Genomic DNA, 949,658 nt, shown 5'->3' with positions numbered 1-949,658 from the left:
GAGAAGTGAAGTAGAAGTGTGAGAGGCTAACTTGGGTGAAATCTGGGTCGCAACAGAAAGTGGTCAACCCAAGGCCATAAATGGCGTCCAAAGTGACTCGCAAGAGGTTGAAAGAATGAGTCATTGTTCAGTGCTGCTGTGGAATAGCGGCAACCTGCTAAGTCGCCAAGGTCTTAAATGGTATTTCCCGACAAGTCATCCACTTATGTTTGCACAGTCACACACACTCGAAACGTTTCAAAAAATAAATGTTCACTTTAATCACTGTAAGAATGTTAACGCTAGCTATGATTGCAGTCAAGGAGAAGCTGTGAGTCGCTGTCAAGGAAATCAGCTGTTCCATTCAATCTGGTATGTTCTTTGTTTTTCTTCAAAATTCCCTGCCAAAGTGAAAAGGTTGAAAAGTGACTTTTTCTTTTCTTAGCCTCGAGGTTGCAAGGTGCCGCCTCAAAAGAGCTTTCTTAAATCATGAGAACCGCGTTACCTTTCCGTAGCGCTCCCGTCCGTAAGTCGCTAAAGTCGGAGGACTTATCCCAGATCCTCACGACGCTTCCGCCATGAATATCAAGCAAGTGCTACGAGGATCGCACTCAATGAGAGCAGGCCAGACAAAGGTCAGGTAGATAAAGGATTCTTGAATCCAAAATAGATCATTTGATTTATATTATAGTCATGATTTAGCTCTGTTTTACCCCGTATTTTATTTGACGCTAGCCACTATGCATTAGCGACCATTTTAGTCAACATTTTTGTCGTTTTACTTGATACTCGTCTCGCCTCCACTTATATCCAAGTGCTAATTTAGCTATTATTTTAACCGTTAGCTGAGTATTAGCATGAAGGAAATTTCCCGAGCGTGTCGGTGATTAATATCATTTCAAATGTGTTTTGGAAAGTTTCTTGATTTGCATTCAGATTCACTGCGCTAATGATAATTGGTCTGAACTGCAGCTGCACTGTCAGAGATGTGTTGAATGTAAATATGTGCCCACTCAAGTCAATGAGTCTATTAGTGGTGTGTATATATTAATACGAGTCTCAGAATGAATAGCAAATTTCTCCACACGACATTTAATTGACTCTTCTCATCCATAACGTGTCTGTGATTTTTATGAGCGCAAGGATATTGGAATAGATGTATTTGTGTTTCTTGATATTAACCACCATCCTTCAGCCAACTTTTGTTTTAATTCCCTTTGCAGACAATTATTTGATCGCGAGTGGATCCACAATTATTATATATTTTTTAAACGATTCCTCTGGACACACAACAAAGACCAGAGCGATGAATTATTCACAGCCTCCCTCGTCGCGCTTTTGCTAGTTAGTCCAAGCCGAAATCTACCGGATTAAGTTTTTTGTCCTGTACTACTGCTGTTTATTAATTATACAAATTGTCTTTTGACATTCTTAGGTGATAAACGCCCAAATGTCATTCGACGTGTTCCTTCAAAACAGCGTTCCCTCGTCTCACCCTGGCTGAGGTCTTGTCTTATCCCGGCTGATTTATGCGGGCTGTTTTTTGTCGGGGATCAAGCGGCTGTGATTAAGGGGATTTGGGAGGAGAGGAAGTTTGTGTGTGTGTGTACGTACGTGTGTGTATGCGTGTGTGTGTGTGCACGCAGGTTAGGGGGGGATTTGCTGGATTAGCAGTGCAAGGTTCGTGTGTGTGTGTGTGTGTGTGTGTGTGTGTGTGTGTGTGTGTGTAAACAGCTGTATGTCACAGGTTGTGTGTACTATCATTGACTTTAGACTGTGCACTGGATTAACGCAACATCAGATACGGCCACATTGTGAACAAATGTTTTATCATCAACATGCTCCACCAGGGGAGGAAAATTGATTTTTTTTAAAAAACACACTTAATAATAATGATTCAATTTGCACCTATTGTTCAAATATGGCCGACAACGTGAGTTGCCTTTCCAATTGAAAGTACGCATGAACCAAAAACGTCAACAGTCGTTGTGAAGACGCTGATTTGGAAGATGTCTCACGATACTCTGCGTGAAAGTCGTTCCCCTCGATTAAATGCCTTCCCTCTCCATAACTCGTCATCTTTTAAAGTTTAATCCCCCTTTCTGAGGTGAACCGCACTCTCCGTGTTCTTAGCAATAGCCTCTTCGGTGCTCGCCGTCCACGCGCGTTTTCCTTCCGCGCCTCTCGTCAATGATTCACGACGTACACGCGGGAAGTCGTTTTGCAGATGTTGTCTGCGGTTGGGCTTTTTACGCGGCACGCCGGTACTGGTACCACGCGCGCACATATGCACGCATATCCAGACGCCTGCGTGAGCTTAAATTGCGGGTTAGCCTCGGATTTACACCTCGGGATGTTGCACCTAGGGTGGCAAATGTGAGTGATACCCGCTTGCATTTGAAGAACCCATTAAGAACGTCAAGGACGATGGCGAGCCGGCACGGAAAGAAGCAAAGCGGTGGAAATGGTCACGTGCCGTAGCGTGTAGTTGTCAACTCTTTTATGCGGAAGCTTTTGACTTGACACGGGAGGACGACAACGCCAGAAATCCTCCGCCCTAGGAAGCAGGTGTATGCAAATGAGGTGACACGGACAGGAAGTACTAAAAAGGAAGTGCCTGGAAACAAGGATTGTTTCTCAATATGAAGAAATGCTGAATAGGCAAGCGTTTCCCGAATTATTTCGTAAAAGCGCAAGTGGGTGTCAATCAAATCCACCACAATCGTGCGTTATTTGATTTTGGCGACCTATGTATGATGAGTTTTCGGCCTCCCCCGGGCGGCCATCCCGAAGGAGATAAAGGATGACGAGTTGATGGATGAAAAGGATGATGAGCACATGGATAAATAGGATGACGGGGAGATGGCATTCAAGAGCTCTCGAGCCGCACGCACAGGCTTTTTATTTTTACCTCACCGCGTCTTGCCAGCCATCTGCGCTGACGTTTTAAAGGAAAAAAAAAAACCAACCCGAAGCTGCACCAGACAATGAAGATTATTGCTTTACATTACTTTGTTATAATTGCCTGGCTACTGTTACCTAGTTACAAACCTGTGACTGACTTGAAGGCAAGAAGCAACAGCGATTTTTACAAATGATCTGACTCGTAGGTTCATTGTCAAAGTCAAATGTCAATCGAAGCGCAGATATGAAGAGGAGGATCCAAGTTCCTGCACGTGCGCCGCCGATTGACTTGCTGTCTTTTACCGCTCGCTTCCTTTCATTCCCTTTAATCAGCCACTCGTCACAAAAGGTCATTGACGTGCGTTAAGTGGAGTGTCCTGTGCTTATCTGCCTCATTCACAAGGGTTCATTTAGCCAACAATGTTATCACGCCCTCGTCTGTCTGCTCATAATTGGCTTTTTTGACGCTTTTCATCATAAAAAAGACGAATAAAAGAATAATGACACTTCCCCGGAGACTTTTCCATTTTATCTTTTTTGTTGCACGGCACTCCAACCCTTACCCAAAGATGCCGACGCGCCGTTATTGTTCTGCTGTTTATTTCTATTTACGGCGCTTAATACAATGATTCCCAGGCGCGACCTATTTAAGTGCAGCCTTTGGCAATCAGCTACAAAGTTAGCGTGCACGCGCGCAAGTGTGTGCGTGAGCGTAGGTGGAGGTTCAGAGGCCGCTTGCTTTCATTTAAGCAATGTTCCGTTGCCATAGGAGCGATGCCTCCGTTCTTCTCCCCACCCTCAAAACCGCACAACTTGTCATTGATGAAAGGTGTCAAGAAGGTTGTCCAGGTTTTTACACAGCTCTGCTATCATGATTCTTGTTATCTGGTGTGTTACATTCTAGCATAAAAATTGGCAGAAGTTAAAACTCGCAGAAGTCTGTCTACATGTGTTGCTTCACCATTTTGTTTTTGTCCAAATATTAATTGCTAAATGGGTTGTTGTTCCGGCCTGTTAGCGCATCAATAGTATGTCAACATTAAACTGGCAGTTGTATTAATGCTAATAACCTCAATTTTGCATTAAGGGACCGACTAGAAATTATCCACAAGAGTAAAAAAAACAAAAATAACACAGCACTCCACTTGGTCACGCTCACAATGGAGATTCGTCGTATCGTTACGGTAATGTGAAGGTTCCTCGGCAGTTATTCATGATCTCCGCCACCTCGCACAACAAAAATAAACAGAAGGTCTAGAAATAATCCACAAAGTCGACTTGCACAGTCTGCTGTGATCTCTCTTTTTGCACAATAACACTCAGCCCAATTGAAAAAGTGGGTCAGCCAAGCTATTCTTAGTAGCCGCCGAACGTGCTTTTTCCCCCGCCGAACAAGCTACGCTAACGCTAGCAAGGCAAATAAAGGTGGAAATAAACTTTTTTTCCCATTTTAAAATCCGAATCCTCGCATCGGTTCGGGAAAGCGGGATTATTTTTTTACGTTTGGACATTTTCAAGGGAGCCTTAACTAATTTCCTTCCTTTTCAAATAGTTGTGTGTGCTGATTATTTTCAAAAAACATTTTTTAAATGTGTTTTTGTGTCGAGTTATAAAACACAATCTTCTGTGAGCCTTGAAGGATTTGTCAGAATGCTCTAAATTGGCGGGCACTCAAGAGGTTCTCTTTTTTTTGAAAATGGCCGGCATTGAAAGAAATGTTTTTGGTTTTTTTTAAGGTCTAAAAAGTTTTTCTTTTCAATACATCCATAATGGGTACCATATTTCTCATGGCCTTTGGTCATTCATGACGCACAGACACACACAGGTGGAAGGCCGGTTTTTTTTGCCTTGAAGGATTTGTCAGAATGCTCTAAATTGGCGGGCACTCAAGAGGTTCTCTTTTTTTTGAAAATGGCCGGCATTGAAAGAAATGTTTTTGGTTTTTTTTAAGGTCTAAAAAGTTTTTCTTTTCAATACATCCATAATGGGTACCATATTTCTCATGGCCTTTGGTCATTCATGACGCACAGACACACACAGGTGGAAGGCCGGTTTTTTTGGTCTTTTTATTTTTTTTTTCCCCCTAAATCACTGTTAATGATGACGGGGGAGCAATCAGGCTGGATACATCACACACGAGGCTGTGCGCTGGCTCGGCAGAGCAGAAAGTGATTTGGAGGCCGAGCAGAAAATGCACTGTCTCCCTGCAGGCATTGCATGACAAATCTTTGAACTGGCACATTCCTCCTCCACCCCGTCCGTCCACGTTGCTGTTTGTTTGTTAGTCTGTTTGCTTGTATGGATGACTACCTGAATGCTCGCTTCACCCCTGGCGCCGGCATCCTAAATTTACAGTTTTTTTTTGTTCTTTTTTTCAGTCGCCTCGGCTCAACCCCGACACTCTTTTGAAGGTAAATTGCAGCAGTGGCTCTTCTGGCAGGTGCCGAGGAGGATTTCCAGGAAAATTCTCTTAGTATTTATCATCTGCAGTTAGTGAATGGGCGAGCGAGGTCTAAAGAAATGACGATGATGATGATAAAAGGTAGAGAAAAAAAATGCAATCATACTAAGTCATATTGACAATGTCATAAGACAAATTTGGTTCATGGCCGTTTTTTAGAAACAAAATTTACGACACTGTTGAAAGTAATCGACTGATAACCGATTGGATATTCGATTCTCCAGCGATTCATTTGTGTCAGTCCTAGTTTATTGATTTTCTTATCATATGACAGCATATTGATAAATTATCTACAAAGACCTTAGGTAAGATGTTTAAGACTCCGCAATGAGTCAAATTCGATGAGTTTTTGTAATTATGTAAGCATTGTTACATCTTTGTGTGGAAATTGCTCATTACCTTGAATTTGAGGTTAGACTCTTAGCGCTTGGGTGTAAATGGATTTAGGATCCTTTTAGCAGGGAAATTATGCTTAGCATTTATGTGAGGGGATAATAATGTTCTTTGTGACTAGTTATTTGATTGTGCAATGCACTCAAGTGTGAATGGCGCAGCAGTGTCCCGCCTTCAATAGGTTTTGGAGAAACGTGGACGCACACCACGGCTTCTCTTATGTCAGCGATGTGACGTTTTTGCGTAATCTGTCTTTGTGACGTCTCTCGGTTGCTATATGGCTTCTCGTGTCGCTGTGGATACCCAGCAGGAAACACACACACACACACACAGTATTCACCATAAAGTGAAATGTTTTGCACTGCAGCCTTGAGTGCAGAGTGACTGGCAAGGAAAAGTGGGCTACAAATTGCTGCTTTTGATTTGTGAGTCCTAAAAGCCTGAGCAGAGACGATGAATTGAAGGTGCCAAGTGACGAAATTGTATTTATCAACCATCTTTTTCCCCCCCTCAAAGTTTTTGATGAGGACTTTTAAGATCTTTAACTCAGCCGTCCTATTACCATTTAGTAACCCTAACCCCCAAAAATGCACCTCTAGGGCTAACTTTAACAAGTCCTGGGAGTCATAAGTTAATTTAATAGGTACCACATGGAGTCACGCCTTAAATTAAAGATCTTTCCAGATATGTTATTAATACAAAAACATGGACTCATTTCTATGACAGATTTTTCAGATATGTTTTGTCAATAAGACTCGTGCCCCAGGTCAAATTAAAATGTTAAAAATCAAGGGTCATAAATCAGTTTGCAAGGCCTCACATGGAGTCAAATTATCCAGGTCAAATTTGAGTCATAGATTCATTTGCACAGAAGTAGTCACGTTTGAAACGGAAGGTCCTCGTGATGCTTTTCCAGATAGTATTTGGTCAATATGCCCTCATTTGACACTTCAGCCCACATAAGCATGTTGTAACGTTACACGTGAGGTGCAGCCTGCCTTCACCATGACTGGAATTACACTGCCACTTAGTGGTTGCATCACCGCCTCCATGTGGAAAACAGCAGGGAGGATCTTTTTTTTTCTTTTCTTTAACGCCACAGGGGGAACAAAGTTTGGGGCAAAGGCTGGTCTTGAACTGCACATCACATCCCCCTGCAACGCCATCTATTATTACGCAAGTGCTTACTTTTTAAAAAGCAGCCTTTTTCCGCCTGGGGGACGCCATCAACATTTAAAGAAAGACTTTAGCGGTCTGATTTTTTGTTCTTGTTGTTACTGTCTGTGATGCGACAAAGTTGGGATATGTACAAGGGCCTGGAAACCATGCAGTGAACTTGCTTTAATTACCAGGTCAGCCTCCACTTCAAAATGGACGCCGCAGATAGTCAAACCACGTGAGGCCTCCCAGCCAGCCAAGACTGGTAAATATTACAATCCTAAAATGAGCCCGTAACATAAGATCATCTTCTTGAATGCGTAGAGAATGTTGGACTGTTTACCTGCTTTGGTAGGTGCTGCTGTTTTGGTTAGCAACAGAATTCAAGTGGGCTCAGCCATGGGTAAAAGGTTAGTCCTTTCTACATAGCGTGAGTCATCTGCAGAGAAGCTTTTATGTTTTTTTTTTTTGTTGTTGTTGAATGTTTTGGGTTTTATTTCCAGTTCAACAAGCTTCTGCAAAGCTAATGAAGCCTCACCGCCGCCCCCACGCAACCGCCCCTCATGTCTCTGCATTATTTCCACAGCTAAAAAAACTACAGTGTATGCCTCCGCCCCAGCGAGCTGCAAACACACCCGCAGTCGATGGGAAGTTTGGAAGGGTCAAAGGGGTCTACGCAAAACATCTGCTAAACCGGCCCGCCCCCGCACCGTGTCACTAACTCGCCACCGAGCCTCCATGCGGGTAAACAAACATGGCGGGAACCTAATTGAATTACTTCCGTCCGTCAACAACCATGTGGCTCACGACTCGGACATGTTTGCTACCACAGAGGAGGCAAAAGTCGGCGTGCCGTGTGGAGATTTCAGTTCACAGAGCATCTTCATGGTGACATTTAGTTGAACGTAAACAGTGCATCACATACTTTTTTTACACTCGCTGCCTCATAACAATGTTGAGAAAGAATGAAGTTAACATTTATTTTCAGTTAAACATGAACGTTATTATGAGTGCTTAACTTATTTTTACGCTTGTGACCATTCAATATGTTATTGAAAGTGAATACCTTACTTTTTAGATTGCCCAATAAGTGTTACTAACGTTTTTACAAGAATGTTACAATTCATTTAAGCTTTCGTGATATTTTGTTGTTTAAACGTGACTGAAAAATCGATTCATTCTCGCAAAAACAAAAGTGATGCATGATAAGTTACACGCAAGCATTAAGCACACAGCAATGGCAAACGCGCTCGCAATCCCTTAAAAGGAAGCTTGTGTATTATTCACTTTGTTATTAATTCATGACAGAGCCCATCAGCGATAAACATGTATGTCGAAGGCGTAAAGGTGAGAAGATAGAGGAGCATCTCCGCATTTTACGCCGTCTTGATTGCATGGCCTAGATACTACGTTATGGATTATTCTTATCCTCGCTGCTTGGTCTGCAGCGATGCATCATGGGGGCAAAGGCTTTCTAAGTTCACTCGCTTACGTAAAGAAAATAAAGTCGTGTATTGTGTAGCAGCAGGAATCCACGAGTCACGCTGAGCTTTTTTTTTTTTTTTTACGCCGCTATAATCCCAATGCAGGAAGATTTTAGGGGAAAAACACAACACAAAATGATGGAAAGAAAAAAATATTGTACATTTTCTTCTGAAATTGTGGTTTAGGAGCACCTTCTAGTGGCATGCAGAAGAATCACCCCCTAAGTTCAGCTCAGTTGTATTTCATTTTAAAAGGTGGACTCAAAACTAAAACGTTCTTTGCAATAACAGATAAAACAGAAAAACACTTACACCGGCGAAAAAAAACCCCAAGTCAAATGTATACACGATTTAGAACCTATTTGCATATGTTTTATTTCTGTCTAGAAAGTGTTTACGCAGAGAAAGGAGTTCAATTTTAAGATATTTTCCTGCTAGATGTGCAAAAAGATTGTCTTCCAAACAACAGAGGACTTATCCAAAAGGCTTTTTCTTTTTTATATCACAACGGAATTATTTATGACAGCTTTATTGGAACACGGGGATGACTTGACATCTCTCAGATGTGTTCGGTAAACAACGCTGACAGTGTTGATGAAGGATTTTCACCGCGCGTCTTCCTAAAAATATCACTCAATGGCATTTCAAGATGCCGCTGGACAATGAAACCGACAGGCGATTTGTTGCACAATGAGATCTTTACACCCACAAAATCCTGGAAAAATAGCAGCGGCCATTGAGATGTCAATCAAAGCCCAAGCAAAGGTTTTGTGACGTGAGGCCACACTCTCACTCAATCTTGATTGTTCCGGATCTCAAAACGTCCTGTTGGACCTGGGAACTCCGTGGAGCTGTCTGAGAAATGTTTGTGACGGTTCACATTCCGCACGGAGGCTTAGCGGCTTTCTTCTCGGCCTTTTTAGCATCAATGTCGTCGTGGCATGAATGGCCTTCAAGGCATGAAAGCTGTCAAAGGAAAATGTATTTTTGCGACAAAGATCTGTTAAATCTCCATTAGACTTGGAAAGAGTAAGAAAACAAAGTGTCTTGGACTTCACTTTTAATGGGTCATTGTCAAATTGACTTTTTTTTTCTTACCCTCATCATGGAATTTCAAATAGTCTTTGCGAAAAATACAGAAAAATGCACTTGTTGTAAAAGTTTTAGTTGTGCCAAGACAAAGTATTGTAATAAATTTAGTGAAAATGATTTCGAAATATTATTCAGTGATATTTGGATGAGCTGGGAAATAGTTTGGGTCACGTGACACGCGCCACACCCGGAAGCAGGAAGTTCTCGCCGCACCTGTCGCGAAGATTCATTTCTCGAAAATTCCACTCAAGCTTCTCTTTCTTTTATTCAACCTGCGCTTCTTTCATGTCGTTACTTGAGGTGAGGAAATGCGCGTTTGTTGTTTTTAATTACTTTTGTGAACACTTTTCCTTCATCCAAAAAAGGTTTCCACGGAGGAGGCAGCGGCGTCGTTCGCGGCGGTGGCATTGGTGACCGAGGCGACGTCGCCGCCGCCGACTCCCCCAAAGAAGCCGCCCGCGACGTCGTCGCCGCCCGCGACGTCGTCGTCGCCGCCGACGCCCCCAAAGAAGCCGCCCGCGACGTCGCCGCCGCCGACCCCCCCAAAGAAGCCGCCCGGCGCCAAAACTGAGGAGCCGGCGACTACCCGCGCAGTGAGCCATTGCCAGTTCGGAGACCCATCCGGAGAGCCACCGCTGTCTCTGAATCAATTTAAATGCAAGAAGTTCTTCGTCCTCAGGGTAAATTGTGATTTAATTTCAATACGTCACATGTATTATTAAGGCGAGGCCTCGCGTTTTAACTAAGCAGAACGTGTGGAAAGAAAACCTTTTAAAAATGGAACACCCTAAAACTTGTGACCTTCCGCCGTATCTTCACACAAAGAATTGTAATCACATTTTGCTTGTTAGACCATGATTTATTTTTTAAATCTTGTCGTGAGGTGAATTAACATGATCACCCAAGTAATTTAGCATTTTTCAATTCTGAATTGGGTCAATTCTAGTGCCAAAATGAAAGCAACAACCATAAATCACTGTTGGCAGTCAAAGCTAGTCTTAATACAGCAAATTGTGCTTTAATCTAGTATTCTATGATCACCTCTTGTGGCATTGAACCTTCTTTTTAGTTTAGGTCTAGCCAAAGTGTCAAAAAAAAAAAAAAAAAAGAACACCAAGGTGTCAACAAAGCTAACCTGTCTCTTAGTGAAAGTCCAATTGATACTCATAATGTCAAGCATTTTGTTGTTATTCATGTCTTCCTCCACCACAGAAGTGACATATTTTGTTTTTTTCCCCCCTTGCAGCCTGGCACGCTGCACCAAGCCATCAAAGATGTTAAAGTTCTGGTGGATCCACAAGTCGACGGCAACATTCTCGGCGTCTGGCTTATGGCAGAGTGAGTTCGTTTCGCACGCACACTTCTTGTTGACGTTCAGGCTCACTCCTGCATCATATCAATTACATCGTTTAGTAAGTGGGAAAATAACACAACAGGACGCCGGAAAGAAAAGAGGCACACGGACTGATTCAAAATTTGTGTGACCGCTAATAGACGCCTCTCCTTTACTTCATATGCGGCCATACTATGAATAGTTTCAGGTAAGTGGGACGCCTGACAAAATGCAGAGATTCCAAACAGTCACTTTCAGATCCACCAAACCAGTTGGATGCTGGAATTCTCTTGCGTCATTCACCTATGAAATACGTAACACACAATTACTGCAGGCTGTCAACAAAAGGTGTACGTGTGTGTTTGTGTAGGTTTTAATCACACAGATCGCCATAACTTTGATAACCCTAAGCCCCATGACTCAAAAGTAGCATTTTCCTTTGTATTAAAATGTTCTCCGGCAAGGAAAGAGAACATGCTTGTTCATTTTGAATGGTCAGATACTTATTTTTTTTTTTTCCTTTTTTTGTGTTTTTTTTTTGCTTGGGTCAAAACAGAAAGGAATTTGATGAAATGGGCTTTTGTTGTACAAAATTGAATAGCCTCCTGATAGATGTTTTATTTTTAACCTGAAACTACTTAGACGTTTGCAGTAGAGTTTTCTTTCAGCCTTTCTCACAAAACAACAACAAAGTCTGAGAGTTTCAATGATCAATTATCCTGTTAGTGCTCTTTCGGACATTAATGGACTAGCCAGAATGAGGACAAAAAACATTTTCCCATTTACCGAATGATTGCTGCCGGTAATAGCTGCTTGTTTTCTCCAATTTTCAATTCATGTACTAAAAAAAAGTAAGTCGAAAATTTGAGTTCTCCTGTAAAACCAAACACGGTGTTTGACTTCAGGGTGGATCACTGGAACAACGAAAAGGAGCGCCTGACCGTCATCACCGACAACTTCCTGCTGATCTGCAAGTACGACTTTATCATGTTCCAGTGCGAGCAGATCCAGAAGATCCCGCTCAACATGATTGATCGCATCTGCTACGGGAACTTCACCTTCCCGCCCAATTCCGTACTTTAGTAAGTGCATCAAACCACACTTCAGGCTCATTGGCTTAGTTTAGTGCGCCAAAGCTCTTTGTTGGATTTAAAGAGCTAATTAAAAGCATTGCAAAAGAGACTCTGCCTCGAGAGTTTCCGAAATTCTTTATAATTAAGACGGCTCGTGCTCCGCTTTACATAAAGAAACAAAATTCCCTTTGCTTCTGCAGCTGAGGGTTTCTTCTTTCCCTCAAATGTTCCCCATCCGTTTGCGCTCAACTAAAGGTTTTGACTTTTCTATCGTCCTCCAACTCAGAAAGTACGTCAAGACGGTTGAGTGGCATCGACGTCTTAGTATCGAAGCACTTTCATGACAAAAACTTCATTCTGGTCTTCTTTTTCCCCCCCATTTCGGTGTGACCCTAATACTTCGTTGTCGATAGGTTAGCATCGCTCAAACAAGGCGTCGCAAGAGCATGCACATTTTTTTTGCCCCTTTTCTGCAATGTTAAGAAGTGCAGAGCTGTCATTCGGAGCTGTCACTCGGCTGATTAGCGGCTAAAACGAAGGCGGTCCTTTTGATGTGAACCTTTTTAAAGGCGGCTCAGGGGATAGCCCTGCGACGGCGGCTAATTTGATGAATAAAATGTAATGCGCTGTGAAGAGCTTAGAGAGCGTCGTCTTTATTCCGGGCTTTATCTCGCGCGCATTCTTTTAAATTATACATAAAAGAGTCGGCGGCGGAAGACGCGCGGGACAGTCGAGGGAGGAAGACGGATCCAAGCCAAGGCGACGTTCTTGCGTTTCTCTTCTCCGCCTCCCACAGGAAGTGTCTTCATTTTGCAACGAGGTCACTCTGTCACCTCCTGGCGGGAAAGTGATCCGTGAGAAAAATGCCAAGTTAAGCCAAAAAGTTTCAGCCGGTTTATTTTTTTTTATTTAATTAAATTCAACTGTTTTGTTAAGAAAACAATTTGAAGCCTGATGAAGGTTTCAAACCATGGTTAGGTTTTCATATTTGAGTTTTGACGAAGGGTTAGAATTTAGTGTTTCAAACTTGATTTATGATTTCATGGCAGTGTTTGGATTTCAAAGTAGGGCTTCAAACTGAGCTCATTGGGGTTTCAAGACAGCGTTAGGGTTTTAAAGTTCGGGCCAAGCCACGGTTAGGGTTTTCAGGTTCGGTAAGGTTGTCACTAACCTCTCCTGCCAGCAGAGACTGCTGCTGCGTTGCAAATTTTCACCACTGTTTGTCTTTGCAATAAGCGCACCACTCAAGAACACGATTGGTGCTGCACAGGAACAGGGACGCTCCCATCTTACCCATGAAATCCTTTTTAGGCCTTTCATGCTACAAGATGACAATCCTCGCATGATACCTGCTTTGACCTCATTTTGAGCAACGCAACATTGAATAAAATATGATGACATATTAAAACAACAATTCAACTCCAAAAGCAAGCAACATGAAATATTCAAATTCCTAAAAATACAAAGTGCACAGGGCTTTTCCTCTTGAACATTCCATCATGTATAAATTAATGAAGAGCCATAAATATGTGATGTTCCTGGCGTACCGATGATCTGAATGTATTCACCTCGAGAGCAATTGCGCATAACCTCCAAACCGAGCGGTGGACTTAATTCTAACACCTAGAGCCTCGACCTTCCCGAATCTTGGCACCTTGCTCCTTTGCCCGTGTTGTTTCTGGGCGGCCGCTCCGCACCCTCCGTTGGACGTACGCACCTATGGGCGGGCGAAGCTTCAGGCGCTGTTGAGCAATCAGTGCACATTTGTTTGTTCGCCCCCAGACAATGTGAGACACTTGCCATGACAGCTGGAGCTGCACTCTATTTATCTTGCGTGTTGACTTACGCGTCCCAAGCGCCCACAGGAGGATTTTTTTTTTCCCCCCCCCAATCACTCGCCCTCCAGCTCAGAATACAGTCGTTCCCTCGGTGTAGATGCACACCGTGCACGGATTAAGTGGAGCGCTCAAGGGGGAGGTCAGTCAAGGGTGGATTTCCTTACCTTCCTCACCTTCAGGTGCAGGATGAAGGATGACATCATGAGTTCATGGAAGTGGACGAAGGGAAGGAAAGTTCAGCCCCCAAAGCAAGTTGAACTTCGACACGTGATTTGATAGTCTTGTCTGAAAAGACAATGGAATTGTGGCCTTTTGGTTCGAGCAGACATTTGAGGTTCAATTTGGCAAATTTTTAACACGACCTTTCAACCCCAGCTTCTTAGTTGTATTTTTTTATTTTATTTTTTTATTAAACCAATCGTCCAAGAAATTTTTATTCGATTGACAATTTTAGGGGCATTAAAATGTTTTGATTGCACATGTAGGAAGACCACTTCTCCAGCATTTGATCAATTCCCATTTGCTATCCATCCTCACATGGTCACTAATTTGCGCAGCTCTCATAGTGCCAGAGGCCAAGGTTGTGTCAGTCGGAGTGAAAGTCCAAAACCCGCAAGATGTCCAAGGCCTCTGGCTAAAAAAAAGCCCCGCCCTACTCTCTACCTGTTTGGGCTGGTCTGCCTTGGCTCACCGGTGATGGCTTACCTGAGGAATTCACAAAGCTCTTTTTTTTAGTTTTTATAAATATATATATTCATATACGTCGACATTTACACGAAGGCCGTAGCTCAGTGCACTCACAAAGGCCAATGTGTACCCACCTAACCCGCCTCTGAGGAAACATAATCAGTCTTTAGAGTCTGGGCTTTGCTTTTGTGCCACCCTTTATACTTTCCTCCCACTTGCGCAAAATGTTCCTGTGCGGCATTGTCATTGCTCAAAGCTCTTCTGTAAACACATGTGGATGTTTGTAGCCGTGACATGGCTCCTCCTTCGCACGCCGTGGCTTACGCTCGCGAGTCTTTGTCGCTTTTGGGCTGTTTGAATTGAATCTTGGGCAAGGTGCCTAATAAAACGAACGCATAGCGCGATGACTGGTCGTTAAAGATATCTGGGCTCGTCCCGTTTTGTTCATCCCCATCTTCTGCAACTATTCAATAATTTGTAGTCCCACGTCGCTCCACCAGAAATGTTCTTAGGTGTTTGAGATGTCATTCCGAAACTGTTCCTTTAACTTGCAGGCTTGCGTAACTAACACAATGCCATATTCGCTAAAAATGCTTTTGTTACGACATTTTCTTCTCTTTTTGAGGGGTGCGCCAACGCTGATCTAACCGATTAATCAAACGATATTTATACGAGTGTTGCGTAATTTCCAGTGAACGACACTAGCTAGCTTCAGGCATTTAGTCATCTTTGAAGTTTTTTTTTTTTCTCTTTCTCCACACAATCATCAAGCCGTCGTAAATATTGTAGCATCACCCTTTATTTTTGAACTTCCTGTGAACCCCAAACAAAGGTGTCATCTTCCTCCGCTTTTAGAATCATTGGGCCTCGAATGCATTTGATGGACAAACATCACGCAGAGTTGTGAGGAAGGTTTTCAAAGACCTGCGACTCGGTTCACTCGTTGAAAGCCGCTTCATCTAGCCTAGAAAAGACGGAGCCCCGGGGCTTTTTCATTAAAACCTTTGGTATGTTCCCCTTAAAAACGAGCACGCAGGTAGAAGACAGAATATGACGAAGACGCTGTTGATTAGCCTTAAGTTGGAGATCACGCTCACATAATGAGCGAGCCCCCGCAGGGCGCTAATGTCATTGAGTACCCACAGATCTGCTTGTCCCCTGCAGGGAAGTCATGACTTAGGGGGTGGGGGGGAAGACATCAGAGGGCTGCTACTGTATATATTCCATGTATGATATATATTTTTGACTCAAAGACAAAGGAGCTGCTTTGCAAAGTCATCATGGAACTAAATATATAATGTAAAAATGGAAAAATATACAGATTAAAAAAAAGAGTACATAAATAGGCTACATTACACACTAAAACAAAACAATTAGATACACAAATATTGCATGAAACTGCTAAATATTTGGGGCAAAGATGCAATTAGAGTATAAGGAAAATGTCTCCATGTGATCAGCCGCGAAGGCGAAGGCTTGCGGGTCTTCTGGGACCGCTTAAGAGAGCCGACCCTCTTGTCCTGGTGGAACCCCTTCGCCACCGATCTGCCATACGTGACCTTCACGTCTCATCCCGTGAGAATGATCGACGATGCCTACGCCACCATTTGCCACGTAAGCTCCCATCACTTTATACTTTGTTCATTTTTGCCCTTCTCTGACTTTGGCCATGTTGTCCGCAGATGGAGAACTTCCGTGAGCAGCTCAAAGAAGCGGCACAGAAGGCCCACAAAGCCAAGCCGGTACCCGGGAAGGCCAATGGTGTCCTGCTGCTGAACCAGGACATCTCCATCAAGGCCTACTTTGGCTTCATGTCCTTCCTGGGCAACACCAACAAAATGGGCTACTGCGTAGCGCGGGGAAACCTCGGCTTTTAAAGCTAGCTTCCTTTGGTACTTTCATTCATTTCCTCCCTTATCTGCGGTTATTTTGCTCCTTTGCCGACTCGGGAGTTGAATTTTGAACAACCGGTCAATCCAAACCATCTGGCACGATTTAGTTTTAGAATTATTCAAGCAAAAAGCAGCTGGAGATGGCCAACTTTAACGCACCTTGTTTTGCCGTCTTCTGTTTACCTCGAACCGATATGCAAATTTGTCACTGTCACGCAATGGGACTCCTTTCTTCTTCTTGCTGTCTCTCCCATAAAAAGTCACTCAGCACGCCGTTCAGCCTCCTCCGAGAGAGCGCTGAGGGGAATACGGTTGTCATTTTATCTTTAGAAACACCCAATTGTCTATTTTTCAAAAGCTAGACTTGTGTGTTTTCAGCAGTTGACGCTGCTTTAATGTCCGCTGAGAATCACGGCAGCTGATGTCACAATTGCACCAAACGTTAACACTCGTCTTGTGATCACAAACGTGCGATTGTTTCTGTATTTTGACACACTACTTGTGTGTTTAGAACCCCGGAAGAGCTGGAAGAAATAGCGGCCGGGGAAAAGGAAGTTTGCCGAAGCTGACGCCTCCACGACCCAAGCCCGACTAAACGGTAGATAATGGATGGATGAATGTTTGGGGTCTTGTCGTTTGCATTCCAGTTAAAAAGGGGCCTCGTAGAAAATTATTGGGCAGATTATAACACAAACTTTATAGTCTTATTTATATTACGGTTACATTTGATTGTGTCGTGACGGTAAAGCGGGTATTTTGTTACAGCAAAGCAGGTATTGGTTTTTATTGACTATTTGTATTTATAGCATCAACAAATCACTTGTAGAAAAAATAAAAACCAATAAAGATTTCTTTTTTTATGCAATTTAATTGTGTCACTTGAATGGAATTGAACAGTATGAAATAAAAAAAAAAAAAAAGATTTACAAACACTTTTTTGTGTACATTTCACATGGAATTTTGTTTCTACTGCTTTGCTTTGGCTTCTAACACAATAACCGCTTTCCCTCTAATATTTATGGCTTGGTGATTACAAACAATTGTTTCTTGTGCTTTTTCGCCCTGCAAATTCTGTGATTTTTTTAGGCCATGCTCTGTTTGTGTCTTCTAACACAGTAGCCTCTGTTCTTCTGATACTTAACATTAAGCTGGCTTGAGTTCTGCACATGCAGTTCTTCTCTGACTAACAAATTCACTTGTATTTGGACAAAGTCAAGCCTTGGCGTTCTCGCTCTCTCTGGGCAGGGAGCGAGGTTAAGTATCTTAACGAGCATGTCGTCCAGATGTAGCTCCACCAGGTAAAGTGGCACATAGAGTTCTTCACCCGGGTATTGAGTATCAGCACCCGAGGGGGCCGCAAAGAGGGTTTAACCTGTTTCCTCCCAGAGTGAGGTCGTGTCTCTTGTGGGATCAAGCTCTTTGCTTCTTTGCTCTGGCCTCGAGCTTAACACCTTGTCCATACGTCTTGTTACGAGCCTCCTCTTCAGGTAGTAAAAGATGTTCACCACGCTGACCTTGACTGCACCCAAAAAAAGCCCTCCAGAGATGTGGTAATTCCTATGAAAGTAGAGTCCCTCATGCTCTGGTAGCAAGTCTTTGGCTTTTTGCAGTATTTCAGTAAATCTGCACGTGTGTGTGGGTGGGTGGGTGTGTTGTGTGTCCTCAGTTGCACCTTATGTAGGAATTACACATCATTATTTGCTTCTGCCCTCAGGCTATGTAAGCACAATTAAAGGAATCCACATTTCCTTCTGATAGGTGTTGGTGATACTTTAATGAAGTAGTGTGGACAGAGCTGATTATAACACAAATCAAAACGGAGCAAATATAATTTAATTTTTCATGTACAACTTAAAAGTGAATGTCATTATCCCCCCCCCCCCCCCCCAGTTGTCATTTTCTGTAAGCTAGGGATACGCCCTCTTAGTGTTTGCTACGCGCTGAAACCTGCCTGTCTTATCCTAATCACTTGGGACTTGAACTCAGAACTTGTTGCTAGCGGAGCTGGTAAGGCAAAGGAGTTGCTAGGAGATCGGACAACATGCAGACATAATAGTTGCTAGTGATGCGGAAAACACGGAGGCCGGACGACTTGATGGTGGGCTGGGAAACTTGCAGAGTGTAAAACATGGAACATGGATTGCAGGAAAGGAAAACCTAAAGGCAGAAGAGTAGAAAGCATGGAGGTGCATCACGAATAATATTGCAAAAAATAATTGGCTGCTGTCACTGTGGTGAACTTGATGTGTTCTTGTGCTTTGTCCAAGTGACTTTCCCAACCAATCATCGCATTCCAGGCTACCCAGGTAATCTGTTACCTGCGGCTACATACAATTAACTATTACAAGGAACACATTAATGTGTTCCTCACGCCTCCCTTCGATTATTTTCCATCAGTTGAGAATCCCAACAAATTAAACATTTTTAATCATCATCCCAAATTTAGCCAATTTCAAAGCAGAGTTACTCATTTTCCAAAGATTTTCGTGATGGGGGGGAAAAAAAGCTGCGAGCTTCTCTTCTTTAAAATTTCCTACCCTCTAGCAATTCTACCTCTGTTATCCTGCTAGGAAGTTTCCACCATGTAGTATTTTTTTATTGCTTCAACTAAAGTTTGGATTGAAAGGTTTAAGTTTGGCGTTGTGAAATAACTGCTGACTGAGCGCAGCGGCTAAGGTGGGGCCGCGGTGAAGCAAAACGCTACTCGGTGTTTATTGGACGGCTTTTGTGTCCGAGGCCAGCCACTGAGAATTCAGGGTGTGTAGCGGCCTACATAGTCGGGAGGCTCCGCGGATTTGACACTTCTCCAAGTGGCCGCGTTCACCTAAAACGACTCCAGACACAACACTGACAGCTGGCTGTTGTGTGTGTGTGTGTGTGTGTGTGTGTGTGTGTGTACCTGTGTGTGTTACCGATAAATAAAACCAGCATGTATCACATACTGCGTCCCCCGCACACGTCGCCTCGTTCACACTTAGTGCATCGACAACACATGCGACCACAATGGTGGCGCCGCTAGGCCGTTAGCAACCGGCGCTAACTCCCTCGACAGCTGGAAGATGTTTACCAAACAAGCAAGCAAAATGGCCTTCTCCCGCGAAAAAGGCTTTGCAGGTATTTGCGGCCGCTAGAATTCGTCTCATGCGACGCGCCTCCAGCATCCCGACGCGGACGTCTGAGCCAGGTCGTTCCAGGTCGCCTCTCGCTTTCCCCGTCGCATTCCCATGTCTGGCATTCCCGATAGATTCCGCTACCCGGCGAACCTTGGCCTCCCGTGGAACCCTAGCAACCGCATCCCAGATGAACGGACATTTCTTCAAGAAACAGAACAGGAAAACAAATCCCAAACTTGCTGGTAGTGAAGGAAAATAGATTAGCCTGAGTGGTATCATAGTATGATTATTTTAATTTCTTTTTTTAATATTGGCTTGAATTTGACAACAAAACGAAGCATCTGTCAACGGCTTATGGGGATGCAGTGGATGTACAGTCCAGCGCATGCGGGAGGACAGGGACATCTGGTGAAACCGGAGCGGCACAGCTGTCGCCTGTCTCGCTCTCAAATGTTCCCTCTGCCGGTGTACAACATGCCAACCGTATCCACGTTGCATATTTGGCAACTCGCGGGAGGGATGGGGTGCTGCTGCTGGGTAGGGAGAGGAGGAGAGAGCCAAAGGTCACAATACTTGATCGGGATGCAGTGGAAAAAGTCATCATTATGTTGAAACTATTTGATACTTAATCTTCTTCATTTAATGTGATTTTTAATAATTCTATAACATTTCTATTCATTTTTAATCCAGTAATGTTACTTCTATTTTTTATTTATTTAAATTTTATAGAAATCAGTCATATTCTTGTTGGTGTAATTGTTAGAAATGGTAGTTTTGAATTATTTAATGACTTCTATGATGACAATTTATTGAAATGAATTTGCAGTTATTGCATGGATTTAAAAAAATATATATATATAATTATTCAATTCGTTTTTTGTAAACAACCTCATTTTATTCTATCGCAACGTAACGCATTTATCGCATTTTATTTAATGGCAACAAAACTCCCGTTTTTACCCTGGACGTTGTCTATTGGTCAGGCGGCATGGACATTCCGGTGGCTCAAATGTTCCACTTGTTCATGTGCAACATGATTTAAAGCAGGCCGTTGGACTCATGTTACATTTTGGATGGCTGCAATCTATTCAGCAGCTTCTTCTCACGTTGTTTTGATAACTCTGGCGACGTGTTGTTTTGAAAAGGCCCCACTCGATGAGAGATTTCTTTCTTTTTTTTTTCTTTTACTGATGACTGTGTGATTGAGTGAGAGCGGGAGAGAGAGAAAGAAAGAGGCGTTCCTTACCTAAGGTGTCAAATATGGCATAGCGAGAACAAATGACAAGAAAAATCAATACAGCTCACGTGTCGGACGCAGCACGTTTATTTCTTTTCAAGCCGGCGTTTTAGGACGAAGCTGCATTTCAGTGGTGCGTTTATGATTGTGTTGGCACGTTGCCACCTCACATGCAAGCTTAAGCCGACTTTGAATGGTTGGCGTGGTCCTTAAAAAAAAAAAAGTGTGCAAATGCATTCCAGACCTGGCGATTAGCTGGAGGGGAGGTGTTTAGGGGTTAAGGCGAAAGGGTAGGGCTAAGGTTAAGGGGAAGAACGTTTAGGATTTCGGTTTAGGGGTAAGCTTAAAGGGGTGATTGGGAATTTATAGTTTGGATATAGAAGTATGTTTAAGGCCTTGGAGTGTGTTTTAGAGGTAAGGATCGGGAGTAAAAGAAAGGTTTGGCCATAGTCAACCCAGAACTTTTTTTACAATATGTGTCCAAACACTATATTCTGATTAATACTACGTTTGTACAATATGAGTTAAGTAGCCAAACAAACCCGTTTTTATCCAAATCAGGGGCGGCCATTTTGGAACTTCCTGTCGACTGAAAATGACATCACGGTTTCCTGATCCCAGGTCATAGCCAATCACGGCTCAGGTTCAGAAAGGTTATTTGTGATTGGTTGACACTGAGGCAACCGTGATGTCATTTTCAGTCAACAGAAGGTTCCAAAATGGCCGTCCCTGATTTGGATAAAAACGGGTGGGTTTTGCCTGTTTAATTCATATTCCACCAAGGGAACTTTAATCGGAAAACTCTTGGGCTGCACAGGATATATTATTACAAAGGAATTTTAAGGGTTATAAATTGGGTTTAGGGACAAAGAGATAGAGGAAGGGATGGAGATAGAAGAAAATTGGCATGGCTGCTTTTTCCTTTGGTCTGGCATGTGTTGCAACACTTTCAGGATGACTGGGAAGCGACTGCCTAGGGGCGGGGCCCAACTGGAGCAATTTCGCGTGTCTGCAAATTACACGGAAAAACTGACTGATGACACATTCATCACATTTTCCGCCCTTCACACACGCATACAAAACAAAAGATAGGCGGGAATAATGAACTACCCTAAGTGTTCATTATTTGCCATTGGATCTTTTTCGTTGGTGCCCCCCCCCCCCCCCCCCTCCCCGTCATGAGTGAAAGTTCAGGGCTTTTGTCATCGCGTCCCTCCCTCGATCATTTGGAATGACTTGATATATGTGAACGCCCGTCAGGAGGACGCATAGTTGACATGATTGGTGACTTTGTGCTATGGAGGGCAAGCTCCGCGGGGTGCCCCCGGGGGCACCACAAACCTGTCCTGCAAGGTTCTTAGTTCGTCTGCAGATTTGAAACACACACACACACCCTACTTGTTTAATAAGCATGTCTTGTGTTACAAAAACAACAACACAGCATTTGTACCCCAGGGCATTGTTTAACCTTAATTACACTTTAAAATGTGAATTGGTCGTGCTTATTAAGTTTGGGTACACAATACACGTGCGTCTCCTCCTCATTGGTTGGACGCAAGCTGTTTGCATCCTGAATACTTTGTGTTTTTCCACATACTGTACAGTATTGCGTTGTAGTTGAAGTGAATGTTTCTGTAATGAATCATTTTATTGAAGTGAATCTTATTTTACTCCAATTGAAGTGAATTGTATTTTATTTAGATCAAATCGTATTATAATTGGAGTGACTCACAATTTGAGGGAATCGTGTTTTAATTGGATTGAATCGTTTTAGAATTGGCATGAATTTGCAGAAGTGAATCGCTTATTGCTATTTTGTTTTATGCTGTTATGAAGCTTTTGACACAGCCATGAAATTAATGAGTAAATTTAAATAGTCTCAGCATGAAATGTATTAGTCCACTGAAAGAGTAGCAGACATTCCTCAGCATCCTTGCCCGGCGCTTCACCGCGACACTTTTGTGTGGCTTTAGTAAGACGAGATGAGCGGAAACGTCCCGGCAGAAACGAACAGTTGCGCCGGTGCCGTCCCTGAAGCTTGTCGCCGACGGATTGACATGTGACGTTACGCGGCTGGAAGCTGGCTCTCTACCTGACAGGGCTAACATTCCGCCGCGGGATCGGCTTTCGCATGCGCTCATAGCAATGTCGATTCTCTAAAGCCTTCCAATTAGCGGCCTGACGTCACTCAGCGGGCATGAATAGGCCTGGCCAAAGTGTAACGAAACGCCCGGCAAATAGAAACAAAAGTCAAGGTCGTTACAAAATGGTGATTGTGCGTGAACGCAGACCGGCCAATCACAGCACAATGCAGACAAACAGTCTGACATTTTACAATTCTTTCATTTTCCATATTCATTCGTCTCTTAAATGGTAAATGGCGTGTCATTTTGTTGTTGCGCATTTTGCCATCAAATCAAATTGCATTTTATCAAATCGTAAATCGGAAGTGTATCCCTGGAGTGATCGCTTTCTTAATTGGAGTGAATTGTGAACTATCGTAATTTGATCGAATTTTATCGGAATCTACGTGATTCTTGGTTTGGGATTATTATTTTTTTTCATCCTTGAGGTCACCATCCAATCCGTCTTTACTGATGTCTGTGTTTGTTGTATTTGCGTCTTTCCAGCGTGCCTTTTTTATACCCGCGCATCCATCTTCTCACCAGCGACCCTGCGGAATGTTTCTCTTTCGTCCCCAGTGTCCCGCAACGTGGACGGCATGTTTTATTTTTAAAACATGTATCCGGTGAAAAAAGACACTTGAACTTGACGCTTGGATTACCCAGTGTAAATTCATGCTAACGTGTCGGCATTGCGTCGTCGCACCCTCGGCGAGAAATGCTTTTTAATTGGTGCGGAGGCGCTCCAATGGCACCCCGTCACCCGTGGGGCTGTTGCCGGGATACTGCGGGCCGTGGTCGCGCCAAACACCGCTCCGCAACTTTTGCGTCATGCGCTATCTTTCGGACAGTTTCGAGCGCGGGACGATCGTGTTACCGCGCAGAAGTGCTGAAGCAGGTCGCGGCGGCCAGCTGCTCGCTCCGTGTAAAGTATCGTCACCCTTGTCCGAATTCTTCGGCGTTTCCCCCGCCAAGCGACGTCAGATTAGGGCTTAGCACCAGGGAAGGATTTGAAATGAGTTAGTGTCAGTTGCAAACTGACAAAAGAGAAACTGTTGACCGTGTTTGTGTCATTAACACCACGTAAAGTGACTGCAGTGGGAAAAAACCCACAAAAAAAAAAAGCGGGATAAAACTGGTTCAGTGGTGGATTTCAACCGTTTGACTTTTGTTCCGTCACAATTGGCAGCGGCTGGAGGAAAACGTGGATCGTGATCAGCCGGAAAAAAACATCAGTGTGTTTGAAAAGTGAAACGATAAAAAAAAAAAAAAATCACACACACAAATCCAGTTCAACTTGTTTGTCGAGGAGCAAGTTTTAAGTTTACAGTTTGATGTTTTGCACGACCTGGTGCCTTGCTACACGGTGGGTGGGCTAGTGGTTAGCAAATCCGCCTCACGCGGAAATAAAAATTGGAGATTGTAGTTTAGAAAAGAAGATTGATGGATGGCTCTTAGCAATGGTAGCATTTTCCATTAGCTGTAATTCAAACGTGCCAGTTCATAGTAGTAAACGTCTTACTTTTAATTCTATGTTCTTTCTTGATGCCGTGACAAATAGTTAGTCAGGAACATTCTGATACATAAAAAAAAAAAAAGTTCCCAATGAAGTAAACAACTCCTCCTCTGGATTATTGCACTCTGACTCATCATCTTTTCCCGCCTGCTACAGGCAACGTTCATTTTCTCAAACGCGAGGACAACATAAGATCACAATGACGAGTCGCAGTGACAAAATAAAAATCCATGACACCGTGGGAAGCTTGCATGTGGGTGGAAAAAAAAATAAAATAAACAATTGTCTAGCAGTTAGAAAACGTGTGTCATACATAACTTGAAATTCAAACAGGATTTGAAGTCCTGAAAAAAAAAAACTTTTGATTATTCTTATTGATATTTAAGACCCTTGGATTTCTTATTTCTTGCTTCTTATTTATCTACTCATTGTTTTCATTGTAACTGGCATAAATTGTTTGGTAATTGGAGTGAATCGTATAATCTCATGGAATCAGTTTTTTATTGAAATTGATCACATCTGTATTAGAGTGAAACAGCGTAATTATTCGAAAGAACAATTCAAAGAATTGACGTCATTGGAATGAATCGTATCTCTCCTTGTTTGAAGTGAATCATATCGCAATTTTCTCATATGAATAACAAGGCTGAGCTTTTAACAGAACTTCATTTTGAGTGCAGACCTCATTAGCGGGCCAAATAGTTGCCGTTGTTGCACTTAGCTTTGCTTTTAGCGTATTCCCAGTGAGAATATCGCGTGTGGTGCGGTTCGGCGGAACAATGCCCCGGTTGCCAGGCAGTTTTAGCGTATAGGCCATAAATTATCAGCGTTGCATCGGACACTGGTCCTTTTGACTCATGTGGATTTCCCCTGCATTAGTCACCCGGTAGAATATACACACGCTCGCGCACTCAAGTATGTCCATATACCCCCCCGACACACACGCACACACTTTCAAGAGTGATGTTCCGCAATGACTGACAGCCGTCTTCGCTTCCGTCAGCTGCCGGGCCAACTGTAATGTAAACACGCGAACGGGAGATATCGTAGCGTCGGCGGGACGACGAGCAGCACGGACGAAGACATTTTCGGCCCATTTAAAGTCTATTTTGTCATTTTTGTACGGGGTGGTTGATAGCCAGCCGCCATGCTTGATGACAGCATGACGTAGCCGCCAAGTCATAAACGCACGCGCATGCATGTCAAGTGAAGTAATCGAGGCTCAGTGACGCGCTCCCGCTGTCCAGGCCTTAGTGTAATTAATGATGTAAGGGTGTCGAGTGTCGGCCCTCGTAAAAATATCTCATTTAATGAGCCACCGCGGAGGTCGCTTTGTCCTCGTGCGGTTGAAAAGGTGCATTAAGGGGATTTGGTTGTGTAAATTTCCTAAGACTGAGATATTACCGGGATTTTAATAGGATTTTGTCATATCAACAATAACACTGACATTTTAGCAGCATTTTTTTGTTGCACACATAATGGCACCATTGTAACAACTATAAATTATTTTAATAGGATTTTATTGGATGTTTTTACAACACAATGCTGGAATTTTTAGCGAGATGTTATTTTTAACCCAATTGTAACATTTTATTCATCTCCATCTTGGGGATTTTAAGACATTTTTAATGGGATTTTGACAAAGCAGAGAACAAAGAAGCATCTTGTAGGCTGTGGTTCCCCAGATACACCGCATCTATTTATTTGCTTTTCCCCCCACCGTGACCCTGCTCGCCTTTTTATTTTAGCACACTGATTCACCTGCTGTCCATCTCGGCAGCACCTCTAGGTTTACACTCTCATGCCGAGACGTCGGGAGAGGCCTCTTGATAACGCCTCGGAAAAAAAGCCTGCGTAGCTTCAACTCGTACCTTTCCTTCTCGAGCCAGACACAACGGAGGCTCGTAACCAGGTGGAGGTGTCGTGATGTTGCAAACTAGCTCGACGCGTCCAGCTTGTGATAAAAGTTGATCATGAACTTATTTTTAAAGGCTTGTACTGGCGAAAGGGCTGGAAGACCATCGGTCTCGTATATCCGACGTAAACGCACGATAATGTTTGTTTTGTCTCAAACATTACGCCTTACAATATGACAAACATCGGCTGGCGGGGGGGGCATGTGGAGATGTGTGTTAGGGCAACAGGGTCAACTCGGCATGACATGTATATCCCAGCAACTGTGAATTTGCGAGTAATATGCGGCACTCACCAGCGTAGCCACCGATTGGTCGCGGCGTCCAATCAAGCCCCTCCTTCTTATGAAGCCAAAATATCTAAATTCAAAACATCTCACAGCACTCCCCACTCTGCACTGTACCCTCAGGCACTTTAACGTTGATGATTTCTATTTATAGGGAAATTTTTCTTGAGGTTGTTGACGCGTATTGGTCATTCTAGATGTGGTGCTAGTATCTTTTTGTACCTTTGTCCATCTGGCATGACAACATGAATTCACCCTATGCGGCTGTGCAGTACTACCCCGACTTTCCCTTTCACCGGTAAGTAGGGCTTGTGAGTGATGCTAACCCCGCTAACGTAGCATACGCGACATGAAAAGGGGTTTTGATTGTGAGTCAATAACAGAAGCGGGGAATCCCCCTTCAAAAGATGCCCGGCAACAGTTGCGTCCCGCCTGCTTCCTCAGCTGCCGCCACGGCGGCGTGTATTTTTAAGTGAGGAGCGCGACGGCTGGACAAACGGAAGCTCATGTGTTAAGTGCCATCAAGCGGCTGTCGTGGACAAATTTTTAATGTTATAGAAACTTACCTAGTACAAATTGAAAAAGTGAAAAAATAAAAACAGCGCTTTTAAGGAGTTTTACGAGAGTGTCGTGGCCAAATTTTGACAGTGTCTTAGCGGTAGCTAACTGGAATTAATTGTTAAAATTTTGTTAGGTTTGGGTGGAAAAATGAAGGGAAAAAAATTATAATCGCATTTTATAAACGGTCTTTATGTCAATGTGTAAATGAAAAGAAAAACGGAAGGAAAAAAAAAGGAATTTCGTACTTTTTGTGTTTCTGATCGGCCCACATGGCGCACTTTTAACCAGCGCTAGCTGTACAAATTGTACCACAAATTTAAAAAGATCAATTATGAATATAAAAATGTGTTGATTTTAGATATGGCCTAATATTATTTGTTGATCAAATGAATCGTTTATTTTCACCACAAGAGATAATTGATTTTATTGAATTGTTTTTCTTTTTGGGACAATTGGTGAAGTCGGTGACAGCTAGCTTATCTAATAGTTCATCAGCTGGCTTTTTTAGTTGGATGTGCTTTTGTAACACAATATTTGGTCCCATTCTTACTAAAAAAAAAATTGCTGCCTGTTGATTTGAGTCGGTTCAACCTCATCACGTATCAAAGTGTCTTATTGATTCTCAGAGTCTTTGCATTCTAAACCTAAAGAGAATTTGCCTTTTGACTGTTTCACTCGTGCTGCAGGAGTCCGAGGATAAGTGCAGGAGAAACTTGCGGCTTTCTTTTGTTTGGCAGTCATGTCGCCCTTTTTGAGAGTGGCTTGGGGGGGGGGGCTGACAGAGCATCTTTGAACAAGTGATTAATAAGGACACTGGAGAAGCCTGTTTGTTTTGATTGCATTTTCATCGGCAGACAATGGGCCGGCCCTGTTTTTAGAGTTGACCTCTGAACCGGCTCCCTGTCTGGAGGTCTTTAAGTGGAGGCCGGACAGCCTTCGCCTCGGGCCGACTGAGGAAATCGGACACCCGCATCCAGACAAACAAAAGACATCCGTCAATTGACTCTCTCTACCTGTTTCGAATCACGCCAATTGTCTTCATTAAGTTCAGTGTGATCGGCCAAAAATGCCTTTTGAATTTTTGAAATGTCAGCCCTCAGTCTCAAGAAGCCATACCCAAAAAGACCAAAAGTTTACCGTTTTGCTTTCAAGCCACCATTTTACCGTCCTGTTGGCAATCATATTTTTAACAGAGTCATTCAAAGCCAAAAGAGAGGCGCTAAGTGTTTTCTAGATGTCCTTGGGGCAAATTGGATTTGATGTACTTTGACCTGGCAAAGGTCAGCAGGTAGGACCCCACCTTAAACACCCCCCACCCATACCACCCTCCATCCTTCTTACATATATGTATACAGTATATTACTGTATAAAAATGTCTTTACATACACAGGATATAATATTGCGTGTAATATGTGTGTATTTGTTGACACCGTCGGGGGGAATTCCAGCGGCCCTTAAAATAGTTTGCGCTCCGCATTGCCCGTCCAGCTGCACTCATAGCACAAGTCGCGATGGTATTCGGTGTCTGGTGCTTGTCGGCGGCGGTGGGGGGGAAATTCCGAGCGTCTCCGGGGAGGGATGCGAGCGTGCGCCACTTGAGCTTCAACAATGGCGGCGTGAGTTGTGAAGCAGGTGTCACCTTTCAGCTCATTACGCACACAGCCAATATTCACAAAGGCCAAGCGGCCGGCTGGGTGGCATCCTGGAAGTGCGCTGGCTGACTTCTTGCTCTTTTATTTGAAAATCCCACGCGTCTGACCCAAGGTGATTGGTGTTCCCGCAGACTCCGGGAGAGGAGGGACAGCCCCTTCCTCGCCGCATCGTCCCACGGTCAGGTGGCGCCCAACGCTGAGATCTTCAACCAGGACGTCTTCAACCAACTCTTTGACATGCTGGACCAGTAAGTGCACCCAGAATCATGACAGTGAAATCTGTGAAGTGGAACACATTTACAGCCCAACGTATTTTCACTAATTCACATGTTTTAGTTGTCAGGTATGCTAGAAAACTTATAGGCACAAGATGGCACCAATGTCCTGTCTAAATAGGAAAGTAGTACAATATTTGGTGCTGAAGAAGTATTTTGAAGTCTGGACTGTGTTTAATTTTTTATTCTTTTTTTGGTTTCAGTTCATTCCATTGCTTTGTTTTTTTGTCATTCGAATTTCTTTTGTGCATTAGCTCCTCCATACATTCAGTGTTCGGTGAGAGTCCACCTCACGTTTCGGGGGGGAACACCATCCAGATCAGCATGGACTGCATCACCATGCACAAGCCTGACGACACGCTAACTGTGAGTAATATTGCTTTCTCTTCATATGTCTATTTTATTTTATTTTTGCATCTGATCATTTCTGGAATGGTTAGTTAGCATTTGGCATTCGGTCGACTTTTGATGATCGACGCCCACAAAATGACACAAGCTGCAGGTGACTTTCGCTTTAAGTGTTCGGGACTTCCAGGGGTTGCGGTCATCAAGTCGTACAACGTTCTCCTCGCAACAATGGAATTTCCCCGGGACGGGCTTTGATGCAGAGCGGCTTCACGAGTCGCGTTATCAACAGATGTTGTCTGCGAGGGTTGGCAGATATGATCTCCCAGTGCACTCTGACCCCTGTGAACCCCCTCGGGGTGGTGGTGGTGGGTTTGGAGCTTCATACATGGAGCTGACGATGTGCTTAGAAAAGTTTCTTTTCTCTTTTCAAACAGTCGAGATGGCCAAATTGACTCAAAAATGGCTCTTAGTGTCTTTACTGACGTGACTTATTGAAAATTTGATAGACACGCCTACCAAAATCATGTTGCTATGTTAAATTGACTCCAGGGGCTGAATTCTGTTATGGCGAGTCATCGAAATGTAAGTATACTTCATATTTGCTAATGTTCTGAGAAAAAGAAAAGTCTTCTGTGGAGTTGGTGTCATTTTGACCCGTGCAGCTTTTCATGACAGTCAGGAAATACAAAAAGGGAGCCTCCATTTTGGGAAGGCCGCAGGCTGGGAAATGTCGCAAATATAAATTTGCTTTGTGGAGCTGAGTGATGTTACCTCCCCCAAGGAGAGGCTGTGTGCTCCTGGTGAGTGATGGCCCTGACCTGTGAACCCCCCCGACCCCCCCACCAACACTTCCAAAAAGTACCGTATACTTACTGTCATTTGAAAGCAATGCATTATATTGCAGTTTTACAATCAAAATAAGTGGTGCCTCTGGATATAAGTTTAAATGCACTCCAAAAAAAATAGAAAAACATTTCATAAAAAGTAGCACTCTAATATTTTACTGTAATAAACAGTAGTGGAAAATAAATAGAATATATTTTTTCTTACAAATTATTTGCTTCATGTCAGTGGTGTGCTTTGGCCACCTGGGGGCAGTATAATACGGACATACAAATATACAGGGTGTTGGTTTCTTCTCTGTAAGCTGCGGTAATGTAGTCATTCTACACAGAGGATGAAGAATATATGAGTATTAATATATTATTTGTCTACGCGTGTTGCTCCTCTGCTTGTGTTCAATGTTGCACCCACCACCACTGACCGCCCCCCCTCCCCATCCAGCCTCCTTGAGGTGTGCCTCTGTTAAGTCATTAAATGTCAGCCTGGTGTTTAGTGCCCTGAAGGAGCTTATTTGTATGGTGGAGGGTTTTATGTTTAATCTTAAATTCCTCTTTTTTTTCCCCCCCACCTGTAGCTGCAGGGCGACAATTTAACACAACTCCCATCTCTCATCGATCAGAGTGGATGTCCCTTGACCCCCCCCCCTGCCCCCTCCCTCATCCTCCCATCCATGAGTGTAGTGGTGGAGGTTAGAGGGATGCAAACAGAGGGTCAAATGACACAGGAATGTAGCGGCAGAAGAAACGTTATATCCTGCCTCTCAAACAGCTGATTTTACACATTGATAACACGGGAGGGGGGGGGGGATCAGCTGTGTGTTGAGTCAGGGGGCTATCAGGGTGCGTGGAAAGGGGGGGGGGGGGGTTAGGTGGCGACGGCGCACCTTTTCAGAAGTGCGGAGTGGCTCGAGCGTCACTCGGGAGGGGGGATCACGTTACGTGTTTGCGCTTCCTGTCTCTGAGTGCTCGTTGGGTAAAGTCAGTCAATATGTTTGCCTTTGTTTCCTTGCTAGGGATGGCGGACATTTTTGTTCTTATGCGGCATTAATTGAATAGGATCCGTTGGTCTGTGTCTCCAATCAGCAGCCCCACCTTGTGTTACATGGCTTGGGGGAAGGGAACGCCTATGGGGGCGGGGGTCAACACATCAACACTTTAAAGTGTCCTGCAGCTTTGTGAGGGGCATCATTAGCCCACCTAAACAAACTTCTAATTATGTGGAGAGAGAGAGAAAATGCTCAGTGGCGACTAGTTAGTTTGGGTGATGCAAATTTTTTTTGGACTCTTGTATTTATTTATTTATTTATTTTTTGCATTTTTAGATGACGTATAAAGAAAAAAAAACATTTGCAGTTTGTATTACGAATGTATCGTTTGATCGTCTGCATTTGTAGTAAACAAAGTAAGCAACCCTCTTAAGTTGGGGCACTCTTAAGTCAAGGTTTCACTTTAATCCAATGCATTAGAATTTGCAATTTTGTGTTTCAAAACTACTTGAGTCAGTTCTTGAAGTAGCCGCTGCCTCTTCTTCCCAGGATGGGCGTGAACTCAGGTAGCTCACAGGTAGACCTTACACCCCCCACCTTCATGGTATAAAAGAGCCCTCCCATGGATTCTGTAAGAGCCGCTTATTCATCTTCTTCTCCTCGCCCGTCCACGTCGCTAACTAAGCATCTCGTCTAGTCCCCCCCCGCCCGCCCCCCAACGAACCACCACGCTATCGATTCAGCATCGTTTGCGCTCCGTGTCGGGTAAAGATTTTTCAGGGGGGAATCCTGGAGCCGGTGGAGCAAACAGCAGCCGCCCTGCTCAATCTCAGCGCCAACATGTTGTACCTGGAGACGGGCACCAGTACGCCCTACAGCGAGGTAAGCAAATTGGCAGGCTGCCCCTCCCCCCCCAAAAAATAGCCCAAATCTTGGATTCTTTGGATTTTTATTTGAAGTGAAAAATCTTGTCGTTGGATTTGCTAGACAAAACAAATCGGAATGTGTAGAATGTAAACAGTGGAATGTGCGGGTAAAACGCGCGCGTTTAAATTTTTAAGCGTCAAATGTTGTCACGAGAATGTTTTTTCGTTTTTATATTGCTGGATGAAGGATATTCTTTTCGAGAAAAATCAACAGAAAATTAATTTGCGGTAATTGCTAAGTGGCTGGCTTGAGAAAGAAAAATAAATAATGACAATATTTGGAGGGGGTTGTATAAAAAAATCCCCTTTTTTTATCCCCTCATTAGTAACTGTGTGACTGTCATTTTGATTTTTTTTTTTTTTTTTTTATGGTTGAAGTGGCAAAATCTTTTAAATTGATTGCTCTTATGTTCACTTTATTGCCTTGATAGCTGTTTTGAATTCTATGCACCTTAAGCTGTTGTGCATAAACTAGCCTGAAATGCCATTTCTATCTTTGATTACCTCATCTTGAAGAACAAACAAACAAAAACTTTTTTTGTTCTCCTAACATGAGCTGTTAGTTTCCGCTTCTGAATTCGTATTTGTCCTCTGCAAGTGTACGTCTTGCTGATTTCTTTGTGTAACCACACCTTGAAAAACACAGACTGTGTCAACATGTAATTGAGGCTTTTTTGATGTTCTTCGATGTTTCCCCGAGCATGTGAAAAGTGATGATTTATTTGGTGTGCTTAGGCGAAGCACACCTGGTTGCGCCCTTTCATTGCACAAAAGTGAAAATGCATTGAGAAAAAAAAAAAAAAGCAGTTGCTGACTGTGAAAACGCAATCAAGGTTGCTTTGCTCTGAATGTCAGTTGCCGTGATTGATGTCAACACGAGCCGCTGTTGTGATTTTGACAGTCACTTGAGTTGCTTTTGAAAACGTTTCCTGCTCTGGGGTTGTCTTGCTTGAGCCGCTCTTTTTTCTTTTTTTTTTTTTTGGGTCTCGGGTGCAAGCGTGAGGCCCGGGTCACAGGGGTTACGATGACAACACAGGCTTTTTTTTTTTTTTGCTGTGTGCTGAGTGACTTGCGTTCCATTGCACTTTTGCTGAAAGCGGAAGTGGGGAATGTCCACCGCCATAGTTTGCATCCGGCAGCGGGCTAATTGTGAATAGTACAATTCCATTTATTTCAATTTACTTTAAATTTGGATGGTGTTCATTTTTTTAATTTACTTATTTTTTTTAATTTTTAGTTTACTATCATGCTATTAGGCTAACAGGTGTACTGTATGTGCTGTGTTTTTTTTTTTTTTAAGATTTATTTTCGTCATGTGTGCAGGTAGCATTTAACAGGTGTGTGGGGTCACTGTCTTTCAACCTGTTAAGCAAAGCACAGGGCGGGGGTCTTTAAGTGGTGTCCGACTCAATCCCACCGCAGAGCCGAGGGGGATCGTGTTGCAAAGCCTCCTCACGCACACCCATGTACCCCCCCACGAACCCCCTTAGAAGCGGACAATGCGGCTGTCCGGGGCTGGTAATTGCTGTAATGGTGTGTTGATGTTGATACAATCACCTGCTGCCAAAGGTGCCGAGAGAGCGACTTTAGCCAACACCCGCCTCCACCCAGACGCAGCCAGCCCCCTTTAATGACCCCTCCAGCCACTGTGGTCACTCGGGCTAACCACTCCCTCGGTTCAGAAATTCCTGACGTATTTCAAAAATGTGATAAATCCGGCATTCGGTGGTAATTGGCAATGGCCAGCCTAAAATGTTGGCACTTTTATATTATCAATGGCGGCAAATCACTTTTTTTTCTATTAGACAAGGTAATGGCTTGTCTAAATGAAGCTCCTCCCTTCATTTCGTCTTAGCACCAAGATGTTACAAAATGGTACTAAATTAATATTTTCATATTAGACACGAGATTATTACGATAACAAAAGTGAGTGTTAGCAGTTGTATGCCTGTGGCCAAGTTCTGATTTATTTCTCCTGCCTCAAAAGCAGCTTTTGAGCGGACTTGGTAACCCTTCTTGGGGAGAAAAAAAAAGGGTGCTGAGCTTGTCAAGGATGTTGATTTACATTCCCAAAGTCCTCGGAATGTTCCGGAGGCGCTTATTAAATGGCCATTATGGTGGAGTCACTTCAAGGAGATTTTTTTTTTCTCTTTAATAAAAGGCGTTATCCTGACTTCCAGTCAATTAAACAGCAAATCCTTGGCGTTTATTCTGCTGCCTTTTCTTTCTTCCCGCTGTTATTTGATCATTATTGCCTGTCGCTTCCGCGTCACAGCATCACCCCCCCGCCACCCCCGCTACCCGACGAGGCAGTGATGTCACTCATTCCGGGAAAAGACACAATTGTGTAAGATTCATTCCTGGCTTTGGTGTGTTTGCTGATGATGATCCCAACGTCTCACTAGCCCCATTTTTTTCTCTCTCTCTTTTTCCGCAAATGGCGCACTAACATAAAATGGTGGTAGTATCAGAGGTTTATGCTACCTGTGCAAGTTTTGGGTCTCATTTCCCCAAGTCGCTGATCTGTACGAACGACACAAATTTGGTGGATAAAGTCAACACCTGCATGGTCTGCACTATTGTGTCCCCCAGACCCTTTTAAGCGCCACTCTTTCCGGAGCTTAGCGGGGCCTCGACGGGCTTTTGACCCGCATCCCGCCCGCACTCAGATGACCCGGCGGTGGCGGCGTTTCCTCATGTGTGTTTATGTGTCAAAGCGGAGTTTCATAAGGGTCCAGTAACACCTGGCCAGCCGGCCGAGGGGGGGTGCAAGAAGCAGCTGTGGTCATTCCGGGAGGGGATGGAAATATATCCGCGACAGATTGATGGCCGTTCCGGAATGCGGCGCTTATAAACGGAACGGAATGACTGTGTTTGAAGACGGATATGTTTTGGATCTTTTATGTCCTGGAAAGCGAGGACAGTTATTTAGTAGCATTAGCACCTAACTGTTTAGCTTTGATCTTTGACCATTTTTTTTTTCAAGCGTCAAGACCAAACTCGAGTTATTTTTACTGTCACATAATCCCTCATTGCTCTGTATTAAATAGAACCTACAGTATATAAAGATCAAGGTTGATCGAGTAGGTTCATCAGGCTGATTTGACTCGTCCGGAGCCCAGTTTAAATGGCCATCACTGCCTTTGTAGCTAATGGCTAGCTGCTAAGCGAGTGCCGATATAAGAAAGTTTTCATGATCGAGTGAAGTGTGTCATTTTCTCTTCTGTATTCCTAATTGTTCTTTAACCAAGCAAAAATATGTTTTCTCTTTTAGCGGAACAGCTCTACTTGATGAAATGAAAAATGAATTTCTGTACTATATCACGAAACGACGATTGTTTTGTTCCTCCCGCAGTCTCAGTACACCAACCTGGGCCTGTTGAACATGGAGCAGAACATCCAGAACGGAGGCTCCACGTCCACCAGCCCGTACAACACGGATCACGCCCAGAACGGCGTCGCGGCGCCGTCGCCTTACGCTCAGCCCAGCTCCACCTTTGACGCCCTGTCGCCCTCGCCCGCCATCCCATCCAACACCGACTACGCCGGCCCGCACACCTTTGACGTGTCTTTCCAGCAGTCCAGCACGGCCAAGTCGGCAACCTGGACGGTAAGGCGTCCGTCTTTCAAAGTCAAGTGCTATCTCACGGAATGACCACATCAGAACACTTTCACACGGCAACACTGCATTCCAAAATCTGATCACTTCATGACATCGGAACATCCCTGGTTGACTTTTTATGGGGAAAGAACCGGTGGTCATGTAGCAGATGTGGCTGGTAATGACAGAGCGAGCGGTTGCCTCTCAACCTCACCACTCTCATAGTTGTTCTCTAGTCCTGTTGTGTCGAAAGCAATTGTCAAGATCCTGCCATAGTTGTGTTTTGTGTAAAAAGGTTACGTTGGATGAATCTATGTTCTATTATGTCCTTGATCCTGCTGCATCTTTGTTACCATCGTCCATTTTGTCAAGCAAATGAGTTGGCAGGTAGTGACGTCAAACAGCGAGAAGTCACATTCTGACTCAAAACACACCAATGTCGAGACGGTCGAGTGTTGTGCAATGCGGGCCGAGGAGTGCTGGGAACGTTGAGGTGGTGACACCCTGCACCCTATTCCCGCACCAACGCCACGCCCTGCAAACTCAACTTCAACACAAACAGCAAAGCATTTGAACGACACGGCTAAGGTCAGCCTCTTCTGAACTTCATCTGCCGAACGCTCTGAGGGAGACGCCGCAGCTAATCCTCAGACCATCGCTGGCTTCACCTCTTCCTGTCTGGGAAGACCAGGGTGACACACAACACCTCCAGTCCACCTCTTCCCCGAAAGCCTTCCCCACCCTTCTTCCTTTTCCTCCATCACTGATCTGGCAGCTCGGAATGAATGGCGCTTATCCTCGGCTCCCATTGTGCCTTGGGAAGATTGGCGCTGTTTGCCCAGTGTCTTAGGGGGTCGCCGGGATTACAGTAATGGATGGAGGGAAGACTTGTGTCAATACTGCCTTTTCGAGTCAATTGCGCCGCAGGAGAGGAAGGAGGAGGAGGAGGTTAGGGTTTGTCTGAAAGAGAAGAGTGTTCAGCGAAAGGCGGCAAGACGCAGCTTGTCCCGGGAACATCTGCGGGCCCGTCCCACGCTTCACGAGATGGGGCCGGGACTTGTTTGTGTCAGGGAACGTGTTGACACTCGCCCCTGGAAGCTACTGAAGGTGCTGCAGGAGGAGGAGGTGACGAAGGAAGGGGAGGTTTTTTGGTTTTTTTCTGGTTTTATGATTTGGGCTTATGTTGTGGAAAAGTTTAAGAAGACTAGAATTGAGGGAGCAGTGATTGGCGTTGTTCTAATGTCACCTTTTTCTGCGAACTCCTAGTCAGATTAATTTCATTTTTAAAGAAAGTTATAGCTTTGACAACACCTTTTTTCGGGCTGAACAGAAATAGAATCTCTCAACCACTGCGTATGCCACCAAATCACAACCTTGAACCACATGCTGCTCCCTGACAAATTCCAATGATTCTCACTGGAGGTCAATGTCAGTGAAGAATGGTTGAAGAAAAAAAATGAGAGAACGAAAAAGCCCGAAATCCTTCACGTTATTGACGCTGCAGGCAAGACGCGACTTGTCAGGTATGAAGCAGACAAGACCAGAGGCGCCACGTCGTCCTTGTTTTGTCAGGACTTGACTGGGGTGCATGCGCCCGCAGCGCCTGTCAGCGCCACTGGAACACCGCAGCTGGCGGGCCTGCCGGGACCTGCAGCTGTACGGGAACGCACTCGCTCGCTCGCGTGGCCCGCCCTAGTGACGGAATAGACCCAACACATAGCTACAACATACGAGTTGTGATGTCATGTATGCAAAACGTTCCTTTTTCCTTCCAGCCTTTCTTCTCTCTTCCTTTTATGATTTAAAAATGAAATAATATTGAGCCGTTGAGTTGGAAAAAGTGTTAGCATAAGCAACAAAATGACATGCCTCACTGAATGCCATCATTCAACCCTTAGCGTTAGCTGTTAGCGCTGAGCAAACCAGCGCATATTTGGGCTGAAAAGTTTGTAGCTGGAGGGCAGGGATGGTTGGTGTGGTGTGTTGTGTTGTGTTGTGTTCTCCTCACGCTCCTCCCGGGTGGGTGCGAGCGAGCGAGCCTGGGATAGTTTGATATCATCTAAACAAACTTTTAGAAAGATTAGATCTTTTCTCCTCGGTGGGTTTTGCGGCTTTTGTTTTTAGCCTGCAGCTACACAAAGAGTTCAAGAGTTCAAGTTCAAGAGTTTTTTTATTCGCCATGTTTGAGCGTGCCAAACAAGGAATTTGACTTCGGTAGAAACACACCCTCTGTTCAACATTTAGGTGACTAACAACATTCAGGACATGTGAATAATGCAAAAACAGTGTAGACAAATTCAAGAAGGTGTGAGGAGCAGGATGTTATTGCACAGTAATGTCTCTGAGACTCTATGAGTGGTGTGAGTTCATCAGAGCAACAGCCTGGGGGAAGAAGCTGTCTCTGTGTCTGCTGGTTTTGGCGTACCGAGCTCTATAACGCCGTCCGGAGGGGAGTAGTTCAAACAGACTGCAACCCGGGTGAGAAGGGTCTGTAGAGATGTTCCTTGCCCGATTCCTGGTCCTGGACAGGTACAAGTCTTGGATAGATGGGAGGTTGATTCCAATGATCTTTTCTGCAGTTCTGATTGTCCGTTGTAGTCTGTGCTTGTCTTGTTTGGAGGCCGATCCAAACCAGACAGTGATGGAGGTGCAGAGGACAGACTGGATGATGGCAGTGTAGAAGGTCTTCAGAAGCTCTCGCGGCAGGTTGAACTTCTTGAGCTGTCTCAGGAAGTACAGCCTCTGCTGGGCCTTCTTCCGGACAGAGTCTATGTGGCCGGTCCATTTCAGGTCCCGAGAGATTGTGGTTCCCAGGAACTTGAAGGTGTCTGTGGAAAGAATAGTATTACTGCGGATAGTGAGGGGTAAAAGTGGTGAAGGGTCTCGCCTGAAATCCACTGTCATCTCCACGGTCTTGAGCGGGTTCAGCTCCAGATGGTTTTGACTGCACCAGTGGACCAGCCGCTCCACCTCCTGTCTGTACGCAGTCTCATCACCGTCCTGGATCAGTCCGATGAGAGTGGTGTCGTCTGCATACTTCAGGAGCTTCACACGAGAGTCACCTGAGGAGAAATCATTGGTGTAGAGGGAGAAGAGCAGTGGGGAGAGGACGCACCCCTGAGGGGCTCCAGTGTTGGTGGTCCGGGTGTCAGATGTGATGCCCCCCAGCCTCACACGCTGTCTCCTGTTGGTCAGGAAGCTGGTGATCCACTGACAGGTGGAGGCAGGCACCGCAAGCTGGATGAGCTTCTGTTGGAGGATGTCAGGGGCGATGGTGTTGAACGCCGAGCTGAAGTCCACGAACAGGATCCTGGCGTACGTTCCTGGGGTGTCCAGGTGGTGCAGGATGTAGTGCAGTCCCATGTTGACCGCATCATCCACTGACCTGTTTGCCCGGTAGGCAAACTGGAGGGGGTCAAGCAGGGGGCCCGTGACCTCCTTCAGGTGGTTCAGCACTAGCCTCTCGAACGATTTCATGACCACAGATGTCAGTGCGACGGGTCTATAGTCATTCAGACCTGTGATGGCGGGCTTCTTGGCTACTGGAACGATGGTGGAGCTCTTGAAGCACGAGGGCACCTCACACAGCTCCAGAGAACGGTTGAAGATCCGTGCAAAGGTGGGCGCCAGCTGCTCAGCGCAGACTTTCAAGCAGGAAGGTGACACGCCGTCTGGGCCCGGTGCCTTCCTGGTCTTTTGTCTCCGGAACATCTGGCGCACTTCCTCCTCGCGGACCTGGAGTGCGGGCGCGGCCTCTGCAAGAGAGTGAGTGGGTGACAACGATGATAGAGGTGTGGAGAGAGCAGTTGTGGGGAGAGGTGAGTATGTAGATTGTGTTGCCGGAGGTCCCGTTGTGTGGGAGGACCGATCAAACCTGCAGTAGAACTTGTTTAGCTGGTTAGCAAGTCTTGGGCTCTCTAAAGGACGGGTGGTTCGTTTCTTGTAGCCCGTGATGCTCTGCAGACCTTTCCACACCGTTGAGGGATCAGGATTGGCAGAGAGGTGTCTCTTCAGGTTCTCCCCGTAACACCTCCTGGCTTTCCTGACCTCTTGGTTCAGCGCGTTTCTGGTCTGCCTGAACAGCTCGCGGTCGCCACTCCTGTAGGCCTCCTCCTTGACTTTGCGCAGCCTCCTGAGGTTCGGTGTAAACCAAGGTTTGTCGTTGTTGTACGTGCAGAAGGTCTTAGTCTGCACACACAGATCCTCACAAAAACTGATGTATGATGTGACAGTGTCAGTGAGTTCATGCAAGTCTGAAGTTGCAGCTTCGAAAGCTCCCCAATCGGTGCAGTCAAAGCAGGCTTGGAGGTCCTGCCTTGACTCCACTGTCCACTTCCTCACAGTCCTCACCACAGGCTTAGAAGTTTTTAGTTTCTGCCTGTAGGCCGGGATCAGATGAATTAGACAGTGGTCCGATAGTCCTAAAGCTGCACGAGCCGCAGAGTGGTATGCATCCTTGATCACGGTGTAGCAGTGGTCCAGAGTCTGTGCCCCTCTGGTGGGACACGTTACGTGCTGTCTGTATCTGGGGAGTTCGTGTGCGAGGTTCGCCCTGTTGAGATCACCTAGAACAATGATTAGTGAATTTGGTAGAAGTTTCTCCATGTCTGTTACCTGGTCAGCCAGCATCTGCGTGGCTTCACTCGGACGTGCGTGTGGTGGAATGTAAACAGCCGCCATGACAATCGAGGAGAACTCCCGTGGTGAATAGAACGGCCGGCAGTTTATGAAAAGTGTTTCTAGGAGAGGGCTGCAAAACTCTTTCAACACCGTGACTTCAGTACACCAACGTTCATTAATGTAGAAACAGACACCACCTCCCTTTGATTTTCCGGAGAGCTCCGCGCTGCGATCTGCTCGCACTAGCTTGAACCCGGCTAGCTCCACGGCGTGGTGGGGGGTTCGTTCGCTAAGCCACGTTTCCACAAAGCACAGCGCGGCGGATCCGCTGAAGTCCGTGTTCCTTGAAGTGAGGAGCAGCAGTTCATCCATCTTGTTCGCCAGGGAGCGGACATTCGCCAGATGAATTGACGGTAGGGCAGAACGGAACCCTTTCTGCCTCAGCCTTACGAGTGCGCCGGCTCGCTTACCGCGCCGCCGTCGTCGCGCTAGCTTGTACGCTAGCTTGTACAGCACCGCCGCTCCGGCTAGAATCTCCGACAAACAGTCTGAATCGGAGAGAACAGGAGAGAAAGTACCAGAAGAAGTCTGTCCGATGTTTAACAGAGCTTCTCTGGTAAAAGTGATCCGGGATGGGCAGCAAAGGACACAGAAAACACACAAAATAAGACAAATAAACAGAGAGCGACTCACCGTGGCTGCCATCCGCGGCGCCATCATGATCGATAAAGGTCAAAAAGCCGCAGCTTGTAATTATTGTAAACAGCATAGAGAAAACCATCTCTGCCAAACATTTTTTCCAAAATGACATTTTTATTGTCTAAGTTAGGAGCTCTAGATGTGTAGTTTAGATGTTTTTTTAATCGTTCAAAATCAATCACCTAACAGAAGTAGGAGAACACATGCTAGGAAGGTGGAAAATTGCCCCCCAATTGGACACCCTTGTCCAGTCCCTCCCTCCCTTTGTCCCATCACATTCAGCTCCATTCCCTCCTCGAATCAGAAAAGCTTTTCCGCCTCATTTAGCAGAGCGACGGCGGCGTGCAGGGGAGTGTCGGGTTCGAGTGCAGCTATCCGTCTTTGCCACCGCCTCTTGTTTTTGTTACACTTTCAGCCGGATCGCTCGTTGGCCAATGTAAAGGAAGAAAGAGTGAAAGGAAGGAAGGATGAGGGAATGCATATATTTGGAGGTTTATGGTATTTTTTTAAATTTCATCAAGAAGGGAAATTTAGGAAGGAAGGTTAGAAGCCTTAACCCTAAGCCTCGTGTGCCCCCCCCCCCCCCCAAAAAAAAGATAAAAGCCAGGCCCGGTTTAATTGCGGCTGCAGGCTTGGTTTTTATGGAGCCGCTCGGAAGTAGCGCAGGCTTTCCATCAGACGTCTTCAAGGGTGCCCAAAATGTGTGCGTGCGTGCGTGCGTATTCAAGTGGGTGGTAATCACAGTCTTGACTCCAACCTCCTTTTTGCCCGAGGGCAAAACAAGGCAGGGTTGGGTTGGTTGGTCCAGCCAACAGGTGTTCCCTTCCAGCCTTGTTGTTTTTGTGCCCAAGATGCTAATGCTAAACCAACAGTTGTAAAATGCCGTGGCTGAGGTCATTTTCTTGCCGTCTTCTCTTTCAGTACTCCACAGAACTGAAGAAGCTGTATTGCCAGATCGCCAAGACATGTCCCATCCAGATCAAGGTTCTTACCACCCCACCGCAGGGCGCCGTCATCCGCGCCATGCCCGTCTACAAGAAGGCGGAACACGTCACCGAGGTGGTCAAGCGCTGCCCCAACCACGAACTCAGCCGCGAGTTCAACGACGGTCAGTTGATTGATAGACAAGTCGGTTTCTCATCGCGTGTGTTGACCGCCGGCGTGTTCCGCACCAGGTCAGATCGCACCTCCGAGTCACCTGATCCGCGTGGAGGGTAACAGCCACGCCCAGTACGTGGAGGATTCCATCACTGGGAGGCAGAGCGTGCTGGTTCCCTACGAGCCGCCTCAGGTGGGAAACTCTCCGGCCACCTCAGGGATTTTTTTTGAGAAAAAGAAATGAGCTCACTTCCCATCGGCCAACAGGTCGGCACGGAGTTCACCACCATCTTGTACAACTTCATGTGCAACTCCAGCTGCGTTGGCGGTATGAACCGGCGACCCATCCTCATCATCGTCACCCTGGAGACCAGAGAGTAAGTGGCACACTGCAAAGGAAACTGGCAGGGGGAAAAAAAAAATTCAAAGCCTTACTTTGTTTGTGCGTAGCGGTCAGGTTCTGGGCCGCCGCTGTTTCGAGGCCCGTATCTGCGCATGTCCGGGTCGCGACCGCAAGGCCGACGAGGACAGCATTCGTAAGCAGCACATCACGGACGGCACAAAGAGCAGTGACGGTACGAAGCGCCGTAAGTAGAGCTTGGGGGGGCTTGGTGACGGGTTCTGCGGCTTCTTTGTTTCTCTTCCTTAAAAAGTTAAGAATCCTCCTTGTGGTGACCATCTGTCCAACTTTCGGCTCCCTCGCTCGTCGCTCTGCCATAGTCGACCTGAAACGTCACCGCTTCTCACACTTACCTCTTCCCATCTTTCGACTCTTCCAGCCTTCCGACAGGTGTCCCACGGTATCCAAATGTCGGCCATCAAGAAGAGAAGATCCACGGACGAGGAGGTGTTTTGTTTGCCCGTGAGTATTTCCTCCTCTTCCTCGGTTCTGAGGTTTTTTTCCGCCCCGCCGCCTCTTGACGGCCTTGTCCTTTCAGATAAAAGGACGGGAAATCTACGAGATTCTGGTGAAGATCAAAGAGTCTCTGGAGCTGATGCAGTTTTTGCCGCAGCACACGATTGAGTCATACCGGCAGCAGCAGCAGAACCTTCTGCAGAAACAGTGAGTAGAACCGAGCAGCGCTCACTGGATTTTTTTTGTGTTGCAAGTCAAAGTTTGAGAAACAGGCAATTTCCATTTTCAATTCTTGCCTCTCCAGCTTTCCTTGTGACTCTTTTTTTGTGTTGGCGTTGTGCCCTCTAGTGGCCGATTTCAGTGGTGCGACTTTACTTCTTCAGGTCTTTGGGGTCAACTACTTGACGGGTTGCTTTTGTGTGTTTGGTCCCTTGTTGCAGTGTGATCAAAACGCGTCTCGGCAGTCAGTTACTGGATCCCGCCGGGGACGCCAGGTGGCGCTGCACCTCCTCCTGAGCCTTCCTCATTCCTCCTCCTCCTCCTCTTTTCACTCCTTTTTCTGGACTCTTTGGATGAGTTTGCATGTGTTTCGTGTGTATGTGTTGCTTTATCGCCAGAGCTGGACTCATTTGTGTTATGGTGTGGGTGGGTCATGGGTCTTAATATTATTATTTGTTATAACAAAATGCTGGTCATATTTTGTAAAGTCACTGCAGGACAGTTTGGGGAAACAAGAAAATGTTTTTTCTTCTGTTTGAAACAGATTCTCTTTTCTTGTGGCTAATGCTAATAAATTTGCTTTTTTTGTTTGGGTTATTATGTGGTTCTTTTTTGGTTGTTGGTTTTATTTCGATATTCACATTTCTGTTTCATGTCAAAAGACATGCTGTGTACCTTGAAAAACTTGAAATATTTTTAAATATATTTTTTAAAATCAGGAAAATGTCAAACTATTATTCTCAAATTTAATAGTTAATGTAAGGTTTTTTTGTTTTTTTTTACTGTATTGCAAAACAGAGCCACGATGTCTGTCTTTAGTGATTGTAAAGTTCTTATTGACGCATTAAAAAATATAATCTATAAATATATTTTTTAAAAGCTGTCTTGTGAAAAAAAAAAATTATCTATTAAATAGAAACTCAAATCTTTTTTCAAGTTCTACTTCTGCAAGTACGTTCTGCTCTAATGTCTCTTCTCCTTTGTCCCCAGAACGTCAATGGCGCCTCAGCCGGCTTACGGCTCCAACTCCCCACCTCACGGCAAAGTCAACAAGCTTCCTTCAGTCAGTCAGCTCATCAACCCGCAGCAGCGCAACACGCTCACCCCCTCCGGCATGTCCGCCGGCCTCACCGACAGTAAGTGCCGCTTGCTTGATCCACTTCCTGTCCCACCTCGCACCCGCATTCATTTTTAGGGCAGGGCGATGTGGCCATCTATCCATTTTCTATAGTGCTTTTTGGGGTGGAGCTTATCCCAGCAGCCAATCACGGGGCACACAGAGACAGACAAGCACTCAATGTAAAAAAGAAAAAGTTTCCTCTGGGACGAAATTCTGTGTAATTGTGAACATTTGAACCCATGGCAAAGCAGTTAGAGAATTCTTGTACAAGGAGAAAAAACATTTCTAAAAGCGAGCTCTGGTCGAACTTTTTCCGGCTGACCGACCGCCGCTGCTTTTGTCTCTGCAGTGACTCCTATGATGGGCTCTCACATCCCCATGAGCGCTGACATGAGTTCACTGAGCCCCACTCACGCCCTGCAGCCCCAGCTGCCCCTGGTGCCCTCCTCGCACTGTACCCCCCCTCCTCCGTACCCTATGGACAGCAGCATCTCCAGGTACCCCGCTAAAAAGAAAATAGTCGAAATTCATCCCGGAGGAAATAAACACAGCTCGAGTGGAAGCGCAAAGATTCAAACTTTTCTTCTACGAAAACCAAATGACTGTTAATAACTCATTGTTATATAATACCTAATATCATAGAAGTCTAAAAAAAACTGGCATTGATTTGAATATGGAAGAGTTCAGGGTAGGGTTAAAAGAAATATGAAGCTAACAAAAAAACTCCTTCCTTGTAGTATTTTGACATTTTCCCAACACTTGCTTAAAATTTGACTAATGAAGATTTGTTTTTTGTTCTTTTTTGGTCCCCTTCCCTTCCCCCTCACCTGGCAGCTTCCTCATTCGTCTGGGCTGCGCAGGCTGCTTGGATTACTTCACAGCACAGGGTTTAAGCAACATCTACCAGATTGAGAACTATAACATGGAGGTGAGCCCTCAACCGTCGTCAATCGCAAGCGAGTGGAGCCCCGCCACGCCTAATGCTGCTCCCCTGTGTCATGACCGCTAGGACCTGTTGCGGCTCAAGATCCCCCCCGAATACCAGCATGCCATCTGGAAGGGCATCTTGGAGCACCGGCAGGCCATGGACTTCTCCCCCCCGCCCCACATCGTGCGCACCACCAGCGGGGCCTCGGCCGTCAGCTCATCCGAGGCGCGCGGCGAGCGCGTTATCGACGCTGTACGCTTCACGCTGCGCCAGACCATCTCCTTCCCGCAACGCGACGACTGGTCCGACTTCTCCTTTGACCTGGATTCGCGCCGCAACAAGCAGCAGCGCATCAAGGAGGAGGGAGAGTAGTACTGGACCCAAACAAAAACGCCCAGAACATTCCCAATTTTTTATTTTTTTTTGTTAAATAGACGTGCACTTACTCTTCTTCTTCTGCACGGTTTTGATTTCTTGAGAGCACTTAAGAAATGTTAAAAGTGTTTTTAAAATGCATTTCCAAGTCCTGATTGTACATTTCAAGTACCTCTATCTCAATATTTAGCTGGTGTGTCGCCACCTATAGGCCAAAGTGTTGTTGTACAGGATTCAGGAGCATCATTTCAGTTTAAGTGTTAGCCACTCCTATGTTGTATTTGGTTGAGGATTCTTACATTGGATTAATGTGTGTACATGTTGTATAGTTTTTTTTTTGTCATCAGAGAATAAAACATTAAGTTAGAACTAGAGACAGATTTGTTAAATTTTCCTCTTTTTTTGTACAATTTTTACTGTAAATACATTGAGGCTATTTTGATAAAAATCCAAAATAAATATTTACCTTTCTCAGTGCTTCTCAATTATTTTCTGTTACGCCCCCCCCTAGCAAGAAGAAAACTATTCGCGCCCCCCCTCCCCACCGTGACTATCCTAACTTGTCTTGTAAGTCGTAAAATGTTGCACTGTCGCAAACGTGACAGAAGTAACAATGAGAGCGCCACTGCCCCCTGCTGTAGTAAACGCGCAATTACACTTTATTCTAGTACTGCCAAAAAAAAAGCCTGTTCCCCAGGGTCACACGCGCCCCCCCCAGGAATAGCACCGCGCCCCCCAAGGGGGGCGCACCCCACTATTTGAGAAGCACTGGCCTAGGTGACTGATTCACAATTTGGTTTTGTCTGATATCAGAGATTAAATAAAGAAAACCAACTGGCTGATTGATTTGTTTTAATTGAGAGGAAAAAAAAACAGCAAAAGCATTTCACTAGCTGACCAGGAGATGGCGACAGCGTGGCATCTGAAGACCATGGATTGTTTGTTCTGCTATAGCCTAGGTGACTGATTCACAATTTGGTTTTGTCTGATATCAGATATTAAATATAGAAAACCAACTGGCTGATTGATTTGTTTTAATTGAGAGGGAAAAAAAACAGCAAAAGCATTTCACTAGCTGACCAGGAGATGGCGACAGCGTGGCATCTGAAGACCATGGATTGTTTGTTCTGCTATAGCCTAGGTGACTGATTCACAATTTGGTTTTGTCTGATATCAGATATTAAATAAAGAAAGCCAACTGGCTGATTGATTTGTTTTAATTGAGAGGGAAAAAAAACAGCAAAAGCATTTCACTAGCTGACCAGGAGATGGCGACAGCGTGGCATCTGAAGACCATGGATTGTTTGTTCTGCTATAGCCTAGGTGACTGATTCACAATTTGGTTTTGTCTGATAATAGATATTAAATAAAGAAAACCAACTGGCTAATTGATTTGTTTTAATTGAGAGAAAAAAAAAATCAGCAAAAGCATTTCACTAACTGACCAGGAGATGGCGACAGCGCGGCATCTGAAGACCATGGATCGTTCTGCTATGCCGGTTTAAAAAAAAAAAAAAAAAACGTAATTAGCTAGGGGTCAAAGGTCAAAGTGTACGGTTCAAAGTTCACCCAGGGGTCAAAGGTCGGTTCAAAGTTCACGGGGTCATGTGCACATTTTCGATTTTTAACTAGAGTTGAAAGTTCGGGGTTCAAAGGTCACCCAGGGGTCACCACGGGGTCACCACGGGGTCACCGCGGGTTCAAAGGGGTCACCGCGGGTTCAAAGTTCAGGGTTCACTTTTTTTTTTTTTTTTTTTTTTTTTTTTTAGGTTAACCTTTATTTAACCCAGTGCTTCTCAATTATTTTCTGTTACGCCCCCCCCTAGCAAGAAGAAAACTATTCGCGCCCCCCCTCCCCACCGTGACTATCCTAACTTGTCTTGTAAGTCGTAAAATGTTGCACTGTCGCAAACGTGACAGAAGTAACAATGAGAGCGCCACTGCCCCCTGCTGTAGTAAACGCGCAATTACACTTTATTCTAGTACTGCCAAAAAAAAAGCCTGTTCCCCAGGGTCACACGCGCCCCCCCCCAGGAATAGCACCGCGCCCCCCACCACTATTTGAGAAGCACTGACTTAAGGGAATCTCGAGAAACAGGAAAGGCAATTCGCGACTCGTTGGTGAACAGGAAGTGACGTCATTGTCTTATTCGTTTTGTTTTATGGCGAGGTGGCACCAGCTTCAATGCGCATTACCGACACCTACCGGTTGAAGTCATGAACTGAAAAAAGAACCAATCACTTTCGGAAGTGATTCGTTCACTGAAAGAAATTCGTTCTTTTGAACGAATCGTTCACTCACGAGCCAACACTATTCGCCAGGCTCGTGATCCTCATGAAGCTGAGTACTTGACATGCAAGGCAGGCAGGTAAACGTGCCAAAACAGACCGCAAGAGGAGTCTTCTTCAGATGCTGCACCGATGGTCGTATTTCTTTGGTCCTTTTTTACTTAGTGTACCACTTTAAAACTAGTTAAATATGCTTTTGTTATTGTGTATATATATGTTATATATAAATCTGGTCACCCGACTTAATGAAGAGTCCATCAACACACACATAAGCAAACAAAATTGGCTTAAAAAAACAAGTGCAGTGGCATTTGTTTTTTATTATCTTATGATAGTAGGCTCAAAAGGCTTCGATTCCTCCAATTTGTCCCAAGCTATTTACACAGTTGAAAGGGCGGCGCCGGCTCAAGCTAAATAAAAACAAAGGTCCAAGATAACAAATATTTCTACTCTATCTCGGCCACCTCGACCTCCATGGTCTGAATGGCGTCGGGCGCCTCGTCCAGCTCGATGCCCGTCATGGCCTGCTGCGCCAGCACGTAGTTGACCACCTGCATGATGCCCCGGTCGGACAGCGTGGCCAGTGAGCCGTCGGCCGCCGCCTCCACCGCCTGCACCGCCTCTACCGCCTCCACCGTCTCTTCGGTAATCAGCACCGTCTCGATTTCCTCAGAGGAGGAGGCGCCGGCGGGCGGGGCGGGCGTCTGCGCCAGCCGCAGCTCGGGCGGCAGGTCGGCCGCCAGGATGCTGACGGCGTGCTCTACCTGCGTGCCCTGATTGTGAAACTGCAGCGTGTCCTTCTCCAGCATGATCTTGCAGGGTAGGCTGTCGGCGTGGTACTTGGACATGTGCTTGCGGAGGGTGCGGGCGTCGATGTGCGCCTCGTTGCAGTTGGGGCAGACGTAGGGACGCTCGCCCGTGTGCGTGCGTACGTGGCGCTTCAGGGAGCGGGCGTCGGCCCACGCCACGCCGCACGTCACGCACTCAAATGGCTTCACGCCTGGAGGAGAAGAAAGCAGAAACGACACAAACGTTGCGAGTCGTTCAGCTGTTGTGTTGTGACTTATTGTGCTTCTGTAAAAACCAGCCCGGGCGTCACCTTGGTGATTGTTGATGTGTCTTCTGTACTCTCTGAGCTGCGTGAATTTCCTGCCGCAGTGCTCGCATTCTCGCTCCAGGTTCTGCTTGACGCGACCCTTCTTGCCGTGCGTGGCTTTCTTCACGTGACGCCGGAACAGCGCCTTCTCGAAGAACTCCTTGCCGCACACCTGGCACCTGAACGGGAGTGAGCAAGGTTTTCAACATTTGGCTTCTATACAAGGCCGGAGGTCTTGGTCCGAGACTCACTTGAACGGCTCGGCCACGCTGTGCGACTTGACGTGCGAGTACCAGTCCTTCTTCCAGCTGTAGCACTTGCCGCATATCTGACACTGGAAGGGCTTGAGGCCCATGTGCTTGTTCATGTGCTGCTGCAGGTCTTTGGCCTCGTAGAAGCGCTTCTCGCAGCTGCCGAAAAGCGCACGAGCGGTCGTCAGTGCCCAAACAGCGTTTGCATGGAAAAGATGAGGGGGGGGGGGGGGGGGGGTTGCACTCACTGGGAACAGGCGAAGGCACGAACGTCCGGCTTGGGTCTGTGCTTCTTCAGGTGCTTGCTCAAGGCCGAGGCTCGGTGGAACGTGGCCCCACACGTGTTGCACAGGTACTTGGATTCGCCTGCCACGCCGAAGAACATCGAGCGCAATGCAAAGAAGAAAAGCTTTCAGGTTAAGGGTTTCAAATGAAAATTAAGTGTTCAAATGTACCTTTGGGCAAAGGTTGGGCTTAGGGTCAAATGACAGTAAAAGCCTCAGCCAGCGTTTTAAGTAAAGCTTAAAGTTCAAAATGATGGTTTGAAATAAAGGCGAGGGTTTCAAATCAGGGAATGTTGCCTTTTCAAATGAACGATTCTGAGAAAGATTTCCAGTGAAGTGGTGTTCTGACCGGTGTGTAGGCTGGTGTGCTCCTCCATGCTGCGCTTGCTGACAAAGGACTTGTGACAGTACTGACACTGGAACTGCTTGGTGACGTCGTGGAGGACACGGTGCATCTTGAGGCTGTGCTTGTGGGCAAAGCTCTTGCCGCACACCTTGCATGTGTGCGGCCGCACGCCCGTGTGGTGCAGCATGTGGATGCGCAACGAGTACAGCTTGGGCAGCGTCTTGCCGCAAATGTCGCACACAAACTCGCGCTTGGTGTGCGACCAGGTCGCCGCTTTGGAGTCCTGGCCGCCCTCGGCGACTTGCGAAGAGGACGCCGATTTGGAGGCGGGTGTCCTCTGGGCGCTCTGCTGCTTGTGGCGGGCCAGGTGGGCGCGCAAAGAGGCGGCGTACTGGAAGTCTTTGCTGCACAGCTGGAACACACAGCACGTTTACTTTTAACTTTGCGAATGGTCGGAATTAGCGTGTCGGGGCAATGTAGGGCAGAGTTCAAATTGAAGTCGGCCTCTGCTTACGCTGCACTTGTATCCGCGACTTTTGTCATGCTTCCTGGCGTGCATGATGAGGGCGTAGCGGCGTGGGAAAGATAAGCCACACTCTAAGCACGTATGCTCTCCCTCCACGGCGCCCTGGGCCAGGACCTCGCCATCCACACCCGGGTCAGATGCCGCCGGGGTGGGGACGTCGGCGGCCCCGGTCGAGCGAGCGTCTTCGGCCGCGACGGCTTCTGCGTCGTCTGGCTCCTTGTCCTCCGTAGACCCGGGTTCTTCTTTCACCGGGTTCTCTTCCAGCTGCTTGGGAGGCCGCCCCCTCTTTCCTGGCCTCGGACCCACCTACAACAATGTTTGTGGTGAGTGCAGTAAATAAGGGAACCTGTGGGGGTTCATGACAGCATGACTGCAATCAACTGGACTAACCTGCACTCTGTTGCTAACCAAAAGAGCAGTGCCTACCAAGACAACAACCGCGTCTCAGATGAAGTCAAGTGTGAACACATGAGTAATTGGGCGATAGAAGAGCATACCTTTGGGCTGAGGGTGGGGGTGGCACAAGGGGCCACGGTGGCGCTCTTCCCCTCCTCGTCGTCGTCATCCAGGCCCATATGGAGGCGAGCGTAGCCACCCTCGCCAATGGAGCGCTGCCGCAGTCGCCGTTGGTTGGAGTCGCTCGCCGTGTCTAGCTTGTCGTCCTCGGCAGACGGCTCCTCCTCTGGCGGCGTGGCAATCTCCTCCATCGCCACATCTTTCTTCACCTTGGGCGGGCGCCCTCGTTTCCGTTTCGGGGGCGCCGGAACGAGGGCTTCGGGGGCTGACTCTGGTGCTTCGGTGGCCAATTTGGGTGTGTCCTTGTCCACCTGGTTCTGAAGCTCTGTGTTCATTTCTGCAGACTTCTCCTCTGCCGCCTCCATGTTTAAAAGGAAGGTCTCCGCCCCGTTTGGCTGCTCGATAGCCAGGCAGGCGGACACCACTGCCAGGGACTCGGTGGCTCCCGCCTGACCGCTGTGGGTGACCACCGTCATGGTTTCCCCCTCGGCGCCCATAAGGGCGGCCTGGTGCGCGATCAGCGTCAGGGTCTCGCTGGTCTCCACCCCCTCTGCCGTGACCGCCACCGGCTGCTCCGTGCCCGCGGGCGCCACAATGGCAAACGACTCCCCCTCCACAGCAAGCCCGGCCTGGGTGACTACCGCGCTGCCGTCGCTCTGTATGGTGACCGTGTAAGAGCCCGCCTCGTCGGGGGTGGACTCCGCTGTCTGTTCTGGTAAAACGGCGCGGCTGTCCTCGCGCTGGTACAGGACCAGCCTCTGCTCCTCCACCTGCTTGTGCACCGACTCACAGATCTGCAGCACCTCAGGCATCAGCAGGTGGCGCGCCAGATTGGCAATCTCCGCCATAACATTGAAGTTGAACGTCAGCATGGACGTGTAGGAGAAATCCAGCAGGGGCAGGAAGCTGTCTTTGGTGAACCCTGGATAGAGAGAAGGGCAAGAGTTGAGGCGCTGGATTGAGGCCGAGACAGCAAAATCGTACGGACACACCAAATCAGCGGGTACTCGAAGCAGAAAGAAATCCCCAAGCATTTTTTTTCAAATCAAGGAACTCTATTCTGGTTTAACGCCTAACAAGCATGGATGCCAACTCACCGGCAAGGTCGACCACAGCCTCGTGCGTGGCCGCGGCGCCCTTTTCGAAGAAGAGCTCATTGAAGTACTCGCTGCACGCCGCCAACACGGCCTTGTGCGCCCGGTACTCCTCACCCTCAATCAGCAGCGTGATGTCGCAGAAGTGATTGTTGAGTCGCTGTTGGTTGAGTTTGTCCAGCACCGTCTGGCCATGATTGGACAAGAACTGGTTCACCTCGCCTTTGCTGTTCACCTGGGGGTTAAAAAAACACACGCAGCTCAGGATGAACTCCACCATCTATGTGCTAATATAGCAGGCTAACAATACTTACATAAACCAGCTCCTGCTTATCTGAAGTCTTTGCCACCTTGGATCTTGACTTTGTGTGGAAGAGATCATCAATTTCTTCTCCCACCTCCATCTCATCCTCTTCTTCATCATCGTCGTCATCTCTATCGGCTGTCTTGCGCTTCCTCGCCCGGCCGCCTCCCCCAAAACTGTCATCCGCCCCACGGCGAGCGGTGCAGGTTGTGCACTCGCGGATGTGATCCTTCACGTGCTTCAGGATACCTACGGTGGAGGACAAAACCAACCCTCAGTGATGGAAAGCTCCAAGTTAAACACTGCCGCTATGACCACAGGATGGTGCCAAAACTCATGTGTACGTCACAGTGACCACCGGGGATGTGTTTGATACGAAACGCTGACATTTTCTCGCTCATGTCACCGTTTTATCCCAAAAAGAAAATTCTTTTCTAGGGCTGCCGCACAACTCGTCTTCGGCTCTTACCTCTCCACCAGTACTTCCGCGAGATGCCCTCCCAAGTGAGCTGCTGGTTGAGGTGCTCTCCTCCTTCGAGGACGTGCGTTTGCTCGATCAGTTCCTTCCTCCGCTCATCCCGCAGCACGACCTCCAGCTCGGTGAACTCGTCTTGGCCCTTGAGTCGCCGCTGGTAGTACAGGGTGCCGTCGCGGACCACGTAGCAGGCTGCTGCTTTGCGGATCTTGCGCTTGGTGTTGCCCGGCGTGCCAGGCGCGTACGGCTCCCGCTCGTCCGTCAAATAGCGAAAGATAGCCAAGTAGCTTTCGCTGCACGACATAGTGCTCTCTCGGCCCTCTCGCCCGCTTCAACGCGGGGCGTTTATCACGAAAAGTCTGTCCTTGCCTTGGACGTGCGATTTTAGATGTTAATATATTTTTACATACAAGTTTAAAGTCGAAATAAAGCCATGGTGAGTATATTCGAGTGTTTTTGTTGAGGTGGAACGGCAGTTGTTCTAGCGTCAGAGTAGACGTGCCCGAACAGAGAAAATGGCTGCTGCACAACCGGATGTTACGTACGTTACGCCGGAAATGCACCCCAGAAAAAGAGAATAAAAACCACGACGCTCCACCAGAGAGCGCTGTCGACAAACTATTCACCAAATAGATACTTTCCATGTTTAGTAAATAGAAAGAATTAGGTGTTATGTATATTAAACGTACCATCAGAGCAAATGTATCATACCATGTTGATACACATGACAAGTTGTCTTGTGTGTCCAAAGTAAACAAGGGCTCATATTTGCAGAAACAAAGAAATAAAGACAAGGAAATTCTCTAAAAGGTGCAGATAAGTCACTTAACCTTGCACTTGACCCTTCAACAGACAACGAGGCCCTGTGTCAGAAGGTCTCGGCTATCCAAAACCACAAAAGTACAACGTGTAATTGCTTCCAAAGCTGGTTTATTCTAGGCATTTGTTTTGTTGTACTTTCCCCCATCCAGCCATCAACAGCATGTTTTTTATTATCTATTTTTCCCACCACGGTTTCACGTTGTCCTTGAAGTCATTTCCTCTTCATTGTTCAGTTCTCTCACTTGATTTTATTTTGATACAACTAAAAGATTTTCCTCTTTGAAAAGAGGAACCTCTTGTCTGACACTTTGAGTCAATCAGGACTATGTCACAATTGGAAACAGATTTTAGAATCAGCATTTTTCAAAGAATTTCTGAATATTGTAATTTAATTGATAGAAACTTTTCCTCTTAGCAACCCTGGGTAATATTATACAACCCGATGTCTCAGTGACAGGTGTCCTACAGTGATCCATTATAGGCCGGGTGCTATTTACTTGATTTAAGCAGCGAGGCTCAGTCAAGGTTGGAGCAAGGTCCTTGTGGCAAAGCAGCAGTAAGTCTGGAGGTGCACGCAAGGAACGGGGATCCGGGTTCGAAATGAACGAAAGCTTGATGGCCCACTAAACGTTTGCCTTGGGCCACAACCTATAAAAAAAAAAATTGTATTGCTTCAACGTGTGCAACTATCCATTTGCAATACGCATTGGCTATCCTTGAGCTGCCTCATCAATCTCTACCGGTAATGGGTTTCGCCTCCAGCTGGAGGGCACAAACAAATCAGTTCGACGACCCCGTCTCAGATAACGATGTCTGCCTTCGGAAAAGCAGAAGCTGGCGGGGTTATCTTTTTATTGTCTGGATGACTGTGCCTGCGTCCAAGGCCGTCTGATATGCGACTGACGACGGCCGTCCCTGGTGCTTCTTCTCCTGCTGCTGCTGCTGCTGCAGTACTTTTCCATGACACACTGCTGGTGGCACCATGAGAGAGAGACTGTGTGGACGTGAGAAAGAGCCTCTGTAGTGTTGTTCTTGTCTCATGTGCTGGGATTGCACGCAGCCAGGGTAGCGAGCGAGGAGGGAAACTGAGCAACACGACATTTTCGCCACTAGTGTTTTAATGACTGTGTACAGTACAAAGGCGGTAACGGGGGCAGCCATTATGCGTTGGGTGGCAGTACAAAGGCGGTAATGCTGTCGGAGGCGCCCATTTGGAGTTGAGTGGGTGGCCTAATTACACCGAGGGGGCGTTTGGCTAATTCCCATCAAATTTTGTGGTGCAGGCCCCAAAAGACATGAGGAAGTTCCGGAATGTTTGTCATTTTGGGGGGAGAAATTGCAGAGGCCTTTTTTTTTTTTTACCTGGCTGTCATTTTAGGAGGAAAAACACAAGCAAGATGGGAATATCCGCTCTTCTGGGAAATCTCAGGAGGGAGCTCGGTGCAGATGTTTACACACTGCCCTCGTGATGTACAGCTTGGGGTGTCGGGTAATATCACGGTGGAGATTAAGGGTTAAGGATAATAATAATAAAGCATCCTCAGGGCAGTGTGGGAACCAGGGCGGCGTAAGGTGAGCCGGGTTGCTCCTCTGGTTCCCAGCCTCCACGTTTGGGCCACAAAAGCCTCATTCTTGCATTGGCTGAGGCGGAGTTTGAAGTTCACTGCAGGCCGCAACATATGAGCCGTCCATGACAATCACAGAAATCTGATGGATCACCTCGCTACCACATAAACAGCTTTCCTTCGGACACTCGGGGGGGAAAAGCGGAATGAAGCGGTGATGAAGGGGTGAAAGGTGAAGGCAGCCAGCATGAAAGCGCTGCGTTGCCGTTAATCTGAGAGCTGAGCCGGGCTCTGACAGTATTGTGTGCATACAAAACAAAAGCTCTTCTCGCACCATCAAGCATGTGCTCCTATCTGGAGCCCAACCGCTGATGGGCTAAAATCGACACCGAACAGAGAGAGGCTCACTTTTAAGGGTTTGGACCAAGAGCGCAAAGCTCAAGCTAGATTGTAAGGAAATCGGAAAATGTGAGGCAATAAAAAACATTTTGAATATGAAATCAAGCCCGCCACATGCATAGACACGTCGCGCAGGATCACGTTGAGGATCATAATGGAGTGCGTGGGAAGCACGGGTGGGACGGAACACCAACGTGTGCCAGCCTGTGAGTGTTCCTTTTGCTTGCGTACCAGTGGGCGTCGAGAAGGTTCATAAAGGTGAAGTGTGTCTAACATCATTCGAGCGCTGATGTCGTTTGGAGGAATACAAGAGTCCTCTTGACTCCTCAAGAGTCACTTTGGGATTCCAGCTGTGGATACAGATGTTGCATTTAACCCCAAAATGTGTTTTGGCCGCTTATTCTCAGTCATGAATCCCACAACTAGCTAGCTTGGTGGTTAGTCCTAAAACGTCTTCTAGATTTCCTATAGCGACACGTTGTTTATTGTTATCGTGTTATTTTTATAAGTTAACTCAACCGGGCTACCCCGCTGCGGTTGTTGTCATACGTGGAGGAAAAAAAAAATCTGTTTTGGTTGTGGCTGGAGGAGAATTTAAATAAACAAGGCAGCCCTCAGGGGCAGGCGGCGGGGATGTCAAGCCGCATGGCGCTGACCCACTTGGGCTCGTCCAAACAACCCTCCCCTCCCCTCGCACCATGAGAATCGAATACTTGCTGTCTACAGAGTAGAAAGTCCAAAGATTGACAGCCCGAAAGAACAAGAAAAGTTCTCACTGGGCCAGGCCACTTTGGCTTTTTTAGGAGGTGTGAGGACAAGGGAGGGCCTCAACGGGCGTGTGGCTCGCCGTGAGTCTGCGGCTCAGTGGCACAAGCGCGGCCGTGCTTGGCCTTCAGCCCCGAGACGGCAGCTGCCGTAAACAAACAGTGCTGAAAAGCAGCTGGCTCGGGCCCCGGCGTGCTCCTCAAAGAGGGCCCACTCACTTCATTGTGTCCTCCGAATGACTTTGCTAACTGGACTTTGGAGCCGGACCAAGTTGAAGACAAGCGAGATAAACGATAAAGCCAACAAAGTGACTTCTTAACTTCTTCCACCCCTGATTGGCTTTTTATGAAATTCCTTCTTCCTCTTGAGGTTTACCTGCTCAGATTATTAGTACTATAGGGTGAAAGAATATAAATCCAAGGAAAGGAAATTACACTTTTAATTGTGTGGTTATAGAACAATAGTTTGTCCAGCTTCTTGAAACTGAGCACAAATTTTGTTGTTTAAATGTTTTGACGTGGATTTTCCATGCTAGTAAATTATACGAGGCCCGCGGAACGTAACCACATGGTTGTAATTACGACACCTTCCTTGGATGCGTCTATAAATTCTCAAATTCGCAGTCGAAGTCGGTCATCCTGCACAAGATGTACTTCCACTGGCGATCCCTGCGGGGAAACATCGCTGTGAGTCCGGCAGCACGAGGAGAAGTTGAGAGAAACAGACCTTAGCACTCCGCTGAAGGTGGTTTGAGCTCCTCGGATGAAGAAGCCGTAGCTAGGAATCACCAGCTCGCCCTCCTCATGGTGGTATTCGGGAATGTCATTGGTCATCCTGTCACATAAAAAGCCACACACAATTCAATCCTGGAGATGATTCAATATGCATTTTATCAACCAAATGAAAGGAAAACTCAAAACACTAACTTACTCAAACTTGAGAAATATTGAAGTAAATATACGGAAACATACATGCAGTCGTATGGACATCGGCGTTTGTAGTAGCAGCAGTAGAATTGCCATTCTCGGTCCAAGACGCTGGGAAAGTATTTACTCTGCACGCCTGCCACCAAGCCGTTACGGGTGCACTTTGAAGTCCTGAAAAGAGAAAAAAAAAAACATTATTATTATTATTCCACACACATAGAATGCATATGTATAAATCTATCGTGTTTGTCTACATGTGTTGCTGCACCATTTGTGTTCAAATCTCTTTTTTTACTAGTTCGGTGTTAGCAAGTCATGTAATTCTCCTATGATTCTTTTCATATGGGTGCAACCCGTTTAGGGAATGTTAAGGTCCAAGGGGAGTGGTGGTGTTGGGCATGTGTAGACAATTGTCATGGCAACATTAATCCCCCCCCCCCCCCTCCGGCGTTCATTCAAATAGACTTGAAGTATGTTAGCGTCGAGTAAACGTGGTACTTAATGGAGTGTTTGCCTTTGAATCAAGTCACCTGGGGGGCAGTAAATCTCAAGTTAAACTTTACGACGCTTCTTTGTGGCCCGTTGGAGCGGTTTGGCTGGATGCTCATTCACGGTTGTTGCGCAACCGCTGAAGTTTCACATGACAAGTCCGGAGATGATTTTTTTTTAACTTTTATTCTGACTTCCATCACTTTTTTTTTTTTGTCTCTGGGACATATTTAATTTTATATATATATGTATATTAAACAAAAAGACAAAAAGTCGTTTGAATTTTCCTAGGAAATAGTCGTAATATTAAAAACAGACGAAAATACTTTATCGGCCAATTTTTTTTAGCTGTCGTGGTCTACAATGAAGGTCACCTACCATTCCAGGCCGGCACGGTTGATGTCGTCCCACCAGCAGTCGGTGGGGTGTCCCAACCCCTCGGGCGTGGGCTGGCACTCAAAGGACCAGAGGCGGTCAGAACCGTCGGCGGCGCTGAAGTAACTTCTGATGGCCACCAGGGCTTCGCCGTGGGGACACTGGAAGTTGAAACCTTGACGGTAGCCGTTGATCCACCCCATGTCCTGGTGATCATGCAACTGAGACTCAGATTGAGCCCGGACCGAGACCACCAGGGACCAGGCCAGCACCACCAGAACCGGATTCATGTCGACGGGTGAAGAGTTGTGGCGCCCTCCCTCGCAAAGTCCCGCTTATAAAGGCTCCAGATGTTTGGCATCCTGCGTGGATACAAATGAGTCGCCGAGGGCCAGAAGTCGTTGGACCTCCACGGACATTTTAAGGTGGACCCTGAGAAATGAGAGAGCAGAATTTTCCATTCAGTTTCTAAGGGTGTGCCTTAAAAGGTGGGATTTGTCATTTAGTACATGCAATTCAAATACTGACGTCATTTTTTGTTAGCCTCGTTAACACGTGCAGTCGCGCACGTGTTAGCGATCGTAGCCATGTGTTCCACGTCAATATAAACACCAAGAAAGGATGTTTTGTGGAAAGAGCAGGACAACTGGACCACACAAGCATTTACAAAACAAATTGTTTTGAATAGGATATGATTTATCTTATTATCATACGATTCAAACCGATTACGATACGATGCAATTAGAACGTCATCGCATTCACTCTGAATATAATCTGATACGCTTCACTTCATTTACAATGTCATGATTTGCTTTCCATGCACCGTGATACGATTCCCAGTAATTACGATAAGACTCGATCCACTTACGATATGCGTCACTCCATCACCTGTTTGTAATTGTAGCCATGTGGACCTCTCCAAATAAACACCAAGAAAGCGTGTTTTTGAAAAGGACCACATGTGGAAATGAATGTTTAGCAACAGGAGCCAAAAACTGGATATTGTAACAAACAACTATCGGAAAAAAAAAAAAATGAAATACAGTCTGCCTGCTTCAAAAGCGGATGGAACAGGAAATTGGAAAATACCATACCAGACTCGGAAAGCCATTCGTGTATCAATACTGTGTCTCACGCTGCAAAAAGCTACTTACCTAAAATGAGAAAAAGGGGCATTTGCTGAAAACACACACACACACCACTAAGTGCTCTATCACTGAGCATTGGCTGTTCCCTTAAGGGGTGGGGGGTGACAAATTAGCAAAGGAGCTCTTTTTATGTACTTGGTGTCACATTTCCAATCATTCTCCTGCCACATGCTGCTTACATAATCTTCACATAAAAGATTTCACACATCGTATTAGACTCCATGTCTGTTCTTTGCAGGATTAAATTGCAGGATATTGAAAGCAATGTACCAGGCCTTAACAAAATAGACACAAAATATCACAAGTCTGTCTTCTGACCGTCTTTCCCTTTAGGACATGAGTGTCAACCAACGACGCATTGTTTCCAAGCGTCCCTCGGTCTCCGCGGCAACCTGTCGAGCATCTCTTGTCACCCTGATTAGCCGAGGGAAAGCATCCATTTGTTCTTCGAGGGCCTCGCGAATTCCGCACCACCCCCTTATGATTATCTTCAAAGCATCCCGAAATAAAACGCTGGCCCGTGTTCCAAAATAAGAGCCCTGAACGGGAGCACAACCGGCGAGTATTTTTAGAAGCTGTTGTCTATTTTTGTGGCGTCCATTGGGAGCGGGGCTTGTTGAATGTAGGGCTACAATCAATGGTGGCCTGACTTCTGCGTTACACCAACCTCACAACTGCAAATTTATCACATCCAATATTTTGTCTTTTTAAAAGCGCTATAAAATATGTATTCATATCGATTTTGGCTCGTACCTTTTTGTAAATACGATCGTCCAGACATCGTTAGGTGTTATGTTTACTTATTGTAATTCTTTATTGGCCCGTAAAACTGCGACGATTACTGTGATAAACGTGATAACAAAACGCAGCCATAAATGTAATCGTATTTTACAACCCGAGCAGCCCTGGTACATGTTGGCAATTGTTTTCTTTAACCTTTACATGGCGCTCAGTTTCATTGCACACAGTATGACCCGGGGTCAAGAAAATAAAAGCATAAATCAAATTACAAACTACATATCTTTTCGGAAATGTATAAAAAGCCCTTCGGACATGAATAAATAAATGATTGTTCCTTAATCAATGTTTCAGAGACACGGGTAAACTGCACGACTGGTTGGTAGCAGTATAATTCAATATGACAACTGTTTACGTGACAAAGATGAACGGCTTCCGTTGACAGATACAAACCGCTACGATTACGAACGGAGTCGAGGACAGAAAACGAAAACAATCTGTGGTATGTGGCGTTGTGCTAGCGTGTCAAAAGGTCTCCCAGTATGATTCTATTCCCCTTCTCATCAGACCTTTGCTGCTTAATTGAGTTTCACTAATGTAATTAAGAGCTCGACCAAAAGGCCAACATAATAACCTCGACAAATCACAGTGCTCCGGGCAAGCATTAGCGAAAAAAATAAAATAAACGCCGGTGTCTCAGATAAAATGAAAAGGCCTTGGAGGAAAAAGGAAAAAAAAGTGTCACTCTAATTGTTGTGGGCACGTTTATTAGCCCGTACTTGGCATGTTGATCGTTAGCTTGTTAGTATTGGGGTGAACTGGCGCGCTGACACGTTGGAATAGCTTCAAGCTAACCTAAAAGCTCAGGTTAATGCAAATTCAAATTTTGCAATTCAAATGAGTGCAGAGGTGTGCGGAGACAATTTGCAACCAGTTGGGCATATGCCGCCTGAAAAAAAAAACAGTGTAATGCGCTTGCTGAAATAATTTGGCCCATTGCCAAAGTTTGACTTTAATTTTGTTTATGTAAGGTTGTCTTCAAAGATATGAGTAGTTTTACTTAAATTTTATTTTTTTCTGTCTACCTACCTCAAAGACTGAGTCGTTTTACTTCACACACTGCCTGTCCATTGAGTAAAGCTTTTTATAATGGCAACTTGCCTGTGAGGAAAAAAATTGTTTTGCAATTACAACTTTGTGGAGGAGTCCATCTTTGACCCGCGCCCACTCCCGGGGGCCGCCCGCACAGGCACACGATTGTTGACAGGTTAGAGTCGGGCTGGCTCCTCACATACCAGATTTCTTCCACAGGCCATCTCAGAATGCCGCACCTCGTGGTAATCTTGGCGAAGCTTTCATCTGTGCAAACACGGCGGGCCTGCTGTGCTATGGCCGCGTAAAAAATACATAGTGTCGTTGGCGGACTGCGTTACACTGTTTTCTTTTTGGATGGAGTCAAAACAGACCCCAGGGATCGCCATTAACGCAGACGTTATGCCCCCCCATCTTAACTGTACTACAAATGTAACTACACATTTATGACCATGAACTACAGAGGTGGTGTCGTTCGGCCATTTTGTAAAATATATAAAAATACGGTGACAGTGAACTCGACTCACTTTACAAGAGAGAACAGTTCTTTAGAAAAATATAACTATATTGCAAAATATAACTATACCAATGCAGATACGTACAAAGCATGGCAGCTACATGTCAGAGCAGCTAAGGCTGTAAGCTAATCAGGTCATAAATCAGACCTCCCCCCTGTTGCTCCCGTCTCTGTGCTCATTATAAATCTGATTTGAAGAGATTGGAGCGTAATTTTCAATTGTTCGGTAGCCAAATCCCGGCTCAATATTACACACACGTATGCGCGCGCACACACATTGGAGGTGGAAACTTACTGCCTAGCGGGCACAAAGGCTGTGAATGGAATTTGTAGCAAGCCTGAGGTTTAACTGTTAAAATGAAAAAGACTACACTAATTCCATCATAAAGACTCACTAGAGAGGTCAAACAAAAGTGAGAATTCCGCAACACGCACTTTCATCCAGAGCTGCAACAACACTCCCAATTGGTTCGTTGTTTAGGGCCCATGCCACGTCCCACCATCAAGTTTTAGTTTTATCTGGCACACAAACAGATGAAAACATGTTACGAATAAAAATGGAGCAGAAAAACAAGAGTGTACAAGAAAATGACAATTACCTGTTGTTTGTTCTGACTAGAGGATAATGCTTTTCTTCTCCAAACCTGCAGTTGGTAGTAATGAGCATGACAAGGTGTAATGGAACCAAATAATAATCAATTATTAATCTCCACAAATGAGTACTACATTGCACGTTTTCAGCAACTATCTTCAAACACATATTTCTTTAGAGAACAAATCTTTACCAGATTTTTATGGTATAAGCTGGTAAGCAGGTAAGGATCTGGTAAGAAGGCAAGGTGATTTTATTTTTCAGTGTACCTATGGGAATAGCTGTTGACAATTTTCAAAATGACTGCTGGCTTTCGTCCGGGCAGCCTAATTGGAGTCATTCCTTTTGTTTGCAGAAATGCAATGTGGCAACAAAGGAACAACATAAACTGCATAGGACCGTACCGAGCATTAGCTGCACTATTCTTTTCCTGGTTTCCTGGTTTTTAGACAAAATCAAGGGTCAGTATTAGGCCCTAAATTGTTTATTTTGGATTAACAGGATATGTGCAAAGTATCTAAAGAACTAAAAGTCAATTTTGCAGATGACACTAATATCTATATTATAATATTAAATATGTTCGAAATAAAGATATCAATCAATCAATCAATCAATCAATCAATCAATCAATCAATCAATCAAAAGAGTTTCATCGTCTTAGAATTCACGTCAATCAAGGCGTCACCAACTACGTTTGACGGGGAAGGCGGGACGTGTGGTGGGGGGTACGGTTGCTATGGCACCTGGCCCATTTTGTCTTTTACAGCTCTTGGCAACTGAACGACATTTTTTTTTCCCCTTCTTTGAATCACCCCTCCTCTTCGACACTGCCTTTATCATGACGTCATAGAGCAGCACGCCACTCTGATTGGTTCGTTCGCTGCCCCTTTGCGACCCTCTCCTCCCTCTTGCTGTGTAACTTATTGCGGGAGTTTGCGGGCGGAGTCGCGCACCGTGAGAGAGAGAGAGTGAGAACGCAAAAGAGAGAGAGATAGAGAGAGGGAAAAGGGGGCAAAGGAAGAGGGAGAGAGAGCGGGGTGAGGGAGAGATTCAAGCGGCGCTGCGGGCTTAAAAAGTGTCCTTTTCTTGCTTCCGGTGAGGCGCAGCAGTCGTTTCCTCCGCAATACACTCTCGAGTGGTCGTGTGTTGCCTATCATAGAAGACCAAAAGTTGGAGCTACCCGGTGCGTGCGTGGGGGGACTTCTATAACATGTCGCGGAATAAGGACACCGACGGCGGCTGGAGGAGCTTTCTGTGGAATTCCGAGAAGAAGGAGTTTCTAGGAAGGACCGGGGGCAGTTGGTGTAAGTGATCTTTTTTTTTTCTTCAACTGTTGAATGTCACGATCGTTTTTTTTTCCCTTTGCCACCTTCCTCCATTTTCTGGCGACAGAAAGGTTGCTTGCTTGGTAAAGCAGCACCTGTTCGAGCTCTTCGAAGCTGACAAGGCAGCGTCGTGACTTGTCGGGAGTTGTTTTTTTTGTTGTTTTTTTTTCTTGCGCCGTCATTTTGATTTGGGGAAATCGACGGCGCCGCAAAAATTGACAGCTTGAATTCACGCGAAAAAAAGAGCAAAACAGGGGAGAGAACTTGAGGATAAAACGACTCAAATGTATTCAATCAAATGAGCAGAATCGATCAGTTAAGGGAATCGATCATTTGAGCTACGACAAACTAGTTTACTACAAAGGCCTGACGGAATGGAAATCTGACGCGTAATAAAGGCTTCGCCGGTCGTTCTTGTTGTGTGTGTGTGTGTGTGGGGGGGTTCGTTTAAAAAAAGGTCACCCCTGAAGGACAGCCTGTGCCGGGCAACGACTTTCTCTCGTAGGGAAAGTTGTGATCAGCCTGTAGCCTACAATCACACTTCTCCAGCATCCACACGACATCTTTCAATATCGAAAGATTATGAATATATATAAGGGGGATCTGATTGGATGGTTTACCCCCTCAAAAGAAGCTACAAATGAACACTTTTTCCATGGTGAATAGTTAGCATTCCGGTCAGTGTTTGCCTCATCAAGCTTGACGTGGTTAGTAATAAACACGTGATGTGGATCCACCCCCTCCCCGTTTACAAAAGCCCCCTGAATTGCATGTTAATCACATTTGAATGCGTCGATTCCGGTACTGTCGAACTGATCACGACTCACATGTCTCAAGCCCCCCCCGCCCCCCCCCCCCCCCCACACACACACACACAATTTTCCTCCTCCTCCTCCCCTGCCGTCGAACACATAATGTTATATTTTCCGAAAAGAGGAAATTGGACTTTTGTCGCGTATTCTTCCGAAAAAACGAGTTCACCCGACCAGCTAACGAATGAGGCAACCATTTCTGTCTGTCACCCAAATGTTCGAAAGCAACAAGTTAGACATTGAACGCACCGCGGAAAGAGCTCGACGAAACGAAAACGCCTCCGAATTTTAATTGGTTGTATTAATCATACTTTTCGATGGTGATTTTGACGATTGACGCGACTTCAAAGTGGTCAGAGTGTCCGTGAACGTACCACAGAGAGGGCAAGGCTATGAAAAAGGGGGGGGGGGCGCAGCGTGAATGTGGTGATGGTTTGTTCACCACAAGCTCTTGCTGCAGTGTGTTGGGGGATGGGACTCTTTCCATTGACTTGTTTCAGGTTCTTGTGCCTGTTCCCGAACTGCTAGATCAACACTGACTATCCCCAGCCACATGAGTGCGTGTGTGTGTGTGTGTTCATCTGCCTTGGGGCGACGCCCATGTCAAAATCGATTATGGCATTGAAGTTCTGCATCCAAATGCTAATTATTTTTCAAGCCTCCACTTCCTCAGGAAAAGTAAATCACTGTAGAGACCATTATTTGTATGCAAATTTATCAAAGGCATAATTTCATAATGTGGGAGTTGGGCAACTTTAGTTGTGGGAGTGTCTACACAAGTCAGACTCATTATCTTGAGCTGCACACATGCAACGGTGTGCCGTAGATAATTTTGTAGCGTGTACGTCCTGAGTTTGAGAAAAAGTGCGGGGTTTTGGCGTTTGGCCGCTGTGCGAGGCCCAGCGTTGAGTTTGTCCCATGAGACGGGCTACGACGCATCAAGACTACTCAAAATTGGCCACGACGTTTGTCTGCAACATGTCTATGCGGTAGTTATCGTAGTTATTACACGTTTATTGTAACAGTAGCTTAAAAGCGTAACGACGACAATTGCATGACAATAATAAACTTGACTGTCGCTGCTATTTCTGACACACCTCATTCTTACCGCTCATTTGCTTCACAAATGACTGGCACTCGCTCGTAAAAAAAAAAGTGAAACGTTGAGATTCCTGCTATTGCTTAAAAAAAGAAAAGTCAAAAAGTGAATCTGATAGAAAGTGTTGTGACAGAAAGAAAGTTAGCGACTAAGCTAGCTATGGTTTCCAGTGCCGCACGTGGGCGCAACTCAAAATGGATGCTGCTTTCGGAAGGCCGGTAACGCTACGATGAATTGAAACTTCCGTGGTTTAACAGTAGACCAGCCGAGGCAGCGTCTGACGTGGCCCCGGGGGGCTGTCGGCTGAAGCTACGCTCGACCCGTCAAGCGGGTTCCCAGGGGTCCCGCTTGTAACTGGCAACAGAGGGACGCCTTGGGAATGCCGCCGTGACTACGGGAAACCGACATGAGATAGATGGTGTTTTGAATGAATGAGGGCTAGCTAGCAATTAGCATCACTTGAACAGGATTGGTAGTAATTAAGCCAAACTTTATATTGTGTAATTCCACTTTTATGACAACATTTTCAATTGAATTCAACGTCTACTAATCGCAGAAGTAGTGTCATTTACGCACAAACTGATTCGAATTAGCGGATTCATTCATCATCCAAATGACCGCTAACACTTTACAGCCACATTACATTACACGGACGGACACTCATTTTACTTCACAGGGAGGCCACAACTGAGCCAGTTCCGGAGTCAAATTTCAAACTCGCTTAAAACAGCTGCTTCAATCCCAACCGGACCACTTTTCAATCTCAGGCACGAGGCCTTGGCGCTATTTTGCGAGTCCCGCTAAGATGCGCTCAATTTCTTGTCAATGTTCAAACTGCTGTTGTGGGCAGTTGTTTACTTGCCAAACCCGTTGTGGCGGCAGCAGGCTACACGACGGGGGAGGCGGGGGGGGGAAATGGCCGGTGACTTATCCTGTACTGTGCTTCCCTAAATGGCTCCCCTCTCTCGCAACCGGAGAGGAGTGGAAAATGAGGCGCTCTCACAATAGTTCTCTCACAAAAGCTTCCGCCACGAGACGAGAAAGGGATCCTTTGTGGTTGTAGTTCATCATAAAGCCGTCAATTACATGCCAACGACTAGTCGCGCCCTCCCGAGAACGCTCATTGCTCGACTTTTTTTTTTTTAAAGAGCGGGCAAATTGATAATGACCTCGGATTAGGAAAGTCACATCATCCAATGGGTACATGACTTTTGTTTTGACGAAGCGTAAAGACATAAGACCATTACTTTGTTTTCATGAACCAGACCCGGCCCCCGAACCTCGAGTTTGACACAAACGCTGTAAAGGTTTTACGTGTAACACGACGAAGAAATAATTGAAGCTGACTGTCCTACTCTTCTTTTTTGTCCACAGTCAAAATCCTTTTGTTCTACGTTATCTTCTACGGATGCTTGGCGGCCATCTTTGTGGGGACCATTCAGGTGATGTTGCTCACCTTGAGCAAGTACAAGCCCACCTACCAGGATCGGGTGGCCCCCCCAGGTACGTACGCTGTAGCGTCCTCCATTTTGTCTTACACTCACGCGGAAACCTGTCAATGGCGTCGCCCCCCTCAGGTGACAGCAAGTGTTGCAGCCTTGCACCACGGAGGGGCTCGTTGTTATGGTTGCCCAGTGCGGTGCGAGGCCTCTTTAAGCTCGTTGATTAGCGGGACAAAATGCTCTCTGTAATGCCTAAGCTTTCGGTTCGAAACGGCAGCAGCGGCAGCACATGTTTGGGCGTTATTTTTAGAGGCCATTGTGAAGCCCCTCGCGGTTTTAGTTTACCGCCCGGCGTGACTGGCGAGCTGCCGACTTTGGTTTACAGCGGTGCGACTGATAAAGGAAGCAGCAGGGAGAGGTGGTTTTTTTTTCTTTTCTACGCTGCCACTAAAAAAAAAAAAGTTTCCACTGTGAAGGAGTCATGGGTGAAGAAGGGCGGGAGACGCTCACAAGGCACACGTGTGTAAAATCTGCACAGCACTACGACTAACGTGTTTCCGCCTGATAACAAAGATGGCAGGAAGCGGAAGTGCTGTCAGAGAGCACTTCAAGGAGACTCATCCAGCTCCCCCATCCCCCCCTTCCAGTTTAAAACAGTGCCTGGATGTCTTCAAATGTTTAGGATATCCTTTAACAAAAAATGATGGCACACTTGGGTATTTTTTTTTGCAAGTTTGGTCTGAAGGCAGATGTATATTTACACAAGCTTTCCTCGCTTTCTTGCAGGTTTGTCACACACGCCACGCTCTGAAAAGTCAGAGATCGCATTCAGCATCAGGGAGCCAAAGTCCTACGAGAAGTACGTGGACAGCATTGACAAGTTCCTCGCGCTCTACAACGACGATCGCCAAACCGACTTGATGAAATACGAAGACTGCGGAGGCAGGTTTTCAGCATCGACCGGCACAAAATGAAAAGGAAGCATCGTTAACGTGTTAACCTTTTTCGCCGCGCAGACACTCCTCAGCCGTACCGCGATCGTGACAGCATTGACAAGGACAAAGGGGAGCGCAAAGCTTGCACCTACAAAAGGTCCTGGCTGCAAAGCTGCTCGGGCAAGTCGGACAACATGTACGGCTTCCAGCAGGGATCGCCGTGCATCATCGTCAAACTCAACAGGATTGTCAATTTCAGGCCCAAGGTGGGTGAGAGGGAAAGAAAAAAACAAAATGGCCAGCCATGAAAGGTAGACTCCATCAAAGGGTGGGCAACAATTGAGGACTTTATGACACCGCATAGGCCAGTGTCAAATTGTAACAAAGACATAGCAAGCGTTCTTCAGAACCGACCATTTTGGAGCAGCGTGCGGCGAGCACACCTCCTGACTGTCGGCCATTTTGTACGTGCAATTTCAGGTCCCCACCGATGATGATGTGCCTGTGCCTTTTCAAGCCCGAGTCAAGCCCAACTCCGTGCCTATTTTCTGCAAGAACAAGGTAAGCGGACTATTCTCCAAATGCATGTCCCTCTTAACACCGACTCATTAATAAACACAAGAGAACATTGTAAATGTCAACCGAGAGCATAGAACTGAATGTCAACTTAGTGCTAGCTAGCATACAGTATCACACGAGATGCTAACGAAATTTAGCTTAGCAACACGTACAAACAAACACTTGTACTACACAGCCAGCACTCCCAACGTAGGACGTGAGAATCATCCCGCTCTTTTGTGTTTTATCAGCGCGAAGAGGACGCAGACAAGATCGGCGAGATTAACTACTACGGCTTTGAAGGCAGCTTCCCGCTGCAGTACTATCCGTACTACGGCCGGCAGCTGCACCCCAACTACCTTCAGCCCCTGGTGGCCATCCAGTTCTCCAACATAACGCTGGACCAGGAGGTGCGCATCGAGTGCAAGGTGTACGGCGGCAACATCAAGTATAGCGAGAAGGACCGCTATCAGGGACGATTCGACGTCAAGTTCAACATCAAATCGTGACCTCTTCCGGCGGTCGGTCAGTCGGCGCGCACTCTTTACCACCCCCAGCCCTCCTCCTTTGTTTTGACAAGCAGGTCTCCCCCCCACCCCAAAAGAAAACACGTAGAGCCAACTGAGATGATAAAAGTCACATCCGCAAGAAAAAATAAACACCACTATAGTAGTCTTTAAATAATGACACAATACAGCAGTGGTTCTCAACTCTTGCTACCCTACTCCAGTTTCTGCCCGGGTTTTAAGCCAAGGAAAATATTGTTAGCCTAACAGGATGATTGCCAAAGTCATTTTTGTTGTGATAACAAATTAATGAAAAGTCCTGTTGCCTCCATTGAAATTTTGCAGATTTACTACGACGTGATGACTGAGAATCTACAGATTAAAAAAAAAAAAAAAATGCAACAAAGTTAAAAATGACTCAGGCAATGATGTAATTATTAAGCTCACAATATTTAAACATTTAAAAAAAAGAAAATGTCTTGCACACCGCCACCCAAAAATGTTTTGAAAAGTATGTTTCTTGTTCTGCCTGTCACTTTACATCACTAGCATAGATAGATGAACAAATTTTATTTGCCATTGATAAATCCTAACTTTTGGACCAATGTCACTTTCCCAGTGGATGGGAATCACTGCCTTCGGACACAGGTGCCAAACCTCAGGCCTACATCTGGCCTGTCACAGCATTTTATGCACGGTATCGTCATTTCTTGCCCAAATCCGTGCCAAAATTGTCCTCACGTTAAAAATGTTGAAATATTTTGTTTGTCAAACTCCTTTTTAAAAAAGAAATTGATACTATTTTATTGTTTTCCTATTTGTTGTTAATATGTTACACCATTACACCTTTAAATGGTTTCAGAGTTAGAGCCCTCTAAGGGTGACAAAATTCACTTTTTTTGCCAAATATATGACTATGACCATGAAGATTCAAATTTCTTTAACGCAAAAATCTGGACTTGTTTTTTGAAAATAAAAAAAAAACAAAAAATCAAGACCTTTTTCCTGAAAAGGTATTTGTACTTGATTTTTGTTTTGTTTTAAAATATATGTTTGAGGGTTTTTTTTTTTGCCAACAATTTTTATTTTTAACTCGTCCTTAAAAATTCTAATTCTATCCTACACTGCCATACGTCAGCACCGTAAACTGAGGGCGCCTCTGCCATTTTCTACTCCCCGCCCGCCACCTCAACCCACTTTTAGGTGCTGTACCACCAGTTGAGAATCACTGCTCTACAGGATTGTATTCCATTTGAAAAAAAAAAAGGTGCGCGCTTCATTCCCACATGGGCTTTTCGTGTCTGTCCACGGTTTTAGGATGTGGCGTAGCAATAGCAAATCAAATCATATTTATTCTGCTGTACATGATGAATTTCACTCCTTCAGAGCCGTATAGACGCATCCATACTGTCTGAGGTAATTAAAAAAAAAAAAAAAAGAAACTCCACTTCTACTACTACTACTACTACTACTACTACTTATTACTACTGACGTGTTTGTGTCGTAAAATCTCGTCTCGTCCGCTTCTGCGTGAGTGTGTCTGCGCGTGTGCAACTAACTGAAATACTAGCGCGGTACTGGATACCATCAAGGAAGGATCCATCATTTGTACGCTTTTCATTCCCCTCCATCTGTTGTTTGTAGTTTTTTTTGTAGTTCCTAGCAGTCCTGTTGAATGTTTTAGCCATGTTCATGGTGCAAGAATTTTATATTTATGCAGTTGTACATTTTATTTCACTTTCAGAAATGTCATGTTTTAAATCTGATACCAAAGTAGTCGCTGGTTGGAAAAAAGAATTTCAAAAGAGTATCAATGCAGTATCCCGTTATATGTTGAGAAAATTAAGAAAAAAAAAAGAAAATGAAGAAACTCTAAACACTGTCAGAAGTCTTCTGGTCACTTTATTTAATCTGGCTGAAACAATAAACAACAACAAATTCAAGTTTGTCCGTTTTTTTTTTTCCCACAACTGTCCAAGACCTTGTTAAAGTTCAATTTACGTTTAAGCGATTAGAATGAGTAAAATAATGAAGAGAACATCTTAAAATATTCTATGCAAACAAAGGTGCTAAGTATTGCCGCATTATTTGGTCAGGCCTCAAATGACGATAATAATCCACATACTAGTCAGGAGTCTTCTGGTCAGAAGTTCATCAAGGATAAAGTCTTGACGTGTCGTGATTGTGATCAGCTATCCAAGATCTTGAAGAAGTACTGCACCTGAGGAGCACAAAATGGCCACCCCTTCAGGTTCAAGTGGCAAATGGTTAACAAAGAGGCATTATGTCGCCCACCCCTCCGCTGCTAACAAAAGCTTTTGTTTCAAATTGCATCGTCATTCTTGTTCCCGTCGCACAGTAAGAGATCTGAGGCGGGCAGGATCGCGGTTCACGCTGTGGTCATGAGACCAAAGTTTTGGCGAGTATAACGGCCCCTTTCACACTGTAAAAGGCAGCATTTTTTCAGGTTGTCTTTACAGATGGCACCGACAGGAATGGGTTAGCAAACATCTTTTAAAATACTGTAGCATCATTTCTCTAGTGTATCACATCGGTAAAAATCGATGTTCAGAAACTGACTTTTCCAAGAACGTTTTACGGCTTTGGAAAAAACTGAAGTATCAACCGCATTGATAGCTTCCTCTCTGTTATCTATTTACGCTTTTTTATTTTTTAGTATAAAGAAAACTTGACTTACCTTGCTGGTTTTGGCTGTCACCGTTTCCAAGTGTGACGGAGGAAGTGATGTCACAAAAGCGAAGCGCGGCAAAATTTCCTGGATTTGCGCCGACGTAGCTCGAAAGTTTTTCGTTTTTCGAATGTAGCGCGAACTTTTAAGTCTCAGATCATTTGCTTTCAAAAATTGAAAATAACTCAATCCCGTTTCTTTTCCCCCCCCCCGTCCTTTTGCATTGGAAAATACACCGAGACCTTTTAGTCAAAAATATGAACTTCACATGGGCTCTGGCTTGCCCCTTGTGTTTCGGCCGAGATGCATCACACCTACCTCCAGGATGCCGTCTTCAGGAAGATCTGTGCAATGGACGGCGTTCTTCACTTTGTCGATGCCGTAAATGGCTCGCAGGGTGGACGGACGGAGGTGGCGAGCAATGGCCTGTGGAAGGACCAAAGGGAGTAATAAGATTCACATCAGGAAGTACTCTCCAGCCACATCCTGAAACAGCTGACTCTCACTGGACATTAGATTAGGGACCCCTGGACATAAATAAGTGAGGACTGCTGTCTTTGTGTTCGACCCAAAATGGCAGCGCAGGCAGCATCCCGCCCGCTCGTGTCCTTCCTTGAAGGTCACCGCGCCTTGCCGCCAGGAAATTAAACCCGCCCATTGGGTTCCGACACACACACACACACAAAGACGAGTGATAACTCTATGGAGTGAATGGCGGACAGAAAGCGGATCATAAGAAAAGTCGGTTCCTATTTGTAAATGGGAGGAAGTCGCCACATGAACACAATTCCCGACGACACTCATTCTGAAATTCACACTTTGGTTTATGATAAAACTCAAAACCTTTGTAGCACACCAAGTGCAAAAACATGTCCCAGCTTATGTTCCAGGATATTTCTTTCCTGAGGGGGACAAATGAAGACAAACCTTGAAACAGGTTGTTTGTTTTTACTATTAATCAAATTTACAAAGTATTACCGCGCGTAACGATGTGACAGAGCGTATGTGTGCGTTTGTGTAGTTAAGGAGCTGCTGGTGCGTGATATGAAAGCTAATGGTTAGAACGCTGAGCGCTGTTGCCATGGCGACGCGGGGCAATGAGCTTGTCAGTGGGAATGTGACTCAGCACTGTTTTTAATTTAAAAGAAAAAAAAAACAGTTCAGCAAATTAATTACACCTCTTCTTAACATGTTTTAAAACTTAAATAATTAGAAAAACCATTGGATATAATCGTAAAATATAATATATTTTTTTGTTCCTAATTACAATAACTAGATAATATTTTCATTGGAAATTAATTTCGAATGAAATTCGAATTAAAATGGAATGAGTATTTTTTTTTAAAACGTACTTTAAAAAATGAAAAAATAATTTCTTTCATTACAACAATTGAAATAGCGAATACTTAGAAAAAATAAAAGCCATTAAATAATTCAGACATATTGTACTTTTTTTTTTTCATGTTCACCTTGTCGTTACTATGCAGAGCAGTGTGCAGCAAAAAAAAAAAAAAAAAAGGTTAATTAATTGGCTAATGATTCCTAGACAGGTCACAGGAGCAAACATTCTGCTTGGCTCCGCTTGCCAAACGGACGAGGCTGGCTCGATACCGAGCTAGACGTAGGACGCGATGTTCGGGGTAGGGGGGGGACGAGACCCATCGTGCCAACCAATTGGAGCAAGGCCCCGACTGTGGTGCGAAGGTCACCGTGTGTGGCTGATGGCCAGAATGGACTATTGACAAACAGATCCACATCGCATGAGTGGACGCCTGTCAGTGCTAATAATAAAAGACGCCACTCCTCTTTATCAATCAGACGCTCTACTCATGGATGACGCATTTGGGATGTGCGTGTGCGAGTGTGTACGTGTTGTCAGATGCCTGGAAGTTACACAACAGCATGCAACGTTGGACTGCAATAGCGGTTCTATTTCAGAAAAAGGCAGAGAGCGACATCAGTTATGTTGCTGAAAGTTTACCCGTAAAGCAAAAACATGCGTTGCCGCTTCGGAAACCCGCTAAGCAGATGGGCTGACGCTATCGCTACGTGTCGTATTCAAATGATGATTCTGATTATAATCAATTAAAGAAACAATAGTTATCAAATAAATAATAAGAAAAAAGGAGTTGTTAATATCGAGTATATACATGTAAGATAAATAAAAATAGAGCTATTGAGGCAAAATAATAGACAATTAAATGCAATAAAAAATAAAACTATACATGAGCAGCATAATTTAAAATAGATAAATCACTAATATAAAATAGACAATAAATCTAACTTGAGAAAATAAAAGTAATCATTATAAAAAATAAAAAAATAGAAGAAGAATCAACAATCTAATCTACAAAAGCAAATCATCTTGTTGGGTGTGTCAGAAGTTCAAAAACGACTCGCACATGACCTCTGACAGCGTCAGTCATGTGATCGGACACTCACTTGGTCACATCATCATGGGAATGTGTCACTGATACGCATTAGGGAGGCAATGGCAACTTAGCCCTTTGTAATGTTGCAATTCACTCCCCCGCAAATTGTTCAAATAACGTACGAGACACCACTTTGTGGTAAAATGCAGGTGGGTGCTGCTGTTTTGGTTAGCAACTCACCGGATCGGCAGGACCGCAGAAGTCACGGAAGGCCTTGGCTACGTCGGCGCCGTGGAGCTCCAGCACCAAGCATGGTCCCAGAGACAGCTCAGTCACCATGTCCTGCGGGGAATACGAGAATGAACGACACATATATATCCAATGTGACTGATTACTTCGGAATGTTTTCCTTCCCGGTTGATGCCGCCGCCCGTGTCGTACTCACCATGTATTCCGCCACGACGCCTTTGTATACTTCGTAGAACTCCTCGGCGTTGGCTCGGTCCACTTTGAACTGTGTGAAGGGAGTGAACGTTAAAAGAACGGCGAGTAGTAGCTAAGGGAGTAGTTGCCGTCGAAGAAAGTGTGCGGTGGTCGTCGTGAAAAACGCAACGGAGCGGCCCAGCGTGTTTATTACCATTTGCAGAGCTGAGATGTGGAAGCCCGCCGCAGCGATGGCGTTGATGATCTTGCCGGCCAGCCCTGCCGACAAAATTCAAAATGGATTCATATCAGACGCATGAATGCAGCAGCGTGTTTCTTATGGGGCTGACTTTTAAGACGCTCTCATAAGAGTCAGGCAGAGGCAAAAACGTGACAGATTGTGAGAGAAAGACGACGAAGGTCACACAGGAGGACGGTGATAACACGTTTGCCAATCTGGCTCAGTCTGTTTGTTTGGCTCGTGCGCCCCCCCCCTCTTAAAAAAAAAAAAACAGCTGCTCCTGTTGCTAGGCAACCTGCTACTACTTGTGGGTGCCTGGCAACAGAAGCTTCTTCTATTCCAGTCATGTCTGCACGGCGCGTTTGCTAGCGCGTGACTGCCAACGGGGGCGGGGCGGGGACTCGGCCGCCATGACGCTGCGGACTCGTCTGGAATGAGATTGTGCGGCTGGAATAGTGATTCTGACAAGATGGATGCCAGTCAGAACTGATTCGAGCAAATCATCCGCAGTATCGCCCCCCCCCCCGCCGAGTCGACGAAATCAACTCAATAAACCATTTTGTCAATTCGGGAGATGAACTTTGAAAATATAACATGTGTAACATTGTGCTCAGCGTGACAGTTGAGCATTCACTGCCGGTTGCGTTGTCGTGGCCCGCATCAGAGATTCATTCTTATCTTACATAAACCGATCGTTGACATGTCTCGACGCGAGACGCAAACTGCCTCGACAACTTTCACGCCGGTGTGGCTCCAGGCTATTAAAAATCTTAAATCCAAAACATTTCATAAGCCACCGGTCCGCATCCAAGGATTTAGGTGTGCTGAGTGGGTCGCAAAAGTAAAACCCGACTATACACTGCAATCCCACGCAAATAATTTGAGTCTTCATTGGTTCCATAGTGCCGCTTACCTTGTGAGACGGCGTGTGGTTTGATTATGCAACACGTGCACTGGGAATATTCCGCTGTGTTGACGGGCCCGTGGCAGATGGTGGTCGGGAAGAAGAACTCCAGCTCCTGCGCCACGTGAACAGAACGCTACATTAGAACATGGCGCCTACTTGCCGGGCGCCAAGACTAATGAAGAGAGAATAGCGGGGCGACATAAAGACGAGTGAGAACATGAAGATTTATGAGGGATGACACTGACATGGGATAGAGGGCATAAAACCTGCTAGGACATTTGAATTGATCTTGCTGTTATACTAATGGGGACATGCATGGTACAAAGGCTGGAAAGGACATGGAAGCAGTTTACTCTGGCTGCAGCGGTGAGGGAGTCGGAGCTGTGGGCCATATCGGTTCCAAGGTGCCCCCGGGCGCTCTGTGGCGTCTCCTTGTGCGCCGCCGCCACATCCGAGGCTCCCAGGAGGTTCTTCCAGACAGACACGGCCTCATCTCCAACCAGCTCCATGGCTATCACGGGACCAGACGAAAGCTGCTGCACTAAGGAACTAGAGGAGCCAGACACGTTTACAAATATTTACTGTATATAAATACATCATCTCTTTCTAATGTGTATTTAATGCATAGCAATGACGTTAATTGCAATACAATGTTTGACACCTTGGAATAATTTTAGCATATCTGCACCCTTTCGTGTGCCTATTGGTCCGTTGGGAGTCTGCCTAGCAACAGCTGCATGATCTGTTTTGATTGGCCTATGGGGCAGTTGTGAATTAGCCCTATTTTCTTCTGCCTAGTAACAACTGTATAATCTCCTCTCATTTGGTGAGCTGTGAAACAGACTTATTCGAATTGCTTAGCAACAAATACATTGATTCATTTCGTTGGCAAATTATCGTTTTGTCGTCAGCAGGTACGTAATATCGCCAATTGCTTCACCCGCTCTGAACATTTACACTCACTTGAAGAAGGATTTTGTCTGATGCTCCACATAAAAGTCTGCAGCTTGGCTCCTGTAATGAAAATATACTGTGATTTGTGTGTGAAAAGCATAAAAGGCTATGGTGCAGCGATAGAACGCAAGTTTATTGTTTAAGGAAACGAATGAGGCCAGCTGAACAAGCGGAATAAATAAAACATAGTGGGCCTGTCGGGGAATGAGAACTCCATTGATATTTCCTACTATAAAAGTGTGTAAAGGGCTGATTAACTGGCAATTCAGTCAGTATGTTACTGTTAATGTATGCAACTAACATCTGGACCTTGGCCCGTTTTACAACTGGTTCTCCTCTCTCCTCCCCCCCCTCTGATGTCTATTGTTCTTTATGAAAAACATGCAATATAGTTGTTGTTTTTTTGCGGGGGCCAGCTGAAATAGATTCATGGTATTTAGACTATTCCAATGGGGAGATCTTGGACACGGATGAAACTCCAAGGTACTGTAGAAATGCTTCCTACATTAAATTACCATGTCAAGTGTGTCATCTTGGCGTTGGTGACCATCAGGTTGGTCTGGGCGACCATTTCCAGCACGTCTCCGATCTTGCTGACGCCGTCCGGCTTAAGCAACGCCAGGGTCCTGTATACGACATTGCGTCATTTTATTACAATTTTTATGAGCATAAAATGCTCTCATGTGATTTAAGATTAAGACATGGGCCGTAAATGTGAAAGAGGATTAGATTTGCTTCCAAAGTAGCACTTGAAAAATGACACAAGTCATCATTTGACCTAGTCAAGCACGATTATTCTGATCTGACGCCGCGCTCATATCTAAGGAGCTCCTAAAAATAAACCGGAGGCAGCTTTTGTTGACGAGGTGAGGTCGTTACCGTTCTTTTTTGCTTCCCAGCTTGCTGGCCGTGTATTGGTCGGCGTAGTCAATGATGTTGAGCTGCCGCGCAAAGACGTTGACCCGGTTGCCCACAAACAAATCCCTCTGGTGCAAGTCTTCATATTTGGTCCGCCTCAGAAAGATGCGCTGGTTCTTCACGTCAAACTGTCATGAAAACACAAGAAATCCATCATCGTGGATTAATGGAGATAACCAGCAACTTCATTTGTGTTGCTAATGAGGCACGGAAAGGCCTGTCTTAGCAGAGTATAATAAACATCAACTATGTCTTTGTCTGTTCAGTTCATGACCCCAGAATAAATTCATTATGTATATTTACATCCATCCTTCTCATTGAGGATTGTACAGTATTAAATAATGTATGTAAATGAATAAATAAATAAAACAACACTGTACCATCTCCACAGAGTGGTCATGGGGATAGTAAAAGAGCTGGTAGCGCCGTAGGAGTGATGCCGCCGGGTCGTACCAGTCGGTCAGGAAGGCAAAGCGCTCCTTCTCCTCCTAAACAAAAAAAAGAGACAATAACATGAAGTACACTAGCACTATTTAATTCAAATTAAAAAAAAAACTTTTGTCATCCCCATGACATCCAGGACCGTACTTAGCGTTTGAGAGCCCCCTGGGGAATTATGCCGAAATGGCACGCCATATGGGCGAGTAATTATTACCAAACCTTTGGGCGAATAATTATTACCAAACTTTTTTTTTTTTTTTAAGACAAAAAGTCTTGAATTTTGATAGCTTGTACACGTGTAGCTAACGGTGCAACAATCTCCATAGTAACAGAAAATGGACACAAACTGAAACAAACAAATGACTGACACAAATCTCAAAAGTACTTTTAACTCGCTAAACCGAAACTAAACAAACATTCATAATACATTTGTTCACCACAATTTGCTATATTATGAGGAAAAAAACACGGCAAACTGTCAATTCACGTTAACTGTAATGCTAGCGAGTAAGCGACCGTGGATACTATGAGGGGAACACAATTGACTGTTTTCGACTGTGTTTTTCACCTGGAGGTGACTCTAAAGCTAACAAATAGTGTGTTTAGGTTGTCTGTCATATACCAAAGATGAGTTTTACTCAACTTACCATTATTTAGGCTTGAACGACGTGCTCAAGTCCCAAACGTTACGCTCAGCAAGCGCGCTATCTAGCTAGCTAGTTGTTCGTGCTCGTGGTGCATTTCATGGCTAGTGTAAAGTTGGAGTAGAAATGAATCCCTTGATATTTAATGGTTGGTCAAAAAGTTTCCAAACACATTTGACCCCAGACGTCAGTTTCAACAATATTTAGCAATTTTAAATTACAATTATTTTTATAACGACTCAAGATGTTTTGTCCTAATACGTCCCCGTGGGTTGAAACTTGGAGATTAAAAAACTGATGTTACAATTTCCGAAGAAGTTTGAATGCGTCATTAGTTTCCATAGTAACTGTACAACAAGTTAAAAATGCATTCTGGCAACAAAGATGAGTGCGTTTATTTATATTAAAACAATTTATAGCTAGCCAATCTAAGATTTGGATCAAGTGGATCACCAAATACAATAGCTCACCATAACAACACCAGCTCAGTATAGTGTCCGCCCTTTAACTTGAAATATGTTATTGATCAGTCGAATAGGTGAGTGAATTACTTTTACCGGGGAGTTTGTAAGGTTGGTAAGACGTTGGTAAAACGGGAAATTGCAAGTGGGATTGAATAAAAATAAAACTGCTTTATGTACTTTCTATTTGGAAATGTTTTAAGACACAGAAAATCTTAAAGCGACATCTAGTGGGGATTCTGTGGTCCTGCAAAAGTCATCATGCTCCGGGTTGTTAAATGTTCAAGTGACTTTAAACGCAACACTTGAACCTATTGAACCCGGAAGCACAACATTGACAGAAAACAGAAACTACTTTATACATTTTTTGATTCACGTAAACGTTGTTTTTAATGAATTTACGTGCTCGACTGAGAGATGACCATGAGAGAGTTTTGCTCTTGGACGGCGGATTAGCAACAGAATTGGAGGCACAAGGTGCACATTTACAGGTACAATATACCAAAGTACTACTTGGATGGTCATTTACAAGTACTACAATAACTGGGAAAATAATTAAATAACTTAATTTCCTCTGTTTTAAATATTTGTTTTATCAAATTTGTGGAAAAGATTAAAAATGACCAATTTAAATTGTGTATTAATTAAGATTTTTCTTTGCCACTCATTGTGACAATGCAGATGTAAAGTAAATAACAAACATGACAGCTGGACTTTTGCCCCATTGTCTAGGGAGATCCATTATGGAGTGCCAGGCTATTGCACACCAACCCCCAAGCCATCAAAGCTGCTCATCACAGGTATGTCTAAGCGTGAATACATCTGCATTACTCTGCTACTGGTTGACATCTACGTGATGCGTCATCAGCTTCCTCCTGAACGGTGCAGATGTAATCACCACTGCTACTTACCAAGCTAGCATCCAAGGCTTCGTCCAACACTTGGGAGTCAGCTTAGATACCGCCAGGGAATTGATGGCGTCCGGGCTTCATCTTGCTGTAGACGCAGCGATGACTTTTGGTTCTGGAAAGCGGGCAAGGGCTGTGGCGGCATCCGTGGGACCCTACGGCGCCTTTCTTTGTGACGGCTCTGAGTACAGTGGAAAATACGCTGATAAAATGAGCGTAGAGGTGAGATGCATAGGAAAAAAAAAAGCTGTGGTGTCCCTCAAGGCTTCATTCTTGGCCCCATGTTATTCTCCTATTAAAGATTACTCACATCCTCATATCAAATGAAAATCATGACTTGTAAAAAGGTCATTTGATCAATTTTAGAACATTGTAGTCATGATTGTTCTATGGATATACAGACAGTATGAAAAACAAATTCAAATTAATTTGAATGGTTTCTAACAACCGATGTAAACTGCCTTAAAAAATGGCTTACCTTACTCGATGACGACAGGAAGATCTTTAAACTTGATCCCCCGCATTCCAAGGAGTTGAAAGCTTGGCATCGGCCTCAGCTGGAATGTTTAGCAGCAGCGGGAGCAGACGTCCTCGCTTTGGAGACCATCCCAAGCATCAAAGAGGCGGCGGCATTGGCCGAGCTGCTTCGGGAATTCCCAAACTGCAACGCCTGGATTTCTTTCTCTTGCAAGGTAATGAGACTAATCACCGCGATTGGGTCAACCAAATTAATCCACCTTCCTGTCAGGACGGGGCGCATCTGTCAGACGGCAGCCCGCTGCTAGACGGCATCCGTGTGGCGAGCAGGTCCACGCAGGTGCTTGCTGTCGGGGTCAACTGTTGCCCTCCGGAGTTGGTGGAACCTCTACTGGATTCCGTCGCGGCCTTGAGGGGCCCCGATCTGAAATGGGTGGTGTACCCCAACAGCGGCGAGGACTGGGATGCTCAGCGGGGGTGAGTTGACAACAGCCACTGGTTGACATTAAAAAGTAGACGCAGCCTTAATTTGTCAAGTCAATTTTGGATTTGTACGTTTTGTTTAAGATGGCACAGCTCAGGGAAAACGTCAGCTACTTTACCGGCTCTAAGTGACACTTGGATCAAGCAAGGGGCTGCTTTGATCGGTAAGGTTACAATTTTTACTTCGGAAATTACACATCTGAATAAAGCCATTTTACGTTGGAGGTCTTCATATGTTATTTTTGTCCTCAATGTGAAGATGTAATAAAAATATACAGCCTAACTGTAAAATTGTTATATAGAATGTTTATTTACACACTGACTTCACTATCAAATCACTACATAAGAAAAAACTTTTTCACCACAGAACTGGATGAAATTTGACATCTCACATCGTTAAAATGTTTCTGTCCGGTCAGGTGGTTGCTGCCGCATTCGTCCAGAAGAAATTGGCGAGCTGAGACGACACTTACACCCAATGGAGAAGGAAGCGGACTTGGAAATCTAACACTAAAAACATCATTTCAAATGTATCGTTTTTAATTAATCGGGAAACGCAAACTGTTTTGGGCGTGACATCTATCTGGTTTGTACAAAGAATAAATTAAGCTCTGCATGTAACTAGCATTTGTTATGTATGAATTCGATGTCATTCGTGTTCATGAACTTCCAAATGTGTATTTCTTTGCCAGAGGAAATCGTTTTAGCCATCAGTTCGTCAGCCCTCACGTTTGTTGTCCTCGTGTTCAGTCGCCATTGTCCCCGTCGCTGTCAGGCAAGCTCTTCTGTTTGTTATCTGCTGTGTTGGACACGCGCCACCAGGGGGCGTCCTTCTGGCTGCCCGTGCTTTGCGAGCGTCCCAGCTGAGCAAGGCGCTTAGTTTCCTCAGCCTCACTGCCCGCATTCCGCAGGTTTTCCAGGTTGAGGGCCCAGGGGCCCAGTTTCTGCCAGTTGACCCGCTGGAAGGCCATGATGCAGTGCAGGTTGCCACCCACCTGTGAACCCACCGTGTGGGGTCATCAATCTATTTGCAAAACGCTGCACTCACTGATGTCAGAAAGTCGTATACTTTTTTGGTGGCGCGCCTCTGGATGCCCTTCTCCATGTGGCGGATGTCCAAATATTCCGGATTCTGGGTGTTGAGGTCGGTGACTATATCCGCCCACCTGCGCGAGAAGCTGTCTCGGTGAAGAGCCAAATGGAAGTGGGAGGAGCACAGAGGCTTACTTTTTACAGTGGATGGCTGCGTGCTTCCTGCTGGGTTCTCCGATCAGGATCCAGTGTTCCGTCTCGTTGGTGGGCAGAGGACCCCTGGCAAGTGCAACACAACGACCATATTTTATTGGAATATTCAAAAAAAAAAAAAGTGACCGGAATGTAGCTTAATGTAATGGATGGTCATTTCCTTACCGATATGCCTTGGCTGCTTTGAGGGGCGTGGCCTCAAATCCGAGGGGGCAGCAGTAATGGTTCTGGCAGTGGTAGACGTAAGCCATGGTGTCGTCCCTCAGACCCAGCATCAGCTTGGCCAAGGCTCCCTCCGCCGTCTCTCCCGCAGTCTTGTGTTTCCCGTGCGGCTTGTACAGGATGTACGAGCAGCCTCGCACGTGGAAGTGGTCGTTGATTTGCCGGAACCACCTTGGGAGGGGGCGAAAGAGCCAAGTGTCGCCATCTTGTGGCACTTATTACAAGTCTGTTATGCCCGCTTACCGCATGAGGGTGGCGTTGCCCGTGAAGGGCCCGAACTTGATGTCATCGAAGGGCGGCTGGTAGCCCAAGATGTGGAGCGCCTCCTCCTGGGAGATGGGCGGCAGACTGGCAAGGAAAGGCAAAGTCACCAGGCGACATTTTGTGCGTGACGACGCCAAGAAGCGGACGGCAGTGGGCTTCACCTTCCTGCGCCTAATGTGCTATACAGGAAGTTCCAGCAGGACACCAGCGACGAGATCCCGCACGACGTCTTGTACTGAGGCCGGCTAATGCAATACCTGGCAACAAAACAAAACACTTATAAAAGACACCCTTGGCCTATTTTAATAGCATTTGTGCATTTAATAGCAAGGCGCCACTGTATATAAACCCCGGTATACAATATGGATGAAGTCACCATCTTCGGAGGTCGAGAACTTTCCTCTGCTTGACATCTTCCAGCGTGGGGTGAGGCAGCATGTCCTGAAGGTTCCGGCTAGCTCGGTCTGACTTCATTTTCTTGCTGCTGCACTTCATCACGCCTTGAGAGGAATACAAAAACCAAATTGATCAAATAAATCAAATGTGATGTAAAATAGTCAAATGTAGCAATAATGACTTTTTCTGTCATCTTACCCTTCCTGATTTTGCGCGTGAGAACCGCCTTGAAGTCAGTGGTGTCGATCTCCCACGCCAGCGTAGTCTTGGCATCCACGCCGCCCGTCAGATCTTCCATGTCGCAATCGCTGTCGGAAACCACGCAGGCCTCCGCTGACTGGAAGTCTCGGGCGCCATTGTCCCCGTCGTCTTGCTTTCTCACCGCCCGGTTGAGCAGTGCGTAGTCGGAACAAACAGTGTAGAACTTCTCCCGGGAGTGCGTGACCGGGAAGGCGCGGGGCAGCTGGAGCTCGCCACTGGACGCCCGCCGGCTTATGCCAGCAGAGGCGTCCCAGGCCAGGGAGCCAAGTAGGCGGCGGTCCTCTTCTTCCCTGGCCACAGTCTGTCTTTGCATACTTGCCGCTTCTGACACACCCACCGCAGCTTCTGACGTGTTTAACATGGATGACTCACTTCTCCTGAGAAGCAATTGAGTTATTTTTTCAGATTCCTTTTGGTAAAAATTTCCTAAACATTGTTTTGCCAAGAAAGAAAATCAACAATTATGGGCAATGCACTTCAACATCGTTTCCTTATATTCAACTGCAATGTTAGCATATATCGTACATTCCATTGAGCGAGACTTACGCTGTGCAATAAATACAAAAAAAAACAATATTCATAGGAACACAACTACAAAGGACCCCATTTTACCTGAGGATTCGATGAAGGCAGCAGGCTATACATCAGTTTGGAAAGCAGGTGCAGGAGCTTTGCTACGTTCGCTATAAATAGTACTCTCATAAGGTTACTTTTTAGCGTTTAATTTTTTTAAAAGAGCTGTGATAAGATTAGCATCTTAGCATTAGCTTGCTTAGACGTCAAGTCGTCAATTAACGCTCGATGCGGTTTACTTCCGGATTAGCCGAACCGGAAAGAACCATTATCGGAAATAGGGGTCTTCAAGATTTTAACCAAAGAAAGGACTGTATTACAAATACACCCACGCGGTGATTAAGGTTAACGGACTAAGTTATTAATAGCACGTTTGTTTTTGAAGTATTTAGTAACATTTTGAGGATTTAATAGCTCTGCCATATTCCACTCATTTGAATGATTCTGCCACTACGAGCCAATCAAACGCGACTGCGGTCTCGCCTCCTGTGGAAAGTTCAAACTCCACTCGGAAAAGTGGGACTTCTCCGCTTGGAAAGTGACACTTCATATTTAAGCAAAGATGTCCCAGAAACTTCTCGTCATCGACACGGACTGCGGAATCGACGACGCCCAGGCCATCCTAGTGGCATTGGCAGCAACGCACGTCCGCGTCCTGGCAGCCACCTGCGTATTTGGCAACGCATCCGTGGACGACGTGTGCCAGAATGTATTGAAGGTGTTTGAAGTGGCGCAGCGCGAGCAGGTAAAATCGGATTTATACTGGATTTATGGATGGCTGCAGAAAAAAACATTTTAAAGAAAGGTTGCAAAGTGCACAGTCATGCATGCATTTAACCATTCACAGTTTATAGTTTGGTTATTTGGGAGGTGGTTGTCAAGAATAGCTGGTTTGGGTGGTTGGCGGGGAAATGTCTTGGAACATCTCACAAGTTCTTGTCACCCTCATGCAGTTTTTCACCCAGGAGATCCCGGTGTTCCGAGGCTCCGCCGGGCCCTTGCTCGGAACCACCGCCTCCGCACATGACCACTTTGGCACAGATGGCCTCGGGGACGTTTTGGAGAATAGAGACCCACGATGGGAGGAGAAAATCCAGAAGGAACACGCGGTGAACGCCATGCTTCGCCTGGTGGCCGAGAATCCCAAACAGGTGAGTATGTGCAGCCCGTCTTTGACCTCAGTTATTGGCATCAAGTGTGGCTTGGCGGCCGCAGGTGACACTGGTGGCCCTGGGTCCCCTCACCAACCTGGCGCTGGCTGTTAAGATGGACCCAAGCTTCCCTGGAAAGCTGAAAGAACTTTATATCATGGGCGGCAACATGGAAGGTAATTCAATATTCAAGGGCCTTCTTCAACAGGACTCACCTAGTTGTCCCTACAGGTTGATCAACAATGGTGGTGAGGAAAAATAAAACCAGGCTGTCTCATCTACCTACCAAACAAACATGATAAAACATGTCCGATGTCCTGAAAGCACCCTAAAACGTCAATACTGGACTTGTGGACCAGGGAGCCATAAATTCATTTTTTTGTGTGTTTCTGTGTGAATGAATGCAGGCAAAGGAAACATGTCCCTGTGTGCAGAGTTCAACTTCGCCATGGACCCTGAAGCTGCTTACGTGGTTCTCGAGGAGTACTTATGCCCAACCTACTTGGCGACGTATGAATACGCCTGCAAGAACTTTTTGTCGTGGGTAAGACGTGCTAGTCTTAAAAAATCAATTTGTTGGCTCTTACAAAAATTAGTCCCGACGAAATAATTTGAGAAAAATACAAATATTGCCTCACCCATTAATGACTCGCCCGAGTTATTTTCTTTCATGAAGGAATTCTTTGAGGAGCTGACGAGCCAGGACACAGCAGCGTCCCGCTTTATGAAGACCATCACATCCCGCTGCTGGGCCTTCTCCCCGGAGATCCGAAGCAAGCAGCGTGGCGGTTACTTCGAGCCAGGCTTCGTCTCCTATGACTCGTACGCGGTGGCGGCCTGCGTGGACGCCGACGTGGTGGCTGAGTGTGTGCGCTGTCCGGTGCGTGTGGAGCTACAGGGCACCGTGTGTCGCGGCATGATGGTGCTGGACCGTGTGGGGAAGCTCAACAAGCAGCACAGCGTGACCGTATTCACTAAATGCCACAAGGACAAGTTGGCGCAGATGCTTCTCATGTCGGTCGGGCATCCCTCAGGGACGCTGGAAAATAAACACCCTGATTAATTCAACTAATAATCAATACATTAGAAGAAAATGTCAATACCGTACTGTATAAAAACAAGTCATTTTTGCTTTTTTGATATTGTGGTGGTACTTTTGTGTACCTTTGCCACCAAGGGGCAGAATAATACAGTTTAAAAAACAGTAAATGTACCTTCAACTTGGACATCTAAGTTCATTCAAGACATATGACAGCAAAAAAAATAATGCACAAAATTGTGCTGAAATCCTTTATTGGAATTTGGTGACAAATAGAGGCCTGGTATAATTCAAACTGAAGTACTTTTTGGACTTTTAAAACGGGGGAAAACATTTCTTGAAATGTCCATTCGTAGTCAAGGTTGCTGTCAAATTAGTGCGCTTGACTGAAAGTCCGTTTAAACCAATTGTAATAAAACTCTGAAAAATGTTCCTTTTTTTAATACTGAAATTCAGTACCAGCCCGTCACATCTCATTTTAGAGGGGCAGAGGAGCTGCGCCTCTGTTAAAAGAAATAAAAGTGTCAGCCCCCATGAATAAAAAGCAGTGGGAAATCCAACACAAAAAGGAAGGTGAATCATTTAAATCCTTCCCGTCACATTTGAGAAAAAATTCTGATCGGCTGGTCGCCTTTAAGTGCCGTTTTTAATTGTTGTCCTCCGAGGAACTGGGCCAGGGCTCGGAGCTGCGCCGGCTGAGCGTGGGCCGCCACATGCTCCATGGGTTGTACGTGCGGCTTATGTCGGCCGGGGGCGGCGGCGGCGGCTCCAGGGGGTCCGTCATGGTGGGCGGATTGGCGGCGGGGGAGTAGGGGTGCAGCGACGACTCGGTGCTCGCCGACCAAATGGAGTTGCCGAAGGCGGCGCTGGCGGACCACGGGTTGTGGCTGCTCCCCAGGAGTGACTGAGATGCAAACACCCCAAAAGAAAAACAAAAATGAACTTACTGCGTGACAGCAGCGGACAAGAAGCGTCTTACTGAGGTGGGCACGGTGGGCGAGCTGGAGCTGCTGGGCCAGGAGTGCAGGGGGTCCGGGCTAGGTATGTCCCAGATGGACGATGGCACCGTGGTGAAGTCGGGCCAACTCAGTTGAGGCTCCGATGGCTTCTGGAGGCCCATTCCGCTGAAAACTGAGAAACAAAGTTTTCTTTATAAAAAAATACTTTCCTGTAAACACTTAACTCTAAAAAAAAAATGATTCTTATTACTGATTAATTTTCTTAGCAATATATTTACCTCCTGTCAGGTTGAAGGAGTTGTTAGGCCCAAAAGCAGAGAAGGAGTTGGTGGAATTGAAGTTCGGACTGCTGGCTGTGTCGATGGCACTCCACAACCCTGAGCTGCAACACAAAAAAAAAAACATACATTTTGGGATTTTTTGCATATTTGTTATTACTGTCGTGAGTACCTGTCTGAACTGTCACTCTCTCCTGACATCGTGTGTGCCAGACTCCTTGAATGGCCTTCGAGCCTGCCCGGTCCAGAACCACCTGAAGCCACAGAAGAACTTTCAACTCCCTGTGGTGCACGCACAAAGCCATCCCATACTCTTACCTGGACTCTTGTCGTAACCACCGGCAACAGCGGCAAAGGTGGGGGTTCCGTTCTTGCCGGTGAGCGGCGTGGTGCAGGAAGCTTTGCTTCCTGGAGCTTTATTGTGGTTCACGTCGCTGTTGCTGTTGAGGACGCTGCTGTAACTGCCGCGCGTCAGCAGACTGGGGGAGATGGGCGGAGGTGAGCAAGGTCTCGCCGTGGACGATCGCTTGAGGAAGGGGTCCGCGTTTAACGTCTGCAGGGAGATCTGCTGCAGGCTGTCTGCTTCTACGCATTCAACGAGACGTAGAACACCGCTCGTTTAAACATCTCAATTACACAGAATCGCGAGCCCAAAAAAGTTGAGCGCTCCGAAGGGGTACTTACGGACGCTGTTTTTGCAGATGGGGATGTCCCACTCGGGGGCCGCAAACTCTTTCTCGCCCTCGGAGCCGCTGCTGTGTCCGGGCTCCTGAACCGAGTCGGACAGTAGCTTGAGCAGCTGAGATCGACCGTCCTCCTGCTTGGGTTCGACTGTGGAGGGGGGGGGGGGGGGGGGTGTCAAACGACTTGAAGATGATAACATCGTAAGACGAGATCACGCTCGGAGAGGACTCACGTTGAGGACTTTGTGGCGGTTTTGTCTTAGGGGGGCTGCTGACGGGTTGGGGCGGTTTGGACGTGGAGGACTTGCGCTGTTTGTTCTCCTGCGGCGGCAAGTACGGCAACTCCAGGGAACTGCCGATACAAGTCGTTGTCATGACCTTTGACTCCCTGAAATGTGTTTCTTGGTCTCTTCGGAGCAGTTAACAGTCTAGCAACTACATCCAGCGATACAACACTGACCTGGCTTTTTCAACTGGGACTTCCTTTTTCGAAGCTCCATGCTTCTTGGGTTTCTGTTTCACGAGGAAACTTGTACCTTCTTTTTCTTCTTTTGGCTGACTGCCTGTCCTTCCTTTCTTTTTCAGTGGTTCCTGGTGAGAAAGCCACTCGGGTTTCATTGATAACATTGTGCATGCTCAAAATGTGCCAAGGAGATTTTTTTTTTTTGTTACCTCTTTGACACTGCTCTCCATGTCTGGGTTTGATGTTTCCGTGGTGGTGGAGGAGCTGTCGTCGTTGTCGGCCAAGTTGTCCTTTAGCTCATCGCCCGGGGTTTTGACTGTTGATTTCTTGACTCTCTCTTCTTTCTTCCGCTGCACTTTTGTTTTGCCCCGGAGTTTCCCTTTGGATTCCAATGCTGGAGAAACCAAAGCGCCCGATTACTTTTTCCAAAATTGCAACCGGACTCTGATTTTAATGTCATAATATTCCGACTAAGCCTACGTTGGGGACAGTAAAAACAAAGCACCTTTGTTGAGAAGAGACTGAGAACTCTGGTCCTGTAGCGTTTCAACGAGAGAGTCTGGGCGCTGGCGATCTGTGTCCATGGTGTTGACCAGGTTGGTGTATTCCGTGTCAAAGGTGGCGGTGCTCCTTTGCGGCGGCGACGCGGACGCAGCTAAACTTGGCTCCGGTTTGGGGCTGCGAGCTTTGCGGTTGGCGAGCTGGCAGTCGGAAGATGGGGAGGCTCCTTCCTGGACCGAGGTGCCGCTCCCCCCTTTGGGCAGATGCGCGGAGGAAGAGGCTGGCGTCGACATAGACGGGCGGCCCAAGCTGATCCTGGAACGCTTGTCTTGGACGTCAGAATCGGACGACGTCCGGCTGTTGCTGTGTCGGCCTCCGCGCGTCGCTCCGTTGGTGGACGCGTATAACCCCCTGGAGTTCTGAGATGTGTGACTAAAACATGGACGTGGTCACACATTAAGAGTTCTTAATCCACATTTTTCCTTTGTCACTCACTTTGAATCACTGTGCAGCTGGACTATGTCTCTGAGATTAAAGGGCCTCCCCGTCTCCAAGGAACAGTTGGGCTCGACGGCTACGTGCCTCTTGAAGGGCTCCCAGATGCTCTGCGCCTCCAAGTAGGCCGTGCCGAGCACCAAGACAAACATTGAACTGCAGGACGATTATGAAGAATGAATGTCGCGAGGAGATTTTTTTCCACAGTGCGCGTGCCGACATCACCTCATGACGATGGACACGATGAGGCAGAGCTCCATCTCCCAGGAGGGCCTGGGTAGGGCCTCGGCGCACGTCGCCAAAATGTGGTATGGCAGCGAGGCGTTCATCACAAAGATGAACTCCGAGCCGCTGCACGTGACCAGCTTGAGCTCGCGGATGACTCGCGACGCGGTGAAGTCTGGTGTAAATCTAGCAGGAGGAGGATAACATCAGATGGGGATACATTTTGGATCTTTTGCAACTTGCGAGTGGTGCGCCACTCACAATATGATGAGGTCTTCCCACGCGTTGGGTTGAAGTATTAACTCTTGACAGTTGACGATTTTGAATCCGAATCCTTGGCAGGCTTCCCCGTTGATCTCCATCGAGCGGATGGTGATGGGGAGCAGACCCGTGTTCTCCACGCGGAATGTTTTCTTAAGCGTGAAGTTTGGATCCCTGGTTCTTTTTTCTGAAATCAAACAAGAGTCCAGTTAGCGGGGATTTCGATACGAGTGGTTTGGTACTTTTTGCACAACTTGCTAGTAACCCACTGTCTGTGCAATCTCTCAGTATCGCTTCCGTCATCTTGAACCTCAACGAGGCGCCGTTGCCCGGAGGCTTCCCTGCGACTTTGAGGCTTTCGGTGGCGCCGTGGCCGTGCAGGACGATGGTCTCTATCACAGTCAGATTATTCCTGAAAAACCAGACAGGAGAGATTAGAAACACAATCAGGTGGAGAGATTCGTGTTTGCAAGCTGAGACCTTTACCTGACTATGAGCAAGGAGGAGACGCTGTGGTTGCGGACTGGCGTGAATCTGATGTTCAACGACTTCTCCTCCCCGGGCATCAGGACCAGGTTGTACACGAAAGGTCGACTGGAACCCTCCGCAAAGCCGTTGACGCTCTTGACTGCAGTCGTCTGGCAAGCGGACAGAAATGCCAGTTGAGACAAAACGGGGTCACTGCGTGAGCTTATCTTCACAGGCGCTCACTTGGTTTCTTTGCACTTGGAACTCCATCGTGTTTGTGTCAATGTTGATGTTGGACAGGTTTTCTCGTTGCCATCTGAAAAACACGGACGAGGAGTGTGACACAAAGCAAGCCGCAGTGAACACGTCAACCAGAATGAAAACCTTCAATCAAAAAGATGGAAAATGTGGATGGAAAATCTCCTGGGTATCAGATGAGTGCCACCCAGAGGTAGCGGCGGGAAACCCTAAAAGGTTGCGAGTGACTTCCCACCTGTCTGCCAACTTTCCGGAAAAGATGGAGGGGTTGGGCAGCAGCGCCAGCGGGAGAATCTGAACGTAAACGGGAACGTCGGCTGGATTCTGCAGCTTTACCTCTCTTTCCTGAAGACGCGCGAGCAGCGGAAGAGACGTTTAAAACGACCTCAAGACATTTTCTGAAAGCGTTTGCAGGGCACGTACAGTTGAGTTGTTTGTGTTTGTCAGCGGAAAAGTTATGTGCCGCGACGAGTTGATCAGCGAGGGCCAGGTCAGCTGGGCTGTAATTTTAGCCTGGACATTTTTCTGGAGATCCGTGTTGACTTCAAACATGGCTTCAACTCTTCATTTGGTGAGAGAATGGAGGAAAAAAAAAAAGCATTCTGTAAGTTCTCTGTAAATAGTTCTGTCCACCCGCAGAGCCACTAATTTGCAAGACAAAAAGGTTAAATGGCTCACATGTGGCCCGAGCGCTCTTTCAACTCGTTCCATCGCCTGAGAAGTTTCTGGTGGAGATCCACATCGGCGTCCCAATTGTCCTCCTGCAGTGCCATCCCGTGAGGTTTTGACTCAGCTGTCAATCCAGAGGTTACGTCATTATTATTATTATTTTTTCAAGAGTCCCGCTGTGAGCGCTGCGATGACGTCACAACACTTACTTTTAAATACGAAAGGCAGCCCCACGTAGCAGTGATCGCCACACTCTAAACTGGCATCGAAATAAATATTTGCAACCTGCCAAGAGGCATGGGAGATCTGTTAGGTGCGACCATTTTTTTTTCCCCAGATGGAAGTAGCAATAAATGGGCAGAACAATAAAAACAAATACAGCGACTCAAAAAGCGATGACGCCTAACCTTGGATTTGCGCCTGGGCTCGAGCTCGTCCTTGTTGCTGCGCAGGCGCTTGTAATAAAAGCGAATGTCTTCGGTCAGCGAGCGAATCTGCTCTAGCTTCACTTTTTGTGAGAACGAGCTCCGGATACTGAAAATCTGGTGTACAATTTTGCCCTACAACAGAACAATAAAAACATTTGCGTGATCCCAGGAAATAGATGAAAGCATCATCAAATCCAAACGCCGTCTTACTTACTGGAAACGACTGAGGCAGGACAAGGTGACTGGGGAAGCTGGTTAATTCCCCCACGGCGATAAGAGCTTTCACGGGGATGGTTAATATCTGGGGGGACAAATGACGGGTTAAGTGTGAGCAGGTGAGTCGAGGTGGCGTGCTTTACCTCATAATCTGTGGTGATGTGGATGGCCCCGTCATACGCGCCTTCCAGTGACTTGGCCACCAGTGTCACGCGGAAGGCGGCGTAAAAGCCAGATGCTATTATGACCTAAAGAGCCAAAAACATGAGACATCAACAGGCAAATTCGTGTCCATGTATTTGAAATGAAATAAGTCTTTTACCGTTTTGTAATGCGACGCCGTCACGTTCTGCAAGTCCTTCAGGCGACTAGACGCCAACGTTGCGTTTCCCTTCTCGGCCTTGAGCAGCTCCACCGAGAGGCTGACGCCCGTCACCTGCCAGGACCGTATCTCCAACTGAGGGGGTTCAAAATCACTTTGTTTATACGCTTTGACGTGAATACATCCGGCACAAAAAGTAGATGTTGGAAAATATCCCATCAGTCGCACGGCGAATAAAATTGGTTGGAGCTTTCACCTCTATAGGGTTACTGTTGACCGCCACGAATATGATGCTGCTGGTGTCTGTGGCGCTGCGAACACCAAAGTCCAGTATGTTCTTCTTCAAGCTGGGCGGCAGCACATGAGGCTGGTGGGGGGCAGAAAACAAATATCACTTTTGATTAGCACTTTAATGGCCACACGAGGCTCCATTTTTTAATAATCCAGAAATAATACAGAGTATGTGAGACGTGTACCTCCAGAAAGCCCGTGTAGGCCCTGATAGGTAGGTGAAACTTTGATGCGTTGGTGATGAGCACCATGTTGCTGTCGATGTGAATGGACGGCCGGACCGGTTGGAACAGCAGCGAGAAGATGAAGCGCGACTCGTGTGAGGGGACCAGGGTGGGTGCGCTGAAGTTTTGTATCTAGAAGTGAAGGGGGGGGGGGTTGGGGTAATGTCAGTCAGATGTGGGTCAAGTGGACTCATTGATTAGTAAAAAAATCACCCTCAAAAAATAAATATTGAACTTGCTCTGTGTCAATCTGACCCAGACACATTATTGCTCTTCTTAAGGATCTTTTGTCGGGGACTCACGCTGAACATGGTTTTGGCCTCTTCGGGCAGCGTCACGGTATGTATCTGGATGGCAGCGTTGAAGGCGTTTGTGAGGAATATAGACCGGTCAACCGGGTCCACGGGGCTGTCGCCAATGTGGAACAACGTGGCCGTGTTGTCAAAGCCTAGATAGCTGAAGAGAGGACAGAAACTAAGTCGACGGCACACACGGCACACGGCAAAGTAAGACTTACCCTTCCAAAACGTCGGCCTGGTAGGGAATTTCTAGCTTGGCGTAGCTCTTCTCCTTGGCTTTCACGGTGATTTTCCCAACGAACTGATCCGATCGCCTGGCCCTGGAGGCTGCCGTGGGCAAGGAGAAAAAACAAGCGAGCGGAAACGTTCTTTGTTGACTGGTGAATCAATATTTTGCACAAAAGTATTTGTTCAGTAAGACAGATACTTTGCATACGCAGAGAGGACTTACCGTGAAAGCTAATAATTGCTACTTTGGTGTATCTGCTCTCTCCCGCTCTGAGAGTGATAGCTTTAAAGTCTATCGTGATGGCATCATTGGGCGGCGATGTGCGGATGCTCTGTGCGACAAGACACGTGTCAGTAAAGCATCTTTACGGACACGTGCGTTCCAAAGGCAAATAAAAATAAAAAAAAAGGCAACCCACTGTGATGGGCACGTCTTTTGATCCCGAATTTAAAAGGTACAAAGCCATCAGTTTTGGCCGATCTGGGTGGGGGGTGGAAAAAAAGGTGCCGTGAGTGTATGGGTGGGGTGGGGGAGGAACAAAAATATTCAGAACATGTACCTTGTGAGCGCAACGTGCCAAAGTGGAGCATCTCTGAGGAGGCGTAAATACCAGGCGCTGCACACAAACGTCAAACATGGAGGCTCTCGATGCGGTGCGTGTGCAAAAAAAAAATAAAAATAAACACAGCGCACCTGATGTGACCTCCACCTCTACAGGCAGGATGATATATTTTTCTTCATTGCCTTCATTGGGTGTGTTGGTTTTAATTCGAATGAAAGCCGTGTGGTTGTCCACGTCTCGGGACGAGAAGCTGGCTCTCATCACGGCCTTGGTCTCAAAGGGCGGGATCTCCTGAGGGGGGTAAGTAAGCACAGCGTAAAAAAAACAAAACACATTCTCACAAAAAGCTCCACAGGTTTTGTGACTTTCAATTGGACCGATTCCAAGCAAGCCTTTTTGAAGGTTAGTTGGCATCAAAGCAGTTTCGCTACCCAAACACGCTCTAAGGTGTCGCTACAACCACTTAAAAAATACCAACCACAAAACGTGCAAATGACGCACCCATAATTTCCCCGTGCCTCCCTGTTGGCCCGTAGGAAGTTCGAGATGTAGATCCCCTCCACTGGAATACATCTCAACCACCTCCAGGTGGCCGCGCACACAGCAAGCAAACCCATTTTAATAACCGTGGAATTGATATCTAAATTAAAATTTCTTTTTTAAAAAATCTCAGTTTGGTTACCTTGAGTGGTTCACTGTAGGGATTGTGGATGTTTATTAGCGGCGAGAAGCTGCTGTTTACTGGGACTCGAGCCCCAATGAAGGGGCGGAGCCTGTACGGGTTTGGAATGCCCACTCCAAAAACCTTCAGAGAAGAGTTGGGGGGGGAGGATCAGCAAAGTCAAATGAACGACTCGCAACTTTCCGTGCACTTTTTGGTTACCTGGTATGTAAACGTTCCGTGATGTGACGTATTAATAAATAAAGTGTTTTCTACATTCCCGACGACTCGCGGGAGGAACACGACGTCGAATGACGTGTTGCCTCCTGGCGGGACTTTCTGTGGATGAAACTACATTGATTGAAGCAACATAGTAATTAAAAAGAAAAAAAAAGTCAAAGATATACTTACCCCTTTCAGGAAAAAGGAGGCGTGAAAATGCGCCGTCGTCGCTGATATTGATATCAAACTAATTTCTTCTAGGCTAGGATTATGTAAATAAACTTTTTCCATTTTTGGCATCCCCACAGGCCTGCCAATGAGAGAAAAACAAAGATTAGACTGAGAGCAAATTAAACACGCATACAATATTGCCAGTCAGAGTGAAAACCAAAATGCCTAATTTGGTTTCCCATGAGATAGACATTGTTTTGCTCCAACATAATTTAGAGTTGAGAAACGGGTGTGGCACGTCATTGAAGTCATTTTAGGTCATCTTATTTACCGGCTGTCTGAACTTTATGTAAGCCGGAGTGACGATAGCTAGTGACAGGCTACTTTGGTGGAATAGGAACAACCGTCCAAATTGCGACATCATTTTTTTTTTTTTTTAAATTAGATAACCAAGATTTTTTTTCTAGGATGATGTGTTCATGGAATTTCAAATCTTTAACTCGCTCGTACTGCTGTTTATTAAAACAAAAAAGGGAGACGTCTGGCCAACTTGCCAACTGACCTTATTTGCATGTCTGTGACATGCTGTCAAAGAACGAAGGGCGTGCCAATGCCGAGCAAAGGTGAAACGAGGCTACGTTTTCTAGTGATTGTCCCCGAGCCGCCCGGCGATCGTGACTGAGTGCGTGAATGCGACGGGAGTCGAAAACTCACTGTTTGAGAAAGTCCGACATTGGAGGTTCAAAGCGTATGGGTCGGCAGCTGCCTCTGTGCGGGGCTGTGCTGTTTTGGGGAACAGAGAGATGTGACGGGAGCGGGGAAAGATTGGGGGAAAACAGCAGCCGTTCATATCAATGCAGTCTTGGAAAAAAAAAAAAAAAAAAACCCGCACGGGGCTTTCGTCGCACGGGAAATAAAGTCACGCGACTCTCCTAAACACCGCCCTATCAATGGATGCGGCTTACCTGTCGTCGAGGACGCGGGTACAATAACTCGCCTAGCCTGTTGGGCGACAGTTGGATCTTCAACAGACCGGTCGGTTCCTCTCGGATGGACAATGCCATCATAGGCAATATGGGATCAACGGAGGTGTGGCACATTTCATTGCCGCTTCATTTTATTTTTTTTTAAACAACAGGCTGCTAAAACAACAAGCTGTATGGCCATTTTGGCTAATCAAAGAAGGGGGATAGTTATGATAGACTCGTTAGACTTCATCCAAAAGGAGAAACTGATTTTAGACAAGTGTAGCAATTTCAAAGTCAACTTTCCAGTACACTGCGCCTCTCAACTTTTTTGCGCTAGATGTTCTGGAAGATGGCCATTTGGATTTTGGTAGACACCAACCTCTTTTTCGGTGGACAAGCCTGGCAGCCCCGCCTCCAAAGATTGGGAGTAGGTTTCGAACTTGGCTCCGGGGGTTTCCGGCAGGCGGCCCTAAAGTACCAGGACATTTGTTGTCGGTCTTTTGCCTAATCCTAGCTCGTGAAACCGTCAAAGCAAACATCACTCGCGCTTAAAGGCCGAGCAAGGAAAAAGGCGTCTCAGACATTTTGATTAGGTGGCCTGATTTAAAATATCAATCATTTTCTTCAATGGAAACCAGCAGCTTCACACTCTTGCCAGACAATCAAACTCGGATCAGTTTCATTTACTAGCAGCAGACAATGACTGGGGGCGGCGTTCTCCATTGACGGCGCTCCCGAGGGATGGGATGATGTTCCACCTCCGGAGGCGCACGCACACAAAAACACACGAGACAAGTGTGTGTGATCTCAATCGGGTTCTGAAGAATCACAAAGTGCCACCACGGCTGTGAATTGCGTTGAGCTTGGTGCCGCCGAGCTAACGTGTAGTAATCGGAGAAGCCGGTGCTCAAAGGAGGGGCGGTGGCGTTGTGGAGGGGGGGGGGGGGGGGGAGCATTTTAGGAGGACTATGATCTGCACGTTGCAGGTTAACTGGGTTACTCGAATGCATCTCAAGGGAGGAGCACAGGCCTCTGGCAAAGTCAATGAGTTTGGTGCGACTGAGCCTTGGAACATTTTTTTTTTTTTTGTGGTTGCTTTTGTGCCCTTTGAGCTTGCACCTTGCCTAGCTTCTGCTTTTGCATTCAAGCGGACAATCAAAAAAAAAAAAAAAGACCACAATCCTTTGCTTCCATCCACATCTGCTCATTCTCTCCATAGACTTTTTTTTGCAAAACGCTTCGACAGCCATGAAAACACTTGACGCGCGCCTTAGCAATGCTTTCAAAACCAAGAGTTCCGGATATGACTCAATGAATAAGCGAAAGAAAATTTAACTTGTCCTTCAACCCATATTCCGTCCAAATATGTGCCAAATTCTTAAGTTGGGCTGGCGACAAGACAAGCAGCCCACGCAGACAACAATCTCCCGAGTGGAGGGCACGCCCGCAACATAGCAGATAATGATTAACAAGCACCTCAGTGTGAGAGATATTTCCTTTCCCTTCAAGGAGAGACAGAGAAAAAGAAAAACCTTTTCCTCTCCCACAGTGAGGGGAAGATAACCCATAACGGATCAGAACACTGTGTAGTCAAGTCTCCTTGCTCGTGCCCACTAGACTAAACACAGTGTCGCGTCCAATCGCTACTTTACAAAGTCCTGAATTAATGTTCCAAATATGTTATGTGGTGGCGCACATTTTTACGTACCTTCGTTGATATAAATCATAATCGATGTTGGAGTCAGCCTGCAAAAAGACGGGTGCAGTCAGTAAAACGACATCAGCGGAAGACATTGCTATCGATCACGCGTGGACGAATCCCGCAAAGGGGATCTCAGCGTCAACTTTATGGACAGCACGGTGCACTAGTGGTGAGCACGTCTGCCTCGCAGTCTTCATGCAGCTTTTTATCCTTTCTCAACTTAATTAGCATTCAATTTATGGTGCGTTAGCTGACGGCTTACCGGTAAAGTTTCTCCATCACCGAAATTTAGAACTTCAAGTACTCTGTCACACTGAATGAACGCTGTGGGGAAGGAAAAAAAAATGCAGATGAACATGACAAAATATCTTCCAAGAATATTTTTGTTTCCTGTCTAATATCTGTGCGAGACATTTTTTGTAATACTTTCCAATACTTTGTATTCTTATTGTCCCCCTAATGCCTTTTCTTCCTCCCCTTTGCTGCAATATTTATTATTCTTTCTTTCCTGTTGTTATCATTGTGACTAAGGATAAAAAACGCTCACACGGCGAGGGGATTTTCATCCAGTCCTTAATTTGGGTTCGTTTTGCTCAACTCGACAGAGAACATCAGTTTGTTATTTGGCATAAATCCCAACAAGTGTTTGACTTTACAAATACTTTCGTCAAAAGTTGCAATTCAAAAACAACATTATGAACCATTTAGATAAGTGTTCCGCACAATTACCTTGACAGACATCGCCGACGTTTGATGCCGGCGTTATTTCTAAGTGAAGCGCGGATAAACGCGATGCCGCTCGGGATTTACGAGGCTTTTCGCCCGCATCACCCGACACCCGTCGACATGGGATCGCGCGTTGGCGTTTTCGTCCCGACAAAAGCAGATCGTGGTTATTATCGTCGGAGGCAAACGCTGACACACAACGGATATATTGAATCAACACGTGAAGGCGAGAGTGCGAACTGTCAATTAAAGCGGCTTAACGCGGCTGAAAATAATCCCCTCTGTGCAAACATGTCACAGCTCCATTAGCTTATGTGAAACAGATACCTCACGCTTATTTGGGGTTGCGCCACAGACAATGTGTTTCAGCACATTTTGACTTACGCAAGCCTTCTTTAAAAAAAAAATTTTTTGCTTATTGTCAGTGGCATTGCGCAAGACAAAAAAGGGTCAATACCTTGGAGTACAAGCCAAACGGGGCTCGATATAACAGCCACAAGTTACAAAATTGGAAATTAAGTTTGTCATTTTGCCCAAAAAAATTGAGTTCTAGTAGTGTCCCACCAATTTATTTAAGGACAATCCCGATTTCGATATTTGGCAGGATAAAATTACAATCACTGATTAATCGACCAATCAGTTTAAAATATATACACGATAAATTCAATAACTTATTTTTGGTACTAGAATTACAAGCAAAATATTTGACTGATTTACATTGTTCATCTTTACAACAAAATCAGTTTCACCTTTAATTACGTCGTAATCCAATTCTAAATTCAACAAAATCTCAGAAAGAATACAACTAAAGCCACACAAATCTTTAGTGTTTGATATCAAATAAAGGTAACTTTTGCGAACTTGAACCTAAGGCAAACATAGTTGAATGACTAAAGTTCTACAATTCAGAAGTGGACCAACATTTTGAGAAATGCCTTGTCTAAAATTGAGCAAGTTTGTGGCGTCAAACTTGTACAGAAATACAGTGGACCTTCTTCAATTTAATGTCCCTAAAATTGTACATTCCAAAATTGGGGGAAAATACATCTCCCAACTCCTGGTTACCAAAGTTACCTACAGAAAATTTGAATCTTGAATAATACTGTAATTTGTTTGCAATACAATCAAAACTTTGATTTCAAAGGAGGCGTCTGTGACACGTCACACGGCGTGTGTACTAAAGTCAGTCAAAACAAAACATTTGCTTTGCTTTGCTAAGACACGACGTTTTGTACACGCTCGTCTTTGTGGTTATGAAATGGAATTACAGTAAAGACAAAGCATCTTAGTGTACTTCAGCCTTTCACAAAGTGAAACTGAAGTTATTCTGTACTCTTTAAGTCACGTCACAACGTCAGTGTCCTTTAGTGAAGTTTTCTGGTAAACAAAAGTTGCAGCAAAGTGGCGGCGGGGGGCTCGCCCTGACAGGGGGCAGCTGTCCACTGGTTGTGGATCACCATGACCTGCCAAGAGTCCAGACACCCGATACGGGAGCAGATATGACGACACGGCTGTCATTTCTGCCTTCACTTCTCGAGCACAGTATCCAAGCCGGGCCACGTTTACAAACTTTAACCCGGGCCACCTGACTTACCCTGGAGGTAGCACGGCGATGCTAACCAGCTCAGCTATTAAATGCCACAACCGCGTCGTCGCGTCACGTCAACAAACATTGAAAACAGGTTGCTGACGTCATTGCGGTAAACTGAAAAGTCAGCATTGATTTAACTTCTTGGCTTCTTAATAGATTTAAAAGAAAATGTCCACGGAAGTTACGCTAGCTCACTTGAGCTTCGCGAACCCGCCCCCCCCCCCCTTCTTTTTGATACAAACCTTGTCTATTCGCCCGTGCCATGTGGATAAAAGCAATAAATAATATCCTCAAGAGTCCCAGATACGGCAGCGTTCTCCTGTACGAAAAATGGCGAGAAGTCCAGCGGGCTCGCTCGTTCTGGCCCACCGCCATGCCTTCCAGTAGTCGAGACAGCTCTACGTTCTTCTCTTCTTTCACTTCAGCTGGGACAACCGTGCGAGAGTGATGACCTGCCCGTGGAAAGTTCCTCGGACTCTGTCAATCATAGCCGTCGTCGCGGTGTGTGCTGCTAAGCGTACAGTTGTGGACGTACATTAGCCTCTCCTCTCTGGCTACAGGGCTTTCTTCTTCTATTGCAAGGGTGACGTTTCAAAGGTGCGAACGAAACGTTCCCTGTGACGTGGATTGGCGGGTGCTGCCCCCTGCAGATTTGGAGGGGCTCAAGGGCACGCGTGGGACAAATGTTTAGTCGAATTATGTAAAACGAATCATATAAATTTAATGAAAATATTCATTGTTTACACTATTTAAAAGAAATGAAAAAAAACTGTTATTTACTACAAGCAATAAAAGCGACTTGTTTTCTCTATTATCAGTACAACCAGGTAACAATTTCTTGTTTAAACAAAAATATTTAAACGTGAACGTAATTCCTAAGGATTCATACTTTTAACTCGAAAATTCCTCAAAGAAATCTGTAAAAAAAATACATACATTTGATGACTTATTTTATTCTAGCCTATATCAAAGCAAATTAATTACCATTATTATTGTATATCCAAATAAGACGAAAATATAATTAGGTAATTCAACTCATATAATAAGATGTTGATTTTCCTAAACATTATTGTTTTAGTAAAATCACATTCCTTGATGTCATTTGCCTGAGCAGGAATGTCAAATGAATTTGCCAAATTCTGGAAAAGTAGTCATCAAAACAAAATCTTTTTTTCTCACTTTTTTAGGGAAGGGGGGGGGGGCAAAAGTCAGACACCTTCTCATAAAGCAGCAATAACCTAAGTGGTGGTTTCATGTTGCACTGTTTTGCTATGCAATATCTATAGCAAAAAAAAAACCCCACTAAACTGACCTATAATGAGAACATGCTCTAAAATTGTCCAAAACAAGTCAGGAAAATATATATTTTCTCAACCCATTGCGGGAGAAGAGGATTTCATGCCTGCACAATATCTGACGTACATCTAAGACAACAGATTCGGAAGGGCAGTGAATCATTGTTGTAAATGATAAATAGAAAATGAAACTACAATCGTGGTTAAATATTTACACTCAATTGATAACACTTAGACAAATCTTGTTCAATGAATGTCATTGATGCACTCTCGTATTTGCCATCATACAATTTAAAAAAAAAAAACTCAATGGAGTCACCTGGTTATTGTCTATTTGGGAAGAAGGTTTATTTGCACTAAACCAACTTTATTGACCACCGTAATGACTAATAGTACATGCCAGTGAAATAAAAAAGCACACTAAAGATAACCACAAATTATCACCACTTTGATAAGCAGGTGCAAAGGTTAGTTTTCCACAACAAAAACAAAGACTTCATACATGGAAGCAATTTTAGAGCACGCTATTGTTTCCTTGATCATGATGCAAAGTGTTTGGTTTATATCATCACTGCCATTCTTGCCCACGCTTTAATTTCTATGTTGAAGTAGCCTGATTACACACCATTGACTGGCTGGATGAATCTTGACTTTTGTCAGCAGTGATTGGAATGACTCACAGTCATTATAAGGGCTGCTTTGGCGTCCATGTTGATGGCCCTTCTGCCAATCAGGAGCATCTGACATGATGATTGAAAATAAAATGTGTAACAACCTCCTCTTTATACATTTTTTATGGGTTGGTGTCTGTTTTGTGTCATCTCACTTGTAATAACCTCCATTTTAGACTAATTAAATGTCTATTTGCTGCCTATTGTCAAACAGTTGATGAATGAAACAAAAAGGAACCAAGGGGCTGTAATTGCACCGGGCACGGGGAGGATCTGGGGGAGGGGGGGTGCGCCGTTGCTGCCGCAACACATTGAGAAAGCAGTAATGAGCACGTGGTATGATGAGTAAAGAGGCTTTGAATGGATCTCCATGCACCTGGAGGCAGGCCTAAAACTAATGAGGTTTGGAGAGGGTGGTTGAGGGTAATGGGGAGAGGCCAATTGGTCGCCATAATAGTTAAAATGAGATTAACCACGCTGCTTCATCAATATAATGACTCCTCCATGTTTGTGGGGGTTATTTGTGATGTATTTTGAAGGTAAAGAAATTGAATTTTCCATAGTCGTGTTTGTTTCCCTAATAGAGTATGTTTTACACTCATGGAAAACAAAAGTGGATTGAACAATATGTACAAAAAGTTTAATTTCGTAGTTGGACAATATGTTGGCACAAAAGCTGAGAGTATTGAACGGAAAAGTTGACCAAGCGAGTATCAGGGGGTTTTAAATGGCTGAAATAGATTCTCCACACTAAAGCAGGATTAGAGGCAGGCCTGTTTATTGCCAAGGGATTCTTTTTTAACCTCACGGGGGTGATGAGTGAGCTGGGCGGGACACTGATATGCTAATGAGTTGCTCGTTATGATAGTAATTGTTCGACTGGGACAAATTGACCAGAGATGCTCAAAGTTGAATCAAAATATCAGACAAAATGGTTCTTGTCGCCATATTATGATAATATGTTGTCAACGTAAACAACTCCAAATCATTTTACGAGAAGGAAAATTGAGTCATAATGAGAGACTAAATTGACTGATTATATTGTGTTTTTCTGGGGGTTTTAATCATCTCATAGCCTGGACAGATGACTCCTCCCTCTTCCCTGATCTGATCTGCCGGCTGAACCTCTCCTCTTCATCCTCATCCTCACAGCCCGCTCGTCTGGCTGTCCAGGCGGCGTGCACGTCTTTAGATCTCGTAGACATAGGAACGAGCCATGGGGAATTATTTATTGGTCTAAAATTTGGCGTACACGTGAGGGGAAGACGGTGGTTTGAGGGAGGATGGATGCGGACGGTGGTGGTCTCATTGGGGTCTCTTCTGATGTAGCGGACTTACATGCATGACCAGGTAGGTGCCACATTCAACAAACAAACAAAAATGGATGGATTTTTTTATTATTCAATGAGTAACTAGAACTGGTCCTATTTATTTATTTATTTATTTATTTATTTATTTATTTATTTATTTATTTATTTATTTATTTATTTATTTATTTCGTTATTTGTTTATTTATTCATTTCTTTATTTGTTTATTTATTATTTTTATTTATTTATTCATTCATTTATTTATTTTTGTTTATTCGGTTTTCTGATTATTTATTTGTTCATTTATTTATCCAAATAAAAAATTCATACAAATAGCTTGATAATTTTATCTTTTTTTTTTTTAACATAACTAAAATGTAATTTGTTTACTGGAATAGAGCGTGTCTATTAGCAAAGCTACCCTCATTTTACAGTCTCAATTAAATTTAATCAGTACAATAGAATACAATAAAATAATCAATTAAACTGCCATTGTATAATACACTATACATCATTAAAATCAAAACAGAGCTAAATCTTCTCATATGCTTTCAGACGGGATATTGGGTTGTCCCTGCCTGGGGTGAGGTTGTCCCGATAAATAGAAAGCCTCAAGCCTCTTAGCGGGTCTTTACACTACAGTGCTGCTAATCTCCCACAAACCAAATAAGAGCATTATTATATTACCAGATCATTCTGTCAACACAATGCTAACAGTAACTATGAATTTGTAAGTTTCAGTGCTTAGTTACATTCAGTGGTGGGTCGTGTCATACTCAAATCATAACAAGTAGTCAACAAAGTAGAAATACAAACTACTAGTAATTGTTTTGTAAACACTTTTTCATTTTCCTCTACAATTGAACACAAATACCTTTACAGTTTACTTCCAGCCGATTTAATCCACCGATATTAGCTCATTTAAAACCGGCAGATTATTTTATTCATTTAATTATTTCCAATTTTGTGCCAGCAAAGCACTTTTACAATTGGGCAAAATGAAGTGACACCCTTCAGTTTAACATTGTCATTACATTTTTATATTAGACATAGCTTTGGCCTGATCTAAAAAAAAAAGAGCTGTACCTCCCTGGGTATCCTTGAATACCAAATATGTAGGGCTCACTGTACTGTATACAAAATACGACAATAGAAATACATTTTTAATTTTGATTTGTGTACCTTTCACAGTTTGTACTTATTTCTTCTTAGTACCAAAGTTGAATGAGTACCGTATTTTCCGGACTATAAGGCGCACCTAAAAAGCAAAAATCTTCTCAAAAGCCGACAGTGCGCCTTATAGTCCGGTGCGCCTTATATATGGACCAAATTCCTAAATTTAAACTGGCCCGAAGCATTGTGTCATGAAATCAATCATAAGTGGCCCGCTGAAGACTATGAATCATGAATCAAAAAGACTATGGATCATCATTTTGTTATTATAAAGTAATTTGTTGCGTCTGAAGTTGGAATAAAAAAGATAAAATGGAGAATGATTTGATTTGGATTCAAAATCTGACATGATGCATTAATGGTGCGCCTTATAGTCCAGTTTTAAAATGGGCCAGTCACTGAAGGTGTGCCTTATATTCCGGTGCACCTTATAGTCCGGAAAATACGGTACTATGAGTTCTATTTGAGTACAAAGTGTGAGTACTGTAAGCACCAAACGCATGTTCCAATGGCAAGTTTCTTTTGTATTTACAAAAATGAGATCAAGGTAAATAAATTGCAAAACATTGTCCATGATTATTATATAACATTATGTGCTAACTGCAGCCATGTCATCATTGCAAATGAAAAGCTTGTTCTCAATTTGCTTACCTGGATGAATAAGGGTTCAAATAAACAACATTGACTGCTATTTTCAACTGTTCATAATTCATTTAACACAGTGTTGATCTTCACTGTGCATAGTCAAATTTAATCTATTTACTGAAATTAAATTCACACAAAATAATCAATACATCTCCAGCACGTCTGTTGTTGATATGTCCGATGATGTAATGCTAGTCAAGTTTACCTTTAGCCGCGCTGGCTAAAGGTAAACTGTCAGTTTCGTTTAATGTAGTGAGGCCGGAGGGGGTGTACTGTGCTTTTTAACTCCCTGGCATTAGCGCTAAGCTACACGTGCCTACATGTGTTACAACCTCTGACATTAGCAAGCGAGTTTAAATCTTTGCTAAGATGACAGCGACAAAAACAAAGCAGATGTTCACTACTAGCAGCCAAATGGAAAACGCAATCAATGGAGTTATTTAACTAATGTTTAACCATGACTGACTATATCTTGCTATTTATCTGAGTGACTATGATATGACCTCAGGCTTTATCGTGCTAACTTTACTAGCGATTTCCCCAAAGATCACAACCGCTAGCTAGCAAAGCTCTTTTAAAAGAAATGGTCCAGACTGAGCCTTCTCAGAGGTGAAGAAAGAAGACCTGAACTATGTGTTTCCAAAGCACTCTGCCTAATGGACTTAGCCGGGCTATATATTCACACAGCCATGCTATCAGCAGGTCCAACACAGACCTGTAAGAGGCACTTATTTTCAAATCAGGGCTGTCCGTACACACATAGAGAGCACGCTCATCCTGTTTAGTGGTAAAGACATAAGGAGGGGGTATTTTTAGAGGCCGTATGTATATACACAGACGCAGTGGAAAAGTGTCTGTCGGGTCCGTATATGTTGGAAGCAAACACAATTGAAGCTGTGAGGAGAAAGGAACAGGCCCTGGAATGCAATTCTTTGAATGTCACAGGAATGTTTAGAAAAACAAAAACAATCTGCCCTGGTTTTCTATTGTAGCTCAATAGACTGAAACTAAATAACATTTCAGTGAGTTTTTTCCAAAACTTCTGTCCAAAAAGTTTTGTTTCTTCTCAGGCCAGTAAGGCCCGACACGTCACCATGGCAAAAGTCAACAGCGAAATCTCCTCCCTGACCAGACGTCCCTTGTCCAGTCACACATCTGATGAGGAGCTGGCCGTCATTGAAAATGGAGACAGCAGGTTTGTTTGAAGGTTTAAGAAGGTTTGAAGGCCCCTCTAAAGGTTTCAGTTGCACACTACGCAGACATTTATGATCTGTGAAAGTGAAAAACATTTGATGTTTGACTTTGTGGCTCAAGTTCTGTGGACGGTGTCTTCCAGTAACAATTCCGAGAGGGCACTATCTTCAAAATCCAACAGAACACCTTTTACTGGTACAGGCGCAATGGCCAGGTAAACTTAAATCTTATTTAATCTTACCACTCCTATTCTCAGTAGCCTAGATGGGTGTCACGTCGTCGTCGTCTCTGTTCTCTCTCTGACCATGTCTAGGCTCTCTTACTTCTTCTACATGCTGCGCAACTGGGCCTTCAACAGGATGAACCCTGAAGTCCCGCAAAGGCACGACTCCTTCCTGGAGCGCTTCCGAGGCCCTGAGCTCAAAGAAATGTCCGGCTGCAAAAGCGACGGCCAGTCCCTAGACCGCAACGGCACAATGCACCGGAAGAAGTGAGTAGAATTAATTTGAAGAACGACGACCATCAAATAAGGGGGCTTGACTACCCTACGTTGTTTGTTTCCAAAGTCTTGGCAATAAGTGGCCGCTAGCTACTTACAACATGAATAACTGCAACAACACAGATGAGTAAGTTTATAGACTTGGTAGAAAGCTAGCCTACCTTGGTAGCGATATCCTTTCCATTTCTTACACCCAACCAAAGGTACAGTTCTAAGAAGAATCTGTTTGGATTTGTGATGGATCTGCTTTAAGGCTAGGAGTCCTACCAAACCTAAACAAGATAGTTTCTGACCTGCACCAGACCTGCTCCTTTTGGTGTTGTCCGGAATTCTTCCAGTAGTCCTTCTAGACCTAGTCAACCCCTCAATCCCTGATTCACAGTCAGAGTTTGTGACCAATAGCATAAAGGAAGACAAGAATAAAAAAGAAACTGCCAGGATATTTCTAGACCTCCCTCCCTCACCTCCCGGTGTAGTCTGGTATCCCTTTGTTAGTCCCTTATAGACATTTGTGATGAAGAGAATTCAAAGCCCAAGATTGTACCCTTTAGCAAAAAGGAAGACAAGAAAGAGGAGATTAAAAAAGACCAGGATGACAAAAAGGATGAAAAGAAGGATGAGAAAAAGGATGAGAAGAAGGATGAGAAGAAGGATGAGAAAAAAGATGATAAGAAAGACGACAAGAAGAAAGAGGAGCCCCCGTAAGTATTGTCCAATACTTGTACTAGGTTCATCTTGTTTTTTCTTTTTCAATTACTTCTCTGGTTCTTCTATATCAAACAAATTTGTTTTAGGTTCATTTACCTGACATGTTTCGGCGGAATCTTCCGCCTTCATCAGAGTGTCACTGATGTGTTTGTGACGCGTCTTTATCAGCTGATGGATGAAGGCGTGGCTCACCTGTCAGATTTGACAGGTGAGTCACGCCCTCTGCTGTCAGTTCACCTCTCCAAAACACTGTTCCAGGTTGTAGAGAGCATGTATGCTCCCTCGTCCCTGTTGATGGTCCTCGGGCCCCGCTTGCGGATCTCAATGGCCTCCCTGATCCAACGCTGATGTTTGTTTTCTTCAGTGCGGATGACTCTGGCCTTCTCCCAGTCCATGATGTGGTTTTCCCTTTTACAGTGGTCGGTGATGGCTGACTTGTAGTGTTCCTGTTCTGCTTGTAGTTTTATTGCTCTTGTTTGTCTTGTTGCTGTCTCCTTCTCACATTCCTTCTTGTGTTCCATTTTTCTTGTGATGAAGTTCCTCCCTGTCTCCCCGATGTATGATTTATTACATGATTTGCATGGAATCTCGTATATGGAATTGCATTTATTTTCCGGATTTACTCTGTCCTTTGGGTGGACCAGTATCTGACGGAGTGTTATATGTGGTTTGATAGGTGTGCTTATGTTGTATTTTTTCATGGTTCTTTTGATGCGTTCCGTAATTCCTCTCACATACGGCAACGTCACCATTCCGCTGGGTTCCTGTTTCCTTGTTTGTTTCTTTCTTTGCTCCTGTGTTTTGTATTTTTTGTTTTTTACCTGTTCTGCACCTTTGGTTATTGCCCATTGTGGATACTGACATTTTTTGAGTGCGTGTTGTATGTTCCATATACGAGATTCCATGCAAATCATGTAATAAATCATACATCGGGGAGACAGGGAGGAACTTCATCACAAGAAAAATGGAACACAAGAAGGAATGTGAGAAGGAGACAGCAACAAGACAAACAAGAGCAATAAAACTACAAGCAGAACAGGAACACTACAAGTCAGCCATCACCGACCACTGTAAAAGGGAAAACCACATCATGGACTGGGAGAAGGCCAGAGTCATCCGCACTGAAGAAAACAAACATCAGCGTTGGATCAGGGAGGCCATTGAGATCCGCAAGCGGGGCCCGAGGACCATCAACAGGGACGAGGGAGCATACATGCTCTCTACAACCTGGAACAGTGTTTTGGAGAGGTGAACTGACAGCAGAGGGCGTGACTCACCTGTCAAATCTGACAGGTGAGCCACGCCTTCATCCATCAGCTGATAAAGACGCGTCACAAACACATCAGTGACACTCTGATGAAGGCGGAAGATTCCGCCGAAACATGTCAGGTAAATGAACCTAAAACAAATTTGTTTGATATAGAAGAACCAGAGAAGTATTGTCCAATACGTCGGGGTCACTGAATTGCGGAAACATTGGTCTAATTCCTGCATTCTTCGACAATGAAATATGTTTTTTTTTATTTCAGGAAGGAGATCTGGATTATGGACCCGGCTGCAGACATGTACTACAAGTGGTTGACAGTCATCGCTGGCCCAGTCTTCTACAACCTGATAATGATTGTCACCAGGTATTCTTCTTGGCTTAACATTTGACGTGAAACTGAAAAGTCTTCAAATGTTTTCATCTATTCCGCCAGGGCCTGTTTCAACGAACTCCAGGACCGGTTCACAAAACTTTGGATCTTCTTAGACTACACCGCAGACTTCATCTACTTCACGGACACATTTGTCCGGTCAAGAACAGGTCAGTTTCTTGGCCAGGTCTTCACCTGGTAGCCAATCGGAGCCATCGTTTATTTACTCATGCCATTCCTCAGGCTACCTGGAACAAGGTCTGCTGGTGAAGGACGCTGCGAAGCTGCGAGCCAAATACAGGACGACGTCGCAGTTCAAGTACGACATGATTTCCATGATCCCCACCGATCTGCTCTTCTTCAAATTCGGATTCAACAACCCAGAGTTCCGATTCAACCGCCTCTGCAAGATTTCCAGGCTTTTTGAGTTCTTTGAGAGGACTGAAACGAGAACCAGCTTCCCCAACATGTTTCGTATTAGCAATCTCGTGCTCTATATCCTGATCATCATCCATTGGAACGCCTGCATGTTCTTTGCCATCTCCAAGACAATTGGTTTCGGCACAGACACTTGGGTATACCCCAACATCAGTCACCCGGAACATGGCCGCCTGGCCAGGAAGTATATCTACTCCCTCTACTGGTCCACCCTGACCCTCACCACCATCGGCGAGACACCCGCGCCGGTGAGAGACGTGGAATACCTCTTTGTCATCGCTGATTTCCTCACCGGTGTGCTGATTTTCGCCAGTATCGTCGGAAACGTCGGAGCCATGATCTCCAACATGAACGCCTCCCGCGCTGAGTTCCAGGCCAAGATCGACTCCATCAAGCAGTACATGCAGTTCCGTAAGGTTACCAAAGACCTGGAGGCCCGGGTGATCAAGTGGTTCGATTACCTGTGGACGGAGAAAAAGACTTGCGATGAGAAGGAAGTTCTGAAGAACCTGCCGGACAAGCTCAAGGCTGAAATCGCTATCAACGTCCATCTTGACACACTGAAGAAGGTGCGCATCTTCCAGGACTGCGAGGCGGGACTCCTTATCGAGTTGGTGCTCAAGCTGGAGCCTCAAGTCTTCAGTCCGGGGGACTACATCTGCAAGAAAGGTGATATTGGCCGGGAGATGTACATCATCAAGGAGGGCAAGCTGGCAGTGGTGGCCGACGACGGCGTCACGCAGTTTGTGGTCCTCAGCGATGGTGCATACTTTGGGGAAATCAGTATCCTGGGCATCAAGGGCAGCAAGGCCGGGAACAGGAGAACGGCCAACATCCGAAGCGTGGGTTACTCTGACCTGTTTGCCCTCTCCAAGGACAACTTGATGGAGGCGCTTACCGAGTACCCAGATGCCAAGAAAGCCCTGGAAGAGAAGGGCAAGGCCATCTTGATGAAGGACAACCTGATTGACGAGGCTGTGGCTAATGCCGGGGCAGACCCCAAGGACCTGGAGGAGAAGCTGAGCAGGCTGCAGGAGAACCTGGAAGCCATGCAGACCAAGTTTGCTAAGCTCTTGGCTGAATTCACCTCCAGCCAGACACGCATGAAGCAACGGGTCACCCAAATGGAGGCCCAGGTGAAGGCGGTCAAACCTGAGGACCTCTCAGAAGTGGTGGCCGATAACGATAAGAAGGTTCAGTGAGAAAGAACTTTTATAAGGACTGAAAGTTGTACTTGGTTTGATCTATTTATACATTTTGATCGCACATACATCTTTTTGACAGCTATTTTCTCCACAGAGCAGGTCGAACAAAGTTTGATATTGTACATAATGTATCAAATATTTGTGCACATTACTTTAAGATGTCTCACTGTGTCATGGTCATTTTGTAGATAAAATAAAATATCACAACATATTTTTTGCACTTTTTTTTGGCTAGTTTTCCACACCAACATGAAATTTGAGTTTTCAGAAATTTGCTAGGCGGACCCACAAAAAAGTCTCAAAAAAACAAGTCAAGTCAGGTTTGTGATCAGCAGTTCTCAGAGAGGCTCCAGTCAATCCTGACTAAATCCAGGGTCAACTTTCCAATGGTCGGCAGCTCCTCCTCCGTTTTATAGAGTCCATCGTCCTCTTCCTCCGAAAACTGTTCCTCCTGTTCAGTCTCGGTATCGAGCGAGGTCTGAGTCTGCTCTGAGCCATCCGACTTGTGGGAGTAACTCTTGATGTATGTGGGGAAGGATTGCCCGGGTGTGGACGGGCTGGTCGGTAAGGAGTCCACCTCTTCTGTGTTATGATTGGGCACTTCTTCTGGATCTGTGATGATGACAACGATTGGCTCCTCCTCCTCCGTCAGAACGGTCTGACTTTGCTGAGCGTGCATTTTACTCTGAACCGTAACCAACAAAGGCGACTTTTTAATTAAATCAGGTTATTAAGGTATTCTTTAAAAGTCATCACCTTCCCCTGGTCGTATTCTTTTGCCCATTTGCTGTTTGCGGGATCTGGCACCACCTGAAGCATGAAGCACTGGAAAAGCAGCCACGCCCTACAAAGGGAACACTATCGGGTCAAGGAAGGCAAACAAACTTCTGCACTACTGTGGCATGTTTTGAACCTCTTCTTCACGGCTCCGATTTGACACAAGCATAGCAGCAGTGGCACCAGCACGGTCAACAGCAAGCACAGAACCAAGGGGAACACCGGGATCCCATCGACAGCTGTGAACCACATTTCCATTTAGTCTTTAGAGCTTTTTGAGAGCATCAAACTCGAGTAGACATGTGCTCACCTTGGATGTTGAATGGGATTTTTAGAGAAGCCGGACCTTCTCCCTGAGAAGTCCAAGCGGTCATCCACAGGTTGTGGGGACCCACGGGCAGGTCCACCAACACAAACGTCCGCTTGGTCGCTTGAACAGAGTCTTGCACATTAAAAAAAAACAGCAATTGCAGTTACAGTCGATGACATAAACTCCAAGGAGATATATTTGGTTGTTACATTGCTGCACAAGTCCATGGCTGTCTTCCAGGTAGATGGTGTACTGAGTGATGCACCCGCTACGTTGAGCCCTTGGAAGCTCCGCCCACGTCAAATTCACTCGAGTGGCATCTGCTTCCCATTTAACCGACGGGCCGACTTTAGGTACTACAAAAGAGGCGATTGAAATTCTCTGGAACGATTCCAACGGCTAAAGACTTTCTCTTCAATTTGGCACATGGCCTCAGAGGAGGATTCATCTCGAATGGTCACCTGATTGGCTGGTGTTGAAGAGTCTAAACGTTCTCCAGGCCATCGAGCCGTCAGTGTAGAGAACGTAAACGGCCCCTTCGTAACACTCAGATGCATTCAAACCTGTCCATGAAAAAAAACATGAGCAAAAACTATTCGCAAACACATTGGGAGAGTGAGCGAGAACATCAAGAAGAACGTCTGAAGCAGGACGTCATTTTAAGACCTGTGATGATCGCATGATGATCTTCTCCTGCCAGTCTGAGCCATTGCAGCTCGTGCAGCTTCAGCCCTTCTGGGTACCACTCCACCACGTAGGACGCCGCCATTTCTGGTTGTCTCCACCAGAGGGCGACACCGCGATCCTGTGCTTTCACTTCAACATCCAAATGAGCCGATGCTAAATGGAAAAACCAAAGTGTGTTTGGGGAAAATGCCAATAAATTACTGGTAAAAATATTGGTGTGATTTTCAAAAAAAAAATTTTGTAACACTGAATGGTTTAAATTGTGAACAATAATAATAATTAAAAAAAAAGTGAAATACCTTTGGCACGATAAGCAAGGATTTTGGCTGGCGGGGACATTCCTTTGGAGTTGAGGGCGCTCACCGTCACGTGACACTCGGCACAAAACGTGACAGAAGTGTCGGTGGCATTTGCACTGAGGTTGGATGTAAACACCAGTACAGACTGGGAGTTGTGTACGGACACCAAGTAGGCCACAATCTTCCCCCTGGCATGGCTTACGGTCATTGGCTAGAAAGTCAAAAAACATGACAGTGGAAAGAGCAACAACTAAAGATTTAGCTAACGCTAAACTCAAATGCTAAAAAAACATTGCGGCATTTCACGTCTTTCACTCCGTCATTTCTCTTAAACTTCTCATTTCCAGTCAAACGAAAGTATCAGCTCGCCTTTTTGTTTGAATATGACAATGCAAAGTGTGTGAGTGTGCGTGTGGTTACAAGTGTCTGTGTGACGTGCGAGTCGTGGTCAGAAATTGACCTTTAAATGTCAAAGTGGAACAGGAAGTGACGCTCAGGAGATGATACAACACACTCATACTTGAATGTTTACCTTCCAGAAGAGCCTGATGGACTCAAAGTCGAAGGGATGTCGAGTGTACCACACGTCCAGCTCCTTGGCAGGTGCTGCCAGACCACAAAGCACGTTTGCTTTGAGAGAAAGCCTTTATTTGATGATTGTAGATTGTAGATTATTTCAGACCTTCCTCCTGAGTCCAACTGGAGGTGACATTGCTCCAGCTACTCCACAGTCCTGTTCTGAATTTGGCCCTGGCTCTGAACTGGTACCACTGGTAGGGCTCCAGAGATGAGATGGAGAACAACTGATCCAAAGCCACAGTCATGTTCTGCTGTAGCAACGGTTAGCATGTTAGCATTTCTGATTGGAAATATTGTGAGGAACAAAGACTCTTACTGAATTTGGATCGGTAGTCCACAGTCCCGTTTCCGTAGCATACTGGACCTCCAGGTGTTGCGTCTTCACGGGTTGCTGAATCCTGATGGTGCAGCCCCTGGAGGTGCACCGGGGCACTCGGAGAACCGGAGCGGCAGGGGTCACTGTTCATATTAACACAACTTAAACATGCACCACAAGAGTCACACGAAGACAAGAACGCTAAAGGTACCGATGTTGCTGAGGGTGTAGTTGGCAGGCAGCGACATGGCCGACCCCAGTGCATTGTGGGTGGTGACTTGCGCTGAGATGAACCGGACTCCATTGGGCAGGGTAAATCTAGCCGAAGGGGGGGCAGATCCTTTGATTTTGATTGGACCCCAAGACTTCGAATCACTGCTCACCCTGCAACACACCCAATTTTGTATGGGGAAAATCTTTTTGAATTCTTAAAGGTCATGCACTCACTCGCTCTGCCCCTCCCTCTCTTACTAACCGCAGTTCTGAAGTGTCTTCCAGGTGTGTCTCACGGCCTTTTTCCCAGGAACAAAACATCTCACCCATCTGCTCGCTCAGCACTGTGTAGTTGCAGTAAATGTTCCGTGGTGTCTCCGGTGGGTCTGCAAAAAAATATATATATTTTTTTGTTTTGGAGAGGACAACCAGCTCCAGGTGGTCCTCACTCACAACCAGCCGAGATGTCAAGTCCGCAGGGGTCGAGGTCCAGGCACGTGCACAAGCAACTGAAGGTCTGGTCCTTGGTGATGTTCTCCACTTGGATGTAAGTGGTATTGTGGTTGACCACCGTGTGGCGCTGCAGGCTGGGCGGGTGCCCGCTGTACATGGAGCGGCCGCACCCGCAGCGAAAGGCGCAGTACACCTCCAGGCTGGAACCACGCCGGACCACCGGCCCTGGGCTGGACCAGATCACGCAAGAAGACAACTCACCTGAGAAAAATTAGACAATAACTGAAGGTTGCCTTCCACACCTTCTTTGGGACCATACTTGTTTCTTTCAATCACTTTGTGGCTCACCTGTGCCTAATCGCAGCGGCAGCACAAGCAACACGGCGAAGAGCCAGGACCATATCGTGGGAATTGCCGCCATGTGTCATCAGGAACTGACAATGTGAGTCACATGTTCACATCAAAGACCACCACCACCTTTCACGAAAAACACAAAAGGGTCGAAATATGAGTCAGAAAAAAGCAAATCAACATTCACACAAAATGTACATACCAAAAGTCTGAAGAAGAGATCCTCCATCTTTATCTTCGTGCTACTTTATCATCCTCCATGAGATCGGCGTGGTGATGTTTCATCTTTTCAGTTTTTCTTTGTTCTCATGCGAGTCATAGTCGCACTTGATGGGAGGAAGTTCAGTGCGGTGGCGAGCCGCACAATGGAACCACGACAATGCAAACAAACGCCGTCCGTCTGTCAGCCTTATCTGATTATATCCAGTTGTGTTTTAGAGTTTAGCTATGCTGATGTTGTCCTCAGCACGATTTCCGAGCATCTAGAAACTCCTTTCAGGCATCACGACCGATGACGAGATGCATTGTGGGACTTTCCCCCCAATTCCCACAAAGCATCTCCCTTGACTGGCACATTGGGTTTTTTTTACCAGTAATGTTTTACATTGGGGTAAGTGGGGATGTGTGTGTGTAGTCATGGTGGTGGTGGTGGCATTGAGGAAGTGAGACAGCCCTCAGGAAGTTGCAAAAAAAAAAGTGTTAAGTTGAACTACACATTACTACCAAGCTTGGACAAGATGAGCCAATTGTTATGCTAATTGTACAAAATATTAAAATATATCATTAAAAAAAGAACTCAATTTAGAAGGCCATATTATATCCTCTTGAGAAATAGAAAATTGTAAAAAAAAAAAATACTAAATGACAATTTTGGGGACTTTTTGCTGCAAAAGTCTAATTTATAGGATTTGGAAGAAAAATTGTATATTTTTTGTACATTCTATATATTTTTTGTTTGAAATCCTTTTATAGTTGGATACTGTAAAATAGTCTACTTGCTTGCTTACAATTATTAGGATATAGTACAAAACAGTACACTCAGTATATTCATAATAATTTTAGGCGAACAATCAGGTTTTTTTTTCAAGAAGATTTGACACTCCCAGATTTCAGATTTGAATTGGGGTACCATACTGATGCACAATATTGTCCAAAGCAATGCAGAATGAACAAACATGGTCATTCTACCTCCTGCCCGCTGCTGGGAATGCAAATTTGTGGGATGTACCCACCAGTCAGCGAGACCTCCACCGCAGTTGCACTTTGTAAATCCACCACTGGGGGGCGATCTTCGGGGTCACTCAAGTTACCTCTGGTGCACTCTAATCCCATCATGTTGGGCCAGCTGGAGGAGTCCAACTCCAAGCCGGAGAGTAAGTTCCCCAGGGTCGGTCCAAAGCCGCCAGAACCCGAGTCATCCCCCGTGGGGGCCGTCTGGTCCGACTGGTCTCCTTGTGTGTCCACGGTCAGCTGAGGTTTGTAACCGTTGTTCAGCGTTGCCAGGACAATCGTCTCCAGAAAACTGCTCTCGGATTTAGTGGGATGCCGGACGGAGGGGACGAGGGGGTACAAGTCTTTTCCGGAGACGAAACTGATCGGGGACAGCGGTGGGTCGCTGTCGGTGTATGAGAAGGATGGCTCGCTGCCGGCATCCAGCTAAAGATGGAGATGATTAATTTATCTGGATATCTTCATCATGCAGATACTTAATGAATTGTCCTACTACCAGTAATTTGATGGCTTGGCTATTTCCTGGCTTGGGAAGTCCCTCCACCAACCAGTCAGGACCAAACAATGCAACTCTTGCTTTGATCCTGATCATCACAAACACACATGAGTGCTGCTGTTTTGGTTAGCAACAGGTTACTTCTAGTCAAATGATTTCCCATACCTCTGCCTGAAACAGCTCCAGCACGCCAGTTGTACAGTGACAGCCACCACAGCCAACACGGGGACCACCACCATGGTAAGTCCAGCTAAACAAAAAAGAAATCATTCCAACATTACAAAAAAAGTAATTTCATTCACAACATCCAGGCATTCCACAAATTCTTCAGTAGTCAGCAACTTTCTACCCTAGTTATTATTTCTGAAGTAACATCATGGGGAGGAAACCTGCAGGTTCCGTGGGTCGAGAATAGATGAGGTTCCCGCGCCGGCCCTCTCCGGCGGCGGTGGAAGCAGACATCTGGACGGCCACCGCACCCTCGGGACACTTCAGCCATGTCTTCCTGTGATGTGTTGCAGCCACCGCCACTAACAACAACGACATCTTCAGCTCAGCAAACTTGTAGTAGTCACAACTCGCCACTAGAGGTCACTGTTATATTGAAGCAGTCTTACAATGCCTCAAAGTGCTGTTTTTTTTTCTCCACTATTTGTTCTGCTGTGATGCTTTGGTTCACCTGGAATTTCTTGGCTATGCATGCGTAGGGTCCGTAGATAGACGGTGTAGTTGTTGATGAAGCCCCTCTGCAGCTCCACCGGAGGGTTCTCCCACTGGACCAGGAGGTGTGTGGCGTTGTGTTCCAGCACCGACACACTGGGACCGGCATCTGGTTCTGAAACATTGTGTGACTTCACAACTTATATGCAGTCCGTTCCGAAAGTTGATCACTTTTAGTCTTCTTGGCTTTAAACGAAACACCCAAGAGGGAGATGATGCGATATTACTGAGCTGTCCTGAGTAGGCCAAGATGGATGACGGCGTGCTGACTCCTCCTCTGCTTACGACGTAGACTGAAATGTTGTACCTCACGCCCACAGACAGGCCTCAAAACAAACAAATTACAGATCGGGTGTAATACATTAGCAATCCACTAGATGTCAGTGTCGTGTTGAAAAAGTTGTTTTTCTACCTTGGATGCTTGCATTGTTTCGATCCAGGGACACTTGTATCCAGCCGAGCTCACTTTTCCCTCCAGGCACGCTTGTCCATTCCACAATGTAGTAAAGCTCGTCACTTCCTGGTGCTCTTGGTCTTACCCAGTCCCAGGAGACTAGGATAGCACTGCCGTTAGCCACTGGATCAGTGAGTCTCAAAGCAGGCTCAGGGTCACCTGAACAGCAACATGTAACGTTAGCCTAAAACCTGCATTACATCATCTGAAGTGTTTGTACCTGAGAATGTGAGGGGTACGCTGGCCGGCGGCGACGTCCCATAAGTAGCGACCACGCTAACGGCAAGCGCCTCAAGATCGGACGGGACTTGAAGGGAAAACCGGCACAGGGACGTGGCACAGACTACTTGCCGTGAACCCCGGCCCTCGTCCACCTTGTAGTACTCCACTTGTCCACTGAACGTCTTTGGAGGAGGAGCCTAGAGATTGTTATCGGAGATTAGCATTAAATAATATACAAGCGTTATTTACTGCATGACTCCTTTAAAAATCAGATTAAAATCAGGTCACCTTCCACAAAACGGTGACATTCTGCATCGAGCTGCTTTTGCGATTACTCAATATCCGCCACGCATGCAGAGGCTGAGAAGGACCTGAAGATAAATGTATAGGAAATGCATTAGTTATCACTGATAAGTTTTTTTTATAACCCCAAGAGTCCACTTTGACATCGGGGCCTGTTTGCTTCAAGCAGATAAAAAAATATATATACCGTAATTTTCGGACTATAAGTCGCGTTTTTTTTCATAGTTTGGGTGGGGGGGCGACTTATACTCAGGAGCGACTTATATACATATATATGTTTTTTTTCACTTTTTTGGGCATTTTATGGCTGGTGCGACTTATACTCCGGTGCGACTTATAGTCCGAAAATTACGGTGTATAAAATTAAAATAAATATAAAATAAAAATAATAAAATTAAAAATAAATGAATAAATACGTGTTGATACTTCAGAGGAAAATGGACCTGACCTTTTCCAGGACTTCTGCTCACCACCTCTTGACTCCATTTGCTGCATTTTCTGGTTGCCGTGCTACACGTCCTGATCTGGAAACGGTAGTCCGCCAGGGGCTGCAGATCATCCACTCGTACCTCATCCTGGCTGAGCCGGGTCACCTCTCTTGCCTCCTAAGGGACTCAAGGTGGGGGCCAGTCCTGCACTGAATAAGGAGGTAACCTAGCTTTTGTGTATTTTGTTTTTTTACCCAGGGAGAAGAGCTGGCGGGACGGAGCCTGACGGAAGCTGTGAGCTGTGACGAGTTTTCGGCTGTCTTCCAGTGCAACACGGCCTCCATTGCGGAGGAGTTCCCAAAGTGGATGTGTGTGATGCGAGGGCTTTGGGGTACCACTGCGAGACAGGGGAGACCCCTTGATTAATGATCACGCTGGTGATCATTTCGATTTTTTTGATGCAATTATAAAATAAAATGTTCTTGCTTGCTCACGTATGCGTGTGGGCTCCAGCGTGAACGGATCCGAGCGCGAGCGACCGAAGCGGTTGTCGGCGCTGACCACAAATCGGTACCGCTGGTTCACATTCATCTCGGTTTTCGGTAGCACCACCTTGTCCGCCTCCGAAGACCAATTCCAGGTGCTGTTTCCACTGAGGACATACACACAAATGTTAGCTTTGGCAAGTCGATCCGAGCCGTGGTTGAAGGACTGACAGCTGACCTGCTGAGTGACACCCTGTAGGAAGTGGGCACGTGAGTGTTCCGCCCCGCCCGCCACTGGCACTCCACCCATGGGGAGGTCGAGGTGGTCTCGCAGGTGATGTTCTCCGGCTTATCTGGGGGCCCTTCGGTGGTGGGAAACGCTTGTTAGCCATTAAGCTAATTATAGTGAAGCTATGCTACATACATCCTCCCTTCAAGGTCAACCCTCCGACAATGTTGACCGAGCCGTCTTTGTGCAGCCTGCAGTACAGGTGGAAGCGAGGCCGTCGGACGTCGGGCAGCTTGAACGTCACGACCCGACTGCAGTCGTGCCTCTCCCATGGAATCTCGGGCCACGGCTTCATCACCAAAGACACTTCGGACCTGCAAGGCGACTTGCAGTTCTTGTACTAGAGCGGGTCTGTGCCTAATATTTCGACTCCAGCTTCTTACCTCCATTCACACTTGTTGATGTGGCAGGACACCAGGAGATCCGAGCCTAGCAAAAAGGGCGAAGGCGGTTCTACGCTGAGGTAGCCCAGGCTGTCATCAAACTCCTGGCAACCGGCAAAAAGTGGCCCACTTGCTGCGGGGAAGAGCGAAAAAATAGATGTAGATGCTTTTTTGGGGCGCATGAGTGTGAGAAAAGCAAAAAAAAAGACTCACTGCTGAGGAGAAACGCGATGAAGCATCTCCAGAGGGTCATGGCCGCTCAGCACGAAAAGTGTCACAGCTTCCTGGCGTCAAGCGATTGGTTTTGACATTCTCCGAAGCGTCCATCTGATAAAACGCAAATGGCATGACGGCGACGTGTTAAGATGGCATTCGGTGAGTTTGCTTGCGTTGCACGTGGGGGGAGCGAGATAGAGGGAGAAAATGAGGCCAGTGACCCGGTTTAGTGACGTGGCGGGGTTAGTCATAGAACTCTTCCAGTCAACTGCTGCCCCAGTTCACTTACCGCAAGATGACGTTCACACGCAATGTTCCCATTTCAACATGTAGCTTAATATCGTAAAAAAAAATTTAAAAAAAAGAATTACCACGTTGCGGGAAACTTTCATTTAAAGCATATATTTTTGACCTGTTTTTGAACAAGTGGCAAATTCTTTCAAGTAAATTCTTACTTGCAATTCTTCTTTATTACATTTATGACTACTATTAATTGCACTGCTTTAATAGTTTTTAGCAGTGCCAAAGGTCACACACTAAGCCAATGTATTGAATGATATCTATTTAGTTATATAACTTTCCATTTTCTGCATGTGCAACCACTCCCTCTACTATGTGATTACTATCAGTAGCCAACAGCAACCTCTACTCTAATTCACATGGGGACGTGTTACATAACTTTCCCCACCTCCTTGTCCACCTCTCATTTCCCTCAAAAACAACTCCGATTGCCTGCAGACAGGTCAGAAAAATCTCCCCCGAATTATGATTTTTCAAGCTCTTTTCGAGTGTCTGGACCCGGGCGGCTGGCTGCTGTTGGGTTTGGTGGCGCTGATGTTGACGGACGTGCTGCGAAACTGGCGGCCGAGCACTTTCCCACCGGGACCTTTGGCCCTGCCTTTTCTCGGGAATGTTTTCACTGGAATGGACTACAAATCCGTGGAAAACGTAAGATTGAGAATCCAAAGTGACATAGGTGGAGGTGGACCCCAGTCTGCAGTTTTTAAGATTCGGCTAAAATTACATTTGATCAGTAGCACCATGTGAAATTGTAATATTTCTCACATGTCGTATTTTGTTTAGTTCACCAAGGAGTACGGCCCCGTGTGCAGCTTGAGGCAAGGCAGCGAGAGGATCGTGTTTATCTCCACCTACCGCATGGTCAAAGAGGCGCTTATCAACCAACTGGACAGCTTCGCCGACCGGCCCGTCGTCCCTCTCTTTGACGAAATGTTCAAGGGTCTCGGTGAGAGAGCTCCTTCTTAAATGTGATTTCAACAGCGCTGGGATAAGTGGCTGTTAAGTGTGCTGTAATAGGTTAGACTTTTTACGGGTGACATTGCTACAGGTATCGGGCTGAGCAATGGTTACTCGTGGAAGAAGCACAGGAGATTTGCTAACACCCACTTGCGCTACTTTGGAGAGGGCCAGCAAAGCCTGGAGAACTACATCAAAGTGGAATGTGGTTTTCTGTGCGAGGCCTTCAAAGAAGAGCAAGGCAAGTGCTTAAGATGAGGATTTGTCAGAACTTTCTGTCATCCCCCGATGCTTTGAATTCTCAGGGAAGCCGTTCAACCCTCAATACAGAATGACCAACGCGGTGGGGAACATCATCTCCTTGGTGGTGTTCGGACACCGCTTTGAGTATAGCGACGTGAACTTCCGCAGATTCATCGAGTTGGACAACGAGGCCATTCTGAAAGGCGGCTCTCCCTTCGCGCAGGTCCAAGTTCGGAAATCAGTCCTTGCCGCTTCGACCGACCTGACTTTTTGCTCCGTCCGCAGCTCTACAACACCTTCCCCTTTCTCTTCAAATACCTGCCGGGCCCGCACCAGAAAGTCCTCGGCAACTACAGGGAGATTGAGAGCTTCCTGCGGGGTGAAGTGCAGAAGCACCAGGAGCAGTGGAATCCGGATCTACCTCGGGACTTCATTGATGTGTACCTTGCGGAGATAGACAAGGTGGGCTCCTTTTTCAAGACTTTGAAAAAATGGGCTCAACATTTAAATGAGAACATTTTCTATAGTTGAAAGGAGACCCTGAAGCTGGATTCAACATTGAAAGCCTGGTGGTCACCACCTTGGACCTCTTGGAGGCGGGCACGGAGACCTCCAGCACCACCTTGCGCTGGGCTCTGGTTTACATGATGCACTATCCGGACATCCAAAGTGAGACAAACAAAACTCAACAGAGCGGAATCCAAATTCTGATTTGCGTTGCGCTCCCCAGAGAAAGTCCAGACGGAAATCGACAACGTGATCGGACAATCTCGCCAGCCGGCGTTATCCGATAGACCCGACATGCCCTACACCGAAGCAGTCATCTACGAGACCCAGAGGATGGGGAACATCGTTCCTTTGGGATTCCCCAAGATGGCCAGTAAGGAGGCCACACTGGAAGGATATATCATTCCAAAGGTAAGTTATCAGACGGAGGAAAATGTTATGGAAGTATAAAACGATGACATCATCACCACCGCTTTCCAGGGCACGGTGATAGTTACCAACATGACGTCGGTGCTTTTCGACGAGAATGAGTGGGAGACCCCAAACACGTTCAATCCTCAACACTTCCTGGATTCGGAGGGCCACTTTCGCAAAAGAGACGCCTTTTTGCCATTTTCTGCAGGTTTGGGTCTACGAGAAAAAACTTGGCGGTCCAAAGTGATCTCCAAGTGTTTTTTCCTTTCAGGTAAACGAGTATGTTTGGGCGAGCATCTGGCGCGAATGGAACTCTTCCTCTTCTTCACGGCCCTCCTGCAACGCTTCACCTTCGCCGCCGTCCCCGGAGAAATGCCCAGCTTGGAGGGCGTGCAGGGTTTCACCAATTCCCCCGAACAGTTCCGGACCATCGCCATAGCTCGTTGAGAATCAAGACCGCCATTTTGATTCCAACTTTAAACAAGTTGACCAAATAAAATTCTTGTAAGGTTTTTGTCTTTTGTTTACTGTACATTCTTTTAAAAATAATATTTCTCAACGAGTTACAGTGACTTAACTGGAGTTAACTTATTTACGTTTGGTTTCCACCTTTTCTCGCTTGGCCTGTTCCTAGTGTCAACAAATCAGTTGTGCCTCATTGCCGCAAAAAGTTTTTCCAAATGAAATTCAGCCCAAAAGACAAATTTCAAGCTTACTTTTAACAATATTATGAAACATCAGATACCTCAAGGGCAACTTTTGTTGCCCAATTTCCCCGTTTTGTTCAAATGTGTTTGTTTTGATGACTCTCCCGTAGCTTAAATTAAATTAAATTAGATTAGATTAGGCATCTGGGCGGTATTTAGAGGCGCCACCTCGGGAAAGCCACACTAGCGGAACAGTCCAACGGGACATCATGTCGATGTATAGCGTGTTCCTGGGTCTGAATACTTGGGGGGTGCTCCTTTTAGGTCTAGCCCTTTTCCTCCTATGGGCCACCTTTGGCAAAAAGGAGCCGGCAAATTTCCCACCCGGGCCGCTCGCCCTGCCTCTCGTCGGAAGCGTTTTCAATATTGCTGTCAAGCAGCCTCACGTGTATCTGACGCAGGTAGGAATTGACTCGTTATGATTTTTGGAGGCCTTGACTATGCATTAATTTTTTTTTTTTTAGTACATAGATCAGGAAAGTTAGGAATCATTAACCCCGGATTTTGATTATATGTGTCAAAGTATTATTTGAATAATCCAAGCTAAAACTAGCTGACTCATCACAATAAAACATGAACTCATATTTTGATGTACTTCATCTTAATCATTCTCCCATGGTGTTTTTTTTTTTTCCTCCGGGAGGGGAACGAGTAAATACTTCCATTAACAAATTGCTGACACGCGGGGAATATTGTCTTGGAACAACCATGCACCTCATCTGACCACAAGGCGCCATTGTCGTGTGCGTGCACAGTTGGCCGACACTTACGGGAACGTGTTCTGCATCAGTGTGGGAGAAGAGAAGACGCTGTTTGTGTGTGGATGGAAGATGGTGAAGGAAGTCCTCGTGACGCAGGCTGACAAATTTGTAGACCGACCCTACCAGGCCATGTTTGCCAGACTGTACAATCGACACACAGGTAGGACACACACACACATACTTACACAGTGACAGATGAGAGTCATTTCTCGCTTGTACCTTTAGGAGGGCTTTTGTGCAGCAACGGCAAGACGTGGAGGAGGCAGCGTCACTTCGCCATGGGCACCCTACGCACCTTCGGCCTGGCTAACGGCATCACGGAGAGGACCATCAACGAGGAGAGCCAACACCTATGCCAGGCCTTGGAAAAACACCAAGGTGACCCAACATCAAATAATACAGATAGTGGTCTTCAAGTTGGGGATTTGAAGTTGCTCATTTTTGTTGATAGTCAGATTTGAAGTCATCTTACCTTGTTGTATTGCCCGTCACCTTGCACCTCAGGTGAACTATTTGATCCCGCCTCCGAGTTGAACAGCGCAGTGGAAAACATCATTTCTCAGGTGGCTTTTGGGAAGAGGTTTGACTACAGTGACCCAAACCTAAAGCAGCTGCACGCCACCATGGCAGAGATGGTCTATCTGCAAGGTTCCGTGTGGGCCCAGGTGAGGGAACTCGGATGCTAACTCAAATGTTCATCGTTATAACGGCAAAGGAATTCTTGTATTCTGGATGCTAACGCAGATACGAACTCAGCTGCTAGCTTAGGTGCTAATCATGACAACACAAAAAAAGCACAGTTCTGATTCCTTAGTGTAGCTCTTCAAGGCCTCCTTGTGGACCTTGTTGAGTGAGAATTATCTGGCACTGAAACTTTGGATGCTAATTCAGATGCTAATCATAACTTGCCGCAGCTCTACAATGCCTTCCCGGCAGTGATGAAGCGATTGCCTGGGCCCCACAACAGAATCTTCAGCAACTTCCAAGCCGTAGGGAAGTTCATCAAAACCCAGATGCAAATCCACAAGTTGGAGTTTGACCCCAGCAACCCACGAGATTACATCGATGCCTTCCTGGTGGAAAGCAAAGTAAGACGATGACATCTAGGAGGTCCATAACGGACCCTGACTTTGTCTCTTCTGACAGGACAAAGCTAACAGTGAGCTGGGTTTCACAGAAGAAAATCTGGTTCTGTGCTGTCTGGATCTGTTCCTTGCCGGAACGGAAACTTCCTTCAGGACACTGCAATGGGGACTTCTCTTCCTCATCCAGAGCCCTGAAATCCAGGGTGGGTTTTCCTCAAAGCCATGAAAGAAACATGAAGTGGTGTTATTAGGCTCCGGATATTAAAGTGCAACAATTTTCCATCCTTTCTCCAAGACAAAGTCCAGGCGGAGATCGAGCGAGTGATTGGGCCGAGCCGCCTCCCCAAGATGGCCGACAGAGCCCACATGCCCTACACTAACGCGGTCATCCATGAGATCCAGAGAATGGCCAACATCATTCCTCTCAACGGAGGGAGAGTGGCCTCGACAAACCTGAAACTGGGGGACTATGTCATCCCCAAGGTGGGTTGTACAAAATAGTCTCAAGAACCTATACGTGTAACTGATCGGAAAGTCGGCCATCTTGGATTGAATCATGAAATTTGGTGAACATCTGTTTGTGGTTTGCAGGGCACCACCGTGTTGCCCATCTTGACATCGGTGCTGTTTGACAAGAACGAATGGGAAACTCCACATACATTCAACCCTGGACACTTCCTGGATTCTGATGGCAATTTTGCGAAGAGGAATGCATTCGTAGCTTTCTCCGGAGGTAAGAAAGACGGCGGGCTGGATTCTTGAGATGGTGGAGGATGGTTACGGTAATGACTGTCTTTTGTAAGGCAAACGTGCATGTCTAGGTGAAGGCCTAGCCAAAATGGAGCTGTTCTTGTTCCTCGTGGCTATGCTGCAGAAGTTCACGTTCTCCGTGCCTGAAGGAGTCGAGCTAAGCTCCGAGGGAATCGTTGGAGTGACGCGCTCGCCGCACCCCTTCAAAGTCTTCGCTACAGCCCGCTGAGGGTCGAACACACTCATTTTATTTCTTCTTAAATGGAACTTGATGCAGGCAAAGGTGCTTTTCATCCATTTAGCTATCCTAGACTTATTTAAACTGCTATATATAATTATTCAGGTTTATAACAGCTCGATGTTTGTGAAATTAGACATTTATTTTCATAAAAGACACTCGACATACACACAATAAATTACATTTGCGGACGCATCCCGTTTGCAATTGTTAAGCACATTCCGAGGGCTGCGTTCAGAAGAGGTTTCACATAGATTCAGCGACTTCAAGCGGGAAGGCTTCACAATACATTTTGAGGCAGCTTACATGAATAATATTTCACGCTTTGCAATGATCGTAACGTTTTCACAAGTGAAATGTGGTCAATCATTGCGTCATACATTTTTGCATGGCCCCACAATAAAACCTAAAATGGTCTCTGGTAGAAAAATGGCAGCTAAGCTCTAATCAGCCACTGCACTATTTAATCGGGTGATTGTCAAAGTGAGCTATCTAGTACCACCACCTTTTTAGTACAACACATTTGCAATTAATCTTTCACCAACTGGTTGTTTTTTATCCTTTCTAAAGCTCCTCAAATTTCTTCAACCTAATTTCTTGGCACCCTGAAGATGCCAAAGTAATACTTTTATATTAAAATACAATTGAATTAGACCAAGACATTATACGGGAAATTAAAGCAGTGCTTTGTCGCCGCCTTGTGGTCTCAATTGGAAAATACAAACTGTCACTCTACTGTTCAATTAATTTAGTGATTCTATGACGAGCCTCGCTTTGAGAATCGCCACACATGACACATGGCACTGACATGTGACACGCATGATTTGTGAAGTGGAAAAATGCAGAGCGAGGTGAAAAGCAGTCACTCGTATAGTAGTTCATAAAAAGCCTGGTGCTCACTGTCGATGAAGGAGTGCAGCGCCGACAGCATGGAACCTTCCGGACCCCCGAAGGTGGTGTACTGTAGCTCCTCGGGGGTGGGAGTGGGCGGGGCCAGGCGTGCGGGTTGCAGAGAGGTCACGGGGGCAGCGGACGTGTGGTTGGGGCTCACGTGCTTCTTGTGGCGTGCTCGGCAGTTCTGGAACCACACCTGCACAATCCAGTTTGTCTTTATATGCACAGTAATGATCCTATTTATATTCATAAACAGAAGTTTTATTATTATTATGCTTATTTTTGTTTGTGTTATGTTTGCTTGAACCTGTATGACTCTTCGACTGAGGCCCGTCTGCTCGGCCAGTTTCTGCAGCGTCTGAGCATCCGGGTTGTTGTCCTGGGCAAACTGCGCCTGCATCACCTGCATTTGTAAAAAATGGGGTTAAATAATAGAACAATACATCACAATCTGTAATAAACACATACAGAAAATAGGCCTTTAAATCGTATGTGAAAATAAACGATGTATTTTTCTAATTTTATATATAATAATATATAATATATATAATATTCTGTATTACACACGCACATGCAACTCTAAGCAGGAACATTTTTTTTTTTTTTTTTTACCTGCAGCTGGTCAGCAGTAAAGCTGGTCCTCGCTCTCTTGGATGGTTTGGGCTGGCTAATTTCTTGTTCGGTGGGCATGGCACCCTCCATATTGACACTGCTGCCTGCAGTAATCATAACAAGGTTATTCATATCAAAAATAGGCACCAAAATTGGTAAATAAATAAATAAATAAATAAATAAATAAATACATAAAATGCTGTATTTAAGAGCCGTGCATGTAAACTTGATATTTTATATGCTGAGTCTAAATCTGCTCTCTTGTTTTTTTTTAATATCAGGCATGTTACAATAATATGTTAGGGGTGTGGTGGCCATTTAGAATTTGGGGAAAATATTACTGGACTGACAATTATATTCATTTGCAAATGACCTTTATCGGCGGCCCTTTTGAGCTTGTCCAGCATGCAGTCGTAGTGGACCCTGCAGAGCACCTTGTCCTCCACCAGGGCAAACTCCTCTCCGGTGGACAGCTGCCGCTTGCACGAGAAGCAGGCGAAGCAAGCCAGGTGGTAAACGTTGCCCTTGGCGTGCCGCACCCAGTCGGTGGCGTGGATGCGGCGGCCGCAGCACGCGCACCACGTGCCGAACCTTCTGCGACACAGGCAACAAATGGACGTGGAGATTCACACGGTCACCGGGAAATAATACAAGAGGACATTTTTATTTAGGAGTATGTAAGATAATAATAATAATGATAACAGTAGCTTCATTACTGTTATTAAAAAAATACTAGAATCAATAATTTTAAAATATGTCAGACTATTAGTGTGACTTAGTGTCTTTCTTTTGAATCTTTTCGGTGGAAATAAAATTAATCAAGAGATAATGTGCACAAGTGTACACACCCTGTCATGCAAGTGTTTAATATGACCCAATCACTTTCAAACTTGTGTTAAACGGGAGGCGCACATGCACTATTAATATTAAAATGAAAAAAAATAAAAGAAATAAGCAGGACAAAGGTCTACCTGAAGTAATCCATCTTGCAGAAGACTTCCTTGTCTTTAATGTAGCAGCTGGTGTGGCCGCCCAGCGCGGCCTGGCACACGCTGCAGCAGAGGCAGCGCACATGCCAGGACAGGTCGCTCACCTGTGCGCACGCACACATACACACACGGAACACACTGTTTATTTCTTCTCCGGTCCTATGAGGCATGAAGGCGTGCAAACCACAATCACCCTAAAGCTGTAATGAAAATGCTCATAAAAAAACAACTTGGATGTATATCAAGGCGCACACACACACACATTCCGAAGCAACAACAAAAAAAGCAAAGCAACGCGAGAAAATACCTTCAATAAATATTTATCGACAATTTCTTCATTGCAACTGGCGCACACACACACGCTGGCGGTGAGAAGTGGCTCAGCGGACATGGCCCGCAGGCCGGAGCGCATGTCTTCAGCCACAACCTCCGCCTGCAAGTGCAACAAAAACACAAGGCAACATTTCAAAATAAATATTAAATGAATTTCATTTGATATTATTTAGTGATTAAAGATTAAAAAAATAAATAAACAGCAAATTTGATTATTGTTAGAGTTGTGCTCAACTCCAAAGAAATTGTAATTATTAGAGCAAAATGAAATAAGTGCCTTAAAACATTGACTATTATGTTATTGATTAGTAAGATTGACTTAATATTCCATAATTATAATTAATAGGAATACAATTAAATCCCACCTACTTTATATATTAAAGTCCCGAATCCTGAATTTTGAAGTCCTCGCTCGCACATCAACTCAACTCTCTCCCGCTTAAGCATTTTGTACATCAAGGTATGCATTATTATTAAAAATTGCAAACCTAATAACCCATATTAGGAGCAGAATTAGTTAGCTGAAAAAAATAAAATTGCTGCGAAGAAGATTTTGAGCAAATTACATCTTTACAGATTTGGGGAAAAACCATGTTATATAATATATATATAATAATATATATATTTAATTTTTAAGTGAATATTTCATTAAAAAATGACTCCCACTTTTATCTTTTTAAAATGATATAAATCAAAATATCTATGGATATAAGGAATGTCATTTTGATGTCGGGTTTAATTTTTTTTTCATGACTATACGCGGTTGTGAGTTGTTAAGAACATTCCACATCCAAAAATAGCATCCCTTAAATAAAACAATAGCAACAATAAAAAGTATATTTTTGCCCTATTTAAAAATAAAATAAAAAGAATCCCCATCCCTACCGTGTTGCCTTTGGAGTCCTCACATGCACACATACTTTCCTCTGCGCTCCGTCGCTGCGCGTGTCCTCGCTGCCCGCGTGGTGCGTTCAATGACCGGCGCTCTCGCCATAAATATCATCAGCTGGCCGCTCACTTGCTCACCATGACGACGCCAATTGCACATTTACAAAGAGTCATTACTTGGACTAACAGACGACACTTGAGCCGACACTTCAACCCCCCCACCCCGCCCTTTTACCGATATTACATCAAAAGGGCGTTGATTTATTTAATAGCAGCGATTAAAACAAGTCAAAGTTAAAAAAAAAAAAAACATGAAGTGGTCCTATTAACTGCTCGAGTTTTAACAACGAGGGAAGCTAGGTGGAGTGGGTGCCCGCAGATTGCAGGAGAGAGCAATTAAAGTCCCAATATTGAACCAGGCCGGATCCACGAGGCAGACCCCCGACCCCGCCCGCCAACGCTTGACCCCGGGCCGGCCGAGGACTTTCATCCCAACCGACTCACCTCCTCGCCGGAGCCTCCAGCCAGGATGCAGCATTGAACTTTGGTCTCACTTTTCCAGCGCATGTCTGTGGCTTCTTTTTCTTCTTCTTCTTGTCGTCCTCCCAGAGAGTGAGCCTTCCCTAGGGAGGATCAGAATTCATATTTCATATGTCACCTTTAGCCACGCCCGCCCACCCAGTTGCCTGCCTGCCTGCCTGTGTGGTTTCTTGCAAGCATGCAAAAAAAAAAAAGTTGAAGAAAAACACAGCTATGAGCGGCTGGAAAGGACAAAAAGAAAAAGTTGTTCTTTTGGAGAGTTTTTGTGGTGACGTTTGAGAGTGTGAATTACAGTTTAGGTTTTGGGAGGGGAAGTAGAGTGAACTGTTTTTGTCTACAGGTTTTTGGGGGGTGAGAGATTTTGTTGTTTGGAGTTTTTTGTTGTGTTTGATATTTTTAGAATGTTAGTGTGAGAGTTTTATGGTGGCAGTGAAATTTTTGTGAGATGTTTTAAAATTCTGAAACGCACTAAAAACTTTTGGCTAGTCAGCTTTTTTATTCGTTTGGGTGAATGTGACTTTTCTAATCAAAGAATTTTTTAAAACACAATTTAAATCAAAACTTTTATCCATGCCGATATTAACAGTTTCGAAATCATGACGATTTGGCTCCAAAGAATTTTTTTCAATTTCCAATATTCATTTTGAAGAATTTCTTCTGCTCTTTTGAAGACGACTGCAACAAAGATAACATACTGTGACTTTTTATTTTTCCTGTCTCTTTATCGCCTTGCAGGAGGTCTCGGTAGCTCGCAACCCGCATTGGCACGAGGCTCCCTATCACATCATCTCAGGAGGCCTTTAGCAGTCCTAGCGTGCCTCCTAGAAGATGTGTCGCGTTCCAGCTGGTGCCCATGAATGCTATTTATTTTTTTAAAATCAGATAACGCGTTCTCAACCGTGCAAAACCTTGCTCAGATAGAACAGAGGTCAAAAAGTGACAAAATCGAGTGTTTTATCATCAAAAGAGCAGACGTAGTTAGGTGCCCGCATGTTGCTCAGATCCCAATCGGCCGCGTGTAGCGTTTTGCGGGCTTCGGAGCAGACAAAAACAAGGCGGACAAAACTCCTCCGAGTGCCTTGTGACATCACGTCTGGATGATGCAGCGTGTTACGTTATGAACAGGGAGGAAGGAAGGTGTAAATAAGATGACATGTATGGATGAGGAGTTGTTGTTGTGGTGGTCACATGAGGGTCTGTGGGCGTCACGGTGGAATTTCCTGATCTAATTCCATAACATCTCCGACGTTTTTCACAATTTCTCCACTTGAATGTTTTGTTTGAACGAAAAAAAGAACATCATACCAGATGATGTTGGTCATGGGGCTGTTATGTATCACCAGGACCTGGACAACTTGCTGGGATGGATGGAAGCAGGGATTCTGCAGACAACCCTGAGGGAAAACATCAGTTTGTGACTTCAAGCCAAAAATGACTTCAAGAAATCGCCACAGCGCTGGCATGCAGCAAGCCTTTTTCCAAGTGAAGAGCATTTGACCTCTGAAGCTTTCCTTCCACTCCGACTTTGCTTCATCTCGTTTATTTTATTAAAATCAGGTCGACAGGTTGGATTACAATTGACACTCGCGGATGAGCGTGACCTTTTCTCCTTGCTGTAAATGGCTACTCGTTGAATCTGAAAGGGTGGAGGGGGGGGGGGGGGGGGGCTTTGGGCGAGGGGGGGGGTGAGGACCATGGGTGGAAATCACAGCGGTGAAAATGGCAGTGAAAGAGGGGCCTGATTGCGCCGGGACGGAGCGAGCGGGAAGCAGCATGCTCAGCACCAATCAGGGCCACATGCGGAGGGAAAAAAAGTGCTCTTATCAACAAGTAATGGCCCACTTGACAATCACACAGCCACAAAACGGCTCTATTTAACACTGATTGCAAAAACTCAGAACCCCCCCCCCCTCCTTCCATCAACAAAAGTGCAGGACCCCCAGGGACCTTCCCGTGTCGACAGCCAGAATCTTTTTTTTATCCTCCCTGAATGGAATTTATAATCATCACTCTTCTTTTTGGTGGCTAATTGTTATTTTAAGGCTCGCAGACTTGATTACGGTGTTTAGCGGGGCGGAAGCGCATCGGTCTCAATTTCCAACAGCCCCCGACTGCTTGTTGACGGAAGTTTAAACAGGCCTTGAGGATGGATGGATGGATGGATGGATGGATGGTGTTCAAAGACTCAATGCTATTCGTTAGCCCCTCTATGACGTTCTACATTGATTGTTAGCATTGAGCTAAGCAGACATTCCAATGGCAAAGCTTTTAATACACAAGCTGGATTTCTTTTACACTGAGAGCGGCAATAAACAGATGTCTTCCTTTTATGAGTTTGGTCTTGGAACCAATTAAACTAGTGAGTGAAGGTACGTACCACTGTATGGTCATTTTGGCACATCGGTCGTCCTAGTGGCATTGGCATCTCAAGAATGAAACATGGCCGCACTCGGCTCAAGTTTGATACCTAAAAAAGAAAAAATCTATTAGTCAAAGGTAGTAAATTAATGCCACAATTCCATATACTACAATATAATATCATAGTCCTAGATTAAAATTGTAAAGTTCACTTTTATTGAAACGGTTGGACTATTGTATTAATCTAAATATTAAGTTGTACTCATAATTCACTAACAAGATTGTAATCTTCCTTATGTCCTCTAGAGGGCAGTATAAGACCTGTGTACCACAAACTGGACTGCTGTGAGTTTTTTTATCTTAATCTTGGTCACGGATTATTTACTGTGTTTTGACTTCTCTAAGAGACGTAGATTTAGTAGTAGATGTGGCAATAAAAATAATGACATCAATGTCATTCTGATCATTTCCATTGAACATCATTATCAAGAGGTGTGATTGAACGTTAGTCAAATAATGCCATCTACACAATCTGTAGCAGTTTGCAAACAAAATTGAAGAAAAAAAAAATCACCAGGGATGCTGATGTGCAAATCGTGTTTTGCTAATCGATCACTTTCGCTCTTAAGTTAAAGGAACAGTTCCAAGGGCCAACACTTCTGATTCGGAAGGCCCTGGGCAGGTTACAGTGGCATAGCAAACACATCGAATAAATCGCTACAAGTCTCCAGAACAAATATTACAATTGAGGTTGTAAATGTAGGTCAGTGCTTCGGGTGTCTACTTTGATGCCAGTGGGACTGCGTCTGTTCGTGCGCGTACGTGCGTGTAAGTGGAAACCAGGCTGGTTGGCAGCATTGTCACGTGGTCTCCCATGGCAACCGCCCAGTGTCACCGCTTCGACACTAGCAAAAGTAAGGCGGCGACTCCGGTCGGGGATCAGATGAGAATTTGGTGCTCTGTCAGAACAACTCTGCCGTCCATCCAGCTGGAAAATTTGAAGGATTTGAAAGAGCACCATGAGTCACTTCAACCCGGGGTATGTGCTACTTGATTTGCTACTCTACGTTTTTTTTTTTTGCGTGCGGCCTTCTTTGCGGGGACAATTTGGAGAAAAGGGCCTTTCAAGCATGAGCTGCGCACACAGTCAGGTATCGGATACTACAGTACACTGTAAAATTGGATTTACTAGCCTTATTTCAAGGTATCGGGTACTCGTGAAGGATACCGATACCATGCCACAGATACCGAAATGAAATTTGAGTTCATAAGCGGTATTGGTGGGTATCCATCGAAAAGAATGGTGGACAAGAGAAATCAAAGAATTTAGGGATCGGGTGAATGATCGAGTCAAGCCAACAAAAGGATGTGACCTGTTGGACGGCCACGCTTCATTAAAGATGTTCTCAAAAGAGCATCCGGCCGTCAAGAGCTGCACGAAGCGACACAGTAGCACATCAGAGACAATCCAGGTGCATAATAGAGAGGCGAAGAGGGTCAAGTGTGCCATCTCTTCAAATGACTGCATGTAATCAGAAAAAGAACGGCAGCTAAAAGATCCCCATGGAAATAAATAAACATAAAAAAAGTGCTTTTATTTTAGAGTGACGCAAAAATACGCTTTCTTTTATTTCTCTCCGCCACAGGCTCATTTCAGCCTACAACAGCCTGACGGACAAGCACCTGAGTGGCTACTTCAGCAGTACTCGCATCAGGAGACATTTGCAGAGAGCCGGACTGGTATAGAAATAATCTGTTCGAAAATTTTGTTCGAACTCTATTTTGGGTGTAATTCCAATGCCAGCCACTAGATGGCAACACATTATTGTGTTTCTCTGTGTAAATATGAACGCAGAAAGTATTTTAAGATAATTGCGAAAGATTATTGAATGTCAAATCATCTTCATCAGATCACCAGGAGCGGACGCATCGTTCCCGACAAGGAGTACAAACACAAGACACTCCAGAAGGCGCACCAAAAACATGTCAGAGAGTGCCTGGCCCAGGCCATTTTCCTCAAGGTGCTAGAGATGGAGGTGGGTGGGGCGGGCGAGTGGACTCGGAACACGTTGTTCCAGACACAAAACCGATTCAGACAGCGAGGAGGGACGAGCCATGCTAATTGGCTCCTCTTCCCTCGCAGCGTCTCCATCAGATGGAGATTAAACGAAAACTGGAGGAGTTTGCCAGGAGGGAGCGAGTGCACAAGATGAAGGTGAGTCATTTGCATCTTAATGGTGTCTACGTCACGTACCGTGCGATACTTTTGAAGGTGGCGCGGACAAAGCGATTTGAAGAAGATGTCCAGATGATGTCGCCGCACCCACCTGTGGGCGCGAGGGCTGTCCGGAAGCAGCACTCGGGACCTGTGGGCGGTCATTACGCATCCTCAGAATCGGTGAGTCCAAAGAGAACTAATTGAGCAACAGTGTTCCGCTCCCACCTTTGATTTCGTGTGCGCAGCCATGCTCATCTCGACCCAACACGGCTCCGGGAACGATGCAGCGGCCCGCTCGCTTGAAGCCGATCCGCAGCGGCGCCAATAAACGCCGCTCCGCTCACAGAGTCAACCAGACGTTCAGCGACTGCACCGTGAGACCAAAACAAATCACGTGGAAAAAGTAAAACACCATTTCGGATGATATATGAAATACTTTTTTCAGAAGGACAGCGAGTCGGGAAAACACGAGCCCACCGCGTGGGATCCCCCGCCGGGCGTCTCACCTTACTGTCTGCCGGTCATCAACAACTTCGTCACGCCGCTGCCTCCTGCCACCAAGAAAAAAAACAGGGGACCCGGCTGCAATCCCAGCGGCACTCCAAGTCTCAGGGGCGGCCGCCGCCTGCGCCCTGCCACCACCTTCAGTGCGGTCGACGCCAACGAGGTCTAATCAACAAGTTGTCTGGTTCTGGAACATGAATCCAAACGAATGAGAAAAGTGCGAAAGAAACGTCAACCAAATGTGTCGTTTGACGACAGGAGCGGTCCCCGGTGAGGATTTCTGAGCCCCAGAGCAAAGTGCGTGTCACCATGGTGTATTTTGGCAAATCTGTGCATCTCTCTCATGACTCGGAAGACCCGAGGGACGAGGTCAGAGTGTTTCAGCAACACTGCGGAGGAGAAAACCTCTGCGTGTACAAGGGCAAGCTCCGTGAAGGAGGTCAGTGGTGAGATCTGTACCCATTAGCTTCATGGTAACATCACGCGAAATGCTATAAATGGAAATTAGCATTCATACAGAATGTCATGTGACCCACCTCAGAGACATTCCAGTTCGTGTCGAGGCGACATCGAGGTTTCCCCTTCAGCTTGACCTTCTTCTTGAACGGGCTACAAGTGGAGCGTATCAGCTCGTGCTGCGAGTTCAAGCACCGGCGAGGCGCCCGATTGGGCGGCAGGCACGGACACTTTGGCTTCAGCGTTGTGGAGCGGGCCTCGCCGTGCTACAAGTGAGGGACGTCGGTGAAACTACAAAATGGCCGACGATGAAAACCCTTGATTTAATGTGCTTTAGGTGCATAATAGCGATGGGGCTGGACAAGAAGCCTGCGCCCCCTCCCATGAAGGTCCAAGATGCCAGAGGAAGCTTCAAGGAGGCCAGGAGCACATCCCACTCAGGACGCGAGAGCACTCCATCACAACAAGAGGACAAACACAGAGATGGTCTGATTATGATGATGATGAAGACGTGTTATGTACCAGAAGGACTGACAGGCCATAATCTCATCGAGTAGATTACGACGAGGACTTTGAAGGTGACGACGACATTGCTGTGGAGGAATCCATTGAAAAGAAAGCTGCATCTCCAACCGGTGGAACTGACGCACAACCTAAAGATGAAACTTCATCAGACTCGGAAGATCACAACCAAGATGGTAGGCTGCCTCTTGAGTTTGTAAGAGAACGCCAGGAACCATATCTAGTATCTTCACAGAAGACGACGACACGAGACCTCGTTCAAGTTCCAGTTCCTGCCAGGAGAGCAACGTCGAGGTCGTCGCCAGAGAGGACGAGGGAGAACCCAAGGAAATTCTCCAAGCAGAAACTGTGGATGAGGAAGAGGAGCAAGCCAACCCAGAAGACTCCGCAGCCTCCGAGTCGAGCGCCGATGTGGACGTCTTGGACTCGGGCCAGAAAGAACAAAGCCTGGAGACATCAGGGGAGAAATCGGAAGGTCAGGAGACAGAAGATGAGAGCCAGTTGGAGGAGCCGGAGAGGGGTGAGTAAATGGGAGAGACCCCCCCCTCAAAATCCAGAAACTATAACGACTGCTGAATCCTATTTTCATTTCTGTGTGCACACATTTGCATGTTCTTTGGACTCCAATTAAAGCTCCAACATCTAAATGAATTTCAGTTTCCTTATTGGGTGTCTTTCTTTCTTCGAAATGTTCTGCAAGTATCTGACAACGATACATCTGCTATGTATCTTTGTCTTTCCCAAGCCAAATCTGTGCAGGAGAAGCTCGCCGAAGCCATCCTGAAGGAGTCGCAGCAGAGTTCCGAGCCAGAGCTGAGCGACACCAGCACCGAAGAGGAGGAGCAAGGCCAGAAGCCGGAAAAAGACGGTATCAAATTGAAATCCTCTCCAAAATATTGTAAATGCTAATTGGAACCTCTTGGTGTGATTTTGCAGAAGCAGTTCTGGCGGAGGCTCAATTAGAAGAAGCATCTGAGCTCAAAGAACCTGCTGAAGCAGGTCAAAAAGAACCTGAAGACGTGAAGGAAGGCAATTCCGAAGAGAAAATGGAGGAAGGCGCTGAGATTTTAGAACCTCAAGACGATTCTTCCGCTGTCAATGTTGATCCAGAGGTGAAGCCAGGTAGCGAGACAACAGAGACCAAGGCGGAGGAGACTGCTGGAGGATCAGAATTAGAAGCAACACCGGAGGACCCGAGCGGGTTGGAGACAACGGTTTCTCAAGAAGATGTCAAGGACGAAGCGTCGGGAGATGTCCAGGATGCTAGCGAAGAGCCAGATGATCCAGTGGATAAGTGTGAGGAAGATGGAAAGAAAGAGGAAGAACAAATAAATCCACAGAGTGACATAAACCAGGAAAGTGAAAAGGAGGAAACCATAGAAAAGACTGGCGAGGATGCACATGATGAAACACAAGAAGCAGAAGTGGCGATCTTCGATGAAGCTGAGGCCGAAGAATCCGAAAAAACTGAGACGGACAATTGTGAGGCTCTCAAAGTGAAGAGCGCGGAGGACCAAGAAGTAAAGGCGGATGAAGTTGAAGAAACTAACGAGGAAGACGAAAGGGAAAACGAAGCAAGTGCAGACAAAGACGAGGCAGCCGGGACTGCTCAAGCCAACGAAGGAGAAGAAAGCAATAAAGCGACCAATGAGGAAAATGAAGCTGAAGATTGTCCTGATAAGGATGAAGAAGAGAAACTTGTTGAGGCCGAAGAAAGCCAAGAAACGAACCAAGCAACTACAGATAAAGAAGAAAGTAAACCGATGGAAAAAGTCGAGAACGAAGCTGAAGGACTTGAAGAGTTGACAAACAAAATGACAACTTTGGAGGTCAAGGAAGGACAAGAACTCGACAAAACAACCACCGATGAGGAAGAAAGTGAAGCCATAGAGAAAGACGAGAGGGAAGCTGGAGCTAAAGATGACACAGGCAAAGAAATGATTATGAATGAAGAAATAAATACGGAGAGCGAAGCGAGACACAAAGACGACACCGACATAGGCGAACAAAAACAACAATCGACCGTGGAAGATGAGAACAAATCTGAAGACAGGAGTGTCACCTTTGACCCCGAAGAAAGACAAGAATCAGCGAAGGATTCAGAGGAACAGGAGAAACCATCAGAAGCAAACTTGCAAAATGAAGATCTGAACGTTGTGACGGAGACTCTCGGTGTCTTTCAACAATCAAGCCCGACCGAAGAGACCATCGCGGACAAAGTTCTGAGAACCGAAAACGGTAAAAGGAGTCAGGTTGACGGTGAAAACGGGGAGACGTCGGGTAGAGTTGACTTGATCGAGGAGCCAGATCAAATCAGACAAGACCTGGATCTTGAGAAAACCAAACAAACTGAGAAGCAGTCTTCCCAAGACCCGAGCCAGAACCTGACCTCCAAAACGAGGTCCCTAGGGCCCGAGGCCAATACAGAAGAGGCAAGCAAGGCCTCGGACGAAGGAGCAAGTGTGCTTCTCCAACCCCAGTCAAATACTCAAACCGCCAATCAGCTCCCCAACGGAGAAAGTCCAGATGCGCTGGCCCGGGCCAGCAGTGCCGAGCTAGTCACCAACTGGCTAAGCACGCATCAAGCTTCCAAGTTCTTTGAAACCTTTGTTGAACCTCTGGAAGACTTCAGAGACTCGGATGTGGGTCCCGGCAAGGAGGCCAGACAATCTTCAGAACCTCTGACCATTGTTGAGGAGTCATCCCGTGAGGAGATCGCACTAAAGCACTTGGAAGGAGAAGCTCAGTCCTACCCTGAGAGACGTCCCATGACGGACGACTGGGGCATAGCCAAATCCAACTTGGCTGTCACGCATTAATCACAAAGGAGATGAGTTGTGATGGCCGCACACAATGTTTACAAAAGCAAAGAGGCTCGCTTAATGGGAGGTATCAAATGCTACGTTGGGGCTCTTACCTGCAAGCAGATACTCCGGCTCGCATCAATTAAATAATTCACGGCGACTGGACTCCGAGGATTTGGCTTACCTGCGCACACTTAGACATGAAGTGCTTTCATGATTTTGGCTAATGTTTCATCACAAATGAAAAACTTTGCGATAAAATGATGAAAACTGTGGTAAGACTGTTTGTTTACTCGTAAATAAATTATTTATTCGCCTTACTATCCTCCAGTGTGGCTTTGCACGGCTTCATTAGTGGTTTGGCCATTGAAGAAATAAAAATTGACATACAAAGTCATGTGTGTTCATTCCGAATCCCCTCCTGTACTATTTAAACAAATTATAACATATTTAATATGTTTTTTTTTTAAAATATCTTAATGTTTGTTCTCACTCTCAAACTTTGCCACAAAAAACAACAAAAATAAAAAAGTTTCTATTTAGACAATAACTGTCTCTTCCTCTTGCTGCTAATTTACTGCATCTCGTACACTAGAGCTCAGTGCTGCCAAACATGTTGTGGCACAATGTGGTACTACACCAAAGATGCGCCACTATAAACTCCAATTTGCCTGTATACTGTAAAAATAATCTCAATTACAAATCTGTCAAGCAAACTATACACAAAACATATTCATCACAGATTTTGCTGACTAATTTAAGATTAAAAAAACAACAACACGATAAATACAGAAAGTTAAGGCTCGATCTAAAAAGAACCATGAGTGCAAACTACCACAAGGTGTTAGTTACTGTCTTCAAAACTGCCGTTGCTGCTGAATGAGGAGCAGAATCGCATGGTGCTCATAGGATCGGACACGTAACCTGCAAAACAAAACAAAAATTAAAAATGCAGTCTCAGATAGCTAAGATAAAATAATAAAGCAAATCATCTTGAATAACAAACCGTTGCGATCGACGGGGGAAAACTGCATGCTCCTTCGTACTTCCTCCAACGAGAGACCTCCGGATGCTCGCCTCCGCTCGCTGAAAGCCAAAAAACAAAACTTATTTACAGCACTTGCTGCTCTTTGTTGTCCGTTTGGTGTCCGAGCGACTCCAGCTGCCATTCTGCGCTGGCATTTGCTTCTTCTTCTCACCTCTGACTCCAGAAGGCGTAGGCTCGAGTGTTGAGCGCGTATTCCAACTCAAACCTGGACCGCAGTGCAGCCACATGACCCCGACTGGGCCCGGCTCTGGCGAGGAGGCAGTCGGAGGACGACGAGGGCGACAAGGAGCCGCTGCTGTTACTGGAAGCGGGTGACATCAGCTTTGGCCGCACAAACACACAAACGTGGTATTGGCGCACTCTGTTTGTTGACAAATACTGTCTAGAATTCCAAAGTATACCTCAATGTTACATAAACACTCTTCCAAGTTGGTGACCACCTCAGAAAACTCAGGACGGTCCTAAAACCAGATGAGAAAGTACAAAAATGATTCATCTGCAACTAATCGCTAAGATATTTTGAATGCAAATTATTGTTAGCCATGAATATTCACATTATTGTTTGATAAAAATATATAAGACCTCTGGACATGAGTTCCATCCTCTCATCAGAAGTGCAGAGATGGGCTTTGGGATCGAGTAGCCGACAGGAGGTCGGATGTGATGGTAGGCCATGTCTGCTGCTGCGGCAGCTGAGGACAAAAAAAGAAATAGATTTTCACATTTCTGTATTCTTGGCATTCATGAGCACTGCCCGATTGAAGCCAATGCAGACGAAATATGACATGAGGGAAACGTTACCAGGCTTCAAGTGTGCAAAGGGAATCTCTCCAGTCAGCAGTTCCCACAGACAGAGGGCGTAGCTGAACATGTCCGCCTTCACCGAGTAGCGTGTACATTGTGTGAAGACCTCGGGGGCCATCCATCGCAGGTTCTTTAAAAAAAAAAAAAAATCATAAACATTTGACAACACACACAGGCACAGTTGCTATGCCCAAAAAAATGCATTTGCATCAGGGTAATTAATTTCCTCCAACAGGCGGCTCTCCAGAGATGCAACACACTTGACGCCAAACTGCAGGCTAAGCACTTTGGCTCGTGATGAATCATCACCCCGAGACAAAATCTGCATGAAGGCAGTTTGGTAATTGATTGCAAGTGTGGGCAGGCCCCAAGCTACACGTTTAAGCCTCAGGAAACTTCGGTGGTGGGCCGTATATTTGCTACCTGACTCTTCGGTTGGGAATTATAAAACTTGAGCTTCCTCTTCATACCTTGTCACAATTTTAGAACTGCTATATACATCATTGCAATGTTGATTTAAATTAAATGTTCACACCAACTGTCCGGTTTACACTGGCAGATGAGATCGGCATGGCAACGGAGGCTGAACTCTGATTGGTAGACTTACGCCAGGCTGTTTGGTCATGTTGTCTTCGTGCACCGATTGGAGAAATCTGGACTCTGCGGACAGAAATCTGTGCTTAGCGGGGAAAGTCACTCAATCAGCTTGACAAACAGATTTCACCTCCAAAATCAGCCACCACGGCGTGACCGTCCTCGTAAAGAAGAATATTGTGACTGCAAAAGAACACACGAGTCAGCGATGACGGCAAACATCCCAAGGGTCACGGCTGGGCCATGTGTGTGTGTGAGAGCCATGCCTGTTGAGATCTCTGTGGATGATGGGCTGGGTGAGGTTATGCAGGTACTCCATCCCCTTGGCCACGTCCATGGCGATGATGAGCTTGGACTGCAGATCGATAAGCCTGTCCATTGACACATCATTAAAGCGGCAGCAACTTAGCACCGGATCAATGGCTTTGCTAATCACACACACGGCTTTTAACATCCGTCGGTCGATACGCCCGAGTGCACCTGGGCACGCGCAAGACTTGATCCCGATCGATGAGCGTTGAGACTTAAGTGGAGGAATTGGGGAGGCGTTGCTTCCAGGGGGGATAATGAGACCGACTGCGCAAACATGTCTAACTCTAAGATATAAGTTTCCTGAACACAAATGGTGCTGCAACACATGTAGACAGACAATTAAAACATACATATTTATCCTCTGCAAAGAAAGACTAAAATGCTTACTGCGGTCTGAATGTATAACAATATATTTGGACTATACTGCCCCCAGGTGGCCAAACATGGAAGCGCTGTCTCCCCCTCACCTCTTCTGCTCATGCAACAGCGCGAAGAGCGAGCCTCCCGAGATGTATTGGGTGACGATGGCAAACTGGCTGGGGTCGTCCAGACAGGCGCCCACGAACTGGATGATGCAAGGGTGGTTGAGGCGGCACAGGATGGACACCTCTCGGCAGAACATGTCCACGTCCGACTTGGAGCAGTACGTGTTGGCTCGGTAGCTGCGGAACGACGGCCCAAGTGTCAGAAAAGAGCGAGGTGGACGAGAAAAGTGCTTTGTGGGGAGGGTTACCGTTTAATTGCGACTATTTTGTTCCGGCACTTGCCTTTGTAAACTCTGCCGAAGGAGCCTGTGGGCGAGATAGCGTTTTGTGATAATATTGTAAGATTTCATGCGAAAAGAAATCAATAAAATTACCAGATCCAATGATTTCATTAAATTCCAACTCGGAGAGCTGAAGATGGAAATGAGAAGGCAAGCTGGCTCTGAGTAGAAGAACCTCTGCTTTCTCTGAAACAAAACAGTCGATATTGGTAAACATGTAATTCAACATTCACGAGATGAAATAAGGTGTAACTTTTTTTTTTTTCCCTGTGATAAAATATTTTATTTATTATATATATATTTTTTTCATCTAGTTAATTTTTGAAATAAATAAATAAATAAATAGATAAATAAAAACTAATAAAACTAATTATCAAAATAATAATAATAATAATTATACTGAAAAATCCCAAACCATTATAATCCTGTTTATCACCAGTTTCCCTACAGGTGTGTGTCATGTGAGAAAATCCTCTCCGCCTCGCTACCTTTCGTCATGCTCTTGATCTTCCCCAGCGGCGACGGCACAGAAACGTAGGAGCCGTCTGGAAGACAGTGGCTAAATTTAGCCGCTCGCACGTGACCGTTTGCGCGGTTCCCCCAATTCCGGATGGACTCACCCCCTCCTGGCTGCGAGTACTCATTGCAGGGAGAGTCATCGGGACGCTTGTAGTGCTTCAGCAAAGTGACGATGGCGTCGTGACCTGCGGCGCCAAACGGGATTGAGTCGAGTGTGACGGGCGCCGTGGTAGAGGTTTGTCACCTTTCTCGTAAGCCCACATGAGGCAGGTCTGCTCATCCTTCTCCCCGCTGGAGCGGCTGGGGTCACAAGCCACCAGGTTCATGTCGGCCCCGTTGTCCAGCAGGAACTGCACCAGGCGGATGTGGCCGTGGAAACACGCGCTGTGCAGGGCTGGACGACCACAAGGTTGAACATGACAGATTTTCGGCGAGGTCCACCGCAGCAAAGTCACCTGTGTGTCCATCTCTGCCTTGGTGGTTGATGCTCATGGCATTCTGGCTCAAAAGAAACTTGACCATCTCCAGGTCTTTGCCGTAGGTGCAAGCACTGAGATGCAAAACGGGAATCCATCAGGGCTTTACTCTATTTGAGGAAATACGGTAAAGGCCGATACCTGTGCAGCGACGTCTCGCTGAAAATGTTCTCCTTGGTAAGACTGTCGACACCAGAGAGCTGGATGATCTCCTTGACGACGTCGTATTTGCCGTTGTAGCAGGCCCTGGACGGGAAGACGGCACGTGAAAAGGCGGAACGACGGGGGTAACGCGACGACGGGCTTTACAAGTGTAACGGCGTGTCCCCGTAGATGTTGGTGGCGTGCGCCTGCACGTCCAAGTTGCCCTGGAGGAGGAAGCGTACCACCTCGTGGTGGCCGAAGCGAGCGCAGAAGTGGAGGGGGACGTGGTCCTCGTTGTCCTGCGCATTCACTGCATGCAGAGTGCACACAAGGAAATAAACAAATGTTGATATGCTTTTAAAAATCCACTTTTACACATTTATTTTATTTGGAAAATTTGTGTGTTGTAACATTTATGTGATATTTAGTCACTTTGAAAAATAAAATAAATTATGCGGTACCCTTTTACCTTTAAAAATAAATCATTTTGTAAAAATACAAGTATAATATTTTGCAAAATTCAACTTAAATGAAAATACCATAATATCTTGTAATGTTTAAAAAATATTTGCGTTTATTCTAATTTAACAAATAAAATAACGTTAGTAATATAATAATTCAAAACAATAATAAATCATAATAATAAATAAAACAATAATAAAATATACATAACATTTAATAAAAAATTTGCAGTATTTTGAATCTTCGTGTTGGACAACCTTACCTAAACTAAAACATTCCCTCTCACTGTTCGAATTTATTTGAAGAGCTTGAAAGAAAGTCTCACCGTTAGCTTTCCCTCCTTCCCCAACGAGAAGCGCGATGATGTCCAGGAAACCCTTGGCTGCGGCCAGATGCAATGGCCGGTCGCCCACCTCGCCACTGGCGTTCACATCGGCGCCAAACTTCAGCAGTAATTTGCTGAGCTGGTAAAAATAAAAAAAGATTATTCAAAATGTTTCAGCTCTGGATGGATATCGGTCTTACCTGCTCGTTGCCGTTATAAGCGGCGATATGCAGCGGGGTGAAAAAAACAGCATCCTGGACATTAACGGAAGCGCCGTGCTGGAGGAGAATATCGGTGGCCTGCAAACAAGTGCTGACTCAGCAAAAAAGCCCGTCGGCTCTGGTCGGCTCGGCGTTCTCTCACTTCCATGTGTCCGGCCAAGGTGGCGACGTGCAGGGCGGTGAGGGCTCCGTAGCCCAGCTGCTGCACGTCCGACCCCCCGTGGAGGATCGCCGTCACCAGCTCGCCGTTGTCCTGACAACAAATCAGACAAGTTCACGGTTGCCCATCGTTCAAGCTTTCCCAATTTGACTTCACCTTATACGCAGCCAAATGGAGCGCGGTGAATCCATTCTTGGTCAGTCTGGACGGGCGAAGACCTTTGACCATTAAAGAGCTGATATGTTCCTTGTTACCTGGACACAAAATAGTATTGCAAAAGTCGACACACCCCTGTTCAAACGCCAGGTTTTTGTGGTTTCATTTATTTAAAGTGCCTCAGATTCATGCCAAGTCAAGTTCAGCTCTTCTAGTAGCCTTTTTCTGACACAGCATTAGGTCCATATGAGTAGACTGTCCTTCAATGAGTCGCGAGTGTTGCAGCGTAGTGTTTTGTTGACGAGTTATTAATAGAGTGCGGTGAGGGCGCATACCTTCGCACACGCAGCAGAGATGCAGTAGGGACAGGCCTTTCTCCGTCCGGTAGTTCAAGTTCACCTTCTGAAAGGCCTCGTCGGAGCTGCGGCGCAGAGGGGAGAAGGAAAAAAAATAGATATCAACATGGACGGCCCAGAATGTAAAATGAAGGCTCACCTGAATGCGAGTTTGAGATCCACCAGCTCGCTTTCTTTGAGCTGGAGGTCATCTTCCAGCTTCTCCAGGATGGCGGAGTACGACTCGCTCACCTTTTTCTTCCATTCGTCTTAAGCGAAACACAAAAGTACTTCAGTGCATGTAAAGCTTGACGTTAACATTTTTGTAATCATTTTAAATTTGCAACATTGTAGCTGTAGAAACAATAAATTTAAAAAAAAAACACACACACAAAATGGTGTTACCTGTACACGTCTGTGACGGTCTGGATTTGTAGTTCCCCATTGACAAGTTCCCGTGTTGAGTCTGCGAGCAGGCCGTGAGTCATACAATCACTACCTCCTGCCACAATTGCACACATTCAGATAAAGAGGGGGATCATGGCGGGGGGCTAAAAATAATAGCGGCCCAACAAACGCCGACAACTGATCTCCCTTCATCGGCGTGACACGTGACCGCGTGTCTGTGCACGTGTGACATATGTCCTCCATGACACAAGGATGTTAAATTCCCATTTAATTCATGATGGGAAACATACAAGATAAGCAGAATCATTGTTTTCCTCGGGCCGGGAAAGAAGCCCATTGAAAAGCTTTCTGTGAAATTCACATTTGTAAATCATTGCAGTGACAAACATATCCCAGTAGATGGCGACAGAGGTCAGATAAAGATTAGGGTTGGAACTTGCCGCTCATGAGACACGTTAAAAGAGCTTCAAGATCTCTGTGTGATGTCATGATAGAGTCCCTTCCTAAAGTTCAGCATCTCCTTCAGGTTCTTACACTGCAGTGCTTCATGCATGGATATTAATTTGAGGTCTTTAGGTAAGTTGAAAGGACATCTGTCCAGAACCGCTTGCAACATGCTAAGCGACACAGAGAACGAGCGTTCTTGGTCCTCGCAAACTGGAAACAAACAAGCGGTCCACAAACTGGACACATCACCAGAGAACTTTAGGTCGTGGCAATCCAGTCCCCAAAAGGTCACGCAGGCTTCCAGAGTCACGCCAAAAAGAGTCAACGAGTCCAAAGACGCCGAAGCTTTCACGCAGCGTTTTAAGTTGTCGTCTATTCCAAAGGCGACGGTTACGAAGACGCTTCTGTTTTGCTGGGTCACGCAGAGCGAATGCATGAAGACGCCGTCGGGCACCGAAGAACCAGGATTGACCCAGCAGCTGCTGAGCACCGAATCCCGACCCACGGACACCCCCTCGCCCAGTCTGGAGTACTCCACCACGGATCCGGCCCCCAGGGAGCAATTCGGTTTCAGGACGCTGTGCATCACGCAGGAGGTTGCATCGGTCTTTGGATCGGGTCCCACGCTGAACGCAGAAGATAAGACACCCAGCTCGCTCTTCAGGGCGTCATCCCCGGTGAGATGGAAGACGTACTCCCTCGTGGTCCCCAAGTGATAAAACTTGGAGTTATTCAGGAGGACCACGTTGAGCGGCATTCCTCGCAGGAGACGGAAAATCTTCTGGCGGATTTCTACCAGGCCGTCGTCCTCTTTGGTGACATTGGCCGTGTTGCGAGTGTATTCTATCGAAGCCAGCGGGCCTAACGCTTGGAGGAAATCGCCGTAGGCGTCGATCTCACACTCCAGCGGTGCCACCTCTTTCAGCATACCGAGGAGACGCTGTGAGGTATCAAAGTCCACGTAGTAGGTACTGTCCGTGTAGACAAATTCGGCATCAGAAAGAGGAAAACAATCGCTTCTCCTTTGAAAAACGGCGCCCGTGTCGCGCATCGTCTCGATGCTTGGTTTGTGAAGAAAGCGCAGGCAGGTTCTGTTCTCCATTTCCGACCATTCGGCGTCCTCACTCGGCTTCAAAACAAACACGCCGTGGGTGGTGCCGATGGAAAGCGGCGATGGGTGGGCTAAAGCGGTGAAGCCGGGTTTGTCCAATGCAACACGCTCACCCTCGGCGATACTGTAGAGCTCGATGTCGTCCGCGCAGGTCACCAGCACGCCGGGCTTCATGTGATTGGGCAAATCCACGTACATGGCTAGTTTGAGTTCCAGCATCTGGTAGAGGGGCTCGCCAAGCGGCACGGCGGTGAAGATCTTTCCGAGGGCGCTGGCACTGGGTAAGCGCTGACTCGAGCCACCTGGGTGAACAGTTAAGAATGAAATAAAATTCTTTTTTCATCCACCACTAGATTGAGCGCCAACCTGCATGGATCATGATGACTCTCATCCTGCAAAGAGTCTTGCCAAAGATGTCACTGAGATGCTGCAGAGCATATAAAGTAGAGCCGCCATTGCCTAGAAGGCATAAATAATTGTTCGTTTAATTTAGTACACAAAGAAAAGCAAAACAATTTATACTGGAAAGCCCGCCCAACATTTTTTAAATGAATACGACTAAATAAAGACAGTCATAGTAATTGAGCACACTCACCTATTTTATATCCAGGTGGATCCGAGAAGACTTTGTAGTGAACTCCAAATGGAAGCTCTTTCCTGTCTACTTTTTCCTTTATCTGAAGCTCGTAAGCATATTTTTGCCTCTCATCCGCGGAAGTCACGACCACCGCGTCCCAAAACTCACCGCAGGCAACCTCTCGACCTTTAGGCACACCACAAGGCACCATATTATTTTTCACTACAGAAAATAGTGTGAAACAATGTAAATGTAAACCATCATGGCGTATCAGAGTAACGCAAACAACTTGGTAAACTAACTAAATTTTGACAGCCTAAATCCAATACATGACTTGGAAACTACTGTAAGAAAGCTTGAGAAAAACCTACCACGTAAACTGTTGAATTTTCTCAGTTTTTCTTTGGTTGCCATTTGCAATTTTTGGACGAAATATTTATTGATGTTTGCTCCGGGGTCCATCTCGTGTATATCTTGAAATCACTTCCTGTTTCACTTCCGGGTTTTGGGTCACATGACCGTGTTATACCGCGAGATTTTAAATTCATTTTTAATCAAACAAATTTCCTACGTAAAGTTATTTATGATTTTTTACTATTTTATGCATTGACAGTGTTACAGACTTGATAGGATCACAATACAAAAACTTTAAACAAAAACAGATTATACCTTCATTTGTGACTTCTGTTTATATACCAAAATGTTTTTTTCCTCTCAATTTACTGTCCGCATACCTCTGGAGTACACAACTGACAATATATCTTGTTTAATATTTTAAAAACATTTATTGTTGCTGCTACTTGGCCATGTTCTGTTATATCGCCATGTCATGCTCAAACTCAACATTAACCAGTACCAATCACAAGTGATAATTACACTAATTGTCAGAAAGATGAGATGAAATAAGAAAATATAATCCACTAGATTAATAATTATTGCACAATTTCATTTTCCAGACAGTTCCGTTAAAGCTATAAAAGGCATCCTTGTGCAATACCGGTTTATCCTATGCCCTTGAAACGAGGTTTGACGACACACGGTATTTCCTTGGCACTTTGACAAATGCCCATAATATGAATGCAAGAGAGAATACAGTACTACGGCTCCTTTCGCAGAGTATCTGCTGCATTTGTGACCTGCGGAGTTGATGTGGCCAAGCGGTCCTTGTTGGCCTCAAGGAAGTTACTACAGGCGGAAAAAGCGCTGTAAAAAGACGAGGACAGTCCGGCAATGTCTGTTGAGATGTAGGGAAGGACTCCTGGTGTGGCCTGATTGTAGTAGGTGACCTGAAAGAACACAGATTATTTCTCAGCACTTTGTTTTTCTACACAAATCACAGTTAAAAAAATAAACAAAATGGCGGCGAGCAAAATGCTGGCAAATGCAGAACCTTAGTGACGGCGCTGGACTCCTCCAAGATTGTAAATCCGGCGCAGAGAACCTCTCCTCTGTCGTGGTCCGCAGTTGGCGGGTGAGTGGGCAGCGTGACAGATCGCAACGCGATCAGATACGGATCCCTACAAGGGTCAAAACTCTTAGCTCAGCGCTGTTCAAACTTTAGCACGCGGTGTCACAACATACCTGACATCACATGGTTTCCGACAAGATGCCAGCAAGATAAAATCCTGACCTTTGCCCCCTTTTCGGGTGGAGGGCGTCCTGACGCGATATATGGTGTCGTCTTCGTCCGCCTGCGTGATCACCTCGCACGCCCTTGCGGGAAAACCCAACGCGTGCTTAACAATGAAACATTAAGCTGACATCGCTCGCTTACTGATAATGGCGGTCCCATTCTTTTCTCCTCCCGAGGTCCGAGAGAAGGTGGAAGGTCTGCTCGGCCGACACGCTCACGTTCATCTCCACTTTGAAGCACAGCGTCTGGTTCTCCTCCAACGTGTACAGTCTGACCTATAAATTGCAGTCAACGGAGAAAGCAAAAGAGGTCAAAAATGGCCGATGAGGGTTAAGTGACCCCTGTTAGTACTCACTTTGTTTTTTTCCGAGGTCAACACCCAGTTGTTTACGGTGTCCATCAGTTTCAGAGCGGAGACATTATTGTAGCTCAAGTACATCTGACCGAGGAAAGCGAAACAGGCTTGTCAAACTCATTTGATTCGCTCGAGTGCCGACGTGTGGAATTGCGTCTTTGGAATGACTCATACCTGGTTGCTTGGATCCCAGGGTACGGACAGAGGCACTTCATTTTGCTTGCAGGAGATGATGTATTTCCTGCACACACAAGCAAGCATTTACTCGAGAAAGAAAAAAACAAAAGCAAGACCCGAAGCAATAGGAAAACATTCTTGTAGTGGGTCCGATGTTGGGCCGAATAAAAATGAGATTAGAAGGAAAGCTGGAAACAATTGGCGTATTATGCCCGGCCAGCTGGGCTCAGCACTAACATTCTATGTCACATGCTGAGGACGCGGAACAAAAGATTCCGCTGCACGACACAAACGCTGTGCGCACAGCGTTACTTCTCATTTGAAGCAAATTGTATGAATTATATCTCAATTTTAATAAAGCAGCGTCATGCGGTTTTGTAAACCTGAGCATTCAAGAGCTGAGAAAAGTATTTGTAAAAACGCTGAGCTTTTCCACTCGCCTATCGAGACGGATCTTCTTTCTGGCAATAGCTTCTTGATAACGTCGTTTACCGTCCTGTAAAACAAAAACAAAAATTTGATTGACATTTATAATTATCCCAACAGTCTTTATTTTACCGAATTTCTTTGGCTGTAACGCTTCGACTACAAACAAAATGGCCGACTCACCACAGGCTCGGGTCTTATCCGAGGTAGCGTGCGCGCTTTCCGATTAGCATCCAGGACTTCGAAGATCATAAAGGCACTATTGATATGACGCTGAGGTTCTCCACCCTGGTAGGCCTCAGCGCACACTCCCACTTCCATGCTGCAACATCAAATTAACGGTGTTGCAAAAGTGTGCACACCCTCTTCTAATTGCGATCGACATAGGAGGCTTTCTTCGTGACGGTTTATTGTTATATTATTTTGGCTAAAGACTGACCTGTGCTTGAACGAGTTGTTCACAATTGACTTCAGTACCAGTCGGTCGCCGATGTGGGACGGGCCACGGAAATGGAACATGTCAATGCTCCTCAAGGTGGGATGGGCATTACACAAGCGACTATAATGACAAGGAGAGAGACAATAAATTCCTTTGCAGCGATTTATTGGTCAAATTCAGCTGCCCATGGAGTAACGAACAGCTTGAAGCAAGCACGCTTGGCCTCTTTGCTAAATAGGGGTTTAGTCCTCACATACCTTGCCGAAATGGTGGCTACATTCTCCATCCAAGCCATGATCTGGCCCCCGAAGGTGCTGACTTGGTGGTTGGCGTGGGGCGGCAGCACCAGCTCCACGCTCTCCACTCGGGTGCGCTCGGCCGGCACGGCGTCGTGGTACTCTTGGCATTCGCCTGCATACAATAGAATGTCTTTATTGGCGTTGTGCGATGCGGAAAAATCTGGGGGCGGGAGTTAATACCGAGCTGTGCCGTGCTGCTGCTCAGCAGGTCTGTGATGATCTCGGCATGGATGAGCCTCATCCTCCTCCTCTCTGCTGCCAGGCTGTACTCCATCTGCTCCATTTGTGTTTGAGGGGTCAGCTGCTTCAGTTGCACCTGTGGTGGACAAAAAGTATTGGGACACCCATCAGGGGGTTCTCCAAAAATGTTTTCATTGCATGGGAATTTTGCCTTCCAATATTCCCAACCACGCCCGTGAGGCAAAAAAAAGCCCAAAAAATTTGCGTGCAATGTCTCAATATTTTCGTTCCTACCTTTCCAGTTTCCCTTCTCCTGGCCACAAAAGTGGCACAGGCTTGACAAACCCTCCAGTGAGTGTCAGTGTAGAGATCCTCGCATGTCACCATGATGCCAACCTAAAAGGGAAATAAGGAAGTGAGATCACTTGAATATTTTTAACGGTAAAATCAGTAAGGACCACACACCTCCATACTGGATGTGAAGGCTCTGTTGACCTTGGCTACGATGGTGACTACATTTCCCACACTGCAACACAAACAAGCTTACAATCAACACAGAGGGGTGATGATGGCATCAACATAGGCTAGGCCGCATATCTTGGTAGCATGAATTTTTTTTTTTTTTACCAAGACCAATAACCTGTGTTGGTTCAGTTCTTACCCTATGGTGTGTTCAAAGTGGATGTCATCGACAGACGCCGTGACGCAGGAGCAGCCTGCGTGTCTCTCGGCTGTAATCGGAATAAAATCCACATTGCAATGTAGAATGCAATTTTACGTATTTTGTTGATTTTTTATTGTGTATCCATCATTGAAAATCCATTTATTTATTTACTTATTGGGGGGGGGAGTAATAGGTGCTACATTAAACATGTATGAAACTTTTTCCAACTCCATTTATTCACTTTCTGAGCAATTTCCTGCACGTTTATGTTTGTGAATTAGAGTTCCACTTAGGTCATGTTGCATTTTGAGCTCCACTATGCCCTGATAATACTAGGGAGGAGCAGTACAAAGTACAACAACAAAGAAACAAACCACGAGGTTACCTCTATAGATAGGTTACATTTGGTCATTGTCTTATCAGTTTTATTTTCGACACTCGATTTCGATTTGCTCACCTGACAAGCAGGCTGTGGAGTCCATCCACTTGAGCAGCTGTCCGGCGCTCAACTCGCTGCGGTGATTGGAGTGACAGGGCAGCACAATCTGACTCATGGTGACTTCGGTGGGGTTCCTGTAGCCCTCGCCAATCTCCACCGATGCGCCAGCGCATTTGGCCTCCTCCGACGTCATGGCTCACCCACGCTGGGCAGACGGGAGACACGCGACGTGGCTGCGAGTCAATTGCAGCATTGCAATTACATCGAACGCTTTCAAGACGGGGGAAAAAACGGAAATGATGTTTTTGCATAAGTGTGCACACCCTTAAACCCAACTTCACTGCAGGTCGCTTCACTCTTGAGCTCTCATTTACAGGTTGGCACTTGTATTAAGTCGTTTTACAAAATTGCAACAAGCAAACTGCTACAAACAAACTGCACTCGACATTAGTTGCAAAAGAGGGCATGCATTTGGATTTATCCTTGCAATGACCTTTCATCTTAATCCAGGTGTCATACGGGCTAAACAACGGTGTCGTAAAAATTTGAAGCTTGTCCGTGTGATCCAAGAAGAAAAGAAAAGACTGCCGAACTCTAAAGGTCGCAAAAAGTAACTTACCGATTGCAAAAAGGGACTCCGGCTTTCAAAGACGAGTTGACAGTCCTTCAAATGTCGGAAATCTGAGTGGGAAAGACGGCAACCCGGAAGGGGGTTCTTGCTTCATTTCCCCATTCTTAAATATCAACACACCCCCGAAATACTGTTACAACACGCTCGCCACAGGAGGGGGAGAGAGAGCGAGCTGGGAAGGAGAAAAGAGGGAGGGATAAAACTGGAAGAGCGCGCTGCAAGTTTTAAGGCGGAATTTATATTTTCTTAGGTTAAAATGCTCCGAATATTATATTATATTTACACTTGCTCATTTTTAGAGGGCAGTAAGTTCTATAATACAAGCTGCAGTGAATAATTTGCATTGCAACGTAGCCAGGTATCTTACAGTCATTGAATCTTTATAAAAATGTGAGGTTGTACTTTTGTAGCTTTTCAATGAAGTGAAACTAATTAATGTAATAAACAAAAACAGTTTAACGCAATTATCAGCTCAATAAACAGTGCGCACGATGAGGTCCACCTTAAATAAAGTCCCACACGCTTATTGGCTAGCAAGACTATCAATCAAAACGCTAGCCCCGCCTTTGTCTCCGCCCCCTGCATGGACCAAGCTCGGTTGAGTTATCGAGCGAGGAGGACCAGTGTAGTGCGGTTGGAGTGTGAGAGGGTCGCGATGAACCGACAGATGAAATAGAGTGGCGAGGGGGGAAAAAACAACCAAAAATAAGCAAGAAAGCCGACTGTTCTACCACAAGAAACAATGTTTCCAAAAGGCAAAGGAACCCCAGTGCCGTCGGACGTCCAAGCACGAGAAAAGTAAGGCGAGAAATAGTGACGAATGTGCCTTCTTTTTTTTTTTCTCCTCCCCTCGCAACTTGCCTGTTGTTCGCTGGACAGGCTAGCAAGAGGCGATTTCCTGCTACCGAGAATAGAATTGAATGAACCGCCTTGTATATCGCCGCCTATTTTAAAAAAAAAAGAAAATCTCCCTTTGTCCCAATTTCAATTTAATTTTCCAACCATATATTCCGCCTGTAAATAGCGACTTGAATAACGAGCACGAGTGTGACATTTTGGCTCGAATCGAAAGGTAGAAAACAATAACATCGCCTGGCTGCACACTATATTGTTTTGCGTGCGGAGCTCTTTCCAAGCTTGCTTTCGATCGTTTGCCTTCTCGTCAAGCCTTCCTTGCAGACGTAACGTGTCATTTCTGCACGATATACTGTTGCTCTCCCCTCCGCCACACTTTGTGTTCGGAGCCCCATGCAAGTGTTTGTGCCACAGCCTTGCTTGGCAGCCATTGTTCACAAGGCCTGCACGAGTATGGGAAGACGTATTAGTGATTTTAGTCGTGTAATAACTAGTTAACTCCTTACTAGTACGACAATTCAGTGCACTAGTAGAACGACTCGGGAAAACTAGAAAAGCGCGTGTCTTGCCAGCAAAGTGGTTTTATTACCCGATACTAGTGCAATTTTGGGTTTACTACTATGCAATAAAACCTTGCTAGTAAACTACTCTGGTGCACTAATAGTAACAAAGCTGGTTGAGCATTTATTCAATGTCAGTTTCCATTAACTAGTAAGCTCTTTGTCCTCGCTGGTAAAATAATGCAAGTGGTGTAGTGATGTAGTAGAATGACTGTCTTACAAATATATTTTTTTTATAGCTTGAATTAAAAATCTGGTTTGTTTCCCACAGGTTAGCTCTCTACGTTTATGAGTATTTGCTTCACATAGGAGCACAAAAGTCTGCACAGACCTTTTTGTCAGAGGTAGGTGCCCTCGGTGGATATTTTCAATCTTGCACTTTCTGACCGACTCACATTTTCAGACCGATATAAATATTCCTAAGTACTCACCAATACAGAGTACCTGCAGATGACAATTATCCAATGTGTCAAATTGTCACAATATAGCACAGACTACTGGCAAGGATGACTTTTTTAGAGGGGGGGGGGCTTAAGTAGTATCTGTGGCAGTATCGGCAACCCCCACAATTACCCGATAGCTTCAAATAAAACTGGTATCGACCCAATACTGATAAAAAATGTTTTCATCATTTAATATAAAGTGTTTTAAAATTCCAAACATCCTCTCCAGATACGATGGGAGAAGAACATAACACTCGGAGAACCCCCTGGATTTCTGCATTCCTGGTGGTGGTAAGCACCGATGATCTCTTCTCCCCGTGTAAACACGTCCGGCCGGGGATTGTTTACGTGCTGATGTTTTTCTCACGTCAACACGTGTCGTCCTCAGTGTATTCTGGGACTTGTACTGCGCTGCGCCGGAGAGGAGAGAAACATGTGACCACTCCAGTGAAGCCAAAGCCTTCCACGACTATGTGAGTAGTCCGTTCATGTGTTGTGGCGTTCATATTGCATCGCCCAGCACGGAATTCCATTTTCGGTTTTTTATATAACTCAAATTCCTTGATTGGTCATGTGGAAAATTACTCCGGTTTTGAGTTTACTCAAGATGACTTGTACGTTAGACGGCAAACTAGTTCAGACTGGATCAACAGCCTTGGCCGGTTGCGGCTCAAGTTGTCCTCTTGACCTCAATTGCTTCATGGCATGCCATTAATTGAAATTGCAGATTTTCTTTTAAAATAAAGTTACCATAAACTTTATTGCTCATTGATATTTTCCATAACAAAAGAAATTGCAATGCTTTTTTTTTTATCCTGACTGTCCGTAATCTTGCCCTGTTGGTGACGCAACCGACGGAGGAGCTTATTTGGTTTCTGGGAAAAAGATGCTGATGTCAGCGTGTCAGAGCCGTACGCATAGAAGCATATTAACTCGCAATGGGATCATCTCGATTGATTAGCAGCGAGGGGGAGACGGCCAAGAGATCCACAATGTATGAATCGCACACCCGGTCCATGACACTTTTGTGATTGCGTGTTACTTTTTAAACGGATCTCGTTTTTTTTTTAATTGTGATACATTTTGTAAGGTTTTATCGTGCCGGTCAAATAAGCAAGTGTCAATTAGAAGACTTTCACGGCCTCAGCAGAAAAACACGACTGCTCGCCCGCCGGCGCTCGGGAGAGGAGAGGGGGGTTGACTCATCAGGAAGGGGGGGTAGCTAAAATGGAGAGGCGGGTTTCAGCAGATAGTTGTCACGGTAACGGACCTTCTGGTCCCGCCGGTGACCTAGGTGCTCGGTGAGCGTCCGCAGTGGCATACTGCCCTTTAAATAACGACTTGCCTCGTGATTGCCAGGCCGGCTCGTTGGCTCAAACGACATTCTTCCGTTCGCTTTGTGTCGTGTGGTTTGCAAACTGAGGATTGCACCTTGATTTACAAGTGACCCAGTTTGCATTTTTTTTTTTTTTGTGCGAGTTACAAGACAGTGCTTTGTCCATTTACTTGCTTTGTGTTGCAAATCCGAACTAGTTAATTAGTCACGATTAATGCTACTACTAACAATTATTTGAATAATCGAGTAATCTGTCGATTGCTTTTGTCGATTGATAGATCCATCGGATTAAAAAAAATCACAAATAATGACTCAGACTATCGTGTGTGTGTGGACAGTACTTGTGCTTGGAGCGTAGCCATTGTCTGCGTGGGGGAGGTGCGTTGGTGCGCGCCGGCCGCCGGCGCTCGTAAAGCCCTGGTGTACTCACGCCGGCGATGCCGAGCGCTCCCTGAGGGGCCCCGTCGCCATGGCGTCGGCGGCCGATTGATGGCTGTCAGGGGAGTTGAGGGCCAGATTGGCAAAAGGGAAAGGGGGGGGTCTGCAGCGTGGCATATGCCCACCAGCACGAGGCGAAAGAGGGCGGGACCGGAGAAGTCCAGTCGGGATCCGGGCCGGCTTTTACGACGCTGAGTAATGGTTAAACATTTACAAGCTAAACATGGGGGCCTTTTTTTCTCTGCGCTGTTGATTCTAAGGGAAGAAGAGAGGGGCTGTTAAGACTTGGTTTGGTCAGGAGGCGGCAATTGGGTGGTCTCTCCAAACATTTCTCTCTCATGCCGTTTATTCGATCTGTGTTCTGAATCACTTCCGACCCAAAGCTCAATGTTGACGGGACGAGAGGGTGTTTTGAGATACAAGTGACGGGATTTTTGCTTTGACTTGTGAGCAAAAACTTACGAGTACTTTTTGCGACTACGATTAATCCCAAAACATTCTTCCAGCTGGTTAATGCAATACTCACCGGCATATATTCTTTATCCTCTGCAGTGAAGTAGAAAAGGGGCATGTCTGAAAGGCAAAATCTTGCATGGAAGCTTGAAGTCTTAAGTGCAATTTGCCGCTGCTTACGTGACTCTTCCATAGATGATACTTCAAAATTTACATTCAAGAAGAACAAAAGGTTGGACAAAAAAACGAGCAGTCAACAGAGATATTGGCATCCAGCCTCCTCTCTCCCTGTGCCAAGCAAAAGGAACATTTCCAGGTAGACACAGGTGGTATTAAATAGGTCACAATGCCTCCGCCCCCCGGTGACACGCTTAGCTCTTACCTCAAGTAACCCAAAAAAATCAAATAAATCCTTCTATGCCCGCTAAAACATTCTTGTGCCCCCTCTCTCCCGTAACACCAAGGTGTAAAGACCTACAAAATGCGTGTTTGTTTGCACATCATGGAGGTGTCGGGGCCTCGACTTCTCTTTCTGGCCTCACTTCTCTCCCGGCTGAGGTATTTCACAGTGGTCCTGCAGCTGCAGCCTGCGCCCATCCGATATAATAAGTAGTGTGTCGGCTCTTGACCACTAATGTCTTTAGTGCCCGTCAGCGTTTGCATATTTGATGCCACGTCCGAGGCTTGCGTCGTAGCCACTCCTTGTCGCCGTGCCATCCAAAATGGAGTCCTCCCGTTGCGTCGCTCCTCTTTGGAAGCCCAACAACGGTGCCGCTTAGGAGGCATTAGCACATCTCATGTTGCCTTCGCTACAAGGAAGAAAAAGACGCGGGCAATTAGGAGTGTGTGTGTGTGTGTGTGTGTGTGTGTGTGTGTGTGTGTGTGTGTGTGTGTGTGTGTGACCAAAGCAAATGGCACATTAGTGAATTAGGCCTGCGGTTTGCGCAGGAAATCGCTCCGGTCTGCCTCGGCTGTGGAGCCACTGACTCACCGAGTCCCTCCTGATGCTTATCTCAGGCGCTCCATCGTGGATCGGCAGGGCTCGGGAGTTGCCTCATGGACCGGACCGGTTTAACTACAGCAAATCCCATTTATTGCGAGGCACATGATATGGAGGAAACGTATACCCGACTCGAAACCAAAAAGTCGAGCTCGGACTGGCATCTAAAATCTTCTCCTCTTAATTGCTACTAAAACTTCTTTTCAGTTCAAAATGGCTGACTGGAATGGAGTTTTTGTTTTCAGAGTGCAGCGGCGGCCCCCAGCCCCGTAATGGGAGGGATGCCCCCTGGTGACGGCATGCCAGGAGGACCCATGCCACCTGGATTTTTCCAGGTCGGTGCAACGCTCGCCTCACTGATACCAGAAAGATTTTCCCCCAAAATTCACCGTTCGTTCATTCGTTCTTAATCACTTAGGCTCTGTTCTCTAATACTGATGATCCAATTTTGTGACTCATGCGTAGGATTCCGGTTTTTTGCGTACCTGCGTGCTTGCTCACATAATCGACAAAACGCCAAATTAGCATGAACACATATTGAGTCATCTTAAGTCTGGCCTCTTGTTCATTACGTTAACAGCTCTGGGAACATTTTGTTCCAAGCCTTTTGAACGACAAGATTTCATTTTCATAACATCTCTGCTGCTAAAATTAGAATTGAGGGGTTTTTGGAAACTTGCTCGGATTTTACGAAAGCAGCGTCACGAACTTGCCACAAAAGCGAAGGAACGGCACAAGCTTTTTGTTTTGTTTGGACTCTGCTTGGTGAACTTGTCAACGTCAGAGATGTTTAGTATGCACGGGCCGTCCAGTGTTGTAAACAGGAAGGCGTGGCGCGGCCATTTTCCCCTTAATGGAGAAATGGAAGTAGGCTGCACCTACTGTCAGATCAATATCTCGAGAAGCGTTGGGTAACTGTGCGCAATGAAGCAATGATATCAACTCTGGAAAAGTCTTTTAAATAGATCCCATCCAAAATAGTCATCTGTAAAAATTTTCTTTCTAATTTTTCTGCACAGTGAATGAAATGAACTGGTTTTAAAATGGAGAGAACGAGTCATAAATCGAAAAAATAAAGTTACCAACACATTTTTAAATTGACCAATTCAATACTGTAAATATAATATGACAGAGCACAATCCTAATTTGTGTTTGCGGCTATGACGATACTCCTTGATGCACTAGTTCGCCCCCTAGTGGTTGGCTGACTACTGTTTGCAAAAATATTGGCGCACAATTTAAATACCATTAATAATGCAGCCCTACAACAGAGGGCTCGGGGTGAAAAACAAAACCGGAACGAGGCCAAATATCTCTTGAGGGGTTACGCAATCCGGAATCCTTCCTAAGTGTGTAAAACTCGGATGCCTGCTTCTCTTCCCAGAGTTTCGCATCAAGTGTTAGTGTACGGCTAATTGCACGGGGCCTAATTGATGCTGTTATTTTTGGGGGGTTGATTAGCGTTGATGACATGCTGCATGCAGCAAGGTTCCTCCCCTTCTTGATTGACAGGCGAGAGAGCCCACATCATCGTTCAAGGCCACGTCTCACTCGCTTGCTCCTTTCTGCTTAGCTTCCAAGAACACGATAGCCAGCTTATTCTGTTCTTGCTTTTTTTTTTTTTTTTTGCATCTCTCGCTCCAACTGTCCTCTGCCCTGCAGTAACCCTGCTTTTCTTTTTCTGTCTTTGCCCCTCTTTCTCTCTTCACTCCCCCCCCCCCCCTTTCGCCATCATTTTGTGCAATGCCGCAGGGTCCTCCCGGTCCCCAGGGCTCTCCTCACCCTCAGCCTCCTCCCCCTAACAATATGATGGGACCCCACAGTCAGGTAACGCTCCCTCTCCCTCTGCGGCCCTCCTTGTTTTGCCGTCGTTTCGGGGCAGCGGCCGGCGGCGCTCGTTGCTTCGCTCTTTTGACGCTCACTGCTCGCACAACAGAGAGGAAGGAAGGAAGAGCCTTGAGGCTTTGAATGGAAATCTCACGCAGATGTCTTGTTTGTGTCGCAGTCCTTCATGTCGCCTCGCTTCGCCGGCGGCCCGAGAGGTCCCCCTATCAGGATGGCAAACCAGGTAGAAGTCAAACACACAAACAGAGGAAGAAAAAAAAAATAGACCAGGTTGAAATGACCGATTGAGAAATTTAATTTTTTTTACCTATATAAATATGCTATTGTATTGTTTAAATTCATAGTTAAATAAAGACTTAGTGCGCTGCCCCCTGGTGGTTGGCTGACTTCTGTCATGTGATAATAACTGGAATATTAACTTAGATAAAGGTGCCGTAAATTGAAAAAAAAATGACAAATTCACATGATACATTTCTCCTTCGCAGCCACCAGGGGGAGGACCCGGCCCGCATCCCATGTTGCCTAATATGGACCCCACAAGACCACAAGGTAAGGATCATTCCCATTTCTTCTGTCAGCGCTCGAAATATTCCTTTTTTAACCACCAAGGGGAGAAAGGAGGCACGCATTTGGGTGTAGTCGCTATTGAGTCTGTTCAAGTGAAGGTGTGAAGAAATGCATCGTCTCCTCTCCTCCCACCAGGTCATCCTAACTTGGGGCCCATGCAGAGAATGAGCGGCCCTCGAGGAATGGGGCCCATGGGGCCCGGCCCGCAGGTAACGCTAGATTGTCTCTTCGCTAGCACTAACGCCAAATAAAACAATGGGATGTCTCGTCAGAACTTTGGTGGCGGGATGAGGCCCCCACACAACACCATGGGCCCCGGCATGCCAGGAGTCAACATGTGAGCCTTCACGTCACTTCATATTTTCCACACAGAGCGCAAGTGTCAGGTTGAATATTGCCTTTGCCTTCCAGGGGCCCGGGGACCGGTCGGCCGTGGCCCAATCCTAACAATGCTAATTCTGTGAGTAAACACACAACCGCACAGAAGAGTTAATGTGCTGCGAGGCATTTTGTTTCATCAGAACCGGCGGCCATGATGACACTTTAGCCTTCTCTAGTCAGTAATGGTGGCTGTCGTTTCTTTCAGATGCCTTACTCGTCACCGTCTCCCGGCGCGTACGGGGTAAGAAGACATCTTTGCTCATTTTCCGACACATTTTTCCCCGCTGTTTAACTCTGTCATTGTTTCTGAAGGGAGCATCTGGAGGAGGACCACCAGGGACGCCCATCATGCCCAGTCCCGCAGGTGATATTTTTACATTTTCCACTACGGCCAACATGAATGCTTATCCTTTTTTTTTTTTAACCAGACTCCAACAATTCTGGTGACAATTTGTACACCATGATCAACACTGGACCCGGCAATCGAAATAATGTAAGTTACTACATTGAGATTGCAGCCGCAACTGTAGCTGTTTTTCTTCGTGAGCCTTCCAGTGGCCGTGCAATCCCACACATTGTGTTTCCGCTTCAGTTCCCCATGGGCCCCGGCTCTGACGGACCCCTGGGGGCTATGGCTGGGATGGAACCGCACCACATGAACGGGTCACTAGGTAACACCGCCTGCCGCAATGCACACTTTCAAAATATTACCAGAAAAAAAAAGTAGAAAGTGCTGATATCGGCATTCAAATGAGATTTATTTGTTTAGGCTCCGGCGATCTGGACGGAATGAACAAGGTAAATCTCGCAAGCGGCCGTGTGACCAAACCCTGCGCATCTACACAATAATCATGCTTTTTTTTTTTCTCCTCAGAATTCTCCAAACAATTTAAGCGGCATTAGCAATCCTCCGGGGACCCCGAGGGATGATGGCGAGCTGAGTGGGAACTTCCTCCACTCGTTTCAGAGCGAGAACGTAAGCTCACACCCACTTAGCCTCCCGTTCGTGATTTGCTGGTCTAATAGGATTTGGGTAACTGATCTTCTCACTCTCTTCTGCAGTACTCTCCAACCATGACGATGAGCGTGTGACTCCCCCGTCTCTCTCCTCTGCCCCCCCCCCCCCCACCCTTGCCAGCCTTACCCTTCGTAATTTGCCATCATTCCAAGGATTCGAACCCCCATTCGATCAGAGGCATCAGCAAAGAATCAGGGATCCAAACGCCACGTCAGAAAGACGGGCAAAGAAAATGTCTCTCGCGGAACAAAAGCGGCGAGTGTAACGATGGCGACACGTAACCCCGACGATACAGTAAGAGAGAGCGATGCTTGGCTTTTTTTTTTTTTCCCAGACAGAATTTGCGCAGGAATTGTCCCCATCGGGTCCACTTCAAACACTGGAGAGTGTACATACATGTGCATTGTGAGCTTTTTTTCTTTTTTTTTTTTGGGGTGCTGCTCGCCATACGTGCCCAGCTCGTTGCTTGGAACACTTTTTTTTTCCCCCCCCTCATACAGTGTTCCCCCACCTATTCAGAAATCCACTAGGGCCCGGCCAACACGGATTTTTGAGGTCAAGCTAACTCCAATATTTCGCAGAATATGATCATGATTAAACAGCCAATTTTTAAAAGCACTAGTTGGTCAATTTGCCATTTTTTGTGCCCATGCCCAAAGCGCTGTGAAATCTGAACAAGTAGTGCTTTGACGCCATTTTGGTCGCAATGAACTACGCTGAATTGAAGGAGGAGGAGGAGTCTAAAGTCCTGCTGAAGATAAGTAGTGCTTTGGTGCCAAGAAAAGTCAAGCTTTTCTTAGGCCAAATCGAAATGTTGCCATCAGTGGGGGAACACTGTAGTTCGGACTCCATCGATTTTGGACAACCACCTGATCAAAATTCAACTGGTGAAATAACTGCCAAATATTGGTATATTTTTAGACCTTTATTTTAAAAAAATTTGGATTTTCTTTTCATTTTGTTTTTGACTGCTCTTACCTTTCCCAGTATGTCCATCTGACTTCCAGACGTGGCCCAACGAATACACACATTTGGGAAGCCGTTTGAACGTTTATTCCACATTTTACTAGAAAGCTCGCTGGCCTCGATAGACAATTCAACGCGTCAGTGGATCGACTATGCCTTATTGGTAATTTTTTTTTTCCTAGTCGTGTCCAAGTGTTACTTGTCTAGCACGGTAATTATGTACTGGAAGGCCAAAAGTAGCATTGTAGCAAAAAAAAAAAAAGGATTTCTAGTAAAATAAATGTTCAACCGGCTTTCTTTCGACATTCTCAGCATGCGACCCAGTGCTGCCCCCAAGTGGACTCATGCTTTTAACCTTTTTTTTTCACTGTGGTCTTTAATTATTTTATCCACATTTTTTAATGTAATATATTGATAATATTTTGGACTCCGTATATTGGCACAGTCATTGCAAGTGAGTCGGCGCCGTTACAAACTTAGCAAGCAGCAGTCTTGTAAATGTGATGAGGGTTTTTTTTTTTTGGTTCATTTTTTTTTTTTCCTTTTCCTGTGAACATTACACGTCTGCTCTGTGTTGTCCTTTTTTTGCTTTTTTTTTTATTTTAAAATTGAGGAAAGATTGAGTGTTAATATAATTTTACAATAACTTAACTTCTAGTGTCTGTTTTTATTTTTTATTATATTTTCAATTTTTCCATTCACTGGGAGCATATGGACGCCGCGGACACGATTGCTATTTATTAGACAGTTAACAGACATTATCATTCAACTGAGGCATGGAATAAAATGTGGCTTTAATACAAATTGTTAGCTTGCTCTGTCTCCAGTTTTTATCAAGTCATGTATGTTCCCCCAAACTTCCTTTTCTCATCTAAAGACTTTTTAAAACAAATTCTGCTAAACAGATGTTAAACTTTCTTGGGAAACAAAAAATTCTCTTATTTGCAAACAATCAATTTGAACGGTGCAGTACAGCAGGTGGCAACTGGTGGCTGCTGTTTTAACCCCAACCAAAAAAGTTTAAAATTACTTACGTTATCTTCTGCATTGTGGCCAAGGTTAGACTCCAATCCAAGTCGGATCCTGTCTGGAAATCCATCCATGAGCTGTCAAACCAAACACGAGCATTCTTTCTTCCCTCTTGTCCTTTGTGTCATTCCCCCCTCTTCTTCTTCATTCTCTTTATTTATTGGTTAATTACAGCTTTTTGTTGTATACCGCCACCTGCTGTGCAATTTCTGTCACTCGTCAGCAAAACAAACAGTGACAGAATGAAAAAAAAATGAAAACACTTTTAGAATACCGTTTACAGATGAACGTTTTAAAAGCATTTCTAAAAGTAAAAATATTCAACTTAAAAGAGAAACACAACTGATCTCTACTGTAATTCCTTCTGCTGCCACTAGAGGGAGCCATCACACCACACTTTGAGAACCTCAGGCCTTATAGAAAGCTTGTTTATGTTACCTAAGATGTTGAACTTGCTGACTTATGCAGACAAAACCAGCGGACATGTTCTGGCTCAGCGCGGGTCCGACGAGTCCAACCAAGTCCTGCCTCGGCAGGAAGTGACCTGGCTGGGCGGCAGCCAAATTTCCTGTGAAACAAGAGCTTGCTGAATGTATGTGCTGGCATCACAAACAGACCCTCTGTTCACTACCTCATCCTAATTATACCCTCAGCAATAATAGCCGCCATTGCCCCCGTTTTCTGTCGCAGCACAGAGCGTCCTTTGTGGCTCCCACCGTGACTTCCGCTAATATGGTGGCAAATTGGCAAAATCAAAACGTGACGTTTGGAATTGACACAAAATCAAGCCACGACGTGAAGTAAGTGTATAACAACTTGTTATACATGAAATATTTGTTTGGCCTCATTATGGTGACTTGGAGAGACCTAGAAAACCCGGGATTGGTCGCCAGCCAATTACTGGGCACATCAAGCGGTAACTTAAATGATTATAATGCTCCCGGGACAAAAACTTTTGTCCTCATTAGTTACCAATTGGGCTCACGTCTAACAAAGTGAAACAGAGACAGTGACCTCAGGCTACTGAGATGATTCACGAGCGATTTTTATTCCAATTGAACTCCCCCCCCCCCCCCCAAAGCCCAAAAAAATCGAGTTATAGTTGAATCGTTGCTTTTTATTGGACAGTGATAATATGTGGCGACTCAGATTGCATCACATTCCTCAAACTGCATGACCCATATGGTACACAGATCAGATTGTCTCCAGACAGTAAACAAAAGCTGGAGAACGACATGTCACTGTAATGTCAATAGAGGAAACGATGCTATTGGGAAAAACAGGGATTTTCCAGTCGCAACCATTTAGCCTCGGGCAACAGACATCGATAGCACAGAACGTTTTTATTTGCCGTGTAAATCATGTTCCAAATCCAATTCCACCTCTGCCAAGAACAGATTCATAATAGTAAGGGTAGTAAAACTATACAAGGCCCGCAAGTTAGAGTAAAATATCAAGTTCCCAATTACTCAGAGGAGTTTGTGAGCCACATGAGAAACTCGATGAACCTGCTGACCCGGCGAGGTCGTTGGCGCTGCGCGCCTGCTGTGACTTGCCTTTTCCTTTTGTCTAGCTATGCCGTGTTTAAGGAACGTAAGCTAATTATTAGCATTTTTTTTTTTTTTTTATCATTTCTGGTCACGTTTTTTTTTGTTTAGCTCTAAAAAGGCTTATCGTAAGCCGTATTAGCTCAAGGAAGAGCGTCAAAATTCAAAAGACTCCTTTGATCAGCTTTGAGCTATAAATGCATTTTCGGATTATACAGAACTCATTCAAGCGGACATGTAAATTTTACAAACATGAATTTCAAAACCTCCCGTGCTCGTTTAAGATGAAACAAAACTGAGGCGCAAATGAAACTGGAAACAGAAGCTTTTATTGCGAGACTGTAATCGAAGAAATATGGTTGACATCGATCGGTCACAGACGAGGCAACTTGGAAGCCTTCAAATTACAGCGACCGGAGGTTTGTGCCATAATCGTCATGTAATCGTCTGTTTTGATGATAATTGCAGTCCTTCCTGTTAAAATCACTGAAGCCAATTTCCAAAAGCGCTTACGGTAATAACAACCGAGTTCAAATCCGATCGATTTATCGATCGCTTTAAATCGCTTGGTCACGGCTGAGAGTTCATCTCAAAAGTTTACATTTCATTTTATCAAGCCACAGAGACCGGAAGGTTTGATCTGTAGCCGTCACTAAGAAACACAGACCAGTTGAGATGAATTCAGACGTCACGCAAGTGTGTGTATGTGTGTGTGTGTGTGTGTTGCCGGGGGCAACGCATCAGATGGGCAAAGACGAACAAGCTCACTATGAAAATGGTGTTTAGTAAGTATTAGTGGCTCTTGAATAAAAAACAAGTCTACTTGTCTTCCTTCCTACTTGAGCTTCTCCAAGACCAAGCGGACCTCCTGTGGTTTGTGGCCCCAAGGCCCCATGCCCCCCTGCAACACACACACACACACACAATCTAAATTGTATCTAATATAAATGATTTAAGACATAGTTGCTTTTTTCATGGCAACCTGTGTTTACTTGTTTGAATAAAATCTCGCCAAGTCATAATTATTGGCAGATAATTGAGCCGTAATGAGTTTTTTTTTCCCTCCAGCGTTTGTTGAACAACAGAAACACATCAGAACATTCTGTCAAAACAATAGAGGACTCTATTGACGCATACTTTTTGGCAAGGCTTGTGTCAGCCTGGGGCAGAGCCAAGAAATTCCACAGCTATCTGCGGCGCTCTCAAGGCTCCTAGACACGCGATTGCGTGACCCAAGGCACGGCGACGCCCTCTTGGCCGAGATTCTAATCGCAACATTTGCATGGTGCAAAGAAAGCTGAGAAAGGAGCAGGGGAAATGCTTCTTCTCCGATCACGGCAAAGAAAAATCAATATTATTGCTAATATCTGGCTCACCTTGTAGAGGACTTTGCCTTTGTGGAGCACGTAGAGCCTCTCGGGCAGCGCGCCGTACTCAGCGGAGGCCGTGTTGCTCATTTGGTCCACCACCACGGGACAAAGTGGATCTTCCTTCAAGAGGATCTGCGCCGCAGCAATCCTGTCCTCCAGGGTCTGGTGCTTGCTTACTTGAACGTTGTTGGTGAAGGCCCAACCATCTGCGTCCCAAATGATAGAAGGATGATGATTGTATTGAGAGTTGGGAATGAGTTTACTGAATCTGTTGAATGCGCTCACCACTTGAGTGCGCCTCCTCGATGTACACGACAAGAAAGTCAGCTATGTCGCCGAAGTCCAGGATGAGCTGCTTGAACAGGTCCATCTTGAACATGAATGGGGGTCAGGTGCAACTTCCAAAGTTCAGCACCAGAGGCCTTGAACCTGCACGCACAACATTGAAGAAAGATATGGATTCGCATGCACTTCATATAGAAAACTAATTCGATTTTTTTAAGAAAAAACAATAATTTTATTCGGCTAAATGATGAATGAGCAAAACAAAACTGTTTTATTAAAAATACTTTTGCATAAAATAATTATTAATGAGAAATTTTCCATTCTGGTATTTAACTAAAACATCGATAGTCATATTTATGAAAAATAGAATTCCACATTTCTTTTACGTTGGTCTGTTATTGGTGACGTCACTGGTGCGTACCACCTCAACAACAACAAACGTGTCACTATTTACAATAAAATTTGAATAGTAAAATGCATGATTGGATTTTTTCGTGGATTTTTTTTTTCTTTCGATTAGACTCACCTTTGAGGAAGTTACAGATGCTGCTCTCGCGCTTATCCATGGTGACCACGGGCGAGTCCGGGGCTGGTTCCCCCACGAACGCCTTCTGACCCAGGGACACCCACATGTGTTCCAACGCGGTTTTGACAAACTTAAACGTGAAGAACGTGGGCCCCCAGTCGTCATAGGTGAAATTTGGATTCTTGTTCATCGAAGTATTTTCGTTCAGTTTCATGACCACCTTCTTGGCCAGGGCTGGCGAAAGCACGTGAACGACGCGGAGGACGACGCTCACGCACAGCACGAAGAGGAACATGTAGCCCGTGTAAAGGTACAGCCAGACCTTTTGCACAGACATGATCGCCGGCGTTGCTCTCGACTTCCCGTTTGGGAAATGAGCGCTCGAAGAGCCCAAAAGACACGCATGATGCCTTCACGGGAGGTGTCTGCTTACGTCTTCACGGGTGACGCCTTCACGCGCAGCTCGGAGTTTCCAAAGACACCTGTTGCGTAAACTTACCCCAAAACGTGTTTACATTCGAGAAAGTCTCAAATGTAGAAGAAGAAAAAAAGTTTTTCTTTTGCGTAAAAGGTACTTTATGAATAAAATGCATCAAACAACAAGGAGCAGTTGAGCAGATGACAACTCTTAAAAAAGAAATAAAAACCAAACGGAGCTGTTTAACTCCACCCCCAAGTTGAAGTTTACTGTCTAACAAAATATATTACAAAAATATGTATATTTACAACAAACACAGCTGTGCCTTAGTTAACGTCCATTTAGCTTCATGCTAACAAAGTTGAAAATGCAAAAAAAAAAAAACTAGCATCGGTGTGGAGTCATCACTCTGAAGCAACACATATTTAAACATGGGGCAACAAATGTAAACAGATAATGAAACAATACTCGCAAGTATAAATTGTTGAATTTTTTAGATCCTATAGCATAATATCAACATGTAAATTACAATGATATCCCCCTGAAAATATTTACAGATCTGACTGAAGGGGATCGGACCGACGGTCAATCGCTCTCCTCCGAGTCATACTTGAAGTCCTGCATGATCTCGCTGAGCGCCTCTTGGGTCTTGATGATCCTGAACATTCCAAGCACACAAGAACATCACACCGGACCCGTGTGGTCAGAGGGCCACCTCGTAACCGTGGCAACAGAAATGGCGCTTACTCGTGTTTCAGCTGCTGGATTTTCTCCTGACAAGCGTCCTGGTCTTCCGGGTGGTCCTGAGCCTGCTGCCGGGCCAGCTGCAGCTGAGCTGTCTGAAAAACATCACAATGAAACTCAAGTTTGTATTTTAACAGCAAGTTAAACATGACTAACAATTTTGCTATTTGGCTAACATGCAACCAAACTATAAGCAATGTGATTCTTTTGACTACCACTAGGGGGCGACAGTGTACCATTAGTGAGGACGCCTTATGTAAAACATGCATCCCATTATTCAATAGTTGATGTTACTTGTTTTTTTTATTTTGATAAAGAATATGTTTTTTTCTTTTGTAAAACCTTGTCAAACAGACTTACCAGTTGGAGCTTGTGCTTCTCTTTGCACTGCAACGTATCGATGTGATCCGAGAGGTCGGTCCGGTTCAAGTGGAGTTGGAACTTGTCCTTGATGTCCAGGACCTCCTTGGAGATGCCGTTGAAGGCCAGCGTGATCTGGTGCACCAGCTGCTTGTAATGCTCAAAGTCATAGTGGGGCCCCGTCCTCAGGTAGGCCTCGTGTCCTCTGCAAATGCGTGAAATGATTTAGTTTCATTTCAGTGGGTTGAAAATGAGGATTTGTTGACTATAGAGTGCATATAAAAGTCTACACACCCCTGCTCGAATGCCAGGCTTTTGTGGGAATAATTGACATTACTTATAAATGTATATAACCTATGACCTGTAGATCTCAACTGCTATTTGGAACAGTTCCTAATGCTCTCCACCTTGCACCTCGACATGAGAATGAGCAGCAGTACACACAAACGTACTCCTCAAAGAGTCGGTAGGTCTCCAGACGCTCTGCCTGCAGCTGGTAAAACCTTTGGATCAAACCTTTGAAATCAGTGGAAACCTGCAAGAAAACAGTCACTTCAACCTTAAGTTCTTCTGGCCACTGGTGGAAGGTAAAAGGTACAAATATTTCATTACTGCACATAAAAAGTTTCCAGGTGTCTGTATTTTACATATGTGTTTTTCTGTCCATTACAAGTGAACGTTCATAGTTTTGTTTAACACAAATATGTGCATATACACATCACATCTTTTATTAAAAGATGGCAAAATAGCGGATCAACTCATTTAAAAAAATTAGATAACATGTACGAAGTACTTACCATTTTCACCAACTCAGAAATAATATTTTGGGCTTATAATATTGATACAACAATATGAACGCTGACAATCACGTTGTTTCGTTTTGAGTCAAGTCATTTGGTTAAGGCGAGACTTATTTCCGCATGGAAGTGACGTCATGCCCGATTTACTTTAACTGGCCTTCAGAATAAAAGAGAATCTGAACCTATTTGACAATCCTTAACCATACACTTCAAAAATGCTTATATTTACATTTGAGTTAAGGAGATGATTACTCTCAATATCAACGCTGTTTTTTTTCCGTTTCAGACAAAAGACTTGGTGGCATGAGCGCGTTTCCTCGTAGAAATGAAGTCATGCCAATGTTAGTTGGATTGATCTTCAAAATAAAAGATCATCAAACGACGTGGAGGGGAGGTGTGTCGGTCACGTCTGCGTATCGCGTCACGTTCAGTTCAGCACCACAACGGGGTGAACAGCGACACGCGGGATGCCGGTGGACTGACCGACATCCTCGGCCGGGGTTCGGTCGGCACCGGCTACGAACGAGCAGCCGCAGCATCCGATGCCTGACGCTCGACCTGCGGCATTCCGTGACATGCCCGCCCGGGCGAAGGGTGGGGAAGCTCCGGGCAGGAGGGGAGCAAAAGCGTCGACCCCCTGAGAGGCACTCCAGGCGGTGAACGCTGCCCGCATCGGGTGGCGGTGGTCCCGGCGGCGGTGGCCGGTCGTCATGGGCTGCGTCCAGAGCATCGCCTGCAACAAGTCGCGCGTCCGCAGGGAGAACGTGGTTGTGTGCGAGCTGGCGGCCACCATCGACCACCGCCCCACGGCCGTGGAGGAGGACTCGGCCATCGTGCTGCGCTACAAAACACCCTATTTTAAAGCGTCGGCCCGGGTTGTCATGCCACCCATCCCGCGCAACGAGACCTGGGTGGTGGGCTGGATCCAGGCGTGCACCCACATGGAGTTCTACAACACCTACGGAGACGTCGGCATGTGAGTGGGATGGAGGGGGTCCAAGGTTTATGACAGAGTTCCGGGGTCGGCGTGGGTCTAATTTGTTCTTCTATCTTTCCTGTTCGTTCTCTTACTTTCATACATATTGTCTTGTAATTTGTTTTTCCTAGATTTGATCAATGTAATTTGATTTAAAAGTAATATTTGTGTATTTCTAATTTATTGTATTTTTTACAATTATTTTTATTGGTCAATTTTCAACTTTCTTTTCCTAATTTTTACTTTTTTTTCAAACATGTTTTATTATTTCATATCATTGTATTTGGATTAGTTTGTTGTTTTTCACGTCACACATTTTCCATGTTATTTTTTTTCCAGCCGCAAGATACTGTGAAGAAACAGCGATTAAAAGTCAGTAATATATTTTCATTAACAATCTCCCCATAATTTCTGGCTCAATTTACTGTAAACTCTTACTAAACATAATTGATCAATTAAAGGGACGCCAACCGGGGTGGCCCAGACACGTCAACACAATAAATAATTCAGTGGATTGATGCAACTAATAGAGATGCTAGCATGGCACTTCCTATTTCCCGGCCAATCACAGGACACGTAAACAAAAATCAAGCATTTGCACTCACATTCTCACTTAAAACCACAATTTAGAGTCTTCAACGAAGCTTAATTGCATTGGAATATGGAAAAACGATTCATATTGCATTTTTTTTTCTCTCTCTCCCCACGACTGTGTGCCAAAGTCACAAGAACACAATGTGTGGGTGTGCGGGAGTCTCACCTGCTGCGTGCACAAATGTTCCTCTTGATGCATTTTCATTCATTTACATTTTTTGCATTTTTATCTCTTCTTTTCACCCCTTTTTTTTTTACTTTTAGAGTTTATTACAGTTAAGTCAACTTTTTTCCACCTATAGCTCATTATAGCAAACAACTTCAAAAACATTTTCCCTTCTCTAATTAAATGAATACACTTGCAAATTCGGCCTAGCAACTTTTAAATCTTAATCCGACAAAAGTGCTCCCCTTTATGTGTAACAGGCATGATCGCAGTCACTCTGTCGCCCCCCGCAGGTCAAGTTGGGAACTGCCCGAGCTGCGCCAAGGCCTGGTCCGGGCCATCAGCGACTCGGACGGTGTTAGCTACCCGTGGTACGGCAACACCACGGAGACGGTCACCATCGTGGGCCCCACCTCCAAGCCGTCACGCTTCACCGTCAGCATGAATGACAACTTCTACCCCAGCGTCACCTGGGCCGTGCCGGTGAGCCGATCGGACCAGCCCGCGTTGACCGACATCAAGCGTGACCAGAGCTTCACCACCTGGCTGGTGGCGCTCAACGCCACCTCCAAGGAGAAAATCCTGCTCCGCGCCATCAAGTGGCGCATGAGGGTGGACATCGCCGTGGACCCGACCCGGCCTCTGGGCTCCAGGGCGCGGCTGGTGGGCAGGGTCCACCAGGAGCAGCCGCGGGTGCTGACCCGCGTGGAGCCCATCCCGGCCAACGCCATGGGGAGGCCCAACGCCAACGATGCACAAGTGCTCATGTGGAGGCCCATCAGGGGACCTCCGCTTATCGTCATACCGCCCAAGTAGAGTTCTGTACAGAAAGCCCGTTTCGGGCCAAGACTAATCAAGCTTATCATACGTAAGCCTTAAAGCTACTCGTGGAGAGCACAAATGCGTCAATCACGCAAAGTTTTGATAAGTGCTTTTCAATGTGTGGAGGCTTGTGTCTTTTCTACAATGGAGTCAGATTGCTGCTTAGTTACACAAGATTGCCTCAAACGTCGCTCCAAGGACCCGGCCGGTGTCGACATTTTCATTTCTTTCAAATTAAAGTGACTGGATGGTAGCATTACAATGTGTTGAAGGACATCAAACCTCTCCTCTATGATTGTCCGGCATTAGCATGCAGTGTTTTGGAACTCATTAAAACAAATAGCAAAAATATTTAACAATCGATTCATTCTTGTTGATAAACAAATGCTTCGATTCAACCTTATATGGACATTAAAAAAAGAAACAACTTTTAGCAAACTCATTGGCCTTTTATTTTTATTGTCGCAGTCATTTTAAAATGACTTGAGCAAATATACTATGAGGCTCACAATATGATTGAAATGAGAAAACAAATTCAATTGAAACTCCAGGCAGACTCCCAAAACGATGAAAACATACTTTCACATGAATCGCGCTGGTCAACTTATGCATTTGATATCGACGTTTGATGTGAAGACGGAATGGATGAGGTAGATAAAGAAATTAAATGCAACGTGGCTGATCACGACTTTTACATGGCAAACATGTTTTTTTCTTTAATGCACTGGGTTAAGTTGCAGCGTATGAAAGATTATCAGGAAAAGCAGCGCGAGCATCCTGAAAAGATGATCTTAATAAAAATAATCATCACTCAAATACTACAATCAAATGAAGCTTTTCAAAATAAAACCTCATCAATCTCTGATCAGCATTAAAAAAAAAAAAAAAGGGGAGGACCACATTTTCACCCCGACATTAACAATAAATTACACGATCTAACGGAATCACTCATTGAAATGAATCTTCTGAATTGATTTAATCGTTTCAAAGGCGTCAGTCATTATTTACATCCACTGTAACCGACTTCATTTCTTAGTAACGGCGTCGGTCGGGTAGTCACCCTCAAGTGTTTCTCAAGCGACTCGGTAGCCATGTTGAGCAAAGACGCTCAAAATGGGTTGCCTGGCAACAAAGCAAAATGGCCGCTTGAACGCCCATTCTTGACATTGGCGCCGCAGACGGCAGCCTAGATGGGCAAGTTTTGGAAAGTTGACTTGTCGAGGTTATCCTGTATTTTACGGTTTGGCGGGGAGGACATTTCATTTGAGAACCAAATTGTAGGAAAACAGGATTACCTACGACGTAACTGGAATCCTTAGCCAGCAGCCGTTCTTCAGTAACACGTGATGACATTATTGCTACAGATGGCGTGATTACGCAAGAACGTTTCCCGCTGTAGGTGTCGCCAGCAATTGTGCTTGACCTATTTTTTTTTTTTTTACTTGTTCCTCTTGTGTATAGGAACTGACCTCCTTTGATGGTGCTGGGCCCACGCCCGTCTCACGCCCTGCTGGGGTTGGCCGGCTTCTTGCCTTCGTAGCCGTAGAGGAATGTGGCACCAATAACAAGGGCGGCTCCCAGGAAGAAGATGCTGCCGACAAGAGAAGAGAATTGATTTGCTTTTTAAGATTCAACTCAGTCACTGCCCGACACTTTATTGAAAACTACTGCTCGTACCTGGTGGGATCAAAGTCCTGGAGCCAAAAGTAGGAAATGAGCGTGGAGACGATGATGGAGAGCGACGTGGCGAAGCCTTTGAGGATGTTGTCGGCGTACTTGATGACCGCCGCGATGACCAGACCGCCCAGCGCCTGGGGGGGGTGGCACACACGTTCACAGTTGCACGGAGGCGAGACGGAAGCGGTCGGAAGCCGGGGAAACCGACCTGCAGCGTGACCACGGTGCAGGTGACGGCGTTGTACCCCTGGAACATCCCCAACTCCATCACTTTGTCGCCATCGAAGCTCAGCATCCCCACAAAGCTGAACACCAGGCAGAACATCCCTGACATGTGGAAAATGTCATAATATGACCCCCAAGTGGACAAAAACAACAACTGCACCTCGAAACCAAAACAAAGTTCCCCACTGACCGAGCTGGATGTTGCGGATCCAGACGCTCTGTTTGCTCTCCTTCAGGATCTTCTCAAAGTAGACGCCGGCGAAGCCGCTGGAGCAGCACGCCACCAAGACGGCCATGACGCCCACAAACTGGGAGCCTGTGGAAGTTGACGCCTTCTCCGCCACCACCGAGGATTCAGACGGCCACTGCGGACGAGAGACAAACGTGTAAGCTGCCGCTGAGATGATTCAGTTGTGAACCTGGCCGCTGTGTTGGCTACCGACCTGTACGAGAGCCACTCCGGTCATGAGGATGAGCAAGGAGAGCCACTGGTAGATGCCCAGCCGGCGTCTCAGCATGAGCACGGAGAACAAAGCCGTGGTGAGGATCTTCAACTGGTACGTGAGCTGGAGGACAGGCGGGAGTGAGCGTCGACGACAAAAGTACATCTTTGTCCACGTACCTGGTAGGTGGCGGCATCCAAGTTGGAGAGGGCGACGTAGAGCAGGTTGTTCTGCAGGGTGTAGATGCCCGAGGGGATGGCCAGCTTCAGGGTTTCCATGGGCTTGTAGACGATCTCCTGCCGGAGGACGCTGTTGAACGCTCGCACGCTGTAACCTGAGGAGAGATGGCTTTTCAATCCATTGCTCATTTGGATTTATTTTGAACTTTTTTGGTTTCCTCATTTTCGGTTTCCATTTGAGTCATCCCTAATCGTTGGGTTGGTGAAGGGCAGCAGATAACGGGTCCTTTCACTCACTGTGGTCTTTGAAGACGAGCATCAGACAGATGACGATCTTCATGACCTCGGCCACCACTACGGCCGAAGAGGCCAGGTACCGCGGACCCTCCGCCTGCAAGGTTCGGGAGTAGCGCATGATGAGCACCAAGGATGTGGTCTGGAACACCAGCACGCCCAGAGAGAGGTACTTGAGCCGCGATGAAGCCATGGCTGCCTGACAGGAGAGAAGAGGACAACGATGAAGAAGTTGTGATCTTTTTTATTTATCCTCACACTCACTTTTAATAAGTTATGAGTGTGTGTATGTGTGTTGGGGGAGAATCAGATTCTCATGTTTTCTACCAATCACATATACGCACCATCCTGAGAAAAAACAACAACATTTTGTCCTAGCTAAAATAAACATCGGCGAGATGTAATTAATTATTAACACAGTATTTACCGACACCGATGATTTCGTTTCAACATGTTAAAAATGAATGTCAAAAGTCGCCCTTGCATTTTTCCATTTTTGGGAGGAAACCTCTGACTCTGACAAAAGAATAGAGGAACACTTTTCTTACCTGTAAGTGAGTCTTAAAATTACGAACAAGGGAATTGCAGCTCACTTCTTGTCCGCTCTGACAAAGTGTCAAAATTCTTTCTTTCAGTCACGTCCTGTCGTCCGTCAACCGGCCCAGGTCATCCGCCATTCGCGGCGACTCAGACATTATGACGCACTTACCATCCTCAAAGAACATTTGAATTTAGACAAGCATCGCTAAACCAGGAAAAGCGGAACAGACGTTTCGGTTCGCTCAACAATATTAAAAAAAAATCACTTCCGTGTAAACGTCTTCTTCGTTAGGTTCCAGGTTTGATTGGTGCTGTTAAATCGATAGGTTTCCACCTACTGGCCAGCTAGCAAACTGCACAATACAGGTTTGCACACAATAGTTGGACAGAATTTATTTAAATATACACACGGAGAAATTTAGACAAACACGTAGATAGACAGACAGATATGTTATCAAATAAATTGAATAAATGAAGTAAAATAAAAAGAATCCTGTCTAAAATAAAAGAACACACACATGACGCTGATAATCCAGGTTTTAATTAGGAAAATTGGCTGATCTTTTTGTTCTAGTTTACCAAACTTGGCCCCAACTACATCTGGTCAATTAAAAGAAACATCTATATACACAGACTTTATAAACATAGCTTTTACCTGCTATATATGCAGAAATATCAAATGTCTCTTGTGGAAATTTAAACCACGACTTGGTTGAGAATATTGCCAATTGCAAATCGCAATTGCGACCTTTGTATAGATGCGCGACTGCAAGTGGGTACGGAAAGCCGTGAGAACATTTATTCCATATCCTTGACCTCAAGTTCCATAACCTATTATATATACTTTTGCCTAATAAGACAATTCAGCACACCAGCAAAAATGACGAATAAATCCAAAAGTGGTACTTGCAGTGGGAAAAAAAAACATTCCTAGTAGTCATTTTACTCCTACGCTAATTCTTATTAGTGAGAAAAGCGTATAAGACCTTCTGATGATTACCAAGAATACGGAATAAACGCTCAAATGGCTTACCAGAGAAGAACTTTGAAGACAAAATACTTTGATTGACCTCGAGACGTGATTTATGCATCACGACATAAAACAGACACAGACAATGATTGTAACTAAGCAAAAAAAAAAGAGGAAGGTTACATAGTTTTGAAAGAAAACATGGAAAAAGAGGCAGTTAAAAAAAATCATTTACAATCAAGTGCGCACAGTATTCATATAAAAAAAAGCCGTTAAAAAAAACGTTGCCAAGTAAAATCTCAGACTTTACAAGCAGAATGTGCTGTGCGTCCGTGTATATTTCAACACCAGGAAAAAAAAAAATGGAGCTTTCCAACGATGATTTTCCTTTTTTGTAACTGCCCACAAGTAAAAGCTTGCGATGGTGTCACGAATAACAAACAGGCAATCCAGTCCCGTACGCTTGGCCAAAGGGGAGTGGTTTCAACATGAACACGCATAAATAGAAGAGGCACAAAGGATCGATGCAGAACATCCCCGCTCCCCATCTCCATGACCATGTGATCGTAAAAAAACAAATAAAAAGTCCATGGAATTTTGCGGGAAGTTGTTTGGTACACATGGAGACACTGTCACGCACAACATTTTTTTTTTTTGGGGGGGTGTAATGTACAAAGATACTGTTCCGTACAAGTTCATTTGTTCCAGGACCTCTGTGTGTTCTCATTTTGGATTTGGGTGTAATGATCACAAGTTTGCTTGTAACAGAAAAAAAAACCACTTAGTCAAGGCACCACTGTATTTGATTTCTAGCTCGGGACATTTTAGAAACTATACATAAGTTTTCTTAAGTGCAAAGAGAGAAGGCTATAACGTACATATAATGGGAACAAAGAAAGTTACTACGCGGAAGCGCGTAGAACCCCCAAGAGTCAGTCTTTGGCTGCTTGGCCGCCCGCCGGCCGGCCAACCTACGCAAACACTTGCTGGCTCCCCAAAGCCGGCGGCTGCTGGGACCCCTGTTGCTGCGCCGGCGGCTGCGCCTGCGGCTGCAGCTGCGCCTGCTCTGGAATGTGCGTGTGGCGGGCTGAGGGCAAGGCGTGGTGGCCGTTGGCCAGTGGGGTGGGGCTGGTGGTGACGTCAGACCAGTCCGAGTTGGAGTGCGGCGAAGACGACGACCAAGGGTCCGGGGATTCGGGCGAGGGCGTGAGATAGGGGTGCTCGCTGGGAGGATGCCTGGGGCCGGGGGTGGTGCCCTCGGAGCTGGCGGGGGTGAAGCCGTGCTGGGAGGGCGGGGTGGGGTACTTATCCACCGGGCTCTGCATGGGTGGATAGGAAGGCAGCGGTCCTCCGTGGCTGACGGCGTGCTGCATGGGGTGGGGGAGCCCCATGCTCATCTGCTCGGGCATCTGGTACACCAAGCCCTGGCTGCAGCGGAGGTGGCCGGGTCCCGGTTGAGGGTTCTGCGGCTGGGCTTGGGTCACCTGCACGTGGGCCTGCTGAGGCTGCTTCATCATGCCTTGGCCTCCGCCGGGCGGCATCATTTGGAAGGTGACGATGGGCGGCAGCTGCTCCCGACTCATGGTGACATTCATGGGGGTCAGCATGGGGCCCCCGTGGCCGTGGTGCTGCGGCATACCGCGGTGGGTTCCCCCCATGGGGTGCGGCAGCAGGCCGAACATGTGGCCGCTGTAGCCGTGCTTGCTCATGCCCACCCAGGCTTGCTGCTGCTGCTGTTGCTGGCCCAGCATGTGGCTGACGGGGGGCAGCATGGGCCTGGTTCCGGGGCTGCTCATGAGGGGCGGCGAGTTGGCGGTGGTGGTGGCCGCGCCGGATGCGTCGCCCGTGTACGAGTGCGGCGACTCCAGGGAGTCGACGGGCGACATGGTGACGGAACTTTCGGGAAGTCCTCCAGGTGCCTTCACGCCGTTGACGCCACCGGCGCCGCCAGCACCCGGACCCTCCCCTCCGGTGGGCTTCTTTCTTCGTTTGGCCTTCATGTCTTTGGGCTCCTTGGTCCCCCCTCCGACACCCCCCATCTTGCCGGCGCCCCTCCGGCTCTTTTTCCCCTGCGGGCCGGGACGCATGCCGATGAAGGCGGCTCCGTTGGCCCCGCACATGACTGAAGAGTTTCCGCCGATGTGATTGGGCCCGTTGTGGGGGCTGTGAACCAAATTGTACTGGTCCAGCAGGCGCACTATGTCGTGGTGCATCCGTTCTTGAGCCGTGTCTCTGGGGAGACGGTCGAGATGGTCGGTGATGTCGCGATTTGAGTAGTGGTCGAGGAGCACTTGAGCGGCTTCGAAGCTGCCTTCTCTGGCGGCCAGGAACAGAGGGGTCTCCTCCTGAAAGAAAAAAGGCATCAGGTTGCCTCGTCACATGATTGAAAACTTCAAATTTCATTCAGTCGACGGCTAACCTTATTGTCCTGCATGTCGCGGTTGGCTCCGTTCTTCAAGAGCACAAGCGTGGCCTCCACGTTGTTCACTGCCGCACCCCAGTGAAGAGCCGACTTGCCTGAATTGACGGAGAGATAAAAAAGGACATACATGTTGAAAACTCACCTATGTCCTGTTTGTGCTCAGGCGATGTAAAAGTAGTGCTTTGATGCCATCGCGTGCCTACATATGATCTCAAGTACATTCCAAGGCTTTTTCCCTTTTGCATTACTGACCATGATCATCAACAGCGTTGATGTCAGCGTGGCAGTGGATCAGTTCCTCCACCATGCCTTCCACGGCCAACCTGGCCGCCAGGACTAGAGGAGTGGTGCCGTCATTCATTCGGGAGTCCAGATCCGTGGCACGATTGCGAATGAGAATCTACAAGGAAGCAAAAAGAAACGTCATCGGTGAGGAATCTCACGTGTGTCGTCCATATCTTCGATGCCGGCCTGACCTGGAAGACGCCCTGCGCGTCCGCCGCCACGGCGGCGTGCAGAGGAGTTCTGCCCATGTTGTCGTGGGCGTTGGGATCAGCGCCGGCGTCCAGCAGCCTCTTGGCGGCGTCCGCCCTGGCGTAACGAGCGGCCAGATGCAGCGCCGTTTCTCCCGTGCGGTCCGTCTGGGCCATGAGCGAAGCACCTTGCGCGATCAGGTCGGATATGACGCTCGGACCCGGTTCGTCGCCTCCGCTCTCCTCTTCCTCCTCGCCCTGGAACGAGCAGTCGGGGCCGCCGCCGTTGCGGAGCGAAGCCAACATCAGCGGCGTGAAGCCATCTGAAAGAAGAGCAATGAGAGTGGCAGGACGAACAAATTCAAAAAACTATCGGGCTTCAAGACTTCTTACCGGGTCCCTTGACGTTAACATCCAGACAGTTTGTATCTACATCGGCTTGCGGCGGAGTTAGGATGACATCGGCGGCCTTGCGATGTTGCAGGGTCCACTCCCTCCGGTCGACGCCTCCGTCGGAAGACATGAGCAAGGGCTTGTCTTCATTCTAACCAAAAGGCGACGTGAAGTTGGAGCACACGTCGCAATAACCGAGAGTTCTCCTAATCGACTCACCCTTGGGATCTTGGCTGGAACGTCATCGTCCATCCATCGCTGGCCCTGCCGTCCATCCATCATGGCTCCGTCCGGGCTCTTGAAATTTCTGATGTGAGCAGACAAGTGTTTTATTTGGAGGTCTTGGAATGCTCCTCATTCAAGCACTCACTTCATGTCAAAGTCATCTTGACCGACAGGTTCTTTCCTCTTGTCGTTCTTATGGGCCAAAAAGCCATCGGGTAGCCACAGCGACCCGTGTTTATTTTTCCTCTTGGCCGCCAGCATGCCCAACACCACAATGAGCAGAATGACGACGACCGCCACGCCGATCACGTACATGGGGAACGTGGGCATCTTTTGAACCGTCAGGTCACCTAAAAAGGAGCATCGAGAGTCGGATCTTGTTTACCAGCCCGGCCGGGAAATCGACTTACTGTTCACAGACACGAGAGGATAAGGCAGGTCGGCCTTGATGTGCGCCGCTGCGATGAAGGAAGCGGCTTCGTTGGTGTTGGAGAAACAGTCTTCGGACTTCTGAGCGCATTCCCGGTTATCGATTTGGAGGTGGACCACAGAACTGAAGATGTTTTGATATTAGACACAAACGTGTGGCTTTATCACTTTTAACAAAGATTCTCCTCCTTACCCGATAACTTCTCTCTCCATCTCACGCTTGCTTCTGCCCATTTGTAAGAGGCGCCCGTGGCCTTCCTCTGGCCCGTAGTACGGGTACACCATGGGCTCATTGTTCTCATCCAGCTTCACCTTCAGGTTGGTGTGTAGCAGTGCTCCCAAGGAGCGCAAGAAGCCACGCATGTCCTCAATCAGCTCCTTAGGCTGAAGCCGGACCACGATGACCAGGGTACCCTCGATGACTTTGGCCGGAGTGTCTTTGGCGCAGTCCAGGCCGTCCCAGCCGCAGGCCTCCGTGTTGCAGCTCCAGTCACACACCAGGTTAGCGTAGTGGTCCGGACAGTATCTGTCGTACCTAAAAAAAAAAGAAAATCAAACACTGAGATCTTGTTTTGATTTTACTACGCGGCTTTGCGCCCATTTTGGATTTGTTTATTCCCCTTGTAAATAACAAAACATTTATTGGTTTATTTTTTCTTTTATTTATTTATTTGTATTTTATTTGTTATTTATTTAATTTATTCATTTAGTTAGTAACACCTCTTTCAAAAATGGCTCCCTTGTCTAAAAATAAAGATAACTTAATTTTCAATTTTTGCATATTTTTTTTCTCCTCAAATCAGTGGAATGGGTGACATACTTGCAGGCGCTGGGCGGATGTTCCTGGCACTCGAAGCTATCGAAGAGGCAGCCGGGGTTGTCGCACTCCTTGTCGCAACGTCCGTTTTTAAAATAGTCCCAGCAAGGAACGCTGGCGGTGCAGTTGACCCAAGGCTGCTTCCAGTTGAGCGAGCAGTCGCCTCCGTCCCACTGACACTCGTGGTTGTTGCACTGCGTGTCGCACACTTTATCGCCCGCCTGGTGCTCGCACTGGAGATACGGGCAGGAAGGGCTACGCGGAACCGACACTTGGTTCTCGCAGTAGCGCCCGGAGAAATGCGTCGGGCAGCGGCAGCTGTACAGGTACGGGTTGGAAGGGTCGCTGAAGCACGTTCCGCCGTTTTGGCAAGGCGTCGGGCACGTCTGCTTGCTCTCGCAGTGCGGGCCGCTGAAGCCCGGTTGGCACTGGCAGTAGAGCTGGCCCACTGGTGACTCCACGCAGTTGCCGCCATTTTGGCAGTGGAGCTTGGCGCAGCTGTAGCCTTCCAGGTCGCCACAGTTGAATCCGGCAAAGCCCTAAAAAAAAGGAACATCCAATCGTATTCATGTTTGTCAAGTGGCGGTCGAGCATGTGGAGGTAAGAAGCGCATTTGATGATTATTTACAACAAGTGCTTGTCTACCGTACCTCGGCCATGGTTTGCCCGTCTGAAGCAAGCGTGAGGGTTAAAGAACGAGAAGAGGTTAGTTAAGAGAACAAGGATTAAGTGGAAAAAAGTAGTAACTTGACTGAAGCATTGAATTATAAAGTGTTGGATGGGTGTCTCCGAGGGGGCGTGGTCTAGTGATTGACATCATCGAATCACCTTTAAGCTCATTTCTATTAGACTAAAATTTAAATAAAAAAGTTTTGCCGAAGAAGTGGCACAGGAAACTTACAGGTGGACAGGAGCAGGTGTAGCCGTGAACTGAGCTCATGTTCATGGAGCAGACGCCGCTGTTGTGGCACGGCTTGGACAGGCACAAATCCACCATGGACTCACAATGGCGACCTTCGAAAAGAGACCACGCATCAGAAGAATTTTTTTTTTTACGTCATTATCGTGTCTCTCGGCGGGGTTCAGCATACCGGTGTATCCAAGGCGGCAGCGGCACTGATAGTCATTGTCGAGCTGCACGCAGTCCAGGCTGCCGGCGGCGTGGCAAGGTCCAGACAGGCATTCATTGAGATCACCCTCACAGTGTTCTCCGACAAAGCCCGGCGGGCAGGTACACGTATATCGCCCAATCCCGTCCACGCACTGACCGCCGTTACGACAGCGCGGCTCCCACGAGCCGGGCTTGGGCGCGCAGTCGTCCGCGTTCATCTCGCACTGGAGACCTTCGCGACAAGCAGATGATGCCACATCTGTGGTTGGCGGAAGGAAGTCGGGGCTTACCTTGTGTTCCTGGCGGGCAAGCGCAGGTGAAGCGGTTGATGAGGTTGATGCACGTTCCCCCGTGGAGACACGGCCTCGAATTACATTCGTCCACGTCGTACTGGCAGTTCACCCCTTGGTAGCCCGGCTTACACTACGGAAGCAAAATGCGCGTTTAGGACAGAGGTGGAAGCTAATGGAAGGGAGGATAAACATTTACTCACGACACATTCATATGTGCCCTGATAGTCCATGCAAGTAGCTCCATTGCGGCAAGGATTGGACTGGCATTCATCCACCATATCTTCACAGTAGCTGCCCGTGTATCCTGGCTGGCACTGACACTGGTGGGAATTGGCCACGTTCACGCATCGCCCTGCGTTTTTGCAAACATTCTCCACTTCCAGACCTGGAGGAGTAAAAAAAAAAAAAAGACATGTAACATACACTACCTGCTAGAACATTTTGTAAATAGACGAAATGTCCTCACCATTTCGTGCAGCAAAGTCCTGGCAGGACATATTGGGCACATCGCAGTAAAGTCCAGTCCAGCCCATTTGACAATGACAAGTCCAGGAGGTGGAGGTCTGAGAGCAGGAGCCGCCATTGTGACAGCGCACTTGGCTACACAAGTTGACAAAGTTCTGGAAAAAAGTGTTTAAGTCAAAATTGTGTTGGAAGCTTCTACTCCAACGTCTTTCATCAAATACGAAAAGATGACACATGCCTGGCAATTTTGTCCGTTGTACCCGACAGGACAAGTGCATCTGTAGGTGCCCAGGCCGTCGGTGCAGGTTCCGCCGTTCTTACAAGGCTGGGAGTCGCATTCGTTCTGCTCATACTCGCAAAAGGTGCCGTAGAAGCCGGGTCGGCAGCGGCACGAAAAGGTGTTGATGTCGTCGATGCATGTGCCGTTATTCAGGCAAGAGCTGCCAAGGAAAGGAAAAGGAAAAAAAAGTTAGAAAACCCAAAAAGCAAGTTGAATAATCATTGGGCAGCTGACCTTTCGGTGCATTCTTGGATGTTGTGCTCACACAGGAATCCATCAAAACCCGCCCGACACTCGCACACGAAACTGTTGACGTAATCTCGGCAGTTGGCGCCGTTCCAGCAGGGTTGGCTGGCGCACTCGTCGATCTCGGTCTCGCAGCGACCGCCTGCGAAACCCTGTCGGCACTCGCAGGCGAAACCGCCCACGTCGTCCACGCAGGAACCTCCGTTCAAACACGGGTCTGAAGTGTGCACGAGGGGAATTATTTCATTAAGAAGATTCATCACCTAGCGTCGAGGGCAAACTCACTGGGCGAGCAGTCGTCGACGTCTGTCTGACAATTGTGTCCGCTGTAGCCGGGCTGACATTTACACATGTAGCTGCCCGGGCTGTTGACACAACGGCCGCCGTTCCTGCAAGGATTCTTTTTGCACTCGTTGACATCCTCCGTGCAGCGCGGCCCTGTGGCGAGAAACAGAGGAAGAAATTGAAGTCACGCGGAAGTCCTGGCATCGAACAAAATGACGTACCTTGCCATCCGGCAGGGCATCGGCAGGTGTAGGAGCTGTAGTCCGCCGTGGGTCGGCAGACTCCTCCCCTTTCGCACGGATGTGAAGCGCAAGGGGCAAGCTCGTCCTTACAGTTTTTACCTGTTTGTAATATCAACACAAATCACATTTTGGTTGACAACACACTGCGCCGACGCAATTTCGTAGTGAGGGCGCCCGACCTGTGAACGGCGGACTGCACTGGCAAGTGTAACCGTTGACCCTGTCGATGCAGAGGCCCTGGTTGAGACAAGGATTGGACGCGCACTCGTCGATGTTCTTCTCGCAGTTCACACCTAAGAGCAGATACGGAGTTTAAGTTGAGCTCAAAATGATTTATATCACACTGTCTCAACGCTACCTCTGAATCCAAGCTGGCACACGCAAGTGTAGCCGTTATGTCGGTCCACGCACGAGCCGTCATTTTGGCACGGATTGGGCTGGCACTCGTCTTTCTCCTGCTCGCAGTGTTGCCCTTCCCAGCCGGGTTCACACTCACAATTGTACCTGGTGGCAAGGACAAGGAGGAGATGAGAAAGAACCACACGGGACCGAGGGGGGGGCGTATTCGGGCTTACCCGTGTTGCTGCTCGATACATTGGCCGTGTTCGCAAGGCTGGTGCTCACAGTGGTCGATCCCAGAGAGGCACAGGGGTCCGTGGGTGCTGGGCGGGCACAGGCAGTGGAAGCCGTTAACCTTGTCCATGCAGGTCCCGCCGCTCCTACACGGGTTGGAGGCGCACTCGTTGATGTCCACGTCACATCTGAGTCCTGTTAGATGGTCAAGAGCATCCTCAGCGCGAAACGTTGCTTTCGAGATTCAATCGGGATTGTGGTTTTTGAAGCATACCTGTGTATCCTGGGGAGCACACACACTTGTACTCATTAATGCCGTCTTGGCACTCTCCATACTCGCAGGGGTTGCTGTCACAGTCATCTTCATTGATTTCACAGTTCACACCTGAGGAAAGAAGAAAATATTTATTTGATTACATCATTTTATTGTATATTTTTGCTTTGTGTTAGAAATTATTCTATTTATTTATTTTCTTTATCAATTTATTACATATAAATTATATTTTATATGCAAGTCTGGATGTCGTCTCTATGTAATACGGTCAAATGACCACTAGGGGGCATCAGAAGACACCTTTCTGAAAACGCCCTCAGCAGGAAGCGCAAAAATGTGGACAAACCAGTAATTCAGCAAAAGTCAAATACATTCGGCGTGTGTCACAGCATGACGAAGCTAACGCGTAAGTGAGAGCAGAGCAAACTTTTAAAAGAGGAACTTCGCAGGAGAGGAAGTGCAAGTATGAGACTGGAAAGTGAAAATGAACTCCACTTCTGGTCAGTTGAGGACAGTACAGGAAAAATAGTTTTACCCGAAGTCCCAGGTGGGCAGTTACACTGGTAGCCGTTGACCAGGTCGATGCAGCGTCCTCGATTCTGACAAGGGTTGCTGTGACACTCCTGCACTTGGATGTTGCAAATGGAGCCGACGTATCCCGGGATGCACTCGCAGGAGAAGGTGGCGATCCCATCCTTACACACGCCGTGGTAGCACGGGTCCGGCTGGCAGTCGTTGATGTTGTCTTCGCAAAGAAGACCCGTGAAGCCTAATGAGAGACGTCGGACGAAATTTAGTGTGGTTTCAAAACGAGCGGGTCGTAAAATCGGTCACGAACGTACCTTCGGCGCATTCGCAGTCGTAGCTGTTAGGTCGGTCGATGCACTTGGCTCCGTTTAAACACGGCGTACTCGAGCATTCGTCGATATCAATCTGGCACGTTTCGCCACTGAAGCCTGAACCGTGACAACAACAAAAAAAATTTTTCCCTTTCAACTAGCCACACTTTTAGTGCGTACCAACCTGCCGGGCACTCGCAGACAAAGCGGCTGACCTGGTCCAGGCATTTTCCCTGATTCAGACACGGGGAACTCAGACACTCATTCACCTCGATTTCACAGTGAGTGCCCTCAAATCCTGCAGGATGTCACCCAAACTATTATTTAATTCATATTACCGTATCACGTTAAATTGCTTTTTGTGAAGCGTACCGGGCATGCAGATGCAAGTGTAGTCGCCGATGCGATCCAAGCAAGTGCCGTCGTTCTGGCAAGGGTTGGACGCGCACTCGTTGACATCCTGTTCGCAACGTGGTCCGGCGTAACCTCTCACGCAGTTGCACATGAAGGAGCCGTCCGTGTTGACGCACTGGCCGCCGTGCTCGCAAGGGTTGCTTCCTGAGGAAGGGAAAAAAAAAAAAACAGACGAGGTGATTGGCAAATTGTTGGTCGGCACGTCTCTCTCACCGATGCTGCACTCGTCTCTATCGTTGGTGCAGGTGCTGCCGACGTAACCGGCCGGACAGTTGCAGTGGAACATGCCGGTGATGGGGTTGGTGTCACATTGGGAGCCCTCCCTGCAAGGGTTGCTCATGCAGGCGTCGTCAATGTGGCAAAGTAAACCTGAAGGAAGAAAAGGGATGATCGTCATCATTAGCTACAAACTGGGCGATAAGCTAGTCAGCTGCGGTGATCACATGAGTTGGATTCTCATGAAGCGCGGCTGCTGCATCTGCCCGAGGGTAGACGGCAGGGCGGCAGTAGGATCATAAAATCATCTAAATTTGGAATATATTAGTTCCGGGTAGACCTGTTCCACAGATTGCAGTGGCTAATGTCCAAGAAGCATTTGAAGACACCTACTGGTGTTTATTGATTCAGTTCACAGACACGCCCGGTGGTTCTAAGGGTTTTGTAACCGGCTCACCCGTCTTTCCATGGGGGCAGAGGCAGATGAAAGAAGCCACGCGATCGATGCACGTGGAGCCTTGCGTGCAGGCGGCGGTGGCGCAGTCGTCGATGTTTTCCGAACAGTCGGGTCCGCTCCAGCCGTTGACGCACACGCAAACGTAGCTCCCGGCCAGGTTGTTGCAGGTACCGCCGTTCTGGCACGTGTTGGGCTGGAGACGACATTCGTCCACATCCTCGGTGCAGTGCTGACCTGTGGACAGATGAATGAAGATGGAATGAAAACAGCAGTCGTTCGCCACGAATGTACACAATACCGCAGCGGCGTACAAAAACGGCCGCTCGCATTACCGTAATTTTTGGACTATAAGTCGCGTTTTTTTTTTCATAGTTTGGGTTGGGGGGCGACTTATACTCAGGAGCGACTTATAGTCCGAAAATTACGGTAATTCAAACTTACCCGTCCACTCCGGAGGGCACTGACAGTTGTAGGTGTTGACTCCGTCCATACACGTGCCGCCATTTTCGCACTGATGACCGGGGCAGTCGTCAATGTTGTTCTCGCAGTTGGTCCCGTTGAAGCCTGGAAGAAAATATATGAACATAAATCAATTGCTCCATGTTGTTACAATCTTTCACACCATTCATCCAGTCAGTACACCACAATGCCTTCATTAGAAACTAAACACAGCGTAACACTGAGTTCCATTATGTACACAGTAAAGGCTTTTTTTTTTTTCCCCGAGGTGTGTTCAGGTTGACACAGAGGGGTTAAATTGAGGCTGAGATGGCGCATATGTAGACAAACGGAAGAATTATGACATGCCCCCATAGTGTAGAAATAGCAACTGTGTGTTTGTAGCGTCCGCTCGCTAACTGGAGAAGAGTGACAGGGCGTTGACAGCCAGCATGACCTGAATGTTTGTGTCTCAAACAATAAAATGAAACATCCATTCTCTTTTTACACTGGCCAGAAAAAAAAACCTCATTTAACCTTACACAGTTTCAGCTCCTTACCCGGAAGACAGTGGCACGAGTAGCTGGTTTCGGAATTCTGATGGCAAGTTCCTCCGTTTAAACACGGCGAAGGCGAGCAAGGGATGTAGGAGCTCTCGCAGTGTCGACCCGTGAACCCGGCGCCGCAAATACATCTGTGGAAATAAAACAAGAAACATTTTGAGAGCTTCTTTCCATGCTTCGTTGTTAGCCTCCATGCTAACGATGATACTTGGAAAAATGAGATGGGCGCCCAAAATGTTTGATATGGTCTCACTTGTAGGAGCCAGGGGTGTTGATACACGTGCCTTCGTTCTGACATTTTGTGGGGGAGGCCACGCATTCGTCGGTGTCGTTGAGGCAGCGGGGACCCGTGTAGCCGGGTGGGCAGTAGCAGATGTGTTTACCGCCGGGCAGAGCGCGGCATGATCCGCCATTGGCACACGGGCTTGACAGGCAGCTGTCCTCATGCTCACATCGCTGTCCTACGAACGGGAAAGAAAGAAGACGCAGAATGCCGTGATCCATTTCTTTCTATCGTTTCCTCACTCAGCGAGCCAATTTTTCCCACAAAAACAAACAAAAAGTTTCCTTCATACAAAGACTTTACCTGCTTCGCTTTTTAGCAAGAGGTACCGTAATTTTTGGACTATAAGTCGCACCGGAGTATAAGTCGCACCAGCCATAAAATGCCCAAAAAAGTGAAAAAAAAACATATATATATATATGTATACAAGTCGCTCCTGAGTATAAGTCGCACCCCCACCCAAACTATGAAAAAAAAAAAACGCGACTTATAGTCAGAAAATTACGGTACTACATATTAAATCAGCATTTTTTTTCTCTCTTTACAACAAATGTAACTTTATTCAGGACGATGAAGTCGACTAACCCCGAGGAAACCTTAGACCTGAAATGAAGATGGCTTTCTCTCACCTGCCCAACCCCGGGCGCACTTGCAAGTGTATTTGTCGAGGGACAGCAAAGTGCATGTTCCTTTGTTGGCGCACGGGTTGTCGGGGTAGCACGTGGAGTTCTGGGGAATGTGGCAGTACTCTCCGATGAAGCCCAGAGGACAGACGCAGGTGGCGCTGCCCGGGACGGGGACACCGGCGAGCAAGCTCACGGAGCAGTTGCCGCCGTTCAAGCACAAGCCGGGATGACAGGGGTCCTTGTGGTGACAGTATTCGCCCAGGAAGCCTGGCGCGCATCTGCACGAGAATTCAAACAACAATGTGTTAATGCCAAAGGCGGCGTGACAGTGACTGTGGTGACTTGTCGGTTGTATATCCGTCAAGCATTTTTGCGGTGTCACAAAATCATATCACAGTTCTGCTCGACACGTTTCTTTTTCCAAAAAGCTCATTTTCTCCGTGATTTAGACATAAACCGGTGTTTTGGATGATTCATAAGAATGGATCAACAAAAATCAACCGCCCGCGACTGACCTTACAGACAAATTGATGTACTGAAATGATAAAGAGGACAAAGGAGGAAGTTGGAAAGGTTAAACTGAGGTCAGTGAAGAAGAAGTTCAAAAGCAGAAGGATGAGAAGTAGCGTCAGCTGGAAATTGTTGACAGAGGCTCGGCAGAAACCACGGCTGCTTTCTTTTTCAGACAATCGATGAAAAATAACACGGCCATCTCCCCGAATGTTTGCTCGTCTACATTCAAGCCACAGTCGGCCACTCCCGCTCAAGCCCCGCCCACAAGGCCACCCTCCTTTTCCTGCCATCCAAAGCGTTCCAGATGAATAAGTCTACGTTGGAGTAGCGTTGAAAAGTTGACCACATCACACAACGGCGAGCCCACGCCACCATAACCGATGTCGCTTTTTTGATTTAGCACGTTTCATCATGGGGCACGACAACATCTTGCATACAGTCAAACTGAAAAAAACGACTATGTATGATTTTTTTCCACCGCATTTACTCCATTGGTCTATTTTTCGTCTGCTGCTGGGAAAGTAAATTACAACATTACACAACATAGAAAGTCCACAAAGGGTCATATGTTCCCTTTGAAAGTTTCTATTCCGCACTTGGGTGACGGGACGTTGGTTGCCAAGTGTATCGTTTTGTCACAACAGCTCGTACTATTTCCCCCGGTGCGCCATTGTTGGAAAGTGTGCGGGTGCTGTCTTGGGACGGTGGATGATTGAGTGAACTGGCGCCTGCTACAATAGGCCCCTACAAACTTGCCTCCCAGGACGACGGGCTCAGGTGACATCATTGGAGAGCCCGTCGAGAAAGGACGCCAAAAATTTTATATCCCAATCTAAAAACTCAAAAGTGGCCCAACTAAATATCGATTGTCGCACAACATCGTTTTTCTTCCGCCATTCCATCAAATCACTGCGGTTCAACTCGGGTCGAGTTAATCCAAATGCCAAAGCGTCCGAAAACGATAACACCCAGTCCTTCCGGTTCCAGTACCAGATGGAGCGCTTTCTTTATTAGCCTCGGGAAGTCTCGCTCCAGCTCGCGGCAAACAGACAAGGCTGTGCATGATTCATATTATTGTCAGGGAGTGGCGTCTCACCGGGGAGGAAGCATTCTGTCAAATAAAAAAAAAAAGAGTCAACAGATGACACATTACTCAGCATTGTCATCCGCAACTGCACATTGTCTCGGCATCAACGCGACCAGACTGTTTATGCTGTGGAATTCTTTGCCTCCCCCCCTCCCCTCCATCTTTTCTCAATCCTTCCCTTCCAGCTTTCTGCAGCACTTCTTTACCTCTTTCTCACTCCTCCACCTCGCAGTTCTGGCCAACTCAAGGTGTCAGGTTTCTACAGCTGGTTCACATTAGCGCCCCCGTACACACACACACACTCACACACACGCCTTCCTTCTTTTCTCTCTGCACTCCTTCTCCCTCCTCTACCTCATGCTGACCTCAGCCAGTACCGGCTGGCTGCGGCGCTTGGGATCGGGTTGAATCTCACCAATAGAGTCTCTCAAACTAGTTTCTTTGCTGATCTATATACCAGGCCCCTTGTACCCACCCCCGCTAGTTCCCCAAAGTTCAAATCTGAAATGCAGACCTCGCAACCCCTAATCTAGTCTCAAAGAAGCCTAATAACTTCATCATGCTTTCTTCCCCCCCTGCGGCAATGGCAGGGAAGCAGCGTGTGAACGTACGTGCGCGTATAACTCGGCTCACATTTCAAACCATGAATGCCTCGACTAAAGTCTGTTCAATGTACCGTGGCCCTGTGTGTGCATGTCTGGACGTCCAAAAGTCAAGTGTATAATACATTAGTGGCTTTATCGAATGGCTCAGCGTGAACAAAATGGCCACTTTACTGCTGGGGGGGGCGATATAGAATAAACCTCCCCCATGACTGTGGGCTTGGCGTAACCTGGGGAATGCATCTTTCCTGGATGCCGCAATTTATGTAACAGCTTAGCGGTGTTATTTAAAATCTGCCGAGAAAGAGAAATGGGGGGCTCACATCATTTGAGAGCAGAGATGAAGGCTTGAATTTTTTTCAAGGATTTTTTTAATCATTCAAATTTGGCAGTGTTTACAATTTACAATGCATATTTATTTTTCTTTTATTGGAAATTGAATCGAGCTGAGACCCTACTAAGAATAAATACCAAGAATGTAGTCACAAAAAAACAGTGTCACAGAGAATCGAAACTAACCAGAATTAGACTGGAAGACAAAAAAAAAAAAAAATCGACAAAGAGAGCAGGAAGCTGAGCAGGCTTACTAAACAAAGTGTGGCGAAAATAAGAAGTCAAAATAGGGTGGAGTCCACAGTGGGCTCGCGTGGTAAAATCCGAGCCTTTTTCGTGACATGCTTCATGTAAGAAACTGTGGTTGACAGACAGCGTCGGTCGGCTCTCTGCATAGCGTTTAGTCATCATCTTGTCCTTGTGGTTGTAATGAGGTCTAACTATAGACCTTCAAACTTTACAAACACTCATTACCTTACTTGAAAGTTTTGTCCCCCCCCCTCAAAAAAAAAAAAAAGGCGTACTGACTTTAAAGAGCCTGACCTTTGTCATTCTTGATTTATGTCACCCGAGTGCCACTTTAACAGATGCCAAGTTTGAATTGAGCATTTGCTGCCTAAAAGGTGACATTTGGCGCAACGCTTTGGATGATTCAAAATAACAAAAGAGTTATATTTGGCCCACCTTGTCATCATCAGTGAGTGAAATTGTCACTGGTAGCTGGTTGCGACATTCCCCACACTTTTGTAAGTCTTCTTACCAGTCTGGATATGAATGGCCATTACAACTTGTTTGTTTGCTTTAGCCAGTCTGAAATAATGTATTTTGGTAGCCTTGATAACTGAAGATATTTTTAACCAAAATGGCTGCTTGTGCGAGTGAGCCACATCCTACACAAAGAAGCTCTTATCGTCGTGGCTGCACTTTTAACCACATCTAGCAAGCTGGGGGGAGGACCAGGGAGATTTACGACATTACAAACGTTGGCACAAATCAGAATTCATCCTTATCCCATATGGCGGCCATTTTATTTTTCTTGTACTACACGAAAAGAAGTAAAGGATGATAATGAGGCTAGTCTAGTCGTGTCCTGAAGGCATCACGACCCTCCAATGAAGGGACCCGGTCACGGATAAATGACTGACAATGTGATGAAAGTAGCAGGAGGCAAATTATAGCCGCCTCATTCCCTTCACTTGTTGCTCTCTCATCAGTAAGAATTTGTGCTCTGGGGTAGTTCTTCTCAGATTACCTGAAAAGAGGCATCCTCTTTTCTTTTGGCCTTTTCTCTTCCTCTGTCTGCCCCGCGGGCAAATTCTGCCTGTCAGATCAAACAGGCAACAGGTCTGCACGACACCGTTTTTTTTTTTTTTACTGGAACCTGACTGTGAGAGAGCGACCGGTTTTCAATCATCACCTGACTATATATAAAGGAATTTTATTTTGCGCAAAGCCGGCAACTCAACAACTAACAGTGAGTCGGCCATCTTGGAAATGAGTTTGGAGTATTAAAAAGAACGTACCGGGAGATCAACTTATGTAGGCGCGTTGTGAAAAGAAATTTACATGTGGTGTCATTTCAGTAATGATGCAAGACGTGAAAAGCATAGCAAGCAATTAAGGGACAAAATGTTTTTTTTTCACACGGAAGCTAATGGCTTGCAGTCACACTGGTTGGGCAGCTTCTCTCAACCCTGCCCTAAAATGCCGGTAAGCTTTCCTATTCAATTTGTCGTGCAAAATGGGATTTGAGAAATAAAAAAAAAACAGCATAGGAAAAGCATTTCCGAAGTTGCATTCATAACGTGAGCTCAAAAATCGGCGCGAAGGAGGTTCGCCCAAGTTCTTCTTGATAGGATGCAGTCAGACCAGTTCGATCCCAAAAAATAATCATCCAATGCGGGCCCAAAGTCTAGAGTGAGTGTTTACTTACAAGCGACTGCCTTAATTCACTGAGCAGACGAGCAAATAGAAAATTTGATTTGGTTAACAATGAGCCCTTTGAGCAAAAGGAAGACGGAACAAAAAATGGGCAAGTGTGCACCAGGGCGTGTGTGTACTTTGTGTCTATGTGCGGGTAGAAGGAAAAAAAAAAAAAACATTCGACTGAAGAGTTAATCAGTATAACAGTAGGCAGTCACGTTTGTCAGCTGACTTTTCCTAAATGAAAGAATCCTCTCTTTTCATGTTCGCAGGAGCAAGGCGGCTGTTTTCAACTCTACTTTGGTCGAAAACTCGATTCCAGTTAATCCTCAGTCACCCACTCAACAGTCAGGATGACCTTCAACGTGTCACCTGATATTTTGCTGAAGATTTGGAGTCGGTCTGCAAAACACAGTCGAGCCACCCGTGATGGATGTTTGGTCCTGAAAGAGAAGCCGGGACTGGGTCGAGTAAATCAATGTGGTTTAATATCCACCGCGACCACCAGCCAGGAATGCGTCATTCCGGCGATTTAACGGCGGTCGGTTGATCATCGAGGTGACTGATCAGATCCTTCGTCTTAATATTAAAATATTCTAAATAAAGTGAGTCCACACGAGCTTGACTCGCTATCTGACCTTCGAGAAGACAAAGAATGTCAAACAGCGAAGAAGATAATGCGACTCACTCCGGCTCCCCTTTTACAAGAGTCACTCCTGGCATTCCCAACGGTGTGGGAACGAAAACACGGGCTGATTCACACTACACCTGATGAAATATGTTGGCGGGCTGTCACAGTGATGACATTTGCTGGCTTTTAATTAGACGGTAAGAAAAAAAAGCGGAGCTCACGCTGTAAAACTCAACAGGGCCACACGAGTCAAGCACAGAATCAAAAAAACGAACGAACGAACGAACGAGCAACAACCTGTGAGGACATCCTCCGGAACTTTCAAACTAAAATTTTTCTTCTATTGCCGTGACCTAAGCTCTAAATAAACGTGACCAATTACATTTGTCTTTTCACAAACCACCTGGGGGGGGGAAAATAGTGGAAAATTAAACAGCGGCAATGCCAGAATCTGTTCAATCTGTAGTAAGGCCGATTGAAATAACATTCAAGGTACTAAATAAAATGTTGGAGAGGGGAAATGTGTGTCTTGGTATTGTTCCCAGTCGCCGTGGACTTTCTCACACAAAGCAGTCCATTATTCTCCGCTCTCGTCAAAGCCAAACCTCATGGCTCTGTGGATTGATATAAAAGCCCGACTCGCTCGGCCGGCTTTGGCGTTTAGCATCGAGAGCTAGCTTGCGCTTACCTGCAGTGTCCGGTGCCGTTGCTAAATGTCTGACAGGTGGCGTTGTTAACACATGGCGCTTTGTCATCTACACACTGAAGAGCTGTAAGAGACAAAAATGAGAGCTTTGTCAGAATGGGACATTTTTAAATAAAGTTTTTCACTTCAGGCACACGTCGCTGTTCCTTCTCCCGCCGCCAGATAAAGCAGCGTGATAGCTTCCTCTTTAACGCGGTAAGGTTGGCCTCAGATTAGCGACCGGTCACAGGGCCGGCAGACAGAAACGAGCCTTGAGGAAAGAAAACAAAGCCCGACTATCTCCCTGCCAATGAAACACTCATAGCCGCACACACCGGCCATTGTGCGGGCACCGGGCCTCGGCTCGAGTGGTCTTTGCAGACACCCAAGTGGCGCACGCGGGCAAAAAGACATGCTGTGTTCCAGTTTTTATTAATCCGTGCAATGTGGCTGCCAAATGTAGAAAGGCGCTGCGAGGCGGACCAGATTGAGCGCAACCGTGATGAATCATATTTCGAATAGCGTCGCTGCTTTCGTCATTTTCGGGAAAACAATTAACGTACTAAATTCAACAAAGAAGAGCCCGGGCTGAATTTTTACAACCAAAATATGTGATTTAGTATCTTTGACAAAACTGAGGCAGGGTCGATTTTTTTTTAAAAGGCTAACAAGTATTTGAACGCTGAGCGGGTGGTGTTACTTCCTGTGCCTGCGACTCATCTCAGGGTCACCAGAGTTCAAGAGTGTCTGTGACTAGAAGCAGACGTGATCGGATTGCGGCGGCGGAACTCGGAACGTGCGCGCGGTTCATTCTCGAATGGTGACGAATGTATTGGAGGCCTCTTCGTCTGACGCCATTCGACATGGGGATGCCTGGACGTATAGCGGGGTGAAATTTATAATCCTAGCGTGCGCACATGCTAACGGTCCACTGGGACCGCTGCAAAAAAGAAATCCATATTGGTTATTATTTTCTGGAGTATGTGAACGTATCAGATGATCCGACTCTGACCCCGCACTCGTCGCGCTCGCCAGAGGGAGGGGGGGGAGGGAGCGAGCGGAGTCGAAAACAAGCGAGAGTGAGGAAGTAATTAGGAAAACAACACGAGAAGACTAAACACAAACCGCCGTCCGTCCCTGCGCCCTGGCACACATCCACGCGGCGGAGGACAGGAAGTTGTTCACGCTAAGTGAGGAAGTCAAGTCATTTCCTGAAATCGCTGCACAAGGCGCTGAGATCCTGCACTCCGAGCCGTCGCCATGGAAACGTGCAATAAAATACCTTTGGCTCAGCATGGGAGGAGGGAGATGAGGCTCAAACTAAACACCGTTACCCCGAGGGAAGCTCGGCCGGGCCCACACAAACAGCACACACGAAATATTGGCTCGTCTGACGTCACGTTCGGCTTGGAAGCAAAAACGTGACACCATGCGAGAATATTTTTGGCCTGATGTGGAAATACAAGTGACCGGACTTGCGTAACTTCACAGTACAATTGGCATAAAATCTGGCAAAAAATGTTAAATTCTAAATAATAATGTAATAGCAATAAATATTTTGCTCATGCTTAATAAATTTTTATTTTTTTAGTGTTTTTGGAGGGACTTTGGAACCAATTAATGGCATTTCTATTCATTTCTATGGTGAAAGATGATTTGTGACTAATAATCCTGTTTATTTGTGAAACTCTTCTTTAATTATTATTATTACAAGATCTTACTATATAGATTTAAAGGTACAGTGGTTTTGAGAAACCAGTGAGGTCACGGAGGAAATCTAACCTTAAAATCAAGGCAGCACTGTAGTTAATTACCCAGAATGCTTTGAGATTTTAGCCTAGGCGTGATCCACTAATTAGGCGGCCGACGGTCCACTTATGTTTATAATTAGAGAGGAGTCGGTCGAGCGTGTTTAGTGGCAAATTAGCCAGTGTGTAAATATGTGGGACAGAAACAAAAGAAGAAAAAAACAAAAGAAAAATCAGACAGACAGCGATTATCAAAACAGTCGAAACTATTTTGAGGGACTTTCCCTTTACTCACTCAGGTCCAAAGTTTTTGGAGCTGTTTTTAAAGGGAGAGGCTAAGAAGAACCAGACTGTAAAATCATTTTTAAACATGTCACAAAGTCTATAGGGCCGATTTTTTTTTTTTTTTTTTTGGGGCGGCATGGCTTAGACTTCCTACTAACTCGGTTCACCCTGCCTGAGTGTCTCCGGGCTTACGGGCCTATTTGGCTGAGGAATGCAGCCGGCGGTAATTCCTTCTTAATTTTCTAACCCGTTGAGCAGGGCGGACTCAACGCTTTGTGTAATTCGCTCGACCTTCACCGCCGCAGACATCGCTTCCTGTGGTCGGGCTCGCACCTTTCCTTCTTCCACATTTTGACTGGCGACTATTTAATGCATGAGGATTAAAGGCGCTGAGAACAAAAGTGGTCAAGCCAGCACCTTAAATGATACACAATGCTCCAAACTATCCGCTTGTACAACACTCGGAATGGAAAAGACCGTGAAGAAGTTCTGGTGGGTAGAAGTGGGGGGGTCGAGTAAATAATGCAGTGTTGTGAGTCGTTCAACAAATTGCTTTGTCTTCGGAGGGAAGGGCTGAGCTGCTGCACAAAAAAAAAAAAAAAAACGCATTTCACACTATAAGACATCTTCTGGAATGCCGTTCGTTCGCATTTGGGCTATTTTAAGACAACTCAAAAAGTTTTTCTCCCTTTGGTCAGGTAGGAAGTAATAGTCTGTGCAGGGAACAAAATTGAGTGCAGTTCGGTTGTCTTTCACTTTTAAGAAAAATACATAGCAGAAAATCTGCAGTATTTAGACTTTCTTTTTCTTTAACAGCCAGACACTGAGTCAATATTTTTTGCTTTGTTGCATTTCAGTGCAATGTAGACCAAATACATATTTGCTTTAGCGTCACGGCGTCAAGAAGGCTAATTAGCTTGAATTGCTCTCTTGCCTTTGTTGCCGTGGCGTAGCCTCATTGACTGCGCCGGTAATTATGGGAAGTAGCAACAAAAAACAGGTTGGGCTTCCTGAGTTCAATAGCTATGCAAATATTTTCTGTTTGAATTACTTCGAGATATGAAACGATATTATGAGGATTGTTTTAACATATTTCGGATCACTTGGTTTTTGTTTAAACATAAGAAGAAAGAAATCCAGAAGGGAAGTCATTCATTTTTAAAAATGTGCCCAGAATATTTCAAAACGATACAAAAGAAAAACTTTGAAGTGCATGTGTGTACAAGTTGAAGAAAATCGGAGTGCTGAAGAGCAAATTCAGCAAGTCCATCACTCAGGAAAACAAACTCGTCAGCAAAATTGCAGTCAATCAAATTGTTTGGATTCTTTTTAACTCATGCGTTTTGTTCCTGAACATCTTTCATAAACTGCCCCGAGGATAAGACTAGCAAAATGTAGGTCAGAACAGAAAAACACTTTTGCCCTTTACCAAAAGAAAACCTCCAATACCAGTGCCCCGATACCAATAAAGTCTTTAAACCCTGTGTTAAACCCGGAGTTAAAAATATTTGTCAAAGTTTAAGAACCGGTCTACTCCGGATCTGGAAGGTATCCCCGTCGATACCCAGGAGTTGAGTGGCTCTCACATTCCACATCTCATCGCCATGATGAAGTTGCAGGTCGAGATAATGCTAATGCCAACCTGCTACTTCCCACACGACATACATAGAAAGCAAACACTCGGCAGGCCTTTATTATTATGTTTGCCGCAACAAGGGGGGGTACGACACACCACGCCATGTTGACATAAGACATTTGTGACATTTCACATTTGTGTTAGCAAATACCTTCCATCAAGAAAGCAAGCCCTGTTACAATCCACCGTGGTAAACGGACTGGTAAGCGTTTTATGATGAGTTGATTTAATGCGCGCCCATAAAAGTTTAACAGCGTTCCGTAGAGCCGACAAAGCCTTTGCCCCTCCCCTGTGATCTTTGGCCCCACTATTAAGGGGGCTCGGACCCCTGGTTTGGAAATCTCCGCGTGAAATGATATTTTAATATGAAAGAGGTTGGATAATGTGATCAGTAGGCATCATCTTGGTATATTACGGTTAATTCAACGTTGTACTGTATGCATGTGTGAGAAAGAGCGAGAAAGGGGGCTGGCGAGGTGGTGGAATGTCAAACACCAACAACATTCCACTGCTCCTCCTTGCACTGCCTGCAGCACTTTTGCATTGTCTTTTCTCCTTTTGTGTGATTTCCACTCATTGGGCATTCATAGTAGCCATGCATGTATCCAATTGGAGTTAGATAAACGTCGCTCCATACTCGTCAAGGAGCTTTTGTCGAGGGGCGTCGCCGTGTTGTTAGAACTAATGAGGCTTGAGAATAGACTAAATATAATCAAGTTAGGACATTGCAGTAGTTTACCAACAGGGGAAAATGTGAAAGTGCAATCGACGGTTAATCAATGAGCAGATGAAATGGTCGAGGACCTTAAACTTGGAATCCTCAGCCGCTCAATAATAAATACTCTCAGATGTCTGTAAAAACAACAAGAATAAATGTGATATGGATTGCAAAACACAAAATAAAAACATCTGCACAAAACTGTGCAAGTATGCCCAACAATAATGGTGATATTTAAATTAGAAGTCGCGCAACATCGTCGATTAGTAGTTGGGCAAAAAAATAAATAAATCACTTCATTTTTTTATAACTTTCTCCTTGAGCTGGCCTTCCAGTTTGCGCCTTTCTGTCTGCTTTAACTAGCACTTGCGGCTCTGCACTACGGAACGTGGATTAAGGGTTTGAAAGCCGCTGTGTTCCACGATGCAATATTTATGTGCCAGTTATGCTGCGTTCAAAAAAAACTTTGTGCTTTGCAACATTATTTGCTCAAAACAGACATTTTCCTCACAAATGCTTGCTGTCCGGCTAACATGAGCTAATTTAGCAGTTATTAAAACCGTGAGAACACTTTGTTGTCTCTAATTGCTTCACAAATGGAAAAAGTAGCACACTTCCTTCCACAAATCAGAAGCGACGCCTTCGCCAAATCAGCAATGAGTCTCACCCCACTGACCTCCCCGATCAAATTCCCGTCCCCGCTTGGAAGACAATCAAACAAGACTTTAGTTGCTGCATGTGACTTTGTGTTTTCATGTGCCCAAAACAAACACGTGCAACAGTTTGTTTTGCATTAACACAGTCGTTGAGAATGAATTATACGACCCTTGCTAAATTATGGAGTGTGTTATGTACAGCTGTTAACCATCATTGTCACAGATGGGGGGAAAAAAAAGTACTCACATGCTGTACTTGAGTATCAGTGCAAGTAACTTGAGTAAAAGGTGAAAGGTAACCAGCTTAAAACACACACACATGCACGCACACACAAGCACATTTGGTTTTATTGGTATTGTGACAGTAGATCACCCCCCAGGAAGAAGAAAATATCTTGCAGACCCCAACTTAGTGCCACAACTATAATAGTATTGTCTAAAAAATATATAAGTACACCTTGTCATAACATTGTATCTTGATATGACAATTAAAAAACAAAAAATATATAAATCTACTCCACCTACTGTGGAGAATGTGTAATTACACTTTATTTTAGTACCGTTTTAAAATCAAAATTTCAAAATTGAAATAAAATATGTTTTATGGGGTGTTAAAAGTTTTACAACCACTGCATTAGACAAATCTTAGTTTAGATCATTTAATCGAATCGTGAGTAAACAAAGTTAAATTTGAGAAAAGTACGTGTTGTATTTATTGACCTTACAAAAGGTGAGTAAATTCGGATCTTTTAAGATTCTGTGATAACATCATAAATAAGTTATGCTAGATAGCTTCATTTTAAGAGCAAAAAAAGCAGAGGGGTTGTTGATCTATCAGTAGTTTGTTTAAATGTTTAACGTCGTTAAAATGTGACTTAATTACCTGATGAGTTTGGAAGGATGAAGAAAAGTGCGGAGTACAAGTGAACGCGCAGTGATGCTACGCGAGGGAAAAGCGCCAAGGTGTCTGGGGGGGGGAAAAGTTGACAACTCGAGACGTGAACTCCGCCGTAAGAGAGGACACTTACCCTGGGAGAGGTGAACGAAAGTCAGGACGAAGACTAGCGACGTTCCCGAGGAGAAACCGGGTAACCTCTCCATGTTTTTTGGTGTAAAATCCACATAAGGTCAGGCGAGTTCCAAAAGTGTGCTGCCTGCTTGCTTGCCTCTCCGGACGGTGACTTCTCTCAAAAAAAAAAAAAAAAAGAAAAAAGGCCGGCTTCGCTGGGAATTGACGCGTGCGTAATTAGTAGATGAAAAAATAGTAACTCGACGATGATCAATTAAAGCATGTTGGTTGTTTCTTGATAAGTTGCTAGCACGCGTTTTTCGGCGTGGATAGTTTTTAAAAGTCCTTGTTTTGACTTAAATTGCTCAGGCGCCGCGTCGCACCTCTCTACCTCTCCATTGCTTGTCAACGAGTGAAGACGTGAAAGCGGATATCCTTCCGCCCTTCAAGTGGATCTATTTTTCACCAAAAATGATGTCCCTTTTAAAGCCACCAAGGCTCGTTTTCTACTTATATAAACTCAAAATGTACAAAAATGATGAATTCTATTAATGTATTCGCCTGTTGGGTCGAGGGTACGATGAAAAAGAAACTTGCGGAAAAGTTTTCTCTCTCGATGTGTCGCCGCAGCGGAGGAATTTTCATTTTATCATTTTTGTACTTGGCGGATGACTTCAGATTAACCCGTTCATTGAATCACACAAAAACTACACGACCATTATAAAACTCTAAATAAGGACGAAACTTTAATGTTATTTTACGGTTTTGTGGCAGGCTGAGTGCAGGTTTCTGGTCTGGATGGAGGTGACTCTTTTTTAAGAAAAGATCGAAAAGACAAAGGGACCCCTACTAGGTGCAAAAAGGTCAGCAGGGGGGCTTTTTTTAGGGGAAACCACAGGTTGATACTCAAACCATAAGCAGTCAAGTGCAACAGGAAAAAAATACTCATTTTACCTAGTGTGCATTCATGCTAATGTCCTGGTTGCCTCACAGTTCTGAGCTTCTGCATGGGTTTCTTCATCTAGTTATGTGGAGCAAACCCATGCAAGCACGAGCCTCACTTTCCAAAAAAATACATTTATTCTTTGAAAAGTAAATCATTCTAACTAGTTATTTTGCATTGACCAGTCCAGGGTCCAGCCCACTTTTCTCAGCAAAAGTCAGCTCGGGCAAACCAGTCTATTATTGTGTCTCTTCTCAATCTCAGAACCTCACTTACAGTGATGGTGGCCCATCCTGCTCTGGTGAATCAGAGAATGTGCTGATTGCAATAATGGACTGCCCCCTTTATGTCAAAATCGGAACTAAACCTAGATTTAAACCAGTATTTATCAGAAATTCTTAATTAAGAATGAAAATAATAATGTCAATTCACTCTAGTTTTCAGTGGATCAGTGTAGCGAATAAACCAGGTGTAAATCTGTGACTCATCACAAGGATAAGCAAACCACCCCCCCATGTCGTGCCATCGATTGTTTGTCTTTACACCCCGTGACAGAACACTTGGCGGGCCTCCTGCTGCTCTGTCCTCCATTCAACCCAGCTCGAAGGCCTCGCAGGACCAAAAGGAGCAAATTAAGCCCCCCTCATGCAATTCATTTTGTAGCAAGTCCAATTTGTCAGATTGTTCATATCTATTGATAATAAATAACTTGCATAGAAGTTGGCCATGGCGTCCCACTGGGATCCGCACGCCGACCACTTATTATTTATTACAAGTGGTGAAAAGGTCTGTCATTACGATAGTGGTGTTATCAAGAAGTGAATGAACTCAAATTACTCCCGACTGAAGATCTAGGTAGCAAATGCAGCGGTCATGTGACAGCGGAATATGACGACCCGTCTGCAGCAGTGCTTTCTTAATGATGTCACTCCAGATGTGGCCTTGGGAAAGATGGTCTGAGAAAGGGCGTGGGTCGGCCTCATGAGTAGCAAAACAGGGATTAGTTCCCGCCCGCCGTGGACGCTGATTAAAGACTTCCACAGGAGAACAGATCCAGCCCTGATACTTCAAATCCAGTGGAAGGATAATTTGGTGAAAAGCAACAGATTATATTGCTTAATTTAAAAAATGTGCATCTTTGGAACAGATGTACTACTTTTAGTTTTCTTCAACTTATTCTCATAAGACTAATAATGTTTATTTTTTATTTTTGTAATGTTACGTTTTTCTCCAAAAAAACAATTCCCAATAAAGTACATTCTGTCTGGATCTCATAGCAGATTATTTTTAACCTTCCTTTTTTTACGCCAGTATTTTGAAGCCACTCTCATCAAAGTGGAAAATCTTCACGCTAATTCAGAGCGGATCGGTCAGGGCGACTCCAGCTGTCAGGCGGCAAGACAGGAGGAGGACGAGGGGGTTGGGAGGGGGGGGGCGATGGGAGTGACTGATTACGCCTATGTGTGTGTGTGTGTGTGTGTGTGCACGACACCATAAACACGGCATCTTCCATAGCCATGGGAAACCAAATCAGCACCTGTCAGGCAGGAGGAACTGCCTGTGCTGTATACATGACGGCCTATAGTTAGCATTCACCTCATCATAAACAGATATAGAATGACTAAGGTCTCGTGACGTCCATTCTTGCGGTTTGCAGATTTCGGTGGTCGAAATCAACCCATTTAGGATTAACCAATCAGAGAAAACGATTTATCTGGAAAAACGTGTTTTTTTTTGAAACCCCTCTGCTGTGTTTTTCTAGCGGGACTGATTTATCCCAAAAAGTTAGCAGCGTGACCTCTGTCGAGGAGCAACTCACCAGAACGAATGCACACACGGACATACATATTTGGATGGAGCAAAGGTCACGGGGTGGACGAGGCGAGGCGAGCCTTGCCCCTACAGTGCCCCCCGTTTTATGTTAATGGCGCAACATAAACAGGCAAACACGCACGATTCCATCGTATCAGCACTTTCAGTGTGCGAATTGTTCTTTTCAGTTCTGCGTCCGTGCTAGCGTTTCGACATATCACATGAGAACATTTCAGTACGTCTACTTTATGCGCCAATCTCGATTAGCCGCATAAATCCATAACTTTTCCCATCTGCCGAACATGTGAACCGTTGTGTAGCGCTCATGTAAACATGAAGTGATTGGGGGGGGGGGGTCATTTATCTTCATGACTTTATTACACTTTAATCTCTGCTGCTTTTTTGTATATTCTGATGACAGCAAGGTGTGATGAATAACAAGTTGAGTTGAGAGCAGCCCCTCCGCTGTCCCCTTACCGTGAGAAGTTCCCTGTTCCCAGGCCCCGGTGTGTACGTTTGGGGGGGCAATAACTCACCAGGTCCCCCTTCACTTCCTCTTTTAGGCCCTGCGCTTTTTATGATCTGCTCCTCTGCCGCGCATCTGCCAGCCTCACCGCTGCAATTGGACAATGGAGAGACGAGGAGGAGGAGGTGGATGCAACTGGGATGAGGTGGGAAGAGATGAATGCACCTTTTCAAAAAATCTAGTGTATCCATTTCACTTTGAGAATTTTTTTTCTGTAATAAATTAGAGGAACAGACGCACGTCTGAAGGAGGCCTTGTGTATTTAATACGTGCGCCGTGTTGCTGACCCCCTGATCGCACCAACTATTTTAATCCAATCAGCTTCCTTTTCACATGACTGTCACACTCTGGCCGTCACCATGGCGATGTGGCGAGAGGAAGGAACAAGAAGCTGAGAAAGGTTTGCCTTGTCCTCTTCCTGTGACATTTAAACACACATATACTTTACAGACAGTCACTTTCATAGGTTTTGGTTGCTCTAATGAATTACCTTGACCTATGAGTTTTATATTTGCCATGAACAAGCTTGTAAGTCAATTTACTCCTATAATACCCCAGAGCGAAACAAGATTGCACAGGCAGATAAACATCACATACTGTAAGCGAGACCAAACATCAAAACTCACTTCCCCTCTATGCAGAGGTGAAAAGTTGAGCCTGTGCCCTCTGGTTCTTTTTTTTCCCCTTTTTTTTTTTTTTTAACTCACACCGAGCTGCTATGCATGTTGCTTCTTGCATAGACTCATGTTTAAAAAGTTTTAAATTATTTTTGCTCTTCCACCGGAAACTGCTGCTTGGATTTTCCCCACCAGTTATTTGATTCAATATAATTAACCTTTCTATTCATTCACTCATTTAGATAGACAGTAATGCAATACTACCATCTAGTGGTCAACATGACTTACTACACACTTTCTGTGTCTCCGTCGTTCCACCTCCATGGGGCTTATGGGTAATGTAGTGAATTGGTTTTCTCACGTAGTCAGCGCAACGTTGGTTGACTGTCGGTAGAGGTCGCCATTGCGGCGTATTCCATATCTACGGTGGCCGAGTAGGTGCTAAAGCTAAAAAAGGCAACTTAGCTCCACTGTGTGCGTGCGTAAGTGAGTATGGCAGTGTCGGCGGTGTGCGCCGCCAAAGAGTAGCCACACAAGCAGAGAAGCTTCTCTCACACTTTGTATCCGGCGAGCGCCAGGTTTGCAGGTTTTAACTATATAAGACAATCGTAAAATAAGTTAATTAAAAGGAAGAATGTGTAAAGGCGACACCGGGACATCGACCCGTCCGAACTGACTGAGTGAGCGGCTAACGAAACGACGGGGACGGTCTGTGATCGCCCACCGGTTGATCCACAAGTTGCATTCCCCAGGTAAGGCGACGCTTTTAAGCATTAAATCCGACGTTGTTTGTGGTAAAATTTGAACTGCAATTTAGTTTTGCCTTCGACTCGATGACAGAATTTGATTGGAAATGTTTATTCGAGTTTTTGTTGCGTTTATTGCTGGACAAGATGGTCTCCCCCCCTTCTTTGTGTTTGTTCTCGGACTTTGTTGTGCTAAGAGCATTAAGTTGCCGTCTGGACGATGACAACAGGTGTTTAAACAAAAGAAAAAACGGTCAATTATTTGACTTTTACGGGTTTAAAAAAAGTTAAAGAAGGGTTAGTTTCCAACGTTGACATGTTTCAAATTATGGGACATGAGGATCTGTCCAGTTAAAACTGCTTATAAAGATAGAAAAAGCGCTCCGTGAGTAGAATTTAGCTAGTTGTGTAAAAAATAAAAAAATCGGATTCAAATTTTTATATCGACTTCTGCCCCATGGTTCAATTTTCAGTCAGCTGTTTTGTCCGTGTGTGTGTGTGTATGTGTAGAACTGTTGAAACGTTCTACTTGTTATTCACATCTTCATTGTTCTTCATTCTTCATTATTTTATTCAATCTAATATTAAGTTTGTCCTCTCTTGGTCAAATAAAATAGGGAGTGTTTACAATTGGTGTCATCAGAAACAACGGATGATTATCATCGTTGTTTCATTCCCTTCAGATCTCCATGGATTCAGAGCAGTACAAGGTAGAACCTCACTACATGGACGGCCACCACTGGCACGTCATGCCCAAAGCAGTAGACTCGGACCCCAGGGGACGAGACGGGGACGGCTGGAGGCTCCTGGAAGTGTCGCTTTCTGGAGGCGCGCCGTGGGGCTTCACGCTTCGCGGTGGGCTGGAACATCGCGAACCCCTGCTCATCACCAAGGTAACCCAAAACTCGGCTTCTTTTTTTTTCTTTCACTTCCATTTGACTCCGTCACAGAACACGACGAGAACTGCATGTTGATACAACGCAAACAACAGATAGTTTCTGTCTCCTCCATGTCACCGGTGTAATCATTTACCACGCAAGGCCTCGCCGTCTGCTTAATCCCCGATGCGAAAACACCATGTTTGAATTTGGCCTGTCGCTTCGCCAAAGTGGTCCAAAGTTCAAGCCAAGTGGGGTGGAAGCGAGACTCTCGTGTAGGTCTCTTAAAAAAAATGCATCTCTTGAGGACTTAATATGTCACTGAAGACGGCAGTTTGATGTTGACAGCATTTTGCTGTTAATATTTCATTACCTCATGGATACCGGAGGAAACAGCCAATGGTGACCTGGTGAGATTTTAACCTTTTCAGTGCCGCGATCGATTGTGACATACCTTGAAATACAAGTAAGCTGACTTTTCTGAGATACAAGCAGGTTCGCCGTGTTGCGGACTTATTGTGCTAAGCAGTCCGGACATTTGTTCCACATTGCTGCATCGTAACAAGGTAGCTCATTGTAAGATGATATTGGATACCAGATACCTTAACTAGATAAAGAAGCAAGTGTATCTATTTTTAGTGTCGGGAATAAAGCGATGGATAAAGGAATGTGTTCTGTGTCGCTCCAAAGCCGCCTGTAATTTTTTTTTTATATGCCAGTTTTATTGGGTTCTGTCTCCCAACACAGTTAACTGTTCTCCCGCACGGATTTACTCGTATTAACTGTGTAAAAATGTCATATTTCATCTCAGATTGTACGTTTTAAGATCGACATCTGTTTAACATACAGACACATCCATCAAAATTTGATGTTTCCCCGTCTTGTCGAGAAGCACCGGGCCCCTTCATCTTTCCATAAAAAGCCAACTTCTTTTTTTATATTTTATACAAAGGAATTCAAATCTTATTATGTATGGCTGTGAAAACACAAGTATACAATATAAAATATTTGCACAAAGGCACACAGTGTGAGAAGCGATTCGGGGGGGCGGTGGGGGGATCTTTTTCCTGGATCTAATTAAAATTCTTAACATTCCTGTCATGACTCAGGTAATGCGCGAGGTCTTAGCGGCCTTAAAAGCCCACACTCAGGATAAAGTGAAATAATCCCGTTTTACACGACACAGCTGGGCACGCCGCCCCGTGCGTACCTTTGACGTATTGTTGCCCAACGCCGCGATAAATCAAACGCATCGATTTAAAGAAGTGTCTTTAGATTTCATATCATGGGAATCTTGAGTATCTTCTGATCTTGGTGACTCGACTTAAAAGAGAATTCTTTCCATAATTCAAAGCAGATCCGTGGTGGTCTTTGCGATTTGAGAAAGCTAGCTGTTTATTTTCGATTCCTTTTAATACTGACCCTGCCTCACTCGGAATGTCACCTTTGACCCTCATGAGGACAATCTATGACACCAAAACAGAGCGGTGGCTCGATCTGTTTGTTTACTGGCCAAGCCTCAACTACACATGAAGTTTTGATGACGGGACGCCTTGTCAGCAGAAAGTCCGCATTCCCCTCCCGCTCACACCACATCCTTCCCCTTGCATCCCCTCCGAGGGACTATTTTCACGGCCATCCAGGATAGCTGCACATTGACTGATTGGAGCCCGCAGGAAAAGCGTCAACAAAGGCCGCGCTATGTGGCTGGCGCTGATTAGGCCAGCACGCTGCGAAATGTTTAGAAAAAGGAGCTGTAAATCTCCCGGAGAGTCGGTCGGCCCTTTTATTTTTGTTTGTCTGGCTTAGCCACATACTTGATGTATTCACGCCGTTGGACGCAACGAAAGCCAAACGCTGATGAGCATTTTTTTTTTTTTTTTTATAATAACACTTTCTTTATTCACCTATCGGAATTTTACTACCGAGGGTGACACGTGCGCGAACCCACGTAAACCGTTTAGCCAACACGCCAATTAGCGGCAAGCGAGGGCAGTGATTAAGCTGCACCCAAACGACCCTAACACTCAGTGTTGTAAAACACTTTGGCAGGATATTAAAAAAAAAAAAAAAAAGGCCCAGAATGCTCTTAAAACAGGCCCCCCTTTTTAATGCTTGACCCTCGTTATCATTAAAACTTAAATATGATTTATGGTGGCCTATTTGTCGAGCTGTCAAATCTTTGAGACTGATAAAACTGCTGCAACTGCTCTGGTCCGGGCCTCGTTGGCACCGGTTAACGCTCAGCTGCTTTGCAAACTCACCAAACCCAAAAAGCCACAATTACGGTCTTAAAATTCGGTCCGTCGCAGACGAGCCCGCTTCGACGCTGCACATTCTGCGCTTGGACTCGTCAACGAGTGTTTATTTGATGTTTTAGTTGCGCAGTTAAATATATCCTGAGCACTCTTTTGCACTTGGCAGCGGCGAGAATGCGTCAGCCATCGATTCAGGCTCTTCCACAAAATACACCACCATATCGGGCCCAGGTCGGGAACCCGGCCAGGCTCCAAACCGCCGCCCCCCCTCCCCTCCCGTAACCTTGTTTCGTAGGGGAATGAGGAACGAAAGAAGAAGCTAAGATGGTCGCTCGTGGATGATAATGTACACATGCCTGCGCCGTTGCGTCATCGGGTTCATACTGATAATCAGCTGCAGATCCCGGTGTGCTAATGCAATGTTGTCGATACGGTTTCCTCCAAAAGTATTGGAACGTGACTTCTTTTTTTCAATACATCTGGGGTTCAGATCACATGACTTCTTTTCAGAGTGAGACTACCGCTTTTTTTTTTAAAGACGACTTTGGCCGCTCTCCGCCAGCTGACCTTCTGTCCGCCGTGTCCCAGGTGTCTCCCGTCAGACCCGAGTGTTTGGCAGACATAAAAACGCTCCCCTGACCCGCTCCTGACATCCATTTCTTCTTAGACTTTTTTTTTTTTTTATGTTAAACACATGGCAGGCCACACACGTTCGATCTACCTCTTGGCAACTTTGGTATTTATTTTACGGACAGTTTTTGACTTTGACTCCCAACCGGGTTCGGACCCACCGTGAATGGCGTGCTGCGTTTATGTGTCAGGTGGAGGAGTCCAGCAAGGCGGCAGCTGTGGGCCTGCAGGCGGGAGATGAGCTTGTCAACATTAACGAGATTCCCTTGAGCGGCTTCAGGCAGGAGGCAATCTGCTTGGTGAAAGGCTCCCACCGGACACTCAGCCTCATGGTGAAAAGGTAAGCGGGTCGCCGCGGCAACCACTCCCGACAACAAACCCGAGGTGACGCGGAGAGCTCCCGCTAGCCCGCAGTTGGGTTTCTAGCGGGCCGGATGATCCTGTTTGGTGGGCTGGCGGCGAATTTGCGTTTTTTTTTTTGACAGGTTGCGGGGTGATGTCATAAGATAGTGGTGGTGGGAAGTAATCGAGTACAAATACTTTGTTACTGTCCTTTACTTTCCTTTTTTGACCACTATTAGTTTTTCGAGGTGTCTGTGCTCGTACTTAAATACAAACAGTGAGTACTTTTGCCACCTCCGTGCGTCACCACTTCACCTTTACGCTCCCTGCTACCGTAAACATCTCGCGGCCTTCCTATCTCCTTTAAAGCGATGAATCATTCGTCCGCTCCTTCCGCCTCGACAATGGAGGCTTTGTCCGCTTGCTGCCGTCTGTTTGCCTTTCTGCGTTGTCTCGCACTTCGGAACGCAGAGTAAAGCAAAAGGTGTGTTGTGTTCAGATTCATCCCAAAAGTCGTCATCGTGAAACAATGTGTGGGGTTGTCGTTTGAAGTTCAAACTTTGAACGCAATCGCCGCGGGAGGCGTCGACGCGCGCATCTGCTTATTTGTCGCCTTTGCCGCGCTAAATGAAGAAAGATGTTTCCTGCAGACAGGATCCCATTGTTCCCGTTGCGTTGTCGACGGCCTCCAAGCCAGCTGGAACCGTCAACTTCCTTCCTGCTCTTCGGCCGCCTTCAAGAATTTATTTATCTGCTCCGCCGAGTTTGTCCAAGGTTATTTGGATGAGTTGTGGCGAACTGGGGGGGGGGCACAGAAAATAACAATGGAGAAATGCATTACAGTCGTACTCAATCTTACTGAAGGCAAATATTTAGTCACATTGATTGAAGCCCGCTTTCAAAAAAATAGCATTGCTGTTGGTTTTTGTTATCTCGAGGATCATGATGAACAGGAAGCTGTCGGAACCTGCTCCGGGTTCAGGTGCGGCCCCCCTTACAAACAGTTTCCTCCGTGTGCGCTGATGAAACCGGGATTGTCGATGAAGCGCCATTCCAGACATCCCCCGCGTTTTCAAATAGAAAAAGGTGCGGTTTGCATTTCAGCATCTGCCAAACATGCCCAGACATGGCAAATGGACGCGTTACGTAAGAGCGTCACTCGAATTAACGTCTGTCATGAAGAGAAAAAAAAAAGGTCCCGAGGAACCATGTCCCAAAATGTACTCCACGTGGGAAATATTTGAAGCTTGCATGTGGGCGGAGCACGAGAGCAGATATTGATGACTCGCCGTAAAACGGGAGAATCTGAATCGCTCCCCGATTTTGAAATCTCAACCAGTTTCACTCAGCAACGTGAAATTTGGTTGGCATGACTCTTATAAAGTTTCATGATGTCACAAGAACCGACTTGATGGCTTCATGTGGCAATTTTGGTCCTTCAGAGATTAATTTAAAAAAAAAGTTGACACTGTCCTTTTTTTTTGTTGACTTCTTCACTTCAGTGGATTTTACTGCCAGACCCCTGCGGCCTGGACTCTCTCTCTTTCTTTTTCTCTCTCTCTCTCTGGGAAAACTTCCCAACATGAACTCTCACCATTCATTGCAGCAGTTGGCTTCCCTCTTCTGGTGTTTTTGCCGAAGTGCATTTTTCTTTTCATTTTATAGTTGTGGTTTAGTCCACTTCCCTACCTGGAAAAGCTTATTGCACGTTTTTTTTTTTTTTTGCTCATAAGCCCATGCAGCATGTTCGGAATGCGCCGCGCTGAATTCCGCTCGGAAGTGGATTTGTTCAAATCAGTTGGCGACGTGCTCACATCAGTTCTTCAAAAATATTTCCACCTGTTGGACTTGGTCATGTTTGTCGCCGGCTAACGATTGAGGTTACGCTAACGGGTAACGGCAACATTTCACTTCATTAATCTTGTCAGATTCTTTTTTTTATGATTACGATAACCTTGCACAAGTACGGATGACTTTTTCTCTTCTGATGTAGTATTGTGACGACAATGTAGCTAAACATGCTAACCACCTTGCCGCCCCCAACGGCAAAATAACCATTTCAAATCAAAACATGCCTCGTCGCCGTCACCCTGAGTGCTCGCAAAGCTCATTAGCCAGGCTTTCTGGAAGTGGGGTGCGCCCTGGAGATCAAGCCGTTGCCATAGCGATGGGAGAAATGCACATCCGCCTCACCACTCGGGCTGAGGGAGGGAGGCAGGCTGGCGGACGCTCTTGCATATAGCCACTTGAGAGCCAATAGGCTCCAAAATCCCCAAGAGGGGACTGGCTTGGGACAATAGCTGTCCTCTTCATCTTCTACCCCCTCCGTGTGGTCACAAAGGTTTGGTGTAGATTTCAGGACCTACCATGCTTTGGGTCTTTGGAAGCCCTCTCACTTTTTTCACCGAGTTGCTCTCGATGTTGTCTCGTTTGGGATTGTGCGTCGGCCGCCCGGGTGAGTCAAAGCAAACTTTGGCCCATATTAGGTTTGATGACCCTAATACGGAACTGTTTTGATTGTTTAGCTTCACGAGGTCACGCTTCATTTGGGTTAAGCCACGATCAACTCCGTAAATTCATCTCTAGCATGTGGTTTGAAGGGGATTATATTTGTGAATATTAACACGTCTACGCGGCGAGGTGGCAATGGTGTTTTCCGTCATCTTTGTAGGTCAAGTATTATTATTTTATTTTTTTCGATGCTGGAAGTTTACCGCCAACTTTCCTGATATTTTGCATCCCTTTGCAGCCTCGTCCCTCCCCCCCATCGCGCGACGGCCCAACCGATTCACTTTCCGAGCATATCTGCGCCAGGCCAGCTGTAGCCCTGACGATAGGCCTAATAAAGCCGCCCTCATTTGCATGCCAATGCCCGCCGCCGCCGCCGCCTTGTGTGGCTGCTCACGAGTCCCCCGAAGACGGGAGTTCGCTTTTGCTTAGTCTTTGCCGTCAGCGTTTAACACCAATCCGCAATTATTTTATTCTCGGCTGAATCGTCCCAAAAAATTTCAATTGGGTGGCTCTTTAAGAACAATGTTTTCGGTAGTCTTATGGCCATTTTTCACAAATGAAACCCCCCCCCCCCCTTGTCAAAGACTCATTGAAGTTCTTTTAGCCGAGGTGACGGAAAGGGCGCAACCCCCTGAACCCAAAGCTTTTTGTTTGTCAGGTCCGACCGAGTCTAATCAGAGTTGAAAGCCTCGTCTGAAATTCTCGACCAGCGTTTCGGAGCTGCTCGAAGATGGAAATGCTAAAGTGAGGCAGACGACAGCTTGCTTTAAAGGGGCTGAGGAGGCTCAGAGATTCTCCCATCGCTAAGCCTTCCGCCACCACCCCCTCGCTGGGCTCGTGACGACCATATGTTCAAAGCTGCGGACATCTCGGCCTCGTCCTTTTCGCATAACGAATCCAGTGGTGAATACATGTCAATCATCATCCTGGGAGTTTGACTTTGTTTGAGCATAGCCAGCAGAGGGAGCTGTAACACTTCTTTACGATTGGTTCATTTGTCCCATGAGCAAGTTCGTGACTCAAATTGAACGGATTAATGGAATTAGCATTCGTTTAAATAGGGAGGATGTTTTGGGTTGTGTTCTCTACTTTTCAGAATGAGCAAAAAAAGTGTGTCGGGTGTATATGTGTGTTCCTTCCGTTGCTGCGCAGGAATATGAAAGTGGTGGACATTGTAGCTCACAAAATGCCCTCAGAGAATGACGTGCATGTGGCCCGGAGCTTCCTTACCAAGATTTTGCGAAGTTCCATGAGGTACAGTTCTGTGGCGTCATCCAGTGACCAGTAGTAGCTTTAACCCTCATGTCGTCGCAATCTCCAGCCATATCCATCTTTATATTTTTTTTCTCCATTTTATCCGCTGCTTCTACTCCGTAGCGACTTGTAGCCTTCCTCTCCGGCATGTGGATTGTCGTTAGCTTCATTCCTCACGTAGCGCATGTATGGAAGTTTGCCGTAGTTGTCTTCTGACATATGTTGTCATCTTCTTCCCGACACGCATCTCAGAAAGAATCACTTTATCATAGGGTACGTTTTTTTTTTTATCGACGTGTATCAATATCAGAAAAGCGATTTATTTTTAAGCCATTTGTTTTGTCTCCAAGTCCACTCTCCATTTTGTTTTGGTCTCTCTGTGTTCAGACGCAATGAGCCCATAAGCAGGCCGCACTCCTGGCACTCCACTAAGTTCAACGAAGGGCAATCCGAGTCGGCCAAAACGCAGCCTTCTCCAAACTCGGCCGTTGCGTGGCGCACCACGTACGATGCCAGGTGAGGCTTCCGGGCTCTCGAAAGTTTTTCGACAACTCTCACACTGTTGCTCATTTTCATCCCCCCAGCTCATCGTCCACTGACCTGTCCACCAGTTGGGAGCAAACCAACCTCTGCAGGGTCTCGGACCATTTCAGCTCTCTGGGCAGCATGGACAGCCTAGAGCACGTCCCCCACCCGTACCCGGCCGGTCAGCTGTCCCCCGCTAAGTCCAACAACAGCATGGAGCACCTCGGCGGCAAACGAGACTCCGCCTACAGCTCCTTCTCCACCAGCTCGGGCACGCCGGATTTCACGCTGTCAAAGAGCAACGCTGCCTCCACTGAGAACGTGCTGTACAAAGTCAGCCAGTGGGATTCCGGAGGACGGCCCGTCAACGGCAGGATGGGCCAAGGTTTAGCGGAGGGCGTCAAACAGGACGACAGGCTGACGTACTTTCAGATGCCGGGAGGCTGCGACGGCCCGCAATGTGACGACCAGGCCGGCTCCCGCCACTCCACTTCTAGTCGAATGAACTGCGGACCCGTCTGGCATGTTCCGGAGAAAAAGAAAAGCTCCTCCCCCTCTCCGCCGCCGCCGCTCCCGCCGGCACGCAGCGACAGTTTTGCCGCCACCAAGGAACGAGGCCTCGCGGCTCATCCCGACCCGCCCAATTCGCGAACCCCGGGGAAACCTGAAGATCGGAGTGGTCACAACCAGTCCCCGAAACAGGACAGGGCTAGTTTTTACTCTCACGCCCAGTTCAGCTCGAACAAGCAGCACTCCCTCTCCAGCTGTGATGTCCGGCAAGGTCATCCCAGACATCCCAGCGACAAAAGCACTTTCCCCGCTCAGCCGTGGCCCGCCACGGCTCCCAAACCACTAAATGTCGGAGGCTACTTCTCCAGCATGCAGGAGCTGACCACTAACGGTTCCGCTCAACCCGCCGGCCAGAACACCAGGAGGAATTTAAGCACAACGCAAGCAATTGACCCAGACGCTGAGAGCAACGGGCAGACCCGATACTACTGTGCCTCCAAAGGCCAGCCTGCGACGGGACAAATCGATGACAGACAAAGTTTTTCCGGGCTCGGCTTAACCCAGACAGAGCAGAACTCCATCGTCCCCAAAGCTAAATATCAACTTCCTCCACAACAGCAGTACCCCTCAAATGGTAGAAAAACAAACGGATACAGCAAAAACCAACACGTCCCCCCTGCTGTGGAAGCCGTCGAGCCCAGGGGCCTCAGGGGTCAAAGTTCACAAAACGAAGAGGTTCTGTACTCCATTACTCCGATCAGACTGTCCAACCAACGGCGATCTCTTCCTCTGCAGCACAGAGAACCCCCGGGCCAAGAGACGAGACAGCGCAGCCAGGCCACCGACAGAATCTGCCCCCAGGCCACGCCCATTCTCCATTCCTTGTCTCTGGACGCCAAGGACGAGACCTCAAAAGGCGGCGGCGGCCCGGAGGAGACGTCCGAGTCCAAGCAGATCCGCCGCAACGAGCGCTTCGCCACCACCTTGAAGAACGAGATTCAGATGAGAAGAGTACAGCTGCAGAAGAGTAAGAGCGCCGCCGCTCTGCCCGACCGGAACCAAGACGAGCAGGACGTGTGGAAGTCCGATCAGAGCGCCGCCCCGGCTTTGTCGGAGAGCCCCTTCACCAACACGTACAAGGATAACTTGAAGGAAGCGCAAGCGCGCGTGCTGAAGGCTACTTCCTTCAGAAGGAAAGATCTGGAGCCCGTGTTGGCGGAGCACCCGTCAGGGGAAGCCGTACCAAATTATCCATCCTCGGCCGTGGCCAGGAAAGATCTCACTCCTCTTCCGACACTGTCAGAAGCCGGGAGCGGTAAATCCGCACCTTTGCGCATCGGTGGACGAAAGCGCTTCGCAGCAGAGAAGAAGGTCAAGTCCTTCTCTGAACCAGACAAAATCCACCACGTTGGCGTGAAAGAAGAAGAAAGCTCCTGCCCGGACCAACAGAACGGGAAATCCACCGCTCCCGCTCACGCCTCCGCCGACACGGAGAATTCCAGTGACTCCGCTGAAGCGGCGCCGAAGCAAAGCGGCGGGGACGACCGCCCGGGCGGTCCAACGTACTCCGCCCTGGACCAGCAACGACTCGGCACCTTTGCAGAATACGAGGCCAGGTGGAACACCCAGAAGAAACCTGGCGAAACCCGAGCGTCCGGACGATTCCGCTCGGCCGACAACATTCTCAATCCGAGCTCGGAGGAGAGGGTCAAACCCGACTGTTTCCACGAGCGGTCCCGATCTTCACCCTCGGCCGACTTCTACGGACAGGTAAGGTTGATGTATTTTTGAAGGTCTCCGTCTTCAGTCACACCCGCAGCGCAACTCCATTGAAAATCAATATTTGTTCTTCACGACACGCCTTCGTTTCAGGTTGAGACTGCCGTCCATCTTGTTCCCGTGCATTCTTTTAGCGAGCAGAAAACTACCTGGAGCTAATGAATCTTCTGTTTTCCCTAGACTACTCGTGTCCCCGCAATCTCGCCGCAGAAGGAATATTCCCAGATGGAGGATAAACCTGCCGGGTCACTCGGCTCTGCCTCAAGGTAATGTTCTGGCTTTTTGTTGTTGCTCAGTAGAACATTTGATCGCAAATATGGCGGCTTCACTTTCACATTTTGTTCACTTTGACCCCATGTTGCCACAAAGTGCATCTCATGACTACAATCGACGGACGTCTGTGCTTCCTAATTGAATTTGAGTGGAAGCGCTCACATGCGTCCCAGTAAAAAAGAAAAAAAAAACTTAGTCTCTTAAGAGTTAAAAGCGCTCGAGAGGATTCTTTATTCCTCCTCGCTGGCTTTTTTTTAATACTCCTCAAGTATTCCTGGCAGCTCCAGTCAAGGGAGGAGACTTCTTTTTTTTTTTTTTTTATTCACGGCGGCTGCTGGCGAGAGGAAGAAGAAAACTTCCAAGGACGGAGATGTGTAATTAAAAAAGCCTTTTCGCTGTCCTTCTCAGCTGCCCGGAGGACTGCAAAGAGAAGCCTGGCGAGTGCGAGCAAGCTCCTCCCGTGACCGAGCGCAGAGCTTCCACGAGCGCAGCTGCCGCCGTCAACCACAAAGCAGCCGAGTCCGGCCGCTCTCAGGTCACGCCCGGATGCCCTGACCTCGACCCAGACGCGGCCCAAAGTCACACCCCGAACTGCGAGGCTAAAAAGACAGACGACGAGGCGCGAGTTGGCGCAGTTGCGCGTCACGCTCCCTCCTGCAGGACGCCGGTCGCCATGGAGCCACGCCGCTCTCCTTCCCCGCAGTTTTCCCCGCAGAGACTCAGCGACAAGCCGCCCGTCTCGCTGCAGGACCAAGACTCCAACGGGTTGGTCTTTTTGATTTTAATATGCATCGTTACTTTTTGAAGTCAAGGACATTTTTAGGTGCAGTTCAGTCGTATTTAACTTTTAAGTGCTATAAAATACATTTGTGACGAATCATCGAGGACTGTCTGTTTTGAAATGTTCAGTTAAAAAAAGGATACATTATTTCAAAATAAAAGACTTTGAAGAATCGGGCTTCCATTGTACCTTTCATGTGCTGGGTCATAAATTTCTAAAAGCAGACCAGCACATTTCGAATCTTCTTGTCAGTGGGCATGGAAAATCACTTTGCCATCATGCGGTGTCATTTAAAATCAGCAAGCATGGGCCCACAGGATTTTTTTTTTTCCTTCTCCTTAAACTATTCTCACTGTTTTTTTTTCCACTCCAGGGCGGAAAACGGGACGGAAAAGCCAAGCAGCGCGGTGAAAAAAGTGCCCGTCAGGATCGTGTGCTCCGAGGGAATGCTGGAAATGAAGAGCGGGAGGACTTTTCCGCGACCCGACGAGGCGCCTGTGGCCCAAACGGGAGGTCCTGACATGAGCAAGCTCGGCACCTTAGGAACCGGCGGACAGGACTCCGTCTTCTCCACTTTCACTCGGCAGAAAGAGCTCAATGAACCCGGCGTGACTTCGAACGAGCCCGAACGGGACGCCGCCCCGGGAATTTTGGAGGAGCAGAAGCGGGAGGAGCTGGCCCGCGACATCATGGACAAGGACAAATCGCTGGCTGATATCCTGGACCAGAGCAAGATGAAGACCACCATGGACCTGATGGAGGGCCTCTTCCCCCAGGGCGAGCAGCTGCTGGAAGGAGCTCACCAACGCAGGAAAGCACCGACCAAGCCCACGAACGTCGCCTGGCCGGCTGAGGAAAGGTCAGCAATCGTCAACTGGATTTTCATGTTATGTCTGATATTCCACTGATCTTCTGATCTTATATCAGGGAGAAGGAGGACAACATGGCGGCGGTCGCCATGGTGACCAGCTCTGCGTATTACAGCACGTCGGCCCCCAAAGCTGAGCTTCTCATCAAGATGAAAGACATGCAGGAGCAGAACGAAGAATATGAGGACTCGGAGGACGAGCTGGACATGGATCTGGCTAACAAGAAGGTACGACACGCTCCTCACAAAACAAATTGGGCGTATCAAACAAAGCATTCAGTATTTGTCACATTCCAAGCATTGTCTGAATGCATTTGATGTGGTGCAGCAAGAGCTGATGGACAGCCTGAGCAAGAAGCTTCAAGTTCTACGCGAGGCCCGCCAGAGCCTGCAGGAGGACGTGCTCGACAACAACGCGCTGGGAGAGGAAGTGGAGGCCCGAGTCCAGCAGGTCTGCAAGCCCAACGAGCTGGACAAATTCCGAATGTTCGTGGGCGACCTGGACAAGGTGGTGAGCTTGCTGCTGTCACTGTCGGGCCGCCTTGCCCGGGTGGAGAACGCCCTCAATAGCCTGGACGAGGACGCCACGCCCGAGGAGCGGGTATGTCGACGCTCACCTCTCCACTGTCCCTTTGGATGGATCTTCTCCAACCCCCTCCTTTTTTTTTCTTCTTCAGCGCACGCTAACAGAGAAACGCAAGCTGCTCATTCGGCAGCACGAAGACGCCAAGGAGCTGAAGGACAACCTGGACCGGCGCGAGCGAGCCGTCTACGACATCCTGGCCAGCTACCTGCCCGAGGACGGCATGGCCGACTACGAGCACTTTGTCAAGATGAAGTCGGCGCTCATCATCGAGCAGCGCAAGCTGGAGGACAAAATCAAACTGGGCGAAGAGCAGCTCAAGTGCCTGCTGGACAGTCTGCCCATCGAGCAGCGCTTGGCCTACTGAGACGCTCGCCGTCAAGTGCACCTCGCGTCCACCGGAGGGCGCCAGAGACTTTCCACTCCCCAGGACGATGCTGCTTTTTCTTGGCACTTGTGCCGAACGCAGTGAAACCATTTTACAACCCAGAAGACCGCAATCCACGAAAATCAGCATTATAGAGAGACCACATACGAGGCTTCCATTTTAATGCCTCATAAAATAAGACGGAACGAAACATTGCACGGCGGTGCCTTGAGATACAAGTGACCCAGTTTATGAGATACAACCTGTCGTTTGGGAAATATTTTTGCTTTGAATTGCGAGCAAACATTTCAGATAGTTGTTAAATTCCATTCCCTATTATACTAAACATCAAACCAATAGAATTTATTTAAAAGAACCACACAGCTTTGCCTTCCGCCACTTTAATGCTAACACATAATGTAAAACAACAAATTACAGCAGTCATTTACAGTGCAGTAGGTGTGAAACTCTTCTTTGTCTGCATTATTTGGCCAGGTCACTCACGCTAGTGCTGCCCGCCACGTTGTGGCACAAAGTGGTACTACATTGAAGGTGCACAACTTTTAAATTTGGCTGCACACTGTCAAAAAAAGACTAACAAATTGAATGATTTAAAAAACCACTGTATAGCTGGGACATGAATTTCACTGCGATACAACCGGGGTTCTTTTTCTGTTTTGTTTTTTTTTTTAGTAATTTATTGTAGCCTTTGGTTCAGCACAGCAGGCGAATGACATTTTTTTTGCGCTCACAGCACCACACTAGGATGAAACTATCATCTTTTCACGCCACTTTTTTTCTATTTTTATTTTGTCCATCAGCTGTATTGGCCTTGAAGTGAGGTCCTGTGTGACCCCTCACCGCCTGTTGTTGACATTTTACAGAGCACTTGGCCGGCCGCACAGGAGATGCACTTGACATTCAGTGGCAAGTGCCTGCCGACCACCACGGTGACGCAGCGTCCTCTCACGGCCCGTGCTAAATTGAAGAAATATGTATTGTTCTATATTATGAACATTTGTGATTTTTTATAACACTATCTGAGGTTGGTTTTTTTTTTGTTTAGAATTGCACGGGAGGGCTCTATTGTGGTAGTTCCCATTTAGACACACAAAAAGCATTCACAACCTGCTTTAAAATCAAATCCAAATACCCCCAAAAATTCCCGTTGTCTTTTTTGTGTGTGATTGTTTTCAATTTGCCAGACAATCAGCTCATCGGTGTCACTCATTAACTCAGCCAAGCCCTGCTGGGCTGCTGATAGTGTGAGAGTTGCACTAACATCTTTTACAGTCGCAACGTGCACTCGCCGCTGTCAGTTTGTCGTTTTTTAAGACGCTAACATTTGAAAATTCTCACTCTGGCTGGAACTTCTTTACAGGTAACTATTGACATTTGAATTCAGACTGTCAATTTGTGTCGTGTGTTTAATCACTCTTTTAGTAATGAGCAATCTGAGCTGTGTGTGTGACGTGATGGTGCTAAAAGCTACGAATAACATTAAAATATTTCTCCCGGTTGTCGGCAGCCATCTTTAAACATGATGGTCAATATGTCAGCTCCTTCCCCATCATCGACGTCACCGGCAAGTCATCAAAGTTGCTCAGCTGAACGGGAATCACTTTCTAATTAAATGGTAAGCCTCTTGTTTTATTCCTCGTTTTCTCACCAAAGATACTTTGAAGTGATTTGAGCCCAGTAAAGTGTTGAAAATTTTATCAGACAAATTTAATTCAAGGGTCACACGTTTTGTAAAATTTAGAAATGACAAATCTGGCTTTTTGTACAAAAACTGTGTGTGTGTCGTCGAATGAACGTATAGAGTGAAAGAATTAATGAAACGTAGATTGTTGATGTTTTGTTTTTATTCTTATACACAGCTGTCCCGTCACAAAATTCTCCTTAGGGAGACGAATCAGGAGCAACTTGACCCTTGACCTCACCATCTCATCATGCTGTTCCTGGCGCACACAGCCCACTGGCAGTTTCTGGGCTTGCTGATTGGTTGCTTGGCGTGGATCCTCACCATGGCCACGGCGGGCATGGACGAGTGGCGTCTGTGGCACGTAAACCCCGACAACCTCACGTCCGTCATCACCTCGGGCGTGGCCTGGGTGGGCATCTGGCGGGCGTGCTTCCACAGTCATACCCTGCCCAAGATGGAGAACTGCCAGAGTATGGGCATCTCAGACAGCTTTGTCCCGGTGGAGATCCGGGTGGCGCAGGTTCTCATGGTGCTGGCCAAGCTGGGCGGCCTGATGAGCAATGTCGCTGCAGTGCGGGCGGTGAGGCGGGTTTATTTCTCGTTGGAGCGTCGCGGCAGCGTGCGTGGGGTCTTCATCCTTGCGGGGGCGCTCTATCTCCTCACAGCGGTGCTCGTTTTGATCCCCCTGGTGTGGAACGTGGGCGCGGTGGCGAGCAACGCTACCATCCCCTTCCCACCTAGGTTCAGGCTTCCCGCTGCTCCAGCTGAACAGCGAGTGGGCACGGCCGTCATGATGGGTTTCCTGGGTACCGTCCTCATGCTCGTCAGCGCGCTGCTCTTTCTCGCTCACCGATACGTGTGGCGGACTCTCGAACCCGAGCTCCATGGACGGGGGGTGGCTCAGGAGGACAAGCGAGGCAGGGATAATCCCGATTTTCATCCTGATGAAGTGTCGGGATGGTAACCTTTTCAAAGGCTGATATCAATATGATACTTTTACGTTAAATTAAAATTCTTCGATATGGAAAATAGCCAGAATAATTCTCATAAATAAAATAAAAATTAAATAAATAAATAAAGATATACACAACAAATTTGGACTTTTTTGTACAAATATTTGATGCCCATAATAATTGCATTAAAAAAAAAATTTAATTAACCCCAATAATTCTTGAAGCAAGGATATAAATTGTATTGTGCTATGTTACGACATCACACACTCTCTCAAGATACTAGCATGCAAAAGAGTCATTGTGATTGGATGAGGCATGTTGGAGACAATGTGAACTTGGATGTAGGAGGCTACGAAACACGTGAGCTTTCGGAGAGGGGGCCGCCAGCCAGCCAGTGGAGAGAAGAGAAGAGAACGGCGGGCGGCCCACTTGGGCCAAACAAAAGGCTGTTGAGCTGCCGTCACAAACACAAGTCCAGCATGAGTGGAGCAAGAGGGGAAAGCACAAGTGGCGCTTGGAGCACATACCCCAAAGTGAAGGAGCACAACGCTCTTGGCGCGCATTCTCCCCTAGTTGCAGATAAGACTGACGTGACTTGTCGTTCTTATCTAATCTGCTGTGTCATTTATCGGAAGAGTAACCCAGCGCAACATAAGAGCGGTGTTATGTCCTTACTACTTTCCGGGTTCTGAGGTAGCAAGGAAGGTTCGGGCAACGACGTGATGAATACTGCTTTATTTCTTCAACACCGTCCGTTCACAGGCCGTACATCACAACACTAAACGTCCCCGAAGCTGCCCCTCCCACTCCCGGAGTTTTCCCCCTACGGAACATGCGTTAGCCCAAAATATACAACATCTCCTCCCCCCTTACAATGAACATGCATGAACAACACGGAATTACGCACCTAGAACTAAACATCCCCATAACTCGGGTCAACCGCGAACCTATAAGTCCAAGCGCGCAGGAGCTCGCCGCTCTCTGATAGGATATCTCCTATCTGGGGGCACAGGATCAGCTCCACGGTCGACCAATGGTGAACTTGTTGCAGGAGCTTCTGCAAAGGAAGAAGTCAGAGTCTCTGTCTCATGCGCATCCTCAGCTGGGACTGGTGGCGCGAGTGTGATTGAGTCCTGCACTTGGGAGGGTATGGGAACCGGCGTTTTGACGTGGGCAGAGCTATCAGGAAGATCTTTGAGGGACAGCTCTGCTGGCCCTAACTGAGTCTGCAGGAGTTGATCAACATGTCTTCTCCATACACCATCAGACGTTTGGACAGTATAAGATACTGGTCCCGTTTGCGCAATAACAGTGGCAGGAATCCACTTTGGTTCGCCACGGTAGTTCCTTGCCAACACAGAGTCTCCTGGCTTGAAAACTCTTCCTTTGCCCTCCTGTCCTCTGCACCTAACCTGTTTTTCCTGCTGACCTTGGACAATGTCCTTCATTGCTGAGGGCTTCAAGAGGTCAAACGTGGTGCGCAGGTCTCTCTTTAGCATCAGGCTAGCAGGAGATGTCTTGGTGGTGGCATGCGGACTGTTCCGATAGGTTAGTAGGAAGTGGTGCAGTCTCTGATGTAGTGTTCCTTGTCCTTGTGATGTTTTCAAGGCATGCTTCATGGTTTGAACAAATCTCTCAGCAAGCCCATTTGTTGCGGGGTGGTAGGGGGCCGACTTAATGTGTTGGACACCGTTAGCTTGCAGGAACACTGCCATTTCTTGTGAGACAAATTGGGGTCCATTGTCAGAGACTAGCTGGGCAGGAGATCCAAACCGACTAAACAGTTCCCCTAACTTTTCGATAGTCTTTTCTGCAGTGGTTGATCTCATGATAGCCACCTCTGGCCATTTGCTGTGTGCATCCACAGCAATAAGGAACATCCTGTCCTCCACTGGTCCCGCAAAATCAATGTGCACCCGGTGCCATGGTCCTTGTGGGAATTCCCAGGGGTGAAGAGGCGCTAGTGGAGGATTGTTCCTGACTCGGTGGCATGATGGACAGCTTTTGGCCAACTCTTCAATTTGTTGATCCATGTTCGGCCACCAAAAATAGCTTCTCGCTATTTCTTTCATTCGGACTATTCCGCTGTGTCCCGAATGCAGTTGCTGCAGCACTTTTGAGCGAAGTGACCGTGGTATGACCACCCTCCTACCCCAGAGTAGACACCCAGACTGGACAGACAGTTGCAATCTCCTCCCGAGGAAAGGCTTCAGACTCGCATTATCGCCAGCAGATCGACCCTTAACGACAATGTCCACGACCGCAGATAACTCCGGGTCATTCCGAGTTTCCCTTTTTACCTGCACTGCAGAGACAGGTGCTCTCTCCACCTCCCTGAAGTAGAAAAGGTCCACCGTGTCCGACTCCGGCCTTGTGACAGGCAAGGGCAATCGGGACAAGCCATCCGCATTGCAGTGGAAGTCTGATTTTCGATACCTGATGTCATATGCATGCGCCGACAACAACAAAGCCCACCTCTGCAGTCGGCATGCAGCAAGAGACGGTATTCCAGTGTGCGGACCGAGGATGGTGGTGAGGGGCCGATGGTCCGTCAGGAGCGTAAACTTCCTCCCATATAAGTATTGATGGAATTTCCTAACTCCAAAAACAATGCTCAGTGCCTCTCGTTCCAGTTGAGCATAGTTAGACTCTGTTTTGTTCAATGTCCTCGATGCAAAAGCGATTGGCTTTTCCTCACCACCCGGCAGGACATGAGAGAGAATCGCCCCTACTCCGTAAGGAGAGGCGTCACAGGCGAGCTGCAGTGGAAGTGATGGGTTGAAGTGCGTCAGGACCTTGGACGTAGTCAGCGCTCCTTTAGCCTTTTCAAAAGCCTCCTGACAGCTGGCTGTCCACTTCCACGTTTTGTCTCGGCGTAACAGTTCGTGCAGGGGTTGAAGCAGTGATGACAGATTGGAGATGAAGCGTCCGTAATAGTTCAGCAGACCTAAGAAAGATCGTAGCTGGCTGATGTTTTGGGGTGGGGGCGCGTCCACGACAGCGGCCACTTTTGATGGTGCAGTGTGCAGTCCTTCTGCATCGATCACATGCCCCAGATATTCCACAGATGGCTTGAAGAAGTCACATTTGTCCTTACGGACTCTTAAGCCGTAGTCCTTCAGCCTTTGAAGGGTAGCATCCAAGTTGCGCAGGTGCTCGTCATCGGTAGATCCAGTGCACAGGATATCGTCAAGGTAGCACTGTACCCCAGGCAACCCACTAAGGATCTGATCCATCGCTCGCTGAAAAAGTGCCGGGGCTGACGTGATGCCGAACGGCAGTCTGCAGTATCTGAAGAGACCCTTGTGTGTGTTAATGGTCAACATTTCACGTGACTCTTTTTCTACATGCATTTGTAGGTAAGCCTGACTGAGATCTACCTTACTGAATTTTTGTCCCCCACTCAGTCCAGCAAACAAGTCATCAATTAGGGGAAGTGGATATTGCTCTGCTGCTAACACCGGGTTAAGTGTTACCTTGAAATCTCCACAGGTCCGAATTCCCCCATCTTTTTTTGGTACGGGAACGATGGGTGTGGCCCACTCACTGATGGTCACCGGCTCCAAAACCCCATTCTTGACCAGGGCGTCCAAGTCAGCTTCTACCTTGGATCGGATGGCGTATGGTACTGGTCTAGCTTTCATAAACACAGGCTTGCTACCAGGTTTGACATGTAACTTAACGGTTATATCTTTCATGCTGCCTAATTCATCACGGAAAACCTCTTCGTGTTTCTCGAGTATTTCTTGTAGCGGAGAGGAACGGTGTGACAGTTTCCTTATCGCTTGCCAGTCCAGCCGGATTCCCTGTAGCCATGTACGCCCCATTATGGCAGGATGATTTCCCTTGGTCACATAAAGGGGAAGCCTTTTTGTCCGCCCATGGTACTGAACAGTCACATCCGTCATCCCTTCCATGTGCACTCGATGTCCCGTATATGCCTTAAACACTGTGTCTGATGGACGTAGTGGAAGGTGCCTCATGAGTTTCCTGTAGATCTTGTGTGACACTAGTGATGCCTTTGATCCTGTGTCTATCTGCATTTTCACCACATGTCCCTCCAACTTGGGTTCAGCCCAGTAGCCACCTGAGCTCTCACCTACATTCATCGCTCGTATAGTATTTACAGGCACTTCTTCCTCCGAAGAATCACTATTTCTTCCATCATCATGGCAAACGGTGCGCACATGCCTTTTTTGTTTATATTTCATATTGTCACTTCTGTTCCCAGCCCTTGAGCTTTTGTCCATGTCCTGTTTACTTCGGCACGCCCGCTCTATGTGCCCTCTTTTTCCACAGTTACGACAGTCCATCTCTTTGCACCAGCACGTTGATGCAAGATGTCCAGATCTACCACAGCGAAAACATGGCCCTTGCGTGTTCGGTTTATCATTGTTGAGTTGGTGCACTCTTTCTGTAGCACTTAGTTGCTGGGCCTCCTTTTTCGCCATTTCCATTGTTACACTGATGTTAATGGCCTTCTCCAAAGTCAAGTCACTTTCTGTGAGTAATCTCTTCTGTGCTGCCTCGTTCCTAAGTCCACATACCAGCCTGTCTCTCAAAGTGTCATTTAACACATCCCGGAACTCACAGTGTTCAGCCAGCTTGCGTAGGCCCGCCACAAACTGGGTGACCGACTCGCCCTCTTCTTGGCTGCGTCTGTGAAATCGGAATCTTTCTGCGATTACCAGGGGTTTCGGTGAAAGATGGTTTGCCAGTACATCCACTATTTCTCGGTATGTTTTACTGCCGGGCTTTTCTGGTTGCAGTAGGTCACGTAGCAAGGTAAACGTTTTCGGCCCCATTACACTCAAAAACGTGGGCACCAGCTTCTCCTCCTTTATATCATTAGCCATGGCGAAGTAATCGAAACGCTCAGTATACGAGCCCCATTGTTCAACACTTTCGTCAAAGGGACCAATTGAGCCAATCATTCCGGCCATTACAAGTTCCTGTTTGTATGGCACTGCTTGCCCTACAGACGTCTCCCCTCAGCAGGCCACTCTTCTTTTTTTTCTTCGCCACACTACTCACGACGTTGCCACAGTCCACCAATCCACTCCACCCGTCGAGACGAATCCGGCCAACACGCGTCAGTCCAGACGTCCTCGTCGCCAGTTTTGTTATGTCCTTACTACTTTCCGGGTTCTGAGGTAGCAAGGAAGGTTCGGGCAACGACGTGATGAATACTGCTTTATTTCTTCAACACCGTCCGTTCACAGGCCGTACATCACAACACTAAACGTCCCCGAAGCTGCCCCTCCCACTCCCGGAGTTTTCCCCCTACGGAACATGCGTTAGCCCAAAATATACAACAAGCGGGTTGTAAGAAATTAAGGAGAAAAAAAAAAAATCAGATGCTTAATTGTTATTTCAAACTCAAGGTTAATAAAAATGAGCAATAAAAAAAAATATTTGATCTTATGTTCATTTTGCGTATCAACCAAAGTACTAAGAACAAAATTATTTTGGAAGCAGATTTGCATGATATAATGTTCCACGTGTGCTTGACTTTCCATGCAGTAAACCCACAAGATTTGTGACGGTGATAAAAATGTGCTCTCTGAACCCCGACTGACCTTTATCATATCAAATCTTGCATCTTTTACGGCTCGTTTTACTGTCAACGTAAAGATAAAACATCTCGATAACAATGCTCAGACTTGAGTATCTATACTACTTTTTCTGATTTCTTTTATAAATTTCCCTTTTTTACTTTGTCAAAGTAGCCTTTTTGTTTTTCATTCTGTATAGTTACTTAAGTCCAAATATTTTTGCTACCTCTGATGGGAGGACTGCAATCTTCCAGCAAGTTTTATTTGTTTGTGTTCCACTTCATGTTAGCGGGAGGCCATTTTCTAAATCTGCGGAGGTTTAATAATCCCAAACATCTTGTGAGTGTGTGGGGGGGGGGGGGGCTTGTTTCCCCCTGCTGCCTAAACTCAGCAGGTAAGATGTGCAGTCTGCTAATAAACATCCATTTGTGTCCAATAGACACAAATACAAATCATTAATAGTCTCATTATCCCCTTCAAATCACACAATCAGCTCCTTTTTAGTTTATTATACACCGACGACCAATCACGGCTCAGCTCGTGAATGTCACATGACTAAATTCAGGCGAGCCAAACTAGTGAGCTGTGATTGGTCAATACCTGAGTATAATTTTCAATCAACACGTGGCAAAATGGCCGCCGACTTCCTGGATGAAAACAGAATTTTGTTGGTTAATTCATACTGTGCTTGTTGAAAAGATGTTGAAAAATTCCAACATTAACATAATCATTGGGGGATTGGCTAAAATTGACTTTTTCTCTAGCATGACTACATGAAATGGATAGCGTGCTATCAGTGATGCTAACTCGTAGGCTAGCAACATTTTGACATCGGTTCAGCTCTAATCAGAGAGCGACTCACTCGTTTTCTGCCACCTGGGAAGTAACCTGTGCCCTAATGTTTCCAAACATTACGAAATGGTCAATTAGCTTCCTCTTATGAGAGCAAACTCCACATGTTGCATGTCCAGTACGTTTTGTGCTCTTGTTGCTTTCCAGCCAAGCCGACGGCCTCTGACTGTTTGGCAAATTAAGGCGTTCATTAAACGCAGCTTAGCTGGGCCGGCGAGCAGGAAATGCGATGGAATTAACCTCACGCTGCGTTTCCACCAACGGCAAAACACACGGCCCTGGTCCAAGTGACTGGGAAGAGGAGGAACGCGTGCCCTGCTTTTTGGTGGTATAACAAGCTTGGGGCACCGGATCCCCAGGAGTACCGTAATTTTCGGACTATAAGTCGCGTTTTTTTTCATAGTTTGGGTGGGGGGGGGGGCGACTTATACTCAGGAGCGACTTATATACATGTTTTTTTTTTTTCACTTTTTTGGGCATTTTATGGCTGGTGCGACTTATACTCCGGTGCGATTTATAGTTCGAAAATTACGGTAAATATGGTTGGGCGTATATTAGGGTTGGTGGCTGTTTTAGCTCGAGCGCTATCTAGCTGATACAGTACCAATTTAAATGACTTACACATGTAATCTCAGTTTGATTTATTGTGATCATTCAGCACATACAGATTGAGTGCTCATTTTACAATCGGAATATTTTAGCTTGAAACATTCCACTGATAGAGGAGCAAGAGATATTTCGATCGTTTTTAGCAGCATCTATTCATCTATTTACACATCTATGTACATTTGAGAAGTGAAACTGATTGCTTGATTGCGATGTTTTCCAGTGACGGGCCTTCATACGTACTCTGCCCGGGCCAGCACCGTGTTCATCACCTGGTACCTCCGCTGCGGGCCGGCGGGAGGGGGCGGCTCTCGGCCGGTGGAGCGGGATGCGAGCACCAGGAGGAGCCCGGCTAGCGCCAGGAGGAAGCCCCCCGCCCATCCGCAGAACAGGGCATCGCCGAACTCCCAGCGGGGCATCACGTCCGGCAGCGCGTCGTCGAAGAAGCGCACCACGGCCAAGTGCGCCACGTACGAGACGGGGATCAGACACAGAACCCCGGAGAGCATGCCCAGCACCCCGCCCGCTGTGCCTAGCGTCCTCTTGGCGCCGTCCTCCTCGCAGCCGTTGACCAGCGACAGACCGGGGATGGACACAATGAAGCCCAGGGCACCGACCGCCAGGGAGGCGCAGGTGAGCACGCGACCCAGCTTGAGATCGGGCGAGAGGCCCAGCAGGCTGTCGTAGGCCCGGCACTCCATGCCGCCCATGTCCTGGACCACGCAGGTCTCCCACAGGCCCAGCTCGTAGCTCTCCGCGGGCAGCATGGAAGTGGACATGCTGAGCCAGCGCGGCGACACCACCGCCCCCAGGACGCACAGCCAGGCGCCGGCGTACAGCAGCATGCCCGGCAGCTCCAGGGCGCGACAGGCGCACCCCTCCATCAGCTTGAGCGAGAGCTGCTTGCTAAGACGCTGGAGGGCCCGGGAGCTCCTGGCACCAAGTGCTGCCACTCAGAGGAGCGCTCATCCTCTACTGGAGGGAGGGGAGAGGGGAAGGCCAGCAAGGGCACCACAGCCCTCCCCTCTGCAGCCCTCCCTGCTTCCTATGCCAATGGGCGGCGTGGGCAGAGTCGCTCACTCGTCCGTTGCAAAAAGTCGGTATCGCTCGGTTTGCGAAAGCCTTCCGACTACAATACATGAACATTTCATGCAAATTAACCAACAGAATTATTTCCTAAAACGAACTCATAAAACAGGCCGAAGTGGTCAAAGTCGGACATTTGCAACCGACCTAATTGATTTTGGATGTGACCACTCCCACATCGGCGCAACCCTCCTGTGCTTTTGGCTGCAGGGTTACCAACAGCCCCTACACATTGTGAGTGACACTGCGGCCTATTGTGGAGTGTTCATATGGTCTGTGAGAAACGGCCTGTGGGAGGAGGCTGTGGATCACCGTTAGGATGTGAGATGGATGCGATGTGACACACACACACACACACACACATATGCATACACACTCATAAGCCATGCAGGAGATAAGAATGCAGAGATAAACTCCCCCTCAGGTGGAGAACAAACGCTCAGCTGACTGCAGTGACGCTCTCAGTCACACACACCATTGGTGGGAAGTAACCGAGTACAAATACTTTCTAAGTTAAATAGGTTTTTAGTTACTACTGTACTGTACTGTACTGTACTGTACTGTACTGTACTGTACTGTACTGTACTGTACTGTACTGTACTCTACTGTACTGTACTGTACTCTACTGTACTGTACTGTACTCTACTTGAGTTTATATTTTTCTGACAGCTTTACAGTTTTATTTGATGTATTTGAGAAAAGATATCTGCATGGTCAACTCCTTTCTTCGTCAAAATAGCCTTACTTTTTTCAAAGGCAACTACCATGATGGTAAAAAACACATGACGTCATTGAGTGACAAAAAACGGGTGCAATATTCACGTTGTGCTGTAGGTGGCGCCAATGTATATGAAAAACGATTCAAGCGCTCAGAGTTTGCACTGGAGGGAAAAGTTGTTTGTTTTGAGGCAACTTTTTCCCCCCGAGTTGTCATTAATCTTGCTTTCGATGGTCAAAACAGTCAATTAAATGACAATTTAAGTGGAATTATTGGAGTTTGATGACACGATTCAACATCTTGTAGTGGAAATAATAAATTATTAGCGGGGATTAATTAGCCAAAGTCAAGTCGAGTGACCGACTTGAAAAAAGTCAACTTTTTTTCTTTCCTTTTTTTTTTTTTTTTTTTTTTAAAGAGGGGCTGTTTTAAAGTGGACACGGAGGAGGCAGACAAGAGGAGGGGATTGGACAGAGTGGCCGAGCTCGCCCCGCACGTCCGTCCGTTTATGCAAATCCACCCCCGGCCCGAATAAGGACACGGAGGAATGAAACATGGTGGCGGAGGGATCAGGCCAACATGGAGGCGCGAGCACCGTGAGAGCACCGTCGCCGCCTCCTCTTTCTTTGTAAAGCGAAAACTTTGCTCTTTTCAATCGTGGGGCCGCGATGCGGTGAAGAGGAGCAACTGCTTGGCCGGCCCGGGGACACACTGAGAGCAAACGACGACGACGACGAAGGAAGGAAAGAAGCAACGGGGCTGGAGCCCTCCGCTCAGCAGCGGCGGCCAGCCGCGATGCCGTGGCCGGGCGGAGGCGGCGGCGGCAAGCGGCGAGAGAGCTCCGAGCTACCGCTGCCCGCCGGATGGGAGGAAGCCCGAGACTATGACGGAAGAGTGTTCTTCATCGACCACAACACTCGGCAAACGTCGTGGATAGACCCCAGAGATAGGTAAGAACCTCCAAGACGTCATTCGACGCATTTGACTTGAAAAGAAAAAGTGTCCGAATGATGCTTCGGGGGATTTTGTTGTTCCTTTTCACATAAAATGAACATTCCTTCATCACTCACGCAACTAAAGCCTCCTCGTTCCTAAAAGTATTTTTTTCAAATATTTCTGTTTTCCATTCCCATTTTACACACACTTGATGACAAAGACTTCCAGTGACTTGTATTCTTCCAAATTCTCTAGTCGAGCCTGATTATCTTTTCTCCCTAAAGCCTTATTCCAAATCTGATCAACTAATCAAACTTTGTGTATTTATTTGTGTGTCTTCCATTGATCTGCAGCATTCCAGCATCTCTTTGGTCCCCTCCTTTTGTGTATACTTTATTCCCACTCCATCCTTTCCAACGTAACAAAATGTGTGTGAGACTGCCACTTTTGTAACTGCGTGGCCGTGAAAACTCCATCTCCCAGAAATCCAGGCAAAACTATGTCAGGAATGTTGCTAAAGTCGGGCCGCTGGGAAAAGCCGCGGGGAGGATGCGCGACTCCAACCGGGACTGGGAATCCACCGAGGATGGATCGGAAATTCGAAGCCGGGGCGATTCAAAAGATACTTATTGTGCTCCCCCTCTCACTTTAAAAAAACAAAATCTTGCGTCAAAATACCCAAAGAAATATTTTTCCACTCTTGCTGAAATTAGCCGGTTTTGAGGGGGTGGTCTTGTCTCCCCTTTTTTGCTTTTCATGGAGTCCAGTGTTTAAACTTCACAGCTTGCATGTTACCTCCATTGAAGACTGGGAAATGTGTGAGTCGGAATGAAAAACCCTCCTTAAATAAATATGAAATATTGCCAGTGGCAGCCATCCGTGTCAGTCCGCTTACATCGACCCGACGAAGCTTTAATACATCACAAAGGCCGTACGAGTGACTTTTCCGTAATATGACTCTTGTCTTGTTTCAAGTGATTCAAACAAAATGAATGCAGAAGTAGCGCGTCACCCAGATTAGAAAAAAAAAACTCATCTCCTCACCAGTTTTTGCTTCATCAGCAGTTTCCCAGTGATTCATAGATTTTCTCCATTGAAGGAATGCCTCCTTTCGCAAGCCCATGTTGACCTTTCGATAAATCAAAATACCACACGTACAATTTTATAAGAAATCTTTGGCGTCATCGAACGGATATTAGGACTTTTGAAAAGAATCATTTTTGCCGATTCTACTCTTCCCAGCAGAATTCAATTGCGAGTCCGTGTGAATGGTTCTGTGTGTGTCGCCTGATTGACGGGTCATCAGTCCAGGGTGTGTGTCCTACCTCGTACGCTAAGTCAGCTGGGATAGACTTCAGCCTCCCCCCGTGACCCTGAACAGGATAAGCCCTGTTGAAAATGGACGGATGGCGAAAATTCCAAACATTCTTTTGCTACTCGCCTGCAGTTAGTTCTGTTGGACGCTATACGATTGCAAGCGGCGTTACCGTGACCGGACCAATCAAGTCACTCGCAAGTCATTTGATCCGTGACCACAAATGCCGTTAGCACAGAAATGCTAATTGTACAGAGGTGTCCAAAACCTCAAGGGCCGCTGTCCTACATGTTTTAGATGTTTCCCTCCTCCAACGACCCTAAGCTCTACAGAACCCTGATAACCATCCTGATCCTTTCAATCAGGGGTGTTGAAGCAGAGAAACATCTAGAACATGCAGGGTAGCGGCCCTCGAGGACCAGATTTGAACACCTCTGTAGCCGTAAACCGCAGTCATGATAGTTGTTCTTTGCAGAGGATAAAGAATCTATACGCTTGTTAGATATGTCGACACGTTGCCGCCAAATTGCAGCTTGTTGTGAATCTGACATTTTTGCTCGAAAGCAAACAAAAAAAATCATCCATCAAACGACCGGCGCCTTGAAAAACCTGTAAATCAGGATTCTTGTTCCTCAAGGCCGTGCTGTGTTTGAATAAAACAGCCTCCACTATGTGGAAAAAGAAAAATCGTCTGCAAGGACAGCGAGATTGGTCTCCTGATGAGTGTGAGGCCGAGAGTCTGCTGACTGACCCGCTGGGGAAAAACACAAGAGCCACTGAAGGCCAAAGCATAATTGTCAATGGTTGTTGCGACTCACGATGCCGCCGCCCAGCGTTAACGTGCGTTCGCTGACTGGATGTTTGCGTGAGCTGGCGGCATGTTGCGAAAAATTGGGTTAAGGTGCAAAGAACGCACAGAAGGGATTCCTCGGTCGAGCAGATGGTTTTTGTTTACCTTGTTACAATTGAGACCACTTCAAAACATTCCTCAAATAAATAGTCTTGAAATGATTTGTATTCATATTTAATACGGTTTAAATGTTCATTAAAAAAAAAAAAAAATTGGATGAATAACATGAACATGAAAATATTTTTTTTTTTGGGACAATTTATATTTAAATGAAAATCCCATCTGCTTGTCCGAGGGGGGGTCTCAGTTCACTCGGGGACGCCATTGCCGACTCACGCCGCCGCGTGGGTCTTTTTTGTTCCAGCGGAATGAGCGTCATGCTTGGCATGTTCAACACTAATGCGGGGGGCTTGCTCGCTCGCAGCCTCAGAAAAAGCGTCAGAAGCGGGTGTAAGGGGGAGTGGCCGCGGTGGGGTGGTTCCCACGTGTCCGCAACCCGTCCCGGCGGGCCCCCTCTATTAGCTCTGTTATGCAAGCCTGCGCCCGGCAAAGGGAGGCCATTATGCCGGCGCACAAAGCACACCAAATTCAATTATTCTGGAAAGGGTGAGCTGTGTTCGCAGGCGCCCAGAGGTTATTCACATGCGCTGAACCCCGCTTTTATTTTGCTTCCCACAGTGTTTTCATTATGGGCCAAGGGGGGCGTCGCTTGAGCTCAGTGTCATTTGGCCCGTGTGCTCTTTTTATGTTTTTCCATCATCCTTCTTTAACACCGTGCTATCTTGACTGTGAATAGATTTTAAATACCGTAATTTTCGGACTATAAGTCGTGTTTTTTTCCATAGTTTGGGGGGGGGGGGCGACTTATACTCAGGAGCGACTTATATACATATATATGTTTTTTTTTTCACTTTTTTGGGCATTTTATGGCTGGTGCGACTTATCCTCCGGTGCGACTTATTGTCCAAAAATTACGGTAGATTTATTTTCAATTTACCAACTTTTTAATGTTGGACATTGAGCCATTGATAATTTTGATACATTGTATATATTTGGGGAAATACGGTTTTAAGGCGTCAAAGGGTGACGGAGGCCCAAATGTTGCTCGGCGTAGTTGTCCGTGAACGGGCCCCGCTCAGAAGAATGCAACCTAAACAGGACATGCCAAACTCTGCGAGCCATCAGGGCCTCTATTGTTCCACGTCGGTGCACAATTCTTATTGAAAAGCAGAAAAAGTCGTCGCCTCAACGCTTTAGCTGCGCTCCAGGCAAACGACCCGACTTCAATTCCGTCGAATCCAACAGTTCTACGGTACCCTCAGTGTCTAACAATAGCAGCAGTACAAATTAATTTGTGTTTTAACTTCATATTATTCAAACTAATAGTGGGCTGTAGTTTTGTTCTGCACTAACTGGGCGACTTTTTTCATCCCAGTCGTGATGCTACGCTAGTTAGCAAAAGCGCTACAAACAATCGACTCTGACCCTGGCTGGGGCTTTTCCGCCGTACTTTCCACCAAACTCTCCTGGCCAAATAAGAGCAGTGACACTTTTATCCCCGGCCTCATCTCTTCTCCCCGCTCGCAGACGCTACTTTTAGGAGGCCTATTTCTATCGGATTTAACACATAAAGGCACACGAGCAGATTCCGTCCGCATATCAGCTGCTTTACGCCGTGCTCTGAAATCCTGCACCCGAGACGAGGCCCGAGCGTGAGTGACATTCCTCCCAAAGTTGTTTTCACGTTTCTTTTTTAAACACACAATGGAATTTTGAGGCCGGCACCACTTGTGGCCTTTTTTGTGGGCCATCTATAGAGGGGCTCGGTGGGGGGGGGGGTTTTCCAGGTTGCTAATTCAAAATTGAGATTTAATTTGGGATTGATATTTGGCGTCTAACAAAAAGTGAGGAGATTCCGCATGTTGGAGAATTTCTGGCCTCCAGTTTCACATGCCACCGCAGCGGCGTTTGACCCTGTCGCCGGGCAAAAAGCGGCTGGCACAGGATGGAAATATCCTCCGGGCCGGATTATTCTAGAATTAGCAAATGTCTCTTGACAACTAAATATATTTTTCATGGAAGGTGCAAAAGCGTCGCGCCACAGCTGGACATGCTTGCGAGTCTGCCTCGGCTAATTTCAGAAAACTCTTTTTCGCCACACCGATGTATGGAATGTGTGCACGGAATGTTACACACACACCGCTTTAAAATACTTTTGTCAAATTATTTTGAGATGAAATAAAAGACTTGCATTTTTTAAAATGTTTCTTATTTTATTGTCCGTGATACGGGGTCACTGGATGTCACTGTGTCACTATGACAACTCGTTTTGCTGCATGTACAAATACGCGCGCCTGCCTTGTGTGTGTGTGTGTGTGTGTTTTTTTGAGAGACAGAAGTGACCACGCCGTCACAAGACTGCGGAACAAAGCAAACATTCACATGCAGTATGATTAGAATCTGCGAGCGGACATGTTTTTCCCCCTCAAGACGGTGACCAACAACAAGCAGAGAAATGAAATTGCATGAGATTGCTGACAAGCTGATATGGAATTAATGGAATTGTCCAAAATGGAGACTGGAAGGCTCCGTCAAGAAATGTGTAAAGTGCTGCGTGGAGTTTTTCATTTTGTTTGGGTCGTTGCGATGACTTCCTGCCCCGAACGTGGTCGGCAGACACAAGCTGCTGTTCTAGAACGGCGTTTCTTCCTCCTGCTTGTGCGTGCAGACATGACTCGAGTGTGTTTACCTTTAGCAAACACTTGAAATGAGGTGTTTGCCTCCTTGTTGTCTGTGCGTGTGCACTTTCACCTGTCTGTCACCTGCCTGACACGCGACCATTCATACCTGTCAACATGCTGTTTTGAGTTTTAGTTGAATGTTCTCCAAAAACAAAAAATTGTTGCGGGACGACTGAGACTTTGGACTGTGTTGTTGGTTGGAATGTCAATCAATCAGTCTGATTTAATGGCGTCTCTTCAGGATCACCAAGCCGCTGACCTTCGCCGACTGTGTCGGAGATGAGCTGCCCCTCGGCTGGGAGGAGGTCTACGACCAGCAAGTGGGCGTCTACTACATCGACCACATCAACAGTGAGTAGCCCACAGCGATCTGTACCCCCCCGCCCCCAAGTATCGGTTGGCTGGTATCGAGGTCCTCTACGAGTACCCGATACCTGCAGGTTTAGTCTCTTGTTGCTCACTGGTGGCGGTCTCACCTTGTGGCGTCCCTCAGAGACCACGCAGATCGAGAACCCGCGCACCCAATGGCGGCAGGAGCAGGAGCGCATGTTGAAGGAGTACCTGGTGGTGGCGCAGGAGGCCCTCCGAGCCAAAAAGGAGATGTACTTGGTCAAGCAGCAGCGTCTGGAGCTGGCCCAGCGCGAAATGTTGCTCTTCCACGAGCTTTCCGAGGACAGCCGCTCCGTTGCGAGCAGCGGTAAGACGCTAGCGTGGTCGGCGACATTAAAAAAGGCTACGACGAAGGACCATGAGAATTGTTGGTAGCGTCATAGTCCTTTTTACATCAAGTTGGATGTCAGAGTACATCCAGAACACCCAATTATTATTATTTGTTTGTATTTTGGTTTCATCTTCACCTCAGATTCTGCTTTCAGCAAGCCACAACTCACTCCCCTTCTGCTTTCTTTCTCGTGTGTGTGTGTGTGTGTCCACAGCGATCTCCGGCTCGTCCTCAGGCGCGAAATACGACCCCGACCAAATCAAAGTGGAAGTGGCTTGTAGGCGAGAGCGGGTGAGTCATTATCAAGGGAGAACAATGGGCTGCCACCGGGACAGCTGGGCGGGCGATCGGTCGGGCGGGCGGGGTGTTGCCCCGACAGGATACCGTGGCCCGGGGCCTCTCGAGGATGAGGATGACCTCAACATCAAAAGGTCACGGCGAGGCGAGGCGAGGCAGCTCTTATTTTGGGTTCTATACAACGCTAACGTAGCAAATTCATCTCCCTTTAGGTGTCCTAATACTTTTGTCCGTGTAGCCTCTCTCCCAAGTGTCCTCACGGTGACCTCGCCGCCGACGCACACGAGACGAGGGCGGCGCAATCCGCATGACGCCGCTGTACTCGTCAGATGACCCCAAAAAGAAAAAAATAATGAAATGACACGGGCGGCGCCATCGCAAGCTTTTCTCTTCTTTCGGGAAATTCATTCATGAATAGTCCTGTTAATCTATGAAATTGTGAAAGTCTGCTATAATTTGATTTAATGAGACAAATTCATTTCCGGGGGTGGCTTGGTCTTGGATTTCTTTTTAAACTATATTCGCTGGTGCTTTTATTCCAATTTGAAGAAGTGGCGTGCAGCCAGTGGGTGTGATAGTGCTGAGCGTGCACTTTAAACGGAGAGGAAACCTAATGATCTGCCCTTTCCCGGTCCTCGTGGCCTTTGCAGCTTTCCCGACTGAAGCACGAGCTGGCCCAGGTGAGGCAGGAGCTGCAGTACAAGGAAATGGGCGTGGAGACGCTGCAGGAGTGAGTGTGACCGCCACCCTTCCTCGTCAACACCCTTCTTCCTCACCACCCTTTCCCCTTGGCGCTCTCTCCCTCTCCATTTCTACTTTCAAAAGATGGAAAACACTGAAACACGTACGCGAGCTTTTTAGAGGCTCGACAAAACGGATCGCTTGGCTTTCTTTTTGTCTCGGGAGAAAGTGAAGCTCTGCCGCCCACAGGACGGGCAATAAAAGTACGTTGAGTAACTGCAAATGGAGGGTCCCTGGAAAAGGGAGTGGGTGGTGTGCGGGGGGGGGGTCCCCACCTCAGGAAGAGGATGCACCAGTAGAGTGCAGGGAGCCAAGGAGAGGAAGTGGAGGGGTGGGTGGGGGGGCGCACAGTTTGGAAAACAGTGCAGCGAGATATCTGCGAGCAAATTCCTCAACACTTCCTGACTCGCTTATCTACCAGATGTACACAACTGCACACGTTCCCAGAATAACCTGCACAGATTGTGCACCATGTGTGTTTGTTGTATGTTTGTGTGGATGCAGTGCATTGTGTTTGTGGGGAGCGGGGGCCACCTCGGGCTGTTGTGGCCAATAGGTCGTCCACGCTGTGTGGCATCAGATCAAACGCACACTTTTGACCCGCTAGCCGACACAATTGCGCCTTTTATCTCCAACAGAGATCGGGGCAATACGTACATTCACATTGTTGGGCATTTTTGTGGAATTTGTTTACACTTAGCCTTTATTCTTGTAAAAGTTAGATTTGATTTTTGATTTTTTTACAAAATTTACAAATTGAATTTTATTCTTGTAAATGTACAACTTTTTTACATTTTTGTAAAACTGCATTTTTTCCTAGAATCTTTTTTAATTCATTTTATATGACTCATTTGAATTTTTTGTAAATATTTTATTCTTCTAAAATGACCCTTTTTGGAGTCAGGTTGCCGTCGGACACAATGATATTTTTGGATCATGACTTCATTCTCAGGACGTATAACTTAACTCTAGAGGCATGTTTCTTTTTCTTTTCTTTTTTCAGTATGGGTCTTCCCCCCCCCCTCCCCTCCCCTCCTTCTTATAAGCATATAAACTCCACGGCCTTGCTAGTGTGTGTGTGTGTGGTGTGGTGGGGGTTTGTGATGGAGGTGAGGCGGCAGGGGGGGGTGTTGGGGGTCTGAACAAAGCAGGTCTTGTTGCCTGATGGCTGGCTGAACACTACCTGCTGTTGAAGGGCCGTGAAGGAAGCGGGCTGCGGTGAGCACGGCGGCCACGTGCCAGACCCGGCGACAGGGGTGGAGGAGGGCGCCCTCCGCCTCACCCCAACCCCCATCCCTCCCTTGCAACATCCCTCCTAGAACATAAGCCGATTCACCTCAGGGCCACAGCGGCAGATTGGTTCCGTTTTGTTTTTCTGGAGCTCAATGATGAAAAGCACAGTGTGACAGAGTCGACACTGGATACGCACTGAGGAAATCTTTTGAAAGGAAAACTTGAAAAGCAGCTCGAACAATGGGATGTCCACGTTCCAGTGGCGAAACTCGTCTCGGGTTAAAATCAGCGAGAATTTTTTTTGTCATCAATATTAACAAATGTTGTCAATATTCCGAGTTGATTTATCTTTGTTCATCTAATCCAAACTAAGTAAATGTTTTTGTCCCGGTTCAGGATCGACCGCAAGATGTCGTGCAGTCAGACCAACTACAAGCTGGACGAGGCCCAGGCCATCTTCAACGAGCTGCGCAGCATCAAAAAGGCCATCAGCGCCGGCGAGAAGGAGAGGCAGGACCTCATCCAGGTGCGATTCATTCACTGCTCAACGTCTTCCCAGACGTGTGAGTCAGCTGGCGCGTTCCACTCATTCCGCCAGACGAGAGAAAAAAAAAAAGAATTCCCGCATGACAAAGCTGGTGACTCACTGGCAAATTCCCATTTGTTTATTTGCAACTTCTTCAGTCCTTCATTAACTCCTTGATGATTTATAATCAATATTATTATTATTTTAGAGCCTGGCCAAGATGACGGTGAACTTCCAGAGCAGCTTGTCTGCGGGTGACGCAGCTGGCGAGGTGGCCAATAGCAGCGGAGGGGGCGGGGCCACGGTGGCGGGCGAGCATCAGCAGCAGTACTGCGACGCCGGCTGCCAGACGGACATGATGATGGGAGAGGTCGTACCCTCATCCTCGCGTGAGTCGTACCTGTGAGTCGTTTACTGACGGCCATCTTGTCTACAGGACTCCTCTCACACGGTGGACAAAGTCAAAGTCAACTGGCAGTACGAGGAGGCCAAGAAGAAGTAAGCGTCGTTGCATTATGCTTTTACTTCCACCTCAAAAATGGAGTGTCTGTAATATTTATTAAATGAATGTGGGTCACCTATGTGTCCACCAGGGTGCAGAGTATCCAGCACCAGCTGGCCCAGCTAGACGGCGAGAGCTGGTCGGGCCGAGCCGAAGCCGACCGGGATCGAGATTTCATGCAGCTGTTGCGGGAGAAGGAGGCTCTGCTGCACGACATCATCATGGCGAGCAAGCAGCACAAGAAGGCTCATGGTCCCGATCGAGCTCCCGATCCTGGTCAGAGTCCGGAACCCAGTCCCGGTCCCGACACGCTGCGCCAGCTGGAGGAGGAACGCTGCCGATTGGAGGAGGAAGTGCAGAGGGCTCACAGCTCACAGAGTCAAGGAGCCAATCAGAGGTCAGCGTCGACTCGATTCGACTCGACGCGACTCACCGTGTAACTGCTTAATGTTTGTGTCCAGACTTCTGCAGCAGGAGAAGAGAAATGTCTTGCTGAGACAACTGGAGGAGGCCACGCGCATCACCACCTACCTTCACTCGCAGCTCAAGAGGTGTTAAGCGCTTTCCAGATTGATTCCCAAATATTTTGTACGTCACATCGTGGTGTAAAGCTCTCTTCACTTCATCCTGTCTTGAAATTCCATTTGCGTGTCTGCCAGCCTATCTGCCAGCTCCCTGACGGTGTCGTCCAGCAGCAGCCGCGGCTCGCTGGCGTCCAGCCGCGGCTCGCTGGCATCCAGCCGGGGCTCCCTCAGCTCCATCAGCTTCAGCGACATCTACGGCGTGCCGCAGTACGAGCGCCACGAGGAGCCGGCCGACGCCCACCTGCGCTATGCCCCGCCCCCGGAGGCGGCGTCCAGGGACACGTACACGCCTGAGCCGGCCGCGCCCAGCAAGGCCAAGCGCGCTCACGACACGCCGCAGTCGCTGGCCTCGCTGTCGTCGCGCTCGTCGCTGTCCTCGCTGTCGCCGCCCAGCTCGCCCATGGACACGCCCTACCACTCCACGTCTCAGGACTGCCCCCTGACGCAAATGACAGAGGAGTACATGGAGCAGGCGGGCCGCGGGCTCCTGGAGGGTCTGCGCGCCCAGTCGCAGCAGGACGCTCTCGCCGCCGCCGCGCACCCTGCGGACGCTAAGAACCACGGAGGCTCTCAGGGGCCTTTCAACTCAACTGGTGAGTATTTAAAAAAAAAAAGGTTTGATGGTTCCACGTTCCAGTCACACATACACGTGAACATATGTTGTCCGTCCATTCGTGTACATGCGTTGTGCAAACATTTGCCCGCTCGCACGGAAAGGTCGAGCGCGGGTCCGTGCGTTCACACGCACACTTCAACTGTCATGTGCAGGAGTGACGCTGCGCGGCAACAGCGGCAGCAGAAGCAGCAGGAGGACCAGGAGGGTCTCGGCCGGCATCTCCGAGGACGCTCTGGCCACAGACAGCGGCGTCTTCGAGGCCTGGGGTAGGAGGTGAGTGGAAGCCACGGGTACACAGACATATGGATTTAAAGTCAAGTTGTCAAAGTACATCTCTAAAAAATGTGCTTTCCACCAGAGCGGAGGAATCTGAAGAGATGTCCTACCTGAAGGAGCAGACGTGGTCGGCCGGCGACCCGACGCAGATCCAGCTGGGACTGCTGTGAGTTTCCTTCCCTCCGTATATTCTTTATCCTCTGCATAGAGCAACTATGGCGAGGCCAATCTGTGGCTTACTGAGAAGTTGTGACATCTCCTTCAAATAAATCTGGGGCCACATTAGCAAACTGTGTGAGTAATTGTCACCCACCCAAACTTGTTTTTCCTAACTGCAAAGAGACTCGTCACGGCCTGACACCAGAATGCCACCAGATGGCGCCACTGTCATGGCCTGAGCTCAAATGAAAGTTTCTCACTGTACTTTCCCATTGTATTTCTTGATATTTTCATTTTTCCAAATTTCACCTGGGCATTCTCGTTGTTTGCCTTCCAGGTGGGAGTCTACCTCCCAGTCCCTGCGTCTCCACCTGCTCCAGCTCAGGAATCTGAGCAGGTCCGTCGTGAGGGACGGATACAAAGTGTGAGTCCAGCCACTCTGGCTTTGTCGTCCATTTGTCAGACGAGTGCAAAAGTGTGTGTAAGGCAGACCTATAATATTGTTGTCAAAATGTATTTTCAGTTTCGTGAAGGTGCACCTGATTCCGCCGGACGCAGGGCGAGCCTGCGCCTTCTACTGCTGCACGGCTCTGGAGCCGCACACGCACGTGAGCTTCAACGAAGGCTTTCGCGTTCCCGTGCCCGTCAACGCCCTGGCCGGCTGTGCCCTGCAGCTGTCCCTGTGCTCGCTTGGCCCGCAGGCTCAGGAGGAGCTCCTGGTAGGTCGAAGAGGAGAAAAAAAAAAATCCACTGTTGTAAATCGTGTGTCCGTGTGTAGGGCAGAGCACAGGTGGGCCTGGCTGAATGTGAGGGGAGTACAGAGATGGTCTACCACTGGCTGAGGGTTCAAATGTTCAGCGGGGCGGAGCCTCAGAGACCCGAGGTGAGAGGTCAGGGTCAGCGGCGACCTCACGATGGGCCTGAGGATGAGCACAGACCGAGAGCGCCGGTAAAGATGATTTCGTAATAAGAGTCAAATCCACGGATGCATATTATGCAAACCTTTCCTGTTTTAGGATTATTGTCATGTGAGTGAAATGGGTTTCTCGCCAACCCAGGAGAGCTCGCGCGGCCCGTTATCCCGCACCGACGCCGACCCGGACTCGGACCCGCCGCCGAGGCTGCAGGCCGAGTCGGTGGACAGCGGCTGCAGCAACAGCACGCCGAGCGAACGGATGCTGGGAAAGGTGGCCGTGCTCAAGGTGGAGAAGGCCACCATGACGGAGGGCCACTTTGCAGAGGCGGTGCGAGTGCGAGGCAAAGAGAGGGGCGGGGCTCGCTGGGGCCACGCGGCACCTTTCATGCGCGGCAGCACTATTGTGCGCTCACAGACCTTCTCTCCCGGAGCGCGCAGTCAGTACGTCTGCAGGGTAAGTAGCCTCTCGTAAAAGATGTCGGCAACGCTCGTAAAAATCGAGAAGCTCGTAAAGCTTAAATCATGCGTCTAGCATGTACGTGATAATGAACGCGTTCCAGACTGCGTTCAGTCGTTCAAACAAACCACCTTGACGTGATGCTAATCAATAGCTGGTCTGGCTAACATGCTACAAATCGAATATGCCACTTTATTTATTCGTTTTCCCCGTGTGTCGTTATTGCCGCAGTTGTACCGCAGCGACAGCGACAGCTCCACCCTACCAAAGAAAACGCCCTTTGTCCGAAACACGCTGGAGCGGCGGACGCTGCGCTACAAGCAGCAGTCGTACCGTTCCTCGCTAGCCGAGCAGCCCACGCGCACCTCCCTGGACCTGGAGCTGGACCTCCAGGCCTGCAGGACGCGCCAGAGGCAGCTGAGCGAGGAGCTGAACGCCCTCAGGGAGCTGAAGCTGCGTCTGGAGGAGCCGCCGCCGCCGCCCCGCCAACCTGGAGAGTTGCCCCACTGGGCCCTGAGGGACGAACGCTTCCGCTGTCTTCTCAGAGAGGCGCACAGACAGGTCGGACGCACGTGCCACCGAGGCGCAACGTTTTGGTGATGGCTTGCCGTGACGTGACGTGAGCGCTTCTTCCCTGGTTGCAGGCGGGTCAGAGCGAGCAGGAGCAGCGTCAGGAGGAGGAGGTCGGCAGGAGGCTGAGGAAGGCATCCAAAGAGCTTCTGCACATGAGGGGGCAGAGCCACAAGGAGCCACTTCCCGTTCACACCTTCAGGTCAGTCAAACCAACCCACACATCCTCATCAGGCAATCTTTTGGGTTAAAAGAAAAAAAGTCAATCTTCACCAAGATATTTGATGAAAAAAATGGAGAGAATAGAATAGAAAAAGCGTCTATGGCCCATAACTGCCGCCCATCACATTAAAACTTAGCACATCAAATAGACAGAATTAGCTATAGCTGGGTCAACCCATTTTTTGCGGCATTTGCATCTTCCTGCGGTATTTGTGACTCGAGTTAAATTTTGTCTTTAGAGAGAAGATGGCTTTTTTCACCAGACCAAGGTTCAACATAAACGTACCTCCTTTACCAGCTGACGATGTGTGACGTGCTCCCGCGTCACATGACATGAAGTATTTGTGCTACTAGCCTCACACGCACTCACACACACACACACACACACACACACACACCCAAGAAGTCAAGAAGAGTTTGTGTGTCATGAAGAAACTCTTCTTATTCCTCCACGAGTGTCTTCTGCTTGCCAGATGGGAACAAAAATAAAAAAAAAAATAAAAAATACACACACAAAGCTACTCACTGTACTGTAACTTATTTTATAGTACTTTTTTCCTTGAAGGAAATTTGGAAAAAACAAATAGATCATGAAATAAAACCTGCTTCCCGCTTTCATGTGTATTTTGTAGCTTTGGAACAAATAGCACTTCATTGTTTGTACTTATCCTAAACGCAATGTATTTACACCCAATGTCACTTTGTAATCCCTTTTTGTTATTAAAATTAATATTATTTCATGTACTTTTCAATATACAGACAAAACACTGTATTCAGATTGTTGTTTTTTTTTCTAATGATGTCTGTATGAGCATCTGCAGTGTTACCTCTTTTGTGAAAATAAAACTATTAAACCACTTCTTTTTTTTTTTACCGTGCCATGTCAACAGCTACGTGGCGGATGACCCCATTTAGGTGCAGGTTGGAAATGATAAAAAACGCAAGACCCGCCCCCTCCACGCCAATTGTGGTTTTTTGAAAGAAAAGAGAACTTTTTTAAGTTAAGGGCAAAAAGTTTGTGAAGGTGCTGTTGGGGCGTCCCTCCATTTTCACCTTCTCTCCCCCACACACTTTTATATCCATTTAAAAAACATATTTTTAACAAGTTTTATTAAACATGTCTTTCCTATAACATTACAAAGGCAATGTAAAAAAAAAAAAAAAAAAAAAGTCCAATCCAAAATCCCAGGAGCCCTTTACCCTTGAAGTCACAAAAATGTCTTTTCATCTTCTCAGCGTGTTGAGAAAAGCTCTATATAGGGATGGACACGATGGTGGGCAGTTCTCCGATGGGTGGCGGGTTGTATTTCTCAACCCTCATCAGCCGTCGCAGGATGTCGTCGCGGTCGCGCGGCCAACCGTACACGTGCGTGTTCAGCAGCCAGTTGGGAACGTGACGCTGTAGGCAACGCAAACACGTGGAGAGGGTTGCTCAACTTCTTTCACAGGTAAAACTGTTGATTTGACTTTTTTTTACTTTTATTTTAATAACTTTTGTTGAATTTGGAAGGGTTTTAAATTTATATTTTCCTTTTAATACAGTCCAGTACATTCAATCTTACCTTTTTTGCCCCAGGGAACAAAATGGGAATGAATCGGAAATTCTTGCTTCCGTTCTGGATGAACTCATTCTGAAGCTGAACAGAAAAGAATCATCAACAAGAAGCCAACCAGTGGTAAGTTCCAGTCGGGGTTCTTTATCGGGGACCTGTTTGTGGATGTAGACAGTGTTGCACATCCTCTCGTCGTTGTCGGGGCTGACGTGGGAGGCGGTGACGGTCTCGTGGTACTTGGGGCTGATGACGATGATAATCAGGTATTCCTTCTGAGGGGGAGTAGACGACACCGGTCAGTTTGCGCTGCTGACCGACACCCCAGAACGGCAACTCACCTCGCTGAGGTAGCGCTCCATGAAGTCGATCTTGCTGATGCTGCGGAATTGTTGCTCGAATATGTCAATCTGAAAGCAGCACGTTTGATATTGCCGTCACTCTCTGGACTGGGAAGTATGGTGACCAAATGTCTTACGTGAGTATCGAAGCCGTTATGTCGCAGCAGGGCGACGAAATTGATGATCTCGTTGACGTGCGCGTCATCGTCCGCCTCGTACGTGACGAACACCCTCCCTGCAATCATGTAGATGTGATTTAGCTTTAGATGGCCAATCACGCTTCTCTCCGGAGTCCCATGGGCTACTTACTCTGCTCCAGGGACAACGGCATGCTCTGCGTCAGCGGCTTCTCCGCAGGTGGAATGCTGTGGCCGCCCCTGCCAAAGAAAAGATTTAGCAAAGCAGGCTGATATCGCTGAATCCTATGATCTGCTTTGTTTAAAGAATTCCAAAGATGAACTCACGTCGGGGTGAATCGTTCCCAAGGGGGTCTGCAGTCACCTGCGTGTTAACAACAAAAGTAAAGCTGAGAACAGCCCAGCAAAATGTACGCAGCGACAAGTCCGGACTCACGTTGCTGCGGGGCGTAAGCCGCTCTGTTCTGATGCCACGGCAGCTTAACGGGGCCCCCGGCCGGGGCATCGGAGGGACAACGGGCGCAGCAGGCGGCTCCCGGCGGGGAGCACATGTACGGCGGAAGCGTGTGGTGCCGACTGGGCGGCTCGGAGCGTAGCGAGCACGGCTGCTCCAGGCTCAACTTATGTCCGGACCGGAAGCTCTGGCTGCAGCAGCTACAGAGTTCTGTGGGGTCCGAGCCGGACGGGGGTCCGCTGCTGGGATATCCCGACCAATCGCCGGAGAAACTGGACTGCTGCGGCCAGCTGCCGTCCGCCAGACTCGGAAACGGAGCCGGCGGGAAGGAACAGGAACTCAGGCCGGAGAAGGAATTCTCTTCTGGGTTGCGTTCCCTGTCCTGCTCCGAACTTGGCGGGCCAAGCCGGGTGGAGGCGCCGGAGTGGTTGTAAAGGGGGGCCGAGTCTAGTTTGGGGGCGTTTGCTTCTCGCTGTTCTGCGCTCATGGTTTCATCGTCCTCTTGGGGTGTGTTGCTGTTGCTCAGGAAGCAATGAAATTAAACTGAAGTATCAGAAGTGCTGCTAAGTGACACCTGCCACCTAGTGGCAAATGGTGTCATTACAACTTGATTATTACCAATAAGACTCTTTTTGGCTGCACTTTGGTAAAGAAACACTTTTCTTTTAAAAGCAAGTTTTGTGTCACTCACCTATTTGGAGATTTGCAAGCTGGCAGCATGATTGAGCCTTCGTATATCCATGTGTGTGTTCACATTGCACTTGATACAAACACACATGTATTAATGCAACATACTCTGATTAAAAAAAAAAAAAAGTTACTTTTTACTTGAGTCATATTATTCTAAAGTAACTAAAATGTCGCCTACTCTGCCCACCATGCATTTTATGTTTTTGCCGCAATTATTTATGATTGTGTTGAGGATTCAAAATGTCTCCACCCAAAAAATGTAACACGTTACAGTGAAATGTTAAGGCCGTATCACACAAAATAGAAAAACAACCACACACGCACAGCAATAGAGTGGAAAATGGTGTTTCTCATTTTGCGCTAATATAAAACCAGTGGACAAAGTTATGTGGTTGTTTTAATACTCAAAATGTAGTTTGTTTTATGTTAAAATGAACAGTAAAGGAGAAAGAAGGCCGTGGTATGCAAGAAGAATGTGCATAGGCAAGGATGGGGTCTCACAAATATAGAAAGACAAGAACACAGACACGCACACTCGGAGTTTATTAGCTTGACACGGGTGAGTTGGTTCACGTGCGATGACGTCGCTTTGAAAACTAACACTTAAAGTTGTTTGATCCACTCACGCCCAGGTCTGCATAAAGTCCTTCTTTTTATCATCGCGCAATTTGTTCCATTGAATGACGTCTAAAGTGACATTTAAAATGACATTCGCGGTTGTGTGTATGACCTCAATATATTTTCGCTCACATATTTTTTTCCTTTGCTAAAGATCTCACGAGGAAAAAAAACTTCCATACCTTCTGCGTCGTTACAATATTTATACTGCTGGATTAAAAAAAAAAAAAATTTTTAACTGTCAAGTTACACAAATGCAAGAAAAAAATTAATAAATCTTACCGTCGCTCAAGCCTGTTTTGGTTGTGAGAATCCTAATTCCCTCGCTGGAAAACGAGTTTGCTCGGCGGCTACTTTGAAGACGCTTGCTCGGTTCAATTTTGCCTTGTGATCTGACGTGTGGTGGTGAAGTGCACTCGCTGTCTTGTCTTGGGCTTTCCGCCAAGTCCCGCCTGCCGCCGACTTCCCACGCACTTTCAGCTATTTACATTTATTCAGAGTCCCACATATTGACTTGATTGCACATTTACACAATATAAAAGATTTCACTAACTTAAACATTGAGTATTTCTCAATATTTTTCAACCAATTGTGTTGCTCCGTAACCCCCCCCCCCCCCCAATGTACTTAATTAAGGTATTTGCAGGAGCAGAGGTCAATGAAAATGAATAGTTGGTGCCTCACTCACACAGGATGGTAGTACGCCATGACATCAGCCGATTCAGAGAGAAGACCTGGCTGATAAAAGAAAGATAGAGAAGAACATGGCAAAGATCTTCAGTGAGGTGACGATACAGCAAAAGGTAAAGACTGGACAGTACTACTCAAATTAAGTCCAAATCCCTGTGGGAATTCTTCTCACTTAGAAAGATTCCGTTGGATACATTTTGTTTATTTGTTCTGGGGGAAATAAGAAAAAAAAACGCCTTAGGAGTATCGCTGGGCGAGCAAAACACATTTTTGTCATTGTTTCCGTTTGAAGTCAGTGGTAGTCAATCTCTTTCTGTCAGCTCGTTGTAACCTGGTGCAGGTTGTCTCCAAAAATGAAAACAGGCATAAAGTGATCATTGCTTTTATTGTTCTCACACACAGCTAAGACGATTAAACCTAAAGTGTTATGTAAGGGCGAGTATGAAGGCTGCGCTGCCGACTTGTTTCTGTTGGGAAAAGCAAGCTTCCAGCCAGGCCTTGCCGACCAGCAGGGCTCGATGGTAGCGGTGCGTCAATTCCCGCAGCTCCTGCTTTCGCACGCGACAAAACAAAACAAAAAATCACATCAACGTGTGCAGATGACGTCAGAGGGGTTAAAATTGCCACGGCTAACCTGAGCGTGGACCTCGTGCTCCACTTGGGCGACTATGTGCGTGACTTTGTCGCTCATCACCTCATCTTCATCGCCGTCATAAGTGCGCTGCAGCTAAGGAAGCGTGATTCAAATACAATAAAAAAAAAAAAGGGATTGCAGTGTGACTTTTGAGCATTACCGTAATTTTCGGACTATAAGTCGCGTTTTTTTTCCATAGTTTGGGTGGGGGGGGGCGCCTTATACTCAGGAGCGACTTATATACATATATTTTCACTTCTTTGGGCATTTTATGGCTGGTGCGACTTATACTCCGGTGCGACTTATAGTCCGAAAATTACGGTATTTCTCATGGTTGCGCTTCTTTCTATTCCATCAGGTTGCGGTTATCAAGGATATGTGACGAGGTAGCGGGCCAGCCTCTTCCTGTCCGTTGCCGTCAGGTTGTAGAAAAACACACGGATGCCCTTCATGAAACATGGCAGCTCCGAGGAAGTCCGCGGGGAGGACGGGCCTGTCTCCTGTGCATCCGCGGCGGCCGAGCTGCTCGCTTGCGCCGAAGAGGTGGCGGCGGTGGGTTTGTTTTTGCCACTGCGATTGTGATAGTATCTGTCAGCCAGGTTAAGGGAAGCGGAAGCTCAAAGGTGACGTTAATAGGAGATATGAATATCATTTGATCTATTTTTAGAATTGCACGTCAGGCCATTCCCCAACCCTGCCAAAAAAAAAAGGATACATGAAAGTGGGGATGCCTCTGGAAGCCAGATGTTTTCTGATCAGACGCTCGGTGCCGTACCAGTTGAAGCCCTTGGTGGCGTGGCCGATGCGAGGCAGGTGCACGCTCGCTTAAGCGTGAAGAAAAAGAACACTTCAAGTATCAGCCAACCATGTGACCTAGCACGCATTCCAGTGTAGCCACAGAGGTACGGCGGTGACGGGAGAGGGGGGTGTCCTAGCATATCCCGTCAGTCAAGTCTAACCATGACACAGAAAAAAAACGCCGCCACAACGCCAAGAAAATGTTGCTCAAACCTGCAGTGTGAGAAATCAACTACAAGTTATTAATAACAACAGTTATTTGTAGAATACTCGTGAAACGTCACTTCGTGTAGTATTATCACTTTGCTTTCTTAAAAAAAAAAACTTTTACCTCAAAAAAAATACAATTTATTGTTGTAAAATGTGACTGTTTCCCTCGAAAATTAAATGTCATTTTTGCAATATTACATCTTTAAAAAAAACGTTATCTAATTCCGTTCTAATCATTTTTCTTAACATGTAAATATTCTAAAAAAATATAATTATTGACATAAAATATTGTGAAAAAAATCATAAAGGTAAGAGTAACGTAAAGAATTAAAAATGGGACACAATATTGCAGGTGTACCTAACAAAGTGGCTGACTGAGTGCATTTGGATTTTATTGATACGTTTTCCACCTTTGTGCCGTTTAGCGGCGGCGTGAATCTTCCTCAGGCCTTGGTCGAGTGCCGTCAGAAAGATTCCGGACAACTTGTTGGCTTTATCTCGCTGCTGCGCGACGATGAGGGCCAGCTGAGGAGGGAGCAGAGGATACTCAAAAAACCGAACATCGTGATGGAAATCAAGACAGGAAGTCACATCGCATCCGCACATGTGAGTATATTTTCGGAAACCCACGTGATCGTTCCCGTCCAATCGGGACTGTTTGTCATCGATGGGAAAAAACAGCACGTTTCCGACATCCAAGTCTGTGGCAGGAAAACAAAGCATTTGTTACGTTATCGATTCTCCTGCCAACATTTTTTTCTTCTTCTCATACCTTTCATCTCTCCTGCTAGCTCGTACTGGCGCCGTGGTTCATCCGACCGCACCTCCAGCGCGGTGAACAAGCCTCCCTTCCCCCACCAGCCCGAGTCATCTAAGAAAATGTATTTTATTTCTAAGATGATGCGTCGAACGAGCGGGTCACAAGGCGTGGCACGTACCCACGCAGTGGACGATGATGGCGTCCCCACGCGCGGTGTGAGGATGCGTGACGTCTCCCAGGACGTAGCTGATGGCGCCGCTGTCCGAGTCGGCCGAGCTCACGCTGCTGCCGTCCTCCTCCTCTTCCTCGTCTTCCTCGCTGTCCGCAGATTTCAGGCAGCGGGATGTGTAGCCTTGGGACGCCCACCACGCCATCCTGCGTGGAATGACGATGCAACGTGAACTTTTTGGTTGGTGGTACGCCGTCGAATGTGTGCCCGAAACGGACTTTTTCTTGTACTTGTGCTCCTCCTGCTTCTTCTTGGCCTCTGCCTCATATTTGGCCCGCTTGGCCGCCGCCTCCTGGCGCTTCTGTCGGCGCAGTTCCAGCTCCGCCTCCGTGAGAGGACGCCGCTTCCTGGTCGGGAAGATGAGCCCCGTCGCCGACGACACCTGAAACAAATACGGTATCATTCAGATCCTACTGTCGTCTGTTGGGTGTCAATGGGGAAAGTCGTACGTCGGTTTTGTTTCGTAGACTTCGTCCTTCCCCGCCAGCTTTCGGCGACTCGGCGAGCTGTTGCTCCAGCAGGCGCTCGAAGCTTCTCTGGTCTTCCGAGCTGGGGTCCTTGCTGTAGTCCTTTCCCTCAAAGTAGTACATGTGGTCTGGGAGGGCAATCACGGGTTGACATTTTCAACCCTTGTTGAGCTCCAGATGAGAAGCTCCACGGTGAAAACGTACTCTGCCTGTCAGATTCCGAGTCGCTGTCTTCATCGTCTCGCGAGGGGGAAGGCGCTTCGCCGACATCATCTTGGTCAGGTGCCCAGCGGCCGTCGCGTGAGGCGCCGAGGATCTTCTCCAGTTTCACGTCCTGGACCGAGCTCTCGTCCGAAGACAGCAACTTGTCCACGCCAAACTTCAAGATCTCACTGAGCTAAGGAAAGCATATTTGGAAATGGTTTCTCCAAACAATATGTTTTATTTTCTGTATATTGGAAGCCCCCCCCAAAAGAATCATGCTCACATGAAGTCCGGCCGCCGCCGACTGGGCTCGCTCCAGCAGCGAGAAGCGTCCCTCTTCGATCACCGTGTTGGTGAGCTCCAGCTTGGAGACGGCGCGCGAGTACATGATCTCCTCAACCGTGTCTCTGGCCAGCAGGCGGATCACCTTCACCGGCCTGTCGCCAAAAATATAAGTCACACACCCTCTGAAGATAATTAAAAAAAAGTGTTTTTCGTTTTCATTTTTTCTGTCCAGGTAAACGATGACATCACGATCGAGGCGGACACCTGCTCTGGCCAATGCGGTGACAGCGTGCGGCCGCCTGCAGGTCGTTTTGAGGGTTGAAGTCGCTGTCCATGAAAATGACCGTGTCGGCGGCCGTGAGGTTCAGCCCGACGCCTCCTGCGTGATATTTTTGAAGGTAATAAATGAAATCAATATGGAAAATCGATTTAGCTACTTAATTCATATTCCACAATATTGTACACAAACTAAATCAGCCTTTTGATTAACTTTCGACTTGAAGACTCATGCAGGACGTGAAGGCCAAAGTATATCAGGAAAGTGACAGGAAGTGGCTGCCGTCACGCAGCGCAATGGCCTTGTTTTCGTCATCCTGTGGCAGATCTTATCTGCTTTCATCGGGCTCTCGCTTTCCTCCCTCACACACGTTTTAGCTGAAGATGCAAGATGTGACGAGTGTGCAAGTTCACCTGCTTTGGTGCTAAGCAGGAAGACGAAAACGTCTTTGCTGCTGAAGTTCTTCACAGCGAGATTGCGTTCTTCGCCGCGGACCGAGCCGTCCAGGCGCTCGTAGCTGAAACCTGCGTGGAAAAGGAATCCGATTTGTTTGGTCACGTGAGGTACGCCTGCTGCTAAGAGCGCTGACCTCTGTACTCCAAGTAGTCCTGAACAATGTCCAGCATCCTGGTCATCTGGGAGAAGAGCAGAACTCGATGGCCGCTACAGCGAGCCACATTAAAAAAAAGGTTTTAAGGAGCCCTAAGTAAACGTGAAGCCAATCAAATAAAAAAAAATCATAAAAATGTAAGATATTTAACTTTTCTTTTTAATTGATAATTTTCTGTTCATTTTTAATGAGTTTTGAAAAATTTCTAGCATTTATTTACGATCCAGCGGGTGACAGCAAAGTCACGCACCCTTGCTGCAGGTAGGCCAGCATGCTGTCAAGAAGGCAGAGTTTGCCGCTGGCTTCCACCAGATGTTCCCCCATCTCAAACGGCTCAGGCTCCACTCCTGGGCGAAACAAAAAAAAACACATTTAAACCTCATGGGAAGCCGCGCCTGAAACGAGCTGAAGTCACCTTACCGTCAAACAGATACGGGTGGTCCACGCACTTCCTCAACTGAATCAGGATGTTCAGCAAACGGGTCTTGTTGCTTTGGTCGCTACCAAAAGCCTCTTGAAGAAGAAAGCCCATTGTCACCATCCTTAGATGGTCCAATAAAATCCTGGAAGTGACACTCACCGACATCTTTCATGAGGAGGGCTTTGTAGTATTTCTTCTGCAGCGCAGACATGCCGTGGTAGACCACCACTTCCGTCTTCTTGGGCAGATCCACCGCCACCTCCGACTTGACCCGGCGGAGCAAGAAGGGCTCCAGGATGCTCTGGAGCTCGGTGGCTAAGGGGCCGACACGTAACATGTATGTAGAACTTTTTCATTTGTTGGAGATGTTTCAGAAGTTGTGCATCCTCTAATTTTCTGTATGCAGACAAATGTTTTTGGGTTCAATCATACCGAGCGCAGGTCGATTCCGCACATCGGCGTAAGAGCGGGCAAACCCGTCGACGTCGTCCTCCGAGAAGATGGCGGGCTGGATGAAACTCAGCAGGGAGTAGAGCTCCTGCAGGTTGTTCTGGATAGGCGTGCCGGTCAGTAGAACCCGGAAACCCACTGAGAACTAGACAGGAATGTATTAGTGATGATGATAACAACAAAGATGGCGCCCACCCAGTACCTCCGTCAGGGTCTTCCGGAGCAGAGAGTTCTGGTTCTTGAGCCGGTGAGCCTCGTCTATGACTAGAACCTTCCACTTCCAGCTGAGGGGGGGCGGCAACGGCGAAATGGTAAGAAAAGAAATCCTGATTTCATTATACCAAAGGGTGAGGGAATTAAACAATACAAATAATACAAAATCTGAAAACACAAGGGAGCGATGTCGCCACCTAGTGGCCAAGTTGTTAAATAACTTCATCAAACAACATCTTTACTTGGGATGGCTACCTTAGTCTATTTGAGTTTGGACTTTAAATCCAATCATTTGAATTTTTGAGAGGACACTCACCGTCTCAGGAAGGAAGCATCTTTGAGGCAGAGCTGAAAAAACAGGCCATTTTTTTTAAAAAGCAGAGGAATCGACAAACATGTTCCTCCATGTTCACACACCTCGTATGTAGTGAGCAGAACATGGAAGTCTTGAGCGTCTCCTTGAATCTCAATCCGTCTCTCTTTGTCTCCCTTGTAGCATAGCACAGTCAAAGATGGTGCAAAACTGGATGGGGGGGGGAAAAAAACAAGCTGAAACTTTTACAGGCTTTCATTATTATTTTATGATGCTAGACTCAAACATCTTTACCGTTCCAACTCACTCCTCCAATTCTCCATGACGGAGAGCGGGCTAAGAATTAAAAATGGACCTTTGACATCAAGAGCGCCTGACATGTACACCAACAGGCTGATGGTCTGAACGGACAAAACAATTTAAAGTAAATAATATAAATAAATAAAAAACATTGCAGAGCGACCACAAGTCAGTCATATGCAACGAAAGACAATATTATGGAGAAACTTGTTCATTCTCAAACCTGACAAGTTTTCCCCAAGCCCATCTCATCTCCCAGGATGCATCCCTGCTGGTTGTTCAGGCACTGAGTCAGCCACTGGACGCCATGCAGCTGGTAGGTCCTCAGCTGGATCCCTGTTCGAGAGCCAAACCAAAGTCCATCGTAGCTTCCTTACGAATGGAAGAGATAATTGAAACTTCCCGCCGCTTTGCTGTAAAAGTTACCTTTTAAACCCCAACGCTGCAAGTCGCTCTGAGTCAAAGTCGTCTTCTTTTTGGCGGGCACGCTGTTTTTAATCTTCAACAATAATTCCATCATATTTTTTACATCAAAAGGGACCAAAACTGAAAATATTAATGTGTACAGGCGTCTAAACTGAGCCCTATGCCCCGCCCTCAAAGTCGAAAACACTTCCGAGTTGTCACGTGATGCCGGAAGTTATTCAACTTTTCAAAATTCTTGAAATTATAAAATACAACGCTGTGATTTGATCCAAGCCTGTTTTATTGTTTCATCTTAAGCAACAAATTCATTTTTTTGTTATGGGAATATAAAAATGAAATACAGGCGAGACTGCCAAACAGTTCCGTCACGTGACTCGTCGACACGAAAAGTAAAATGATCAGAAACAAAAATAATAATACAATGTTAACATGCATATGCCTTTGGCTTTTTTTTTTACGTTTTTTATTGTGATGCATCAAGTTGTGATACTTTACAGTAGCAGAAACATTTCAGGTAGAACATTTTAATTTAAAATGAAATATAAACTATACAACAAAAACCAACAGCGTATCACTAAGGCATAGTTGTGTATAAACATACAAAAAGATACAGGAAGAATGAAATATACATAATGCACATGCACCCCACTTTTATTTATAAAAAATAAAAAAGGCAGGGGGGGGGGACACACACACCTCTCCCTTAAATAAAAAACTGCAATATTGATGTCACCAGGCAAAGACCTCATTTCATGCACATGGCCACCAACCTCAAGATGGCATCCCTGCAAAGTAATTTTTATCAGGTTAGACCAAAGCTACAAAAGCAGTTCAATATCAAGTTATATCTATGTATTTATTTTTATTAGTGACAATGTTAAAATGACAAACCTGACAAATGGGATGTAAGAAAGGCTGTACCTGTAAACAAACCAGCAGTTTAAGTCCAGCAAGGTCTGTAACTACGAGGTGATATTTGAAAAGGAAAGATGATAAACTCACCAAGTGAACGACAACACTTGCAGGATGACAAACAGCAACGCCAGACCAAAGTTTTTCCACTAGAACCAAAAAAGATACAATTACTGGCAAGTTGGCTTGAACTAAAGTTTATTCTAAGCCAACTTAAGTCACTCACCCAGAAAGCGGCACAGAGAGTCAAGACTAGACAAGTCTGAAATAAAACACACACAAAAAATTGTATTTTTCAGTGCAAAAAATAAACACCCAATTTCAAAAAGTGGTATAGTGGTGATCATTGCACTTTCAAGTGGACAAAATGAGCTCACAATCATTATGGTGGTTGCCAACGCTCTTGTCTTGTCACACATCCTCTTCAGTTGCTTCATGGGGCCCATCAGGAACATGGTACTGTATAGCACAAACATTCGTTTGGGGTGGGGTTAAAAGGGTGTGGAGACTTTTGATATTGCCTCACGACACACACCGGTACACACACTAACCTTGCCAGGGTACAAATATTTCCAAACGTGTAAAAGACGATAAATAGGATGATGCCGATCCTGGGGATGAAAAGTAAGCACACCCCCTGCAAAACACAACGATTCATCTTTTGTTTTAAAATGTTAAATGTGGAGTAATTTGGTGGATTTATTCAAATGATAGGAATTCAGACTCAGTTTAAAATGTTTTGGTCCACTATGAGTATTTAAAAAAAATAGAGTTTTTGAAAATCAGGCACAGTTGAGTAGAATGCAATTTATATTAAAAATAAATAAAAACGGATTGAAAAGAACAATGTAAAGTCAGAGCATCAGCAACATTCCTGAGAGCGAGACCAACCAGTAAAACGACAACAAGGCTACACTCAGCTTTCTCCTCCCCGACAAAATGTTGCCCGTTTCCGTGTGGGTCTTACGAGAATGGCGCAAACTCCTCCGATCACAAAACAGGCGATGAATCCTTTCACGCGAGTCCCCCAGCCCAACGTGGATGCTTCGTTCGCCGCCTGCACAAACGACCGCGGCAATTAATGATCCAATGAAAGGGCACCACAAATTAGTCTTCTTTTGCTTACCTCTAAAATCGTCCTATCTTCTCTGCGCGATTCCTCGCCGCTTAAAACCGATTTGAGTTTATCCATACCCAAATCTGGAGTTTACTTCTTGGATTTGCTTTTTGAAATGAGGACAAATGTTGCGAGGATTTCCCTGAGTGGCACGGCGTGACCTACCTGAGCGGCTGGATGACGTCACCACCCCTTACCTGTGCTCGTCAGAGCGGAAGTGTCGCTCTTGGGCAGAAACCGTGCCCTGTCGTTGTCCTGGCAACCACACTTACGACTCAGTCTTTTAAATTGAATTAATTAAAAGGATTCGTGCACAGGCGTTTATGGCTGCTAGGGGGTGCTATAACCCCACTTAAGCCTCGCCAGTGTTTTATTAGTCATCATTTTACTATTTATTGACATAACAAGCACATTTAGACATAATATATTTTTATTAGTGTTGCAAAAAACATGTGATAAAGTGCAAGTCACTCTTAAAAAGATACCGTCATTATTTCTTAACACGTTTGTAGGAACATAAATAGAAGTGTGTGGTTTGTTTGTTTGTTCACGACCAAATATGACGTAACAATACTCAAGTGTAATGACATGAAATAACGTTATAAAATACAAACAGTTTGGCAAAACAGGGCCCCACCCTGCTCATACTGGCTAGTATAGCAATAGCAGAATAGCTAGCTACCGTTGATATCATGGGCCCCGAAAATACAAGCTACTTAAGGCTGTTCGAATAACACATGAAGGCAGTGATGGATGATTCTCCTCACACCTCAAACATATTGTCCCTGATTTTAAACGACCACGGTGGCGGTGGTCGGCGTCACACCGCCTCGTCCTCAGATTCAGGGTCTTTGTTGCTGCGCTTCAACAGGCCCATTTCCACTGGGGGGGTTTTCTTCAGTCGGGTGCGAACGGCACTAGGAAGGAATTGACGACAAAAAAAACAACATGTTAACTGTTGGGAGAAGGAGCGGATTGACTAGCTGCATATCCTCACCAGCTGACCAGGCAGTAGAGCGTGCCTACGCCCAGCATGGCGAAGGCGAGGTGCCACGAGTAGCACATGGTGATGAACATCATGTTGTTGTGGTCCTTGGGGTCCCACTGGGCCCCACTGGGAGGGTACAGCACGTAACCGATCTGGGATGCAAACACGAGAGAAAACTCAGGCGGTTGCTTAGCAATTCTGCTGGGACCGCTAGTGGGAAAGTAGCAAAATGGCCGCCGCCTGAGATGAATGAAAACGAATGCATGTTCCAAAACTTAATCAGAATAGCACCTTTGGACTAGTGGGGTCACCTGAAAATATTTGACCACTCACCTGCCAGAACCAGCTACCCTGCAACAGCGTCAGGGCGCAGCGCAGCAGCTCCAGAAGGATGTTGCCTCGGTGAAAAAGCTCCAGGAAGGCCACCACCGCCCCGCCGAAAACAGCGTAGAGCAGCAACATGTGCAAATGCACGTCCAGCATGGACCGGCCATGGAGGTGATAAAGGAAGAGGAACCCTGCAAGAACAACATTTTTGGTAACGTCCTCTCAAAGGGGTTTCACTATTTTCTGTACTGAATGTCCAACCTTCATTAAAGAAGGCGATTGCCATCATCATCCTGTCGAGGGCGAGGGGCGCGGCCTCGGTGGTGTGGACAATCAGGGACACGCATCCTGCCAGGCCGAAGAAGAGATACATGGTGGCGTGTTGCCAGTTCATCAGGTCTTTCCATTGCTTCTCCGCAGAGTCGTACAGCCTGAGTCTCGGTCCGTCGGCCAAGAACTGCTCCGCTATCATCCCTGGATGACAAACGGGGGCGGTCAATCACATAACGGACCCCCCCGCGGGATGTCACCAGCTTGCGCTCACCTGCTAACGAGAAGAAGAGAACCAGCGAGCTTTCTATGACCTCCAGGCGACGTTGCGCCGCTCGGCTGCTCAGCCGGGTGGAACCGATGTTCTTGTTCCGGCGGGTGGCGTGCCACAGTGAGTACTTTGCCGTCCACCAGAGGCCGCCAATTAGGAAAAAGGTCCCAGGAAGCGCGTGGCCCTTGAAGCTCCCCATGATGCAACTCCTGCAGTGGGATGACATTGAAGGAAATATTTACTTTAGTTATGACTTTGCATCGTGTTGTGAGAAGGTTGAGCAGGAAAAGGAATGGTAGGCTGGAATTGAAGCACGCAGTAATGACACATAATGACAGGCAATTAGCTTGTACACACTCGCATTTGGAGCTTCAGATCCGATTTAGAGAATAATTTTCTGACAACCTGCTTGATTTGATTCCACAAGTAGCGCAGCAAGCATCAATTTTAGGAGATGATGATCAAACGGTCGGTCACCTTTTGAAAGCAAGGATGCTCAAACATAAGTGGATGTTTGTTTCCGGGCAAGACCACTTCAGAATGAGAAAAACAAAACCATCGCCGTGGCAACCGCTGTGTTACAATAGAGGCGGGAGTGAGGGTTAAAAAAAATAGTGCTTGGGGTTTTTGATTAATTGTGAAAATGTAAATAGAAGCATCAGCTGTGCCAAAAGGTGCACTGACAAAAAACACTAAAATGAATTTAAGTAAGTTTAGAATGAAATGATATAAGGACCTGGCTCGTTTGTCAGCAAGCTATTTTTGGAGCTTCTAAAATCAACAAAAAGCAGACGATTCTTTTTTTACACAATACAAGTTTACAACACAAGACAAAGGTACATTCGAACATTCGAAATAAACAAAACATGGGGGAAATTGAGAATAAATTGTAATTTTAGATAGATTTTTCTGTATTACATAAATGATTAAAACATGTAAATTGCGGTGTGGTATTTTTGTAGGGATCTTGAAAAAAGATATTTATCAGTAAAAAGGGTAAAAAAATAAAGCAGAAAGTTGTATGTGAGTTTTATAATGTACGGCTTATTTAAAATAAGTAAGCACAAAGCATTTAAGAGAAGAAAAAAAAAGCTACAGTACATTCTAAAGAGGGGAAAAACCAAGGGGGTGAGCATCTTACCCAAAGTAGTTGTGTCTCCTAATATTTCAAAAAGAAAAAGTTAGTTAAAATAAAAATGAGCACTTTTTGAATTTTCCATCATTTGACCAAACTTCCTCATCGAAGTAGACCCTTACTTTTTCCTCAAAATCCTCGTCGCCTCTGAACCGTTTCACAACATCTTTTTTCCCCATTTTCCCTCTCGAGCGCTGTGATTGGTTGGCAAGGCTCAGCGACGTCACATTCACGATATTCCGATGGCCGAAACACGCGTCAATCTCAGGTTTCCACGTGTGCACTTTCCCTCCGCCCGCTCAAGAAAAAAAAAAAGAATCCGCAAATTTCCGTACTGCCGAGTCGGACCGAGCAGAAACGAGGCCCGCAGCACGTACATAGCAGCCGAGGAAGTCTTGGTCCACTTTGGCACCTCCCCTTGCCAAGGAGGATTTGTTTATTATACGTATTGGGCGATAGTACACAGAAAAACGAGTGGTTCCTGAAGGGGACACCTATTTAGGAAATGAATGGGGGGGGGGGGGGTGCGACCATTTGCAATGAAAATAAGTTTATTTTCAATTTACAAGAATACACAAAGTATTATTTTCAATACATTATATATTCATAGTTGTCTCTCCTGGCCTGTATTGGGAGTCATGCACTCCTTCACTACTCCCAAATAGTAACAATATACTGTATATAAATGCAATTTGTGGACTATATATTCACTTAAAAGTCCACTAAAAGTCCGTATGTGGTATCCACCCCATTAGGTACACTACAGTACATGAGCTATTCAAGAGTGTAACAGTGAACCAGACCAAAGTAAAAAAAAATAATAATAATACAGAATTTGCAAAGATACAAGTTAACTATTATTTTCGCAACGACAAGGAGGAGTTCATGCAGGAATGGTGGAGTTGTGGAGCAAATGAGCATGCAGGCGTTATAAAAGCTGGGAGACCGTGACAGGACTTTGAGGCGGGACGAGAACCAGGGCATGGACACCAGGACACGTTTGTTTCATCCCCAGCCATTGCTCCGTGCAGTGAAACACATTGTGAAATACGTTTTTATTAATAGGTAAGATAGTTGTCAGCACCGTGGAGCATGTGGTCAGTTTGCATGCCTTGCCATCCAAAACTCATAGACTAAAATCTCAGATGTAGCAATTCCGCCTTTGGCCTACCACTGAAAAATATACACTGTGTTAAGTTCAACGGTGTCGGCGCAGGGAAAGCTGCCGGCGGAACGGCTGCTGCTGTTGTTGTTTTTCGGGGGTGACGGCACCGACTTCATCCGCGGACCTCCGCCTGTCGCTCAGGAGTCTCCTCACCATGCAGGTCGCGGCCGTCTCGCTGCCACTGCGTGGACCGCACGGCTCGGACCTGCGAGCGGCCTTTCGTCCAAAAGCAGACTGGTGAGTTTTCATGACGTCATGCATGACAAGTTAGTATAAGCGTTACCTCCTTGTGAAAGGTGTGCACACAATGCGGCTCTTGAAGGCCAGCACCACTTTTGTACACGTTGTCATGACACAGCAGACACATCTTGCCATCTCCGTTCTGAAAAACAAAAACACATGAAGAAAAAGCAGCGTCGTCTTCATTTCGTGACCTCTGCCTGCTCACCTGGGACGGGGTGCATTTATCTTGAAGACAAAGTCTTTTTTGAAAGGATTCGGTCAGCTCAGGGATGGTTCCGATGCGGCTCTCCGGTAGCTTGGAGCGTTTGTTGTCGTCTAAGGATGTCCGCCGAGCCCTCTGGTGAGGTCTAACCTCACCCTTGTCCTCTCGGCTTTTCGCGTGACTCGCAGTAGTGGCCGCGTGTAACCGGTTCAGCTTCATGGCGTCAAGTTGGGACTGTGGAAAAAGCAGAATCGTTTTATCTACCATTTCATTTTCGCTAAGTCACCATTGATTAATCAATGAGGTCATTGATAAAGATGTTTTATGTCATTGTGTTGCATTCTTACGACTGTTGGAAGAGATGCTCGTCTATCAACTCTTGTCTTGGCCGGTCTCCTAAAACTTCGCTTCCTTTCACGCAGGTGTCCTCCTCCGCCACCTCCGCCGCGTCCTTCGCCTCCGTGTCCCCAGTAGCTGCTCATCCACTTGGTAAAGTTGCCGTCATCATCCTCGTCGTCCATGATGATGGCGGGCAAGAGCCTCAGCGACATGACTGTGGGATGCGGTGACTGACTGAACGCCTGACTGACGTTATCCTGAAATAACCTGCCGCAATCCCTTTCAATCTATTAGCTGGAGGAGAGTTGTCACTCTGGAGGGACTGACGATGGGAGTGTTTGTTTTTGGAACCCTTTTCATTCCAACCCAGTCAGCATCCGCACCCCCACCCCCTCCCCGAGGCATCTCCACAATGTGCCATACTTTCCATGAGCGCATCAAACATGTCAATAGTTATGGAGTGCTTCCCTGGTCCTGGTATGTAGGGCAACAAAACATCAGCTTATAACACTTCCGTATGTGCATGAAGCGTACCATTATTTTTTTTATTTACTTCATTTCATTAAAAAAAAAAACACATTTAACATGGAAATTAACACCAAATTGGTGATAATTAGTAATACTGCCCCCGGTGGCCAAGTAATTATCACTAGAAGGAGCAACACAATGTCCATAGTAAAGAGTAGCAAAATATGAGAAAATTCTTCTTCTTCATGTTTTAATGAAATATATTTTAACATGACTAAAACAACCAGATTTCATGAAATGACTTTTAATTTGGCAATATTGAATTTTACAGGCGCTAATCTTGTAAATTTCCAACAGGCTTGAGATAACGCGAATTCTTTGCAATAGGGTCACTTAGACACAAAATCATCAACATTTTTATTTTATAGGTTACCATTATGTTGACACGTGTGCTAGTCTTTGCCAACTACTCTGTCCCATTTGGGAGCTGAGCCCTGTTGTGTCTGGACGCCACTCGATGTTTTTTTGCCCCCGGCTATTTGTTCTCGGCCTGTGACCGACACTCACCAGTCGTCAAAGTCAGCTACAGTCAACCCCGTCAGGCTTAAATAACGTCTCTATAACGAAGAGGTGTTGGAGCTAAAATGACTCCAATAATATTAAGGAGACTTGGATAATTTTAGCTCAGTTTATAGGATTTCAAATTCAAGCTCAAACCAGGGTTGGGGTTTCTCAGGCAGGGGTTGTCTTTAAAAACAGATTTATAGTTACAAAAATGGATTTTTATGTCTAAAGCACCTTTAAATTGTATTTGAGACAACAGAACAAACCGTCAAAACACAAAATAACATATTGTACTTGAACTAATCGGAAGCAGATTTGGACTACAAATGATACTACTTAAAAACTACAACTCCCGTCAGCCGCTATCCCATGATTCTTCACGTTGCTCCAAGCACGCGAAGAAGACGACTTGCGCAGAGCTGCTAACTCGCTAGCTAGCGCGCTAGCCGATCCTGGGTTGCTCATCATGGCTGCCTCCAAGCCAGTAGAGCCGCAGTCCGGCACCGGCCTCCCCCGTTGGCAGCTGGCTCTGCTGGTCGGCGCTCCCATCGTGCTCGGGGTGGGAGCCGTGTACCTGTGGAACCGCAGCAAGGCGAAAGGACGCCCGGGGAAAGGCAGCGGCGAACGGATAACACCAGAAGGCAGCGCCAGTCCGGAGCAGGGCCAAGACAGCGCCTCGAAAGCCAACCAGGGGCTGGAGAACATGGTAACGCTCGGCGGCGTTTTCATATGGCGCAACCGCGAGGGTTGTAGCGTGCCGCGGGGCTTGCTGGGCGGCTTATCCGGCCGAGGGTGTGTCATTGCCACTGAGGTGACGCGCACCCAAGGACACCTGCCTGTGACAGCTACCCTCCGGCTGGGGAGGCCACGCGCACTCGGTCTATCGACTCGATTAAACTAATGAGAATGTGCTAATGCTACGAGCTCACTAACCTACAAATTTGCAGGGCTGGTTGCTAATTCGTGATAATGCTATCGTCAGGATTTCATCGTAACCTAACTTTAACATAAAATGTCTTTTATGTTTGATAAGTATAATTCTGTAAATTTAATCTGATTGCGACAAAGTTGGTTATTGCTCCTGTGTTCCTCCCCTTTTAGAGCCCTTTGGACAGGGCCCAAGCAGCAAAGAACAAAGGCAACAAATACTTTAAAGCAGCCAAGTATGACAATGCCATCCGGTGTTACACCGAGGCCATCGCGCTCTGCCCAGCCGAGCAGAAAAGCGATCTGTCAACGTTCTACCAGAACCGAGCAGCGGCCTTCGAACAGCAGGTTGGCACCACACTCGACAAAACAGAGTTCTTGAGTCCTTCTCTGCTGCTTGAGGAGATCAGGCGTGTTGATGCATAATTTACAACCCTAAAATGTAGATAATCTGTTTAGGTAACCGTCTCTAATTCATTCATTCATTCATTCATTCATTTAATCTTTTGTTTTTCCACAGATGAAATGGACTGAGGTGGTCCAGGACTGCTCAGAGGCTGTGAAGCTCAACCCGCGCTATGTCAAAGCTCTTTTCAGGAGGGCTAAAGCTTTGGAGAAGCTGGACAATAAGAAGGAATGCTTGGAAGGTGAGAGGTGTAGATGTGTGTGAGGAGTAAAAATGTTTTGGCATGACATTCCTGGTTGTGTGACTTTACAGATGTCACTGCTGTGTGTATCCTGGAGGCCTTCCAGAACCAACAGAGCATGCTGCTGGCAGATAAGGTGCTCAAGCAGCTGGGGAAGGAGAAGGCGAAAGAAAAATACAAGGTATGTACTTTCCTTGTTTGCACTTTAACTGTAGACTAAAATAACATTCAATTTCAATAATTGTATTCAAAAGAACGCCATTTAAAATATTTACCAAGGGGAGAAAAAAAAACATTGTATGTGTTCAGGGAGAAACACTGACACCTAGTGGTTGGAAATAAGCATAGTAAATGAACTCGCTTGAAGGGAAAGTAACCATGCTCCGTCTGTTCCAGAACCGTGAGCCGATGATGCCTTCGCCTCAGTTCATCAAGTCCTACTTTGGTTCCTTCACCGATGACATCATCTCACAGCCCCTGCAGAAGGGCGAGAAGAAGGATGAGGACAAAGACAAGGAGGGCGAGGCCTCCGAAGTCACGGCCAGGTATGAGGGAAGATGATTTGCTCTTTCTCAAGGGGATGGCAAGCTTGCTATTTGGCGCTCTTTAAAAATTGCTCCACCTCGTTAGCTCGGGCTACCTGAAGGCCAAGCATTTCATGGAGGAGGAGAACTACGACAAGATCATCAGCGAGTGCACCAAGGAAGTGGACTCTGAGGGTCGCTACACGGCCGAGGCGCTTCTTCTGCGCGCCACCTTCTACCTACTGATCGGCAACGCCACCGCCGCTCAGCCCGACTTGGACCGCGTCATCAACATGCAGGAGGCCAACGTCAAGGTGCTTGCATTTTATTTTTTGCTTGTTTTATTTCGGTGTGGGCTCATCTATTTTCTCGTCGTCAGCTGCGAGCCAACGCTCTCATCAAGCGTGGCAGCATGTACATGCAGCAGCAGCAACCCATGCTGTCCACGCAGGACTTCAACATGGCGGCGGAGATCGACACGCGCAACCCCGACGTGTACCACCACAGGGGGCAGGTATGAGTCGGGTTGATCAATTCTATACTATTTCCAGAAGGGATGTTTTATGACTCGTGGTTATGTTTGCTCAGCTGAAGATCCTTCTAGACCAGGTGGATGAAGCCGTGGGGGACTTTGACGAGTGTATCCTGCTCAGGCCCGACTCCGCTCTCGCCCAGGCACAGAAATGTTTCGCACTGGTAAGTTTAGACAATCGTCCGCCACGTTTTAGCGTGAACGACTTTGCGTGTCCTCCAGTACAGACAAGCGTACACGGGCCACAACCCATCACAAGTCCAGATCGCCATGGATGGCTTCGAGGACGTTATCAGAAGGTTCCCCAAGTGCGCTGAGGGCTATGCGCTCTACGCTCAGGTAAGTACTCCGATTTTTCTCAGCGCGACATCAATGCCTTAACATTTTCATACCTCCTTCTTAGGCTTTGACCGATCAGCAGCAGTTTGGCAAAGCGGACGAGATGTATGACAAGTGTATTGAGCTGGAACCCGACAACGCCACGACGTATGTCCACAAAGGGTAAGACTGTCACAATGGGGGGATTCCTACTCTCGATGTCTACAGATCTGCTTTGGGTTCAGCGAGGCTTTAAAAAGGGTGTGGCGTAGTGTGCTATAAATCTTGATCCCGATTCTGTGCAGATTGTTACAGCTCCAGTGGAAGCAAGACCTGGACTTGGGTCTAGACCTCATCAGCAAGGCCATCGAGATTGACAACAAATGTGATTTTGCCTATGAAACAATGGGAACAATTGAAGTTCAAAGGTGAGGGGACCCCACTGACCTTTTTCGAGGTGAGATAACCAGAGGGTAACTTTTTTTTTCCCCCCAGGGGCAATCTGGACAAAGCGATAGAGATGTTCAACAAGGCCATCAACCTGGCCAAATCGGAGATGGAGATGGCACACTTGTACTCGCTGTGCGACGCGGCGTACGCCCAGACGGAGGTGGCCAGGAAGTACGGCCTCAAGCCGCCGACGCTCTAACTCGGCATCAATCTGAAGGTTGCTCGTTCTCCAATCGTAACTGTGTAACTGCATCGATTTGTTTAAGCGAGGTGGGGAAAATGCTGGATTATATTGTAAAAAAAATAATAATAATTCGAAGAGCCCGCTTGAGCATCGTGTTTACGTTGTGTTTGGAAAAAGGGTCTGGAATGCTTAAGGTTTTTTTTCCCCACCATGTGTCACAAACAGGAATGGCTGAAGACACTTGTCCAAATGACAGTTAGTACGATTAAAAAAAGGGGACTTGTCAGCAGAGAATACTGTGAGAGAAAGTTTGACTATCAAAGTGTTTTGTTCCATTTATCTCCCAATATCAGTTCCAAATTGAAGATTCAAAACATGTAGCCAAATATGTCATGTCTGTCTTGGGAATGCTTGGGCCTGTATGCAAAAGTTGATTCGGAAGCAGGGAATGGTATTTCTTTTTTTTTTTTTCGCTTGTTTTTTAAAATATTGAATTGCCTGTTTCTTTTTTTCTTTTTCTACATTGCGTGCAGCATGTTCACTTTCTAATGTAAATGCAACGCCTGCGCTGTTTGAACACTAGGAGAATCAATCTTATCAGGCTGACTTAAAACGCCTCCTTTTTATAGCACCTGCATTGTTAAAACAGTTCTACCATTTAATTTACCTGTTGGGGACAAGAAAACTGGTTTCATTTTCATCTGCCGGGGTCATCCTTTTAATCTCGTTACCTGATTCTTTTTTGTTTCTCGTTTTACAGACAGGCACAAATTTCCTATTGGAATTGTGGTAAAGGGTTTGAGATGGACACTTTGATTTTGACTGACAAATTCTACTGACATTCTTCATCGATGTGTATGGTGACCAAAGTGAAATAGAATTTGAATCCTAATAAAGTTATGATTCCTGGAAAGACTGTTGACGTGCTTTCACTTTTTACAATAAAGAAAAATCAACGCAAAGCAAAAAGAAAACAGACACGTTAGCTCCGCCCCTCAGCCATCAACAAACTCTCGCGATACTTGTCGGCACTTGACGTGTCTCGTCAACACAATAATGGCGGATGCTGTGGAGGAAGCGCTTCGGGGCAGCTGGTGAGACAATCTTCTTTTTGTCCTTTTCGTCAAGGGACATTTCCTGCAGTCGGACGTTCTTTATCCGCGGCGGGTCTACCGAATTTGATGGACGATAAATTGGTGTTGTCAATCTTTTGTATCGTTTTTTCCGTGTGTTGTACTCTTCGGTTTTTAGCCAGCTATTTATCATTTATTAAAATTAGTCACCATGTTAGGAGTCACACTCACGTGGAACTTACTCATGTATTTTTGAGGAACTTTGGAACAAAAAAATGCCTTTTTTGGATAGCTTTCGCTTCGTCAGCATATCTAGTTCGCCGGTTAATACGCTGAGAATGCTAACAATGACCAGATCCAATTGATAGCTGGGATTTGTTGCGCTCGAGCACAACCAAAGCGGAACGCTCGATTCAACAATGGCCTCTGTTTCGTTTCCCTTGCTGCTTGACGTGCTTTAAAAAATCTGACACAATACCTCGCTTCTCTGCTTGACCGACTTGCATAGGGTCATAAAGGACAGATCAACATCATCCCATCGGAATGAATGGAATGTGATGTTAGGGAGTGGTGTGTTGTTTCATATGTATCTTACTACCTCTTCCTAACACTCGCGATACATAAAATCTAATTGATAATTGAAAACTTTTGGTTTGTCTCATCAGGGACCAAGATTTAGCTGAGGCTCTGGACTCGGGTAGTTCCGACATGGAGATGGACAAAGGTGTCGTCCACCCTCAGGAGACTTCAGCTCAACAGAGAGCGATGATGTGGAAGGTACAGTTGTCTGGAAATGAAGATTTCAATGGTGGTAAATTGAACATCAATGGCTTATTGTGTGTCACCAGATTGCGCTGAACGTGTCCGGGAAAGGAGACTCTCTGGCGCAATGGGATGGCATCCTTGATTTACCAGAACAGACGCTCATTCATAGTCGCAGTCAGCAGCTGATCGGTGAGGAAATGCGGATCGCTGTTTGAACAAAATTTGGGGGGGGGATTTGGTCACTAATGGGTTTTTTTCTTTTGTGGATTAACACATTCAGAGCAGCTTCAAGTGTCGGAGGAGGAGCGCGGCGACATGGTGTCCGACGTGGAGGCGGTGGTCACCTTCTACTGCAAGTCGCGCAATATCAGCTTCACTTCTGACCTGAGCTGGCCGCATCTACTCAAACCGCTGCTGGGCCTTCGACTGGCCCGCAGCGACCTCTACAACTGCTTCTACGCCATTATGAACAAGCACATACCCCGGTGGGTGTGCTGTCCTTTTAAACAATTATTTGTTGTCAATCGAGATGTTTTGTGTATAAAAGTTGCCTATTAAATCACATCATTTAAGGATGTCCCCCCCCCCCCCCCCCCCTTTCAGGGAGTGTGTGCCCAAAGGGCGCCCGTTCCACCTATACCGACTGCTTCTGCAGTACCACGAACCTGAACTCTGCTCCTTCTTGGATACCAAAAAGATCACGCCTGACTCCTACGCCATCAACTGGGTGTGTTGGAATTCCTCAAATGGATTCTTTCCGTCACTGCGCTGTTAATGTCCCCGAACTGTTTGTGTCCTCCACAGATGGGCAGCCTGTTCTCCAGCCACTGCCCGGCCGACGTCACCCAGGCTCTGTGGGACTGCTACCTCCAACAAGCGGACCCGTTCCTCATCTTCTTCCTTATGCTCATCATCCTCGTCAATGCCAAGTAAAGTCTTACCGTTTTTCTGTGAGAGAGAATCGGACTGCTTACTTTTTTCTTTTTTATATCCAATCTGTAGAGAGTCCATCCTTGGCAGAGAAGGAGACAACAAAGATGACATCATCAGTAAGTATGATCCTCAGTCTGCATGCTTGAGGTGTTCATTGACCCCCCCCCCAAAAAAAAATTGTAATTGACTTTAGATGCCACAAGATGGCGGCAAATCACTTTTAATGAATAACATTGTCTAACAGAAATGCTGGAAGAATCTCCTTCTCTACTCGAAGCTGAGGACATCGAGGACTTATTTTCCTTGGCCCAGTACTACCAGAGCAAAACTCCTCTGTCGCTCAGGAAGGTTGGACTTCCATTTCCTGGCCATCATCTACCACATCCTAGTCTGACGTCGACCGCTGACGCCTTTCTCTCTCTTTCCAGATGAACCAAAACCTGTTCGGTAGCAGTCTGGTGGCTCTGAAGGAGGAGGACATCGACCTGAGTCAGGCGCTCTGCCTCCCAGTGTCTGTCCCAGAAATCCTGCTGGCCAACCAACATCAGCAGGTGACTTAGCTGCCGACCATTTTAAAATGCGAGACAATAAAAGCTAACGTACCGCCAACTCCCTCTTTTCTTCTCAGGACGGGGTGCGCTTCTTTGTGGTGGACTGCCGGCCGGCTGAGCAGTACAACGCCGGTCATCTGTCCACTGCCTTCCATCTGGACTCAGACCTGGTGAGTTGGCGTCAGTGGTACTCAGAAGCATCTCTTGTCAATTGCTCACTTTTTCTGTTTTGCCGCAGATGCTCCAGAACCCGTCCGAGTTTGCTCTGTCGGTCAAGTCCCTCTTGGAGTCTCAGAAGCAGTCCTTGGAGTCTGGCTCGGTCGCCAGCGGAGAGCACCTGTGCTTCATGGGCAGCGGCAGAGAGGAGGAGGACATGTACATGAACATGGTGCTGGCACACTTTCTGCAGGTGAGAGACTCGAATAGGGTGGGCGAAAACGCACGGGCTCATTTTATGCTGACTAAGAGCTTTGTCTTGCAGAAAAATAAGGAATATGTCAGCATTGCTAAGGGGGGCTTCATGGGTGAGTATAGTTATTTTTTAAAAGCCTTTCAGGTTGCCTCAATAAATAAATTAGGAGGGGATAACCAAGCACAATTTAAGTGACAGATAATTTTGTGTGTTTGTTCTCAGCTCTCCAGCAGCACCTGGTGGACATGAACGTGGAGGGCTTGGACTCGTCGTACATCCACTGGATCGTCAGCACGTCGGGATCTCACAGCAGCCTCAGCTCGGCAGACGTACGGCAGAAAAGTTTTTTTTTATTTTTGCTTCCTGGTTGACATTTGAGCACGTTTCTTGTTCTTTTGCATGGCCACCAGGGGGAGTCTCTGAGTGACGGCAAAGGTGTCAAGTCTTTGGTCAACAAAATGACTTTTGCCCTCAAGTCCAAGTCGGTGAACGTGAAAGAGAAGATGATCAGCTTCATTGAAAACACGTCCACCCCTGTGGACAGGTGAGCAATTCCTCTATGTGCCCGTCCGTGTTGGCAGTGGAAATGAAAGTATTTGTCAGATTGTGGACTTGACCTTTGTCAGTGTTGCTCACCCCAAGCCCCAAAACAAATTATATTCACCGTACCTTGTACCTTATTTCATGCTAGAATATCTTTCAATCTGCCCTGGCCAGAGAAGGTGATTCCTGATAGGTAAGCGCTCGCAATTGAGCTCTCAGCATGCCAGCGACTGGCTCTGAAGAACACATTCACGCATGCCACTCTCTCTTAGCATTCATGGCTCTCTCTCTTAACCCCCAAACAAACACACACATGCTAGTCGTCATGCTTTCACTAACATTTTTTTTGTAGGCGTTGGTTGATTCATCCTCACTTCAGCTTTCATCGTCTTTTTTTTGATTCCGTTTGTCACGCAGAAGAGACTCCCTGCCTAATCTTTATTGTCTTCTCAAAAAGACACGCTGATCTCAAAACCAATGTGATGCAACATCGCCATCTGTTGGGGTGCGTTGGTCATTACAGTGGTTTACAAACTTGAATTTCTCAGTTATGCTGGGCAAGAGCGAATTGATTGTCTTTATGTTATATGTTTTACTCCTAGCAATTCTTGTCACGCTTTCCCTTTTTTTCTGCAGCTTGGAGGTCTTCATCTGCCATCGCCATTTGTGTCAAATAGATGTATTGGGCTTTTTCCACAGTCGTGTTGCAGTCTCGGCATTTCCACTAAAGCGTTTCCTCTCTTCAGACACGTGAGCAGCAGCGACCGCGTGGGCAAACCTTACCGCGGAGTGAAACCCGTTTTCAGTATTGGCGACGAAGAGGAGTACGACACAGGTGAATGCTTCGTCGTCGTCTTTCGTCATCAGATGTGAGGAGCGTTTTTATCGACGGGTCCCCCTTGCGTCCTTTAGATGAGATCGACAGTTCGTCCATGTCGGACGACGACCGGAAGGAGATTATCAACGTTCAGACGTGGATCAACAAGCCCGACGTCAAGCATCACATCCCGTGCAACGAGGTGAAGGAGACCGGTCACATGTTCCCCAGGTGAGCCAAAACTTTGTTTAAATTCTCTTTTATTGTGTTCTTACGTTGTGTTTTGCGCTCAACCGCAGTCACTTGCTGGTCACAGCCACGCACATGTACTGCCTTCGCGAGATCGCCACCAGGAAGGGCTTCGCTTACATCCAGTCCAGACAAGCGCTGAGCTCCGTGGTGAAGATCACGTCCAAGAAGAAGCACCCGGAGCTCATCACTTTCAAGTTTGGCACCAACAACTCCACCGGAGTGGAGATTTCCGCAGTGGAACGGTGACTTTTTGCTCAATCCCTCGGTGTGCTTGTATGAGTCGCTAATCTCCGTGTGTTCGCCTCCTCTTAGATATCTTATCCCCAACGCCGGAGACGCTACCAAGGTGATCAAGCAGCAGATCATGAAGGTCCTCGACGCGCTGGAGACTTCGTAAAATGACCGACGATGACAACGGCGGCGTCTGGTGACCGCTTGCCCCTAACAAAAACTGTTGGAAGTACCTCGGGTCCCCGACGCGGTGCGGCGTCGGCCCTCGGATGCCACGCCGCTCCACTGCACAACCGCGGGAGCCCAGAGCGTATCATGCTGCCCTCTTTACACTAACTTATGAAATATATATATATATATATATATATTGGTTATACTGTATTATTTGTTCATTCTAAAGCAGTGCTATTCCACTTTGGAAGCTTTCCTCTGGCCTTAAGGTAGCGTTACTATCCAAGCGGTTGTTCAATGATTACGTGACACACTTTGTTAAATGTTTAACAGTGTTTTCGCTGTCTTATTTCCACACCGGTTAATTTAGGCGGACAAGTACTGAATGTACAGGACTAGTAGCAGCAATGTTACAGTCGAGGCGAGGTTATTTGTTTTTTTCCAGCAGTCAGCCTTAAGTAGAAACCCAATGTGAGGTTCATTATAAATATGTACATATGATGTACTGCTGTTATGTGAAGCATCTCCGAAGTATGCAGCAAGGCTTTAAATTCATCTCGCGTGTGACGTAGCAACCGAGCGTCAACATTTGTTTCATTACAGAATGATTTGCAGTTTACTTTTGCGCTTTAAAGAAAACATTACTGATTCTACATACTGATTAGAATATGGTCGACACAAACTTGAATACAGAACTTTCAACGAATGCCTTTTTTTTTTTTCACTCTGATCGTTACGCCAATGCATCGTGCTGTAAATATTACACTTGCAAGTATATGAACAAGAATTAGAACTATTGGTCCTAGTCTTAATACCACTGGTTAACATCACTAACAAAAGAATGGCACCACTCAGCTGGCAATGCAAAAAAAAAAAAAAAGGTTGAATTTGCACCTTACTGTACTGCTATTATTTTGTAAACATTTCCCATTTTAATAAACAAAACGATATCACTGCTGTATAATCGTTGTTCTTGATTAATGGAAATTCCACAAACTCATAATAAATCCAAGTTTCGCACAGAAACGCGATTGGCGGACAGATTTCCGCCCCTGAAAACGTCACTTCCTTTTACATTTCAGAATAAAGTCTTATGGCATTGCGTTACAGTATACACCTACGTCGCCAAAGTACGATGGATAAATATGAATGTTGGATTGTGTTACATTTAATCAAGAATGTCTAAGGCTATCAATACTGTCATCAGTCTTTACTTGAAGAAATAAACGTAATCATTTACTTTTACTTTGAAGAGCAGTTGACGGCTAGCCTTAATGTAGTTAGCATATAAACACAACACGAACACTAGTTATAAGTTGCCGTAGTATTCATGTCTACAATAGCGAAGGCAATGTCCAGTAAGTGTGTCTTTTTTATGGACTGAGAGCCTCACTAAAACACAAACATATAATGGCGTCTTGTTGTCGCTGCTCGCAGAGTTCCGGCTTGCCGTCATCCAGCTGCAGGTGGGAAGCGTCAAGGCGGACAACCTGAGCCGGGCTCGGAGACTCATTGACGAGGCGGCGGGACAAGGCAGCAAAGTGGTGCTGCTTCCGGTGAGAAGACACAGTACCATTTTTTTTTTTAAATTAAATTTGACTCAATTAAAAACTTGCAGGAATGCTTCAATTCCCCCTATGGGAGCGGTTTCTTTCCCACCTACGCTGAGAAGATCCCAGGAGAGTCCACGCAGCTTCTTTCCCAGGCAGCCAAGGACAACAAGGTCTACCTGGTAGGAGGTGAGAACCTGCTGCCTAACCCAATTTATTACAAATTTTTCACACCAATTCTCACGTATAACACCATGACTTTTATTTCCATTCTCATTGCACTAGGTTCCATCCCCGAGGAGGATGCAGGGAAGTTGTACAACAGCTGTCTGGTGTTTGGACCTGATGGACAGCTCCTTGTCAAACACAGGAAGGTACACCATCAAGAAGTTTGATTCCCACACATGACACACACAAACTGTTGCTTTTTCCTCTTCAAGATCCACCTGTTCGACATCGACATCCCAGGCAAGATCTCCTTCCAGGAGTCGGAAACGCTCAGCCCAGGCAACACCTTGTCCATGTTCGAAACACGTTGAGTGCTGTCGATTTATTACGACTTGCTTTTATTTATTTTCCTTTGTCTTGACGATATTCCAAATGTCATATTTACTCCCAGCCTTCTGCAAAGTGGGCGTGGGGATTTGTTATGACTTGAGATTTGCCGAGTTGGCGCAGCTCTACAGCAGGAAGGGTGAGTGTGTCACCGACGTTGATGTTTGTTAGAAGGCTTTTTCACAGGTTCTTCTTCTCTGCTGGTCAGGGTGTCAGCTGTTGCTCTACCCAGGAGCCTTCAACATGACCACGGGTCCGGCCCACTGGGAGCTCCTGCAGAGGGGCAGGTGAGGTTTTCGGAAGTACAGCGCTACTGCGATCCACGAGCGCAATGGTGTGAAAATACCGTAATTTTCGGACTATAAGTCGCACCGGAGTATAAGTCGCACCAGCCATGAAATGCCCAAAAAAGTGAAAAATTTATATAAGTCGCTCCTGAGTATAAGTCGCCCCCCCACCCAAACTATGAAAAAAAACGCAATTTATAGTCCGAAAATTACGGTATCTGTGATTCACAGAGCTGTGGACAACCAAGTGTACGTGGCCACGGCTTCACCCGCCAGGGACGAGAGCGCCTCCTACGTGGCCTGGGGTCACAGCACTGTGGTGAACCCCTGGTGAGACGCATCACTTGACTTGAAACGCTTAAAGGTTGTTTGAATGGGGGAGAGAATACAAGAATGAGCCACATGCTGCTTCACCAAGATGTCTCATTTCAAGGGGGGAGGTTATCTCGAAAGCCGGCGCCGAGGAGACCGTGATCTACGCCGATATCGGTGAGTGTCAAGTGCACAGAAGAACTGGACTAAGAGAATTTGAATATTTGTTTTATGAAATTGTCTGTTTCATTCGGCGCCGCGCTGATTTCAGACCTTCAGTACCTAGCTGAAGTGCGGCAACAGATCCCCATCACCAGCCAGCGCCGCCACGACGTCTACGCCGTCACCTCCCCGCAGGGAGAGGCCAGATGACCCACCGACTGACAAGATGGTGAACGTGTTTCACTTGTGATTGATTGACGTTAAGAATCATGATCGACAGGAGTCGCCGTCAGACGGACAATGACGGAGATGGTGTGTCTTTTGACTTGAGATGAATGAAGAATGATTTTTATAAAGACATTGTGAAAAAAATGAATTTATTGGAAAAAACTATGAGCTCTAATCTGCCAAGAATTCATTAAAACATTCGAGCAGTGATGAACAAATCGTCACATCTCCTTTTTCATGGTGAATCCTCCATTAAAAAAAAATTGCACCTTATTTATGGTTTAGGCAATTCACTTGGGCAAATTCCTTTCTTCCGTTTCCTTTTCAATCTTCTCCGCGAGTCCTTGAGAGCTTTTTGTACATATTGTTTTTGACATGTCAATTTCTTTTTCTAACTTTCCAGGAAGGTGCTTCCGAGTATGAAATGTCTGTTTCAAATTAAAATAGCCAACTTGCGGTTCAATATTGATCACGTGCAGAAGGAACATTTCAAAGTTGGACGATTAGACGTTGGACTCCCACGAATGCAACGTGACCACTTCCGTTTCCTCGGATTGCTGACGTCTCCTGTGGTAACCTGCAGATGGCGCTGTCGTTATTTGACAGTAGAGAATGCAAAAATCGGACTGCATTATTTTAATAGTCGCTCCCCAAGTTCCAATTTTGACGAAATGCACATGTGAGAGTTTGACCCGGGACCAAACTATTTCAGTGCCCGCCTATATTTACCTCTGTCCCTTCTGCTCAGGTGTTGTATCTTCTTCCTCTTGCTCACCCGGTCCAGGTGGATCTGGTAGCCCAAGCCCACGGCCACCATGATACCCACCACAACGCACAGAGCCGTGCTGAATACCCACAGGGCGTCTCTGGCCCGGGTCACCACGGGGCCATGCCACACCGCATCTAAGCAGAGACAAGGAAGAAGCCATCGGGACCCACATATAAACGTGCATAGATCAGGGCCACCGTATTGGCCATCAGACCCTGCCGACCCCCTTTCCAGTGACATCACAAACCTCCCCTTACCCCCTGCAGTGACATCCCACATACGTGTGGTGGAGGTTAGGGTCTGGTTGAGTAGCGTGTTGTGAACCACGCAGGACACGTTGTTGTCCGTCACGTTGACGGACAAGTAGCTGGTGATGTGGTAGAGGCGAGAGTCTTCCCGCAGCTCCACCTGGGTCTGTACCGAGCCCTCTGGGATTTCCTGGGCCCCGTCGTCAATCAGCCAGTCCAGAACCGGCTTGGGGAAACCGCCGCCCGAATCGCACTGGAAGACACTGGGGACGTTCTCCTCCGCCGCCTCCCACCGCAGCTCGGGAGCGCTAAATGGAGCTGACACACAGAAATAACACGGAGGTAAATCTCTATTTTCGAAATTTAAACGAAATGTATTTTTAATAAATAAATAGGCCAATAAAACAAACTTACCAGCGACCCTGACACAGAGCGAGCAGGCCTCCAGGCTGCGGTTTTCCCGAGCGCTAATAATGACACTATAGGATGCATTGTCTTCCTGTGGGTCCACGGTGGGCAGGCTCAGTGTGAAATTCCCCGTGAGAGCGTCGTCGTTGTCATCTTCGTCTCCAACCACTTTATTCTCATTCCTCCTCCACTCAACAGAGACATTGGCCAAGGTGAGGGCTTCCCGGTAAAAGCAGGAAAGCCGCAGCGGCCGGCCCACAATGCCCAGCACGCACTCCACGTCTGGGGAGAGCATTTCCACAATTTTCATGTTGTTTGTAAAGACACCAGTGTGTTTGCCTTTTCCTTGTATTGCACACAAACTAAAACTCCCCGTGACGTCATTAAATGTGGATTTAAATCTTACCCCAAGCGTTGCAGCAGGTGAAGAAGAAGCTGAGCAGTAGTCCTGTGCTCCACAGCATCGCCTCTATCCCTCCCTAACACTGATTCCCCCTTTTTTTATGAAAACTCTTGACGCTGAAATTGTCTAACTCCGCACCAATATTTCACCCCAAAGGAATGTCAGCGTCATGTTGCGTCTTGTCGCGCCGTCAAAGTTTTTGTCGCTCCTCTTTACACTCGCGGCGTGAATAGTGTGGGAATGAGCGAAAGGAAGATGAGACATGAAGGATTCGCTTTCAAGACTGCTGAATTGGTATCAGGAGGGGCCATTGATGTGTTCGGTCCAACCTGTTTGGTTTCTCTCACCTTTTGAGCACACGCCCACAAAACCCTGGAGGCGGCCGGGAGAGGGGATTTCAATGACATGAATCACCTCTGACGCTCATATTTGACCTATCAATTCCGTACTAATATTTCGTATTTGACATGGGTAAAGGTTAAATATCACATGCATTATTTATGTATTAGAAATGCCGAAAATAAATGCTCATCTAACTGTTCTTGAGATGAAGCATATCCCATGAAAGAGTGAAATTGAATTGAATTTTAAAGCCTAATGACGCCATGATCCTTTAGAGGGCAATTGGCCGCCCAAAACGAGAAATAATTTTTATTTTAAGCAATAAACAATAACTAGTTTTTAAAATTGTAGAGAGGACGTAGCATAGCGAAAAGCACCGTGATAACACCAAAAACATTATTAACTTTGAAGTGTTGTGGTCTCCTTAGTTTACTATTGTGTATTGTGTAAACAAGAAACTGAAACTCATTGACATTGACGTATCAAAACAATTTAGCGACCGGAAGTGACGTTTACAGCATAAATAATACAGAAAACGTATAGCACTATTCAGAATGTCGTATTGTTTTGTTTCATTGACTAAATAGTGTATATTGCTTCTTATATGAGTAAACTTTGTTTTTGCTCGCTCGTTATGTGTACAAAAGTAGTTAAAAAGTTTATTGAAAAAATACAGGAAGTGACGCAAAACCACAATATGGCAGCGATGGGGACAAACTTTGTTTTTCCGCATTTCATTTTGCAGGCATTATCGCTGCAGATATAGGAAGAAAACATCACCCAAACGCAAATTACTTGATAACTAAATCACTTTAGCTGCATTAAACTAATTACTTCGTAGTTAATAACTCTGGATATATCGTAGTATTTAATCCATGGTAACTCTTGCCTGCCAGCTAAATTGGGGTTGCATTTCTAGAACAACACCAAGTACTGTTTGGGGTACGTTTGCGAGTATTTATGTAGTATGAGGAAACGGTGGATTACAATGTTAGTTTACATGACGTGATTGAGAGACCGCAAATAACATGGCAATCGTGAGGAGGATCCACGCGTGGTCGTCTTTCTTGCACCGAGTCCGTGCAGGCAACAGCCGGGCAGTAGCGTCAGTGCCCCCAGTGTGGAGGAGCTGTCTTCCATTGCACGGAGATGCCCCCACGCCGCAGTGCAGCAGAGCGTTTGGCCTCTCTCGCTCCATCCTGAGGCGCTCGGACGACTTCACTGAAGGCACAGGTGCTTGGGAAATAAAGTACAACCACCTTGAAAAGCAACTAAAGTACAACTACTACGTGCAGGTTTCACAGAGCAGGAAGATGATGAGGATGAAGACTCGATGGAGGAGGAGGCGGACGAGCTGTTTCGGGAGTTGCAGCCTGCCACGACCCTCACAGGTGGCCCGCACCGGATCTTTGTGGTCCACCCTGATGTGAAGTGGGGAAGCAGGAAGCAACACCTGACCACAGGTAAATCGTAGTCATCCAGGGGGATATTGTGGTCAGGCCAAATTGAATCAGTCTCGATCGGTCACATGACTTCCCCCCCCCTGCAGCCGAGCTGATGATGGCGGAGGCGGTGGCGCTGGTCAACACGCTGGACAAGTGGTCCGTGGTGGATCGCCTCATCCTGTCCACCAAGACCCCTGAGAAGAGGAAGATCTTCGGCAAAGGAAACTTCCAGATGCTCACGGGTACTTCATGTTCACGCCGTCACTTGGTTGTGGGTTGTCAATCATCACGTGGTTCTCTTCCCTGCGCAGAGAGAATCAGACGGACAGCGGGCATCACTGCCGTTTTTGTCAACGTGGAGCGCCTGTCGCCATCGTCAGAGGTGATGTCATCTCGAGTTGTGCAGAAATTTGAACACTTGGAATTTCAGACTGACGTGATGATACATTATCATATCTGAGCTTTTAATTGGCCCAAAAATTAGGTCAGGATGACTAATTGGTTTCTTTTTTATAGTAGTGTGCCTGTGTTCACAAAAAACGTTTAGCGCCTATATGCCAAATCACTGTAGATCCCCTTGTTGTCCTCTAGAGGGAGCTAGAGGATGCGTGGGGGGTGAAGGTGTTGGACCGATACTCACTGGTGCTTCATATCTTCCGCTGTAACGCCAAAACCAAAGAGGCTAAGCTACAAATCTCGCTGGCCGAAATCCCTCTGCTAAGGTACCACAAAATGCTACAATTATGTCAACAAAAATAAACATTACAATAATAATGGTGTTTAACGTCAACTTTTTTTCCCCCTGGCAGGTCACGTTTGAAAAATGAATTTGTCAACATGGACCAGCAGGGCGGAGGCAACCGGTACATCGGAGGATCGGGTAACCGACATTGCAAACTGACCACCGCCACGGGAGTTTTTTTTTTTTTTATATATTTTTTTAATTTTAAGCAACCTGGCCATTTTGATGTTGGTGGTCTATGCAGGCGAGACGCAACTGGAGGTCCAGCAAAGGGTGTTGAGGGAGCGTGAGATGAAGATTCGCACGGCGCTGGAAAAGCTGAGCAGGAAGCGGCAACTGCTTCGAACCCGTCGGAAGCACAAAGAGTTCCCCATCGTCTCTGTGCTGGGATACACAAACTGCGGTGAGACAAGTCACTTCAATCGATGGCCGCATTTTCAGAAAATCCGAATTTCCGCAAATGTCCAACAGGCAAAACAACGCTGATCAAAGCGCTGACGGGCGACGCGGGGCTGCATCCTCAAGATCGGCTTTTCGCCACGCTGGACGTGACTGTGCACGCCGGCCTGCTGCCCAGCCGGGTCACCGTGCTCTACGTGGACACCATCGGTTTCCTTTCGCAGCTGCCGCACCAGCTCATCGACTCGTTCGCCGCCACGCTAGAAGACATCAAGCACTCGGTCTGCAACCCTAAAAAGTGATTTTATGAAGGTTGGTCCAAATTTGTCTCGTGCAGGACGTGTTGGTTCACGTGCGGGACGTGAGCCATCCGGAGAACGTCAACCAGAAGGCCAACGTATTGAACGTTTTGAGGAACCTCCGAGTGCCCGACGCACTCATGAGCTCCATGATCGAAGTCCATAACAAGATTGACCTCATCGACAAGTGAGTCACTTTTTCTTTGGCTTTTATTTGGCACACATCAATAAACAAACTGATTTCCAGTTATGAATGGACGGAAACCGACGCCCTGGCCATCTCGGCCCTGGAAGGGCGTGGCCTGGAGGTTCTGAAGTTAACAGTGGAAGAGCGCGTGGTGGCCGCGACGGGCAAACGTCTCGTCAGCCTGAAGGTGGACCTCAGTACCCCGCAGCTCAGGTGAGGTGACCACGTTCAGGCCCGACGTGTCATAATTACCTTTGTGCTCCTCAGTTGGCTGTACAGGGAGGCCGCCGTGCAGGACGTCAGCGTGGACGGCGACGAGGGCTCGGCCGTCGTTCAGGTGGTCATCGGTAACGCCGCGTACGGGCGCTACAGGAAGATGTTTGGCTAGCGAGCAACTCCATGACTCATTGTAAAAAAGATTTTACTCCTTAGGCTGCAGAATGTAATGATTGTTGCGTAACTCTTGATACATCAACAGACGTTACGCTCAGTTGTTCCTAATATTGTGACCACCACGACAAGCTAACGATTGCATTTGCAATTCACAGTACGATTTAAGACACAGTAATAAAAAAAAGGGTTCAACGAACAGACTTGATTGGCTGGTGCAAATGTCCACGAGCATTCTGTTAGCATCCGTTTTCAGTGTGCTGCTTTTTATCCGTCAGTAGTTTCCTGTTGAGTTCCACAACGAGGGGGCAGAGGGGAAGCAGGCCCACAAAGTCCCCGGCGATGATATTGAGGCTGTGGGGGTCCGAGCCGGGGGTCTGCTGCTTCACCCACTCGCTTAGGCTCTTCCACTGAGCCAAGGTCATCGTGCGTAAAGACTCCTTGGGGTTGGTGATGATGTAATTCCTGTAAGCAGTCAGGTTTAAGCCCGCCACGAAGAAACCCTCTGCGGGGACAAACAGATGCAGTCGAATATTCAGAAAGGCGCCCCCCAGTGGACAAAAATAATACCTGCACCTCAACTGTTTGATAAACAACATACGGGTAGAATCATTCTAAAAATATTTGAGCGCCTTGCAGGTCTTGCTACCCGATGTCACGGTGAGGAGATGTCAAGTGGACTCACGAGGCCTTCCGAGCTGCTTGTTCCACTCCAGGAAGTTGATGGCGCTGCAGGCCGTGCGCTCATTGGCCCACCAGTAGGGAATGCCGGGGAGCAGGTCTGCGTGTCGGGAGGCTACGTCGGCGTCGTACGAGAGCAGAACCTGACGACCCGACGCCCACAGACGCCTCAGGGACCAGTCGGCTTCCTGAGCGGTAAAACGTGATTCTCGAGTTAGATCAAGGGACGTCTCATCGTGGAAAGTATACGCTCAAAAAACTCCTTATAAAAAACTTTATAATCCAAAGCATCACGTCTAAGATCTAGCAATGGAAAGAAACCGCTCCTCATCCACAAACATCACCTGGCGCAAACAGAGTTTAGTGCCAAAGATCTTCTTGATGTTGCATATGAAGAAGTGATGGAGTGCATTGCTGAGCCCCTCAAAGTGTCTGCAGGCCAGGATGACCACCTCCTTGGGATGACTCTCCAGCCAGGAAGCCACGGACCACAGAGTGTCCTGATTGGTCAATAATAAGCGTGCGTTTGAGCTCATTCGTCAGGGTGAACCTCAGCGAGCGTCGGGTGTCACTCACCAAGACGGTGACGTGTGTGTATAAAATGTGCGTAAAGTACAACTCCGACGACGGGTCGTTGGGTTTGTGGGCCACGCGCAGGTCAAAATATCGAATGCCCATTGATAGCTGATCTTCGATGCAGCGTTCCTGAGCATTTCAAAATATGGCTTTCTTTGGGGATGTTGGAAAAAAATGACAATATTGCGCAATTTCAAATGTAATTGAACTGAATTGCTCACATTTTACTTTTTGCATAGCACACATTTTCAATTCCCTAGTAAAAAATTCCTCCTTGATGACATAAGATGAAGTGACAAAAACTCGGCAGACTTGTGTTCATATCTGTATTTAGGATCTCCATAGGTGGTACCTGCGTGGTGGCCCATTTGAAAACGGTGGGCCTGGTGAGGCAGCAGCAAAGTCCATCAAGCACCTTGAACAGGTCTGACTCAGACCTCACCAGGGGCGAGGAGATGTCCAGGCAGTAGCTCATTGCGTCGTGACTACCTGGAAGACACATGTGCACAAAGACATACTGAACAACCAGAACAGGTTCTTGCACTTACAATGACCTACTGTTGAAGGAATTTTTAGTAAAAGCGCGTGTGTGCACATAATTAGACGGGAAGTAATATTGTGTAATTGTATGAATAACTGTTGTATTACAGCATGTGAAGCGTTATGCCTAATGTTTTGGGTTATTACTCCAAAATATTTTAAATTCATGCTTTTAATTTATACTGACGTTATTTCAGGACAATACATGACTCAATGTCCTATGTTGTCATTGATGAGATTTGTAATTAAAGACACAGTACCCGGTATTGCCAAGTGGGTCAACGGGACGTCCAACAGCTCCTTCGGCAAATTGGACATCCAGTCTTCGCACCAGTAATCCATGTCGGGGGTCTCCTCAACGTCGCTGGACATGGACCGTGTCGGTGAGGAGAACCTCCCCCACATTTCACGATGGAAGAATCGATCGCTTTCGATTATCTCATCCTGTGCCTTTAAGAATCAGGGTCAGAGGGTAAACAGGAAGTGGTAGTGGACAGTTGGATCATCCAGGTACAATAAAGCGAAGTAGGTCCGCGCTTTTAGTCAGTCTGCTTGGCGATGATGGTTTGGGAGCTGGTCGAGTCACCATGACATTGTTCTCCTCACAAAATAAGCATTCTCGTTCCGGGTTCGTGTTTGACAGGCCGGTCCGGTGTTTGATGCGGCTTGCAGGTTTACTTCCCGGCCGGGCTACGCATGCGCACTTGACAGAAGCAATATGAACACGAAGCGGTAAGGTTGTCGCACTTGCAACCTGTAACATTGACTTCCAAAGTGAAGGTAAAACTAAAAAAAGACTTTACGTTCTGCTTTCAAATATAAGTGCAAGCAAGTTAAGTGCAGATACTTAAATTTAAAAAAGGACCGTAGTGCACTCGTGAATTGTATTTTAGTAGAACAAATGCGTTTAGGTTCAAAATATGTCTACCAATTTTAATAACAAAAATAAGCCTAATTGACCAAGTCACGGGTAGTCCAACTCAACCAGGCCCCATGTTTGACTTTCGACTGCAGTTTTTAATGAAGCATGAGTGAAACCAAGAGCTGGGTTTCTCTGAAGAGGGAACGCAAACTCTTCGAAGGCATCAGAAAACGGCAAATATTACGTCAAAAGAGCAAATTGGAAATCACAATCCAAAGTTTTCAAGCACTTGTAGACCACAAGCAAGTGCAAGGTCGAAAGTAGGCCTACGTGTGTCGGGTTAATGCAGTGCTTCTCAATTATTTTCTGTTACGCCCCCCCCCCCCCTAGCAAGAAGAAAACTATTCGCGCCCCCCCTCCCCAAGGGGGGCGCGCCCCACTATTTGAGAAGCACTGGCCTAGGTGACTGATTCACAATTTAGTTTTGTCTGATATCAGAGATTAAATAAAGAAAACCAACTGGCTGATTGATTTGTTTTAATTGAGAGGAAAAAAAAACAGCAAAAGCATTTCACTAGCTGACCAGGAGATGGCGACAGCGTGGCATCTGAAGACCATGGATTGTTTGTTCTGCTATAGCCTAGGTGACTGATTCACAATTTGGTTTTGTCTGATAATAGATATTAAATAAAGAAAACCAACTGGCTAATTGATTTGTTTTAATTGAGAGAAAAAAAACAGCAAAAGCATTTCACTAGCTGACCAGGAGATGGCGACAGCGTGGCATCTGAAGACCATGGATTGTTTGTTCTGCTATAGCCTAGGTGACTGATTCACAATTTGGTTTTGTCTGATATCAGATATTAAATAAAGAAAGCCAACTGGCTGATTGATTTGTTTTAATTGAGAGGGAAAAAAAACAGCAAAAGCATTTCACTAGCTGACCAGGAGATGGCGACAGCGTGGCATCTGAAGACCATGGATTGTTTGTTCTGCTATAGCCTAGGTGACTGATTCACAATTTGGTTTTGTCTGATAATAGATATTAAATAAAGAAAACCAACTGGCTAATTGATTTGTTTTAATTGAGAGAAAAAAAAACATCAGCAAAAGCATTTCACTAACTGACCAGGAGATGGCGACAGCGCGGCATCTGAAGACCATGGATCGTTCTGCTATGCCGGTTTAAAAAAAAAAAAAACGTAATTAGCTAGGGGTCAAAGGTCAAAGTTTACGGTTCAAAGTTCACCCAGGGGTCAAAGGTCGGTTCAAAGTTCACGGGGTCATGTGCACATTTTCGATTTTTAACTAGAGTTGAAAGTTCAGGGTTCAAAGGTCACCCAGGGGTCACCACGGGGTCACCACGGGGTCACCGCGGGGTCACCGCGGGTTCAAAGGGGTCACCGCGGGTTCAAAGTTCAGGGTTCACTTTTTTTTTTTTTTTTTTTTTTTTTTTTTTTTAGGTTAACCTTTATTTAACCCAGTGCTTCTCAATTATTTTCTGTTACGCCCCCCCCTAGCAAGAAGAAAACTATTCGCGCCCCCCCTCCCCACCGTGACTATCCTAACTTGTCTTGTAAGTCGTAAAATGTTGCACTGTCGCAAACGTGACAGAAGTAACAATGAGAGCGCCACTGCCCCCTGCTGTAGTAAACGCGCAATTACACTTTATTCTAGTACTGCCAAAAAAAAAGCCTGTTCCCCAGGGTCACACGCGCCCCCCCAGGTATAGCACGGCGCCTAATGCTGCACTAAATTAAAGTAAGGTTTAAAAAGAGTCGTAGCTAATGTTTTTTCAGGACAACACACAATAAAATCCCCCGAAAGTCCCATTTCGAAGGTTAGGGCATGAGTGTTTTCTGAATATAAATTATAATTTGGAATACAAGCGCATATTCGCAGGTAGGCATTCACTTTTTTTTTTTTAGGGGGATGAGCCAAGTAAATGACACTGCCTCTGTGTCACGTAGCTTTTAAATGACGTCAAGTCTTTCAAGATGACGTCACAGAATCGCCATCCTGAATGTCAAGATGAGCCAACTCAAAGCCCCGCAAAGAATCAACAGGTAAGTCTTGAATCCTTTTTAAAAATGCTCATAACCACTGTGTATATTAATTCACGTGGAATATACTAAATGATTTCTGGACGGTTTTTGTAGTTTTAGCACCCTATAGTGGTTTGTGATTTTAGGCACGTTTGGCCACCTATGTTAGGGACCTTAGCACCCTCTAGTGTTCGAATTTGTCCTCAAACGGTTAGACTTCATATTTTTGTGTGATCGTATTCCAATTACGTGTAACCGCTCAGTGTTTGGTTTACAGAAACCACAAAGGACAAATACAAATTAAATACTCCAGCGGTATGTCTAATTTTTGCACCCATGTAAAATACAATTTTAATCACATTGCAGTCCCTTAAACCAGTCATACAAGCAAATATTTTTTCACTGACAATATTCGTATAAAATAAAAACTTTTCCCTAACTTTTTTTCTCAACCTTGTTGGCGGATAGGCTTTATTTTATTCTATGTATTAGTTTAGTGTGTGCGGGACACAGTTTTTGTTTTTTTGGTTCGTTTTTTGAGGCCTGTGCTCAGACGCGTGCTCCTAATTCAGTAGTTTGCGGTTAAGCAACACGACGGTTTGCGCAAAGTGTCCGTCGCCGACAAAATCCGCCGCCACGATGTTGATCCCGCGCTGATGGTTGCCGGGGCTCTGCCGCTTCACCCACGCAAGCACCGCTGGGTTGGAGGCCTTCACCAGGTCTTTGAGAGATTTGTGCAGATGCTTGGTGATGTACGGCAGGTCTACTGTCAAGTTGATCCCAGCGGCGAAAAAACCTCCTGAAACAAATTTTTTGAAAAATCCTATTCAGCAACTTTAGAACTTGTACTAGGCTGTGTGTGTACTGTACTTTTTTCAAAATAAATGTATATACTGCCGTCTAGTGGTCAACAGTGGAGGTTTAGTGTTAGACCAACCTTGAATCATAGAAAAAAGTCATGTGTAACTAATGTCCACTTGTCGGTGGGTTCTGTGGCACTTACTCGGTCTGCCACCGCTCTTGTGGTTCTCTAAGCTCTTAATCAGGTCCCGTGCCTTGACCTTGTTGGCCCACCAGTACGGAATGTGTGGCCAAAGGTCAGTATTGCGGTTAACGAAGGCGTGCTCTTCGTACGACACGATCACCTGTTGGCCTGACTGCCACATCTTCCGAAGTGTTGGCATTTCCTGAAATGCAAGACCGTGACAAGAGCAGTTTTCTCCTTGCACGTCGACTTCGAAAGCTAACCCATAACCGTGACTAGTTTATGGAGGGAGTACCGTTCTGGGACAGAGTTTGCCTGAGAAGATCTTTCGGATGGTGTTGACCAGCCGGATGTGTCGGTTGTTGTCGATGTCCAAAAAGTGGCTGAAGGACAGGATGACCACCTCGTGAGGGTGGTTGTCCAACCACCTGCGAATCTCGACCAGAATCTCCTGTCCACAGAACACAAACCGTTTTGATTTACTACGCCACAAATAGCAAATGAGACCATTTTCAAGGAGCAAAAAAATCAAAGCAGTCAGCTGTTGTGCCACGTGCCTGCCTGCCTGGTAGTGGCGTACCTCCACTGTAACTTTGCTGTATAAGCCGTGGTAGAAGTAGAGGTTGGACGAGTTGTCCTTGGGCCTGTGCCCGATTCGCAGGTCGCAATAGCGGATGCCGATGTTCAGCTGTTGTGTCACCGTGAGATTCTGCGACACCAAAAAAAAAATGCACCTCAGGAAAATAAATGTAGAATTCCCGCCCCCTTGTGGACTGTGTTCATCCTATGCTGATGATCATACCTGGGTTTCACACCACTTGTGCATTAAGGGTCGAATGAGGCCGCTGGTGTATTTGTCCGCCTTCTTCAGCAAGTCAGGCTGGCTCGGGTCGACGGCAGATTTGCCTTGTTTGTCCAGGTTGTACGTGATTGCATTGTGGCTGCCTGCACAGACAAGGGAAACACTCCCAAGTGTGTGTCAAGGCTGATGGAACACTCGAGTGTGCAGGTGGCCTACCTGGAATGGCCAAGAGGTTGAGCGGGATGTCCTGCAGGGCTGGCGGCATGTGACTCATCCAGCTGTCCATACGAACTTGAGCTTGAGTCTGAACTTGAGACACACGCCTCTCGCTTCTCGGCTCCATGTAAATAAAAACATCCGCGTAGGAAATATTATAGATTAAATGTGATAAAGGCATGTTCGAGCCCCGGCCGTTTACTGGAGGTTCCACAATGTCTTCATATTCAGTGCTTTTAAGTGGGCTACTCGTTTAGGACGGATAACAGTAGATCATTAATTTAGATTCATTAATATACAATGAAAAAGTAGTAAAAAAAATCGGTGGATAGAAAGTGTATAAATTTCCGACTGCCTTTGAATGCACCTTACGTATCTTGCGCATCGCGAAGTGACCCTACCCGGAAACGCGCTCAATGACGGCGTAGTTAAATTGCTATTTCTTCGTAGCGTGCTAAATTGATTAAAGTTATTATTGAAAGTGGCGTTTGCAAACTAGGATGACGTGCGTGGTATTTTAGTGTATCAAATTAAAAAAGCAATATGAAGTAACTACATTTGACTAAAGGGAGTGTTAACTTCAGGGACCATGGGAATTTCCTTAGATTCCTGTTTTCGTGCGCCAAAAATTCGACCAAATGTAAGCAATGTCTACTTTAAGCACCCAACTTGGTACTATTACCTCCGTAGTCGCGCAGAGAGCCGCTCCCATGGCTGTTGGATGTTCGGATGTGGCTGCAGCGTCTTCACTCGCCTAACACGGCACCTGCACGTCTGCTTGTCAGAATTCACACAAGTCCACGCCTGCTATTTAATTGGCCCGCCCAGTGTAGGCCTTGATCTGCTATCGTGCTAAAAGTGTCTTTATGAGCGGTCTTCTTAGCAAAAATAGTCTTTGTTCCTTTCCCTAAAGAATAACTCTCTAAAAGTTAACAAAGTGTCCTTTAACTTGGTTTAGTTTAGCTTTGTTGTGCACAAGAAGACATTCATTTTGTTCTTAGAATTGATGCAATAAAGGCCAAATTAAAAAAATAAAAATACAATTAACAAAGACATTAATGTAACTTCAGAATATTCTGAAAGGACTTTAATTTTGGTATTGCTATTTTGTAAAGTTTTTTTTTGATGCTACCACTTGTTTAGATGTTATCCATGTTATGTGCCTTTTGTTATTGAATCCAGTTTCATTCGACTCTTTGGGATCCCATACATCATTCGCAGACTTGTTAAATTTTGGAGGTAGCATCAGAAGCCGCTTTCACGTTCCTGTAAATGAAAACAATGTTTGTCGTTCCCAGCGTATTTCGTTTTTCATCACTCACATTTGTCTCGGGCATGACATTGAAGCTCAGCGTCCATTATGACGACATGCAAAACGACTTCTCGAGACTCTTAGGATAGCTACTAGGTACACAGTTACTAACAAAAGGAGTTGCTAAACGGGTTTCAAAACAAACGTTTGACCTGTGACAAGTCAACAGGTTATTTTGTTATGAAATGTATTTACTGCTAACATTACCATTGTAACAATATTACCAGTAAGTAAATGGGACTTGTTGATTTCCCCTCAAAACCATTTAGTGGCAAAAAGTAGCTTTACTTAGAGTTAATCAGAAGGAATTGAAATTGTTAGGTGTGGGCCAACTCCTAGTTAAGTTTGATGCAATTTCTTCATGCAGAACTTTTTAAGGTAGCAGGCGTGTCATTCGGTTCGAATGTAAACTGTGGTAAATACTGCCCCCTATCGTTATATCCGTGTATCAGCACAACCTCGATTATATTGCTGGTATTTATTTCACACAAATACACAACTAATATAATGAAATAATTATATTGTATCCTAACAGCAATTTTTGAAGTTAAATCAATTTTTTTTTTTTTTTTACACTATTTACATTTGAGTCTATTCTAAACATTTCAAAATTCCCCTACTCTTTAAATGGAGCACATTTAAAAAAAAAAAAACGTTCATGCACAAGACAGTCTTGATTTGCTTCTTTATTAAATCAGGGATGAGAAAAGAAGAGTGAAGGCAGCAAATACGACAGAATTTAGTGTCCGTTGTTGACGACACACATTAAAGGGGAACTCAACACAAATATTTTCTTTGCAATTGTTTAAACGACCTCACAAACCTATACATGATAATCCAATTGATATTGCGCTTTTGGAATTTAGCAGCAAAATGCACCGCATTTTTCATCCATCTCAGGTGGCGGCCATTTTGTCACTTGCTGTAAAATAGTCGTTTTTAATGTCATTTTCTAACAAGTGCCAAAATGGCTGCCTTGCAAGATGAATAGAAATAGGTGGATTTCATCTTCCAAAAACACAAAATTTATCCAAATGCTGTGATCCATCTCACAGGGGGTGCATAAAACACTGTAAAGAAAAATTTGGATTGACATCCTCATTAACATCTTGGCAACCATTCTATCCATCCATTTTATGAACTACTTATAGTTCAAGAGTTTTTTTCAAGGCAACTTCTTTGTTTATATAAAGAAAACAAAATACAGTAGAAATTAAAAATATGTTCATTTTTGGCCGCCATTATTAACAGTGTTCTCCCCCACCTATTTGTTAACGGAGTGAAATTTTCATTTCACCCGTTTGCTCTTTTTCTGTTATGGCCAATGCTTTAATATGAAAGTATTGCTTTGGTGCCATTTTGCCGCCAAGAGCTGAGATTCATTTATTCAGGCTGCAGGGAAAACACTGTCATTTTGAGGGGTGTGGCTTAGTGACATCATCAGCTGGAGTCCTGGTGGGTGTTCTCATTTTGTCTTGATAGTTTTGGTCCGTTGGTCAGAACACTGTACATCCAGCTGTGCGATGAGGAATGGATTGTAGTGAGCTGTTCAGTAAAAAGTTGTGCTACTTACAAACGTGGTGCTAATCGGTTAGCACGCTAATCTCGTATTTTCGCACAACGAGTGCAGCCGGACAGTCTGTCGTCACCTTTGCACGCAGTGTGAGGTTGCGCCTAGCGACTGTCTCCCGCGCCCACTGCCGCCCTTCTGGCTGCTCCCACGCCCCCTCCGGGCGACATCCGGCGGGAGTGGACCGCCCTGGCGCCGGTGCCTCCCCTTGGCCTCGGGTTCCGAGTCACTGAGCTCCAGGTCGGGGCAGTAGCCGTCGCTGTCGTGGTACAAAAGCGCGTTGTTGGCCGACACTCCCTTGGGCCAGAGTTTTTCTTTGCGGGCGAGCTTGTCCGAGGCCCGCATGTCCTCAGTGGTCCTTACCAAGTTCATGGTGGCCTCTTTGAAGGACCTGCCAAAGTGCTCCATGGCAGACTTACCAAAAGCACCTTTGTCCAGCGGTTGCTTTGGTATGTCGGGCTCGCCGGGTGTCTGACACGAGCTGTCTTTCTGCCCGATCAAGAGGCCATTTTTGGAGGTGCGCTCTTGCTCTGCTTTGCCGTTGGATGAGTGGCCGTGCAATGCGGAATGCATGCCCAGCGGCTTCCCTGCCAGTGGCTTGTCAGCCAGAGGCTTACCCGCCATGGGCTTACCCGCTAGAGGCTTCCCCGCCACCCTGCCGTTGGCACGCTCCTCTCGCCGGGCGTGCCCGTGCAGCTGAGGCTTGCCTTGGCCCAGACCCTCGCTGGCGCGCTCAGACACGTTCTCGCTGTTGTCCGGACACAGAGGCCCGTTGGCCGATTTGGACGCGGTGTAGGACTTTCCCATGCTGGAGGCTTTGGGCATTTTCAGCTTCAGCGTGATCCTCGGAGGAGGCCGGAACAGAACACTCTCCACCGGGAAGGATGCAGCAAGGCCTTTGGAAACACCAAAAATTAGCGGTGGATGTGTGAAAGGGACTAAAAAGACTCTGAGCAAAGGGCGGCTCACCAGCAGAGGTCTCCTGGCTCATGAGGGTGACGTGCAGGTTGAACATTTGCTCCTGGGCTTTGCTTTGCAGCAGCTTGAGCTTCTCCCGCCGGCTCACCATGTAGCACAAGTTCCTCACCTAAACCGACGACACATCACTTGAGCACAATTTGAAAACACCTTCAATTGAGTTAGGGTGGCAAAAATGGCACTGACCCTCTCCAGGTCCTGTCGCAGGTGCATGAACATGCGCATGCGCGTGTGGATGCTGTCCTGGTGCGGCTGCAGAACCAGGTTCTCCTCATCTTCCTTGGGCGCCAGCAGGGCCTTGTTGAAGTTGCTCTTCCTCTTCAGCTTCCAGTACTGGTAGACAAAATCCACCAGACGCGACGAGAGCCCTAGAGCCCGCGACACCTCGTCCGGCCGCACCAGCGCGTAGAACTCCTCCTCCAGTTCTTGAAGCCGCTGCGCCCGCAGGCCCACCTTGGTCGGGTCGGAGGGCGGCGCCGGAGGCTTGGCGCGCGCCGGGCTCAGGCCCACCTCCCCAGCTGCTTTAGGCTTGCTGTGCTTGAGGCAGTACGACTTGAACTTCACCTCGTCGCCCTCGTCCAGGATCGTCTTCATCTCCAGGCTGTGCTCGAAGGCGCACGTCACGTGGAAGGGCGTGGTGCAGTTCTTCACCGAGCACTGTGGGGAGGGTCAAGTAGCACCTCATGCTTGAAATCAAGTTCATGTTATCGTGATCGCTGGCATCCTCACCTGGATGCACGCGCCCGTCTTGATTTTGCACACGCTGCAGATGAGCGACCAGCGGCTGGGTGGGATGTGGGACACTTTAGTGATGGGCTCCATCCTTTCAGGGCACGCGATGCTGACCTGCGTGCAGTGCAGGGACAGACTGTGAGCCGGAAATCTCAGAGGGGAGATGTTTCCTTTTGAATTTTACCTCGGGGATCCACAAGGCGCAGCTGACGTGCGCCCACTTGGTGCCGGCGCGTGTCGCCTTCATGGCCCCGCCCTTTTTGGGGCACAGGAGGCACTGCGGGTCGATTCCCAGCACGCACGTGCGGCACAGCCAATTCCCGACGGGCACTTTGACGATCCCGTAACATGCCTGGGGAGTAAAAAAAAAAAAAGTACGTCCTCTTGACACATCTGCTACATTGTGAGTTTATGATTTCAACCTACCTGGTGCACGCAGATGTTACACTTGTCGCAGAAAACCATGTCGTTGCCTTCCTCGCTGTCGGGCGAGCGGCACACGTCGCACACCACGTCCTCGTCGTACTCGATCCCCAGGCCCTCCACCGTCTCTATGGCGTGCCTCATGTTGTCGTGGCACTGGCCCTCCAGCGCCTCCATGGCGCGCTCCATCGTCAGCTCGTCCACCGGCTCCTCACCTGAATGCCGCACGTGAGGGAAGATGTTAAGTCCAGGCCGAAATGACGTGGCGCCGTTTTGAGCTTTGTGGCTCACCCATGCAGAGCAGCTGGGTGTTTAACGTGTGCAGCCAGTAGATGTCAACGTCGTCCAAGTCGTAGCGGCACATGGCCTCGGCCAGCTCCTTGATGTTGACGTAACCGGGCTCCACAGTGTCCTGCCCGGAGCACTGGATGTACTTCTTCTGGTGGCCGTACAGAATCTCCTTGGATTTCTCCGCAATGATCCTGAACATAAACAAACGACCACTGTTAAGGACTTTGTTGAAAGAAAAATACTTTTCTTTCGACCACGCCGTCACACGTACCTGACAGACGCTTGCGGGATGGTGTCCGGGCTCGCCAGAACCTGAACTCCTTTCTCCCATTCCTGCTTCCAGGTGTCGGCCAGCAGGTAGTACTCCTCCGGCGGGACGTGGTGCGAGTCCGGCAGCTTCATGGCGCTGATCAGGTCTTTTCGGAACACCTGCGAGACACGTCCAAAGTCAGGGTAGGCCCGAATGTTAACCACGGCGGCAGGGAGACTTACTTCAGCCGGTTTCTTCGGGTCGGAGGCAGGGGTGCCCGGTTTGCTGCCATACTTGTTGGAGCAGAAGGAGGTTGAGGGACCTGGATGGCACACGGCATTCAGCTATATACACCCAAATGCCGCCATTTTGTCATGGGGTAGTGTTGAGCGAGGACTCACTTTCATTGTCAGAAGTGTCGCTGCTGCTGGAGGTCCTGACACGCTTCATCCTGTCACATCCTGCAGACAAGATGAACGCCGCACAGACACATTGTTTACACTCTGACAAATTAGTCTCGAGTTGGAAATTGACATTTTGTGTATCGTGGTCAGCCACTACGTTTCGTTTGGGCTTCTCTGGCTATCATCGCTTTTCCCATGACGCACGAGTGTGTCAGCGGAGCAAAAGTGTTGTTTAAACAGCGTGGACATGCCTGACATTCCTCACGAGAGGGTGGACGTGGTCATTTATGTTCGTGCTACGCACACAAACATTCAGCTATTTTCTATGGCACTTTCATCTCGGCTATCGCGACACCGATCCCAGACTAACTGACGATAAGAACGTGCAAACTGCACACAGTCGAGCTATTTTTAAATGGAAATGAGGAGAATGAGCTAGAGAGCACTTGACAACATCTGCTGTCGACATGAGGGGTGTCCACAACAATGCCGACATTTTAAGACAATGCCAACATGACAATCTCAAGGATAGGTGTACAAATGTTTTCCTCCGAGGGCCGCGTAAAGAAAAATGGAGGCGTACAAAGGCCAAGTAGACATTTTAACATGACGTACCTCATTATATTGTTTATTTTTATATTAATTTTTAAAAAGTGCTTTCTGGTAAAGACAATAATGCAAATATCAGGAAATGGGGAACTTAAAATGTCTAATTTATCGAGTTAACATTCCAGAGTCTGAACTTTAAAAAAGTAAGTAAAGTAAGTTTAGTAAACTACTTTTATTATTCTGTTGTCTTTTGTTTGTATGTTTTGTAACTATTGAGTTGCTGTAAGGCTACCTAAATGTAATCACTACTTTTCTTTTAACACAATTATGTGAAGTAGTACAAGTAAGTACAGAGAATGACTATTTTTGCTACCTCTGCTTCATATTAGTACCTAAACTAAATCTAGCACGTGAAAGGGGGGGGGCAACAAACTAGCAAAGAAGCTAACCAGACAGAGGGGGAGGGGTTGCCGGATGTGACGCCACAATAATGGGAACCCGCTGTTAAAAAGCTCGGAAACAATGAGCAAAATGCGACGGGCTTTGTTTACGTTGCGCCATGCGTGTCGCCTTGGCTTTTAGACTCCAGGCGCAGCGTTCATTTTACCCCCAGACATGATGGTCGGAAATAAATAGGTCATAAATAAAGCCTTTAACAGAGCTTTGGCGCCAACTCCAGTCGACGCGTAGGAAGCGGGAGACGACGAGGGCCAAATCAAACATGGGCGCCACCACCAGCGCGCCGACATGTCACTTCCTTACAGAGGAGTCTTTAAAACCAGGGACAAGGTGGGGGGTAAACGTCGGGTTTATCCGCCCTGTGTGACTAAGCGACAAGGCAATCGTTCAAGGGGATTAAATATACCAAAACGCCTCGTCAACAAAAGGACGGCCTGGCATTTAGAGCAAGCATCCACGGCGCTCCGAGCCAGGAAACACACGGGGAATATTCTTCACGTTCCCACCATTTTACCTTCAAATCTAAGCGTTGCTAGGTCCGCTTTATCCCATCCGTACGCCGTCCAACGTCAAATACAGTGTATAGCCACAAAACGATAAGTATTCGTGCGTGGTAATATTTTAAATTGAGTTTTTTTTTGTGGGGGGATTCTGCTCCCGGGCTTGCAGTCAGTCGGCCCACCAACACGGCACAACAGCGCTATTGTACCGCGTGGCCCGCCGGGTCCTAAACTCTGCCGGTTTCGCCTAAATCCCCCTCGTGGGTACGTTCGATTTGGACGCCGGTGTTAGGCGCGGGGACGGGTAGACACTCATTGACCCAAATACAAAACGCTAATAAAGTTTTGCATTTAATACTGAAGAACTGTTTTTAAACATTAGTTTGGGTTCAAAACATGTTCTATCCACTGACTATTATGTCAAAACAAATACTGCAGGCCCTTCCATCCATCTGGAAGATTGAGATGCAGGTTAGACTAATTAATGTCATGAAATCATTTTAGTCGGAAGTGAAAGCTGCCGAGTGTGATTCATGGGACGGAGGAAGTCAGCAACTCCCACGCATTGTTCTAATCTACACTAAAGAACAAAAATGAACTACGTCACAAATGTAAACTTTTATTTAAAAAAAAAAAAAAACATTCAGCATCAAACATCAATTGGTCTCTATACAAAAACATGTAACAAAGCATATAAAACACGATACAAAAAAGACTGCTCAAATGATGGCCGACAAATACAGCATACGCGTTCATTTATGGTAAAGGTGCGCTCCATCGTACACTCAAGTATCGTACACCCGCGTGACAATCTTTATACATAAATATGAGGCATTCTTGTGCTCCCGATGTTCCAGGCAGTGAAAGAACCAACATTCGTGCTCCACGTTCACATTTTGACAGAAGCAAGCATTAAGAAATAAATACAAATTACAAATATACACCCAAGCACACGTTGACCAGTAGTGTCAGGTAACCAAGTACAAATAGTTACTATACTATATCGTCCAAAACGAATTGGGCCGACAACCTTAAATATTTCAGACCAAAAATCTACATTTGTGGGGAGAGCCAACAAGAGAGCAGCAGTAACAATTACTTTTAACTCATTGTTGTGACGCCTGATAGCACTCGCCGAAAGTCGCAACCAACAAAAGTGCATTTCAGACTCTGGTTTCGTTTCCTTAAGGGGTTAAATCGATTATTATTTTTCCATGGTTTTTTTTGTGTGCACTTCTAAATATGTACACAATGTGAGTACTTGTGCCACTTCTAATGGCAGCAGCTAACAAACAGCAAATGGTAAAAAAAAAAAATGCAGACAGCATTGATTGTGTAAATAACATGATCGGGCGGCCGCGCTATACATTCAAAGCTCCTTCGTCAGGTCAAACATTCCAGCTTGAGGTTTTGTTATGAAAGCAGGAGTAGCAGCAGTAGGTCTGGATGGTGTGTGGCCCACATAGATTGTAGCAGTGCATCCAAACAAAGCTGCGTCCTAATATGTACAGACCTGAAGCCTCACAAGCCCATTTGCATGTCGGCAAAATTGAAGAAGTTGTCCACGTCACGAGATGATGTGTTCTTGTTGTCTGAGACAAAAACCTGTGGGGCGGGGGGAAGGGGTATTACATTTTATACCGTAACATTAAATCGGCCAGTAAATTATGTTGGAATTTGAAAGTTTGTCCTGCAAACGTTTCACCCCTTTCCAATTGCAGTGATGAGAAAAAGGTGCTGACCTTAGTGCCGGCGAACACCTCGCTGGCTATGTTCTTGCAGGCTTCCACAACGCCGTCACCATTCAGCTCCAGAGCGATGACGGGACCTTTGCAATAACAAAGGAAAAAAAGGTAGTGAAAACCCATTTCATGTGCACATTTGAACTCTTGACGTCGCCCGGCCATCTGGTTTAAAAATCCAACGTGGCCCTTTGAAGTAAACGCTTGATTGCGGTGAGCGACCTTTGCTGATCGACTCCACGAGATCCTCGGCGTTGTTCTGGAACACACGCTTAACGTCTTCGGGCCGCATCGACACCTCTTTGGTCTGGATCAGAACGAAATCTTTGGCGGTCACCTGATTGGAGAGGGCCGGTGTTAGGGGAAGGAAGAAAGGAACAAACGTGCACGTCTTTTTTTAAGCCACCTCTCACCTCGTCGATCATTTTGCGTGCATTGGCGGTGGTGTACTCTCCGGCAAAGAACACAAACAGACAGGACTCTTCGCTATCCTTACGCCGGCCTCCTTTGGTCAGCGGCACGATGCTGCGCGACACGTCCGCCGAGATGCGGACCCCCTTAAAGTCGGAGTCGGCGCTGGGGGCCGGCACCGACTCCAGCACGGCGGCGCTTTCGGGCAGCAGGCTCCAGTTGGTCTCGCCGGCCACGGGCGTGAAGTCGTGTACGTTGCTCCAGTTGTTGTTGAAGATGCTCAGACCGGCGTCCTTGAATTGGAAGGCCAGCTCGGGGTAGTAGTACTGGAAGCAGCCAAACTTCATACCCGTGGATGACTCGATGATGGGCTGCGTGGCGCAGCACAGGAACACCTGTGGCGACACGTTGTTAGTTTCTATGAAAAAAAAAAAATAGGTCAGAGTCCAGATTTAACAGCACCTCCATTTTTTTGCAGTCCCGCGTACGGAACTGCTGGCATGCCAGCACGCAGCGGATATCCTTGCAGTCCCGAAAGAAGACGCTGCCCTTGACGGGGCCCAGCACGATGCGACAGTTAACGCAGTCGTCGATGGTGACGGCCGCCGCGTGGTCGAACACGTAGATGTCGCAGTTGTGGCAGTCCTGGATGACAAACTGTTGACCGTTCAGCTTCCCGGGTAGGCGACCCGCTGTCACGTCTTTGAGGCCTGTAAGCATGTAGTCTTTGGGGTCCACCTGGGCAAAGGCAAACAAAAGGGCTTTATAATAATTGTGACCTCCCCCCCTCCCCATATTGCGATAATAATGCTAGCCATTTACATTCTTAGTAATTCTGGTATTTTGAGAGATTTATAAATTGTTAGTTATGCAATTTAAGAGCAATCAGCAACCCGGAAGTTGAACTGTAGGTCAGATTAAATGCGGTTACACGAGGTGCATTTTCTAATCCCATAATGGTTTTAAATTAGTGTTAAATTTAGTTCCACGAAGTGAGCGACACACGGTGCGAGGCCGATGGCTCGAGTGTGAAAGTCAAACTCTGGTGGCTAAAATTAGAATTCACATGAGCGCATCAACATGCTACCGCAGACAGGTAAAACTCAAATGTGTCCAATTTTGATGCTACTACGCTTCAAATCGAGTCATTCGCCATTTGCAAAAAGTGACACGCTCACACGTCAACGTCACCACAGCGACACTTCAGGTAGGCTGTCATTACACGTGAGGTGTGTCAACTTTTTAAGCGTAAAAAATGGGGTATATTGCAAGAATAGAAAATGAGAAAGCGTGGAGAACCTTTTCTCTCTTGTCCCAGCTGTACTGTTTCGGTGCCGCCTCGTCCGTGTTGTTGCCAAGGGGAACAGCGTTGCTGGTCGTCGTAGTTTCCAGCGTCGTCGTTGTTGTCGGGTCTTCTCTTTCCGACGACTTCCGCTTGGATTTTTTCGAGTAAAAGCACCCCATTTTGTATCCTTTTAGTTTGTTTTTTTGACGAGCTCTACAGGTATGATACGAGTGACTCAAGATTGTGTGCGGTTTAGTTGACAACAATTTTTTACCCCTTCCCGTTTTCCTTTCTGGGTTGTGCAACCAATCAGCGCTGAGCAGGGCGGTTCAGCAGCCAATCACAGCTCTCAATTCGACGTGAGGTGGGTGTGTCACTTATGATGCCTTCGGAGACGAACAGTAAAAATAGTCTGTTTTGATATGCAATTTCTTTGAAGTTTAAAATGATAAACTTCATTTTAAAACCATTACTTTATCTTAACTTTAGCTTTTAATATTACTGCATCATTACAACAACAACAAAACTCGCTGTAGTCAGCATTTGGATCAACCGATGATAAATGTTGTATAGGCAAACAAGGATAAAACCCTATAAAAATGCATAAATCAACAACCCCCAAGCAGATTACTTCGCAACTTAAGCTACTTGTTCATTCTAATAATAGTTAATCCACGCCTGAGTGTGAAGGATGTTTTCTAAACAAGCTTCTTTTCTGTGCAAGCCTCCTTGTCATTCCGTGAAACCAAACAACCGCAACCCCCTGCTGCTATTTAACTTTCACATTAGGCAAATAAAGGTTTGAAAAACTAAACTACAGGACGAGTCATCCCTTGTCTGTAATTCATTACTCACACAGCATGCCTTGCAGCCAAAACTGCAAAATGTGCGCCAAGATTTCCTTCAATCATGGCCAAAAAAGCATCCGTGGTGGGTAAACTTCAATCAAAGTTTGTTCAAATAGAAACCAGATGAAGCTATGGGTTGGGAACTTTTATACACTGTGGTAGGGTTGCGTGGTATGCAAGCCTGCATGCCTTCCTGTAAATCGACCAGCTTACGTGTCGGAAGAGCCATACAACCAAATAGTCACGATAACACCTTGAACGTTGTATTCCATTTTATTAATCATATGAGCTTGCATCTTTCTATTTTACCAATGCAAGGGTTACTATCTGTGTGCCACCATCTTTCTCTACTTTCAGGAGGCAAAGTCCATATTGTGAGCTTCCTGCTTGGAATTGGACTAGATTGCAAAATCAGCCAACAAGACAAAAAGCCATGACTCAGTTGCCTCGGGGTGATGTTGGTGGGCGGCTCCATCCGTACACGACTGGTAACCCCCCCCTCCTCCCCTTCCACGCACACGATTTGGACACTGAGTCGCGCGTGTCTACTGTGCCTTTAAGCGAAGGAGCTGAGCGGCGTGTGGCAACGAGTCAAGCGGGGCTCTTGGTGCGTGCTTTCCCGCATTATTATGGCGGCGTGAGTGTGCAACATCCTCCCAGCGCCATGGCCGCATTCCTCGCGGCGACGACGATGATGATGAAAGCGATGGCGGCATCCGGGCAGGAGGACGCCTCCGCCGCGTTGGAGGACCTTGCCACGGAGAAGGAAGCCGAGGAGAGCCACCGGCAGGACAGCGTCAATCTGCTGACCTTCATCCTGCTGCTCACCCTCACCATCCTCACGATATGGCTCTTCAAGCACCGGCGCGTACGCTTCCTGCACGAAACCGGCCTGGCGATGATTTACGGTGAGGCGTGTAGCTTTCCATCCATCCATCCATCCATCCATCCATCCATCCATCCATCCATCCATCCATCCATCCATCCATCCATCCATCCATCCATCCATCCATCCATCCATCCATCCATCCATCTGGGAAAATAAATGACTGTATTTACATGAGTGCATTATTGGTGAACAGATATCTGTACTTCTCTGTTGGTCTGAGATGTTCCTTTTCTTAGATTTATGATGATGTATGCAAGGTTCCGTCCCATCACTTGTGCTCCTAACTGTTGACCGACTGCCCCCCCGTCTATGGTTTTGGTAGGCCTGCTGGTGGGCGTCATCCTGCGTTACGGCATCCCCGCCACCAGCTACCACAACAAGAGCCCCCCCAGCTGTGCGCTGACCAAAGGGCCCGCCAGCAGCAGTCTACTGCTCAACATCAGCGGCAAGTTCTTTGAGTACACCCTCAAAGGCGAGATCGATTCCCGTGACATTCACAACGTGGAGCAGAACGACATGCTGCGCAAGGTGATGTCAAAATAAACAACGCAAACAAAATGTCCTCAACTGACCCTTCGTGGCCTCTTTCTATCTCTTAGGTTACCTTCGACCCGGAAGTCTTCTTCAACATTTTGCTCCCTCCCATCATTTTCCACGCCGGCTACAGCCTGAAGAAGGTGAGATTTTTTTTTTTTGGGATCACGTAAAAACAATTTCTCGGGCAGCCATCTTTGTAGTCCTTCTCCACTTGGCTTACGTCCAGACTTGCATCGTGCTTTTAATTAAATAACACTGGACTATATCAAAAAAAGTCAAATTGAAAGTAACTACTATACTGCAATATCTGCGTTTTGGACGTGTGCCTTTAAGGGGCGTGGCACTTGCCCTTTAAAACCATTACATAAGTGTTTACCGGGTTAAAGATTACATCGAGACGTGCTGGTGTTTGATCTAAAACTTGTCAGTTTGGGCCATCGAGTGTCCCCCCCCCCCACCCAACCCACTAAAAACACACACATGCTTGCAGATTTTTGCTGACATCCAGGTCATGCATCCGGCACACATATCCTGCAGTAAATAGCAGAACATTTTCCCTGACTAAGCACATTTCTGATTCTCCTTTTTAGAAACATTTCTTCAGGAATCTGGGCTCCATTCTCACCTACGCATTCCTAGGCACGGCTGTATCGTGTTTCGTGATCGGGTGAGAGTCCATGAGATTTTGTTTTTATGGCCAGCTTATGAGCAAAAGTGTTAGAACACTATACTGCCTTTTATTGCCAGCATGTTGCAATAGTACACTGGTTGTGCAATTCTATTTTTAGACCAACTGATGGACTCTAATCGTTTGTATTGTCGTCGCAGGAATTTGATGTACGGCGTGGTCAAACTGATGCAAGTGGTCGGCCAGCTGAGCGACAAGTTCTACTACACTGACTGTCTTTTCTTCGGGGCCATCATCTCAGCCACCGACCCAGGCATGTGACTTGACTAAAAATTCATCCGTATTAGTAAAATTGTAGATCATTTGGAAGTGGTCTATTCACATTTCCAAAGTTGTACAAGCACATACTTTGTACATGGCACATTAAATTTGATTTTTTTATTTAGTGACAGTGTTGGCCATCTTCAACGAGCTGCACGCGGATGGCGACCTGTACGCTCTGCTGTTCGGCGAGAGCGTCATGAACGATGCCGTGGCCATCGTGCTGTCCTCGTGAGTTTTTTTTTTTTTTTCAAACCTTTCTTACCAACGAGCACCCTAGGTTAAATATATGAAGAAATCTGGACTTAAATACCTAAAAGAAATCCCCCCAAATTTCCAAAACAATACAAATACAACATTTACATATATAGGTTGAAACCCATATGAAAATGTGTCGTCCTTTGGCTCCCTCTAGCGGCAAGGTTGCGTAACACCCCTTGCATCGTCATGCTGCACATTTAACCCATGCAATGAATACCTTTCAGTAAAGCAAAAGAATCAATTAATAATAATGAAAATATCCGATTTTTCTTTTTTTTCTTTTTTTTCCTCCCCAAATGTCAGCTCCATCATGGCCTACCAGCCCCGAGGCGCCAACACGCACATGTTCGACGCCTCGGCCTTCTTCAAGTCCGTTGGGGTTTTCCTGGGGATTTTCAGCGGCTCCTTCATGATGGGTGCCGCCACGGGAGTGGTCACCGCTCTCATATCCTTTTCTTCAATATTTTAAGACAAGCTATAAAAAGTCTACACACCCCTGTTCAAATGCCAGTGATTAGAAGAATGAACTGGAACAACTCACCAGATGGCGCCAAAGCAAGAATAGTCAATTGCAAAATGTCGGTGAAAACATTCCTTAACTGTGCTTCTGGTTCTGAACGTGACCAAATTTACCAAGCTGCACTGCTTCCCCCTGCTGGAGACGGCCCTCTTCTTCCTAATGTCCTGGAGCACCTTCCTGTTGGCGGAGGCTTGCGGATTCACAGGTGAAGACGAAAAGCGTCGTAATTATTTTGTCATGATGGCCGATTCAGCAAATATCGTGTTCCTGCAGGTGTGGTGTCTGTGCTTTTCTGCGGCATCACTCAGGCACACTACACCTACAACAACCTCTCCGTGGAGTCCACCAAGCGTACAAAGCAGGTAAGTGTTACCCTCCGTGTTTTTTTATTGGGGGGGGGGGGGTAGACGACCCACATACTCGCAGACATCAGTGGACAGTGTCCCCAATGCCAGATGGCCCAACGATCTGCCTGCTGTGACCTTAATCGCCACCAATCATCTGACAGGACATCCCTCCTGACTCTGCGGCTGTTCAGCCTGTACGCGGATTACACGCACACAACATGTTTATATTTGACAGAAAGCAGGGGTGCAATAGAAATATACAATTGCGTCGCAGGTCACAATATTAGGGACAGCGGTGCCACGGTTCACGCCGTTGTTCCTCATGAAATGATTTGTTCTCCGCAACATTCCGCAGCTCTTCGAGGTCCTTCACTTCCTGGCTGAGAACTTTATCTTCTCCTACATGGGCTTGGCTCTGTTTACTTTCCAGAGCCACGTCTTCAGCCCCATCTTCATCACGGGTGCTTTTGTATCCTCAAGAAGCGTTGCCTAAAATGATTCGGGGGGGTCGTAAAAATGTCTTAACCAAAATCCAGATTGCCATCTTCCTGGGACGAGCCTTAAACATCTACCCGCTCTCCTTCCTGCTCAACCTGGGCCGCCGACACAAGATTAAAGGAAACTTCCAGCACATGATGATGTTTGCTGGTACGCCTTTTCCTTCTTGACCAAATGCGCACCTTCAAAAGTGCCACAATCGATTGCGACCCTGATTTGCAGGACTGCGCGGGGCGATGGCGTTCGCCTTGGCCATCCGCGACACGGCGACCTACGCCCGACAGATGATCTTCACCACCACGCTGCTCATCGTCTTCTTCACCGTGTGGGTCTTTGGAGGAGGCACCACGCCTATGTTGTCTTGGCTTCACATCAGGTGACACGCTATATTCACAACATTCTCATTCAGTTAAGAGCTCATTTGACCAATGAGGCGAGACTTTCTCTGATTGGTCGTCCAGAAGATGGTGCAAGGGTGCGCAATTTCCATCTGTATGGTTCTGCCTTGGAATTCCTGCATATTTAATTCCTGCATCTCATTCTGATCCACCCCCAAAATGTCAAACCCGTTTTATTTTACAAAAAAAACCCACTTCACTTTTGAAGTACCACGATAATGACCGACATTAAAATACAGAAGCGTAGCCGGCCCAAGTGTTCATCAAATCAAGACTTAGATTGTATTCCTAAAAAGTCTCTCTGTATCATTATGCAGGATTTAAACACCAATACCGCATAACAATAGGGATTCTTTTTTGATGTATTCCACTAAAAAGTGAAAGTCTGCTGAACTGTACTTAGCTTTTGATTGGTTGTATGTACTGCAGAGCCTGCATGCACACCTCGGGACTCGTTGAGTTTGATGACTAATGCTTGCTTCTAGCCTCTTATTATGAGTATTGCAACGCACACAAACACACGAGGGAGAGCTCCTAAAGCGGATTAGGCATCTGTGTGTGCGTGTGCAAAAAAAGAGGCCGTGTTTAATATGACTAATGCAGCCTGGGTGCGAGGAGGAACCATTGTGTTGCCGTGTAGCACTGCCAAAATCTCCCCCTCTTGAACCGGTTGCCATGGCAACGAGGACATGCCGCTGCTGCTGTAAGCGCTACGTTGCTGTGATGATGTTCGCGGCCATCACCGATGAGAATATTTGAATTTCTGTCAGTAATGAATCAGATATTATTTATTATAATACAGATTAATTGTTCAAAAAAGTTTTTAGTTCCATATTTAATACCAGTGTGAATCATAAACACGGATCAATTAATAACCCCTCCTTATCATTTTCACATCTTATTTATGTGTGGAAGCTGTGAAAGAGGAAGGCGTTGTTTTGACACGGCTTCCGCCATTTTAGGCCGCAGACCAAATAGGACGTGATGAGAAATCACGGATGGCTATGCCGAGACTGAGCGTGGGGCCTTTTTTTCAGGGTCAGCGGACGAGAGGAAGTCGGTGGAAGAGTCTCTTACATAAGTGAGGACGTGTGTTTGTATCTACGTGCGACTTATCTCCCCCTCGGGGGGCCCCATGCCGTTGTCTTCAACTCATGACGTCCTTGTTTTATTTATTTTTTGCGCCTTCTACGAATGACCCTTCACCAATCCCAAGATCCTGTGTTTGTGTTACTGAATATCCAACCTCGAAGCCAGTTTCACAAGTAATCCAAGAAAGAAGTCTCAAAAAGTCACTAAGTCTGCCATTTTTTGCTAATAAAAACGCTAATAACTCGATGCTACGTAGTTAGCTCTTGAGTGAACGTCCTCCTCGCAAGTGAAAATATTTCGCCCCCGAAGCCAGTTTCAAGTAGCAACAAGAAATTTGGTCGGCACGTCTATCATGAGAAACTACAGGAGAAAAAAAAGTCTCTAAAAGTCATTCCTGAAAGAACAAAGAAAGGCTGCCATTTTGGTTGGAATGGCTTGCTGTTGAATTTCACGCTTGGGTCTTGATAAACATCATTTAATTTTCTCGTAGTTCAGTGAAATTGATGTCGAGTGATTGTTTTTAATAGAAGGACTCACGGGTGTTATTTTGCTTTCAAGTGGCTGCTAAGGAAAACATGTGGTTGCCATGGAAACCTAAAAACAACTGCATATTTCCTATTATTCATTGCTTGGAGAAGTTCATAGAATGCTGCACTTGTCTCTTTCGGCTCCCATCCAAAGAGGCGATTAGTCGACTGCTCCCAAGTTTATGTGAATTAAAAGTGCCCCTCTTGAAAATCCTTCTTGGCCCAGTTTTAATCCCCTTGTGGTGTAAGAGACACTAGAGGGGCAATTATTTATACACGTGAGGCTCTGACATGGATGTTTTTTTTTCCTATTTTGCGAGTGTGGTAAACGATATTTCTTTCTTTAGATATATGAAATAACAATAAATTAAAAAAAAGATTTTTTGGGACATGCAACTAGATTGACTTGTCTAAACTCACAGAAATGTGTGTGTTGTTGAAACAGGAAGTTGTGGCTTTAAAAAAAAAAAAGACAACACATTCAGGGCGTGTATACAGCCTAAAGTTCTAAAATGAGATTTTATGAGAAACTGATTTTGTCATTCTGTGTTGCAGGGTGGGAGTGGACCCAGATCAAGACCCGCAACCTTGTATAGACACCTTCCAGGTCCTACAAGGGGTGAGTGGGATATGGAATGATTTGCTAAGACGTGACATTTTGCAGGGCTGCTATGTGAGAGCGTCCAATCACAATCCCATCTCATCCTGTGGTCAGGCGAGGCCTCACGTTTGTGTCTTACTTACGTTGACACTTTTAGTTGTGCTTCTGCAATTGAAGAAAGGAAGAAGACTTGAAAATAGTTCAGCCCGTCAAATGAATGGAGGCCAGGTTCTTAAAGAGACAGGACGCCTTTAATTCTTGTGCGAGTGATCTGATCCTTTGAATATCAAATATGCAATTACGAGTGGTTTTTTTTTAAATGTGCAGGATGTCCCCCAGGGTGAAGGACAGAACAAAACCAAACAGGAGAGCGCCTGGCTCTTCAGGATGTGGTACACCTTTGATCACAAGTATCTTTTTATATGGTCGTGAAATAATAAGAACTATATTTCTATTCTTATGAATTCAAGATAAGATTAAATGAATGGAGTTAGAATCGTAATGAATGAGAAGATAAATAAGCTAAAGTGACAGAAGGGGTGAGTCTTTTTCCTTAAGAGCCGTTCAGCTACTTGAAGCCCATCCTGACGCACAGCGGCCCCCCGCTCGCTTCCACGCTCCCTGGCTACTGCGGACCCCTGGCCAGCTGCCTGACCAGCCCACGCGCCTATGAGGTCAGTCAACTTCTCAGAACAAACCTACTTTTTGAATATGGAAGCCTGTTTGTGCCAAAGTCAAATAAAAAACAAACAAGCAAGTACATAGGCAGTTAAACAGAACCTTCATCGTGAATACATTTTTAAAAATCCAACCAAACATATTGGTCACATTTGTTGCTAGGCAGAATTCATGAAGGATCATTAGGTATTTATTTATTTATTTATTTATTTATTTATTTATTTATTTATTTATTTATTTATTTATTTATTTATTTATTTATTTATTTATTTATTTATTTATTTATTTATTTATTTATTTATTTTGTTTGTTTGTTTGTTTGTTTATTTATTTATTTTTTTGCAACATTTTACACAATAGCTTGTGGCTAATGCTAGCATATGAATCAACTGTAATGTGTCACAACGTAGGAGTGTAGTAACAAAAGCACATCTGAGGCGAAAAATTATTTGTCTTTAGCCTCGGGAAGTCTTCCCTTGGGAATACTGAAGCCTTTTCACTGAGTAGAATCGGAACGTTGTCCTGGTGTTCCCGCCTCCTGCCAGCAAATGCGTACAAAGGAGAAAATGGATGGTCAAGAAGGCTTTTTATTTGCATTGCGTGGGCACAAAGGGCCTTTTTTCCCCCCCCTGCTTCTCTGCACTCCCTCAACAATCATCTAAGACGCTGCATGTGCTTGGTCTCATGAAAAAAAAAACCCACTTCTCACCACAGGCTAATAAATTCTCAACTTTTGCCTTCTATTTTCCGCTCTACATTTGCCCGTCCCATTGTGTTCCCGACGTAATTGTCCCGTCCGTCCCCGGCTGTTTTCCGACGTCCCGCTGTGTCCTGCGGCCCGCTATTGATTGTCAGCTATCAATGAGAGAGTGAAACCTCGCGTCGCAACACAGGCAGGAAATGCTCCAATGAGTGTCATCGGCATGTGGCCTTCAGATGAAATAGAACCCGAGTGTCGCTCAGTAGGGCGCGGACCTCCTTCAAGCCTCACTGTGTATTTGTCCAGCTGTTTGCTCAATGCTTCTTGGTTAATGGAAAAAGAACAAACTCCATTTCTAGAAATGGTGTTGCACTTTCCTAAACAGAAGACATAAACTTCATGAAATCTATTGCTGCTCAATTCCATCCCATGTTCACTCCGGATCTCCTATTCCAGAACCAGGAGCAGCTGAGAGACCCGGACGGCGACGACGGCGACCTGTCCTTCACGTTCGGCGACGCGGCCATCGCCACCAACGGGCTGTCGGGCGACGGCGGAACGACAGGGTGGAACGCCAACGGAAAACGCAGCGGCAGCACGTCCGAGGAAGCTCTGGAGCGCGAGCTGGACTCCCGAGAGCAGGAACTGCTGAGCCGAGGCACCCGCTTGGTTTTCCCCATCGAGGATCACATCTGATAAGCACTCGATGTTCTTCCAAGATATGTTTTATTTTTGTCAAATTAGGCCAAATATGACTTTGAACATTAATAACGTTGACCACATTGTCTTAAAAAAAGAGAAAAACTCAAGATGAAGCAATTATCAACATTTCCTCCGCCGAGGAACTTGTTGCCATCATCCCTGTTGGATTTCTCTGGAATGTGAGTAGACATCGATCGGCCCATGATTTGGCAACGATTATCAACTTCAAAATATCGGACTATGGGGCAGGGAATGCATTGCCCCTCCAGACGTCTCTATTAGCGCACCACCAGCTGACGTGAGATAACGAAAAAAGCTTTGCCATAATGAAAATTAGTCACAATGACCAGCTTTGTTAGGTCTTATGACTGTTAACATTTACAGCTGTGTGTCTCCAGGCTTTTTGAGCCTTGGCGAAGGTCGAACATCAAGGCTAAAAAAGCATAAGGGCGCGGTTATTTATTTTTAATTTTTTTTAGACTATTGTAATGAATCCAAAATATCTGCATGAAATCCTGTTTGCTGGTTAAATCCCCGCCCACAGACCCAAAATTTTAGTTCAGCTTCTTTGCCACTTTAACATCACCAGGCTTATTATTACTGACCAATGAAGCATTTATTTTTTATTATTTTTTTTTTTAAAAAGGGCTGCAGGAAGCAGATTTATAAAAAGAAAATTCCCCCAATAATCCCTTTGAAAACCCAAATGTGGACATTGGCCTAAAGGTTTAATTAGTGATCCCTCCCCTAAATAATCCTCAGTAAACAATTTGATCACAAAAGAGCAAGGAGTATAACATGGCTTGGCACTAAGATGACTTTTTGTAGCAAAAGAGGAGGAAAAAGGGCCTCAACGTGATGAAGATGCATGAGAGGCTTCCTGTTACGTAACGCCATGCAGTTTGCGGCGGGGGGCTGCCGCCGCGCCACGCCACGTCACGTCAGGCTGTCACGCTTGCGCCGCATGCAAATAATTGTCCTGAGCAGCAGCCAAGAGTGACCGCTGCTAGTCGATGTTTCACTGTAACAGTCTTTTCAGGACAAAGTAGCACTGACAAAAGAATAAACTCATTTTTGGGACTCGATTGAACCTCAAACTCTTTGTTGTACTCGTTAGCGTTGTAGCCAAAGTAAAACTATTGATTAGCAATTTTGCTTTAAACATGTTTCAATTATGCGTGGATACGGATTTTTTTAGGCCGATGCAGATTCCGATATTTGGCAGGACAAAATTCCGATTTCTTGATTTGGACAAATCCTTTATTGAGGTCACTTTAAATAGTTCATGTCGCTTAAAAAGTATGACAAAACAAAAAAAGTCCAACTTGTAAAGTTGATCATCAGAACATCCATCATCTGGATGCAGGCCGTAACACAATGTTTTGAACACAACAGGACGGATATAAATAATCAGGATTGCAAAGGGGCTGGAAAATTCACAGTAAATTTAAGACAACTTTTTCAATCCTAATCAATACCATTTGTTGTTTTTTTTAAGTCATTGGAAGGACAGGGGTTGAAAAAAAAAAAAAAGTCCCGCCCATGTGAGTGTTTTGTCAGTGTGGTGCTGCAGCAGCTGTCCAGATTCCTCCCGGGGCTAAGAGGCCTTGGAATTAGGTGGAGGCGGGGGAGGAACAAGACTTCCTCACGCAGGCCCCTCAAAGCACACACATTGGAATCTCCTTGAACTTTCCAGTTAGCGTGGTTAGCAGATCCACTTAGCTTAGTCATGCCAAGGTGAAGCTGATGCTGCCACCTCTGATCCACCCAACCTTTTGCAGGGATTTAGAGTAGGTAGGGTTAGTGCGACTAAAATCTGATGCATCAAGCAGCCTCCTGGCCGCTGCTGAACAGGGAAAAGTGGTAAGAGGCTCCCCAGTCTTTGAAGCGTTCCACTTTTTGGGTTCTTCCTACTCCTGGTCATGGTCTTTGTGCGCTTGGCTGCTCCCAGTCAGCTATGCTCTAGCTGCAGTTAACCTTTTGCCCTCAGCCTCGACTTGCAGGCCCTGGAAGAGAGGTGTATTTTGACGATAAACTAATAAAATATATTTTTTAATACACTTTAATGCAAATAAAATTGTATCCTATTATTCGATGAATCGCTAAAAAAATATTTCATCGTCACAGTCATATTTAGCACAAGCTGAGGAACAAGATACGTTTTCGGCGAGAAAATATTGGCACGCTTGCAGGCCTGCTTTCCTCAAGCCTGTCCGAAGCTGCCGGTGACACGCTGGTAACCCAGGGAGGCGTGTAGCCTGTCACGGCCAGCCGCGGACAATGAAGTCCCTTCTTAGGGGCACGAGCGCGAGGGCACGGGCGACACCCTCGGCCGGCCGCGGCGCCGACCCCCGAGGCAGCCACTCGACAATGACACCTTTATCAGAGGAAGGCGGAGCCAAATAGCTCCCGCTCGGATGGAGTTGATTCCTGCAGAGTATTTTCAACCTGTCGCTGACTTTCACCCCAAGTATCCACTTTCAAAAAGTGAGAAGGTATGTTTTGCCTTTTTAAGTTTGATGGTGCCAAATTTACAAACTCTTCTCACCCGTACGACCTCCTCATGTGGTTTTGTCGGCGCCGTGCTTGGGGTATCCGAGCTGCCGCATGACCTCGCTGCAATAGGCTTCCACCTGGTTGATCTGCTCCACGCTGAGCCTCTCCCTCCAGGCATAGATGGCCTCCTTGGCATCCCGTGACGAGATGAGGAAGGGCCGGTCCGATGAGTAACCGCGGCCGTGGGTCATGTTGAGGGCGAAGCTCTCCAGCGCCGGCGACGAGGACAGGTTGGAGAAGCTGTAGAGCTTCTTCAGCTCTTCGGACGGGTGCAGGACCAGGTCCTCGTAGCGGACCCGGTGGTAGCTACGGCGCACCCAGGGTGGCGCGTTGGTCACCAGCATCATGTCACCCAGCCAGTTGTCGCAGATGAGCTCCATGGCGCTGGAAACGTAGCTCTCGGCTCGGTTCATGCGGTTGTTGGGCACGAGCAGACGCTTGTACTTGTCGTTGTGCTTCTTGCTCCTCAGAACCTGGAGGAGCAGCGCAGATTTTTTACATGACTAATATTACAGCAGCTAAACTTTTTTTTTTTTTTTAATCTATAGGGTACAGATGGATCAATGCCCCTACCCCTACCACCCAAAAAATACCTGGATGCTCTCCTTCACCAGAGCCTGCTTGGACTTGAGGCGAGAGTTGTGCACGGCTCTCGGGTCGCGAAATAGCTGCACAATGTGCAAGTTGACGCCCGGGTCCTTCATGAGGGGCACCAGGGTGTTGAGATCCAGAACCCGCACGCCCTTGATGACCATCACCGGGTACTTCTTGCACTCCCGCTCCAGCTCGCGGATGTCCCGCTTGGGGCACTTGGCGCAGCGGTCCTCCTGCACCAGGCCGACGTGGTGCCGCTGGTGGGCGTCGCACAGCGGCTCGGAGCACACCACCTTGTTCATCTTCCAGCCGAAGATGAAGGCGGTGGTGAGGTTCTGTGAGCCGGCGTACAGCTTGAGCACGGAGAAGTCGCAGCGGAATAACGCGCTCAACATGTCGCGCACGGCGCCCTGCAGGCTGCCCGCGTCACCGGGGTACAGGGCCTGCCAGATGTGCCACATGGGCTCGTACAGGTAGAACACGTCCGGGTGCTGGTTGAACAGCTCGCCGAGGAACGACGAGCCGGTCCTCCAAGTGGCGTGCAGATAGATGTGCGTGCGAGATTGGCCGGGCCCGGGCGGCTCCGTGCCGTTTACGCCGTCCACTTTGTAGCCGTGCTCCCACAGCAGCGCCACGGCATTCTTCAGGTCCGAGCACCGCGACTGTTGCTGCTGCAGAAGCCCATGCTTGGCGCGCTGGACCGAGCGCTCCCCGAAGTCGAACACATAGGGGATGAGCAGGAGCAAACCCGTGTAAGCGAGGATCAGAATCAAATATTTCTTCTGAAGCCTCCTCTTCATCGCGCTGGCTTGCACGCGTCGCTCGCTGGAGATCCGCTCGTTTAATGTGCGTGCGTGCGCCAAGCAGACGACTTGTGTGGCACACTCAAAATCAAGCGATGGCGAGAGAGGCGGGTCGAGTTAGTCGCAAAATGAAGGCGGGGTTTGTTTCACGCTAAAGTTGCTAAATGACGTCCCTGATTGTTGCTCAAAGTTCCTGCATGCAGGTTTTTATTTGGGCTAAATGACTTTGCATCAAATAAAATATAGGTAAATACACATTTATAATCAAAAGCCAAGAAATAGCGCAGTTTTATAGACGAGCGCTGATACTTTTTATTTCTAGTGAATATTTATTTTATATAATACAGTCAAATTTCCAGGGATGTGAACATGTGTTATAACGTATTTTGGTGACCTCAGGATCAGACTTCACACCCAGCAAGCCTGCAATTAGGGGTGAGGTGATATGTTTATCCTTTATGAAGTCATCAAATTGTATCTAGCCAAAGTTGAGTCATGGAATAAAGACGTATTCCTCACTTCTGCCATTCAGTGAGTATTATCTCATGGAGACTGCAACAAATAATGAGACACTTAATACATGTGTTTGATATCATAAATGCATGCTTGATGTGTCTAAAATACGAGTTTGTGTCAAAATCAGTAAAGAATAACAAAGACGCGTTACTGCGCGATGCATTGTGGGAAAATGTGATTCAAAACACCAATACAGGTTTTTATTTTATCATTAAGGTTTAGATTTTCTTGTCACTTCACATTTGATTATCATCAACATGTATGTTGTAAAAAAAAAAATCAGATAAAATCGTTTTGTCTTTGAACGCGCGCATGCGCAAAACGCATCTGCAGGCTAATGGCGCGTCTATGAACATGTTGCTAACCGGACATCTCCGGCGACAATCACAAATGGCGTCATTCAAAACATACTGCCGCTGGTATTAATGTGTCTTTTGGTGTAGGGTAGCATAAGTGACGCCGAGCTAAGCTATGGCTCACTTGAGCAATTTCGAGAGAGAAACAGAGAAGGAGACGAAGGAGCTGATCAGGTGTGTGAGTGGTCTTCAAGATGAGGAGGAAAACAACTTCCAGATGGCTCTCAAATTCGCTTGGTCCAATTTCAGGTAAGATGGTGTGATCAACCATCTATCCTGATTTTTCTAAAATCTATGGTTTCCCCCCCTGTCAGGTTCCATCGTTTCCTGGATGTGGACAGTCACAAAGTGCAGCGTAGCATCAGTGGGTGAGGGTCTATTTTAATTTCAATTTTATTTGGCTAGTGAAGGAGACATTGTATTAACGGTCCTTACTCCTTTAGTTTTTATTAACACTTGTTGCTCAAATGTCCTTTGACTTTTGAGATCAATATTGAGGCAAAAATGAGTGGGATTGTATTGGGTTTTTTTTTGCCGCAGAATTTACGAAAAACTCACGGTCCACTCGGAAGTGAGTAAGGCTGAAAGCTGGATGAGGTTGACCGCCGAGTTCCTCGACTCGCCCTTACCTAGCGTCAATGAAACAAAGGTAACCTCTGCCACCATCGTCTTGAATCGTTTCTGTGTATTTACGATTGCGTTTGTTTTACAGACTGACGTACACTTCAGTATATTATCGCTGTTACTACTCTTATCGGACTCCCCCTCTAACACTAATTATACAGAGAGACCTCGGCTGAAGGAGGCTGGTGAGTTAGGCTCTTACGATTTTTTTATTTTTGTGGGGGGACTGATTGGTTTCAATAAAATGATATCACCCCACAGAACCAAAGGACAACTTCGATTGGGCGAAATACCTCCTGGAGGGTGAGGACATAGACAACGGGCCATACCTTGATACTCCCGTGAGTATTACGAGTCTTTTTTTTTTGCCCTTTCATTTACTTCAACTGTTATTTCCTGTTATCAGGAGTGGTCTGAGGAGGAGAGCGACGGCGAGGACAGCTGTCAGCCAATCAGCAGGGAGGACTCCGGGATTCAGTTGGACAAAACCCCACAAGAGGACAAAGACCAAGGCAGCAAGACGGTTTCGATCCCGTGGACAGGTCAGAAACAATCGCGGCACAATCCACGTGGGGAGAAAATGACTTTTTGTTTGGGTCTGTTTTCTCGCAGTGGGTGAACCCGATGCTCGAGCCTGGCTGGAGCAACACGTAGTGACCCCCTACTGGGTGCCGCACGCCCCCCGATTCGCCCACAGCCTCCATTTACACTCCAACTTGCTCAATGTCTGGTGAGACCCAAGCCAACACACCGACATTTGCTGCCATCATACAAAATCGTAATTATTTTTCAAATTCGGTCAACCCTATAAATTACTCAATAAAAAATGAGCATGACCTTTTTTCCTCCGTAGGGACCAGCACTTGTACAACACGGATCCGCTGTATCTGCCCGAAGAAAAAGCTTTTGTTACAGAGACCCAAGTCATCCGGGAAACTCTGTGGTGAGTCACATGATCACATTTTTCATACTGTCTGTGAAGGCTAACGAAAAACATTAACTATTTGTTCAAAAGCAAATGACAGTTATTTGATCTTCCAGGCTTCTGTCTGGGGTTAAGAAACACTTCATATTCCAGCATCACGATGGGAAAGTGTCAGTTAGGAATAACGTGGTGGTCACTCATCTTACCAGTGTAAGTGTAAGAAAATGCAATTTCATCCACTGTACTGTTTAATATCGGCCCGTTTTTCTCAATTTGCCGCAGAATTGCCTTCGGTCCGTGCTGGAGCACGTGGCCGCGTACGGCCAGGCGGTTTCCCGGCTGCAGAGGTTCATCGACGAGGTGACAGGTCACTGCCCCGAGGCTGGTCCGCCCGGCGCTAAGAGGGGCTCCGAGCCTCCGTTCAGGACCTACCAGGCCTTTGTGTGGGCCCTCAATAAATACTTCACCAGCTTCAAGGAGGAGCTGGTTGCCATCGAGCGAGGCCTGGTCTGCAAAGGTAAGTCCTGTTAGCTCGGGCTGAGCAATTCATAGACTTAAATTATTATTTTTTCCTCCTCCAGATGAGACGGTGACGCTGTCCGGCGTGCTGGAACGTCTCAACCCGCAGCTGGCGCAGATCAAAGTGCTCCACAAGGTCTTTTGCACCGGCATTGCTGAGGTGCCCCCCGAGACCCCCAATGTGGTTCGCGCGTCCCACCTACTCAACACGCTCTACAAGGCCATCATTGAGTACGACAGCGTCGGGGAAGCTTCCGAGCAAACGGTGAGATTTTTAAAAAATGATTATTTCTGGTTTTCGTCACGTTCGCCTTTTTCTCCGTTAGGTGGCTTTACTGTTTTCACTCTGGACTGAAACCGTGCGACCATATTTGGAGATCGTGGACGAATGGATTGTCCACGGACACTTGTTCGATCCCGCCAAAGAGTTCATCATCCAAAGGAACAAGGACGTGGCGGTGAACCACAGGGACTTCTGGCACGCCACCTACACGCTGTACAGCATCTCCGAGACGGTGGAGAGCGAGATGAGCGACGCGGCCAGCGGCAGTTCGGGAGGGGACGGCGGAGGAGGAAACCGGCAGCTAACCATGGTGTCCTTCCTTAAGCCCGTCCTCAAGCAGATCATCATGGCTGGAAAGTCCATGCAGCTCCTCAAGAACCTGGACCGCAAAGAAGATGCTCAGCAGTCCTCCAGAGGTCAGTCAGGGTTTTTGAAAGAAAGGGTTTTATGGACCCATTTTATGGTGAAATCGTCCATTCTGACTGCTAAAAATGTGTTTTCCAATGTAGATGCTGAGCGCAAGAGTTTATACACGCTGTTCCTGGAGTCGGTGCAGTCGCGTCTCCGCAGCCAGGACGCGTCCCCCTCTGGCGCCGTGACCGAGCAACAGGCCACCAGGAAGAGCCTGATCCGGATGCAGTCGGTCATCACGCAGCATCTCCAGATTGAAGATCTTCATGACCCACTGCTGGCTATCAACTTTGCCAGGTGAGCCCCAAGAACAATCTACACTCACTTTACTTTACCTTTTTGTTTTCTTTCGGATTTTACAATCATCCCAGATCACTGCACAGCAATGCTAACATGGAACGCTACCACCATCTAGCGGCGGAGCAATTAATTGCAGATACAATATTAGTTTAAAATTTACTCAAAAATTATTTCCGATGAAGGACTGAATTTTTTTGGGGTGTTTCATGTTGGGTCAGGCTCTACTTGGAGCAGAGCGACTTCCACGAGTGCTTCTCTCGGGACGACTTCACTGTGGACCGCTCGTCGCAGTCGGTCACCTGCCAGACTTTCGAGCTCACGCTGCGCTCCTGCCTCTACCCGCACATCCAACGGCGCTACGTCGAGTGCTGCGGCAACCTCATGACGACCCTGAAGAAAGACTACAAGTCAGTCAGCCAGCATCGCCGCACATTGGAACCTCGAATGAGATCTTGTTCTTCTTCACACCTTTAGGCTGCTGGAGTACCTTCAGGCCATGAGGAATTACTTCCTGCTAGAGGCCGGCGACACCATGTACGACTTCTACACGGCCATCTTTGACAAGGTACGAGAGAAGGAGAGCTGGCAGCAGCCAGCTTTCCTCAACGGCCAGCTGCAGGAAGCCGTCAGACAGCGCCGCCCGGAGGACAGTAGCAGGTACTGCCTGTCTATGCCTGTTTTTAATTGTTTTGTTTTATTCTGTCAATAATTGACATCTTTCTTACTATTTAAGATTGTCAATCTTCTTAGAGACAATTGATCCTGGCCGGAAGAAACACCCGGTCAATAATCTTGAAGTGCTGACCCTCAGTTACAAGGTAGTTTTCTACTCAATAAAGGGTCAAAAGAGTTTTTTATTATTGTGGTTTTTTTTTTTTCCTTCCTAGGTTCCGTGGCCTGTTGACATTGTGATCAGCTCCGAGTGCCAAAAGATTTACAATCAAGTATTCCTGCTGTTGCTTCAGATCAAATGGGCCAAGTACAGCTTGGACACGCTTCGATTCAGCGGTAGGCGTCACCGGTCCCTCCGTCGCGCTCAACTGCTCCGTAATCACGCTTATACATTCTATTGGATTCTCAGAGTTTGCAGACTTCACAATGAAACTGGAGGTGGCGCCGGCCGACGATGCCAAAGCGAAAGAACGACCGCCGGTCAGGCAGCAGATCCACCGCATGTGTTTGCTGCGTGTCAAACTGATGCATTTTGTCAACAGTCTTCACAACTACATCATGACCAGGGTGAGTCCAGAACACCTCTTTGGTGAACACGCATACTTTTACCTGCCTCGATTTATTAGTCAGAATAATTGCAACTTTTGAAGGAATCAAAATTCATTTTCCTTTCGGTCAGATTCTGCACAGCACTGGACTGGAGTTCCAGCACCAAGTGCAGGAAGCAAAGGACTTGGATCAGCTGATCAAGATCCATTACAAATACTTGGCGACCATTCATGACCGTTGCTTGTTGAGGGAGAAGGTGATTAATTGAGTTGTAATGATTCATGTATTCATATTCAAATTATTTAATTTTTAGGTACGGTAAGTGACGGCATGTCAAACCTGTTGACTCGGTTGGAATAAAAAACATTGCATCATTTTTTCCCTCCCTCCCTCAGGTGAGTTTTGTTAAGGAAGCCATCATGAAGGTTCTCAACCTGGTCCTCATCTTCTCAGACCGATGGCAAGCCGGATTTGGAGCTTGGAAGTAAGAGCACGTGGAGAAAGATGTAATCTCAGAAACCCTTAATATTTATTTATTTTTCGTATTTTCCCCATAGGATCGAGTCCATTGCTAAAATGGAGTCTGATTTCAAAAACTGTCACATGTTCCTGGTGACCATCCTCAACAAGGCGGTGTGTCGTGGCTCTTTCCCTCATTGTAAGTCCAATTTTAATGCAATGTGAATGTTTTATGCACAGTTGAGATGTTTATTTATTTATCTTTTTACAGTGGAGTCGCTCGCCCTCTCGTTGATGGCGGGCTTCGAGCAATGCTGACGGGGCGGCCGCAGACTAACAAAGAGTTTTATGAGCACTATAAATGGTGTGATTGCAAAAAAAGCAAGACTTAATGTATTTTGACCTGTTATCAAGGTGACTGTTAATAATGTGTTGCTGTTTGAAGCACAGTAAATCCTACTTCATTTTGAAGCTGTTATTTTAACGGCCTATTTTAGTGGCGCTGATACTTGTGATACATTCTTCAGCTTTTTCGTTTAGTTAAGGTAAGTGCATTATCAAATATAGTTAAAAAGTCTTGAATCAAACTTGACAACCCTTTTATACCCTTGTCTGTTATACCGCCCCCATGTGGCCAATGAGCGCACTTACAGCAGTGGTACAATGTCCATTGAATTGAAGCAAAAAAAAAAAAAGTACCAAGGTATAAACTATAATATTAGTGCTATTTTATGCATTAAAAACATATCTTGGGAGAGTGGAAAGGATTATAGAGATTTCCAAGTTTTGAGTTGAAGGAGTGGTCACAAAACAGTTGTTTCTTTTACCATTAGTTAATTCTTGGATAAGTGGGAATATAAAATAAGTGTTTTCCGCAAAGTACGGGGTTGGCTCCCCGACCCCAGGGCACTCCAATAAATAAATCAAAATATATTGGGGGAGGAAAATGATCCGCGGGTGTCGAACCGCAAGTATGGGGGGCTCCATGGACATTCCTTTGGCTTCACCTTTCCTGGCGAAATGGGGGTGGCAACTCTTCTCCTCTGCGTCCGCCTGTTTGTGGCTCTCTTTTTCTCTTCCTGTTGGATTTCCCAGTTTGTTTGAGCCTGGACAGGAACTCCGTGCTCCGCCCCATGGTAATAACACCGAGCCTGGAAGGACTCCCCAAGCTACCGACGATACCGTGGAAAAACTCCCCGTACACACTAACTTGGACTTCCAGCCTCGTTGGAAAAGGACGAAGGGGAGGAATCGACGACGTGCCCGGCTGAATGGCGCTGCTGTCGGCTTAGTCGACTCTCGGTTTCCCGAAGCTAACCAACAACTCTCAGCGGGTGAGTTCGGACAGATTGAACGCCGAAGTTAAGCTAGCAAACTTTGGGTGGAGGCTTCCCAAATGTCGCCTGCTTGAATACTCCCCCAACCACCCCGAAATATCAACAAACTTCGCTTTAATGTCAAATATTGTGTTTTTTGACTTCCAGAAGGATTTTAAAACATGTATGTGACTTTTTTTTCCCCCTGAGTGGCTCGAGTGGTGAGGCCGCGGTAGGCTCACCGCAGCGACATATTGGGGGCAGGCACTTTCTCACTTCAAAGGCGAAACGAATAATTGCGAAATTAATAAAATGTCTTGTATTCGTGTTTTAGTTGCATAATATGCACATAAGAGTGCTCGTTGTTGTTGAACAGGGGAGAAAGTGTGGCGTAAAAGTGTAGTTGTGGTTTATGATGCGTTCACGGGACTGTTGCTCCCGTTCACTGTCAATATGGAGAATGGTTAAAAACAAAAAGTTAATTTTCATGTACAGTAATTAAAAAAAAAATCGAAGGAACACAGAACATAAGAGTATTAGCCACCTTTTTGTAATCGAAAATATGTTTTCTATTTTTTCTCAATAAATATGTTTCAATAATTTGAATGAATGTGACCATTTTCACAGTAAAACATATGTTACAACTTACAAGACATATAAAGGACTCAGAAGATGACCTGAACATTGGAATTAGGAATTGCAAGGACAGCAGATCCCCCCCCCCCCATTTCTAGTTAACGTTTTTAAAAGGTATTTTTAAAGGCTGTCAGGAAGTTCCGTAATGCATTGCCGGCTTTTTGGAGAAGTTGAAGAGTGCTGATAAACTCAGCGCAGGAAATGGAATGTTCGGCTCAAGCATTAGCTTTGAAATGTTAAACGTATATCATAATCTCACTCTCACTTGTTTTTTTTTTATAATACATTTTTGCTCTGGTTAACATATTTTTACACATAAATTGCCATTAAAAATATAAATTAACACACTTCCTGTGATGTCACAAAGAAGTTCAAATTGAGTAGACATTAAATGATGGATGTTGCTTGCTTCTGTGTTCGTCACCCGCTTAGTACTAAGCCTCTTACCACTTCTCGAGGGTGATCTCTTTTACCAGAGGAGACACTTTGGTTACGCTTTATTTAGAAGTCATGTCTTATGCAACCAATTCTTTTTGGAAGATTTTTTTTTTTTACTTCTATATAGTTGAGATCAATAGATTCTTGAAGGACATTGAAAGCAAAAGGTAGATTTGTAAGCAGAAGTGGCTTCTTTCCATCCCGTGCTTTCCACTTGCACTTCCTTGTCTGCTCACTTGTTGCAAGTAAGATTGGCAAAACTTTAAAGGGGAACTACCCCACCCCACCTTTTTTTTTAATTTTTTTTATTATAAATTCAATGTGTATTTGGATTAATACTACTTCCATGATACCGATAGATACATTTTCAGTCATCTCGTGGTGGCCATTTTGAGCAATATCGCCCTCTGCTGATGAGCAAAATTAACGCCCCAACGACTCGGCATTGCTTTGCAAAGGTCACACAATGCAAAAAACCAGGTTAGCGGACTATGGCCAATTTTGATGTCCTCTTGTGACCTTCCGGGGCCGACCAGCTTTGTTTGACTTGCTGATTGTTGGAAAATAAGCAGTCAGCATCAATGTGATGAAGCTCGACACCATTTTGTTTGTTGCTAGGCCGGTGGTGTCGAACTGAGGTCGCCCATAATTTGGGAGGAAGCAAAAAAAAAACAAAAAAACGAATACTAAAATGAAACATTTTTGCATTAAAAAAAAAAAAATCTGATTTCTGTCTTCTGTATATTTTGTTGAATCTTTCCAACAGAATGACGTCCACTGTGACTTTAGAGGATGCGCTGTCCAACGTGGACCTTCTGGAGGAGCTGCCGCTGCCCGACCAGCAGCCTTGCATCGAGCCCCTCCCCTCCTCGGTCATGTACCAAGTAAGCACCCCAATGAGCCTTAATTGACAATCTGGACTAAAGTAATCCAATATCGAAACGTATGCGAGTGCTTCGGCTAGTGTTGATTGTTCTTGTTCTGTCCTTCCTCCCGCAGCCCAACTTCAACACCAACTTTGAGGACCGCAACGCCTTCGTCACGGGCATCGCTCGATACATCGAGCAGGCCACTGTTCACTCCAGCATGGTGCGCTAGCTACATTCACTCTTTTGAAACCGGAATGTCTGATTTAGTCAAGTGTTCAGGATTTATCTTAGTGAAAGAAAAAGTTTGAATATTATTACGTTGTTTTGTATTTTGAGGACAAGTGGATGCCACCGGGCGTCGTTGGCAGGACTCGAAAGAAATTGTGTCAAAGGAGGGTGGGTGGGGGGCTCATTCCTGGGTCTTGGAATCAAATAGAACTTTGTTTGGAAGCAGCAATGCCTCGCTTTGCTCTCCTCCTCCACCCTGCCACCTCCTGGGAGTAAATGACTCATGCATGCCTTAAAGCATTTTTGTGAACTGAGTGGAAAACAGAGAATGGACATTTTATTAGGTACGGTGTCTCAACTGTATCAAAAAAAAAAAAAATTTGATAGTATGCCATGAAATCTGGGGCAATAAGTAGATACATAGTGACATAGTTTTTATTATTATTATTTTCTTTTAATAAATAAAAATCTGTGCAGTGGTATTTAGTACATGGCTTTATTTTTTTGGGGTATAGTCAGGAAACACAATTTAAAACAAGTGCTTTTGAGTTCTGTAAATAGGAACAGATTGAATGTTATTTAAAATCAAATAGATTCAAATTTCGTAGGCAAACAGTGTGCCTAGTAAATTGTCCAATAAGTGTATTCCATTTTGACATTGTTGTCATTTGTGGCCATAGAATGAGATGCTGGAGGAAGGTCAAGAGTATGCGGTCATGCTGTACACCTGGAGGAGCTGCTCACGCGCAATTCCGCAGGTAATTGATTGATTGATTGATAGAACTTTATTCCTCCCACCCCAAGTCGTAATCCCAGCGCCACCTCGGCCTCACTCGTCGCTTTCCCCTCGCAGGTGAAATGCAACGAGCAGCCCAACCGGGTGGAGATCTACGAGAAGACGGTGGAGGTGCTGGAGCCCGAAGTTACCAAACTGATGAACTTCATGTACTTTCAGGTAGGTGACACGTTTTCAATCGCGTCTGCAACGCCAATCCCCCCCCCCCCCTCATTTACATTTTTTCTTGCAGCGCACCGCCATCGACCGCTTCTGCGGCGAGGTGCGGCGCCTGTGTCACACCGAGCGGCGCAAGGACTTTGTGTCGGAGGCCTACCTGCTGACGCTGGGGAAATTCATCAACATGTTTGCCGTGCTCGACGAGCTCAAGAACATGAAGTGCAGCGTCAAGAACGACCACTCGGCTTACAAGCGGTAGGAACAAACGACGGCCTGCATTTGATTATACAAATACAAAAACAGCAATATTTTATGATGAAAAAATATTGAGAAAAATCGATATATTTTTTAAAAAGTCAGAATTTGCTCCTAAAATTGTTTAGACTGAAAAAATATTATCCCCGTGAGATTTTAGGAAATCCTTTTTGTCCCACAGCGCCGCCCAGTTTCTTCGTAAAATGTCTGAGCCCTCGTCCATTCAGGAATCCCAGAACTTGTCCATGTTCTTGGCAAACCACAACAAAATAACTCAGGTATACAGATCAGTCTTGTATAATGAACATGTCCCCTAAATTTCCGTGTTTTAACATTCCACCCGTTTTGAAATCTTTTTTTCTCTCCACACACGCAGTCTTTGCAGCAACAGCTGGAGGTGATCAACGGCTACGAAGAGCTGCTGGCCGACATCGTCAACCTGTGCGCCGAGTATTACGACAACAAGATGTACCTGACCCCTGGAGAGAAGCACATGCTACTCAAAGTGAGTCAGCGGTCTGTACGGTGTATTTTCTTTTTTGTCAGCAGAACTCAGCCCCCACTCCCCCCCTCACCCTTTCAACCAGGTCATGGGCTTTGGCTTGTACCTTATGGATGGAAACAGCAGCAACATCTACAAGATGGACGCCAAGAAGAGGATTAACCTGACCAAGATTGATAAGTTTTTCAAGGTATGAATCGAGGAAGCATCATTTGACCTAAACTCGATTAATCATCACGGCTCGTTTCCTTCACAGCAACTACAGGTGGTTCCACTTTTCGGCGACATGCAGATCGAGTTGTCTCGGTACATCAAGACCAGCGCTCACTTTGAGGAGAACAAATCCAGGTGAGAGGAGAGCCCGCTCTCATATGTCGCCCATGTCCATACAACCCGTCGTCTCTCCCTAACTGTCCCTCCAGATGGACATGCACGTCCATATCCAGCAGCCCTCAGTACAACATCTGCGAGCAGATGATTCAGATCCGCGAGGATCACATGCGCTTCATCTCCGAGCTCGCCCGCTACAGCAACAGCGAGGTTGGCACGTGAATTTGCTTTCCGGGCAAATGTCTTAAGCAGACGCCCAAGCTGATGGAAATGATTCAACTAGGTGGTGACCGGCTCGGGGCGTCAGGAGGCCCAGAAGACGGATTTGGAGTACAGAAAGCTTTTTGACTTGGCTCTGCAAGGCATGCAGCTCATGTCGCAGTGGAGCGCTCACGTCATGGAAGTGGTGAGTCGAAAAGAAAGTCATCATTGGCATGTACAGTGAGCCGCCATTTTTCTTCTGACACTTTTCTCCTCAGTACTCCTGGAAACTGGTGCATCCCACCGACAAGTACTCCAACAAGGAGTGCCCCGACAACGCCGAGGAATACGAGCGCGCCACTCGATATAACTACACCAGCGAAGAAAAGTTTGCCCTGGTGGAGGTGGGTCAATCACAATGTTGTTTTTTTTGTGTTCAATGAAATGTTGAATCTGAAATGTTGGGATGACGCAGGTGATGGCCATGATAAAAGGGCTGCAGGTGCTGATGGGCCGCATGGAGAGCGTGTTCAACCACGCCATCCGCCACACCATCTACTCGGTCCTGCAGGATTTCTCGCAGGTGACCCTGCGCGACCCGCTGCGTCAGGCCATCAAGAAGAAGAAGAACGTCATCCAGAGGTGCGACCGGGCAACCCCCTCAAGCGCTTGCCGTGAGCACCTTTGACCTTTTTTTTTTTTTTTCCTGCTTCTCCTCAGTGTGCTCCAAGCCATCCGGAAGACGGTGTGCGATTGGGAAACGGGGCGTGAGCCGCACAACGACCCGGCCCTCCGCGGGGAAAAGGACCCCAAGGGCGGATTCGACATCAAGGTCCCTCGACGAGCCGTGGGACCCTCCAGCACTCAGGTGACACCTCATTTTGGGCACATCCCACTGATGATTTTGCTCACGTTCCAAACGAACCATTTTTGAAGCTCTACATGGTGAGGACCATGTTGGAGTCCCTGATCGCCGACAAAAGCGGCTCCAAGAAGACCTTGCGCAGCAGTCTGGAGGGCCCCACCATCCTGGATATCGAGAGATTCCACCGCGAGTCCTTCTTCTACACCCACCTGCTGAACTTCAGTGGTGAGCCTCCACTTCTACCAAACAAACCCATCGCTGTTGTGATTCCAACAAATGACATGTTGTGTCTCTCTGTCCACTTGTGTGTAGAAACCTTGCAGCACTGTTGCGACCTCTCCCAGCTTTGGTTCAGGGAGTTCTTCCTGGAGCTCACCATGGGACGCAGGATCCAGTTCCCCATCGAGATGTCCATGCCCTGGATCCTCACAGATCACATTCTGGAGACCAAGGAATCTTCCATGATGGAGTGAGCACACCTCGAGTTTGAATGTTCGTCAATGGATTTTTTTTCATTGCATGATGTGATACGAAATGTCTTTTTGTTTCAGGTACGTGCTTTATCCTCTGGATTTGTACAACGACAGCGCCCACTACGCCCTGACCAAGTTCAAGAAGCAGTTCCTCTATGACGAAATAGAAGCCGAGGTAATCCATTTCCCATTTCTGTCAACCCGAAACCAAAATTGGTTTTCACTCTTTCCTCATTTTGCCTTCTTTCAGGTCAACTTGTGCTTCGATCAGTTTGTCTACAAGCTGGCCGATCAGATATTCGCTTACTACAAGATCCTCGCCGGAAGGTAGCTTGGAGAGCAACAGAGCCAGAACTCTGAATACAACCCCCCCCCCCAAAAAATATTGCTTTCTATTTTTCTGTTTCCTTCTAGTCTTCTCCTGGATAAACGTTTGCGTGCCGACTGTAAGAACCAAGGCGCTAACATTCCCTGGCCGGCCTCCAACCGCTACGAGACCCTGCTGAAGCAGCGCCACGTGCAGGTACCGCCACCTTTCTCGTCACAGCTCCGATGACACCGCTAGCATCGCTAAAACAGTTAGCTAACACGTCGGCATTCCGCAGCTCCTCGGCCGCTCCATCGACCTGAACAGGCTCATCACTCAGAGGGTCTCGGCCGCTTTGTACAAGTCCCTGGAGCTGGCCATCAACCGCTTTGAGAGCGAGGATCTCACTTCCATCATGGTAGGGAAGTACTCTGATTACATTTGACGGGATGACAATGCATTGAGGAGCTAATTTTCTTTCCTGAAGGAACTGGAAGGACTCCTCGAGATCAACCGCCTGACGCACAAGCTCCTCTGCAAGTTCTTGACGCTGGATAGCTTTGACGCCATGTTCCGCGAAGCCAACCACAACGTGTCGGCGCCGTACGGCCGCATCACGCTGCACGTCTTCTGGGAGCTCAACTATGACTTCCTGCCCAACTACTGCTACAACGGCTCCACCAACAGGTAGCGGCCGGGCCGGGACGCTCCGCCGGGATCCGACGTCCATCCGGACTGAGCTTTGACGTTTTGTGCTCAGGTTCGTGCGCACAGTCCTTCCTTTCTCTCAGGAGTTCCAGAGGGACAAGCCACCCAATGCTCAACCGCAGTATCTATACGGATCCAAGGTCAGTAGTTGCATATTTGGGCGTAGGAATCAAACCTGGATTCATATCCAATACTCCGCTGTTAAAAAAAAATAGAGGGAGGGAATTGTAATTACATATCGCTGCTACAAGATGGTGACAAATTATTTAAAATGGAGACGATCATAAAGCATCAACACCATCACACACAGCAAACGAATATGCACTTTGCAAAAATTATACAAGCCATTAAACAATAAATGCTCAGTTATGCCAGACGCAGAAAGCAAACCTGCGGCCGACCCTCATCCTCAATTACCCCACTTTAGACCTCTCTAGGATTAACTGATTCATTTATGCAGATTAAGCAGTCAATTTGAAGTGGGTATATTTTTTTATTTCCTGACACATAAAATTCCATCATAATCCGTAGTTCAGTACAACATAATTCCGTCTGGCCGGACAATATGGCGATGACCTCAATCCAATTGGTTCAAGCCGGCTCGCTCCCAGACAGCTGAGCCAACGCCCTGAGCTCGTGCTGACCGCGTTGGCCGCCGTGGTCGCGGCTCCCTCGGGGAGTGTAGAGCCGCCCGGACGTGGAGCGAGCCGTGCGGATGGCTTTGGTCACCACCGAGCATCCTTCTCCGCCGCTCGCTCGACCCGCGCACACGCCGTGCAGACACCCCCTTAGCAGGACGCCGGCGATAACCAGCAGCAGAAGGCAGCAGGTCAGCCAGGCGCCGGCGGCCATCTCCCAGCCGCCGCGCTCCTGCCCCTCGCCGCTGTCGCTCAGCGTGCCGAACACCTGGCACTGCTCCCGCGCTGGGTTGGCCGCCTGGCACGTGACGCAGAGTAAATAGGTAGTCTGCGGGAGCAGGTTGGCCAGGTGGGCGGCCGTCTGGCTGACGGGGATGCGCTCCTCGTGCATGAAGCTCTTGCGCTTGAAGGCCATCAGCAGGCTGTTCCAGTTGGGGCTGTACATGACGCTGTAGAAAGTATCCAGGCAGCCGGCCGACGGGAGCCAACTCACCTTCGCCGAGGTCGCCGACACGTTGTAGACTGCGATCGCCATGGGAACAGCAAAAGTGCTTCCTCCTGTAATTCCTGTGCAAATACAAATCTCGAATAAGTGCCCCAAGATGAATCAACCCACCGCGCATCATTTTTGCGATTAATTACGAATGTCAATGGACGATCCCGCATTGGGATTAGGGAACAATGACAGCATAATAAGCATTCTGCGCAGGCGGATTGTCTGAAATAAAACCGAGCTACTGGCGAGATTAAATTACATAATCGCCCCCAATGATTTGCCAAGAGGTCATTGAGTCACCGCCAACCTTTTGACTCTTTTTAGAATATCCCGATGATTGCTGTAGAGCAGCAGCTCACAAGCCTTGTACACTAAGTACCACCTAAAAAAAAGATTCCAAGTACCACCATCGTTTTTTTTTTTTTTTCATCAAGAATTAGACGAGGGGTTCTTTTCTAAAACGTATATTATTGCAGTTCAGTTGTATTTAATGCCGTCAAAAGTCGAAATATAAGTGACTACTGTACTTTGGATATGATTTGTGTATACCACTAGAGGGCGCATGTTTAGAACTAGTGATTTAAAAAAATGACAGTATTAGCTATGAAAATTGGCATCAAATTTTGTCCATTTGCTACTTTGTCAAAAAGGTTTCCTTTTGTTAGCCTTGCACAAAGTCACACTGTCTGCCATCTGTAACCCATAGCAACAAACCAACCACTTCCACATTGAATATTAAAAATGCATTTCATGTTTGGAGAAAGAAATAACTGCAGAAAACGTGGGACTTACCTCGCCGGGCTCTCAGATTATCCTGAGTCTCATCCCGTCACATCTGGGACAACGCTGTCGACATGCGGAGTGCAAATCAGTGCGTCCTTGTTTGAGCCGACGCGGTCGGGTGTGTGCTCATCCGCCAGTGGACTGGGACGAAGGGAAGGGGCGGGCCGTGGGGGCGGGTTATCTTGAATATCCTCCAGTCCGTGATTGAAAAGAATCCCAATTTCCAAACAAACCCATCTGCTCCTGAAAAGCAATGGTGACGTTTTCTCCCCCCCCAGACGCTGAACTTGACCTACAGCAGCATTTTCAGCTGCTACCGCAACTTTGTGGGCCCACCGCACATCAAGGTCATGTGCCGGCTGCTGGGCTACCAGGGCATCGCCGTGGTGATGGAGGAGCTGCTCAAAGTGGTCAAGAGCCTGGTGAGTCCCATTTGTAGTTTGCCGACGCTGGGATGGTGCGGGTGTACCTAATGAGGTGTCTGCTGGTTGGCCTTTGTAGCTGCAGGGCACCATCATGCAGTACGTGAAGACACTGATGGAGGTGATGCCCAAGATCTGCCGGCTTCCTCGCCACGAGTACGGCTCGCCAGGTTTGTGTGTGCTCAAAAAGTATTTTAATTGATGATCAGATATCAGAATTGTCATTGGCCGAAAATAAATAAATCTTTTTTTTTTTTAAATCAGGAATCCTGGAGTTCTTCCACCATCAGCTGAAGGACATCGTGGAGTACGCCGAGCTCAAGACGGTTTGCTTCCAGAGCTTGCGGGAAGTGGGCAATGCCCTCCTCTTCTGTCTACTCAGCGAGCAGAGTCTGGTACGACCAAAGTTTATCCAAGAGGGCTTTAAAAGCAGAACTGATATAATCAAACTCGACTAGAAAAAAAAAAAAAAATCTCACATCTGACACGTGCATTGTTGATCTGTGTTATTGTTGTGCAGTCACAGGAGGAGGTTTGTGATCTGTTACATGCAGCACCTTTCCAGAACATTCTGCCCAGAGTCCACATTAAAGGTAAACCACACTCAAATAAATTTAAATATTAGGATGTTTTATAGCTGTAAAAATAAATAAATGGCTGAGATTTAAAAAAAAAAAAAGTGTACCAAACGAAATGATTGGCATGTGTGTGTTGACAGAGGGCGAGCGCTTGGATGCCAAGATGAAGCGCCTGGAGGCCAAATATACGGCGCTGCACATGGTTCCTCTCATCGAGCGTCTCGGCACGCCGCAGGTACGCCCAACTTCTTCTTTTCAAACAATTGCGTGCAATTTCGAGTTGGAATCGAGCGCGTCATGCCATATTTGTCATTTTCCCTTTCCGCAGCAAATCGCCATCGCTCGTGAGGGCGACCTGCTGACCAAGGAGCGTCTGTGCTGCGGCCTGTCCATGTTTGAGGTGATCCTGGCGCGCGTGCGCGGCTTCCTGGACGACCCGATCTGGCGCGGCCCTTTGCCCAGCAACGGCGTCATGCACGTGGACGAGTGCGTGGAGTTTCACCGCCTGTGGAGCGCCATGCAGTTTGTCTACTGCATTCCCGTCGGCGAGCACGAGTACACCGTCGAGTAAGTGTTGCGCAATTTTTCAACCGTAGAATCAAATTCCAACGTGTGGGTCCGGTCCGGTTTTTCAGGCAGTGCTTCGGCGACGGCCTCCACTGGACAGGCTGCATGATCATCAGCCTGCTGGGTCAGCAGAGACGCTTCGACATCCTGGACTTCAGCTACCACCTGCTCAAGGTGCAGAAGCACGACGGCAAGGACGAGCTCATCAAAAGCGTCGTAAGGCTCTCGCACCTCAGAAGGCCACAAACGAATCGGAAAGTTACATTGAGATCTCATTTGTGTTCTCGATGCTTTTTCCCAGGTGCTGAAGAAAATGGTGGACCGCATCCGCAAGTTCCAAGTGCTCAACAACGAGATCTTCGCCATCCTGAACAAGTACCTCAAGTCGGGCGATGGTGAGAACATGCCGGTGGAGCACGTGCGCTGTTTCCAGCCGCCCATTCATCAATCGCTGGCCAGCAGTTGAAGGCAAAAATATTACAAATACTCCTTTTTTTTTTCTTTGACTTGGTTAGCAAAGACCACAGGGTGTTATTCCCAACTTTTTGTATTCACACGTGCCTTATCGGGGAAATAGATTTGTTTTATACGTCTAGACTTTCTAAGAGATTAATATTTAAAAAGATTTTGTGGTGGTGGTGGTGGTGGAACATTAGACTTGAGGTGAAGTTTTTCATATTTTGCATGCCAACGCATTTCTATTGACAGTGCCTTGACTTTTAATCATCCTTTTATTATTTCAATAAATATGTAACAAATCTGTTGGTTCATCTGCAGAGATGCATTTTTGAAAAGAAATTAAAAACAACAAAAATAGTTACTTTCACATATCACAACAATTTGTATTGACAGTCAAACCTCATGTTAAATATAAATGCTATTTCCAGTGCATGAAAATTCACTTTATGCTGTGGATCAAACGGACCCGTTTTAATATTAAAATGAAAAGTATATTTCCGCTCATTTAAAAAACTGATGATCCTATGATTGCTATACTTAGTGTTCATGTGTAAAAGATGAGAAAACATTTGGAGTGGAGAAAAGGTGAGTAGAGTCAAGAGTCGTGCCTTGAGATACAAGTATCATTTGTTCTGCAGCCATGCTTGGATCTCAAAAGGTCTCCAATTTTCCCATTGAAATGCAATCAATTCATTTTTCAATTTTAGCAGAGCTAATTGGCTAATGCCAATTTAATCAGGCCACTTGCTGATCATTTTTAAACACAAACATAACAGGAGGGTTACAGTCATACGAGTCAAATTGACCCAGGAATGCAAGAGGAAGGTTAGTCAGGAATCACTCACCTAGTTACAAATCACCAAAAAAAAAAATTAATATTGTATTTTGACCATTTTCACTTTCTGGAGAGAAATGCTCAAGATTACAATACAATGCCTTGGAACAGGATTGTATCTCAAATCATCATGAATAAGAATGTCATGACTTGACATTATAACCCTAAAAAAATAAAATAGAGCCGGCCGGGTAGCTATCCCTGGCCACTGTACCCATAAAGGACAAAAAAAAAAAAAAAAGTAACATTTGAGTGATTTCATAATTTTCCAAAACTGTATAAATGGATATGATTTTTCACTTCATGAATTCCTCCGAAGGACTCCCAACAGTCTTTTTCTCCCCAGTGCTACAACTGAATTGAAAAGTGAGAAGAGGGGGCGAAAATGGAAGTAAGGCAAACTAAAACAAGTACAATCCATCGGACCTGATTGTCTCTACGACGCCAGGCTCCCGTTACGCCTGGAAACGGCGTCAAACGGCGTCTCGCGCTCCTCGTCGCCATCGGCTCGGAGGAGTTGGTACGTGCCGTTGGCTTCGAGGTAGGCGCCGTTGGCGCTCCTCTGGTCCTTGCGGGTGGTGGCGGCCAGTGCGGCCAAGCTGACGTTGACGTCCTTGAAGCCGTGCAGCAAGAAGATCCCCACCACGATGGTGAGGAAGCCGGCCAGCGTGCCGATGATGTCGGCGGCTCCCATGTGCTGCCACTCCTTAAAGAGCGCCGCCGAGCAGGTGAGCACCGAGGTGGTGAAGAACACGTAGTATATGGGCGTCACCAGGGACGTGTTGAAGATGTCCAGCGCCTTGTTGAGGAAGTTGATCTGCGTCCCCACGCAGACCACCAGCCCCAGCAGGAGGAGCCAGGCCAGGGGGACGCTTGCCACGTTGACGCCTCCCAGCGCCTCCTTGATGGCGATGCCCAGGCCCTTCACACACGACACGGACAGCGAGCCGATGAGCGAGCAGATGCTGATATACACCAAGATGTTGGTCTGGCCGTGGCGCGGTGCCACCCCCAAGATCAGCAACAGCACCACCGTCACCACCGCCGTGGCGAAGATGAAGAAGCCTCAACGAGACACAGAGAGCAAAGCATCAGAAACGTACACAGTGAAGCATGGAGTATGTCTCCCTCTAGTGGTATGTTAAAGACCTTACCTGGGTCAATCAACTTCCGTGCCATGTTGTCCAGGCTGCCGATCTCCTCCTCTTTGGGGGCGTGTATGACCATGGTGGTGGAACCCAACACACTGAGCAGACAGCCCAGCTTACCGTGCAGGTTCAAGCGTTCGCCCAGGAAGTATGATGACAACACCGCGCTGAAGGAGAGGAGGGAGACTGTAATCATTGATGACAACCTTCGACGTTTATGTGACCGTAAGAACGCGAAAGGATTCTTTGTGTACCTGACGAGCACGCTGAGGGCGCCTAGAGGCGTGACCAGAGTGGCGGGGGCGAAAGCGTACGCTGCAAAGTTAGCGGCTTCACCAGCACCCACTGAAAATGACACAAAAACAGCAAACATTAAAAAAAAATCAAATAATTGCTTTAATGTCACAAAAATAAATGAGGAATTTATAAATTACAATTTTCTAAACAAACACGCAGTTGTTAAGGTTTTATGATGACGAACAATTGACTTTATAGAATCCCAAGCAGGAAAACAAACAGCAACTCGGAAGCCGCCTCGCGTTGTTTGCATTCACTCACTTGAAAGTAAACCGGCCCACCAAAGCCACTCCTTCAGATAAGCATGGCCGCCTTGACCTGAAAGGTGTGTGAGAAAAAAAAATGGTGAAAAGGTGATCTCATGGCCACATTCCATTTGCATTACCACATGGAATAAAAAAACACGACTCGGGAATCGAAAATCAAAATCGAGTAACAGGTTTTGTCATTGTGTTGCCATTGTCTCATCGCGACGACACAAAAGGGTGCCCCACAATGTGCCTCCACTGGTTTGACGCTTTCAAATTAACAAGTTTAACTAGCTAAAGTTCTGTTTGTAGACAAACGCAGAAAAGCCAGGGAGTCCCACGAACATTTCAAAAGCCTCCCGTGTTTGGGGGTCGCGCTGCCGGATAGAGATAAGTTGATGCTTATCTCTCAGTCACTATCTATAGATAGTCCAAAGCTTACATTACGGGCTTCTTGTGTTTCATTGGCATGGAAACAAAACCTTGTTTACATATACCCACGACTGTTGATTTGTCTCTGTTGTGCGGGTCGTCGAAAGCTTCTTACCAGCTCGCATGGATCCCTTCCTGGCCAGACGCAGCAGGCCCTTCTTCTTGAGGATGAAGCTACCTCCGATGAAGATGCTGGAGCTGACGGCCAGAGCCAGGCCGATGTAGAAGTCGTACTTGCCGCGGTCCTGAGCCATTCCGAAGCCGGGTGTGCTACTATTGCTGCTGCTGGCGTTATTCTCCTGCGTTACATCGACTACCAGGCAGCCGAGAAGTCTCTGCTGGCCGGAGGCGCAGCTCAGATCGAGCCACACGCCTAAGGGGAAAAAACAAACAGTATTGTGTCCGTTTTTTTTTTTTTTTTTTAAAAGCTGGCTCCAAATTATTCAAGACAGGTACAGACAAATACGATGACGATATATTCTTAGTGTTAATATTCCACGCACCATTTTCGCTACAAAAAGTCCAATTCGGTTTCGACTCCGAGTCCACGACTTTAACGCTGCACTCCATGGCGAGCTAGACAATCTCGTCGAACCGGCTCGGTCGCCTATGGAAACACCTAAGACACTCCACTTCCCACTTGAAGGTGTATTTTGACGCGTTGTCTTAAGTTAATAGAGGAGCATTTTTTTGGTTTCGTCCTTTTTGTTGTCTTCGTCACTCAAGTGACCTCGACAGGTGAGCATAATTAGCCTCGCAGCTAGCTGACGCGCACGATTACGCGGTTGGGTTTGGTTTATTTTCAGTCGGAAGTCAAGTTTATTTTCCGCAAATAAGTCAAACAAAATCGTGAAAGGGATTAGTTTGGACTTAAATCAAACAAAAAGGCAAGTAAGCGACTCTCTACACACAGTAGCAACGCTAGCTTCCCTAGCATGAGGGGCTAACTCCGGCTAGCCAAAGTCGGTCCCGTACCTAGAAAAACATTATTTGGATTAATTTGTTGACAAAGTACCTTTCTAAAGACACTCCACGACAACCGCTTGAATAAAGCTCACACCCACGGCCACTTCGGAACCATCACACCTTCCACTTTCTGCGTCCATCACAACCGGCGAGGCGACGACGACTGGTTGGGTCGTCTTTCTGGCTGGCACACCCGGTAGGATTGGACTGCTTTTGCGGCTTGTTGAGCAGCCGGCAGCGGCCCCACGCTCCAGTGTTCACGCGTGGGATCACACACTCTGCGCTTCGATCAGAGTTGGGGGGCGTTTCTGGACCACATGGAGCACCGCATCTTAAAAGTTACCTGAAAGATGGGTAAGCGAAGATCATCATTGTTGTTTAAAATAAGAGATGACAACTTTCAGTACTGTAAGCAAAAAAAAAAAAAACGGTGTGTTTACATTGAAATAAACAGAAGTGGTCTATTATTCTAGTAATGTGTGTGTTTATTGTTAAATAAGTGTTGTTGTCTGCTGCCTTGCACTCACGTGGTGGACGAACCTTAATTGACAAATGACTCTCATTGGACATGATGCAGGACACTACTTGCATTCATCCTCTGACACACACACACGTACACACACATACACATATTAGTTGCGAGTTACTCAGGAGGACTGTAAGGAAGAAGGTCAACACTTCACTCGAGGAGCTTCAGTGAGAATCCATTTGCGGAAATGGGTGCCGGCTTGACTCTGTTCTGCTGTCAATTCTACCGAAAGTACAAAAGAGGCAAGAAAAATGCAGTTTTGCGGTAAGTCTATGATTTCCAAATCGTCCGGCCAGCCTCGTTCCTTTTAACACGTTCTCTCTTTGCAGGATGCCCAACGCCAAAGCTTGCAAGGTACCAGAGGAGCTGTCCAGTGGATCCAGCGGTAGCGACACAAAGGAGGAGATTGTCTTCAGGCAGCGGCCGGAAAGCGGACCGCAGTGGCTCACGCAGCCGAGCCCGAGGGCAAACAAACGTGCCTCGTCGTCCAGCAGAAGGGAATCGGACCGAGAACTGCAGGCTTTCATCAGCATGAGGAATCAGGCTGACAAGGCCACGGAGGTGAGACACGCTTGTGTTGGTTTCATCAGGGTCAGGGTCGGCAAGCTTTTCCACACAAAACCAACACAAAGGTAGTTTGAAACATCACATTAACAAAATTAGAGCACTAGTAAACACACTTTGCTGACTGACCAGTTCATGAGACACACAACTTTCGAATTCAGCTCAAAATAATTCCGGGAACACATTAAACAATTAAATCATGTTCCTTTTGGATAATTAGGTCAACAGCGTGGTCAATCTAGGAAATATAAATAAACCATTAGCTTCAGACCGTCCCTTCACCCCCACCATCCAGGAATTAAATTAAATTAGATACTAAACAAGGATGAAAATAGAAAAGGACTTGGCAGCAGTAGTAAACGCTTTGTATCGTTTGAAAAAGTGGTGATCTTCCGCCACCTAGTGGCATCTACGGGAATCTGCCGATGCAAAATTGAAGACGCATTTAATCCATTGAGCGTGTGCTCTTTTTAACCAATGTTATAACGATATTTTATATATAACAATTTTATATACAAATGTCTTTTGCCAAGGAATGGGAACAGCTGAATTATGACATTCACACACTACGCTGCGCCAAACGAGAAGTGAGAGCACGATGGAAAAAAATCCTGCTGCAATTAGGTGAGACACTGTTTTGATTTGAAAGATGTGTGTCTATGTGACTGGGTGGCTGGGTTCTCCTCCTGCAGGTTATCAATCTGAGGTGGATGCCTTGTTGTACGTCAACAATCAAAATGACTTCAATCAAGACCAGGAGGGTCTCACCAGAGCTACAGAGCTCTTGACCCATTTGTTGGAACACACATCCCTGTTTCCTGTAGGCACGGGACATCAGACCAGATACCTCTATGTCATGGTACACGCGCATGCACACAAGATTCGAGTCCCATCCTTAATTTAATAAAAGGCTAGCTAACTAAAGGGTCCGTTAATGGAATTAACATGCAACAGGCAGTTGATTGTATAAACTTACCTCGGCATGTTTCTTTTTTGCACGGCTTGTTTAGGACCGCTTGGTTTCTCTGGACAGCGCAGACGACTTTGTCAGACTGGCTCTGGAAAAATATCCAAAGAGACAAGATGGGTAAAATGGAGCACATACATATGTATGCAATGTTAGATACTGTATTTACTGTAATCCACGTTATGTTTTTTTTTTTTTTTTTTGGACTTCAACTCAAGTATGCCAATTTAATTGATAACATGAACTGCTACATTGGGTTGCTAATGACATGAACGGTACTAAAATACAAGAATAAAATAGCATTCTGGATTTGTACTGGAGTTGTATAAATGAAATGTACACAGTTTGTGGTGTTGGCAAAATAAAATGTTTGCTTCCTTTTGGAAGAATATTCTTTTTGCCGTTCAAACCCTTGTTATAGAACAGCAAAAAATGAACATTTGCACAGGTGCAGACAGCATTTGCATGAACTATAGCGCATTTTAATTTCATCCTCTTTTTTTTTGTGGTGCGCCGTTCGTAACCTCGAAACGTCGTATGTCGACTCATATCCAACCATTCCGCAGGCTTCCGCGCTTAGGTCCCGCCTTAAATTTAAAAGACGGGCGTCTTTTATGTTACCGTTCGTGCCGAGCGGGCGGAGCGGCACATTGTCACGCCTGACACTCCACCCCCTCATTTTGACGGCACCAGAAAGTAAAGACAATCAAACGCTCTACCACGGCTACGTCATGTGTCTCCATGCTTGTGCCTCTGTCGGTAACCTGTCAATCAATTCCAATTAATGCAGCATAGTAGCTAAGGAGAGGACGGCAAAGTCGTCAGCGGAAGACCGCAGGTAATTTAAAAGTCTTTTTTTGTGAACTATGAAGACGTTTAATTGTTGGCTACCCCCCAAAACATTTCACTCGGGTGTCACACTTTTTCGGAGGTCTGTTTCTATCCGAGCTAGGATGACGACAGCTGTATTAGCATGGCTAGCTGTGGCTAACGTATTCCCTTTGCGGTAGCATTAGCCGCCGAGCTAAATGGCATGAATTTTATCTTGTTAAATCAACGAACACATTAATATGATAAATTTTTATATGCAGCTGCATTGTCGAAGGATAACTGTGGCAGTCCGGCTGGTATTTTAAAAGGTACAAAAGATGATGTACCTCACCCTCCCCATCGTCATGTCACGATAAACATACACACACATGCAGCACACCCATACACAGTGCTGTTTAAATACATGTAATTCCTCCCTGGACTAATTGACGTTGTGTACATAGCAGGTCACGTTTATTTTAAAAGTGTTATTCGTCTAACGATAGAGCGGCGGTGTGACATTCTCGTGGCGATCAAAATAAAAAGAACTAAATTTAGATGCTGCAGCAACCTATTTTTCTGGTCCAGCCTGTCAACATCTCGTGATTGAATTTCCAAATGTGTTGCAATCAAAGTGATGAGGAGGAGCAGATCACTGGCTTGCTACTGTCGTATTGAACACAAATGTTATTTAATTCGCATTACACATGTTTTTTTTTCTTCCCCGTATTTGCAGGTTGGCTGCGTTTGCAGCCCAGAGAGGCGCTGGGGAGGGGAGGAAAGATGCCTTCTCCATCTTTTACCCTCGATGCTCAGAGCAGATTCCATGATAAATGGCTCAAGATAGATTTGCAGGTACGTACCGCAATAATCGACAAGGGTTGCCAAAAAAGTGTGTCCAAAAGAACAAGTCGTTTCTCACTATTTTTTATTTTATTTTTCCTCCTTTCTGACCTTTAAATACCTAAAGATTTGTTAGCCAAGATCACGTGATATATATCCAGTACATATACACGTTACAAGCATGTACAAGTTGAATTGTTTTTGAAATGTCTCATTTCCTCTGACAGTGGGCCTTCTCGGCAGAAGGATTAAGCGAGATGTGGAACGAAATGGTAAAGGATGAGGAGATAACGTTCAACGGCGAGGAATCGGCACATCCAGGTAGGGTACCCCATTGGCTCGTTAATTATTTTTTCCCCCCCCGTAGGAACATCCAAAAAGTCATAGTTTAATTTATTTGACCCAAAGCGTGAACCTGAAAATGTCAAACATGGGGGAAAAAATATCTTTTTTTCAATATGGCAACTCTGCAGCTACAGTTGCTACCTTGTAAAAAGCTAATAGATGCTAACAAAGCTAACCCTGACAATGTCTTGCAGAGGACTACCCGGGCTGCTTCGCAGGTCAGAAGAAGGATGAAGCCAACGACAAGGAGAAGAAAGATGAGGACGAGGCGGCAGCTGTGGCCTCTGCAGCCGTCCACCATTCCATCATCGAGACGTGGGACTGGGGACGGCAACCAGGTGAGACGCTCAGTTTTAAAAGAGCTAATATTGTCTGATGACATGACTAACCTCCCCCTCCACTGAGTGTCAAGCTAAAAAGCGCTAAAGTCTTGGTGGTGTTTACCGACGCGACTGGGTGGGCCGCCATTATGCTGCCGGGAGATAAGCTTCGAGTCGACTTTGCGGGGTCGGTCGGGGGCGTAACAAGGCTGCTTCTACTATCCATTGGGGAAATGACATCATCGGTAACCGGAGCGGCGCTTGAATGAGCGCTCCGCCATCCGGGCTGAGGGTTCAAATGGCACACTTCCTGTTCACTCATATCCCGCACGTCAGCAGCTTTTCAACTAAGATAAATATTGATAGAGTCGCTCGACCGTGCTTGGCTCTCTTCCTGTTTTGATCTGTTTGGGGCGCAGACTGGTTGGGTGCTGATTTTGCTCACCCAACCAAAGCGCCTTGATTGGAACTCTGCTTCCACATGGATGACCGAGCAGCGCACCTCGACGGCTGCGCACAGCTGAGACGATGTTGCGCTCACAGCCTCTGGCCAGCGTGGCTTACATAAAGGCTTAAGTGGATTTCCAAACGGCTATTTTGGCCGTCTTGTTCGTCGTCCCCTCAACGCTGGCTGCTGTGACCCAGTGAGGACAATAAGGGTGTGCTGCTTTAGCATGAGTCGATTCAGAAACAGGCACAATTCTATCAAAGTGTATACACGGTATTTGAAGTTAGCGTCAGTAATGGCGTGGAGAAATAATTGGAGGATGGCTGTGCGTCTCCAGACGAGAAAGAGCTGAAGGACTGCCTGATGGTGCTGGTGGACGACCAGCAGAAGCTGTCGGCCCAGATGGCCAAGAGCACACTGTCGGCTCGCCGTCTCTGTCAGCGTCTGGTCATCCTGGAGCGCTACCACATCTCGCTCAGCTACAGCATAGTGGAGAAGGACACCTTGTCCTGGAAGTTCCCCGTCAGCCCCCCGCGGCCCGCCGCTGACAATAAAAGGTACTGCCACGCAAGCCGTGCACAGTTCTTTCTGCTAAATGATGCGTTTCTTCTCTCAGTCCGCGTCCTGACAGCAAAAGTGTCGAAGGTTTGGCAATGGTGGGCTCGAGGGCGGCGCTCTCGTTCGCCTTTGCCTTTTTGCGTCGGGCCTGGAGGTCAGGTAAGAGTTTTGGTTCCAAAATTAAAAACCGTCGTTTGCTAAAGCGTTAGCCTTTGGGCTTGGGTGCAGGAGACGACGCAGACCTGTGCAGCGAACTCCTTCAAGAGTCTCTAGACGCTCTTCGAGCCCTCCCCGAGGCCACGTTGTTCGACGAGGGCACCGTGTCGTCGGTGTGGCTGGAGGTGGTCGAGAGGGCCACCAAATTCCTCAGGTGAGCCTGACGCTCGCTCCTCATTTACGACGCTCCATCCGCTCACAATCTCACGTCTTCTCGTGGATCAGCGACATCCACGGCACCGCCAGCACCAAGGTCAACATTCCGCTTCAAGACCAACATCTGGCGCTGGCCATCTTGCTGGAGCTGGCTGTGCAGAGGGGCACACTCAGGTAACCCTCAAACACTTTCCCGTGATGTATTAAACATGTTCTATATCTGATTCTAAAACGTCACCTGCTGACTTCCTGTTTGCAGTCAACTGCTGTCCGCCATCCTGCTGCTCCTGCGCCTGTGGGAGACCGGCACCCGGGAGATGGACAACGAACGCTCCACTCAGGGCACCAGTGCTCCCCTGCTGCCCCTTCTGCAGCGCTTCAAGAACATTTACAGCAGCAAGGAGGAGCCCATCCCAGAAGAGGAACCTGAGGTCCGTCTTAGAATTACACTGGAACCTGATTGACCACATACAAACGTTTTCCTTATCAAATAATCGTCAAAACGATCCTTTCCAGATCCTCTCGGCGCCGCTGAGTCCAAATGAGAGTTTCCTGCGCTACCTGACCTTGCCCCAGGACAACGACCTGGCCATTGACCTGCGACAGACAGCCGTGGTCATTTTGGCCCACCTAGACCGCTTGGCCACTCCCCGCAGTCCCCCGCAACTCAACTCGCCCACCACGCACAAGGTGACATTTTTTTGGCTCGCTGGAGGACAATTGTTCTGATGCACACGGAAAAATGAAAGTCAAGATCTGATTGATGCTTTTCAGGGGAACATGCAGGAGGTGATCGCATGCGGTCTCCTGGGCTGGAAGCTTTATGTCAACTTGAACGGGCCCATCCAGTGCAAAGCCCTCGCCAACATGGGCGTGACTCAAATCGTCTGCTCGGAAAAGGGCTTCCTCATCCTGTCCAACAGCGGCGCCGTTTACGCCCAGAACTACAAAAGCACCACCCTAGTGAGACGCCACTCCTTGAGGCGAGCGTGTTTTTCCCCCACAGCGAGGATTGACATCTTTATTTTCCCCACAACAGGCGCCCATGCTCATCTATGGACTGAGCTCCAGGAAGATCATCAAGTTAGCGGCGCACCCGGAGGGGCAGCACTACTTGGCTTTGTCGTCCAGCGGGGAGGTTTTCTCCTGGGGCTGCGGCGACGGCGGGCGCCTGGGACACGGCGACACTACGTACGGCTGCTCACGCCAACAAAATTATGCACTACAATTGGAACCATCTTTAAACTGACAAAGACTCTCATAATACTGTGTGCACGCAGGTATCTGGAAGAACCGACCTTGGTCGCCGCCTTCAACGGGAAGCAGGCGGGAAAGCAGGTGGTGCACGTAGCATGCGGCAGCACGTACAGCGCCGCCATCACCGCCGATGGCGAACTCTACACGTGGGGACGTGGGAACTACGGTCGCCTGGGCCATGGTAAGCGTCTCCAACAATAAAAGAAAATGCTGCCTCGAATCACTATATAAATAAATGTGATCGCAGGCTCCAGCGAGGACCAAATGACACCCATGCTGGTGACGGCGCTGAAGGGGATGAAGGTGACGGACGTGGCGTGCGGCAGCGGCGACGCGCAAACGCTCGCCGTCACGGAGAACGGTGAGGAAGGCGCCCGGTGCCTGGGGGAAATTCTAAATCGGTTCAAAACCATTTCTTACCGCTGCGTGCAGGTCAAGTGTGGTCCTGGGGCGACGGCGACTACGGCAAGCTGGGCCGAGGAGGCAGCGACGGCTGCAAGACGCCCAAGTTGGTTGAGAAGCTGCAGGACCTGGACGTCGTCAAAGTGTGCTGCGGCAGCCAGTTCTCGCTGGCGCTCACCAAGGACGGACAAGTGTACACGTGGGGCAAAGGCGACAACCAGCGCCTGGGCCACGGCACCGACGAGCACGTGCGCTACCCGAAAGCGCTGGACAGTCTGCAGGGTAATTGCAGTGTGACCCACCAATATCAAAACTAATACATTAAAACACTCGTGATAGCGACCTGATTGTTTTGTGTATCCAGGGAGGAAAGTGATGGACGTGGCCGTGGGCTCGTCACACTGCCTCGTGCTGACCGACGACGGCGAGGTGCACAGCTGGGGCAGCAACGACAAGCTGCAGCACTTTGACACCCTCTTTTACAACAAGAAGCACCCCAAGGCTCTGCCGGGTCTTAAAGCCAAACACATTGTGGGCATCTCCTGCGGCCCGGGACAGGTGACGCACGCTTAGATATATTTTTCCCCCCCAAAATAATAATAATATAATAACTGATTTTGAATAAATATTATCAAATAATAAAATATTTTAAAATAATTCCAAGACACTTAAATCATGGCGTTTTCTTGCTGTTTCCCAGAGTTTCGTCTGGTCCTCGTGCTCCGAGTGGTCCGTTGGCCAGCGCGTTCCCTTCGTGGTGGACGTGTGCCCCATGACCTTCGAGCAGCTGGACCTGCTGCTACGACAGGTCAGCGAGGGCATGGACGGCAGCTCGGACTGGCCGCCCCCGCAGGAGAAAGAGTGCATGGCGGTGGCCGCCCTCAACCTGCTCAGGCTCCAGGTAGTCTTTGGTCTATAAATACAGAGCACACAAATCTGTGCATTCTTTTGGATAGCTAATTGACAAAATAATACGCACGTTCACTCTGACTGAAGCTTCACATGTTTGTGTCTCCAGCTCCACGCCGCTATTAGTAACCAGGTAGACCCGGAGGAGCTGGGCTTGGGTCTCGGCAGCGCCCTGCTGTACAATCTCAAGCAAACCGTAGTTGTGCTGGCGAGCAATGCCGGCGTGCTCAACACAGTGCAAGTCGCCGCTCAGTCCGTCTTGCAGAGCGGCTGGTCCGTGCTGCTTCCCACCGCCGAAGAGCGGGCGAGGGCTTTGTCCTCCTTGTTGCCCAACACTGGTAAGAGCTCATTTAAATATTGCGTCAAGTCTTAAAATAGCTCCACATCTCATTTTAGGTCAAGTATAAAAAAAAAAAAAAAGTTGAGCACTGTTAATGTTGAAAACAATAAATCCTTTTTATGTGCCGCAGCATCTGGAAATGAGAGGAGCGTGACTCCCGGCCGCCGCTTTATGATCGACCTTTTGGTCAGCAGCTTGATGGCCGACGGGGGCTTGGAATCTGCGCTGAAGGCGGCCATAGCTGCCGAGATACAGGTCAGAGTTCAAATCACCACCGAGGCCATTTTTAGCTAATCACAAGCCAGAAGGAAATCATATCTGGAAAAAGGCACTGTGGCAACAATTTTGGCTCATTCCTCCACGACAGGACATCGAGGCCAAGAAGGAGGCGCAAAAGGAGAAGGAGATCGACGAACAGGAGGCCAACGCTTCCACCATGCAACGCTGTCGCGCCGTGCTGGACAAAGACCTCATCAACACCGGCATCTACGAGTCGGCCGGCAAGCAGATACTGCCTCTGGTGCAGCTCGTGCAGCAACTTCTAAGGTATTTTCATTTTCCATGCTCGAATAACTCTCAGCGCAACTCAACCATCCGCTGGCCATCGCGTTTCAGGAATATCGCCTCGCAGACCATCGCCAGGCTGAAGGACATCGCCCACTTGCGCATCTCCAACTATTTGGAGGCGGAGCACGACAGTAAGGAGCGCTCGGCATCTTTGGATCTGCTGCTGCGCTTCCAGAGGCTGCTGGTCAGCAAACTCTACCTCGGTGTCAACGATGAAGTCAACGTCAACGGATACAGTGAGTGCTGCGTTACGTAAAGCGCGCACGGCCAATCGCTAGCCGTTTTGAAAACGGGGTTCTTCGAATCGGCAGATCGTGAGCTTCTAGGTGTGGGCTCATTGCTCAAGAAGTACATCGCCTTGCTGTGCACCCACATCGGCGACATCCTCCCCGTGGCCACCAGCATCGCCTCCACCGGACACCGCCATTTCGCAGAAGTCTCTCACGTCATCGAAGGAGATCTGACGGGTAAGAAGCTGCGCTGTGATTGGTCGATTTGCAGAAAGCATCAATTGTGCCGTCCTATCGTAGGTGTACTCCTGCCCGAGTTGGTGGTGTCCATTGTCCTCCTCCTCACCATCGACGCGGGCCTGATACAGGAGACGGGCTCCATCCCTCTCCTGGCCGGACTCTTGGAGCATCTGGACCGGTTCAACCATCTGGCCCCCGGACACGAGAAGGACGACATCGAGGATCTAGCCTGGCCTGGAATTATGGGTACGCCAAGCTCTTGGAGTGCAGGAAGCGGAATCAATACAAGCTAAAAACTATGTTTGTGCTGGGGCAGGGTCGTTCTTCACGGGCCAGAGCTCTAAGAACAACGAAGAGGTGTCCCTCATCCGCAAAGCCGACCTGGAGAACCACAACAAAGACGGCGGCTTCTGGACGGTCATTGACGGACGCGTCTACGACATCAAGGACTTTCAGGCTCAGTCCCAGTCACTGACGGGAAACAGCGTCCTCGGTAGTCCATTTTGAGTTGAATTGTCTTTTCATAGCTGTACTAAATAATTTTCCCTCTTGCAGCCCAGTTTGCGGGAGAAGACCCGGTCATTGCTCTGGAAGCTGCCCTGCAGTTTGAGGACACCAAGGAGTCCATGCAGGCCTTCTGTGTTGGCCAATATATGGAGGTATTATAAAGTCTATCTGTGATGCCATCATACTTTTGAATCATTGTCAATAATATTTTTTTTTTAATTGAGCTAAAGCGTGATGAAAATAAGTGCGTCTTTTTATTTCTAGCCCAACCAGGAGATGGTGACCACGCCGGATCTGAGCAGTCTGTCATCCCCTCTCATCGACACCGAGAGAAATCTGGGCCTGCTGCTGGGTCTCCACGCGTCCTACATGGCCAAGAGCACCCCCCTGTCGCCCATGGAGATCGAATGTGCCAGTGGGTTCACTTTCTTTTCCTTTTCATCTCCTTTGAAAACATTTTTTTCCATATGGCCTCCTGACACGTTTCACAGCGTGGCTGCAGTCCTCCATCTTCTCGGGCGGCTTGCAGACCAGCCAGATCCACTACAATTACAACGAGGAGAAGGACGAGGACCACTGCAGCTCCCTGGGGACCACCGCGCCGGATAAAGCCGAGCTGTACTGTCGCCGGATCACCCTCAGCGACCACGCGCAGCCTTTTTTGCAGGCCATCGCCGACAACAACACCCAGGACCACACCGTGAAGGTAAAACCCAAACCACCTAACTTCTGTAACTTCTCTAACTGCTTTCTGCTCGCCTTGCAGGACTTCCTATGCCAAATCGAGCGTTGCTGTAAGCAGTATCACCTCATCACACCCATCATCTTCCCACCTGAGCATCCCGTGGAGGAAGTTGGCCGCCTTTTGCTCTGCTGCTTGCTCAAACATCAGGACCTGGGTAACCGAGCAGCAGGACACCGAACGATGGCTTTCCTTTTGCGCTATCTTAGAACGTTTGTTTTTGGTTCCCTCAGGTCACGTTGCTCTCTCGCTCGTCAGCCAATGTGCCTTGGAGGTGGACCAAGGGAAGCAGAGGTCGCTTCCTAAATCCGTTATTGAAGTGTGCCGCATGGTCTACCAGGCAAAGTGTTCTTTAATCAAGGTAGGGACGACGGAGTCCTGATTGTGTGTCGCATTTACTGAAGCGGGCATGCCGGCCGCCGTGCGTTTTCAGACCCATCAGGAGCAAGGCCGCTCCTACAAGGAAGTCTGCGCCCCGGTCATCGAGCGCCTTCGCTTTTTGTTCAACGAGCTGCGTCCGGCGGTGAGCAACGACTTGTCCATCGTGTCCAAGCTGAAACTACTCAGCTCTCAGCCGCGTTGGCGCCGGATCGCTCAGAAGCTCATCAGAGACCGGCGGAAGAAAAAAGGTACCGGCAGCGTGGACAATGTGTGTTTGGAATTGATAAGCTTTTAATCGTAAATTTTTTTTTTTCTTCCAGTGCCTAAAAAGTCAAGCGACGTCGACGAGCCAAAGCTGGAGAATGAAGGGACCATAGAAGAAGAACTGAATGCCAACATCAGCCCGACAGCGTCTGATAGGAAATCGCCCACCAGCAAGACTGCCAAGGTACAATTGATCGATTATTCATCACAATTTTGTCGCTCCGGCAAAACTGACAAAATTGTCACAGCAGCGCAAGTGGGAGCCCATTCTGAGCACGGTGGACAACGTTCACAAGTACCGCTGGCTCAAGCACAGCGTGCACGGCGGCGCGTCTCCCCAATCCAGCCTGATGTCTAAAATCGTGGAGTTTGCTTTGAAGGAGGAGCCCCTGGATGTGGAGAAAATGAGGAAATGTCTCCTCAAACAGGTGACGCGTCCAAAATGGTCACTATAGCCGCTGACCACAAGTGCAAGCTCAATTGACTTTTGTTTGCCAGCTGGAGAGGGCGGAGGTGAGGTTGGAGGGCATCGAAACCATGCTGAAGTTGGCCTCCAAGAGCTTTTTGTCGCCCTCGGTGCAGTACGCCATGCTGTGCGGTTGGCAGAGGGTCGTACCGGAAGGAACCAACATCGGGTAACTAACAAAATATGAGCGCATGCTGCCACCTACTGTTCCAAAACGGTGTCAAAAGATCGACCTGTATTTTGGATCTTCAGAGAGCCGCTTTCCGATTGCCTGAAGGATGTGGACCTGATCCCTCCTTTCAACCGCATGCTCCTGGAGGTGACCTTTGGCAAGTTGTACTCCTGGGCCATTCACAACGTTCGCAACATCCTGCTGGAAGCAAGCGCCCGCTTTAAAGAACTCGGTAAGCGCTGCGAAAGGACTGCAATAGTTTTTCTTTTTGGAAAAATAATAAATGATGATGTTATATTTTAATAATAATTCTATAATTTGAAAAAAACTTTAGGGCAGAATGTGTACCTTGTTTTCTCCAAACCAGGGGTCCAGCCAGTTCCTTTGCAAACCATCACCAACGAGAACCCGGCGGGACCGAGCGTCGGCACCATCCCGCAGGCCCGCTTCCTTCTGGCCATGATCCACATGTTGTCGCTCAAGCACGGTGCCAACAGCCTGAGCCTCCTGCTCAATTCGGGGGTACTAGCCCTCACGCAGAGCATCCTCAAGCTCATAGGTGAGCTAACCCTTTTATCCATCCATGTATTTGAATGGGTCTATTTTATTTTTTTTTACATTTAAGTACAGAATAAAAAAAACGTTTGTCCACCAGGACCCAGCACCGACAGCAGCGATGAGGACCATAGTTTGTCGGCGCACGGCGGCTCGGCAACCGTGCTGGAAGAGTCCAGGAAGGAGGCGGCCCCTGTGCCCATTCCCGCCTCCGGCCCGGAGCTGGCGGCTATGATGAAAATAGGCACACGTGTCATGAGGGGGGTGGACTGGAAATGGGGAGATCAGGTGTGAGATTTTTCTTGCGTTCCTTGAGTTCCTTGATACGAGTTCCTAACATGCGACTCTCTCGGGCATACAGGACGGTCCATCTCCAGGTTTGGGCCGGGTCATCGGCGAGCTGGGTGAGGACGGCTGGATCCGAGTCCAGTGGGACACGAGTAGCACCAACTCCTATCGGATGGGGAAGGAGGGCAAGTACGACCTCAAACTGGCCGAGCCGCCGCTTGCCGCCCAGCCGGCCGCCGAGGATTCCGACACGGAAGACGACGCGGGTCAGTACACTCCCGACTGCTCTCCTTTTCCGGAGATTGTACCCTCAAGCGCCACACTGCCGTTGTTCCAGAAGGCGAGCTTGTGGAAAAGAGCAGCCACCCGACAGCCATGCTGCTCACGAGCACCGTCAACCTGCTCAAGACCTTGGCGCTGTCCTCCGGGATCTACGCCGACATGTTGCAAACGGACGCCACGCGCACCCTTTGCGGGCTCCTCAGGATTCTGGTAGAAAGCGCGGCTAACGACAAGACGGGTAGCTAAACCTCGCCGTGTCATATATTTGAAAAACAAAAGGTCATTGGGTCTTAGCAGCGCCTCTGCCGTCAGGTTGCCACACCCACAGGCTGGTGTCGCGGGAGCAGCACAAGAGCTGGTGCACGCTGGGCTTCATTCGCAGCATTGCTCTCATGCCCCAAATGTGCAGCACGCTCAGCACCTCGGCGTGGATCGGCCTGCTCATCCGCATCGTGGAGGGCAACCAGTCCTTCAGCGCCGTCACCTTGCAGCGACAGGTGAGATTGGATCAAGTCACACAATCCTCAACTTTCTTTGGCTTCACGTTTGTGTGCGTTGACAGATCCTCGCGCTGCGTCTCCTGCAAGCCGTGCTGCCTTCGTGGGACAAGATGGAGCGCTTGCCAGACATGAGGTTCCTGGTGGAGAAGCTCTTTGGCTTCTTGGGAAGCTTACTGAGCACGTGCTCCTCAGACCTGCCCCTGCTCAGAGGTCGGCAAAGCTAACGAGGCACACGCAAGCGCTTTTTTTTTTCTTTTTCTAACTTGTTCCATCTCCTCGGCAGAGGGTTCCCTACGACGCAGGAAGTCCCGTCCTCAGGCCTCTTTGACGGCCACTCACAGCAGCACGCTGGCTGAGGAAATTGTGGGCGTGCTGCGTACCCTCCACTCCCTGGCCCAGTGGAACGGTCTCATCAACGAGTACATCAACGCTCAGCTGAGTTCCATCGGAGATGTCATGACAAGTTGCCAGTCGGAAGCGGTAAGATGATTAAACGTTTTCACACAAACGTATTGAGCCTGAAGCCTCACCTGCTCCTTCCAGAGTCTCCTGGAGGAATATTTCCCCGACGCCGATGGTCCCAGGGTTGGCAGCCTGATGGCAGTACTGGCGGTGATCGGAGGAATTGACGGCCGCCTGCGTCTCGGCGGCCAGGTGCTCCACGAGGAATACGGCGAAGGCACGGTCACGCGCATCACGCCGAAAGGACGCATCACCGCGCAGTTTCATGAAATGCGCAACAGCCGAGTGTGCCTCCTCAGCCACCTCAAACCGGTATGGAACAGGACAAAAACGTTAATGTCCTTACATTTGTTTGAGGTCCTTTTTTTTAATGGAAGTTTTTGATTCAGCTATTTTGATGTCTCCCAGTGTCCTGCGGTCTCCTTCAGCGTGCAGAACCTGCCTTTCTCAGAGCCCATGCTGGCAGTCTGGGCTCAGCTGGTGAGCCTGGCTGGAAGCAAACTGGAGAAACAGCGCATGAAGAAGTGCCTCAGTCGAGGACTTACAGGTGCGATTCCAACATCCACTGTTTACGAGAATGATGAAAAGCTTTGTGGCGCTTGATGTGCTGAATTAATCGTGTGTGTGTGATTCAGCGGACCAGGTGGACATTCATTTGTTGCGCTGGCAGCAGCTGAGGCTCTACATCCTCAAGGCCGCACGGGCGCTGCTATCGCATCAAGATAAACTGCGGCAGATCCTCTCTCAAGCTGCCGTGCTGGACATTGGACCCAATCCCAGCGGTAAGGAAGACGCCAGCGGAAAAAAACAAAACATTCAGATGTATTCTGGGTCCAATGAAAGTAATTCACAATTGAATAACGATTAATTAAATTAATTAAAAAATAAGAATTAATTTTAAATGTATTCTGGGTCCAATGAAAGTAATTCACAATTGAATAATTAATTAAATTAATTTAAAATAAATTAAATAACAATTGAATTAGCTGTCTGCATTCCACTAGATGACACGGTTGTGTCGTCGCCTGACATCGGAGAGCTTTCTCCCGAGGGTCCCCTTCCTCCGATGATCCTCCTGCAGCAGCTCTTATCCGCCGCCACTCAACCGTCGCCCATCAAAGCCATCTTTGACCGGCGGGAGATGGAGGTGAGCTGGAGGAACCGACTGTCAAGTCAACACCGGCAGTAAAGAAAACACAGATTTGAACTTGTCCATTGCGTTGCCTCGTAGGCTGCAGCCCTGGCGGTTTGTCAGTACCTGGCAGTGGAGTCGGCCCACCCGTCGTCTCCGCTTTTTGAAGAGAGCAGCTCCAGCGAGGCCACCACGCCCATCACTGTGCAGCAGCACGTCCGGCCGCCCAAGCAGAAGAAGAAGCACAAGACCTCGCCGGTCCCGCCTCTCCCCATCGTCCTGCAGCTGATGGAGATGGGCTTCCCGCGGAAGAACATCGAGTTCGCATTGAAGTCACTGTCTGGAACAACGGGCAGCGCCTCCGGTGTCCCAGGTAGGATTCGGTTCATTTCGGGTTTACCGACTCGAGGTGGTAGAGTCAACTGGTTTGATTTCTCCTCAGGTGTGGAGTCTCTCGTGGGTTGGCTGCTGGACCATCCTGACATTCACACCTCGGAGGTGTCGGACGCTGACTCCGTTTCAGACGAAGAGTCAGAAGAGGAAGTGTTGGAAGAGCTGGAGGAGGCCGAGCCCATGTTCCCAGCGGTGCGCCATCACTTTACGTTCTGGCTTTGCGAGCGGCTCAGTGTAAACAAACCAAGTCCGGCTTTTTACTCTCATTCACTTACCTGTTCCCTTTCAGCCTCTCGCTGTCGTGGTGACGGAAAGCCAAATGTTTAAGAAGCGCTCGGATTTCCAGAGCAACGACGACTACGCCGTTTACATCCGCGAGAATATTCAAGTAAGAGGCAGATTTCCAACCGTCACGTAAGGATGACGACAGTGGATGATGCGAGCGTTTCCCCTTCAGGTGGGCATGATGGTCAAGTGCTGCCGAACGTACGAGGAAGTGTACGACGGCGACGTGGGCAAAGTCATCAAGCTGGATCGCGACGGCCTGCACGATTTAAACGTGCAGTGTGACTGGCAGCAGAAAGGCGGAACCTACTGGGTCCGCTACATCCACATTGAGCTGCTTGGTGAGCCGCTTTTGCTTTATTGATGACACTAAATTAAGTTTGGAGCCTTTGAGGCTTTGGTTAAACCATCTCTGTCTGTTTGCCTCCAGGGTTCCCACCTCAGAGTTCTCCTTCACACATAAAGATCGGCGACAAAGTGAGGGTTAAGCCTTCAGTCACCACGCCAAAGTACAAATGGGGGTCCGTCACCCACAGGAGCGTCGGCGTTGTCAAAGGCAAGTGTGACTTTCGATTTTGAAGAATGATGGACGATTTGTAACAAAGATGGAACACGTGTGTGTTTGGATCCGATTCAGCTTTCAGCGCCAACGGGAAGGACGTGATTGTGGACTTCCCTCAGCAGTCGCACTGGACTGGCTTGCTGTCTGAGATGGAACTGGTGCCCAGTGTGCATCCTGGAGTCAGGTCGGGATATAAAAGTTGAAGGTCGAAATCAAAAGCCGATTGAGACCCTTTTTGCCTATCAGTGTAGATCCTTTTGCAAAAAAAAAAAGTAAACCTCACACCTAAAAATGTCGCAGATGCGACGGCTGCCAGATGTTCCCCATCAACGGCGCCCGGTTCAAATGCAGAGTCTGCGACGACTTTGACTTCTGCGAAAGCTGCTTCAAAACACGCAAGCACGACATCCGGCATTCCTTCGGCCGAATCAATGAGCCCGGTTAGTCGAGCGCGCAAACGGAAATCCCTCAGCCGACGCAACTTTGACACTTTCTGTCGCTTTTCAACAGGCCAGTCACCGGCTTTCAGCGGCCGCTCGGGGAAGCAGCTGAAGAAGCACCACAGCAGCCAGCGCGGCATGCTCATCGACGACTGGTCGCGTGCCGTCAAGACCCTCAATGTTTCGTCCTCCGTCAACCAGGCCACGCGCCTCATCGAAGCCGGCGACCACTGCTGGCAGTCGTCCGGCTCTCAGGGGAAGGTGTGACTACATTTTTATGATATTGATATTTATTATTATTATTTTTTTAACACCCTGAACAGTCGACTATAACCATGTGGCCTTGTCATGCAGCATTGGCTTCGCTTGGAGCTCTTCCCAGACGTCCTCGTGCATCGGCTCAAGATGGTCGTGGACCCGGCGGACAGCAGCTATATGCCCTCCCTGGTGGTGGTATCCGGTAAAAAAAAAATGATTTCAAAACTTGACAAATATGCGTGACATTTTGTAACACAACATGTTGTTTGCAGGTGGCAGCTCACTTAACAACTTAACGGAGCTGAAGACCATTAACGTTAACCCCACAGACACCAGCGTCCTGCTGCTCAGCGATTGCACTGAGGTTAGTTGGAGTCATCTCAAAGGAACCGCCATTTAGCACACAAATTAAATGAATTAAATTAAAATTAAAATGACCCTTTCCCCGTGCTTCAGTATCACAGGTACATCGAAGTTGCCATCAAGCAGTGCCGCAGCTCCGGAATAGACTGCAAGATTCACGGGCTCGCCATTGTGGGACGCATCCGAGCAGAAGACGAAGACCTGGCCACGGTCCCTTTCTTGGCGTCCGATAATGAGGAAGAGGAAGATGACAAAACTGCTACTGGAAGGTGTGATCATCTTATATTTTGGTTGTTACCATTTTTTTTTCTGCATGGACAAAAGTTTGACCCCATTTTACTTTAGTCTTGCTCGCAAGAAATCTTCTGGGTTGGAGTCATCCGCCACCATCAGGACAAAAGTGTTTGTCTGGGGGCTGAATGACAAGGACCAGCTGGGTGGACTGAAAGGATCCAAGGTGAGCTCATTGAGTAACATCGAAGGCACCGGTCGCTAACAGCTGCTCCCATGGCGTTTCTCGCTTCACAGATCAAGGTGCCCTCCTTCTCCGAGACCCTCTCTGCACTCAACGTCATCCAAGTCGCCGGTGGTTCCAAAAGTCTTTTTGCAGGTGGGTTCAAGAACGTGTCACGCAAATATCAACACTCGGACCTGACGTAACCAAACCGTGCCACTGCAGTCACGGTGGAGGGCAAGATCTACGCGTGCGGTGAGGCCACCAACGGCAGGTTGGGTTTGGGCCTGTCCAGCGGCACCATCCCCATCCCGCGGCAGATCAGCGCCCTCAGCAACTACGTGGTGAAGAAGGTGGCCGTGCATTCGGGCGGGCGCCACGCCATGGCGCTCACCGTGGACGGCAAAGTGTTCTCCTGGGGAGAGGGCGATGACGGGAAGCTGGGCCACTTCAGCAGAATGTACGTCTCTCGCTGAACTTCTCTGATGTACCGATGTCGGCGGTTTTATTTCTTTTCTTTTTTTTTCTTCTCAGGAACTGCGACAAGCCTCGGCTGATCGAGGCTCTGAAGACCAAGCGCATCCGAGACATCGCCTGTGGCAGCTCCCACAGTGCTGCCATCACCTCTTCTGGAGAGCTTTACAGCTGGGGCCTTGGGGAATATGGCCGCCTGGGACACGGCGACAACACCACGCAGCTGAGGCCTAAACTTGTATGCTTAATTTGGTGCTTCCGATTTGATCACGCACGAGTTTGCATGTAATTTGCTGCTATCCTGTGGTGTTCAGGTGAAAGTTCTTCTCGGACATCGTGTGATCCAGGTGGCCTGTGGAAGCAGGGATGCTCAAACGTTAGCACTCACCGATGAAGGTATTCCTCAAGTGTAGAATAGCGTGTACTTAAAAAGCACAACTAGATGGCTAAAATCAATGTTTCCTTTCAGGACTTGTGTTCTCGTGGGGTGACGGCGACTTCGGGAAGTTGGGTCGAGGCGGGAGCGAAGGTTGCAACATTCCCCAAAACATCGAAAGGCTGAACGGGCAAAGCGTTTGCCAGATTGAGTGCGGTGCTCAGTTCTCCTTGGCTCTCACCAAATCGGGCACGGTCTGGACCTGGTAATGTGTGATGACTTGATGACGCCTGACACATCTGGGTTAAAAACTGGACCAAACCAAGATGTTTGGTTCATAAAAAAAAAAATTGGGTCGGTCCAATTTTTAACCCAAATTGGATGTTTTTTTTAACGCAGCATTTTTTGAACGGCTTGTACTCGTGTCCTCGCGCGCAGGGGCAAAGGTGACTACTTCCGACTGGGGCACGGCACCGACGTCCATGTGCGCAAGCCCCAGATGGTCGAGGGGCTGCGAGGCAAAAAGATTGTCCACGTGGCCGTGGGAGCGTTGCATTGTTTGGCCGTCACTGATTCAGGACAGGTTTGTATGCTAACCGGTGTTTAGTACAAATGAGAAGATTGCTGCTGTGTGAATAATTCAAATGTTTAGAACAAAAAAAAAAATTCTGATCCGGCCTGAAAATTTGAAGACAATCGTGTGCTGATGCGGCAGGTGTATGCGTGGGGCGACAACGACCACGGGCAGCAGGGGAACGGCACCACCACCGTCAACAGGAAGCCCACGCTGGTGCAGGGATTGGAGGGCCAAAAGATCACCAGGGTGGCCTGCGGCTCCTCGCATAGCGTGGCCTGGACCACGGTGGACGTGACCACGCCCTCTGTGCATGAGCCTGTCCTTTTCCAGACCGCCAGGGACTCGCTGGGGGCGTCTTATCTAGGTAAACAAAACAACTAAAAACTTTTTGCTTTAGGTTGACCCTGCTCTGAATGGTTTTGCCCAGCACCTCCAAATTCAACATTAGGGTGCTCCGGACAGCTTGATTTCAATCAGTGATGGGTTTTTTTGGGCCACTCGGCAGGCGTCCAATCAGACAGCGACTCATCAGCGTCCAGCAACAAGATGAGCGGTCAGAGCAACGCGAAGCCCAATCGGCCATCGCTGGCCAAGATTCTCCTCAGTCTGGACGGCAACTTGGCCAAGCAGCAAGCCCTGTCTCATGTGCTCTCAGCCCTCCAGATTATGTATGCCAGGTACGTTTGCCGCACATGCCCAAAGAACCTCTTCAGACGTGATGGAGATGGCATTCATAAATGACAGTGGTGGTTCTGTCCTCCCCCAGGGACGCGGTGGTGGGAGCGCTGATGCCAGCCAGCATGATCGTGCCCACCGAACGTCCCGCCAGCTCCCCCGTGCCCCCGTTCGACTCGTCGTCTTCGTCCAGCGCCAGTGATGACGAAAGCACTCCCGTCATGCCCAAGACGGAGGCGCCGGTCAGCCCCAACCCCTGGCAGGACAAAAAGGGCGAGGTACAAAAGCTCCATTGATGCATTTGAGATTAATCGCGGCACCGCTTGTGCTCGACTCCATTAAAAGAAAAAAAAACATGCTGAAGGGGGTAACATTTGGCCCACTGATGTTATTTGAGTGTACGTTTAGATAAAAAGAATGATCGAATCTTACTTTGTGTGTGTGTATGAGTAGGCGCCTTCTTCAGAAGACGCCGTGACGCCATCGTCTGCCGTCACTCCCTCCGCCTCGGGCGCATCCTCGCGTCCTTTCATTCCCGTCACGGATGACCCGGGAGCAGCCAGCATCATTGCAGAGACCATGGCAAAGACCAAAGAGGCACGTATAGGATCAATATTTAAATTGGATGTAGGAATCAGCACATTAGACATAGAACAGGAAATATGGCGAAAACATTGGACATTAGAATTATCTAGAGCTCATTCAATCACTTTTTGTCAGCAGGACTCTGAAAGCCAAAGCAAAGTGGTGGGCCCGGAGCCGCAGTACCTGGACGAATTCTCCAGCCTGCTGGTGCCCGACGACACTCGAGTCATGGTGGACCTGCTCAAGCTGGCCGTGTCTTGTCGCTCCGGGGAGAAAGGCAAGGAGGTGCTGTCGGCCATCTTGTCCGGCATGGGAACGGCGTACCCCCAGGTAAGGATTAAGGGCGTTTCTATTCATCGAACAAATGAATCTGATGGCGTGTCTCTCGAGCAGGTGGCTGACATGCTCCTGGAGCTGTGCGTCACTGAGCTGGAGGACGTCGCCACCGACTCTCAGAGCGGCCGCCTGTCCTCGCAGCCCGTGGTGGTGGAGAGCAGCCATCCCTACACCGACGACACTTCCACCAGCGGCACCGTCAAGATCCCCGGTAACAATAAAGAAGCAAATGAACGTTTGAGATGTTAACACACTGGATCGAGCACTGAACTTGTTCCGTGCTCAAGGCGCAGAAGGTCTGCGGATAGAGTTTGACCGGCAGTGTTCCACGGAAAGACGGCACGACCCTCTGACCGTCATGGATGGGGCCAACAGGATTGTGTCAGTCAGATCAGGTAAGAACGCGTACTTCCTTATTGAAAAATCATAAATCCGAGTTCATTAAAACCGTGCGCCTTTGTGTGTTTTAGGTCGTGAGTGGTCCGACTGGTCCAGCGAATTAAGGATCCCGGGAGACGAGCTCAAGTGGAAATTCACCAGCGACGGCTCGGTCAATGGCTGGGGCTGGCGCTTCACCGTGTACCCCATCATGCCTGCTGCAGGTCAGACAAATCTTGGATAGATGGCTGGATGACACACACACACACTGATTGTAAATGTCTCATCTGCAGGTCCCAAAGACTTGCTGTCAGACCGCTGCATCTTGTCCTGCCCCTCAATGGACTTGGTGACGTGTCTCCTCGACTTCCGGCTCAATTTCGCCTCCAACAGGAGCATCGTGCCGCGTCTCGCTGCCTCCCTGGCAGCTTGTGCCCAGCTCAGTGCATTGGGTATGAATTTAAATCAAATGAAATTGAGTTAGGAGCTTGGTTATGTATTGACTTCAATTGGTAATCACTTCCAGCTCTTGGATTTCAACTCGGAAAGTTGTCCGACTGATAGCGGCGTTGGCCCACATTTAAAACTTTTGTTGTGTTTGCGCAGCTGCCGGACACAGAATGTGGGCCCTGCAAAGACTACGAAAGCTTCTGACCACAGAGTTTGGGCAATCCATCAACATAAACAGGCTGCTGGGTGACACGGACGGCGAGGCTCGCGCCGTGGTGAGCCAAGGCGCAGATGGAATGAGCCCCGATCCAAATTCTGGGGTATTCCCATTTGTCTTGAAGAGTGTTTGTTCATTCGGCTTTGCTTTGTCTTTCAGAGTTTTACAGGCAGCGCGCTGGCCGCCCTGGTCAAGGGCCTTCCCGAGGCTCTGCAGAGGCAGTACGAGTACGAGGACCCCATCGTCCGGGGAGGGAAACAGCTCCTCCACAGCCCCTTCTTCAAGGTCTGAGCATCGATCGCAGCTTTTTTTTTTTTTTTAATATAACGCTGAGGCATATTTGTTATTGTAGTTTTCATTGTGCGCATTCTTCCGATCCCTCGCCAGGTGTTGGTGGCTCTCGCTTGCGACCTGGAGCTGGACACGTTGCCGTGTTGTGCCGAGACACACAAATGGGCCTGGTTCCGCCGTTACTGCACGGCCTCCAGGGTGGCCGTGGCGCTGGATAAACGGACCGCCCTGCCAAGACCTTTTTTGGACGAGGTGAGCGTCAGCAATGACAAGTGCGACCCGTCTTTTTTTTTCTGTGCTGTTAATTCCCTTGGCGAGTTTCCTACTTCAAAAAAAAATTGCAGCCTCATTGTACAAAATCAACAAATGTTTTGCCGACGTATTTCCTCCCAGGTGACCAAGAAGATCCGCGAGCTCATCGCCGACCACGAGAGCGTCAACGTACTCCACGAGAGCCACGAACTGTTCAAGCGCGAGCATGACGAGCAGTTGGTGCAGTGGATGAACCGGCGGCCTGACGACTGGACCCTGTCGGCGGGCGGCAGCGGGACCATCTACGGCTGGGGGCACAACCACCGCGGACAGCTCGGCGGCATCGAGGGGGCCAAGGTCAAAGTTCCCACGCCTACCGAAGCCCTCGCCACGCTGCGGCCCGTGCAGCTCATCGGAGGGGAGCAGACGCTTTTCGCCGTAACTGCCGACGGAAAGGTAGGTTTGAAAAAAAAAGATGCAAGTCGAGGTCACTCATTCAACACCAACATTTTGCAGCTGTACGCCACCGGGTATGGCGCCGGAGGCCGGCTGGGAATCGGCGGCACCGAGTCTGTGTCCACCCCGACTCTGCTGGAGTCCATCCAGCACGTCTTCATCAGAAAAGTGGCAGTTAACTCTGGAGGAAAGCACTGCCTGGCGCTCTCCTCGGAGGGAGAGGTATACTCGTGGGGAGAGGCGGAGGACGGAAAGCTAGGCCACGGCAATCGAAGGTGAGCATAAAGATGCCGATTGCTGGGTAAACATCTTAGCCTTGGGGAATTTGCCATTCACGATGAGCAGGGCCAACAAGCACAATTGTTCTTTTCAGCCCCTGTGATCGTCCTCGTGTAATCGAGTCCCTGAGGGGAGTGGAAGTGGTGGATATCGCCGCGGGAGGGGCGCACAGCGCTTGCATCACGGCCAGCGGAGAGCTCTTCACTTGGGGGAAGGGCCGCTACGGCCGCCTGGGCCACGGGGACAGCGAGGACCAGCTAAAGCCCAAATTGGTATGATTGACGTTGGCCTCATATCAATGATGCTATGTGGCGAATTTAGAATTAATAATGATATCAATAATAACTAGAATTGCAATTTCGGAAGAAATTGCGTGTGAAGGCGAAGGCAGATGTTAAGTTACAAACGTTAAGCGTTAAAAATGATGAGCGGGAAGAATACAAAGGGAAAATAGATAATTGTGAAATAAATGGGAAAATGTTACAAATACATGTTACAAAAAGGTACAAATGATAAGCGTTAAAAATGAAACGTTACAAATGTTACAAAAAAGGTACAAATGATAAGGGGGAAGAATAAAGAGTAAAATAATTTATGACGCCCAAAGTGGGAATCGAACCCACTACAGGAAACTGGCGCAGGTTGACATTGCCATTGTGTTTCCAACTGAGCTAATCAGGTTCCTACCTCAGTACCTGTTGAATTTGGTTAATGTAATGAATGTGTTTGTTGAATGCGAATGCGTAATCAAAGTGGTGGAAATTGCTTAATGTAATGAATGTTGAATGCGAATGACAAAAGTTACAAATGATAACCGTTGAAAATGATAACCGGGAAGGATAAAGAGTAAAATAAATAATGACGCCCAATGTGGGAATCGAACTGACGCGGGTTTTGATACCACTCGGGAATGATGCTCGTGTACTGGAATCACTTGTGTTTCCCACGAGCTAATTGAGTCCCTTACTATGTCGTGGTTGCAATTGGTTAATGTAATGAATGTGTTTGTTGAATGCGAATACGTAATCAAAGTGGTGGAAATTGCTTAATGTAATGAATGTTGAATGCGAATGTTAGTTACAAATGATAAGCGTTGAAAATGATAAGCGGGAAGAATAAAGAGTAAAATAATTAATGACGCCCAATGTGGGAATCGAACCCACTACAGGAAACTGGCTCGGGTTGACATTGCCATTAAGAATGAATGGGGAAATAAAAGGCACAAATTTGCTAATTACTTAAAAACGGTAAATGTTATGAACGCGAAAAATACTGGCAAGCGTGCCATGAATTTTTGGAACGTGTGAAAGGTTGAACGAGGTGAATCGGTTGAAGCATGTGGGAGTAGTTAGATGTCAAAAAAGTGGGAGGAATAAGTTGTTTAATAATAAAGTACAATATCAATGTGTGAAGGCCTTCGCCTTCACACAATGATGCCGGTGTTAAAAATGGCGGGCAATGACCCATTAGATCCAGCAGGTGGTGCTCTAGCTATACATTAGGAACTGTAATATTCCGTGCAGGTGGACGCCTTGCAGGGCCACAGGGTGATTGACGTGGCATGCGGTAGCGGCGACGCCCAGACCCTGTGTTTGACCGACGACGATATGGTGTGGTCCTGGGGTGACGGCGACTACGGGAAACTCGGCCGCGGAGGCAGCGACGGCTGCAAAATACCCATGAAAGTAAGCCGGCGTCTTCCACGTGCTCGTGATGGTGCTACTTGGAAAGCGGAAGTACTTCATGTAGGAAAATCGAGGAGCGCTCATCTCGTTTGTTCCCCTTAAGATTGATTCGTTGACCGGTGTGGGTGTGGTCAAAGTGGAGTGCGGCTCACAGTTCTCAGTGGCGCTCACAAAGTCCGGCGCCGTCTACACATGGTACGTTCTACATCACCGCCTCCTTCGTGGCAGTCGCGCAACTAATCTGCGTGGGTGTATCTTGAAGGGGCAAAGGTGACTACCATCGACTTGGACACGGCTCCGACGACCACGTGCGGCGGCCGCGGCAGGTCCAAGGGCTCCAGGGCAAGAAGGTCATCGCCATCGCGACCGGGTCACTGCACTGCGTGTGCTGCACGGAGGATGGTAAGTGGAGTAGAGCCACGCCCACCTGTCCATCAAATCAACCTGGGGAATGGATGCTTGGGTTTATTTGGCCTTGGAGGAGGTCTTTTGCTGACCACCTTCTATGATGTTTGGACTCAGGAGAAGTGTTCACGTGGGGCGACAACGACGAGGGCCAATTGGGCGACGGCACCACCAACGCCATCCAGAGGCCTCGTCTTGTGGCAGTACTACAGGGCAAGAAGATCAACCGGGTCGCCTGCGGCTCGGCCCACACGCTCGCCTGGTCCACCAGCAAGCCCACAAACGCCGGCAAGCTTCCCGCACAGGTAAACCACTGCTCGACGAATTAGTGACGGGCTAGGGCTGACGACTATTTGAATTTAAGGTACCCATGGAGTACAACCACCTGCAAGAGATCCCCATCATGGCGCTGAGGAACCGGCTCCTCCTGCTGCATCACATCTCCGAGCTCTTCTGCCCCTGCATTCCCATGTTTGACCTGGAGGGGCGCTTGGGCCAGACGGGCCAGGGACCCTCGCTGGGCTTTGACACCCTCCGCGGCATCCTCATCTCGCAGGGCAAGGTGGGAGAGCTGCTGCTGCTGCTGCTGCTTGTGATGGGGGTGGTACTCACTCTGCTGTTTTGAACATGGCAACACGGCTTTATTTGAACAGGAAGCGGCTTTTAGGAAGGTGGTCCAGGCCACCATGGTGCGTGACAGACAGCACGGACCTGTGGTGGAGCTCAACAGAATACAGGTAGTAATGTCCCCCCCCCCCCCTCTATTTCAAGTCTAAAAACTTTATTCTCAAATGTGCTAAAAGCATCATCTTAACCTTTTTGCACTTGTATGGTAAAAACACAGGAAAAAAGCACATTTGATTACCATAACCTCCCTTAGAATCTACACAGACATGAAAGAAAAAAAAAATTCAAGTGATAAGAACTTGATTCTCAAATGTGCTAAAAGCATAACCTTAACCTTTTAGCACTTGTACGGGAATAACAAATATTAAAAAACACAACAAAGTCAAAAGACAAACATAAAGGAAATAAAGAATAATAATATTGCTTTCAATTAAATGCCGAACGAAGCAATTCTATCCTGGAAAATAGACTGTATAGGCTGCATTTTTTCTTAAATAACTTATCCGCAAATCTGCAGCTTCTTAAAACACACAAAGGAAATGAAGACATTCGTGCATCAGCTGCTGTCAGCCACAGCCCACACTCACACAATAACTCATCTATTTGTAAACATTCCCGTCAGTGTGCACAATCTAATAACTTTTGATAACTATTTTCTTGGGATTTGAGCTCAGATTTATCTGTAACCTTGATCTACTTTCCTCTTGATTTGGCTCCCCTACACGCACACATGCTCACTATGAGGCCAAACAGGCTCCTGATGATTACATGTGATGTCTTTTATAAAGAGATTTTTTTTTCTCTGTGTGTGTGCGTGATCTGCACACCAGACTGTCTGTAGGGCTTCCTGCCCAGGGAGTTGCACAAAGCTCCTTGGTTTGGCCCATTAACCACCCACACATGCACACAAATCCAGGTCTTTCACAGAAGTTAGCTGTATTCATATTTGGAGTGAAAATTCTGGATGAACAAAACCGACTCCCAGTTTGTGGTCGTGCGCGTTTTCTTTTTGAAATGTAACTCGGAAGATGAAGGAATAGACGTAATCTTCCGAGGTCTTGTCAAGCGCCAAAGCACTGACTTTGTCCTCTTTGTCTGCAGGTGAAGCGCTCTCGAAGCAAAGGAGGTCTGGCGGGACCCGACGGAACCAAATCGGTATTCGGTCAGATGTGTGCCAAAATGAGCTCGTTCAGCCCCGACTCTCTGCTGCTCCCCCATCGAGTGTGGAAGGTCAAATTTGTAGGTGGGTGTCCCAAATGTGAACCTCATCACTTGCGTGAAAGCGAACGTTATTTCATTTTGTCTCTTTGTCTTGTCAGGGGAGTCTGTGGACGACTGCGGTGGCGGCTACAGCGAGTCCATCGCCGAGATGTGCGAGGAGCTGCAGAACTCGCTGACGCCGCTGCTCATCGTTACCCCCAACGGACGCGACGAGTCGGGGGCCAATCGAGACTGCTTCCTGCTCAACCCCGCCGCCAAGTCACAGCTGCACATGAGCATGTTTCGCTTCCTTGGTAATCGCATACATCTCTAATTTTTTTTTTTTAACTCTTAATTATTCTCCTCAAATGTTAATTTCCCTGTGGTGCATCCGCAGGAGTTCTGCTTGGCATCGCCATCCGCTCCGGAAGTCCGCTGAGTCTCAATCTGGCCGAGCCGGTGTGGAAGCAGCTGGCTGGGATGAACTTGACCATCGCAGACCTCAGTGAGGTGAGACCACTTCTGGATCTGGTGCCTTTATAATGTTATCTGTAATATACCTTTTTTATTTTTATTTTTTTAAATTTTTTTTTTTTAGGGAAACGTAATGGTAGGTCAAAATAAATGCTAGTCTCAGCCAATCAGTGGAGACTACTGCAATGAAATGAGGGCACAGCAACGGCTCTCATTATTAGCAGTTCTGATGTAATTGCCTCACTCATTGTGAGCTTTTTCGACTGTTAAAAAGAAAAAAAAAAAAGAAAAAGCACATTCCTCCAGATTCCTGCGCTTGTTAAAACCTCCGTAATCCCCGTCGGGAATGGGAACGTACGAGTCGGTCTTGGGTCCACGTCGTAATAATACACTAGTGGCCTCACGCTGCGATCATGAGCTTCCTTGTCTTTCTGCTGCTGCTTGTCCACACACACACTCTCACACACTCTTGTTCACATGCTTTGCCCTTGAGATATAACAAAGGTTAGCTCAGGAATACTTTAAGAAAAGCACAAGACTTGGCAATGTGAATGCTGCGTGTCTTGGGGTGTTGCTGTGTTGGACCCAAAACAAAGACCAATTTTCCCAGTTGTGCACACGCTGTCCTGTTTCCAGGTGGACAAGGACTTCATTCCCGGCCTGATGTATATCCGCGACAACGAGGCCACATCCGAGGAGTTTGAAGCCATGACTCTGCCCTTCACCGTGCCCAACGCCAGCGGTCAGGACATCCAGCTCAGCTCCAAATACTCGCACATCACGCTGGACAACCGCGCTGAATACGTGCGACTCGCCATTAATTACAGGCCAGTGGAAAAACGCACTTTACCGCCACCTACAGGGGTGGAGTGGAGTTAAGTGTCTACTGTGTTAATATTCACTCCGCGTTGTTTTGTTTTCGTACAGGCTGCACGAATTTGACGAGCAGGTGTCAGCCGTGCGGGAGGGCATGGCCCGCGTCGTCCCTGTTCCTGTCCTGTCACTTTTCACCGGATATGAACTGGAAACCATGGTGATGGATGCTTTTTATTTTTTTTCAATTTGGGTTCTGGTTGGCAAGGTGAATCAAATTTGAGCGGTCATAAAGCCATTCTTACTTGGCGACATGAAATTTGATCGACAAGTCTATCATAAGGTGACCTACAAAAAAAAAAAAGGCCTTTCGAAAAGTCGCTCGAAGGTGAAGTTTGCTCAATTCTGAACTTCAGATTCTAAACGCATTCTCCGCGTGTAGGTGTGCGGGAGCCCCGACATCCCTCTGCACCTTCTGAAGTCTGTGGCCACCTACAAAGGGGTGGAGCCCACGGCCCCGTTGGTCCAGTGGTTCTGGGAGGTGATGGAGTCTTTCTCCAACACGGAGCGTTCCCTCTTCCTGCGCTTCGTCTGGGGGCGCACGCGGCTGCCGCGCACCATCGCAGACTTCCGCGGACGGGACTTTGTCGTACAGGTAGGAAGAAGTAAAAATTTGATATGCACAAAAGACCATATTGAAAAAAAAAAAACTTTTTTTAATTTTAGGTGCTAGACAAGTACAACCCTCCCGACCACTTCCTCCCCGAGTCGTACACGTGCTTCTTCCTCCTCAAGCTGCCGCGCTACTCGTGCAAGCAGGTGCTGCAAGAGAAGCTCAAGTACGCCATCCACTTCTGCAAGTCCATCGACACGGACGACTACGCCCGCATCGCCTTGTCGGGCGAGCCGGCCGCAGACGACAGCAGCGACGACTCGGACAACGAGGATGCCGACTCCTTCGCCTCGGACTCCACCCAGGACTACCTCACCGGGCACTGACCTCTTGTAGAGTTAGGGGGAAGGCGAGTCCAGGTGGAATTTTCTTTTCTTTTTTTATATTAATGCTCACATTCCTGCAGGTTAGGCGCACTCGTCTGTGTGTGAATGTGTGTGAGTGTGTGTGCAACCAGCTGTGAAGCATTAAGAGCTTAGAAGAAGAGGAGCCATCCCGTGATTCTTAGATTTTATTTATATTGTAATGACGACTCGAGTCTCTGTAAATACAAGTGCATAAACAGTAGCTGCCCAATTTTTGTTTTTGTCTTTGAAACCAATCCTTTTAAAAAAGAAAATGTCATCGTAGCCCAAACGTTGCTCTACTGAAGTATTTGTCACCACTGTCTCCCCATTGAATGTGTGTACATAAATAAATATACAGAATTAAATATGACTATGCCATGTATCGAACACAAAGCTGTCGTTCCTGTGTACGTACAAGAGTGTGGAGACAGTTTGGCATATTTCATCACCCTCCGAAAATAATGGCCTAAATGATTTTATTAAATTTTTCCAGAAAAAAAACAATGTGTTGTAAATATTGTATTTCAGGTGTACGAATGATGTGTGCTAAAGGCAACAAAATAATTTTTTGTCAAAATATGACTTGGGCCATTATTTCTATAGGAGGGTATTTTGCAAATTCACATTTCTAGATTTTTTTTCCAGCTCGGGCTTTTTGTTCCAGGGAGCCATCTTGAGGTAAGTTGAGATTGGTCCTCGCGGCCCTCCCACTCCCCGTGTGTGCGCCCGCGTGCTCTACCTTGGAAAAAAAACGAGCCATCTTTCTGAGTAGTAGTTCAAAGGCACGAGGGAAGGCTCGGCTTAAAAATCAATTGCATTCTTTGTCGACTTAGCTGCCTTTTTCCCCAGGGAGAATGTACACTACGCTGCTGAGAGTCAGGTGCTCTCATACAGTCCGACTGGAGGCGAGAGAGTGAAGGCCTCGTACAATCCACTCAAAAGTAGCAGGTTACGTAAAGCCAATTTTGCAATCCTCATTGTATCGTAGTACACTTTGGCATTTGATTTGTTAATATTGAAAGGGGTTTTTAGCCTTCAAAGAACCTTATGCACATTTTTTGTCCTATATATCATAAAGTGACCTGAATGGATGTGGACGTGATCCCATGACCTTTGATCCCGAGACGTCTTAAGGCTTTAATGTGCTAAAACCCCCAAACATCACACACTCATGCACACACAAACACACTTTCCTCAAGAGTCTTGCGGTCTGTCTAACCTTTCACTGCTTTTAAAAAACAAACAAACAGAAGACTATTGAAATGCTGATAAATACCAACGGCACAAAAGTTTGCCAGCCAAAAACAGTAGAACCTCAATTTTAAAATTAATAAATAACGAAACAATCAAGATTAATACATTTATAAATCCAAGCTTACCATAACAAAAAGTCTATATATAAATAAAATGATAAATTATATTTGTAGATATAATCAGAAAACATGAATAGCAATGGCAGTTTACGACTCAAAATCTTTCAGATGATTAATCAGATTATATGATTAATTTAATATTTTCTATTATTATTGATAGGAACTCTTAAAATAATACCAAATGAAATCCTACATATTTTTTGTAAAATGTATTAATAACCTAATATACAGTATTCTTAGTACAAAACATAAACAGTTTCCTAATTAAAAATAACTAACATTAGTTACAGTTTAGAGAAACATTAACTGACAACTTTTCATCATGGAAAATATATATATGATATAATATATAATATAAATATAACTGCTCTATAGCTGTACATTCTGCAATTTTGTTTTAAATTTTCAACTCTGTGTCAACTCTGCAATTTCTTTTTACAACTTTTCTAGTTCAAGTTATGAGACCAAAAAAAAAAGAAAATCTATAGTAGAAAATCACTCGAGCAGTAAAATGAGTGTTGCAAAAATGCCGTTATGAAGGAGTGTTGTGAGGATTAAATGGGCTGTAGGGGGTGGGGACTGGGCGAAATCTTGCAGTTAAGCAGCTATTAGAAGATTGGGCCTCCTCCTCCTTCTCCTCTTCCTTCTTCTCCCCCTCTTCTTACCCTCCCACCTTCCCCTGCCGGCCGAGCCTTTGCAGTCCAGGCCGCCAAGGACCATCCGCCTCCTTCCCTGGGAGAGGAGACGCCGACACCTCCAGCCACTTTCCCTTCCTTCCTCCCTTCCTTCTGTCTCCATCATCTTCTTCAGTCACGGCACCACTGGAGGTCGCCAAGCTGAAGCATCGCTTGCCCCCGTCATCATCTTGAACAACTTTTGTAAATGTAGGTAAGCGCTCATCCTCTCCCCCACTTGTCTTGGTGAAATTCAAAGTGGCCTGTTTAAGTTTCACAAGTTTGCTTCGTAATGTATTTATATACACAGTAGTATGCAAAGGTCTTAGGCCGCCATTTTAGAAATGGCATAATGTTCATAATAACAAAAAAATATAACAATAATTATATTAACATACCGTCTTGGTCTTGATTTCATCAAGTCTAATTCTTGTCTAGCTCTAATTTCAAAGTCTTGGTCCTTACCCTGTCCTGATGGGTTTCATTCTTGACAAAGTCTAAATGCTCACATGTTGTGAATAGTACAAATGTGGTGTATCGTACATTCTAAATCTGCGCAGAGAGGCGTAGTAGACCGAGTATAATTTTGCAGACGTGCGCAAGTCGTCCTTGAAAAAGGGTGTTGTGCGCTGTTGTGGGTGTGAACACAGATGATTGCATTTGCCGCCAATCAAAGCGGCTCCTCTTCCCTTCAATTGCGGCACACTCCCATCTTATTTTTATTTCATTTTTGTGTATTTTGCTCATTTTAGAACGGTCACAGAATTTCAAGGATATTTGCTTTCCTGTCAAATGTCATAACTAGTCACACTGCACGGACTAAATCTTCATCTGAATCAAAGAATGGAAAGAGTGTAAAATTGTTAAAAAAGCAGTTTGTATTGCTCGTACAGCCGGCGGGCAAGAGACGCCCACAAAGGCTTTCATTCATGACCAGGATGAGGTCCATCACATGAATTGGACAAGGTTGTTACGTGGTTAGCGAAGACGTCAGAAGCAAAATTCTCAGTCAAGTGAAAGCTCGACCCCAGGGGTGTCCGCTGGGTGGATATCTCCAGTGATGGATAGTTAAGGCCAAAAAGTTCTACGCTAGCCTGCAAACTAGCAGAAGTAGCACGTGAGCGCTAGTCGGCTTCCACGTGAGCAATAATCCCGCCGGATTCCTGAGCCCATGTCTGGTGGAGCCGACCCGGTCCACTGACCCCCTGCCGCCGTGGCCCCCCTCAGCTGATGTGTTTGCGGGTCACGTGATGGCCGAAAACGACGGCTATCAGCTTTTCTTTTTGAGTTCTGTGACAACTGGCCAAACTGACAAAAATAATGTCCTTCCTCTCCTTTCTTTGCGCCTGCAGTGTCACCATGTACCTGGAAAACACAAGCAACCTGGACCTGGAAAAGTCCCAGGCCTCAGCGCCGGGCCACCAAGCCGCTGGGAATTTCGGCGAGCTGCGTCTGCTGCAAGGCATCTCGGAGCGGCGGGAAACGCAGAAGCTGCAGCAACAGTCGGCGGCTCTGCCTACGGGACAACGCGTCATCCGCGCTGAGGCCTTCCTGCCCGTTCGACAAGAAGACGGGTGAGGACCAAGCGCAATCAACATAGAGAAGTGTGTGTCATGTGGGGACGCAGCTGCGCTTCCCTTGCAGGTCTCTGCATGCAGCAGCAGGTTGATTTTGAAAAAAAAAAAAGTCAACCTAATGATGGAAGTCGTGTTTCTGGGGGCAAGAGCGCATCTGGCAGTCTGCTCGCACAGATGTGACACCTGCTCAGTCGCGGTCACAGTTCATGACAAAGCCCTTTTGTTCCTTGAGAAAATTTATTTTTAAACCTCCTCTAGGGCTTTTGAACACAACACAACACAACCAAAAGGCCCCCATTAGTGCTGCTGGGAAAAGGAGAAAAAAAAAGCTTCCTTGATTCTCAAGTGCATCAAAGTCTTGCTTGAAATTGAACAGGAAGTCGGCCATTTTGACACAAATGATGAATATCCCCAAGATGGACGACTCTGGCAACCTTTTTTCTTCATGCCATCTAATATGACCGTTTTGTTTTTGTTGCAGGCACAATTTCAACATGGTTAATGTTCTCACCGGCAAGAGGAATTCGGCTAACCTCTCCGAAAGGTCGCCTCTGCTCAGGTTTTCACAAGATGACAGGTAAGCAAAAGAAATCAAAAACAAGTTGAAATCAAGCTATTGCACATCTGAGGACAGCTTTTCTTGCTCATGCTTCAAGCGTGGCATACATGACCATGCATAATCCCAGTTTCTACGGCGGCGAGGAACCTTGGGACAGCAGCGCCATGGACCTGGAGAGGAGGTACCGCTTGGGCAGCGAGGTGACCAGTCTGTCCCTGCTGCACTCCAACTCGTCCGACAAGAGCGACCCCCTGGAGCACCTCAGCCTCAGCTTCAAACTCGCCAGAAGTTTCATGTGAGGACTTGATTCATTATTTTTTTATTTATATGGGTCACTCTATACATAGCTGGTGTAATATGTTGTTGCTTGTGTTTCTAGATGGTGTTTCCGCATCTCCAAAGTGGCCATCATCTTCACAATTGTTGTTCTTTGCAGTGTAAGTGTGTCAAAATTAGCTTAGTTTAAAATGAGGAGAAAAGTAACCCAGCGCCACTTCTGTATTCATTTGTTTTTTTAAATGAATTTATTTTTAAACATTTGATTGACTTATTTTTGTTTTTCCAGCTGCTCTTCAGTATGTATCCCGATCGGGACAACCCTTGGAGGATGCTGGCCGTCTCGTCAACCGACAGCTTCTGTATCCGCTAAACATTTCAAACAAACAAACAGAAGGCAACGTTTGTCGTTTTGCTCCTTGACGGATGGCCGCTCGGCAGCCATGAACCTGACGGAGTTCCGCGACAACGCTCTCCTCAAGCTGCAGGTGGGCGGCCCCTTCAGCGGCGCCGTGGCGGACCCGGACAACCAGGAGTACGTGTTGGTTCAGGTGGAGCAGATTGACCCGCCGGGCCAGAGGAGGAGGAGGGCGCAGCAGGTGGGACATTAAAGTCGGAAAATTATGAAAATATGAGAAAAGGGTTCTTCAGAGAGAAAAAAAAAATTGGCTTCATCTTTTTTGACAGGTGATTTACAATTGGACCATTCCTTTGCACAGCGAGCGAAGCGACCAGATGGTGCTGACCAAAACATTTGAGATGCTCAGCAGGTACGTCTCCACATCTTTCTGATTGCACTTAAGTCCATTTTCAGGAATTTGTACTTCTTCATTTTCTAGCGACCCCATCACCATCACGGTGCAGGCCTTCATGGCGGACGCTGAGGTGGTGCCGCTCTCCATCACCTACCAGTCGCTCTACTTCAGCATGGAGACACAGGTTGCCATCGCCGGCATCATCCTGACGGGGGTCTACGTCCTCATCATCTTCGAGGTACGGCCGTGTGAGGGGAAAATCAACACAAGGCTTGGAAGCTTTACAAATGGGCTGGGGTGGTGCTAGTATTTTTTTCCTTGGGGGAGGCAAGGATGTCTCCAATCGTTCAATTATTTGAACCTGGGAGGTCAAAGCGTATTTCAGGGGGGCCAGTGCCCTCGTGGTCCAGCCCTCTAGCGCCGCCTGTGGTGTGTGCTAGCAGTAGTAGTAAAAGTATTAGAATTTGTACTTGTGTGAAGTGTTAGTAAAATAATTGTTGTATGCTGTCGTGCTTGCATTTTCCAGATTGTCCATCGCACCCTGGCGGCCATGTTGGGATCTTTGGCTGCTTTGTCCGCTTTGGCCGTGATTGGTGACGTAAGTTTACATCTCGTGCTTGTTAGTCAGTCCACATTATATAGACTAGCCAGATGAAAATTCTGTATTTCCATTGAACGTTCTGCTGAAGTTGCATTTTGCTTTTGTTTGTTTCTCTCCCTCCCGCAGCGGCCCAGTTTGGTGCAGGTGGTGGAATGGATCGACTACGAGACTCTGGCTCTGCTCTTTGGCATGGTGAGACCACGGGAGTCCCTTTCCTCCGCAGTCTCCTCCATTGTTGTTCCCTTTTAAAAGGCCGTCTCCATGGTTACGGGCAAAGCTGAAACTAACTCAGAGCCGTGCTGATACTAAAATGAAGGTTGTTGTAAGCAACAACAACACACATTGACGCAACGTTTTGTGTAAATATTTAGGAAAGTTAGATTTAAAAAATAAAATGCTAACCAAGATAAGGAAGTAACGACCACAACAAATACTTTTTTTTGCAGATGGTGCTGGTGGCCATTTTCTCCGAGACGGGTTTCTTCGACTACTGCGCCGTCAAGGTGCGTTTTGGTTCCCGCTTACGTTCCCAAGATCGATGCCAACCTCCCGGCTATTCTTCACACTTGACATTTGAACGACCCCGCACGGGTGACATTTGCTGCGTTTAGCGGCCTTAAAGTAGGTCAGCGGTGTACAAATGGGATGAGTCGGTCTGGAATGTCCGCCGATGAGCCGGTTAAAAGGTCAAAGGTCACCCCGCCCTTATCACATTTGGCCCGAGGTCACAAATTTCACACGGAGATATAAGAGGTGTGAGCTTTTCGTCAGCCCGCCTTGATATTCCAGAGTGTAAATTGAATTTGTGGCGTAGGCCCTCGAGCCAGCAATCGAGCCCGCTCGCCTACGTCATCGTCGCTTCGTCTTGAAGGTCAAGGACGTGCGCAAACTCCTGGTAGAACTGTTCCCGCTAATCCTGAATATGCGGAATGTGTCCTCTAGGCTGAGGCGAGGATAATAATCAAGGCTGATGAATGTTAACAGGCTGAGTGAGAAGGACGAGCCACTTCGCTCATCAGACATTTGCTTCCTTTGCTGCTCGGAGATGGAACATTTGGCACCCAAGGAGAAAAATGATCAAAATGTACTTTTATTAATTTAATTATTTTATCAACGTGAAAAAAAAGATTTTAAATGATGTATAATTGTGCATTTCTACCTGGCAGAAGGTCCATGATGAACCTGTTGAAATCACTTTTTGGTACATTTTTATAAAATATCTGCCTTTGCTCCAACAACCGAAAACATTCTGTCGGTTATTTACAGGTACCTTTTGAGAAATTTTCCAGTAATTTCCCCACCCATTTGCGACCTCTTCTTAAAAGTGTACTCTGTAATCTTCGATTTGCGTCATCTCAAGTCTCTGCCGGCTGATGGATGGCTGACTCATCCTTGTGTCACGTTTGTTCCTTCCTTGCTTACTTCCTGACAGGCCTACCGCCTCTCCAAAGGCCGCGTGTGGCCCATGATCATCATCCTCTGCCTCATCGCCGCCATCCTCTCCGCCTTCCTGGACAACGTGACCACCATGATGCTCTTCACCCCCGTCACCATCAGGTGCTGTTATGCTCCGCCCACTTTGGATGGCAAAAAACGTTTGGTGATTCGAGTCACGCGAATTTCTTCGCAGGCTGTGCGAGGTGCTCAACCTGGACCCCAGACACGTGCTGATCGCCGAAGTCATCTTCACCAACATCGGCGGCGCGGCCACAGCTGTGGGTGACCCGCCAAACGTCATCATCGTGTCCAATCAGGATCTGCGCAGACAAGTAGGCTCTCACCCTTGATGCTGACTTTCTTTGTCCTCGCCGTGTACTCTGGTGACAAGCGCAATACCCGAAAAATCTACTTGAGTACTCCACCGTCTGTACTTTCGGCGGCGCTGCAATGGCTTTTGTAAACATGGCGGTAGAATTTCAAAAACAAGCACACTCGGACGTGGCCTAAACAACGAGACGCGTCTATCTCTGGATTGCCCTCGAAATATCCCCGCCCCCCCTCTCGGTGCCACGCAAGTAAACAAACAAGCGGGCATGCGTACACAAGCTGTCCTTATCAGAGTGCCACCACGACCCGATCCAAGCCCCCCCCCCCCCCCCCCTCATCGCCGTCCCCCGCCCACTTCTCTTCCGTGAGCGCTGCCAAGACAAACCGGACGTTTGCTGGAATCAACAAAACGTCCACGTCCGCCAAAGGCCAAAATGTCAAGCGGGAAGCTGCTTGGAGAATGAGGATTTGGTTATTTGGCAGAAAAATATTCCGATAACTGATTAATCGGCCGATAAATTCAAACGGATCAGTCACGTCCAAATGCCTGCCCCTCCCGTGACCTTTTGTTGCTTCATTGTGCATCTCTCGCAGGGCATCGACTTTGCCAACTTCACCGGCTACATGTTCTTGGGAATATGCCTGGTCCTCCTCACCTCCTTCCCGTTCCTGCGCATGCTCTACTGGAACAAGAAACTCTACAACAAGGAATCCATCGAAATTGTGGGTGAGTTCAAACACGATACCATGAGGTCACTGTCACTTTCCAGCATCTTCTCTGTCGCGTTAGGATGCGGTCCATCACACAGAGAGAGACACAAACGTTTACCCTCTAACACGCGGTCCCAAGGAGAGCGGGTTCCACGGGGCAGATTTAAAAGAGAACCACAGGAAGGTGGATCGTTTAGTGGCGAGCCGATTGAAGGAAGTCGCCCCCGCCGTTTGCTAATCATTTCCATTTGCTAACTCCTTCCTGTTCTTTTGATGTTGCATCTTCTGGGTCGATTTTGAACATCCTCATAAATGGTTTGGCCCGGCAAGACCGACGCAGTGGTAGCACCTCCTTCAGCGTGGTGTTGCTGCATTCGTCCCTCTGCGGGGTTCAGCGCTCATTGACCGGAAAGACAATCTTCAAAGACACCAGCGGCAAATATTTTCTCACTTTTTTTTTTGATCTGCCGTAGAGCTCAAACACGAGATTCTGGTGTGGAGGCAGACGGCGCAGCGCATCAACCCCGCCAGCCGAGAGGAGACGGCTGTCAAATGTCTCCTGATGCAGAAAGTGCTCAACCTGGAAAGTCTACTGCGCAAGATGATGAAAACATTCCAGAGGTAAAAAGGAAACATGGCACGAGTTTGACGTCATGATGAATTATTCGAATATGCCCAAAAACATATGTTTATTAATTAATTATTTCTTTCCAATGATTGCTAGCTTGTTTTGCTTTCCACGTATATACGAAACTACGCATTTAACGGGAACACGAGTTGTGCTTGACAGAGAAATTTCCCAAGAGGACAAAAACTGGGAGCAGAACATTCAAGAGCTGCAAAAGAAGGTTTTGCTTTTGCTTTTCTTACTTCCCAACACTTGAGCTGATTGTCACCATCCTGATTGTTCTTTTCTTTTGTTCCCCGCAGCACAGAATCACCGACAAGGTGCTCCTGGTCAAGTGCGTGTCGGTGCTGGCCGTGGTCATCTTGATGTTCTTTGTCAACTCCTTTGTTCCCAGCATACACTTGGATCTCGGTAAGGGCCCGAATGGTGCTACCGCTGTTCCTATTTTAGTGGCCGACTGAAGTATTTACTTACTTACGGACGGTGCCGGTGCACGGCGACTTAATTACGGGCTGCTCGGTGGTGACATTCGTTGAACGAGCGTGACCCCAGACAGCGGCGGCCCAGGTAATTGGTTTCAATTACAGCTGCTTTCAAAAGCTCAACCTCATTAAAAGCTCATTAAACCAACACGGTTGAGATTTCATTCCGCTCGGTCGGTGGCCGCCAATTTGTTTTCGTTCGGCCGATGCGGTCACCCGCTCGCGAGCAAGCGAGTGAATTTCTCACATGATGAGTTAGTAATGTATTTAATTCGACACCTCTGATTGTGAGTAAATATTTAATATGAACGGAAGTTATTTTAAAATCCTCATTTGTTTGGTTAGCTGGGTTGTCAGACAAAATGGGAAGAAGGTCAATTCGATGTAGCCAAATAAATAATGAATGCCACGAGGTCCATTCATGAGCGTGAATGGTTCGCTCCAGTCTAGTCCAGTTCACTAAGTTCCGCCTTGAGAAGCAAAATCATCAAAACATGCTTCAGACTGAATTGACAATAATTTCATCAAGCACATTCAAAAGAAAGAAATAGTTTCTTTCTCTCTTGCTCTGCTTTTTGTTTTTTTTTGCGTGTCCTTCCACTTCCATTCATCCTTGTTCTTTCCCTGGACGTAAAGTAATTGCAGTTGATATTGACAAAGAATGGACTCTTATCCTTGTTTTCTGTTTTTCGTCGAGTTGTTAATGGCTTTCTCGTAAATCTCCATTTACTCTCATTTTGTTCTCTCCCCCATTCAGGTTGGATCGCCATCCTGGGCGCGCTGTGGCTTTTGGTCCTGGCCGACATTCAGGACTTTGAGATGATCTTGCACCGCGTGGAGTGGGCCACGCTTCTCTTCTTCGCTGCCCTCTTTGTCTTGATGGAGGTACTTCTTTTTGAAAAATTAAATAATAACGAAATAACTAGAAAAAATCCACAGGGCAGTATCGATATGATTTATGATTTTTTTTTGCTAATGTTGCAGGCTCTGGCCCAGCTGCAGCTCATCGACTACATTGGCGAGCAGACGGCCCTCCTCATCAAAGTAAGTCACCTTTTTACTTCCGTATTTATTTTCGTTCGACCACAATGGGAATAGCGAAAACCTCAAAGTTGTGTCATTGCCTATAGTTGCCGCAAGATGGTACCAAAGTACATTTTCAAATGAAGCTCCTCCCCTCAGTTCAACTTTGCCTATTTCTACTCCGTCGGTCATTCCGACACATCGGACACATCCCCTGCAAATTCCATGACGGCGTTTCCACCTGGTTCCGCTCGGAACGTGATTGTCTTGGCTAGCGAGCGGCCGTGAGATTGCCTGCGTAATAAATACGTCAGTTGGTATAAAGCGGCGGGCCACCTAGAGCGCAGATAATCGCCGGTGACAGGCGGCGCGGAGCGGCGCTCTTTCCATCTGACTTCCTGTGAAACAAAAAAACACACATCTAGATGTAAGCGTGCGACAGGTGGGAGGCAGAGATCTCATTTGTGTTGCTTGGCGACTTGATGGAGCAAAACAAAGCTTTGTGAGGCACACAATACAAATACTTTGCTTTTGTACTCGAGTAGATTTTTTCTGACATTTTCATTTTACTCGCAACATTCGAAAACACTCCTTACATTGTCCAAATCGTCTGGTTCTTTCTTTTGAACTTCCACGAATGACATAAAAAAAACGACTGCTAATGTTTGTTTTGATTGCAGTCGGTGCCGGAGGACCAGCGTATGGCCATCGCCATCATCTTGGTGATGTGGATCTCGGCCTTGGCTTCTTCTCTCATCGACAACATCCCCTTCACTGCCACCATGGTGAGCAAGCGGCTGATAACGTAAAACATTGACTTGCTAGGTTATAAATGACGCTTTTTTTTTTTTTTGATTCCAGATTCCAGTCCTCATCAACTTGAGTCAGGATGCCGATGTGAACCTACCAGTGAAACCGCTCATCTTTGCCTTGGCCATGGGAGCCTGTCTCGGCGGTGAGTTTCCCTCAAAGTCAAACGACCGACGTTTAGCACAACAAATCAACATCAGCGGTCGTGTGTGTGTGTGTGTGTGAAGGAAACGGCACGTTGATCGGCGCGTCTGCAAACGTGGTGTGTGCCGGCATCGCGGAGCAACACGGCTACGGCTTCTCCTTCATGGAGTTCTTCAGGTACCATGGTTTCTTCTCCAAAAGCTGGGCCGCTTGGTCAGTCAACTGGAGCACACACACACTACCAGTCTCTCTAGCAAGTCGTCCAACCTGACGCAGACTCCCATGTGCGCTTTGAACTCAAAGAGCCAGTTGCTATGGCAGCTAGCTCATTGGTTTCATCGACAGCCACAGCAAGCCATCGCACAGGAGCAGCGGTAGCAAAAGTATTCACACCCTTCTACTTAAGTCCAAATAGGCTCCTTGTATAAATCCAGACAAGGAACCGTAAGAGTGACTCACTTAGGTTAGTACAACCCAATTTTTTTACAAAGCTCTTAGAGCCGTGAGTGGTGCAATAGTACTGATAATAATAATAATGAATCATAATTATAGGAATAGCCTTTGGTTTCTCTTCCTCACTGTCTTTTGACTTCCCGGATGGAAGCGTGGCCTCTGGTCGCCGCCACCTTTGCTCGTGTCGCAGCTGCTCCGAGGGTTGGCGCTGATTGGTAGGGGCGACCCCCTCGCAGCCCTCCGCAGCGTTGAATTCACGTCTTTTGCTGGAGCGTGACTAAGCATGACGAGTGGCTCCTTTTATGCTCGCAAGCTATTCCAATCAGTCTTTTGTTTCGCTAACTAAGATCACAATTGGAAAAAAAAAAAGAACAACAAACCAAGCAAATGAAAAAAAGACTTTTTGGAATATGACCTTAAAAAGAGTTGCTTCAAAATGTCAGACTGGCTGTGTCTTGGCACATGTCGGCGTTCTGGTGCGGGTCCAACGGATCCGTGCCGGCTGACGAGCCGGGGGCTAAGTCTCCCGGGCCCCGCGAGGGCGCCATGTGTCCATGGAGGACATGGACGGTGGCCAAGGCCAACCATCTGCAGTCACTCCAGCGTTTGAGGACGTGCTCGAATGAAAGTGGCGGCCAAGTGACAAGTTCAGGCTGAACTTGTGGGTCCATTTTGGAGGTCTTGTGCAACTAACGCTTCTTTGTTTTGTTTTTTGTGATCTGACAGGTTAGGCTTCCCCATGATGATCATGACGTGCATGATCGGCATGTGCTACCTGCTGGCCACTCACATCGGACTCGGCTGGAACATGTGATCCAGGACTTGAAGGTTTACAAGAACCAGACCACAAACCGGTATCCGAAGAGGTCGGAGCAAAGACGAGAAGAAATGGCAACCGTTAGCACAAATGTACATTTTCCCTCTTCCAGTTGAACAGACAATGAATTGTTCAGTGTTGTCAAATATGGCCTCAATCATTAAACAAAATATTCCCCAAAATATATTATTTATGTTTAAAGAAACCATGACACCCAATTAAAGGGATTTTTATAATTGTTCATGTAAAATATTTTTAACACATAGCCATAAAATAATGTTGGCGGACGGCGATGATTTAATGCAGATGATTTTCAACTAAGAGGAAACCTTGAGAAATCAAACGATTAAACTTGGTGTTTTAAAATTGCTTCTAAGCTTGTCTATGTTTAAATGAAGTCTATTGGAGGGTATTTTTCTCAGTTTTTCACACGCGCACGCGCACACGCACACAGCACTGTAATAATAATAATGTAATAATCTTCCGCGCCTGCTCGTCCAATGGCGCTTTGCGCACTCGCGTACCACGTGACAGGCCACCGCATTGGGGAAAAATCATGGAACTGAAAGTGCCACACCCACCATCTTATCAGAGGCAATGACGTTAAGCACTCGACCAAAGACTCGTGACTATGGCAGTGACAGAAGGGCAACCAACGCTCACCTCAAGACTGAAAACTGCCTTCAAAAACCGAAGTGCCACTTTGCCCGCCTCCTACTTTGCCCAAATTCAGTCTGACCAATCAGAGCGCAGCTAAAATTGGCCTGACCACGTCCACTTTTCCAACAGCCAATTGGAAGGCAATTTTAAATTGACGACGTCACGTCTACTTTACATCCCATCGATCACAGCGCCCCCCCCCCTCCTCTCTATTGCGGGCGCATTATACCAGTGCTTCTCAATTATTTTCTGTTACGCCCCCCCCTAGCAAGAAGAAAACTATTCGCGCCCCCCCTCCCCACCGTGACTATCCTAACTTGTCTTGTAAGTCGTAAAATGTTGCACTGTCGCAAACGTGACAGAAGTAACAATGAGAGCGCCACTGCCCCCTGCTGTAGTAAACGCGCAATTACACTTTATTCTAGTACTGCCAAAAAAAAAAGCCTGTTCCCCAGGGTCACACGCGCCCCCCCAGGAATAGCACCGCGCCCCCCAAGGGGGGCGCGCCCCACTATTTGAGAAGCACTGTGCTATAGCCTAGGTGACTGATTCACAATTTGGTTTTGTCTGATAATAGATATTAAATAAAGAAAACCAACTGGCTGATTGATTTGTTTTAATTGAGAGAAAAAAAAACATCAGCAAAAGCATTTCACTAACTGACCAGGAGATGGCGACAGCGCGGCATCTGAAGACCATGGATCGTTCTGCTATGCCGGTTTAAAAAAAAAAAAAAAAACGTAATTAGCTAGGGGTCAAAGGTCAAAGTTTACGGTTCAAAGTTCACCCAGGGGTCAAAGGTCGGTTCAAAGTTCACGGGGTCATGTGCACATTTTCGATTTTTAACTAGAGCTGAAAGTTCAGTGTTCAAAGGTCACCCAGGGGTCACCACGGGGTCACCACGGGGTCACCGCGGGGTCACCGCGGGTTCAAAGGGGTCACCGCGGGTTCAAAGTTCAGGGTTCACTTTTTTTTTTTTTTTTTTTTTTTTTTTAGGTTAACCTTTATTTAACCCAGTGCTTCTCAATTATTTTCTGTTACGCCCCCCCCTAGCAAGAAGAAAACTATTCGCGCCCCCCCTCCCCACCGTGACTATCCTAACTTGTCTTGTAAGTCGTAAAATGTTGCACTGTCGCAAACGTGACAGAAGTAACAATGAGAGCGCCACTGCCCCCTGCTGTAGTAAACGCGCAATTACACTTTATTCTAGTACTGCCAAAAAAAAAGCCTGTTCCCCAGGGTCACACGCGCCCCCCCAGGAATAGCACCGCGCCCCCCAAGGGGGCGCGCCCCACTATTTGAGAAGCACTGGCCTAGGTGACTGATTCACAATTTGGTTTTGTCTGATATCAGAGATTAAATAAAGAAAACCAACTGGCTGATTGATTTGTTTTAATTGAGAGGAAAAAAAAACAGCAAAAGCATTTCACTAGCTGACCAGGAGATGGCGACAGCGTGGCATCTGAAGACCATGGATTGTTTGTTCTGCTATAGCCTAGGTGACTGATTCACAATTTGGTTTTGTCTGATATCAGATATTAAACATAGAAAACCAACTGGCTGATTGATTTGTTTTAATTGAGAGGGGAAAAAAACAGCAAAAGCATTTCACTAGCTGACCAGGAGATGGCGACAGCGTGGCATCTGAAGACCATGGATTGTTTGTTCTGCTATAGCCTAGGTGACTGATTCACAATTTGGTTTTGTCTGATATCAGATATTAAATAAAGAAAGCCAACTGGCTGATTGATTTGTTTTGATTGAGAGGGAAAAAAAACAGCAAAAGCATTTCACTAGCTGACCAGCCCCACTATTTGAGAAGCACTGCATTATACGAAGAAAAAAACTATGTATATTAAGGCTTTCAAAAATGACTCACCACAGTAAGGCTTTTAAAAAGCTTCAAAAGGTCTATGTACAGTAAGGCTTTAAAAAGATCAGGCTTCAAAAATGACCATGTATATATAGGCTTAAAAAATGGCCTTTTATTTTTAAAAAGACAAAGCCCACAATACAATTAAAAATCCATACATTACATTTAAATATCATTTTGATGATAGTAAGGCTAAACTACAAGCTACCATTTGTTAGCAGCTGAGCTCGCTACTTATACCTTCTTGTTGTCTAAGTACACACTAGCAATGGGTGGTAAACTGGAAATATTAAAAAATCCTTTGTGTTTAAAGCATTAAGGCTGTATTGGCTAACTGACATAGTGACCTATCTTTGCAAACACTACCAGAAGGGTGTACGCTTTGAATTGTCACTAAAGGTAGAGATATCCCACCCAATAGACCACGTTGAAGAGAAAAAAGGAGGCAGGGAAAAAGACCCTGGAGTAGGCGTCCAGGTCTAGCAAGTCTACGTGGACGCGTCCTCTCCGCCAGGCACCGTCTTTGCAGTCGTCGTAGCAACAGAAGAAGCCGAAGCAGTCTTTGCCGTCCAAACACTGAGAGGCGCACGTGTCGTCCAAGTCCTGCCAGTAGGTGGTGTTGTTCAGGGTCACCACCGTGGGAGGAGGCTGCCCGGCATCCAGCACCGAATAGTTCTGCAAACAAGACACACTTTTACTTCCTAACCTTAGATGGTGTTACACATCATATTAGGCTAGCATACTTACATGCCGTTTCCTGTCCATGCAAGGGGGGGAGCGGGTCCAACTGGAGTAATAGTTGAGGGTGGCGTACTCCATCAGAGCGGCGAAGACAAACAGGAAGCAGACGGTGACAAAAAGGTCCATGGCCGTCACGTAGGACACGCGCGGAAGAGACGTCCTCGCCACCGTGCTCAGCGTAGTCATAGTCAGCACCGTGGTGATTCCTGCAAAACTTTTCAAAGTCAAGTTTCCAGCCTGTTTTCAAAGCACGTTTAGGGTTAGAAGTTTGTCTGACCCAAAGCGGTCCTGGCTGGCGTGGCGTCTTTCTTGATCCAGAAGGAGACCCAGGATAGTACCACAGTGAGAATGCAGGGAATGTAGGTCTGGATGGTGAAGTAGCCCATTCGCCTCCTCAGGTCAAAGTACACTGTCATCGCCACGTAGTCCCCTGGATGTGTGTGTTGGGGCACGCCGCCAGCGGCAAAAATCCAAAATTGTTTACCCATCTCAGCCACTCATCTTTGAGTGGTGTCGAGTACCTGCTGTGGTCTTGATGATGTTGGTGGTGTTCCTGAGGCCAATGAAGTCAAACTGATAGAGGCGCCAGGACTTTTGGTCCGCCGCCTCCACCGAGTTCCTCCTCCACTTGTAGACCATCTCGTCACGCGGGTACCCGTCTGCAACGGTTCCAGAACAAACACAATGCATTATACTTGGCCAAACCATCTTTCTTCATAATCTCGTATTAATCGAGAAAAGATGCTAATATGTGCGTGCTAACAATTGCTATGCCATCTACTATATGCTGTACGTTCACAGGTGGGCTGCATATCAGCATTGTGATGAGTTGATTAGTGGAAGACAGGCACAATCACCGCCCCACACACACTCTTAGGGATGGACTTCACAAGAGGAAGAGGATGGAGTGGTTGCCACGGCAACAGCTGTCACATCGTCTGACTTGGCTTTCATTAGATTTGTGGTCTCCGAGCGTGAGGCCCATTCATTGACGCTCAAGTGCCTCCTTTGATGGGCCCCTTTAAAAAGAGCCTTTATTTACATAGTTCATGCGCATCCTGTTAAAATAAAAATCAAATTAATAGCAAGACCAAAGGGATACCTGATGGGTGTCAAACTCAAGGCCCGGGGGCCAGATACGACCCGCCACATCATTTTATGTGGCCCGCACAGACAAATTGTGCATCACATTCGTGTGTCATTACTAGAATTGCAAATTGTCTTCACTTTTAATATCTTCTTTTTTTTTTTTTATATTTGACCAGTTTTTACTCATCTGATTTAAAAACGAGTTATTTGTCAGTTTGTTTTGTAGCTTTTACTGTATATAATATGAGGTACTCGTACATTTATTTGGGTTGACAGTCCTAATAGCCCTCCAAAAGAAGCTATGACTACAATGCGGCCCGTGAAAAAAATGAGTTTGACACCCCTGATCTAATAGGAACCAAAATAAAGGACAAGGGTGACAAAGAAAGTGAGAACCTAGAGCCAGCTCTCTGAATACCTCACATTAATTTCCATGTTTATTTCAAATGTATGAATTGTAAATTACATTTCATACTGAAAGTAACATGATCTCAAACAAAATAAAACATTTGTCTTGTTGATTGGGACCTTGGCAACAAATGCACTGCTGAATCTTGAATAAAATATTTTAAAATGAAATGAAATAGTGTCATTTGTTGTGTCATACTCACAGCTGGAGAAGATGAGCGGACATGAGTGCTCGTCCATGGGAAAATTGTGTAGCTGCAGCTGGCACTCTGCGTTTATAGTCAGTCTGAAACAACAAGTTGCATTTGACTTGTGAGAAAAATTAAAAAAAGCGAGTGCTAAAAGGCAACTCGGTGTTATGAGCCTTCAAGCATCGTAAACAGATACTCAGGCATATATTCTTTATCCTCTTTGACGAATGACTAACATTACTTTGTCTGTGTTATGCTGCCCCCACGTGGTCAAGGCACACACACCATGAGAGAAGCACAATATCAATTAAATTGAGGCAAAAAAAAAAACATAGCCATCACTACAGACAAGCTTTGCTAGTTGAACTTGAAGTCTGGCCCACTTGAAGTCCGATTTTTTTTTTGTCATCCACGTCAAGGCATTTTAGACACGCTGACATTCTATCGTCAGCTTCTCATGCAATCTCACTCAGCCCCTTCAAATATGCATGAAAGCAAATTTCCAAACATCTCCACAAGGCCACAATAATGTTTATTGTTGATGTCGAGGTGAACCTTGGAGAATAGTTAAAAAAAGCAACGAGGCAGGTCAGCGTCACTCGATTTTTTTTTCCCGTTCACAACCAAGCCAGGGCACATTAGATGCGACTTCGGGTCACACTTGTTTACCTCAAGGTGTAAAGTATCTTGCCGTTGTTCCATATTCTGAGCAGCTGATTTGGCGTGGTGATCCAATGGGCGTCAGCGTTCTTGGAGTTCCTGAAGATGGTGTCGGGCAACCAGATGAGGCCCACCATGTTGCTGTTGAGCGTCAAGATCTTCATGCTGCTGCTGTTGTAACGCAAACGGCTGTCGATCCACGTCTGCGCGAAGATGATGTCAATTTGGTATTCCTGGAAAAGCAAAGAGGCTTGATGGATTGCGATGAGTCCCCTTCAAGGGCCCAGGCGCGGTATTGAACAGGAAGTCAGACATTTGGGTTTGAGGCCGCCGGTAGTTTCACTAATTGACTAAATGGACTGACCTATCATAACATGAAAAATTCTCAGAAATGATCCATTGTAGTTTGAATTAGCCATTTCTTAATCGGTAGCAGTCGTGGAAATCTTGATGATTGGAGGGTTTGAATGACTATTATTATTTCACCACTGAGCGAGGCAAGCAAGCCAGACATCCCCATGGCAACAGTTCCCGCGAGCAACACTTTGGCCCCTCCGGTTTCTAAAATATTTTCATGTTGCATCTGACCTTTGGCCAAAAGCGCTTAAGTAGCAGGCCAATTACAAGGAAATCTATAATCAACGAGTACGCAGGGTGCTGATGACCTTTAATTGTGCGCCGCCGTGGGGAAGCGGAGAAGAAAAATTGAACATTTGTAGAGGTAGATTTCTGAAAGGAGCAGCTAGCTAATCTGTGGGGATAATTCCCCATTGCATGGAGACTGGGAGGTGATCGGTTCTCGAAATTCTGCCAAAAGGAAATTCCTTTCACTTCTCTTTTCAATGCTTTTTTGGTTAACTACAGGAAAAACAATAATGGCATAATAATATGGAAAATTGAAAGAGGACTTCAATCTCTTACGAACAAAAATTTACAATTATCGTGCTGAAGAATGAATGGCGATTTTGTCTTGTCACTGTGATCGAACAAAAGACAGGTACAAAAGCATGCTGCCCCCATCTTTTTTTCTTTCGCTACATGCTAATAAACGGCGATTAGTCCTTTCATTGTGAAATCCTGAAAGCAAAACGACATTGTTCTTTTTGTGTCCTGGCAACCCGGAACAATGGCGGTAGTGGAATGAGAGTGTACGTGACTTATTAGCATTTTTCAAACCTGTATTACTTTTTTTTTTTTTTTTTTTGACACATTACAAGACACCCGTTTGTGCAACTCCAGGGCTACAAATTAACTTGTGATTGGGATACCACAGGAGTCCGTATTAGGTCCTAGATTGTTCATTTCAAAACAGAAATGTCCATCTTTTTAAAACAAGATAACATTCAAAGATCCCTCCCAGATTATTCAACTCGAGATCTGTTGTGATTTACCATATCAATGGAGGACACGGGTCCGATGCTGTTGACAAGAATGTCCACGTCGATGAGGGTTGGCTTGACTGTTGAGAAGAAAGACAATGCTAATTAGTGGAGAAGCGCATCATTCACGATTTAGTGAGCAATGCGAAGCAGCACTTAAGGCCATGACAACAAAACGTGACCGTCACGATCAAACCAATCTTGTAAGGAATCAATTGTACGTAGGACAGCTCATGTTCCAAAGCATTTCACCAACAATGCTCGATCCAAAAAGGTAACAACAATACATGAACATGTACATAAAATGATCCAATGCATGTAGCCATTAGAGAAAAAATGTTCACATGTTGCGAGTGTTTGTGTCCCCCAACACAAGTATGTTGTTTTGAAAGGAGAACAATGTGTTTTAGTTTTGACACTAAAGCCGTTTCGTTTTGGAACGTCAAGCCGATCGATTTCACTCAACGTGAGCAAGAGAAAGCCAGCAGTTTCTTTCTCGGTCTCCTTCTCAGACGGCGGGATAATCGCCTTTGATTTCCAATATAAACTCATCAAAGCAGTGGGATTAACTTAGCTTTTCGTTTTCGTTTCTTCTCTTAAATAAAGGAACAAACGGTATGGAAAATCGATAACACTCAGGAATGCTTCACTGTTTTCCTGAGGAAGATAGCTGACTTGCTAACAGTTAGCCAACATGGGTGACTGCTAGCTTGCGGCTGGCTCCAGATGCCAACATAGCGTGTTAAGTCTCAAACATACTAATCAAAATCCTTTGTTGAGAGCCCCATCAAGTCAACAGGAAGCCAAAGTGCACCAAAATAATAGCGATAAGAGTGATGAACATGACATCACATTAGAAGAACTGAGTGACAGACGATATCGAGCAGCTATCTGAAGGTACTATTGTAGTCCATCCCGTTAAGTTCTTGACAAAAGTATTAGGACAGTGTGAATAAATGAAACTCAACTCACTTTGAAATAGTTCCTTGGCAGCAAAGCACTACTTTTGTTCAAACTTATTTCAATGGTTATTTGCTACAAGATGGCAGCAAAGTACTACTTTTGTTGAAACGAAGATCCTCAACTAATTTTGAGAGTTTCTCAGCGCCAAGATGGCACAAAAGCAATTCTTTTCTCAAAACGGTCCTCATCTCACTTGATCAATGTTATCAATAAAAACAATAATCAAATGACCTCCAATGTCGGGCCTGAGCTTGCGGTCGTAGTCCTTGAGGAGTCCGTTGAGGATTTTCGTGGCATCCGACTGCTGAGATTTGGTTGGCATCATCTTCTGGACTGTCACGTCCTCGTAGTCGTCCTCATAGTCGGAAGTCACACAACTAAACACGCAGAATTAAATGCCCATTTTAATTTTCTAATCAAATTTCTTTTCAAGATATTTTCTTTTCCCCGGATTTAATTGTCTATAAATTCACATTCATTCTCATGGAAAGTTTCCAGTTATTAATTTACACATTTTTCCAACTTAATTTACCATAGACTGGCAACATTCAGGAAATTTTTATAAAATGTCTCCAACCCTAATTCTGCATTTTATTTTTAATAATATGAGCTACACACCTTGCATTGAGAGCCATGAGGAAGAGGAGGAACCAAGGCGAGCAGGCGGAGGTCATGCTGGCCGACCGCCACTGGTCTCTTGCTACAAGTCTTTCCAAGTCCTCCTTGACGTTCATCTGTTTCGCATTACCCTGAAAGACATTTTTTTTCTTGATGGTTCACATCCAAAACGCCAGCATGCCACGGCTTTGGCGCGCAACGTCGGTCCGCATCCTTCTTCTCCTCTTCATCATCACGCTAAAAGTGGGTGCGCGTATGAGAGGTAACTGCGTGCAACTCTTCACCCTCCTTTTCCTGTTGTTCCTCACGCATCAGACACACAAGCCTGCAACATGCCAGAGGCGGAGATAGCGGAGATGAGTGTTTACTCGGGTGGCCAGAGTGGGGCAGGGGCGGTTCATTTTGGAAGGGAGCGGGAGGAAGATTAGACACTAAGCAGTTTTCTTTTTTTTGAATGATGAATATTATTATTACTATAATCATGATTAGAAAGTTAGTGATTTTGTTGATTTGTTATTTTTTATTATTCCAGATATGAAAAAAAACAAAAGCACTAGTCGAATATTTTATACATTTATGTACATTTTGTTTTGTAAAATGGTCTGTGATTTCCTTGCAGTACTACTAATGTACTTTTTGTGAAAATGTATCCTTCAAAATATGAATATTGAAAAAATATATATATATTTTATACTCTATTCCTATTTTGTTATTGAAATTATTGTAAGCGTTCTTGCTGTTGGCCAACATCGCATTCATTTTTTAGCTTCTGCTTCCCTCTGCTGGTCACAAAAGGAATTGCAACGCTCTGTCCCAATTTTCAAGGTATTAAGTTTTACAAAAGAAATTAATAGCACTTTTAGCACTTAATACCATGTATTACAAATTAAATGTATTACACAATTTTGTATTAAAACAAAAGTTCAAATGGTTAGATGCTACGGTATTTGGCACTGTGGGTTAACATGTTATTTGAATAAATATAAATATTTCAAAATGCATTAGTCACAGAACAATTGAATTGTCACGTGACCACGGTAACCGTCAGCATTTCAGGTAGCACCCCGATGCGACTCGCCTCCATCCGGTGTGCGTCAGTCAGCGCGCCCAAAGGTTACGCGGCGCGTCTGTTTGCACTTGTGCCGTGACGGTTATCGCCGGGCGGCTTAAGTCGCTGTGCCGAGGACGCAAAAAGCAACTTAAATGCAGCTAAATCCTCCGCAAGCAGATGTGAGCCAGATGTTGAAAGATGGATTTATATGTGTGCTAACTGCCGACCCGACATGTGTGCTATGTGTAATCAAGCACGTGCCGTGCCGCCCGCCCGGCCGCCGGCCGGCTTGTTGTTCCATTAAGGAAGATTAAGCTTGTGCAGAAATGCATCTTAAATAATGAATATAGTCATCAGATGTATATTTCATATATGCACTACTTCCACCCTAGGTCTCAATTCTTTTGACACCACTTCAAAAAGTACCGTTTTTTTCCGTGTATAGTGCGCCCCCATGTATAGTACGCACCCCTAAAAATGGCATGCTGATGCTGGAAAAAAGCTTGTACCCATGTATAATACGCACCCAATTTTTATGAATTTTTTAAAAAAAAAAAAATTTTTTTTTTTTTTTTTTAAGTCCCAATGACAGTCACACACGCAGGGAGGCAATGGGTCCCATTTATATAGTCTTTGGTATGGTCTTAACTAGGCTGGATGTAATTTTTTTTGTTGGCGTTGATTTCTCCGACTGCCCGTAAACGCACCACCGCGCTCCGTGCGCATGGAGCGTGTTTGAAGTGAACAGCAGAGAAGAAAGGAACAAGGCAAAGTGTTGTGAAATAAAATATTACCTGTAATACGGATTTAGGTAGAGAACTGAACTCTCGCTCTTTATATAGCTGACGTGTCTTGCTTATCCGTTCTGCGCATCTGTAATGGCGGCCTCCGTATGATATCCGGTTTGCGTGTGTGCGAGAGCGAGATAGAGCGAGAGAGAGCGCGCGAGAGAACGCTCAACCGTAGCGCGCCGCCGACCGCCCAACTGCACCGGGCTGGTCGATTATTGTGACAGAGCCGTCGCTGAAATTTAGAAGATATTTTTAAAGTCCTGATGTGCTTTCTAAAATTTAAGTGGACCTCAGTGCGCACTGCGCAGGGAGCTTAATTTGGTGCAGCGCGCCGGGCGCTCACTGTCGCATTGCTTAAAGAGCGCCTTTGTGTTTTAGGATGAACAGCAGAGACCAAAGGAAGAAGGCAAAGTGTTGTGAAATAAAATATTACCTGTAATACGCATTTTGTTATTTGCTGATTGAAACTGCTAATTAAACTGTGAATTGAAACTAATAGGAAGAAAACAACTCTCGCTCTTTATATAGCTGACGTGTCTTGCGCATCCGTTCTGTGCATTTTATTTCACAACACTTTGCCTTTCTTCTCTGCTGTTCACTTCAAACACGCTCCGTGCGACCGCAATGCTCTCGTATCAGACGCTTGCTCGATCACCTGCTCGTTTGCTGTCCCGTGCGCGCACGAAGCGCGGTGGTGCGTTTAAGGGCAGTCGGAGAAATCAACGCCAACAAAAAAAATGACATCCAGCCTAGTTAAGACCATACCAAAGACTATAAAAATGGGACCCATTGCCTCCCTGTGTGTGTGACGATCATTGGGACTTAAAAAAAAAAAAAAAAAAAAATTAAAAAAATTTTTTTTTTTTTTTTTTTTTCTTTTGTACCCATGTATAATGCGCACCCCTGATTTTAGGACAATAAATTAGTAAAATTTTGCGCACTATACACGGAAAAAAACGGTATATTATTCTTGGTAAATTATGCATTTTCAACATTAACACTGTTTTCGTGAGACTCCAATAATGTTCTTTTACTTTTTTTTTTTTTGTCCGTGAAAGCATTATTTATTGCTTCAGATATTTGCATTTAAAGAACAGCCCATATTAAAAATGCACTTTCATGTGATAAGTAGAATACATCCATGTGCTCCCCAAAAAGTTTCTTTTAAAATGATGACAGGCCACTTGAAGGCATTTACATTGCATTCATATTTCAGAACTTTTATAAGACAGAAACAAATGCTCTTTTCAAAACTCATAAAAACAATCAGATTACAAGGCGTCACCGTGTTGTATCCAAACTAAAAGCTACTAGTGTGGTGTTGCTGTTGCTAAATTAATGGCAATATACAGAAAGAATACATTTTACGCAATGGCGTTCCCAAAAAACACAACGACACGGTTGCGGGAAAAGTACCAATGAGCATTTAAGCCACAGCAAAAAGAGAGTGAAGGCAGAAATTGATGACAATTCAACACAAAATCTCAATTTAAAGTAAGCGGAAAAAGTACAATACAATTTAAACAGCATAAAAGTTACTCATCAGTTGTCATCTAGTTTTTTTTATGCAGACAAAAAGTAAGACAAGAAAAAAGTTGACATTCTTGGAGGGGGAAAAACAAAAGTTCAATTACCTGAACAAAGTCGTAGTTGGGCAAGAAATGTGTTCTAGTCCTCATCGATATTTTTTTTTTCCCCTGGAAAAAAAATTAGGAATAAAGTACATTTTCAGAAGGGGGGGGGGGGACCTCAAAGATTAGTTCTGAGTGAGTTTGTGCACTCTGAAGGCAACACACGTTGGTTGGCATGGCTTTGCGCCATGTCCTCATTTGTACAAAAGAAGGCTCCAAAAAGCTGTACACAAGCTGCTGTGGGCAAACGACAACAACAAGATCAATCGGAACTTTTTTTTTTTTTTGCATAGCATTTGGCCTCGCTGCCATGCTGCGCCCACACTCAATGATGACAAAGCTCAAGGATACACAAGGTTTTTGAAGCTCCACCGGAGAGTTAACCTAAAATGGCCACTTCAAAGACTGACTGTGGGTTCTTGAGACTTTTTTGGGGGGGGGGTCTACCAAAATTCATGTTGAGACAATCTGGTTTTGGGGATTGAATTTACAAACTGTGAAGGTTTTTTGGACCACTCCAAAATCCAAAATGGCAGACTTCCTGTGTCTTTTTTGTGGGTCAGCTACCAAATTCTACATTTGGGGCCAACATTTTGAAATTGGGTTTCACATTTTATATCGACCCCTGAAAATGACATTCAGATAATTGCGTTTTCTTGAGAATTTGTTTTTGGTGGATCTGCTCTTTCAAAGTGTCAATATTGGAAAGTGGCTTGAGGGCATCACCCACCTGTTTAGTACGTGTGCCTCCTATTTGTAGAACATCTTTGAAGGCTGGCTGGAAATAGCCAAACTGTCCTTGACAATGTATTTTTGCAGCTCACAACTGACCTTGCTGTACTTTGGCACCATGCCTCTTGTCCTTTCAAAGAGAGAACTACAATCGAATCCAAATGCTAAAAGGTGAAAAACATGGCCGTGAAGGAGATGCGGGAGAAGCGACATGCAATGAAATTACCTCAAATGAAAAAGCGACAGATGAGTTTAGGAAGGTTAAGTGCTGGGCGGCGTGGCGTGCGGCTCCCGGTTGAGATAGGTGGCCCAGTAGACCAGGTTGAAGGTGCCGAACAGGACGGGGAACACGATACGGGACATCTTGTCAATCTTGCTGACGCTGTTGTAGGTCTTCTTGGGATCGGCGCCTTTGGACTCGGGGGGCCCCTTGAGCTGGACCGACGTGCTGTTGGAGATGGTGGACACGGACGCGTCCTTGGTCAGGTTGGTGGTGTAGTTGACGCCGGCCGTGCAGGCGTTGTTGGGTTTCTTGGATAGCACCAAGGGGTCTTTACGCTAGAGGAAGAAAAGACATTACGCGATTTGATGAATCGCCAATCCCGAATTGGAAGGCCACTTACTTTGGGCTGTTGGGCCTCCATGGCCTTCTTGCCGTCCCAGGCCCAGCTACGCTTGGTGAAATAGTTGACGGTGGCGAACTCGATGAGGGCGGAGAAGACGAAGGCGTAGCAAACGGCGATGAACCAATCCATGGCGGTGGCATACGCCACCTTGGGCAGCGAGTTGCGGGCACTGATGCTGAGCGTGGTCATGGTCAACACTGTGGTCACACCTGTAACGAGTCACCGTGAGAGCCGGCGTACGATACACAGGGTGGCTGCGTCTCACCAAAGACGGTGCGTGCGGGCACGGACTCGCGGTTGAGCCAGAAGGAGACTTGCGACAGGATGACGGTCATGAAGCACGGCATGTACGTCTGGATGACGAAGTAGCCGATCTTCCTCTTCAGGAAGAAGTGAGCCATCATCACCGTGTACTGGCCTGATTGACACACAACAGTTAATCAATCATTCGGAGATTGAACAAAACCACAGGTGGCAACATTTGACACGGGCTCTCTCTAGTGATGCGTTGAAGAACCACATTTTTAAATTGCTGGTGCTTAAAGAGAGTTATGTATTTTTCTTTAGGTGAGTCTTGGTATAGAACGTTTGAGAATCTGTTGGGTTTTGAGTGTCAGTAAACCCAATTTTTGCTTGGGGTATTAATCACAATAAATCGGATTGTTGACCCATCTTGTTGCGGTCGGTCAAGATAAACGTCGCCCTTGTCCTTTGAACTCATACATGTTGTTGTTTGGGGTATTAGTCAAAGACAAAGAGGATCACGGTGCAATCCCCTGAAGAATTGACCATACACAAATTGTAAAGATAAACATCGATTTGCCATTTTGGCCGTCTCATCCGGAATATAACAGATCAACTGCGGTCATACAAAAAAAAAAAATGGTGGCTTGTTCTTTAAAATTTCCTGGAATCAGGGAGTATGATCCTACTCTTATTTGTCACGTGAAGGCAAAATAAATGGGTTGCCGGGCAAGACATCATCATCATCATCCTGTTAACCAACGAGGGATTGCATTTTATTTCCTCTCCCGTGGAAAAAATCCACAGATGACTGTCGATTTTTTCTCCCTCTCTCGCTAATCCCCCGCCACAATCTGCATCCTGTGTGTGCGTGCGTGCGTGCTCAGGATTGGTGCATCCTCTCCTGAGCCGGAACACCACTGGGGCAGCAGAGGCGGAGCAGAGGGTGGCGGCCGCCGCGGGACGGCAGAGCGGAAAAGTTTGGGAGACGTTCCGGCGAGCATCCATCATGTCCTCGGCCAGCGGACGAGCATCCGTCAGACGAGCTCGGTGGCGCCGGCGTCGCCCCGGCGCCGCTCGCTTTTGACCCCGTTTTTTCTTTGGGTTTTTATTTTCCACAAACGTGGATGGGAAGGTGCGGAAAGATAAAAATAAAGAAAAATGCGGCTTTGGTGGACTTTAACGTTTGGATTTTGGAGCGTGTGCGGCGAGCTGCCCTTCATCGCCGATAACAACGCGGCCATGCTGGTCAACTGGTGAGTGAGCGCCGCGCCGCGCCGGCGTTCCCTTTCGCAGTTGTTGGGAAACTCGCTTTAATTCCCCGGCGTCATTCGGTGAGGGCTTAACACGGCAGGCCAAAGGTCACCCGTGTCCACTGTGAGCTATTCCCGGCCCGCTTAAGGAGGGTTTGTACCTGCGATTAGCGTCTGGAGGCTCCGTCTGTCTTAAATAAAGAAGCCTTCGGCGTCACGGCGGGATTTCCAGCGCCGCCGGTGGCGCGTGATTCAGAGCGGACCGCTATTGGTCGGAGCGGCTACTGCATGTCAACCATAGCAGGGATTCCCTAAATTTGATGGCTGTACAGAACCATTTTGTTTTTACCAATCACAAGCAATAGATTCATCTACTCCAATAGACATTTTCAGATTAATTACATTTGGATCATTTGGTTTATGGCTAAATTTGCAATTGTATTATCCTCTTGAATTTAACACCCGAGGAGCAAAGGTGCGTCAACTGGGGTGTTGAAGGTCGTGACGGAGGGTGAAAAGTCTGGCACAGTTTGTTACACTTTTACACACTTTAGTGTTTGGCGCGCCAAGTCAGGTGCATTTTGGAAAGCCTGGCATCATACTCGATCTTACACAAGAGACTGGAGCAGATGCCACTCGGCCCCTCCCTCCCTCCCTCCTCTCCCCTACGTGGCACTGCCGCTGCAGCCAAAGTGATGACGTCACTCGGTAAAAGCACAACTGCCTGATGGGCACCGCGTGAGGATTAACCCTGCACAACCAATAGCTGGGATGCTGGATAAGTGTATTTTTCTCCCCCTGGGACGGGGGCTTGGAAAAGGGAGGGGGGGGGGCACATCTGGCGATGTGTGGGAGGCCTTCCCAAATCCGAGTGATTCATTTGTTGTCCCTGTCAGGCTTGATTTGAAAACATTTGCTATGAAGAATGTCAGCCACAAGCCAGAACATTAGCATTTGGTCGGCCAACATATAGTAGAGAAAGCCCCCAAAATATTAGGGAAGAACCATTTCAAATGACAGTTGATCAAATAGCATCATAGTGAGGATGGAAAGCAGATCAAGAAGGATTTAAAAAAAACAACAAAAAAAAACCATACCATTTCGTAATGCTAACATGATAGCAGATGGTAGCAACTCAAGCACTCAAGGCGCCAATGAAGTTCAATGTACAAAGCAATTTTCAAATGATAAACGTGGCAGCAATTGATGCCACCAGATGGCGCCAGAATAATTATGATCACAAAAAAAAAACAGCCAATACGAGTTTTTTTTTTCTATAATAACCAATGCTGAACGGAAGAAATGCACGTTCACCTCTGCTGGTGTGGATGTCCTCCGTGCCGGCCGTCTGACCAGTCAGGTGGTACTGGTTGAGCCTGTTGCTATCCTCGCCCACCACCACCGACTTGGTCGCCCCCATTTCCCAAGTGTAGACCACCTCCGAGACCGGGTACGCATCTGAGGGACACAAACATTTCACCTGTCATGTTCACTCGGGACGCCGTGAAACTATAAAGCGAAATAATAATATCAGCTATTCTAGATCTTTTACATGCAAAGTTTAAAAAAAAAAGAAGAAAACAATGAGTCAAGCACACATTTTGTGGATTATACAGTTGAGTAAATTACAGGTTACGTGACTCTTCTTTTCTATTTGAGCGCTTTAAACCTTTGACTGCAATCTCAACAGTGACATGTATTCACAGTTAATCTGCGTGTCGCCGTCCTCGTCCGACAAGCCCCGTTCTCCATAGCCACCTGTGCTGCCTGAAAGTCACAGTACGAGCAGGATGTCATTTTGGCTGCTTGCTTAAACAACCATTTTGGATGGTAAAAGCAAATCTCAAAGTGGAAGGAATGATCACAACATGTGTAACCCCCCCCCCCCATTACATCATATAACGCACAATTTCTAGGAGTTCAGAATGAAACCGAACAGGTCCTGGAGTGTGACCCAGTGGATGTCGTGGGGAATGTAGTGGTATCGAAATTTAATGGGTAAAAACAATAACATAAAAAAATCCAGGCCTTCTGCCTCGACTCCAATTTCTACGGAAACCGCGTCCGACAGAAGCAGTTGTGCGGCTAAAACCAATCGTAAAGTATAACCCCCGTTACTAAATCTATGTGTGCGCGGCAATCGGCGGTCCAATCTACAAGCACTAATCCCACAACTGTGGTGTCAGAAGACTTCACAGATTGTCTTCAATATCCCCAGATTGACCTCAACCCCGTCGGGATTATTGTCTCTGACCAGCCGCGACAACGTTAGCGTGTTTTGTAACTTTGCCGTCCATTGTTTGTCTCCACTGGTACTAGCGCTTCTTTCAAGCCAACATTTAGCGAGATAGTAACTCGTGCGCTATGGATTAGTATGGGTATGTCAGGTGCTGCTCAAAAGAGAATTTGGGGTGCCGATATGCAAACATCTACAGTGCGTTGAAAAAAACTCGGAATCTTTTAGGGCGAGCGCCAATTACGCCAATTACAACCAGTTCAATATGTTAAAAAAACGTTATGAATACTTTGTGGGTTTGAACGACATAGCCCAGTCAAAAATATTTAGTGTGTTTAACAACAACACCAAAAAACTGTGACTTCAGGAGTAAAACTTCTTATCATTAGCAAACTAGCAAAACATGAGCTAACGAATCCCAAGTTAGGGATAGTAGCCTAGCGAGAGCATGAGAGGTGATTAACGTGTCCAAGAACGCAACCGTGGCAGCTTTGAGAGAGCCAAGAGCAACAGGGCGGGAGAGCGGGCCGGCCCAGCCCGCCAGGCGGCATCCAAGGGGGTCAAAGGATTAGCTCGGGTTAATGGAGTTGCAGAAAACCGGATGCGACGCTGATAGCTTGCAAGGCTCACGCAGGCCCCAACACATCACACAAAAGCTTTTTTTTTTTTTTTTTTTTAAATGTATATTTAAAAGGCTTTTCAAAAACCCCTAAGCAGATCGGAAGTTAGGATTCTGTGTTCTATTATTTGATTATTTTGTCAGGTTCCTCTCCTAATTCTGAAAAAAATATTTCAATTTTAAACCTAAAAAAATTCTTCCCCTCCAAAAATGCTTCAGTTTACATTTTCTATGAAAACAGAGGGGAAATACCCCCCCCCCCCCAATATAAAAAAAAAATTGTATTTTAGATTGAAATTAATGATTGTATTTTTAAAATATCATTGTATTAAGTGGCATCTTTGTGAAGACGGCAACGGATGCAGTCGGCTGCGTGGCTTTACCTAATAAACTGACCTGTGAGCGGTGTGGATTTAAGTCTACCTTGCAATTAATCTAAGTCGCTTTTAGCTTGGATCGGGCTCACCCGACTAACTGCAGGGAAGCCCCTCTTAATTCATCCCAAAAGCTTAAACTCAACTACCCGTACGTCACAAAACAAACACCTCGTGGTCTACTTACAGCTTCCAAACTTGAGGGGGCAGGCATGCGCGTCCATGGGGAAGTCCTCCAGTTGCATGGGGCACTCTGCAGATATAGTCAATCTGAAAAACAAACAAAAAGCCATCCATGCATCAATAAACTTTGTGTAAGATTAATCCAAAAAGTCCTATAAAAGGGAGAAGACTGCTACTCCCACCGTGTGGACTCAATTGTAATTTCATGATGGAAACGTAATGTAAAAATGATGTAACAATGTACTTTGTGCAGCTTTCGGAGATTTTATTGGAGAACCTATCCCCTATTATTCCTAAGAACTCCTCATCGGTCCTATTCTCTTTTCTTTGTGTATAGATCAAAGCTTTGACACCATTTTGTGGCATCATGAGATCAAAATCGGCATTCCGTTCAGCCATAGCCTGGTTTAAATGTAAAAACGTTTTGCTGCCGCCTTGTGGCATAAAGAGGTGTTACAAAAGTTTTAAGATTTGCGAGTACTGCTCCAACTCTGCATGCCGTGGAAGTCGGCGAGCTCGTAACTGCACGGCAGCTAAAGTCACAGGCTCGTCAGGTACCTCATGGTGTAGAGCAGCGTGCCGTCATCCTGCAGCCTCAGCAGCTTGTTGGGTGTGGTCATGTTGTGCGCGATGGACTTCTTGCCGTTGAGGAAGAAGGTGTCGGGCGTCCAGATGTTGCTGGCCAGAAGGTTGTTGAGCGGCAGCATCTTCATGGGCCCTTTGAAGCACAGACGCTCGTCCTTCCAACTCTGGCGGAAGAACACGTCGATGGTGTACTCCTGAAATTGAACGGCGAGTCGGCCATTTTGCTTTACGAATTCCATCGCTCATACTTTTTGTGAAATTCAAATTTTGACCTAAAGAGGCCGATTGGAAACAAATATTTATATATAAGTCGTACCATTTCCGTGTCCGAGACTGGACCGAAGCTGGTGACAAAAATGTTGGTTTGGATCTCGGTCACATTTTCTGTACGATTACAGAAAATAAATGATTTCAGACAACAACTTGTATCTTAAGGTGATGAACATTTACAAAGGGATGTAAATGTTGAATGTGCGTCGTGTGCACGCCGTTACCTCCCAGTCCGGGGCGCAGCCTGTTGTCATAGCCATCCAGCAGTCCGTCCAAAATGCGGGTGAACACTGTGATGTTGTTAATTAATTCCGTCTCGGAGGGGGTCCCTGTCGCCTCCTGCTGGAGGCTAGACGACAACAACTGGACGTCAAATTACTGTTGATGATGGTGATGATGCGTCACGCTCACCTCGGGCGGCAGGTGAGGCTGGCGAGCAAGAAGCAGAGCCACGTGCGTCTCATTGCAAAGCTGCGCTGCATTCCATCGCCCATTCCTGCGGACAAAGGGACCTCGTGATCATGTCCGGCCAAAACAAGGGCTCATTAGGAGTTGGGCTCCGAAGAACGAGATTGACGCCCGCGGCCCGAGTGCTGTCTAGCGTTCTGCTATTCTGCAGAGAGCACAGCTTTATTTTGACAGATGTCAGCAAGGGCAAGAGTTGTTTCTTTTTTTGGGGTGTTGTTATCCTTTATGGTCATTGAAAAAGTCTCTATTGTGTTTTCAAAAGATATTTTCTGTTCGGGGGCACATTTTATTCAATATTTTAGATTTTTCTTAGTCTATTTGCTATTTAAACATATTTAATATTCTGGTATGTATTGCTGTATTCATTTAAATATCTTTTATTTGGCAATGTTCATTAATTTTAGTTTCAAATTATTTTTGCGGGCTATGTAAAAGTGCCTGTATATTCTTTTAAAAGTGTTTATTGCCTTTTTATGTAATTATTCTTTTAAAGATTTAAGGCAATTTTATCCATATTTTCATTATGACGTTATTTTATTATGTAGATGTGCTTCATCCAAACATCTTTTTAATATTTACTAACATGAATAGCAAAAATTCCTTAAATTTGTTTTTTGCGTTTTTCATAGGAGAGCATAAAACACATAAATGTAAAAAAATAAATAAAAAACAGAAAGGGGGGGGGTTAATTAGACAAAATCAGAACGGGTTAAAAAAATCACAGCCCACTGGAATTGTTCCACCTGCATCCCTGCACCACACATGATCTTCTCCAGGAACAGCACCTTGCACACAGACACACACATTCACACCTTTTACCTTCAAGAAGAAGACGACGTCTATCTCTCGTCCTCCAGCGTTGCTCTTCGGCAGGCTCTCCCCGGCGCAGCGCTCCAAATTTGCCGTTCTGGTGGATGGGGAGGGTGGAGAAAGAACGCCCCCCCTCCTAAAGAAAAGACGTGGTGTTCAAATAGAAAAAAAATTATAATAGCATCACTTTCATTCTGCTCGGCCGTCGCTGTGACAAAATAAGGTCCCCCCCACCCCCCCAAAAGGTCTTAAAATATAATGAGGAGGCGAATGGGAGAACGAGAGGAGAAGAGAGGGCGGGAAGCAGCACTGGTGGATGTGCGCAGTGGCGGCGGGGTGAAGATGCTGGGAGGGGATGGGAGGGGGGGGGGGGGGCCGCAAGAGAAAGAGAGAGAAAGCGGTTGGATAACACCGCTGGATCCATTCCTTGTTCTTAGCCCACTTCTGACACCACCGAAAAAAAGAATCCAAACTGCTGACTCGTTTGCTGTGACACGTTGACGTTCCAGCGGCAGGGCTGAACCACTGAGAAAAACACCCCAGTTGACATTCCCCCCCCCCCCCCCCCCTCAATACTGCAATTGGGAATTAACACCTCCAATCCTGTCCTCTTCCAATGTAGTTTAATTTGAAAACAAACAAGCAACAAATGAAAGTGTTTTAATGTATCATTTGAATCGTATTTCTATTTTGCTTTACAGGAACGCCGTTGATGGGAACAAAAAGCTGCATGCCATTTACGACACAAGGTGAGTGTCGTTTTAATGTCACTTCCTTCTGTCGTGGAAAGGCGTTGGAAAGATTAGATTGTTTTTACAACATGAAATTGGCTTCTTATGAGCAGAATTGACAAGTGTCAGTCCTGTTTATAGCACACATTTCGTAGTTACTCATCAATTGAATGCACTAAAGGACAGACAGCGCCACCTTCAGGCAGGGAGGGACAACAGCATAACTTTCACCTTAAAAATTGTACTTGTTGACAGTAACTGAGTACTTGTACTTTGATATTTCTCACCACCGGTAACTAGAGCCCCCGCTGGCCCAGCCTTGCTTCTCATTAGCCTTCCACATGTACACAAGAATGTGCGTGAAGCGCGCAAGAACGTTATTTGAGGCGACAAGCTGCCAAAAAGAAGCAAGAAGTACTGCGTGGGACGCTGTGGATTGATGGCGCGTTCAGGCGTGTGTCGTCGTGTGGGTGAGGTCTCACCTGATTTAGTGGCGCTCGCCGGGGAGAGAGGAAGGGACCGACCGAGGGAAAGGAGGAGGAGGGAAGGAAGGAGGCAGGCAGGGAACGAGCGAGCGCCTCGAGGCAAGGGGGCGAAGCGCCGACTTACACCCGGCCGGCCACATAGCTCGTCTACGCTGGGAGAATGAGGGCCCTCCGGGCGGCGTGCTGGTGTCATTGCTGGCCGCTGGTCGTGGCCGCTATGTGCGCATGCGCCAGGTGAGCTGGATTTGGCGCCAAGGATGACTTCTTCTACTGCTTCTTTTTCGTCTGCCTATTCAAATGTGCATACATTGACATTTAAAAATGGCCGCTATTTTCTCTTTTAGCGTCAAAGAGCCCGGCAACATGTCTTTCGTCAAAGACACAGTGGACAAACTTTTAAAGGGATACGACATTCGTCTCAGGCCAGACTTTGGAGGTGAGAATACTTTATAGATTTTAATTCTATTTATTGACATTTAGGTAATAACAGACACTCTTGGTTGTGTTATTTTTGAAGGTGCCCCTGTTGCTGTTGGCATGAGCATAGATGTGGCTAGCATAGACATGGTCTCCGAGGTGAATATGGTAAGTTCCACACAAACTATTTTATTTGACATCTATGAATGCATATGCATACATTACTTGCAATCGTGATATGCATTTTGAGAAGCGTGTGCGGATAAATCTTCCCATAAAAGCATCATGCCAACCACTCTCATTATGTATTCATCGTAAAAGACATGCTGGATTTAGCAAACCGACAATAAATAATACATTGATTGCAATAATGTTGACATTCATCTGTGTATTTATACGTCTCGGTCAGACACCCATAACTTAACGATGTGTCCGTTTGCATGTCGTTACGTTCATAATGTAAACGTCTGCTTGTGCATTTATCTACGAAGACAAATTTGTCTGGATGTTTGCGTACACACAAATATGCATGCTAACATCAGTCTAACATTCACAGACACTAATTTAATGCTGCATGAATGAATTCAACATGCGGTTTGTCGAACAACTTGGTGCACATTCCACCGGGGAAGTGTCTGATGAACCTTGTGCACGCTGTTCCGCTATTCCCAGTTGATAGGCAGCTGTTAGTGGGACAATTTGCACGTCTGACACGGGATGGCACGCCGTTCTCCCACCGGGCCTCATTAACCGGAGACTTGGTTTCTCCCGAGATCCAAATGATCTGACAACAAATTAGCGCGCATCTTAACTAAATTGCTACTTTTAAAATTTGAATTGCGATGAGACTAAAGTGAGTTTCAGGTTCGGAATGACGGTTAGCGCTCCAGACGCTGAGCTGAACCCGCCATGTTGTGCTAAAGCTGATTCAGCCGAGCCACTCTGCCGGTGTTGCTGCATGTGGGCGGACATCGCGTCTCACAACACCTGCTTTTCATCTCACTACTTTCTCAGCAGCAGCTTCTCTTCAACTGCTATTACACGTTAGCATTAAGCTAGAAACATTTTGGTGTTTCAGTGTGCCGTTTTGCTTTGTTATGTATGTCAGTTATGCTTTCGACAGGGAGCGAGAAAATTTGAATCAAACCCGCTTTGGAGAACTGAGGGAGATCTTATCATTCCCTCAAAGCGATGTTATATGATAGTCTCCCATTTACTGGCAGCGAGGAAATACATTTGGGAGGGCGGAAAGTATTATTATGCCCATTTGCATATGCACTTACTGTAAACAGCCAGCCCAGTTAATGTACTGTACACACATAATACAAAAGCACACCAGAGTCTTCAACGGCACAAGGAATGAGTTGACAATGTTAGTGTGATTCACTCCTAGCTAAGAAAATGATGCAGTTGCTACACTATGCAGCAATCTTGCAAAAAAAAAAAAAAAAACTGCATTTCCATCATTTCATCCGCGTCAGGTCAGCACTTTTACACGGCCGAGTTATATTCATTTGTTCAGATGGGTTGTAGTCAGCCTTGCCAACTACCGTTACGGGACAGGCACCGTAGGCCGAGCGCACCGCTACACGGAACACGCGTGCGAGTTTGAATCACTGATGCGGCACGGCTTGTTTATTTCCTGTGACCGGCTTATTTATTTAAGAGAATATTAGTCAGCAGAATGTCAGCTCCTTTAAAAGGCTGCAAAAGCTTTTGTGTTGCGCCCGATCAGTGGTGGAACGTAGCCAGCGAGTCAATGAGGGCCTTTATTAATTATTGATCCACCCATCTATCAGGATCTATCAATCCATCCGTCCGTCTCCCCCCCCCCACCCGGCAGGACTACACGCTGACCATGTACTTCCAGCAGTACTGGCAGGACAAGCGACTGGCCTACTTGGGCATCCCGCTCAACCTCACCCTGGACAACCGGGTGGCCGACCAGCTGTGGGTGCCCGACACCTACTTCCTCAACGACAAGAAGTCCTTCGTGCACGGCGTGACTGTCAAGAACCGCATGATCCGGCTGCACCCGGACGGTACCGTCCTCTATGGGCTCCGGTAAGAGGCGGATCTGATAAGTTGGCCCGATTCAAAACTTGCTTCCCTCCTTACTGTGTTCTGTACAATCTTCACACCGCAATGCAGCATCAACCAATTTTTTATTATTTTTTTTCTCGCCCCCGGCCTTTGGACTCAGAATCACCACGACGGCCGCTTGCATGATGGACCTGAGGCGATACCCGTTGGACGAACAGAACTGCACGTTGGAGATTGAGAGTTGTGAGTTAATGACACGCACGGTGCAAAGGAGAGCCAACCCTCATTAGTTTTGATGATATGTGCCCCTCCGCTCGCCATTCACGTGGAATCATGTGTAAAAGCGCGTAAGATTTACATGTGCAGCAGCCAGCGCTCCGGCGCCGACTCGTAAATCAGCCTTTTTGCCTCCCGCAAATGTAAAGTGCATCGCGTGCGGTTCATTCACAAGTTCGCCGTGCTGTTAAATCAAACGACCGACCGTTGCGCCGTGCCAAAAACGATACGCGGGAGTCGACAATGTCACTCTCAATAAATAAATTGTTTTTCAACTCAGAAATATGTGTTTATTTACATAAACAAACTACTATTATTAATTTGATTTATTCATCAAATATTTTGGTATAATACTGATATTTGTTATTGTAATTCAATTGAATTCAATTAAATGTTTGTGTTAGTTAAAAGTCTGGTAGGAGGACTTTAAAAAAATCTATTAAATTGCAATCCAATATTGATAGCAAAAAATTAATTAGTTTTTAAAGTTGTTCCGCCTGAGTGCAATATAAAAAAATTAACCATAGTCTTTTTTTTTTTTTTAATGAACACGTGACAGACGGCTACACGACGGACGATATCGAGTTCTACTGGAAAGGAGGCGACACGGCCGTGACGGGGGTGACGCGCATCGAGCTTCCGCAGTTCTCTATAGTGGACTACAAGCTGGTCTCCAGGAACGTGGTCTTTTCCACAGGTAAACGTTGGGAAATATGAAATGAAAGAATCTCGCTCCTATCTCTCAGATTCACTTTTTTGTGTGTGCGTGCGTGCTTGCAGGTGCCTACCCTCGACTGTCTCTGAGCTTCAAGCTGAAGAGGAACATCGGCTACTTCATCCTGCAGACTTACATGCCATCCACCCTGATCACCATCCTGTCCTGGGTCTCCTTCTGGATCAACTACGACGCCTCGGCCGCTAGAGTCGCTTTAGGTAAACGGCGCCGACCTGCCTTGGAACGTCAAAACGACAACATGATCATGTACTGCACAACTATTCCGTACTGATGCTTTAATCTGTGTCAGTCTTACGCTCCGTTCTCGTTCTTGGCCCTCCAACGGGAATCGATGGCACGGACCCACACAGCTCTCCGCTCCCTCCCCCGCACACACTGTTCAAGCTCTACATTTTCAGCCCACTTACGCAACAGCGCTCAAAACAGAAATGCAAAGAAACATTGTTGATATAGTTCATGTATGAACCATGTCCAGAAACGGCAAGTCGGATTACTATCCTGACTCGACGGGCTGCTTTTGCGTCGGTAGGCATCACCACCGTGCTGACCATGACCACCATCAACACGCATCTGAGGGAGACGCTACCCAAGATCCCCTACGTGAAGGCCATCGACGTGTACCTGATGGGCTGCTTTGTCTTCGTCTTCTTGGCCTTGCTGGAGTACGCCTTTGTCAACTACATCTTCTTTGGGCGGGGACCTCGCATGCAGAAGAAGCTGGCCGAGAAGGTGCAGAAGGCCAACAACGACCGCGCTGCTTTCGAGCGCGCCAAGGTGAAGCGATATCTGTTGGAGAGAGAAGGTATCCAAAGTTGAGGATGATTTTTGTTGTCCCCCCCCCCCCCCCCCCAGGCTGACTGTCAGGGCAACATCCTGCTGACCACGCTGGAGATCCACAACGAGGTGGGCCACACCACTGTCACCACCAGTAGCACCCGCAGCAGCACCGGGAGCAGCCTGTACGACGCCACGGCAAACTCCACCCCCGTCTCCCTGGACAACTCCTCGGGCGTCCAGTACAGGCGTGGCGGCAGCGGGGGCTCCGCGCGACCCGCCGGCTCGGACGTCAGGAGGAGCCGCCTGAGGAGACGGTCGTCGCAGCTGAAGATCAAAATCCCCGACCTCACGGACGTCAACGCCATCGATCGTTGGTCGCGCTTCATCTTCCCCTTCTCGTTTTCCTTCTTTAACGTCGTCTACTGGCTCTATTACGTCAATTAATGTGTACCTGCGCTTTTCGTGATGCTTGGACACGTGTCACGTTGAGGATGTGGGCAACCTTGTCACGGCACGGCCAACGGGTCGTCCTCCATGCACGGTCGCTATGTTCCCACGCCACTGGGATCTTAGAGGAGAAACAAACACCACATTAAAGTCATCAAAGGACAGCGACCAATCCTGGGTGTACACTATCCCACTTCTCTTGGCAAAAGTCATCCACAATTAAGGCCTGTAAATTGTCCAAGGGGGCGAGTGGGAATGGTTGTCTGGTCTATTATGGGCCCTGATTGACCGGCGACCAGTACAGGGTGTATTCACTCAATTTTGGACTGGTTAAGGTCTCAATTGCCGTTTGTGTATATGGACCCTGAGCAAATTGGCGACCAGTCTGGGGTGTATCCTGCGTCCCTCATCTTGGGTTAATTAGAGATTCCAAATGGTCCAGATGTGTGTGTGCAAATTGTTTGTCCATTTGTCCCCTGCGATTGGCTGGTGGCCAGCCCAGAGTGTGTCCCACCAAATATCATCTTTGGTTTAATTAAAGACTCAAAATTCTCTGTGAGTGTAAATGTGAGTCAGTGTGAACGCTTGGTTGTCCATATGCGCCCGGCAATTGGCCAGTAGCGTGTATCCCGCTACTCTCATCAAAAGTCACCAACATTACCTGATGCTAAAGTTCGCATTGGATGCTAAGCTAAATTTAGGGTGTGCGTCTTTAATGTTTATTTATTTATTTATTTTTCAAACAACCGCCAGACTTCTCATTGTTTTCATTATGTGTTGACTTTATAAAAACATGCAGACAAATCCCAGCTGGTGTGTGTGCCGTTCTTATCGAAAGCGTTCTCGCCATCTGCGGCCGGCCACGCGTAGGAGTGGACGCCAACTGCCACAACATGGCAGAACGCTCGCATGGCACAAGATACTAGATAGATAAAACGAGACAAGCGGCAAACTAGCGAGGAAGTCGGGTTTTTTTGGTTGTCTTTTTTAATTATTTCATTTTAATTGGTTAAAATAATTTTGCTTTTTGACAAAAAATCCGCGCCACTAATTGAGGACTGTTATTGTGTAAGTGATGGTTTGAGTGCCCGATTTTGAATGTGACATGTCTGCTGAAACGAGGATGTTACGTGAGCGACATTGCTCGATGGGGAGACAGCACGTCGGCTTTTACGTTTCAGCAGGTGAGCCCTCATATTGGTCTCTTTGTTTGCTGAGCTGTTCTGGGAGGCTAACTTTAGTTGCTAACTCAATGTTGCTATGCCACATGAGAAATCAGTTTTGTTCGTGCTGTTTCTTAGCACCTCGTGAAGGCCAGCGAGAGCGAGAGCGGGTGGCGGTAATAGTGACTGGTTGCTAAGCAACAGGAGGATGCCTTTGTGTGCGTGTGTGTTAGTCAATCTTGATGTGTCAAGGTTTGCTACTGTCATTGTTTAAAGGCGACATAAAGTGCTATGGAGCAGCCTGGACGCCAATAGTAACAAAACACGAGTCAAAATGACAAATTCCGGCGGGAAATATCAACCTTGGTTTCAAATGTCATTCGTTTTTAAACTACATTTATGAAATAATTTCAAATAAAATACATATCTTGTGACATTAAATTTTGGTTACATTTGCATTGTTTTTTATTTTTTTTTTTTAATTTTGATTTTTAAAACGTTTTTAATTTGAGCATTTTCTTTTGGGTGTTTAGCTTTGGAGCCACCTTGAGGCCAATGAACATTGTAGGGCGAAGTGAGGCACTTTAGTCTAGCCGTAGTTTATAGTCTAATATAAAAAAAAATGCTTTGCTGCCATTTAGTGATATTTACAGGCAATTACAAACATTTTTGGGTATGTGCCAAACAGCAGATTTTTAGCTACGCTACAACACATGGAAACGACTGAGGGGAAAAACCGCCTTACGTCAAAATAGCTTTCCTCAACGGGGAACAATAATATTTATTATCCAGTGTTAAGGTACATATATGGAAAATACACCATATGTAATGATGTATTCAACGAGCACGTCGTTTCTTCATAGGAACGACAAAAATGTTTGGGATGGAGAAAGTTCTGAAAATCTCAAAGTGCTTTTAAGGGTTTTTTTTCTTCCTTTGGCCACTCAAATCTTTGTTTTTGTTTCCAGCTGTTTTTCAGACTTTCAAGTAAAACAGTTACAAGCTTTTGTTTGGTTTGGGGCAAAACAAGGGATTTAACATCACGTTGTCTTCTTTCCCAGCTTAATTGGATATGAAAGAAGGAATGGAAATGCAGCTGAGAGGGGGCTCCTAAACTAGGCTAGGCTAGCTAAGCTAAGTCTGCTGGCTGCTAGTTGAGGCTTTCAAGGCATACTTTGGTTAACACTGTTAAAACACAATGAGACAATAAACATCAGTCCCGCAAGATTGGGCTGGAATGTCTTTGGATTGTTCACTGGAATGTGTAGAAAAGACATTAGCGTTTGCATTCATCCAGCAAAATGTATACATGTGAATGTTAGTGCCACACCAGAACGGGAAGAAAGAAACTAAAAACACAATGACAATAAAGTCTGTAAATGGCAGACGGCCAACATAATAAAATGACTGTTGCTTTTCTTTTCCTGGGAAATTTGGCAATCGTGTTCAAATATTGATTTTTTTAAAAAGACTATAAGTCTCGCCATGTGTTTTTTAACAACTTTAAAGTTTGGCATGGAAACTATTATGTCCTTTCGTGACCCTTTTCCTTATCGTCTTTTTCTCTCTTTTTGGTGCGGCACTAACACTGCAATGAACCGAGGTCACTGTGTGCTGGAAAAACAGCCGTCTAAGAGAGACACAATCAAGGCCGCAGTTTCGTCAAAGCACTTTGTGTGTAGAAAAAGAAAGGGGAAAAAAAATAAGAGCCCGAGAGAACAGGATATATATCCGTCGTTACAGACTCGGTACTGATATGTATCTTCTGTGGGAAATGTAGCTCTCCTGGAAAAGAAAAAAAGAACATCCAGTTCTTCTTCCATCTCCCCAAATAACATTAGATAAAATAAAGTACCTATTTGCATCCTTTATAAAAGAAGCTCTTTGGAAAATCGAATAAAAAAATCGTGCAAATTAGAAAAAGGGACGACGCTTCAGCCGATGCTGAGCATCTCCTGCGAGTTCTTAGTGTACTTGACGCCTCTGTCGGGCGGGAGGTCAATCCGGACTGACAGACTGGCGTCGGGGCGCTCCGTTTCCTCGCGGGGGCGGCGGGGGTCTTTGGAATTTGTTTCGGGGTCGGGGCGTGCCGCCGTCTGGATCCCGCTCATGTTTGAGATGTTCCTACGAGGGTCTTTGGCAGTGAGCCGGTCCAACTGCCGCCCCACTTGCACCGGGCTGGGAAAGATCGTGCCTTGACACGCCCGGTAGAAATATCTGTAACACACACGATTATCGGGAGCCCACATATTTGGATTATTTAAGAAATACTTTTGAATGATTTAAACTGGAGTGATTCGTTACTCTTTCTGCATTATTGAGTAAGCACCATCACAGTCACAAGAATAAGCTAGCAGTTCATGTTAGCACACGTACCTGGGCAGCAGCGCCACTGCCGGCGTGATGAGGCAGAGTAGGTAGAATGAGGGGTCTTGAATCAGTCTCTGCATGGTCCAGTAAGGGTTGGAGGGCGAGTAGCAGGTGGGGCATGAGGCGTTGTAGCACAGCGCCACCGTGAAGAACAGAACCACGCTGAAGCAGATAGACAGCCAGTTCATCCATGTCTGAAACAAGAAGTGTCGCTTAGATAATATGCACAGTCTGTCTTTGAAGGACACCTGGGGAAAAAAAACATGGATGGTCTGAGGTTTCTCACCCAGGTTTTGGTCTCCACCCCCAAATGCAGCAGAATGGTGAAAAGGGCGATGGTTGTGACGGGGGTCCCCCATGTAAACAGGTCGACGTCGGAGTCGGCGTAGGCCTGAGGAGGAAAGGAGCCGAGTTACGAGGCAGGACCGGACGGAAATGAAGAAATGACACCGAAGGAGGGCACACTCACAAAATAAGGAATGAAGAAGCAGATGAGACTTTGGTAGAAAGCGTCGATGATGTTCATCCAGAACATGTATGGCTTGTATTCCTTTCAAGTGGCCATCCAAAGAAATGTTCAAATTTGAATTTTTAACGTTTCAACAGAAGGGGGGAAAAAAAGTGACGCAAACTTGCCCACCTCCGAGTTCTGTCCGTTAATGTAAAGCTGAGGTAGTTGTTGCAGCGTCTCGGCCGACACGTCCTTGTCCAGCGTGCCGGTGACGAGTTGCGGGAAGGCGGAAAACATCAAGTTGAAGAAGATCAGATACCACTGGTCGATCATGGCCGAGCCTGAGAAACCGCAGTAGAACTGATACCAGAAGATGAGCGCCACGAACATCTGCGGGGGAGGACGGAGGTTATTCTGTGTCAATCGCCAAGACGGAGTACGCGAGGCCACGGCGACGTACGACGTTCTTGTAGAAGAAGTAAAGAATCATGTTGGCCAAGCGCGAGTAGCACCAATGCCCGTGGACCAGCAGCAGCTTCTGGAGGTAACGGAAACGGGGCATGGCAAAATCGCTCGCCATCACAGCCTGCCAGACAACAAGAGACACAAGTCAGCCGTAAGGCCTACGCCGTAATTGGTTGCTAAGCCTCGGCGCCGCGGTCAAGCGTTAGCGGCCTTGGTAGCGCAGCTCTCCTGGCTTACTGCTGATCTCCAATAAACGGCGTCTCCACGGGTTCATCGGAAGGCGATAGCGAGCGGGGCTCCCGCCTGTGAAATGTGCATCTCAGCACACGTGGGAGTGAGCAGCGCTCCCTTTAAGAGAGCCCGTGGCTAACGGTGATTAATCTCTCGCGCTTACACCCCCACCCCCTTCCTCTTGCCACTGTTACAGATGGGAGTCTTTAACAGATGTGCTACGCCCGCCAGTTAATTGGGACTCTCCGTTATTGCCGGGCGAGATCACCACTATCACCTTAGTGGGAATAGGCGGCCGCTGGTGACGAGGACGCCGATTGTGACCTCCGTGTGATATTAGCATAGATGCTGTGAACGAGCAGAGACCGTATAAAGATGGCCGCCAGGTTTGCGAAAAACAGCCATTAAAGGCGACTGGAAATAATTCGCCGCCAAAAAACTTTTTTTCCATTCTTTGCTAGATGTGTTGCTTCACCTAAAAAAAAAAGAGTGAGAGAAAAACTCACCTGCATGCCCTCCTGGCCCGATATGCCCACGCCGACGTCAGCAACCTGGATCATACTGACATCATTGGCTCCGTCGCCTGAGGGAAACAAAAACCAAAAACAATTCAGACTTCCTTTTCGACATGGTTTTCGGTGGCGACTTTGTCATGTCACTTCTTTGTACCTATGGCCAGCGTCATGACTTTGAGCTTATTGCGCACCAGCTTGACCACCATGCTCTTCTGCAGCGGCGTGGAGCGGCAGCACAGCACCGAGCGACAGCTGCGCGCCACCGCCAGGAACTTATCCTCCAGGCTGCGGTCCAGGGCGTAGGCCAGGGTACGCCCGTCGATCACCAGACCCAGCCGGTGCACGGCGGCGTGGGAGGACGACGACCAGTTGGTCGGGGGAGGATGCGGATAGATGTGGAAGTGGGCCAAGTCGCCTTGGAAGGGCTTGGGCGAGCCGCAAAGGAATTTGGCCTGGATGTAGTGGAGACTCTCCTCCAGGAGGAGGGAACAGGCCTCCTGGTTCAACAGAGGCAGGCATGGTCAGGATCAAAAGATGAAGCAACTCACCTGCTTCACATCTGGGAGACATCGGACTTTCTGCCATTGCTTCATCTTTAGTTGTTTTTTTTAAGACTTGATTTTTCTACATTTCACTTTGTTTCAGTGTGTTACAAAATAGCCTTTGTTCACCATGGAGTCAGCATTGAGAGTCAAGATCTCGTCCTCGGGGTCCAGCAGCTTGCAGGCGTAGGCGATGTTGACGGCCGTTTCCTGCTTGTCGCCCGTCAGCACCCAAATCTGCAGGCCGGCCTTACGCAGGGCGTCGATGGTTTCGGGCACGCCGTCCTGCAGCCGGTCCTCGATTCCCGTCGCACCTGTGAGGAAAAATATTGTGGATTCCCAAATCAGCGGGGGTTTCTTCCAATGTTTTAAAATAATTTTATTTTGGGAATGTTTTTTGTACTGAGAATTAGTTTACCCAGGAGCTGGAGGTTGGTCTCCAGACGCAGGGCCGACTCAAAGAGCAGCTCCTCTCGACCCTGGATGGCCGTCTCTGCCTCTAGGTGGCGCTGCAGCCAGCAGGCATACTCCTCCTTGCTCAGAACCTGTGGTGAAGGGCATAATTCAGCCATGTGGTGTAGTGACACAGATTGTGGGTGAGTCATGAAGAATGGATGAAAAGTGGATCTTGAACGACTTTGCCCCAATTACCTTTTTGGCAATGCAAAGCGTGCGTAGGCCGTCAGCGGCGTACTGGTTCAGGTAGTTCTGCGTCCTGTAGATGATTTTTTTCTGCCGTTTTCCCCTGGAGTTACCTTGGCAACACGCACGGCACAACAGGGAAGAGAAGGAAGACGCTGATGAGATTGGCGGAAGAGCTTTGACACGTCGGCGACGCGTTTGGATGCCCACCAACGCCATCTGCGTTTGCACCTCCAACGCTAACCCAACTCATAAGCGTCAAGAGAATCCTGTCACATTTTTTTTTTTAATTAAAAAAAAAAAATGTTGCTCGTGAGCAGAAATTTTGACCTTTTTCTGCTTCAACTGCTGATCTTGCTTCACGGTACAAAACACCCGACAAGGTTTTCTTTCAATTACTTTCTAAGCGGGTTTAATATGATCCAATATTGCGTGTTTCCCCCGTGGAGAAGCGCACATGATCGCTAGTCTCGTGTCTCGCGACCAAACAACGAAAGAGGTTGCCAGGCGCTAATGTAATAACAGCACAACCTCATAGGAAATGATGAGCACACTCTCGTTATCTTTATTAACTTTTGTTTTCTTGAAAATATTTAGACAACCTTTACCAGAGTGTAGAAAAGGAGAACGACAGGGTATATATTTGCCAAACAGGAAGATGCGCAATTTTTAAAATTGGGCCTGTAAATGTCGATGAGTACTTTTGATGACGTCACAGCGTACGCTCGGCAAGCAGTACGCTGACGCTGAACAACTTCCCGGTTGTGTGAATGGAGCCATTGTGAAAGCCGGGTTCGCCTGGCCATGAGCTTGCACTGGCCCTGCCCCTCTTGATTGGCTAGCAGCACAGTAGACAGTGTTGTGCCCCTGGATGGCGGGAGAACCTCTGGCGGCGAGAGACGCCCCGAAGGAGAAAATGATGCAACCCGCCCGCTGCTGCACATCGACCAAAACGGGAGGTGTGTCCGAAAAATGACAGGACTGGCGCTACCCACAAAATAGCTCAAACCCAAACTAAAAATTTCGAGTTTACCTTCGAAGAGCTGAGGCAGGAGACAACTCGTGGCTGCTTCGCCATGACAAAATTTATATTTTTATTTGGATAGGTTAGGCATAACGTGGGAATGGGGAATTTATAGCTTGTGTTTTGCTTGACATGTTTTTTATTAATTTATGGCTCCAGTTGCAGTATGAGTCGTTTGATATTGCATTATAACACGGGCGTGTTTGCCAGTGATTGTCAAATGGCATGCTGGGAGGTGGCCAAGCCTTCTGTGCAAGCGCATGTGAGGTTGCTTTTGTATGCCTGGAAAAATAACATCCTCAACAGGACCATAAATACAACAATGATTTGACACCGCAGAGGGGAAAGGAACTGCGCAAGCAGCTTGTGGATTTGTTATGGTTTTTTTTCATTTAGGTTTAAGGTAGGCAAGCAGCAAGTCAACCAGCAGCTTATAAAGCACAAAAATAAGTTTGTCCTACCTGCGTTGGGGGATTTAATGAGGTCCATGATGACAGAGTCGGCGCCTTTGGTGTAGACGGTGATCTGTTCTGTGAGCGGGTGCTTCACCACCACCGACATGCGCTTCCTGGTGGAGTCGAAGCCCAAAGTGTGCAGCAGCTCAAAGTTCAGCTTCCCCAGGTGGGGCAGATCCACCGTGGTTTGGTCCGGGAGCCGTCCCACCAGGGAGCACTTGTAGGCCCTGGCGGCGTAGACCAACGCCGCTTCGTCCGGCGACTCGGCCTCGTAGCGCAGGTCGGCGCCCTCCGCGTTTTTGAGTTGACCGTCGTGGGTGGGACACGAGGGGCTGAAGGCCGTTGCCACTGCCGCCGCCGCCTCCTCGTCCAGCTTGGTGAGGGTGCTCTCGGCCGAAGGGGACGACAGCAGGCTGGAGCAGCCCTTGTTGGAAGAGCGGTTGGTGGCGAGGCTCGAAGAACTGCTGCTGTTGGAACCTGAGGTCAGGCGGCTCGGCGTGAAGCGTTTGATGAAATCTTCGATGGTTTTGACCGGGGATTTAAGCTCGAAGCGCATCCGGACCTGGACCACACACACGAGGGTAAAGTCAAGGTCATGCTCCGCCCGTATTAGATAATGTGGGGGAAAAAAAGCTGAGCAACTTAGCTTTGCCCATCTGTCTGGGATACCTGAAATAGTTGCTACAAACCAAAATGGAGGATTTTGCATCATACATACGATAGTCGGTGCCATGGAACATTTGCATATAACCTTTTTTTTTGTTAGCTGCTTTCCCCCCTCGAGGCAGCATAGTACAATAGCGGAGCCGAGCGACTGAGCGTGCGGCCTGCTGGCATCCAGCCTTATCGCAGGCGTGCATCTTGAACCTATAAATCATTCAGTCGAAAGCCACAAGGGCGTGCTAGCAAAAAAGGTGAACAATCACAGTGGGCAAAAAAAAAAAAAAAAAAGAACAAAGCAAGCAAAGAAATACGCGCAGGTGAAATTTCCACATGAAACTGATGAGACGGTGAGACGAAATGACGCTAACTGAAGCTAACACGCTAACAGAGTGCGCTATCACGAGGAGACATCTGCGGAGGTTCGTTACCGTGTGCCGAGGCTGGTCGGGGGAGGACACCACCACCGTGTTGCAGAGGGTCAGCGCGATGAAGAAATCCATAATGTCGCCAAGGTCGGACGGCAGCTGCGACATGGGCTGGCTGTGGAAGCGCATGAAGTTCATCTGACTGGCGCATTCATTGACTTTGTCCATCAGCTGAGGGTCAGGTGTGATGTCCTTCTCCTGCAGGCACGAGGGGAACCAACTGAGTGGGGGAGCAGATGGCCGGGGAGAACAGTGCGAGAAAACAGGGGTGGGGTCGGCCGTTGAGAAGGATGATGGAGGATAGTGGGAGGAACAACTTTAGAGGACACGGACGAAGGAGGAAAGGAGGGGACAATGTGAAAGACAATGGAGGTGAGTGACAATGAGCGAGAGTGAACAGACAGACCATGGGACTGCTGAAGGCCGTGTGCTTGGACAGGATGCTGGCCCTCTTGGCCTCGGCCCTGCTGCCCGTCCTGCGGTGGGACTTGGTGCTGTGGGAGCGCAGCACCACCTTGACGCTGTGGTGGCTGCCCACGCTGTCTCGCCTGGGCAGCGTCCCACCGCGGGACGGACATTCCTCCTCCTCCGAGTCCATCTCCTGGTACATGGCGAGTCTTCTCGCTGGAGGTCATTACAGATCATTCACTATGATGTCACTCCAGAGTAGATGCTTTGTAAAAATTATTATTCTCACCGTTGGCGTCGTGCGAGTACTCCACGCCCGCCACGGTGCAGCGGCGGAACACCATCTTGTTATCCGTGAGCGTGCCGGTCTTGTCGGAGAAGATGTACTGCATCTGCCCGAGGTCCTCTGTGATGTTGAGGGCGCGACACTGCAGGTGCGAGTCGCTCTCCTCGTCGTACAGCTCGGCGTCCTGGTGGATGAAGTACACCTGGCAGATCTTCACGATTTCGATGGACACGAACAGCGAGATGGGGATCAGCACCTGGGCGGGAAAACAAAACAAAACAGATTTTGTTGGCTAAAAGGGCTTAAAGTAAAAACTGAATCAAGATGCTAGCTGAATGCTAAATATGCTAAGCGCGACGAACAAGCTTAGCAAAGGCAGCTGGCAACTCTTTCTGTCCCTTGAACGTCAACAAAAAGTCATGTGCTGTTACAAAGTGCGTCAAGAAATGTCAGAGCGGCAGGGAAACCCCCCCAACCCTCTTCCACCAATATTTGTTTGCGCAAACTGACGCCAACTTCACATCTGACCAGCTCAGGGTGACATTTTGTTGATGTCAGCAATTTGTCAAACAGAAATAAATCAATGCAGCCTGACCCCGTAAAAAGAAACATTATAAAAAGCCATGGTGAAGTGTTGAAGATACAGACTGCTACATTAGCACCTCTCGCTAACTTGTTGACAAACGCTGTTCGGGTCAAGTCAGCTACGCTAGCTTCTCATCCTCACGGAACAAAAGGTAAGCCGATGATTCAAACCTGTAAGACGATAATCATGGTGAGGAAAAGATAGATGGCCGACAAGACGGGGGACAAGTCCGTGCCCTCCGGACTGAGGACGTCAAAAATGGGCCTCTTGTCACCGTACTGAAACACCCACAGCCCGTGACCTGTGGTATAAGAAAGAAAAACGAAAAAAAAAACGTCACAAACACCAACTTTGGTTTGAGTGTGTGTGCATTGCGGCGGCACGCACCAACGGCCGCGAAGGAGCACATGACCAGCAGGATGATGACGCACCAGAAGACGTCCACATTCATCTGTCTCTCCAGTTTGCTGCGCTTGTAGCGCGGCCCGTTGTTGTTGAGCATGGCTTTGGTCTCGTGACCTGTGGACACGCACCGTCTCAGGCTCGGTGGCGTAGGTCCGGTCGTCGCGAGGGGTCGCCGCTCACCTGCGTAAATGACGATGCCCACCGCCTCCTCCGTGTTGCGGATGGTGCAGCCCCTCAGCAGCAGGTTGTCTTTGTAAAGCGCGTCTCGTCGGCCGCTCCGGTGGATTCTGCCAAAACGAATCAAGTAAAAAAATAGGGTACTAAAAGGTTGACAGAGGCAGCGGGAACATTGCGTCATCAGAAAAATACGCAACACAGCCGATTTGTCAGTTCTGAAATTTTCCAGGAAAACGGGACAATTTGGGCTTAAAAAAGAAAAATGACCGATGGCCTGCTCAACGTGAAGATTTATGGATTTTTCCTGCCGTGGCAGAATGTCACAGAGGACGGGAACCATTTATAGCGCCCAATACCTCCCACTCAATTACCTACAAACCGTGGCGGCCGCTCCAAGGAGAGAGAGTGAGAGAGAGCCCTTATCTCAGCGCAAATTCCTCAAGAAAGCCGAGTCTAATTGGCCCGTGACGACCTTCGCACGACGTTCTTTGTGGATCACAACATAAAACATGATTTGCTAAGCGAACGCGTTACAATACTCACATGTAGCCTCGGAATCGGTTCAAGTCGTTGTTGGGCTTCTCGCACTCGATGACGCTGTCGTACTTGGACGGGTCGAAGTCGCAGACCTGCGCCACGGCCACTTCATTAGGCACACCGTGTCTCACGCCGGCGACGGGAAGCGACGTGGGCTCACCAGGTCGTAGAAGCTGCGCACCACCTGGCGCTGCTTGAGGTTGGTCTCGCCGTCCAAGGTGGCCGTCTCGATGTGGCACAGGCGGTCGGGGTCGCTGGAGCTCAGCAGCAGGACGTCGGCCGGCAGGATCTCGTTGCAGCGGAGACGGATAAAATCGCCCACGTGGACTTCCTTCCAGAACTTCTCCACATAGCGCCGCTCTATCCTGGTGACCAAAAGAAAATGTTAAAAAGCGACATCTTTGTATCACAAAGTTGACGGGAGAATAAACTCAGCTTGGCGTTTCTATTTTTAGCCTTCAGAAAGAAAAAAAAAAGTTCACGCAGCTCTGAGAAGAATCCAGACAAGAATGAGGGCATGTTATGAAATAAAAACATTATGTAGCTCGACCACTAGCCCAAAGTGCTAAACAACGACTTTTTGGATTGTATTCTTTAAACAAGCCCGACAGTTGCTCATTGGAAATCCCACACAGAAATTCAGCCGTTCACATTTTGCGTTGATTGTATTCTTTGAGGAAGGCGACCCAGTTATCTTAGCGTTGCTGAGAAAGCTGAGAAAAATGCAGCATGACTAATGAATTTACACTTGATCAGCAGAGCACATGACTTTTGTCATCTTTGACCGACCGCACTCCGCTCAAGTTACGTTGATTTGTCATGCTTGTGCAACTTCAACACAACACAAAAATATTCACTGATATCTATTATTTATCCTCTGCGAAGATTTTTTTTTTCAAGTGCAATATTTTAGGGTTGAAACAGAGTTCACGGCAAAACCAGCCCAGTCCAAAAGCCAAAGCCAGAGGTTGTTTGGTTTACACTGGAGTTCAACCAACAAGAGCAAAGTGATTACTCACTGTAAACTTCTCCGGATGCCTCAAGTCTACGTTTACTCACAACGCCCGCCGGGCCAAATCCCTCAAAGGGGAGGATGAGCGCAAACATCAATGCTTGCATTATCTAAATTTGTTGTGAATATTAGCGTTTCAGAACACAAGCGGGAACTTCCTGCCACGTATGCGCCGGCATCACCTGGATAGGGTTGAATGCAAGAAGTACGTCACTTAAGGCTCCAAAAAAAGTCAAATACACAGAGAGAGCCTTTTGACTGCTGTGAATTATGCTCTGTATAAGCGCCACAGCCGAGCTTTTCATTAGGGTGGGAACGGCCCACAAATACAGGCAAAGGATGCATGAGGACACCGGACACTTTCTTAGGAACACACAATACTGCCTCTACAAAGCTAAAGCTCAATTTTGCTGCATATTCTTACTTGATGTGGAAATTGTTTCAGCCCAGTTTTGCAAATTCATGGAGTCATGAACATGTATTATGGATCTGACTCCAAAGACTGGACAGTTCTGTCTTTTGTCACAAAGGTATAAAATGACTTTCAAATGATCAGTCATTGATATAAATGTAATGTATTGAAAGTAGCAGTGGTATCGATTACTTGGTATCGGTATCAGTGAGTACGAGAGAGCCTGTTTGAGTACTGGAGGTCTGAAAGAAAGTGTCATTAAACATCTCAAATGGTTATTAAATTGAAGTCTTAATGTTAGAAAAACAGTTTGTTGATAATCTTTAGCGAAGTGTTGTCAACTTTCCAAACAGTGTTTTTGCGTTACTCGCCTGCTGTAGACAAGACAGTCCATGTGGTTGATCTCCGTGTCGGACCTGTGTCTCCGGTAGTCCTCCCACAGGTCCTTGATGGCCGTGACCGACAGGATGAAGACCACCGGGGCCAGGGCGAGCTCGGGTTGGAAGGCGTTGACCACTGGCACGAAGTTGAGCAGCGCGATGAAGACAAAGTAAACATTGGCGAAGCGGTGGAACTGCTCGAAGAGATTCTTGGGCAGGAAGGACAGCACGGTGTACTTGGTGGTCTTGATTTTGTTGTCGGCGTAGTGTCGGTTGGGGCTGTCGTTGTCCTCCTCGCCGAGGATGTTGGCATGGACGCAGCGGGTTTTGCCCTCTTTTTTGCTCTTTTTCTTCTTCCGCGGACCCACTTTGGAGGCTTCTTCGCGGCTCGCCATGGCCGACGAAGACTTCTTTTGGGGAAGGGGTGGGGAAGAGACGCCACAACTTTTCTCTGGCACGGCGGGGAGAAACAGTTCGAGCGAACCGCTAGGTGATCATTCTTTTCCCTTCCCTGGTTCGGCGTTTGTTTCCTTAGGAAAGCAGTTCCTTTTCATCCATGTCTTCACTCCGCCCGCCCGGAGGACAACTTTTAGCTTGTTTGGGGCTTGTCTCATTTTTTTCCACTTCGGAAAGGATGCTGACTTTGGCCCGCCCCGGCTTGCCGATCTACATATTACCTGGATGTAGCACACTAGCTAGCATAAGCATTAGATTACAACGAGCTAAGCAGCTAGCGTTATCTTGTGTAGATCGACACTCTTGGCTGGAAACGTGAGACTCAAGACCTGCTACCCGCCCGGGAGCCCAGCCCAGCCCAGCCCCCGCGACTGCCACGCGGTATTCCCGGAGTTATGTTCCTGTCCTGTCCACAGGAAGTTAGCGGGCTGGGTAACAGGAGCTCATTATAAAATAAAGGATTGAAGGACTGATCTCTCAGAACAAAATGGTAATTGAATTCGTGGGGGAAGGGAGCGTATTTCAAAGCACCCCAATAAAATATACGTACATCACTGCCTTGAGATACAAGGGATCCGACTTACGAGTATTTCTGACAGGAGTCGATTGCTTTGATAGCAAAAGCTCTGTATACAAATGGTGTATAGTGGCAATGGATACTACGCAACTGACTTCACAGGAGTGCTTTAGGAATAGTTTGTTGCTACTCCCAGTAAAGGTCTACTGTCAAAACAAACAAAACGAAGGGATGGTCAACTGGTGCCTTGCAGTCTAAGTCACAGTCTAAGCAGCCCGGGTCGCAGTCTGCTTCCCAAAACACATAGGAAAAAAAAAAAAAGTCTGCTGGCATCGATCCATCAAGTAAAGCTCGACTATTTCAGGTATTTCACCAATATGCAACAACGCCGTGTTGTAACGATGCAGCCAGATGCAGTTGGAAGTTATCACAAAAAGACAACATGAAATAAATCCAATAAAGCCATTAGATTCTAAAAAGCCATAATACTTTCCAAGGCCTGAGCCGTCAAATGTGAATCCAAAAGAAATACAAATAATAAAATAGATGAGTTCTTGTTGGCGTGGAGAAGAATTCCAACTATCCTCAAGATGGATGAGTGAGGAGTGAGGTGAATTGGAGGTAGCATTCTGGCCTTGAAAAGCTAGGAAGAGAGAAAAAATACTCATGTTGCAGTAAAAAATGATAGGATTACAGAATATAAAGAGTCTTCTGGGAATAGGTGAATACAATTTCACAAATTAGAATTTAGATTGCAAATGTAGGTCAGTGCTTCCAATAGTGTTTAAGCCCTAGCTTGAATATTCTATTGAGGGCAAAGACATGACTATTTAATTCCAATATCAATGGAATTGAAAAACTGTTGAAGCATTTGTTTTATTTCGATACATGGTGAAAAGGAAATGGTAATATTAAATGGCCAGAAAGGTGGAAACCCGTAATAACATTTAGTCAAAGAAATAAACCACTATATTTTGCCAACAGTAATATCACAATGCTAAATGTTAGCTCAGGGGACCACTGTAGACGTCCTAATGATATTGGGAGTGAAATGATTGTCTAATAACTTCCAATAAGCGCTGATGACGAGGCCGTGAGGGGAGATTGATGTTTGCCGCTCGTAATCATGAATAGAATACATTAATGTTTCACTGTATGCATAATCAGAATGGAATGCATATACTGAATAGCTGTAATATCCACCGAGGTCTAATCAAAGTATGCAGTGTGGCCCATTATTCCTCTGCCACTTTTCGAGCTAATTAACTTGTGCTTACAGTGACGCCCAGTGGCCATAAAGGAGATTGCAGCTTACAATATTTTTACAGACGCGAGTTTTATCGGAGTGATTAAGTACAGTAGTTCAATTTAAGTCACACGATACATAATAAATTATAGACAAATTCGGGAATTAAATAGTCCCTAATAAATAACAAATCAAATTCGTCCTGGTTCGTGGGTAGGGGAGGGGGCAAGGGTGCTGAGGGTCCGCGCGACCGCGTTGCATGTCGGGATAATGTCACGCACGCTCTGACAAGATGGTCGAGATTTTTGTTGTGATTTGTTAAATAGCTCACCTTGAAGTTGTTGTCACTTTTTTATCACTGTCCATTTACTGACGCAGAGATAAGTTTGTTTTGTTTCAAAAACGTAGCGACGAAAATAAACAGTGAGTGGACGGCATGCCTCTGATTGTGTGTTTTTGCAGCGTCACGGACACACAAGCGCACTTCTTGCCTGCTCACGTTTAACAATCACTGTGTCATTGCTTGTTTGTGTTTACACGAATGTGTCCAACTGTTGTGAGCGCTTTGTTACTTTTGACATTTTTCGGCGTGCCGGCAGAAAGTCTGCTAGAAATGTCAACTTAACCGCGTGACGTCACGGCTTGGCATGTTGTTGAAGTGTGGAAACAATAAACATTTGTTATAAACCGTTTTAGGGCCTAGACTTTATTACCCTTACAGTTTGTTTGTGGCCTATTTTATTGATATCTCAAGATATTGTTCCCGTAAATGATGTCATCTGGAAGAAACAAATTTTGAGTCTAGAATTAAAAACCCTATGATTCAATATAGCAAATATTAGGATTTAGAAAGTGTTTTTTTTTTCATGAGTCTTAGTCGATCAAAAGTGGCCACAATAAAGCCAAAAGTTACCATTCTTTTAACAGTACATTATTGATTGATTTAAAATGATTAACTTAAATAAGGACTTAAATCCCCACCCTTGGAAAGTTTCATTGCATTTGTATTTAGAGGTGGCCTGGATACCAAAGAGACAGCGCAGCCAGCCAATGGAACGTATTAGATGTCATTTTCCTTTCAGGGTTTTTTGTCCTCTGGACCTGTGGAAGGTTTCATAATCCATCCGAATGTAAGTCAGTTCACATTGGATCACATTGAAATTAAAGTGGCTCTTCTTAATAAACAGAGTGACGCAACTCAGACTAACTGTGGTGCAATTTTTTGGGGGGGCCACAGGAACAGATCAGAAGCAAAGAATCTCATCGAGCGCTACTTTCGCCAGCTAACCGACGGCTGCGGTCATGACGACTGCGACAACGAATTGTGCGCCTCTTGTAGCCGTTTCCGACCGCTGGATAAAAACGCGGCGGCGGTCCGAGCGTTGGAACTGTGCAAGATCAACGCCAGGCTGTGCCATCTCAGAACTTCACTGACAGAATCTGAACTACAGGCTCTGGATCTCACGGAAGACTTCTCAGGTGGGGCTGATTTGGAGTTTTCAACAAATTTGAAGAAAACGATTCTGTTTAAATGTTCAGAATGGAACCGCTTCTGCCTCAATTTGGAACGAGTATTTTCCGCTTGTTCATTTTGTTCCAGATGTCCATTACCTCACAGAGAACACAATTTGTATGATTATAAGCGTGTGCGAAGAGGAGGACGACTACTCCGCCCTCATCCGCGTCGTTGGCCGGGTCTTTTCCAATGCCAACGCCCTGACGCAAAGTTTCCGTAAGAATGAAGCCGAGCGTTCCGAGCCGATTGGCGGGGCTTCCAGTCGGCCCGGTGCCGCCCTTGAGGTCACCGTGGACATCGACTCGGTGCGACGCGTCTACGAGCGACTTTGGGCTATCGACCAGGCCGAGTCGGCTCTGCTCAATGCGCTAGTCTCCCTCGCTCCCAACATGGAGCTGGACCTGGAGTACCTGGACGTGTACGAGACCAATCCGGACTACCTGAACATCTTTGTCATCCTGATGGAGAACGACAACTTGCACAGTCCCGAGTACCTGGACATGGCGCTGCCGCAGTTGTGCAAAGCCATGAGCAAGCTGCCGCTAGCCGCCCTGATCCGGCTTTGCAAGCTGTGGTCCGGCTATGAGGTTCAGCACATCCGCCGGATTATGGAGACCTTCCAGCAGCTCATCACCTACACCGTGGTGAGCCGAGAGTACGACGGCGAGCACCTGGTCAACGAAGACGAGACGGTGGTCGCCGCCTGCAAGTGTCTGAAGGTCGTCTTCTACGCCAGCATGGCGGGCGGCGACGTGGACACGGAACACAACGACGATGACGACGGCGACGCGGCCGATTCGGACGAGCTCACCCTGCACGAGCTTCTGGGCGAGGAGCGGCTCTACAAGAAGGCTCCTCCGGTGGATTTACTGGAGAAAGAACTCGGGGTCCGTCCGATCGACTGCAGGAAGCCCCTCATCCCTTCCGAGGACTTTGTCAACGAGTCTCTGAACGACGTGGTGGAGATGGACAAGGACTTCACCTTCTTCAAAGTGGACGCGGAAACCAAGTTCTCCTTCCAGACCTGCCCCTTCGTTCTCAGCGTCTTCACCAAGAACCAGGGGCTGTACTACGACAACCGGATCAGGATGTACAGCGAGCGGCGCCTCACCGCCCTCTACGGCGCCGCCCAGGGACAGCAGCCCAGCCCTTACCTCAAGCTCAAAGTGCGGCGAGATCACATCATCGACGACGCGCTCGTCAGGGTGAGTCGCTGACGATTGCAATTTGTTCTCCTGTTGAAAGAGCGTTTGAATTTGTATCCCAGCGGAAGCTAATCAAAGGCTTACCGTTTTCCTTTGACGCAGCTGGAGATGATCTCCATGGAGAACCCGTCTGACCTGAAGAAGCAACTCTTTGTGGAGTTCGAGGGCGAGCAAGGCGTGGATGAGGGCGGCGTCTCCAAGGAGTTCTTCCAGTTGGTCCTGGAGGAAATCTTCAATCCCGACATCGGTGAGATGTTCTCTTCTGACGATCCAGTTCAGGAAGACTAATTCGACTCGCCCGTACAGGAATGTTCACCTATGACAAGGACACCGGGCTCTTCTGGTTCAACTCGTCCTCCCTGGAGAACGAAGCCCAGTACACACTGGTGGGCATCGTGCTCGGCCTCGCCATCTACAACAACTGCATCCTGGACGTGCACTTTCCCATGGTGGTCTACAGGAAGCTCATGGGCAAGAAGGGCACCTTTCGCGACCTCCCTGACTCGCATCCGGTATGGCCCGCCTGCGCTTTACTCTCAATTTGGAGTCTTACATACAGTGATGTTTTTGCCACAGGTTCTTTACCAGAGTCTGAAGGAGCTGCTGGACTACAGCGGCGACGTAGAGGCGGATATGGCGCTCACCTTCCAGATCTCCCACGCGGATCTTTTCGGAAGTCCCGTGACGCACGACTTGAAGGAGGACGCGCAAGACATCCCTGTTTCCAAAGAGAACAGACAGGTAAGGCCATTTGTTTGGCATTGAGGACCAAACCAGATTTGGTTAACACACACAACACACTTTCTTGGTAGGAGTTTGTGGACCTGTATGCAGACTACATCCTGAACACGAGCGTGGAGACGCAGTTCCAGGCGTTCAAGAAAGGTTTCCTCATGGTCACCAGCGAGTCCCCGATGAAATACTTGTTCAGGCCCGAGGAAGTGGAGTTGCTTATCTGTGGAAGCAGGGTGGGGGAAAGCACGTTTTCATGAGATCATTTTCTTTTTACAAACCTATGTTCTCACGCTCAAACAGAAACTTGACTTTGAGGCGCTGGAGAAGACTGTCGAATACGACGGAGGTTATAGCAAAGACACGCAAATTGTCAAATACGTATTTGCGACGATTTTATGCAAGTACAGTTGAACATAATTGTATTTTTCTTTTCATAGGGATTTTTGGGAAACTCTGCACTCCTTCGGAGAGGAGCAGAAGAGGCTGTTCCTTCAATTCACCACCGGCACGGACAGAGCCCCTGTCGGCGGGCTCGGCAAGCTCAAAATGATTATCGCCAAAAACGGCTCGGATTCCGACAGGTACGAATCGGAATCGAAGGAATACGTCGTGATCCAAAGCATACCACGTCACACGTTCTGTCTCCTTCTTGTCTCGTAGGTTGCCGACGTCGCACACCTGTTTCAACGCTCTGCTCCTTCCGGAATATTCCTCCAAGGAGAAACTGCGGGAGAGACTCCTCAAGGCCATCACTTATGCCAAAGGCTTCGGAATGCTGTGATTTTGTTTTGGGGGTAGCAACCAAGAAAGAAAAAGAGATGTTTGTTTGTAATGAAATGTTAAGGGAAGTACATATGCAAAAAGTCCAAGTGAGCAAAAAATAAATAAATAATTAAATAAATAATCCAGGTCAAATTTCTGAGGTGAATAAATGTGTGAGTGAAATTTCAGTGTTGCAAATAAGATTAACTATATTGCAAATATAATAAAAAGGTAAGAAAATCACTTTTTTTTTTAAACTCCAGCCTGTGGGCTGCACTTGCCGCAACAGCCACTAGAGGGCGCCCCATCACAACGCATGAAAGCCACATCCAAAGTGAGCGATTATGACACTTTCCAGTCATTCAAGACTTCTCGTACTGTTAATAATCAACACACATAGAGCTAATTTATGGCCATTTAAAGACAACAACAACAACAAAAAACTTGTGTCCTGCTTAAAAATATCTCTTCTAATGATCAATACATATTCGTTTTAAACCTTAAAAAAACATGTCTATTAACCAGCTTCCCGAATATTTTCACAAGAGTCATAATAGTTATTAATTTAGCCTTTCCCCCCCCAAATTGCTTTAAACGCGCACGCATAAATCTTAAAATTCTGCAGCCCGGTCCACAAACATGATGTCGATCAGAAGCGAAAGGGGGGGGGGGGGGTTACACGCAACGAGGGAGAGAGAGAGAGAAAGAGAGAGAGGGCGAGAAGTGATGCTGATATCTTCACTCAGCATAGAGGATGCGATCGTTCACATCCTCGCAATTTATCGGCACGCGCGTAACCCAATGTGACAATGAGATGCCGATCAATGCATCCCACCTTGCCACAAAAACGACCCCCAAAGTAACTCTCAGGTAGCGCCTCTTTGGAAACCTTTCCGATGCAGAACTCCGCACCAGCGCACTCCGGGATGGTGAGCCACTGTCAGCCGACCTTCGCTAACTTCGCGGCCGCGCACGGCGTCGCTCGAGCGGACACGTGGGCGCGGCGCGCCGGCTTCGGTGGGGGGCACGTTTACCAGCACCACCAGCACCAGCAGGAGGACACCAAGCGAGTGGGCGACACCCCGGGTGTAAAAGCGCATGTGGCTGCCAAAGCTCCGCGATCCTGCTTCACGTTCCCTCCGATGCAAGGTAGGAAAATAGTACTTGCGTTCAAAAATTCTCGGGTAAAAGTAGAAATAAGTTCAAATGTACTAACTGAAATGAAATCTCGGCTCCCTCCTATATTCACAAATATGCATGTTAAGTCAATTAATATTGTCCCATACGGGTCAATGCCCCCCCCCCCCCAAAAAAAGACAAAATCAGTCATGTTGAATATTTATAACACAAGGTAGGTGCAGAAAATGTTAACTTTAAGCAGCCCATGATTTACTGTAAATTTACACTTTATCTCCTATAAAATATTGTAAATTTGACTAAAATAGCGAACATACTTTAAATGTGCTCTCGAAAGAATTTTACACTTGTGTTTCCTTGAATGGGACTTTCAAGAAAAAAAAAAGCTGTTTTTAGTCTAAGACCACATCATCCCGCTATTAATTTATTCTAAGTGCGTAAAAAAAATATAAAAGCGCTTTGCAGGATGTAGCGCAGGTTACATCAACAATAAACATAACCTCTTAAAAATTAAGCACTGTTATTGTTGTAAAGGCAGATGTAGTGACATAGGCTTGTCTAATGGATTACGTAGTTGTATCAAATAATCAAATAAGCCGCATCAAATAGTGCTATCCGAAATCAAAGTCAGCTTTATTGTCAGTCCCTTCATATGTCAAGTCACACAAAGAAACCGAAATTCCGTTTCCTCCACGGTGACGAGACACAGTACACGATAAACATACAATTAGACGACACAAAATAAAAACAAGGCACAAACAATAAATAATAATAAAATAGCGTTTGTATTTATTTTTATTTCAAAGCAACTTTGTGTAAATGGCCCTTTAGTGAGAAACTCCGAGACCCCCACCACACACACACACACACACACTGGCGTGCAACAGCAAAGAATATTTTGAGTTGAGAAAACAGTGAATAAAAATCATAATTCCGTGACCTTCACCGATGAAGGCCCCTCATAAGGTCTCCATAGGGGGGGGGGGGGGGCGCAAATTCCCCAATAATTGACACGTCATGATGCCAATAAAAAGCCATTTCCCGGTTGAGCCCCGCACATGTTGCACATACCAGAAATCACCAGTGACTACGGCCACCATTGGGTAAAGATGAAATTCTGGTTTGACAGACATGCCACCTATGGGCCGCCGTCCATTTTTTCGTAACGTGTGTAGTTTAAAAAGGCGGGGCCTCGCCTGGTGACATGGGCGTCAGGTTAGCAGCTAACCTTTTTCCGCCCCGCTCCGTTTCTCGTTTTCTCAAACGGCGGTATTTTTTGGGGGGTCAGGCTAGTCTTGTGGAAAGCCAGCATTCTGTGCACGCCGCTCCATCCCGAGAGAGCGGAGGTAATTACGCTGCCCTAAATCATGATTAGACAGAACAGACTTTTATATTAGCAGTCATCCTTGCAGCACGAAGGGGAGGATCAACGTATTTGATTGTTGTTTCTTCTTGCCAAACACAAACCATATGTCCTCTCGACGTGTCTCCCGTGTTTATTACAAGAGCTACGGCGTCCCCCGGGCGCTCCGATCCGAGTGTCCGGGGCCCGGAATGAATCGTCCCATTGTCCCGCTGCCGCTTTATAAGCGGAGCTCAATTGCGGATGACGACACACGTGCGTGTCCAGGTTGACTATTTTGGTTTACAAGCACGTAGAAGAAAAAATAAACCCGATTTATTTCCTTTTTTTTTATGAATCTGTTGATGGAATTTTCCAATATGTTTGTCCTTTTGTGTTTTTCTGTGAAATTACACAACATTGCTTTGCCCAATACTAAGCTATAAATATTAGCGGTTGCATTCCCCCCCCCCCCCCCCCGCAAAAGAATATCTGGTTTTGAGTGAAGCGTGTGTTCTCGCATCATTTGATACCTCGCTCGTATTTTGGTGGAAAATGTTCTGGATGGAGCGGTGATTGGCTCACCTTTCTCTATCGGATACATTCCGCTCCGTCTGTCTATTGACTCAACTTATGAGCGGATGACTAATGGATCTTTTTTGGATTGGATCACTGTTGGCTTTTCCCATCTTGTGCCAGTTTACACTTCCTGTTTCCCATACACCATTATGATTACATCTCCTAAAATCATTTAAAAAAAATCAGTAAAAACCTCAAATGAAATATTAATGGCCATTTTGCTGTCCTGGTGTGTGTGCCATGGCCACCTGGGGGCAGTACAACAAAGAAAGACAGAGACGCAGGAGCTTCTTAGTAAGCCGGCAGCATTATTTGTTCTTTGCAGAGGATAAATAATATATGCTTGTGAATATTGTTAGTCAGGTCACTCATATCTGAAGGAGTGTAACCAAAATAAAGTAGTGATTCTAAAAGTGTTTTGTGAGAAGGCTTCGCTTGGCCCAACCGCCAACCGCCACCTTCATATTCGAGTCAAGAATGAGCTCAGCAGACAAAATACTGCCTGGGAAGCGTGTTAAGAGTGCAAATGTTTGCAGCGTGTTGCGCTGATTCATAAAGGCTGAGGGTACGCTGATGATTCCTCAGCGGTATTCCCGTAAAAAAGCTCACGTCTGGCGAACCAGACGAGGAGGGAATGCCGGGTAATGGAAGGAGTCAGAGCAGATGGCCGGAGAGGAAACACCGCTGGATCGAAGCGCTTGAATCACCCCCAATCCACGATGTGAATCTGAAATCTGAGTCATTATTTCACATGAATAACACAAAATCAATTCAGAGATAGTCATCACGATTGGATTACTGGCTGATGTATGTTTAGAAAATGTTTTCAGTCTTATCTGACTAGTGGGGTTGCTGTGAACCAGAAGCTTTCTCGTTCTCGGCCAGTCAACCAGAAGGGGGGGGGTGTTGAATAAGTGTCGAAATACTTCTGGAGGAAAAGAAAAAAAGTCCTGGAGGCCTCAAGTCTAATCAAGGAAAAGCTGCACAGTTGGCCTGAATGTGTATTGTAAAAGATTTATTTTTAGTTCGCATTGTGCCTAAAAGAAGCGCTGACACAAGTTTGGTGCACTGATGAGGGGATCAGGCTGCCAGGGCCTGTGACTCACAATGACGCGTTCAAACCGGATGAGGACGTTTCTGACATTGGGACACGACGCACGGAGCTTGAAAACACTAACAAGACGTCCAAAATTCTACTACACCGCAGAAAGCGTCATATTGTCGTCATGGGAATAAAGCGCTGGTTGGTTTGGTCGCTGTTGTGCTCGTTTTCATATTCTGCTGGTGTTAGCAAGATTTGATTTTCTTGTACGGTTGTAAATTGGCACACTAAAAATAAAACCGACATGACTGATCATGGGAGTGACCACCAGGGGGCCACAACTGGCTTCAACAGTGACAGTTCAAATTGTAAAGTTTTATTATTATTATTATTTTTAGATAGAACTTAGTTATTGTTTCCTGAGTTATTGTTTCCTGCTCAAAAAACAAAACAAAAAGAAAACCCCTAACCCCCTGCCCCCCAAAAAACTGACCGCATGTCTATAGTGGCCACATGACTCACACATTTTTCAGACGGCTCGACGCGCGGCTGGCTTTTGGATTTCCATCTGGCCAGTGCCACTTGCTTTTCTTGGCTCCCAAGTCGCCATGTTTCATCAAGGAAGAATCCCGAATCCAGTTGAGACCGGGTACAAATACTTGCGTACTTCCTTTTCTGATGACTTTGTACTTTTATTCCCTACAATTTAAAATGCTTTCTACTCATTTGTCAAAATAAGCTTGTTAATTTGCTCAACCAACATGGATACCCGGACAAAAATGAGACAAGTTTATTTTTTCACTCTGTCATTGGACCAAAAGTTTGAACACTTTAGAATCCCACAACTCGAATTGCCGTAATTCTGTCTGACAGCTTTTTATAAACCCGCTCATGTTTTTCATTAATCCAACCGTCATTTCAAGCGAGTGGTCACAAACAAACGGGCAAACACGACGCGGGCCCAAGTCGTTTTATGTCTTCATTAGAGCACAAATCTCCAATTTTATCCTCATTCTTGTTCACGCTTACGCTCTGCCAAGAAGCTACCACGGGGCAGTGCCCGGGGGCGCACGCTGCCATTGGCTGGCGCCGCCCCGGAGGACCGTGAAAAACATTATATAGTCCAATACTGCAGTTTATACGGTTTATTCGAGGTTGTTAACGGAAAGCCAGTCTGCAAACGTGCACCGAGGTTGCATAAAGGCAACAGAGAATGACATTTGTAGCAATTGTGTGTGGAACCCTGAGGCTGAATTCATTGACTTCAAGTTCCAATGGTCTTAACTGGTTTCGGCTGCAAAGGGTGCACACGGGTTAAAATGAACCAAACTACAAGTATTGTCATAAATTGAAAAACTGGCAAATTCAACAAAACGAGTTGTCGTGCGGAACAACTATTCCCACACAATAAAAACAACATGGCATCGTGGGAAATTGCATCCTTTTATCAGCGCATTATCTCCTCGCTCATTGAAAAGCAGCCTTGCTTTTTAAAAATAACCTCCAGCGAGGCAGAGCTACCAGTGATCCCCCTTACTTTATTAATGTCCACAGTTTGGGCTTGGACCGTTTCCCGGCTCCTACTCACATCGACGTACAAGTATCAAGAGTTAACCTTGAGAAGGTACCTCCAAATCTTCCACTTTCTCGCAATGATGATCAGATTAGCGTCACAGACTGGGGAGGGGGGGTCCTCTGTTATTGCCATTTTTTTTTTTTGGCAGTAGATAAAAACATTTGCCTGTCTACATGTGCTGCTCCACCATTTGTTCCCAAATGTTCACTGTTGGTTGTGTTGAAATACAGCTGGGATCTTTTAGCCTATCGATTGTACGTTAGCATTAAGCTAACCGGACCGAGGCAAAGTTATATGGTCGTTTTAAATACCGACGATATAATTCTCTTTGGTTCGTTTAACACACAACTTTAACTGGTAGTGGCAGCTTGAGAAAAAAAAAAGTAAGTCAGCAGTACTAAAAATATCCATGTCATCCAGTGTTCCGTATTCCCAACGCTGTATATTAGGCCGCTAGCTGCGCGCCAATTGGAAAGCTGAAGGAATCAAAGATGACGCTGACTTTGAGCTCTCTGCTTTCTTTCACCTGCTGGAAGTGGAGAAACACAAACGGCGGCTGCGTTTGTTGCTCCAGTGTTTCCACTGGCAACACCAGAGACATCTGCTATCCTCTGCTTGCGGACGCCCGCTGTATACGAGCCACTTCAAATCGCATTGAAAAAGAAACACTGCCTTTTGGCAGGGTTTCCCTGTCCTCGCAAATGAGGAAATCAGTCCTCTGTAAGCATTTTTTCCCCCCTCTTTGCACTATTTTTTGACTTGCAGCCGCCAAGAAGGAAAGTGGCACCCCTCATTCTTGTTTTAAACCTACTTTGAGTGTGCTGAGCAAAACAAAGTGTGCGTTATATTTAAGAGACGGTTTCATGTAAGCCTGACATAATGTTCAGGTCAAATTTGGCCTGTTTTGACATCTGATAGTAAAAATATGTTCTAAATGTTCTCCATTCACTATCAAATTTGATTACTTTTACAGAAGTCAGCCAAAATAAACAAAAATGAAATCATTAAAATGTCGCTTTTGTTGAAGGCAAATTTGACCCGTGTCAACTAAAATTCATTTTAGATTTACCAGTGTGGTAAATGAATGGTGTAGCACCTTTTTCAAGGATTAAAAAAAGGTAGTAAAAAAAGTGAAAGACAACTGAATGTTGATTATTTCATCAGCCACTCAAGGGAGCCCGTACGCCAATAGTATCTATGTACTTAAATATGGATACTTTCTTATTCTTTAAACTTTGAGAATGACTCATATAGACGATATTTTTGGCCCGCATCAGAATTAACATACTACTGAGTAAAAAAAGGGAACATATAAGGGTTACACGGAGCCACAATTTTACTATGCATGCTTTACATTTCCCTCAAGGCCCACAAGTCGGCTTCCAAATGCGCCGCCTAACGCAAACATGATGTCGGACACCAAAGATCTCAGATGGGAGCTGATCTACAAAGTATGTGCGCATAAAACGTGCGTCACTAAAAAGATTGTTAATGAACTGTCACCATTGATGCAAAAGACAATAGGGGCCAAAGTTCAAGAGCGACGCCCCCCCGGTTTTATTCGTTGGCGCGGCGATAACTTTTCGTTGCGACACTTGTCGGTCACATGATTATTTGTCTTTCCCAAACAGGACACACAGTCCTTTTTGTCAACTCTGTTAAATCTCCAACAACTTCTTTCATTTTGAATTAATGGAGCAAAATTGTTGGCCCGTCACGTACAAACAACATTGTGTTCACAAACAATCAATTTTGTCATGGCAGGAAGTGTGTTGCCGACTGTTGTCAATTTACTAGAAGCCTTCAAGATGCCTTTCTTCTGTCATTTCTTTTCACTCTTTGCCGGACGTTGTCGATTAACTCTGATTCAATCAAAAAACCCCGATCGGGCACTTTCATCTGGTTTGGAGTCTGATCTAATTGCTTTGAAGGTTCAAATAAATTAGGACGTGTCAAAGCCGTGACAAGCAGGTGCTGAGCACTTGGCCCAGCGTGTGAGTGCTTGGGCCAAGCAGAGGAGAAAAAAAAAAGCTTCTCAGAATTTATCTGCGCTCAGCTCCCATGACAAATGATTTTATTGTTCCCTCACAGTTGGTTTTCATTAGCTTTCGAGGCCGGGACCATGTGGACCATTGTTGTTCCTTTATTTAGCGTAGATACAGGAGACCACATAAAACAGAACGTTCCTTGCGCACAACAAAGCAAAACTTGGCCCAGTTGACTTTATCGCCGAGATGGATGAGACCAGAAGAGTCTCGTCGTTTTTGTCATTGCTCGACCAAGCAGAATCTTGACCAAGTGAACTCGAAAAGCTTTTTTTAATCTGATTACGCGGCCGTGTGTCACGTACCCGGACTAGCGGGCGTCGTGTTGCGAGACGAGCGGCAGATGAGAGCGATAGGGCCGAAGCCGCCCGCCGGCCCTGGCCTGCACTTTACCTGACCTGCGTCGGCTACATCGGGGCTAGCGTAGCGGGCTAATCTTTTGCAAATGCTGCGGGTCTCCATGACGGGGCCCTCGCAGAGATGGCTTAGTCAAAACAGAGGTGTAATTTAAAGGCTGATTAACTAACAACTACCTGCTGCTTGTTGTCGGGCGTTAAACACGCAGCACGACATCGACTTTGACAGCGCGTTTTGTCGTTCCGCTCGGGGACACGCAGACAGACTGTGTTAGAGGCTTTTTGCCATTTGTCGGTAAGATGATACGTGAAGCGCGAAGGACTGGTACACACATGAGGAGTCTTCAAATCGCAAAAGATTTTCGTTTTTTTAATCTGTGGCAGAGCCCACACAAAGACAAACATTCTAGCATTTATGGTCATATACGTATATATGTGGTCCAGGTTTAGAACGGTTTTGAATTTTCTTTTTTCTTTTTAAATTTATTTATTTCTAGTTCGCTTTTAGAGCGGGTCTGAATGTTCTCCAATTTCTGTAAGCATCCATGAAAGCAGATTGATTATCTTTGTATTAAAACTAAATTTAAAAAATGCTTTTACTTTGGAAAACAAGGATCAAGATTTTTGGCTATTGTCTGACATGTTACAGATCATACCAGTAATGAAATATAATTTATGTAATATTTTTTTCGAAGGCACAGAAATAACTATTAAACCAACAAATTATTTGATAGATTATCCGTTAATGATCAAGCGTCGATGTGGCTGTCGTCGTACCTATTGTTGTCTCAGACGCATTTGTGTGTTCAAATTTGTCAGAAAATGAAATGCCCAAGTACAAATGCCAGAAAAAATATCGACTTACGTAAAGCAACAAAGTACTTCTACTGGTTCATTTCCAAACACTGGTAATAATCAATTTAAAAAATAAAATAAAAGTAAGAATAGCCCCCCCACCCCCCTCCCAATCGTACAAACATGCCTGAATTTGATCAGCACTGTCACACTGCGAGCCACATTTTCTGGACCTTTGTATAAACACCAGCAAGTCCTGGCTGCGTACTCCACGTGAAGCTCAAAGCCCAAAAAGTTTGGACAAGATCACTTGGCACACCTGAGCCGCTGAATAAAACATCAGCGCTTGTCATCTTTGAGAAATGTCGAAAAAGGGCCCGAGTGTTTAGCATCGCACAGATGTGGAGCCAAGTGCGCGTTTTCAACACGGCTCAAATGCTCTCCGCAGCGACTCCAAAAAAGATGAATAATGTTCGCTTGGAGTGACCTTAATCCGCATACGTGCTGCTTCCTTTATCTCGCTGCGTGTAACTGATTTCCTGCTGCCAGTATTTGTGCTTTTATTATTATCATCCGCAAAGGTTAGACAACGATCTGAGACACTGAGAACAATAAATATTCAGCACTTTTTGTCATTATTGTTCTGAGGAAAGTGCATCCAAATCGCTCCCATAAAAATAGGAGGATGCATGTCAAGCGTTTTTATTTTTACATAATTTATAGTTACAGGGTTCCCTCTGTGAATTTCCACAAAGTAGAGGTTGACGCCTCTGTTAAGGGACTTGGTAGGACAAATAGTATAAATTAATTTTTTTTTTTTAAAAAAGCTTCTGCCTCATTTTGGGTTAGTTTAATGAGATGAACACTTAGTCCTACTACGCTACTGCATTTGTATTGTTGCTCATTAATGTGCTCATTGGAGAGCCCGGTAAAAAAAAATTTGGAGGTGTAAAAACATTTTCAAACCACACACCAAGGTATGGCGGGCCGTCGTTTGGACACCCCTCGTTCAAAGCAGTTCTGCGTTTTCGTTCCAGCAATCAAAAGCGAATCGTCCGCTTTCTGCAAGGACGCACATCCGTTCAAAGCCATTGCGAGGTTTATGAGCTATTTCATGTTCTTCCAACCGCAATCCAGCTCGAGCCAACAGGCCTTGATAGAGCAACGTCCTTGGTAGCTCTTCGCCGTACATCTAAATGCACAGTTGAGCCCACGAGCCAGTTTTGTGGTGTCAGAGCTGCCGTTGGACAAGAAATGAGTGCCGCCGTTGGCCACTGTAAAAATGCCAATCGTCTAGAAGCCCCGGCCGGCCGGCATGAGCGTATACGCGCGCGGGCTGCCAAGGTACACTTATTTAACAGCACACTGAGAACCGGCGTGTTTATTTTAGGGATGATGTCAAATGGCCGCAATCCATATTTCACATCAAATTGCTTTTAAGAAGGCTTTTTCTACACGCGAGGAAACAAACATTAGCATTTCAAAGCTCTCCCGCCAAAAAATAAATAAAAATAAATGAGGAGCAAACCCTTTTATGGTTTTGGAAGGCCATGTTGGAAAGGAGGTCAGGGTTAACATGAATATTTTGTTTATGGTGCCTCACAAATGAATGGCAGGTTATGTGAAAGGAACGACACTTCGTTTAGCCCCAACGTTCGCCGGCTAGCCAAAGCCAAACAACACATGAAAAAAGGCCAAGAGAGCAAGAATGATTTCTTCATTTTCTGCTTGTTATCGTCTGATTAGCCTTGTTCTCAGCACGCGTGAGTGCCAGAATTCTATCAACGCAACATCAACCACTTTGACTCTGTTTGGCATCTTAGCACAGCGGCGCTTCAGCCAAGCGCTTCCCAGCGTCCATTGAGGAGAAGTTATTTATTTCTGGCTTAATTTGGGAGCGCAAGGCATGTCTAAGTGGAGTTTGGTAGTGTCGCAGATAAGCACGGATCAAAACGGGCTTTTGCGGCGTTGTGGGCGTGAACACAACCGACTAGCTTCCAAGCTAACGCGAGCAGCTTTGGCTTTCAAATTCTTTCAAGTTCTATCTCTATATGAGGCACCGGTTTGCCCTTTTGCACTCGCCATGGTTCTTTTCCTTTGACGGGATTTTGCGCGGTTACTCCGTCAAACCATTTCAAGCGTCCAGCGCTTTCACCGCGGTTCGCAGTATGCAGCAGGCGGCCTCTTGAAATATTTGCGCCGCAAAGACAAAACCCGTGTCCCGTAAAACCCCGGGCCGCCTCGCACAGCCGGGGACGAGATCATAACAAAGAGAATCTTATTACAAGCATAAAATGAGAGACGGCAAAACACAGAAGGGCCCGCATATCTAAAATGCTTACACTGTGAGAATATATTTGGCCATAAAGCGCTTTGATGGTGGCCCTGTCTGTGTCAATAGCTGTATATCGAGCGCCTACCGCAAAAGATTGAATGTGTTTCCATAGGTGTCACTTGGTAGCATTTGGGGATTTTTAACGGGGCCCCGCTGTGCTTTAGTCATTGGAACGGCGGGAGCTCGCGAGTCCTGCCATCCTCGCTCAACCAAATAGTGTGGCCAAAAACGGGCTCATCTGAAGGTTAAAAAGGGATGGAGGAGAGGGTTTATCGGAATTCCCCCAATAGTTGCAGAGGTGAAAAAAATAGTAATGATTGATTCATTAAAATGAATTACTAAATTGCAAGTGTTCATAAAACTGCCCTAAAAGTATCAACCGTAATCCAGACAAATAGGTGGAGACAAACATACTGTAAATTTTTTTTTAAAAAAATCAAAAAATCAAAACACAAACACACAGATTTCCCAGGTTAAACTAAGACACCTATAAGAACCCCAAAAGTTGCAAAGGTCAAAATAAGACTACCGTAAAATCCCCCAAAGTTAAAAAAAAAAAAAACATTTGATGTGCAAATGACAAGTGTTGACGTTATCTAATAACAGCTCCAGGCAACATTTTCGGTCGCAGCTAACCTTACATGATCCCCCCACAAGCTAATATTTAGCGCCGCAACTGTGACCAAACATTTGAAGGGAAAAAGGAAATGTAAAAAGTTCAAGCTGTTATGCATGCTTTGGGGGTATCGATTTCAAAGATAAGAGCTGGTTATTTTTGCTGTAACCAAGAAATAGGAAGTGAAATTGGACCCCGACCCCCCTTTTGCTTCTCAAAACATCTGTTTTTTGGCCCGCTATTAAACAACAAGCTTTCCCTCGATGCTTCCTTCGTCCTGCGTCAAAGTCTTTTTTTTAAAAATGGCTGCCATAACAAAACTGATTTCATGAGCCTCTTCCTTTCCTCAGTGATGTTCTACAATTGTCTCAGATTTCAAGTGAAAACATTTGCTGGTTTCAAAATTGTGTTTTAAGGTTGAAATGTGTTTAAAGTTGTAAAGTAGGGGTAAAACTGGAGAAATGTTTTCCATATGGTCTCCATCGTGGATTTACACAATCTGGAACGTATCCGCCGCCATAAACGGGAGTCGACCGTATAGAGTAATTGCTGCCAATTGGTCACTTGTTTTACAGAAGTCGGCTTGTCAAATTGCGAGCGTCGTTGAGGGCTAATGCCCCGTGAGCCTCCTCGCGCCTTCACTGTACCAACATACTCGTGTTCCGCGGTTGTGTTCGGCCACTGTCATTTCGCAAGAATTTCCCCGACATCTGCGTTCAATCGGATTCTCGGGCTTTGCGTGTAAATATTGGGTGACGGCTGAAGAAGACTGAAGGCGCACTGTGAGCTTTGCACTGACAGCTTCTCAGACCGCAGAGAACGGGCCCCCGATGTAGCAGGGATGAACTCGAGGCAGAATCTCATACGTCAGACGTATGCGAGATGACTCTCATGGTGGATTATCCAAGGTCGAGCTCCATTCCTTCCAAACTAAATCCAAAAGCTTCGCTGGGCTCATATTAACGACCGTCAGTAGTCGAAGCTCCGCGCTACTTGCGCGCCGGAAGCTAGCGACTCGGTTCGGCTAGCTACGAGTGTGCCAAAACACACTAGTGCACTTCAGTAATTTCTTTGTTGAATAAAATACATTTATGGCAAATATCATTTTCACGGAATAACGAGGAAAAGGTGGAGATGCCATGCTAATTGCTAAACTAATCTAAGATTGACAAAGCTAGCGAGTTCATCGTTTTCAGTTCAAGTGAGCGGTTGTCAATCACTTTTCTCCCACCAGGATCTTCCCTGGAATCTTTTGTTTACAAATGGAATAAAAGCATCTAAAAGGTGCCGCTCACCATCCAAAAGTATCGTGTCAAACATTCCGCGACCACTCCGAGCCTCTTTTCTGTCCACTTATGGGATGTGGTTTGGCCGACGACAAAACGTTTTCTGATTGTCTCTGATTAATCTTGGCAACTTCCTGCTTTCCGAACAAAATCCTGTTTTGATAGTAATTGTCAGAACCAGGGCTTTTCGTGTGGTTTGCGGACTATGCACATTGTAAAATAATCTTGATTTTTTTGTGATTACAAAAATAATCATCCTGTTTTTATTGCTGCGTGTTGTGTGCAAGCAAGCACACTAAAGCCCCGCTTTTGCCGCAAATTGAACACAAGGAACCGATGTTCCTCAAAAAATGCTTAAAACTGCCCCATCAAAATTCTCCATTACCGAATTGTTAGAACTCTTGCGATTTTTTATTTTAGCGGTCACATTCACAGTTGATTTAAGTTTTTTTTTTGTTTGGGTGTCACGTGACCATGAGAAAAATCTAGCAAGTTAAGACGCCTGCTTGAGAGGGTCTAAAATGAGCCAGAACAAATGGATTTCTATCCGATTATCCCCGCACAAGTTCTCATGTCTGCCGTTGCCGGTAATCCCGCTACAAAAAAACCCTCAATATTTTTGCGCGTGCATAATCATTTAATCGAGTTTTTTTCCCCCTCCTCTCTTCCCGTCGCTCCGCACCTGCTTTAAAGAAGCGCTTTCTCTCGAGCCGTTGTTATTTTTCATTTACTTGTGCCCCCGAGCTTTTTCAATCATACATCCATTACAAAGCCAAAAAATAAGTTCCGGAGTTTTTCTTTTTTTTTTTTTGCCGCAGACACAAATACAGACGCGAGTTATGAAATTTGGAGAAGCCAGGAAAGGGCTTTGGAACTTAATGCGCAACATGTGTAGCGTACAAGTGACCCTCTCGGACACCGTCACACACTTTTTTGTAGTCTCTGGATGAATCGCAAAAGAAAGAAAGGACAAAAAGTGATTTTTTTTTTGTAGGAATGGCAACTAAAATACGGAGGAATAAACTCAATGGAGGAAATGTTTTGAACATGCGATGGGGGGAAAAAATACTACTTAAAAGTGAATTTTGTGAATCTTTAATATTCTGCTCATTTTGCTCCACAACAGCATGCAATTATTCTTATGAGCCGTTTAATGTTGTGATTTGTGGAGCCAAAGTGGGAACGTTTGAGGTGTCGCGTCGGATTTCCAGAAGCATTTGTCTTGTGGTTTTGGCAGCTTGTTGCATTTCAGGTACAGATGTTTGCATCAAACCCATGACATCCTCCCCCCCCCCCCAAAAATGGGAGGCACGTGTGCTCCCCGCCCTCCCTTTTCCGCTTCTCAAAAGCACCTATCCATCAGCACATCTGCTTTTCATTTCAACTGTACGTCTCCAAGTACTCGGACGTTTTAAACGCCAACACAAGCGCCCTCATTCCGGCACTTAACACGATTCTTCGGTGACTTAAAAGAAAGCGGCGAGAATTATCGAAAATAAAGTGTCACGGTAAGGTTAAAAAAAATAATAATCAGAATAAATACCAGCAATTACACAGAATAGAATCCAGGCAGGGTATTGACGCCGCAGAAAGTTGACTAATGTACGTGAATGGATTTAATCAACCACATGTTGTTCTACAAGAAGACCAAAGTTGTACTTGGATCTATCAGTTATTGATACGGCTTTTGTCGTGCCCATTGTTCTGCTCAACGGCGCCGTTTTCTTTTCATTGCCATTGTTAGCAGACCAATGCCAGTTAGCGCAACACAACAAGCCAGTTCTTTTCTCCCAAAACAATTTGCTATTATGCTTTGACATGCCGATTATCTTGAAGTTGGAGAACAATACAAAGGACAATAAACTAATATTTCCTACGGGAATGCCAATCTTCACAGCATCAAAACCTGTTCTGAGTGCTGCTCTCTGTGTGCAATTACACGGCAAGACACACGTGAAGACGTTTATGGAGAGGAAGGTGCCACTTAAGATGTAGCAGAGTATTATTACACTTCGGCGTTATCAGCAGCGGCTGTTTCTCGCCTCCGTTCTGTTGAGGGTTTCGTTTTTTTTGTGGAGAAAGGGGGGGCGGCGGTGGGGTTGGAAAACAATAGAGGCCTTCTTATTTTTTTCTTTGTTAGTACTGCTGACATCAGTGGCTGTTAGAGAGGATGGGCCAACACGTCTGTCTGCAATTTTCATCTTGGACTCTGGTAGCGTTCTTGCTATTTTTTTTTACTTGTACGATACAAGCGCTGTATGGTGGCAGTGAACTCAACAAGATGCTCTTTTCCAGGTGGACGGGAGGGGCCGCTGCCTCTCGCCCCCCCCCCCCCCCCCCCATCCTTTACACGCCACTGCTCCGCCTAAACTATCGGCTTCACGGAGAAAACCGAAGCCGCAAAGTTTCCTGCGCAACGGCTACTTCACGCCGCCGTCCCTCGATGCTCCGGTTGGCTTGGCGCTCATTGAAATATAGAACGCACAATTACCACGGCTCATTCAGTCCAAAAGTGAATTTACTTCTGGGTCCCATCCAACCCGGCATACGTTTGAGCAAGCGCTACTTTTCGAGCGTATATTGAGGTTGTAAATGAAGATGAATTTGTAATTTTTCCATTCAAGAAAATGTCATTTAAACACTGGTTTTAGTTGACTCAAGTCAGTTTAGGTTGTAAATGTACTTCAGGCCATCGGGGATAATTTTTCCTGCGTTTGTTGGCTCTCCCACATGAAGTGTGTCGGAGCGACTGGATAACTACTCGCGCGTGCTCGTGTCTGTGACATCTTGAGCAGAAAATGCTGTTTCGAAATTGAGTTAGGCAAGCGGGAACGAGGAACAAGCGGTGGCATGGGGATATCGGCTTACCATCCGCAAACGTTTCTGCACCGTGTGACTCCTGACTAACATTGAAAAAGCAAATTTTTTCCTCATTCAGACCCTCGGCCTTGACTTATACGATGATACATCACCGTAAATGAGGATCTGAATGTGTGAGAGTCGGGGGGTGGCGGGGAATTCATTGGGTAACCAACACCGTCCCATGTGTCTCTCGCACCATCTGATTATTTGCAGATGGGATTCTCATAAAAGTTATTAATGATTGGAGACTTTGGAAAAATTCCGCCATCAATCATCGAGTGGATCGTCAATTGGGCAAAAGAAAAGTCATAATTTACTTTACAAGTGCAAACAGGGCCGAGTAATGGCATTATTGATATAAAATGACTCCCTTACATTGCGCTTGACTGAATTGGTTTTCCGGACACATGTCATTTGAGTTTCCTTCACTTGCACCAACACTAACATTTGACGCTATTTCTCAGACATTACTCTCTGCCTGTCGCCAGTTTGTTTTTCGCCAGACGAGACCCGATCGCTAACATTCCCATTTCTCTACTGTGCCTCCAGGTAACAACAGCTACTGCTTAGAAAAAAACGGCGACGCTGAGCTGGGGGGCAGCCAGGGCGCCATGATGCCACGTGGGCAGACTTTGCCGCTGCCCTTGGGGGGTCACCCAGGGGGGCTTTACCCGCAGAGCCTCCATTGCGACAGTCCTGCGCCCGATCATCTTCTGCAGGACAGCCCTCACCAGAACGCCAGGTAAACATTCGCTGCCGAGCTGCATTATTATTTCCTTGTTGTCTGAGATTCTTCTCATATTGTCCGCTCAGCTAAACTCACTTTCTGTGGCTCTGTTTTTTTCTTTTTCCGCCATACTTTTTGAGTGAGTCGGTGTAGGGGTGGGGGTGGGGGCGGACAAAGACGATTCCTTCATCGTGAGACGGCCTTGAAAGAAAAGAAAGATCTTCTCACATCACTCAGGGGCTCTGCACAAAATCCATAATGAGCCAACTGACAGGAATTATTATGTCGGGGATCACAGCGACGCACGGGGAAATCCGAGTGGGGTCCCCCATTCAGCGAGGCAGAGATTCCCACCATAATACACAGCATTGTAATGGACTAACCCTTCTGAGGCTGCAATTACGCCACCAAAAAACAGGTGACTCCATATTCATCCGCCTACGTTGGCTTGGGTTTAACCCCGATTGTGCCATCAAAGGACGTCAGGCGGACGGACACTCGAGCCAGTGGCCTCTCAGTCTCGGCTACAGCCTTGCCTTTCTAATCTTAGCAATAAATGCCCGTTTATATTCTCGCATTACTAGATTTTGTTTCATCTATCTGGAGGAATATTTGAGCTCATCAGGGAAGTATTCCAACATGAAAAAGGAATGAATCTGGAATTGACTTTACTACAAAAATTTCATTTCACTTCTGTTTTTAATTTGATAACTTGGCACAATGACTAGAAGTCGTGTTACATTTCATATGCTGTTCAGGACTTAGTTAGCCTATTAAAACATTTTTAATACCTTTTCCAATGTTGTAAATTGGATAGCCAAAATTGCTAAATTAGATAATGTTAACAAACAAAGAGCTATAATTCAGTAAAGTTGGTTTTTAGGCTTGACTGGAGCCAACAACATCAAACAATTCCCCTAAATAAGGCCACGGATGCGGATATGTAAACTTCAGATAGCAGAAAATGTTACTTTTTTGGTTTGTGACATTCATTTCAGTGAATGGGAAGATGAACCAGTCTGTCTGTCAACAGTTGCTAAGCTGATGGCGCTCATGATCCCCCCCCTTTGTTTTGTTTTTTGTCCCCTCTCTGCAGGTCATCCACTTTTCAGAGGACCCTGCCCGGGGCCTCGCCTGGCCTGAGCTGCGGCGGCGCCGACGGGGCTCTATCGGCTCTGCCGTACTCAATCAAAGAAGAGGACGTGATGGGCTACGCCGTTTCGAGCATGGCGCCCAGGGTCCAGGCCGGGTTTCACAACTCGAGGTCCGGGATGGTTCTGAGGACGTCAAGGGACGAGATGGCACACGCTGGCGACAACGGCGGCGATAGCATGCGTATGGCGAGCAACGCTGCATCGAGGGATCTGTCGCAAGCCTTTAATAATGAAGACGGCTCCTCCCCGTCGGCTTTGTCCCCAGCGAGCTCCCGTCATTCGGCGCGTCTGCTCAGCGCCGGCAGTCTGAAAAGACGTCGCCTTTCGCCGGTCTCGCAGTCCGGCGTCCAAACCGGCAGCGTCGCAGATTCTCCGTCTGGGACCAGAACCGCCCCCGAGGAGATCAACATCACCGCCATCATCTGTGCCTCGTCGCAGATGTCCATGGTGGCTTGCGTCAACGGCTTCCGCGCTAACCTCTCGCCCAGCCACACCGGCAACGGCAGATTCTCTTCTCCCTCTTCCTCCTCCTCTTTATCCTCAACATCCCCGCCGAGTATCCCCTGCTCTCGGGAAGCCCCTCACAAACCCCCGCAGCACCAAAGCCCCCAGCGGCCCACGCTGCAGGAGAGCTATCTGCTGTCAAACTCACCTGCCACCTGCCTGCTGTCCCTGTCCTCCTCTTGCTCCTCTTCCTCGTCGTCGGTGTCTTCGGTGGAGCCGGAGCAAGGCCAGGGGCGGTGCGAGGAGCGGGGCTCCATGCAGCTGGGCCGTGAGCCCGGAGGGCCCCCCCTGGGGAATGCGGGAGGCGGCTCAGATGGGTTGGGCCTATTCATGCTAATGTCAGGGACGCTACAAACGGCGCAAGAAAGCGGGGCTCTTTTGGACAGAAGTCAAAGACCGGGGACTGAAAACGGGGCGATCCTGGACGGGAACCAAAGATCGGGGTCTGAAACCGGGGCTCTGCTGGACATGAGCCAAAGATCGGGGGCCAGCCTCAAGCAGGAGCCTTTAGATGACTTCACCGCCAGTGACGATGAACTCTTGCAACATCGCTACCACCAACATTTAAGTGGTCGCCATGGGAACCTCCGTCACCTCCATCAACACCCCCGCGCCACCATGCCGCCGCCGTACCACCTGCACCAATATGCGGGGGGCGGCCCTCTGAATAGCCATCAACCGGCACCGGGCTCTTCCCCGGGACTCAAGTCGTTGTCGTCCGGAGGCCCCCCTGGCTTCCACGCGGGCATGGAGAGTGAGGAAGTAGGCCTAACGCAGCCCGATAAGCAGTCATGTCGCTGGATTGACTGCAATGCTGCCTACGGGCAACAAGAGGAGCTCGTCCGGCACATTGAAAAGGTCCACATCGACCAACGCAAAGGTGAGGACTTCACCTGCTTCTGGGCCGGATGCATCCGGCGCTACAAGCCCTTCAACGCCCGCTACAAGCTGCTCATTCACATGAGGGTTCACTCTGGGGAGAAACCCAACAAGTGTATGGTGAGTCTCTGTAAACCTGGAAACACTCAATGTGTGCCCTCTTTAAGCATCTTCATTCTTATTAGCGGTAATCTGGCACAATCGGGACATGTAATTAGCTAGCTAAACATCATACGCTATGCATAATAGCTGGTTAGCTAGTTATGCATCATACCTGGTGTGGCTGCTTTAGAAAACGTGGACAGAGGTGTTGTGGTGGGGTCGTTTTAGAGCGCCTTGATGTTGCTGGGTGGAAAAGCGTGCGATGGTGCGATGTGATACACAGCAGGGAACTTTCCCTATTTCTTTTTAGCAGCTTTTAAATCTCATTTTCTATACACTTTGTGTGGCGTGGCCCAGAAATTGCTCAAATCAACAAACACATACTACATCATGATGCCTTGGCCGAATGGGCAATTTTCGTTTACAATAGTCGTAATTTGAATTCATGTGTATTTTTAGAGGAACGTGTTAAGAGAACATGTTGTTTTTCCACATGAAGAGGTGAGCCGCTGCTCGAGTCGCACTACTTTGCGGCCGGGTGCGTTACAGGTAAAGCTCCGATTCCACAAGTCAACACACTGATCAATGTCAAGCTGTCACTCCGCTATACCCTTTTGCAAATGGAAAAAGCCCACTAACTTGAAGAATGATTTAGTCCAAATACACAATTAGTCCACAATTTGTGTAGGGCCAAGCCATGTTTATTTTCACAAGCACCGTGTTTTGGGAGAAGGGATTCGGATCCTGAAAAGCCAACACACATGTTGAACATAACCAAACAATGCCTGCACTTGATCCGTTTAAATGGGGGGCTTTTCGCGTTTAGCCGTCCGCAAGTATTAAGTGAATTGGCTTCGTATCCAAACCAAACAGCAAGAGAAATGGATTCGTCTGGAGTAGCGAGCCACAGAGGGATGGTTGCTAACGTTTGCCCTAGCCTAGCTATGTGCGCATACCCCGAGACTCCGTCACAAGCGGTCCTTTTCAAATCAAAGTGACTGACGAGTATGCGGTATTACAATAGTGCCTGTTTCATTTGAAGCGTTCCGCCTCCTTGACAACTCGTGCTTATTTTGGGGGACTTGAGTGGCCAATTTTAGCACTCGGGAGGTGCTTTGCTAAAATGTTTGAAAGACTCTACTTTGAATTGATATTTATGAGAGAGGTTCGATGCTCTCCAATATCATATTTATAAACAAAATACGATGATATCCGTCGTACATATCAGAAAAGCGCAAAATCCGCCTGGATCAAATCCACCTGCGCCACAATTTAGACCTGGTATTACTTGGTCTAAACTGTCTAATCTACTTTTTGTCACCAAATTGTCAGCTACGCAGGAGGCGTCTACCAAATGCCCAAACTTAAATATATATAAATATTGCTAAGTGAAGGTCCACCAAATGCTCACATTCGCCATAAATGTCCACACTGTCAACAAGTTGACACGTTTGCATGTACATGGTCTGCTTGGAGTTCATTTCTAGTCAGCATTCCATTGACTTAATCCAATTAAGTTCCAAGGAAAAGCTCATCTTTTTCAGTCAGAGAAGTCTCAAAGTCCTTATGTTGACTCATGGAAATTTATTTGAGTGCTGCCGCCTACCTTTGTGTTTGGTCATAAAATGGTCAAAGACATTCAAGAATGTGAGCAGTTGTTACAGAGGAAATAGATCAGACATTCGGACGGAGACCGGAAAAAAAAAAGAACTGATCTCTTTTATTATCTTTCCAGCAGCAGATTCCATTGGACCCTTGTGAAGGGTACTACGTCTCCACACGTCCAAATATAACACACACCCTACTTCCCTTTAAACATTTTCAAACCTCTCTCTCTCTCTAAATTGTCGACTTATGGCAGGAAAAGTCGTCATTATCGTGGGGCGCAATTCATGTCGGACCCCCGCTCGAGCCTGTCGCCGCTTGTAGACGGCTAATATTTAAAGTGATGCTGTTTGGAGAAGGAAAAAAAATTGTAAGGCTCCTTCCATAAAGTTTGCGACTCGTGACATTGTTTTGGGAGCGAGCGGAATTCGCTGACAATCTCGCAAGCGACCGTAAATAACCGCAAATAAGGCAGACGGGCCGCTGCGCTATATTTGCCATCGTTCGCGACCGTTTTTGGCCCCCGTACGGACATTGTTCTTTTATTCCTTGACTTTTAACAAACATCTAAATACGCAATAAAACTGTCGAGAAACATTTTCTTTGCCGTAAAAATAATTGGCAGGTTAAAGTTAGAGACTAATATTTTCCACATTCTCCATTTGACTCATTTGAGCATATTTTGCTGCTACGCTACACTCCTGTCAAGAAAGTTTGTCGGAGTCACGTTGGGTCTCCAATTAAAGACGGCCGTGGGCTGTTGTGCGGTGCAACGGGGGACACGCTGGCGAGGAGGAAACAACCTAATCTCTTTGCAATATCCTGTTGTGTTTCATGCCTAATTCACTTGTTGTTTTTAAGTTATTGCATTTTTTTTCCACCCACCCCTTCATGTCTGCATAAATATTAAAAAGAGATCCAGTGAGCGTAGCCCTAACTTTGTCCCAGACTGATATTGTTCTTCTCTAGAGCTCTCAGCACCCCTAAAGAAAAAAAAAATATATATATCTTAAACCCCACAATGTGAAACGGACTTTATTGACAGCATGGGTACTTTATTTGCCTTGTCGGTAATTTTTTCAAATGAAATAAGGTGCTTTGAGCGTTATTAGGGAACGCTGTGGTATGCAATGATGGATTTGTTTGGCGGTTTCTGGCCATGGAAACGAGATCAGCAAAGCAGCTGTTTTTACGATTACTTCGACTTTGCATTTTCTAAAACAAAAGTACGGGATGACAGACGATGGGACGCAATAATAATATTTTACTCGGACAGTTTGGGCTCTGGTTCAGTTTAAACGCCTCATTCGACTGTTTTTTTTTTTTTTTCATTTTGGCTTGAGGTAAAAGTGTTCCGTGTTCAAATGGTGGTTTCCCCAAATATAACCCAGTAAATTGTTGCTCTCTCATCTCACTCATTCCGTTTTACAGTTGAGTAACATGTCTTTTAAATGACCGGTGTTAATCAACAAATCACTCAACCCCATATCATAAACTTTTAATGACATTATTTGAAGGAATGCTATGAACTTTATGTTCTGCATCCAGCAGAAGGAATATCACACGTGGGGTGCCACAGGGGTCAATTCTGGGTCCACTGTTATTTTCTGATCAATTGGCACGGGTACCTCAAAGCACCTAATCAAATCTGTATACTTAGCGGAGGTGGACTTCTCCGTATGAAGGTCATGTGCCGCCCCCTTTTCGACAATTCCAGAATGATCTTGGCCAGACATCTGCTTGCCTAACGATTTCTACAGGTAGCTAGATCGTTGTAATTTACATTTCATCCTCACTCCCCCTTGTCGTTGTTTCCTCCCTCTGCCGAGCCGCTTGGTTGTCATGCTAAAAAAGTAACACAACACTGTCCATGTGTGACACTTGTGTGATGAAACTGCTGGCAAACAAAATACGGGATCTTGCTCGTTTTTCCTCATTGAGAGGATCGGAGCCAAGGTCATGTCAGGGCAAAATGGTTCTCAGTCAATCTTTTGCACTCATGTCATCCAACACTTTGCATCCTTCCAGGAACCCCCCCCCCCCCACACACACACACACAGACTCAAAACACTAGTAATATTTTTTTCAATTTATATTTCATTTCATGTAGATTCATATACATCAGTGTGTGTATTATATATAATATTTACATATATGCGTACTTTATACTTTGTATGTATATGCATAACATCCTTAATTCAATGTAAAATATTGTGCACTTCTCCAATTTAAAATCCACAAGGTCAAAGCACTCCAGCTACTTTGCTTCCAACCTCGTAAGCAGGTATCAAAGCGTGCAGGATTTTCTATGCGCTGTACGCCCTAATTACATTTACGTGGAATGCAATATTTGGAGTTTGCCTATTTCCTCCACATTTAATCACCGCCTTGTGTCTGAAACCTGAAGAGCTGCAGTCCCCACTTTCGGACCTCTTATACATTACGCACAGATTGTGTCATAATTGTGTCCGATCCAAAAGTGTAATCAGTTTAACCTTTCTACTGAGCCAGATCAGTTTACTAATACATTGGAGATATGAAGGCGTGTGCGTGTGTGTTTTTGGGGGGTCTCGGTTGACGTAGCAACATGGGGACGGCTTTTAGGACTTGTCTTTAGCACCCTTGTTGACTCTTGGACTGTATGTCACCATGGATTTTGTGGAAGTGTTTGTTTCTATTTTTTTTTTCAGCAGTGCTTGCAAAATATTAATCTGTATGATGATACTTGATTTTAATAATACAAAATAGTATTAAAATAAAATATTAAAATAATAAAATATAATGTAAAATAAAAATGCATAAAATAAAATAAAAATATTAAACTATATAAATAATAATGGACTGAAATCAAATTTAAAGAAGTCTTAAATACTAAAGTCTTATATAGCACGTATTTTATGGTGCCGATATACATAACAGAATTGGGGATTTTTATTCACTTCTCGTGAGTATTTTCGTTGCCTACTTGCTTTGTCATACAAGCGGCTCAAAGTGCAGCCGGTAGGCTCCACGTGACACGACGCTTCTGCGCAAAACAAACACCAGAGGCCAACGGCTGCCCGACGTAGCAAAGAGACGTGTGTTTAAAGTGTCAAGCTAAAATTACGCACACGCGGGGTGCTACGGTTCATATGCCGAGGTTAATTTCAATGTTTAAGAGAAGACGTGAAGGCTTAAATAAACACTCGCCGCATTATATTCCGAGTGATGTCATCCGAAAGAATATGCGGGCGACTCATCGGGCATCGTCTCTGACAAGCGATTAGGGGTGCGCTGAATGCGGCTTTTACAACATTTTTCAAGCATTAGGCCGGATGTTGAGCGCTCAACTTGAATGTTTTTTACAGACAAGGCAGGAAGAATTTGAAAAAGAAATTCCAAATATGGGCAGTTGAGTCTTAAGACAACATCCAGAATCAGATGAGGTCAAAGTACTCACACTTTTTACTCATTTTAAATGTCATCAGATGAAGTAGATGCAAGTGAAAAATCTAATTGCTTAATTGAGTTGTAATTGAGTCATTAGATCATAATATTTAAAGACAGACCCAAAAAAATACAGAAATAAATTTCAATGTGGACGATGAATGTAAATAAAGTTTAACTGCATCCAAATATTAACATTGTAGTATTTTCGAAGAAGGGAGACAATTTTATCAGTGGGCCATTTAAGGGCAGAGTATACATAAAGTCCTGATTTATATTGTGATTTCCCCATTTTAAGAGCAAGATCCCCCCCCACCCCCACCGCCTGGAGGCTGACGCAATCACCTGCGAGCCCTCTCGCTTTCAAAACATGTTTTATGTTTGGTCACATTTGTTCCGCTTTGGACTTGGTTGAGCAGAGAAACGTTTGGCCAGGGTTCTGTTATTAGGTCAAAAGTTAGAAAAAGAGAAAAGAAAACATCTGTACTGTATTCTTTATTTTTTTTTCTTCATTTAATCGGCCTCAGTCAGACAGTGACACCTCTTAGCGCTCATTTGGATCCGATATTGAAGCAGCGCCAAGCAATTTAGCTTTGCCAATGCACGACTGAAAGGAAAGCCAGGAAATAAAAATTATTTGTTGGATATTACATTATAATTTACCGTCACACTAACTGACAAATTTTGTGCTCTGGCCTCTGAGGGGAAAAAATTTGAGGGAAATAATTCATGAATATGAAAAGTGAAGATCAACTGTGACGAGTGGAACGCGGGAACCGTTGCCATCGGCGAGATGGTCGATTGGATCGGAACAAGACTCGATTTTTGTTTTTAAACAAATTTGGCAGTGTAACATGGAACGGGAATGAGATGATTGAATTAAGGAGAGAATCATCCACAGAAATGAGCCTCGTGATTGGCCGCGTCATACACGCCTTGATAAATTGCCGCTCGGCTGCGTGTCGCCAATAGTGGACTCGGGGGAAAGTAATTCAAATGCTAAAGAGGCGCAGCGATAGGGAATGAATATTGTTTTTTTTGTGAATTTAACGCTGTAAAGTCGATCTATTTATCCCGTGTTATTAGCTGATGCAGCATTTTTAGGTTAGCAAAGCTACCGGAACACGTTTGGATAGCATAGTAGCATGAGTCCACGCTAGCTAGCTTTTTGGAGGGAAATATCCTTGTGCCAGAGTTCTGATGCTGAGCTCAGAATCGTTTTACTTTTTGCTTTTCTTGCTTTCATTTTGGACTTGTTTAACGGTTAAGTAGAATTCGTACCACTTTTCCCGCCTCTGTGAAAAGTACACAAGGTTGGCACGCCGATGACTACGTAGTGTACAAAACTAAAAAGGGTATTGTGGCATCTCGGTTTCACCGCATTTCTCTGGCTGTCGCATTGAGGCCTGGTGCGCCTCCAGGAGTTTGCATAAGTGCGCCCCCCCCTCCCCATGTCGACTCACAATGCCACGCTGACCTGTTGTTTCATTTTACTGGCATGTTTGCAGTCTAAAGCTTCTGGCACAGAAGTATTTAGCTTGGCAAGTGGTGGAGCTTCTGCAATGTTTATTTGTTGTCGCGCAAGACGAGTGTGTGTTAATATAGACATGAGCTTTTGTACAGCTGGCTCAGTTTTTCCTTGCGATTTATTTTCATGTTTCTACATGAACAATGGGATTGCAGTCCTATTTGTTTGGTCGCACAAAGACTCAAGTTGAAGTTCAACCTTAGCCCTTGTCGATCTGACTCACAAGCAGCCTACTGACATAGGTGAGAGAAACTTTGTACCACACTTTAAATCACACGGTCATGACAAGTATTCAAATACTTTCCTAACACTTCCAGAATGAACAAAAAAAAAAGAGCTTCTGGAAATGTACTTTGGACTTTGTGTATACATGCTGCGGTTTCACTGTTTGGCTTTTTTTTGTTGTTGTTAGGGGAGCGTGAATGGTTAATGTCAGGGTTTCATGTCAAAGCAGCGGCATCTTTCCAGAGTTGTGGCCATGCCAGAAGAAGCCAACGTCTCCACTGCCCGCCGCCGCAAAATGAGATGCTGTCGTGTATTGAGTGACTGGTTTAATATTTGTGAAAGAGGAAGATAACAGAATAACCTTTCAACAGTAGTTATGGATGTTGATGTTCGGCATTAAAAAAAGACAAAGCAAATCATCACCGAAAGCATTGTGATGAATATAAAAAAAATGCCTGTCGGAAAGAAAATAGCTGGAGTGCAGAATGGTGCGGTGGCGATGTTGGTGAAGATCCAATATAAAGAATACGACGGAGCGCAAACCAGTCATCACATTGAATTATATCGGATTAGGCGCTGTCGGGACTCACAAAAGAGTCGTAAAGCGTACGTGTTAAAAATAGCTGCAGTGAACCGGGCCGAGCGAAGCAAGAGAGGCGAGAAGATGCTGGGGCGGAAGGCCGCAGCTCCCGCGGCGACTGCCGGGAACATCCGATCTTGTTCACTTGTTTTCATTTCCCCGCTCGGTCATTTTGGCGGCAGGTTTGGATTTCGTCAAGGAGTGCATAATTAATGACCGTTCTCTCGCTAAAGTGGCAGCGGAGGCATTGTGTTGCACTCCAATTAGGCCGTTAAACGTGGCTACGGTTGCTCGGCGAAGATGGCGCTTGGTGAAATAATAAACCGATGGAAATATCATTTTGCAATGGATGCGATCGTTTGGTGTGGTTATAAATAAACATCAACGTCATCATGGATGTTGTAACTGAAACGGGCTCCTATCACACACCGGATGAACCGAGGGCCGACATACGGGGCCAATATAAGACAAACGTGAGCTCGGCGTGTAAATCAAAGTCCTGAGCGGGAAATGAACTTAATTGGGCCCCTTTGAGAATATCAATTCTGTGACAGTCGTAACTCTCTCCCTGACAAGCCCTCATATGGACGCCATTAGAAAGTTGACCCCCGAACGTGAAGACCTGGACAAGCGGTGGGGAAAATTCAATATTGCGCATGCAGCCCGAGACTTAAACGGACGTTTGGAAACGTCACCGAAGCACGAGACGTTTGCTTTTCTATGACCCCTTTTTTGCCTCAACCCGGAGAACCGGGAAACCTCAGCTTGGGAGGAAATCACATTTTAGTGCTCTAATGTGATGCAGGGCTGGTCGACATTTGAAGGAAGGCCTCCGCATCACGATCTTAAGTGCTTCCATGTAGCCTTTGCGAGCGTGGCGGCAAACACATTTGGTGATTTATTTGATTTTTTTTTGCTTATCAAAGCAAATCTTACTCGATTACTCGCCAGCTCTGGCGAAAGGAAAGCTCAAGATGGCCTGGCTCATTATCATGAGAGCTTCCTGTTGTGCCATCCAAATGGTTTCTAAAGGGGCCCCCGGACAATCCAGGCATGGGCGCAAACTGGCTGTTAAGCACAATTTCTGGAGTCATTTACATGAACGCTTCCTCGCACCAAATTATCGGCCGGGCTCTCACTCAATTCCTCGTTCGTGCGCATCTGGTAAGCCGCACCTAACATCCTTTCATTTTAGTGGTCTGGAATAATAGTCCGGAAAATGATGGTATAATTTACGCAGCAAGTGCACGTTTGGAATATTTCACGGAGGCGAATTAGTCTCAGAGTGTCATTTCGATTCAAACGGTCCAAGTCCGGCGCTGGAAGTGATATGTGTAAACGATGTCATGCGAATGTTTTGCCCAAGCTGCGTTTGATTTGCTATCTTGACGAAGCGCATGAGAACCCGGCCTCCCTTTCGCTGTCTCATTGAATCATGTGGCTATAATTTCATCCATTTTCGTGTTTTGGGCTCTTTGCTGCGGCGGCCACAGGGCATTTGGAAGCGGGCAGATTAAACGCACATGTTGGTCCCCATCTGCCGAAACAGATCGGCGGGTTTTCCCTAGCAGAGAAAGACACCTTGCGATAGACGCGACCCTGTTAGGCAGAGTCCTGTTTTCGTATTTTGGTTCTCCGGACTGCTTTCGAGCGTTGGCGCTTTCCGATATGTTTTATTTGGCCGCTGTTTTTTTTTGGCGCCCGCCATGGCGGCCCTTCATCGTGTCTGTCAAGTTTGGAAAGAGGGCAGATCGGAGCTGAAGGGTAAAACTAATCACAGCGGAAAGCTGATTCCCGAGTTCGTTGGGAATTTTCAGGACCCTTTCCATTTCGAGGGCGGCGGGGCCTCGCAACATGAGTAATGGTGAATTTCATGCCAGTTAACAGCCTCGCGCGCTTCCATCACATCTCAGAGTCATTAGTCAGAGTTCTCATCTACAATTACGAGGCGAGCTCAAGGACATCCTGTACGGTGCGGCCAATCAAAGGAGTGAGCAATTCGAGACAAATTCAAAGTCCAGATCAAGTGCAAATAACCTCTTGTGGATTTGACACAGCACAGAGAAGAGTGTCGTTAGCAAGACTGCCAAGACGGAACGATCCAAAGCAGACCGAAAATGAACAGTTAATTGAACTTTGGTGAACTTTTCTTCTTTTCTTTTTTAACTTGTGCGTTTACATCCATAAAGGGCTATACTCGGCTTTTAGCTAAAAAAAAAAAAATTACCTAACGTCAACGGTCAAAATTGATTGGAATTTTTTGGAGTTGGAGTTATTTTTTAACTACTGGCGTCCGTATTGGTTTTTATTCGCGTGCATCAATTCCTCGTTCATCCCTCTTTGATTTCTTTTCTCTGCCGTTAGCGGGCACATGTAAAGACGGTTAGCCGTCCGGCATGCTAGCAGACGTGTTTCCCTTCCCGATAGAGCTCGATAATGGCCGGTTTGTTCCCATCCGCTGCGGGTTTCTAATGAGCTGCTACACGGGCGTTGACACTACTCCCTTTTAGCCGGCCTGGCTCGACACTGTTTGGCGTTCCCCCTTGCCAGTCAGGAGTCATTTCCCATCCAGGCCTCAGGCCATCGCCACTAGTTTGTCTGCTTGTTGTGATCAGCTGCCTGTCCACCCTATCAAGACAGGGCTGTCATCCCCAATGTTTACGGAGCGATTGAACCCCCGCCCCCCGATTGAGATGGAGTGCCTCCGCTTGTGCGGTTATCTGTCGGTTTACCTCAGCCGGAGGTCTCGGAGAGGAAAAGTAAACATGTTTGAAGCAATTTGAATGATTCGAGCCATCTAAGCTGTTTTCACAGATAATATCCACGGCAAAGATTAATCTCATGTCACCACGTTTGGGTGTTTATGGAACGTGTCCATCACTTGGCTGCAATTTGCAGTTTAGTCCAAAGAAGCGCAGTGACATTTAGCATTCAGTGTGGTTTTGGATCCTTCAGAGACTTTTTTTTGGTTCATTGTCAGCAACTGGTCAGTCCAGTGGAAATTTAATGCATCAGCAACTTTCGCCAATTTTTTTTTTTAGCCTTACAGTAGCACTTGCGAATTTTTCAAACAAAGCGAAAAGTAAATTTAAAAAAGAAGAAATAATTTAGCCCCACATTTGTTTTGCGCACAAGAAAGTATTGAAACTCCGATAACCCCTTGCCCCCCCCCCCACACACACACACACTTAAATACACACATTTGGCAGAGCAATAAGTGCAGACTTTGTTTTCGTATTCGACTCGCTCATCCATCTAAAGAGGTGTCGATGTACTTCTCTGCTAAGATTTGCATTCGACTTTCACACCTGCGTGACATGTGACATGACACGCGAGAGTGTTGAAATGTACGTTTCCAGTGTGTTAACTCCTCAAAATGTTTACTGTGGACTTTTGCTGGTCTTTGACGTTAACGTTTGTTGATTTATGCGTGTATCTCAGAGTTCAGCTAGCCGGGTGCCGATTGGCCAGAGTAAAATGTCAACATTCGTCGACTTTTATGCCTTTCTGTGACTCTTCCAGTCTAAGCTGAAACCTGAAGCGGTTTTATTTTATTTATTTATTTATTTTAAAGCTCATTGTTCGTCATGATAAACAAATCTGTTTGATGACTTTAATAAAAATGCCATTTAGTTACCTCACCCTATAAATTGACTGTATTCCCATAAAACAACTCAGTGGTTTAGTTTGAACACTTTCAACAAAACAAGCACTGTTGAAATGTTTAATATTTGTTTAACAGCATTTTCTGCAGCCTTTTGTTGACTTTTCTGGCGGTGGTGTTGAACAATGAATGTCAGTATGCTCAATTTCAGTCGTAAACCGCAGAAGAAGGCAAAACACAAACGCTGCGTCGCCTCTATAGTCGAGTGCGGCGGCCAATTCAGAAAGCGGCGACAGATCCGCGGCGGTCACCCGAACTGCCTCTGCCATGACGGATTTGGGTTTCGCCGATATTAAATGGAGCCTCGCTGAATAGAACGTTCAGCCTGCGTGTTGTGTGAATGAATGACGACAAGCGGGGATGAGCGCCGGGGCGCTTCGACCGACGCTGTCACTCTCTCCTTAGCTGCAACCTGATCTGGAATACGTTCAGCTGATGCAGAGCAACAATTTGAGCTCCCATTTATCAAGGGTATCCGAGACCCAACCAGGGTAAATGAAACAAATCAAACGGGTATTTAAATACAAAATGTTCAACAATCGATAATAAGTTTGTCTTAGACACCACCCCAAAAAAAATAAAATAGCAGGACAATGAACTTTACTGTTATTGTTTTTCCACCTTCAATTTCACAAGTTTCTACAAGCTCGTGACCGACATGTTTCTGTACCGATTAAACCGGCCAACGTGTCTCTTAATTCCTCATCGGGCTGTGTTTCATGTGTCAATAAGTAACATTGAACCCACAAGTGCACACTTTGTTGGTCTCGGATACGCGAGAAGCATCTCCGCCCTTGAATCTTTCATGTGTTAACAAATCTGTGGTCTTCATCGGCTGAGTGCTCGGCTTCGAACGGGACGAGCGGGCTCGGATACGAGCTTGTTTACAGCCACTGTCACTTGTCCGTCTAATGTGCCATTGGCGCCGGTGAGTGCTGGGCTCATGCTACGCATTACAGCCTATTAAGCGCGCTCCGCTTTCCACTAACTGCCACTTAGCCGCACGCCCCGTCTTCAAAGTCACTGCGCATTTCGTCAAGTGGACGTCCACGGGCCAACGGGAAAATCGATTTGTAATCGTACCACCCGTGTTTCCACAACGGCACTCCTTTTCCCAAGGCGGCAGTGCTGGGATATTTGAACTCGCACAGCTGTGCGAGTGATCAGGGAAGTTGTGGAAAGGAGTCATCCATTTTGGCTCTCCCGTTCAGGGTCACGGAGAAGCTGGAGGCTGGAACACCATGCTTTGATCACCTGTCAGTCACAGGACGGACTTTTACATTCGCGTTCACAGACAATTTAATCTCAGGGTGGTACCAGGGGTGCACATTGGGGTGGGATGATGGGGCTTATTAACACCAACCCCCATCAATGCGATATTTGATTTTTATACAATAGAGTGACTCCTCATACTGTATATATAAATTAGAATATCATTTGTTGCAGATTTTTCTGTCTGTTGCAAAGTTGAATTTTAAAAAGGACAAAATATTGTAAACAGTCAAATGGTGGCCCTGTTTCTCATAGCTTTGTGTTAATGGACCAAGAAAATAAACTATTTGAGTCATCACATATTTTCTAATTAATCAACCGATTAATCGGCTATCAGAATTTCTGAATCGGCATCTCCCTCCAAAAAATCCACATGGGTCGGACTCTAAATAATGTTGTAATCGCCATGCTTGTCTTCTCCGCAGTTTGAGGGCTGCAACAAAGCGTTTTCACGTCTGGAGAACTTGAAGATCCACCTGAGGAGCCACACGGGAGAGAAGCCGTACCTGTGCCAGCACCCCGGCTGCCAGAAAGCTTTCAGCAACTCCAGCGACCGAGCCAAGCACCAGCGCACTCACCTGGACACGGTCAGAAATGTAACAAGTGTCTGCAGCCGCGTGGCTCGATTTTCTCTCAAGCGTTTTAGAACAAGTGTGAGAGAAATTCAATAAAAGGTCGAAAATCACACCAACAAAAATGCAAGTGAGGCCAACTTCATTGAGTGACACTCACCTGAGTGTATTATGTTTATTTTCATTGGCGTTTACAGGTTGGCTCAGATGGAGCCAGAACACTAAGTACTGAACGCATTAAGTTTTGGCATTGAAAATAACGGTTGGCGCTGTAGGAAAGATGCATTGGCACTCAAAAACATGACGTGATAGGCTTTTTTTATTTGGATTTTTTTTTTTTTTTTTAGTTTATAGTATGAATGTCAGCCTATAATCTGGGACACTGCTTTGATTGTTTTCAGTGCAGTTGTTTTTCAATTTCAACTTCCTGGTTTTTACATTCGGGTTTGTTTACAACTTTATGGATCTCGAGCGATTAAATATGGCCTCTCTATTTCTAACTATTCTATTTCTATTAGCAAGTGGGCCTAGAACGCATCCCTGGGGTTAACTATATCTCTTTTTATTTATGATTTTGTTTTTATAAATTTACATTTTTTTTTTTATATTTCCGAGATCAACAAGCCTAAGACATGCAAATTTGATCGGGCTTTTATGTTTCCACATTGCTTCAATTGCATTTGCGAAACTTAAACTGAATTTTTTTATTTTTAATTTCCATTTCCTTTGTGTCCATCTGTCGCGAAAAGCCACACTGCATGGTCTCAGCATAGGCACAATATTGAATGTGGCCTTGTGTTATTGTATCAGTCAAGTTTCCCACCGGCCGCTCTTTCCACAAGTCGGACAAATGATGGCGCTAATGTGGGCGGGCGCTGCTTACGGCTTCACATTAACACCCCGCTAAAGGCCCGCTCTGCCAAGAGCACTTGAGGGGAAAATGATTTTTAAACGTTAATGATATTTATTCTACACAGAAGTCACGCTTGATTTTGGTGACTGGAGGCGCCGCGCCACGGCGAGCTGCAAAACAAACATGGCCCAGATGAGTGGCACTGGAAGCGCCTTGCAAAAACAAAACGGGCTTATTTACAGAGGCCGTCAACGTTCGGGCACGCAGCGCTAATAAAGACCCGGATCAACTTACACTTTAATAGGCATCTTACGTTCCGAAAGAGGGAGGGGAAGCGGGGCTAGCCGGGGTCGCCGTACGACATGCTATATTTGCTTAGCTAATGAGCCGGACACAAATTGATTCGGAAACTCCAACTTTTCACTTGCAATACCGCAATCGGCTGCATAGATTGAAAATCAATATGGCTTGCAAGGATGTCGACAGTTTTCATGCTAATGAACTTGCACTGGCTGTTGTTTTATAATCAATTGTCTTGTCCATTTTCTCTTCTTGCTTTCCCTTCCCATTTCCCGTCTCCCTTCTCAGCTGGGAGGTAAGACTTCAACTTTACCTCTGACTTGCCTTCCGATCTCACATTTCCTCCGACTTTGATCGCATCCGTGTCCCGTTTTATCCCGCCCTCTGTCTAAACGGAAATCCCGCGCGCTGCCTTCCAGAAACCGTACGCGTGTCAGATCCCCGGTTGCACCAAACGCTACACAGACCCCAGCTCGCTGCGCAAGCACGTCAAGATCCACTCGGCCAAAGAGCAGCAGGTGCGTAGAAAGGTAAGACGGGCTGACTCCAGTCGATGTTTTCATTTTTTAATAGTACTTGAAAACAGTGTTAAGACATCTACACACTACCACAAAAAATTTTTAAACTATGATTATTTTGAGTTTGCGAAACAAATCTGTTGCAAAGCTTAGATTGCCCAAGGCTATCTCAGGGGGGCTCGCAAAACTCAAAATATGATTTTATCAACCCCCACTATTTTTCTGAAAATGCTCGGGGGGGAACCCTGCAGCCCCCTCCCGTCGCTCTGCCAGTGGCAGCATACTTTTCTACAGGTAATATGATGCAACGATGATACATTCCCAGAAATGTTGACACCTTTAAACCTCATCCATTGTTTTTTGAAAAATCAAATATAACAATTGAGCCTCAAAGTTTGCCCACGCCAAGTAGTTTCCAGTAGATTGCCTGCCCACCCGCGTAACCTTACACAAGTCAAACATTGCATTTTGCACATTATCACAGTTTAGTTGGAGTAATTTGGCTTTGGCTCCGGCCTGGCTTTCATTTTCACCACAATGGATCAGGTCGGAGCGCAACTCATTGTGCTCACGGTCAAAGGCTCATTCTTCTCCCTGACTGGAAATGAGTAAATAAGAGAGAATGGACTCATTGTTGTGGATAGCGGCAGGCCGCGTGATGTGTTCCGTTGGCTGCGGCCTCGTAAAAAGGGAAACACATGTGCGCTCGTAGCGTTGTTAAGAAGTCGTAATGCGCCATCCCCGCGTGGCCCAGATGTTACGGACAAATGTCAAACACAAGCGCTCTTAACTGCGCTTTTGGAGCGCGCCTTTTTTGGACTGCCGCCGCGGGGCGGAAAGGACCCCGGCAATTACGTGTGATAAATGCTTCTCGGGGAGGAGCCGCCGCTTGCGCACACGCTTGGGGTGCGAAATCAACACGAGGATGTTGCCGGTTGAATATGTGGATCTACGTTCTTGCTAGCGGAAGGGGGGTGGGGGTGTAGCCACCAGGTTGGAACAAATATGATTGACGCACTCGCCTGACTGGGCGGCTTGGAATGAGGGCGATGAATGAAAACATCTCCGAAGCTGACCTTGTCGTGTTCTGTGTTCCTGCTGATTGACTTCAAGTACGACCGCGCCACGTTTGATTCATTTGAAACATATCGGCTCGAGTTAACATCACAAGTTGAGGAGAGAAAAAAAACTTGTCATTGCGGTTAGCACATCTGCCTCTTAGCTCCGAGGTTCCGGGTTTGAATCCTTAGTTCTCATTTCTTCCATATTCCAAATACATGGACATTTAACTTGTATTTCCAAATTCGTCATTTCACATTTTTTGTGCTCATTCAATAACAATCCAAGATGCCACAAGATGGCGCCAAAGCCCGGATTAAAAAGAAATTGGTAATTGGTTTCAAGGAGGACGACTTCCCTGCATCACAACTTGTTGATACAGTTTTGACTAAATATTTATTTCGTGTAGCAAATTCAAACAAGGCCTGTGTGGTTCCTTTCTTAACTTTGGTAAATGATAAATGCGCTTTGTACGACTGACATGACTTTAGAAAATCCCGCTGAACTGCCGTGAGAACGCTCTCCCGTAGCGTACTCGCTGATTGTGTGTTTTATTAGCTGGCTTCCAACAATGCGGCCTTTACAGCACACACGAGACTTTACAAACAATATTTGTTTATAGTATTGGCTCAAAGTATAGACTGTTTGCTTGTGGGCTCTCGCCGACAATGAGAACAACATGGAATATGGCAGCGCACATGAAAGAACCCAAATCAAGCGCACATTTGCAGCCGTTCGCATGTCTTGCGGCCGATAAACACAAAGTCGAACGCCCCCGGTACCTAAAATAAAATACAATTTTTATGACGCCGTGTCAAACTGTTATTTGCACTCATCCCGCTACTCACTGACTTTTTCTAGGATTTGCATTTTTCAGTTTTAAGTGTGCCGTGCCCTCCAGGGGGCGCCACAAAAGGGTCAATCAAAAATAAGTGTTGGCACAAAAAATAACTAATGATGACTTAGCTCCATTACCAATTACCGTATTTTAAAAGTAACCAAGTTAGTTTTATTTCCATTCAACAGATTTGACAATATAAATGAATTGAGGGAAAACCCCAACCCAAAATTGAGATTATTTTTGCCACCTGTGCTGATTTACGTCTCATTTTCCAGCTCCGTCCGTGTCCTCACCTGGAGCAGGACGTGCTGAGTGACTGTCTGTCCATGCAGACTCAACTTCTGTACGGCAACAAGGAAAGCTGCTCCCCAGGGATGAGCCAAGACGTCTTTACAGGTCGGACGCTAACATTTACTGACTGTGCTGGAATTAAATTACTATTGTAGCTTAGCATCCAGCCGTTTTTGTTGTTGTTGAAGTCTGGTGTCAGCGATAGCCAAGATCACGCTCGGAGCCAGTATACAAATGGCCAGTAAAGTCGGCGAGCCAAGATCGTTTTAAGACAATTGTGAACGACACTGCTCATTGCTGCTGCACGCAGGAATTATTTTTAGTTCTGCTCTGCGAGCTGGAGCCATTCAATTGTTTTCTGGGAGTTGGGCAATGCACTCAGGAAGTCTTTAGCTCCTGAAAGGAGAGAATAGCTCAACCTTTAGGTCTTTGATATTCTTGGAACAATTCTAAAAATAGTAAATAATACACCTCTTTAATGTTCGGTTTTATGATCGACGATATACTTGCCCTTGCTTTTGCTTATCGTCATTTTAATGGCTAGTTTTCAAATCTGCGGGCCTTGGCTTTGACACCTGGTTTGCATTTAATTTTTCAACGCAATCTCTTTCAGCGCCAAAACGTGATTCACTGTCAATCTATATTTTGCAACGACGCTAAACCACGCTGTCGATGCCAAAACTTAATGGCAGTGTTCTGGCCGCATGACAACGTGAGCGTGACGTTTTTGAAAAGGCCAAAGTGCGCGTGCATTCGGGGTTATTTACATTTTCACTCTTTGTACGCCAGCCTCCTTTTGTTTGCATTGCGTCATTCGAACACGTCTTATTCAACGCGCACGCCAGGGAAAAGTTTATTCATCGTCACGCGGCCGTCCATTTTTCCATCAGCGGGCGTCAACGCCACATCGGATTAGGACGAAGACGTTGTGAAGATATTCAAGACAACGAGCGACGATGCCCGCGTGGGCCTCCCTCCCGCCTTTCCGGACACATCTGTCCTTGTTTTTCCGCCTGTACGCCGTCCAGCATCCCCGGTGCGCCTTCTTATTGTTGCTGGAACCCGGCGCACCGTTGACAAGCGCGTACGCTCGACATGTCTTGCACGTCCAAAAGGACTTTTGGCTGCTCTCTTACTGGATGTTGCGCGGAAATCTCCCTGAGGAGCCACCAAAGCCGCGTGCTGGCTGGCACAGGTGGAACAAGTACTCGCACACAAGGGGGAGTACTTGTGTTTAAAACAAAAAAAAAAACCACACCTCTGAGTTCACTTTACATCTGCTATGTAGAACTCAAGCGGGCTTCTCGTAAGTCTCGCCCATGAACAGGGGGCAGACGTATCACTAGGCGACATTGAAAGAGTGAGTCACGTTCACTCTTGATGTGAACCCGAATGGAACAAAGTGGAGCTGGTGTAAATGGGCACACCCCAGATAATAAAGGTTTTTTTTTTTCCAAAAAGATGTTTCAAGATGTTAATGCAGCACCCAGTTTGTTGTTTAACCAAACAAAAAGAGCATCGCCCTTAGCTTAATGCTGACGAACGATGCGAAACGCCACACAAGAGCTAATGACTAGCATCTGTGTTATAATCTAGAAAGATTATTTAATAAGAGATCATTTCACAATATGTACAGGCAGATATTGTTAATCCTCTTCAAAGGACAACTGTGACTTACTAATGCAATTGAATATTTTTTCAACAAGAGAAAAGCCTGCTCTTCCTTTCAAATGTTCTGCTGTTGGAGCACATGCAACATTTTAGCTCATTATGCAGTATTAACTACAAGCAGCTGAAAGCTGAGGCCCCTCGGCGACGGCGGCAAAAAAAAAAAAAATCTACTTTCGATTACAAACTGCACAGAAAAAAAAAATTTCATGTGGTTGTCAAAATCAAAGGCGGGTCGCCATCAGTTTGAACGCTTGGCACGTTTGACCAATTAATCGTGTTTGTCTTTCAAGGATTGTACGCCGGCACCCCCAACCACCACCACCACCACAGCGCCGAGCTCCTCTCGCCCCCTGCCGCCGCCAGCGCGACTGCTGCCGACCTGCCCTCGCGACAGCACTGCCTGGAGCCGGACCTTAACAGCCCGCGCCACCTTTCGCCCATGGCCCCCTTGGACGGCAACAGAGACGGGTGAGCTCATTTTGTCACTTATTCTACCGACAAAAAAAAAAATAGAAAAGCGGCGCGCAGTAGTGTAGAAGGTGAGCGTCCCAAGAGCGTCTTGATGATTGTACAAGAGAATCTCCTCGGACTCGATAAATAGATGAATCACACCGATAATATTATGAAGGTCACAACTTTGTCCCGCAGAGTCTCTCGCTTGTTTTCCACCGATAACAGGGCGATCCCGTACGGGGGGAATCAACCTCTCGGCCCCGTTCGGCCCTTCTTCCTGGAAATGAGTCGGCCTGCCCGCCCCCCCACGGGCGCTGGTCACGGCGAGGTCGTGGTGACACATCACTTGCTCTATTTCTGGCGCCCGACACGGCGTTCGCAAAATCCCCCAGGAACCTCGAAGCGATGACCAAAGCTCTCCGTGCTGGGAGGGATTTGTGCGTTAATGAGAGCAAACTGCACGGGAGGGCGGCAAGGTGGGAGTTGGGGTTCTGCTTTCGTTAAACAGGCTTACATCAGGATCAGAGTTCCCCTCCGAGGACGGCGACTCGGCAAGCGCTCGGGACGACGTGCCAAAGAACGCCGATAGCGCAATGAGTTCGTACCATCGGGTCATTTACGCCTCATTTGCTGCCTTCGAGAACAAACAAGCAAGCAGCGCCGTTCGCTCATCAATCGCCGCATCACAGAGGGGGGGCCGCCGGACGGGAAATACAATGGATTGAAATCTGATTGGGCTTGTTACAAATGGAATTTTTGCTGATCTTGCCGAAAATAACCATTCCTATTGGATAAGGTGATAAGGCCTGAAACTGTAACCCTGTCTTAAAAGCATCATTTGAATTTTGGCTTAAGAGCATGAATTGGACCTTTAACCCTTGCTCGAAACCCTCATTTGAATTTTTTTGTTGCTTTATTTGCATTGCTCCAACGACAGATAGAACTTTTACAGCCGACCGCCAAAGTCAACAGAAGCGCCGCACTTGTTTTTCCCCAAACGGCTTAGCGGGACATGAAACATTTGGAGAAAATGATCAAGCCGCAGCGTGGCGCCCTCTGACCTCATAGCTTAAATGTGTTTACCCAAACTCAAACGGAGCATTTACACTCAGCGCGCTTGGTGTCACTTTGCCGCCCGCCGTTAATATCGCACGATGTCGGTGGAAATGGCTTTGCGGTGCGTTGAGCTGGATGAGCCGCTGAATGTCGTCGTTGACTGGCGCCTGTTGATATTACAGCCCCTCCGCAAATATTAGCGTCCAGCGTATTGATAGCGTCACCGTGAGTGACGCCGGCTAATTGAATTAGAGTGGCAAACACCGCCACGGTAGAGCTCCTACAGTGAAGGCGAAAAACTTTGGCACTTTCTATCCGTCCATCTTTCCTTCTCCAGTCCAAAAATAATTTTTTAGCAGTGGTCATTTTTGGTTTTTACAGCGGCAGGAAGTAACCTCACTCGACCATTTGTTTGCTTTTTCAAAAAATAATCTTTCCACTGGTTTGTAAAATGATCTGAGACAACAAATGGCAACAGAAGACGAAGGCGCCCACGAATTCTGCGCCAACGTTTGACTCCGCCTCCAACTTTAGGCTTCACCCAGCGAGCCTTGGGTGGGCTGAAGCCAAGTTCACCAATGCTCGGAGGAGATAGGTTCACACGGCACATGAAAGATCGCCCTCTTCCCTGCCAGCCCGATTTCGGCTGCCAGCCACACGCGAGCAGGACGAGGGTGGCGACCGTGTCCAGGCAGCTGGTAACGATTAGCATCTCTTTCACTTTAGCTGCACATAGAGGCGGCTTGTCAAAATATGAAGAGAGGAACTGTTTCCTGACTCGGTGCTGACAGCGGGTCAAGGGGTGGGGGGGCAACGCTCGCTCATTGGTTGCAAGCGGACAGCTGGATTATGACGTGTCAAATTCAAAATCACTTATTTATTTATTGTTCTATTAGAGGGGGGTTTTCAGTTTGTGGTGTGGCACTGACAACATGGAGTAAACATTTTTGACTGGCAAATACAATCAAATGTAGTCACAAGTATGTTTGAACGTGTTTGTAATTTTTTTTTTTACTCACAGACTTACCTTTTTTCCTCCTTTTTAAAAGATTATCTACAAATCATCTTAGTCACTGTACAGAATGTCGGTGTTGCATAGAAATAGGCAAAAAGATTTTGTGGGCTTTAAAGAGCCCCCTACCTGAACACCAGGGGTAAAGCAATTCTTGGAATTCTGTGATTTTCAGGGGGAAAACAAATCCCCGTTTTTTTTTTAGAGGCTTTCAGCCTGGTCATTTTAAGTCACCATGAAAGCCTGGAGCCTGTAGAAAAGTACCAAAATAATTCTTATAAATATAGCACTGCTGGACTACAAGTAAAAAATACTCACATAATCTTTCCGTATGGCAATGCTGAATAGGAATGAATACAAGTCATTGCGAATTAAGCAACTTTTATACAAAAAGAGAGAAAAAAAAAGCGTAACGACCTCACGCCATACGAATGAATGTAGAACAAACTATCTGGACTTACCTATTCCGCGAATTTTCTCTCCTTAAAATGAACTTTTTCCCCATTTTGGTCACACGGTAGTCTCCTACAAGATAACATTTGACATAAATTAAGCGCCAAGCATAAATAAAGTAAATAAACATGAAGTAAAAGTAAAGTTAAAAGCTAGAAACGGACCTGTCGACGATTCCTTCACGCTTCCATTTTGTCACTTTCCGCTTCAATTTCCCGCTCGCTCATCAAATCGCGTAATTGTCCGCGAGAGTTTGCGTGACGTCATCACACTGCGACGCTCTGATGGTATAAGACACCGGCCTGCAGCCGGGTTATAAATAACAAAAAACTTTATTTTATTCTAATCCGTGGCCCTGTTTCCATCATTACTCTTACATGACCTTGGATTTAAAGTCCACTGAATTTCACAAGTATTCCACACAAGTTTATGAAGCATCAGGAATAAGGACAATAAAAAAAGGGCTCCTCAAGGATGAATTTTATGTACCGGTATTTTTTAGGCCCAATAAAATCCTCAAGCAGTTCGCTTCGGCGAACCTAAATGCAGAATAAATCAAGTATTGGCAACGCTGCTTCGATTGCTCCTCGTATACTCGATCGGCCATTATATCTAATGTTAAAATCGCGTTAACGTTCAGAAAAATATACCAAAATAAACAGGCTTTACATTCCTTTACCACCTCCGAAAGAAAACCCATGATGTCATTCCGCTACTTTCATATTCCCTTTGCGGTAAATACTTTACCGCTACGGCTTGGATAAACACCATTTGGTGTGTTTTTCAATGACAACATGCGTGTCAAAGGGCCAGTGACGCAGCGCAGACGTGGTCGGTGTCGTGTGGGGGGCCGAACGGTTCTGCACAAGCTCACCCGGATACACGGCAAGGTGCTTGGCGCACATCAGTGTCACAATCAGGCTCAGAACATTTTATTGAAGAATTTACGCCTGTGAGTATTGTTTGCATGTGTTGCGCCACCGTTTCTGGCCTAATTCTGTTGCGTAAAGGGTTTTAACACTGCAACTAACTCATCTCTGATGTTTTGCATCATTTGTTAGCATTAAGCTAGGCAGAAATTCTCGATTTCTTTGGGTTAGAATAAGGCCGATTTCAAATACATTCATTCACACATATCTTGCGACATTTCTCTCCAATGCAAACTTAGTCAAGTGTTTGCTGACTTTAAACACAGCGTGTGTTTTCGGGGAGCCCCAAAGTTTCCACACGCCTCCTCCTTTGCGGTGAGCGAGCCTGCCTGGAGGTCCGCTTGGGAAGTGATGACACGTTTTAAGTCCTGACTGATGGATTGATATTGGAAGACAACATATGTGTATCCTCCAGGGTGTCAGGTCCACTCCTATCTCCAGGGATGAAGGGAACAGGCACCCCTCCGCCCCCTCCTCCTCCCCCACCCACATTGGAGAAGCATCAGGTCCAAGCTCAGCACAAGACCTTCCCTCACTATCACCAACATCAGACCCCCAACAACGGTAAGGCCAGTGAGGACTTTTTCTTTGAAGCAGGGGACACTGGGAAGCGGACTCGCATCTGGAGCAGTTTTAGGGACGGCTAGTGGGAAAGCCACAATGCCGGAAGCCCGAATGAGCCGAGAAAACAGTGGCCGGCGTGTTGTACTGTTCTCGGGGCACGCGTTCCAGTTCAACACTGTTTTCTCTGCACACTTGAGCACACGGACTTGACCCCCCCCCCCCCCCCCTTTGTGGTCACGCAGTTGCCGAGACATGTTCCAGGAACGCTGGGCCCGCTGCTGTTGTGTCTTCTGTGGTCCACACAACACAGACAATGGCAAAAACTATGTTAAGACTTAAATAGCGACGAGAATAGAGATTGGCAAACCTTTTTTTTGAATGTTCCCAAGGACCTTCTAATGAGGTCCTTTAATTTCTGCATCTAATAACATGACAAAAACTAAATACTCACCGGACATGCCGATTCTCAATCTGTGTTGATCACAACAGATGATAGTCAAACAGATTTGACCAACCAATCAGAGGATAGTTGAGTAGTGAGATCATCGAGAGGATGAATCTGAAAAGTGATTGGTTAAAAAAGATGAAGTCTGGCTACAATTTGATTTCTATTTCCCCCTTGCAGAATTCCAAGGTAGCTTCCAGAGCTGCTTCCACTTCTCGGACTCCTTCCGAAGCATGGAGCAGACGGTGAGCGATTCTCACGCCTACACTTCCCATCAGCACAATGGCTTCCACATGGCCACTAGCAACTGTCTGGGCACCGCAGGTGAGACATCCCAAAACGCTTCCATCCGAGTCCGGGTGATCGATCCATCTGTATCAGGCTTGTTTGTCTTGCAGGTTTCAATTTGAACCAGGAGCTGCAAGGCAGTGCAGGCTGTCAGTTCTCCTCCAGTCCAGAAGAGGGCGCCTTCTTCCAGACAGGCAGCTTTGAGCGTAGCCTTGGTCACATGTCGTCGGTGTACACAGAGTCGTAGACACAGATATATTTAGAATGTTTTGTTATTACGTCACACGTGCTTTGCACTCACATGAACGCTAATTTTGATTTTATGTAGTGGAAAAATCTTAAGCAGGCCTCTTTTGAGGAGATTGCTTTAGCGCTATCTGGTGACATCTTGAGGTCAAGGACCTTTAAAGTGAGTTGTGCTTCATTTAGACAAAAGTAGTTATTTGCCGCCATTGTGTGGTATCTATAGGTAATTACAGCCGTGGCAGTTGAGTAGGGGTGTCAATTGCTATCTCTAAATTATAATAGAGGGGCTTCACTATACCAAAGAGAGCCATCAAATTCTGCAAAAATGCTTCCACAATCACTTTTATTGGCCCAAAAGAAGAAAAAAAATGTCTCGGTTACAGTGTTGCAGCAATGTGAACGTTTCTCATACATTTTTCTCGAAAACATTGTCTTGTATTCGACTTCTACTTTTAGAGCGAAGCACAGAAACAATCGTATCGTGTTGCTGTGTTGTTTTAAAAAACAGCCGAAACAATGTTTGCATTCCTCCGTTTGATTTCGTGGCTTTGGGGTTTGTCTCCCTGCTCCAGTAATGCAAAGCATACCGAGCCTCCTTTAAGTTTGTGTATAAATGTACAGATTGTTTACAGCACACATTTGAATGTTTGTCATTTTTGTCCATTCCAGAAATAATAAATATATAAATGAAACAAATCATCAGCACTTGCTTGTTTTTAATCCAACATGGGCACGCGCTGCCCTCTAGTGGACAAGGCTGAGTACACACACAAATCTGAATACATCTTACTTCTGCTTCTTCTTGTCTAGGTAACTGCGGCGATAGAAGTTACCAAAAAGGATGATGAGGAAGATGCAGTAAAGAAACACGACAACGTTGGTGACGACCGGGAAGTCGCATTCGGTGAACACGTTGTAGGTCGCGTGTGTGAGAATCAGCAGAAACTGCAGCTGGCGAGACAAAATGAGCGGCGAAATTAATATCGATGCGCTCTCAAGTCATGCTTATACTTGAGTAGACTTTTCAAAAATTTAGCTTAGCTTAACAATGACAACAGCTAGCTAGCTAACAATGACAATCTGACGACACACAAAATGAAGTAACATCACCGGCACTTGGTATCAGTGCTGCTTTTCTTACCAACTGCAAGCAGGTGAGGTATGATTTCCACCACAGGTACTTGCGCAGGTGAGGGCCCATAGCCGCCAGGCCGTAGTAAGAGTACATCACAGTGTGGACCAAAGTGTTGAGCAGGCCGACGAAGAAAGCTGCAACGGCGAATTTAATACATTTGGTTTAGTGCATTCTCATACATTCCCATGGAAAGATTGCAGGACGTCTTACATTGTCCACCAGCCGTGTACTTGACGGCTGACCACCAGTTTAAGATCATGGTGGCGTGGTGGAAGACGTGAAGGAAAGTCAGCTGGCTGTTCTTCTTCCTCAGGATGAAGAAGAGCTGCTCTCATCCACATAGAAAAAGGAGAACCACTTCATGTCAAGCAACAAGATCTTTTCCATATGACAAAGGTCTACAGTACCGTGTCGCTGAGCTCGATGACTTTTGAGAAGAAAAACCACCAGCAGACCCGAGCCATCTACGAGAAAAGGAAGAAGATTGGAACAATGAGACGGGAAATGCACCTTGTGCACTTCATAAGATCTCTCACTCTCATGGGCAATGGTCTGCTGCTGTAGTCCACCGGCTGGCACAGGATGCTGTAGTTGGACAGCCAGGAAGTGGTCAAGAACTGGAAAAAAAAAAAAAAAAGGCACACAAGAATTTAGTGGTGTCAAAGGTCGCTCAACTTCACACACATTCCAAAACATCCCAAAAGAGTCTGACGCACCTCATGGAACATATAGATGGACATGCCCACCATGCTAAAGTTATAAATGATGAGAACCAGGCGGAGGTCTACGGGTTCTCTATGTCTCATGAGCCGAGGCCCCGCCCAGACCATGCAGAGGTACAGCAGGACGATGAGCGTGACCGGGACCGGTGAGTAGACCAGCGGCCACGGGTCGGTCCTCTTGTCTGCAGAATAAAACAGCATGTGGAGCAACGGAAGTAAAAAGATGATAGCAACATTTCTTTTTGCCATTTTTGTACGGAGGAACTACATTGATGTGAGTTGAGGAGGTTCACTTGAGCAAATGGAATGCTTTGCTGCCAATGGCCGCTGTCATATTTAATGGTGGTGGAAAATAAGGATTTGCATCTAACTGTCGTCACATGCATTGAAGACACAAGGCTGGACATTGTGACACTGAGCTATCAACGCTGGCATTCATTCGATTTGTTTTGCAGGAAAGAAAACAAAGGTACAGTTCTGGCTAGCAGGAAGAATAAAAACCCAAAATATTACTGCAGCCTGACTAAAAACTAGACAGATATCATCTCGATATAAGTTGTTGAGTTAAGACGAGGTCAAAGTACATACCTCCATTGTCGACTATGTTCTGGTGCACCGACAAGATCGTTTCCCACGCAGACGTCATCAGCTTTCTCTCACTCGCCAATTAGCTCCAGTCAAAATCTATAACGTTTTAAAACATCTTCGAGTTGAGCTGAGTTCCGTTGCTCTTCCTCCTCCTTGCAGAATACGAACTTTGCCTCGTGTGAGCCGCCTAGACTGAGCAGGAAAAATGTTGAGGAACCGGAACACGTCCGCATTCTTTACAGGGAACGCAAAAGGCTTTATATTGGATTCATGTGATATTGTTAGTTTATGTTTTTGTCAAGCGTATTGTTACGACGAAGGGTGTTGCGAATGCGAAAGTGCTACAAAAATAAAGTTCGATTCGTTTTACTCATCCGGTTAGTACCCCGTTTGTACACTGGGTGGTGCTGTTTCCTCATTTCAACAACCTTGATAGCGAGGAGTCTAACACGTTGACAGTCGCGCCTGGACTTAAAAAAGTAATTTTATTCAAGCATCTTAGAAATTATCTCAACATCCTTAACTGACATGTACAAAAATTGAGAGTTGGCCATTAATAACTCTTTTAACTTTGTTAGCAGCATGATTCAGAGACATATGTAGATGACACAGTACAGAAAAAAATGAAAACTTTCAGCAAGGTTCCTGCTTGGTGGTTCTGAAGAAAGACGTGAGTTGCTTGTTGCTACCACTGGTTACCTTCGTTTTGCCTTTCCTTGTACTTCGTACTGGTCTTTTCTTTTCGTCGTTCTTTTGCCTCTTTGCATCCTAAACGTGACAGGTTTTGAAATGATTATCATTATTATTATCACTTGCAGTATTAAGGGCTTTGTGTGGAATTATTACTGGAGAATTGAGCTCCTTCTGAAGTTTCGCAGAGTCGCAAAGCTTCACAATCTGGATGACAGCAAACAGTACATTTGTTTAAATCTGCAAATGTTGTGGATTTCTATAACTCGCTGCGAGTGACCTTTTTGACGCCCGTAGACACGGCGGCCTCCTGCAGCGCCGACCTGCTGATCCACCGCACGTCTCCCGTCCGCAGAGGCGCCTCGGCGTCTCCAAGGTGCAAAGTGTGGACCACGTATGTCTGGTGGATGTGCGAGAAGATATGAGGCACCTATGACGGAAAACAACAAATTTAGGAAGCAGTTCTTCTCCTTCTTGCAATATGAGCAAACAATTGAACTTACTTCTCCCACATACTGAAGGGAGCTGTCAATCAACGGTGCTCCCAAGTGTTTGTCGAGGTGGGCGCACAGCGCCGCTTTTTGTTTCTTTTCAGACTTCTCCTCCTTTTCCAACAAAAGACTCGGAAACTCCCACAAGCCTGCCAGCAAACCTGACAAAACCGCACGTGTTTTGGGACACGTCAAAGCCGAACATAGACATGAGTTCAAACCTTTATTGGGCCTTTGCTTGAGCAGGAACTCCTCCTGGCCTCCTTCTCCATGTCGAGTCAGCACGCACGTTAATGTCCGCTCCACCCTGGGGGGCTTCTTGGCCGGCTTTCTTGGGAAGTTCTGAACCCCCAACTCCTCATCCCAAGGCTCAAGTGGACATAGTGGGCATATTCCACTTGCACCTGAGAGAAGTCAGATGGGGAAAAAAAACTCTCCCCACCAGAGTTTTTATAAGGAAGATGACTTACTGCAATCTTCAATGTCTTGAAGAGCTGGAGGCTTTGCGTCCTTTTCCCCCAAAAGCCTTTTGGAATTCTGCTCTCGTTTGGCTTGAACCTACACACAAAATGCACTCGCCACTGAAGTATTTGTACTTAAGTACATAGTGTGAATACATTCATACCTTGCGGTAAGAGTGGCATTGAGAGCGTATAGGACACTGCTCGCACAGGGGGCCCTTTGGCGTGCAGACTCGGGCCCCAAGCTCCATCATGGCCTGGTTGAAGTCCCCTGGTCGCTTTGGGTCCACCAACGTATTCGCCAGAGCCCTGAAAGACAGCAGAGCAGAAAGAACCACTTGTTGTTGACGGCGATTCACATCACCGGCACTCAAGGAGTTCATTTTTACCAAAGGGCCTCTGTGACTGCGGGACTCGTGCAATCGGCCCCGATGGCCCTCACGCGACACAGGACCCGGATTACGTTGCCATCCACGGCTCCGGTAACCTAGGCGACCAAGGATGTGATTACTTCCTGGCATCAAAAGCCATTCATGCGTGTGCGTTTCCTAGCTGACTTGGCCCAGTGCGATGGAGCCGATGGCCGCGGCAGTGTAGCGACCCACTCCTGGTAGCTGTCTGAGCAGCTCGGCCACCGTGTCGGGCATCCGGCCATCGAGCTCCGACATCACCTGTGGCATTAAACAACCTGCCGTCCATTTTCGATACACCTTTTAAATAAAGCCCCCGTGACTCACCTTCTGGGCACCTTCGTGCAGACGCTTCCCCCGTGAATAATAGCCAAGGCCCGCCCACATCTGATTCACCTCCTGCTCGTGAACAAAATCAATAGTTTCAATCCCAATTCAGTTTCTTAACTGATGCTTTAGCGATCACCTCTAGTGTCGCAGCCGCGAGATCCGAAACTCCTGGCCAACGCTGAAAAACATTCAATTTTCCAACATCAACAAACTGGCATTATCCCCACACGCTGTCTGAAATGTGCACCTTCATCCATTTTGTGTAGTAGTCTATCACCGTGGCGACTTGGGTCTGTTGTAGCATGATCTCCGACACCCACACTTGAATAAGAAAAGACAAACATGTTCAAGTGGCGGGTGGGTGATGCAATGACGGCATTGACCAGACCTGCGTATGTCCTTATGTTGACATCAGGCTCTGTTAGCGCCTGTTGGAGTAATACAGGGGGCTGGTCAGACAAACAAACATCTTGTGTCGTGTTTTGTGTGTGTGTGTTATCAAAATAGATTATTTCTTACCACAGTCCTCCATGGCAGTTCTCTCTTCTCCAGGTCGTACCATCTGAGGAGATGAGTCTGCAGGTGACGAACATCAGCAGGCTCACAGAACGTGTGGTAGACGGAGGGCGAAACAGCACTCGAGGGTTCTTCTGCAGGAGAAAAGTCAGCATGATTTAACAAAGCGTGGTACAGATGGAGAAATTCAGAATTTTAATTAGTGCTGCTAGGTTATCTTGACTTTTGCAGTGAATATGGTCAATGTGATAACTCAGTTTACGTGGAGGAAAATTAAATACTTATTTGGTTTATCATATCAGTTCACTGAGCAGGTCTGCTTTTTCTCATTTTGTCACACTGTAATAATGACCTTCTCTTCCACGCGTCCGCTGCCTTTTCCGCTTCGGTTTGACGTTTTCCACCTGTTCGAGAGCTTCTTTCCTAAGTCTACGCATCGTTAAACGTGATGCACACATTTGAAAGTTAAAAGCGATTATTATTTTCTCTTGCCACCGTTTTAACAGGAACATGGATTATTTACTTCCACTGGCGCTATTTTAAAGATACACCCCCTTTTCAACGCTTGTCCAATCAGCTGCAAGGGAACATTTGTGGCGTGACGTTACATCCGGTAAAAATAAAATATGTACATACTTTTTTTCCCCCCATCCGTTAGTTACACCCGAATTTTGCGTGGTTATCGCCCTCGATAGTAGGAGTTTACTTTTTATAATAACTTCCATTCCAAAGAAGTTAAAGTGTACCCATGCGCAGTGGAGCAATACCTTATCCAACCAGCATGTGTCGCTAAAAACCCGCTGGCAATGGTCGAACCCGAAAACTGGAAATCTGCTGCCCTCTGCTGGCGAAATCCCCGGAAAGTCCTTTTCTTTGGGACTTGGGCGTCCTGTCTTTAAAGTTTAAACAGTGCAGAGTTTTCTAAACTTCCCTTATCACTGTACGGTGCTTATCGCTTGAAAACATCCCGTGATAGTCAGCGCGCATTTAAAATGGCACTTTCAAGTCGTTTCTTTTTCCAGCCACACTGTTTACATTATTTATGTTTTATTAATTAGCACGTTTAAAGCTGTCCTCTGCTCGTGGGGTGTATAAAAGTGAATCATCGGAGTGGATAACAGTGTCCGGGGGGAGGTGGGTGGTCGTCAGCATGGCAGCTGGCGCCCAGGGAGAGAGTGACAAGGAGGAAGAAGAAAGGGGAGGGGATCCGACATTAACGCAAGACAACAAGGAAACGACCACGACGGAGCCTTCATTTTATGCTTTACCACAACAACCCGAGCCGCCGGGAGCACGGGGAGAAGGCGCATCGCCGACCGCGAGCGATAGAAAGCCTCCGTAGCGACTGCACGCTCAAGCGGCCGCTTCCCGAGCTGGAGCGACTCGTTCCCGGCTCACTCGGAGCCATCATGGGTGAGGAGGATGAATGAAAGTGGGCTTTAATTATCATCCCGAGGCTGGGGGGACGAATTAAGGGAAGAGGGGAGCAGCAGGCCGCTTCTTTTGCCGAGAAGGGACGGGAAACAAAGGCAGTGGTTTAAGCCACAGTTAAAGGAGACGCTCCATTTAAGGGGGGGGGGGGGGTCGTTTTGTCCCTTTAAAACAAAACAAAACGGGATGCGATTAATTAAGCATGCAGCAACCACAATAGAACACTTTAACCAGTCAGACATTTAAGTATTATTTATTTATTAGTATTTAAGTTGTTTGACATTTTACTGTTTGGGAACAAAATCTTTTTGCTCCTTAGAAGAAAACTAAAATGTTTATTTTAGTAGAACCCCCGTTTATCGCGGGGGATAAATTGCAACTCTTGTGCGCCCCTTGGCCACTGGACACCGGAAGTTTCAAGTGACTCGGAAAACTAGAACTATTTTAGTCATCGTTTTCCACAGAGGATAAAGAAGATTTGTCAGTCAATATTGTTATTCTGTAATTACACCGCTTCAATTATTATAACAGTCATAGATGCCATTTGTATCCTGTCTATAGCATTTTGTATTGTTTTTAATTGGAAGGCAGATTAGATTTATTGACACGGTACCGCTACCTTTTGTGTGTTCTGCCCAGAGGTGCCCAGCTCACCCCAGGTGGTGGAGGACGGTGGCGAGGATGAGGAGGAGGAACTGAGCGGCGGCGAAGAGACCGACTTGCGTTGCAGCTCGGGCCGGAGCTCGCTGCTCACCCGGCGGGGCATCACGCTGCGGGTTCTCCTCAAGGACGGCCTGGTGGAGCCCGGTGATGGCGTGCTGGCCATCCACTACCTGGTAAGGAAACAGAACGTAGCAGCAGGCTGAAAAGAAAACTTTTTCTTTGGGTCTGACTCTCAGGGTAAGAACTTCATCGGGGACCTGCTGAACGACGGCAAAATCCGCTGGGTGGAGACGGGTCAGATCTTCAACTCGCCGAGTGCTTGGGCCACTCACTGCAAGCGTCTGGTCAACCCGGCCAAGAAGTCCGGTTGCGGCTGGGCGTCGGTACGCTACCGCGGACAGAAGCTGGCCCAGTACAAAACCACCTGGCTGCACAAGTATCAGCCCAGCGCTGACATGGTGAGCAGGCCGTGTCCTTACAATTAAAACTATGAGGGGGAGCGCAAGTTTGAAGTCTGCTGAAATGTCAACAAATGCAATCACCAGACCTACAAGTTGTTCAAGAAATTAATAGGTCTCTTCACGCTACGTGGTGTTGCTGACATCAGAGCCTGGTGAGCGAGGAAGACGACGACGAGGATGAAGAGGAAGGCAAGTCGGCCATGCAAACTGAAGACAAGAACAAAAACAACAAACCTGGAGGATTACATGGTATTTTTTTCTTTCTTCTTTTTTAAGTCTCTTCCCTGCTCGGCAATCTGTTTCCTATTTCAGGGATGGGCGGAGGCAGGTTCTGTAACTTGACTGTTAGTGCTTACATTTTCATCCAAGAGCCTTTTGCACTGAAAAACTGAAATCCTCATTATATGATTACTTTTCTACTTTTAAATCGAAATGTAATTTCATCATGGGGACACATTTGCTTTTTGTTCCCAGACGCTATGGCCCCGAGAAGGACGGACCGGGAGAGGATCCCAGTCAGATATTGCACTCTGGGCACAAGGGACGTTACCAGGTAGCCACTTCCTAAAATAGTCCACCGGAGGGCGCTAACGAGGTCACCTTCCATTCTCAGAGACCCCCACACGCTGGTGGAGCTGTCAGCCTTTTCGGCCATTAACAGGTTCCAGCCTTTCAACGTGGCCGTGTCCAGCAACGTTCTGCTGCTCATGGTAACGTCCAAACACGCACACTTCTAACTTTTGGGGGCGGAGTCTCAAGGTGGGCTGGAAAAAAAATCTCAAAGGTACCATATGCATCTCCTCACTAGGACTTCCACTGTCACCTGACCACCAGTGAAGTGGTGGGATACCTGGGAGGACGTTGGGACACAAACACACAACGTGGGTTTGACCCGAGATTAAAAAAAAAAAAAGATTATCCATCAAATCTAAATCTTTTGGTGTCGTTTCAGTGCTGACCGTCTTACGGGCGTTCCCTTGCCGAACAAGGCTGGCGGACAGAGAAGCTGCCTCTGCTGTCGAGGAGGAGGTACCACACACAGTTCTCTCATACAGAAAAAGTCACACAATTATTCTTCCATTTTTTTCGTTTTGTTACCTTGACGCATCCAGATCTGCCAGAACTTGTTCATGCGCGGCTTGTCGTTGGTGGGCTGGTACCACAGTCACCCTCGGGGTCCAGCCCTGCCATCGCTGCAGGACATCGACTCGCAGATGGACCACCAGTTGAGGCTGCAGGGCTCCAACAACGGCTTCCAGCCATGCCTGGGCGTCATCTGCGGTACCTGTGCTTCGGGACTTTTTGGACTGTTACAAATAGGCCTGGCGGATTGGCCCGACATTAGCTCTTGAAAAAAAATGAACAGTTGGGCTCCAATTACAAGTTATGTTTCACAATGAACTGTTTTTCAGGACCGTACTATCACGGCAATCAAGGTGTGGCCTCCACCATAACACCGTTCTGGGTCGTACCACCACCTGAGGTGAGCACGGCAGGGGAGCTTACCCGTGTTTGGGCCTCGTTATTTTTCTGCCGTCTTTGATCGCAGCAAAGGCCCAGCGACTACGGGATCCCCGTGGCTGTGGAGGTCACGTATGTTCAGGACAACTTTCTCACCAGTGACGTCCTCAACGAGATGGTATAACGGCGCCGAGTGTGATATTTGGTGAGAAAGAGCCCTGAACGCAAAATATTTACAGGTGCTGCTGGTGGACTTCTACAAGGACGCGCCCGACCTCGTCCACTTCCACCAGTACTGGTGTCCCGACACCACCATGATGGACAAGATCAAGGTGAGAGCTAAACATTCGACATTATTTGTAGTTGAATGATTTTCAAAGCAATACATTGGCATTAGATATTTATTTTCAAATTAGTCATTAAGGTACATTTGATTGGTTTAGGCCCCTTATATATTTTTTTAACTTCCTCACTGTCACATTTAAAGGGCTCACTGAGTTGTCACGCCCCCAAGGACCAAGCCTACTCCCAGATCCTGGAGCACGTCTACAGCCAGCTGAGTGTCGCTCAGTGAGACGAAAGTCTTACGTCAGTTTGTTTTTGTTGCTAAGGTTTGTCGAGGTTACACTGAGGTGATTTCACTGTATCAATGACAGGGTTTCAAGTTTTGCGGTCTCGGGGGGAGAAATTAAGAGTAACATAAGGCTTTGATTCTTAAAAAAAAAAAAAAAAAAGAAAAAGTAGTTTGTGAACACCTTTTGAATAGTGCTTGTTTCCCTTTTTTAATTTATTACTGCACCTGCATGAGAACAGAGTGATGCCTTAAGCCTGCTGATTGCTGTTCCATAAAACATTATTACCAATACACACTGGAAATATTTAAAACACATCCGTCTTTTTTTTTTTATAAATATTTTTGTCCAATACAGTATCAAAAAATAAATTCACATTTCCTTTTTTTGCCTTTTGTTTATTGTAAGAAGTAGAGAGGGTCGGGAAAGATGCACATAGGAATATAATAGTAATAAAGGACAAATAAATTGTGGTTAAATTCAGTTCTCGTTGCAAAGGTAAAAAGGCGGCTTACGTCTAACATTTGACAAGGTACAACAATAATTAATGAAGGACTACATGCAATTTTTGTAATGGTTTTGGATATAAAAATAATACTATAGCGAACCTGAATATGTTTAATGCGATTCCGTTGAATATTTAAGACCGACTACACAAAACATAGCGCTTTAAAAATCAGGAAACGAATGGGACTTTTTAAAAAAACATCTCAAATGTATGCAAAACAATTAGTTAGCTGTGTGTATGTGTGTGTGTGTGTGTGTGTGTGACAAAACAACCTGTAGTGTCATAAAAGTGCCGCAATGAGCACACGCACAAAAAGTGCCAAAGGTTAAAAAAATTGAAATTGTGGACATTAGTTTTTGGTTTCCTACCTTTCTGTTCCAAAGGCACTCAAAACAATCCATAAACAGTGCTCCAATACCAGGTGTAAACATATTAGACAAGGTCCAAAACACAGTGGCAGTCTGGTTCTGGGGGTGGTAAATGCACAAACGTGGACTGGGGGAAAGAAAAAAATGGTAAAAACATTCCCGATTCAAAGCATTCCCTTGATGTTTTCCCTTTGACCTGGAATCCTCAATTATATACAAATGGATTTTGGTGCAGTGGAAGCTCCCAAGTGGAACACAATACCAGGAAAAAAAAGCAAGTGACTGCCAAAGCCTTGTCAAGTATAAAACAGATGCTTTGACGCCATTTTGCGGCCAAGCCCCCTATGTTGAGTGGAGGAAATGTCGTCTCGTTTCAACTTTCAAATTGAGTTTGAAACGTGCCTGGGCATAAGGTGCATTCATGAAATGTCAATGCTAACATCTGTTAGCTTCTCTAAGGCCTTTCGCATCATGGTAGCGTTAGGCTAGCGGAGTTTACGGTTGAAAGTTGTCATGATTTAAAAGGTTCCACTTTGGTGTTTCCACTTGTACTCAGAGTACAGGAAGAGTTGCAATGTACTAAGACAAACATCACATGGCAATACCTCTTAAGTGGGAAGCAGGAGTTTCACATTACGGACAGAAAGACGCAAACGCTGCCAGCAGCGTCGTCTTTTCAGGCACTGCGTGTGTAAAACGGCCTCTACGACAAGTCGGAGTGCACAATGAAACAAAAGTGCACTTGTCAAGTGACTGTAGCATCGCTGAAATGCTTTTATAAAAACACTGCGGACTAAACCATTAAAAAGACAAAACACTGAAGGTTAACCGGTGGCTATTTTAAGCATTTATTCCATATCCGCCCTTTGTCCTTAGAAAGATTCAGTAGTAGTGTCTTACTTGAGTTAGCCTCGGTTGCTCTGAGTCCTGCTCTTCCTCACTTTTGTATGGTGTCCCACAGGGTTCAATGTCTGGGCCCCTGCTGTTTTACATTGGTACCCTTGGAATCCATTTGAAGAAAACATGGTATTTCCTTTCACTACGTCTCACTGAGCAAAAATGACGCTTTCTCATTAAGGCAACTTTTGCACTTTCTAGTGATGGCAAAAAAAATATATAGTATGGATTTTAAAATGGAGATTAATATGCTCAAATGGATATCAAGGATATGGAAGTAGTGGGACAAACGTTCCAAGTAAGACACAATCATTCCACTAGTGCACTTAACTGTCTCACTAGTGAGGGCACTCGCACACGGACCTGAGGGATATGAAATAAATGCGCAAACTGCCTTGCACGAGTGTTACTAGACTGCGACGATGTGGTTCAATACCTCAAGTCAGATAAAAAAAGGCAATTGTCAGAGTGGCCAGCAGGTGTCAGCTCAGATTTGAAACAGGGGAGGGGGGGCGTATTGCGTCAACCTGAGCGTTGCATGCTTACTTTGTCTCGGTCTAAAAATCAAAGGGAGGTCTTAAGAGTCCATCCTCCAAGGGGAACTGGATCTAGTGTGGACCACGCCGGGGTCTGTCCGAGGCCTCGCTCCCAACATGCCCTCCCACGCACCTTATTGTGGCAACGGAACCAGCACCTCCACATAGTTGAGAGGGAAAAAGCCAGACTGACTGTTGAGCATCCCCTCGTACCAGTTCTCGTCGATCTGATTGGTCAGCGTGATGATGTCGCCCTCGCGGAAGCCCAGTTCGCCCTCGTTCTCCGGCTCAAAATCGTAGAGCGCCTTGCAGCTGGGCTGCTCCGGGGCTGCGGTCAAGGTGGGAGGGGAAAAAGCACGACTTTTACCAAAACATAACAGACTGTCACAACATCCAACAGTGGTGGCGTCTCCTCTCGTCAGTGGTTTTAATGCTGTGCAAAGCAACGGCTGACATAAAAGGATTACTTTGGCGCTAGAGATGCACCGATCCGACTTTTTCAGTTCCGATACCGATACCGTGGCTTTGCGTATCGGTCGATACCCGATACCGATCCGATATTATGGTTGACTTGATTGATTGATTGTATATTTATTGATCCCCAGGGGTGGGGAAATTCAGGCCCCAGCCGTATTCATACCACAGAGTGGGTATACAAAAGACACACAGATGGCATGAGCGCAACTCAATAGGCTCTCATAAGGCTGCCACACAACGGTGCCACAAAGAAAGGCAGAAAGTGCTCAAGATAAAAGCCATCAAAGCAAAACAAAGCTAAAAGACAAAGGAAAAAAAGTAACAGCGGCCAACCAGCACCCCTCAATACAAGAGAACACCCCAAAACACACAAAATAGCCTCCACGGGGTCCATAGACAGGTGTAGGGGCAGTCCAGTTCAAACTTAACAAGCTACATAACTCTACATGTGGAACAGAAAAGACCAAAGGCAATGGCATCAGGCAGACTACACAGTTCTTTGCTCTAAATTAGGGGTGTCCAAACTAACGGTCCAGTTTTTATTGGCCCGCAGCAAATTCTGAAAACATAATTGAATATGGCCCGCACAAGAAGCTTGAGCTCAGCTTCTCAGTTTCCACACTAGATGGAGCCCGCCACACAAAGCGTTTGACGTCCCATTAACACCCCCCCGGAAGAGAAGCGAACACGCAGCGTTTCACATCCGATTAGCCCCCCCCATTCGGGAGAGAAGCGAACGCGCAGCCTTTGACGTCCCATTAGCAACCCGAAGAGAAGCGAACGCGCATGGTTTGACGTCCGCTTAGCGAACGTTCGCTCCATGTTTGCGTTTGTTTAGAAAACTCTCGTGGCATGCGGCACACGTGCTGCTGACGTATGACGTAGCCCGCGTCCCAATAGATTAAGGAAAGTATCGGCTCACAGATCGGCTGTATTTCCCGATACCCGATCCATCTATTTTGTTGATATCGGGACCGATATCCGATCCAGATATCGGATCGGTGCATCTCTATTTGGCGCCATGAAAAAAGTTAAATATTTTTAAAAAGAAATACACAAGTATCTTTACTCTTACTTAGGTAGTGTGGGTACTTTCCCCATCTCTGCCTCTTGTTATCTCGTAACCCCCCCCCATCCAAACACACACATCACTGATCTGAGAGCGCACACAGGAGCTCCATGCACAAACAAACTACGCAATTGTCTCCACACAATTCACTCATTGTGTGACGTGGTAGTCGAGCTTGAGAAGCGCAAAGAGCTAATCAGCCCTGTTGTCTGTAACAAAGCCTTACGTCTCAAAAGGTATTTCACTTTAGTATAAAATCCTAAAGATGATTTGCATGATGCAATGCAAAGCACAGACGCGTTTCGACACGGCGTTATTCAAATTGTGGTGAGTTGAGTTCCCTTTTTTGAAAAAAAAAAAAAAAAGCAGACTTTGCTCAGACCACAGGATGTGGACTTGTTTCTCCACGTGCAGCGTTAGCAAAGAAAACATGAAGCGCGTATGGTGAAATTCACCAACGATTTAGCGTGTTCTGCTTCCTACTTTTCACACGTTAAAAAAAGAAAAAATAGAAACTCAAACCGAAACAAAACATCAGACCACAGGAGAGATTCATGCTCCGCCCACTCTGTCTCACAAAACGTTTGCTTCCGGAAAAACAATCTGGGCCGGAGAATCGACGGTTCTGGTGATGTCAGGGGGGAGAGGAACAAGGTCAGTCGGACAATGGCAGGCCAAAAAAAAATCACGCGCGCACACGTATGTAAACACTACAGATGTGTGTATGTTTGTGAGACATAATTGTGGTGCGCTGCACTGACTCATGCAGGTCTTGCGCAATCATGCAGGAAATAGCTGGAATGTTTATCCGCTCGGTTTCACCGAAACAGACGTGTCCTCGGATCGATGCTGTGGTTTTCCCAGAATCGCCGAACATTTCAGAAAAAAAAACATTCGTCTCCTTCCGAGTGGCTCACCCGAGTTGCGAGAAGGCGGCAGGGCCATTGAGGTGGAGTACCCCCCGTTGGAGTGGTTGTCTTCTCCGAAATCAAACAGCGGTTTGGGCTTGGGTGTGTATTCGCGTCTCGGTCGGGACTGGGCCTCGTTCATCCTGTTCGGAAAGATCACCCCCCCCGTTTGAAGCGTTAGCATAAAGTGACGGCAATTTGGCTAAATATCGTTGCTCTTTAAAAAGACAATATTGAACCTTTCTCCGAGCTTATCCGACAGCTCTTCCAGAACCTGGACGGCCTGCCGGTGGTACTGCAGCTGGGATTCCACCAGTGACGAGAGCTGGCTCACCTGTTCAATCTACTCGCACAACATAGCGTCACCGCGGGTAAGCAAAACGAGCGCCCCACGCCAAAGTTAATAACGGGCTCCTCACGTCAGTCTCCATCAAGTTGTACATGCTGTTCTCGGCAACCTCCTTCGACTCGTGGAACTTCTCTAGGGCCTGTCGGATGTCCTCCTCGGGGATCTTGCCCTGCCGCTTTTTTTTGTAGTCGTAATCCAGGCGGCGGCCTTCCAGCTTTTTGAGGTGGTGCTGCGGACAGACAGAGTTACGTCACCCACGTCCTCGGGAAACGAGACGCGCGATGTCGTGGTGAAAAAAAACCTGAATTTCCCGCAGGTCTTTGTCGCAGAGGCCTTGCAACGGATCGATGAAGTTCTGTTTGACGTCGATATCCAGCGAGTCTTTGACTTCGGCCATTCTCTTCATGGCTTCGCCCACTTCCACGAGGGCGCCACCTGGAGACCGAAAAAAAATGATGGCATTGATTTGAAGCGGCGCTTTTAAAGCCGTGCCCAGAAGTCCATCTCACCAAAGTTAGTCTCCTCTCCCAGTTCTCTTCCATACTTGGTCATGCATTCCCCCAGCAGCCCCTCGGCCTGCGGGTAGCCGGGGTTCTTCACCTGACCTCGGATTTTAGACATGGTGTTCAACATGGAGAGTTTGGCCCGAGATGCTGCGGGAGGAAAAGGAAGCTGATGATCTCGCTTCTGAAATTTACAGCTGCAAACATTCCTCCGCCTTCTCACCGGGGTTGGGCTGGAGATATTCAGAGGTTTTGGAGATCACCTCCACTACAGCTTTACTGGTCACGTCCACCTTCTACACGCACACAGCGAGAAATCCGATTTCATACGGAATTCCAGAAATTCACACACCCCAAAAAAAAATAAAGCTGTCTTACCCGCTCCAGATCTCTGAAGTCATCATCAAGTTTGGTTCCTTCAGCGCCGCCAACTTTCTCGCTCACCATCTAGCGGCAGGAGGGGAAGACAAAGAGCCATGGGGGAGGGTAGAAAGGATGAGGTCATTTAATGAGGCCCATAAGGTTCTAATGGACACATCCACACGCGAGCTCCACAGACATTTGTGTTGTTTTGCTGTGTCAACGCAGGAGCAAGGAATGATTGTTTTGCACTTGTTTATTCAAGGCTCCCCCGACAACCATTAAATATTACTTTGGGCCACCGTTGAGAGCCGTGCCTTCGTTTAGCGGCAACACCGACTTGCATTTCCTAATCCCAGGGATAAAATAAAACAATGTACGTGTGTTTTATTCGGCTAGAAGTTCCTCCAGGCTCCATTGGCAGCAGATAACGGCGATGATTTACAGCCCTGGGTTGCAAAATAACCGCATGACCTACTTTGTAAGCATAACAAATCTTTTTTTTTTTTTTTTACCGTTACATCATATTAATATTTGTCAGCAATTTGTTTTATGACAAAAAAAGTGAGTATTTATCCAATCTGATGACAAGAAGGACAGAACTAAAAATAGTGTGAAGTATCGGTAAGACGTGAACTCCTTTTGTCATGTCTGGAATTCCCGAGCGCATATTTGGCCAAAGGTTGAAAGGCAGCCTTGAAGGAAGACGTGTCACGAGATACCAGTCGTTTCCACCCTTTGCCCAATTAATTGGCCTTCAAGTTCACTTATCTGTCCAATGGAGTTAACCCGCCTTACTGGATTGATATGATGTGGCATCCCATCAGGCCTCTTCCAAACGTTTGTGGTACCGTCATGGAAAACAGCAACTTTTTCTAAATAAATGTCTGAACCCATTTTGAATTTTTACAAACCGACAAGCGCAAAGTGGACGAGTCACACGCAATGTCAGAAGCCTGCGGTGGAAAAATGAAACATGGCAGGAAAACCAGTGACTTTTAGCTGTTGCCACCCTCAATTGCTCACCACACTGATGACAAAACAAGCACAGCTAGCGCAGCCAAGAATCGACACGGGTCTGTCGACAATCCCGCCTGACTTAGAGAGAAGAAAATAGCCCGGACCGTGGGAGGCATCAAAGCGAAGGATTTACAGTCACTTTATTCCATAACTTGTTATTATTATTTTTTTTAAAATGGTCTTAATTAAGCATTTTAGCAAGAGCACAATTCCCAGTCATTGTGAAAATCTTTGATTTGCGATATTGTAGCCCGTTTTGGTTTTCAAATCTTTGCATTTGGAGTTGATGATGATGATTACGCAAAAGCAGACGAGAAAAGCGAAAGGTAAACAAGGATGTGCGCACTGCTGGGCATAGATATCCAGCCCCACTTCCCGTATGGCTCCCGTGAGGAAAATCGGAGCTGTGTCAAACGTTATTGAGAAGAGGGAAAACAAAAGAGGTGTCGTCAAAATAAAACAAAAAGTTCTGCTTATCTCCATGTGTTCTATCTGTGACTGGCATTGAGCGGCGGTGATTTACCGACACAATTTAGTCTGCCTATTTCAATAAATAAATACCGTAATTTTCGGACTATAAGTCGCACCGTAGTATAAGTCGCCCCAGCCATAAAATGCCCATAAAAGTGAAAAAACAAACATATATATGTATATAAGTCGCTCTTGAGTATAAGTCGCCCCCCCACCCAAACTATGAAAGAAACCGCAACTTATAGTCCGAAAATTACGGTACTAGAAGAGCTAGCGGCTTAATATGCTTGTTTTTAATCCGCCTTTTGATGTGATTCCTATTTAATCACTATTTGTTTTTTTACCATTACTATGAAATTAGCTATCATTGATACATTAATTTCTAAACGCTTCCCAATATTTCATTTCCATCTTCTTTTACAATAAGCCATTTGAGTTCATCAGTCCATTCTTCTCCTGATACAGTCCACTTTTACACACAAGCTAATCAGACATTGCAACACATTCTAACCGTCAGGGATTTCTGCATGTTCCTGACAGGAAACTCGAGGCAGAAACCCAATGGCTTTCCTGCTTAGATCAGCAGGGGTGGTGAAGAAAACCACATTCTTCAACAGCATCCCCGCCCAGGTTGAACTGTAGTAGTAATAGTAGTCGTACAAGAAGATCCATGTTTTAAATAAATAATCAGCACTCCGATTCATTAATTGTGTGAGCAAAGGTATCGCTGAGGGCCCACAATTGATCAAATAAACAAGACATGACTTAACACGACACATCTGGAGTGAAAAGGAGGTCAGCAGGTCTTCCAGAAAGCTCTGACACATTTTCAAATTCAATTGTATGTTTAACTTGGAACTTGTTGTGGTTACTTCTCATAGTCGTGACTCACAGGGAGACCGAAAGAGGTTTTGACCTTTGGTCTTATAAATCCAAAGAAAACGAATCGCCTGGAAGATTCACCTCTACTTTAATTAGCTTGGGGTGGGGAAGAGGAGACAAAAAAACGCAACACAACAAAAACACATCATAGACAGCAACATTTGCTTCTTTGTGGCACCACACAATGAAGAAAACCCAAGTAAAGTGTTAATTAGCCGTAGCCGCAACTAAATAGCGTTAGCTACAATGCTAAGCGAAGCTAACTAGGAGTTGGTTAGCTAGCCGAACCCGAAGCGGGGTGTCGGTAAATGTCTCGAGGAAGGAAAAGTTGAACAAACCTGGCTCGCTTTGTAAAACTGCTTCTTCAAGCCGGCCACGGACATGTTGGAGGTGTCTTCAACTTCACAGCGAGTTTGTGGCGTGAACGAGTCCGAAGTTGGTCGCGCGGCGTCGGGGGCAAAACGAGTCGAAACGCTTCGGAGGTCTCATATGACTGCTCACACGTCCGTCACTGGGTCGGGACACGCCGACTGACCACGTCCACGGAGGAGTCGTCCCACTGTCACCGGACATGCACACACTAAACTGTCCCGAAAGTCGAATTTGGTGAGGTGGCGAGCGTCCACGTAATCACCCAAACAAATGTGCAGCAGAACGAAATGATTCTGCATGTGGGGAACTCTTGCTTTGGCGTCTACTGCCCCCGTGTGGTTGCGGGTGGGAATGCACGTTGTGTTAACAGGCCAGATGTTTTCGTTGTTCTTACATAACATAAAAGCACAGAACATTTTTATTGGGTCGTCGGATACAAACAGGAGCATTTGTCGTAGAGGGCAAACATTGTATTTACTCTCGTGGTTCGTGATTGGCGAGGCAATAATATTAGCATTAATCTGTACATGGATGTACAAAATAGCTGAATGGAACAAAACCGGGATTGTATAGGTAAATCAAACAATCATAGGACCAAAAACTTCTGAAAAGTATACGCAGGTACTTCATAAACTCTATCCACCCACAAAGCAATTTTGCAACAATACCACTATTGACCACAGGGTGTCACTAACGTACAACATTTAAGATTTACACGTCATTAATTAAAAAAAGACATGTTCGAAATGGCGATATTTGTATTTAGAATTTGTTGTCTGTTCTTAGATGACAGAAACTGTATCATGGAACCATACTGCATTATCAGACCCACTGAATTTAATACATTTGTTGAAACTAGCATCTGCATTTCCTGAACAAAGTAAACTGTGTTCAGATTAAATCTGTTCTCTCCAATGACAAATCAGTTCAAAACGCGTTTTTTTAATTGTAAAAAGAATTTTATTACATTCTTAAACCCACAAAGCATGTCACCATTGTGCAATAACACTTGTGTTAATAAACCACTCTGGCTCTTATATCCATGACATGACATAAATTACTTCTCATATACAAACTATCATGATTCAATATTATTATTAATAATAATATATCTTAAAATAGAGTGACAATATCATATACAGAAGGATCATGACCCAAAAAAATAAAAGGGAGACATATTTAAAAATGCTCTTAAAAAAAATAGAATTACATCTCTCCGAAAGACGAAAAGGACACTAGCGTAGACTGAGGAGGGAAATATGATGGTACGTATCAGCACAAAATTGAAGATCACATCAAAACCAAGACAAGGATCAAAGATTACAATTTTATATTTCACTTTTTTTTTTTATAACATTTTTCTTGATTTGTATCAATATCCTATTAAATCTATAACGCCAACGCAACATGTCTTGCATTAACAATTATCAAAAGGGTTCTATTCCTTGATATTTCCTGTAATCCAACATTCACAAGAACTGTACACAGTGATCAAGGTTTAAAGGTCCTCTGCAGTTTGTCAATGCCAAGTGCCTCGTTGACACGGCGGGACAGGACAGAGAGCCGAGCTATCACCCTGAGGAACTTCAGCGGGGAACATTTTGTCCCGTTAAAATTGCGGCGTGGAGGATTGCAATGATTGAAGGGGAAAGAAATAAAAAAACAAGAAAAAAAACAAAACGTGCTTAATTAAACATTCTCCGACAAAGTATTGCACCTTGTTACAATCCGGCCAACCGTGCGCATGGGTCAGCTTTGAATTTATCATATTAGAATCCAAAGAACCTTTAAAAAAAGTCTATGCTACTTTAAAGTTCACTGTTTGGCAACAAAGGCCTAATTGCACAATCCCACTGTGCCGCCGCAACGACGACGGCATCTCGTTTTTGTTTTGTGTGCGCTGTTTTCATTTTTCTTTTTACACAACTTGAGAGCATCCGTATGGGCGACAGCACTGTCCCAGCAGTGCCACGCAAATCCGATCAAAATATTTCACATCCGGCGTATGATTGTCTCAATATGCTACACAAGTGCTAGCTTGCGCGGAATACTGGTAGCAATATTTTTTTTTTTACTTTCAATGTTAGAATTTGGGGTAAAATTTCAGGATAAATGATTGATTTTGCGTTATAAAACAAAATATGCATGTGAGGTTCCGGGGTATTTTTTTGCCATTGTCACATTCTACATCGTCGTTCTGTCGCTTTAGAAGGCGGGGCCTAACTTGGTGAGTGACGTGTGTGTCAGCATATTAGTGTACTACATCTTGTGCAGAAGCTTTTCAGCATGAATGTTTGAGAGGGAATGAGGTAGTAAAGGGTCAAAAGATTCGACTGAGCAACCTCCAAAGTTGAGTGAAAATTTTGAAGAACCAATCGGAGCTCCAGATTTGCCTCCAAATTTCGTGTTCAAGTCACAAAATGTCGGGAGGTCAAAAGTTGTAAACCTCACTTATTCACAAATATGCTGTAGTGAGAGTTGGCGCAGATAATAAATCCCTTCCAACCGACGTCTAAGGAGCTTAACTAACCAGCGGCCCATCTGTCAACTCTTTATCCTTTGGCTCCGCCCCCTCCAATCAAAACATGCTGTGGTCGAAAAGCACATAATAGCTCGGTTCAAACGCTCAGAACTTTAGCTATTATAATATTTTAATTTCTGTAAAAAAAGGTGTCCATTATGAGTCAGCCTTTAATTTCATTCCCGCTAATTCCATCGATAAAAAAAAAACAAACTATTTTTGTTTCAGAGCCCAAAACAGATTTTCCAATTAATTCTCCCCTGGATTTTGTCAAGAGCTAAAACACCCTTCCATGGTACAGGCAGGCAGCATGTGTGCGACCTGGGCGCATTTGTCTCCTACAAACGACTATAGAAACACTATATAGATATATAAAATGGAAACTCTAAAAATAGATTCACAATCTCTCCTCTAAGTGGCATATGCAAAGGGAAAGGCGCATGGGACTGAGGTAATGATTGCATCAAAAGGAGCCCATTTACTTCAGTGTCTGAAGGGGGGGGAAAAAAAAAATACCTGCATGAGACGGGGAGAGAAGCAGGACTGAGATTGATTGGTGGTCCCTTTGAACGCTTTGTTTGCACGACGAAAACCTTGCGAAAAGGAGACAACTGATGCTAAGTGACAAGCGGTGGATTGCTACCACACCAAAAAAAAAAAAATTAAAAATCTGCGAGGTCAGTAAGTATTCAGTATGTACATTCGGGAACAGGCCTTGAGGCTGTGCTGAATGCTCGAAGGGGCCGCATTACATTCAACCATAGCTTACTGGAGCTCTGAGAACTGCATACTTATGCTTTTAAAATAAATCATTTGGAAAATACAAATTATCTAGGCCACTCTTGTAATGTTTCTCCCAGCTCTCTCCAAGAGAGATTTAGCGGGCACCCTTGGGCGCGGCGACGGCGCCAGAGGGGGGCGGTCTGGGTCGGAGCGTGCAGGATTGTCATCGAGCTGCAGCCACGTGGTTTGGCTTGCTCGCCCCCTCCCTCACACGGTCTCTGTTGCAGACTCTCTGTTTTGATTTTTCAGTTTGCTTTTGAAGCGAGTGCACGCTTAACATTCTGTGGAGTCCGGGAACGTGAGTTCGCTGCCAAACACCTCCCGGTACAGCGGCGGGAAGGTGTACGCCGTCTCGGGGTGGACCAGACGGAAGAACTCCAGTTTGTCGATGTGGAGCATGCAAATGGACCTCATGACGGGAAGTTTGGACACCATCTGGAGGAGGAGGAAGTCGGTGAGAAAATATTCGGGTGGGGGGTGGCAAACAGCAGACGTACCTTGGTGAGCTTCTCTTCGGATGCGCCGCCTTTTTGTAAGCAGCGCTGGAGGGCTACGTAGACCTTCTCCTGAAGCTTCTGGATCTGTTGCACATCCGTCAGCCAGGGTCGGTCTAAGACGAAAAAAAAAAATCGATTTTAATCAAGCGGCTCCAATTAAGCGATGGTCTCAAATGGTATTTCGCTCACCTGGCGAGAGCAGCACAGCGGCGGTGAAGAGGGCCATCTCCTCTTCAGACATCTGGATGCGACTCAGGCTTTTGGCCAAGTCGAACACGGCCGCCACCAGGTCGTCGCAGCCTGGAGGAAGCGGAAATAAAACCTCGTCATGGATACGTCAAGGATGAGGAAGAAGCGTGAGAAGATGGACGCACTCACCGAGCGCTTTGAAGAAGTGAGCGGGGGCGAACCTCCCGTTAAAGAGGAAGGTGTTGTTGACGGGGTTGTAGGCCCGGCACATTCGGATCAGAAGGACATCCATGCAGCCTGGATGGGGACAGAGGAGAAATAAAATCACATTAGAAATAAAAATAATAATTGGACCATATTGCACACTGCTTCGAAAACTCATGACAAGGTTAATAGTTGCGTAACTAAGTTTCATTTTGAACCTCAGCAAAGCCGTCACGGGTGAATCTGGTTTGCCAAAGCGATGATGTCACACATTCCTTTGATACGCTGATATGAGCGAGAAGGTCCGATCAGTCGGATTGTGAAAAAACATCAACTAAAAAAAAAATCTAGCCGAGTCTAAAACGATGAGCCGTGATATCCAAAGATTCTCCAGAGCGTGACGCCACGCGGTCCAAACAACGGCCGCCATTCTTCAGCCGGAGCACAGATGGGGCGCGTTTCAAGTCACGCTGCATGCTTGTGATTGTCGGCGGCCCCTTGGGGCCATTGTACCGCGTGTGCACTTTTCATGTGACAATAAGCACAGCTATTACAACCGAGCGATAAACACGCACGGCAGGGGAGCCATATTGCCCAGAGGCCTACTTCCTGGCGACAACAGCTCCCAGCTGAAACCCAACGTGCAATTTTTCAACTCTTACTGACCTGCTTTGAGGAGGATGATCTGATCATTCTGACAGAGGTCCATGAAGCCAGAGATGCGCTTGGCAAACTCCACCACGTACTGAATAGCGTTGGTGATGTGAACGGCACACTGTTGCCACATCACTTCAGCCGACTGACAGGAAAAAAAAAAAAAAACATCAAGAAAACGTTCGCTACCAATGACGGCTATAGACGTCAATTTGAAACGTTCATGAATTCATCCACCTACCTTCGATTGGTACATTCGGGTCTCTTCCACGCTATACGTGGACCACGCCATTCTTTTCAGCTCCTCCGTACTGTATTGGCTCGTCTCGATATGGGACTTCACCACGCACTGAGTTATGTGCTCTGAAAGGAGAGAACATTAGCGATGAGATTACCGTCATGCTCCGGATTGATTTTACCGCATGCGTTAGAAAAGTCGCGCTCACCGAGTTCAAGCAGGGAGCATCCTTCGGGCAGCGGGTTGTGGATGGCGTGCGAGAAGAGCCCAGAGTCGTGCAACAGCTGGTACTCGTGTTTGATGCCGTGATTGCCCTCCGTGAAGTCCAAGCCGCTCTGTTCCGGTGAGCTTTGAGAAGATGAGCTGCTGCCGGCGCTACCGGCCAGCATGTCCAAGCTGCCGTAGTCGCCCCCGTCCTCGGGGGTCAGCGGCAGGTCGAAGAGCAGCCCGTCGGGCAGCATGCTGAAGTCATCCAGATCGCCCAAGGTGGTGCTTGACACTCTTCTATAGGCGCGGTCGTGGTCGCCGATGTCGCCGTTCTCTTCCCGGGCGGCCGCGCCGGCGCTTTCTTGCGACTGCTGGTGCTTCTTGACCTCCGCGTACAGGCTGTCGCGCTGCTTCTTGGACATGCGGCCAAATTTCACCGCTGTGACAAGCACAAATGAGGTTTAGCGGCTAAAATAAAACGGCTGTCGTAGACGTGAATTTACAAAAATAGCTCATGTATTGTTGCAAAATGTCAAATGAGTTTTATAAAGTGTGCTCATTATTGGAGCTGCTGTCGTATTTGTATGTTGGATGCGTGCCTGGTCCTAGTGAATGACGTAAGAAGTTGCCGGGTTATTGTTTGGACGACGATGCTCGCAGCTCTTTGTGAGTTTGTGTTGTCCACATGCGACGGCTAAATAAGACTGTAATTGCTCTATTTTTTTTTCTTCGAGGGGTGGCCAAGTCAAGTCAAGTCAAGTTTATTTGTATAGCCCTAAATCACAAGCAGTCTCAAAGGGCTTCACATAGACAGAAATTGACAATTATTCTCAAAGCATCCCCTGATCTTAAGCTCCCAAAAGGGCAAGGAAAAACTTAAAAACCCCTAGCAGGGGGAAAATGAGAAACCTTGAGAAGGGACCACAGATGGAAGGATCCCCCTTTCAGGATCACCAGGTTGAAATGGATGCAGAGAGGGCACAAATGATACAACATGAAAATCAATTAAATAAAAAGTGGATGTCCATGTCACAGCAGAGGGCTGCCGAAAGGAGCCCTCAATTGTCCTGGCAGTGCTCTTCGAGGAGGTTGAGCTGCAGTTCCCCTATCCTGAATTGGCCACGAGAATCCAGATAGCCGCTGTCAGCATGGGTACCACCTAACCACCTCCCCGGCCGGGGAGGGGGGAGGGAGGGGGTGGAGAGGGAGAGAAAACAAACTCCAGCCGAATCGGCCACTACAGGTTAGTTAAAGGCCATGTCATAGAAATGTGTCTTTAAACGTGTCTTAAATGTTTCTACTGAGGTAGCAGTCCTAATATCCATTGGTAGGGCATTCCAAAGCTCTGGAGCCCGAATAGAAAATGCTCTAGAGCCTGCAGACATTTTCTTAGCCCTCGGTGTCGCTAAAAGGGTAGCGTTTTGCGAACGAAGGTTACGAGACGGAACATAAGGAACAACTAGGTCGACGAGATATGAAGGCGCTAAGCCATGCAGCGATTTATAGGTTAATAGAAGAACCTTGAAGTCACATCTTAAATGGACCGGAAGCCAATGTAAGTTGGCTAGTATTGGGGTAATGTGATCAAATTTTCTTGTCCGAGAGAGCAGCCTTGCAGCGGCATTTTGTACTAACTGTAGACTTTTGATGCGGGACTTAGGAAGACCCGAAAATAGTACATTACAGTAGTCCAGGCGCGACGTGACGAACGCATGTATAATAGTTTCCGCATCACCGGTCGAAAGGATCGGACGAATCTTTGCAATATTACGAAGGTGAAAAAACGCAATTCTGGTTATATTCTTAATGTGCTTTTGAAAGGAGAGAGTTTGGTCAAATATTACCCCGAGATTAGTTACAGTATCGCTTTGAGTGATAGTACGGTTATCTATAGTTATAGCGGTTTCCTTGAATAAGTGTTGATAACGAGCTGGACCAATTATCAACATCTCAGTTTTATCTGGGTTAAGACGAAGGAAGTTGAGAGACATCCATTGCTTGATCTCCGCAAGGCACTTCTCAAGATTACAACAATCCCGCGGATCTGTCATCGATAACGGCATATATAATTGGGTGTCATCCGCATAGCATTGAAAACTAATATTATATTTACGTATTATGTCCCCAAGCGGAATCATATAAATATTAAAAAGAATTGGTCCGAGAACCGATCCCTGTGGGACACCACATGTAACATTATAGAGCTCCGAGGACGCATTGCCATGGACCACTCGGTGCGTCCTGTTTGATAGATAGGAATGGAACCAGCCTAGTGCTGACCCTGAAATACCAACACAACTTTTAAGACGCCCTAATAAAATATCGAAGTCTACAGTGTCGAAGGCAGCACTAAGATCGAGTAGTAACAGTACAGACGAAATGTTTGAATCCATAGCTACGAGGAGATCATTAGTCACTTTCGCAAGTGCTGTCTCAGTGGAATGATTAGCTCTAAAACCAGACTGAAAAGTGTCGTATCGATTATTGGCGACCATGTAATCAATAAGCTGCTGCGCTACTACTTTTTCAAGAAGTTTTGCTATGAATGGGAGGTTTGAAACTGGCCTATAATTACTGAGACAGTCCGGGTCAAGATTTGGTCGCTTAAGTAACGGTTTAATGATAGCGGTTTTAAAGGCTGTTGGCACTATCCCAGAGGAGACAGACAGATTGATTATATTTAAGACGGACGGTCCTAAAATTTGAAATAATTCTTTAAGTAGTTTGGCTGGAAGAGGGTCGAGTAAACATGTTGTTTGTTTAGCCGCACTAACAATTTGTGTAAGCCTTTCAAGAGACACGCTTTTAAAAGTTGAGAGGGTTGTTGCATGATCATCAGCGTTGGTAAACGGCGTGCTCGACCGAGCGATTGGAATGCTATTCTTGATCTCATCCCTAATGGATTCAATCTTTTGAGCAAAAAATTTCATGAACTCGTCAGCTGAGTGGAAGGAACTATCGGAGGTCGGCTGGCGCAGAGTCAGCTTTGCCACTGTATCAAATAGGTGTTTCGGATTGTTTTTATTGAGATTAATAACTTGCGAAAAATATCGAGTTTTTGCTAAGATAAGCGCATCTTTATATTTCAGGAGGCTATCCTGCCATGCCTGATGGAAAACCTCAAGTTTGGTTAGACGCCATCTGCGCTCATGCTTTCTACATAATTGCTTAAGCGTACGCGTTTCATCTGTGAACCATGGAGTAGGCACTCTACGGCGAGTTTTCAGACGTAACGGCGCCACAGAGTCAATGGCATTTAACAATGTCGCATTGAATTCATTCGTAAGATTATCAATAGAGTCGGCGTATGTGAGAAAATTAGTGGTTGCCGGCGACAGTATTTCAGATAGCGCAGTTGCAGTCATAGAGTTGAAATGACGGCTCCTATAATGCTGATTGCTCTCTTGTCTTTGACAAGGAACTATAATTTCAAACTTTATTAAGTAATGATCAGACAAAACAGTAGTGTATGGCAGTACTGCTATATTTGAGGTTGCAAGTCCTCGGGATAATACCAGATCTATGGTATTTCCATTCTTATGCGTTGCATGAGTCAAGGTTGCGTAAAGCTCTCATTTTGCCTCACGACACAATCCAAGAAAAAAAAACGATGGTTGTTTTGCGTGCTAAGTTTATATTTAGCGTGTCTGTATGTTTGTTTTACTCAAGCTAGCTCGGTCTTGAATCTGTTGATCGGCAGAACCAACCGGATAAAGGTTTGTCGTAGGGAACGTTTAATACCGTAATTTTCGGACTATAAGTCGCACCGGAGTATAAGTCGCACCAGCCATAAAATGCCCAAAAAAGTGAAAAAAAAAACATATATATATGTATATAAGTCGCTCCTGAGTATAAGTAAAAAAACTATGAAAAAACCCGCGATTTATAGTCCGAAAATTACGGTAAATGTTTCATTGGGATTTTCTGAGAATATTGGGGTTTATAAAAAAATATATATATTTTTGTTTTGCTAATCTTTGTTTTGCAATCGAAATATTCTTGGCCACCCCGTGGCCACCCCAAGAAAAAAAAAAGTTCCGCCAGTGCACGCTATATAAATAAGTCGGATTGTATCTATTCAACACAATAGCTGTGATTGTTTTCACACATTCCTCATGGCGGGCGAATTAGAAACAAGCTCTGAGTCGCACGCCAGTTCTTGGTGATCTTATTGGAAGCCGGCTTTTGAAGCGGGTAAACGATGAGTGCGTGACCGTCCTCACCGTCACGGCTCATGCCCAGAGCGAGACACTTCTGCAGCCGGCAGTGTTGACAGCGGTTGCGATTGGTCCGATCGATTAGGCAGTTTCTCTGTCGGGAGCAGGAGTACATGGCATTGTTCTGCTGGCTGCGTCGGAAGAAACCCTGAAGAAAAAAAAAATAAACGTTCGCAATCTGATTTCAGTTGGGCGGTGGCTACAAAAAAAATACTTGGCAGCATTTCAGGTGTAATAATCTTAATGACAATGACGCAAGCGAGGACTCACCTTGCAACCTTCACAGGTGATGACACCATAATGGATCCCTGAGGATTTGTCCCCGCAGATTTTACAGGGTATCACTTCGATTTGAGCTAGAGAGAGAGAAAGAAATGGATGACTAAAAATTCAAATTCTACAGACAGATATTTTCTTTATCCTATGTGGAAAAACATGTTTGTCTGCATCGTTACACTGCCCCCGGTGGCCAGGTCACGTACATCGGAAATTCATTCCAATGGTGAAAGATGATTTAAGATAAAAATGATGGCTTTACGAGAATGGTCACGACACAACTTCAAATCTTTTCTCAAGGTACCACAAGATTCTTTTTTTTGGAACGATTGTCACAGCCACACAATACAACTCGAATGGAATGGAATGTACACTGACCAGTGAAAGAGGGAAATGCTGCGCCTTTTTTTGAGGAAGAGAATTTGCTTTTTATCTCGTCCACATTTCACGTAAACACTAGCATTTTTAGCTAGTTCTTATTTAAAGTACACATTAGCATTTTCAGCTAGTACACATTTACATAAGCTACCTGTCAAAACTCAATATTTAGGCAACGCTAATTAAATGGTGTCAAGCATATTACAGGTCAAAAAGGTCACACGAGTGGAAAGGTAGTGCAAAACGACAACGAGGGCGAACCCAGCACCTTCCGTGATTGACACGGGAGCCGGCGTATACATTATGCACCTCCAGTTCGTTGCGGAAGCTTGAGCCTTCTTAGCAAGGAACAGCATGTTCTTTTCATTATGTTGTTTATCTAAGTAGCTGGGCCTCCTCAAGCCCAGAATAGCAGGTCAATTGCATTAGCCGAGGCTGGAGGTTATAAAGTTTCATGGCTCGCGCCTCTCCGTCCTTCCTTCTCTTGCTTCTCCTTCTAGGAAGACCAAAATGCTCATCGAGCAAAACAACTTTTGAGAATTTGGTAAAACTAAGCAGCTATTGTGTTGACTGCTCACATTTTCCTTTTTGGGCAAAAAATAAAGAAATAAATCAGTTTTTTCACATTGATTTTTTTTTCTTTCTAAAGGCTTTTTGATAAAATACTCAGAATTGAGTTGGGGAAGAGATGAGATCTGCGTCACGCACTTGAAAAGAAAAAAAAAATGAGCGCTATCCTTGAAATAATAAAGGACTTGGTTATTTTTCATCCACACTTCCTGCACAATGGTGACATATCTGCTTTAATGGCCAGCAGTGTAAAGATATGAATGCATAAAAATAAATAAATAAATAAACGTCAGTTAATTGCTGCTCCTTCTATTGCTCCTCCGCCGCCCCTCCCGGCAGCCTGTTATATAACCGCAGTCTGGCCGCATTCCACAAATGCACGCATTCAAAGGTGGTTGCCCCGGCAACCGGATGACGTTCCTCCTTCGCCCGCCTCCGCTCTCATTGTCCTTTTCGACTCGCCGCCTCACCTGCCAGTCAGCTGAGCGGCAAAGTCGGGCCTGAGCTGTTCCACTGACACACTTTCCCATTCATGCAGCAGGACCCCCCCCCCCCCCCCCCCATTTTAAGGCTGACTAGGGCCTAAACTTTTACAAAAAATATCACCGCTGACAGATTTAAAACGGCGAGTCGGTGGTTGTTTCGAAACTCGCCCGACGTCTGGCTTTATTCAAAACGTCAAAGCACAGTCGAGTAAGAACAGCTGTAGCCAATGGCGGCTCCCGACTTGTTGCAGCATGTCAAGTATCGAGAGTGAAATTTCAGCTGTGCCCATACATCTATTTTTTGCTCCGACGCTAGACGGATCCCGCTGGCGAATAAACGTCTGTGTCGTTACGACATGTGAGCAATAAAAGCTAAAGATTTATTAGCAATGAATGAGATAAGAGGGGGGGTAATTTATAGCAGCGGTGTGACGCGACTTAAACTCGTTACCTCCGCCAAGGCGGTTTAGCAGGATTGCGCAAAAGCAAATGAGCACTTAGCTCGACGCTTGCCTCATTTCTGAGCGAACATCAACTCGCAAATTTGGATTTGAACCATTTAGGTTATTTATAAAAATGTGTTTTAGTCACGTCTGTGCCAGTTTTTCGCTCAGGACTTTAGAAGGGAAAAGTGTTGTAAAGGCTTGTCGGAGCGGACTTTGCTCTCTCATCCGAGCTAATCAAACAGTCCAAGGTTCTGTTTACCCGCTCCTTACCTGAAATACTGTACTCAACCTACTTTGGGAAAAGAACTGCTGCCTGACTTTTATTTCTATTACGTATCAAGTAAAGGCAGACGTTTCAAATATGTTTTTCCCGACAGTGACCGTCTTTCTAAGAAGCGGCTCGGCATTCGAACCTCTCTGACCTACCTTGAAAACATAATATGACCCGACACCGGTTAAAAAAATAAACGGCATGTTTAAGTGATTACCGCGAGTGTGAGGTGACAAGTGCAAAGGGGCCCGTGACAGAGCCCTGCGACATGCCTCGAGTGCAGCCGGACGCCGCGGGGGCAATTCTGACATTTACGGCCATGTTTTCTGGACTGACAGGAATCGCAAGATGGCCGCATGGCAATTCATCATCTGCAAGCGGGCCAAATGGCACACCGGATCGACTTACACTTGCGGTGCGGAATGTTTCCAGCCGACTGGGAGAGAACAGTTTAACATCTTTCCATCAACGCACATCCGAAAAAGGACTTTTTAAAATTTGGAGGCCAGCCTTTTTTTTTTTGTATACAATGAAATTTTCTCTAATTAGTTGCGGCTAAATCATGACCTCATTGTTGTACCGCTATAACTCTGCAAATGTAATGTCATTATTATAACTAAACGTTATTAACCTGTGCAGCCACCTGCTGACATTCATTACGGCAACAATGGCGGCACATAAGCACTGAGTCCATTTTTTTTTTTTTCTGGTGACAGGTGCTTTGTGTCAAAATAAGGGTTGGGAATAATCGACATACCGATCCGACGTAGGTCAAGATGAGATCATTATCTCACGCGGATGTAGCTTGAGCGTCAAACGCTAGCGTTTATTCACTTCACCATATTTCCAAATAGGAAAACGGGAACGAGGTTCGTTCCATCGTCACATTACGTCAGTGTTTCCCAATCTTTCAGCCAAGACGCATATTTGACATTGGAAGAAACCTCAAGACTATGAAAAGTACATAGAGTGAAATAATAATAATAAAAGATCTCGTCTCAATTTACTCAGAAACTCAGTCTTAGCGTGACAGCTGGTGTTGTTTAGCTGAGCGCAAAGATGACACGGGTCGGAATTTATTACAGGGATTGAAAATAGACACGTGCAAAGATGAGAGGAATCATTTTCAGGCCAATTAAGTGAAATTGGATAATTTCCCATAATAATCATTTTGCTTCCAGGTATCAGACCATCGCTTTGGAGCACAACCACACTGAGGAATTCAGTTGTGATTTTTTTTTCGCGCAAATGAAAATATCGGAGTTTGACTACTTTTCTTCAAGATACCCCCAAATAAACGTCTAAGCAAAATATTTATTTACGGAGCTCTTGTAAACACGAATGGAGTCTAGGTAATTGTGGAACGGAATCTTAGCGTGCGGTCGACAGCGAGGGGAGAGGGCACCTTGACACATACCGAGTTTCGCTGTGAACTCCCGCAAGGGTGCGCGGATCGCGGCCGGGAGGCATTCTTGGAGAGCACTGTGCGACCTTTGAGGCACCCCGGGGGGGGGGGGGGGGCTTTTGATCCTCGTGAACTCAACGCGGCTGACTGGTTTCGTCGTAGCGCGGCAGTCAGAGGGGAAAAAAATAGCCCTTGTTTTCATTTAATATGAGGCAGCCTTTTTATTCCTCAAAACTGGTTTTGAAATATGACTAATTATAATTCATCTGATTTGATACCGATTCAATTAGGATTGTTCGTCTGTGCTCAACGCCAACAGAAATTTCTTATCCTAGCCAACTAAATGCAGTGGCGGGTCTCGATCGTTCCCTTGGGTTGATATGAGTAACCCAAGCTGACAGAGGAAACCGAGCTTAACTCGAGCCTGATGTGCCTCATGTTTAAATGTGAGCTTGCTGTGCCCATATCCGGCTTTGCCACAGCGCTGACATAACAACGGCAGTGACACCTTCGGACACTTACGTCTTTCGATATACAGGAAAGGAACACGACTTAGGCCTACCACGGAAAAAACAAAAGTCGTGGCGATTATCAAGGAGGGCCAATTAATCACACCCTTTGCATTAATTACTACTTTCCTTTTCACCGAAGCTTTGGCACCATCTTGTGGAATTTTATTTCATTACTAAAAGTTAACAAAAAAAATGCAAAATCCAAAAGTTCCATTTCCTTTCACGTCAGCTCATGCTAGTGCAGATATGCTTACAAATAGATATTGAGTGCACACAATAAAAGATGAGCATCCTTCTTGATTGGAAAGTAATTTCAACAAACACACACACAAACAGTAATCCTTAATGACAGAACTAGGTCAGTGGAACACCTCCTATCCTCCACCTATACGTAACACATTGTCCACCATACCGATGAAAAACAAGAACACACTTGACCGACAAAAAGAAAGACTTGTGCAATATTTTACAGTACTGTAAAGCCTTTTTTTTTTATAGCATATATATAATTTTAGTCATCAAGTGGGACACACATTGATATTTAGTGTCAGAAAATGAACTCGGTCAAGTTCGGAACTGATGTTAAAAGGAAATAAAAAATGGTGAAATTAAACAAAATAGGCGCACAAAGTGTCTTTCGTGGAGGTTTGAATTAACCAGCTCGCACCCTCCCTTCGCCATTCTCTCTCTCGCTCTTACATAACCGCAGTAAAGTCACCAGAGAGGCAACATACGCACTCGGAAAATAAGACCGGGCCACCTTACAAACTAACTCCATTTTGTGCAAAGATGCAAAATTGCAACGTATATTTGACATAAAATAACGATAACTATTTTTTTCCTCTATTTTGGGTATTTTTCAAGGTGCGTTTAAATCCTTTCCAAAAAAAAGTGCGCATTTCAGCCTCTTATTATTTTTGCAGGAATTCCAAACTTTGCTGTAACGGCAAACTTACCTCTCATGTCGTCGATTTATTCTATACGAGTCATGAAATTCCTCCTTGGTTGTGAGGTGGAGAAGAAAAAAAAAAGCCGGGGTGAAAACTGAACTTGCTCCGAACTGTAAAAACAGCAACTCCTCATACGGCTCAATGGGGAAAGAAAAAAGAAAGCGCGTCCACGATACGATACTTTGCGGTATGTAAAAGTTCGCCCACTTTCTACGCGGTTTGCCTTTGCGGTTGGGTCGTTGCGGTGAACTCTTGCGTTGGTCGGTCTCGCAGCTTCTTCCTTCCTTCCTTCTCTGCGGCTGGCGCTAACCTACTTTAAACGACGCGTGGACTACACATGATCGTCACCGGGCCAGCCAGCCAGTCAGCCAGCGAGCGTGCCCGCCCGCCGCGTGCGTGGCCCGTTGTCGCCACAGGCGCGCGCACGTACGCACGCAGGCAGGCAGGGTGGGTGGCTGGCGCGCGCCTGCCTGCCTCCGGAGCGTCTCTTCGTTCCCTCTCACGCGTGCGTGAGAAAGTGTGGCAATGTGTCAGTCAGTTCAAGCCGACGGCCGCGCAGCGTGGGAACTATTACACGGCGCGTGCGAATACAGCATCTAAAAGAAAGGCTTCATGATGGAGAGCAAACTTATCTTTCGCTCCTATTAAAAAAAAAAAGAAGAAGAAATTCCACGAGAAACCTCGTGGAGGGAAATAAATTATTTATACCGACTGCACTTACATTTTTCAGCCTTGGACCACAGTCTTTTTTTTTTTTTTTTTTCCCCAACACCAATGTCTACTTCTGCTTAAGTGCAGAGTACGTTTGCCACCATTTGAACAATGCAACTTTATGTAACTTAGAGAACTAATAGAGGGCTACAAAATGAGGTTTGCAGCTGTTAGGCCCATACACACACATTGCAAAACTATAAATATCTATAGCTGCAGTACAATGAGAAATTTAAAAAAAAGAAATAAACAAAAACCAAACAGATATGGATGCCAACAGTACATTCAAAAAGTTTGTCTTGGATTCAGGGCTCTAAAAGAATTGTTTACTATCAACTAAAACTGCATCTTGTTGTGACGTGATTTGAATTGAGTTCACAGCACGTAGCATCTCAATCTGTTGCTCGCAAGTCAAAGCGAAAAAAAAAGAAACTTGTCAAAATTGAGTCAGTTGCGTTTCAAGAGGTGCCTCCTCCTGATTTCTTTTTGGATACATGCAACACTTTAGGAAGTTCATTATATCACCGGATTAACAAACGCTAATCTCATTTGAGGGAATTACGTGAGTCAACAAGTTGCTTTCTTTCATTGGGTGACACTGACAATGTGTGTGTGTGTGTGTTTTTCCATAACACATTTTCAAAAGGTAAAAGAACACCTTTATCGCGATGAAATGTCCTGCGCAGATGTCGATAGGAGCGAAGGCCGCCGGCGCGCAAAGCCCAAACATTAATAACGCCGACTGAATAATTGATTGGCCGACGTGGGTACCAAGACGAGCGTATCAGGTAACGCGGGCGCAGTTATGAAATGAATAGAGAGATTATGGTAAGTAGGTTAGTGGAGCAACACGGAGCTTTCACACACCCCTCCCGCTCGGGACGCTCATGCGCCCTCGCCGCGAGCGAGCGTTTGACCGGGCCTCGATCGTTGGCTTCCCAGAACTCCACTTCCGCTTGTTGTTCCCCTCCGAGCACGTCGCCGTTCGTTTACGTTCTGTAAAGCAGATAAAACATTGGCAAATAAACGCCAAACGTTCCCCCTGTCTTGTTTGACAAGCACAATGATGGGAAATGTGCCGTCTTGATTGTTTGTTGCTCGTATTCTATTCTCCCTTCGGCCGTGTAAACTTCCACTTCCTCCCGTTCAGGCGGGTTGTGTTTCCTTCCCTGATCCTGATCTGCCACGACGCTGGGATTATATTGTGTCCTTCGGCGTGTCTGCAAAGCAGCCAAGCATCCATCCGCTGTTCGCTGCCTGTAATGACACTCACCCGCTGACCCTGAGACTTACGTAACCACGGCGATGCCCAAATTAGACCAGCGGTGGGTGGGCGGCGGGGTCGTTGTATCGTTTAAAAGATACGCAGAGCTAGCTTGTTATCTGGAGTGACTCAAATCAAGATTCCAGCCATTGTATATATACAATGTGCTATAGAAAACAACCACGTAAATAAGTGTCAGTTAGCTTGATGCTAACACGCAATGCAAAACTGCATAGATGGGCTAATAGCATGTAAGCACAGACCAAGCAACGGATATTTCAAGACAGACTTCCAGACACGTTACAGTAGCTTTGAAACTCTTCTTTCTTTGTGTCTAAATTACTCTTACTTTCTCCAAAGTCAGCACGAGTTACTTTTTTTTTTAAATATCTGTAATTCTTATCAAGTACAAAGTGACCAAATAAGAACACGAAAAACAAAGTCAGTCATAAAAAGGCCCTTTGTGGCTTTCACTTTTGCGTATTTGATCATCCCCGGTGTGCTCGACGCACATTCGACCGGGCGAAACCGGTATGTATGTAAATCCTGCAACGGCGAGCGGATTATTTTGGGAGCCAAGCGCCCGTAATCCTCTCTTCTCTCCTTCATCCTGCTGAAAGCTCTCTCCCCTTCTCTTCTTTCCAACGGCCTCTAAGCCCCCTCTCACTCTTTAGCTCGGCCCTCCCCGTATCCTGTAATCTGGTTTGGTTTCGAGCTTCACCTGCCGAAAGGTTCACGTCAATAGGTCAGTGTGTTAAAGCCGCCGGGCATTTCTTCCTGTCGGTTGTCATCGCAGTCTTGTACACACACATATAAACACGACGAGAGTTATAAAGATTGTTTTGAATGTCATTCTCTGAATAATAATCCTGCGATGAATCATCGCCCGGATGGCTTGGTGGGGTTGGGCGATGTCGGTAAATCGCCAATGTTTACAGTGTTGCCAAAATGGGATATAAAATAAAATATTCACTCTTTGTCACCAATTGCATCACACCATGTTTCTGTTTTATGTTGTAAAAAAAAAATACAACTGTTCACCAGTAGGTGGCAGACCTTGTAGCCCTCGCTCCTGTTCATCTCCATCACAGAAGAAGAAATTATAGATGTTTTCCTTTTGGCATTTTAAATTATTTTTTTAATTTTCACTTGGACTTTTTGTAAACATAATTTATTTTTACTAATGGACCAATACGGTGATTTATTTATTTATAATTTATAAATAGCACATCTGCTCAGACTTGGGCCTGTTGCTATGTCACACTAACGGGGGGTTGGCAGGGTAAACCGGTAAAGCCAACAACAAATGCGACACATCCTCCGAGCTAAAGCAACTAACTTGCCCTTCAGCTCCCTGGTAACCTCGCGTCCTCTCTCAGCAGCTGCCGCTAACGTGGCTAAATCAAAAGCTGAGCGACCACATGACGCCGTCTTGTTTATTTGCCATATTTAAAGGACGGGTGTCCAATTTAAATTGAGATGTACTGCCCTTCCCACGTGGCTATCTGTCCCGCTTATCAAAACAGCTCTTCTGTCCCGTTCCCTCGTCGGCGTGGTGAGGATAGAGGAATGAACATTAATCTACTCTGGGGCCCAAAGAAGATTACGGCAGAGATTACGCTTGTGACATAAACACACACACATAAGAGAAAAAAATATTAAGTAAGAGTGGATGAAGACATGTTGCCTGCTGTGACTCGCGTCCATCTCGGCAAGAAGTGCTCGCCTCGATCCCATCTGCTGTTGTCGACCTTCATTGTGAACCGAGCCAACCTGTTTTCATGTCTTCGTTCCTTTGCACGCTTGAATCAACGGGAGAAAGAAAACGAAGATTGCTCAGGTTATGACAGGACAGACAATGGCATCAATGAAAGGAGTCTGAGGGTTACTGAGAGGCAGAGAACAAATATGGTATTGGAAAGAATAAGAAAAAAATCTGACAAGAACTGATAGAAATCAAAGCGACAAGACAATGAGGAACACATGGACGAGACTGGAGCGGCCGAGGTCGCTGATTGGTGGATACGAGAGGCCGGGCTGACAGAAAAACGTCAGAAATGGGGAAAATAACAAAACAAACATGACTAATCCAAACAAAAACACAGATGGGACAAAAACTTTTGCTTTCTTTGAAGGGGCCTCGGAAATGAGGCGGAAACTTTTTTTCGTGAGCCTGCAAATCTTATGTGGATGAAGTCCTTACGATATAATTTATGGGCCATCATGAGCAGACAGAAGTTACCAAATTAGATGAACAAGAACAGGAAAGCGTCTGGACTATCTGACCAACTTAAACAACTGCTTTGGCCTACTTGGACTTTGCCGCCGCAACTTGACTCATCGCTCCAGTCTCAACTCGTTTGCCGTCTCGACGGAAGAACGGAAATGTTGAGCTACTAAATCCACACTGGAAACCCTAACCGAGTCTTAGAACCTTATTTTAAATCCCAAAACCCGTTTTCTAAGACAAGTCTCAAGGTTTTTTTTTTTTCCCCCTAAAGACACCAGAGTTCTTATTTCACCAAGACACAAAATACACGGAAAGAGGCGTGGCGTGAAACCCAAGCGAGCCGATTGGCCGAGCGTATGTCCCGACAATCCGAACGATGATACTGAAAGCGGATCTGTTCTTTGCAGCTCTTGCTTCCATGACAACAAGCGTGCAGGGCCCCTGACCCCGTGCCGCGTCTGCTATGAATCATCGGGCCGGCCGGAGCGTACGGTAACGCCCACAAATGTACAGCACACATATGTGCATCCAAACACGTGTGGAGACACAACATATTATGTTTTTAAAAACGTTAGCTAATCCGGTTGATTTCAATACGGGGAATCATTTCATATTCACCTACATTTGATAATTTTTTTTTTAGCTCAAGTCCAGGATCAATGTTTTGAGGACCTTTGACCTTTGTTTACCGCTGCGGATTCGGGGAAAGAAATATAGGCTTGTTAAGGTGAAAGGCGCCTTTCGAGCGGATGCCATGCAGAGACTAATGACCTGTCCTGGAGGCTGAGGCAGAACCGCACCTGAATTCCCTGCGTCAACATACACAACTTGGAGTGTACACATAAAGGGAAAAGAAAAACACATCGCCTTTTATATATATGATCAGGACAGCTAATGCTAATTTGAAATGCTAATGATCACTGTTGTCTGATTTGGAATCCTAACTCCATCCTGAAATCCTAATCTTTGCTTTAAACCGCGAAGCTCTCCAAAATATCAAATATGTCAACGTGAACAAACGTTACCGGGCAGAGCTATGAGCCTTGTGGCATTCCACTGCTGCTCTTTTATTTTCCAAAATCAATCTCAAACCTCGACCATCCCTTTTGATCATGTCAACATTTCACGATTCCAATCCAGATTATATCTCAAATCGACCGAGGAACCAGATTTGTTTTATTCATCGCATATAAAAACAATTATTTGATCGACTCTTGTTCAACTCCACTAAGGGAGCGGCCACAGCTGTTTTCCGTTGTGCGCGTCTGGAGACAATGACTTCAAGTTGAAAGAATTCCAATCTGTAGTTAATCCCGGTGACTCTCGGTAAATACGCTGCATCCTTCCTGCCTCACGCGGATGAAAAACGAACATTTCTGAAGCATTTCATCAAAAACTAGCAGCCGCATTTATTACCCACGCACCCATCTGATTTGTCGAATAAATTGGATTACAGGAAGAATGTTGATGTGCCTTCATTATTTCTCCTTGCCCTCACACTTTCTATTCTGACAGACGCCTCCGGGCAATATTTAATACAGCGACATTACAGGAAATTAGATCATTACTGCAACTCTTAATGTTGTTGTTTTTTTCCCCCCCGACTGGTTTACCTGAGACAAACAAGTTTTATTCACATTGCACTAAAGTAGAGGAAGAAAAACAAGTGCAAGACTACTTTTCTCCCGGACAATAGCGTTATTATTATAATTTGATAAAGGCAATATTTACGCCGCCTTAACATTCTTTGCGAATTATATTTGCAGTTAACGCAGTGCCAACGAGAAAATTAATTTGAGCAAAGTACAGAGTGTAACTCTGCCTATCTGTTTATACATCAGCAGACATCATGTAATACTTTGGAGACGGTACAAACTTGGAAGTGGCCCAAATTGGTAGAGATTTGTCAAAAAGGGCTTTGTTAGTTTTTTTTTTTTTCTGGAAGAGGGGCACAGCTAAGATAAAAAATAAAAAAAAATTGACAATGATTAGTTAAATTCCTTCACAGTCCGTTTGCATTTTTAAAAAAATCCAAAGCAGTCATGTTACATTTTTTTCACAGAACTGGATACTCTTTAAATGCATTAATTCAGCCGCCGAGGAGAATGCTAATAGAAAGTAATGTGCATAATATTCCCAAGCTAATGAAGCCAATCGATTCACGCTCATGCTAACCGTGTTTCACCGTCTCGAAATGAATGTTCAGTACAGATGCTTCAAAAGCTGCTCCAACAAAACAGCGTGTTCCCAAAAGTTACAAAACATTGATTAATCTTTCCACCTCTAGTTTAAACGGTATAAAAATGTTATTATGGAATCCAAACAATCAAATATTGTTACTTTATTCAAACACAGCCATCTTTGTTCTCCCGCCCAAATGAAAACCTTTGCAAAAGTCCACACCCCCTCTCCCTCCTCAAACATGAAGCAAAAGAATACAAACAAGAAATTCCTGTCACAGTCCGCTTCTTCCCCATCTTGTGACAGCAACTTGTGATCGGTTGCGCAAGCTTCAGATAAATTTAGCAGATGGATTATGGACGGCCATAGAAATAGACAAAATCTTTTTTTGCTTTGAGCTTCCTCATTCTATCAGCCAGCCGCAGCATTGTACAAGTACAAGTTAAGTACCGTTGATCATTTGGTTCAATACCTGTGCTTACCTTCCCGTTACCTCGACATATCTTTTATACCGGCGGTCAATTTGACCCCGTTTGGGAACGGCCCTCGCAATGCTCAAAGAATAAAGATCTTATCATCTCACTATTGAGGAGAGCAACACAAACACAGGCACACAAAAACACAAACAAAAGCGCGCACTGTCATGAGTACACGCAGCTGCTCATCTATTGTCATGGCGACGCGTCATAAGATGCTCTCATGGTTAACGGTAAACATGGGCTCCATCTTTCCAGCTAGAGACTATTTAGACAAAAGTAGTGTGACGCTGCTGTCAATCTCGAAATCTGTACAAAAGTATATGATCAGAGTGATGACAACCTGTAAATAAATTTAAATAGATTCCTTTCAATGTCACAACTCTTCATCCGGGGAATTGCGTAGTATGGAAAAATCTGCTTTTTAATTACGATGCGCCTGTGTGTGCCTTGGCCACTTGGGGGCAGTAGAAACGCAGAAATACAGCTAGCAAGACGGTCACAAATGCTCAGTGAGCTACAGTAATATTTTTTCTTCTTCGCGGAAGATAAAGAATATAAGCGTTCCAATGAGTGTTCAAATAAATAGCTGTGTTTTTTATTCTACATGTTTGCGTTTTACCAACAACACCAAATGGTTGACATACTTTACTTCTTTGCATGGAAACACCGCCTGCTAACTCGGTCATTTTGTTCCCTTCCAATGTTCTTTCGCTTCTAAACAGACAGCGAGTGTGGGTCACTGTCTCAATTCCCCACCTCATCTTTAATGGACCAAGCGTGCGCTATCGGCTGGCGATCTCCATCGGTCTAATCCGGCCCTCGTATGGTTTTACAGCACAGCGCTAGCGCTGGAGCTAATCAGCAAAGCCGGACCTGACACACTGACACACATTTACAAAGCACAAACACTTCCACCCGAAGCCATGTTTGTGTGGGACTTTTATGTGCCGGGCTGGTACACCCCTGGACCGGCACGGGCCTCAGCCAAGCTTTGAAGCCGAGAACCTGTCAACCGCGAGACGGACGTGCTAAGCCATATTTTATGCTGCTGCCGATATTGTAATTATACAGAACTAATTGAGAAAGAGTCTAATGTTCCGAGTGATTCATCGGCGTTCTCAAAAGAGGCCTGGCCAATATTTGTCGTTAATTATGAAGCCGTTTCTCAGAACCATCCAAGTAGATGGGCACGCTTACTTTTTTAAGAATTCAAACAAGTAAGCTTGAAATAAGTTTTAATATTCTCCTGTCAATACAATTTCGAAGCCAACCAACCAAAGGAGATCTGAGTTGCATTTAAAAATCTATTTTGTGAGACATCTTATAAATGTTTGTGACCACAATGTCACTGGGGTCGTTCCACTTTCGTGCTCATGCATTAATAAAGAAGTAAAAGGTCATCCACTGCATTTTTTGTGGCGCAGAGGGCTTTTTTGTTGACATACAGGAACATCGTATAGCGCGTAATGGGAAAAGGAAACAGGACAGCGCGGTGCGGACAAGGTAGACGTGACTCAAAGTCTCGTCACGTAGCCTCAATTTACAGCACTTTTACATGGCGGCTAAACGCATCTGAAATATATTGAACTTTGAACCACGTTACCGTGGCAACAACTACATTTCCCCATTCGAGTGCTCGGGAGGACAATGGCGGCGAGGTAATGGCGTGCTCACATAATGCCGACAAACGCATCTTGAACACAAAGGAAGAGGACATTTAGTGGCGGGGGACGAGATTGAGAAAAAAAAAAAAAAGTCGACATTCAGGACAGGACAAAAGGCCTCGCTGATGAAATTGTGTTCTGCTCCACTGCCCCAATAAACTCTGACAACAACTGGAGAACAAAAAAAAAATCGGATTCAGACTTTAGAAGCTTTGCTGAAACTATGACGGAATATCAACCAGGATTCCCACCGACCAGTAAAATTATTCTAAAGCCAAAGTTTAAATCTTCGTGTTTAAATCTACGAATCTTTCCAGAGGCTGCTGGAGGTAACGCATTCAAGAGCCTTTCCATATTTCTCATGAGTAAATAGCTGGCAGACGTCTTTGCGAATATAATGTTCCGCTGGATCCAGGCGAGCCAATGAGGAGACGCGGCGGCTCAGATGAGGACGTGGTGTCAGGTGCTTTGGTGGCGATGTTAGATAAGACGCACCTTACAGACCAAGCTGTCGAGTTTATAAAAAAAAAAAAAAAAAAAAAGGAGCCACCCACGTTGGAAAGAGATATGGAGGTTCGCGTAAAAGGGGTTCCTCAAGGCCAGAAGAACTTTACTGAGCAAACTGCTATTGTGGAACTACTAATGTGGAAGAAACATCCCAGTGGGCCAGGTGTCCCAATACTTTAGTCCGTCTAATGTGCCCGTTATGTCACCGATTGCCGACGGGAAGCTGTACATCGATATCATTTGCCAATTAGGCCTAAATATCGACTTTAACACCCTGCTGATTATTCCAATTACACCTCTGCGGGCACGACAGGTTGCCTGCTGTAATAATTTTTTCTCATTGCGCCCGAGACACATGCGTGTACCGAGATTTTCTTCCTCAGGTTTCAAGTCTGTGTTCTGAGAAATGTGCATTGATAATGTACTGATCTTTCCAGCTTGAATATAATTAAAAATGTCAATAACGCCGGCAGCCATGTTGATTTGAACCCTTGACCCCCACAAGGAGGACACGTCTATTAATGACCGCTGTTTGGTGCCGCCTAGTGGTCGCTGGTCGATGCAAATTTAGTGGTGTATTTCAACAGCTGCAGACACCGGAACTTACATCAAGTCAAGTTTTCAGTCTAGAAGAAAAAGTATGTGGATTGAAAAAACGTTAATTTACCTAGTAAATCCAACAGTGACAGTAAAGAGGAGAAAATAAAACTAATAAGGCTCTGCTGGCATCTGGTGGTTAACGCTGGTATTACACGATTGTCATTACTTTTTTAAGGGGGGTAGAGTTCCCTCTAGCGGATATTAATGGTCTTACAACTGCATAGGCGCTGAAGGTGGAATGTGGCATAAAAAAAAAAATATTAAAAATATATGTACAACGTACAGCATTGATGATGACAAGAAAAAAAAGCTTCATGTCCGAGTGGTTTATTTAGAATAAGAAAAGTGACAAGTCTCCAGGCGGAGTGACAAGGAGAGAGCTTGGGACAATGTGCGGAGAAGTGCACAAAGGTATGTCCTGTTGTTTGTTGCTGTGGTGTCATGTCAAGTTACGATGCCATTTTAGAAAATGTCATGTCGAGCAGTGCAGCGTATTGTATATGTTTTGTCACGTGACGTCATGTGGCTTCTTTGTTTTCGTGTAATTTAATGCGGTGTTGTGCAATCGTTTATTTATTTATTTTTATTTTACTGCAATGTAGTGTTGTGTAATGTTTTGACGTAGAATGTAAATGGAATGGAGTGCAAAATGTGTGTGGTGCAATCGCGACATCGCGCGTGCACGTGTGACTTGCGGACACGAGCACGCATTTGAACGTACGGTATAAATTCACGCGCGGGCGGGCGCGCGCACAAACAGAGGCTGTGTGGACATGCAGCTACTGCACTTAAGTTACACAAAAAGAATCAAGATTATGTACACATGGTTGCTTGTCGTGTAATTGACAGCTGGCTGGGGCGGGTCACAGGAAGCTCCCCCGTTTTTGTTTTTTTTAACCTCAGGTGACCCCCGTTGAACCCTACCGTGATAGTCTTCACCTTCATTGTCCCACCAAAGCATATTTCAACAGAAGAATCAGAATTAAATTACACATTATTTCACAAAGCATAGAAAAACAAACAGGCCAAAAGGAAACAAGATCAGTGCTGATTAAAAACATCAAGTTTACATTAAAAAAAATAATTAAAAAAAGCAGATTGTTTGTCAATTCTTATTGTGCTCCCATGTACACCTTCTCTTAAGCCCTGATTCTCTTTCACACACACACGATGCTGAAAAAAAATCATCGATGGATGGACCTGGACTGGATTTTCATCACACAAGTGTGGACTACAGAAAAAAGAAATCAAATTGTTCTTCTTGGAGCAACTTCTTGATTTTCATCTGTTTTTGAAAGTCCCCCCCCCACCCCCCCCCCCCCACATGAACAACACACAAGCTGATCGATAGCAACAAGCAGGGTCAAGACATAAATGTGTGTGTTTTTTTTTTTTATGTGGCCGCACAAACGCGGAACAAGTAAAGCAATTTCGCACATAACAAGCCTTTGACTGTGTCCTGTCGATTTGGGAGGACAAAAAAGGTTTTCATGTGAACAAAAAGTGCTTCAACACAATACAGGAGGTGGCAAGCGGGTGAGGATGAAAAGTGGCAGCATGAAGGACGGCTTTTGTAAAGATGACGCTTCACCTGAATTTCTTCGTTCGCAAATAAAAGTACGCTGGCGCCTTGAGATGCAAATGACCCGGCTTACATTTACTGTCAAACTCAAAGAATTAAATTGTGTATTTCAAACAAGGATACGTAGGCTCAGCCTTGGTAAATCCTACTTAGCTCGATGCTAACTATGGTCTTTATAACACGGAACAGACACAAATGCTGGTGCAACACATGTCGACAGGTAATATGAAAAAATATTTTGATACTCTAATTTGAATGTCTGCGTGCGAGAGGCCCTTTTCCATGTGTGTGTGTGTGTTTTAAGCCTGATGAGCTTCTCGAATGATCCCGCAGGTCGCTGTGGAGAGGGCCGACGCGACCGCAGTGATTTTCTCGGCCTCGTCGCGCCGCCACCGCGTCCTGGAGCTAATCAAGCACGTTTAAGCCGACACGGCTGACCGAGCACGCCTCGTTCGCCGAGACACAGAGCGCCGCGATGCTAATGACCTGCTTCCAGCGTTAATGCTGCGACTTAAACACGCTCGCCCCGCATGACCTCCTCCTCATCTTCTTCCATTCTTGCTTTCATCCTTCTCAGACAGCACCGGCGGCTATTTGCCGCGCCACTCTCGAGACACCCCGCTGCTCGAGGAAAATGCTCTTTGGCGTTTAAATAGAAGAAAGAACTTTGAAATGAAAAGAGTTGACTAGACATTACAGTACATTCTTATCAGACCTTTCTAATTGTTCATCACGGCATCCATGATGGGTTCATTTATAAGCATGACGGGATGTTGATGAAGCGCTCCGTCTACAGAGAGGCGAGAAAGGATGCGAGCGAGACAAAAGCCAAAACAAAAGATCGGGGAGTGCGATGAGAGCCTCCAGACCCAAACGGTCCGTCTTCTGAATGCAGCTTCTGTTATTAGCGCCCGCTGAGTGATGACGCCACAAGGGATGACGCTTGGCAGCGGGACAGAAAGTCCTGACGGAGCGCTGAGTCATGCCTGACGCCAATCACTTGGTGCCATAATTCTTAAATGACCAACCAATCAGAGGACAGAAAAAAATGCTGATGTCATCATTAAACCCTTTTAGGATAAATTGGAGATTGGATTGGTTAACAAAACCGCGCTTCAAACCCCCACCACTAGATGGCGGCAGCAAACTTCACAACATCGGGTCACAATCGAGTCGCGTTGGTTTCGGAAATGTGGGCGTAGAACTAACTTATATTTAATGCTTTAATGATTTAAACCAAGTGTTTTGAGTTACAAACGTGAGCCAATTGCTCATATCTCAAGGCAACCTCATAGCTTATGATTGATTCTGAAGTCTCTGGGTGGATGAGATTGACATGGCGACACAAACTGAAATATGAGCGGAGAAAATGTAACATCCATTTACACATACTGGAAGCCATGGAGCCAAGAGAAAGGCAATGGAATCCGTTGAAGCAATTCTATGGAACCGATATTACATTGCAAAAGTAGATGAGTGCTTGTGATATTGTTTAAGCCACCACTGACTGAGCTGGGCTGGGCCGGGCCGGGCCCTGTCTTATCTCCCAAGATGGATGGATGGGTTCGCCCTTCCTCATTGCTATTCCGTGAGGCGAGCTGTCTGACTCTTAGCGGCTATTTGTTAGCGCACAAAGAGGCTCAGTGTTGGCAACGAGCGAACTGAATGGAGCTCCCGAGCGAGACGGCACCGGACGGCCGCAGCTCACGTTCGCCAAGCTTGAGGTCAGGTCAGATGAGACCCGATAGCGAGGGGGGGGGGGGGACGCGATGGAAAAGGGGCTTTGTTCATTTTCCCAAAAAGCCCTTTACTGAGAAAACAGATTGGAAAAATCATCCTCTGGTTTTCCTCTTGTTGATTATTGCTCTCCTTCACGCATGTTAAGCTTTTAAACGGCCATGACGAGGTCCACAAGTTCACTCGGATGGCTCGTAACAAGGTCGCGCAATGTTTACTTCTTCCCCGGGATGGGCATAATCAAAAACGATTATCCCGTGAATTGATTGTTAAGCATTCGGCGGGGTGGAAACAATTAATGGTGTGTTGAAATAAATAAGCCTCCGTTGATTAGTCGACGCTAATTTCCTGTCCAAATAACACTGCAAGTTGAGCACCCGCACTTTGGCACGATAACTCGTGCGCCCAATCGCTTCAGTCCCAAATACACGCAGACATACAAACGCACACGGACCTCCGTGTGGCACGGCGACAATAGCCACAGAGAATAGCACAAAGTAAAATATACACGGTGGTGAAGGGGAGGCATTGCAATCGTGCCTCGACAAGTCCAAATCGTCCATCATTGTCCCCACGCTATCATTTCGCCCTGAGGCTCCGCCTCCCTAAGCAGCCCATAACCGCGTCCTGCGCTCCGCGGGTCGTACCACAAGCAGAGCGAGAGGGGTGCGCCCAAAGAGGAGCGGCCATGTTTGAGTACAAGTGTCCCTTTTGCTTCTCGTCTCTCTCCCTCCGGTCGGCGGAATGACGTCAGAACGTTGAATGACGGCGAGAGAGGACAAAAAGGGAAAGTAAAAGGTGGAGGGGGGGCGGATTGGTTTCTTCCAGTTGCAGGGGGGGGGTGGAGGTCGCTCAGAGAGATTTCAGTGACCTCACTGGACACTCGGGGTTCTCTCGCTCTTTACAAGAAGGTGGCTGTAGTCGGCCAGTTGTCCGAGTCCACCTCGGAGCCCGTGCATCTCCGGCCTGATGAGGCGCTGGGGGTGGTACGGCACGCCGTTCACGCCGTTGTTGCCGTTGTAGTTGAGCGCCTCGTGGCTCCAGCGAGGCTCCCCGTAGTCCGCGTGGGGCGTGGGCGCCGAGACCACCCGCCGCCGGTCCGGAGACTCCTGCGGCGTGCTCGGGTAGATGTAGTCCCCCGCCGAGCTCCTCAGGGCGCCCGCCGGACGCCCGGCGCCGTTCCCGCCCCGCTGGGCCGAGAGGATCAGGTAGCGCTGGCGCTCGGCGTGCGGCGGCAACAGAACCTCGCCCGGCTCGTCGATCCGGACCATTCCTCCGCCGCCTCCGCCTCCCTGCAGGAACTTGGAGCTCAGGTAGATGACCGAGTTGTTGGGGCAAGGAGGCCCGACGGCCGTGAGGAAGGTTTGGCTCTGGTCCCAGTCGGTGTCGGGCAGTCGCATGACCCGTTTCTGCTGCAGCGGCGTCTGCTCAGGTGTGGGCAGCAGGCCGGGGTCCAAGTCGCCTTTGGGCCATCCGTTGGCTGTGACAAACGGGTTGTCCACCTGAGAGTTGCGCCGATCGCCTCCGCCCGTCCTGGTCACGCTCATCACCGAGCCGCTGCGGGCGGGCCCGAGTATGTTCTGCTCCTTGTCGTTCTTGCGACGGGCCCCTTTGGCGCCGCGGCCGTGCCGGTGTCGGTGAGTCATGATCCAACAGACGGCCAGGCCGGAGAAGACGGCGCCCGTGGCGAAGGCCGAGACGGCCGACACCACCAGCAGGTTGACGGACACCAGGCCGTCCGGCTCCTTGATGAACGTCTCTTGAAGTAATCCTGGGGACAAAAAAGGCACACAAAAGCTTTTTGGTCAAAAGGCACACCGTAGAAAGTCTTTGGTGGGGGTTGTGCTGGTTATTGACTTTCATTCCATAAAGTGGAGAGTGATTTTAATAGCTCTAATAAAGCGTCTTCTTGATCGAGAGTGGTTCTTCACGCCAGCATGTCTCGCAACAGAAAGAAGAAAGAAAGAAACAATTGCGCCATTAATTGGGACAATACGGAATTTCTTAGCGTTGAAAGAGGTGAAGACCAAGTGATCCCGCATATCATATTAATTTATATCATTTAAGCATATTCTATTCGACAGCCGAGTCGATAGGCTTGGCCACACTACTGATGAGAGTTCCCGCCCCCAGCTACAAAGTGGCAAGTGTTTATTGACCGCAACTTGAATGAGTCAACCCGCCTGGTTGGTCAATCAATGTCCTTTTTTTGTTTTAATTAAACCCTTCATCGGAAAAGGTGATTGCGGCGTCACCTCGTTCGACAAAAGGGACATTTTGCTTGGGTTGGGGGAGAGGGGAAAAAAAAAATCCTCTTTGTTAGCCATTAATCCTCTCTCCGCATCGCTTCCATTAGCTCCCACCGCTTTGATGGAAGTAATAGCTTGCAACATCCACAAAAAAAAAGTTGAACTCGGGTACAATTTCGAATCAAGGTCGCTGCCGCGCAATCTTTTTTTTTTTTTTTTTTAAATAAAACATTACGCGAGAGTTCGATTTTATTCCTCCGCGCTCGCCCTCCGATCGAGCCACCTCGAGCGGCAAATGAACGAAAAGGTCCACAAGCATCGTGCGGCTTGTTTAACATTGCGACTGATGAGGCCAGACGAGCCCTTGGCAATTTGATAACCCCAAGGAGAGATGAGCCACAATCAATAAATTGGTTAGTAGAATTGAACTGATTACCCACTTTATTGATTTTCCTTTTTAGGTGGGCCACTTTTACACATCCTGTTGAAATGTGCTCATTAGTCTCCCGGATGTAAATAAAATGAATTCCTAGCAAGACATTGATACAAATAAAAAAGGAAAACAATTCAATTCACCTTGGGAACGATTATCAACACAATTTCCAGTGTCCAAAAACATTTAGGCTTTTTCAAGTACCCACAAAAAATTTGTCATCATTTCCATTCATTTCAAGATGAGATGGAACAAAGTGAACTTTATCTCAAGGCAGCACCGTATCTAAAAATGTTCCACATCAACCCACTTGTTTTTTCCAGATTTCTGCCGACTCCGTCGAAACTCAACATGCACGTCATACAAACCTTTTTTCCGCCAATGAAATGAATAGCGTGCATCGTTCCCAACTCATTCGAAGCGGCGGAAAGTGAGCGCGTGTTGCTAATAATCTGCCTTTTGTACAGACAACCGGCACCATCGGCCCAAATTAACAGCGGATGCATTCATGACGGTGAAAATGAAATCCCAGCGGGGTGTCGGGGGGGGGGCCATCAAAGACCACCGGAAACCGATTTCCCGTCGATCGAACTGCCTCCCTCTCAGATTCCACGCATCTTTAGCGAGCGTATGTACATAAGTCGCTTTTGAAAATAATACGTCATTACCTGTCAAAAATGGCTATTCTGCCCCCCCCCCCCGTTCAAACAGCATATGGTGCACTTTTTGACATCTTAATACTCGCTGTCAACTCCGCAGAGCCACCAATGAAAAGATGCTTTATGGATTTTTAACGATTACTGTCACAAGCGTCCGCAAGCATCCTTCTTCTTGCTCGGTTTGATTACGGCAGAGCAACGAGGCCATCAAAACAACTCGTTACTTTGCTTTTAAGTGGAAAAAGTGACTTTTTAATTGCTTGTATGCACATATTTGGCTCTCCAGAGTGTCAAGTGTGAAATTACAAAAAGCAAGTAGATTTTTTTTTTTTTTTTTTGCGAGCCGCCTGTCGTCAGAAAATGCGCCGTCAGCAAGCCGGGCGAGTTTTGAGTTGTTTAATAAAACGTACGTCTCTCGTTAAACAACTTTCATGTTCTCGCCGAATGCAATGCAGAGCTGAAGCGCTGTTGGATGTATTGATTAGCTTCGCGTTAGCTTCCGATGACTGACAAACATCATTACGCAATGTCTAATTTCAACAGCATATTAAATCAGGTGAAAAGTGTGCTGTAATTCTTGATCTTGCTATAGGGAGACATTTGTCAGACATTTATTAACAAATGAACAAAACTAAAATTGAACCAAGATAAAATATCTCAAAATATAAGATATTTGATCTTACCAGGCATTTTTTGAAGAGAATTTAATTTACTTCAGGAAAAATCTTGATTGGTAACTTATTGAGTACATTTAACTCAAAATAAGAAATGCCGCCCACTGCTTTCTTTTCAAGTCCAACATTTCCTAACTGCAAAAGTAATAGCTCTCCCCAATGCCTTGTTGTTGTTGTTTTTTTTTTTAATGAGTGTGAATCCGCTGAGTGATGGCGCTACTATTAAGTGTGATAAAGAGGAAAAGGGCGCGGAAAACATTTTTTGGCTTGCTTCTGGGCAATCGCACAATTACAGGCTGAGCGTTGCCTTGTGTCATAAATTATACAGTTGTAGTGGCCAAGTTAATTCCCTGTGTCCTGTCTGCTTATCAGCAGCCTTTTTGAAATATTCATGTCGGGATCACAGGTGGCTGCATTCGGTCCACGTTGTGAATCTTCCACAGGCGCACTTGATGAATTTTTCAGCTGCCGAGGTGGCCGCGTTTCTCGGCTGTGTATTAATAATAGGGATGAAAAATCATGGAGTGACTCAATACAATGATATTCTGCCAAAGGCAGCTTAGCGCAATTGTGCCATTATAGATGTACATTATTCTAGCTCAAAATGATATAAAAAAGGAGGCACCCCCCAAAAATGGGCAACACTGTACACGCCTCAAGAAAAGCACCATATACATCAAATCATCTCAATCGAGGTAATTAAAGTGCTTAAAAAAAGAAAACGAAAGAACCTATGCGGGAATTCTCCTTACTTGGTCAGAAAGTTGGTTTTTAGTTGAGGCTCGTAAAGCGTGTTTACCCTCAGGATGGCTGTAAAATCTTTACGGCTCCTCCCCGACAGGCTTTTTAAGCAAGGAGGAGATCCGGATCACTCCGGGAGCTCTCCGAGATGCAAGGAAAATAAAAACACAACCTGCACGGAACCAGTCAGACATGCCAGTTTTTTTGCTGACCGACCGCCACGAGTGAACTCGTCAAACATTTATGCGCGCCAACCGCCATTGCAAGTACGTAAGAATCACCAGCAATTAAAAAAAAAAAAGCTGAGCAATCTGTTTCTCGTGAAAAATTCAAAAAGTCTAAATTTGCATAGGAGAAAAGCTGTGTGTTAAAATCATCAGCGGGGTTGTTGGGGGGTACCGAGTCAGACCCCCCCCTTCCTGTCCCCATGTAATCAGACGCTTTGTTTGGCTCCCCATGAACGGTTTTATTCTTCCCAGTCAAGAATTCTCCCAATTTGTATGTTACGGATCCAATTATGACTGGGGACTTTGTTTCGCCCCAATACCAGCCGGTCGACCTGGAGCGAAAAGCTGATTAAGAAATGCTTCATCCAAGCCAAACAAAGAAGAGCCAAAGAAAGAAGTCCATGGCTAAGATTTCACAGGATTGGCTTTAGTTTGGATTTACAGACTTACCTCCACTTTTTGGCCAGTATTTTTATATGCCCAGAGACTCTCCACGCTTAACTTGTGGAGTCTAAAGTTGAAGTGATTCTCTTGTTTGGTAGTCTCGACCGTCTTAAGTGAGGCGCAATCATCTCTAAGCACAACTGTAAACAATTTAAATTAGTATTTTTTATGTATTCGTCCGCCAGGTGGTGCTACAACCCCCTTTCACAATTTACTGCTGTCATCTGATGTCATCTAATCCTATCCATAGTCACATTGATTTTCTTCTGGCCATGCAGCTGTTGCGTTGTCATATTTCTCCGAAAAATCAGTCCCGAGTTCTACTGCTGATTTCACATTTCTTACGGAAAGATTTTGGATCTAACCTATTTTGTCAGTCGAAACATGACCATCACTGCCGTAATAAAAACTGTGAGGCGCTCTCACAAAAGGGCTTCGAGTCCAACCCAGGTGGGCGATGATTCATATTTTCATTGAGGGGAAAACGTGAAACAGTCATTCTTTTCGGAATGACTAAACAGGCGATAAACTCCATAGCAGGTCGGCTGCTCGCAAACAATCCGCCCAGAGGGTTCATCTCTCACTCCCAAAATCAATCGGCTTAATCTATCTAACGGCCCGCGTCCGTATATCACATCGTGATCACGATGTAAACCCACCAGACGATTTTTATGTTCAAGCATTCCAGTATTAGTTTGATTCCTGGCAGACATAAAACAGAGTCAAAGGAAATGATTAAAATGTCAGCATAGGAGGCCGTCTGAGAGACTAGCCTCGCCTCCCGCTTGTTCAGCAGCAGCTGTGGTGTTAATTCACTTTCTCGTATTGTTCATTTTGCAAACATCTACTGTTTCAAGATTCCCCCACCACCAGCAGGGAGATGAGAGCAAATGGATTGATGTGGAAGTGTCCAAGAAGAAAAATAAAAGATGGGGATTTTGGATTTCAGATGCAGGCTACTAAAGAGAAGGCTTATTGATATGTCCTGGAAAAGCTTGATGTTGGCATGTTGCTAGGCAGATTCAAGAATATTCAAAAAGTATATATATTCTTTATCCTGTGCGAAGAACGAGTCAATTGCTTTTTTTACTATTCTACTAACCCTAACCCTTATTTTATTTTACATAATGAATCCAAACATATTACAAGCTATAAAGTCCCAGCCATGAAAAAAAAAAAAATGAACGTACTGTTGCGCTTGGAAGGCAACACATTGATCATTAAGAACCAGTCTGCTTCTCGCAGCTGCAAATGTCAATATGAAGCCATGTCGCCTTTCCAGAACCCTCACGCGGGCCCGCCTCCAAAACCGCAGTCATTAGAGTGGAACCGGCCCAGACCGCTGCCGTAAATTTGACGACAAATTCCCTTTCCTGCACGCAAGAGCCGCACGCAACAGTCAGCTGTGTACCTTAACCACGCGCCGCAAACAAAGGAATGTTCCGTCAACCGCAACGGCGGACCTCAATTACCGAGTGATTGCCTCTCGCTGCTGCAGGAGTCAACATGGCATTGTGTTCGTTCAGGAAATATTTTCACGACGCCTTAATTGCTTCCTTCTGCAGCCGTGACGGCGGAAAGGGTACGACGTGTCGTGCCAGCGCCCCCTTTTTGCAAATTCATCTATTTGCAGATTTTGAAACACTTACATAGTTGCTGTTTTGTCCTCAGTCATAGAGCAAAAGAAATGCATCGGCGCCCTCTAGTGGCAGCTTTTTGCTTTTAAAAGGATTTTGCAGGGGGACTAAATTTGACTGATTAAAAAAATATATACATTATCGACGGACGGGTTGTAACTAGAAGTCGTGAACTGGATTTTTTTTTTTTTTTCAAACTCTGGTCCAGATGACGGACGGTCAGGCGGCGACAACCTGCCGTAAGTGAAAGTGACATCTTGTAGCGCCATTCCACGCCTGAATCCATTTGGAGTCATTAGCATGTTTGCGTTGGCGGTTTTCTATTACAAAAACATGCTCAGATAAACACGCTGAGAGAAAAACCTGATGGGAAGTCACTCGGTAGAATTTAGTTTGGCTGGGAGAGGAAAACTTGATTCTCGGTCAGCAGTGGCGGAGCTACGTGGTGGCTAGGGCCGCCCCTTGCCCCCCTCTCTACTTTGAGCTACTTCTTGATGACTATCTCACACATTTTTGTCAGCATCATCAATGCAATGTGAATGCAATTTTTATTTTATTAAACACGGAGAAAAGGTAATAAACTCAGCTCCGCCCTGCTTGAAATGAAATTGGCCCTCTGACTTTTTAAGCAAAATGAGGCGAACGCCATGTTGGATTACTTGACATTTCTGTCAGATGGGGAAGAAAGAGGGAGGGAGGGAGGGAGGTAGGGAGGGGGAGCAGTCAATGAGATGACAACGTATGAAAAGGGAAAATGAAGGCGATATAAGGCCTGGACGGACGAGCTACCCGCATCAAGGGGGTACGCTTCTTGGCTTCCTGTTTGATCCCCCCCCCCTCGCTCCTCGCCTCCAGTTCACCCTCATGACTCTTCGCCTGTGATGTTCCGAAGCCTTTCCGCCTTTAACATCCTCAAAGTTGGCCCTCTTCTTGTGATCTCTCGGCCCTTTACTCATTGCTTTCTCTCTTTACTTGGTGATGTGATTTAGCAGCACCCCCCCCTCGCCCCCCCCTTCCTACTCCTCATGCTCTTCCCTGAGAGGAATCACCCCTTGATATCAATTTAAGTGACATAGGCCAGGGGACGAGATGAAAATCGATTCTCCCTGCAGCCGATGCTTCTTCTATGTGACTGGGGGGTGGGGGTTGGTTTCTCTAAAGCAAGGTCATATCCATCTCCCTTTGAGCTCTCATGACAAGGCCGAGCCCAAATCAGTCTGGCACTGACTGGACTGAAGAGGCATTAAAGAAGGAGCAGTGCGGCTTGATAGCGCAATAAAGCACTGCGCGAAATGACTTTGCTCCTCCAAAGCAAAGTTTCCCTCTTGTTAAGAAAGGCTCGCTAAAGTTGATACTTTACGTGACTTAAGCTCGAGCTACATTGCAAGTCCGAGTATCCAATGACAATTTAAGGCCGGATCCAACTAGCTGGTACGATATTTACATTTCAAGAGACACATTTGATTACGTTTGCTATTATTTGTAATTCAAACAAATGGAAAATGATACCGGGCCAACAAACACGACGGCGCTCGCCGAGTCGTCGGAGGGTTACGACAGAAGCGGAGCGATGTGACGAGCGCAAATGTGTCACTCCTGATTTACATTTGCGGCGTCTCGGCGGACTTTAAAATGTCAACGTCAATTTGAAGAACAGCCAGTGAGTTTCCCTTTCAACCCGAGGATGACATTTGGTTCATTTCCTTTCATCATTTTCGAATTTATCTCAATAAGCACACGCGAGGAAAACTTTGGCTTACTTTTGCACTCTCGACCGAGTTCCTTAGCGAATGAGTACACTTAAATGAATTCACTTTGGACTAAAAGCCAGGACAAGATCAGAGTTTTCTACAGCTTTAAAATTATCTCATGCGTGCAAAAATGAAATACGGAAGCACATGAATAATGAATAGCTTTTAATAAGCCTGCTGGACTTATTAAAATTTAATCAGGAACTGGGGGGGACAAAAACGAATCGGGACGACCATGATTGGCAGTTTGAATTTCTATCACGTTAGCGGCACATAATACACGCTGGGTTGCAATTGACTGTACAGATAAGACCGCTACGTCAAATTTAATTTTAGGATATTTTATTCAGCGACTTGCTGAAACATAATATCCCTCCCAAAACTAATATAAGACTCGTGACAATAAGTACAAGCCAGGATGAAAGCCAAAGTTTGGGATCATTTGACATTTCAAGTTGACAGGCCAACCTGAGCTAACAACTAGCTAGCTAGCTACAGCGTCAACTAGCTAGCTACACTTTCTTATTTGGAAAAAAACCCCTCAAGTAGCCACATATGGTTCCAAACGATTAGCGTTAATCCATGGTAAGCATTGAACATCTCTTCAGGCTCCCTTTGCCTTTTCCCACTGAGATTTTTCCAGCAATGTGAAGTCAGAGCGTCACATCAAACAAGGGTGCTGATCTCCAACAGGATTTGCGCGGTGATTATCCAATATTTATCTTTTCTTTTCACGCGGAGCACACGCCACACGAACTTGGGCAACTTTCAGAAGCAAAGGATTAATTTGCACACACTGGAATTAGTGCCAAGATGAAAGTCAGGTCTGCATGTGTGTCAGGGGAGCATCCAAAATCTCATCTGGAGTAGATGGATTCATATATAATGTGAGGCTCACCTACATCTATTTCCATAAAGCAGAGGAAAACGTGAACATGAAGGGGAAATCAGCTGGAGGACAAGATAATTAGCCACAAATTGATGGAAGGAATGCAAAAGCGCACGTACATTTAAGGACAGCGTAAACAAGCCAGCTGAGAACACACGCAGCTAGCTGCCACACCAAATGAGAGCATCAGAATCTCTTTGTGTTGGATGGCGCCGCTGCTGACTCTCGCGGGAGGACGCCTCATCGCTGTTTATTTGCGACGCATTTCATCTGGCACGCGTGCAAACTCTTGATATTGGTTATTGCGATGGCGAGAGAGTGTGCAAAACCTTTTTTTTGGGTAGGACCGCTTTAGTTTTTGAGGAGCTTTTAAAAACAGCATTAGCCGATTTAGCGTTTCTGCTAGCCAATTTGCAATGCTAGCAAAGCTATGCTAGCTTATATTTGATGTTTTCATCCCAACATTAATATTTTTACTTTTTAGTTGGAATGTTCAATATCACTTATCTCCCAGACCATTCTTTTTACTTCTAAGTACAGGAATTAAATCATTACTTCTATGTTTAATGGGGTGTGAGTACTTTTGCAACTTCTTGAGATAAGCGATATTCACTTTGCACTTACCGTCGCAGTCGCCCAAGTGAGCCACGTTTCCCTGCTCGACGTCTTGTTCAAACGGCAGCCTGTCAAAGAGGATGCACAAAAACAATTTTTAGACATTGTCTAGTTCATCTCATTTTTTTAAATTAATATGTCCATTATTAGGACATAATTCAAATTTTTAAGCCTAAAAAGTCTTCTCAGACAAAAGGTTCTCGAGCCTTTACCATAAAAAGCTCGTCAAGAAAACAAAAGAAAAAAATGAGAACACGAAGACGCCCCTGTGGCTCCATTACGATCCTAATAACCGAAGCACGGCTCTAATTTAAAGATCACGCATACCCGCGGGGAGTTTAATTTAGCAGCTTAATGAGCCGAATTGCAAAACCATCTTGGTCAGCATGTTCACTCTTCATATTCTGTATTGATGGTGTAAATAGAAACTCCTGGGTGTAATGCAATAAATAAGATCGTGGCAGATTTTTTTTTTTTTACGAGTTTCACCATTGACCCAAATTGGTCACACTGGTGGGAGCACCGGAAATAGACTTTGGAGGGCGACACCACTTTTATATTTATTTATTCCTCCGGAAAATCTTTCCCTCTTTAATAACCTCGATGGATGGTTGTGATTTCCAGCGGTTATTACAAAAAAAAAATAAACATCTCACCACAACATTTCTATTCCAGACCTCACTTGTGTTCAATTTGGCACCTCGGGCAGCTTTTGGTCTCAAAAAGATGTCATATTTATATCCAAATGAAATTTCACCAACACAAATCAAATGTTCCACTTTTATTACTATCCGTTCTCTGAAGATTTTTTCATAGCCATACCTGTTAATGTATTCATGGCCTGATAAATAAGCGCTCACGGAATCTCGGGCTCCATGTTTTGACCGAAAAAACACGATTGCATAAGCAAACGGACACCTTGGTTGAATTGAGGCAGGAGCAAATGCTTAGTATATTTTGTTGACCTTATTTAACCTCCGGAATGCGGATATGAATACAAAGTGGTGATTATTATCTTTGTAAAGGCAATTTTTTTCAATTGAGGCGCTCGCTACAAATTTCTCAGACGAGAGGAAGCGGAGACGAAATGAGAGAACCAAGCAACGAAAAGAAAACACAGCTGGCAAAACAGAGCCGAGAAGCACTCGGCACGAGACGCACAAAGGCGGTCGAATTAACGAAAGGGAAAACGCTGGCCAAAAATATCTCATTAGGAATTGAATTAATATTTCAAAAACATCCGACTGGTTTCTCACAGCGTGCAAAAACAAGAAAGAGAATAGAGCAATAAATGTTGCAATCAATTTCGCTCCCGTGAGGAACAATTTGCACTCAATTCAACCACTTGGGATATTTTTTTTCCAGTGCTCCCCCCCTCCCAACTTTTTAACACCCCCGACCCGTTTCACAAAGACATATCTCGATGGACTGGCGGAGTAACAAACAAAAACAAAAAATAAATAATCATAATAAAAATAAGTTGCCATGACGACGTCTTTTCAAATGGTCCTGCTCCGACCTCGCAAGATGCCTGGAGGAATCTCCCCGTAACTGGAAGCAGGATCGATGGGCGAGTGGAGCGGCCCGCTTAAATCGAATCAGGACAGGCCACACAACGGGTCTGCGTAGCCCACGGTGGTCTTTACGGACCCGCCGTGTCTGTTTCCTTGGCTCGGCATCTGTGTTCTCGGAGCTTCTAATTCAATGAGCCGAGCGCGGCGGAGGTGAGCGCATGTGCACGGACGGCTAAGTGAAAGAAGCTGCGGCGTGGTGCCGCGGTAGCCATCGCCATCTTGAACCAATCGCGCCACTGACAGCCCACTTAGAGCGCACAGATGGTCCTCTCAAAGCATGACTTGCAGACCATATTTAGTAATAACAGCAATCGCAGGTGATTTTCTGTTGATTGTTTTTTACTAGAAAAGCGTAAATTGAGAGTTGCGCAAATGTGTAGTACCACATTGCGCCACAACACGCCGGGGCAGCACTGAGCACTATTGTACGACGTAATTGAGAGCAAGAACAAGATAGGGTTGAAGTTACCTGGTTCCAGGGCGAAGGAAGGAGCAGGTGCTTCCTCTGGTCCAGCCACAGTACGGATCCCTGGAGGCGATGCAGTTTCTGCGCGAGAAAAGCCAACGTCACACTCGGGCCCAGAATTGGATTGCGAGAATAGACGCTTGCCACTTTTAGTGCCATTATCCTTTTCCAAGCATGAAATGAATTTAGGGATTGATTTCCTGCTTGTGCGGGAATTTCCAAAGGACTTTACAGCTGTGGGAATTTCATGTAGGGCATTTTAATTTCAGCCTATTTATTAGCAACATATTCTTTTTGAAAATTCACACTTATTGTTTTATTTGCGTGAGATTTATGGCAATTTCAGTTTGTTTTTCCCGAGATGGACAATTTGAGTGTGTGCGTGTGTCGGGCTCACTTGATGCAGCGCGAGAAGCGCTGGCAGCGCGCTACAGGCACTCGCACCACGCAGGAGGGGAAGGCCAAGATCAGAGTGTGACTGGCTCGATCCAGAGTCAGAGACAAAAGCTGCCTGGCCTGTGGAGAGTCACCGGCGCATCTGCGACAACAATACACACACGGGGAAAAAAACGAAATAACATCTTGGAGCTTTAATCAGTGTGGAAAAGAAAAACAAGCCGGTGAATTAAAAAGAAAAAAAAGCTAGTAAATGCCAAGAGGACAAACGAGGGCTCGCTCGTGTTATGCTGGTTATTCTCGTGCTTAGCGTCGTTTAAAAGTGCAGCTGGAAGATCCCCGAATGGCTCATTAGCTTTAGCGATGTTTGTCCTTTTATGCTAGCCAGGTTCATTTACACAGCAGTGCCTTGAGGTACAAGTAGCAACTGAGCTCATTAAGTCATTGTAATATTGTTCTCCACACAGGATAGAAAATATATGCTCGTTAAATTGTCTGTCTACATGTGTTGCTCCACAGTTTGTGCTCTTACTTTTCGGGGTTGAAGCCTTCCAATTCCTCCAGGAAGATGTTGCTGCTAGTGACCGTGTTGTCCTGGTTGGGCACGATGAGGAACTTGAGGACGGTGCCCCGGCTGGAGCCCAGGAACAGGACCGTGCGGTTCCTGTGCGGCCCGGCTTCCGAGTCCACCACAATTTTATTCAGCTGGTACCTGCGCACAAAACAGATTTTGGGTTCATTTCTTTTCCAAGAAATGAAATATTGTGCATTGGAAAGAAAACATGCAATGGGATTTGAATGGAAATAATTAGCGATGCTAATGAGATTGTACACTAATTAGGTTAGACGTTGGCTCGTTAGTTGGACAAACGGGCTGGTCTCGGGAACAAAAGAGGAGCGCGGCTGGACTCCGATAGTTGTGTTGTCCCTGATCCGGTCTTCATAATCCTCCCAGAGTGACAGCGCGAATCCTCGTGCGCTCGCCGTTACTTTCAACGGCCAGTTTTCTCGCGCAAAACTCTTTTTACGCTGCGAGGGGAACATCATTGTTGACGAGATTACGGCTTGTGTTTAGAGGTAGATAAGCGGGAATGCAAAGTTTTACGGCTGAAGGATGGAACGCCGGGCGGAGACGGCCACCGGTTATATATTCAATCGTCTTGTTCTTTATGTGCTATAAAAACAAGCGCGGAGGCAATCGTAAGATAAGCAACTCAGCTCTGAAGTCCCGGTCAAGTGAAAATAAATATGCAAATGTGAAATGACACGGAGGAGTTTGTTGTTGAGAAAAGCATCGTTTCCAACTTGCATTGAAAGAAACATTTTTATATTTGGAATTGAGTTCACTTCTATCTGCAGCATGAACGCTAAATGCTAAATCAAAAAATGTCCGTTTCACAATTAGGACACTGCTTTTCTCCTTACCTTGTTTTTAAACCTACATCCAGTGTTGCTCCTCTAAGAAGAAAAGGGAACAGATATCATTTGTGTTAAACGTTTGAAGGACTTGGAAGAACTTGGCACGGATAAAATTCCAAGGAAACGTTAAGACGTCACCGCGAGTCTTGATGTAATTCCACGGAACTTGTGATCTCACCTGATCATGGTTTTGACAATCCACGGCCTTTGTCCAAGCGACGGGACGGCCTCGTCCATCAGCGGGTGAGTCTTGACAAAATTAAGCATCTCGTCGGGGAAGGAGTTGGACGAATTGAATCTGGAACCTTGAACGGCGCAGCCTCCGGGTCTGAAAAAGAGCCAAACTTTGTTTTTCCGAAAATCAACCGTCGGACTTCTGTTTGTATGCGTTGCTAATGCTAATTCCCATTAGCCTGCGCTAATTGATTCCAGTCTGACTCACCTTGGTGTGGGGATGACTTCATCAGGAACGGGCGTCCAAATGGACTCGGCTGACTTCTGCTCTTTGAAGCGGCCGTCGAACACGGCGGCCAACTGCTCCATGTCAAAGGCGCACACCGCCGAGCCGGGGATGCTGCGCAGACAGACCGAGGCAAAATTAGTCCGTCATTCGGTGGCACATGAACGACCGGGAACAAAAAGTACGATAACAACTCCAGTCTTGACTGATGGAACAAAAGGATAAAAAAAAAAATAGCTCGCGGGCGCCATACGAGGACAGACAGCCAAGCAAAAAGACGACAAATTGGATTTGAGCTTTTCATATTTTCACAGTCAGCGCTTGAAAACAAAAGGTATTGTTACAGAGAGCAAAACGAATAACGGGCAACGATGGAACTTGTCAAGTCGGCGGCTTGAGGAAAAAAGACAGGCGGTGGATGCAATAGAGAGATTAGAAGAGTCTTGGCGTCAATTTCTGGAAAACAAAACAAAACGGGAAATGACTCACTGATTATTCCTCCCTGTGAAGGAAATGAACCCAACAAGGAGGCCTGCTGAGTCACAGGGCGCTTTAACAGCTGTACACCGCCCACATGCAAACACTCACATGACCCCTCCGGACCCCCAATGACCTCGTCCGTGGAAACTTAGACCACCTTGTGTGCGAGTGTCAGATGACGAATGGTGCGCGTGGTGCGAACGTGACTAAGTGGCAAAACGGCAACTGAGACACCTGCAATCTTCATTTTCTTCGCGATGCGCTAGCAAGCTTGTCGCTAACTGCGAAGCTACATCTTCAAGTCTGCTGAGGGAAACCCGAAATTGAAACCCAAAGTTTGGCTTTAAATCCTGAGTCTTTGAAACTTTAACTTGGAATTGTTCCAAGCTGCTTGGAACCCAAACTTAGCCGAATTAGAAATCGCGATCCTGCGTTGAAAGTCAAATTTTGAACCCTTAGCTTAGTTTGAAACACTAACCCTTCCCACCCTTGATCATCCCTTATGAAACGTAAAGCGAACTTTTCCAAAGACCAAATGTTCCGCCTGTCCTTGTGCAGCGATAGCAACTCTTATGACGGGGTTGAAAACAAAGCTGCAAGGTGGGCGTCAGATAACGAGTGAGACAAACAACAATAAAAAATTGCCTCTCAAAGGGAAACATGCCACATCTTGTAAAGGTGAATTATAGGAACAATATGTTGTGGCTTAGCTGGAGGGAGAGACGAGCGGGGGTCTGACTCTTGGCTACAATATATGAAGTCCTCTCCGTGATGTTGCCAGGCAACTAGCGATGAGAAAATCAGCAACTTTATAACTGCAAAAATAAGGATAACATTTCTTAGCCTGAAGGCTAAAAAGAATTTTAGGATATTATCATTCGGCTCGAGGGTTGAACCTTGTCTTACGTTTTGGGCGACACTATATTCGAAGTTGTCAAAATGGCTAACTAGCCCAAATTTTGATATTTTCACTTCACTGTGTCCTTATTTTCATGACTAGTTTATAGTTATTTAGAAAGGAGAAAGTATTTTTTGTGTTAGACATGATGACTACCTCAAATTGTATGTACGGAAAAAAACAAAACAGGAAAAATATCGAACAAATTGATTCAAATCTGTAAAAAATAGCAAAAAAGCTAACTAGCGATCCGGCTAGCTCAGCAGACAGACATGCAGTCGCTCTTTCCTTGAAGTGTTTACGTGGCGTTACACAAAGGCAACATGAGCGACTGTCCGTGAGAGCTCTCCAAGGTTTCTCGCCCGTTTCATTGTGTCTGTCGGATGAAGTCATTTATCCAGCTAGCACTTAGCGCGGCGCAGCGGGCCACATGGGACCAGTGGGACATTCTGGCATTCATTTCCTTCTCCTCCCTTTCTCACAATCATCCCAAAAACATTTAGGATATACTAAGGAGAATGTCACGAAGTAATGTAAAGTTTCTTATATGACTGATATTCAAGCCTAACACTACACAGGAATCAAAACCTAATTTGAAACCCAAACAAATCATTTGACTTTGAAAGTCTAACCTATTTGAAACCCAACCCAGGCTTAGAATCTAAGCCTTACATCACAAGATGACAGCAAAGCATTTTATTCTTTTTTTAAATCTGTGAAGCTCCTCAGCTCACTTCACTTTAACATCAAGATGTCACAAAATGGCGGCGAATCCCAATCTGAATATTTGAATTCATGAATGCTGAATTTAAAATACATCGACTCTATGCAATCTTCACAAGTGAACAGCCTTCTAATGGAAACCAGAACGCCACTGAAATTGAGTCTGACACCCTTGCAAAATGATTTTATCTGGGACTGAATGAAAGTGCGAGTGTGTGGTATGTGCGGGCATGTTCAAAAGCTCTTCCGAAGCGGCAGCTGAAGAAACACAAGACCTTGTGGACGCACGTGTTGTCCATTATTGACTAGCTCAGAGTTCAAACAATCCCCCTCGCCCATCTCCACCATCATCATCATGCCGCCTTTCTTCTTCATCATCATCACCAGTCGTTTCTTCGCTATTGTTGTCACTTCCCCCAGTCGTGATATCAGTTAGCAGGTTGAGGTGCAACATAACACGTGAGATGCAGAAAATGTCGAGGTGTGGGCTCCGGAACAAGAACTCATTTTGTTGCTAGCTCAGGTAAAGGCACAGAGACAGAATGGTCGTGCGCTACCTGTTGGCCGGTGTGGAAAAGACGCCGAGGATGATGTCGCGGCCGTGCATGTTGATGATGGGGCTGGTGGAGTGCAGCATGTTGAAGTAGAAGTGGGAATCTCCCGGCACGGAGCAATTGAGCCGGGCCTTCAGGAAAGACGTCCACTGCTTCTCCAGGACGCGCTGAGAGCCGCCCTGGTCGCGCTTGCACACTCTGGCCACACGGGGCACCACAACCTGCATTCACACAACCAGTGATGTCATCTTCATTTTTTCAGTTTTGTTATTTATTCATTTTTGTTTTTTTAGCTTCTTTTTTAGTCTGATTTTTATCTATTTTGTCCCATACTGAAAAAAAAAACCCGGCAAAATAAACAAATCTGGCAAAAAAATAAAAATACTTTTTTTGAATTGTTCATTAATCTTGCTCTTTTTGGTTGAAAGCAAATACACATCTCCAATGAGGAAGACATACTGTCGTGTGCTTTCATTACCTTTTCCAGGTAATTAAACTCCATGGCGATCTCTCGGAAGAAGAAGTAGATGTGAGGGCCCCACTCCACGGCGCTGACGAAGAAAGGCTCTGCATTGGGGCAAAGCATTGGACAAATTTTCACCTCTCTGTCCTCTTTTGAATAATTATTCTTTTGCCCGTGCTTTATTTCGTCCTTATATTTGAAAACGCTTCTGATTCCATACAGGCTCAAAATATGCTGCTAAAAACTTAGCGAAGAAGCGTAACGGCGGCACGACGTTTCAGCAGATTTACACTCGCAACGTCTACCTGCTAGGCGCCCGATAGCGTTTCTTTTTACAACCTTATCCCGGTGAAATAGTGATGTGCGAGCGGGGCCTGCTCAAGCAGCTGCTAACTCAACATAAACTTGTCAAGCCTGCAGGCGGTCTCAAGCCGTCCACGTCTACAATTCTTCACAAAATGACACACGCTAGCATACACACATCTCGGGGTACCTCGGAACCACTTGGAGTCGTGCTTGATGGTGCGAAGAGCGGGACTGTTCCCGAGGCTCCGGTAGATGACGGCGTCGATGGCCAGGAAGTCTGTCACGGTGGCCGTAAACAGATTTCCCTCTGTGGCACAGACACGTGACAGACAGGTTAGTTATTTAGGAAAAGAAAATACTACCAAGACACTCAAGTTGCGTGTTGATCCCAAATACCGTAATTTTCGGACTATAAGTTGCGGGTTTTTTTTTCCATAGTTTGGGTGGGGGGGCGACTTATACTCAGGAGCGACTTATATACACATATATGGGTTTTCTTTTCACTTTTTTGGGCATTTCATGGCTGGTGCGACTTATACTCCGGTGCGACTTGTGTAGTCCGAAAATTACGGTATATCGCATAGCACATCGGTTAACACTACAAGTTAACAGCAAGGTTGCCACCCCGGTGACAAACCATGGACATGCGCTCAAGTCAGAATGGAGATGCCGAAATAAATACGTGAATTGCCACACAAATGAGTTCACCTTACCTGCAAACAGAGCCACGTTGGCGTGTTTGGGATCGTAAGGGCATCTGGCCATTCCGCTGACGGGGTCGCTGACCATTTCCAGAGAGTCACCCTGTTATACGTACACACAAACACACTGAAGCATCAATCCGTAGCAATCAGAAGGCAATATTTTGAAAAACAAGTCATAGGAGAATGACCCTTTAGCGGGGTTAGCCTAAGTGTACAGCAGTGATTCAATGGTAGGAATTAGCGATAATAGTCGCACAATTGTCCATGAATAATACACACACACACACTCGGGATGGTTAAAGATACCCGCAAATAAAGACCGTCCATGAACTTGCCATCGCACGGGTCATAGACTATGAAAATAAGGGTGTCCTTGCTAGCTTTAGCAATTCCAATTGACGCTAGTCTTAAAAGATTCGAAAGCAGTGGCACCGCAAGACTTGCAGCGAGGTGAAACTCTAGCTTAGCAGCCAAAATGTTCTGTAATAAGAAGAACCTTATACATCATAGAACATCACGACATGAAGCTAAAAGATCATGAGATAAAGTTCATCAAGACGACCCCCGCTAAATATTGTCGCGTACGGTATTATACAGTTGGTGGGGTTGCATTAAAGCACAGCTAAATATAAATCAGTTGCTAGCTTGCTAACTAGCCCCCAGGGAGACAATCAAGTTCATCGTCGCACACAGTCGTCATTAGCGGCTGACAGATAAAGAAGCGGCGCCTCACCGCCGCTTGTAACGCGAGGCATGAAAAATGATCTGCCAGAGAGCTTTTGATCAAAGTATTTGGGCTCCGATATTCACTCGCCAGCCGAGCCAATGACTCATTTATGTGCCGTTCCGTTGCGGCGGTTTGAAGTTGCGATCAAGCGGGGCAGAGGTGGATTTGGGAAGCTAATTCAACAACACGCTGATGGATTTAGGTAAGATGAAGAACGCTCAAGTGTTTGACTAATGGCAACAATTAGAGGGCAACAATTAGAGGGGAAATTGACAGAGTCAGGTCAGATAAGATTGTTAGCAGAACCTTGTTGACTTCATGATTTCTCTTTGATGAAGTCACTTTAAAAAAAAAAGAAACGAGAAAAGAAACAAATGAATCATATCTTCACATGAGCTCATTCGTTCTACGCCTCTTCGAAATGTTACACAACAATGAAACAAGAAATACATGACAAATTCTCATTTTCCCAAACTTCCTCGAGACGTTGATGTGGCCCAAAGATCTATTCATTTAATCCCATTTATTTAAATTGTATTTTTATATTTATTTATTCAATTGTATTTTTATACATTTACTTATTTTATCCAGGTGACGTGGTGTCCAAAAAGCAAGTCTTTACAAACGAGACATTCATCTTATGGGCGACTTACGGTGTAGTTGGCACAAAGCGGGTTGAAAGCGTTGGTGCCGCACACAAACAACCCGTCAGGGCGACTGAGGAGTACCTTCATGAAATTCCGGCATTCATCCTGCAGGGTGACAAAAAATAAAAAAACTCGAGTCAAGTTTCATTTTATTTTTGTAGCACCCATTGTCAGCAATGGGCACAACGGCAGCCATATAAACAATGTGATGAGCACTATAAATTAATGAGAGTGTAAATGGAATAGAATACAGCAGCTCGAGAATGGCAAACAAGAAATCATTCCCCGAATGTACGCCTGTCAGCAGAAGCCTTTTGCAACCTGCGCACAAACGATGTCGCGATTATCTAAAGCGTTCAGTGAAATGAAGCTTTTCACTCGCCTGATGTGCGGAATTATTTCACCATTAACGCTGTCAATCAAACTGACGGAGGTTGAATGCGGCCTGTCGAGACCCAAAGCGTCTACAAACGCGCCAGCGTGCCGCCGCTGATGATTGACAGACTGTAACGCAACCCAACCCGGGGATCTTAAAACAAACGTGGCATCCGAGGCTAATTTCTTCAGCGTGACACTTCAAAGTAGATGAAGTGACACGACAAAAATCATTCTCTCGAAACGGAAAGGCGAGGCGGACGAGTCGCGTTGACGAACGGCGCGGCCAACGCCGCCCAATGGAGACAAATGACTCGAGTTAATCTGCAGCCAGCGTTGACAAATGCTTTCCAATGTGCTAACATTAGCGTAGGCTAACCCTACACAACCTCTGCCATGTTATTTACCATTGTTGGAGAGTTAATCGAAACAAAGGAAAGACACACACGCGTGTCTACTGTAAAAACTATTAGCGCCCCAGTCAGTCCGGCACCAGGCCCACCAGGCTTCCGATGACATCAGCGTCATGATGAGGGACCCCCCTGGAAGCCAGATGTCGACGGCCTTCAAACCGCCAATCAAACTTCCCGGCGGGGTTCTCATTTTCACCGGTTGAGAAGAAAAAATGTTAAGTGTGTGTTCGATGCGTGGTGTCAAGTACGAGGTGTCACTTTCCAAGTGACACATTGCGGAGTGACAGTTATGTGCTACTTTCATTAGCACGCGCCACCTGCGCCAGTCTGCTCTGAGTTAACGGGCGTGGAATCGGCACTTGGGTTTGGTTCTGATTTGTAAAACGGCTATCAAAGCGGAGCACAAAACATGTTTAGGAACTTCATGTTTGACAAGCAATTGGCTAGTTAAACTAAACGTAGCTGAGGCTAAATCAAGCTAGCATACGTAGCTTAGCTGTCTGGTTTTATCATGACATTTAGACGTTATCATTGATTTGGAAACCTTGCAGGTTACTTTTTTTTTTTATAGTTTCGTCACATAACGTCCATAATGGATCAAACGATTCCTCTCGGATGAAAACAAGGGGGCGGGGTCTTTTGTCAGACTCTAACGAGAGTTTTTTTGATTCTCATTTTCCATCTCTATGAAGATTGGCAAAATTCATCTGCTGCTGCTTGAATTCATTTCATTAACTGGCATTCATCTATTCCAGGAAGCAATTTGGCACTGGCATGCGCAAGCTTTATTCAAAGACAAATGAAGTCAGCAGGATCAGGCTTTCGTCGCGCTTTCGGAACACGCGTGCACACGCCCGCCCACGCATTACGGGGCCGCGAATTAACCAATGATAAAATTGCGTATAGCGCCGAATGTTTCACGTCCTTATGCCTCCTTGTCCCTTCCGAGTGCGCTCTCTGCTCCTCCCCTCCCTTCCCTGGGAGGAATCCAGACAAAACGCCACCTGTGCTGTGTTGGCAAGCCTCGGCCAAAAACCCAGACGACTGCAGAACCTCCTCCTCCTCGCGTCCTCCTGCTCTTCTAACGGACACTGGCAGAGCAGCGAGGCCTCTGAAAAATTTATCTCCTGCTCAGATGAAGCAGGCGACGGGCCAGCATAAACACAGCCCGAGATGAATCTGCCATGCTTTTTATTTATCGCCTATTAGCAAGCTAGGTTGCCGATGCGGACTAAATTGCAACGCGTTTGTGTTATTTGCAACTCGGGCCGTTCCTTTCATCCATCGTGTTGGTATCTGGAGTCTCCCCGTATGGGACTAATAAAGAAATATCAAATCCAAATCAAATCATAAGACACAATTTCCACACAACCAAGCTCTTCCCCACACTTGCGTTGACTTACTTAAAAAACACAAAAGATTCTGTGTTGCTCGGAGCGCGAAAACTGAAAAATGAGATTGAATGCGTTATTTCCCGCTAATTTTCTTTCAATAATTAATCCTGCACAATTAAGAAGATAAAATCTCAATTAGGTAAACCATTAGTTTTGCTTTAAAATCCTGTTAAATGTTCCCAAAAACAGGTCTGGCAAAAGTTCAATACTTAAGTAGAAGTACAAAAACGTTCAACTCCATTTCAAATATATAAGTACCGTATTTTCCGCCCTATAAGGCGCACCTAAAAACCTAAAATTTTCTCAAAAACCAACAGTGCGCCTTATAGTCCGGTGCGCCTTATATATGGACCAAATTCCTAAATTCAAACTGGCCCGAAGTATTGTGTCATGAAATCAATCATAAGTGGCCCGCTGAAGACTATGAATCATGACTCAAAAAGACTATGGATCATTATTTTATGATTATAAAGTAATTTGTTCCGTCTGAAGTTGAAATAAAAAAGATAAAATGGAGAATGATTTGATTTGGATTAAAAATCTGACATGATGCATTAATGGTGCGCCTTATAGTCCGGTGAGCCTTATATAAGGGTAAAGTTTTAAAATGGGCCATTCATTGAAGGTGCGCCTTATAGTCCGGTGCGCCTTATAGGCCGGAAAATACGGTAAATAGTTAAAGGGCAGATACCAAAACAAATCTATGTAAGTAAACAAATACTTTCCACAAGTCACGACGGAGTAATAGTGTGGAAAAACAGACTATTGCATCTGTTTCCCATCTTTTGTTCTGACCTATAACAATCAACAAACTTTTCATTTGACTCCACGCCAAACGAAACAATGTTTTACCTCCGGCTACAATCAACATTCCTCGTCGGGATCGCAAAACAAAACACACCGGCACCGTCGTAAAGAATTTCCCCAGCCTCGGTTTGATTCATAGGCTCGTAAAATATCAGTTACTGCCCGCCGTGACCCGCTACGCTAACGTGGGTGCGATAGCTATGGAAGGCAGCGGTGCATCAGGGGGTCGTCTTTAGCGCGGTGGCTCCTCCAAAGCTCCAAAGTTTCCATTACATGGCTGGCTGCCTCCCTGATGTTAGCGACTGGCGGGAAACGAGCAGTCAAGAGTGGCCATTGAAAATTTCTGACCTTAAAAAATATGCATTGCTTCACTTGCTATCAATTAGCAAACGTTTTATTCAACACAAAGCGATCCAAACATGTTTTAATAGCACTGAAGTTGAGCCCAGGCTAACTAGGCTCTTAAAACATGCAAAATATTTTTAGTTTAATACAGAGAAAAACTTTTCTACCTTACGCATTAGAAGTAAGGTATTTTTGTTAGCTAAGCTAATTGCTAGCTAGCTCCTGGTTTAAAAAAGAAACATGCACCATTGTAAATAAATTTTCTTCTCAGTAAAAGTTTTCATTAAAGAGACTGTACAACTCTTTCCTTGCGCCAAACTATCAAAATTATTGGGGGTAAAAAATTATTTTAGCATTTGTGTATTTTCACACGGTTGTTTATTCATACTTGCAGCTTATTATTATAAATTATGTTTTATGAAACCAGTTTCTCTCTCTACATTTTAAAGTGTTCATAGAAAAAAATTCTATAATGTAAACAACAAAAAATGCAGATTTTTTTTTTTTTTAAGTCCGCTCCAGGGATTCATGTCATCCTTTTTTTCTTAAGTGTCTCTACTTCTTCTCAAATACAACGCTGGAGCGAATACATGTCTGCCTACATGTCGAGATCTGCGAGTTTTCCCGTGCCCACTCCTCAAGTCGTTAACAAAAGCCCCCGTGTCGCTTCCCAGAAAAAGCGTCCCTGGTGCACCATTTGGAGCGAGTGATGCACCGTGACAGGATGAAAGGGTGCGCATGGATGTTAGTGCGCATGTGGGTGGGGGATTAATTAACGGCAGCACCAAATTAGCAGCGCTGCACCGTGCGGCGCTTTGAGTGTCGTGGTTTTTAACCCCCCCCCCCCCCAAACCCCGCCCACCCTCCAAACTAATCCCCATCCCTCCGGCTTGCGGGCCTTCATCTCCGCTTGATGGTAATTGTGACTGAACACACCACAGGCCACAAACAAACATCACACACCAGTGGGAGGCGGCTAGTCCGGAAAAATAGCGTTCGATGACTCCCAGGTGGAGAAAAAAAAACCTGCAACCAGACCGCACTCGACCCGCGTCACCTTTTTCGACAGCTTGCTGAGAACGAGGTGGCAAATTGACGCGGTGGAAACACAAATGAGTCGCAGCTCGCAAATTTGCTTTCGCTAACCTCTCGTGACGAACAGAAGGCCACACACATGCCGAGCGTTTAATCACCATCTGGGCTAACTTTGCAGACTCGGGGAAAACCTGCCTACCTTTACGTGCTTACGGCGCACTTGTGTCATTGTGACGGACGGCAAGGGTGGCAGAACCATAAAGACGGCAAATTAATTGGGTCACCATCACCGCGATGGGCGCTTTAGAGTCTCCTTGGACTTTTTAAACTGGACCACTGTGGGGGGAAAAAAAAAATTGCATTCCACAGGCCTAACATGTGTTGAAAGACATAAAAGCATTTAACTTGACGAGTCAGAATTTTGAACTTTGAAATTACCCACAGCTGCACAATTACTGTAATTTTCGGACTATAAGTCGCTCCTGAGTATAAGTCGCCCCCCCACCCAAACTATGAAAAAAAAACGCGATTTATAGTCAGAAAATTACGGTAATCCAGTTTGAATGGTGATCACGATTTTGGGCAGGCACGATTAACTGAACCTGAAATTTATGTGACCATGTCCCCCCCCCCCTTCCTCCTCCCACCCGACCCAGCACTCCACGCCGAGCTCAATCAACACCATATTGAACAAACTCCGACCATAATGATGCCCGCCCACTGTTCCCCACCCATGCGAAATGGCCTGTTGGCAAGATCATGTGACACATCCTGCCGTGCCGCCCCCCCCCCCTCCCCTGAATATGACGAATGGCAGAACAAATAAAAAGAGGGCGGGCGACAAGCAAAGGACAAAGGCGACTAAGACGAGAATATGCAAATGAGATGCCGTCAACAGTCGCCCGGACGACTCGAAAAGAGGACGAAAGGTAAAATGCGGCGAGAAGCAGGATATTACATTTTCTGCCTAATTAGGGAGAATAGCATGTCCTTTGTGATCAGCCAGGCAGAAACATTTAATTACAAAACCAATTATAAGGTGGTGAATGCATCACATCTGACACGCGCTCCGCCACTTCCCTCCCAGCAACGGGGAAACATTTGCAGGAGGTGAAGTGGCGGAGATGTATCCGTGTTGTTGGGGAAGGTGCTTGAGATTTTCTGTTTAATTGCGCGCCTCGTTAATGCGTGCACGGGTACCGGACAAAGAGACGACAGGTAAAAGAAAAAAAACAACACTCAAGTATGATGAATATGGATGACGCTGTATATGCAAAACTTGTTGAGCCCACCTGCACCTCCAGCATGTCAATCAGTTAAAAAAAAAAAAAAAAAAGACCCCACTTGATTCTAATCTAACAAGCGCCATCTCGTGAGATTAATCCAATTAAAAATGAGCTATGGAAATGCATAATGCTTACCCTTTAATTGCAACTCTGTTTTTTTTTTTTTTTTTTTTTGGAAAGGGAGGGAATCTCGGTCTTATCTCGCTCTCACTTTAGATGCAAATTAGCATTTTTACGAGATCACCACCCTCCTATCACAATAAGAAGCGTAAGAGGCCCAAAGAATGAATGAATACTAAAGAGAGGAAAGTGCTGCTGTAGACAGTCAAGCATCACTAATCAAAAAAAAAACAAAAAAACGTCAAGTCGAGGTCGTGGGCACTTTGCATTTCCGCCTTCAAATCCTCAAATAACATGAACAGACTAAGTGGAAAGCCTTGGTATGACATGGAGGTTCTTATCTGTCCTCGCCTGCCGGCATTAACTTCGGGCAGAGCAGTCATTAAGAGGCCAGGAGACCTTTCATTACCGAGTCAGCCTTTCAGGAAAGGCCTCACACATGCACGCGCAACAATACGTAATAAGGTAAATGTCACTCTTCTATCAACTGAAAAAACTCTTATGCTTTTCCAGAAAAAAAAAGTCTAGCACGTTCACCTCACCGGTATACCCCAAGGCTCCTGCTTAGGCCCCCTTAACCACTAGGGGGTAATTAACACATTCATTTCTAAACTCCTCAGCGCAATTATTTCACTGAAAAGCTCTCACCTCACGTTTCCCCTTCATCCTGCAGATCCTGATGTCGTTCTTGTTGGACTCCCATGTTCGTTTCTGGAGGCAGAAAAAGGTCAAATGTTTGCCGCCTGTCCACAAGCGAGGTCATGGAAGATTCCCGGCGCGAGCGGCCGAGCCGGGGAGGCGCTCACCTTACTGTAGAACATCTCGTCCGCGGCGGCGATGTCCAGCTCCACTCGGAAAAGGTCATCCCTACGGAGAAGCGGCGTGGCAGCCGGCCAACGACAAAGTCAAAGATATATCAGCGTCCAGCAGAGCCTTTTATTGCTGGCTCCCAAAACATTTTTTCAAGTTCTCTTTTCTTTTGCTTTTGGGTGTCGTCCAAGCAGTTTATTCCTGTCAACATTTCCTTAATAAATTCAATTTAATACCTCCAACATAAATTTCCAGCCGAGGGCTACGTCACGCACGCACGCACACCGCAAACGTTTGAAGACAATGATTGGAAGCAGATTTTTATTGCACTGGGGATTAATGTTTTTGTTTTTACCGCTAGTTAGCCCCAAGGACAACCGAAGTAATGTGTTCCCTTGCTTTACCAACTTGGCCCTGTGACATGCGTCCACTCTAATAGCAGCAGGAAAAAAAAAATTGAATTAATGCTGCTTGAATCAACGCTGATAATTGCACACACGCCTCCTGATCATCGTTACGCTTCTAGGACAGATCCGACTTCCCCCGAAGCCTTCGAGATGTCCGTTTATTGAATCTAAGATTTGTTGCCAATCCTTGGTCCAGCTGTGAATGTCCGAAAAGCCCTCCGTAGGTTTTTTCCAAAGTGCTTTGGCTCACTAACGCTTGTATAAGCCAAAGCCTGACAAATGAGCGATGCTAAATTGTGAAGCCAAAGTTGGCGCCGGCTGGTATTAAAGTTTGATGACGATTTCAAGGACTCCCCTTAAAAAAAATGAACACGGGGGGCATATTCGTTTCAAATGATTGTGTTAACGTTGCCAAACTATTTGTATCACCCCCTCCCCTGCATGTGGTACAAGGTGAAGATCGAGCGCGTGTGAAATGTGACGGCATTTTACGGCTATTTATGTTTCAGCCTTGAAGGACTCCATAGCTCCACACATGAGGGCCTCAACCTAAACAGCGAAACTTCTTAAAAGCTACAAATCAACCGTCTTGTTTTGCCGCCTTTGGTCTCGTGCATAAATTTGGACGCGGGGAGTCGGATCTGCACGTGCCTGCGCTATAATTTAACGAACACCCCGACACCTCTTTTACCCAAGAGAGACATCCATTTTCATTCTTTAGCGGCTGATGAACTTCGACCTTCCGGCTTTCCAAATACCACGGCCTCGAGGTTAAGAGCTCTTCAGCCAGGACGGTTACCTACACTTCTGCTTCTCCCTCGCTTGGTATTGCAACTTGGAACGTTGCCGCGTCTCTTCGAGCCAAACTGGCATCATGGAGCACGAATATATTTTGAAGGACCTTTAGGAAAGTTAACCAGCAGAGTTTGTGGGCTATTTTCCAATCACTCTTCACCGTAGTACTTTGGAACACCCTGGAGGTTTTGACATTCGGAATTTGTGACGCTAAAACTATAATAATAAAAACTGGGAAAAACCTAGAGTTGACTTTTTAGGTTTTTTTTTTTTGCTAAGATAGGAAAGAGGTTGCAGTGTGTCAGGATCTCTGACTAGCTATGGCGGCTACTGTCACACTTTTCCTGATAAAGAGGCGCCTGGTGATCACAATCGTAAAATTGTTTACGCTGACAAGGACCGTCGAGTAGATGGTGGAGTAGGAACTTCTAAAGAGGACAGATTAAGAGGAAAACCATCATCGGGTTTGCGGACGGCATTTTGACATCCTTTCATGGCTAGCCTGCTAGCTAATGTTAGCTTTATAACATCCAAAGAGCGTGTTACCAAACCTATGTTGTTTTTTCTGACATACATATACATATATATACATAAAATATAATACATATTATAACAAAAAAGCACAACTAGGCTGAACTGTCTGTGTAGCCGTCCGTCTGCCCGCCTTGAGGCATTCGACCTGCCCGCAACTTGCGGTGACCTCTAGCGTGCGTGGGCCGATGAAGGCAGCAAGTCACACACACTAATACACAGACTGTAAAGCTTGATTAAAAAAATAATAAAAAAAATAAAAAGTCAGTTGTTATCGTAGAAAAGCCTCTAACTGCTTTATTAAGGCTCCATGATGAAGTTTGTAATTCAATTTAATCACATATGAAATTAATTTTCCACCTTGAAATCTACTCATTAATCCGTGACAGCAATGTGTTATTTAGTAGGGTTAATGAAGAGAATGAACACTGTATTATACAAGCTAATAATAAAAAAAAAGGAAGGGAATAAACCAGGGCAACTACTAAATTGTGCATCATTGCATCGAAGTGTTTGTTCTTTCCGAAATAAACAAAAAAAATGAACGTTTCTGAGCCCTAAGTCTGAAAAGTGACTCGGCAGCAATGACTCGGGGCTTAACCCAGCGAGGTGCCGTTTAATACTTTGATTTGGCGATGACGGGAAGCGTCTCGGCAGAGGTGTGTGCACTCAGCAGGTGCTGAGGGGCAGAGATTTACGGCCGTTTGCACTCGGAGAAGTGCCTATGCTAATGGTGACAGGATTTAGGGGCGCGTGGGGCGGCTTATCAAGGTGCCCCGCGCCCGCCTGAAGTCATAGCTGCCATCGCGCGAGGGAGTTACTTTAAAACTCCGCCGTCATAAGCGGCTTGCGCATTTACACGCCGATCGGCTTCTTTGCAAACGTACCGCCGCCGCCGCCTGTCAGGTAGCCGCAAACACCGCTAGCCTCATTAAACTTATATAGGCTTCCTTTCGCTGACATAAATCCTCGTTCACTCGCGCTCATATAACATTCTGGTGGTTAGCATTTTTACGAGCATCCGCATGGCTGAGACATCCCATATCGGATAACTTCTACAATTTCAAAAACACTTGCGTTACATCGAAGCGCCGCCGCGTAGCGCTTCGTTTAAGTAATATCACACCGGAGGGAGCAACGTGTTGTTTATCACCAGGATGGAAAAGCCAAGGCCCGCTCGATCTCAAATGTGCTCACGCTTCCAGAAAACACTTTTACAAGTGCGGTTTTTCAGCTAAGACCAGTAGAGAACAATGAATTCTGATTTATTTGACACGTTATTCATGAATAATTCCAAACCGTGGCGGAGTTAGCCGTTAGCAAGACTCGCTAACTAGATTTTGAAATCGAATAAAGAGGAGTGAGACACGAGGGAGTGCTTCCCAATCTTGAGACGTCGCTTGCGGTTCTGGTTATTATTTTGACCGATCAGGACCGATTTTTACGCAACAGTTTAGCTCAAATTTCAAGTTTGAAAGTTTCTAGGGTCAGCTGTATTTTAACGACGACCCTCCGACCACGGGAGCCATACTTTTTTATTATTGGGCAACGTGCACGCAAAATGGCTGGAACGAGCTTCCAAGATTTGAAATATTTACGACTTTGCTTCTCGGTAGTGAGGTCGGACCAGGTGGGGGCCAGCGATTGGGTCATTTCCTGGTCGCCCTCATTGGAAACTGCAACGACAGACGTAAACCAACACCACATGCTGGGATGGCCGTTGATGGATTTTTACCACGTTCTGAGTAAAATTAGAATTTGGAAAACATGTGCAGTAAATCTCGGGGGTTCGCAGTCGGCCGCGGAAGGCCTCCGGGGAGCCCCAAAAAAAGCGGCTGAACTGTCGAAGCCCAACGCAGCTGAGAGCTGTTTTACCGAGTCCAGGATCAGCAAATCCATCAGAGTGACGGACAAAACGAGGTCGCGAAAGCGTCGTCTCCAACTACTCACACATCAAGAGTTATCGTCAAACAGACATTTGACATTATAAGCTGGGATGACTTCACGGAAAAACTATTTGAAGTGTGATGTCATGTCGGGATTTGATGTCCTATCATAAATGTATCGCTTTGTTTTCCAGCTTTCAGCAAAATATTGGATGATGGTGTATTGATTTTGTATCGAACTTTTCACCCTCTTGCTGGTGGATTCTGCTCCAGAACTGAGGTGGACCAGGTGTCTGCTCAAACACGATAATAACCCTGACCCTTGCGTAATGGAAATCAAGACAACTAGAAATAATCCATTAACTCAGGAAAATTGCAGCAATCAAATTGCCAAAACAACCCCATAAATTCCGTACCTGGCTCCAATGTAGAGTGTTCGGTTGACTTGGATGACCCTCTGGATATGAAGAGGTTCTTGTCGCTGCCACGTGTGGTGAGGTCGGCCCAGAAACACCGGATAGCGTCTTGACACTATTACGAGGCGAAAGACACACACGCGTAATTACTGATCCCAATCTGGCATTCATTCTTGGAAAATTGATGTAGAGCCACATCCGATTTCGAGTCATTCGTAATGCGATCCCGGCAGATTGGACCGAGCTCACTCCGACGCAGAAACTTCCCCAAGGCCAGATTGCCACTAAAGTGTAAATCTTTACAGATACGCACCAACAGCAAATGCACAAATTGCAGCCCTGCGATAAAGTCGGTTTTAAACATCGGGAAAGGTGGAAGGATGTGAAATTGAATGGCTGACGCTCGCGCCTTCCATCGTCACCGTCTGGCACGTATTTGAACGTCACGCCAGGCATTGGTGCTGATGTCATCTAATTATAATCAATAACAGCTCATCACTCACTTTCCTTTGCTGGGTGCAAAGGCAATTTTCCATTTCTGCTCTGAAGCAGCTATTTTGGGAAATCGCAATTCTATGGTGCGCCGTGTCTTCGTTCGGATGGCTTTTGATCATGTTTGCATGGAAAGTGACTTCTGAGAAATGACTCGTATATTTCCGTCTCTGTAATGCAAAAGTGCCAAACGAAATAAATTCTTAGGAGCATTCAAATAAACCTTTGTCGCTTTTTTTTAATGAAGCTAATCAACTGAATCAACCGTGTTCGTTAAAATCTTCCTCTATCAGAGGGTGGCAGTGACCCCAACTGCCCACCACCTAGCTCCGCCCCTGGGACTTGCCATTCATTCACATCCGGAATGGCGAAGTGTGGGAAAGGCTGCTCTCGACGTCTTCGGAGGGCTTGACCGAATCTATAGCTGACTTTCTACTATCGATACATTAAGCAGGCCGGGAAGCCATCAATCAATGCGATTGAACCGCAATTGATCCTGGTCTGGAGCTGCTGAGCTGACATGGAGACTCCAAGTCTGAGTGCGGGGGGGGTAGCATCTCCAGAGACATCCACGTGTGTGGGAAAGTTGTAAATGCAAGCAAGCGCCTTTCCACACCCGCTCCGCATCGCCGACCCCCGTCTGACCTCCACGACCTCCGCATCGTGACCCCTAGACCAGCTTCAACACCTTACGTGTGAGGCCGTGACCCCAAGTACTCAGTACTTTAACCTGATTTTTTTTTTTCTCGCACTTTTGCCATCACCGGACGGGAGATAGCGAGAGAAGGTCCCGTACCTTCGGTGGGGATGAAGTTTATAGGGCCTGGTTCCTCGGGGAATGCGGAGCAGGCTGTTCGGAGCAGCCAGCAGAGTAGGAAGAGGAAGGGAGGGGCCGCTGTCGCCATGGCAACAGAATTGCCGAGCCTGTGCACAAAAAGAGAAAGAATAGACAGAGTGAAGGGAATGAGTGTTTGCCAAATGAAACGGAGGAATGTGAAGAGCAAACGCACAAACATGAACTCAATCAAGATGGAGGATTTGTCAAATACCACAGATTTCATTCAAACGACATCTTCACCGGCACCATGCTGACGGCCATGATGTCGTTCGTGCCGCCACCGAGGCTCGGTCTAATTCTTGCGCAAGAAACCGCAATAATACTCATTTTTGGCAGAGGATAAAGAATATACGCATATACGAGTATTGTTCTATTGTCGGTCTACATGTGTTGCAGCGAGCTTGGTGGTCCACCTTTGAATCGTGAGGAAACACCACGTCTCAGGATATTGTACAGGATATAAAAGAGTCCAAGTGTTGACGACAAGCAAGCCGCAACGTTCGCCTCAGTCACCAGACATAAATTTCGCTAGAATCGGCATCAACGGAATGTTTATGACGCAGGCCGCAAACCTCCAAAGGCCTGGAATCGCCTCACTTGTAATCATCACGTTCCTTGTAGTCCTTGTTTGCACGTTATGCTAATAGCTCATCGTTGGAAATCTCTCAAAACATCATTTCCAAAAGACAAACCAAAGCAACATCTTGTTCCAATGAGCGTCGGGGATGAGTCACCGTGTCGACCCGCCGACTTCGAGTCACGGAGCTCGCTTTTTCCGCCACGCACTGTTGACGGAACCTCACGTTTGCGGAGCCGCACTTATGTAAGAAGAAATAAATAAAAATATCATCTGGTACGTTCGAATGTGGCCTCAGTTCGCCCGCTGGATGACACAATGGGAAGAAGCAAAAAAAAACAAAACGGAATTTTCACAAGAATGGAATAATTCAGGCAAAGATTTTCTGAAGCGCTGATATAAAGAAAAAAAAAAATCACTTTCAAACAAAAGTATCAGCGCTTCGACTTTTGCCAGCAGATTGCGAACACATGGCATCAGACGTGCCCGCCAGCCGTGTCCGCTTTTGGTCCTTCCCCACATCTGTCGCTCGTTCAAGTCCGTTTTAGCTGAGCCTAAGTGGTGCGCATTACATATCTGCGTGTAAGCCAATTAAGTCTAATCCAATTGGGCTATGTAACTAATCGAAGCGGAACAAACAATGACAACATCCTCAAAATGGAGAAAAATAGTCTGCGGGTACTTCAACTAAATGGCGCTGCTAAAAAGTCGTCTTGGTATTTGTTTATATTTTAAGTTTCTTTTAGGATTTTAGGAAAAATAAATTCAAGTTTCTTTTAGGATTTTAGGAAAAATGTATTTAACAATAAAAAATAAATGTCCTCATATTTTATAATCATGGACTTTTTTTGCATTCCAAAAAAAAAAAGATTTTATGATTACAAAAGTTTGGCCATGACAGAATCTATAGCTGATTTTCAGCCGCACACAAAAGCGGCATTGTGCGCCCTCTGCAACCTTATCGGCTTATCTTGATGGAGAATTTCTCAAATTCTCCGGCCTGTCATTATCATCAAAGTGAGTCTGGGGGTGCAAATTACTCAGCGCCCGCCTCGGCGTCATCGGGGTCAGGTGAAGGCGAGCGAGTCAGCGCCGCGGATCGGGCCGCAGATAAGCTATCACGGCGGCCATTGTTGCGTCGTGGGCGGACAACCCAAATGCTGCCGGCAACTGGAGTGTAATAATTAGTTCCAAATTAGATTGGGCAATCCTCAAGCATTTAATGTAATGTAATGGTAATGATGACGAATGTCTCCAGCCGAGTTCCCCCCAAAATGAACAAATTTGGCAATTTGCGCTCATAAAAGGTGAGCAGCGCAAGGACATCGGAATCACGGCGGAGATAAAACGCATTCCGAGGTTACGACCGACGTATTTCCAGATTGATGGACAGCGATCGGGCTGCCAACGGAATCCAGATGGCAGCCCGGCCGCGAGGAAGCGCACCTCCGACTAATGAAATTGGACTTGTAAAGTCAGCAACACGCTCAGCTTGGCTTCCGACGGCGATTTAACGCGGCAATTTGTCCGACTCCTGGCAAAGTCAACGAGGAAACATTGAGCTGTCGCCGCCGTCATAAAGTCGGGGAGGCAAGGCTTCAAATCGCCGGGCCGTCAATGATGTCGCTCGTCCTTCGCCAGCTTTTTAATTCAAGGTGATTCGCCTGAGAGGTTACAAAAAAAAAGGTCAAAGGTTGGCAAATTGGAATGGAGTGAACTTCTCTTTTTCCATGCTCGAAGGCTGTCAATCTAAATCTGCATATACTTGATTTTTTTTTTTTTTAGTCCAACATTTAAGTACTTATTCTGCAGTGCCAACAAACACATTTGCCGCCGGCAGCTTTGGGAAGTCACCACACACAATCCAGTGGATAGGAATACAAATAGAACAAAGAGGAACGTGGCCAGCCTACAGACAGAGAGAAAATGCGTGTATAATTGACGCCAATTATAAATGCAAAAAAGCCCTTGCCCTCAAAAATATAGTAAAACACTATCCCATATTTCTCAAGCCCAACTTTGATGTTAAAGCTCCAAACGATGACAAAAAAAAAAAAAACTTTCCAGCTCCTTCTGGATCTTGTCAATGTGTTGCCACACACAGAAAAATCAGAATTTGACAGCCACACTTCCATGAGAAAAGATGCCAGACGTGTTCTCATTCGACACCTCGGAATGTGCTGGAGATTCCCAACAAGCAAAAATGAGCCAAAGTTTCCATTTGGAAACATTTTCACTTGTTTTCCCCCCCCCCCCAAGTTTCATTGTTTCGCAACCACAGCAGCAGAAGTCTCATAACAGATAAAGATCGATTCATTGTATGAATAATAGAAAGCTACAAAGCATATTATAGTTTCTTGATTAAAATTTCAAATGGTTTGGCAAGTAAATTTGCACGCTCAATTAAATCCTGGCTCCCTTGTGAGCCAGCTTCGATTTGCCTACCAAAAAAGATTTCAAATGACCCATTTCTGCTCCAACATTAACAGTACACGAAAATAAAATTCACATTAAAGCAGTTGAATGTCGCCTACTAAATTTCTGCAGATTTTTTATTTTTTTTTATAGACTTTTTACTTCAAATCTTGATGATGTCAAACCACCACCGATTGATTTAGCGTCGGGCCCGCGGTGACGTCCTTCAGACTTTTACGCAGTTGAGAATTACGAGCGTACGTGTAATAAGATATAAAGTAAGTCACGCACTCTTGTTCCGTTGTTTTTATGTGATCTTAAAAGAGACACCCAACAGATTTCCCCCGAGCCTAGCTTAATTGTCATGTTAGCGAGCGGCTTTATGGAGAGTGTCCAATCACGGGCGGATGATAGCCGGCTGCGATTCCATTCCAGAGGATTTAAGGCAAAGAGAGGCGGGAGAAGGCGAGCAAGGAGAATGGAAATGACAAAAACAATGCAGCGCTGACGAGAGGTGAGAGAGAGAGAGGGATACAAGTAAGGCATTCAACTTAGCGAGGGGGAGTTGCAGCGAGCCAGGCTAAAAGAATGTCCGGAATGAATGCGAAAGAAAGAAAGAGCCAGTTGCACAGTGAGTGGGGAATACTTGACTGCTTATTATGTTTAAGCTAATAACACTTTGATGGTGTACCTCTGGGATCAATGCTTTGACCCTTTGTGTTTTGCTCAAGCAGGCAGACCGATAATTGAAAATGCTAATTAGTTACACATAATAAAAGAAACATTTTGGTTGTCCAATTTATTTGTTTTTTTTTCGAGTTAGCAGACTACTTTATGGAGAACGACTGAACTTGCTTCAAAATGGGTTTGCTTGCCAGAGGTTCAATTTAATTTGGACCTAAAAAAGCTTTGCTGTGTAATCATCTGACCGTGTGAGAGCTCAGAAAGACAAAGCCACGCTTTGAATTTGGAAGTCACCACTAATTGACCCATTACGCTGCCGGGTCACTTTATTCAAGTTCACTTCAAAATATTTCTCATTGTCGATAAAGATTCGCATGATCTTTAGCCGCAGTCGCTATCATTCTAGTCTGCTTATCTACTGGACATCCTCGGGCATCTGCCGTCGCCATTTTGATTAGTCACAGCGAGTTCCTCTTATCTCCTTCGCAAGACTAAAGCGATAAACAACGGGCCTCCCCTGGACACACGTGATTTATTTCGTCTTTGCGCGAGACGCCAGAGAGTCGCTTCACGCGATATTTGCGTGGCCGTGAAACCTCGGAGATCCAATAAGATGGCGAAGGGAAAGAGGAGGGTGCGAAAAGGTTGAGCGAAGGCGAGATGAAAAATGAGGGGTGACCTTTGGCGTTCAGTCAGCCGCTTTTCCCAGGCAGCGCCACAGATCACTGCGTGACGCACAACATATTTGGAGGACGGAGACGCATAACTCTCCACGCTGGCGCTCGTGGAAGTCTGTGCTCTCAGGAGTCAGCGCTAATCGAAAGAAAACAAATGAAGTCATGGCATGACAAGGCCAGCGCAGCAGACAACCGGATCAAAACCAGAAGCGGCGGACTCGAGTCACATGGTTTGACTCGACTCGGTTCTGAGGTGGTAGTTTTAGAACTTGGGACTCTCCCGGCTATAACGAGAATGGCGAACTTTCAGGGAGGCAAATTTCGTCGCTGGATGATTCGATTCGGTTTTTGATTCGTGAGGTGCAAAAGGATTTAAAACGCTTCGAATCAGTTTGACTCGCATTTTTTGAATGGGTAATCATTTTGTTGTTTTATTACACAGATAAGATAATCGTGGAAGTCCGATTAAGCATTCCGAACGTCAGTGCCGTCGTGTAATAATCGTAACAGCATCGAATTTCTGGGAGCTGGAGTGGCGTCACCGTCATTAACCTTCACAGGACTCCGAATGACGGCGGGCAACAAAGCATCTGCAGTCGTCGTGTAGAACAAAGACATTCTGTCCGGGTTTCCGCCTTAATTAACGGGCCACGTTTCAGGGGAGCGAAGCAGAAGAGCTGAGATCAGGCTTTCCTCCCATTCCTTTTATATTTGCCTACCCTCCGCATGACTTTCATATGATGATTCATTCATCTCCGACGCTTCCTCAAGAGCGCCGACCGCAAAACGTGAGACGGCTACGGAGCATTCCGTGACACGACGACGGCGGAGACGACGGGCCTGACATTTGACCTGCTCTCCCGGTTTACGAGCGTCATTAGCGGGGCAGGGTTCAGGGGCCAATGCCATTAATCACTCTTCAAACCAGCTTTGGAGGAGGACTCCAGCGCCACTGCATTAAGCATGAAAAGAAAACACACTCCCAGACTGACGGGAGGCTAAAAGCAACTCCATCCATCACCATTGGAGAAAGCGGCTTAGTGGAGCCAATGGCTGGAAAAAAAAAAAAAAAAACACGCAGAGATCAACTCCGACATGGTTATAAATAAAACAGAAAGTTTGATGATGCAACAGTCATCCGAGAAACAGACGCGGGCCTTTGTTACATCTTGGGTGGACGACTGGAATGTGCTTTGTTTTGGGGTCAGCCAGCCCTGCCATCAAGCTGGATGGATGGATGGATGGATGGATGGATGGATGGATGGATGGATGGATGACAGAATTTCCATGCAATTTCAATACGAGGAATATCAGCCGCAGGAACACGATTCCTGTCACACATCGGGAATACGCCTGAGGAAATCCGATTTTCCGCTACCGCGTCCAAAAGGACAAAATTGAGCAATATATTTTTTTCTGCTTTGCAACGGTGCAACGTGAACGCGGGCATTCACACAATTATGTGTCCCGCAGCTGTGTTGCGCAATCTCCCAGGAAGAAAACGGCGCCAAGAGCTACACCCCATCATAAACAACATTGCCATGTAATTTTCAAACGCACCCGAGAGGATAAGTGAAGGCAAGCGCCAGAGATGGAGATTTGCATGAGTCATTCGAGAATCTCTTGAAAAGTCCCTTCACCTTAGCGCCCTCAATCACTCGTTCCCGCGACCGTCTCGTCTTCCAATTGGTTGGCAACTATCCCACCTGTTTCCTTTTCTCCGGGCCGGCTTTATTTTCGGCTTGATCTCTTTTGAATGTCACACCTCGTATGGAAAGGAGACGCGGGCCGCTGCGGTGTCGATCACACAATTTGCGAACAAAGAGACACGTGCGTGCGTGTGTGTGTGTGTGCTGGGATCAAGCCATAAAACCAAAAGAGAAACAAACACACAGAGTGGAAGAACATTGCAGGCGGGACTCGCCGGGCTCCGGCTGTGCGCGAGTTCGATCCCCCTTTCACCGTGTCTGAGGAGCATGTTAATCGGAGAGCGAGGCTGCCAAGTCGGCCCCATCCAAGATGTCTCTATCCATGTGAAGCTCGGAGAAAAACGACTGCCTCCACCTATCAACAAATGAAGTAGGCCCCCCCTAAATGCATTTGACCAGATTTAAAAAAGCTAAGGTCGACTTCCAAAGTGGCTGGCAAGTTTGACATTTAACACTCCCGCCGCTTCAAGGCTTTAGGAACTGTTTGTTAAAGTGGATTCGGGTTTTGCGCAAGGGGGAGGCTGCGCCGTCGTGAGTCTAAGTCGGAGCTTTGAAAGCTGAAGGGCAAAAGAAGGAAGTTGAGAGAGATCTACATCGCTTGTGCTTTCACAGAGACGACTCCCGGAAGGTGATTTTCACGCCTGGTGAGAGAGTACGGAAAGAACTAGCCATATTGAAAATAGCAAAAAATACAACCGGTCGTCTCATATAAGTGCAAAACCCGATTCGGCTCTTCGTCACCATCGGTGAATGAAAAGTGGCCACTTTCAAAAGCTCCGCACTGCCACAAAAGCGGCTGATTCCACAATGGCGTGAGGCCGACGCACAAATTAAAAAGAGACGTCGCTCGCTTCGACCCGAATGACCCTGGCGGGGAGTCAAAGACGGCGCGTCACGCACGAGCGACTCTTTTCTTTCTCTTTAAGCCTGACGGGCTGTCGTGCCGCACGTACAATTAAACGCTTTGACATGACACACTTGGCGGCTAACATATCAACGCCGTCGCCGGGGCTCAGTCACCCGGGAACATACATCTTGGCTGATTTGCATGAAACACACTCGGGGTGAAACCCTTCTAAGCTGTCTGCGGTCACTTAGTATGTCTGATGGAGACGACGGAATCGATAAAAAAAGCCACCGCTGGACCCCGCTCCGGTTGGCGTGTTGATTCAATAAAAAAGCAGTCGGGAAAGAATGTCAGAGAATAACGCTTGAGGGTTGTTGAGGGAACATTGTGGTCCCTCAAAAAAAAAAAAAGAGAGACAGAAGCCCTGCTTTAAGCATTATAGCACAGTCATGCTAATCTTTAGCTCCTCTATGGCGTTTTTTCATTAAGTGTTAGCATTAAGCTAGCAAAACAGTTACACTGTCGTTTCAAATACAAAAAAAACAAGAATTGTCCCAATCTGTCAAACTGTTGCTCTTTGTTAAGTGAGTCACTTTGCCTCCTACTACCATATTTGACCCTGAGAATAATAACGGAGAGTTTTCTCGGGGAGTAGCAAGATGCTGCGCCAGCTAACAAACGCTGCTTTTAAGATGACCCAAACCATGAAGCCACTGTGGAAAACATTGGTTAGTTTCTCCAGAATGTTTTTTTCCAGCAGTCTAATAAAACACCCCTGGAAAAAAATTGTTTATCTTAACGCTATTGTTGTCTAATGTCCATTAACAGGGGAAAAAAAACTGGACAGCCTCCACAAAGTGGCCTCAGGCTGACGCTCATTGGCAACAATCAATAGAGAAATTGGTATTTTTTCTCTTTTTTTTCTTCCTCCTGCAATATTTTGCTCACCTTGGATCAACAGACATTCAAAAATATTCTGCTCATGGTTTCATTTGGAAGTCAAACAGAGTTGATTGCGATTCTTCAAGGCTAACTCCAAGCGGCTAATTTAGCGCCTAGCGCTTGGCAAAAACAGATCGATGCCATGGGAATCAAATGAGTCAGATTTATTTAAAGATTCTTTTACAGCTGGCAATGATGAAGTCACGCCGCACACTCACGAGGGGCCGCTCGCGCAACTCCGGCTCGGCTTTTCAACGCCGCCATCTCGACCTTGACCGTTTAACCTCAATGTTCTGCCACCGTACAAAAGAACACGACTTCCTCTTCCAAAGAAACAAACAGAAGCGACGTGAAAATGGAAACGCGGCAAGTTAGACTGCCAATTTAAAAAGTACAGCCTCAAAAGATGAAAGGTCAGGTAGTCGTGAAGACTGCCGATACCAACCACCGATACTTGAGGCAAAAATAGAAATAAATCTAGACGTACTGGAAGGATCTGTCCTCGGACTTCCAAACTGAAATTATAAACTCCGAGACACAACCCCAGTGATGGAGCAGCACTGTAGACATTCAGTAGCTCTGTTTATTCACTTCACTTGGCCAAACATTCTCCATCTGCAGCCAATATGAGCAAAAGCGAAGGACAATCTGTCAAATCTGGAAAGCCCCCCTCTTCATGGCCGTGAAAAACATCATTAGGATTCATTTGGCAGTCTTAAAAGAGACATGCACAACACTGTGGGAAAAGATGGCCGCTGGGAGGGGCAAGTCTGTGGAGTAGGAGGTCGCTTTCATGAATTTTACAGATGGAACAAGATGACACGGCCAGATAACGGGAAGATGAAAACAAGTTGGGTCAAAATGGCTGCAGATAAATCGTACGATAGCGTCAAAGTGAGCTCCTCTTGCTGGATCGCCACAAGATAAAAACAACCAGATGCCAGTTGAACTCGCCAACGCTCCTATTTTTTTTTTTTATCACATCCGCTCAACATATAAACACACAAGCAAATTGGATTCAACCACCGAGAGTTTTTATCAGTCTGAAAGCATCGTACGTATTCTCCCGTCACGGCTTTGGAGTAGCTGCTAATCAGAATAAGTGCTTCTGGAAAAGGCCAGAAATAAAAAAAACCAAAGGGTCAAGAGGAAGTGAGCATCAATACAGGTTTAAATGGCTGAACATTAAGCGTTATGTTTGCTCATTAACCTCAACATCACCTTCACGTTGGCCTTATTCGTTTCCTGACATGCGCGTTCCGCCCCGCCTTCATTATCAGCAGGCGCTATGGCAACAAGGCATCGATTTGTGCCACAGGAAATGTGGAAATGAGTCTGTCGCTTTAAAGACGCGCACATCTACTTGGGCAATTGGCATTACCACTTTAGATCTCCAGACAGATTTTTTTCCTTCCGTCTCGAGTTCAAGTACTGCATTGCAACTCCATTAATTTGCGCATGTAAATGTAGCGCCTTGGCGTTTAAATAAAAGGACTAAGTGGCAGAGGCCGTTAAGACCTGCGGCAAAATGCATCAGCGCAGTTAATGCTCCTGAAGCCGCGAAGCAACCGAAATTCTTTCTAATCCGAAGAAGGGGCATGAAATGAGAATGTAGGCTGCTACGTTAGCATCTAGCGCTAGCCGTCAACTGGATAGCTGGCAGATGTTGTGTTGAAAAGCGATTTTAACTTGGCTCTTATGTAACTATTGTTGTGGATTGGAGTTCATCTTTTTGTGTTGTTTAACAAGGAACACCGAGTGAAATATCGACTTTTACTTTTCCCGCTAGGCGCCAACTGGTTAGTTGCCATATGTGTCACTACAGGAAAAAAATAAAGGATAAACTATTTCAATTTGGATCTTGATTGACTGGTGTCTTGAATCCTCTTACATTGTTTGAGGTTTGATTGATTCAGTAGAATGCTACGTTAGCGTCTATCGCTAGCCGCCAACTGATTCGCGGCCAGTTTACAGTATGTCTTATGTGATTTATGTTGTCTGTATACTTAATACGTTCAATAAATATAAATTCATTTATTGATGTGAATATTACGTTAACAAGGGTGACAAGTATAGGCCGGATGAACTGATAGTAGAGCGACAACCTCGACAAATTAAATTATCATTTCAATTATCGTAACGAGCTGGAAATACAGCCAAGGCTCATTTCCCTTCACCTGAAACGGAAAGACGGGCCGCGGGGTTTTTAATCTGATCGGCTGCGAGTCGGTCCACTTTGATAGTGTCACTTACTGGACAGCAGTCAAAGCCTGTAATCGGACATGTTGTCAATTAACAGAAGCGGCGGCTCGGGCGGGCCATCAGAGGCCTTTTTAGCGCACACTTGGCTCCAACTTCAAGGCTACAACGGAGCGAGGGCGACGCCACGCGTGGGAGGCCAAACGACGAGTCCATATGTGGCCAGACAGTTGGCGTGCTCCATACGAGGGCCCGATCCAACTAGCTAAACACACGTTCGTCGCTAACATGACGCTTTTGTTTAGCATGACCAATTTCTTCTGTATAAAAAGAAGACGCGGCGGCGGCGGCATCGGAGTCGTGGGCGAGGCGCTGATGGATGCCGAGGCTTTCCCACCTTGTCCGTTGATGACACTTAAAAAAAAAAAAAAAAAAAAGTTCGCACTCCAACGCACGCATGCTTGTCTTTCATACCTCCCACGTCGGCGAGAAAGTCTTTACGTCCGCCCTTCTCCCAATTTTCTACCTCCTCTTCTTGCGTTTTATCCCTCCGCAGTCTCTTAACGGGTCTCTATTGATCATACAGTTTCCTCTTTATCTTTAATCAAAAGGCCAGGAAAGTCTGTTGTTTAATTTATGAGTCGCTACTCTCCCCGGCTCCCGCAGAACCACCGGCTCTTATTCATAATTAATAAAGAACGGCTAATTATCCCAACGCGGGGCCCTCACGTCGTGCTTGTCCTATATAGAGGGAAGAGAGGGAGGCGGGGGAAATGGAAAAATTTGGAGGAGGGAAGGGCAGATCGCGACACGTCACCTGTGGTCGGGTTTGGATTTCAGCATCTTCATCGCATGGCCCTCAGCTGCTTTTCATCCCCGGCGGGTTGTGGGAACGCGGAGGGAGGAGCACGAGCGGAGGAAATGGGACCCACTTGAGACGGAATAATACATTGGCGCCTCGCGTTATTTGTTTAGAACGGCACGGCATCAAATCGCCACCGTAAACTGCGCAAATGGTCTTGAAGTGTTTCATATCCTGTTGGGGTTTCTTCAATGGAGCGAGAGATGTGGGCGGGGGCTTTAAGTCCAAATGGAAGCAGCAGATGTCTCCAAAGGCCTGCTTGCATGCTTCAGTTCCGCAATGATTGAAATTTGCATTGAGATTGAAAAATGTGACATTTGGTTATCTCATTGAAGGTTATTGTAAGAGTGAACTTTGACTTCACTTTGGCATCCTTCAGCCTTTCAAAACGATTCCAAAATCGAATTGTATGGAAGTCTATTTTTTTTTTCACATGCAGATGACCAAAAATGTTGTAGCATAATCTCCTCTCAGACAGACCTCCATGAAAAATTCTTAAATACAGTGCCGGTGAAACACACCAACCGCTTGTTTGGATTCTGCCAAGCAACAGCGGCATTGATTATGTGCAAATGAACAACGGTTAAAGCTCTTGAACCGGAGAAAAGGAACAATGATTCTTTTGAAGAAGGGGGAGGAGAAGGTGATGGAAGAGGAGGAGATTCCTTTTTTTTTTTTTTTTTTTTTAATCGCACCTAAGGGCAATTTGATGATCCAGGGGGAATTCTGCCTAGCAACAAGTAGCATAAATGACATTATGTCCCCAAAAATGAATTTTGTTGGATTGGACATCTCAGACAGAGAAAATTTCAACATGATCCAAAATAAGTGTGGAATAAAAAAGAAATCTCTGCTGGGATTTTTTGACAGGCTACAATAATCCAAAGTGGTAGTAGCATTTGGTTATTGTTGTGAATTGGTCACACAATTCTGCGGAGAAGCATTATTAAAGTCATTATGTTGAGCCACAACAGCCCTCGCTACCTTTCAGCATTCATGGTAATCGAATTCAAAAGTCACCTTGGAGACAGTTATAGTCTCCCTTTTTCCTTTTAATGTGAAGGCAATCTTATGTTAATGTCCCCCAACATACAAAAGTGCCCCTTTGAAAGGCAAACATGACTAACTAGGGAGAATATCTTTTTCTATTTTCTCTATCCCGTTTCCATTCTTGATTTGAAAACAACCGATGAGGTTAGCTTAATGCTAATACACAAACGGCATAAACAGGCTAATGAATCACAAATGGTGACGCAACACATATCGATAGACAAACAACTCTGGCCATCAAAATGTAACCAAATAAACAAAACAATGTGATCTCCATATCCAGAATGCGAAGCGTCTTGACTGACTCCTTAAGTCGTACTGATCTTGCCTTTCTGAACTTCAACAGAAACATAAAAAATACTTAAAATATCTCTTACTCTCAAATGCCACTCTAATGGGTGAAATGATGCATTTCCCCGTAAGATCAATGACAGACTTTTAGAGCCGAAGGTGAAAGGTCCGACTGGCAAGTTACGGTTCAGCTAAAGGTCAACTCCGATTACGAAGCTTCGCTTAGCAACAGTCGACAGCGAGCGACTCGTGAAGCGCTTTCATCATAAAAAAACGTAGAAATTCCTCTCACACGCGCCACGGCGAGAGCTTTCGGAGAGACGACATCAAACGCTTCGGAATTATTCGTCTGTTGCAATCGGCGGCAAGCAGGCAGGAGGCGGATAAAATAATAAATAAAAAAGTTGCTATCTCAGATGACATTCTGCATCCTCAACTGAATTCTTTGGCATCCAAAATAATACAATCTGAGAAACGCAGAAAGTAACTCTGCAAAAAAAACACTTTGGATAATTTATTGGAGTAAAACTAATGTTGCTCGCCCCCTCCCACTCCGGTTCCCCTCTGAGTGGAATGGAAATAGCCAAAGTTCAAGTTTACCGTCTGCTTCTGCTCAACAGGGAGTTCGCAACGGGAGGGGACGTTATTACAATGGTATGCTATCACTTATCAGGGAATATCGGTTCTTCCGTCTTGAATTACATGACAAATTTCCGATGAACACTCGAGTGGCTTTTCCGCTGGGATCGCAAGCTCGCTGATTGCCGTCGCCAATATCTTTTATTCGTCTAACACAATGCTAGGCACGTGTCGGATGGGTAGACATTTCCCATCTAACCGACGAGCAGATGTTCCGAGGGTCCGGTCAGAAAGGCTTGGGTGATTAGCCACAAGGTCCGAGTTAGCGCCAACGCCATGCGTGGCCCTCAAACGGAGCGTGGTTGTCCTGGAAACAGCTTCAGTTCGTTCTCCGCCCACCACTTGCTTTTTTTCGCGACTATTTGCTCACTTTCACACAAGCGAGCTCGCCCTCATGACACTTATGGATGCCAGACACATTCTTGGGTCTCGTCTTATGAACTAGACTTGGTGAAGCAGCATTTGGCTCATTGTCAAAGTTTATTGGACCAAGTAAGCCGAACCTATAAAAGCAAAAGATTTAATTAAATGTTTTTAAATGAACAAATTATTCTTTGTTTTTGTTAAAAAAAAAAAACACTTAAAATCAGGTGAAATGGAGGTAAGATTTTTTTTTTCAAAATCATTATAAGGAGTTCTGATTAATAAAAATATTCCTATTAAATCAGCCATCCCATTAAAAATGTATTTTGAAGATTATGCTTAAATTTAAGTAAATCAATTTCATCAAATAAGCAAAACCGTGGCAACGATGACTTCAGAACGGGCTGAAATTCCATAAACAATAAAAAAATATCCAAAAGAAAGGAGGATCAAGGAAATTTAGTCTGCTTTCAACTCGACATGGTCGTAATAATCAATTTGGTTTCATCGTTACGAGTTAAAACATGCAGAAGGCTTCGACCAGCTCATTAAAAAATAAAATTGAAAAGAAAGAAGAGATCAAGCAAATTCACTTTGAGGCTGTACCGCACAAAGTCCAAGTGGGAATTATCCTACATTACTCCTACATTTTAGAAAAATAGGTAAGGGGTCAAACACAATAACTTTTTTTTTTTTTTGGGGGGGTTGAACTTTCAGAATGATTGATGATGTGGCACACAAAAGGTGTATCGCGCCCGAAGCCCGGCTCAAATGGGAGCTAAATTTAGACGCACAGGTAGCTGTCATTATGGGCCCATGACTGTGAAGCTTTTGTGTTCTTCTATAATGACCCCCCCCCCCCCCGCCCGCACCCCAACACCTGTCTCCCTTGCCTCCCCCCCTCCCCTCCCTGGGACGACCACTCAGGTCAAACTAAATATAACTCGCCCCGTTCGGCGCAAGCACCCACCGGCGGCGGCATCGACCCGACGCCTCCTAATGTGCGCCAAACTATGTACAGCGAGCGGGCCCGCCTCCAGAGTCTCATCTCAGCCCCTTTTATAGGAACACGGCGGCGACACTACGCAGGACATGAATAACAAACAGGAATCTATTGGCACCCAAGAGGCGGCCGTGAAATGTCCTCTGTGATTACAGTTGCAACGCAGAGAGTGTCGGTTTATCTTTGGGCGGCCGGGAAACGCAAAGTGATGGAACGCAAAACAGAACAAAACTCAAAAGTAGCATGCTCAGGATGGACGGCTGCTCAACATTATGCCAAACAATCAAAAAATCAAATTTGAGGGTGCCTTTTTTGTCTTAATTAAAGAAAACTTCCAAGCAAAAATATCTAACATGCGGTGTGGTTGTATATTTTAATATAGTTGAGAAAGATCTGGAGATAAGATTTAGGAGTTATCGAACAAGGTCATCGGAGTAACAAACGTAATTGCTCTAATAATTAGCATAACGCTGTGTGTGTTTTGTTTTTTGGCCTTGGCTTGCACACTCACCTTTCTTGTTTGGACAAGTTTCTTTTCACTGCTTCCCTGATGCTAATGCTAGGCAGCGTGATAGCTAGCAAACGTTAGCATTCGTATCAGATTGACGCCTACCAAGTATGCAAGAATTTGAAAATAACACAAGGCTATTTCTTGAAGTATAGTATGGTATACTACAGTAGGATGGTATAGCATAGCGTACAACATCATACTAGTAGTTAAGATTAGCATATATTTTAGCATACTATATACTGTAGACGTCTAAATGAAAGTAACATAGCCAAAATGAGCAATATGCCTAAATTTATAGTGTAGAAATTCTTAATGTCTTTTTAATCACTGAGTGCTCAGGGATGCTGTTAAAATATATACTTTTCAGCCAGTTATTTGGGAAATAATCTGAATACACGAGCTCTTTTCCCAGTCACAAAGTCAGCGAAAAGCACCTTAAAGTGTGACACCGGGATGTGCTTTGGTTGATCCTATTCCAAAAGTACGTGAGACGATTATGGCAGAGCAGTCACGGCTTTGCAATTCTGAGCTAAAAAAAAAAAAAAGATGTGGGAAAAATAATATTTTCTCAGAATATTGCAAAAAATAGATTCCCAGGAGCGACGCGAGAATGCTAGGACAATCTTATGATTGTCAGCCTCTGACAAAGCGTCTAACACTGGAGGCAGTGGCAGCAGGCTAGTAAAAAAATAAGATGAAGTGATTAGGCAAACGCTGGCTGCAAAGCTGCCCGTTCGCCTTAAAAATGTGAGCCGGGCTACTTTATGTCGATACAGCAGCAAGCGCGAAACAGAAACACGGCTGTCCATCACTGTCTAAAGGCCGTGGCGTGTATCAGGAAGTGGATAACAACATTCTGGCCATCGCCTTCCTGCCTCCGTTACCGTGGAAACAGTCGCCCGTGTCGGAAGAGGCAATTCTATTACGGCAGCTGGGTCGGCCAGCAAATGCGACTATAAAACATGACTTAACAGTTCGAGGCGGAGCGGAAGGAAGTGGAAAAGAATACATACCGGGTAATGGAGGGGGGGGGGAGACCACTTCCACGGAAAAGACAGCAGGATGCTTGAGGTCAAAGTTTTCACCCCTCAAACGTGGTGGGTCCAGACACCGGGGTGGTCATGAACGTTCCATCTTCAGGTACCCGTCCATCACTAGGAAAAAAAATGGAAAAAAAGTCAGCAATTATGGTACTGTGATGAAAAAATGGGCAGGAGTACATATAATAGTTCCAGTAATTGGTTTTGCGATTGGGTTTGTAAGTAGAACCGTTTGTAAGTCAAAGCAAAGTTTCCCATAGGAATCAATGTAAAAGCAAATAATGCGTACCAGACTATCCCAAAGTCACACCTTTTGCCCTATTTTGCCATGTAAAACCAAAACAACAGTTTTAGTTTATAAAAAAAAAATAAAAGTCACTTTATTCTTAACCACCTAACTCGGTTTCAGCAGGTTCTAATTTTCGACCATTGCTAAAAATACCCCCGAGAAGACAGAAAAAGTCCGGCTAAATTATGATTATGTAGCCGGGGGAATATTGCATGTGGTTCCTCGCAGTTTTTTGGCAAGTCTGCCCGGTAACAACATTAGCGGCTAATGCGCACTTGGCACCGTTGCGATCACGACTGTTATCAAAGTGCGTCCGATTACGCACAAAGTGGACGGGGACGGCGGCTTTGGAACGCGGCCAGGAGCAATAAGTTGCTTAAGCCCACTCGCCCCATTCAACGAGGCTTCCCGAAATGTATTCACAGCTTCTTCGTCTTTGACATCCATCCCTCCTCCCCCGCCCCGCGCTCATAATGGACCTTTTGAGTCACTCCATTTGTCTTCCATCATTTGCCCAAAGCTAAATCCTTTCTTGATACGGCCTTTGTTTGTCTTTCTCCGCCCCCACGCCATCTCGGCGAAGGCTAAGCCGTCTCGCTCGTGCCCAGCGACAAAGCTTGATAGCAGACGGCCGGTGAAGGTCAACGGGGAGCCTGCGGGAGAACGGTGACCGACAGGGATCAAATACTAATCGATATCGAACGCCGGCTGACTCGCTGTGCGCTCAGTTACGCTTTTTCACACTCTAGCGGCCGAGTCTGCGACGGTGTCAAAGTGCAGTCGGCCTATCGGGTTTCTCTCCTTCCGTTCGAGCTGCGATGACCCGGCGGTGCGAGTGACCCCGGCACGCCTGGGAATCATCGACATGCGTGTCGTGTTACCGGCCGGTTTATGGCCTGCTTACTTTGTTCTTGGGTGAAAGACACCAGACCGCAATACCTGAGCGGGCTCACGTTACACCCGGTCCAGTCACGTCAGCGCTTTTGCGCGACGGGACCGACGCGGCACAATGGAAGCCCCGAGGCTTCCGACGGGCCCACCCGAGTAGATGTTCGAACCCTGACCCCGAAGCTCCGTGGCACAAAGACTGGAAATTTGATTCAGGTGACTTTCCTGAGGTTCAGATTGCCGACATTGCCGCAAGGTGACTTCACCGAGCGGCCGAGGCGGCATCAAAGACCCGCTCGGTAACGTTAACCCGTTTATTGTTTTGTAGACGAGTCATCCGGATGAATCGCGAGATGATTCAATCAGCGTCGAGGGAATTCCGGAAGATTCGGTATCGGTGATACCAGCTTCTGCTTTACTCGAAAGAGACCATTTCAAAGAGGTATTAACGTGACAACGTTTATCGGTGCGGTCGCACATCTGCGTAATATCAAGTCGAGAATCGTTTATGTAACGTGAGCTCAATGAATCGCAGCTGGATCTGAATCGGGAACTGGATCGAATTAGATTAGGAAAGGTGCACCCAATATTGCGGCCAGTGATTGTTTGCGTTTCAAATTGAATGACACAATCGTTGACTCGAAAAAGCCAGAGCGTCTGTATTTGGGAGACGGCAGCCTAAACAAAACAGAACTTTTCCCGATTGGGAACACATGTTTCATCCTTGCTGCCAGACATTTTGAATCGGGGAAAATCGGGTCACTTGGTAACCACAACTTTCAAATCAGGTGACTGAGATGAAATCCCAATTTTGCTTCGGGGTTCTCAATCACACATAACAGAGAATGATGTTTTGGAAGATGTTCTACTCATTTAAACAATGGCAAGGAGGTCACAGTGAGTTTTTCAATATTTCAATTTACTGTCCTACAGATGAACGGAATTCTGCCGAGAACATAACATCGGATCATAATTACAAACAAAACGGCACTCAGACGCCGAGCGCAAAAAGCAATTACAACGGCCGCGACAGAAAGCTCAATCGGAAGATGGCATTTAGAGGAAATACAAAAAGACGCAGTTGGGAAATGTCAACCGGAGACGACCTCGAGCGACCCAACATGCGGAGAATTTCTCTCTGACCTCTTTCCGTATTGTGCAACTTTAAATTGAGGGAGTGCGTGTCGGAAGGAAAAGTTTGGGGAGAATTTGTCTCTTGACTAATGAAGACCTATCCGCAGCTAGCGCTTTGCAGCCTCCGCGTCACCTCGCTTGATACACGACTTGGCTAGCTCGCCGGCGGCCCACATTAGCGTCTCGGCGCTCACCTGGCCTCCTCATCCTGATGGCCGAGCTTGCTAGGGACTGTCACATTAACTACCTTCTCGCGCTCGCACGGGTAAAGCAGGTCACTCTCGAGTGTTACGGCTCCTCTGGGCGACTTCGTGAAACTTCTACAAATAAAGTGCGAGGCAATGTTTTGGTTTGATTGAACTCATCCCAAAATGCAAAACGTTGCTTTTAAAAATTAGGACAAGTGTCAATATCCTTCTTGTGACTGGCACTTTGATCATTCGGAATCTCAAAAATATTCCCTTCCTACGCATTATATTTTATAATATTAATGGAAACATACTATATATATTTTTTCATATACATATATTTATTATTATTATATATAATTTTTATTTATTTATTTATTTATTTATTTATTTATTTATTTATTGAAGTCTAAGCACGACTCCCACGATGTCTCGGTGAAAACAACCGAAGGAAGTTGGAAGGTGATAGAAAGTAAGGCCTGGATCCCGTCTCACCTCGGTAAACCAAACTCCATTTAAATCTAAAGTGACACTCAAACATTGTGACAAATTCCGACACTGCAACAAGCCATTCTCACTTTCCACGTATCAAAGCCGCAGTCGGTTTTGCAGGTGCGGCCGTTAAACAAAAGCCGGCGTGCGGTTACGAGTAGAACATTTGGGTAGGTCGGGCGGGTCGAGTAACCCGAGATGGTTGTTCGAGAGTACTTTCCACTCACATGTTACCAGTTGGACAGCTGCTGCTTTGCTCTTTTGCTAATGTGGCGTGGTAATCCTTGGAAACGTGCTGGAGAGTCTCGAGGAGAGTCCAAACGTGAGGGAAGGAGGCGCCACGTCATGACGGACAAGCAAAATGGCCCATCAAAAAGAAGATGGGGAAAGGCGCGAGGTGTCTGATTGCTTTGCTGGACGGTGATTACTCGAATGTCTGGGGAAGACGCTTTGCGGGTGTCGGAGGGAGGCGAGCGAGGAGTCGGTAGTCATCATCACCGAGATCAAAAGCTTGTCGGCTTGTTCTGCCTGCAGCGCTCCTCTAAAGTTTGCAAGACTGGATGAGTGGGAAGGAGGAAGAGATGGAGCAGAAAATGGGGGGGGGGGGGTTCTGCATCAAGAACTTTCTTGAAGAACTTGCTCGTTTAAACCAGACTTGACTACTTCTGGTCTTAACTCTGATAGGATGAAAAGTTTCTTCAGACACTGAATATTCAGAATCTTCAACTTTAATTTGAGGGACAGCCAAAGATCAAACCTGAAAAGTCAACAACTAAAGGTCTCCAAACAAGTCTCCACTCAAGCCGCCGCAGGAGCTTCTGAATGACAACCTTGGAGCGACCCTGCACAAGCTCAAAGATAAACTTTTCTGCCTCTTAACCTGAAAGGGATTAAAAAAAAAAAAAAAAACAAAGATATTCTCTGCCATAATCTCCAGCGCTGAGCTCAGCTGTGTTCGAGAATACTCGAGCGGAGAAAGTCAAATCACATGCTGATGTTCCTCAAAAAAAAAAACGACTTTGCTGACAGCCTGCTCGAGAGGCACACTTTGCGAAAATCCCAACATCTGCCGGTGCCAAGCGCCGCCAGCGAAACACAGACGATTGCCAGCGGCATTAAGGTATGGCAAATGAGCTCTGCGAACACAACAGAGCCGAGTGGGGAGGGGAGGGGGGGGCGAGGCGAGGCGAGGGACGCCATCTAATTCATTCAGGGAACGCCGCCATGGCAGCGTGGAAATCAATCACCGTAGCTCTTTATCATATCAGGGCAAAGGCATTAGCGGGTATTTTACCTCTCTGCCTTTGAGAAGCCTTTGTGGGGGGGTGTGATTATTTAACTGTCACCGTCCTTCCGACGCTCACTGCGATTATTTACGTAAAGTGAGTTGTTAGCGTGCGACGGCTAGCGTCAACGTCCTCCAATCAAAGCATCGAGAAAATGAAGCCGGTCTTTCGAAAACATCAACTGTGACCCCTGTGGGTTTATTTTTTTCACCTCGCCAACTGGATGACAGCCTGGGTGCTCCCCTAAAATAAAATAAAGTGGTAGACGGGAAAGTGTGAGATTGAGGTGTGCTGGAAATTCAACGGCGTGATGGTTGTCAGACAAATAGAGGCAATTCCTCGGAGATGATTGAATGTTGCGGTAAATGTTAAGCCGAGAAGATAAGCGGCCTTGCTCTATCTGGCCCGGTGTCCAAAGCGCTCCAACAACACTGAATGCATTTAATCACAGCTACAGACACCGGAACACCAAAACCCGAGAATCTTTTTAGCAACACGTAGCTAAAAAAAAAAAAAGAATTATCAGTCAAGATCATGTCCTCTCGAAGGAATTCTCACTTCTGCCTTTAGGCAGACGTTTTAAAGTTCCCCCATAAGAGAAATAACCGGCATTATTGTATTTTTTTTTTTTCATTCATGGGCTAACCAAGCACACTGGGAAGCTACAAATCCCTCGTGGGATGAATCGAGTTGTTTGTATCCGAATCTGAGATTTGTGGAGTGGATGCGTGACGTTTTTCTCCGCTTTTTGATCTGAAACCGATGTTTTTTTAAAGTTGCGCTCACTGGCATGATTCCAGTCAAGTCATGTGACCAGCATGGCCTGCTGAGTCATAAAAAGAAGTTTCATGCATTATTCACCGAGGACATAAAGAAACGCTGGGAATGTGGACCAAAGCGAACAAAAAGTTCCGGCTCAGCGTTACTTGCAGCGTTTGATGGAAATCACTTGATAAACAGCGTGGACGAAGTCCGACGGGAGGAAGAGCAAGACGAAGACATCTGCGTTTTGGAGCGCTTGCACTTTTTGAGCTCTGTGCTGTTGCTTTGGCAAACATCCCGACACCTCTGCTGCCGAGCGCCGGCCAAACACGACACGGCCCACCAAACGGAATTCAACTGAGCAAAAATCTGACCTGCCCCGGATGAATTCACTTTTCCTCCTTTATAGCACACGATGAATATGACTCAAAAACCACACAAGGCCCATGAATTAGCTTCTCTTATTATATGTTAGCATTAAGCTAAGGGGAAAATTATTCATTAAATATGACGCTACAACATCTCATTCAGCTAAAGGACAAATACGAATTAATTATTAAGTAAATATGATGTCTCATTAAGTTAAAGGGAAATTATTATTCCAATTAATTATTGATTAAATATGACATTACACGTCATTAAACTAAAGGAAAATTGTTAATTAAATGAATTAAATATATCGTTACAACATCAACAAGTGCAGCTCTACTCGTCAGCAGCAAACGAGTTCCGAGCCATCCGCCTTCGAGAACGCCTTTTAATTCCGAGGCATCAAAAATCAATACGCGTATTTTCAAATCTTACGTCTGGACGTCCTGATGCTTCTGAGTTTGATCTAATTGCAATAACTGCGTGCTATAATTGCAGCAAAACAATTCGCTGCACTACAGCGGGAGACAACAAATCATCCATTGTTGGCCCTTTTCAAATTGATAAGTGCTACCCATCTAATAATTCTTCCGGGCGGCTATTGAATCCTTTCAGAAAAGACGAGTCGATGTGCCAAGAATGACGTCAGATGATCTCGGGCCGACTCCTAAATGGATCTTGAAACGGTGACACCGTGTTTACGTCTTTGTCTCGCCTGCGAGGTGTTTCATAAAGAAACAAGGCCGCTCATTTAAAAACACTCACACCATGTTAAACTGTCTGGAGCCTTTCCATTCCCACTGTAAATTGGATGGAGACTTGAGTGGCATGTATGTGGGTTTTGTGCCTGCTTGGGGGGGCGGCAAAAGATCTTCCGGTTGTTTTTTCAAAGGTCCCTTTCCAATGTGACGGCGCGTGACGGACGAGATGTGAAAAGACCTGAAGTGACCATTAGAACTTGGCACTGTTGACAGCAGAGCTTTTTGTAAAAGACGCGAGGCAACTTCCATGGAAGTCAAAACAACACCGACACATTTTCGACCTCACCTTATTTAAAACACAGGACGGTTGACATGTCGAAATAAAATGACCGCGACTATCACAGTACATTCTAAATTGCCAACACAAAATGTTTGTGTAAGCTAATGCTAATTCAATATAGCGTACCATGGCTAGCTAATGAGTTAGCAACAGTAGCTAGCGAGCACCTACATCACTCACCTTGGCTTTTTAAGATTTAATATTTTATAGCCCTAATTTTTACTTCTAAAATTTACAATAGGTCCCAAAATAAGTCGTCAAACGAAATGATAGCGGGAACCTTTTGGCAACAACAAGATTCTTTTATGTTTAGAAAAAGTACATAATTGCAGCTTGAGGCTTTCCAATGTCGAGTTCCAAACGGTTACCTCGGAATCGAATAATGAGCCCGATGGGCTAAATTATACTGCGTTATGGCAAATTGATGATATTGTACTTCAAATGAAACGACATTGAAGTCAAGCGAAAGTCGACTTTTTCTATGCACAGGAGGTCGTTTTGCTTTCCAAAAATTAAAAATTAAATTACCCGCTATTGTACGGCAAACTATGATCCTGAAACTTATCTTGGCGTGCATTCATGCTTCTACAAAGCTTCTCGACGAGCAAAGGTGGACGTCCATGTCATTGCTTTGTCATCATTTCTCGCTTTTGATAATTACTTTTATAGGAAAGAAACAAAAAGCCTGCATCAGTCAATGATTACTGACTGACACAGCGGCTTCCCACATCAACACAGTCAACTTTTGCTTTCTTTGAAGGCCAATTTGCAGAGCAGGCGCAACACAGCCCGCCCGCTCTAATGAAGGGAAACTTTAAAGATGGACGGCCAGGAGCAGCGCTTTTGATGCGCTCAATGTTGAAAAGTACAAAGCGTCTGTTTAGACCCGTTTTATTTCCATTTTTGGGTCTGGTCGAAATATTCAGGACTTTCACTTGACTTGCGTTTTCAAAGTCACCTCATTTGGGTTTCAATCACTTTTTTGGGGAGGTGATATGCATCACAAGAGCCAAAATGCTTCCTTGAAAATAATGTTATCGATTAATCGACTTGAAAAAAACGAAGCTTTTATCACATTATAGTTGACCGCAAAAAAATATATATACCAGTAGTTAGTCAACCCCAATCTGGCTCGGGCCCCGCAGTTTGAGAACCACTGATTTAGACATTCAAAATGAAATGCACATAATTCCATAGAATGGAATGGATGCACACACACGCACACACACAAAAGCTGGAGCTGCACATGCTGCTGCTGAAAGAGCCATTGTGACAGCAATGGATGCCGCCTCATAACGAGAAGGGACAGGGCGAAGAGGAGGGCAAAGCTAAAATGTCAGGGTGCGGGGCACAAAGCCACGCGTGGTGCCGGCTTGACAATGTGTGTGAAGCCATCAAGTCTTTGTGTGTGTGTGTTGGGGGGTCAGTTTGGGGGCGCCCTGGCTTTTAACACACAAGGTCAGCAGCGATAGTCAAAACAAACTGCGTTGCATCATCGTCTCAGGCCACTGTGCGGTCGAAAAGACGAGAAAACCGGGTGGACAAGATCCGGCCTATCAATTGGTCACCAGCCAATCGTTCGGGTACTTCCATGTGTAAGCGTGTCAATCTATTAGTAACTAACATTTACCCTCAGAGGCGCCAAATACCGAATGAACAATAATTCCATCGTATCATCTTGTATTCGTTTTGCCTCGATGGCTGGAAGCCAACTAATGAGCCGTTCCACGCCATGGGTAATGAAGCCAACCTTCAAAAAGGCGGAGACGGATCGCTGCTGGAAAACAATGAAGTGGTTAGATTGACGCGCAGCTAATGAGGACGCGGTCGGGCCGGGTTCACGCCAGGCCGTCCGTCCGCCGTCGCACATGTGAGTCATTCGCCACCGCCGCTTTGCAACGATCCGTCAGCGCGCTTCGGCTGCGAATCATTTGGCTTCACTCATCAACAACCCCCTTCCCTCCCTGAAACTCTCTCGCAAAATAAATAAACAAGCAGGTCAAATAACCAATTCCTATGCAAACCATCCCGTTTATCTGGAGAAACGATTTAACACGCTGCGCGTAATATTTCCACGGGAACAATAAAGCAGCCTTCGATGAAATTCATCTCTTTGCTTTCTAGTTCAAAGAAAAAAAACTATTGTTTTTAAAACTCAAGCAGTCTTCTACATTGTTGGTTCCACATAAGTAGAACTTTTGAGTCAGCCCCCAAAATGTCTCAGGTGTGGCTGCGCCAATCTAGCGGCGACTCCGCCTTGCGGCACTCCAAGTTCAATCCCGCTGGCTCGTGACAAGAGGCAATCACCTCTAGCTTCTTTTTCCATTGGCCCACATCGCACTCTCGCCTGAGGGTCATTTAAACCCCCCCGACCGACCGCCCACCCCTCCCCTCGCCTCTTTCCTGGAATGAACAAAGTTGCATTCCTCTTCAGGCTCTTGTGCAACAGCGGGAAAGAAAAATCATCTTGGAAGCGACCCCGGCCATTCCCCAGGAAAGGGAAAAAGAGAACATTCTCCGAGTGTGGCCTTTGGTCAGCTGGACCTCGATCCGAGCTGTTAAAACTCACACGCGGACAAACGCTGAGCTTTGTTGCTTGTCAAAAGGTTTGACGCGAACATCCGAGTGGGCTGGTCTTCCAGTCGAAGCGAAGAGAAGACCATTAGCGTTTGTTCACTGGCGCTGACCCCGAGATGCTGCGGCCGCGTTCACCTTGTGGACGGACGGGGCTGAGTTGAAACAAAGTGCCTGAGTGCTTTTGACAGCTCGCGGCTTTCACTCGGGTCGGCGGACGAGCGAGCCTGGCAAACGCGGCGGCGAGAGATACTGACGACTCAGAGCGAAGCTTTCACCGTTTTTTTTTTTTATACTGAAGCTGTAAAGCATTAATTTGATAACTACCGAGAAAATAAATTCCAAATTGGACATGATGGCTTTCCAGCGGCTTCCAAAACGTTGTGGAAATGAATTTGAAACAGATTAAGCAAAGCCGATCCTGATCCTTTCAATCCTCCCACCGTGTTACGGCTTCAAGTATCTGCATTATCTTTCCGTCTTAAACGTGTGTAAATAAAGACGGCGAATCGAAAAAGACGAGATCTCCATTCTATATTGAGGCCCATCTCGTGATGAAGCGGAGGAGTATGAAAAGAGAGCTGATTAAAGATAAACCACAATGACTGACTGACTGTCAGCCATTCAGAGCCACATCAACAAAAAGCGATTTGTGTTGTGATGAAACATTTAATGGCTGCATCAAATTGTGATGGCCCCCGAAATAGTCAGCGTTTCAATATTATGGGTCACATGGTATTAAATCAGTGGCGGCGCTAGATGGGGGGGGGGCACAGGGGCACTAGCCTCCCTTTAAATATGCTTGGACATACTTCTTACTTTATTACTGTACAAGCCATTAAAAAGTCCCGATTACATAACATATCCCCGTTAACAAAAGCACAGCACGAAAACACACCAGCACAGCGAATGAGACATCAAAGACTTTTCACGCGTCCGTCCGTCCGTCCGTCGGGATGATCTGAAACGCCGAGTGACTCAACCAGAGTGGGAACTCGGAATTCTTCACACCACCGTTCCAGTAAACACAAAATCTGGCTGCCCGCCACCATCACACACATTAATTAATGAAACGCCCTGCACCATAATTCGAAACATCGTCCAAATAGAAGCAAAGCTCCAGTCTACGTTTTATTTTTTACTTTTATTTGTTTTCCTCAAGAGCTGTATAGATGAGTTAGTAGGGTTTTTCTGCAGAGGCGCCTTGGCAAGCGAAACAAAACGCCCTGTCACAAACACAGACGGCAATATTTTGCCACTGAAACAACTCTGACAAAATCAATATTGCTCTCCTGATAATCACGCGGGCGATGTCGGCCGTCTCGAGAAGATGAAAAAGAAGTCGCTGACAAAAGACGGCAGATAGGTTTCAGCGAGGTCGCCTTTGTGTTTATGTATACAAAGACGGGCTATTTCTATTGCTCTCGCAAGTGTGTGTGTGTGTGGGTAGACTAAAATTCAGCTTTTCACAATAACGCTAAATCACTAAACCTGAAGTTTAAATTAATATCAGCTCCTGGGAGGAAACATCGATCGTTAGCGGGTGGTGGTCTCTCCTTGAGGTGAGGTGCTGATGAAGATGGCGCCTTAATGATCTACAGACTGCCTTTCTTGGACATCAATATATACTGTAGCCGGAGCGCCGACTTGAGACTTTTACAAGATAGGAGTGATTTTTTTTGCAAGCAATGGCCGGAGTTACAAGTTAGCTTCAGCCTCTCCCGAGATGAAGTGAAAAATTTGCGCGGTTTGTTATCGACGTTGCTACTAGCCTCAGCCTAGCTTGCGCTAAGCTGATTCGTCTCCCTTTCGTTTATTGCTAGCTTGGCGTTAGCTAGCCAAATATTTCCATTCTAAATATGTTTTTTAAAAAAAAATTCAATCTCTTTAATCCCGGGGTCATGGAACGTGAGGGGAAAACCGTATATTTGCTCTTTTTGTTGGTCTTGGTTTGATTTTGTCACCTTTTTCGCTTATTTGTTATTTTGCCCGCGCTAGCAGGCCTGAGGAGAGGGAGAAACTAATTTCAAGAGTGGAAAAGGGAGATTATCAGATGCGAGCGCTCCACCTCCCGACAAAGATATCGATGTAGACTTGACTCGGGGAACAAATAGCGCCGCGATGCCTCGTTTTCAGCCTGCGTGGCAACTCTCAAGGAGGACTCGAGTCAACCGACGCGCTGGTAATTATTCCTTATCTGCGGCGGGGGAACAAACTGGAAAAGACAATAGGAAACGCTGAGCGGACGCTCCACAAAACACAAGCGACATAAGAATGTGCACGGCATCATCAACCTCTTTGCCTTTTTCGGGATTTGGCAGACGACAGAGTGACAAATGTAAATAAGGGCCGAGAAAAAGAGAGTCCAGTCAAGGTCTGCTGCCAGGACTGTGACGGCAGCAACGTGCAATGTTATTCTAATAAAGGGAAGAGGAGAAAAAAAAAAAAAAAAAGGCTCAACAGACGAAAATCACATTTCTATCGGTCTCGTAAAATGTCCGGCAAAGTGGAAGCTAGCGATTTTGGCTAACTGGATTATGTAATGACTTATCCAGGTCTCATTTTTGAACTAAGGGTGTGTCGACTTTTGCTTCCCCCTATGAATAGAAAGCAGAACAAGGTGAGAGTGGGCTGTGAGCGTACCCTCCATTACAGTATGTCCTATTAGCGGCAAAACCCCGCCGAGAGCTTCAAAGCCACTTTGTTGTGGCCGTTAATGGTGCTGATGATAGCGCGGCGCGCTGGATTCTCAACCCCTGGTGGTGCAGCACAGCCAAAAGGAATGAGAGGGCAAAAAAAGGAAAAAGAATAAAAGAGGAAGAGGTTGTAGCAATGCCAAGTGAACATCAGTTAAGTGAATATGCTAACCTCCTCCACCATCTTTAATATTTGGGTAAGTAGGCACTCGGCGGAGCAATTAAGGGAGCACTCGCTCGTGACTCATCAATAACGTCAAAATGGAGAAAATCCATTACTGGTTAGAAGCGGCGAAGCCAGGAGGACAATGTGATTTTTTTTTTTTTTTTTGGTGGTTCTTTTGGCAAGCGCTTTTGTTTACTTGCTTTCACGGCATCAACAGGTTTTGGTTCCAATTCTCCCGGCCAGATGAATGGAAAAAAAAAAGGTGAGTGGTATCCGTTTCCTCATCTTTTGCCTTGATGTTTTCGACAACATGACACGTCTCCCGCCAAAGCAGCTGTGCTGTGACAGAACGCTGCGGTCGGATTTTTCGAATGGGACAACAGACGCAGGGAGGTTAGTTAGAGGAGACGTGCGGGTAATTGGGAGGGAAAAGGTTCTGGCGGTCGGGGAAACGCGGCGCTGACAGGGAAAGATGCTCCAAATGAGTTGTCTGGTCGGCACGCCTTCCGATATAAAAACCAGCTTGAATCGGAATTCTAGACCACCCCTGTTTTTTTTAGTTTTTTATTTTAACTCAAAACAGTAGCCTCTGATCAACGTAGAAATACAAAGTTTCATATTAATTTGCTTTTATTTCGGGAAATACACTTAACCACGACCAAATAATTTATGTAAAGTAAATTTTATATTCTTTATTAATTACAGACGAATTTATTGGTAGTGTTAAGAGGACCTTATAATGAAAAATAACTGAATTTAATTTTTCTAAATTGTTCAGCCTTAATCAAAATGCCATTAATCCATTCAAGACTATAAAAAATAAAACATACTGTAAAGAATTAATCGGTGAATTAAGATGAATTAATTGGGGCTCCTTCTACTGTGGACAACCTGACCACCGGAGGGCAGTATAATGCAGTCACAGAGACGCAAACAAAGAAGAGCTTCACAACTACAGTAAGATGGAGAAATATTGCCGATTCTCTGCAGAGGATAAATAACATGCCCGAGAAGATTGTTATCGCGCCTTAGCTAAGCAAAGCCAACTCTTTGTTTTGTTTGTTAGAGTAAACTGTGAGTGGTTGATTGTTGGTCATGATGCCAAAGTATTTTTTGCACTTGGCTCGAAGCGTTTGACAACCTCTGGATTAGTGGGAGTCTTCCACTTTGGATCATTATCACATCAAACTCCCAACAGCCTGAAGTGGAAACCTTCTCAAATAGTTATTTGGACTCCCATAAACCTCCCACTCGCACCTTGACACAAACCCGACTAATTATTTCCAGTTTGACGAGGGGGGAAGCCAAAGCGCCTTCACTCTCACTCGCTGGCGTTCAGAATTCACTCGACGTCCCCGCTATGAGATTTACGGCGTTCCGAGTCACTCGGTGACAAGAGCCTTGACAGATGCCTGACACGGTGCCAAACTGTGTGGATGTGCTACATGAGCCGAGCGCAAACACTCCTCCATCACGCCGACTCGTCATCGGCGGAGTGTGGGATGCGTGCCAGCCAGCCAGCCTGTGCGTGCTACCGAGAAACAAAAAGCTGTGGAGAAGGTCCATCTGAGCGCGGGAGGATGGAGGAAGACTAATATTCATACACTTTTTTTTTTTTTTTTTAAAGGTAATGTTTTTGTGCCACTGATACATCAAATTAAATAGCATTGTATAGTTAATGAAAGCTAAAATAACAGAATTAAATGTCAAATATTCAACCAAGCCATATAATTCCTTTAAGCAAATGCTAGCTGTCTTAATGCTATTGCTAACATCTAGGCCATGATGGAAATTAGCATTGATTTTATAGTAAGAAGAATCCTTCAAAGCGAAACACACTTCAACCAAAACTAAAATAAAGACTTGGAGCTCAACATCAACATATACTGAAGAAAAACCTTGGTTATGAAAACAAGCATCTCCCATCCTGAGCACAAACCGTGTCAGCGCCATGATTTCCTATCACCTCCATCCCTCGTGGGAAAAACACTTTTCTGAAAGAAAACTAAAGGGCTTCCGAATGTCACCGCCAATCGAGTGGATGTGACACGGACGCGCACGCAGCCATTCTGATTGGCCCGCCACTCAATCCGAGATGCGAAGCGCATTTCCATGCAAATACAAATCGGGCCCCTCTTTGCTCGCCGCGGCGCCGTGAAAGCCACAGAAAAGCGACGTGTCAATCAACGCCTCATTTGGAATGAATGTAAAGAATTCCAACTTGGACGTAAGGTATGGCGTGCGTACATTGCGAATTCTTTCTCCATGCTGCCGCTCCCACCACAGTTGGTTAGCTTAATGCTAACACACGAGGCAAAATGATGTTGCGGTAGCATAAAGGCCGACTCCGCCGCACTCCAACCCCGAACGTGTCCTCTCGTCCCTCGTCCTTCACGCCTGACTTGATCTCGCCGTAATCTCCTCCCATCACACGGGACGCCGCCTTTTCGCTCTTCATCTCGCCGCTAATCAACACAACTCGGCTTGTTCTTCTGACCCCCGGACGTCCGACTCTAAGCCGGCCGGGCGGACTCGCTTTCATCTCACCTCTTTGCTCACTCACCGGTTTTTATGGCTGAAATCCCCTTCGGGGTGGGAGGCGGGTGTACACACACACACACACACACCATCAGCCATATTGCTGGAGTCATAGCGCAGTCAAAGAGAGGCTTGGCAGTAATTGGCGCTCCTGACGTTCATTTAGACGAGCACGCTGAAGGACGCACTTTTGCGACGGAGGCTGAACGAGCATCCTCTCAAGACTCCGCGTTCCCTCAATGACGCCAGCGCTCTGCTCACTTGGCGTGACGGCACCTTCTGGCCGCACCAGACGGGCCAACTGGCTTGGCCTCGCCATCCCGGCGTGGAGCCGGTCGGCAGGTTAAAAAGTCTTCCCTCCGTCTCATTATTCACGGCGGCTGCAGATAGCAGCCAGAGGGTGAAAAAGAAAAATCTGGATCGTTGGTCAACGTCAAACCTGATGAGGCTGTCGACTAAAGTACAAAGGCGCAATTGTGTCAACGAGAAAATTCTCATTTCATTCTAACAGCTTCTCTGTGACCATAAACGCCCGAGTTGGAGCTGCTCAGCTTGAGCGCCGCCGCCGCCGCCGCCTTCCCTCGAGAAATGAATCAGCTATAAAAGAACGCTATAACGCTGGCTTAGCCCACGCCAGGTGTGGCGCTGGGGTCTTTTTAGAATCCCGCTGTGCTCACGAGGGGAAGAGTAAAATTCCACTACGAGCCTGACCGGCATCCTCTCAGCGTTGAGTCGGAGCATCGTTAATCGAACGCTATTAGTCAGAAGCCATCATAGCAACCTAGCGTGGGAAATAAAGCGGAGACGATGCGCAAAATCAGATGCTAAGTGATGCTATTTATAGCATGTCAGAGGGGAAACATGAGAATAGTTGCGGCATGGCTGCCGCTGCGGTCCTTTCTGGTAGCTCGTAACGTCTCGGGCCCGGATCACGGAGGCTTCGCCGATGTGAACGCGCTCGCAAATTCAAGGACAAATCCTTGACGGATGTACAGCGAAGACTTGTGCATCCCCAATCGACACACTGGAGTGGCAAACGGTTGAAGTGGTCCCGTCGGGGTTTTATTGCAATTAAATAGAGGGGGGGGGGGGTCGTCTTGGTGACCCTCGAGCTAACACCTTGGAGTAGATCAGAGAAAAATCCTTGACTGAGTGCCCCCTAGAAGCCATGTGGGACTTGAGAATGAGATGTAGTGTGTGTGTGTGTGTGTGTGTGTGAGACAAGGCCTTGCAGGGTCACAGGCAAGTGTTTATCCTGTTGCTATGGCAACTCCATCAGTATAGCCTTGCGGCAAATTACAACAAACAATACCATGTGGGAGAGCATGAGAGAGAAGAGGTCAAAACATTAGGTACGCTGGAACCGTCTAATGAGGCCCAATGAAAGACTTGCATCACATAATTATACACGGGCCCCGACGCCAATTAGAAAAAAAAACAAAAACAATGGGTGGCCTTGACTTTCGCCCATTCCAATCAATGTTACCCACTGGAATGAAACGAAATGTGAAATCGAAAGCGTGCATTTTGCCTTACAATGTTAGGTAGCCCCCAAAAAACGATTTAAAAAAAATATTTGTTTGGGGGGGAGGAGCTACATTTAGCCTGGGTTGTTAGCGGAAATTTATATTGTATTAAATTAAGCTTTTTTTTTTTTAGGATGAAATTTGACATTTTAAACTATTCATACAAGCAATATTAGGTCTCGTCCCTATCGACGGTCCCGCGTGAGACTCAAAGCTGTTTCTAATATTTTGCTCTTTTATGAAGTAAAATATCGACCTTTCAACAAGCAGGATAATAAACAGCTTGTTATTTTAGAGCGCCTCTGACAGTGTCAATCAAACGTGATTATTATCTTTGCAAGAAATAGCCGTCCCCCCCCCCCCGAACCCCCTCGCCTCTGCGGCTGGCCGAGCCCTCAATCATCGGGTGCCTTCCTTTTCACCTCCCCTCACTCCCAGCGCCACATGCTAAGTGGGAACATTGTTACGGTCAATTTGTCCCATTCAGACTCCCAGTGGGCAGGGACCACACTGCCTGAGAGGCCTTGACATCCCGGCCCGGCCCGGTTGGGGGGGGGGGGGCAGAGAGGGAACAGTGAGGTGGGAAACAGGAAAAGAGAATTCCGAGTTCTTTGGCCTTGCTACAACACAGATTTCTTTAAGCTATTGTTCTATTTATTTATTGACTATGACTCATTTTCCAAGAAGGAGCAAAAATGAAACCTATTTTATGGACTCGCCCAAAGTGTTACGGCCGCTTTCAAATGCACTCATTTGACTTATTTCAAGCGAGCGGAGCACGAAATGCTGACAGTAGGGTCTGGGGATTAGCCACAGTCAAAGCGGATACTCATTCTGGACGGACAGCTTCGGAATTCTAAGAGTCGTTTTTCTTTTACGAGGCGGAGAAATGCAAAGACAATCAAAACTCCCCGGCGTGTCTGGATATAGCGCGGCTTGGGGAAATGTGTATTTTGGAAAGGGGGAGGGGGGGGCTAATATGTTTGGAGAAAGTCGAGCTGCAAAGTGGACTAATATGAGGTAGCGGCGACGAGAGTTCAATCAATAAAGGCACTCAAGGGAGCTTGTTTAAGTCGGCTAACGTTTACAAGAACATGCGAGAACGGTTGTCGAACGACACCGGAGTCCGCCAAGGTCGACAGGTGCTTCCATTGAGCCGCTCCGAGGGAAACCGAACACCCGTTTTGATGTCGTCGAACGTTAGAACATGTGCTCCACAAGACACGGCGCTCATTGTAACATTGGTGAGGCACACGGCAGAGGACAAAAGCTTGCCAACAACAAGCAACAAAGAAAACAGTTGTCATTTAAAATCAATTCTCGCCATTGAAATGCAATTAATAAGTGCGATATAGACAAAATATAATATGGCATTTTCCCTTAAAATGACAATTTCAACTCAGCTTTCTATTAACCAATCAATTTATGCTTAATCCAACGTTACATTTGTCAACTCGGCTCAGTGCTGCCTGGCATGTTGTGGCCAAATGTGGTACTGCAACTCTGACTTGTCTGTAGACTCGCACAATTATCAAAAACAATCCAAATTTCAGCTATGAGGTAGGCCCACACAGCTACAATTGACAAAGATAGGCGGGGAAAGTGTCCAGGGGGTCGCTCCTCAAATTAGCTAACTCGACAATAAAGCAATGGGAGCCGCTCGGCCTGGATTAGCCAAGCTCCAGTGAACGCTTTTGTTAAGCGTTGAGAGGAGCAGCACAGGGGATCCCGCCAAAAACTGTAATAAGCACCGGGACCTCGGATGAGCGCGAGCCCACGCCGAGCAACCTGGTCACAATCCCGTCGTTATCTCATTTAGAAGAAAATGAATGGCAAAAAAAAAAAAGCCTTCCCATTCTTGCATACACAGCGTAATGCTAAGTTTACTGTTTCCATGCTAGTCTGTCCAAATTATTGATGTGAAACAGGGGAAGGAAAATAAACAATGACGGACTTTTTGCTTCAAAGGGTTAAAAGAGCACTCGGGTCTTTGCTCTCGGCAGCCGTCCAAGATTGCACTTGTACTGCGTCAGTTGCTTTTAAACAAATTAAAAACCCTGAACCCGTGAGGAGATCAAAGATCCCATCAAGCAGGTATTTGCCTCTGTTGTCTATTCATTCATTCTCTCTGATAGCGTGTCTCCAGCAGTTAAGTGGTGGGACGGAGGATGAGCCGCACCGCTAAGCTCAAGCGGGCTAGTCGGGTTGTTTGGCAATGCAGTTTCGTTCATCGAGGACCAAGTTCGTAACTCGATATTTGGAGCTAGAAAATAAATCTATATTTCTTAAACTCCAATTTTGCTTCATTTTTTAGGGGAAAAAATATTTCGCTACCTAGCTAATTGCATGTCTCCTAATAGCGGCTAGCTAGCTAGCTAACTATCTTTCTATTTAGCTATCTGTCTGTCTAGCCGAGATTCAACTGAGTGACAACCCAAAGGAGAAAAAGAAAAGAAGTTAAAAAAAAAAGAAAAGACTTTGACTCTTGTCTAGCCAAGACTGATTGACGCATTGGGTGCAACAGAATGGTCGTTTTCAGGTGGTGTCATTCCCTTGGCTCGGTCTCCTTCTTCGCTCTCTCACACTCGGGCTGCAAACCCCTTTGGGGACTCCACTTACTCCTCGTCTCTTCTTTTCCAGTCCACAAACTTCAGGGATGGACAAAAGGCAAGGGATGAAAAGCCATTTGAATGTGAAACAGAGGAGCCACTATAAAAAGAAAGCAACGTGCAGCTCGCCAATTGGGGAAAGTTGGGGGAGAAGAGGAGCTCGTGGCCATCATGGGAAAAAAAGAAAAGTCTCTGAAAACGTACAGTAATGTCATTTTGCATTGCAGAAATGACAGTTCTAAAAAAAAAAGAAAATCTCTGAATGATGCAAAATGTACCTGAATATTGCATAAGCATAAAATGTGCTCCTTGTCATATAATTATTGATATTATATATATGAATAAAATATTTGCGCTACCAGGGGTGTTTTCTTTTGTCAATAACGTCCTGTAAATGATAAAATGTGGAGGGGAAAAAAAATCTGATATTTATAAAGCATTTCAAGCGTTTTGTAGCACTTCCTGTGAGGTTTTATTTGGTTTTTAAATTACCATCACATACCAGAGAGTCCCCAGGCTGTAGGTGCTGATATGGACACTGATGGCAAGTCTTTTTTTTTTTTGGGCTCAACTGTGCAGTGCAGGTGTTCCTAATATTGTGTCCAGTGAGTGTGTAGCAGTGCAGGGGGGGGTAAGGTGGCACAAGGAGCCCAGCGGGCATCGCAGCAGACACAACACCGCACTTGACAACATCAGCCAACTCGACCACGACATTTTGCAACTTTCCCAGCATTCATTTGAACACTTTATAATGAGCATATTGCATAATACATCGGGAGAGAGGGAGGGAGGGGAAAGGGCACGCACTGCAGGTTAAATCCCAAGCGTGTCAATTAAAAAAGGTGGCTGACTGAGGCGATTTTAATGTTAATCTGCGCTGCCGTGGCAATTGCATGAATAAATCACTCCCTTTATGCCTTTTCCAATGGTCCGGCGAGAAAATCTGGACTCGTTTAGTATGTGGCTGCGAGCTACGCAGTAAGAAATGGAAGGAAAGATAAGCAGAAGGATGCAGGACAGTAATGATATTGCACATTAGGAGGCTTAAATCAACATAAATAAACACAGCGCAAAACGGAGCGCAGCACGCCGAACAGTTGGTCTCACTTACCTTAATTAGTCTGGAGTGGAAGAAAATGTTCAGAGTTGGTTTGAGGATGCGGTCCGCTTGTTGAAAAAAAAAAAAAAATCCGCTTGATTGTCAAGGGAGTTCGGCGCAAACTACTCCTCCCCGTCGCACCTGTCTATGCCGAGTCCGGAGCCCGTTACGCCGGCCTGACATCCAACGGGGGGCGGAGGGGAGGTGGTTGTGGGGGGGTGAGTGTTGTCCCAGACTTCACCACCACCTGTCCTCCTGATCCAAAACACAATCCACAAAAGAGTCTATGTAACGCGGCGACACATGGCCACACACGCGAAGGGGGGCGCGGAGGGGGGTCACCCCGACTCAAGTGTCCGAAGGTGAGCGCCGCTGGCACTGAACCAGCCACGCCGGCGCTGAAATGAAATTGTAGCTCCGCTTTTTGGTTCTCCAATCCGCTTCGCGATGCTCTCCGAGACTCGTCCGCAGTTGTTGGACTCTCTCTGGGCAGAGTGAACACGGGCGCCCCTCGTCGGCTCATTCAAATGAACAGTCTTTCTTCCCTCCCCTCCCGGAGACGGGCCGGGCCGGGCCAGCTGGGCTTGTTCGAAGGAGGTGGGAGGAACTCGGCGAGGGTCTTGAGGCTGACGGCGTTTCCAATCTCTCTCTCCCTCTCTCTCTCTCTTTCTTTTCCCCCATAACCGCTGGAGACGAATCAAAGAGAACCGGTAGTGCCAAAACCTGAAGCAGAATTAGGGACGAACTGGAATGGAATACGTTAATGACTAATTAAGCGCAGGTTGTTAAAGTACCGTATTGGCCCGAATATAAGACGCTGTTTTTTGGGGGGCATTGAAATAGTACTCAAGTAAAAGGACAGATATTTGACTAATAAGCTAGCAAAATGTGACCAATCTGTTCCAGCATGTCAATCAAATCGTGGTGGACATATTCAGGATTGGTCGACCTTGTCCCCCTCACTTTATCCCCCTTGACATGTAAACAAAAGCAAGACCAAAGTAGAAATTCAACACTTTCATGGTAACAATAGCAATACTGAGCAGTGAATATTTCAGGAATGAAAAAAGAAAATATTTAGTCAAATGTGGAAAAACATAAACAGACTGTTATGATGATTCATAATGCAGGCTCTGAATTTATGATTAACACAGAGGGAAAACGACGTGTCCTATTTTTCCTCATCAACTGCTGCACGGTTACACAATGCGCGCAAACAAACAAAAAAAACAGCAAGACATTTGCGAACAAATGGAATGTGGGTTGCTATGCCACATGTTTTATTTAAATGATTTAAATACAAAAGGTGTCATCCGCTGTTTTAGTTTTTTGCTGAACAATCCAAAATTGGCAGATGATCTTATTTTCCGAATTGCACATCAGGCTGAAGCAAAGGTGGCCCGCGTGCTATCAGTTTAGCACCCAAAAAGAATTAAATCCTTCGTCAAGAACTGGCAAAGCGCCAAAGACACTTAAAAGCTTCGCCTCATGAATAATTTGCCGCTAAAATAATGACACCCGCGGGCTTGACGACTCATGTGATTAACACGTTCAAATGTGATTTCATCCTAGCGGCTAATCTGCTGCGGTAAACCAAAGGCGGCCTTTTTTCCCAACCGTCTCATCCCAAACCACAGAGACGAAAATACGTCAAAATCCCCGTCGCTAACGTCTTTTAGCTAGTTGCGACTAATTCAGTCTCAGTTTGGAAAGAGTTATTTTGGGCTTATTTTTCTTCTCATTTTGTTTTGCGCCATGAACCTCGAGGCAGATGCAGGGGCGGATCTATTCTTGAATATGCTTCCTTGCACCTCCTGCCCCCCCCCCCGGGTCAAACTGACCCCAGGAACATTCTAGTTGTTTCTAAAAAACTAACAGTAGCTTGAATTTATTTGCAGTTCCTTACCACGTCATCTTCTCCCATCCACTTCAAACAATAACAGCGGAGGAGCCGATGTTAACATAAAAACTTCCGTATTTCTCTTTTGCACAAAGCAGAGGCTTGTGATGGTTTTGCATGAGAAGCAACACCTGGCTCGGGGAGACAAATGAAGTGCATGAGGAGTTTTCCATCTGTGTGTGTCCAGGGAGTGTTTATGTCCAGAGTGAAAACTTTACGGCTTTGTCCGGGCTGCAGTTACGCTCCGTTGGCCGATTCTCGACAAACCATTTCAGGCTCCTAAAACACACGTCCAGATTTCCAATGAAGCGGCGGTGTTATTGATTAGCAGTGAGTTTTGCATACTTGATCATATTGAAGCAACAAAACAACCATAATATAAAATGATTGCTTTGGGACAATTAAAAGCTCTGATGTGGTTGTTATTGAAAGCTCATGTCCCGGAATGATAACTATTTTTGAAAAAATACCACTTTACTCCCCCCCCCCCCACCTACCCATTCCAATATTATCACTAAACAACCAGCAGAGGTCGCTGTTGTAACCCCCAAAGAAATTTTTACAAGCCCGTGATTTCCCAAAGATGATGATTCATTCTCATTTCTTTTCCCCTCGCAATATTCTTAAATTCAATATGTGATGCTCTCAGCCATCCATTTTCTCGACTGCTCGTTCTTGTGAGGTTCGAGGGTGAGACAGGTTGGACGCTTAATATGCGCGTGAGCATCTGGGCGTGAGTTGTGGTCTAAAGCAGCTTTTAGTATGTTCGTACTAATTCATTTGCTTATAGCTACCCGTGATAATTGACGGTGGGATAATAGGGGTATCTTTCCCTGGACCCAAAACCTTTTAGAAGCCCTGCTCTATGTAACGTCACATCAATATTCTAGTGGCTCAACTTTGGTAAACTCCGGCGGGAGCTAGCCATCTTTCTTCCCCCGCCGTATGTTTCGTCATGTTTACTGCAGCCTACAAGTGACACGATGAGGCTGTTGAGGGTAATCCAAAGCAACACTAGACAGAAAGCGGCCGTATAAATCCCCATAAAACTGCTTTCATCCCAGGTAACAGTATCAACAGGCTCACGTTGTCGTTCCGTCTCTTCCCCATGTTGTGATATCCTCGTAACCCATCCCGCATATCATCTGTAGCTGACACCGCTCTAATATTTACTTTCCCCTAAAGATTTTATTCAATTCCACCACCAGCCTTTATTATTCTCTTTGTCGCCCCCTTGTGCAGAACCAAACTTTGAACCATGATTCAACAAAAGAAACCGAGGCTGTTTTATCTTCTGTCAAAGTTTGTGTGATGGCAATAAATAAATAAGTATCTCATCCTTTTACTTTCATCCCGCTCGCAGTGTCAGAGCGGGAAGACAATATGCCCGAGCAGCGTAAAAAGTGAAGTTAAGTCACAAAGAGTGAAAGACGCCCGATGGGGAACGCACTTTTTAGCGTGACAAAAACATGCCACGGGGGTAACCCAAACTCAAAAGTCTTTAACCCTAAATAGGTCACACAGATTTATTTTTGTACATGCTTACACAAGTCATACTTAGACTAACGATAGACAGATTTATTTTCCATTTAACGGCAACATTTACTGTAATTTTCGGACTATAAGTCGCGTTTTTTTTCATAGTTTGGGTGGGGGGGCGACTTATACTCAGGAGCGACTTATATACATACAGATCTGTTTTTTCTCACTTTTTTGGGCATTTTATGGCTGGTGCGACTTATACTCCGGTGCGACTTATAGTCCGAAAATTACGGTAATTGAATTTTGAATTGACTTGTCACGTCGTGATGATCAATCTTTTTCTTTTAGAAAAGAAATGCTTTAAAGTCGTAAAATGTGTGACTAAAGTCTGACTCAAGTCCTTTATTTATATTCTCCTCGAAATAATACACTCGCGCGCCTTCCAAAAAATGCCACCAAAACATAATCAATGCTTTCCAAAAAGTGGCAGCAAAAAAAATTGAAAGAGATGAATCACAAGAGAATGATTCACGGTGTGTGAAAGAGAGCTCATCGACGTGCTGTAAAGTTAGCGCCGGGCAATCTGGTCCAACAGTATTATCAGTGTGAGCTACTGCAGCCGCCTCCATCAATCTGTGATTATTTGGGACTAGCTGCCAAGTGGAGCAGGTAGAGGGAAGGAGATCAAGTACAACTTTGGCGCATAGGCATCCGCAGGCCCGACATTCGCTGGCTCGCTAGTTCGCCGCCAACTGGCTAACAGCCACGGTTATCCCATGTTCATTTCGAAAATGATCTGCTTGCTCCGTGCAAAGTGACAAATATTGCTATACACGTCATCATTTGGGATCAAATCAAAGTATCGATTTTTATTATGATTAGATTATTTGGTTTGTCACGACTTGGGATCAAAGTATTGTGGAGTCGATCGCTAAGATTAGCTGCTCGGTGGCTAGCTTCCACCTTCTGGTTGCCTGCTATAAAAATCAACGTACGGGCACTGATGTCAAATGCTAACATTAGCTGCTTGGTAGTGAGCCACCATTTGGTTGGCTGCTATAATAGTCTTGACTTATTAATAAAGTGTTGCTACCATTAGCTGCCAGCGTTCAAACTCTGACTGGCTAGCTACTATAAAAGTCTTGTGATACAGGTAGTCAAATGCTAACATGCTAGCTTCCATTTAAATAATAACTTGACTTAGGGTCACGTTAGCTTACAATTTTTTGCGAAAGTTATGATTTATGTTGTTTAGGACTGATTCTGGCAACACAGAGGCTGAAATCCCATCGGACCACAAAATCTAGTGTTGTGATATTGCAAATGTGAAAACAAGAAAAACAAAAAACCCACACGAGGGTCTATGATTTTACGCGTGTGGGAGTGGGAGGGGTTGTGGCAACGTGCTGTCAAAAATCATCCAATCTCACTGCAAGAACAGCATAAATATTTCAGGGCCAGTCGGCTCCGATCCCTCCACTGCCACCGTGGCGTCTGACCTCCTTCGCTGGGGTCAAATAAGGCCCCCCCGCCCCTCGTGACGGTTTGTCAGCGGCTGCTTTAAAAAAAAAAAAAAAAACAGCAACTTGGAGACATTAAAAGAGCGCATTTGTTTTTCATTTTTAACATCCCTGCATTTCTTCTCCATAAAACCCAGAGTACACCTATGAAAGATGTTGTGTTGTTAAAGTCTTGCATAGTGAGGGGGGGGGTCCCAACCTGCCCCCCCCCCTTCCCACAAATCACTTTAGCAATAACTTTTAAAACACTCATAAAACGTCTGTAGCCAGTTACATTTTCCTCACAGGGCGATTTTACTCTGAGATTAAAGATCCTCACTGGCAAGAAGTTTAATCTTAAAGGTAATGACTTTCATTACTTTTACGAGCTTTCACTTGGAGCCTTCCGAGTCTGCGTCCCGCATGGCGAGGCTCAACTAAACCCAAATGTTCGCCGTCAAACTTGTCAATACATTGTCAATTATGCATTCCAAATATTCCCAGCACTTCATCCATAATACAGAATGTAATGGAAGTCTTATTAAATATCACACAATACGATTTTGTGCAAATTGCAATACAGTGGCCGTCATATTAATACGCCGCAGGGTGAAAAGAAATGAGCAAAAGTTACAGAATCACGATCAAGTTTCAAAGCAACAGATGATTTGTAGCCGTCTCGTATGTTACCGATACCACGGGAGATCTCTCACGGGATGTTGGGAATACGATTCCCATCAATATGGCACAGATGTAACCAAGCTCGGCTATTCATTTCAGCTACATTACAGCTTCTTTTGGTCATGAGGCTGGCAGCTATCAAATATTTTACACATCAATTTCCAGATCTTGTGTTCACAATTCGTGATACGTTGCCTCGTGTTTCATTTCATTTGTCTAGACTGGGGCATGATCTCAATCAAGTCTGTTTATTTCTCATTTCTAAAATTACATGCGTGTAATTGAGTTTTGTTAAAAGCTGCACAATGGCTAATTTGTCTCGCAAAGGTGTCCCCGGGCAGAGAAAGAAAGAGCAAGAGAGGGAGAGAGTGGATACGGAGCCACGCTTTTTACCCCGAGGTTCCAGCAGGTTTCCTGTTATCTCCGAATGAGCAATTAGTCTGTTATAGCCACAATAATTTGGGCTTCAATCAACAGGATCCAGTCAAGCAGAGTTAAGTGAGGACAGATGAGCGCCTTCAGGGGAATTTCGGCTGCCACGTCCTGTTTTTATGGTGAGCTCGCACACACCGCCGAGGTCAGACGTCTTTCAAAAATGTCAAGGCAAAGAATGCTTGAAATGCCGACTCATCAAAATGTTGTATTTGAGATGATTGACAGTTAAGTTGTCAAAGTTGACCTCAATGCATGACTTGTGCAGTTAAAGACTTTATGATGCAGATGGGTTGAAATATTAAATAACTTGTTTTGAAATGGGAAAATTGTGTACGATTAATCAATTGAAAGCACATTGAGTGCATTTTAACTCCCCATGAATTTTTCAAAGAGGGATGTTTGTCATATTGCAACCTCTTTTCAGTCCTGCGCGTCTACGTGAGGGGTCATTATGAGTCAGGTCCAAGTTTAGTGAGTAAATACTGCCCTCTTGCGGCTGTGTACCGCCATTACATTGCTAACATGGTTCTACGTCGCATTCATTTTACAATTTTACATTTTTAGGCTGCTGCATTGCTCATGAAACGTGTATGGAATCATGACCCACCAAAAATTCCAACGATAGACCAAAACATTAATTACAATAATTAAGGATCAATATGTCATGTTTATTTTTGTTGTCAAAATGCATATCACATCTCATTATGTGTAATTATGTTTGTTTCTTAACATTACCACTTAGCTTTTTTTATCTGCATTTTTTTTGTCCAAATTCGTCCAATTAACATCAGATTTACAAGTTTTCCGCCCAGTTTTGTTGACTTTTTGTCTATTTTCTAATCTCGTGACTAATATGACATTTGTACACAAGTCTGATCATCATCAGTCATTTACAGAACAAATGCCATTGTGATTTTTTTTTAAAGGGACATTTTGTCAAACTGAACTCATAAGGGCTACATTAGAGCACAAACGACATTTACAAAAGGAATTTCAATTCCAAAATACGAGTATACAATTTCCCCCCTCAATTACACAAAGTGTGTGAGCTTGGGAGGCGTCCTTCATCTTCACTGACCAGCATTTTGGTTATCCACGACACAAGTGTGCTTCTTAAATCCGTTCTTAAAATGAAATTGTTTCTGACACACGTTGCACTGGAACGGTTTCTCTCCGGTGTGTGTTCTCATGTGCACTGCGATGTACCATTTGGTGGTGAAGCCTTTTGCGCACACCGGGCACGAGAAGTGCTCCCTACTCGAGTGTGACCTCATGTGTCTTTTCAACGCGTAGTGCCAAGTGAACTTCTTCTCGCAAAAGGAGCACTCGAACGGTTTCTCTCCGGTGTGTTTTGCCATGTGTCTGTTTAAACGGGCAAGCTTGGCAAATGTTTTCCCGCATTCCGAGCAGTCAAACTTTTGGTTGTCGGGTACGTTGATGTTGTGACGTCTTTTGTGCGATCGGAGGAGCCCTCTTGTCGGGAAACTTTCCGCGCACACGGAGCAGGTGAACGTTTTCTGTACTTGGTGTGATTTCAGGTGTCTCTTCATATTTCCCTTGGAGGAGAATAATTTAGGACAGAATGAGCATCGGAAAGATTCCTCTTGTCCGTAATCACCATCATCTTCTATATCTGACAGTGGAGCGAAGATGCCATCCGGGTCCGGGCAACGTTGCTGAAGTTCGTCGGGTGTTGTGAAAGTGATGTCAGCCTCCTCCTGTCCCACTTCCGCCACTTTTGGCCATTGAGGCTGTTCTCCATCCTGAGCGTTCCACACATCCTCCTCCTCCTCTTCCTTTTTAATGACGGGGTGCTCCACTGCGGGCTCCGCTTGACTCTGCTGCGTGTCTGCACCATGCAAAGACAAGCAGAACATCATCAAGCAACAGCATGTGCTTAGGTGGATAATATTTGATTACAGATATAGCCTAAATATGAAATTAGACGTGTCCACCAACCTCCCTGCTGTATGCCACCAAGAGACTTTAAAACGGAGCCCAGCAATTGGCTTTGTCGTTCTTTCTCCGCCTTGGTTCGACCAAGTTCTTCCTCGTACTCCATTATGGTTCTTTCAAAAAGTTGATATATTTCCTCCACGGCGAGGTTGAGTCGCTGCTTCATTAATTCTCTCAACATGGTGACTTTACACATTTTACCACGATCGCGTAAGCTGTCTGCTTTGTGGCGTGTTGCGAATTCGAGCCTGCCGCTAGTAAGCTAAGCTAATGTGAACGCCGGTTCGTTTTGATACACTTTTGTCACACATCAGACGTGTGTGGTGTTGGAAAAACAAAAGCAAAAAGGGGAAGAGGTCCAAAACGATCGATTTAAAATTAGATTCGAACTAGGGGGCGCGCTCCCTCGCTCGGTGAGTGACTTCCGCATCTTTCTTCTTCTGGTGTTCAGCTGCAAATAACGTTTAATGTACAACACCGCCACCTACTGGTGTAGATAGGGAGTCTGCTCAATCGACTGACTGGAAATACAGTATATAGTGCATAAAAACGTGATTTTTAATGAATTAAACTATTTCTATATCACTTCAGAGGTGTGACAGGGTACTAAAGAAAAACAAAAGACAATAATTAAAATAATACAATCACAAATTAAATACTTTCTAGCTAAGATTGAAGTCCTGACCGTGCCCATTTACACATAGTGAAATGGCCTCGTAAAGCAACTTAAAAATGAGCTGATCCGAAAACCGACCGTTTCTCGAAGCCGTTACGTCTGAACTCAGCCGAAGACGTCATAACACGGTTGATCGTTCAATCATTGAAATCAATCGACTCTCGTCAGCTCAACTTCCAGTGATCCAAGCTGAAAGGCTGAGGATGCTTTTCAGGGAATTGCGTAGCTGCCAGCGAGTTGGGTGGCATTTCCAATCGCACCAAAGTACTGGGCCTGTTTCGGTCTCTGGATTGTTTTTTGGCCTCTGATCTTTCCTTTTCTTTCTCGAGATACTTTCTTCTTCTGTCCGGGTCAGCGTCACGACGTTGCCGATATCTCCTTTGTGTCTCGGCTGCTTTTGATGCCGTCCCTTGAAAAAGACAATTCGATAAGTCCGTCATACGGTATTTCTCTCTGAATCTTTTCCCGCTAAACGAGCACGCTAACGTTTTTTTCAACCCCAACCTCCGCCTAAATACATGCGTATTAGCATGTGTCGACTCGCGTAACTCTCGACGGAGAAGATTTTGTCGCAAACCGAGCAAGGAAACGGTTTCTCTTCGCCGTGTTTAATGCCGATGTTGTATCACTTTTAGACTGCTCGTTAGTCTCCAGAGGTTCTCTGGTGTCATCACTCCTGTGTCACAAGAGTGTGTGTGGCGTCATGTTTGAATCTGATAGTAAAGAAAAGTTACCTGCTCGTGAACGTCGTTGTTTAATTGCTTCCGTTGTCATGTGTTGTCTGTGCTTCTCACTTGGACCTTGATGAAGCCTTGTTGACTGACCTTCACCCTCTTCACTCTTTACATGGACACCAGTCAGCGCGATTGTGATCGCGTCAGCTTCTTCTAGCCGAGCCCCATTCGGACTGCTCCACATGTGCTTTGGTTCCTGCTTTACACTGGACGTGCACTCCGGCTCTTTCTCATGATACACCAACATTTGCTGAAAACCTGGATGACATTCCTCCTTCTCCTCTTTAATATGGGAGGGCTCTGCTGGAGCCTCCTGGTGCTGCTCAGAGGGAACATCTTCCTGACTCTCCCCCAACATCTTCTGCATGTCTGCACCACACAAGAAACACACACAGTACTAGAAGCAGTATATTGAAGGAACATGCTACAAAAAGGAGAATACACGTATGTTAGGTCATGACTTCATGCTGGTTCGTGAAGAATATTCCAATCAAAAATACTGAAGGGGGAATAACTATGCAAACCTGCTTCATGTGATGAAACGTGAAGATGGAAAACAGCATCATTCTCTTCATTACCACGACAAAGTTCCTCCTGAAACTCCGCAATGTTCCTCTCAAGCAGTTCAAATATCTCCTCGATGGCCACGTCTAGTCGCTGCTTCACCAACCTTCTCAGAAGTCGGATTTTACACATTTTTAACAGGATGACGTTTCCTCGCTGCTAAGCTTGTGTCTCCGTCCGTGTAGCCAGCAAGCTAAGCTACAATTTCAAAGTCCACGAGTTAATTTTGAAAGAGTGTGACAAAAGACAAGTGTGCTAACGGAAGCAAAAAGTTCAATTGTCAGTGTTTTCGTTATAACACTGCTCAGAGTTGGCAAAGTACTGCTCCTGAACTGCTCTCTTTCTACTTCTTGAGTTTGATTAGAAGATAGCAAACAGCTTTTGGGAGCATCACCGCCCCCTGTAGGACACAATTGAAATCACACGAACCCCAAAAAGTACACAACTTTTGTGTGGTGTTGTGTCTATGTGGTTTTTGATTGTTTTTGTGTGTCTTTGGTTTTACTTTTTTTTGTAGTCATTCACGGGGATTGTAGTTTTTCTGGTTGTGTGACGTAACCTTTGACTTGTGGAGTGCTGTGATTTGATTGGTCAAAAGTTCATAGCGCACGCCTCGACTACGCCCTCCAGTCCCGATTAAAATTGTCAATGCGCGGTCCAGGTCGAGTGCAGACGTGAACGCAGTCAGAACACTTCTGTCGGGGTTGACCATCACAAGGGGACGACCACGAGCAACAGGTAAAATCATCTTTTACATTTTAATGTTGGGTTTCACTTATTTAAAACTGGCCTTTTAACATGGAGCAGCCATGTTGCTAAACTTGCTAAAGTGACGTCACGTGACTGAGTCCTAAATGTCTCACTTGTGTCAAATGTTAGCATTGTGTAAGAGGTTGTGATGAATTGTTTTTGCTGAATAATGTTAAATGACATGTCTGACCTATGTACTAATTTTTACTGCGTTGGTCATCTAGGGTAAAGTTCGTCATCATCAAAGTGAAAGAAGTCAGCTGCCGAGTCACTAATACGGTAACACTACGCCCTCTTCGGGGGGACTATTTGACGTACAAATGTGATGGAAGCGTTACCCGTGGGACTAAAATAACATTTTTCTATTTATCCAAATGTATTTGTAGCGCAAATATGTACATAATTTATATTTTAACATATAGCATCTTTGGGTGTTCTGAAATTTTTTTATGTACAATGATTGGTTGACTTGGTTCAATATCAATTGGGAAACAATAGTTTAGATAAAGGACAGCATTTATGCTGTTTTTCAATATGACACTAAACTTTACTACTGCGGCTATCAGTTCTTGCTGATATGCCAGTTGGCTCATAGATATCAAAGGTCAATTTATCACCCCATCTTTTCTTTACGGCTCACTTAAAAAAAAAAAAAAAAAAAAAAAAAAAAAAAGACCACAGAAACATTTAAGAGGTCAAATTTGGTTTAATTTGAGTTTCCTTGGCTCTAGTATTGTTGACATGAGCACGGTGTCTTTCAAATTCCTTTCAAGGTAGTTTTATCAGGGAGTCGCACAATTTGTGATCACGCAGGGCCTGTTGAAACTCGTTGCTCAACCTAGATGTTGCAACAAAATAATGTTTTACTGTCATAGTGCACTTGGCGATGACAGCGACAGCGAGCAATTTCACCTTTGACCACAATGACGGAGCGCAATCGCAATTTATGGGGTAAAGGGGCACTTTCGACGTGGCACATTAGTTTACGGAGACGTTCCCATCTTAAGCAAAGCTGCTGTTATCAAATGATCACATATAGTAGTGGATGGCCGGAAGGTATTTATCACCTAATCAGATTTCATTTTTCTCGTCTGATTGAATTCAGGAGTCGCGACAATGGCGGACCACGAGAAGACCAATGAGGCTGAAGCTGCAGCTAATGGGGAGCAACAGGTGAGCTGCATCGTGACCCAAAACAATTTAAGACGCTTCTGGCGCTCTCTAATAGTATTTTATTATTTTTAGAATGTTGTTTCTCGTGTAAGCAACCTGCCACTGGTGAGTTCGGCTTGCGGCGCAGTCTGCAACGCCTACGCCAGCACCAAAGACAGCGTGCCCATGCTGAAGGGAGTGATGGATGTGGCCGAAAGCGGCGTTCGAACCCTCGGGGCGGCTGCTGCCACGGGATCCAAGCCTCTTTTGAACATCATCGAACCGCAGCGTAGGTCTGGAGTAAAATCAAGGAAATGAAGAATAAACCCAAAATGTCACGTGTACTCTTCGCAGTGGCCACAGTGAATGAATACGCCATGAAAGGGCTGGACAAGGTGGAGGAGAAGCTGCCCATTCTTCAGCAGCCAGCAGAAAAGGTAAGGAAGCAATTTTGGGATTTGGTGGAATCTTCAAGGCTTCGTAGCGAGAACCCAATTTTAAAATACCTGTGTGATATCAACTCTTCTATCAGGTAGTGTCCGATACAATCGGGATGGTTTGCCAGTCGGTGACGGGTGCCAAAGACGCCGTGGTGGGGGCGGTGATGGGCAGCGTGGAGAAGACGCGGTCGGCCGTCAGCGGAGGCATCAGCACCGTGATGGGCACCGGCGTTGGCCAGATGGTCAGCAACGGCGTGGGTCTGGCCCTCACCCGCTCCGAGGACTGGGTGGAGCAGAACCTGCCGCTCACTGAGAGGGAGCTGGGTAGGTCACTCGAAAACCGTCGCTGAATGGATTCTGTCCATTCCTACGTTTTGGTAATCTCCCTAAATCTTGTTTTTCCAGCCGCTGTGGCCGAGCCCGCCACGTATCAGGTGACCGCCTCGTCGGCCACCCCCAGCTACTTTGTCCGTCTGGGCAACCTCTCTGCCAAAGTGCAGGAGCGAGCCCTCCAGCATTCTCTGGTGCGCGCGCGGCAAGCTCGAGACGCCACGCACGCGTCCGTGACCCAGATGACCAGTACTCTGGATTTGCTGGAGACCGCCCGCACTAGTATGACCTCAGGCAGCAACCAAATAGGGGGCGCCATAGAGCAGTTGCAGCAGCGCTGGACTGAGTGGAGTCAGAAGCAACCTGGAGGCGGCGGGCAAGCTGAATCTGAAGGGAGCCAGGATGAGGCCGAGGTTATTTGCAATATCAAATCGATTGCCATCGAATGAATCGATTAAAAATCAACACAGGTTGCCTTGTCCGCAGCGGTTGGAACTGCGCGTGCTCTCCATGGTGCGAGGTCTGAGCGAGCAGCTGCGCTCGGCCAGCTCCAACGTGGTGTCGAGCGCTCAGGGACTGCCGGGGGCCGTGCAGGAGCAGCTAAGCAGAGCCCGGCGTTCGGCCGACGAGCTGCAGGCCTCTCTGTTGGACACCAGCGCCCTCACCCCCCTCCTCCTGGAAAGGAGCCGCCACCACTTGACCCAAGTACCAGTTCCCCCGCGGCATCTGTTTATGACAGGCCGGCCTGTGGCGTGTGTGAAATGTAATTGGAATATTTTTGTTTTGTAGGTTCAGCAGTCTCTGGATGGTGTCACAGAGTACTTGCTCAACAACACACCGCTCAACTGGCTGGTGGGACCCTTTTCCCCCACGGTCAGAGAGAGGATGGCGGGAGAGACGCAGCCGGCCGGAACGCCGCTCCAGCACATTTCAAATGCTACTTAGTCATGTTTTTGCATTTTCAATCATTGTATTCCATATCTGCAAATAATGAAAGACATGAGTTGTAATAACGCCTATAATGTTGAATTGCCAGTATTAGTCAATTCTAAATGTACCCTAAGACATTGTAATAAGATTAACTACCTTAAAATAAATATACAGATGGATTGCAATAAATGAATCGGGGTTGCAGAGATGACAGTGAAGTCTGCCTAATTCACAAACACCCCAAAATACCCTGACCAAAGATTTATAATTGCTTTATTACCAGCTATAGTTTGAGGAGCAGTGTGACATACCAATTTGCTTGCTATGAATTTAGTGAATACATTTGTAGACTTCAAATGTTGATAGTACTGCACTTTACAAGTAAAAAGATATTTTCTGCTATTCGATTTTAAGTGCCCTTGTAAGTTGATCAGCACACTTTGTACCCTTTTTTATGCTCTTTTTGATTTCAGTATTATGTTTATGATGTGAATAAATGTTGGTCAAGGAGCAGAATGTTTTTGCCGTGAAGTGTACGGTGGTTGACTTTAGTGTTGCTGGGGGATGACGTCATGCTGGTCGTTTCCAATGTCGGGAGCTCGCGCACTACCGTAGGAGGCCGCTCGGCGCACAACTTCTCCCGACAAAAATTCAAACCCAAGGTCTTCGACAGCCGCCGGTACCGTGACGCCCAGGTACCCGCAGTCCTTCTCGACCCGTACAACAAAGTAGTGGTTCGGCGTGACCGTTGGTTCGCTTGATACGTACCGCGGACCTTGATGAGATCTGGCCGCTTACATTAGCATCCGAGCTAACGCTAGCCAGCGGCTAACATTCGGCTTTTGTTCGATTTTCGACTCAAGGGGAATTTATTGAGATCGTTTTTATTACTGTCGCCATTTATCCGCGATCAGACTCCACCAAGTGATAGATGAGATTGAAAATGAGATTTTCTTTTTGTTTGGTGAGGCTTGTTCGCTTTGTGCTATGTTCCCCACAGCTCGACAATTGTTTCCTCGCCCGACTCAACTCAAAGCGCTCATTCACACTGCCTCGTTTAAAAAAGCACATTTCATTTGTAACATTTGTCTTTTTTGGTCACTACATTTTAGAAGTCTGTTGAAAAATGGCTGTGTTGCTTTGGCTGTTTTGTTTTCGAGCGCCCTAAACCGACACCGTAAACAGTTTCCCCCCGAACCGACTCGCTATTTTTACGTTTTTAATGGGTTAGACAGTAAAATCAAAACATCTTGAGGCGTTTACTTTCAGAAAACAGGACAATATATGATTAAGGATTCCTTTTAAAGCACTCGATTCATAAGCTACCAGATAGCGAACACTTCAAAGTAACCGTGCCGTTTGAGTTCAAATAAGTGCACAAACTTTACACTTGAGGTGAATTCCAACAGTTTTACATGAAGAAAAACAACAACACGATAACATTCTTTTCGAACACACACCCATTTGTTGATTTGTACCACTTCTACTGGCTAATGTTGAATTCCGTTAAGAGAGCAGACTTGGGGCAAATCGCAACTGTTTTACTTACCGATAAACAAATAATACAATTTCATCTAACACACACACACTTGTTGTGTACTTAATGAGAATCACAACATATCCAGTTAAATGAATAAATGACTCGCGAATATTTTAGCCAGTACCCGCTAAGACGAGCCCTGCACTCTTCAAATAGCGTCGCTTTACGTTCCGTTTAATTCACGGCTCTTTTATTCGTTTGAATCAGAACGCTTGTACTTTGTAGCGAGGCGACGACGTGCTCATTTTCAGGCGGGTTCGAGTTTGCTCTCGGCTTAAATAAAACGCGCCGACTACCCCCCCAAAAAAGCCACCCCAAAAAAAAACCAACTCGTTGCGTGTTGGTGACGTCACTCGGTTTAGTTTTTTCTTGCTTCGAGTCAACTGTATGATAAAGTACGGGGGCCCGGATGACACAGAGAACGAGGTAAAAGTGCGAACGTGTGGTGGAGTGAGCGACAGGACCCTTGACGTCCCCTAGCGCAGCCAGCCGCACAACCGCCTTCACATGCGTGTTGTGCAGTGAGTGAGCCAGGGCATGTCAATAAGCAGTGCAAACCTCATCCTGGCATACATGTTGTCCAATTTGCATGGCTTGCGATGTAAACAGGGTCCAAGTGGAGACTTTCACAATATAGAGACCCCCGAGCAAGCGCACACACTAAGCCAAGTGGACTTTGGAGATGTTTGTGTTCAACAACTCCACAGCCCACTCTCCTCATTCCTTCACTCAACCTTGAGCGTCTTGACCAACCCGCCGCCTTCTTTCAGGAAGATCCAGTCCCACCCCCCCTCACCCTCTCTGTTGGAGCATGGCTCAGGAGACCAATCAGACCCAGGTGCCCATGCTTTGCACGATGGGATGCGGTTTCTACGGTAACCCCCGCAACAACGGCATGTGCTCGGTCTGCTACAAGGAACACCTACAGAGACAACAGGGAGGGGGGAGATCCAGTCCTCCCGGGGAGAAAGGTAGGATGAATGCTAGGGGGGGGTGATTGGGGAGTCAGCCCACAGCAGGGGTGTCAAACGTACGGGCCAGAACCAGCCTGTCATTTAGCTAATTTTGTCCACCCAAAGGGCTAACCGTCACTTTGATGATATTTTCAGGAGAAAATGAATATAAAATGCTCTGCCACCTTTGCATTGCACAGCTGCGACGTCGCCGTCGGGGATGCCGGGGCCCGGTGATGTCGTTCCAGAGAGCACGGTCCCTGGCGCCGAGGCGCCGACGCGGACGTCACCTGACGAACCAACATCCAGGTAGGAGCCACGTCACGGCCGCTAAGCATTTGAACGCACAGATTTCTACCTCTTGCATTCAGTCGCCCATTGTAGAGAACATGAGGATGGCGACCCCGAGCATACAAAAATAATTCCTGAACTTCACGAGCTGGAGTGCATCACATGCTCCAGTCTTACAAGGGTTGTCTTATTTTCTTCCAAGACAAACATTGTGAGATTAAAAATCAAGGTTTAAACGGCGGTCAGGACCTATTTTAAGTCATACTAGCAACTATATTGGTTTAATATGACACCAAAATGCAAGTTGTGTGTCGTGTTGTGTTCACGCAGCGTCAGTCCTGGCTCAGCCAGTCCAGTAACTCAACAGATGACGGCCATGAGCATCTCCCAGGACTCGGGAGCCGTCGACTCGGATCGAGTGGAGGCCGAGGACGCTGAAGAGGAGGAATCGTCCGGCACCTCAGGTACCAACGCTTAAGCGAGGTGCTCCAAAGTTGACATTTTGTCTTGGACTTCCGAGTAATGACAATTGGCTTTTTGTTTTTCAACAGAGCTAGCAGGAGAAGCTGCACAGACCTCCGACGGCGAGCAAACTCCTGATAAAAACAAGAAAAAGAACCGCTGCTTTTCTTGCCGGAAGAAAGTTGGCCTCACCGGTAAGACTGCACTTTTTTTTTTGCACCGGGGAAAGGGGGGGGACGGAAAAGGCCTCACCCTGTGCTTCTTCCCGCGCCGCAGGTTTCGACTGCCGCTGCGGCAACCTGTTCTGTGCCATCCACCGTTACTCCGACAAGCATGACTGTCCCTACGATTACCGGAGCGCCGCCGCTGCCCGCATACGCAAGGAGAACCCCATCGTGGTGGCGGAGAAAATCCAAAAGTTATGAAGACTCGAGGACGACGATGGCGCGCACGCCTCTCTTGACAATTGGCAACAACGGTGACATCACGGCTTCATTCGTTCATGGTGATCTTAAGCCAGGGGAGGGGCGGGGCGGGGCGATGCGCTCGCATCCGCTGTCCAGACACTTTTCCTCCCTTACTAGCATCTCCACTAGCGACTGAGTGTTTTCTGTACGATTGTGTTTGTATGCGAGGATGCGTGCGGGAGAAGAGCAGCGGGGGCCGGGACACGCTGCGGTGGGGTGGGAGGGGGGTTGGGGGGTCGTGCGAGATTTTTCTTTTTATTTCTCATGCCAACCTGGTGAAGAACAAAGATGGATCATGAGGTGGAATCCCCACTGACTTGGAGATGGGCGAAAGGGCTTCAGAGTCGCAGCTCCGCTCTTAGATACGATGTCAACTTCTCCGTCATCCCCCTTTCCCCTTCCCGACTTTCTCCATCACCACATTTTGGACTTTTGTCAGCAATTTCCAGCAGCGTCTCTCTCTTTGATATATTGACTTCTATCGGGTGCATGAGGGGTAACTTGACTTAACCGAGTGATTGGATATGTTTTTTTTTTTCCCCTTCCTGTTTTAATGAGCGTGTGACTTCAGAAGATCTATATTAATATATTGTAGTTAGCTTGTGTGATTGCATTCTATTTATTTTTTATCATTTTGGTGGGTCGGCTGGAGGATTGGGAGCAGGTGTGGGCAAATCGCAAAAGTTTTGAATTCAGAATTCTATCTCGATTTGACGGTATTGCAGGGGGCGGGGGGCATATATCCATTTGTATTGCGCAAAAAAAAAAAAGGTAATTGCGGCTGAATTTGGAAATGGAAGTGACTTTTGGCCTCTTTCACACTTCTGCAACTTTATTTTTGTACAACGGGCTGTTCTTTCAAATTCACAACAGATGACGCATCAACATTTACGGAATTGTTTGGAATTTCAGCTTGTCAACAGCAAATATTTTCCCATCTCTGTCAATCAAAATAAAACATTTGTTTTTACTCGGGCAAAAAACATTAACTGAATTTTTATTTGTTTTCTGCACTATCAATTTAAAATCTATTTTTGAAGAGAGATGGAAAAGCATTTTTTTTTTTAATCAGATTCATTAACTTGACAAAATATCAACTGATTAAAAGAAAAATTGTCACAAATGAAAAAGAAACTCAATGCAGTGCGTGTGAAAGAGGCATGTGGCGCACCTGCTCAGTTTTGTTCTGTGTCCGGGGTCGATTTGATTCTATTATTAGTTTTTTTTTTTTTTGGGTGAGCACTGTGTGAAGCTCCCTGTCGCTCCAAGCACCAGCAGACCACTGACACGTGCTGAATGAAAACTGACCCGGCTTGCAAAAACAGAAAAATCTTTAAAGTGGAATTTCAAACAAATCTAAAATGCACTCTGACCTTTATGGCATTGAGAAGCCTAAAAATATCAATTTTAAGATCCGCTCTAAAGGTCATGGTGCATTTTTTTGGGTTTCTTGTGGCGATTTCACCCGAAGGCCTCATGCCATAGTTTTTGTGAATAGTCTCCGTGTGTGCTTGTCCAACCAAGTAGCCCCTCCCCCAAGCTGCTTCTTGAAAGATAGAAATAATAATCATGATAATATGCATGTGTGCTGCCTAACATACATGTTAAGAGTTTTGTAGCCGCACAGCAGTAGCACAATGCATGGCTGCAAACTGGAGGTACCATTAACAACTGCCCGAAAGAAAATTGTAAATCCCGCTCATGTAATTCACGGACATTATCTCTCTTCTACAAAACAAAAAAACATTTCCTACAAGCCACGTGATCCTTCATCCATGCTTTTATTCCATTTGTAGCTGAGGGATGGGGAAAAGGCGGAATTGATTGAGGGGACGGGGGGGCAGTTTTTCTAGACGAAATAACATTTGAGGGACCAGCCCAATCTGCTGTTGTTGGAGACAGGCTTTTTAATCAATATTCCTAGCAAAAGCGTCACATTTGGCTTCCTTTTGGGGCCCCTTCCAAGTTAAGCTATAGGAAACGCTTTCAAGTGCGGTGGATGTTTTCTCCTTTTTTTTTTTCCGCCCAAATAAAGAGTTGATTGAATGTAAACCAACACAGTTTATAGCTGAATCATTCTAAGCGCTGATATCGACTGAGCAGAGTGACTGTTACTCTCGTTATTTGAAAATTGTATTCTAATGTCTTCATCACACAGCCGGTGTAAATTTGTGATAACAGAACGTAAGAACTGAGGACGCATGAAAATAATTTGATTTATTTTGCCTGATGGAAATAAGCTGAACTATTGCGTTTTCCCAGAGTGCTAGTTGTCCCTTTTTTGGCACCCCAGCCAGAGCACCTTCCTCCCCGCTCCAGAAATACCACCAGGTATCTTTTTTTTTTTTTTATTTGACAGATTTAGGATTGTGTGACTTGTTCAAGTACAAAACAATAAATCACAAAGTTTATTTTAAAGGAGTTGTGATTGTTTTCATTGATGCTGCTTAAGCGTGCACTGGTTTCACAGATTTTTCTGCCGGTGTATTTATCTTTTCAAACCAATTACGCATTTTTCTCTAAAAGTGCCTCATTAAATCAGTTCATTAAAGTGTAGACATTTTAAAAAGTTAAAAGTACAATAAACATAAAATATTGAACCATTTAAATTATGATTTAAAATGGAATTATGAATTTACAATTTAAATATGACTTATTTTATCGACTACGATTTTACATCCTTTAAAATTTTCCCTTTGTATATCTTTTTAGGCATATTTTGGGTGGGTTTAACGCGTATTGTTTTACGTCACATCCGGTCAGCTGTCATTTCCGGATGCGGCAAAACACGGCACGAAGGAACATGGATTAAAAACGCGAATTCCGAGACAGGAGGAGACGCCGGGATTGCAAAGACATTCAACAAGACACAGCGATACGCTTCGGATTCCCCGTTTTCGCCTCTTTTGACTTGTCTCCATGGGAACAGATTTTTGTACGTTTTAAACCGGCAGATAGTTTGTTTTTTTTGCTACATAGCGTCGAGGTCGGTTAGCATTAGCTGGCACGAGGACAACAAATCAGCATTATCCGGGCTCCTCCATTGTGACGTCACCGGCACGCAGGATCTAAAAATTACGCTGCTTTATTCGTCCAAACTTGAATTATTTCTTAAATTGTGGAACCCCGTTTAGTTGTCGACAAAATGGACGAGAGCAGCAGGACTTGAGTCCAACTTATACGGTGAATAATTGTTTCCACGTCGTCTGTGTCGCTGAAGGGGAATTCGGGAAGGAGACGTCTCTTGTTTTCGGCATTATTTTTAATTTAGCTTATGCAAATAGACTCAACTGAACAGGTAAGTCCACATTTCCACAAGTGCCAAATAGACGGCTTTCATTAAAACACTTTATAGGTGGTACAATAAATACTTTGTTCCTGTACTCGGTAGATTTGATCTGTTCGTGAGGGTTATTTTTTCTTATCTCTTTTCTTTTAATTCCTATATTTTATTAAACCACGTATTTTAGGGGAAGTGGTAAACCAGACACTAATAGGTCTTAAAATTGGCAAAAATGGTTAGATATTTTCTATTGATGATCATAATGTTATTCTGGCAAATATTGGAAATGGCATTTGCCTTAAAAATCCATATTGGCTAGAAGTAGTCAAGTGCAAATATTTTTGTGGTCATAAGTACTCAAGAAGATATAAATACATTTCTGTACTAGCTGCCTGATCTTGCATATTTGAGCCGAATCAAAAGTTCAACTCTTCAAATTTGAAGTTGAGCCAGCGGCCGTACGTTCTAACAATATTTCCCCGCAGTGAAGGATGAATGGCCTCTCCGTCAGCGAACTGTGCGGTCTTTTTTGCTGCCCACCATGCCCCAGCCGCATCGCCGCCAAGCTGGCCTTCCTGCCGCCGGAGCCCACGTACGCCTTCATCCCCGATCCGGAGCAGAGCTCGGACGCGTCCGCTTCAGGCAGGACGTCCAGCCTGCGCACCCGCGGCAGCGGCGCCTCCGTGACCGAGGGCGCCTCTCCGCCCTCATCTGAGAAAAAATGGCGACTCCACCTGACAGAGCGTGCCGAGTTCCAGTACACGCAGCGGGAGCTGGACAGCGTGGAGGTCACCTTCGCCCAATCAAGCCGAGGGAACAAAATCGGCTGCATGTACATCCGCTGCGTTCCGAATTCGAGGTGCGTTAAAGCGAAGCCTTGCCTGCACCTTTCGAACGAGCTCCGCTTTGATGGAGCCGTTTTCATCAGGTCTGATGTGGCGGCAGTTTTTCTAACCGGCGGCCGTCATTTTGCCCGGCAGGTTCACGGTGCTGTTTTCCCACGGCAACGCGGTGGACCTGGGCCAGATGAGTAGCTTCTACATCGGCTTGGGCACGCGCATCAACTGCAACATCTTTTCCTACGACTACTCGGGCTACGGCGTCAGCACCGGCAAGCCCACAGAGAAGGACCTCTACGCCGACATTGACGCCGCCTGGCAGACCCTTCGCACCGGGTAACGCTCAAACCCAAAGAAGGCCGCAGTGGCCATCGAGAATTTGGGGGGGGGTGGGGGGTTTGCTACCAACTGTGCATCACGTGCGTGTCATCTCTCAGGTACGGCGTGAACCCCGAGAGCATCATCCTGTACGGCCAGAGCATTGGTACGGTTCCCACCGTGGACCTGGCGTCCCGGTACGAGTGCGCCGCCGTGGTCCTACACTCGCCGCTCACATCGGGCATGAGGGTAGCCTTCCCCGACACCAAGAAGACCTATTGCTTCGACGCCTTCCTCAAGTGAGTCTCGACCGACACACATTCTTTATCCTCTGCAATGAACAACGATGGGCAGAAGGTGTAGCGTGACGTCCATTCAAGTCGAGCATGAAATCACCACGCGCCAAAATTGCGCCGTGTGTTTCGGCAGCATCGAGAAAGTATCCAAAATCACGTCGCCCGTGCTGGTCATTCACGGCACCGAGGACGAGGTGATTGACTTCTCGCACGGCCTGACACTGTTCGAGCTGTGCCCCAAGGCCGTGGAGCCGCTGTGGGTGGAGGGGGCGGGGCACAACGACATCGAACTCTACTCTCAGTACCTGGAGCGCCTGCGACGCTTCATCGGACACGAGCTGGCCTGAGGCCGCCCCACTACCAGCTGCTGCTGCAAAAGGGACTATGCCAGTACCTTGACTTACCTGGTGTTAATTGATTGATTTAGTTTTGTATGTTTTTTTTATTTATTTTTCGCTTTCAAAACACATCAATGCAAAATGATCATAGTACTCACCAACTTAATTTTTTTTATTTCAATTTGATGCGATGTTTAATTGGGACAAATTAGCCTCGTGAGTCAAGGTACCACTGTCTACACTTTTTTTTTTTTTTTTTTTAAGGGATTTTAACAAATAACAAGAACTGTTTTTCAAGAATATTGTTTAGTAAAATGACAAATATTTCCCTTGCTCAGGTTATCCTGTTTTTTGAAGATGTCAAATGGAAGTGTCTGGTCAGCTACTTGAGTGCTTCCCAACCTTTATTGAGCCAAGGTGCATATTTTACACGAGAAATATCTCACAACACTAAACCAGACACCAATTTCACAACAAAGGGAAAGTAAACAATGATCTCAATTTAGAAAATTACTGAAAGCTGCTCCAATATTATGAATGACAACAGATTGATACTGCCATCTAGCGGGAGAGCATTGAATTGTGGCACTATACGTCACTGGCATAAAGAGATGAACATGGTTTTGTGGCACATCGTGGTTGGGAATCATCGGTCTACCTCAAAGCCCTGTTTTTGTTTTTGAGTCTTATTCAAACCAAAAAAAAACAAATGTTTTCACTCTTTTCAAGTCGATGCGCTGTTTGATTTTATTTGCAAATGTGAATGAAGAAATTTCTCCACCACTTTGTCCACCCTTTGAATGTGCTGCTTGATTTGTTTGCAATATCTTGTATATATTCATTTTTTTTCTCCAGGCTTTCATTATGTATGAACCAAAGTTATGTTCTTCACTAATCCATTCACCTGACTAAACTTGATTCGTTTGGTTTGGCTAGAAACTTAATTCTATCGTGTCTGCTTTCCAACGTGAAGTTTAATAAATAAGCTAATGAAGGCTTCTCTTGATTTACTCTGTTACATTTCTTCCTCAATGCACTTACCTTAGCGTTGATGTTCTGGATCTTTGGATGATCCTCACAAATTCGGTTCCAAACGAGGAATAAAACCATTTATCCATAAGGTGGCCAAACAGCAGCAGCGTCCAACTTTGTCCTCAAGACGACACAAAAGTCGCGAAATCCGTGAGGTCCTCCACTTGCGCTTTTGTTTACTCCTTTCAAAATAAATATGAAATGAAACGGGGCCAAAACGTCCCTTTTCATCCTTGGAAAAAAATCCAAAATAGACCAAATATAACGAACACGACCAGCACCAACAGTCTAAAACTTTTTGCCTTATCCCCCGAGCAACACCTGAGTTCCATCACCGCATTGATCATCAATTTGGCACCACAGCGCCCTCTCGTGGTATATATTTTAAATCCAGGATTATTAGGCACACTATAACTCGGCTACTTTTGCCACCAAAGTCTGCTAAAAAATATATTACTGTTCTGACAGAAGACAAAAGAACACGTCTAATATTGATAATGAATAATTTATTTGTTCAGGTAGAGGCATCTTTGGCAATGATTTTGCATCCAAGTGCTGCATGGAGGTCAAAGGCGGGTCCAACTTTAAAACAGATTCTTGACATTAATTTTTCTTCCACAGCAGCGCTTTGCAGATTTAGTCATTTTATTCATGTGATTTGATTCCAATCTTTGACCTTTCCTGGCCTGGCAATGATTTGGAATTTTTTTTTCCTGGAATTTTCTTGGCACGTCTGTCACAGTTTGATATGCGCTGCTGTGGAGGTTTCAGAAAGGCATCACTTTTTTTTTTTTTTTTTACACCTAGCTAAAATCCTCCGTCGGCCTCTACGCGACTGGCGTTCCACCGAATTGACATAGAAAAAGCAAGAGTGACATGTTCATGTTGTCTTTTCACATCCCATGTTGGCCCAAGTGACAAGTGCAACGCTGTGTGGTTCAGTTCAGAGCAAGAGTCCCGTTCGCACCCCGAGTGGGACAACCAATAAGAAGAGCACCCCAGGCGAACCAATCAGAATGCGCGCTGGGCGTTCGTCATGCGGCTCGCTGTCTCGCTCACACACTAACACATGCATTCATTCAATGACTCACACACACACATACACAATACTATACTCACATGTTCAATAGCACACACACACACAAGGCATACTCACATGAGGACTGGTGTAGGTCCAAGAAAATTCTACAATACTAATAATATTAACAATAATAATGCTGATGCTATGAGAATACTGTTGTTGGCGCTCAGGAGCTTTGGACAGGCCCCCTTTTTTTTTTGATGTGCAAATACAACTTGCCATAAGACATAGAGGCCACTGGGGGTCGCTGTTTCCTCTTCTCTGCTCTAGGCAGGCATCATCGGTCACAGCAAGTCAGGCGGGCTGCCATTTGAGTTAGTCCACAGTCCTCAGCATGGGAATGGAACGCTTAGCATGAGGATATAATACGAACAAATGTTTTTTGGCACTTGGTCCATTTTGCGTTCCAGAGTAGTGTTGCGTTCACAGTGTGACTTTGCTGAGCCGGAGCGACAGGCTGGAGCGGTGGTGGTGCGTTCGGGGCAGCGTGGAGCTGCAGCGCACGCGCATCTGGACCGGCACGCCGGTCCGCGGCGTTGAGCCGCGCACGCGCAGCAGGAAGTCAAAGTTGGCCGATGTGTTCATGGCGTAGAAGACGTTGGCGTTGTCTGGGATGATCAGCTCTGGTGGAGAAAAAGAAAACAAGACAGGAGGGATTTAAGGCTTTTTAAAAAAGTAATTATGTTTCGCTCAGCTAGGAATATGAACGATGATGATTAATGAGACGTGTTCTGATGACTACCTCGGTCGTCAGAGAGGACCTGGACCAGCTCGTAACCATCCTCCGGTTCTTGCTCAAGGTTGTGTTTGGCCATGGCTCTGGAAATCACCGCCCTAGTCTTGTCTTGACTTGTCAGCTGGCAAAAAAAAAAAAACATTATTTATGGTAAGAATAAGACTGTTGAAAATGTGTTTTTATTCACATTTTCTTCCCCCTCAGAAGAGACCAATTTTGCTCTCCTAAAGCTGCGAGGTGTTTTACCAGTATGCTCTTGTAGAGGTTCCCGTTGCCCTGCTCCAGGCTGACTCTGATGATGCAAGCGTCCTGGGCCTGCGTGTTGTAAGCCGGCGTCTGGCCGGGGGACGAGGGAGACAAGGGCGTAAGGGACACGGAGCGGCGGTGGCTGCACGGGGGTCCCGGAAGCGAGGGGGACACGGGCGTCATGGAAACGCTGGTGGTGGATGAGCTCGTGTCCATGGAATGCAGCGACGTGCAAGATGATGACTCTGATAGCTGAAGATACACGCATGTTAAATTTTTTTAAAAGGATGATTTGGACTATTTTTAAAACAAAGATCCCGGTGTTCACCTTGTTCTGGGGGTCTGTGCCGTGGGTGGGGGTGAGCCCCTCGCTGTCTGAGGGGCCGCCGGAGTCGCTGGAGGAGACGCTAACCGAGTCCATGCTCTCCCCGGAGCTGCCGGTCGGTGGCGATCGCGGCATCTCCCGCACCGGAGAGCTGGAGCTAGACGCGCTGCTGTCTACACCCAGGAACAACCTGGAAACAACACAGGAGCCATCCTAATTATAATTCATAATTCAAATAAAACCAAAATTCACATTTTAGGTCATAAATACTGAATGCAAAGGTTTTTGACTTGGTAGGTGCATAAATACAACTAACTGAACTGTCAGTGGATTATTTTGCCTGCCACTAGAGGGAGCCCACGCACCACTAGTGAAAATACACCAGTATAGAAAATACCAAAGAAATATGTGATTTTCTTTGCAGGTGCTGAACATTTTGACCGCCATTATGTCTGCTTATGTACTCACAGGCTGAGCCTCTTCACCATACTTTTCCTTGGCTTGGGTAACGTCGGGCTGCTATCGCCGAGGCCTTCGATTTCGCACGACAGGGCGTAGCTGCAATGGAAACATCAGAATTCATCAAGGGACTTCAATGAAGCCGCAATGCATCAGTACAAGTGCCGCAAGAAGAATACCACATTGTGTGTGTGTGGACAATGGGAGCACTCAGCGATGACCTTGTGCACCGCTTTCATTGTTCTCCGAGAGATTACGACAAAAGACAAAAGAGCTCAGTGGAGCGAAGACCTCCAGCAAGGCTCGACTGGTCGGAAAACAACATCTGCGGAGTGCCAGATTTAAAAAAAAAGAAATCTGTGCGGCCTATCGTTAGCACTCCTGGCGGCTTGCGTTAACTCTCAATTACCTTTCCTCTTCGCTGAGCTGAGTCTGGCTCTTGAACCAGCGCAGGAACACCTGATCCCGAGTCAGGCAGTAGCTGTTACAGGCCGACTGCAGCAGCCTGATCTGAGCGATCACCTCAAACTCCTGCCAAAGTTAAACAGCGGTTCAATGGCGGCGCTTTCAAGCGGGGCCGGCGCGATGGATGTGGCGGCGCTTACCCTTCGTCTCTTCTCAAAGTTGATGAGACCACCCTGCGGAGGACACAAAGAGCGCGCTGTCAGGACCCCCGCACGTCACATACCGGCGGTCGGCTTAGGCAAACAACATTACGACGCAAAGCGGCTGACCGCAAATTCCTCACTCTTGGAAAATCATGCGGGCAAGCACGCTTAACAAAACAAACGCGCAGACGATCGACACCTCCACTTTTGCAGAGGATAAAGAATCTATGCCTGTAAGTATTGTCTGTCTACGTGTGCTGCTCCTCAAATATTGTTCCATGTCAATGACCTTAGTTAGCATTCAGCCATTTATGTTGCCTTTTCGACGAGCTTCCTCACTGCAGCATATTATAAAGTGAGTCGGGTACCTCGACGAGGTCCGGAAGTGCTGTGTCCAGCATGGTCAAGTCGGTCAGAAAGGTCCCCAAGTATGGTATGGTTCCCTGCATGGCTCCCTATGGAGGAAAAACACATTGAAATGAAATTCGGCGTTCCAAAATATCCCGTTTTAGCCGCCGCCGTCGTTTCCATCCTTTGTCTCACCATTTCCTTCTGCAGCTGGAGTCTCTTGTGGGTGCGTTTCTGATGCTCCTTGGCACAACTCTCCAGACTGGCAAACTTTGAAGTACCTTCCTGTGGGGGACAAAATAGATTCGGTCACGGAAAGTTCTCGACGGAGGAAAATGTCCGCTCCGAGTCTCGTTTCGTTTTTTTAAGTGCAAAAGGATCTACTTTAGAGCGAGAGGCGAGTGATCGCTAAGTGAATGCTCTGTAAACAAAAAGGCTTTATGAAGACATAAAGAAGGTTTTTATTAGTCTCTTGAGGGAGGGATTTAAGATTGCACTGTTTATCGAGGACAATCATGCTGCATAAACTGAGGAGGCCCAAAATAAAGTATTTATAGTAATTGTTAGGCGGGGGAGGTGGGCTAACTCACCCTCATGAGCAGCTCTCTGCTGGTCAGGTAGTTGTTGTGGTCGGAAAAGATGTCCGACAGCTCCTCAAAGGTCTGCATGCTGTCTCTGTCCGTCAAACAAGCAAAACATGAACGCTTGCCTTATTTGATTCCAAGCCAGTGTATGTTCGGCGCCTTACTTGTGCACGCAGTTCCACGCTCTCTTCAACCGGTACAGAGGGTTGGACTGCAGGGCTGACACGATGGCTCGCAGGGAGGAGAAATTTTTACGGATCCGGCATTCCTGTCAGAAGACAAGCGGGATGACTTTTTGACACTGACTTCAATTGCTGATCACCCAAGAATGGAATTTAGGCTTCTTTAAAATGATCCGTACTACTAGTATCGGTGCTTGGTATCGGTATCGTCAAGAATTGACGTTTCGTATTCAAAAAAAAAAAAAAGCGGTCCACTTTTGCGTGCTCCAACCTGAGCGATGTCAATCCAGCGCTGGATGACCCTGGCTCGGACGTGCGGCCGTATCTGTCGGTGCCTCAGCACGGTGCTGACCACGCAGGCGGCCACGGCGTTGAACTGCGTGATGGTGGCCCGCACGGTGGGGGCGCTGTGCTTGTGGTCTTTCTTGTCCCTCCGGGACCAAATGGAGCCCAGGCAGTGGTAGGGGACGACTTTTTTGAACAGCAGCTGCGGCCGGAACAAAACAGGATGGCGTCACGCAGCTGTTTCCCTTTGAAAACACAACTCTGCTGTCTGTTTGCTCAGCTCGCACTTACTGCGTCCATGTAGGTCAGCTGTTCCGCCACCAGGTCCGAGTCAAACGACAAGAAGTCCTCCTGGAGGTCCGTGTCCGCTTCATCCTCCTCGCCGAGGCAAAAGGAACTATTGCCGTGGAACCCGGCTGAGAATCAAACGTGTTTGGGTCAGGTGATTTTAAGAAAGCCCAAACGATTTTATAAAGTGAACGTCTGGCTTACAGTCAGGCTCGTCCAGGCTGGCCTGCCCCTGCAGCTGCTCCAGCAGGCCCTCGGCGCGTCGCAGGGCCTCGGAACCTGGCAGAGCCCCGCGTAGGTAGTCCATCAGCCTGCGCAGGCAGGGGTAGTCTGGCGGCTCCTGGAAGTCTTCGGGGCACTGGTCCAGCCAGGCACGCAGGATGGAGGCTAAGGCACTGAGGAGACCGGACAACCTTCAGACCCGTGAAAAGAGCGCAGAGTTCATGGCGGGTGGACAAAAACTCACTTTCTGATAGCTCCGTTGCTTTTCTTGGCACCTGCTTGGTTCTCTTCTGCGCTTCCATATCTGCAACGATAACACCACTGTGAATAAAAGTAGTGATCGCACGCTCGGGTTACATTCCGCGCCCCTCGGCGATAGTGAGCATACGCTCCCACAAAACAACCGAAACAAATCCAAAGCCCAGTGCAGCGACGTACCTGTCAAGCAGCAGGTGCAGTACCGTCTGCGTGCTGGCGAAGGCTCGGTAGGTGGACAGGAAGATGGACGTGTACGTGAGGTCGTTGTCGCCGAACGCCGTCAGCAGCGTCTCCACCAGACGCTCCATCGTCCCGGCGCGGATACTTCGGATCTTGCACGTCTCCAATTGGCTGACCGTGTGACCGGGAGGCAAGCGGTCGCCCTCCGCCTGAACACACGCGCAAACTTGTATGAGTCGGTGTCGGCCACCTCGGCGTTTCTTTTGGGAGCGCCGCCGTTCCGTTGAAAACAAGCAAATACGGCGGAACGGAAAGAGGGAGGAACAATCTTGACCTATATTTTCCCCGCCGCTTATCCAGATGTGTCCTACTATTGTGACTTGAGGAGTTGCAGAGCGACCGGGAGGGAAGAAGTGGCACAGACGGAGGGAAGGAGAAAGGGAAGGGGGGGGGCGAGGTTAGCACACTACAGCAGGAAAGGCTCCAATCTGCTTTTAATCACAGACCCCTCCTCCTCTTTCTCCAAGCGCTCCCCTCCGATAACAACTCAAGAAAAACACATATCCGTCACTATGAGCTAGCCCGGGAGTTCAACAGGCAAAAGTATCCAGCGCACACGCAAACAGCCCTTTAAACGCTTCCCCGGCATGCGGGAACGGCGCGAGATCGTGTGCGATGGCGAATAACGACGGAAACACAAAAGTCAGGAAGACGTTTTGTCCGTCAACATGTGTTGAGGCACCATTTGTGTTTCAAGGCTGCAACGCTGTCCCCAACAAGGCCATGAGTTCAGTTCGGCCTTTCCACTAATGAGACAAAGAATTGAGTTTGTCGTGCAAACAGACATTTCTCAATGAATGCTTCAAAACGACGCGGCCAAATCCCTCCCGCGTAGCTCATGGCGATAAAAACTGCTGAGCGTGTCACAATGCCGAGTAAACAACAGCGTTTAAGAAACAAGAAGTGTCTCTTTTTTTTTTGTGTGTGTGTGTGTACGGCCGCGAAATGCGCAACTCAAGCCTTTAATGCCTTTTTAATGCCACAACAGCATTTCATCAAACTGCTGCTGCAAAAGGCTGAGGGGAGAGAGAGAGAGAGAGAAAGAAAGAGTGGGATGGATGAGGAGAGGGAGGGAGGGAGGGAGGGGGCGAGCAGTTGGCTTGCCGAGCTGGGAAAGTCAGGAAATCACATGCTTTAGTTAAAAGAGAGAGAGAGAGAGAGGGGGGGGGGCGTCAGTGCAAGCTGCTGCTAAAGGTGACGTCCAGAGTGGGAGATTTATAACGCAAATGTTGAAACAACAATGCAGAGAGGCGCCAGCGTGCAAAACAATGGAGACGAGTTGAAGAAAGCGGATGTCTCCGTCCGTGACCCCCGCGTGACGTTTCCCTCGGAATGACTTGGCAGATTTGTCAGCAAGAAAAAGGCAACGCATTTGGTTGCGACAAAATGGATGTCTGTAAATATTGTAAGACGTACCCCCAGCCATCTTGCGCCTTTGTTGGCCGCCTGCTGAATCTGAACCCTCTTCAGCGTCACGTTGTAGATGGCGCCTTCCTCCACTTCCTCCCCCCAGTCCTGCACCGAGCTCTGCAAGCAAGAAAAAAATATAAAAAAGAAGTCTGCATTAGAGGTTGAGTTCTCTTCACACTCTCTTTGCTAGGCCAGCAAAGTTCAAGAAGAAGTCGAGACATTTGGGGAAAAGCTGTGGGTTAGCTTCAAGCTAGTAACTGAACTCGCTCATATGCAGAAGATGACCTCGGCGCCGTTGACATTTTTTGACGGGGGCGTCATTTTTTTTTTTAACTTTATCAGTGAACGACGCAGCCGTCGGAATGACAAAAATCTGTTTGGCGCTTATCCAAAGTAGGATTGCTTGGCCTTTGTCTATCATGTCTGCTGAAGCTGGGATGACCTCAGAGACTTTGGCTAAGGTCAGAAATATTCACTCCGACTCCCTAATCAACATATGGGGATTTTTTTTTTCTATAGTGGATTTAGATAGTTTGCTACAATCAATGGAAGGTAGGAGTTCCTCAATGTGTCATTGAGCTCCAGAAGGAAAATAGGTAAGTCGTGTACATTAAGGACACAAGTGCTGTACAGCATCAAGAAGTTCCCAACCCCCAACACTGCAGCATGCCAGTCCCCCCTCCCTCCTTCCCCCCCTTAAACTCCCCATCCATCTATTTTACGGTGTCCCCGTCTCGGCGGAGGTGAAGCCGGAGCTGCGCAACCTTCAGGGAGCCGTGAAAAGGTTGACGAGGACGCAACGGGAATGTGCGCCGACTCCCAAATGAGCCCCGATGCGACAAGTCTGCATGGGACTTTGACGGAGGGCGCGTCAGTCGAAATCGGCACGACTGTGCGAAATTGCTTACTTCTTCGGTTTGGACTATTAAGGTAGGAAGTTCGAAAGGCCTTGGGGGAGGCCGGTACCTGACACACTGCAAGGGAGCTAGCGGCGGCCATTAAACTAGCAAGGGGGAAGGTGAATGAATGACAACACGCAAGGCGAGTGTGGAGCGTTGAAAGCCAGCAGTGAATTCTGCTGACACATCAACATGTGGAGACAAAAACAGAAGCGTCGACAGGAGACGGGCCAGAACCGAACACCACGCATGCAGCATGACGGCCAAGTCCACGCACGCATGCACTTGCAGCAGAGATTTGGATCACACGCTCGCAAATGGGAGTCGAGAAAAGGTCAAGTGGTAGCAACGCCACCACACGAACGGCGTGTCGTTCAGTCTTTCCACTTTCAGTTGGAAATGCTTTCATTATTTCAACAGACTAATTTCATAAAAAAATACAAGTCACCATTCCGCAAAATTGTAGCTGCCATAACGATCAGAAGTTTCTTCTCAACAATCCATCAAAATGTTTTCTTAACCAGAAAAAAAAACATATTGTATTAAAAAGAGGCTTTTTTTAGATTTCCAATTGAAAATAAAACAAATGACACACTGACTACTGATGTAAGCACGACAGCTTTGGGACAGGAGCCTCAATTGGACGGGACGGACAATCCCCCAAGCTCACGGGTCAGCAACACGTCTCCACGTCCAGCTGCAAAGACGGATCAGCCCATGAGTCATGCAGTCTGCATACTCCCAAAACAATAGACGGGGGGTCCGGCCCGGCCCGACTAGGCCCGGCCCGGCCTGGCTGCACAAACACACTGTGTGTGTGTTGATTCCCAAATCTCTCCAAGTCAGTCAGGCTTACATGGACACCAAAAGCAAGTCTTTTTTCAAATACACAATAGTTGTCAAAAGAGCCCTGAAATCTGCATTAATTAAATCTCCTTGGGAGAGAAGCAAATAGGCAGAGTTCTGTAGTTTGGTAAGTTTGTGTGCGACTGATAGTGTGAGGAAAAAAGACTAATAACACTCAGTATTGTTCCTACTACGACTAACAAGTGCGTGTTACTCGTGCTGTGCACTAGTTGACAACAGTGTGCTAATAGCAGCTGTCGGTACATCACTAGCACAAGTAACACGTCCATGTGCGTGAAATAACGACTAGTTTGCTGCATTGATTTACTGGCGAGTACATTAAAATTAACAGTAGACCCAAGGTAACAAGTGGTAACGGTTTTGGTGCCTTGAAGCATTGAGAGAAAAGACAATTTTCCAACCTTTCCTAACGTGCGTGTCCCAGAAACGAAAGTTTTTGGAAGCATCATCTTCACGAGTTGTGGAAAAGTCCAGTAAACGTTTTACGTCTGGGACCAATGCGAAATCAATCCCGACATGAAAGAGAGACCCCCCCCCCCCCCCCCCCCCGACATGAAAGAGAGACCCCCCCCCTTCTTTATCCCCACTACTTTCCCAAGCTTACGACCTCCACGCCCCTCCTTCCGTCTTCAACCTCTTTCAACGTACTCTTCTTCCAAAACCTTCTTTTATTTATTATTATTGTTACCATTTTACTCTTCCAGGCGAACTTCATGGCGAGTCCTTCTCTCATGGTCCGGGGACAGCATCAGAGACCACCAAAAAGTCCTTGCGAGGAAAGAGACGAAGATGGACCTTTTCAACTTTAGCTTCTTGTTTGTTTATCCGTTTTTCTTCAAGCTCCACCACATGTGCTGGTGTCCAAAGTGGAAAAGTCCAAATGTTCCGCTCCTCTCGGGTGAGCCTCTTGTGTTGAATGAGCTGCTGCCTCCTCCTTCGCCCTCAAAACATGAACACGCAGCTCCTGACTCCTCCCCCCCAGCCGCCATTACCGTAAAACACCCAATAAAACGACCAGCGGATTTATTTATTTTTGCGCTCAGAGCTTCCCCCTAATCTAAACAAGTGATTTTCAAGGAAATGAGAAACATTTCACAGCACACCACCACACAAAAATATCACTTGTGGAAAAAATCATAATGAAATATAATGTAAAGAAGCTGATTTTGATACATTTTGATGTGTTGATGTTTATAACTGTAAATATCAGTAAAACTATTTTTTTTTACTTTTACATTGTACATTTCAAAGTCAGTACTTGCCTTTAATTTAAGTACAAGCAATGAGTCAGTGTTACTTCAACCAGAGTAAACAATCTAGAGTGTCCTTTAATCAACGCATCGACGATAAAATACACCATTAAAGAAGCGAATGCTGCGAAATGTTTTGGATCAGACGTATGCAAATGCTACGTCATTTCGTGAGGGAAGCAGCTGCTGCCTCGGGGCCTCCCGACGCGGGACAATACAAGGAAGGCGTTGGATGGCGTCATTGGCGCTGTGCATTGTCAATGCGCAAAGAGGAGAATGGGCTCGAGTGTGTGAAAAGGGCCCACACTGCTTCCACTGTTAATATGTGACAAACTCCAACTCAAAAAACGACCCACTGATGTGAATAAACGGGAAGATATGAATCAAGCCTCGGTTTCATTTGGGGACAAAAGTTGGATTGTAGATGTTTGGGAAGAAATTTCATGTTGCTTCCCAGTCAAAGTAATACTATGAAAAAAAATAAAACTTGAATGACAAGAGTATAAAACTGCTTTGTCATCATTTTCTGTAGCTGCAACCCACTGCCGAAACCACCGACGTCATCGAAAGCGTCACCGCGCCGTCATCCGCAACCTTACGAGGTCCTCTCGTAAGGTGAGGGCACGGCCCTCACATCTGGCTTCGCTCCAGTTCCCAGGCCGAGCCGCTCGGACCGAGTCTACACAGTGCTGGGAAGCCCATGGGGTCAGTGGGAAGGTTATGACCCCGAAGACCCCCCCTTGAGACAGTGATGTCATCGCTGCCAGAAGACCAGGCGTCGGACGAATGCGACATGAGGGACGAGCTGATGTTTGTTTTTCAATGTGACTAAACATTGTACAGTTCCCCCACCTACGTAGTGATTCTCTATTTGCATTAAAACACCTTGGCATCAAATTCTCTAATGACGCAGCAGAAACAAAATAAATAAATAAATAAATAAAAAATGGCCGACGTTCTTTTATCGGTTCCTGCTATTATTCCACTTCCTAAAAGCGCTCATCTTTTATGTTAACGTGGTGCTACAGTAGACAAAAAAAATAGGCGCCGCCTCACCGGTACTGTTATTGCACCACATGTTGGTGGGGGGGTGGGGGTACATTCCAGGAAATCTCCCGCTTCCTGCCTCCAACCCCCTGACTCTGCTATCCTCGTACCAGTGCTGCGAATTAACCAAGTACAAATACTTCATTAAAGTACTTAACACAGATGCTATCTATTCGTGAGCCCATCAATGGTATTTTGCATTGTGTGTTAGCATTAAGCTAAGTATTTGTACTTTAGTACAAAGTGCGAGTCCATTTGCCACCTCTCCCTCATACCTGACTGGCTGGTCCAGACCTTCTCCAACAAAGTCATAAAAGCAGAAGGAGGAGGGGCGAGGGATGATAAAATGGAGGCAAGAGTTGACTTTTGTTTACGTCCCAGATAAGACGGTGGTCGTATATCAGGGAAAGTGTCGGAGATTAACTTGAAAGGGGACACTATCTCCACTCGGGGTCGAGTTCACGGTACAGGCAGAACCCGAGAAGACGCACACCGACCGGCTCATCTCATGTGGCGTGATGTAATCTCGTGTCAGCCTTGCGGAGAAAAATGACTACATCAATCCACCCCCGCACGGACGAGTCCTACTTTGCCTTTTAGCGGTAAACAAGATCGCGGTATCGCTTTGTTGGTGTGTCATGTTGGGAAAAAGAAGAAAAAAAAATTCCCGTGGCTGTCAAAATGTCTGTTCTTGTTTTCGCCTCCCTCGGTTTCCGAGCAGCGGGTTTGTGTCGATGGATGTGGAGGACAGAGTTCATAGCCGCAAGTCAGAAGTTGCGAGAATTACACATTTAAGCTACAACACAACTTTGTTTTTTCAAAGTCTGCTAGCATCGGGCTAACGCATAATGCGAAACGCTACTGACAGGCTAACAGAACTAGCATTCATAATGGGGTAGTGCGAAACCTCAAAGGCAAGTCGAGTCAAAGATGTTCTTTAAAATCTATGTGCCAATGCAAGCTTTGGTTTTCGCCACTATGATGTCATTTTCAGTCGACAACACAAAACAAACACAATAAATCAATACTCACAGGCATATATTCTTTATCCTCAGAACTAATAGTACAGCCGCTTACAAAGCTTTGAAGAGACAGTCTTCTTTGTGTATTAATAAGAGTATATACTGCCCACTGGTGGCCAAAGAACGCACAGCAGGAGCAGCACAATATCAAGCAGTATAGTGAAGCATGAACAGATGACGCACAAACTGTTGAAAACTGATCAACGCGCTAGCTACCGTAACGCTTTCAACAATCCGAGCGGCCCTGCGGGGTCAACCATAACAACGAAATCAAGCTCGCTGGAAAGTGCGAGGCTGCTTAACTTGTTCCATATGAGCGGCGCTAAGACGACTCCAATTGTGATTTGCGAGGCCGAGGCTTGCTTGGTTGACCGCGTCGACGTGCGGTGACAACCGGGCCAAACACTTGCACAGCTGCGTTTGCCTTTGCCTCTCTCCGTTCAAGCGGAACTTTTGTTCGGACCACATGAAAGGCCGGCTCGCTCGCGGCCCCTCGCCATCGCTCATCTCTGATGTCACTCACAACTATTGTCCACCCTCTTTCTTTCTTTCGCTCTTTTTTTTTCTTTCTTATCCCACAAAGATGACATCACTTCCAGTAAAGGCCAGACTTTGGAGGTTTAATCCCCGCCCCCCTTTCAGATCCCACACGAGAATCACAGCTGACACAGCTGGGAGGAAAGTTTCTTGGGAATTTCATAACCACTTAAATTATGACAAATCACTTTTTTTTTTTTTTTAACGTAGGGAGATCTTCATAACAGATTTTTTTCCCCCCTCGGCTTCCTTTTGCGGGTCAGTAGTGAAAAAGACTGGGATAATCCTCCTGACTTGGATTGTGTGCTGATTCTACTTTCAAGTGTTGGGCCTCTAAATTAGACACACACACACACACATCTACACCCCCCCCCCCCCCCAGCCGCCTTCCAAGCTAAGCCAGGCTAAGCCTTGAATGAGTCAGTCTGGACCAGGTTGCTTGTCTGTCTGACCTGTCGCTAATAAGAGAAGGCCCATCTGTTAGCCGAGAGACCCACGCAAACCTCGACCTGTCACATATGCAACAAAAACAACACACACACCCTCGGCACAATCTGTGTATAGTTTATCCAGTCCATTCTGTCCCCCCCTCCAAAAAAAAAAAAAGAAGCTACATGAAATAGTTTTCTTTTGGCAACAGGTAACAATGGGAAATTTGCGCCCCCTTGTGGTGTCGCAAGCCACACAAATACAGTGGGCTCCCAACAAAGTCACACCTAACTGTGCATTTTAACTCGAGAACTCACACCAAACGAGAGGCGGCCATTAAAAAAAAAAAAACTGGCGCAGTCTGTCGCCGTGTTAGGAAATGAAACCAAGTGAATGACGCACATAACGCGCGCATCAGAAAAGTGAACAACACGAGCCGGAATCTGCACAAAAAAGAAATGACATGTTCAAATCCGCCGTGTTATGCTGACTGGGTGAGTGACTCACATTTGGAACTGGACGACCAACCGCAACACACACTCATGCAATTCCAGCTTGATCCCTGTCATGCGTCCAGGCTAATACTGCTAACTCTCCTTTCACAACAGCAAGTACCTCCATTACATCTCAACTAAATTACTATGATTTTTTTTTTTTTTTTTGGAAAGTCTGCTAGTCCCCCCTCAAGCGTCTCCAGCAGGGACGGACGGACCAACAAGGGACAATAGCCGCACTTATTGACTTTTCACACCAGTCCCATTATGTGACCTAATTAGGCCGACAACAACACGGAGTTGTGCGGCGCCCCGGGCGGCCAGACATGGATTGGGGGGGGGGGGTTCGCTTGAGAGCGTAAACAGCATCTTAAGGGCTTGATTGAATAAAAGGAGTCGCAGGGACCTTATTTTGGAAGGTAAAAAGAAGCTTTGTTCATGTTAAAGTGGATCAAAGGTCATCTATTTTAGTTCCGAAGGACAACAGACTCTTTTGATTAAGTTGCTACACGCCAACCAAAACTTTCTGTGGAATGATGGCACGTGACGGACAAATAGGAAACAGGATGTCAAAAAACGAGAAGTCGTCTTGCAGTTCAAAGTGTGTTGCCAAGTCGTCAAAACGAGTTTGGGAAGGGAAACACTGAGACGTCACGGAGAACCAGCGGCACTTCTCTGTTCATAAAATAAGAAAGAGGAAGGAGGAGTGCTCAATCAGCTTTCTCATTTGTTTTTGTGTGTGTTGTTTTGTCAATGGGACGGACGGACGCTCGGGTTACAGACCACATTGTGGAAACTCTTCGTCCTTTCCGCCCGCTTTCCCCGTCGACTACCACTTCCCCTTTTTCTAGCTGGTGACTTTTTCAAGTTCACTGAACTCATCCAGCCGCCGGTGCCCGTACTTTAATTCCCGCTTAATGAACGGATCCGCCCGCGGCTTAATTGGATTGCCGCCACGGTAAGTAAAAGAGAGCAGGAGGATAAAAAGTCCATTGTTAGGTCAAAGTCGTAAAACGTAGCGCGGTAAACCGCTGAGATGTTTGCGCTTCTGTCACAAGGAGGTTTAAACTCGTTCAAGCTCTTTGTCAGCACGTGAACTCGGTGAACTTCCAGCGCTCGCGACCTGGGCCTTCAAATTCAATTCGAAATAAAAAGGGCAGATTAGTTTGACACTGCGACACACAGACGCTGAAATCTGATTGGACAAAAACAACAAAAAACAAAACATCTACTGCAGTACAATCTGTACTTTTGCCAACTCGGCATTTTGACCGCATCGTCTCGTTATAATCAGCGGACACGTTGATAACGTTAGACACCTCAGCGCTCGTATCATTTCTGACCTGAACTTTTGGAACCATGATTACAGTAATCAGGTCCGCCGCCAACTATTTTGACGTCCTTTCATAACATACGACTAACACTTAAGACTCGTCACAGTTCACCCAAGGGCCTTCAAACGCCCTTCTTGACTTTCTCAACTGGTTTTACAGTTTACATATCCAATATTTACACACTTAAGGGTTTATTGTTACATCATTTTAGTAGAGTCCTCCAGCTCTGCTTATAAACGCTTTTACTGCCCTCCAGCTGTTATGATACAGTAAAAGTCACAAGGTGCTGATGGATGCAGCAAGCGAGAGAGAGAGCGCTCCCTAAACTCCCCCAAGGCCGGCAAACAATGGTCGGAAAGAGCCAGGATGTCGGACGGGCGACAGGGCCAAACCGTCCGCGCCGAGCGCAAATACGTTGACAAGTGACGTCATACTTTGGGGGGAAAAAAAAGTCGCAAAGGTCGCCGATTGTACCTTTCAGTGCACAAATCCAAAGCCGCCTCGGACTAAATATGATTAGCGGCCGCTCGGCATTTCCTGTCAGCTAAAGCCTTCGAGCGGCCTCCGATAAAACGCAGACCTTGACATGCGTCGACAATTCTGATTTAGCCTGTGACACACATCGGGAGTCATTTCTGAGAGCCTGCAGTCACGGGGGACTTGAGGTCGCCGCTCCTCCCCGGTTGAGCTACTCGAGGTCACCGTCGGGGTTTGTGTTTTTGGGATGCAAACAGAGGAAGGAAATGAAGGGCATGTGATGGCCAGCTCTGTTATGTGAAAAGATTTCTAATCTTCAACTAGAGAAAGCAATGGAGCCAAGGCCAACATCTGCCGGCTTGTTTTAAAACACGACTGCTTCCAATGGAAACACACCGAACAGGGCAGACTAAACAATCCGAGTCCGTTTGCCCAGTTGGACCCGAATAACCGAGAATCTCCACAAACATTGAGTCCAGCCATAGCCTTGTCTAAAGTACTCACCCAGTGTCGCGGGCTTCCTTCCGGGGAGCGGGCCTGGTACCTTTGCAGGGCCACCCCTCCGTCGCCCTCCAGGAGCAGAGTGCAGTCCAGGTCGGCGAGCGGCGGCCAGGGTAAGATGGTGGCCAGCGGGTAGTGGGAGATCATGCTGACCATTTGCTTCAGCCCTCCGGACGCCAGCACATACTCCAGCCTGGATGGAGTCCACGACAAGAAATGTATTTTTTTTTTCTCGCCCTCCTGTTGCGCGTGGAAGCGGACTTGCCAGTACCACTGGAGCGCGTGAGTGATTAAAACTCTTGTTGTCTCTCCTTTTTTCCTCCCCCACCATTCATCCCAGTCAGAGGGGAGGAGAGAGGGGGGAGGAGGGAAGCGGAGGAGGAGGGGGGAGGAGCCTTCGCAAAAACACTGGCGTGAACCACAAGACAGGAAAGCTGAGATAGACAGCAGGATGTTGTGCCAGAGCTTCTACGAATCCAAAACAATCGAGGCATATTTTCCTTTTTCCACTGACAGGGGGAAATTCATTAAGTACACTTACACAATCTAATGACAAAAATTCAACCTTCACAAAGCTGGGTCAAATAGTTCCCTGGTGAAATAAGTGATATCGAAATGTGGCTTTTCAACTATATACAAGATTAATGATTGAGTGAATTCATTTGCATTTTAATTCACTGGTCTGAAGATAATTTTCAGGAAAACGTTTTGTTTCATTTTAAAATTTGGGTAAGTTGTAGAATGTGGAGAGATTTTTTTTTTTTTTTAATCAATTTCAGGGTTCCTAATGACCACAAAAATGATCATTTTTATCTTTGTAGAAGTACAAGTGACACTTATTTTGCAAAGGCCAAACAATGATCAATGTGTAACATTTCTGCTGGGTGTGTGTGTGCGCGCGTGTGATCAAGTCATGTGTAAAACTCGGATTAGAGCAGAGCTGGTGCGCACCCTGCGCGTGAAATCAGTAGTTAATGTTGTACAGTGTGCTTACCACACTTTTCAAGCTGCTTCCTAAAGTCAGACTGAGCATCCTGTTGTTTTAAGAGTAAATAAACAACCACGGGGTCAACACATACACATGTAACACCAACACACACACACACAGTGCTGCGGCATCAACTTTTGACTCACGACTGACTCAATCGGACAAAATTGCTTAATGCAATGCATCTCTTCTTAAAATACATATGTGTACATATAAAAGGAATGAGTCACGAGCTCTTAGGTAACATATCAATCATTAAAATGCCTCTGTAACGAGACGTGATAGCCCGGAGTGTGCGTGAAGACAAAAAGCAACTCACCCAGTAATGCCCAGGATGAAGTGTTCCCCTTCCTCCGCTTCCTGTGCCACTTTGAAAACATTACTGGATGGAGATTCGACTTCCTGACATCCAATGAGGAATGCTGGAACATAGATGCACATGGAAAGTTTTGCGTCACCTGTAAATGATACCAATCGTAAAAGATATCATTGTTATACAAATACCCTGTCAAAGTAGGTTCAAGGGAAACTGTTACAATGGGGAAGAAGTTTACCCTGGGTTGTTGGTGGAAATTCCAGAATGTCTGATGTTTTCACCACGCTGAGTGGTTGTTAAAAAGTTAAAGTGAACTAATGACAGCTATTTTTATAAATTGCAAATGAGACATACACCCGGATTTACAATGGGGTTTTTTCTAAATCAATCTATATCTGTTAGTCATTCATTTTTAAGCACAAAATTATTAAATGAATGAAATGAAATTATATTTAGGTCTTCATGAAGTGTAAATTTCTGGTTTTATAGTAGTAATGCGTTTGATTATAAAAATAAAAAGGGCACGTGCGAATGTGAGGGGGCCCAATCGACCACAAATGAACAATTAGTTCAATAAACATTTCCCAACCGTGTTCCAGGCTGGAGCGTACGACGGGTATCTTCAATTGGAAGTTCTTCCCTCTATTAAGCAGAATTTAGCTCCATTTTATTACATTTTAACTTTTTCTTACCATTTTCTTGTACTTCTGCGCATGCTAGATGAAGTGTAACTAACTTCCGGGTTTGCGTGACGTAATAGCCAATAGTGCTCAGCTTAACTATTTAAACATGCCCCTAGTCTTTTAAATTATTCCCTCAGTGACAACAACATTCATTATTAGTTTAAATAATTTAAAAATTGTTATTTTTCAATTCTACTTCTATCTCATGAGCTAAAGAAAAGGAGTTGCTAATTTCCTGACGTAATCGTGACGTAATTGTCTCCACGAAAAAAAAAGTGGAAGCTATTTAATTTAACTTTGTACGTTCAGCTCCAACATAAGATAAATGAGTCAAGAGGGAAAATTGAGAGGGTTTTAAGGGCACTGCTTGCTTCAACACGAGTCTATACTGTCCTCTTCTGGTTAAAATAAGAACACGAAAGGGAAGAAAATCCAAAGTGACACGCTATATCTTATGACCAGCAGATGGCAGCATAACACCGTCTAGGTTTCTCAGTCTTAAACCAGCACATGTCCCTGCTTTATCTCCTAATTTGCACGCGTCAGATCTTCTTGCAGACAGGAAATGTAAAACAGTACGTGGTCGTCCTCCATAAACCCTAACCTCAAATTCATTATGAGGCCACACGTTCCCTTTCAAGTTGGAAAGCTTTTTATGGCCCACGGTGATTGTTGTGAAACACCACAGGCACCAGAGGCTGTCTGCAGCCCCTCTCCAGGAGGTCATGGGAAGAGTAGGCTACTCGAGTAGCTTGTTTCTGCTGACTGCGCACATCAATAAACACCAAAATATCCATGGCTTAATGAGAGCTGGTTGATATTAGTTAATATCACTTGTCTTTAAAATAAACTTAAATCTTGACAAAATATTCGTTTCACATATTTGGGGGAAAGAGTGACAACACAAATGAGGAATTCGTTTTATTAGTTCATCAAGGGCACAAATCAGCCTGGACGTGAAGAAGAAACCAGTGTTTGTTGTACATAACTTGTTGAATCCGAAATTAATGTCAGCTTTTTGGCTTGTTGCGTGCGTGAGAGATGCTCTGCTAACAAGCAGGACCCGCCTGCTGCAGCGCCGCTACACTTGTCGAACTTTGTCATGTGACAATTGTGAATGTGTGTATAAAAAAAAACATTTTTCCGTTTAAAGTCTGACTTGAACACCATAGTGGTCACTGACACTTTTATTTACTCAACTGCAGATGGGGGGAGGCTTCCCCTAAATGAGAAAAAAAAATTGAGGAATGTGTTTAATTGACTTGTCCTAATTGGATGACGGCCACCATTTGAGGAAATGGGGTAGTACAAATGACCAAAAGAGGCACGTTGGGAATAAATTAAGGCACTTGCTCAATATACAGTATCTCCACTTCAAGTGTCTTTTCCAAAACCCCCACCACTTCACAGTTCGTCCCGCGAGGTCCTGGCGGCGGGCAGCGGTGAGTCCCCCGTGACGCTGTTCTGGGCCACCCTCCGGATGCGGTCCTGCTGGGTGCTCTTGCGGGTGAGCTGCCGGTCCCAGTCGGTAGGCACGGCCTCGTCGTCCCAGATGGTGGAGGTCTCGGTGTCGCTGATGTAGCCCGGCTCGCCCGTGTAGTGCGTGGGGTAGATGAGCAGCGGCTCCACCGAGAAGGCTCGCAGGTCTCGCGGCTCGTAGTGGGACATGTAGTCCACGCTGAGGAGGAGAGACAGCAAGACGTTTCATGGTAGGCGGGTGGATGCTCATACTGCTAGCTTTATGCTAACCCATCATGGGAAATGACACAGACAGGCTAGCGGATAGCATCCTTGCGGCAGGGTCATTAAATGTTAAATAACAGATATTTGAACACAAAGGGTGCAGAAGCACACGTAGACAGACAATCAAACAATTGAAGCAAAAAGTCTGGACGTGCTTTGGACTTCCCAAACTGTCATTGAAGAATTTTTACAATACATTAAAACACACATGTCCCGTCATTCCCATTTCTTTCCCTATTGAGTGAGCGAATGGCTGTGAATACACACAGTGTATTTACAGAGTAATCTATACAGGGAACACTGGACACACATCCTTGTGTATTTGCATTAGTAACACACACACACGCATGCACGCACGCACACACACACACAGCACGCATCTCTCGCCCCCCCCCCTTGCCTCCAGGCCACTATCAATGGGAATCCTGTCCCCCTCTCCGAGCAGCAGGAAGAGCCTTGGCGGCCCGCATTCCTCAAAGAGAGGCAAGCGAGGCAGGAGGGGGGGGCGACATAGGGCGAGCGCACAAAGTCAAACCTTTGTTGGGGCTCTCGGGTCGTGCAGAAAGAAAAAAAAGATGCGAAGGCACGAGAGGTGCGACGGAGCCCTGAGGGACGCCGGAAGGAACTTCTGCTGCGAGTTGAAAATGTCGAAGCGACTTACTTGGGGTGTTTGTTGAACATGACGGGCAGGAACTCGTCGACGGGCAGCATTTTGCTGAAGGCTTTGGCGTTCAGCAGCTTGGTGGCTCCCTGCAGCGACAGCGCGTAGCCTAGCGTCCAGTATGAGTAGTCGGCCTCCACCAGGTTGTCCACGCTGTCCACGGAGCGCTCGGGCTGCTTCACTTGCATGCGCTTGCGCCCCACGTAGCTGACAAAGAAGATCCAAAATGACATTTCTAGACAACCCAAAGGGAGTGGGAAAAAAAGTCAAAGAATTTCCCCATGGGTGAACTTAACGTGTTCTTACATGAGGTCCCAGTCCAGCTGGGCTTTATCCGCGTCCTCCATAATAGCCTGGAGTCGTCGATTGAAGCGGGGCTCGAACCTCACGTCGTCCTCTAGAACAAGAACTTTGCGGAGGCCGCGCTCCACCACCTGCGGATCAAAAAAACACGGCTTGCTGAAACCGTACCGATCCCCAAATTTCCGCTCTCACCTGGCTCCATATGGAGTGATGGCTAAGGAAGCAGCCGATCTCGCCTCGGGTCAGAATCCGGCCCGAGTACGGGTCCTTGTAGCTGGGCAGCATTTCGATCCCCAGCGCCTGCAGCCGGGACGTGTTGAGGGCTCTGAGAGGTTCCGAGAAGAAGTCACGCTAGGTCTCAAAAACACTTAGCGGCGGGAAGATGTTGACCTACTTGCCGTCCACGGCGTCCAAGAGCGTGACGTGCAGGCCTAGCGCCGACATGGTCTTCAACATCCGGCTTCTTCTGTCCAGCCGACGCTTCAGGTTGACGAGGAAGATCTAAAAGGAAACACATGACGCATTCTGTGTGCGCCCAGGCGGGGAGAAGACTGAAAGGGCCAAAAAAACTCACCTCATCGAAAGTCATGGTGTCCCGCGGAGACGGCGGAACGTGAAGATGCTCAGAAGGCTCAAGACTGTGCTCAACTGTGCAGCAGAGAAACAGCAATTTTGTGAGCGGCTTAAAGTCAAAAAGTTTTCCGAGTTGGGCTCTGCAGGACAGCGAGTGGAGGAGGGTGGACAGAGAAGCAAGATGAAGCTGACAGGATGCAATCAGAGACGCCAGCGGAGGTCAAGGGGAACCGGGCGAGCCGACGTCGTGAGGCGTGACAGATTGCGTGCGTCGTCTGCGCGTGTGCGCACTCACTCAAGGCCTCCGTGGTGGTGTGGATGAAACTCTCGCGCTCATCCTCCACAGTCTGGTGTTGCTTGAGGGGGACGGGAAGGAACCCGTAGTGCTCTCTGTTACACACGTGCATCTGCACACCTGGAGGACACACACACACACGTTGACGTTGCCACCACAACGCCGTGACCCTGCAAGGCAAATGTGTGACGCAACATACTGGCATGCAAATGCAACACATTCTTCTCAAGTGTATCAAATGGAAATCTCCAAGGTTGTGTTTGCACATTTAATATGCACACACCTAAAAATCAGCACACATGCTTTTGCTCATAGTTGGATCTGCTTTTACTTTAGCTACAAAGTCGTCTTTGTTAGGAACACAACAAACACACAATGAAAACCAGCCGAGTGTTGACGGGTTTACTCCCGAACTTTTGTTACTTGACCGGAGCCCGCCGGTAATGACAACTGACAAGCCGGGTCCAAATGTACTAGTTTGCCTGGAGCTTCCAACTCACCCGCTTGACGTGCGGAGAATGCAAACACCATGATGTCATCGAAGGACCAGCTGTAGTCGGGGTGAGGCGGGTAGAAAGCCAGATCTCGGCTGGACTCCCGTCTCAGGTCCACCAGGAAGGTGCTGTGCACCATGGGGACCGGGAAGCAGCCCAGACGCTTCCACTCACGGATGGGCTGGTAGTCTGGGGTCCTCTTGTAATAGCCCTGAAAGACACCACAGTGTGGTTATTGTTGTATTTATTTTTGTGTGGATGGATAAATGAATAAATACATTTAAAAATAAATCCAAATAAATAAATACATTTAAAAATAAATAAATGAACAGACCAAAAATATCGTATTTATTTATTCATCCATCTCCGTATTTATTTATTTGTCCATGGATGGATGGACGGACGTACCTGTGGGGTCATGGCGCACCAGTAGTTGGAGTACAAGGAGCGGGACTCCATCATGGGGGCGACCACGGTCAAGTTCTCGGCGATGAGCAGGTTGAGCACACGCGGGTTGGTGAGAAGGTTGTCACTGTCGACAAACTACAAAAAAAGAAGAAAAAAAATTCTTTTTAGGAGGGATGATTCAATGAAGAGTTGGCTCAAGCTTCTACTGCGCCGATTGCCAGTGGATGCAACTCAACCGTTTTCCCACACTGACAGCAAATCAAATATTTTTCCGCCACGAGTCTTTCACACACCAGTATAAAGTCGGCCCATCGTTCCCTGGCCGCCTTGAGCGCCGCCTGCCTCAGCTTCATCACATGGTTGAACCTGGATGCAGACCAGTCCTTGGGACCCCACGCGTCTGTGTAGAACCTTCACAGAGCACCGCTCATCAGTGAAGAAAGACTTTTTTTTTATTGCGTCATTATAAGGTAAAGCTTTGTTCCCCTAACCGAACCTGTTCACTCAAAAAAATGCTGACCTGGGCTCCTCCATGGGCCTCCACTCCACGTAATGGTAGAGACGCTGGGCGTTCATCAGCCATTCTCGCAACATGGCCGTGGTGTTGTCCACGTTGTGGTCGCTGGCGGCCCTGGAACGACACCGAGGACGCCCTTGCATCATCTGGACAATAGTATTGGGACGCTTGAGCATGGCATGACATCTCTTGAAGTTGTTAGGATGGATCCCATTTCCATTTATTTCTCTTTTTAAATCACTATTTTGCATTTGTAAACCACTGTGGACTTCATACGCCAACAAAGCTCGCCTTACCTTTTGCATGTGGTGTGTTTATAGATACGCACGTCAAAACATGTACCAACACGCGTGTGTGTGTGATTATTCACACAGAAGGAAGCCTCCACGTGATGACTGATTGTTGTTATTTCATTCTAGTTTACGGTGTCTCGTCAAAGTGGGCAACACCTGATGTTGGATGGTCGTAATGAGAAGAGACGCACATATTTACACGCTAAAATGCACATGGACCAGACATACATGTGCTGCAACAAGCCCGAGGAGTGTGTGACATGTCGCAGCTTCGGGCAATTCATGGAACATACATTTAGATGAAAGGAGTCAGCAAGGTCAGATTTGAGAAGAAAAAGAAATCCCCACATTTTGCATTTCTTTAAAAATAAAGTGATCCACCTGCGTGACTCCAAAATAGACTTGGGGGGGAAAAGTGACAGCAAACTAGCAGTGGAAAAGTCCACCAAAGCAAAAGCCCGTTTCCATGTTTGTGTGGGTGCAATTCCAGGTATGAAGCAGCTTGTCATTTGCTAATAGACGTGTTACTTTTTGGCATTGCCTGTAAATGACAGCGTCGGGAGCATCGTCTTTACTTTTGAATTCCAGGGGCTGTCATTTGGTGGTACCGTAATTTTCGGACTATAAGTCGCACCGGAGTATAAGTCGCACCAGCCATAAAATGCCCAAAAAAGTGAAAAAAACACATATATATGTATATAAGTCGCTCCTGAGTATAAGTCGCCCCCCCCCCACCCAAACTATGAAAAAAAAACCGCGACTTACAGTCCGAAAATTACGGTAAGTAATAAAAAGTTATACTCAACATAAGCAAATAAATCAAGATAAAAGTTTGTGTTCGAGAAGGAAATAACTCATTTTCCAGGGTGCAAAATAAAAGCATGGAAGCCTCAAAGAGTCAAAGAGCACATTAATGACTAACCAGCATATAAAGCAGGAACATAAATTTCTTCCTTTCAGCTTTGTATTGTTGATGTTTTTAAGAAGGTTGTTTTGACTGACGTTTTTGGTGAAGCTTTTTGTTTTGTTTTGTCTATCCCATGTCTGGCTGGCTGGCTGGCTGGCTGCACGGTGCAGGGCCCTTCCTTCCCCTCTCAGCTCTCTTGAGGACAAGCTGTGACTTTCCACCATGACTAACACGATTACATCGCCTTGCTTCTTCAATGCTGCTTTTTGCATCTGTAATGAAGCATCGCTGTAAAATGTCAAATATTCCACGGCTGAGGTTAGATCACAAGTGGACGCCATGTACTCGCAGATACTAAATTGGACAAAAATAGAGAAATGTTGCAAAATCAAGAGAATGGAATGTCATGAAGAATATTGAAGCCGATGTAACAGTATGACTGCTCTGCCTCGTTGTAAAAATTGATTGTATACTGCAGCCTCATTATTTTGCTCCCCGAAGGTGTTTTGTTACGTCCCTCTTTCCGTTGCTGTCTACGATGTAATCAACATCTGGACAACACATGCTTAACCTATACAAACGGCATCTAATACAACTACCGTAATTTTCGGACTATAAATCGCGGTTTTTTTCATAGTTTGGGGGGGGGGGGGGGCTGACTTATACTCAGGAGTGACTTATATACATATATGTTTTTTTTTCACTTTTTTGGGCATTTTATGGCTGGTGCGACTTATACTCCGGTGCGACTTATAGTCCAAAAATTACGGTATTGTGACCCTTTAAAGCTTTACGTTGCTAGAATGTGAACGGAAAATGGAATAATATGAACGGAAGATTAAAGCAAATAAATTTTGGCCATGATGCACGTTCAGCCATGAAGAAGATTTCATGAATTTATATGTGATTGGTAGGTGTGGTTTCAATACATTCAGAAGACACGCCCACATCATTTGGTAATGGAGAGAACGACTTGATTCTTCATGATTTCGAGAGTACGTGCCAATTTTGTCATCGTTCAAATTTGTCAGGTTTGTTTGCATCTGTCATGAAGCCAACTCTCATCTGTGGAGTGTCAAATTCATACATTTCTCTTATCAGGGTGTTTAATGTTGTCGTCGCTATCCTGAATATTCCAAATACGGTGGATATTTGAACGTCTTTCCTGTGAAGGCCGAGAAGAAAAAGAGTGAGAAATTCCTCATGAGTCTCAACGTCAACAAAAAGTGGACTTGCGCTCAAGCGTGACATTCAGTAGTCACATTCAAGGTTACGTGGAGGCTTGCATCTTTGCCCTCATAACAAGATCGGATGCCCTGAAATCCATACGGCATTACGGCATCGGTCAGAATAAGACACAACTCTAAAATAATATTTCATGATCATCAAATCAAAGTTAAGATGCTCCTTGGTTTTTTTTCCAACTTGAATGGTGATGACCACATCTAGCAGGTGTGCTATGAACTAGCTTTATGATGAAAACAAAGAATAAAGCAAAGTGTCATAAAGGGGAAAACTGAATTAAAAAAAAAAAGTACTTTTACTAGGTGTACCTAATAAAGCGACCTCCCCATTGACTTTCCAGCGCGAGCTTGTACACATTTCTTGACACGCATGACTTAGCCCTACTACTAATACTAGTTTCCCTCCCTCCTTCTCTTTTAATCCTGCTGTCAAAGCAATTTAACGTCTCCTTTCATGCACCCCCACCCTCGCGTTTTTATGATTAGTGAATCGGTTGAATTATGTGGAAGGAGTAGCAGGACTTTTATATAATAATAATAATAATAATAATAACAATAATAATAAAGTGAATGGTGTAGAATAACATAATAATACTGCTAATAATAATCTACTGACCAGATCGCGATGCGCTCCTTGGGGTAGTCCAGCCTCTCGATGCATCCCAGGTAATGAGCGAGGCTGTGCGCCGCGTTGCGAGCCAGGATGGCGATCAGGACTTTGGGTCGGAGCAGGGCCGACTCTTCCGTGGGGCTCACATCCGCCTCCTGCACCAGCGTCACGGGCTCCGAGCCCACGCAGGAGCGCACGGCACACAGCGCGGCCAACAGCAACAGAGGCATCCGCATCTCGTCGGCTTTCCTTGGTTCTGCTTCTGCTGCTGCTGCTGCTGGCTGGTGGAACCACCCGGACACACCGACTGGAAAGTGCGAGTGCGGGGGAGAGAGAAGGGGAGGGGGGTGAGAATGAGACTCCTGTCACACCTTCCCTTTGAAAACAGTCAGCAACTTTTGAAATACATTATAATTAGGGGGTGGGGCTAAATATATTGCCTATTATCTTTAAAGAGAGGGAAATGGCAGGGATAAAAAAAATAATTTTAAAAAATCCCTGCTGTATTTGTAACTGTAATTTGCCTGCAACGAGCGAGTGCATGAAGCTTCTCTTAATGACAGACGGCCACGCCGCTCTGTTTATTTGAGCTGGCCATTTAGGAGAATGTTTTTCCCTCCTCGCTGAGGTCATGACAAATGATCTTTGTTAGTCACCGGAGGTGTCCGAAGCGTGCCTGAGCAAAAAAAAAAAATTATTGAGTGCGGCCTAATATCACAGGTAGCAGGCATTATTTTAAAGCATTAGTTTTCATGACATTTGACGAAATTACTGTAATGCCCTGACACGTGGGAAAAGAGAGACGCGGCTCCAAATGCACTTTTGTAATACATATAGTTTTCTATCCATCTTATGCTAGCATTTTTAGCCCGTGTTTTCCAATAAACAGCCAAGCTTTGAAAATGTGTCTAAATCATGCCGGACATTGAATAAAATATTAATGGATGCTCCATAATCATGTGTTTCCTACGTATTTATAACAGGTTTTGTATTCGCCTGCACGAGATGGTGATAATAACCTGGTGCGTGCTGCCACCTGGCGGACAAATGGTGACATTGCAGGTAGCCAAAATAAATACGTTTGACCTTATGACCCTTTCATTTGTATGTTTTAGCGTTCATTTTTAATAGAACCATCTATCAAGCAACAAAATGTCTTACTTTGCTACGAAATAAAACAAAATGAACAATGATTCAATTCATTTCAATGTGGGAAAATCGATTTGACAAGCATTATCAATAGTTTAACAGCAGACAGGAGAATCTTTGGGCGCTAGAGGGCGCTCTTGCTTCAGTCTTCAATCCAGCTCAATCTCATACACACTCCTATATTCTCAGTCTCTGACACACACATACACACAGACACACACAACGTGCACGTTGTAAACAGAAGACGGGCTAAACGCTGCCATCCTGTTGATTATGACAAGCCACGTCAGGCTGCACATTGATTGCAAACTGGACTCGTTCCAGCAACTCTGACTCAGCTAATGACAACAAGCCTTCAACCTTGGGAGTAAATCATCAACACTGACTGAGCACTGAGCACTCCCTTAGCCTTTTGCACTCCAGTCGCGGCAACGACCATGACGACGACAACCACAACAACATCTAGGTACGGTAAAAAGGGTGCAGTCGTTGAACGAACGCCAACGTGCGTTTCCACAGAACGGTGGCGATTTCAAGTAGGTCATCCCTTTGTGGCTGTGCGGCGTGAATGCAAAATCAAATTGTAAAAGCTCGGGGGGGGGGACCTCCCACTCGTGTGAGGAGGTAATCCACGCTGTGAAGAGGCTTTACATATAAATTTGGGGGTGTAGATGTGCACATTCAATTTGGTACAGGGGGGCCTTCAGTGGGCACTTTTTACAAAGCAATGGAGAAATAATGGAACTGCAAGAATAAAAGACATGATACTCACCAGTCAGGCTTATTCTATAATGTGCTACAGATAAGCTCTGAATAGTTTCGTTCTGAGCATTGGTCAACGATGGTCAACGTGCTGGCCCTGTAAGGAAGAATTTCAAATCTGATTGGTTGAAGAAACAATCCTGTCGTGACTATAAATTAAAGTGGCCCGGCAGTGCCAATTTGAAATGTGATTGGACAAAAAATAAGGCAAAATTACAAAGAGGGGGAAAAAATTAAAATAATGTTGAGAATACGTTGACACACTGATGGAAAAATGATTACAATTTAGGTTGTCAAGCGATGCGAGAGCTTCCGTTTAGGTCAGCAGAGGCCTTGCTCACTGAAACTACTCAGCACCATTAAATGGGAGCTACAGCATATTGCGGTTGGCGAAGGCAACGTGCACGCTCAGCCCCCCCCCCCCCCTTCGCCTGTTGAGTCATCAGCTGTGTGGGGCAACAAGAACACACACACACACACTGAGTCACATCTGTAAATAATGCCCCTTATGACCACAAGCTCCTGTTTTCAGCAGACTCGGCGGACATTTACTGCACGACGACTTTCCCCCTCTGCATTTGCACTGTTTACACAAGGTCGATGTAAAAACACTCAAACAGGAGGTGGCGAGGATTTTGTGCTACTTGCGTCATCTTACTGGAAAGAGCATTTTCTTGGACGGGGCAAGCGCCATCTCTTCTCGCTACAACATATATTATAGGGCAACTATTATCGTGCCACTGGTTGGCCGCATTTCGAATGTTGCTAATCGACGTTGACATGATGGGGGACTGGGGGGTCCTTAGGGTGCCCGAGCCCAGGAGAAGGAGGCTGAGTCAGCACTTCATTTATGAATGTAAAATCAATGGGAATTGTTGAAGGAAGAAAAAAAAAAAGCCCACTTGCAGTTAGGTATTGATTGACTGTGAATCAACTCTGAATTGTTGCCCAAAAGTATGGGAACATTTAAATATTTTTGGATTGCTTGGAAAAAAAACAAAAAAAACAAAAAAAACTCTTACATCTCACACTCTCTTACGCACACACACACGCGCGCTAAAAGCTTTGCCCTCTTTATTTTAATAGAAAAAACATATACAAATAATATAACAAGGGTATCTCCGGTAAACAAAACGAGAAAAAAGCAACCACGCATTCTATTCATTCTCCCCATCCTCCCTCTTCAGTTTTATGTTGCTACAGTGCCTGAGTGTGTGCGTGTGTGTAGACACTAAAAAGGTGTGTGGGGGGGGGGGGGGGGCGAGCGTCTTGAATGTTGAACTTTGTATGTGTGTGTTGAGGGAGGATGAGGCAGCAGTAACCTGCTCCATGTTGATCATTTACAAGTGTTCCAAAAAAAAAAGGTGGGGGTGAAAAAAAAAAAAAAAAGTAGCAGGCTCCTGCCTCTTATTAAAATATCACAAAATCTTCCTGTCCAGCTTGTCCATCAATAAAGTTCCGTTCCGTAACTCTTCTTCACCTCTGCGGGCCGCCACATTTGGGAATGTTCGCTCTGTCCTTTTCACTCGTCAGTGCACCCGGCCGGGGTGGAAAAATGTTCTTTTTCGTCATTGACACTTAAAATACTTTTACGTCGCCGTATCCCGTACACCCCCCGCTGGTAAAACACTGATTGGACGCCCTCACACACTCACACACTGTGAAGCTTTCAATTGGTGTGATATCTGGGAGGGGCTGGTGCTGGGGGGCCTCTGTGCTATGTCGTCGTCGCCTCCTCCTCCTCCCCCTCCTCTGAGCAGTAGTCTCGGCCCTGGTAAATAAACCAAAAGATTTATTTTCATTTAGGTTCAAAAGGACAGTTGGAAGGTGTAAATATCGATTCTTTATCCTCTGCAAAGACTATTATTAGTGCTGATGAATTGATGATGGGCCCTCATTAACTGGAGACGTTGACGTTTCTTTCGAATGCACGTCATCACCGCCCCGCTACTTTCTTTCAGCATGAGACGAACAAACGCAGCGCTCCCTCCCCTCCTCTCACCTTCTCAATCTTCTCATCCAGCATCCGGAAGAATTCCTGCTGGCTGTCTGACGTGTGAATGCTGGGCGAACGAGAGGAAGTTGGAGGATGAGGACCAAGAAGAGGAGGAGGAGGAGGAGGCAGCAACAAATACATCATGAGAATTTTCCATTAGAAACCCCCCAGGCGAGCTGCCCGCACACACACGCAATTCCTCGATACAGTGTGAGAACAGCTCAGCCTGGAAAGAATTTGAATATCGGTCTAGCAAAAAATATTAGCCGAAGACAAGAAAGCTACGATATGACAACTAAAAAGAGCAAAACACAAATTCACTTTGACCGTCCTTGATGAAGAGGACGGACGACTCAGCATTTTTGATGTCTTTTTCCATGACGCCGTTGTGCAGAAAAGGAAAGAAGCTCGGTTGATGCGGAAGGAGGTGGCCGCCAGAGCTGCGGCTCTCGTGCATTTTTCAAATCAATCACCGTACCCGTTCATCGGGTAAAATTGGATTTAGTCTTAGTCAACAACCAAATGCGCACGCGGGGGCACAGGTGATATAAAACGTCCGTCCGACTCTGAGCGAGCTTGTTAACGGCTCCCCTCATCTCGCAAAAACCGGAACTCTTTCGGCCACTTACTTTGATTTAACATTTGCCGCCGTCTCTTTCTGCAACTTGCCCCTTTGCGGCACGTTATTTCTCTCCTGAAACACACAAATGACATTTAAGAGCGTAACGAACATCCGCTAGCATAATGCTAACATAGAATGAGGTGCTAATGGAGTAGCAACACACACACACAAAGAGTCGACCGCAGAACTCATTAACGCCGAATCTCATCTGACGTGTTACTACACTGAAGGTGCAAAACTAAATTTGGACTTGTCTGATCGGGGGGGGGGGGGGGGAAACCTGCCCGACCTCCATTTTATACTAAACAAAAGTGTGTCCTACACAGAGCAGAGGATAAGCACTTACTTCACGTTATAGCGAGTATCAGCGTGCTGATATAAAACAGTGGCTGCTTCTGTTTCGGCGAGATTTACGACTTACATTAGTTCTTGTTTATAGCCGAGCGGGGACGGCAGGCGGGCCCGCCTGATTGGCTGCCACACACATGCGCTCCTCAACTTGGAAATGAAACGTTTCCAAAGCTTTATCACATGTCATGGCTGATTTTTAAGCAATACTTCCTTATAGGGGGTTTACATTATACATAAAAAAAATAAATAATTCAGAGCAAGAGGCAGAGAAGGTTCCCAACGAAGATCCAGTTGAGAATAAAAGTCATTTTATCGACAGCAGTTGTGTCAAAATATATAGAATGCTAGCCTGTCAACTGCTAACATTACGCTAGCAAGCGAATTTTGTGCGTGTCTCACCAAGTTCTCCTGGTTGCGTACATTTACCCGGTTTTCTTCCCCTCTCATGTACTTCACCTCCTCCACCGCCTTCATCTTGTACTCATCTGGGAGAAAAGTAGAAAGACGCACGATTAGAAAGGTAGTAATGGGCGAGCCGTGCCACGGGAGACTCGCGCCCAATGTGTCCCTGAACGCTTCAGATGAGCTCAGTGGCGCTGAGTGCGTCTAAATCATAAATAATATGACGCCGCCGCGAGATGCAGCGCACTTAGGAGCTAACGTCGGGGGTCGGAGCGCCTCGCCTCACTTGGAGTGATGTACCTGTCGCGTTGAATGGAAACGTTCGGCCGCTTATTGACGTTGAGCTGTCGGTCGCCGTGGTTACCGTGCCCTTCATCCCTCAACTGTCATTTATCGGTCAGAGTCGCCTCGTCCCGTAACGTCTCGCGTGCACAATGTATTTTTGGGGAATAAATTTGTCATTGTGCGTGATCGTGACCTCCCACTCCATTTGACCCCTCCCGGATGGGATTTCACACTTTTGCCCCCGCCAGCTACCAGCAGCGTTTATCCGTCCCATCTGTGCAACTTTGCACCCAGCTGATTGCTTCGCTCTACCCAAGGGTGGGGCTGAGGAGGGGTCATGTCCGTGTTACACCGAGGACGGATTGGCGTGCGCTTCATATCGTGCTCGTCCGTCACCTTGTGCGTGCGTCATCGCCGCGGCAACCTCAAATGTCAAATAATGACGGGAGGCGGCGAGAAATTATGTGGAAAGCTGGCTCCAGATTAAAAGATGGAAAGAGGAGGGGGGAGGGTTTGTTCTTTGCTCCTGTTTGTGCGAGGAATGTAAACCAAGCGGGAGCGAGCCGTCTCGTGTCTCAGCACGCCGAGACGCGCCGGGCGTGAAAACACTACGCAGGCCTAGGCCGACGTGAAACAGCGCGCGGCTCTGTCGCGCCGAGGAATTAAGAGCAATTTAGTCCGCCGCGTTTCAAAAATAGAGATAATCCGCGTGAAATGTCATATTCAATATTCTGCAGCCGGAGGAGGATGCACACGAGTAGGCAGAGTCGCCGCCGCCGCCGCCGCCGCACACTGCGAGATGCTCAAAACGGATCCGGCCGCTGAAAAAGTGACAGCTGGCCACCGGCGTTGGAGCAATTTAGCAGAAGGAATACTCGCCATGCAAACTGTCCTGAGCCTTCCGTCACGCTAACGACAAACTGGACCCGCGGCGGGATGGATGGAGGGACGCTGTCGAAGATTGGAGGATAAAAGGGGGCCACCTTTTCTGACGTCTCAGTTAGCGAAAGACGCACTAAACATTCACGCACGGTCCACCGGGTTGATTTTGTGTTCACAAGTGTACAATTTATGTCCTGGTTGGTTTGCGGCTCACTAATTGAAGATCCGTCTAAGTGGGTCATTTCACTCTCTTATAGTCACGCAGATTAAAGGAAAATGTAAAGGAGTGAAAATGCTGCAGAGCTCCAGGCACTGAAAATAAAAGACTTGATTTGGAAAAAAAAAAAAAAAAAAAACTTGCTGCTGTAGACCACAGCTCACATGGCTGGCTCTGGGTGCTGATGGCCACTCATTGGCCACGCCCCTTAAAAAGGCACACATGTAAATGTCTAGAATGGATGATAATGACACCGGTTGATTTCAACTGGGACTGATTCGAACAAATTAAAGTCACAAGTAGCGCCGCATACTAATTTTCATAATGAACAAACTATCCTCTTGCAAAACGACGACGAGAAGAAGGACCTCTGGGCCACTCGGTTGTCACGTCACCTCCGCACCACGGCGCAAATAAACCACATCATGTCGAGAGTGCGGCTGTTTTTCAAGTGCTGTTTGTGTAATGGAGCTCAGCCATTTCCGGTTATTGTGCGTGAGCGAGGGAGGGAGGAGGGGGGGGAGGCGGTGGCGGCGGGGGTCGTTAGGGGTTTAGTGGCCACAATCTGACAGCATCAGACAATATCTGGGACACCAACACGTTTAGCCACAACAAGACCTGACCGGCAATCTGTCGACGGCCGACTTGTCCTAAACACATGCGCAGGGACACACACACAATTGAAAATACAGCGAAGCCTCATTGAAACGGGAAGTGTCAGCCTTGTGCATATTGGCATGGCTTCTGGGGATTAACCGGCTGGCACTCAATTAATATCCGCTTGGTCACGTCCCCTCTGGGCACGTCACGCCTCGCATCAAAACAATCGACTCCACACTTACGGACGCTTGCAAAGCCAGAAGATTAGGAGCTACGATCATCAGAGGATACGGACGGACGGGGCCCACTGCTGAGGAATCAAGGACCAAGTCGGCAAGAATTTATTGACGAGGTGAAAGTGAGACCGGGACGGTGTGTGTGCGTGTCAACTGACCGCCAAAGAGGTCCCCATTGCCGTAGGCCTTGCCACGGCCCTCGTCTTCGTTGGGCACGGCCGACACCTGCTTGGCCGAGGTGCAGCCCATGGCCTCCTCACTCTGGGAAGGCTCTCCTCATCGCACTCTCACCTGATGACACAATCAGCACAAGGATGCGTTCAAAAAATTTGGACCATTATTATATCAGCATCAACATTTTTGGAGGATTTTTTTTTGTTTTTTTACAAAATATAAAAATGTGTTTCTCACGTCATATTTGAATACTTGGAAAACAAATACAAAGTACATTGCTATGTTTTGGTAACACATGGGTGCAAAGTGCGGCGAGACATGTTGAGGGGAAATCAAGCGTAGAGTATCAACAAGAACTCTCTGGCACGCCTCCTTCCGAGTTTGAAGTGAGCACCACACGGGTGTGTGTTGTCTATTTGTGTAGACACAGCAGGCTGCGGCAGGTGAGCGCAGGGTGCGGCCACGGGATCTTTGTGTTAGGGTACAAAAGGACGCGAAACCAAAGTCAGCTGGCACATTGTTGTCTCATTCAAATCTGGAAGCTGGACTTCCACGACATGGTTCAGAACTTCTTCCTTTTAAGGGTCTTACACACCCAAATGAGCTTTGACAAAACTTGAAACAAGTTCCCGCTAATTTTTACATCCTCTTGCTAGCTAACAAAGCTAGCATCCGACAAACGGAGATTTGAGCAACACCTTTCACTTTGGTGCTTTTCACGGCGTCAGCTACTGATGGGCATTCCGTTGCTCTGTGGAGGAACACAAACATCACACTGCGACAAGATGAAGACCTCTGAGGAAGAATGGCTTTGCGCTGAGCTTGCACACAAGAGACAAGTCGACATTTAGCGGCTTGTCGCAAGCCTTCCTGCTACGCCGCCACTTGGTTCCCATAATGCTAGCACTAAACTGAAAAAAAAATACAATGTCATTTCTAATCTTTCTTTATTTTACAAAGAAGATAAAAAATTACAGTACAACACGTTTTTATGAGCTCGGTAGATAGCATTAGCTTCACCCATGCTAACATTGGGAAATGCGTACACCGAAAATGCTGAATTAAGTGATAACTGGGAAAAAAAATAAACTTGTCCAGTATGAATTGGGCAAATATGTAGATATGCTAGGTATTGTTATAATAAGGAAATACCCATTTCAAAGCAAATTTAAAGCTGAAAGAAAATGTGTACCGTTTTTTCGCCATGTATAATGCGCCCCCATGTATAATGCGCACCCCAGATTTTAGGACAATAAATTAGTTAAATTTTGCGCATTATACATGGAAAAAAACGGTACTTGTTTACGTCCCACCACAGTCATCAAGGGCCTCATAAAGAACGAGTGCAAAAGTCCATTGGGTTAAAGAGCCTGGCTTTCATAAAGTAGACCGCTTCACAAGGTTAAGGCAGCGTACGAACCAAGGCCTCTCATTTGCGTGTATTGAAACATCAATTTGTGAGTAGCGGCGCGCTAAAAATAGCACGGCGGCAGCCCGAGAGCTTTTGTTGCGAGTGTGGGATAATGCTAGGCTGCGTGAATCGGCGAGGCGGGCCGCTCTAATTCGGGTTATGCGCGGGGAGGAGCAACAGGCTGGCTATTACTAAAACAGAAGAAGTCTCAAATCTCAAGTTACTGTTAGCTTAGCATTGCGCTTTTGCTCGGCGTACTCAACTTGTCACGACAATAATCGCGGGCCATTAGGAAAAACCACATTTGAGAAACGCACCTTGAACCCTTTGCACTTTTGCCAATTCACACACACGCTGCTCCGACATGATCCCATGAAACCCGACTCCAGATGTTCTCTATAATCTCGGAAGCCTTACTCATTAGTCATGATGTCATCAGGCAGGTTGCCGGACCGGGAGCTATGGAGCTGGCTTTCGAACGACAACAAAAACACACCCTGGGAGAAAAAGTCATTCTGACAACGGCGCAGCCCTCCGGCTTGCCCCTCTCCTGGTCCTGCCTACGTGGACTTTGGGTGGTGACCTGGAGTGGCTGGTGTGAACAGGCCTCGTTTGTTTAAGGAGGAACGAGTGAGCGAGAGAGAGAGAGAGGAGAGGGCGAGACGAGTTGCATAAGGAGGTGTAGAGGAGCAACGAGCGAGCCGTAAGGTTCCGCAGACGCCCGAGGCACCGAGCCTGAAAAACGGGCTGGGCCCAAGCGAACAAGAAGAGGAAGACGAGCAGGAAGCGTGAGCGGCGGGGGGGACGGGGGGGGTAAGGCCCCCTTTTTCAAAAGTGTCTCACGCCTGCACCTTTCTCGCTTCAACAATCCATGGATGGAGAAGTGACGACTTTTCACACTTTCACATCGGCTTTTTTGGGGGGTAGGCGATATAAGTGCTTAATTACGGGAACGTTTTTTCTTTTTCTCACCATTAAACTATTTTTGTCCGGCACACGATCATTTTTGATTCTTCCAAAACGAAACTTTTTCATCAAATGACCACTTCCGTCATTTAATTTGATTCTCCACGCGAGCACCATGTGAGCTCTGAGGGCTTCGCAAAACACAACTGCTGACAGCAGACGACACCTTCCGAAAAGATCAACAAAGCATTCAATTCATGGCAAGGATGCCTCTGTCCCAACACTGACAAATCGTTTTCACGCCAGACATCGTGAGCTGGCCCGCTTTGAGGAGAACCAAAAATCCTGACAGCATATATCTTACAAACACTTGACATGAAACGCTAGCAGTCTGTCAAAACATACTACTAAAAGAAATGTAAACAAACCGAAATCACAGATGGATGGAGCACCCCAGGGAACGTATCTAAGGGCCCCTTACATTTGCTTTGGAAACAAACTTCCACATTTGTCTGGCTCGTGTATCACTGCAGTTCACAATCCATATTTAACAAGCGACAAAAAACAATTCAGCGACTCGCCTTGATGACGAACTACCGAGATCCACGCTATTTAAGTTCGACTGGTTTTTAGGGGCCTGTAGTGAAAAAGCGGGCGTGCCGCCAGAGTGCGCGTGTGTGCTCGTGTGTGTGTGTAACAACTTGACAATCTTCTGCAGCACATGCCACAGCTATGCAACAAGTCCCATGCTGTCAATCAGTGAGCACTTTTTCAGGCTGGAAAACAGAGCAGCTCCTGTCGGCCGGCCGGCCGGCACCCCCGCCCCTCCCCCACCCGTTCAAATCCTCCATCCCTTGTCGCGCTACTTACAACAACTGGACGATGACACAAGGAGATACGAGCGAGTGTTACGAAAGCTGCCAAAAGTACCGACTTAACTCTTTGACGCCAAAGAAAATGTCGGACAAAAACATCCGCAACCGAAGTACTACCTGAAAAATCCACTATAGTACAGAAAAGGGATTCGTTACTTCCCAGGGACTGTCAAGCGTGTGTGTGTGTGTGTGTGTGTGTGTGTGTTGGCGACCTCCCCCAGGCTTGTCAGGCTGATGGAGGTCTTAAAGTGGGACTAGAGAAGCGCTGCAGCATTCGCTGCCAGGCTTGAGTAAATATTATGGTGTGTGTCCACAATACGAGCAGTGAATCAGAAGCTTACACATATCTCGGCTTTTATACCGATATATATTTGATCATTTTTAATACCGTAATTTTCGGACTATAAGTCGCTCCTGAATATAAGTCGCCCCCCCACCCAAACTATGAAGTAGAAAAAAATGCGACTTATAGTCCGAAAATTACGGTAGTTAATTGATCGTTTTTTCACGATACTAAATGTTCAATTTATTACCTGGAATAGAATTTCAACTGGACGTTGCGTGTTTCCGCTTTGCAACGAACGCAGCTGCCGGCAAACGCCAAAGCAAAAGACAAATGGAGCAGCCAGCCATTAATATTCATTGAAAATGATCTCATTTGAAGGAAATGAATCAATCTGGGAGTTAATTGGCAAGCCCGCCGCTGCGGGGAAGCTTCCATCTCGCCCCAGCGCTCCGTTTCACGTCTCATCGCGGCGCTATTGTTTGATACAAATGAATAGTGAGTCATACTCGGCAGACGTTTCGAAAGAAAAGCCGCCAGGTTGCAAAGCGTTCTCATGGCGTGACGAATGCAGCAACCATGGCGGAGTGCAATGAAGACTATTTTGATTGACGTGTCAGTTTTACAGTCAACTAAGTTATTTGGAGAAAGCATTTGGACTTTCCAGGAATTTGGATCATTCCCAGGAGCACACCTCATGACCTGGGGAATCACGGTAGGGAAGACGCAAGATGGGGAAGGACATCACGAACCCAGTTGATGGACTCTGAACCCGCGGCATCCTCGTGAGCGCCGCAACAAGACGACTGAATGCAGCTTTTTTATTGTTCTGCGCTGCTGAGGCCAGCTGAAGGGCAGAGAAGACACCCAAGCCAAGAGATCACGTTACGCTGACTTCGGGGGGTTTGCCTTTAGACCACCTTGTCACACCTGAGCGCTCTGGTGGGCCCCCCGGGAACCACGCCAGACAGCTAAACTCTGCATTGTGACATCACTACGTAGTTACAATCCATTTAACAGAAAATAATACTTTGGAGGGACTGACAAAATTCGGATGGACAGCAAAGTTGGCCAGCAGTCTCAGGGAGAGCTTGCACAAGATTCTGCAGAGCCGCAAAACCTGGTCGCAGTTTTTGTTGCAGCTCGCATGGAGAGGGTCGCAATTTTTTTTTTCTCCGCACCATCATAAGCCGCGGAACTTGGTCCAAATAAAACTTTTTGGGTGACAGTTTTCTGATTTTCTAATGTAAAATACGACTAAACGCCTTGGCGGAGGTAGTGCAGCAATTGGTTTCCACTGAACGGCAGGCTGGCAGCACTGTGGCTTCCTTCCATCTGTTGAGTGCTGCTCCCCGGCTGAGGGGCCTCGCGAAGCGGGGAGGGAGTGGAGGGTGGAGGGGTGTCGACAACACACGAAGCCCGACCAAAGCGGTTTCAAGTGCTCCGCGGTTGGAACTCGACAAGCACACAACCCCGGCTGGCGTGCGGAAAGAAACAACAACCAGGAGGGAAGCGCTTGGAGGCAAACAAAAGTACTTACGAGGCAAGAGGCGCCGGTTCCGTTCAGTCCAGGCTTGGAGGGGAGGGGAGGTGAGGCCGCTCCGTCTTCTTCCGGGCTCGGCAGCGGCGGTGGGTCGGACGGGCGGGCGGGTATGTGACTGCGAGTCTCCGGAGGACTGAAGGCGAAGTGTGCGGCTTGCGTCATTCCAGCAGGATGCCGCTATTGAGTGAGGGCGCCAACGCAGCCATCTTGCCGCGGAGCAAAGCCACCAATCACAGCGCGAGACGAGACGGAGGCCAACCCACTTCCTGAGCAGTAAATACTTCGTTACTCTAACGAAGTAAAGTACGTTTGTAGCTGGACTCCAGCATATTCGCGAAAAGATTTTTGTCCCGTATTTATTTATATTTTTTTATTTATTTGTTTTGTATTGGGGCGCCCCCCCCCAATATGTAAATATTTGATTTCTGTAATTAAGCAGATTTTTTAAAATGTACATTAGCTATACTTGTTCTTTTTGAGTTGACTACAGGTACCAGTATCTGTACATCTAAAATACACGAGTGAGTACTTGTTCCTCTCTCCCAGCAGTGAAAGTAATCCAACAAGATGAGCTATTGCCCCCCTCCAACTCCTCACGCCTTTAAAGGTCGTGTATTTATAATGTATACAACATTAATCATTTAATAGGCAGCCGATTTCAATCAAGATGTGACAGTCACTTGCTTTGCACAACTTTTCCTGCACTTTTTCCCCCCACTGTAAACCCTTAGAATTGCCATTTCTCATGCATGTTCAAACAGAAACAAGATAATCCTCGAAAATCTCACGTTTTATTCAGTTCCTCATCAGTGTTGTTTCTCATTGTCTTTCTGCTCATCATCATTTTCATAGTTTCACACCGTAGGGTGGCTTGAACGGTTACGAGCAAACACCTTTTTACGTTAGTTCAGTCAATAAGCACAGAAAATGTCATCATGTTGACCTTGCACATTTTAGATTCATTTGGATACATTTTCATGCAGATTCCAAACTTTTTGTGAGTCGTGAATTGACGAGGTGAAATGATGTTTGGTTTCTCATTAAGCATCCATTCGGAGCAGCAGTTTTAGACCTTTCCCAAACACTTCGAACTGCGCAAGAAATTCAAATCAAATTATAATTAAATAAAGATCCACTGATGAATGAAAGATGCTCTTTTTCTTTTTTACAAAAAGTCTGCAATGCATAGGACACCAGCGCAAATAATGACCTCCACCACGGATCTGATGTGAGTTACATCAAACAAATACGAAAGAGAAAACTGTTGATTTCTATAGAACCTGCCCCTCCATTTTCCTTAATTCCTCAGAGAACAAAACAGCAGTGGCAAAACTCACTGATTGGTGGAGATGGAGATCAATGATTCCCAACCACGTTGAGGGAAATTAACCAATTCCAACCAGAGATTTGATAAGCAAATGAATTTACCTTCTCTATCTGCATCCGTCCACGCCAGCAACACATGGTGGCAGGCCTAACAATCAAATACTCTTCCACTAGATATTAGAATATACAATTAACTTGCTATTTGACCCAAAAGCTGGATATTCTGAACTTTTTGAGAGAAGTGCCTTAGTTGGGAAACACTGGTCTTGTACACAAATTACAAAATCTGTCCATTTGATAGTAATCATGGTCACGAAATGTCAGTGAGGTAAGAGTAGAATTGAAAAGATTTTCACGTAGCAGTCCATGGGAACTTTGGAAAGATTCCAAATTGGAAACTTGACGAGAATTACATTAAAATCTTGTTTGCGATTTAAAAAACCCAAACTCCTCCTTGAATGGAGAGTTTCCAACTTTCCAAATTCCCGCAATTTTGCAACCCTAGCTGTCATCGGTCATCAAGCAGGGTTAAGAGGTCTCCATCGTGGTCCACTCGGGGCGGGCCGGACTCGCTTTGGGACTGCGTGCGGTCCGCCGATGAGGCCGCGAGCGCGCCGACGGCGTCGGGTCACCGTTGGACGGGAGCGTCAAAGCTCATCTTTCTCCATTTGCCGCAAGGCCTCCAATTCGTCCCGCCAGTCAGCCAGTAGCTGGTCCACAGATTGCCCGGCGCCGTCCGCGTCATCCCTACGCTCCTCATCCTCCCCGGAGTCCGCTTTCGGCACGTCGTCCTCCGCCGACCCGACGTCCTCCGCCGACCCGACGTCCTCCGCCGACCCGACGTCCTCCGCCGACCCGACGTCCTCCGCCGACCCGACGTCCTCCGCCGACCCGACGTCCTCCGCCGACCCGACGTCCTCCGCCGACCCGACTTCCTCCGCCGACCCGACTTCCCCCGCCGACCTGACGTCCTCACCTTCCGCCGGAGCGGCGCCTTGATCTTCCGCAGTCACCTCCGACTCGGATCCCGTCGGCGCGGTGGCCTCGGTTTGGAAGTCCTCCTCCGCCTGTTGGACGTCGGCGCCTGAAAAGGAAGGCGAGCGGTGGGCGCAGACGCAAAAAAGGATGTGAGATGCGTAAAAATAGAGCGCTCTTCACAAAGACGCTGCCAGCTCGGAGCGGCGTGATGCCCGCCCGTGATGAGTCACAGGATGGAATTTTTCTCCCCCACTCAACCGAAAGGAAGCCGAAAAGTTGCGCCAGGATTCTGGCAGGGTTACTTACTATTCCTCCTGAAGTGTGCTTTCCATAAATACACACTGAACTAGAAACGGAAGGTCATGACGAACCTCCTTTTCTTTGTAAACAGGTTGTTCGAGTCAACAGAAAATTAAAAAAAAAAAGTCAATCCGATTCAGCTCCAATGAAAATCTCGACTTTTTGCTACTGTTGTAATGATGCCCAGTTTTGCCACTGTGTCCAGACTTGTAAACTAGTGTTTGGTGAGAAACAAACAAAAGGAGGCATAAGAAAAGAGGAGTGAAGCCAGGAGGGAAAATCACAGATAACACAAATGGAAATGCGTGGGAAGGCTGAGGAGAGAGAGGCTGGGGTGGCGCTGGTGCCGGTGGAGGAAATAACATTACGGCGAACCCCTGGAATATTCCGTTTCATTCGTTCGGCCTGCTGCTCTATTAACGATTTTCATCGGTAATAATTGAATAGAATACGACTCATTTCTTTTGCATCGGTGCAATGGACATTGTGCGGCTCCTTCTGACGGACCATGACACACCTTGGCCACCAGTGGGCAGTGAAAAGGACATTGGTACATACAGAGTCGGATCAGAGTTAGTGAATCCAAAGTAATATTAGTCCGATGCAGATGGTGTCAGTAACGTATCTCGGGGTTCACCGTACTGTAAAAACGTGAGCGGGGGAAGCAGATAGAAAAGCAGAAAGGATTACTTACTGCCCTCAAACACACTTCCGGGAAGAGGTTTACCTTTGAATATGGCAGCTGTTTGCCCACAAAATGAGAGGGGGAAGAGAGGAGAAGGCAAATGAGCGAGAAGAGGGGCGGAGGTACGTGTTGGCTCATATTGATAAACTGATGTGACCACAGCCAGTGGCTTGGGAGTGAGTCAAACGTGCCGGGAACGGCCGAGCCTCATCTTTAATTCACGAAGCAAATTGGTTAGACGTGATAAAGGGCAGCGACGGCGCACACACGCAAACAAACAAAAGGGCCGGGCTCACCTCTGTCTCGGGCTTTGTCGCTCAGCAGCACCTCCACCTCCCGGTATTCCTTCAGCGCCTCCAGCAGGATGTTGCCCTCCTTGTAGAAGACGAAGAGGAGGGGCAGAGTGATGTCGTCCGTGTTGCGGCCGTCACCGGCCATCTGGAAGAGCGGCGCCGTGTCGCTGCTGCTTCCCACGCTGTCGTCTGACAAAAGAATTGGACCTTTTGTTGCATTCCGAATATCTTCGCGTAAGATGTAAACGATCTACTCAATATAGTGGGTTCATGGTCGGTTCACATGTTTGATACATGGTGCTTTGCTAATTGCCTGTGTTGTCAACGGCAACCGGGAATCATTGAATCCAAAGTGGAATTGCGGTCTCTTTTGCACTGCTTTGCTGCCACCGTGTGGCATCTTTAGGCAATTACAATTTTCAAATTCTTCCACCGATTATTTTATCAAATATATTTTCTCTTTATTTTACGGCTCAGAAAAACAATGAGAATTCAGAATAAAGTGTGGTGCTGTTGCTGCGGAAAATAATCGTGGCCAAGCCCAGCACAGGAGAAACCCAATTAACGGGTCATCACACGCCACTTATCTGACCGTCTCTCTTGCAGGTAATCCGTTTAAATCGGCGGCTAATCACATCAGCGGGTTCATTTATCTCAGCGCGCTCACCGACGACGATGCCGCCGACGGCGCCGGCCTTCTGGATGTGCCGCGCCTTCTCGGCAAACATGCACTGGCCCCTCTGCAGCAGAGCGATGTGGCCCCGCACAATCTCGCTGTTGGTGATCTCGTCGCAGCCGCTGTACGGCTGGGCAACGGTGACAAAGCCTCGGACCTGCGCACAAGAGTTTAGAGATCTTAACATGTGCGCTTTAGTTGGACCCATATTTGATGTCTGCGCTTCAGCTCACCCCGGCGGAGCTTTTGGACAAGTCGGTGCCGAACTGCGCCGGGCCGGCGGTCAGCACCACGCGGCCGAAGAAGGGATGCGAGATGATCTGTATGGCTCGGGGAGGCAGCTGCTCCTTCTGCTGCTGGCTGGAGAGCTCCATCATCTCCTGCATGAAGCGGACGCCGTCCTCCGCTGCGATGGGACTCACCGCCTACGTGGGAAGAGGCGACATCAGCACGAGTGAGTCAACAAGCCGGACGGTGGTACCTTGACGTCCAATTTTATTATTAACTGTTCTTTGTTGTTGGATGAATTACGAATGTGAAAATGTCACCATGCCAGTTCATGAAGGAATTCGAATGACGTCACCATGAGCCTCATTTTGACTCATCCTGAGTCACGGCTACCGGAACACGATTGGAAGGTTCACGTGAGAGCATTTCTTTTGCGTACCTGCGCGGCATGCTGCACCAGCTGCACCCTGCCGTCCTTCAAGTGGATGAGGCTGACGCCCATCCGCCTCAGCAGCTCCAGATGTTCCGGGTTGTTGGCCATGAAGTCCTGAGCTCTCAGAGGAGGGGCTCCCATGCCGGGCTGCCTGGATGGAGGAACGAACAAGCGAGGTTCTATCGGGACGACCCACTCAACTGCAGCCACGGTCCCCACCGAATGAGCAGATAATGACCTGTAAGCGGCGGGCCGCGGGCAGCCCTTGTCCACGGCGCTCCGGATGGGTTCCCTCAGGTTACGTGGGAAGGCCGGGTCGGGGAACATGAGACGCGTGTTGGGGCAGGTCCAGTCGAAGTTGGAGTCGTCCAGTTCCTGCTTCGACTGAGGTATCTGGACCACATGGGTTACAAAGCGATGCGTTTAAATGTGTCTCGCTGAGACCGACGCGAGTGATTACCGTTCCGTTTGGGGGGACGGATGAAAGGTGAGGCGTTGTGGAGAGCGACAGAGGCAGCAGATGTGCTTCGGTGGTGAAGATGTAGTCCTCCACGTCGAAGCGGAGGTCCTCCGGGTTAGCGAAAAGTAGGAAAAGGTACTTGAACATCTCGGCCAGGAAGAAAGAGTCCATTCTGAGGAGATATAACATTTGCATGTTTACGACAGAATCGCGAGGATAGTGACCCAATTTGTCCTAAATCCAGCATCCGTTTGGTCTTCTGTTTAAAACGCCCTACAAATCCAATTCTCACCGGTCCTCGTGGCTGCCGGTCCGCACGTCCTTCATGGCAGCGAAACCGCACGGGACCCGAGCAAAGCGGTTGAGGTTGTCCATGATGGTGCGACCCGCTTCGAGATAGTACGGGTCTCCTGTGGCCTGGAGTGAGAGAATTTTAGCCTCAATTTTGTTTGTCCTTATTCCATACAAGTTCCATGATAACCCTCACGTATAAGTTTTACTTTTGCGTAGCATTTTAGTCAGATGTCACAAATTACAAAAATTCAAAATAGTAATTACTTGTTAATGAGACATCTGCTTTGACTTTTATTTTTTTTACCTTGTAAAGGAAATAGGTGCTCTCGGCAAACTCTGGCCTCAGAGGATGCTGGGCCCAGTGGACCCTGAAATCTGTCGTGAAGGCCTGGGGGGGGGGCACATACAGGAAAACAAAACACTTGATTTAAACAGAGTTATATTTTTGGACCCGGTCATGGCAGAGATGAGCAAACCTTTGTTTAGAATAATTGGTGGAGATTGTATTTGAGGGAACTTTGCAATAAAGACCAGTTTGTCTTGTTTGCGTTCATGTGGATCAAGTTTTGGGAAAACCCCAGCTTGTACGTAAGCCGACGTTGAAGTCGGTGGGACGGGTTACCTCGGGGAGGAAGTTGTGTTTCTTGGTGACTTGATACAACATTTCATGAGTCTCAATGGCAGGACGGATGTCTCCCTTCAACACCTGGAAAGTCAACAGAGGGAACAATCATGTCATGAGAAATTAAAAAAATAAATAAAAATCAATTCCACATGATCAAATCTGACCTGCAGACCAGGGAAGAACGCTAGCAGAGAGTCCATCCAGGTGCGAGTGGGAAGCAGCGGCTTGTGGATGAGCACGTCCAACAGCAAGGGGGGCTGGCTTATGTACTTCATTATGGATGCATAGTGCTGAGTGGAACCACAATGCAAACCCCAAAAGAAGGAACAAATCACACAAACCGTGAAGGAAATGGCTTCAGGAAAAATAACTACCCCGAGGTGCAACAAATCGAAAACATCACATATTGATTGATCTCGTTTGCTATCTGGTTGCTCGGCAACAGAATAAATGAGCAGTTTGCGTGTGCCGTGCGTGCGTACTCACAATATTGAAGCGCTGAAGAAACTGGTCATCTCCCAGAAGAACGTAGGCCTTGAGGAGGTATTCATAGTACGAGTCAATTCCTGCTCCAACTCCGCTGTCTAGAAACAAAGCGTGCGTCCATCTTCAGGTGAGTCATCACACAAACAAACACTCCCAACTCCTGCGCCCTTGGCGCAATCTAATCTTCCCCATCTGCTCCTCTCACCCCGGCGGACCCACTCTCCCGAGTGGATGTTGATGGTGGTTCCCACCAGATTGCTGTTCCTCTGCCTCTTCTCCCAAAGAAAGTCCAGGGCTCTCCGGGCATGAGCCTGCAAACGTGAGGATAAAGAATATGTTCCCGGGAGTGAATATGTTTTATGTGTTGCTCAACCATTTGTAGTCATTGCTTGAAGGTAATGGCCTGGATTTGCTAATATGGGTCGAACCTCAAAAACTGGATCCCCAGTGAAGCGACTTAAGGCAGCAAATTCCAGGATGATGGTTCCCGCGCATGCCGTACAGGTGTCGGTTTCTGTGCCCGTCCGTGTCTCGGGCCCCCTGACGCCGTACTTCAAGTTCACCTGTGAAAACACAATTTAAATATCTGGGGCACCTCCAAGTCTGGCCTCTTCTCATATGGACGCAGTGGCCCAGCTTTAGATCCCACCCTGGGGTAAGGAAGGCCACTGCTGGTGTTGAATGCCGGCAGCAGTCGGAGGCCCAGGTCTTTGGCCATGTGCAGCAGCTCGTCTTGGTACCAACGCATGTGCTGTCCTTCTTCCTTCAGCATCACAGCCATGGAGTGAGCGCCCAAGAGACCCCTGAACAGCATAAATATAGAACAATAATACTATTAATTGGTCAAATTAATTAATTTATTTATTAAAATTGGCAAGGTAAAATTGACAGCAGTACCATGACTTCTTAATTTTCACATTGAACTGGTTTTCTTTTTCTTTAGAATGAGTGCGTGAGCAGTTTGATCATTTATTTAGCTGTGAATGTAAAAACATTAACTATGGCCAGCAGATGGCAGCATTCGATCTCTTCTGGATGAAATCAGCAAGTGTCAGAAATGCACAATTAAAATATTTTTTTTTCTTAAAAATCTCATTTTCTGCTTTTTGGGGGTCCAAAAGGGTGATTTGGGTAGTTTATGTATTTACTTAAAACACAAGCCTTAAAAGATCAGTTAGAATGCTCTCAATAAATTCTGTTAAGGGATGATTTTCCTTACCCCAGAACTCGAATGTTGGTTTCGAACACCGACACCACAATGTCGTTATCCAACCTGACGTCTGACAGGACTCTCCTGACCGCAGCCTCAAACTCCACCGTCTTGTTCAAAACCTGGTGAGGAGATGATCGTTTCGGAAGTGTGAATTAATTTTTGCGCAATATGATCCCACAGAAACAAAAACTGGTTCTCACCACAAGAGTATCCAGAGTGTCGATGAGGGTCAACGAGAACCTACAAGACATGCATTACCTCATGAGAAGACGTGCCGTAAAATACTGAGGTAGCAAAAAACGAAACATTTTTAAAAAACTGCAGCCCAAACAGTTCTTACTTTCCGAGCGCATCGTCCACATCACCCCGACTGGGTTCCAGTCCACGCACTCTTCCTCTGCATGTTAGCGGCATCAGCTCGTCGGCTGGGTAAGCATGGTCCTTGGGAAAATGGTCAATAACACGTTAAGTGTGCACTCATCTGACATCTTTTTTTTTTTTTTTTTTGGAGCAGGCGGGCATTTCACACTCAATTGAGTCCATTGAAGAAATTAAAAGCGATGACTTACCATGTAATTCTGGTACGCGTGGTCAAACATCTCGACCACTTGATCCCTTTTAGGAGAAGAGATGAGCAACTTTAAGGACCATTTTAGTCATGATTAAATGCAACTTTTTCCTTACACTCACCTCAACTTGAGCTTCTCATCCCGCGACATGGAAAGTCCCAGGCTACATAACGCCGCCGGCAGCATCAAGACAAACAGTGCCGATGACATCGTGGCCAGATGTGCAGCGACGGATCCAATTTCACTTGACTCTCGATTAGTCTCTTGGCATTTTGTTACAATAGCAGCTAGAAACTGTAACTACCACACAGCGAGCCTTAGCCACTCGCACGCCATCTCCTTTATCAGTAAATAACTGAGAATGTTGTATAAGTGCCATATCAATGGTTACACGTAACAGTTGTTGACTTTTCCATGCTGTCAACCGGATCTACTGGAAGCAGGATATGTGACACGAAACCCAAATACATGGCCTTCTGTTTTATATTTTGCAATTGAATAAATTATCAATTTAATTAATTATTAAAATCCAGTGTCACCACTTGCTGTGCACGCGTACACACACACACACACACGAAAGCAAATGTTGACTTTCTGAATAGTAACGTTCAAAAGGCCCACTCCCCATTTATTAGATGAGGGCAAATAATTGTAGTCCTTGCCAAGGAGTTCTCCATAACGCTTACAACCGTCAGAAACCTACCAGTAGACCGTAAATGTTAATAATTGCCAGACGTTGACGAACTGGTTTCGTCATCCCAGTCCAAAGAGTCCCGCACTTGCCATAGTTGAATTAGCCCAGTTAGCTTGTCGCTAGCCGGTATGCTAACGCGCCGCGGACACGGCAAACAAAAATGTCACGGGGATGTCATTAAAAAATATTCCATGCGGTGAAATGACGACATTGGTGGCGTTATGGTTAAAGTCAGTTGAGGTAGGGTAAAAACACTGGAGGTCAAATTAGCCGTCTTCTGTTGCTACTTTCCCCTGTGGGTGAGCCTGCTGCTGCCTGCTAAAAAGGTTCGACAACATCCGCTTGCCGGAGAGGCGTGTTTTGCCCGATTTACGACCCTCACTTTGGAAGCGAGAAAAACATTTATGCCCAATTTTTAATGAAGCACACGTCATTTTATTTTTGTTTACTCTTATTAACGTATTCAATCAAAATTGGATCACCCTTCTCCAATTTACATTACTTAAGCGATGCCTGTCAAACCGGATTTGAATAGAATTTATCCCCCGAACAATTGGTAAAAAAGAATACGAGCTTAATTTTGGATGATTACGTCACAAAGCAAGGCATTTTTCGAAACATAATGCAAACACAGTGGGCATAAAGCCATATGGGAGATCAAACTACATTTCCCACAAGGCTTTGCGCCCACTTGACGCGTTCACGTGAGAGGGAAACCGACTCCCGAGCAAAACATTCAACATGTTTATAATTCGCACCCGGCTTCCCCTGGAGGTGCAGATCTTCACTCACACTCGCAGGGGAACGGACGAGTTATAACAGGTAGGCAGCATCTGACGATTGGGAAAAACAGATTTGCACTTTTCAACACATTTGCAAAGTGGACACACAGCTAAAGCTAACGTACACGATCGTTACCTTACTATTGATTTATTGAACAGAAAGACAACTATTTTTAAAACAACACGAAAGAGGACAGGAAAATATCGTTTTGATCGCTGCAGGTTTTTTTAGGTTTAAGTAGGAAGTACAAAAACTTTTCACTTGCTCTCATGGAATAAACTAATATTCCCTAGTAGTAGGTTAATCATAAACGGGACTGCATTCCAAAATGTCACCCATTATCCCAAGTGCCTATCATGGCAATGTAGATTTTTAACATTACATTTTATTTTTGCCTGTCAACATAGAGGGATCAACTATGGCTCAATCTGCTGGGAAGAAATGGACTGGCCTGGTTGCAGCCACATTCACTCCATTCACTTCTCAAGGGTATGCATTCAAAATATTGATCTATTTGGAATGTAGAGGGTGCCCCTAAAGTCACCATGCACTCCATAATGCAAAAATATGAGGCCATCATAATTTGTCATTCAAATTTTCTTTTCGACATCGCCTGTTCCGAGAGTTCAGTCTCTTCATCAGTGGTTGAAGAAAAACTTCTGCTACGTTGTTTTTCAAGAGCAGCTCGTATTTAGATTAACTTGCCTACGGTAAATACTTTTTACTATTCTACCGTCTGGAGCGGCAGAATTGCCGTTGCTCAAAGTGCAGCTAACAGGAAAAACTTCTTCCCAGGTGTGCAATGCCGCAGAAATGCTAATCGGCAAGGTAATGACATGCTGACTGCAAAGATAAGGATTTCAAATCCTCACGGTCTCGCGTCTACCCGAATGATACCTGAAAGCAAAAAAAGGAAGCGAGTGCATCGTGACTTTTGGGACACTTTGAACGTATCGCGGCAAGATACAGTCGGATGACAAAAAAACAGGGTGATTAAAAAAAAAAAAAAAAAAAAGAGATGAATAAGCAATTTCAGAAAGAGGATGTCAGCACTCACATTTGCAAGCTAAGAGGGAAGTGAGTCTTGTGAGGATGGGATTTTTGTTTGTTTGGTAAAAGTCAGATAAGGTGACCCTGTTCTCTTGCCACTCCTTTGTATCGCCATCTTGTCAATGCGTAGATCTAGTTTTGCCAAATGTCAGGGGGGGGGGGGGGACTGCATGTGTTTTCCCATAACAGTGAAATCAACCTATCCGAGATCGGACCTTATATTGACTACTTGACACAGAAGCAAGGTGTAAATAAAATTTTTGGTAAGTTGACGCATAAATTGCTCCTGTCTGCTACGTGTGCTTGTCCTCGATCGACCACGTTGTCAGACTTTGCATCATATTAGCATCATTTGTTTTCTTTCTTTCTCACATTTGTTTCTTAAACCGTCTTTGAAGCTCTCTAGTTTTGCAATAACGTTGATCATTTATACAAACATCTGGAGCCGGTCTGTAAGTGCGCTATAGATTTCTGCTCACACTTTGAGGCCGCAGTCATATGACATTTCCTTCTGGTGAACCAGAAGAGGTTGCGCAACCAAGAATAAATGGAGGTCGAGAGCAGAGCCGTAATTCTACTTTACAAAAATACTCAAGTAAAAACACAAACGATGTGCAATGGGAAGTAGTTCTTATCCCCTGAAAAATACTTCAATGATTATAATTAAGCAAACTACCGAACTCTGGTTGACTGTTAATAACTTGTAGGGCGCCCCCTTGTGGTTGAGCAGGTGGGTTAGCTCACCATGCAAATTTACTGTATTTTCACCATACAATATCCTTTCCTATGTTTGTTTACCTTTGTGTTTGGTTTTCTCTCTCTCTCTCTCTCTCTCTAGCTCAGTCACTTCTGTATTTGTTGAGATGCACTCTCTCAATCTCTCATTGACCTGAACAAAAATCTAACTTTTTCCGCATAGTGAATGGCACCACCGGAGAGGGCATGTCCCTCAGCGTCGCCGAGAGGAAGTTACTGGCTGAGGACTGGTGTCGGAAAGCCAAGGGAAAGTAAGTCTTTAGAATTACCCCAAATATTTCTTTTTTTAATCATTTTATGTCCTGTGTATTTTGTATTTTTTTTTAAAGAATGGAGCAGGTGATTTTGCACGTTGGCTGCACCAGTCTCAAAGATTCCCAAGAGTTGGTGAGTGGCTCTAACCAGAGTACCTGCGCAAACGTAGCCGTGTCTTCAATTCCCCGAATGCAATGCCTCCAAACGACTTCATTTGAGGCTCTGCCTTTCCGATCGTTCAGGCTCGCCATGCGAAGGAGCTGGAGGTTGACGCCATCGCCGTCATCTCTCCCTCCTTCTTCAAACCTCGCTCTGCAGGTGTGCGGAGAAGAGACATTCAAGTGCAAAGCAGAAGAGAATCAAGACGTGTGCACCTTTTCCCTTCTCAGAGACGTTGAGGGCTTACCTCCAGAAGGTCGCTGCCGAGGCCCCCGCTTTGCCATTCTTCTACTACCATATTCCAGCCCTGACTGGTGTTACTTGTGAGTATTTGCATCTGCCACAAGGGAAAAAAACAAAAAGGACATAGCTCGACCTTGGCAAAAAACGTTTACATGTTTTTGGACTTGAATCGTTTTTGCCCCTTGAACGCGTCTCGTCTTGAAGTGCCAGCAAGCGACTTGCTGGAAGGCATCGAGACGCTCATTCCCTCCTTCTGTGGAGTGAAATTCTCCGGGACTGATCTGCTGGACCTTGGCCAATGCATCAGCCATTCTCAGCCCGATTGGTCGATCCTGTACGGCGTTGACGAGGTGCGCTGCGCTCGCTCGCGCTGCGTGACCACACTTTGTGGCTAATTACCTTTTTGTCATGTCGCGCAGCAACTCCTGGCAGGTCTCGCCATGGGAGCCCACGGAGGAGTTGGAAGGTCAGCCATGATGATTCCAAATGATATTTGAACACAAATGGTGCAACAAAACATGTAGCAGACAAACTACTATACGTATGATGCAGACTTATTTTTTAAATTAAAGCTCTACTCATTTATTGCTCTACCCACAGCACGTACAATTACCTTGGAAGTCACATGAACAAGCTGTTGGTGGAGTTTGAGAGCGGCAACCTTGCGCAGGCCAGGAGCCTTCAGGTACAGTTTGTGCATTCTTTTTTTCCATCCACTTGAGGTTCTCAAACTGGCCGTCCATGTCGCCGCTTTTTCAACAGTCAACACACAAAAAATGCAACATGAGAACACTCACACGGAGCTGATCTAGGCCACTACTCACATTCACACACTCAAACAAATATGTTCAACCTGGTTCCAGCTCCTGACGTCATTCACTAGGCCACACCCCTTAATGGCACACATCTGTCACATGACTACTACAGTACGTCCATTTTATGAATTAACAGACTTTGTCTTTTCTCTCTCGAGCAGTTCAAGATGCAAGAACTCATCAGACACGCAATTAAAATTGGTGAGTGGGATTTGATGACTTTGGTTTTATTTATCGACAGATGTTTAAGTACGCCGAAAAGAGTAGCTGTCTGATACCTCAAAATCTCTTTTTTTCACGATTTTCAGGATTTGATTTGGGCGTGAACAAGCAGCTGATGAACGAGGTGTCGGGCTTGCAGTTGGGCCCTCCGCGTCTTCCTATCAGGCCGTGTCCTCAAGAGCACGCCGCGTCCCTCATGCAGAAATACAAGGACCTCTTCTCCGTAGATTGATGTCACCGCAACACTCCTGCCACTCATTTACTGTACCATTCTTTTATGATATTAATTGTAACTGAATATTCAACCTGCTGCCTGTGTAAATGTAGCAACGCTTCGCCCTGTCAACTATTTTGAAATCGCAGAAAGCAAGCAGCTATGGAAATCTGTTTGAGCGGTTATTTCGTTGTTGTTTTTAAAATATATTCAGGTACTGTGACGATACCTCGGAGCAGCTATAAAGGGTCTTCACAGCCCAGCGTTGTTTGCAATTGAAATTTTTATTAAATGCTAATAAATTGATTTGATTTTATTACCAGGCCATTATTTGAATTTTTCCTTTCGTGGTCGAAGAGACTTTTGTTAGGCTACACAAATAAAAAATAAAATGATCAATGTAAGTTTTAACTGCTAATTTAGCTTACAGCTTTTTTATTACATTTATAAATAAAATAAGCTTTGTCCATTTAAACATAGGGGGGAAATGGATGGAATCATTCTCGGGATGGAAAAGGTTCCGGCTTGCGACATTACCGGAAGTGTTAGGGTGACGGACACGACAGCTGCGGTGACGCAGTTCCGGCCAGCTCAGCGTCGTCACGTCATCCGTCCTGGTGCTCCCTTTTCCACTCTGGTTCACTCCAGGCTGTCAAAATCGACCAAATCTAAAAGCTTGTGCGGCGTCTGCAGACAAGATGGTGCTGCTGACGATGATCGCCCGGTTGGCCGACGGCCTGCCGTTGGCCGCCTCCATGCAGGAGGACGAGCAGGTTGGACACAACGTCACTTGTTTCTTATTCGCTGGCATTAGTAAATACTTTCCAAGATCCGACTAAAAAAACAAATACACGAGTATTTGCAGTAGAGCAAATTGCTTGGAAACAAATTTGTCAAACGTTAACTTAAGTCAAACATTTTCTTCCAGCTCTCTCGTTTGCTATCAACCAGCATCCTTTTTTATTTTATTTTTAAATGTCGACTACTGCGATGCTTTCAAGGACACCCCAAAAGCAGAATGTGCGCAATTTCTGAGGGTTAAAAATAATCAAATAATTTCAAGGGCAGATTAATCACTGCACCTCTATTACACACACATTCAAGAATGCTGAAAAGCAGATTGTCGTAAAAAAAAAAAAAAAAAACACGTCCTCCCATTTGTGTTGTCCCCAACCACGCGTGTCCCGTGTTTTTGCAGTTGGGCCGGGACCTGCAGCAGTACCAGAGTCAAGCTAAGCAGCTTTTCAGAAAACTCAACGAGCAGAGCCCCTCGCGCTGCACCTTAGAGGCCGGCTCTATGTCCTTCCAGTGAGTTGCCACCGACAAAAGGACAACGCTAACCAAGTATTTGTACTAGGTTACTTGCCCTCACAGTCACTTATGTCACGAGCAGCTATGTCTTGGAGAAAGGCGTGTGCTACCTGGTCCTGTGCGAAGCCAGCTTCTCCAAGAAGCTGGCCTTCGCCTACCTGGAGGACCTGCAGGCCGAGTTCCACGAGCAGCACGGCAAGAAAGTGCCCACTGTCTCGCGGCCGTATTCCTTCATCGAGTTCGGTAAGCTCAAACTTTCAAGGTGTGCGTCTATCAGTCGGGCTTATCAAAGTGGCGGCTGTGTGTCAGACACGTACATCCAAAAGACCAAGAAGGCCTACATTGACAGCCGGGCCCGGCGGAACCTGGGCAGCATCAACACGGAGCTGCAAGACGTGCAGAGGATCATGGTGGCAAACATCGAAGAGGTGCTGCAGAGAGGAGAGGCGCTCTCCGGTGAGTCAAGAGACGTCTCTTACGATGTCAATTATACCTTTTGCTCGCTAGAGGGCAGTGTTCTATGTTCATATGAAGTTGTTAATAAAACAAAATCAAGAGCCATTTTGAATGAACAAAATTGTTCCTCTATTTTTGCGGACTCATTGACTCACCAGTCCGAGTTGCATTCCGTCGCGGCGTTGACGTGTCCGTGGTCATCGTACATCGATGCTGGCGGCATAGCTTCCATCTTGTCAAAGCAGATTCATTCCAAGTAGTCCAGCACCAAGGATAGTTCCAGATCCTGTCACTTTGTTGTTGATTTCTGTCAAATAAAACACTAAACTAGTACCTTAGTGCATTTCCACCATCTGTCCTGCCATGTCTGTCCGACCCTGCTCACAGGTGTGCTAAACGAACGACCAATTATGGCAGGCAAGTGAGCTAAAAGGGGAGGGGCCAAAAAAACTTGAGTAATATTGCTCTTTGCATCGAATAAATCACATCTACCACCTGCTTATTCTATTCCTCCTCTTCAGCGTTGGATTCCAAGGCCAGCAACTTGTCCAGCCTGTCCAAGAAGTACCGCAGCGACGCCAAGTACCTGAACACGCGCTCCACGTACGCCAAGCTGGCAGCCGGCGGCGTTTTCTTCATCATGCTCATCGTCTACGTGCGCTTCTGGTGGCTCTGAGAAGACAGCACAGCGCCATCGTCTACACATGAAAAACAGCCCCCCACCAATAAGACTTTAAGACAACGGCACTTTTGCAGAATGATTCAATAAAGCATGACGGTTTTGGGATTAGTGACCCCGTCCTGGAAAAGTCAACGTTTGGGTGTCTCAAAGGCGGGCCGCGTTCCAAACAGAGGGACTTCTGTTCGGTTTCCCGCCATTTTGCAAATGCTGCTTCATATGATCTACAAAACTGTGCAGGTTACACCAAAGTGGGTTTCGATGCTAGAACATCATCTTTTTCTATTTTGGAAGATGGAGCCTCACACTCAGCCCAGCACACATTTCTGCTCCATTGCACCGTTTTTGTCTTGTACAAAGTTTACTCGTGAATTTCCAAGTCGGTCCAGGTAGAGGCGGGAAGAGTTGCAGATTGCTTTTTTTTGGTTCTGTCTTGTGAATAAAACAAAAGAATTAGCACAGCACACAGTTTCTTGGACTCTTGTCAGTTTTGCTTGGTCTCTCAACTCTGAGGCCGGAACTACTGAGGTCAGATTTGGTTTTTTAATTAAAATTGTTGGTCTTTTTCTCTCCCTAAAAGAATCAAACCTCATTAATTCCTCATCTTTGTCAAATTTAAACCAAACACATTTCCACGTTTTCATATCGAGTCGGTAACTAGTTCACTGCTAGTCCACTAATTATGAATCTTTGACATCCAAAGCCATCAATTGCAGTGAATTACTTTATTTTTTTTTTATTCAAACCACATCTACATAGGGAGAAAAAAAAAAAAGAATACACATGCATATAAAAATAAAACATTTGGTGTGAACAACTGGCCCGACCGACCGAACGCTTCTTAAACGTCAGCTTCTAGAACTTTCCTGCGCGTGGTGAACATTTTTGAACAAAGAAGAAAACAAAGACGCGTTGTCAATGCGTGTCCTGAATATGTTCCCTCATCTCTTCGGGAAAACAAAATTTCTCGTCGCAGACATGACAAGAAAAGAGTTTCTCCACACCGTGCTCGGCCAAGTGTTGGGTCAACTGACTCATCTGCTCAAAACTTTTTTTACAGTGTGAGCACTTCAAATTTTTGATGCATTCCTGCCGTTTCTTGTTGCCTTTGGACTTTTTCTTCACCTTCCGAGGTTCCCACTTGCCGTCGTCGCACGCTTGCGACCCTTCACCGGCTTTGGCTCCCGAAGACGCCCCCTGGTGGTGACTTCTGACGTGTTTCAACAGGTGATGCTCCCTCATGTAAGTTTTGTCGCAAAAAGAGCAAGCGATGCGTCTCGCGTTGTCTCCAGCTCGCTTGCTCCCGTTCGCTTCGCCTTCCGAGTTCTTGCTTGTCGCCGCCGACACGCTGCTGTTGTCGTTGGGGTCGTCCGACATGTCCGAATTTGACAGCGGGGCAAAGAGGCTCTCCGGTTCCGATTGGGTATCCTGGCCATGTTCTCCGTTGGTTTGCGTCGGCGCCAGCTGAGCGGAGCTAGTCGAGGGCGAGCGTTTCTCGTCGGCGTGGACGCTCACGTGTGCCGCCAGAGACTCTTCACTCGCAAAACTTTTCGTGCAAACCGAGCAGGACAAAGGCTTGACGGTGTAGAAGAGTTTGGTCACGCCTGCGGAGTCCAGAACTTGCTTTCCGCCGTGCGTTTTCATGTGTGCGTCCAGATCGGCCTTGTGGACAAACACCTCGCCGCATTCTGAGCACGGCAACTTCTCGTTAGTCTCCGAACCTTTTCTGGCGTCGCTGTCAGCGTCCGAAGAATCTGACGTCACGTCGTCCTTGTCTGATACTTGTGCCGGCTTCTGTGGTCCCGGGTGGGTATTTTTACTTTCCGGCAGCAGGTGCTGACCAGAGCTACCGGAGGCCATCAGTTTCTGCCTGTCGTGGGTTTGGATGTGTAACTCCAGAAAGCGTTCAGTCGAGAAGCTTTTCTTACAAGTTGAGCAGGTGAAATATTGATCGGCGTCGGATGGTTTAGGGACTGCTGGCAACTTGTCTGGTTGGGAGTTAAGAGTTGTTGGTTTAGGGACTGCTGGCAACTTGTCTGGTTGGGAGTTAAGAGTCGGACTCTCTGACACCTGGCGCTGACCGGAGCTACCTGAGGCCACCGGTTTCTCCTCGGCGTGTGTTCGCATGTGCGATACGAGAAGATCTCTACTCTGAAGTTTTTTTGCGCAAATTGAGCAGCTGAAAGATTTCACGGCGTCGGGCGGTTTAGCCACCGGTGTCGATTTGTCTGGTTGCGGGTCAACATTTGGACTCTTTGGCACCAGACGTGGATCAGAGACACGGGAGGTCGCCGGTTTCTCCTCGGTGTGAGTCCTTATGTGCGATATGAGGAGGTCTCTACTCTGGAAGCTTTTTGTGCAAACTGAGCAGGTGAAAGATTTAACCGTGTCAGGCGGTCTAGCGACTGGCCGCAATTTGTCCGGTTGCGAGTCGGGATTTGGACTCGCTGAGACTGCAGCTTGACCGGAGCTGCAGGAGGCCACCGGTTTCTGCTCGTTGTGGGTTCGCATGTGTAACATGAGAAAAGATTCGCTGCAAAAGGGTCTCTTACAGTCTAAGCAGGTGAAATGTTTATCGGCGTTGGGTGCTTGAGCGACCGGTGGCAACTTGTCTGCTTGCGAGTCAAGTTTCGGTCTTTCTGGCACCGCGCGTTGACCGGAGGCCACAGGTTTCTCCTCAACGTGGGTTCGTATGTGTGATATGAGAAGGTCTCTACTCGGAAAGCGTTTAACGCAAACCGAGCAGTTGAAAGATTTCACAGGTCCGGACGGTTTAGCGACAACTGCGCTATTCGTCCCAGTGTGTGTTTTTGCGCGTCTATCCAAATCTCCCTTGTGGACCATCTTTGTTTTCTCCAAAGGTTCTACAAAGGAGACATCAGAATCAGAGGAGTCTGACGTTGAGTAACCCCTCGAGTTTTTTGACAATCCAGTTGCTGAGTGAAGATCTTTAGCATGTGGTCTGCCACTTTTGGTTGCCACTTGTTGACTCGAGCTAGCGGAGGTAAAAGATGGTTTAGGGACAACTGCGGGGGGGTTTTCAGTCTGTGTTTTTCGGTGCTTTTCCAAATGTTCCTTGCGGACAAACATTTGACCACACTCGGGCCACTTTAACTTTGGTTTTGTCTTCAGAGCTTCTTTGGCAGACGGTGTAGGGACGACTGCAGAAGTCAAAGGTTTCTTTCCGGGGTGTGTTTTTTTGTGCTTTTCCAAATCTTCCTTGTGGACAAACATCTGACCGCATTCAGAACACTTTAACTTTGGTTTTGTCTTCAAAGGTTCTTTGGGAATGTCACCGTGGTCACCGTCAAAGGATTCCGAACCTTGGGGACTTTTACGGACTTCCTCTTGAGTTTTCGATGCCTTCTCTGGACTGGACTTGACGCCTGAACTCCCCGCATTCTTCCTTTTTTTTGTTGGTGGCTCCTCGCATTCCTCCTCTTTAATATTCACCAGCTCACACTGAGAACCTACATGACATAAATGAATGAAAGTTCAGAGATACAAAGTAGAAATACAAGAACGTCTTTCATTCACCATGGATACATGACGTCACTGCTTCAGCGGGGGAGGGAGAAAGACATTAAAGCTTGGCAGCCATGGTGAAAAGAAAACCTTTAATTAACATGGCCACTTTTCAGAATCATTCCTAAACTTGGCATCTAATATTAAATATGCTGTTTATTCTTATGACTAATTTATACTGTTTAAATGAATCCGGGCTCCGCCATTTGCTTCGTCATTTTGTATTTCTTGGTTCTAGTTGAGCCCGAGGGTGTCTTGAAACGCTCCTTGATCATTTTAACCCCTTTTGTGACATCTAGTTTCACTCATACTGCCGAACGTGCTCATTCTAGGACTTTATAGTGTGAAAATTAATAAGACGCCAGTTGTACCTCTTTGAGTTTTGCGCCCAACGTTGGGCTCCACACCATGCTGACCCTCGCCCGCCTCTTTCCTTCGACGGAAATCCTCTTCGTACTCGGCAATGGCCTTCTCAAAGAGTTCGAAAACCTCCTCAATGGCCACATTTAGCTTGCGCTTCACCAACTGCTTCAATGTGGAGACGTTGGACATGTTTCACGCAAGCTTGCGCTTCTTCTTCAGGAATATCGAAATGAAGCTAAATCGAAACACAGCCGTTAGGAAAAGCAGAATGGGGAAGTCCTCTTCCTCTTTGTGTTAATAGGCGGTTCACATACTGTGATAGCTCACTACTGCCACCTACTGCTCTACAATTGTTACTGCTTTAGCTTGCGGTCTAAAAAAAAAAATGCATGAAGCAAAAATAACATTTCACAGGAGTTCGGATTTGGAAATTATTTTATACAATCCTGTCATTGTAAGTAAAATTGAATAAATATCGAATGATTTCACATTGATATGTATTTTCTTTTATAATTACGTAGCATATGAATCATACAGCCCACTACAATGAGAATTGTTTTTTATTTATGGAAACATTCCGCTTTTGTCACCTCTGCGGTTCTTATCTCACAATTAGATATAGAGTTGAAAAGTCAAATGTATTTCTCAGGGAACACAAAGACAATTTTCACAATGGACATAAACTTGACGTTTTTTGACAAATCTGTTTGAGTGAGCTCTATTTGCAAAAATAAATTAGAGTGAGCACCACTCTAACAAAAGGCCTCATTATTTACGAGTTGGGAGGACTCTGTCTAGCCACAATGTCGCCTCCCTTTAGTGTAGCAGTTTTATGTCTTACATCCCAGCAAATCACTCCAAAGACATCTGTTAGAGTTATTTTGCAAGAACCACACAGGAGACAAGTAAGTCCTTTTAAACATGAGGTCTGACTCTGACCTCTTGCAAGAGCATTTTTATTAAGAGAAACAGGGTGAGAGTGGACTGACCTCCCTTGACCTCTAGTCAAAGCATAGCAGGGGGTGTTTTACGACGTTGTGTAGGATGGGACAAGCTAGGTTACTTATTACAGGTTACATTCCAACATAAGCATCAAACTAATCTCGCTAGGTGATTTATGACAGGTTACATTCCAACATAATCATACGATCAAGATGGTTTGGAAAACAACGTCGCTTCCGACGCGCTGGCATCACCGGCGCCGACACACTTGTGTCTGGTCACCTGGTACTTGTACGCGAACTTCTTATCGCAGGCGTTGCAACCGAACGGCTTCTCCCCAGTGTGCGTCCTCATGTGTATCATCACATATTTTTGACTGGAGAATCTCTTACGGCAAACAGGGCAGGTGAAATTCCCCTCCGCGTGCATTCTCATATGTGACTCCAACCAGTCCTTCCGGGAGAAACGCTTGCGACATAGCGACCAGGTACACGCGAACCTCTTGGAGGTCTTGGCGGCGTCTTCAGCGTTGTTGCCTTGCTCGCTTCCGGAAGAGTGTGACACGGCGTCGTCCAGGTCCGATAGCGGAGCCTGGTGGTCGAGTTGCGGGGGAGAAGCATTCGCGTGATCTCCGACGGCCGTCGTGGCGTGCGGACTGGCGGAAACGGGCAGCTCAGAGGCATGCGTTCTCATGTGCGTCATCATTTTGGACCTGTCTCGGAATCTTTTAGGGCAAATTGAACAGGAAATGGGTTTCTCTCCGGTGTGTATTTGCATGTGTCGGTCTCTGTGATGCGTTCGAGAGAATATTTTGGAACAAAACGAGCAAGGGTAAGGTTTCTCTCCGGTGTGCGTCCTCATGTGTCGGTTCAAAGTTCCCTTCCGGTTGAAGGTTTTGCCGCATTCGGAGCAGTTGAAGAGTCGCTTGCCGACGGCTTTGCTGTCTTTAAAACGCTTGGAACATTCTTTGGGGTCGTCGCTGTCATCGGTCTCGGACGACGTGACGTCACGCTCGTCCATATCGGACAGCGGCGCCCCGCTGTTGTGTGCTGGCGACCTTCTGTTCTCCTCGCTTTGACTACAGCGAAGCTGGTAAGCGGAAACTTTGTTTTCACTATCTTCATGTTTCACAGGGTGATCAGAGGTGACATCTGCCGCCTTCAGGGCTGGAAGTTGCTTCCAATCCTGACTGCTCCACACGTCTTCCTCTTCTTCTTTAATGTGCTTCACAGCAGAGCTCCACTCTTGCTGCGGCTCAGGAGGAATCTCTACTGGATGCTGAGTGTCTGCAGAAGAGAAAGAATGGAACTTTGAGGAACCAAAGTGATATTGGCCAATTCCAGCCCTAATTCAGTGTACAATATTTTCACTCTAAGAAGTCTGTCAATCGAGTGTGTAATGAATGATGACAATTTTATGGCCTAGAAAATAAAAAAAAATACTGTGCTATGTAACACAATTTGGGCTAAGTAGAACGTAAATACTGGACGCTGGCCACGCACCCAAATATCGACGAATCGCAGCCAGCCGACTTATTCAAGGCATCGGTGCTAAATAATCAAATGTAAAAATGGCAACAGACGAAGACAAGTCGAAACGTAAACAAACCAGCTCCATCGATCCCAGACTGAGGCGTGAAAACAGCGTCCAGTTTTTCGCGTTGCCGCTCGTTCTCCTCTTTCGATCGACAAAGTTCCTCCTCGTACTCCGCTATGGTCTTCTCAAACAGTTCGAAAATCTCCTCCACGGCCACATCTAATCGTCGCTTCACCATCTCTCGCAACATTTGAACTTTGCACATTTTTGCTTTTTCAGTCACGGTTGCGCTTCGCTTATCAATGTGTTGCTAACTTCCGGTTGTCTTCTTCTTCGGATATAGAAGTAATCCTAATTGTTTTACGACACTGCCACCCTCTGGTGACACGTACTCATTTCCGCAATGACGTCCTAAGGTTGCGACGAGTTCAGTTTCTAGGTTGTGAAATAATGTAACGTTATCAAAGCCTCTATTAAAAATAACTCACCTGTCGATTAACATTTAAAATAGAGAATAAGAGCGAAAATTATTATTATACAACAAACTTTTCTGTGATAGCGATTTATTAAGACCACAAAGTGATACTTAAGTTACAGATACACAAGAGTATTTATTTGTTCCCAGTACACACATGACTCTGGACCTGAGACCTAAATGTGAATTTTTCATTACAGGTGTCACAGCTGAACAGTTTCTCCCCGGTGTGCGTCGTCATGTGCGTCTCGACAGAAGCTTTATTGGCGAAGTCTTTAAAGCACACGGGGCAAGTGAAACGTTGCCCCTCTGCATGTTTTCTCATGTGGCAGTTCAGAAATTGCCTGGTGGAGAAACGTCTGCCGCAGACGGAGCAGTCAAAAGGCTTTTCGCCCGTGTGCGCCAGCATGTGCGACTCCATGTATGACTTTCTTACGTAGCTTTTGTCGCAAAATTTACAGCTGAAGGGTCTCTCCCCAGAACAGCTGAAGGGTCTCTCCCCAGAGTGTATCTTGGAGTGCCTCTGCAAATGTGAGCTTGTGATGAAACATTTTGAACACACCGAGCAGGTGAAAGGTCTCTCCCCAGTGTGTATCCTGGCGTGCATCCGCAACTGTCCGTTTGAAAAGAAAGATTTGGCGCACACCGAGCAGGTGAAAGGTCTCGCTAGGTTATTTATGACAGGTTACATACATTCCAATATAATCATACGATCAAGATTGTTTGGAAAACAACGTCGCTTCCGACCCGCTGGCATCAACGGCGCCGACACACTTGTGTCTGGTCACCTGGTACTTGTACGTGAACTTCTTATCGCAGGCGTTGCAACCGAACGGCTTCTCCCCAGTGTGCGTCCTCATGTGTATCATCACGTATTTTTGACTGGAGAATCTCTTATGGCAAACAGGGCAGGTGAAATTCCCCTCCGCGTGCATTCTCATGTGTAACTCCAAATAGTCCTTCCGGGAGAAACTCTTGCGACATAGCGACCAGGTACACGCGAACCTCTTGGAGGTCTTGGCGGCGTCTTCAGCGTTGTTGCCTTGCTCGCTTCCGGAAGAGTGTGACACGGCGTCGTCCAGGTCCGATAGCGGAGCCTGGTGGTCGAGTTGCGAGGGAGAAGCATTAGCGTGATCTCCGACGTGCGGACTGGCGGAAACGGGCAGCTCAGGGGCATGCGTTCTCATGTGCGTCATCATTTTGGACCTGTCTCGGAATCTTTTAGGGCAAAATAAACAGGAAAAGGGTTTCTCTCCGGTGTGTATTTGCATGTGTCGGTCTCTGTGATGCTTTAGAGAGAATATTTTGGAACAAAACGAGCAAGCGAAAGGTTTCTCTCCGGTGTGCGTCCTCATGTGTCGGTTCAAAGTTCCCTTCCGGTTGAAGGTTTTGCCGCATTCGGAGCAGTTGAAGAGTCGCTTGCCGACGGCTTTGCTGTCTTTAAAACGCTTGGAACATTCTTTGGCGTCGTCGCTGCCATCGGTCTCGGACGACGTGACGTCACGCTCGTCCATATCGGACAGCGGCGCCCCGCTGTTGTGTGCTGGTGACCTTCTGTTCTCCTCGCTTTGACTACAGCGAAGCTGGTAAGCTGAAACTTTGTTTTCACTGTCTTCATGTTTCACAGGGTGATCAGAGGTGACATCTGCCGCCTTCAGGCCTGGAAGTTGCTTCCAATCCTGACTGCTCCACACGTCTTCCTCTTCTTCTTTAATGTGCTCCACAGCAGAGCTCCACTCTAGCTGCGGCTCAGGAGGAATCTCTACTGGATGCTGAGTGTCTGCAGAAGAGAAAGAATGGATCTTTGAGGGACCAAAGCGATAATGGGCAATTCCAGCCCTAATTCAGTGTACAATATTTTCACTCTGTGAATTGAGTGTGTAATGAATGATGACAATTTGATGGCGTTGATAAAAAAAAAAGTGTCAACTAACCTAGAAAATAAAAAAATTACTGTGCTATGTTACACGATTTGGGTTAAGTAGAACGTAAATACTGGACGTGGACTCGCCTGGCTGGCCACGCACCCAAATATCGACAAATCGCAGCCAGCCGATTTATTCAAGGCAGCGGTTCTGAATAATCAAATGTAAAAATGGCAACAGACGAAGACAAGTCGAAACGTAAACAAACCAGCTCCATCGATCCCAGACTGAGGCGTGAAAACAGCGTCCAGTAGTTCGCGTTGCCTCTCGTTCTCCTCTTTTGATCGACAAAGTTCCTCCTCGTACTCCGCTATGGTCTTCTCAAACAGTTCGAAAATCTCTTCCACGGCCACATTTAATCGTCGCTTCACCAACTCTCGCAACATTTGCACTTTGCACATTTTTGCTTTTCCAGTCACGCTTGCGCTTCACTTAGCAACGTGTTGCTAACTTCCGGTTTTCTTCTTCTTCGGATATAGAAGTAATCTGAATTGTTTTACGACACTGCCACCGTCTGGTGACACGTACTCATTTCCGCAATGACGTCCTAAGGTTGCGACGACACTTTCTAGGTTGTGAAATAATGTAACGTTATCAAAGCCTCTATTAAAAATAACTCACCTGTCGATTAACATTTAAAATAGAGAATAAGAGCGAAAATTATTATTATACAACAAACTTTTCAGTGATAGCGATTTATTAAGACTACAAAGTGATACTTAAGTTACAAATACACAAGAGTATTTATTTGTTCCCAGTACACACATGACTCTGGACCTGAGACCTAAATGTGAATTTTTCATTACAGGTGTCACAGCTCAACAGTTTCTCCTCAGTGTGCGTCTTCACGTGTGTCTCGACGTAAGCTTTATTGGCGAAGTCTTTAAAGCACACGGGGCAAGTAAAACGTTGCCCCTCTGTATGTTTTCTCATGTGGCAGTTCAGAAATTGCCTGGTGGAGAAACGTCTGCCGCAGACGGAACAGTCAAAAGGCTTTTCGCCCGTGTGCGCCAGCATGTGCAACTCCATGTATGACTTTCTTACGTAGCTTTTGTCGCAAAATTTACACCTGAAGCGTCTCTCCCCAGAACAGCTTAAGGGTCTCTCCCCAGAGTGTATCTTGGAGTGCCTCTGCAAATGGGATCTCGTGAGGAAACATTTCGAACACACCGAGCAGGTGAAAGGTCTCTCCCCGGTGTGTATCCTGGCGTGCATCCGCAACTGTCCGTTTGAAAGGAAAGATTTGGCGCACGCCGAGCAGGTGAAAGGTCTCTCCCCGGTGTGTGACCTGCTGTGCGTCCGCAACTGTGATTTCAATAAGAAGCCTTTTGCGCATATGGAGCAGGTGAAAGGCTTCCCTTTGGAGTGTGCCTTTTGGTGAGCCATCATGTATACCCTCCTGGTGAACCCTTTATCGCATAGGGAACACTTAAAAAGCTTCTTGTCTGCGTGCGACAACACACCGGTGGTCATTTCCGACGTTTCCCCGCGTTCGGAGGAGATCGTTGGACTGATATCACCGTTAGAGCTCACATCGGTAATAGTTGTCTCGGCATCAGAATGGTGGGACATTCCGTCGTCCAAATCTGATGGTGGACCAGAATCTGGTTGCAATGCTCCACTGCGTTGACTTGAGCTAGTGTCTCTGTTCTCCTCACCGTGATGACGCTGAGCTTCGTTATCTTCACGCTTCACAAAGACGTCAGCCTCCACGTCCTGTCTGCTCTCCATGTCTTCTTCTTCTTTAACTTGCACAGCTTGACCCGTCACCAACGCCTGCTTGACCTGGAGGTCTGCAGGCACAAGCACAAAGTGTTACCAAAGAGCATTGGGCCTCATTTGCGAAGACAATCAGGGGAAAAAATGAAGAACTACCACCCAACAGGTTGTGGGTCGCGGATGGGGTCTCGGCAGAGTTGTCTCCACGGTGTTGACTTGAGCTACTGTCTCTGTTCTCCTCACTGTGCTGAACCTGTGAGATCTGAGCTTTGTTATCTTCACTCTTCACAAAGACAAGAGTCATTGTGCCCGTGGTGACGTCAGCCTTCCCTTCTTGTCTGCTCTGAATGTCCTCTTCTTCTTCTTCTTTAACATGCACATCTTGAGTCGTCACCAACATCTCCTGAACCTGGGCCTCTACAGCATGAACACAAATAGTGTTACTAAAGAGCTCTTGGATGGGGCCTCGGCCATTTTGTGTGCGAGGAATGTGCTTTGGACCATAGGAGCAAAAGCAAACAAACCTGCTCCATGGTAACCTACAACTTGAGTCGTGTTAACAGCGTTTACTTGGTTGAATAGTTCTGACAAAATGACCCCAAAAAAAGGTGAAGAAAACGCCAAACCTGCTCTGTCCAGTCGATTTTGAGGGTTGAGAATAGCGTCCAGTAGGTCGCGTTGTCGCTCGATCTCCTTTTTGGTTCGAGAAAGTTCCTCCTCATACTCCACTATCGCCTTTTCAAATAGTTTAACTATCTCTTCGACGGCATTCTCTAGAAGATGCTTCACCAACGTTCTCAACATTTGGATTTTGCACATTTTGGCGTCGTTGCAACGTGTCGCGAGCAAAGTAGCTCCCTCGTTTACCTCAGCCGGTGGTCGTGATGGGTCAAAGCTCAATAAAAAAAAAGAAAAAAGGCGTCGCACGGATATGAAGTTACAGACACGCTTCATTACTATTGATAACAATTGATTAATGTGCATTAAAGTATTAACTTGAACGGATTGCAACCCGTTCATATTGAATGTAATCAATTTATTACTGATGGGCAAACATAAGTTATTATTTACAAAATTGCGTTTTTCCTTATGAGCAAATTTGTCTCTTCTTGCTACCCGTTGCTTCACGATGATTGGTCGAGGGAGAAAAAAAACATGGCGCTCCCCTTGGAATAGCAAAAGTAAGCGAGTTGTGTGAATAATAGAAACATAAAAACGAGATTTCTCTCGTATGCAAGTTCGTCAATCAAACATTTCTTTGGACGTAACGTTGGAGGGAAATAAAGGTGAGATTAACCAGAGAATTAAAATAGCACCGCGGTAACTGTAGAATGACAAGAGAACTTTACATTTTCTTGTATTGTTTTGTATTATTAAGCACAAAGGATGCCTTCCTTCCGGCAAGTCGGAGAGAAGCAGCTTCCCAACCCCGTGCTGTGCATGGCATGGTCGCCCAAAAGAGATCTCATCGCTTTGGCCAGTACAACTGGAGAAGTACGCTCAGGAAGAACTATTGGGTAGTCATCAATTCTATTGTAATCATTCTTATCTTGTTTTTGTAGTTGCTGCTGCACCGCTTAGCCAGTTTCCAGCGGGTTTGGAGCTTGGCACCCAGCGAGCACATCGGGAAGGAAATCACTGCACTCGCCTGGAGACCTGATGGCAAAAGTGAAGCAACGCTTGTTATTGATTAAAAAAAAGGTCTCAGTTCTTTTAAAGTTCTCATCTTCTCCTGGTTGCACAGTTCTGGCTTTCAGCCTTGGAGACACCAAGCAGGTGGTGTTGTGCAGTGTGGAGAAAGCGGAGATCCTGCATGTGTTCCACATGCAAAACCCCGTCAGCTGCATGCACTGGATGGAGGTGACGGAGGAAAGCAGGTTGGAATTGATGCCTTCAAGTTGGCCAAAACGAATTACCTTCAAGAGAATTAGAAAATATTCATGTTTTGTGTTCTTGTCAATGTGCTCCAGTGTCCTTGGATCCTTTTGTCAGTCAGAGGATGAATCCAAATTGTTCCTCCCCAAATTAGCTTCCCTCCCCAAGAGGTAAGAAGATTAAATCACCAACATCTTCTCGGGTGAGCTAATTTCATATTTTTGTTCTCCAGCTACAGCACAACATCAAAGCTCTTCAGGTGATCTCATTTTTGCACTTGTTTTGAAGCATAATCAAAATATATTCCTACCCAGTCATGTTTTTTTTTCTGCAGTGAGGAGAAGTCTGACGAGATCATGAACCTCCTCGGAGAAGTCAGGTACAGTTTGTCTTGATGCTCCAACAGCAAAGCATAGGAGTGCTGTTTACATATGCTTTTTTTTTTCCTCCGTGTAGGTTGAACATACTCGTCCTCGGAGGAGACGCCGGCCATGTGGAGCTTTACGCCTACGGAATGTACAAGATTGCAACGTTACCCCAAGTAAGTCATTTCACAAGGGGGTCCATCGGTTCTCCCCTCACCTTTAACTCCACTGCGCAGGTTTCCGGAAGCTGCCGCACCGTAAGTCTGGCCAGTGACCTCAAGTCTTTGGCCGTCATCACCGAGGTGAAGTCTGCCGAGGACCACGTGGAGATTTGCTTCGTTCAGGTGAGACGGTTTCACCCCAACGTCACAATTTGTCATCACATGGGATCAAAAGGAGGGCATTCAAAATGCAGATGTTTCCCCTAACACCAGCTGGACACTGGCCTGCTGTCCGACTGCCTTCCCGAACTCACCAGGATGGCTCGCAAGTTCACCCACATCTCCACGCTGCTGCAGTACCTTCACCTGTCGCTCACGTGTATGTGCGAGGCCTGGGAAGAAATCCTCATGCAGATGGACCTCCGACTCACCAAGTTTGTCCAGGTGGGCTCGGGTTCCTCACACAGTGCCAAGAACTGCTGTGATGGATTTTTTTTTTTCCCCTAGGAAAAGAACACAAGCACGCAGGTACAGGACGAGTTCCTGGAGCTTCTTCTGTGGGGACAGTCGAGGTGAGGACGCCCAAGTTCCGTTCACTCAACAGTTGTTGAGGTCCAATGCTAACTCGGTTCTCTGACTCTGAAGTCCTGAACTGCAGGCTCTTCTCATGAACCAGCTGACTGTCAAGGTGAGCGCGAGAGGTCCTCAACTTGACCAATTTCCTCGTTCTTCAAAAGTCCATCCTGTTGCATCGGTCATTAATTTGTTTTCTCCTGTTTCCATGGCAGGGTCTGAAGAAGCTGGGCCAGACCATCGAGTCATCTTACTCCAGCATCCAGAAGCTGGTGATCAGCCATCTGCAGAGGTAGGAGCACGTGTCTCTCGGGTTTCTTTTCCCGACATGCGTCAAAGCGCTCTTTTTGCTCGTCCACCAGCGGCTCCGAGGCGCTGCTCTACCACCTAAGCGAGGTGAAAGGCATGTCCCTGTGGAAGAAGAAGTTCCAGCCCCTCGGCCTGGATTCGACCGCCATCGAAGGTAGCGTGCCGCTCAACAAGCCTGTGGAAATGTGTCACATACATTTTACTTTTTGGAAACAGACGCCATCACGGCCGTGGGCTCCTTTTCCTTAAAGACCAGCGAGCTCCTGCAGTAAGTTCATCCACGGCTTTCGGAATAATCTAGTTTGAAACGCTACACTGTGATGTGCGATCCATTTTATTTATTTTTTTAACACGCAGGGTGATCGACAAGAGCATGAAGAACTTTAAAGCCTTTTTCCGCTGGCTGTATGTGGGTACGTATAAAGTTTTTTTTTTTTTGCATCGAACATTAACCTGAACTTTTTATTTCTCTCGACAGCGATGCTTAGAATGTGCGATGAGCACGTCCCTCCGGAACTCAACAAGGTGAGATTCGTATTTAGGCGGTTTCGAACACAATTCCACCAAAAGTCCCTCAGGAGCTCCCCCGAAAGAAAAAAAAAAACGAGTCAAAACGTGTTTGATCATGATTACCAAATTTAGGGTCAATTATAGCTCAATTTTGAACGTGCTCCTTGTAGATGACACAGAAGGACATCGCCTTTGTCGCCGATTTCCTCTCGGAGCATTTTAGCAAGGTGAGCCCGGCGCAAAGCTTCACGTTCCACTTTTGAGTGTCACGTTCCCGCCACAGAACGAGCAGCTCTTCGATCGCAAGGGGAAGTACTTCAATGTCGAGCGGGTCGGGCAGGTAAGCTATGACATAATATCCCCTGACAAGCGTTTTCTACCTTTCAAATTGCGCAACCGTTACTCGTTTGTAGTACCTGAAGGATGAGGACGAGGACCTGGTCTCGCCCCCGAGTACGAAGGACAACCAGTGGCTCAAGTTTTTGCAAGACAGCACGCACCTAAGAGGTGATTTTCGACTTCTGGTTTGCCCACTTTTTTTTTTTTTTATATGAACTTATATTCAAAAAAAGCTTGTTTTGTTTTTGGGTCTAGAGAGCCCGCTGCTGTTTCCTTCCTTTCCCCAAAAGTCTTTGCATTATGTCAAGCGGATGATGGAGAACGTCATCGAGCTGTGTCTGCAGAAACCGGCGGTGAGGCTCCCGAGTGATGTTTAAACCAAATGAGGTCATGTGACGCTTTCTTGTGCGCAGGAAGTTATCGGGAAGTCTGTGAAGCAGGCTACTTTTCTGCCCTTGTATTCAGCACCACAGCGGTGGGATCTCTCATCTATCTCATTCCAAATACCGTTTATGATTAAAAGTCTAATTTTTCCTTTTTTTTTTTTTAACCTCCAGCTCTGAAAACACGCCGCGACTTTTTGAGCTTCCATCCTTGTAAGTAAAATATAATAAGCGACCGTAAATGTTCGATGCGTAATGTGTGTTTGTTCCTCAGGTGGAATGATAAGAAGACCAAAATGCACTACGTGGTGTTTTGCATGCCGCACGTTTTGCCGCACAAACTCTTCTTGCTGCGCAAAGCAAGTGACCCAAACAGGTAGCCGATTTTTACTTTTCAGACTCAGGTGGTAACGGTAATTTTGAGAACTCACTCACTTCACTGCTTCTCGCAGACACATCCCCAACAGTGTGGCGTCCCTCCACCTGAGCCGCCATCTCGACGTCGAGAACGCAGAGCAACGGTGAGTGAGTGACAGCGAGGTTTCTTCCGTTTCTACTCTCGTCTGTTTTTTTCCAGGCCGCGGGATGTCTACAGCTGCCTGGATGCTCGTTACTACAACGACGAGATGCTGACCGTGGTCCTTCAGGGAACAGAAGAAGACAACAGTCGCAGTGTCCTGGCGCAGGTTCCTCTCTCTTCCATCCTCGACTGTGAGAGGGGATTCAACTGGATGCCCAACATGAGGTGTGTTGCATCAAATGATTTCAATTCATTTAAAATCGGGATAATCAACCAAACTATGAATGCTCTATTTCCACTTGTACCTTCAGGTTGGACCAGCAGAGCGGCAACATTCCCTGCCAAGGCCCGATGCTGGGTAATCAGAGGCGGGAACTGGATGGCATGAAGGCGCAGTTTGTCGCAGTCAACGGCATCCGAGAAGTAGCCTGTGTGGTAAGCGTCAACCTCACGTGCAGTTATTCTAACATTTATTGTTTTACTCATTGTTTGCCATTCCACTAAAGTAAGGGATAAGGCCTACCGCACACGGTGAGCTATCTTTGACTCTCTCCACCTTGCAGCTCAGCGAAAATCTGAGGCACCTCCGCGTCTTTGAGATGGACATGGAAGAGGAGGACGACGAGCCGCAGAACGACACCGCCGAGCCGGATACGCTTGACGCCACCATGAGCAGCCAGGGAGACGAGAATGCTGAGGGTGGAAACGATGAAGCGGGGATAACCGAGGAGCACTTGGAGTCAGAGGAAACATCTGAACTGTAGATGGACTTGTTTACTTGCTTTTGTTACTTTTTCATAAAAAGTAAAACAAAAAATGCAGCAGTTATTGTCTTCAAATAAAGATGTACGTGCTTATCTATTTGCCTTTGTATATTCTAACATCATTCATATATTTGATTATATGGATTGTAACTGGCGAAGTCTACGTGTAATTGTATGTTTCGCCACTAAGCGGCGCTCTTGTATGTCTAGCGATAGTTGAAAGTTTTGCATGGTGCGCAATTTATTTCTGGGTGAATTTGTTTTCCTTTTCTTGTTATTTGTAGTTGTTAATATTACGTTGAAAGATGAAACAAAAGTCAAATTTCGAGTGCACTTCCTGTTTCCGGAAGTGACGTAATGCAGCAGCGCGATAGGAAACAGCCACGCGTTACCGCGAAGTTAAAAAGTTCAAGTAAATCACCCCGTTTGTTCACTTTCAGGCCAAAGTGGTATGTATGTTTTGTAAACCCAAGTTTATGTAAGTGGACACCATTTCGTTTGTCTCACTAGTTGTACGGTGTGACTGTGATATTAAAGAAAGCTAAGCTCCCAGTAAACATCAAGAACCCTTGGCTCCTTTGTGTCGTAACGTCTTGAGCTTCTGTTACTCCACGTGTACTATACACGTATATCCGCGAATGAATATGAACTGTTTTGCGATTAGCTTGTCTTCGTAGACTCGGTAGGCTCTCCGTTTAGCTTAGCATGCTAGTTAGTATAATGTTACATTTGACAACAAACCGTTACTGTACGTTATTGATCTAACCATGTATTATCTTTCCATCCAGCTCCTGACGATGACGAGTCAAGGCGGGCCAGAACTCCTCAGCATCAAAGAAGAGGATGTGTGGACAAGTCATGATGGGGAGCATGCCATCAGCAGTTTTCCTTCCACTATTGTGCATGTAAAGAGTGAGGATGACAACGAAGCTCAGGCCTCGCAGCTTCATCACACCCCGAGTGAAGAGAAGACAAGCAACGGAGGATTGCACGGTGAAGAAGGAATATCGCAACTAGATAACGTTGCTCCGTCGTCAGATACGGACGAAGTGACGTCACACTCGTCTGATTACATCACGGACGACAGCGACGACGGCAAACGATCTCCCGAGGTGATCCGCAAAGCTAAAAAACACAACAGCTGCTCCGAATGCGGTAAAGCTTTCCGTAGCCATGCCATTTTGAACCGTCACATGAAAAGACACACGGGGGAGAAACCTTACGCGTGCTCGGCCTGCGGCAAAGCCTTCAGCCGGCGAGACTCCCTGGTCTCCCACATGCGGTCCCACACCAAAGAGAAAACTTTCACCTGCTCGGTTTGCACAAAAACCTTCCGCCACCGACAAAACTTGTCCACTCACCGGAGAAGTCATAACGGCAAGAAACGCTTTAGCTGCTCGCAGTGCGGCCGGGCCTTCTCCGCCAAGGCGAACTTGATGCGGCACGCTCTGGTGCACACTGGAGAGAAACGCTTTTTTTGCTCTGTATGCAATAAACGTTTCACCACAAAGCGGAACATGATGGGACACATGCGGAGCCACACGAGCGAGAAGCCCTTCTCCTGCTCTGTCTGAAGCAAGACTCTTAGGAACTCTCAGGAATCCTGATTATTCTAACATTTGAACCAAAATAAAAATATGAACCAACATGTTGTTGCTGTATACAACTTAGAATGTCACTCTTTTTTTTTCTGTGGTAGCAAAAGTAACATATAGAAGTGTAATTATGGAGCTAGGTGGCAAAAATTACTGGTTGAAATTGGGACCAGCTAAGCACAAAAGCCTCATCCTGTTGCTTATTTTGCAAGTCATGCGGTTACAGTGCAAAAAAATGAATCTTAATTGTGTATGAACGTACAAGTCGAAAAAAAAAAAAACTACAACCCTTTTGTCTCACAGGGCTTACCGTAGCCTTCCCAAAGTGTGCGCATGCGCAGCGTGGCTTGTTGGCGGATTCGTATTTGTACGGGGTTGCATCGATCCAGAAGGCAAAAAAACACTTTCATTAATAACAGCAGATAGTTCGTAATATCTTTTGAAAATGAGCAAAACTCAAATGCTGAGAACGTTGGTACTGCAGCGTCTAAACGTGGCCGTCGAAGAGATTTTCCAACTTTTTGAAAACACCATAGCGGAGTATGAGGAGGAATTTTGCCGAGCCAAAGAGAACAACGTGCGACTACAAGGCGAACAATTGGCCCACTCTGATGTGGCAGCCAGCTTCGGTATGTTCTCTTTCATTTTACACAATATGAAATTCAACCCCACCGGCTGGATAATATACAAAAGAATATTTAATAGTACCTTAATTCATCTGTTTTGTTGTGTGTTGCAGACGTGCAGCCGTTGGTGGACAATCAAGAAGAGGAGCCAGCAAATTCCTCATGCGTTAAAGTAGAAGAACAAAACATATGGAGCAGTCAAGATGCGGAGCAGCTTCCAGCGCTGAAGGAGGAACCTCATGTAAACATGTTGCCACCCCCTGATGTCCAACTGAAGAGTGAAGAAGACAAAGGTCAGCCCTCGCAGCCTTGCCACAGTCAACAGATAAACAGGGGTGGCAGAATGCCAAGAAGATGCAAAGGGAAACACTCGCAATCAGGCAGCTATGACTCGGGTAACATGATGTCACGCTCTTCAAAATCTGATCGCAGCAACCACCCAAAAGAAGCTCAGAAGACTCGTAAAATACCCAAAGGTGATTTGGCGCATCACGCTCGAAAGAAAGAGATCATCTGCCCTGAATGTGGGAAGGTTTTCGTCCACAGGGGAACTTTCAACAGACACGCGAGGACGCACACTGGAGAGAAGCCTTTCGGTTGCGACCGTTGTGTTAAAAGATTCTACACAACCTCCGATTTGAAGATACACATGCGAAGGCACACGGGGGAGAAACCCTTTGCGTGTCCGCTTTGCCCTCGTAGATTCCCCGTCAAGTGGAACAGGGACATGCACATCCGCGCCAAGCACACAGGCGAGAAACCGTTCGCCTGCTCCATTTGCCCTCAGAGATTCACCTGCAAGTCGGCCATCAAGCACCACATGAAGGTCAAGCACGCGGACGGCAAGCTTTTCAATTGCTCTCTTTGTCCCAAAACGTTTTGCTGTAAAAGCTACGTGATAATACACATGAGGACACACACCGGCGAGAAGGCCTTCAGTTGCAACGTGTGCACGCAGGGTTTCTCGTACAAGTATCAGCTGAAAAAGCACCGGTGCGCCGTCGTGGAAGCGGACACCTTGTCCTTACATACAAACGCATGAATCCCTCTATACATACATCCAATAAAGATTTGTTTCGAGGATACAGTTCTCATTTTTTTATCTTGGTCATTCCTTCATTGTGTTTGTCATAAATTGAAGAAAATTGTCAGAAAAGACACAAGTACAATTGTTAATGTACATGTAAACTATGGTTAAAGATCATATTTGAAGAAATAAAAATGAATCGAATAATAATTCATTCTTGGTTTTATTTTTGTATTCTGGTAATGTTTCTAATTACATGGTTGGTGGATAGTTAAAATACATGTCGAGTTTTGGTTGCCTTAAACCAACTATGGTTGTTTAATTGCAAACGTAATAGTGATAATCTATTTTATCCCTAATGGGCTACCGTAAAGATGCCAAAGATGGCAGCTCAGTATGCGCATGCGCGATATGGCTTTATGGGCGGAAATGTTTACTCGGGCGTTTTGGGTCATCACAATCCACACAAGAGCACACTTCTCCGTTAAGAAGGAAAGAAAAACACCACATTTCGCACCAAGCAGCGATCCATCGTGAGTGTGTCAAAATGTGTAAAGTGAAAATTTTGAAATCGTTGGTGAAGCAGCGTCTTAACGTGGCCGTCGAAGAGATTTTCGGATTGTTCGAAAGAACCATCGCGGAGTACGAGGAGGAACTTTGTCGAACCAAAAAGGAGAACGAGCGACAACGCGACCTACTGGACGCTATTCTCAACCCTCAAGTTCGACTGAACAGAACAGGTTTGTTTACAAAAATCACAGAATCAGAGTGTGTTGCCTTGGTTGTAATTGACGGTGAAGTTCGCCAGTCCGCCATCGTAGTCAAGGAAGCCACCATTTTTGTCTTGCCCGTTTATTCTAAGCACTACGACAAAAACAAAAAAATGCAACGATGAGCGATTCATTTTCATCACTTGCAGTATTATGTAGGAAAAGTCAAGAATATTGGGTTTTAATAAATTTATTTAGTATACCCAGTAAAACAAGTATCAGTCCTAATACACAAGTTTTTTTGTGTGTGTGTTGCAGATGTGCAGCAGGTGTTGGTGGAGAGTCAAGAAATAGGCGAAGAGCCTGCGCAGCCCCCCCACATTAAAGAAGAAGAGGAGTGGAATAGTCAAGCCTGCCAGGAGGCTGGCATCACCATGCTCACACCATCTGGTGTCCATGTAAAGACCGAAGACAACAACGACGGTCAGCCTTTGCCACGTCAAAGTGAGGACAACCGAGGGGCCAGGTCGGGACAATGCTCGTCAGCAGAAGCCGAAGATCTCCACTCGCGAGCAAACTACATGGCGCCGCTATCTGATACGGAAGATATGACATCCCGCTCCTCGGACAGCGTCAACACAAAAAAAGTTCCAAACGCCAAAAAAGCCAAAAAACGCAAATGCTCCGAATGCGGTAAAACGTTTGCCTGTGAAAGCGATTTAAAAAGACACATGGTCACGCACACGGGTGAGAAACCGTTTGCGTGCTCAGTGTGCAATAAAAGATTCCCCTTTAAGCATCGCATGCTCATACACATGACTATACATACGGGCGAGTATACACATTCCTGCTCAGTTTGCGGGAAAGGATTCCGATATAGGTGTGACATGGAAGGTCACATGAGCAAACACACCGGCCAGAAACTGTACTCGTGTTCGATTTGCGCTAAAAGTTTGTCTTGTAGAGCGACGCTTCGGAATCACATGAAAATACACACCGGGAAGAAACTCCGTACCTGCCCCATTTGCGGGAAAGGTTTATGCGGGGGCGCGTCGTTCGGCGCACACGTGAGAAAACACACGGGGGAGAAACCTTTTGTCTGCCCAGTCTGTAACAAATGTTTCTCCCGTAAGGACACACTCGGTTTACACATTAAGCGTCACAATAAGCGTCACACTGACAGTCAACAATAACAGTGCCACAATGCTGTTGCTGATTGCCTATAGTCAAAATTAAAACATTTGCAAACATCTGAGTTTACTTTGGAAAACAATGATCGTCAATCCTTCGATAATTGTTAATAAATACTTATAATATAACTAATAGAAATTAATTTTATAAAATATAATTACAACCAAAACTGTATCCTTTGTTGAGATGTAATAAAAATACTGGTATGATTTCCTCATTTTCTGTTTAGATTAAATTAATAATCATTATAATTATTAATAATTAAGATTAATAATAAGAATAAAGATTTTTTCCAAGGACATATATCTCAAATGTTTCTCATTTTTTTTATCCAGGTCATTTCTTCATTGTGTTTGTCATAAATTGAAGAAAATTGTCCGAAAAGACACAGGTACAATTGTTAATGTCCATGTAAAATATGGTTCGAAAATCATATTTGAAGAAATAAAATATTAATCGAATAATAATTAATTCTTGGTTTTATTCTGGTAATGTTTCTAATTACATGGTTGGTGGATAGTTAAAAATACATGTCGAGATTTGGTTGAATTAAACCAACTATGGTTGTTTAATTGCAAACGTAATAGTGATAATCTATTTTATCCCTCATGGCGTACCGTAAACATGCCAAAGATGGCGGCTCAGTATGCGCATGCGCAATATGGCTTTTTGGGCGGAAATGTTTACTCGGGCGTTTTGGGTCATCACAATCCACACGAGAGCACATTTCTCCCTTAAGAAGGAAAGAAAAATACATTTCGCACCAAGCAGCGATCCATCGTGAGTGTGTCAAAATGTGTAAAGTGAAAATTTTGAAATCGTTGGTGAAGCAGCGTCTTAACGTGGCCGTCGAAGAGATTTTCGGATTGTTCGAAAGAACCATCGCGGAGTACGAGGAGGAACTTTGTCGAACCAAAAAGGAGAACGAGCGACAACGCGACCTACTGGACGCTATTCTCAACCCTCAAGTTCGACTGAACAGAACAGGTTTGTTTACAAAAATCACAGAATCAGAGTGTGTTACCTTGGTTGTAATTGACGGAGAAGTTCGCCAGTCCGCCATCGCAGTCAAGGAAGCCACCGTTTTTGTCTTGCCCGTTTATTCTAAGCACTACGACAAAAACAAAAAAATGCAACGATGAGCGATTCAATTTCATCACTTACAGTATTATGTAGATAAAGCCAAAAATATTGGGTTTTATTAAATTTATATAGTATACCCAGTAAAACAAGTATACACAAGTTGTGTTTTCTTTGTGTGTTGCAGATGTGCAGCAGGTGTTGGTGGAGAGTCAAGAAATGGGGGATGAGCCTGCGGAGCCCCCCCACATTAAAGAGGAAGAGGTGTGGAATAGTCGAGCCTGCCAGGAGGCTGGCATCACCATGCTCACACCATCTGGTGTCCATGTAAAGACCGAAGACAACAACGACGGTCAGCCTTTGCCACGTCAAAATGAGGACAAACAAGGCGGCAGGTCGAGACAATGCCTGTCAGCAGAAGCCGAAGATCTCCACTCGCGAGCAAACTACTTGGCGCCGCTATCTGATACGGAGGATATGACGTCCCGCTCTTCGGACACCGACAACACTAAAAAAGTTTCGAACGCCAAAAGTGACAAAAACCGCAAATGCTTCGAATGCGGTAAAACGTTTCTCAGTACGAGCGATTTAAAAAAACACACGGTCACGCACACGGGTGAGAAACCGTTTGCGTGCTCAGTGTGCAATAAAAGATTCGCCTTTAAGCATCGCATGGTCAGACACATGAATATACACATGGGCAAGCATGGCCATTTCTGCTCAGTTTGCGGGAAAGGATTCCGAGATAGGTATGACATGGAAGCTCACATGAGCAAAAGCGGCTGCCAGAAAAATTTGGTCGAGAAGCTGTTCGGCTGCCGCTTGTGCCGTAGAAGATTCAGCAATAAGAGTTACGTGAGGATCCACATGAGGTCGCACACGGGCGAGAAGGTGTTTGCTTGTGACGTGTGCGCTCAGAGGTTCACTTATAAATATCAGCTGGAGAAACATCAGTGCATCGTCATGGATGCCATGGCCATTGCAGTGCGTTCGGAAGACACGGACAACCCTTGAAAGTTGCATTTTATTATTAAAAGGAACTATTGTACGTGTTGTAACATTTTGCAATGTTGTACATCCATTTAAAAAAATCAAATGTTGCCCCATTATTTTTTTCTTTCCAAAACTGTTCAAATTGAAATACATCGATTAAATAATAATAATAAAACAGTAAATGAACAGCATGAAGAAAATTTGTAGTATTCAAGTCAATCCAGAAGGTGGCAGCAAAGCACGGTCGTGCATCTTGCTTGCCACCATCTTTCTACGCTGTAATTGTGTATTACTAATTAGTAAAAATGACTAATTGGGGTCAGAATTATTGTACATGAAAAAACAATACTCGTACTTGAAAAAATAAAACCTGGGAAGAAAAGTTTAAATAAAATTTAAATAAAAAACTAGGGTTCGGGAACTTTTTTGGCGGACAGAGCAATAAATGTCCATTTAAAAAGAAAAAAAAAATTCCCGTGAAAGCTATACCATTTAAAAAGTAAAACATGGGCTAAATACAATTAAATGCATGTGTTTTAATTAAGACCAACGATTTTTTGACTGTATACTAATGTATTCTTTCTAATAACGTTTTTATATTGAAGCCAAGAAGAAAAAACTCACCATTAATGAGACTTCTGGGGCTGCATTGTTTTGCTGATGGCTTTGTAGTTCGGGTGAGGTTCTTTTATCCGTTTGAGTATCTTTTCTTTATCCGTGAAGTCGTCAAAAAGTTCATTAGCCACATCAAGAAAAAAATATTGAAATACTCGCCATCAGTGAATGGCTTTCCGTTCCTCACAATTACTAAAGCGCCGGCAAAACTAGCTGAATTAAAGTCCATACACGGAGTTGCTGTTGACTAGCTTGGACCTACAAATGCAATTTCTTCGGTCCACTCACTCTGAAATGTTTTGTAATTGTCATTTTTATTTCTCTTCGCCATCTTTCTTGCTTGCCTGGCACACACCAGCTAGCTAACCGATATTTGAAATAAAGCGGATGGAATTTGACCTCTCACGACCCCGTAGGCACCGTATTGTCCAATTAAAATCCCGCTTTATTTTGTCCGACCTGGCGTCACCAAAGGGCAGCTGGGATTGGCTGATATGTTTTAAACGACTCTAAATTGTAGAAATTACTGGATTGGCTGATATGTTTTAAACTACTCTAAATTGTAAAAAGTACAAGTATAAAATACGCAGTACATGGTATGTAAATATTTCCATTTATTAATGACCTAAATATTTACATACAAATTTTCATGTGGAGCAACAACAATGGCAGATGAACTGCAACCATGACCTCTTCTCGTGGGGTCCAAATAAAAGAAAATCAAAAAATGTACACTAATTTTACCCATTACTTGCAAGTATTGTGTACAGAGCCCTCGGTTTTCCTTTTGCGAATCACAGTGAACATGGCGAACCACATATAACATATGTGAACCACAGTATAATATCAAACCCTGAGTCAATATTAAAACTAACATTTCACAAAGTCCTACATTACCTTAAGTAAATAAAATACATCAGTACCAGTGCATACATTAATTAAATATACACAGAAACTCCCTTGCATTCGTTTAAATAGCAAAGCAATCCAAGATTTTATGATAACGTTCCAGCACATGGGCATTTAGTTTCGACACTAGAGGAAAAAAATACTTCACACACAGTATTGTCAGCAAAAAAAAAAAAATAACTGCTGTAAACACATTCCTACAGCTTCTAATTTTTGGACCGCACCCAAGTGTAACATTAACTGTAGTTTTACATTTCCTGTGTTAAAGATAAGTCCAAATATTACAAAGAAGATCCCCCCCCCCCCCCCCCCCCGCGCAATTTTAGGCAGCTTTTGGTACCGTTAAAAAAGTGGAACAAGGAAATAGTTTGTTTACCCCTGCACACACTTTGACGTCATTGCTATTCTTTAAACTGGCCCTCCGATCATTTACATCCTCAAGAGTCCTGTGATATGATTTGAATTATTTTGACCATGTTTTTCAACCTTTTTTAATCCACTAAAATATTCGTTTTCATAAATACAAAATATCAGTATCTTAAAAAATAAAAGGTCTTCAAATTTGACCTTTTTGACATCTCTTCTTAACCTTGGGATTGTAATCAAGCAAGGATTCATGTTGCTGGACATAAAAGGCAATTATTTCTCATGAAAAGAGGTTGAACTGATTCCTTCTGGTGACCCCGGCTGATCCTCCACACGACGTCCCGCGTTGTGCGTGTGTCCCACCGCCTGGCCGCATGCGGACCGTGCCGCCATTAAACTCCGCTCGAATCCAAGCAACAAACGTCACAATCTCTGCTTTCACCTGACAGTCACATCTGCCGAAGTGCATTTAAGCGTCCGGTCGTGTATTCGATGCCACATGAGGTACATCTGAGCCGGGAGGAATCGATGGACCAGCAGCATTTCTTTATAATAGCAAGGATCGTACGTGTCTACATTTTTGGCGGGGATGCGCAGTCCTGCTGTCTTCACCCCCATGTGCGAGCTCGGTGCAAGTCCCGCTTTCTTCAGACACATCCCCATGTAAACGTCATCGATGGGAAGGAGAGTGATGGAACGGGACATCTTGAGGATGGTGGAAGCTGTGTAGCCTGACAGCAAGAATCCCCCGCCTCCGCAATAGGGGGGGTACGAGTCCGACTCCTGCACCTGAACCGGGATGTAATATTTGCTCCCGGGCGAGCGAATGGGTCCGACGTTGTAGATCAGGTGACCGGTGAAGAGATGTTTACCTCCGTCGTTGTCTTTAAGACTCTGGAGGAACTCCACCATGTTGTCGGTGTTGGCAAAAACGTCGTCGTCGCCGTTTAACATAAAGCGAGCGTTTGGACAGTTTCTTTCCATCCATTCCAGGAAGAGCAGTTGCTTCAAGGTGAGGTTGTAAAAGGAGTCGGCAAAATCCCACTGGACGATGTCTTTGTTCTCGCGTTGCTCTGCTTGGAGGAGCTTGTTCAGTCTCATCTTCTCAAAGCCTCGATTGGCGGTACCCGAGAGGAAGATCCTTCTGATCCAAACCCCGTTGTGTAATCTCTCCTTCGCCCAGGTCTTGCGCAACACCTCTCGCCGCTCGTAGTTTCCAGGAGAGCTTTTAATGGCCAATAGGAGGAAAACATCTCCTGATTGCGCAACTCCGCCACATTTATCAGGAACGTCCAGTAGCATAGGAAAATGGCGACAGTGGCGATAGGACAGAAAGTCTTGAATATTACCAGGAAGAGCGGCGAAGCCTGTCATGTTGGCTACCGATGTGTTTTGATGACAAACTTGATTTTCCCAGAAGGTTTCGCTTTGGATGGTGGTCTCCAGAATGCCATTGTGACCCTCTTTCACTCCTGATTGGAGGCCAATGTTCTTTTGGTCTATAAGATCCAAAAGGAAGTGGATGACCAACACACTCAGACCTCCAAGCAACAAACATGTCCGGGTTCTCAACTGAATCATCGTCAGAATTCTGCTGAGACAAAAAAAGAAGAAGCATGAGACATGTATGTTACCTTTTATTTTATTATTTACCTTATATTTTATTAAGATTATTTGTTTATTCATCACTCATATTATTTATTTATTATTTACGCCTTCTTGTTTTTATTTTGTGTCGTCTACTTGTATGTCTATCGTGTACTATGTCTCGTCACCGTGGGATAGAGGAAACGGAATTTCGTTTTCTTTGTGTGTCTTGACATATGAAGGGATTGACAATAAAGCAGACTTTATTTTTTTATTACTTATTTTTTTTTATTTGAAAAAATTTGCATTTTTTTTACTCTCTTTATTTGCACACACCATTTTGAGCCCAATTGTTTATTGAATAAATAAAGAAATGTATCTAGTCACCATTAGAATAAACTCACAAATACCAATTCCAAAGAAGTCCAACTCGGGTTTTCAGTCCACATCCTACAAGAGCGAGGCTTGCGAAACGACTGGAAAACATCACGCCTTGGCAATATACTGACCTCACCCTGTTTTCCAACACGACAAAATCCCACTCTCCTGCTAACAGCCAATAAAAACCACACACAAATGAGCAAACATGCAGGGACAACCACCTCCTTCTGAACAAGACCAAGGAGATTGTTGTTGACCTCCGGAAGGGTCAAACCCAACACCTGCCACTGACGGCGCTGTGGTGGAGAGAGTGAGCAGCACCAGATTCCTGGGGGTGCCCATTAGTGAGGACCTCTCCTGCACCACCAACACTGCATCAGTGGCGAAGAAAGCTCAGCGCCGCCTGTGCTTCCTGCGGAAACTCAGGCGGGCCAGCGCTCCTCCGGCCGTCATGACTGCATTCTACCGTGGCACCATTGAGAGCGTCCTCTCTCTCCAGTTGTATCGCTGTTTGGGGTGGTAGCTGCACTGAATACAACATGAAGGCCCTGCAGCGCATAGTGAACACGGCTGGTAAGATAATTGGTGCTTCACTCCCCCCCCGAAGGTAATAATAATAATATTATAATAAATATTATGAATTAAATATTATAAATTATATCTTATATTTGTATAAAATTATATATAATCTATGAATATAAGTATACATATATATTATAAGATTTTTTACACAGAAGATTATATATATAATCTATAAATAATTATCTAAATAAATATATACACTACCGTTCAAAAGTTTGGGGTCACCCAAACAATTTTGTGACCCCAAACTTTTGAACGGGAGTGTATTTATATTGCGTAATTTCGATCTCTTTGTGTGTCTTGACGTAAAGGCATAGTAGTTGAACACACAACAGCACATGGAAATAATGCTTTTCAAAAAAGTAATGTGTGTGTTAATTTAAGATGTGTATAGTGCTTGGCATGAAAGAAAACGTTTTATCATGCTTTTTATATTCGAGGCCACATTTAAAAGATGAAAATTGCAACACCGTAATGAATAACAGTACAGTGGAAAAGTTGGAAAACTTAGCTTGTAGTTTTAATAGCTCGGCCAAAGCAGTTATTTTGACACAGTAAAACAGCACGAATAGGAGAAATACTACGATTTCCATAATCATATGTAGAGGTGTGACAAAAGGACCAAATGTAAACAATTTTGTAATCATCTGGATTAAAATGTGGATATTGAAGTCACTATTAAGGTATATTTGGAAAAATTATAATGAACTTGTCTTCTGAAAACCAGAAAGGGGTGTCAACAAATATTTTAATCATTAATTAAAACAATTCTTGTGGGAAGGCGTGATTAGATATCAACCATTTATATGGCTCGTTGAGATTTTAGTCTAGATTAGGGAACATTGTTAATGATCGGCTTCCAAGAAAAAGATGGCAGGTGTGTCCACAAGGCCAGATATTTTCTTTACAATAATAGGCTCAATGTGGCACCACTGGTTTAAATATGATATTTTGATGAATATTTTGTTTGCGTGATATGAATTTGACACCTAAATCCACCTGTTCTCCTTCATCTGCTATAGTGAAAACAGCATGAGCTATCACCACGAGCAGATTTCTCATTATGGTAACTGAAATATCCTTTTTTTTTGCTTGAACTTTAACACAACACAAAAAAAAGATGTTTTTCACACTTTCATATGCTACAATTAGAACGACAGAAGGTTTTGGTGAATATTATTTTCAATTTATGCTTCCTATTACGACTTGAATACTTCGAATTTCTCCATCATGAGAGCTATCGTCACATTTTCATCTTAAGTAGCACTCGACTATTTCCAGCTACAACTGCATTCAGAATAATAATAAAAAAAAAAAATTATGATTTTCTTACATATATCCCATGTAATTTGCAGATGGTCCCTAAAACACCAACTTTTCCTCGCTAGAATAACGGGGCTGTATAATAAATCGACATTAAAAAGAGAAATGGATGAGTTTACTTACTTTATGAGCGAGCTTCCTCACCGCGTACTCACTCTTGTGTTGGTGCGCGCGCCTGTGTGCATGCGTGCGCGCGCTTGTATGGTCGCGGCTGTCAGCACCCGAGTGGGCGGGGCCACTGCAGTCCACTTTTACTTGGCAGATACACTCTCCACATTTACAGCGGAAATGTAATTAATATATTTTTTGGGGATTAATGTCATTATGATATAATAGTGATGTTTTCTTGTTTAAAAAAAAAATTGGGGGTATTTCTTCGAGGATGGGTCAGGACATTTCACATTATTTCCATGGCAAAAATGTATTTGTATGGGTAAACGGATTTATTATTTTGCTCACAGAAGATTAAGATTAACACCTACAAATAATAAATTGAGCCAGAAGAGGAAAAGCCACAGCCGTAGATTCAACACAACTCAAAAACACAAAAGTTGGGACAACTTCGATTTGGGTTGAAAAAGTCAAGTGAAAGAGCAACCTAAATCTGCAAATGACGTTCACGCGCCACATGAATAAGCTGCAGTGAGTGAACCTATTTGAGTTGAGACGACCTTGGGGGAAACATGAGTCATTGTGGGAAAACAGAAACCGAAAAATGCCGCAACAAGAACGTACAGCACATTATGACACCATTGCTCAATCCATCTGGCAATTTCCTAGGCTACAATATTGATATAGTTGAGCTGTTAAGGCATGTGTTGACTTGTCATTTTGTCTCTATTCGGTGTAAAATGATACCTTCATCCTGTATTACCGTATTTTCCGGACTATAAGGCGCACCGGACTATAAGGCGCACCTTCAATGAATGGCCCATTTTAAAACTTTGTTCTTATACAAGGTGCACCGGACTATAAGGCGCAGCATTAATGCATCATGTCAGATTTTTAATCATTCTCCATTTTATCTTTTTTATTTCAACTTCAGACGCAACAAATTACTTTATAATCACAAAATAATGATCCATAGTCTTTTTGATTCATGATTGATAGTCTTCAGCAGGCCACTTATGATTGATTTCATGACACAATGCTTTGGGCCAGTTTAAATTTAGGGATTTGGGCCATATATAAGGCGCAGGTTTTTAGGTGCGCCTTATAGTCCGGAAAATACGTTATTTTAATTCTTAGTATCAACAGTTAGGATTTCCTGTGAAGTCACTTTTACAATGCTTCCAACAAGTCCTCATTACAATCGAGGTATTATTAGTTTCGGCTCTCCTTCCGTGGGATGAAAACACATGTCCATCCTGTGTCGGAGACGCTTCCGAAGCTGCAAGCGACGCCGGACCGAGATGGTCTTGTATTCTTGGGCCTTTAGCTTGGCATAGTAATCTGAGAATTTGTTAAAGAGGAAGGAGATGGGCATTCCGTTTAGGATGATTCCAAAGGAGATGCAGCCAAAGGCCACCATTCGACCCAGGATGGTCACCGGGACCACATCGCCGTATCCAACAGTGGAGATGCTGACCTAAGATCGAAGAGAGAAAAAAAAAAAAAAGGGACTGGTCGCCAGCCAAATACAGTCCATTGACAAATAACTACCGTAATTTTCGGACTATAAGTCGCGTTTTTTTTCATAGTTTGGGTGGGGGGGGCGACTTATACTCAGGAGCGACTTATATACATATATATGTTTTTTTTCACTTTTTTGGGCATTTAATGGCTGGTGCGATTTATACTCCGGTGCGATTTATAGTCCGAAAATTACGGTACTCAGAATTACAGGATGGTCTTTGATGAAACTAACTTTGTGATTTTTAATACATTTTGCCTTTGTTTAAGTCTAGTTCAAGCCTTAGAAGTTGATCTTAGGTAACCCTTCAAACTGTGTTTGCTCACCAACTTTCTCATTTCCAGTCATCTACAGTCATGGGACTTGAGTCATAAAAGATTAGTTGTGGATTAACTTTGTGAATGAGGAAGTGGCAGCTGTACAAAAGTTTCGTTTTAACCCCAACCGAACGCGACGGAAACACAAGATTGATGGTGGCGGCCATTTCACAGCGTGTACGACGCTACCCACTATCATTAAAAAAAACCAAACCAAATAAGCGCAAAAGTAAATCGTGCCACTCAGTGGAAAATCAACGATAGTAAATTCCATCGACGTCATGGAACCGTCTGTGCTCTTCTTCCTGAGTGGAGGTGGCGACTGAGAGTTAAAAACAGCTGGCCACTATTATACACTTCATTTAACTCGTTAATCTACGCAAAACATTCCTTCGACCAAGTACTTGCCATTTTCTAGGGAGATGTATCAGACACTTCCTCCGATGACATCACCAAAGGCATTATCGGTGGGTGTCTATACTTACTGCAGCCCACCACCAGGCGTATGGAATACTACTGATGGGAGAACCTTCCGTTTCCCTCTCGGCCGAATGCAGGAGAGCAGAGAAAGTAAAGATCCCCATGGCGATGAAGAGCAATATGCACGAGGCCTGCTGGTAACATTGACGGAGCGTGAAGCCAAAAGCTCTCATGCCGGTTGAGTGGCGGGCCAGTTTTAGAATACGAAAGATCCGCAGAAGTTTGACCACTTTCAGGACATGACTTAACTTGCTGACGCTCGCCAAGGTCCTAAGGTCTTCTCGTGTGTTCCCGTCACCCGAGCCGGGAACGGCTTCCAAGATGATCTGGGCGAAATAAGGCATGACCGCCACCATGTCTACAAAGTTGAGCCCGCTCTTCAAAAACATTTGGATGTCTGGCGTGGTGCCAAGTCGTGTTAGATACTCCAGAGCAAAGAACACGATGGTGATGATCTCCACCCACTCCATGTGAGTTCTCCCCCCAATTTGATAGATTTGAAGCTCCTCCACAGTGTTGAGAGACATCGCCACAATAGAAATAAGGACAAAGAGGTTGGAGATCACACTGAACGCTTTGGCCTGAGTCGAAGAGTAAGGATCCTCCACCAGGTTCCAAAAACTTTTCCGAATCTTCCCAAACAGCATGCCTTCGAATAACCCGTCGTCATACTTGACCTCGATCTCACCCAGTAGCTCTTGCTCCACCTTCAGGTTATCCTTCAGTTCATCCACCTTCTCCTCAAACACCATACAGCAACAACGGGTGGTGTCCGTTAGACTCAAGCCCCAGTATGCAATTTCCTCCTCAAAGTTGATAGGGCACATTTCTCGGATGATCCACAGTTCTCCGCTGGCATAAAAATGGCAGATGTGATGGAAAAAAGCAGGATCGTGGTCAAAGAAGAATTCATCGTTTTTAACCGAGTAGTCATCGCAGAGGGTGGCGAGTCGGGCCGTGTCGGCGGCCAGGGAGCCGATACGAGTGTGAGGATATTTCATGGCACATTTTTTCGGGATGTGGAAAACTTTCCCGCCGACATTAAGCTTCATATGATGTTGCCGTTTGGCTTTTTCGTCAACCCCCGGGCAATCTGGAGACTCCAAGTTCTCCAGAGAGCTCCAGGCTTTCACAGCAGTCTTTTGGTCTTTTTCACCTTTTGCCAGGCAGTTGATTGTGCTGCGGCGATTTTGCAAATGTTTCTGAAGCTGAGTCACGTCTGCGGTCATTGCACCTGTGGTTAAAAAAGCAGGAAGTCAGAAAAAGCACAACAGGAAAGCAGACAGGAAAATGTGTGCTAACCTGCTGAGTCGTCAAAAAAAATCCATGTGGTCCCGCTTGCGCTGATATTCCAGTAAAAGGGAGTCTTTCCTGTTTACTTACGCCAGGTCACCTCGCTCGGGCAGGACGCAAAAAGCGTTTGATGGGTTAGTAGAACAGTCACCAGGGAGTAAACGTTTGAGCCTTTTAATCTAATTGGTGAGTTTCCAAGTTTCCTTAACAAGTTGTACATTTAGCGGGGGTGGGAGAGATTAGCGGACAAAGTTGATTTAAGGATTTTCAAGAGATAAGACCAACAGGCAGCGCGTCGGCTTGTTCCGCTGTAAATCAGACATTTCCGTTTTGTGAAGATGGCACCTCTGCTTTTTCAGTTGATCTTGATACAAATTTAGAAGAAAAAAAAATAATCTAGATTTTGAATCGGGCTGAGAGAGAGACATTTCAAAACACAAAATGTCAAAACATAATCTAGGACATTTACCGGATGCGGTTGAATTGAAGAGCAGAAACAGAAGACCGCGTTTTTTTTCCCATTAAATTATTTGGAAATAAAAAGCAAGAGACATATAAGAAGAAAAACCTTTCAAGATTTATTTTCTTTTACACTCACTTTTGCTCCAGTTGCAGATACAAAAGTGCAATGGCACATATGTAAATAAACTCCTCTATTTTTCAAAATAAATAACAAAACAGCAGTTTGTACCGTACTTTTGTTGATACTTACACTACTGTTCAAAAGTTTGGGGTCACAAAATTGTTTGGGTGACCCCAAACTTTTGAACGGTAGTGTATAAATTTATTTAGATAATTATTTATAGATTATATATATAATCTTCGGTGTAAAAAATTGTATAATATATATGTATACTTATAGTCATAGATTATATATAATCTTATACGAATATAAGATATCATTTATAATATTTAATTCATAATATTTATTATAATAATATTTACACTACCGTTCAAAAGTTTGGGGTCACCCAAACAATTTTGCGACCCCAAACTTTTGAACGGTAGTGTAAATAAATTCAAACCTCCCAAGTGAGAACTTTTATTCCTGGTGTCAGAAGTCAACACCTTCAAGTATCAAACCAATACAGGCTGATTTCCTTGCCTGCACCTAAAACACTGCTTTTGACAAATAAGCTTTATAATCAACAAACAAGGAGGTCTTAAATTAATTTCTACAACTTTTCTAAGTGCATCGCGCTTTTTGGAGTGAAAGAATCACAAGAAGTGCAAGTCATCAAAAGACCTAAAGTCAGTTTGTTTTTGGAAGCCGCCATGAGTAACGACGAGCACGGCGGCTCACCGAGGATTGTGACAACGACGGGCGAAGGCGTCTTCATTCACAGTCCAAGTCCAACTTAAGAGTTTCCTGGCGGAGGAGAGGCCATGGCTTAGTCGACATAGTGAACCACATTAAGTCTTTACGGCTTCTCTCGAGACGCATTAAGGGGACGTTTGATTTCTTGAAATTCACTTGGGACGGTTGTTGACATCCCATTTGTTTGCATTTCCCCACCAAAATCCAAATTCAGTCATGTTTGAATAGGCATTTTTCTGTTCAGCCCAAACCTGGACTGATGATTTCACATTTACCCGTGTTTAATTTTCTCCTCCCTCCAAGGTATTACTTCATAGTCTTTAACACTTCACTGCCAGGCCACAGATGGCGAGGTGGAGGGAAAAAAAAACTTCCAGGAAACATCTGGAAGCTGCTGGAGCAAACAATGGCTGCGCTAACAAAAGAAGATACGATTGTATGGATTTGATAGAGGAAAATGGGGGCCGTGGTGTTAAATTCTGTTCATATCATGGTTGGATTTTCAATTGAAATACAATATTTCCTAGATGAGAATTATTTTTATATTTGATCCTCACACGCTGTGTCAATCATCACTTCAGTGACACCGTTTCAAATATCTAGCGAGCTTCTGTGAAATGGTGTGTGTTGCCTTGCTTACACGTGGACCTTGGATGAGCGGGTCATGAGATTCGTTGAGGGAGAAGCTTTGCACTACCAGATTCCTGGCGGGCCGGAACTCTTCTCTCCACCGCCACAGAAGCGTTCCCACCAGGAGCACACCGAGGAACACTGGTAGAAACAGACATGACTACCGTAATTTTCGGACAATAAGTCGCATTTTTTTTTCATAGTTTGGGTGGGGGGCGACTTATACTCAGGAGTGACTTATATACATATATATATGTTTTTTTTCACTTTTTTGGGCATTTTGTGGCTGGTGCGACTTATACTCCGGTACACTGCTCATAATTGCAATGAAGGGCAATAATAAAGAGGAAAAAGCTCTCCACTGAGAGTAGAGGGTATCAAAAGCAGTGCAGAGGCAGAAACGAGAAGGCGGCTTCTTGTTTCCATTCCTATATTTAGCTTCTAGTGTGGAGTGTAATCGGCCGCAAGACAGCTGCAAAGGCGCCGTTACATTAGCCCGGCCGTACGGGGAAGGTTTACGACTCAGCTCGGTTACCGCGGCAACAGTCTTATCAAAGCGCCGTTCCCTGAACCGATCAATCCAACAGAAACAGCGGCGGCTTTAAACCAGACACTATTTGAGGGACCTTGGGGTCCTGACGGGATATGTTGACTCACCAATGATTTCAAAATAAAACACCAGCTTGTAATTTATTTGAAGAAAATCGAAGCTAACCACGCTTACCGATTAGCGAAAGGATTCCCGCCAATCCGGGATCGGATAGACGTAACGCAGGAACGGTGCGGGAAATAGCAGGGACGCCTTCCGATGGATTCCGCCACGATCCGGCGCAGTGGAAGCTGATGGTCGGCGAAAGGAGATCGACAACACACGTCCGCGTGCACCACATTCCGGGCCGGCCGCATACGCCCTTGTCTGGAGATGAGTGGACGGCGCTGTTAGTTTCAAACTAGTTTGGATCAATTTGATTATTTGCTCCGACATTTGGGTTGAAGGGCAGGCTGAATGATGGCAAGGCCGCCCGGTGAGGTGACGTTCGTCAGAAGACGTTGAAAGTCGCTCCCGTTGTGCTTGTTGGCTCTGCAGATGGAGTGTGTGTCTTGGTCAGTCCAGTATACAAAACCCTAAAGTAGAAAACATACGGGTAAAAAAGTTTTTACTCGGGATAAATACATGTATCAGTTTTATTTCATTGTACTCGCGACGCTGTTGTGCGATCGGAAAGTCAAAATTAGAAGGATAGAAAATTACAATTAATTTCATGCAATTTTAATAAAAAAAATAATTGAGACTACTTATGCCAGATGAACATAAATATTTTATTATTAAATTATTTTCCCAATTTAAAAAGTACTCAATTAGTACAATTTTAAAATTACAGGAAAAAAAAAGACAGCATCATTTTATTTATTTTATTAATTAATTTGTTGCAAAAGGATAAATCCTCATTTGCCTTTGTTGTTTTTTCCCATTTTTCGATGCAACACTGGCATGTTATCTGTTTACCTCAAATACCGCCAGCCCAAATGGCTGATCCAGATAACCGTTTGACTCCAGCACAGTTTTACGGTGACCCCCGTCAAGGTTGACTCTGGAGATGCTTCTCATGCCGCTATCGAGCCAGTACAGCAACTGGCGAGGCGTATCTAGGGAGGAAGATCAAATCAAAAGGCACTCCAGTCAGATGTGAGATTGTTCATGAGGTACAAAAGATTACATTGCAAAATTGCCATTCCACATCATTTCCCCCTACTTACCCAGAGTAAGAGCAACCGGGTTGAGTAGTAGAGAAGTCACCACATTCCTCATCTCCTGCCCATCAAAGGTCGCCCTCACAATTTTTGCTGGGCTGCCACACTGGGCCCAGAAGAGCAGTCTGGAAATAATAATAAATAAAAATCATTTCCAATAAGTTGTTTGAGATGAAGTTAAATGGCACTGTAAGCTTTACATTTGAATTTAGAGCAAGATGAGGAGCAGAATTCACATTTGTGAAACGACAGGGCCAAACACTTTTCCCCCCGACATGTTTCAAAGGTTTCCAAAAGTGTGTTTTTCTTTTCTTGGCGAGATAAGGCTTCTGACATGATTAAGATAAGAGATTGTGTGTCTGGGACATGAAAAGTGCCAGGACGTGCCGAAAACCACTGTGGCTCCTTCAATGTTCCCAAAACGTTTTCTTCTCATCTTATCAGATGTTTTCTCTTGACGGCACATAGTATTAACAGCCAGATAAAAAAAAAATCAAATAAAAGTAATCCTCAAATGACTTCCTACCCATTCAGAGGGTCCACCGTGATTGCACAAGGCTTGTCCAGTCCTGTGAGGACTTGGCGCTGCTGAGAGCCATCAAGCAAGCTGACATGAATGGAACCGCTCTCCAAAGAGCTCCAGAAGAGAAGATGATGGATCCAATCCAGAGTCAGGCCAGAGACAGGACTGAGAAACTTCAGCAACAATGTGGCATCCTGGGCTTGAAAATTTAGGTTGACCCTGAAATGAATATAAGAAATAAGTTATGGGCCAGCCAAAACATTAAACCAAAAATAGTTGATTTATTTCAATAGAGGCTAAAGGGAAATTTGATCATTAAATCTAAATCTTTTTTTTTTTTTTCTGTAAAACATTTCTTACTTGTTCTCATGCGGGCATACTGGATGTTTTAATCATAATATGCAATGAAGCAAATCTTAATAATAAACAATATATGACAGACAAATTTGCTGAGAAGTGGTAGAATTATATATTAAATTAAATTAATTAAATATGGACAAGTGGTAGAATTATTTGTTAAATTAAATTACCGTTTTTTTCCGTGTATAGTGCGCAATATTTTACTAATTTATTGTCCTAAAATCTGGGGTGCGTATTATACATGGATACAGCTCAGTGGCCTAGTGGTAGAGTGTCCGCCCTGAGGCTGGAAGGTTGTGGGTTCAAACCCCGGCCGGGTCATACCAAAGACTATAAAAATGGGACCCATTGCCTCCCTGCTTGGCACTCAGCATTAAGGGTTGGAATTGGGGGGTTAGATCACCAACTGATTCCCGAGCGCGGCACCGCTGCTGCTCACTGCTCCCCTCTCCCCCAGGGGATGGATTAAAATCACACGGGGATGGGTTAAATGCAGAGGACAAATTTCACCACACCCAGGTGTGTGTGTGACGATCATTGGGACTTTAATCTTTAATCTTAATCTTAAAAAAAAAATTTTAAATTTTAAAAAAAAAATTTTTTTTTTTATTTTTTTATTTTTTTTTAAAGAAAGTCATGGTACAACAAGACCAACAACAGGACTGACCGACAAAGTTGTGGAACAAAAAGACAGGGGGACATTACCAAAGACAGGAACAGAATGACAGTAACACATGCAATGATCCAACGGTGAGCGAGGGGCAGACAGGACTTAAATACAAAACACGTTACATCGATTGAGGTGACACAGGAAGAGCGGGGTGACACGAACATAAACTATGGCAACCTAGACACATAGCAAAACTGGGGACGAGACATGACAAATCTCCCCCGAAATAAAACTCACCTTTCTTCTTGTTTGTTGTCAATCGCGCATCGCATTCAGCCATCCTGCCCAACACACTTAGTAAAATTCATAATTGACGACACATCGTTTGATGCGATGGTGCAATCCTTGATGGTGTGTTATTGTCAAATATTGTTTGTTTTTTAATCTCCATCGCGGACCGGACGTCATACGGAGGCCGCCATTACAGATGTGCAGAACGGTTGCGCAAGACACGTCAGCTATATAAAGAGCGAGAGTTCAGTTCTCCACCTATTAGTTTCAATTCACAGTTTAATTAGCAGTTTCAATCAGCAAATAACAAAATGCGTATTACAGGTAATATTTTATTTCACAACACTTTGCCTTGTTCCTTTCGTCTCTGCTGTTCACTTCAAACACGCTCCATACGACCGCAATGCTCTTGTATCAGACGCTCGCTCGATCACCTGCTAGTTTGCCGTCTGTCACAATGTACCCTACACAAATCCGAAACATTTGTTGCGGCTCCGATTCACGACGAGGGGCAAGTTTTGGTTTCCAAGGGTGTTTTTATTCCTCTTCAACGTCTCTCCCATACAGAGCCGCCGTGTGCGCACGGAGCGCGGTGGTGCGTTTAGGGGCAGTCGGAGAAATCAACGCCAACAAAAAAAATGACATCCAGCCTAGTTAAGACCATACCAAAGACTATAAAAATGGGACCCATTGCCTCCCTGCGTGTGTGACGATCTTTGGGACTTAAAAAAATTTTTTAAAAAAAATTCATAAAAATTGGGTGCGTATTATACATGGGTACAAGCTTTTTTCCAGCATCAGCATGCCATTTTTAGGGGTGCGTACTATACATGGGGGCGCACTATACACGGAAAAAAACGGTAACTAAAAAAATACATATATATACTTTTTTTTGTATATAATATATCTATATCTATCTATATATATATAGATAGATATATATATAAAAAAAATATGCCAGTTTACAGCATGCACAGCTTGTTCTATAATTCATGCAATATCTCCTCTGTCAGTTTTAACGACAACATCGATCTTGAACAACATAAAGTAAAAAAAACGCTTGCCTATATAATAGCTTTGCACTTTGGCCACTACAGGATGTACGGATTAAGTCAACTCACAGTGTGTTTACAATTGGATCTAACTTGATGTCCTTGTCAGGGGAGACTTTGCTTGAACTATCAACACACACAATGTTTAGATCTCCTCACTTACCTGTAAATGGAGCCCTGCCCTTGCTGGGCCAGGTACAGTATATTTTTAGAGGCCAAGACCGCCACAGGACTCGGTCCATGGACTGCTAACGTCCTGGAAATTGCACCACCAGAGCCCATCTCAACAAGTCCTTCAGATGTGGACACCATCACCCTGGCATCAACCCCTGGAGGAACATATCACTTCATCTGTTCTCCATTCCAAAAATATGCATGTTAGGTTCTACAATTGGAGCGAGGTGTAAACGTGAGCGTTAATGTTGGTACCCCACGTAACCAGGACAAACAAAACGGATGGAAGCATCAACGAAAGTGTTAACCAACTCGTGCTTTTTACGAGAAAGTCTTAGTTAAAGGTTAATGTTTTTATTTTTATGGATTTGTAAAGATAAGTCAACTTAACGGTGGAAAGGTGGAGCCACTCTTTGCACAATTTAAGTGAGCCTGAACAAATCCTGTTACGGTCAATGACTGACTAAACGTGCTGTGCAAATATGTTGCCAATGACTTGCCAATCTTGTTCAAACATGGGGAACCTTGTGTTTCCGTTTGAAGCGGAATGCATATCTATTGCCTAACACAGCATATGTTTTTCAAACGTGAAAGCAACACAGAGAGGGCTAGGCCGCCATTTGAATTTAGAAATTGAACGGCCGCCTCACCTTTAGCCTTGCAGTCTTTGCTCGTAGGGGTCAGCTGATATCCGTCAAGGCAGTCGCAGGAGAGGCTACCGTTTGTGTCAACGCACAGTTGATCACAATGGTCACTTTCCAGGCACGTGTCCACTTCTGTGTGACCCCCAAAAGAAATTTGACTCAAAAAGGAATAATACAGTTTACACCCCTGATATGTGGCTGACTTTAGTTTGATGTAATACATTTCTAAGTGATGTGGGCAATTTCCATCTTGGGAAGACTTCCTCACCTTCACAGTGAGTATTCCCGATAAGCCGCATCCGGTCGGGACATTCACAGTGGAAGCCCATCTGTGTATCCACGCAATGGTGAGAACAGCCTCCATTATTAACGAGACACTCGTTCTGCTCTGCAAGGACAAACGTTACATCATCAGCATTTACTGTATTGACAGTCTAAAAGGGAAAAACAAACAAGAAAACCATTTTGTTCCTGGCACAAGGAAGATGTGTCATTTTATTGCGGTGATAAACTTTTGTCAAATTTGACTGGCACGCGCTGAAAAAAAGGTCATCAGTAAAATTCGTAGCCGTGATGATGATAACTTAGCTCCTATGCTGTGTTTTTATGACACCTGTTTAACCTTTCAAGAGCATCAGTAAGCGCACCACAGCGTTACTACAGCGCCCTCTGCTGGCCATCGTTGACATTACATTGTCAGTTGCCTTGGGGAAAATAAAACAAGCATTTGTTTAAGAATTAAAAGCGTTTTGTTTTATTTGCCACCATGAGTCGAGTCGACTAGTATCTAAATGTTTTTTATTGTGTCAATGCAATAGATAGAAATAAAGAGTAAATGGTTTCCTCTTACCGCAGTTCTCCTCATCTCTTGCATCCGAGCAGTCTGCTTTGTTGTCACACCTCCAAGTATGGAGGATGCATTGGCCGTCACCGCAATCAAACTCGGACGCCTCGCAAGAACTGGCTGGCCTCAGACCGCATAACTCCCGGATCTCATCTCGCCCGTCTTTGCAGTCCAGGCGTCCGTCACAAAGCCGATGCTTGCGGAGGCAGCCGTCTGACGGCCCGCAGGAGAAGAAGCCGGCAGCGCAGCTCGGACAGGAATCCTCATCGCTGCCGTCGCCGCAGTCGTCCACGCCGTTACACGACAGGTGAGAGGGGAGGCATCGTCTGCCGCTCAGACAGGTGAACTCGCTCTTCTTACACTTGAGCTGACCTGCGGGAAATCTCGGTCAATATGGCGAAATTCTTCAATCAAACAAAAAAAAGGCAAAACATTAGTTTGTTTCTGGTGTCACCTGACAAGAGTCAGACTCACCACAATGGTGTTCATCGGATCCGTCGTGACAGTCGCTGTATTGATCACAAAGCTTCTCGCTTGGGATGCATGAGCCGTCTTTGCACCTGAACTCCAATTGTTCGTGGCAAGCAGGGAGAGTGTGACCTGCAGAACCCCAAACAAACTTTATTATTATTACGGTTTGGATAACGTCTACTTTATTATCTGTAGGAGCAAAATAAGGAATACTGTTTGTGGTAGGACAACAGTGATGGAGTAAAAATGAAATTATAAATTAGATTTTCAGTCATCTGGGCCAGCTATAAAGACTTACCCTAGCACTTTCAATCTTTTAATCGATGTTAAGCGGTTTAAAGTTGTTATTGCTCAATTTTGTCTCATGATTGTGCAAATCTGAAATGGTTTATAGTTTCATTTGATACATTTTAAAATTTAAATGAATGTGTTGATTCTCTGATCGTTTTCGTAAAAGATTCCCGCACATCTTTAACCATATGAGCACAATATTACACAGATATGTTCAAATTCACGCCCAATTGGACGCGCGTGACGTCATTATTGACGCTAATGTCAAATTTGCACGTGGACTCATTCTACGCCAAAGCGAAATAAACTCGAATGCGTGTGAATGTCTGGATGGATAACAAAAACGGAGAAAATGATATCGTACGAAGTACATTTGTAGCAGATAGATAAATGTTATTCATTCAAACTAAGGGGATCATGTTCCAACTTTAGCTTTCGTAAGCTAACAAACGCGAAAAAACACATTGCATGAACAAGGCACTGCGCAATTTCCCTACATAGGTAGAAGATTTTACCTAAAATGTGATGCTGGATGATGCAAAATATCCAAATAAATAAATATCCAAGGTGTCCCATGCTCGTTCTGTCCTAGGCTTGTCAGCCGTCGCGAAAAGATGACGTCAGAGGCACATAGCTGCCTTTATGGGGGCGTTGTTCGTCTGAAGATTCAAAACACTTACTACAAAACATATTTTTATAGCAAAGAGGAATGCAGGTTGCAAATGTGAAGTTGCACCCAATTTTGTGATAAAATAGCTATTTCTATATATACCTGTACCTTCCGGTTTAATTGACACATTTTTAATTTTCATTATTTGTCTTCAGTGTTCTGTTAGCACACTAGTAAATGCCCTCAAAATATGGAATCAAAGAATCTAATTTAAATCCAGATGCTCATTTTCTATTTGGGCTCTTATCTTTGTATAATAATAATAATAATAATAATAATACATTCAATTTATATAGCATTTTTCAATAACCCAAAGACGCTTTACATGGAATAAAAAAAAGAGTGGAGGTATATAAGGAAATAACATGAACCAGGTTGGATTTTTCTTTTTTCCAGATGCACAACAAAACAAAATATGTGATAGATTACATATTTGCAGAAAAGTTGGAAAATTATTTATATGTGTGATGACACTAACCTATCTTGTGCTGTATGCAGTGGAAAGAGTGAAGGACACCTACAAATGCAATTAGATAATTCATAACCATCAGTTTTATTTATAACATGTCTTTTGTACTTTCTGCAGGAGGAGTTCTGGGGGTGGCTAAGTCGATAATGCTCAGAGGTATGGCTGATCTGTGGAGAGTTCTGGTTCCTTGTACACCGCCCCGGGAGTCACTGGAGGCTTTGTTACCGCAACAGCTTGGCTAGAAGACAACAAGTGGAGACACACAATGTTTTATGATGGCACGATTTGACTCGAGGAGTAATGATTTGAAATTTCATTGATTCCTATACAGGAAAAAAAGAATTTACCTGCCGGCTGTGAGCGCCTTCTGTGAGGACATGACAACCGTAGGGGGCATGGATTCTCTGCGTCCATCTCTGGTGAAATAATAGTTGTCTGCAAACTTGTGGCTTGGTCCAACGGCCAAGTTAGGTGGTGGCTGCGTCCTACAGAAGAGGGACAGTCAATTTAGGAATATTATAAAAACAGCAGTGCAGACTATTTCACTGTGCACCATTCATATTCTTGACATGTCATTATTACAGTAATTCAATTGGGACACATTGTTTAACAAAGTAAAACTTTGATTTGCAAGGTGGGACGTTCCTCTTCCAGGATAACACAATAACTCTGTTGTTTTTTTGTTTGTTTTGGAGACTGGTAATGATGTCTGCTGCGTATAACCTTGATTATTTTCGTCATCTCACCAGATTTATATACTCACCTTTTTGCTATCTCGTCATACCGCAGTTGGAGTTTAGTCTGAAGGTCATGCTGTAAAAATGCAAAATAGCAAACCAGTTGCAAGAGCATTTTAATTTTGTTGTCATTTCCCAAATTGGCTCAAAAGACGCATTCGTTTGCACACTGTTCAGCAACATAGATCAATAATTTTAAAAGTTTTGTTGTCCTCGGCAATGTTATCTTGTATTTATCACGAGACCCCGTTTCAATCACTTACCCCTGAAAGAAAATTTCGAAGCCTTTGTATGATTTTAGTGGCAGACGCCATGTTTGCTGTTATGAAGGACACGCGGCTTCTTCTGTGTTCATTAACTGCCTTTCTCAGCGCATTACTGACACCATGCGGCCAGGAAGACAAACTGCAGCTTTAGATTTAAGAGTTTTCTCCCCTTCCTAACGCTTTGTATAATGTAGTTAATGAGGCTTTCATATTGGAAAAAAAAAAAAGGTTAAAACACAAGACTTGTCGAGAGAAATACAAATTTTATTTTTCACAAGAATACACAGTACTGGGCGACACCGCCAATATACCATGCAATCAAGTATTACGGATATGTGCTTGTTTCATGCAGCATGCAATGGACAGAAGAGTCCACAGGAGAAAACGTGCACATTTACAACAGTGTGCAACTTTTGATTTCCAAATTGATCATGTGCTCGAGGATAACCTCCTGCTTCCATGATATCAGTTTGGTTGGGGTCATTGGTGCCATACTGTTGTTGGCAGACACCTGAGATGCAAATAAGGTAGATTTGTCATTTTAATTCGTTTTCCACAAACTCAATATCAATCAGAACTAGACACCCTTTTTTTTTTTTTATATCACAAACATCTTGCTATAGTAAAAACTGTTCCAGAATGAGCTTTCTTTGGAACTGATTTGAACTAGCTAACTTACCTTTAGTTTTGTCTTCAAGTTATATCTTTATTTTTGATCAAGTTGGTTAAGTGTGCACTTTTTATGTCTGAAGCTTTGGTCTGATTAAAGATGTGTCAAACTTTTCTACCACCACATACTGTAACTTTAAACCACAAAATAATTCCAGTCCAGAAATCTATTTGTCGTTACAAAAACATTGATCTTGTTCTATATGCGCCTGTAAACAGACCATGAGTCATTTAGCTTCCTGTAATTGAGAAGAATGATCAAACTACAACTACAAAAAACAAAATTACTTCCATTTAAGGTATGACAAAGGGTAGTTTCATCTTGGAGTAAAGAGCAGTACAGTACATATCAGGTTTGTTGTAAACAATTCCATCACACGCACAAGATTTGTGTTCAGGGAAAAGTAAGTGTCGATACTTGAAGAAAGAAAAAAAAAGTTCCTTAAAGCTGGTGCATCAGCTTTGGTGTTGAAGATGTTAAAAGCAGTACATGAACCACTGCACTGAATCACAACCATTGTGCATCTCACGTCCTTAAACATATTCAAAACCGTATGAAAATATTCAACATTTATACATCAAATAGAAAAATGCCTTTAAACAAGCCGTGGCTTCAGATTTCCATTTACCTTCCCGCATTTTGCTCAAAGTACAAAATTGTCTGCACTCCCCAACCCATGTTGTAAACTTGAATACACTGTTAACGAAGTACGAGCAAGTTAAGGTGGCTCACACGTGATGGTGTGAATAAAGATAGAGAAAGAATTATTTGCAAAGAAGACATGGACTTCAATTTGGCTGTTGAAGGTTAGTTGCGTCCAACGCACGATACATTCAAACTTTTCCGATTGCGAAATGCACAAGCTGATCAAATAAAAAAATATGGCTTTGAGTACTGGACATTATAAATTGATTTTATGTTATTCAGTGTGGACACACGTTCTGGATTTTGAGATAAAAGTTTATGGAGAAAAAAAGAAGCATGAACAAAGTACCATTCTAAAACGACTTCTTGCGCATTTTGGTCCAATAACAATTCCCAGCATTATCAAATGACTTGGTACCACTGCCATTTATTTAAAAATATAAACATTTATAAAAAAATAAAACAAAATAACATCCAGTCAATAAGCACATCTGAAGGGTGCGAAACGTTAAGCCTGGGCTCTTCCGACCTTTGAGAACTTCCCTCCCTCCTTTCCATTTAACAACGCACCGTGCTTTACAATTGTAATAAATACGATCGACGGGTCCACCCAACAAATATGTCGAGTCGAAAATTCAAGTAAAATGTTGCCGCTTCCTTCAGTGCGGGTTGAGCTGTCACTTTTTGGCATGTGCTTTTTCTGCCGTGTCCTCGTCAGCCGATTGTCCGACTTGAGTAGAACTTGACGTGTCTTCTTCCTGGCTGAGAAGGAGGAGGTCCACCTGCTGCTGAGATGCCGAAGTGACGCCGGCGGGCTCCTGTTGGTCCTCCTCCCCGTCCGAACACGGCTCCCACTCGTCCTGTTCCTCGCTTTCCGTGGAGCCCTGCACGGCGATCTGGGGCACGAGGGTGAACCTCCTCACCGTGGGCAGCTCCACCTCCTCGCTGTTTGCCGACCCGGCCAGCCAAGTGGTCCTGTGTTGCGGCGGCTGTTTCTCCGTTTGTCCGACCCCCGCCGGGCCGGCCGTGACGCTCGGCTTCTCCTCGGGTTCGTCGAAGCTCACCTCCTGCACGGCCTCCTGCTTTTTAAAGGAGTCGCGGCGCTCCGAGAGGTTGAGCTTACGCATCACCACCAGTTGCTCCGATCGCTCCAGCCCCAAGTCCCACATCCTCTGGTTGCCCAAGTAGCCGCAGAGTCTGGAGTGGTCCACCCCCTGGTGCGAGCCGCTAAAGCCCCCCTCCGCTTCCGAGTCACCGAGCAGCTCCCCTTCGCTATAAAACGGCACTTCCAAGGTGTGCCTGCGGGGGGTGTAGGACTTCTTATCGGCGTGGTACATTCCAGACAGCTTCTCGGCCGACTGGACCCTCTTGAGGAGGGGAGATCGAGGCGGCTCTGCGCTGCGAGGCCGTACCATGTGTCGAACGATGGTGGGCGGTGACAGGGCTTTGCCGTGGAAGGGGTGAAGCGTTTTGGCGAAGCCCGGCAACGGTGAAGGCGAGCGCTGTGGAGAAAGCGGCTGCGCCGAGGAGGAGCAGGCGAGGGGCGAAGGCGGGATGTTGCTGGTGGACTTCCGGCGGCCCACCTTGGTGTAACGCTGCGTGTTGAGCTTGGAACCCAAACCGTGGAGGGAGCTGGGTCGTATATGCGCGGCAGGGGAGCTCGGAGAGCTGGAAGATGGAGACGTGCTCTGAGGAGAGTTATCTGAAAAGAAAACCCATGAAAATCATCAAAAAAATAAGCCAAGGGCAAATTTTGCATTTTTGAAATCGTACCAAAGGCCTGATGGTCCGGCGCAGGGCTTCGGCAGGGTGTGGAGGGGCCCGGAGAGAGGCTGTGAGTCGGGGAACCTGGAAGACTCTCGCTGGAGGAAACGGAGTGGTGGAGACCTGAGGAGAAGCTGCGACTACTGTGCATCACCGTGCTCTGCTTGGATAACTTCTTCAAGATGCTGCGTCTCCTGCGGGGAAAACCAGGAAAGCCTTTTTAATCATCACAAGTTATGGATTGGATTTACTACTAAGGGTGAACATCACTGAGGAGCAGTTTGGATTTGGATGGAAATTTTTGGAGCCAAATGAAGACGCACTCATTCTGCAAACCAAAGGTACCAAAAATTCAATGACAGCTTCCACCTCACCTATCATAGTTATCTCTTCTCCTGCTCCTCTTGCTGCGACGGGCCATTTTGCCTTTGTGTTTGGTCTTTCGTGCTGGACCAACTTTGATGGACGTGTTCTCAAGCGCTATGGTCTGGAGCGCCACCTTGCTGCCACTCTGCAATCACATCGCACGACAAATCTTGTCAAAATGTAGCGAGGTCAACGTACCTTGGATTACAAAGTGTCGTTATCTAAGGTGCATTCTACCTTCAGCAGTAGTTCCATCATCTCGGTGTGAACCAGGCCTTGGATGGACTCTCCGTTCAGGTGAGTGACCAGATCCCCGGTACGTAAACCTGCCTGGTAGGCCGGACTGCCCTCGTCCACGCTCTGTTAGAAACAAATGGTAGATCCATTATAAATCCGCAGCTCTTCTCAGGGAGGCGGACGAGTCTTGAGGGCCACCCACCGACACCATGTGATGCACCGTGTAGACATCGCTGTCGCCCATGTAGACGCGGATGGCCTGCATTGTGAAGCCGTACTTTTTGCCCGAAGTGTGAACGATGATGGGCGGTTTCAGGCTACCGGGACTGAGGGACAGGTCCCGGCTGGGGGAGGAGTCACGAGAGGAGGGGTTGGACGACAGGGACCTCGGGGAGATGGGACTGGGCTGGAGGCCGCCGGGAGAGTCATCTGGAATTCAAAGAAGATGTAAATCTGGGTCCTTGTTACACCACCGCTGTGTAGTTTACCTGTGGTGATGATTAACGACAGAGCTGAAACGGAGGCGGACTTGGGAACTTTGCCTCCACACGGAAGCCTCTGTCTGTCCGGCGTCTCCAGTTGGTTACCGAAACGTCGTGGGCCAGCTGGCTCTTTGGGGGATGAGTGTTTGGCCCCCGTGCTGTTGCTGCGGATCCGGATCCTCCGAAGTTTGGAAACGACAACCTCGGCTGCGAGTAAGAGAATGAGTTATGTTGAGTTGGTGAGAAAGTGAAGGTCTCAAGATGTTTGTTTGGAATTACCCTCGTCATCTGTTGAGACAGCAAAGCGGGGCGTCATCTCCAGGCTGTGGGTGCTGCTCATCACCAGCGGACTGGTGCTCCTCTCAGACTGGGAGGAGTTAGGTGATGCCCGAGGGCAAAGGCTATAATATAATAATAAACAATATCATAAGAAACAAAATATATAATATAAAAAATATAATAAAATAATAAAAAAAATCTAACAAATCAAAAAGACTTGTCAAAGCATAGACTACAGGATTAAATATCCAAGATTGCGTCTACCTGGCCATGCGTCCTGGCAGTCTGGGCTCCAGGACGCCCTCTGCTGGACCTATCAAGGGACTAAGCCCTCCAGCATCCATGCGGTCTTCTTTCTCCTCACTGTGACTGCGATCAGATGAGAAGCTCAAATTGGACGGCGTAGCTAAATGTTCAGTGCTGCTGTAAACCTGGAAAAGCAAGCAACACAAATATATAAATTCTTTTGTTGCTGAAGCCCCCAAATAAATACCGTAATTTTCGGACTATAAGTCGCGTTTTTTTTCATAGTTTGGGTGGGGGGGCGACTTATACTCAGGAGCGACTTATATACATATATATGACTTTTTTCACTTTTTTGGGCATTTTATGGCTGGTGCAATTTATACTACGGTGCGACTTATAGTCCGAAAATTACGGTAAATTGTTTGTTCATCTCTCCAATGATCTGGCTTCACTACCTTGCTGAAACGATGCGACCAAGAGGAAAACTGCCTAATTTCCAGTGAAGACTCTTCATCGTTTGTTTCCTCATCCTCGTCCGACGCCATATGATGGTAGCGCTCGGAACGAGCTGAAAAGAGATTCAAAATAAAATCCCGATATCCACACGGATTATCCTGAAGTGACAGGATTATTTTTACAGCGTTACAAAAAGTATCATCTCAAAAGTGCTTTACTGTCAAAGTAGCTCGTATCATCTTCCGCGTCAAGCTGAGGGATGAATTCAGCCTTTTGTCGTAATAGTCCGTTCCAGTCCAAGCCCACGAAGAAGCCGTGCTGTTTGACCTCAGAGGCCCCGCCTACGGTCACGTATGAACATTTGTGTGGTTGAGCAAAAAAAAAAACATTCACAGCAGTCTTTTATGTAACGAGGAGCAGTAAACTGAGGAGTACCGGTTCCTAGTCTTTCTAGGGGGCTTTGCTTCAGGAGATGGGTGATCATGTCTTGAGCGTCCATCGGTAAAGCATCGTCTCCTTCAGGCCAAATGATGTCATCTGGGGGAAAAAATAAATAAATAAACAAACAAACAAACAAACAAACAAACAAACAAACAAACAAACAAACAAACAAATAAATAAATAAATAAATAAATAAATAAATAAATAAATAAATAAATAAATAAATAAACAAACAAACAAACAAACAAACAAACAAACAAATAAATTTAAAGTATTGTTTTCCCATTGTAGAAAAGCAAAAAACATTTTTCTTAAATGAAAAAAATAAATAAATAAAAACACAGAATTGAAAAAAATAATACATCAAATGGAGAAAATTAAATTTGATATTCTCACCGCTGACAACTTGGCCAAACAGCTCCTCCGGAGTGTCGCCAAAAAACGGTACGCAGCCGACCAGAAATTCATAGAGGATGACCCCCATGGCCCACCAGTCTACCGGCTTCCCGTATCCCTGCCTGAGAATCACCTCCGGGGCGATGTACTCGGGAGTACCACACACCTGCACAATCCAAATATTTAGCGCATTTTTTTTTTTCTTAAAAACCCGTTTCATATCTGACAGTCTCACCTGTTTATCAACAAACTCTCTTGTATCTTTCTCCATGTGACCCTCATAAAGGTTGGTGGCCATGTTCATCAGGCCGATTTTTGATAGGCCAAAATCTGTTAATTTGATGTGGCCCATGGATGTGATCAGCAAACTGTTAGGAAGGAAAATGATTTATTGATATGGTGACTGGCCATAGCCTGTTCCATTTTTCTTCTCACTTGTCAGGTTTGAGGTCTCGGTGTACTATGCCGTAATTGTGAAGATACTCCAGGGCCAGGACGGTTTCGGCAAAATACATCCTGGTCATTTCCACAGGTAGCGGACCCATGTTCTTCAGCAAGTTGGCGCAATCACCACCTTAAAAAAAAAAAGAATTAAAATATATTCTTGATAGTCTGCACCTTAAACTATCATCTGTCTTACCCTCCACATATTCCATGACCATGCAGAGGTGGCGTCTGGTCTCGAAAGAACAGAACATGGACACCACAAAGGGGTTCTCCGCAAACGTCAAGATGTCTCTCTCCACGAACGCCTGCTGAATCTGGTTCCTCAAGACAAGGTTTTGCCGATTGATTTTTTTCATGGCAAAACGCTGACGGGTTTCCTTGTGCCGGACCAAATAAACAGCCCTGGCAAAACACAACAAGTTTTTTCACATTAGGCTTTTCCCACCATGCCACTTCTTTGACTTTACACTGACTTGAGAAGAATTGTGCACTAAATTTTGACATCATCCACTCCCACGAGATCTTTATAAACAGGAAATGTCCACTCACCCGTAAGCCCCATTACTGATGAGTTTAATAGTCTCAAAATCACTCTCAAGAGGTTTGCGTCGGGTTGGGGTCACTGCCTGTGGAGTTTTAGTCTGCAGTAAAAGCAGAAAAATTAACTTTAGTTTTCCCACGTCTAACATATCGGAATGCAAAATTAACCTGTGAGGTCACAAAATAGGCTGGAAAATTGTAAAAAAAAAAATCATAGTATAATAATATGTAATAATAATAATAATAAAAATAAATAAATAAAGACTCAGGATGAAATGTCACCTCCACATCGGGCTCAACAGACACCGAGGGACCGCAATCGTACTGTTGCACCATGTCTAAAAAAAAAAAGAAAAAAAAGAAATTGGAAAATTAAGGCAAATACCGGGCCTTACTTGTGATGTCTTTCAGGCCCACGTTGTACCAATTATTTAAGAAAATGCCCACCATGATTTTCTTATCGCCATAGCAACACTCGCACGTTTTTATTGAACTATTCACACGCTATTCTGGAGACCTAGAAAGCTTCCAATCAAAGCGCAAAGCAAAAAGTGAAACCGAGGACACCTTGCTCTGCCCATTAATGAGGTTGCGGGAAAGAAATTCTTTACCCTCTAAAGGATTTCGCGTCAAACCCAGCTGGCTGATGATATATCGAGGGATGTCCGATTTGATCCCCTGGCCGACTTTGGCGTGCCCTTCTGCTGCCTCCAGCAAATGGTAAAACTCTTCCGGATCAAACTCCTGCAAAAAGAAGAAGAACCAAATTTAAATGTGCTTGATGTTCAATTTCAGAGATTACTGAGAGATTTTCAATGACAAAAAAATCTGCTTACCAGACACTCGAGGAGGCGAGCCGGTCTGGAGATTATGATGAGGATTTTCCTAACCAGATGGATGATGACAGTCACCTCCTCACTTTCCGAACGTTCGTAGGCCTGGAAAGCAACAGGGGAGCGGCGACGGCAAAATGTCAAGTTTATTTATATAGTGAATGATGAAACGAGACCAAAAACACTTCAATCATTTGAATTCATGTGAATAATCAAAATTATTAAACTCATATAAAATATTTCCTCCTTCAGAAACACCTATAAATGAATAACCTGGTTATGGAGAAAAAAATTCTGAAAATAATCAAATGTCTTCTGAATTATATTACACACTCTCTTCTCACCTCATGAAGCAGCTTTTCCAACTTCTCCTGCAGTTCAGCAAAGTAGCGAGATGTAACCAGACCTTTCTGGGACTTCTCCAAACAGTCACGGACCAACTCGACCAACTGGTGCTGGATGAAACCCAACACCCCATCGGCCAACGGGAGGGAGCTGTCTGGAGAACAGTGGGTAACAATTTCCAACAATCTCTCCTCCATCTGGGCTGTGGCCTACAGGAAAGAAAATTCACCCAAACAAAATCATTTTAACTCATTCGGTGCCATTGACGATTATAGACGTCAACAATATTAACTGAATGTAGTCATAATATGATTTGTTTGTGTTGAATAATTGAACTAATGAATTGATGATTGTGTCTAATAAAAGCCATTTAAGATGGGGTAAAAATTCTGCTCAAATATTTTTTTTTTCGAGCTCACCTTTGGAAAGCGTTCTCTGTACACATGGTTCATCATGACTATCTCATTGTCAAAGGAGACACTAGATCGCCCAGGGCTGTGAACATGGAAGAAAATATCGGATTGGTACAGTGAAAGAGCTCAAGAGACCCATGGAACTTCAACAACAATCTAAAATTGCTTTGAACTATACAACACTCGCCGAGAACAAAGTCGGCAAAACGAGTTTGTGTCGAGACGTGTTGTCTTTTTAATTCAAGTCGAGACGTGAAGGACGTTATTGGGATTTCCCGAGCATCAAAACAAAAGTAGCATGCTTTTTATTTTGTGACATTAACCTCACATCACCGTCGGAATTATGTAAGAGCCATCAGCGTCCGTGCCAGACTCCCTTCGACTGGCCTGGAATCTATTCACTTTTATCAAACTAAACATTCTAATCTAATCCAATATTTTGACTTGAGGTCAGCGTGTTGTGAATCATTAACTGTCAAAAGCAGAATTTTCAAGCTGTTCCGGTGAATTTCACAGTCAGGTTTTGATGCATCTGTTCTACATGTGAAGCCAAACATTGAATCACCAGCGGCAGCGGATGTATGAAAAAGCTGCCACCATTTTAAAGCTGGTAAACGTGCTCCTTTTTGTTGTCGCGAAAGCCGTTGCAGACAAGATGCCCGGCACGCTGCAATCCCTCCCCCGATCCTAAACCACCCCCGCCTCAACCATCGACTACAGTTCAGCAGCGGGATCCCTGCGGCACTCTGCACGGCAGCACGCCTACGCATGGCACACCGAGGTGCCAGAATACAAGAAGCGTTCAGGCATCATCCAAACAGTGCAATGATGCGCCAACACACAAAAAATAAACTGTCAGTTCTCCATCTGACCCTGATTAAGCACCCCGATTAATTGATCTTGGTCAAGAAACATCCTCTTAAATCATGGTGCCAAACCCAAGGCCCGGGGGCCAGATACGGCCCGCCGCATCATTTTATGTGGCCCGCAACTTGTGTCAATACTCAAATTACAAATTGTCTTAAAATATTGCTAATTTCAAAACTAGTTATTCATCATTTTGTTGGGTAGCGTATACTGTATAAAATTCACAGCCTTCACTTCAATTATTCTTAATAATGAAATTCAAGAATATAAAGTGTTTTTTTTACGTGTACCGTATTTTCCGGACTATAAGGCGCACCTAAAAACCTCAAATCTTCTCAAAAGCCGAATATATGGACCAAATAGAGGATGATGGATGGATGGAACTTTACCTTTTTAAGTTTAGTGATCTATCTGACTGTTTTGTTTTGTACTTATTAAAGTAAGCTTTACATGTTTATTTTGTGTGTTGTGTGATATTAACATTATTGATATATTGTTATTGCCGTCCAATACAATTGGACATTTTTCACGAAACAACAACAAAAGATTTGTGATTCCAAATCAAAGTTTCTCTTGCATCTGAGAAATCTAAAATGGTTTGAGGCATGCCTACAACATGCTTGCACATGTTGTTCTGGTTTGTCTGTCGTGGATGTGGGAGCCAATGTGCGCTTGTGTATTTGTTCAACAAAGAGTTGAGAAGCAACAATCTGGCTCATCTGGTTGTACAATCATGTAGTAGCACCAAGCCCTTGCATTCACACGCTCTGTTAGTCATTAGACTACACAGATTTGATCGTCCAGATCAACTGATATTTTTATGTATTATGCACATTTTTATTTTGTTATTATTTTAAATGATATATTTTTTATTATTATTCTAAATACACACTGTCCCTTTTTAAATTAAACAAAAAAATAAAATATATTTTGCTCCATTTTATGATCGGATTATCTTTTTCGATCGGCGCTCAGTAATTTCGATGGCTGGCTACCTCAGACTCCGAGAGCGAGGACGCATGACGGTCGTGGGGCGGCCATCCTCGTCGGTTATACTGTCGGTGCTGCGGAAGTGTTTGAAAAGGAAGTGCAGCTCATCTTGGGTCGGCTGGTAGGGAAGCTGATGGAGGCGCTCCTGGGAGGATGACGAAGACTGCGGCGGACACAAGAGAGCTCAAATGAATCTCATGGAAAAATGAGAATACTGTTAACGTTGCGTAAAAGACTTCAGTGCCATTTTTCTCTGAGCAAGGAAATGCACTGAAAACCACAAGCGTGTGTTCAGAAAAGTTAGGCTAACATCAAGTTAAAACAATATTGCGGGGAACTCCAAATGGCAGATAATCCCACTGGATAGGAACGTCATGGAAAAGGGAGTCAAGTCTTTTTCTAAATCCACATTATAAAGAGACTCACTGATTATTGTCCACACTGACCTTTAGGTCTGTGCCCGGGTCTCATCCTTATTATAGAAGCACATGTTAGGGATGCACAGACTGTGAAATCATCCAGATAAAACAATTAAGGCCTTATCCTGACTTGTCATCATTCAAATACCACCCAAAAAAAAAAAAACCTCTCATATTTAATTTGCTTTAAAATCTCAGTGTCTGGTTTTATATATCTATTTTATTATATTTTTAAAATGTATATTATTTTTTTCAATTATTAGTATTTTAGTTTACTGTGTTTTATATTTTATTTGTTATCATTTTTTTTCCAATTCTTTTTATTTGAGTACTGTGTTAACTGTGTTGTAAGAAACACACCACGCTCAACTTAATCCACATGCACAAAGTGTCCGTTCCACACAAATTGTGCCTGTTACCTCTTAACTGTGTTCAACAAACTCTCTCAATGACTCATTGAAGCAGACGACGCTAGAAAACAATTAGCCGCTTATCAACTCGCCATTTGCTCTCCCGTGCTGTCGGCATCAACCGACGCGTCAATCAACTGACATCTTTTGCGGGTTACTTACGGAAACGGTTGAGCTCGGCGGGTTGGTTCCATAACCTGACGAGGGGAGCGATGCCAGAGACCATCGACGGCCCTCAGCTCTGAAACGGCACATTAACCCAGTCTTTAGCATTTGCATGTTATATCACATTTTGGTTTTTTTTTAATATTGATAATGTGCTGGTCGGTGAATAAAAAAAATTAGAGACTGGCTACCCCGCAAGAAAAATAAGGTACCTGTCGGCACGAGCCAAGTGACTGAGAGGAAAGCAGAGGAAAGAAAGGAAGAAGAAAAAAAAAAAGTTTTAGTGAGACTGCAGACCAATGCAAATGATCCTGTGACCTCTGGCATTCAGCTGAGGAATTCATCTTGACAATGTTGCCATCCTTGCCACTTTGCATTTGTCCACATACTAAAATTCTTCTCAGGAAGCAAACAGGAACAAATTGCCATGGCAAAAAAATAAAAAATAGCTCAAAGATTGTGTTTCTGCTCTAGTTTGGTTTAACGACAAGAGTGGAAAGAGGAAAGACGAGACAAAATAAGGGGAACTGTCACAATATTTGACTTGTACACTAACTCGCCATGCAACACGACAGAAAATAACATTACAGGTTTATGCAAAATATAAGTATACACTACCCTTCAAAGGTTTGGGGTCACAAAATTGTTTGGGTGACCCGGAACTTTTGAACGGTAGTGTAAATATTATTATAATAAATATTATGAATTAAATATTATAAATTATATCTTGTATTTGTAAAAGATTATATATAATCTATGAATATAAGTATACATATATATTATAAGATTTTTTACACAGAAGATTATACATATAATCTATAAATAATTATCTAAATAAATATATACACTACCGTTCAAACGTTTGGGGTCACCCAAACAATTTTGTGACCCCAAACTTTTGAACGGTAGTGTATATATATAATAGACCGAAAAAAAGTATGTATTTGTCCCATTCCTATCAAAGGCCAGCACTTGATTTGATGTTTTGGTTGAAGTCAACTGGTTTGAAATGGACTGATCTTAAAACTCCTCCGGTGCCATCCCACTTTTAGCTTCACTTGTAGGCTACACATGCTTGTTGCCATAGGAACTGGCTTGAATGCTGTGCGAGCGACTTTCCAACGGCAACACATTTCTCCTCGCCTGGAAGACGTGGCAGATGGAAAGGCACTGCGTGCTCGAGGAGACATGGCCACCCGCCATCACTTTGCAGACACCGAGAGACATGTCGTGTCATGACGCTTATTGTAATTTTGAAATTGGAGAAAAAAAAAATTGTTCTCTTTAAAAATATGCAGCCTTGCAGTAGGCAAAGAATGCGTGAACCGTGGACAAAAAAAAAATCTAAAAATTATAATGAATTAAATGACTAAATGAATTAAATTATAATTCTATTTTTTTACAGTTCAATGCACCAATCAAAATTGCTGAAAGCCATGAAGCAGATATTTACGACTTCACATAAGCAGTGCGGACATACCTTCGGGCAAACGGAAAGTTGACGCAGGCACCGGTCGCCACATTTCGAGGGCTGTCCAGCGGGCTGCTCGCTGCTGAATGAAGAAAGATTTCAACTTACTCAAAGTTGTATTTGCACCTTTATTAATAAGCCCACATGGAGGAAGCATGAAAGGAAATCTAAAGATACCGCAAATGACCACATGGTGGTTTTTCATGAGATGACTTCATGTTTATGTACAGAGGCTCAAATCGCTACGGCAACAAGCTCCTCGGAATGATACGCTCCAACTTTGCCAAACGTTCCAGCAGCAATTTAAGAATAGCTGTAATTTGCCTTTCAGACACAGCAGACTGAGCGTTGAGCATCATTTGGAGTCTGCGAGATGAAGGCGATTAGAAAGTGATTGCGCTCCGTCGTGAGATAATCCTCAAGAGATTGCACATCGGCACACTGCTGGCACGAGGAAGCCTCGACTCGCCAGCCAGACTTTAAAGCGAGTGCAGCTGCTTCGCTGCGTTGAGCAGAATGTCAACAATATCGTTGACTCAGAAAGCAGCCGCCCCAAAATTATCGTCATACTCCAAACGAACCGTGTTTTTCCGTTACGGGAATGTAATTATGATGATTTTCAAAATGCTACCGTCCAACGTCTGGGCACGGCTTCGGAATGAAGAGAAAACAAAGCTGCTGTACATGTCGATATATGAAAATTGGGAAAATGAATGAATTCTTGGACTTTGCATTTCTCCTCGTGAGGACACATGTTGGGAAGCCATCGGGGGATCCAATGTAACATAACGCAAGACAAGACCTCGGTCACCTTTAAGAAAGGAAACAAGATCTTTCGCGGGGTGAAACGGGAGCCCGTGCTCGTTTCTGGAGTGTGTATCAAAATGTACTTGAATAGTTTGGCTGCCAACGTGTTGAGCAGCGGAGATCAGTCATGGAAGCCTTCTGAGCTCAAATTACGAAAAATGGAATCGGGCTGGTTCAGCAACAAAACACCTGCTTCGCCCAACACATCGAATCCTTCTGCGATTGGTCGCTTGCTGTTGCTTACAGATAGTCCTAAAAAAAAAAATACAACATACCTGTATGGACCGAGAGGGGGGAGAGGGGTCGGGACAAAGTGGGTGATGGCGATCCGACACAGAGACTCTTCCTGTTGTTGTTGCGACAGCTGCAGCACAAACAAATGAACGTTGATCACAAAGAAGAATGACCGTGTTTGAAATTGCGGACAGCCCGTACAATATCGAGACGCTCCGAGACAACCTTGCGTAGCGCTGAAAGCTTTGTGTCATCATGTCGGCCTTGGTTTTCCGCCAATACGATTCTTATGCAAGGTTATGTGTAAACTTTATACAGCTGTAGTATAAAAGCGGAATGAGAGTAATGACACCGCATGGATTAACAAGATCTGACCTCGGAAGTAGCCGCAATCCATTAAGCTCTGCTCTTTGGCAGGACACCCAGTTAGTCGTAATAACATCAAATAACATTTTAACCAGATGTGGAATGCTGGATGATGTTTTTTTTATCATCAATTTAAATAAAAATATTTTGTTGCCCCAGTTTTATGTAAATACAATGTGAGCATATTTCTGGTGCACCGCTTTTGAGTTTTGATACCATCAGACAATCTAACACTTCCCACTATCCAGTTTCCAAGAACTTGGGGAGATTTTTTTTTTTTTTTTTACTTAAACCAACCCATGAGATTATTTCACCCTTGGAGCAGATCCGCTTGGGCTGGAGGCACGTTTATATAACTTTAATCTGCAGGCAGATTCATAACACACGACGACTACTATGGCCTTAGAGAGTAGGAGGGAGATCTAATGAGAGCCAAAATACAAAGAACCTCCTGTCAACAGACTCAAGGCTGATGGGAGTGGGTGGGTTGCAACGATAGCAGCAGGCCCATCTTGAATTGCAGATGTCCAAGACTGATTTGTGTGTCGGTTTTACAGGGTGGGAATGATATAATCCCCCAGGCCTAAAAGGAAGGGGGCCAACTTGGACCATAAACGTCACCATGAGCAGATGTTTCACTGGGATGAACAATATTGTGGTGCAGCAAGACTTGAAACAGATGAAATATAGTCACCACAAAAAAGTTAAAAAAAAAAAAAAGTTGGTTTTTCAAGACCGCACTTAAAATAATGCACTTCAGCCTGACATTGACTTTTAACCATCTGGAAACTTGGTCCAATAATAATCCTATAGGAAACCAAATGACTCCCACAATACTGTACTATATATATATTTTTTTAATTGTCGGTAAACAAAGTGACGTACTGTCAAACACATACAATGACTAGATCGTTATTAAGGGCAGGAAGTTTTGAGTTGTATGGGTTTTTAACACCAAACAATACAATAACTATTGTAGACAACCCGCATCGTTTTTGTTTATATTGCCCAACGTCCACGCAAACTGCAGCCTACCTTTTAGTCGGCCTTAATTTGGCTTGACGTATTGTTGAGCTGTTGCAACGTTAAACCAACTAAGTGTCAAATTTTACAGCGCATTAGTATTAAAAAAAAAAAAAAAAAGCTCCATCCCAGACAAAAGCTCACGTCCCCCCCAAACGTGGGATTAACGTTCGAGCATTTAGCTCAGCATTTAATTCATATCAAGGCACAGGCAATAAATAACCAATCATAAAAATAATAATTTTGGACGTAGCTCTCCAAAACAACATCACAGCCAACGAGCCGAGTGTAAAACTATTTCGAGTTTAACATCTAAATTCCCAACTCTAGTGAACTAACCTTTTTGAGCGCTTCAGCAAGGCGTCAGGAACAAAATGGGACTTGTTCTGGCCCGGTTGACTTGGGTCCGACATTCTTTTTCATAACCTTCAAAGTTTTTTTTTTTGGTCAGAATTGGAGGTTCTCTTGTGCTCTCACGATCATCGTCTTTCTCTTTCAGCAGCTCCAGCCCTTTTGTATTCAATGCCGATTACGTCTACCGCGTGCAGTATGATTCAAAAGGAGTTCGACGATCCTTCCATGTTCTGCTTCGCTGTCGGGCTGCAATATTGTTCCCGAAATATTAAACCTTTGACGGTGGATTTGCTGGACAACGTAGACCACCGTGCAGAAGGTTGATCGTGTGTATTCCGTGTGTGTGTGTGTGTGGGTAACCTGGAGTCTGGTGTTGCGTTCAAGTGCTGCTCGGTTACTCGGGCTCCGACTGCTGCTACAATATTTGATAGCATAACAAATGACTGACGTCAAGCGCAAACTAACTTCATGGTGAAAATTCAAACGATTTCAGACACAGCAGAAAGTAAACAGAGATGAATATGTGGTGTATTCTTTAAAAGTATGTTTTAGAAAAGGGTGGTAGTCTAAAATATACTTGTCCGTCTCGGGGGAGGTGACCTCGCGAAAAGCGAAACCCTACTCCCGCCCTAAAATTGTTTACGATGGTTTATTTGGGTTGATTTTATCCTAATCGCGATTTAATATGTTTTTTTTATTTTTTTACAAAGTAATCTTGCAATATTTTTATTTAACAAACACAAGCCATGAATTAATCTGGATTAAAATAAACAATATTAGATTCATTATACGTAAATATTTTGGTTTTATAGGTTAATGCGAAAAATGACAAATCATTTATCTACTTCAATTAAAAAAAAAAAGTGTTGTTCTACAGTCAGTGGAAATGAAACTAACTGTAAACCACAATGACGTTTTCATTTGCTGGGAGAAAAACGATGCACTATTTGGTTCAGTAATTCTTTCCCACGTGGGTGTGCATTGAGTGAGATGCATATGCAAATGAGTGAGATAATGCAAACACAGAATTTTGGTTGCGTTAGGGCTCACAGTTTATGTGTGTAAATTGTGGGTGCGTGCGTGGGAATAAGCTTTGAAAAGAAAAGAGCATAAATGAAACAACAGTATGTCCATGATTACAAAGTTAAAAGAAAAGCCATCTTTAATCCCGACTATGGTGGCTCTCTATTAGCAGATAATGATATTACCGACCTATTGGGAGCTGTGCACACCTCACTGTCTCAATTGTGACTGCACAATCAAGTTGCTGAGTGCACTGATCACCAGTCAATTACAGAGTCCATAGTACAAACAACACACTCACAGCTATGGACAATCCGGAGTCGCCTGTTATTTTATATATATATTTTTTTTTTGCGAGGCAAACGTGCAAACCGATAAAACACAGCGATGCCAGGTGATAGAAAATTCATCTAACAAGGGCTTTTCCCCACGTTCAAATTTGACAAAGAGAAAATGTAAATAGCAAAGCACAGCAGGTTGGATGTGATTTGGAGGATCCACAACAAATGAGCAATCTGAAATGACTCATAAGATTATGCAAAACTGGCTTAAAAAATATATATGTGGCGAGATTGTCAAGCGTTGCTCTCCTATCCAGAAACATGTTGGCTGCAAACCTCTGTTTGCGGTGTTGCCTTCCTCCAGAGCACCCATCATGGTTGCCAAGCAACCCGCAGACTTAGACACAACTAATAACGAATGGAGCTTAACTGGTAAAAAGAGGAGCTTCTTAAAATGCATTTTGTGGTGCTTTGTTAAATCATTGCGGGTGGAAAATAGACACTTTTTAGACAAAGGCTTGTCATGAATTCAATATGGTCAACTTACCTCCAGGGGTGAAGGGTTTGCAAAGGGCTGCAAGGGCTGCAGGGGCTGCATGGACTCAGAAGAGTGGGACTCTGATAGGTGGGTGACAAACTGAAAGGCAAGAAAATGGTGCACAGATATTAGTATACTGTAGTTCCAATTACATATTGTGCAGATCCATGCATGTGGTGCATGCAGCAGACACCAAAAAGCAAACTCCCCCCCTCCCCCCCATTGCATCTTCACCAATAATTAGGCCGTCCCCCACTTGCTTAAAGTTAATAAGTCGGTCCAACAAAACTCAACGCAGCTCTTCTTACCTTTTTCTTTTTCAAATCTGCTGTCTTTTCTTTTCCCACCAGTGTCCCAATCCATCGCTATGGCAACGCACCCAGCACAAAGTGTCATCGACCAAAGCTTGAGCAATCATCTGATGCAAACTTTGATGGTGCAACATTCCCTTTATGACATTCAACTGGCATCACACCACACATCCCATCACAACTAGCATCACACCACACATCCCATCATTTTTTTTTTTTTTTGGCCTTGAAATATGCCAGCTCAGCCAGCCAGCGGCAGGCATCACCCTGACACTGACCCCGCTGCTGCTTTCCTAACGATCTGCCCAGCAATGTGCTTTGGGCTCTCCAGTGCAGCTATTGATGAACATGTTCTCCTAGTAATTCACAGAGGATGTTGAGATTTGCAAAGACTTAATTGTTATTCTAAAGGCTGAGCTATAATGACGTGATGATAGTGACGTTCATTTCTTTGAGGAAGTTTAACTCGTGACGGCAGTGTCACAAGTTCTGGCCGTTTCTCAACTCAAGGTTGGTGCCGGAAAAGGTGCACGCAAAACAATTGAAACTTCTGTTAGTCATCTGTGATCATCCTAACGCTGTTAAAAACAAATGGCGAATGCTCAGCTGAGATCATTCCCGCGCTCCTACGTCTTATGGATCAGCATCTAGTAGGCAGCAGGTACCCCCAAACATCCCCCGCTCCCCAACCCCCACTCACTTCCCAATAGATGCTATAACGGGTGGGAGGGGGGCTTTGTTTTGAGATGATGCGTGATTCATGCAGGAATGCAAGAGTGAGAAAACAAAGCACTGGAATGTGGACAAAACACAATGGTGGAAAATTTCCCATTTCCAAAATTTAGGTTGGAGTAGTAGAAGAGTCTATGACTAAAAATCCACAATCCTTTCAAAACTCCCATAAAATGCAAAATCAACACATCAGCTTAATATGTACGTAGAGTGGAAGCCTTTGTTTTCATTTCATCTGATGACGTCATTTGTGATTCCTGAGCTTTTAGTTTAGTTTTGTATTTTCACTTGATTTTATGCATATAATATAATATACACAATATTCGAAGCGAGTTTGGATTATTATTGTAGCTCCACTTTGGTGTGACTTCCCCCAAAACATTTGCAAGACAATATTTCCGTCTACAACTTTTGCAAGGCTGGAAAAAATAAGGTTACTTACTCCAGAGTCAATGAGGGGATCTTGAGTTTATCCCGTCTGGACTTCATGTTTGCCGGACTCAAGAGGCGGCTCCTCTGCTCTCCTCTCCACTCTGCTCTTCTCTTCTCTCTCAGGGCGGTGCGGCACGACGCACGCTCTCCGCCGCCCGAATCAAGTTCGGAACACTCATCGCAACATTCTCCGCAGGTCTAAATATAGTCGCTTAGACAACAGTGTCGTTGCTCAAGAGTAATTCCTCTCGTTTGTGTGTGCAGGAAGCAACGGAGAATGTGTGTTGCTCGCAACTCAAGCAGCAGAGAGTGAGAGACGGGTCAGCGTTCACCTCCATGTGACTGACTGGTGGGAGGGCAACAGGGGGGGGGAGGAAGTGAGCTTCGCAGTCTATTGGCGGAGACGGAATCAATTTGGGCGGTGGGTGTCAGTCACAAGTGGGGGAAAATGATGTCATTTGCAGCTGGTTGGGCTTTCTGCAGACGTTCAGCAGATATCGGAATTGTTAACTACCGTCATTTTTGGACTGGAAGTCGCACCAGCCATAAAATGCCCAAAAAAGTGAGAAAAAAAACATATATATGTATATAAGTTGCTCCTGAGTATAAGTCGCCCCCCCCCACCCAAACTATGAAAAAAAACGCGACTTATAGTCCGAAAATTACGGTAATACATCTCAATCTATAAACTTTGAGTACCGTAATTATCGGACTATAAATCGCACCGGAGTATAAATCGCACCAGCCATAAAATGCCCAAAAAAGTGAAAAAAACCATATATATGTATATAAGTCGCTCCTGAGTATAAGTCGCCCCCCACACCCAAACTATGAAAAAAAACGCGACTTATAGTCCGAAAATTACGGTATTTGTGTGCATATGAAATGTTAGGGTTCCTAAAAGCTTGCAAACTTTTTTTTGACTATCTCAAAGAACATTCAAACATGGGAACATTTTGAAGGCAAGAAAAACAATGTTTGCAACATTCAACAAACCCTGATAAAAAAAAGAAATCGCATCGTATGCAACTTTCGCTGCTCAGTGAGCTACAGGCTTAAGAGTTCGATTGCCATCTGAATTTGGTAGGTCACCTCACCCACTGCTGCATTTCCATCGTCCTGTCCATTGTTGTGCTGATGCCTGAATATCAATTTGCTGTGCTTATTTCAGGGCTGCTACTTGATCTCAATGGGGATGGTGGGATGAGGTTGGAGGGGCTCCACCGAATGTCTCCAACGGCAACCAGTGACAGAGATGACTGCAGAGTCTCGGTGGTTGCTAGGGAGCTGCTGATGGTTTGCCAGGTTGCTAGGTCATGAGCCAGAGTGAAAAGACATTTCACACTCTCTGACACTCAAGTTACTTCAGCCTCGCTTTGTTGCTTTGACACTCCATGTGCACGTCTTGTCGAATGCAGGAAGCCCATTTTGTTCTTATTCCGGTACCAGCAAGTGAATATTAATTTTACTGTAGCACTTTATTCATTGTGTATTTTTTATTTTTTTATAGGAATTGTTTTAAATCATAAAAAATGTGCATGTTTCCGCTTAAATAATATACTAACTCACAAAATAGCATTGATTTATATTGTAAGATTGTGTTCAAGGACTAATCAGGGAAAAGGATTCCCTTGCTACACTAATAATAAAGCAGAGATGGAGGAAACGGTGTCCTCGCTACGCTATTGGAATTATTGTGAGCTCCCTCGCTGGAGATGAGATTCATGTTGGGGATTGGGAGTGATGAAATCGGAATCACAGCCCACCAAAGGGGCTATTAAGACCTTTTTTCCATTTTATATGTAAAGTAAAAAAAAGATCCCAGTGTACAGTGGCGGTGAAAGGGTTCCCATTCCGCTGGGTAATTGTTTTGTCGGAAGAGCTTTTAATAAGAGCGTTACCATGGCAACAAGGGCTTTCCTGCTCCTCTCATCAGCCTTGCACGCTTAGCTCATCTTTTCCGTCAAGCAATTTAAGCACTTGTTCCTCAAAGTCGGATTATGAATCTCATAGAATGTATGTGACAGCTATCATTTGGTCCTTTCAAGTCAGCTCCATAAATATTGGGACATTGATGTTTTGGGGCTTTAAATATCATCACAATGGATTTGAAATGAAATAAAGTCGAAATCACTTGGAAGGTGGATGAGTTTGGATATACACGGGCCACTTTTCAAATCGTAAATCATAAAGTTCGACACATCTGTGAGCAACAAAAACCGCAGAGCAGCTCCGTTAACTTGCATGGTAAGACCACAAGGGGGCGCAAAAGGAAAACGCGGGGCCTTTGCCATCAAAACAACGGTTAATAATATCGATGCTGAGAATTTAGATTTTGGTTTCTTTAGTACTATTTTTAGACCATTTTTTTCAGTAGTCTAAATTATAATCAAATAATCTAAATTAATCTAGTTTTTAACTGTCAAGTTGTTGAATTGGGAGGCTTGCCAAAAGCTTTATTAGACTTTATGAGTTCCGCTTTGTTTTGTTTATTTCAAATCCATCTAAAGTAAAAGGTTGCCCAAAATGTTAATATCAAGTTAGGGCTCAAATCTAGACGTACTATAAAACAAATTTGCAACATTATTGATTGAGAAACAGAAAAAAATCAATCATTTAGTTGCCATCACCATCTACCAACATTCTATAATGACACGTAAGCCGTAAACACACTCATAACATTCAATGTTGGGATTCTATTTAAGAGGATACATCGTAGTTTGAATAAGCACACAAGTTGTTGTCCTCGACCTTTTTGCTCAGATAGCAGGAGGTGCCAATTGTATATTGAGGTTAGGGTTCCTCTTGACACTTGACTCTTCCTGTCAAGCTCAACTAGACATTTACACTTAAAAGATTAAATGCATAGACAGAAGGTTGGTAGAGTACACGTAGAAGGTCAAGGATATGGTGCCTAAATCCCTTTGGTTTGTTTTGACGATAGCAACGCACTTGATCATCAATGGTGAGTCTTTTTTTGTTGTTGTTGTCGTGATCGTGTGCAAACACGACAATTATTTACAAAGATAACGGTTAAAAAAATTTAAAGTAAAGGAAATAAATGAAAGGAAGCTTACTAATAATATGAAAATTAAATTGACATATTATAATAATTACAAAGATTAAAATAAAAAAATATATACAGTGAATCGATAAGATATTGGAAACATTGATTTTTAAATATGCTTTAAAAGACCATTTCTAAAAATACATGCATTTTTACTCAAATTTAAAAGCATTATTTGCACTAAAAGATGATTCAAAAGTATTTGTTTTGTTCAACAATCGGTCTCCACATTGTGTCCAGGTTGCAGCCGAGCCCAGGTCACGGGGCTCCTGGGCCACGATGTCACCCTTCGGTTCACATTTAACACCAACATCACAAATAGCAGCCATTTTGCAGTTTATTTAGTCGGCCAAAAAAAGGCAGAGTACTGTCCATGGAAAGGTTGCGCGAAAAAACACGGATTCGACATTTACTCTGAAAATTCTTTTGTATTTTTCCAAATTATAAACCTCACGGAAGAGCACAATGGCACATACTCGGCCACTTTATTCCCACAAAGCGGACCGCCCGAGGAAAGTAACAAAGTGCACCTGATCGTTCAAGAAAAGAGCAACAAAACCGGTAAGCGTATATTTCATATTGTTTATAATTTTCCCTTTTCTATGAAAAAATAATTCCATAATTACCTGCTTTAGAAATATCCAACATAGTGGATAGCTTCAACCCAAAAAAATCAATCTCACCTTTTCTTTCCACCCCCACAGTTCCTCATGAGCAGGAGCACAGAAAACCAACCGAATATCAGCCAAGCATTTTTTCCACTACGACCATCACTGTACTTGTGGTCTTACCTGTCATCTCGTTGGCGGCAACATTGGCCTGGTTCTTTAGGTGTTATGTCCGAGCTCGAGGTATGGGACTTGAGTTACTTCAGTTCTGGAGTTGGTTTATTGGTGACCAGCCAAGGTTCCATACCTGCATGAACAACATTTACAGTAAATAATCCAACTTGAGTAATGTCAATGCACACCCTGCATTTTATGTGTCAGAATATTTTGATGATACTCTTTTAAAGCTCTTCTCTAACCTGAACAGCTAACCACACAGGCCCACTCAAGGACTATAAACATCTAGACGAAAAACCACATGTCCTCATTACTGGAGGAATTTCAAATGTCACAACAATGCAGTATTTACCTGCAACATACAGTACCGTTCAAAAGTTTGGGGTCACAAAATTGTTTGGGTGACCCCAAACTTTTGAACGGTAGTGTATATATTTATTTAGATAATTATTTATAGATTATATATATATATATAATCTTCTGTGTAAAAAATCTTATAATATATATGTATACTTATATTCATAGATTATATATAATCTTAAATATATAATTTATAATATTTAATTCATAATATTTATTATAATAATATTTACACTACCGTTCAAAAGTTTTTGAACGGTAGTGTAAATATTATTATAACGGTAGTGTATATATTTATTTAGATAATTATTTATAGATTATATATATATATAATCTTCTGTGTAAAAAATCTTATAATATATATGTATACTTATATTCATAGATTATATATAATCTTAAATATATAATTTATAATATTTAATTCATAATATTTATTATAATAATATTTACACTACCGTTCAAAGGTTTGGGGTCACCCAAGCAATTTTGTGACCCCAAACTTTTGAACGGTAGTGTATGCTTTTATCTCTTCATCAATTTAATAAATCAGTTCCCAATTGACAGAAGTATCCAACGACATTGTGACAGTTAGCTCATTTAGAATGATGTAATAATAACAACAATACTAGTAATGATAATAATAATTAGATTAAATATTAGATACAAAATTCTGTGATTTATTTTTGAAATAAAAATGACATCTGCTGAGTCATGATATGGCAACTTCAAAATAGTAGGTAGAATCGTATGAATGAAAGAAAAATATGTTTACTGATTTGCTCAACTTTTGTTCCATTTCAGTCAATAAAGCAGATGAAAACTCCTCTCCCTCAACACAGGTGAGAAGCCATTCTGGGAACATGTTAAAAAGAAATATTTCATTTTCATTTTTGCTCTCATCTTAGGTAGCAACCGTGTCAACGAATAACATGCTCCAGGCTGAATTCGCTTACAGTGTGCTGGACTTTCCTAAAAAAGAATTCACGGTGTTGACCGACGAGCCAAACAATACCGACTATGTCAAGGTTTATCTCCCCCCTTATACAAAATGAATGTACCGTAATTTTCGGACTATAAGTCGCGTTTTTTTTCATAGTTTGGGTGGGGGGTTAGGGTTTCACTTTTTTGGGCATTTTATGGCTGGTGCGACTTATAGTCCGAAAATTACGGTAAGCAAAGCTTTGGAAAATGTATAAATGTATATACGCTATATTTACAACTTCATACATGATAATGCTCAGGAGGTGTCTATCGTTTCATTTTTATGATTCTTTTTTTTAATGTTGTTGAAACCCAGAAATAAAGATAGAAATTGAAAGTGTTCACAGAGAAAGTGTGTGTGTCTCTACATGCTCGTGTGGGCGGGTGGTGTGACAAATACACAAGTATGGAAGTCGGCAGTATCACAAAAGCTTTGTTGTTTTTCTGCTGACACTTGTGGCTTTCTTCTGCGCATTGTGAAGACCTGAAACCGGTGACATTTCTGAGAAACCGACCTGTGTGAAATGGAACACCTCTCTCTCTTCTCATACACACATACATGCAAGGTGTTATCTCTGAAACTCATGGAAACTTTGGGCTGGACTTCACTACTGCGATGTATTTCTATGTTCCTCGTGTTTACTTCAAGTTCCGCCAAAGGTAAATGAACATTCTTGTCCTATTGTTTCATGGGATCAATATACGGTTGGCTAGAGAACATCTAGCCAACCGTATATTGATCCCAGTAGAACATCTACTACACAGCAGTTTGAATTTGATTTCTTCTGAAAACTTCATCCTGAAATGATTTGTTTGGCCAAAGGGTCAGAATGTGAGTCTCTTTCAAGTCCTCAGTGCTTCAGACGAAACAGCGAGACAACTTTTTACGTCTGTGAATGGAGAATGAATACAACGCGCAGAGATGTGACATTTGAACTTCACTTTGAGTAAGAATCGAAGTATTAGTTCAATATCGATGTGTGTGAAAGTAATGGAAAAATAATACGCTATCTATTATTCAGTAAGCATTTTTGAAATACTACTTTCAGTGTTGTTTTGAACAACACGGTGAAGAATACTGCCTGGAGACAATGAACTGTTTTTTTTAAATGAATGAAAATTGAAAAATTAATTTGCACACTGTCTCTTTAAGATGCTCCTGTATGTGTAATGTGGAACTAACAGCGCCCCTGCTGGTTGTAGCCAATAAGTGCATGCCAAATGATGATTTGATGAAAAATGTACTTTTTAATTGCTTTTATATACTTAGTTTTGTGTCAGGGTGGCTTTTCCATTACTATAACTTACGCGATAACTCAATATGATATAATAATGATAATAACTGGTGAATTTTTTTTAACGTGCCCATTCATCTCCTATTCTGAGAACATGACTTGTTTTCTTCAGTCGAACCGATAATGACATAAGCTTTGAGAACATTCGAGAGACTCACGCTGAGATCGTTGCGGAGAATCTCATCACATCTCGACGGGTTGAATTTTGGGTGGAAGCTCACGCTGGAGGCTCCGTGTGCAAATCGAACGAAACTTCGGGTATACTCAAGCAAATAGGTGAGAACGCTGCATTTCAGGTTGCTTTGCTTTCTTACCATTCTAATGATCGTAGCAAACATTCATTTTGCTTCTCAACGACAGTTAAATTTGAAGCGCCAGAAGACATTTCAGTGACCTGGTTTCAAAACCACCTCAATGTGACCTGGAAGGCTGCAGAGAATTACCCGGCCTTGGCTGAGGTCTGGTTTCGAATAGATGAAACCAAGTCTTGGGGAAAGGTTCTTGTTCTTGACAGATTCCAATTGACATCTTTTCTTATTGTAATAATAAGTTCTCTTTTTCTTTTTTCTTTTACAGAGAGTGAAGACCACAGAATTCAGGTCCAGTAAGATGGCATGTGAGTGTTCTTCAGAAATAACAACAAAAGTCGAGCATTAGGAAGGTTTGGTCAGACCTTACAGTGACGACAGTACTTATACAAAGATATTTGAAAATATCAAATATATTATTCCATAGCTTTGTTGTATTTCCTAAACAGATCAGCTATCTTTGGAGAACCTGCAGAAGCATACATCTTACCAGGTTAAGCTCCGACATCGGACCAATGTGACCGCCACCCCCCTGTGGAGTGAATGGTCTCCACTCCTCATTGTACCTGCAGGTGACATCACAATATATCTTTAAATGTATTATTATTGTTGTATTTATCTGGGAGAAGTCACCTCGACTGCTCGATTGTTTTTCCACTGCAGAGCTTGAAGATAAGCTGGAGGTCAATGTGACGTTGAAACGATTAGAAGGTGCACGGAAGGTCACGCTCATGTGGAAGGTAAGTCCAAATTTGGATGATTAACACGAAAAAAAATAGAAAATAAATCATTGATTGATGTTTCTTAGCCAGTTGACCATGCAGCAGCAATACCCAGTGTGTCATACATCCTGAGGGACACGCAAACCTCCGAGGGATGTCCTTGTGAGAAGGAGGAGGAGATCCATCCCACCGACAAGACCGAATACACAGACTACGTGTCCTACTCTCCGGTCAACTTCTCCGTCATGGCCAAAAACGCAGCAGGCTCCTCCCCCGTAACCGTCGTACACATACCAGCAGAACCAGCTCCCCATTTAAAACGTACAAGTTCTAAAGTCAACTTGGAAACGTTTACTAAGTCTCGTCATAAATACTGTTGTTTGTATTTTGCAGCTTGTAATAAAAAACTAGCCGATGCAAAACGGAACGAGACTAATCACTGTCTCGAGTGGTACAGGCTTCAAGATGGAGACTTGAAGCTAGTGGCAAGGAAGACAAAAAGAGACAAGAGACTTTTTAGAAAGAGTAAGTCATGAAAGAGATTTTAGGCTATTAACACAAAGGACTAAACATGAAAAAAAAAACCTATTTTTCTTCCACTATAAACTTAAGACTACACTTTTCACAAACTCAATATACTTTGAGAAATTATTATTTTTTCTTTTCTAGGCATCAAGGACTACGTGGGTTACATTTACTTTGAGCACCTGTGCATCGACGAGAAACCAAAAACAGTTCAAATGTGCCTCTATTATAAAAAAGAAAATGGTAAGTTGATTAGGTTGTTTTTTTTCCCGTCTTGTCATCCTCTCAATAAAAATCTGCATTTTTTTGTAATTCAAATTATCTTCATTCCTTCAGTTCCGAAAATAGCTCCTCAAGATCTTTTGGCCTTCAATGAAACGCATAATTCTGTTACACTGACATGGAAAGCCATTCCCGAAGATGATGCACGAGGTTTCCTAACACGCTACAATGTGTGCAGTGTGAAAATAAATTTGCAGAAGGAGCACATTGGTGAGTACATGACGGACATCACCCAAAATATCACTAAACGTTTTTCAATTGTATACTGGATCTATTTATTCCAGAATGTCACACTGTAGCAGCTTCCTTGTCAGAATACAGTCTGGAAAATTTAACACCTGGAACAAAATACAACTTTACTGTAGCTGGAGTTACAAAAGCTGGAGAAGGTCCAAAGGCCACAGTAACTCTCAAAACACAACATCTGAATCTTATGAAAGGTACCGCAACATTTATTTACATACTGTATGTAATATGCATGTTGATGGGGTACTTTTCTAATATTGCCCCCCACCCCCCTCTCTCTTATAAATAGGATGGTTAATACTTGCCTTGGTTATGGCATTCCTGTTCATCTTTCTTTTAATGGTGTGCTCGTGTATCTGGAAAAAGTGAGTCATATATTATATACCGTAATTTTCGGACTATACGTCGCACCAGCCATAAAATGCCCCAAAAAGTGAAAAAAAACATATATATGTATATAAGTCGCTCCTGAGTATAAGTTGCCCCCCCACCCAAACTATGAAAAAAAACGCGACTTATTGTCCGAAAATTACGGTATATAAATTAAAAAATATATTTTTTTATTTTATTTATATAAAGTTAGTATTAAAGCGTGAACATTTGTTCCTCATGTTTTAGAATGAAAAAGAAGATCCTTGTTCCACTACCAAAGCCTCCTATTTTGGAGTTGTCTGCTCATCAGGGAAAATCAGTCCATCAGGTAAATCTCTACTTATAGATTTTTTTTATCTTTTATAATTTTAGTTATTTTATAAAGTTTACCAACAGATTTCTTTTTTTGCGATGATGGTGAGTATAAAACATAAAGGGGGATTTGAAAACCTGCATGTGTGACCTTTCAAAAAGACTCATTTCAAAAGTCAGAAGAGAAGAGGCAGGTAGTTTTTGCTGACATATTTCAGGAAGGCAGGCAAAGGTACGAAAGTCCTTGCCGTTGCCGAAAAAATGAAGTGAGACAACTGCCAGTTTTGGTTTTGATTTAGCGAGGAGAACACTGACCAGAACATATCCTGACCAATAACAGGATATGCTGGAGGAGAACGAGGAGGTGGTGAATGAAGTGACACTGCACAAGTTGCTTCCAAAGGAAGAGGAAGATTTAGAGGAGACCACCATGTCGTTGAACAGAGATGATACCCAACAAGCATTGAGGAGTTCCAAAGAGGAGGAAATGACAAACACGGAACAAGAAGATGTGCTTGCCTTGCTGCGCTACAGGAAAGGCTTGATCTTTGAAATGAAGACGGACGAATGTTAAATGAACTAGCTCTTATTTTGACATGTTTAATAGCTCCAGAAATGTTCAATCAATATCTGATTTGAATTTACTCTATGTGTCATAGCAAGTCATTTTCAACCACAGAAATGTTAGCCGTTTGTCCCCATATCATAAACTTTGAATAAATACTGAAGCAAATAAAAAAGGGTGGATTTTATCTTGCACTTTCACTCTTTGGCCGCTAGAGGAGCCCGTGTGTACCCTCAACCTTTCGTCAGTTGCTATTTTACGACGAAGAAGAAAGTCCTCCATGTTGTGAACGTGAAAAATACACATGATGCTGTGTTAGCTCGACTAAATTTTTCTGTCTTTTCACGTGTTTTTTTTTTTTTTCCGTTATTTGTGCGTATTTAAAGCTTCGGGGAGTGATTCTAAAATGAGTGACTTTTCGTCGCTTGGGCTCTCCGACTGGCTCATTAAGCAGTGTAAGCAGTTAGGCATCAACAAACCGACAGCTGTCCAGGAAAAATGCATGCCAGCTATTCTAGAAGGTAAGACAGCTATAAATACTAACAACTTTTCATTTCAGTGTATTTCGGATTATTCTATAAGTTTGCACACTTACAGGACTGTTGTCTCAAAAGATGTTTCTCAAACGATGATGGCATGCTAGACAATGGTGTCATCTAACTAATAAATAAAATATTCTTTGCACCTAGGTCGTGACTGCATGGGTTGCGCCAAAACCGGAAGTGGGAAGACCGCAGCCTTTGTGCTTCCCGTGCTACAGAAACTCTCAGATGACCCTTATGGCATCTTCTGCCTGGTGCTGACGCCAACTAGGTTGGTGCTGCTGCTGTGGCAGACCTTACAGCGAATACAAAAGTGCTGATCAGTCTGTTAATATTATGAGTGTCACTGTGTTGTGATGCAGAGAGTTGGCGTACCAGATCGCGGAGCAGTTTCGAGTCCTGGGGAAGCCGCTGGGTCTGCGCGACTGCATCGTCGTAGGTGGAATGGGTACGAGCGGACTGTGCCAGCTCCAAATGCAGAATTGGTGACGTTCTGTGTCGTTAACAGACATGGTGAGCCAGGCCCTGGAGCTTTCAAACCAGCCTCACGTGGTGGTAGCCACACCTGGCAGGCTGGCCGACCACATCCGGAGCTCCAACACCTTCAGCTTGAGGAGGATCCAGTTCTTGGTGAGTTGATCCAAAAAGATGGATAGTTAAAGCCTGTCATAATTAAATATTTGTCCTACATTTTTGTCTGGCAGATCTTGGACGAGGCAGACCGGTTGCTGGAGCAGGGCTGCACAGACTTCACCAAAGACCTGGAGGTGATCCTCGGGGTGCTGCCGGCCAAACGGCAGACTCTTCTGTTCAGCGCCACGCTCACCGACACGCTGCAGGACTTGAAGAGCATCGCCATGAACAAACCTTTCTTCTGGGAGAGCACGTCCGAGTAAGCGTCCTGCAAACCACGTGGTAGAACGCTACTCTGAGTCAATGTCGTTACCAGGACGCGCACGGTGGAGGAGTTGGACCAGAGGTACATTCTGACTCCGGAGAAGGTGAAGGACGCCTACCTGGTACACCTGATCCAGACCTTCACGGACGAGCACGACGACTGGTCCATCATTATCTTCACCAACACATGCAAGTAAGATCTCAAAACAGATTTAGTGGGGGGGGGGACAATTTTCTTTGCGGTCGGTCCAAAAAGACCGCGGTTTCGATTTCCCACAGGAGCTGTCAAGTCCTCACCATGATGCTTCGCCAATTCGACTTCCCTACAATCAACCTCCATTCGATGATGAAACAGGTGAGAAACGACTCCAAACAAAAGATGTGTGAGCTGTGAGGTGAGCTCTCCTCTTTTGCAATTCCAGAAACAACGATTTGCCAATCTGGCCAAGTTCAAGGCCAGCGTCTATAAAATCCTGATCGCCACAGATGTAGCTGCCAGGTAAGAAGCTCCCCGACACTTGGTGATTCATTTCTCACTCATTCACCTTTTGACTTTACAATAGGGGCTTGGACATTCCAACTGTACAGGTTGTCATCAACCACAACACCCCCGGCCTGCCAAAAACGTACATCCACAGGGTGGGCCGAACAGCCAGAGCAGGTAGTCACCATTTCAATGCCTGTGCAACAATTTAGACAATTCCTCACCTTGACCGAGTCTCATGAGGTGTTGTGTTGTTCCTCCGCAGGCAGGAACGGGGTGTCCATCACGCTGGTGACACAGTACGACATCCATCTCGTTCACGCCATTGAGGAACAAAGTCGTAAGTCGTTGAACAGTTCACGCAAACTTTTAATTTGCCGTCTGGTCAATTCATTGTCTTTTTTTTATTTTCTTCAGAGGCTAAAATGAAGGAGTTTGCAGTGGAAGAGAAAGAAGTCCTGAAGATCCTCACGCAGGTCAACGTGACTAAACGAGAGTGTGAAATAGTAAGCGCTTTGCATCATGTCTTCAGCTTTCACCTAATATAAATTACTGCAGATGAAAATGATGGCCTGTTTTAATACTAGTGTCGTATTATCTTTTTTTTTGTAGAGGCTGGAGTCGACAGATTTTGATGAAAAAAAGGAGATCAATAAGAGGAAAGACATGATCTTGGAAGGAAAGGTAAGTCTTTTTTAAACACTTTATTCAGTTTACTGTATTGGTTCTAAACAAACAAAAAAAAAACCCGATGGTAACACAATTCCGATTTGGGGCTTTGTCTGATTCCAGGATCCAGACATGGAGGCAAAGAGGAAAGCAGAACTAGAGAAGCTCAAGCGGCAGAAAAAGAAATTCAAAGAGCAAATCCAGAAGAACATTGAGGGACAGAGACAAGGACAGCTCAAAAGGAAATTTAAGAGCACACATAAGAAAAAGGCAAAACAAGGAGCACATTGACACTTGTTGGGGTGGTTTGCTCTTTTATTACTGTGCAATAACAAATTCTTTCATATTTGTGACTGTCTGCAAATCAACATTTATTTTATATAGAATAAATGAAATGATAAATTTGTGGCAGTATTTTCATTCTATCGCTTGTACTTTATATTTACATCCCACTTAGATGTTGACAATTCATGAGACACATTACACGATGCAAACGCGTTGGCTCCGATGACAAAACATAAGCGATTTTTTTTTTTTTTTAAAGCCGTTACATGTAATAAACGGATCAAGCGCAACCAAATCTATACTTGATCAAACTACAACCACAAGCGGTCTGAGAATCTAAAATCATTCCTGATGGCAACACGTTGCTACAAACTAGTCAAAGCGGACGCACGACTGAGCTAAAAATAAACGACAAAAGCAAATAGAATTCAACAAGCTAAGGAATTCCACAAGGCAGCTAAATCTGCATTGGATTCATCAAAATCACACTGAAGCAAAAGAAAATATCCCATCCTCCATTGATTTCACCCCAGAGAAGGAAGGTGGCTTCCAAACATGACCTGGCCTCATCTCTATACCGCATGTAACAAAATAAAAATGGAGCCCTGTGGTGTCGGAGGGCTCCAAAGCTGTTTTTTCCCAGTACATTCTTGCTTGTGCTGCAGCCATTTTTTTTTTTTTAAACAAACGTATAGGCACTGACTCAAAGTCCAAAACAGCCATTGTCCATCGTTCAGTTCTACAGATTAGAAATTGACGGTTTCAACGCATGATGTAAAATGTTCCACCACATTTGGCCTCTCCTTCACTGCGACGGGGCGACAACTATCGGCATCGTCCGTTTCTTCCCAAGCCACCTTCCTTTTCTTCCCCTCGTGTTCATGTGATCAACACAACAGGTTTCCTCAAGCATGGGGGGGGGGGGGGGAGGACGACTCTTAATTGAGTTCACACCTCGTTACTCAGCAATGCTGCATTACGAAAAAGATTAGAGAAAGCGATAGCCATGACTGCTACAGAAAGTAGTTATTCAATGCTGGTCAGGTTATAATTTTTTTTTTTTCTTTTTTTCAAATTTTGTGCTGATTCGAAAGCTACGTCAAAGACGAAAATGGTCTCAAGAGTGCGGCATGGGTGGGATTTGTGAGCCATGCCTTGGGGGGAAAAAAAGTCTGAAATCCCCTAAGCCAGTCCACCACTGACGCGTGGTGCAAAACCACTCCGTTAGAAGACCTTGTAGAAAGACCCAGTGGGTACCAAGGCAAGTGGTTGGGTTTCTCAGTTCCAGGCTCCAGATCGTCAGTGTCAAGCACAGAAAGTGTTTCCTTTCCTCTCCGAGGGGGAGAGAGAGAGAGAGAGAATGTGTGTCGACTTCCACTTTTCCTTCAGAGGCCGCTGAGGATTTTGGGACCCTCCTCCCAATATCGAACAAAATTTAGATCGGTCCAGGACTTCTCGTGAGTTGGACATTTTTAGGATGATTTCTTCTTCTTTTTTTTTCTTTTTGTTTTTTAAGCATCGCCTGTTGAATCACTGGTTGTGCGATCCAGCCTCGTGCAAGTCTGGAGAACCAATTCTTCAAATTCAGCTGGAAAACTTGGAGTGTCACCCGCCCCCTTTCCTGGCGTCTGCGAGGCCAAGGATGTTTGTTGGACGTTTGGGGTTGGCATTTGAGCCTCGAGACCACCGGCGTGTCACCTCGCTTCCCCTCGGCAGCTCGACAAGCCGTGGCCATCCTTGTCGACTTCCCTCCTCGTTCCTTTGCACCGACTGCCGTGGGTGCCCGCCTACTGCCCGTCCACCGGCCTTTTGCCTCTTCCTCGCCCGTCCTCTTCGTGCCCTCGTCTTCCACCCTCTTATTTCTCTCGCTGGTCATTGGTTTGCTATTCCGTCGCTTTCACTCGGTGGTGCTTCGGTTGTAGCAGAGGAAAACAGGTATCCATTTTATGATTTTATTATTTCCCAGATTAAAAAGCTAGTGAACTAAGCTCAGCTCAAGCCTAGCTCACTTCTTCAAGCAACCTGCAAGGATGACAACGCACTGGTTGAAACCAAAATCGACACAAATGACAATTTTTCCGAGCAAGTGATTCTAGGTTTCCCCTTTTTAGAATTGAACTGCAGTCATCAGCCTAATTGCTAACAAAAAAAAAAAGTCCAAGTTGATGCACTTACACTCTAGTACTGTGACAGGCCAGTCACCCCACCATGCTGGTATGCACGTTCGCCCTGGTAAGTCGAGTCCTGGGACAAAGCCACGTCGATCTGGGACTTGAACTCGTCACCCAAGTAACTGTCCTGTAGAGATTAAAAAAAAAATCAGTTAAATGGATCTATTTGAGGCAGTGATTCTCAATCAACCAATGCTACATTCATTACCTGGGACAGTTCAGGCTGGGAGAGACCAGGCTGACTCATCTGGGAAGGCTGGCTCATGGAGATGTAGCCTTGAGTCAGCGGCCCCTGCGAGAAGGACTGCGAGGCCCCGTCCTGGCTGGCTTGGCTGTTTGGTCCATGAGTGGCACCTTGGGCTGCTGAACCACGGGGCCTCTGGCGCCCACCGCGCCCTGGCTTATTCCCTTTCATAGCTCCACGGCCTGATAGCGCAGAAGGATTTTAATACGGGATGAGTCCGTTTACCCCTTTATCTTTGCGTACCTGCAGCCGGGCCGTTGGTTTGGCCCAAGTAGCTCGGCGGAGGCATGGGGGGCATCACCAGGTTGAAGGGAATCGGGAGATTCATTGCAGCCAGGTGGCCTGGGCCTGCCCCGATCATCCCGATCTGGTCGTGAGTTTGGAAGTACATGTTTGCCGGGCGACCGACTGCGATACAAAAGAAACAGTCAGCGACGAGAACACCCTTGATGAATGTGGGATATTTTTTTTTTTTTCATGTGAAACAAGCACCAGTATTACTGCGGTCGTAAACAGAGCCAGGGATGAGAGCTTCACGGGCATCATACATCGCAGTGCTCATGAAACGTCCACCCTAAAACACAACCGAAGAAAAAATCATGTTTTTGTTTTTTTTAAGACTATAATGCTTAATTATCGGAGACATTTCCCCCTAAAAAGGTGAGTGTCCCGCTGTTGTCTCGACAGCAACTCACAGGATTGATGGCGTTGACCAGCTTGCGTGGCTTGCTGAACTGCATGAGACTCTCCCTCAGGTTGTTCAGGGGTCCCTCCACCAGGACTTTCTGCTCTTTGTAGTTGTTCAGCAGGTTGTTCCACAGTGGCTGCTTCGAAAGCGCCTTGGGGTTGCCCACGATGATCACTCCATATCTCCACAAAGGACACATCACATTGTCAACAAATACAACCGAGACGTGTTGAGTTTGATTATCTCAAAACGCCGCTTCCTTACTTGGCTCTGGTCAAAGCCACGTTAAGACGCCGCGGATCGTTCAAAAAGCCGATCCCCTGGTGCTCGTTAGCGCGAACGCAAGACAGGATGATAAAGTCTTTCTCTCTGCCTTGGAAGGCATCCACACTTGCAATTTCCACTTGCTGTTATGGGACAGGATAACACAAGCATATGCAATCTTTTTTTTTAACATGAGGATTTCAAGAATTAAAAATAAAAGTTGGCGTGCTTTAGGTCTGGGCGATGTACCTGATAGAGTTTAGTGTGCAGAGAGCCACTGAACTGCATGTATTGGACCAGGTACGAACGCTGACCCTCATACGGGGTGATGATCCCAATCTGGTCCGGCTTGGCACCCGCCTTCAACAGCCTGGTGGTGATCTTCTCGACATTTGCAGCCTCAGTCCTTAACGAGGAAAAGAGGAGAAAAAAAAAAACATTACACACTGAATCCAATCAAGGAGCAAGAAATGGCTTACTGGGAATTTTGCAGTGTGCCGTTACCTGTTCAGGTAGGAAGTTCCGGAGCTAGCAATTTCCTCCTGGCCTTGCGTCACATAAAAGAACATTGGTTTGTCGGGCTGTGGCCACTGGAAGTCGAAGCCCTTCTTGATGCGGTCAGCTGGAAAAAAAAAAAAAAGTTAAAAAGAACTTGCGTTTTTCATCTCTGCGGGGTAAAAGATCGAATTCTCCTCAGTAGTCAACACGGCAAAATTAATTGGAGCAAACCTGCTGTGACGCCGTTCTGCAAGGAGCCCTCGTAGAAGATGTTAGACGGGAAGGCGCTGAGAGCCGGATGCATTCGGTATTGGACCTGAAGGCGAATTGGCCGGATCCCCAGAACCACCAGGCGCTCAAACAGGGACTGGGACAACCCTGCTTTGGCCGCCTTCTTACACATCACCACAGGACCAAGCTGGCAGTGATCACCAACCAGTATGAGCTACACCATGGCAAAAAAGGAAATATTAGAGATGGTCCAGATATCCTTTCCATTCAACAACCTACCTGCTTTGCTCCGAGCACAACAGGCACCATACACTCCGGCTCGGTGGCCTGGGTGCTCTCGTCAATCAGGATGGAGCGGAACTGCATCTTGGCCAGGCGAGGGTCCCCTGCGCCAACGCAGGTGCAGCAGATGACATCGGCGTTCTGCAACAGAAGACAATGAGTGACTCATTTCAATCAACTTTTAGCTTGAGAGAATTCAGTTGGACTCACCATGAGCAGCTCCCTCTCAGCGGTGCGTTTCAGAGCTCGGTAGCGCTTCTCGTCGGCGGAAGACAGCTCCCCGGTCTCGTCCTTCAGCTGCTGAAGTTTCTGAAGTTCTGGCATGCTGAAATTCAAACGCTACAGGGTGACTACAGAAACTCCGCCATCACACGGCCAATTCAAATACAGGGTTCGAAGACTCGGAAGTGGCGTTCGACATTTCAAGGTCGCAAATGGCGAGTGTCGCACGGCAAGAACTTGCTGACCCGTGGCACGAGATTCATTCGATCGCTGAAACGAGAATTGATTCCTTGTGGCGACAAAGCAGAGGCACTCCATCTCCATAGATAGACTGACCTGTCCATATTGCTGATCTGATTATGCAATGCCAGGAAAGACACCGGCGACTCGATAGCTTCACGGCTCTTGGCGCACAGCCTGACCACCTTGAGGCCGGTCTTGTCAATCTTCTCGGTCAACTGGTCCACTGCAATGTTACTGGGAGCGCACACCAGGACTGGTCTACGAAGACGGGAAGAGACAGTAGATCGCGACAAAGACCAACGACAGGATTCAGGACTAATGTCAAGACGGAACCCTTCGAAAGGATTACCCGTTGCCCTGACGTGACAGGTGGTAGACGATAGTGGCCGAGGTGACAGTCTTGCCGGTGCCGGGAGGACCCTGGATGAGGCTGAGAGGCCTCTGCAACACCGTCTTCACGGCGTACACCTACGCACGACGGAACATAATACAAATGGGAACGTCGAAACCTTTTCTTTTAAACTGCTTCATTCGCGACAAAGCACAACGTCCGACGAAAGCCAACCGGGAGAAAAAGATCGACAAGACTGACCTGTGAGTGATTGAGATCAGGTAGGCCCTGGGCAGTGAAGCGCTTGGGCAGCTGACACTTGATGGTAACATCTTCCACTTCGTGACCCAGGAGCTTGTGGTAAATGTAACCCGACACTGAGGTTTCATCCACGGCAAAGGTCTTCAGAGCGCTCTGCATTCTGCAGGAGAACAAGCATGAACGGTTAGCATCGCTGTCAGACACAGATATCGTTCGGCGAGGCTCTTGTTTGATAATCTTGCAAATTTTGGACTATATTTCTATGACTCAAAAGTTCCTTCAGCGCTCACCAAATCGTATCATGACACAGCATCACATCGCCCCGATGTTACAAAGCCGCTGAAAGAGCCTACCTGTCAAACGAAGTCGCCTTCCACACAAAGTCCACCTGGAAGTTATGAGGAATTTCCACGGGGGCTCCAACACTGCTCCGCAGTTCAATAGCAATTTCATCCCCGTAGTCTGTTACAAAATGTTGTTAGGGAATTCTAGATTTTTGGGAAACGTCTAAAGCCGCCACAGTGAAGCTGTAAGATCACAATAACGCCACTGCCAGGCAACGATAGCTCAGCCTGTAATTCTGGAAAATAATAATCCGTGGAAAGGATACTGTCGGGGACCTTGATGACATGACCGATCCCTTTCCAAAGCGGGGCCAGGTCACCTTTGTAGCGCAGGCAGATCTCATCGCCTTGCATTAAGCGCATGTCTGATATTTGCAAAGGACACAAGCGGCATGGTGTTAGAATCTTTCACATTTCCGCTCGAAATAGACTTGCTAGTGAATCCACAATGTGTATTAACAAATAAAGACTGACTCGAAGCCGGTCAAGAACAGAACTAAGCAAGCACACATGCTACTAAATGATGATGGTTGGAGGAAGTGCGCAGTCAGTGGGAGGAGATTAGATGAGGATCTTTCTGCATGACTGGGAAGAAGTGAATCTCAGGAATTACCACCTGAATCGGTCTTCGGTAGAGTGAAATATGCAATCCGCTTCTTATTCAGGCCCAAGTCCCACCTTACTGTTATATTATCTTGGGTCTGCAGAAGGAGAAAATGGAGAGACCATGATTTAAGACATACATACTAACCTGCAAAGTTAGCACGTAAATAAACAATATCTGAAGAGGCTTCACACGAGCAATACCTGAGACTCCTTGAGCTTCTTGTCATAGTCGGCCTCCAGTTTGACCAAAGGGCCAAAAATGTTTTGGTACTGGTAGGCATCCTCGTAGCGCAGCAACACGTGTTGGGGCTCCTCGTCGACACCGGGCTTCTCCAAGTCCTCCAAGGTGGCGGTGGGGTTGTCCTGAAGGAAAGACAACGGGCACCATCAGGATTAAATTTGCTGTGCCAGTAAGCGAGCGATCGCAGCTTCGATCGAAGGTGTCTTGCGTCACTCGACAACAGAATAGCTTCCCAGCGTGTCCGACCGAGGTCTACCTTCCAGAGTTCCTCCAGCTTGTTGATCTGCTGGGCAGTGATCTGCCGGGCACGCAGCTGCTCTTGCTCCGACGGGATCTTCACCAGCCACGAGAGAAAGCAACGGTCTTGGATCAGCGGCTGCCACTGGGAGCTATCCCAGTTGATGTCTTTCAGGCTACTCTGGCTGGCACAAGGCTGCCTGTGGAGAGATGAAACATTCACACAGACAGGGGGGAACACATTAAACTCCAGACTGCCCTTCTTCTGACGGATGGATGGATGTGTGTTTCAGTCAAGTCAGCCACAGTCACTTGCCTACAGAGCAGCACGACTACAGAATCAGCCTTGGCAGGGATGAATCCCAGGAGGAAGACATTACGACACCCGCAGTTGTAACACTCCAGGACGGTCTCTCCCAAGGGTCCATCTTTGTGAAGTGTCACCTCTTTGCATTTGGCTCGCACCAAGTGGTTCACTATGTGGCTACAAGTCAGCGGATGAGAATGATTAGTAAGCGTCTATTTCATCTTTTCTGTCATTCAGTGGAAGCTCAGAGTCAAACAATTTATGAGGAGGCCTACACACCTGCCAGATGTATTTCCACGTCCATTGCAGAACCACTTCTTGCTGGTGTTGCAGTACACCACACAGGCCGGATCGTGAATGCCACAATAGCTGCAAGAAAAGTGTTGGATGGATGACGTGGATGTCGTCAAACCGTACAAAAGTTACATATCTCATATTCTTGAATAGGCTGTTAATTATTCTGCCACGATGCAAAAGAAGTTTAACGGGCTTATTGTGTATAGTCAAAGAAAGAAGATACTATCACGACAACATTTTGTTATGCAAAACATGTACTTCCACAGAGGCAGTTAAAACAACATAACACAAAGCCTGTCGAATGACCACAAGGCCATCAAAGTATACTTTAGTTATTTGCAGAAGGCAATCATTGATAGCATTGTGGTAGAAATATGAACCAAAGTGAAGCCCTCGGTCTAAACAACGTGTTGCTGTCAAGCTTACCTGCAAGCATGCACGGGCAGGTCCTTGGTGTAGTACGCGTCTTCTTCATCCTCCTCAAAATTGAGTTCTGCCAACAGCTGACTGGCTTTGACCACAGAATCTTCCACTCCGCCGTTGTGGAGACCATCATCGGGACCGTTAACCTGCAGCACAACGCAAGCTTTACGTCTAGCATAGCATAGCGTAGCAATAACGTGTTATGCTAACAACTCGAAGCTAATATTAGCTGCGAGAAATCACATTGCGGAAAAGACGCTCTAACAAAGTTTCCTTAGGGTCGCCATATTGCCAAAGCACGTTTTGTCATACACAATTGAGTACTAAAATATGCCGATTGATTTCCGACGAGATTTGATGGCAAACAAAAGCACACGTGAATACTTTGTGGCTCAGTCGGAAGGGTAGCTTAGCAACAAGCTAACAGTCGCATACGTCCAATAATAATAGCGGGTTAGCATAGCATCCAACGCTTTCGCAGCTAACTAGCTTCGGCTAACGTCAGTACACCGCGCGATGATGTTTGTCGCTGGCACAAAAAAAACAAGACGCAAACCTGGCCGTCAAGCTGACTCGGAGTCTGGCCCTGGGTCTGAGTCTGGCTCGGGAGAGTGAAGTCGGTGAAGTCGTATTCGGAGCCCTGGGTGTCCGCTCCGAGCAACTCCGCTTCCTCGGTGTCCAAGAAGGTGAGGGTCTGGGAGCTTGGCCCGTACGCCTCCACACTCATCTCGACTCAAGTTTGGGTCTCTGCCGTTCGTCCAAAAGATTCCAGTTCGCACCTTGTGTGCTTGTCGCCAAGGAAACGTGAATCCGACACGTAACGGTAAAGCTGGAGGTAAAATGGTACCGAACAGAACCTCGATGAAGGTCCAGTAGCCACGGATTTCTTTCTGTGCGGCGCTCGACGTGTGACGTCCCTCACGTTGACAGTGAGCAGCAGAGAGAGGCGAACACATGAAGAGCTCTCACTCAGGGCTCGTTTCCGGGTGTCGAAAGACAAACGCCAAAAAAAGCTTTGCGACAAATGGCAAACTCTAAAAACGTGCAAGTGATGCGGCTTTTCTCCGGCCCACTGTTACGTCATCACCGCAATTGAGTGTATTTGTGAGAAAGCAACATTCTTCACAAAGCAAAATGTTATATTTTTTTCTCCACTTTTTCCATTTTTTTTTGTCTGAGCTGAAATTACGTCTTACATAGTTAATATTTAGCAAAGATCTTTGATGTAACCCTCCAACTGAAATTGCATTTAAATCTTAAATTCTGTATTGCTTTTTTAAATTTGTGCTTTGTCCTTTTATATAAGTTTATCCTACAAATGGAAAATTTTAATTTGAATGTCTGTATGCTATGCAACTAAAAAAAAGAGAAAGCAGAATTCACTTGGTCTAATTTAGCTTAATATTTTTTACTTTCTGATTACAATTTTGTCAAATAAAAAATGACAATGATTTATGGCAATGTGCTTATCCCCCCCCCCTTAAAACAGCCATGTAAAATCACAATAACAGAGTAATTTTAACCCTAAATAATAATAATAATAATTTCAATTACCAATGTTGCAAATTGCTTATTCATACCAAAAAAAAACACGACACCAATCAGTTATCAACATCTCAATTATCTTTATTTAAAAGCCTCCTCATATAAAGCCAATCTTACTTATTGTAACAGTGCTCTGATAATGTCAGAAGCGGAGAACAGGCCTTTCATGGGATGTTCCCTTACAGAGGTACAGTACTCACAATAACTCACAGTCATAATGTTGCGCCCCGCTTTGAGATTAAAAAACGGTTTTGAGGTAGCCACGCATTTGCCTGGATAAATTCCGATAAATCTTTGAACTGACCGGCCACCCAACGTTTAAGGCCTTATCCAAACAAAAATAAATAACAGCAAGGCACAGGAGTTAAAAGGAAAACATACTAGCTCTACATTTGTCAGCAACTGTTAAGTGCAGCACGACCCCATTCACATACGTACTTGCACTCACAATGCCACGCCCCGTTAAACATCAGCACCTACCAAACTTGCCCGGTCAACAATTAAACAATTGACAGACTAAAATGAAATGTACAATGCTGAACAAATGTATTAAACCACCAGTCACCAGCACATTCTTTCCCCTCTTCAAGAATAACAATTTTATAACTATATTTTTTGGATCATTAGAATTCTATTATAGCATTATACAAAAATCACTTTTGTTCTATTCTCTGTGTACACAAACATGAAGTATGATTTTGTCAATTACTAGTGCTGTTAATTCAGGGCAACTATCCCCCATACTTTGGGTTGTGGTTTAATAAATGTGTTAAGCAGTGTACAAGTTCTGCTTCAGGTTACTACTTTTACGGCAAGAAAGAAAATAAATCAACTGGCCCAACATCTTAATTGGAACTGAAAGGCATAAAACAAATAGACATAAGTAAGCCAGAGGAAATATTGAGAGGAACTCAAGATTTTTCTACGGAAATTAAGTTTATGTTCAGCAACATATCATAATAGCGACAAACTAAAAAGTGGAAAAGCAAGAAAGTGCTAGAAACCAGAATTTCCGCCCCAAATCTGACTTGACACAATTATTGTTACGTATGAGCAGCTATAAATGGAATTCAAAAGCCTAAAAGTTTCCAGGCTGCACAATTTGGTGAAGGGGAAAAACATTGGACTGAACTGGTCGCCAGCCAATCGCAGGGCACAAACAGAGAGAAAGGCCAAAGGTCAAGCACAAAGATTTTCAAATAATTGTGCAGCCCGGTAAAGCCGACAAGCAGGAGATCTGTTAACATCATATTGCACAACCTTTGATCAGATCTCAGGGGGGGGGGTGAATTATTGGTCAGAAATGGGCCACAAAACGGAGGGAATGTGAGCTGGAACCGACCCTAACCCAATTTTAAACCACCTTTGTAAAAGAAGGTAAATTCGCAACTTCTTATAAAGAAAAAGAGTCCAGAAACAATTCAACATCTAATATGAAATAGCACAGATAGACTTAAGAGGAAGATGGATGGAGAGAGGAGCAGCGGGTTTTATACTCAAGAGTTCCTCCAAGAATATTTTAATCACGTATAAGTCTACACACTTATAGACTTGGAAATGATTTTTGTATTGAGAATTGAAACAAAAATTCAGAAGTAACCTGGAAGCTTTGGTAATATGAATAAGGCAAAATCCTGAAATGGAAGGATATATAAAAAAAAATAAAAATCCTAATTCATCCCAAATGTGACTCCTGTAACTATGTCAGTAACCCTAACACTATAAGGTGCAATACTAGTAGCCACATTTGGAGTAACGCTGTGTAGGATCTGCTATACTCTGTAGCAACTATCTTTTTTTGTGTGTGTGTGTGTGTGTCAACAACAAATCTTCCTGTGCTTTGGAGGTGCTACAACTCTAACATATTCGCAAATCAAAAATTTTAAAGTGGGACAATCTTTTTTTCAATCGCAAAATAGTTAAGCAAGGACAGACGAAGAAAAAGGTTCCTACGCACTGAAGCTACCGTGATCTCAGACGGGACGAGAAAAAGAAAGAACTTGGCTACTTGTGGTCGAGTGCAATTTGTCTTGCGTGGCTGGAGAGGCTGGCTGGCTGGCTGGCTGGCTGGCTGGCTGGCATCAAGAGGTCACTTAGTGGAAGTGTTGCTGGCAGTGAATCTTCTCCTTGGCGTCACCCAGAAGTTCCAGCATCTCCCGGACGATGGCTTGCAGCGCACGGCCCAGGTCTTCGCCGCTGTACGGCTTCCCGAGAGGCGGCACGTGGATGAAGGCCGAGCGACCGTGGCTCATGTACAGGGATGTGTAATAAGTGAAGTCGCACAGATACCTAGAAGAAAAAGACTTCATCTTAATTTCCCCTCAGAAGTTACGGCAAAGCGCAAAATAAATACCTTCCGGCGTCCTTGGAGACGGACACGGCAACTCCCAGTCCGGAGGCGGTCACTCTCTTGCAGACCGATTCCATGTCAATAACGGAGTCAATACAGTCTGGGCCTCCCACGACGCAACATTGGGAGTCAGGACAGAAGCTGCTGTTGTCCAAACCTTTATAGCCATGATTTCGGCCACACTTCTCTAATGTGACAGTGGTGGCCATGCCTGAGACGCCCACATGAACGACCAGCTGGAAAATAGGCAAAATAAATATTATAAATGCGACATCAAATCTTTTCATTCTTTTCAATTTACCATTGGGTGATACTTCTTCCATAGTGATGGAACTAAACTCTGCACCGTTTGGTACTCCACAGGAACCTCGTAGACCTGCAAGTCCACTTCGGTTCCAAGCCCGAGCTTCTTCAGCTCCTGTCGGGGCACAGAAAGACATTCAGGTATTTGAGACGGCAATACAACAATAGTCTTGACGCCGATTTGAGACACACAACAAGACAAATGTGTCGACGCACTGACTCCTCCCCTTCATCTCCATGCCGGGACAAATCGCCCTGGACGCTGACCCCCGCTGCCCTAAAAGGAGGCTCGTTTGACCACGTCCGTGACCTTGCCACAAAGCTGCCTTTTGTTTGCCTTTAATATCCTTATCAAGTTTGTCTAGACACCCTGACAACCAATATCTACCCCACCCCATCTCCACACACACACACACACACATGCACTGTTAGGAACCCCAGCAGGACCTCGGGACACCTGCGATGCAATGCTGTATAGCAAAGGCCATTCAATTAGCGGCTCGCGGGCCACATGCGCCCCAGAACCAACCTCTGAGTGGCCCAGCATTCCAGAGATGCTTTGCAAGATTGAAATAATTCCTACAGTGTTAGCGGTAATGCAATACTCGTGTAGTCTATCCACATTGTTGACTGCGTTGTTTTGAAGCTAACAGCTAGCGTTGCTAAAAACTGTCGTAATGGAAAGATACTCGGAAAAAAAAAACGACTTTAAAATATACAATTGACAATGAAGACCACCGATTTTTTGGGCCCGGCTACATTTGTTGATTTGAAAATGAACGATAATGATACATTGATTTATTTTAGCATGTAAATGGCTGATCTGTATTAAAAGCGGTGAAACTCACCTGTACCGCAACCCAGCTGGCATTGACTGTATGCTCTCCGAATGGGCCAAAACCTGCAAAATATTGACTTTATTTGCATGAAAACAAAATATTCTCCCCTTTCTTTACGTCACATTTAGGGCCATCACAAACAAATCATTTTGGGGAATTAATTATCCTATCGATTATTAAGGTAATGAAGCAAAAAAAAGTTTTTTCTCTACGACCTGCAAAACCAGAAACGACAGACGAGACCTATTCCCTCACACAGCCTTGTTTATATTGGAATCTCCAGCCAAGCAAGCCCCCTCCACCATCCCTCAAAGGGTCAGCGAGTCCCTGGGGGTTGGGTGGAGGGAGGATCAGTCTGTCTGACAGGCTGCTGAATAGAAGCAGAGTGAGGGGTCGCTAGTTGCCAGCCGGCAAGCTATTGTGAGGAGGCCGTTCCCAGGCATACTATACATCCAGCATCAGCTGGGACGCCTTTGTGTCTGGACCATTGTCAAGTCGCTCCCCGTGCTACTTCTCTTTACGTTTAACAATATGATGTCCCTTCAAACGTGCTCGATTGAGAAGCAATGCAGACGTACATTTGAAGTGGTGATGCTCAACGAGAGGAATCTCAAATTTGCGATTTGCTTTCAAGAGTTGCAAAGCAGTCGCATAGCCACAAAACATGATTTAAGTGTCAGATCGTAAATAAAGACTCGAAACACAGCGACGAGGATGTATAGTTACCTATAGGTCATTGTTTTTGTCCAGCACAAACAATAAATATCAACACTAGTACAAGAAATAATTAATCTGATAAGTCAATGAATGGTACTAACAACAACAACAACAACAACAACAACAACAACAACAACAACAACAAAACATCACCTGTGAATCAGCAGCCAGTTTACAATGGCTCGGTTGTTTTCTTTATTTGTAATTTGCACCCTGTTATTCTTTTCCCGTCGTTCTGCACATTTGCACAATTGCAGCGTTTTGGCAATGATATTTTCTTTAGCTTTTCCAAAACTGCTGTTGTTTACATTTAAACTTCAGCTTGCAGTCATCGCCAGTAACGTCATGCACGCCCCTATACTGATCAATGGAGATTTAAATGATGTTTCTCGAATCTTCCCCACAATATGCATGATTACTATCATAATAATGCCAACTGGTTTTTCGGGTTAAAACATTTGTGCAACCACACGAGTAGTCCGGATTGCATAATTACAAGTACATTATCATAACACTTTGTTGTTGTTTCTTAATCGTGTCAGGTCAAGTCGTTTTAACAGTTTCCTGCAAATTGATTTCCTTTGGCATCGTAGCCCAGCATGCAAAGAAAAAAAAAATGTTGCACTAAATCCTCCAGCATGCAGTTGAAATAGTACTTTGTGCAAAGGCAGCTGAGTGGAGCAAAAACAGGCCGACGCCATTAGCGTTCGAGCAACTGTCATCAACAACTAAGCAACTTTTTTTCCCCACTACTGACAAGCTAGCCTTGAGACTCAATAAAAGGGCAGCAAAAAATCAATCAATATGACAGTACCTGTAACGACGACAGTCCGTTTACTGTTGTCCATTTCCCGTCGTGAGACGTCGAGTGTTTTATTAGGTCTGTGTTGTGCAGCAAGACCATAAAGTCTCCCCTCGTTGAGCGTTGAGCCAGCCCCTCTCTGTGGCTGTGCAGGCAAAGGGCCAACAACCGCAGATCGCGAACGACCACCAAACACCCAGGGAGTGAAGGAGGAGTGGGTGACGTCACCAGAGACGTCACCACGGCTATGGCAGCTCAAACGTGTCAAGTAACTGATAAACAAACTGGCACACTACAGTCGTCATCTGTTTTACTTCTTCTTCTTCAAAAAAAAAAAATTAAAATCAATTTTTGTTACCTGTTTAAAGAATATAATTCATTCATTCATTCATTCATTCATTCATTCATTCATTCATTTATTCATTCATTCAACCTTTATTTATCCAGCTAAGATTCTCTTTTGCAATCACCTGACTGCAGACAGCAGAGTAAAATTTATTTTTAACATGACCTAAGCTTATAGTAATAATAATAATAATAATAATAATAATAATAATAATAATAATAATAATAATAATAATAATAATAATAATAATAATAATAATAATAATAATAATGGGATTTTTAAAAAGAGTCAAACGTGGCATTCTTTGAGCACTCAAATCTACTTGTACTACCCATGTAGGACTGTAGATGGCAGTCGCTGACATTATAGTCATAATCCACCTTCAAAATTATACGCAGAAGAAGGCGAAGGCAAATCGTGTGCTCGACTGCTCGTACGCATGAAACTCGGATTAAAAATCTTAATTTGAGCCGATTACAATGGTAGGTAACCTATTCTGGTTTTATGAATTATAATGCAGTTTTAAAACCAATAAATACTGGTCAGTGTGCATGTTAAGGAGCTAATTGCGGCAGGAGTATAACAATGACGAATTGCTCAGAGGCTAGCTAGTTAGCTACAGCTGTAAAATCCTTTCTTCCGAAAAGTACATTTCTTCTGTTTTTGTTACTAAAGACAAATGATGTTCCATGGCAAATTAATGTATTTTGTACGTATCTTAAGTTTGTTAACGTATTTTTGTTTTACAGCTTCCGTTGTCGCTATTGAAGACCGCCCAGAACCATCCAATGGTGAGGCGGAGTTTATTTCAATGTATATTAGTGCAGCAGTTTCTCAGCGTTCTTTGCTTTTTTTGTGAAATTTATCATTTCCTTTTTCTTTATAAATTAGGAGAAAGAAACAGCAGGGGGTGGCTTGTCATGTTATTTTTTTCTTTCACTTATTCAACAGCTGGTGGAGCTGAAAAATGGCGAGACATACAACGGCCACCTGGTCAGTTGTGACAACTGGATGAACATCAATTTGAGAGAAGTCATCTGCACCTCTCGGGTATAAGTTGTTGTTTAGCTTGTCTGCTCAGTACACTGTGTCTAAAACTTTATTTGTTTCCAACAGGATGGTGACAAGTTCTGGCGGATGCCCGAGTGCTACATCAGAGGAAGCACCATCAAGTATCTGCGAATCCCGGATGAGATCATCGACATGGTGAAGGAGGAGGTGGTGTCGAAGGGTCGAGGACGGGGAGGTGCTCAACAGAACAAACAGCAGGGCAAAGGAAGAGGAGGACCGGGTCGAGGTGAGCTTTACGTATCCGGCTTTCGCATTGTTGCGCAAGTTTGAAATGTGTTGCTGAAAATGATTTTTTCATTTGCTTTGGTCATTCGTATTCTCCAGGTGTGTTTGGCGGTCGAGGCAGAGGAATGAGCGGCCCAGGACGAGGTCAGCAGCAGCCGGATAAGAAAGTTGGCAAAGCACAAGGGATGAAGAACCAGCACTGACATCGTCATCGACACAAGAGCCTCTTCCTAAGTACACAAATAGACAACCAACACTCAAATAGTCAAGCTGAGATATGATGCCCTGAATTACTTTTCTCTCTACTGCCAGACAGATGGTGATTTCTTTTTTTTTTTTAATCTTATTTCAGTACATCCCTCCCACCTGGCAGTATGTTTATTGATAAAAGGTTCTGGTAAGATGTGATGCACTGGAATAAACGTTTTGGTTTCTTTTTGTATGTTATCAGATTGGCTTTCCAGCACAGCGTGACAACCTAATTTGCATACACATTCATGAACATTTCCGTTCAAGCACTTGGGTGCAAATTCTCCTTCTGTTAAATCTGTGATGTGCTACAATGATTGTTTTCCTTTTATTTGTCGTTACAAAAGTATGGTAAATGATGTTCTTGAGAACATGGAAATAAAGGAGCTTTTGTTTAAAGTGTTGCACTCAATTTCAACAAGCAGATTATCAGAATAAAAAAAAAATATTGGAACAATTGTCCAGAAATGAAGGCGTGTGTGACGTCAGTTTACGCCAAGCGTACGTAATCGCTTTACTGCTAGCCTGCCATTCCCCTTCTGCCCAACAGGTGTCACTATAGTATTGGGATCCGTTTGCAGCAACTGCAGTAGGAATGGAATTTATAGGTCCTTCAAGGATATATTATAGATAAGATATATTTTCTTTTTGTAATAGTGTCATTAGCAATATATCGTATAGCGCAGCTGGCATTTGAATGTAATGTTAAAAAGATACATTTGTAATGTTATTGAACATGTTAGAAAAATACATTTCAATATTTGTGTGTGTCTGTGGTTCGTCTCAGTTTCTCCGTGCCATGCCACTTCATCCTCCCTCTTCTATTTTTGCACTTGCCAGCCAATCATCACCTTCCTTTCTTTCTGCTGCTCTTACCTGCGTCACACTGCAACGTGTTGCCTTGGCAACATCCGATGCCCCCCCCCACACACACACACTTCAGCCGTGTTGCGGTATGACCATGAGGGCGACTTGCGGGTAGTGATGCAGTCAGGCTACACACGTCATCACTTCCCGCAGGAGGGAAGCCTATTTTTATCAATGGGCACAAAGTATACCAAGATGCATATTTATGGAATCACATCTTTCCATATTTCATACCTCCATCTTTATTTATGTATTTATTCTTGACTCACCCTTTTCTCCCTCGAGCTGGCAGAATAGATGTGATGGTCTTCATTTGTTCTACCATGAACTGAAAACCAAATCATATTTTCTGTATTGGGTAAACTTCAACAAATTCCCCCCAATGCACCCACAAATGAGAATACCTTCCATTTCCACCACATTTCTCTAGAAACCAGGCTCCATCACATGATCCACCCCCACATTGCTTTGCAGTTGTGGATGGTGCCTACCTGTGACGCACACAAGTCTTCCAGTAACTCTTTGTTGGCCGCAATGATTTGCATCGCAATGCATTTTTCTAAATGGAAAAAAAGAGCAGGTGTTACATATCATGTAAAAAAGGAATGGAATGTATGCATTGTTTTTTTCAGTTCACAAATTATCTACACGTACATGAAATGAATTCATAATTATATAAGTGGAGACCCACTCAAATAAAAGCAGAGTGAGACCCAAGAAATGAAATAGAATGGGATTCAGACGCGCTAAACTGCTACTGCGCATGCGCTGCTGTGACATAATCCAACGTGAGCCTAGAAAAAGTCCAAACTGCGTTGGCGCGCCAGCATTGCTCGCATCCAGCTGCAAGTAGCGGAAGTACGAGTTGCTCCTCCACAGTTCGCCCCGAGGCTTGTTTGCCAGGTTATGGCCAAGGCGCAGCGCTAAATGTGTTAAAGAAAAAAAAAGCTTCCAAACGAACGATGAAGAAGGATATTAACTTGAGTCTAAGCGACGCAGACATGAAGCCGCACATTCGCGACGTTGACGGCATCCTGTGCTCTTCGGACTTGGGGATGCTCAAACTGTCCTCGCCGGACCTGGAGCGCCTTATCGTCCAGTCCAACGGGTTGGTCACCACCACCACCACGAGCAGCTCCCACTTCCTTTTCCCGAAGCCTGTCACGGACGAGCAGGAGTTCGCCGAGGGCTTCGTCAAGGCGTTGGAGGACCTGCACAAACAGAACCTGAGACCGCAAAACGGGACTTTGGATCTGGGTGCCACCGTCAATATCGTCCCGGTGACGACGCAACTGGAGCTGCCGGTGTACACGAACCTCAACAGCTACGGCAGCGGGCCTTTGGGGACCACCGTCAACTACTCCACGGACACTGTGTCTTTTCCACCCCCGCCGCCGCCGCCGTCCACCACCCTGCAGCCGCCTCACCATTTCAGCGGTGCGCCTTCGGCGGAGACGGAGCTCTCCAGCCGAGTGCAACCGCCCAAGGAGGAGCCCCAAACGGTGCCGGATGTGCAGAGCTTCGGGGACAGCCCACCGCTATCTCCCGTCGACATGGAGTCGCAAGAGCGGATCAAGGCCGACAAGAAGAGGCTCCGGAATCGGATCGCCGCTTCCAAGTGTCGCAGACGCAAGCTGGAGCGCATCTCCAGGCTGGAGGACAAGGTGACGACGTTGAAGAACCAAAACACCGACTTGGCTTCGACGGCCAACGTCCTCAGAGATCAGGTGGCCCAGCTCAAGGAGAAAGTCCTCACACATGTGAGCAGTGGCTGTCAGCTGCTACCACACGAGGTCCAAGTGCACTAGAGCTGCACCGCAACAACGTAGCCAATCCTATTTGGACCCTATTTGTTGAAATTTGAAGGTCCCCATTCCCTTGGCGAAGTATCAATCACTGCTCAAGACAGGAAAGACCTCCGAAGGACCCTTGTTTCATAAACACTCATAAATTGACAGTGTTGTCTCTGGACTTCAGATATCACAAGGCAGCTCTTATCAATCAAATCTGGATTTTTAAATTAAGACATTTATCAAATATCCAGTCAGACTTCTAATATTGCTCTGTGGACAACATCAGTGCCATCTTCTCAAATAATCAAGTGGAAAGCATTACAGTTGTCCAAGGTTGCCCATACTGAAGTGTGTTTGCGTGCATGTTGTTGACAAACTGGAATGTAACCAAATGTTCAGTTTCACATTGTGCAATTAATTAGCTGTGTCATGCAGTTTTCTATTTTGGGATCTCATCGCAAGCTTGTTAATACTGTATTGTGAAATAAACGATGTATGTTTCATTTTGTAAACAGAATAATAATGAGCTTGGCACTACTACTGACGTCACAACCATATGCTTTCCTCTGCTGCCATCTGCTGGACGGCTTTTACATTTTATTCATGACATTATATAATAAGAGCTATTATTCCATTTTTTATAGCGTCTACAAAAATACAACAGCACACTTTGAGTTAGTAACGCTTTTATTGTTTTACCACAAAGTACAGATAAAAACACGACAGCATATTTTTGGATTTTACTGGCCCAAATTGGAGGAAGGTGGGTAGGGTGGGTCGAAGAGGCAGTGAGACAAAACTAAATGCAGGTCGGCTTCTAAACCTGGTCGAGCTGGATGGCAATTTTCTTTTTTTTATTAAGTTACTGTATTGCTTTGTAACTGAAACATTCATTCACAAGAAAGCCTGGTGATATGAATGCAGACAAACTGCAACATGGCTCTTTTGTTGTTACCAGCATGTTTTTTTTCCTCCCCTATTATTATTATTTTTTTTTGCAAGCCTGAGTCCATCGAACACAACCAAACATATGAGTCAAAGGTACACCTTTTTTTTTTTTTTTTTTAAGAGAGGAAGACATGAGATGGGGTGAAGGGTCATATGTTAAACAGTCACCACCAAAAGGGCACAATTAGTCTCCTTGGTTCGCCTTAATTATTAAAATAAAAAATCTTCACTGGCTCTCTGATTGAAACATTGTTTGACATGATAAGAAAAAATGCACACCTAAAAATAAAAATGATAGAATTGGTTGGTGATTTTTGCATCATCTCCGCAAAGCTGCATGAGAATAAACTGACCGGGATACGAGGGAGGGAGTTAATCGCGCACAAACCATCCAAACAAACTTCACGATAAAGACCTGATAGATGTATATAATACCATATAATACCACCTTCATATAACTTCTTATATTTTGCAATTAACTTCCAGAAATGCATACCTGGATAAATATATATTGCACAATATTCATATATAAACATCTGAAATAAATACAATTTTGTCTCCTTTGTCTATGTCTTGTTCTTCATTCACCCAGTACTTGATGCAGCAAAATAAAAGCAAGACCACAATAGTTTCAGAAATGTAAAAAAACAAAAAACAAAGGCTGGGTTCTTGATACCTTCAATAACAAAATGTGGCTACAAGGTGAGACACAAGTTCATACCTGACTGTAAAAGAAATCGAACACGGATGAATTTGTTCACCAGAACCCGACAAACGAACAAAAAAATACCGTAAACATCAAAAGGATTTAGGTGGCACTTTAAATCCTTTCAAACACACGCACAATAAAAGAACCCCAACAATCCTGACTTTGCAAAGAGTCTGAAACATGGAGGTGTCATCCAAGATACAAAAACAAACAAAATAAAAACAATTTGATGACTAGGATTTGCTCACTTTTAAAAGATGGCTGCCAATGGTCCTCACTGGAAAATGGGTGACAAAAGGGTGATGGACAATGGAAGAAGGACACAGACGGAAACCTTTAACATGCACAGTCCTGGTGCGGTGGAGCCGGCTGCTCCGTCAGCTGAGGCCCCTGCTTGGCCCCCGTAATGGCGGGATCGCCAGCATCCAGACTCTCGGACATCTTTTCACATATAATGTCGACCAGACGCTCAAAGGTCTGCTTCACGTTGATGTTATCTTTGGCGCTGGCTTCGAAGAATTCAAAACCTGCAAAAGGTTCATAACCTGTGTGATGCCTCAAGTTCTGTTAAAAATAAAAATACGCAGAATGCACAATGTGTACTCACCAAGATGTTCAGAGAGCTGGCGGCCTCTGTCTCCACTCACCATGCGCTCATCATCCATATCACATTTATTTCCCACCAGCAGCACCTGGGCGTTATCCCAGGAGTACGTCTTAATTTGAGTAGACCTGGAGGAAAAAAGAAAAAAAAAAAACACTCAACATGTCAAATAAAAGAAACCTAAATGGGGCATTAAAAAAAAAAAAAATTACTTCGTTTTTAAATCATTATTAAATTTTTTACAATTTAAAAAAAGAAAGAAAGAATATTCATTATTAGAATTTTTACGTTTTTAAATCATTATTAAATTTTTTACAATTTAAAAAAAGAAAGAAAAAATATTCATTATTATTAGAATTTTTACGTTTTTAAATCATTATTAATTTTTTTACAATTTAAAAAAAAAGAAAAAATATTCATTATTATTAGAATTTTTACAATTCTTGTTACATACCAGTCTTGGACGGCATTGAAGGACTCCTCATTGGTGATGTCATACATAAGAATGAAGCCCATGGCGCCGCGATAGTAAGCTGTCGTGATGGTACGATAACGTTCCTGACCTGCCGTGTCCTTAAAATCAAGACGAATTCGCATGAAACATCTTTTAATGGCGAAACAGGATCCAAATAATCCATACATTCAATTAAATAGCTTGCCTACTCTCTTCCTCGCGCTACGATGAAAAGATGGATTCGTCTATTTATAGTGCTGATGCGTTTCAACGACACGTCTGCTCACCCGCTCAATGCGCCTGTTTGTGTAAGACGGCCATTATTTCGTCAGTGGAGGTTGTTATGCAACAGACACATTGTAAATAAATAAGAATTAATTGCTACCGTATTCTGTGTTTTAATGGGGAGGGAAGAGTGATGCTAAATCAGCCTCTTTGCATTTAAATGAGAGATTTGTCCAATTTGACTCGGGTTGCAGGAATAATGGGGGGATGGGAATTTTATACGCCTGTGTGTATTTCCTCAGACATGTCTAGCAATGGGGGAGGGGGGAAAATCCCAACAGCTCAAATCAATATGATTTCCTGAATTGCATTCGAGACTTACCCAGATCTGTAGTTTGATCCTCTTGTCGTTCCTGTAGATGGTCTTCACCTTGAAGTCGATGCCCACCGTACTGACAAAGGCGGGCGTGAAGGAGTCATCGGCGTAACGGAACAAGAAGGAGGTTTTACCCACGCTGCTGTTGCCAATGATGAGGATCTTAAACATGTAGTCAAAGTTCTGGTCTGAGGACTCTTTCTGTCCATAGGTCGCTGTGGCCGACGCCATCTGGAGACAGAAATGGCGATATTAATAATATATCATTGAGACTGAACGATATGAAAGTCATCAAATTCAGTCAAGGTTAACCCCCCCCGATTGTTTTGTTGAGCCAAACTGAAACCAGAGAAAGCGAAAATAAACTGTTTTGTTATGTAACTGCAACGGAACGATACTGAGCAAGGACACAAAGGACGGAGGAAACTTGGAGACCTTGAGAAGAGGTTGTCTTCAGCTCCGGGTTCTACCAAGTCCCAATGCGGGGGGGGGGGGGGGGGGGGGTGCTCTATGTTTAGAGCATTATCTTGACTTGCTGCAGTGCAACACTAGAGCGCCCAAAGCACCAAAGCAAAACAAACCGCGGCCTGCTATCACCTTACACGAGATGTTGGATAAATAATGAAGTAGCATAAACCCAAATGCTAAGAATGAAGGTTGTGTTCTGTCAGTAAGAACTACTCTTCTATTTTGGTCAATGTCTGGTCTGGTCCAGTTGACAATTATGGGTGATGATGTCAGAGATGATTTTCAAAAGATGAATGGGAATAAAAATTGGAGAAAAGTTGCTGCGCAATTTGTCTTCACGGGCCATATAAAATGGTGTGACGGGCCGTATCTGGCCCCCCGCGCCTTATGTTTGACACCCGTGATGTAACTCAAAAGACCACGTCTGTCCTCCCAGGTCGTCTGAGATGGCATTTCCTCCAATCACACGCCTCCTTTTCGAGGAAGCGTGTGGATACAGATGAGAGGAGGAGGGAAGATATAAATAGCACTGCTTCATCCTTTTTTTCTCTTTTCCGCACAGCAAACAGAAAAGCGGAGCAGCGAGGGGAAAATGTCGGCGCGGGTTGTTGATGAAAACGAGAAATATTTTCAGGACATCATTGTGTACTGTGAATAAATCAGTCATGGATTATAACTGCGGTTTATGTTCTCGGTGATATAAATGACCTGCCTAAAATATTTAGCTGAACGCCCCAACTTGCTATCAAAGTGTGTTGCCTTGGAATTTCGAGTTCACCCAACATTTTTTTTTAGTTTTGAGATTCTATATTCTCCATAATTGCAAACGTGGCTGGTTGTATTTCTATATGCGCTTTGTAATTGGCTGGCGACCTTTCAGCTAGAAGGGGCTTCAATTACCTCGACCTTAATGAGGACAAGTCTATAGAAAATGGATGGATGGAAACCTGATGACTCCCAACCAATGAACTGCAGGAATCCAAATGTAGTGGTCGGGTTTTCCATCAAAATGCATTAGAAGATATTTCCACCAAGAAATTTCAGGACTTAATGAGATTGGTTTAACAGCAAATATTCAAATACTGTGCCACCTAATACAGCACGACCATCTGTTTGTATTAAAACCCAAAGCAATACCTGTAATGGCCAAAATCAATTCAAACGATTACAAAACTAAATGCGGCTGAATGAAGTCATATGTTCTTTGTGCCTTGAACTCAATTATGATCCATTATCTCGATTAGCAGCATCCGACAGTGGAACGCATTTGCTTGCATGACGGGCCTTGCATCACTCCAAATACCATCTGCACTTGCCTTCAACAGAAGCCCAAGAAATAAATGCATAAAGCATTTGATCGGTTTCGCCTTTCAAAACAGCTGTTGAAACCCCAACATCTCCCGCGGGCCGCGCGTGGCTTCCACCTCGATTTGACCATTTCTTTGCAAGATATTTCAATCATTTACAAATAATTTGTAATGCAGTGTACTCATTTGAAGATATGCTCAAATATTCCAGACGGTATATATATTAAAAAGAAGCTTGAACCCCACCTTGTTAGATTTCTGTCCGGCTGCTGTCCACCACGTCCTGCAACCGTAGAGACACCACCAGAATTAAGTTAGCAAGTGGGAAAGCATCAATTCCGTTTACATATCCAAAATAAATGCATGTTAAAGTCACAACGTTATGTGTGATATTCGGAATTTAGGTGGTATGGGTTGAGGAAATGATCTCTCAAGAGCCAAAATCTCATCATAAACAAGATGAATTGGCAGCACCATCGTCCTTTTTTCTTCTAAGCTTTTATTGTGAAGGAAGCAGTTGTTTCCGTCATTTTTCCAACGCTACCAATCAATCTACTGCCCAAAGTTAAACCCCGCGTGACCAATAAAGAGTCACTCTGAAAATACACACCCTAATTGACATTTTTTATTAATGAGAGCTGCAGTCGGGACTGAATTACTGATGAGCTAGTCATTAAGCACAACTGTCATGTTTGCGGATGTGATCATTATTGCGCAATTACCCCCCGCTAGTCTTTTTCAACTATTCAGAACTTATTTATTAAACCAATGTTGAATATTAAAAGACATAATAAACAAGAGCAGCGCGGTGCGAGAACGCCCTCTACTGTGTTTACCAAAAAAAAAAAAAAACTGGGGGTGTTCTTCCACACCAGCAGATGGCGCACCTTCATTTACGTTCTTCTTTTAGCGCTCGTGAATTGTCTTGAACATTTTCCTTGTTTGTTTACAACCACTCAGTCATACAACTACAAGTTACGTCTTGACATTGGGAACGCGTAACGTTCTGTCCGTTTAACCTTTTCAAAAAAGAACTTTATAGATGACAGTGTTCTATCTACGGTCCAGACGATATGCTTCCCCGGGCGGGCAAAGAGTTTGTGGTCCGCATACGCTTCTCATGGCGGAAGTTGTTCCAGGGCCGTTACCTGCTGCTCACCAACACGGTGAGCGGAGGAGCCATGCTGGGGCTGGGTGACTTTCTGCAGCAGAGCCGGGAAACGCACAAGGACCCGAGCAAAATCCGAGACTGGAACAGGACGGGTGAGAGCCATAGCATTGTGGTTAACAAACAAGCACGGCCTCGGGGCTCATTCAAACGGCCATGAAAAAGTTGCGTTTTTTTGCATCATTTCCCCACTTAAATGTTTACTTCCCCACTTAAATGTTTACAATCATCAATCAAATGTAAAGAACCTAATGAACGAGTAAATGCATTTTTCTAATATTAATATATTATTAATATTAATATTAATATTAATATTAATATATTATTAATATTAATATTAATATTAATATTATTATTATTATTATTATTATATATTAATATAATAATATATATATATATATATATATATATTAATATATAATGTATTATGAACAAAATAAAGTATTCAAAGCTACCCAAGCCTTGTGTACATAAATAAATATTTGCCCTTCTTGCTAAATCAAACATTTCGTGTGGTTGAGGAGCACAGTGTCAACTCCTCCAGGAGGTTACCAGGATAACGTTTAAAGAACTGCTGGCCACCCATGTTTTAATTTATTAAGGTCTATATCATGACTAAATAGCGAGCAAGGTTCGAGGAATAAAAGACATCCTGAGTTAGCTGAGTTCTAAGACTGCAAGTCATCGTCAAAATACTCCATTGGGTCGAAAATTATAGGACACTTTACACACCATATTTTTCTGTTTTGCTGAAATGAGCTTTTTTCAGAGGTCAATCCTCCCACATTGAAGTGAACCAAACCTCATGCTGATGAACTGGCATCATTTGTGACTCAAGGGGCCATAAAACGCTGATAAAGGCTCGGATCAAAGAAATACCAAGCTACTGTGTAAATCATTTACTGGGATCATTATTGCAGCAATAGTACAACTGACAACTACTATAAATAACCTAGTCAGGACTTTATTGCTTTCCAATTACACCAATATTAATATTGGCTTTTCAAATGAAATAATAACAAAATTGTGAGAATAAATAATAAACCCATCAAAGGTTGTTATGTGCTAAAGGCAATACCGACGATCAGTGATGCTATCAATACAAAAAAAAAAGACAGTAGTCTTAAAGTGTAATAAGGGAGCTGTTGTTTTATATTTGAAAAACCTCCTAAGTATTTTTTTTTGTCTTTTCTTGTTCCCAAAAGGTCGTATGTTTGTGGTAGGCTGCTCCATGGGTCCAGTGCTGCACTTTTGGTACACATGGTTGGACAGAAAATTTGTGGGCTATGCTGTGAACACAGTGCTCAAGAAGGTTCTGGTGGATCAGATGGTAGCATCACCCACACTTGGGATGTGGTACTTTTTAGGTGAGAACAGTCCTTTGTCATTATGATTTAGCCTCGCATAAAGAACATTCTCACTTAATAAGACTGGCGAGTGTCAAAGGTCTTGATGTGGGCGAGGTGAAACAGAAGACAGTTTTCATATCAGAGCAAGTTCAAAGGTTGTATGTGATAAACTATGCTTTGTCTAGTGCCAGCAATTTAATTCTTGATAAGAGTTGTGCAACATATCTCAAGCTCGTCTTGATAGAGCGCCTCGCTTACGCACGAATGACTCACAAGTGACTCCCAAGTGACTCACAACTGACTCGCAACTGACTCGCGACTCTTTTTATTGCAGGTATGGGGGTCATGGAGGGACACTCTTTATCACACGGATGGGAGGAATTTAAAGATAAATTCTGGGAATTTTATAAAGTAAGTGCACATCCGGGAAGGGTCCAATCCAATGGAAATGTGACAAGTGGGTCGATTCCACTGAACTGTTTGATACTTGACCAAATTAAACGAGGCATGTTTCTTTCACATTTTAATGATTGCACAAGCAGGTTAAAAATTCACTTTACTGCCACATTAAAAAGCATTTTTGTTTGACTTTGCGGGAAACTTTGAAAAGCGCTCAACTCAAAAGTAGTAAAGTGAGCCTTGATGTCACCGCGTGTTTATTCTCTACTGACTTTTGGCTTGTAAAGTTTGCGCTGTTTAATCCGCCGAGGTTTGTTCATGCCGATCTCCGTCCCTGCTCCTGTCCACAGGCCGACTGGTGCGTTTGGCCCGCCGCTCAGATGATCAACTTTTATTTCCTTTCGCCCAAATTCCGTGTCGTCTACGTCAACACCGTCACCTTAGGGTGGGACACCTACCTCTCTTATCTAAAACACAGAGTAAGTGAGCCTTTTTATTTGAGCATAATTTTTTTTTACTTTGACTGAGTTTTTGTGTTTACGCTACAGGATGACAGCCAGCCCTCGGAGTTACTATCAGACGGCAATGTGGCAGACGTGCAGGAGAAAGCTCTGCCACCGGCCAAACCGCTGGAGGAGAAAAGTGGATGGTGAAATCTAAAATGGCTGCAGGAGGATGTTAAAAGTTGCTGGGAAACATTTTTTATTTTAGCGGTACTGCATTCATGATGGACTTCCTGCGATTTAAAAAAAAAAGAGATGCTGAGAAGCTCTTTTTAGCATGTAACTAGGATTGGTAGAACAGTCGTATGTTATCCATTCCTCCGTCTGTCCACCCATTTTCTCTATTTTTGCAACTGACTCGATTTTATTTATTATTTGAACACAGTTTTCTTTGGTGCATTGCATTGTATCCACGTAATTCCTGCCTGAAAAGAGTGCCTAATTTTCATAGAATCTCGTGTATTGTTGATGTTTAAGATGTAAGTTAAAAATATGCATAAGTGCGATTTTTAAAATGTCATTTAAGATATCACACGGGCTGTTAGATCGCTAGATATAATAGTTTGCTCATTAGTACAATAAGAAAACTGTTGGCTTCATAAAGACTGCAAAATGAAAAAAGAATCAAAACCATATCAAACATATTTTTGTTGACCATAATCATTTTATTTGTATGTTATTGACTTACGACCATTCAGCTGGTTTACATATTTATATTTGGTACTTGACATATTTGAAATTTATTGATGTTACATAAAATAAAATCGATCAGAGAGCTCCTGGCACGGGATTCACTGATTGACTCTGAATTTCAAGTCATGTTTATTATACCTGTGACAATGATTATGTAATAAAAAATACAAACTACTATTCAAACATTGTCCAGCAAGCTTTAAGCACTGACCAAACAGACGTGCAACGCATCCTGCTCTTAAGGATGTGTGTGTGCTGGCAGCTTTTTCCAACCAACAGAGAGCAGTGATGCATCTGACTGTGCTCATCTCCCTCTTGACTGTGACCATCAGTCCGAGTAAGTCAGACTTTCACCTTTTTAATGCTTGATCAGACCTGTGTGTGTTTGCGAGTGCATATGTGTTGTTAATCATCTCAACGGACACTGAATAAAAAACTCAGTTCTGGTTACTTGGAGTAGCATTTGCAAATTCATGCTGATTATTTAAAAAAAAAAAAAGATATAAAAATGATTGCAACAGTTTTGGCTCATTACAGATGCTTCTAGAGATAATGTGATCTGTTTGAAATGATCAATAATATAGATATATTTATTATTTTTACCTCAACAGCAACATGTCAAGTTTTAAAAACCTGAAAGTCTTGTGACAGATGAAGTGAAAGCGCATTTGGGTTTTTTTTTTTCCAAGAATGCGATCATCTGAGCAATAAACAGAAATTCCAAAACAGAAGTCTACACTTGTGTCCTGGGTATTTTTTTCCTGCTAAAATTACAACACATAATTAATTTGAGATTTATCTAAATTCATATTGGCAACACTCATTTTAGCGTGTCAAAAAAACAACCACATAACTGAAGTTACATGCATCTAAATTATAATATTCTTCTATTGCAGGCACCAGTAGCTCTTCAACAACTAATCAGACTCCATTGACAACGATCACGACTTTAACCAAAACAAACAATGGCCATTGGAGCAACCACAGCACGCAGCAGCAGCAAACGGTCACTCCTACTTGGACATCACGAGCTTCGCAAACATCCACCAGGATCCAGGAGGAGCATGACACTACCGTTACCGGGCAGACTTCCAAAACTTTCCTATCGACAATTTTAGCAACCTCAACTATTATCAAACCTCCCCAAAAATCAACCATCCAAGGTCAGTCTGTTACCTATAGACACTATAGCGAATGGTCCAAAGTCTAAATTTGTTACAGCTCCTGCTGAAGAGTTTGGAGAGGACGATTTGAGGGCCAACCCTGGCCTTGTGGCCATCCTCACCATCTTCTGCATCATCCTTGTACTTGTGCTCATTGTGGCCACCGTCAGATGTATCCAGTCACCGAGCTCTGACTTTGAAAGGCTTGAAGATGTGCCCATGGTGAGTTTGAATGAGTTTTTTTTCATTCTTATGTTTCACAACATTCCTTCCTTCCTTGATTTTTGAAATTGCGTAACACCTTCTCTAATAAATTAACGGCAATGTTCAGAACGAGATTCATCGACTTCAACCCTATTTGAGTATTTAACACCAGTATCAGAATATTTTTTTAATTTATAATCACTGCCCCCCCCCTAACCTCATATGATCTCCCCAAATTCTGGTAAAATCAAGTTAAGCTCCGCCTTCTGATTCCATTACGATCCCACTCAGTCACGGTGTTCCCTGCGCAGTGGCGACCACGGAGCATAGGTTGATACGTCTCGTCTGAAGCCAAATGTGAATGAATGGTGACTCTTGTGGAGCGATGCGCTCCGCAGGGGGAATTGAACAGTCAACCATAGTCAGGAATGAAAGCTAGCATTGAAAACACATTGGCGTCATTTATTCCCCTTTTCCCCTTGGTGCTTTTCTGCTTATTCTTTTACGTCAACAGGAAAGCTGACTGGATTGTTGGGCCTTGTAATAGTTGGAAAGGCCGGAAAACAGGACTGTTTGTGTTGTGGCTTCTCTAACCCCCCCCCCCCCCCCCCCCTTTTCCTCTTAGTACTATCATTCAGAAGTTTCCATCACAGAAGTTTGTGTTTAAAGTCCTAAAATGTTCTTGGAAATCCCTTTGAGCATACGAATGTGAAATGTGAGTATTATTTGGAAAAGATTGGATGGTTGATTTGTCTCTTGCACGAGAGTTGTGTGAGTGTACCTAATGAAGCGTCCGGAATTGTCAACCCGCTCATATGGGTCCAAACACTGACGCTGCAAAGTGAGAAGGTGATGATTAGCAGATAGGAAGCGAGCGGGCTTAATAAATGACAGCAGAAAGGACGTTAGGAATCTGAAGGTCGCCTGAAGGTTGGTTCGTCGGAGGTGACTTTTTAGGTTTCGTTAGTTTCGAAAAGAGATCACGAAACGAGTTGTCAAGTGTCGTGGACGTTTCACAATTCACATTTCCTGTTTAGTCATTGTGTCATTGCAACAGGACTGATTGTGTCATTAAAATACTGAAAGGAACAAAGGAAACGTATATTTTTTTTTTTTTTTTTTAAGGGAAGTTAAATGCTTTTTAATCTCTATGATGAAAAGAAGCCACATTTTGACATCCCTCAGATTTATTCCAGCCTAAAATCATATTGGGTCATTTATTTGCACTTTTTTTTCCTTATCTTCCCAGGAAAGAATAAACGAAGGATCTCCATTTGCTCGCTACTCTAAATAAAATAACTTCAAGAGAGCCATGTGGTCAACGCGGCAGTCTCCACGTACAAAACTTCACATGAATAATTCAGCTTCTGCGTCTCCTTTTTATTATGATTTTTTTTTTGTGGTTTTCAGCTTTTGTTGCACTTGGTACAAGGTCATGTGATGCCACTTTAACATTATCGTCTCCTCTCACACACGTCAAGTTTCCTGTAAATGAGTCAGCAGCATACGACACGCTTGGATGGGAAAGGTTAGGGCCGCTGCGACGTGACCCACATGATTTTTTTTGCTCCCAAAGACTTTCCTTATCAGATGTAACCTTGAAGAAATGCATGACACATGAGCCGCTTGTCAGACCAATATCTAGCTCAGTCCATGAAATAAAGATTGTTTATTTTTCACACCCATGCATTTTATTTTCCATAGAGTCACACGCGCAGACTTCTTTGATTTGAGGCAACCTTCAAGTTTAATTGTCCCTTTGCGCTCTCATCTGAAAAGTGACTTTGTTTCTTTGCTCTTCCACTTTTGATGATATCACGACCCCCAATTAAATTCTAAATAGCAGTGGTGGAAAGGCTTTGCATTTGCTTTCTGGGACTTGAGCAGTGAGTTACCCGTTTATTTCACGATACCATGATTGTGGATTGCATGATAAAGAATGACTTAATAATGATTTTCATTTACATTGTCATGCAAAGAAAATGGCAAAAACATTTTAAATTTTCACCTAGGTGCCTGCCTAGCTGCTTGCTCTGACCGACCAATCACAGGAGAGAAAAATACTAAGAAGAAAAAGTGGGTCTAACATAATAAATAATTTATATTATAGAGTTAATCGAATTTTTAAATGTTGTAAGAAACGTTAGATTCATATTTTATCCCTTTACGTAGACAATCGTTCCTCATGCTTATTGTTGTGAATTTGTTGACGTCGTGTCACGTGACCATTCAGTGACGTCACGGTGACGGAGTGCCAGTAGGAGCCGCGCGTTGCACCGTTTGAACAGTTTGAAGAGTTTGAAGTCGAACTATCCCGTCAAGACGCAGCAATAAAAATGAAAGTTCCGATAAGAACCACCATGCTGCCCGCTGGACTGGCTTGAAGAAGAAAGCAGGCGTTTTGGCTGACCTGTGCGGGACAAAAGACGGCGTCGCCACCGCAGTCTCACTCACCGGTGAGTTCAAGTTAGTCGTTCAAAGTTGAATATCAAACTTAAAAGTTGTTCTAAAAAACTACAAAAACAATTCAATTAGAATGTCCATGACACGTTACTTAGCGTATATCGACTCATATTAATTTCCTTTCTTTCGTTTATTAAGTCAAAGTGTGTAATGTGAGCATCCCTTTTAACTCTATTGTGTTCAAAGTAATGAGTCTCACTATTTATCCTCTTCTTTTTTCTTTTAACTCCTTCCTTCCTTCCGCAATTTATCTGCTTCCTTTCTTCTTTTGCTAAACCCCCCACACAGACAGACATGATTTCTTTCCTGTATCTCAGAGGAAGAGGGAATGACCGTGTCGAATGTTCATTATTAGAATAAACGTTCCCATGCAACCTGCTGGCAAAACATATTTGGCGTAAGAAACAATAGAAGTGACCAATTGGCAACATTAAATCTCTATGAACTGCCCAATTTAAAAGCAACATTATATAGGGGTAAGATAAACGTGGATTCATTGATATGATATGAAGTAGTGTGAAGATGCACGTGCGTGCATGCATGCTGGATACTCTCCAAATTTATTGGAAAAAAAAAATCAACAACAATATGACTATGATGCTCTCCAGCTGTGTGGTGCAGGAGGGAAACTTCTAAAATCCTGGAAAGCGGACCGGAGCTAAAGAATCTGCCTGCTCGACAGGCTTTTCCGAAGTACTTGACATTAACTACGATTTATTTTTGCAAAATCCATTCAATTGGGTTTTACACAATCAAGATTACACATTTGGGTTGATTTCCTCTTTAAACAACTTCTTTACTGGTTTAGGGATGGCCAAAATTCTTTTAAAATGGTCACACTAAAATACTTTATATTTAAAAATGTCTTTTGTGTGTTTTAATAAGTTTAAGTGTGTTTATAGTATGGGGGATGATTAAACTACCTAATATATGCCTCATGAAAATGGACGCACTCTATCTCGGGCTGTTTACTAAAGTTATAGTTCTAATTGAATAAGATGAGTACAACGAGCTGTTATGTTGTGGCAAAGGTTTCCTCAAAAAGCTCAAACAATTTCAGATGAGCATGCAGTGACCCCTCCAGGCTTCACGAGACAGGCCGAAGATTAAATTATTTTCCCCTGCAATAACAGTTCTGTATGTGCCCAGTAGGTGGCGTACCGCTGCAACAATACTCACCATTTCTCTGATTAGTAAACATTTAGAGCAGGGGTCACTAACTATATTTGTCAGAAGGCCAGAATTGTATCAGTCACCTTGGACGCTTAAATAAAAATCCAATTTTGGCACAACATTTGATGTTTATTTGGTGACTAAGCACGATGACTAAACAACCATTGCGCAACCATTCATATTTTGGAAAGGCGAAAATGCTTTCAACGAAAATAAATAAGGTCAGGCACCACACTATGTCATAATTTAACCATAAAAAATTTAGAGCAAAAAAATAAAAAGGAGTAGAAAAACTGTCTTGGATAAGAGTTTATTATGATTAACCTTTAAAGATGACAACCTTGTCTGCAACTGCTCAGTCAAGCATGTGTAAGTGAAAGCGAGACGTCTTGTGATGGTATCGTCACAATGACGCAAAGCAGATAGCAAAGCCGATAAGCGGCTGGACAACGTTCAAGAGTTTTGTCATCGAGCTATTAATTCACAAAGGCCAAAACGTGATAGGCGAAGCAATTGCTAGAGATAAACATCATAAATGAGGTCATTCTGCCCATTAAGAGAAAGTAGCTTTCATTTGAAGGAATTATTTTGAACAAAAATCTTTTATGTTCTTCAAAAAAAACTTTAAATAATTCTTCTCAATTGTTCACTTCATTTTATTGTTTGGTTGTGACGCTGCAATTTGGGCTTCCGTGTATGCACGTTGCATCTTTTTCTACGAATGAAGAAAAAAAAAAACACAGCAAAGGAGCTTTTATAGTTCTAATTGAATCCCCTGTGGGCTCTTTTTATTCAGTCACTCGTTTCAATACAATTAAAGCGAATAAGCCAAAGGACTCAAGCGTGCATCAGCCTCTTCACTTGCATATGCAATGTTGTTTTCTTTTATTTTGCCACGAGTTAAATCACAAGTTCACTATTGTAATGTAACTTGAGTAACTCAAATTATGTGAGGTGGTGTTGCAGAATCTCTGGATTTCATGCCAGGTCATTAAAATAAATGAATTAAAAATCAAATAAATAAGTGAATGGATACGTTGTTAAATATAAAATATATTTTGAAAGGAATTTGTAAGAAGAATTGATTAAAACTGGATCATTTTTCTCAGTGCTGTTTTTCTTTTCTTTATCTCAGATGCTGCACTGCTGCAACAACTAACACACGTCGATGTCTTGGCTTGAGGTAAGCAAGACGCAGCGCACACATTCATTATATTCAAATTGATAGAGGATTTATGCAAATGAACATTTCTGGAAAAGGTAGAAAAGCACTCAACGGATTCATGAATTAATTGCCAACCAATCGTTTATCGGAATCTGTAACAAAATAATATACATATGTGCATTTTCTGCAAAAAATGTCCTGTTTTTGCATAATGGGATAGAAATATTTTTTCCATCCCTTTCTTTGGCAAGATAATCCACAAATGAATTGATTTATTAGGATAATTATGAGTTGCAGCCCGACTTTTGTCATGATTTAAACATCAAACAAAAACGATTCGTTCTCGGAGCACTGATAGCAAAAGGTAGAAATGTGGGCAAGGTGGAAACCGACTCTATTCTCGGAATGAGACTAATCACACTCCTCACATTTCTGGGCGTGATTATGCATCCAGGATGGGTGAAGCATTTCCAGCTTTGCTTCTGGCCACCTGCCGGGATATACACACACACACACACGCAGGCGTTGGTTCACACACGTCAGACTCTCTGCATGAAGGTCATCATGCTTGCTGTTGCCACCATCAGCATCAATTAATATTCGCTTTCTCAATTAGGGGAATAGCAGCAGCAGCTTTGATTGCTCCTGATGCATTTTTAGAACAGCAGGGTGGCGTCCTGATGAAAGGCTCTCATCTCTGATTGCGTGATGATGCTACACACAGCGTCAGGTTCAGTGCCGACCTATTGTCACTTTGACTTTTAATGTACAGTTTTGTTTGTTAAACCAAGATATGATCAAAAGACTTTTTTGCTTTCTTCTATTTGACCTTAGAATTTATGAATCTGTAGCAATGTTAACGTAATCCGACGGGTGTGTGTGTGCTGTGCCAGTAAATGACCTGCATGATCCGTAAGTTTCCAAATCACTCCGTGAGCACACGCACAGCAGGTCTTGCCTCTGTTTCATGTCCGTCCCAAACTTCTTTTCATTTTTATCCAAGATGTCTCAATCCAAACGACAGCGTGCGTGGTTGCTAGGCAGTAGTTACCGCTATGTGGTTCGTTAACCCTCTTTTGGCACTTTATGAACGCCAAATGTGTTCGGGAAACAGCCGGCGGCAACCTTTTTGTTCATTTACCGAATGGCAGCACAAGAAGGCGGGCATATAAAAGGTTATTTGTGAAAGCAAATTATGCAGATTAGTGATTGGTGTCAAGAGCTATTTTGTGACGCGTTTGACTGTGCCAACTTGAATGAAATAATAGTCGTCTTACCTGCAGGCTGCAGTCATCGAATATTTTTAGAATCGCTTAGTCTATCGATTATGCCATCGATTAAGCGAACATCCTTTACAATTTATTCTGCATAAAAGTGTATGATCAAAACAAAACAAAAATTCCAATTACCGTAATTTTCGGACTATAAATCGCGTTTTTTTTTTTTTCATAGTTTGGGTGGGGGGGGGCGACTTATACTCTGGAGCGACTTATATACATATATATGTTTTTTTTTTCACTCTTTTGGCCATTTTATGGCTGGTGCGACTTATACTCCGGTGCGACTTATAGTCCAAAAATTACGGTACTCTTTTAATGTGAAGCTGTAGTTTAAAATGTATTTAAAACATCTTTTCGTGACTTCAACAAGGACTCATTGATTGCACCTTTTAGTTGATAGCTCAGTCCAAGAGCAAAAAGCCATCCGGGCTTGAAGTTGTTACGTGCGATACATAAAATCACTCGGGTAAAGCGATTGAGCGCTCCGTCGTCATCGACACAGCGGCCGGCCGCCTCTTGATTAATGCAGAAGTGAGACCAATAAGAGCGCAATTGTCTCATTGATTTTGAGAGCTGCTGAGCATCTTCTGTCCCATCTGATTACACACTGGCCTTCTTGCTTCCATCTCATTCACACTTGTTGTTTGTCGCATGGCGGGACACCAGCCAGGTGATAAGACAAGCAGCTGCTTTTTTACGGCTGGAAAACAACAAGGTTCCAACAGGCTGAAGACTCTTTGGATAATCCACATTCGTTTTTCTGTTTTTAAAGTACGTATTTCCCAAACGGCATCCCGTTTCGAAAGTATTCAGTGCCATTGACGGTTATAGACGTCAAAGAAGCAGGTCCTCAACAAAGAGGGTATTGATTTTGCTGCTGTCGGTTTCTTTGGGCGCCTCTGTATCATCTTGACACTTTTAAAATAGGCTACTTGTTTGTTCGCACAAGCACAATGGGTTTGTCATGTTCTCATTTGTCAAGAAGGCAACGAGACTCTCTCCGAGCTGTCATTCACCTTCAACACAGAAATAAAAAATAAAAAAAATGCATCCAGGCTAATTACGGATGGATGGATGGATGGATGGATGGATGGATGGATGGATGGATGGATGGATGGATGGATGGATGGATGGATGGATGGATGGATGGATGTCACGACTGCGATTCAGTCATCAGCACAAGGCCGCATGGCTTCCGCTGGTGTGATCTTCCCTAATTAAATGTGAACAAGTATCCATGCATTGTTGATGTCGCTATGAGTAATGTGTGAAAACAGCATCATACATCCTATTAGCAGTCCAGCCCCCCCCCCTAAAAAAAAATCATTATAAAAAGTCTCCTGAGCTCTTTTCACATGTGTTATTTGTAACAAGCTATTATGTTCATCCTTGTGAGATGGCCAACAAGTCCCCTAATATTGACTTTTGAAGTTACATTTCGTCTGACAAAAAAATCCAATTAGCTCCAAGCTAATCAGTAAACGTGCTTATTCTTCCCGGTACGATCTAGACTCCCTTGCCGTTAGGAAAGTCGTAGCTATAATCAGGGTCTGATATTTGATTGACCTGGCGGCCTCCCTTGTTTAATAAGTGAGAATGCACTTTCACTTTTAAACAAAGAGTCCAATTATAGGCTAGACAAAAAAGCAATCTCATCGGACTGAACTGTTTTATTTTCTTTGTGGGTAGTTGTTGATATCCCTCTTGAAACCTTATTACGTACGCCACTTGGCATAATTCTAAATATGGATGTGTGTGCGTATGAATGGAGTCACGAATCGGACTTTGTTTTCTACACGTTTTGTTTAAAAAACTAAAAAGAAAAGAAACCATCCACACTCCTTACCCGCTTCCTTGTCGTTGATCTCTAGGGTCGTAGGGAGTCGCTTCCTGTAGCCCAGCAGGTGGTCAGGCGGCGCTACTCGGGCCCGTTGCTGCTCCCGCCACTACGAAGGAGACACTCGTGTCAGGATCACCATTCGGACAGCCGGCGCTTTTCTGCTGCGCATGGCTTACCGCTGCATCGACTTGAAGTTCTCTACTGCCGAGCGTTGGCCAGTCACGATGAACACCGGTCAGTTTGTTTTTCTTGGTTTCCATCCACCTGTCTCGTTAATGCACATGCACACAATGTCTGTGGATCCCAAAAAAAGGGTGGTTTGCGCATTTGTGGGTGTGAACACAGCCAACTTGATTAGCCGCCAATCAAAATGATTCCTCCCATTCTCATTGAAGTGAACATGGTAGGCAGCAGACGTTGGAGCGTTTTTCTTTTGGATTTAGGCGGGTTATCATTTGACGGTCGCCATTTTTTGTTTTGTTTTTTAAGATTGTGTGTGTGACAGCTCATTTCCTATCTCAAATTGGTGAATACCATAGATTGTGTGATCACCAAGGGGGCATCCTGACCCATAAATAATATTGAAAAAAATATATATTAATATTATATAAATTAAAAATAAAAATTTATAATATAATAAAACATTTACCCCAAAATAATATTAAAAATATTTTTAAAAAATTGCAAGACAAACAATTGTGAATATGCAAATCTATGGGTGCCAAACTGTGATTTTACAGGGGTCGACTAACCTTTTTATTTACGTCAACTAAGTCTACTGATGTTTTCGTCAGTTATAATGTGAACCAAAACAAGATTAAAACTGACAACAATTGTCAAAACCAGACGTGGCACATTAAGGTCCCAAAAAGAAAAAAACAAAAACAAATCGAATGTTTTTGGATAAAGCAAATCCTCGCCTCAAGTGGCTGGCGGCGTTCAACGCTTAGCAAACCAGTTTCAAAACGGACAGATGGCCATCCTCTCGGACCCAGGAGGGCCGAGCGTGGCAGAAAGGCCAAGTGAGGCAGGATGCCGAGAGCTCGAGCGACGGTGAGAAAAAGAAGAGGAGGAGACAGGAAGCAGAGTAGCGCTCCGCCACTCTCTTCATCAGTGCGGCGCGTGGACAGCAGGCGCACCATGTCACGCGCGCACCTCCTCTAACATCCACTTGACATTGTTCTCCCTCCTCCCCCCCTACCGCTTCTGTTTACGGAAGAAATTGGCTTGCAAAGGCGCCGACCGAGCAAACCAGCAAGCGAGCATTCGCACATCATGGAGTGCGCGGCGCTTAGCCGAGAGGGAGCCGGGCTTGCCAAAGCGCCCAAGCATTTGTGGCGGCAGCCCAGGACAAACATTCGCTTCAAACAGCGCTTCAACTCGGACACCGAGTGCTACCTGTGCCGGAACAGGACGCTGGAGAAGCTGCGACCCGTACTGAAGAAACCGCGATTGTCCTGGCCCTTGTCGCTTAAACGGTAACCGATTGCGTACTTGCAAATTTCTATTCACAACTTGCAATAAAGTGACAAATTAGCAGTGCAATGTTATTAGTGCATTGCAGTTTTATTCTATGTTGTTTCTGTATAGTTCTGTTATTGGTTAGCATTATGTACAGTGTACATAACTAATTAACTCCAAAATGGATGTGTAATTGAAATTTGAAAATGGGACCTGATTCAGCCCAAAAAAAAAAAAAAAGTACACTTATGTACAATTTTCAGATTGCATTAATCTAACATACATGTTTTGGTTCCATGGAGAGAATATTCATATGCTAAGTCTAAATTCCAATTCAGTCAATCTCAAGAAGTCTCCCTTTCTCTCTCCTGCCCTTTTAAAAATGATATTTTCCTTTACATAGGCAGTGGTATCCATCACATGGATATGAAAGCATTATTAAAATAATAATAATAATAAACAATCCAGACAAGTCAAGGCTGCAGTGGCAATGGCTACGATGGCTTTTTTTGTTTTTTTTTTAAATCTATCTAGAATGTGGGTCTTAAACGAGTGATTTAGTAGCCTGTAGTAAAATGTCTTGAAATGGTTTTCCCAAGGCAGATTGGAAGTTTTGGAGGGAGAACAGCTCTCCATTACCTTTTCATCTTCCAACTCTGCTGAAGCTCCAATTAGTATGCAGTGTGCCCAGGAAAGCATTTGGAATGCTGGCTGTTGTGGAACATAGCACATTTATTTCTAGGTTTGGGGGAAAGATTTTTTATGAACAGGCTTGATGATGCCACTTTATATTCATCTTCTTCAGTGTAGGGATGAGGCGAAACACACTTTGAATATTTGAATTAACATAATAAGTCCTCCCACTCGAGGTGGAAGCGGGAAAGATTTGTTGTTTCTCGCTTGGTCCAATAATAATTTTGAAGAATTTCCTCGAGTCCGATAATGGTTGGGTCCGCTTTAGATTTTGTGCACACTGAGAAGATGCGGTTGTGTGATGGATGGTTGAGCTAGCGGGAAGCTAACTACCCTTTGCACCTCATCAGTCACAGTGATGGAGGTTCTGCTTTGCTTGTTTGCTCTCCACCGACTTTCATTCTTCTTTGGACGACAGCCATCGTTCTTGCTCTTGGTTTTGTCCGAACTCAGTTTTAAAGTGTCACAGCAACCTCATACAAAAAAATGTATTTTCTTGTCTTTTAAGAAGTATTTTCATTATTTGCATTGATCTTGATGACCCCCCCCCCCCCCAAATCTTTTTTAAATATCTTAAAAAAAAGAAATCTTCAGTCTGTGAATCATCGTTTTGAGCTAATTGAATGTCTTTTGATCGAGGTACTCACATTATCACGCATCTGGCAGCACGTCAGTATTTCTGGAGAGTAGGTTTTTATTCAGCGCAACAAAGGCTTCGATTAAAACGCTTGACGTGATTGGCTGTTGCAAATCTGATGGGGCATGACAGGCGCCTTAGCTGAGCTCGTGGTGACATTTGCCTTCGACAAATGATGCCGCGGCTCATTTCACACGCACCAGGAACCGTTTTGTTAATCCCCCTGATAGTCAATTATATCTTGGCGTTAAAAAACTTTGAGAAATATTGCTATTGTGAATTCAGTCGGGCTAAATTTTCAAATCGAGAAATGTAGCCGGGCCATACGGATTTTTTTCTTTCTTTTTTTTTCCCCCTTTAAAGAAAGTGCCACAAAGGATGTGGGTGTCCAAACAATAAATAGATCCAAACACATATGATGAATCGGAATTCATCAGCCTCTGCATTGCTGAAAGTGCAACATTAACGCCTCCTGTGTTACATTGACGACGCAGCTAAGGCCAGATTCTTCCATTAGTCCGACTGCCAGTTGCTTTCTGCAAATACAAACACGTTCTGGTGTAGATTGAATGATAACAATGCAATTTTTTTTCAATGAATGATTTTTTTTTAGCTCCCACCTATTTCATGCATGAGTCATATGGGTTGCATAAGTAAAACATCCTCATTATTGTGAAAATAAAACTTCTACTGAGCAAAAAATGACAAATATTGTCAAATTAAGTAGTACAATTAATTGTGAAATGTAAATTCGAAATGGTAAAATGGGAAATGACTTTCAGCCCTGCAACTGTAGTTTTGATGACGCCATTGGTTTCACTTCAAAAACATTTTATTGACTGGAAAAAGGAGCTCAATCACACAAATGCTCTCTTTGTTAGCCTTTCTCCCTCTGACTGAAAATGGAGGACTAACATTGTTTACGCCTTTCCAAGGCAAACCCCGTAGCAAAAAGCTTTTCAGTGTTTCTAGGAAACAGCCACGTGCTCGTTTGATCAACCCGTTTGTTTCATTATCTTTGGTGACGGCGTTAAATGGCGCTCTGATGCTCCTTTTATTAAACTTATTGGTCATTTTAAGTATCCATTGCAATCAGAGAATGGATTTTTTTGAAATTTTAGGCATCACAAAAAATCTGTTGGTAAAACCTGCTCTCTCCTGATGGCTTATTTTATTTATCACACAGATGCAGTGGGCTTTAAGGAAGGAAAATCCTCCAATAAATATGAGCAAGCCCATCTGTGCTGGGTGCTGTTTGCCCAGTGATGCTCCATGTATTGCAGCGAGGAAAGCAATCACAACAGCAAATAGAGATTTTTTTTCAGCTCGCACTCGCTTGCTGATTGAGCACTTCTGGGGACATCGTAGCAATATCGCAGAACCTTCACTCACGTTGCAACAGGCCGCATATAATTCGAAACCCATTACTCTTGAGACTAAAAAAAAAAAACATCTGTCATCACTCAACGATGCTTTCCAAGTGGAACTGACATTTCTAATTTCATTCATATGAATGGGAGGGAAAGCGTTATTATGACAAAGAGAAGCCTTTTCTCCTAAATAATCAACAAAAATATAATATAATATAATATAATATAATATAATATAATATAATATAATATAATATAATATAATATAATATAATATAATATAATATAATATAATATAATATAATATAATATAATATAATATAAAATTGAAGTTGGTAGCAACATAATACAATCTATTGCCATTGCATTATGTTGGCATAATGGACCTGATTGATCCGGGTCCATCTTGGTGTTGATTAGTCAAACAAATGGACAGACTAGATTACATTGATGGCACGGAGGCCATTTTGGCACAACAGTATAACTGTCATGGCTTTCCTGGCATTGTTAAGCTTTATTAGACTGTGATGTTTATATCGCATCGGAAAATGTGAAAATGGTTGCCATCGAACGAATGAAGTCACTCTCAATCCAACTGCGGCACCCAGTTCTTATATAGTTGACAAAGGGTGACTACTAATGAACTAGCTAACCGTTTTAGTAATGCCTCCCCAAAACTGAAACTGCATTTTTGAATATATGTGTGTTCCAAAAAACACAAATAAAGATCAGGCCCGATAATGACACCATTTGAAACTTTTCGTGAATTGCAGGTGGAACTAAAAATGAATCTCTCCCATGCACCCTTCAAATGCTGTCGTGTCTGACCTTTCACCACACAAATGGTAAATGTCAATTTTGATCTGGGAAAGGAGCAGATGCGTGTGACCTTTTAGTTCATTTATCAACAATTTTCACATTTGGGACCCTAATAAGTATAAGTTAGAATATATGCAGACGTTGTGTCATAGTTGGGCTTTTTGTTTGTTTTCCTCTTTATCCACCTATTCTAAGTATAACCAATTGCCCTGTCTGGGAGAAAAACAATCTGCACACTCATGAATGTTTTACGATTCTAGCGGCACTGGCTCATCTATCTCAATTTAATATTGAATAATTATCAAGAGAGTCATCAACCTGAGCTCATCCAAAAGCCTATTTTCTGTCAGAGTTCTCTCTAAGCTAGCTACTGTTTATTTCTATACGATTCATATAAATAAAATGAAATTTAAAAAATACGGTAATTTTCGGACTATAAGTCGCAGTTTTTTTCATAGTTTGGGTGGGGGGGCGACTTATACTCAGGAGCGACTTATATACATATATATGTTTTTTTTTTTCACTTTTTTGGGCATTTTATGGCTGGTGCAATTTATACTCTGGTGCGACTTATAGTCCGAAAATGACGGTACTTGACTTTGATCTAAATTTTCATCGCTCCTAAATCAGCCTGGAAAGTTTCCCCCCCATCTTATCTAAAGCTGACTCTGTTTTTAGAGAGCGGACCATCACATGTCTATCTCACCTACTGCCTGTTGACAACTAAAACAGCTCTGCTATTTGTTCTGAGGTACAAAAAAAAAAAAAGGAAACAGATGTAAACTGGTGCTGCTAGTTTACTTCTGCAGGAAGTGACACCTGTGGTATGAAGTCTCCAAATTGAGGCTTGTCCATATTGATGTAGGCAGGGCTGAGCGCTTTGTAAACAGAGCTGTAGCGGCAGAGCGTGCATGCATCGAGTGCTTCATTATCAATTCAACCTGAGTTACATTTTGTCCACAGACTACCTGAGCTGCATGTTAAAGCAAAGCTTGATGCAGGAGTGCTTGAGGGCCTCCTACAGAAAGCTCCTTTTTGGCGAGACGGGCTCTTTGTCACTCAAGCCACATTCAACACGTCATCCTGTGACTTTCTTTGGCTATTGCGTAAGCTCCTGGTGAGCCGCGGAAAAGACGTTTTGCACGCAGTCCGAGGTATTATCATAAAATAAACGTTATTGGATGAATGGAATTTTGCTACGATCAAAGATCAGAGTTGAACTGCCTCATGGAGAATAGGCCGGCAATTATTTACCGATTGTCAGATCCCTTTCATGAACCGTGAGAAACATTAATGAGTTGAGAAGATGTGAAGTGTGTCTCTGTACTCCACTATTGTTGTCCCTTCTCATTAGAATGTTCCTTGGCTCGGAAAGGTTATCTTTCTGTGCTCATTTTTGACATGGAGTAGCGCCACTTAAATATGTATTCGAGTAAAAATTCATCATAGGTGTTTGGCACCAAGACGCCAGCAGATGGCGCCAAATCAGTATTTTGAATATGAGACCAGGCTTTTTGCCTAATATGAAAACAATATTTGGTTTTAAATGTTGAGTGTGGTGATTAAATAAAAATCCTGACACTATTATTATATTTTAACACCAAGGCTAATCTCTAAATGATTTATTCCATAATTAATTTTCTGGTTCATGGTCATCCATGAATATTTTGCGTCAATATGTTTTGATGATTCATTTTATAAAACATTTTTTCGTATGGCAATTTTTCCTCGACATGAATATTGAACAATACTTGCAGGGAACATTTCAGTTCAATTTGGACTTCCTTTTGATCACATGTCTGAACAAGAACCGGGCTGAGCCAGCTCTCTGCTACTTGTTACCAGACATAATAACACCCTCCAGTCAAATGTCTGTGTGCCAAGGTGAAACTCCCTCAATGTTGCTGTGTACAAAGTCTTCCAAAGTTCACCATTCTCTTAATCTCCAGCTCGGTGTTTTGACATTTCAGGCATTGCAAAGTGCATCCTCAAGAATAATCCCCCGGTAACTTGACGCCAAGTCATTGAGGGTTGGCATGTTTGATTTTGCCTTGCAAGAGCAACAACTGAAACGATTGCTTGAAATTGCATGACATTTTTTTTTTTTTTTTTTGCTGCTAAACATGAACTGACTCGCTTTGAGAGAGGGTGAGGAAAAATCCTTCACCTCCATTAAATGCTTTGTGACTTCCCCCTTGGAAAGACAAATTGACATTTACACTCCAGCCCATTTTGTCTTGGCTTGCCTCACTTTTTTTTTTTTTTTTTTTTATCCTGAGGCCCCGAGGATGAATTGGATCCTGCATCTGCTTGCTTTGTATTTGTCGCTTACCTGTTTGGGTTGTTGGAAAGAAAAAAAAAGAATGGAGTTAGTCCACACCCCATCCGCTGGTTGTTGAATGAAAATAACAAGACGAGTTGGTTGAGATGTACAGCTGAGAGTGTGAGTTAAGTGTGACAATGAACAAAGACTCGAGATTGGCAAGGAACGGGGTGCCATCACGTTTCGGTCGACGCCACTCGTGTATGGGGTAGGTTTATTTATTTTTTTGTTGGCTTATTCAGAGAGTATTTGCAGATGATTCATAGTAAAAGACAAGGGTGGAAATGTTTGCTAGCTATTTTAATAAGACTTTTAGTCTCGCGCCAATAGGATGCGTTCTTTATTTTCATTTGTGGAATACATGGATTTCACATTTCTTGAATTTTTTTGTTTTGTTTCCCGGATGATTTGACATTTATTACTGCTTCATTTAAAAAAATAAATAAATAACCCAATATGAGTCAAAGAGGTACTGGCACAACTTGTTGTTTTTGACCTCACAGTTTTTAAAAATGTTTTGAGATTTAACATGAACGTAACGTGCATTCCTAAAGAAGGAAGGTTGAAGTCGTGTGTCGTCAAACTGAAGTATTCCAAACGGGTGTGGCAAAGGATTGCCTCAGGGACTTTGATAACGCTCCCAGCTTTATGGATTGTTTGTTACGGATTGAGAAACATCTGTATCGTTGAATGCGGCCGATGAGTTCCTGAAAATGTATTATGTTAAGTACTCTCCGTCTCGTGTTTGAACTTGTTTCAAAAGGAGTTCCTGTTTTGCTCCGATGTTTTGCAGTCACACATGGTGCTGCCCAACTTGTAAGCATGTCATCAGTCAGTGTGTCAAATAAGTTGACATAGTCACTGTATGGAGACAATTCTGACTGCTGGGTCAGCTGCTGTACACAATGGTTGCTATCATTGCATAAGATGACATTTTATTTTATTATTATAGACATTATTATTAGCGTTACTAATATCTTCTTGGAAAAAAAAACGAGGTGACTAAATAAACATGTAGGCATAGAAAATAGAATAAAGAATGGCTAACTGAACACCCTAATAAATCACATTACAGATTTTTTCAATTTAAATTGTCTTGTCATCTTGTGAATATGAACCCTTCAATATATGACCCAGTTGATTCCCAGTAAGAGACTCTTAATCAGCAGATGTAGCCAATTCCCACCATGCTTGGAATAGTTCCTCAGCCCGGCCGGCCGGGCCTGGCTGCTCATTACACGTGAATGTGACATGTGTTTCTTGTTTTTCATGCATGGATACACACTGGTGCACACACACACACACCGTGTCTCTGTCACCATTCCCATAATACATATTAATTGTGCTAGATATGATTACACACACACACAAAAAATTATTTATTTATTTATTTTATTTATTTATTTAGGTGCGGTCAAGAAGAATGCAATGTGTTTTTGCTTCCTGTATGCAAAACCAGTTCAGTTTGGACGTGAGCAGAATTTCGCTCAGTGTTTCCTTAGATTAAACAAGAGCGACATCTGCTGGTGAGTCGGTTGAAATGCTGCATCAGGGAGCGCGTTGCTGTTTTGCCAGGCAATTATCAACGAATATTCAAAGCATAATTCAACAAATTATAACCGTTTTCATACTTCAAATCAAATATACAAGTAAGTAAGATTTATTTAGATTGATAACAGTGGAATTTGACGACACAAACATCAATCACACTTGTCCGCCCGTCCGTCCGTCCGTCCGTCACAGCTTATTCTTATTAACGGAGTTCATGTTGTCATAGGAGCCAGCTGGGCTTGCAAAAGCCATTTGATGGCTGGATTCAGTTCCACGGTGGCCTCACAAACACCTCCTTCTCCTCATCAAGCCTCCCTCCATCCCCGCCGCATCTGTTTCCAGCTCCAGCGGCTTGCTTTCACAAGCGCTTTGCACAAGGAGGGAAGTGGCCCACGAGTGGGAGGAATAGGAGGTGCCTTTTGCTTTTTAGCTTAACCCAAAACGACAAGTCTGTAAGCATGAAGAAGTCAACTGTTGCGCAATCGAGATTTTAACCAAATAATACGCGGCGTGATTCGATTTTTTTGGCAGGTAGCACGGCAAACTCGTGGTTTTGTCAGCCTGTTTTGGGCTTGAATCTTAACTCCCGGCTTTCCTGTTTGGACTTGACATGTTCTCTCTCTCTGTGTGTGCTTTCTTTGGGTTTCTCCATTTATTTCAGAAATGCGAGGTTCATCAAAACCTCTAAATGAAGTTAGTCAATTGCTGCCATTAAATGAGCTAAAAATCAGCCAATAGCAACCTAACGTATCCACATAGACAATCTGAACATCTAGATTGGGTCGGCACCAAAGTTCAATGAACTTCACTAACTTCCCTGACCACCATAAGTGTTTCCAGTCACATTTGATCCAAGGGTTGTTTGAAGGTCCCTCCCTTCTTGTCCCACTTTTCTGTACGATGTGCCTGCCAACACTTCTGCGTCAGCCCCCTTGCCCCATGTCTCAAAAGACAAATATTTGTCCATGACTTGATGACATATTAGGTCCAACAAGTCCATTCATCCCTTTTGCAGTAACTCACTGGCGAGTCTTCCTCGTCGCACACTGTAGAAGATTCAGAGAATTAACATGGTGTAGGCATTTTAGTCATCCTATCCGTTTCGTCACTTTGTTCCAATTCGACAGGAGTTGTGACTTTGCGTAAAAAAAAAAAAAAATTAATACAAACATTTGCAAAAATAGTTTTAGCCTATATTTGAATAAACTACAAAGACATCATATTCGAATCCACCAGTTGAGGAACATCGTTTCTCCATGTGCAATGACTCGAAGGATTTCATCATCTAAAGTCCATATGGTCATGGTCTGATGAGTCCACATTTAAAAAAAAAATCATTGTGCCACATATTTGGAGGCTATGTGAGGAGAAAGCACAGGAAAGCCGGAGTTGAGATTCAAACCATAAATCAGACGCGCTAATCAGAAGACCAAGTGCTCCAAAGTATTTCCAACTCCTTAACTAGTTGTCTGTTATACAACTTGCATAGTTGCAAAACTACAACTGCTTACGTGCATTTACACTCCCGTCGTTTTTTTTTTTCCTCACTGCAACTCACCAGCTCCAACAACCGCACTCCATTGCCCAATGGCAGACCCTCCTCTTTTCCCTGCAACACACACACACATTCTGAACATACACATGCGCATACTTCATGTGTTTTTTTTTAAAGGCACACTGCGGCCATGTGCGTGGAAGGAGGAGACAAGTTGAGCGAGCCATAGAGGGGCAGAGAGAGGGAGGAGTGTGGTCCGTCAGCGAGTTCCGCTCACTTTAGATTTGAAACAAACCGCCTTGCTCTCGCTCTCGCCTTCTCCTCCCCAGCTCTTCGGAACCGCATGAAATCAGGGGGAATGGCTCATTAAAGCCAACACTTCCTTGGACTTTCTTTCTTCTTTGGACTTGAGGCATGCATCTGAAACAAACCGAGGAGGACTTTCCTCCATCTGTTCGTGCGTCAAAGGAAACCCGAAGTGGCGTGAGGGCAAAGGAAAGCGCACGCAAAAGTGGAGGAGTCGCGGAGTGGCCGCGAGAGGAGGAAGGGGACGATTAGCGGGCGATCCAGAAGGAAGGAAGGAAGGACGACTCAAAAGATGAGTTTGCCGACTAACGGTGTATACCTGGCCCCCTCGTTCCAGGAGCGCTACTTGAAAATGCGCCATGGGAATATCGGCGGTTCTCCGTGCGCTGTCAATAGACCCATCGATATCGTGCAGAAACGAAGACGGTAGGCAAGATGGGCACCGGAACTGCAAACCTTTGACAAAAGTTTGACACCCCATCCCAGTTCATTGATGATAGCATGCTTCATAAATCTGATTTTCAGTAAACAGGATGAAGTTCAGCATCCCTCAGGGATTTATTGGATTATTCAGTGCCAATATTGGGACTAAATTTAACAGAACAATTATATTGATTAATTTTGTGGTTGGCTTTAGACTATGCGAGATTGCCTTGTCAGTGAAACGTCTTACTACTGTTTTGAATTTTTAATCATTTCTTGCCATTTCCCCAATAGCCAGCAGACAGTTGTAGTTTTTTGTATCCAGAAAAAATAAAATATCCAATTGATAGCAGTTGTCATTCTTCCAGGCTGTAATAATTATCTTAAAGAAAAGTTGAAACGGGATCACTTTAGGAGGTTTCTTTTTCTCTTAAATATGCAAATTGAAACAAATCAGCGGAATCACTGCCCCTTCTTACTCTTTTCAAATAATATTTCGTGTATGCATCCAAATAGATGAGGGGAAGTCATTCCAATCCATTTTCTATGGCATATTAAATATCACAAGTTATGGATGTGCTTTTTGTATTGTGCAAGGCCATGTTCAGGGTGAAAGTTTTTTTTTTTTTTCAATAGCGATGCTGTATTGTTGCCAAGAAATCGTCAGTATTTCTCGTCTTCCTATCCAGCGAAGGAAGTCTGTCTTCTTTTCAGAACCTTTTGAGAGGGAAAAAGTCATTTTTATCCTGTGTGAGGAAAGAGGAGGATCAAAGTATGTTTAGGCTGTCCCGCTGCTAAAACGCCTTCGCGTAGACGTGGCTAATGATGCCAGTCGACCGACCGCATATGGGCCTGATGGATAAACCACATGTGCGTAATAACACTTTGAACATACAGTCCAGGAAGAGTGCGTACAGTAATTGACTGATGACTTTCACTGGTACGTTTAACATCAAAAGATGACGCACCTTCATCATATGACTTGAGCTTTTATATTTCATGCAAATATTTGATTGGGCTATGCAAATGCGCTCCACTTGACTATTGTGGCTTATCTCAGCTGTTTTGGACTCAGCATTCTTTTAATTGCAACGGTGACATTTCCAAATCGACTGGAAAAATAAGTGAGAGTGAGTGAGAAAGCCAGATAACCTTGCACACCCTGGATTTAGACAGGCGCACAATGACCATTGTATAAAATGGGAAAAAATATGGCGTAATGGACCAGTTGAACTTGCAGAAAGAAGTGTGGGCACCAAATCAGTTTAGTCGTTGGAGTTTGGATTATATTTATTTTATTATATTTGTATTATATTCTAATATTTTTATTATATATATATATATATATATATATATATATATATATATATATATATATATATATATATATATAATTATTTCTAAAATGATATATATTAAAAAATATATATTTTTAAACCATTATTGCTTTCTACAGACATCCTAAAATAATGACTAATGTGACCCCATACAATGTTTTTATTCAGAAGGCGTGGAAATGTCACGTGCAACACACACCGGTATCTCATGTCCTGTCCTGTCCGTCAATGAGCTGTGAACTTTGGTGGCCTCCCAGCGGGTTAACCAGCCCTTTGGGTCATCACATTGAGACATGACTCACAGTTTACTCATGTTAAGTCATCAGAGGTCTTTTTTTTTTTTTACTTATTAAAACACACTTTGCAAAGCTATTGCAAACATTTTTGAATAAAAAAAAAAAAAAAAATCTAATTACAAGCAGAGATTGTATAGCGTGCTGCAACGTAATGCGAAGAATTTGCTCCACATTTTCAATGATTGTAATTAACAATTCATTGTTTTTCTGCAGCCGGTCGGACGCTACTCATTTCAGGCTCGAACTGGTTGCTCATTGCCCAATTGACAAGGGCCCATATTGTGCCAAGAACAAACGTTTTGGTGATGAGGCATCAGTTGCGTGCCATGAAATGCATGAAAATTAGCTCGTTTCAATCACCCTTTGTGTTTTCATATTTGGTCTGAAGCAAAAGAACAATTTGAAACAAAAAAAGGAACCAATCTGGATTTTTTTTCCAGGCCCGTGCTGATTACAATATTTGTCCGAATAAAATTCTGATCACGGATTAACCTGTTATTTTATTTTAAACCTGTTAATAAATATAGAATGAATCAAATAAAATAAGCAAAAAATACATCAATAATATAAATAAAATTAATGTAAAAAAAATACACATATGTTGTTTTAAATAACTCAAATTGAGTTTTTTTTTAATTACTTGCTTATCAGTTAAAAAGAGTAAAACACCTCAAATGGCAGAGAAAGCTTTCGCAAAAACAGCCTCAATGTGTTTTTGCCCATCCCACTGTGAGCTTGAGGACCAGCTGCTCCTTAGCTACCTTTAGCTAATTAGAGGAAGAAGTGGCGCAATCGTGACTCTCTGTCCGACTCAATCACCGTATAACCAAAGACGCCAATTAGTCCTATATGAAGATGATTAGAGGAGAGCGCAGCGTAGCTTGTTAGCGGCCCAGGTGGAATCTGCGTGCGTGCGTCTTACGGCCTCAGCTAGCCCATCCAGTTTGTGTAGCAGTGTGATGTCAGGCTGTTCGATTTTTGGATCGATAACAGAGCCAAAAGTGGGCCTTGACCACTGGGTGGGTAATCACTGCCCTCTGTGACCGTGTGTGTGGATGTGTGTGTTTTGTGTGCTTTTCTGGCCCGGTGTGTGACTGTCCTTTCCAGCTTCTAATGATGTTCATACTGATCAGCCCACTGTATTGAATTCCGCGCCACTGGACGGACAGAGCTAATCACGACCCGTAGACTCCTTGATCGATATCTTGCTTCAGGGAAAAGTGAATCTGCCTTTGAGCTAGTGCACATGTTTCAATTGTGATTATATATGTTTTGGCAATTTTTTGGGGTAGTTATGCAATATCTTGATGTGTGGGGATCTCAAGCAAAGATCATATGTACCATATATATGTACTAAGTCGAACTGATGACCTGCCTTGAACGTGAGCTTGTCCTTCACTCGGCTATATTTAGACGTGTAGCTGTTCTGAGATCAGATGTTGATGTTGGACGGGGAATGTTTGTTTTGACAGTGGTCCACTTTGGTTGCTGAGGAGAGCAGTAGGCATCAGAGTATACTGTAATCATGTTTTATTGTTTTTTTTAAAAAAAGAAAAAAAGCTGAGGTTTTCTTTATTAAGGTGTTTTTAAGTAACCTTTCTTTTCTACCACTTGTCCTCATTTGAGTTGAGGGCCAGCTGACTTTGGGCGAGACACTCACTTATGAGTGAAATCCAAGATTTGTCACGCTTTTTGTCTTCTGCTGAGACGTACTGATGATGGCCAGCAGGGGGCGACATTGGCTTACTTCGATGTCATATTGTTACATGCAGTAAGTTGTTTCTCCATGTGCGACGTCATGAAGACATCAACACAGGGAAAAGGGAAGCAGAGTTAAAAATGGCCGCTGCTTCTTCCAAAGAAATTTCCAATTCTTTTTCCCATGCAAAGGCAACAAATGGTGTCACTCCACGCAGTGTTCCCTCATCTGTTTTGCCTTTCTCCTCCTCACCTCTTGCCTCCTTCCTGGTGTGATGTGTGAGGCCTCGCAGGCAATTCCCACGCTTCCAAAAAATGAAAACAGGAGGTAGCATGTGTTTGGATATGTAAGGCTTGACCTTTGACCCCAGTCCCGTGTCATTCCCCATCAAATAACATCTGGCCGTCAGTGTTCTTTTGGGCACGAGAGAATCTTACTTAAATCCCTCCGCCCCGGCCGGCCGGTTCCCATGAGCACATGACACACGCGTGACACTTTTTGTCATTTTCCATCCTGACATTGTGACTCTTAGCATACTTGTGCCTATTACATGACTGATTGAAGGTCTCCCTAGATTTAGGTTTTTTTACTTGGAAGTTTGGACTATTGCTAAAGTAAATTAAACCAAATCTGCGTTCATTTACCAGTTATTAGTCAAAGTTTGTTTTCAGTGGAAATTGGTCATTCTTTTCCATTTAAAATGAGTCAATAGTGAAATAAAAGGATGTCAACTGAGGGCAGACCGTGCAATGAAAGCTGCAAAATGGACATCCTGGGAACAAAGGCGGAAGGTTAGGATGTGGGTGTGAGAAAAGTTGAGTCGAACTGAATTAAAGAGCAAAAAGTCGGGGGGGGGGGGGTCGTCATTTGCGTCACACAACTGGAGAACAATGGTGAAGGTAGAAGACCACCAAGGTCATCTTGTTATGAATGCGGTGTAAGCGAATGAATAAGACGCCAGCCTGTCTCATTTTCTCTTTCCCTGCCTGTCTGCCTATTTAGTGGAAAGTTTGAATTGATGTTATGCTGACATTGTCAACGTCAATAACAAACGCCAACTATGGCACTTCACAGTGATGGAAAAAGTTCATCTCGATTTAATCTGCTACAGCAAGAAATATGCTGATCAGTCAACAAACACACTCCTTGCTTTAAATCTTTCTGATTTATTTTCTTTTATTTTAAACACATGCTGTAATGTAAGGGATTTTTGCTCAAATGATGCAGTACACCATTTTCACCAATAGTGGGCGCAACCGCTCTAGTATTACTCTTTGAACTCAGCAGAATAAAACCTTTACCTGTACTGAGTGAAAAATAAGGTGTCCCATTTAAAATATTATAAATCCCATTTCAAACTGCACCTAAACATGTATTTGCATCCGCTATTAAACTATAGGGCAAGAAATCCTCTCCAATGAATTGGTGAAGGGTATTTGGGGGAGCTACATACGTAAGTTCCCTCACAGCTGCCTCAGTTCCCCAGGCAGAGCTATTTATAGCTTCTGACGTCACTAGCCTCCTCTGATGGAGCCTCGTCACGGCCAGTTTCACTGAGCGGGCACGGGCGGGCGATGGGAGGGAGGGAGGGAAACCGGCCCGGGTTAGGTAGAGGGTATCATCATTGAGCTGCTTCAACCCCGCCCATCTTTGCTATGTCACACCAATGGGCTGCCAGATGATGTACCGCATCACTGTGCTGGATGCAGACTTCCTGAGCATCCCCCCCTCCTCCTCCACCTCTTCAATTCTCTCGCTGTGAATCAGGCTGGTTCATTGAGCCCCGAGTTGCATAATGGGCTAGCCATCTTCCATTTGTCAGCCGCAGCTATAAGGAGGAGTGCTTTAGACAGGCTGTGCTAAAAATAGACGCCAATAACCTTCAATTGCTTTGTGAGGGCACCTTTTTTTTTTCTTCTATTGATACAACCAGGCAAGAGAGGTGGCTTGGGGTGGCCTATTATTTAAAGATCAGGACAAATAGCCACATGAACTTCCAAGAAGATTCTCACACTGCGGTGTCTCAAAAATCTGACGTGATCATGCACTTCAGTGTGTCCTTGAGCAAGGCAGTGTTATTCTGGATTATTATATTATTTGATATATATTATATTAAAATAATGATTCATTCTATTATATGCTATACAGATACATGCTAGCTAGCGATGAACTTGAAAACAATTCCTGCAAATTGTGTTTTATATATTGTTTATCTTTTTTTCAGTTTTGATGTGGAAAATGGCCTTTCGGTGGGTCGCAGTCCTTTGGACTCCCAGACCAGCCCAGGCTCGGGTCTGGTCCTACAGTCCAATGCCCCCCACAGTCAACGGCGGGAGTCCTTCCTCTACCGCTCCGACTCCGATTATGACCTCTCGCCCAAAAGCATGTCACGCAACTCATCGACGGCCAGCGAATTGTGAGTACTTCATTAAGAAATGACATAAATGTGATATTTCATTTTAAAATACCGTAATTTTCGGACTATAAGTTGCACCGGAGTATAAGTCGCACCAGCCATAAAATGCCCAAAAAAGTGAGAATTTTTTTTTTTATATATATGTATATAAGTCGCTCCTGAGTATAAGTCGCCCCCCCACCCAAACTATGAAAAAAAAACGCAATTTATAGTCCGAAAATTACGGTAGTCAAATGAAGTTTGATATTCCCATTTGTGGCCTACTTTGCCCACCGATATATGCCGCTCCTTTTTTGAAGGGAGGAGGGATTGAAGCAATGGGAAGTCAGTTGGCTCACTCGGTGAGACAAAGCGTCAAGATTGCTGTGATCTAATTGCGTTGATCGGCCCGCTGCCCCCTTAGCGCTTTCTAAAATGCTCCTCTCTAACTAAATGCATCACCGCTGCAAAGTTTGTTGGACAACCAAAACAGTCCCGGCATGCGTGTGGAATATCGACATGTTCCTAAAATAATGGCAGAGGTCATCTTTTTTAATTTCTTTATTTTTTTAATCCAATTAAAGTGCAGTTTTCTATTTGCAGGCATGGAGAAGACATGATAGTCACCCCATTTGCACAGGTTGGTAGCATTTACACGTCACTACACACACATTTCATGATGTCAACAATTGAATGTGTAACAGAAGTTTGATTTCAATCTTTTTATTTTGGCCTGCGTCTTCGCTCTGTCTTTATCTCTTCAGATTCTCGCCAGCCTGCGAACAGTGAGAAGTAATTTTTCCGCTTTCACGCATCTGCAAGATCGTGCGGGAAACAAGTAAGAGCAAGGGAAAAAACCATTTTTTTTTCCTACCATATTGTCCTAAGTGGTGCTTGTTGCAGGTGGCCACCAAGCAGTAACCAGCCACCCCCATGTAAGCCATGTCACACAGGTCAGTACGATCACCAATATATGTGCTTTGATATCATAACCACATTTTCATATAAAAATGTTGAGCTAAAAAAAAATAAATAATAATAATCAAACCTGTCTTTTCAGAAGAGCCTTATCAGAAATTGGCAGTGGAGACTCTGGAGGAGCTGGACTGGTGTCTCGACCAGCTCGAGACACTTCAGACCAGACACTCGGTCAGCGAGATGGCGTCTAATAAGGTGAGACATTTTGCACAAAGAACAAAAGAATTTGAAAATTTAATTTTAGATTGAAAATGTGTTTGCAAATCTTTCTATTCGAATTTTCCTTGCATTATGCACAATGTTCCAAGTTCATGGAAATTTGGGTTTGTACAATAGCTTTTTTTTATTAGGGCATTTAACAGATCTAAGCCCAAGCCAACACTTGAGCTCATTTTCACAGAAAGAGTTAACCAGCAGTCCGCATCTTTCCTCCTCCATTTTTGAGTCAGCGAGTCAGCTTTCTTTCCTCTGCCCATCCTCTGAAAATAGCCAACCTGATTGGACAAAAAAGGGGAGCCCACACTGTCTGAGGCTGGGGGAGGGACAAATGCACAGTCCCTGCTTTTTAGGTTTCTCATTGATTGCGTGAAAGTAATCGAATAGGTCACAGCACATTTGCAATCATCTCCTTTCCTGACAACCACTGGATCTCCTTCAGGACTGTGGAAACTTATTCTCATTGTCACTTCTTTGGTTGTTGTTTTTTTCTTCCCCCCCAACCATCTCTGATGAGTGTAAGGCAACGCAGGGAACTGTTCAAATCTTTTTTTTTTTTTTTCTGCCCATTGGATTGGATTTTACGCAGAGAAATAGCAACATGCACGGAATGGCATGCTTGTGTTGGTTCTCCGGGCTTGCCGGAGACTCGGACGGGTGAGCACGCCTTGTTTACATCTGGATTTTGCAGCCTTTGCAGGCGGGGTGTGTGGAATACAGATGAGGAGGACAAGCTTGTTTGAGAGAGCAGACAACATATTGGCAATATTACATTTTGGATAGTATATTGAGTGTGCTGTTGAATGGACAAATAATAATTGTGTTCAAATCTGTGAGGCAAATAATAGCAATCTTGGCACAAACTACTGGATTCTTTTGACTGATTTCTTTTTTTTTGTGTGTCCACACAGTTTAAGAGGATGCTAAACCGAGAGCTGACTCAACTGTCAGAGACCAGTCGCTCAGGGAATCAGGTGTCGGAGTTCATTGCCAATACCTTCCTCGGTGAGTTTTCAAACAAAGCAGAAAGAAAATAACAACAAATGACGTTGGAATTTGAATCCAGGTTAAGAAATATAAATAAATTCATAAAATTATAAAAAAAAAAAGGTTGCAGTACTGAGAGCAGAAATCTCCACAAGTGTTCTTATAAACATTTTGATATTCATTTCATAAACAAGTAAAAAAAATAGGGCCCGAAATAATTCATCAACCAGCTGATTCAGCACTTTTTTAAATCAGAAAAAAATATTTTTTGCCACTTTTTTCTTTTTAGTGCATTACAAAATAAAATAACGGTACACTCCCGCCTCACCGAAAAGAAAACAAAAAAAACAACAAGTTTTGCAGCTTTTTCTCTTTCGTAAACAAATACTAAAGGACAAAGTATTGTCTTGTTGTTATAGTTGTGAGTGTAAGTGTGAAGGTACCCACAAATATTTGAGAAACATCTGCTTGTTCGTGCTTTTTTTGGTTGCGTCAAACTCTTACGCTCTATGAAATGTTTTAAATAATATTTCATTGGCTAGTCTTCACGAATGTGGGCATTCAGATTCTTCTCCGGTTTTCTCAATATGAATGGCTCGTCTATGAAATGGACCTACCGTAATTTTTGGACTATAAGTCGCGGTTTTTTTCATAGTTTGGGTGGGGGGGCGACTTATACTCAGGAGCGACTTATATACATATATATGTTTTTTTTCACTTTTTTGGGCATTTTATGGCTGGTGCGACTTATACTCCGGTGCGACTTATACTCCGAAAATTACGGTAAATAGAAGCAGATGTCTCCATTCAAAATGCAAGGCTGCTGTAAGAAGAATTGGAAATACGTAATTGGAACAGATGCGGCGTGGAATACGCGCAGAGATTGTTTCTCCACGAGAGCCGGGGGAGGAGAGGATGGCTTCTTAAGCGGACGAGGATTTTTTTCCCCTCCAGACAGCATTCCCGGACACGTTGCGTGGCGTTGTCGTAGCAACAAGGTGCAATATTATTCGAGGGCATGTTTCATCAGTAGAAGAATCAGTGGTGGCTAGGGAGGATGGCGCTTGAGCCCAATAAGGAGGTGACTGTCCTTCACGCGCTCTTTTGATATGGATGCCGTCGCCGCCGCCACGTCCAGCCTGGCTGGCTGTGCTCGGAGATGACCAGCATGGTTTCTGCTGTGAGAAAAAGAAGGCACCATGAGGGAGGTGAGTGGCGGGCGCCACACAGCGATGCCAGCACTCGGCTGACTGCATCCCAAAGGTGCCGTGTGTGTTTTGAGGCTCACGTTTGGGCATTATTCCGTGGAGCAGCAGGTCAATGCGCTTACGTGGATGGATTGGAAAGCTTGTTGCTCCTTCTCGATTCCAAATTGGCGCGAAGAATATTTTGCGGGATATTAAAAAAAATCAACAACCTGATGAGTCACTTTGAACAAACGTGCCTCTGGGGACAGCACCTCATGATGTGATGATTTTATCGATGATTTGACCAGGTTTTTGTCTGAACAGATAACAAGCTTCTTTGGAGGACAGAATCAAAAGACAAACTTTATTTTCTTTTAATTTTTTATTTGATTTTTCTTTTATTTTTTTCTTTTATTATTTTTATTTTCAGGCATTTTGTTGCTGAAGTAAAAACCCCGAGGAGAAACACATTTCTATTTAAAAATACTCTGTGACCCACATTTGAGGTGTGGTGTCAAAAATTATTTGACATGCTGGGCATCCTGTTTCATTTAAGAATTTACTTTTGCATACGTTCAGAAAATATAGACACAGTGGCAATTACAAACTAGTTTGGTTCTAAAATGGATGCTGTTCTCATTGCAGAAAAACAACATGATGTGGAGATTCTGTCTCCCCCGCCTAAGGAGAAGGAGAAGAAGAAGAAGAAGAGGCCCATGTCACAGATCATTGGTGTGAAAAAGGTCACACCGAGCCCCAGCGTTGTATCCACCTCCATCCCTCGTTTTGGAGTCACCACCCCACAGGAGAACCTGCTGGCCAGCGTGCGTCTACACACAAAAAAACAAAACACACACATACCACAACATGCATTATACTTGTCATGTTTGACTTCCTCAGGAGATTGAGGACCTTAACCGCTGGGGTCTGGATGTATTCAAGGTAGCGGAACACTCTGGAAACCGCCCTTTAACGGTCATCATGTTCTCCATCTTCCAGGTAGGGACATCTTTTCTCCAAACAAATTTTTCTTAATGAAGCTGCATCTACATCCAGTAGACCTCGGTGCTGGCCAGCGTGTTGCAGATGTTAAAGTTGTCCAATATGATCAACCTTCTCTCCCTCTCTTTGTATCCTACCAGGAGCGAGATCTGCTAAAAACATTCCGGATCCCAACGAACACATTCATCACCTTCATGATGACCTTAGAGGACCATTACCGTGCCGACGTAGCTTATCACAACAACATCCACGCGGCTGACGTTGTGCAATGCACACACGTGCTTCTATCGACACCGGCTCTGGAGGTGAACTAACTCTTCAGTCGTTTGGAATCCAAATAGTCCCGAGTCCGCCCTTTCCAATAGCGTGTGTTTGGTTGCAGTCTGTTTTCACAGATTTAGAAGTCATGGCCGTTTTGTTCGCCAGTGCCATTCACGACGTCGACCACCCCGGCGTCACAAACCAGTTCCTAATAAACACAAGTAGGTCTTCTTTGCGAGGTCTTACATCTGCCGTTCCCTTCTCACGGTTAATGAATATAACTTGGCGGAGTTTCCCAGTGACGTATTTGAAGCAGCCTCCACCATCTCCTTAACAGGTTCCGAGTTGGCGTTGATGTACAACGATGCCTCGGTGCTGGAGAACCATCACCTGGCTGTGGGCTTCAAACTGCTCCAAGGGGACGACTGCGACATCTTCCAGAACCTCAGCAAGAAACAGCGAGATTCCCTCCGCAAGATGGTGATCGACATGGTGAGGTTTCAAGCTAGGCTTAGGGTTTCAAACTAGGGTTAGGGTTTCAAACTAGTTCCAAGTTGAATGTATTTCCAATGAATACGATTGTAATGTGTCACCGCTGATTTTGTCACTAGGTGCTAGCCACAGATATGTCCAAACATATGAACTTCTTGGCGGACATGAAAACAATGGTGGAGACCAAGAAAGTGACCAGCTTGGGAGTTCTGCTGCTTGACAACTATTCCGATCGAATCCAGGTTAGAGCGCCTCCTGTTGACACAAAACGCCAAGAGACTATTGAAATGACTTGTCCGTTCATTTTGACAGCCCTCATTGTTTTTTAAAAAAAGGCCTTAGGTGCGCCTTATAGTCCGGAAAATACGGTAAATGTAAAACTCTTTGTGTCTTACTAACCACATTTGGAATGTCTTTCCTCCACCCAGGTTCTTCAGAACATGATCCACTGTGCCGATCTGAGCAACCCAACCAAGCCCCTCGAGCTTTACCGTCAGTGGACCGACCGCATCATGGTGGAATTCTTCACGCAGGGAGACAGGGAACGTGATAAGGGCATGGAGATCAGTCCCATGTGTGACAAACACAATGCCTCCATTGAAAAGAGCCAGGTAACCCTTCAAAGCACCACTTCAAATGTTTCTTGATAGACCCCGCCCCAAACTTGTCTCTTCTCTAGGTGGGCTTCATCGACTACGTCGTTCACCCTCTGTGGGAGACGTGGGGCGACTTGGTGCACCCTGACGCTCAGGACATCCTGGACACCCTGGAGGACAACAGAGAGTGGTACCAGAGCATGATCCCACGCAGCCCCTCACCTTCTAGTCCCGACGAGTCCCACGCTGAGCTCAGATCGGGAGGTCCCCCTTCGACAGGGGTCAGCGGGGACAAGTTCCAGTTCGACCTGACACTGGAGGAAGAAGAAGAGGTTGAGGAATTGGAGTCGGACCTAGAGAGTCCACTCGAGGATGAGCCACAGTTGGGGACGGAACGGCACCAGGACTCGTCCTCCCCTTCCACGTCCCCGGACCCGCGCAACAGGTACCGGCCTCCTTCGCCTCATTGCAGAGCCCCCACCCTCACAGGACCACGAACCTGACCGGCCAGGAGGGATATAACAGTAAAGACGACAGTGCCCCCTGGCTGCATGAAGGCACATAACACCCAGCACAACCTGCCCTCCTGAAAAGACAGTAGCGGGGCAGGCGGGCCGGCGGGCGGGCGGACCTACCAAGGAAGTCTGTAAGATCACCACAGTCCCTTTACACTGGAGACAGCCTCTCTGTAGACAGAGGGATGATAGCCCTCTTTTTAATTTCATATTTATGTATCGGCCTGTCTTTGGGTGCCTCCTAAGTCTTGATTGTTTTCCTCCTTGGTTGAGGAACGCCACTTGCACCGGAAAAAAAACAGTGACTCTCTCCCATAAGGAAAGGCAAAAGAAACGTCTTCCTCTCAAACTTTTTGGACGTGAGCAAACGAGTTGCCGTGTTATGATCACAGGGTCTTGGAAATGATTTTGCACCATTCGCGAAAATCTTATTTTCTTGTACTAATATGTCATCCTTTTTTTTCGAGGGCAAAAATATTTGGAAGTTGATATTTGAACTGTTGAGAAGCAGATGGACCTAAACCTCAGGGTATGAAGAGAAACACAAATGGAATGTAGCATGCATGTTGTGCATACATACTCTGCTCCTCGAGGGTCACTGTCTTGCCAATTCAAATAATAATTCGAATCATTCTCATCAGGCTCCTGCAGAGCATGCTGATGAGCTGATCGTTTGTGTGTTGGGGGGGGATATCTAAAACATGCAGGGTAGCGGCCCTCGAGGACACTTGTGTGCCCTAAAGTCATTCCCTGTTTGAATTTACCTCTGAACCATGCGACTGGAATTTGTCTAATCCCAGTTGAAACCCTTTAAATTAGCCACCTAGAGCAATCAAATGTCTATGGATGGATGGATGTGTGTGAAAAAAAATATATATATATTGCTATATATATTTTAGGAAACCATCTTGTAGCACATCAGATTGAGCACTGAAGACACCACCTGTAGTCTAATTGTTATCCTTTTTAAAAAAAAAAAAAAAATTGATTAATTTATATATCAGCCTTTATTTAAACCTGATTATTAATTTTCCATTGCTCATTCGGTGGTCATGTTTTCCCTCATCTTGTTTTGATTTGATCAGGGTGCCTCCAGTTGGCAGTAGCACTTTAGCATTTTTGTCGCTTAAGCACTTGGAATGTGTTAGAAAGGGCTTCAATGTAGGTCTGCTCAACATAAATAGAATACAAGGGAGGAAAGTAATCATTTGATTGATTTGGAATTTCATCCATTTTGATTGTAACAACAATGAGGTCATGTTAATGTCATCTAATTGCATGAGAAGAGCAAAAAGGCAAGGCTGCATTTCAATGTTTTTCCACCTACCATTGCCTTTTAAATACAGCCTGAATGTCAGTGACTTACAACTTTAAAAGTGACTCACTATAATGCTCCTGTTTTTTTTTTGTTTTTTTTGGAAGAAAATTAATGATTCTCTTTGTAAACTCAAAAGCATCAAGTTGCATCAAGATTTGATCAGACGATTTTATACTTTTGCAGTATGTTCAGGCATACTCATGATTTTTGCAAGTTCAGAAATTGCACGAAAATGAATGCGGCAAAATTCGTGATTCACTAACATTGAGTCACTGCCCAAAACATTTGGCATTAAACTTTTTTTTTTTTTTTAATTAATACATGATGTGTTCCAGCCTCCACATCTTAACTCATCAGAACCACAGTGCCTGCTTGTAAATGAAACATCAAGTCACCTCAATTGTTTATTATTTGCTTTAATCTTGTTTTAGTGGGCACTACACATGAATATACTGTAGACTCCTTAAGATTTGCAAGCATAATTGTTGAACAGAATAAGTCCATCACTTTATTTCCATTTTGCACACACACACACACACACACACACAAAAAGGCAGGAGCAGAGTTCAAATAACAAACCTCAAAATAATGAGTTTTTTTCTTATTTCTATTTTTTTTCTATTATTAAAAAAAAAAAAAGAAAACATTGACACCGTCTGGAGGTTAACCGCTTGACTGTAATAATGCTGTTCATGTTTAAAAAAAAAAAAAAAAAAGAAAAATATTTCAAACACCTGCCAGCCTACAATGCTAGCTTTTTACATTAAAGATTTTAAATAGATCATTTTATCAACACCATTGACTTATAGTGATAATTTTTACCACAAATAACTATTTAAAACGATTCATTTGGCACAATTTAGCAGTGCTCCGCTTTTCTAATCTGATAGCTGAGACTTGACAATGCGTACTTTGAAGACTTTTCGTGTCTTGTGTGTGTGTGTGTGTGTGTGTGTGTGTCCATTCTGTAGCTGAATGATTGTTGCCAACAGAGATTGGAAGTGAACCAGCACTACACACATTTAATTGCACTTCCTGGTCAGGCAGTAGTAGGAAACACTAGTCAAAAAGTATTTCATGACCATAGAAAGCATTATTGATCAGCCTTTTTTTTTTTTTTTCTTTCTGATCATGTGACTTTTTTTCACTGATCATGTGACTTAGGATGTTGGGCCACGGATGATAAAGGACCAACGTGCTGTTTTTGACTCACTCAAACCAAAGAGAACCACAGGATGTTGTAAATAGAAAGGCCAGTCACCAGAATTCATTCGTTTCATTAGAAAATAAAAATACAGCAAAGGTTGGCGAGTTAAACTCAGCACTATGGTTCTTTATATTCAAACACTAGCGCCGGAAATGATTAAATGTGTATTATTGCTCACTTCTTGTGTTGAGCTCACATTGGCATCATGTTAGTAATGTTGCTCAGCCTCATATCATGCAACTTTTTTAAATACTATTATTCATATGTGTCTGTTGGTGTGTGTGTGGGGGGGGAGTACTGTAAAAAGAAAAAAAGGGGAAGAACAGTTAATTGTATGTCATGTTGTAATCATATGTTAAGCCTCAAGATCAAAATATGTATACAGCTGATCTGCCACTCCGACATTTTGGAAAGAAAACCAAATGATTTTTCTGGATTTAAGGGTGTTCTGCAAATGCCAATAAAGTACAAAGAAATTCTTTTTTTTTTTTTTTTTTTTCATGATTGGCGCAGTCTCACAATGTTAGTATGACTCGCATGTTGCTTCCGACGTCCTCAGCAGAAACCTCTGTCAAGTCTCACCGGGGCTCCGTTGCAGGCTGGAGGCTTAACTCCCTGAAATCATACACAATCAAAATCAAGGTGCTGAAATTACGTCCAAACAAAAAAAAAAAAAATCTCACCGTATAAAGTTGGCAAACCAAATGGAAGAGCGAAGACATGGCCTTGTCTTCATACGCCTGAGTGTATTCCTGCCAAATATTTGGATCCATTTGGACTATTTCTTGACATCCTTCACAATCTTTGGACTTGATGACGTTTGTTTGTGTCTCTTACCCCATTGAAGGTGACCCAGGGGACGTGCGTGTGAGGAGGGCTCAGCGCTCTGGTCATGACCGCGTGAGTGTGCATCAGTCGACGGCCCAGACTTCCCTTAACGCAGGAATCCATGCTAACCCAGGAGACGGCGGGGGCGTGCATCTCAAGACACTACGACCACACACACACACACACACACGCACGCTGAAGAAAGCTAAAACTTTCACTTTTTTAATCCCACAAAGAAAGCAGTCACCGGCCGAGCTGCGCTGACAACATCGGCAGCGGATTCCATGCAGTAGATGGTCTGAAAAGCAGTGGGGCCACTCAAATGGAGAATGCAAGCCTGAGGGGAGGAGTAAAAGGTCAATTCAAATTATTCAAATATATTCTATGCATTTAACAATGTTTTGTTAAATAATTTAATACAAAATGATCACGATGATTAAATTACAATGACAAAAAAATCTGATCATTTGTCACAAAATAACTGCTATGAATATTTTATTTATTTTTTGATTCCTTTAACTTGTTAAATAAGTTGGTTATGATTAAATACATTTATAACATACAATTAAATTGATGAAACCTCAATCACGTTTCCATGACATTCTGGCTCCCCATGCTGGCAGGTGAAGGTAGTATTTCCCAACACCAGCTCCTGCAAGAAAAATTCGGGAGTCAAATGAATGAAATAATTTCCTTGTCACCAGGAAACGGACTGGCGCACCTTAGCGTTGCCGTACGGTACCAGCGTGACCTTCATGATGTCCTGCAGCATGGACCAGGTAGGGAAGAGCTGCTGACTGATGAACACTCTGCAGGCTGGACACAGACTCTGGTAGTAAAGCGTGACAGACACAGGAAGAGCTGGCTCCTTGGGACGGATGGCACTTAGTTCCATACACTGCTTCTGCACCTACAGTATTACAGAAGGACACAACAAACATGTTTTCATCACGAGTCATTCAATTAGATCTGATCAGAGCCAATTAGGCAAGCCAAAGCCACTAATGAATAACTTGGCCTTTTCAATTGACGTCAGATGTTTTCGGTATGTGGTAGGAAACTGGATTACCGATTACACAAGCGTGGGGGAGAAATTACACAAATTACACACGAGAAGGCTCGAGAGTTAAGTTTTGTTTGAAATGTTGTGCCAACCACCACAGATAAAAACATTCAGGTTGAAGTCTCTTTTTTTTTTTAACCAGAGCAGCCCATCTAGTCACATGCAGAAGTAATTCAGGCCTGAAAATATCTGAGGCATGACTCTCATTTTACAGATTGGCAACACCCCCTCCCAACCCAGAAATTTGGAGATGATCTAACTCAATTTTGGGTGTTTAAAAAAAAAATTGTAAGTAAGTAAGTAAGTAAATAAATAAGTAAATAAATAAGTAAGTAAATAAGTAAATAAATAAGTAAATAAATAAGTAAATAAATAAGTAAATAAGTAAATAAATAAGTAAATAAGTAAATAAATAAGTAAATAAATAAGTAAGTAAATACATACATAAATACATACATAAATACATACATAAATACATACATGAATACATACATGAATACATACATGAATACATACATGAATAAATAAAGGAAAGACATGCAGGATAAACATTGTACCTGAAAAAAGAAAGAAAGTTATTTCCCACTACTTCAAGATCCACTCTTAATAGTAGGTCAAACATTGCAATGAATCAAAAGTGTAATCGCCACACTCGCCTTGCATTCAACAGCGATCTCCAAGGAGCGACACCACTGAGACGGAGGATAGCGACAAGACGGTTTAGGATGAGATGAAGCCGCGCTCCAAACATGCCAGAGGATGACCATAAGAGCTGCAAGCTTCATGTCTGCAGATCAAAAAGAGAAAACAAGACAGAAAGATGGAAGAGAAAGTGGACGGAGTACGCTCCACACCGAAGAGGACAACCGAACAAACCCAACTAACAACTGACTAGTGTTGGCTCGTGAGTGAACGATGAGTTCAAAAGAACGAATCTTTTCAGTGAACCTAAAAAATTTCGGTTCATATGACTTCAACCAGTAGGTGTCGGTAATGGCCATTGAAGCTGGTGCCACCTCGCCGTAAAACAAAACGAAGAACAAAAATGACGTCACTTCCCGTTCACGAACGAGTCGTGAATTGCATTTCCTGTTCACCAACCAACGAACGAATCTGTGCGTGAACAAATGAGTGAGTGATCCGCATTTCCAGTTCATCGCGAGAACGGATCAGTGAGGGAATGAATCGTGACTTTCCCGTTGTTCGCGAACGAGCCAATAGGTCAACTGCCTTCCTTCCCCCCGTGCATCAACGGATCAGTCAGTGAACGTGTTGCGTCTCCCTCCTGGCGTGGACTATGTAAGCCAGAATGTGGATTTACGATTTGCCAAGGAAAGAAAGAACCACCCACTTCTTTTATGCGCGTTTTCTCCAAGCTAACGGCTAACTTTATTGCATTGCATGAAGGGATGCGCCGTTATGCAACAACGGGGAGATGATGCTTCTCTTTGGGTCATCTTGATTTTATAACACTTAGTAGTTTTTAAATCACGTGTATGCATATAAACGCCTAAATATTGTTATCCAATATAGCCACTGCAATTTCACATTGGATTTCTGGTTTGATTTTTTTTTTTAAACAAACATTTATGTTAAAACTTGTCTGGTGTTTTATTCCTTGTTTCTTTATTCGCCAATTAAAACATAAAAATCAGACATTTTGTTAACTGCTTTATGACTATGTGAAGGTACACCTCATGGACACTTCAATAGGTACACTACACGAAGTAAAAATTAAATAAGTAAAGGGTTAAAGCGCGCCCCACTATTTGAGAAGCACTGGCCTAGGTGACTGATTCACAATTTGGTTTTGTCTGATATCAGAGATTAAATAAAGAAAACCAACTGGCTGATTGATTTGTTTTAATTGAGAGGGAAAAAAACCAGCAAAAGCATTTCACTAGCTGACCAGGAGATGGCGACAGCGTGGCATCTGAAGACCATGGATTGTTTGTTCTGCTATAGCCTAGGTGACTGATTCACAATTTGGTTTTGTCTGATATCAGATATTAAATATAGAAAACCAACTGGCTGATTGATTTGTTTTAATTGAGAGGGAAAAAAAACAGCAAAAGCATTTCACTAGCTGACCAGGAGATGGCGACAGCGTGGCATCTGAAGACCATGGATTGTTTGTTCTGCTATAGCCTAGGTGACTGATTCACAATTTGGTTTTGTCTGATATCAGATATTAAATAAAGAAAGCCAACTGGCTGATTGATTTGTTTTAATTGAGAGGGAAAAAAAACAGCAAAAGCATTTCACTAGCTGACCAGGAGATGGCGACAACGTGGCATCTGAAGACCATGGATTGTTTGTTCTGCTATAGCCTAGGTGACTGATTCACAATTTGGTTTTGTCTGATAATAGATATTAAATAAAGAAAACCAACTGGCTAATTGATTTGTTTTAATTGAGAGAAAAAAAAACATCAGCAAAAGCATTTCACTAACTGACCAGGAGATGGCGACAGCGCGGCATCTGAAGACCATGGATCGTTCTGCTATGCCGGTTTAAAAAAAAAAAAAAAAAAAAAAAACGTAATTAGCTAGGGGTCAAAGGTCAAAGTTTACGGTTCAAAGTTCACCCAGGGGTCAAAGGTCGGTTCAAAGTTCACGGGGTCATGTGCACATTTTCGATTTTTAACTAGAGCTGAAAGTTCAGGGTTCAAAGGTCACCCAGGGGTCACCACGGGGTCACCACGGGGTCACCACGGGGTCACCGCGGGGCCACGGGGTCACCACGGGGTCACCGCGGGTTCAAAGTTCAGGGTTCACTTTTTTTTTTTTTTTTTAGGTTAACCTTTATTTAACCCAGTGCTTCTCAATTAATTTCTGTTACGCCCCCCCCTAGCAAGAAGAAAACTATTCGCGCCCCCCCCTCCCCACCGTGACTATCCTAACTTGTCTTGTAAGTCGTAAAATGTTGCACTGTCGCAAACGTGACAGAAGTAACAATGAGAGCGCCACTGCCCCCTGCTGTAGTAAACGCGCAATTACACTTTATTCTAGTACTGCCAAAAAAAAAGCCTGTTCCCCAGGGTCACACGCGCCCCCCCAGGAATAGCACCGCAGTGTCTGTGTGCTTCCCTCGTTAAGCGCAGCTGCGTGAAAAGTTTTAGCCACTTTCACGTTCTGCAGGAGCTAAAAGTTTTCACGTAGGTGCGCTTAACGAGGGAATCACATGGACACTCCATTAGGTACACCGCCATTTTCAAGTGTACCTAATAACAGGCCACTTTAATAAATAAAGTGTAGCGAATGATTCGGTGAACGATTCTTTTGAACAAATATTTTGAATGAACCGATTCCAAAGATTCAGTTCACTTAACTGGAATGCACATTATTAGTAAGACGACCACGAGATTATCATGTCGAAATAGCCGACTGGATAGTGACACAGGCTCTTGCCTGGTAAGAACTTAGTCCGATTCTAGGTATGAAGTTAAGCATGAACATGCGCTTTATATTCTTATTTTTTAACCTCGTTTAGTGTACCTATTGAAGTGTCCATGAAGTGTACCTCCACATATTGTCATATAAAGCAGTTAACCAAATGTCTGCTTTTAGAAACAAGGAATAAAACACCAGACAAGTTTTAACAAATGTTTATTAAAACCAATATCAAGCAGCATAACGTTAATGTATGTAATTTTACAGTAGACTTCTGGGAGTGGTAAAAAAGCTTGAACAAAAAATAATAAATTTCTGAATCAATTTAGTTGACACTGTAGAATTTTGCCCCAAATAAAAAAAACTGTTAAATGAAAACACAACACATGTCTTTATAATCTCGACTTTATTTGGTAGTTAAAGTGCATACATACATGGACAAAGGAAGGCAAGGAACTAAAACATTTTAAACCCGCACATTTCTTCATATGACTGACTTCTAAAAAGAAAGACAAGCTACCGCGACACAACGCACAGTGTCATTGCATAATTCAAATAGTAACGCAACATTGACATGAACATATATTTCTTCACAGCAAAAAAACTATTCAGTGCAGCTAAATGATTTGGAGAGACACATTTCTACAGTCACAACAGCAACAAGCCAAAGTCACAGAAACAGGAAGAGGTATTTGATTGTATACACAGTTCAGACTGAAACCAGCACGGGGGATTTTTTCTTCCCATTTGTTGTAATATTATATAGTATTTGTTGTTGTACAAATTGACAACATGCAAGATAACATCTCTCGCTGAATCATTTTTATTAATCAAACCATTAGACCTTTTCAAATATTCTAAATTCCTCAAAGATAACATCTAACAAACTCTAAAAAGGTTGACAATCCCATGACTCGTAGTGACCATATAATAAAAATAAATTTGATTCCGTCGAGTTCAATATTTCATCATTTTAATCGTCCACACTACAAACTAAACCCAATTTAAAGGCCTGAGCAGTGATTTTCTTTTTTTTTAACCTGCAAGAAAAATAGGAGGTATTTCAAAGAACATTTCAATTTAAATAAAGTCTTGTCATGCACATGGCAAGTACAGTGAACTTCTACTGGCTATTGTGTCATTGCTACCAGAAAGCAAAGTGATCATTTGATTCTTTTCCCACAATAATGAAAAGGTTTATGAAACACTACACCAACAGAAAGAGAAACTCCACAAGTAGAAAGTTGTCTACGTCAAATGAAATATTGTTAGGAAGATGGTGAAAACACTGTCTCGGAATTCCTCTGTCAGTCACATGACACATTTAGCACCATCACAAATCGGCTTGCTTCATGAAAGACAAATAACACGACTCAATGGCGGCGGCGGCCATCATCATCTCCATCACTTGAGATGCTTTAGTGCAAATTCTGTGCTTCTCCTGTTTTAGAGCTGCTGTGCAAGTCCTGTAATGTGCATACATATTTGATATATTTTCTTTCATCAAGCACTAACTCACATTTCGATAGATGATCATGTAGAAGAGAAACAAGAATACAAGCAGTGGGTTTGTAGCACAACTTCCCATCGATGAGGTGAGGGTTTTCTTTTTTTTTTTTTTTCTTTATGACAGAGGCGACCTACGACCACACGAGCATCCCACGGTCTGAATATTGTAATTTCCTAGGAATGTTGTAAGATTATTTCTGACACTTGCAGAAATTAATAATGGAGAATAATAGTGTCACATGGTGTACCATTTTCCATCCTTGTTAACATGACGAGTCTATTTTTTTTTCTATAACCAAAGTGCTGTTTGTTTCATAGCACTGCTCTCCTCTCAACAGAATAACAAAGTTCACATCTTGACTGGAGCTTCAAGACTCACTGCACACAATATTGTTCAGTCCACGGGGACAAGCTTGCATCTCACCGAGCAATTTTTCAATTAAAATCTACTTGCAACTGTTTGCAACCTTTTAGGAACCCTGACGAAACAACATTTGCAGCTTGCTAATAATAAAAACAGCTTCAGATTTGAGAACATACTGAATATATTTCTACTTTTCCATTTAAGTCATACATAAGACTTGACGGTGTTAGTTTATTACTCTTTAAAAAAAAATATATTTGAATGTAATTTGATGAGCACCAGTCCACCTCCACTCTGAGAGCACAATCAAGGAGAGCAAACCTGTCCCGGGTTGACAGACAGATCTGACATGTAAACACATTTCGAAAGAGCCGAAGAATCGAGCGCCGTTTTGATTGTACCTCACAAATGCTTGAAAGAACTCGTCCTAACACTGCAACCAATTGGATTTCAAACCTGCTCATCAACAAAATTCAAAAGCTTCCTTAAAAGTGGAAGTCGTGACTGAGCTGAAAGCTAAACTTGCAAGAAATCGAATGGACTTTTTCCTTGTGCTTTTCCTGTGCAAATGGAAATATCATTACAAAAACCACCCAAAGGCACTTTTAATCCAGAATTTCCTGGATTACTTTCTCCAGCTCAAATCTCATAACCTGGATCTATAGATGCGGATGCATTGGAATCAGTCAAACGCTTTAGTAGCTCAAATTGTAATTTTTTTCCCCTACTTTTGTCCTTTGGAATCATTTCATTATTCTGCTTCTCATCGCCTTATTTTAATACTTCACTTTGACATCATCGTCTTGTGTGACTTAACATACAACACAGACTAAAGTGGATTTTCTTTTTTTTCTTTTTTTTACACTAAACAATGTTCTTATCTTAGACACTATACCTAATTTTATGAAATAAATTCCATGCTTACCACGCACAGGCATCATTTAAAGGAAGACTATTTAGTTGGATTAAAATCTTGCATTTTTGGTGGGTCAATTCAATTATATTTAATCTTTACAAATCAACTACACAAATAAATGGGGGGAAGATTTGTAAGTCTTATTTTTACAAAATCTTTGTTTTGATTATACTTGTGAAATTTGTCTGAGACTAGAATATTTGTAATTATTTTTGAGTATTTTAATATATATTAAAATAAATGAATATGTTAAGTAGACATGAAGTGGCTGAAAGAATAATTGCAATAAATTGTAATCATTTAATAAACCTTTCTGGGGTTTATTTTTAAAATGTCATTTATATCAGGCAGTTCTGACCTGTTGTCCTAATTTTTTCTTTATCGACCCACTCAAAAAAACTGAATTTAATCAACTTAACATATTTGATCATTTACTAATGTGGAGCATTCAAAATGATGTCTACTTTTAGTATTTTGATGTGACTTATATTTATAGGATTGTTGGTCATATACAGTATGTAAAAAAATAATAATAATAATCACATTGAAATTGTAAAAACTACTTTTTTTTTTTTTTTAGTTTGAGCTGGTTAAAGATGTCCCTCATCTTTTTTTTTTGTCGTTGTCTTTTTCCGAGTGCCCATAAGTGAGTGAAGCGTTGAGAAAGTGCTATCAGTGTGACGTGCTGGTGGTTTCTCAGCTGGGCTGCTGGCTGAGAGCAGGCCAGGCCAGGGTTACATTCAGCTGCTGGTTGTGTTGGATCAGGGATGTGTGCTGATAGTGGAGGACCAGCTCTCTGAGTGACGAATACAAGTTGTAGGGCTCAGCAAAGCCGTAGCCTGTGGACGTCCTGTTGATCACACAGTGCTTCACGTGCCCGTCCACACTGTGCGGGAGGACGGACGGACGGACGGACACCTGTCACCTTCTGGAACCTGAGCAATTATCCAGAAGAACGTGAAAGGTACTCACACGACAGAGCAGGCAAAGGATCCTTTTTGACTTTGGCTATCTCTGATGAGGAACGTGCCGTCTCGTTTGCCTTCCAGAAGCTCCTCGGCCTGCTTCCGAGTCATACCTCCCACGTACCATGTCCGCTCTTCGCGGTGCGTATCGTCTGCTAGAGTGTACGGGCTAGCAAAAAGACAGACATTTTTTATTAGATGCAATTTCATATCCAGAATGGGGGGGGGGAAATGGATTATTTTGGTTTTGTGGGAATGGAACTGTAAATTGAGAACGTCACAGTGGAACTCACTATGCTCTCTTTAGCATTGTGTTGCTTAACTTAGTCTTTTTATTTAAAAAAAAAAAAAATGGCACCATTGTCACCACTGCATTAGTTTTGGATAAACGATGACACTCACTCTTCTTCATTGCGTACACCGAGCCAGTCATCAATCTGGCTCTGCCTGGTTCCTTGCTGAGAAAGCCAGCTGGAACGGAAAGTGACAGCATTTTCAGGAAGTAAAAACAAATTGCATCAAAAGCGACAAACTTACAACAAATATTGATCTCTGATCCTCCTGAGGTGCACAAGGTCTGGTTTCAAGTGGTTTAATTTCCTGTCAAGCTCCATGTGGGCAAGCACCTTCCTCCTTAATTCCTCCTCCAACTTTATTTTGCTATTATGGATCTCCTCCACTCTGGATTGCAGCTCGTCCGGGTTGTTTTGCAGCCTATGAGCAAACGGGAGGGAGAATAGCAAGCTCAGTACACTTAATGACTCTTTGTAAAAACCAAACGTTTGTCTCCATACTTGTCAGTCTCCGCGCTGTTGTCTAATTTGAAGAACATGTCGATGTATTCCTTGCTGTAGCGTTCGTGAGTTTCACACTCCTCCTCGAAAATCCGAATGATTTCGCTGAAGGCCTCAACGGCCATCCTTTTAGTCTGCAATTCCTGCATTGAAGAAAGAATACATTCAAATATTCAATGGAGTCCCAATATTTTTGCTCAGCCCTACCTGTGATGTTTGGTTGAGCTCCTCATAGAGACGGTCGTACTCTTTGCTCTTCCCTTCGTATTGGCCCTGAAATACCTTGAGCCGTTCTCTCACCGCATCCATGTCAAGCTCCATCACAGCTTGCTGAACACAGGGCACAAAATTTCATTTCTACAAATGCAATAATATCCATGCAGTATTATTTAGGGATGATGTATGAAATATTGATATTTATAATATATTAAATATTATTGCATGGACATTAAGTAGTCCATTAAACCACTTTTTTGTAGTACAGAAATCCAAAAAACAGATCCACCTGCATATATTTAGAGATGGGAAACAATAGCCGTGTGTCCAGTTTGGAATTGTACTGGGCCAGTGACCTGTTCTGGTAATACTGAATAAGGTCCACCACAGAATGGAAGGTCAACGGCTCGGAGAAGCCGTACCTTCCTCCATCGTGGAAAATCTTTATCAGTCTATTGGAGCCGTTTTTCCTGTAATGGGAAAAAAAGTTGTCAAAGCATCATTTAGCAGTATTGGAAATTATTTTAGAATGAAATGCAAATATTGATTTGGATCTTTCTGTACCTCAGCGTGAGTGTATATTCTCCCTTGACCTTGTTGGAAGCATCGCGCACCAAGAATGTTCCATCGGGTGTGTTTCTCATCATTCCATTCACTTCATCTCTGCTCAAAAACACAACATGGACTTTTTTTTTTTGTAAACATATCTTCACAAAAAAAAAAAAAATTCAAATTAAATATCCTAATTTGAATAGTCTGTCTGAGGAATTAAAGTCTCCATCTTTCTTCAGATTTTTTTTCTAAAGAGTGAAGAGCACCTTGAGATGTTGCCCCAATACCACTCTGCATCAACCAGCTGTTCAGAGCAGGTATCGCATGGTGCCATTGCTTTGGTGATGAAGCTGGCTTGGATCCCTGCCCACAACAACAAGTAGACACTTCATAATATCACATTTATATTCACAGTACTCAATTCTGATACTGATACTAAGTGCCGATACCACTAGTACTTTTCATACACAACATTTTCTCAAATAAACAGTGCCAGTTTATTATTATATAAATAACAGTTCATTTTAAAAACGCTTTTCAATGCCTTGGCTACAAGAGTACCGATACCTTCAAATAAGCCTGGTATCGGTACCGATATCTGGTATCGGTACTCGCCCATCTCTAGAACTGAGAAAACTTATATTTAGACACGTATCAGATCTATTATTCAAATTGCATACTGACACAAGATATATTCGCTTTGATGAAGCAAGTCGAAGAGCGTACCGTCTTCCTTTCCCAAGTCTTGGAACACATCATTATCAGCATCAGCGATGGTGGTAAGGTCCTGCCCAAAAGCTGTCAGAGACTCAGCCTGGCTGTCATTTCTCTTCATCTTTGTCTCCGAGAACACTGCGACATCAAAAGTAGAAAGGTTCAGCGTTAGCTCAGTCGATAAACGACTGTCTGCATCATGTCTGGGTCGTCCTACTGACTTGAGATTAGAAAGGTTATGTTGCTTAGTAGCGCACACTGCCCAGACTCGTCTACTGACAGGTGACACGGACTGTCTGACTTCCTCGAATACCACAAATGACACTCCTCACTGGGCCCGAATCCACGTTGCTTAGAGCGCAACCTCGCCTCGCCTCGCCAACGACAGCTGTCTGCATCGACATTTCATATTACGCCGAGGAACTGGATCAAGCTGCCGCTGCGTGTTTATTGTGTCTGTGTCTTTCGGCTTTTTATCTACATCTATTTAAGAAAGCGGTATATGGAATTGCGTGGGTGACCTTTAGATGTATGCACGTCTTGGTATTAGCACTTGATGAAAGTTTACACCTTGGACACTTGAGATTCATTTACCGTTTTTTTCCATGTATAATGCGCCCCCATGTATAATACGCACCCTAAAAATGGCATGTTGATGCTGGAAAAAAGCCTGTACCTATGTATAATACGCACCCAAATTTTGACTCCTACTTAAGTCCGTAAACGTAAAATTATTTCAGAAAAAAGATCATCTTTGGGAACAACCGGATGTTATTCTGACGGTCAGTATCACTGCGCATGCGCTAGCAAACGCAATAGCGAAGAAATGTTTCGGATTTGTGTAGGGTACATTGTGACAGAAAACGAGCAGGTGATCGAGCAAGCGTCTGATACGAGAGCATTGTGTTCGTGTTTGAAGTGAACAGCAGAGTAGAAAGCGCATCTGTAATGGCGGCCTCCGTATCATATATATATATATATATATATATATATATATATATATATATATATATATATATATATATATAAATTTTGCGCATTATACATGGAAAAAAACGGTAATTACTGTAGCTACAGCAGTATGTTGAAGGAATAACATGAATGACTTGGCATTATTAGAAAGGCCCAACTCACTCATCTGTGCTCTATATAAAAAAAAAAAAATTTCACCTAAATAGTCTGATGAATATGAAATCGATTTGAAGCAATTGAATTGATCAACATATTGTGTCATCTTCATTTTTACCTTGCTCTGCTGAGCATGAAGCTGAACACATCATCCCGGTCTCCCGCGCTGACTGGCTGGATGGCGATGACGTGATGGGAGGACACGCGGAATGGGATTGGGGCTCATCCCCCGTCTCTTCCACAAGATTGAGTGCTGCGAACGGTGACGTCAGCAAATCTGCAGCCTGGAACTTGTCTGCTGTCCAGAGGTGGAAACCTGCATCTGCCATTTTCCCCGACAAAATTCAATTGAGGTGGTGTAGCGGGCAGGACGCTGGGGTTCCTCAATTCCGTTGATCACATGCTAGATTATCTATCAGCTGCCAGTTACACTCATGGCCAACGATGGAGAGGGAGACAGATTTGCAGATTTCACAAATGCCATTTGTTCAGGAGGTAGTGCTCATTTTTCTGAACCACATCCTTGAGCAGACCGACAGTCAGTAGAGCTTGATCCAGCCAGTGCCGTTTGCATTTGAAGTCATTTTCGGAGTTTTGTGCTATGATTGGCTCATTTAGATATTAGTTGCTTGAAAGTGACCGATGAACAGCCTGGAAACAGGAAAAGTACACAGTCAGCATTGGGTAAACTCTATTTTTACATTTAAGGGGAATAAAAAAAAATATATACATATATTCATTTATTTATTTTATTGCAAAAAATAATATAAAAATTTCTTTTTGGCAAAAAATAATATATGTATATATATATACATATTTTTTCTTCTGACACAAACCGATGCAGTCTTGCGCAAAGTAGTGCCATAATAGAATATAAAATGTTGACTTTTTGCTACGCCATAAATGACTATAGCGTCAAAATACGCAGACGTGAAACCAAAGGTTGAATCCTATTTAAAATCCCGGGCATTTAAAATCCCGGGCATTTAAAATCACTCCTGCATTCCCCCCCCACCCCCCCCCCCCCCCTCCCGTCATGGCCCACCCTATAGAGAAACATTTTAATAATAAAGTTAATGCCACAAAATCCTTTCCCAAGCATCTGGACTTCATCAGCAATTTCTGATGCTCCTTATCTAATGCGTATCAAAATCTGTTTGAGGTGTGTTGCTTTTTACTGTTAAAAACTAGAATTGGTTTTATAGCAATGATACATTGATATAAATTACGCTCATTTTATCTTAATCGGATTAAACAGGGATACTCCGATACAAACTAAATTTCCAACCGGAAAACGAAGAAAAACCTGGACCCTTAAAAATCCTGCCTTCATATGGCTTCTTTTCAATATTTAATTTCTTGTTCCTTGCCGTTTATATCAAATAAACTGACAAATTATTTGTGATGATAAAGCATACATTTTCGATCGATGCCGATCGTACATCGAAATTGTCCGAGAAATATTCCGAGCGAAATGTGGACGTGACGCAGTTTCAAAATGTACTTCCTCGGTCTAAGAGAGTCATTTGACAACTTCAACTAACTGCGTATTGCAATTTCTGATAACCGCTGACAAGGTTCAAGATCCGATACGTAATGAGGATGGATTTTTCCGATGACTCCATCCAACCAATCTTTGCTCGGTTCTCAAATTACCGATAAAAATACAAAATCCCGAGGAAAACCCTCCAAAACTGGCATTCATAAAAAAAATAATAATCAAGGTTAAAATGTGAATCAAATTGAATCGTATTTGCACGGACTCTAGTAACCGAGTAGCTAATACCCACCGCATAAAAGCAAAGGACGGAATCGTTTCTGCAGATGGGACGCTTGACGTTCGCCATATTTGTGCGAAGCCATCATACGCCTCTTTGCCCCGTGTGTATGCTACAAAGAAGTTTTGCAATGGCAACTTTTTGGAGGGGGGGGACGGATACCCCAATTAGCTTACAAATGGAGCTCTCCTTGGAAATGCCAGTAGGCACTTACCCGGTCCAGGACTGCGGAGAGCGGCCATCGGTTTCGTCGACATCCATGAAGCGGCGAAGAGACGTGGCCGGCCGGACGCACACGTGGCTCAGATCAAACCAACCACCGGCTTGGGTCCTCACGCCATCTTATGTCCTTCCGCTCCTCCTATCCTGTACCGCCTCTTCTCCTGTATCCTCCATCTTTGAAAATCCTCTCCTCCCGATGTGTGTATATCCCATCTGAATACAACTTCTTGCCGTGATGTCATTCCTCCTGGGTATGTCTTTTTTTTTTTTTTTATCCTCCAGTGACACTTCCTGTCCTTAGAATTCTTTTCCAGACTTTTCCAGGACTAAGCCCATTTTTTGTTTATTCTTTCAAATGGCTGAAAATAAAGAAACTTTTCTGGAGTGGCAGGTAAAAAGGCTGACATTTGAGAATAGATCAGAACAAGAAAAAAAAAGAAACTAAAAAAATGTTGCTATTTTCTAAGTAAAGAAAGCAGCACTGTTCTCTTCTGACTGGAACTCTTTTTCACACTTGAAGAGCATAGTGAGCTGGGAGTCAGAAGCATGAGAATGAATCGGCGGGAGAGGGGGGGGAAGCTCTAAAATAAATAAATAAAAGAAGGATGCCACTGTTGCTATACAGAGCGAGGTGCTTAGCGGGCTCTTGAAATTCTATTGGCCCGCTTGTTGCCATGTGCTTAGGAATCAGCAGAGATGCTGCTAACAAATCAAGGAAATGTTCTAATATTAGACTGTATGTATCCAGGCAGTGGGAGCCCCTGACCTCTCTACTCTGCAAGCATTACGTTCCACTTCACAGATCAACATAATGAAAGAAGTGGTGTGGAAGGAAGTGGTTCAAAAAATGGTAGGTCATCGGAGACAAAACAAGAGCGGCAGCCCCCGCGGTTCTTTTCCTTTCGGTGACGTCCCGGACAGACAGACAGACAGCCAGCCAGCACAGCTCTCGTCGAAAAGGATTTGGTTACTGTCGTGTCTTCTCTTTTACTTAATTGGCTTAAAATATCAATCTATTCAAAGCAGTCTTTTTTGGTAAAAGCTATTTATGATATATGCTGCAGTCACGTTTACTCGTGGTGATGAGAATTAATTTTTGAAGTCAAATCTGGCTATTTTTTTACCTTTTTTTTTTTTTGCAGAAGATAAATGTGAGCAACTAATGAGTTATGTTCACTATCCAAAGCTATTGATTCATTTTGTTAGGAAATAACATTGCATCTCTGTATTAAGAGAAAAATCTATTTAATTTTGTAATGATTTGAATCTGAATACGTAAATTAATTGTCTGTGTTGACAAGAATATAACTGGATAGCAATTATATAAAATAATAATGAGCAAGGATTCAAAATAAAAGTTAGCTGTGTTAATCTGCACTATTAAACATAATCCTCAAAACATAGCCATTTATAAACATGAGGACGTGTACACGCCGAAATGAAAAGGAAGAAAATCAAAACCTTATTGGTGATCTTGAAGAACTCCTTCCTGGTTTTGGGGTGATGTCCAAATGCTCCCAACATGACCTTTGGAACAGTAGTGGCGTTGTTCTTTTGCACACTTTGCATCAGCATGCACATCTGACCGGAATTAATAAACAACAGTATTAGCATTGGTCAAACTCAATTCAAACATTGAAGAGAAAAATATTGTTCATTTCTACTCACATCCTCAATGAACCTCTTGGACGGCTGAAGCAATCGGTTTGGTTAGACACTCTGAACTGGAGAATAAACAACACTTTAGATGAAAAACATTAGTAATGAAGATTTTTTTGTGTTTACCTTAAAGTCTCCTGATTTCAGCAATCCTGAAGCCTCCTTCTTCAGTTTCAGGTTCATTATTAAATACCTGCTACATTTGCTTGGACAAATAGAATGATGATGACAGCAAAAAAAAGATCTCATGAGATTTTTATTTAAGAGATGATATTTAGCTATTTGACATTTTTTTATAATAACCACAATCACTTTAGTTGCAGTTCATCAATAGCTGAGTTCTTTGGTAATTCTGCTGAGCGAGCGCCAACCTTGCCTTACGTCATTCACGTGAACTTTCTCAAGGAATTGTAGTTTCTTGAAATTCAACATCAAATTGGCAGCGTTAGAGTAGAAAATGTTAGTGGAGTGCAAATGATACAATCTCGAGTAACTGACATGCAAGAACCTCATTAGTCAAGGGCAATAATCTTTATGTAAAAATAATATTCTCATATTAACAATACTTTAAATGCAGGGCGTATTAAAACACATAAATAGATTGAGACTTTTTCCAGTGGTGCCTTTCACAGCCCAGATCCAGTTTTTTTTCTTGCTGTCATGGGCCATGTTACTCTGCAGGCCATGACTTGTGGCTGCTGGTCGGGCTCCTTGGCGCCTTTGGGCTTCCCTGAAACACAAAATGTAAATGAGGGTTTTGTTCAAAAATGATAGAAGTGACGGATGATTTTTCCATGCCACCTAATTAGGAATCACGACAGGCGTGTGTAATAGTGTAATGTCATAGGAAAAATAAAAAATAAAAAAGATGCAATAGCATGATGCTATCAATAGGGGGCAGCAACGTACTGCACAATACTTTGCATGTGTTGTAATAGAAACGGAAAAGTCTTTTTTGATTGTGATTATTGCTCAAATCGGAAATCTGAACGGTAGCCCGAGACTTCAAGCGGAGATGGGTGCGCTTACCACACTACACGGCGTTTTTGCATAGTTCACATGAGCGTAGAGCAGCACGGCGGTGTCGTTGTGAGACGCCTCCAGTGCGATGGAGAGAGCATTGCTGCCATCCTGCAGGGCAACAAAAACATGAACCAAGCCTGGAAATGAGAAATAGCGCTAAACTCCGCTGCAAATTTCTAGACGTGTTCATGTCGTGTAACATTGCTTTTCTTCCAGCAGCCAGCCAACATCACTCTCACTGTCCAGCTGTGCTCGAGTGAAACAAAATCCAGCGGAAGCCAATTTATTCTGGCTCACTGTCAGCCTGGAAACGTCGGCTTGTCTGGACATTTTTTTTCCCAGGCGTCCTGACTAATGCAACAAAAACAAAATGGTTCTGGCTTGGATTGGTTGAAATGGTACATTGGTTCATCCTCATTTGCAACAATCTCTAACTAATGCTCAAGAATGACGTGTATCAATTATAAAAGTCGCTTTTCTTTTTTTAAATCACCCGAGGGCGCCTAAGCACAATTTGGGGTCAAGGGAAGACCGATAAAAGCGATGGAATTCGCCTTCTCTCTTGCTGGGATGGAAATAAAACCGTCAAGAAAAAAAAAAGCGGAGGCGAGTGAGCAAACTCAGACAAGCTGTTTCCTGGGATCAGATGAAGCAGAAACACAGATGTGAACGTGCTCAGATCCAGCCGTCTGCAAGCTCAGAACATTTGTCAAATTGAAACTCGCTGCGCCGACATCTCTCACATTATCAACGACGGAGATGTCGCAACCGGGCCGCTCCAGGAGCAGTTTGACGATCTCGGCTCGGCCGTGTTCGCTGGCGCACATCAGCGCCGTGGAACCTTCGTCGTCCTGCACGTTGACGTCGGCGCCGCATTCCAGGAGCGCTTCCACCATTTCCTGACGGCCGTGACTCACGGCCAACATCAGCGCCGTCTGACCTGCCTGCGCAGAAATCAAAGAGTCCTGAAAGAGCACGCATTGTTCCAAAAAAGCTCAAGTGGCGACTTTTTGGGAGCTCTCAAACGCAAAACTTGGTGTGGACAATTAAAAAGAAAATTATAAATAGCCCCGTTACATGTGATGTTTTGCGCTCAGTAATTGGATTTCAAGTCCGGGCCGTGATGCCAGACAGTCTCATGACTCCGCTGCATACACTTCACAAGCTGATTAAATCACGCAAACTGAGAAGGCCACAAGTTGACAAAGAACGCGGTAGCACTGGCACTAACATTAATCCTTCCATAAAATAAATAAAGTGGAATAAGACGACGTGCCTGGCTGGCCTTGGCGTTGACGTTGCCCTTGCTGAAGAGCTTCTTGACCACAGACATGTCGTCGTCTTCCTTCACCGTGGACAAAGCTGCCAACATGATGGCCGTGTAGCCCGCCTTGTTCTGCTTGTCCACACAGCACATGCCTGGAAAAAAAAAAAAAAAAAAGATCTGAAGATTGAAATTCAACGGAAAAAGCCGGCTATCTTAAATCAAGTATTCAGTGTTGTTGACACTGTCAGGTGTGCATTGCGCAATACTAGAAAATAAATACCTAATAAAGAAGAGTTTTAAAATTTTAACAATGTCATTTATTTGTATTTATTGATGCATTAAATAATTGTTTAACTCACTAAATTAATAAAATTAAATATATACATAAATATAAAAAAAAGAAAATCACAATTGTATTTATTAATGCATTAAATAATTGTTAACTCACTAAATTAATTGTAGATACAATTTAAAATGAGAATGAACTATTTGAATAGTAAAATGATCAGATTTTAACTTGTTTTTTTTTAATAACTCATCCACAAACTTGAGCACCAGACTCTGTCCACCCTTGCACTAGATGGCGCTGCAGTGCAATTAGGATGTTTGTCCCTTGAAAGCATATTTGTTGATACATTTCATTAGAGCGTTTCACTGCCCAAAGAAAATAAAAGTTCCGCCGTGAGCACTCACCTGTGTCCAACAGCAGATCAACAACTCCAAAGTTGGAATGAGAGACACTATAGTGCAGAGCGCTGTTGCCGTTGCCATCCGTCATGTTGACCACATGCTCCAGCAGCAGCGCCGACACCTCGGAGAACGCCATCAGGTAGTCGGACACCCGCGGCGGCTGAGCCGTTTTGGCGCTGGAAACCCGGAACCACTCCAGTTGGACCATGTGAGTGCTGGCAAGCTGCAAAGTATGGCAACACAACTTCCATCAGATTTGTATTTCAGAAATTGGAATGTTTTTTTTTTTTTTTGGGACGTACCACTTCTTTACTCTTCAATGTTTGGATGTCATCGTTGAGGTGATTCTTGAGAATGAGGCAAGCTTCGCGCATTTTGGAGCTCAATTCAAACCTGTTGCAAAGAAGAACAGTTGAAGGAGAACATTCAAATAAAACTGAAATGCCGCAAGTGCACACTTCTCCTTGACGCCATCAGGCGGCCCGTTGGATGATCGTTGAACTTCCTCGTCAGTGTCGCTCTCATCCAGATTGATGTTTCTTTCCTCCTCTGATGTTTCTTCCCCCAGATCCACTTCATCCTCTTCCGAGCTGTCTACGCAGTCGCCCTCGCCGCTTTCTTCAGAGGAGCTTCCCTCTTCCTCCTCCTCCTCCTCGTCCTCTTCCTCTTCTTCACTGGATGTGGATTCATACCTAATGAATATAAACAGTAAAAGAAAGTTGAGTTGGCTTCTAAGCAATGCTGCAAATATTTATTTATTCATTTTTAGAATTGGAAGACTCACCCTCCGTTTAAAATGCCAACAAACTGCAAGCTCTTCTTGCCCGTTGTACGATTTTCCCCTGCGCCATCTTTCCTCTTCATGATTGATTTCAGCATACCTGTTTCCATAAGGGGTGAAATATGAATATTCGTAATATTTCAACACACTTGTTTTTTTTTAATCACTAATTAATCCCAATCAACCAAAAATAATTGGTTAAGATTTTTTTTTTCACTTTAACACAAATAAATTATATCAGATTGTTAGATGGATTAATAGAATGGATTCTAAAAAAAACAAAAAATGGATAGTGGCAGCTCTAGAGAAAAAGCTCTTGTGGTTTGTTGTGACACATTTTAGTTCACTTTTTTTTTTTTAAAGCTAATGACAGTAACGTGAAGGTACCTGTCTTGGCCGTCTTTCTGTCTTCCTCGGTCCCCTCAGACATATTGACCGTCTCCTCTGGAATGAGCTTATAATCATTGATGGTCAACTGTCTCTTCTTTAACACAGTAACTTTCTGGTCTTCAATCTTATCATCAAGCACGTCTTCGTACTGGCAACCAACGGTGGCCATCACGACAGAAAGCGGTTCTTCTGATGTGCTCTTGGCATCCGTTTGGGTACCTTGCTGGACCAGGTCTGCTGGAAAGCTGTTACCCACACATACATCCACTACAACCGGGCAGCATGACACGGAAGCCTCCTTCAGGGTTGTGGACGTGGTCTCCATCTGGGCATCCTTAACATCCGGCTTGACGAGAACCCCCCTCTCAAACGTGACCTTTAACGCTATCTCCTCAACCTGTGCTCGGAGACTTCCCAGATCTTTGTCCGCTAAGCTCAGCTGGCTCTCTAGACTCGTAATGGTCTCCTGCTGGAATTTGACGGTGTCCTGTAAGGTGTCCATCTCCCGTTGCGCATCAGATGTTAGCCCAAGGAGCGACTCCATAACCCAAACCTCGGCCTCGGCCGTCTCTGCTCCGACCTGTGTTCCTTCCTCGAGGAGCGCGGCGTTTTCGGTTCCCGTGGCTTTCTCACAAACACGGAGCTCGGTTCCTTCGGCGGCATCTTTCACACCGTGGCTGTAATAGACAACAAGTGAGTCCATGGGCCGATCATCTCCCACAGCCACTGTCTTCTTGTCAACAGATGGCTTCCCACGAGCCTTCAATACAACTTTTGACGAAAGCTCTGCCGGACTTTCGTCCTTCCCCTCAAACTTCTCGGCAAGCTTTTTCAGTTCCTCCGATTTTCCGTGGCCTTTGTGACCGGGTGAGGGCGGGCACCTTAATGGACTCTGGGAGGTCTCTGTGGTTTGGCTAGAAGATTCTACCAACTGTTTCTGTGGACTCACATCCACGGTTTCTTTCTTCTCCTTAAGCGCCAAGAGCAGCACATCTTTCTCGGCACGAAGCTCAGCTACCTCTTTTTCTAGAGCCGGAACACCTTTTACTCGTTCCTCCATCTCCTTCAGTTGTTTCAAGGCCGTGGCCATCTGCTCTCGGACTGTCTGCAGTTGGCTGGGGGGAACCGGAGTGGCCGCCGTGCCAGTAGCGGGAGTGTTGAGTCCGGAGGTTTGAGGACTGGGTTTAGTCCAGCCGCTCTGGAGAGGCTGGCTCGACGCCGAGGCGGCGGACAGCTGCTTGGGTGGATCCGCCAGTTGGAATCGCCCGCCGTTGGGATGACCTTGTTCCTGCTGCAGTCGCCGGCTGGTTTCCAGAAGAGTTCGCTCGACTCGAGGGTTGCGTTGTGGCGGAGGGGGCGGGACTTTGGCACTCGCGGAAAGTGCGGGGACATTGAGGAGGCTCACGGGGGATAGAGAAAGCACTTCACAAGGTGCGGAGCCAAGGCGGTTTCTTGGCGGCGGCAGGGGGGGCACCCTGCCATCCTCGCTAGCGGGAGAAGAAAGCGACTCTGTGGACGTCCATCCGCTGGCGCGTCCCCCGACGCATCTCTGAGAGCTTTTCAGCCCCCGTCCGGAACGGCGAGACGCGGCAGCCGCCCTGCGGATGTTATGGCCCTTTTCGATCTCTTCCACGTATTTCAGGAAGTCCAGATCAAGCTGGAAGCCATACGGCGTTTGCACCGAGTAAGAAGCCGGCGGGTCCGCTTGCTCTTGACTGGAGTAGAGAAAGGGAGAGGCCAAATCTGCAAGGAAGCGTGGACAACGTTTGGATTTACAGGTGAATCGTTTAATCGAGTAAGGTTGGAGTCCAGGAAGAGACGAAGAACAAGCGCTGATTAACTTACCAGGCAGCTTTGGGTTAACTTGCACCGACTGAGTCATCTTTCAGGTGGGGGGGACCTTTCAGCACGCTGAGCCTCAAACAAGACCTGGCTAGGAAAACAAGACAGCGACACGATTGCATTTGTCTTGGGTGACGAGGAAGCAAAACTGATGTCATGGCAAAGCACTCCCCGACTTTAATTGACTTTAATTTATAAAGGCCCCAAAGGCAAAGGCGCTCTCTTCCTACTAACTGTAAAGTCAATTTTAACAATGTGATGGGGCTACACTTCTTCATGTGTGCTTAGAATTGAATTGGAAAAAAAAAAATTGTTAACTCCAATATCAGATGTTTGCTTTTCAACAATATGACATCACCTAATACAGAATTCCTTTTTCAGATTAGTGGCTGATGCTATAGGACTTACCTCCCTCGGGCTGAATGGAGAAATCATGCAAATAGAGGTCCAGGCTGGTTCCCTCTGCTCTGTTGAACTCAGCCCTACAAAAAAAAGGAAAGTCTGATTGTAAGGCTTTTAAAAATCAAAAATAAAAATCACACACAGAACCTCAAGTGTCATTCATTGAGCTTTAAAACACAATGATGTGTTTCTTAGCAGCCTCGGGCACATTCCTACAAGCTGCTGTTGAAACATGCCAACACGCGTCCTTGTATCTGACGGACTACTGATAACACACACACACATACTGTATAAACACACACACACACACAGATACTGTATACACACACACCTGTCAGTTTATTGTGAATGTAAAAAACCACAAAAGCCACAAAAGACAAGATACTTAAAAGGGCTTCACGGCTGATGATTGACGGTGAATGCATTCATAAATAGTCCCCAACGGTAAACAACAAAACATGGAAGGTCTGGAAGTCTCTGTTTAGTATCGGCTTATCAGCTACTGACTGTGTTGGTCTGTTTCTTGTCTCGGGACAGAGCACAATGAACAAGACACACGGAAATAGTTTTCAAGGTTGTGACCTCGGGCAGCGTGTTTTAGTCCAGACCTGACCGAAGCAATCGATTGCACGACATTTTTTTTTATTTTAAAAACACGTGTTTACTTAATTTCCCACAATGTGTGCCAATTACATCACAGCCAGAATTTTTAAAAACACAAACATGCTTGGACACTTCCACAGTTTGTATCTAACTGGGTCAGATTCTGGTGACTTGTTTTGAAATGATTTATCTTAGTCACAAGTTCTTATATCACAAATGTGACAACTGGACAGGGGGTGCAGACTTTTTAGAACCACTGCACAGTAGACGTCAAGACAACTTCCATTCATCTTCAAAGAGTTTCTTAAAAATCCCGAAATAAAATCACTTTTATGACATTCAGAGCATTGAAGTACTTTCTTTTCTCACATGACTGTTGTTACTCTTCACGCGCACACACATCCACTCTTGTCTGAGTTGATGCGAGGCAGCAAATTACAGAGTGCATGGTGAAGCTGCATTCTTTATCTCGACACCCCGAGCTGCCCAAACCCACACAATTGTAGTCAGTGAAAACCAAAATCATTTTTAAATATATACGCAGTACACCCAAAAAAAATTGCTTTTTTTTCCATTTATATATCTATATATTTACTTTTTTTTTTTCATTTTTATATATATATAAAAATATATATAAATGAAAATATTTATATTTATTATTATTATATTTATATAAAATATTTGATATACAGAACAAAAATGCAAGAAAACAAAATTTATGATAATAATTTTCACAGAAGAGGAAATGTCCTGCTTTGGGTCTCAGGCTCATGTTCTGCAAAAATGACCTCATTTCCCCAAGGCCGCCTCTTTTTCCCCCCCAAAAAAAGAGACGTCAGGGCGAAAGAGTAGCCCTGGCGAGGGGCGGAGGGATTTTTTTTTTTTGCCTTCTGAACAGGCAACCGCTTTTACCACTTGGCTGCTTCATATGTGAAAACCCTCATGCACACCAATGACATTTAATCCTCAATAGACCTCAACTTAACGATTCATTTTTTGACTCACACCTGATTTAGTCATATTAGGAGCTTTCTGCTTCGACACAAATGTGCAGTTTCCTGAAGGGAAGTCCACTTTTCCCCCTAATAAATCTCACTCCTACACTCCACTTCTATGGCCCTGCAGGAGACCTGCCATTGTCTCCCAGTAGGAATCTGCATGGACGAGGAGGAGGAGGCAGGAAGCCCATCAGGCCGTCCTGAAAGCTGCTTCCTGAAGGCAGCAGGAAAAGACAAGCGGGTGAGCGCTGAACAAATAACCAGCATGACCGCAACACACACACACCATCATGAAACAAAGGTCACATGAAGTTTGGCTCCAAAGCTTCCCATCCAGTATGTTGCCTCCTCTGACATGGCAGACAGTATGTTGACGCCTCGGACTATTTACTGTACACATTTGAAGAGGAGCTACTTCCCATCTACCAGGTTGACTCGAAACATGGCATGCGGGAAGGCCCTCCCTTTTCCTTCCAGATTGTTTCGGCCAGCACAATCGAGCACATTGTGGATGGACAATGACGCTTTATTCCTCTCACTCTCGCCGTGTTTTGTGAGGCCTGCATAGGAGAAGGCCTGTTGGTTCTCTCACAACTGTGTCCAGGTTCATAATGTCGCATCGAATAAAGTGGTTTTGTGAGAGGGCTTGAGAAGTACTACTTGATTGTGTGAACGCCCGACTACAATGGCATTCGCAATTTGGGGGCGGAGCCTGGAAAAAAACCCTCACAGGTTCACAGTTTTTGTACTCGTGTCTCCGATTCTTGCGGAAAAGTCAAATATTTCCGGACAGGCAAGAAAAGAGATAGCTTCCACACCCCTAACGAGCTGTTGGGTTCTGCCAAAAATATCCGCCAATGTGCTAAAAATGAAAATATGTATTTTAAGGAGGGAAACTAAATGTGTGTTAGTGTGAATAAAGACAAATGCTGCTTTGCGTGTGGGCAAAGCAGCATTGTGGCTTTTGATGGAAGATTAAAAAACAAAATGTATTGCCACAGAAACCAAAGATGACAAGATATGAATTATAGTATTTCTCAGAATAGCAACTTTATGGCTGTCATTTTGAGAACAATGGCATTCCTGCCATCAAAAATGGCCACAAAGAGCCCTCAGTTTGTATCTCGCTAGCTAAAGCCGTTCCAACCAAACAGGCTTTTTTTTAATCAATGATGTCACCTAGCGAGCACACAGCAAAATTCAAACCTCTCGCGTTGACCTGGGTACACGCTTGAAACACTTGAGTCGTTGTCGCAACAGTAGCCACTCCAGATGTTTGCATCTTCCATCTTTGGAAACAAACCAGATGGCAGCAGCGTTTTTCTGCTTAGAAACAACACAAATATGTTATTTCCTTTACCAATGATAGCACTCTGTACCTAATGACAAGGTACAGTGGAAAGTACACACCTTTGCCGCTGTGGAGATGCTCAGAGTTAAAAGAAAAAAAAGTGCTTTGTAATTCAGTTTCCCAGAAAGGATTCATTTGGTTGAATTGGTCTTTTGTGTCACTTAATCTGATAACTACTTTTTGCCGTTTAACGAGTTGAACTTTTGCACAATCTGGAAGCCATTTTGGGTGTTGACCCTCGAGAGTTTGCTGTAAACATCAAGGTTTGTTGGCAGACGAAATAGAGAGGAAAGGCAAATTTGACCCGCTCTCATTTTGTTTGACCACCGCGTTGGCTTTTCTTTTGTCACAGACAGCCAGTGCGAGAGACCACACGACCTGGATCGGAAAAGAAACTTAAAACTGATTGCTCAAACTCAGTTTTGAACTTTTATTAAAAAAAATTAAATTAAAATATATTATTGTCATTAGGAAAAATATTAAAAAGTGTTTGTTTCCATATGAAACATTAAATGATTTTTTTAAAGCAAAAGGGAATAAAATATGATTACGAGAATGTTTGACTTCACTGTTAACACCTACTCGAGTCTTCAAAAATGACTTCATAGGGCAGGGAAGCTTTTCCACAAGCGACAGACGCATCATTTTTCCGTTAGGAGCCAAATGAACACAAGAGAGTCTTTTCTGTAGGCAAACTTCAAAGTTGAAAAGTGTTACCCTAAGCGACGAAGATTCTGAACTTACTTATGTTTGTTATTCCCACAAATACATTTCCCTCGAGAACTTCTTAACATCAAATGAAGCAATTCCTCCTTTTTGATTTTTAGTCATCGTGCCTTCACCTTTATCGACATTTCAAAACTTTCTCATGACTTGAGGACCATCATCTAAAAATAAAGGCCGAAAATTCATTTATTATAATAACATCGCTTGAGCTGTTTCGCAAAGATCCCAATCGCGCCACGTAAAAGATTATAAACAGTCTTATTATAACATCTGAGAAAAGCATTTGAAGCTCTCCAAATGGCCAAACAAGACATAAAAAAGAAATCTGGAGCCCAGTCATCACTTTCTTCAAACACTCATGTGTAACATTAGTAACAAGAGGCTCACGCAACTGGAACTCCAAATGTATCACAAAATTACAACCCAACTTGAAGACCTGAAAGTTCACAATGGACAAAATGTATTGCATTCCACATATTGTATTCGTTTAGCCTTGCAGGAGGTCTGCAACAAGTCCAGGTAAACGGATTCTGTCGAGTCTAGACTTTCTGGCCTCGCATGACAGCATTGTCCGATAACATGAACTCATAATCGGGCTAAAAATGGAAATCTGCATCAAGCATCACGATGACCACAGAGCTAAATTTAAAAAGCCTCTGCTTAAATGAACTCTGGCTGCAGACTCAAGAGGAGCGTGCAGTTCCTCTGGCCTCCTGACATGTCCGACTAAACTTACAGAGCGTCTATTTGAGGCAGCAGTAAGTCAAAGCTGAAGGTACACGTCCGTAAAGACGCCCAAGGGAACAGCACGGAACGTCGTACGTACTGTACTTGAATGACATCTCCAGCCCGCCGCTTACATTAAATTGATTGGTATTTAAACGCATTGCTTGGTTAACAACATTTCCATTCTCCATTTCTAAATCCTGCACTGTTTGTACTGATGGGCTGATAAAAGCAAGACACAACCCTGAGGTCACCAAAAGAGCCAGTCTCAATGGTGTGTGTGCTTAGGGAACACCCTTTCCCGCTCTTACTGTGTAAACAGCAGAAATAATCACGATATTGTCCCACTTACACTATTCAAGAACCCCAAATGTAAAGAACATCAAATGAAAACTTTTCAAAGTCTTCAGTAAGGAAAACAAATGAATCGACCTCGCCGTTTGAATACTTTTGGAGGGGACTGCAGCAACGTACGCAGTGGATGATGTTTCCGTTTCGGCGTAAGATATATTTGTACATATTTGCTTCTCACTTCCAAAATTCCACAATCAGATCCGCAAAGCTGTTGACGTGCCTTCTATGTATAGGATGAGCTTTACCCAATGAAATGCATTGATTGCTCAATATGGAACAAACTAATGACAGTCATTTATCTGCAGCCTCACATAAGGCAGCAAGTGTCAGGCAATAAAAGTGGGGGGGGGGGGGGCTTCACATGTTTACTGAGTGAAAACATCTGAGGTACACAAACAAACAACCAAAGCAATAATTTCCGTTAAAAGCAAAACAAAAAGACCAAAGAGGACTATTCGCATTTTGGTGCAGCTTTGCACGAGATGTTTGGTTGAGGTTTTGGGATGATGGCAAACAAAACAACGTTAAAACTGGGGACAACTGGGTGGGGGGCGGGGGGGGGGTCAACATTAACGCCATATAACGGGATAACATTGCAGGAAAGAATGTGAAGCATTAACATAAAACACAAGCGCATAGTTTAACTCAATTTGTTTCAGTCCTTGGTGAGTCTTGGACTACTAATCACCAGACCACGTAAGTGGAGCAGCTAATCAATCAATTTGACGCATCGATGTGTGCAAAGTAAGCCTGCGGCTCTTGCTTACCTTCTGACTTGTCTTCAGGGCCGGGCCGTCAAACTGGTTCTGCTCATGCCTCTCGTGGAAAGCAAGGAAAGTTCGGGAGGGGAAAAGGAGGAGAACTCCCATTCCCCTTAAAAAGTTCAACACAAATGTTACATTGATGTTGAGAGGAAGAGGCGTTTCCGTTTTGTACTTTCAAAATAAAATAATCAGAGCGTGAAAAAAAATGTCCCCAATCAAATCAATGCCTCACAATTCTGTGGTTCTGAGTTTGAAGCTCAGCTCGAGTTTTTCCATGTGCAAAGATATATATTTTAGATTTATTAGGGATCACCCGTGGAATCTGCTTGGAGCTCCAAGATGCCATTTGAGCGAATTGTAATGTCACGGCAACCGCGCGGTGCACGTCTTGTAAACTTTACGCCTCTGGTGCAGATTTAAATGCAGTTATATGTCATTAGCACCCTCTACTGGTTAAAGGGTTACATTACAGCTCATAGAAAATGACTTCCATAGCGGTCAACTTCCTGACAATAATATTAAACTTACTCGGTTAAACAAAGAATTATATATAATCAACAATTACTAGGAGACGGAATTTTTATTTTACAATTGTATTTTTTTTCCCCTTTTGCTAACTTATTAAACCGACTGGTTGGCTCACCATGTGCTTTTTAACTGCATCTTTTTTTTGCATGCCGCGTTGCTGTCGTTGCTGCAGCAGGGGGCGCTGCACTACGGGAAATGCCTCTTTCCAATGAACTTCCAGATTAAGACAAGCTAGTTGTGTTCATCCAAAGAATTGTTTTCAAATGTTCTGTACAGCCGGAGGAAGTTTTTATCATCTTCCTCCTCACGGTCAACCCGACCTCTCGCCTAGATGTTGAAACTCTCAGTGACCCTGATCGACCAAAACAAACATTGAGCAGCAGACCAAATCCATCACTATTCCAAGGTCACTGTCCGAGAATAACTTTTGTTTTATTTACTTATGACGTGTAACATTTACTCTCACTATATTTAAATGTATCACCACACAAACACTGAAAATGTAACTGTGGTCTCTTGCTGCACGACACGTGCAAACTTTACAGTCCGACCTTTCAAGCCGGAGGGCCGAAACATGATCAGATCTTTATCAGAACAATAAGATCCGGCCCCCCCCCTTCTCACCTTGCTGACGTGCAAATAGAATGAAGTGACACAATACCTGTCTGTCATCTTCAAGTATGCATCAAAGTCCATATAGGTTGGCAGCAAAACATGTTTTTACTTTCTTTCGACAGAGGTCAGGAAGAAGTCATAAATGCCTTTAGACTTGTTTCAAGGTCTTCAACTAGCGGAAGAAGCTTAAAAAAACTTGTTTACACACACAGATGAAAAGTAATGACGTGTTACGGAATTCATCAGCTGATAACTTACAAATATTTTCCTGGTGGCGTAAAATCTTTAGATTCTTCTCATTTGCTACTTTTGATCACGACGTGTCCTGAAATCCAACAAAACAGGAGTCATCCATCCATCCATCCATCCATCCATCCATCCATCCATCCATCCATCCATCCATTCGCCCAAAAAATAAATAAATTAAAAAAGTCAAGTGTGTGGTGCCGAGGCCTCTGAAAAACAACAATGCTTTCTGGGTTAAAGTGCAAGCTGGAGAATGAGATTGTGAAAAGAAAGAAAAAAAAATTGGCAAGAACAAACCACAGAGCAAGCTGGGACAAATAGGATGCATACTCTGAGTGGAATCTGGGTAAAAGTTCATTCCAACGCAAGTGATGAATGAAGGAAAAGTCAACCTTTGGAGTGTAAATAGCAGCTGCTTTTAGTTCCCGAAGGAAATGAATTCCTCATGGCAGCAAAATACAAATTGAAACAATTCATTTGATGACCAACGGCGCCTATAGAAACAGAGCAGCTCACAACTTAACAGAAAATGTTCCATGTTAATTCTAGTTTTAATTAGCGTAAAGAATGGTATCAAATAAAAGCTTTTTGGCCGTGAAATTTAAAAATAATCAGATGCAACACAGAACAATGTGCGTGCCATCAACATATTCTAACAGAGTACTTTATAATACTTCCCAAGGGAAGCATGTAAAGAAAACGATACTGGTCCAAGCATGGATCCCTGCGGGATGCCATTTCTGCACACGCACAACTAAATATAGATTGTATGTACTTTGGTACTTGCAGTAGTATGATACAATGATCAAGACAGTGTGTGGCAAACACATCTCTTGCTCGAGAGCATTATTGTGGCGGCTGAGAACACATTTCTTGTTTGTGTTCCAGCAGCAGCAGCTTTTCTCCAAGGCTGATGCAACAGAAAAGTCATGTGACGACAGCCTCACCTTTCACACACTAACCCACTGGTGTCTAAAATCACATTCTACCCAGTGGAGGGAATCTCGTGTACTATGCACGTGCAGATGTGATGGGACACATGGTGTTGTCATTTATCCAGCAGCCTTGCGGATCTCTAACAACAATTCAGGAAGGTTCAGAAGATGATCAGGAATTATTCCGTTTCATTCAGGCGCATTTACATTATCGAGAGTGCTGTAATGTTTGTTGCATTAACTGGTTAGTTCAAATGAATGTATTCATGTATTAGTTAATGGCAAGTTTCTTTTGTGTAAGTCAGGCACGAGCAATTTAAGATGGAGCGGGCCACAATATTTCATCACTGCTACTGGGGGTCACTTCCAGGCACTTCATTACCAGATGTAAATAAAATACGTGCATATGTCTGCTTTTTTAAATTGAATTTATGACTACCGTAATTTTCGGACTATAAGTTGCGGTTTTTTTCATAGTTTGGGTGGGGGGGGCGACTTATACTCAGGAGCGACTTATATACATCTGTATGGTGTTTTTTTTCACTTTTTTGGGCATTTTATGGCTGGTGCGACTTATACTACTTATAGTCCGAAAATTACGGTATATTTTATGCTCAATGCTTATATAGAAGGGGCAAGCCTTGATGGAACAGTGTGTTCACGTTGATGTGCAATTCCTCACGTCAGCAGAGGAGGATGGGGGGTACGTGCCGAGGCTGCTGCAGGGAAACGTGCTCTGCATGAACACTGTGGATAAACGTGTCCTTGACATTTCACTTATTGTTCTTCTGAATGAATGGACAGGAGGGGGGGGGGGGGAATACACCCACACAAAGCTATGTAGAAAGTTACAATGTGTATGCTTTAAAATAGGTAACATTGTTTTGTTTTAATAATATATTCATTCAATCATTAGAAACTCCTAATTATATTTTTGGGGGGATTGAGAATTCATTTGACAACAATTTAAATGTGCTCTAAGTTTGTTTATTTGACTAATAAAGTTTGAATGTGCAGCGTTTCAGTTCCCATTTCGTGGAAAACGTGACTGCTGTCTGGCTTGGTGTGCGTGTCTTGATGTGCGTGCCATTGTTTGGGATTTTGCTGTCAGGCTGTAAAGAGCCCGGCGGGGTGAACTTTCCCCTACTTCTCACCAACTTCTCCCCACCACCCCTGATTCATAGCAGCTACTGGCACCTAACAGAAAAAAATATTTAACTAGCTGGGATTTTCTTTTTCTTGCCTACATAATATGTCATATTTCACTTTATTGGGAATTAATCAAATAAATAGATAAATGACGGTCTATTATGTCATTTGATTCTAATTTGGTATTTTATGTGACATTTTTTAATGAATGAAGCTGAATTTCTTATTCTAATCTCATGTTGAAGGTCCTTAAGGTCTATTAAAAACAACCTAGCCAAATACTTTAAATTAACAGAAGCGTTAATTGAGCATTTCAAATTCTGCATCATCTTTCAAAAACAATATTCTTTCTACTCCAATTGGATTGTAATATTTTAGGAAAACAACCTTTACCACAATCATAAATGTCTGCCAGAAACAAAGTGCTTGGATTGCGTCATTTTACAAGTAGTGACCTGTTTCCACTCCCCAAACTATCCACCTCCAAAGCCTCGCAGCCAATCACAGCAAGCCTGGGCCGGAGCGCTCAGCTATAAAAACCGTCCGCGGCAAACCACAGACAACAAGAACGCCAATCCAATCCAAACAAAGCCAAGATGAAGACGCTTCAGACCATCCTCGTCCCCGTGCTGCTCTTCAACGCAGCGGCGGGTTTCCCCGTGAACAGGGGAGACAAGTACGCCTCGTGGGATGACGTCAACGTGGTGGCCCACGGCCTGCTTCAGCTGGGCCAAGGTCTCAAGGAGCATGTAGACAAGACCAAAGCCCAGATGAGGGACATCAGCGGCCGACTGAAAGCTTTCAACGCCACGATGGTCGCGCTGGAGGGAACGCAGACTGAGCAAGACAAAGTGGTGAAGGCCGAACGGGAGGAGAAGGAAAAAATGGGTGCTGAGGTTAAGGAGATGATGAAGCAGACCAAGGAATTCCACTCCCGCATGAACGCGCTCGAGAAGAAAGTGGATGAAGCGCTTCAAGAGACGACAGATGTCAACTTCAGGGGCGACAACTCGACAATGTCGTTCATCCAGGTGAGTTGAAAGAAAGTCGAGTTTGGAGAGTGACGAACGACAAACGCCTAACGGAAAGTTGTGCTCCCAGAAAATCATGGCGGTGCAGAACAGACGTATCGACCAAATGGTGGACAAGATCAGGCAGCAACAAGACAAGCTGGACAAGCAGAGTTCACACCTTCTGACACTGCAGAAAAAGGTGAGCGTCTTTCCATCCTAAGAGACAAATGCACACGTTCATCTCGACTGACAGGCTTCCATCATTCCAGGTTTCACACCGGGGAGTCCGATTCCTCAGGCGTAGGCACGAGGAGACGGCACTGACGGGAAATACGGCGCCGACTGACGCCCAAAGAGGTAATTTTGTGACTTTTGAAGTTTTTCTGTTAAAGGGTGTTATATAATGTTCAGAAGTTCAGGTAATTGAACTGCTCCCCCCTCAGAAAAAAAAAAAACTAGCTCCGGCAATGCACTGAACTTTGACAGTGCTGTAAAGATTGAGTCATGCTTGACTAGCTGATGAGCTATTTGAAGTGCCACGTTTGAAAACAAAACGAAACCTTTGCCACTCAAAGTCCGCAGCCTGACTTGTTGTCAGGGTTGTTTGCAGACGGTCCAAAGATCAGGGAAATGAGGGCATTGCATGATCTTGACAATGCTATCTCTCTTCAGGGAGGAAGCATTCTGAAAGGAGTCTCGGGGCTTCCTTTCAACAAAGATGATCGAGACAATGATCTGCACGTCAACTGCGCCGAGCTTCAAATATCCCAGAAGATCCGGCTGGCTCAAGTATCAGCCAAGGAGGATGTTTTGGAACAACACCAAGAGACAAAACAACTCTTTGAGGACAGCTCTTATGAAGCTTGCACCCATTCCAATAAACCAGCAATAACGTCTTGAGTGAAAGGCAGCAGAAGACCAAAGCAAGATGAGAAGAACTTAAGAGTGGAACAACTGGCTGACAAACTCAGCAAGCACATTTATCATCTGTTTTTGCACTGAATTATCAGATTTGTGTTTCTATGCGATGCTGTAAAATTTCTGTCACATTGACAATTGTAAGTATTCCCTTTATAAGGGCTTTTTAAAACAAATTATTTTTTTGTATATTTTTTAACTTGTCTACATCAAATATATCTTTTGTAAGGAGTGAAAATAAATTTCAAAAATAGTTTGTGTCTTGTCCTGATCGGGTACCTAAAAATTCCACACCAAGTATGAACACCAACAGCAAAACTTGGTTGTTTAAAGCAAAGCTCAGTGAAATATTAAAAACAATATCTTGGTTTACTTCCCCATATATGTTTTCCAAATGACAGGAAGCAAATAAATGCATCGTTTTAGGAGATTTTACACAGTATGAAGTCAGTCAAAGCCACTCCCGGTTAATTATCTATTGTGCCAGAGGCAATAACATTTTTTTTTTTTTTTTACAGACAAACACACACACAAAATGCTTTTGAATAACAACATAAATGTGACATGTTAATAGACAAATAGTCTGTATCATGGAAAAGACAAACAAGATCTTTTTAGACCTCAACACAATATTTGACCCCTTACTATTCCTGTTTTGTGAGTTTGCACCTGTCTCAGAAAAGCAGAAACACACAAAACAGAAGTTCTGGGTGAATATCTCCTGCTTGTTTTGATATTTGAAAAAAAATACCGCAATAACAATATCCTTTGCACAAATATATATATATTTTTTAATCAAGGTTTGACAAAATAGCACAGTACTTAGACAACCTCAATGACAACTAACAAAAATAATGACTTTGTTGATTAAAAAAAATAAAACTCCATTTAATTATAAGGGCAAAATGGACAATAAAAATGAAAATATTGTGGTCTAGTATGTCTTATGTTGTAACTCAAAAGTACTTTCCAAAAGTTTAGAATATGAATATAAATACGAGTAGAGACTTTCTACTAGAAAGTACAACATTCATTAAGTAGCTCAAGACTTTTTGTGCATAAAAACAGATGCACAACAGCGTCCCCTGTTGGAACAGAGTCGTGTGTGCATCATAAGTGTGTGTAAGATCAGAGGTTCTCCTGGAGGAAGTGCATCAGCGTGATTTCATAATATTCTGAAGACTCTGGACATTTGATGCTGTGCCGTTCATTCGGATAAACCTTAAGACATTTTAAACACGGAAAACAGCAACCGTGAACAAACGTCATGACAGCTCTGACTGTCAATCAATTTGTGAAGATTCATTTGAATGAGTTCGTAGGATGATATACAAATAAATATATAAAAATAAATATGCTAAAAATATATCATTTATATATATATATATAAATTGAGTTAGCAGGATGATATACTTTTATGAACAACAGCAAAGTAAAAAGTAAGATGTCATTTGAGACCTACCTGAAGACTGTACGGTTTCCCTTCCCGGATGAGTTGCGACACCAGAAAGTTAGTGTGAAAAAAGTGAACATTCTCGTCAAGAAATCCATGCAGGATCAGTAGTCGGTTTGGTCTGTGGGGTTGAACGGCACATTCACAGGCAGGCATGGGGAGAACAGGCAAACTCCACACTTTTTAATGTTACTCTTTTGTGACGAATCACATTGAAACATTTCACATGCTAATATGCTAATGTGAACTAAAAGCAGTGTATTTTGAAACAAACGCTCTTACTCATTAGGGAACTTGTTGACGTGAAGTGCCGCCGAGGAAGCGTCGTAGCCCTTCTGGTTGTTTTCGGGGGTATCCAAGTAGCGCTCTGTGTAACCGGTGTTATAAGACGTCCACATTGTGACTGGAGCTCCTGCGATGGCAACCTAAACAAATCTTCTGTTCATTCGTTTCAAAGACAGGAGGAACATGAGGGAAAAACTTACTTTGAAGATATCAGGTCTGTGAATGAGAGCCATGAGAGAGAGGAAGCCTCCATAGGACCAGCCATGGATGGCAACACGTTTCAAGTCCACACACTTGTACTTTTCCGCTATGTAGTGCAAACCCTCCACCTGGTCTTCAATCTCCACCTGACCCTGATGAAGGAAAATAAGAGTTACATTTCTGCCATGGATTCACTTTGCGTGAAGAACAGCCATACCATTTTGTCCTTTACAGCTCCTTCAAACGCGAGTCCTCGCTGAGAGGAGCCCCGCCCGTCGATGATGAGCACAACGTAACCAAGGGATGCCAAAGTGTTCATCAGCTGGTATTTGATGCCTTTATATGAATTATTCACCAACTGGACCTGGGAAAAAAAACAAAAAAAAACATGATACATGAAAAAATTGTTAAACTCAGCAAAAGACCAAAAAATACATTGAAAAAATGCACATAACTGTTTACAATTACAATGAAGAACTCAAACCTGAGGACCACCATAGACGAAGATGACAGTAGGATATTTCCTCCCCGGAACCAAACCGTGTGGTTCGTACAAGAGGCCATAAAGCTGAAAGCCGGACTTCCCCGTGAAGCTAAAAATCTCGGGATGGCTGTGATTAGGCGGGAGATCTGAAAGGAAAACCAGAGTCGAAACAGAAGACGAAAAATGCTCCCAATTGACTTCCTATTTCAAAGAAACCTTGAAAAAAGTCACTTGGTACCAGAAGGCTCCATCAGACACGCCAGGAACTCGGGCTCTTTGTGCAAGGGGTTTCCTTCTGAGCTGTTCAGCTTGAAGACGTGCACGCAAGGTGTGCTGGTCAGGCTGCTGTAGTGGCTCACAAACAGGTCAAATGCCTGCGCACAAACACATTTGAGAGTTGACAGATATGCTCTTGTGTCTTTCGGTGTGTCGTGAGTACGCACTGGGCTCACGGAGCAGCTGTGCGAGAACCCGAGCTTGGTGAGTCGCACGATTTCTCCCGGTGACTCGTAGCTCACGACGTACAAGTGTTGCTCGAGGGGCGAGTCTTTTGTTCCCTGGAAGTACACCACCTTTTTGGTCTCATCCACCCAAATCTGAGGGCTGGACAACGACTGCATCCAACACGGCAGAAAAAGAGGGGAAATCATCAGAATGTTTTGTCATGCTCCCAGATAATAATAACGTGATGCTTCACGTGAATGGAAGCAAACCTTTGAGCCGTGATTGGCCGACACCTCCCACTCCCCGCTCGTCAGTGCCACCTCCTCCTTGATTGGGCATTTGAAATGATCTGGTGTTTGTGAAGAATGAAACCAGAGGGGATCAGTTAACATGGAAAATGCTGACGTGAATATTTCCATTGAGCACCGTACCTTCAGAATGTGTGTAGTCTTTGGTCCAGTTGTAACTGCCCCATTCCAACAGCGTGGTGACCTTATACAGGTGGCAGAAACCTGTTTTGGACTCGTTGACAGTGAGAAATGTGAGCTCCTCATCGTTGCTTTGATTGAATGGGTAGAAGACATCATGGACCTAAAAAAAACAAAACAAATTGCAGCTTTCTTTCATCTCTTTTTTTGTATATGATGGAGGGGTCCATGTACATTGATCCAGATGTCACTCTTCTGTTGGTAAATGATGAGCGGGTGAGCCGTGTCCCCAACAGCCTCCAGGCTCTCCAGTCTTGTGGCGTTGTCCAGGTCGACAGGAATGAAGAGCGACAAAGGTAACAGGACCAATCGGAGATGCTGCTGTCTTCGGTTCACCAGGGCTGCCCATGCACTGAGAGGAGAGTGAGTGAGAAGAGTCAGCACTTTTTTTTTTTTTTTTTCACCCTGCTAGCTTACTATCGACCATCTTTAGTCCATCCAGCTCGGGTGATGTATTCCGCAGTGGGGAACAAGCTTGCAAAAGGCACAAGCAACTCTTTCTCCTGTGTGCTGACAATCTAGAGAGGAAGGCAGACTATGGATTATTTTCATCGGATTGGATGACGGCAACAAAACAGACAAACGGAAGCCAGCCGGAAAACACTCACATTGCCAAGATTGTTGATCTTGATTTCAGCTAATTTCAGGGTAACGGTCGGGTTCTTGCTGCCTGGAAATAAGCAGTTAGATGCAGTTCAGAACCATTCAATGTAGTTGCTCCCTCCTGTGGTGTAAATGTGTATTACAGCTTCATGAAACTTAGGGCAACTCCTCATAATGTCTTTTTTTTTTAGAACCTAAGTATCTTTGAAAGCCCAAATAAAAGTTGTTCTGCACAGATTTGGACACATGATTCAGAAGTACCTGCGCGTGGGTATCGGTACACATCCGTACTACATTCCTCCAGAGCTGGAGCTGGAACGTGGATGATGTCAACCTCTGATTCATCCACTTCCTCAAACAAAATCCTCACTGTTTTTCCACCATCAGATCCTGAGACAGCAATCAAAACACAGAAAGAAGCCAAGGCAAGACGTGTGAAATAGAAACTATGACAACATATTTCTCACCATCTTCCGCTGCCGGACACCACCAGTATCCAGTGTAACGATCAAATTCCTCTTGAGTGACAAAAGAGGCCACGCCAGCAGTTTTGGCATCCGCGTTTGATTTATCAAGGCCTGAAATGACATTTCAAGGACAATAAACGAACCATTGAAGCGATGCTTTATAAAAAAATCTCCTTTCTGACCTTTACAGCAGAAGGTGAGCCGCTTTTCTTCACGCGTCTTGATGCTGCTCAGCCAAATGTCATTTTTGTGGACAAAACTGATCAAGTTCGAATCGGCCGGGCAGATTTTGGCATCCATGCGTGGGCCTGAACATTGACTCGTAATCTCACAAGGCTTCATTGGCTCTTGCTGCATGCAAACGAAGCCACGGGTCAATTCGAAATGAAAATGGATCGGTCCACATGGTGTTGGAAATATCCCATAATTTGAGAACTAACTTTGAAGTCGTTATCGGAACCGTCAACGCAGTAGTAAAGCCTGCTGTTGGCCTGGAACAGGAAAAGTCCCGTTGATCGGTGGTGGTCATAAGATATGATGCCAGAGACCCCTAATCGCTTCCTCTCTCGCAGAAGCTCCTCCTCCCTTGAGAAAACGTTGGAGTTAGGGCTGGCCTAAATTGATGGACGACAGGACACACTCGTGATCAAGCCGTTTTGTTTTGATAATTATAAGTAAAGAAGAATGAAAATAAAAACAGGCGCACCTTAAAGTCATCCAGCAGATGACAAAGGAGAAGGGGATCTTTTTGTACCTTCTTGGGAATGTCAGAGTAGAGCAAGACGTTTTCCCGACTGCCCCCAATGTGGTAAGGCACACCTGTCGAACGAGGGGAGAAAGCAACTCTGGAATCTTGCTACGACCATTTGAAGCAATTTTTTGTAGCGGCCTAGTGTGACACCAGTAATTGGGCCCGTTCTATTCTCCATCTTACCGAGGTAATAGATACGATGGGAATGCCCGCCGGCCTCGTCCTTTTGGACAAACTGGAAGTCATATGGCGCCTTGTTGACGAGAACGCCTATGTTCTGGCGACGGGCGCGAATGATTTTTTGCAGTCCGACCCACGTATGCTTTTGCACCTGGAAAAGGGTCGAAGTCACATCGTCCATCTCCACAACCTCTGTGCTGTCGGAGAGCTCGTTCAACACCGGCATGCTTGCCAGCGCTTCTCTAATGCTGCGGAGACATGTTCGGATTACAATCGGAGTTTGAGAGAAATTTTTTTGCAGTCATAGTGGAACCTCCCAAGTTGTTGTAACGTTTCTGGACCACAAAAAAGCACAAACAAGGTCATTATAGTTAACGGAAACTAACGAAATCATTAAAAGTAAATGAGAAAAATAGCACACGTATACACTGACAAAATAAAAACAGATTTCCATACCTCCTCTGTCTGTCTCCTTTCTTGTCTTCAGTTTTCAGCCTCTTAACGATGTGCATGAAGCGTTGGATGGCCCTGAACCAGATTTGGCTTCCTAAAGAATAGAAGGTGACCCCAAAAAAAATCGAATCAAATCAAATGAAAATCCATGTTAAACCACCAGCATGACAAGAACCTGGTCTAACTGAAACGTTACACAGAACATATCGGATCTAATCTAAGCTCACGTGCTAACGAGAGGTAAACGGTTTCCGTTACTGTGATGACGGGCAAAGTCCGAAAAGATATCGGCGTGCGGCAACATCCTGGCGCTGCTACTCTTCAGCATCAGCTCTTCCCAAAAAGTCCACAACAAGGTGATCTTGCTTTGGATTCAGTCTGATTTTGTGACTGCTGTATGACGCCAACACTTCCGCGTCTGTGTCAGTACTCTGGCAAATGTAACACACTCACGGCACATTGGACTAAGCCCTGTGGCCCATATTGCAAAGTGTTCTGTTGCTTGGGAATGGGTGGATATACAAATTCCAACAAGAGGTCATTCCCTGTGTTGTCAGATATCTCAAAAAGATGACTTTGCAAGGAAATAAATTGACAAGCAGCTTTAAAGATTTGGACAGTGTACAAAAGTTGGTCAAATCTGAAGTTTGAGTAAGCTTAGCATTCACAAATTATGATGTTAGACTGGGGTTCGTTGTATTTAGTTTTAAAAAATTAGTTGTAGCAGGGTGTGATTTTGAATCTCTCCTCTTGGGCAAAGTTGACAATTATTATATAAACACATGTCGGGGCAGTATACACAACAAACTGATGGATTTATCTATACATGGCAATGACAACTTAGTAAAGTATTTAAACTTGACAAAAACATGGGACGAGTTTGTCGTGTTTCTTTAAAAATCTGTTAGCCCCAGCTAGCTACAACAGGCTACCTTGTGAATTGACCAAAACAATCATTTAACCAGTGAAAGACATTTCAGGTTTGAGTCGCTTACACACACACACCAACCTTGAGTGACTTTATCTTTAGTTGACGATTCACTTCATAGAAAGCAGGAGTAAGTTCGCTGACGTAACTTTGGTCTGCATTTACGGGTGGGAGGGATATGTTTGTCCTTTGTACATCAGCTTGTCTTTTTTTGTTTTGATAACTTGTAGCTTGTTTGAGTTGTTAGCAGTCAGTCATGGAGCGAAGACGCGTCACCCGATTCCAATACCCGGATGTTGACGGAAGCCCAGAATTGACAACTCATCGACACTCTTCAAATTCAATAAAAATAGTCAAGGAAATGACAATATTCAAATGGTGTCTACTTACCAAACCAAAAAGAAATTCGATTCCAAAATAAATGAAGGGAAAAGACATCCTTGTAACGACTTTTTTTTTTTAATAATTTGTCCTTTTTGCATAAGTGCATAACGCACCCAAAACAGCCACCTGAGGGAAGTCTACATCTTTAAATAAAAACAAAAAAAAACAAGCAGAGTGTACATATTAGTACAAAATTCATTTTTAAAAAATTGCACAGTTTGTGTATAATATATATCTATAATCTCAATTTCAAACAAACTTGAAAGGCTCAGAACGTAAACAACAGTGACCAAATAAAAACAATCTCCCTAGAATTTAAAGCTGGGGAAATGCAAAACCCTGTTTTCATTTGTGTCAACCATAAATATACATATTTATATGTAAGTCTCTTTTCATATAGTCTATGTGCTAGTGTTCAACAACAATCAAAATTATTGCAAAGTAGTTTTAGTTCTACTATAAAACATTGTTGACGTATTGGACATAAAAGCATCTTTTGAGTTTCATCATGAATTTTCCATAAATTAGGTAAAGAAAAATATTTGTACAACTCTATTGACCAAATTGGAAGACCTACTTACATGGAGGTTTCCATCTCACAATGTGCATTTGAAGTAACCCAAAGAACACACATTTACCCGACTCCTTTTGCACGCGCCCCCAGAAGATTCCTGTATAAAATTTTACATAATTCCTGTCCCAAAGTGCCAGTCAACGTCGATACGGGTGGAAGCCTTGTACGTTGTGGTTTTGCCCTCTTCCAAACGTGTTGGCGACAGGCTGTGGAGCAGCAGTCGGCTGTGCTGAGCCATATGAGGCCGTTGTCTGACTTGGATCTGCAAACGTGTGGCTGTACGCAGTCAGGTCCTGAGCGTAGCCTGCGTTGGATGACAACATTGGACATGACTGGGACAGAGTGACTCGTTTCCATGCATTTGAAGAGTTGTCATTAGCTTAAACTGTATCCTATGAGATATTTATTTAAAAAAACAAACAAAGATAAACAATACCCAAGGACAGTGACACAACAAAAACGGTAGGGGGCGACCTGCACAACTGTATCAGATGTGCAAACCACACCTCGACCATGCTGCCTCATGTGAAATATAATTACACTAAAGTGAAAAAATCATCCCGACCAATTAGATTTGCTTTTTGCACAACAGCTTTGCTGGAGAAACCTCAGTCCAATAGTTAGCTCTTAGTTCACGGTGTCCTTAGGTGCAAAACAAATAAAAAAGGGAGAGAAAGACGCATCTTACCATATTGGCTATACGGAAAGTCGGGCTGGCCAGAGGAAGCTTTGCTCAAGTCCTGAGTTGGTGTCGTGGTAGGAGCAAAGCCTAATGTTGCACTTCCGGGAGTTGTAGGTGGAGGAGGAACCTGCTGAACATACTGTTCTGCTTGAGGAGTGCCAAAAGTGTAACCTGTTACACAATACAATGATACTCTTAATGACTTTTCTCCATTCATAACTTGCACATTGTATGACACTTTATACTTTTGTCTTCCCATCAAGTTCTACACTTTCTTCCTGTGAACTTTGTGCTTGCTTTTCCACCTTAACCCAAGTGTGTGTCACTCACCAAATTGAGGTGCTGTGCTGAAGCCCTGCGCAGGGTAGCCCTGAGCTGCAGCAAAACTGCCTGCTGGGGTGGTGACCAGGAACGCGCTGAAAGGTGAAGCGGGCTGTGTCGGGGTTCCCCGGCCCGCTGTTAATGGCGGTCCATAACCACCTGAGCAATTAGAGAACATAATTAGAACATTAGAAGAAGAAAAAAAAAGCTCATTTTGCCATCATACCCTAAAAATGACTTCAATTAAAGCTATTATTACATGGAGAAAACATAAGGTGAGATGATTTGGTGAGAATGAGAGCATACCTATAGGTGGGCCAGTGGTGGAAACCCAAATGCCTTCAAGGACAAAATAAGAGTACAACGCTTTAGACAAAAGTAGACTTGCTCAAGGTCCAGTTGAGCTTTTTAAAAACTCACCTTGTGGCCCATAAGGCTGTTGCCAACTGTGGGCAGGCTGTGCTGGCCAACCATTAGCTGCACTCAAGATGGTCCTGGGTGCCCACTGGCCTGGGCCGAGCTGGCCAGGAGCTTTATTGTCGCGGGGTTCTGCTTTCTTTACTTCAACCTGGACAAAGGGACAAGGAGGAGACATTTGGTAACGCCTGCAAATGGCCCCTCAAGTCCCCCACCTAGTCAGAGCTGTCCATTTATCTTTGTTGTTTGGGGCCAATTTCAAAAGTTTCACTTGTCTTAATCAAAAATTATTGCGTAACCAGGAGACAAGTACAGCTATGTGTATCAGGTACTAGAAATCAAATTGGATTTAAAAAATAAATAAAATTGCAAATATTGTAGAGAGGTCCTGATCTGAAAATTTAATGTACCTGAGAAACATAGATTTTTTTTTTATTTTTATAAATTCAATGAACTGCCTTCTACAAAAATAATAGTACTCTAATATAAAATTACAACTTACCTTTCTGCATCTAAAGTATATGAAGAATCTCAATTTATTCTATTTGGAATACGTTTTAAGGGGGATGGATGTCAAGAGAAAATTGCATCTCAATTCTAATAAAATACAAGGTAAACATGCAGAAAGAAAAAAAAAACGAACATTTTTTTTCCAGTATAAAACTGAATCTTCATACCGTGTCAAAAGGAACAATTCTGTCGAAAATGAGACTCAAAACTCATCCGTTTGTTCCAAGACTAATGATTTTGAGCTTTTTTTTTTTGTGTTCCATTTCTAACTTGCCGTGTGACAAGGCACAGCAGTTAACCAGCTGAAGGAAACCGGGCAGAGACTAAGGGGGAGCCAACCAGAAATAGACTGAGGGCTTGACTTATTGGGGTCACCTTGCAGGAAGAAAATGAATCACAAATTCCACCCAGCTTTAAAAGGTGTTGCTGGCAAGCCTCTCTTTTATCGCTGTCGACCCAATTAGGCGCAAGTCGGGTAGTGGCCGCCGCCGCCGACAGCGAGCGGAGCGCTTTCTCCCGTGGGCATCACAGCTTGCTGTGATGGATACCGTGACTTCTGGAAAGTCCCCAACAGCAGAAGTGGGATTTGCAACTCAGTTTGATGTGCTCCATTTTCTAATTTTGTAACTCATACCTCCCCCCGAGCTCCCTCAAGTCCCGGTGTAAGGTAATGTCAAGTCAAGAACAATGGATTAAGTTGATGCCTGCTGGAAAAAAAAAAAATCAGGGCAAAGTCAAGGGGGCGGGGGGGTGTCTTAACTGGAGCGTTTACAAGTTGAGCTAAATCCATTACCCAATTGAGATTGGATGTAGGCTAGATATAATGAGAAAGCCACATTTTAATGAAGGTATCCTGAGAGTCATTATTTTAAGAAGAATGGAGTCAATTGCCATGTTTAAGTGGAAATAGACACAGTGACTAGAAGGGTTGTTGTGTGTCATGTAAAACGCGCTTAAACGTTGTTGCTGGGATGAATCATTTACTTTTTCCCTTGCTGTAATCGGATTACTTATGCCCGCGCCATGAAATAATGTCAAGTGTGATTTAAGAGACCTCCTAAATTCTGTTTTTGTAAAGCGGATGGACACAGTATGGAGATTCTTTGATTGAGGTCACTGATTTTTTTTTTTTTTTAACGTAAAAGAAGACATGTTGACGTGGAAGTGACCTGCCAACCAAATATCAAAAAAACAAAAAGAAACAGAACTGATTGGACCAATCCTTTAGGTTAATTCTACTCATATTCATTGAGCTGTGATTTTAATTATAATTATGTAGGCTTACAAATTTATTTATTTTTTCACAAGAGAATTACTTTTGAGAATGACATTGCAACCTAGAGGAGTGGTCAGTTTTAAACAGAGCCTTGGGCGACAAGCCCTTCGATTTCAAAATTCAGAGTTTAACATTGTATAGAAAATATGCTTTTGTGTTCAGAAGCCCAATTGGGAAATATTGCAATGGGAGTCAAACGAGCCGATTCCACTCGAATATAAAGTCAGTCGCCAAAGCCTCTGTTTGATCTGAAGGTTAAAATAAAACTACAACTACACACTTTTTTGCCCATGATGTCGTGAAAATGCATGTTGACAGCCTGGTCCACTGATTGTTCGGCCTCGAAAGTAATAAATCCAAAACCTAGCCAACGACCAAGAGTGAATCAAGGTAGCAGGGAGGGGGGGGGGGTTGTGACAACACAAGATGAAGAACAGTATCGGGATTCGGCAGAGTGAGGATCTGTCAAGATTGAGCGAGAGGCTCTTGGGGTTTGGATGACGTCGCACAGACACAAAACCCAAGACTACAAAACCTGGAAACATATTTGGACCATGAAGTGACCATTGGACGTGAAGGATGGATGATAAATAGGAGTCAATCTATATTTTCCGCGGTTTCATCCAAACCCCACCTTGAATGGTCCTGGGTATTTTGCTTCGGAGCACATACTTGTGGCAGCCATTGTTAATGCATTACAAAAAACATGGAGAAACACAAACTGTAGAATGCCTAGCGCTTTCTCCAAGCTTTCCCAAATTTGAGATGCGACTTTTGAGTCCGCCAGGATAAGCCAAAATTCAACAATAAAACACTGCAAATGGTAACACAAAGATATAGGCCAGAAATGCTCTGCCCAAAAATGAATTTTCATGGGGCACATACAAAGATCACCAGGAACACACACACACACACACACACACACAAAAAACCCCGAATTTATAGAAATGTAGCTTTTAAACGTGATCTTGACGACTGAGCCAAAATGAATCAAAACAAAAACACGGACTTTCAGACAATATTTTTCTAAATGCCACAGTGATCTACTTCTACTTCAATTAAATCAACTTTCCACTTTGGCAGAACTAGGCTGAGTAGCCATCTCTACTCTGGGACCTAACCTGAATTCGCTAAAACATCCTAAGGGACAACAAGATTTCAGAGACCTCCAGCCAAGGATCCCCGAGTTGTGTGGCCTATTGATATTAATAACATCTGTCAATGTCCTCAATCTCAATTTAGGATTTGCTATTCCAAAGTACTGTCAATCATTTTACGCTATGAAATGAAAAAAAAGAAAAATATCCTCTAACAGTTCGAGGTTCAAAACAGTTCTGACTTTGTATACACCCCAAGAACCAATTGAGCGTTTGGGCCTTTTTCAAAAGTTTGGCCTGTACCTCTGTGGTACCAGTCAATGCACAGTAACCTAAAGGAGAAAAGACAAACCTTAAGAGACACAGTTAATCACATTCAAACAATTCACTAAGGAGAAGGGGGGGGGGGGGCACAGAGGAAAAGAAAATATAAAGGGCGCACTTGCAAATATACTTAACTTTTCTACATATGGGGGGGGGGGGGGGGAACATAATATGCCATTTAAGGTACACGTATCACTTATGTGCAAACTCAAACTTAATGCCACATTATACATCACGTTTTAAAGTTACGCTTACAACGATTGTGCAATGGTGCTAACTGGTTGCGTTGGGTCATGTTAAAGTCCAATGACAAACCATTCCGTTTCTCCCAACAGAGGCTAAATGGAGTGAAGGAGGAGGAGCAACACAGAACATGTCGCGGGTCGCTGGCCGCGGCATCGTTACGATGTAGGACAAATGTAGATGGAACAGATGTGACTGGAGGTGGCTGGGCCGACCCGGGCTGACACCAGCATTGCCGGTGGCTGCTCTGATTTCCAGTGAGGCTTAAAGTGTCACTATACATGGAGGACTGAACGAGATGCAATTATGTTACTTCTACTTTCAGGCAGTTCATAAGGAGGCCTGTTTTTTTTTATATGTAGCACATCAACCCTTGTTCTTGTGAAATAAACAAACCTTTGAAGGTCACATCGCCTTTGGAACTCAAACTGTTCTCTCTCTCGCTCTCCTTTTGCATGTTGACCATCTGGCTGCCTCGAACGTCTCCCCTTTTAGTTGACGCTTTTCCTCCCAGAGCATCTGCTAACTACTTGCAATTCAATTTTTGCATTTTCCATTTTTTTCTCAATTAAAAAAAAAAAAAATCACGCAATGAATCCTTAAAATATCCTCAAAATGAGGTATCGAAACTCTAGATTGTTATTTTGACACAACGGAAGTCATACTGTCTATTTAGCGCACGCTAGGATAGCTTGGTATGACCTCAAATGGAGCGCTGCAGTGATTAAATGTCATTTCCACAGTTGAATGGTCGGTTTCTCTTTGGGCCAGAATAGTTTGTCATTAGATTTAAGATGGTAAGGTATTGAGGGAGGGCGGGCGGGCGGACGGACGGACGGGAGGGAGGGTGGGAATGAAAACGGGATCAGCTTTTACCTCGGGGCCTCTGCTTCTCCGCATCATAGATCATTACCACCTCTGTGACCTTGAATTGGACAAAGGGAAACAATGGACATTTAGAAAACGCAGACGGGGTCCTTCGTTTACCTAAATCATGAAAAAAGCTAATTTGCTCTTTCCTATTCCATAAAATGTGCTTTTTTTTTTTCATTTGAATTAAGATGTCCAAACAGTCATAAAGCCGAGAGACAATACTCACCACGCCGAACCTATTGAAATAGTCCCTGAGTTCAGGCTCGCCACAGTTATGGGGAATTCCACCTACAAATATCTTCTTCGATTTATTGCTATCGGCTTTGCTGCCCTTCTGAAAGAAAACAAGGAGTGTATGGATTACAGTGTCTGTTAAAGGCTATCCCTGGGGGGAAGGCCGCTTGGCCATCATCTATTCAGGCGCTGCAGAAGAAATTAGGTTCTCCTCTTGCCCTGGGGTATAATTCTTAACATGTCATGTCAACGCAAACACTAGTCTCCGCAGATCAGGGAACACGGCTTCCCCCCGCTCACTCTCTTTGCAGCCGCAGTGCACGACACTCCGACTGCAAAGGCTCGAGGCTGCTCCCGCAAGAAAGACCTCCATCAAATACATATTTTGCTTTATCCATAAACGCAGTCTCTGTGTTTTTCTAGTGTTGGGCAGATCCCTTGCATTTGCAAAACCAGCACTTTCCAGAAAAAAAAGTGTGCAAGACGTCAACACGTCATATTAGTCAATAATGGAAAAAAAAATGGGGACTGACCAAAAGTATTGATTTCTGTTAAAAATATTAAAGCACTGTTTTGTTTTATTTGCTAAGTTAGCACTTATTACACCTAGCACTGTCTGGCAAGAAAAAAAAGTCACATTCTACTCACCCAGCCTTCCTTAGTTCGAGTCTTTTCAGGTTGCATTCCTCGAGGAGTGCACGGCTTCGGGTCAATCTGACGGCATAGAGGGGAAATGTTTACCCACCGATGTCAAATGTTTATCTGAATAAATGGTTGGCCACTGCGTTCCGCCACAATTGCAACGTGAAGGGCCAAATTTGACTTGAAACAGGTCGATCTTGCTCAGCAAACAAATAATCCGTTTTTACAAGTAACGTGTGTTCGACGCTTTCTTGCGCTTAGCAAATGTCTCGGCTTAACTGCTTTCTTAAAATACGCGCACGTATTGTTTCGGGAGTCTTTTCACACTTACATTTCTGCCGTCTAAATTGTGCGGCTTTGTCTCCAGCACCGTCCGTACACAATTGGGGTCTTTGAATTTGACAAAACCAAAGCCTCGCGACTGATTAGTGGTTTTGTCCTTCATTATAACACAATCTACCACTTCCCCATATTGTGAAAAGTAGTTTCGCAGGGTTTCTGAGGGAAGATAAAAAAAAAAAGAAAAAGAAAGGAACGGTTAAATCATCACAGCAACACTGCAAAATAAGCTACGAGGGGCGGACACGTTCATTCGACGTGAAAAATGGAGCTTGGAAAACACAAATGAACATCTTTAAAATGATTCTTAAAGGACTGGCCCCGTGTCAACTTTCATAGCGCCGACCGAGATGCCGGCACACGCCCACCGAGTCCAAGTGAGCAAGTTTCAACAAATGAGGAGTCTGTAATTGCTTTTCTCATTGCTGGGAAGCCCTGCGGTCAATGCCAAGGGAACAAGCTGAGTTCCACACTGCTGTGCTTGTAATCTTTATGCTACAGTGCCGTTAAGACACACAAGTCCAAAGTTACACGGTGGTCAGACCAGAAATCATCAGTGAAGAGTTGAGACGCGGGCGAGACCATCTCGGAGAAGGTTGTGTAACAACGCCAAAGTCACGTTCAGTCATGTAAAAGGAGCAAGGTTCGAAGCGCTCCAAATGTTCTCGTGCTAAATGAAAAGTGCTGGGGGGGAATATTCCAATGATGAGCAAACCGTGTTCAATACGTCGTTGGAGACTTACCTACGTGAGATTGTATTTAGCAACACGCCTATTCAAATGGCACCATTTTGCCTGATGATTATTCCAACAGGAATGCTTGCGTATTCAACTAAGCTGTCACGCTATTGGGTGTAGTTTTAAGGCTACCTCAGAAAACCTTTTTTTTTTTTAAAAGCAAGAATGATATGACAGTTATGATACTTACCTTGTGTGGTGCTCCAGTCCAGCCCACCAACAAATAATTTTCTGCAAAAAGAGATATGATATGAAATTTGTGCACACGCAGGTTTAAGTGCATCAAAACAGGTACACCAATGTAAACAGTAACGAATCCATTTGCACACAGTTAGGTAGACGAGGACACTGTCAGGTACGTGACTGCAAATATCGTACATTGGTCAAGTACATAAGTGCACTCAAGTCAGGTAGATGGATGTAAACAGTAAAGGACATGGGTGGAAACGGGCCAGAATCACCGGTGTAAATCCAAAATTGCTCCCTGCAATTAATTATTATGTTAGGAATCAATGAAGAAATAAAGTCTCATGAATTGTCAAATACTCAATTGATGTCAACAAAGTGCAGTCAATTCGACTGATCAAGTGTACAGGTGACAACGTGTGGCGATTGAAGCACCAGTTTCTTCATCTTTCCGTTTGATTTCATCTCACATGCTTCTGTCATCATCCATTTAGCCAAGTATGCTGCTTTTCACCCTCCAGTTAACAGCAAATTGTGAGGCTACAATGGCACAGGCTGCAGCCGGCTCGTTCCAGTCTGTAGTCGGAGCACGGATGGACGCTTGGCTCGGATGCTGACACTTAACAAAGCAGTTTATCATCCGTACGATCAAACCGCTTCCATTTCATCTACGACCGTGTGAAAGGTGGAGGACTACCCGGGGAAATCATCTCAAGCAGTCCCGCGGTGCCCGCTAAGTGTCCTCTTGGCCAAGTCAGTCTGACTTAGAATGTTAGCTTGGTTAGCGCAGATGCTCCGAACCGAGAGAAAAACACAACCGGCATAAGTGAATAGCGAGACTCTTTGGGATATTTCCCCGATCAAAAATGTGGCTGAAGCCAAGGTCAACGTCGGACGTTTGTAACCAAGCTGCCGTAATAGCACATTTCCACAATAAATGTCACTTTTCGCCCTTATTTGCAGGTGCTAGCGCTGTCGCTAACTTACTAGAGCTAACCTAGCTCGTTAGCGAATGCTAGCTATCAAAGAGAACAGTGCAAGTTCGATTCATAATAATAATAAATACTTTGGAAAAAGACTCCGTGCCTTTTAACGGCGCTTGGTAGGAAGACACTTACCCGATTTCATCGCCGATTAAGTGGTTCATTTCTGAGTTTGGAGCGGAGGGGTGGGGGGGGGCTGCGTGAGCTGTGTGGCCGCCGGCTTCTCGCTTGACTGCTGCCCCTCTCACACTGAGAGCGAAGCAAGGAAGGTCACTCCGCTTTTTGGTTCAAAACTGCTCTGCGCAATGACGACACTAAAGTGTGCACCGCCTTTAAAGGAACACTGCACCGCGACCATCACCGAACCGCACCGCACCGCAGCGGCCCGAAGAACACCACTGGATGATCGCAAACAAGTCATCCAAAAAATAACCATTGCAAATATTACCTCCTCACTTACATTATCTATTTTTTTTCTCACGTGCAGCATCAATGGTTCAAGTATTCTGCTTTTTGAATAAAGGGACGTCAATTTATATTTACGCACACTCTATAGGTTCACGCACATCATGGCGACCTTTGACCTTCCATGAAGACAATGTGCTGACGTCTTGTGGCTCAAGTTGTTCAAATCAAATAACCGATCTTTTCTTTTTCTTTTTGTTCAACTCACCCTAAACATTATTTTAAACCTGTATGCATGACTTAATGCATTTGAAATAAATAAAATATTCACTCTTAATAAATGTAACCAACCTTAATGCAATTTAAAGTCATTTATAACTGGTGCACATTTGCCACATTCTTGAAGACAGACCCACGTTGGCGTCATTTCAAGGGGGGGTGGCGGCTTTATTTTCAGCGATTCACAAGACTGAATAGGGAGGAATAATTTGAGACCCCTACATTCTCTAAATGTTAAGACAATTGTCCTAGAGACTGTAGAACCTAAAAAGGCCAGCTTTTGTGACACAAATACCCATAGCTACAATAGATGATCTCCTCAAAATGATAAGTACATTTCATTTAGCTCATTTCAACCAAACTATTCACGTATATAATGTCACAACATGAAAACCGCAGTGGTAAAGTTGCTGTCGATGCTTGTGAGCGCTCACATTAATATTCACAAGCAGTGTAGCTAAAGAGGCCCCTGCAGCATGAGAGGTAGGTGGACATTAAACCATGACTACACAAGGACCCTCAGTGAGGAGAAAACCCCACTCAGCCTCGGCTAATGTGCCTGAAGTGCATGCTGGGTAATGGTGGTCCAGGTGATGCTTATTGTAGTGTCATTGTGCCGCGTGTAATGTTGCACGGGGGAAAAGGTTAAAAATTTACTTGTGTTAATATTATGTGCTCGGTTGTATTGTTGATGTTGTTACAGCTGCACCTACTGTGAAAGCGCAAATAAAACTATGAATTAAGTCATCAAAAAAAATCTGTCTCATTCTGAGTGTGAAAATATACAAATCTATATAATTTAACAATTGCAAAGTAACACAACAATATGACCACAACAAATCCTAGACTCAACACCTGCAACATTTGGGTTTGTAAACATGCAATGGTGATTATTTTTTGCACACCGAGGGGTCCTATTTAAACAGCTGTGGCCTAGAACAGATGGACTGTGTGTCTGAACTTTGTAACCTGTGAAACTCTCCATACATTGGTGCTTCTCACGCCAGTGACGTGCAGTGAAGTTTATGACTGCTGAGGCGCCACTTCACTGGAGTCAGACATAAAAGTATGAACACAAAATGGAAGACTAGTTTTTTCCATTTTTACTTGCATTGAAACGACCTAAATAAGGTCAAAATAAGGCCGCCCCTTTTTTTATTTGTTCTTCACATGCATAGGACGTCCAGCAGAGGGCAGCAGTGCCTCACTTGCCTACGCTGACCCCGCGTCCCTGTCTCATGTTTTGCGTCAAAAAGTACTTAGCTCTCCAAGTACCGCCATAACGCTAATAAAGTAAGGAAGTTGGCCAAAATACAAATAGATTGTACTTTTAAAAATTGTATACGACAGGTCTGCTTAAAAATCAAAAAGGTAAGAGTAATCACTCGATTGCTAATCAACAGACCAATTAGCGTTGACGCTCAGATTCAAGAATTAGCAGCAAGAAGGTGTTTCAAGATGACGATCCTATTTAAAATCATGGGACTATATATCTTGTTTAAAACGGACATTGCAACTATCTTTTACCTTGCCTCAGATGAGGGGCTTGAGATTGCAAATGATTCACCCGAGTGGCGCATCTAGTGCGGAGACAATCTCGGAGGCGAGTGAGCGCCGTGGCTTGCGCCTTTGACCTGCAATGCCGACAATGCCCCGCAGCGTCAGCACTCCGGAGCCCGATATAAACCCCCGGCCTCTCGCCTTTCGCCCCTTTACGCCGTGCAGACAGTCTTGCCGGGCACAAGCAAAATGAGCAGCAGCGCCTCACTCGATCAACCCATTTTCTCCAAGGGGGAGGACTGCAAATCCTCGTGGCACGGCGCCAACGCTGGCTACAATGAAGCCGATACTCACCTGGAGATTATGGGCAAACCCGTGATGGAGCGCTGGGAGACCCCGTACATGCACTCCCTGGCAACGGTGGCAGCCTCCAAAGGTTACTTGACCTTGTATTTTATTATCTTGATGTAAATTGCCCCATAGTTTTATTTTATTCATTGATTTATTTCTTTAACATCAACTACCTTCTAAATGTGTTTCTTCTGTGAAAAAAGTGATTTAATATGGCATGTGGATGTACTTACACCGAATTAACATTTTACTTCCTTTTTTGATGAAATTTCTGGTGCACACTTACATAGGGGGGGGGGGGAGTGAACAGAATCCAGCAGCTGTCATGGAAATTGGCCAAGAAGTCTGCAGAGCGTGGTGGTGGTGGGGGGGTCGTTTTCGCTTTGTGTGAAAATAGACACACACTCCCATGTGCGAGGGAGGACAAGTGTCAGTTCCGAAAGTTTCTCGGCATTGATAGTTAGTTACTAAGTTACCAAGCTATTGTGGTACTGTAGTTTACATTTAAAATGGCAATTTGCCTCCTGCTACGGTGTAAGGAATTGAAGGCCGATAAATCAACCAGGAACCCAGCAACGACACCTTAAGCATCTACTAGTCCACTCACGTCTATTTATATTCTTGAAACCCTGTAAGCTTTCCAGTCACACCCAACTAACTAGTGATCCTTCAACAGGAAACCTAAAACATTTTTTTTTTAATCACTGCAACACCTACTTTGTTCGATGAACTATGGCGATTTTGAAAGTCAAGTTTAAAGAGATCGTTTCAATGGATATTATTGGGTCTAATGATATTTGTCATTCAGGCGGTCGGGTTCTGGAGATCGGTTTCGGCATGGCCATTGCTGCCACTAAAGTGGAATCCTTCCCCATTGAGGAGCACTGGATCATCGAGTGCAACGACGGCGTCTTTAGCCGACTGGAGAACTGGGCCAAGTCTCAACCGCACAAGGTCTATAGAATTTTTTTTTGGAGCCTGGTCTGTTAAGGCTTTTTCTTCAGTTTTTGGTGTCGTCGTAGGTTGTCCCCCTCAAGGGCCTCTGGGAGCAGGTTGTACCCACCCTGCCGGATAACCATTTTGACGGTATGAAATCACAGTCACATTGACGTCCTGCAAACCAGTACACTTCTAACAAGCATTTTGTCTTCCCTTCCAGGTATCCTGTATGACACATACCCTCTGTCTGAAGACAAATGGCACACACACCAGTTTGACTTTATCAAGGTTTGAACACAATTTAGAGCTGTGGCAAATGTTAAAAGTGGAATCACGTCATAAGTTGGTACTTTGTGTGTGTAGGGTCACGCTCACCGATTGCTGAAGCCCGGCGGCGTCCTCACCTACTGCAATCTGACCTCCTGGGGCGAGCTGCTCAAGGGCAAATATAACAATATCGAGACTATGTTTCAGGTGAGTTGCTATCATGGTTGTATGAATCGCAATTGCAGTCTGTGTATCATCATAAGTTTGGTGGAAAGGAAGGAAAAAGATAGATGAATTTTGTTTTAAGTTATTTCGCAAGCTATGAGATCCCAAGTCAAGACATACATTTCAAATTCCCTAAACACGCTACGTTTATCTTGGACACACGTTATTTTCAGCGTCTATATGGCTAAGGCAAGACCAAAGTTCATTTTTAATTACGTTTTTAAAGACTAGTCAGCTGAACTAAGACCTCCTTATCATTAGGATTCAATTGAATTGACAATTGACTACAAACGGGTAAACATCCACTCTTGATAACTATGGTAATCAATCATTGGTTCTTGTCAAATATCAAGATTTGTTTTTTTTACAATCAGCATTAAGGGTTAAGACAAAATGCACCTCCACTGTACATCAGCCTTGAGTTCAGGACAAACGTTAACTTGCTGCAATAGGGCAAGGTTAGTGATAACAACGTCTTGAAGCCTTACTGAGCCACTGTTAATGATTTCAGGAGAGCCAGGTGCCTCATCTGCTTGAAGCCGGCTTCAAGAAGGAGAAGATAAGCACCACCACCATGGACATTGCACCTCCCACTGAGTGCAAATACTATTCCTTCCATAAGATGATCACCCCCACCATTTACAAAGAGTAAAGTGCAAAGCACTGCAGAAGATTCCGTTTTTTTTTTTACTAGTATGCGCCTTCTCTGACGATCTCTCCTTATTCTTGTTTGCCTTCTTTCAATAAAACCAAGTCCATGGCATGAGTCATTGAATTTTTCAATTTATGCTAGCGTGTCACAAGGGAACAACAGGGCAGCTTTTATACTCCACAGTCGCCCACTTCATTAGATCAATTTAAGCAGCACTTGACTCAGCATTAGCATTAGCACGCTCGGTTAATAAGAGGTGTTTAATGTCGACAAATGCAGACTGGCGATAAAGTACTGTATACATTGCTGTTAAAAGAGAACAGTACAAGTCATATGAACACAAAAATATAAACTCATTAGATGGACAGAAAAAGTCAGATGGGGAAACTCAGTAGTGGGTAGATTCTATTTTTTTTTTTAAATAAATGCTTGAAATGACCTTTGTCAAAGTCAGAGCAAGTGATTATTTTTCAAATTAAACAAAAAGCACATAAAGTTGCAATAAAAACAGTCAAATTTTAGCTTTTACTTTTTGTCTGCTGTCAAATTGAGATTTTGGCGCTACCTGGTGGCAGGCTAACGCAATACACTTGGTAGACCACTGTCAAGTACTCATGGGACAATTTAAAACTCTGTGGTTTTACCAACTTCACCAAATTAGAGCTTTCATTAAGTCTGGAATTTTTATTTTTGTTACAAAGCTATTCTGTAGATATGACAGCAGATTACTTTAAAAAAAAAAAAGGTCAGAGTTGGGTTAAAAACAAGCATCAGTACAGCTAATATTAAATAATTCTTGACTTTATTTTACGGTGATTTCTTGCAGTTCTACATTGAGGATGAACAACGTCCCAAATGAAACCAGAACTTCAACACTTAAAGCTCGGGTGTATTATATACACACACACACGCACACACAGTCATACATAACGCCCATTCACTTCCGATACCAGATTGCCAACTTCTTCTCACGTTTGATCTTCTTCTGCAACTGCAATGTTCCATAGAGGAGAGCCTCTGCGGTGGGTGGGCACCCTGTGCACAGCACAAGTCGTAGGATGTAGAAATAAATCACAATTTTATTCTATCACAGACTACATCCATTTTCCATGACTATATAAATAATATCACCATAGTACATTAATATAGCCAACATTTTAAAGACCATTATTCACATCTATGTATACCTGGAACATAAATGTCCACTGGTACAATTCGGTCACAGCCTCTGACCACAGCGTAAGAGTAGTGATAGTAGCCTCCTCCATTTGCACAGCTAGGGGGAGCAAACAATCACGAGTCAAGAGTAGCGAGTTCAAAATGAAACATCCGCTTTGCTGCCAATATCAAATCACAGGAGTTAAAAAGGATTTAGTAGTCATCTCACCTTCCCATGGAGATAACGTATCTTGGCTCAGGCATCTGGTCGTACACCTGTGGGAAAAAAGTATTGACATCGTTTTCAACATTACATATACTTTTTTTGTATACGAATATTTGGGTCTCCAAAACCACCAGAAAAGTTATAAGATGAGTTGCTCAGCGCTTTAAAAACCAGAACCGCCGGTAAACTCGTTGAAGGTCACTGCGCCGGCGACATTGAGCAGCCCATCAGTTGCATGCCAACGCGCTCAGTCGGTCACCGTAGTGATGAAAGCTGTACTTTGCATTTCCATGAGACAGAGCCACCGAGCCCCTCAATCCCGGGATTTGGAACATGTGTGACATTGAGGATTAGACTTCTGCGTCCTCACCTTCCTGAGAGCTGGAGCCATTTTGTTGGTCAAAGTCCCGGCCACAATCATGACATCAGCCTGTCTGGGACTGGCGCGGAACACCACGCCGAAGCGGTCCATGTCGTAGCGCGGTGCCGCCATGTGCATCATCTCCACCGCGCAGCACGCCAAGCCGAAGGTCATAGGCCACAAAGAACTCTACAGGGGTAAACACAATAGATCTTGACCGTGATAGGACCTCTGGTGCATCCATATTAATTGTATAAATCATATTTATAAAAATCTGTATGATTCATGGGACCAGTGTGAATGTAACTCACGCAATATAGGCTCACCAGACATTTTATACGTCATAAATTCTGACCTTAACTCTTAATTTGTAATTCAATAGACACAAAAGACACTCACCCTGCGAGCCCAGTTAATAAGGTCATCCAGTTTGGTGATGACATACTCGCCCTTGCTGCTGGCTACAGACGATGGTTTGGCAGCCGCCACTGCCGTGCTTTTCTCTCGGACGGGCACCAAACTGTAAGAAGGGGCAATATGATAAGGAACTTAATTCTATCAAACACTCACAAGCATCTCACCTTGTGGTGGTATTGTCGCTTTTAGCGGCGTTGTGCAGACTCTTCTGCTGCTGAAGAAACAATGATGAAATCGGCCTGAGGAAGAAAGAGCAGGTTCAATTTATGACCATGATTTACCCTGTGCAATTGGCATCTTTAAGATTGACGCCATGTTGAAACTTCACATTCGAGCATACATAAGTTATTCACTTACCTTGCACAAAAACTGCCAGACATGGTCAGGCGAGGCCCTGCAAAAAGTATTTTAGATGAATTGTTAGTCACCCATCTGCCAAAGCTGGCTGTATGATAATTATTCTATTGTCTATTCATATTGTTCTGTTGCCTAACAATTACGAGAGCATTTACAATCATGTAAAAAGCAAAGAAAACGTAAATAATCCACCAAACGTCCTTGTCTACTTGATGTCTGCGTCGTCTATCTGTTTCTAACTTTTCTGTTACGTTACAACGAGGCTTTTGGAATTACAGCAGTCGTTTGATTCTCTTGCATATTAGCTAGCAAGCTAACGCAGCAAGGTCAGCGTGCATATGCCCTTAAAAGTTGCTGCTCCAAATACTGACGCAATGAAACATAAGACAGTCCGATTTAGTGTCCAAAATCCCAAATAAGATTAGCAAATCACTGTTAGAAAGCCCGATAGACTTGACGAAAGCGTATTATTTCACTCAAAACATTACGTACCCACCAACGCCGCCATCTTTGGAAATAGGTTTACGTCACAGTTCTGTGTTAATTACGTCCTCATGCGGCTAGAGGGCGCTGCTGTTAGGGTCAAATCTCTTGTCGATGGGCTTAATAATTATAGTCGCATATATATATATATATATATATATATATATATATATATATATATATATATATATATATATATATATATATATATATATATATATATAAAATAATTTTATTATTATATATATATATATATATATATATTCATTATTTTGTCACATTGAAGTTATTTCTGTGACCTATGTGGGTTTGTCTTTCATGAACAGAGGTGTACCCACAGTTTTATCCATGTTTGTGGTTTCGAGTCACTTAATTTCACATTCTCCTCGATGAGCCCACACACGTCTCCCAAAATAATTGTCTGCAATTAAGTTTATTTTTATTCTTCTTCTGTCGGCTTTCTATTTTAGTTTAGACTCATTACAGGGGCCAGAGAGCAACATCAGCAGCAAAGTAAGCCAGTAGGCAGCAGATGGAGGGCACACATAATAACAGTCCAAATGCGGCACGCACATATACGTTCTTCTGAGAATAACTCTTCAGAGGCCCAGACTATTCTAAAGCAGCCATCTTTTTCTTTTCTTTTTTACAACTGGATTTTATTCTGCCTTCATATACACAAACTTTTTACAAACTCGTCACTTTTGCTTTTTTTTTTTTTTTAAGCAACATGAGAATTGAAGACATTTGTACTGGAGTAGCTTGAAAGGACTTGTTGGAGTGCTTGCCCCCATCGAAAGCTGGCAAAGAGCTCTTGAGTTTCAAATAATAAACAATAAAATTAAAAAAGAAAAAACAGTCTACTAGAGTTAAATCATTGAAGCCATCAAGAACTGAGAGGTTATCGTGGCAACTCCTTTAGCTTTGCCGGACTGTGGACCACAGGAATGACTTATTTTTGAAGAGATTTCCTTCTGGAAGAAGAGCACACATGTCCTCACTGAGAGTTCAGGAAGTTTGCGGCCAGCGCGTCTGCTGTGCCACTCGGGCTCTGTGTCGTCTCCCCCAACCGAGAAGATGTGGTGACCTGATTAAAAAAAATGTCCTGGGAAGGAAGGAGCGACTCTCTGCGGTACAGGTTGTACAGGAGAAAAAAATTGTAAACCAGCAAGGCCATGAGCGGGAAGACGGTCAGGCCGGAGCCGAAGCCTCGCCAGGAGCTGCACGCATTCAAGCTGGCCCAGTAGACAAGCCTGTTTGAGGGGGGCAAAAAAAATTAAAAATCATGTTACAGTGATGTGACTCACGTGCCAGTAGGATTGAAAAGAAAATGACTTTTGTCGTGTACAAGTCCGACTTACAGTAGCTTTTAGGGTTCGGTTTTGTTCGTGACATTGTAATTGTGGTCGCTTTGAGTCGAAAATAGACTCGTCCACTGCGCACACATCTTAACCAGCGTTGGTAGCAAAAATTATTTTTATAAAGAACTGAAACTCTATGAATAATAACTCTAATTAGCTATATTATATTACCGTAATTTTCGGACTATAAGTCGCTCCTGAGTATAAGTCGCCCCCCCCACCCAAACTATGAAAAAAAACGCGACTTATAGTCCGAAAATTACGGTACATATTTAAAGAATAGAAAGTTACCTTCCCAGAATGAACATGGCGACCAACATTGGTACCAATTTGAGCTGCTGTTGAGGGATAAAGGCCGCCATGACGAGAAGATTGAGGACGTAGAGGAATAACAACTGCAGGGATGCAGTCACGAAGCGCTGCTGAATTGCGTGTCTTCGGGGAGGTGAGTCGTGCAAACCGAACGAGGCGCTACAGAAGCGGCACATTGCACCCAAGAGCATTGCTGGAGAGGGCACAGAAGGAAAATGTTAGTAAAAAAAAAATCCTGAAAACGTTTCTTTTTTTTAATGCCACTTTGTGAAAAAAAAAAATATTGGTGAATTTATTTTAATTTGTTAAGTGATAAAAAAAAATAATAATAATCAGTGAAAAAAATGATTCACTTGTTAGATAATAATCCTGAAAATTGGTTTTTATCTCTGGGTTGAATTTTTACTTTTTGTTTGACGATGAACCTAAGTTTTGAAGATAATGTTTTTGACTATAAAAAAATCCAAATCTAGAAGAAAATATGAAATAAACGGCCTGTCATACGTCCGCTGTGTAGAGGTTGAACGTGCACCAAATAAAAGGGGACACGAGACGTTGAAACATTCCAAGACGAGGCGGCCAGACAAAATGAATCCTTCCTAATCCTTCTGCTTTATGTGTCTGTTGTGAATGATGCCTACCGAGTACAACGGGTACTGTAGCCACCACACAGCAGCAGAGGGTGAAGACCACCCGGCTGGTCACGTCGGGGCAGTCGGGGAGCTGAACGTGGACGTAGCTATGGAGCGCGTAGAGAATGGCCGACGCACACAGAAAAGAAGCCAGAACCGAGAGGAAGGCGGGGACTCGGCCGCTCTGACAGCATTTGCACACGCAGCAGCACCGACCGCCACCGGCGGATTCCTCGTGTGCGTCCTCGCGAGTGTCCAGCTCCGGGCTCCACACCGTCAGCTCCACGCTATCCGGCGGTGGAGCCATCAAGGGTCGACCTTCATCCCCCGTACAGCTCAGACAAGGGGATTCTGGACTCCATTTTGGTGTGTTTGTGCCGTTAGGGATGTCTCCCTGAGACATCAGAGTTGGAGCCTTGATGCAGTTTTCCGTGGCGCCGGCCAAATTACGCTCTGCGGTGATCGGAGTGGAAAGAGTTTGATCCAGCGCTCCCTCCTCTGTGTGGCCGTGTCTCCTTTTCTCCTCGTGGAGGCCATTGCTGGGCTGCTGGTGGCTGGAGGCCGAGTCTGTTCAAACCAGAGGGACTGATTAAAGCAGCATCCAAAACCAAACAATGGAGACTCTTACGCATTATCCCCATATTAGACATGTCAAGGCGTCGAAAGTGGGTTTGAGGAGCAGATTATCTTAATGCCTGGACCTCAAATCATCTGCTTTGCCACATCCTATAAATTCCCAGGACATCAACAAACCACTCCTGCATATCGTAATTATTACTTTGCTAAGTTGGTTTTGATTTAATGCGTCTGTGATTGTTTCCCATTACCGAATTTGACAATCCAGTCCACATTCACCCCAAATGTTCTTTTAAGTATATCTCCAAGAAAACTGGAGACATTTAGAACTGTGATTCTTCTGACTCTAAAGTTCAAAAATGCAATATGCTGAGTTGAGCTGGAGCAGATCTCAGATGGACTTTGGTGCTGTCGAAACTTACCCTTTGCCTCCTCAGCCGACGGTAGAGGCTCCAGGGAACGCTGCGAGCCGGAGGCCGAGTGGGAGGACGAGTGCAGCTCCTCCACCGAGGACTCTGGACTGTCTGACACGGGTGCCATGCAGATCTGTGTGTCCAGGTCCAGGAAGGGGGAGAAAGACAGCCTAGCAGGGTCGATGTCCTGAAGCTGATTGATGATGTCACTGATGGATTCCTTCACGCTGTCGAGCTCCTTTGCGTTCTGCCCGTCGCCGGCCTTAAGCCCTGACGTGTTCATAGTCGCACAGCCTGGCACCTGATTAAAACAACATGAACAGAAAAATGATTCCGATTTTCCATCCATTTTTTTTTTTCCTGTTGTGCTTGTTCCCAGTAGAGCAGCAAGTGAGCTGGAGCTTATCCCAGATAGGTTGAGACAAACAATACATCTGGAGATGTAAACATAACTAGAGAATATGCCTAATATGGAAAACTATTACTAAATTTCCACACATTTGCAATCACTGCTTGAAAGTGCGCGTTGAATAGAATAGATAAATATACTGACCCGGGTGACGTCACAATCTTCTCAGGGTCGCTATAAATTGGATTAACGAAGAATCAGTGTCCAATTCTGTATTGATTTTTATTTACGAAGCAAAAGGACGATTTCGGTGACGTCACTTGGGATGCTCTGCTTTTTCAATGAAACGAACTCTTATTAAAGTTATTATTAAATGATATCGTGCTGAATGTGTTGTGTAGTAGCCCACGCGTGCTGCACGTGGATGCGTTCAATGACTTTAACGCCACAATAACAACATCCACGCGTCTCCTTTTGTTGCTTCAAACCCACGCTGACTTTCATTGACATGTGTGGCTCACATTCGGTTAAGTCGTTTTGGCGCACACTCGCAAAGCAAACAATGGCACTCAGAACTTTTTTTCCCCCCAAACAAATTAAATGACGCGACCATATTCAGATCATTCCAAATCACATAAATGCAATTCGTGATCGTCTGCATGTGGAAAATGCGCGTAGGATCAAATAGTGACTTTTCTCCCGCTTTAAAAAAAAAAAAAAAAAAATACTTTCCCGGCTGTGTTGTGCAATTCTAAAAAAACGTCGCTTAAATATTGGGTCAAGATGACTTGCTCACCAAACGACCGTGCAAAAAGCTACAATTAAAACGCAGTTTTCAGTTATGATGACTTCTGTCTGTCTTTTGTTTTGCGCCTATGCGGCAACAATGGCAGAGATAAAATGAAACAACGCTTGGGTCACACACTAATTCTATTCATCAAATACAAACAAAAGTTGGAATTAAAGAACTTACTTTTTCCAGTAGGTTGTCGGCTGTTTGTTGAGTTTACGCCTCTGGTGGTTAGAAGAAGAAAACCTTTCTTCCCTCCCCCTCTTGCTTTTCTTTTTGTCTTCCAGGATCCTGAAGTTGTGAATCAAATTTCAGGACGGACAAAATACTAGGCTTTCCCTCCGCCCATTGCACCCCCCTCCTTCCCTTCCCTGCCGGGTACCATGTCAAACACCATATGGAGCAAATAAAGCAGAGGAGATGCAGCAGGAGGGTAAGCACTTAACTTCCAGTTTGAGACTCACAGTCTAGATGTTCACTTTTATAGCCGTGTTCTAGTTGTCAGCATTGGTGTCGTAGTTATTGGATTACAATTAAGCAAGAGCAATGAAACTTGGTTTGCAACAACTGGACAGATGGAAACAGAACTGTTTTGCAAAGCTTTTCCACTTGCTGCACTGTTGGCTCTTTCCTGCAGCCGTGGGGCGATACATGAAGACTTATTTTTACAGGCTGCTTTTGTTTTGATAGACACAGCTGAAAAGCCAGCTGAGAAGTCCGAAACCACAGAGCCGTGCCATCCGCCTGTAAACAATTTATGACTTAGGTGTCGCATTTGAGGCTCGGAGATGAGAGTTTTAGAATATCCATCACGGCTATTTGTTGTTAAATACCGCAGATATATTCCACAATCATAATGATCCCACAATTAGGTTAGTTTTATTGCATTAAACATTGATCGAAAATAAAAAGGATTTTGCGAAATAATAAATAATTATATACACAACACATTTCAAGTTTCATCTCTGGGTCTTCTACTCAGGGGAATGATTTGATGGTAATGTGGTGCAAAAAATATAGAGCAGCGTAGCTGAAAAATGGATACGGCGTCCTTGGAAGCGGTCACGGAGAGACGCAAGTGGGGGGCGGGTTCTGGTCACATCAGTCCTCCGACAGCAGTCGTTGGAAGTGATCCTTCCTCTTCTTCAGCACCTCCCGAAAGTCCTCCTGAAAAAACACAGGAGATGATACGAGCGTGCGCGTGGAAAGTCTGTTTTCAGGATTCAAAAAGAAATCCTGCCGAAATACAGACGGCCATAAAAGATGCAAACAAACTAGCGATAAATGTCGGACGGACCGCTGCAGACAGTTTCTCCATGTAGGGGATGAGCTTCTGGAGTTCCCGGTCGTCCGACTCGCCAGACCAACTCTTGATGGGAAGCGTGTTCATCAACTGCAACAATCAGACGACGCCTCAAATTGAATCGAACCGACGGCCAACGAGCACGGTGGACAATCTGTGTCATACGAACGTGGTTGGGGTAGGTGTGGGGGGCGTTGTCCAGAACCACAGTCTTGGTCAGATCTCTCCCCAGGACGCCGAGATCTTTGACGTAGTGGCCGAGAACGCAGGAGCACTCATCCTGATAAAGACGGTGGCTGCAAGGGAACAAAATGATGATGTTATTCATTCGTTCCTTGCAATACACAAAGTGAAATGCTTTCAGGTTGACCTACCGAAAGAGCCTCCTTTGCGGGTCCAGGATGTCCAGAATCTTCTCAGCGTACTCCCGCTTTGCACAAGTGTAAACAAAGAGCTGCGACATAGGACGTAAAAAAAACACTTACTGGCTCTTATTAAAAGACAAGGACCATTTGCAGAAGGGCTCCCACTACAGTTTAAAGGGTGCCATGTCAAAAGCTAAACATGCACAATTGAGTTGTTTTAATTTAGCACAATTTAGACACACACCTCGTATGCTTTTGCCACGGACTGCAGAAACTCCTTCACGTGTGGTCGGAGGATCACGTAAACCTGTTGGTACCGAAACGATAGAAAGCCATCATCGGCATGGGGTCAAGGCAGACAAACATTTCCATGCTAATGAAGCAATGCACCATTCACAGCATGGGAATTGATTATGACTTCATTCACCTTATATTGATGATCCTGAAATGCTGTCTGGAAGGTGTATTCGGCATTGTCGATGACGTTCAGAGATCCAAACATCAATGTTTCATCCTGGAAGCACAACCATCCATAGTTTGTCTTGTTTTGCGTACTCAGCCTTAATAGGGACAAAGAAAAACTTGGCACTCACTAGGTCCACTACAAGCGTGGACTCCGGGGTACTCCTGGTTTTAGGGGGGATGTCAGGTAGTCTGGGCTGGGAATAGTGCGACTGGGATGGCAGGTTCTTGATGAAACTGAAGCTGGGAAGAAATATGGTCAAAGTCCGATACTGTGATAACGACAATAGCAAGGATGACACTTGGCCCAGATCTGCTATCGTAACGTTGACAGACATCGAAGCTGTAAAAATGTAAACAGGCAGAAAATAATGCTTACGGACTGAAGATGTGGTTGTCCGCGTCTCCCGCCAGGAGGTCAATGGAGCCGTAACCAAACACTCCTTGTTCGGGACTCATCATTACGTTGTTTTCTTCGCTCTTGTAATCTTGATCTTTGTTGTTGTTGAAAAAATAAAGACCAATTTCTTTCTCACTTCATAAAAGTTAAGACATCAAATGCAAAAAGGTTTCTATGCATGAAATAATTCATCTTTTAAAAGACCAGACTGAGGATTTACTTACTCTCTTTGCTGGGTGTGAGGAATCGAACAATGGGGGTGGAGATCTTTTGGGTGGTTGAATTATAAGGAGATGCAGGGTCCATCTCTGACAGTACGCGTTCATGGCGCAATATGGACCTGGGTGGAGTCTTCAAGACCGCATCTTGAAGAACAGTGTCAAGTTAGAGCCAGGAAAAAAAGGTCAGGGTATCAATTTACGAGAAAGAAGGGGGGATCACCTGTTTCTTTGACAACCGTTGCAATGGCTCTTTTTCTCGGCCACCTACAGGGCAGCACGCGCCTCCTCATGGGTGGGCCATCTTCACAATCTGACAGCACTTCAACCTTCACAGTAAGAGGTTCTGGTTGGGCACTGGCAGCTTCATTACTTTTTATATAAAGATCATATTTCTCTCATATTATTTGAAAGGTGTCATACTGTATTAAACATGATATTGAAGCGAGGGATTCTGCAACATTGTGTATGAATAAAATATGTCATACTTTGTTGACCTACTTATTGGTACACACATGAAGCTGGAACATTTAAATATGCCCAACACATTCATTAAAACACACATTTTTGTGTTTACAAAGGAACATTAGGGAGAATACACACTATAAACATAGATATAATAAATATTCTGCATATGGGCACATTTAATTTGCGCCACCCATATAACCAAGGCCACAATCAAAACAATACGATGAATGCATTGGAGTTTGAGATGTGCATGTTGGCCTGATTACACAAACGTGGAAAGTTTTACAATTCTTTGAATATATATAAATCGGGTAAATGCCATATCTAGATCTAACTTCGCAGACGATCTTTTTGACTCTCTTTTTGAGACCATAACAATCGAAAGCTAGCTAATAGCTACCAATAGCACGGCTAGTTCTGTCGAGATAAGTTGTAGGCACGAAACGTAGTTTGCATTGAAATTGAAATGTCAAGACATTGTCGAGGAAAAGCTTATTTAAAAATTTTTTTTGCATTACTTTATCTTGTAATGGAGTTCCTGGGACTGATACACAACGACGACTTCGTCTTGGTGTTGGTGTAGCTTTGTTGCTGGACGGCTGCCGTGTTTTCCTCGGCGTCTCCGTGTAGGGCGTCAAGGTTCTCTGTGACCGGAGTCTCATTTTAGGCTAAACTTACACGGAAACTTACTTTGTAAGAAATATTTAACGCAGAACTGGAAGACTTCCTGCTCGTTGTTTTGCTACATTCTATCAATTTGCTTTTGACGAGTTCCTTTAGCTCCGCCTCCCCAGTCCCCGCTTCGTCTCGAATCATGCGCTCCTTTGTGCCAGTTTAAACATACCGGATGCGATTGGTTCATGACCACTGTCACGATCACTGGGCGGTGCTTGAGAAAAAGCCGTTTGGCTGCAGTACGACCATAACACAAATATGTGCATATGGCCATATTAAAAGTGAATAAACTATTGTTGCATATAATAAAGCACTCAAATAGAGGCTCTGGGCACGATAAAATACACACTGCATGACTATAAAACCCAAAACTTGAAATAACCCAACAGGTTTTCTTATCACTGTAATGTCTCTTTTTGACCAGCAGGTGTCGCATTTTAACACAATATTGCTATTAATATGGACTAAATCTGTTTTGTTTCTCTTAATCTTAATCTGTGACTGCTCCCTAGTTCCTGGGCCACGTTAATTTCTTTCTGCTTTATTAGCCTATTTAATATATCATTCATATTTTATGTTGTGAACGCAAAAAGATTCATTCTCCAAGGTTGCTATTTTCTTGACCAATTTGAGATCATATAGATTAAAATAAAATCTATCATATGCAGTTGTGACATTTAAGAAAGTTGGTATTTTATTCATTTCAGATTCAAATTTAAAGTATTCACACAAACACATTGAGTAAATAGGCAAGAATAACTCTTCACCATTCAAAATAGAGAGAGGAAAAAAAAAAAGGTTGCATTGCCTTCCCACTTCACTGTTACCAAGGTTACTAGGAAACATCCCATTTATTTAAAATCATGTACGTATAGATAAAGAAGGAATAAGCACACGTCGAGTGAACATACCGAAGACTACTTGTGGTGCTAACAGTGGTACGATAGAAAGCAGTACTTTTGAACTGTGGGATCTCCGCTGTTGCATCATCAGCACAAATCAGTCGGGCTTGTAACATCTGCCCGCTCTGTGTACCCACTAAAATGGAACTTGACACCCAACTGGGATAAATGCATCCAACTGGAGGTAGAGGTAGATTTTCCTGAGAAGTTTTAAGAGACAAGACACAACGCCTTGTTTCCTGAATTTCTGAAGTTAGCTGAAAACACGAGGAGCACACAAGCTTCCCAAAAAATCGTCACATTATCATCATCACCACCATCATTACTAAGGTAATAAATCTGCTCTAAAATGTCATCTCCGTATGCTGGTTTGCAACAGCATGGAGGGAAAAAAAACAAAAGCAAAGAAATAGCAAAAACAAACTTACATGATATCATTCATAGCCCTAAAAAGCCAGAAATATTCTACTCCATGAATCTTAGTAATACATGTTAATTCATACAATTGTCACAGCAGAAGGCATCTTGTTACTTTGTCACCATCGTCTGCACGCCACCTTCTCCTAGGCGGAGGCAGTGATGTTCCAGAAGCATTCAGGCCCATAAAAGTGGTGAATGGTCCATGAAGGGATTGACAGCAGCAATATTTCAAGTCCAAGATATTTTTTTTTTTTATACACAGCGAGCACATGGATAAAGTGAAACTGTCCAATCTACACTAAAGTGTAGATGCAGTAAAGACTGCATTCAATCCAAAGTCAACTGCATTCAAAACAAGAACAAAACAAAAAAAGAAATAACATTTCTTTGCTGAGTTAAGACTTTTTTTTTTTTTCCAGAAATGTTCTCGTTATAAACGGACGATCCTGCCAAGAGCTACGGGAAAATCACGAATGAAGTGAACTTTGGTTCTTCAGTGTTTGAATCCAAAAAAAAAAGGAAAGACTGTAAATATACTCAGCCACTTGGAGGGTCCAACTTCAAAAACCTTTCCACGAGCTCCTACCTACCACCACCTTCCTTTCCATAAGGCAATGGCAACAAATCAAGAGAGAAAGTCCCAATTAGCTGTTATCTGATTGTCTGTAATCATTAGTGGAGGGCTAACAAAATCAATACCCAGGTTTTTTTTTCTTTTTTTTTTTTTTTTCTTCCCAGCGTGTCAAAGTCATTGAGGTAGAAAGGTGTCAAAACAGTGGCTGAAAGGATATTCAAGAGTGTATGGAGGTATACAGTGTTGTCACAATAACTCCTGATTGTCACAGACAAAAAAAAAAAAAAAAAAAAAAAAAAAAAAAAAAAAACACAGCAAACTCACATTGAGTTGCAGATATATGAGATGGAGAGAGAAAAAGACAGCAACTGTTTAAATGTCTCACAAAGCTGGTTGGACAATTCGTACAGGAGGGATGTTGGGGGCAGGTGCTTGAATCTTGGGGTCAAAAGGTCAGGGAGACAAAAGTGTCGGTGGGGGGGGGGCATTGTTGATTCTTTAGCTCAAGATTGATTGAATTTTGGTTTTCTACACCCCCCCCCCCCCCAAACAGTTGCTAGAATGCCTTGATTTGATTGTCAGCTCTTTTACGGCATCTCTGACATCTGCTCCAAATCCAAAAGCATTCCCCCCCAAAAAAAGAACTTCTTCATGTCATGTATTTCGTAATGCTTTGTAAAAATGTCACAACTATTGTTGGAAGGCACTATCTGTCTTTGTTACTTCACCTTCAAACAATCTACTCTGAGAATCGGATTCTGGGAAGATATGAAATGTTTCTGATCACATTTCTTTAACTCATTCAGCGCCGCTGACGCTTATAGACGTCAAAGATATGAACTGGGTTGGCAGTGAATGAGTTAACGCCAACTGCAATTTGTACCGGTAAGAAAATAAACAGTTTCCAAATGGCTCACTTTTTTTTTTTTTTTTTTCTGTAGTCTTGGTGGTGTTTCCAGTTCACACTTAGAACTCGGGGGTGATGGGACAGGTTCAAATAGTTGTTAGTTTGTAAGTTGCAGGTGGTACCTCATGAATTGTGACACCCCAAAAGACAATATACGACCTACTCCGACGAGCAGCTGTGCTTTCTGTTTGGCAATGACAGCGCCCACTTGTGGAAAAGGGGCAGAGCCTTACGTTCTGATGACGGAGTATTATGGCAACACTCAAAAGGAAAAAAAGTTCTATTATCATAAGCGTTATTTGACTGAAAAAGCACGTACGTAAACGTAACAGTCTGAAAAATAGTCCATTTTTCTTTTTTAGTCATATTAACGCATTCACTGCCATTGACGGATATAGACGTCAAATGTCCGTTAGGCTTGTTCTGACCTTAATCTCACATTAACGCTATTCTTTTATTCCCCTCATCAGTAGGTCCATAATACTCCAGTGTAAATTCCATTTTGCCTTCAAAAAGTGCGAGATTGTACACGCACAGTGTGACATGTTTGTATAGCAGCTGGTGGTGACCCGAGGCAGAAACGCCAGGCTCCGATCAAAGCGACAGCAGCTGCTAATATTTGACCCGGAACAGTAAAAAAGTGACAACTGCTCACCTCGTACTGTTCCGGGCCTCGGGAAAAAGAACCTACGAGCCCGATCGTTTGGCAAAGTGTGGTGAGCTTTGACGAGCACTGCAAAAAACCATTGATCCTGGAATCTATAAGAAGCACTTAGATGAGAAGCACAACGTCATGCACACCCAAAAATATATACAAGACCAAAAAAAAACACAACGACGAAAGCGCCAGATACATGTTTAACTACATCAGGTCCTCCCGTTGTCCAAGTGAGCTTCCTCACGACAACAAGGATTAAGCGGACAGACATCCCTGAAAGCGAATCGGTTTTCCTTCAGGTTTTACTCACAAATACAGGCATGCATTAGACCTTTTTGCCAGAGAAAAGCAACTCCAGATCTTTCTGAAGAATGCAGCAAAAGTTGATCTTACTCAGCGAGCCAAATTAGCTTCAACGCCGATCGAGTATGGAACTGGTCTCGTGACGAGGAAATACAGATATGCACGTATGAATTCAGCAGTTGAGCTCTCACCTCGCCAAATATATCGATAAAGACTCCTCGACAACGGCTGCTAAGGTATCTGTATACATTAAGTAGGTCGCGTCGCTACACACCCTGAAGAAACGACATATACCTTTGTAAAGCTTCTTTTCGGATTAAAAATAGACGATATTTTTTTTTTTCTTTCCATAGAATTCTAAATATATAAATGTTTTTCCTGCAGTGATAGTATCGATAAAGATTTAAATGATAAAAACACTAAAAGTTGCAAAATAACAACAAAGCAATAGGTCAAAGGTCAAATAAAAAGCATCTCTCCCCGAGAGGATGAAACGTGACTGTCAGTCAGTAGCTGTGTTTGTAAGTGTAAGCGGTGCGTTACACCTTCCTGCTTATGAACTTCTCTTTTGCTCTTCCATCATCTTGTACATGTATGTAGAAATAAATAATTCACAGGTTGCACATACATTTTGCTTTGACATATACTGGCTCTCTGTTGGGATAGTTTGTGGCTATGAGGAACAAAAGAGATGAAGACAGAACCTGAGAGTGTATTTCAAGTGATTGTGTTCCGTTGTGTCTTTGCGTATGCTTTTTTTGGTGTCGATTATTTAAAAAATATGTTGTTTTTTTTCGTTTTTGGCTTTATGTAGCTTGGTTTGAAAAAAGAAAAAAAAAAAAGCTGAGGCTTTTGTTAAGACACTGGATTGTTGGAGGTTGAGGTAGTTGTGGTCTGCTGCTGCAGATGATGAGGAGAGACACGGCTGCCCGCAGGCTTGCCGGAGAGGGGCCCCCCCGACGGGGCTGACCCAGCTGCTGCCTGAGCAAAAAGGACACCTGCAAAACAAAGACACAACTCAATTCGACAGAAAGTAATTGCCATATTGAAAATAAATACGATCAATGTGTTAATAAATAAAGTAGGAGAAGATAGACTTACTTTGACTTAAAAAAAAAAAAAAAGGAATCTAGGAGAAAAGCTAGCCCCACCCTGTGTAATTATAGTGGCTCCTTGCTTTACAATGGAGATCAGTTCCCCTGGTGGTGTCATAACCCAAATTTGTACCTAAATCTAACCCTCCGCTTAACCTAAACATACAATTGTAAAGTCAAAACTTTTGAAATGCAGCCAACTCACCAGTGTACATGACTCCGTTGAGCTCCACCGACATACTAATGCTGTTTGTGCCATTGCTTGTAAGGTTCATGGCAGACTCCTGCCTGCCGTCTGAAAGGCCAACAACCAAAGTTGTATTTTCAAAATCAATGCACTCGGATCAATATGAACACATCTTTATCGAAAGCAAAAGTCATCCAGCTGAATCAATGACGCGTATTTGTGGATCTCCACATTTAAACCTATTCCAAACATCTAAATCTATACATCTGGAAACATGAAAACAACAGCAAAGTTTTTGCTAGCACCTGCCCGACACGCGCGGTTGCAAGTTAGCCTGCATTGTTATGTACGCTAGGTCAACATAAAGGTCCGCTATCTTTCCCACCAACAGGTGTTGAGGTTTGTGGTAACATGTTTTGTTTTGACATTAGACACGAGAGACCAACTGACACCAACCAAAGAGTGAGCACCAAAAGAAAACGTGCTACCTTGTTGGTTGATCCGGATGTTCATTGGTATCTGGGCTGTCATGGCCATCAAATTGTGTTGCAAGGCTCTCTGCAGCAGTCGATGATGCTCCTCTGCCGGGAGCGCCATTTTCTTCTCGGGCGGCTCTCCGCCTTCCAATTTGTCCCTCAGCTGTTCCAAAGCCACAACCTGAGCCGCCATGGCCGCCTGGGCCGCCTGCACGGCCGCCACCGAGTGGCCCGCCAGGGCTCCCACCGGCATGCGAGGCACGCCAACTCCGTGGAAAAGCTGTCCGCCTTCTTCTTCTGAACAGCAGGGAGGAAAAACGCACGTCAGAAGATGTATCGTGAGATTCCGATTCACGTCAAAGTACCTTTCTTGATCTTCTGGATGGGGGTGAGCGAGGCTCCGTTGGTGCCTACAGTCAAAGCCATGGTAGGCGTGGAGAGCTTTGGCGAAGATAGCATGGTGGGTGTCCCGTTGGGGGAGTAGGTGAAGAGGGAGCCGCCGAAGCTCTGTCGTCTACCTTCCCGTCGATTGCTGTCGATGGCGGCTTGGAGTTCGTTGGGGTTGCTCAGACCCCTTTTGTCACATTCGTATGGGTACAGGTACTTCATGTATCTGGTGGACACCGCAAATTCATTTCGACAAATGAGCGACATGAGGTAGCTACTTATTGTGATTTCTTTTTAAGCCAACTGATGCCAAAAACGGTTAGGTCGAAGGTAAGACCATCTCTCAGTTGAGCCAAACAGGTGAAGCTTCTCCACACATACACAAAAATCTATCCATCTAGTGGTCACCCTCCAAGGCACAGTGTTTTCCTGCAATAGTGCAATCCACAGTTTGCACTTTGCACCCTGACAAGCTTGAGTTTTTTTTTTTTTTTTTTTTTTGCACATGCACCTTTCAGCTGTTTAGCGAAATCTAGAGCAACAGTAACGTAAAACAAAGAAGCCTCATGCAGAAAAAGGCCTAGACAACGTAAACAATTGGAGGAAAAACGTATATTGGAGAGACACGAGGTGTTTGTATGATTACTGACTGAGTGCGAAGCGTGAAGGCTGCACTGGTGATTGAGGTAGGCAGATTGAGTCCTTTGGTGATTTCCCTCCACAGCTTCTTGTTGATGACCTCCACCAGGCCCCCCTTCTCAGTCACCAGCCTGTAGAGCATGTACAGATCCAGGACCTGCTTGGCCATGATGGGGATCCGATTCACAGGGGTTCCTGGAACAAGATCTCACGTTTGTCAGGTGGCAGCGAGACAAATTCAAATTCCAGGATGGTATCGCTGTCTATCAAAACATCGATTCATAAAATCGATGGGACTCGGTAATGACCTGTAGAGGGCGCACTCAGATTCTCAGATCAGGCTGAGGAGACCCCACCCGGCATTTCTGTGTCTCACAACTTGCAGATGTTTGCTTCATTGTAAACACATCCATTTTTTTGTATTCCATCTATACTTGACTCATGATCTATGTCAGTCATGAATCACAAACCTGTCACGCTAACAAAGTTCCAGCTTTTGATGAAGTGACATTGATACATATGGAAGCCTTTAGCATGCCTAACCGGATGCCAAACCGGTATAAAACAATGGTTTGCACCCTTTTTTTTTTTTTTTTTTTGTCCCTCAGTGTGTGTGTTAATGGTAAAGCGATCCCTTCTCAGGCTTTAATACAATGTATTCCTTTATTGCTAGCACATCCTGGGAACAAGGCTATACGAGCATCAAGCAATGGTCTGTGACCCCACCCATCTGAGGGAAAGATGAGCGAGCTGGGTCGACCCTTCCTTCCTTCCTTCCTTCCTTCTCACTCTCTCTCTCTATGCCACTATAAGAAAGTGCGCGAGTCCGAGTCTGCCACTGCAGGCTGCACACGATGTGAAGAGATCACGTGTTGTTGTCACAGTATGCGTTGAGATAAGAATCTACTGTGCTGCAAATCGTGGTAAGAAAAGTGGTTAAGCAAATGGATCAAGTTCGAGTATGCTTAACCTTTAAGATGAAAAAAAAAACGAGATCATTTAATCTACTACTTTAAATCATTGGGGTAAATATTCCAATCAATCAGATTCATTCATTTCACAGCATTGGATTTTGCGGATTGATCCAACAAGAACCGATTTTCAGTGTTTAATTGAGAAAATCAGAATGTGTGAAAAAATACAATATAGAGCTTTATGGTTTGGATTATTATACAAAAAAAAATTGTTGCATATGAAATGATTTAGTATAATATTTGTTTCACTTGATATTTGAATTGAAAGGTGTGTGGTTTTGAAGTTACGTTGACCTTACCTCTTTTCTGCATGAAGCTGAAGAGGTCATCCAGAAACTCTTTCCTCTTCGGGTCTCCATCCAGTTCATACAGCTGTGGAAAGAAGGATCCCTTCGATGAGCTTTTTGTATTCATAAAATACTACTATGTACCTCGAAAAGATAGTGAGCAGACTAAACAAAAAAAGAAATGGATTCTAGCAAGTTTTCTAAGATGAAAAACAACCCAGTCTGCATTCATTCATACAAAGAGAGACAATGAAGTGCCGGAAAGTTCAGTGAAAGTTTGAAGTAAAAGTCAGGCGCCCAGTCGGGGAAGTACAAAGCTTGTAGTTTTCTGTTCCAGTTTGGCTCGGTAACGGGGATTGATCTTAAAATTTATATGGCATCACAAAGGGGACGGGAGCCTCAGATTGACCCTTATGATGCATCTGAGAAGAAACGCCACAGGATGACATTAACCTCTGGACATGCATGACACAACTCACCATTAGGGCCCGCAGCTGAAATGACTATTGACTTTCCCAACTGATAGAAAATTAATCTTTTAGTAACTATTCTGCTGATCAATGAATCTTTTTTTTTTTTTTCTTTAAAGCAAACGGCCTACAACATACTGTGAAATAGAAATTATAATATAATATAATATAATATAATATAATATAATATAATATAATATAATATAATATAATATAATATAATATAATATAATATAATATAATATAATATAATATAATATAAAATATAAAATATAAAATATAAAATATAATATATAATATATAATATATAATATATAATATATAATATATAATATATAATATATAAAATATAAAATATAAAATATAAAATATAAAATATAAAATATAAAATATAATTAAACAAGACCATTGTGTGAATACCAACTCCACTCTGCACTTTAATTATTTTTAATCTCCTGACCTGCAAAGTTAGCCGTTCATTAAAACCAAACGTGTCAGTGACAGCAACAAAACGACACAAGCGATGGCACCGTACGTGGAGTTACGTGTTTTGCGCTGGCCACTGAGAGGAAATGAAAAGCTCCTCCAGCTGAACTTGTGTCGGGGTGTGACACAAGTGGCCTCTAACCAGTAACAGACTGGCCCTCATTGTAGCATTCAGCCCTCATTAGAGACTTCAAGCTGCCATCAGATCTTATTATCTTGCGTGTGTGTGCATTTGTGTGTGTGTGTGTGTGCATTTGTGCGGGGGGTTGCTGGATTGAATGGAGCTAAATGAGATGGTGGGGGGATTCCTGCTAATGTACAGGGCTGCTGGGGAGGGGGGGGGGGAGTTTTAATTACAGGATGCATGCATTTTGTGAAGTGCCGCACCATAAATCTTGGAAATGACCTCCTTGCCCCCCTTCAGAACTATTCTTTATTTGCTCTACAGCCTTTCCTGTCTTTATCACACAAACAAATATTTCCCAAGTGGCTGCTGGTTCGACTGTGACTCTCTTAAGTACATATTGATGGGAAGTATGTCATGCGTCTTTCGTGCACTGCTAGAGGAACACAAACTAAAACAAAACAAAACCGAAATAAGCAAATTTACATGATTGAATATTAATTGGATTATTTATCTTTGGATGTCCTAAGCCTTTACTATTGTGTCTCCAAGTCTATGTACTGTAAATAGGACAGCAAGAGCAGTTTTGTAATTTATTAAGAATGTGGATGTGGTTTTGACACACCTTGATTATAGAACGCCTGATGGCATTCATTTCATAATTGTGACATTTTTGGAAGCTAATCATGCTCCTAATTGAAAAGCAGTGACCTTATGGCCGAGTAATGACATTTCTAGATATAAATGGGTATCTGATCAAATGTTCTTGATATAATTAGGAAAAAATTTGGAAAATTATTTTAGATGGCAGATAAAATTGAGTGAAAATAGCTTGACCTAACTGAATGCATTTTACTTTAAAATGGATCATATTGGTTATTGACGATGCTTCAGTTAGAACAGAATTCCACAAGACAAAAAAAAAAAAATCAACCCAAATGGGACCTGTTTGACCAAATATAAGCCGTTAGGATCCTGCTCAACCTGTAAGAGCGACGTCGCACCCAACTTTTCGCTTTTTCTCAACACTAAAATACTCATTAAACTCCCCGCCTGACTGTTTAATCGTCTAGTTCGACTGGTCTTTTTTATCGACGGCCCCTTTTACTTCCTCTTTGTCTGTTTCTCGTTTACTTTTCCATGTGCGCTGCTTTTAGAATGTATCTTTTTTTTTTTTTTTTTTTTTAAATATATATTATAGCTCAATTGCCCCCACCTACACTCGCATAAATACCTCAGCTGGCAGAGCTGGGTGTGGTCGGTGTAGGCTTACTGTATGGTTTTCATGTTTGTAATGTGTGAGCAGGGGGGGTTAGTTGGGGGCCCTTCCTGGATTAAAGCTCTGCTATTACAGATAAACAAGGTGAAACTCGAAAAACCACAAACTGGGCCAACTGGTATTGCTTGGAATCGGCCCTGAAAGAATTGATCGTAATAAAAGAACACATAGGTCGACCTGTTGATAAATTATGAGGAGACAAATCAAAGTGGGTTTATGATGAGAAAGAATTAGTATAACTATGTACGGAGCAGCCTGTTGCTGGTGGAAAGCAATACTGTTTGACGAGGGAGGGGATTTATTTCAGTGCTTTGCTCCACTGTTAATGCAAATGGATGCTAGTAAACCAGCGGCACACAAGTGTCACATAGCACATAATAAGGGCCTTGCAACACAAAACCAAAATCCAGAGAGTGGAGTATCGACTCTCCATCAGGGGTGGGTGACTTGGTTTTAATGTGTAATCTTTTCTTAAAAAAAATAAAATAAAAATCAGAGCCTTGCAACTTTTAGGATGATAACCACCAAAGTACAAGATGGAACTTGAGGTAAAATCCAATAAAACCCACCCGAACACGTTAGAGCACTTTTCACTTGATTCGAGTCAAAATAAACATCTGACAAACTAAAACGTCTCTCACAGAAACATTCCGGTCTGTAATAAAATGCTTTCAATGAGTCACACGTCGTTATTTCTTTTGAGAAGGCTAACTGATGTTTTCCCCCTCTTATAAAAATTGTCAACTTGGGTAGAAGAAAAAAAAAAAAATGTTACACAGGTGGTTGATGTTTTACACTCATAATAGGATATGACTAAACGCTGACTAAAGTCATAGTAAGGCATCATTGCCATCTGGACAACGAACGCTCTCGCAATGACTCGAGTGATTAAGTTGCATAATTGCTGCTAACCAACCGACGCGGCAGATGTGATTTGCATACGCGTAAACAACGTCTATACTGTGCTTGTTGCTCAACGGAAACCAGATATCGTGTAAAAAAAATAAAATAATAATGTTGACGCAGAACCTGTTACTCCATTTGCTAATCAAAGTCTGTTCATGCGAAGTTGTTTTAGCCGCCGTTTCACAGGAAGCCATGCTTCTCTGGAATGAAGAAGGAACGGATTGTGGAAAAAAGACAAGCGCAGTAAGTAAACTAAGTGACTCATAAAAGCGGGGGAGGGGGAATGCTCACTAAAAGGGGTCCGGGTCGGCGAGTTGATACAGCCCGTGGACACGTGATCGGCCATTTTCAAACAGTGCATTGTATCAGGCAACAGCCATTTGATGGAAGCGCCCAAGTAGATGGATGAATATTCTTTTCAGTTATGAGGAAGACTAAAACACGATTGTTCAATATGATTGAGTTCAGTCAGAACAAGGCAGCAGCAGGGAAAGACTTATTATGAGAGCCTGACTTCTAAAGTGATTATAGAACATTCTAAAAAGTTTGTACGTATTTAGTGTTTGTCTCACGGGAAATTTAACATTTTACTCACCGATACCGATACCACGCACCGATACCGCTAGTACTTTCGATACATAAAATTCCAACCAAAAACAGTGACGGATCATTTTAAAGAAAGTATATATACTCATGTGACCATTTTTGTTAAAATTCCACGACAACGGTAATTTTCTTCCTATTCTAGTTGGTGAACTGGTCATAACAGGGAGACCCTTACTGTTATCGTCGTAAGTACCGATACCTTGGAATAAGGTTGGTACAAAAACAGCTGCTGTTTGACCTCAGATGTAAAATGCGAAGGACCGGCAGCATTTCATACGTGTCTCCATAGGGTGACATCAATAATGAATCCATCCATGTCCGCTCGCCATACTAGCCTCCCCCCACTTGGGGAACACAATTAACAGCCACAATAGATCCGTTTTACTGCAGTGCCATTCAACATTGCGTTATTGACAGGCGGGATCAAACGCATCATAATCCGCAGTGACCGGCTGACCTCGTAAATTCAAGCGCATCGACTGAGCGCGAGGAACCGAGGCACCGGCCGAAGACAAACAAGCGCTGTCAAAGACGGAGCTTGGTTTGTAACAATGGAGACGTGCTTACATTCCGCCGCCACACTACCGTTCAGATAGCAGGTTTGTAGATTTGGATAAGGATCAGAAATAAATAGAAACCAGCTTTCCCAGGCCGCGAGAACCGGACCTTTTGTATCTGTGGGCAATCTTTTCCAACCGCTGACGACGTGCATCCCAATCGTAGAGGCCAAAACTCGGGCAAGGCCAAGCGCAAGAACCGCAACTCTTCAGTATAATCTAGTCGTCAACTATCCGCGTGGATTTTTCAAACCAACGAGTACGTGATATATAATCATTCATTTCCACTTCTTTGATGAAGTTATTTATTCCCAGGCGACAATGCAAAGCAGACGGCGGGAATGTCTGTCAAAGGGCACCGATGCAAACGAGATGAAGACATTCGGGGAGATATTTAATCGAAGCCAGGAGGGCTGAAAAACGGAGGTTTTGGTTACACTGTCACTCAGCGTGATAGATGAGCAGTGCGCTGAGTTTAATGGTTGACAGCCCAGGCCTTTAAAACCATATCTGGCCCACCCAGCCCGCATGGAGGCCTTGTATCTACGGAGCTCATCAAAGATGAAAATGTTGTGGCCATATCGCCAAGCCCACCAGTAATCAATAGGTGGGGGGGCTCTGCAATTTCCCCCAAAAGCAACCCCTCAATTTGTCCTACACGTGCATGTGCACACAAAGAAACCTAAAACAGTATGTACAATATTTTATTAAAAATGAAATTAGATTAAAAAATAAATCTAAATATCGGACAAACCAAATAAATATTTTTTTTAAATGGTAAGTTTATTTAATGCTTATTATTAAATACTTATTCTCAATAGCTCAATCCTATCTTATTATTAAATACCGTAATTTTCGGACTATAAGTCGCGGTTTTTCTCATAGTTTGGGTGGGGGGGGACGACTTATATATATACATATATATGGGTTTTTTTTCACTTTTTTGGGCATTTTATGGCTGGTGCGACTTATACTCCGGTGCGACTTATAGTCCGAAAATTACGGTACTTCTTTTTCTAAACAGGGCCAGGTAGTTTTTGATAGTTTTTTTTTCCCCATATGGAAAAAAAAAACCTTTCAAAAATTGCTATTTATTTTTGATATTTGTTTATATATTTGATATTTACATTTGTTTCAATTTTATACAGCATATAGAGGACAACGTGAGTATGTTGTGAAAGAAAAGTGAATGTGTGAGTCTGTGCACACGTGTGTGTGTGTAGTGCCAACACCTTGCCTTGACAATTATGGACCCAACACCTAATGGGTTCCTTTGCGACAATGAAAAGTTTCCTCCTTTTAGGGCTTTTCATTGTGCAGCAGTATTGAAGACACGCTGTCTATTTTCTGCTCTCAAGTCCGGTGACATTTTGCACAAAAGAACCGTTGCGACCTTGAAAACACTTGGCCAAGAATTTCAATGTCTGACCCAGCACTTAATTGATTCTTTCCAGACTTAATGCTTTCAATACACGCCACCTTTTCAGGGACATCTGAAGGCAATATTTCTATTCCAACACTTGAGTTCAAATGAATGCCTTTATCTGGCTCATTGTATGAAACCACGCAACTTTTGTTTGGATGTCAGCTCGGTGCATTCCCGCGACTTCCAGCCTTGCCAATTTTGCTATCGCTCCAGAAATTCCTCTTTTCCTGTCAGGTTGGGGAATTGCAATTTTTTAAATTGAATATCAAAACCAAAAATGACAGCCACTAAGGAGGTGGACTGCAACTTGATCTAATCTTTGTTTCTATTCCTGCTTCCACCTCCTTCTCCCTGTCATATTAGTTGTTTGCACAGTTGTTGACATCAACATCACAACACTGCACGCGGCTCAAACGACCTTGTATTACACACACTACTTGGCGTGGCTTCAAAGCTCCACGCCAACTGGCTGTCGTTTTGTTGCTCCTAAGCCAGCTTCTTTTTCTTCAGCTGACCCCCCCCCCCCCCCACGGCCTCCCGTGCTGCCTTTGTTTTGCAGCCTTTTGTTTTTCAGCGCACAAACAATAGCCATTAAACCTTGTTTTGCTTTTGTTAAATCCGTACCACTGCTCAATGATTAGAGTTAAATCATTTAGCAATTATCCCAGGGTTACAGCTTTAATTCTCCAATTGTGTGTCGAATAATTACGAATCGACATTTGTATTCGATACATAAATAACATGATCCAATGAGTTATATATTTACATACAATTATAAATATAATGATATAAATCATAAATAAATATAAATAATATACATCATTAAAATTATAATTATAATTATATAAATAATGATATATAAGACAGAACTTCAGGCCAACAAACACTTCTCGGACAGCTGTGTCAGCAAAAAAGCCGACAGGCAATCCCAATAAGTGTCGCTCCCACTTGGCTCTCATTCAAACTCAACTTCCTGTCGGCCCAGTCGACCCCATCCCCCCCCCCCTTTCACAATGTGTGTGTGTTTGAGCAATTTAATGTTTAATGCCGAATGCCCTCCACTCACCCTGATCATGGTGAGTGCCATGAATTTTTAAAGACATCCCTTCTTTACTGTCCATCTGGGCTCCATCTGCCCTGCTGCTGCTGCTGGTGTTTAAGGCCCACACAGACTAACTTCAAAGGCGCCGCCTGGCCTCTGAACCTTTTGGACCTGATGAGAATACCGCTTATTAAGGGGGCATGCACCTTTTTTTTTGGTGCAGGGCTGAAGTTGATACAAAATCAAGTGAACGCAAAATGAAGGGGGGGGAAAAAAGATTCAACTCATTTGAGTCACAAAGATTCCCTCGAGAAATAAGGACAAACTTGAGCAATAAACGTGGACGAGGCTACATATCGATGCAAATTCTATGGTGTGTTCATGTGGAGCTCGGAGTTGCACACGCGTTGCACGCTATTATTTACCGTTATAGATCTGTTGGTCTTCAACCCGATGACACGTAATGGGTCAAGGACCTGTTTTTATTTGTAGATCAGGGCTGCCCGTTAGGGCTTTCAAACAAACGGCAAACAAAAAACGGAATTCCAGTTTCTATTGATTTTTATTTATTTTTTTACCCTTTGGTTACTTATTTTTTCCCTTATGGAATTTGCTTTATTCCTCCTGATACCCAACAAAGTATTTTCTTCTTCTTTTACTAAGCATTGATTTTTTTTTTCTTGAGATAATTACAGAACAATCAAACGGTAAAACCGAAGAGCAAATCCGAAGGCCTTCTCGCTCGCTCACATTCTGTTTTTTTCCCATACTATAGAATTATACAGGAGAGGGAAAGAACAAACCTTGGGTCAAAAGTTTCCATCATGTCAATAAGTCACTGCTTCTGCAAAAGATAACGTATGTCTTTGGCAATGTTTAGCACCATCGACTCAGATGGCTGCAAAATAATATGCAAAAGATTCCACTCATCCACTCGTTTTTTAGCGGGAATGAAAATCACAAGCATTTTTTTTTTTTTAAATCGTTGCTGCTTGAGGGTTAGGCGCGTCACAAATTTAGCAACACCGAGCGCGCATTTGCACACTCAGCATTTCTGTTTGTAGTCATTGTGAAAGCTGTGGGAAGGCACATTAGAATAAGGAATCTAGTGAAAACAAATATTGAGCGCCAAAGTCATTGGTGGTCACCGCTCTGAAGCTCCGCACGCTTATTTTGGCTGAGGCAGCACTGAGGGTGACCTCTGCTAATGACAGGCATGCTGTCAAAACAAAAATAGGGCCTGGGACTGGTTTAGAAGTATTCATCATATCCATATTTCACAAATGACTATTATTCATCATGAAATATTTTAATAACTCGTTCAATTTCCAAAAAGGATGATTAGAGAAAATCCTGGCTTTGCACATTAGAGCCAGATTTTTTTTTTTTTTTTTATGGGAAGTATCTGATTGTTACTTTTACCACAATTACCGCTGCTAGCTCTCATGCAATCCATAAACATATGAAGAGCCAAAAGACGGCCAACCATAACACTTGCCTTTATTTTTCAATTTGATTTGACTTATTGCTGGATTTATTCTAATCTTTTCATTAAAGTCCAATCCTATCTCATTACGATCAATAAATGTTCTTGCCGCGGTTTGTCAGCCATTTTCTTTTCCCTTGTCAGTTGACATCATGTGTGACAAACGGCTCGTTACAATATTGTGCTTTGAAGGGAAGACGGTTTGCTTTGGAAGCGCTCCCAACTGCTGAGGACTGATAGAGCAACATACGTTTTCTGCCGAGGATTTGAGGTTCCAATGGCCACATTATCACCCTGCCTCAGGCACATTCCAGCAGCCTCCACCCACCAGCCCAAAAATAAACTAAACAGCTTTAACTCTTTCCTCTCCACCCAGTGACCCCCCCCCCCACCTAAGTGCTCAACCTAAACATTAAATCATGAACTGTAAGCAATAGTTTTTAGTTGCAGTAAAATGCTTTTTTTCCATAACCAATATGACTCAAATAAATAAATAATAATATGTATATATTATAATATATCTAAATAATAATAAGATAAATGTTTTTATACAGGCTTTCTATGACGATGCATGTGGACAACAATGTGGGTCAACACAATTGGGCCTGAGCAAATGTACACCTGCAGAAAAATATTCTCCGAGTATAAAAGGCAATACATTTGCGTTGACTACTAACAACCAAAATGGATCCCGCAAACATTTGCCTGCACGTTTAACTACAGACCTCACTTGGCATGATTAGAAGAAACCGCAAAACACAGGCTCCGTAAATCACAGCCCAAACGACAGAGGTTAGAATTATCATGGGAAGAAAAAAAAAAAAAACGCGTCCACTATCACAGGTAGGTTATTTGAACTTTACTCACACAGACATGGCACATTCACACCACGGTATTATCACTAGTCACATCTGCAGTTAGCAATAATCACAGGGCTGACCCACTCCGGTCGGACAGCAATGCTTTATTCTCACGATTGCAAAATTTGAAGATCTTATAAACATCTAATCGAGCCATTGTTTCTCCAGGCGGAGCCACGTGACGGTGGAGTTTTAAAATCAGCACTATCTCGTCAGTCAAGATGCCGGCTGTCTCGTTACGCAGTTGAACCGCTGACTGACACGCTATGATAAAAAAATATCGAACCTGATGTACAGAAACTGCCAACTGACATTAATTCATCACGCCGAGTTGGAGGGAGTGGCGAGACGAGCGCGGTAGGTCTTACAGGGGTTACGCCGCCGCCTACGCTATAATCACAAGACGTAGGCTATGCTCCAAATTACACATAGTGCGGTTAGGGTTCAAAGAAAAGCACGTTGGCGTCCATATGTTCAATGGCGTGCCACAGTCACGCTAAGTACACATTGACGTAGGGCAAAAAATAGCTCATGTGAGTTTCTGTCAAAGTATCTTTTAGGATTTTAGGCTGGATACGAAGACAGGGTCAATTTAGTTGACGTATCAATATGGAAGCGAGGTGTACCGTAATTTTCGGACTATAAGTCGCACCAGCCATAAAATGCCCAAAAAAGTGAAAAAAAAAACCCCAACATATATATGTATATAAGTCGCCCCCCCCCCCCACCCAAACTATGAAAAAAAAACGCGACTTATAGTCCGAAAATTACGGTATACGTTTCGGAAAGGACATGGAAAAATAGTGGTCAAGGGCTACCACACGTTTCAAATGAATCAATAACCGCATAAGTAAATCAATACAAATGTCTATCGGTGTCTATTTGGAATGGAAAATTCCGCCGTGAGCATTTTCCAAAATGAGCACTTTCAGTTGACATTAGTGGTGGCGTATTGATCTGACACAATGATATGGACATATTTCATCATATTGTCAGGTGTCCCACCCAAAAATGGATTTAAGTGATATCAACACCTGTTTGGGAGTGGCTGTGAATCTCTCACTTTGCGACATGGTTTGGATTAGTGATCGACAGACATGTTTGGGTTTTTTTTTGGGGCCAATACTGAAAAGCAAAATAAAAAAGAAAATACTGGCGTGAAAATGAAATCATAATCATGGTTCAGATTGAGAAAACTGGAATACAAAGATTCCCTCATTTTTTGCACGCAGATCAGGGAACGCAATCCTACCTGTCTGAACTGTTCCTCGTAGGTCCACTCCCCGTGGTCTTGGCCCAGATGGCCGTGTGCGGTGTGGGGAGGCAAGATGGCGATGCGGGGCTCTTGGTCAACGCTGGGCCGAGCCTTCAGCAGCTGGGAGTGAGGGTGGAGCTGGCGGTGGGGCAGCAGGAGGATACCTTTGCCGGGCGCCACCGCGTTGTGGCCGGTGGGCAGACCTTCTTCCGCGAGGTCGTCATCAAAGTCTTCTTCCATCTCGCCTTCAAAGTCCTCCTCGTCCCACTTTTGTTTGCTGCGAGGAGGAAGCAAATTCATCAAAATGCTTGTTTTCCTCAAATGTGATGTTTTGGGAGATGGGAGGATTCAGCGCTGATATCAAAATTATTTTTGGGCTGTGTCTGGAAGGGATGAATAAAATTTCCATTCCTTTCAATGGGAAAAGTGGAATTGAGGTACAAAGTGATTTCATTCTTACATTTGTTCCTCCTCGTCCGACCCCATCATATCTTTGTACTGTTCCTCTCCGTCATTGTCGTCGTCTTCCTCCTCAGTGCCGCTGCTGCGCTCCGACACCCTCTGTAAGCCGGCCGCCGCCGCTCGCATGGCCGCCAGGGCCACCAACTGGGCCTGCTCGGCTTCGGGGGCCGGGCTGATTCGAGAATCGTCCGCCGCTCCTCCGCCTGGCCGGGCGTGAGCGTGCTGCACGGCCGCTTGCTGCTGAAGTTGCTGCTCCATCAAGAGCTTGGCCCTTTGCTGCCTGTGCAGGTTCTCCATGACGGCCTGCAGCTTCATCTCTGTGGGGAACAGGCACAGTGTTTCACTGCCTTGCCTCCCTCCCCCACCGAGGGAGCACCGATTGGGAGGTGGTCTGGAGATGATGCTTGGCCTTTCTGCTCACAGAAAGCAATTGATGACAAATGATTTGTCTTTGAGGAGAAAGGGATTCTATTCTTTCCGCGGAGACTTTTGTCTTGATGATAGACCAATGATGGATGTCGAAGCACAGGTAGATAAGACACCTTGATGACCAGCTACAAAAACCTGTGTGGCAGAGAAAAATGGCATCAGATTGCTACTTACACAATGTGCTGACATTCGTACTTTTGGTCCAGACCAGAAAAAAAAGATTTCACACACCTTTCAAAGTTATAAATTCCTTCATTCTGCAGCAATCTGTACTATTCTCTTATTATTGCTATTAATGTATTCATTATAAATAAAATGGAATAAATGCACCATTACCGTAATTTTCGGACTATAAGTCGCGGGTTTTTTTTCATAGTTTGGGGGGGGGGGGCGACTTATACTCAGGAGCGACTTATATACATATGTTTTTTTTTCCCTTTTTTGGGCATTTTATGGCTGGTGCGACTTATACTCCGGTGCGACTTATAGTCTGAAAATGACGGTATTTTCTGTGTCATAACTTGTAAATTGGCAATATTCAAAATAAAAATAAATATAATGCACTCACAGACTTTATGTATTCTGCACACACACAAAAAAAAAAAAACGACAGATCCAAAACATTTGAGCCTTCCCAAAAGGAAGTGAGCACTGACAGACAACAGTTATACTGTTTGCCTGCTTGGCTCCGACCCAAGATCCCAATCTCAGCCAAGCAGTGAAACTCCGCAATGTCGCAAAACATGGCGTCTTGCCATAGCTGCTGACTTATGCAAAGTTCTCAACAAACCTCTTCGGTGTGTCAATAAGAGAGTGTTGTCTATAATCACCCTTGATTGAATTTACGCACCATTTTTCATTCTGCTTGTGAAGAAGTTCACAGAGCGGTTATCTGTCAGTCACACTGAATTAAAATAAAAAAACAAAAAAAAACAGACTTAGCCTTCGATACACAACACAATCCTCGGCTTTCACACACGGGGTGTGAATTCGGCACACACGTTGAAGGATGAGGCTGCTCTGTGTTTGAAATGATCATAAATAAACCAAGCACAACTTAACTGATGTTGGATTATTATTTTTTTTTCTTTTGGACATACTGTATATTACGCAACACACAGACCCTACATACCAAAAATTCTAAAATTCCAATATTAATATATCCATCTGATCTTAAATTTGTTTCGTTTAAGAATGTTTTTTCGAGATGAAGTGACGTGACAACAATGCAAATGTCATTTATATAATCACGCGGCCAAAAGTGAGCGATAAGTCGAACTTTGCGACGCCAGTTATTCAGGTTTACATACCTGGCATTTTCTATGCAAATCTGATTGCAGCCAATTACAGATCCAATCGAGCAGGTTCCAAAAAAAAAAAAAACACTCGTTTGGCTTTTTTGACGCTTATATTCGCATTTACATTTTGTCGGACAGTCTCCGTGGAAAGGTTAATGATGGGTAATTCAATCCAGGAAGGACATCGACATGGATCAGCCATACGTGATCACTTCCACATATCCCGTCAAGTCGCGACGCCGGTTTGATTGAAAGATAAAGCCTCGCCCTGCACCACTTTAAGTCACGCCGCTGAGAAATGTCATTGAAGGAAATAAGACACTTCCAAGGCTAAGGAAGTGACAACTGACGGAGCAGATGCAGGCTATAGATATTCAATATTGATTCAGTGCATTCTTCCAGCTTGAATGCCTGCCGTTGCCACATGGTCCACGTCGGTGGGCTACATTTGGCTCGACTGAATTGACGCTTTGGGGAAAAAAAAAGGTGGAAGCGCAAACACCACTGAATTGCACATATTGTGCACGAAGAAGACTTGGATGAATGGAACTTGAGAGATTGTGCTGACCCCCCCCCAACATAGCATCTGCTCATGTGTTCGCCAAGTCATTTGAAAAGACAGAAGTGACTAAACTAAAGCTGGTTGGTTCTTCCTGCGCAGGAGGAAGCAGAAGTGGCGGATTTGTTTTCGTCTCACGGTTCATCCATCCTTCATGATTTCCGACATGCTATGGTGCAAATGACATTGCGTCACCACGTATGTTCACTGAGCTTCCCCTAAATGGACACTTATCAGAATCGCCGACATTTGGATCAAAATGACATCATTTCCGGTGTAGAGATGTTTTTTTATTTTGGCACCAAATCTGTGACTGTGGGATGGGCTGGCGTTTTCAAACAATTTGACTGGAGGATGTCTTATGATTGGTCACTGCTACTCGAGTGGCGTGCACACATTTTTTTCCAAACCTTTTGGAAGCAAAAAAAAAAAAAAAAAAAAAAAGAATTTGAGATATTTGCCTTCAGGTCTTATGAGACAGAAAACTGCACCCTCCACTCATCACTATAATCGCAGCCTTTGCAATAAGCAAATTTGTCATAAGACCATAGATTTAAATAAATAAATAAGAAAATACATATAAATACATATGAATAAATTAAAATAAATATCCTCACAAATACCTTAATGAGCTCGTGACGTTGACTAACAGTGGTAGATTCTGACATGGGGTTAAAGAGGAGTCGCCCGGATAAAGAAGTCGAAACTATGACAGCTAATGGGTTAATCCTCTTTTCTTTTTCAAACCCACATTCGGGTAGTAGATTGCAAGGTCTAAGCAAACAGCACAGGGTGATAAGAAGTTGCACTTAGGGTCCAACTCCAACTAGATAAAAAAATAAAAAAAAAAAAGACCTGCACCGCCTCACATGCATGCATGCATGCATATACGGTGGCTATGCTCATATCAAAAGTGAAAATAGTTTGCCAATCTGCAAATCGTTTCAAAATATACATACAATGCATTTTTTTTCTGACCGATGTGTGTCATTATTACCAAATTGAAATCGGCGGGTGGGGGGGGGGGGGCTATACCTTTTATTGATAATAAAACAAAATGCAAACAACTGGGAGGTTGTATACACAAGGAGTATTTCGTTTATTGTAACAGGGTTGAACTCCGCCCTTTGACTGAAGTCACAAAGAAAAATGTCTCAAACAAGAAGATGTGACCACCTGACCAGCCATTAGTCAGTTCAACATCAAGTTCCAAACGTCGTGGTTGACTAATCGCTTCAACGCGGCGTGTCGTATTTACGTCAAACCGGCATACAACTAATGATCCACTATTGTGTTCAGTGACAAAAACAACACGGGCACATGAAACCAGTCAGTGGTGCTGGTTTTGATTATGCATCACCCACTCACATTCTTTGCAGTATTACCTCGTACGGCAATAACACAGGCTCCATTGAGCTGGGCTGTGGCAACAACAAGATCATTGAGGAAGTGTCGCCCGGCCTGGTCACACACTTTCCACTGACCTCTTCCAATGAGCCACGGCAACACAGTGAGCCGAATCTGATTAGCCTCAGCTATTCTATAAATTAAATGGGCATGCAGCAAAAATAATCCTGTGAGCCACTTCGGGGAAGGAGGCTATCAACTACGACTCCACTAAATAATGCAGGAACAAACAGTAAGCCTGATGTGCTTTATTTACAGTAATAAAAAAAATAATAATTAAAAATATACTACAACCGCCAAAATGTCGGCACTGAGAATCATGACGTCCGTGTCGGCGATATTTACAATACAGGAGAAGCTAAATACTGTAATCAGCTCCCGAGGGAAGAACATTGCATTAAATAAAAAGGAGTGTCATCAGATAAAAGAGAAACAAAATGTTCTGCTGATTCAGCTGAAATCTTCCGCCGTTTCTGTTGACGGCTGCACTGTTAGATATTGACCGCGCCTTGTTGAGAACCTACCGTTGCTTTCATTCTCTAGCACGACCGAAGCAAACAGAGAAATCTGTCAGATGACACGGGAAATTCCCAGCGAGACGCTTTCTTGTCAATATTTGACCAATATAAAATAACCCACGTGGCAATTCCAAACAATGCAATCTTAAATACATTGTTACATTAAATTCAACCGGGGCTCTTAATATGCGACTCATATTTCTTTGTAAATCGAGGCAGGTAAATTCCTCTCGTGTTGAAAAAGGCCGCCGCCATTAAAAGAGATTGAGAATGCAGGCGACATGTCGGAGCTCGCACTGCTTTCGGTAACTCTAGACGCCATGATGAGTGTGTGTCCAAACTTCATTTGGAATGCCATGAACATCCCCAACTGGATGAACTTGTTGGGTTTATATGGCGACTGTTTTTTTTTTCTTCTTTGTACTGTCCGGCCTTTTGTTTGCAGAAAGGCACATACTTACATAGAGATTTATGTTGACAACTGTCATGGAGACATCCAGAACCGAACGGCTTACCGAGGTGCACGCAGAGCCAAATGGGACGTATGAATGAAACCAGTTGTTGCAGTTAGCTGCTCATACAAAAGTACACGTATGTAAATCATACACCGCACATCATATGACTGATTGTTGCAAAAAAAAAAAAAAAACCCTACCGTAATTTTCGGACTATAAGTCGCGGTTTTTTTCATAGTTTGGGTAGGGGGACGACTTATACATGTTTTTTTTTTTCGCTTTTTTGGGCATTTTATGGCTGGTGCGACTTATAGTCCGAAAATTACGGTATGTAACCACTTCAAACGGCAACAAATGACAGATTGAAAAACTGATTTTGTGCTTTTTTTTTTGCATGTTAATATGGAGCCAGACAACAGGATGGAACATTCCACCTGGTGTCACAAATGGACTGACAACAAACCCTCCAACTGTTTCCTGGAACTGCAAAGCCCTTCCTTCGCCTGCGTCACGGTCAGGGATTCCCTTGTGGCTCCAGCCCAAGAAGTGAAGTAACTTGTCCTTCTTGGCATGATAACACAGTTAAAGCTCCACGTGCCTGCCGAGCAGAGCCTTCAGAAAAGTAGCTTTTGGCCCAAGAGCAATTGCAATGTTGCCAAGCTGCTTCTGTCTTCTTCAAGGCGCCAAAAGAAACAAACCCTGCGTGCAGCCAACATTCACGGAAATAAAATCCAGCTCCCGGCACACGCAGACGGGTAATTAGTGGAACATTTCAGCGAGATTTTCCCCACACCCTTAACAAAGCTTGAAGGAATATTTGAATGCCGTGACAACGTAACAGTCCGCGCCAAGCTCGCAAAGGATCCCAGTTTGATCATAAGAGAGCAAACAGGTGTCGGACCAGTTTGTCTAGTCGTGCATTTATTCGCAGACGCCAAGCGGTTGACAGGCCAAAATGTGCCACATGTTTGCATATTACACATGCTGCTTTCTCAAACCAGTTGAGATTACAGACGGCCGCCATAGTGTTGGGACATACGATTCATTCCGAAGGCGGATTAAATGCACGAGCCGTCCAAACGGGTGCTTAGGATAAAAGAGGCCGCGGGGAGCCGTTTCTATGTTAAGCAGGGAGGACAATATATGAATGCGCTCCAGGGAAATAAGCAAGTCAAACAAGAGTGTGCAGATATACAACTCATCAGAAATAACCTTTTCTTTGTGCACAGCAGCAATCATCTCAAGCACCCCCCCCCCCCCTCCCCCCTTTGCGTCATAAGATTTGCACAGCTTTTACTTCATGCTATGTAATAAAACCAACCAGTCCATTCAGAAGCTTCAAACTAGCAAGTTGGACCTGTTCGATTGAACGACTGGCGCCGATAAGAACACAGCGTATGCTAGATTGGACCAAACAGATTAGAGTGGCAAGACTCGAAGGTGATTGGACACCGCTGGGTGGGGGCTTTGTGTGCATTTGTTTAATAGTGACAGTGGTGGAAAGCCCCCCATTTTTACCACCACCACCACCACCACATGTCTGCTATGTTCAAATTTCAAGTTACATCACATCTAGGATATGTCATCATCGTGTTCCTGTCAAACGCAATAGACAAAATGGAAGGCGGTTGGCAAATGATTGCAACATCTACGACAGGGGCCGCTAAAGATTGGTCACTTTTAATTGAATATACCGGCACATGAGGGGGTCGGAGAACGTGTTCAAAGTTGACAAGTGCTGCTGGTCATTTACAAGTAGATCAGACTTTTCGACTTTTAAGGGCAGAGACAAAGACAAGACCCGCTTCCTGTGCACCCCCCCCCTGCACATACACATACACACACACTCTGTGAGAAAGTGACACACTGCTCACAAACCAAATACTGGCAAGTATCACACATGACTTGCTTTTAAAATGACGGTGAATTTCAAAGTCATCTTCAGTCAGGTCAACGTTTGATAGAATTTGGGTGCAACGATTTTAACAGGGGCTACAAAATCTTTTTCCTCAATTGTTATGTCCATATGAGCTTTTTAGAGTCAGCATCATTCATCCCGGTTGTTTTGTCAAACTTTTACGGCAAGTCAACAATGGGAGGACTGCCCGGTGGCATCCACCACAAGAATGCATTTGGACTTTTCCGGGCCTCAGACATCCTGTAACATCGAACGAGCAAGTTACACCCCCACTAGTGCACTAAAGGCATCTTTTTTTAGTCGGATTTGTTGGACTTGTCATTAATCTCACCCAATGAGGTCCAACGGACTTTTCACCACTATTCTTCAAACTTTACACAACTACAGTTATGGGGGACTTTAGCAGAGTTGTGCACGTGTTGCTGGATGGTGTTTCGATCATAAAAAGGGGTTTAGAATAGAATAGAATAGATAGAGTAGTTATTTGTCATTGTCACATGTACAACGAAATTTAAAAAGTGCCAACCAATCCGCGCATGAGATAAAAAAATAAATAGAATAAATAGAATTTAAAAAAAAAATGCATTGCTATTCATTTGAGCACATTTATATCAAGAGCCAGACTTATATTAAATAATTAGGTGCACAAAATAAGTCCATTTCTGCACATCTAGAGAGAAAGTAAACAAAAAACTGGACTTGAAGTTGAAAATGTGTTGCTTGTTGACCATTTGATGGCACATGACGTTTGTAAAAGTCAGCAATTTTCAATTGAGTGCATTTCAATTCGCTGCCATAACAGAAGTGAACGTGGAAACACATTCATGAGCTAGTTTACCTCCGTTGCAACGAGCACTTTGTTGATCCGACCGTTATCGAGCCTTTAGCTTACCCGGATAATACTGCTAATAATCGGATTGTTCAAATTGTTGGAGGCAAGCTGTGCTTGGACACTGACAGGACAATTTGGGCGTGAAGTGAATCGGAAAAGGGGGATCGGAAATGTTAGGTGTTGTTAATGCTTAACCATCTTTACCCAGCGTAAACAACATGGACAGATGATATGGATTGATCAATTTAAAGCCATAATCTTAGAAAACACGAATGCAGCCACAAATCGTGCTGGACAAACGTCTAAACATCTTCAAATGTACATTTTGAGGGCATAAAATAGTGCGACATTCGGCGGAGGTGGAAATCTTACTGGACAAGTGACATATGGCACTTGGCTTCATCCGCCACCCGGGTGATCGATTATCGATCAGGACGTCTGATAACGTATCGATGCAAAATAGACATTCAGCCAGCAAAACAGAGTCACACGCAATCACACAATACTCCGTTGATGCAACGATGGAGGGGAAAAAAAGAATATGAAAACTTACCACTTGGACTTCCGCTGGTTTTTTCGACGCTTTGGGACCGGAAGAAGCATTCCTGATTTTCCCTGACTCCCCCTAAATGACACACAGGGGGCAAAAAACGCCCCGCAAACAAAAAGAAGAGCGACGGCTCCTGTGTTGATCTCTTACAAGTAAACTCGTTGCATGTGACTGCATGGTATCTACTGCGACCTTCAGCTTTGGCGTGTAATTGTGCTTTCGGAGATTGGGTGTCGATGTGAAAGCCCGGATCGTGGACGCGACACACGGAGGCGTGGGGAATAGTCTATGGCCTGCACACTCAGGCCATTGGTTGATAAACAGCAATCAAATGCAAATTCCTAACCTCTGAATCAGCGGGGGCCAACCCCTCAGTCATCACCCCCACCCCCTCGGAGCAGGGGGGGTGGGCTCGATGCACCGGTGCTCCACCTCCACGTAATCGTGACACTCAGATTCATTCGAATTAAAAGGAAAGGATCATTTTTAGAAATCGATAAAAGTGACATGGCTAAAAAAAAAAAAAATCAATTGATTTTCACGTTTGCACGAGAAAGCAAAACATTGATGCAGTGCAATTCACTGCAAAGTAACCACAACTACTGTCAAAAAAAATTGTGTTAAATTAATACTCCTCAGTCAAAATTGAAAAGTATTTTTAGAGAGAAGAACTGTTGAATTATTGCGTATAACTATGTGCAAGTATCCCAACTGTGACTCACGCTTCACTGTGAAGAAGAAGAAGAAAAAAAAAGCCCTCATATCAAAATATTCTGTGGCTAGAACATTTATCTTTGGGCCTTAGGTGCAATGACAGAGAAAAAACAAACTTGCAGAAATGACAAATCAATATTGGTTCAAAAACTGGCACTCTATGTCTACAGTTCTGTTCACGACTGATAATCTCATCATGTAACTTCCCATTTGGAGTGTGTGTGTGTGTGTGTAGTTATTATGACAAGCGCAAAAGAGGATTTACAATTTTGCACATTGGCTTCAGTATTCCAATCATGGGTCGGAATGAGATTTCATTTCACATTCGTCACACAGAATGAAAACAAAATTCAAAACACCAATCAGTGTAAACAGGGAGCAGATTTAATGACATTTAAATGGGAAAGAAAGAAAAAAAAAACGGTTGAACCACCGCTTGCAGTAAATTAGGTAATAATTTTGACATACTGCCAAAAGCGTATCATTAGTCATAGTTTGCATTCCTCACATAAGTTTCGTTTGGAAACTCGGTAAGCTTCTATACAATTCCAAAATAGCAAGTTATGTCAATCAAAAACATCTTCATTTACATAATATCAAATTGTTTGAGTTTTTATAATAAAATATTTCAACGCAATAGAAGAAAAGCGTGAGGCAAAACTACTAGTGAGTATTCTGCTACTAGTAGAGCCCAGGAGCCTTCTAATACAAGAAACTAGTTGGGCCTAGTCACTAGAAGTCAAACATATCAAATCGAATTTCCACTAGCCTCTTTTCTGGACGTTGTGGCATTTCTGTATACAACAGTGACACCTAGCGGACAGAGTAAGAATAATCACCTGCCTAACATTCATCCCCATTTAAGGTAAAACGACTGAGAGCAGAAGATGGTGCGCTTTAAAGTCATGTTTATTAAACTGTTAAATCAGACATGGCTTCCCGAATTTTCATGCACATAATCCAGAGAAAAAAAATACAACCTTGTAATGATAATTATAAATAAGCACCATAACCGTAGCACACACAAACATGTACACAACTTTGTGTGTAAAATGATCACACCCAATATTTACAGTATGAATAATAGAAGGCGTTGGCAAATAAACATGATACATGATCATCTCGAAGAGTGAAATTACAACATGACATTCCGTGGCAAAATCGTACACCACCTGAGAAATTAGATTTCGTACAAACTTTGGTTGTTGACAACAAAAGTCGACAGATCAAGCCTTGTTCCGTGAAGACACTGGAATTTGATTTGCTTAAAAATAACCTGCAATGTGTTTCTAAAGTTCAGTAAAGTACAAACTTAGAAATAGATTTGCTTTCCTAAGGCAGAAGTGCTTCTTCACAACCTTTTTTTTTTTTTTCATACTACGTACAAAGACAAAAGTACTCGTTTAGCTACAGCACACGGGTGAGACGTTTCAATGACCATGATTCATGCACTAACTAGTTTGTTAATCCTGCAGGCTAATGCCGCTAATTGGTAAAGCAATTTTGTTTTATACCGCCACCCAAAAGCATTATGTTATCATCCTTATAAGTCATGATTCATATCTAGAACTTTTTTTTTCTGCATGACAAGGTCCTTTAAGTATAGTACTGTATACATAATTCCCAAGTAAAAACACAATTGTAAATATTACTATTAAATCATTCATTCGCTAGAAATGAATGGCTCACCTCGATGTAAACGTATCCAACTAGATATCCTTTGGATTTTGCCATGTACAGTATCTCATTATGTAACTAACACACAATTAAAGTAACATTTCTAGACTGACAAGTTAAACAAAACACGGTTCATCAACCCATGACCAAAAATTTGTCAAACACGACAAAGCAAATGTTCTGTTGTGAACACAAAAACTGAGAACATGCACCATCGAATGTCGGCACGTCAAGCACCGAGTGAACCGCCGGATTGCGGCGGGGCAATTAACGTCATTAATAACTTCCCTTTTAGACACATTGTACTTAATTACATGTTTCGAGGACTTTGCATCCAAACTGCTATGTAGCACGTTAAAGAACAAATTGGATTCCTAGATAATCAAGTGAGAGGCCCAACCAGGCAGATGGTACATTTCTCTGACCTCACCGAGGATATTGTTGCGCACACATTTAAGGCCAGGCTGGTGAGTGTGAGCCTCATCTTAGCACCTTTGGTCCAAATAGGCCGACAGCAAAAGTGCGGGAGGCAGGAAGTCCTCCTGTTTGTTGACCACTTCAGTCTGACGACACCCATCCAAGTTGCTGCCTGGGAGGAGAACAACAACAACAACAAATATTTGAATATGATCGGCTGATTCGCATGGGGGGGGTGTACACTTTTAATAGCCACTGTCAGTGAAAAGATCCCAAGGTCACACTCACTTGAAGAGACGAGGTCCATGTACTGGCAGACGGCATGGAGCAGCAGCCTTTCAAAGCTGAGCCACAAACAAGAACATCCACGTCATGCAATTAACTGCAACCTGATTTGATTTAAACAGCACATGTTCTTGGAATGTTCTTGTTTTGCTACAGTAGTTTCAGTAGAACAAAAAAAAAATATATATAATAAAATACTTGACCAACATTTTTTTCCAGACTAAAGACCAACACTGATTGGAAACATACTACACGTGGAGGAAAAAAAACAAAAAAACACCCACCTGCTGGAGAGGTTGGCTGTGTAAACTGAATGAGGTTGCGTGAGGAAGAAGCTCAGAACGTTTTCTTCAAGGACTTCCAGCGTTCCCTGTGAGAAGGAAGGATAGGACGATAAGGAGAAGCAACAAACTGACGAAAACAACACTTTTATTTCTATGCATGAAAATGCATTTCACAAAACATGGAAAAATAGGAGTGTTGAAAAAAAAGGAGCTGTGCACACCTATTAAACAACTTGAAGTGCAAAGATGGATAAAAAAAAATTAAATTTAGCACAAATAAAAAAGAATCATTTTTTTCTAAGAGCGGACTCACCACAGGGATTTGTCTTCGTCTCAAAGTTGTTCGCAGTCTCCGGTCGATTCGCTGGAAACATTCCTGAGCTGTGAAGGCAGGATTTACTGTGGAAAGACAACTTGGATAATAAAACACAGCCACGACAATCAATCAATTAGTAAGTCAACTATTGATGTGAAATATTTTTCTTTACCTTGATGGCATCAAATTTTCTGGTTTTATAAACCAAAGTCAAAGTTTGCTGAAACTACTTTGGACTATCCATGGCTTTTGAATGAATTACCATTCCTCTGGTCTTTAAGGAGACAACTGGCGACTTTCTTCTTGGCCACTTCCTGCTCGAGCAGAGACAAAAGTCTCTCCTGCTCTTCTCCGGAACATTTCATGAAGTCACTCCATGGCTAAGAGAACAACAAGTGGTTTTTACAAAGTGGACATGAACGGATCTGATCCAGCTGCAGAAACCTTAAAAAAAAAAAAGACAGGATTAGCATTAACCTCGATGTAGTCGTCATTGGTCCAGGCCTCCGTGAAGATAGACGGGATTGCTGGAGTACTGCAAACTTCCAGTTCATCTTTGGAACACTCGTCGTCCTTCTCAAGAAGATTGGCAAGAAAACGTGCTGTGTGTTTTTTTTTTAAATACACAGTATAAGAAAGATCAAAATATAACGATCCAGTGTTGTCAATTTGTATCTTACTGTTCTCCTGTCGCCGCAGGCTCTTCTTGCCTTTGGCTCGCGGCGTGAGGTCCGAGTTGCGGATGGCTTGGTTGATGTAGAACTGTTTCTTTTTGCTGGGACACGCTCGCTTGGCTGGAGAGTTGGGCAGGGAGGTGCATTTGCGCTCCTCAATCAGGCTGCCAACACAATAAAAACAACTTTGACAGTATTCAAAGGAAGCCTCATTCTGAGTTTAGAAGGGTGCTGCAACACACTTTAGTGTTCACTACTTCCCCAATCAACAATGACACATTTTTCTAAAGACTAACACGCTGCAGGAGTCTTTTGATGCCACTGCTTTTTTTTTTTTTTTTTTATCTATAAATAAGTCGACTTGAGTTACCCATTGACCAGACAAGCCATGCAGTCTTGTATCATATTAAATTATTGTTAAACATTTGAAAATAGTTGTTTATTAACAATTGTATTTACATACATGTCTTTACTAAATTGACCTATTTTCTCATGGATGGATTTATATTCATATTTGTGCACGAGTGCAGCCAATGTAGGTCAGTAGATGAAGTACTGCAGTGGATGACGCAATGTTTACCCGTGAGGGCTTTAAATAACAGCAGAACGTCTCCGTTAACGTGCAAAAGAAGTCAATGAACCTAAAAGTGAATTTCAACTTGGATGAATTTCTCACTGACAACCAAAAACGATCCAAGTGCAAACAATGACAGGGGAACTCAATATTAACCAAATAAAATGAAGAATATTATTGATCGGAAATCAGACGCGAAATGTCAGTGCACTGACTACACTGTACGAGGACAAAAACGTCCATTTAAATGGACATCAGTAGAGTGGCTATTTTCACTTACATGTAATCCTGCTCTTCATGGTGGTTTGTCACAACGACCATTTTATTACAACGAATTTAACCGTGTCGAGAACGAATGTTTAAGGCTCCAATGTTAGCAGTAGCTAACTAGCTTTGACAGACGATAAAAATAGCTAGCCCGGCCCAGTCCCGTCCCTACCAAAGATCGGACGAAAACGAAGTAGTTCACTCGCCACAAGATTTGATGGGCGGAAAAAAAGACGAAATGACAGTATGATCTGAATTGTTTTTATTGGGAAAAAGAAATAATCCCAGTGCAAAATTTACAGATTAAATCACTATTTACAAAACTTTCCTGATTGTGAGACATTTCCTACTTTCAGAATGTTACAGCAGCAGTGAGCTATTTGGCACTACATGTGCATTGCCTCCAAACACCGGAGTAATATTTCTCAACCTTTATTGAGTCATTAGAAAATATAAAAACTGTACAAAATTTCAACAACAATATGTTAACCTTTCCATGCTGGCACTGGGTTAGTGAAGCCATGTTCCAAGGGGAACACAAACAGCCGTGCTTCTAATTTGTCCATACGACCTTATCACAGTGATATTTGTGCGGAATCTTGAGTGCTCTCTTTTCGGCCTATTACTGGCACCATTGCTGCATCTCCATTTTTTTTCGGATGTTTTCGTTTCACTCATACTTCTTTGGCTACAAGCGGAGCTCCTTTGCTGCAGTGTCTCAACTCGATGCGTTGAGGGACCGTGTTGCTCTTTACAGCACCGTTCTCCACAGTGGCGTTTGTGGGCTGTTCATCATCCGTCTGCTCCTTAGCAAAGTTGACAAAGACCTACGGAATGGACAATAGGTTGGTTTCACTTCTAAAAGGAAGGCTTAGAGCAGGCTCCTTGAGTCTTACCTGGTCCAGGGTGGTCTGTGAAACGGAGAAGTCACTAATGCCCAGCTCTTTATACTTGGCCAGCACGCCAAACACCTGAGCCAGACAGCAGGCGTGTGCTGGAAGTTGGTACTGCTGCACATTCTGGTGGCGCTCCTTCAGCTCGATCAGGGGGAAGGTGTTCTTGATGTAGTTGTTGACGGGGCACGTGTCTGGATTGGATTCGCTGTCTGCCAGACGCAGGATGATGGTGTAGCCGTCCCCGAATCTTTTTCATGAACAATGTGTAAGATTATTTCCACAGTAACTTGTCATTATTAAAATGTGTATTACCTGTTCTTCAAGTGCTGCACAGAACCAAGACACTGGAAACGTCCATTGACCATGATAGCCATTCTGGTGCAAAGAGCCTCACATTCCTCCATACTGATCATGCAAGAGAAATATCAACTATCTATGACACTGAAGTAGTTTTAAGTACATCCATTTGATCTTCACTGTCGACCTGTGGGAGGTCAGAACGACCGCTCTTCCCTCTTTGGTGAAGCAGAGGATGCAATTCCACATGAACCTTTTTGCCTTCGGGTCCATGCCAGTGGTGGGCTCGTCCTGAAAGCAAAGATGAAAATATGACAAGGGTGTTTTGTAAACGCAGGACGATTTCGAAGTTGCAAATTGACTTCTCTGCACTAAGTGCGAAAGCCCATTCATTTACAACGGCGCGTCCGCAAGAGGGCGACATTTCCCCGGTAGCGCTCCAGCGGGAGCTCATCTACTAAGTCAATTCTGCCTCACATCAGTCATCTGTGGTGGTGCTTTTAGCACCATTTTGGGGTCAGCTCACCAGAAATATAACAGGCGGAGCGCCGATGAGGGCGATAGCGGTGGACAGCTTCCTCTTGTTGCCTCCGCTGTAGCTTCCGGCCTCTTGTTTGGCATACTGGCTCAGTCCCATTTTCTTCACACCCCATTGAGCCACCTAAATGACAACCAAAATGTTCAATTATCCTGAAGAGTAAGATTTTCAATTGGAAATAACCCCTTTGTATAATACCTCTTTGACGGACTCCTCAGGCACACCGTGGAGCCGAGCGTACAGCTCCAGATGTTCAATGCCGGTCAACAGGTCGCAGATGGCGTCAAACTGCGGGCAATATCCCATCAGCTTGTGAACCTGGTCCAACTCTCTCAGGACACTGGAAAACACAACAATGTATTTTGTGTGCACTTCTTTGAAGGTCAAAACAGGGTGGTGGAGAAAAGGTCAACCTGTGGTGGTTGAGGAAAGCCTCTCCAAAGGTAATAGACGTGTCTCCGGTCAACATGCGAAAAGTGGATGTCTTCCCTGCGCCGTTGACACCCAGCAGGCCAAAACACTGGAAGAGAATATTTAGTAAGTCATAAAGACCATGCAAGGAACTTATCATAAGCCTCACCTCGCCACGAGGAATCCCCAGGCAGAGTTTATAGACTGCTGGCTTCTTGCCAGCTTTGTAAATCTACACAACACAAGCGTAAAAATCGATGAGCTACATATTTACCTACCACTTGATTTTAAAATACTTTTTTTTTTTTTTTTAAATCATTGACAAAATAAAAGACGCACTTTGGTCAGGTCAATGGTGGTGATGATGTCGGCATCGGCTTTGCCGGTTTTGACCCTCTCTCTTTCTCTGGCCACGTCCTCGTCCTCCGGGCCGAGAGGCGGACTCCCACACACGACCGAGCGTTGCCTGAACACACAAAAGTGCTCGTATTTTTATGGTCAAGACAGGTGAGTAGGAATTGAACGTGACGTATACACGCGTTTGAAAAGTGAGCATACTTGAAGCACGACCAACTAAGACAGGAGTTTCGGATACTCCTGTAAGCAATGAAGAACTTGTACTGCAGCATTAAGGTAAACGCAAAGAAGATAACACCCTGAGTTCCCATAGCGAAGAGGTTCTTTCCAACCAAGTTCCAACGCAAAGGGTAGTCCAAGGCCTGCTTCATGCCTGGAGGAGGAAAATTAGAAGAAGGAAAAGTATTCCATTCAAAACGTGCGAGTATTTAAAAGATCTCCATACCAAGTCTCTGAGCGATGTCAGCCTCAGCTTGGTTTTTAGCCAGGTCTATGAGTCCTCGTCCCAAGCAGTAATGAGGGAAAATGAGCAACAACTTCTTCAGGACCTTGTTCACCCTGTTTAAATGCTGTAAAGGCACAAAGATCCACAAAGACTGGAAAACTGGAAATGGAATAAGAGAAGTCCCAAATACAAGCTCAATTTGTCATTTTAATCCAGGCGGGGAAAAAAAATAAAAAATAGAGTCCTGAGAATTTTACCTCATCGTCAAACAATTCCAAAACAAATGTTGCAATGCTGCCATTAATTCCAATGAAGAGGTTGACAGAGGTCAGCACAATGTAGGCCGTGCTGGGAACGGTGAACACAAAGGATGCTGGATACATCAAGGGGGTGATGGACCACCTATCGATCAAACAAGCAATCCATTCATTCCAAATATTGACGAGGGTTGCGCAATACCGCCTTTATCAGACCGATGGTAGCACGGGTAATACTCAATTTTTGAGTACACTAGTACTTTTCATCCAACTCACCCCAAAACAAAATAACAATAACAGATCATTTTGAACAATTTCCTTTCAAATTTCATCAAATCAATAGCAATTTTCTATTCTTTCCATTTTTGTTTCTGATCATAAAAAGGCCACAAGGGGGCAGCAGATACCTCGCGAGTACAGCTACCTTAATTAAAAAAAGAATCGCCACCAATATCAGTAGCTACTGACTCATCAATTAAAAGTATACTGAAAAGTCAAAAAAGTTGTGCTCAAAACGTACCCGTAGAAGAGGAGGAGCATGATGAGAGCCGGCAGGTTGTTGGCCGAGACGTACGCTTCCGGCTGGAAACCGACGAAGATGAGCACCACGATAATGGCCGGGACCGTGTAGTTCAGCTGAAAAAATGGAAAAATAGAAACAAAAAAAAAAACAGATTAAGCCTCCGGCCTCCATAACGGGCCATTTTTGTCCAACTTTCTTATCTTTAGGTGTACTGACCATGTCCCAGCAAAAGGTGGCCACCCAGTAGAGGATTGGTTGGACGCCACTTACAAACTGGAGGTGTTTTGCTTTACTGGCTCTTTCCTCAATGAGATAAAGCACAAAACTGGCTGGCACAAAGGACATGGCAAACATCACACAGACAGAAAGCACAAGGTCCACTGAACTCGACATCCTACAAAAAAATAAAAGAGGAAATGTCATCGCTATCCAAATGGACCACGCGTAAACATCACTCGTAGAGGACCCACTTGGCAATTTGCCCAAGCTGCTCCTTGGTGAGGTTCAGTGGGTGATTATAGGCTGTGATGCTTGCTTTCTGTGAATCATCTTGTAGTCCAGCTCGGAGCAAGCCGTTGTTCAGCACGTTGACAAATGTCACCAAAGAGTGCCAGCCTTTGTTATTGAACCACAGCTATGCAGCGAGAAGGAAAAAAAAAAAACATGTCAGAAAAATCAAATAAATGGATATTTCTTGAAAGACAAAGCTACCTTGACGTTGTTTTGTGCATCAAGACGTTCCAGAAATCCAACCACTTTGTTTAAGAAGTCATTCAATAGACTATCCTGTGAAGAATCCAAAATGTTAGAAAGCAGTGTTGAATGACAGATAGGGGTCAAAAAAAAAAAAGCATGCAATACACCTGTGGAATGGAGTCCCGGTACTTGTTTTGGATCTTCGTGACTGAATCTTGGACAATAAAGTCCTTAGGTAAAGGCCGTACGCTTCCGAGGGAAAAGCCGCCATATCTGCAACACAGTGACTTCGATCACTTGGGCATGGCTGAAATATATATATATAACAGGTCTTGGAAAAAAGTGAGACATTTACCGAAGTTCATTCACCAAGGTCTTGGCCTTCAGGCTGTAAGAGAAGAGATTTTGGGTCACATTCCAGCAGCCTGGATTCAGAATTTAAATGCTGTCTCTAATATGAAAAGGACATTAAAAGAAAAAAATATCAACTCGAATAAAGCAAGAAAGAAAGAGAAAAGGAGAGAAAGAAAGACAGAAAGAATGAAAAATACAGAAAAAAAAATCAATGGGTGAAGTACAATTTTGTTGCCATTGATCTTACTAAAAAATCTGAAGCGAAAGACAACAGAAAAGGAAAATTCCATCAATGTAATTTTGGATGTACCTCTTCTTAAGAATTTGTGAGTAGGTCTTTACCAGGTAATCTGACATGTTATAACCCGTCAGATTTTGCAGGATGACACCATAGTGACTTGGGACCTGAAATGTATTTGCATTGGGCATTAAATCTTACCAATCATGTATTACAGTAATGAGGAATTGTAATGCCCTTAAAATATATATTTGATATCCTAATTACAATATATATATATAATATATATATATATTGCAATGCCCTTAAAAATATACAACAATGTGATAATATATATATATATATATATATATGCTAATTGATACTAACCTGAGGAGGGGGAAGTCCGCCGGCCCCCTCCGGACACTTTGGGAGCATATGCCGTGCATCATCTGTGCTGCACTGACAATCCGGAGAAGGCCTCTCCTTGGTCCAGTTGCCCGTTGTGAAGATTTGCTGGGTGGAGATGGGGACATGGGGCCGTTGGAACTCACGTCCTGGTTTGCTGTCATACTTTTGGGCCCTGCCGGACCGTGGGACAGCACCCGAGATGAAGTTTAGTCCACCACAAACAGACCGGTAGGAAGCTTTAGTTTATGAAGGTGTTTGAATCTTACAGGATGTGTTTGATGTTCTCCAAACACTTGGTACTAAAACCTGGCAGGTCCAGCAAGGTTTCGAGGAGCTTCTCCATCGGTGCATTTCCACGAGTATCGTTGCTGTAAAGGCATTGACCTCAGCTCAGGTCAGAATGACGACTAACAAGGTGTCATATATTGAGTGAGTACCTGAAGAAGGTGTACTGTTCTCCATACATGCAAGGCTGGAGCTGCAGTGATGGATACTTCCCAAACTCCGGTACAACACGACTGACAAAGAGAGCGGCCAGCACAAACACAGCAGGCAGCACAATCTGTCGCACACAGTGAATTTACATCTATTGTGATATATTTACGCGGGAGGACACTTGTTTTTCATTCGTCCCTAATAGCGACGTACATTTCTCCTGCGATTTAGGATTACCTGAGCAAAGAGGGCTCGACGGCTCCTGCGAACGTACAGCCATCGTTTGATGAAGAGAGCTCTCAGTTGCTGGCGGGTCAGATTCCATCCAGTCAGGGTGACGCCTTGGCCGAGTCCACTCAGCATGTCTGTCTCCGCAGGTTCTGTGACAACACAGGCGTCCCAAACCTCATTTTAGCTTAGCTTAGCTCATAGCGGAAGTGAAAGTTATTTTGCGTTAAAAGCTTGTACCTATTTTAGGCTCTTCTTCATGTGTCTGCTGAGTCGAATCAGTCTGCAGATCTGGTTCCGCAGTTTCCTCAACCACCCGTAGAAAGATCTAGAGAAGAAACAGTAGGTACTTTCAAATATGTATGACAGCAAAACTTTTGACAAAACCAAATTTTGGGTTACAACACATTGGCACGCAAATGCGGTTTTTTTTTGTGTTTTGCTCACGTCCTCCAGTTTACAGTCAGACAGGCCGTAGCTTTCGATTCCAATCTCGGCTAGATTCTGATCCAGTTCAGACAGGAAGACAGCCAAACGGCTGTCCTTGGAGGCTTCCTGGGGTAGATTCAACACCGCCTCACGTCCTGTCTCCTCCACCAACTTGGAATCAGGAAAGTGGCGCTGTGCCAAGGACATCAGTGTTTCCATGGCTACCATAAAAAAGCATCAATCAGCGCAGATCAAGAGGAAAAGGAAAAGAACAAACACAATGTCAAGAAAACCAAACACTTTGAAATCTACTTTGTAAAAAAACTCACATGAAGTGTTGTCCACATAAGGCGGTCCGAGGTCTCCATTACAGAGTCTGCGTATGTCTCCAGTACGCAAAACATTGCTTTCCTGAAAAACATGACAATTGCACCCGTGTTATTTATATTTGATCATTTTTCACCACTCGTGGGCTTAATTAAGAAAAAAAAAATGCAGCACCTTTTTGACAACAGTCAGGGAGTAGCCAGATCCCAGTTTAGATTTCAGAAAAAGCGGCGATCCGCAGCAGCGCAGCCTTCCGTGGGAGATGATGGCGATGCGGTCGCCAAGTAGCTCGGCCTCGTCCATGTAATGAGTGGAGAGGATAATGGTTCGATCTAACAAAGAGAAAAGGGAGGGGACACACACACACAATGTAAATGAAAAGGCCCTCTCAATTGACGCGAGTCAAGCTAACACTTTCAGTTCACCTTTGCGGTATTTCAGCAACAAGTCCCAAATGCTCCGACGGGAGTACGGGTCCACCCCTGCTGTAGGTTCATCCAAAACAACCACCTTGGAGCCTCCGACAAATGCTATTGCCACCGACAGCTTCCTCTTCATGCCACCTGGTAGTGATAGTAGAAAGGTCAAAGGTGGACGTTTGCAAATTTCAAAAGCAGACCAAAAACATTTATTATCAGTCATTATGACCTCTGATGGGTTGTTTTTCCTAGGGCGCGGTTGTTTCTTGCAAATCAGAGCCACAAGATGGAACCAGAGAGGGCTATTTTCCCCCCCCCCCCAAGGAACATTTTAATGATGTAGGTCATACTGACACTTTTAACTAATATGCCCAATGTTTTTTTAATGCCAATATTAGTTACTATGCATGAGCTCACCAGAGAGGGTTTCAATCAGTTCATGACGTTTGTGAAGAAGTCCAACTTCTTCAAGCCAAGAGTCAAGCTCGGCATTCACCTCGTCTTTGGACATACCCTTCAGACGTCCATAAAACCACACATGCTCCTCCACTGTTAGACTACAGTGCAGACAGACAGAGAGTATAAACCTTAAGAGATTATAAGCAAACTTTGAATTCATGACATACACTACACACTCCAAAGTTGGATTTTAACTCTTGATTGTCCACCTGTTGAAAGTTTCATATGTTGAATATATAATGTATAATATACAATATAGAAGTGAGCAATGCATTATCTGGTTCAGTCACACAATCAGAAAAACTCCAATTAACACCGTGACAAAGTTAAAATTCCAGTTTGGGCATTTTGTTCATAAAGAAAGAAGTGTTGTATTGACTTGGATGCAAGTGCATGTAATCAATCCTTACACATCAAACAGGACATTATGTTGGGGGCAAACACCTAAAGTCCTCCGAATGGTGTCCACGTCGTAGCGTATGTCCATCCCGTTAATGTACACCGTGCCCGAGGTGGGTGGGAACATACCTGTCAATACAGACCTGCATACAAAAAATGTGGATAGATTTCAAATCAATTCTGCGACAATATAGGAACATAAAAAAAGATCTTGAAAATACAAGTTGAAATGTGAGACAAACACTAATGAAACAATCCAAAAGTCAATCTGCTCATACAAGGTGGTCGTTTTTCCTGCTCCGTTGTGACCCAGAAATGACGTGATCTGCCCCTCGTAGAACTTTAGGTTGAGATGGTTGACGGCCAGCTTGGCTCCTTTCTTGTAGATTTTCACCAGGTTGCTTATGTTGACTCCGAGGACGAGGTTACTTGGGTCGGCTTCGATGCGATCTACGTAGTTGCCGTGGATACATAAACAAGTATGGGGGGGGGGGGGGGGGAGTCAAGGACACAAAAAGCTACTGTGTACACTTTTTAGTAGTCTCACCTTTCACGCGCTCTGCGGGGGCAGAGGGAATTGGAATGCCATCCTCCATGGTAATCCCCTTCCAGTAGTTGATATGAAAGAGGAAGTACCATGGCCTTGGGATGCCATATTCACCTGAAGCACACACATTGTCCACCACTTTGATTCAATCGGATAGCAACATGTTCGAGAAAGATACTTAAAAACACAATTCAGTCAAGTTTGATCGTAACCATTGGTTGCATTTTTGTACAATGACTATGAAGGAGGAGCCGGGTCATACCAGGGAACACCGTTTCGATGTACCAGGCTGCCACCCCGTAGATAAAGGCATCCACGTAAAGCATCGCTATAGACGTAGCAAAGTTGTACGGGTCGTCCTCCACTGGACTGGAGTGTAGATTGTACCACTGTATCCCGATGCCTTGCTCCTCGTATTGAGAGAAGTACTCACAGCCGAACCCAAAGGCCACGGGAGACAGAAAGCTCTGAGAAAAGAAGGAACTTTAAACCAGCACCAAATGGATCCGACTCAAATGAATTCTTTTTCTCCACTCACAGCAAAAACCTTCACAGTGATGGTGACACGGTCTTGCCACGACACAAACAGTACGTATGGAAGGTAGAGGCCAAAGTATATGAGCCCCCCGCATGCGGCGGCCATGTTGGCCTTGGAGAAGAAAGTACTGATGAGGAAGCACTGCGTGATGGTGGCGGTGGCAAAGGCCATCAGGAAGAAAAAGACCACCAACATATTGCTGTATGGCAGGATATCCCCCCACTAGAGACGAGAAAAGCAAAAATGTGTCACTTTTTGGTGTCTATGACATCGGACGCGGTGTTCTTGCCTTAAGCAGCCCAATCAGGAGTGCGGCAGACAGCAGGAAAGGCACAAGACTGCTGATGAACCAGCTGAGCCACAGAGTTCCTGTACTCAGACCCATAATTTTCATGGTTTCTTTCAGCCTGGCTTCCTTCTCGTAAACCACGCCCTTAATGATTACCGCCACCGAATAGATCCAGGCCAGCGTCAGGAAAAGTGGCAGGGTGCGATTCAACATTCGAAGGAAACTGGGAAAACAAAGATGGGAAAAGAAACATCTTGACACAGTACATCATGTTGTGGAACGGAATGCGGAGTTGGGTTCAAATTGCAACATAGTAAAGTTTGGGACTGCGTGACTTACATATCGTCCACAAAACACGGATATGGCATTTGCTGGATGTAGAGGCCAATGTTTTGTTGTGCTTTGGTCAGAACACGAGAAAGCGCCTTCTCCACCAGGTCCTGGATATATACAAAGCCTCCACGGATGTAGAGCATGTCTCTGAATGGATGAGCCACTGGGCCGGCATCCCAAAACCTGCAGAAAGACTTTCCATTGTGACTTCATCCAGCACAAACGCCGTCGAAAATACGACACTACCTTTTTTTGATTCTATCAGTACGAGTCACATCGTCAATGTCCATTCGGATCTTGTAGGAGACGTTGGACGGCAGCTCGGAAGAAGAATTGGGAAGCTCAAACACCACGCCTGCCCAAAACGCTCTGTCCTCGAGGAGCTCCAAAGACCTCCTGACCAGCTGATCTTCATCCTCGAAACCCTCCAACTTGTTGACGAAAAAACACTGTTGGAATGCAAGAGAAGACAATGAGACCTGCACTTGCTTCCAGCTGGTAAATCGACATTGGAAAATGTAAACCTCGGTGACTTGAGCAAGATGGGTGATGGTGTCATTGATGTCTTTGTAAAGGTCTTGCCAGGTTGCATTTTCTCCAGACCTCCTTGGTGCATCCGGTGGAGGACTGGACAAGAAATGAGCCAAGCGGGAGGCTGTCCATTTGGTGTTTTTCAGTCGCTGGTTGACTTCCGTAGCTATATCGGGCAACAGAAGCAAGCCCTGCTCCCACACACAAACGCACAAATATTACGAAAGCTAGCATAAAAGTTTGGGTATGAATTAGGAAGACCTTCACTGGCGGAGCTACAACAGGGGGAGGGGGGGCATTGCCACCCCCTCTTTCCCCCCACATTATGCTTGGACCCCCAGGGGTCAGAATATTTTCCAATTTTCTACATAATTGTTTTTGTCATTTACAAATGCAAACCTGTGAGAGGGGAAAAAAACAAAAACCCTGCCTCCGCCAGTGATGGATGAACTTGCATGAAAAAAAATTATATCGACGGGGAGTCGGACCTTCAATACCGGAATCTCCACTCTGGTCTCCATGGTCTTTATTATTTCCGGCCCCACTTCCAACCAAGCGTCGTTCAGGTCCTTGAAGATATGGAGGTCTTGAAAAGTCTTGTTCACCTTCAATCGACAGAAACAAGGGATGAACAAATTCAAATGGTATATTTGCCTGTAATCATTCCAAAACGTCTGACTTCACCTCTTTCATAACTTGTTGAATTGCGGGCGTGTCCGGTGTGTACAGCAGTTTCCCATTGACGATAGGCTTAATGACTCGCCATACATTAGCCAAGGGACTGGCTCTTATATGTTGAATCAAGTTCTGGCAGAAAGCTTTTTCGGGAGCGGGCAAAGTTTGAGCAAAACAAACCGACAACGGCCAGTTCGAGAAGTTCCATTGAGTGTCTAACTTACCAGTGTCGTTCGCGTTGTTGACATCCTTTTTTTGGAAGACCACGTTCCGGTCACTGTCGACATACGAGTTGATGGATGGCACGTTTTGAGCGATGAGCCCGGAGCGATTGCACAGGATCCTTGCCATCGACTCGTAATTGTGAGTCCAATTTTTGGGAGATAACAGGCTGACTTCCTCATTCATATCAGAGAAGCTGGAGAGGGATGAGAACTGAGGAAGAGGATGGGTTAGGTGCAAGGAAAAAAGATCAAGATGATCTGATGAACGTTAGCATGGGCTCTTACAACTTTGACGAGGTCCGCGAACTGTACGGCAACGGAGCTGACGGATTGTCTCAGGGCAGTCTTGTCAGCGGGGCTCATAGCCTACATGGAAAACGATAAACGGCTCGAGTGTGTTTGACGACGAGACTAAAAGTCTCGTTTTCATATTCCATTTTTCACACCATGAAATTTCTGACGACTTTGCTCGTGTCCATCTGGGAGAGAAAGATGCGATAGGCGTCCTGAGCGACGTCATCGGGCAGCGCGCACAGTTGCGGTTGAAGGTCATTCAGATCATTTGGATCCAAAATAAGATACTGATTTAACTGCTTTGAGTCGCATAGCAGATTCTTTAACTTCAGCGGAGGTGCGGCCAAAGAAGGCTAGATGGAAGAGTTCAAACAAATGTGTTAGCATGACATTAGCGATATATTTTTCATATCACAAAGCGTGAAATCCAGTGTGTTCACCTTAAAATTAAGTTGGCTCTTCAGCAGCTTATTCATAGTTGCAGGCGGAAGGCCACCTTTGGTGCTCAAGTAGGTGGAAAACTTCTCATTGGGTCTTAGGAACTGCGCTACTGAGAGAGCTGCAATCAAGCATGAAGGGAAATGATAACAACAGTGGGTTTGAAATGGCCGGTTATGTTAAGTCATTTTACAAAAAGAAATGTTACACATACTTGGCCAGAGTTCTGGTTTTCTTCCCACACTCTGGATGGTGGTCCTCAGCGCAGCGAGGCTTGACACATCCTGATTTGCGGTGTAGTTTAAAAGCCTCTGCGCGTCCACAAAGAAACGAGAAATTCTGCAAGGGCATAAAAGCGTAACAGCTCATCGTAAACATGTCAATGAATTATGCAATTTTTTCTTTATTTGTATTGAAGTCGTTCAATGTTCAGGCATATCGCCATGCATGTTTTTGAATTCAGTAAACTTACATGGAGTCATCAAAGTTGCCCACTTGGCCCGGGGTCTCCCCTAACGTTGGGCTACTAAAGCAGGGATTGTAGAGATTGCAGATGAAACCTTGAATCCAGGGCAAGGTGCCTGCTGATGGTAAGGCTTTGTTTGGAAAGTGACCTAAGGAAGAAAAAAAAAAAGAGCAGATTGTTGCAAAATACAATTACGGATGGATGACTCAAGGCTTATAAAAAATGCGCTGATGTTACTCACATTGACCTTGCTGACGAGGACGATTGGTGTTACGAACATAAATGAGGATAACAAAGAGGAAGAGTGGCCAGAAGATCTCAATAATCAATTGAACCTGCATAGGAGAGAGAATGCATGGTTAATTGCATCTTCTGCAGTCTGGATGCCTTGTGGTAAAACAGTGCCACCTACAGGTGAGTCATGGTAGTACGCCTGTCATATTGTCCTTCATGTTTGTCATGTGTTACTCTTTTTCTTTTTTCTTTTTTTAAATAAACCTTTTCCGCTTCTACTTGATGACGCTCCACACAATTGTCACTTTTCATATTTGTGATCACAACCAGAAGCATCGACAGCACCTTGTTTCTTCTGCGACAGGTGACATTCTTCCAAAGCAGGAGAAGAAGCTGCTGGAAAAAATCCATCACTGTTTAAAATAGAACACATGGTGGTGAGAGATGCACTTCTCCTCACGTGGGCAAACAACATATCAGAATCTTCCATGCACGCGTCCATTGAATAAAATCTACAAAAACATCATAACATACGAAAGTGTATTAAAAATGATAACTTACGTGTCCAGCTCGGTCTGCTTTGGACTGACAATCCGTTTATTACCAAATCCGGGCGGCGTGCTGTGAAGGTCTATAAAGCCCCTGACCTTCGATGAGGGGAAAATAATCAAATAAAAGCTTTAAGACGAGAAGTTTTACCTGGTTTGTCTTCTTTTATACGTACTTTAATATTACGTCAGTTAATGGTCGTTTGTCTCTGTTGATCAACAAGACTCGAGTGAGCAATTTAACATGACGTCATTAAAGCCTATTACATAGATAAAGAGAATAACAGCAGTAAAAATGCTAATACCTACCTTTATGGTTCTCAGACAAAGTGTAATTCCGCTTTATTTTGTCCGGGGTGTTGGCATCTTTTCTCCGCTTGCCTGTTTTTAGGTACAATGAGACGAGGAGGAAATGATTTAAGTCTTGCCCCTAGAACATCTACCTTTCCGTACCCGGAAGTCAAAGGAGCCGGTAAATGATGTGATTGGTCAACACCAATGTTTATGGAAGCTGATTGGATATTTGACAAAGAGTCTATTAGTGTATTATTATTCAATAATCAATATATTACCGTACATAGACAACGCAATGTTAATACATACTACGGCAATCAGTATTACTAATACGTTATTGGTGACTAATTAATAACTGTTGACGTGTTTGGAATATGTGAGGGTATTTTACTATTTTTCTTCCGTGTTTGGAATATGTGAGGGTATTTTACTATTTTTCTTCCGTGTTTGGAATATGTGAGGGTATTTTACTATTTTTATTCCAACAAACTTAATTCCAAAAAGTACACCGAGAATGCTGAAATTTTAAGTAGAGAAATAGCAAACAACAAATTCACAAAACATACCATCGAGGTTACAAAATCAGATTAGATACAAAAGATACAGTGTAAACAGCAACTTTATCAACCGGATTAACAGGGTATCATGAACAAACCCACACAGTAAGAACATGAAACTTTGCTTAGATACTTATTTTGTTTCGTTTGTTCACATCAAATATTACAATGTCACATTTATCACGATGAAGGCAGGCTGAAGCTCACCAAGAGACCCCCAAGGAAACGACTGAAATCTTATTGTGTCAATTGTTGCAAGATGAAAAATGTACGAAGAGTAAAGTTGTCTGTGCCTTTGTTTATCAAATACAAGTTTTAAGAGACAACATATTTCAAATCTGCTGTCTGAATATGAAAAGAAGTCAAAGAGAACACCGCGATAGAGGATGTCTCACATTGCAGTGTCATTTCCTCCAAAATGCCAACTTGTCGATGACCCACATGAATCTGCGTAGCCCCACTAAAGCTCTCGGCTGGCCTTGCATCAACGCGAGCTCCGAACCCAATGCTTCGATCCAAATTCAACACAATTATGTTTATTCTGATTTTTTTTTTTATATCCTGTGCTGGTGATCCTTGTGCTGTGGCCATTATGTGTCATACAAATACCGGTTGCGTCACATTCCTTATGCATACAAAAGAACACCACATGTCAATATCCTACACACGGTGCGTGTAATGAAAATACAAAAGAGCAATTTGATTAAAAAATATAGAAGTCTCTGTCAAGCGGCAGTTATCTTTCAGTATGCACATCGACAAGTCTGAAAGCACATTTATATGAATGAAACCAGAATGCGAGTACAACAGTACTTACTTTCTCTGAGCACTTTCGGGTCAGGCACCCAAAAAACACAAACTGGAAGACCAAAAGGGCCATGAGATGTGCTTATTATTAATGTTCATTATTATGTAAATCCATAAAGCGTAAAACACTGCACCTACGTATGCTTTAGTCGATTTCAGCTACTTACAACCTTATTTCCTACCTACATTTAAACTAAATCCAAGTCAGTGTTTTTGACGGTATATAAAACAGACAGTACTTAGTTGTGTTCAAAGTGGCTATGCTGTACTTGCAAATGTTTGTGGATCTTATAACACTGATCAGCTCTACTTGTCAAAGAAACACTGGCTGCTCTTGTCCGGTTAAAAGCCGATATGTTGAGGCTGGCATGGTCTTCAAGTGAATCTATGGAGAAGAGAAAAAAATAATAAAAACTACATGACTCTGCAATACAAAGAATGCATCAAACTATGAGCCTGATGATGTGCAAAGTTTTTGGCCTGAAATCATTTTGTCACCGAAACGAAACGTCTGAAATCGAATGTGATGACTTTTCATGTCAGTGCATCGTTATTACCTCTCCTATTGCGTTAGTCAGGATCTGAATGATTTTGTCATGTGGTGTGGCAACAACGCTCTGTCCGTTAATTTCGATGATGCGGTGTCCAACTCGGATGCCTCCTCTTTCCGCTATACCACCTCGCATAAGACTACAGATCTGAGGAGGGGGGGGGGGGAAGATGTATTTTAAAGACAAAGATTGGCAAAATCGACTCCAGTTAAAATATTAATTCAAATCAACACTCAAGAAAAGCTATTTGTCCATATTTGCCAATCGTAAGATTCCGTTCATTTAGGTGTCTCCAACAGTAAGCAGATTTTTTTTTCTTCCAAAATCTAGTTCAGGTTTTGTAAATGAGCATCCCAACCGAGCAGATCGAATAATATAACTTCAACTTGACTTACGATTCCATCCTCCACGCTGAAACCGAGCTGATACTTGGGATCTGGCCTCCTGATAATCGCCATGGTGACAGGAGGGCAGTGAACGATGCTGATCTTAACATACTTCTGGCTTTTCAAGTCCTGAAATAAACACACAATTATGAGTTGCATTGTAACACACACTTCAATCCATTTTTCATTGATGGCCGTTTGATTTCTTACCTGAATGATATTTTGGCATGTGGTGATGGGCAGACCCACCATGCTGGTACCATTGACAGACATGATACGATCACCAATACTGAGTTCGCCGCAGCGCTCAGCGGGACCTCCGTGAAGAAGATTGGCCACCATCACCGTGGGCACAATGGAGCCCCAGCCTGATTCCACCACTGCCAACCCTAATATTTCCCCTGGTGCCTTGGTGATAACAACCTGAGCCACAAATTGGGAGAAAAAAAAATCATTTTTTAATTCAATCCCTTTTAATTCGACAGCGTCAATCAATATTTTTGTAAAGGATCGTTTTAAACACGAGCATATTTCATGAGTTCGGAGTCGTCGTGTAACTCAATCGCGCCTGACGGAGGAGTCGGGTAGCCGGCTAGCTGTTGCGGATCAGGCTACTAGCGGCACGACTGACCCGAGAACAAATCAAGAAAGTCATTTAAGCTGCCATCGTCGTCGGAAAATCCTGCCAAGGAAATTTGGAGTATTGCTGCACACGTTGGACTCCAGTTACACATTGATTCAATTTGAACAAACTCAACTAGCATTGAATCCTTGTCTGTGATTGAGGGCTATATAAACATAGAGTAGATACCTCTCTGATGTTCTGGGAATCAGAAAAGTGCGCCAGGTCTCCATTGTAGAGTTCCTGATTTTCCAAGTAGTCACTGTACTCGCCAGGCTTCAGATCGGTGGCCTTGATGCCGCTGGTATGAAGGAACTGCTGGTAGGCCACTCCAAATGCCTGGCCGATAGCCTGAGCTATGACCTGGGCCTGGATGGAGATGCGAAGGTTGTGTCATTTTTGCAGGAGAAACGCACTTTGTGAGGAGCAACGTTAGCGACAACCGATTTTCAAACTCACATCCACGGAGGAGAAGACGTGGCAGAGCATTAAGCACTTCTGAGGTTTGGAGGACGAGGAGGATGAAGACGGGGAACTTTCTTGCCCTTTTCGCTTCCTGCGGGCCATTAGGACCACGATATCTCCAATATCTGCGATGTAAGAAATCATCTGCAAAGAGTGATCCATCATGGCCTCCTGGGTGGACACAGGACACATGTAAGGTACATCTTTCTGCGCTGTTGGCATGCTTGGATTTTTTATTTTATTTCAAATACCACCTGCGTATCAGCAGAAAGAACTTTGATCCTCTGAGTGGAGATGAATAGATCCACCTCTGTCATGGGTTGGGTTTCATCCTCTGGAGCCTGAAATAAATGAGAAGAAATGATTAAGGAGACAGCTGATGTTACATTTACCGTCCACGGTGAGCAGACGATGGACTTCACCTTAATACGATCCACCGCCTCCTGAGCCTGTGCCATCCGGGCATTGGTAGATGGATTCTTCTCAGACTTGAGCTGAGTCGAACCCAGGTACTTGGCACCAAATATGACTCCATCCAAGAGGTCTTCAGGATCACATGGGCCAGGTACTGGAAGGTGAATCACTTTAGATTATTTTTCATACAATTGATACACGCCACTGTCAATAAAGTCCATTGACTAAGAGCCCAGGAGGACACATGATACAGCTTCTAGAATGACCTGTTGATTAATTCACCACTTGAAGGAAAAGACATCAAATATGCATTGAACAGCTTCTCCATGACCAAACTAATAGAGATAGACTTACCGTCTTTGTATGGAGGACGGTCATCAGCATTCTGTGAGAAAACAACATCATCAGATTGCAATCAATACTTGAGGTTACTAATATTTAGGTTATGGGTTAAACCAATTCTGATAAATACGTTACCCAAACAAAGTTAGTAACAACACAGTAGAAAAGAGGCATTAGGTTATGATTCAAACTTAATTTTTTTTTTTTTTAATTACATTTTCGAGGTTTCGCCTATCATTACATTATATGATCAGAATATATAATATTGAATGGAAAATGTGCTCTTTGCATAAATAAAGCTTATTACTATGAGCTCAAAATCAAACAGTTGACCAACCTGTTCCCTCTCTGCAGAACCTTCCTCCCCTCGAGCCTCTTCCCTCAATTTCACCCACACCGGCTCAGGGAAGTCTCCGTCAGGCAGTGAATCGACAGGTTCTTCTTCCCGCTGCAGCCCCCAGAAACTCTGGGCATCTTCCTGGCTGTAGGAGACGGACACAACGGCATCCATTTCCCGTGCGTGGGGAAGGCAGCTGCCATGGGGCGTCGTGCCCACGACGTCCGTGCACTGCAGCAGTCCCAACACATCTCTCTGGTGGCTTTCAGAAAATAACAAACCAGTAGTTTCACTGCTCTCCTCTAATGATGTTGATAGTGAAGACGATTCCTCATGATCATCGTTGAGGCAGGGTGGTGTCCTGGGGGGAGTATGAGCTTCGTCACCCATCCTCTGAAGTTGACAGAGCAACGTTTGGATACGGGTGTGGTCTTCATCGCCTTGTATTTGGTTCGCCTCCTCATCCTCCGCATTTGCATCATCTTCCACTCCCCCTTCATTCTCCTTTTTCGACTCGGTGTTGTTTGTCTCGACCTCCTGCTGGTTCACATCGAGCGTATGGAGGTCATCCGAGCTCGCCTTTTCTAGATCGCCAGAAGGCGAGAGGAACCCGGCGTCCTCCAGTTCTTCTGTCGAGCCAGCTTCGCCGGACGAGTCGGACTTCCAGTCTAACGGAGGAGGCTCTATCATATCGAGCGATTCCAATTCCCCAACCTGGGAATGGAGCTCATCGACGCCATTAGGAGTCAAGCTCTGGTTTTCCGAGGGTGCAGAAGATGACGCATCAAGAGAGCTGTGGTCGGGTTCCATTTTTTAAACTGAGCCTGTTGGAAGCCAAAACATGGCACATTATTCATAAAGTTGATGAATACACTGGGACACAGACCACAACAAGATGGTCGCTTCTCAAAACACCCATTAGGATAAGCAGTACATGTGTGAATGCAAATTATATGTTGGAAGTCAAAACATGGCACATTGTTATTCATAAAGATGATTGCTTAACTAAGTACAATGCAACAGGTGTGAATGCAAATTAAGATAAGCAGGACAAAGTACATGAATGCAAATTATACGACGGAGCCTGTTGGAAGTCAAAACATGGCACATTGTTATTCATAAAGATGGACGCTTAACTAAGTACAATGCAACAGGTGTGAATGGAAATGTAACTATTCAACTACAAGAATGAACCGAATAAACCGATGACTGGCGTTAAAGTTGGCGAATTAAAAAAAACAAAAAAAACGACAAGAACTGAACCGTGGGCTCACTAAATTAAGCATCGACGAAGCAGAGAGCTAGCGGGTCACTTTAAAAAGTAGAAAATAAAATCAAGGAAAGAAATATTTGAACGGAATGCACTCGTGGTAATGTGAGGAAGGGGAGAAGATCTCATCGGATATTTGGACTCTTTCTTTGTGCTCACAAGGAGAGAACACGATATATATGAACAAGTATTGGCAATCTTACCCAGACTTGGATTTTATTCGTCATTCTAACAACAAGAAAAACATGAAATCCTATAAACGTTTCCTTTTCATGTTGCCATCCCCGAAGCTACACTTTGGCTTCATTATTGACTTGCTGACGTTGTTTTGGGAAAACTAAGTTGCATTCATGTTTTATAGTTGTTCGGAGTACACGGCTATCCAACAGGAATATTCGCAAGCTAAATGTGTGTGTTGTATATTTTTGACGAATTAACATTCATATTTATTCGACAGGAAGTTTCATCTTATATGAAATCACACAATACAGGCAGTAATAATGTTAGTTTTCCATAATATCCAAGAAGGGGTGGGATAAAGTTTATAAAACGGAAGTTTTTGAATGCATCACGAGCTCAACAGCTGACGTCACCCGCGCAGCCCAGTCCTGCTCAATCGAAAAAAACACATCGATCTAAATACATTTTTGAGCATTCATCCCAATTAATATATTGCGTGATTCGCTGTTTTGCAACTTAACCTAAAGTGATTTAGTCAAACTCAAATATTCATTAGTAAGTGCAGAATATAAAACAAAGTTTTGCAACTTAACCTAAAGTGACTGATAAGTAAACCAATTGACAAATAGACCTGGCGCCTTGCAAGGAGAGAAGACAAAGAGTTGCATGCCCCCAGACTCCCCACTCGTTTGGTTGTTTGAAAGTGCTTATCGTCTCAAGGATCATCAGAGGCATTTACGATCATCAATTTGCATGCCATAAAGGGGAAGGGTCGCGAAAAACGCACGCCCACCCCCACCCCCTCTCTCCCGGCCCTGTATAAACGTCCACGTTGTCTGGAGGTTGCTGTTGATCTTGTTGGGTCCGTCTTGTCGGTAAGTAAAAGTGTGCATGTACTCCGTATTTAAAACTTTTTATCTTGTAAGTTTTTTCTTCTTTTGTGCAATATCTCCTTCGGGAAAGTTGCTGTTTACATTTAAAAATGAGAGACTATTTATGCTTGTTTTCAACTTTTCCTGGTCAGGGGTCGCCTTATTTCATACTATAAAATGCAAACTGTCATGCTATCCGTTTCTCTTTCAACGCTGATCTATGTTTTGTATTCTGCAGATGTCTACTTGTTGCCTTTGAAGGAAACAGACATAGACCTCCACCATCATGCAATCACATCCAGAGAACCCTCATCATCGCAACCAGATACATGCATACACGCCACTCTGGTTGAATCAAGGAGGTCATGCATACATGCCACTGTGGTTGAATCAAAGAGGTGATGCCTACATGCAGCTCCGCTTCAATCAAGGAGGTGATGGGAATCAAAGACCCGAGAACCGACTGGAGAACAATGCTCAACATCAGTCTCGGCAGCGTCCCGAACAACAAAGTCAGGAGAAGCAAGGCAACGCCTTTCACCAGAACAGAAGCGGATGGATGTCAACATATCAGCAAACAATGCAAGGTGCGGCCATTTTGAAATGTAGATGAGAAGGTGGCCTTTGACATGCAAATGATTTGACTTCTTTTTGTTCTTTGCATTCCGTAGGTCAGATGTTTGCGAGGATCAACGAGGTGCGTTTTGTACAGCTGCCATGGACCTTCAGGCAGCAGAACTTGCCAGTGCCCTCACACATGCAAGTACAGCCAGTCCAGTTTCAGGGACCGTATCAGACTCAGACCACCTCTAGAAATGGCGAACAGGAACTTAAGCTTCATCACAGTGAAAGAGAAAAAAATATTAAGGTGGATCCTCTAAGCAGCAGGTCGACCACAATTGCTGAGGGTCCCATTCCATATATTGTGGTGGCTGACTCTTCAGAGGATGAAGACAGTGCTGACCCCCAAAAACCTTTGAAGAGCAAAAACCAACATATAAGTTGCTACGCACGGGTGTGCAGCATTTGCCATGAATTTCTGCCACGACAGGGTCAAGTTATTAAACATTACGCAACACACGTGAGAACAGAAGTTACACCTGAAGGGGAGACAATACATACCTGCGCAACATGCGGTAAAAGTTACTCAGTTCGGCATACAGCCATAATCCATGCGAGAATACACTGTCCGGAAAAAAAAATTTCTTGTTCAGAGTGTGGTAAAAGTTTCACTTATAAGGACCAATTTAAAAAACACATGATGGTGCACACTGGAGAAAAACCTTTTTCCTGCTCAGTGTGCGGAAAAAGAACTAGAAGCAAGAACAACCTTGAAAAGCACATGGTGAGACATAGTGATGAGAGGCCATTTTCTTGCTCACATTGCAGTCTTCAATTTAAATGTAAGGTTGCTTTGAACTCACACAAAAGGACACACACTGGAGAAAAACCCTTTACTTGCTCAGTTTGCTTTAGAAGTTTCGCTCTGAAGACCAATTTAGAAAGTCACATGAGAACACACACGGGAGAAAGACCTTTTGCTTGCTCGGAATGCGATCAGAAATTTCTTCAGAAGCCACATTTGATGGCACATATGAACACACACACTGGTGTGAAACCTTACACCTGTGCTGTGTGTTTCCAACGATTCTTTCGTAAAAGTGAAGCTCGCAAGCACAAATGCCCGGGCGAGAAAAGCGGCTCTACATAAAGTTTTCAAGTAGGGCTGCAACTCATGATCATCTGTTGATTATCCATACATTGATTTATGTGACAGAGGAACTGTGGAAAATAGGTGTGATTGATTCTTATTACCACTGCCTGATGTGACCTTGAATTGCGTAATGTTTTTGTATTATCTTAAACAGTTTTTTTTTTCTTCTAAGAATTGGATTTTAACTCCTGTGTAAATTTGATTTTTGTCATTCTCCCCTAATAAAAAAAAAAAAAAAAAAACACGCATTGAATAAATACGTCAATAAGTCTTATGCTACAGAGCACGATTAGCGTGCTCTTGAAATTGTCAAATGGATCCAATATTTGCTGCAGTGCTGACCAAAGCGTCCATCATTCGGTACCGCGTATTTAATCACAGTCTCCTGCGTTCATCTTGATCAAAGCCACAAGAGAAGAGATGGTACCCATCAGTCCTACTAGCCAAGGAGGGAATCGTCCTGCCCACAAGAAACCGTGAGGCATCCAGTGGATGGCGTTACTCAGGTCTGTCATAGATCCAAGGATGGAAAGCAGCTCCACCTGCATCTGCCGATGGATCTGAACGTAGCTGTGGAAAAAGGAAACGTAGATGAAACAAATGAGCAAGGGAAATTATGAATAAAAAGCTGTAGATACAGCACCTGCTTCCACCTTTGGCACATCTCCTAAGCTCCTTCCTGAGCAGCGTGCGAACTCTGAGCGACCTGAAGAACAGACAAATTGAATTCAATAGACAATTTAATAATTATCTAGGAACTGAAATGAAAATCACATCAAGATGTAAATACCATGAAATAAAAACTGGAATTCTGAAAATTTCAGCATTGACTTCACCTAAGTATCGCCAACAGCAGCGAGGTTCCCCACAGCACCGTGCTGACGTGCCACCATCTTTCCGACTTCACCCCGACGAGGTGAGCGTCGGCGGCCCAGGCCACGTGTTCGCACGGGTAGTAGAGTTGGTCGGCCACATTTGTGAGCACCGATATCCAGCGCACGATTCCATCTTTCTCCTACAGACAACATGTGTTGAACATGTGAAACATATGTCACCATTAGAAGAAGAAGAAGAAAAGGACACCTTGGCTCCAAATCCGTAAGTGTAGGAATACGCCAGCATGGACAGATCATCAAACAGCCTCAGCACCGTCCTGCAGTGGCTGAGCTGAGCAGAAAAGAGCAGCAGACTTTTCCCAAGGTTGTGGAATGAAGCATCAGCCTCAGCCTCAGCCTTGGGTGACAGAAGGCCTCCAACCAGCTGCGAGCCATAGCAAAGTGTTCTGATCTGTTAGTAGAGAAAACATTGAGTCAGAAACTTGCGTCACAGCACGTGTTTACGTTATTTACTAATTTGTTGAATACATATTTACACAGTCTGTCAGGCTCAGACACATTTAGCACATTAAATATCACTAAATCTTCAGGGAATTAACTTTATGGCCATTTCAGTGTTTTAACTTGTACATGTCAGTCAAACATTTTTATTGGGGGCTTGATGAACATAAATTTCATAACATAATTTAATAAACATAATTTTCGCTGGGAATGACGTCATTTTAAATGTATGTTGCTCTCTGTTCAGCAGTTATGAACCATATTTTATTGGAAGAGAGCCCTTAGCTATTATAATAAATATATCAGTAATATTAATGTTGCTGTAATTATCATTACCATATGGTCCTGATCACTCAATTAAAATAGTAGATAATTCGAGTTTCAGTCCAATTTTTTTTAACTTTATATAAATCTAAGGGGAGTTTATTTGTGAGCTGGAATTGAACATTTTTGAGATTTTTCTCACAAGTGTCAACAGTCAAGGAGAATACTCACGAGTTTGTCTCTTCCTCTGTAGGACTCCAGAACCCGAATAAGACAGTCGACCGACTGCTGCATGTCTGACACGGACGCAAGTAAACGCTACTGTCAAAAAATAAACAAAGTGCAAAATGCTTTTGGGTGAAACATCCTGAACTTTTATATTACGCCCGTTTTTCTTTGCTTCTGCTGGACTTCGACCGAAACACCTTTCAGACTCAACTCATCGATTATCGAGCGTTCATGTTTAAGCTAACGCGGAAAGCATTACTGCCCTCTAGCGTCCAAATAGATTATACTTTAGAATGACAGGTTGAGAAGATTTCAACTACATTTGTTATTGTTGGTTTTATAAATTTTTAATGTTTTAAATTTATGTGATTATTATGATTATTCTTTTCTATTCTATTCTTCTATTTAAGACGTCAGTTAGAGGTCTAGTTGGATCATCATCATCATCATCATAAACAAAAAGTGAACGGCTGTTTTCACTCCATTTTATTTGACTATTTTCTTAAATTCTAATGCAGGAATGATATCATAGAAAAAAAAAACTTAAATAAGAGGTTTTATTTGAAAGGACATCAGGGGTTAAGTCAAGCAAAATCAACAATAGTGTGTCCATTTTGTACAATAACTGTGAATGGTTAAATCTACTTTTTATTTCTCATTTGATAGTCTATGTGAAAGATTGCAACTGGTTTGTTTGTTTGTTTGTTTGTTTGTTAATAAGCACAACAACTTTCTAACAAGCCGATTCGGTTCTCAGGTTCATTTAGTTACACTATATTGTAGTCTGTTTCCATCATCTTTATAAATATCTATATTTAGTTTGACAGATTAATAATCTGCGGGCGCATGACCCTTGTCATGTTGTTCTGAAAAAGAAAAGAAAGAAAAGTGATGAAGAAAATGCAATTCTGCAGTAAATCGTTGCCATCAGTTCAACTCACCAGCGGGATAATCAACATCATCGTAAATATCCCCTTCCCTGCAAATGAAGATGATATTGTGTTGATTCATCTTCCTTTATTAGACTCCTCATTTTGTCTACACCCAAGCCATTAACTATATTGTATGTTAGCATAAAAAAAATGTGTGTATTATGAGATCCATGTGTATAAAATATGGAAAGTAAGATTGACTCACAGTGGAACAAGAAGCTTTCTGGATACATAACCATCTGTAAGAAATAATGCAAAAAGTAAACACCGAAACATGGACAAGACCGAATAAAAGTAAAAATAATAAAAGTAATATGTTCATCATCACTTACACTTTCCTGATGCGGAGTTGTGGCACAGAGCTTTCTTGCTGTTAGTGAACTGAATGACATTCAGAACATCCCCGTGAGACACATAGAGGTCCTTCTCGCCTGGCTTCTTCATGACGCAGTCAGGAGCCACCATCAGGGTCTGCAACACTCTGAGTGGACCCTCGTACTGAAACGTTTAGCACAGATAGCTTTTCTTAAATAACTGAATCATTCAAATAATCTGTGCAACTGGCCAAGAATAAAAACTACAAATAATAAAAATATATAAGAAACCACAAACCTTGAATTTCTTTCTTAGCTCCTTTTCCTTGTTGGGATCAATGCTGTGAAAAAAAAAACATTTTATTGTTTATTTTCTGTCATCTGATTTCAAGGTACAGCTTTATCAAGAATGTAACAAGTTTAGGAAAGTTACTTGATTGCTAATATAGTTTGAGTTCAATTGGTAGATTGTAATTTAGATTGTAAATATAGGTCTGCGTTCCTGATAGAGTTCAGAATGTATTGTTTTCTGCTGCCATCTACGTGCACGTACAAAACACCTACACTTGTGCCAATACCTAAACACACCACTAGGTCGCAGTATTTCTCTGCCTTCCTGTTACTTTGTTCAAGGGGTGAACAGTTTAACTTCAGTTTTATAGCGGACAAGAATAAAAGTGCAGCAACAGTGTGTTCCATCAGCTTTTTCATTAACAATAAATAAATACGTTTATAAATTGTGTACCTAATTGCAGGTGGTGGTGGCGGTGGTGGTGGAAGATCCCCAGTTGATATATAAAAGTCATCATAGTTATCTAAGACCACAAAGAAAATGATGTTACGACAACATGCAGTGTCTCAAGTTGTCTTCCAATTCTAAATTCTGTTTTGTGTTTTAGAACTGGCCCCAGACGACTCAAGTATTGACAACTAGTATCGGTCTGGGGAAAAAAAAGTCTTAAAAATCCCTTTCTTCAAGGAGCTAAATGTAAATTAGAAATGAGTTAAAATGATCAAATATCTCATATTTTAATTGCTGCTCATACACTTATTTTTACCTTTGTCTTCCGAGGTTGCAACGTCATCATAAGCATCATGGTAGATGTCAACATCCCTGTAGAGAACAACACAATATGTTACATCCAAAATTGTTGAGCCAAATATTAGACAAATCAACCTGGACCAGATTTGACCCAGATTATACAAAATTAAGTGAACACCTCAAAATTGTAACCTTGATCCAAAATACTCACACGTAATCAAGGTCATTCTGCGGCCTGTCGGGTTTGATGAGTTGTGAAGGAGGATTTAATGGACTGGTCACTCCAGGTCTTGCTTTTGACCCTGAGGAAACATTCAGTGTGACAAAGTCAGTTTTGGAACTTGAACAGCACTGCAAACAGCTTGTTCATCACTCCCCAAAATAATAAATAAACATGAATACCAGCATTGGACCATCCCTCTGAATCATGAACTGGAAGTGGCCTAGATTGTTGTCTTATTTTCAGGAATTGCTCCAGGTCAACGTTGGGTGGTCGTTTGGGTTTCAAGGGAAGAGGTCCCTCAGAAGGAAGTGGCTTCCTCAATGGGATGACAGTGCTTGTACTCTTCAGCCGAAGGGGGTGCGGGGTTAATGTCGAAACCGGAAGGGGGACTTTAGTACCCGCGGCCCCCCTCAGCATCATTTTTTCGAGCATCTCACCCGCCTGTTTAATTTTATTACCGCCTGAAGACTCCACTAATGTTGCGACCTTTCTATTGAGAGGTGACGGAGGGAAAAAAATAGAACCGGCAGGGGCGGGGGCTGCCGTTGCTTGGTTTCTTTGGAACTTCGCCGCATCTGGACCAGCCACATATGTCGGAGACACTTTAGGTTGGGAAATGTCCTTCTGGGCTGTTGATCCCACGGCTCTGACAAAATCAGACGGTGGAGATTTTGGAGATTGACTATCCCGGCTGTTGGTGCGTGATGCGCCGGCGGTGCTACTGAACCTGGCCCGCAAAGCCTTGACGTCGACGGCGTCTTCCTGACGACAAGAACAACACACGTTTATTTCTCAAGATGGATGATGGATATTTTTTAATTAAAAGGAACATTTTATATATAGGTCACAATAAAGTTCAATGTAGTTTCATTTTTCTCACATTAAAAAAAAAAAAGACTGCAATTTAACATGGATGTGATGTCTTTTTTTTTTTTTTTTCCAGACATGACCCAATTGAAAACCAGGTTAGAAAAAAAATAAATATGGTTCAATGCTGAGGATCTTTTGAGCAAACACCTAAAGGTTACAACCTTTGTAAAGTCAGTGTGAAGGAAGTGTAAGCGACCACACGCTTCTTTACCTCAGGCAGCATCCTGCACTGGTTGCTATGGAAACGTGGTGTGTGCTGAAACTGCTGCGCCAATAAAATGTGAGATTATATAGAACAAAGGAAACGGATTCAAACTCTCTTTTCAGTCTGCTTCCACATAGTTCCATCTCACTAGACACTTTATTAGGGACACCATATTATTAAACGAAGTGCTGAATAAAATGTGTTCATTTGCAATGTTAATATTTAGGCACAATTTAATAATATAATTTACTATGGTGGAAAACAGGACTATCACTAGAATGACCTGCAAATCAAAATAAAAGCTTTTTAAATATGAAAAAAATGATGGACAAGCACATTTATAACTTTGGTTTGAAAACAATTTGAAGAAACAAATCAAATAATGGTAAAGCCCCGATTGAAGCCGTACTCACCCCAGCCCATTCAACCTCTTGATCAATTAAGAATTTTGAAATTCTCTTACCATGATTCTGCAGAACGGTTCCAGAGGTGTCAGAGCAGGTTGGGAGCAAAGCGCCCCATGTTGCGCGACGATTGCGTTACCAGGCTTAGTCGACCTGTGTGCCAGTGCACTTGTTGAAAACCAGGAAGTGACAAACAAAAACCACCTGCAGTGCTATGATAACTAGGGGGGGGGAAAAGAAATTCACAGGTTCATGTTTTTCTATGCATTTTAATCAGGGGCACTGATGGTGGACTGTGCTCCATATAGGGTTGCTACAGATTAAAAGAAAAAAAAATAGCAATAGTGTCAAATGGGGTCATTTGTTAACAAAGTGATTCATGGGGGTTTCCTACTGTGCACAAGTCAGACAATGATATTGTCATTTGAATGAGGTTCAGTGAAGGAGGGGAGGGAGTGTCAACCGCCAGCTGAGAGCCTTGAACGGGAATCTGACGCATCACGGCAGGCGATATCAGATAGTTGGACAATATTTGATGCTGAGATTCTGAAAAAAAAAGAATGCCATGTTGGATTTGTAATACTGAATCAATTGTACACGGTTATTTATGTTACCTGGGAGTGAAGAAATAGGTACGAGTGGTTCCGATGATTCTTTGCAGGTTTTCATCATCTCAGAGCTCTGGAGACGCAGAAAGGTTGTCGCGTTTATATTCCAAATTGTTCCAAATTTTCTCGTGATAAAGCATTTCAGCATGTTCTGACCTGTGCCAATGTTTCTGCGGAACACTGTGAAAAGTCTTGATCCACTTCCTCAAACTTCTCTTTAATAGCATCCAAGACAGGCTTTGCCTAGAAAACATCGAGTTCAAACATTGCTGACTATATTTTGAAATGCCTAAAAAAAAAAAACATGATCAATTGACTTTTTTTATCTTTTTGTGTTCAAAGTACCAGATGGGCCATCTTAACGTAGAAGAGGCTGTAGGTGTGGTCTTGTTGGTAGATGTAAGCCAAAGCTCTTAAATCCTGCTTGTCTCTGACCAGGGAAATGATCCTACTTCTCTCGTGCTCATGTTGAAGCACCTGAAAAACAAATGGACTATTTTCAAGTAACGTGAACATCTCTACTGCATTTTAGCTCCATTAGCATGCACCAAACCCCCCCCCCCCCCCCCCTCTTATTTATTTCGTTAATATCCTCTTCAGGATGGGAATTGCCCAGCCGGCCTTCGTGTGGTAATCCGAGCAGGTGTCCACGGTGTCAACAGAAATGTTGATCATGTGACTCACCCCTGTTTGCTGGTCCACAATCTGCAAGCCCCTGGTTGAGACTTGAAGCCAAATGCTCTGCTTGTGCTTGCCCTGTTTCTTTGCAGTTGTCTCCATTTGCTGCAAAGCAACAGTGACTTTCAAAATCCAATCTTCAACCCAAAACGACGGGGCCCAGATGTTTTTTTTTTTCACCTTTAGTTTGTTCATGGAGTCCCTGCACGTCCTGTCCCCAATGGCGCTGGATATCATTTCGACGCCAATCAGCTTGGCCTGGAAACGCATACCGTCTCCATGGCAACCTGAGATAATTCGACTAATTAGGATTTCATTTCAACGGTGTTGCATTCCATCCGTTTTAGTACATTTCTGGTCCAGTTCAGCATCTGTATGGAAATTCATTCATTAGTTACCGTAATTTTCGGACTATAAGTCGCGTTTTTTTTTCATAGTTTGGGTGGGGGGGCGACTTATACTCAGGAGCGACTTATATACATATATATGTTTTTTTTCACTTTTTTGGGCATTTTATGGCTGGTGCGACTTATACTCCGGTGCGACTTATAGTCCGAAAATTACGGTACCTTTTTTGACTTTTCTCACATGTTGCTTTTAGTTCTTCAATAAATGACCTACCAAAGCAGGCTCCTATTCCAGGAAGCTTTTACAGTGCTTACCATCAGGAGGATGACCTCTGCGGGAATACTTGGACACGAAAACTAAACGTCCTTTTTCTAATCACAAATACCACCGTTAGCTCGTGTGAAAAGGTGAAAAGTGACATAGTAAGTTCAGACAAGCAGTTCCATCCGACCCCAGTATAAAGCTAATTCCAGTAAAGCTGTTCTGTAGAGCGTCAGCAGTCAAACATCTGGAAGAGCTGAAATCCCAGAACACAAATACTGTCTCACATCTGACAAACACACCGTGAAAGACATTCAATTAACTCGACGGCCACAACTTTACGCTTGCATAGTCTAGTGAGGTCCAACACATAAATTTAAAAAAATCCTTTGCTATATTCAAACAAAAAATTTAAAAAATCACCGAACTGTCACAGTAGTATGAATTAAAATATTGCTATATTTTCAAAATTAATTATTTTGAAAAAAAAATCATAATTTATTATTTAAAAGATGGTTATGATTGTGCACATCCTGAGTTATTTCTAATGTTTGCCTCCCCGGTAGCTGGGATGACGTGACCAAAATATCAGTCGAGGACGTGAAGGAAATCAAAACACACTTCTAGTAACTTCCAGGCAGCTGGAACACAATGACAACATTGAACGCAAAATATCAACATTGCTGGTTACAGTGTGACGTTCTTGACAACGGCAGGCGGCCGTGGTGTACCTCTTGTGCTGGAGGACAGCCATGTCTCCATTACGCTTTGTCCTGACATAGGACGTCCCTCGGCAGACTCCATCACCGCAAGCCCTGCTGGGACCTCCTCAGCCGGTAGACGCTGGAATAAAACAAAGTCAAATCTAATTGAAATCTGTTTTATCTTCAAATTAGGAGAAGAAACTTTGTGATCTGGAAACCTACAAAAAAAAATTATTGAGTAAGAAGTTTGAAAACAGTGTTTACTAGTTTTACCTGCTTAGAGTATATCCCTGCTACTTATCTTGCCTCAAAGCTAAAATGGCTCGGGGTCAAAGGTTGTCTGAGACTCATTGGTGATACATTAACATCCGCTGGGAAGTTCGCATTCATGAGAGCTCTTGAAGAGGATCGGCAGATCATGGTCTGGTCATGTGTTTCTCTCAGGGACTTTGTGGGAAAGGAACCAGAGCCAATACCCCTAAAAAAAAAAAACAGCTTTATTAAATTTGTATAATTTTTTTTTTTCTCCGTACATATATGTCAATACAATTCAAAGAGTACCAGCTTGCTTCTTATGCTACCCAAGAGCTTTTCTTCCCACGAAAGGGAGCTATTTTGTCTTAAATTCCCAGACAGAGGAAGATGTTGACATCAGATTATCTCCAAATCTTCTCTAAATGAGAAGGATTATCCTTTCGCTGGAATCCCATACTTACGCTGCTTCAACAGGAAGCCAGGCGGAAATGATGCACAACAAACAAGAAAACGTCATCATCGGTGTAAAGTACTAAATACCGGTCGGATAAATACTTTGCAAACAGTAAACACTTGTGGTGAACATTTGTTATAACTCGACAGATGTGATGCAAGCTACTGGTTTTAGCGTCACATTTAAATATTAAGCCCATCCATCGTCCACTTATCCAAATAAATGGAGTTAAAAATATTCTTCCTTTGATTTGATAATTTCCTTATGTTTGAATAAGCACGCACTCCAGAGATTCAACTATTGAATCCAAGCCATTAAAAAGTCATGATCCCCCTATAAATAAAGGATGACCTGAAAATGACCACGTCAACAAAACCGCTAATGGCTAACGGATGCAATTCAAATGACATTTTGCAGGCTTCTCCCACGACGGATGCAACAGTTGAGCAAACATTCAAAACTCAAGTGGATGACGAAATGTAAAACTGTCACTTTCATTTTGGGTCGACTTTCCTTTTTACTCAAATTGAGCTCTCATGTCACGCCCCAACCACAGTTTACTTGTCGACGCGTTTTTATGACACAACCAAACTTGGGTGGCGCGCTTTGGGTCATATTTATAAACACATTTTGGATACAACATTTACAGTTGTGTTTATATAAGTCCAACCTCTGCAAATTTGGATTGCCTTGGGATTCTCCCATCATCTTGACTCACTTCCCAGAGTGAGCAGAATTGTTTCTTTTCACCACAAACCTCAAGTAACCACAAAGAATGTTAATCTGTGTGACATCCAAACCAACTTGTTTGTATCCATTTTTATATTTGGCAGAGAAGAAACTCATATTTGATGTCCAACATGTGTGACACAGCTGTTTTGCAATTTTGCTGCCAGCACATAAAAAGACCAAAGTACACAATAAATGCTTTGCATATTTGTCACATCATAAATAAATAAATAAATAAAAGTTCACTTCTATATGCCTTTTTATCTGCATGACCTATTATGGACTACATTTATGACACTGAAGAGATCCACAGCGGGACATCTTCTTCACGCCATGATTCAGTGCTTTCTCTGGGACATTCCAAGCAGCCGTGGAGTTTCCAAGTTTTGGCATCACTTAATGTGTTGTGCCGTCCTTAAGCAGACTGCCAACTCACTTGCGTCTGGAACAAAGAGAATGACAAGTTTACGTCTCGGGTAAGTGTTCTATGAGGTCTTTTAAGGGCTGCTGCAGACAGAGACCCTCACCGATGCTCCTCACTATAAACATAAGTCACTGTACAAATGAGGGATGGCCACAGATACATTCGGGCATGATCTTCAAACTGTTATGGACTTTTGTCTCGACTCGTTTTTACAGCCTTGGATGACTGTAAAGTTCTTGCACAAATAATTTGATGAGGACAAGTCTCCCATACCAAAGCGGAGGGCGGCTGACGTCACCGCAGACGGATGGGGGGAAAAAGATCGCACGGCGATTTTCTCGTCCAATCAGAATGCTGGGTGGGAGGTCGTCTGGCAACGTTTGTGTCGTCCCACTCGCAAGACGCAGCAACATGTGCACTAACTGGAACCATTTAAAGAACACGGCCACCACTGCTTAGTCCAAATTCTGAGCCCAGAAATAAAAATCATGATGCTCTCAAACGCAAGCTTCTTGCTGCATACGATGACGAGGAGTCCCGACTTGACGCACGCTTCCATCTCCAGAAATGAGACCTTGCTGGTTCACGCCTGGAAAGAACGAGTGGCTTTACCGATACTAATGTTCGCCGGGGGCGCTCTTGGGAATATAATCGCAATCGTCGTTCTCTCCAAGACCAAACAGGAGAGCAAAAGTTCCGCTTTCTATACCTTGGTTTGCGGTTTGGCTGTGACCGACCTGCTGGGTACATGTCTGGCCAGCCCGCTGACCATCGCCAACTACCTGGACCGGCAGGTGCTCCGGGGCGGGCCCTTGTGTGACTTCCACTCCTTTTTGCTGCTCTTTTTCAGTTTAACTGGTTTGAGCATCATTTGCGCCATGGCTGCGGAGCGCTACTTGGCCATTTGCTGCCCCTACTTGTACCGGCGTTGCGGAGTGGACCGCCGCTTTGCGCAAACCTCCCTGATGTCCATGTACGCAATCAACGTGCTCTTCTGCAGCCTTCCGATGATGGGCGTGGTGAGGAGTAGGTTGCAACCCTCCCAAACGTGGTGCTTCATCGACCTGAGGACCCCGGAGCCCGTGGCGGCGGTTTACTCGCTCCTGTACGGCGCGGTGAGCGTGCTGCTCATCGTGGGCACCGCCGCGCTCAACGTGGCCGTGTGCGGCTCGTTGCTGCTCATGCGTCGGAGGAGCGCGCGGAGGAGGACCGGGAGCGGCAGGGGGAGCGTGCGGGACAGGTGGAAGGCGCTCTCCTCCGCCGCGGAGATCCAGATCATGACCATGCTGGTGATGACGTCGCTCGTGGTGGTGGCGTGCTCAGCTCCACTGGTGGTGAGGAAATAGTATTTGAAGAAACTAAAAACTGATGTCACCCTATTAGAACATCACGGTGAGATTGCAGCTCCTTTTTTTTCTTTCAGGTCCGTGTATTCGCCAACCGCGTCATGCTGAAAGATAATTCTGAAGCCGACCTGGCCGCTATCCGGATCGCATCCGTTAACCCCATCCTTGACCCTTGGATCTACATCCTCCTCAGGAGGTCTCTGTTTCGTCGAATACTCAGTCTATCCCGACGATGTCGGACTCGCAGCCGTGGCACCCTGCCCATGCAACGGCATCGATTCTTTTCTGAACACACCAAGGGCTGCCATGCGTTCAGTGAGATGATGGACACTTCGCTTCCTGATGTTCCTCAATGTCTCATTCCCACACATGCATGATGTGCTTCTTAAATCTGAAGACTGAAGGTGCACGGACACTTTTGCAACTTGGCACTTTTGGAAAGGGTCACGAGTCTTCATTAAAATGATTGCATCCATTTTCTTTTACTCTCGGAGTCAGAACGGACCTGCTGACTTTGTGCGAGGTGGAAAGGTATGTGTTGGACTGCTCACCTGTCAATCACAGAACTGACACGTATTTGCCACATTCTATACAGACTCTTCTGTGTACCTGGCATCTGAGTTTTGGACTGGAGAAGGAAGTTGGAGTACACAGAAGGGAGAAAATATGCACTTATACAAAACACGAACGACTACTGTACTTGATTTTAAAGATGCTATGATGACATACACGCTACAGTATTGTGTAAAAAAAAAAAAGAAGGTAGGGTTGAATATTTATTTGTGCCATTCACTGTCACACATTTTGTGTGTTTTTTTTTTATATATTGCATCACTCATCATCAAGTTGGATGTCCAAGGACGAGCCCTTGATTCATCCTGATGTTAAATTCTAATTTGATACAACTACTGAAAATACATCCAGAAATAAAACCTTAGAGCACAGAACGCTAAAATAAGCATAAAGACTGATGCTAATGCTATGAAAAACGAGGGTATCGTAGACACGCAATAATATAAAAGTTAAATACAGTTGATTCTTTTTGTGTCATCTCAAGCTTACCCTCTCTCTTACTGTGTCCGTCGTTTCCATCGATTGAAGGAACTGAACCGTCAATGAAACGAAGTATTTCGGCGAATCCTTCTGTAAACTGCAGAAGTGGGAAATCCGTCCTGAAAAATGAAATGTAACCAGGCACAACAGAACATTCTGCTCGCTCCTTCATTTTGTAGTATTGCTTCTCAAGCTTGCTCATGAACCTCAAATTAAAATGTTCAATTTATTTTTTGCACAATTATTTTAGTCATTTGCTGTTACCCCAACACTGAAACTGCATTTCTGAGCAAACACATTTGATCCAGTATTCTATTTATTTTGTTGAACATTTAAAAATAGCATTTTTTTCAATCAGAAGCAGAGACAACTGCTCAAAGCTGCACCGCTCTAAAACATTTTGTACCATGACAACCATAAATAAAAATCTAGAAACGTTAGCTGAGTAGAAACTCACACAAAAATAATATTCATACAAGTTTACAAAGACACCAACCCCTTATTAACACGTACTGTACATCCCAGTGAGCAACCTGCGTTCTATGAAAATTCGACAATGATATCCAAATAGCCTTCGCAAAATTCTTAATAAACATTAGAGGATGAACTTCACCAAGGTAAGGCCTCTGTCCTGTGGCCCTTTGCTTTTAACAACATGATCAAAAAACTAAATCCAAGTTAAATCAAAATTAAAGTCATCTATGAGAATTACGAACACGAGCATTCAACCAGACATTTTCAATTTAGCAGTGTCCTCACATTATTGGCTCGGCTCCAGGTTATTTGGGGGTTGTTACATAAAAATATACAAGTTCCAAGTTGCTTACTTGCAAGAAGCAGTTAAGGTCTGTTGACTTGCTCTTTTGTTTATAAAGCTCCATTTAAAATCAAAACATTCTGCCAATTTTATCCTGCACTGTTTACATTTTATGGTTGTCGTTTGGAGTCGGGTACAACCAGGGTGTCTCCACACAGTGACACTTAGTTTAATGTAAAGTTTTATTTATTCCCTTGCACATTTTCTCACTTCCAAATGATGCTTTTAAAGCAGCCTGGTTCTTTGCCGATATGCTCAGTCAGATGAGAAAAAGAATTCTCATTTTCAATGAGGAAAAGCAAATCCACGGAAATCAGGAGACGAAATGCAAATCGTACTTAATATTAAAAAAAAATATTTTGAGTGCATTGTTAAAGGTTTTGCAGCAGGCAGTAGTAAACAGATAAGGACTACAGCCGATCATATTTTTAAGCTAATAATGTGAACGGTGCCATACCATTAACAAAAATTTGATCTCCTTGGAGAAAAATATATTTCCTCATAGGCTACATGAATGTGCACGCAGAAGAAAAAAAAATCAAAAGTTGAGACATTTGCATTAGACAATACACAGTAGAAAAAGTTGGAGCACACCTGACACGGCGGCGTTAAAATGCTCAGTGTGAATTTCAAACAACTCCATGATGGAGCACTGGATTTAGGGACACTGTACTGGAGCATAATCTCGTCCGTCCGTCCATCCGGGTTGGCGGTTCCAATGTTTATTGCACAAACCAAACCGCCGAGTCCTTTACAGGTCTATCCAGTGACTATTAAAGATGGACATTTCGCCTTTCACCCAAGCTTTTGTTCTTTCAATTTGTGCAAAATAGATACTTTTAAAAAAAAAATGACAAAAGCAACTTTGGTTCAGGCTGACATTGCCTGTCAGGACAGAGGAGATTTTTCCCCCCGGCCTGAAAAGCACTGATGATGAATAAATATCAATGGCCACCATGAAAAATGACTCCCTTGATAAGAGTGATTCATTCTTTTTCCTAATTGGACCTGACGTTTAACACAGCGATGGCCTTCCTCGGAAAGATGGAACAAAGAACATCCTTGTTTGCAGACGTTGCCATATTTCACAAGGAAGCTTTGTTTTGTAGACTAAATCCCTTTTTTTTTTTCCCAATCATGTCTAATATTTATGTCGCATTGTGGGAAAAGGTGAGGGGTGGTCACTAACCGTTCTTGGGTTTAAGAACTCGTCTCGCACTTGATTCTAACCAAAGTCCGATACTATGTGATTGCTTTGAGCGTGGGTAGACTAAGTTTGATGCGCATTTATCTTTTTTTTTTACATGGGCACCAAACTTTTCAAAATGTGAAGACAATTGTCTTTCACCAGTTTCTCCCTCCTCTTCCCAAGCCAGCAGAAATCGAAACATCTAAACTATTGAAGATTTCCACGATGTCAGAAGTCTGAAATGATATCGCTCCTTTTAGAAAATAAACTATTGATGTTGTGGATGTGTCTGAAAATATCCGATATGAGCGCTGGCGTGCGTGTGCCCAGCCGCTCAAACAGTCAGGACCAAAGTAACAGACTGGAAAACACAGCGAGGTTTGGAGATGGAGGAGCATGGGAGAGGTCATGTCGCTGGGCCATTTTTCCTGTGTGCGACGTCGTCTTGTGTGTGCAGCGGACCGGAGAAGAACTGCTGCTGCTGCTGGGATGGCGACTACACGCGCACACTAAATGTCCAGGAGAGCCATCCAACGCAAAGCAGCCTCCCTCCCGCCATTTTTCTTTTTTTACACCACATACTGGTGGTTACTGTCGGAGTTTGTCGTGTAGGTTTGGCGACTGTACTGGAAGTGGTCGGTCAGCACGTGGTTCCAATCGTGTTGCTGTGGAGAGTGGGAGGAAGGCACTGACCCGTTGGCCTGATGCTTTTGGAACACCGGGTTGTCAAAGGACATCAGGTCCTGTTTGCTGCTCGGCAGGAGTTTCTTCTCTTGGTTGGCGTCGTACTTGGCCTGTCGATGACATTGTTGGGATGATTACCGTAATTTTCGGACTATAAATCGCATTTTCATAGTTATTTGACTTATACTCAGGAGCGACTTATATACATATATATACGTTTTTTCACTTTTTTGGGCATTTTACGGCTGGTGCGGCTTATACTCCGGTGCGACTTATAGTCCGAAAATTACGGTATAGGTTTGCTTAATCTGCGTATCGCTCGCTCTTTACATTTACTCTCATATGCAACGAGACACCTAAGCATAAGTCTTGGAAAGTGACGATAGTATGGTGCAAAAAGAAAATGTTCTCAAACGGGTTCTGTCTCGACTCATGGCGGATATAATGCACGAAAGCAATTAGAATAACATGTCGGACGTGTCCCTCCTTGTTGTAGAATGTCAAATTCCTTTTATGGATTTGTGGCTGTGCATCGAAACAACGGTGGCAGCTAACAAAGCTAAAGTTTTGTTTCTAAAAAAAAAATAAATAAATAAAGCCCTGTCTGCTGGTGGCCCACCTTGTTGTAGAGGAAAACTCCGACTATTGCCGTCATCATGCCCAGCAAGTTGATGAACGAGACGGGGTTGCGCAGCATGAAGAGCGAGATGCTGATCACCATGATCCTCTTGGTTGCGTTGGCCACCGCGTAGCTGAGCGGGCTGACCAGATTGAGCACGCTGAAGGCGATGACGTTCTGAGCAAAGTTGCAGAAGCCGCTGAGGAGCAGCAGAAGGATGGTTCCGCTCCATCCCGTCATGTCCCACTGCAGGGACAGCACGTGACGTTGGGACGGAACGATCGAGATAAACGCAGCAGAAAAATGGAGCCACTACCCACCAGATCGTCATTGACGAGAAAGACGGAGAGGTCAACCAGCACCCAGGTGGGCAGCATGAAGATCACGGCATTAAAGCCCAGGATGTTGAGAAGCCGCAGGTGGTGGATTCGTGTATCGCGTAACACCTATAAAAGAACCCATAAGAACCCAACAGCATGGAAATGGTCCATATGTCTAATATGAAACAGATTGGTGGAAAATCGGAGGAAAAACAAACACGCACTCATCGTCTTCCACATATGTCAACGATTTCAGCACACACCTTTTTGGAGAAGATATTCTGCAGAGAGAAGCAGAGCGTGGCAGCCAGAGCGCTGATCAGGCCCGATACGTCGAAGGACAACTCGGTCACTGTTGCCAGCAGCACGCCGCCAATAATGGGGATCAGAGATACGTACACCTTCCGCGTGGAACGCACACGCATCAAACGAGGAGGCAAAACAACATTTGAGTTATTTGATAAAGAAACACTGAGAAAGTTGGAATCATATTATTCTGGATTTTTTTTTTTACATCACTTTTTTTCCCCCAGACTGATACCAGTACGAGTCCCCAGTTCTTGAGTTGTCATTGATACCAACACCAAGCACCGATACCTTTAGTATTTTTGATGCATACATTTTCCTCCCAAAAACAATTGAAAGAAAACAGCCACTATTTGCTTTTGATATGTGCAGTTTTAATTTCATTCAGTCGAATTGGTACTCTTGCCCCTGTGAAGCGGGGCCTGTGGACTAAGGTGGCAGCTACATTCCCAGTCTATGTGTGCAAAGTAAACACCACACACGGATGTAAGATACGACAACCAGGTCGTCATTCCTCCACCCTTGTTCCAAAGTGAAGAAATCAGTCCACCTTGAGAAGCTGTCGTCTGATGGGGTCTCGGCATTGTAATATGAGCTTTGATATAAAACGGCGCAGGGTTAAACACTTTGTTGGATGCACTCAGGGCTACTCACCTTGGTGGTTTGCTTTTCCCTCATAATGATTCTTGACAGGAGCACAACCCAAATTGGCATGGTGGCTTTGACTGCAAAAGAAAAAAAAAAAAAGTTAGAGAAGAAGACCATGAAGTTGTTCATGTCTAACCAGCTTGTCAAATTGTCAAATATAATTACTTCAGCGCATTGTGGAAGCACAATGCAAATACGCACGAGTTGATTTGGGTGAACGCGCACTCCGGGTATACAAAACATTACGATGAATAATGTTTTGTACTCAGATGGCAGATAAAATATAGAAGCGCATTGAGTGCACTTCAGTGATTACATGATGTCGAACAGTGACGCAACTGATTAAATCAAAATGCTGCACATGTACACTTTAAATCACAACAGCGGACCAATCCGTCAGTTATTGAATTGGACGATTTACTTTTTTTTTTTTTGTTATATTGGAAAAACAAGAAAATCACAACATCGGTTCGTCTTTAGTTGCTAGTCATCGCTGATTATTTGCACTCAAATGTGGCAATACTTTGCATGGAAATAAAATCAGTGAATCCAATTAGCCAATTAGAAGGGAGGTAAATACCAACAGCATGACCAATTTTCAGCTCAATTGTAATTACGCTCATCAGCAAACTCGCACTCGTGATGCTAGTAGACAAAATGGAGCTCATTTCTAACTTATTTAACTGCGTAGCATGCAGACTAGCACCATGAAAAATACGCTAAGTCAGTCTACAACGGGGAGGCCCCACACTTTAAATAGTACCCCGTTAGCAAAAGAAGCTAACATCAGCTGATGCTAAAGCACTTACCAGTGTGCGCGTACGAAACAGGAACCTTCCATATACTGAAGTGAGCCGACACGGATGCGAAGTATTTCCCGAAAGCTAAAGGCAGAATGGTCCACCAGTAGTACCGCTTGGGCAGTTCTGTTTTGGGGACTCCCCATGCCCGCAACAACGGCGGCAGGAAGATTACAATGGAAAAGATGTGAAAGAGAGACACCGTGACCGGGTAGGGGAATCCATTGAGGATTATCTTGTTGATGACGTTTCCGCCCGAACTGACCGTGTACCAGCAAACGCAAAGAACAACTATCCGGAAACCTTCCCTGACCTGAGCCCGCTCCACCGCAGCCATCTTTCACAGCGGAATGGAGTGACGCGTCACCGGCGGCGTGGTTGCTGCGCCACGGAAGCGGAGGAGGCGGACATTGCGGAATTGGCCATTGGCAATCCACACAGGAGCATGATGGGAAATGTGACGTAAAACGCGTCGCAACGGTGTCGTCACCACCGCATTACGCATGCGCTTTCTGTTGAATCACTAAAATGGAATATAAATACGTAATAGTAATTTATTTCTCATGCATTTAATAGCAAACATTTACATAGAGGTCCACAGTAGTAGAATTGAACATATATACTTGTACTTTGAGAAGCTATACGTAACGCATCAATAAACAAAACACCCGAAAATCTTAAGCATAGGACAAAATTCCATTTAAAGTTGTCGATCATAAAGAAACAAGGACTTAATGATCTTTCAGTGTGTCACAAAAATAGAAAACTTAAGCATACAACTAAGAACTGCTTATACCAAATTCTTCTTTACTTATTATTGTGTTGGTTTATACTTTAAAAATAGGTCAACTAAACAGACAAGACTGTCTTTTCATTTTATGCAATGATACAATGACACAATAGAAGCCCATGACAAATGTTGAACCTTTTAGTTATGTAGGATGAAATAAATATGACAATTGTTGTCGAGTTGTACAGGCTGTTAAGAAGCAAAGAAACAATTAAAGGTAAAAAACAACAGGGAATTGTGAGCATCCATCTTGAAAAATCAGTCACCAGGTGGTAGTCCAGCTACAGCCACAGTTGTTCACGATCCAAACAATCTGTGAAGATTAAAGATATTTGGTTGACAAACACCAGATTGGCCAAATCCTACTTCTTGTTGACCACTAATAATCCCACCCAATTTATATGTATTTGATAGATGTTTAATAACATATTTTCTGAATATTAAATACAATAAGACTATTGCTATTCTTACTCACAGAATCATGCAGAACATCATGAAGATGTTCCACAGAGCAATGAAGATACGAAAGTATCGCAGGCTGAGCAGGAACTCACGAATGTTGTCGCCTGCAGAAGACAAATAGACACATAAACAAATACATCCACACTTGAAACTTCTTAATACCATTATACTCACCTGTCGTTGGACCCCCAGACTCATCTCCAAATCCATGTGATTCTTTCCTTTTGCTACAACACAATTCAAGTCACACAGATGAACATTAACTATGGCTATGACTAATAATCTGATTTTAATATTCTACTCACAGCTTGAAATTCAACACAGCTCCTGCATTCACTAACAAGGTCCTGGGAAAAGGATAGGACAAGTTATTTCTGACACGCACCACATAGCTGGTGAGGTGGCATTAGCATTCAGCTAGTTGGCGACATTTTTGATTCACTCGCATAAATTCCGAGGCATACATGTGACATCAACCTGTGTTAAATATGTGTACATTTGAGTTATTAAATACCGTTACCCAAATAGCAGCAAATCTCCGATCATCGTGTCAACAACCAGTCTAACGCTTCACTTCCGCATTCGCACCATACAATGTGACCAATAAGATGAGGTCATTCTGATTGCCCTGAATTTTGTTTTCCAGGTACAGTTCGCCGTATCAGTCAAAATCGGGATTAAATTATATTTCTAAATTTAAAGGCCATCAGTTAAATGGAAACATTTATTATTATTATTATTATTATTAATAAAGTGAAAAGACATAACGCTCACGCAACACTTAATTTAGGAGTGTAATTCCGTAACGTGACGTGAAGGAGAAAAACCTGTCTAAGAAAAACAAATATTTACCTAAAAGGTGAAATGAAAAAAATATTAAAGGTGAACATATGAAACATATTGATCTTTGCTTCCCAACAGACGTAAAATCCAGGATCGAATGGTGAGCGTTTCTTCTATTTAAAAGGATCTTGTAAATTAAGATTCATCTTACATTTTTATGTTCGAAATAAGAATTACTTTTTTTATCTTTATGGTTTTTTTTTTTTTTTTTTGGGGGGGGGGGGGTAATAACGTCGGCATTAAGTATACTATTTAGGGAGAATTAATTTTTATACTTAGGTGTGTGCATTTGAAATCAGTTTTTTAATGTAATGACTGTAGACAAATTTGTGACATGGAACCATCACGGAACTTTGTCGTAAACCGATACCTTGTTTGTCGATTCCAGCAGGTACGTTACACTTGTTGTTAATTTGGTATTGTAGTGCCACCTAGTGTCCAAAAGTGTCCATTGTTGTTTTGCGATGATAGTACATTATAGAGACCTGTTATGGGATTAAGGTCGGTCGCACCGTGTATTTAATTCGGTATGAGAATAAAAACTCGCTTCGATGCACGTTTGTTTCTCCTCCACCAGCCCAACCAACAGCCGCCTTTGGAGCTGAACACATCGGGAGCCGTTTTCCAAAAAATCGGAGCGCTCATGCCATGACGATGACGATGAAGATGGTGCTTGTGGTGATGAAGATAACGAGACGTAGATGAGTGGTATTAATAGGAAGGCTTGTGTGTCTCAGCCTTTCACTGTCGAGGCCGGGGGGGCTTGGTGGAGAGTCCGCGGACCAGGTTGAGTCCGCTTCCGACCCTGACTGCGCACTTGGACATTAACAAGAGCGAGGAATCACCTTGATAACAACATGGATGTGCTGGCTGCCCTCAATTTGGGAGATTTAGTTCAAGCTTTCTCCAAAATGGGAATGTTTCCAGTATTTGATGTGGCTTATTACATCGTGTCCATCCTCTACCTCAAGTATGAGCCAGGTGAGAATAAGAAAAACATTCATATTTTTATCCAAACATTTCTTTTGTTATCCTATTAAATAGACATTAAAATCCAAGTAAGGAGTGTTTATTTTCAAAGTGAATCCTAATGCAGTTCTTGTAACAACCACGCTGGGTTCCAATATCCTTAAAAGGACTTTTTGATGATTTTATATGGCGAGCGCCCCTTTTCCATAAAGACCTTGACCTGTTACATAAAGCGTGCAGCTGTAAAAAGTCAGCTTGCTTCAATCTGAAGAAAAGCTTGACCCCATTCCCAGAGGAAATCAATGAAGTGAATCAAAGCAGGCCATTGACATTGTCCAAGTTTTAAGTCCTTTGAGCGGCAGAGCCTTAGGCGGATGAAATGTGAGAGAAGCATGCCAGAAACTTAGGCAAAAAATAGAAGAGCCTGAAATAGACGTCTGTGGGTCTGCAAAGCCTCCCCCGTGCTCTTGTAGGCTTCAGGACATTCTGTGTGCCATGTGGAGCGAATATGGAACAATTGACTCCATTTCTTTCAATGGGACCATCCAGTTCATCTTAGCAGTTTGATCAGCCAGGATGAATTGCACTATTAAAGTGTCACGATGGAATTTGTGCTATAATCCAATCATTCCATCCATCTCGTTTTCCTAGTGTTGTGGGTTAGCTGAGATGTGCCACAAACAGGCTCAGCTAGGGGTGGATGCCTTGCTCAAGGGCACCTCGAAAGTGGTCAGGAATTGGCTGCCCTCTTGTGGCCATTTTGTAAAGTATCAGTGGTATCGGTACTTGTTATCGGTATCAATGCTGGTATCAAACGTGCCTAATAATTTAACATTGAACACATTTTTTTTTTTTTTAAAAGAAGAGATGATTTGAGTTCTGAACAGAAACTTGCAGTTAGGAGTAAGAACTCTGAAAGAAAGTGCAATTTTATGATAGTGAGGCTGCAATATTAATATTGACCGCTCAAAATGGGTGTCAAAGTGTATGCATAAGTCATTTTATGTATCTAGTGAGACTGAGGCTTGGAATCTGTAAATTCCTGTGTGTGTTTAAAAGTTTGACAGTCAAATCACTCCTGCTGCATTTATTTGCATGACTTTTTACACAAGTGCAGATGTCAAGGGGGGTCAACATGGAGAGAGAAGTTTTGAAGATGGGACTTGGAAAGCAAGGGGAGAAGGAAGTGGAGAAAAATCTATTTTTAGGACGGCATTTCTCAGCGTCAGATTGCTTTCACGACACCCTCGCACACCTGTTGTCGGTGTGACCAGTACTCCCCGCTTAATCACTGTGTGTAATCAATCCCTACAGTTGTTAACTACATGTAAGTTATTTTACAAGCATACAATGTATTAAATGATCCTGATGTTCTCCAAGAAAAATGATTGACTTAATAGCAACAATTTAATGACTTCAAATATTTATTGCACCAGTTGAGATGGTAAATAGACATCGAGCAAATGAGTTCTGATGTTTCCTATCAGGGGCGTACACTTAATGGTGGTCTGGGCATGGACAGAGATAAGCACGCGGCTTGCACTGATAAAAACTTTTGAAAGTCACTGCATCATGTTGAAGGTAACGGTTAGCAACGAACAGACAAAACAGCCATCATAAATGAGCAATTAATTATTTTTTTATTTTTTTATTAAATTTTTTTATTTTGGGCCATATTCTTTTTATTTTTTTCCATTTTTTATTTGAATTATTTTGTATGTAAAGCATGTGATCTTTAAATTCAATCTATTTTTATTTTTTTAAAAGGGGTGAAAAATATTTTTGGAGAGGAAATGGAGTGTGCCATTAGACATGTTTGAAAAGTTGTAAACATTTAGGGGCTAGCTAGCCCCATTAGCAACTAAAGTTTACATCATGTGTGATTTGACGCTCGCATTATTAACGCCACTTTCTACGTTGTGCAGGTTCGGTGGAGGTTTCTCGCAGGAGTCCCGTGGCCTCGTGGCTCTGTGCCATGCTCTACTGCTTTGGGAGCTACATTCTGGCTGACATCATGCTGGGAAGTAGCCCCCTTGACTATTTTCAACACAACAGCCACATCCTCCTCGCCTCTGCTATCTGGTTAGGAATTAAGAATTCCACCTTTTGACCACTTATCTTGTTCAAGGGTCAGGGGTCAAAATTTTCAGTCTGCTGAAGTCAAACCATTTTTCCTTTCTCAACGCAGGTACCTCATCTTCTACTGCCCACTCAACCTCTTCTACAAATGCGTGGCTTTCATGCCTGTCAAGTTAGTGTTGGTGGCCCTGAAGGAAGTAGTCCGCGCTCGCAAGATTGCCGCCGGCGTCCACCACGCCCACCACGCCTACCACCACGGCTACTTCGTCATGGTCATCGTGGGTTATGTCAAAGGTGACAGACCCCATCGGTCATTAGATGTCCTTCCTTCCTTCCTTCATTGTGGCCATTATTTCTACTCACAGGCTCTGGAGTGGCTCTCATTTCGAACTTTGAGCAGCTGCTGCGTGGCGTGTGGAGGCCTGAGACCAACGAGATCCTCAATATGTCATTGTAAGTTTCTTCTTTCATGAGCCCCTCCATTGGTGGATGCTGTTGGAATACAACTATGTTACTATTGGCTATATTTAGTGCTGTCACTAACTGGAGCTGTTTAGGAACTGGTCAAATGATCAATGTCTGTTCAATGAGAAACCTCAAATGATGCTATTAGTCTGGATTAGCATTTTTGGATTAAAGTAAATCATGTACCGTAATTTTCGGACTATAAGTCGCGTTTTTTTTTTCATAGTTTGGGTGAAAGGGGGCGACTTATACTCAGGAGCGACTTATATACATACATATATGTTGTTTTTTTTAATTTTTGGGGAATTTTATGGCTGGTGCAATTTATACTCCGGTGCGATTTATAGTCTGAAAATTACGGTAATATGTAATAATAATAGATGAAATCACCTGATACTGACAAAATGCGCCACCTAGTGGTTGTGAGGAGTAACACCTCATTTCTTCATGTAACCAGTTGATCAAACTGGGTTGACCTCAAATTTCAGAGTCGAAATTATTCAATATTATGCAAGTAGTATGTACATGGTCATATTTGTTTTGCATCTGCAGCCCCACCAAAGCCAGCCTGTATGGAGCCATCCTCTTCACCATGCAGGAGGCTCACTGGCTCCCCATGTCCAGGAGCATGCTCATCATTACCTTCACCCTCTTCATGGCCACCAGCAAGGTCTGTAAAGAAAAGAAAAATCAAAGCAGCTTCTCACTGGTCCTTCAAATGCTAGAAACCATTTGTGTGTGTGTCTTCCAGGTGTGGCTGACCGCCTGCCATTCTCACGGCTCCCCCTTCGCCCTGATCGAGTCCTGGATCTCCCATCTGCTCTTCCGCTCGCCTTTGGGCGGCTCTGAGGAAGACCACCATCACCCTCCAGCCGCCGCGGCCCCTTCGTCGCTCAAAAGCAAGGAGGAACTGAGTGAAGGCGTTCGAAAGAGGAAAGCCAAAAAAGCCGAGTAGACTGTCTGACATGGGCTTCACTCAGACGGCGCTTCTTGGCTAAGAAGAAGAAAAGCTTTCACCATCGAGACGCTTTCCGTCGGAGCCTAACGTTGCTCCGAGTGATACATTTACATCTCCCAAGGACTGTAAATACAACCATCCACCTCTTAACCATTTTAAAGCTATTTTTCACCTTCCCATCCGAGCTTGTCTGTGCGGTGGTCCACATCGTGCTCATTGTTGGAGTGTCAATGGTTCTCTTCTGGTCCATTTCGCTTGATTCGGAACTGAAAGAAAAGTCCATTTTAATCATCAGACAAATGTGAAGAAAGTATCATGAGATAAGAAAAAAAAACTTTTTACCTTGACGCTTATGACTCATGGAAGAATTTGAATAAAAGGAAGAAAAATGTTGCTCTTGTCTTTTCTTTCGAAAGTGGATGACAGCGAGTGTTGATGAAATAAAAATACATTTGTTATATTATATATTTATATTATACAACATCAATATATTATTCATTCAAATTTTTGGCTAATTTAATTACATTTTTTTTTTTTTTTTTTTACATTAGTCAGTTTATGATTTATGACCCTGATGAGAATCAAGGTGATCAAGAGCAAAAGAATGTTAGGGCCATCTGCTCAGTCCATTAGACAAATGCAAACAACACACTCACAAACACACACACACACACACACACACACATTTATTTACCAAAGTTAATAAACTAAAAAATCCGTCAGAACAGCGCCAGCTTTTCATTTCTGGGAATTCCTGCAGAGGGGGGCTGAGTACTGCAATTGGGAATGACGCTCAAGTCTGGGAAGTGGGGGTTGCTTTTTGTTGTTCATGTTTTTTTTTTTTATGATGGATGGGTAGAAGGTATAAAAGCCAAAGCAGAAGGAGGACAGAGCGAGTCTCCCTATGAAGGAGGTTAGCAGAAGGCTCGGGGAAGGCAGGACATAAACGGACAGCGGCAGCATGTTTTGTTTTCTCTTGCTGACCTGTGTGCTCTGCATAGGACAAACTGCAGGACAGAGAGGTAAGAGAATACCGTAATTTTCGGACTATAAGTCGCACCGGAGTATAAGTCGCACCAGCCATAAAATGCCCAGAAAAGTGAAAAAAAACATATATATGTATACAAGTCGCCCCCCCCCCCCAAACTATGAAAAAAAACGCGATTTATAGTCCGAAAATTACGGTACTTTGATTTGCAAATGATGAATTCTTCCGATAATGGCTGCATGATCACATCGGGCAAAGCAATGCGGACACAACCCAGAGATGTCCTTCTGCTGCCCTGCATGTTTTAAGATCCTGACCTCCTCCAATGCACCTGATTGAAATGATCAAGTTCTGAATGATGATCCTGATCATTTGAATCAGGTTCCAAAAAATCTGTATCTGCTGAATCAATCACGCAGCTGCCATCGCGGCATTTCTGTCTGCTCTTTAAAATGTAGTCAATGCGTAGGTGGAGGATTCAAGTCAAACCTCCGCTGCCTCTGGAATGTCAACACACACACATGCATGCATGCACAATTTCCCCAAAAAAAGAAATACAACAGAATTATTAACTGTTGTTCTTTCAATTTTAGATGGTGAAATCATAAATCAGATTAAAAAGTCAAACCTTGCCCTGTCGGAGATAAAAGATCTTCTGAAACAAATGGTGATCCACTCTCACATCTGGTTTGCATTAATACTGTGATTTTTATCGACTACCTTTTGCAGAAATTGAACATTTGCACTGACACATACAATAGGAATATTTTCTTTTGTACTAAATGAAAACTTGTATCTAAAGACTTTTGTGGTTGGTTGGAAAACTTTAAACTTGATTGGACTGATGAAAAAAGTAGCACACACCGAATCCGGGGGTAATAATAATGAAAAGCAACTATTTTTACATTACAGATTCAAGAAATGGTTTTCCTCAAGAATTCAGTGATGGAGTGTGAAGCCTGTGGTGAGTGAATCATCATTATCACCACTGATTGGAGATTCCCAAAATAGATTATAACCAATTATTGAGATCAAGTCAAAATAATTGACATGACCTTTGACACCCCAGGGATGGGAAGGGGTCGGCCTCGTCCTTCCTGTGTGCCCAATCCTTGCTACACTGGTGTAAGGTGTATGGAGACGCCTTACGGGCCAAGGTGTGGCCCCTGTCCAGAAGGCATGGAGGGCAATGGCACCTACTGTGTTGACGTGGATGAGGTATGAAGAGAAACGACAATCTAGCTAGGTTAAATGTCACGTAGATTGGGTTGAGGATTTGAAATCGGCACAAGTATGATATGAGTGTCCTTTGCAGTGCTCTGTGATACCATGCCACATGGGTGTGCGCTGCATCAACACTTCCCCGGGGTTCCGCTGTGGTTTGTGTCCCTCGGGATACGCTGGACCTCAAGTACACGGTATCGGTATCGCTTACGCCACCGCCAACAAGCAGGTAAACGATATTACAACAGCGGGTACTCATCACTTTGATTTGTTGGAAATTATACGGTTACAATATTGAAATGGATGTTTTTGCTATTTTTTATTTATCTATCTATCTATCTATCTATCTATCTATCTATCTATCTATCTATCTATCTATCTATCTATCTATCTATCTATCTATCTATCTATCTATCTATCTATCTATCTATCTATCTATCTATCTATCTATCTATCTATCTATCTATCTATCTATCTATCTATCTATCTATCTATCTATCTATCTATCTATCTATCTATCTATCTATCTATCTATCTATCTATCTATCTATCTATCTATCTATCTATCTATCTATCTATCTATCTATCTATCTATCTATCTATCTATCTATCTATCTATCTATCTATCTATCTATCTATCTATCTATCTATCTATCTATCTATCTATCTATCTATCTATCTATCTATCTATCTATCTATCTATCTATCTATCTATCTATCTATCTATCTATCTATCTATCTATTATATTATATTATATTATATTATATATTATATTATATATTATATTATATTATATTATATATTATATATTATATATTATATTATATTATATTATATTATATTATATTATATTATATTATATTATATATTATATTATATTATATTATATTATATTATATTATATATTATATTATATTATATTATATTATATTATATTATATTATATTATATTATATTATATTATATTATATTATATTATATTATATTATATTATATTATATTATATTATATTATATTATATTATATTATATTATATTATATTATATTATATTATATTATATTGATAGATATATTCATGAGAAATTACATTAAATATGCGAAGAATATAAGAATCGTTGTGTTGTGGTGATTTTGAGATCAGAATCAATTCAATTCATCTTGTGAAATGCAACGTTATTGATTGTGTTTGTCTTCCAAAAGGTATGCAAGGACATTGATGAATGTGCCATCCACACAAATGGCGGCTGTGTTGACAATTCCTTCTGTATGAATACGCCAGTATGTATCGATTCCATGCTCGAGTCGAGTGAATCGTTTTTTTTTTTGTTTTGGAATTGACCCCAATGACTGATTTGATCTGTCAGGGCTCCTTCAGATGCGGCCCCTGTAAGAGGGGCTACGTAGGTGACCAGCGGCAGGGTTGCCAACCCGAGAGGGCGTGCGGGAACGGCCGGCCCAACCCTTGTCACGCCAGCGCCGAGTGCATCCTCCATCGGGACGGCAAGATTGAATGTCAAGTAAGCAAATGAATGTATTTTGTATATCTTGGAGATAGAAGATTGAGTTCAAACACAAGTCATAATAACGTGAGCCATCAAATGTGCTTACAGTGCGGAGTTGGATGGGCGGGCAATGGTTTCCTGTGTGGACCCGACATCGACATTGATGGCTTCCCAGATGAGAGGTTGGACTGCGCTGAGAGGAACTGTGCCAAGGTGAGTCACAGGCACTATGGAGGAAGACCAGCCGGGGTTAGAGTCCCAATTGGAGGTGTTGATATGAAATAGTGAAAATCCACATATAATTGATACCAATGAATAGCATTGAAGAAAAAAAACCTTTTTTTAAATTAAAGAATTATTCCAAAATACTGCTAAACCTCCAAAATGTAAACAGTCACCCACACCCTCAATCAAACAAAGAAAACCGATTTAAAATGATTGAAATCTTTGCAGGACAATTGTCTCACCGTGCCCAATTCTGGTCAAGAAGATGCTGACGGTGATGGAATCGGAGACGCTTGCGATGACGATGCAGACGGAGATGGGATCCCCAACACACAGGTCCAATCGACCTTTTCTTCCCAAATAACACAGCAGCCAAATTGTCATTTCCAATATTCACGTAAAGAGCGTACTTGCCTACAGGACAACTGCGTGCTGGTGCCCAACGTGGACCAAAGGAACATCGACGAAGATGACTTTGGTGACGCTTGCGACAACTGCCGTGCCGTCAAGAACAACGACCAAAAGGACACAGACGTGGACAAATTTGGCGACGAATGCGACGACGATATCGACGGGGACGGTCAGTGTACCTCATGCTGGCCGGCCGACGTATTTCTCCCATCTTTGAAGAAAACGACATTTGATTGATCCCAGGAATCCCCAATCATCTGGACAACTGCAAAAGAGTTCCGAATGCTAATCAGATAGATCGTGATGGAGACAAAGTTGGAGATGCTTGCGATAGCTGTCCCTACGATCACAACCCGGACCAGGTCAGATAACCCATCTTTGACGTCTATAATCGTCACTGGCACTGAATGAGTGTCTATCCAAAAGAGTATTTCCAAAACCTTCTGCTTCCAGTCGGACGCGGACAATGACCTGATCGGAGACCCTTGCGACACCAACAAAGACAGGTACGCGAACGGCGCTCGAAGTGACCCACATCCTGCACATGCCAATCAAAGATGATCTCCAAAGTGACGGCGACGGTCACCAAGACTCTCGAGACAACTGCCCGGCCGTCATTAACAGCTCCCAGCTGGATACCGACAAAGACGGTAAAGGGGACGAGTGCGACGATGACGACGACGACGACGGGATTCCGGATCTGCTGCCCCCGGGTCCTGATAATTGCCGTTTGATCCCGAACCCCCTACAGGAGGACTTTGATGGTAGGGATTGCTGCAGGTGGGGAAAAAAAAAAATCAGACAATCACATCTGTTCATGAATCCTTCCAGGCAATGGCGTGGGTAATGTGTGCGAACGGGATTTTGACAACGACACCATCATCGACACCATCGACGTTTGTCCTGAAAACGCCGAGGTCACGCTCACCGATTTCCGGGAGTATCAGACGGTGGTTTTAGATCCAGAGGGGGACGCTCAGATTGACCCCAACTGGGTGGTGCTGGATCAGGTCCATTTCATTTCATACGATTAACTATTTTGGACGATGAAGTCCAAGAATGCATTTTTCTTGAATTCTTGTGCAGGGGAGAGAAATTGTCCAGACAATGAATAGTGATCCGGGCTTGGCGGTCGGTAAGATTCTTCTTCTTTTGGACTTTTGAAAGTGGGAGGGGCTTAGAGCTGATGCATTTACAAATGGCATCTTCGGGCTCCATGGGATCCAAGGGGAATTTATATTTCTTTTATTTCTAACATGCATTTCTCCCTTCCCAGGTTACACTGCTTTCAGCGGTGTCGATTTCGAAGGGACGTTCCACGTCAACACTCGGACGGACGACGACTACGCCGGATTTATTTTCGGGTACCAGGACAGCTCCAGTTTCTACGTGGTCATGTGGAAGCAGGTGGAGCAGATCTACTGGCAGGCCAACCCATTCCGAGCTGTGGCGGAACCAGGAATCCAATTGAAGGTTGTGCAAGGCCAAATGGTTCTCGGGCGAGATGTTGCCCCAGATTGATGCTCAGTTTAATTTGTGGATTTGAAAAGGCTGTAAAGTCCAACACGGGGCCCGGTGAGAACTTGAGGAACGCCCTGTGGCACACCGGTGACACCAGCGACCAGGTGAAACTACTTTGGAAAGATGCTCGCAATGTCGGCTGGAAGGACAAGACGTCGTATCGCTGGTTCCTCCAGCACCGACCCGCTGATGGATACATCAGGTGGAGGACTGAAAGCAACATTTTGCTTTGTTCTACTTTAAAGATCTGCTCTTTTCGGGGTACAGGGTTCGGTTTTACGAGGGTCCTCAGTTGGTGGCAGACACAGGTGTCATCATAGACGCCACCATGCGGGGAGGTCGACTCGGAGTCTTCTGCTTCTCCCAGGAGAACATCATCTGGGCCAATTTGCGTTACCGATGCAACGGTGAGGAACCTTTTCACTCCTTCCTATATTATCCGAGATCATTTGCTAGATTTTTTTTTCCAAAGGTGTTTGATGGAGACTCAGATTCTTCCAGACATAACTGGGACTCTCGTTCCTTGTTGTGTCTGGTCCTTTTGGCAAAAAAAAAAAAATTGGTCAGCTAATTGCGTATTTCTGTCTGCAGACACTATCCCGGAAGATTTTGACACCTATCGTGCACGGCATGTTCAGCTGGTGGCCTGAAGGAAAAGATCAACAAAGCCAAACTCCAATCACATTCAAATCTCAGACTTATCAGAAGAGGACATTTCTATGCAAGAAGAAAACCTGAACTTTAAGTAGCAAAACTTTTCGTATAGCTCAAGAGGTTTTAGTGTTAACCAAACATTTCCCAAACATGCACATATTCAAAATCATCTTTCAAATTTGCATTTGGAAATACAGATTACAAAAAAACAAACAAGCTACAGGTGGATGGAAACATCATGCAAGTCCACGGCAACACGCTGCCATGTTGACTTTTGCAAAATCAAGACTATGTGCAGAAAAAAATGTGTCATCCACATTCAATTTAATTGACATTTTGTTTTCTTTCAGCTTATAAACAAACGGTCACATTAGGAGAATCACATGGCAACAAATAAATACCTACAGATTTTTTACTACGATTTACGGGACAACAGTGATAAAATGCTATTCTCACTAGAAGCTTAACGAGGAACTTAAATAGCATTTTCTGAAGCCTTTTACACTTTTTCAACAAACTGCAGTTCTTTGGAAAACCGCGTTGAATTAAAGGGACCGTTTAGTCAGACCGAAAAGAAACATACAAGACTGAAGATTACACCTTCAAAATACGGAATGTCGCTCTTTTGCTTTTTCAGACAGTTCACCTCAATCAAGCCAAAAAATGAGTGCATGTAAGTCGTCCTGCGAGGTAAGACGGGTGTCAAACCAAAGCATGCAGATAAGCCCAGAAAAAATAATAATAATAAAAAAAAAGCCATATTTTGAGGTGATCTGTCCAGCCTGCAGCCTGAAGAATTGCGTTTCACCACAACCACCAAATATTGCAAAATTCACACAAGACCTGACTGACTGTCCCCTCGCCAAAAAAAAAAAATCATCTTTTGTAAAACTGAACTAAACTATGAAGCCATTCTCCTTCCTTTAAAGTTGTATTAGCTGCCAACTTGTGTCTGTTCCATATTATTCATTCATCATCATGCTGAAGAGCACCTTCAACATCTGACACGATAAAAACTTTTTTTTTTTTTTTTTTGTAACAAATACACCAGAACCTCGCCGGTTCCTTGCAGAAAGCATCTCGTGCTGTAGTGACATCATCGACATGGATTTGCAGCACTGTATTTTGGCAGTTTGCTCCAGATGGATTTTACTTCAAACAGATAATCACAACATAAATCTCCAGGTGATTACGTTCGAGGGGGTTTGGAAACGACCTACGAGAATTACATTCGGAGCGACGTTCTTTTGCAACACACCAAATGAAGCCCTTTCTATATTTGCATCCCCTTCACGGAATTTAAAAAACAACAACAACAACAAGACAAGCTGAAATATAGTTTACAAATAAAAAATAGAGAATTCCTCTTTTTCTTTGACATGAAAATAGCTCCGGACTATACATCTGGTGTGAAACAGTCAGCATTCAAATCAGGCAAATATAAATCCCTGTTTTAAAAAATAAAAAAGCCAGGAAATCACAAATAAAGTGCCAAGCAACTAGAGGACTAGACATTGCACAAAAACAGGGAAGGAATGAACAAAACACCCCAAAACTTGACATGATAGGCAACGATACAGAAACAAATACAAACAATCATATCGTGATGTCACTTGCGCATAGATAAAGAGCATACATGGGATCCAAATCGACTTGGTGTGTCATGCGGCCTACTGGAACGCACAAGCTTCA

The 949,658-nt window shown here is 45.0% G+C and overlaps 122 protein-coding genes and 3 long non-coding RNA genes across 226 annotated transcripts; 54 read left to right on the top strand and 71 right to left on the bottom strand.

Annotated features, from left to right (window-relative positions):
- Positions 1–9,623: 9,623 nt before the first annotated feature.
- Positions 9,624–17,159, top strand: tprg1 (tumor protein p63 regulated 1). The gene is made up of 7 exons (XM_061297152.1): positions 9,624–9,771; positions 9,837–10,151; positions 10,718–10,809; positions 11,710–11,886; positions 15,863–16,016; positions 16,085–16,294; positions 16,806–17,159. Exons 1-6 carry the CDS (start codon positions 9,757–9,759, stop codon positions 16,277–16,279), a joined length of 948 nt encoding a protein of 315 aa, XP_061153136.1. The 5' UTR covers positions 9,624–9,756; the 3' UTR covers positions 16,280–16,294; positions 16,806–17,159.
- A 9,426-nt stretch (positions 17,160–26,585) lies between these two features.
- On the top strand, positions 26,586–46,063 carry tp63 (tumor protein p63). 7 transcript variants are annotated; one of them, XM_061297095.1, is made up of 14 exons: positions 26,591–26,781; positions 28,828–28,944; positions 29,226–29,337; positions 35,429–35,683; positions 41,915–42,101; positions 42,169–42,284; positions 42,359–42,468; positions 42,542–42,678; positions 42,871–42,953; positions 43,030–43,154; positions 44,157–44,302; positions 44,636–44,783; positions 45,121–45,214; positions 45,296–46,063. In XM_061297095.1, the coding sequence occupies exons 1-14, from the start codon at positions 26,729–26,731 to the stop codon at positions 45,584–45,586; spliced, it is 1,974 nt and encodes a 657-aa protein (XP_061153079.1). In that variant the 5' UTR covers positions 26,591–26,728; the 3' UTR covers positions 45,587–46,063. The 7 variants fall into 7 exon arrangements, with proteins under 7 accessions (XP_061153086.1, XP_061153085.1, XP_061153079.1 ...); XM_061297096.1 differs by having other exon boundaries at positions 26,592–26,781; positions 42,542–42,666; XM_061297097.1 differs by lacking the exon at positions 26,591–26,781 and adding an exon at positions 28,638–28,660.
- A 2,097-nt stretch (positions 46,064–48,160) lies between these two features.
- zbtb11 (zinc finger and BTB domain containing 11) lies at positions 48,161–53,300 on the bottom strand. Its single transcript, XM_061297078.1, has 10 exons — positions 52,765–53,300; positions 52,306–52,544; positions 51,995–52,226; positions 50,879–51,819; positions 50,370–50,687; positions 49,859–50,267; positions 49,474–49,591; positions 49,226–49,384; positions 48,978–49,153; positions 48,161–48,878 (listed from the first exon to the last, which is right to left on the bottom strand). Exons 1-10 carry the CDS (start codon positions 53,072–53,074, stop codon positions 48,325–48,327), a joined length of 3,456 nt encoding a protein of 1,151 aa, XP_061153062.1. The 5' UTR covers positions 53,075–53,300; the 3' UTR covers positions 48,161–48,324.
- A 3,442-nt stretch (positions 53,301–56,742) lies between these two features.
- On the bottom strand, positions 56,743–58,401 carry dpt (dermatopontin). Its single transcript, XM_061297158.1, has 4 exons — positions 58,115–58,401; positions 57,293–57,418; positions 57,048–57,155; positions 56,743–56,989 (listed from the first exon to the last, which is right to left on the bottom strand). Exons 1-4 carry the CDS (start codon positions 58,399–58,401, stop codon positions 56,923–56,925), a joined length of 588 nt encoding a protein of 195 aa, XP_061153142.1. The 3' UTR covers positions 56,743–56,922.
- A 2-nt stretch (positions 58,402–58,403) lies between these two features.
- nme7 (NME/NM23 family member 7) lies at positions 58,404–78,613 on the bottom strand. Of its 2 annotated transcripts, none has more exons than XM_061297140.1 (12): positions 78,468–78,613; positions 77,760–77,867; positions 77,341–77,507; positions 76,977–77,087; positions 76,471–76,521; positions 75,861–76,056; positions 75,514–75,619; positions 74,574–74,638; positions 74,382–74,450; positions 74,177–74,278; positions 71,883–71,990; positions 58,404–58,543 (listed from the first exon to the last, which is right to left on the bottom strand). In XM_061297140.1, exons 1-12 carry the CDS (start codon positions 78,468–78,470, stop codon positions 58,532–58,534), a joined length of 1,098 nt encoding a protein of 365 aa, XP_061153124.1. In that variant the 5' UTR covers positions 78,471–78,613; the 3' UTR covers positions 58,404–58,531. The 2 variants fall into 2 exon arrangements, with proteins under 2 accessions (XP_061153124.1, XP_061153123.1); XM_061297139.1 differs by lacking the exon at positions 58,404–58,543 and adding an exon at positions 69,936–71,096.
- On the top strand, positions 63,136–70,818 carry atp1b1a (ATPase Na+/K+ transporting subunit beta 1a). The gene is made up of 6 exons (XM_061297153.1): positions 63,136–63,502; positions 66,809–66,937; positions 67,663–67,818; positions 67,893–68,077; positions 68,292–68,372; positions 68,621–70,818. Exons 1-6 carry the CDS (start codon positions 63,409–63,411, stop codon positions 68,876–68,878), a joined length of 903 nt encoding a protein of 300 aa, XP_061153137.1. The 5' UTR covers positions 63,136–63,408; the 3' UTR covers positions 68,879–70,818.
- A 600-nt stretch (positions 78,614–79,213) lies between the features above and the next one.
- zgc:172121 (uncharacterized protein LOC337599 homolog) lies at positions 79,214–81,414 on the top strand. Its single transcript, XM_061297147.1, has 7 exons — positions 79,214–79,416; positions 79,658–79,725; positions 79,794–80,055; positions 80,364–80,525; positions 80,582–80,787; positions 80,878–80,957; positions 81,213–81,414. The coding sequence occupies exons 1-7, from the start codon at positions 79,318–79,320 to the stop codon at positions 81,299–81,301; spliced, it is 966 nt and encodes a 321-aa protein (XP_061153131.1). The 5' UTR covers positions 79,214–79,317; the 3' UTR covers positions 81,302–81,414.
- Positions 81,080–84,024, bottom strand: LOC133166822 (basic immunoglobulin-like variable motif-containing protein). Its single transcript, XM_061297128.1, has 9 exons — positions 83,794–84,024; positions 83,119–83,558; positions 82,901–83,024; positions 82,686–82,781; positions 82,504–82,608; positions 82,204–82,431; positions 82,021–82,104; positions 81,863–81,959; positions 81,080–81,788 (listed from the first exon to the last, which is right to left on the bottom strand). Exons 2-9 carry the CDS (start codon positions 83,540–83,542, stop codon positions 81,540–81,542), a joined length of 1,407 nt encoding a protein of 468 aa, XP_061153112.1. The 5' UTR covers positions 83,543–83,558; positions 83,794–84,024; the 3' UTR covers positions 81,080–81,539.
- Positions 83,982–86,374, top strand: si:ch211-201h21.5 (uncharacterized protein LOC555526 homolog). Of its 2 annotated transcripts, none has more exons than XM_061297142.1 (5): positions 83,982–84,499; positions 84,720–84,905; positions 84,970–85,081; positions 85,313–85,449; positions 85,582–86,374. In XM_061297142.1, the coding sequence occupies exons 1-5, from the start codon at positions 84,317–84,319 to the stop codon at positions 85,966–85,968; spliced, it is 1,005 nt and encodes a 334-aa protein (XP_061153126.1). In that variant the 5' UTR covers positions 83,982–84,316; the 3' UTR covers positions 85,969–86,374. The 2 variants fall into 2 exon arrangements, with proteins under 2 accessions (XP_061153126.1, XP_061153125.1); XM_061297141.1 differs by having other exon boundaries at positions 84,708–84,905.
- On the bottom strand, positions 86,182–100,403 carry tmem131 (transmembrane protein 131). Of its 3 annotated transcripts, XM_061297069.1 has the most exons (41): positions 100,059–100,403; positions 97,762–97,823; positions 97,506–97,543; positions 96,177–96,266; positions 95,544–95,612; positions 94,848–94,968; positions 94,659–94,787; positions 94,458–94,580; positions 94,277–94,357; positions 93,907–94,066; positions 93,773–93,829; positions 93,632–93,693; positions 93,436–93,544; positions 93,203–93,311; positions 92,988–93,141; positions 92,647–92,817; positions 92,427–92,537; positions 92,171–92,305; positions 91,992–92,096; positions 91,847–91,933; positions 91,612–91,764; positions 91,414–91,489; positions 91,214–91,328; positions 90,959–91,097; positions 90,771–90,880; positions 90,521–90,593; positions 90,296–90,447; positions 90,079–90,221; positions 89,810–89,996; positions 89,549–89,734; positions 89,324–89,479; positions 88,833–89,260; positions 88,537–88,721; positions 88,325–88,455; positions 88,098–88,216; positions 87,866–88,012; positions 87,500–87,766; positions 87,354–87,435; positions 87,182–87,285; positions 86,924–87,075; positions 86,182–86,848 (listed from the first exon to the last, which is right to left on the bottom strand). In XM_061297069.1, the coding sequence occupies exons 1-41, from the start codon at positions 100,189–100,191 to the stop codon at positions 86,591–86,593; spliced, it is 5,469 nt and encodes a 1,822-aa protein (XP_061153053.1). In that variant the 5' UTR covers positions 100,192–100,403; the 3' UTR covers positions 86,182–86,590. The 3 variants fall into 3 exon arrangements, with proteins under 3 accessions (XP_061153053.1, XP_061153054.1, XP_061153055.1); XM_061297070.1 differs by lacking the exon at positions 94,277–94,357; XM_061297071.1 differs by lacking the exon at positions 96,177–96,266.
- Positions 100,404–106,002: 5,599 nt separating this feature from the next.
- Positions 106,003–110,586, top strand: LOC133166842 (cyclic nucleotide-gated channel cone photoreceptor subunit alpha-like). Of its 2 annotated transcripts, XM_061297163.1 has the most exons (7): positions 106,421–106,592; positions 106,669–106,728; positions 106,984–106,988; positions 107,122–107,302; positions 108,839–108,940; positions 109,010–109,116; positions 109,190–110,586. In XM_061297163.1, the coding sequence occupies exons 1-7, from the start codon at positions 106,435–106,437 to the stop codon at positions 110,584–110,586; spliced, it is 2,010 nt and encodes a 669-aa protein (XP_061153147.1). In that variant the 5' UTR covers positions 106,421–106,434. The 2 variants fall into 2 exon arrangements, with proteins under 2 accessions (XP_061153148.1, XP_061153147.1); XM_061297164.1 differs by lacking the exons at positions 106,669–106,728; positions 106,984–106,988; positions 107,122–107,302 and adding exons at positions 106,003–106,103; positions 106,245–106,316 and having other exon boundaries at positions 106,416–106,592.
- Positions 110,587–110,618: 32 nt separating this feature from the next.
- il12rb2 (interleukin 12 receptor, beta 2a) lies at positions 110,619–115,473 on the bottom strand. Of its 3 annotated transcripts, none has more exons than XM_061297088.1 (16): positions 114,777–115,473; positions 114,572–114,700; positions 114,224–114,484; positions 114,033–114,156; positions 113,769–113,941; positions 113,558–113,700; positions 113,345–113,492; positions 113,195–113,268; positions 112,663–112,873; positions 112,343–112,516; positions 112,138–112,239; positions 111,886–112,032; positions 111,677–111,808; positions 111,503–111,605; positions 111,346–111,433; positions 110,619–111,274 (listed from the first exon to the last, which is right to left on the bottom strand). In XM_061297088.1, the coding sequence occupies exons 2-16, from the start codon at positions 114,642–114,644 to the stop codon at positions 110,918–110,920; spliced, it is 2,310 nt and encodes a 769-aa protein (XP_061153072.1). In that variant the 5' UTR covers positions 114,645–114,700; positions 114,777–115,473; the 3' UTR covers positions 110,619–110,917. The 3 variants fall into 3 exon arrangements, with proteins under 3 accessions (XP_061153072.1, XP_061153073.1, XP_061153075.1); XM_061297089.1 differs by having other exon boundaries at positions 113,345–113,489; XM_061297091.1 differs by lacking the exon at positions 114,777–115,473 and having other exon boundaries at positions 114,224–114,453; positions 114,572–114,701.
- Positions 115,474–115,627: 154 nt separating this feature from the next.
- il23r (interleukin 23 receptor) lies at positions 115,628–123,829 on the bottom strand. Of its 3 annotated transcripts, XM_061297086.1 has the most exons (17): positions 123,699–123,829; positions 119,798–119,911; positions 119,585–119,717; positions 119,337–119,515; positions 119,151–119,274; positions 118,922–119,079; positions 118,682–118,824; positions 118,448–118,604; positions 117,985–118,067; positions 117,695–117,893; positions 117,433–117,633; positions 117,248–117,346; positions 116,980–117,135; positions 116,690–116,830; positions 116,466–116,550; positions 116,301–116,388; positions 115,628–116,230 (listed from the first exon to the last, which is right to left on the bottom strand). In XM_061297086.1, the coding sequence occupies exons 2-17, from the start codon at positions 119,835–119,837 to the stop codon at positions 115,754–115,756; spliced, it is 2,463 nt and encodes an 820-aa protein (XP_061153070.1). In that variant the 5' UTR covers positions 119,838–119,911; positions 123,699–123,829; the 3' UTR covers positions 115,628–115,753. The 3 variants fall into 3 exon arrangements, with proteins under 3 accessions (XP_061153070.1, XP_061153069.1, XP_061153071.1); XM_061297085.1 differs by lacking the exon at positions 123,699–123,829 and having other exon boundaries at positions 119,798–120,021; XM_061297087.1 differs by lacking the exons at positions 119,798–119,911; positions 123,699–123,829 and having other exon boundaries at positions 119,337–119,526.
- LOC133166821 (cytochrome P450 2J2-like) lies at positions 120,477–122,733 on the top strand. The gene is made up of 9 exons (XM_061297127.1): positions 120,477–120,748; positions 120,884–121,046; positions 121,149–121,298; positions 121,363–121,523; positions 121,586–121,762; positions 121,828–121,969; positions 122,031–122,218; positions 122,288–122,429; positions 122,493–122,733. Exons 1-9 carry the CDS (start codon positions 120,566–120,568, stop codon positions 122,666–122,668), a joined length of 1,482 nt encoding a protein of 493 aa, XP_061153111.1. The 5' UTR covers positions 120,477–120,565; the 3' UTR covers positions 122,669–122,733.
- Positions 122,838–127,132, top strand: LOC133166820 (cytochrome P450 2C31-like). Its single transcript, XM_061297126.1, has 9 exons — positions 122,838–123,329; positions 123,684–123,849; positions 123,915–124,067; positions 124,194–124,354; positions 124,604–124,777; positions 124,836–124,977; positions 125,070–125,257; positions 125,366–125,507; positions 125,578–127,132. Exons 1-9 carry the CDS (start codon positions 123,138–123,140, stop codon positions 125,751–125,753), a joined length of 1,494 nt encoding a protein of 497 aa, XP_061153110.1. The 5' UTR covers positions 122,838–123,137; the 3' UTR covers positions 125,754–127,132.
- Positions 125,882–136,275, bottom strand: LOC133166832 (LIM/homeobox protein Lhx8). Of its 4 annotated transcripts, XM_061297151.1 has the most exons (13): positions 135,101–136,275; positions 134,820–134,961; positions 134,631–134,742; positions 132,396–132,485; positions 131,324–131,412; positions 129,983–130,101; positions 129,476–129,607; positions 128,565–128,690; positions 128,240–128,361; positions 127,642–127,862; positions 127,269–127,372; positions 126,964–127,059; positions 125,882–126,852 (listed from the first exon to the last, which is right to left on the bottom strand). In XM_061297151.1, the coding sequence occupies exons 7-13, from the start codon at positions 129,506–129,508 to the stop codon at positions 126,625–126,627; spliced, it is 930 nt and encodes a 309-aa protein (XP_061153135.1). In that variant the 5' UTR covers positions 129,509–129,607; positions 129,983–130,101; positions 131,324–131,412; positions 132,396–132,485; positions 134,631–134,742; positions 134,820–134,961; positions 135,101–136,275; the 3' UTR covers positions 125,882–126,624. The 4 variants fall into 4 exon arrangements, with proteins under 4 accessions (XP_061153135.1, XP_061153132.1, XP_061153134.1 ...); XM_061297148.1 differs by lacking the exon at positions 129,476–129,607; XM_061297150.1 differs by lacking the exon at positions 129,476–129,607 and having other exon boundaries at positions 127,642–127,859.
- erich3 (glutamate-rich 3) lies at positions 133,396–139,157 on the top strand. The gene is made up of 14 exons (XM_061297841.1): positions 133,396–133,415; positions 134,023–134,116; positions 134,287–134,412; positions 134,520–134,591; positions 134,649–134,774; positions 134,840–134,968; positions 135,043–135,261; positions 135,357–135,537; positions 135,640–135,826; positions 135,892–136,040; positions 136,112–136,189; positions 136,270–136,596; positions 136,822–136,944; positions 136,998–139,157. The coding sequence occupies exons 1-14, from the start codon at positions 133,396–133,398 to the stop codon at positions 138,893–138,895; spliced, it is 3,729 nt and encodes a 1,242-aa protein (XP_061153825.1). The 3' UTR covers positions 138,896–139,157.
- A 7-nt stretch (positions 139,158–139,164) lies between these two features.
- On the bottom strand, positions 139,165–145,750 carry tnni3k (TNNI3 interacting kinase). Its single transcript, XM_061297084.1, has 25 exons — positions 145,608–145,750; positions 145,363–145,471; positions 145,203–145,288; positions 144,868–144,965; positions 144,694–144,804; positions 144,531–144,629; positions 144,331–144,469; positions 143,709–143,853; positions 143,541–143,645; positions 143,379–143,473; positions 143,168–143,317; positions 143,025–143,108; positions 142,893–142,949; positions 142,498–142,590; positions 142,372–142,429; positions 142,106–142,300; positions 141,593–141,697; positions 141,457–141,509; positions 141,340–141,392; positions 140,730–140,862; positions 140,511–140,620; positions 140,330–140,389; positions 140,080–140,249; positions 139,887–139,966; positions 139,165–139,804 (listed from the first exon to the last, which is right to left on the bottom strand). The coding sequence occupies exons 1-25, from the start codon at positions 145,645–145,647 to the stop codon at positions 139,725–139,727; spliced, it is 2,508 nt and encodes an 835-aa protein (XP_061153068.1). The 5' UTR covers positions 145,648–145,750; the 3' UTR covers positions 139,165–139,724.
- A 111-nt stretch (positions 145,751–145,861) lies between these two features.
- Positions 145,862–148,254, bottom strand: fpgt (fucose-1-phosphate guanylyltransferase). 2 transcript variants are annotated; one of them, XM_061297113.1, is made up of 4 exons: positions 148,117–148,254; positions 147,764–147,931; positions 147,535–147,627; positions 145,862–147,470 (listed from the first exon to the last, which is right to left on the bottom strand). In XM_061297113.1, exons 1-4 carry the CDS (start codon positions 148,205–148,207, stop codon positions 146,077–146,079), a joined length of 1,746 nt encoding a protein of 581 aa, XP_061153097.1. In that variant the 5' UTR covers positions 148,208–148,254; the 3' UTR covers positions 145,862–146,076. The 2 variants fall into 2 exon arrangements, with proteins under 2 accessions (XP_061153097.1, XP_061153099.1); XM_061297115.1 differs by lacking the exon at positions 147,535–147,627.
- A 253-nt stretch (positions 148,255–148,507) lies between these two features.
- Positions 148,508–153,149, bottom strand: acot11b (acyl-CoA thioesterase 11b). 4 transcript variants are annotated; one of them, XM_061297111.1, is made up of 16 exons: positions 152,977–153,147; positions 152,376–152,627; positions 151,916–151,985; positions 151,720–151,780; positions 151,549–151,650; positions 151,255–151,390; positions 151,033–151,186; positions 150,776–150,895; positions 150,520–150,658; positions 150,351–150,406; positions 149,908–149,974; positions 149,734–149,817; positions 149,520–149,653; positions 149,327–149,458; positions 149,136–149,262; positions 148,508–149,031 (listed from the first exon to the last, which is right to left on the bottom strand). In XM_061297111.1, the coding sequence occupies exons 2-16, from the start codon at positions 152,548–152,550 to the stop codon at positions 148,843–148,845; spliced, it is 1,746 nt and encodes a 581-aa protein (XP_061153095.1). In that variant the 5' UTR covers positions 152,551–152,627; positions 152,977–153,147; the 3' UTR covers positions 148,508–148,842. The 4 variants fall into 4 exon arrangements, 3 of the variants coding, with proteins under 3 accessions (XP_061153095.1, XP_061153096.1, XP_061153094.1); XM_061297112.1 differs by having other exon boundaries at positions 152,376–152,590; XM_061297110.1 differs by having other exon boundaries at positions 152,376–152,562; positions 152,977–153,146.
- A 429-nt stretch (positions 153,150–153,578) lies between these two features.
- On the top strand, positions 153,579–163,654 carry LOC133166826 (single-stranded DNA-binding protein 3-like). Of its 3 annotated transcripts, XM_061297135.1 has the most exons (18): positions 153,579–153,786; positions 154,675–154,747; positions 155,076–155,137; positions 155,235–155,319; positions 158,319–158,408; positions 159,826–159,900; positions 160,079–160,141; positions 160,404–160,467; positions 160,621–160,694; positions 160,758–160,822; positions 160,897–160,945; positions 161,072–161,107; positions 161,179–161,230; positions 161,295–161,359; positions 161,459–161,537; positions 161,636–161,664; positions 161,741–161,842; positions 161,929–163,654. In XM_061297135.1, exons 1-18 carry the CDS (start codon positions 153,731–153,733, stop codon positions 161,956–161,958), a joined length of 1,149 nt encoding a protein of 382 aa, XP_061153119.1. In that variant the 5' UTR covers positions 153,579–153,730; the 3' UTR covers positions 161,959–163,654. The 3 variants fall into 3 exon arrangements, with proteins under 3 accessions (XP_061153119.1, XP_061153120.1, XP_061153122.1); XM_061297136.1 differs by lacking the exon at positions 159,826–159,900; XM_061297138.1 differs by lacking the exons at positions 158,319–158,408; positions 159,826–159,900.
- A 2,079-nt stretch (positions 163,655–165,733) lies between these two features.
- On the bottom strand, positions 165,734–168,012 carry dio1 (iodothyronine deiodinase 1). Its single transcript, XM_061297155.1, has 4 exons — positions 167,608–168,012; positions 167,082–167,225; positions 166,803–167,002; positions 165,734–166,327 (listed from the first exon to the last, which is right to left on the bottom strand). Exons 1-4 carry the CDS (start codon positions 167,942–167,944, stop codon positions 166,262–166,264), a joined length of 747 nt encoding a protein of 248 aa, XP_061153139.1. The 5' UTR covers positions 167,945–168,012; the 3' UTR covers positions 165,734–166,261.
- A 252-nt stretch (positions 168,013–168,264) lies between these two features.
- rex1bd (required for excision 1-B domain containing) lies at positions 168,265–170,064 on the bottom strand. The gene is made up of 5 exons (XM_061297159.1): positions 169,927–170,064; positions 169,582–169,664; positions 169,130–169,334; positions 168,773–168,864; positions 168,265–168,683 (listed from the first exon to the last, which is right to left on the bottom strand). The coding sequence occupies exons 1-5, from the start codon at positions 169,927–169,929 to the stop codon at positions 168,611–168,613; spliced, it is 456 nt and encodes a 151-aa protein (XP_061153143.1). The 5' UTR covers positions 169,930–170,064; the 3' UTR covers positions 168,265–168,610.
- On the top strand, positions 169,332–172,919 carry fam78bb (family with sequence similarity 78 member Bb). Its single transcript, XM_061297165.1, has 3 exons — positions 169,332–169,723; positions 170,216–170,905; positions 171,959–172,919. Exons 2-3 carry the CDS (start codon positions 170,640–170,642, stop codon positions 172,479–172,481), a joined length of 789 nt encoding a protein of 262 aa, XP_061153149.1. The 5' UTR covers positions 169,332–169,723; positions 170,216–170,639; the 3' UTR covers positions 172,482–172,919.
- slc35a3a (solute carrier family 35 member A3a) lies at positions 172,916–176,124 on the bottom strand. 3 transcript variants are annotated; one of them, XM_061297144.1, is made up of 8 exons: positions 175,854–176,124; positions 175,309–175,504; positions 175,012–175,166; positions 174,833–174,955; positions 174,580–174,754; positions 174,373–174,491; positions 174,165–174,298; positions 172,916–174,078 (listed from the first exon to the last, which is right to left on the bottom strand). In XM_061297144.1, the coding sequence occupies exons 2-8, from the start codon at positions 175,496–175,498 to the stop codon at positions 173,988–173,990; spliced, it is 987 nt and encodes a 328-aa protein (XP_061153128.1). In that variant the 5' UTR covers positions 175,499–175,504; positions 175,854–176,124; the 3' UTR covers positions 172,916–173,987. The 3 variants fall into 3 exon arrangements, 2 of the variants coding, with proteins under 2 accessions (XP_061153128.1, XP_061153129.1); XM_061297145.1 differs by having other exon boundaries at positions 175,309–175,500; XR_009717858.1 differs by lacking the exon at positions 172,916–174,078 and having other exon boundaries at positions 174,373–174,469.
- A 240-nt stretch (positions 176,125–176,364) lies between these two features.
- On the bottom strand, positions 176,365–201,610 carry notch2 (notch receptor 2). The gene is made up of 35 exons (XM_061297067.1): positions 201,025–201,610; positions 194,957–195,038; positions 189,183–189,457; positions 188,524–188,731; positions 188,268–188,401; positions 187,711–187,833; positions 187,270–187,503; positions 186,810–186,965; positions 186,555–186,740; positions 186,367–186,480; positions 186,186–186,299; positions 185,879–186,112; positions 185,344–185,454; positions 185,072–185,264; positions 184,855–185,000; positions 184,676–184,789; positions 184,476–184,595; positions 184,255–184,407; positions 183,958–184,186; positions 183,682–183,883; positions 183,445–183,598; positions 183,179–183,363; positions 182,976–183,108; positions 182,666–182,917; positions 182,476–182,588; positions 181,578–182,113; positions 180,951–181,292; positions 180,739–180,881; positions 180,474–180,678; positions 180,323–180,410; positions 180,104–180,254; positions 179,714–180,033; positions 179,490–179,637; positions 179,235–179,332; positions 176,365–179,160 (listed from the first exon to the last, which is right to left on the bottom strand). The coding sequence occupies exons 1-35, from the start codon at positions 201,095–201,097 to the stop codon at positions 177,787–177,789; spliced, it is 7,443 nt and encodes a 2,480-aa protein (XP_061153051.1). The 5' UTR covers positions 201,098–201,610; the 3' UTR covers positions 176,365–177,786.
- Positions 200,930–204,962, top strand: LOC133166844 (uncharacterized). Its single transcript, XR_009717859.1, has 3 exons — positions 200,930–201,084; positions 204,324–204,431; positions 204,608–204,962. It is a non-coding gene; the product is annotated as an uncharacterized LOC133166844 (long non-coding RNA).
- A 359-nt stretch (positions 204,963–205,321) lies between these two features.
- Positions 205,322–219,663, top strand: shroom2a (shroom family member 2a). The gene is made up of 11 exons (XM_061297073.1): positions 205,322–205,655; positions 206,333–206,542; positions 209,607–209,755; positions 213,910–214,038; positions 214,107–216,327; positions 216,517–216,602; positions 217,018–217,374; positions 217,764–218,249; positions 218,318–218,486; positions 218,587–218,859; positions 218,936–219,663. The coding sequence occupies exons 2-11, from the start codon at positions 206,339–206,341 to the stop codon at positions 219,206–219,208; spliced, it is 4,347 nt and encodes a 1,448-aa protein (XP_061153057.1). The 5' UTR covers positions 205,322–205,655; positions 206,333–206,338; the 3' UTR covers positions 219,209–219,663.
- An 855-nt stretch (positions 219,664–220,518) lies between these two features.
- Positions 220,519–221,884, top strand: cldn34a (claudin 34a). Its single transcript, XM_061297156.1, has 2 exons — positions 220,519–220,844; positions 221,089–221,884. The coding sequence occupies exon 2, from the start codon at positions 221,161–221,163 to the stop codon at positions 221,875–221,877; it is 717 nt and encodes a 238-aa protein (XP_061153140.1). The 5' UTR covers positions 220,519–220,844; positions 221,089–221,160; the 3' UTR covers positions 221,878–221,884.
- A 702-nt stretch (positions 221,885–222,586) lies between these two features.
- LOC133166799 (uncharacterized protein K02A2.6-like) lies at positions 222,587–227,176 on the bottom strand. The gene has a single exon (XM_061297076.1). It carries the CDS (start codon positions 226,807–226,809, stop codon positions 222,814–222,816), a length of 3,996 nt encoding a protein of 1,331 aa, XP_061153060.1. The 5' UTR covers positions 226,810–227,176; the 3' UTR covers positions 222,587–222,813.
- A 1,723-nt stretch (positions 227,177–228,899) lies between these two features.
- cldn33b (claudin 33b) lies at positions 228,900–229,849 on the bottom strand. The gene has a single exon (XM_061297157.1). It carries the CDS (start codon positions 229,761–229,763, stop codon positions 229,113–229,115), a length of 651 nt encoding a protein of 216 aa, XP_061153141.1. The 5' UTR covers positions 229,764–229,849; the 3' UTR covers positions 228,900–229,112.
- Positions 229,850–231,103: 1,254 nt separating this feature from the next.
- On the top strand, positions 231,104–245,203 carry wwc3 (WWC family member 3). 3 transcript variants are annotated; one of them, XM_061296534.1, is made up of 20 exons: positions 231,104–231,633; positions 236,767–236,876; positions 237,019–237,222; positions 237,461–237,537; positions 238,194–238,273; positions 239,914–240,043; positions 240,252–240,413; positions 240,480–240,541; positions 240,637–240,942; positions 241,007–241,096; positions 241,205–241,722; positions 241,898–242,018; positions 242,104–242,187; positions 242,518–242,604; positions 242,704–242,899; positions 242,959–243,129; positions 243,197–243,550; positions 243,785–244,114; positions 244,198–244,325; positions 244,585–245,203. In XM_061296534.1, the coding sequence occupies exons 1-20, from the start codon at positions 231,479–231,481 to the stop codon at positions 244,655–244,657; spliced, it is 3,438 nt and encodes a 1,145-aa protein (XP_061152518.1). In that variant the 5' UTR covers positions 231,104–231,478; the 3' UTR covers positions 244,658–245,203. The 3 variants fall into 3 exon arrangements, with proteins under 3 accessions (XP_061152518.1, XP_061152519.1, XP_061152520.1); XM_061296535.1 differs by having other exon boundaries at positions 231,105–231,633; positions 243,239–243,550; XM_061296536.1 differs by lacking the exons at positions 231,104–231,633; positions 236,767–236,876; positions 237,019–237,222; positions 237,461–237,537 and adding an exon at positions 237,542–237,677 and having other exon boundaries at positions 237,756–238,273.
- A 235-nt stretch (positions 245,204–245,438) lies between these two features.
- On the bottom strand, positions 245,439–248,576 carry traf3ip2l (TRAF3 interacting protein 2-like). 6 transcript variants are annotated; one of them, XM_061296543.1, is made up of 11 exons: positions 248,418–248,568; positions 248,318–248,345; positions 247,519–247,623; positions 246,810–247,342; positions 246,701–246,737; positions 246,546–246,613; positions 246,374–246,471; positions 246,237–246,305; positions 246,054–246,170; positions 245,908–245,982; positions 245,439–245,744 (listed from the first exon to the last, which is right to left on the bottom strand). In XM_061296543.1, the coding sequence occupies exons 3-11, from the start codon at positions 247,545–247,547 to the stop codon at positions 245,598–245,600; spliced, it is 1,173 nt and encodes a 390-aa protein (XP_061152527.1). In that variant the 5' UTR covers positions 247,548–247,623; positions 248,318–248,345; positions 248,418–248,568; the 3' UTR covers positions 245,439–245,597. The 6 variants fall into 6 exon arrangements, with proteins under 6 accessions (XP_061152527.1, XP_061152523.1, XP_061152528.1 ...); XM_061296539.1 differs by having other exon boundaries at positions 247,519–247,587; XM_061296544.1 differs by having other exon boundaries at positions 247,519–247,587; positions 248,318–248,342; positions 248,418–248,554.
- Positions 248,577–248,795: 219 nt separating this feature from the next.
- Positions 248,796–253,108, top strand: LOC133166563 (uncharacterized). Its single transcript, XR_009717823.1, has 4 exons — positions 248,796–248,938; positions 249,818–251,073; positions 251,365–252,810; positions 252,916–253,108. It is a non-coding gene; the product is annotated as an uncharacterized LOC133166563 (long non-coding RNA).
- On the bottom strand, positions 249,192–255,613 carry chd1l (chromodomain helicase DNA binding protein 1-like). Of its 2 annotated transcripts, none has more exons than XM_061296537.1 (25): positions 255,423–255,613; positions 255,220–255,332; positions 254,991–255,097; positions 254,801–254,906; positions 254,700–254,731; positions 254,373–254,454; positions 254,153–254,315; positions 253,880–254,035; positions 253,720–253,812; positions 253,550–253,646; positions 253,279–253,352; positions 253,103–253,213; positions 252,677–252,791; positions 252,411–252,564; positions 252,128–252,320; positions 251,906–252,051; positions 251,675–251,838; positions 251,406–251,602; positions 251,240–251,338; positions 251,098–251,168; positions 250,878–250,992; positions 250,175–250,283; positions 249,841–250,047; positions 249,460–249,544; positions 249,192–249,376 (listed from the first exon to the last, which is right to left on the bottom strand). In XM_061296537.1, exons 1-25 carry the CDS (start codon positions 255,514–255,516, stop codon positions 249,251–249,253), a joined length of 3,009 nt encoding a protein of 1,002 aa, XP_061152521.1. In that variant the 5' UTR covers positions 255,517–255,613; the 3' UTR covers positions 249,192–249,250. The 2 variants fall into 2 exon arrangements, with proteins under 2 accessions (XP_061152521.1, XP_061152522.1); XM_061296538.1 differs by having other exon boundaries at positions 249,192–249,373.
- A 71-nt stretch (positions 255,614–255,684) lies between these two features.
- Positions 255,685–257,668, bottom strand: sft2d2a (SFT2 domain containing 2a). Its single transcript, XM_061296546.1, has 8 exons — positions 257,461–257,668; positions 257,302–257,391; positions 256,886–256,971; positions 256,712–256,793; positions 256,561–256,596; positions 256,425–256,483; positions 256,314–256,343; positions 255,685–256,207 (listed from the first exon to the last, which is right to left on the bottom strand). Exons 1-8 carry the CDS (start codon positions 257,524–257,526, stop codon positions 256,168–256,170), a joined length of 489 nt encoding a protein of 162 aa, XP_061152530.1. The 5' UTR covers positions 257,527–257,668; the 3' UTR covers positions 255,685–256,167.
- Positions 257,669–257,863: 195 nt separating this feature from the next.
- Positions 257,864–260,816, bottom strand: tmem45a (transmembrane protein 45a). Its single transcript, XM_061296545.1, has 6 exons — positions 260,449–260,816; positions 259,311–259,516; positions 259,028–259,240; positions 258,773–258,957; positions 258,449–258,591; positions 257,864–258,368 (listed from the first exon to the last, which is right to left on the bottom strand). The coding sequence occupies exons 2-6, from the start codon at positions 259,504–259,506 to the stop codon at positions 258,272–258,274; spliced, it is 834 nt and encodes a 277-aa protein (XP_061152529.1). The 5' UTR covers positions 259,507–259,516; positions 260,449–260,816; the 3' UTR covers positions 257,864–258,271.
- A 903-nt stretch (positions 260,817–261,719) lies between these two features.
- Positions 261,720–262,712, bottom strand: lnp1 (leukemia NUP98 fusion partner 1). The gene is made up of 4 exons (XM_061297840.1): positions 262,400–262,712; positions 262,056–262,286; positions 261,891–261,989; positions 261,720–261,812 (listed from the first exon to the last, which is right to left on the bottom strand). The coding sequence occupies exons 1-4, from the start codon at positions 262,601–262,603 to the stop codon at positions 261,720–261,722; spliced, it is 627 nt and encodes a 208-aa protein (XP_061153824.1). The 5' UTR covers positions 262,604–262,712.
- Positions 262,713–263,813: 1,101 nt separating this feature from the next.
- On the top strand, positions 263,814–267,918 carry tomm70a (translocase of outer mitochondrial membrane 70 homolog A (S. cerevisiae)). The gene is made up of 12 exons (XM_061297786.1): positions 263,814–264,129; positions 264,525–264,698; positions 264,871–264,997; positions 265,069–265,178; positions 265,394–265,542; positions 265,628–265,835; positions 265,901–266,035; positions 266,110–266,217; positions 266,276–266,392; positions 266,457–266,554; positions 266,677–266,799; positions 266,867–267,918. Exons 1-12 carry the CDS (start codon positions 263,890–263,892, stop codon positions 267,018–267,020), a joined length of 1,743 nt encoding a protein of 580 aa, XP_061153770.1. The 5' UTR covers positions 263,814–263,889; the 3' UTR covers positions 267,021–267,918.
- A 68-nt stretch (positions 267,919–267,986) lies between these two features.
- tbc1d23 (TBC1 domain family, member 23) lies at positions 267,987–273,706 on the top strand. 3 transcript variants are annotated; one of them, XM_061296667.1, is made up of 19 exons: positions 267,987–268,099; positions 268,744–268,855; positions 268,927–269,032; positions 269,124–269,328; positions 269,447–269,570; positions 269,648–269,772; positions 269,846–269,892; positions 270,021–270,124; positions 270,205–270,327; positions 270,405–270,497; positions 270,566–270,736; positions 270,809–270,851; positions 270,962–271,068; positions 271,150–271,283; positions 271,431–271,475; positions 272,029–272,117; positions 272,195–272,330; positions 272,399–272,593; positions 272,664–273,706. In XM_061296667.1, exons 1-19 carry the CDS (start codon positions 268,062–268,064, stop codon positions 272,746–272,748), a joined length of 2,082 nt encoding a protein of 693 aa, XP_061152651.1. In that variant the 5' UTR covers positions 267,987–268,061; the 3' UTR covers positions 272,749–273,706. The 3 variants fall into 3 exon arrangements, with proteins under 3 accessions (XP_061152651.1, XP_061152650.1, XP_061152649.1); XM_061296665.1 differs by lacking the exon at positions 267,987–268,099 and adding an exon at positions 268,128–268,648; XM_061296666.1 differs by lacking the exon at positions 271,431–271,475 and having other exon boundaries at positions 268,047–268,099.
- Positions 273,707–273,989: 283 nt separating this feature from the next.
- nit2 (nitrilase family, member 2) lies at positions 273,990–276,065 on the top strand. Its single transcript, XM_061296677.1, has 10 exons — positions 273,990–274,111; positions 274,191–274,309; positions 274,372–274,492; positions 274,589–274,677; positions 274,744–274,837; positions 274,923–274,997; positions 275,067–275,145; positions 275,377–275,475; positions 275,579–275,634; positions 275,729–276,065. The coding sequence occupies exons 1-10, from the start codon at positions 274,084–274,086 to the stop codon at positions 275,827–275,829; spliced, it is 861 nt and encodes a 286-aa protein (XP_061152661.1). The 5' UTR covers positions 273,990–274,083; the 3' UTR covers positions 275,830–276,065.
- Positions 275,980–278,039, bottom strand: LOC133166617 (T-lymphocyte activation antigen CD80-like). Of its 6 annotated transcripts, none has more exons than XM_061296671.1 (5): positions 277,679–278,039; positions 277,279–277,554; positions 276,864–277,182; positions 276,577–276,750; positions 275,980–276,436 (listed from the first exon to the last, which is right to left on the bottom strand). In XM_061296671.1, exons 1-5 carry the CDS (start codon positions 277,734–277,736, stop codon positions 276,337–276,339), a joined length of 927 nt encoding a protein of 308 aa, XP_061152655.1. In that variant the 5' UTR covers positions 277,737–278,039; the 3' UTR covers positions 275,980–276,336. The 6 variants fall into 6 exon arrangements, with proteins under 6 accessions (XP_061152655.1, XP_061152656.1, XP_061152657.1 ...); XM_061296672.1 differs by having other exon boundaries at positions 275,980–276,424; positions 277,679–278,038; XM_061296673.1 differs by having other exon boundaries at positions 276,874–277,182; positions 277,679–278,038.
- A 651-nt stretch (positions 278,040–278,690) lies between these two features.
- Positions 278,691–281,678, top strand: gtpbp6 (GTP binding protein 6 (putative)). The gene is made up of 11 exons (XM_061296668.1): positions 278,691–279,250; positions 279,313–279,480; positions 279,567–279,704; positions 279,774–279,844; positions 280,054–280,184; positions 280,272–280,342; positions 280,449–280,607; positions 280,676–280,884; positions 280,941–281,089; positions 281,150–281,302; positions 281,357–281,678. The coding sequence occupies exons 1-11, from the start codon at positions 279,046–279,048 to the stop codon at positions 281,475–281,477; spliced, it is 1,575 nt and encodes a 524-aa protein (XP_061152652.1). The 5' UTR covers positions 278,691–279,045; the 3' UTR covers positions 281,478–281,678.
- si:dkey-66a8.7 (PI-PLC X domain-containing protein 1) lies at positions 281,494–283,979 on the bottom strand. 2 transcript variants are annotated; one of them, XM_061296675.1, is made up of 6 exons: positions 283,537–283,979; positions 283,089–283,225; positions 282,737–282,865; positions 282,505–282,660; positions 282,165–282,348; positions 281,494–281,984 (listed from the first exon to the last, which is right to left on the bottom strand). In XM_061296675.1, the coding sequence occupies exons 1-6, from the start codon at positions 283,679–283,681 to the stop codon at positions 281,719–281,721; spliced, it is 1,017 nt and encodes a 338-aa protein (XP_061152659.1). In that variant the 5' UTR covers positions 283,682–283,979; the 3' UTR covers positions 281,494–281,718. The 2 variants fall into 2 exon arrangements, with proteins under 2 accessions (XP_061152659.1, XP_061152660.1); XM_061296676.1 differs by lacking the exon at positions 282,737–282,865.
- Positions 283,980–286,505: 2,526 nt separating this feature from the next.
- On the bottom strand, positions 286,506–289,017 carry plcxd1 (phosphatidylinositol-specific phospholipase C, X domain containing 1). Of its 2 annotated transcripts, none has more exons than XM_061298025.1 (7): positions 288,866–289,017; positions 288,187–288,313; positions 287,971–288,113; positions 287,749–287,877; positions 287,464–287,619; positions 287,187–287,370; positions 286,506–286,982 (listed from the first exon to the last, which is right to left on the bottom strand). In XM_061298025.1, exons 1-7 carry the CDS (start codon positions 288,896–288,898, stop codon positions 286,747–286,749), a joined length of 1,008 nt encoding a protein of 335 aa, XP_061154009.1. In that variant the 5' UTR covers positions 288,899–289,017; the 3' UTR covers positions 286,506–286,746. The 2 variants fall into 2 exon arrangements, with proteins under 2 accessions (XP_061154009.1, XP_061154010.1); XM_061298026.1 differs by having other exon boundaries at positions 288,187–288,307; positions 288,869–288,995.
- A 1,152-nt stretch (positions 289,018–290,169) lies between these two features.
- On the bottom strand, positions 290,170–295,871 carry jade3 (jade family PHD finger 3). Its single transcript, XM_061297888.1, has 11 exons — positions 295,669–295,871; positions 294,144–294,203; positions 293,985–294,064; positions 293,764–293,921; positions 293,493–293,683; positions 293,205–293,416; positions 292,963–293,130; positions 292,776–292,892; positions 292,233–292,703; positions 292,038–292,155; positions 290,170–291,964 (listed from the first exon to the last, which is right to left on the bottom strand). The coding sequence occupies exons 2-11, from the start codon at positions 294,190–294,192 to the stop codon at positions 291,144–291,146; spliced, it is 2,385 nt and encodes a 794-aa protein (XP_061153872.1). The 5' UTR covers positions 294,193–294,203; positions 295,669–295,871; the 3' UTR covers positions 290,170–291,143.
- A 386-nt stretch (positions 295,872–296,257) lies between these two features.
- Positions 296,258–299,271, bottom strand: rp2 (RP2 activator of ARL3 GTPase). Its single transcript, XM_061298102.1, has 6 exons — positions 299,107–299,271; positions 298,270–298,545; positions 297,810–298,202; positions 297,619–297,733; positions 297,397–297,482; positions 296,258–297,259 (listed from the first exon to the last, which is right to left on the bottom strand). Exons 1-6 carry the CDS (start codon positions 299,269–299,271, stop codon positions 297,176–297,178), a joined length of 1,119 nt encoding a protein of 372 aa, XP_061154086.1. The 3' UTR covers positions 296,258–297,175.
- A 49-nt stretch (positions 299,272–299,320) lies between these two features.
- Positions 299,321–309,724, top strand: slc9a7 (solute carrier family 9 member 7). 2 transcript variants are annotated; one of them, XM_061298099.1, is made up of 18 exons: positions 299,321–299,456; positions 300,298–300,428; positions 300,502–300,848; positions 301,152–301,357; positions 301,429–301,506; positions 301,957–302,033; positions 302,195–302,307; positions 302,441–302,546; positions 302,880–303,021; positions 303,196–303,301; positions 303,370–303,458; positions 303,799–303,912; positions 303,980–304,091; positions 304,164–304,317; positions 306,514–306,577; positions 306,887–306,969; positions 307,128–307,233; positions 308,394–309,724. In XM_061298099.1, exons 3-18 carry the CDS (start codon positions 300,605–300,607, stop codon positions 308,631–308,633), a joined length of 2,034 nt encoding a protein of 677 aa, XP_061154083.1. In that variant the 5' UTR covers positions 299,321–299,456; positions 300,298–300,428; positions 300,502–300,604; the 3' UTR covers positions 308,634–309,724. The 2 variants fall into 2 exon arrangements, with proteins under 2 accessions (XP_061154083.1, XP_061154082.1); XM_061298098.1 differs by lacking the exons at positions 299,321–299,456; positions 300,298–300,428 and having other exon boundaries at positions 300,450–300,848.
- Positions 309,725–309,871: 147 nt separating this feature from the next.
- On the bottom strand, positions 309,872–312,697 carry chst7 (carbohydrate (N-acetylglucosamine 6-O) sulfotransferase 7). Its single transcript, XM_061298100.1, has 3 exons — positions 311,789–312,697; positions 311,188–311,668; positions 309,872–310,645 (listed from the first exon to the last, which is right to left on the bottom strand). The coding sequence occupies exons 1-2, from the start codon at positions 312,587–312,589 to the stop codon at positions 311,201–311,203; spliced, it is 1,269 nt and encodes a 422-aa protein (XP_061154084.1). The 5' UTR covers positions 312,590–312,697; the 3' UTR covers positions 309,872–310,645; positions 311,188–311,200.
- Positions 312,698–313,410: 713 nt separating this feature from the next.
- Positions 313,411–318,677, top strand: tubgcp5 (tubulin gamma complex component 5). The gene is made up of 22 exons (XM_061298096.1): positions 313,411–313,713; positions 313,779–313,832; positions 314,005–314,113; positions 314,177–314,273; positions 314,350–314,429; positions 314,495–314,630; positions 314,701–314,818; positions 314,942–315,031; positions 315,130–315,223; positions 315,296–315,530; positions 315,595–315,797; positions 315,859–316,231; positions 316,325–316,523; positions 316,745–316,933; positions 317,001–317,183; positions 317,260–317,344; positions 317,414–317,534; positions 317,608–317,765; positions 317,878–318,003; positions 318,143–318,231; positions 318,305–318,405; positions 318,478–318,677. The coding sequence occupies exons 1-22, from the start codon at positions 313,580–313,582 to the stop codon at positions 318,522–318,524; spliced, it is 3,021 nt and encodes a 1,006-aa protein (XP_061154080.1). The 5' UTR covers positions 313,411–313,579; the 3' UTR covers positions 318,525–318,677.
- Positions 318,678–319,144: 467 nt separating this feature from the next.
- On the top strand, positions 319,145–330,535 carry cyfip1 (cytoplasmic FMR1 interacting protein 1). Its single transcript, XM_061298095.1, has 31 exons — positions 319,145–319,540; positions 321,363–321,480; positions 321,596–321,685; positions 322,374–322,451; positions 322,547–322,648; positions 322,722–322,903; positions 323,085–323,181; positions 323,280–323,408; positions 323,491–323,595; positions 323,662–323,753; positions 323,828–323,945; positions 324,019–324,141; positions 324,215–324,340; positions 324,412–324,578; positions 324,657–324,804; positions 324,873–325,026; positions 325,114–325,270; positions 325,353–325,449; positions 325,525–325,601; positions 325,689–325,797; positions 325,880–325,999; positions 326,069–326,268; positions 326,342–326,429; positions 328,485–328,628; positions 328,708–328,798; positions 328,893–329,023; positions 329,149–329,221; positions 329,347–329,441; positions 329,535–329,773; positions 329,842–329,989; positions 330,075–330,535. The coding sequence occupies exons 2-31, from the start codon at positions 321,364–321,366 to the stop codon at positions 330,237–330,239; spliced, it is 3,762 nt and encodes a 1,253-aa protein (XP_061154079.1). The 5' UTR covers positions 319,145–319,540; position 321,363; the 3' UTR covers positions 330,240–330,535.
- On the bottom strand, positions 326,831–327,490 carry LOC133167354 (fibronectin type III domain-containing protein 9). Its single transcript, XM_061298104.1, has one exon. It carries the CDS (start codon positions 327,460–327,462, stop codon positions 326,881–326,883), a length of 582 nt encoding a protein of 193 aa, XP_061154088.1. The 5' UTR covers positions 327,463–327,490; the 3' UTR covers positions 326,831–326,880.
- On the bottom strand, positions 330,486–333,836 carry nipa2 (NIPA magnesium transporter 2). The gene is made up of 6 exons (XM_061298101.1): positions 333,696–333,836; positions 333,308–333,565; positions 332,774–332,830; positions 332,470–332,560; positions 332,222–332,382; positions 330,486–332,132 (listed from the first exon to the last, which is right to left on the bottom strand). Exons 1-6 carry the CDS (start codon positions 333,760–333,762, stop codon positions 331,504–331,506), a joined length of 1,263 nt encoding a protein of 420 aa, XP_061154085.1. The 5' UTR covers positions 333,763–333,836; the 3' UTR covers positions 330,486–331,503.
- Positions 333,837–334,821: 985 nt separating this feature from the next.
- On the top strand, positions 334,822–336,599 carry LOC133167353 (melanoregulin-like). The gene is made up of 5 exons (XM_061298103.1): positions 334,822–334,951; positions 335,017–335,248; positions 335,785–335,875; positions 335,944–336,110; positions 336,262–336,599. The coding sequence occupies exons 1-5, from the start codon at positions 334,875–334,877 to the stop codon at positions 336,340–336,342; spliced, it is 648 nt and encodes a 215-aa protein (XP_061154087.1). The 5' UTR covers positions 334,822–334,874; the 3' UTR covers positions 336,343–336,599.
- A 317-nt stretch (positions 336,600–336,916) lies between these two features.
- herc2 (HECT and RLD domain containing E3 ubiquitin protein ligase 2) lies at positions 336,917–364,300 on the top strand. 4 transcript variants are annotated; one of them, XM_061296635.1, is made up of 91 exons: positions 336,917–337,056; positions 337,765–337,883; positions 338,099–338,192; positions 338,411–338,554; positions 339,322–339,541; positions 339,601–339,701; positions 339,771–339,912; positions 339,984–340,088; positions 340,174–340,345; positions 340,431–340,604; positions 340,689–340,877; positions 340,954–341,105; positions 341,195–341,352; positions 341,419–341,532; positions 341,604–341,855; positions 341,938–342,131; positions 342,274–342,474; positions 342,592–342,820; positions 342,953–343,077; positions 343,190–343,368; positions 343,438–343,625; positions 343,701–343,856; positions 343,920–344,105; positions 344,176–344,352; positions 344,415–344,518; positions 344,631–344,781; positions 344,858–345,072; positions 345,133–345,265; positions 345,342–345,469; positions 345,542–345,737; positions 345,810–345,937; positions 346,005–346,181; positions 346,252–346,388; positions 346,472–346,623; positions 346,759–346,950; positions 347,047–347,234; positions 347,308–347,500; positions 347,572–347,754; positions 347,829–348,013; positions 348,079–348,226; positions 348,300–348,496; positions 348,560–348,790; positions 348,887–349,025; positions 349,114–349,260; positions 349,483–349,625; positions 349,710–349,983; positions 350,053–350,195; positions 350,293–350,391; positions 350,461–350,629; positions 350,719–350,844; positions 350,926–351,034; positions 351,151–351,290; positions 351,361–351,551; positions 351,645–351,750; positions 351,821–351,912; positions 352,005–352,180; positions 352,257–352,368; positions 352,440–352,521; positions 352,591–352,825; positions 352,900–353,077; positions 353,154–353,235; positions 353,309–353,480; positions 353,654–353,798; positions 353,931–354,156; positions 354,298–354,469; positions 354,559–354,745; positions 354,921–355,064; positions 355,191–355,382; positions 355,446–355,599; positions 355,676–355,783; positions 355,859–355,990; positions 356,060–356,218; positions 356,373–356,491; positions 356,593–356,718; positions 356,821–356,976; positions 357,118–357,432; positions 357,493–357,707; positions 357,806–357,983; positions 359,235–359,396; positions 359,500–359,591; positions 359,659–359,798; positions 359,919–360,106; positions 360,166–360,363; positions 360,455–360,538; positions 361,530–361,671; positions 361,748–361,942; positions 362,026–362,138; positions 362,739–362,929; positions 363,030–363,135; positions 363,358–363,570; positions 363,642–364,300. In XM_061296635.1, exons 2-91 carry the CDS (start codon positions 337,812–337,814, stop codon positions 363,912–363,914), a joined length of 14,502 nt encoding a protein of 4,833 aa, XP_061152619.1. In that variant the 5' UTR covers positions 336,917–337,056; positions 337,765–337,811; the 3' UTR covers positions 363,915–364,300. The 4 variants fall into 4 exon arrangements, with proteins under 4 accessions (XP_061152619.1, XP_061152620.1, XP_061152618.1 ...); XM_061296636.1 differs by having other exon boundaries at positions 346,002–346,181; positions 347,575–347,754; XM_061296634.1 differs by having other exon boundaries at positions 346,002–346,181; positions 359,922–360,106.
- Positions 364,301–364,444: 144 nt separating this feature from the next.
- On the top strand, positions 364,445–376,954 carry oca2 (oculocutaneous albinism II). 3 transcript variants are annotated; one of them, XM_061296647.1, is made up of 24 exons: positions 364,445–366,192; positions 367,335–367,556; positions 368,041–368,136; positions 368,246–368,413; positions 368,498–368,555; positions 368,684–368,756; positions 368,836–368,993; positions 369,082–369,164; positions 369,234–369,387; positions 369,676–369,747; positions 369,877–369,942; positions 370,197–370,253; positions 371,183–371,307; positions 371,381–371,519; positions 372,112–372,244; positions 372,702–372,849; positions 373,019–373,076; positions 373,159–373,267; positions 374,096–374,223; positions 374,323–374,382; positions 375,042–375,146; positions 375,223–375,316; positions 375,399–375,492; positions 376,495–376,954. In XM_061296647.1, the coding sequence occupies exons 2-24, from the start codon at positions 367,342–367,344 to the stop codon at positions 376,580–376,582; spliced, it is 2,481 nt and encodes an 826-aa protein (XP_061152631.1). In that variant the 5' UTR covers positions 364,445–366,192; positions 367,335–367,341; the 3' UTR covers positions 376,583–376,954. The 3 variants fall into 3 exon arrangements, with proteins under 3 accessions (XP_061152631.1, XP_061152629.1, XP_061152630.1); XM_061296645.1 differs by having other exon boundaries at positions 368,216–368,413; XM_061296646.1 differs by having other exon boundaries at positions 364,445–366,196; positions 368,216–368,413.
- Positions 376,955–379,208: 2,254 nt separating this feature from the next.
- LOC133166611 (gamma-aminobutyric acid receptor subunit gamma-3) lies at positions 379,209–388,747 on the bottom strand. Its single transcript, XM_061296659.1, has 10 exons — positions 388,644–388,747; positions 385,168–385,298; positions 384,781–384,926; positions 383,599–383,666; positions 382,217–382,440; positions 381,560–381,642; positions 380,381–380,518; positions 380,137–380,289; positions 379,866–380,065; positions 379,209–379,793 (listed from the first exon to the last, which is right to left on the bottom strand). Exons 1-10 carry the CDS (start codon positions 388,686–388,688, stop codon positions 379,512–379,514), a joined length of 1,470 nt encoding a protein of 489 aa, XP_061152643.1. The 5' UTR covers positions 388,689–388,747; the 3' UTR covers positions 379,209–379,511.
- gabra5 (gamma-aminobutyric acid type A receptor subunit alpha5) lies at positions 388,199–402,277 on the bottom strand. 6 transcript variants are annotated; one of them, XM_061296651.1, is made up of 14 exons: positions 402,023–402,277; positions 401,843–401,943; positions 398,380–398,544; positions 397,049–397,175; positions 396,173–396,257; positions 395,986–396,110; positions 395,808–395,875; positions 395,465–395,685; positions 394,911–394,993; positions 393,199–393,261; positions 392,809–392,952; positions 390,264–390,416; positions 389,996–390,207; positions 389,370–389,930 (listed from the first exon to the last, which is right to left on the bottom strand). In XM_061296651.1, the coding sequence occupies exons 3-14, from the start codon at positions 398,446–398,448 to the stop codon at positions 389,634–389,636; spliced, it is 1,647 nt and encodes a 548-aa protein (XP_061152635.1). In that variant the 5' UTR covers positions 398,449–398,544; positions 401,843–401,943; positions 402,023–402,277; the 3' UTR covers positions 389,370–389,633. The 6 variants fall into 6 exon arrangements, 5 of the variants coding, with proteins under 5 accessions (XP_061152635.1, XP_061152633.1, XP_061152634.1 ...); XR_009717825.1 differs by lacking the exons at positions 401,843–401,943; positions 402,023–402,277 and adding an exon at positions 388,199–388,706 and having other exon boundaries at positions 389,371–389,930; positions 398,380–400,567; XM_061296649.1 differs by lacking the exon at positions 402,023–402,277 and having other exon boundaries at positions 401,780–401,915.
- On the top strand, positions 398,604–402,961 carry gabrb3 (gamma-aminobutyric acid type A receptor subunit beta3). The gene is made up of 8 exons (XM_061296663.1): positions 398,604–398,691; positions 398,773–398,840; positions 400,516–400,736; positions 400,876–400,958; positions 401,551–401,688; positions 401,772–401,924; positions 402,257–402,501; positions 402,580–402,961. The coding sequence occupies exons 1-8, from the start codon at positions 398,619–398,621 to the stop codon at positions 402,946–402,948; spliced, it is 1,350 nt and encodes a 449-aa protein (XP_061152647.1). The 5' UTR covers positions 398,604–398,618; the 3' UTR covers positions 402,949–402,961.
- A 1,905-nt stretch (positions 402,962–404,866) lies between these two features.
- atp10a (ATPase phospholipid transporting 10A) lies at positions 404,867–419,437 on the bottom strand. 2 transcript variants are annotated; one of them, XM_061296638.1, is made up of 22 exons: positions 419,301–419,437; positions 416,092–417,716; positions 414,457–414,661; positions 414,303–414,388; positions 413,763–413,869; positions 413,565–413,696; positions 413,348–413,478; positions 412,595–412,847; positions 412,304–412,521; positions 411,901–412,095; positions 410,816–411,371; positions 409,340–409,443; positions 409,107–409,233; positions 408,818–409,002; positions 408,301–408,643; positions 408,138–408,214; positions 407,396–407,521; positions 407,125–407,325; positions 406,954–407,034; positions 406,771–406,875; positions 406,491–406,678; positions 404,867–406,331 (listed from the first exon to the last, which is right to left on the bottom strand). In XM_061296638.1, the coding sequence occupies exons 2-22, from the start codon at positions 416,493–416,495 to the stop codon at positions 406,049–406,051; spliced, it is 4,107 nt and encodes a 1,368-aa protein (XP_061152622.1). In that variant the 5' UTR covers positions 416,496–417,716; positions 419,301–419,437; the 3' UTR covers positions 404,867–406,048. The 2 variants fall into 2 exon arrangements, with proteins under 2 accessions (XP_061152622.1, XP_061152621.1); XM_061296637.1 differs by lacking the exon at positions 419,301–419,437 and having other exon boundaries at positions 416,092–418,555.
- ube3a (ubiquitin protein ligase E3A) lies at positions 419,384–422,679 on the top strand. The gene is made up of 9 exons (XM_061296644.1): positions 419,384–419,798; positions 419,920–421,040; positions 421,143–421,287; positions 421,347–421,552; positions 421,617–421,781; positions 421,853–422,008; positions 422,076–422,149; positions 422,213–422,356; positions 422,436–422,679. Exons 1-9 carry the CDS (start codon positions 419,384–419,386, stop codon positions 422,554–422,556), a joined length of 2,547 nt encoding a protein of 848 aa, XP_061152628.1. The 3' UTR covers positions 422,557–422,679.
- A 542-nt stretch (positions 422,680–423,221) lies between these two features.
- Positions 423,222–466,421, top strand: LOC133166604 (zinc finger protein GLIS1). 4 transcript variants are annotated; one of them, XM_061296640.1, is made up of 10 exons: positions 423,222–423,686; positions 439,058–439,250; positions 440,332–441,892; positions 454,600–454,761; positions 456,319–456,417; positions 458,593–458,713; positions 460,570–460,747; positions 464,598–464,746; positions 465,372–465,515; positions 465,590–466,421. In XM_061296640.1, exons 1-10 carry the CDS (start codon positions 423,434–423,436, stop codon positions 465,724–465,726), a joined length of 2,997 nt encoding a protein of 998 aa, XP_061152624.1. In that variant the 5' UTR covers positions 423,222–423,433; the 3' UTR covers positions 465,727–466,421. The 4 variants fall into 4 exon arrangements, with proteins under 4 accessions (XP_061152624.1, XP_061152623.1, XP_061152625.1 ...); XM_061296639.1 differs by having other exon boundaries at positions 456,319–456,429; XM_061296641.1 differs by lacking the exon at positions 423,222–423,686 and adding an exon at positions 437,042–437,154 and having other exon boundaries at positions 456,319–456,429.
- On the bottom strand, positions 466,052–468,529 carry elovl8b (ELOVL fatty acid elongase 8b). Its single transcript, XM_061296662.1, has 7 exons — positions 468,171–468,529; positions 467,577–467,764; positions 467,397–467,477; positions 467,268–467,324; positions 467,071–467,185; positions 466,867–466,994; positions 466,052–466,676 (listed from the first exon to the last, which is right to left on the bottom strand). Exons 1-7 carry the CDS (start codon positions 468,226–468,228, stop codon positions 466,512–466,514), a joined length of 792 nt encoding a protein of 263 aa, XP_061152646.1. The 5' UTR covers positions 468,229–468,529; the 3' UTR covers positions 466,052–466,511.
- A 107-nt stretch (positions 468,530–468,636) lies between these two features.
- Positions 468,637–473,251, bottom strand: mutyh (mutY DNA glycosylase). 4 transcript variants are annotated; one of them, XM_061296657.1, is made up of 15 exons: positions 473,119–473,251; positions 471,072–471,202; positions 470,941–470,980; positions 470,800–470,873; positions 470,689–470,730; positions 470,550–470,621; positions 470,370–470,483; positions 470,202–470,299; positions 469,977–470,121; positions 469,822–469,909; positions 469,573–469,755; positions 469,364–469,512; positions 469,141–469,290; positions 469,017–469,067; positions 468,637–468,938 (listed from the first exon to the last, which is right to left on the bottom strand). In XM_061296657.1, exons 4-15 carry the CDS (start codon positions 470,854–470,856, stop codon positions 468,804–468,806), a joined length of 1,284 nt encoding a protein of 427 aa, XP_061152641.1. In that variant the 5' UTR covers positions 470,857–470,873; positions 470,941–470,980; positions 471,072–471,202; positions 473,119–473,251; the 3' UTR covers positions 468,637–468,803. The 4 variants fall into 4 exon arrangements, with proteins under 4 accessions (XP_061152641.1, XP_061152640.1, XP_061152638.1 ...); XM_061296656.1 differs by lacking the exon at positions 473,119–473,251 and adding an exon at positions 472,337–472,478; XM_061296654.1 differs by lacking the exon at positions 473,119–473,251 and adding an exon at positions 471,836–471,992.
- mpnd (MPN domain containing) lies at positions 472,179–476,042 on the top strand. Its single transcript, XM_061296658.1, has 13 exons — positions 472,179–472,481; positions 473,139–473,335; positions 473,399–473,620; positions 473,770–473,872; positions 474,098–474,176; positions 474,237–474,333; positions 474,432–474,504; positions 474,576–474,652; positions 474,736–474,904; positions 475,036–475,106; positions 475,173–475,262; positions 475,324–475,416; positions 475,572–476,042. Exons 1-13 carry the CDS (start codon positions 472,328–472,330, stop codon positions 475,656–475,658), a joined length of 1,512 nt encoding a protein of 503 aa, XP_061152642.1. The 5' UTR covers positions 472,179–472,327; the 3' UTR covers positions 475,659–476,042.
- sh3gl1b (SH3-domain GRB2-like 1b) lies at positions 476,034–484,687 on the bottom strand. Its single transcript, XM_061296661.1, has 9 exons — positions 484,343–484,687; positions 481,650–481,718; positions 481,495–481,567; positions 481,278–481,421; positions 481,070–481,203; positions 480,839–480,997; positions 480,659–480,762; positions 480,429–480,562; positions 476,034–478,293 (listed from the first exon to the last, which is right to left on the bottom strand). Exons 1-9 carry the CDS (start codon positions 484,385–484,387, stop codon positions 478,100–478,102), a joined length of 1,056 nt encoding a protein of 351 aa, XP_061152645.1. The 5' UTR covers positions 484,388–484,687; the 3' UTR covers positions 476,034–478,099.
- A 968-nt stretch (positions 484,688–485,655) lies between these two features.
- On the bottom strand, positions 485,656–499,578 carry rorca (RAR-related orphan receptor C a). 2 transcript variants are annotated; one of them, XM_061296500.1, is made up of 11 exons: positions 499,387–499,578; positions 499,186–499,229; positions 494,157–494,242; positions 493,893–494,034; positions 489,671–490,108; positions 489,466–489,587; positions 489,237–489,369; positions 488,556–488,663; positions 488,367–488,477; positions 488,178–488,290; positions 485,656–488,115 (listed from the first exon to the last, which is right to left on the bottom strand). In XM_061296500.1, the coding sequence occupies exons 2-11, from the start codon at positions 499,190–499,192 to the stop codon at positions 487,954–487,956; spliced, it is 1,422 nt and encodes a 473-aa protein (XP_061152484.1). In that variant the 5' UTR covers positions 499,193–499,229; positions 499,387–499,578; the 3' UTR covers positions 485,656–487,953. The 2 variants fall into 2 exon arrangements, with proteins under 2 accessions (XP_061152484.1, XP_061152485.1); XM_061296501.1 differs by lacking the exons at positions 493,893–494,034; positions 494,157–494,242; positions 499,186–499,229; positions 499,387–499,578 and adding an exon at positions 490,579–490,713.
- Positions 499,579–501,688: 2,110 nt separating this feature from the next.
- On the top strand, positions 501,689–504,063 carry LOC133167211 (uncharacterized). The gene is made up of 3 exons (XR_009717930.1): positions 501,689–501,899; positions 503,792–503,876; positions 504,028–504,063. It is a non-coding gene; the product is annotated as an uncharacterized LOC133167211 (long non-coding RNA).
- A 7,648-nt stretch (positions 504,064–511,711) lies between these two features.
- sema6bb (sema domain, transmembrane domain (TM), and cytoplasmic domain, (semaphorin) 6Bb) lies at positions 511,712–580,325 on the bottom strand. Of its 3 annotated transcripts, none has more exons than XM_061297708.1 (19): positions 579,699–580,325; positions 560,003–560,143; positions 544,179–544,306; positions 542,891–543,005; positions 538,852–538,912; positions 538,694–538,756; positions 532,277–532,375; positions 530,906–530,996; positions 530,380–530,499; positions 529,902–529,990; positions 529,427–529,644; positions 526,751–526,882; positions 526,487–526,636; positions 526,315–526,347; positions 525,422–525,601; positions 524,891–525,031; positions 524,497–524,574; positions 522,463–522,521; positions 511,712–513,905 (listed from the first exon to the last, which is right to left on the bottom strand). In XM_061297708.1, exons 3-19 carry the CDS (start codon positions 544,285–544,287, stop codon positions 513,007–513,009), a joined length of 2,637 nt encoding a protein of 878 aa, XP_061153692.1. In that variant the 5' UTR covers positions 544,288–544,306; positions 560,003–560,143; positions 579,699–580,325; the 3' UTR covers positions 511,712–513,006. The 3 variants fall into 3 exon arrangements, with proteins under 3 accessions (XP_061153692.1, XP_061153693.1, XP_061153694.1); XM_061297709.1 differs by lacking the exon at positions 579,699–580,325 and adding an exon at positions 563,248–563,562; XM_061297710.1 differs by lacking the exon at positions 526,315–526,347 and having other exon boundaries at positions 579,699–580,323.
- Positions 580,326–586,330: 6,005 nt separating this feature from the next.
- Positions 586,331–588,151, bottom strand: LOC133166682 (oocyte zinc finger protein XlCOF19-like). Its single transcript, XM_061296800.1, has 2 exons — positions 587,643–588,151; positions 586,331–587,532 (listed from the first exon to the last, which is right to left on the bottom strand). Exons 1-2 carry the CDS (start codon positions 587,833–587,835, stop codon positions 586,754–586,756), a joined length of 972 nt encoding a protein of 323 aa, XP_061152784.1. The 5' UTR covers positions 587,836–588,151; the 3' UTR covers positions 586,331–586,753.
- A 2,048-nt stretch (positions 588,152–590,199) lies between these two features.
- On the top strand, positions 590,200–593,725 carry plin3 (perilipin 3). The gene is made up of 9 exons (XM_061296799.1): positions 590,200–590,351; positions 590,588–590,642; positions 591,469–591,536; positions 591,609–591,804; positions 591,870–591,952; positions 592,048–592,279; positions 592,361–592,698; positions 592,772–592,990; positions 593,075–593,725. Exons 3-9 carry the CDS (start codon positions 591,480–591,482, stop codon positions 593,228–593,230), a joined length of 1,281 nt encoding a protein of 426 aa, XP_061152783.1. The 5' UTR covers positions 590,200–590,351; positions 590,588–590,642; positions 591,469–591,479; the 3' UTR covers positions 593,231–593,725.
- A 40-nt stretch (positions 593,726–593,765) lies between these two features.
- On the top strand, positions 593,766–598,984 carry zgc:77486 (uncharacterized protein LOC405808 homolog). The gene is made up of 6 exons (XM_061296801.1): positions 593,766–593,910; positions 595,526–595,726; positions 595,909–596,017; positions 596,330–596,463; positions 596,551–596,655; positions 596,738–598,984. Exons 2-6 carry the CDS (start codon positions 595,567–595,569, stop codon positions 596,884–596,886), a joined length of 657 nt encoding a protein of 218 aa, XP_061152785.1. The 5' UTR covers positions 593,766–593,910; positions 595,526–595,566; the 3' UTR covers positions 596,887–598,984.
- Positions 598,985–599,696: 712 nt separating this feature from the next.
- Positions 599,697–603,008, top strand: abhd17ab (abhydrolase domain containing 17A, depalmitoylase b). Its single transcript, XM_061297050.1, has 5 exons — positions 599,697–600,226; positions 600,697–601,070; positions 601,192–601,386; positions 601,488–601,667; positions 601,798–603,008. The coding sequence occupies exons 2-5, from the start codon at positions 600,703–600,705 to the stop codon at positions 602,009–602,011; spliced, it is 957 nt and encodes a 318-aa protein (XP_061153034.1). The 5' UTR covers positions 599,697–600,226; positions 600,697–600,702; the 3' UTR covers positions 602,012–603,008.
- Positions 603,009–603,523: 515 nt separating this feature from the next.
- On the bottom strand, positions 603,524–620,573 carry rgl1 (ral guanine nucleotide dissociation stimulator-like 1). 2 transcript variants are annotated; one of them, XM_061297047.1, is made up of 19 exons: positions 620,471–620,573; positions 619,167–619,356; positions 610,313–610,423; positions 608,837–609,045; positions 608,643–608,702; positions 608,381–608,571; positions 608,180–608,304; positions 607,875–608,090; positions 607,586–607,689; positions 607,428–607,512; positions 607,033–607,122; positions 606,858–606,944; positions 606,487–606,519; positions 606,291–606,412; positions 605,891–605,980; positions 605,426–605,612; positions 605,098–605,349; positions 604,858–604,972; positions 603,524–604,738 (listed from the first exon to the last, which is right to left on the bottom strand). In XM_061297047.1, the coding sequence occupies exons 2-19, from the start codon at positions 619,317–619,319 to the stop codon at positions 604,539–604,541; spliced, it is 2,430 nt and encodes an 809-aa protein (XP_061153031.1). In that variant the 5' UTR covers positions 619,320–619,356; positions 620,471–620,573; the 3' UTR covers positions 603,524–604,538. The 2 variants fall into 2 exon arrangements, with proteins under 2 accessions (XP_061153031.1, XP_061153032.1); XM_061297048.1 differs by lacking the exons at positions 619,167–619,356; positions 620,471–620,573 and adding an exon at positions 612,761–613,019.
- Positions 620,574–622,058: 1,485 nt separating this feature from the next.
- On the bottom strand, positions 622,059–636,991 carry colgalt2b (collagen beta(1-O)galactosyltransferase 2b). 2 transcript variants are annotated; one of them, XM_061298137.1, is made up of 17 exons: positions 636,859–636,991; positions 634,478–634,563; positions 633,735–633,799; positions 633,112–633,172; positions 632,765–632,880; positions 629,205–629,505; positions 626,148–626,258; positions 625,921–626,038; positions 625,628–625,762; positions 625,226–625,430; positions 624,726–624,845; positions 624,432–624,505; positions 624,252–624,358; positions 624,050–624,182; positions 623,861–623,988; positions 623,555–623,761; positions 622,059–622,828 (listed from the first exon to the last, which is right to left on the bottom strand). In XM_061298137.1, exons 2-17 carry the CDS (start codon positions 634,498–634,500, stop codon positions 622,555–622,557), a joined length of 2,178 nt encoding a protein of 725 aa, XP_061154121.1. In that variant the 5' UTR covers positions 634,501–634,563; positions 636,859–636,991; the 3' UTR covers positions 622,059–622,554. The 2 variants fall into 2 exon arrangements, with proteins under 2 accessions (XP_061154121.1, XP_061154122.1); XM_061298138.1 differs by lacking the exons at positions 633,112–633,172; positions 633,735–633,799; positions 634,478–634,563; positions 636,859–636,991 and adding an exon at positions 631,120–631,206 and having other exon boundaries at positions 632,765–632,824.
- A 5,673-nt stretch (positions 636,992–642,664) lies between these two features.
- Positions 642,665–651,504, bottom strand: edem3 (ER degradation enhancer, mannosidase alpha-like 3). Its single transcript, XM_061298134.1, has 20 exons — positions 650,580–651,504; positions 650,459–650,504; positions 650,230–650,330; positions 650,090–650,129; positions 649,896–650,008; positions 649,326–649,479; positions 649,105–649,239; positions 648,882–648,987; positions 648,677–648,774; positions 648,355–648,480; positions 648,188–648,271; positions 647,870–647,953; positions 647,564–647,688; positions 647,272–647,443; positions 647,050–647,204; positions 646,818–646,962; positions 646,384–646,575; positions 646,142–646,307; positions 645,478–645,663; positions 642,665–644,302 (listed from the first exon to the last, which is right to left on the bottom strand). Exons 1-20 carry the CDS (start codon positions 650,666–650,668, stop codon positions 643,866–643,868), a joined length of 2,754 nt encoding a protein of 917 aa, XP_061154118.1. The 5' UTR covers positions 650,669–651,504; the 3' UTR covers positions 642,665–643,865.
- Positions 651,505–651,815: 311 nt separating this feature from the next.
- On the top strand, positions 651,816–655,965 carry npl (N-acetylneuraminate pyruvate lyase (dihydrodipicolinate synthase)). Its single transcript, XM_061298139.1, has 12 exons — positions 651,816–651,974; positions 652,343–652,424; positions 653,175–653,248; positions 653,905–653,992; positions 654,071–654,128; positions 654,239–654,314; positions 654,386–654,478; positions 654,603–654,748; positions 654,818–654,864; positions 654,999–655,083; positions 655,375–655,414; positions 655,522–655,965. Exons 2-12 carry the CDS (start codon positions 652,354–652,356, stop codon positions 655,665–655,667), a joined length of 924 nt encoding a protein of 307 aa, XP_061154123.1. The 5' UTR covers positions 651,816–651,974; positions 652,343–652,353; the 3' UTR covers positions 655,668–655,965.
- Positions 655,966–656,205: 240 nt separating this feature from the next.
- sec22bb (SEC22 homolog B, vesicle trafficking protein b) lies at positions 656,206–658,559 on the top strand. The gene is made up of 5 exons (XM_061298140.1): positions 656,206–656,422; positions 656,848–656,957; positions 657,043–657,203; positions 657,270–657,416; positions 657,938–658,559. Exons 1-5 carry the CDS (start codon positions 656,348–656,350, stop codon positions 658,090–658,092), a joined length of 648 nt encoding a protein of 215 aa, XP_061154124.1. The 5' UTR covers positions 656,206–656,347; the 3' UTR covers positions 658,093–658,559.
- Positions 658,560–658,801: 242 nt separating this feature from the next.
- Positions 658,802–662,269, bottom strand: LOC133167374 (zinc finger protein Xfin-like). The gene is made up of 2 exons (XM_061298135.1): positions 661,992–662,269; positions 658,802–661,565 (listed from the first exon to the last, which is right to left on the bottom strand). The coding sequence occupies exons 1-2, from the start codon at positions 662,170–662,172 to the stop codon at positions 659,011–659,013; spliced, it is 2,736 nt and encodes a 911-aa protein (XP_061154119.1). The 5' UTR covers positions 662,173–662,269; the 3' UTR covers positions 658,802–659,010.
- Positions 662,270–662,893: 624 nt separating this feature from the next.
- On the bottom strand, positions 662,894–664,794 carry LOC133167197 (gastrula zinc finger protein XlCGF57.1-like). The gene is made up of 2 exons (XM_061297811.1): positions 664,534–664,794; positions 662,894–664,211 (listed from the first exon to the last, which is right to left on the bottom strand). The coding sequence occupies exons 1-2, from the start codon at positions 664,724–664,726 to the stop codon at positions 663,133–663,135; spliced, it is 1,272 nt and encodes a 423-aa protein (XP_061153795.1). The 5' UTR covers positions 664,727–664,794; the 3' UTR covers positions 662,894–663,132.
- LOC133167198 (gastrula zinc finger protein XlCGF57.1-like) lies at positions 662,894–667,357 on the bottom strand. Its single transcript, XM_061297812.1, has 3 exons — positions 667,070–667,357; positions 665,621–666,716; positions 662,894–663,107 (listed from the first exon to the last, which is right to left on the bottom strand). The coding sequence occupies exons 1-2, from the start codon at positions 667,260–667,262 to the stop codon at positions 665,650–665,652; spliced, it is 1,260 nt and encodes a 419-aa protein (XP_061153796.1). The 5' UTR covers positions 667,263–667,357; the 3' UTR covers positions 662,894–663,107; positions 665,621–665,649.
- Positions 667,358–667,540: 183 nt separating this feature from the next.
- LOC133167195 (zinc finger and SCAN domain-containing protein 2-like) lies at positions 667,541–669,714 on the bottom strand. Of its 3 annotated transcripts, XM_061297808.1 has the most exons (4): positions 669,207–669,714; positions 668,737–668,997; positions 668,520–668,654; positions 667,541–668,447 (listed from the first exon to the last, which is right to left on the bottom strand). In XM_061297808.1, exons 1-4 carry the CDS (start codon positions 669,598–669,600, stop codon positions 667,606–667,608), a joined length of 1,632 nt encoding a protein of 543 aa, XP_061153792.1. In that variant the 5' UTR covers positions 669,601–669,714; the 3' UTR covers positions 667,541–667,605. The 3 variants fall into 3 exon arrangements, with proteins under 3 accessions (XP_061153792.1, XP_061153788.1, XP_061153791.1); XM_061297804.1 differs by having other exon boundaries at positions 667,541–668,654; XM_061297807.1 differs by having other exon boundaries at positions 667,541–668,654; positions 668,740–668,997.
- Positions 669,715–669,723: 9 nt separating this feature from the next.
- Positions 669,724–674,472, top strand: anapc4 (anaphase promoting complex subunit 4). The gene is made up of 28 exons (XM_061297802.1): positions 669,724–669,866; positions 669,959–670,074; positions 670,143–670,248; positions 670,325–670,457; positions 670,551–670,625; positions 670,688–670,714; positions 670,790–670,834; positions 670,912–670,996; positions 671,057–671,164; positions 671,255–671,425; positions 671,489–671,553; positions 671,627–671,669; positions 671,770–671,846; positions 671,917–672,017; positions 672,080–672,131; positions 672,221–672,276; positions 672,342–672,388; positions 672,544–672,600; positions 672,657–672,713; positions 672,787–672,880; positions 672,968–673,065; positions 673,126–673,187; positions 673,270–673,308; positions 673,370–673,471; positions 673,548–673,616; positions 673,673–673,840; positions 673,927–674,050; positions 674,179–674,472. Exons 1-28 carry the CDS (start codon positions 669,812–669,814, stop codon positions 674,377–674,379), a joined length of 2,433 nt encoding a protein of 810 aa, XP_061153786.1. The 5' UTR covers positions 669,724–669,811; the 3' UTR covers positions 674,380–674,472.
- A 137-nt stretch (positions 674,473–674,609) lies between these two features.
- On the top strand, positions 674,610–676,045 carry LOC133167203 (gastrula zinc finger protein XlCGF7.1-like). Of its 3 annotated transcripts, none has more exons than XM_061297819.1 (2): positions 674,610–674,828; positions 675,168–676,045. In XM_061297819.1, exon 2 carries the CDS (start codon positions 675,177–675,179, stop codon positions 675,951–675,953), a length of 777 nt encoding a protein of 258 aa, XP_061153803.1. In that variant the 5' UTR covers positions 674,610–674,828; positions 675,168–675,176; the 3' UTR covers positions 675,954–676,045. The 3 variants fall into 3 exon arrangements, with proteins under 3 accessions (XP_061153803.1, XP_061153804.1, XP_061153805.1); XM_061297820.1 differs by having other exon boundaries at positions 674,610–674,857; XM_061297821.1 differs by lacking the exon at positions 674,610–674,828 and adding an exon at positions 674,864–675,061.
- A 267-nt stretch (positions 676,046–676,312) lies between these two features.
- On the top strand, positions 676,313–677,837 carry LOC133167200 (zinc finger protein 425-like). The gene is made up of 2 exons (XM_061297816.1): positions 676,313–676,603; positions 676,714–677,837. The coding sequence occupies exons 1-2, from the start codon at positions 676,420–676,422 to the stop codon at positions 677,640–677,642; spliced, it is 1,113 nt and encodes a 370-aa protein (XP_061153800.1). The 5' UTR covers positions 676,313–676,419; the 3' UTR covers positions 677,643–677,837.
- Positions 677,838–678,040: 203 nt separating this feature from the next.
- On the top strand, positions 678,041–679,995 carry LOC133167201 (zinc finger and BTB domain-containing protein 24-like). The gene is made up of 2 exons (XM_061297817.1): positions 678,041–678,367; positions 678,656–679,995. The coding sequence occupies exons 1-2, from the start codon at positions 678,175–678,177 to the stop codon at positions 679,528–679,530; spliced, it is 1,068 nt and encodes a 355-aa protein (XP_061153801.1). The 5' UTR covers positions 678,041–678,174; the 3' UTR covers positions 679,531–679,995.
- A 204-nt stretch (positions 679,996–680,199) lies between these two features.
- LOC133167202 (zinc finger protein 691-like) lies at positions 680,200–683,353 on the top strand. The gene is made up of 2 exons (XM_061297818.1): positions 680,200–680,515; positions 680,796–683,353. Exons 1-2 carry the CDS (start codon positions 680,323–680,325, stop codon positions 681,620–681,622), a joined length of 1,020 nt encoding a protein of 339 aa, XP_061153802.1. The 5' UTR covers positions 680,200–680,322; the 3' UTR covers positions 681,623–683,353.
- A 74-nt stretch (positions 683,354–683,427) lies between these two features.
- LOC133167199 (N-acetyllactosaminide beta-1,3-N-acetylglucosaminyltransferase 3-like) lies at positions 683,428–687,620 on the bottom strand. Of its 2 annotated transcripts, none has more exons than XM_061297814.1 (2): positions 687,488–687,620; positions 683,428–685,085 (listed from the first exon to the last, which is right to left on the bottom strand). In XM_061297814.1, exon 2 carries the CDS (start codon positions 685,070–685,072, stop codon positions 683,930–683,932), a length of 1,143 nt encoding a protein of 380 aa, XP_061153798.1. In that variant the 5' UTR covers positions 685,073–685,085; positions 687,488–687,620; the 3' UTR covers positions 683,428–683,929. The 2 variants fall into 2 exon arrangements, with proteins under 2 accessions (XP_061153798.1, XP_061153797.1); XM_061297813.1 differs by having other exon boundaries at positions 683,428–685,082; positions 687,488–687,615.
- Positions 687,621–687,784: 164 nt separating this feature from the next.
- On the bottom strand, positions 687,785–691,501 carry LOC133167196 (potassium voltage-gated channel subfamily V member 2-like). 2 transcript variants are annotated; one of them, XM_061297809.1, is made up of 3 exons: positions 691,097–691,501; positions 689,800–691,028; positions 687,785–688,952 (listed from the first exon to the last, which is right to left on the bottom strand). In XM_061297809.1, exons 2-3 carry the CDS (start codon positions 691,021–691,023, stop codon positions 688,671–688,673), a joined length of 1,506 nt encoding a protein of 501 aa, XP_061153793.1. In that variant the 5' UTR covers positions 691,024–691,028; positions 691,097–691,501; the 3' UTR covers positions 687,785–688,670. The 2 variants fall into 2 exon arrangements, with proteins under 2 accessions (XP_061153793.1, XP_061153794.1); XM_061297810.1 differs by having other exon boundaries at positions 689,800–691,501.
- A 151-nt stretch (positions 691,502–691,652) lies between these two features.
- Positions 691,653–700,696, bottom strand: LOC133167194 (low-density lipoprotein receptor-related protein 8-like). Its single transcript, XM_061297803.1, has 13 exons — positions 700,563–700,696; positions 699,760–699,885; positions 699,292–699,657; positions 698,710–698,829; positions 698,448–698,573; positions 697,787–697,952; positions 695,314–695,529; positions 694,794–694,912; positions 694,543–694,682; positions 694,019–694,160; positions 693,760–693,951; positions 693,046–693,176; positions 691,653–692,456 (listed from the first exon to the last, which is right to left on the bottom strand). Exons 1-13 carry the CDS (start codon positions 700,621–700,623, stop codon positions 692,424–692,426), a joined length of 1,938 nt encoding a protein of 645 aa, XP_061153787.1. The 5' UTR covers positions 700,624–700,696; the 3' UTR covers positions 691,653–692,423.
- A 550-nt stretch (positions 700,697–701,246) lies between these two features.
- On the bottom strand, positions 701,247–702,297 carry ndufa7 (NADH:ubiquinone oxidoreductase subunit A7). Its single transcript, XM_061298081.1, has 4 exons — positions 702,187–702,297; positions 701,950–701,999; positions 701,534–701,671; positions 701,247–701,424 (listed from the first exon to the last, which is right to left on the bottom strand). Exons 1-4 carry the CDS (start codon positions 702,235–702,237, stop codon positions 701,337–701,339), a joined length of 327 nt encoding a protein of 108 aa, XP_061154065.1. The 5' UTR covers positions 702,238–702,297; the 3' UTR covers positions 701,247–701,336.
- Positions 702,298–702,432: 135 nt separating this feature from the next.
- LOC133167332 (microtubule-associated serine/threonine-protein kinase 3-like) lies at positions 702,433–722,663 on the bottom strand. Of its 3 annotated transcripts, XM_061298067.1 has the most exons (28): positions 721,183–722,663; positions 719,707–719,796; positions 716,154–716,242; positions 715,081–715,153; positions 713,813–713,833; positions 713,598–713,676; positions 712,612–712,769; positions 710,756–710,831; positions 710,336–710,545; positions 709,995–710,096; positions 709,770–709,902; positions 709,441–709,496; positions 709,168–709,259; positions 708,812–709,020; positions 708,607–708,745; positions 708,407–708,539; positions 708,172–708,337; positions 707,770–707,871; positions 707,553–707,675; positions 707,334–707,446; positions 706,897–707,063; positions 706,633–706,754; positions 706,360–706,560; positions 706,074–706,300; positions 705,872–705,994; positions 705,643–705,779; positions 705,278–705,462; positions 702,433–705,206 (listed from the first exon to the last, which is right to left on the bottom strand). In XM_061298067.1, exons 1-28 carry the CDS (start codon positions 721,227–721,229, stop codon positions 704,182–704,184), a joined length of 4,398 nt encoding a protein of 1,465 aa, XP_061154051.1. In that variant the 5' UTR covers positions 721,230–722,663; the 3' UTR covers positions 702,433–704,181. The 3 variants fall into 3 exon arrangements, with proteins under 3 accessions (XP_061154051.1, XP_061154053.1, XP_061154052.1); XM_061298069.1 differs by lacking the exon at positions 713,813–713,833 and having other exon boundaries at positions 715,081–715,150; positions 721,183–722,661; XM_061298068.1 differs by lacking the exons at positions 719,707–719,796; positions 721,183–722,663 and adding an exon at positions 717,841–718,395.
- A 1,253-nt stretch (positions 722,664–723,916) lies between these two features.
- On the top strand, positions 723,917–726,705 carry LOC133167337 (uncharacterized). The gene is made up of 5 exons (XM_061298080.1): positions 723,917–724,137; positions 724,480–724,800; positions 724,944–725,090; positions 726,186–726,223; positions 726,290–726,705. Exons 1-5 carry the CDS (start codon positions 724,080–724,082, stop codon positions 726,434–726,436), a joined length of 711 nt encoding a protein of 236 aa, XP_061154064.1. The 5' UTR covers positions 723,917–724,079; the 3' UTR covers positions 726,437–726,705.
- A 47-nt stretch (positions 726,706–726,752) lies between these two features.
- On the top strand, positions 726,753–731,143 carry il12rb1 (interleukin 12 receptor subunit beta 1). Of its 4 annotated transcripts, none has more exons than XM_061298074.1 (15): positions 726,753–727,025; positions 727,189–727,312; positions 727,773–727,936; positions 728,021–728,118; positions 728,237–728,276; positions 728,418–728,540; positions 728,632–728,708; positions 728,777–729,011; positions 729,084–729,215; positions 729,360–729,458; positions 729,552–729,707; positions 729,782–729,937; positions 730,033–730,108; positions 730,362–730,443; positions 730,768–731,142. In XM_061298074.1, the coding sequence occupies exons 1-15, from the start codon at positions 726,890–726,892 to the stop codon at positions 730,999–731,001; spliced, it is 1,932 nt and encodes a 643-aa protein (XP_061154058.1). In that variant the 5' UTR covers positions 726,753–726,889; the 3' UTR covers positions 731,002–731,142. The 4 variants fall into 4 exon arrangements, with proteins under 4 accessions (XP_061154058.1, XP_061154057.1, XP_061154059.1 ...); XM_061298073.1 differs by having other exon boundaries at positions 728,021–728,157; positions 730,768–731,141; XM_061298075.1 differs by lacking the exon at positions 726,753–727,025 and having other exon boundaries at positions 727,039–727,312; positions 728,021–728,157; positions 730,768–731,141.
- Positions 731,144–731,257: 114 nt separating this feature from the next.
- On the top strand, positions 731,258–733,988 carry ddx49 (DEAD (Asp-Glu-Ala-Asp) box polypeptide 49). 2 transcript variants are annotated; one of them, XM_061298078.1, is made up of 13 exons: positions 731,258–731,513; positions 731,682–731,805; positions 731,897–731,982; positions 732,043–732,164; positions 732,239–732,426; positions 732,484–732,624; positions 732,711–732,786; positions 732,854–732,930; positions 732,995–733,092; positions 733,181–733,255; positions 733,333–733,421; positions 733,528–733,599; positions 733,708–733,988. In XM_061298078.1, the coding sequence occupies exons 1-13, from the start codon at positions 731,399–731,401 to the stop codon at positions 733,873–733,875; spliced, it is 1,431 nt and encodes a 476-aa protein (XP_061154062.1). In that variant the 5' UTR covers positions 731,258–731,398; the 3' UTR covers positions 733,876–733,988. The 2 variants fall into 2 exon arrangements, with proteins under 2 accessions (XP_061154062.1, XP_061154063.1); XM_061298079.1 differs by having other exon boundaries at positions 733,503–733,599; positions 733,708–733,847.
- Positions 733,989–734,090: 102 nt separating this feature from the next.
- Positions 734,091–742,757, bottom strand: upf1 (UPF1 RNA helicase and ATPase). Of its 3 annotated transcripts, none has more exons than XM_061298072.1 (24): positions 742,316–742,757; positions 741,763–741,905; positions 741,319–741,408; positions 741,045–741,216; positions 740,752–740,928; positions 740,456–740,617; positions 740,262–740,349; positions 739,915–740,013; positions 739,658–739,766; positions 739,305–739,464; positions 739,062–739,180; positions 738,806–738,970; positions 738,458–738,572; positions 738,245–738,388; positions 737,966–738,179; positions 737,741–737,858; positions 737,486–737,642; positions 737,237–737,379; positions 736,980–737,154; positions 736,786–736,858; positions 736,528–736,692; positions 736,249–736,466; positions 736,045–736,167; positions 734,091–735,891 (listed from the first exon to the last, which is right to left on the bottom strand). In XM_061298072.1, exons 1-23 carry the CDS (start codon positions 742,484–742,486, stop codon positions 736,048–736,050), a joined length of 3,297 nt encoding a protein of 1,098 aa, XP_061154056.1. In that variant the 5' UTR covers positions 742,487–742,757; the 3' UTR covers positions 734,091–735,891; positions 736,045–736,047. The 3 variants fall into 3 exon arrangements, with proteins under 3 accessions (XP_061154056.1, XP_061154054.1, XP_061154055.1); XM_061298070.1 differs by having other exon boundaries at positions 736,777–736,858; positions 742,316–742,756; XM_061298071.1 differs by having other exon boundaries at positions 736,777–736,858; positions 740,265–740,349; positions 742,316–742,756.
- A 603-nt stretch (positions 742,758–743,360) lies between these two features.
- LOC133167266 (pyroglutamyl-peptidase 1-like) lies at positions 743,361–748,555 on the bottom strand. 2 transcript variants are annotated; one of them, XM_061297916.1, is made up of 5 exons: positions 748,328–748,496; positions 746,806–746,858; positions 745,956–746,072; positions 745,658–745,890; positions 743,361–745,593 (listed from the first exon to the last, which is right to left on the bottom strand). In XM_061297916.1, the coding sequence occupies exons 1-5, from the start codon at positions 748,359–748,361 to the stop codon at positions 745,398–745,400; spliced, it is 633 nt and encodes a 210-aa protein (XP_061153900.1). In that variant the 5' UTR covers positions 748,362–748,496; the 3' UTR covers positions 743,361–745,397. The 2 variants fall into 2 exon arrangements, with proteins under 2 accessions (XP_061153900.1, XP_061153899.1); XM_061297915.1 differs by lacking the exon at positions 746,806–746,858 and having other exon boundaries at positions 748,328–748,555.
- A 467-nt stretch (positions 748,556–749,022) lies between these two features.
- On the top strand, positions 749,023–750,605 carry lsm4 (LSM4 homolog, U6 small nuclear RNA and mRNA degradation associated). Its single transcript, XM_061297674.1, has 5 exons — positions 749,023–749,143; positions 749,411–749,452; positions 749,613–749,711; positions 749,778–749,958; positions 750,057–750,605. Exons 1-5 carry the CDS (start codon positions 749,141–749,143, stop codon positions 750,158–750,160), a joined length of 429 nt encoding a protein of 142 aa, XP_061153658.1. The 5' UTR covers positions 749,023–749,140; the 3' UTR covers positions 750,161–750,605.
- Positions 750,606–751,880: 1,275 nt separating this feature from the next.
- On the top strand, positions 751,881–753,369 carry LOC133167113 (transcription factor JunD-like). Its single transcript, XM_061297672.1, has one exon. The coding sequence runs from the start codon at positions 752,036–752,038 to the stop codon at positions 752,879–752,881; it is 846 nt and encodes a 281-aa protein (XP_061153656.1). The 5' UTR covers positions 751,881–752,035; the 3' UTR covers positions 752,882–753,369.
- Positions 753,370–753,535: 166 nt separating this feature from the next.
- On the bottom strand, positions 753,536–758,291 carry rab3ab (RAB3A, member RAS oncogene family, b). Its single transcript, XM_061297673.1, has 5 exons — positions 758,204–758,291; positions 756,189–756,413; positions 755,582–755,700; positions 755,131–755,255; positions 753,536–755,050 (listed from the first exon to the last, which is right to left on the bottom strand). The coding sequence occupies exons 2-5, from the start codon at positions 756,411–756,413 to the stop codon at positions 754,860–754,862; spliced, it is 660 nt and encodes a 219-aa protein (XP_061153657.1). The 5' UTR covers positions 758,204–758,291; the 3' UTR covers positions 753,536–754,859.
- Positions 758,292–758,887: 596 nt separating this feature from the next.
- mpv17l2 (MPV17 mitochondrial inner membrane protein like 2) lies at positions 758,888–765,117 on the top strand. 3 transcript variants are annotated; one of them, XM_061298155.1, is made up of 8 exons: positions 758,888–759,220; positions 760,331–760,492; positions 760,809–760,885; positions 761,224–761,352; positions 761,422–762,406; positions 762,966–763,232; positions 763,303–763,454; positions 764,686–765,117. In XM_061298155.1, the coding sequence occupies exons 1-5, from the start codon at positions 759,031–759,033 to the stop codon at positions 761,524–761,526; spliced, it is 663 nt and encodes a 220-aa protein (XP_061154139.1). In that variant the 5' UTR covers positions 758,888–759,030; the 3' UTR covers positions 761,527–762,406; positions 762,966–763,232; positions 763,303–763,454; positions 764,686–765,117. The 3 variants fall into 3 exon arrangements, with proteins under 3 accessions (XP_061154139.1, XP_061154138.1, XP_061154137.1); XM_061298154.1 differs by having other exon boundaries at positions 763,291–763,454; XM_061298153.1 differs by having other exon boundaries at positions 762,966–763,454.
- Positions 765,118–765,669: 552 nt separating this feature from the next.
- On the top strand, positions 765,670–799,598 carry pde4cb (phosphodiesterase 4C, cAMP-specific b). Of its 7 annotated transcripts, XM_061297273.1 has the most exons (21): positions 765,670–765,892; positions 768,208–768,255; positions 771,389–771,591; positions 780,438–780,623; positions 787,992–788,183; positions 788,766–788,802; positions 788,927–789,000; positions 789,066–789,115; positions 789,223–789,335; positions 790,268–790,361; positions 792,176–792,354; positions 792,431–792,529; positions 792,673–792,837; positions 792,915–793,014; positions 793,131–793,285; positions 793,405–793,527; positions 793,714–793,896; positions 793,965–794,326; positions 797,769–798,105; positions 798,454–798,528; positions 799,483–799,598. In XM_061297273.1, exons 2-19 carry the CDS (start codon positions 768,241–768,243, stop codon positions 797,770–797,772), a joined length of 2,334 nt encoding a protein of 777 aa, XP_061153257.1. In that variant the 5' UTR covers positions 765,670–765,892; positions 768,208–768,240; the 3' UTR covers positions 797,773–798,105; positions 798,454–798,528; positions 799,483–799,598. The 7 variants fall into 7 exon arrangements, with proteins under 7 accessions (XP_061153257.1, XP_061153256.1, XP_061153255.1 ...); XM_061297272.1 differs by lacking the exons at positions 797,769–798,105; positions 798,454–798,528; positions 799,483–799,598 and having other exon boundaries at positions 789,226–789,335; positions 793,965–797,400; XM_061297271.1 differs by lacking the exons at positions 797,769–798,105; positions 798,454–798,528; positions 799,483–799,598 and having other exon boundaries at positions 793,965–797,400.
- LOC133166895 (gamma-interferon-inducible lysosomal thiol reductase-like) lies at positions 796,645–799,603 on the bottom strand. Its single transcript, XM_061297284.1, has 7 exons — positions 799,469–799,603; positions 798,471–798,659; positions 798,330–798,401; positions 797,997–798,086; positions 797,759–797,911; positions 797,605–797,673; positions 796,645–797,536 (listed from the first exon to the last, which is right to left on the bottom strand). The coding sequence occupies exons 1-7, from the start codon at positions 799,595–799,597 to the stop codon at positions 797,477–797,479; spliced, it is 762 nt and encodes a 253-aa protein (XP_061153268.1). The 5' UTR covers positions 799,598–799,603; the 3' UTR covers positions 796,645–797,476.
- Positions 799,604–802,591: 2,988 nt separating this feature from the next.
- LOC133166893 (phosphatidylinositol 3-kinase regulatory subunit gamma-like) lies at positions 802,592–813,233 on the bottom strand. The gene is made up of 14 exons (XM_061297279.1): positions 813,148–813,233; positions 813,031–813,086; positions 811,355–812,943; positions 809,481–810,013; positions 808,247–808,372; positions 807,787–807,883; positions 807,533–807,631; positions 807,258–807,438; positions 806,960–807,082; positions 806,753–806,895; positions 806,496–806,672; positions 806,361–806,429; positions 805,966–806,127; positions 802,592–805,879 (listed from the first exon to the last, which is right to left on the bottom strand). Exons 4-14 carry the CDS (start codon positions 809,689–809,691, stop codon positions 805,690–805,692), a joined length of 1,578 nt encoding a protein of 525 aa, XP_061153263.1. The 5' UTR covers positions 809,692–810,013; positions 811,355–812,943; positions 813,031–813,086; positions 813,148–813,233; the 3' UTR covers positions 802,592–805,689.
- A 26-nt stretch (positions 813,234–813,259) lies between these two features.
- kank3 (KN motif and ankyrin repeat domains 3) lies at positions 813,260–825,141 on the bottom strand. 3 transcript variants are annotated; one of them, XM_061297265.1, is made up of 12 exons: positions 824,942–825,141; positions 819,423–819,496; positions 819,018–819,101; positions 817,170–818,915; positions 816,786–816,882; positions 816,460–816,693; positions 816,304–816,394; positions 816,005–816,224; positions 815,317–815,463; positions 814,788–814,984; positions 814,051–814,152; positions 813,260–813,751 (listed from the first exon to the last, which is right to left on the bottom strand). In XM_061297265.1, the coding sequence occupies exons 3-12, from the start codon at positions 819,052–819,054 to the stop codon at positions 813,692–813,694; spliced, it is 2,931 nt and encodes a 976-aa protein (XP_061153249.1). In that variant the 5' UTR covers positions 819,055–819,101; positions 819,423–819,496; positions 824,942–825,141; the 3' UTR covers positions 813,260–813,691. The 3 variants fall into 3 exon arrangements, with proteins under 3 accessions (XP_061153249.1, XP_061153247.1, XP_061153248.1); XM_061297263.1 differs by having other exon boundaries at positions 819,018–819,105; positions 824,942–825,080; XM_061297264.1 differs by lacking the exon at positions 824,942–825,141 and adding an exon at positions 822,224–822,340 and having other exon boundaries at positions 819,018–819,105.
- Positions 825,142–826,202: 1,061 nt separating this feature from the next.
- Positions 826,203–837,374, bottom strand: LOC133166891 (dipeptidyl peptidase 9-like). Of its 4 annotated transcripts, none has more exons than XM_061297269.1 (21): positions 837,161–837,374; positions 836,155–836,245; positions 835,702–835,946; positions 835,474–835,586; positions 835,208–835,381; positions 834,950–835,118; positions 834,768–834,878; positions 834,562–834,690; positions 834,306–834,367; positions 834,115–834,215; positions 833,872–834,049; positions 833,641–833,800; positions 833,479–833,558; positions 833,209–833,379; positions 833,004–833,139; positions 832,766–832,911; positions 832,499–832,645; positions 832,281–832,433; positions 832,078–832,220; positions 831,805–831,916; positions 826,203–826,406 (listed from the first exon to the last, which is right to left on the bottom strand). In XM_061297269.1, the coding sequence occupies exons 2-21, from the start codon at positions 836,208–836,210 to the stop codon at positions 826,395–826,397; spliced, it is 2,598 nt and encodes an 865-aa protein (XP_061153253.1). In that variant the 5' UTR covers positions 836,211–836,245; positions 837,161–837,374; the 3' UTR covers positions 826,203–826,394. The 4 variants fall into 4 exon arrangements, with proteins under 4 accessions (XP_061153253.1, XP_061153251.1, XP_061153250.1 ...); XM_061297267.1 differs by lacking the exon at positions 826,203–826,406 and adding an exon at positions 831,107–831,563 and having other exon boundaries at positions 835,702–836,033; XM_061297266.1 differs by lacking the exon at positions 826,203–826,406 and adding an exon at positions 831,107–831,563 and having other exon boundaries at positions 837,161–837,373.
- Positions 828,957–830,327, top strand: LOC133166896 (angiopoietin-related protein 4-like). Its single transcript, XM_061297285.1, has 4 exons — positions 828,957–829,442; positions 829,513–829,623; positions 829,694–829,781; positions 830,097–830,327. The coding sequence occupies exons 1-4, from the start codon at positions 829,008–829,010 to the stop codon at positions 830,144–830,146; spliced, it is 684 nt and encodes a 227-aa protein (XP_061153269.1). The 5' UTR covers positions 828,957–829,007; the 3' UTR covers positions 830,147–830,327.
- Positions 837,375–837,519: 145 nt separating the features above from the next.
- Positions 837,520–847,283, bottom strand: dazap1 (DAZ associated protein 1). Of its 4 annotated transcripts, none has more exons than XM_061297281.1 (12): positions 847,037–847,281; positions 845,923–845,963; positions 844,988–845,154; positions 844,663–844,728; positions 844,007–844,111; positions 843,784–843,832; positions 841,524–841,606; positions 839,461–839,608; positions 839,347–839,379; positions 839,050–839,199; positions 838,726–838,890; positions 837,520–838,341 (listed from the first exon to the last, which is right to left on the bottom strand). In XM_061297281.1, the coding sequence occupies exons 1-12, from the start codon at positions 847,063–847,065 to the stop codon at positions 838,175–838,177; spliced, it is 1,203 nt and encodes a 400-aa protein (XP_061153265.1). In that variant the 5' UTR covers positions 847,066–847,281; the 3' UTR covers positions 837,520–838,174. The 4 variants fall into 4 exon arrangements, with proteins under 4 accessions (XP_061153265.1, XP_061153264.1, XP_061153267.1 ...); XM_061297280.1 differs by having other exon boundaries at positions 844,007–844,114; positions 847,037–847,279; XM_061297283.1 differs by lacking the exon at positions 844,988–845,154 and having other exon boundaries at positions 847,037–847,283.
- Positions 847,284–849,282: 1,999 nt separating this feature from the next.
- Positions 849,283–851,633, top strand: gamt (guanidinoacetate N-methyltransferase). The gene is made up of 6 exons (XM_061297766.1): positions 849,283–849,521; positions 850,245–850,390; positions 850,459–850,522; positions 850,596–850,663; positions 850,739–850,849; positions 851,379–851,633. The coding sequence occupies exons 1-6, from the start codon at positions 849,335–849,337 to the stop codon at positions 851,517–851,519; spliced, it is 717 nt and encodes a 238-aa protein (XP_061153750.1). The 5' UTR covers positions 849,283–849,334; the 3' UTR covers positions 851,520–851,633.
- Positions 851,634–851,760: 127 nt separating this feature from the next.
- Positions 851,761–854,605, bottom strand: ndufs7 (NADH:ubiquinone oxidoreductase core subunit S7). Its single transcript, XM_061297767.1, has 8 exons — positions 854,531–854,605; positions 854,039–854,075; positions 853,846–853,920; positions 853,664–853,784; positions 853,274–853,453; positions 852,907–852,953; positions 852,707–852,795; positions 851,761–852,554 (listed from the first exon to the last, which is right to left on the bottom strand). The coding sequence occupies exons 1-8, from the start codon at positions 854,544–854,546 to the stop codon at positions 852,457–852,459; spliced, it is 663 nt and encodes a 220-aa protein (XP_061153751.1). The 5' UTR covers positions 854,547–854,605; the 3' UTR covers positions 851,761–852,456.
- Positions 854,606–855,190: 585 nt separating this feature from the next.
- Positions 855,191–859,655, bottom strand: LOC133167257 (transmembrane protein 79-like). 2 transcript variants are annotated; one of them, XM_061297886.1, is made up of 6 exons: positions 859,419–859,655; positions 859,138–859,245; positions 857,825–858,116; positions 856,836–857,393; positions 856,174–856,387; positions 855,191–855,774 (listed from the first exon to the last, which is right to left on the bottom strand). In XM_061297886.1, exons 3-6 carry the CDS (start codon positions 858,096–858,098, stop codon positions 855,519–855,521), a joined length of 1,302 nt encoding a protein of 433 aa, XP_061153870.1. In that variant the 5' UTR covers positions 858,099–858,116; positions 859,138–859,245; positions 859,419–859,655; the 3' UTR covers positions 855,191–855,518. The 2 variants fall into 2 exon arrangements, with proteins under 2 accessions (XP_061153870.1, XP_061153869.1); XM_061297885.1 differs by having other exon boundaries at positions 859,138–859,655.
- A 153-nt stretch (positions 859,656–859,808) lies between these two features.
- On the bottom strand, positions 859,809–863,002 carry ctdspl3 (CTD (carboxy-terminal domain, RNA polymerase II, polypeptide A) small phosphatase like 3). Its single transcript, XM_061297887.1, has 11 exons — positions 862,689–863,002; positions 861,926–862,031; positions 861,709–861,849; positions 861,464–861,578; positions 861,216–861,327; positions 861,050–861,136; positions 860,867–860,929; positions 860,632–860,711; positions 860,427–860,553; positions 860,252–860,347; positions 859,809–860,121 (listed from the first exon to the last, which is right to left on the bottom strand). Exons 1-11 carry the CDS (start codon positions 862,830–862,832, stop codon positions 860,056–860,058), a joined length of 1,137 nt encoding a protein of 378 aa, XP_061153871.1. The 5' UTR covers positions 862,833–863,002; the 3' UTR covers positions 859,809–860,055.
- Positions 863,003–863,513: 511 nt separating this feature from the next.
- On the bottom strand, positions 863,514–889,927 carry arid3a (AT-rich interactive domain 3A). 3 transcript variants are annotated; one of them, XM_061296726.1, is made up of 10 exons: positions 889,582–889,927; positions 882,034–882,176; positions 881,611–881,929; positions 881,148–881,427; positions 870,666–870,738; positions 869,404–869,587; positions 868,732–868,979; positions 868,379–868,663; positions 867,909–867,998; positions 863,514–867,607 (listed from the first exon to the last, which is right to left on the bottom strand). In XM_061296726.1, exons 3-10 carry the CDS (start codon positions 881,925–881,927, stop codon positions 867,465–867,467), a joined length of 1,620 nt encoding a protein of 539 aa, XP_061152710.1. In that variant the 5' UTR covers positions 881,928–881,929; positions 882,034–882,176; positions 889,582–889,927; the 3' UTR covers positions 863,514–867,464. The 3 variants fall into 3 exon arrangements, with proteins under 3 accessions (XP_061152710.1, XP_061152709.1, XP_061152711.1); XM_061296725.1 differs by having other exon boundaries at positions 881,611–882,176; XM_061296727.1 differs by lacking the exon at positions 889,582–889,927 and adding an exon at positions 886,742–887,143 and having other exon boundaries at positions 881,611–882,176.
- A 1,256-nt stretch (positions 889,928–891,183) lies between these two features.
- Positions 891,184–894,962, bottom strand: r3hdm4 (R3H domain containing 4). 2 transcript variants are annotated; one of them, XM_061296794.1, is made up of 8 exons: positions 894,800–894,962; positions 893,952–894,109; positions 893,749–893,873; positions 893,534–893,651; positions 893,269–893,354; positions 892,956–893,041; positions 892,675–892,730; positions 891,184–892,558 (listed from the first exon to the last, which is right to left on the bottom strand). In XM_061296794.1, the coding sequence occupies exons 1-8, from the start codon at positions 894,838–894,840 to the stop codon at positions 892,455–892,457; spliced, it is 774 nt and encodes a 257-aa protein (XP_061152778.1). In that variant the 5' UTR covers positions 894,841–894,962; the 3' UTR covers positions 891,184–892,454. The 2 variants fall into 2 exon arrangements, with proteins under 2 accessions (XP_061152778.1, XP_061152779.1); XM_061296795.1 differs by lacking the exon at positions 891,184–892,558 and having other exon boundaries at positions 892,689–892,775.
- Positions 894,963–895,031: 69 nt separating this feature from the next.
- Positions 895,032–908,452, bottom strand: abca7 (ATP-binding cassette, sub-family A (ABC1), member 7). Its single transcript, XM_061296796.1, has 51 exons — positions 908,311–908,452; positions 908,178–908,210; positions 908,015–908,100; positions 907,799–907,866; positions 907,461–907,554; positions 907,226–907,367; positions 906,968–907,092; positions 906,756–906,874; positions 906,468–906,668; positions 906,307–906,387; positions 906,022–906,232; positions 905,807–905,940; positions 905,611–905,727; positions 905,116–905,313; positions 904,838–905,040; positions 904,598–904,774; positions 904,259–904,481; positions 903,970–904,191; positions 903,694–903,898; positions 903,432–903,545; positions 903,163–903,334; positions 902,896–903,027; positions 902,444–902,583; positions 902,033–902,170; positions 901,782–901,939; positions 901,610–901,691; positions 901,299–901,501; positions 901,092–901,179; positions 900,861–901,003; positions 900,626–900,750; positions 900,455–900,556; positions 900,168–900,360; positions 899,871–899,965; positions 899,562–899,594; positions 899,374–899,479; positions 899,222–899,296; positions 898,981–899,144; positions 898,727–898,904; positions 898,508–898,623; positions 897,988–898,132; positions 897,731–897,854; positions 897,487–897,658; positions 897,268–897,394; positions 897,098–897,160; positions 896,931–897,037; positions 896,716–896,857; positions 896,506–896,640; positions 896,167–896,270; positions 895,995–896,087; positions 895,683–895,929; positions 895,032–895,613 (listed from the first exon to the last, which is right to left on the bottom strand). The coding sequence occupies exons 4-51, from the start codon at positions 907,862–907,864 to the stop codon at positions 895,461–895,463; spliced, it is 6,687 nt and encodes a 2,228-aa protein (XP_061152780.1). The 5' UTR covers positions 907,865–907,866; positions 908,015–908,100; positions 908,178–908,210; positions 908,311–908,452; the 3' UTR covers positions 895,032–895,460.
- A 447-nt stretch (positions 908,453–908,899) lies between these two features.
- On the bottom strand, positions 908,900–914,407 carry si:ch73-40i7.5 (amyloid-beta A4 precursor protein-binding family A member 3). Its single transcript, XM_061296484.1, has 11 exons — positions 914,250–914,407; positions 912,777–913,600; positions 912,452–912,482; positions 912,106–912,251; positions 911,938–912,024; positions 911,678–911,854; positions 911,408–911,587; positions 910,807–911,019; positions 910,606–910,725; positions 910,217–910,357; positions 908,900–910,044 (listed from the first exon to the last, which is right to left on the bottom strand). The coding sequence occupies exons 2-11, from the start codon at positions 913,584–913,586 to the stop codon at positions 909,973–909,975; spliced, it is 1,977 nt and encodes a 658-aa protein (XP_061152468.1). The 5' UTR covers positions 913,587–913,600; positions 914,250–914,407; the 3' UTR covers positions 908,900–909,972.
- A 977-nt stretch (positions 914,408–915,384) lies between these two features.
- On the top strand, positions 915,385–917,069 carry LOC133166520 (zinc finger protein 432-like). The gene is made up of 2 exons (XM_061296485.1): positions 915,385–915,685; positions 915,770–917,069. The coding sequence occupies exons 1-2, from the start codon at positions 915,385–915,387 to the stop codon at positions 916,807–916,809; spliced, it is 1,341 nt and encodes a 446-aa protein (XP_061152469.1). The 3' UTR covers positions 916,810–917,069.
- On the bottom strand, positions 916,539–919,037 carry pex11g (peroxisomal biogenesis factor 11 gamma). Its single transcript, XM_061296490.1, has 5 exons — positions 918,645–919,037; positions 917,896–918,099; positions 917,649–917,827; positions 917,456–917,518; positions 916,539–917,382 (listed from the first exon to the last, which is right to left on the bottom strand). The coding sequence occupies exons 1-5, from the start codon at positions 918,705–918,707 to the stop codon at positions 917,184–917,186; spliced, it is 708 nt and encodes a 235-aa protein (XP_061152474.1). The 5' UTR covers positions 918,708–919,037; the 3' UTR covers positions 916,539–917,183.
- A 147-nt stretch (positions 919,038–919,184) lies between these two features.
- Positions 919,185–922,817, bottom strand: si:ch73-40i7.2 (PML-RARA-regulated adapter molecule 1). The gene is made up of 10 exons (XM_061296488.1): positions 922,691–922,817; positions 921,332–921,914; positions 921,141–921,231; positions 920,946–921,001; positions 920,633–920,702; positions 920,186–920,228; positions 919,906–920,071; positions 919,779–919,812; positions 919,583–919,620; positions 919,185–919,507 (listed from the first exon to the last, which is right to left on the bottom strand). The coding sequence occupies exons 1-10, from the start codon at positions 922,691–922,693 to the stop codon at positions 919,470–919,472; spliced, it is 1,122 nt and encodes a 373-aa protein (XP_061152472.1). The 5' UTR covers positions 922,694–922,817; the 3' UTR covers positions 919,185–919,469.
- Positions 922,818–922,978: 161 nt separating this feature from the next.
- Positions 922,979–927,552, bottom strand: LOC133166525 (disabled homolog 1-like). The gene is made up of 9 exons (XM_061296489.1): positions 925,792–927,552; positions 925,504–925,708; positions 925,258–925,369; positions 924,098–924,204; positions 923,924–924,022; positions 923,585–923,716; positions 923,396–923,482; positions 923,246–923,312; positions 922,979–923,177 (listed from the first exon to the last, which is right to left on the bottom strand). Exons 3-9 carry the CDS (start codon positions 925,328–925,330, stop codon positions 922,996–922,998), a joined length of 747 nt encoding a protein of 248 aa, XP_061152473.1. The 5' UTR covers positions 925,331–925,369; positions 925,504–925,708; positions 925,792–927,552; the 3' UTR covers positions 922,979–922,995.
- LOC133166521 (prostaglandin E2 receptor EP4 subtype-like) lies at positions 927,188–929,720 on the top strand. The gene is made up of 2 exons (XM_061296486.1): positions 927,188–928,426; positions 928,516–929,720. Exons 1-2 carry the CDS (start codon positions 927,581–927,583, stop codon positions 928,813–928,815), a joined length of 1,146 nt encoding a protein of 381 aa, XP_061152470.1. The 5' UTR covers positions 927,188–927,580; the 3' UTR covers positions 928,816–929,720.
- A 69-nt stretch (positions 929,721–929,789) lies between these two features.
- Positions 929,790–935,310, bottom strand: slc35e1 (solute carrier family 35 member E1). Its single transcript, XM_061296487.1, has 6 exons — positions 934,884–935,310; positions 934,081–934,151; positions 933,384–933,521; positions 933,121–933,246; positions 932,801–933,046; positions 929,790–932,291 (listed from the first exon to the last, which is right to left on the bottom strand). The coding sequence occupies exons 1-6, from the start codon at positions 935,209–935,211 to the stop codon at positions 932,067–932,069; spliced, it is 1,134 nt and encodes a 377-aa protein (XP_061152471.1). The 5' UTR covers positions 935,212–935,310; the 3' UTR covers positions 929,790–932,066.
- A 100-nt stretch (positions 935,311–935,410) lies between these two features.
- smim7 (small integral membrane protein 7) lies at positions 935,411–936,757 on the bottom strand. The gene is made up of 5 exons (XM_061296491.1): positions 936,647–936,757; positions 936,432–936,473; positions 936,301–936,353; positions 936,140–936,230; positions 935,411–935,977 (listed from the first exon to the last, which is right to left on the bottom strand). The coding sequence occupies exons 1-5, from the start codon at positions 936,670–936,672 to the stop codon at positions 935,962–935,964; spliced, it is 228 nt and encodes a 75-aa protein (XP_061152475.1). The 5' UTR covers positions 936,673–936,757; the 3' UTR covers positions 935,411–935,961.
- Positions 936,758–937,587: 830 nt separating this feature from the next.
- On the top strand, positions 937,588–941,833 carry tmem38a (transmembrane protein 38A). The gene is made up of 6 exons (XM_061297302.1): positions 937,588–937,950; positions 939,864–940,020; positions 940,127–940,311; positions 940,383–940,470; positions 941,035–941,152; positions 941,234–941,833. The coding sequence occupies exons 1-6, from the start codon at positions 937,827–937,829 to the stop codon at positions 941,435–941,437; spliced, it is 876 nt and encodes a 291-aa protein (XP_061153286.1). The 5' UTR covers positions 937,588–937,826; the 3' UTR covers positions 941,438–941,833.
- A 500-nt stretch (positions 941,834–942,333) lies between these two features.
- On the top strand, positions 942,334–948,387 carry comp (cartilage oligomeric matrix protein). Its single transcript, XM_061297300.1, has 18 exons — positions 942,334–942,462; positions 943,341–943,392; positions 943,498–943,646; positions 943,744–943,881; positions 944,854–944,931; positions 945,018–945,170; positions 945,264–945,368; positions 945,609–945,716; positions 945,801–945,960; positions 946,035–946,153; positions 946,245–946,297; positions 946,362–946,555; positions 946,623–946,801; positions 946,878–946,926; positions 947,068–947,264; positions 947,342–947,514; positions 947,580–947,719; positions 947,904–948,387. Exons 2-18 carry the CDS (start codon positions 943,350–943,352, stop codon positions 947,960–947,962), a joined length of 2,097 nt encoding a protein of 698 aa, XP_061153284.1. The 5' UTR covers positions 942,334–942,462; positions 943,341–943,349; the 3' UTR covers positions 947,963–948,387.
- The last annotated feature ends 1,271 nt before the right edge of the window (positions 948,388–949,658 follow it).

The sequence above is a fragment of the Syngnathus typhle genome, linkage group LG14, assembly GCF_033458585.1.
Source record: "Syngnathus typhle isolate RoL2023-S1 ecotype Sweden linkage group LG14, RoL_Styp_1.0, whole genome shotgun sequence".
In the NCBI taxonomy this organism is placed as follows: domain Eukaryota; kingdom Metazoa; phylum Chordata; class Actinopteri; order Syngnathiformes; family Syngnathidae; genus Syngnathus; species Syngnathus typhle.
The sequence above is the reverse complement of the archived record's forward strand: the minus strand, read 5'-3'. Positions and strand labels throughout refer to the sequence as shown.

Excerpts from the sequence above, each read along its gene's own strand:
- tprg1 (XM_061297152.1), top strand. Across the intron at positions 10,152-10,717 it reads AGAAGTTCTTCGTCCTCAGG|CCTGGCACGCTGCACCAAGC; the intron begins GTAAATTGTGAT and ends CCCCCCTTGCAG. Across the intron at positions 10,810-11,709 it reads GGCGTCTGGCTTATGGCAGA|GGTGGATCACTGGAACAACG; the intron begins GTGAGTTCGTTT and ends GTTTGACTTCAG.
- tp63 (XM_061297095.1), top strand. The coding sequence starts at position 26,729 with ATGAATTCACCCTATGCGGCTGTGCAGTACTACCCCGACTTTCCCTTT. Across the intron at positions 42,285-42,358 it reads TTCCCTACGAGCCGCCTCAG|GTCGGCACGGAGTTCACCAC; the intron begins GTGGGAAACTCT and ends ATCGGCCAACAG. Across the intron at positions 44,303-44,635 it reads GTCCGCCGGCCTCACCGACA|TGACTCCTATGATGGGCTCT; the intron begins GTAAGTGCCGCT and ends TTGTCTCTGCAG.
- zbtb11 (XM_061297078.1), bottom strand. The coding sequence starts at position 53,074 with ATGTCGTGCAGCGAAAGCTACTTGGCTATCTTTCGCTATTTGACGGAC. Across the intron at positions 50,268-50,369 it reads GTCGCGGATACAAGTGCAGC|CTGTGCAGCAAAGACTTCCA; the intron begins GTAAGCAGAGGC and ends TGTGTGTTCCAG. Across the intron at positions 49,154-49,225 it reads AGCGTGGCCGAGCCGTTCAA|GTGCCAGGTGTGCGGCAAGG; the intron begins GTGAGTCTCGGA and ends ACTCCCGTTCAG.
- dpt (XM_061297158.1), bottom strand. The coding sequence starts at position 58,401 with ATGAATCCGGTTCTGGTGGTGCTGGCCTGGTCCCTGGTGGTCTCGGTC. Across the intron at positions 57,419-58,114 it reads AACCGTGCCGGCCTGGAATG|GACTTCAAAGTGCACCCGTA; the intron begins GTAGGTGACCTT and ends TTCTCTTTTCAG. Across the intron at positions 56,990-57,047 it reads ACCTTCAGCGGAGTGCTAAG|GGATCGCCAGTGGAAGTACA; the intron begins GTCTGTTTCTCT and ends GTTTCCCCGCAG.
- atp1b1a (XM_061297153.1), top strand. The coding sequence starts at position 63,409 with ATGTCGCGGAATAAGGACACCGACGGCGGCTGGAGGAGCTTTCTGTGG. Across the intron at positions 66,938-67,662 it reads GGATCGGGTGGCCCCCCCAG|GTTTGTCACACACGCCACGC; the intron begins GTACGTACGCTG and ends GCTTTCTTGCAG. Across the intron at positions 67,819-67,892 it reads GAAATACGAAGACTGCGGAG|ACACTCCTCAGCCGTACCGC; the intron begins GCAGGTTTTCAG and ends TTCGCCGCGCAG.
- nme7 (XM_061297139.1), bottom strand. Across the intron at positions 74,639-75,513 it reads ACCACACGCCGTCTCACAAG|GGCTGGCCGGCAAGATCATC; the intron begins GTAAGCGGCACT and ends TTTTGTCGGCAG. Across the intron at positions 74,451-74,573 it reads ACATCTCAGCTCTGCAAATG|TTCAAAGTGGACCGAGCCAA; the intron begins GTAATAAACACG and ends CCCTTCACACAG.
- zgc:172121 (XM_061297147.1), top strand. The coding sequence starts at position 79,318 with ATGAATTTACGTGCTCGACTGAGAGATGACCATGAGAGAGTTTTGCTC. Across the intron at positions 79,726-79,793 it reads ATCAAAGCTGCTCATCACAG|CTTCCTCCTGAACGGTGCAG; the intron begins GTATGTCTAAGC and ends ATGCGTCATCAG. Across the intron at positions 80,788-80,877 it reads GACTGGGATGCTCAGCGGGG|ATGGCACAGCTCAGGGAAAA; the intron begins GTGAGTTGACAA and ends GTTTTGTTTAAG.
- LOC133166822 (XM_061297128.1), bottom strand. The coding sequence starts at position 83,542 with ATGTTAAACACGTCAGAAGCTGCGGTGGGTGTGTCAGAAGCGGCAAGT. Across the intron at positions 82,782-82,900 it reads GTTCTCGACCTCCGAAGATG|GTATTGCATTAGCCGGCCTC; the intron begins GTGACTTCATCC and ends TTTTGTTGCCAG. Across the intron at positions 82,609-82,685 it reads AGCACATTAGGCGCAGGAAG|TCTGCCGCCCATCTCCCAGG; the intron begins GTGAAGCCCACT and ends TTTCCTTGCCAG.
- si:ch211-201h21.5 (XM_061297141.1), top strand. The coding sequence starts at position 84,317 with ATGTCCCAGAAACTTCTCGTCATCGACACGGACTGCGGAATCGACGAC. Across the intron at positions 84,500-84,707 it reads AAGTGGCGCAGCGCGAGCAG|TTTTTCACCCAGGAGATCCC; the intron begins GTAAAATCGGAT and ends ACCCTCATGCAG. Across the intron at positions 85,450-85,581 it reads GCAAGAACTTTTTGTCGTGG|GAATTCTTTGAGGAGCTGAC; the intron begins GTAAGACGTGCT and ends TCTTTCATGAAG.
- tmem131 (XM_061297069.1), bottom strand. The coding sequence starts at position 100,191 with ATGGCGGTGGGCCAGAACGAGCGAGCCCGCTGGACTTCTCGCCATTTT. Across the intron at positions 89,735-89,809 it reads TGGGAAGACCTCATCATATT|ATTTACACCAGACTTCACCG; the intron begins GTGAGTGGCGCA and ends TCCTCCTGCTAG. Across the intron at positions 88,217-88,324 it reads GTCCCAGTTGAAAAAGCCAG|TTCCCTGGAGTTGCCGTACT; the intron begins GTCAGTGTTGTA and ends TTGTATCGGCAG.
- LOC133166842 (XM_061297163.1), top strand. The coding sequence starts at position 106,435 with ATGCTGCGCAACTGGGCCTTCAACAGGATGAACCCTGAAGTCCCGCAA. Across the intron at positions 106,593-106,668 it reads GGCACAATGCACCGGAAGAA|TCTTGGCAATAAGTGGCCGC; the intron begins GTGAGTAGAATT and ends TTGTTTCCAAAG. Across the intron at positions 107,303-108,838 it reads AAGAAGAAAGAGGAGCCCCC|GAAGGAGATCTGGATTATGG; the intron begins GTAAGTATTGTC and ends TTTTTATTTCAG.
- il12rb2 (XM_061297088.1), bottom strand. The coding sequence starts at position 114,644 with ATGGCGGCAATTCCCACGATATGGTCCTGGCTCTTCGCCGTGTTGCTT. Across the intron at positions 112,240-112,342 it reads TCATCATGCGATCATCACAG|GTTTGAATGCATCTGAGTGT; the intron begins GTCTTAAAATGA and ends TTTCATGGACAG. Across the intron at positions 111,434-111,502 it reads ATCGGAGCCGTGAAGAAGAG|GGCGTGGCTGCTTTTCCAGT; the intron begins GTTCAAAACATG and ends TTCCCTTTGTAG.
- il23r (XM_061297086.1), bottom strand. The coding sequence starts at position 119,837 with ATGACCCTCTGGAGATGCTTCATCGCGTTTCTCCTCAGCA. Across the intron at positions 119,718-119,797 it reads CATCGCGTTTCTCCTCAGCA|CAAGTGGGCCACTTTTTGCC; the intron begins GTGAGTCTTTTT and ends TCTTCCCCGCAG. Across the intron at positions 119,275-119,336 it reads GTTGACCTTGAAGGGAGGAT|GGCCCCCAGATAAGCCGGAG; the intron begins GTATGTAGCATA and ends CCACCACCGAAG.
- LOC133166821 (XM_061297127.1), top strand. The coding sequence starts at position 120,566 with ATGATTTTTCAAGCTCTTTTCGAGTGTCTGGACCCGGGCGGCTGGCTG. Across the intron at positions 121,047-121,148 it reads CGAAATGTTCAAGGGTCTCG|GTATCGGGCTGAGCAATGGT; the intron begins GTGAGAGAGCTC and ends ACATTGCTACAG. Across the intron at positions 121,299-121,362 it reads GGCCTTCAAAGAAGAGCAAG|GGAAGCCGTTCAACCCTCAA; the intron begins GCAAGTGCTTAA and ends TTGAATTCTCAG.
- LOC133166820 (XM_061297126.1), top strand. The coding sequence starts at position 123,138 with ATGTCGATGTATAGCGTGTTCCTGGGTCTGAATACTTGGGGGGTGCTC. Across the intron at positions 124,355-124,603 it reads AAGGTTCCGTGTGGGCCCAG|CTCTACAATGCCTTCCCGGC; the intron begins GTGAGGGAACTC and ends AACTTGCCGCAG. Across the intron at positions 125,258-125,365 it reads GGGACTATGTCATCCCCAAG|GGCACCACCGTGTTGCCCAT; the intron begins GTGGGTTGTACA and ends TGTGGTTTGCAG.
- LOC133166832 (XM_061297148.1), bottom strand. The coding sequence starts at position 130,045 with ATGCGCTGGAAAAGTGAGACCAAAGTTCAATGCTGCATCCTGGCTGGA. Across the intron at positions 127,863-128,239 it reads TGCAAGATGGATTACTTCAG|AAGGTTCGGCACGTGGTGCG; the intron begins GTAGACCTTTGT and ends CCTGTGTCGCAG. Across the intron at positions 127,373-127,641 it reads CAAAAGGGCCGCCGATAAAG|GCAGCAGTGTCAATATGGAG; the intron begins GTCATTTGCAAA and ends TGATTACTGCAG.
- erich3 (XM_061297841.1), top strand. The coding sequence starts at position 133,396 with ATGAGTCACTTCAACCCGGG. Across the intron at positions 136,597-136,821 it reads GTTGGAGGAGCCGGAGAGGG|CCAAATCTGTGCAGGAGAAG; the intron begins GTGAGTAAATGG and ends GTCTTTCCCAAG. Across the intron at positions 136,945-136,997 it reads CCAGAAGCCGGAAAAAGACG|GGTGTGATTTTGCAGAAGCA; the intron begins GTATCAAATTGA and ends TTGGAACCTCTT.
- tnni3k (XM_061297084.1), bottom strand. The coding sequence starts at position 145,647 with ATGGGGAACTACAAATCCAGACCGTCACAGACGTGTACAG. Across the intron at positions 144,470-144,530 it reads CTTATAACGGCAACGAGCAG|CTCAGCAAATTACTGCTGAA; the intron begins GTAAGACCGATA and ends TATTTTTACCAG. Across the intron at positions 142,301-142,371 it reads AAAATAGTCGCAATTAAACG|CTACCGAGCCAACACGTACT; the intron begins GTAACCCTCCCC and ends GTCGTTCCGCAG.
- fpgt (XM_061297113.1), bottom strand. The coding sequence starts at position 148,207 with ATGGACCCCGGAGCAAACATCAATAAATATTTCGTCCAAAAATTGCAA. Across the intron at positions 147,932-148,116 it reads AAAATTCAACAGTTTACGTG|GTCGAGAGGTTGCCTGCGGT; the intron begins GTAGGTTTTTCT and ends GTGTGCCTAAAG. Across the intron at positions 147,471-147,534 it reads AGTCATCATGATCCATGCAG|GTGGCTCGAGTCAGCGCTTA; the intron begins GTTGGCGCTCAA and ends CTGTTCACCCAG.
- acot11b (XM_061297111.1), bottom strand. The coding sequence starts at position 152,550 with ATGACGTCGGAGGAGGCCAAATGCGCTGGCGCATCGGTGGAGATTGGC. Across the intron at positions 150,659-150,775 it reads AACAACTCGTTCAAGCACAG|CATGGAAGTGGGAGTGTGCG; the intron begins GTCAGTCTTTAG and ends TTGATGTTGCAG. Across the intron at positions 149,459-149,519 it reads GAATGGGACCGCCATTATCA|GGCGTGCGAGGTGATCACGC; the intron begins GTAAGCGAGCGA and ends TTTTCCCGCAAG.
- LOC133166826 (XM_061297135.1), top strand. The coding sequence starts at position 153,731 with ATGTTTCCAAAAGGCAAAGGAACCCCAGTGCCGTCGGACGTCCAAGCA. Across the intron at positions 153,787-154,674 it reads GACGTCCAAGCACGAGAAAA|GTTAGCTCTCTACGTTTATG; the intron begins GTAAGGCGAGAA and ends TGTTTCCCACAG. Across the intron at positions 159,901-160,078 it reads TGATGGGACCCCACAGTCAG|TCCTTCATGTCGCCTCGCTT; the intron begins GTAACGCTCCCT and ends TTTGTGTCGCAG.
- rex1bd (XM_061297159.1), bottom strand. Across the intron at positions 168,865-169,129 it reads AGAAGCACAAGCTCCAACTG|ACAGCTCAGCTGCAGCTGGC; the intron begins GTAAGTCTGTTT and ends GATGTTTTTCAG. Across the intron at positions 168,684-168,772 it reads ATCCAGCAGCTGAAACACGA|GATCATCAAGACCCAAGAGG; the intron begins GTAAGCGCCATT and ends TGGAATGTTCAG.
- fam78bb (XM_061297165.1), top strand. The coding sequence starts at position 170,640 with ATGGGCTGCGTCCAGAGCATCGCCTGCAACAAGTCGCGCGTCCGCAGG. Across the intron at positions 170,906-171,958 it reads ACCTACGGAGACGTCGGCAT|GTCAAGTTGGGAACTGCCCG; the intron begins GTGAGTGGGATG and ends CGCCCCCCGCAG.
- slc35a3a (XM_061297144.1), bottom strand. The coding sequence starts at position 175,498 with ATGGCTTCATCGCGGCTCAAGTACCTCTCTCTGGGCGTGCTGGTGTTC. Across the intron at positions 174,755-174,832 it reads CCGGAGTGGCTCTCGTACAG|TGGCCGTCTGAATCCTCGGT; the intron begins GTCGGTAGCCAA and ends TCTCGTCCGCAG. Across the intron at positions 174,299-174,372 it reads GCACCGTGGTCACGCTGCAG|GCGCTGGGCGGTCTGGTCAT; the intron begins GTCGGTTTCCCC and ends CACCCCCCCCAG.
- notch2 (XM_061297067.1), bottom strand. The coding sequence starts at position 201,097 with ATGGAGAGGTTACCCGGTTTCTCCTCGGGAACGTCGCTAGTCTTCGTC. Across the intron at positions 183,364-183,444 it reads GGACTTTGCTGCACGAAATG|GTCTGGAAGTGGAGAATGTT; the intron begins GTGAGGACATTT and ends TTACTCCTCCAG. Across the intron at positions 182,589-182,665 it reads CTGCCGCCTTGGATACACCG|GTCGCCATTGTGAGTCCATG; the intron begins GTATGCTGAACC and ends CTCTTTTCGAAG.
- shroom2a (XM_061297073.1), top strand. The coding sequence starts at position 206,339 with ATGGATTCAGAGCAGTACAAGGTAGAACCTCACTACATGGACGGCCAC. Across the intron at positions 209,756-213,909 it reads CTCAGCCTCATGGTGAAAAG|ACGCAATGAGCCCATAAGCA; the intron begins GTAAGCGGGTCG and ends CTCTGTGTTCAG. Across the intron at positions 216,603-217,017 it reads TCACTCGGCTCTGCCTCAAG|CTGCCCGGAGGACTGCAAAG; the intron begins GTAATGTTCTGG and ends TGTCCTTCTCAG.
- cldn34a (XM_061297156.1), top strand. The coding sequence starts at position 221,161 with ATGCTGTTCCTGGCGCACACAGCCCACTGGCAGTTTCTGGGCTTGCTG.
- LOC133166799 (XM_061297076.1), bottom strand. The coding sequence starts at position 226,809 with ATGGCCGGAATGATTGGCTCAATTGGTCCCTTTGACGAAAGTGTTGAA.
- cldn33b (XM_061297157.1), bottom strand. The coding sequence starts at position 229,763 with ATGGAGGGGTGCGCCTGTCGCGCCCTGGAGCTGCCGGGCATGCTGCTG.
- wwc3 (XM_061296534.1), top strand. The coding sequence starts at position 231,479 with ATGCCGTGGCCGGGCGGAGGCGGCGGCGGCAAGCGGCGAGAGAGCTCC. Across the intron at positions 240,414-240,479 it reads CGGACATGATGATGGGAGAG|GACTCCTCTCACACGGTGGA; the intron begins GTCGTACCCTCA and ends TCTTGTCTACAG. Across the intron at positions 242,900-242,958 it reads AGGCTCAGGAGGAGCTCCTG|GGCAGAGCACAGGTGGGCCT; the intron begins GTAGGTCGAAGA and ends GTCCGTGTGTAG.
- traf3ip2l (XM_061296542.1), bottom strand. The coding sequence starts at position 247,547 with ATGCTGCCAGCTTGCAAATCTCCAAATAG. Across the intron at positions 246,614-246,700 it reads TGGGAACGATTCACCCCGAC|GGGCGGCCACAGCATTCCAC; the intron begins GTGAGTTCATCT and ends TTTCTTTGGCAG. Across the intron at positions 246,171-246,236 it reads TGGAGCGCTACCTCAGCGAG|AAGGAATACCTGATTATCAT; the intron begins GTGAGTTGCCGT and ends ACTCCCCCTCAG.
- chd1l (XM_061296537.1), bottom strand. The coding sequence starts at position 255,516 with ATGATGGAATTATTGTTGAAGATTAAAAACAGCGTGCCCGCCAAAAAG. Across the intron at positions 253,214-253,278 it reads GGACTACTTGGAGTACAGAG|GTTTCAGCTACGAGCGCCTG; the intron begins GTCAGCGCTCTT and ends TTTTCCACGCAG. Across the intron at positions 250,993-251,097 it reads GATTGGACGGGAACGATCAC|CTGGCCCTCATCGTCGCGCA; the intron begins GTGGGTTTCCGA and ends CTCCCTCCTCAG.
- sft2d2a (XM_061296546.1), bottom strand. The coding sequence starts at position 257,526 with ATGGATAAACTCAAATCGGTTTTAAGCGGCGAGGAATCGCGCAGAGAA. Across the intron at positions 256,484-256,560 it reads CTCTCTGTGCCGCTTTCTGG|TGGAAAAACTTTGGTCTGGC; the intron begins GTGAGTGACTTA and ends TTTTGGTTCTAG. Across the intron at positions 256,344-256,424 it reads CAAGTGTTGTCGTTCACTTG|GTACAGCCTTTCTTACATCC; the intron begins GTGAGTTTATCA and ends GTTTGTTTACAG.
- tmem45a (XM_061296545.1), bottom strand. The coding sequence starts at position 259,506 with ATGGGGAGCTTCAAGGGCCACGCGCTTCCTGGGACCTTTTTCCTAATT. Across the intron at positions 258,592-258,772 it reads AGGGTAGCTGGTTCTGGCAG|ATCGGTTACGTGCTGTACCC; the intron begins GTGAGTGGTCAA and ends TTTGCATCCCAG. Across the intron at positions 258,369-258,448 it reads CTCTACTGCCTGGTCAGCTG|TGCCGTTCGCACCCGACTGA; the intron begins GTGAGGATATGC and ends ATTCCTTCCTAG.
- lnp1 (XM_061297840.1), bottom strand. The coding sequence starts at position 262,603 with ATGTCGCTGAGGCTCTTGCCCGCCATCATCATGGACGACGAGGATGAT. Across the intron at positions 262,287-262,399 it reads GAGCATCTCTTCCAACAGTC|TCCCAACTTGACGCCATGAA; the intron begins GTAAGAATGCAA and ends CTTTTTCCACAG. Across the intron at positions 261,813-261,890 it reads TGCACACCTTTCACAAGGAG|GTCCGAGCCGTGCGGTCCAC; the intron begins GTAACGCTTATA and ends GGCCGCTCGCAG.
- tomm70a (XM_061297786.1), top strand. The coding sequence starts at position 263,890 with ATGGCTGCCTCCAAGCCAGTAGAGCCGCAGTCCGGCACCGGCCTCCCC. Across the intron at positions 265,543-265,627 it reads GCCTCCGAAGTCACGGCCAG|CTCGGGCTACCTGAAGGCCA; the intron begins GTATGAGGGAAG and ends CCACCTCGTTAG. Across the intron at positions 265,836-265,900 it reads TGCAGGAGGCCAACGTCAAG|CTGCGAGCCAACGCTCTCAT; the intron begins GTGCTTGCATTT and ends TCTCGTCGTCAG.
- tbc1d23 (XM_061296667.1), top strand. The coding sequence starts at position 268,062 with ATGGCGGATGCTGTGGAGGAAGCGCTTCGGGGCAGCTG. Across the intron at positions 270,498-270,565 it reads TCCATCTGGACTCAGACCTG|ATGCTCCAGAACCCGTCCGA; the intron begins GTGAGTTGGCGT and ends GTTTTGCCGCAG. Across the intron at positions 270,737-270,808 it reads TGCTGGCACACTTTCTGCAG|AAAAATAAGGAATATGTCAG; the intron begins GTGAGAGACTCG and ends TTTGTCTTGCAG.
- nit2 (XM_061296677.1), top strand. The coding sequence starts at position 274,084 with ATGTCTACAATAGCGAAGGCAATGTCCA. Across the intron at positions 274,112-274,190 it reads AATAGCGAAGGCAATGTCCA|AGTTCCGGCTTGCCGTCATC; the intron begins GTAAGTGTGTCT and ends CGCTGCTCGCAG. Across the intron at positions 275,635-275,728 it reads CGTGATCTACGCCGATATCG|ACCTTCAGTACCTAGCTGAA; the intron begins GTGAGTGTCAAG and ends CGCTGATTTCAG.
- LOC133166617 (XM_061296669.1), bottom strand. The coding sequence starts at position 277,736 with ATGCTGTGGAGCACAGGACTACTGCTCAGCTTCTTCTTCACCTGCTGC. Across the intron at positions 277,183-277,278 it reads GCTCTGTGTCAGGGTCGCTG|CTCCATTTAGCGCTCCCGAG; the intron begins GTAAGTTTGTTT and ends TCTGTGTGTCAG. Across the intron at positions 276,437-276,576 it reads CCTGAGCAGAAGGGACAGAG|CGCCATCTGCAGGTTACCAC; the intron begins GTAAATATAGGC and ends AAATAACGACAG.
- gtpbp6 (XM_061296668.1), top strand. The coding sequence starts at position 279,046 with ATGGCAATCGTGAGGAGGATCCACGCGTGGTCGTCTTTCTTGCACCGA. Across the intron at positions 280,185-280,271 it reads GCCGAAATCCCTCTGCTAAG|GTCACGTTTGAAAAATGAAT; the intron begins GTACCACAAAAT and ends TCCCCCTGGCAG. Across the intron at positions 281,303-281,356 it reads CTCAGTACCCCGCAGCTCAG|TTGGCTGTACAGGGAGGCCG; the intron begins GTGAGGTGACCA and ends TGTGCTCCTCAG.
- si:dkey-66a8.7 (XM_061296675.1), bottom strand. The coding sequence starts at position 283,681 with ATGTGGGGGAGGTTCTCCTCACCGACACGGTCCATGTCCAGCGACGTT. Across the intron at positions 282,866-283,088 it reads TCAAATGGGCCACCACGCAG|GAACGCTGCATCGAAGATCA; the intron begins GTACCACCTATG and ends TGAAATGCTCAG. Across the intron at positions 282,349-282,504 it reads CTAAACTCTGTTTGCGCCAG|GAAGCCGACTGGTCCCTGAG; the intron begins GTGATGTTTGTG and ends TTTACCGCTCAG.
- plcxd1 (XM_061298025.1), bottom strand. The coding sequence starts at position 288,898 with ATGGGAGCGGCTCTCTGCGCGACTACGGAGGTA. Across the intron at positions 288,314-288,865 it reads TCTGCGCGACTACGGAGGTA|ATGGAGCCGAGAAGCGAGAG; the intron begins ATAGTACCAAGT and ends GTTTTTATTTAC. Across the intron at positions 287,878-287,970 it reads ACAAGTGGTGTGAAACCCAG|AATCTCACGGTGACACAACA; the intron begins GTATGATCATCA and ends TTGGTGTCGCAG.
- jade3 (XM_061297888.1), bottom strand. The coding sequence starts at position 294,192 with ATGAAGCGTGTCAGGACCTCCAGCAGCAGCGACACTTCTGACAATGAA. Across the intron at positions 294,065-294,143 it reads CGACACTTCTGACAATGAAA|GTCCCTCAACCTCCTTCTGC; the intron begins GTGAGTCCTCGC and ends TGTGCCATCCAG. Across the intron at positions 293,131-293,204 it reads GTAACATCTGCGTGCACCAG|GCATGTTACGGGATCGTCAA; the intron begins GTAGGTTGAAAT and ends TTTACTCCCCAG.
- rp2 (XM_061298102.1), bottom strand. The coding sequence starts at position 299,271 with ATGGGGTGCTTTTACTCGAAAAAATCCAAGCGGAAGTCGTCGGAAAGA. Across the intron at positions 298,546-299,106 it reads GCTGGGACAAGAGAGAAAAG|GTGGACCCCAAAGACTACAT; the intron begins GTTCTCCACGCT and ends GCCTTTGCCCAG. Across the intron at positions 297,734-297,809 it reads CACGCAAAATGATCGACGAG|GTGACCGCCAAAGATTTCGT; the intron begins GTGAGAGGTGGC and ends CTCTCCAATCAG.
- slc9a7 (XM_061298099.1), top strand. The coding sequence starts at position 300,605 with ATGGCCGCATTCCTCGCGGCGACGACGATGATGATGAAAGCGATGGCG. Across the intron at positions 303,302-303,369 it reads GGAGGCTTGCGGATTCACAG|GTGTGGTGTCTGTGCTTTTC; the intron begins GTGAAGACGAAA and ends GTGTTCCTGCAG. Across the intron at positions 303,459-303,798 it reads CCACCAAGCGTACAAAGCAG|CTCTTCGAGGTCCTTCACTT; the intron begins GTAAGTGTTACC and ends AACATTCCGCAG.
- chst7 (XM_061298100.1), bottom strand. The coding sequence starts at position 312,589 with ATGAAGAGGAGGCTTCAGAAGAAATATTTGATTCTGATCCTCGCTTAC. Across the intron at positions 311,669-311,788 it reads TGGTGAAGGAGAGCATCCAG|GTTCTGAGGAGCAAGAAGCA; the intron begins GTATTTTTTGGG and ends CTGCTCCTCCAG.
- tubgcp5 (XM_061298096.1), top strand. The coding sequence starts at position 313,580 with ATGGCTCACTTGAGCAATTTCGAGAGAGAAACAGAGAAGGAGACGAAG. Across the intron at positions 314,274-314,349 it reads ACCTCGGCTGAAGGAGGCTG|AACCAAAGGACAACTTCGAT; the intron begins GTGAGTTAGGCT and ends ATCACCCCACAG. Across the intron at positions 317,345-317,413 it reads TGCTGACCCTCAGTTACAAG|GTTCCGTGGCCTGTTGACAT; the intron begins GTAGTTTTCTAC and ends TTTCCTTCCTAG.
- cyfip1 (XM_061298095.1), top strand. The coding sequence starts at position 321,364 with ATGACGTCCACTGTGACTTTAGAGGATGCGCTGTCCAACGTGGACCTT. Across the intron at positions 326,000-326,068 it reads AGGATCTCACTTCCATCATG|GAACTGGAAGGACTCCTCGA; the intron begins GTAGGGAAGTAC and ends TCTTTCCTGAAG. Across the intron at positions 328,629-328,707 it reads TCAAAGTGGTCAAGAGCCTG|CTGCAGGGCACCATCATGCA; the intron begins GTGAGTCCCATT and ends TGGCCTTTGTAG.
- LOC133167354 (XM_061298104.1), bottom strand. The coding sequence starts at position 327,462 with ATGGCGATCGCAGTCTACAACGTGTCGGCGACCTCGGCGAAGGTGAGT.
- nipa2 (XM_061298101.1), bottom strand. The coding sequence starts at position 333,762 with ATGGAGTGCAGCGTTAAAGTCGTGGACTCGGAGTCGAAACCGAATTGG. Across the intron at positions 333,566-333,695 it reads GACTTTTTGTAGCGAAAATG|GCGTGTGGCTCGATCTGAGC; the intron begins GTGCGTGGAATA and ends TTTTCCCCTTAG. Across the intron at positions 332,831-333,307 it reads GAAGGGATCCATGCGAGCTG|GTCAAGGCGGCCATGCTTAT; the intron begins GTAAGAAGCTTT and ends CACACCTTTCAG.
- LOC133167353 (XM_061298103.1), top strand. The coding sequence starts at position 334,875 with ATGGGTGCCGGCTTGACTCTGTTCTGCTGTCAATTCTACCGAAAGTAC. Across the intron at positions 335,876-335,943 it reads AAAAATCCTGCTGCAATTAG|GTTATCAATCTGAGGTGGAT; the intron begins GTGAGACACTGT and ends CTCCTCCTGCAG. Across the intron at positions 336,111-336,261 it reads CCAGATACCTCTATGTCATG|GACCGCTTGGTTTCTCTGGA; the intron begins GTACACGCGCAT and ends CGGCTTGTTTAG.
- herc2 (XM_061296633.1), top strand. The coding sequence starts at position 337,812 with ATGCCTTCTCCATCTTTTACCCTCGATGCTCAGAGCAGATTCCATGAT. Across the intron at positions 342,821-342,952 it reads CTCCTTGTTGCCCAACACTG|CATCTGGAAATGAGAGGAGC; the intron begins GTAAGAGCTCAT and ends TATGTGCCGCAG. Across the intron at positions 355,065-355,190 it reads CCATGGCAAAGACCAAAGAG|GACTCTGAAAGCCAAAGCAA; the intron begins GCACGTATAGGA and ends TTTTGTCAGCAG.
- oca2 (XM_061296645.1), top strand. The coding sequence starts at position 367,342 with ATGTACCTGGAAAACACAAGCAACCTGGACCTGGAAAAGTCCCAGGCC. Across the intron at positions 374,383-375,041 it reads AGACGGCCCTCCTCATCAAA|TCGGTGCCGGAGGACCAGCG; the intron begins GTAAGTCACCTT and ends TTTTGATTGCAG. Across the intron at positions 375,147-375,222 it reads TCCCCTTCACTGCCACCATG|ATTCCAGTCCTCATCAACTT; the intron begins GTGAGCAAGCGG and ends TTTTGATTCCAG.
- LOC133166611 (XM_061296659.1), bottom strand. The coding sequence starts at position 388,688 with ATGAGGACTAGAACACATTTCTTGCCCAACTACGACTTTGTTCAG. Across the intron at positions 381,643-382,216 it reads AAGATACTTTACACCTTGAG|ACTGACTATAAACGCAGAGT; the intron begins GTAAACAAGTGT and ends TTGTTGTTTCAG. Across the intron at positions 379,794-379,865 it reads GCATGGACAGGAAACGGCAT|AACTATTCGGTGCTGGATGC; the intron begins GTAAGTATGCTA and ends TCTTGTTTGCAG.
- gabra5 (XM_061296651.1), bottom strand. The coding sequence starts at position 398,448 with ATGACACCAGCACGCCGCCCGGAGGGCCCTCATTCTCCCAGCGTAGAC. Across the intron at positions 397,176-398,379 it reads AGCTATGTGGCCGGCCGGGT|GAGGGGGGGCGTTCTTTCTC; the intron begins GTAAGTCGGCGC and ends TCTTTTCTTTAG. Across the intron at positions 396,258-397,048 it reads ACGTCGTCTTCTTCTTGAAG|GAATGGGCGATGGAATGCAG; the intron begins GTAAAAGGTGTG and ends CTTTGTCCGCAG.
- gabrb3 (XM_061296663.1), top strand. The coding sequence starts at position 398,619 with ATGTCTTTCGTCAAAGACACAGTGGACAAACTTTTAAAGGGATACGAC. Across the intron at positions 398,841-400,515 it reads TGGTCTCCGAGGTGAATATG|GACTACACGCTGACCATGTA; the intron begins GTAAGTTCCACA and ends CCCACCCGGCAG. Across the intron at positions 400,737-400,875 it reads ACCGTCCTCTATGGGCTCCG|AATCACCACGACGGCCGCTT; the intron begins GTAAGAGGCGGA and ends CTTTGGACTCAG.
- atp10a (XM_061296638.1), bottom strand. The coding sequence starts at position 416,495 with ATGGCGAGCCGCGAAGAAGCCTCCAAAGTGGGTCCGCGGAAGAAGAAA. Across the intron at positions 413,870-414,302 it reads AACCGATTCCGAGGCTACAT|AATCCACCGGAGCGGCCGAC; the intron begins GTGAGTATTGTA and ends TCGTTTTGGCAG. Across the intron at positions 411,372-411,900 it reads CCGACCAGCCTCGGCACACG|GTCCGGATGCGCTTCGAGCT; the intron begins GTAACGAACCTC and ends TGTGTGGTCCAG.
- ube3a (XM_061296644.1), top strand. The coding sequence starts at position 419,384 with ATGTCATTTTCCTTTCAGGGTTTTTTGTCCTCTGGACCTGTGGAAGGT. Across the intron at positions 421,041-421,142 it reads TCGACGACGCGCTCGTCAGG|CTGGAGATGATCTCCATGGA; the intron begins GTGAGTCGCTGA and ends CCTTTGACGCAG. Across the intron at positions 422,357-422,435 it reads AACGGCTCGGATTCCGACAG|GTTGCCGACGTCGCACACCT; the intron begins GTACGAATCGGA and ends CTTGTCTCGTAG.
- LOC133166604 (XM_061296639.1), top strand. The coding sequence starts at position 423,434 with ATGCAGAACTCCGCACCAGCGCACTCCGGGATGGTGAGCCACTGTCAG. Across the intron at positions 456,430-458,592 it reads AGCAGCAGGTGCGTAGAAAG|CTCCGTCCGTGTCCTCACCT; the intron begins GTAAGACGGGCT and ends CTCATTTTCCAG. Across the intron at positions 465,516-465,589 it reads CAACTGTCTGGGCACCGCAG|GTTTCAATTTGAACCAGGAG; the intron begins GTGAGACATCCC and ends TTTGTCTTGCAG.
- elovl8b (XM_061296662.1), bottom strand. The coding sequence starts at position 468,228 with ATGACGTCTGCGTGGGAAACGATCTTGTCGGTGCACCAGAACATAGTC. Across the intron at positions 467,478-467,576 it reads CCATCTATATGTTCCATGAG|TTCTTGACCACTTCCTGGCT; the intron begins GTGCGTCAGACT and ends TTTTTTTTCCAG. Across the intron at positions 467,186-467,267 it reads TCATCGAGCTCAGCGACACG|CTCTTCTTCATCCTGAGGAA; the intron begins GTACTGTAGACC and ends GGATGAGAGCAG.
- mutyh (XM_061296653.1), bottom strand. The coding sequence starts at position 471,580 with ATGTTCCTGTTAAAACGGTGGCAAGAGAAAATAATAATCGCTTTTAAC. Across the intron at positions 469,910-469,976 it reads AATGCCACTCTTACCGCAAG|GTTCAAGCCAAACGAGAGCA; the intron begins GTATGAATGTAT and ends TTTTGTGTGTAG. Across the intron at positions 469,513-469,572 it reads CAAGCAAAGGCCCAATAAAG|GTTTGCTGGCAGGCTTGTGG; the intron begins GTTTGAACTCAT and ends CGGTTTTGTCAG.
- mpnd (XM_061296658.1), top strand. The coding sequence starts at position 472,328 with ATGCTTTACCACAACAACCCGAGCCGCCGGGAGCACGGGGAGAAGGCG. Across the intron at positions 472,482-473,138 it reads CTCACTCGGAGCCATCATGG|AGGTGCCCAGCTCACCCCAG; the intron begins GTGAGGAGGATG and ends TGTTCTGCCCAG. Across the intron at positions 474,334-474,431 it reads GCAACGTTCTGCTGCTCATG|GACTTCCACTGTCACCTGAC; the intron begins GTAACGTCCAAA and ends TCTCCTCACTAG.
- sh3gl1b (XM_061296661.1), bottom strand. The coding sequence starts at position 484,387 with ATGTCCGTGGCCGGCTTGAAGAAGCAGTTTTACAAAGCGAGCCAG. Across the intron at positions 481,204-481,277 it reads GGGAGAGGAGACTAACTTTG|GTGGCGCCCTCGTGGAAGTG; the intron begins GTGAGATGGACT and ends TTCGGTCTCCAG. Across the intron at positions 478,294-480,428 it reads GCCGCCTTCTCGCAACTCGG|CCCCGGAGCAGCCCAGCTGC; the intron begins GTGAGCCACTCG and ends CCTTGACCGCAG.
- rorca (XM_061296500.1), bottom strand. Across the intron at positions 490,109-493,892 it reads TCTGGGCATGAGCCGTGACG|CGGTGAAATTTGGCCGCATG; the intron begins GTGAGGACGGTC and ends TGCTTGTCACAG. Across the intron at positions 489,370-489,465 it reads CCCGAATGTACCAATCGAAG|TCGGCTGAAGTGATGTGGCA; the intron begins GTAGGTGGATGA and ends TTTTCCTGTCAG.
- sema6bb (XM_061297708.1), bottom strand. The coding sequence starts at position 544,287 with ATGGCGACAGCGGCCCCTCCCTTCCTCTTCCTACTCTGCTGGCTGCTC. Across the intron at positions 530,997-532,276 it reads CGCTTTGTGCCAACTACACC|GGTGACTCTCTGGAAATGGT; the intron begins GTAAGTCGCCCA and ends TACGTATAACAG. Across the intron at positions 513,906-522,462 it reads TCACTTGGGCGACTGCGACG|GATTACTTCAAGAGACGTTC; the intron begins GTAAGTGCAAAG and ends TTTTGTCCCCAG.
- LOC133166682 (XM_061296800.1), bottom strand. The coding sequence starts at position 587,835 with ATGTGTAAAGTCACCATGTTGAGAGAATTAATGAAGCAGCGACTCAAC. Across the intron at positions 587,533-587,642 it reads TGGTGGCATACAGCAGGGAG|ACACGCAGCAGAGTCAAGCG; the intron begins GTTGGTGGACAC and ends TGCATGGTGCAG.
- plin3 (XM_061296799.1), top strand. The coding sequence starts at position 591,480 with ATGGCGGACCACGAGAAGACCAATGAGGCTGAAGCTGCAGCTAATGGG. Across the intron at positions 591,537-591,608 it reads CAGCTAATGGGGAGCAACAG|AATGTTGTTTCTCGTGTAAG; the intron begins GTGAGCTGCATC and ends TATTATTTTTAG. Across the intron at positions 592,699-592,771 it reads GGAGCCAGGATGAGGCCGAG|CGGTTGGAACTGCGCGTGCT; the intron begins GTTATTTGCAAT and ends CCTTGTCCGCAG.
- zgc:77486 (XM_061296801.1), top strand. The coding sequence starts at position 595,567 with ATGGCTCAGGAGACCAATCAGACCCAGGTGCCCATGCTTTGCACGATG. Across the intron at positions 596,018-596,329 it reads CCTGACGAACCAACATCCAG|CGTCAGTCCTGGCTCAGCCA; the intron begins GTAGGAGCCACG and ends GTGTTCACGCAG. Across the intron at positions 596,656-596,737 it reads GAAGAAAGTTGGCCTCACCG|GTTTCGACTGCCGCTGCGGC; the intron begins GTAAGACTGCAC and ends CCCGCGCCGCAG.
- abhd17ab (XM_061297050.1), top strand. The coding sequence starts at position 600,703 with ATGAATGGCCTCTCCGTCAGCGAACTGTGCGGTCTTTTTTGCTGCCCA. Across the intron at positions 601,071-601,191 it reads CGCTGCGTTCCGAATTCGAG|GTTCACGGTGCTGTTTTCCC; the intron begins GTGCGTTAAAGC and ends TTTGCCCGGCAG. Across the intron at positions 601,387-601,487 it reads TGGCAGACCCTTCGCACCGG|GTACGGCGTGAACCCCGAGA; the intron begins GTAACGCTCAAA and ends GTCATCTCTCAG.
- rgl1 (XM_061297047.1), bottom strand. The coding sequence starts at position 619,319 with ATGGTCAGCATGATCTCCCACTACCCGCTGGCCACCATCTTACCCTGG. Across the intron at positions 608,703-608,836 it reads CTGCACCTGCTGCTTGACAG|ATATGGAAGCGCAGAAGAGA; the intron begins GTACGTCGCTGC and ends TTATCGTTGCAG. Across the intron at positions 607,513-607,585 it reads GCGTGGAACTGCGTGCACAA|AGACAGCATGCAGACCTTTG; the intron begins GTAAGGCGCCGA and ends TTTGACGGACAG.
- colgalt2b (XM_061298137.1), bottom strand. The coding sequence starts at position 634,500 with ATGTACGCAACCAGGAGAACTTG. Across the intron at positions 625,763-625,920 it reads GATGGGCCGACTTTATACTG|TTTGTCGACAGTGACAACCT; the intron begins GTGTGTGAAAGA and ends CTTTTTTTGTAG. Across the intron at positions 625,431-625,627 it reads GGTGCGCCATGACCCCACAG|GGCTATTACAAGAGGACCCC; the intron begins GTACGTCCGTCC and ends GGTGTCTTTCAG.
- edem3 (XM_061298134.1), bottom strand. The coding sequence starts at position 650,668 with ATGTCATCGGCACTGTTTGTCTTGATGCTGCCGGCGGCGTTATGTAGC. Across the intron at positions 645,664-646,141 it reads CGTCGGCGGCATCGTCGTCG|ACGACAGCGTGGGAAGCAGC; the intron begins GTGAGCGCGCTG and ends TTCTTTTGTCAG. Across the intron at positions 644,303-645,477 it reads CGACAAAGCCCGAGACAGAG|GCGCCGACGTCCAACAGGCG; the intron begins GTGAGCCCGGCC and ends CTTCCTTTTCAG.
- npl (XM_061298139.1), top strand. The coding sequence starts at position 652,354 with ATGGCTCAATCTGCTGGGAAGAAATGGACTGGCCTGGTTGCAGCCACA. Across the intron at positions 654,315-654,385 it reads CTTCAAACCTCGCTCTGCAG|AGACGTTGAGGGCTTACCTC; the intron begins GTGTGCGGAGAA and ends TTCCCTTCTCAG. Across the intron at positions 654,479-654,602 it reads AGCCCTGACTGGTGTTACTT|TGCCAGCAAGCGACTTGCTG; the intron begins GTGAGTATTTGC and ends CTCGTCTTGAAG.
- sec22bb (XM_061298140.1), top strand. The coding sequence starts at position 656,348 with ATGGTGCTGCTGACGATGATCGCCCGGTTGGCCGACGGCCTGCCGTTG. Across the intron at positions 656,423-656,847 it reads CCATGCAGGAGGACGAGCAG|TTGGGCCGGGACCTGCAGCA; the intron begins GTTGGACACAAC and ends GTGTTTTTGCAG. Across the intron at positions 656,958-657,042 it reads GCCGGCTCTATGTCCTTCCA|CTATGTCTTGGAGAAAGGCG; the intron begins GTGAGTTGCCAC and ends TGTCACGAGCAG.
- LOC133167374 (XM_061298135.1), bottom strand. The coding sequence starts at position 662,172 with ATGTCCAACGTCTCCACATTGAAGCAGTTGGTGAAGCGCAAGCTAAAT. Across the intron at positions 661,566-661,991 it reads TGGGCGCAAAACTCAAAGAG|GTTCTCAGTGTGAGCTGGTG; the intron begins GTACAACTGGCG and ends TATGTCATGTAG.
- LOC133167197 (XM_061297811.1), bottom strand. The coding sequence starts at position 664,726 with ATGTGCAAAGTTCAAATGTTGCGAGAGATGGTGAAGCGACGATTAGAT. Across the intron at positions 664,212-664,533 it reads GTCTGGGATCGATGGAGCTG|ACACTCAGCATCCAGTAGAG; the intron begins GTTTGTTTACGT and ends TCTCTTCTGCAG.
- LOC133167198 (XM_061297812.1), bottom strand. The coding sequence starts at position 667,262 with ATGTGCAAAGTGCAAATGTTGCGAGAGTTGGTGAAGCGACGATTAAAT. Across the intron at positions 666,717-667,069 it reads GTCTGGGATCGATGGAGCTG|ACACTCAGCATCCAGTAGAG; the intron begins GTTTGTTTACGT and ends TCTCTTCTGCAG.
- LOC133167195 (XM_061297804.1), bottom strand. The coding sequence starts at position 669,600 with ATGAACGGGTTGCAATCCGTTCAAGTTAATACTTTAATGCACATTAAT. Across the intron at positions 668,998-669,206 it reads AAATCGACTGGACAGAGCAG|AGGCCCAGGTTCAGGAGATG; the intron begins GTTTGGCGTTTT and ends TTCATGCTGTAG. Across the intron at positions 668,655-668,736 it reads GACCCACAACCTGTTGGGTG|ACCTCCAGGTCAAGCAGGCG; the intron begins GTAGTTCTTCAT and ends TTGTGCCTGCAG.
- anapc4 (XM_061297802.1), top strand. The coding sequence starts at position 669,812 with ATGCAAGTTCGTCAATCAAACATTTCTTTGGACGTAACGTTGGAGGGA. Across the intron at positions 669,867-669,958 it reads AACGTTGGAGGGAAATAAAG|CACAAAGGATGCCTTCCTTC; the intron begins GTGAGATTAACC and ends TGTATTATTAAG. Across the intron at positions 671,165-671,254 it reads TGGAGATTTGCTTCGTTCAG|CTGGACACTGGCCTGCTGTC; the intron begins GTGAGACGGTTT and ends CCCTAACACCAG.
- LOC133167203 (XM_061297819.1), top strand. The coding sequence starts at position 675,177 with ATGACGAGTCAAGGCGGGCCAGAACTCCTCAGCATCAAAGAAGAGGAT.
- LOC133167200 (XM_061297816.1), top strand. The coding sequence starts at position 676,420 with ATGAGCAAAACTCAAATGCTGAGAACGTTGGTACTGCAGCGTCTAAAC. Across the intron at positions 676,604-676,713 it reads TGATGTGGCAGCCAGCTTCG|ACGTGCAGCCGTTGGTGGAC; the intron begins GTATGTTCTCTT and ends TGTGTGTTGCAG.
- LOC133167201 (XM_061297817.1), top strand. The coding sequence starts at position 678,175 with ATGTGTAAAGTGAAAATTTTGAAATCGTTGGTGAAGCAGCGTCTTAAC. Across the intron at positions 678,368-678,655 it reads AGTTCGACTGAACAGAACAG|ATGTGCAGCAGGTGTTGGTG; the intron begins GTTTGTTTACAA and ends TGTGTGTTGCAG.
- LOC133167202 (XM_061297818.1), top strand. The coding sequence starts at position 680,323 with ATGTGTAAAGTGAAAATTTTGAAATCGTTGGTGAAGCAGCGTCTTAAC. Across the intron at positions 680,516-680,795 it reads AGTTCGACTGAACAGAACAG|ATGTGCAGCAGGTGTTGGTG; the intron begins GTTTGTTTACAA and ends TGTGTGTTGCAG.
- LOC133167199 (XM_061297814.1), bottom strand. The coding sequence starts at position 685,072 with ATGATTCAGTTGAGAACCCGGACATGTTTGTTGCTTGGAGGTCTGAGT.
- LOC133167196 (XM_061297810.1), bottom strand. The coding sequence starts at position 691,023 with ATGACCGCAGACGTGACTCAGCTTCAGAAACATTTGCAAAATCGCCGC. Across the intron at positions 688,953-689,799 it reads ACGCCTGGTGGTGGGCTGCA|GTCAGCATCTCCACTGTTGG; the intron begins GTAAGTATAGAC and ends CTTCGATCTTAG.
- LOC133167194 (XM_061297803.1), bottom strand. The coding sequence starts at position 700,623 with ATGGGACACCTTGGATATTTATTTATTTGGATATTTTGCATCATCCAG. Across the intron at positions 694,913-695,313 it reads ACGGTGGACCCTCTGAATGG|ACTGCTCTTCTGGGCCCAGT; the intron begins GTAGGAAGTCAT and ends TATTATTTCCAG. Across the intron at positions 693,177-693,759 it reads GGGAATCCTTTCGCTAATCG|TGTTCCTCGGTGTGCTCCTG; the intron begins GTAAGCGTGGTT and ends TGTTTCTACCAG.
- ndufa7 (XM_061298081.1), bottom strand. The coding sequence starts at position 702,237 with ATGGCGTCTGCCACTAAAATCATACAAAGGCTTCGAAATTTTCTTTCA. Across the intron at positions 702,000-702,186 it reads TTCGAAATTTTCTTTCAGGG|CATGACCTTCAGACTAAACT; the intron begins GTAAGTGATTGA and ends GCATTTTTACAG. Across the intron at positions 701,672-701,949 it reads TATGACGAGATAGCAAAAAG|GACGCAGCCACCACCTAACT; the intron begins GTGAGTATATAA and ends CCTCTTCTGTAG.
- LOC133167332 (XM_061298067.1), bottom strand. The coding sequence starts at position 721,229 with ATGAAGTCCAGACGGGATAAACTCAAGATCCCCTCATTGACTCTGGA. Across the intron at positions 707,872-708,171 it reads GTTTGGCCAAGTTGTCAGCG|ATGACATCATTTGGCCTGAA; the intron begins GTGAGAATATCA and ends TTTTTCCCCCAG. Across the intron at positions 706,301-706,359 it reads GTCGTTAATCATCACCACAG|ATGACTCTCCCGGCGGCCTC; the intron begins GTAAACTACACA and ends TTTGAATTCCAG.
- LOC133167337 (XM_061298080.1), top strand. The coding sequence starts at position 724,080 with ATGGTGCCTAAATCCCTTTGGTTTGTTTTGACGATAGCAACGCACTTG. Across the intron at positions 724,138-724,479 it reads AACGCACTTGATCATCAATG|GTTGCAGCCGAGCCCAGGTC; the intron begins GTGAGTCTTTTT and ends CATTGTGTCCAG. Across the intron at positions 724,801-724,943 it reads AGAAAAGAGCAACAAAACCG|TTCCTCATGAGCAGGAGCAC; the intron begins GTAAGCGTATAT and ends CCACCCCCACAG.
- il12rb1 (XM_061298073.1), top strand. The coding sequence starts at position 726,890 with ATGGAACACCTCTCTCTCTTCTCATACACACATACATGCAAGGTGTTA. Across the intron at positions 728,277-728,417 it reads CAGGTCCAGTAAGATGGCAT|ATCAGCTATCTTTGGAGAAC; the intron begins GTGAGTGTTCTT and ends TTTCCTAAACAG. Across the intron at positions 729,459-729,551 it reads CTATTATAAAAAAGAAAATG|TTCCGAAAATAGCTCCTCAA; the intron begins GTAAGTTGATTA and ends TCATTCCTTCAG.
- ddx49 (XM_061298078.1), top strand. The coding sequence starts at position 731,399 with ATGAGTGACTTTTCGTCGCTTGGGCTCTCCGACTGGCTCATTAAGCAG. Across the intron at positions 732,165-732,238 it reads TGAGGAGGATCCAGTTCTTG|ATCTTGGACGAGGCAGACCG; the intron begins GTGAGTTGATCC and ends TTTGTCTGGCAG. Across the intron at positions 733,093-733,180 it reads GGGCCGAACAGCCAGAGCAG|GCAGGAACGGGGTGTCCATC; the intron begins GTAGTCACCATT and ends GTTCCTCCGCAG.
- upf1 (XM_061298070.1), bottom strand. The coding sequence starts at position 742,486 with ATGAGTGTGGAGGCGTACGGGCCAAGCTCCCAGACCCTCACCTTCTTG. Across the intron at positions 741,409-741,762 it reads CTGCCCGTGCATGCTTGCAG|CTATTGTGGCATTCACGATC; the intron begins GTAAGCTTGACA and ends CTTTTCTTGCAG. Across the intron at positions 739,767-739,914 it reads TGTCATCAAGGTCCCCGACA|ACTACGGGGATGAAATTGCT; the intron begins GTATCCTTTCCA and ends ATTTTGTAACAG.
- LOC133167266 (XM_061297915.1), bottom strand. The coding sequence starts at position 748,417 with ATGGTCTTGCTGCACAACACAGACCTAATAAAACACTCGACGTCTCAC. Across the intron at positions 746,073-748,327 it reads ACGGACTGTCGTCGTTACAG|GAGCTGAAGAAGCTCGGGCT; the intron begins GTACTGTCATAT and ends GTGCCCCGACAG. Across the intron at positions 745,594-745,657 it reads GTCTCCAAGGACGCCGGAAG|GTATCTGTGCGACTTCACTT; the intron begins GTATTTATTTTG and ends TTTTTCTTCTAG.
- lsm4 (XM_061297674.1), top strand. Across the intron at positions 749,712-749,777 it reads AAGTCATCTGCACCTCTCGG|GATGGTGACAAGTTCTGGCG; the intron begins GTATAAGTTGTT and ends TGTTTCCAACAG. Across the intron at positions 749,959-750,056 it reads AAGAGGAGGACCGGGTCGAG|GTGTGTTTGGCGGTCGAGGC; the intron begins GTGAGCTTTACG and ends CGTATTCTCCAG.
- LOC133167113 (XM_061297672.1), top strand. The coding sequence starts at position 752,036 with ATGAAGAAGGATATTAACTTGAGTCTAAGCGACGCAGACATGAAGCCG.
- rab3ab (XM_061297673.1), bottom strand. The coding sequence starts at position 756,413 with ATGGCGTCGGCCACAGCGACCTATGGACAGAAAGAGTCCTCAGACCAG. Across the intron at positions 755,256-755,581 it reads TTCAATGCCGTCCAAGACTG|GTCTACTCAAATTAAGACGT; the intron begins GTATGTAACAAG and ends TTTTTCCTCCAG. Across the intron at positions 755,051-755,130 it reads CCAGCTCTCTGAACATCTTG|GTTTTGAATTCTTCGAAGCC; the intron begins GTGAGTACACAT and ends AACCTTTTGCAG.
- mpv17l2 (XM_061298155.1), top strand. The coding sequence starts at position 759,031 with ATGCTTCCCCGGGCGGGCAAAGAGTTTGTGGTCCGCATACGCTTCTCA. Across the intron at positions 759,221-760,330 it reads CCGAGACTGGAACAGGACGG|GTCGTATGTTTGTGGTAGGC; the intron begins GTGAGAGCCATA and ends TGTTCCCAAAAG. Across the intron at positions 761,353-761,421 it reads TCTCTTATCTAAAACACAGA|GATGACAGCCAGCCCTCGGA; the intron begins GTAAGTGAGCCT and ends TTTACGCTACAG.
- pde4cb (XM_061297271.1), top strand. Across the intron at positions 780,624-787,991 it reads ACGAGTGGGAGGAATAGGAG|TTTTGATGTGGAAAATGGCC; the intron begins GTGCCTTTTGCT and ends TCTTTTTTTCAG. Across the intron at positions 792,838-792,914 it reads TATCGACACCGGCTCTGGAG|TCTGTTTTCACAGATTTAGA; the intron begins GTGAACTAACTC and ends GTTTGGTTGCAG.
- LOC133166895 (XM_061297284.1), bottom strand. The coding sequence starts at position 799,597 with ATGAAGCTTGCAGCTCTTATGGTCATCCTCTGGCATGTTTGGAGCGCG. Across the intron at positions 798,087-798,329 it reads GTCATGGAAACGTGATTGAG|GCTTGCATTCTCCATTTGAG; the intron begins GTTTCATCAATT and ends TCCTCCCCTCAG. Across the intron at positions 797,912-797,996 it reads TTGTCAGCGCAGCTCGGCCG|TGTCTTGAGATGCACGCCCC; the intron begins GTGACTGCTTTC and ends GTGTGGTCGTAG.
- LOC133166893 (XM_061297279.1), bottom strand. The coding sequence starts at position 809,691 with ATGGCAGATGCAGGTTTCCACCTCTGGACAGCAGACAAGTTCCAGGCT. Across the intron at positions 807,632-807,786 it reads TATTGGGGCAACATCTCAAG|AGATGAAGTGAATGGAATGA; the intron begins GTGCTCTTCACT and ends GTTTTTGAGCAG. Across the intron at positions 806,430-806,495 it reads ATCAGAGATCAATATTTGTT|CTGGCTTTCTCAGCAAGGAA; the intron begins GTAAGTTTGTCG and ends TTTCCGTTCCAG.
- kank3 (XM_061297265.1), bottom strand. The coding sequence starts at position 819,054 with ATGACTCAGTCGGTGCAAGTTAACCCAAAGCTGCCTG. Across the intron at positions 816,883-817,169 it reads CAGAAAGACGGCCAAGACAG|GTATGCTGAAATCAATCATG; the intron begins GTACCTTCACGT and ends TTATGGAAACAG. Across the intron at positions 816,395-816,459 it reads CCTGATGGCGTCAAGGAGAA|GTTTGAATTGAGCTCCAAAA; the intron begins GTGTGCACTTGC and ends TCTTTGCAACAG.
- LOC133166896 (XM_061297285.1), top strand. The coding sequence starts at position 829,008 with ATGAAGACGCTTCAGACCATCCTCGTCCCCGTGCTGCTCTTCAACGCA. Across the intron at positions 829,443-829,512 it reads CGACAATGTCGTTCATCCAG|AAAATCATGGCGGTGCAGAA; the intron begins GTGAGTTGAAAG and ends TTGTGCTCCCAG. Across the intron at positions 829,624-829,693 it reads TTCTGACACTGCAGAAAAAG|GTTTCACACCGGGGAGTCCG; the intron begins GTGAGCGTCTTT and ends CCATCATTCCAG.
- LOC133166891 (XM_061297266.1), bottom strand. The coding sequence starts at position 836,210 with ATGCACATCGTTAAGAGGCTGAAAACTGAAGACAAGAAAGGAGACAGA. Across the intron at positions 835,947-836,154 it reads AAAGGAGACAGACAGAGGAG|CATTAGAGAAGCGCTGGCAA; the intron begins GTATGGAAATCT and ends ATGTCTCCGCAG. Across the intron at positions 832,912-833,003 it reads GTGTCTGATGGAGCCTTCTG|ATCTCCCGCCTAATCACAGC; the intron begins GTACCAAGTGAC and ends TTTTCCTTTCAG.
- dazap1 (XM_061297280.1), bottom strand. The coding sequence starts at position 847,065 with ATGAACCACTTAATCGGCGATGAAATCGG. Across the intron at positions 839,609-841,523 it reads ACGACATCATGGGCAAAAAA|GTTGAAGTAAAGAAAGCAGA; the intron begins GTGTGTAGTTGT and ends CCCTTTGTCCAG. Across the intron at positions 839,200-839,346 it reads CACCACTGGCCCACCTATAG|GTGGTTATGGACCGCCATTA; the intron begins GTATGCTCTCAT and ends CTAATTGCTCAG.
- gamt (XM_061297766.1), top strand. The coding sequence starts at position 849,335 with ATGAGCAGCAGCGCCTCACTCGATCAACCCATTTTCTCCAAGGGGGAG. Across the intron at positions 849,522-850,244 it reads AACGGTGGCAGCCTCCAAAG|GCGGTCGGGTTCTGGAGATC; the intron begins GTTACTTGACCT and ends TTTGTCATTCAG. Across the intron at positions 850,391-850,458 it reads CCAAGTCTCAACCGCACAAG|GTTGTCCCCCTCAAGGGCCT; the intron begins GTCTATAGAATT and ends GTGTCGTCGTAG.
- ndufs7 (XM_061297767.1), bottom strand. Across the intron at positions 852,954-853,273 it reads TGGCTCCAGCTCTCAGGAAG|GTGTACGACCAGATGCCTGA; the intron begins GTGAGGACGCAG and ends TTTTTCCCACAG. Across the intron at positions 852,796-852,906 it reads TACGTTATCTCCATGGGAAG|CTGTGCAAATGGAGGAGGCT; the intron begins GTGAGATGACTA and ends TGCTCCCCCTAG.
- LOC133167257 (XM_061297885.1), bottom strand. The coding sequence starts at position 858,098 with ATGAACACGTCAGGGCTTAAGGCCGGCGACGGGCAGAACGCAAAGGAG. Across the intron at positions 857,394-857,824 it reads GTCGGCTGAGGAGGCAAAGG|ACTCGGCCTCCAGCCACCAG; the intron begins GTAAGTTTCGAC and ends TGGTTTGAACAG. Across the intron at positions 856,388-856,835 it reads TACAGTACCCGTTGTACTCG|CAATGCTCTTGGGTGCAATG; the intron begins GTAGGCATCATT and ends TGCCCTCTCCAG.
- ctdspl3 (XM_061297887.1), bottom strand. The coding sequence starts at position 862,832 with ATGAGACTCCGGTCACAGAGAACCTTGACGCCCTACACGGAGACGCCG. Across the intron at positions 860,930-861,049 it reads TTCAGGATCATCAATATAAG|GTTTACGTGATCCTCCGACC; the intron begins GTGAATGAAGTC and ends CGGTACCAACAG. Across the intron at positions 860,348-860,426 it reads CCCACACCTACCCCAACCAC|TTGATGAACACGCTTCCCAT; the intron begins GTTCGTATGACA and ends TGATTGTTGCAG.
- arid3a (XM_061296725.1), bottom strand. The coding sequence starts at position 881,927 with ATGAAGCTGCAGGCCGTCATGGAGAACCTGCACAGGCAGCAAAGGGCC. Across the intron at positions 881,428-881,610 it reads TCGGACGAGGAGGAACAAAT|CAAACAAAAGTGGGACGAGG; the intron begins GTAAGAATGAAA and ends TCCTCCTCGCAG. Across the intron at positions 868,664-868,731 it reads CATCCAGAAGATCAAGAAAG|AAGAAGAAGGCGGACAGCTT; the intron begins GTACTTTGACGT and ends CCTGCTGTTCAG.
- r3hdm4 (XM_061296794.1), bottom strand. The coding sequence starts at position 894,840 with ATGGTCGTTGTGACAAACCACCATGAAGAGCAGGATTACAT. Across the intron at positions 893,874-893,951 it reads CCTGCGGCGACAGGAGAACA|CACGTTTTCTTGCCAATCTT; the intron begins GTAAGATACAAA and ends AAAAACACACAG. Across the intron at positions 893,042-893,268 it reads GACGAAGACAAATCCCTGTG|GGAACGCTGGAAGTCCTTGA; the intron begins GTGAGTCCGCTC and ends TCCTTCTCACAG.
- abca7 (XM_061296796.1), bottom strand. The coding sequence starts at position 907,864 with ATGGATTTTTTCCAGCAGCTTCTTCTCCTGCTTTGGAAGAATGTCACC. Across the intron at positions 904,775-904,837 it reads ACTGATAGAATCAAAAAAAG|GTTTTGGGATGCCGGCCCAG; the intron begins GTAGTGTCGTAT and ends GTCTTTCTGCAG. Across the intron at positions 897,395-897,486 it reads CTTAGTTGGTCGTGCTTCAA|GCAACGCTCGGTCGTGTGTG; the intron begins GTATGCTCACTT and ends TTGTGTGTTCAG.
- si:ch73-40i7.5 (XM_061296484.1), bottom strand. The coding sequence starts at position 913,586 with ATGGAACCCGACCACAGCTCTCTTGATGCGTCATCTTCTGCACCCTCG. Across the intron at positions 912,483-912,776 it reads GTTCTGCAGAGAGGGAACAG|AATGCTGATGACCGTCCTCC; the intron begins GTTGGTCAACTG and ends GTTTTCTCACAG. Across the intron at positions 911,020-911,407 it reads ATTCCCAGAACATCAGAGAG|GTTGTTATCACCAAGGCACC; the intron begins GTATCTACTCTA and ends TTTGTGGCTCAG.
- LOC133166520 (XM_061296485.1), top strand. The coding sequence starts at position 915,385 with ATGCAATCACATCCAGAGAACCCTCATCATCGCAACCAGATACATGCA. Across the intron at positions 915,686-915,769 it reads ATATCAGCAAACAATGCAAG|GTCAGATGTTTGCGAGGATC; the intron begins GTGCGGCCATTT and ends TGCATTCCGTAG.
- pex11g (XM_061296490.1), bottom strand. The coding sequence starts at position 918,707 with ATGCAGCAGTCGGTCGACTGTCTTATTCGGGTTCTGGAGTCCTACAGA. Across the intron at positions 918,100-918,644 it reads ACAGAGGAAGAGACAAACTC|ATCAGAACACTTTGCTATGG; the intron begins GTGAGTATTCTC and ends CTCTACTAACAG. Across the intron at positions 917,519-917,648 it reads CTGCTGTTGGCGATACTTAG|GTCGCTCAGAGTTCGCACGC; the intron begins GTGAAGTCAATG and ends TCTGTTCTTCAG.
- si:ch73-40i7.2 (XM_061296488.1), bottom strand. Across the intron at positions 920,229-920,632 it reads CCACCACCACCTGCAATTAG|CATTGATCCCAACAAGGAAA; the intron begins GTACACAATTTA and ends TTTTTTTCACAG. Across the intron at positions 919,621-919,778 it reads AGAAAGCTTCTTGTTCCACT|GGAAGGGGATATTTACGATG; the intron begins GTGAGTCAATCT and ends CTTCATTTGCAG.
- LOC133166525 (XM_061296489.1), bottom strand. The coding sequence starts at position 925,330 with ATGGAGTCTGCCGAGGGACGTCCTATGTCAGGACAAAGCGTAATGGAG. Across the intron at positions 923,717-923,923 it reads TTGTGGACCAGCAAACAGGG|GTGCTTCAACATGAGCACGA; the intron begins GTGAGTCACATG and ends TTTGTTTTTCAG. Across the intron at positions 923,178-923,245 it reads ACCTATTTCTTCACTCCCAG|AATCTCAGCATCAAATATTG; the intron begins GTAACATAAATA and ends TTTTTTTTTCAG.
- LOC133166521 (XM_061296486.1), top strand. The coding sequence starts at position 927,581 with ATGATGCTCTCAAACGCAAGCTTCTTGCTGCATACGATGACGAGGAGT. Across the intron at positions 928,427-928,515 it reads CGTGCTCAGCTCCACTGGTG|GTCCGTGTATTCGCCAACCG; the intron begins GTGAGGAAATAG and ends TTTTTCTTTCAG.
- slc35e1 (XM_061296487.1), bottom strand. The coding sequence starts at position 935,211 with ATGGCTGCGGTGGAGCGGGCTCAGGTCAGGGAAGGTTTCCGGATAGTT. Across the intron at positions 933,247-933,383 it reads AGAATATCTTCTCCAAAAAG|GTGTTACGCGATACACGAAT; the intron begins GTGTGTGCTGAA and ends GTTCTTTTATAG. Across the intron at positions 933,047-933,120 it reads TTCTCGTCAATGACGATCTG|TGGGACATGACGGGATGGAG; the intron begins GTGGGTAGTGGC and ends CTGTCCCTGCAG.
- smim7 (XM_061296491.1), bottom strand. The coding sequence starts at position 936,672 with ATGATCGGAGATTTGCTGCTATTTGG. Across the intron at positions 936,354-936,431 it reads GCTGTGTTGAATTTCAAGCT|CAAAAGGAAAGAATCACATG; the intron begins GTGAGTAGAATA and ends ATTGTGTTGTAG. Across the intron at positions 936,231-936,300 it reads GTCTGGGGGTCCAACGACAG|GCGACAACATTCGTGAGTTC; the intron begins GTGAGTATAATG and ends TGTCTTCTGCAG.
- tmem38a (XM_061297302.1), top strand. The coding sequence starts at position 937,827 with ATGGATGTGCTGGCTGCCCTCAATTTGGGAGATTTAGTTCAAGCTTTC. Across the intron at positions 940,021-940,126 it reads CTCCTCGCCTCTGCTATCTG|GTACCTCATCTTCTACTGCC; the intron begins GTTAGGAATTAA and ends TTCTCAACGCAG. Across the intron at positions 940,471-941,034 it reads GAGATCCTCAATATGTCATT|CCCCACCAAAGCCAGCCTGT; the intron begins GTAAGTTTCTTC and ends TTGCATCTGCAG.
- comp (XM_061297300.1), top strand. The coding sequence starts at position 943,350 with ATGGTTTTCCTCAAGAATTCAGTGATGGAGTGTGAAGCCTGTG. Across the intron at positions 943,647-943,743 it reads ACTGTGTTGACGTGGATGAG|TGCTCTGTGATACCATGCCA; the intron begins GTATGAAGAGAA and ends TGTCCTTTGCAG. Across the intron at positions 943,882-944,853 it reads ACGCCACCGCCAACAAGCAG|GTATGCAAGGACATTGATGA; the intron begins GTAAACGATATT and ends GTCTTCCAAAAG.